Below are 1,153,433 nucleotides of genomic sequence, written 5' to 3' on the forward strand. Positions count from 1 at the left end.
ATCATATCCTTAAACCTAGTTTACAGGCGCGCTTTCTGAAAGACTTCTAGTGTAATGAAACTTATTTCCCCACTGCTGGGTAGTCCATCAGAGTAAGTAAATGTTATTAAGAAATGATGCAGACAGAAGGGAGTTTTCAGGGAATACTGTTAAATCTTCAATTTCCATACCATAGATCAGAACAAGATCTAAGATATGATTAAAGTGGTGGGTGGACTCATTTACATTTGAGCAAAGCCAATTGAGTCTAATAATAGATTAAAATGCAGTGTTGAGGCTGTCATTCTCAGCATCTGTGTGGATGTTAATTATAGTCCGGAAAATACGGTACTTAAAAGGATAACCAAAAGGGTGGAAAGAAAGAAAGCATGAAAAAGCCAAAAAAAGGATGGAAAGAAAGAAAGAAAGGAAGAAATTGGTCTAGACACTAGCAGTCAGCAAATATGAAAGACATCAGAGGGCTGTTCCTCTGTGATTCCATCCACTAAGACAGAAATGTATAACATACAGCTCCATGAACATAACTGTGTTTTTTTCAATGTGTCACTTCATAAAGTATTTGATCCAGTGTTGATTTTGCAAGTTTTCCCATCTACAAAAAATGTTGAGGTCTGTAATTTTTATCGTAGGTACACTTCAACTGTGAGAGACAGAATCTAAAAAAAAACAACATTATTGCATGAAAAATTATTTTCTCACCTACCCAACAACAAGAATTCTCACAGACCTGTAAGTTTTTCTTTAAGATGTCCTCCTATTCTGCACCCTTTACCTGTATTAATTACACCTGTTTGAACTCATTAAATGTATAAAAGACACCTGTCTACACACTCAATTACATTCCAACCTATCCACCATGTGCCCAGACAAAGAGCTGTTGGACATAAGGAAAAAATTGTAGACCTGCACAAGGCTGGGATGGACCTACAGAACAAACAGGCCAACCTCCTGGTGAGGAAGACACTGTTGGAGTAATTAATTAGAAATCAAAGAAACGCAAGATGACTGTCAGTCCTTTCTCAGTCTGGGTTCCATGCAAGATCTCACCTTGTGGGGTAGAATGTGGTCTGAAAGGCCCAGCAACTACACGGGAGGATTGTGATCAATGAGCTGAAGAGAGCTGGGACCACAGTCCACAAAGATTACACTAGTAACACACGATGCCGTCATGGTAAAACCCCCTGCAGGGCAGCAAGGTCCCCTGCTCAACAGCCAGCATCATTTCAGGCCCGTTTGAAGTTCACCAGGTGATCATCTGGATGATCCAGAGGAGGCAGGGAGAAGGTCATGTGGTCAGGATGATCAAAATAGAGCTTTTGGTCAACTCCACTCGCCGTGTTTGGAGGATGAGAACAACCCCAAGAACACGGTCTCAACTGTGAAGCATGGGGGTGGAACATCATTTTGGTGGGTGCTTTTCTGCAAAGGGGACAGGACGACTGGCACCGTAGTGAAGGGAGGATGGATGGGGTCATGTAGAGTGAGATCTTGGCAAACACCTCCTTCCCTCGGTAAGAGCATTGAAGATGGGTCGTGGCTGGGTGTTCCAGCATGACATGACCCCAAACACACAGCCAGGGCAACTAAGGAGGGGCTCCGTAAGAAGCATTTCAGGTCCTTGAGTGGCCTGGCCAGTTGTCCAGACCTGAACCCAATAGAAATCTTTGGAGGGGAGCTGAAACTCTAAACCTGAAAGATCTAGAGAAGATCTGTATGGAGGAGTGGACCAAAATCCCTGCTGCATTGTGCAAACTTGGTCAAGAACTACAGGAAATGTCTAACCTCTCTAATTGTAAACAAATGTTTCTGTACAAATATTAAGGTCTGTTTTTCTATTGGTATCAAATACTTATTTCATGCAATAAAATGCAAATTAATTATTTAAAACTCACACAATGTGATTTTTTGTTTTTAGATTCTGTCTCTCACAGTTGAAGTGCATAGAAATTACAGACCTCTTCATTCTTTGTCGGTGGGAAAAAGTGCAAAATTGACAGTGGATCAAATACTATGTCTCACTGTACAGTGGGGTAAAAAAAGTATTTAGTCATCCCTGATTGTGCAAGTTCTCTTTCTTAGAAACCGATGAGAGGTCTTATTTCATCATAAGTACACTTCAATATGAGAGACCAAAATGAGGAAAAAAATCCAAACACTGCCTATAAGTCTTCACCAGGTTTGCACACACTGTAGCTGGTAATTTGGCCCATTCCTCCATGCAGTCTCCTCTAGAGCAGTGATGTTTTGGGCTGTGCTGGGCAACACGAACTTTCAACTCCCTCAACAAATTTTCTATGGGGTTGAGGTCTGGAGACTGGCTTGGCCACTCCAGGACCTTGAAATGCTTTTTAACCGAGCCACTCCTTCGTTGCCCGAGCTGTGTGTTTGGGGATCATTGTCATGCTGGAAGACCCAGCCACGTTGCATCTAATGCTCTCACTGATGGAAGGAGGTTTTGGCTTAAAATCTCACGATACATGGCCACGTTCATTCTACCCTTAACATGGATCAGTCGTCCTGTTCCCTTTGCAGAAAAACAGCCCCAAAGCATGATGTTTCCACCCCCATGCTTCACAGTAGATATGGTGTTCTTGGGATGCAACTCAGCATTCTTCTTCTTCCAAACATGACGGGTTGAGTTTTTACCAAAAAGTTCTATTTTGGTTTCATCTGACCACATGATATTCTCCCAATCCTCTTCTGGATCATCCATATGCTCTCTGGCAAACATCAGACGGGTCTGGACACATACTGGCTTAAGCAGGGGGACACACCTGGTACTGCAGGATTTGAGTCCCTCTGTGCGTAGTGTTTAGCCTTTGTTACTTTGGTCACAGCTCTCTGCAGGTCATTCATCAGGTCCCTCCATGTAGTTCTGGGATTTTTGTTCACCGTTCTCATGATCATTTTGACCCCACGAGATGACATCTTGCGTGGAGCCCCAGATAGAGGGAGATTATCAATGGTCTTGTATGTCTTCTATTTTCCTACAATTGCTCCTACAGTTGATTTATTCACACCAACCTGCTTGACTATTGTAGATTCACTCTTCCCAGCCTGGTGCACATCTACAATTTTCTTCCTGGTGTCCCTCGACAGCTCTTTGGTCTTGGCCATGGTTGAGTTTGGAGTCTGACTGTTTGAGGTTGTTGACAGGTGTCTTTTATATAGATAATGAGTTCCAACAGGTGCCATTAATACAGGTAACAGGTGGAGGACAGAGGAGCTTCTCAAAGACGTTGTTACAGGTCTGTGAGAGCCAGAAATCTTGCTTGTTTGTGGGTGACCAAATACTTATTTTCCACCATAATTTACAAATAAATTCTTTAAAAATCCTACAATGTGATTTCCTGGATTTTTTTTCTCATTTTGTCTCTCATAATTGAAGTGTACCTATGATGAAAATTACAGACCTCTCTCATCTTTCTAAGTCAGAGAACTTGCACAATCAGGGGCTGACTAAATACTTTTTTTCCCCACTGTATATGACTTCTGTGTAACTTCATTATGAAGCCATTCATACCTATCACAAACATACATGTAGACATGGTGGAGACGGCTTCCTGAAGTTCACACAGAGCATCAACATGGGGAAGAAAGGAGGCTTAAGTGACTTTGAACATGACATGGTTGTTGTGTGTGTATGTACATACATACACACATATGTGTGTGCAAGCGCAGACTGAATTTGAAAAACATATTTGCTATCACTCAAAATACACCAAGATGTGATGATTAAAATGAAATGAATTTCAGTGAGTCTGTCAACGGATTCAAATCATTTTTTACCACATGTGGGACACAAAGCAGCTACTGGGTTTAAGGAAGTCACATTTATGGTATTATTCTGTCACCTTGTGGCCACATCGCAGTAGTGCTTCCAGGAGCCTAAAGTCAATTGGCTGAAGTGAGAATTATCATTATTATGCTGTTTAATGTGTAACTTAAAAACTTCTGTTTTTTGTGTGCTTTTTTCCTATTAAAGCTTAATATTGCTGTTTGAGCCTTTCGAATCAGCTCTGGACACCTCCCTCTAGTGGTGAACGTGCAACACTGCATAATCCAGGTTTTTGTTGGATTTAACAGTCACATTCTTGTTCCCGTTCAATGAAGATGAAAACATGAAACTAAGCCTGCGTGCAGAACAACATATACAAAAGATAAAACATAAACTAACTGAAGCCAGTTTGAGGGACCCTGTGCATCATTCTGCACGGGCACCTGGAGGAGGTGCATCAGGTTGTAATGTCATTGGGCGTGGCTCAACACTGATTGGTCAAACCCACGCTATTCTATTCTCATGCATTGACATTAAATGTTACATCATTTGATTTTTACTGTTCTGATATTATTCTCTCAGATTGTATTATCCAGCACACAAAGTCTGTTTTATGCATTAAACAGCATGTCATTTTTTTTTTTTTTTTTCTGAAATGCACACACAAAAAGCAGATGTCTTATTTTATTTTATTGAACACAAAGATTTCTGGCAGAATGTAAACAATGTTTTTTCCTCAGTATTTACAGCAGTGACACACACACACACTTCCAGCGTAACAGGTGAGACAACATCTGACCCTCAAAGGAAAAGGAAACGAAAATCCTCAAAATTCAGAACCAAGTGGCCAATTGAAAAGCTGAAAAGCTCTTTGTAAGTCTGGTGTTTCTGAGGTATTTGATTAACATGAAGTTTTAGGTGTTTTTTTTTTTTTTTTTTTTTGGTCTGTTCACCACATTTCTGTGCAATTTGGAATTTTTTTTAAAGGACACTTCATAGACATTTTTTATTTGAAGTGGAAAGAGGACATTTCGGAAGCAGACGACGTTACGTGAAGCCGCTGTTTTAAGTTACTGTATAACAAAACTGTAGCATATTCTTAATATTTTTGGATTACTTAAAAATCAGTGACACACTTAAAAATGGACACAATAACAAGTATTCTCTGTTTTTCTTCTAACATATTTCTGCTGCTTATCCGGGTCCATGTCGCGGTGGCAGCAGACCAAGGACATCTCTATCCTCAACCAAGTCCTGTGACTTTTCCCAGGGATCCAGAGGTGTTCCCAAGCCAGCTGGGAAATATAATCTTTCCAGCATGTCCTGATTTTTCTCAGGGCGTCCTCCCAGTTGGACGTGCCTGGAAGACCTCCCTAAGGAGATGACCAGGGGGCATCCCGACCAGATGCCCGAACCACCTCAGCTGTCTCCTTTCGAGGCAAAGAAGCAGCGGCTCTACTCAGAGTCCCTCCTGGATAGTTGAGCTTCTCACCCTGTGCAGGAGTGTAAACTCAGATACTCATTGGAGGAATCTCATTTCCGCTGCTTGTATCTGCATTCTTATCTTTCGGTCATTACACAAAGCTGAATGAATGCTGAACCAAAAAGCATTCTTTACCACGATGGTCCGATACAGCCTCCTTAAAACTTCAGACGCTGCCCCAATCCATCTCACTATCTCTTGCTCCAACTTACCCCTACTTGTGACCCCAAGACCCCAAGATACTTAACTCCTCCACGTGGGGCAGTAACTCTGCCTTGATCCAGAGGCAACTCAAACTCAAACTATTGGTGGTAAAAGCCGCTCCTTCAAATAGTTGCAAACGGACAGATGCTACTTGAGTCCTCCATCTTGTGAAGATTTTCTTCCTGTGTTGCAAATACCTTTAAAAAAGAACATAATAAAATAGAATATTGGTGGCTACATGACTTCTTGTGGCTACATGGGTTGAACAGTTTCAACTTCCAGTTGATGAGCTTGATTTTGTAATCCTGATTTCATGTCATCTATTACGACCCAACGCTCTGTCCATTTAAGGTTAAATCACCACCTGTTTGGAAATCCTTGCAGCAAGTTGAAGGTCCAAGTCTTTAGGGTCTTGGTGCCTTCTGACCAATGCCCTAAGGCAACGACTGGATGTCTTTAGCACTAGGTTTCTTCGGAGGATCCTTAGGTACAACTGGAATAACTTTGTATTAAACAAGCGATCACTTAACATCACTCTGGTTGTGTTACAGTGGACGCTATGCTGATGTGCACTGCATGTCTGTCAAGCGGTCATAGGGTGCTCTGTGAAGTGTTTTTACGTGGCGTGTGTGGTATCTGTGTGTTTTCTGGGCTTAGCGACTCCTGCAGAAATCAGGTACAGCTTCCTACTTCACAATGACCATTGCGATCATGGCGGTTTGTGAGGAGATACCAAGCAGATCTTATAAGGTCCTGGTGGCAGCTGAGTGCCTCTTTGGCATCATGTGGCATTCATCGCGACTTCATGACTGTACAAGGACCGCTGAACAGACCCCATCACAAAGGGGTTTTTCGGGAGACTCAGATGAGGAGTATCACTTTCAAAAAAATCCATGTTTTCAAAAATACCCGTGTATGTATGGACATAACCTCTGTGGCCTTCAAACTACTCACATGTAACGAGAAGAACAAAACCGTGAGTCCACCTGTAGTTTAATGATGATAACCACAAAATGAAGACTCAGAATACCCATGATCCTTCACTCCACATGGTTTTTTATTTCAACATATTAACTGTGGGCCATAATTTTGTTAACTGCAAAACCAAAACAAATGACAGCGTTTTTTTTGATTGGGACTTTTCTGAACATAACCTGTTATTTAAGGAGCTTTAGGTTTAGTTTGGGCGTACTGTGACAGACATGAATCCATCATCTTCAAAGGCATATTCCCAGATTCAAAAACGTGCCGACACCTAAGTGTCGGCACAAAAACGTAGGCTGTGACCTCCTCTCAGTGGAATTCAGAGCCGATTTGAATAAAACTTTGACTTCTGAAAAACTGACAGTCTGAAGCTACACCAGTGAGATGGTTTACAGATGGTTCATCACCACACAACACAGCTTACTAAAAGCAAATATTTTCAACAGATTTCAGCTGGTAATGGCCAAAATTATTACGACATTTAGCTTAAACCCACGGAGCACAGATAAATGTGTCAAAAAGCACATCCAGCGAATAGAAACATGGTTGGTCCTGCTTTTTTTTTTTTAAAAACATGAGAAACACCTTTTAAATGTGATCCGGTCCTGCAGCATCATAAAGTAGCCAGCACCCAGAGAGCACATACCTCCTGTGCACTTGGTGGCGACGTTTTTCAAAAGCTTTATCTACCTGAAAGTCTAATCTCAATCTAAACTCTACCTCACCAAATTTCACTGAAATCAGTTCATGTGTTTTTGAGATATAAACAAAGAGACAAACAAATGGGGCTGAAAACACAGTTGATGGTGTAGCAGGTTATTGTCATGAAGAGATTTCCTCTAAACGGGAGTCAGCTGAAACAATATTTGTTTGATGCCGTATGTGAAGGTGGAAAACTCTGGAGGTACACCTGGACCATGCTCAAATTCTGCTGCAGCGCACGACTTCCAGAAGAACGCAAAGCAGTTGCCCAGATACGGAAATACTGTCCAAAATTTCCACATTTTTTTCAATGCATTTAAAAAAAAAACAAACTCTAACCCTTATCATAATCCTAGTCATTTGGAAGGTTGCTAGGCACCAGAGACATCAGTTACATGCCTTGGTCCAAATGCAAAAGCCTGCAGCGCCCTTCCCCAAACTGGCCAATTTCAGGAGCACAAATTTTTCCGAGTTTGTCCACCTTTGCATACTGCACACAACAGTTTTTTGTTTGCATTATTGGAGTACTGACCCCAGGCAGTGTTTCAAAGTTGGACCTGGAAATGGCACAAATAGACTTTACTGTTGCCATTTTCATGCCCCCAAAACCCTGCTCTGCTTCCAGTGCACCATGTCTGGACTAGAACTACATAATGGGATAAGAACACCTACAGTACAAAGGGGCAAAATGACAGCAACACGTAAAGAAACACTTTTCAAAAACAGGCATGCTAATGTCCTACTCAGTGGCCTGGAAATACATAAAAAAGCTAAATAGGCAGCAACATTATTTAAACACAACAAAATATCAACAAAGTAATTAAGACCCATGATCCATTCCCACGATGCTGACCGTACTGCATTAAGAAGAGTAGTGATGTATGTGTGTGTACAGGATCAAGGCAGTATTCTGCGGAATAAAGCTAGAGTCCAAACGCGTTATCTACAGGAAAAGAGTGAAGTTGTGTTACACACTTAGCCGTGGACCAGGTCAGACGTGGGTCAAACTAACGGAGAAGAACTAAGGCATGTGTTTGACGGTTTTACATTTTCCTGGTCAGAAGACACTGAAGAAAAGGACTCACAAATCTTTTTAAGCTTTTCTGTTTCATGTTGCGGTTTGAGATGGGCGGTGGCTGTGATTGCTTTGAGGTTTCAGTGACTGTGACCCCTCCCCTTGCCGTCAGAACCCCAGCCGTCCTCTTCTTCTACTGGCTGAGGGGCTCACGCTTTACTTTCATTGCCGTTCACCTGCGGCGCTTCATTGGGCACCGTCTTCACCTCGGCCGTGGCGTTCTTCACCTCCGCCTCGCTTTTACAGTTACCATCCATCATCGTCTTCCCGCTACAGGGACAAACACCACGTGGAGAAAGAGAGAGAGAAGAAAAGACTGTGTTAAGATTCTCACAGCAAACTATCTGCTCTCAGCTGCCTTTTGTGTCATTTTTCAAAGAAAGCAGCAGAAGAAGCATGCAAGATGCTTTGAGGGAATTTGTTCTCCCTCCTGGAACTGACTGCATTTCACACATAATGGGATCAAGTTGACTATCCTAGACAGACATCAAATAGGAGTGCACGGATGTCACAGCTATTTTCATGGAACAATGAGTGCTGATGTGGAATGAGACAGAGTTGGTACAGTAGAGCACAAAGCACACAGGGAAGAAAGACTGAGGCCAAACACAAAGTACAGGAAACAAGAGGATTACACGCCGTCTGCACCGAGCAGGGACACGACACAGACACGCTACAGCCACACTGCACTTAAGTACAGCATGTCTCCTTATTCGGGTGCACACCCCTGGTGGAATTCATTCAAGTCACGTGATGCTCCGCTTTCCAACAAAATTTTACACAGACTCAAACCAGATAGAAACAGTTTTGATGTGCGTTTCTGCTGCAGAAAACAGACCAGGACAGGATGGGTACGTTTTGTGGGCGCAAGTCTGAAAGGGTGGAGCGAGCAGCGTTAGGTAAATAATAATGATTGGTTTGCTGCTACATAGAAGAAAACCAAACTGTCGTCTTCTCCATCTCCATTGTGAAGAAGTCTAACTTCTCCCTTCTAACTCTGTAGCCAGTCTCCCATTGCTGATATCTGACACCCTATTGTGGACACTTTTTGGAGAAAAAAGTCAAATAAAATCAGACACACAATTGGGATTTGAAAATGGGTGTAAGCTGTGGCAAACGTAGTGTTGTAGAACACTGTGGGTAATCAGGGAAATTAGTGATATTGGTAAACACTGTGAGCTGCAAAACGTGAATAACAAAATGCTATTCGTGTGTAATATTTAACAAACTCAGGGCACGTGAGCTGCTTAAATGCGATTTTGCTGCTGAGTTATTTTAATGCCAGGCTACAGTTTATGCTAAAACTAAAAATGCGTTAAAGACTGTTTTCTCTTTTGGAGCGAGCAGTGAGCAACTTCATTGAAGGGTGTAAACTGACTGGAATAATCTTTAGCATAGCGTTCTGCACTGGCTGTGCACGCGGGAGTAGGGAGAGCGTGCTCCTCCGTGAGTGAACAACATTATGATCTGCACTGCTTCACTCACTGCGCGAGTAAAAATGTAGATATCATCTATGTGTATGAGCTGTGCCATGAGCTACATGCACACAAGCACCCATGTCATTGGACTTTATTTCAGTGAAGCTGGCGGTAATAACAGGAAAACACAAAGTTTTGTGTGCTATTTTAATAAATTTCGCCTGATTTCCTGATTTTTGGAGTGGGGACGCAAATTGAAAGTGAAAGTGAGTAAAAATCTAAAGGAAGATAGTTCATTAAAATCAGCCAGTTAGATTATCATAAAAGCTCACTGGCCACAGTGAAGATGCTAGATAGGCCGTTTGAGCTATTTATATATTTATTTTTAAATCAACATTTTGCAAACCCATATTAGAAAAAGTGGGGACAGTGTGACAAATGGCAAAAACAAACAAAACCCTGCAGTGATCCTTACATTTAGTTTGCGTTCTATGTCACTGCAGACAGTATGAACACAAGCTACTTCATGTTTTTTTTATTTAATTTGTTGATATAAATCCAATTCTGCATATGAAGCATTTCAGTTGTTACTTCAAGACATATTTACAGGAAGAATGGTTATCCCATTCTTCCTGTAAATATGTCTTAAAGCGTGTGACAGGCTTGTCATTATCACATTTTTAGTTTCAAAATTCTCCATGTTCTTTATTGGGGATGGGTCAGGACTGCAGACACGCCTTGCCTTTGTAATGTGTGCAGAATGTTGTTTTGCATTGTCTTGCTGAAAGATTCATGGACATCCCTGGAAAATATGTTGTCTTGAAGGCAGCAAATGTTGCTCAAAAATCTTAGTGTATTTTTCTGCAAAAACGCTGCCATCACAGAAGTATAAATTACCTTTGCCAAGGGTACTGTCACAACCCCCTCACCATGACAGACCCGGTAGAGCTCATTACACTCTATAATAGAGTGTTTTTTACTTTATTTATAATGGGATCAAATGCTATTCCAACAGAGTAAATTTTACTCAGCAAAATTTATTGTGTGCAAAGGTCACTCTGGGCGTTGTACATGTGCAACACCCACTTGCCTCCGTAGCAGCATGGGATGGTTTAGCCACATTCCTGTATCCTGATTAGGGACTGGTGGGGTGTGTAGTAATATATGGTGTTGTGGGCTGTGACATAAATTAATTCACTGTCCTTAAGAACATGACTGAGGTTTCTACCCAGTTGGCATTCAAGAAGAGCTTGAAAAGAGAAAAACAGAAATTTGTGTTTGTAACATTTGTGTTTATTCCATTTTATTATTTTATATTTCATCCCATTCAATCTGTTTTATCTTAAGATTTTCTGTTTTCAATCTGTTGTTGATCCTTGGTTTTATTTTTTTCTGTAGCACTTTGAGACTTTTTATTAATGAAAGGTACATTAGAAATACAATTATTAGTATTATTATTATTACACATCATTTACACAATTTCTGAATTCATGGGCATGAGGTTCACTCTGTGTAAAGATCGTGCGTGAGAACCAGACAAGAACTGTCTAAAACTGTACAGGGTTAGCCTCAAGTGATGTGATGTTGGGTTTGTTGTCTGTGGAAAGTCTGTTTTCTATTGCAGAGTCAAAACTGGGTCCTGAGGAGCAGAGCACAGCTCAGAAATCCAATAACCCACCAGAAGCCTGACAGGATGCGTCAGTGTGTGGACACTGAAGAAGAATCACCACACAGATCAGTGGGAGAGCAACGCTTCAGTCCCATCAAAGACTTATGAAGGAAAATCTCTCCAATGACAAGTTTGGTTTTATCAAGGTGAGGCTGAGCTGACAGGAACCCTGCTTCCAGACCGCTCCCCACACTTCATCACTGACGTCTGCTGCCCATCCTACCCACTGAAGGACAAGATGGAGGAGGCAGAGACAGACTGTCAGGAAGCCTCAGTAATTAATTTACAGCTGTGATTTTCTCGTCATCTTCACACACTTTCAGAAGCTGCGACTAATGCTAAACACACAACTATAAACAATGAGCCTCAAGTCACCGCTGTGAGAAAGCTCCTCTGCCCACAGGAGACACAATGTGAGAGACGTCTAATCTTCAATATCAGTTATCTTTAGTAAACCAGTGAAAACCACTCCAATAAAAAAAAACCTTCACTCAGAGGTGTAGCTGTGCTGATATGCATATGCCCCTTTAAGAAAGTGGATTTACTGTATATTCACCTATAAACAATAATGTTCATCAGCATTACTTCCACAGTATGTGGCATTTACTGCCTCCTAAGCAAAAAAAATACAACCCAATGGTTGTGTCCCAATTCAGGGGCTGCACCCTTCTAAGGCTGCACCCGACAATGATCTGTCCTTCAGAGATAGGAGATGCCAGAATAAACCATTTTGAAAGGCCATAGTCTATTAGGCTCCATATATACTGTAAATGTATATATATATATATATACACTCAACAAAAATATAAATGCAACACTTTTGGGTTTGCTCCCATTTTGTAGGAGATGAACCCAAAGATCTAAAACTTTTTCCACATACACAATATCACCATTTCCCTCAAATATTGTTCACAAACCAGTCTAAATCTGTTATAGTGAGCACTTCTCTTTTGCTGAGATAATCCATCCCACCTCACAGGTGTGCCATATCAAGATGCTGATTAGACACCATGATTAGTGCACAGGTGTGCCTTAGACTGCCCACAATAAAAGGCCACTCTGAAAGGTGCAGTTTTATCACACAGCACAATGCCACAGATGTCGCAAGATTTGAGGGAGTGTGCAATTGGCATGCTGACAGCAGGAATGTCAACCAGAGCTGTTGCTCGTGTATTGAATGTTCATTTCTCTACCATAAGCTGTCTCCAAAGGCGTTTCAGAGAATTTGGCAGTACATCCAACCAGCCTCACAACCGCAGACCACGTGTAACCACACCAGCCCAGGACCTCCACATCCAGCATGTTCACCTCCAAGATCGTCTGAGACCAGCCACTCGGACAGCTGCTGAAACAATCGGTTTGCATAACCAAAGAATTTCTGCACAAACTGTCAGAAACCATCTCAGGGAAGCTCATCTGCATGCTCGTCGTCCTCATCGGGGTCTCGACCTGACTCCAGTTCGTCGTCGTAACCGACTTGAGTGGGCAAATGCTCACATTCGCTGGCGTTGGCATGTTGGAGAGGTGTTCTCTTCACGGATGAATCCCAGTTCACACTGTCCAGGGCAGATGGCAGACAGCGTGTGTGGCGTCGTGTGGGTGAGCGGTTTTCTGATGTCAATGTTGTGGATCGAGTGGCCCATGGTGGCGGTGGGGTTATGGTATGGGCAGGCGTCTGTTATGGACAAAGAACACAGGTGCATTTTATTGATGGCATTTTGAATGCACAGAGATACCGTGACGAGATCCTGAGGCCCATTGTTGTGCCATACATCCAAGAACATCACCTCATGTTGCAGCAGGATAATGCACGGCCCCATGTTGCAAGGATCTGTACACAATTCTTGGAAGCTGAAAATGTCCCAGTTCTTGCATGGCCGGCATACTCACCGGACATGTCACCCATTGAGCATGTTTGGGATGCTCTGGACCGGCGTATACGACAGCATGTACCAGTTCCTGCCAATATCCAGCAACTTCGCACAGCCATTAAAGAGGAGTGGACCAACATTCCACAGGCCACAATTGACAACCTGATCAACTCTATGTGAAGGAGATGTGTTGCACTGCATGAGGCAAATGGTGGTCACACCAGATACTGACTGGTATCCCCCCCCCAATAAAACAAACTGCACCTTTCAGAGTGGCCTTTATTGTGGGCAGTCTAAGGCACACCTGTGCACTAATCATGGTGTCTAATCAGCATCTTGATATGCACACCTGTGAGGTGGGATGGATTATCTCAGCAAAGGAGAAGTGCTCACTATCACAGATTTAGACTGGTTTGTGAACAATATTTGAGGGAAATGGTGATATTGTGTATGTGGAAAACGTTTTAGATCTTTGAGTTCATCACATACAAAATGGGAGCAAAACCAAAAGTGTTGCATTTATATTTTTGTTGAGTGTATATATATGTATTGTAAATAGAGTGCCTTGCAGAAGTATCCCCCTTGGGCTTTTATATATTTTAATTTATGCCATTTCAGACGCAAAAAGTAATTCAGGATTCTCTATATTAAAATGTCTAAAATTATCCTCCTTAAACCGAAACGGGATATAAATAAAATAAAAATATCAAAACCAAGATGATGGGTTGCATAAGTAATGGCAGCCTTTAGTATAACACATGTAAATCATCAGTTTTATTGCCAGTTTTCTTGAGACAGGTCAGAGAATGGATACATGAACATTCCGAAGTCACTGAATGTCTCATACTTCATTTACATCAATTATTAAAAAATACAAACCGTATAGTATTGTATGGTACAGTAGTGTTCAGAATAATAGTAGTGCTATGTGACTAGAAAGATTAATCCAGGTTTTGAGTATATACTTTGCGACCAGATCTTGTCCTCTGGTCTAATGCCTGCCGGCTCGCCTATATCATGGAACTTACGGTTCCATGGGAGGATGCTTTCGAAGAAGCGTACGAGCATAAGAAGCTGCGTTACTCCAGCTTAGCAGCTGAGGCAGAGGACAGAGGATGGAAAATAAGAGTGTGCCCGGTGGAGGTGGGCTGTAGAGGCTTCGTAGCCAGAACAACTGTAAAGCTCCTTAGGGAGCTTGGAATCAGGGGCCAGAAGTACAGACAAGCCATCAAGGAGTTGGCCAACATTGCAGAGAGAACGAGTCATTGGCTGTGGCTGAAAAGGAGTGACCTTACTTGGGCTGCTAGGGCAAACATGTAACAGTGGGACACACACCCAGGCTTGATCAACCTGTGGTGGGCCTGCCTAAGCAGAGGGTGTCTTGTGATAAATGGCCGAAACACCCTGTGACGCTTAGGCACACAACTGATGATGTGTCCCGCTGGGAAAGCCTGATGGCAGCCTTTCACTAAGAAGTCCTGAAGTAAAACCGGTGCAAATATCAGGGATTACAACATCTAGTCCTTATAACGAATCTTGAAGTCTGGAGAAATCCAGTGACTGCTGCGAAAGAGCAGCTGGCAATCAGGGAAAGACCAGATGACAGCTTGGATAGACTGCTGACAGGAGGGAATAGACCCCAAACGGGGCTAGTGTGGGTTAGCGACCCACACTAGCAGGATCCAGCGCTGGTTAGCGATCTTGGATCCACCCAGTGTTGCTACGAAAATGTCAAAGAAGAGAATACCCCCAGGGTCTGCGAGAGCGGGAGCGGAAGATGACCCACCCCGGACGGATAATTTGGTGACCGACCAAGGAATGGAACAGACAATGAATAGATCAATCAGCACCGCAACAGACGGACCATCAACGCTGGCAGGACAAAAACTGCAGAACTGCATCTGCGGCTGGTCAAAATTAACAACAGTAAGGGGCCTAAAAATCCATCAAGGCTTAAAGAAATGCCTCAGCAAGGGGTCTCGCATTGACCAATACTTCTTAAGAAGACGGCCAAATCAGTCGAGTGAAGCCTGGAGGCAGGAGAATCCCCACAGTCTTCAGGGTATCAGTACCTCAGCTGAAGCTCAGCACCGCATTGATCTTTTAGCAGTCTCCAGTTTGGAGCCTAGCCAGGAACAGCTAGCAGTAGTCTCCAGTTTAGAGTCCAGCCTGCTACAGTCAATATCAGTCCCCAACCTGGAGCTAGGCCCGCAATACCTAACAACAGTTTCCAGCCCAGAGCCCACACAGCCAACCTCAGCTTCGAGCTCAGTACCTAGCCATCTGCTGCCAGCAACAGAAAGGAAGATGGAAGGAAGGAAACCTCAGATTCTGTGGCCTAAATCCAGCCAGAAGAGAGAGTGGGAGACCATTGACTTGGACCTCACCCTCCTGTTAGAACAACAGAAGGGTACTGTCGAAAGAAAACTGGATAATATGGGATCTACCATATATGGCTATGGGGTTGAGAGGTTTGGGATAAAAGAGAAAATCCGAAGGCAGCAAAAGGGCCCTTTAAGTCAGCCAAAGTCCAGGAGGCAGCGGGAAATCGATAGGCTTGTGAAGGAAAGAAGGCAATTGAGAAAGCAGTGGAAGAGGGCTACTGAGAAGGAAAGAGTCGGATTAGATGATCTGCAGGCGGAAATAAAGCAGCGATTGATGAGGCTGCGAAGAGCAGAGCACCTCAGGCGACAACGTAAGTGGAAAGAACGGACAAGGACACGCTTTTACAGCAATCCCTATAGCTTTGTTAAAGGCCTTTTTGAACGAGAAAAGAGTGGGAGCCTTAAAGTGCCCATAAAAGACCTGGAAGAGCACTTGAAGAAGACCTACTCTGATGATCGGAGGCATGAGCCAGTTGCCATCCCGAATGACATGCCACCAATTCATGCTCCTGAGTATCAAATGGATGTAAGGCCTCCCACATGGAGTGAGGTGGAGAAGAAAGTGAAGCAGGCAAGATCAGCATCAGCACCGGGGCCCAATGGTGTTCCATATAGGTTTTATAAGAACACCTTGGGTGTGCTTAGATATCTCTGGAAACTGATGAAGGTGGTTTGGCAGAAGGGAGTGATACCAAAAGCATGGAGAAGATCAGGAGGGATATTAATCCCTAAAGAAAAAGAGTCGTCATCTATCAGCCAGTTTCGTCAGATCAGCCTGCTGAATGTAGAAGGAAAGCTCTTCTTCAGTGTCCTGGCCCAAAGGCTTTCGACTTTCTTGCAGAGAAACAACTTTGTCGATACATCAGTGCAGAAGGCCGGCATTCAGGGCTTCTCAGGATGCCTGGAGCATGCCAATATCATCTGGCACCAGATACAAACTGCAAAAAAGGAACGGAGAGATCTGCACGTGGTTTTTTTAGACCTAGCAAACGCCTTTGGGTCAGTCCCTCACAAGTTCTTGTGGACGGCCTTCAATTATTTTGGCGTACCAAATCAGATCACAGAGTTGGTCAAGAGCTACTTTCAGGATCTCCAGTTCTGTGTAACATCGGAGAATGGCACTAGTGCTTGGCAGAATCTGGAGATAGGTGTCATGGCAGGTTGTACAATTTCTCCTCTGCATTCGTCATGGCAATGGAGCTGATCATACGGGCATCTCGTTGGGTAGTGGGAGGAGAGAGGACCAACAATGGCCTGCGCCTTCCACCAATCAAAGCTTACATGGACGATATGACCATTATTACAACAACAAAACCTTGCACTAGGCGCCTGCTTCAGAAACTCCAAGAAAACATCCAGTGGGCAAGAATGGAGTTTAAGCCAAGCAAGTCATGCAGCATCTCCATTGTCAAAGGCCAATTGATGGGGGAGCGGTTCTATATCAGCGATGAGCTAATTCCAACAATCTTGGAAAAGCCCATCAAGAGCCTTGGACGATGGTACAATGCAGACCTTAAAGACACCTGGCAGCTTGAGCAATTGCAGCAGGATACAGTTAACGGCCTTGAGCAAATTAACAACACTGCACTACCCGGAAAACTGAAGCTCTGGTGTTATCAGTTTGGGCTCCTTCCAAGACTCTTGTGGCCATTGACCATGTACGAGGTTTCAGTTAGCCATGCCAGTCGACTGGAGAGACTGGTGAATTCTTATGTGAGAAAGTGGCTTGGGCTTCCCAAATGCCTCAGCAGTGTTGGTCTCTACAGCGACGGAGCTCTGTCATTGCCAATTTCTAGTCTGGCTGAAGAGTTCAAGTGTGCCAAGGTGAGGCTGAATATGTCCCTCACTGACTCCCGGGACCCGGTGGTGAGAGGTACCGCTCTCTCCCTAGCAACAGGGAGGAAGTGGACTCCAGCAACAGCAGTACTGCAGGCTAAATCTGCTCTTTTTCACCGTGATGTGGTGGGCTATGTCCAACAAGGCAGAGGAGGCTTTGGCCTTGGAACTGTAAGACGTCTCTGGCAAAAGGCCTCTGCAACGGAACGTCGATCCATGGTGATAGAGGAGGTGCGCCGACAGGAGGAAGCAGCCAGATGCTCCAAAGCCATAGCACAAGCTAAACAGGGTCGCTGGACGAGGTGGGAGGGTGCAGAGAAGAGGAAACTCACATGGAGCGACCTCTGGGGCATGGAAGCTAATAGGCTGAGCTTTATCATCCGAGCCACATATGATGTGCTGCCCTCTCCCACAAATTTGCAGCTATGGCTTGGAAAGGATCCATCTTGCCCACTGTGCACAACCCCTGCAACACTCAGGCACATTCTGGTCGGCTGTAGGACTAGCCTTACTCAGGGCAGATATATGTGGAGACACAATCAGGTCCTTAGATCTCTAGCCGAAAAAATTGAGTGCAAAAGGGTATCCATCAACGCCCAACCTGTAAACAACCAAGATGTGAGCCGACAACCTATGTTGTTTGTCCGGGAGGGGGACAAACCAAGAGTTGGCCTCTCAAACTCCGATCTGACCCCAATGAGTGCAGCCAGGGACTGGCAGATGCGAGTTGACCTAGATCACAAGCTCATTTTTCCCCCAGAGGTCGCAACAACTACTTTGCGACCAGATCTTGTCCTCTGGTCTAATGCCTGCCGGCTCGCCTATATCATGGAACTTACGGTTCCATGGGAGGATGCTTTCGAAGAAGCGTACAAGCGTAAGAAGCTGCGTTACTCCAGCTTAGCAGCTGAGGCAGAGGACAGAGGATGGAAAATAAGAGTGTGCTCGGTGGAGGTGGGCTGTAGAGGCTTCATAGCCAGAACAACTGTAAAGCTCCTTAGGGAGCTTGGAATCAGGGGCCAGAAGTACAGACAAGCCATCAAGGAGTTGGCCAACATTGCAGAGAGAACGAGTCATTGGCTGTGGCTGAAAAGGAGTGACCTTACTTGGGCTGCTAGGGCAAACATGTAACAGTGGGACACACAACCAGGCTTGATCAACCTGTGGTGGGCCTGCCTAAGCAGAGGGTGTCTTGTGATAAATGGCCGAAACACCCTGTGACGCTTAGGCACACAACTGATGATGTGTCCCGCTGGGAAAGCCTGATGGCAGCCTTTCACTAAGAAGTCCTGAAGTAAAAGCGGTGCAAATATCAGGGATTACAACATCTAGTCCTTATAACAAATCTTATTGTTACACGGGAAACAAGGTACCAGTAGATTCAGTAGATTCTCACAAATCCAACAAGATCAAGCATTCATGATATGCACACTCTTAAGGCTATGAAACTGGGCTATTAGTAAAAAAAAGTAGAAAAGGGGGTGTTTACAATAATAGTAGCATCTGCTGTTGACAAACTCAAAACTATTATGTTCAAACTGCTTTTTTAGCAATCCTGTGAATCACTAAACTAGTATTTAGTTGTATAACCACAGTTTTTCATGATTTCTTCACATCTGCGAGGCATTAATTTTGTTGGTTTGGAACCAAGATTTTGCTCATTTACTAGTGTGCTTGGGGTCATTGTCTTGTTGAAACACCCATTTCAAGGGCATGTTCTCTTCAGCATAAGGCAACATGACCTCTTCAAGTATTTGACATATCCAAACTGATCCATGATACCTGGGTATGCGATATATAGGCCCAACAGCATAGTAGGAGAAACATGCCCATATCATGATGCTTGCACCACCATGCTTCACTGTCTTCACTGTGAACTGTGGCTTGAATTCAGAGTTTGGGGGTTGTCTCACAAACTGTCTGCGGCCCTTAGACCCAAAAATAACAATTTTACTCTAATCATCCACAAAATATCCTCCATTTCTCTTTAGGGCCAGTTGTGTTCTTTGGCAAATTGTAACCTCTTCTGTCACTCTTTTTTTAACAGAGGGACTTTGCGGGGGATTCTTGCAAATAAAGTACTTCACACAGGCGTCTTCTAACTGTCACAACACTTACAGGTACTCCGACGGTCTTGATCATCCTGGAGCTGATCAATGGGTGAGCCTTTGCCATTCTGGTTATTCTTCTATCCATTTTGATGGTTGTTTTCCATTTTCTTCCACGCATCTCTGTTTTTTTGTCCATTTTAAAGCATTGGAGATCATTGTCGATGAACAGCCTATAATTTTTTGCACCTGCATATAAGTTCTCCCCTCTCTAGTCAACTTTTTATCAAACTATGCTGTTCTTCTGAACAATGTCTTGAACGTCCCATATTCCTCAGGCTTTCAAAGAGAAAAGCATGTTCAACAGGTGCTGGCTTCATCCTTAAATAGAGGACACCTGATTCACACCTGTTTGTTCCACAAAATTGACAAACTCACTGACTGAATGCCACACTGCTATTATTGTGAACACCCCCTTTTCTACTTTTTTTTTTTTTACTAATAGCCAAATTTCATAGCCTTAAGAGTGTGCATATCATGAATGCTTGGTCTTGTTGGATTTGTGAGAATCTACTGAATCTACTGGTACCTTGTTTCCCATGTAACAATAAGAAATATACTCAAAACCTGGATTAATCTTTTTAGTCACATAGCACTACTATTATTCTGAACACTACTGTAAATGTGTGTGGAGCAGGCAGTGTAAAAAGACCAATGGGATGAATACTTTTGCAAGGCATTGTAAGTAACGTTTATAAAGCCAAGCATAAATAAGTATTGGAAAATGATTATAGACTAGGAGTTACTCCCACTACGCTGGCTGTCGTGTGCTGCTGTAAATGTTGCCAGGCGCAGGGTATAAGGGGCAGGATGAGTGAATGAAGCAATATCAAAATGCTACGTGGACTAGACTGTCTAATTTCAGAACAGGTTGTTCTAGCCTCCGCTGTCTCTGAAAGCCTGAAAAGGTTTGCAGGACAAAGCCCTTATAGGTATGCAGACCCTGAATAGGGGAATTGCATGTGTCAGCACACAAGCCGAAAGTAGCACTCGCACAACGCAGTGGTGTCTATGGATGTAAGCAAAGAGGGATGGGTACTTTTAAGGGAATTCTGGGCTCAGAACTTGTACCCGGAGCTGTTATTAACTCACAATTTGAGGCAGCACAGTAGCGGAAATATAAGATGGTTGAAGTGCAGAACTGTAAGTTTAGAAACAAGAAAAAGGATCGGATAGAGAGGTAGTTCAGATTAGTTGCTTCTTGGAGTTACTACCTTCTGAGTGATGGTGGTAAATTGTACAGATATTCATAATGTGTGGATGTGTTTTTAACTCATTTTAACCGAATGAGCCGCGTTTTGTAAGTAAAAACAAGCGACGTTGCATTTTGAAAGAGTGTAAAAGTGTTTGGGAAACCTGTGTGCCCGAAATTGTCGAGTGACGCCTGTTACAGGCTGAAAGATAAGAAGATGCCACCAGCAGGTGATTCTAGGATTGTCAGACACGGTGTTGCGGAGCTGAAGATGCTGAACAATAAAATGGATGGGATGAAAGACATTTTTAGAAACAAACTCCAAGATGGACAGTCTGCGCAACTCGATGGAAAAGATGATTACAGAAAACAGAGATTGCTTGAAAGCTGAACTCGCTCTGAAAACCAGAGAAATTCAAAACAATTTGGACTTGGAGCTCGGCCACATAGTGGCAAGAATTGAACAGCTGGAAGTTAAAGTTGATGGGGCGAAGAACAATCGAATACTCGCTTTGATCCTGATGTTTTGGTGATCATCTCTGGTGTAGAGTTTGTGGAAGGGGAAAACGTTATGGCTGTTGTGGAGGAGCTGCTCACCCAGGGGCTGAAGTGGGAGAGCCCCCGTGGTGTGGTGGCAGCTGAAAGGCTGAATGAAAGAGGAGGACGGCCCGGAGTGATAAAGGTTGAATTCGGCTCCGTGCAAGATAAAGTGGACGTACTGCGTAAGAAACAGAGGCTGAAAAGTGATGATAGATTCAGGGGAGTCTTCATTCGTTCAGCCAAGGCTCACTCCGAAAGACTGGTGGAACTGAATTTCAGAACATTACTGGATGAAATACCCACCAGTCGGCAGTTTTACATCACTGGGAACGGGAGAGTGAGGAGACACCCGGTAGCCCCAGGTGCAGTTGATAACCGACGAGAGGAGGAGAGACGGAGGGTCGACAACTGAGGATCCCCCGCTCAGCCCGTAAGTTATGATCAATTCGTCCTTGTACACTGGAACATAAATGGCTGGACGGATATGAACTATGAACTCAGACTCTTGATGCTATTGAACTTTAAGCTGGACTTTATCTCTCTTAACGAAATGCATCTTACGGGATCAAATGTGATTAATGTAGATGGGTATACTTGGTTTGGTTATAACAGGAAAACTCACATTAAAGCCCCTAAAGGGTCGGGGAGTGTGGGTATTTGGTGAAAAATGATGTCTTCTGTTCTTATAATGTAAGTGTATGGATAAATCATTAGATGGTATTATCGGCCTACAGGTCAAACACTTGGTTTCGGAGTACTTCTTTATAATTTTTCCTGTTATTTTCCTCCGGCAGGTTCCGTATGGGCCGACGCACATGGACTGTATAATCACTTGTTGGTCCAGATGTATATTCTGGTGGACATTGATGCTGTTTATGTCTGTGGAGATTTAAATAGCCGAATAGGGCATTTGGAAAACTTTATTGGTGAGACAGATATGTATGTTCCACCCAGAGTCAGTCTGGATAATACTGTAAATAAACAGGGTGAAATGCTGATAGAATTTTTAAAGGACTCTAAATGCTGTGTCTTGAATGGGCGATGCCTGGAAAAGATAACTTTACCTCAATTTCTGTAAAGGGAGGCTGTTGTTGATTACATTATTACTTCTCATGATGCTTAAGCAGCTGTACTGAGTTCAACATTACAGTCCTCATGAGCTAATTGAGAATGGGAGTGTCCTGCTGTTTCAACTGCTTGGGACAGGTTTAAAGTACCGGATCACTCATTGTTGGTCCTGAGTTTTCAAGCAGGAGGGGGCTTTGCTGCTGATTATTTGGGTCATATAACGTACTACCAAGTTATTTCCCGCAGAAAAATGTTAGAACAGTCTCTCCTCATGCCCTTTCCACTAATGTGTGTCAAAGCATGTTTGTTGAATTCCTAGATAGGCTCACTCTAGTACAATGTCCAAAAGATATTGATAAATGGTATAGCGATTTTTGTGAATACATCTGCAATGTCAATAATGGTCGAAGAATGTTTGCACCAAGTCAGGTGATTTATTAGAAAACATAAACCTTATTGGAACGAACAGTTGAAAGAAATGTGGAAGGAAATGAGAAGGGCTGAGAAAATATTCTTAAAGTGTGGACAGTAATGACATGAGGAAACAACATTAAGGAATGAATTTAAGGTTAACACACAGAGCTTTGATAAGAAATTGAGAGCCTGTAAAAGAAAAACATGAGAGGGGGGCAGGCATTAAAAAGAGAGCATTTGCAATCAAATAATCTTCAGTTGTTTTGGAACTTGATAAATAAGTTGGGCCCGAAAAGGGTTAAACCTATCCTGATGGAAGTGGTGTTGGACTGTGGACTGTGTTTTGAAAAAATGGGCAAAAGATTTTTGTTCTTTATTTGCTCGAAGTAACTGCCTTCCAGAGTGGGATAATTATTTTCTTGCAAAGAGAGTTGAAGAAAAAAATGTTATGGAAATTAATACGCAGCAAGCATCTTATTTCCCCAACCCGTACTTAAATGCTAGCATCTCTCAGGAGGAGGTTAAAAGGGCGATTGATACACTTAAACTAAGAAAAGCTACAGGTATTGATATTTATCTAATGACTTACTTAAAGTGCCCTGTCTATTCCCAATTTTGTGTAAATTTTTTCCATCTGTTTTGAGTACAGCTTAGTTCCTTCTGAATGGTATAAATCCATTATTAAAACCAATTCCAAAGTCCCCATATAATGATCCTAGAGTTCTTTGAACTATAGAGGGATAAGTCTTTTAAGTTGTGTTTACAAGCTCTACTCCAGTATTCTTAATAGACGATTAATATAGTTACCTGGAGACATTTGATTTGTTGGTTGATGAGCAGAATGGTTTTTCGAAAGAATAGAGCCTGTATTGACCACATATTCTCTCTGTCCCACTCTAGTTCAAGTGAGAATACAAGAGAGTAAACCAACTTTCTCATGTTTATAGACTTTCAGAAAGCATTTGATTGCATTAATCATGATCTTCTTAGTTTCAAACTTTTAAATACTGGTAAAGATGGCAAATTTTATAACGCCTTGAAAGTAATTTACCAAACACCAGTTGCATGTGTGCAGATCAATGACTATAGAAACGGCTGGTTTCAACTCAGTCAGGTGTTAAGCAGGGGGACGTGCTGTCACCAATGCTGTTTGCAATTTATATTAATGATTTGATATGGAAATTAAGCAAGCAGATCTTTGTGTCAGACTGGGTGATCTTACAGTTGGCACTCTTGTTTTATGCAAGATGACCTAGTCCTCCTGGCAGAGACTGTAGACGATCTTCAAAAACAGTTGGATATAGTTCATGATTGGTGCAACAGATGGAGATAAAGATAAATGAAGACAAAATGCAGATTATGCATTTTAGGAAGAAGGGTGAACTTCAGTCTGATTTTAAGTTTTGTTTTGGTTCAATACCCTTGTCATATACTGAGCATTAATAAATATCTAGGACTTACCTTGATGCCCATCTTACCTTTGAAAAAGGAATAAAAACTCTATCAGACTCTGCAGGCAGAGCTCTGGAGCCGTTCTTAACAAGGTCAAGCTGTGTAGGGATCTTGGGTACAATGCGTATACACAGTTGTATAATTCTGTGTTTGTCCAATTTTAGACTACTGTGCAGGGGTTTGGGGGTACTGTAATCTAAGAAAATGTATTACACTTCAAAACAGGGCTATGTGCTGCTTTCTTGTATACAACAAAATGGCCCCTAAGCTCGCTGTATGTGGTGATATGGGATGGGAACCTTGTGAAGTGCGGATTAAGGGTGACATGGTGCGACTTTGGAATAGGTTTATTAATATGTCCGACAGCAGACTTGTCAGCAGACTTATTAAAATCTTTGATGAAGTAGGTCTTCAATATATTTATAGAAATAAGTTGTCCTGTAATGTTAAACAGATTAAGAAAATGTTGTCTGAAAATTATAAACAGCAGTGGGCAGAAGAAATTCTACACAAACCCAAATTAAGAGTGTACAGTTTGATAAAGTCAGCCTACCAACCAGAGTCATATGTCACCTTTAACCTAACTAAAGCACAGAGATCTGTTTGTGCCCAGTTGAGATGTGGTATTCTGCCTCTGGCGGTTGAAAGGGACGTTTCCATTCGATCCCTGAAGAGAACAGGAGTGTCACCTCTGTGACCTGGGAGAGGTGGAAAATTAAATGCATTTTTTGTTCTACTGTCCTTTCTACCATAATTTGAGGCATAAGTTTTTTCTTAGAATGACCACTGAATGTTCTGATTTATTTTATATGACAGATGAATGTAGACTATTATCTATTTAACAAAAAGGTTTTCCATATGGCTCAATTATGTTGGATGCCTATCTGCTCCGCAGGGGCACACTTTATGTTGATTATGAAGCTATGACTGTACACTGAAACTGATTGATATGAAGAATGTTTTGAGTATTGGTAAACTGTAAATGTCAGTTCTAGATTGGTGGATATGTTGTGGCATCCCTCTGTTTATTGTTCTTTATTTGTCTTATAAGCCCAAGTGGGGCTGGGCACCTCTTTGGTGTATGACACCTTGAAAATAAAAATATCATATCATATCATCATAAAATGCTTAATATTTGGCCTTTTTCCATGGGGGGGGGGGGGGGGGGGGGGGGGGGGACTGTTGTAATGGAGACAATCTTGGCTACAGATCTTTGAGATCATTCAGAGCGGTAAGTGTGCGCTGCATCATCTCTTTGCTGATACAAGCACACCCATTTCTCCATGGATGGGACATTGAACCTCCGGGGAAAGAAAGACAGAGATAAAGAAAGAAAGAAAGAGAGAGAGATGTTTCTGTATTAAAACATGGCAGGAGAAAGCTGTTCTGGGCAAAGGGTGGAGGGAATTTCGGGAAGGATTTACTAAGTTATGTGTCATATGGTACCTGTGACTGTGCTGCAAGATGTGGACAAAACTACTATACTGGTGGTTTGCATGGACTGGGTTTGAAAGGAAAAACCATTGGTGTGTCTACCATATATATTTCTGGCTGATGTAGACTCAGTGGGTTGATGTTGGCTTTAATTTACTAACCCTTCACTTACTGCCAGTTCTTCCAATACGGTGGAATTCACTTGTTTTCTCAGCATTGCATTCTTAGGAAAAACATGCCACTTGTTGACTGTTTATCCCTGAGATGGTTACTGAAGCATCCGGGTCCAACAAGTGATCCCTGGCATTCTGAGCCTTTTATTTACTTTCGGATGGTGTCCTGTGCATTCATCCTCTGTGCAACCAAAATCCAATATGGCGGTATGCAATCCCCTTATTGGGACACAGCCTAAACAACCTGGAGACTCTACCTCATGCAACAGAAATCCATCATATCTGTGATTTAAGTGTGGCTCCCATTGCCATTTTGATGTCTGCATTCCAAAACAAGGTAATCAGGTCTGACTTTTGTATCACACAGTTATCACCAGATCACTGCTTGATTCACAAGCAGCACGGAATGCATCACCATGTGCTCACTTTTGCATATGTGGTCATGTCTGGGGGTTATAACAACATCCTTAACAAAGGAAAAAGTCATCTGTTAACATCTGAAAAATGTGTTCTTCTTAGGAGCAGAATATCTTTCATGGGATTACAGGATGCATATCAGAATTATAATATGTCAGCAAACAGAGACTTTGAACTGCAGACACACTGACCGCTACCACTGACTTTCACAAATAACACAATCTGCATTGTATTTTAATTTTAGTTTACACTGCAGCCCAGCATCATTAAACAACTAAGTTACCCAAACCACAAATCCTGGATGAAATGTCTTATCGAAGGACACGACAGACAGACTGAAGAACATACCTGGACTGAAGCCAGTCTTATACTGGTAGTCCAAGCTCCCTACAGACACACCTGTCCTGCCTTCAGTATTTAGACAGTGACACAAATTTCTAAATTCTCCTCTGTACACCCCAAAACAACGGACGTTGAAACAACACAAGACAGGAGTGTAGTGCAGCTTTTATCTTAAATTCAAAGGGTTCATCTGTATGCTGTGGTATTAGGGATACCTGATGGACCTGTCTTGGAAATTTATTTCCTCATTGTTATGTGCAATGATAATCAAAGTGTTTTTTTTAAATTATTATTATTTTTTGTAGCATGCACATGAGAACAGGTCAGTAGTATGTTGTTCATTCGGCTGCTCCCAGTTTTGTTCGGGGTCGCCACAGCGGATACAGCCAGATCCGCATTGGCAATTGGCACAAGTTTTACGCGGGATGCCCTTCCTGACGCAACTCCAGTTTTACCTGGAGAAACACACACAGCCGCTGGTGTTCCAAAGAGGTCTCCCATCCAAGTACTAACCAGATCCTGCTCTGCTTAGCTTCTGAGATCTGATGGGATCAGGCTGACACAGAGCAGACCGGCTGCTGAGAACAGGTCGGCAGTATGTACAGTAATATTTCTTGCACTACTACTACACCCTGAATTAGGTGTAAAAGCACAATTTAGTAAATTTTAAAGTTCACTGTTTGTGTAATATGTCACTTGCTTTCAAAATACAGTAAAGTTGCTATTCTTATTCTTATTATTGTTATAAATAGTATATAATTAGAACATTTTTATAGATTAGAATTATTCCTGTCAGAATTGCTTGTACTAATATCAGTGCTTGAGGTTGTACTCTTTTTCCAGTATTTCAAAGCACTTTAAGGTGTGCAGGATGTGTTCAAGCCAAAATCCATCATCCAGCTTTATTGTCTGATTAATGAAAGATAAGACACATGCAGTGGGACAAAGGATGACTCCATCTAGTGAGAACACAAACAGGTGGAGGATGTAGGTGGTGTGTTCATGAAAACCATGCCTGGTGGCCTCCCAATGCCTCATATTTGTGTTTACTTCCTGAATGTCACATTCAGAAAATTTCACGCTTTAATATTCCTGCCAGTGAGTTTGAGACATCTGTGTCCAGTATATGAAAGAACTGTTACTTCACCAGCCATGTCCGCTTGTCCTCAAGTTTGTATTTTCAGTTCATGGCCGTGCTGCTTTTCAGCTCCACTGTGTGCATGGAACATACATTCAACAAACGGACCAACAAATGTGCGCTACTGTTTGAGGGTGGATTTTTCCTTTAATTTTTCCTTTTGGATAATGGGAGGCCACCAGAAGACATCAGACAAGATGAGCAATGTAGCGATGAAGGTGTTCATACTCGTTTTGGGCTGCTGTGGTTGAGCCTGTGGGCGGGACATTGGGAGGATCCTTGGTCAGTCCGTCTACTTGCAGGTCCTTATCGCTGATCATGCCAGGGCCTGTGACTGGGCCATAGGGGCTCTGTGGTCCCTCTGCTTTTGCAAAGGGTGGACTAACTGGCTGGGAGATGGGGGGCACTGTACTGAAAGAGGTGGGGGCTATAGGGGTGTCACTCAGATCAACCAGGGGTCCAACATCAGGTTGGGGAGCAGATGGAGGGGAAGCACTGGACTGGGCAGCTAAGCTTTTTTTGGGAGGCGACCTAGAGGAGGATGGTTTTGTTGGGCTTGAGGTGCAAGTGTCATGAGCAGCGTTGCTCTGCACTGACCTCAGAGGACCAGTGGAGGGGGGCATGATCATCACTGTGGGGGCGCTGTCTGCAGCAGCAGGCCTGTTTTAGTGGAAGGAGAAGAGAGGCAAGGAAAGGGAAAGGACACGGGAGAGGAAGCCAAAGTGCAACAAGCAAAATGAAGGAAAGACAGAAATAAAGAGGTCAGAGAGTCAGTCAGGGAACAAACGAGGTGAGAGCGAGATAAAAAAAAGTCTACACAATCAAAATGTTAGCAACAAAAACTTTGTGTAAGGTCTAAAAAAAGATACAATGACAAACAAAATACAGGGAGCGTAGCATTAAAACAGCCAGAATCATTTCCAGAAGCAAGTAAATACCTGAAAAATAAGTATTTAGTATATGCTCTTTTGGCAGGGGGGGTTGATGTTCTACCTTCATTAATTATCAAAATTTATAGGCCTTGGGCCGGATCACTGAAAGTGGGAGTGTCACTACCATCTCTAATCTGAGTTAATATTAATGTGTGATAGCCACCCCAGGGTGGAAGCTGTAGCCAGGCAGGGGGTCAATGAAGGATTACACAAGGGTCAACATTTAAAAGTTTGGACACACTTGAAAGTGTGTCCAACATTATTTGTCTGACCATAAAGATTGCTAAAAGGTTTAGTTTGGACTATCTATGACTGGATGTTATGATGTTATGAGTGTAAAACAGTAAAGATTTCAGTGTATACAAAAGTCAAAACTTAAAGTTGCTTCAATATTGTTAAAAAAGTGATACACATTATTGGTTGGCCTAATGTGGTTTTAAAAATTAATAGTTTGCAATGTATGAGGAGTGACTGAGAAGTTTTGAGCCTGACACAGAAGAAAGTAGGGCGTGGTTCTCTATCTTTTGCGTTCTGAAAAAACAAAATTTCTTGAGAATGTGTGAAATTTTGACTCACTGGTTGCAATGCTGAAAAATGATGGTTTCTCAACACTGCAAAAGAAGGAGCACTATGCCCTACTTTTTCTGGTCAGGCTCAAAACTTCTCAATAGCCCCTCGTATATCAAATGTTATGGCGTTGTGTTGTATGGAATGTTCCATGCCGCCTGTCCTCATACCACTTAATGTTACAGACTGGATTTGACCTGGTGGCTTGCATATGGGGAAAAGTCGGGAAAGCAGGCTGACTGGGTGACTGTGAGGAGGAAGCGTAGCCCTAAACAGAAGCCCCGTGTACACCGTCAACCCGTTCACATCTCTAACCGTTTTTCCCCACTCGACGATACATTCACCGAGGATCAAACTCTGGTTATTGGCGACTCTGTTTTGAGAAATGTGAAGTTAGTGACACCAGCAACCATTGTCAATTGTCTTCCGGGGGCCAGAGCAGGCGACATCGAAGGACATTTGAAATTGCTGGCTAAGGCTAAGCGTAAATTTGGTAAGATTGTAATTCACGTCGGCAGTAAGTGACACTCGGTTACGCCAATCGGAGGGTCACTAAAATTAACATTAAATCGGTGTGTAACTTTGCAAAAACAATGTCGGACTCTGTTGTTTTCTCTGGGCCCCTCCCCAATCAGACCGGGGAGTGACATGTTTAGCCGCATGTTCTCCTTGAATTGCTGGCTGTCTGAGTGGTGTCCAAAAATGAGGTGGGCTTCATTGATAATTGGCAAAGCTTCTGGGGAAAACCTGGTCTTGTTAGGAGAGACGGCATCCATCCCACTTAAGAGGGAGCAGCTCTCATTTCTAGAAATCTGGCCAATTTTTTTGGATCCTCCAAACCGTGACTATCCAGGGTTGGGACCAGGAGGCAGAGCTGTGGTCTTATACACCTCTCTGCAGCTTCTCTCCCCCTGCCATCCCCTCATTACCCCATTCCCCGTAGAGACGGTGCCTGCTCCCAGACCACCAATAACCAGCAAAAATCTATTTAAGCATAAAAATTCAAAAAGGAAAAAATAATATAGCACCTTCAATTGCACCACAGACTAAAACAGTTAAATGTGGTCTATTAAACATTAGGGTCTCTCTCTTCTAAGTCCCTGTTGTAAATGATATATAATTGATCAACGTATTGATTTATTCTGCCTAACAGAAACCTGGTTACAGCAGGATGAATATTTAGTTTAAAATGAGTCAACACCCCCGAGTCACACTAACTGTCAGAATGCTCGTAGTACGGGCCGGGGCGGAGGATTAGCAGCAATCTTCCATTCCAGCTTATTAATTAATCAAAAACCTAGACAGAGCTTTAATTCATTTGAAAGCTTGTCTCTTAGTCTTGTCCATCCAAATTGGAAGTCCCAAAACCAGTTTTATTTGTTATTATCTATCGTCCACCTGGTCGTTACTGTGAGTTTCTCTGTGAATTTTCAGACCTTTGTCTGACTTAGTGCTTAGCTCAGATAAGATAATTATAGTGGGCGATTTTAAACATCCACACAGATGCTGAGAATGACAGCCTCAACACTTGCATTTATCTATTATTAGACTCTATCGGCTTTGCTCAAAAAGTAATGAGTCCACCCACCACTTTAATCATATTTTAGATCTTGTTCTGACTTATGGTATGGAAATAGAAGACTTAACAGTATTCCCTGAAAACTCCCTTCTGTCTGATCATTTTTTAATAACATTTACATTTACCCTGATGGACTACCCAGCAGTGGGGAATAAGTTTCATTACACTAGAAGTCTTTCAGAAAGCGCTGTAACTAGGTTTAAGGATATGATTCCTTCTTTATGTTCTCTAATGTCATATACCAACACAGAGCAGAGTAGCTACCTAAACTCTGTAAGGGAGTTAGAGTATCAATCAATCAATCAATCAACTTTTTTCTTATATAGCGCCAAATCACAACAAACAGTTGCCCCAAGGCGCTCCATAGTGTAAGGCAAGGCCATACAATAATTATAAAAAACCCAACGGTCAAAACGACCCCCTATGAGCAAGCACTTGGCAACAGTGGGAAGGAAAAACTCCCTTTTAACAGGAAGAAACCTCCAGCAGAACCAGGCTCAGGGAGGGGCAGTCTTCTGCTGAGACTGGTTGGGGCTGAGGGAAAAAAACAGGAAAAAGACATGCCGTGAAGGGGGGCAGAGATCAATCACTAATGATTAAATGCAGAGTGATGCATACGGAGCAAAAAAGAGAAAGAAACAGTGCATCATGGGAACCCCCCCCCCCCCACAATCTACGTCTAAAGCAGCATAACCAGGGATGGTCCAGGGTCACCCGATCCAGCCCTAACTATAAGCCTTAGCGAAAAGGAAAGTTTTAAGCCTAATCTTAAAAGTAGAGAGGGTATCTGTCTCCCTGATCTGAATTGGGAGCTGGTTCCACAGGAGAGGAGCCTGAAAGCTGAAGGCTCTGCCTCCCATTCTACTCTTACAAACCCTAGGAACTACAAGTAAGCCCGCAGTCTGAGAGCGAAGCGCTCTAATGGGGTAATATGGTACTATGAGGTCCCTAAGAATAAGATGGGACCTGATTATTCAAAACCTTATAGTAAGAAGAAGAATTTAAATTCTATTCTAGAATTAACAGGAAGCCAATGAAGAGAGGCCAACACGGGTGAGATATGCTCTCTCCTGCTAGTCCCCGTCAGTACTCTAGCTGCAGCATTCTGACCACTGAAGGCTTATTAGGGACTTTAGGACAACCTGATAATAATGAATTACAATAGTCCAGCCTAGAGGAAATAAATGCATGAATTAGTTTTTCAGCATCACTCTGAGACAGACCTTTCTGATTTTAGAGATATTGCGTAAATGCAAAAAGGCAGTCCTACATATTTGTTTAATATGCGCTTTAATGACATATCCTGATCAAAAATGACTCCAAGATTCTCACAGTATTACTAGAGATCAGGGAAATGCCATCCAGAGTACGATCTGGTTAGACACCATGCTTCTAAGATTTGTGGGGCCAAGTACAATAACTTCAGTTTTATCTGAGTTTAAAAGCAGGAAATTAGAGGTCATCCATGTCTTATGTCTGTAAGACAATCCTGCAGTTTAGCTAATTGGTGTGTATCCTCTGGCTTCATGGATAGATAAAGCTGGGTATCATCTGCGTAACAAGTGAAAATTTAAGCAATACCGTCTAATAATACTGCCTAAGGGAAGCATGTATAAAGTGAATAACATTGGTCCTAGCACAGAACTTGTGGAACTCCATAATTAACTTTAGTCCGTGAAGAAGATTCCCCATTTACATGAACAAACTGTAATCTATTAGACAAATATGATTCAAACCACCGCAGCGCAGTGCCTTTAATACCTCGTCAATACGAGTATCTCGTCAATAGTTTTACATCCTCATTGAAGACAACTTTGGATGCTGTAGCTCCTCTGAAAAAGAGAGCTTTAAATCAGAAGTGTCTGACTCCGTGGTATAACTCACAAACTCGTAGCTTAAAGCAGATAACCCGTAAGTTGGAGAGGAAATGGCGTCTCACTAATTTAGAAGATCTTCACTTAGCCTGGAAAAAGAGTTTGTTGCTCTATAAAAAAGCCCTCCGTAAAGCTAGGACATCTTTCTACTCATCACTAATTGAAGAAAATAAGAACAACCCCAGGTTTCTTTTCAGCACTGTAGCCAGGCTGACAAGAGTCAGAGCTCTATTGACTGAGTATTCCATTAACTTTAACTAGTAATGACTTCATGACTTTCTTTGCTAACAAAATTTTGACTATTAGAGAAAAAATTACTCATAACCATCCCAAAGATGTATCGTTATCTTTGGCTGCTTTCAGTCATGCCGGTATTTGGTTAGACTCTTTCTCTCCGATTGTTCTGAGTTATTTTCATTAGTTACTTCATCCAAACCATCAACATGTTTATTAGACCCCATTCCTGCTAGGCTGCTCAAGGAAGTCCTACCATTATTTAATGCTTCAATCTTAAATATGATCAATCTATCTTTGTTAGTTGGTTATGTACCACAGGCCTTTAAAGTGGCAGTAATTAAACTATTACTTAAAAAGCCATCACTTGACCCAGCTATCTTAGCTAATTATAGGCCAATCTCCAACCTTCCTTTCTCTCAAAGATTCTTGAGAGGGTAGTTGTAAAACAGCTAACTGATCACCTGCAGAGGAATGGTCTATTTGAAGAGTTTCAGTCAGGTTTAGAATTCATCATAGTACAGAAACAGCATTAGTGAAGGTTACAAATGACTTCTTATGGCTTCGGACAGTGGACTTATCTCTGTGCTTGTTCTGTTGGACCTCAGTGCTGCTTTTGATACTGTTGACCATAAAATTTTATTACAGAGATTAGAGCATGTCATAGGTATTAAAGGCACTGCGCTGCGGTGGTTTGAATCATATTTGTCTAATAGATTACAGTTTGTTCATGTAAATGGGGAATCTTCTTCACAGACTAAAGTTAATTATGGAGTTCTACAAGGTTCTGTGCTAGGACCAATTTTATTCACTTATACATGCTTCCCTTAGGCAGTATTATTAGACGGTAATTGCTTAAATTTCATTGTTACGCAGATGATACCCAGCTTTATCTATCCATGAAGCCAGAGGATACACACCAATTAGCTAAACTGCAGGATTGTCTTACAGACATAAAGACATGGATGACCTCTAATTTCCTGCTTTAAACTCAGATAAAACTGAAGTTATTGTACTTGGCCCCACAAATCTTAGAAGCATGGTGTCTAACCAGATCGTTACTCTGGATGGCATTTCCCTGATCTCTAGTATACTGTGAGAAATCTTGGAGTCATTTTGATCAGGATATGTCATTCAAAGCACATATTAAACAATATGTAGGACTGCCTTTTTGCATTTACGCAATATCTCTAAAATCAGAAAGGTCTTGTCTCAGAGTGATGCTGAAAAACTAATTCATGCATTTATTTCCTCTAGGCTGGACTATTGTAATTCATTATTATCAGGTTGTCCTAAAAGTTCCCTAAAAAGCCTTCAGTTGGTTCAGAATGCTGCAGCTAGAGTACTGACGGGGACTAGCAGGAGAGAGCATATCTCACCCGTGTTGGCCTCTCTTCATTGGCTTCCTGTTAATTCTAGAATAGAATTTAAAATTCTTCTTCTTACTTATAAGGTTTTGAATAATCAGGTCCCATCTTATCTAGGGACCTCGTAGTACCATATTACCCCATTAGAGCGCTTCGCTCTCAGACTGCGGGCTCACTTGTAGTTTCCTAGGGTTTGTAAGAGTAGAATGGGAGGCAGAGCCTTCAGCTTTCAGGCTCCTCTCCTGTGGAACCAGCTCCCATTCAGATCAGGGAGACAGATACCCTCTCTACTTTTAAGATTAGGCTTAAAACTTTCCTTTTCGCTAAGGCTTATAGTTAGGCTGGATCAGGTGACCCTGGACCATCCCTTGGTTATGTTGCTTTAGACGTAGACTGTGGGGGGGTTCCCATGATGCACTGTTTCTTTCTCTTTTTGCTCCGTATGCATCACTCTGCATTTAATCATTAGTGATTGATCTCTGCCCCCCTTCTCGGCATGTCTTTTTCCTGGTTCTTTCCCTCAGCCCCAACCAGTCTCAGCAGAAGACTGCCCCTCCCTGAGCCTGGTTCTGCTGGAGGTTTCTTCCTGTTAAAAGGGAGTTTTTCCTTCCCACTGTGGCCAAGTGCTTGCTCATAGGGGGTCGTTTTGACCGTTGGGGTTTTTCATAATTATTGTATGGCCTTGCCTTACAATATGGAGCGCCTTGGGGCAACTGTTTGTTGTGATTTGGCGCTATATAAGAAAAAAGTTGATTGATTGATTGATATGGCCCTGACGCATGCCCAAAAACGTCATCATTTGCATACAGTCTAAACTGATAAAACCAAGGTGTTCATATCTGTCTTGGACAAACCTCGGCACCCTGAAATGTTCTGTTCTTTGCTTCTTTTATCGTTTATCGTTGTCCCCATTTTTGCTATGTTTACCCCCATAACTCCCCAACGTTCAGTCATAGATAGTCTAAACTATACCTTTATAAAATCATTATAATCAGACAAATAATTTGGTATATACTTTTGAAAATGACTGGAGCATTTTTAAATGTTGACCCTTCTGTAGTCCTTGATTGATGCCTACCTGGCTACAGCTACCACCCTGGAAAGATCACCATAGCATGGTGATCTTTCAAACCCCTATACATAGGTGACATAAATGCCATATTAAAGGTTTTGCCACCCTGGGTGGTAGTGACCAGTGTCACAGGACACTGCCATGACCTCCAACGAGACCTGACAAAACATTAGCAAGACTCACCATAAACTGTCACATCAATGATGACATATACAGTACATTTTGATGCCAGTACGCCCTGACGTTTAAAGAAGTTAACAAGTTATGATCATGATGATTGCCACGGATTGCTCATCATGGCGAAAAGTGTGACAAAATTTCTTTTAAATATTAGGCTTGCTGTGTATTTTCACCATTATGAAATAGTGATAATGATCTTGAATGATGCTGCTGTAGGCTGCAGCTGAAGAAGAATAACGTCTGCTGTCATGTGGGCTCAATGGTGTCCTGACAGTTTCTGGACAGTGTGTCATGGGTTTTATGCTGTGTCTGTGACAGCACCTTGCTGGTTCATGGTCATCCATTTTGCTTGCATATCTCTGTGGCTAAGTTTTTAACCTTTGAAGAAAATGGGTCAGAAAGGCCAATGAATACACATCACGGCATCCCGCAAATGTGGCGTGTGTCCTCAGCAAGACATCAATAGCTCACCACGTTCCAGAGTTTGCCATCCATCACGTTAAACACTGAGAAGGTGGAAGCCCCCTTTTAGTGTAAATGTCACAGTGTGTCACAAAGATTTAATCAAAGCCATGTGGCATCACGTCGTGCATACAGAAGGACCATTCTACACAGTGATGGACACAGAAGTCAACTTTCAATTTTATTGGAAAATTTTTGTTGTTTGTAAAACTTTTGTGAACATTGTGAAATGCATTAAACCTTTAACCATAACACACCGTTTACATCTTACACATGGTAAGAGGTGGGTGATGCACTGCAATGTGCTATGCAATTATGCACATGTGCATATTAATGCACTTTAATAACACAATGTGCATTATTCTCTTCCAGATGATTACACCTGATCAAAGGACACTGCTAAGTTTTTTTTTTTTTTACACTGTTCTTAAAGTTTAGCCTCAATGAAATTTGACCAAATGGCAGCTGACCTTTCACACAGGGAAACAACACATGAAGCAATGTAGTGGACTGCAGCCTGTGTGGAGCATCTGGGACTAAAGAATGATCCATGCAAGAAAGTGGCTGCCTGACAGCCAGCTGTAATTTCAGGTTCATGAACTGTTGGACACGTCTTGATGGCTGCTGCAGCCACACTCCCACACAATGTGCCCAGAGTCAGGTTCACAGATGAGATGGTATAGGCTGCACTTCGTGTAAGTCCTGAGAGTCATTGGTGCAGGGGTTTATATCCAGATTCTGCAGCATGAAGCTGATTACTGTCCACAACTCCTTTCGGAGGGGAAAGCAGTGCAGCACAGGTTACTTCCTCAAGCAAGACTCATACCCGTTTATGACTGGTTGGACTGGGACAGTGCAGATTAAGTGTCTTGTTCAAGGACACAGTGTGATGGGGAATCAAATCCAGGTTCACATACTGGTAGCCCAAATTCTTACATACTGACCTTTCTGCTCTGTTGTTATTATATTATTGGAGAAAATATAAAAGATGTAATGCAAATAGTAGAAAGTAGTAATTTCAGAAAACTATGAAATGGTTTAATGCTAATAGACACCTTTAAATATTAGTAAAACTAAGTTTAGGATTTTTTTTGTAATAAAAAGAAAGAAATCGCTTCATCATTATTGGTTCAAGGATCAGAGATTGAAAGAGTACATGAGATAAAGTTTTTAGGTGTTATGATCGATGAACACTTGTCATGGAAATTCCACATTGATGATGTCAGAGTAAAGGTATCCCAAATTATAGCTGTGTTACATAAAGTTAAAGATTCTCTAAATAAAAGTGCACTGTTTCTATTGTATAACTCATTGATTGTTCCATATCTGACCTATTGTATTGAAGTGTGGGGAAGTACATGTAAAACCTACATTAATCCACTTTTCCTTTTACAGAAAAGAGCCATTCGAGTCATCAGTGGAAGTGGACATAGAGACCCAACAAATTCATTATTTAAAGAATTAAAGACTTTGAAATTTAATGAATTGGTTGAATACAACGTTTTAAAAGTTATGTATAAAGCTCATAAAGAAAAAATACCAAACAATTTGCAAAATAAATCTGCTAAAAGAGAAAGTAAATATCAACTAAAAGGAACTGAGGTTTTTACCAAACCCAGATTTAGAACAACTTTAAAGGAACTATTTATTTCAATCAAAGGTGTCAGTTTATGGAACAGTCTTGATTGTAAAATTAAAACTTCCAAGTCCATTTATGTATTTAAAAAAAATTGAAGTCTTCTTTGTTGCAAAAATATAACTCTGTAGAGTAGTATTGTTGTTTATTAGTATGTATTGTTTTGTTATTGTTAGTATTGTTATGATTACTTGTCATTTTATTTGTTATGTTGTAATATTCTGAAACTGATCAGATGTCTGTGTGAACAGCTCTGAATTGGTGCTGTTGATTTTGTGTCTTAAAGGGGGCAGATATGATAACCTGTTGCTTCTTTCTTCTCCTTTTCATTCATGATGAATGCTGATGTTGCAATGTCTTTTAAATGAAATAAATAAATAAATAAATGAAATTTAAAAAAAGAAATTACATTGGTTACCCATGATAAACAGTAAAAATATACACTCCCAAAAGAATAAATGGTTACTTTAGAGATTTTCACAGGATGGTCACATAATGGAGACATCAAAAAACCTCATTCTTTTCCTGTCACACATGTATAAGGATGCTGCTGGGGTGTTTCTTGTTTTCATGAAATCATCATAAATCTTAATGTTTATATTTGGAATATTCTCAGTTAGCAAGCTAGTGTCGAACATAAAGTAGAATGAAGTATTTCTATCAGCCATTCTGTCTTTATCTCTGGAGCTTCTGAATGAGCGGCCGGTGCATGTACTTAAAATGGTCAGCTGTAATATTGGAATAAATAGTTCTATGGGTGACAGACTAATGAGATAACCGGCTAACTCTTATTGACAGCATGTTTCAGGTGTTGTAGCTTGTTCAGGAGCTGAGCTGCACCAAGTGAGTTCATGTTGCTGATAAGAGCGAGTATCATCACAAAATGTGCAGAATGACATTATTTCGTTTGAGTGACCGATTAGGTATGCACTTCACGTGGGGTGTCAAAATCCAACCCCTCATCCGCATTGTGAGATCTGGGTAACAGATCAAGTTGGGGATTGCCTATTGTGGTGAAATATGATGGGGACCTTGTGTGCCCCATGGCCACTAAGGTGACCATGAAGGCCGAACAAGAACCCTGAAAATGAGACAGCTAATGGTGCTCTGGTGAAACAAGATGTCCCCAATGGTGGGTCAGGCGGAGAAAGTGACAGGTTGTAACCCAACGGCTGTGAAGACGGATGAAGGCTGTAGTAGGTCGTCAGACCCCAATCATCTGGGATTTCCCAGCCATCAGACCAGGATAAGGATCTGTCAAGGACTGTGTGTCTGTCGACGTGCAATAAAATTCCCACATTAAACAAAACCATGCACAGGTGTCTCTAGATGGACTCTGGATGTAGATACACCATCCAGAAATTGCGCAAGAAACAATCTTCCTCACCACCACGGGACTGCCACAATGGACGATGCACTTCATATCCACACATCACTGTCATGATGTTTGATGTGCATGTAAACTGGATGTTGTGCACATCTGTAAGACAGACTGTGATCCTGACACCAACATCCAGTGTGTTCGTGTATCTTGTGTCATGCACAGAAGTGTGTATGTGTACAACAGAAGAATCAAAGCTTAAACCTGGTTGACTGAGTCTGAGAGTACCTTGGAGTCATACACATGGAGATATGTTTGATCCACTCTCCACTCTGATTCATACTCACTCAGGTTCTGTCAGCGGGGTGGTCTCATTGGGTTCAGGAGGACTACCTCCTTCTTGGGTCGGGGTGTGTTCTTCCTCTGTTCTCACCTCGACAATGGGCTCCTTAGATTCATCTTTCCTGTTGTCAGAGGGAAACAAACAGTTTGCAGGAGTCTGACCAAACTGTTCCCGTAGTTTCATTAAGGTACTGACCATCACCTTGTTTTCTGTTGAAAAATTAATTTGTCACTTAAGGAGACAAACAGGTGGTGCTGTGCAGTGAGTAAAACCTCAGTGCCTGGTGGTTAGATTTTCTTTTGGCAGCAGGAACTGCTATTATACTCACTGCACAACACCACCTACTGACCACTCTTGACATACATAAGAGGATATGACATATTGTCTTGTAAAGTGAAATATCACAACAAATGTCTCACTGATTATATTCATCAACTCCATAAGTGGTGGAGTTCTGACAATAAATCGCATGAAGAACAAGCAGATTATGTCACAGCTCATACATCAGCTTTCAGTGCTGTATGTGCAGTGGTGGGGCGGGAGATATAGCAGACAAAGAGACAACTAAAACTGTCCAACCTCAGACAAACATATGTCGACCGGCTGGACACGACTCCCTATGCAAATGGGAACTACAAAAGTGAGCATCTGAAAGCCAAGCTGGAGAAAAACATGGCAACAATCTGTCCTTCTGTGATGCCAATGTACAAGTCTCACACTGTCTACAAGTTGATGTACAAATAGCTGTGCAAGAGTTGTTCCACTTGGGTTCAATGGTCTGCATCTTGCTGTGAGAAACTGTCAAGATGCATGCCCAGAATTGAAACTGCCTCCTCAACCTGCAGATCTAGACGGTTTCATCAGTTTGGTTCCTAATGAAGTTGTTGCCATTTATAATATCAGGAAAATCATTACTTCCAACAGCACATGTGGAACGACTTGTGATGTCAATCTCACAGGACATATCTCACACTGCAACCAATGGCTCTTGGAAACTTCCAAAAGAAATACTCATGAGTGTATCCCTTTGTCATCTCTTCAGAAACAAGAACCTACTCACATTGCTCTGTAAACATGGACACTGTGAGAGCGCTGTTACTAAGCTTGCCATGACGGCCCACCGCTGGCAGGGCTGCCAAAAATGGGAGAATAAGGAGAAGGATTCTAGGGGCCCATGATTGACAAGGACCCAGAAAGGCCCCTAATATGAGTATAATACTGACAAAATAATATGGGGGGTGGCCCAGTAAGGTTTCTTTTCATGGGGCCCAAAATCCCTGGCAGCGCCCCGACCACGGGTCCAATGACACGTTAGCCTATTGACTTGTGACAAGGAGGGTTTTACTGTGATGTTTTAAGCTTACACTGTATGCTTAGATTTTGAACCTGTTGAGGCCATGATGCTGTTAACCATCACCACTATGACTCAGTGGTCAGTGATCTTGCCTCACAGCAAGAAGGTCTAGGATGCAAATCCATCCACACCTAATTCCTTTATGTGTTGAGTTTCCATGTTGACCCCGTGTCTGTGTGGGTTTGCTCTGGGCACTCCAGTTTCTTCCCACCATCAAAAGTGTGCATGTTAAGGGCTCCCCTTGACCAAGGCAGCAACTCTACATCTGGAACTGATCCCTGGGTACATAAATGTGACTGCCCACTGCTCCTAGTACGTAGCTGGATTGTATCTATCTGTAATTTGGATGGGATAAATGCAGAAGACAAATTTTCCTGTATGTACAGTAACAATAAACAATCTTTTTCTAAAGCTAAATGCTGGATGGAATAAAATCATGTTCGTCCTAAATGAAAAGCTGAAGCAAAAAGCATCTAAAAATAGACCCCAGGTTGAAAAACCTCAGAGGTCCCCTTTAACCCTCTGGGGTCCAAGGGCATTTTCTTGATTTTACCATATCTTCAGTAATTTCTCTTTTAATGTACTTGTGTTGCAGGTGGAACTGTGGGGTGTCGCTGTTTCCCCATGGACTCATATAAGAAGTGGAAGTGGGGTGGCAAGTGTCAGTTTCCGTGGGAGGTCGGGGCATTACATGGGTCCATGCTTTGTGTTGATGCAACAAATTGTTTGGTGAGTTTTTATTGTTTTATGGTTTAAATTATTAACACAGAAGTAAATCTTTTTATTGTTTTATGGCAGGGTTGCATTTAACTGGACGCTTCATGTTGGCTGAACAACACATGCAGTTAGAAGTGAGACGTATGTATGTGCGTGTGTGTGGGAATTCGACGCACAGGTACATCTGTTTTACTACATAAGAGTTTTATTAAAGTTGTTGGGACTTAAATATTGATTTGCCTTGTTTTTTCTCTTACAGTGATACACTGTTTTCTGCTGTCCTTGTAGTTGTGTTCTGTTTTTTCCCTAGTTAGTCCATCTACATTTTAGTCTGTTGATGTCAGAATTAGTGTTTGTAAGCAAGGGCGCAATTTAGAACTAGAAACTGGGGGGGCAAAGTGCGAGGCCCGCAGGGCCGAAGCCCATAGGCCGGGGATCTGGGGGCCGCCATAGGCCCCCAGAAGCCAATGGTTTCTAGATAAGCTCAGATGCATTCTGAACATCCAGAACAGTAATTTTAATGTTTTTAAAAGACCATAAAGTGGACACCATTTGACTTATGCAATTTGAAACTGTGGATATAAGTACTTTATTCTGAGAATAGCCAGCACTGATTTTATTAACATCCTGTAAATAAGGTATCACCACATGTGTAGAACTCAAAAAGAATGATAGGTTGAGTTTTCATTAAAAAAAACAACTGCAATGTGGTAAAATGTATTCATAAATATGAAAGAACAGGCTCTTAATAATTATTAACTATCGCATACTGTATTTTTTTTCTCAAGATTTGTTTTTGCATAAGTTTGAAAAAACAACACATCATAAGTTTAAGATAAATTACTTATCATGAATTTAAATTTTGAAGTGCCACTAATGACAACACTCATACTGAACATAATTTCGCTTGCATAGACTGATTTTGGAGATCAAGCAATAATTGCAGATGGGCTTTCTGAGGTCCCAGATAGCTTTTCTGATTTCCTTTTCTAACTTTCAGAATTTAGTAAATTAGCATATGGTCCATTGATACTTATGTGTAGACACTAGTCCCTAGAGGCAACTATTTTTGGTTTCATATCTGGGCAAATGCAGCCCCAGAAAATTATGAATGTGACAAACAAGAAACAGGTGTTGTAAACAAGTCAATGCTGCTAAAAATTCAAACTTGCAGAAACAAAGATACTATTCTGACATGGTTTTGCACATAAGACTGGCATAGCATGTTTCAAGTACACACATATACGTCAGAAGGTGGGGGGGGGGACATACCATATTCTGTGCCCCGTGGTTGAAAAGATGGGGGGGACATGTCCCCCCTATCCCCCACCAAATTGCGCCCATGTTTGTAAGGACGGACAAACTAGTTTATTTTTGTTTGTTTTTTTATGTTTTTATTGTTTTGGTCACTTCCCTAAACCTGAAATGCCGAGGTGAACTTTTGTCACCCAATCCTCTGAAGTGCTGTGATGTAATGCTGTGCACTGGTTTGTTTGTGGTTTTGCCGTGGTTGACACTGGTGTTTGTAATTGGGTTGTTCACAAAGTGTCCTCAGGGTGGCGCAGTTGACGCAGGAATGTGATGTATTTATTTTGAGTGCAAATAAATAATATAAACTATATTGCTGACTGTCTGCATATCTACAAGCTGGTAACATTTGGCATCACAAACAGGATTTTGTAGGAAGTGACCATTTAATTTTTTGGGGGGTTGTTTTATTTGGGTTTGTATTAAGTTCAAGTGCAGGGGCAGTGGGAGAGGTTATGCGCCAGTGACTGTTGTGACTGTGGTTTGGCATTGGCTTGAGCTGTGCAGCCATGGCTCATGAGGCGGAGAAGCGGGTCATGTCACAGTGCATCAAAGAACTGGAAAATCAGCTTTTAGTATTGACAGCTACTAACATGGACTCAGAAATCCCATCCACCTCGTCAGGAGCTACAGGTAGGGGATCTGCTCGACAGACACATGCCTCTGTCATATATGTGCAGCAGGATAGAAAGCTGCCATTGTTCTCAGGCAAGGTGGATAATACCGACTCTTGGACTCTGGATGAATGGATTGAGTAGATCAGGCAGTTTGCACAAATACGAGATACAACAGAAAAAGAACGAGATCAAATTGTTTATGATCATTTGGAGGGTGCTGCACGCACAGAGACAAAATTCTTGCCAATGCCACAAAGAGAATGTATGGACTCTATCTTTAAGGTTCTGAAAGAGGTCTATGAATATATGCATTGACACATAGTGCTACAGTGCCAGCTTTATTACCATAAACAACTGGAGGGTGAGACCTTGATTGATTTTTCACATTCCCTGATGGATTTGATGGACAGGATTACTAAAAGTGATGCTCAGGCTCCGTCAGCAGCTGCCTCAAAAGATTTGCGTGACCAATTTTGTGATGGTGTTCGAGATCAAGCTTTAAAAATAAGATTGAGAGACTTGGTTAATGCAAAACCCCAGCTGGACTACATCAATCAATCAGTCAATCAATTTTTTTATATAGCGCCAAATCACAACAAACAGTTGCCCCAAGGCGCTTTATATTGTAAGGCAAGGCCATACAATAATTATGTAAAACCCCAACGGTCAAAACGACCCCCTGTGAGCAAGCACTTGGCTACAGTGGGAAGGAAAAACTCCCTTTTAACAGGAAGAAACCTCCAGCAGAACCAGGCTCAGGGAGGGGCAGTCTTCTGCTGGGACTGGTTGGGGCTGAGGGAGAGAACCAGGAAAAAGACATGCTGTGGAGGGGAGCAGAGATCGATCACTAATGATTAAATGCAGAGTGGTGCATACAGAGCAAAAAGAGAAAGAAACAGTGCATCATGGGAACCCCCCAGCAGTCTACATCTATAGCAACATAACTAAGGGATGGTTCAGGGTCACCTGATCCAGCCCTAACTATAAGCTTTAGCAAAAAGGAAAGTTTTAAGCCTAATCTTAAAAGTAGAGAGGGTGTCTGTCTCCCTGATCTGAATTGGGAGCTGGTTCCACAGGAGAGGAGCCTGAAAGCTGAAGGCTCTGCCTCCCATTCTACTCTTACAAACCCTAGGAACTACAAGTAAGCCTGCAGTCTGAGAGCGAAGCGCTCTATTGGGGTGATATGGTACTACGAGGTCCCTAAGATAAGATGGGACCTGATTATTCAAAACCTTATAAGTAAGAAGAAGAATTTTAAATTCTATTCTAGAATTAACAGGAAGCCAATGAAGAGAGGCCAATATGGGTGAGATATGCTCTCTCCTTCTAGTCCCCGTCAGTACTCTAGCTGCAGCATTTTGAATTAACTGAAGGCTTTTTAGGGAACTTTTAGGACAACCTGATAATAATGAATTACAATAGTCCAGCCTAGAGGAAATAAATGCATGAATTAGTTTTTCAGCATCACTCTGAGACAAGACCTTTCTGATTTTAGAGATATTGCGTAAATGCAAAAAAGCAGTCCTACATATTTGTTTAATATGCGCTTTGAATGATATATCCTGATCAAAAATGACTCCAAGATTTCTCACAGTATTACTAGAGGTCAGGGTAATGCCATCCAGAGTAAGGATCTGGTTAGACACCATGTTTCTAAGATTTGTGGGGCCAAGTACAATAACTTCAGTTTTATCTGAGTTTAAAAGCAGGAAATTAGAGGTCATCCATGTCTTTATGTCTGTAAGACAATCCTGCAGTTTAGCTAATTGGTGTGTGTCCTCTGGCTTCATGGATAGATAAAGCTGGGTATCATCTGCGTAACAATGAAAATTTAAGCAATACCGTCTAATAATACTGCCTAAGGGAAGCATGTATAAAGTGAATAAAATTGGTCCTAGCACAGAACCTTGTAGAACTCCATAATTAACTTTAGTCTGTGAAGAAGATTCCCCATTTACATGAACAAATTGTAATCTATTAGACAAATATGATTCAAACCACCGCAGCGCAGTGCCTTTAATACCTATGGCATGCTCTAATCTCTGTAATAAAATTTTATGGTCAACAGTATCAAAAGCAGCACTGAGGTCTAACAGAACAAGCACAGAGATGAGTCCACTGTCCGAGGCCATAAGAAGATCATTTGTAACCTTCACTAATGCTGTTTCTGTACTATGATGAATTCTAAAACCTGACTGAAACTCTTCAAATAGACCATTCCTCTGCAGATGATCAGTTAGCTGTTTTACAACTACCCTTTCAAGACTTTTTGAGAGAAAAGGAAGGTTGGAGATTGGCCTATAATTAGCTAAGATAGCTGGGTCAAGTGATGGCTTTTTGAGTAATGGTTTAATTACTGCCACCTTAAAAGCCTGTGGTACATAGCCAACTAACAAAGATAGATTGATCATATTTAAGATCGAAGCATTAAATAATGGTAGGGCTTCCTTGAGCAGCCTGGTAGGAATGGGGTCTAATAAACATGTTGATGGTTTGGATGAAGTAACTAATGAAAATAACTCAGAACAATCGGAGAGAAAGAGTCTAACCAAATACCGGCATCACTGAAAGCAGCCAAAGATAACGATACGTCTTTGGGATGGTTATGAGTAATTTTTTCTCTAATAGTTAAAATTTTGTTAGCAAAGAAAGTCATGAAGTCATTACTAGTTAAAGTTAATGGAATACTCAGCTCAATAGAGCTCTGACTCTTTGTCAGCCTGGCTACAGTGCTGAAAAGAAACCTGGGGTTGTTCTTATTTTCTTCAATTAGTGACGAGTAGAAAGATGTCCTAGCTTTACGGAGGGCTTTTTTATAGAGCAACAGACTCTTTTTCCAGGCTAAGTGAAGATCTTCTAAATTAGTGAGACGCCATTTCCTCTCCAACTTACGGGTTATCTGCTTTAAGCTACGAGTTTGTGAGTTATACCACGGAGTCAGGCACTTCTGATTTAAAGCTCTCTTTTTTAGAGGAGCTACAGCATCCAAATTTGTCTTCAATGAGGATGTAAAACTATTGACGAGATACTCTATCTCACTTACAGAGTTTAGGTAGCTACTCTGCACTGTGTTGGTATATGGCATTAGAGAACATAAAGAAGGAATCATATCCTTAAACCTAGTTACAGCGCTTTCTGAAAGACTTCTAGTGTAATGAAACTTATTCCCCACTGCTGGGTAGTCCATCAGAGTAAATGTAAATGTTATTAAGAAATGATCAGACAGAAGGGAGTTTTCAGGGAATACTGTTAAGTCTTCTATTTCCATACCATAAGTCAGAACAAGATCTAAGATATGATTAAAGTGGTGGGTGGACTCATTTACGTTTTGAGCAAAGCCAATAGAGTCTAATAATAGATTAAATGCAGTGTTGAGGCTGTCATTCTCAGCATCTGTGTGGATGTTAAAATCGCCCACTATAATTATCTTATCTGAGCTAAGCACTAAGTCAGACAAAAGGTCTGAAAATTCACAGAGGAACTCACAGTAACGACCAGGTGGACGATAGATAATAACAAATAAAACTGGTTTTTGGGACTTCCAATTTGGATGGACAAGACTAAGAGTCAAGCTTTCAAATGAATTAAAGCTCTGTCTGGGTTTTTGATTAATTAATAAGCTGGAATGGAAGATTGCTGCTAATCCTCCGCCCCGTGCTACGAGCATTCTGACAGTTAGTGTGACTCGGGGGTGTTGACTCAGTTAAACTAACATATTCATCCTGCTGTAACCAGGTTTCTGTAAGGCAGAATAAATCAATATGTTGATCAATTATTATATCATTTACCAACAGGGACTTAGAAGAGAGAGACCTAATGTTTAATAGACCACATTTAACTGTTTTAGTCTGTGGTGCAGTTGAAGGTGCTTTATTATTTTTTCTTTTTGAATTTTTATGCTTAAATAGATTTTTGCTGGTTATTGGTAGTCTGGGAGCAGGCACCGTCTCTACGGGGATGGGGTAATGAGGGGATGGCAGGGGGAGAGAAGCTGCAGAGAGGTGTGTAAGACTACAACTCTGCTTCCTGGTCCCAACCCTGGATAGTCACGGTTTGGAGGATTTAAGAAAATTGGCCAGATTTCTAGAAATGAGAGCTGCTCCATCCAAAGTGGGATGGATGCCGTCTCTCCTAACAAGACCAGAAGCTTTGCCAATTATCTATGAAGCCCACCTCATTTTTTGGACACCACTCAGACAGACAGCAATTCAAGGAGAACATGCGGCTAAACATGTCACTCCCAGTCTGACTGGGGAGGGGCCCAGAGAAAACTACAGAGTCCGACATTATTTTTGCAAAGTTACACACCGATTTAATGTTAATTTTAGTGACCTCCGATTGGCGTAACCGGGTGTCATTACTGCCGACATGAATTACAATCTTACCAAATTTACGCTTAGCCTTAGCCAGCAGTTTCAAATTTCCTTCAATGTCGCCTGCTCTGGCCCCCGGAAGACAATTGACTATGGTTGCTGGTGTCGCTAACTTCACATTTCGCAAAACAGAGTCGCCAATAACCAGAGTTTGATCCTCGGCGGGTGTGTCGTCGAGTGGGGAAAAACGGTTAGAGATGTGAACGGGTTGGCGGTGTACACGGGGCTTCTGTTTAGGGCTACGCTTCCTCCTCACAGTCACCCAGTCAGCCTGCTTTCCCGGCTGCTCTGGATCTGCCAGGGGGTAACTAACGGCGGCTAAGCTACCTTGGTCCGCACCGACTACAGGGGCCTGGCTAGCTGTAGAATTTTCCACGGTGCGGAGCCGAGTCTTCAATTCGCCCAGCCTGGCCTCCAAAGCTACGAATAAGCTACACTTATTACAAGTACCGTTACTGCTAAAGGAGGCCGAGGAATAACTAAACATTTCACACCCAGAGCAGAAAAGTGCGGGAGAGACAGGAGAAGCCGCCATGCTAAATCGGCTAAGAGCTAGTAGCTACGCTAAGCTAGCGGATTCCTAAAAACACGCAAAGTGAATAATGTGTAAATAATTTAGAGGTGATTCAGCAGAAGGAGTGCTTTAGTTAAGGCACGTAAAGATTACACTGGGAAACAAATCGTAATCTAGATAACTAGATCAATCTAACTGCGCAGATTAAACAGCTAACAGATACAGAAAAACACCGCTGTGCTCCGGAACAGGAAGTGATACAATACCGCAGTGAGAGCCAACCACCAGTAGAGGCAAGCAAGAGCACAATGGGAAGTTGTATTGACAAGTTCACATTGTGCTCTCATCCATTAGGTGGATGGCTCAGTGTGGGGGCCAGCATAAACTGAAAAGTAATCGATGTGATTCAATTTTAAATGAAACTGTTGCTTCTTGTGAAAGTGTTTTAGGCTCTTCCCAACACAGTGAACTAATGTCCCTTTTGAAAGCACAGCAGTCTCAAATGGATTTGGTTATTAATGCAACGGCCCCCCCAAATTTCCCTCCATCCAGAACTCATTACACCAGACCCCGGCGAACAACTGATGGGCGGCCTATTTGTTTTAGGTGTAGTCAGGCTGGTCATATAGCACAAAACTGTCCAACTAATGCTAAAAACGAACCCGGGGGCATTCAAAGCCAGCCTAGGCCACCTCATTGGTGACTGCTTTGAGGCAGAGGTAAATTTTGCTGGCGTAAAGTGTTCCTTGTTTGTTAGACAGTGGTTCAATGGTTACTACTGTGACAGAAAGTTACTTTAAGGATAATTTTTCTCATCTTTCTGACGAAGGATTGAGGGATTGTGGGTGGTTGGGCCTGTAAGCAGCCAATGGCTTAAATAGAACATATTTGGGCTATATAGAATTAGATGTACAGATCCTGGGTGTGTCTCTTCCCCGGTGGTGTTTGTTAATTGTGAAAGATCCCTCTGACAGCCGTATGAGAAAAAAAAAATCTGTTCTTGGAGTATTGGGTATGAATGTGCTTAACCCTCTCTATTGCGAACTGATGAAACAACATGGCCCCGACCTCTGAAAGGTGCCTGTGATTCAGTCTGCTTCACCTGGCCTGAGAAGAGTCCTGAGGTACTGCCAAGTGATGGAGGCTATGGCCAGCTCTCCAGACCCTCATCTGGTGAGAGTACAGGGTAAGACACCCCTTTGCGTTCCTGCAGGTAGTGTTAAATATGTCCCTGTTACTTGCCCACGTGTGCCGTTAAACCATTGTATAGATCTAATGGTTGAACCCTTTGGGCCTGAACACAGTGGCACGCCTGAAGGATTGTTGGTGTCACCTTCCCTAGTAAGGGCAGAGAATGGCAGAACATTTTTACCAGTAACTAATGTGGGCACATCTGATGTTTGGTTGACTCCACGTCGGGTAATTGTGACAGTGCAAACAACTGATGTTGTAGGAGATCATTCACCAATTCAAGTGTCTGTAAATTCACACACTTGTGCTATTTTTACTATGAATCAGGAGGCAACCTCCATGGTAAATAAGTTGACTCTTCCAGAATTTGAAAATCTTGAGGAGGGAGAGAAATGACAAGCATTGGCTCTGTTAATGAAGTACAGTGGTGTTTTTGCAAAAAGTGGCTTTGATGTGGGTTGTACCAAATTGATAACTCACAAGATCCCACTCATAAATGAACCTCCCGTACGTCAGCCCTATAGACAGATTCCTCCCTCTCAGTATGAATTGGCTCGTAATCACATAAAGTATTTGTTATAAAGTAAAATAATTAGAGAAAGCTGTAGTCAATACTCCTCGCCCATAGTTTTTGTGGTTAAAAAAAGGATGGTACATTGCGCATGTGTGTAGACTATCGGCTATTAAATGCAAAACCAAGAAAAGATGCATTTCCTCTTCCACGAATAGAGGAGTCCTTGGATGCTTTGGGTGGAGCAAGGTGGTTTTCCACATTAGATTTGGCCAGTGGCTATAACCAAGCAGAATGTCAGAAAAGGATAAGCCAAAAACAGCTTTTTGTAAACCGTTTGGTTTATTTGAGTTTAATCACATGCCGTTTGATTTATGTAATGCAGCAGGAGCTTTTCAGAGACTCATGGAGCGCTTTTTTGGGGACTGTCGCTACCAATCAGTACTTCTGTATTTGGATGATGTCATAATTTTTTTCCAACTCTGTCCAACAACATCTTGAACGTTTGGAGCAGGTATTCTCCCGGTTGGGGGGGGGGGGATTGAAGGTTAAACTCTCTAAGTGTAATTTTTTTCAGAAACGAGTGAAGTACTTGGGCCATATCGTGTCTGCTGAGGGGGTGTCCACAGATCCTGATAAAGTGGTTGTTGTGCAGGACTGTAAGCAGCCTAGTAATTTTGAGTTGAGGTCATTTTTGGGTTTTGCTTCATATTACAGGCAGTTTATTGCAGGGTTCTCAAAAATGGCTGGTCCTTTAAATCGGCTGGTGGAAAAGCTTCTTCCCCCAGGGAAAAAAGGTAAAATGCCAAAGAAGCCTTTAGCTGAATTTTGGGACTCTGAGTGTGAACAACGTTTTCTCAAGCTCAAAACTGCTCTAATGACAACTCCTGTTCTGGCTTATGCAGATTTTCAGTAGCCCTTTGTGTTGGCGACGGATGCCAGCCATGAGGGGTCTAGGGGCTGTATTATTGCAAGAGAATGGGGGCAAGTTGAGACACATTGCTTTTGCAAGCCGTAGTTTAAAACCTACCGAATGAAACATTAGTAACAATAGCTCTGTGAAGCTTGAGTTGATAGCTCTTAAATGGGCAGTTACTGAGAAATTTAGAGAGTATTTGCTTGATAATAAGTGCATAGTGTTCACAGATAACAACCCTTTGAGTCATTTGGCAACAGCAAAACTTGGTGCTACAGAGCAGCGGTGGGCCTCAGAGTTGGCGTCATTTGATTTGAGCATTAAGTATCGCCCGGGTTCCCAGAATATAAATGCAGATGCTCTTTCAGATGCTTCATTTAACAACTACAGAGTCTTGGGAGGAAGAGGTCTCTGTGGTACAGGCAGAAATAGGTGTGCTACCTGGCTTTGCTCCTTCTGACTTCCACATTTTACAGTCTCAGGATCCAATCATTGGATGTTTTCAAAAATATTGGGAGGAGGGTAGGATGCCTAACGCTAAGGAGAGACAGGAACTCTGTAAGGGTTCAAGGGAGCTGGTGTGACAATGGGGCTGTCTCAGAAAGAGGGAGTCAGTGCTTTATCTATGTTTTCAACGTCCTGATGGGGAGGCGGAGTTTCAGCAGCTGGTGCTGCCTCAATGTTTACAGGAGTGTCCTTCGTTCTCTCCATGATGAACATGGACATCGGCGGGCAGAACTGTACAGTTAGTTCACTCCAGGTGTTACTGGCCAAATATGTAGTGCTGTTGAGAAGTGGTGTGAGAACAGTGAAAGATGTGTGTTGGCTCAAGCTCTACAACTGAAGGTTAAGACCTACACGGGCTCACTAAAGCATCCAGGCCTCATGAAATTTTGGCTATAGATTTCACAGTATTGGAGCCTTCTACAGATGGGAAAGAAAATGTTCTTGTTATGACAGATGTTTTTTCCAAGTATACTCAAGCAGTTGCTACTAAAGATCAACGGGCAAGCACGGTGGCGGAAGTTATTGGAAAGCATTGGTTTCAATAATTCGGCCAAGTCATATCCATTCAGACCAAGGTTGTAATTTTGAAAGTGGTTTGGGTCAACAACTCTGTAAAATCTACAACATCAATAAAAGCCGCACTACTCCTTATCATCCTGAGGGGTAAATGTGAAAGATTTTATCACACTTTGCATGACCTGTTTGCAGGCTCTCCCGTCAGAACAAAAGCGTAGTTGGCCCAGGCATCTATCACAGGTGACTTATGCTTTTAACACCACTGTCCATCAGTCAACAGGTAGGACCCCTTACTTTTTAATGTTCGGGCGGGAGCCAAGGTTACCTGTACATATTTTAATGGGAGTGGAAGAGATGGAGCCGGACATGACTGTGGGCGAGTGGGTTGAGGAACATCAGAAGTCTCTAAATGTGGCATATGAAACTGTACAAAAGACATTGGAGAGTAAAAGAGCACAGAGGGAGTAGAGGGAACAGGACAGTCTATGGCTGCAGATTTTGAGGAAGGAGATTTAGTTTACACAAGAAACCATTCAGTCAGGGGAAGAAATAAAATTCAGGATTTTTGGGACCCTACACTTTATCGGGTAGTATGCCCACACCTTCAAGAGGTGTTGTTTACTCTGTAGCTCCATTAGGTCAGGCCTTCATGGATGACCTGACAGTGACCACCAAGTCAGTGCCTGGAGGCAAATGGATCTTGATGGGGCTGGAGAGGCTAATGGGATGGGCCAGGATGTCATTCAAGCCAGCAAAATCAAGATCCTTGGTCTTGAAAAAGGGAAGCGTGGCAAATAAGTTCCGCTTCTCTACTGCAGGAACACTGATCCCTACTATCTCTGAGAAGCTGATAAAGAGCTTGGGAAAGTTCTTTGATAGCAGCCTTGAGGATACAGCCTCCATCAAGAACACCTGCGAGGAGCTAGATGGATGGCTGAAGGGTGTGGACAAGACTGGCCTACCAGGAAAATTCAAGGCGTGGATTTATCAGCATGGGATTCTGTCAAGAATACTGTGGCCTCTGCTCCTCTACGAGTTCCTGTTAACTACCATCTCAGATCTGGAAAGGAGACTCAGTCGCTACTTGAGAAGATGGTTAGGGCTGCCGAGGAGCTTGAGCAATGCCCTCTATGGAAGCACCTACAAACTGACCCTACCCTTGAAATCCATAGAGGAGGAGTTCAAGGTCTTGCGTGTAAGGGAGATGCTGCAATTCGCGAGTCAATGGACCCAAAAGTATCCAGGGCAGGAGTACCAGTCAAGACTGGCAGGAAATGGAGAGCGGAAGGGGCAGTGGAGCAGGCAGAGTCTCGACTATGGCACAGAGTTGTAGTGGGAACAGTAGCCAGAGGCAGGGCCGGATAAGGAACCATCGCACCCCCCCGGTTTGACAAGGCTCGGGGACAGGAGTGGAGGCAACTGGTCCAGAATGAGGTGAGAGCAGTGGTGGAGGAGGAGAGATCCAGCAGAGCAGTGGGAATGAGACAGCAAGCCGCCTGGATGAGATGGGAGCAAGTTGCAGAGGAAGATCATTGCCAGAGAAAGGGGACCCTCGAGCACATACTGAGTTGCTGCTCAAAAGCTCTGGGGGGAGGCAGATACCAACGGCGTCACGATCAGGTGGTCAAGACCATTGTAAAGAGCATCTGTAGTGGCATCGCCAGCTGTTGGAGGTCAAAACTCACAAAGAAAGCCATCAACTTCATCAGAGCTGGGGAGAAGCCAAGAACAACATCGAGAGCAACATCAGGGCTTCTCAACACTCCATAGGACTGGCAGCTGTCAGTGGACCTGGGCAGCCACCTCAAGTTGCCCCGGCATGTTGCTAAGACCACCCTCAGACCTGACATCGTTCTGGTGTCAGAGGTAACAAAGAATGTTGCCATGCTGGAGCTCACTGTGCTGTGGGAAGAACAAATGGAGGAGGCAGAAGTATGACAGCCTCATCAGCGACTGCCACAGACAAGGCTGGAAGGCTAGGTGCTTGCCTGTGAAGGTAGGGTGCAGAGGCTTTGCCGGACAGTCTCTGTGCAGGGCCTACACGGCACTTGGCATCACAGGAGAGAGAAGAAGGAGGGCCATCCATAACAACACAGAAGCAGCAGAGAAAGCCTCAAGGTGGCTCTGGATACAGAGGGCAGATCCGTGGTCGAGTGCTGCTAGGGCACAAGTTGAGGCCTGATCAACCGAAACACTCAATGACCTCAGGTACATCACTGATGATGTGCCCTAGCTACACATCAGAAGATGCTTCATTACAAGAGCATATAGTATAAACCGCATAAGTTGCATTTCAAAATGTTCAGTTTTTTTCCAATTTGAGACATGTATTTGTCTAATTTTTAAAACACATATATGAAAATTTTTCAAATCTTGAGTGAATATACATTTTTATTCATGTGGATCAATTGTTTTGGTGTTAGGAATAGGTTTACCATAGCATTTAGGTCAGAAAAATATGAAAATGTTTTTTAAACAATGTATAATAAAAAATAAATGAAATGTGTTGCACAGTACAATCGTGCCACCCATTGGGAACTACATGGTAAAGATCTGGAATGTTCTGAAACAGCATACGAGGTCTGTTAGAAAAGTATCCGACCTTTTTATTTTTTTTCAAAAACCTGATGGATTTGAATCACGTGTGCTTGCATGAGCCAACCTTGAACCTTCGTGTGCATGCGTGAGTTTTTTCATGCCTGTCGATTGCGTCATTTGCTTGTAAGCAGCCTTTGTGTGAGGATGGGTGTAGTCTCTCGTCGTTTTTTCTTTGCAAGGAAATGGTGGAACAACTGGAGCAGCAGGACTGCATCAAATTTTGCCAGAAACTGGGCGACAGCCAGGTAGAAACCATTCGGATTATTCAGACAGCTTTCGGTGACGATCCTATGGGCATCACACAGATTAGGGAGCGGTAAAACCAGTTTAAAGACGGCCGCACAACGGTGGAGCGCAAGCCACGCTCCGGTTGGCCATCAACATGTTGAAATGACCAGATCATTTCCAAAGTGAACTCTGTGGTGATGCGGGACCGTCGTGTGACTATCCGAGAAATTGTGGAAGAGGTGGACATCAGCACTTTTTGGCACATTCCACTGTGACAGAAGATTTGGCCATGAAAAGAGTTGCAGCGAAATTCATGCCGATGGCTTCGACACGAAGCTGATGGCGCAGCAAAAGCGCCACCGTGTTGAAGTCTCACAGGACATGCTGTAACATGCCCAGCTCTTCCACAATTTCTCGGATAGTCACACGATTGAAAAGCTACCGAAAGCCGTCTGAATATTCCGAATGGTGGATGGCCATTCAGCATGTTCATGGCCGCCCGGAGCGTGCCTCGCTCTCCACCGTTGTGCGGCCGTTTTTAAACCGGTTGTACCGCTCCTTAATCTGTGTGATGCCCATAGGATCATCACTGAAAGCCATCTGAATAATCCGAATGGTTTCCACCTGGCTGTCGCCCAGTTTCTGGCAAAATTTGATGCAGTCGCACTCCTCCAGTCGTTCCGCCATTTCCTTGCAAAGAAAAAAATGACGAGAGACTCCACCCGTCCTCACACAAAGGCTGCTTACAAGCAAATGATGCAATCGACAGGTGTGAAAAACTCACGCATGCGCACGAAGATTCAAGGTTGGCTCATGCAAGCACACGTGATTCAAATCCATCAGGTTTTTGAAAAAATAAAAAGGTCGGATACTTTTCTAACAGACCTCGTATTTTATAAAATAATATCACAAAACTGTCTGCTGGTTGTCTTTTCTTTATGATTAATTCCTTTTTGGATGAATAAAATCCATTAGTGATGAAAACTGATGACATAAAATGTCCATTACTGCCTTGAAAAAATAAAATGTTGCACTGATCCTCCACACGTTTTTAGCCTAATTAAAGAAAAAGCATTTCAGGTCGACATTTTTATGAGCAACTCGTAGGGTGCGAGAGGAGACATACCATGTGACCTACTCCAGCATCTAGAATTGGCTGTCAGTCAAATTGCCTTGAGAAGAGATGGAAATTACAGCTGAGAATTTCTGAGAATTAATATTTCTATTAATAAAAACATGACAAAAAGTACACTTGGTTAAGCCAGTGCATCCATGGACCTAGGATGGTTAAGGGCAGATGAACACAAGACCACTGGGACTTTGCTCTCTAGTTCTGAATCTTCTTAAAAACAACAATCTGTCTATAAATGTCATGCCACTTCTTCAAGCAGCAGGATAAATCCCGTCCACTTACGTGAAAGCAGCCTTGCCCTCCTCCATATCTTTGCTCTTCGCGCCTGAGCTGGCCTTCCCACACAAGTTGACAGCAATGCACATGAGGAGTCCACACTTGTTAAGGAAGTAGCAGGCAACGTCCACACCAACCAGCAGAAGGAAAAATACGACAATCAGAATTCCTACGATGGCACCAGTGCTCAGACCTGAGATTCCCTCTGTGGCGCCTGAGGGACAAGGACAGGGAGAAGGCAACAGCAGGATGGAGGAAAGGAGTCAACACAGAGGAGGAAGATGGGAACAAGAGAAGGAGAGATTAATTTAAAAACATTTCTTAAGGATTAAACAGTTAAATCCTTGTTTGTGGATAGTTCCAGGTACATTGTACCAGTACCACCAGAAAAACAAACAAAAAAACAAACAAACAAAAAACAAAACAAGCAAACAGGGTGCTCTGGGATTTTACAACATAATAAATACCAACACACAGGAGCCATCAAAATCAGTCAGTGAGGCCCAACACAATCATACAACTGCCAGGTTATAGCAATCACTTCCCGGCTTCATCGTTGAAATCAAGAAATTGACGATCTGGCAGGTAACATTTAAGGCAGGATCATCTAAAAATTGATAGCTCCCAATATCTATTATTTCTATTTGCACAGGCAAACCAAACACTATCACAATATCATGATGGTTCTGTCACACTGAAGGGTGTGGACTTTCCACTGGTCTTATTCAACATGGTGCTCGTAAGTTAGCACTAGCGTTAACACCACCAACGTTGTCAAACACACACAAGTACCTGACAGACTGGATTACTGTGGGCAAAAAAAAAAGATTACATCTTAATCCACTATCTGGGTTTTATCTGTTCACGTACCTACCTGACCATGACCAGCTGGGCCAATCACAACACAACCTAAATTAGAACAGGCCAATCACGGCTGTGATGAGAAGGGCACCGGCTCATGTAATTTTCAATCAGTGATGCAGATGCTGTGCATTTGGTACATTTTAACAATTTGATAAATAATTTTTTGAAAAACTACATAAATCAAGAATATTAGCAGAAAACTGGCTTCATACATACGCCTTAAAAGTGTTCTCTTAGCTGCTCTTTAGCACTGCAAAATGTGAACACACATTTGCATTTGTACTTTGAGGGAAAAGAGAAAATACAGATTTACTCCCACAGATTCCTCTCAAACAAATAAGCATGCACCACACGGCAACAGCAAGGAATAAACAAGATTTGGGGCACAAAGGAGCTGACGCTTTGAGGATTTGCATTTCAAACATGGCTTGTATTTATTTATTTAGCTCATATTCATTTTGGAATTTGATTACATTTTCATAAATCCACTCACTAATAGTCCCAGTTTCCATCCTTGTGCCAATGTTGTGAGAAACAAAAACACCTGAAAACAGAATTCACTGTTCAGGTCATTTTTAACTGCTGCGTGTCAGTGTCTTTAGGACGATGCAAAGAAAATAATTACGGGTCAATAAAGGGCACAGAGGCATTTCAACCCTATCGACTCTAAAGATGACTTAGTCTGTGCTGTGGTCAACTGCAACAAAATAAAGAGAATGCAGGAGCTCTATGTTTACGCCACATATGACAAAATACAGATTTATTATCAGTACATGGAGACCCAGGGACACAGGTAAATATTATGTCATCTCCCTGCAAGAGATCTGTGCTTTTCTTTTGTCTGTGACTTTTTTTTGTTTGTTTGTTTTGCTCAGCATCACCACAGTGGTTCCTGTATAGAGCTATAAGTTCTACACCGGGTGTCCATCCTGAGGATCCAGACATATATGTAGTGCTTTGAATGAGGGCCATTGTTGCTGGGAGACCAGAGCCGCACTGTGCCCCGATAATAAGAATTTACACTGCAGGCGACAGGGATCTGGGGAGGCGGGCAGACACACAAAAACCTGCACGTCAGTCAAGATGATGTTGACATGCAGCCATGAAAATCAGCCTTTCATTTATGCTCAGTAAAGGTTTTTGAATGCACAAACATCTCTTACTACTGTATTGATTAAAAAAATCCATTTGTGCTGAATTGAAGTAAAAAAAGAATCAATTTCCACCTTGAAAAGCAATTACTGTATTGTTTCTGACGAAAAAAAAAAAAAATCCGTCCACGTATTTCTCCATGATTTTCTTTGTCTGCAAAACAAAGTAAAAATCCAAAAGTGTTTTCAGGTCAACAGTTTATGAGCCTTTACTTGTGCTTTTGACTGTGGATGTGCCACTAATAGTAAAAGTGTAGGCTCTTACAACAGACAGAGAGTAGACACATCATGAGATAGTCTCCAGCTTTTAAGGTTAGACGTGAGGCAAAGATTGACTGGAGGAGAGATCCATTTTACAGTTCAGGATTTTTAGGTACAGGAGGTGCTCGAAATAAGTCTCTGTGACATTCCATCATTGATCTACTATTAATAGAATCATGATGAAAAATACATGCTCATGGTCCCCAGGGGGTTAAATAACCAAAGTACCATCGAGCTGCCACAGGTCAACGGTTACTTTGGAGATAGATAACCAAAGTGTTGAACTTAAGAATTATTAGCATCCTTGTCAGTATCGACCAATCACCTGATTTTCCAGGTAATTTTTCAGGGTCTTTTTGAACTATCAAAAGTTGTTACATAGAAAATATAGTAAGTACACAGATACCAGCCATGCAGTCAGGATGTTTAATGTGTTGTCGCAATATGACACACTGAGTAAACTGATTAGTAATGATTGAAATAATCTGTCTGGTGGCATACTATGTCATTCTGATGGGTGGATGACATCATATTTTCACTCATAACACAAAGAGCCGCATTCAGTAGAATGAGTTTTCCCGGTTTCAAGCTATATATGCACTCTGGGTGGAACCGGATTTCAATGGGATTTGCTGAAATCGGAACATAATGTTATATTTCCTGCCAACATTCAGCACAGCTGCAACAGCAAGGAAAGCAAACAACCTCCCTTCTCTGCGACGCCTTGTCACCGGGAAAATCCACTGGGTGTGCTCTGACATTTAGATAAAAAAGCACACAGTTAAGTCTGACCTTGGCTAAATGTACAGCCACGTTGCATATTGCTGCATCAGAAACTGTCCTCTCTCCCTGCATGCTGAATTCACATCCCACACTGGAACTTTGAACAATCAGAGGCCCAGTCTGAACCACAGAATATGAACATATAAGTATTGTAGAAATAACTAACAAATAGAGGACAAAATGGTAAAATGTAAAAAAATGTGTAGCCACTGGGGAAACTATGACATCAGCTCAAAGTTTTGAGCATGCACAAAACTTCAGAAAAGACTCGCTGTACATTAGCTGAGAAGGAACACATTTAACAAATGAGAAAAGGAGTTGCACAGAACAGAAACGGACACAAACACGTATCAAAACTTCATATACGTTACTCATTTGTTTCCTCAAGCTGTCAAAGTGTGACTGACACTTTACACTGAAGCATGAGGAGAAATCAGAAGAGAACCGTTGGATGTTATATGTAGCAAAATTTGCCCTCCAGTTTCAAAAGCATCCAAATTTCAGTTGGATCAGTCTAATGACTTGGAATAGCAGCAGTAACAACACATTAACAAAAGACCAACTCCAGGTCTACAGACCTTAATTTATTTTCATTTACATAGCACCAAATCATAACAAAGTTGCCTCAAGGTACTTCACATAAGTAAAGTCTAACCTTACCAACCCCTAGAGCAAGCACACAGGTAACAGTGGTAAGGAAAAACTCCCTCTGATGATTTGAGGAAGAAACCTCATGCAGACCAGACTCAAAGGGGTGACCCTCTGCTTGGGACATGCTACAAACTCAATTGACAAAACAAATATACAGGAAATTTTTCGTGTCCATGCAGGACGGGAGGCTTGCAGAAGAAGACACTGCCCCCATCTCTCATCTCTTACCCTCATCAGGTGGAGCCCCACCTCAAACGGAAATAAAAAAACAAAATCAGGCATCAGAAAAACAACAAAGAGTATAATTTGTCAGCATTAAGCAACAAGAAAAACAGAAGAAATACTAAGGTGATCGCTGGCCACTAGCCTTAAGCTTTACAAAAAGACACAGATTTTAGATAAAGTTGAGGCCGTGGCCCGCTCTGTTTACTAATAAATTAATTTACAAGGGTAAAAAAACCATAGTAACATACTATGCCAATATGCTAGCCATATGAAAGGGAAAATAAGTGTGTCTTAAGTCTGGAATTGAAAGTCTCTACAGAATCTGACTGTTTTATTGATGCAGGGAGGTCATTCCACAGAACAGGGGCACGATAAGAGAAAGCTCTGTGACCCACAGACTTTTTATTCACCCTAGGGGCACAAAGTAGTCCTGCACCCTGAGAACGTAGAGCCCGGGCCGCTAAGTAGGGTTTAATTAAGTCAGTTAAGTAGGGAGGTGCCAGTCCATGAACAATTTTACAGGTTAGTGGCAGAACCTTAAAATCTGATCTCACAGGGATGGGAAGCCAGTGAAGAGATGCCAAAATGGGTGTAATGTGGTTAAAAATTCTACTTCCTGTAAAGAGTCTGGCAGTAGCATTTTGAACCAATTAGAGAGCCCTAACGCTAGACTGCGGTAAACCAGAAAATAGAACATTGCAGCAATCTAATCTAGAAGAGACAAACGCATGAATCAGGGTCTCAGCATCAGCCATAGACAGGATGGGACGAATCTTCGCTATATTTTGCAGGTGGAAGAAAGCAGTCCTCATAAGATCTCTAATGTGGAGGACAAAGGACAATGTAGGAACAAAAGTTACCCCAAGGTTCCTCACTTTGTCAGTGTGATGTAGTGTATGACACATGAGCTTAGGTTAAGCATTAACTGGTCAAATTGATGCCGATGTCTCACTGGACCAAAAAGGAAATGGTTGAGGAAAGAACAAGAACCAAAACTGCATGTTTTTTTTGTTTTTTTTTACAGACAGGACATACAAACTCCACACCGGATTGAATCCACCATGTTTTTGCTGTAAGATAAATGTGCCAACCACTGTGCCATCCTCACACACACTCACACTCATCTTCAACCGCTTAGTCCAATCAAGGCTTGCGGGGGGCTGGAGCCTATCCCAGCAGTCATAGAGCGCGAGGCGGGGTACACCCAGGACAGGACACCAGTCTGTCACAGGGCCACAAACAGACAAACAAACGCATTCACACCCATTCGCATACTTACGGACAACTTAAAGATTCCAATCCACCTAACCCGCATGTCTTTGGATGTGGGAGGAAACCGGAGCACCCGGAGGAAACCCACACAAACACAGGGAGAACATGCAAACTCCACACAGAAAGGCCACCGGCGGGAATTGAACCCATGGCCTTCTCGTTGTGAGGCAACAGTGCTAACCACTAAGCCACCGTGCTGCCCGCTGTTCCATCCTGCACAACGTAAAAACATTTGCATCTAAATTGGCTTCTATTATTTATCATCATCACTGGTGATGCTTATGTGATGTATTTAACATCCTCTTTTTTTTTTAATTTAACATTTTGATGCTTTGACAATCAATCTCTGCTTCAATGCATCATACTGTACAGGTGTGACCTGCTGTGGTGAACAAAGGTTAAATGTGACCAACACAAATGAGGGCAAAGGAAGGTCAGCTTCAGAAGGCCTCTGGAAAGGGACATCCTGGGAAAGGGACAGCCTTGGAAATGCATGGCCTTAGAAAAAGACAAACCTGGTAAAAACCTTAGAAGGAGACAAACTTGGAAAGGCACAGACTTAGAAAAGAAGAGTCACAGTAAGCCATAGCCTCTGGAAAGGGACAGCATTAGAAAACCACAGCTTGTGGAAAGGGACAGCACTGGTGAAGGACAACCTCTAGAAAACAGCCTCAGAAATAGACAGCACTGCTGTTGTGTGGGCCGCCAGAAGAGGAGGTACTGCTGGCCCACCACCAGAGGGTGCCCTGCCTGAAGTGCGGGCTTCAGGCACGAGAGGGCGCTGCCGCCACGGACACAGCCGGGAGTGACAGCTGTCACTCATTAATTCCTGACAGCTGTCACTCATTCTTCATCATCTCACTCCATAAAACCCAGACGTCATCTCCACCTCATCGCCGAGATATCGTACTTCTATGAAGGTAACTTTCTCTGCCTATATTGATTGATTGTGTTGCAGCTGTCTTACCAGAGGACCGGCGTGGGTCACGACTGTTTCGTCCCTCGTCTCGTCAGATAAGTGGTTAAACAGACGCTGCACGAGTGTGTGTTAGAGGTGGAGGTGGCATTCCCACCGTTGTTGTTACGGGGTGTACACACACCCACACTTGACTGTCTTTGTTCTTTGCCAGCAGTACCAGATCCGACAGTCGGGGACGGTGATCACCTGGGAATTCGGGACTTGGCGGCTCCAGTATTCACCAGGTTCTGTGGCGGCGGAAATCGTGTGGTTCCGGCTCTTCTCAGGACAGACGTCTTCTATCCTCGAGCCTGCCCACACGTCACCTTTGTGAATTGACTGTTATCAGATTCTGAGACTTTCTGTGTATTCGTTGTGCACCTTCACAACATTAAATTGTTACTTTTTGGCTCATCTATTGACCGTTCATTTGCGCCCCCTGTTGTGGGTCCGTGTCACTACACTTTCACAACAACTGCAAAGGGACAGCCTCCAGAAAAGGACAGTTCCTACAAATGGACAGCCTAGGCAATATTCAGGCCTGAACTCAAAAGAGTGCTTCCAAAAACAAACAAGCTTTAGTCATTTGCAGATTTGTGACCTTCTGTGATGAACTGTTTGTCCTCCAGTTAGAACAATAGGAAGCTGCACTGCCTCTTAATGCTGCATGTACATGACATATAGGTACATTTTCAAATGACAGCACAGCCTATGGCCAAATAATCTCATTATTTCCCAGAATTCCATGGCTGCACTCTAACATGTAACCCTTCATTTTCTCTGATCAAACTTGTGGGGCCGTGTCACAGCTCTGTATAGTCAGAGGTGAAATCAGCCCTGCAGTCTGCGCTTGTTTCCCTCATTTGCATTTTAACAGGCACAATAAATCACACAGCATGCGTTCGGTGATGAGGAGAGTTTCTCACCGAGTGTTCTCGCTGAGGCACACAACACAAATCTCTGTGTCACTGTGGCCTGCACACAGATTCCTCTTTCCAGGCTTATCGGGTACAGTACACTGCAGTTCACCAAAAGCCTGCCGATAACACACAGCGTGTGATAAGTCTCACTTAAACTTTAAACATCATCTTGTGAAATCTGGAGCTGGTCACAGTCCAGGTCCGGCACACACACGAAACCTGTGTGCTGCCAGTTCATTTACATAACATGACAGCACTGCAAGTGACAATAAAGCTGTGCCAACTGAACACACAGCCTGAGGCTCCAAATCAACCCAGTGCTGTTTGGTCGAATTAGATCCTGGTGGCTTCCCTCGCTTGTCTCCTTCCTGCACACTCAGTATTTCAGAACTGCCTACTCCAGACAAATTTTCCATTCAGTATCATACAATTTGTATTTCTTAATGACAGATTTAATGAAGACCAAGATATCTCCTGTGCCTTGGAAATGTTCTGACTGATTTATACACAAATAATGAATGTTTATGAGTGCAATGGTCAGAATATTTGCATGAGACCACTGTACTCAAAAACATTCATTTGTATAATATGACAACTAAACTGATCCAGCGTTACTCTTTGAATGGAGCGAAACATGCGGAACCTACATTAACAGTAAATGGAACAAAACAGAACAAAAACTACATATACAGTAAATCACACAGCGGACTATTTTTTCTGTACAATGGGGCAAATAATCAATGCCATGTCACACACAATTCAATAATTAAATGGCAAAGATCTATTTAAGTGTTATACAGTGGTCTCTTGCTATAATGCAGTTCACCTTTCGCGGCCTCGCAGTTTCGCGGCCTCGCAGTTTCGCAGATTTTTGTTAGTGCAATTTTGCATGCTTTTTTTTTTTTTTTAAACAGCGCATTGTATTCTGCAGCAGGCCACTCACACCGCCCTCCTGTCTGCTGTGCGGAGCTGCGCCAAATCTGGCAACAAGTCCAGAGACTACGCTCGCTGTTTTGATGACCGCAGCCCCAGAGCACCGTGGCCACCGACAGAGGACTTGGATTCTTTGCGGGTCCCGCATCCATACCTCCGGAGGCAGTGAGCGAAGGGAGAGTTCTGCGTGTGTCTGTTTATAATCTTCTCACCCAGAAGAAAAAACAGTGTTTACACAGGAGAGAAAAGTGAGAAAATGTTAATGCCTGTTTGAGAAAAGTGTATAAAGTGTGTAGTGAGGGGTTTTACAGCCTTAAAACATGTATAATAATTGCAAAAATCGCACTGACTACTTTGCGGGTTTCGCTTATCTCTGGTTATTTTTAGAACATAACTCCCGCGATAAACGAGGGACCACTGTATGAAGAAAACTGGCTGTAAAATTGAGAGTTTGCTTGAAAAATATTCATTATGTTGAATTTGTCCAATTACCTATGGACTCCAGCTTCTATCCGCCTCGGGACTTTTTGGGACATGCAGTGCCCATCTGCTGCTGTTTTCAGTTTCAAATAAATGCTTTTATGCCTTGGAGACTAAGTTTAATCTGGAAATCATGAAGCATGACATCACAAAGTACAATTTTATATTAACTTTGCATTTTGTCCTACTGTCAAGTGTCATTCCTGATTTCTCTGAGATATTAATATGTTTTGATGTTGATTATCATTTTCATTTTTTACACTGTGATTCTATTTTTCAATTATCCCACTTTTTCCCCATAATCTGGTTAATTTTTTCCACAATTTCCAAGTGTGCATGGCATTGCTGCTTTTAGCCACAGTGTGGTGCTGCACCACCACTGCCGCTGAATTTCACATCATGTTTTCTTTGTGCGGACGAGGAAGCACACAGATGCTGACAGCTGATTCTGTCTCTAACAGATTAAGATATTTGGATTCTCTGTGCAGCAGGAATGTGTGAGTCTGCTTCACATCCACAGCATTTAAATGAGGCTCTGCAGACTAGCACGTGCACAGACTTCAGAAACACAGTTACTGCATCCACTTCATGTGGTACACAGCAGAACCTATCAGACACATCAACACTGAAGCTGCACACCTGGTTTTTCATGCATTCATGTCAGTGAACATCCTGCAACAGACTGATGGTAAAACCACAGTGACGCCCTGGAAAGGCTTCTTGGAGCATCAGATCTCATCACGAGGCAGAAAAGGCTGCTTTTTGTTTGTTTGTTTGTTTTTGGATGCTGCTGCACACGGCTGACAGCTGTTTTTGGGGGCCGACTGATAAGGAACAATTTCTGAAATGTCTCTGGCTGCCACAGGGCCATAAACGTGTGGAAAACTCTGACTGGAGGAGGACAAAGTGTATGTGAAGAGTTTATCGTGGGCAATAAATAAATAAATGTCCCGTACATGTTCTTGTTGTGGGTTTGAGAGTAAATGTGTCTGAACAAGGAACAGAAAAAAACAAACAAGTGATGGCTTTAACAAAAATAAGAGGCAATTCTTTTTCTGCACTGCAGTTCCACTGACAGGTGCTTTGTTGAAGTGAAATCTTCCTGTGCATTTTTCACAATGATCTCCACGTAAAATGTTTCATTGACGATACTGCTGCATATGGTCAAGTGCAGCCATCTATCTACTCCATTCACACAGTGATGGAGGCAACATATAGAAAGACAAGTGCACATATAATTTGTGCTCAAATAACTGTGAGGGCACTCGTTTGTCTGCTCGACCACGCCTGTGCTTCAAGGATGTCTGCAAGAAGGACATGAAAATGTGTAGCATCAATGTGAACACGTGGGAGCAGTGTGCAGAGGACTGTGTAGCCCGGCGCCTTACTGTCAGAACAGGTGCACAGAGGACTGAGCAGGAGAGGAACCAAGGCCTTGCTGAGCAGCAAGGTTGGAGGAAGGAGCGCCAGCGGCAGCCTCAGCAGGCATCACAGTGCACGTGCAACAAATGCAGCAGAGATTATCACTCACGCATTGGACTGATAAGTCATTTGCGCGGGTGCAGATAGAAACAAAACACAAAAATTTCCTGAATATTTGTCTTGTCAACTAAGACAGCAAACTTGTCATCAGCAAACTTGACCAAAACAACCTGGTCGTCAAGTTTGCTGATGACACCAATGTGGTCGGACTCATCTCTAAGGGTGATGAGGCAGCTTATAGAGAGGAGGTCCTGAAGCTGGCAGCCTGGTGTTCAGAGAATAACCTCTCACTGAACACCAAGAAAACCAAGGAAATCATCACTGACTAGAGGAAGCACAGCATCGACCCAGCCCCCCTTTTCATCAATGGCGAGTGTGTGGAGAGGGTTCACACCTTCAAGTTTCTCCGTGTCCTCATCTCCGATGATATCTCTTGGTCTGTGAACATCACAGTAGTCACCAAGAAGGCTCAGCAGCAGCTACACTTCCTGAGAGTCCTCAGGAAGCAGAAGTTAGACTCCAACCTGCTGCTGACCTTCTATCGAGCAACCATTCAGAGCCTGCTGACATACTGCATCACAGTATGGTACGGCAGCTGTACTGCTGCAGACAGGGAGAGGCTCCAGAGAGCCATAAAGACAGCCCTAAAGATCATTGGCTGCCCTCTCCCCTCCCTGATGGACATTTACAGCTCCCGCTGCCTTAGCAGAGCCCTAAACATCACTAAAGACAGCTCCCACCCTGGCTTTCAACTGTTTGACCTGATGCCCTCAGGGAGGCGCTACAGGTGTATTAAGACCAGAACAAACAGACTCAAAAACAGTTTCTTTCCCAAAGCGGTAACCATCCTGAATTCCCGCATATACCGACGATAATATGCAACATTCCATCCCATCCATCCATCCATCCATCCATCCATTTTCTTCCACTTTATCTGGAGTCGGGTCGCGGGGGCAGCAGCTCAAGCAAAGCCGCCCAGACCTCCCGATCCACACACACCTCCCTCAGCTCCTCCGGGGGAACCCCAAGGCGTTCCCAAGCCAGCCGAGAGATGTAGTCCCTCCAGCGTGTCCTGGGTCTTCCCCGGGGCCTCCTCCCAATGGGACGTGCCCAGAACACCTCTCCAGCGAGGCGTCCAAGGGGCATCCAGAAAAGATGCCTGAGCACTTGGTACTTGAACTCCTTCACTTGGGGCAAGACCTCATCTGAATATATAACTTCAAACTCTTTAAAAAAGAGGGAGAGAGAGAGAGAGGGAGAGGGACAGGGAGGGGGAGAGAGAGACAGAGAGAGAGAGGGAGAGAGAGAGAGAGAGAGAGAGAGAGAGAGAGAGAGAGAGAGAGAGAGAGAGAGAGAGAGAGAGAGGATGAGGATGGCCACATGGTCGGGTGAGAAGGTGGCAAGAATAATTTAAAACCCATTTTTGGATAAATGCATTCATCCTCACTGATCAGAGTTCATTCAGGTCCAAATCACAGACTGTATCAGTACACACTCAAAGCTTTTTTTTAAGTCTTTGAGTGGAGCATTTCTTCTGAACATGCCATGATTTTTTGAACAGAATGTGTTCAGTGTGCGTGCACAGCCGGTCCACACAGAAAACTTAGATCCATTGGATGGAGCTGCTCCTATGTAGCCAAACAAGACATGGCCAGCGTGCGTGCACAGCTGAGCCAAGCAGAACATCCTGAATGAGTAAACAAAATCATGTTCACCACTCACATTTCATGTGGTCGTCTGTCGTATTTCTGACTGTCACTCATCAGTAGATCAAAAACATTGCACTCTGTCTTGTCAGATTTCTCCTTTTCTCTGAGAAAGCACAAACAGGTACTTCAACCTGAATTCTGCCAACTCCGACATGGTCATTTATTCATGCCATGCCAGGGTGATTGTTGTGCTCCCTCACGATGACTTGCTGATATGGAACATACTATGTTGCCTCCATCTCCACATGTTCGGTTGACAATGTCACCAACATTTTCTTGGGTCCTGGATGGCAACCACCAAAGCAGACAACCGGTCTATTCCCACATCTCTAAAATAACCATCTATCTGTTGCAGACAGGTGAAATGAGGATGTCCCCTTGGCCTTCTCCAACTACTGGGGTCCTCAACACTCACGAACGTTGTGCTGATCATGTACAAAAAAATATTTCTCTTCTTTCATCACCAAGCTGCAATAAATGTATATCTCATATAACACTGTAATTTCCTCCAATTTAAAGGTTCTTGAATATATGGATGCTTATTTTTGGTGTTGATGCTGCATGTCAAGTTAATCATAAACACAGTCAGTCCTTTTTATTCTGTAAATGGAGAAAAATGACATTTAAAATTGTAATTTAAAGCAAAAAGCATAAGAAAATGAACAGATGACTATCAATAAAATGAAAATGATGTGTCCAAATTCTTTAATATTTTGCACACTGATGGGTAATTAAGCTGTCAAGTGCACGTTGACCTCAAATCGAAATCTGTGCTTTTGGACTCACTGGGTTTTGCATCAGATCCCGTCATATTGTTTTTTTTTCTTTGCTGGATGGTGTTCCTAACAGCTCCAACTGTACATGAAGAAACATGCTCACAGCTCCTGGTGTTAACAAATGTCCTCCCAGCAAAAACAGCATTCAGGACCTCCTCTGCTTCACCTCTGAGAGGTGGCGGAATCAGGTGTGCCGTGTGTGGCAGCAACATCACCTTCCAATTTGAAAAAAGCAGCATGCAGTCTTTGGGAGGAAGATGCTGTGCTTTGTTTTGGCTTCTCCTGTTGTGCTGAGGAGTCACCACAGCAGATTCAGTGTTCCACCAGATGTCCTTCTTGACTGACACAACTCCAGATGCATATGCGGAGAACCAGGAGCCCCCTGCTTTCAAAGTAAGGCCACAGGCCACCATGTTAAATAATAAAAGGCTGAGTCAGAGCAAAACAAATTAAGATGTCCAAAGGTTTAAAGGAGTTACTTCATTCCCAAAACAACTGTGCTCATCTGATTTTATCTTTCATTCAGAGATTTTGTTCATCATGAAACAAACCATCTGGGGGAAAAATAGGCTTTTACACTGAATGGTGTGTGTGTGTGTGTGTGTGTGTCTGTGTGTGTATTTGCTTGCATCTGTGTCCATAGGTGTCTATTTGTGAGTGCTTGTGTGTGTACATGTGTGCATATGTGTGGGTGCATTTGTGCATGTGTTTGCGTGTGCATGAATGCCTGAGTGTGTGTGCACGTGTATCCCCTGCAGTCGAAGCAGTCGTGGGGGGTGCAGACTTTGTATTCAGGGTGAGCAGAGCTGATACACCAAGATGAAGATCCTGATTATCAAAAATGAAAATCACTCACCACTGATCAGTGGCATCATTACTCAGCGGGCTGTGATAAACAACAAGAACAGCCGACAAGTTACAAAGAACACTTCATGGGTGTCATAAGCTGCTATTATCTCAAAGACACAATGTAGTTAAGATTAAACAGTAGCCTCAGTGATGAAACGGTGAAGAGCATGAACCTTAATTTGAGTCTAAACCGTGGAAGAAGGAAAGAGCTACAGTCCGTGTTTCAGTTTTCTCTCTCTTCTTATTCCCAGTCTACCTTCAGTCATGTATGGGTGAAGCAAATGCATTTTAAGGGTACACGTGTCACACTGGTCACCAGTTCCAAAGTGACCGACATCATTTAAAACACCAAATATCTCTCACAGTTTCTCTGCCAAGGTGGTTAAGATTGAAGAGACCATGATGGAAGCATTTATAATTATTATTGTTTGATTTGTTTTCTGACTGCCTGTTTACTACATTTATATACAGTAGTGTTCAGAATAATAGTAGTGCTATGTGACTAAAAAGATTAATCCAGGTTTTGAGTATATTTCTTATTGTTACATGGGAAACAAGGTGCCAGTAGATTCAGTAGATTCTCACAAATCCAACAAGACCAAGCATTCATGATATGCACACTCTTAAGGCTATGAAATTGGGCTATTAGTAAAAAACAAAAAGTAGAAAAGGGGGTGTTCACAATAATAGTAGCATCTGCTGTTGATGCTACAAACTCAAAACTATTATGTTCAAACTGCTTTTTTAGCATTCCTGTGAATCACGAAACTAGTATTTAGTTGTATAACCACAGTTTTTCATGATTTGTTCACATCTGCGAGGCATTAATTTTGTTGGTTTGGAACCAAGATTTTGCTCGTTTACTAGTGTGCTTGGGGTCATTGTCTTGTTGAAACACCCATTTCAAGGGCATGTCCTCTTCAGCATAAGGCAACATGACCTCTTCAAGTATTTTGACATATCCAAACTGATCCATGATACCTGGTATGCGATATATAGGCCCAACACCAGAGTAGGAGAAACATGCCCATATCATGATGCTTGCACCACCATGCTTCACTGTCTTCACTGTGAACTGTGGCTTGAATTCAGAGTTTGGGGGTCGTCTCACAAACTGTCTGCGGCCCTTGGACCCAAAAAGAACAGTTTTACTCTCATCAGTCCACAAAATATTCCTCCATTTCTCTTTAGGCCAGTTGATGTGTTCTTTGGCAAACTGTAACCTCTTCTGCACATCTTTTATTTAACAGAGGGACTTTGCGGGGGATTCTTGCAAATAAATTAGCTTCACACAGGCATCTTCTAACTGTCACAGCACTTACAGGTAACTCCAGACTGTCTTTGATCATCCTGGAGCTGTTTTCCCCTCTCCAATCAACTTTTAAATCAAACTACGCTGTTCTTCTGAACAATGTCTTGAATGTCCCATTTTCCTCAGGCTTTCAAAGAGAAAAGCATGTTCAACAGGTGCTGGCTTCATCCTTAAACAGGGGACACCTGATTCACACCTGTTTGTTCCACAAAATTGACGAAGTCACTGACTGAATGCCACACTATTATTATTGTGAACACCACCTTTTCTACTTTTTTTACTAATAGCCCAATTTCATAGCCTTAAGAGTGTGCATATCATGAATGATTGATCTTGTTGGATTTGTGAGAATCTACTGAATCTACTGGTACCTTGTTTCCCATGTAACAATAAGAAATATACTCAAAACCTGGATTAATCTTTTTAGTCACATAGCACTACTATTATTCTAAACACTACTGTATATATAACAGCTGAGTGGATCCTTGTCATTTGATTGGTGCTTTGTATGTCACATGATATGGATTATTCCTCCCATTTGTGTTGCATTGCATTTAGAGTGCAATTTGGTTCCATTTAGAGTGCAAATTACGTTTGGTACCATTGCAGTCTGCGCGCGCACACATGCACATGCGTGTGTGCATATACACATGCACACAATGTGCATGCACACACACACACACGAAACAAATCCACTGCGCTGTAAGCCGTCTGATGTGATTTTTTTTCGCTGCACTGAGGAAATACAGTCTTCACACAAGCCGGACGGCGCTTAGCTTTAAAAACAAACATGGCGGAGTTTGTTTTGCTGACGGACGACAATGTGATGCACGGCATGGCGGACTTTATTGTCAGAATTATTGTTGGATTCCTATTTAAAGTTTGTGTTGTATTGTTGATGTCAAAGCAGCAGTGATGCACCAAAGTTATTTTTAGGGATGCACTGATACTACCTTTTCCCAGACTGAGTACGAGTACACACATTTGCGTACTCTTTGATACCAAGGACCGATACAAATACTTAATGATACCATTACAGTTTTATGATAACTTTGAAAATGTTTTATTCATCAGTTGTTCCTTACTTTTTGACTGTAACTGCTACCAATGTCATTAACTTTGTTTTTATTTACAAAATTTCACTTAAATCATGTGACATGACTATTGGCGACAACAAATTGTCCTTTAACATTAAGTGTGTGTTTCTTAACAAACATGGCACTGCCAGGCATCTCACTGAAATGTAACGTGGACTTGAGCACTACAAAATTTACAACACCAATAACTGAACTGAAACTGTCCATCACTAACTTTTCTTATGTCTATGAGCACCAGTGTTGCCACAGTTACTTTGAAAAAGCCATCCAATTACTGTTACTCCTTGAAAAAGTAACTTAGTTACTTTACTGAATACTCAGTTTTAAAAGTTAGATTACTAGTTACTTTATTAGTTACTTTCATCAGCTGCTGACAACACCCCGCCACCACTTCACTTTATAGTCGCCCTTTCTTGACTTTAATGAACATAAATACTTGACCTCATATTTAATGTTGACAGCATTGTAACAGTAAAACTTACAATTTATAACCTACATTGTTTATAAATGTAACTATTAAATTTGTTCAAACATTTTCTAACATCTAAATTCTTTCTCAACATTTTAATTGTTAAAATTATTTTTATTATAGTTTAGTAGTATGAAAAATTGTCTTCAAAAGTGGACCTTTAATCTAAGGTTGTGGAGGGGAAGCTGGAACATACCATTCAACTTGGCTTCGCCTCGTTGAATGGTATGTTCCAGCTTTCACCTCATAAAATATTTGTACCATTGAACTCCAACATTCATTCTTTGTATAATCTCTCTCTCTCTCTCTCTCTCTCTCTCTCTCTCTCTCTCTATATATATATATATATATAGAATAGTAAAAAGTAGGGTTGGGTCAACTAATTAAAATCATTAGTCGACTAGTCGGGTACCATTAGTCATTGACTAGTCTGTGGCTAAATTTGACATTGAATGAATTAAGCCAATTTAAAATCTTCATGGTGAAACTCAAATGTGACATTTATTTTAACAAATATAAGCACAAAATCACAAATACAAAAAACAGCATTACCATGAAGACAATACCTGCATTCATTGACTATGCATAGACTACCTGTTTGAGCTGACTAATTCACCTGCCAAGGTTCACACACTTTCTTCACTGAGTGAAGGGGAGTGCTGGCATTTTAAGGGTTAAATGAACTTATTAAATGGATTTTGACTATTCAAGTAAACGGCAACTAGTCAATAACACATCTGGAGTGATTTACAAGACATTTCACAAATCAAATCAAATCAATTTTATTTATATAGCGCCAAATCACAACAAACAGTTGCCCCAAGGCGCTTTATATTGTAAGGCAAAGCCATACAATAATTACGGAAACACAGACACACATGCGTCAGCATGCACGCTAACTCCCGCTAACTCAAAACTCAATACGGCTGAGGGTATTTTAGCATTGCGTTATATTTTTTAATTTATTATTATTTCTTTGAAGACTTCTACCTACACCTACAGAAAATTACATAATGTGTGGATTGTAACTTACAAATTTTAACTTGATTTGAATCACCTTTTTGTCTACCTTTTATATTGAAAGTGATACCAAATACATGAAAACACACTTTGTAGTGCAGCGAGTAATGCTCAGTGGGTTCATGAAGTGCCATTTTGCAACATTTTACACAATTTATTTATTAAAATATTTCTGTAATTGTTTTTCAATGACAGTGTTTTTTTCCCTCAGTTTTAGCCTTCCTGAGCATGTCACACCGAATCCCACGTCACTAAAATTTGAATTGCCCGACAGTGCTAAATATTATATTTACATCACTGAGGTGTGTGTGTGTGTGGGGGGGGCAACTGTACATTGATGTTTTGACTTTCAGCCCTTAACTCACACTAAAACAGTAATATAGGAAGTAAACATTTATTTAAGAATAAGCAGTAGGTTTTGTAGGGACACAGTCGAACACCTTCTCCAGATCCACAAAACACATGTGGACTGGTTGGGCGAACTCCCATGAACCTTCAAGCACCCGATGGAGCGGGGGTGGCACCAGGGTGTCCTGGTGCCACGTGCACTTATGGACACCCTTGTGCTCGAACATGGTGTTCGTGATGGACAAACTGTGACTAGCACAGAGGTCCAACAACTGAACACCACTTTGGTTCAGATCGGGGAGGCCGTACTTCCCGATCACCCCCCTCCAGGTCTCACTGTCTCCGCCCACGTGGGTGTTGAAATCCCACAGGAGAACAACGGAGTCCCCAGTCGGAGCGCTATCTAGTTCCCCTCCCAGGGACTCCAAGAAGGTTGGGTACTCTGCACTGCCGCTCGGCCCGTAGGCCGAGACAACTGTGAGAGACCTGTCCCCGACCCGAAGGAGTAGGGACGCCACCCTCTCGTTCACTGGAGTGATCTCCAGCACATGGCGACTGAGCTGGAGAGCAATAAGCAATTCGACCCCAGCTCTCCGCCTCTCCCCGTGGGCAACGCCAGAAAAATGAAGCGTCCAGCCCCTCTCCAGGAGTTGGGTACCAAAGCCCAAGCTGTGCGTGGAGGTGAGCCCGACTATCTCTAGTCGGTATCTCTCAACCTCCCGCACAAGCTCAGGCTCCTTCCCCCCCAGCGAGGTGACATTTCACGTCCCAACAGCCAGGGGCTATGAGCATGGACCGGGCCGCCGGGCCACCCGCCCTCGAACGCCACCCAATCCGCTCTGCACCCGACCCCATGGCCCCCTCTGCAGGTGGTGAACCCACAGGAGGGCGGGCCCACGTCGCTCTTTTGGGCTGAGCCCGGCCGGGCCCCATGGGCTAAGGCCTGACCACCAGGCGCTCGCGCGTGAGCCCCAACCCAAGGCCTGGCTCCAGGGTGGGGCCCCGGCTCCTCCGGGTCCATGATTTTTTACTGGTCATGGAGGTTCTGAACTGCCCTTAGCCACCGACAACATAGCTCCTAGGATCATCTGGGTACGCAAACTCCCCCACCACGATAAGGTGGCAGCTAGAGGGGAAGGGAAAAGGAACATTGTTAATGTTAAACAAATCACCACAAAGAAGGCAAGGATTTCATATTTTACCTGATAAATTAAGTGAAAGCAGAGTTATGATGCATGTACATCCTGCACCGGCAATGGCTCCTGAGATAGATGATGTCATCAGACATCCTCCAGTGTTCATGTATAAAAATTTTGATTTTGAGAGTTTTACGGTTCTTGAGTTTTAGGATGTGGAAAATTTTGCCACATGGATGGAACAAGATAGGATGGACAGCAATTTCTCTTGTCCAGCACAACTTAAAGTTGTGAATATTTCTTTCTTTGTGCAGTGCTTTCTAACATGTACAAAGTTCTTCCTAAAGTAGAATACAATAAAAAAGTTGAAACAATGAAACATCTAGTTTCTTCAGGTTTCAGTCATTCTCAGGATACTCAAATGGGCATTATTAAATGATATTCCTTATAAATATTGCTGAAAAGCCCCCCCCCACAAAAAGTTTTTTTTTTTCCCTTATCGCCCAGTCCAACTTCAATGTGAAATTAACACATCAAACAGTGAGCTGTGCAGCTGCACACACAAGAGTAGGCTGTCAGATTATGCAATTGCATGACACAAGTGAGTTTTTATTATTTGCAAAGAAAAACTTCTTTGTGCTTCAACTATGTGCATCTAACAGACTTTTCCTTCCTTCCAACACACAGCAAATCCTTTTGAAACATTTTTTGTTTATTTATTTTTGTTTAATAAAGTCAGAGTCGCTCCTCTGTCACAGCAGCACACGTGTATTTATTCATTTAAATGCTGTTTCTGTGCTGTAGTTAGCACATAGTATTTCAGCCTGTTATCATTAATGTTGACATGAGGAATGCGGTCTCACATTCCATGGTCATTAGACTAATCACTACACTTTATAACTTCCAATGGTGATATTATTTATTCATATTATGTTTTACTCTCATAGTTCTTTCTCTGTCAAAAATCTGATTTATTGTACAAGAGGATCTGTTACACTCTGTGTTAAATACACAGATGCAGGCAGAGGAAGGCGTTTACGGAGTAATTGATTTTACACTGCATTATCTTTTTACAGTCCAATATTCTAAAGATTTCAATGAAATTCCTCAAACTCTGCAAGAGAAAATGCTTGTAGATTACAAATACAGCATCAGTTTTTTGGTCAAGACTTTTGTGAAACGATCCTCAGGTTCATAGGATTTTCAAAAACGTGAATCCAGATTCATGGCAAGAGAGTGGGGACCATGGTGACATTACAGCAAAACAGTTTTACTACAATCTAAAACGGAATGTATGTGACTTTGAAATAGAGCTCGACCGATGTATCAGTTGGCCGATAATATCGGCTGATATGGGCCTTTCATTTTTGCTAGGATGAAAACTTTTAACCATATCAAGAATGTCAAAAAACATTTGGGTGTTGGAAATAGTTTAATTACATATTTTCATTGTTTACAGTGCCGTCAAGCATGACTGGGACCCAATCACCCTTTGGTCAGATTAGCTAAAAGAGACAGGAAAAGCAACCAGCTGCCATTCATTTTAAATTACTGAGTGTTTTCATTCGGAGGACTCAGTTTTTCGCTGTTTCATCATTTTTTTCTCCGTCACATTCGTCTCTATGGAGCTCCCCATGCAGCTCATGGAGTACATATGTCGCAAAACTGTTGTAAAAACTCATTGCTGGCTTTCCCCCTCCCCTCTTACCCCGCTGTCCATGTGCATTTGTTTTCAACGGAGCCTGTGAGTGCAACCCCATAGCGACAATACCAGTGGTGGGCACATTTCCGCTAATTGCTAATTATCAAAGATAATGTTTTCATTATCAGATTAGCTTTTCAGATAACTTTGAAAGCAATCATTGGACCAAATATCTTCCAGTAAGTTTTGGTCAGATAATTTTTAGACCCCTAACATTTTTGCAGACATAGCTTTTTATAGTAGATGCGCAGTTCTATCCTCTGCAAACAGAGAAGAGCTGGTTCCAGAATAAACTGCTCTATCCTCTGCAGGCAAAGGAGAACTGGTCATAGAAAAGAAAAAACATTCCTTTTGACCCCATACTAATACATTGGCAATAGCACCCGAGTCGTCCAGAGGCATAGACCATATAACTTATGGTTAGAATTTTAACCAAACTAATTTTAGACAAGTTATTTAAATTAACTTCACGTCTGAAGTTTTATAAAATATCAGATATATGTTTTAGTTTTAAGGTCCTGCACTAATTTTGAAGGTTTTAGTATGGACATGGTGTGTGCGCAGTGCAATATGGGTAAAAGTTCACGACAGGAGAAATGCATTTGAGACGCTCTTATCAGGCTCCACACGGATTTGTATATTTGTATATTGTGCCTAAAACTCTCGTGAATATATTCTCTGGGTTTATAGACGTTATTGTGTTTGTTCTTTGTTATTGTATTTGTTATTGAAAGAAGCCTTGTCTCCCTAACCAGATAGAGTTGAGATGTCATCACGCGTGCGCTTAGGATTTCTTTCTTTTTTTTATACTAATGAAAAAAATGACATATTTTACAAAAGCACATTTATTTGTAAACACCAACACATTACACTGATTCACCTGTGTTGGTTTTTACATAGAATGAATGAATCAACCAATCAGTATGAGCGGAGGCTTAGTTACCCACAATCCCCTTTGGGGATCTGTGTGTTAATGTTCAAATCTTCAGAATTAGTGCATTATTTTAAAATTAACAGATATGTGTTATATATCACGTTGTACATTTTAAGAGTTTACATTAATGTAGTTATTCTGTCTGGAATAATTTTATTTTTAAAGCAAAACCATAATTCAAACCTGCTTTCCATTTAAAGACCTCTGCCTCATCGCAGGACCACTGGATCCTGTCAGGGTAAATGATGCTTTCCTACAGCAGGGGGCAGAGTGCACAAAGACAAGCGCTGGCTCATTGGTTGTTTGGGTTTGTGATCGCCATTGGTTCTATCAGAAGCTTTGGTGGTGTTCAAAATCAGCTTCTTAGTAGCTGAGAGGGTATGGGAGGCAAATTTGAAAGTTATTGATTATCTGTAGTTTCCGATAAGTTTTTAGGCAGTTTATTGTTAAAAAAGATAACTTTTCAGTTAGTTGATTACCAGTTATTGAAGCTTACTTTTTGGTTAGCTGTGCCCACCACTGGACAATACACAGAAATACATCGAAAACAAAGAATTTATCTCAATATACTCAAAAGAGCAGCAAGAAGAATACCAGGTCTTAAATTGGTTTTGCATGCCTCTTTATCTTTCAGCTCTCACTATTCTAAGGAAGCCTGATCGAGGCTGACCCCTGTGTGTGTGTGTTTTTTTTTTTCTGCCAACTCTGCCATGACAAAGAACGTGAGAAATAAAACGTTTGTCAGCTTGTCCTTATACACTCAACAAAAATATACTTTTGACAAGACAAACTGCACCTTTCAGAGTGGCCTTTTATTGTGGGCAGTCTAAGGCACACCTGTGCACTAATCATGGTGTCTAATCAGCATCTTGATATGGCACACCTGTGAGGTGGGATGGATTATCTCAGCAAAGGAGAAGTGCTCACTATCACAGATTTAGACTGGTTTGTGAACAATATTTGAGGGAAATGGTGATATTGTGTATGTGGAAAAAGTTTTAGATCTTTGAGTTCATCTCATACAAAATGGGAGCAAAACCAAAAGTGTTGCATTTATATTTTTGTTGAGTGTAGCTGCTTGTTCGCCAGTGCCTCAAAAGGGGGGGCATGGATGTTTCGTAGTAGTGCCTTAAAGGAGTTCATGGTTCTCGCAAGACCCGAGACTCTAGTTCAAAGCTGCAAATGTGGCTTTCCTCTACAATATGTGCCCCCATTCCCCCCAAAACAAGTCATTTACCAATTACAATTTTTTCTGAAACTATAAAAGGAAAGTAAAAATGTTGCATAGTTCATCTTTAAAGGAACAACAGACAAATGGTTGCGATGCCACCTTCTTGGTAGGCCCAAAACAGATAAGAAGTCTTGTTTTGCAACTGCTAATCTGAGGGAAGGCAGTGTTGGTTGGTTGTTGTTTTATCAATAGTTACATATAATACAGTTCTCATTTAAACTGTAAAACATTAAGACTGTTACATTTCTTTGTCATACAGGTTTGATAATAAAATGTTAGGAATTAGCAGACATGTTGGCATTGCAATTTTTTTTACAAATGAATATCTTCCAAAAATCCAAATCAGTTGGGTTAAGTCCACCAAATGCTCTTCATTTATACACTTAAAGCTGCTGATGAGCAATAAAAAAGTTCCTTACTTTTTTCAAAGTTATAGTTTTGCATTTAGAGTTTTTCAACACACTGTTGATGAACAAGAAAATGGCAGATGAGAGAAAATAACATCTCAACATTTCAAACATCCCCAACATCATGTCTTTAAATACACATGAATCTAAAGCCATCAGAAACAAAGAAAAGAGAAGGTTCTTTGCATGAGCACAATAAGCATGACAACATTTTCATTCAACATACAGCCATTCCATTTTGGGGCTGTTGACGGGCAAAATTCTGTGAATAATAAATGATCAAAGAAAAGTAAATACCAGGCTGCGACATGAACAACCATCTCTTTACACAAACTCAAAGAATGCTTTATTAATTCTCTCGCATTGAACTGTCAATCATGGATGAACATGACTGCAGAGTCTTCATTGAACCCCCACTTGAATTTGACAGACTGTATTTTAGAGTGTTTTCAACAAATTAAAACTGTAAAGAATAATTGGATGGCCATAATCCAGTACTCAGTTTTTGGACAAAAATGCTCAAGAAAAAGCTTCATTTAACTACGTTAGAATCACATCAATACATCTGTGCCCCGTTTCTCAAAACAATAATGTTTACGATCGTATTAGCTTACAGACTAAAGCTGGTCATACACTCCATCAGGGGTCACCAACGCTGCTTCTGGAGACAACCCTCCCTGCATGTTTCCATGTATACCTGCTGCAACCACAGCTGACTGAGGCTATTCCACCTGTTTCTTCCCGTTTAATCCTGAATAGCAAATCGAGGCATGTTTTGAAGCATCACAGTAACTTCTTAATCTATCTTTTGTCAATCTTGATAAACTTTGTGTACACAGTAGTTACAGCTGTCATCTGCACCAGACTTGCAATCAGGATCCAATTTTTGAAGTGTTCAAAAATTTCATCCAGGTTCTCGAAATCGCTGATAACGCGTGGTAACCTCGGGTATTCATAGTCTTAAAGACTTCAGTCAAGTTTGAACTTCTTTTGTAGGGACTATGGCTTCAAACGTGTTTGATCATGCTCCAATGCGGTAAAAAATTTGACGCCAAACGCACCGTTTGTTGTAGATTTGTTCACAGTTGAATAGCTCGCTCAGGTCGCAGCTCCTTTCTTTTGTTTTTAGGCAGGTTGCCAGGTTTGCAATTTATAAACCAGCCAGTTGCCAAGTCTGCACTTTATAAGCCAGCCTGTTAGGAGCCAAGCCAAATCTTGTTGCACTTTTTTGGATCGTGGGTGATCATAGTAAGTCAAGTAAGGTTCTCTGTCAGTCAAGTCTGGTGTTTTCTTGCTCTTGACTGACTGAGCAAATTACTCAGTTAATTAGCAGTGAGTAGGTTAGGGAGGGTTGGAAAACTTGGAGGGCATGTAATCTGCAGGACTAGCGTTGGTGTCACCTGTGCTACATGATGACACAATATTACTCCATCATAAACTTATCCATGTGCTGCAGAAGAATAACCACAGAGTAACAGCGTACATGGTAGAGCATGCGCCCATACAGTAGTCTGCTCTGTGCAGTGACAGAGGAGGGCGGGAGCTGCAGTTCTCCCATCTGTGGTCTATGCAGTGTGAAAAAATTACATAAACAGGATACAGCACCATTCGTTTCCCCAATTTGAACAATTAGTTGCAACATTTGATTAATTTGTTCTCATATGCATGCCCATTGTGCGCTGAGCAAAGATAAATCAGTACATCATGCAACAAGCTGAAAGAACAAATACAGTAACACACTGACAGATGTTATGCACTGCCAAAATTATTTATTTACCACATGTGTACAATTAAATCAAACTGTGAGAGCTAATTATGCTTATGTTGTGTGCTTATGTTTTTTTTTTTTTTTGGCTTTCAGGGGCTCCTGTCCAGGGTTCCAACAACAGAAACACCCATCTCCACCTCTCATAAATGTTTTATGGAGATCCGAAGGACTTCGTCATTGGATGTATGTGTTATTGCATCTGTGCACTGTGTGTTTGTGTTTGCATGCCCATGCCTCGCTGCCTGTAATAACATGTATGTAACAACACCATGCAATTGATGTCATGATGCAATATGGAAAATACAGCAACAGTTGCACTGATTCTTTTATGAAGATGTTCTAAGTGTTAAAATGTGGTTTCATCTCATGAACATGCACACACATGTAGTTACTCCACCCACGGTGGATTATGGCGTGCATTCCTCTGCAGTCTAGCCGAAATGCAGATTGGAATAACATTAGCGTGTGGTGTAAGGCCGGCCTTACAGTCATCAGATATTCTTAAAACACAGTGGGCCTCAAAATGACCAGTGCAAACAGCACCAAAGACAAGTTGATTTTTTTTTTCTGGCTATGAAATGCACTTTGGACATCTGTTTGTGATCTTTACACCAGCCAAGGCAAGAAGCGTAAAGATAGGAGGAGAGGCTGAAAGGAGAAGGAGAATTTCATTCAACGAGGCAGCACAACACTTTTCGAGATGTCGGTGTGAAGTAGGTCTCGATGTAAAGAACTGAATCTGACAACAACATCCGCTCCTCAAATTGTGGATTCTATCAACAAGATGAAAATTAAACCTAATACTTGACACTAAAATCGAGATATTTCCACCAAATATTAAACATGTTAAGAAACATCCATCCATTTTCTTCCGCTTTATCCGGAGTCGGGTCGTGGGGGCACCAGCTCAAGCAAAGCCGCCCAGACCTCCGATCCAACACACCTCCCCCAGCTCCTCCGGGGAACCCCAAGGCGTTCCAAGCTAGCCGAGAGATGTAGTCCCTCCAGCGTGTCCTGGGTCTTCCCCGGGGCCTCCTCCCAATGGGACGTGCCCGGAACACCTCTCCAGCGAAGCGTCCAGGGGGCATCCGGAAAAGATGCCCGAGTCACCTCAACTGACTGCAGTGGCTCGACTCCGAGCCCCTCCCGAGTGACCGAGCTCCTCACCCTATCTCTAAGGGAGGCCCAGCCACCCTGTGGAGGAAACTCATCTTGGCCGCTTGTACTCGCGATCTCGTGCACGCTCAAGGTCCTGATTTGACCAAGCCAACAGAACCACATCGTCCGCAAACAGCAGAGACGAGATTCTGTGGTTCCCAAACCAGACTCCCTCTACACCCTGGCTGTGCCTAGAAATTCTGTCCATAAAAATAATGAACAGAACCGGTGACAAAGTGCAGCCCTGGCGGAGGCCAATGTGCACTGGAAACAGGTTTGACTTACTACCGGCAATACGAACCAAGCTCCTGCTACGGTCGTACAGGGACTGGATAGCCCTTAGCAAAGGACCCCGGACCCCGTACTCCCGGAGCACCCCCCACAGGGTGCCCCGAGGGTCACGGTCAAACTCCTTCTCCAGATCCACAAAACACATGTGGACTGGTTTTAGAATTCATCATAGTACAGAAACAGCATTAGTGAAGGTTACAAATGATCTTCTTATGGCCTCGGACAGTGGACTCACCTCTGTGCTTGTTCTGTTAGACCTCAGTGCTGCTTTTGATACTGTTGACCATAAAATTTATTACAGAGATTAGAGCATGCCATAGGTATTAAAGGCACTGCGCTGCGGTGGTTTGAATCATATTTGTCTAATAGATTACAATTTGTTCATGTAAATGGGGAATCTTCTTCACAGACTAAAGTTAATTATGGAGTTCCACAAGGTTCTGTGCTAGGACCAATTTTATTCACTTTATACATGCTTCCCTTAGGTAGTATTATTAGACGGTATTGCTTAAATTTTCATTGTTATGCAGATGATACCCAGCTTTATCTATCCATGAAGCCAGAGGACACACACCAATTAGCTAAACTGCAGGATTGTCTTACAGACATAAAGACATGGATGACCTCTAATTTCCTGCTTTTAAACTCAGATAAAACTGAAGTTATTGTACTTGGCCCCACAAATCTTAGAAACATGGTGTCTAACCAGATCCTTACTCTGGATGGCATTACCCTGACCTCTAGTAATACTGTGAGAAATCTTGGAGTCATTTTTGATCAGGATATGTCATTCAAAGCGCATATTAAACAAATATGTAGGACTGCTTTTTTGCATTTATGTAATATCTCTAAAATCAGAAAGGTCTTGTCTCAGAGTGATGCTGAAAAACTAATTCATGCATTTATTTCCTCTAGGCTGGACTATTGTAATTCATTATTATCAGGTTGTCCTAAAAGTTCCCTAAAAAGCCTTCAGTTAATTCAAAATGCTGCAGCTAGAGTACTGACGGGGACTAGAAGGAGAGAGCATATCTCACCCATATTGGCCTCTCTTCATTGGCTTCCTGTTAATTCTAGAATAGAATTTAAAATTCTTCTTCTTACTTATAAGGTTTTGAATAATCAGGTCCCATTTTATCTTAGGGACCTCATAGTACCATATCACCCCAACAGAGCGCTTCGCTCTCAGACTGCAGGCTTACTTGTAGTTCCTAGGGTTTGTAAGAGTAGAATGGGAGGCAGAGCCTTCAGCTTTCAGGCTCCTCTCCTGGTGGAACCAGCTCCCAATTCAGATCAGGGAGACAGACACCCTCTCTACTTTTAAGATTAGGCTTAAAACTTTCCTTTTTGCTAAAGCTTATAGTTAGGGCTGGATCAGGTGACCCTGAACCATCCCTTAGTTATGCTGCTATAGACGTAGACTGCTGGAGGGTTCCCATGATGCACTGTTTCTTTCTCTTTTTGCTCTGTATGCACCACTCTGCATTTAATCATTAGTGATCGATCTCTGCTCCCCTCCACAGCATGTCTTTTTCCTGGTTCTCTCCCTCAGCCCCAACCAGTCCCAGCAGAAGACTGCCCCTCCCTGAGCCTGGTTCTGCTGGAGGTTTCTTCCTGTTAAAAGGGAGTTTTTCCTTCCCACTGTAGCCAAGTGCTTGCTCACAGGGGGTCGTTTTGACCGTTGGGGTTTTACATAATTATTGTATGGCCTTGCCTTACAATATAAAGCGCCTTGGGGCAACTGTTTGTTGTGATTTGGCGCTATATAAAAAAATTGATTGATTGATTAATTGACTGGTTGGGCGAACTCCCATGAACCCTCGAGCACCCGATGGAGCGTGTAGAGCTGGTCCAGTGTGCTGCGAACAGGACAAAAACCACACTGCTCCTCCTGAATCCGAGGTTCGACCATCGGTCGAATTCTCCTCTCCGGTACTCTGGAATAGACTTTACCGGGGAGGCTGAAGAGTGTGATCCCCCTATAGTTGGAACACATCCTCCGGTCCCCCTTCTTAAACAGAGGGACCACCACCTCAGTCTGCCAATCAGGAGGCACTGTCCCCGATCGCCACACGATGTTGCAGAGGCGTGTCAGCCAAGACAGTCCCACAACATCCAGAGATTTAAGGTACTCAGGACGGATTTCATCCACCCCAGGAGCCTTGCCACCGAGGAGCTTTCTAACCACCTCGGTGACTTCAACCTGAGCAATGGATGAGTCCGCCTCCTAGTCCCCAGTCTCTGCTTCCTCTTCAGAAGACGTGACGATGGGATTGAGGAGATCCTCGAAGTATTCCTTCCACTGCCCGACAACATCCCCAGTCAGGGTCAACAGCTCCCCACCCGCACCGTAAACAGTGCTGGTGGAGAGCTGCTTCCGCCCCCTGAGGCGCTGGACGGTTTGCCAGAATCTCTTCGAGGCCTACCGATAGTCCTCCTCCATGGCCTCCCCGAACTCCTCCCAGACCTGAGTTTTTGCCTCTGCAACCGCATGGGCCGCGGCATGCTTGGCCTGCCGGTACATGTCAGCTGCCTCCGGGTTCCCACCTACCAACAAAGATAAATAGGACTCCTTCTTCAGCTTGACAGCATCCCTTACTTCCGGCATCCACCACCGGCTTTGGGGATTGCCGCCGCAACAGGCACCAGAGACCTTGTGACCACAGCTATGAGCGGCCGCATCAACAATGGAGGTGGAGAACATGGTCCACTCGGACTCCATGTCTCCAACCACCCCCGGGATCTGGGAGAAGCTCTCCCAGAGGTGGGAGTTGAAGACCTCGCTGACAGAGGGTTCCACCAGTCGTTCCCAGCAGACCCTCACGATACGTTTGGGCCTGCCAGGTCTGACCAGCTTCCTCCCCTCCCAGCGGATTCAACTCACCACCGGGTGGTGATCGGTCGACAGCTCTGCCCCTCTCTTCACTCGAGTGTCCGAGACACGTGGCCGAAGGTCAGATGATATGACTACAAAGTCGATCATCGACCTCCGGCTCAGGGTGTCCTGGTGCCACGTGCACTTATGGACACCCTTGTGCTCGAACATGGTGTTCGTGATGGACAAACTGTGACTAGCACAGAAGTCCAACAACTGAACACCACTTGGGTTCAGATCGGGGAGGCCGTGCTTCCCGATCACCCCCCTCCAGGTCTCACTGTCGCCGCCCACGTGGGCATTGAAATCCCCCAGGAGAACAATGGAGTCCCCAGTCGGAGTGCTATCTAGTACCCCTCCCAGGGACTCCAAGAAGGTTGGGTACTCTGCACTGCCGCTCGGCCTGTAGGCCGAGACAACGGTGAGAGACCTGTCCCTGACCAGAAGGCGTAGGGATGTGACCATCTCGTTCACTGGAGTGAACTCCAACACATGGCGACTGAGCTGGGGAGCAATAAGCAATGCGACCCCAGCTCTCCGCCTCTCCCCATGGGCAACGCCAGAAAAATGAAGCGTCCAGCCCCTCTCCAGGAGTTGGGTACCAGAGCCCAAGCTGTGAGTGGAGGTGAGCCCGACTACCTCTAGTCGGTATCTCTCAACCTCCCGCACAAGCTCAGGCTCCTTTCCCCCCAGCGAGGTGACATTCCACGTCCCAACAGCAAGGGGCTGTGAGCATAGACTGGGCTGCCAGGCCACCCGCCCTCGACCGCCACCCAATCCTCTCTGCACCCGACCCCCATGGCCCCCTCTGAAGGTGGTGAACCCACAGGAGGGACGTTTAAAATATGTTTAATGTAATTATTGCCATTCAGTGAAGGAGACGGTTCCATTACATACAACTAATCCTTGACTGTGACATGTGTCTGTAGTTACTTTGTGGGAGTAAATGAGATATGGATGTCCTGATCTGATCAGGTCCAATCAGTATCAGCCTGATCGAGGCATTTTTTTTTATAATCTGCATACATATTGCCCTGCATGCAGATTATTGGTTTTATCTTTTGTATGCTGTATATATTTATTTATTTATCTTGCACATTTTAGTTATTTTTATTGTTAATTTTCTTATTTTTAATTTATTTCTTGACTATTGGGGTTTTATCTATCGTGATTCTACTGTATGTGCAGCACTTTGGAACGTTTTTGTTGTTAAATGTGCTATATAAATAAAGTGGATTGGATTGCTGTGAGGCAACAGAGCTAACCACTAATCCACCCTGCCGCCCCCACAGTGAGAGTTCCAAAAACATATTTCACATGGCTTCAAGTAGGCACCAACTCTGTTACGTGGAAACACAATTTCCACGTAAAATAAATGAATGTTTCCTCGTCATTGTCATTTGTGTTCCTCCTGTTTACAGACTCAACCAGGCGCATAGCCAGAGAGGAGAGTCGAAAGAACCCTCCTGACTTTAACATGATATTTTTTACATACAGCAACAATAATATAATTATAACAACAATAACAATAATGAAGGTGATGAATGCATTTTTAACAACTAAAACATCATTCAGTCACTATTATTCTGAGTGTGTGGAATTGATGAACCATATGCAATAAATCTGTTAATTTAAAAATAAATAAATAAATGAAGACAAATGTTAAGAAGCAGGTTGGATGTAAGGTGTTTTTTTCCTTTAATGCACTGCAGAGCTGCTAAAGTGACAAGCATGCACAATGAAGGAACTGTAATGTGCTTGTATTCTGCTCTGTACAAGTGTAATATGAAAGAAAACACAAGTATTGGATCAGGACATGTAATATTAAATTAATCAGACTAGTACTGGGGCAGAAGAACTGATTGGTACATCGCTAGGAAGAGATGTTTGTCATTATTATTAAAAATAATGACTAAAATGACACTAACACCATCAGACAGCATAGTTTGACCAGTTTAATCATGTGTTACACAGCCTTCTTTCCAAAATGTTAATTTTTGGTTTTCCTGAAATCATCTGTTGTTTTATTTCCATTTACAAAGTAACACTTCAGTGCAAATGAGGTTTCATGATCCACACAACAAACCCACAGTCAGTCTTCAGCTGCAGATTACTGTGGGTTCACATTTGCCACTTTGCACCGTCTGAACAACAATATTATTTCCTGCAAAAGCATCTCTCTTTTGGGTGGAATATCATATACAGTAGTGCTCAGAATAATAGTAGTGCTATGTGACTAAAAGATTAATCCAGGTTTTGAGTATATTTCTTATTGTTACATGGGAAACAAGGTACCAGTAGATTCAGTAGATTCCCACAAATCCAACAAGACCAAGCATTCATGATATGCACACTCTTAAGGCTATGAAATTGGGCTATTGGTTAAAAAAAAGTAGAAAAGGGGGTGTTCACAATAATAGTAGCATCTGCTGTTGATGCTACAAACACAAAAATATTATGTTCAAACTGCTTTTTTAGCAATCCTGTGAATCACTAAACTAGTATTTAGTTGTATAACCACAGTTTTTCATGATTTCTTCACATCTGCGAGGCATTAATTTTGTTGGTTTGGAACCAAGATTTTGCTAATTTACTAGTTTCCTTGGGGTCCCTGTCTTGTTGAAACACCCATTTCAAGGGCATGTCCTCTTCAGCATAAGGCAACATGACATATCCAAACTGATCCATGATACCTGGTATGCGATATATAGGCCCAACACCATAGTAGGAGAAACATGCCCATATCATGATGCTTGCACCACCATGCTTCACTGTCTTCACTGTGAACTGTGGCTTGAATTCAGAGTTTGGGGGTCGTCTCACAAACTGTCTGCGGCCCTTGGACCCAAAAAGAACAATTTTACTCTCATCAGTCCACAAAATATTCCTTCATTTCTCTTTAGGCCAGTTGATGTGTTCTTTGGCAAATTGTAACCTCTTCTGCACGTCTTTTATTTAACAGAGGGACTTTGTGGGGGATTCTTGCAAATAAATTAGCCTCACACAGGCATCTTCTATCTGTCACAGCACTTACAGGTAACTCCAGAATGTCTTTGATCATCCTGGAGCTGATCAATGGGTGAGCCTTTGCCATTCTGGTTATTCTTCTATCCATTTTGATGGTTGTTTTCTGTTTTCTTCCACGCGTCTCTGTTTTTTGTCCATTTTAAAGCATTGGAGATCATTGTAGATGAACAGCCTATACTTTTTTGCACCTGCATATACGTTTTCCCATCCCAATCAACTTTTTAATCAAACTAGGCTGTTCTTCTGAACAATGTCTTGAACGTCCAATTTTCCTCAGGCTTTCAAAGAGAAAAGCATGTTCAACAGGTGCTGGCTTTATCCTTAAATAGGGGACACCTGATTCACACCTGTTTGTTCCATAAAATTGACAAACTCACTGACTGAATGCCACACTACTATTATTGTGAACACCCCCTTTTCTACTTTTTTTTTTACTAATAGCCCAATTTCATAGCCTTAAGAGTGTGCATATCATGAATGCTTGGTCTTGTTGGATTTGTGAGAATCTACTGAATCTACTGGTACCTTGTTTCCCATGTAACAATAAGAAATATACTCAAAACCTGGATTAATCTTTTTAGTCACATAGCACTACTATTATTCTGAACACTACTGTAAGCTGTGAGATAATGAGTTCAGATGATCCATGTGCTTAGTGTTTTGCATTGGTCAAAGTGTTTGTGGTTTGTTCTGAGCTTGGTCATTTATGGATTGGTGCACATTTAAGATGCATTTGGGAAACACAGGCCCGTCTGCTGTTTGTACATTACGATTACACTGCTGCACCAATGTATCATGCATTTGGAGACAAATTAGATTCAGAACCACAGCTTCTCTTCCAATAACCTTTAGTTCACAATGTATTTTTGCATAGTGTTTGTTGCAAAGACACTTAGTCATCATAGCAGGGTTTCTGTTCAAATAGATTTTTAATGTCACAACATTAAAAAAAAGTTTTTAATTCAGTGTGAAACACCAGTTAGTGCATGTCTACATTCTGTGATGTGACACAATTAAGAGCTAGATTGTATATTTTCATGCTATATAGTGTTTGGAGTGTTTTAAAATCTGAATGTAGGCGTGGCCATGGAGTCCCTGAAGAACTACAGTGATTCAAATTTGGGTATCCCATGTTTTCAATTTGTGAGCACTCCTTTGGCGTCAATGCCAAGATTAGACTGTACCCAAAGTAGTGATGGCTAAGTGAGGCCACATGAAGTATTTGGTGTTTTTCCTCAGACCACTTGATGGCAGTCCTTTTTTCACTTCAGTCTCAGTTTGACCCTTTTTTTTTTGCAGAGCCTGCCATCTAGTGTACTGAGAAAAAAAACACCAAATGCTTCACATTACTACTCCAAAGATGCTCCAGTGGTTGACGGCAAATAATTAGAAAAAGAATCACTGTTCTATGTTCGAGTATCATGTAAGAAGATAATGAAGATGAGAAACCCACTATATGGTGTGAAGGCATTCAGAAAGTGCAATGAAACTGCAATGAACTGCAATGGAACTGAAGAGGGAATTTGTCTCTTTTCGCAAAAATTAGTCTGGATGGGTGAAATGCTCTATGTTTCTGGACAGTGTGCAGTATTATTGTTGGTTTATTCATCACAGGTCATCAACTAGGCCAGTGTAACCAAGATTAACTTCCATTTTCTGGGTTTAACAGTCATGTTTGGGGTGAGACACCACCCAATGAATACAGAGACATTCTTAAAGCTCCACAGGAAAATAAAAATAAGGCTATGAGCAGTCAGAAGCCAGCAGTCTGACACATCATACAGAGTCACATAAGCTTCAGAAAGCCATTATTTTCATGATTTAATAAAAGAAAACATTTTATTTCAACCCTACATGATTACATGGAAACACATTGATATGAACTGACAAAACTGTCCCAAAGAATAGAGTAATTTCACTGCTGAAAATTACATATTTAGTATTTAACAGCATCTGATATTACATATGTTATTTTTATATCATATTTCTGTCTTCAGGTAAAAAAAAAAAAAAAAAAAAAAAAAAAAGACCATTCAATATAACAGCAGATTTCTTATATTTCCCGAAGATCACTTTGAAAACAGTATGTACACTTTGTCACAAAACATCATCAGTTTTTATAAACAACCTTTTGTCCACGCCTGACAAGGTGGTTACATAACAACCCACGGTGAAAATGATCAGATTCAATCTGGAGAAAACAGGAAGAGTCTTGCAAAATGACCTTAAGCGATAATGAGTTCCTTTACAAATGAACCGTTGTTGATGACGGACAGTGGAACATTTTAAGTTCGTCTAAAATAAGAAGCATAAATTAGGCACAGCTTTTCTGCACACACTGTCACCTGATTAACACATTCATAATGCTGGACGAGGGAGCTTCAAAGCAGCATTCACACAATCGGCAAAAGTACATCGTGCCTTGTGTTAGCGATCGTGTGATCGTCATGCTCACATGTCATCTGTGACACAGTGAAGGCATGAAGGGTCACCTCAGACGGTAAAACAACAACTACGTGCTATAAAGTTGAATTTTGTGTAACAGGGAATATTTCCATACACCAACTCTCTGAAGATCACATTAAGGCATTATGAATGTGTTACTGATGACATCGAAACCAAGGGGCAACACTTTATCTGCATTTTCTACCCAATGGGACACCTGAGCCACCCCCCCCCCCCCCCCCCAAAAAAAAAATGTGGCTGATTTCAATGAGGGGTGGATCCAGCTTCAGGTGAGGGGTGTGGGGAGGGTATGACGTGGTTAGTGTGCCGTAGGTACATCCCTACTGGGTGGAAAATTTAAATTAAAAAAATAATCTTTAGCCTTTTATCCTGTATTCTCAGGCAGCTTGGGACGCTAAATACTGACTCTCTCATCATCAATTTTTTTTACAGCCCAGTCACGCTTTTTTTCATAATACCATCACGAAATGCATCACATTTTCACAATGATCTCAAGTTTCAGGCACTATTTTTTAACCCTAATCCTAATCCTAACCTTAACCATAATGCCACCCCCCCTGCCCCCGTGTCACCTCAAATTTCATGATACATCACAAAATCATTTCATGATATCATCACAAAATGTGTTACATTTTCATGACGGTATCACAAACTAATAGACTGAATGAGTTTTTCGTGATGCCATTATGAATTTGACATGAGATCTGGTAGCTTTTTTAAAACAATTTTTTTTTATTTTAAACTCTGGGAACCACCCCGCCCCCTCTCTGCAACTGTTAATGCACTCATATATGAAAACAGATGAAAACAAAATGCTAACACACAATTAAAATCCCCCCAAAAAGTGAGAACGATGCAGTTACAGAGCACCCTGTGTTAACGTCATGAAACTGATGTGTCGACTCTTCATCTTATTTTTATCTTGCGTGTGGCTGCACAAGGGTCAAAAGGCATAGAAAGCAAAGGAGTCCTTGCCCGAGATTTTAAAGGCTCAGACTATCCTCCTTTCTCCTTGAAGCAAAATCAGTTTATGAGAGCCAGAGCACAGTCAGTACGGACAGCAGGAGAGCTGCCACGCTGTATGCCACACATCGGCAACCCAGGGTGGCGGGCACTACGGACGCACCGCAAACACCATGCCATTGTGTCAGCCATTACCACAGCAGAATAAGGAAAAGTATACGGCAACGTCCAAAGGTGTCCAGGAAGATCACACACAGGAAAGGGAAGAGGGGGGAAAAAGAGGGAAAGAGAGAGAAATAGGTCAGAAACACAGAAACACAAATCTGAAAGCTTGTAAGAGACTGGCTGCAGGAATAAAGGAAAGAAGTGGAAGTTAAAGGATCAATGTGAGAACAAGTCAAGGCACGTTAGCGGCACAGCCAGTCACACGTGGTCGGCGGCAGGCATGAAAAAAACATCACACAGATGAAGACAAACAACCACAAGCAAGACGTTCGAGCACAGACTCTCCAGACACAGGCAGAGTATAATTAAGAGCTTTACAATTAGTTTGTTAGTTAGTGAAGCTGAGATTTGGTGAGAAACTGAGGTGCAAACACGAGAATGTGCTCCAAAGTCTTTTTCTGGACACACAGGCTCAATGAAAGAGACATACAAGCATCAAAACTGGCACATATATCCAACAGGGGGTGCTTATTAATAAAAGAATGACAGCCAAGCACAAACCCAAGATGGCTGCAATTTCCAAAGATGGCCACCAATTCTGGTATGAACTTCCATGACACATAACATGGAACAAATTCTATGGTGTTGACATTACTTGGTATCTTTGGGATCCCTATAAACACCTTTGCAGCATAATTTACAGATATTATTAAAAATATAGGTAAGTAAGTAAATAAATTTAAAAAGTGGAGTTAACTAACAAATGTCCCAGCGTATAAGCCACATTTTATTGTGTATATATTTTATTTTAATTCGTTTGTGAGGCCCTGCAACTCTTGTGTGACTTATACCCTGGAAAAAAAAATCACACATTTGATATTAATGATGACAATTATAATGACGAATTATAAAGGACTTTCCCAGGACTCAAAACAGTAAACAAAATCAACTGCAATAACAAAATAATAAATGCGAATATTAAAAAAGTACACTATAACAATGCACAACATCCCAATTTAAAGAGCTAATAATACAAAAAAAGGTGTATCTCTGGAAAATGCAGAAATATGCATTGAATGCTGGAGTTTAGTAGCACATGGAGTACTTTTGTCTCGCAATCAGTCACATTGTCTGGATGGAGTACTAGCACTAGGCCTCACTACTACATACCCAACTCTCACCTATGAGTGTATACATATATATATATATATATATATATATATATATATATATATATATATATATATATATATATATATCGTTGAGTGTGTCTCTGCCTCCTTTGGTTTGAGTAATAGGTTACGCCAGGGGCTACTTTCACCTGCTCTCTTTAATCATGAATAAATTATCCAAATGATTAAGTGGTTGTCAACCTGGTTGCATAATTGGTAACATCTTGGTAAATCATTTCTTGTATGATGATGACCGAGCCATTCTTTCAGCAAGCAGTGGTGGCTTTAAACAGTTGTCTTGATATGAAGAGCAAAAGGGGACAAAGATCTGTGGTTCCCAAATTTTTATCTGCCAAGGCAGATGTTGAATGCTTTAAAATATTTGTGATATCACATCACTGATAACATGTACGATGAGGATGATATCACAGTGCAGAGTATATCCACAAGCAAACATGTTGATCAGGAGAAGGGCCTCAGTCAGGGAGGTGACCAAGAACCCGATGGTCACTCTGTCAGAGCTCCAGCATTCCTCTGTGGAGAGAGGAGAACCTTCCAGAAGGACAACCATCCTTGCAGCAATCCACCAATCAGGTCTGTATGGTAGAGTGACCAGATGGAAGCCACTCTTTAGTAAAAGGCACATGGCAGCCCGCCTGGAGTTTGCCAAAAGGCTCTTGAAGGACTCTCAGACCATGAGAAACAAAATTCTCTGGTCTGATGAGACAAAGATTGAGCTCTTTGGCATGAATGCAAGGAGTCATGTTTGGAGGAAACCAGGCACCATCCCTACAGTGAAGCATGGTGGTGGCAGCATCATGCTGTGGGGGTGTTTTTCAACGGCAGAAACAGGCAGCCTAGTCAGGATTGAGGGAAAGATGAATGCAGCGATGTACAGAGACACCCTGGATGAAAACCTGCTCCAGAGTGCTCTGGATCTCAGACTGGGGCAATGGTTCATCTTTCAGCAGGACAATGACCCGAAACACACATTCAAGATATCAAAGGAGTGGCTTCAGGACAACTCTATGAATGTCCTTCAGTGGCCCAGCAAGAGCCCAGACCTGAATCAGATCGAACATCTCTAAAGAGATCTGAAATATGCTGTGCCCCAACGCTCCCCATCCAATCTGATGGAGCTTGAAAGGTGCTGCAAAGAGGAATGGACCAACTGCTCAAAGATAGGTGCACCAAGCTTGTGGCAGCATATTCAAGAAGACTTAAGACTTCAATTGCTACAAAGGGGGTACAAAGTATTGAGCAAAGGGTGTGAATACATATGTACAAGGCAGAGGTGATTGCTCTAAGACTGCAAGGGAAGCTCAGCTTCCTCTAAAATGTCAAAAAATAAGTGATCAAATATATACTGTTGTGTGTACGTCACTGACTAAATATGCACTACAACGTGCTCAACTTTTGTTCAGAATCAGCTTCTTATCACTGGTAATGACGCGGCTTTCCTCTCACTCATTCCCACAGCTTCATAGTGCTTTAAACAGTGTGGACGTTGAGCGTCCACAGAGTTCAATAGCGAAGCAAAGAGTGCAGCGAAACGAGACGAGTCATTGGATAAATGCTGGGCTTTGTCCCGCCCATCGGACGCTCAGTGTCTTTGGGGGTCTGTGGGGCAGTGGGCTGGCCTCGGCTGGCCCAGACGCTCAGCTTCTGCATGATGATTGGATGATCTGTATGAGGCTGAATCCCTTTTTGATTGACAGCGAAATGAGCGAATCAGCGATCTTTTGGTGTAAACATCCGTGGGAGCATTTTTTAATTTTTATTCTGTTCTGAGTTGAACCGGAGACTTTCCTAATCCTCTTAGCGGCATTTTCTTTGTTAAAAATGACTAGCGACAAATCGAGCTTCTATTTCTGGTGGGTTTTTTGTAGCTGCTTGTGCTTGGAGACTGACTTCTATCACTCTGACTTCTATTTCAGTTTCTGTCCCTACCGAGCAGCGGGTGCTGCTGAGCTCCTCCACCGTCACAAAGCACTCACAGGCGGACAAACTTCACACTAGCCTCACGCCAGTCTCAGCTAGCGAGCTAGCTAGGTAGCAAGCTGCACATAATGGCAGACAATTTGAATGTTGTGGATCGGATTTTGGCGAAGCCATTTGATAGTCTTCCATACGAAGAAAAACTTAGAGTTAAACAGCAGGGCAGATCAACTCCTCAGATTAATTTGGTGCAAAAGGTGGGGAAAAGTAACAGGTCTTTTCAGTTGTCCAGGTATGACAAAGTGAGCTGGCTGACTGGAAGTGCTGTAACAAATAAAATGTACTGTTGGCCATGCCTCTTGATGAAACCATCTCAGGGATGTGTTGTATGGTCAAAAGTAGGTTTTGGGGATCTGTCCAACTTTGACAGGGCATACAAAAAGCATGAAAAAAAGCAATGAACATGTGAGTGCATGTGCAAGGTTAAGTTGCCTGGGCAGAGTCAGGGTTGAGCATGTAATCAATGAAGGCACTCGCATTCAAGTGGCAAAACATAATGAAGCAGTTAAACAAAACAGAGCTTTCCTAAACCGCCTTATTGATGTGACTTCCTTGCTTGGCCGTCAGGAGCTGTCATTTAGGGGGCATGATGAGAGTGCTGAATCATCCGACAAGGGGAATTACAGGGAGTTTAATGAACCATTAGCTAAATATGACTCTGTCCTGGCCACACAATTCCAGTCATCAGCTGTGTTTTCTGGTATGTCCCAGCCAATCCAAAATGACTTGATCTCTGCTCTTTCAGCCACTGTTTCTGATGAGATCAAGGATGAAATCCAGGCTGCTCCCTTTTTGCATGGCAGGTGGATGAAACAACTGATATAGCTTGCCATGCTTAACTCTCTGTCATTGCTCGCTATGTGGATAGAGCAGGTAAAATTCAGGAGCGCTTTATTGGATTTTTTGATGTTTCTGGGGGAAGAGATGCTCAGTCTGTTTTTCAAGTCTTGAATGAGAACATGCAGGGCTACAATTTCAAGGAGAAACTTGTGGCGCAAACCTATGATGGGGCTGCTGTCATGGCTTCAGCTCTCAATGGTTTGCAGGCCAAAGCTAAAGCAATAGCCCCCAGTACAATGTTTGTGCATTGCTATCAATCAATCAATCAATCAACTTTTTTTTATATAGCGCCAGATCACAACAGACAGTTGCCCCAAGGCGCTCTATATTGTAAGGCAAGGCCATACAATAATTATGAAAAACCCCAACGGTCAAAATGACCCCCTGTGAGCAAGCACTTGGCTACAGTGGGAAGGAAAAACTCCCCTTTAACAGGAAGAAACCTCCAGCAGAACCAGGCTCAGGGAGGGGCAGTCTTCTGCTGAGACTGGTTGGGGCTGAGGGAGAGAACCAGGAAAAAGACATGCTGTGGAGGGGGGCAGAGATCGATCACTAATGATTAAATGCAGAGTGATGCATACAAAGCAAAAAGAGAAAGAAACAGTGCATCATGGGAACCCCCCCACAGTCTACGTCTAAAGCAGCATAACCAAGGGATGGTCCAGGGTCACCTGATCCAGCCCTAACTATAAGCCTTAGCAAAAAGGAAAGTTTTAAGCCTAATCTTAAAAGTAGAGAGGGTATCTGTCTCCCTGATCTGAATTGGGAGCTGGTTCCACAGGAGAGGAGCCTGAAAGCTGAAGGCTCTGCCTCCCATTCTACTCTTGCAAACCCTAGGAACTACGAGTAAGCCTGCAGTCTGAGAGCGAAGCGTTCTAATGGGGTAATATGGTACTACGAGGTCCCTAAGATAAGATGGGACCTGATTATTCAAAACCTTATAAGTAAGAAGAAGAATTTTAAATTCTATTCTAGAATTAACAGGAAGCCAATGAAGAGAGGCCAACACGGGTGAGATATGCTCTCTCCTGCTAGTCCCCGTCAGTACTCTAGCTGCAGCATTTTGAATTAACTGAAGGCTTTTTAGGGAACTTTTAGGACAACCTGATAATAATGAATTACAATAGTCCAGCCTAGAGGAAACAAATGCATGAATTAGTTTTTCAGCATCACTCTGAGACAAGACCTTTCTGATTTTAGAGATATTGCGTAAATGCAAAAAGGCAGTCCTACATATTTGTTTAATATGCGCTTTGAATGACATATCCTGATCAAAAATGACTCCAAGATTTCTCACAGTATTACTAGAGGTCAGGGTAATGCCATCCAGAGTAAGGATCTGGTTAGACACCATGTTTCTAAGATTTGTGGGGCCAAGTACAATAACTTCAGTTTTATCTTAGTTTAAAAGCAGGAAATTAGAGGTCATCCATGTCTTTATGTCTGTAAGACAATCCTGCAGTTTAGCTAATTGGTGTGTGTCCTCTGGCTTCATGGATAGATAAAGCTGGGTATCATCTGCGTAACAATGAAAACTTAAGCAATACCATCTAATAATACTGCCTAAGGGAAGCATGTATAAAGTGAATAAAATTGGTCCTAGCACAGAACCTTGTGGAACTCCATAATTAACTTTAGTCTGTGAAGAAGATTCCCCATTTACATGAACAAACTGTAATCTATTAGACAAATATGATTCAAACCACCGCAGCGCAGTGCCTTTAATACCTATGACATGCTCTAATCTCTGTAATAAAATTTTATGGTCAACAGTATCAAAAGCAGCACTGAGGTCCAACAGAACAAGCACAGAGATGAGTCCACTGTCCGAAGCCATAAGAAGATCATTTGTAACCTTCACTAATGCTGTTTCTGTACTATGATGAATTCTAAAACCTGACTGAAACTCTTCAAATAGACCATTCCTCTGCAGATGATCAGTTAGCTGTTTTACAACTACCCTCTCAAGAATCTTTGAGAGAAACGGAAGGTTGGAGATTGGCCTATAATTAGCTAAGATAGCTGGGTCAAGTGATGGCTTTTTAAGTAATGGTTTAATTACTGCCACCTTAAAAGCCTGTGGTACATAGCCAACTAACAAAGATAGATTGATCATATTTAAGATTGAAGCATTAAATAATGGTAGGGCTTCCTTGAGCAGCCTGGCAGGAATGGGGTCTAATAAACATGTTGATGGTTTGGATGAAGTAACTAATGAAAATAACTCAGACAGAACAATCGGAGAGAAAGAGTCTAACCAAATACCGGCATCACTGAGAGCAGCCAAAGATAACGATACATCTTTGGGATGGTTATGAGTAATTTTTTCTCTAATAGTCAAAATTTTGTTAGCAAAGAAAGTCATGAAGTCATTACTAGTTAAAGATAATGGAATACTCAGCTCAATAGAGCTCTGACTCTTTGTCAGCCTGGCTACAGTGCTGAAAAGAAACCTGGGGTTGTTCTTATTTTCTTCAATTAGTGATGAGTAAAAAGATGTCCTAGCTTTACGGAGGGCTTTTTTATAGAGCAACAGACTCTTTTTCCAGGCTAAGTGAAGATCTTCTAAATTAGTGAGACGCCATTTCCTCTCCAACTTATGGGTTATCTGCTTTAAGCTACGAGTTTGTGAGTTATACCACGGAGTCAGACACTTCTGATTTAAAGCTCTCTTTTTCAGAGGAGCTACAGCATCCAAAGTTGTCTTCAATGAGGATGTAAAACTATTGACGAGATACTCTAACTCCCTTACAGAGTTTAGGTAGCTACCCTGCTCTGTGTTGGTATATGACATTAGAGAACATAAAGAAGGAATCATATCCTTAAACCTAGTTACAGCGCTTTCTGAAAGACATCTAGTGTAATGAAACTTATTCCCCACTTCAGGGTAGTCCATCAGGGTAAATGTAAATGTTATTAAGAAGTGATCAGACAGAAGGGAGTTTTCAGGGAATACTGTTAAGTCTTCTATTTCCATACCATAAGTCAGAACAAGATCTAAGATATGATTAAAGTGGTGGGTGGACTCATTTACTTTTTGAGCAAAGCCAATAGAGTCTAATAATAGATTAAATGCAGTGTTGAGGCTGTCATTCTCAGCATCTGTGTGGATGTTAAAATCGCCCACTATAATTATCTTATCTGAGCTAAGCACTAAGTCAGACAAAAGGTCTGAAAATTCACAGAGAAACTCACAGTAACGACCAGGTGGACGATAGATAATAATAAATAAAACTGTTTTTTGGGACTTCCAATTTGGATGGACAAGACTAAGAGACAAGCCTTCAAATGAATTAAAGCTCTGTCTAGGTTTTTGATTAATTAATAAGCTGGAATGGAAGATTGCTGCTAATCCTCCGCCCCGGCCCGTGCTACGAGCATTCTGACAGTTAGTGTGACTCGGGGGTGTTGACTCATTTAAACTAACATATTCATCCTGCTGTAACCAGGTTTCTGTTAGGCAGAATAAATCAATACGTTGATCAATTATTATATCATTTACCAACAGGGACTTAGAAGAGAGATACCTAATGTTTAATAGACCACATTTAACTGTTTTAGTCTGTGGTACAGTTGAAGGTGCTATATTATTTTTTCTTTTTGAATTTTTATGCTTAAATAGATTTTTGCTGGTTATTGGTGGTCTGGGAGCAGGCACCGTCCCTACAGGGATGGGGTAATGAGGGGATGGCAGGGGGAAAGAAGCTGCAGAGAGGTGTATAAGACCACAGCTCTGCCTCCTGGTCCCAACCCTGGACAGTCACAGTTTGGAGGATCCAAGAAAATTGGCCAGATTTCTAGAAATGAGAGCTGCTCCATCCAAAGTGGGATGGATGCCGTCTCTCCTAACAAGACCAGGTTTTCCCCAGAAGCTTTGCCAATTATCTATGAAGCCCACCTCATTTTTTGGACACCACTCAGACAGCCAGCAATTCAGGGAGAACATGCGGCTAAACATGTCACTCCCAGTCCGATTGGGGAGGGGCCCAGAGAAAACAACAGAGTCCGACATTGTTTTTGCAAAGTTACACACCGATTTAATGTTAATTTTAGTGACCTCCGATTGGCGCAACCGAGTGTCATTACTGCCGACGTGAATTACAATCTTACCAAATTTACGCTTAGCCTTAGCCAGCAATTTCAAATTTCCTTCAATGTCGCCTGCTCTGGCCCCGGAAGACAATTGACTATGGTTGCTGGTGTCGCTAACTTCACATTTCTCAAAACAGAGTCGCCAATAACCAGAGTTTGATCCTCGGCGAGTGTATCGTCGAGTGGGGAAAAACGGTTAGAGATGTGAACGGGTTGACGGTGTACACGGGGCTTCTGTTTAGGGCTACGCTTCCTCCTCACAGTCACCCAGTCAGCCTGCTTTCCCAACTGCTCGGGATCTGCCAGGGGGGAACTAACGGCGGCTAAGCAACCGTGGTCCGCACCGACTACAGGGGCCTGGCTAATTGTAGAATTTTCCACGGTGCGGAGCCGAGTCTCCAATTCACCCAGCCTGGCCTCCAAAGCTACGAATAAGCTACACTTATTACAAGTACCGTTACTACTAAAGGAGGCCGAGGAATAACTAAACATTTCACACCCAGAGCAGAAAAGTACGGGAGAGACAGGAGAAGCCGCCATGCTAAATCGGCTAAGAGCTAGTAGCTACGCTAACCTAGCGGATTCCTAAAAACACGCAAAGTGAATAATGTGTAAATAATTTAGAGGTGATTCAGCAGAAGGAGTGCTTTAGTTAAGGCACCAGACAGACCATAAAGCAGCACAGGTAACGCACGGCAACAGCGCCAAAAAACAAAATAAAATAAAAATCCACCAGACAGGCCATGGAGCAGCACAGGCAACGCACGGCAGCAGTGCTAGAAAAAAAACAAAAACAAAAATGCACACAGACTGAATCTGGTTCTGTCTCAGGGGGGTAAATGCTTATCTGAGTGCAGAATATTTTTTGCATCACTCTCTGGGTTTGCCACATTTTTCTCAAAATCCACAGAGGATGTCTTTTCTTGAGTCTGCAGGCTGCTCAAGGTTGCCCAGAAATGCTCCTACTTGATGGAATTTCACATCACGGATAGTGAGCACTGTGGCAAACAATTATGATGCCCTCCTGCAAACCTTTGAGATGATTATTGCAGATAAGTCCATGGATGATGACACATTAGACTGTGCCAAAGGCCTTCTGATGAAACTGGAGGATTTTGAGTTTGTGTTCATGTTGTACACATATGAACAAATCTTCTCTGAGACTGATGTGGTGTTTGACATTGACCAGCAGAGAGCTATGGATGTTCTGTACTGCAAGAAAAGAATTGAGTCTCTTCTTGCTTTTCTCAAAGAGAAGAGGTCAGAGGGGGCTTTCCAAGCTGTTTATGCCAAAGCAGCAGATCTCACATCAGACCCACAAACTGAGCCCATGAGAAAACGCTGTCTGTCACAACTACAGGATCCAAAGGAGCGCTACAGAAATCTGTACATGGCCATCCTAGACAATCTCACAGAGCAGCTACCTCGGCGTTTTGCAAATTTGGAAACTCTGCACTTCTTGGAATTGGTCAATCCAGGGAAATTTGATGAGATGAGACAAGTGTTTCCAGAGGAGGCATTTCAGAGTGTCCTGAAAAGTTTTGGCCAGTTCTTTGATTCAGGGAGACTAAGGTCTGACCTTCAAGTCCTATATTCAAACCAGGACTTGCAGGGCAACAGGGGAAAGCTATGTGATTTCTTGCTGTTTCTGAAAGACATGGAGTTGGACAGTGCAATGCCTCAGGTGTACAAACTATTGTCATTAGTGGCAAAGATTGGAGCTACATCTGCAGGTGTAGAGAGGAGCTTCTCCTGTTTAAAGCGGCTCAAGCCTTACACCCGCAACACCATGGGCCAAGGCCATTTAAGCAGCCTAGCTCTGCTGGCCATTGAGAGGACACTAGTCAAGTCCCTGGAAAAGACGCCTTGTTGGTACGACAGGGTCAAAGATCATTTTCTTGAAAAGGAACGGAGGGTAGAATTTACATATAAATAAACCAACACATTTTATGATGTAGGCCGAAATTGAGCTTCCCCTCCTTGAAAGACCAGCATCTGTCACTGGTACAAGGGATTTCTTAGTTTTTTATTTCAAATTTTATTTAAAAAAAAAACTTTTCATATTATCATTATGGGATGTTGTGAGTAGAAATTTCAAAGTAAAAAAAAATTAATTTACTCCATTTTGAATAAGGCTGTGACATAAAATGTGGAAAAAGTGAATAAGATCAACTTTATTTATCCCAAAGGAAATTATTTCTGAATTATCAGTGAAGCACCGTGAATACCTTTCAGATGCACTATGCAGCTCCTTTACAGAAAATCTATAAAAAGGCTTGTATGCAGAAGCTACAGGTTGTGTACAATGACTGTTTTGGAATTCTGCTCAAGAGACCCAGGTGCACCAGCGCAAGTGACCTGTTTTGTAACGCAAGGGTCAGCACCCTTAAGCTGCTGCTGAGGTTTTGAATGTTTATCTGTCCTTTGGATGAGTCCCAGAATACTATTGTTAGGCTGCTGGTGAATCCCAGCTGTAGTGATGTAAGGTATCTGTTGTGTGGGCCGCCAGAAGAGGAGGTACTGCTGGCCCACCACCAGAGGGTGCCCTGTCTGGAGTGCGGGCTCCAGGCACCAGAGGGCGCAGCCGCCTCACAGGAGCAGCCAGGGTGACAGTTGTCACACATCGCCGGCAACAGCTGTTACCAATCACCTGATCGGCAGGGGTATATCAGCAGGACGACGTCTCCACCTCTTTGCCGAGATATCGTTCTACCTGGAAGGTAATAATCTCAGCTGACTGCTTGACAGTAACTTTTGTGATTTTTGTGAGTGATTGCAGACTTTTTCTCCAACGAGAGGTGGAGGTAGCTTCCCTGCCGTGCAGGTTGCTGGGTGCAGACGCGCCCACGTTTAATTGTGATCTTGTTCCTCGCCAGCAGTACCAGGTCCGACACGCGGAGGCAGTGGCCACCTGGGAGTTCGCAACTTGGCGGCTCCAGTATTCCCGGGGTCCTGTGGCGGAGGAAACCGTATGGTTCCGGTTCTACTTTGGAGAGGCGTCTCCTATCTTCGAGCCTGCCCACACGACACCATTGTGAATTGGATTTTGTCCATTGTTGTAATTTGTTGTATTTGTTGTGCACGTTCGCAACAGTAAAGTGTTGTTATTTGACCTATTCCATTGTCCGTTCATTTGCGCCCCCTGTTGTGGGTCCGTGTACTTACACTTTCCCAACAGTATCAGTCACTTCTGTGGAAGAACTGGTATAAGTGTCTCTGAGTGTCTTGTTTACTTTTCACTATTTATTTGAATATTATTTTTAGGTGTTGCTATGACTTTTATGTGTGTTTTATGTACAATCTGTGTTTATTATGATTTGGACCCAGTGGCTGGAAAATAAAGTGATGTTTTTATATATATATATATATATATATATATATATATATATATATATATATATATATACATATATATATATATATACACATATATATATATATATATATATATATATATATATATATATATACAGCAAGAAAGTCATGGGATCAATTCCCACCTGTGACCTTTCTGTGTGGATTTTGCATGTTCTCTGTTTACATGGTTGCGTGGGTTCTCTCCGGGTGCTCCTGCTTCCTCCCACATCCAAAGACATGCAGGTCAGGTGAATTGGAAAGTTTAAATTGTCTGTAGGTGTGTGTGCAGGTGTAAATGTGTTTGTATATGTATATGTGGCCCTGCGACAGACTGGCGACCTGTCCAGGTTGAACCCCGCCTCACGCCCTATGACTGTTGAGATATGCTACAGCTCCCTGTGACCCTTAATTGGAGTAAGCAGTTCAAGATGAGTGAGTGAGTGTGATATATATATATATATATATATATATATATATATACACAAACTCCTGCTCCAAGCAAGCCCCACCCCATGCAAACTCCCGCATGCAAGAACCCCACCTGTCCTATGCTCCTTCACACAGGCCACCCCCAACACCCACCTTACCCCTCAGCACACCACCCTTCCACATGTCCCCACAACTCCCTTCCACATACACAACCCCTCCACTGCACACAGAACCTGAGTACAATGAAGTATGCACACACACGATTTTTGCTCTCCAAACAAACTGCCAATGTCATAAATTTTGGCCTATTCAATCAACATAAAGCAAAAAGTTGATATATATATATATATATATATATATATATATATATATATATATATATATATATATATATATATATATATATATATATACTGTGTCCACTGTGTCCTTGGGCAAGACACTGTGTATGAATGAGGTGGTGGTTGGAAGGGCCTTAGGTGCCGAATGGCAGCCACGTTTCTGTCAGTTTGCACCAGGGTAGCTGTAGTTACACCAGTAGCTTACCACCACCAATGAGTGTGAATGTGCGAGTAAATGAATAATGCAACTTGTGAAGCACTTTGGGTGTCTTGAAAAGCACTCTATAAATCCAGCCATATATATATATATATATATATATATATATATATATATATATATATATATATATACACACATACAAGGTTGGGTAGGATTACTTTCAAATGCAATCCAAAAGTAATCAGATTACAAGTAATCCAAATGTATGTACATAGATACATGTAATCCACATGTATTCTGTCAAAGTAATCCTACCCAATCTTGTATATATAAAATGGCACAAATTACAGTCATCTAGAAAACAGCAGCCATACTGAATTTTCACTTGGCAAACATTCTTTTATGAATTAGTGGCCTATCAGGTAAAAACATGCAAAATTTGATTCTCGTCTGACAATTTCTTCTATTTTTGTGTTTTTCCGCCCTACTAACAGCTCAGATTGTGAAGAGCAAAAAGGTTCATGCTGTGACGCAAAACAAAGAAATGAAAGAAAAAGCCCAGCTTTTTTTATTGATTGGTTGAGTGTGCAGTCCACAGTATTCCTCCAACAAATGTACATGACACAAAAGAAATAGACCAGAACCAGAAAACTACAGAACGTGTCCATCAGCCACTTCAATAAATATTTAAGCAACCAGCAACCATTCAAACCACAATTTTCTCACCTGGTTGGATCGTATTTGTACAATCTTTCTTCGATAAAGTATGTTTTTAATGACGCCATTCATTTGAAGTTATTAAAGTGCCCGTCTCTTTTGTCTATTTTATTTATTTATTTGTCTTATTTGTGTCATTGAAATGATTACAGGATCTGCTTGCACTGGGAAAATTGGGGTGGGGGACAAAAAAGTGGATTAGATCAAAAATTCACCTGGTAGATTTTTTGAGATGAGTGAAGTTTTTACAAAAAGCTGGTTTTATTTTCAAACAGGTCCAACATTTGGCAGATTGCTCCACAGCTGTGCTGTTGTCTCTCTCGCTCAATTGTCCCTCTGCTTTTATCAATGGCACTACTGACTGCGGACACCTGTGTCGCTGCTACACCTGCACCTCATCAACCACTCATCTTAAACCCAGGATTTCCTCTCCAGCTTTGCCAGATTATTCTGTCTTCCATGTGGTGCATGTTGACCTCTGTGCTAAGTCTTATGTCTGACCATAGTAAGTTGTGTATATTTTAATATATCTTTCAGGGCTGACACTTGCCCTCAAAATGTGGTTTACCATAAACGCATCATAAACCAGATTGTGGTTGAAAATTTTTCTGAACAGTTCCAATCTGGTTTTCTTGGGGCCTGTAATGATGCAGAAACCTATATAAATTCCTTCAATGACCATTGTGAGTCTGTGTTGAACATGGTGGCACCTGTAAAGCCTAAAATTGTTTCTTTAAAAATTCCCAGTGTGGCTAAATGAGGAAATTGCTTCTTTCAAGAGAGTCTGTCGTAAGGTAGAACGCTTATAGAAATCCACAAAATTGGAGGTGCACAGGTTACATTTAAAAGGTTACATTTCATCCCTCAATGATATGATTAAACATGCTAGATCTACCTACTTTGCTAAATTTGTGAATACAAACAAGAGAAATCCCAAGGTTGTTTTTGACACAATTCTATATAATTCTATTCTATATAATAATGAAATGCTTGACAAATTTCAATCTGGCTTTCGTGAGATGCATTCTAATGCTAAAAGTGTCTAATGACATCCGAATGGCTGCTGACCGTGGTCAGCATTCAATTTTAATTCTACTGCATTTGTCTGCAGCTTTTGACACCGTAGACCATAAACTGTTGCAACAGAGAATGCATTGTGACTTTGGCATTTCTGGGGCAGTCCGGAAGTGGTTTTCCTCTTATTTGATAAATAGAACTTTTTGTGTGTGTGTACATAATATTAGGTCTGAAGCTTCTCCTTTGCTACATGGAGTTCCTCAGGGATCTCTTTTAGGACCAATCCTGTTTTTGTTGTACATCAATCCTCTTGGTAAAATCATTAGCAATTTTATGAATGTGTCTTATCACTTTTATGCTGATGATATTCAGTTGTACTTTTCCTTTAAGGAGTCACAGTTACATAAACTGTCTGAGCTAATGGATTGTCTTGCAAGTGTAAAGTCCTGGCTCACTTAAAAACTGTCTTCAGTTGAATTGTAAAAAGACTGAGATTCTGATTATTGCTCCAGAGCAAAAAATCCCATTGATTGATGAGCATCAGAAATCTTGGTGTTTGGTTTGATCAGTCATTGTCTCTTGATAGCTATTCTAGACTCTTGGTCAAAAACTGTTTTTACCACTTGAGAAATATTGCCAAGTTGAGACCAATTCTGTCTAACTCTGATCTGGAAGTTGTGATTCATGCTTTTATTTATTCTCGTTTAGATTACTGCAACTCGCTTTTTACTTGTTTTAACAAATCTGCCTTGAATTGTCTTCAAATGGTCCAAAATGCTGCAGCAAGACTAATAACAAGATCTAGCAGATGGACTCACATTAACCCCATTCTATCCTCCTTGCACTGGCTTCCTATCAAATTTCGTATCGATTTTAAAAATTTGGTTTTGACTTTTAGAGCCTTGCACGGTCAGGCCCCCAAATATATGTTGAGCCCCTACATCTCTGGTCGCTCCCTTCGGTCCTCAGAGCAGATCCTCCTCACGGGTCTGAGAACCCGCTTTAAAACCAGAGGAGACTTATCCCTACAAGTTGTGGCTCCTAAACTTTGGAATAATCTCCCTCTGTCCCTTCGTGCGACTGTCTCTGTGGATTCTTTTAAAAGGCAGCTAAAGACATTTTTGTTTAGTCAAGCTTTTAGTTGATTGTTCTCTTAATCACTGTTTTTTTTAACATGGTTGCATATTTTGTTTACCTTTTGTGAAGCACTTTGTGATTTTTATCTGTGAAAGGTGCTATATAAATAAAGTTTCTTCTTCTTCTTCTAAGTAGTTTCTCTGTTATTTCATTCCTATGATTATGTTTTCCACATTTTAAAACCTTTTTGTTTTGTCTCCAGTACTACCCTGCTGCCACAGCTACTCCCTGACATTTACTTGACCTTGGCAGTCCTCCACAATTCATCAGCAGAATCCAGTGCCTTCCCTTTCTCCTGTGCCTCCACCATCAGTTCCAGTGGATGTTTTTTTTAGCATGAGACCTCTTTCACTGCTGCTTTTTTGCATTTACTGAACTGGCTGCCTTGTGTGTATCAGAACTGATCCTAACAGCAGCAAGTCAACCTGGCCCAGAGAAGCTTTTTGCTGTGTTTGGCACTTGAGTGAGGAGGGCGCAGGATACAAAGGTGTGATGAAAATCGCAGGCATTTCAAAGACATTTTGTTATTGTGGTGGAAATTGCATAAGCAGTGAGAACGTTTGGTGTTGGCACCAGTAATGTCTCTCCCAATAAAGAAATGCTTCTACACACCAACTGAAAGCTAAATGCTTGTTGTAAACACACAGCAGATAGAAAACACTGCTGAAAAGTCAAAATAAATCAGCTCATGCATTTAAAGAGAGATGGGAAAAGTGTCTGTTTTGATTATATTAAGGTGTGAATGGATGATTCTTGCTTGTATTGTTACTATTCTTGTGCATTATTGGGAATGAAAGTAAATAAAAAGATCCACATGTAAAGGAACTGCACCATACTATGTGGCAGTTTGGTTTGTGTTTGTATCTTTTTTGTATTAATATCCAAAAATAAATAACATAATACAGAAAAAATGGCTTTTTACTGTGCTTATGTCTTTATTTGTGGAACTAAAGCACAATATAGGTCTAGATAGAGAGGAAAAAAAGATCAGTAGCATTTTTGTTTTGAGGATTTGTGATACATAAAGATGAAGTCTAATAAAAATAAAGAAAAAACTGCATTTATTGGCTACGTTTGGGATAAATAGTGTAGCTGTGCCACTCTGTGTGCACTTAATCCTGCCAGATCTCCAAAGTTAAGCAGAGTAGGTCCTGACTAGTACTAGGCTGGAAAACCACTCAGAAACACCAGCAGCTGTGCACATTTCTGCATTCACAAGGAAGATGTCTGCTAGATTCACTGTGGCAATCCTGAGCAACTGGGGGCAGCAGAGAACAACAGACAGTTTGGGCTCCACAGTAACTAGCACGTAACACCACACTTATTATTTGCATGCATGTCATCTTATTCCAAAAGTCTGTCTGTAAATTATACAGATGTTTCCCCATTCAAATTGTTTAAATAAAATCTGTACATAATTTTTATATAATTCATATGATTGTAACAAAAAACTCAAAGTTTATCGTGAGCCTTTCGTTTTGGAATTGTATACATGAAATACCTTGATTATGAACACAGTGATCAGGAAGGGAAAATAAGCCAATGAGGTGTTGTCCCATTTTGTGGAAATTTAACAGGAAAATTGCCAAATATCTTGACAACAAATTTACAACACTAATGTTAACACAAAACGTTTTTAAGCCTTCTTTTATATATATTCATTTATGAATATGTCAGGCATTGTTGCCTCAGTGGCCAAGCTTGCAGCCTTGTTGAGTGCATTTAATTATTCTTGGTTTGTTGAAAAATAACTCTGGTTTGGTTAGGGCTGGGAAACATGGTAAAAAAAAAAACATTATAATAATTTTTTCTTATTGATCAAGTTCAATATTGTCATGAATATATCATTTGATAATGCATTCAATTTGAAGAGTATCTTTAGTGAAGCCTGAAGAAACCATGTCAGACTGAAATAATTTGTCATGTTGTAGCAAATACACGCTCAAACCATTTTGTATTGTATTGTATTACATATCATTTTAACACTGTGTTACCAATGTCAGAGATGAGGAAAACACGGAAGCCATGCTAATGTCCCAAAATATTAGGGGGGGGACTCCAACTGATATATACAGTGGCTTGCTAAAGTATTCAGCCCCTTGATATTTCACGCATTTTAATTTGTTTATGGCATTTCAAATACAAAAAGTAAATCAGGCTTCTCAATGTAAACATTTCTAAAATCGTCTTCCTTAGACTCAAACTGAAAGTAAATCTCTACAACTTGATATAAATTAATTAAAAATATAAAAGCCAAGATGATGGGTTGCATAAGTAATGGGCCCCTTTTGGTGGAATACCTGTAAATAATCAGTTTTACTGACAGTTTTCTTCAGACGAGTCAGTGGATGGATACATGAACATTTCCAAGTCACTGAATATGTCTTCAACTTTATTTACACCAGTTATAAAAAAAAAAAATACAAACAGTATGGCACTCTATGGTAAATCTGTGTGGAGCAGATGGTTCTCAAAAACTGAGTAACTGTGGAAGAAGGAGAAGAGTGAGGAAAGCCACCAAGACACCCAGACAACCCAGAAGAAGTTACAGGCTTCTGTGGCTGTGACTGGAGAAATTGTGCACAGTGCATGTTTTGCATTTTGTATCCCCAGTTATACAGCTTCATGATGATGTTGTACAGAAGAGGATTTTATTAAAAAGAAGACTTAAAAGTTCAGCTACAATTAGCCAGAAGGTACATCTGAGGTGCAAGACAAGAATGAATGTTTTGGTGAAAGAAAATCCTCCTATATACCATGTATGATGCTATAATGCAGAGGAAGCCTTTTCTGTGTACACGCCACAAACAGAGTCGCTTGAGGTATGCTAAAGCACATTTGGACAAGCCAGCTTCATTTTGGAATAAGGTGCTGTGGACTGATGGAAATAAAATTCAGTTATTTAGACATAACAAGGGCAGTATGCATGAAAAAGAACACAGCAGTCCAAGAGTGTAAAGTATTCCAGTAAAATTTGGAGGTAGTTCCATCATGCTGTGGGGCTGTGTGGTCAGTGCAGGTACTGGGAATCTTGTTAAAGTTAAGGGTCACATGGATTCCAGTCAATATCAGCAGATTCTTGAGAACAATGTTCATGGATCATGTGACAAAGTTGAAGTTGCACTGGGGCTGGATTTTTCACCAAGACAACGACCCTAACCAAAGACGAAAGGTCCAAAATATCCTTCAACCAGAATCCAGACTCTCACTGGAAGCTATAGGAAGCGTTTAGAGGCTGTTATTTCTGTAAAAGGAGGATCTACTAAATATTGATGTATTTTTTTCTGTTGGGGTGTCCAAATTTATGCACCTGCCTTATTTTGTTTAAAGAATTATTGCACACTTCCTGTAAATCCTATAAACTTCATTTCACTTCTCAAATGGGCGATTCTATGGTAACGGAATTACAATCACAGCACGTTTTTAATGGGGAGCTAAAATATAGCCAGATTGTAGTGGAAAATAAGTATTTGGTCTCCCACAAACAAGCAAGATTTCTGGCTCTCACAGACCTGTAACTACTTCTTTAAGAAGCTCTTCTGTCCTCCACCTGTTACCTGTATTAATAGCATCTGTTGCAACTCGTTATCTGTATAAGACACCTATCCACAGCCTCAAACAGTCAGACTCCAAATTAAACCATAGTCAAGACCAAAGAGCTGTTGAAGAACACCAGGAAGAACATTGTAGACCTGCACCAGGCTGGGAAGAGTGAATATACAATGGTCAAGCAGGTTGGTGTGAAGAAATCAACTGTGGGAGCAATTGTAAGAAAATGGAAGACATACAAGACCATTGATAATCACCCTCGATCTGGGGCTCCACACAAGATGTCATCCCGTGGGGTCAAAATTATCATGAGAACAGTGAGCAAAAATCCCAGAACTACACAGAGGGACCTGATGAATGACCTACAGAGAGCTGGGACCAAAGTAACAAAGGCTACACACTACGCAGAGAGGGAATCAAATCCTGCAGTGCCAGAGAGAGCATATGGATGATCCAGAAGAGGACTGGGAGAATATCATGTGGTCAGATGAAACCAAAATATAAGTTTTTAGTAAAAACTGGAAGCATCATGCTTTGGGGATGTTTTTCTGCCAAGGGGACAGGACGACTGATCTGTGTTAAGGGAAGAATGAATGTGGCGATGTATCATGAGATTTTAAGCCAAAACCTCCTTCCATCAGTGAGAGCATTGTAGATGCAATGTGGCTGGGTCTTCCAACATGACAATGATCCCAAACAGACCGCTCAGGCAACGAAGGAGTGGCTCTGTAAAAAGGTCCTGAGACCTCAACCCCACAGAAAATTTGTGGAGAGAGTTGGAAGTCCATGTTGCCCAGCGACAGTCCCAAAACATCACTGCTCTAGAGGAGATCTGCATGGAGGAATGGGTCAAAATACCAGCTACAGTGTGTGCAAACCTGCTGAAGACTTACAGGAAGCATTTGACCTCTGTCATTACCAACAAAGATTATGTTACAAAGTACTGAGCTAAACTTTTGTTATTGACCAGATACTTATTTTCCACCACAATTTACAAATAAATACTTTAAAAATCCTACAATGTCTCTCACAGTTGAAGTGTACCTATGATGAAAATTACAGACCTCTCTCATCTTTCTCAGTAGGAGAACTTGCACAATCAGGTACAGACTAAATACTTTTTTACCCCACTGTATTTAACTGAAATTGATGATCCAAACAATCAATGATTTATAATAGAAAATCATGAAAAGTATCAGGGGTGCCCAAACTTTTGCATACAACTGTAATTAATTCATATCAAGTTGTAGAGATTTACTTTCAGTTTGAGTCTAAGGAAGATAATTTTAGAAAGTTTTATATTGAGAAGCCTGATTTACTTTTTGTATGTGAAATGCCATAAACAAATTAAAATGTGTGAAATGCCAAGGGGCTGAACACTTTTGCAAGCCAATGTACACATCTGGCAGATAATTATATAAACAGTTCAGCAACAAAATGCAGCAGCCAGTCATATCCACTAATCACAATGAGCTACTCCAAAGCCATTTGATGTTGTCATGGAGCACGAGAAAACTCAACCCGCTGGGGAACTCATTTAGGGTTACGTTTAGCCCCAGGTCCAGTTCACAACTGGGGCCGAGTTTGCATCAGGCCACCGCACACACTGTGTTGCCAAATATTTCACTGGTAACTCACTGTCATTATTCTCAGTGTAGAATGTGGATAAAGAGCTGGCCTACCAATATGTTAACCTGGGTTTCAATCCCGCTCACACTACCTGTCTGTGTCCTTGGAAAAGACACTGAACCAAAACCGTCTCAGTCCACCCAGCTGCAAATGGGTACTGGCTGGGGAAATAACCTGCGTCCCCTCCACGGGGAGTCGTAGGCTCTCATCTGCTTGACGCTACAGATTCTGGAGATAAGCACCTGCACCATTGTGCCTTTGGGCCTACATAGGTCTTACTTCTTGTGTGAAGTTAGTCCAAGTCAGACTGACATTTGCAATGATTATGTTCTTGATTCTTTTCTTCTCTCTTTTGGAGACACATCTGCCATTTGTTCTGTGCTTTCAGAGTATTCTGGTATATAAAATTACACATGCTACAAAGGAGCAAGGCACTACTTATGAGATCATGCATGACTCAGCTGCACAGTGTTGAGAGCCTTTAAAAGAAAAGAAAAAAAAAAGACAGGTGACCGCCCGCAAGATATTTACAACCAAATGATTGGATATTTGTCCATATATTTATATATATGAGTCATATATTTGAGTCACAGTCAGTCAGAGCTGCGTGTCGTCAGAGTGAGCTGCAAAAAGTTTGTACCTGAGTTTTCAGAGGTGGTGTTTGTAGTTGCCATCTGCCACGCCGGTGTTTGCCAACCCGGACAGTGGGAATACCACCTCAACCGGCAACTTAGCCCCGCGACTGGACAGCAACAACGTTCGAGGCCCGCCCAACGTGGTGAATTCACTGAGGCCGCGCGCTGCGTCATTAGAGCGGCCACCGCGGATCCATCAGCGCGGAAACACCGAGGCCGCGCGGCACCAGCGCAGTGCAGATCCATCCCGGTGACAAACAACGCAGGCTGTTAACATCGGCGATCGACAAGCTTGCTCATAAGCCAACCATGGGGCCTAAGAAGGTTCTGACAGCGGAGGAAGGTGACGATATTAAAAAATCTCTGGACTTTCTATCAGAGGAGATTTCTGTTGTGAAGCAGCAACAGAAATCAATCATGGATCTGGTGGAGGAGGTGAAGGCATTACGGCTCCAGAATGCCGAGAAAGACCGGCGTCTGGTGCAGCTGGAAAATAGAGTGGCTGAATTGGAGCAGTACACCAGAATTAACGACGTCATCATCACAGGTCTTCATATCAAACCACGGTCCTACGCACGGGCGGTAACAGATGAGAGCGGAGGGGAGCCCAGTGAACAGGAGGTCAGCTCTGTGGAAAAACAGGTTGCTGATTTCCTCCTATCTAAAGGTATAGAAATGGATTTAAATAACATTGAAGCGTGCCACCCTCTGCCCCGGAGAAATGACGGTGATAAACGAACCGTCATCATGAGATTCATCAACAGAAAACACAAAACAGCACTGTTAAAACAAGGAAGAAAACTGAAAGGGACAAACGTATTCATCAATGAACATCTCACCAAACGGAATGCCGACATTGCCAGGAAAGCACGCTTCTTAAAGAAACAGGGAAAAATCCAGCACACATGGACTTCAAACTGTAAAATATTCATCAAACTGAACGGATCACCAGAACAAGCAAAAGTCATGGCAATAAGGAACATCGAGGAGCTGGACAAATATGAACAATAGTGTTTCTTAAAGCGAGGATCTGGACAAATATGACCAATAAGGTATGAGGACACAAACACATCACAACACCATGACACAGACCAGAGGAACCTATTCATCTACTACCTATTCATCTACATCTGGAGACAAGAAGGATATAACTCAAAGGATTGCTGATCATGGAAAAGTAGAACTGAGAACATTTAAATACACAGACCACAATGTACTGGACTTGGAGCACGATATAGACCCGGACAATAATTTCTTCTCAAATATCAATGACAGTTGTTGCTATTATACAGATGAACAGTTTAATCGGATCATTAAAACGGATAACAAATTATCAATAATCCATTTCAACAGCAGAAGTCTATATGCAAACTTTAACAACATTAAAGAATATTTAAGTCAGTTTAAAAAAATATTTAACATAATTGCTATATCAGAAACATGGATCAATGAAGATAAAGGAATGGATTTTGAACTGGATGGATATGAATTTAATTGTGTAAACAGAAAAAATAAGAGTGGAGGAGGAGTGGCTGTGTATGTGGATAAGAACATGGATTATAAAATAGTAGACAATATGACAACTGTGATTGATAACTTATTAGAATGTATAACTATTGAAATATGTGAAGAAAAAAGCAAAAATGTATTAGTCAGCTGTATATATAGAGCACCAGGATCTAGTATTGAAACATTCACTGACTGTATGGGAAAAATGTTCTCAAAAACGAATCAAAAAACTGTGTTCATTTGTGGTGACTTAAATATTGATCTGCTCAATCCAAATAAGCATAAAATAACAGATGAATTTATCAGTATAATGTACAGTATGAGTTTATATCCAAAAATCACCAGGCCAAGCAGAATTACATCCCATAGTGCTACCTTAATTGATAATATATTCAGCAATGATATTGAGAATAACACTGTGAGTGGATTATTAATCAATGACATTAGTGATCATCTACCAGTTTTCATCGTTTATAATAGAAACCATCGGCGGAATCAGCCAGAGGAGAAAATAAAATACAGGCGAGTGCGGACAGAGGAAAACATGAACACACTAAAGAAGGATTTACAGGAGCAAAACTGGGAAAAGGTATACAATGAAAGTGATGTTGATAGTGCATATGAAACTTTTTTACAAATATTTACATCATTATATGATAAAAATTGTCCAATTAAACAAGACTACAGAAAACAAAAAATCCAAGCTCGACCATGGATGACGAAAGGGTTACGAAATGCATGTAATAAGAAAAATACACTGTATAGAGAATTCATAAAACTAAAGACTAAAGAGGCAGAAAATAGATATAAGAAATACAAAAATAGATTAACTAATATTATACGGGTATGTAGGAAGGAATATTATAGTAACATATTATATAATAACAAAAACAATATTAAAGGAATATGGGATATATTAAATAGCATTATCAAAAATGGTAATAAAAAACAGAGTTACCCTCAGTATTTCATTGATAATAATGTCAAGAAGGAAAATAAGGATGAGGTAGTCAACGGTTTTAATAATTTTTTTGTAAATATTGGACCAAGCTTGGCAGAAAAAATTCCCGATTCCCAATCTGAGGATTGGGATAATAATCTTATAGAAATAAATCCCTGTTCAATGTTCCTCACAGCAGTGGATGGAAATGAAATTATAGACATTGTGAATAATTGTAAATATAAAACATCTACCGATTTAAATGAAATTGATATGGTGGTGGTAAAACAGGTCATTGAATGGATTGTAGAACCATTAACATACATCTGTAACTTATCATTTCAAACCGGTAAATTTCCCAATCAAATGAAAATAGCTAAGGTTGTGCCCCTGTATAAGACTGGGGATAGACACCACTTCACAAATTATAGACCTGTTTCTTTGCTTCCACAATTTTCCAAATTATTAGAAAAGTTATTCAATAATAGATTAGACAAATTCATAAATAAACATAAATTACTTACTGATAGTCAATATGGATTCAGAGCACATAGTTCAACATCACTTGCATTAATAGAATCAGTTGAGGAGATTACAAACGCCATAGACCACAAATTACATTCAGTTGGAATATTTATAGACCTTAAAAAGGCTTTTGATACAATTAATCATGACATATTAATCAATAAACTTGAACAGTATGGGATTAGGGGGTTGGTGTTGCACTGGGTGAGAAGCTACTTAAGTAACAGAAAACAGTTTGTGAAGTTGGGGGAATATACATCATCATGCTTGGACAATGCTTGTGGCGTCCCACAGGGGTCAGTATTGGGTCCAAAACTGTTTCTAATTTATATAAATGATATTGTCAATGTTTCCAAAATATTAAAATTAGTATTATTTGCAGATGACACAAGCATTTTTTGTTCAGGGGGGGATTTGCAGGAGTTACTGAGGAGGATCAGTATAGAAATGGGAAAATTGAAAATATGGTTTGACAGAAATAAATTATCATTAAACTTAAGTAAAACAAAATACATGTTATTTGGCTATTGTAATACAGACATACAGGTTCAGTTACAAGTCGAGGGGGTAGATATTGAAAGGGTACATGAAAATAAGTTTCTGGGGGTGATAATAGATGATAAGATAAACTGGAAGACTCATATAAAACATATACAAAGTAAACTGTCAAGAAGCATTTCAGTTCTAAACAAAGCGAAACATATTCTGGACCACAACTCACTCCGCATTCTTTACTGCTCACTGGTTTTACCATATTTACAGTACTGTGCAGAGGTATGGGGTAATACTTATAAAGGTACAACACAATCACTATCAGTAATGCAGAAAAGAGCTATAAGAATTATTCATAATACTGGCTATAGAGATCATACAAATCCACTATTTTTACAATCCAAATTCTTAAAATTCACAGACTTGGTTCATTTTCAAACAGTACAAATTGTGTATAAAGCAATAAACAATTTACTTCCAGCAAATATTAAAAATATGTTTTTAACAGATCAGGGGATTACAGTCTGAGGGGGAAATTTAATTTAAAGCATCAGTGGGCATGAACAACATTAAAAGGTTTCTGTATTTCTGTCTGTGGGGTGAGGATGTGGAACAGATTGGGAGTGGGGCTCAAGCAATGTCCAAGCATGAACCAGTTCAAACAGCGGTACAAAAATATGTTTTTTTCTGGGTATAGGGAGGAGGAAGGGTAATGAGGGTTAGGGTGTTTTTGTTTTTTGCTTCGGCTTGTAAATATATAGTATTTTGTATGTAAGTAGGTATGTGTAGGTGTATATTTATGTTTGTGTATATATATGTGTATATATGTACATGTGTATATATGTGTATGTATATGTGTATGTATGTTGATGTGTGTATGTATATATATATATGTGTATGTGTATGTATATGTATATATATATATATTGATATCGGTTTAGGTGTGTAGGAATCTATGTGTATATGTGGCAAAGGGTATTACTGGTTGTGGGGAAGAAGGGGTAGGGATAAATAAGCTGATGCTTCACCCTACCCCTTTTCGGACATGTTGGGTACACAGTAGGAACTTTTTTGTTGTTGTCTTTACTGATCTATCTTGTAATTGTTGTTGTATCAAATGTTCGAAATAAACAGTTTTCATTCATTCATTCATTCATTCATTCATTCATTCATTCATTCATTCATATTCCTGGTCAGCATTATTAACAAAATATTTCTGGCTTTGCAGGGTTTTTCTCAGTATTATAGAGCCAGAGGGCAGCTATAATATGTTCCTAACCTACTGACTCAGCGGCGGCAATAATTCTGCAGCTTATGCAGAGTAAACACTGGAGAGATAGGTAAGATGTGAAACTAGGGTTGCCAACTCTCTGAAAAATAAATAAGGGACACCTCACTGGCAGGGCTGACCGGCCCATGGAAATATAGACTGGAATGGACATGCGCGCCTCTATCTATTAGTGTCACTCAGGACAGGAAGGCGCCATTACTAAGGGTGGAAATGTGCAGCTCATCAATAATAAACTGACTGCTTTTTTTGCACTAGCGTCACTATTTCTTAATGGATTTTAATAAATGTAGGCTTGTTTCAAAGCCCTTTGAAAGCTCTTTCCAATGCACCTATGCATGTGTGGGTTAAAAAACAAACAAACTTTTATGTAAAATGCAGAAATTTGGAGAAATTACGACAAACTGTGCTGCTTTTCTCGCTCTATTGTCGCTATTTGTTAACAGATTTTAATAAAAGTAGGCTTGTTTTAAAGCCCTTTCATTGCTCTTTCTAATGAACCCATACATGTCTAGGTAGAAAAAAATGTTTTATGTAAAGTGTGGAAATTTGTGGAAAATATTGCATTCTGTTCATTTACTGTGATGTTTTTTTCCCTGTCATCATAATTCTCAATGGATTTTTATAAATGAAGCCATGCAAGTTGTATTCAAGCTGATTAAAAGCTCGAATGAACCCATACATGTCTGGATAAAAAAATCCTTATGTATTAAAATATAAATCTGAAGTATGCCTTGCCATTGTGGTCATTTACCTTTCTGCTTTTTCCACTGTAATATTACTGCTAGTCTTTTAATGACAACAACATATATAAGATTTTTACTAACATTTTATTCCAAGTAGATATAAAGCCATTCAGAATTGATGACTTTTGACCCTCAGTCAGGGTAAAAAGTACCTCCTCCATCCCCTCCAACCACACTGTTCAAATTTAAATGCCTCCTGTGACCACCATGTACATATCATATTAAACAACAGCTGCAAGTATATGTATAGACATAAATATATTTAAACATTTTTGTTTCCGCATGTGAACGCAGCTTAATGAAAAGAACTTATGGCGTTGAGTTATAGTCTCAGTATATTGACATTAAATTGCGGCATAACATCTTTAAAATAGACATTTGTTTTACATAATTACATTAAGGCTCTTGTACAGTTCATTTTAGTATTGGAGAATTTGTTGTTTTGTTGTTCGTGCAGTTGATGGTGAAGCACTGGCTGCCTTTTTCTCCTCATATCGCTTCTGTTTAACAGGATCAAAGTCTCTCTCCACCCTCAGTAACGGCCGCCGTGCAGCACGCCGCTAGTCACGCCGCTAGTCACGTGACGTCCATTCCAGTCTCTGTTTCCATGGACCGGCCAACTGACCATTGCCTTCACTCTTCCCAGCGTGTGTGTGAAACGATTTTTAACCATTTGACTATTGACTTGATCCTGAATTTAAGTAGATGCACACATGCATTTGTTATGATATGAACATGCGGAAAACAAATTATTATTTTGCAATTTATTTTTAGTGCAAAATAAATTTTCACTTACAATTTCAATATGAGCATCCTGTCCTGCTTCAAAATATAAAAAAAAATGTCTTTAAAAATAAATCGTTCTCTGTCGTGTTATTGTTATAAAAGTGTATAAATTAACAAAAAATATATATAATCCAAAACAATGTAACAGTGAAAGTCTGAAAAAGTAAACAATACTTACAATACTTATAGCTGTTGTCGCGCACCTTTTCCCATTTGCCCATGTATTTTTGCTTTCTTTTTTGTTTTGTTTTTTTCGAGGAGGAGTAACGACGTTACAGACATTGCTGTTCGTAGGCGTATCTGCAATGCCAGTGTCGGTGTCTGTGTCGGTATCAGCCATGCTGCTATGGTCGTCCGACGACCATCGTCGGCTCATGATTCTCGTCCGGGATCTTCTTGCGAGCAGATGTCCCTCGACCAATGAGATAAGAGTGATTCTGTATCGTCAACTCGTGTCTGTCAGCTCACTGGTGAAAAGCAGGAGAGAGGCTGGGATCAAATTTACCGTAAGTTTCCATATAAAGCGCCAGTCAATTCCATTGACATTTTACAGACTTTTTGATTCTCACAGAAATACGGGACAAACTGCGTCCCGTTTCAGGTCAATACGGAACGCACACTTTTATTTCCAAATAAGGGACAATTCCATTTTTCAAGGGACGGTTGGCAACCCTATGTGACACTGATGGAACATTTTTCAATTTAATGGAACACTGGTGCAAGGCGCATGCCCTTCCTGATCTATGTGCATGTCCATTACTTCAAGCATTTGCCACCAGGGAACATTTCAAGGTTATATAGTATGTGTAAAAGATTATGTATGTGCACTACCAGTCAAAAGTTTAAATTGAATAGAAAAATGGTACTGTATATATATATATATATATATATATATATATACGAGGTCTGTTAGAAAAGTTTTTACCTTACCTTTTTATTTTTTTCAAAAACTATATGGACTTGATTCATATGTTTTTACGTCAGCCAAGCTTGAACCTTCGTGCGCATGCGTGAGTTTTTCCACGCCTGTCGGTTGCGTCATTCGCCTTTGGGCAGGCTTTGAGTGAGCCCAGCTCTCCACAATTTTTCTTATAATCACTCGACTGGTAAGCACTGAAAGCTGAGATAGGCATGTCCCAAATTGTCCTCTAACACTCCGAAATGGAGGTGTTCCTTTGTCTCGCTTCATCAGCAAATCGGTCGTGATGCGCGAAGCCTCCGCGGAGCTTTCCATGACAAAATCTCTTGTTAAAAGTGAAATCTGCCGGAAAATGGCTGATGTCCAGCTCTTGTGATAACCAGAGAAATTGCACACGACGGTCCCGGCTCCACACAGCAATCCGTTTAGAAATGATGTGGTGGTTTCTGCCTCTCGATGGCGGCTCGGAGCGCGGCGTGCCGTGCACCATTGTGGGCCATCCTTAAAGCTGTAGTAACACTCCTTATTCTCTGTGAAGCCCGTAAAATTTTCACCGAAAGCCAGATACATTTTTTGAATGGTTTCCAGCTGCCTGTCTCTAACAGTTTCTGAAAAAATTCTGATGGAAAAAAAGCCCAAATCATTCCGCCATTTCCTCGCAATGAAACAACGACGAGAGGGGTGGAGCAGTGCTCACTCAAAGCCTGCCCACAGGCGAATGATGCAACCGACAGGCGTGGAAAAACTCACGCATGCGCACGAAGGTTCAAGCTTGGCTGACGTAAAAACATATGAATCAAATCCATATAGTTTTTGAAAAAAATAAAAGGGACGATACTTTTCTAACAGACCTTGTGTATATATATATATATATATATATATATATATATATATATATATATATATATATATATATATATATATATATATATACGAGGTCTGTGAGAAAAGTAACGGACCTTATTATTTTTTTCAAAAACTATATGGATTTGAATCACGTGTGATTACATCAGACATGCTTGAACCCTCATGGGCATGCGAGAGTTTTTTCACGCCTGTCGGTTACGTCATTCGCCTGTGGGCAGTCTTTGAGTGGGGAGTCGCCCACCCTCTCGTCGTTTTTTCATTGTTTAGGAATGGCTCAGAGACTGCTGCTTTGTTTGATAAAAATGTTTTCAAAACCTGTAAGGCACAACTGAGTGGACACCATTCGATAAATTTAGCTGGTTTTCGGTGAAAATTTTAACGGCTGATGAGAGATTTTGGAGTTTTACTGTCGCCGTAAGGACGGCCCACGGCGCCTGACGGTGATCTGTGCTCCGAGGCGGCGTCGTCTCGCTATTTCAAGCTGAAAACTTCCTAATTTCAGGCTCTGTGGACCCAAGACGTCGTGAGATAACAGAGAACTTTCAGAAGAATTCGGGATCAGGAGTTTATCCTGACATTCCACTGTTAAAGGAGATTTTGTAATGAAAGAACGTGCGGGCAGATTCGCATGTCGGGCCGGACCCGACGGCGGGGGGTCGCCACAGGAAAAACACCTCCATTGGAAACCTTAATGGACAAGTTGGAACATGCCCAGCTGTTAAACAATTTCTCAGATACTCACTTGTTGAAAGCCATCAAAAGCTGCCTGAATTTTACAAATAGTTTTCAACACGGAGGTGTTTTTCATGTCGCGGCGCACACAGATTTGCCACGTCGTCACGGAAACGACTCAGCAAATTCGTCCGCACGTTCTTTCATTACAAAATCTCCTTTAACAGTGGAATGTCTGCATAAACTCCTGATGCCGACTTCTTCTGAAACTTCTCTGTTCTCTGACGACGTCCTGGGTGAACAGAGCTTTAAATTAGGATGTTTTCAGCTCGAAACAGCCAGACGGACGCCACCTCCAACCGTGCCGCGCCGATCCGCTTTGTGGGCTGTCCTTAAAGCGAAAGAAACTCCACAATCTCTCATCAGCCGTTAAACTTTACACCGAAAACCAGCTGAATTTCTCGAATAGTGTCCACACAGATATCCCTTACAGGTCCTGAAAAAATTTTATAAAGCAACGCGCGCCGTCTCCCTGCAGCATCTCAGACAAAGAGATTCCGATGGGAGGGGGAGTCCACACCTCACTCAAAGCCTGCCCACAGGCGAATGACGTCACTGACAGGCATGACAAAACTCAAAATAAAAAGGACCGCTTTTTATATCACAGACCTTGAATATATATATATATATAGCATGGTCAGTGAGAATTCCATGTCTAACTGGCGTGCATTATTTTCGTGTATACGCACACGTAGTTCGGTGAGTTAAATCACTGTTATAATCACTCCGCTCTGGTCATCACCATAGCAACGCCCAAATCAGTTGGCGCAGATCAGCTGTGTTTTGACAAGTGAATGACAGAAATGCGATAAAACATGGATTTCCAAGTGAATTTTATTATTTTGGGCCAAAATAAAACATTTGAGGAATGGAAAGAGGAGGAGAGCAAACGAGAAGAACAGCAAAAGCAACTGCATAAAGATTTAACATCGGACAAACTGGACCAGATTGAAGACAGGAAATAAGAAGAGAACGGTTCTATCCTTGCGGGCTCCAAATCAAAACAGCAAGCGTAGTTTCTGGACTTGTTACCAGAGTTGGCCGCAGCTCGACACAGCAGAGAGTGGGGCGGTGTGAGTGGCCCACTGTGGCACGAACCCGCAGACTCGGTAAGCGCAGCGGAGACAAAATATCTTGAGACTAGTATAAAATAGTCCCAAATACTCATACATTTTTATCAAGTTCTGTTTACTTAAATAAATATTTGTGTGTTAGCTCACTGTGTGGGACCATGGTATAAGCGGATTAAACAACTCGAAGCTGTGCATTATACGGTCTGAATGCACTTTGCGGAGTAACACCACTCCGCTTCGCGTTGTGGTGTTTTAGACTCCGCGAAGTGCATTCAAACTGTATAATGCACAGCTTCTTGTTGTGTAATCCTTACACACACACACATATATGTGTATATATATATATATATATATATATATATATATATATATATATATATATATATATATATATATATATATATATATATACACAAACCAAAAACAATTTATCATCTGGAAGACATGGGATTATATACATTAATTCACAAAATTGCCATTATGAGGTATTCATGTCATGCAAAAGTGCAGACCACCATTTACATAAGTACATGAACTCAGTGTTTTTATTAAATTATTCTCAAACCTTTACACTGTCTAATCCATCTATTATCTAGAACTGGACTGTCAGAGGTGAAATTTATCAACTTTACTGTCAGAAATGTAACAGTGCATACAAAGAAAAATCTGCATTTTAGCAGTGCACAACCACAAGGGGGCTCCTGAAACCTGTTGTGCAGTTTAAAAAAAATGCTTCTGTGGGATAACTGACAGATGAACAGTCGGTGATTGGTAACATGAGAAATGGACTGCATTACTGTACCACTAATTCATCTGATGGAGATCCAAAGTCAGGGCACTGCCATGTAACACCCCATTTCCACCAAGTCCACGATCAATGTGCGACTGAAAAATGCATCTGCTCGCTGCCACTCTCACTGGCTCTCACTGGGGTTGCAGGCTGGTCACAGTGGGGTCTCCAAAGATCCCTCCTGCTTGCCATCACTCTCCATTGGTCTCCAACAGATGCGTAAGTGTATTGAACTGTTTAAAACACTAACAGCAGTTGTTTGACCAGTTAAAAGATGAACGGGTCTCATAATCGGTCTTGTTAACTCTGACAGGACTCAACCCACTCCCAACCTATTATTATGGGTCGTATCCTATGGGTTGACTCTCATTTGACTTTGTATGGGGTTGCATCACTGATCACGGATATTAACATTTCACTTGCACAATTCAGTCGCAATGCACGCTTGGAGTGAATGCAAATAACAGATCAAACTGGAGACCAGCCAAGACCTATGTGAGTTGACAACATAGCATGGGCTTGTAGGTCTTATATGGGTCTCAGTCCGGTGGAAACGGGGCATAAGGGGCTCAGCTGCACATTGTCAGCAATTTGGGGATTAAGGACTTTGCTCAAAGACTTGAGTGAGTTTCCTGTTGAACAGGGAATTTAATCATAGATCATCTGATCACAAATCCATAAGACAAAAAAGTAGATACTCATTTTATTCATATGACAGTATGCAGAGAACCCGAAGCATCCCAACAAAATAGGCCATCAAAGGTTTGAGCTTTTCAGGGTGTCACAATGACAAACCAACAATGGTGAAACACAGACTGTGAGATCCTCATGACTTCAAGTCAATGATTTTCACATGTCGATGGTTGACTGTCATCCAGATACGAGGCACAGGTGTTTGTTGATACTGATAACTCTGCCGGAGAATGATGGTCCAAATATTTAGGGTCCTGGCACTTCTTGTCTTACTGTACGGTTGAGACTTCAGCGCTACGCAGTAGCTGAAAGCGGAAACTGGATGTTGCTTGGTACTAGCTCTCTTTGAAGGATCCTGGGGTACAGCTGGAATGACTCTGTGTGAAAAGACTGGTTACATTATAAGGGATGCTGTGACATTTTGATCATGTGGTGCTTTTCTCTGTGTGTTGAGTGTGACATTCAAACAGCAATGTGCCAGGTTCCAGTGCACATAACCTTTCCATGGAATGGCAGATGAAGTTCTGATTGGGTTAACTCATATTACAGTCAAAACACACCTATGATGACTAACGAGACTACTAAATACAATCCCTAGGCACTGTGTACCTTAATTTACTCTCAGATTACACTCTGTTTGAACAGAAAAGTGGAGTTTGACAAACCAAAAATGCACTTGTGTGTTATGTGTTTCTGTTCTGTGTGTTTTAGAAAATGTGCTATATGAGCTGCATTGAAAAAGTATCCAACCTTTGGCCACAAATATACAATTACTCACCTGGGTGTCTGAAATTCTAATTGCCTTTGATGTAGTCTCTTTGGGACTGCACACACTTCTCCCAGCGGTTCTGTCATTGTTGGAAGTATGTCTGGAAGCTCTCATTTGGAACTTTGCCCAGCTGAGCCATCTTGTTTTCCACATGATGTCTTCCCGCGACTGAAATTGAGTCCTTTTTAGTGTTATTTTGATCTTGGGGAACAGCCAAAAAGTGATGAATCACAGGAGTGTTGCATTTGGCCAGGAAAGCCTGAATCAGCTGAGGACCTCCCAAAAATAACCTATATATATATATATATAAAAAACATGACTGACGCTGCTGCACAACTGCTGTGCTCTTTGTTTGGCCTCGGTGATGATGGATGTTTCTTTTGCGATGACTGAGATTTGGTTTCTGGGTTGTACTCTGTAAACCCATGTTTTATTACCAGTGATGACAGTGTTTAGGAAGTCTGGGTCACTGTTTGAGCATTCCAGCATGTCCCGCAAAACTTCCAGACACAGTTGCTTCGGCTCCACCATTAGCAGCTTCAGCATGAATTTTGCTGACACGCTCCACATGCTTAAATCCTCTGTCAAAATGGAATGTACCGAAGCTGTGCTTATCCCCACCTCGCCTGCAAGTTCTTGGATGCTGACACGATGGTCATCCATGACCACAGTCCATATTCTGTCAATCACTTGGTCATTCTGGCTTATGGACAGCCAACAGGAATGTGCTTCGCTCTTCACTTCCCTACACCTTCTCACCAAACAATAACTTGCATACTTCTTTTGTTTCTGTGGGATAAAAAAGGTTGGATGCTTTCTGAATGCGCCTCGTAGACAGTTAAAATTGGGCCCTCTGTCTCTCAGTTTCTTGTCAGACCAGGGGTTCTCAATCCGGTCCTCAAGGACTCCTGAACCTGCACATTTTCCATCTCTCCCTGCTCTGCCGCAAGTTGTTGTTAGGATTTCCCCACCCCGGACCTGTGAAATGACTTTTGTTCTCCACTAGATGACGCTCTCTGTTTTGTTCTGGTAGTATATTCTGTTTGCCACTAGATGGTGCCCTTAAGTTGTACTTCACACCAGGTTCAGATTATGACTGATTATTGAGTGACTATTTAAACCCACACTTTATGTTCATGAATTGCCAGATACTACTGTAGACGTGCACGTCTGTTGTTTGTTGCCTTGCTTAACGGTTTGTCTCACCAGCCGCCAAGCCTCGTCCACGCACCAGACGGAGATCAGAGGTTTTTTACCTGACTGCTACACTGTGACCTAGAACGTGTCTTCCAGCTATGCACTCAGACACCGAAGCACCCTGCAGCTTAAGCTGAGGTAATGCTGGTCTCTACTTCTAATTCCCACATTAGAGCAAAATGTCTTTTCCTACATTTCCAGACGATCCCAGTATGGCTTCCAAGCGGATCCGGACCCTGGTACTAATACCTGCACCACAACGTCACTTTAGGAACTCCTCAGCTCCTAGCGTGGAGCGCTCGTTGACTAAACGTTAGTTAAGTTCCTCTCGTCTCTGTGAGATCCCATTCTCACTAAGTTCCTGTTGTGACTGTACTATGATAAAGAACTATTTCAAGAACTCTGTCTAAAAACTGCACAAACTCTGATATCAAACAATTGAGAACTCTGCCCAGCTCTGTCAAGTCCTGCTTAATTGGAACTGTGCTTCAATATGCAGTATTTGACCTCTGACCTCTCGATACAACTTATGAACAATGAACAATTGCAGAACAGTGAAGAAACATCTTATGAACTCTGAGACATCCTGTGGTATTCCCTTTTATGAACAGTGACTGTTTGTGGTTCAGCATTACGAGTGCATTCCACTCACCATTGTTCCTGGTTACTGACTCCTTTGTGCCTTTATTCCTTCAAGCCTGGCTCGGGAAACTGCAGCTCCCTAATTTCACCACAAGGAGGCGGGGCACTCTCCATACTGCAGAAACCCCAGTGCAGCATTCCATGGTTATTATTAATAAATATTATTTTCCTTTTGAACTCTTCTCCATGTCCAGCTCCCTGCGTGTGGGCCCATAGCCTGAAACAGTTCCACCCGAACCCCTAACCATAACAGTTGATTTTCTTATTCAGGTGTCTGTTAGGAGTTGATTGGCTGTGCACCTGAATTAACAAATCAGCTTGTGGCAGAGCAGGGAGAGATGGAAAATGTGTAGGTTCAGGGGTCCTCGCGGACCGGATTGAGAACCCCTGTCTTGTCAGACTGTGATAACGTTTTATTTTTACAGCTACAGCAGAAAAATACAAATATATATAATGGCTTTTGTCCTTTGTCGAGCTATAGTGCTGCTGAAATACAGTACACAGTCTCAGTTTGAATGTATTACACTGGCCTTGGGTCCTCTCAGCAGAGCTCCGTTATTATTCATCTTGTGATCCTGAGCTCAGGTGCTATCTGCAGCCCGACATCCACTTAACACTTGAGGAGACAAATACGTCCACATTCCACATGCAGGTGCTGTCGTGTCTTTAACTGCCCTCTGATGCTTGGCTTTCAGTCAGACCTACATGCTCACCTCATTGATAAGTGTGACACAAATGTTTTGTTGTAGTCTCGCTCAGAGATGCAGATCCTCTGTGTTGTAAATCCCACAGAAAGACAGATGCTTTTACGATAATCTTTAATGATACACATGTCCACCCCAGCAGGGTCACAAGTTTTCATTTCCAATTTATCTCAGTCAGTATTTGCCTTCTGTGTGCACTTTCACTGAATTGTAATGTTCTGACTGTGTTTTAATGTTTTCTTCAGCCAACACTTTTTCAATCCTTGAACTTTAATTAATCTCTTCTATTAGCTCTAAATGACCAATCAGAGAATCTCTGGACACTTCCAAGTGACACCAAAAGAGCCTGTGTTTAGGCCACGCCCACTAAATTTGGCACATAACTTCCAGTTTGGGGTGGTGGAGGGGAACAAATGCTTACTATATATTTTTTGAAAGCTATGTACTTCTAGACTCTAGAAGTACATAGCTTTCAAAAAAATATATATGAAATAAACTCTAGAATCTAGAGTTTATTTCATAATGGCAGCAATCAATATCGTGTAGTTCTTGATGTCTTTGAAACTATCAACCAGAATTTTATGTTTCGGAAACAATATTTTTGTCTTTAAACACAGAAATGCCAAACAGAGATACAAAACATCATTGTAATCACATACTAAATGGCATATTTGATGTTCAATTTTACACAGACATTTAGCCACCAACATCTAATCTGGTGGCTACAAATAAACCAAACACATCCTTCTAATGTTTTCCAAAGAAGGCGCCTTGTTCACTCTTAAACACTGCATATGTAAAGTGCTTGGAATTTTTGTTTCAGCAAAATGCTAATCAGACAATTAAGGTGATGACAGAAACATTTATTTTGTTCTTTTCAACATTTGATGAAAAAACGATGTCTACTCTGAAAATTGAAAATATGACACAGTGCTAAAATACTCTCAGCCATAATTTATAATTTATAATTTGCGTCTGTTTAATTGGTATCCCAGTGCAAAGAATATACACAAACACACACACACACACACACACACGTGGATCAAAGACTGGTGGTTGTGTTTTAGTTGTAAAAAATTTATTCATCCTCATTATTTATTCATTTTCTATATCTGCTTACTACCACTAAGGGTCATGGAGGTACACACTGTCAGTCACTGATAAGTTCATCACAAGGCCAACACATATCGACAGACAAACACATTCATACTCTCACTCATGCCCACGATCAATTTAGAGTCACCAGTTCACCTATCCTGTATGTCTTTGGAAGTGTGAAGAAGCCAGAGCACCCAGAGGGAATTCATGCAAACACGGGAAGAAAATGGGAACTCCACACTGAAAGGACCAGGTGGGAAGCTAAATCTCTTTTTTATTACTGTTATTATATTTCACAAATGTCTGAAAAATATGTCTTCAAAAGTGGACTTTCATCCAAGAATGGAGCGCGCTTTCATCCCCCAGGATGAAAACAGTATGATGAAATAGGGCATGACAAAGTCTTGTATTCATTTAGAAAGCATTGCCTGACTGGCTGGTCAGAAGCGTACTAGATGTGGTATATGTCAGAAACACACTTGGTGCATATTTGAAGCGAAGCAGAGCATAGATATGCTTTTCAAAATGTGTGCTACCAGGTTGCTGCTGCTGAGCAAACACTGTACAGTGCAATGGCTACAGTTTATGAAACAGACCGAAGACAGAATGCAGACTGAGCTTTGTAAGGCTCACATTTCATAAATCTCAAATGTTTGACCAAAAATGGTCTTGATTGACCCTGATACTGATCTTTGCAATTCACTGGGACATCCCTGATCTCAACATTTACATAAAACATGAAAATGATTGGTTTTCAAATGCAAAGTGTCCCTCTGATTAGCAGGGCACACAAATTATAATGACCAGTCAGTCAGTCAGTCAGTCAGTAGGCCCACAAAATGTCTGCAAGTAAAAACAACCAGATATTCAGCTGTGAAATTGTGGGTTACCATGAACGCCACCATTTCTTTTTGTAAGTTTGGGGGTATGATTAGCATTACAAGCAGTGGCACAAACTAAAAATGTCACAAATGTCTACGTTTCATTTCACTGTGACTTTAGCAAAGCTGCTCTTTTGTGTTTTATGGAAAACAAATTGCTTGACTTCACCAGACAAATGAATTGTGTGATCACATCGAAACATCTTCAGCCATCCCCTTGAGTTATGGTAGGAAGTATCACCCATGCAAAACACAAGCTGGCTACGAAGGTCAAGTCCGTGACATGGATAGGCAGTCTGGTCTCATTCTCACAGCATCAAAACTTTAATGCTTTGTCAGAGGCTTTGACATTGCTATGGCAACAGAGAAGGTATCCTTCCATGACTACATATCACAGAGGAGGAAACGGGTTTTGCAGATCAGCAGACATCACTGCCTTACTATAATTAAGGTGACAGCTGTTATTATTGTTTAATTCAAATCATCACTTTAACAGTTTTCTTTAGACAAGTCAGGGGAGGGATACCTGAAGATTTCCAAGTCTGAATATGTCTTGAACTTCATTTACCTCAATTATTAAAAAATACATTCAGCATGGTGTATTGTGGTAAATGTTCCTGGAGTAGGCACATCTCAAAAAATGAGCGACTGTGCAAGAAGGAGACCTGTGAGGGAAGCCTCCAAAGCAGCCAGTCAATCAATCAATCAATTTTTTTTTTATATAGCGCCAAATCACAACAAACAGTTGCCCCAAGGCGCTTTATATTGTAAGGCAAGGCCATACAATAATGATGTAAAACCCCAACGGTCAAAACGACCCCCTGTGAGCAAGCACTTGGCTACAGTGGGAAGGAAAAACTCCCTTTTAACAGGAAGAAACCTCCAGCAGAACCAGGCTCAGGGAGGGGCAGTCTTCTGCTGGGACTGGTTGGGGCTGAGGGAGAGAACCAGGAAAAGACATGCTGTGGAGGGGAGCAGAGATCGATCACTAATGATTAAATGCAGAGTGGTGCATACAGAGCAAAAAGAGAAAGAAACAGTGCATCATGGGAACCCCCCAGCAGTCTACGTCTATAGCAGCATAACTAAGGGATGGTTCAGGGTCACCTGATCCAGCCCTAACTATAAGCTTTAGCAAAAAGGAAAGTTTTAAGCCTAATCTTAAAAGTAGAGAGGGTGTCTGTCTCCCTGATCTGAATTGGGAGCTGGTTCCACAGGAGAGGAGCCTGAAAGCTGAAGGCTCTGCCTCCCATTCTACTCTTACAAACCCTAGGAACTACAAGTAAGCCTGCAGTCTGAGAGCGAAGCGCTCTATTGGGGTGATATGGTACTACGAGGTCCCTAAGATAAGATGGGACCTGATTATTCAAAACCTTATAAGTAAGAAGAAGAATTTTAAATTCTATTCTAGAATTAACAGGAAGCCAATGAAGAGAGGCCAATATGGGTGAGATATGCTCTCTCCTTCTAGTCCCCGTCAGCACTCTAGCTGCAGCATTTTGAATTAACTGAAGGCTTTTTAGGGAACTTTTAGGACAACCTGATAATAATGAATTACAATAGTCCAGCCTAGAGGAAATAAATGCATGAATTAGTTTTTCAGCATCACTCTGAGACAAGACCTTTCTGATTTTAGAGATATTGCGTAAATGCAAAAAAGCAGTCCTACATATTTGTTTAATATGCGCTTTGAATGACATATCCTGATTCAAAATGACTCCAAGATTCTCACAGTATTACTAGAGGTCAGGGTAATGCCATCCAGAGTAAGGATCTGGTTAGACACCATGTTTCTAAGATTTGTGGGGCCAAGTACAATAACTTCAGTTTTATCTGAGTTAAAAGCAGGAAATTAGAGGTCATCCATGTCTTTATGTCTGTAAGACAATCCTGCAGTTTAGCTAATTGGTGTGTGTCGTCTGGCTTCATGGATAGATAAAGCTGGGTATCATCTGCGTAACAATGAAAATTTAAGCAATACCGTCTAATAATACTGCCTAAGGGAAGCATATATAAGTGAATAAAATTGGTCCTAGCACAGAACCTTGTGGAACTCCATAATTAACTTTAGTCTGTGAAGAAGATTCCCCATTTACATGAACAATTGTAATCTATTAGACAATATGATTCAAACCACCGCAGCGCAGTGCCTTTAATACCTATGGCATGCTCTAATCTCTGTAATAAAATTTTATGGTCAACAGTATCAAAAGCAGCACTGAGGTCTAACAGAACAAGCACAGAGATGAGTCCACTGTCCGAGGCCATAAGAAGATCATTTGTAACCTTCACTAATGCTGTTTCTGTACTATGATGAATTCTAAAACCTGACTGAAACTCTTCAAATAGACCATTCCTCTGCAGATGATCAGTTAGCTGTTTTACAACTACCCTTTCAAGAATTTGAATTTCAAAAGCCAGTGCAACTCTGAGGGTGTTCCAGGTTTCTATGTGGGTGTGTGATTGATAAAACTGCACAGCATTCAATGTTTGTCTTTCACACCACCAGCCACACACTATAAATGCTAACATACAAATGAATGAAGTATGATAAGTGAACCAAACTCAGTTTTCATCAACCTGTTATGAACACTCATTTTAAATAAGTAAGTAATACTTTGAGACTGGAAGACCTGCTTTACTTGATGTTTCCCATTTAAGACAAATTAGAAAAACTAATTTTTCATATCCAGTGTCCTTTGGGGCATTCTTTCAGACATGTGCAGATCTGCCTCACTTACTTTACACATTCCCGCCGACACACGTCCATGGTGAGCCCGTGTTTGGACCACCAGTGCTCTCTCCAATGCTCACTCATTGATGATAAACTGTCTGGAATTAGTTTGGTTTATAAATCAAAACCATAAGTCAAAACTGCTTTGCTTTTAATGTCCTATGTGACATGTCAGTACTGTTCCATGTTGAAAGTAAAGGACTTGTCCTTACAGCAGTGGGCAGAGCGCTCAAAGACAGAAGCTCTGACTCGTTGTTTGTGTTGGATTTGTGATCGCCTTTGTTTTTCCTCAGAAGTGTCAGCGGTGCTTAAATGCAAAAATGGCATGTGTAGCTGACAGTGTACCAGAGTCAATACTAAAAGTTAGTGGTTAGCTGTAGCTTCAAGAAAATTAAATTGACCTGAATATGAAGGATGAACAAAACTAAAGAGAATTACGCTGTCATTTGTGTACTGGATGCTCACAGTAAATAAGTTACTGTAATCTAATTTATTTGACTACTGTAAACTCAAAATAAACAAGTTACTATGATCTAGGTTTTTAAGTTTATTTGAGTACTGCAAACTCAAAATGAATGTTACTATAATTTATTTAAGTTCATTTGAGTACAGAGAACTAACAAAAAATGAGTTAATCAAATCTAATGTATCTAAGTTAACATAAATTACTTTTTTTAAGGCAACGACTTTGCATATTTTTTTTAAGTAAAGTCAACTTATTATATTTTACAGTGCAGCTTCGTGGTGGAGTGGAACAGTGAAGGACTTCCATTCAAGAAAACTGATCAAATCTAGGTTCAATCTACCATGTGCTTTCTGGGAAACTGTACCTGAAATTTTCATCCTTTTAAAATATATTTTTTGTTCTACTCCACCATGAAGCTGTGTAGCTGGTGATGCAACAGACAAAAGTTGCACTTTGTGAGGTTTCACAGTTTCAACCATTACAGTCACAAAAACATAAGGGCCCTGTCCCACTGTGCGTTTAGGGGGATTTGCATATGGATTGCGCACAAAATTGGCCCATATTCACCAAACATCCGCAATATCCGTGTAACATGCCTGTATGAGTCGGCCGTCATCCAAACACGCCCGTGATTATCCACAGAGGCTCGCATGTCTAGAGCCAGGATTTTTTTGTAGCTCAAAAATCTGGATGTGGATGACATCCGCCTTACATACTCAATACATCCTCAATTCATATATAATATATACTCACTCTGTGCGCTGTATATCTGCCGTTAACCGCTGATATCCGCAACTGACGGGGATTTGCAGCTTGACAGCGGACTGGGGCAGTGTGTAAAACAGATACATACGAGGTCTGTTAGAAAAGTATCAGACCTTTTTATTTTTTGCAAAAACCTGATGGATTTGAATCACGTGTGCTTGCATGAGCCAATCTTGATCCTTCGTGCGCATGCGCAAACTTTTCACGCCTGTCGATTGCGTCATTTCCTGGTAAGCAGCCTTTGTGTGGGACGTGTGCAGTGCGCTCGGCGGATTTTCATTTCAAGGAAAAAGATGAAACGACTGGAGCAGCGCCGCATCAAATTTTGCCAGAAACTGGGCGACAGCCAGGTGAAAACCATTCGGATGATTCAGACGGCTTTCGGTGACTGTGACTATCCGAGAAATTGTGGAAAAGGTGGGCATGTCCCAGCATGTCCTGTGAGACTTCAACACGAAGGCGCTTTTGCTCCGCCGTCAGAAATCAGCATGAATTTCACAGCCACTCTTTTCATGGTGAAATCTTCTGTCTTCTACAGTGGAAATCTTCTACAGTGGAATGTACCGAAAAATGATGATGTCCACCTCTTCCGCAATTTCTCGGACAGTCACATCACGGTCCCGCATCACCACAGCGTTCACTTTGAAATGATCTGGTCATTTCAGCATGTTGATGGCCGCCCAGAGCGTGGCTCGCTCTCCACTGTTGTGCAGACATCTTTAAACCGGTTGTACCGCTCCTTAATTTGTGTGATGCCCACAGGATCACCACCGAAAGCTGTCTGAATCTTCTGAATGGTTTCCACCTGGCTGTCGCCCAGTGTCTGGCAAAATTTGATGCGGCGCTGCTCCAGTCATTCCGTCTTTTTCCTTGAAATGAAAATCCACCGAGCGCACAGCACACGTCCCACACAAAGGCTGCTTACCAGGAAATTTCTAACAGACCTCGTATCATGCCCATCATGTCCACATCATAAACTAAAATATGTTGTAGAGACTGCATACAGATTGGCCACAAATAAAGAGTTTTTATTACATCTGCTTTGCAACTGATTTGCGAACAATCTGTGAATAAACACGTCACGTAAACCCAAAGTACTATATGTGGCAGAAAGCGACATACCTGCCAGTCAGTGCCAGTCCAGCTGTGTAGATCCACAAAGATGTAGCTGCTGCAATCGGGTCTCCTCCAGGACTTTTATTTAACACCAACAAAAGGAAGAGTTGCTGTTTAGCCACAACTCATGCTGAAGTCTGTTTTCTGTGACACCCCCCCCCCCCCCCCCCCAAAAAAACACCGTCTCACACCCCAAGCGGCTTCCCCCCCACCCCCCAAACTCATGAACAGTTAACCCTCGCATGACAACATGAACAATAACTCGTTGATCAACTTGTCCAAGTCCAGCACTTGCTCCAGAGGCTGTATTATTGGTGTGAATAGTGATGCTGAAAGGAGCGAGTGAGCTTATTTTATGACTGTGCATGCGCAACACGTGCGCGATGCATTCATAATACACCCGTAATACTGCCATGAGAATCTCAATGTGTCGGATCAGTTTCCTCACTACATGCGTTATATAACCATGATTGTTCATCATATATTCGCTATATATTATTAATATATCCGTAATTCATACTGGGACATTTGTCATTTTTGGCCATTTTTGTTGCAGACGAAACGAAACGCCCGCAATTTTGTATACTCAATCATGCGCAATTAATTCTCTCCCCAGTGGGACAGGGCCCTAACATAGGTGTTGTTCTATTTCATTGGCTGAATTATTTATGTGCTCTGAAAATGGAAGGACTGCGTATAGAAAAGTTTGTAAAATGGTTAATGTGATATTTTTGTTCAACTCCTTGAATTATAGCTACAACATAACATTATGACATCTTAACTATTCCATTTCAACAAAACTGTGATGTACAGATGCAACATACTGTAATTAGGTCCTGACCTGCAGACCTGGGTTTCAAAAGTGGACAATGTCTTAAACGTAACACACAAAAACAGATCACAACAATTTAATATGTGTTCTGAAGTCAAGATCAGAAATGTGGAGGCAAAGAAAGCTAAAATGTCTCAAAAGAAACAACTGCAAAGAACAAATGGGAATCAAAGTGAGGTTGGAGTGCACATCATATTGGTAGTATTACAAGTGATCCAAACCTCCCACTGTTTTATGGCTGTTACCCAGCAAGCGGCTTAAAAAGAAAATAATTGGTTTCTTTGTGTGCCATGCACAGCCAGCAGCTGCCTTTTAGTAGCTCAGTAAAGTACAGACAAAATGAATCCAGCTGAAATTGGCACCATGCAGAGACTCTAAAAGCTGCGTCGCCACTGAAGTATGCCACCAACTAGGTAGTGAAACCAGCTACGCTAGCCTGGGTCCCTGAACTGTAAGGCCTGGAAATAGAAGAAAGAGTTTGAGGTTGAAAGGCTGAAGGAAAATGAGACAGAATGTGGGAAAAAGATGAGAGGAGGGCAAATATCACAGAAAGGCATTGTAACATGAATAAAGGGAAAGCAGAAGTAAAAGGAAACGGAGATCCTCAGACTCTATTTACTTTCAGTCATAAGGTGTTTAGATTTTTATGGTTATATATGAAGTTAATTTCATTTTTGCAAAATTATGTGATTGAGTATTATAATATGAACTTGTGTGAAACAAGAAGGCACACACAGTCGGCAACACAATTGTACTATGACCTTAAACTAGCTTCATGTTGGTTTGATTATAATAGCAGATAAAGAAGAATTAATACTCAGTGAAGTGGGTGGTCTTTAGAGGACCATCTGAACTTAGCCGAGACATTAATTTGGGACATCCAGTTCAAAGTTGGTGAAAAACTGATAAATTTTGTTTAATGCTGCGTTTACCCATAACGACAAGTCACAAATGCCACGAAGTATACATTCTTGGCCGCTGATCACGAATGTAATAATTTAAGGCAGAGATGTCAGGTGTCCTCAGGAACTACTGGAACCTGTTACCACACGTTACGATTAATGGCACGTGTTGCTGGCGAATTATCAGGAACCATTATGCACGGTCAAGAATAACTATTGCTATTGCGCGTAACAGTGCATCGTTACGTTCGTCACGTTCTGAATGAGGCAAATTGTCTCCACACACACACAGCCACACCCATATTCATCCATCAGTTGCTGAACTGTTCAGATCACTCCAGTTTGCTCCTCAAAATCCACAGCAGAAGAACTTTGCATGCGTAGTTGGGCTCTGTGCCATGGAGTGGCGCAGAGAGGAGGAGGAGACAGAGAGCCAGATGTGTGGCTCCATGTGGCTCTCATCTCGCGCGTTTTCAAACATCATCAGGCACAGCATCAGCAGGTGCAACACCTGCAGGAGCGCGCTGATGAGCATTGGAACAAAACTTTTGGCCGTCACTGTCTTTCTTCAGCATAATGCAACAATGAAACTGAATGTGGTGTAGCAGGGTTTAATTGTTTAGTTGTCACGCTCTATTAAGGATCACCACTAATCAAGATGGATCAACATGCTTAATTGTGACCTCCACGACATGAGGCAAAATAAGGGTGGTGCGTGACATTTGTGGAAGATTTTTTGACAGCCAAAAATATGCTACATGAAAATCACAAATATCACGCACCAACACGCACTGTAAAGAAACCTATTCAGATGCATTAAGTCATGTTAAGAATGTCAGGAATGTGCCAGGGATGACACAAATATGACATCTGTAAAGCATTCTGCCTATGTGTAAACACAGCATAAGCTGTCATTAGTATCAGAATCAATAATTTTGTTCAGCAAAGTGGGTGGTCCTTCGAGGGACTTGGTAAGACCCGATCACGCTCAAATTCAAACTAGTCCGAGATACCAACAGACTTTAGGATGTCCAGCTCAAAGATCATTTTTGTTATCTTCTGACCTGAGGGTTGCCAGGGAAAACACAGTATCTTTTTTGATATTAATCTGAACATCTATTACTAAAGATGACACAGCGAGTATATAAATACAATTCTGACACAGGCGCAGGATTGTTTTCTTTATTCTTTGCGTGTAACTCAGTTTATGTCAGTCACTGATAAGTAGACAAGCGTTGTTAGAAATACTTGGTTATGTGTTAGACGAGCAGCAAAAGACGACGTTTTCTGATACTCAGCAGGAGTTTTAAGACATTTACGTATGTGTAGATATATGGACTAAAGCATGAAGAGAAAATGTTGCAATTTTATTTTCCTGATTATACTGCAGTAACCAAATGAAACATGAAATATGACTTCAACTTGAGGTGTTTCAGTGTGGAGTTTGCATAGTCTGATTGTGTCTATATGGGTTCTCTCTGGGAGTGACTGACAGATGTCAATGGCCGTCTGAAGTGTAGTGGCATTGTGGTGGACTGCAAACTAGTCCAGGATGTAACTTTCACATATTTTACATTTCATAATGGCACATGTACTAATATGAAGCCTATTTGTGGATGGGCTCGTTAACATGATATCAGCGGCATGGTCATCTTGCCTGAATGTGTGTATCTCTTTATTTCTACTAATGGGTGTCTGTGGCAGAGGTAATGGTTTGTTTGTATATAAGATACCTGAAATCTAATGGACTCAAGAAAATGCGTAAGGAGATAGACCTGAGGTTAACAAAGAACTGATTAAACTCTGATGTTGATCTACATGATGGAGATCTGCCTGCAATATTTTAAAATTTAATCCGATAACATTTCTGTAACAGAAGATAAAAACCACCAACCACTCCAATTAAACTGATGAGGCAGACGGAGATCAGTAGATACAGTAACAAAAGAGAGAAAGCAGCTTATGTTCCTGCATGATGAAGAAGGAACATAATACCACGGTAGGCAGATGTCCTGACCACAGTTGACAGAACTTGTCAGTTGATAGTAACAAACTTCATGAAGGTCCCTTCAAGGTTCGATTCATGAAGGAAGTTTCATGAAATGGAAATTCATGAAATGGAAGTCTCTTGGTGTCAAAAGCTGACACCAAAAACAGCTGGAAAAGTCCTGTACAGTCACCTAACATGAATTAGGCTTGATTCAATGGAGTAAATTCAGAAATCTGTGCAGAAGGCATTGTTGCATCACTTCCAAACCAGACTATGAAATGTTGAGAGCTATATCTTTTTTAGTTTGACAGGTCACAGACTTTTGCAATACCTGGAAAAAATCCAACTGATTAAGACATCAATCAAGAAACAATGGATTCCAAGCTTTCCTGGGTATCTGGAGCATGGACAGTGCATCCGGAAAGTATTCACAGTGCTGCACTTTATCTACAATTTTATGTCACAGCTGTATTCCAAAATGGATGAAATTCATTATTTTCCTCAGAATTCTACACATAATACCCCATAATGACAATGTCAAAAAGTTTTTTTGAGACTGTTACTTTATTAAAAAAAAAAGAAATCACATGCACAAAATGTTGTATCCACAATCCAGTATTCACAGTCTTTGCCGTGAAGCTCAAAATTGACATCAGGTGCATCCTGTTTCCACTGATCATCCTTGAGATGTTTCTACAGCTAAAATATTTTCCACCTGGGGTAAATTCAGTTGACTGGACATGATTTGGAAAGGCACACACCTGTCTACATATAAGGTCCCACAGTTGACAGTCAGAGCACAAACCAAGCATGAAGTCAAAGGAATTGTCTGTAAATCTCTGAGAGAGAATTGTCTCGAGGCACCAGTCTGGGTAAGGGCACAGAAAGGTTTCTGCTGCTTTAAGATCCAAAAAGTGTTGTGTGGGCTGCCAGAAGAGGAGGTACTGCTGGCCCACCACCAGAAGGCGCCCTGCCTGAAGTGCGGGCTTCAGGCACGAGAGGGCGCTGCCGCCTCAGGAACAAGCCGTGGTGACAGCTGTCACCCATCATCCGTGACAGCTGTCACTAATCAACACATCTGGTATAAAAGCAGGAAGACACCTCCACCAAACTGCCGAGATATCATCTTCATCTGGAGGTAATACTCTCAGCCCCTTTTGTGAGATCGATAAATCTATTATTGTGAGTGTTTGCAGGAGAACCGGTCGTTTTTGAGGAGGCTGGGCAAGACGGCACTCCTTTTCAGCTGAGACCGCTGCAACGCGCTGAGTGAGAGGTGGAGGTGGCATTCCCACCATTGTTACTGGGTGTTCACACACCCACCCTTTGACTGTCTTTTGCTTTCTGCCAGCAGTACCAGATCCGACACGCCGGGAAGGTGGCCACCTGGGGACTCCGGGACTTGGCGGCTCCAGTATTCCTCGGGTTCAGGTGGCGGTGGAAATCGTGTGGTTCCGGTTCGTTTCCAGACGGGCGTCTCCTATCGTCGAGCCTGCCCACACGACACCTTTTATTAATTGACTGTTGCACATTCTGATTCTGCTGTGTTTGGTTGTGACATTCACACCAGTAAAGTGTTATAATTTGACTCCTTCCATTGTCCGTTCATTTACGCCCCCTGTTGTGGGTCCGTGTCACTACACTTTCCCAACAAAAAGTTTGGATCCACGAGGACTCTTCCTAGAGCTGGCAGCCCCTCTCCAGCATTCATCTGTGGAGAGAGGATAACCTTTCAAAAGGGCAACCATCTCTGCAGCAAACCATCAATCATGCCTGTATGGTAGAGTGGCCAGATGGAAGCCACGCCTTCATAAATGGCACATGGCAGGCCACCTGGAGTTTCCCAAAAGGCACCTGAAGAACTCTCAAGACCATGAGAAACAAAATTCTCTGGTCTGATGAGACAAAGACTGAACTCTGGCATGAATGCCAGGTGTCATGTTTGGAGGAAACCAGGCACCATCCCTACAGTGAAGCATGGTGGTGGCAGCATCATGCTGTAGAGATGTTTTTCAGTGGCAGGAACTGGGAGACTAGTCAGGATTGAGGGAAAGATAAATGTAGCAATGTATAGAGACATCCTGGATGAAAACCTGCTCCAGAGTGCTCTTGACCTCAGACCGGGGCTATGGTTCATCTTTCAGCAGGACAATGACCCCTAAGCACACAGCTTCACAGTTGCTTCAGAGAAGCTTCACAGATTCGGCTTTCAAAAAAAAAACTTTAAAAAAAAAAAAAAAGAAGAAGGAAGAAACATCAGAGTGGTGTTTCCGGACCTTGGCAAAGAATTTGACTCCATTCTTCACAATGTCATTTGGACTGCATTCCACGTCTTCAAGATCCCAGATTTGTCAAGTCTACTTCCATGACACACTACTGCACAAGTTGTTTGATACCATCTGGAGGTGGGTGTCATAATCTGTTGTACCATCTGCCCATTATGTTTGACCATGGCTACTGCACAAGTTGTTTGATACCATCTGGAGGTGGGTGTCATAATCTGTTGTACCATCTGCCCATTATGTTTGACCATGGCTACTGCACAAGTTGTTTTATACCATCTGGAGGTGGGTGTCCTAATCTGTTGTACCATCTGCCTATTATGTTTGACCATGGCAATGGAGGTGGTCATCAGGATGGCTGGAGGACAGCAGATTAAATGTGGTCTCAGACTGCATACTATACATGGATGGCAAAACAAATCTAACAGAGGGCCCACTGAGCAAGCTTCTGAAGAACATCAACTGGGCTTAGATCAAGATGAAGCCAAGCAAAACTAAACATTTTTCCATTTTCAAGGGCAGTCTATAAGACTCATGCTCCCATACTGGTACAAGGAAGTTCAACATACTTTGGCAATAACAGGCAACAAGATGTGTAACAGCTGACAGTTAGGTAAAACAAGGCCAATGGATGAGTTCGGAAGGAAAACAAGAGATGCCTTAATATCTCCTAAAAGTCTCAGCTCGAGGTACAGAGAGGAACCCACCATTCTTGTTCTGCTCTACCTCAGTAAGACTTCTGATCTTGCTACAGATGAGATGAGAAGAGATATACTTTATTGATCTCACAGTGGAGAAATTATGTTTACATTCCAGTTACCTCAGACAGCAATTAGTCCACAATTATTACTTGTTTACCGTAATAATGGCACACATCAGAATTAAAGACAGCACATACACATTTGACATTGTTTATGTGCACTAAATTTGAAGAAGTCTGTTATCCGAATTGAGGCAAGTGGGTGAAGGTCGCGCAGCAACCCTGAGTTGTGCCACCGTCAGCTTGGGGAGAAGGGGGGAGCAGGGACCAGCAGCAGCTAAAACCGTGCCGCCCTCGCAGAAGGGAAGGGGTGTGACGTGAGCAGAAGCCGGAGTGGGGGGTGTGTGATGGGGTAGGAGGGGGTGGGGAGAGGGAGTGGAGCATGCTTCAGTCCTATGAAAAACAGTTTATTGTCTTTGTGGGTTGAGATTGTTTTCTGGAGGAAAACAGTCGGGCAATTAGTCCTTCAGGCTTGATAAGCCTGACGTGTTGTGGTTTGAGCTGTGAAAAACACTTTTTACAGTTCCACTTGAACAACCAAATCCCAATTATGAATTAAGAATATTCCCCAGCCTCCAAAATCTTCAACTTCACCTGCAAGGCACGCATCTGCTCCAAGATGTCATCCAACCTACGTCTGAGTTCAAGAGTCATGGCAGTCTGAGAATGCAATGCCTTGCCCACCTCGTTAATCATGACAGACAAGCGAGGGCCGTGGTTCTTGATGCTGCCGTTTTGCCAATTTTCCGATAGATTAGGGCAGCACATAAGCCAGAGAGTACCAGCCATGCTACCATAAGACGAAATATGAATAAATCCTTGATGTCCTCAATGGAGAAAGGCACCAAGCATGCAATACGCCAAGACCCCAGGAGTTAAGAACATAGCCCGCAGGATGCGTTTTATGTGGGCAGGTAGGATCCCCGGTCCTGACCTTCTTGTAGAAAAGATGGTGTCAATAGCATTCAGAGACCAGCTAATCAATTCCATGGTTAATCCAATAGTAGTCCAATAGAACCAGTATCCAATATAATTTGAGGAATTCACAGACTGGTGAAGTAGGGACTTGAAGGTTAAAGCGGACAGCCGAGATAAGCTTGGTACTCCGACGATGGCGGTTGCATCTCCTCCACTCTCCCTTATCTCTCTGCCTCTGCCTTTAACCTTCAAGTCCCTACTCACCACATGGTGAATTCCTCAAAATTATATTGGATTCTGGATCTATTGGACTACTATTGGATTAACCATGGAATTGATCAACTGGTCTCTGAACGCTATTGACACCATTTTTTCTCCAAGAAGGTCAGGACCAGGGGATCCTACATGTCCAGATAGAACGTATCCTGCGGGCTTTGTTCTCGACTCCTGGGGGTCTTGGCGTGTTGCATGCTTGGTGCCTTTCTTCGTGGAGGACGTCGAGGATTTATTCATCGTTGGTCTCATGGTAGTGGGGCTGGCACTTTTTGGCTTATGTGCTGCCCTGATCTACGGGAAAATTGGCAAGATGGCAGCATCCAGAAACACGGGCCCCTCGCTTGGCCGTCATGATTAACGAGGTTGGCAAGGCAGTGCATTCTCAGACTGCGATGACTACTGAACTCAGACGCAAAGTGGATGACACCCTGGAGCTGATGCGTGCCTTGCAGTTGAAGCTGAAGGTTTCGGAGGCTGGCGAATATTCTTAATTCATAATTGGGAATATTCCTAATTCACAATTGGTTTTGGTTTCGAGTGAAGCTTCGAAAAGTGTTTTTCACTGCTGTAAGCCATAATCAAGGTCAAATTGCCCACTGTTTTTTCTCCTGAGGAATGTGGCCTTGGTGAGATATTCGGCTCTTCATATCTCAACCCACATAGACAATATCCATGGTAACGGACAGACTACTGAAGCATGGTTCCACTCCCTTCCCCCTACCCCCTCCATTCCCTGATCAACACCTCCCCTCTCCGGCGCCGTCAATGTCACTTTCCCAAGCTGGCTGACTGGCGGCGCGAGTCAAGGTTGCAGCGGCTGTAACACACCACATCGCCTCAATTGGAAAATAGACTGTTCAAGTTTTAGTGCACATAACGTCATAATGTCAAATGTATGAGGGCTGTCCGTAAAGTATAGGTCCTTTTTATTTTTTTCAAAAACTATATGGATTTCATTCATATGTTTTTACGTCAGACATGCTTGAACCCTCGTGCGCATGCGTGAGTTTTTTCCACGCCTGTCGGTGACGTCATTCGCCTGTGAGCACTCCTTGTGGGAGGAGTCGTCCAGTCCCTCGTCGGAATTCCTTTGTCTGAGAAGTTGCTGAGAGACTGGCGCTTTGTTTGATCAAAATTTTTTCTAAACCTGTGAGACACATCGAAGTGGACATGGTTCGAAAAATTAAGCTGGTCTTCAGTGAAAATTTTAACAGCTGATGAGAGATTTTGAGGTGATTCTGTCACTTTAAGGACTTTTCACGGTGCGAGACGTCGCGCTGCGCTCTCAGGCGGCGTCATCAGCCTGTTTCAAGCTTAAAACCTCCACATTTCAGGCTTTATTGATCCAGGACGTCGTGAGAGAACAGAGAAGTTTCAGAAGAAGTCGGTTTCAGCATTTTATCCGGATATTCCACTGTTAAAGGAGATTTTTTTAATGAAAGACGTGCGGGCGGATTGCAGCGTCGGCTCGCAGCCGCCGCGACGCTCCGCCACAGGAAAAACACCTCTGTTGGAAGCCTTGAGGACAAGTTGGAACATCTCCAGCTGATAAACAATTTCTCATATACTCACTCCACTGAAAGCCATCAAAAGCCGCCTGGATTTTACAAATGGTCATCACATGGAGGTGTTTTTCCTGTGCCGCCGCGCCGCGTCGGCTGCGTCCCGACGCGCGGACCCGTCCGCACGTCTTTCATTAAAAAAATCTCCTTTAACAGTGGAATATCCGGATAAAATGCTGAAACCGACTTCTTCTGAAACTTCTCTGTTCTCTCACGACGTCCTGGATCAATAGAGCCTGAAATGTGGAGGTTTTAAGCTTGAAACAGGCTGATGACGCTGCCTGAGAGCGCTGAGCGACGTCTCGCACCGTGGGAAGTCCTTAAAGCGACAGAATCACCTCAAAATCTCTCATCAGCTGTTAAAATTTTCACTGAAAACCAGCTTAATTTTTCGAACCGTGTCCACTTCGATGTGTCTCACAGGTTTAGAAAAAATTTTGATCAAACAAAGCGCCAGTCTCTCAGCAACTTCTCAGACAAAGGAATTCCGACGAGGGGCTGGACGACTCCTCCCACAAGGAGTGCTCACAGGCGAATGACGTCACTGACAGGCGTGGAAAAACTCACGCATGCGCACGAGGGTGCAAGCATGTCTGACGTAAAAACATATGAATGAAATCCATATAGTTTTTGAAAAAAATAAAAAGGACCTATACTTTACGGACAGCCCTCGTATATGTGTTGTCTTAATTTCTGATGTGTGCCATTATTACAGTGAACAAGTAATAATTGTGGATTAATTGCGGTTTGTCTGTGGTATGTGAGTGTGCAAATCTCGTTGTTGTCATGACAATGATAAATAAAGCTATCTATCTATCTATCTATCTATAAGTGAGTGTGGAGGAGATGTGACAGCTCTCATCGGAGTCCCAAGCTGAAGACTCCGACGAGGGCGGTCACAGACACAGAGACTTCTTATTCGCAATAAGATGAAGAAATCATGGAGAAACCATAATTCACTGGGACAGGTTGATCACAGCAGGGACAAGTTACACTCAAAACTGATGCATCTGGTAACAACCAAGTGTTCATGTGTCTTCTAGCACTGCTAGAAAGTTGGCAGATGTCTGAACAGCCTCCCTCTCTCTGCCATTATTCTAACACCCAGAAATAGTAGTCATCTGGTCAAGCAATGGTCTTCATATGAATATAAGAGACTCGGTAGCTAGGAAGAGTACAAAACTGGAAAATGTTGGCAGATCTGGACTAGAGACTACCTTGTATCGACAACCACCACCCTACCTTGTATCGACAATTCAGGCTGTTGGTTATTGGTGGTATATTAATGTGTCAAATGTTTAATGCTCTAATGCCAATATGGATCTGTCTATTTCTGTGCCATGAAAAATTAAGGTAGTTCAGTCAGAAAATTTACTGCATCATCAAAACATACTTGGAGATTGATGTCTAGGCTCCAACCTCATCACTCCTCACAGATAATTACATGTGATATTGGGGAGCAATGAGTAGATATGCACACTCCCCCTCATTGGAGCCTCCTGGTGGATGATCTGGTGGAGTTGAGGCCAAACAGCAGCAACAAGGATGCAGTAGTGGCAGCGTTTGATCAGCAGAGAGGAACTGGAAAATTTGCATCTTAAATTGCCTGCCCAATTTGGAGGTAGTATTTGGTAGGTCATGTGTAGAGTGGGTTTTGGTAGGGAATGTGGTTGGTCAGTTAGGTGGAGTGAGGTCTAATTGGCCTAATTTCCTACTTGCCTACTTGATTGCCTACTCGCAGGCTCGTTCCTTTTGAGGCTGTTCTGTACAAAAGTTGTACAAAAGGATGTACAACTCAGTACTAGCAAGGTGTACTGAATGAAGTATTTGGAAACTGTAGTTTACTGTGTGCCTTCACCCACACCTCTTTGCTGGGGGTGTGTTTGTTGGATTTTGACACTGAAAATTTTTTAGCAAAAGTCATGAGTTCTGCTATGAAATGAATTGACTAAAATTGTGACCTAAACAACTGGTCAAGCTAGGAATAATAAAAAAAGAACAAAAAAAAAGAAGAGGAGCAGAGAAGGTAGATCAGTGGGATATGACTTTGGCTACATATATAGATTTGGGTTCGATTCTTAGTCAAATCAATTTATTTGTGGCCTTCATCTGCATTGTTTCAGTCTACCCAGCTGCAAACAGGTACTGTCCATAGCTAAGGAACTAAATAACCTACAATCAACTGGTGTCCCATTGGGGGTGAAGTCATAAATTGGTATCAGGGATAAGCAGCAGCACCAATGATCCTCAGGCCTCGCTCTCACTCCCTCTGATGCGCTTACCGAGTCTGCAGGCTCGGTAAGCGCTGCAGCGGGCCACTCATACCGCCCCCCGTCTGCTGTGCGGAGCTGCAACCAACTCCGGCACCGCCCCCCTGTCTGCTGTGCGGAGCTGCAACCAACTCCGGCACCGCCCCCCTGTCTGCTGTGTGGAGCTGCGGCCAACTCCGGCACCACCCCCCTGTCTGCTGTGTGGAGCTGCGGCCAACTCCGGCACCACCCCCCTGTCTGCTGTGTGGAGCTGCGGCCAACTCCGGCAACAGGTCCAGAGACTACACTCGCTGTTTTGATGCAAAGCGCTCCTGCAGCCCGCAAGGATAGACTTCTTGTGGAAAAATCCGCAGCGGCGCAGGGTTTCAGTAACTGCAGCTGCAGAGCTCCGTGGCCACTGAGAGAGGTTTGTATCTTTTTAATGACTTGGATTCTCTGCGGGTCCCGCATCCATACCCCGCAACGGTAACACCGGAGGCAGTGTGAGCGAGGGGTCAGTCTCCGTAATGGATCTCACGATGTGATCATACGTTGTTTTGATGTATGCAGTTTTTAGCATACTGACAAACTCTCGTGAGACGACCGTGTCTTTTAAGTTTGGAACGTAGTACAGTAATGTTCTGATATGCTGCAACAGAAAGACCTGAAAAAACTAAGTTTGGCTTTACATGTTAATCAAATGATCTTCGAGTGAAAGGAAGAAAGGGCCGAAGTAATAAGGAAGCTGAAGGTGAACAGATGAAGAAAAAGATTGCAGGGTTTCCAGAGGAGAAAAGAAGCTGGTGACAGCGGTTCTTTTTCTGATAAAGGACAAAATCAGCAGTTGGTTTATACACTGTTTCATTTCCCAGTGACAAGTGCAGTGGGTAGGCAGCCATGTGCAGCAGGTGCAACACACACGGAACACAGCAGCCAGAGCAAAAGGCTGACACTGACCACGTGAGGGAGACAGAGCGACTATATATGAAATGCACCCAAACGCTCATGGGTCTGGATACCTGCTCGCATAGTTGCAGCTCACAGAGCCACAGCTGAAATACTGGTTTTGTATGAAATACTGCAAATTGTGAATTTTAAACGTGCAGCAACGGCAGCAGCAGCGCACTACTTTAGTGAGGATTAGAAAATGTTCTATCCACTCTGAGCTTTAACGATACCCTGAAGCCCACAGTATGTTCTGATTGATTACTTGAATGAAAATATGTCAAAGACACTTCACAGTGCTTCCTCCGTTGGTTCTGATCCTTCCCCACATAACAGTGCCTCACTCTGGGGAAAGATCCGTTCTGATCACGTACACTTTGAAGCTGGGCGTATGAAAGGTAAGTTGGAATACAAAAATTGTGTCATTGTAAAAGTGTCAGTACACTTCAAAAGAAGTCGATCTTTCAGGCTGAAAACGCATCTTCACAGCAACAGATTTGTGTTTTTGAAAATGCTTTTTCTTCAGGTCTCCCAAATACAATTTAGTCGTCTGTGTTTGTACTTTTGATCTGTGTACCAGCTGTGAATACTTACAATATCACTCAAAGTACTTAGAGTATACTATCTCCAGGAAGAACGGGGCTAACACGACAGCAGGAACATTTGCAAATGATGATCCTCTTCACAAGCAAAGTTGTCAAAGGGCGGTAATATTTTAACTTTTATCATGTAGTTTCAGACTCTGCTGCTACATCTGCTGCATTTGATGACCTTTTTATTAAACATGAGTCATTAATATCCTGACACATACTCTTATATGGGGCTTTCAATAGCTACCGTCAACCATGCTCACCACCAAGCCACTTTACAAAATGTGACAGAACTTTTTTCGGTCAAACTTAGCAAAGGTTAGTTACCGAAACTTGGTTCTAATTTGCTACCGTTTCCTCTCCTATTGATATATGTACTGAGCTGAATCACAGAGCAGATTTCAGTGACTCATTTCATTGCCAAGTTAATTCCTTGAGTGCAACACAAGCTTTGAGAATGCTAACCGAACCAACAGATTAAATAATCAGACCAAATAACGGCCGTCGCACAAGTGTTTCTCCTAAACTGGGCAACACCAGTGGTGGGCGCAGCCACCCAAAAAGTTAGCTTTGATAACCATGATCAGATACTGAAAAAGTTATCTTTTATAATGATAAGCCGATAAACTATCTTTATTACAGATAACTGATAACCAATAACTATTAGTATTGATTTGGACGCAGCTTACATCAGATTACACTGTTGGCTTCTGATAAACCAGTTTCACTTTAAGTGCCGCAGGGGCTGCTGGGTAAATTCACGGATCACAAACATAAAGAACGCACAAAAAATGAATAAATAAAAAAATAAAACCACAAACACTGTCATCATCTTTCAAAAGCAGTAAAACAGTATAAGTCACAGTTTATCTCTGTATTAGATACACCGTCATTTACAAGTTAAAAGCTGGCTGCTTTTTTCGCATGCTTTGAAACCTGCAGCTTAAACACGCCAAAATACATCTATTAATGCATTGATTGCAGAGTAAAAGACACGTAGTAAATATAAATTCTTACCTGTTAGTTTCATGGGATTCATCTGAATAAATAAACCACATAAAGCGTCCTTTTTAAATCCAAGAAAGTGTCTAAACGTGAAGAAAAGTCCCTCCCTCTTTACACACAGCTGCGCCATGAGAGTCCTCTCCCCCACCGAGTCTTGGCGATTAAATTACAGCCACAAGGAAATAAATAAAATAATGTTAAAATTAGTCTGTTTGTTTTTGTGTTGAAAGGACAAGTCACTGTAACGTCCAAAGTGACCTGAACTACACTACCCACAATGCTCCCTGTGTCGACTGGCCAATCACATTTTGCGCTTAATGATGACATCATCAGCGACAGGCAGCAAGTCTGCTCAGTGGCTGCAAACACAAAACAAACGGACGAAAATGTTTGATTTTAGGGTTTACAAACATTTCTGACCGTTAAACTTTACCTGCAAAGAAAATGTTATCGGACTGAAAGTTATTGGAAATAAATTTATCGGAAGATAATTGGTCCGATGATGGTTTAAAACTTATCTGAAAAGGTAATCCAATAGCAAAAACATTAGCTTCGGTAATTATCTGCTATCAGATTAATTGAACTGTGCCCCCCACTGGGTAACACCACACCGATGCCTTCTTTACCAAAATCCAATTCAATGATGATGAAAGTTGAAACTGCTGTGAACAGTCTGTGTGTTGCTACTGACTACTACATGAAGCAAAGTTAAAGAAGTACCTCAGATAACTTGTGTTGCTAAATGATGCTTCAGCGTAAAGCTCATATCGCACGGATTGGCGAATGTTTAGTTTACCCTTTATTTAACCAGGCTAGTCCCATTGAGATCAACATACTTGGAATAAGTATGTGCTACTTTACAAGGGTCTCCCTTGTCCGTCTTTACAAGGGAGACTGGACAATTTTTAAAGTTCCAATTCCCCTAACCTTTTTTGAATGCTGACAAACATTCCGATGTTTTGGATTCACCAAATTTTTGGGAAAAAATCAGGGTTGACGACAATTACCACCATGAGTGCAATATTTGGCAAAATAGTTTGCATAATCGTTGCAAACCACTGTCACTAAGATAGAGTGTGCTACTAGTTGCTCATGTTTGCCCATTGTTACGGGCACTCTTTTGGCCACTGTTTGAGAACCTTTGGCATCTTGTGCCAATACCAAAGCAAAGTCAGGTGAATCAACCCTCCCAGCATTCAGATATCTTCTGAGCACTGTGGAAGACAGAGCTCAGAAACCTACCTCTGGAAGCTATATAAAAGCTACAGAAGAGGACTTCCAGAATATGGAAAGGAATTTATGTCAGGAAGAAATCATAATGTGCTGCTGCCATTGAGGAAAATTGCTTTGTCTGGCTGCTGCTACAGCTATCCTGCAGCAGAAAGAGAAGGAAAAAAGAGGAAGGTAAAACAAGAAAGGAAGGAAGAAAGAAGGTACACTGTTGGGTCAGAGTGGTTGTGAACCAAAACAGCTAACGACACAAGTTACAACCATTTGTCAATGCATCCAACATGTTTTATAAACATTTGCAACTGTTTGCAGAACAACAAATTTGTTCAGAAGTTTTGAACATGTTCAAAATTTATTTGCGACAAGAAATACTGTTTACGACCCTAAAAAACCACCTTTACAAACCCTGAATAAAAGCCAAATTTGGTACATTCATTAGCATTTGCCGCTCCGTAAGATACCGGTTTATTATGTGACATCAGTTTGAGATGACTTCAAAGACTATTACTGTGAAAATTACAGAGCCATGTATTGTGTGGGTTTGTCTATTTTGGAGTGCATTTAATCAACGTGAGGTAAAATCCGCTGTTTGAAGGTGGAATTAAATGCTGAGATGAATGTTTCAATTAATCAGTAAAACGGAATAAATTTCATCCTTTCTATAACTGATTTTTTTTTTTTTTTGGGGGGGGGTCCAAATGTAAGACCTCCGGGGACACATCGCTGGGGGGGGTGTCCGGTAATATACACGGCATACTTTCAGAGCACCTTGCTTTGGTTAAACTTTAGAGGTTGTACTGTCTGTCGATAAGGTAATGTGTGGGACAGTGTTACTTTGTGTATACATATACAGCACGCTGTATTATGTCTCGCCCTCTGCCTACACCTCAGTCAGTTAAATCAGCCAATCAAGACTCTGATTTGTTTTTGTTCAGCCAGTCAGCTTTGTGCAGCATAAGAAGCAAGACAATCGCAAGAGCCACAACCACTGCTTATAGAGAACAGTATAAGGTATAACGTTTTCAAAATCCAACAAACTGTAGACTACCTCACTAGGATTTAGAAATTCTTTCATGAGTGCATCGCGCAAGGTGAGTGTATGTAACAAAACTTCCCCTCATCTTGATGGAGTATTGTGATTCCTGTCAGATGTTGTATCTGCCAGGCTTTTTGAAGGATCCCCTCACAGAGCCTTTTGTGGTCACGGTGGGAGCCTTTAGTTCTGTGGCTGCTGTGTGTGCATGCAGAGGGCGGGATGGTGAGATGGTACCTGGGATAGTCGTGGGCTCTGTAGTTGTTCTGGCGGCGATGATGCCAGGCTTGGAACTTGCCCTGCTGATTCTCTGCCACCACTTGAACCTCGTCTCTGTATTCCAGTCCAGACCACTAAGCACCACATAATTGCTGTCGTTGGAAGGCGAGAGCTCTGGTTTCCAGTCAGGTAATGCTTCTGTAATTAAAAATTAGAGGGAACAAACTTCAAAACTAGACATTTATCAGTGTGACTGTGGTCTTTCTATAAAGGCAGTATCAGATGGGTGACTTAAAATAATTGGAGAATGGATCCATTTTCCAACTGCCTGTTCTCCAGCAGATAAGAGAGGATTATTCCTTAATGAAAGTACAAGCTGGATGAGAAGACTTATTAACCTAAGCTTATTTTCTTCCCCACTTGAGCCATCAGAAATAATCGCACCCGGTGTCAACAAAAGTACAGCACTTTTTCAGTCAAACACAAAAGGAATAAGGTAAACATTGACGTAACCTGTATATCTACACCTGTGCATCCTACTTGAGGGACACAGGAGACAAGAGTACAGCTACGTATATCCCAAAACAAATTGGAGTACACCCGGAATAGGTCTTCAGTACACAAACACACACATACATGTAGCCCATCCTTGATGCTTCCATCTATGCAAACTGGAGTAAAATTTAAAGCTGCAAGATTTCAAATATGTGGTGAACTAGTGAAGTTTAACATCATCAACCACTGTGGAGATTTGGTTTCCATCCTTGTCTATTGAGTTGCTAGTGATGTGTCCAATTAATCTGTCTCATTTCTGTCACAGTTCACGGACTACGGGTGATTTGGTTCCACATGGCACTCCTGCACTTCATCTATATTCAGTTTCCCCCTCAGTGCATGGAACAATGTAGAGGTCTTTCTTCAGTCTATTTTCAGTTTGAGGCGTTTACTTCAAAAATTTCGAAAATGAAAGTTAAACAGTCTTTCACTGGAGTCTGCGTTTTAACAAAGAAGACATTATCTTGCATACTGAGTCTGTTTTAAAGTAAGCTGGAAAGTTGGATGATATTTGAGTAATAGTGTTTCTAAATCAAAAAAATGTATTCACAGCAGTGGTGGTCATTCTGGAAGCATTGCTCAAATTATATATTTTCTTCATGAAAATATGAGTGGACAAACAACATGGTTTTGGAAAAAAAACAGAAACGTCTTGCGATGCCTCCGTTTTTAGGAAAAGTATTCTCAATGAATCCTAATGACCAGATATCACCTGTAATCATCTCTTGGAGAAGAAAAGAAACAGCAAAATGATACCAAAGTTAACGCTGTGCCCAGTAATACTCACAGCCTTGTACTCTGACCAGGTAATGCTTAATGGGAGAACCACCATCATCCTGCTTGATCCAGTTGACCTTTAGGGTAATTGCCCTTGTGGATCCTGACTTCTATTTTGGGAGCACTGGGTTTCTCCTACACAGGTAAAATCATGGAATTAAAGGTTAGTTTGGCAGTTTGTTGCATTGACACCCCAAACAACCAAAACAAGCAAACAAACAGCTGTACTGTTTTAACCTTGCATCCATGGGTAGGATTAGACAAGATAAAATCAGGCTGGTTTTAAACAAACAAATTCATACCGCATAGATTAAGCATGTATGAACTCTTCTATCCTTTGCCGTTTTTAAATAATTTGTATAATTTTTTTGTCGTATCAATGACAAAATACTAAAATACTAGAGATGACTGGAATGCAGTCTACTCTATGATGATATTAATGATGAGATCAATGACAGCATAGACTAATAATGTGTTTCATGAGTGGAAGCTCTTAAAAAACACAAAAATACTTTTTAAATATAAGATTAGATAAAACCTATATACTTAACATGAGGCCCTTAGACCTGGCACCAAGCACCATACAGTATAGTGCAAGTGACTTTGATAGTTTGCATCCAACATAGCACGTGTTTTCATATCCAGTGCATTTGTACGATCAGTCTACCTGTGCTCATCTGGGTGCCAATGTGGTGTTGATCTTTAAAGGATGTGCAGTCAAGTGCAGTACTGGTCCATTGCAATCCCAAAACAACAGAAAGTGATCGCATAACTGACCTTCAAAATCCCAGTTGAAAGCCAACAACAAGGTTTCTCTGCTATTTATACCACTCAGTATTCAGATACACCTTACATACAAGGGTTCACAATGAATGGCCACTGTGCTTCTATGTCCAGGACATAGATGTGCATTAGCACTCAACCTCATTAGTTAGATATGGATAGATAGATTTCAAAATATGTATGCAAATGGTGCTGTTAATCAGATGTAGATTTCAGCTGAAGCATCCACCACTCTAATGTATCCTTCACAGCAAACCACCCAGGCAGACAATGGTCCATCTCAGCCTGTCAAAAGTAGTAATTTACAGGATCTGCCACAGCTCGATGAAAGATGGGCACCCCACTGGCGTTTTCCAATTTCTGGGGTCTACCTATTCCAAAAGGAGTAGTTTGGGCATCTGTCATGACCTTGTATGAGCTTACTTTGGAAACCAAGCATTCAGCACAGTCATGTCTATTTAATTTATTAATCCTATCAGCTCAAAAAATAATTTGTATCATGTTTTACAAAATGGGAGCAACTTTAACTTGTCAACGCTTTACAAACTGAAACTGACCTTTGTCACTACCTTTGCTGTTTTTAATCCCATAACTCTACAGCATACAGTCATAGATAGCCCAACCTATACTTTTTTGGAATCCCTATGATCAGATAAATAATGGGGTATAGCTTCTAATGTGATTGGAGCTTTCTTAAATGTTGATCCCTGTGTAATCCTTAGGGTGGAGCTTAAAATTAACATTTTTTTTAAATTTAGATTTTCAAAGGTCTCACCCCTCAAAAAGTTTCTTTATTAGTTAAAAATATATATAGATAAAATTTGAGAGTCCTATGATAATATTTAGAGGTAGCTCAAAGAACTCAAAGTTTGATCATAACAATTATATTGAACTGAATGCGAAATATTAAACCCTGTTGTAGAAATAAGTGAAACTTTTGAAAAATTACCAAAGCATAACACATAGTTTAATACAAGCTTTAATAATATAAACATTAAACAACAGTAAGTACTGCAATGAAATTGCAATCAAATTTATGGATTTATATATACTATAAACTGCACAGTCTGTAACTGAGGAAGTAGTGGCTGTTGCAGTTAATGTCTTCTTGAGGCAGTCTGGGTAATCTTTGCTGTGTTTTTCAATAATTTTTAGCAGGTACTGCAGCTGAGATTCATCCTTTGTAATAAGACCACAGTATTCTTGAACAAGGGCTACACCTCGCTCTGCATGATCATTCACAACTTTGATGGCCATCACAGTTTTGCGAGCCAGCTGGTAGTCTTCCCTTCATCCCATTCTGCTGGGTCTACTTTCTGAAATGTTTCTGGCAATTTCAGCATGTTAAAGATAACCTTGGATTCTGGAGAAACAACATCTTCTACGATGAAACTGCCAACTTTTGGAAAGTCAATGAAAACATCAGACAATTTAATTCATTATTAAACTAGTTTGTCATTGGCTAAGTTATTAAGAATCAACAAATAGTGTCCAAAAAGTCATAATTACCATGTCTGAGATTGGAATATGTTACTGGAAGAGAGACAGGAGGTTTCCAACTTTCAGTTATACCATGCCATTTGATGTAGAATTTAACTAAAACTATGAAACTTTAGTCCAATTGAGCTACCAGTAAATATTAACCAAAACCCCTAATATTTTCAGAATATGGTTTTATGTAATAGAGGAATAATTTAAGAGAGTGAGACTAATTTTCTTAACAAGTTAAAAAATAAGCTCCACCCTAGTAATCCTACATTGATCCCTAAATGAATATAGCTTCCACCCTGGGATAGATACCATACATTTTCATGTAGTGCTGAGGTTGGATTGTAAATGTTGTTTTGTCAGCTTAAGTGGTCCCAGGTAGGACACAATTGGCTTCTGGCTTATGGACTAGCATAGAGAGTGGAAACTGTGAATTACAACAAATGGCACAGCCAGCAATTTAAAATTTATAAATAAATACATGAATAAATTAGTGCATCTCCTGTACCAACACTGTTAACAATTTTTTTCATTTAACATACATATGGTTGTTTTGATTTTTCTTTTTAATGGAAATACTTCTGTGTTCTGCTAAGAATGAAGCAGCTATTATTTTATAAACTCAACACGTATATGAAAGTGTAAAAGATGCTTGGTACTAAAAGGTCATTATTTTATCTCACATTATTGTGTTGTCAGTGATGGAATGGTTCCACACTTGAGTCTGTTTGGATGACTGAGTTTTTAATCAATAGAGTCTGTTTTAGATTGGCTCCAATTATCTTTAGGGATCTTCATTACCATCACCAAAGTGGTTCTCTGTTCATCCATGTTTGTTAGTTAGTTGTTTTAACAGGACGTGGTGAAAGGCGTGATTGTAGGTGGAATAGAAACTATTCATTTTGGAGAAGACCCAGGTCCAGGACCAGAGCCAGTGACTACTCCAGAACTTATTCTAACATTGTGAGATAGAGTTTCAGGTCCAAGAAGAGGTCTACAACTGCAGCATCCTTCCAGTCCTGTAAAATATAATTTATTTATGGACGCAGGTTTCAAGCAGGTCTCCAGAAAGATTTGCTTTGGAATCAGTTGGAACCAAAAGGAATTTGAGCTGGCCACAGGTCTTTGAAAGACATAATCAGAAAGCTTTCACAGGCGCTTTTGGAGTCTGCAGGGCGTGAGTGTTTGACCTCAAAGATAGATTTTGTTGAGTGTACAGCACTAAAGGCATGTTGCCGGGACACGGGGCAGCGTGGCTCCTCATTATCGACTCTGCCCTCCAGAGTAATGAATCCTGCCTCGCTGGATAATGAGCCTGCCTGTCCTGACAGATCGTGTGATTCTCTTATTTTTTAATGATATTAACATAGTCTTGTGGGACTGAAGGTCGAGGTGTGTAGTGTGTGCAGTGATGCCAAAGGGCTGTTGGGAGAGGACACTAACAAGCAAAACTCATTCATTAAGTACATATTTGTTGTGCACAGTTAGACCCGTTATTATCTTCTTAAAGTGACAAACTGAAAATGGTACCAGCTTCCTCGCTGAATTAACTCTTAATACTTAAAGGTGGCAGATAAAATGACTTGCCATCTTATTATTCCATCTTTAAAGGGATACTCCTTGAGAACAACTCATAGCTTTGTGCCCTTTGGCAATATGTAAACTTAAATACAATTAAATGAGACATGCATAAAATAGGAACTGGTACATGCACAAAAGTGCGCAGACCTACAAAAACAACAGTAACAGCAAAGTGCTGCAAATGACATAAAGTAGCATTAAAAGCACTGGGATTCTATTGAAAGTGGAGAAGAATAATGAGTGGCTTCTGTTCCTCTTAGTAAGTCCCTTCGCCACAGCACATCCAAGGTAGATCTGCATGCTGATTTGGCACAGGTTTTATGCAAGATGCCCTTCCAGATGCAACTCCACAATACACGGAGAAATATACCAGGGGTGGGGGTTTGAACCAGGAACCTTTCGCAATAAAACCAAGTGCATGAACCACTTGGCCACAAAATAATGAGTGGCTGCTGTTCCTCCTACAAAGTAAAAACACTTTTCTCCAGAGCTACAGCTGAATAGCAGTTACAAGTACAAATGATGTTTTATTTTGCTTCATGTGACTGCAGCTGAGAAGCAACGGAACACAGAGTTCCAAGTGCTAACTTCAATGAATGGTTCTCAGTAGTTCTGAGTATACATGAGCCCCGTTTCCACCGAGCAGTCCGGGTCAGTATGGCACCGTACAGAATGCTATTTTGTGCTTTTCATAACTACATAACTCTCTCAAATATGAAAGAAATTCAACCTTTTTTGACAATTATGAATTTTTGAAAATTCGTTCAATGTTTTAAAAATAGGGATTTTTCCAATTTTTCAAGATTTTTCCTGACTTTGACCTATGACCTTGAAAATTTTATCAGTTTGTGCTTATCAGGATATGAGTCCTCTGAAAAATTTAATAAGGATATTTGAAAAACTGTGGGTTCCAGGCTGTTCACAAACAAACAAACAAAAAGGGGTGAAAACATAACCTCCACCCAACTTTGTTGGCAGAGGTAATAACTTGATATTTTAAAACAGTTTTAGAAGGTCAAGGTGCTCAAGTAACTAATGGTATCTAAAAAGCAAACAAACAAACAAACAACAAAAAAACAACAACAACAACCAAAAAAACAGTCTATGCTCCGGGATGCTCTATAAACTCGGAGACCTGGTAATATGTGATTATAACAAGCCAGATATGTGCAAAATATCACATTATTTGTGTTTCCATATGGCTACCTTGCTGATATTCGAACAGATACTTATAGGGATTACTAAACTTGTGAAGTTGATACAAAAAAACAGATACACAGCTAAAAATCTATTTTTAGATTGTTTTCAATAAGTAATTCAACAATTAATGTGGAATACACATTACTTTTGAATGACTGCCAAATCATTATGCATATTTAGAAGGAAAAACATCAGAAATCATAAATGTTATAAACAACACAACAAAAAATTTACCCATTTTAAAAGTTTGACCATTCTGCATCACCACTCATGCCTTCATAGTGGAGTGAAGCAGAGAAGAATTTTCTTTCAACAAAACAGATCAAATCTATGCTTGAATCTCCGATGTGCCATTTGGCAAATTGTAGCTGTACTTTCAAGTGTTTTTTTTTATTTTTATAAAATTCTTCTCTATACCACTTCATGAAGCTGTATAACTGGTGTTGCAAAACTCAAAATATGCACTGTCCACAATTTCTTCAATCACAGCCACAGAAGTCTATAACTTCTTCAGGGTTGTCTGGGTGCCTTGGTGGCTTTCCTCTCGAATCTCCGTCTTATACAGACAATCAGTTTTTGAGAATTGCCACCTCCACACAGATTTACCATAGAGTACCATACTATTTGTAAAGTCCAAGACATAATCAATGTCTTGGGAATGTTGACGTATCCATCCCATGACTTGTCTGAAGAAAACTGGAGGTAAAAGTGCTGGTTTACATGTGCTATACTGAAGGGGGTACTTACATATTGACACCATCATTTTGGCTTTTAGATTTTTATTTCTTTTAATTCATGATGTAGAGATTACTTTTCACTGTGAGTTTAAAGGGCATCATTTTAGAAATTTTAACATACAAAGCCTAAATTTTTTGTATTGTTTTTAATGTCCTAAAAATTTCTAACATGTAAAAAGCTCAAGGGGGCAAACATTTTTTCACCCCACTGTATGCTGACCATGCCAGGGTGGCAGCTGCAGCCAGGCATTGGTCAATGATGAATTATAAAGGGGTGAATATTTAAAAATGACCCAATTACACTGAAATATATATCACATTTGTCTGATCATAAAGACTCTAAAACTGTATAGTTTGGATTGTCTATGACTGAATGTTATAGAGATATAGGATTTTTAAAAAAATGGTAACAAAGGTCAATTTCAGTTTGCAGAGGGGTCAAAGGTTAAAGTTGCTCCAATCTGCTAATATGTGATACAAATTGTTGGTTGAGCTAACAGGTTTTAAAAAGGAAAAGTTTGCACCATCTGTTATGTAAGGATTAAAAAATGAGAAGCCGTGGATTATACGGTTTGAATGCACGACGTGGAGTCTAAAACACCACGACGTGAAGCGGAGTTGCATTCAAACCGTATAATGCACAGCTTCTCATTGTTTAATCCGCTTATACCATGGTCCCACACAGTGAACTAACACACAAATATTTATTTAAGTTAACAGAACTTGATAAAAATGCGTAAGTATTTGGGACTATTTATGCCAGTCTCGAGACATTTTGCTTCCGATGTGCTCGCGCCGCAGCAGGCCACTCACATCGCCCCCCTCTCTGCTGTATGGAGCTGTGGCCAACAGGTCCAGAAACTACGCTCGCTGTTTTGATGCGGAGTGCTCCGGCAGCCCGCAAGGATAGAACCATTCTCTTCTTCTTTCCCATCTTCAATCTTGTCCAGTTTGTCCGATGTTAAATCTTTATGCTGTTGCTTTTGTTGTTCTTCTTGTTTGCTCTCCTCCTCATTCCCTTCCTCAAACGTTGTATTTTGGTGAAAAAATAGTAAAATTCACTTGGAAATCCATGTTTTATCGCGTTTCTGTCATTCAGCTGTCAAAACACAGCTGATCTGCGCCAACTGATTTGCATGTTGCTATGGTGACAACCAGAGCGGAATCATTTTAACAGTGACTTAACTCGCCGAACTACGTGTGCGTATACACGAAAATAATGCACGCCAGTTAGACATGGAATTCTCACTGACCATGGTATAAATGTAGTTATCACATTACTTGGTAACATATGTCATAGAATCATGGGTGCAGATAAGAAAATCTTTTTTCAGTGAACATTTTTTCAGGAAATATATCTTTAACAGCTGCGGCCAACAGGTCCAGAAACTAGGCTCGCTGTTTTGATGTGGAGCCCGCAAGGATAGAACCGTTCTCTTCTTCTTTCCCGTCTTCAATCTTGTCCAGTTCATTCAATGTTAAATCTTTACGCCGTTGCTTTTGCTGTTCTTCTCGTTTGCTCTCCTCCTCTTTCCATTCCTCAAATGTTTTATTTTGGGCAAAAATATTAAAATTCACTTGGAAATCCATGTTTTATCGCGTTTCTGTCATTCACTTGTCAAAACACAGCTGATCTGTGCCAACTGATTTGCGCGCTGCTATGGTGACGACCAGAGCGGAGTGATTATAACAGTGACTTAACTTGGCGAACTACGTGTGTGTATACATGAAAATAATGTATATGTGTGTGTCAACTAACAATCAATCAATAAAAAAAACAAGGTTTTCATTTGTGACAGCTTCTAATGCTGATCTCACATATATGACAACTGTTTCCATGAAATACACACGACTGTAATGTTACTGCAAAACCACTGCAGGTCGTAATCTCTGAAGGGGGAGAAACAGTTTGAGAGTATTTATGATTACAAAAATAAAAATGCTGTTCACCTTTTCTTTTAGTCACTGACAGATGCCAACAGTCACTCACAGGCGCCAATAGTCACTGACAGCCACTGACAGGAGCCGACAGCCACAGACAGGAGCCGACAGCCACTGACAGGAGCCGACAGCCACTGACAGATGCTGACAGTCACAGACAGATGCCAAAAGCCACTGGCAGACGCCGACAGCCACTGACAGGCATCGACAGCCACTGACAGACGCCAACAGCCACTGACAGATGCCAACAGTCACTCACAGGCGCCAATAGTCACTGACAGCCACTGACAGCCACTGACAGCCACTGACAGGCATCGACAGCCACTGACAGATGCTGACAGTCACTGACAGATGCCAACAGTCACTCACAGGCGCCAATAGTCACTGACAGCCACTGACAGCCACTGACAGGCATCGACAGCCACTGACAGATGCTGACAGTCACAGACAGATGCCAAAAGCCTCTGGCAGATGCCGACAGCCACTGACAGGCATCGACAGCCACTGACAGACGCCAACAGCCACTGACAGATGCCAACAGTCACTCACAGGCGCCAATAGTCACTGACAGCCACTGACAGGAGCCGACAGCCACTGACAGATGCTGACAGTCACAGACAGATGCCAAAAGCCACTGGCAGACGCCGACAGCCACTGACAGGCATCGACAGCCACTGACAGACGCCAACAGCCACTGACAGATGCCAACAGTCACTCACAGGCGCCAATAGTCACTGACAGCCACTGACAGCCACTGACCGCCACTGACAGGCATCGACAGCCACTGACAGATGCTGACAGTCACAGACAGATGCCAAAAGCCTCTGGCAGATGCCGACAGCCACTGACAGGCATCGACAGCCACTGACAGACGCCAACAGCCACTGACAGATGCCAACAGTCACTCACAGGCGCCAATAGTCACTGACAGCCACTGACAGGAGCCGACAGCCACTGACAGATGCTGACAGTCACAGACAGATGCCAAAAGCCACTGGCAGATGCCGACAGCCACTGACAGGCATCGACAGCCACTGACAGACACCAACAGCCACTGACAGATGCCAACAGTCACTCACAGGCGCCAATAGTCACTGACAGCCACTGACAGCCACTGACAGGCATCGACAGCCACTGACAGATGCTGACAGTCACAGACAGATGCCAAAAGCCTCTGGCAGATGCCGACAGCCACTGACAGGCATCGACAGCCACTGACAGACGCCAACAGCCACTGACAGATGCCAACAGTCACTCACAGGCGCCAATAGTCACTGACAGCCACTGACAGGAGCCGACAGCCACTGACAGATGCTGACAGTCACAGACAGATGCCAAAAGCCACTGGCAGACGCCGACAGCCACTGACAGGCATCGACAGCCACGGACAGACGCCAACAGCCACTGACAGATGCCAACAGTCACTCACAGGCGCCAATAGTCACTGACAGCCACTGACAGGCATCGACAGCCACTGACAGATGCTGACAGTCACAGACAGATGCCAAAAGCCACTGGCAGACACCGACAGCCACTGACAGACGCCAACAGCCACTGACAGACGCTAACAGCCACTGATAGGCATCGGCAGCCATTGACAGACGCCGACAGCCACTGACAGACAGCAACAGCCACTGACAGATGCCGACAGCCACTGACAGACACCGACAGCCACTGACAGACGCCGACAGCCACTGACAGACAGCAACAGCCACTGACAGATGCCAACCATCACTCACAGGCGCCAATAGTCACTGACAGCCACTGACAGGAGCAGACAGCCACTGACAGGCATCGACAGCCACTGACAGATGCTGACAGCCACTGACAGATGCTGACAGTCACAGACAGATGCCAAAAGCCACTGGCAGGCATCGACAGCCACTGACAGGCATCGACAGCCACTGACAGACGCCGACAGCCACTGACAGATGCCAACAGCCACTGACAGACAGCAACAGCCACTGACAGATGCCGACAGCCACTGACAGACACCGACAGCCACTGACAGACAGCAACAGCCACTGACAGATGCCAACAGTCACTCACAGGCGCCAGTAGTCACTGACAGCCACTGACAGCCACTGACAGGAGCCGACAGCCACTGACAGGCATCGACAGCCACTGACAGATGCTGACAGTCACAGACAGATGCCAAAAGCCAGTGGCAGACGCCGACAGCCACTGACAGACGCCAACAGCCACTGATAGGCATCGACAGCCACTGACAGACGCCGACAGCCACTGACAGACGCCAACAGCCACTGATAGGGGCGCCAATAGTCACTGACAGCCACTGACAGGAGCAAACAGCCACTGACAGGCATCGACAGCCACTGACAGATGCTGACAGTCACAGACAGATGCCAAAAGCCACTGGCAGACGCCGACAGCCACTGACAGACGCCAACAGCCACTGACAGGCATCGACAGCCACTGACAGGCATCGACGGCCACTGACAGGCGCTGACAGCCACTGACAGACACTAACAGCCACTGATAGGCATCGACAGCCATTGACAGACGGTGACAGCCACTGACAGATGCCAACAGCCACTGACAGACAGCAACAGCCACTGACAGATGCCGACAGCCACTGACAGACACCGACAGCCACTGACAGACGCCGACAGCCACTGACAGATGCTGACAGTCACAGACAGATGCCAAAAGCCACTGGCAGGCATCGACAGCCACTGACAGGCATCGACAGCCACTGACAGACGCCGACAGCCACTGACAGATGCCAACAGCCACTGACAGACAGCAACAGCCACTGACAGATGCCGACAGCCACTGACAGACACCGACAGCCACTGACAGACAGCAACAGCCACTGACAGATGCCAACAGTCACTCACAGGCGCCAGTAGTCACTGACAGCCACTGACAGCCACTGATAGGAGCCGACAGCCACTGACAGGCATCGACAGCCACTGACAGATGCTGACAGTCACAGACAGATGCCAAAAGCCAGTGGCAGACGCCGACAGCCACTGACAGACGCCAACAGCCACTGATAGGCATCGACAGCCACTGACAGACGCCGACAGCCACTGACAGACGCCAACAGCCACTGATAGGCATCGACAGCCACTGACAGACGCCGACAGCCACTGACAGATGCCAACAGTCACTCACAGGCGCCAATAGTCACTGACAGCCACTGACAGGAGCCAACAGCCACTGACAGGCATCGACAGCCACTGACAGATGCTGACAGTCACAGACAGATGCCAAAAGCCACTGGCAGACGCCGACAGCCACTGACAGACGCCAACAGCCACTGACAGGCATCGACAGCCACTGACAGGCATCGACGGCCACTGACAGGCGCTGACAGCCACTGACAGACACTAACAGCCACTGATAGGCATCGACAGCCATTGACAGACGGTGACAGCCACTGACAGATGCCAACAGCCACTGACAGACAGCAACAGCCACTGACAGATGCCGACAGCCACTGACAGACACCGACAGCCACTGACAGACGCCGACAGCCACTGATAGACAGCAACAGCCACTGACAGATGCCAACAGTCACTCACAGGTGCCAATAGTCACTGACAGCCACTGACAGGAGCAGACAGCCACTGACAGGCATCGACAGCCACTGACAGATGCTGACAGTCACTGACAGACGCCGACAGCCACTGACAGATGCCAACAGTCACTCACAGGCGCCAATAGTCACTGACAGCCACAGACAGGAGCCGACAGCCACTGACAGGCATCGACAGCCACTGACAGATGCTGACAGTCAGACAGATGCCAAAAGCCACTGGCAGACGCCGACAGCCACTGACAGACGCCAACAGTCACTGACAGGCGGCACAGCCACTGACAGGAGCCAACAGCCACTGACAGGTGCCGACAGCCACCGACAGGCGCCGACAGCCACTGACAGGCACCGACAGCCACTGACAGGCGTCAACAACCACTGACAAATGCCAACAGTCACTGACAGGCACTGACAGCCACTGACAGGAGCCAACAGCCACTGACAGACGCCAACAGCCACTGACAGGCATCGACAGCCACTGACAGGCATCGACAGCCACTGACAGACGCCAACAGCCACTGACAGACACCAAAAGACACCGACAGCCACTGACAGACACCAAAAGACACCGACAGCCACTGACAGACACTGACAGCCACTGACACCCACTGACAGACACCGACAGCCACTGACAGACGCCAACAGCCACTGACAAACGGCAACAACCACTGACAGGCGCCGACAGCCACTGACAGACGCCGACAGCCACTGACAGACGCTGACAGCCACTGACATACGCCAACAGCCACTGACATACGCCGACAGCCACTGACAGATGCCAACAGCCACTGACAGGCACCGACAGCCACTGACAGACACTGACAGCCACTGACAGATGCCAACAGCCACTGACAGATCCCAATAGCCACTGACAGGCACTGACAGCCACTGACAGTTGCCATCAGAAAGCAACAGGTACGAAAAGTCACTAGCTAGCAGACACGAACGGCCCCCACCAGACACAGACAGTCACCAACAGGCAAAAACAGTTAGCAAGGGGCACAGACAGTCACCGACAAGCAAGAACAGTCACTGACAGGGAACAACAGTTAGCAAGGGGCACAGACAGTCACCGACAGGGAACAACAGTCACCACAGGGAACAACTGTTACTGTCAGGAAACAACAGTCATCAACATGCAACAACTGTCACCAAAAGTCACCAGCTGGCAGACACAGATGGCCCCTGTCAGACAGGCAATCACCAACAGGCAAAAATAGTCACCGACAGGCAACAACAGTCAGCAAAGGGTACAGACAGTTACTGACAGGCAAAACAGTCACTGACAGGCAACAACAGTCAGCAAGGGGCGTGGACAGTCACCGGCAGTCAGCAAAAGTCACTCGCTGGCAGAGACAACCAGCCACCATCAGGCAACAATAACTTACAGGCACAAACTGTCACTGACAGCCAGTCAGTCACAGACGGTGAGTGTCAGTTTGTGACACAATTGCAGTTAATGTGCAAATACTTGAAAAAATGTAATTTTCCAAAATTCTGAAATAGCTCTGCAACTGAAACCTATAACACAAATTGTCATTATTTATAGTCTGTTTAGCCCAAATTAACAGAGACTGTTTGTCACGCGTCAGAGAACCATAAAAATCGGAGCTATGTGAAACAAGTAAATGAAGACGTCGTCTTTGGGTCTGGGAAGTTTTACAACCATATTTAACGACATTCTGCCATTTTTATGAAATTAGTAGCAAATTGAACGTGTTGCTCATTGAACTGATTGTGCTCTTTCTATACATGCAAACAGTGCAAAGACACACTCAGAATAATGGCAAAAGACAGATACATGCAGGCGGGACCAGCATTTCTACGGAGAGCAGATGACGAGGAAATAGAAAACAATAATTTAACATTAATTGCATTCAGAAAATAAGAGAGTAGGATTCTGTTAGTTGGTTCAATGAAACACTGAGTTGGTGTCAACAATGTGAAAAAATGAAAAAAATTAGTCCAGCTGTCACTCAGTGGCTATTACAACCATTTGATTCAAAATTAAACACAAAGGGCAACAATGACTTCATTAAACATGTTTCCTGCAACCTAATTAGTCATTTTTAAAATGTTTGGACCAATTTATTTCCTCAAGAACAATTATATGCTCTGAAAAGGCATTTCTACTGAATGTTGTATAGAAATGACCAGAACAAGAAAAAGTCCACCAGGAAACAAAAAATGAAACGAAGTGTTTGAAGTCAGAAGAATGAGCTACAAACTAAAGTCACTCATTCTAATTCATTCACTGTCTTTGATATTGTTGTTGTGCTTGGAAACACATGCAAATGAAATGCTAATTGTGGTGATTGATTCTACTAACATTCTAACAAGCTGTTAATCCCCATCCACTAAACCCAGACTCTTCTCATCTTCAAACTAATCTGGATAACTGAGATGCAACATGAGTGAATGTTGAAACCAATCATGTGATCAACACTCATTTTTATTGGTTTACAGTACGACTGTCATCAATGTCGTCACTCACAAACGCTTTCCACTATGATATCGAGAGAAGCATTGATACATTTACACAGCAAACTGTTGATGCACACGGCAGTGAGCCTTGTCTTTCATCCTGTCAAAGATGTCAAACACAGAACATTTGAGTGGGAAAGTGCGTCCAAACCTTTGACTTGTGCTGTACACTCACTGGCCACTTTATTAGGTACTCCTGTTCAATTGCTTTTTACAGGAAAAGCTAAAGTCAGTACGTTTAGGCATCTAGAAGTGGTGAAGATGACTTGCTGAAGTTCAAACCAAGCATCAGAATGAAGAAGAAAAGGGATTTAAATGACTTTGACCGTGGCATGGTTGTTGGTGTCAGACAGTCCGGTCTGAGTATTTCACAAACTGATGATCTACTGGAATTTTCACACACAACCAGCTCTGGAGTTTACAGAGAATGGCCCCCAAAAAGAAAAGATATCCAGTGAGCAGCAGTTGTGTGGATGAAACTGCCTTGTTGATGTCAGAGGTCAGAGGAGAATGGGCAGACTGGTTGAATGGGCGACTGCATGATGCCATCATGTCAATATGGACCAACAGCTCTGAGGAACGTTTCCAACACCCTGTTGAATCTATGCCACAAACAATTTAGGAAATTCTGAAGGCAAAAGGGGGTCCAATTGGTACTTGTACCAAGGGGTATACCTAATAAAGTGGCCGGTAAGTGTATTTCGAACCAGTATATTGTGTGAAAAACACATGACCAAAGCTTTTGATTCTGAGAAAATAAATCTTTGGGTTAAAAACTTAAAAAATTACAAATTAGAGTTTGCCAGTGTTATTGTGTGACTATAATGGAATGTGAGCTAAAAGGATAACAGAAGTCCAGAAAGCATTATGACGAATGCACATGATGAATTAAAGTTGGCGGACGCTTGACTAAATTTATGGAGAGTGTTTCATGAATCAACTGTGATCTTATGATTTTGAACTTAAAAAAAAAATTACCTTCTGTTCAGCAGTGAAGACGACATCATCAGCACCATGCAAGAGCCACATGACAGTCACATGATGCGCACGCACATGATTGATTGAAAGGAAAATGTAGAAGAGTGGAGGGAAGGAGGGAGGGGGGCCAGAGGAGCACATGGAAAACATACAAAACATTTTGAAATGATGTCAACATAACATAATCAACAAAACATACAATAAAAACAACAGCGGCAAACAGCAAAAAGCAAACACATCAGTCACTGAATACACATCAACATCGCGTGTGAATTCATGAAGCATTTTCTTTCAGTTTTGCTTGACGATATTAAAAATATTAAATTTCAAAATAAAATACAAGCAAAACTGTGCACTGAGAACTGCCTCATGCATCCAGACACTCAGCAGCAGCAGCAGCCTGTCCTCTGACCGTTGTGTTTTAACACTCCTACACAACAACCACAGCTCAGTTAGGTTCAGAGGAAAGTCTGCAACATTGGCAATGCTAACATGCTAAATAAAAAAAACACAACAATGAAAATGAACAGTGTGCGCTGTGACACTGTTTGTTGTCTCGCTGTGATACAGGTGGACAAAACACAGTGACGACTGCAAATGGAACAATGTGACCATTCTTAGAAACACGTTTTCAAAAGGAGATATTTAGTTATGAACATACCCGGGATGCCACAGAGCACGTGTTTGAGACATTTTCAGATGACTACACTGACACAATACAATAAACACATCACAGTGTTCAGTAAGAACTCACCTTCAAATTGTGCAAATGGGACCACTTACACATGATTCACCAATTGTGCACAAATGTTAAGATGTAACTTTTACTGATAAATATGGTACATGTTAAATGTTAAACATTGTTAGTCATGCAACTGTACAGACAGTGTGCAGTCATGTGACTTTCAGCGGTGACACCACCATGTTGGTAGGTGCTGGTTCGCCTCTCTTGGTGTGGAAATACCAACCAGGTATCAGTATGCAAAATACAAGGACAAAGCTGCCCCTCTCAAAGACCCAGTTGGCAATCTGGCTTAAGGTGAATCCAATCCAGATTGCTTTCTAGTCAGATAGTGTTAAGACTAGTGCACACACATAATGAGGACGTTTGACGCCAATATGGACCAACATCTCTGAGGAATATAATAATAATGGAAACCCAACACCTTGCTGAATCTATGCTCCAAAGAATTAAGGCAGTTCCGAAGACAAAATATGGTCCAACCTGGTACTAGCAAGTTGTACCTAATAAAGTAGCCAGTGAGTGCATAACAACTAAGCTAGTCATGTGACCTGCTCAGATGACATGTCAGCTTAGCCAGCTACATAAATGAAGGCTTTTATTTTGAAAAGTGCATACAGTACTATTTACTCGGCTATTAAGACAGAATGGATTCACATGCATCTATAAGTTCTGAGATTTCAATTTCTCATCCAAACATCCTTCAGCCTCCCACTCTTCTATAAAACCCAAGTAAGTCGAAGTTAAACTGTCACGCAGGTCCAACATACATTTTTGGTTTGTACAAACCTTTCCACAAGTTACTATTGAACAGGAACGAGGCACGTAACACATTTTTGTCTTTAGATGCAAAAAGCCTAGACTCTCTCGACACTGACTGGGAACCCAAGTTAATAACATTGATTCAAATATCTCTGACTTGGTGTTTTTGTCATGTTTTCCTTTCTTCCCTGTCAAATCAATTTTAATGCAGAAATAACATGACTAGTACTCCTGCTTACATCAGACTGGTCTTTATTCTTCCCTTGTAAATACAATAGCTCAATATACAAGGTCTATTAGAAAAGTATCCTACCTTTTTATTTTTTAACAAAAACTATATGGATTTGAATGACGTGCGATTACACCAATCATGCTTGAACCCTCGTGCGCATGCGTGAGTTTTTTCACGCGTCGGTGACATCATTTCCCTGTGGGCAGGCCTTGAGTGAGATGTGGTCCTGCCCTCTCGGCTGAATTCCTTTGTTTCACATGCTGCTCGAGACGGCACGCGTTGCTTTATCAAAATTTTTTCTGGACCTGTGAGGAATATCCGAGTGGACACTATTTGAGAAATTAAGCTGGTTTTCGGTGAAAAGTTTAACAGCTGATGAGAGATTATGGGGTGTTTCTGTCAGTGTAAGGACTTCCCATGGAGCGGGACGTCGCGCAGCGCTTCCAGGTGCCGTCGTCGGCCTGTTTCGACCTGAAAACATCCTAATTTAAGGCTTAATTCACCCAGGACATTGTGAGAGAACAGAGAAGATTCAGAAGAGGCCGGCATGAGGACTTTATGCGGACATTCCACTGTTTAAGGACATTTTGTAATGAAAGATGTGCGCGCAAATTCGCCGAGTCGTTTCCATGACGACTCAGCGAATCTGTGTGCGCCGCGACAGGAAAAACACCTCCGTGTTGAAAACCATTTGTAAAATTCAGGCGGCTTTTGATGGCTTTCAACAAGTGAGTAACTGAGAAATTGTTTAACAGCTAGGGCATGTTCCAACTTGCCTGTTAAGGTTTCCAACGGAGGTGTTTTTCCTGTCGCGACCCCCCGCGGTCGGGTCCGGCCCGACATGCGACTCTGCCCGCACGTTCTTTCATTACAAAATGTCCGTTAACAATGGAATGTCCAAATAAACTCCTCATGCCGACTTCTTCTGAAAGTTCTCTGTTCTCTGACGACTTCCTGGGTCAACAGAGCCTGAAATGTGGAAGTTTTCAACTTGAAACGGCGAGACGCTGCCGCCTCGAAGCGCAGATCGCCGTCAGGCGCCGTGGGCCGTCCTTACGGCGACACTACCAGACCAAAATCTCTCATCAGCCGTTAAAATTTTTTACCAAAAACCAGCTGAATTTATCGAATGGTGTCCACTCAGTTGTGCCTTACAGTTTTGAAAAAATTTTGATCAAACAAAGCAGCAGTCTCTGAGCCATTCCTAAACAATGAAAAAATCGACGAGAGGGTGGGCGACTCCTCACTCAAAGACTGCCCACAGGCGAATGACGTAACCGACAGGCGTGAAAAAACTCTTGCATGCCCACGAGGGTTCAAGCATGTCTGATGTAATCACACGTGATTCAAATCCATATGGTTTTTGAAAAAAATAATAAGGTCAGATACTTTTCTAATAGACCTCGTATGTTGTAATTTTCCCCTCAGGACCTTGAGCGTGAGATCCACAGACAGACTGGGGCGGTGTCTGATGTTTTACATCTGTTGTACCAGGCATTCGTGGTGAAGAAAAGCTGAGCCAGAAGGTAAGACTCTCAATTTACGATCTTATCCTCAGTCATGGTCCTGAACTTTGGGTAATAACTGAAAAATAAGGATGTGGATACAAGCAGCAGAAATGAGATTCCTCCACTGGGTATCTGGGCTTACACTCTGGGACAGGGTGAGAAGCTCGACTATCTGGGAGGAACTCTGAGTGGAGCTGCTACTTCTTCGCATCAAAAGGAGCCAGCTGAGATGATTTGGGCATCTGGTCAGGATGCCCTCTGGTCGTTTCTATAGGGAGGTCCTCCAGGCATGTCCAATTTCCCAGCTGGCTAGGGAACACCTCTGGATCCCTAGGAAATGTTACAGGCCTTGGCCGAGGATAGGAAAGTCCTTGGTTTGCTGCCACTGCAACCCAGACCCGGATAAGTGGCAGAAAATGAATGAATGAATGAACGTCCCAAATAAATAATAGCTTCACGCAGAATGTCTTCACTTTTGGCACATCACACCACAACAGACATGATGGATGTGACTGTCATTTGTACGTCACCTGATCCATGCAGCTTCATTTACACGTGGAACTGATTACATTTACACATCCAACTGGCAGGGGCATGGATTTGACATTTCCACCTTTTTCCTCATCCTGCTCCTTATCATCATTAGCATGATGTCAGAGCAGTCGATTTGACAATGTACTTTTTCTCTTTTATTCATTTTTCAGTTTGTGTTGACAGAGAACTTAATGATTATAAAGTAATTATTTTATTGTAAAATGGTGCTATTTAACCAGTGAAGCAAAAGCCCCATCGCTCCACTCAATCACTCAATGCACTGATTCTACGATCGTGACTTTGCCTGACAGGTTAATGACAAGAGCAGAACTGCAGGATGGGTTGTATTAACATTTAAATTAGTGACATTCAAGAGAATTAGAAGAGACCAAAGTATTTTCTGCCTCTTAGTCTCTCACTGTGTCTCACCCACTGAAAACTTAGTTATTTTGTAATGAGAAAGGGAAATCTTCAACAGCAAAGGCAGTGTTGAGCTTCACTGAGTTTTGTCCACTTTGGTTTAAATGTGGTTTTACTCCCTTATATGAAGGACACATCTGTGACTTGTTCATGAAAAAATAATTTTGGTACTGCATTAAGTAAAACAGTATCCAAAAGAAAATCAGAGCTGTAAAATCCACCTTGTAGCCCCTGGTCCACTAGCTCAGGGGCTACAATGGATAAATGACTTGGGTTATTTCAGGAAGGGCATCTAGCATGAAATTCATTTATTCATTTTCTATAACCGCTTAATCCAATCAAGGGTCATAGGGGTTCTGGAGCCAATCTCAACAGTCATAGGGTATTAGGCAAGGTACACCCTTGACAGGATGCCAGTCTACCACAGGGCCACAAAACAGATAAGAACATTCACACCTATGGTCAACTTAAAGCTCCCATTCACCTAATGTGCTTGTCTTTGAAAGAAGCAGGAAGCCGTAGCACCCAGATGGAACCTACACAAACACGGGGAGAACATGCCAACTCTACACAGAACGGACCAGGTGGTAAGCGATCCCATGACATTCTTGCTGTGAAGCAACAGTACTCACCACTAAGTCACTACCAAACAATAAAACTTGCAATTTCTAACCTACATTGTTTAGTTGTTGACGCGTCGCGGAGGATCAGCTGTTTTTAGCAGCAGATACGGAGCGGCTCGGAGAAAAAAAAGCATAAAAATGTCTTTGTAAAGCTCAGTGCAGGTGTGCTGTTGTCACTGTGCTTAAGAGGTGAGGACGAGTCGTAGCTGTTGCAGAAAAACGCGAATGAAAAGCTCACAGCTCGCTTAAAGTGTGTAGTTCAGTCGAACCCCGACCCCCTGCCCACGGACCAATTTTAATGCTGGTATCGACCCACAATGCAAAAATAATAGTGACGCACAGTGACTTGGAGAAGTAACTTTAATCTGATTACTGATTTGGAAAGATTAATGCGTTAGATTACTCGTTACTAAAAAAAGTGGTCAGATTAGAGTAACGCGTTACCGGCATCACTGCTACCAAACCACTGTGAAATTTGTCAAACCAAACATGCAGACCACAAACAAAACTTCTACACGGTATCGGCTCATGCCAGGGTTAACAATGATGCCATTGGAACTGCTGTCCAGCATGGTGCTAGGGGAAGCTGTTCTACTGTTTGTGAAGAAGAACAAAATTAAGAAAGCAGTGATGAATGTCATTAGCACATATGTCCCACAAATGGGTTGTAAGATGGAGGAGAAACACAACTTCTGCATGGAGTAAAAGAGGTAGTAGAGAGTGTACCAAAGGAAGACAGTGTGGCGATTGAAGTGGACTTCAATGGGCATGTTAGTGAAGGAAAACAGAAATGATGAGAAGGTGATAGGTAGATATGGTATCAAGCAGAGGAATGTGGAAAGGCAAATGGTGGTGGATTTTTCAAAAAGAATGGAGATTGTTGCAGGCAATGCTTATTTTAACAAGAAGGATGAGCACAGGGTGACATAAAAGAATGGACAAAGGTGCACACGTGGACAATATGCACCTTCACCTCTATGTGCAACCTCAAAGAAATTCTAGACTGTAAGGTAGTAGCAGAGAAGGCCACAGTTAGATAGCATTGGATGGTGGTTTTGAGGATAACTGTGGAAGTGAAGAAGAGGAAGACAGTGAGGGCTCAACCATGGACCAGTTGGTGGAAGCTGGAGGAGGAAGACTGTCTTGTAAAATTCAGGAAGGAGTTGAGAGAGCACTAGATGGAGGTGAAGTGATGCTGGAAGACTGCACAACTACTTAAAAAGTGGTGAGAAGGCAGCTAGGAAGGTACTGGGTATGACATATGGAAACAAGAAGGAAAACAAAGATGACTGACAGTGAAATGAGGAAGTACAGGAAAATATAAGTAGAAAGAGGTTGGCAAAAAAAGACCTGAGACAGTCAGAGAAATGAAGAAAAAGACTGCAGTCCAAGAAGATGTGGCACAAGGTGAAAAAAAAACAATGTGGAAAAGGCTAAAGAAAGAGCATAGAGCAGAGTGTAAATCAAGTTGAACACTAATGAAGAAGAAGAAAAGGACCGACTGGCCGGACAGAGAGGCTGAGATGGTTAGGGTGACAATGTGCTGACACGAGAGTGTGTTGAGAAGGTGGAGTGAGTATTCTAAGGAGCTGATGAATGAAGAAAAGGAAAGAGATTAAAGGCTGGATGATATGGAGAGAGTGAATCCAGAAGTGCAATGGATGGATAAGGATGATGTCAGCACAGCTATGACAAGGATGAAGAATGGAGAAGTGTACTGGCAGCAGTCTTTTAAGAATAAGGCGAAGTGCAAAGCTGCAATAACTACAGAGACATTCATAAGCCACTGCATGATCTTATGGCCATTTAATTCTCTTTTTACAATCAACAATTATTTATTTTATGGCCCATATTGACTTATTCTATTTACTAGCACTTATCATTCATATGTTGCGCTAAACATTTTTTTCTTCATGGGGTAAGTGAAATGTTATTTCCTTTTTATGCTCCACATAAAAATAACAAAGGCAATCTGAATGTGAGCTCATTTAAGACAAACATGACCAGGGGTGCAGAGATGAATAGAATGCAAGTATGGTACTGAAAGAAAATGGACACTGTGTATGAAATTGACAACTGCATCAAGTGAAAAGTGTGCCGTGCACTGACTTGTGCATGATAGAAGATAGGGGCCTTTGTGTACAAAGAGTCTGGACTTTCTTCATATATATCGGAGAACATAGCAACTCTTTACCAGCAGCGGAGCAGATAAAATCTATTTTACAGCAAAATCAAAAAGCACCAAATTTGGCATGGTGATACCCAAGATCAACTGGCCACTTGAAATCCACCAAAATGCCCTACAGAAATTGTCCAATCACAATGGCTCTGTTTTACAGCATCAGTTAAATCCAAGATGGTGCCAAATTTAATGATGGCCACCAAATTGACCCCAAAATCATTTTTTCCTCACAGAAATGTCGTTACTTATTTGATTTGCGTGATCTTGCTGTCAAATTTTAGGTTTTCAGGCATGCCAGATTAAATTTTTTTTATGTTTCAACAACAATATGACACTTAGTGGCATAAATTGCCATTTGTCCATGTTGCCTGCAGATATTAAAAATTACAACAAAATATATTCAACATTTAACACCTTTTAATAGGCCTGCATACAGTAGTTTTAAGAGATGAACACTTTCCAAACATGTGCTGAGTGGAACCCATTAATACTAAATGTAATAAACCTCACTCTAATTTGGCACATGAGCAAAACAAAACATAATAAATACCATAAATAGCAAATAAAATATAACTAAATGGAATTTGACATAAATATCATTTTAATTGATCCAATAGGAGCATTTCTATGCAAAAATAGATTTTCCATCTGACATTTTAGCCATCTTGGAAAATGGCTACCATGTTGAATTGAAAGTGGCCAATCAACCAGACATGCTGAGCAATACCATGAGAATCACCATACCAAATGTGATGCTTGTTCCACCAAACGCACAATTTTTCCATTATCTGCTCCACTACAGGGACTGATTTTAGATGGAATCATTCTAAAGAACACCAAAACATGAGGCTTAAAGAAACTGCTGCAGTGTTAAGGATGGATCTGCAGACTGTCAGGGCTACATCAGTGTGGTCAACAAACCCAAATCCACATCAGAGGAATGGAATTAGTTAAATGACAGGAAGACTACAGATAGTGACATAAGAACAAACAACTACTTTACTGTTAGTGTAACTTCAGTTGCTCAAAGACTGGTTTGGAATAAGTGACAGCACAGAATTCCACCATTAAATCATGTGTTGGTTCAGGTGATGGAAATAGGAACAGAACAAAACAAAGCAGGTAAGAAAGAAACTTACTTGTGAAAGTATAACCTGTGAAGTCCAGTAGAAAACAAAATGAATGGAAAACCATCATGAAATGAAAAAACAAAGGAGAGGAAACAAAGCCAATGAGATGAGAAATAAGAACAATTAAAAAGTAAACAATGCTGTCTTCCTGCATCATTAACCGCTGTCACAGTGTGATTGTGTCTCATTACATTGTGTGAGTACAGGAAATCTGTCTGCCTCTGGAAGAGGTTAACTCCCTCACATATTTATCGTTTGATGTGAGATGTAGTAGCTGAAGGATTCCTGCTCCTGTCATGTCAGAGTAACATGGAGAGACTCAACTTTCAACGAACACTTGATTTAAAAACTACAACAAAATGAATACAGCTTGAGATGTAGAAAATAATGAAAGTTCAAAAGTTTAGATTTGCTTCAGGAAAAGTGGATGCTAAGGAAGGTTTGCAACAGAAGCAGTGGGTGAGGAAGCACAGATAATGGAAGCGTCAAACAAAACAACATTCAAGACCCTGATATCAAACAACAAGATATCTTGCAGACTGACTGTGGAGTGAATCTGACAGTGTGAGTAATGTCACTCTTCAGACAGTGGATTATAGCCAGCAGCATTCCATCACTTCCATTTTGTCAGTCATTGTATGGCTCCAGTAGCTCATTTCTCACTGGTTATTGGCTTATTAATCTTGGTGATGTCCAAGGCAAGTATGGGTTTATTTACATGTCTCTTGCTCATATTCTAACAGGGCTATTCCACAGGATACCGTTTTACTATGATCACCCACGATCCAAAAAATGGCAAAAAACGGGATGAAACTGCTTAATCCTGGTTTGCCTCCTAACAGGCTGTCTTATAAAGTGCAGACTTGGCAACCTGCCCAAAAAAAGAAAGAAAGGAGCTGTGCCCTTGGCCAGACATTTTCAAGCTGTTTGGCCAGAACCGCAATAAACACTGCTCCAGCTTCAAATTCTTACCCTGATGGAGTACGATCAAACAAGTTTCAAGCCGTATAGTCATGAAATGACATGAATGAGCAGTGCGCTCTCATTTTGTCTTATTAGGCTCAGCCGCACATATAAATAATTAATACAATCACTGGACACTGACAGATGAGATATTGGTGTATAATTAGTGAAAATCACTGGGTTGAAATAAAAAATAAATAAAAGGGGACCCAATACAGAATCCTGCAGTTAAATAACCCTGATTAAAAAAAAAAATGAAATGCCACTCGCAGGATTCAAACCTCCAATTTACAAAAGGTGTGATTAACAGATGGAAATGTTACCACTGCACTACAATCGCTGTCTTATAATGGAAGCATGAAATGCTTAAAATAAAAAATGAGATAAAGGCATATTTTCAAAAAAGAGAAATTAGATGATGTATGGACACGTGTGCTGGGCCGACCCGCAGCCTGTCGAGGTGCGCTGTGTGCGGCCGCTGCAGCCCGGTACAAAGGCGAAAGATGTTTTATGTATTTCCACGTGAGGACACCAGGCAGAGACATGTGCCTCACAAAGAAAAGTTGTAAGTTCATGTCCTTCAAAACACAGTACGTGTTCCCCAGCTGGGACAGCAGCTGCTGTTGGCAGACACGCCCCCTGTCCGTTATTTGTTATGTAATTGTATATGTAAGTATTGTAATTATTTATATGCCTGTCCTGCCGGTGGGCTCTCTGTTTTTAATGTGACACATCGTGTGCACTGACCCGTCATTTCCAGCTGTCAGTGTGCTGCGATCAGTTGACAGGCGCCTCCCCGTGCTGTGTGCGCTCAGACGTGGCTGTCTGGCCTCCATGTGATCATGTCTGTACATACATATAAGCATTTTATGCAAGTGTGCGTAAAAAACCACACACATACGACACACGCGCACATGTGCAATACACATGCACGCCACGCGCGTTGCTTTTGGCGACACCACACTTGTGGGGGCACTGAGATAAATTTCACATCCAGCTCAAAAGTGATCATCTGCTCACTATTTTCGTGCTAACAGTGCGAATGGCCACACAAATGTCAAGCGAGCTGTGTTGGATGTTCGTGTGTGTGTCACATGGAATTTGGACGACACCCTGCCATGAGAGGGATCGAATGGGCTCTCACAGGGCACAATCTGTCTTTCAGCCACTGGTGTGCGTGAATAATTGTAGTGACAGGTGTACGAGGATTTTTCACGAACGGCATGCAATTCCTCCTTCGTACGCTGGTCGGCTTCAATCGTGTTATGTGTGAAGGGGCCCTAATGATTAGAAGTCCCAAAGTCCTGATAGGACACACTGCCAAAGATGGTTGAGAAGGACAAGGCTAAGGTCCTGTGGAACTTCAAATTCTAGACAGACAAATATCTGCTGGCCAACCAAGCAGACATAGTGGTGGCTGACAAATGGAAGAAAATCACAGTTTCATGGTATCACAATATCATTAAAAAAAAGAAAAAAACTCTTCCATAATCCTATCACGGAGTCTGTATCAGACCCCGTGATAGGATTATCAGAGGCAACACATCTTTAAGACAAACAGGACGCTGAGCAGGTGTGCAGTGAATCTTCACTCTGCACTGACATACACACAGAGTATATAGAACTTTTAGAACTGAAGAGCCCAGCTTGCTGAGTGACAAATAGTCTTGAAGATAAACTGGACTTCTGGCAGGCTTTGAGGAATCTCCTATGTCACGTGATCTGCGCTTTATTTACCCTTTCTATCAACAATATTGTTTTAACTATGGTTACACCTTGAGGCATTACAGTATGTACAAATATAGCAGAGTATTTCAGGATACTCTGACACAGGGCTCATTAGCACCTCTGTCATCCAGTCTCCACCACTTTATTTTGATTGGTCACTGAGGGCCCAAAGTAGCATAAGCAGTTTTGGGGCATGTTGGCATTGAGAGGGAGTACAAACTGAGCAGAAAATCAACTAATTAATCATGGATGTGTGGTGAGCTTGACATAAAATCAATCAGTGTCACCTGCTCCTCCCTTTATGGTGAAGTTCACCAGGTGCACCACATGGTGGCATTGTGGTGGTAAGTGTGAAGACTGTTCACTGAGCAGCGTGTATTAACGGAGCGAATGAAAGGATTCGGAAGCACAAGTCCACGTCAAGACTGTTAACAGACAGGTAAAAGCTGTTTCGAGTGCCAGTGTGTGTGTGAGTGGGTCCTAAGATGACTGAGGATGGTGCACGACCCCCCGTTGATGTGGGCTCCTGCCTGCACTGTGAGACAAACCCACAGTGACTGTGGGCGGAAGATGTTCTTGCTGCCTTCTGAGCTGCTCCTCTTCATTTAAAGCAATCGGATCCAAATGGTTGATTTACAAGCCTGACAGTCTTCTTCCTTTTGGAGGTGATGAAGCCGAGCCACAGTCAAAAAGTCTATGAATCCAATTTGCACAAATGTGAAAAAAACAAACAAAACAATAGATAGATATCAAAGCCATTTGTACAGCTCCTTTATTTATAGTACTGTGGGCAAAAAGTCATCTGGCACATCATGGTACATTAAAATACACTGTATCCAGGCGTCAGAACCACAGACTGTACATATACTGGACAAAGCCTGTGGGATGTCACCCATAGATTTTGTATAGAGACCCGGAACAGCCGAAATGAACCCCATATTTGGGCGTCACAATGTTGGCCGCTGTAGCAGCAGTGGCACTAATTATTGCTACGTCACGACAAACCCATGAATGGATAAAGGGGTGGAACGTGGGTGACTCAGTTGTGTGAAGCTACCAGGCTAACCTCAGATCAGGGGCCTGTACTACAAAGCGGGAATACTGGCTTATCAGGATAACTTCGGAAGTAAGCTGATGACATGTGGAGTAACTTCCCGGTTAACCCGTACTACGAAAGGTGGATAGGTTCTGATCGAGGTATGCTGCCATGGCAATTTATGCTGTGTGCCAAACCTGCTCCGAGCAGGTTATGTTCTCGGTTAGCTTGAGATTTTCGCTTAACCACTCCCTTTATAAGTACCGTCCATCCACCTTCAATCACTCTGAAGACAATGCCGGCCTACCTGGATGATCCGTTTGATATTGGGGCACAAATTGTGAGGGGCTGCCTTCGCAGGGTGAGAGTTTTTAAAGACCGCCAGAATCCGCTGACATACCCGGACGATATTCTCTATGAAAGATATAGATTCTCAGCCAAGGGAATTCGTTATCTTTGTCAGCTGATCGGGCCAGAAGTCTGTAACATTACCCGTCGTACACTGTAAAAAAAAGACTGTTGTTTTTACAGGAAAACACTGGCAGCTGTGGTTACCAGGGAATTCCTCTAAAAAATACAGCAGTTAAATGTGCCAAAAAGAGAGCTCTTGTTGTAGATTTAACAGTTCTTTTAATGTGAGTCAGCCGTGGTTCATTCACTGTAAATCCATATACATATTATGTCTGTAATGTTATCTACTGTGCTGCTGTATGTTTTACAGGAATTCCCTGGTAACCACAGCTGCCAGCGTTTTCCTGTAAAAACAAGTCATTTTTTACAGTGTAGCAGTGCCCCGACGATCGAGCAGATAATGTGCCTTGTGCCTATTTTGCCAGTGGACAATTTATGTATTCCATCGGTGATGCTGAACATCTGAGCAAGAATACTGTATGTCGTATGATTCGGAAAGGTAGTACTTGCTCTATGTAAACTGTTGGATGCATTTGTCCTTTTCCCTGGCCATTTATCTGCAATGCAAATCAACGAAGGGTTTAATGCAATCACGGGTAATTACTAATATCAAAATAGGTCTAATGCATGTCCATTAATTAGGCGAAGTGGGGCTTATCAAGCTATGAATATAAACCTACCGTTCTGAAGGATGTTTTTATATTTCATCTTCACCTGCTGCCAGGTGCATTTGTCACTGCTATTGCATCTGAAATATTGACAGGATTAGGAATAGCAATCATACAGTCAAGGTAGCCTATTTAGGAAACATTAAATTAACCTAACATCTATTAGTAGGCCTATGCCCACTTCTGAATCGTGTTGCATCTGGGCGTAATTAATGAAAGAAGGTCATTTTTTTTACACATATTAGACATTCCACAGGTTAATCATCTGTAACAGATTTGGGGAACAGTTGAATTGTACGTACGCATTTACCCGATCAGCAATACGTTGCCAACAAGCCTGTCTTGCTTTATTGGCAGACAATGTGTTTGATTTCCCCCTTAACATTAATTTAAATTCCTTGTAGCTCCGCATAATAATTGTGCATTCTTCTTCGGTAAAGTAAGGTGACCGTGCCATCATTGAAAAATGGTGACGTGTGCTGCAACCTGCCCCTTTTATGCGAATGCGCACAAACTCCAATTAGGTTAACACAGGTTCAACAAATCAACATCTTAATCAGCGTCGTAGTGCCGATTAACACCACTTGAGGAAACCAGATTTTGTCAACCCCGGTTTAAGAGGTTGACCCTGGGTTACATCTAAGTAAGTTAACCCCGCTTCGTAGTACAGGCCCCAGATGTTTGTTAAATTATATTGATGGGGACTATGCGGTGGTTCTTATAACGATTTGCTTTGCTGTGGCCATTAATAGTTATGAGCCAGATGAAGCTAAAGACAGCTGCTAAAAGTGCTAATGCAGTTGGCATATAAGAGGAGAATTTCCCTCAGCGTGAATACTGCAGCAGGGATGTTTTAGTTGATCCCTTAGGACATTTCACTGCACAACAAGCAATGTTCTAAGTGAGACACAGTCCTCCACAACAGCCAGCGGCCACAGTGAGCGGACTCTGGGTTACGGACATTGTGAGAGGTGAAGAGGCTGGGCTTTGTTGCTGTTACTCAAAGTGACCACGCCCCTAATTATGCATAATTTTATGGCTCAGGTGAACCATCCAATCTTACCGCTTGGACAAAACACTCCCCCTCGAGTATCAGCCCACCTACCTTTTCTAATAAAAGTTGGTTAAACACCCACTCTAAACTAAATTAATGTTAAAAAAAAAAAAGTTTTTCTCATCACATTTGCGCCTTACCGGTGATGACATCATCAGCGTAGGCTGGTCTTTCTCTGTCTTTCCCCAGTTCTGTAAATGTACAGGGTGACCCACAATAACTTCTGTTTTGCATTGGGGAGTTTTTTTTTATTATAATTCATTAATTATTTTTATACATTTTTTTTTGTTTGTTTAATCAGTAGTAGTTGCATGACAATAATATTAATTTGATGCACCAACAGCAGTACCAGAGTTTTGCATAAAGTGGAACAGATCTGGTACCGTCTGGCACTAAACGGGAGTTATCTGTGATGAAATCAGACATTTTATTGAAATATATGGAGGGCTGCACGCTTGTTTCCAGCACACTCGTGCATCGTCCCACCCCATTTTCAGGCACTTTCATGAGGACTGCCCTGGGTATTCTGACACCTGGATATGGCATCATCTCGCATGCTGTGGGACATTAAAAAAAAGTAAAGATTGACAGACATGTTGCCTTTTGATGAGAGATTGGCTGCATTTATTTTTTTATTAATTAAAAGGCTGCAGATGCTGATGTTTGTCTCCAACAGCTGTGCACGTTTACAAAAACAGTCCCTGTAGAATGGATTAACAACACAGACAAACAGTGTCTCCTGAGGATCCGTTAGACAGGTGTGAGTGGTGACCGATCCACAGACGAGCAGAACTCATCAAATAACTAAAGCACTGAGCGCACACGCCAAGATAAATGTGTTAACCATTTATCTTGGCGACACCCACCGACAACAACTTTTTCCAACACTTCATCACACCTTCATATCTATCACAACATGACAGCAATGCACCCGTGGCCCTGACCTCTGGTTGCCATAGTAACAGGGTGTGCTGTTAATGAACTTTAAATAACAGCTGATGCTTTATTGCTGAGGAAGAAATCAGCCTAAAGGATGTGCAGGGACTCAAACAAAAAGCTCCCAGGAAATCCTGTTTGCCTTAAACGCCGCCAACATTGCCAACATCCACAAGGAAGCGTGTACGTGTGCACGTGGAGCTCTCTGCTGGTGCATGTGAGACAGTCCGCATAGGCTACTCTCATAGAGTATCAACCCAGCTGGAAGCTGGATTAGGAACAGACCAGGCCTGGAAAGGACTGCACTGGGGCTTGGCGTGACAACAGAGGACTGTGGGGGTGAAAGCATCAGGACGGGTGAGACAGCGGTGCTGTGGGGTTTGTTTCAAAGCATCAGGGTCAGAAAAACACTTACTGGCAGCGGAGAATTGGAGGAGTACTTACGGACTGGCTCGGTCTTGAAGATAGTGGGCAGGCTGCTCTCACCCTCACCTTTGCCATTGATGGCAGACATTTTGATCTCATAGGCAGTTTCAGGTTTGAGCCCAGCAACGGTGATACTGGTCATACCTGTTGGAGAAAATGTGGAGCTATATAAGAAGGCGGACAGCAACTGGGAAATGGTGAACGGCAACAAAAAGAATCATTCCCACACAGTTCCCACCTACTGTTTACAGCAGAATGCCTATTACCCTTTGAGAAGGCTAGATATTCACAACATCCCTTGATCACGTTAGGGAAGCCCCCATGTGATCTGTAATATCGCTAACACAGACTGTATGGGTCACTACCATAAGTACTTCAAGGGCTGTTCTTAAATGTTCCCTTTTCGCGGAATTCTGTTTTTTTAAAGACATTAATTTGGTCATAGTGGCAATGTCATATTATGAATCCCCTATTTAAAGGCAAATAAATAAAACTATAGTGGTGCCAAAGAAAATTATTTTTATGACTTACATCTTAAAAATTTGAAAGGCTGTACAGCTTTAAAATAAAAAAAAATTGTATTAAAGATGATGACTCGAGAGTTAGTATTTAGTTTCTCAGATTGTCTCAGAATACTAAAGACTTTTAAATTTTCCATGCAGACCCTCAACTCCCATTGTAAGGGTGTGCAATCAGCACCCCCAGTCAAGTCCCCAACCCCTTCCCCACCCCATCAGAAGCTAGATCCGCTTATGTTGACACTGCCCCCCCCCCCCCCCCAAAAAAAACCCAACAACCAATAAAACAAAGCATAGAACCACAATGAAATAGCATGTATGGGTTATGTTTTTAAGCTTATCTTAATTAAGTAGTTATCAGAATATCAGCCTTTTTTGGTCAGAAGAGTGGCTTGGCAACCTTATCTCAAGGCCTTTCATGATGGCATCTTGAGAAGGACGGTTCATCATCACCAAAAGTGCCACATTTCTGTGACAGGATCACAAAATGTGGGGTGATGCGGGGCTGGGGGAGTTATGGTTAAGGGAAGGAGTAGTGTTAGAAATAGTAAACGAAAAACAAACAAAAAAAAAACAACACGTCACAAAATATGACTCATTTCATAACATGAGCAAGAAAAAAAAGCATGAGACATGTGAGAAGTGAGCTTGATAGAAATGATAGAAGTGATAGAAAGAATGTGAGAAATGTGTGGGAAAAGTCTGTTCCATCCCCAACACCCCCCACAGAACAGGAGGTTTGACAAGCTGAAGTGTGTGAGTTTGACTGCAATCGCAAACAAAATTACTGTAGTACACGGTATCATATGGTACCACACACCCCTGTATACTTCTGGCATTCCCTTTTAAAAAAACTGTTTCAAATCAATCTGAAGTGTGCTATGCTTTGAACTTTTTTTAAGGACCTGCCATCTAGTGGACCAAGAAAAAATACCAAATACTTCATGAGGCCCCACTCAGCCATCACGACTGCATACAGCAGGGATCACAAAGCCTGCTCCTGGAGAGGACCTGCCCAGTATGTTTTCCTCCTGTCCCTGCTCCACCCACTGCTAGGTCATGTGTGCTCAACCAACCAAGAGCCATTAAATACCTGACTTAACTAATAAGGTGTAGTTGCAGCAGGTACATACAGGACAGGAGAGCTCCAGGAACAGAGCTATGACCCTTGTCTACTCCTTATTTCAGTGCCTTCCGACACACACACTGAGTTACTGTCATCAAACTCTTATGAAAACCAACACTCTTTTTTCATTTTTGCTCCATTGACAACATCACAGACATACGTATGGAGCTCAGCTCTGAAGTGTAAACAAAGTGTCTCGGAGCAGCACATCATTTAATTGTGTTGTGTTTTTTACCCTGTTACTTGCTGCACGTTGTGCAGAATTACATTTTCCACCGACAGGTGAGAGTTTTTTATGATTGCATTTTGTTAAACAGCTTGTCATTTTTGTGGCATTTTGTTTTGAGTTCTGACCACAGAGAGTGAAGGATGAAAAAAAGAAAAAACCCTCACTGATGTTAGCCGGCTAATTCGTCATATTATCTGCCTCATTAGAAAGGCTACTGTGTTCATTTAATGAATAAAGTAGCTCCCTACCTTGATCTTAACTTTCCAATATCGCGTTGAATTCAGTCTCGCACATTAGTTGACTTTTCTCCTGTGTTGTGATTGTATTTTTATTTTACTTTAGTTTTACAACAAAATTATTTTCACATGATGGATTTCATAAAGTAGCAAGATAACTATTATCAACCAACTCAAGACACCGACACTATGAGGAAAAAGGTGGACATAATATGGCATCGCATGCAAATGCTTGAGAATCACAGCAAAAGGAATAACGTAAGGGTGGTAGGATTGGCAGAGAAATATGGGACTAATGGCACCTTGGAGGAATGAGTCAGAAAAGTTCTGAGCGAGGGGCTGGGGATAAACCCTGAGGCAGAGTTTGAAAATGAACAAACGCACTGAATGCCAGCCCTGATGCTGAAGGAGGACCAGTCACCCAGACCCATATTGATCCACTTCCTGAGGCAGTCCACCCGCGAGAAGGTGTTGAGAGCGGCAGCAGACAAGCGAGGAGTGAAATGGGATGGACAAAGGCTGTGTGACCAAGCAACTAACGGAGAAGAGGAAGGAGGTCCTGACTGTGAAGAAGGTACTACGGTAACGCAGTGTGAGATACACACTGGTCTTTCCTGCTACACTGACCTTTATGTGGAAGGGCAGGAGCCAACACTTTACAAGTGTGGAGGAGGCTGAATGCTTTATTAAGCAGAACTGCAGCAACACTTGAAATAACACTGACAAAGTGAGGAACCTTGGGGTAATTTTTGATCCTATGTTGTCCTTTGACCTTCACATTAGAGATATTATGAGGACTGCTTTCTTCCACCTGCGAAATATAGCGAAGATTCGTCCCATCCTGACTGATGCTGAGACCTTGATTCATGCATTTGTCTCTTCTAGATTGGACTACTGCAATGTTCTATTTTCTGGTTTACTCAGTCCAGCATTAGGGCTCTCCAATTGGTTCAAAATGCTGCTGCCAGACTTTTAACACAAAGCAGAAATTTTGATCACATTACACCCATTTTGACATCTCTTCACTGGCTTCCTGTCCCAGTGAGATCAGATTTTAAAGTTCTGCTACAAGCCTATAATATTGTGCACGGACTGGCACCTCCCTACCTATCTGACCTTAAACCCTACGTACCGGCCCGGGCTCTGCATTCTCAGGGTGCAAGACTACTTTGTGTCCCTAGGGTGAATAAAAAGTCTGAGGGTCACAGAGCTTTCTCTTATTGTGCCCCTGTTCTGTGAAATGATCTCCCTGCATCAATAAAACTGTCAGATTCTGTAGAGACTTTCAAATCCAGACTTAAGACGCACTTATTTTCCCTTTCATAGGCTAGCATCCTGGCATAGTGTGTTACTATGCTTTTTAATCTTTTAATTTATTTTATTAGAAAATAGAGCAGGCTGTGGCCTCAACTTTATTTAGATTCTTGGTCCTTTGGTGAGGCTTGGGGCTGGTGGCCGGCAATCACCTTGGCATTTCTTTTGTTTTGCTTGTTGCTTAATGCTGACAAATTGTAATGTATTTGTTGTGTTTCTGATGCCTGATTCTTTTTTCTGATGCCTGATTTTTTATTTGTGTGAAGCACCTTGATGCAACTTTGTTGTGATTTGGTGCTATATAAATAAATGAAAATGAAATGAAATGAAATTTTTCTAAACGTTTTCACTCAAAAAAACTTGGGCATGATGAAAACATATGCAACAAAGAATGATTATAGCGCATCAGATGCAACACTGAATATTGTTCTATTGAAGAGGGCTGAAATATGGGTTGTTTTCCATTGCACTGTTTTGCATTATTTTCTCTCTTTCCCATAAAACTTTAAATGGCTACAAATTATTTTAGAGTTATCAGCTGGAATGTAAAAGGTTGTGGAAGTCCTCCAAAAAGAGGGAAAGTAATGACTTATCTCAAACACAATAAGGCTGATATTGTGTTCATCCAAAAGTCACATTTTAAGTCTGAGGAGGCTATGAAACTAAAATTTGGATGGGTAGGACATGTTTTTCATAGTTCATTATGTAGTAAATGCAATGGGGTGGTTATACTTGTACATAAAAATATGGCTTTTAATTTGGTTAAACAGGTAAAGGATAATGAGGGCAGAATGATCTGTTTACAGGCTAATATACATGGCAAAAATATTATCTTGTGCAGTATTTATGCACCAATGATAGTGGATCCAACTTCTTTCATGATTGAATAAAACCTTGGGAGAAATGGAGGGTGATATAATTCTGGCAGAAGATTTTAACCAAGTCTGGGATGCATTTATCATAGATCGAAGTACTCTCACAGTCCCATTGTCGATACCCGAAGATAGAGCTGCTATACACACCTTAAGTCAAGATAATAGTCTGATGGACATTTGGCGGCTGCCAAACCCATGTGAAAGAGGATATACTTTTTTCTCTCAATGTCACAGATCATACTGGAGAATTGATATGTTTTTAATATCAAATAATATAACCAAGCAAATTGCATATTGTAAAATTAATGCAATGGCCCTATCTGATCATGCAGCTGTAGAGCTGGGAATCAATATACATAATGACCCGCAGAGACGAGGTAGATGGAGATTGAATGCATCACTATTATCTAATGAGGCTTTTAACTTACTATTAAAAGAAGAATTGCAGTCATTTTTTGATTTAAATACAGGAAGCACAGACAGGAAATCAACAGAATGGGAAGCATCTAAAGCTTATATTTGAGGGAAAATAATAGCATATGCATCTAAAAAGAAAAGAGAGGATATGAGCACGATAAAGGAATTATAAACTAAAATTAGGTCACATGAAAGGGATTTGGCAGACAATTTCTCAAACCAGCTATATCAAAACATTTGCAAACTTAAATTTCAACTTCTGGAAATATATAATAAAAAAGTAGAATACAGTTTTATGTAAAAGTTTGCGCACTCCTGATGATTTCCATGATTTTCCTTTATAAATCATTGGATGTTTGGATCAGCAATTTAACTTAAATATGTCATATAGCAGAGAAACACAGTGATATCTGAGAAGTGAAATGATGTTCATATGATTTACAGGAAGTGTGCAATAATTCTTTAAATAAAATTAGGCAGGTGCATAAATTTGAAGAACAGAACAGAAGCCTCTTAATGCTTCCTATAGCTTCCAATGAGAGTCTGGATTCTGGTTGAAGGTATTTTGGACCATTCTTCACAAAACATCTCAGGTTTGTTAGTTTCCAAGCATGAACAGCCCACTTTTAATCACACCACAGATTTTCAATAATATTCAGGTCTGGGGACTGACATGGCCATTCCAGAACGTTGTACTTGTTCCTCTGCATGAATGCCTTAGTTGATTTTGAGCAGCATTTAAGGTCCTTGTCTTATTGAAAGATCCAGCCCCAGTGCAACTTCAACTTTGTCACTGATTCATGAACATTGTGCTCAAGAATCTGCTGATATTGACTGGAATCCATGTGACCCTCACCTTTAACAAGATTCCCAGTACCTGCACTGGCCACACAGCCACACAGCATGATGGAACCACCTCCAAATTTTACTGTTGGTAGCAAGTGTTTTTCTTGGAATGCTGTATTCTTTTTCAGCTATGCATACCGCCCCTTGTTATGTTCAAATAACTCAATTTTAGTTTCATCAGTCCATAGCACCTTATTCCAAAATGAAGCTGGCTTGACCAAATGTGCTTCAGCATACCTTAAACAACTCTGTTTGTGACATGTATGCAGAAAAGGCTTCCTCTGCATTACAGTATCATACAACATCTATTTGTGCAAAGTGTACTGTATAGTTGAACGATACACAGAGACACTATCTACAGCAAGATCATGTTGTAGGTCTTTGTAGCAGGTCTGTGGGTTGACTATGACTGTTCTCACCATCCTTCACTTCAGCTTATCTGACATTTTTCTTGGCCTGCTACTTAAGTGGCCTTAACTAGTACTGTGCCTGTGGTCTTCCATTTCCTAACTATGTTCCTCACAGTGGAAACTGACAGCTGAAATCTCTGAGATAGCTTTTTGTATCCTTCCCGTAAACCATGATGTTGAACAATCTTTGTTTTCAGGTCATTTGGGAGTTGTTTAGAGGGTCCCATGTTGCCACTCATTAGAAGAGATGCAAAGAGGGGAAACATTTGAAAATGTCCACCTTAAATACCCTTTCTCATGATTGGATTCACCTGTGTAAGGAAGTCAAGGGTCAATTAGCTTACCAAACCAATTTTGTGTTCCAATAATTAGTGCTAAATGTATACAAATCAATAAAATGACAAGGGTGCCCAAATGTATGCACCTGCCTAAATTTGTTTAAATAATTATTGCACACATTCTGTAAATACGAGAAACTTAATTACACTTCTCAAATATCAGTGTGTTCGTCTGCTATATGATATAATTAACCGAAATTTCTGATCCAGATAACCAATGATTTATAAAGGAAACTCATGAAAATTATCAGGGGTGCCCAAACTTTTGCATACAACTGTATGCTCTGTTCAGGTTGGGGACATCCTTTTATGAGGAAGGGGAAAAAACAAGCATGTTGCTGGCCAAACAGTTAAAGCAGCGTAACAACTGTCATTTAATATCAGCAATTCAAATGGGAACACAACAGTAACTGACACTAAACAAATTAATGAGGTGTTACAAAAATATTATGAGGCACTTGATATACTTGATGTATACACCGATCCTAAAGCATTGAGTGATTTCTTTACTAATATTAATCTGCCTAAGCTATCTCTTGATCAGGTAAAGTTATTAGATGGCCCTGTGACAGAAACAGAATACATAAATCTGTATTAGGCATGAAGAACGTGGAAATCTCCTGAGTTAGATGGCTTCCCTGTAGAATATTATAAACAGTTCATATATATCTTAGCTCCAATCCTACAAGAAGTATACAATGAAGCATTTATTTTACAATCTCTTCCACCGACCTTTGATGAGGCTTTAATAACAGTCATTCCAAAAAACAACAGGGACGCATTACAACCCTCTAATTATCTGCCTATATGTTTACTTAATGTAGACTGTAAAATTCTAACCAAAATTCTAGCAACTCCTTTAGAGAATGTTTTGCCAGGTATTATTCATACAGATCAGGTAAGCTTTATGAAGAATAGATCATCAATGGATAATAAGAGAAGACTACTGCACCTAATAAGTCTGAACAGAGAGAACAAATAGTTCTATTGTTGCCCTCTCATTCGATGCGGAGAAGGCTTTTGACCATGCGCAGTAGGACTTTTTATTTGCAGCTTTATCACATTTCGGGTTTTTGTATTAATTTATTACATGGGTAAAAATGTTGTATAATAGTCCCAAGGCATCAGTGATAACAAATGTTTTGTCACCCTTCTTTAGCCTTAAAAGAGCCATGAGACAGGGGTGTCCTCTCTCACCCTTGTTGTTCAATATTTCATGGACACAATACAACTTTATTCTAATGTATCAGGATATAAAATTAATTGGACAAAGTCTGAAGCAATACCAATATCTGGGATTAGTAGTGGAGATATAATGACAAAATTTGGCTTTAAGTGGATAACAAAAGGAATGAAATATTTAGGAATTAAAATATGCAGGGAGGTGGAAGAAATGTCACATTTAAACTTTGATCTAATTTTACCAAAGATAAAAATTAATTTGGACAAGTGGAATAAAATAAGGATGACATTGTGGGGAAGAGTGAATGAAATTAAAATGGTGGTTTCACCACAGTTCAACTATCCTCTTATGACGCTGTCAGTTACAGTGCCCCCATCTATTTTTAATAAATACAGTATGACACACTGGTTAAGGAGTTGCTCTGGGATGGGAAAAGGCCCAGGATCAAGTTAAATAAGCTATGTTTACCCAGGGAAAAAGGAGGGTTGGGTCCAAGATTGTACTATATCTCCTTTGAGATGGCGAAACTTGCCATACATTGGACTGGGCAACACAATTTATACTGGGCTGTTATAGAAAAATCTTTATCCTTCCTTTTTACACCCATACAGAGCTCTTCTCTCAAAAATCAGGTAGAATCTCAACCCTATTATGCTGCATTCTAAGGAAGTTTGGATGAAGATACACAAAATGCTTAAATTGTCTCATTGTAAACAGTCATATTCGTCCTTGTGGCACAATCCTACAATTTGTGTTGGTAAAACACCAGTCTACTGGAAGAGTTGGCACAACCATTGAATACGGACACTGGATAATTTGTATAATGGTCAAGTGTTTATGTCCTACAATTATGTATTGAGTTAATATAACCTAAAGGAAAAGAACCATTTTTGGAAATATCTTTGGATAAGGAACTGTGTTATGTCACTAGATCGACAAATGGAAGACAACTATATTTGTATTTGGTTTTACCACCTCACACCCTAACCGTAACCCTCACAGAGCCTCGATATTACAGGAGAATGAATTCTGCACTCAGCACTGATCTAAAAAGTTTGAAGGTTTTATGGGAAAAAGACTTTGGTGACATTTTCGGGAATGAGGAATGGATGAAAATAATTTCGCAATGTGGAAAATTTTTAAGGGAATGTAAAGGGAAATTTACACAATATAAGCTTGTACAAAGATATTATTGGACTCCTGTGAGACTGAATAGATTAGGCCTTATGAATAACTCACTGTGTTGGAAATGTCAAAATGATAACGGTAGCCTGATACACTGTCTGTGGGACTGTCCAATTATCAAAAAGTTCTGGGTGGTTGTTGTACATATTCTGAGTGATTGGTTAGAAAGAACTGTGCCACTCTGTCCAAGACTGTATTTACTGGGTGATAAAGGATAGATAGCTATCATATCAAAGAGAAAATTCTCTGTTGTCATGGATGGGGTTTCAGTGGCAGCTAGGATTATTGTTAAACATTGGAAAACCCCCAAAGCCCAACAATTTAAAGAATGGGTAAATATGATTATAAAGACTGCTTCATATGAATGCATGCTTTATAAGTTAAATAACAGGGATGGTACCACAGCACCAGATTGGGAGTCATTCTGGTCTTGCATTGGTGGTGCTGCCTGTCAGCAGGATGATGGCTGATTTTCTTCCTTGTGGTATTTCATTTTGTTGTACTTATTGTGTTTAATTCTTTATTTTTTCTTTCTGAGAGCTTCCAAGTCTTGTAGTGCTATGGATATTTTCCTTTGCATATGGGAGTCCTGTTTGTTGATGCTGGAAAGTACTGTGTGATTGTCATGCACCAAGTGAAAACTCTAATAAAAAGTTGAATTTAACAAAAACAAGACATGAGTTCAGCTGCAGTGTGCCAGAAGTCAAATGGGAAACTCAAGCCCAGATTTGAGTTTTCTTGTTTGAATCTCTCTTTTGAATTAAAGCTAAAATGATGCGCTACAAGCACATCTCTGTGGTTTCATTTTGACTACATCGTGGTTTTGTACAGAGATAAAATGACAGAGACTGTGTCACTGTGTCCAATTATTAATGGTAAATGGTAAATGGACTGCATTTATATGCTTTTCCATTTGCATCAGACGCTCAAAGCGCTTTACAATTATGCCTCACATTCACCCCGATGTCAGGGTGCTGCCATACAAGGCGCTCACTACACACCGGGAGCAATAGGGGATTAAAGGCCTTGCCCAAGGGCCCTTAGTGATTTTCCAGTCAGGCGGGGATTTGAACCCATGATCTTCTGGACTCAAGCCCAACACCTTAACCACTAGACCATCACCTCTCCCAATTAATAATGGATCTGACTGGCACACGCTTGCATGTTGTCTGCTGGATTGACTTTAATCCACTGATAAATCCTTCAGTCACTGAAGACTGAAGGACTGACTGAAGATAATGCAATGTTGAAAGATTAAAGATATTTCGTCTCGTCTGACAAAATTAACAGTACTGTTACGTAGCTTGTTTGGTGGAGCCAGCTGCTGCTGATTCTTAAGTACTGTTTGACATCTGAGTTTTGCTTAACATCTACAGATATGGACTTGATATTTCTGGATTGCCTCTTTATTACTGACCTTCTGTTAAGAACTCTGATAACCCATTTGCTTTGCCCTTGAAAAGACTGTTGCTGGAATCTATTTGCTGTGTAACAACCCTCTGCTGTGAACACTGTTAATCCCTCCACTGTGACTTTTGAAAGACTGCTGCCAGATGTCCGCCTGGCCGTGAACCGAACTGCTGTCTGGACAACGTTCTGAGTGATGCCTGCTGGACCTGAGTTTGTTTATTTTATTTTTTTTAGACCTGTTATCCAGTGCTTAGAGCCAGTGATCTTGAGTTCTATTTAAATGCCTATAGCATTACTTATCATTGCCATTCACAGTGAGGGGGTCTTTAGTCTGGTCTGTGACCAAATGCAACCTAAGCAGATGAATCTCATTTCAAAGACATTATTTTGTTTCAGTACAAAGACATTATTTGCATATTACAGAAATCCTAATGAGATTTAAATCTTGACACACATAGTATAAAAAAAACCTTCAACTAACTCGTATCTCTCTTTGTAATACAGAGAATTGTAATTACATGGTTGAGAGAAACATTAGTGTTCCAGTGCAAAGCTGAAAAAAAAAAACTGGATTACTGTGACTCTGAACAGAGTCTAAATATGTTTCACAGTAGTTTCTCTTTGAGAGAGAGACATTCAGAATTAACCGTGCATAAGTGACTGCTTGGAGAAACTGTATGAATACAGATGAAAGCATTAGCTGAATTCAGAATTAGGCCCTGAACACTGCTTGCATCAGTAAAACTAATATTATTTCTGAAGCAGTCATGGCCTGCTGACATTCAGCAGGCATGCTGTCATTTTTCAGCTTCTGCACAAGATTGTTTTCCAAAAAATCAGTGATTGCTACAACTTCAATGTGTCAGACATCATGCATTCTCAGCAAAGCTTCATTCAGAAAATCATCTTTGAAATATTATAAATCAACGAAAGGGCTGTCATCGTATCTGAGCTGTCATCGTATCTGACGTTCTCATCAATAAAATCAAACTAAAGCCATACGCTAAGTGTTTTTGGAGAAACTTGTGCATTGTTTTTAGTGTGACGTAACAAACTGAATGTAATTTGTTGGTATGAGAAAATGTTAAGGCTTGAAGGTGTTCTATAAATAAAACTGCATCTATATGAATATTGCATTGCATTTAATGGACTACATGCCAACAACAAAACTAATGGATTATAATTTTAAACAGTCACAAAGGTAAAGCTACAATATCCATATCTGAAAATGTAACAGTAACAGTTTTCCTAATATGCCTCATCTTTAAAAAGCAATACATCAAAACCAATAAATTCTAGCACCACTGTATGTCATCAAATTAAAAGATGAAGGATTTTCTTAAAAAGAGAACATTACATTTGAGCCACAATTTGCAAGGAGACACATGGGATGCCCAAGCCCAGATATGATCAGTGTTCTTGCATGAAAATCCTTTTCTGTTCCACTCCACCATGAAGCTGTGTCACTAGTGACGAAACACGCAAATGTGCACTGTGCAATTTGTACTATGCGTTTTCTTCTTGCACACACACTTTGTTTTTTTTTTTAGAAATGACGACGATGTAAATGAAGCCCAAGACATACATTATTCCATGACTTTGAAATGATCATGCATCCATCCCAATGTGTGTCAAGAAAACTGGCTGCAAAAGTGATGATTTGCATGAAAATCAAAAAACAAAACAAAAACAATCACCGTCCAAAAAAAAAAATCGGCTGTGTCGCCTATACCAGGACCATTTTGAAATCTTGTCACTGTCCAACTATTTATGTAGCTGATTACACAGTAAGAATTCCTGAAAATGGAAACTTCACTTTAAGAGCATCTAAACCCCCGGTCACAACCCACCGTGCGTTTTTTTTTCGCCGTACGTTTTCTGCGGATGCCACGGCCACTACGTTTTTGTGAAAACGTACGGAGGCAGTAGCAAGAGGAGGGAGGGAGTACGTTCAACGCACGTCTCTAGGAGTGTAACGATAAAGAGAGATGACAATAATGCAGTGTGTGTGTGTGTGTGTGTGTGTGTGTGTGTTGGGGGGGGGGTGTTGCTTTTCTATTTTTATGAGCGGTACCGGAGCGGCAGGTGTTTTTCGGCGTCGGTGATGCATGAGCATGTCCAGCCTGCAGCGGTCAGTTGTATGAGTGTTTACTTGCCTCGAAAAGTTACAGCTAGTTACTGAAGCTGTGGAGTGTGTGTTGCTGACGTTTGGAAATAAAGTCCAAGTTCAAGTGAGAAGCTGCGTTGTGTATGCAAGTCTGTCGGCCTCCAAATCCGTACTGCCTACGTACGGATTTGGTTAATTCAATAGTAAGTGAATGAAAATGTGCCGCTTTGAATCCGTACTGGGGCAGTACTCACAACGTGCGTCATCTGTACTGCTGGTGAATCCGCAGCCTGACTGCAGCGAAAGTTCTGTATGCACTAAAACCTCTACGGCGTGTCTGCATGTGTCTGCGTGCTCCTAAATTCGTACTGAGGCAGTATTTACGAAGTACGGATCTCCAAATTTAGCCCACGTTTTTGCAAGTAGACTGCACGCATGTGCAAGTACGGCGGGTTGTGACCACGGCTTAACTCTGGATCAGTGTTTCCAAGCATTCCGACTTTGCCATTGCTGCGAAAAATGTGGTGTCCCCAGACATGTTCTATCCATTCCTTTACCCATTTTCCTGATTAATATTTCTTTGCTCACATAGTGGGCATCATGCTTCTCTCCTTAAGTTGTCATCTGAAGCTAAGATTAAGGTTGACACTGGTGAGTGTGGAGCACTGACAGGCACAAAACATGCACAGCAGCTGGCACCCAAACTTCATCTAAAGTGAACTGTTGCTGTTCCTAATTTTATTCCAGGTGAAGCTCACACCCACATCCTCAGCATCACTTTGCTGATTACTGTCATATAAATTCCACCACCATGATCCAGCCAGCATCCACCAACCATCCAGCAGGTGGCAGCCATGTTCACGGGGTTTTATAGTATATGCAAAACACAGATATAATTGGTGCAGTGCATCAAATTTAGCCACTGTAATAACTCCATCCTCATTATGTGTTCTTACAAGATGAAAGCATTCATTACCTTTGAATTATTGTCTAAACCATCTGGCTGTGATGGACTTACTCACTCATCGACAGTCTGGTTGCCCAAGGCGTACGCCGTTACCTACACAGGGAACATGGACCCCCAGTGTTTGAGGTGGTGTCCTCTTTTTTTTCTCATGGTAGCATTTGTTGTCTGCTTTGTGGGAAATCCTAGTTCTGGGAAAGTTGCTGGACATTATAGTCATCAGCCTAAGTGTTATGCAGAGTCTTTGACCTCTTCATAGTGAATTCTGGTGATGGTCAGGGATATGTTCTCAATACTGCTGTATTTCTCACTCATACTCTATTTTTTCAGGTACAAAGGTTTGAATCTTTTCAGAGGTAATGTCAGCTGCAACATTTTGGCTACGTGGAAAGTTTTTCTGGCATGCAGGTGTCTCAGTGCTGAAGACCTCAGCAACCAGAAAAGACCAAAGAAATGCTCATCCATCACCTTGATGCCACTGATAAATTGCTACTTTCAGGTGGCGGAGATGGACTCATCTGAAATGAGCATGCAGCTCAACCCTGGTGCATACATAGTCGCAGTTGCCATTTAAGGTTTCAATATATTTACAATTTTGCACCAAAAAAAAGGTGCAGTTAATGTGTCCATGGTGCATAAGGACAGTAGTTGTGGTCCTTTTTTGTAAAGTGGCTTGGCATGACATGACACTGACACTGGCAGTAAATAAATTTTCTTTTAAGTCTGTACTTTCCAAATTGCCTTGACATGGTTATGACTATCATGTATAGTGCAACGGACATGTTCATTCAGAGCTTTTTGTCTGAGAAAAGTAATTTAACGTCTGATTGACTTTTTGGCTGCAGCGTGTGTTTTGTCTGGGCACTGGAGCATGTGTTTTCTTTGTGTAAATGTGGGATAACAAGCAGCTCATGGGCTTCGAGCTGACAGCACTGACTGTCACCCAGTGACTGATACGTCCCACGTGACAGACAGAAGGACAACCATCCAGATATGCAACAGCAGATAACCCTCAGTGGGACCGAATGTTCACTGGATGCCTGTCAGTGTCTGAGCAGACTGTCAGTGAGATGACGCTCTCTGTCACATCGCCTCTTGATATGTTTGGATCAATGGATACTTTATAGCTGCAATGCTCTGGGCAGTTATACACTTATTTTCCCTTAAGATATAACTATAACTGAAATACAGCGTGCTTATTATTTCATTGAAATAGTTTTTTTCATGATTTTTTTTGTTGATGTCTTCTTGGAAAAACAAACCTATTAACAGGAGATGAACCTTTTTTTTTTTTTTGCATTTTTAGTTCCAGTAGGGGGTCACACTAGCATGTTAACATTATCAACAGCTTGCACTCTTTTGCACAGTCCATTCATTAAGACTGAATAAGTGTATTCAGTCAGGGTAGAACAAATGATTATCTTTAAAGACACACATCTCTAAAGTATAAATTGTAATCCTTGATGTTATCTGTTTCCAATTTGTATATTTTAAAAATCACTTATGATTCTTCTCCAAGAGGTCATTAAAAAAAAGACTTAACTTCCATTCTTTGCAGGCCATCATACAAAATGGTTAAAACACTGTGAGAATGCTTTAGATTAAGGAAAAACATAAAGTTTGCTTCAAAGGTTGTTACAAAGCTGTCTGAGAGACATTTTCCCCACCAAATCACAAATGATAAATAAAATCCCTTCCTGCAACGGAACCTATGTTTAATGATTTAAATTGGATATTTCTGATAAAGACATGTATTTATAAAGTGTTTTTTTTTTTTACCATCCAACTGCATTTCAGGAGAGTTTACTTACCATCCTCAGCATCAAACTCTCTTCCAGTCCAGCGCTGGTCCAGCAAACGCCATTCCACTCTGTACTTAATAATGGGAACGCCACCAATAGAGTCTGGCTTCTTAAACTCCACCACCGCCGTGCTGGAGAAGGGCTCCACTCGGATCATTTCAGGTGACGATGGCACCTCTGCAAAACAGACATTACAATAATACAAATGGTAAAAAAAATACCATTAAGCATCCAACGGACTCCTTTATGATGTAACAAAACACATGATCATCACATCACGTACACCTACACTGATAGGCAGAAAATATGCTGTGCATTTCCATCTAGTGTGTGTAAATAAAACCTGGCAGTCAAAACAAGCAATTTATGCAATTCTGTTTGATCGCTTTAATCAAAATAAGCACTTCAGCCATGCAAACAGGATTATTATAGAATCATATTAGCAGTGTAAAACTGCCACCATAATTTCATTTATTTTATTTATTAAATAAAACTGTATTTAATTTTGTGATGCATCTTATTTCACATGTTGTCTCTTCTTTCCCACTTTTTGATTAAAATCATAAATGCATGTCTGATCCAGATCTGGATGATACTGATCCACAGTGAGTCCCTAAACAAAGAAATGCAAAAAATGTTCAAATCAATTCCAGTCAGTCGTCACACAAAGAGGCAAAAATGCTGGCATTACTCACAATAAAGTGCCAAACTGATGATGTCACAGCCCCCTGTGACCCACTTGGTTGGGGCCAAATTAAAAATTTGCTCGGGTTAAAATGAATGCATTCATAAGACTGTAATGAGTGTCCTACTTTTTTATTGATCCGAAACCACAATCAAGGGGGAAACTCGCCTCAAATCTGATGATGTGGAAAGCCATAATTATTTTCCAGGTACCTGTGAGGAATACTGTGAGATATAATCAAAGACAGAAGTCACAACATTGTGGTAAGTGTCGCTGTTGGTTCTGCTGCCATGCATGCCGAATCCTGTTTCATGCTAAACGTGACATGCACGACAAGAAATCCGTGAATGCTGCAGGCTTGCTTGTGGTTGCAGTACACCATGTCAGTTTTCACAATGTAATTGTTATAGTCGACGGTCAGGCTGTAAAAGTGGCCACTCTCCAATTAAACAGGAGAAAAATGCAGCCATCAGTTTTTGCTGTCACCAAACTGGTGATTTATAAAGTAAAAATGTATAAATAACTGACCTTATTTGTTTAATCGATCACCAGTGCACACTGAACTCCAAAACACAAATTGGCGATTCTGAAAAGTTAACTGATCATCTGCAGAGGAAAGGTCTATTTGAAGAGTTGCAGTCAGGTTTTAGAATTCATCATAGTACAGAAACAGCATTAGTGAAGGTTACAAATGATCTTCTTATGGCCTCGGACAGTGGACTCATCTCTGTGCTTGCTCTGTTAGACCTCAGTGCTGCTTTTGATACTGTTGACCATAAAATTTTATTACAGAGATTAGAGCATGCCATAGGTATTAAAGGCACTGCGCTGCGGTGGTTTGAATCATATTTGTCTAATAGATTACAATTTGTTCATGTAAATGGGGAATCTTCTTCACAGACTAAGGTTAATTATGGAGTTCCACAAGGTTCTGTGCTAGGACCAATTTTATTCACTTTATACATGCTTCCCTTAGGCAGTATTATTAGATGGTATTGCTTAAATTTTCATTGTTACGCAGATGATACCCAGCTTTATCTATCCATGAAGCCAGAGGACACACACCAATTAGCTAAACTGCAGGATTGTCTTACAGACATAAAGACATGGATGACCTCTAATTTCCTGCTTTTAAACTCAGATAAAACTGAAGTTATTGTACTTGGCCCCACAAATCTTAGAAACATGGTGTCTAACCAGATCCTTACTCTGGATGGCATTACCCTGACCTCTAGTAATACTGTGAGAAATCTTGGAGTCATTTTTGATCAGGATATGTCATTCAAAGCGCATATTAAACAAATATGTAGGACTGCTTTTTTGCATTTACGCAATATCTCTAAAATCAGAAAGGTCTTGTCTCAGAGTGATGCTGAAAAACTAATTCATGCATTTATTTCCTCTAGGCTGGACTATTGTAATTCATTATTATCAGGTTGTCCTAAAAGTTCCCTAAAAAGCCTTCAGTTAATTCAAAATGCTGCAGCTAGAGTACTGACGGGGACTAGAAGGAGAGAGCATATCTCACCCATATTGGCCTCTCTTCATTGGCTTCCTGTTAATTCTAGAATAGAATTTAAAATTCTTCTTCTTACTTATAAGGTTTTGAATAATCAGGTCCCATCTTATCTTAGGGACCTCGTAGTACCATATCACCCCAATAGAGCGCTTCGCTCTCAGACTGCAGGCTTACTTGTAGTTCCTAGGGTTTGTAAGAGTAGAATGGGAGGCAGAGCCTTCAGCTTTCAGGCTCCTCTCCTGTGGAACCAGCTCCCAATTCAGATCAGGGAGACAGACACCCTCTCTACTTTTAAGATTAGGCTTAAAACTTTCCTTTTTGCTAAAGCTTATAGTTAGGGCTGGATCAGGTGACCCTAAACCATCCCTTAGTTATGCTGCTATAGACGTAGACTGCTGGGGGGTTCCCATGATGCACTGTTTCTTTCTCCTTTTGCTCTGTATGCACCACTCTGCATTTAATCATTAGTGATCGATCTCTGCTCCCCTCCACAGCATGTCTTTTTCCTGGTTCTCTCCCTCAGCCCCAACCAGTCCCAGCAGAAGACTGCCCCTCCCTGAGCCTGGTTCTGCTGGAGGTTTCTTCCTGTTAAAAGGGAGTTTTTCCTTCCCACTGTAGCCAAGTGCTTGCTCACAGGGGGTCGTTTTGACCGTTGGGGTTTTACATAATTATTGTATGGCCTTGCCTTACAATATAAAGCGCCTTGGGGCAACTGTTTGTTGTGATTTGGCGCTATATAAAAAAATTGATTGATTGATTGATTGATTGAAAAGTGAGAATAGAGCCACTCTTTTGGATATGTGATGTCAGATTTTTGTACGCTATCCAGCCAGCATACACCATGGCCTACACAAAATGTATGGTGGCCATCCCAAGGTGGCACCTCAGCCCAGTCTCACTTTTGTTTCATGATACTGTCTTGAAATGCTTCACATTTTCATGATGCGGTCAAATTTCAGTTGCTATTTTCAACCCTAACACCAACGCCCCCACCGGGCATCACTCTAAATTTCGTGAAAGGATCACAAAATAATTTTATGATACCGTCATGGAAATGGTCATCACAAACTTGCCGTGAGATTGGGCTGGACAGCAGCAGCTAGTTAGATAGTTAACATTTACAAATACTCCAATTATATTGACAAGCACATCCCATGAACTGTCTGATGATAGAGATTCCAAAAAAGTATAGTTTGGACTATCTATGACAGAATGGGGTAAAAACACCAAAATTGATAATAAAGGTCAATTTCAGGGGTAAAAAGTTGCCAAATTCTGGTAAAATGTGATGCAAATTATTGGTTGAGCAAATAGTATTCATAAATGGAATAGTTTTGACTAGGGTTGGGAACCAGTTCTTTTCAAGAATCATTAAGAAATGATTCGATCCACCGACATCAACAGCCTTTTTGCTTAACAATTCGCTTATCGTTACTTCAGAGTGGCCGTTGTTTTTGAGGGTGTTTATCGGGAAAATGATCATTTCCCTGCGTTGACTACAGACCCATCAGCGGGTCTGCAATCAACCGCTTCTGCAGCGGCTCTGCTTTGAAGCTTGAAGCAATGAAGCAATGCTCCGACCCGCTGCTTTGTTGGTTCTTTGCTTCGCTGCTTTTCAGAAGTGGCAAATCTGCTTGTTAACCCCTCTCAAAGCCATTAAAATATGTCAATCATGAGTCACTTTTGTGCAGCTTAAAATCACTAACTGGGACTTCTGTGTTGTTGCGAGAAAGAAACGAGAATCGTCCTTCATTCTGTTCGCTTCGCTCCAAATGCTGCGCAGCTCTCTGCCAAGTTAGGGGTCAAAATACATTTTTTTAACCTAGTTGCACTGGTGCTAGTAACAAAAAAATTACTTGCACCAAAAAAAAGTTACTTGCACAACCAAAAGTCAGTCTAATATCAACCTTAAAACTCATCCTCTTTTGTGTCAGACTCTTCCACTCTGGGGAGAGTTTGAGGGGAGTGCAGCAGCAGTGGCAGACAGTTTTTTTCACGTGCGCGTGAACAAATTGTCCGTGAAGATTATTTTATTTATTAACTACACAGATGTATAATAAAACAAATGGTGACTGGTTTATAACACAATTATGACAGAGTTTGAGGGGAGAGAGAGCGAGGAACTGCAGTGGTAGCCAGTTCTTTTTCTTTTCTTTGTTTACATGTGCGCACATGAACGGGAGGTCCTCAAACTGGAGCTCCTGCAGCTCCAGTTATTTGCTGCAGCTCCTGCAGTGAATCGATAAGAAATCGGATTGATAAGCAGAATCGATAATGGCACTGATATCCATGAAATCTTATCAATACCCATCCCTAGTTTTGATTGTGTTGAATGGGTCTTTAAAGTAATGGTCAAACAAGGTTGACACTATTGGATTCTATGACATATGATAGAATAGAGCCTTTATTGTCATTGTCCATATACATACAATGACATTTGTCCTCTGCATTTAACCCGTCCTAATTACAGTTAGACACAATCTAACCACTACGAGCAGTGGGCAGCCACAGTCTAGCACCTAGGGACCCTGTTATATGTTACCCTGTAACATATAACTAAGCATAACAGTTGGTGCAAACTATTCCTTTTTAACACTCTATTAACTCATGCATTACTTTTTTCCATAAGTTATACAAAATGAAATGGTCTTTTGACAACATTTATACTGTTTTTTTTTTTACCCCAAACCTCATAACATTTAATCATAGTTGAAATTATACATTTTTGAATCCTTGCAATCTGACAAATAACGTGGCATACTTTCATTATGACTGAGCATTCTGTCAATGTAAAGCTTCATTGACCCCTACCTGGCAGTAGCTGCTGCCCAAGAACTAACTTGGAATTAACTAGGACAGAAAAAATTAACAAGAATTAACTTGGACAGAAAACCTGCTTGGTCCGCTGACTATCAACCACATTTCACCATCCTGTCAGGAGATTGAATTTGAACTTCATATAACGGTCAAACATCTCTTCTGTCATGAAGAACCATTTAAATATTTCAGAGTCTGGGTGCAGAGCAGGATGTGACTGACCCGGCCACACTGACAAGCAACATCCCACACTGTGGAAAACGTCAAAGCCAACTGGGGCATTTCTATTTTATTTTTTTAATAATACAACTGAACACACACAAGCACTGTCAATGCCTTCTTCCAATTCCATTTGAAATTTGACAGACCTTGTGAAAGCTCATGCTGCATGCTGTTCCACTGACAGACATACACCTGAATGGTCCTTTCTGAACATGCTGTTGGTTTGTGCAACTGTGTGAGCAGGCAAAGAAATCACTTGCAGCATACTGATAACAATGCAGCAGCAAGCAGAGCAAAGAGAAAAGCCCTCAAAGGCTCTTTAAAACTCAGAGCACACCCGGGGTTGTTATCAAATCAATTTGACAACACTATATTTAGACAAGGCCCCAAGTGGCTTTCCTCTAATAGATATAAAACCATTTGCATACCAAATGATGGTAATACAATACCTGTTTGACCTCCGCACAGTTACACAATAAGAAATACAACTGTGCAAAGAAAGAAACAGCCAGTACTTTTATTTCCTTCGCTGTGTCTGGTCAGCATGTGGTATGAGGTGAAGTCACTCTGTACACATCTCCTGTGCATCACATGACCAACATTCAGATGAGAAGCCAGAGTACCCAGAGAGAACCCACGCCAACATGGTGAGAACCAAATGGACCCTTCTGGACATTTCTTTGTGGAGTGTTCAAAAAGTGCTATCCTCAGGCCCACTGTCACCATCAGTGAATATTCAGCCAGCAATGTCATTGTAGAAGAACATCTTACCATTTCAAAGTGTCTGATGTCTATTCATGTGACACCAGCTGGTTTCAAACTCCTTCACAATAGTTTCATATGTGAGTTGCTGTTGTCAGCTCTGTAACCGTTGCATTATTTATGACCTACGTCACCGTGGCTGGAGAAGGCTTAGGGGATGTCGACGCTTCACCTGGCTGCAACAGATACATGGTTGTTTTAGAGATATGGGGATGTCTGGGTGGTTGCCATGAAGGTCCCAAGGTGGTTCCGTGGTGTTGTGGATGCAGTGAAGCACAGCACCAACGCACGCTCCCAGACTTGACGTGACTACATCGTCAGGCCTTATCAGCTCATGTTGCTGTTGTCATGAGGCGATTGTTGTGTTGGCAACTTCAGTTGTTAATTTGTCATCTATCTGAAACCACTGATCTTTTTTTTGATCTGTCTCTTAAAGTATTGTTTCTAATGCCAAACAAACCTCACTCAGTTATTCTTGTGTGTATTTAATGTATTGCTGTACATTCCACAGGTCAGAGTACATATACAGTCAGAACTTGAAGCAGACCAGAGGAGAGTAAAAACCTCCAAAACCTACAAACAATTAATGCACAGAAGGAAATAATTCATAGTAACTGTAATTAAATTTTGTGGTTGTTACAATCAACATGTCAATCACCTGTAAAAACAGACAAGCTGCATATATCTGCTGCTATTTGCTGTCAGATTCAAGAGCTGACTTTCATACAAAATACTTTACAAGATCACAGCTGACTGACAGCTCTGGGATAGAGCCATAATGTTTTAAACTTAATGGTGCATTTACACATAACGACGACACATCACGAATGCCAGGAAGTACACATACTTGGCCGCTGATCACGAATGTGATGATTCGGGGCAGAGGCATCAGGTGTCCTCAGGAACTGCTGCAACCTGTTACCACGCGTTACAATTAATGGCACATGTTGCTGGAGGATTATCAGGAACCATTACGCACAGTCAAGAATAATGTTGGAGATGCCCAGCTGCAGCGTCCTCTGTGATTCAGGAGGTGATTAGAGCCGTTTTCAACAGCCAATTTGCAGAATAAAATGATTAATCCGCCACAAAATAATTATTTTATATACGCAGCATCCAGCGCAGAGCGCGTGGCAGCCGGTAGAACAAAGAACAGTGTCCAGCTGTGAACACAAAGCAGACGTAATAAAAACGCTTTATTCGTGGCCAATCTGTATGCAGTCGCTACAACTTATTTTAGTTCGTGATCTGGACATGATGGGCACGCAAAATATCCGTTTTACACATTGTCCCAGTCCGCTGCCAAGCCGCAAATCCCTGTCAGTTGCGGATATCAGCAGATGACGGCAAATATACAGCACATAGATGGAGTATGTAAGGCGGATGTCATCCGCAGCCAAAATTTTGTGCAGCTCAAAAATCCTGGAAACGGAAAAACGTGCCTCTGCACATAATTGCGGATATGTGCGGGTGTCGGTCAACTCATACAAGCATGTTTCACGCATATTGCAGATGTTAAGCGAATATGAGCCAATTTTGTGCGAAATCCATACGCAAATCCTCCTAAACACCAGTGGGACAGGGCCCTTACAGTTTATATTTCTTCCTGTGCCGTGCTGCAGGTGTGCGCTCTGATTTCTCTTCTAGTTTAGATTTGTTCTTATGCAGTGCTGCAGGTGTGCGCTCTGATTTCTCATCTAGTTTAGATTTGTTTTTGTGCAGCGCTGCAAGTGTACACTCTGATTTCTCGTCTAGTTTAGATTTGCTCTTGTGCAGCACTGCAGGTGTGCATTCTGATTTCTGTTATAGTTTAACATTCTTCTTCTGACTGCGGAGCTGCAGCCGGCGTTCGCACGCACACGCACGCAAACTGTCCGTGAGTGGACGTGGAGGTGTCCTCCGTGAGGAGTATACTGGATGTGGACATGTCCTGTCTCTGGCAATCAGTCTGTGAGCAAGACTTAATGTATTTAAATTAACAGAATTATGAGAGAACTTGAGGAGGTGAGTGCAAGTTGCTGTCGCCACGTTGCAATGAGCATTTTTTTCTTTTAATTGTTCACATGTGCCCTTAGAGCGATATAGTTTTATTGCACTGTGTACACGGTATAAAAAGTTCAACAACAATCTGCTGTGATTTATAGGTCAGCAACAATGGAGCACAGCAGAAATGATAAATTGGCGTCAGGTAGCGTTATATTATGTGGGTGTGGCATCCAGTCAAGTTAAGTACCGTTAAGTTGCCTCAACTTGTGAGAAAACTACTTCCTTTCTGCATCCTGTGCTTGACGCAGAAAAAATGAAACGTTTAATTTTTGCAGTCCGTTTCGCGTGGCCCTTTGCGTCCCTCACGGTACTGCGGCATTAGGCTGCATCAACTCGGCGCTAGATTGCATCAACTTGGCATCGTCATGACGCCAAGTTGATGCAACTCGAAGCAGGTCCAGTGTGAAAGGAGCTTACAGGTGTTATGAATTACTGCCGTCTACTAGATGTTGCAGCTGCACCACACTTCAGGATGTAAACAAAGCTTCCCTCCTCGGCCACTCTTCCTCCGTGAATGTCAACAGAACAGAAAAAGCTGAAAAGATGTTGCTTCGTACTCTGCACAGGATGCCATGAAGACACTACAGTATGACAACAGTTGCAGGCTACCTGTGATGCGTTACTTAGTAACGCGTTACTCTAATCTAACCACTTTTTTTAGTAACGAGTAATCTAACACGTTAATCTTTCCAAATCAGTAGTCAGATTAAAGTTACTCCCCTAAGTCACTGTGCGTTACTATTATTTTTGCATTGTGGGTTGACAGCAGCATTAAACTTGGTCCATGGGCAGGAGGTCGGGGTTCGACTGCACTGCCCACTGTAAGTGAGCTGTGAGCTTTTCATCCGCGGTTTTTTGCAGCAGCTACGACTCGTCCTCACCTCTTAAAGCACGGTGACAACAGCACACCTGCACTGAGCTTTACAAAGACATTTTTATGCTTTGTTTTCTCCAAGCCGCTCCGTATCTGCTGCTAAAAACAGCTGATCCTCCGCGACGCGTCAACAACTAATACTATTTTCCACTCAAATGCACCTAAACTCACTTTCTGAGGACCACATGATGTGAAAACGCAATAAAACTTTCTTACCTGTAAATCTGGTCATGTTTTCTGCATAAATAAATGTTATCCATTCTTTGTGCTCAAACGCAAAGCGGGGCAAATCCAGATGGAATGGGGGCGTGGGGTAGGGATGTGCCCCCCCACAACACCCCTAGATTAAAGGTCCGGTTTTGAAGCCCTTTTTTTTTTACTACAATTATTAATACTACTTAAAATAATAATAATTTCGACAAGGAAAATGTTTAGAGAGAATTTAAATGTTAGAAAAATGTTAGAAATAATTTAATAGTTACATTTATAAACAATGTAGGTTAGAAATTGCAAGTTTTACTGTTACAGTGCTGTCAACAGTTAAATATGAGGTCAAGAAAGATGTCTTTATTTTACTTGTTATAAAACAAGCATTTTTATTGAAGTCAAGAAAGGGTGACTATAAAGTGAGTTTTGGCAAAACAGGTATCATTGACATGTTGAGGTGGTAGTGGGTTGTTGTCGGCAGCTGGGGAAAGTAACTAAAAAGTAACTAGTAATCTAACTTAGTTACTTTTACAATTGAGTAATCAGTAAAGTAACTAAGTTACTTTTTCAAGAAGTAATCAGTAATCAGTAATTGGATTACTTTTTCAAAGTAACTGTGACAACACTGCTGGCTACTATATAAAAGATTAAAATGCATTTAAATGATGTCCTGTTAACTAAACTTGAGATAAGCTCCTGTATAACATCAGCATGATTAAGAGCTTCTTAATGAGTTGCAGATCAGACGAACGTGCTGTTTGACAAAGATATCCAAGTAAAGGTGCCCTGACACTTGCACGACTTTGATCGGCGCACTTGCACGCACACACGCACATCGTCATCATGACAATCCCACCCGCAGTGTTCCCAGCTGGGCGCAGCGCTTTGTTCCACTGGCTGCCACACACTCTATGCTGGACGCTGTGTATATAAAATAATTATTCTGTAGTGGATGAATCATTTTCTCTGCAAACTGGCTGCTGAAAACAGCTCTAATTGCTTTCTGAATCACAGAGGACCGCTCCAGCCAGAGCCATTCGTGCGTGCATGCTGAATGAGCTGGAGAAAGCCTTCGGAGCCGTCTAAAAGGTAATTATTTGTCATGTTTACATTGTCATGGCTTGGTAAAACAGTTGCATGCTCATTCCTTCTTATGAGCAGCTGTAAAAGTATGTTTGTGATAGATTTAACACCTCGTTATAATTGATCAGATGAGCTGCGCTCTGATGCGGTGTGCTGACACAATCACTCGCTCTGTTCACTTCTTCTTTACTTGACGAGCTGCACGTAGTGTTGGCGAGCAGATCGCGCCATGTTGCATGACATTTATGCGTGAAAGATGTTTTTGAACATTTCAAAATTCTCTTTGCGCAATAGCACGTGCCAGCGCCCCTCTCACGTTCAGTCTACACCCGTTAAAGATGAGTTTACTCTCCTGCACGACAGAGTGTGTGCAAGTGCATGCATGAAAGTCGTGCAAGTGTCAGGGCACCGCAGCTGCTCCCTTGTTTTCACTCGAGGTTGATGTGAATCTGCATGTTGATTTGGCACGTTTTACACCGGATACCCTTTCTATCGCAACTCCACATGGAGAATGGGCAGAGGTGGGTTTTAAACCGGGAACCTTCTGCACTGAAAACAAGCACAGTTAACCGGTCATCCACCACCCCTGCTCAAACACTATTGAGTGATTCCCAATAAATAATGTATGTACTTGCTATGAATTTATAAATAAAAATAAATGATGAAATGTGGGGTAACACCAGAACCAAAGTAATAAAAAAGACTTAAAGGTGACAAAACAAAACAGCCACGAATGGAGTGCATCATGTTCTCACAACACGCTGCACTTCCAGTCACTGACTTGCAACTACACCGTCATTGGTGTTGGGCAGTTGTACAATTCCACTATTAATCATTAATGACTGTCCCACATCCCGATGTGGAGCCACCATCATGATGCCATGCCCCCCACCCTGCCACATGCCCACACTAATTCCATTACCCCAGCTGTAATGTAAATATGTATGTAATTGTTGGTTGGGTTTGTGTATTTTCTGGAGAGTTCGCCACAGAGTGCATGAATGAAGGATGGCCATGAGTCTTTATTTCTACATGAAACAGCTGTGATGTGCTGTTACTACACCAGACAGTCGGTGAGCCATGCACATACTGAAATGCGCACGAATGTCCTGTGGGGAGATACTGTGCTGTTTGGCACAGAACTCAGGGTTTAAAGCCACATACAGAAAAAAACAAGAGTGCTATGAGAACACAATACACCCTGCTGCCAAATGCTGCTTTGGAACAAGTGCTTGCTACATTCTGATATCATTTTAAGAAATTGGACCAAGTTTCCAAAAATTTATTCTAAAAATGTGAGAGGAGTTGATTTCAGAAAGCTTATACCCTTTTTGGGACGGGTGGACGGAAAGACAAACAGCTAAACTGCTATTTCTTCCTGCGCCGTGCTGCAGAAACTGTTACGACATAATCCCCCTTCGAGCTTTTGGCCAGCGGCGGATAAAAACATTCTGAGCTTTCAAGAAGAGTTTTGTCATCATGTTCAGAGTTAAAGTTTGAGTACTTTGAGGTAAAATATCAGAGTTCATTCAGCAACAACTTATGCTGGTCATACAGTGTTGAACATTCATCACTCACCCCTATTTAAGATTTTAAAAAATGTAACTTTTTGATTGTTTTTCGTTACTAGGCGACTTTGAGCAATTGTATCAGGCTGATCCTGAGATGATCCACATCTTCAGTGTCAGGTTTGTTGTGGCTGTTTCTCAAACAAACCAACAAAAGTTGATGAAATTGCAAAGGCTGTGAAACAGCTGAGGACATGGAAAACTCCAGTAATGTGTCGAATTAGAGCTGAGCTCCTCCAGATGCTGTTCTCCTTGTGTTACAAGGTATCATCCCTGTGGACTATAAGAAAGGACTTGTGCCATTCTGGAAAGAAAAGGGTGATCACATGGATTGCAACAACTACACTGCTGTCTGTGCCGGGGAAGATGCGTACAAGGATTATTGTTAATAGCATTCAGTTCCACTTCATTTGCCATTCAGCTGCCTATGTTGATTTTAAGAAAACATCTGATTCAGTTCATTGGACTGCTCTCTGTGATATTCTGAGAATGTGCAGGAATGTTGGGGAAAGTGTAGTGACACGGACCCACAACAGGGGGCGCAAATGAACGAACAATGAAAGAGTCAAATATGAACACTTTACTGTTGTGAATGAGCACAACACAGAGGAATGTGAAATTTAACAGACAGTCAATCACAAGGGTGACGTGTGGGCAGGCTCGAGGATAGAAGACGTCTGTCCTGAGATGAACCGGAACCACACGATTTCCTCCGCCACCGAACCCGGAGAATACTGGAGTCGCCAAGTCCCGAGTCCCCAGGTGGCCACCGTCTTGGAAGGTCGGATCTGGTACTGCTGGCAGGGAGCAGAGACAATAAGATATGGGTGTGTGCACACCCAGTAGCAACAACGGTGGGAATGCCACCTCCACCTCTAAACACACACTCGTGCAGCTCCTGTCTACCCACTTATCTGGTAGAGGTGTGCAGCGGAGCCGTTGCTGGACACACCGAACGCCGGTCACACAGACACGGAACACCACAGGAAAGCAGCTGCAAAAAAGAGTTCAGACTGATACACAGTTCCCTTTCAAGGCTGAGAATACTACCTGAACGGTTTGACGATATCTCAGCGATGAGGTGGAGATGACGTCCGGGTTTTATGGAGTGAGATGATGAAGCATGAATGAGTGACAGCTGTCTGGAGATAATGAGTGACAGCTGTCACCCCCGGCTGTGTCCGTGGCGGCAGCGCCCTCTCGTGCCTGAAGCCCGTACTTCAGGCAGGGTGCCCTCTGGTGGTGGGCCAGCAGTACCTCCTCTTCTGGCGGCCCACACAACACAGGAATGTCCAATACCTTTCTGGACATCAAAGCCAGTCTATACACAGGTACTACGCGCTGTGGCTTATGTGTCTCTACTGGTGAGGAAAGGTGGATTGATCTTGCCTTCATGGATGATGGTGTGATTTTTGTGGAATCAATGGATACCCCGTTTGCAGGACGTAAGAGAAATCTGAATATCTGGGTTTGTTTGTGAAGGTCCCAAAAGTGAACATGATTGTGATTATTCTGATTGTGAGACTTGGACACTAACCAGTGATGACAAGATGTCTTTGGTACTTGTTCTCTTTGGCAAATCCTTGGGAACCACTTGAATGACTAACAGTTACTTATGGAGACAACGATGAGGAGTATCACCTCTTATTGTTGTGGCTGGCGTGCCTGGCTGGCTTTTGTTTGTCTTCTGTTTCTGTCTTTTGGTTTTCCTTCCAGGTGGTGCGCATTTGGGACTGAGTGGCTGTGTGGCTGAGTTACCAGGACCTCACCCTGATCACCTGAGGCTGATCAAGTGCAGCTCGTTCAGGACTCACAGCTGTGGTGCATCTACACGGATTGGAACATGGTGGCATTTAAGTCTGGAGTACACAGTGTGTATTTGCCACAGACTCGACCTTGTGACCAGACGGGTGAGATCGTCGTCTCGAGAGCCATCTCATCATCAGTGGATGCAGAGAACGTCCAGGTTTGATGCATGGTCTGTGAAAGAGGAGGGGGTGAGGTCTCACGCTCGTCAGCACACTTCCTGAGGTACGTTAGGTTTTGTGACTAACATTTATACAGTCAGTAAATGTGGTGTCCCTCACACCTTATTGTATTGAGCTGTTATGTTAGTCGTTTAATCAGCTTCCACTGCAGTTGAGTAGGTGAACAGGGTGTTCCATGCCTGCAGGGTGGGAAGCTGATTAGTAATTAAGCCAGGAAGTGTTTGCTGTTTGTGTACACCTTTGAGCGGTCTCTCTGTGTGTGGAGTGTGGACTCACATGATGATTTCTTCTTTCACAGACTCGGTTTGTCGCGGCCACCTGCTGGGGGGTGTCGGCGGGGTCCTTGGGTCCGAACAGTTTCTGGCTCCGGACCGTTTGTGCTGCTAGGAACGCACCGTAATCCACCACTCCAGACCGCGCACTCTTTTGTTGTATTTTCCACTTCACTGTTATGTCATTAAATTTAGTTATCCTTTGTACCGTGCTCTGCTTATTTCATACTGGGTCCTTCAAACGCTGGTCGGTTCTCCGGGCTGCGTCCGACACATAACACTTATGAGGGAATGTCATCACATTTTGGTCATGGGGCATATTTCTCTGAATATAATCTTGGAGTTGCCTGAGTAGTTTCTGCCCCAGTGGCAGGAGAAAACCAAGGTGGTGCCCACATTTCACCACACTGTGGCATGCTATGTACAACAGATGGTTAGTTTTTAAAGGTAGGGATGGACCAGTTGTCTGGTGTGGTAGTTGCCATTTACATCCCAAGGCGGTTCTGCAGTGCGGTGGATGCGGTGTTGTGCAGACCTGACCTGACAACATTCTAACAAATACCAACAATGGTGAAAAAGAAGTGGACAAACCTGCTTGGATGAGGATGAACTCTTTGAATTCTGAGCCAATCACATTGGTTGCAGTGCAGTTGTAGCTGCCAAAGTCATTCTCAGAGTCTGGGGTAACCTGGAACACAGAAACACAACACTGACGAACAAAAACAAAAAAGACTGAGTTTATTCAGAAAAAAAAAAAAATGAACCAAATGCCTGGAAGGATTTTTTCATACGTATATTTTTCTACTCCTGAGTTTATAACTCAGTTTTAAAATTAACAAAATCATGTGATATCAGAGAATGCCTATTTAAAGTCTCACTCACAACCATAGGATCTACTGCGGGCAGTCTATGGGGAAAAATATGACAAAACACTGCTTAAGACGTGTGCACTACTTGTGCCATAGAGGATCGCAGAGTGCCCGAGGACACTTTTGTCCTGCAGATGCAAATTTGGCAGGTCTTGCAAAAAATCAAGAGCGCATATAGTAAATACGGGACCCGCACTCCTCTTGTACACCTAAACCAAGTCAGGAGCATAGCTGGTAGGGGCTTTGCGATAGCAGTAAGTCACTGTACGGGTGACAGTCTTCAGAAGTGCTACACAAGTACTCCACACTTACTATTTGTATGGCCTGCAAGACAAAAGTACATCTCACTTTCTACCACTATGCAGGGCATGCAACACCAGTGGCAAGACCCCAGGTATATATATTGGGGAGATCTTGTAGCATTAGGAAAGAAAACGGCTGTCGCCCTACTGCTGCAACATCTGACGGTCATGGACAGACCCAGGCAGGCGATAGAAGCTGAGGAGAGGCACAAAGTGGATATTGGCTGCGCTAATACAGGAACACCAACATTGGAACATGAGACAGCAGCGGAGGTGGTGGTGGATCTCCTTTAATGCGCACTCCTGGCTTGCCTCAGGCACCACGGTGGCCATACACCTAGCTTATGGAAGTGGTAATTGCAAGTCACATGCACGCCTCATACACTGATCACATGTGTCAGACAAGCTTTGCACAGACTGACAGCACAATATTTCCCATGCCTCCTGCAAGTCAGGCAGCCTGTACTTGACAAGTACTATTCCTGTACTCTTTCTCCTGGATTCCAACTGATTGACATTTTGGGCAAGACTGACTAAGATCCCATCAAACAAGCAGCACATTGCTAGGCTTTCCAAACTTTTGAGTGTTAGGGTCGGTGAACGTTTTACGGGTGATTTACTGGGGCTCATAATGAACAACAACAATCTGCTACTTCAGACATTTAATTATTGTTCCATCGACAGTATTTCAGCACACTGGTGAATAATTATGCTACGTTCTACAGACAACTGTTTGCAGAGAGGACTGTTCTTTGTGCACTTCATGCACACAAAATGGATCACATCAGCCATGATCATCTCAATGTTTGTGTGTGTTTCCATGTGTGTGTGTCTGTGTTGTGCCCAAATGACTTGGAGTGGTACAAAATGAATTAATTGGAATTTAACTGCAAGTTTCTTATTGTTCCATGCACAGCGAAACTATATTGTGGTTCACATAAAGGAAACCTGTTTTTGTATCAGTTGTCATGAACTGCAGCATTCACATTTGAGTCATTTTAAAGTTCGTCTATGAGCATAATGATCTGGAGTTGCACTAAAACTTACTTTGAACTCAGCGCAGAATAGAACGTCTTCATGAAACAAGCACAAGGTAAACCATTAGCTCTTTAAATACAGTAGTGTTCAGAATAATAGTAGTGCTATGTGACTAAAAAGATTAATCCAGGTTTTGAGTACATTTCTTATTGTTACATGGGAAACAAGGTACCAGTAGATTCAGTAGATTCTCACAAATCCAAAAAGACCAAACATTCATGATATGCACACTCTTAATGCTATGAAACTGGGCTATTAGTAAAAAAAAGTAGAAAAGGGGTGTTCACAATAATAGTAGCATCTGCTATTGATGCTACAAACTCAAAACTATTATATTCAAACTGCTTTTGTAGCAATCCTGTGAATCACTAAACTAGTATTTAGTTGTATAACCACAGTTTTTCATGATTTCTTCACATCTGCGAGGCATTAATTTTGTTGGTTTGGAACCAACATTTTGCTTGTTTACTAGTGTGCTTGGGGTCATTGTCTTGTTGAAACACCCATTTCAAGGGCATGTCCTCTTCAGCATAAGGCAACATGACCTCTTCAAGTATTCTGACATATCCAAACTGATCAGTGATACCTGGTATGCGATATATAGGCCCAACACCATAGTAGGAGAAACATGCCCATATCATGATGCTTGCACCACCATGCTTCACTGTCTTCCCTGTGAACTGTGGCTTGAATTCAGAGTTTGGGGGTTGTCTCACAAACTGTCTGCGGCCCTTGGACCCAAAAAGAACAATTTTACTCTCATCAGTCCACAAAATATTCCTCCATTTCTATTTAGGCCAGCTGATGTGTTCTTTGGCAAATTGTAACCTCTTCTGCACGTCTTTTATTTAACAGAGGGACTTTGCGGGGGATTCTTGCCAATAAATTAGCTTCACACAGGTGTCTTCTAACTGTCACAGCACTTACAGGTAACTCCAGACTGTCTATGATCATCCTGGAGCTGATCAATGGGTGGGCCTTTGCCATTCTGGTTATTCTTCTATCCATTTTGATGGTTGTTTTCCATTTTCTTCCACGCGTCTCTGTTTTTTTTTTTTGTCCATTGTAAAGCACTGGAGATCATTGTAGATGAACAGCCTATCATTTTTTGCACCTGTGTATAGGTTTTCCCCTCTCCAATCAACTTTTTAATTAAACTACGCTGTTCTTCTGAACAATGTCTTGACCGTCCCATTTTCCTCAGGCTTTCAAAGAGAAAAGCATGTTTAACAGGTGCTGGCTTCATCCTTAAATAGGGGACACCTGATTCACACCTGTTTGTTCCACAAAATTGACGAACTCATCCCCTTTTCTACTTTTTGTACTAATAGCCCAATTTCATAGCCTTAAGAGTGGGCATATCATGAATGCTTGGTCTTGTTGGATTTGTGAGAATCTACTGAATCTACTGGTACCTTGTTTCCCATGTAACAATAAGAAATACACTCAAAACCTGGATTAATCTTTTTAGTCACATAACACTACTATTATTCTGAACACTACTGTATGCCTGATGTTTACAAGGTCTGTCAATAAAGTAACGGCCCTTTTTATTTTTTCAAAAACTACATGGATTTCATTCATATGGTTTCACGTCAGACATGCTTGAACCCTCGTGTGCATGCGTGAGTTTTTCCATGCCTGTCGGTTACGTCATTCGCCTGTGAGCACGCCTTGGGAAGGAGTGGTCCCGCCCCCTCGTCGGATTTTCATTGTCTGGAAATGGCGGAATGAAAAGGACTTTTTTTCCATCAGAATTTTTTCAGAAGCTGTTAGAGACTGGCACCTGGAAACCAGGTTCGCGCGTCAGGACCGATTCTATGTGGAAGCGAGACAACACCTCCGTTTCGGCGTGTCAGAGGACAAGTTTGGACAAGCCTATCTCGGCTTTCAGTGCTTACCAGTCCAGTAAGTATCAGAGAAATTGTGGAGAGCTGGGCATGTCCAAACTTGTCCTCTGACACGCCGAAAGGGAGGTGTTCCTTTGTCTCGCTTCCACAGCGAATCGGTCCTGACGCACGAAGCCTCCGCGCGGCTTTCCATGACAAAATCTCTTGTTAAAAGTGAAATCTGCCGGAAAATGGCTGATGTCCAGCTCTTGTGATAACCAGAGAAAGAGCACACAACAGTCTCGTATCCACAGAGCCATCCGTTTAGAAATGATCCGGTGGTTTGTGCCTCGTCGTCGCAGCTCCGAGTGCGGTGCGCCGACCGTCCTTAAAGCAGTCCTTAAAGCTGTAGTAACAGTCCTTATTCTCTGTGAAGCCCGTAAAATTTTCACCAAAAGCCAGATAAATTTTTCGAATGGTTTCCAGGTGCCAGTCTCTAACAGCTTCTGAAAAAATTCTGATGGAAAAAAAGTCCTTTTCATTACGCCATTTCCAGACAATGAAATTCCGACGAGGGGGCGGGACCACTCCTTCCCAATGCGTGGCAAATGACGTAACCGACAGGCATGGAAAAACTCACGCATGTGCACAAGGGTTCAAGCATGTCTGACGTAAAAACATATGAATGAAATCCATACAGTTTTTGAAAAAAATAAAAAGGATCGTTACTTTATTGACAGACCTCGTACAACAAATGATTTTTTTATTGTGTTTATGAAGAGGCCACAGCGTCTCGGCTGCAGAAACAGTTTGTCAAGTGCAATAAGTTATCACCCAGGTTTTAAATGCACAATATACAAATGCAATGAGAACCAGCTAAATTTCCATTTGAACTTGATAAAAAAGTGCAAAGATCACCTATGTATGTATGTATGTATGTTCACATCTCACTATATAAGAATAAATTTGAGCTAAACTTACCAAAAAAAATCTTTGATGTTTTGCATCACAAAGTACTAGGTTGAATGAAATAATATTTGTCAACAGCATGTGTGCACACATTTGTGTATGTATCTACACTCAATATACTGTGCACTGGGTCGTGTTAAAACATGCTGGATCGAGGGGTCGCTGGAAACAAAATGAGGTTTAAATCTTCAGTTGTCATTGCTCTCTCATGGTGAACTCAGACTGACATCTGTAAAAATCAGGATTTTGAAGCATTTCACTTTACTTTAGTAGAATTTGCTGTGAATTAAAAAGGCAGTCAAGACTGTTACTCTATTAAAACAAGTTTGGCCATCAACATGTCCTTTAGATTCAGTCATCTCAATGCTGCTGATCTTTGAGGCAATATCGCACATCGGAATGTTGATTTCAATAAAATGTTCAATTTCATCACAAATAAAAAAAATACAGCAAAAATATATCACCTGATTGTGTCCATTTTTGTCCTTTTGCTCATTTATTAAATGTGTTGCTTGTAATTTAACTTAATTTCAGGACAGCATTTAACAAAATTTCTTGCCCGCTTTTGCCTTCCGCTGTTGTGGATCTCTCTGTTGGGTTCCTTTGTCTAAGCCATTACGTGCTGCTGTTGCTATCAATATTCTCAAAAGTGAGTTGCCTGACTCCACAGTAAATGTTTTTTCAGCAACTCATCATTCAGTAATTATTCTCACTGGAAGGTTGTTGCTTATTGTTTACTAAATTATTGTTATGACTAAACAAATCAAATGTAAAAACATCTTTATGGTATTTTCAAATGACCATTTCAAATCAAATACACGTCAGTTAAAAATTAGATAAAACATGAAAATTAATATTAGCAATAGATGTGACACAAACTCTAAGAAGAAGAAAAAAAAAACCCAGTCATATTCAGTGTGTTACTAGAGACACCATTATAAAACAGTGTGAACATGACGTGTGCAGCAGACCTCCAGGTAGCTGAATGCCAGCAAGTTGTAGATCCTGATGTTGGACGCATTGGCAGTGGGCAGCTGCAGACCATCTCTGAACCAAACCACCGAGGCTCTGGGGTGGGCCAGAACCTCACAGGTGATGTTGGCCGGGTTTCCCTCCCACGTGAACACCGACACAGTACCTCCGAGCTTTGGAGCAACTGCAGCAAAACATGAAAGCATGAAGACTACTAGCATCACATCATTATGTTTGAAACAGTTCACTGATCATCTGGAGAATTTGCATTTGTTACAGCAGATCCAGAAGAGTCTATGTGGCTTCACTCACTTTACATCTGAAAATGACTTATTCAACTGAACTCTGACACTAACACTTTAAACAAATGCATCTGCTGAGGTTTCAGTGCAGTGATGGAGAAGGTAGACAGCACTCAGTTTGTATGTCTGTTTTCTGTCTTTAACCCAGACGGAGTGCAGGTCAGTTTTTGCCAAATTACAAACAACATGGAAATCAATGAGAGGAAATCAGACTCAGAGGTTACCACTTCCCCACCGTGAGTCACATCTGCCTCCAAATCTAATCAACTCTCCACTAATCCAAGGTTTGTCTCTCCACCACATTTCTTTGAAATCTGTTCATCTCTGTGAGATCTCTTGCTCAAAAACACATAAACACATGTAATCACATAATCTCCTCTGCAGAGGGAAAAAAAAACACACACCTGGACATGAAACTGCTCTGCAGCCAATTACTTTTATTCCCTTGGCACTGAGGGCAACCACAAAAACATGGTGCACACATTCCTACAATATTCACCTGATTGTAATGTGATTACCTTCTATTCAAAGCCATCTGCACCACGAGTTCACACTCATCATTTCTCTTCAAGTGAAATACTCTGTGATGACAGATGCAAAAAATGGACAAATATATACAGATGTACCTTTCTGCAGACTGCATACATTTCTGATATTGTGGTATATATATATCACAATTATAGAGCTGCTGTCTTGGACTTTTATGGTTGTTTTTTTCCTGACCCAGGATCCTATGGATCCTGGATATCTGCACAACGTGCTGCTGCTCAGGATGATGGATGATCCTGAGTCAATACACGCTCCCTTTCCTGCATTCCTGATGAGACTCTCACTCGTGCCCTCAGTTTTACGTTTGGGCTTCATAGAATCGATCGTCACTGGAACCTGTATTTTTGACTTCTGCAGTCCTCCAGCCCACAGTCTGTGGTTTGAAAATACCAAACACAGTGCTGGTACCATATGAAAAAACAATTATAAAAAAATAAACATTTACAATGTTCATTCAGCGCCATTAAATATGTGCAAAAGTAATGGAAATGGCAGTACAGTTGGTATAACTAGTGACCACAAATGGTAGTCTGAAAATAAGCTAATCTAAATATAAACAGCTTAGAAGACCTGTGAATATACGTACAAAGCTACCTCGTAGATATTCGACTTCTCCATTACCAAACCAAAAACTGTTCCTGGAGGATTCGCTATTGCTGCCTGGAGGGACAGGTCAAAAAGAGGCGGTGGCCTGATCTGTTATATCAAGCAGTATATACAGACCAAGGCAAGGTTGCTGAATGTAGCCCAACAACAGTTGGCTCCATCTGTAGACCCCCAAGTTCTTCGAGTCCTAATTTCCTGGAGAACCTTGATGATGAGCGTCAGTCTTTCTCAACAAGTGGTACAGAGGTGATCCTTGCAGGAGACCTCAATGTTGATGTTGGCTCACCAATAGGTGCTCTGCTACTACAGGTGACATAGCACCAGGAACTGTGACAATTCACTGACCAGCCAATTACTGCTATCACTGGTATGATTATTAGCCTTTTGTTTGTTTTTGACATTGACAAAATAGTGAATTCTAGGTGTGAGCACATCAGCATCTCTGACCATGATTTGATTTTCTGTACTCATAGACTGAGACCACCCAAGCCATCAGCAAAATATGTTCAACCAAGAAACTGGAAAAACTTCAATGGTGAACATTTTGTAAAACACTGTATTGTGTTTTCTTTGATGGCCTTTTTGCTGCCTCTCCTGTAGACAAAGCCTGGGAAGTGCTGAAAAGTTTTGATTTAAAAGTTAAAAGTTCACAAAATCTGCTCTGTGAGACAAGACTTAAATGTCAAGACATTCCCTGCCTAACCCCAGAGCTTAGATATTCAACTTCCAAAAGAGACTGACTGAGAAGAATTGCTTGTTGACTCAAATCTAGAGAAGTTTTAAATAGGTATATAAACTAGCATATGGTTGCTCGCAAAAGACTACATAAAGCAAAAAAGTCATACTTTGATAAAATACTTGATGAAAATGGTAACAACTCAAAATCACGATGGTCAAATTTGAAAACAACACTGCTAAGTTCTCACCTCTGACAAACGTTGATCTGGTGGAGGGAGAAAAAATACATGATTCACTTGGCAGAGCAAACACATTCAACACTTTATCAGTGTTGGCCAGAATTTAGCAAAGACATTCCAGAATCAAACTTTGACCCCACCCACCAACCCACACAGGCTGTCACAGTTTTAAATTTAGTTTGCAACTAAGTTTGCAAACTGCGCCAAGGCCTAAAACCCTCAAAGGCACACATGGTAGATGGTATAGTAGCACAATCACTGAAGGTAGCAGCCAGAGAGCAGTCCTTTGGTGGGGAGGCGATGGTCTAGTGGTTAAGCGTTGGGCTTGAGACCTCGGTTCAAATCCTTGGGATGCACATTAGGAGGAGTGTGCATCCCAAGGATTTGAACCGAGGTCTCAAGCCTAAGCCCAATGCTTAAGACTTCAGTTTAAACCCCTGGGATTTGATCTGAGGATCCTCTGGTCTCAAGCCCAATGCTTAACCACTAGACCATCACCTCCCCCAAAGTAGTCCTGCACCCTGAGAACACAGAGCCCGGGCAGGTACGTAGGGTTTAATTAGAACTCAGAACTCAGAAGACGTTTATTGCCATTGCCAATAAACAGGATTCACAGACTAGGAATCTGCTTTGGTATAATGGTGCAACATTAAACAGAGAGCAATATAAAATGCTAAGATAAAATATGTGCTAAAATAAGATAAAATATAAGATAAATATGAAATAGAAATATGAAATATGAAAGGCTATGTGCAATGACACAAACAGAACAACAGTGCAGTGGGAGGAGTGCAATTAAAAACCAAAGTATATTTGTTTAAAGTGACCGGTGATAAAATGATGAAGTGACAGAGTTAAGGTTAAGGTGACTGAGTTATGAGGTGTTCATGAGTCTAACGGCAAAGGGGAAGAAACTGTTCTTATGGCGGGAGGTTCTGGTCCGGATGGACCATAGCCTCCTGCCCGAGGGGAGTGGTTCGAATAAACCGTGTGCAGGGTGAGAAGGGTCAGCTGTGATCCGACCTGCTCGGCCGAGAGTCCTGGAGACGTGCAGGTCGTGGAGAGATGGAAGGCTACAGCCGATCACCTTCTCAGCAGAGGCCACAATGCGCTGCAGTCTGTGTTTGTCCCTGGCTGTGGCCCCGGCGTACCACACCGTGATGGAGGAGCAAAGGATGGACTCGATGATGGCCGTGTAGAACTGCACCATCAGCTGGGCAGGCAGCTTGGCCTTCTTCAGCTGCCGCAGGAAGTACATCCTCTGCTGGGCCTTCTTGATGAGGGAGCTGATGGTTGACTCCCACTTGAGGTCCTGGGTGATGGTGGTGCCGAGGAAGCGGTGACAGTCCACAGTGGTGATGGGGCTGTTGGTGAGGGCGAGGGAGGGCGGGGGGGGCTGTGGCTTTCCTGAAGTCCACGATCATCTCCACTGTTTTCTGGGCATTGAGCTCGAAGTTGTTGCTGCTGCACCAGGTCACCAGCCGGTCCACCTCCCTCCTGTAGGCAAACTCATCCCCATCCGAAATGAGTCAGATGAGGGTGGTGTCGTCCGCAAACTTGATGAGCTTTACGGAGTCGTGGCTGGAGGTGCAGCAGTTAGTGTACAGGGAGAAGAGCAGAGGGGAAAGGACACAGCCCTGTGGAGATCCTGTGCTGAGAGCCCAAGTGTTTGAGACATTCTTTCCCAGCCTCACACGCTGACTCCAGTCCGTCAGGAAGTCTGTGATCCACCTGCAGGTGGAGTCGGGCACGTGGAGCAGAGAAAGCTTGTCCTGGAGCAAAGCCGGAAGGATGGTGTTGAATGCAGAGCTGAAGTCCACAAACAGGATCCTAGCGGAGGTTCCTGGGGGTCCAGGTGCTGCAGGATGGAGGTGAGCTAAGTAGGGAGGTGCCAGTGTTTTGAATACGGTTCCAGGCCAAAAGCCATGAATCTGCAAAGTACTTCTTGAGTGTTCATGTTAAATACTCAACCAACAAATGGACACAGTTAAACACATAACCTCAGTGGGAATAAAAAATAAATAATAATAAAGCCAAACACTTTAAGGCATCTAAAATGCAGAGCTAGGACAAGATAAATGTTTGGCTATTTTCCAAAATGGGCTCAAAGAGAAGTGATATGAACGCTTCACTATCGGTCTTTTGGCAGTAAACTCAGGCACACTAGCCCCAGCTAATGGGATCAGGCTGTGCACAAGATAGGAAATTTTCCAGCTTAGATAAAGTCTATATTGTGTGAGTGGGTGAGTGGTGATGGAAAGCTCAGAGCCAGAGAGCTGTGCTCCACACAAAGCAACCTTTACTTATCGATAATTGCACAGCAACAGTGAATCAGCTACCTGATTACTCGCTGATTACGCCGGCTAAATGCAAAAGCCTAAAACAACTCCATCAAGGCTGATTATATCTCCAAGCAAATTGCTGGCATATTCAGAGCACGCCATATTAATCCAATTAAGCCTTCACTGGTTTTATTTTCCTCTTCTGTTTACAGGGTACTATTTGACAGATTTCAAAATAAGATCAAATATGATTTGGCTTTCATTATGCATTCCCAGCACTTGGGTAAGTACAGGTGCCGAATCAGGTTAATGGAGCACTTCATGAAGGCACCACCACATGGCCACCAAATGTATTTCTGTCTGCACATAATTGCTTCAGTTTCTGACAACTTAATATTATTTAGAGATGTATGTTGACTTCATAATGAGACAGAATTTTAAATTTATAGTAGACTTTTAGTGTTAAATTGAGGGTGTTGACGTCAAAGGAACCACTTGTAGACCACATGCCTTTGCAAAATATTGATTACTTTCTTGACCTATGGTCATGACTGGCCATGATTTTTATCTTTAAACTCAGGTAGAGAAGAATACAGGAAACATTCACTTTTCATACACAAGACTTTGACATTTTGATTGCGAATTTTGATTTTAATTAACTGTTTACATGAACAGAATATGTGCTGCCTTGAACTCCCAATCAGGAGATACATTCATCTTCAATTAGCCAGTGACAATCGCTGACAAGAACAGAGTGGTTCCATAACCACAGTTACATTAAGGAAAACTAATTTGCTTTGATTGTCAATAAAAGTGCAATGTTCTACAATTTTCATAAAAGATATTGCCATTTTTTGAGAATGAGTGACAATATGGAAAAATGAAAACAAGAAATGATGTTGTCCAAAAGACGTCAGAGCACAGCCGGATGAGATACGCAGCTTTTAATTATTCACAACAAACTGAAAGCCGATGCAGTAGCTTTTATGGTTAACCTTAAAAATGTCTAGAGTTAAATAAGGAATAATACATGTGAAAGCATTGGTAGCCACATAAAAGTTCAACAATATAAGTTTGCATACATATTTTTTTTGACATTTTAAATATCAAAATGAATAAATATTGTTGCAAGTACTCTTCTCAACCCAATTTGCAGATTTTCTCTTTTTTTTCATTCGAAATGCATTTTTTATAGGAATGAATACCTGATGTATAATGTAATCTTAACAGTTCTTGCTAATATCAAACATTTATGCTTGTGTAAAAAGTATGTTGTTTGTGGTGGTGCTGCCCCCTTCCAAGAGGTTCATGGAATAAAAAAAGAAGATCTAAACAAATATTCTGGCCTACGACAGAAAGTTACACATCCTTCTGTACTCTGTCGCTCCTCATGGCAAACGCCACAGTCAAAGGTAAAAATTACAAAGCACAGGAAAAATTGAGATTGTGACAAATGAGCCCAGCTGCTATGACAAAAAGTTGCTCATTAGACACAACGTGTCAGTTGTCATTGAAATTCCTGTTCAGAATGTTTCTTTGAAATGAAATAAACAAAAGAAACAAGAATGGAATGAGTTGCAACAGGGGTTCTGTTAGTTTTCTTTGAAACATAATGAGGTTACATGAGGCACTGCTGAAGAGGATGATGTAAAATTTACCAGGTTTCTGAATTTTGTATAAGTCTCTCACGTGGGCTTTGTGCACACATTTTTTTTAGAGAATTATGGCAGTTGATAAAGTCCATTCATTGTTCCTGCAGACAGCAGCAACAGAACAAGCAGAACAACACAAATGACTCAATGAAATTTAATTAAATGTTGCATCACTAATAGCTGCAAAACTTCTCTTTTAATGATTCCCAAATAATAAGACAGAAATCTGGAGGTTCCAAAGTCTACCTTTTTTGGTTTTGGTACAACAATGATGCTGCTGATATTTATTTGGGTTTGATTTGGGTCCAGTAAATTTGATGCAAATAGAGTTTGTATTACTTGCAGTGTACGCTGGAAGCAATTTTTTTTTCGTAAATTTTGGTTACTAAAATTTATAAGCAAGAAAATCTTTGTAAGCTTTTGTTCACAAAAGTTTTGTTTCCCAGTATGTTAAGCAGGAGCACTGGCTGTGTTTTGACCTTCTACTTGTGCTTGTGTTTTCAGTAAACCTCTGTACTTTTCCCCTCATGGACACTGTCACTTCGTGGACTGGCTTTACCCAACTACCTGTATGTCTCTCTGCTCACGAGTCCACAGCCATGCTACATCCATTATAGTGCAGAGTTTCAGGTTTAAATCAATGGGCTTAATAAAAAAAAAAAAAAAATCATATTAAAGAAAATTCAGAGGTTTTTTTAAATTGGGGCATAATTTTAGATTATATAATTCACTGATCTTGTATTTAATTTGATAATTAAACCATTAAACATCTATACATAGAGAGTCTATGTGGGAAAAACAGAAACCACTGCAGTAAAATGATAAGGTCACCACGGAATACGCTGAAATATCATTCAAAATATTTACTTCATGGAAAGTAAAGAAAACTCAGAGCTTGTTTGTAGTAATGCTGCTGCAGCAGTTCAACAAAGTCCATAAAAGTCATTAAGTAAAAAAAAGGCTGGTTCTCCATGAACCATTTAGGAATTACAGACATTTTTATACAAAATCCTACTGTCAGAGGCCATAAGTAAGTGAACAAACCGAACATGAGAATGAATGTTAACTTTTACAGCCAGTACATGTATTGACAACTACTGAGTTGTGAATAGTTGAGCCTAGAAATGATGTGGTTTTTTCAAATACTTTTTGAAAGCATAATTTCACAAAATTGGTTAACTTACACTTATGTGTTAATGTATGTTAAAATCTTTTCCTAAAAATATAAGATTATGGTACTGCTGTTGTGTGGGCCGCTGAAGAGGAGGTACTGCTGGCCCACCACCAGAGGGCGCCCTGCCTGAAGTGCGGGCTTCGGGCATGAGAGGGCGCCGGAGGGACCCGGCTCTTCTCTGGACGGACGTCTTCTATCCTCGAGCCTGCCCACACGTTACTTTTCGTATGATTGACTATCATTCTCAAACTGCATTTGTCTGTATTCCGTTGTGCACAATTCTTAACATTAAATTGTTATATTTTGGCTTATCCATTGTCCGTTCATTTACGCCCCTTGTTGTGGGTCCGTGTCACTACACTTTCCCAACAGGATATCTCGGCCAACGTCATGGATCCCGAGGGGCGTCAACCATCGGATGAACCACCAATGGAAACGCTAGGTGCACAGGCGCCAGCAGGAGGTGTGTTAGGTGAGCTGCAGCAAATCTTAACCGCCTTCACTGCTCGGTTGGACTTGGTAACCGAGCAGAACGATATACTCTGATGGAGGCTCTTACTGCTCAGGTGGAAGCGCACGCACAGGGTGCTGCTGCAGCACCTCCTCCTGCTGACCGAGTGCCAAATACAGACATTCCAGTGGTCGTTCAATGAACCCCCCCCCCGTCCCCTGAAGCATACATAAGCCCTCTGGAGCCGTACAGAGGTTGTGTCGAGACGTGCGCAGACTTCTAAATGCAGTGTTCGCTCGTCTTTTCACAGCGTCCCATCATGTACGCGTCAGATGCTAGCTGGGTGGCTTATGTTATAAATCTGCTTCGAGGAGAGGCACGCGCCTGGGCTACGGCGCTATGGGAGCAGAATTCACGGCTCTTAACAACATATGCTGGGTTTGTGCGGGAGTTCAAGCAAGTGATTGATCACCCCAATAGAGGAGAGACTGCTTCGAACGTGCTGCTGTCAATGAGACAGGGGCGTCGGAGTGCAGCCGAGTATGCAGTCGACTTTTGCATCGCGGCAGCGAGGTCCAGCTGGAATACTGTTGCACTCCACGCCGCCTTCGTAAACGGACTGTCTCCGGTCCTGAAGGAGCATCTGCTGGCTAAGGATGAACCGCGGGATTTTGACGGGCTTATCGACCTGGTTATACGGTTAGACAACTGACTAGAAGAACATCGTCGGGAGCGGGGCGAAGGGCGTGGCCGGGAATGAGCCGTCCCTCTTCCTTCCGGGTCCGAAAGGGTGCCGCCATCCCCACGCTCCACAGCCAGAGAGCTCCGTGTGGCAACAGCTCCCCCTGCTGACGAAGCTATGGACACGAGCAGGGCCAAAGTCAAATCAGATAACAGACAACAGAGGCTCGCCCACGGCGAGTGTTTTTTCTGTGGCTCGAGTGAGCACATACAGAAGAATTGCCCCAAGCAGTTAAACTACAACGCCCGCCCTTAGAGACTGGGCGAAGGGTGGGCCATAACACTCACATGGGGAAACCCCATAAATCCACACGCATCCCAGTCATGATCCTGAGTGGGGATCTAACCCTTCACGCCCCAGCACTGGTGGACACGGGGTTGGAAGGGAATCTGCTGGATAGCAGATGGGCAAAGGAAGTTGGGCTCCCTCTAGTGGCCCTACCTTCACCATTGAAGGTAGGGGCACTAGATGGCACCCTTCTCCCATTAATCACACACCAGACACAGCCTGTAACATTGGTTGTGTCTGGGAATCACAGGGAGGAGATTGTGTTTTATGTAACACCTTCTACCTCCCAAGTGATTTTGGGATTTCCATGGATGGTAAAGCACAATCCCCAGATAGATTGGCCATCTGGGGGTGTGACGCAGTGGAGCGAAACCTGCCACCGGGAATGTTTAGGATCCTCGGTTCCACCCGGTGTGACAGCTAATGAGGAGGTCAAAGTTCCCCCCAATCTGACGGCGGTGCCTGAGGAGTACCACGATCTTGCTGAGTCTTCAGCAAAGATCTGGCACTCACTCTCCCCCCGCACCGGCCATACGATTGCGCCATTGATTTGATCCCGGGCGTTGAGTACCCGTCCAGCAGGCTGTACAACCTCTCACGTCCAGAGTGTGAATCAATGGAGACCTACATCCGGGGCTCTTTAGCTGCCGGGTTGATCCGGAACTCCACCTCCCCGATGGGCGCAGGTTTCTTTTTTGTGGGCAAGAAAGATGGCGGACTCCGTCCATGCATCGATTACAGAGGGCTAAACGAAATTACGGTTCGCAACCGATACCCGTTACCTCTGTTGGATTCGGTGTTCACGCCCCCGCATGGAGCCCAAATATTCACTAAATTGGATCTTAGGAATGCGTACCACCTGGTTCGGATCCGGAAGGGAGACAAGTGGAAGACGGCATTTAACACCCCCTTAGGTCACTTTGAGTACCTGGTCATGCCGTTCGGCCTCACCAATGCGCCCGCGACATTCCAAGCCTTGGTTAATGACGTCTTGACTTCCTGCATCGATTCGTCTTCGTATATCTGGACGATATACTCATCTTTTCCCCGGATCCTGAGACCCATGTCCAGCATGTACGTCAGGTCCTGCAGCGGTTGTTGGAGAACCGGCTGTTTGTAAAGGGCGAGAAGTGCGGGTTCCACCGCACTTCTTTGTCCTTCCTGGGGTTCATAATCTCCTCCAACTCCGTCGCCCCTGATCCGGCCAAGGTTGCGGCGGTGAGAGACTGGCCCCAACCAACACAGAACCCGGACCCGGGAACTGGCCGAAAGGACAAGTTATACGTCCCACCCGAAGCCAGAGCTGCCATCTGACGTTGTCACCGACCGTGGTCCCCATTTCTCCTCACAAGTCTGGAGGAGTTTCTGTAGGGAACTGGGGGCCACCGTAAGCCTCTCGTCTGGGTACCATCCCCAGACGAACGGACAGGCAGAGCGGACCAACCAGGATTTGGAGCAGGCCCTCCGCTGCGTGACCTCCGCGCACCTGACGGCCTGGAGCAACCATCTGGCCTGGATCGAGTTTGCTCACAATAGCCAAATTTCATCTGCCACCGGCCTCTCCCCATTTGAGGTACATTTGGGGTACCAGCCCCCATTGTTTCCGCTCATGGAGGGAGAGGTCGGGGTGCCCTCGGTCCAGGCCCACCTCAGGAGGTGCCGTCGGGTGTGGCGTACTGCCCGCTCTGCCCTGCTGAAACCCGGATGAGGGCCAAGGCCCATGCAGACCGCCGGCGTTCCCCGGCCCCTGTATACCAGCCCGGGCAGGAGGTTTGGCTATCCACCAAAGACATCCCACTGCAAGTGGAATCCCAAAAACTTAAGGACAAATTTATTGGACCATTCCCCATCCTCAAAGTCGTCAGTCCGGATCCATCCTGTCTTTCATGTGTCACGGATTAAGCCCTACCACACTTCACCGCTCTGCACCCCCGGACCAGCGCCGCCTCCTGCCCGGATCATCGACGGAGAGCCGGCATGGACAGTACGCCAGCTCCTGGACATCCATCGGAAGGGCCAGGGGTTCCAGTACTTGGTGGACTGGGAGGGGTATGGACCTGAGGAACGCTCCTGGGTGAAGAGGAGCTACATCCTGGACCCGGCCCTCCTGGCTGACTTCTACACCCGACACCCCAACAAGCCTGGTCGGGCGCCAGGAGGCGCCCGTTTGGGGGGGGGGGGGGTCCTGTTGTGTGGGTCGCTGAAGAGGAGGTACTGCTGGCCCACCACCAGAGGGCACCCTGCCTGAAGTGCAGGCTTCAGGCACGAGAGGGCGCCGGAGCAACCGGGAGTGACAGCTGTCACTCATCATCACCACATCACCATAAAAGCCGGGCAGCAACTCCACCTCGCTGCCGAGATATCATCTACCGCTTAGGTAATATTCTGTGCAGTATTTGAAGTGTGACTTACGTCTGATCTGTTTGCAGCCGTTGTCCTGTGGTGCACTTTCAGCTGGGTTGGCGGTCAGTGAGAGAACCGACGTCCTTGCCTCTCACTCCAACCAGATAAGTGGTTTAACAGGAGCTGCTACTGTGTTTCCTACTTCGGAGGTGAAGGTGCTCCCTCACGGAGGAACTGTATCTGTGTGTGAGGATTTACTGGGCGTGTATCCACACACCCACCATTAACTGTCTCTGCTTCCTGCCAGCAGTACCAGGTCTGACAGCTGGAGACGGTGGCCACCTGGAGACTCAGGACTTGGCGGCTCTGGTGTTCTTCAGATCCGTTGCCGGTGGAAGCCGTGTGGGACCCGGCTCTTCTCTGGACAGACGTCTTCTATCCTCGAGCCTGCCCACACGTCACTTTTCATATAATTGACTATCATTCTCAAACTGCATTTGTCTGTATTCGTTGTGCACAATTCGCAACATTAAATTGTTATATTTTGGCTTATCCATTGTCCGTTCATTTACGCCCCCTGTTGTGGGTCCGTGTCACTACACTTTCCCAACAACTGCCTTGAATAGGCAGTTCTCAAAAACAGTGACTGTGCAAGAAGATGAGTGAGGGAAGCCACTAAAACACCTACACAGCTGTGAAGGAGTTCAAGGCTTGTGTAGCTGTGCAGAGAACAATGTCTGTCTTGTATATTCTGTTCTAAAGAAAACATAAAGATAAAAACAAGGCTTTTTGACTCTTATGTGCCTTCTGGCAAATTGCAGGTGAAGTTTTATGTTTTCTTTTTAAGAAAATGCTCCTCATTTCCACATCACAGTGAAATTGTGTAACTGGCAATGCAACTGGCAAAAGTTACATTATGCACAATTTTTCCAGTCACTGCCACAGAGTTCTTCAGAGTTGTCCAGGTGCCTTGTGGCTTCCCTCACCAGTCTCATTCTTGCACAGTTGTTGAGAACAGCCCACTACAGGCAGATATTCAAAACAGTACCACTGCTATGAGCTCAGGTTTTTGTTGTTCTTCCTGCAGACTCTAACCTGTATTCAGGCCTTGGCAGCAGACCTCTTTGTCAGGAGGCTTGTGACTGATTGTTTGGTGCCATAATCACAAAGCCTTCCAGCGTATTCTGTACATGTTCTGAGGATTTGTTCCTGCATCCTGCCTGCACCTGATTATCTCTTGTCTAGCTCCTGCTCTGGTCTGTTGCTGTGCACCCTGACCTTGAGTTCTGCCGGTTCTCGCCTGCGCCTTCTTTCTCATCAGAGGACTTTTCACTTCCGCTCAGATTCAGGCCTGAGCTCCTAGTTTGTGCATTAAGTCTGGTATCACTAAAAAGTAGCATGTCTATCTCGGCTTTCAGTGCTTACCAGTCGAGTGAGTATAAGAGAAATTGTGGAGAGCTGGACATGTCCCAACTTGTCCTCTAACACTCAGAAATGGAGGTTTTCCTTTGTCTCGCTTCATCAGCAAATTGGTCGTGACGTGCAAAGCCTCCGCGCGGCTTTCCATGACAAAATCTCTTGTTAAAAGTGAAATCTGCCGGAAAATGGCTGATGTCCAGCTCTTGTGATAACCAGAGAAAAAGCACACGACAGTCTCGTATCCACAGAGCCATCCGTTTAGAAATGATCCAGTGGTTTGTTCCTCGTCGTCGTAGCTCAGAGCGCGGCGCACCGACCATCCTTAAAGCAGTCCTGAAAGCTGTAGCAAAAGTCCTTATTCTCTGTGAAGCCTGTAAAATTTTCACCGAAAGCCAGATAAATTTTTCGGATGGTTTCCAGGTGCCAGTCTCTAGCAGCTTCTGAAAAAATTCTGATGGAAAAAAAGTCCTTTTCATTCCGCCAATTCCAGACAATGAAAATCCGACGTCCCTGCTTATTTCAGCAAGACAATGCCAAGCCACATTCTGCATGTGTTACAACAGCGTGGCTTCATAGTAACAGAGTGTAGGTACCAGACTGGCTTGCCTGCAGTCCAGACCTGTCGGCCATTAAAAATGTGTGGTGCATTATGAAGTGCAAAATACGACAACAGAGACCCCAGACTGTTGAACAACTGAAGCCATACATCAAGCAAGAATGGGAAAGAATTCCTCCTTAGTGTCCTCAGTTCCCAAACACTTTGCTATATTGAGTGTTGCTAGAAGGAAAGGTGATGTAACACAGTGGTAACCATACCCCTGTCCCAGCTTTTTTAAAACGTGTTGCAGGCATCCATTTCAAAATGAGCAAATATTTGTACAAAAACAATAACGTTTATCAGTTTGAACATTAAATATCTTGTCTTTGTGGCGTATTCAACTGAATATAGGTCAAAGAGGATTTGCAAATCATTGTATTCTGTTTTTATTTACATTTTTCAGAATGTAAGGCACCTTCGTTTGAAGGAAAAATAAGTAAATAAGTAAAAGAACAGATCCATAGGATACCACATGACAGAAGCTGTTGTCCTGAAAGAATCAAGGTGTTGATGATGCATTTGGGTGATGAGAGAAGATAAGACTGTTCAAACAGAGTGTGAAGACTTACAGCGGACCTCCAGGTACACATGCTGGCTGTCCTGACCGATGGAGTTGCGTGCTGTGCACAGATACTCGCCAGCTTGTGTGATCTGGACGTGTTTTAAGGTGAGTGAGGACACCCGTGCATGGCTGCGTACCACAATATTTTTGTCAAGGCTCTGTGAAGAAAAGTAAAGAAATTATTCTCAGTCATAATCTGACATATTTGTACAACAAATACATATGTGGCCAATAATGCAATTTTAATATGTATGGCCCTTTAAAAAAATCACAAAGGTTTTAACAGCATCCATAAAAGTAGCAATAGAATAAAAAAACAAAAACAGTTTGAAGACACCATCATAAAAAAAAATCACAATCCCTATGATGGCAGAACTCACTGTAAATACAGCTACGGAGACATCAAATAAATATTTCTACATTTAAAAATGTATTGTTCAATCGAATGTGACTGTAATTTCTATAAGCAGACTATTCCACAAAGTTTATGCTCAATACACAAACCTCAAAAACCTGCCGACTTCTTCTTAACCCAAGGAACACAGAGTAGATGTCAGCACATAAGGCTCAAGCAGCTACATGAGGTAAGGGGCTGCACAACCTTTCTGCATTTTACATGTTAGTAGTAAAACCTTGAAATCTGCCCTCCTGTGAACAGGTAGCCAGTGAACAGCTAACCTGCATTAATAAGAGGAACATGATCAAATTTCTGATATCTAGTCAAAACTCCAGCAGCTATATTCTGAAGATTTTGAAGACTTCTGTGTAGTAAGCCATGAAATAAAACACTGCATTAATTTATTGTGGAAGACACAAATCAGCCTCTGCATCAGCCATGGACAGGACAGGTCTCATCATTGCAATGTTAGATGGGGGGATTGCAGCCTCTATAATATGGAAGTCAAAAAATCAAGACTGATGAAAAATCACTTCAACAATTTGGACTGCATTGAGTCACACAATCACCCAAAGATAATGTTAAATGATCATAAGCAGTGGTTCTCAAAGTGGTCCAACATTTTCCAGCTCTCCCCGCTGAGAGCTGATGAGCTCATTCAGGTTTCTGTCAGTACTTTTATTGGTTGCACACCTGAATGATGTGATCCACTTGTGGCAAAGCAGGGAGATGGAAACTGTGTAAGATGGGTGATCCCTGAGAACTGGCTTGAGAACAACTGTAAGGTATCTTTATGGGATTCAATTTAGGGCTCTGAATTTGTTCATATGAATGAATGAATAAACATATAAACAAACTGAAAGTCCATGTTTTGATTTTTCATTTTTAAAAATACCACAATGCATTAAATACCTAAAAAAAGTGCTTTAATTTTTTTCAGTTTGAATATGACTTTGACCTGCAACCTGATCCCAGATGAGCGGTTGAAGATGTGTGTATGTGTAACTTTGACTCACTCCTTGAAAAAAAATGATTTTTGGTTTGTTTCTCCATGCAACCCTGTTATTTTCAGATTCAGATCTTTTTTTCTAATATCAGATGATATACATATATTCATTTTCAGACATCCTAATGTTTTCATACTCTGACGTATGGAATTATGTGACGGGTACAATTTAACACTCATAGTCTTCTTTGGAATTTTCAACACACTAGTCAGTGAAAAGCCAGAGCAGTCGTTCAGCCCTTCTTAAATCCAAATCAGTCCCTTTACATGAGCACGAGCAGTCGCTCTGTGGGAGATGGAGAAAGCAGAAGGGAGAGCACAGGGGAGAGCTGCAATGAAATAACGTTTGTGGTAATGTGTAGACACAAGAGGTTCTGCACATGAGTGGAGTCTGGTGCAGAGGCCTGCATTCTCTCTGTGCTGGAGGGCTTCAGAAGCCAATCATAGTCCAGGCTGACCAGTTTTAATCCATGGTGAACCCTCCACAAACCCACAAACAGGCTCTAATCTGTGTGCGTGAATTTATGGTCAGGTCCGCCCTCAGTCAAACAGAAAAACACAGAATCACAAGCTGTTTGAGAGGAGGAGGAAAACAAACAATGAAATGTTCTCGTTGGCTGGAACGCCAAGATCCAGGTCTTTAAAAGGACACTCCTGTGAGCATCCCACAGGCAATGCCATGCTCTTATGCCTTAATCCATGCCCCTCTGATGTAGTACCACACCCCTTCCTTCAAGTACAAAGTGGACTGTAGCCAAAAAAAGATATGAATAAAAAACAAATCAGAAAATATTCCAAAAAAATCCAGGCCTGAGTGAAAGTTACATTCAAACAATCATCTTCATCTTCTTTGAGTTCAAAAGTAAAAGAGTTAGATGACGTTCAGCTTTTCACTGCAGTCATTCAGGCCTTCAGTTTTGCAGTGAGACACATTACATGCAACAACAGTCACATACGCCTGTGTATCATCAGTATAACAGCAAAAATCACAAAGATGTGCTCCACAGAGAGACAATAGCAATGGACCCAGAGCCAACCCCTGTGGAATCCCATAGCTCACTGGTGAAAATTATGAATGATTGTTGTGGTCAATTTGTCAAGGGACAAATAGCTGAGCTGGTCAGTGATTTTAAATCTTGGTACATGCATCAACAGCAGTCTGACCTTCAAAGTAAATTCCAACCACATTTTGAAGAGCAGGTAGATGAGTGGATACGGAGATGACCTGCCATTATGTAGACCTGGGTCTGAATCAAGCTCATGCTGCCTGCCAGTGTCCTTGGACAAGACACTTAATCTGCATTGTCCCAGTCCACCTAACTGTAAATGGATACTGGCCTCAACTGGCGAAATAACCTGTGTCGGACTGGGGTCCCGTCCATGGGGAGACGCAAACTCTCATCTGCTTGATGCTATGGAATCCGAAGATAAGCATGGGTACCAACGGGCCTCAGTGCCTATATAGGACATTTTCAAGAAATGTTGACATCTACACTTGCTCTATAATTTGAACATCTTTGGAGTGAGCCAAAATATTCAGGAAGTTGTTAAAAAAAAAAACTTACTGAAACTTTTATATGATCATGTACAGTAATTTAAACTTGGAGAGGAGGAACAAGCTTTGGAAAACAGAGAATATGCTTTCAAAAACTCAGGTAAGCCACAAAAGCAGCTCAGTAAAATATATGATGAATGCTTGATGCCGTGTTCACACTGGGCGCGACCAGACGCCACAAACTCGCTTCGGTCGTGTGGCGATGTACACGCCACCATCGCCCAGTGTGTCGCTCTGCTTTTGCTGCGAAAATTCACCCCAGTGCATCATTAAATAGGAGGAGCTTCCATTCCGCTTGGTGGCTCCGGTTGTCAGTCAAGTTAACATGATGGACCTTGATCACATGGAGCAAGTTGTTGTGGAAAGCTCCCAATTCGGGGAATATCATCATTTGCTGCAGGAGCTGCATCTGGATGACGGCCGCCTTCAGTGGTCCTTCCGCCTCTGCAGGACCCAGTTTGAGGACCTCCTGTCCCATTCATGCACGCACATGTAAACAATAAAAAAAAACAAAAAAACTCCGCTGCTTGCTGTGGGGCTGCTCCTCACTCTCCCCCAAAAAACTCTGTCATAATTGTGTTTAGAAACCAGTCACCATTTGTTTTATTATACATCTGTGTAGTTAATAAGTAAAATAATCTTCATGGACGATTCGTTCACGAGTGCACATTAAAAAGAAAATAAAGAAACTCCGAACCCCCTCCTGCGGGGCTGCTGCTCGCTCTTCCCCCAAAAACTCTGCCATAATTATGATTAGAAACCAGTCACAATTTGTTTTATTATACATCTGTGTAGTTAATAAGTAAAATAATCTTCATGGACGATTCGTTCACGAGCGCACATTAAAAAGAAAATAAAGAAACTCCGAACCCCCTCCTGTGGGGCTGCTGCTCGCTCTTCCCCCAAAAACTCTGTCATAATTATGATTAGAAACCAGTCACCATTTGTTTTATTATACATCTGTGTAGTTAATAAGTAAAATAATCTTCATGGACGATTAGCTCGCGCGTGCACGTAAAGAAAAAAAAAAAGAAAGAAATTCCGCTACCCCTCCTGCAGGGCTGCTGCTCGCTCCAAAAACTCTGTCACAATTGTGAAATAAAGGGCAAAAGAGACATAAGTCCTGCTCACAGGCTGGCTAACAGAGACAGGACATGTTTACATCTTTAGTCAAACTCCAGACATCTCCACATCACTACATATTCAGTCCCAGATTGGTCATCGCGGTGCGACAAGACGAAAAAGTTCAGATTTTTCAACTTCGGGAGGAGGGCAACGTGATGTGACGCAACATATATAGGGATTACATAGCAACCTGTCACTGCTGTCACTCACGTCATGCCAGGTGTGAACGCGGCATTAGAGGTAAAGCTGACAGAATTATGAATAGCCCATTGTATCCATTGTAAGGAGAACTCTGACTTTTACCTTAAGGGAGGTGTTATAGTGTAAAAAAGGCAAACAGAAATATCTACAAGGATGCCTTTATACCAAATGCTGTTAAAAATGAAGTCAGGATAGTTTCCGGATCCAGGAATGTTCTCGTGGGTTTGCAGTGGGCCAGTGTGATCTGTGACAGGGCTTTGGTGTAGGTTTGCACACAAAAAGTTTTAGTTGCATTTGTAGGTTTGCACAGAGGATTTATGAGCTTTTCTTGAGATATATTTTTATTGTTGGTTTGCTGTGATGATGCTGTGCCCTCTGAATTTCAACCTTATTTATAGGTATGTACAGAAAATGCATGAACTTTTCTTTAGATCTGTTTTTATGGTTATTAGTTTGTTATGGTGATGTTATGCACTGTGGATTTAAGGAAGCACTGTTAACTCACAGCAAGAAGGTTGTGTGATCACTTCCTGCCCGGGCCTTTCTGTGTGGAGCTTGCATGTTCTCCCCCCATTTGCGTGGGTTGCCTCTGGGTTCTCCGGCTTCCTCCCACTTCCAAAGACATCATCCAGGTTTGGTGAATTGGAAACTTTAAATTGTAGGTGTGGGTGAGGGTGTGGCTGTGCTTGTTTGTCTATGTGTGGCCCTGTGATAGACTGGTATCCTGCCCAGGGTGTCCCCCATCTTTCACCCTATGACTGCTGTGATAGGCTCCAGCCTATCTGTGGCCCTTAACTGGTGAAAGCAGGAATAGAAAATTAATGAATAAATATATATTCAATCCTATATAAGCTCTGAGGCCCGTCAGTCCCTGTGCTTACCCCCTTGATTCGGTAGTGTGAAGCAGATGAAAGGTTACTTCCCAGGCTGGGTGGACTTGGACAAAGGCAGGTAGCATGACTGGGAATAGATCCCTCATCTACATATTGGTAGCTTAACTCCTGGGCCTAGTTTCGTAAAGCAGTCTAATCTTGTGTAGTGGACTAAACTCAGTCGACCCATTTTTTGACTTTAGTCATTGCACAAAGTGCTTAGTGGGCTAAAGGTTTGCGTTACCCGACTAAAGATTTAGTCTGCTACAGAGGAGGCTAATCGTATTTTAGCTGACAAAACTTCAGTGTCTTACATCAAAAATGGCGGCTATCATGTACCACCACTTGATGGAAGAGCAAGGAAGGTGGGAGCAGGTGTTCCGGGACCAGAATAATCCATTGGATATTTTTAAGGTGTGCCGCTATCACGAGAACATCGTTGACTAACCTAAAACGGCTAATCTACAAGTTTAGCCGTTGATGTTAAACGGAGATTAGACAGATAATGTTTGGTGACTAACCTTAGTCGATGAAGTAAGATTAGTAAACTACAAGACTCGACTGCTTCATGAAACCGGGCCCAGATCGCTGACTTAAGTGTAATTTTAAGTGCGGAGAGGCTGCCGTTTGTTTAAAAAAAATAGCACGAAGTGGATCATCATGGTAGCACAAAGCTGCTTACTACAGACAAAATATTTATGGCTAATCCTTTACCCTGTGTGTCAGTAAAGTGGTGACAGCCAGGTATTGTTTTTACTGGCATGTGTCTATGAACAAGATAACTCAAAAAGTACTGGATGAATTTCCTTCAAACCTGCCGGGAATATTACTTGGATAGATATCTAGAAGGGTCTTTACATTTTGGAGTGGTTTGATTAAATGTCAAAGAAAACATGGTCCAAAAAACATCCTCTTTTCTGTATCTCAACAACCAAGATGCTTTGATGGGTAATTTGAAGCACATATTGATCAGCAAAATATTTGGGATTGATTGGTATGACTGCCTTCATAATGAAGTAACTTTATTGTTTATTTCACCACAGGGGAGGTGGGGGTCTAGTGGTTAAGGTGGTTAGGGTCTTCTGGGCTTGAGACCAGAAGATCCTCGGTTCAAATCCCAGCCTGACTGGAAAATCACTAAGGGCCCTTGGGCAAGGTCTTTAATCCCCTAGTTGTAGTGAGCACCTTGTATGGCAGCACCCTAACATCGGGGTAAATGTGAGGCATTATTGTAAAGCGCTGTGAGCGTCTGATGCGGATGAAAAGCGCTACATAAATGCAGTCCATTTACCATTCATTTATTACTGTAATTTCCGGATTTAAACAATGATGGACGGATATGGATTCTTCAAAGGCGAATTTACCTCGAGTGACTTTGAGCGTGACAACGAAAGAGAGACTGAAGAAGTGTGTGTGACAAAGTAATTCTGAGGCTGTTCAATTCCAACACTGAAGATGACAACTTTATTGGTTTTAGTGTGCAGAATGGAGATGAAGATAGTGATCAATGACTTTTTTTATATTTTTTTTAATCAGGTGTGTTACAGGCACTGCTTGGAAAAAAGCATAGACAAGTATGGCCTATATATGTACACATTTTTTTTCTTTTGAAAGTTAGTAGGTGTGGCTTATAGTCCGGAAATTACGGTATATACATGTACATTTATATCACAGTGCATTAAGCACACAGGAAATACACTAGCCCTCTGATGCCTTTCATTGACTTTGTAAACTTTATATGTTGCAACCACCGAGACAAACAGTATGCAATTTATTCAACAAGTAAACACAACACCGTACTCGTAGATCACACCTACATCTTTTTCCATCTAGTTTTAATGTCGTGCTTGTGTAGCATACAAAGAATTCTTGTTTCATATGATCATGTTGTTTCGCTGCTGATGCATTTAGAACAGGCAGAATGACACTTTAGTACTAACAAATAATAAAGACCCTACTGTTTTTGGTATTTTTGAAACCACAAATTATGTGCAGTCGTTAAATAAAAGCTTAAAAACCCGAAGCGTCCGTTCTTTACGATGCTGCCCGAATAAAGCGAGTGTTGAGTTTTGTGCTTTCCATAAATCATTTGATATGTTGCTGGAAGCAGATTGAAATGATGCTGCAGAAGGCGGGAAGTGAAACAAAGACAACAAAAATGGAAGAGCAATGTCAGCAGCGGTAAACACAAACGCTGATAAAAATACTGTAAGAGCTTTTCTTCTCCGCAGGCGACACCGTTCACACCAGCAGGAACATATATCTTCCTTCTGGCTGCTACCGTTTCCTATTAATATTTCAGGCAGTCTAGGTGCCTCAGCGTTTATGCGTTATAAATAATTTGTTGTATTAGGACTATGAATGAGTTGTTGTTACGTGTATAGCAGGGGAAGCAGTCGTGGCGGCGAGCTTTCTGCTGTTTGCTGAAGATCTGAGGGAGCGTCCTGGAACATTTGGAAAGGTCGACATTAATCTTCTTGCAGTGACACAACAAGGATATGTGCTGGTCTCACTGAGGCTAATGGAGAATAATGCTTTCAGGATATCACACAGTCAGCAAGCAGACCTTTGAAAACAATTCATTCATTAATCAAATGAATCATTTCAATTACAAAACTCTAATGTGGAAAGCACAAAATGATTTTTCACACTGCTCTTTTTCTGCCTACGTGGTCTCTGACATTCTGTTACACAACATGTCAATATTCTATACAAGTGCTGTTATACGACAGCCAGAATCCATTGCTGAAAGCTTCTATTTTCTCTAATTTAAATTAAAGCTGACACCAGACCAGCTTTTCTCAAACACTTTCTTCAGCGCACGGAGGATTTTGTGTCAGCAGTGTGTTTCAGAGCGTCTTCACCACCTACAGCCACACCAATGCTATCAACTGACATAATACAGCATTAATGTCGTATTATCAACCCCAAATTCAAAATACTGAATTGGACCAGCTCTTCGACTTAATATCCCAGCAGTAATTAGGTATGGCAGATTCATCCAGCTCCCTGTTGGTGAGCAGATGATTAAACCTGAGACTGTTTCAATGAAGTCGCACTTCATCGAACCACAAGGGACACTGACCAAAAGTAACTGACATGCCTCACTGGACTGACAGCAACATGCAAGAACTTTTGTTTTGGGAACTGTTGCCATTTATTTAATGATAATTATACAATAGTGGCACGGTGGCTTAGTGGCTAGCACCTTCACAGCAAGAAGGTCAAGGGATCGTTTCTCACCTGGGCTTTTCTGTGTGGAGTTGCATGTTGTTCTCGTGTTTGCGGGGGTTCCCTTCAGGTGCTCTGGCTTCCTCCCATGTCCAAACACATGCCGGTTAGGTGAACTGGAAACTCTAAATTGACTGTGAATGAGTCGGTCTGTTTGTTTGTCTATATGTGGCCCAGCAATAGACTTATACTTCTGTATGAAATTCACAAACAGAAAAAAAAAGCCTGAAGCCAGTGTGACCGTTCAGCAGTGTTAAGCTTTCACTGGACACACACTGGGATGATGCTCATGAGCTGTGATAATACCGTTTTAACTTCAGAAAACGATGGTGGTCGTAAATTAGTGCAATGACAGATTACTACATCAGGTGGTGAGTTCACATCCCGTCATAAGAAACCTGGAACTTCTGAGATCAAGTTAACAGAATGATCTTGTGTCTTATTAAAGCCCCTTTCACACCGGGGGTGCTCCCGGTTACTCCCAGTTGCGCCGTGCGTCATTATGATGATACCGCGTGGAAGCAACTCAGTGCCGAGATGATGCAGCTCGGCGCCACAACAGCGCAAGGGGCGCAAAGGAGGAAGCAAGTCGGGCGCCGAAAAATTAAACCTGTTTAATTTTTTCGGCGTCCTGTGCTCGACGCAGAAAGAAGTGGTTCCAGCGCAAGTCAGGGCAAAGAAGCGTATTTTTGGGGCAAAGAGGTGTTACCCGGCGTGACTCAAAGCCAATTTATGATTACTGCTGTGTTCCATTCTTCCCGCAGTATAAATCAGGCAGGATTGTTTTTATACTGTGTACTTAATGCAGTAAAAACTACACGCTGAAAAAAAAAAGACCACAGAAAAAAAATGCAGACTGAATGCCAGAAATATCCAGTAAAAAGTTCAGACATCTCTAGTCCACTCATGGACGTTCGTTCATGCGTGCACATGTGAACAATTAAAAGAAAAAAAAAGTCTGGCTGCAGGCATTAGTTCCTTGTTCTCTGCTGAAACTCTCACATCACAGTTTAAAAAAAGGACAAAAAAGGACAAAAGTCCTGAGACTGGACATGTCAACATCAAGTAGAACTCCAGACATCTCCACATTTGCTTGACGGTTCGGTTGCGCATGTGCGTGCATCTCACGGTCAAACGAGGAAAGAAAAGAAAAAATTGTCTGCAGGCAGTTAGTTCCTTTCTCTGCTCAGACTCTCTCATCACAGTTAAGAAAGGACATAAGTCCAGAACATGTCAACATCAAGTAGAACTCCAGACATCTCCACATTTGCTCAAGGACGCACATCTCGCGGTCAAGGGAGGAAAGATAAACTATAACAGAACTCAGAGCGCAGCCCTGCAGCTCATCACAACAACAAGTAGAAGAGAAGTCAGAGTGCACAGTCTGGCTGCAGCCAATCTGTGCACTCTGACTTCTCTGTGCAGAGAACCTGCAGGCTGCATTCTCACCTCCTCTCTGCCCCCTGTGTGCGCACCTGATGCAGAAATTCCTGTGTCGTCATGACCCCACAGGAAGCAACTGGGAGCAGCCCCGGTGTGAAATGGGCTTAAGACCCTCGTCACACATAGCAAAAATGAGCAGCAATCAAGCAGAATCAGCTGGAATGGGAAAAAAACCCAAACCTTGAGGCACAGTCAGGAGGGACAGACAGTTGGACAGCTGTGTACAACTTCTGGATGACCATGTAGAATGTGGGCGAACCCAGATCGTGTACACCCGCAGGACCGCAGCCCAAATGTCAGACAACACAGACTGCTGTCAGACTGCACCTGAATCATAAACAAAGCGCTCAGACTGCCGGACGGATGCTCTTGATTGCTGTCACTCACTCACCCATTCACTAACTGATTCGCTCATCCACTCGCTTCCTCGCACTGAACTCTGAGCAGGACATTGTGCCGGCATGATGGACATGCGTGTCCCACACATGAGGGACGGTGAGCACTGTGCTCATGGACACAGCACGGCAACAGTGATGTGATGAGCACAAGGAGTACATGGTGAGGCTGTGCGCCATACTGTCATTGCCGCACCACAAGACGGCACCTGACATGAGATATGTTTATGCCGTGGTGGACGAGGCATTTGTGAGTCGATGTTGTCAGCACACAGCACAGACGGGGAGAAAGGGACTTCACCACAGGCTGCCTGCAGCCCCTGGCCAGCGTCTGCCCTGTGCTGTGACATGCACCTGGGGCTGTATAACATGTTTATTTATGGTGTCATGGGCTGGCGAAACAGTTCCACCGTCATTCCTCCGACAGAGTTAGATGGTAAACAAGTCATAATCTGTGTATTACTGGAGTGACATCCCATTCAGCTGCATTGCAGGTACCGTGGTGAGCCTCTGATGCGCACATTGACGCATTGACCTGCAGTGACAGACTGTGCTTTCAATTTGATTGCACAATGTTCACGTCCAATTCACATGATGGATGTGTTCCACATACATGTTGCATATCGACATTTCCTTTGTGCTCCTTGAATGGGATCCAGTGGAGGTGCACGTACCTGTCCACGGTGAACCCCCACCTTATGCCCTTTGACTGCTGGGATAGGATCCAGCTCCCCTTTGACCCTTAACTGGCGTAAGCAGGTATAGCAAATGGATGGATGGATAGTGTCCTGAGGTGCATCAGCTCATGCAATGGGGCAGTGTTCTGCTCACAAATCTCAGTGTGACAGTACTTACTATTTTACATGATACTGTGTTTTATGTTTATACTATTATGTGTGTCCTCCAAAGGTAAGGGTGCTTCATTCACAGCTGTGATGTAGCTTTTCTCTCAATATTTAAATGAACTCAATGAGCTCTCATTAAAAATATGTTTTATTTATACAGTTTCACATGCTGCACAGTAGCAGTGATAATGAGAAGCAGAGAGATTTGTTATTTGTCTTTCTGGTTGCCACAATCACTCAATGCAGACTGCACCATACTTGGTTCTGAATGCCTCATCTAAAGTTGAATGCATCATCATAAGTTGAAGCGTTGGCGCACTACAGAGGTGTAATTCACTTTGGACCCCAAAAAACCATGGAGATCTTCATTTGGGACTCCAGCATGGACAGTCGCATTCCTCCCCTCTCCTCTACTCCTTTCTGCTCTCTATCTCTGCTCCGACTTTCAAAGTCCCAGTTTCACCAGATTGTGAATTCTTCAAATTAAGATTTGGATTAACCATGGAACTGATCAGATGGTCTCTCAACGCTATTGACACCATTTTTTTTTGACAAGGAATCAGGGTTGGGGGACCCTGCATGCCCTGATGGAATCTCCCCAGCGGGCTTTGCTCTCGACGCCTGAGAGAGACGGGGTATGACATGCTTGGCTCCATTTACTGCGGAAGACGTTGAGGATTCATTCCTATTCACTTTCCTATTCACGCAAGTCGGCTGCTTCTAGAATTTCGTCCCCTCATCAGTCCATCATGATGAGTTGGGCAATGCTGTGTAATCTCAGACTGCATGAACTCTTGAACTCAAATGCAAAATGGATACAATCTCGGAGCAAATCGCTGCATTGCAAAGGAATGTAGTGCTGAGGACTGGAGAATATTCTTCATAAATTTGGACTCCAGACGGTCAGAAGTGCAGTAAATGGAATTCTGTATCTCTCTGCCTAACATCAACATGACAGCCTTATCAGCTCTTGAAGGCCAAATTCCCTGCTCTTCCCCCAGAAGGATCTACAGCCTTGGTGAAGGAATTCGGCTCCCCATTTTCATCTATCCCCTCCTCCAGCCTGCTGTTGCCTAGCAACATCAGACTTTACACACACATGACAAACTGTCAGACATTTAACTCATCTGCACACGACGCATGTCTCCCTCCCTCCATTCCTATTACCCCCCATGTCTCTTCACTCCCCTCACCCTGGCTTCCTCCCTGCCACCTTGAAGGCAGGGAGGAAATCTTTATTTTTAGAATTTAACAGTCCTTGTTACACACCACAAGCTGAGGGCTTCCTGCATAAATCCACTGTTCCTTGTTGCTGTAGGCCAGCAATCTGTGCCCATCTCATGATTTGTTTTGTTCAAACTGCATCAAATGTCATCCAATATTTTGCCCAACATGCACGTATTTGTTCATCTTGCACATGCACATGAATATGAACATTCCCAAGTCACTGAATGTGTATTTGACTTCAAGACATACAAACAGTATGGTACTCAATGTTAAATCTGTGTGCAGTAGACAGTTCTCAAAAACTAAGTGACTGTGCAAGAAGGAGAAGACTGAGGAAAGCCATCAAGACACCCAGACAACCCAGAAGACGTTATAGGCTTCTGTGTCTGTGACTGGAGAAATTGTGCACAGTGCATGTTGCATTTTGTATCCCCAGTTATACAGATTCATTTTGAAGTGGTAGAGAGGAGGGTTTTCTTTCACCAAAACATTACATCTAGACTAACAACTCAGATGTACCATTTCACGTCTTCTTTTTAAGAAAATCCTCCTCTAAATCTTGGCTTTTATATTTTTAATTAATTTATCTCAAGTTGTAGAGATTTGCTTCCAGTTTGAGTTGAAGGAAGACAATTTTAGAATTTTTGATTTTTTTTTTTTGTATTGTTTTGTATTTAGAAATGGCATAAATAAATTGAAATGTGTGAAGTACCTAGTTGTACAATACTTTTGGCGGGCACTGTACTACCAAAGAAATCCAATAAGCAGACCCACACTGTGACGTTTAGGAAGGAAATGGACAGACATTTATTATACACTGATCCACAATTTACACATTTCATATTTTGAGTTTTAGAGTCAAGTTATTTTTCTATATAGTGTTCTGGAGATATTTTCTGAATGCTGATATAGTTCTGAACAATTAAACAACTAAAGGAAAGTACCTCTAAAGGGAAGTTACAGAAACTACCGCAAAATTGTGAAAATACCCTCAGACCCCAGTCGGTTAATAAAGTGAGTGGTACAATTAAAACAGGCACTATGTTAAGGTTTAGTCTTGTGAGTTAGTGCAGTGCCTGTTGCCTTCAGCAGAGCAAACAGCTTTGTCTGTGTGCATTTTACAGCTGTTTTTCAAACGACACCAACAACACACTAATCACTTTCCTACACAAATTCCCTTCTGAGTCAGGAGCCAGACAAAACCTGTGACTCCAGAGAAAGTGAAAGCTGTAAACCTACGTGCACACTGGCCGCTGAGGTGACATGAACCAGATTTTGTTTGTTGCCAGATCCAATTGTTTTTTTGTGTTGTGTGGTATGTGACCTATGTGTGTCGTGGCTGTTGTCAGGGCAGTCATATCAACAGAGATCACATACAAATCCAATCCATATCATGGCTAAGACCACGTGTTTAAGTAACTATAGAAATAAATCAGATTCAAGTCACCTTGGTCAGTAATGTGAACGCAGTCTACGTCAGTCATTTCAGATGAAATTCATCTACAATATTAAAAAGAAGTTAACACCATATGTGGAGTGCTCATGTGTAAAACCCTGCAAGTCTTTCTTTAAACTGAGAAAAATGTAGTTTAAAAAATGGGAAATTAAAGAAAAACACATCAGAAAATGCATAGATTTCCATCAACAAAATGAAAATGGCATCTTCAAAGTCTTCTGCACACTGATAGTTGCCTCAGTAGCCATGTGCATGTTGACCTCACTGGAAAAATTTGTGGTTTTGGATTTACTGGGTTTTGCATCTGAAGTCTTCATGTGTACTACACAACAAAGTGGATTATGAGTACTATACTGCAGTATCACTACTGTTTGATGCTCTTTTTGCACACAGGTGAATCTGTCTGCTCTGCAGTACAACAGCACTGTTATGTCAACAAAGTCGGGCTACAGAATTTAATAAGGATACCTCATATGTGTCTGGCCGCGTCCAAGAAGCCTACAGAGGACAGACAAGCACAAAGCAAAGACAAACAGCACAATGGGACAAAGTTTTAAAGCATCTTCTTTCTTGAGCACCAACAGGACATTTTCACTGATCAGTTTGCATTCTTGAGTTTTTGTAATTTGACTTACACAGATATTTATAAACAATATACATGTTTAAATTAGAAGGTTGAAAAGATAACTGTCATCTTTGATTGTTCAGGAAAAGCTGTTGTGCATGAGACTACTCATAACCAGGTACAAAGTCTGATACACTTTTCCAAACCGTGTATTCCATCCTCACCAGCAACCTGAAACAGTCAATTATTATGACGACACACTATGGCTACTGTTGGAAAAAGGGGAGTGGGAGAGGGTATGACAAATACATTTTTCACCACACCATGCTTAATATGCAGCCATATTTAAAATATTGCATCTCACTTATGCGCACATTTGACACTGTGATGTGAACTTGCCAAATGAAGTGATTGTGTTTCATGATTTCACCCAAACGCTTCACCTCAGGGAGCTTTGGTGACTTTTTTCTGCCCAGTAAAGGGATTAGCACTGCCACTAATTTCATTCATTACAGAAATGACATTCATCCATTCAGGTAGCTGATGCATTTATCCAAAGCAACGTCCAAGTGAGGAGTCACAATCAAGCTACAATTCGAAAGGGTACTTCAGTGTAAAAGTATCTTTAAAGTTGAGACCAGCGTAATGATGAAAACCATCTTCATATACACAAACAAATCACTGACCGAAAGTGATAAAACACAACAAATGCACACTGATACAACAGTGAAATTTAAGAAAGCAAATGAAAGGTAGAGAGAGAAAAGAAGTGCATGGTAAATTTGAGTTTGGCATGTTGGGGTTGTTAGAGATACTAGGACAGAAGGCACTCTCAGAAGAGCTGGATTTTCAAGAGCTTCTTGAAAGTAGAGAGAATAGTCTAGATTGCCCTGTGTGTAGGGATGTTGTTGTCAGATGTTGCTACGTGTAAGAGTGCAGTGGCCAAGGGGGTAGTACAGGCCTTTATGAGAGCATTTAAGAAGCTGAATGCAGACACAATCTGTAGGTAGCCATTGGTGAATTGAATATGATATGATTTGGGCTGCAATTCGTAGCCAGTGGACCTTGGTAAGGATTGCAGTAACATACATGAGGCCTTTTCAGTTAACTGATACCAGACACACGTTCTGGATCATCTGTAATAGCTTCACTGTGCAAATCCGTAGGCCTGTTAGAGAGGTGCTACAGAAGTCGAGCCAAGAGATAACTGGCCTGACATATCTAATCAGGTATGACCTGATTTTCCGTATGTTAAACAACACGGCTGTGAGAAAGTCAAGTCTGGGAGCAGGTGATGCTTGTGCGCTTCGTCGCATCCACAATACCACAGAACCACTGTGGGTCCTGGAGAGAAACCACACAGGGAGACAACAGGTCCATCCCCACACCTCTAAAATACCCATCTGTCTGCAGCAGTCAGTTGAAGTGTGGGCATCCCCTTGGCCTTCTCCAGCCACGGGGGTTCTCAGCATTTGGGCACCTGCACCCTGCATCACACACAGAGAAACAGGACACATGGCCAGAATGTCAAAGCTGACACTCCTTCACAATGCAACTGATACTCCTCATCTTAGTCTAACTAACTGCTCATTTGACCCACAGTCATTGCAGTGGTACCCAAATATTTAAAGACATTCAGACATTCACTCCTGCAAAAATACCCACCAATCTCCCATCTGCGGCCTCGACTTCTATACACATCATTACATCTCTCTTAATTCACCTCCTGGACCCAACATAGTCTTGTGGGTTCAGGAGCAAACAAAAACTGTGGACCGCAGTCGAGCCAAATAATTAGCCATCCTCATGTAACCTATAAAGGAGCTGCTCCGTGTCAATCCCGCGGTTGGCTGCTGGTTCATGTGACATACAAATCTGCCCCTCTCCAGCTCATCATGAAAGGTAGCCAACATGAACACATTCAGCATCGTCTTTTATTGATTCACCTCAAAACTCTCTAGTTCTGGGTTACCCTTAGTTAAAGATACACAATCTTCACACAGAATGGCCATCAGGAAGATTACTAATTGGTCAACCCAATGTAATTCAATGTGTCAAACCTCATCTAATATGAATTCCAGAAGCCATACAAAATCACAGAGTTTTATACATTTTTTTTAATGTTGGTTTTATCAGCAGTGATTCTTTTGTGAAAGGAGTTACTGAGGAGTTTTTAACAGTACAAACACTGAGACAGTGTTTAAAGTGCAGCACACACGTGGAGGTGAAGTCCACTATTGTCTGACATTCTACAGAAAACTCTGACTGCACCCATGAGGACTGCTGCAGAAGCTTTCAATGTTGTGCTGCTGTCAGGTGATAGCTGGTAAGAAAAATAATACAACCCCAATTCCAATGAAGTTGGGACCAAATATTTGGGAGCAAATATTAAAAAAAAAACAAAAAAGATTATCTGTTTGAACATTTAATATCTTGTCTTTTTGGTGTATTCAATTGAATATAGGTTGAAGAGGATTTGCAAATCATTGTATTCTGTTTTTATTTACATTTCACACAACGTCCAAACTTCATTGGAATTGGGGTTGTAATTAGACAATTAACACACTGTCAAATCACTTTACAAGTAATATTCACTCCCCAGAAAATTGTTTGAGTGAGAGAATACCAGCGTCAAAAGGCTCTGGATACTTTGAAATTAATGGTTATTTTGCTGTATTTTACCTTGGCATTAATAACAAAAGACTGCATTCAGTGGAGGGCAACTTCAATGCCGGGAATTCTGAACTGCTGACCGCTAAGTTAGCCCTCAAGGAAAGGGGACATTGTCTTGAGGGGGCTAGGCAACACCTACTGCAGACAGGCCACAAAAACCTTGAGTATCTTGAGTTCAGTATGCACATTGCTTTAATCTCCACAAGATTCAGTTTTGCTCCTCCTCCTCTCCTATCATCCTGATGCCTTGTCATGCTGGTTCCAATCTCAACATTTCCACTATTTTGCTCCCCCAATCTGTGTTTTCGGGTCTGAGTTTTGGGAAATGGAGCAGCTTGTGAGACAGTCACTGGACAGAATTCAGATTCCAGATGGATGTCCTCCTTGTAGGTTGCTCATTCTTTAAACACACTGACTTCAGGTCCTCCTCAAAATTGGTTTGTCACTCGTGATAATACTCATATGCCACATGTGTTAATCCAACTATAACTTCCCGTGTGATGTCTCTTTTTGCCAGCTGACTGCACATGTGCAGATCCATTTAAAGTGCGTTATCACTTGGAAATAAAATGTCTAATGAGCTGTCTGTTCTAAATAAATAAAGATTTATGAAAATATTGATGTATTTTGTTTTATTTTTGGTGCCATTTGGCCTAAGAAATGAAGTCATAAACATGAGGGAATCAGCATGATTTCACCTGCTGCTGATAAATGCTGAGAAACCTCAAGCTGTGATTAATATGAATTTTGGTGACATGAATGGGGACAAAACAAAATTTTTTACAGTATGAAATTAGTGGATTTTATTTGTGGACTTGTGACCGTGAATACATCAAAATGGTTAAAATGTGTATTTTGCAAGGATGTAGTCAGATGACTAGTGTTGCTTGTCTTTGGAGGACAAGACGCAGATTTTGTAGTGCATCTTGTACAGACAGCACAAGTGAAGCCAACCACTTGTAACCATAACCTAATCTTACTCCTTCCCCCCACCCTAACCATAACCCCCCCGACCCCCGCTTCACTTTAATTTCGTGCAGCCATCACGGAATGAATGAGAATGAATTCATGCTGCCGTGACGAAAATGAGACGCTTCTCCTCTCAATATCATGAACCAACAGATTAATGTATATTTCGTGCTGCTGAAGCATGACTTGCCATGAGACCAGGTTGTCAAAACATGGATCCAACCATGGATTTTATCCTTTGCTTTTGTGTGGCCAGGAGGAAATTCTTAAAATGTGTTTCTGCTCCAGAAAGCTTGGAACGGGCCTTGATTCTGGTTTGCGTTCCAGCGTCATATCATGCAAAGCTAATGCTACATGCAGGACACCTGCCAGTCTAGCTGAGGAAGCCACTTCTGTGATCACGGAGTCGGGACAGAAAGGCGAAGATGAGTGGCCATTTTTAACAGGACCGTGATGTGAACCAGCTCCCAGCCCTGTGAGCTAATGGCTAAGCTGAGCTAAAGCGATGGCTAGGCTAAGCAAAGCACCACCGGGACCCCCTGGTGACACCAGATCCACCGTCTGGAGGAGGCTGCTGACGAAGGGACGTTTGTTCTTCTGTATGGCGCCACACAGTGGAACAATTTCTACATGGTTCTGTGTGTGAACCAGTGGTGGGCACAGTTCTGCTAATCCGCTAACTGCTAATTATCGAAGCTAATGTTTCCATTATCAAATTAGCTTTTCAGATAACTTTGAAAACCATCAGCGGACTAATTATTTCCGATAAATTTTGGGCCGATAAATTTTAGACCGCTAACATATTTTTGCAGGCGTGGTGAACAAAGCTTAACAGTTACAAACACTTATGAAGTCTGAAATCAAAGATTTGAGTACCTACCTGTTAAATGTTTTGTAGTAGATGTACAGTTCTATCCTCTGCAAGCAAAGGAGAACTGGTCACAAAAGAAAAAAAAGAAAAGAAAAGAGATAATTTCTTTTGACCCCATACTATCACCCAAGTCATCCAGAAGCATACAGTTTTAACTTATGGTTAAATTCTTAACCAAACTAATTTTGGACAAGTTATTTAAATGAACGTCACGTCTGATGTTTTATTTTTTATTTATTTATTTATTTCCCCCCCTGTCTGCATATATAGTAATGGTAAGTGCCACATTGACAGAACCATTTCTGAACATTAATACGCATATATACAATTTATTCTTGCAAGACAGAAGGTATGTAGTGCATGAGTGAATGTGGTGTGTGTGTGACCCCCATCCGCCCTTCCTGATCAGCCCATCCTACTCAAAGCCAACCGACAGCTTCTATCAGGAAGGGCCGAGCACCAAAACAACACAAAGACAGACAAGAATGAGAGACAAGTGGTGAAGACAATAACTGTGACATGAGACACATAGGAGACGGGGCCCCAACCATACGACATACCATGACAAACAACCACACATGAACAAACAGTGACAGCAACAGTCTTATGTCTAATTAGTGAGCATACATTAAAGGGGAGGTGATGGTCTAGTGGTTAAGGTGTTGGGCATGAGTCCATAAGATCATGGGTTCAAATCCCCACCTGACTGGAAAATCACTAAGGGCCCTTGGGCAAGGCTTTTAATCTCCTATTGCTCCCGGTGTGTAGGGAGCGCCTTGTATGGCAGCACCCTGACATCGGGGTGAATGTGAGGCATAATTGTAAAGCGCTTTGAGCGTCTGATTCAGATGGAAAAGCGCTATATAAATGCAGTCCATTTAATCCAGAACACCGTAGTGTTAATCCTCTTAAGAGCACCCAAAAACTGAATTGTGGCGACGGCCACAAACATGCGACCATCCACACACAGAGACCCAGATCACAGCTAAATATCCGATCACTACTGTGGCTGGTGTGTTGGGCAAAGACAAGAGTACAGAACCTTACCATATGACATGGACCACACCGGCATGTCAGAAGCCACGCGGGCAGTGATGACGGAAGTGGGTCCAGGACGCAGGGCCCCGGGGGAGCCAGGAGAAAAGGGGCAGCGGAAGGGCACGGGGTCCAGGAATGCAGCCCCCGTAGCCACCGGGCAGCACAGCAAACCAACAGGGGAGCGGCTCCACGGCGCCGGAACGTACCCCCAACAACACACCCCCCCCACAGGGTCACAGGGAGCCACCCCAAACCCAAAAGAAGCACACAGGGCACTGGCATGGGCCCACCACCAGGGGGAGCCCAGAAACCACACCACCCGGGCCAAAGATTTGAGTACCTACCTGTTAAATGTTTTGTAGTAGATGTACAGTTTTATTCTCTGCAAGCAAAGGAGAACTGGTCACAAAAAAAAAAAAAAAAAAAAAAAAAAAAAACCAAAAGAAAAGAGATCATTTCTTTTGACCCCATACTGATGTGCTAGCAATATCACCCAAGTCATCCAGAAGCATACAGTTTTAACTTATGGTTAAAATTTTAACCAAACTAATTTCGGACAAGTTATTTAAATGAACGTCACGTCTGAAGTTTTATAAAGTGAAAATATCACATATATGTTTTAGTTTTAAAGTAATGCACTAATTTTGAAGGTTTTAGTGTGGACATGGTGTGTCCAGGTGCATTATGGGTAATCTCAGTACATTCACGACAGAAGAAATGCATTTGCGATGCTCTGATCAGGCTCCACATGGACAACAGCATGAAACTCTTTGCATATTGTGCCTAAAACGCTCATGAATATATTCTCTGGGTTTATTCAAAGAATTCAAAGGATTCAAGGATTCAAAGGAATTTTATTGTCATATGCACAGAAGAACATGTTCCCTGCACAAGGAAATATGTCTACTGCATTTAACCCATCCTAACTGCCAGTAGGAGCAGAAGTCGCCATTAGGGGCCCGGGGACCAGCTCCAGATGTACATCCCTGCCTTGGTCAACAGCAGGGCTGCGCAAACCAACACCGACCCATAACAGACAACACACACACAACACACAACACATAGGCCGGCCCGGTACATAAACATATATATGAAAAGCAAAACACGAGGGAAAAGGAGAAAAAAAACCCCTCATAGCCGCTGCATTACAGAGCAGCAATGAGGAAAAAAATCCCCATCAGCACAGAAAAACAATAATCACACAGACAAAAACAAGGACACAGGACGACAACCGAGATCTGAAAAGGTCCAGTTTATCAGAACACTCCGGAAGGCAGCCTGTTTGGCACCGTCAACGGCCTTGTCCGACAATCCTGGAGGGGGGAGGGGCAGCCCTAACAGTCCTGAGCAGTCCACACAGTCAACGTCAGAGCTGGAGAAGCTGAGGGGAGGGGGGAAGACCAGGGAGCGAGGCTTAAGTGTTGATCTTCTGAGGAGGTTTTATCACAGCGACCTTGAAGTGCAGCTGTATTTGGGGAAGCCAAATGAATAGCCAGATTAGCAGACGCCTGAAAGATTCCACAGTTCTGAGAACAGAGTGGTTCTCAATGCATCTGAATGTAGAATGTGGTCTTCACAGACGGTCAGAGCGGGTTTCCAGGGCTGCAATCCTATTCAAGATATTTTCCAACGTGCGGTTAACACCCGCCGACTGCGCAGCCACTGCCTTCCTAATCGAATCAATCATGTAGGGCAGCCTGGAAGGACCAATCAAAGCTGCTTCCGCTTTCTTGATTTTCCGGTAAACCAGCATAGTGCCCGCTCCACACATCAGAAAGCCGGTCACCACCAAGCCGAATATGTACACATCTTCGACGTCCTCCACAGAAAGCATGTAAAGGCACATGACCTGCCATCTCCTCCATGAGTCCATCACGTAACCCATCACATGCGTCCCGGCAGGACAGGTCAGGTCCTCCGCCCCCGAATGTCTTGTAGAAAAATTAGTGTCAATTGCGTTCAGAGACCACTTTAACAGATCCATTTTTGTCGTTCCAGAAGAGCAAAGCTGCAGCCTCACAGACAACACGCCACAGAAGCAGGAAAGATAAGGAGGGAGGGAGAAGAGAAAAGTGCGTCCGTCTCGGCCGAGTGCAAGCTGGCAAAAAAAAAATATATATATATAGACGTTATTGTGTTTTATGTAAAAATGCCATAAGAAGCCCAGGTTGCTTCTCCATTATTTTCAATTGGAATCACTGCAATCACTTCCTGTTTGCTATTTAGAGTCCTGCTTATGTCAAACACTGTCTTTCATCTTTGTTCCAGAGTAATATATATGAAATGTCTGAAATTCAGTTTGCATTTATTAAATTCCATGCAGCTTAAACGTAGCACACACAAATTATCTGGAAATTTGTTTTGGCAAATTTTCACGGTCTCTACTGCCATCTACTGGCCAGTAGTGTTCATGGCAGTATGAGCATCTGGACGCCAGTAGATGGCAGTGTTCTATTTATTTTGACCCCAGTTATATCAGACGGTTGTCTGTCACAACTTGACTTTTTGGCTTTTGCAAATGGCTTTTTTTTTTTTTACAAATAAAAAAAAGCATATTTTACAAAAGCACATTTATGTGTAAACACCAACACACACACCTCACATTAACGTGTTGGTTTTTACATAGAATGAATGAGTCAACCAATCAGTGTTAGCGGAGGCTCATTTACCCATAATCCCTTTGGCATCTGTCTGTGTTTGTTACAAAACTTTAGAATTAGTGCATTATTTAAAATGAAAAGATATGTGTTATATTTTAACTTTGTACAAATGACAGAATTTACATTAATGGAGTTATTCTATCCGGGTTAATTTGATGATTTTAAATCAAAACCATAAGTCAAAACTGCTTTATTTTCCAAGACTTCTGCATCACTGTGGCACTGCTGTATTCTGTTAAGGAATAATGGCTTGTTTTGTGTGTGTAGCGTTGAGCTTAGCTTCTCTCAACTGTTTTACTGCTGCAAGATATGTAATAAATACAAGCTTCCAGCAGTGGGCAGGGTGCTCAAAGACAGAAGTGCTAACTCATTGTTTGGGTCTGTGGTCGCCTTTGACACTACCAGAGACGATCGTGGTGTTAAAACTCAAAATCATCTTGTTCATACCAGAAGCAATACTGAAAGTTATCAGTTAGCTGTAGCTTCCGATAAATTTTTGGGTGGTTTATTGGTTTAGCTTTATAAAAGATAACATTTCAGTTAGCTGATTAGCTGTTATCAAAGCTAACTTTTTGGTTAGGTGTGCCCACCACTGGTGTTAACACAGCAGGAGTGAAATCAGACACACCACTTTCACAGATGTCATCATTAATTATTCAGTCATAGTGAGACATATGCGATGATGATGTTTATTTACTACACCGCAGGTTTACAAAGACAGGGAGGCATACTTATTTTGATCATAGAATACACAAATTTCATTTGAAAGCCAAATTAAAGCCATATTAAAACCATATTACATTTGGAGACAAAAAACAGCCAAGATTGATTGTGTGTGCTGGAATAAGTCATGAAGTGGACACAGGTGGACTGACCTGCACAGAGCTAATAGACAGCACCAGAGGTTATATCACTTTCATGACTAAAAATAGCTCTAAATCTGTGCATTTTTCAGATGCTGTATGACTAATTTTATTTTTATCAGCTACATCAGGACTTGCAAAAGTTAAAGAATTGTAAGTAATGATTTATAATCTGGTATGTATTTAAAAGATAGTGTTGATTGGAGTGCGGTATACCCTTTAAAGGGAACTAGCATATTTCCCGTGGGGATCCACAGGCTCTGGATTGACCCAAATCCATACGCATACCAAACGACAAATGTCAGCTCTCCCCAGTTTCTCCGTGATTGAAGTTGCACACACGTACACAGGTGCCACTTGGCTTTTAACGTATAGATGATTTAACGCCCCCTGCTGGAAAGGCGTGAGTCCCAAATTTAATTATCAACATCTATTCTTCACTGTTGTTACCTAATACCCCTAATTTCTCCAACAATTTTAGTCTTATCAACTTTCCTTTTTCGCATCATCTTTGGTCCACAACACATGACTAATGAACAGAAATAATACAGCCAGTCTGTGCCCACCTTTGACCTCAGATGATGTGAGTCATATAAAACACTAAGAACTTAAACACAATCTATTCTAAATCGACCTGTGCCAAGTGTTATAAGCAATATAACTCAAAAAGCGCTACACACATTACAATTAACATTTGCGGACAGATTGTCCTTGTGTGAAACGAGGATTTTGGCAATCTTTGGTAAGATTCGTTAACATTACACATTCTTTTCTTTTTCTGTAGTATTTATTGATGTGACAAAAATGTGACAAAGAATAAAAACAGAATTCTAACCGCTGTCCTCCGTTGGCTAGAGAAAGTCATAATGAGTCACCATTACTGTACCGGCTCTCGGAGGGCCAGAGGAGTTCTTTTTCTAGACCACACTGAACTGTACTAGTTATCAACCAATAATGACAAGAGGAATGAGATCAGTGAAATAGCAAGTTGTAAAAAAGCCCACGTTATCAATGTTTCATCAGTGCAGGAGCTGTCTGGAGAGATGAGGCTTCCATTTCCATCTTTATAAAACACGGACACTGTGAAGTCTCAGCCAGCGGAATGACAGCTCAGGCTTGACACATCATTTTGAGTATGTCTGTGCTGCTGTCTGGCTCATGTGATGTAAAACTAAAGCACAACTGTGAGACACAGTGTGGTGAACTTTAAACACACACCAGTGATGAACAACGAGCCAATCCATATAAGTGAGAGCTTCAACAAATAATTTGATGTGACAATGACATATATGAGATAGCGAGAGAGAGAGAGAGAAAGAGAGAAACAAACAAACTGAGAATGGAAGAAGATATATGGTGACACGGGAACTTCCCACCAGTGATAGTATTAAAAAGATCATGTTGAAGTTGTTTTTACATTTATAGTAGGCTGTATGTTGCACTAAAGTAGGTTAAGCATTGTTACAAAAGTGTGACAATTAAAAAAAAACATTCAGTTATGGTGAATTACTATTATCTGTTGATTTTCAATTCAGCAAATTTACAGACAACAGTACAATTAAAGGCGATTAACAGTGTATGTCAACAAAATCATGTTTTATTTTTGTAAACTGAACAAAACTGGATCTGGTTTGTTACAAGTATTAATTTTTTTGTAAACTTTAAAATCAGTTTGGGGTTGTAATATACACCATCAAATAATATAAAGAGGTTAGGACGAGTGGACCCTAGGGCCAGTGGATCCTAGGACCAGTGGACCCAAGGACCAGTGGACCCTCCCCTGGTGACACATGGTAGTCATGGTTGATGTTTCTCAGGGTTGCCAACTTTGGGACTTTGGCTGGAGTGAGACCGAAGATTTTTCAGAATCCTAACCCTAATAAAAACATTCTTGTTTACTAATTAAAAATTATAAGGGAATAAGGGAAGGGAAACTCTGCTTGATTCTTTGCTCCATCTTTCTTCCCTTTTCTGAAATTCTCAGCAAGGTCATCTACAGGCATGTGAGTAGCAAATAAAGAAAAGTGCTAAAATTGGCACGGGGGTCAAGAAGGCCTTGGTTGAGCAGGTTTGAAGGGTTTTTAGCAATGCTAATGCTTCCCAGAACCATTTTCTGCAGTGAATTTGCAAAGAGAGATAGGGAGGCACAAGACAGCTGTTGATCTGACTGTTTACAAGCTGGACAAAATCTTTCTTCATATGCCAGCAACTCCCGTGCAGTGCGAGTCTTCTCCAAAATTGGAGAGGAGGAACAGACTCAAGTTGCTGAAATGAGATCTTATTTTGAAGCCTTTTGAAGGCCCCAAAATCTCTATAACATACAGTATTTTATGACACAATCAAATTTTAACACAATTATATTGCTAATGTCTTTAAACGGAAATATAGTCAAAAATCTCAAGATGCACATAGAACCTTTATTATTTAACATACATAACAGTGCCCTGTTTAACTGTTCCATGGAAGTGCTATGTTAAAGATTGGCCAGCAGATGTTCCCATACTTAATTGTATCAAATGCTTTTAAACACTGAACCATTTCAACACAATTGCATCATATTGGTTCAGTGGCTCAAAACGCTTTGGTTTCTCCATCAGTAATAATTAAGCTATAAAATACATCAATGAGCATGTTTTTTTATCTCATGTATACCGATAGATATAAAATCATGAATACTTAATAACTGGGACATGAAAGTATGACATGTCCTTTAAATTACCGAGTTTGCAACTCGTTTATGTCTGTAGTCAAAAAGTGACCGACTCAGAAACAAGCTTCAAAGATATGTTCTAATTCTCTCTGAACGCTTCATGCACAGCTGACGTATCCGCTGCAAGATTTTCAGCGAATCACAGAAAAATGCAGTCAGAACGTTGTCAGCAGATGTTTCAAGTGTGCGCCTTAAACTTCTCTGCAGAAACAATGCACTGTCATCTGCTCTAGTCTAATCTAGTCATCAACAGAAAATTAATGGGAGAAATGTTTTATTTTGGCGTGACATTCCTTGCATGTGCGTGAGAGTGTGAGATTGATGCTGAAAGTGTGAGTGTCATGCCCGATGCATGAGAGTTGGCAGTTGACAGTTGGCAACCCTGTGTCAGATGAGGATCTGACACTGCAGCCAAAAACACCCAGAACATGTTTAATGACTGACAAAGATGACCATAGTATAACAAAACACCAATAACTGAGGAGCAAAACACACACATATCGGTAGGGATGGGTATCGAGAACCGGTTCCTTTCGGGTATCGTTAAGAAATGGTTCAATCCACCGACATCAATAACCTTTTTACTTAACGATTCCCTTATCGGTCCTTCAGAGTGGCCATTGTTTTTGGAGGTGTTTGTCAGGAAAATTATAATTTCTCTACATTGATTACAGACCCTGGTCTGTAATCAACTTTTTTGCAGTGCGGCTTTGCTTTGAACCTTGTTTTGAAGCAGTGCTTCGATCATTGCTTCGGTGATTAATTTTTTCTTTCGCTTTCCCTCGCTAAAACCCTAAAAAGCATATGGTTGTGTGCAATATTTACCTTTTTATGTTAAACCGACCTGTTATGGTCTTCTGAAACAGTTGATAGATGTATTTTATAACTTAAAAATAAGATGATGCTAACATGTTAGCATGTCTATGGCTTTTTCAATGTTAAAGTTAGCATTAAGCAGTTGCAGCTTTCAAGCGCTTGTTGTTGTAAAAGAGTCAAATGTATTACAAATTGTAATATTTTTTAAATTTATTTTTGTTTATATATTAATAATAATAGCAAGCACAACAATAATAGTAATAATAACTAATCTAATGATTATATACAGTTTTAGAGAAAAAGACAAAAAGAACCTGAATAAAAACACAACAGAAAATATTAAACCAACTAACAATGAACATACATAAATAAATAAATAAATACCTACATACATACAGAAATAAATGTTTCCTGTGAACACCTAGTGACTCTTACACCTCCATTTCATCCCTGTTTTATTTAAGTTTAATAACAGTTTGTTTCGGTCAAATTTTCAATGTGTTAATTTCTTCAGTGATTTCCTCCAGAACTATCTGCCAAACTAGAAAACTGCTGCATCCTAGTAAGAGCAGAATACTACTGGAATGAATTTGAATAAGGAAAGTTGTTGGGTTTTTTTTCTCACCTAAACGGATGCTGCACTCACTGCAGTTTATTGTCTGGAATAGTCCCAGACTGCATTTCAGAGCTTCTAGAATTCAAACATTTTCGTGCACGTGGTGTTGGGGGTAATTTTGGGTTTCAGCTTTTTTTGTTTTTCACCACTTTCATCCCTGAATATGTGAATCACTTTTGTGTGGATTAAAGTCACTAACTGGGACTCCTGTCTTGTTGCGAGAAAGAAACGAGAATCATCCTCCGTTCTGTTCACACAGCTCCAAACGTTGCGCGGCTCTCTGCCGAGTCAAGTTAGAACGATAGAATTCAGTCTGAATTAATAACTTCAAAGCGAAACACAGTTTTGTTTATTTTTATTTATGTCCAGAGATCAAGGATACAGTGACTAATTTCATATTTATTTACTTTAAGACTCAATGAAATACATAGAAAACCTGTAAAGCCTACTTTTAGTACAAAATTCACAAGAGGTATCGATAAGGGAATCGATAAGGAATCGGATCGATAAGCAGAATCAATAATGGCATCGATATCAATAAAATCTTATCAATACCCATCCCTACATATCGGAGAACTCCAGTAAACTATTTTGCCCCTGATCAAGCTTTTAGTGCGACTGTACCGCAACAATCTTCAAAGGTGTCTTTTTTTAAATCCTTTTTTGATTAATCCGACATCTCTAACATCATCTGCCACCCACAGCCATTTGAAGCACGGCCGTCCCGTAGACCTTTTCCAGCTGCTGGGGTCCACAACAGTCAGGCACCTGAGCATCACCTGTGCATGCACAGACAAACACAGCACATGGCCAACATGCGAGTGATACTCCTCAACTCAAAGTATCTCTAAGAAACCACTCGTGTGATACAAAAGTCATTCCTCCCTCTCTCTCCGAAGAGCGCTAAGACAGTTGTTGCCTTAGGTCACCAGTTAGTATCCAAGTCTCACAACCATACAGCAGGAAATGACACACCAGGACACCAAAGACCTGACCTTCCTTCTCCTACAAAGACATCAGCATCACCAAACGTCTTCAGAAGGTCTTCCCACACACCTCTCACTCTCATGAATGTCTACAAGTTCAAGTGTAAGTTACATACAATACTTTAATTCCCATAATTCTATGTCCATAATGTACCCTGGTGGAAACATGAAAATGTCGGCTTTAAAAAGTTTTGTCTTTATACCTGCTAGTCTGGATACAGATCCATTGTGTACTATATTCATTCATTTTCTGCTGCTTATCCGGGTCCGGGTCATTTTGGCAGCAGACCAAGCAGCTTATCCCATACTTCCTTATCCTCAGCCAAGTCCTGTAACATTTCCCAGGTGATCCTGAAGTGTTCCCAGGCCAGCTGGGCAATATAATCCATCCAGCATATCCTGGGTCTTCCCCAGGGCCTGGAAGACCTCCCTAGCGAGATACCCAGGGGGCATCCTCACCAGCTGCTGGAACCATCTCAGCTGACTCTGTTTGATCCGAAGATGTAGCGGCTGTTCTCAAAGTCCCTCCCAGATAGTTGAGCTTCTCACCCTGTCCATGAGTGTAAGCCCAGATACCCAACAGAGTCATGTCATTTCTGCTGCTTGTATCGCCTACCTTATTCTTTCAGTCTTTACACAAAGTTCATGATTACTACTATACTGTACTATACTACCACTATACTAAACTGTATCTGGCCACCATCATGTGACACAGAGATGCCAACCTTCAAACTGTTAATTAGTAATGGTGTAATTTCCAAATAGTCATGCCAATGTCATTCAACAAAAAAGACTACATTAACATAATGCTAAAAAAAAACATCTCTTAAAATTTTACATTAAAGAACTAGCCAATATAGTAATGATTATTATGAAATAGTAATAGATAGCATCTCTTTCTGACGATATGCAACCGTCACTTCATATTACGCTTGCTTCTATGCCACCTCATAAAACCAATATGATGGCTATTTTATATATATATATATATATATATATATATATATATATATATATATATATATATATATATATATATATTGTATGATTAAATAATTAACCCAGCAAATGGATCACACATCACACAATATCCAGTGGGGTTGCTTTTGTTCGCACAGCTATGAGTGAATCAGTTTGCTGTGCAGCTATAAAGTAGAAGTTTCTCAGGAGTTTATGCCAGATTATGGTTTGTGCTTTAAACTGTTGCATTGATTTTATATTTAGCTTGTCCTGGCTCCACACAGAGTAAATTGTGTTTCACAAAGTTGTAGAAATTGTTAGAATGTTGTGTAACAGAAAGATGTAGAAGTCTGTAGAATTAACTGTAACATTGTGGAATATTAGTGTAGGTTGTAGAGTTTCCTGTCACTAGAAGGTTCTAGTACAAGACCGTTGCCTGTTAGTATTCTGAAGGTTTTTCTTGGCAAGTGCTGTTAGGTTCAAGACATACAAGGAAACTTCAGTAAATTGTTATTACCGACATTATTACTTTACTAATACAGCATCACTGACGGAAGCTGGTATCATCAGTGATCTCTAAACAAGCTCCAAGGTAAAGAAATTCCACTGCATGAGGAGCAGTGGTGGGTACACATAACCAAAAAGTTAGCTTTGATAACCGCTAATCAGCTAACTGAAAAGTTATCATTTATAATGCTAAACCCACAAACCACCAAAAAATGTATTGGAAGCTACAGCTAACCGCTAACTTTCAGTATTGTTTCTGGCACACTCTCAGTTACTGATAAGCTGATTTTGAGTTTAAACACCGCCAACGCTTCTGATAGAATCAAAGGTAATCACAAACCCAAACACAGCCAGAACTTCTGTCTTTGTGCACCCTGCCCACTGCTGTAGGGAAGTGTCATTTACCTTGACAGGAGACAGTGGTAAAGCCGTGAGGCAGGTGTCTTGAAAAGGAAAGCAGGGTTGACTTATGGTTTTGATTTATAAACCAAATCAATCTGTATAGTTTAACTACATTAATGTCAAAATTAATGTTAATTTTAAAATAATGCACTAATTCTGAAGTTTTGAACATATTAACACATACAGATGCCAAACTGTATTATGGGTAAACTGAGCCTCAATTTCAATTTATTCACTATATATAGCACCAAATCACAACAGAGTCACCTCAAGGCGTTTCACACAAAACAAATCAGAAAACAAAATAAAATTAATTAAAAGATTCCAAAGCATAGTAAAAGAGTAAAAAAGTAAAAAGCATAGTAACATAGAGTCAACAAAAATATAAACGCAACACTTTTGGTTTTGCTCCCATTTTGTATGAGATGAACTCAAAGATCTAAAACTTTTTCCACATTCACAATATCACCATTTCCCTCAAATATTGTTCACAAACCAGTCTAAATCTATGATAGTGAGCACTTTTCCTTTGCTGAGATAATCCATCCCACCTCACAGGTGTGCCATACTAAGATGCTGATTAGACACCATGATTAGTGCACAGGTGTGCCTTAGACTGTCCACAATAAAAGGCCACTCTGAAAGGTGCAGTTTTGTTTTATTGGGGGGGGGGTACCAGTCAGTATCTGGTGTGACCAACATTTGCCTCATGCAGTGCAACACATCTCCTTCGCATAGAGTTGATCAGGTTGTCAATTGTGGCCTGTGGAATGTTGGTCCACTCCTCTTCAATGGCTGTGCGAAGTTGCTGGATATTGGCAGGAACTGGTACACGCTGTCGTATGTCGTCCAGAGCATCCCAAACATGCTCAATGGGTGACATGTCCAGTGAGTATGCCGGCCATGCAAGAACTGGGACATTTTCAGCTTCCAAGAATTGTGTACAGATCCTTGCAACATGGGGCCGTGCATTATCCTGCTGCAACATGAGGTGATGTTCTTGGATGTCACAACAATAGGCCTCAGGATCTCGTCACGGTATCTCTGTGCATTCAAAATGCCATCAATAAAATGCACCTGTGTTCTTCGTCCATAACAGACGCCTGCCCATACCATAACCCCACCGCCACCATGGGCCACTCGATTCACAACACTGACATCAGAAAACCGCTCACCCACACGACGCCACACATGCTGTCTGCCATCTGCCCTGGACAGTGTGAACCGGGATTCATCCGTGAAGAGAACACCTCTCCAACGTGCCAAACGCCAGCGAATGTGAGCATTTGCCCACTCAAGTCGGTTACAACGACGAACTGGAGTCAGGTCGAGACCCCGATGAGGATGACGAGCATGCAGATGAGCTTCCCTGAGACGGTTTCTGACAGTTTGTGCAGAAATTCTTTGGTTATGCAAACCGATTGTTTCAGCAGCTGTCCGAGTGGCTGGTCTCAGACGATCTTGGAGGTGAACATGCTGGATGTGGAGGTCCTGGGCTGGTGTGGTTACACGTGGTCTGCGGTTGTGAGGCTGGTTGGATGTACTGCCAAATTCTCTGAAACGCCTTTGGAGACAGCTTATGGTAGAGAAATGAACATTCAATACACGAGCAACAGCTCTGGTTGACATTCCTCCTGTCAGCATGCCAATTGCACGCTCCCTCAAATCTTGCGACATCTGTGGCATTGTGCTGTGTGATAAAACTGCACCTTTCAGAGTGGCCTTTTATTGTGGGCAGTCTAAGGCACACCTGTGCACTAATCATGGTGTCTAATCAGCATGTTGATATGGCACACCTGTGAGGTGGGATGGATTATCTCAGCAAAGGAGAAGTGCTCACTATCACAGATTTAGACTGGTTTGTGAACAACATTTGAGGGAAATGGTGATATTGTGTATGAGGAAAAAGTTTTAGATCTTTGAGTTCATCTCATACAAAATGGGAGCAAAACCAAAAGTGTTGCGTTTATATTTTTGTTGAGTGTAATATGCTGGTATGTAATATGCCATCCAGTAGATGGGACAAAATTCATAGAACACGGCCATCTACTGGATGGCAGTGTGAATGACACCTGGTTATCACATGGTTGTTGCTGACTGGCTGAATCACAACTTATGCCTTTTTTCCACAAATGAAAAAAAATGACATATTTTACAAATACACATTTATTTGTAAAAACCAACACACACATTAAGTTTTGTGTTAGTTAAATGGATCAACCAATCAGTGATCGCAGGCTCTGTTTACCCATAATGCAGTTTGGTATCTGTGTGTTAATATGGTCAAAACTTCAGAATTAGTACATTATTTTAAAATTAAAAGATATGTGTTATATTTTCACTTTGTAGAAATGTCATTAAACTATCCGGATTAATTTGGTTTATAAATCAAAACCACACGTCAAACCTGCTTTCCTTTTAAGGACTTCGGCCTCACAGCTGAACCGCTGCATGCTGTAAAGGGTAAAGACTTTTTTTTTTGTGGTAGCCTGGCAGCCAGGCCCCTTCTGCTGGGGTAGAGTTGAGCTCAGCTCCTCTTAGCTGCCTCACTGGTGCAAAATACATAGCAGACAGAAGCCAACAGGGTTTTTAAATGTTTTTCACCATTACTAACTGGGTAAAAAAATGCATTAGCGGTCTAAAGGTTATTGGAACTAAATTTATCAGAAGCTAATTGGTCCACTGATGGTTTCTGAAGTTAGTTGAAAAGCTAATCCTCTAACAAAAAAGTTAGCTTCGATAATTAGCAGATTAGCGGAAATGTGCCCACCACTGGTGAGCAGGCAGGAATTTGAAGCCAGACATCTGTGTTGTAAGTATCCTGTAAGTGTCATATTCACACCTGTGTGATGGTAAATTATTGATCTTGGAATACAGAGACTAATAATCTCCTCATACTGGTTGGATCAAGCAAACAGCACATCATCATCTCTCAAAGCAGTTAGCTCTGCCTTCTCAGTTAGCTGTTTTTTTTTTTTTTTTCAATCTATTCCAAGACACTGACAGTGATGGTGGAGCTTCCATGACAAATTCACTTTTAAACCGGCGTAAATGCTTTTGGCACTGACTGCAATTTTTTACAAAATGACACAGTAATTATTATTCAGCTCTTTAATGTGACAATGTAAGTGGACAGATGCAAGTGAGTGCATATTGTCAAAATGTTTGTGCTTTCACTTTAATGCAAATAATTTAGTGCAAAAACATTTTAGTTTGAGGGCCTGTTACGGTATGATTGCACTAAATTTAGATTCAGTGGCTCAGGCAGGGCTTTACAGGCCAAAAATGTGAAAATGCACCCTTGAGATGAAAGCAGCCTCGAAAATGGGAAATGACGCCTTTTCATGAGACAATTCTGGCTTGAATTCATGACGTCTCATTAGAGCCTTTGATCAAACAGCCATCACAGCTCTCAACTTCCAGACGATTTGTGGAATCTGATGCATTGGTAGCACTGTTCCTCCAAAAATGGAGTCGAAAATGTGCTCAGCATTTTTAGCTTCATTCTAACAGCAGATGCAAAGATTTTAGAGGGAAAAAGCCAATAATGGAAAAACTTGAACCTCTTTAACACATGAACTCTAACGAGTGACTGTTCCTGCTCTCTGTATGCTTCCAGTAGCTTTGGGGAGGTGATGGTCCAGTGGATAATATGGTGGGCTTGATCTTAATAATGAGAAAAACATTGATGATATGAATGATGTGGTAAATGAATTCAATAAGTATTTTGTAAATGTTGGTGCAATGCTGGCAGAAAAAAAAAAAAAAATCCCTGATCCTGGAACAGCTGATGAGTGGAGTGAGACTTTAATAAATAGAAATCCAAAGTCATTGTTCCTCACAGCAGTGGAGGAGAGAGAAATTATAGAGATTGTAAATACATGTAAAAACAAGGTGTCAACTGACTGTGATGACATCGATATGATGACAGTTAAAAAGGTTATTGAAGTAATTATTCAACCACTGACATACATCTGTAACTTGTCAATACAGACAGGTAAATTTCCAAATAAAATGAAAACTGCAAAAGTCAACCCATTATATAAAACTGGAAACAGACACCATTTCACAAATGACAGGCCTGCTTCTTTACTTTCACAATTTTCTAAAATATTAGAAAAACTGTTTATTAGGAGATTGGATACATTTATTAATGAACACAAATTGCTCTGTGAAAGCCAATATGGGTTTAGATCACCAAGATCTACATCATTGGCAGTCCTTGAATTAATAGAAGGAATCACCAGTTCCATAGATAAAAAGAAATATGGAGGAGGGGTGTTCATCGATTTAAAAAAGGCATTTGATACAATAAGTTAAGATATATTAATCAAGAAGTTGGAACGTCATGGTATTGGGGGGTGGTTCTACAATGGATGAGAAGCTATTTAAGCAACAGGCAACAATTTGTGAAGATGGGTGACTTTCAGTCATCATGCTTGGACATTGTTTGTGGTGTCCCCCAGGGGTCAGTGTTGGGACCTAAACTTTTTATTCTTTACATAAATGATGTGTAATCTTTCAAAATTACTGCAAGTTGTTTTGTCTGCTGATGATACAAACGTTTTCTGTACGGGTGAGAATTTACAGCAGCTCATGGAGGATATCAACTCGGAATTGACAAAATTAAAAAAGTGGTTTGATACAAATAAACTATCATTAAATTTAGATAAAACAAAGTTTATACTGTTTGGAAATCATAAGGGGAATGGTGATTTAGGAATCAGGATAGATGGTGCCAATGTGGAGAGAGTTACAGAAATAAAGTTTCTGGGTGTGATGATCGAACATAAGATCTGCTGGAAACCTCACATAAAGCATGTTCAAGCTAAAATATCGAGAAGTATTTCAGTCCTCAACAAAGCAAAATATTTCTTGAAGTACAAAGCTCTACATATTTTATATTGTTCACTTGTTTTGCCATATTTGAATGACTGCATGGAAGTTTTGGGCAACACTTACAAATCCTCACTTCGACCGTTATGCATGCTCCAGAAAAGAGCCATCGCAATGGTTCATAAGGCAGGTTTCTATGACCATACTAATGCTTTATTCATAAACTCCTGCCGCCTAAAACTTCCAGATGTGGTAGAATTGCAGACAGCTCTGTTAATGTATAAAGCTAGACACAAACAACTACCAGATAATTTACAGAAACATTTTACTGATGGGGGGGGGGGGGGGGGGGGGGGGGGGTTATAATTACAAGGGCAGCCTTAACTTCGAAAACTGTTTGAACCACTATGAAGAGAATGTGTATTTCAGCTAGTGGTGTGAAGGTTTGGAATTAAATTAGTGATGAGCTGAAACAGTCTCCAAGCATGAGTCTGTTCAAGAAAAACCTCAGACTGATTATTTTCAACAAGTATAGGGATGTACATACGAGGTGAACACTAACAATGTATTTAGCACTATAAATATAATGGTACACAAATAAAATTGGATGAATAGTTTAAACCATCTTAAAAAACAAACAAACAAACAAAAACAAAACAAAACAAAACTGCTGTCTGTAACAAACCCTTGCATGACTTATAGGTAATTATCGAAGGTAATGAACACTGGAGAAGGGGTAGGATTAAATAAGTTATACTTCTTCCTACCCCTTTTCAGACATGTTGATATGGGTGTACTTGGATTCATATGCGTGTGTAGGTATACTATATGTGCAGAGTATTACATTAGGAAAATGTGTATTTACTTTAGTATTGATTAACTTCATTTATTTTATTTGTAAATATTCACAAAAAAGGAAACATGAAAACAGAAATGGAAAAAATTGAGAATGTATATATGTAAATATGAGGTATGTACTGTATGTATGTGTATATGTATGGATATATTTAAATCTCTTTGGTGTTAAAGATATGTAGATATGGGTGCATTTATATTGTTTTGTTCATATGGTTTCTGACATGTCTGGAATAAATTAACCTGAATCCTGAATCTTAGAACATCTTCTGTTCAAATCCCTGTCCAACCAGAAAATCATTAAGGCCCTTTTGCAAGGTCTTTAATCCCGAAGTTGCCCCTGGTGTGCAGTTGAGCACCTTGCATGGTAGCACCAGTGCTTATGCTTAATTTGTAAAGTGGAAGGTCCCGGAGTGCAGAGGATGGGTGGCTCCGGTGCAGAAAAAAAAGAAGGGCGGGGGGGGGGCTTGCGAACAACGCTGCGCCACACCGAAAATAAACTGGGCATGTATTGTAGGCCTAACACTAGTCACACCAAATCCGGATAGAGTACAAATTCCTCAGTGGTCCCTCATTTGTCGCGGGAGTTACGTTCTCCGCGTTCACACCGGGCGTGACACGAGCGACTGCAGCCACAGGTTGCCATGTAATCCCTATGTAAGGACACGTTTTGGTGCCAAACCGCGCAGCGCGATGCAAGTGAAGCGATTTTGAGCATTTTGCGCATTTGTGGCACGATATTGCGTCGCGTCACGTCGTGTTGCCCTCCTCCCCAAGTTGAAAAATCTGAACTTTTTCGTCTCGTCGCGCCGCGATGACCAATCAGGGACTGAATATGTAGTGACGTGGAGATGTCTGGAGTTTGACAGAGGATGTGAACATGTCCTGTCTCTGGTAGCAGCCTGTGAGCAGGACTTATGTCTCTTTTGTCCTTTATTTCACAATCATGACAGAGTTTTTGGAGGGAGCAGCAGCCCCACAGCAGCGCGAGCGGAGTTTCTTTTTCTTTTTTTTTTACGTGTACGCGCGAGGGAATCATCCATGGAGATTATTTTACTTATTAACTAAACAGATGTATAATAAAGCAAATGGTGACTGGTTTCTAAAGACAATTATGACAGAGTTTTTTGGAAAAGAGCGAGGAGCAGCCCCACAGCAAGCAGCGGAGTTTCGTTCTTTCTTTTTGTTTTTTGTTCTTTTACGCGCGCGCACAAGCGAATCTTCTGTGTGGAGAATATTTTATTGATTACAGATGTATACTAAAACAAATGGTGACTGGTTTCTAAACACAATTATGACAGAGTTTTTTGGGGGAGGAGCGAGCTGCAGCAAGCAGCGGAGTTTCTTTTTTTTTTATTGTTTACATGTGCGCGCGTGAACGGGACAGTTGGTCCTCAAACTGGTTCCCGCAGAGGCGGAAGGACCGCTGAAAGCGGCCGTCATCCAGACACAGCTCCTGCAGCAAATAATAATACTCTCTGTATTGGGAGCTTTTCACAACAACTCGCTCCGTGTGATCAAGGTCCGTCATGATGACTTGACGCCGAGCGGAATGGAAGCTCCTCCTATTTGATGACGCACCGGGGCGAATTTTCACAGCGAAAGTCCACCCAAGTAGAGCGACACACTGGGCGAAGGAGGCGCGTCCATTGCTACGCGACCCCCGCGAATTTGTAGCATATGATCGCGCCCGGTGTGAACGCAGCATAACCCACGATAAACAAAATCCGCAAAGTAGCGCTATTTTTTACACTTATTATAGATATCTGTAAAACCCCTCACTACACACTTTTCTCAAACAGGCATTAACATTTTCTCACTTTTCTCTCTTGTGTAAACACTCTCTTTTTTCTTCTGTGAGAGAAGATTATAAACAGACACACGCAGAACACAATGCGCGGCTCTCCCTTCACTCACTGCCTCCGGGGGTATGGATGCGGGACCCGCAAAGAATCCAAGTCCTCTCTCGGTGGCCACGGAGCTCTGTGGCTACGGTCAACATCCGGATCAAAACAACGAGCATAGCCTCTGGACCTGTTGCCAGATTTTGTGCAATTCCGCACAGCAGACAGGAGGGCGGCGGTGTGATTGGCAGTGAGAGCAATCGCGGTGATTTTTTAAAAATAATTTGTTAATCAAGAGAGGTGGCGGATCAAGTATCCAGTACAAATAGCTGGCGGAGCCAACGTCAGAGGTTCCGGAGTGCGCGTCCGAGGTTCCGGACCGCATTCCGGCTTGCTCACCCTCAAATTAAGCCCTGGGTAGCACGCTGTCACCACTGTATGTAAGAATGTCATTAATGTAAAGTGTGTTGAGCTTCTGATTCAGGTGGAAAAACTCTACATGAATGCAGTGCATTTACTATACTTGTGGTTTCCTTGTTATCTGTTTCAAACGCTGTTGAACCGTCATTTTTCCTTCACTCCAGTGGCAGATTGTTAGTGCTCCTATCCCTGTTGTCTTGCATCCGTTTCTTGTGTCTGATTCACTGTTACTGACTCATGCTATTATCCTGCCTTCCTCGAGGTTAGTGTACCAATTTCTAGATTTATTGCATGCTTCCTGTGTCTACAGTGGTGTCCAAACTACAACCCCTGGCAATAATTATGGAATCACCGGCCTCGGAGGATGTTCACTCTGCTGTTTAATTTTGTAGAAAAAAAGCAGATCACAGACATGGCACAAAACTAAAGTCATTTCAAATGGCAACTTTCTGGCTTTAAGAAACAGTATAAGAAATCAAGAAAAAAATTGTGGCAGTCAGTAACGGTTAGTTTTTTAGACCAAGCAGAGGGAAAAAAAATATGGACTCATGCAATTCTGAGGAATAAAATATGGAATCAAATCAGATCTGCTCGTTAGTCTGCATCTAAAAAGGAGTGATCACACATTGAAGAGCTGTTGCACCAAGTGGACTGACATGAATCATGGCTCCAACATGAGAGATGTCAATTGAAACAAAGGAGAGGATTATCAATTTCTTAAAAGAGGGTAAATCATCACGCAATGTTGCAAAAGATGTTGGTTGTTCACAGTCAGCTGTGTCTAAACTCTGGACCAAATACAAACAACATGGGAAGGTTGTTAAAGGCAAACATGCTGGTAGACCAAGGAAGACATCAAAGCATCAAGACAGAAAACTTAAAGCAGTATGTCTCAAAAATCGAAAATGCACAACAAAACAAATGAGGAACAAATGGGAGGAAACTGGAGTCAACGTCTGTGACCGAACTGTAAGAAACCACCTAAAGGAAATGGGATTTACATACAGAAAAGCTAAACAAAAGCCATCATTAACACCTAAACAGACAAAAACAAGGTTACAATGGACTAAGGAAAAGCAATCGTGGACTGTGGATGACTGGATGAAAGTCATATTCAGTGATGAATCTCAAATCTGCATTGGGCAAGGTGATAATTGCTGGAACTTTTGTTTGGTGCCGTTCCAATGAGATTTATAAAGATGACTGCCTGAAGAGAACATGTACATTTCCACAGTCATTGATGATATGGGGCTGCATGTACGTTGATATTTTGGACACTTTTCTTATCCCATCAATTGAAAGGATGTTTGGGGATGATGAAATCATTTTTCAAGATAATAATGCATCATGCCATAGAGCAAAAACTGTGAAAACATTCCTTGCAAAAAGACACATAGGGTCAATGTCGTAGCCTGCAAATAGTCCGGATCTTAATCCAACTGAAAATATTTGGTGGAAGTTGAAGAAAATGGTCCATGACAAGGCTCCAACCTGCAAAACTGATCTCGCAACAGCAATCAGAGAAAGTTGGAGCCAGATTGATGAAGAGTATTGTTGTTTCTGTGTTAAAGGTGGAGGTGTTGTTCCCACCTGGAAAGATGAACTTGCTGACTGTTTACTGGGTGTGTTGTCACACACTCATTACATCTGTTCTTCTGCTTCCTGCCAGCAGTACCAGATCCGACAGTCGGTGGCAGTGGAAATCGTATGGGATCCGTTTCTACTCGGGACGGACGTCTCCTATCCTCGAGCCTACCCACACATCACCTTGTATATTTTGATTGTGATCCAAATTCTACGTTTGTCTGTATTCTCGTTGTGCACATTTCACAACAGTAAAGTGTTGTATTTTTGGCTCATCTATTGTCCGCTCATTTACGCCCCCTGTTGTGGGTCCGTGTCACTACACTTTCCCAACAAATTTTTTCCTCAGAATTGAGTGAGTCCATATTTTTTTTCCTCTGCTTGGTCTAAAAAAGTAACCGTTACTGACTGCCACAATTTTTTTTCCTGATTTCTTATAGTGTTTCTTAAAGCCAGAAAGTTGCCATTTGAAATGACTTTAGTTTTGTGTCATGTCTGTGATCTGCTTTTTTCTACAAAATTAAACAACTGAATGAACATCTTCCGAGGCCGGTGATTCCATAATTATTGCCAGGGGTTGTATTCCAGAAAGGGCACCCTGCAGGTTTACTTTGCAGTGACAGACTCTAGCAGGTGATTTCACTGATGATCTCATCCCACCTGTTCAAAGGGATATTAATCAGTGAAATCACCTGCTGGAGTCAGTGGCTGCAAAGAAAACCTGCACCCTCTTGGCCCTTTCTGGAATAATTTGGACACCACTGGGTTGACCTGTCTGGTTATTCCCTCATGGATATTCCATTACCATGGACTGATCTTATGGTGTTTTCTGACCCATTGCCTGGTTCAACGTCCTACCCATTTGCGTGTTTCTGCCTGGATGAATTTTCTGTACAGATTGATCTTCTGCACACCCATTTTTACATCATTGATTCTCCCCTCAACCCTCCAGTCCATAGTTCTCAAAGTGTAGTATGTGTACCACCGGTGGTACACAGGTTCTCTCTGGTGGTACACGGAGTCAACCAAACAAAGTCACTTATTGTGGCACAATTAAATCAGCTGCTTTGTTAAATTTCCAAGATAAGGATTTAAATCTTCCAAAACAAAGGTGTCTTAAATGGACACATTCGTCAGGATGTGATGATGAATCCATCTGAAATGATGCAACAGGTCAGAATAAGACTTTTTATTTACTCTGTGTGCTGCTTCACAATGACGCAAACATAACGGCAACTGCCACACGTCAGCATTCTGCTCATGACAAACATAAATCGTATAAATAATCCGGATCAGGAATTCACATTCTAATTTGCAAGGACATGCAGTCATATTGACAACTTCTCTGTCCTCCTCCTCTGTGCAGATTCTGGACAGATGCTGTGCATATGACAGAAATCAGTTCTTCTTTACTAGCAGACACAGTCCTGGGGGTCCACGACGAATGTAAAAAAAAATGCTTTAAGGTGCAAATTCAGTTAAAATTGATCTAAATCATTATAATCCATATGCTTTCTGCTATTTTGAACTGTTGTGTTGTGACCAAGATCCCACAAAGCAGCGAGAGAGTCAATATGTGCAAATCACTCTGTGGTAGTCTAGTGTCTTCGTACACTTTAATTCTTCCAGGGAGTTTTTCCCTCAACACTGTTGTCCGTGTGCTTGCTCAGGGGGTGAGTAAGGTTAGACCTGAGCTTTGTGAAGTGCAAACTTTAATTAAGAAATGCTTATCACCTAGTCAGAATAAGAAAAGAATATGATGACAGGAAGAGTGCTTCCAACACAGCCAGAGGATATTATGAGCACCCGGTTATGTGCTCTGGCCTCACAAATGCACCAGATGTCGTCCAGGTCCACCTACAGCCTTCTGTCCAGCTTTTCTGTCTAGTGTTAAAGATTTTCATGAGCCCATTCCTGTGACAGCACAAACAGCAGTGATATGAAGAGTCAAACAGCCTGCCTGACTCAGATTTTCACAGTGATGTGTGAATGTGGCTGTTGCAGCTACTGTCTTACATCTGAGTGCACATTTGAATGGGGAATTCGTAGCACACTGTCACAAAATGTGTCACGAAGAGGGAAAAAAAAAAGTTGCATCGCCCTATGAGTTTCATTTATTTATTTTTTCTTAATACGGTGCTATTGCTTCATGCAACAATAAGCAAATTTAACTGGCACATTACTTATTCATAACATGAACACTGTGCTAACAAGCACAAGCTAACAAGCTAATTATTGTTGCTGTATGAGACACAAAAACCAGAGGAAACTGCTTTTTCACCACTGAACAGATGACCACAAGTAAGGTAAACATGCAATGTAATTAAACGTTTAAAAACCTGTCGCGCTATTTATTTTCAATACAAACATTGCGTTAGCAAGCACAAGGTAATGAGCTAATTAATGTTATTATCGGGGGGGGGGGGGGGGGGGGCAAGTAACCTGCTTGTTTTGGCCACTGAAAAAATGATTATATATGAGGTCAACACATTCTCACTCACAAATTTTCAAATTTCTTAAATTTACTCATTCTCTAAGACACAGAATGTCTGTCTCATTCAGATCTTCTTCTTGTTTTACAGTAGATCTCATTCAGCTTCTGCTAAGGACTGTGAATCACAGTATCTCATTCAGTATACGAGAACAGCTTGTCATGCGGGTAGAAGCTGCCATCTTGTGGCCACAGATCTTCTTTGTCTTTCGGCTGTTCCTGTTAGGGGTCGCCACAGCATATTGATCGTTTCCATCTCACCCTGTCCTCTGTATCTGCCTCTGTCACACCAACCACCTGTCCTCCCTCAGCACATCCATAAACCTCCTCTTTAGCCTCTCTCTCTCTTCTTTCCTCCCTAGTGGCTCCATCCTCAGCATCCCTCTCCTTATATAACCTGGGTCCCTTCTCTGCACATGTCCAAAACCAGCTCAATCTCACCTCTCTGACTTTGTCTCCAAACTATCCCACCTGAGCTGTCCCTCTGATATGTTCATTCCTAATCCTGTCCATTCTTGTCACTCCCAAAGGGAATCACAACATCTTCAGCGCCACCTCCAGCTGTGCCTCCTGACTTTTTGTTAGTGCCACCATCTCTAAACCGTACAACATAACTGGTCTCACTACTGTCTTGTAGACTTTACTCAGTGGTAGGCACAGTTAACCAAAACGTCAGTTTCGATAACCGCTAATCAGCTAATTGAAAAGTCAGCTTTTACAATGATAAACCAATAAACTGTAAAAAAAAATAAAAAAATAGCGGCAGCCACAGCTAACTGATAACCGCTAACTTTCTATATTGACTCCGGTACACTGTCAGCTACTGACAAGCCAGTTTGAGTTTAAGCACTGCCAATGCTTTTGAGTAGAATCAAAGGCGATCAGAAACCCAACACAAACAATGAGTCAGCATTCCTGTCTTTGTGCGCCCTGCCCACTACTGTAAGGAAGAGACATTTGCATTGACAGCATACAGAGCCCCTGATGTGTGGCAGAAGTCATGAAAAGCAAAGCAAGTTTGACTTATGGTTTGATTTAAAAACCAAACTAATTCCGGATGGTTTATTTATATTAATGTTAACTGCCATTTTTTATTCATTCATTCATCTTCTACGGCTTAGTCCAAGTAAGGGTTGCAGGGGGCTGGAGCCTATCCCAGCAGGCATAGGGTGCGAGGCGGGGTACACCCAAGACAGCACGCCAGTCTGTCGCAGGGCCACAAACAGACAAACAAACACAGACACACCCACACACACACCAAAGGACAATTTTAAAGATTCCAATCCACCTAACCCACATGTCTTTGGATGTGGGAGGAAACCGGAGCACCCTGAGGAAACCCATGCAAACACGGGGAGAAACTGTCATTTTTACAAAGTGAAAATATCACAAATACCTTTTAGTTTTGTCTGAGCATTAAAACTCACAGATGCCCAGACGCATTATGGGAAATTGAGCCTCCTAATCAATGGCTGGTTGTAAAAAGAAAAAAAAAAATCACACTAGTTAACGTGTGTTGTTTTTTTTTTTTTTACAAATAAATCTGTATTTGTAAATATGTAACTTTTTCCTTTGTAAAAAAAGGCAGCTGCAAAACTAAAAATTCTGTTTAAGTCGGACTGATACAGCGCACCAAATGGTGACCGTATGACATTTTGACCCAAAATGCATAGAACACTGCCATCTACTGGATGGCAGTGTAATTGTAAATAACATCCAACTGTCAATCCAATAACAAAAAAATTAGCTTCGATCATTAGCAGTTAGGAGATTAGCGGAACCGTGCCCACCACCGGTTTTACTCCTACTGACTTCATTCCCCTGCTCTCCAGAGCAAATTTCCACCTCTCCAGGCGAGACTCAACTTGCTCTCTTCTCTCACTACATATCACAATGTCATCTGCATCTGGTGACTCCTGTCTGATCTCATCAGTCAACCTGTCCATCACCATTGCAAACAAGAAAGGACTAAGAGCTGATCCTTGGTGTAATCCCACCCCCACCTTGAATGAGTCTGTCATTCCTACTGCGCATCGCACCGTGGTCACACTATTCTTGTACATGCCCTGCACTACCTTAACATACTTCTCTGCCACTCCAGACATCCTCATACAATACCACAACTCTTCTTGTGGCACCCTGTCATAAGCTTTTCCTAAGTCCACAAACACACAATGTAACTATTTCTGGCCTTCTTTATACTTCTCCCATAATATTCTCAGAGCAAACATTGCACCTGTAGTGCTCTTTCTCAGCATGATACCATACTGCTGTTCACAGATCTTCCCCTGTTTTTAAGCCTAGCTTCTATTACTCGTTCCCATAACTTCATGCTGTGGCTGATCAACTTTATGCCTCTGTAGTTACTGATGTAGATGATAATACCGTATTTTTTCATATATAAGTAACATTGGAATGTAAATCATAGCACCCCCTAAACTGCTGAAAAACATGTGAATTATAGTCCAGTAAATAAAGTGTACTGAATTACAAAGAAAAAAGATGCAACCTGCTTCAAGACATATTCTGTAAAACGTATAACTGATTTAAAACAGCCCTCTCAACACTTGGCTATTGTGCAACTCAGAGTTAAAGTTACTGCTGTCAGAGACAGACTGCCCACAGGGTGCAGCGTCATTCCTCCGCAAGGACTCGAACCTTCACGAGACCTTGTGTGTCAAGAAGAAAAAGAACAATGGCAGTAACTTATCCGTCCATCTGTTATCTCTGCTATCCTTTCTGTTCAGTTTCTTCTTTTCACTTTTACTAAATGTGCTGCTTGTTGTTGTCTTCTCCTGCCTGAGTTCGACCAATCAGTCGCGAACTTTACTCAACGGTTTTTCAGTGCTTCTAAGAAGTACTTTCTCTGGAGTAAAGACTTATTTAGCCCAAGAAAATCTTGGGCTAAATATCTGCAGTGGAGACATATGTAAATGTGTCAGACCCCTAAAGTGAGTGTGTTCCTGCTCCAGAAATGGGGCAAAAAGACATCAAGGCTGCTGGTTTCCATAACCCTACCCAACACCCAGTCCCTGCCAGTACTGAAGAGAGGAGGAACCAGAACACATCCCTGACAAACACCAGAATTCACAGGGAAGAAGTCTGAGATTCGGCCACAGTGTCGCACAGCGCTCGGTACCGGTGTACAGGTTGACTATGATGTCAGCAACTTATTGGGAATCTTGCAAATTTTCAGGATGTCTGAGGGAGCAGTTGAGTCAACATACCAAAAACTTCAAAACACAAAATACTTTGTTGTTTTGCCCTGTATTTGTTTCCCTCATGGCCATCACATTGTTGGACACTTCATGACATGCAACACATTAACCGTGTGGACACTCACCTCTTGCATTAACTGAATTTTTATGATCCAGCATTTGAAAATCATTACTGCAATTCCAACAGTAGGTGAGAAGGCTGTCAAGTTTTGAGTGATGGCACAATGCAAACTTCAGGCTGCAGCACAAGACTGGTGAAGAGTGCATAAAGCAGAGCAAGCAGTTTGAGCTGCTTGGGTAGTGATGACTGAAGTGGCAGGAAATGAAGTCAATCCAACATTGACCAGTCCAGAAATAAACACATGAGCTCTTTTTATAAGTGAGTTTAAACGGGACATAAATTTTATACATCAATATTTAGTTAGAGTCCTGTTGATTCATTATGATTTGCCGAATTTGTGGACTCTGAAGGAAAGGTGGGATGAAGCTACTGCAGCTCATCACAGTTGTAGTCGTCGTAGTATTTTTGGTGTGATAGAATGTTCCCAAAATCTTCTCATGGTGCAATGCAAAATATAAACTGGAACTGCATGTGCCCATCACCAGACTGTGGCCGGTCACTTATACCCAGTAACAAAAACTAGAATGCCCTTACCATTACCACGATGATGAGATGGGAAGATGTTTTGAAGATGTAGGGTTTTTTAAAATTCAGTTATTGGGTTACTGGTGTCAAATGTCTCCACTTGCAGAAGGTGTCAAAGGGACTTATCATACACCCAGTGCAAAGCCCAGCACACTTGTCATTGCTTGTTTCCAGTTGTCATTTTTATGCTTAGCATATGCATCCTCTAACTATCCCTTGCACTTGTGACTGTGCTGGTCTAACAATGATGTGCGCTCACACTGATATCGAAAGCAACTGCACCTTAAACCACCAAAATCCAGATCTAAAGTCCATCAATATCTTTCTGCAAAGAGTGCAGCGGTCAGGAGTGCCTTACATAAGCGGCTTCACAACACGTGCACTCCCTGCCTTTCTGCATACACTGAGCATACATACATGCATTATCTGAACTGATCATTATCTGATTTCTGGACTTACCAGGATTATTTGTATTAATACAAATGACATAATGCAATCTGTTTTGTTATTGTTCTTTTACATCTGTGCATATGTAAAAATGTCTTTTTGTTTGGCAGAATCATCTTGTCCAGTCATAAAGGCCACTAGTAGAAATGTGACGATCAGCTCTGAGAATCATTCAAACTCACTACTAAAAATAAATCATCCACCCACCACCAACCTACACCAAAGATTTTCAAAACTTCCTCTGATTGAGATATCCGCACCTGACCATTACCCGATTATCAATTAATCTAGTTCTTGATGGGTTACTGAAGCCCTCGTCACACAGAGATAAGACTGCGCTAAAATGGTAAATGGACTGCATTTATATAGTGCTTTTCCATCTGCAACAGACAGTCAAAGCGCTTTACAATAATGCCTCACATTCACCCCGATGTGAGGGTGCTGCCATACAACATACTCACTACACACCGGGTGCAACTAGGGGATTAAGGGCCTTGCCCATGGGGCCTTAGTGATTTTCCAGTCAGGCTGGGATTTGAAGGCACCTCTGGTCTCAAGCCCAACACTTAACCACAAGAGCTGATGAGAAACCTCTCGCAGCGGGTATGTCATTGCCAGGATTTGGGAACTGGGCATGTAAATGACAGCTGGATCAGGACAAATTAGCGACACCTTCGCCGGGCTTTGTGGTGGTTGTACGATAGGGTCCTGAGGTTCTCTTTTTGAGCCATTTGTTACAATGATGAAACGTGATGAAAACAATAAAAGGTTTCCTTCCCATCCCTTTGTACCTGTTCTCCTTCTGTGAACACCCTGTGTCCAAAGCTCCAGGAGATGGTCGGCGTTGGGTCACCAGAGGCCTCACACATCAAGGTGACTTGTTCGTCAAGCTCTGAGGCACTTTTGTTAGTCAGGAAGGTAATTGTGGGCTGAACTAGAATCAAGACAAAAAAAGTTTATTGTTAAAACAGGTGCTTTTAGTTTTGTCTCTGAACCTACGTTGCAGCCACAGGTGTTCCTGTGCCAACTAAATCTAAAGCTGGCACACCTAATATGAACATAAAATTTGAATCAATTAAAAGTGTCGTGTACAGCTCTTAAATCAATGATTTTCAATGGCTAGCCCCGCGCAGAAGCCGGCATTATGCTGATTTCTGTCTGCCTGCCAAAAACTGCAACTCAAGGAAATGCACAGAGCTGAAGAAGAAACAAACAGGTGGATATCAAGGAGTTTTCAGGCCAAAGTGCTGCTTGAAACCAATGTAAGCAAAACAAAAAATTTTGTAAAATATCTGAGGTCAGTAGTTTATGAGAAGTACTGCTGTTGCATGTTGTTTCTGAAGGCACAGTTGCACAGTTCAGATTAAGTCAAAGTTGATGAAATTAAGTGTGCTGGCATCAGATTTTGTTATTAATAATATTATTATATTTATGTCCATTGCTTTCTGAGTTGATTAAAGCTGAAAATGAATTAGTTTAGCTTGTTATTAAATAGTTCACATTCAAACTGTCCAAAGTGGCCAAAATATGTTTTAAACCATTTGATGTGTGTACCTCCACAAATAAAGTCAGAATGTGAATGCAGGTTTCATTACAGCATTCCTTCCAGGGGAAGCACTAGAACATTTTTGACTGGGCGCATTTAAATAATGTAAAAACTAAATTATAATGTTGATAACTCCATTTGATCCTAAAGCGCATGCATTTTTTTGGCAACTGCTTTCTGCAGCTTGCCAAGAACTGTTTATCTATCGATGCAATAAACCGATGAACACTGTTTTGTAGGAGACCTTAAGTTAAGAATAAAAACCTTGTGATTTTTTTTTCTCATAATTTTTTTAGTTTTGCTGAAGGCCACCAAAAATCCCACAGGCACACCTTGATTATTATTCCTGGCCACGCCCCTGCCGTGGACACTGAGACATAGTCACACTGCAGGTGTTTGCACCAGCCTGCAGTTAGTATGTTTACGAAATCCTGACAATTTAAAGAGCTGTAACCTGTTCTTGTCACTGCACGTTAAAGTTTGCAGACTTCACTGCTGGTGGTGTCATACCTCACTGCAACCTAATAATTACACCAGGCAGGTGCAAATTTCTCACAAGTAGACACTCTCATCTGATAACTTGGAATATCCTTAATTAGTTTTCACTGGGACACCCTTTTGTTCAGTGGTGCGCTGCAGAAGCAGGCACAGCAAACACCAACAAGAGCAGAGAAGGAAAGAGACAGAAAGAGTGGAATGGAGTGATTCTCTTACCGAACACGTTCAGGCTGACTTCCTCTTTCTTCTCTCCTGCCTTATTCTTGGCGATGCACGTGTAATCTCCTTCATCCACCTTCTTGACATCTTTTATTACCAATTCAGAACCATCCTCGTTCAGGTTGTACTTATCATCCATTTCAAGGACAACATTGTTACTGGAGGGGGGAAAAAAGAAGAAAGACGCAGGGTTCACGTCGCCAGCATTTGCTTGCAAACAAATTCCCTCATTTGCCAACAACAAACTATGTTCTTTTCTTTCAAAAAATCCTCAAACACAGAGCAGTGGAGAACAGAATAGTTGTTGTGTGTTTAATGTTCCTGTACACCCTTAGCAGCAGCTTCTCTCAGCCCTGACTGCGTCTTTTTCCTCAGGTCCTTCACTGATTTCACATTGAGGATTTTATTTACTTATTTATTTATTCATTTTCAGAAAGCGCTTCTGAGCTGAGAACCATGTCTGAGGGTAATTATTTGTATGCTTGGTGCAGCAGCCGTGCTGCAGCGTCTGCAGGCAGATGGTGAATGGGTGGATGACAACTTTGTCAACAGCCACAAGGAGCAAGAAGAAATGCAGCTTTAGCCTTCTGTCACCCATCTGTCCTCCTAACAACCTCCCTGTCTGCCTCAACGCCCTGCCAGGGGTCCACTGCATCAAACAACACCTGAAGGTGGGCATAATGAAGAACTTTGTGTTCCTCACTTGTATCAGTTTTTATATTTGGGAGGTACACTGCATTCGGAAAGTATTCACAAAGCTTCACTTTTACACATTTTGTTATGTTGCCATCTTCCAATGGCAAGATGGCAACATGAGCAGGGTGTTGTGTGGGCCGCTGAAGAGGAGGTACTGCTGGCCCACCACCACCAGAGGGCGCCCTGCCTGGAGTGCGGGCTCCAGGCACCAGAGGGCGCTGCCGCCTCACAGGAGCAGCCAGGACGACAGCTGTCATCCATCACGGGAGACAGCTGATCCCAATCAAGACGGAGGTATATCAGCAGGACGGCATCTCCACCTCATTTGCCGAGATATCGCCATACCAAAGAGGTAACGTACTCAGCCACTTGTGTTGTCTTTTTGAACATAATACGTTGTTGCTTTTGCGCAGATAGTGAGTGGAACAGCAGGAGACCGTATTGGACCTTTTGATAAGTACACATATTCCTGCACTTCAGTGTTGCTTTGTTGACGAGAGGTGGAGGTGGACTCTCCACCCTCCGTGTTGCTGGGTGCAGCCGCACCCACACCTGACTGTTTCTGTTTCCTGCCAGCAGTACCGGATCCGGCGAGCGGAGGCAGTGGCCACCTGGGAATTCGGGACTTGGCGGCTCCAGTATCCCCGGGGTCCGGTGGTGGAGGAGATCGGGTTGGTTCCGGTTCGACTTGGACGGACGTCTCCTATCGTCGAGCCTGCCCACACGACACCTTTGAATCAGACTTAATCTTTCTATTGTTATCAGTTGTATTTGTTGTGCCTTTTTCACAACAGTAAAGACAGTGTTATTTGATTCCTCCATTGTCCGTTCATTCTCGCCCCCTGTTGTGGGTCCGTGTTCCTACACTTTCCCAACACAGGGGTGGTGGCCAAGTGGTTAATGCGCTTGGTTTCAGTTCAGAAGGTTCCGGGTTCAAGTCCCACCCCTGTCACATTTCTCCATGTAATGTGGAGTTGCGTCAGGAAGTGCATCCGGCGTAAAACTTGTGCCAATTCAACATGCAGATCCACCTTGGATTTGCTGTGGCGACCCCAAGTGCAAAACAAGGGAGCAGCCGAAGGGACTTACTGTTATGTTGCCATCTTCCAATATTGAATGAAATTTATTTTTCTTCAAAATTGCACACAATAACCCATAATGACAACCTAAAAAAATGTTTTGATTTATTTTTTTAGGTTTCTGCAAATTTGATAAAAATAATAAAACTAAGGAGGCATAAGTATACAACTGTTGTTTACTACAGAGAGCACTAGGAAACAGGATGCAACTGTTGCTATATTACAACTTGGGCTTTTACTGCTATGGACAAGACTTACACCTGGATAGATGGTGCAGTACATGTTGAAATTTCACGTTTTTTTGTTAACAGCAATTAAATATTATACTGCAAACAATTGTTTGGCTGCATGCTAACAGGAGCTACCAGGCTACAGGCTGGTAACAATCAAAGCCTTATAGACAATCTCCATGCTATAGGCTAAGGTGAGTCTCCATGATGAGGCTGTGCAATCACTAACACTGAAGTTTCATTGATATGACAGAGACATGTTCAAGTGCACTGTTTATTTTCTCATTAGTGAGTGTTGTGTGTCCAGACCTTTTTAATGTGATTCCAAGTTCAGCTCACGCATGTGAATATTTTATTCAGGTGAATGATTCAACATAAGAATGAGTGTAGAAGCTCTTGCATTTCGAAGATATTTTCCTCATAAAAATGTTCATCTTTTGATCACACACCACTTTGTTTGTTGACTCACCTCTTCCACATTTTGATAAAGTAAGTCCCTTTGGCTGCTCCTTTGTTTTCACTCAGGATCGCCTGAGTGAAAACAAGTCTTATGCCGGATGACCTTCCTGACACAACTCCGCATTACATGGAGAAATGCGGCAGGGGTGGGGTTTGAACCGAGACCTTCCGCACTGACACTAAGCTCACTAACCACTTGGCCACCACCCCTTCATAATGACTCGCTTTTGATAATGGTGACAAAATACAATACTAGCCCATCCCACAATTCATTTCTGTCAACTGAGTTTCTTCCAACTGGGCGCCCTGCAAGTGTCATCACAGTACATGATATTGGGACCCTGCAGATTAAAGAATTGTTGCAGATGTTTTTGCCATTTCTGTTGGTGCACACAGCTAAAGGACTGAATTCCTGCCATCTGTGAAGAATTATTATAGATTCCTGGAATAGAAGGAAAACCAAACATCTGTGTTTTCACAGCAGAAATGTTGAGCTGAAATGTAACATGGAAATGAAATGTTTGCTGATTTTGTTCATGCATAACCTCTGGTTCAACTTTTCTCCACTTCATTTTCAGCTTGCATTTAATTTAATATTTGTTCAGCAGACAGTCTGTTGGACTGATTAAACAATATATTTCTGCCTTGATGCTTCTCTGTCAGTGTTTCTCTCCCAGTTAAAACAAAAATGAGATGTGTCTATGGAGCTCCACTGTTTTCAACTGGAATGTTCCAAAAATGGACAGCACAGAACATGATGTAGTGTCCTGATGTGAGCAGAGGATGTCATACTGAATCCAGGTGACGCTGGGTTCAGGGAAGCCGTCTGCATCACAGGCCAACAAAGCAGAACCGCCGATATCGGCCGTGGCATTAACCTCGGCTTGTCTGGCTCGGATGGTGGGAAGCACTGAAACACAGAAGAAGAAACACAGGTGATTTCTATTTTAAAAGCAGAACTCAAGAACACCTGCTATAAGTCCACAATTAGTCAAATTACTTATGCAATGATTCCAGCCCAGTCTCAGGTTTTGAGTTTTTTTTTCATGATACTGTCACAAAATGTATTACATTTTTTTTGTGACGCAGTTCACCTTCAATCAGTAATTTTATCCCTAACCCCAACCCTAAACGTAACATGACCCCAATGCCCCCCCCCCCCCCCCGTGTCACCCCTAATTTCGTGATACTATCATGAAATATCATTGAGACACCATCACAAACATGTACTCATTTCTGTGATGGTATCACAAACTAATAGATTAAATAATTTTTCGTGATGCCTTCACAAACTTGGCATGAGTTCGAGTTGTAGGTTTGATAAAGTTTTTTTTTGAGATTTCTTAAACTAAACTATTTCATAAAGCTTATGAAATGAGAAATCAAAAAAAATAAAATAAATAATGTTTCCATTTTGTCAAAAGTTGACAAAATGGTGGCCTTCTTGGATTTCTAAAAATGGAAACCTTTGAAAACAAACTTTTCAGTTTCTGAGCTTCTGGTTAACATAGGATTATGACTAAAGTGATTAACTAAGAAACTTGGGAGGCAAGGATCCAGAGATACCAATTACAAATTACTGGAGCTGATGAATAGGACATAGAACCTGAACCACATTGGTGTCTTTTCCGTGCTAATCAGATACAGACATTTGTAACTGTCTATTATTTCAAATAAAAAACAAAAAACATGTATTCAATTCTTCTTGAAATTTGTAATAAAGGTTATGAACCCTTAAATAAACCAAGAATGGTGCAGCTATTTGTTAACTAAATAACACAAAGTTGACCCACAAATAACCAAAAATCAAGACAGTGATGAGTTAGTTTCCAAAGGTTGCCAGTAGTTAGTTGACCAAATCTCCAAAAACGTAAAGATCCTTATGGTGCTTTCTGTCCATCTGTTAAAATAAATATAACCCAATCTGATGTTATTCATCCAAGAAAGCCAGTGATTATATTAGTAGCATTCAAAAAGTTATTCAACATTCATAAAGCAATCTGCATTTCCTCCCCCCATTTTAATCTGAGAAGGTTTTGAACAGCCACCATTAGTGCAAAAGCAGTTGTTCATTTGTAGTGTAGACAGACAGGAAAACCTCCTAGAGAGAAAATCGACTGAGTGACAGGAAAAGGCACTGATTAACAAAAGGCACAGAAATTCAGCAATTCCATAAAAACACCATGCAGAGCACTTAATGGGCCAAAGCTGCAGCAAAGCAGCCTCAACAGACATTTTTAAATAAAAACGTATATGAAACCTACTGATTGTGGACATAATCACTGGCTCACCAGCACTGTAACAAAATGCTACAGTAAAAAGATAAAGTGAAAGCAATTCTACTTTTAAAGTTTTATTGTGGTTAGTATTTTTTAAACTAATATGTACTATTGGTCCCCAATGTTTTTTATAGTTCCAAAAAACAAAAAACAAAAACAAAACAAAACAAACAACAACAAACAAACATGGAATGTACTGATTCTGGGGATAATCACTGGTTCAATAACATAAACAAATATTTCAGTAACAAGATAAAGTAAAAATGCACATATTTTGAATGTTTTTATGCTAGCTTTCTGACCCAGAGAAAAAAAAGTTTAATCATATTGCCTCGATTTTGGCCTCCCTCCACCAGCTTCCTGTCCCAGCTAGGTCAGATTTTAAGGTTTTGTTATTAACTTCCAAAATCCACCATGGACTAACGCCTCCCTAGCTGGCTGATCGAATTAAAGCGTATGTACTGGCCCATGCTCTGTCTTCTCAGGATGCATGATTGTTGTGTTCCAAAGGTTAAAAAGAAGTCATCAAGTCACAGAGTGTTTTCTTATCATGCACCTGTTCTGTGCTGAGATCAAACAGTATGTGAAATTATTCAAATTTGCGCTAAAGACCCATCTGTTCTCCATTTTGTAGACTAATATATTTGTGGTGTACTGAACTATTTTCCCCCTCCATCTTAAATTTTGTTTCTAATATTAGTAACTAACTATCATCATATCTACATTATGGGACTGTCAATGAAGCAAAGGACTATCTGTTGGCAACTACATTAGTATTGTGTCTGTCACTCTGTTACTATCTGCAGAGAAGTAGTGTTTGTGAGATAGTTGTTACAGCTGATTGCTCTTGCTTCTCTTTTTCAAGGTGTTGCTGATCTTCAGTGATGGCTATTTGAGCTGGAAATCCCTGATCACGTGGAGTTTGGACCAAAGTCACTGGATGCTATATTTTATTTATTTATTTATTTATGTTTAATGACCTGAGGGACACACTGCCAGCTGGACTCCTTCGGGTGAGTTCAAATGCGGATATTCATTTTTTGTTTGCATATTTGACAATTCTTGTTGTATTTTGTTCATCTGATTCTTGTTATTAATACAAAGGCCTAAGGCGCCAGTGGTGTCCAAAGTATTCCAGAAAGGGCCAAAGAAAGAAAACCTGCATCCTTTCTGCAATAGCCTATCTTGGCTTTCAGTGGCTTACCAGTCGAGTGAGTATAAGAGAAATTGTGGAGAGCTGGGCATGTCCCAACTTGTCCTCTGACACTCCAAAACAGAGGTGTTCTTTGTCTCACTCCATCAGCGAATCCGTTGTGACGCTCGAAGCCTCCGCGCGGCTTTCCATGACAAAATCTCTTGTTAAAAGTGAAATCTGCCGGAAAATGGTTGATGTCCTGCTCTTGTGATAACCAGAGAAATTGCACACGATGGTCCCGGAGCCATACAGCCATCCGTTTAGAAATGAAACGGTCCTTTCTGCCTGTCGATCGCAGCTCAGTGCGCGGCGCGCCGTGCGCAATTGTGGGCCGTCCTTAAAGCGGTAGTAACACTCCTTAATCTCTGTGAAGCCCAAAAAATTTTCACCGAAAGCCAAATGAATTTTCCGAATGGTTTCCAGCTGCCTGTCTCTAACAGTTTCTGAAAAAATTCTGATGGATCAAAGCCCAAATCTTTCCGCCATTTCCCTGACAATAAAAATCCGACGAGGGGGGTGGACCAGTGCTCACTCAAAGCCTGCCCACAGGCGAATGACGCAACCGACAGGTGTGAAAAAACTCACGCATGCAAACGAAGGTTCAAGCTTGGCTGACGTAAAAACATATGAATCAAATCCATATATTTTTTGCATAAAATAAAAAGGTCCGTTACTTTTCTAACAGACCTCGTATAAAGCAGATATTCACAGTAACCGGACAAAAAAAGTCCCAAAGTTTTTGTATTATTTTCCATGTAATAAACACTGTATATAATGGATTTTGTACAACGGATTTTTCCCTCACATCGGTTAAAATGTCCCGTCTGATCACAATGTATTTCCATTAAAAACCCCAAGCAGTCTGAACGTGCACAGTAACACAGGTACAAATTCAAGTTCAGTGCTGAGACTCGCCGATTTGAGGAAAGTGGGACCAGAGTCATTATCCGTGATTAAAAGCTCGACCATTTATTTTTTTCACACTGTGCTCAGACTCGGACCTGTGTGACTCGGACCTGTGATTTGACACTTTTCTGCTTTCACTCCTTCATCTGCCATCATATTCTAATAGTTTCTGCAGTGCGCATGCTGATTACATTTCAGGATCACATACATTTGGCAGAGAAGTTCGCAAATTTACAACACAAAGTCACAAAAGATGAAATTGTTCACCTTACCTTTGAATTGGAGGTGATGACTGTAGAAAGAAACGCTTGTTGAGGGTCAAATTAGTCCAGAATAAAGCATAATCCAGCGACGGAGAACTTTAAAACTGTCACGCACGTCATTGTATGACACAGAGTTACAGAGCTGCAGAAGCATAAATCAGGCTGTAAGTTAATTAAATAAATTGTAAATGTATGTAAATTTGATAGCGTAAATATTTTTATATTTATTTTGATAACACCTGTACCTGGATGTGTTGCTGTATCTGGTTAAATGATTAAAAAATGTTGATAACATTAAAAGGTTCATTCAGTAGTTCAGCACAGTTGGAACCAAAATGATGCCATGTTCTGAGTTGACGCCACTATCTCTATTAAGGGATTTTAAACCTTTTTCATTAAACATTTTTGACTTGGACTGCATATCTTGTTATTTGCATTGGATGGAGTTACTGTGTCTATGATTCGTTTATTTATTTCTAATTTTTGTGTGACAGACATAATCCCAGGTTGATTTCAACATTTTTGTTGTGTGTTGGGGGGTGTGGCTGGACATGTTAGTGTTTTCTTTTCTTTGCTCTCCAGGTGGTATGCAAACTGGGTTTTTTCTGTGGAGAAGGTGCTGGCGGAAGAGTCCTTCACCCTCATTAGAACTATTGGCTGCACCTGCGGAGGATGTTCACGTGCAGGCCTAACGGCTTGCAGCACCTGTGGATGATGCTCACGTGCAAACTTAAAGACTTTCAGCTGAAGCAGATAATGAGATGGCGTTCTGCATTTAAGCCATGAGTGATTCGAGCAGAATTGCCGGGAACTCGACCTTGTGATGTTCGTTTGTGAGACGCTGAGGACCGCGCCAGGGTTTGACACATCGTGCCTGTGAAGGAGGACGGGTGAGGGACACATGCTGTCAGCACGCATCAGAGGTGATGATTGTCTGAATAAGTGTTAACAGTAATTTGGTATTTTGTTACGCAGTATATTTGAACATTGATGAGAATTGTGCAGTTTGCTCCTCACTGTCGTGGCGTACGGATTGATGATCCTCCAACTGTTGTGAGAAGCTGCTCATTTATAGACAGTTTAAATTCAGACCTGAATGTGTTGCTGATAGTGTGTGCCTTTGAAGGATATGTATTGTAGCTCTGTTGATTTACCTCACCTTTTCCGTCCTTCACAGAGTCAGTTTGTCGTATCCACCTGGGGGGTGTTCGGCGGTGAATATGAGTCCAGAAAGCGCCGGGTTCGATCCATTTGGGTGCTGGAGAGCGCGCCGTCCTTCACCTCGCCAGACAACTGAATATTTATGTTGTACACCAATTATTGCACAGGAGGGAAATAAATTGGTTTTGTTTTTGGAACCGTTTTCTGGTTATTTAGCGCTGGGTTCAGTCAGACGCTGGTCCGCTCCTCAATCCACGGCAGCACATAACAGTAGTTCCCGGCCATTCCAAAATGGACCCAGCGGCAGAAGCTGTTCCATTTGCGGAAAGAGTCCAAGAACACTTGGAGAAGATATGGGAGCAATTACAGCATCTCGCAAACCAAATTAAACAAACAGATGCCAGCGTTACGGAGCTTGCAGCGCAAGCTGTTCCGCTTCCTGTTGCTCCAGCTGCGGCACCATCGATACCGGTGCAGATAACTCCGTCACCCAGAGATTTGGCTTCCGAACCGATTTTTTGTCATCCGGAACCTTATGCGGGAAACGTTGAAGCCTGTGCTCCGTTTTTGATGCAATGTTCTCTGGTTTTTGCTCAGCGACCAGCTTCCTTCTCTTCTGATGGTAGCTGTGTCTCATATGTGACAAATCTGCTCCGAGGTGACGCCTTAGCTTGGGTCACTGCGTTGTGGTGTAATAACTCTCCATTGTTGGGATCCTTTAAGGATTTCTCCCGGGAGTTCCGCTTGGTTTTTGACCATCCGGTGAAAACAAATACCGTTGCCCAACGGTTGCTGAATCTCAGGCAGGGGAGGCGGAGTGCGACGGATTATTCCGTGGATTTCCGAATTTTTTCCGCTCAGTCCGGTTGGAATGCCGCAGCTTTGAGAGGAGTGTTTGTGGATGGTTTGAACGATTCATTAAAAGACGAGCTAGCAGTCTGTGACGAACCAAAAGACTTAGACAAGCTAATATCTTTGGCTATTCGTCTAGATGACCGGATAAAGGAGCGTGGACGCGAGAGAGGGCGGACATCAGAGCGGGTCTTTTTGTCTTGGGGTTTTCCCCGACACAGATCAGGGCTGTCTCTTCTTCGCCCCACTGAGACTCCTCCGACGGGACCACTGGCTCCTCTTGCAGAAGAGTCCATGCAGCTCGGACGAGCTGAAGCCGCCATATTGCCCTGGTCACATAAGCGTCAAGAAAAACAATGATGACGTATCTCCAGGTGTTTTTGGACAGGCATGCTAATGTATATAAAGAAAAAAAAAATAAGGGGGACAGACCTTTGACTATTTAGTTGTTTGGTCTGTTTTTGTTCTTATTTAGGGGTTATAAATTATGTAAGGTTTTAGAGGCGGTTCTGGTGGAGTGAACGACTGGTAGGTCGGGGCTCGGCTGGACTCGGGTAAGTATGTTTTCATTGTTTGGAGTTAGGTCATTTTTGTTCGAGGATTGGTTCGTTTTGTTGTTTTTATTTCCCTGTTCCCCTAGCCCCAACCTCACATGCTCTAGGACCGTTTGTCTTTTGGGTTATGGGGTGGTGCAGGTTGGTTACGCTGAGCGTTTCTCAGGAAACCTCTGCACCTGGGGGGGGGGGGGGTTGTCAGGGGCATTTTTTTGGGTTTGGTTGATGCCCGGTTCCACTCCAGCCCCGGTGGGCCTTTGGCCGTTCGTCATTGGTGTTACCGGGGTGTGGTGCAGCGGGGACATACCTCAGTCAGAGTGGTGGGCCGATCTGTGCCGTTCGCCATTTCGGTAGTACAACCCCTCTAGATGGGCTGGTGGTATGGTCGGGTTGGGGCACCGGACGCGTTTCCGGTTTTCCGCTGCGCTTAGGGGATGGGACTGGGTTAGTTTTTCCTGTTTCCTCCCCCAACTTGGTAGTTTTGTGCCGTTCGCCAAAATTGAGCTGATGATAGGCTCTGGGAGCATTCTGGGGTCTTTCGGGGTGCTGGGGGGGGGGGTAACAGAGTTTGCCGGTTGTTTAATTTGCCCCCGGGGTAGTTTACTGACGTCCTCCGGGGGTTGGCTTTTTGTGTTGTTTATGTTTCCTTCCAGGTTCCACCTCCAAGGTTGATGGGACAGTCCTCTGGGGGGGGGGGGGGGAATTGATTATGGAGCCGACTAGCCAAGTGTGGCCGGGTCTGGGGTTCCTGGGTTGTGGGGAGGTTGCCTCCTGGGGTTGATGGTACGGTCCTCTGGGGGCGCTGTTGCTCCATATATACCTGGGGACCTCTGTGGGATTCCGGTTTTGGTTGTTACTCCTGGAACTGGCAGTGAAAGTCTTCTGGGGGGGTGTTGGGCTGTGCACGTCATTCTGGGGGGGTTGTTTGTTATTTTTCTTTGTGAATTTATGTTTTTATTGTGTTGTTGGGGCTATGTTGGGTGATAGGATTTGGGAGTTTTTCTTTTCTTCCCGCGGTTGGATGGGACGGTCCCCTGGGGAGGGTTTGGGTGGGTTTTGTGTTTTTTTTTTTTTTTTGTATGTGGGATTGTATATGGGACTCTTTTGGGGTTTTGTTGATGCCAGCCGGTCTTTCAGCCACGGTGCCCTGTCCTGCTGTCTGCTGTAAACTTCGGGAGCGATACGTCGTCTGCTTCCTGTCGTGGACCCCGGAGGGTGATGCTGTTCTCGGACCTGGTCTGTTCGGTCGCCGGGAGGCTTCCCGTTGATGGGGGGGTACTGTTGTGTGTTGGGGGCTGTGGCTGGACATGTTGGTGTTTTCTTTTCTTTGCTCTCCAGGTGGTATGCAAACTGGGTTTTTTTCTGTGGAGAAGGTGCTGGCAGAAGAGTCCTTCACCCTCATTAGAACTATTGGCTGCACCTGCAGAGGATGTTCACGTGCAGGCCTAACGGATTGCAGCACCTGTGGATGATGCTCACGTGCAAACTTAAAGACTTTTAGCTGAAGCAGATAATGAGATGGCGTTCTGCATTTAAGCCATGAGTGATTCGAGCAGAATTGCCGGAAACTCGACCTTGTGATGTTCATTTGTGAGACGCTGAGGACCTCGCCAGACAACTGAATATTTATGTTGTACACCAATTATTGCACAGGAGGGAAATAAATTGGTTTTGTTTTTGGAACCGCTTTCTGGTTATTTAGGGCTGGGTTCAGTCAGACGCTGGTCCACTCCTCAATCCGCGGCAGCACATAACAATTTTGTCAACATGTAGTTTGTTTGATCTTGTGCAAATGGGGGCATCTCATGAAACTTCACTCTGAAAAGATTTAAAATTATTGTAGGGGCAGTGTCACTATTTAGCAAAGCCCACATATGTGAAATCTTGCACTCATTCATATAAAATATAAACTTTTGTAGTTAGTTGGTCATGGTGTCTGCCAAAACTCAGGGAAATATGAATCACTGCTAAATAAATAGAACATAAATAAAGAAATGAGACTCTCAGTCTCCCTTAAATGCAGTTTGGAAGATGTTGGGTTTACTTTTCTGGCCAGTCGTACTACCTGTCAAATGTGTGCAGCATTTTTGAAATACCAGTGTTTTAGCTGGTGTGCTGAATGGCAACATCAGTTTGGTTCTAAAGCAGGGAACACTGTTTGTGTATGAGCATCATTTTACACTGACACGTCTGCGTTTGCATTGTTGGCCAAACTGTCAAGTGGGGAGGGGGCTCTCCATGGCCATCTGCTGTTTTCCCAGTCGGGAAAACTTGCTGGATAGGATGGTTATATTTTCAGGTTTGTTGTATTGCCAGTTTCCATTGCCAGTTTTGAAACAAAGTCAACATACCGGCTTGTTTGTGTTTCTGGGTTCAACTCGCTTTTTAAATAAGTCCACAATGTTCCCAAACTGGAACTGTGGAATTCAGCTTTGGAACTAATTCCATTTACTTTTCCAAACTTTCTGGATGGAATAGTACAGGTAGGTGAGTCGCTATCACAACGTATCCCACAGAGAGCAGGCTGACCCCGCCTCCTGGAGAGAGCAGGAGGCGGGGTCAGCCTGACCGAAGCAGCATGACTCGCTGAAATGATGGTGACTTGTGCAAACAAACACGCTTGTAAAGGGCGGTGTATCGAAGCCAGCAAAAATGATCTTGTTCATTTTTGTATCTCCAATGATAAGCCAATATATTAATTATCGCAACAAGCCTAGGAGTAATGTTGTGTGAAAGTCGACGAGCGGGTACAATATGCAGTAGTCAGGACCTCCCATTCTCTTCTGGTCCCCCTCTGCCATATGAAACCCATGAAAAGCATGTCACACAAGTTTGAGATTTTTAAAAGAGACATTTTAGGTTTTTGGAAAAGTGTGGGAAAATGTTGGCAAGACAAAGTAGAGCTGCCACAAATGCAAGAAAATCATAAAATGGAAATTGTATGGAATCAAACATAACAAGCAAACAAAGAAACATAAAAAACAGACTGATTTTGAAATTGGGACTGAAACTGGTGCAAAAAGAAAAAAAAAAATTGGTAATGGAAGATGACAAATTCAATACCAATGCTGACAGTGTGCATCTGAAAAGTGTAAGTAAGTAAGTAAGCTTTATTTATAAAGCGCCTTTCACAGACCAGGGTCACAAAGCGCTGCACATGGCATACAAAAATAATCAAAAAATAACATACGAAAACAATAAAATACAATATTAGGCTAAAAAGCTAACTTAAAGAAATGCGTCTTTAGTTGCCTTCTAAAAGTATCTATACAATCCAGAGAACGAAGGGCACAGGGAAGCTCATTCCAGAGGCTAGGCGCCACCACTTTAAAAGATCTGTCCCCGCAAGTTTTAAAACGGGTCTGAGGAACCATCAACAGGTTCTGATTGGACGACCTGAGGCTCCTGGAGGAAGCATAAGGCTGGATCAGGTCCCTGATGTACTCCGGTGCCTGTCCGTGCAGAGCTCTAAAAGTCAATACCAGGATTTTGTAATGAATCCTGTAGGAGACAGGCAGCCAATGCAAAGTAGTAATATGGTCCCTCCTGCGGGTGCGGGTAAGCAGGCGCGCAGCAGAATTTTGCACAACCTGCAGGCGGGCCAACTCCTTCTTATTCAGACAGGTGAAGAGACTGTTACAATAATCCAAACACGATGAGACGAACACATGAACAATCATCTCAAGCTCTTTTAAAGTCACCATCTTACGGAGCTTAGAGATGTTCCGAATTTGGAAAAAACAGTTCTTAACCAGGTAATTTGTGTGGTGCTCCAAAGACATCCCTCCATCCAAAATGACACCCAGGTTACGCAGGCTGCTTTTGACCGTGCAGCTTAGGCTACCGAGATGCTGCTTAATTCCAGGTACAGCACTATCTGGTACTACAATCAGAGTCTCAGTCTTATTGGAATTTAACTGCAGACTGTTTTCAGTGAGCCATTCCTTAATTTTGGCCAAACAATTTGTCAGAGAGCAGAGTTTCTGTGGCTCAGTTGTCTTAAAAGAGCAGTACAGCTGCAGATCATCGGCATACAAATGATAGGACACATCACTGAACTGCTGGATCAGCTTGCTGAGAGGAAGGAGATACAACGAGAACAAAACAGGTCCCAAGACCGATCCCTGTGGCACACCCCACAGAAGATCTGCAGATTCCGACACTGCATTGCCCACCGTCACACTAAAAGTTCTACCAGTCAGGTAAGAGGTAAACCACTCTAAAACACAACCTGACATTCCAACCAAATCCCGCAATCTGTTTATCAGAATGCCATGGTCATCATGGTATCAAACGCCGAAGACAGATCAAACAGAATCAGCACAGAACATTTGCCAGTGTCAGCTGCCATCATCATGTCACTAGACACCTTCAACAGGGCTGTTTCAGTAGAATGAAACTCACGGTACCCAGATTGAAAAGTGTCATGGATGTTGTTAGCCTGCAAAAACGATCTCAATTGAGCACAGACTACCTTTTCCAAGACTTTGGCCAAGAAAGAGGTTTTAGATATTGGCCTAAAGTTCTTGAGCTCTGTAGAATCCAATCCAGCTTTCTTTAACTGTGGTTCCACAATGGCATGTTTAAAATAACAGGGAAACACACCACTTGACAAAGATATATTAAACATTTTAGCAATGTAGGGCCCGATGGAGTCAGATACATTCACAAACAGTTTAAACGGAAGAACATCCAAAATACCAGAGGATGGCTTCACTTTATTCATGATGGTTGAGATGTCCTCTACAGTAACAGGCTCAAATGAGGCCCAGCACTGAGTGGGAGGTTCCCAGTGCTGGGGACCATGGCATGGAGGCAGGTTGTCCTTTATAACTCTAACCTTATCAATAAAGAAATCCAGGAACTCCTCACAACTAGTTTTAGAGATAACAGGAGTGACGGCAGCAGGTGACACAAGAGAGCTGATTGTGTCAAAAAGCACTTTAGGATTTCTTTTATTGGAGGCAATCAGGCGATTAAAATAACTCGTCCTGGCCTCCTCTATCATCTTATTTAAGGAAGATATTAAGTCTCTTAAATGTAGCCTGTGAACCTCCAGTTTTGTTGACTTCCATAGGCATTCAATCTGGCGACATGTTCTCCTTAGAGTCATAATCCCATCATTTATCCAAGGGCAGAAACTTTCACGAGGAGCTTTATCAGCCTTGAGTGGTGCCACTTGATCCAAGATAGTGGCACAGTGGCTATTAAAGCTATTCATAAAACAATCAGTTTCAGTGAGATTATTAAAAAGTAAAGGGTTGAATTTATCACAGAAAAGCGTAGCTGTTATCTCTGTGATAATTCTCCTTTCTGCCTTAGTAGAAACAGGTCCAGGCTCAGATGGCACCATCAAATCAAAGAAAACACAACAATGATCACTCAGAAGAACATCCTCCACACATACATTGATAATTTCCAGGCCCAGTGCAAAAACCAGATCCAACGTGTGACCCTTGTTGTGAGTGGGACCTGACACATACTGTTTAAAATTAAAAGCCTCTGTCATAGTTATAAGCTCTCTTGCTGAAGTAGAAGAATCAACATCAATCTGGAAATTAAAATCACCCACCCAAGTGCACCCGCTGAATTTGTTTATAAAAAAACAAAGCTCTGGACAAACACATAACCTCAAAGTCAGAGTTTAGCATCACAAGACAACCACAATATTTACTTTTACTTCCATTTCTTCATGTCACAGTCTTAATTTGAATGTGTTTCTAATATACCGTGAATCCAGAAAGTATTCAAAGTGCTTCACTTTTTTTCACATTTTATGTTACAGCCTTATTCGAAAATGGAGTAAATTCATTTTTCCCTAAAAATTCTACTCACAACACCCCATAATTACATCATGAAAAACGTTTTTGGAATTTTTGAAAATTTATTAAAAATAAAAAAAAAAAACTAAGAAATTGTATGTACATAAGTATTCACACCCTTTGCTCAATACTTTGTTGATGCACCAATTACAGCCTCAAATCTTCTTGAATATGATGCCACAAGCTTGGTGCACCTATCTTTGGTCAGTTTTGCCCATTCCTCTTTGCAGCACCTCTCAAGCTCAAACAGGTTCGATGGGGAGTGTCAGTACACAGCCATTTTCAGATCTCTTCAGAGATTTTCAATGGAATTCAGGTCTGGGCTCTGGCTGGGCCACTCAAGGACATTCACAGAGTTGTCCAGGATGTCTCTGTACATTGCTGTATTAATCATTCCCTCAATCCTGACTAGTCTCCCAGTTCCTGCTGCTGAAAAACATCCCCACAGCATGATGCTGCCACCACCATGCTTTACTGTAGGGATGGTGTCTGGTTTCCTCCAAACATATCACCTGGCATTCACACCAAAGAGTTCAATCTTTCTCATCAGACCATAAAGTTTTTTTTAAATAAATCTGCAAAAAACAAACAAACAAACAAACAAACCCAAACATTTTTCACATTGTCATTATGGGGTATTGTGTAAAGAATATTGACGAACAAAAATGAATTTCATCCTTTTTGGAATGAGGCTGCAACACAAAAAAAATGTGGAAAAAAGTGCAGCACTGTGAATACTTTCTGGATGCACCGTAATTTATATTTGCATCCTACGTCACTTGTAAAGAACAAACCTGTTTGTTACTGATTCAGTGCTCACCGTTTACAATGACCTTGATCACTTTAAAGTCAATTTCTCCTCTGGCCATGACACGAGCCTCACAGGTGTACGACCCCTCATCTGTCTTTTTGATGCCGCGGATTTGCAGGTGGCCGTTCGTTAGAATCTTGAATCGTACTGAAACAAAGCAAGTAAACAGCAACATGTTATATACAGCATTCAAGATCATAAAGAAAAACTATAAAACATGCAAAAAACACATTTTAATTACCCAGGTGGCTCAAAATGTTTTAATAGTATTGTGTCCATGTAAAATGTTTTTGTCATGTTTTGCAGCTTTTATTTAAACAAAACTTGTATATTGTTAAAGGTGAGTCCCAGAGTTTCAGGGATGTGCTAATTTGAGGTGTGAGGTCACAACATGATGAGACACGGTGGCCAGTTCCATTCCTCACTGCCTTATACCCTTAACAACTGTTAGCCAGGTACCATTTTCACTGCTGGGTGGGCAGCAGGTGGGCATCTGATGCCAGCTTGAGCAAGCAAGGTGATCTTCTACACAGAAGGCCATGAAGAACATGAAAGTGACAAATCATACAGTCCCTTGACAGCCACTTGAGGATGGCTCCAAAAGTGAGTCACTCTCATTGTTTTCTCATGGGTTAAGAAGACTAATTTTGGAAGCAAAAAATGGTGGAACTGATATAATGCTACTGTGAGAGCAGAGCCAATCAGAGAGGACACATGCAACACATGTGGGAACTATAAATGAGCAGAGGAACAGCATCCACATTGACCAAGAAGCACCTGGTAGCTGAGAGCTCTAACATCAGTCGAAGGACGCTACTATCAAAACTGGAGACCCAGGGGTTGCAGCACAATGCTGAGGAGTTGCAGTATGGACATCAGGAGTAGTGTGAAGGAAATGGATGATACCCAAACACCTGCTATGACAGATCCAGGAGAAAGTATTTCCTTACCACTGTCATTTATGTGCTTGCTCGGGTGGGTAGTGAGGTTAGAACTTACCTATGTGAAATCCCAAAAATACATTCATACATACAGTTGATCACACATTGCTATTACAAAGACTTCTCAGAGTTGGACTTTCTCCACAATCTGTCAACTGGTTTGCTAACTATCTTTCACATAGGTCTCAGTGTGTACAATCAAATGGGCTCACTTCCAGTTGGCTAGAAATTACTAAGGCTGTTCCGCAGGGGTCGGTCCTCGGACCACTCCTCTTTATTTTATATATAAACAATGTTACAGACAATGTTTCTGGTGCTAAATTTCATTTTTACGCAGATGATACTGTCTAATACCCGTCCACGTCCACATTAGAAATGGCCCTATCCCAGCTGCAGACTGCTTTTAATATTGTCCAGTCCAATTTTAATGACTTAAAACTTGTTTTAAATGCAGCAAAAACCAAATGCATGTTGTTTTCAAACTCCAAATCTAAATCACAGAATCTGCCAGTAATCACCTCTTCTCACATTGAACAATTGTCTCAGTACAGATATCTTGGGATTTTAGTTGATGACAGTCTCTCTTTTACACCTCACATCCAGCAGCTGGCAAAGAGACTGAAATTGAAATTAGGTTTTTACTTTAGAATCAAGTCTTGTCTGTTGTTTGAGGCCAAAAAGAGATTGGTTGCATCTCCTTTGATGTCTGTGTTGGATTACGGTGACGTAATCTACATGAATGCTTCTGTTCAAAGCCTGCGTGTTTTAGATTCCGTTTATCATGGTGCCTTAAGGTTTGTCACCAACTTAAAATCTGTTACTCATCATTGTTTGTTGTATTCTTGTGTTGGTTGGTCAGATCTGTCTTCTCGAAGAAAAAGCCACTGGCATCTTTTAATTTACAAATGTATTTTAGGCTTGCTTCCCTCGTATCTCCAGGTTTTTATCAGCACAAAAGCCGCAGGTAGTTATAGTCTGCGCTCCCAGGATCTGCTGTTGCTGTCTATTCTGAAGGTCAGAACAGAACGGTGAAAGAAGGCTTTTTAATTCGCCGCGCCCTTCACCTGGAACAATTTATAAAATGACCTGAAACTTCAGGAGCTGGTCTCTTTAAATACTTTTAAAGCACTACTACATGACTTGGAGGCCGAAACATCAGTCTGTAGATGCTTGGATAGATGATCACATGATGCTTATTTTTAACATGTTTCATGAGTATCAATGTTTGTTTTAGCCTGTTTGTCTCTTTTGCTGCCTGTCTTGGCCAGGACTCTCTTGGAAAAGAGATTTTTAATCTCAGTGAGCTTTTCCTGGTTAAATAAAGGTTTTAATGAACTTATGTGCTTGCTCAGGTGGGTAGTGAGGTTAGAACTTACCCATGTGAAGGAAACTAAGGAAAGCCCAAAAATACATTCAACGACTAACAGTGGTATGGAAGGCCATCATGACAGGTCTGGGAAGTATAAGAGGATGTCCATAATGGAGGCCCCAGAAACTAAAATGAATGGTGCGCAGTTCTGGCTACTAGGCTGAAGAGATACACCACAAAAGCCGAGGCCAAGAGAATAAATGGCCTGTTTTCAATGACTCACCCTGGGTGCACTCCCAGCTAAAAGAGGAAAACAGTATAAGAACAGACCTGCCAAGAGCTGAAACTGAGCAATACCGGAAGAATATTTGGAAGAAGGAAGAATATTTGGAAGAAAGAGGCATCACACAACAATGCCATGGCTGAGGGACCTAAGAGCACACCACAACAATCTCCCTTAACAAGAACCAGTCAAAATCACAGTCAAAATCAAATCACAGTCAAAAGAACCAGTCAAAATCACAAAGACAACAACGTGTCTCAGGAATAAAGAGCCAGACAGCGCCAGGACCAGATACAAACTGCTAGCAACACTCCATGTGTGCATGGCATCACAAATAGATGGGCTACCAACATCAGGTGCTCACCTAGACTGGCTAACACAGAGCACAACAATCCTGATCATGAAAGATCCCCACAAGGATGCAATATACCTGCGTCTTCACAACATGCGAGCTCCTCTCGGGTATCATAGCAACTAACTTGAGTAGTTGAGTCAACACATGCGCAGCTCAGAAAGGCAATGGAAGCAATACCAGAGGGTCAAAGCACCAGCTACTGGTTGACCGAGCAGTACACCAGGACTTGAAAACCAGGCAGACCAACCTGAGCACAGCCTGGATCAACTACAGGAAGACCTAAGAGTCAATGCCCCACACATGGATACTGGAGGGCTTGGCACTATTCAAGGCTAAAAGTGCTCCGATAAACTTCCCCAATGGGAAACTCAATGGGAATATGGATGATATCACTGGAGGCCATCTCCAAGGCAATCACACAAGTCACCATCGAGTTCAGAATATACCAAGTTGAGGCACTGCAGTTGTTCTGTATAGGCCTCAAACCCCTAGACCAACTCATCACAAAGAGTGGTGGATGCAGATATCAATTCAGGAGTAACCATAAGCCACCTCCTGTGCATATGACATCCATCCATCCATCCATCCATCCATCCATCCATCCATCCATCCATCCATCCATCCATCCATCCATCCATCCATCCATCCATCCATCCATCCATCCATCCATCCATCCATCCATCCATCCATCCATCCATCCATCCATCCATCCATCCATCCATCCATCCATCCATCTATCTATCTATCTATCTATCTATCTATCTATCTATCTATCTATCTATCTATCTATCTATCTATCTATCTATCTATCTATCTATCTATCTATCTATCTATCTATCTGTGTGTGTATAAAATGTATCAAGTAAACATGGATAATTTGTGTGTTATTAGAGACTTTAAGCAGCAGCATCATGAAAACGTTGAGCTTCCAGCAAACATCACATCCAGACATTCCTATTTTCATATTATAACACTGTGCAAAAATGCTATAACTCTGTAGTGTCTTTCAATTAAGCAATTAGTGCCTCTAACACAAAAATAAGTGCGTCGCCCTTCATCATCTACAGTCTGCCATTTGTAAAAGAACACTGGAAACTAATTAGCTGATATTCAACAAGTTTTTTTCTTTTTCTCATTTTTTAAACTGCACAGTGGAGATCTATGAGTCAAACTGGTAGGCTGAAATTATTTTAATGAAGTAAATAGCCAATTTACTCATATGAGTTGAGTAAATTATTCAAATGCTGTGAATACACAGGATAAGGTGTGTCGGTTGACATACGTTAATCAAAAGTGCAAACAGTAAACACAAAGCCCATTTCCATCTCAATTTATTGCAAAGCTGTTGTTATTTCTCTGAGTTGCCACAGCAGATCCAGTACACATCTGCAGAGGGATTTGGCAGATGTTTTACACCGGATGCTCCTCCTGACATGTCACGTACAGGCAGAAACACACACACAGCACCTGATCTCCTGAAGTGGTCTGCCAGGCAAGTACTAATGAGGGCCAGCTCTGCTTCAGGTTTTGAGATCTGATTTGATCAGGTGCACACAGAGCAGCACGGCAGCATCAGCTGTATGTAGTATGAGTATCTGATTAAAATATGTTGAAGCATCAGAAGGTCTCTGAGATTAAATAATTTTTTTGCATGAATTACATTTAACTAATATAAAGTGAAACCAGTACATTCATTTTGGGGAAGATGTAGTATTTTGACTTTTTCGAATACAAATGGAGATGATTTCCTGACAATGCAGCACGATGTTTGTAAAATCACAAACTAAAGAGACATGGGAACATTTTAAACCCAAGTTCCTCTTTTCCATACAGCGATGCCTGTATGGAAAAGGCACTGCAGAGGATCTGATATGGATTCTGTTCACATTTTACACCAGATACACTTTGACACAGTTGTAGATGTACATGCAGACTGGAGTACAGATGGGCTTTGAGCTGAGCACCTTCTTCCTGTGAGGCAATACCCGTGTCACTGCACCACCTTATCAAAGTAATCTGTCTGATGACATTATTACATGTACAATTCATGCAATATACACATTTATTTTTGACATGTGGTCCTCCATCCACATTAAGTCACAGCCCTTCAGAGGACAGAATTTGGGCACATCTGATAACATTTTCTGTTTCTTTATCATTGAGAAATGTCTTTATATGTGCTGCCACCTTATGTTTATTGGAACAGCTACTGTACCATGCAGCATAAACATTTTTAGAAATTATTGCTGCTTTGCTTTTTAATTGATGGAATTAACTCTGATTTTTACTTTCGATATTTAAGTCCATTTAACACCAAAAATGATGACAATTAAATGCAGTTAACATCAGACACTGTACTTTTACTAATATAGTCAGTTTATTTATTTGGCACCATGGGTAAACATACTTTGTTTTTGTCTTTAATGTTAATTTCTTTTTTATTTCATGTCTCTTTTCTGGGTGGATTAACACGTTGGTGAATCTCCTAGGTTTTGGCCATAATTCAATGTTTCACATTCAAACTGTCTAGAAATACGTTTAAAACAATTTTATTTACACACCTCCAGAAATAAAGTCACAACATGACAGATTGCTGGGGCCAGGACCAGAAACGAATAAGTCAAACAAGAAAAATTGCAGCCTAAGATTCTTGTGAAAAATAACAATCAATATTGTTGTAATTTATAAGTAAATGTCTTATTTTGGCCAAAGCTGTGCCCCACCACAGTCTCCCCTGTGAACGCAGAAAAAGAGTGAAGCTGTTAGGTTTTTTTTCAACTTCTGTTTTCTTCCTTAATGAAACCACTGATCTCTCAGAACAGTTGACAGGTATCAGGGGAACTGCAGGCACAGCAGTTCCTTGAAACCAGCTTTTATTTTGAGTTGGGATGACGCATATTACAATTAAACAGCACCAATGTGATATTTCAGGTCATTTTTAATGCTGATTACAATTACTGTTTCTCCAAAAAAATAAAAATAAAATGAAGACATTCCTGGGACAGAGTCCAAGAAACAAGGTGACCTCAGCATAACAGTGTGGTGACTCCAGTGGTCACCAAGGGATGGTATTTTAAGGTTAAATTAAGTTCAGTCCACGGGTAAAAACCAAAGCCAGTGTGTTGCCTCATCCTCACACAGCAGGGGATTAACCCATAAAACATTCCTGAGGTAGACTCCTGTGTCAAACAACCTAATGCTGACTGCTCGATCTGACTCTTCAAATCACTCAATGGTTTTTCTATAAATATATTTAGGGAAGTATTTTTTTATGTGTACTCTGCATCATAGTAAAAAACAAAACAAAACAGTAAAATAAAAAAACATCTCCTGAAATGTTTCATCTGACTGGGACTCAGTCACCAATAGGGTTGGGTATCGAGAACCGGTTCTTTTCGAGTTTCGTTAAGAAATTATTAGATCCACTGATATCAATAGCCTTTTTGTTTAACGATTCCCAAAGGTTCCTCAGAGCGGCCATTGTTTTTTAGGTGTTTGTCGAGAAAATGATCATTCCTCTACATTGTTTTCAGACCCTGCAGCGGCTCTGTAATCAACCGTTTCTGCAGCGTGACACCACTTTGAAGCGTGAACCAATGAAGTAATGCTTCGATCCACTAGCTCGTTGGTTCTTTGATTCACTGCTCTTCAGAAATGGCATGCCCTATTCTTAACCCCTCTCAAAGCCATTAAAATATCTTGAGTCAGTTTTGTGTGGATTAAAGTCACTAACTGGGACTCATGTCTTATTGCAGTCAAGAAACGATTCTCGTTTCTTGACTGCTTTTGTAAAATATTCCATTTTTTATTTATAAAAACAGGCATTTTTACAAAGCCCTGGAAGTGTCATCGCAAAATGTTTTGCATGTGGAGAGAATGTGCGCTAATTTTATTAGTGCCGTGCACACGTTTTATGATGTGCGCACGTTTTATGATGTTGTAAAACGTGCACTCAATATTGTCTTGACCAGTGTTGCCACAGTTACTTTGAAAAAGTAATCCAATTACTGATTACTGATTACTCCTTGAAAGAGTAACTTAGTTACTTTACTGATTACTCAATTGTAAAAGTAACTAAGTTAGATTACTAGTTACTTTTTTAGTTACTTTCCCCAGCTGCAGACAACAAAACACGTCAACATGACAATGATACCTGTTTTGCCAAAACTCACTTTATAGTCACCCTTTCTTGACTTCAATGAAAATAAATACTTGTTTTATAAAAAGTAAAATAAAGACCTCTTTCTTGACCTCATATTTAACTGTTGACAGCACTGTAACAGTAAAACTTGCAATTTCAAACCTACATTGTTTATAAATGTAACTATTAAATTCTAACATTTTTCTAACATTTAAATGATCTCTAAACATTTTACTTGTCGAAATTATTATTATTTTAAGCAATATTAGTAGTTGTAGTAAAACAGCTTCAAAACTGGACCTTGGGGGGGGGGCACATCCTTGCCCCATGCCCCAATTCCATCTGGATTCACCCCTGCTTTGGCGTTTGAGCACAAAGAATGGATAACATTTATTTATGCAGAAAACAGGACCAGATTTACAGGTAAGAAAGTTTTATTGCGTTTTCACATTATGTGGTCCTTAGAAAGAGTTTAGGTGCATTTGAGTGGAAAATAGTGTTAGTTGTTGACGCGTCGCGGAGGATCAGCTGTTTTTAACGAGACGATACGGAGCGGCTCAGCTCAGAATTCTAAATAAAGGAGGGAAAAAAGTATAAAAATGTCTTTGTAAAGCTCAGTGCAGGTGTGCTGATCACCGCGCTTTAAGAGGTGAGGACGAGTCGAGCAGCTGCAAAAAACCGTGGACGAAAAGCTCACAGCTCGCTTAAAGTGGGCAGTTCAGTCGAACCCCGACCCCCTGCCCACGGACCAAGTTTAATGCTGCTATCGACCCACAGTGAAAAATAATAGTAACGCACAGTGACATGGAGAAGTAACTTTAATCTGATTACTGATTTGGAAAGATTAACGCGTTAGATTACTCGTTACTAAAAAAAGTGGTCAGATTAGAGTAACGCGTTACTGGCATCACTGGTCTTGACACATAAATGCTGGTTTAACTGTGCGAGTTTTGGCCCTTTTTCAGATGATTTTTCATTCGTGTGAGAATTTTTTGGACCAAGTTTCAGGTTAATCGCGCGTCCTGCATCGTGTAGTGTACATGGAGTAACAAGCTGCGTTTAACATCTCCTGACCACCTCCTGATCGCCAATCATATGGTCAGATGAAAATCAAACCTGTTTGATATTATTCTGGTCAGCCGTCATGAGGGTATCCTGCTGCTGAAGAGCAACAAGCATCCAACCACTCACACTGTGCATGTGCAAACACCACAGAGCTGTCTTGTAATGTTTTTTTGTTGTTTTGTTTTGTTTTTAAACTTTGATGTCTCCCATCGAGAGGTTTTGTAAATTAAGTTTTTAAAAAAAAGCGTTTTGCTTCTGGATACACAAGTTCGACGTGTGGTTTTTGAACATACAATGTGTGTGAGAACATAAATCAGGTGCTCTGAACGTTTACACCGTGTGGTTCTGTTGTACAGTTTGAACTGAAACCGAGTACAGTGATTAAAAATATCATACAGCGTCTGCTCAGCTTCAGGACGAATACTGCCATGAACTGCCATGAACACTACTGGACAGTAGATGGCAGTAGAGGCCTTGAAAAGGTGCCAAAACAAAATTGCAGATAATCCGTGTCTGCTACATTTAAGATGCGTGGAATTTAACAAACGCAAACACAATAACAATGTCTATAAACCCAGAGAATATATTCACGAGAGTTTTAGGCCCTAGAGTTTAATGCTATTGTCCATAGAGCCTGAACAGAGTGTCTGAAATGCATTTGTCCTGTCGTGAATGTACTGAGATTACCCTATCCTACCCATAATGCACTGCTGGGCACAGCATGTGCTCACTAAAACCTTAAAAATTTGCATATTACTTTAAAACTAAAAAATATATCTGATATTTTCACTTTATAAAACTTCAGACAGTAATTTGAAATAACTTGTCAAAAATTAGTTTGATTAAAATTTGAACAATAAGTTAAAAATGTATGCCTCTGGATGACTTGAGTGATACTGCCAGCGTATCAATATGGTGTTAAAGGAAATTATTTTTTTTTTTTGTGACCAGTTCTCCTTTGCCTGCAGAGGATAGAGTGGTTTCTCCTGGAAGCAGCTCTCTTCTGTTTGCAGAGGATGGAACTATACATCTGTTAGGAAACTTTTAACAGGTAGGTGCTCAACTGATTTTAAATGTTAAAAATGTTTGCTGCTGTTCAGCTTTGTTTACTACGTTATCGGTCTAAAAGTTATCAGACAAAAATTTATAGGAAAATAATTAGTCAAATAATGGTTTTTAAAGTTATTTATAAAGATAATCCGATAATGAAAACATTATCTTCGATAATTATCTGTTATCGGATTATCGGAACTGTGCCCACCACTGTATATATACAGTGAGGAAAATAAGTATTTGAACACCCTGCGGTTTTGCAAGTTCTCCCACTTAGAAATCATGGAGGGGCCTGAAATTTTCATCTTAGGTGCATGTCCACTGTGAGAGACATAATCTTAAAAAAAAAAAAAATATCCGGAAATCACAATGTATGATTTTTTTAATAATTTATTTGTACGTTACTGCTGCAAAAAAGTATTTGAACACCTGTGAAAACCAATCTTAATATTTGATACAGTAGCCTTTGTTTGCAATTACAGAGGTCAAACGTTTCCTGTAGTTTTTCACCAGGTTTGCACACATTGCAACAGAGATTTTGATCCACTCCTCAATACAGATCTTCTCTAGATCTTTCAGGTTTGGAGTTTCAGGTCCCTCCAAAGATTTTCTATTGAGTTCAGGTCTGGGGACTGGCCAGGTCACTCCAGGACCTTGAAATGCTTCTTCTTCTGGAAGACCCAGCCATGACCCATCTTCAATGCTCATACTGAGGGAAGGAGGTTGTTTGCCAAAATCTCGCAATACATGACCCCATCCATCCTCCCTTCAATACGGTGCAGTCGTCCTGTCCCCTTTGCTGAAGAGCACCCACAGAGTATGATGTTTCCACCCCCATGCTTCACGGTTGGGATGGTTTTCTTGGGGTTGTTCTCATCCTCTAAACATGGTAAGTGGAGTTGATTCCAAAAAGCTCTATTCTGGTCTCATCTGACCACATGACCTTCTCCCATGCCTCCTCTGGATCATCCAGATGGTCACTGGTGAACTTCAAATGGGCCTGGACATGTGCTGGCTTGAGCAGGGGGACCTTGCTGCCCTGCAGGATTTTAAACCATGACAGCATCATGTGTTACTAATGTAATCTTTGTGACTGTGGTCCCAGCTCTCTTCAGGTCATTGACCAGGTCCTCCTGTGTAGTTCTGAGCTTTCTCAGAATCATCCTTACCCCACAAAGTGAGATCTTGCATGGAATCCCAGACCGAGGGAGATTGACAGTCATCTTGTGTTTGTTCCACTTTCTAATAAATAATCATAACAGTTGTTGTCTTCTACCAAGCTGCTTGCCTGTTGTCCTGTAGTCCATCCCAGCCTTGTGTAGGTCTACAGTTTTATCCCTGGTGTCCTTAGACAGCTCTTTGGTCTTGGCTATGGTGGACAGGTTGGAGTGTGATTATTGAGTGTGTGAACAGGTGTCTTTTATACAGGTAACAAGTTCAAACAGGTGCAAATAATACAGGTAAAGAGTGCAGAATAACAAGGCTTCTTGTAGAAAAATTAACAGGTCTGTGTGAGCCAGAATTCTTGCTGGTTGGTAGGTGTTCAAATACTTATTTGCAGCAGTAACACACAAACATATTATTAAAAAAATCATACATTGTGATTTCTGGATTTTTTTTTTTTTTTTTTTTTTTTTTTTATTATGTCTCTCACAGTGGACATGCACCTAAGATGAAAATTTCAGACCCCTCCATGATTTCTAAGTGGGAGAACTTGCAAAACCACAGGGTGTTCAAATACTTATTTTCCTCACTGTATACACACACACACACACACACACACACACACACACACACACACACACACACACACACACACACACACACACACATATATGTCCAATAAAGGGCATATATATATATATATATATATATATATATATATATATATATATATATATATATATATATATATGTATATATGTATGTATATATATATAGTAGTGTTCAGAATAATAGTAGTGCTATGTGACTAAAAAATTAATCCAGGTTTTGAGTATATTTCTTATTGTTACATGGGAAACAAGGTACCAGTAGATTCAGTACATCCCATTTTCCTCAGGCTTTCAAAAAGAAAAGCATGTTCAACAGGTGCTGACTTCATCCTTAAATAGGGGACACCTGATTCACACCTGTTTGTTCCACAAAATTGACGAACTCACTGACTGAATGCCACACTACTATTATTGTGAACACCCCCTTTTCTACTTTTTTTTTTACTAATAGACAATTTCATAGACTTAAGAGTGTGCATATCATGAATGCTTGGTCTTGTTGGATTTGTGAGAATCTACTGGTACCTTGTTTCCCATGTAACAATAAGAAATATACTCAAAACCTGGATTAATCTTTTTAGTCACATAGCACTACTATTATTCTGAACACTACTGTATATATATATATATATATATATATATGCATGCATGACTAACTACCTGAAAAACAAATTTATTTTTATGTACAATCTCTCAGCTGAATTTAGTAGCCAGTCCGCTCTGTGTATGCCTGATCCCGTTGGACCTCACAAGCGAAGCAGAGTGGGTCCTGGCTTGTACTTGGATGGGACACTTCTTAGGAAGACCAGGGGCTGTGTCTGTTTCTCCAGGTAAAACTGGAGTTGTCAGGATGGGCATTTTGTTTAAAATTGTAGGTTCTGTGTTGGATACACTGTGGCAACCCTGAGCAAATGGGGGCATCTGAAAGACAGATCTCAGCTGAATTTGATTATTACACTGAATTTCACATTTTATTCTTGAAAACAAGGCACTTGGGGTTTTTTTCTAGCAGGCATTTATACCTTCAGAATAACTTTCCCTCTATTTGTACAAACAAAATTCCAATGTATCCTCAACCATTATTTTCTACAGCCAATACTCAGTTCACACTTGGCTAAGAAAAAATAAGTAAATTCCATGTTCATGTGTTCTTTTATGATGGAAAAATCTCATGCACACCTGAAAATGCATGGTATTATAGATGGAGTGCATGACAAACAGTGTAGCAAATGGATTGAAAAGCAAAACTTGAGAGACTGCCGGCAGAAATAAGGTGAATGTGCAGAGACAGGATAGAGGCGAAAATGGTCATTGTGTATCTGGATGGACTCACCATCTTTGGCAGCTTGGATCTTGGAGCCCTTGTGCCTCCAGATGATGGTGGGGGGTGGTGAACTCACCACATTACAGACGATGTCAACATCATCGCCCTCATTGAATTCTTGTGTGGTGGGTGCATTCTCAAACGTGATCTTTTCTGAAGAGAGATGTGATGAAATTAGTCACAGTAGATGTCATATAGATCCCCAGAGCAGGAGTATTCTCTAAAAAGTCTGCAATCATAGAGTGAAGCACTGTGGAGCTTTTTAATGATATAATATATTAGTTGGTCATTCTTAACAGTAATGATTGCTGCTGCTTGTCCTTGTGTCACTGTCTGTGGTAACCATGAATGGAATACATCAAGGGCAAATGCTAACATCCAGTGCCGAAAAATGACCTCAGCACCTTCATGTTGGACTATGCTGAGAGAAACACACCACATCACTAAAATGTCACAACTGATGTTCAATCAGAATGAAGTGATACTCCTTCTCTTATTCGCCCTCAGTAAACACTCAAATGACCCCAAAATCACTCTAGTGGTTCCCAGTGTTCTTCCAAAGAGACCTAATACCAAAGACAAAAAAAAGTGCCAAAATGAGGTAGCACTTACGGAAGATCTTCACTTGGACTGTTGCTTGGGCCTCCTTGTCACCGCTCTTGGCCACGCACTTGTAGATGCCGGCACTGTCCACATTTGCGTGGTAGATGGTGAGAGACAGTGTGGCTTCATCGTTGCGACTCACAAATATATCTTGTCTGTTGGGGAGGATCTTCTCACCACTGGGGGCATACCAATCTATGTCTTTGGCATCTCCTGTCACTGAAAAATACAAGACAAAGAATGAAGAGAACTCAAAAGGGATGCCCACATTAGCACTGTAATATAGAAATGCACGTATGGTGTACTTGAAGATTATATTTCATAATGATCATTCCAGGTGCTTGTCACATTTTTGTTTTATCTGGTTGGGAACATTTTTAAACTTCTGTTATACATGTTAAATTATATTTTAATTGTTATTGCACTTTTTCTTTCTGTTTAGCATTTTGGTTGTTTATGGGCTAATAACCAACATTTTATTAATGTTTGTTGTTGTGGTACTCAGAGTGGCTGGCCACCCGATTGAGCTGGGTCCTCTAGTGTTGGAACCTGAACTTGTGACGCATCGGAGGGCAACTGTCATGATTTGTTGCAACATAAATATAATGAAATTTAATTGAAATAGAATTATATACTGAAGATTGAACTGACTGATGAGTATTATGTATAGAAATATTACAAAAGGGTTTTACTGTCATAGCTGAAAGGAGAACAGCAGGTAAGACAGAATTCCACTTATCAGGATATATAGTGCATCCAGAAAGTATTCATAGTACTGTACTTTTTCCACATTTTATGTTACTGCCTTATTCCAAAATGGAGTCAGTTCATTTTTCCCCTCAAAATTCTACTAACAACACCCCATAATGACAACATGAAAAAAGTTTTAGTTTTTTTTTCAAATTTAGTAAAAAAACAAACAAACAAACAACAACAACAAAAAAAAAAAACTAAGAAATCACCTCAGTACTTTGTTGATGCACCTTTGGCAGCAATTACAGCCTCAAGTCTTCTTGAATATGATGCCACAAGCTTGGTGCACCTATCTTTGGGCAGTTTGGCCCATTTCTCTTTGTAGCACCTCTCAGGCTCCATCGGGCTGATGGGGAGTGACGGTGCACAGCCATTTTCAGATCTCTCCAGAGATGTTCAATCTGATTCAGGTCTGGGCTCTGGCTGGACCACTCAAGGACATTCACAGAGTTGTTCTGAAGAAATTCCTTTGATATCTTGGCTGTGTGCATTGTCCTACTGAAAGATGAACTGTAGCCCCAGTCTGAAATCAAGAGCACTCTGGAGCAGGTTTTCATCCAGGATGTCTCTGTACAATGCTGCATTAATCTTTCCATCAATCCTGACTACAACCCCTGGCAAAAATTATGGAATCACCGGCATCGGAGGATGTTCATTCAGTTGTTTAATTTTGTAGAAAAAAAGCAGATCACAGACATGACACAAAACTAAAGTCATTTCAAATGGCAACTTTCTGGCTTTAAGAAACACTATAAGAAATCAGGAAAAAAAATTGTGGCAGTCAGTAATGGTTACTTTTTTAGACCAAGCAGAGGGAAAATATGGAATCACTCAATTCTGAGGAAAAAATTATGGAATCATGAAAAACAAAAGAACGCTCCAACACATCACTAGTATTTTGTTGCACCACCTCTGGCTTTTATAACAGCTTGCAGTCTCTGAGGCATGGACTTAATGAGTGACAAACAGTACTCTTCATCAATCTGGCTCCAACTTTGTCTGATTGCTGTTGCCAGATCAGCTTTGCAGGTTGGAGCCTTGTCATGGACCATTTTCTTCAACTTCCACCAAAGATTTTCAATTGGAGTAAGATCCGGACTATTTGCAGGCCATGACATTGACCCTATGTGTCTTTTTGCAAGGGTTTCACAGTTTTTGCTCTATGGCAAGATGCATTATCATCTTGAAAAATGATTTCATCATCCCCAAACATCCTTTCAATTGATGGGATAAGAAAAGTGTCCAAAATATCAACATAAACTTGTGCATTTATTGATGATGTAATGACAGCCATCTCCCCAGTGCCTTTACCTGACATGCAGCAGTCATCTTTATAAATCTCATTGGAACGGCACCAAACAAAAGTTCCAGCATCATCACCTTGCCCAATTCATCACAAGACTCATCACTGAATATGACTTTCTTCCAGTCATCCACAGTCCACGATTGCTTTTCCTTAACCCATTGTAACCTTGTTTTTTTCTGTTTAAGTGTTAATGATGGCTTTCGTTTAGCTTTTGTGTATGAAAATCCCATTTCCTTTAGGTGGATTCTTACAGTTTGGTCACAGACGGTGACTCCAGTTTCCTCCCATTCGTTCCTCATTTGTTTTGTTGTGCATTTTCGATTTTTGAGACATATTGCTTTAAGTTTTCTGTCTTGACGCTTTGATGTCTTTCTTGGTCTACCAGTATGTTTGCCTTTAACAACCTTCCCATGTTGTTTGTATTTGGTCGAGAGTTTAGACACAGCTGACTGTGAACAACCAACATATTTTGCAACATTGCGTGATGATTTACCCTCTTTTAAGAGTTTGATAATCCTCTCCTTTGTTTCAATTGACATCTCTCGTGTTGGAGCCATGATTCATGTCAGTCCACTTGGTGCAACAGCTCTCCAAGGTGTGACCACTCCTTTTTAGATGCAGACTAACGAGCAGATCTGATCTGATGCAGGTGTTAGTTTTGGGGATGAAAATTTACAGGGTGATTCTGCTTGGTCTAAAAAAGTAACCGTTACTGACTGCCACAATTTTTTTTTCTTGATTTCTTATAGTGTTTCTTAAAGCCAGAAAGTTGCCATTTGAAATGACTTTAGTTTTGTGTCATGTCTGTGATCTGCTTTTTTCTACAAAATTAAACAACTGAATGAACATCCTCCGAGGCCGGTGATTCCATAATTATTGCCAGGGGTTGTAGTCTTCCAGTTCCTGCCGCTGAAAAATATCCCCACAGCATGATGCTGCCACCACCATGCTTCACTGTAGGGATGGTGCCTGGTTTTCTCCAAACATGATGCCTGGCATTCATGCAGAGAGTTCAATCTTTGTCTCATCAGACCAGATAATTTTGTTTCTCATTGTCTCAGAGGCCATCAGGTGCCTTTTGCCAAACTCAAGGCAGGCTGCCATGTGCCTTTTACTAAGGAGTGGTTTCCATCCGGCCAATCTGCCACACAGGCCTGACTGGTGGATTGCTGTAGAGATGGTTATCCTTCTTGAAGGTTCTCCTCTCTCCACAAAGGATTGCTGGAGCTCTGACAGAGTGACCATCGGGTTCTTGTTCACGTCCTTGATTAAGGCCCTTCTCCCCCGATCCATCAGTTTAGACGGGCGGCCAGATCCAGGAAGAGGTCTGGTTGAGCTGAACCTGTTCCATTTACAGATGATGGAGGGCACTGTGATCATTGGGACCTTCAAATCAGCAGAACTATCTTTGTACCCTTCCCCAGATTTGTGCCTAGATCCAATCCTGTGTCAGAGGTCTACAGACAATTCCTTTGATTTCATGCTTGTTTTGTGCTCTGACATGCACTGTCAACTGCGGGACCTTATATGTAGACAGGTGTGTGTCTTTCCAAATTATGTCCAATCAATTGAATTTACTCCAGGTGTACTCATCTCAAGAATGATCAGTGGAAACAGGAGGCACCTCAACTCAATTCTGAGCTTCATGGCAAAGGCTGTGAATACTTACGTACGTGTGATTTCTTAGTTTTTCATTTTAAAAAATCAAAAAACAAAATCAAAACAAAAAAACAAAAAATAACCTTTTTTTTCACATTGTGGGGTATTGTGTGTTGAATTCTGAGGAAAAAAATTAATTTCATCCATTTTGGAAAAAGGCTCTAACATAATAAAATGTGGAAAAAAGTGAAGCGCTGTGAATACTTTCCAGATGCACGGTATGATGTGACTGTTTAAATATTAAAAAGCATGGAAGATATTCAAAAATGTGCAAAATAAAGCACAGAGACACTTAATATTCCAAATTACAGAATATGTATGGAATATTTAACTCAGCCACATGGGGTGTGCAGCCAATCCATTCTGAGTGCCAGTCCCAAGCCCAGACAAATGAGAAGGGTAGAAGAAGGCAGGGCATTCACCATAAATTTTGGAAAATCTCACCCACATGGGGTGTGCAGCCACTACATTCTGAGTGCCAGACCCAAGCCCAGATAAATGAGTAGGATTAAAAAATGTCACAGAAAAAAGCAGGTCAGAAATCGAATTTCCACAGTGGATCAGTCGGGGCCCAGGTTAACAATGACTGCCACCTGTGTCATTGCCCAACAGGGAGGCAGTGGAAATTGGGCTACTGCTGCGTGAAGAAGAAACGTGTCCAGGCACAGATGGAAAGGAGGAAAACAAGAAGGGTGGAATTGAGTTTCGGGGCTTTAAATGTTGCAAGTATGATTGGTGAAGGAAGACAGCTGGCTGAGATGATGGAGAGAAGAAAGATAAACATATTCTGTGTACAAGAAATCAAGTGGAAAGGAAGTAAGACTAGGAACATCAGAGGTGGTTTCAAGTTGCTGTATCATGGTGTGGATGGGAGGAGAAATGGTGTTGGGGTCATTTTAAAGGAGATGAAGAAAGTAAACAAGCATATAAAGAGATGCAGCATAAGATGAAAAGAGAAGTGGGAAAAACTAAGGAGAAGGCATATCGTGAGCTCCACAAGAAGTTAAACATTAAGGCCTGGTTCACACGGCAGGATAAATAGGCTGATGTCGGACCCGATCTTCCCCTTCCGACAATCTTAAGGATGCCCCGACAATCGTGATGACACTAAAGATAATCTTATCAGATATTCCTGCCGTGTGTGGTGTGTTAAGAGCACTCTGATCTGCTCGGAAGGACGTCAGGGGCACTCTGATCATAAATTGGAGATGTTCAACATGTTGGATTGTCTTGGCCCGATATCCCAGCGTGTCTTGTGTCCTCTGACCACAAACGAGCACACAGCCTGCTGAATATGACGTGCAGCCAATCAGAAAGCGATGTGACGGATGTACAGAGTGGAAAATAAAATCAAAACAGCTGTTCTGACTTATTAGAAAGTCCGGTGGTCGCACTGTCTCCACTCCTTTTAAATGAACGCCTTTATTTTTTATTTTTATATTGTTTGTTTCCTCTGTTGTAAATAGTCCACAACGTATCTCCGTTTGTTTACTCTGAAGTCAAGTTTAATCTCAAGATTTTGCGAGATTTCCTGTCTGAGCTGGGAATGGTCGTGTGTGAAATCTGTTCATGTGTGGTGTTGTTGTCCTTACCACGTGGCTGAACACCACACCCTGTATGACCAAAACTGTTAGATCTTTTTTGTTTTATCTCCACGTGTGTGGTCTCTCAGCTTTTGCAAACCCAAAGATAATTTTAAAATCCTGTCGTGTGAACCAGGCTTAAGGAAAGAGACAAGGACTTGTACCAATTGGCCCGACAAAGGGAACAAGCTGGAAAGAACCTGCAGCAGGTTAGGATGATAAAGGATGCAGATGGTAATGTGCTAACAACCAAGGATCATATATTGAAGAGGTGGAGGGAATATTTTGAGGAGCTGACAAATGAAGAAATGATGAGTCATTCATTTCTATTATTTCTAATTTATATGATAAACATTGCCCTTTGGTATCAAATGTTGAAAATAAGCATAATGTTGACAAACCGTGGATTACTAAGGGACTGCAAAATGCATGTAAAAAGAAAAAAATTCTGTACAAGCAATTCTTAAAACTAAGAACATTTGATGCTGAGAAAAGATATAAGACATATAAAAATAAGCTAACTAATATTATGCGATCTTGCAAAAAGGCAGTATTATAGTGATTTATTGGAAAAAATAAAACAACCATTAAGGGTACTTGGAATATTTTAAATGAAGTCATAAATAAAAGAAAAGGTGTTAAAGAATATCCTGCCCTTTCTTACACAAGTACTGGTACAGTTGTTAAGGAAAATAAAGCTATAGCAGATAATTTTAATTACTTTGTAAATGTGGGTAAAAATTTAGCTGATTCGATTGTGTCTTCTGGACTGCGTTCTTTCGATTACTGTAAAACAATTAATAAAATTCAGGATTCAATGTTCATTAAAGAAACTGATGAATATGAAATAACTGATATTGTTCGTAACTTCAAGGGGAAAAGATCAATTGATAGTGATAGTTCTGATATGTCTTTGATTAAAAATATTATTGACATCTGGAACAACTGTCACGACAACTATGATGTTTGCAGATGACATTGTGATCTGTAGTGAGAGTAGAGAGCAGGTTGAAATTACCCTACAGATGTGGAGACATGCTCTGGAGTTTAGAGGAATGAAAATCAATTAGTGCAAGACTGAGTGCATGTGTGTGAATGATATGGAGCCTGGTGGAATAGTGCTGTTACAAGGAGTAGAGGTGGGTAAGGTAGATGAGTTAAAATACTTGGGGTCAACTATCCAAAGTAATGGAGTGTGTGGTAGAGGTGAAGAAGAGAGTGCAGACAGGTTGGAACGGGTGGATTTAAGATGCCGTTGGAAAAAAAAAATTACACTGCATTTAAAAGCTCAAGTACAGACAAGAACTGCAAATAAGCAAGTGTTATAACCGCTGTAAAACAGATCGTTTAATTCTTTGTCATGGAATTATGTATTATTTTTAACTAATTTGAGAGGTCTTGCGGCTTATGCTCTGGTACAATTTACATACAGAAAAATCAAGTGTTGGTAATTAATAATTATATATTTTTATATATTATTTTGGGCTTTCCCTGGAAAAAAAGCACTAAACAAAAAGAAAGAATAAATGAATAAAACTGACATTTAAAGAATAAATGTGACTTATACTCTGAATAATATAGATATTTTTAAATTGCATGGTCCCTATTAAAATATTTGACATAAATGAATTAAATAAACAAACCTGAAAAATCAAATGAAGAAATAAAAACTTTTGTATTATAATTTCTATTTATCTCGTAAGACTTTTGTCTATAGAAACATTTTCACAAAATAAAAAAAATAAAAAAATGAAGCAATTTTCCAGATCATTCTAATAAAGAGGAAAGCAATTAGCTGAAACATACTGTATTATTGTCTCTTAATGAAGACAAAGGGACCCTAATTGCACCAGGGCAGATTTTCTTTTCATCTTTTCAAAGAGAAAAATGTTTCAACAGAACCTACATTATTTTACAAGAAGAAAAAAAGAAGAAGCCCAAATTACTCAGAATAAGAAGGAAATGAGAAAAGTCCAGGGTCGATATTTCACATGCAGACAAATAACAGACTTCATTTTCTGAGTATTTTCTCACAGCTGGTCTCCTGCTGTCAGAGATGATTGGGCACCATTTGGCCAGTTGTATAGCATCTGATTTCATTCATCTACAGCTGTCAGACGCAGCAACCTAACAAACACACCGTGTACAGCTGTTAGCTCGCCAAAACAATCCACCAGCTTCCTGATGACTGGAGCTCAGTCCAGACAAATGACATATCATCTTTACTTATTTGTCATTTGTGCATGTGTGTGCATGTGTATGAGATGTAAGGACAAGAACATTTTGCATGATTATGTCAGTGTGTGTGAGAGTCAATGAGGACGGATCCCCAGTGGAGCCACAGTGACTCTGTGCTGAATAGCTCAGAGGTTGATCTCCTTTCAGGTGAGGTGGGGAAGGTGACTTGGTTGAGGTCCAGAGGCACACACACACATATACACACACACATATATGTATATATATATATATATATATATATATATATGGAGAGAGAGAGAGAGAGAGAGAAAACTTTTTTCCTGCATTCTAAGGCAATCTGGGAAGTTCCATAACTGACTGTCATCATCATTTTCCTATTAAAAATCGTTTATTTTAAACACTGGAAATCTTCTAATTCATCAAACAATAGCATTCATCAATCAGCCTTGACTTATAATTTCCAAATTTTATAACATCCTTGGTCAGCAGCTTGGGAAAAGGAGGTGGGTAACCCCCACGACTCCCCCTCTAGAGTCGCCACTGCAAGCAGATTTTTGTGCTCCACCCCCTCGCCCTTCGCCCCGTTTATGTTTTATCTTTCAATCAGAATCACTCGATTTGTTACATTATGGATTGTCATGTGACTGTTGAACCAACATGATATATGGTGCTGAGCTCTGACTTACCTTCACAAAGGAAGAATTTGGACTCTCCCACACTGATCTCGCCTTGTGTCGGGGTGATCTGCACCTGGATGGCAGCTGGGTGCAGAAGGAGAGAAAGAACAAAATATGCATTAGTCTCTGGCTGTACTGAGGCATGTGACAGTGCTGCACAAAGGCCTCTAAATCAAATTGCTTTGCCTGCTCCAAAGAACTGACATTTTTCGGATATACCCTCCATGAATTAAATTCAGAGATGATATTTTGTAGCTCGCTGGGCTACAACATCTCCATGAGCAGATGTGTAAGACGTGTGTAGTATTTCCTTTCAGAGCCTGGTGAACTGTCAGGTTTTGTTTGTTTTTTTTCTCCCTGAGCAGTGCCACTGATAATTATGTAAGTTTGACTCTTCCCTTCTTCCCCTCCTATTTTTAGGAGTTGCAAATATACCACTGTTGTGTACACTGCATATTTCAGGTTTTGACGAATATATCATGATGGCTGGCGGTTAGTAGTGCTGCATCACCGTGAGAAGACTGTGGGATCGCTTCCCATCTGGTGCTTTCTGTGTGGAGTTTGCATATTCTCCCTGTGTTTGCATGGTCTGCCTCTGGGTTCTTTGGCATCTTCCCATTTCCAAAAAGCCAGGAGGAAAGTAATATCACCAGAAACAGACTTGTTGCGTGTTTGAAGCAATGTGTGTTTCGAAACTCATCCCGTATTTCCTTCATTAAAAGCCTGGGCATTTATTTTTTCCAAACCATGCACAGACTGGGAGCCTAAACAAGGCAGGCTTTTATTTAAGGCTGGTGATCATTCACATAATGCTGCTTGTTGCCTGCACTGTCATATGGTGTTGCACACATTTCACACGTCCCTGGGTGTGACAACCAAAGACAACTGCTTCAGATCTGTCATGTAGCATCTATGCAGACATTCTCAATGGTAAGAAAGCAACGTGGTGCTCAATCAAAACCCTGCCAGTGCCCCCACCTGCTGTCATTCCTCTGCAGTTGACACCCTGGCATGCCATTTCATGTTAGGATTTTAAGGTACCACTCCACAGCGAACTTGGAAAAATTGAATTGTAAACGGCACCTACCTTGCTGTTTTGGATTTTTTTTTTTTTTTCGGCAAATGCAATAGCTTGCAGATTTGTCTCAATGGGGTACGAACTGTACTTCCTTTTCCTAACATCACTAGGACACAGAGTCACTTCCTCGGCAGTCAAATAATCTGTATATTGTGTGTCAGCACATATGCTGGAGCAGGAGGCCGCCATTTGAACACTTGTCAAGTACCCACATATTGACCTCTGACTGCGTACCCAGGCAATCAGCCAGGGAGAACAAGACCAACGCTTATTTAAGGCAGGTGTGTAATCAAGGAAATATGGTGTGTGTGTGTGTGTGTGTGTATGTAAGATGTATTGTGACACCCTAATACACACACACACACACACACACACATATATATATATATATATATATATATATATATATGTGTGTGTGTGTGTGTGTGTGTGTGTGTGTGTGTGTGTGTGTGTGTGTGTGTATTAGGGTGTCACAATACATCTTTTTGAACCGTACAGTACACACACAACACAGTATGATCATACACATGTGCGTATTTGTTTCCAAATGTCACTGATGGGTTTTTTTGATACCGTCATAACCTAACTGAGACATATATTCACATCATTTAGGAGAGGATAACGCAACTGTTCTAGACTAATATGACCCCAATGAACAACTTGGGATATATGCCAAAAATCTCTCTCCGGGTCGAACAGCCTGAAATTGACCAAGGTACTCAGTATGTTCAAAATGACCAGTACATGTTTATAAGAGTGTAAAATGTCTAATTTTGATATTCTGAGATAAAACCGTGAGAAAACATGAGGTCAAACGACCAACATGTAGTCCAGAATTGCCACAGTAACATCAACTTTCTGGGCTATTGGCTGTTGGGAAATTTCACTGATAATCTTTAAATCATTTAAGATCTCTAGCTACTGCTGTCTGCTAAAGAAACAAGTTTTGTTTTGTATTTTTCATTTTAAATCAGTATTCCATTGATAAAAGTATGACTGAAAACAAAATTTCATTATATTTGGCAAATGTTCGTTTTCTTTCGATGTAGTTGATCCACTTATTTTAGCCATTTTGTCTTTAAAACATCAAAATAACACTTTTACTCTTTTCTATGACCTAAACATGTGCTGGTCATTCTGAACATATTGAGTACCTTGGAAAATCTGTAGCTGCTGCAGTTTAGAAAATACAGGGAGTCCTGTGACAACGTGATCTGGACAGAAGACCAGATCCTGGACTAAGACAATGGGTCAGTCTGGAGTAGCATAAAATTTCACTACACATACAGGTATTTAAATATTGAAGACAGTAAGATGGGCCATTTTATTCATGAAGTGAGCTCACAAAATGTGGTGAAAAAGTTTGAGCTAAGCCTGGAAAAGGATCCGTTAAATTTGAAGGCAGGTCGTGAGTCATTATTTCATAATGATATTCAGAAAATGGGAACGCGTGTCAGCTTTTCACATTCACATTATTCATATATTTGATACTGGAAGGTGCAATGCAAACAGCACCTGCACCAAACCATTTTGTATCTCCCAGCGCCTCATTATCCTATAGCTTTTTTTTATGTTAGTGTGGTTATCTGGGAATGTGGAAAACGTTAATGCCAGTAGAACTGAGTGGAACAGCTGCCTCTGCAGAGTCCATGAAAACCTGAGATGGCAGCACTGCAGCGGGTTTTGCATTCCATATGTAAGAAGCTGGTGTAATCTGTCGATAATGAGCCTGTGGTCCAGTCGAACGCTGTCTCATGTCAAATCCTGCGTGCAGCTGTTAGCTCAGGACAGCGCCAACTGCTCACAGAGAAGTTATTGGTGGATTATAAAAGTATGAATAAAAATCAACACATGAGGCTAAAAACAGAGCAAGATATTGAAAATAAAAATCTCCCACTGGGCCAGTAGCCCAAGCAGGGGACCTTCCAACTGTTAACATGTGTCTGGAGCTGGAACCCAACAAGTACTCAGTGGGTTTCATGGATTTTTGGGATATTCAGACCAATTCGTGCTGTGTTATGTTCTGTGCATCTAGCATGGCTTTTATGTCAGTAATCTGAGTGAGTGTGTCAGTGAGTGTATCCACAATATTTTCAGATACAACAACTCAGAAACTAAGAATGCCAGCATCTTGGATATTTACTGGGTCACATGTTGATATGTAAAAGATGATGTAATTACCTTTTGATCAATATAGGTATTGGGTAACCTGTTCAAATATTGACTGACTGATTTCAAGAGCATCTATCACTAATCAAATCAGATCAGCTGCCAACGACACAATGTCCATCTTACTTAATCATACTCAATTAGAAAGGCGAAAGGGTGCCAAAATCCATTCTCCCATCCATGTCGTGCCACATGGGCAAAGGATCAAGTAGAGGATTTGGGGTGAAATATGGTAGGGACCTGGTGTGGCCGCTACAGTAACAATGAAGGCCCAACAGGAGCCCTGAATACAAGATGGCTAATGAAGCTGACAAGAACTCCTCAATGGTGGCTTGGGCGGAGAAGGTGATGACTTATAACACAATGGCTGTGAAAGCAGATGAAGGCTGCAACAGGTTCTCAGACCCTAATCGTCTAGGATTTCCCAGCCATCGGACCAGGCTATGGATCTGTCAAGGACCAGGGCCTGGTTTCATTAAGCAGTCTAATCTTGTTTAGTTGAATAAACTCATTTTGTTGAGAAATTTTTTGATGTTAGTCATTGAACAAAGCGCTTAGTTGGCTAAAGTTTCCCATTACCCGGCTAAAGTTTTTTAGCCTGGTACAGAGGAGGCTAATTTTCTTTTAGTCAACAAAACGTCAGTGTCTTACCTCCAAAATAGCAACTATAACGTTAGTTAGTTAGTTTATTAAGATCCCCATTAGCCACTGAAAATCAGTAGCTATTCTTCCTGGGGTCCTTTAAAATTCACTACATTCATTTTTCAATACATACACATACACACACGCACACACACACACACTCCTTAATTATGAAAGTCCATTGTTAACTCTAAACTCATGAATTTCCACTTCTATTAAAATCAAATCTAAATAACGTAACATACAAGAAAAAGTACAGCTCATTTGAAAAATGTATATGTAAATATAAATAAATAAATAAATATATATATATATATATATATATATATATATATATATATATATATATATATATATATATATATATATATATATACATACATACACATAAACATTATAATCATAATTAGAAGTTCATAATAAAACATATATATACATTAGATCATTGTGTGAATAGGAAAAGTTTTAACTTCTTCTGAAACAACTTTTTGTTTGTTTCTGACACCAAAAAAGTAGGCAGTGCATTCCAGGCGACCATGGCACGATAAACAACAGTGCACTGCATTTGACCCGTTCTACACACAGGGAGCCTCTTATGTTGCTGCTTTGATGAGTTACATAATTATGAACATCAGAGAAAAATAACAATTTACTAAAAATAATTTCTGGACTTTTGGTTATAATAACATTTCTAATAAATGTTAACAAAAAATATTTCAGTCTGCATTTTACCATTAGCCAGGCCAGTTCACTGTGCATTGATGTAACACTGGTTCTATATGGACAACTCAACACAATTCGTGCAGCTTTGTTCTGGGCAACCTGTAACCTGTGCAAATTATTTTCAGTTGTATTTGACCAAACCACAGAAGCATAATCCATCTGGGAGAGCACTAATGATTGAACTAACTGGTTAAATGCTGTGGAATACATTTTCTGCAGTGTTTGATCATACCCATACTGCGACCCATTTTCTGCAACATATAATTTATGTGACTGGTCCATGATAATTTAAAGTCTACTATTACACCTAATAATTTTGTTTCTTCTATCTGTTCCACTTTAGTTTCCTTTAACTTTAAATGTAATTTTTGTTTATTTATTTTTAACATATATTGTGATCCAAGTAACATACATTTAGTTTTCTCTGCATTAATTACTAGCTTATTATTTTGAATCCACTGTGCCACTACTGCCAACTCGTCATTTGAGATGTTACTGAGTTGTTCTACAGTTGGTGCAGATGCATACAATGTTGTGTCATCTGCATATATCGCCATAGTTGCATGTTTTAGTACAAATGAAAAATCATTGGTGAATATAGAAAATAACAGGGGTCCCAGACAACTGCCCTGGGGCACTCCACAGCTCATTACCTCAATCTCAGAATAGCTACCATTGAAAAAAACTTTATAGTCTCGATTACTTAAATAACTTTTAGTCCATTTTAAAGCCGATGACTCAAATCCATTGCAGCACAATTTATTCAATAAAATATTGTGATCCAACACATCAAAAGCTGCACCTAAATCTAAAAATACAGTGCTAATGAGATTTTTATTATCAATTTCATATAGCCAATAATCTGTTATTTGAGTGAGTGCAGTTGAAGTGGAATAACCTTTTTTATATGCACGCTGATAAATAGTATTTAGCCCATTAACTGAAAAATATAATTGGATTTGGTCATATGCCACCTTTTCCATAATTTTACTTAACATAGGTAATAAACTTATTGGTCTACTATTTTTACCTGATAACGGTTCCTTGTAGTTTTTAATAAGAGGAATTATTTTTGCAGTTTTCCACTGTGTGGGAAAAAATACCTTTAGTTAAACTGAAATTTATTATGTGAGAAACTGGTAAGTCAATTATATGAGCCACCATTTTTATTAATTTAGTTTCAAGGTTATCAATACCAGCTGGTTTATCCTTACTTTTTAGGAGCAATTCTTTAATTTGATTTTGTGTGACTTTATTAAACTTAAATTTGCTTTCTTTCTCCCTCATAATATACTTCCTTATTAGTTTATAAGAAATATTTTCGTCGTGTACTGGTCCCATGTCATTTCTTAATTTCTCAATTTTATCTTTAAAAAACTGACTCAAATAATTTGCAATATCTTTTGGCGTAGTTAAATAAACACCATTTGATTCTAAATATGTAGCTGTTATTTTTTTCCTCCCTAATGTCTCATTTAATATTCCCCACACTTTTGCAGGATCACATTTTGCGTCTACAATCTTACTCTGGTAATATAAATGTTTTTTTTCCTTTTATTCAATTTAGTCACATAATTTCTTAGTTTACAATATTTATTCCACTGTACTAGATTATTACTTTCCAGTCCTTCCTTTTTGGTTTTATCTCTTTCGGCCATACCACTCGAGAACACCCCTATGTCACTCATATCCTTCCAAAAGGAGAGCTTCCTCCACTTTTGGCCATGGGTACAGCAGACGACTGTCATGGTGTGTTTGTGACAGTTCTCACATTAGCCACCGGGTGACGCTGAGCAGCATTGTGTGCACAAAAAGGCTTGATGGAAGTGTAGAAGAAGAACTGCTAGGCTAAGAGCTAAGCATGTCGTTCTGCAGTTGTATGTGTATGTGTCCATAAATGTTAATGAAGCCAGTTAATGAAACAAAGGCTGGATATTTCATGACAATGACCAACTCATTGGAGGCGTTTCTTGGCAACGGTGGTTACGAGGCCATTATGCCTTTGAAATAATCTCTTAACATAACATGGCCAATCTACAAGTTTAGCCATCAATGTGAAATGGAGATTAGACAGATAATGTTGGGCGACTAACCATAGTTGACTAAGTTTAATAGACTGAAAGATTAGACTGCTTTATGAAAACCTGACCCATGTGTTTTTCTGCATGCAACAACATTCTCACGATAAATAAACCCATGCACAGGGGTCTCTAGATCGACTCTGGATGTATCATCGAAGAATCAAACAAGAAAGGATCTTTCTCTCCAATGAGGGATTTCCACAACAAAGAAGAAAATAAGACGCATGGTTATCTGATAGGTCCGTACGTAACTTGTATCACAATGAATCTTGTTTGCCAAATTTTGTTTGTCCCAGATTTTGTCTCGATAATTAACCCTGATCATATTCAGTGACAGGATGTGGAGTTGTATTTTTTGAGTGTTTTTAAAAAGTCAAAATGACTGACCACTTCCACTATGTTCAAACACCTGTGGAAGCCAATGTATATAAATATTTTACATATTCTTGTTTCTTGAAAAGTGATATATCACATGCAAGTGTCTTGGAACATGTTTTAAGGCAGGAGAAGCTCTATGCCGTCATCACCTAGAGGTTTCAACTTTTATCATGAAGTTTGGGGTAAAAAACAACAACAACAACAACAACAGCAAAAACATGAGACTGGGCTAGATATTCGTGGACTGATTCTACACATTTTTTTTTGGACCAAACCTGAAAATTTCAATTATGTGACCTAAATGTTCTTGGACTAATGTCTGCATTAAAGCAAAGAATGTTCTTTTTCTATCGCCTCTCAGCACCAGCTGGAGGCAGCAGCATAGGTTTAAGTTAAAATCCTGTTTGTTCCTTCTTCAATGCATTTTTATATCACACTGTGAAGGACATAAACTGAAAAATTCTACTTCAACTGCAATGAAAAGTATAATGGAAAAAGTGTCATTATCACAGGCAAAGGGAGCAAATGGTGATGGGCACACTGTAAGGACAGAGGATGTGAATCTGTAGGTGGCAGGTTCAAATATACACCTGGTATCTTCAGAGAGAAACATGGCTGAATGGTGATGTAGACCTTGACAGAGAAATCCTGCTGAGCCTACAGTGTGTCGCCACTTCATACAAATGAGTGAGTCAAGATCGGGCCACATACCCGGGTTCACAAGAATGGGCTAAAAAGAGCACGGCTGTCAGACACAGCAAGCTAACCATCAGAGGTGCTTCGTAACACCGTGTAATGACACATTCACGAAGACTGGGGATTTAAAGTTGAACATGAGAAGACAAAAAAGTTTGAGAGGGTGGGTGAAGTTGTTCCAGTCAAATCTGGCATTTGCAAAATTGATTATAATCAGAAATGAAGAATCAAACCAAACATACAATTCCAGCATCATTACTTCTCCACACCACACACACACACCAACACTTGGTCGCATCAACATTTCTCATATACTTGATAAAAGAAGAGTTTAGATTTAAAACTGGTAAACAGTATTTGCAGATGTTTTTTTATTTTTTAGGTAAAGCTTCAGTAAGACAGGTCCACATAGTGGAGCAGGTAACATCAACTTTACAACAAAATTGTGCAAATGTTGGTACAAGCACCAAATTTGGCATGATGATTTGGCAGTGCAGTCTCGTTTGAGGGTAAAATATGATGCAGATGATGTAATTTCTCTACTTCCAGGGACAGAAACACTGTATGTTCTCTGAGTTTTTGGGCAATGAAAATTGAAAATGCAAGATGGCAGCCATTTTCCAAGATGGTCACCAAAATGACCTACTGAAATATCACTTTTTGAATTGAAATGCTCTAATCACAATGGATCTGTTTTACAACATCACTGAAATCCAAGATGATGCCTAATTTCACGATGACTGCTAAATTGACCCTAAAATCATTTTTCCTCACAAAAATACAGTTACGTATTGGATTTGTTGATCTTGATGTCAAATTGTAGGTTTTCAGGTATGCCATATTTAATGCTTTATGTTCCAACATCAATATGACACTCTTAGTGCCATAAATTCCCATGTAGCCATGTGCCATGTTTGTCCATGTGGACTGCAGATAGAAAAAATTACAACACAATATATTCAATACTTAACATGATTTCCAAAAACAATTTCAAATGTGGACTCATCAGACCATAGCACACTTTTCCACTTTGTGTCTGTCCATTTCACATGAGCTCGGGGACAGAGAAGGCGCCTGCGTTTCTGGATGTTGTTGATGTATGACTTTCGCTTTGCATGGTGGAGTTTTAATTTGCACTTGTAGATGTAGTGACAAACTGTGTTAACTGACAATGGTCTTCTGAAGTGTTCCTGAGCCTACGCGATAATATCCTTTACACAATGATGTCGGTTTTTAATGCAGTGCCGCCTGAGGGATCGAAGGTCACGGGCGTTCAATGTTGGTTTTCGGCCCTGCTGCTTACGTGTAGAAAGTTCTCCAGATTCTCTGAATCTTCTGATTATATTATGGACTGTAGATGACAGAATCCCTAAGTTCCTTGCAATTGAAGGTTGAGAAACATTGTTCTTAAACTGTTGGACTATTTTTTTCACGCAGTTGTCCATAAAGTGGTGAACCTCACCCCATCTTTGCTTGTGAACGGCTGAGCCTTTTGGGGATGCTCCTTTTATACCCAATCATGACACTCAAATGTTTCCAATTAATTGTTCTTTGAGCATTCATCAACTTTTCCAGTCTTTTGTTGCCCCGTCCCAACTTTTTTGAAATGTGTTGCAGGCATTTATTTCAAAATGAGCAAATATTTGCACAAAAACAATGAAGTTTATCAGTTTGAACATTAAATATCTGAAATGAAATGGAATTATTATTTAAATCAATTAAATAATTATTAAATAATTATGCAAAAATTGATTTGTGATAAGCAGTGTTACCACAGTTAGTTTGACAAGTTACTTCATTAGTAGTTACTTTATACAGTTACTTCATTAGCAGCTGTGGACAACTTGCCAGCAACTACTGAATAAAACTAATAAAGCAACTAGTAACTAGTAACTTCGTTGCTTTTAAGATTGAGTACTCAGAAAAGTAGCCATTAGTTTGCTGATTAGTTACTTTACTGATTAACCAATCTTAAGGCCCTGTCACACCTTAACAATTTAGCCAGCATATGCCGACTGTATTAATAAACGCTGGCATACGTCTAATATGCTATGGTTAAGATATGTGCAAGTTAAGAGTGTGCTGAAGCACAACTGTTGGCACACATTTCTTGTAATTTATTCATGCTGTTCATTGACTGGCTGAAAGCTGTAGTCCTCATGTGAAAAGACTGTTTCAAATATTAAACCATCTCACATGGAGTAAATGTAAAGTCTTAATCTTACCTGTTTGCTTCAGTGGGATTCATCATCACAGTCTGACGAAAACATATCCACATAAAGCCTCCTGCTTTTCAAAAACAACATCTGAAAATTTTCAATTCAATTTATTTCATTTATATGTAAATTACCCCAAGGTTCCTCGCTTTGTCAGTGTGATGTATGACACATGAGCTTAGGCTAAGCTTTAGCTGGTGAAATTGGTGCCAACGTCTCACTGGACCAAGAACCATCATTTCAGTTTTATCAGAGTTTAAAAGTAGGAAGATGCTAGACATCCACCTTCACACTGATGCAAACTTCTAAGGATTTCTAAGTAGTTATCAGCATGTGTAACTGAGTATCATCAGCATAGCAGTGAAAGGTAATCTCAAAACACTTTAATTCCTTGTCATGGCTGAATAAACAAGTCCCTCAGCACTTTGCGTCACAGTTGCTCTGTCAGATGATGGTTTATGTGCTGGACATCATCCATCAGGTTGTTGAGTTGCAGGGCCTTGTCTGGCTGGGCCGATCCGGGGCCAGCACAGTCTCCTACAGCTGTAATCTGTTGGTTGGGTGTCTGTGGGCGCTGGCTCAAGTCTCGGCTGTCAGCGGAGTAGGGCTGCAGCTATCAATTATTTTTGTAATCGAGTATTCTATCGATTATTATGGCGATTAATCGAGTAATTGGATAAAAAGTACTTTTGCTTTTTAAAACATTAACAGTCCAGGGCTCTCCCTAAGTAATGGCACAATGTCACTGCGTCATCACGGAGATTGTCAAATTTAGTGTATCCCTTTCTGTTTTCCTGGGGTGTCGGGAGCTCAGCCAAAGTCAGGCCAAAGTCTTGACATTTTGCTCAAATGGTGATGGCTTGTGGCTTTCTGTTTTTTGTTTTCCCAACTTGTAAAATGCAAGCATTTTTATTTATTGATTGATTGATTTATTAAGGTGGTGGACTGGGTCCCTGCATGAATTTCTTTTTAACACTGCGATTCAGCCAATGCTTTTCATTTTCAGCTGGAGGTTGAACATGCAGCCTCGGAGTCACTGTTTTTTATTATAATTTATTTTATTTGAGTTCCCGTTTTTGTGAAGCGTTGTGTGTTGCCCAAAAAAGCGAAAATTAAAAGCGAAACACTTATTGCGAATCTAAGCAAAACACAGAAGAAAGCGTGGACTTCTTCCAGAGACTCTGTGGCCGGGACGGAGCTGGGTGAGGGCAGTGCTGAGCCGCTCACACCGGGTAGAGAGAGGCAGCAGCCAGCCGCCACATGTAGAGTGGCCAGCGGACGAAACTGTGTTGTTTTAAAAACACACTGCTTTGCTTTAAATGCACAGTAAACTATTTCAGATGATCAGCGTGGACCGTCTTTTTCATAAAAGGCTTTATTTCATTCTGTTTGTCGCGTTGGAAAGCTGTAGCTATTGTGCTAATTTGATTAGCGCTTGCTCTAGTCTTCTTCTGTTTGTTTTTCTGGGGACGTTACAGTGCCACACACAGGCCTGGCATATGTACTACAATGCTAAACAAAGCTTCGAGGCACAGACTCACAGCGCCTCATTCATTAATGTCTCATTTACCACAGGGGTCAGTCAATTCTCTCTGGATGCTTTGAAATTATCCCATGGTCCACAAAAAAAGTTAAAATTACTCAGTTTTGTGTGCTCATCGATATTTAAGTGCTCTACCTGCCAATCAAAAGGGATCTGTCTGCGGTGGAAATGCAAACCATGCCAGACTTATGCGTTCTGACACGTATAATACTGTGCAGCATTGATCCGAACCACTCTGTGGAAACAGGGCTGTCAGTTTACGCTGGTTAAATCGTCAAGGTGTGACAATGGCATTAATTTATTAGACATACACCCACGTATACCAGTGTTTTTAATACCGTCAGCATACACAGGCTAAATCGTCAAGGTGTAACAGGGCTTTTAAGAGTAACCAAGTTAGGTTACTAGTTACCTTATTAGTTACATTCAGAAGCTGCGGTGTTGGCATGTGCTACCAAAGTAACTGTATAAAGCAGCTCATGAATTAACTGTATAAAGTAACAAAAAAGTAACTAATAAAGTAACTTTTCAAAGTAACTATGGCAACACTGGTGATAGGTCACTTCGGTGGCTGTCTTGGAAAATGGCAGCCATCTTGAATTTTCATTTGGCAAATTGATCAGATATGCTGAGTAATATCATGAGAATCACCATGTCAAATTTGATGCAAGTACCCCAAAATGCATGATTTTTCCATTATCTGCCCCACTAACAGTGATGAAATGTACTTTTACCTGCTGCTGATTTTACTCAGAGAACAACCAGGAAACCACAATCTGAAGAACTAGGAGGTCTGGTGGGACTGTAGCCAGTGAGCAGGTCAGAAACATACCACGAATGAACCATGTAGTGATTTAAAAGTATTTTAAAACAAATTCTTTGTAGGCAAGGAAGCCAGTGAAGTGATTTGTTTGTGATGATATTTTCTTCTCCCTGTGAGTACTGTGGCGCCTGAATTCTAAATGAGTTGAAGTCTTTATTATGTGTTTTTATAATCCTGTGAAAAGAACACTGCAGGAATCAAATTGCTTGAAAATGAATGCATGAACCAGTTTCTCAGAGTCTGCCAGTGATATAAAACTTTTTACCCTTGATATATTTTGAAGATGACAGAATGGCGAGTTTGTAATTGTGGGTGGATGATTTTTTTTATACTTGAGGTCCATGTCCATAATAACACCCAGGTTTCTGACCTGCTCACTGACACTATTGGTATCCAGTTTTCTTTGTCGACTCAGCATTTTATGAGATTATCAACTGGACTGAGATCATTGTAGAATTGAGTGTTGTCAGCATATGAATGATAATATTTATTATATTATAATATCATGTTTCCAAGTGGTATCATATACAGGATTTAGAGGAGTGGACCTAAAATTAAACCTTGTGTGACACCATAGATGATTTGGGAATTAAGTGATTTGAAGTTTCGAATGATCACAAATACATTTCTGTGCTTGGGAGAGGATGAGAACCAATGTAAGACACTGTCAGAGTCCACTGTTGTTGTGGAGTCTATCGATCAATATTTCATGATCTGTGGTATTAAAGGCAGCTGTGACAACTGTGCTCTCGTACAATGTGAATGGAATGTTGTTGTACTGTTGTTTGTGCTCAGCTTTAGTCAAAGTAATTCATGATATCAGACTGTTTCAGTGCTGTGATTGAGTCTGAAGTCTGATTGATATTTGTAGAATATACTGTATTATTATATGACTGCGACGCTATGTGCGCTCTGATTGGCCGAATACCGGTTGAATATTTTCCCACATCGGACTGATTTCCATGACAATCAGTCCAAAATGCGTATTTTCTTGACAAAAAGAAGCTAAAAATGCGATTACAAAAAGCAAGTCGGACATGAACGTAATTCATAAATATGAAAACGGCATCTGAAAAAACACACAGGTTGAAAGCTTACCAGCTAAAGACTGGACCATCTGTTAGCAAGTTCTTTGTGGAGGTGAAGCGAACAACTCGGACTACGAGCCATCAGCAGCTTTCATATTCGGGCAATACTGTAAATTTGCGTGTTTATATATACAGTAAGGAAAATAAGTATTTGAACACCCTGTGATTTTGCAAGTTCTCCCACTTAGAAATCATGGAGAGGTCTGAAATTTTCATCTTAGGCGCTTGTCCACTGTGAGAGACATAATCTAAAAAAAAAAAAAAAGAAATCCAGACATCACAATGTATGATTTTTTTACTAATTTATTTGTATGTTACTGCTGCAAATAAGTATTTGAACACCTGTGAAAATCAATGTTAATATTTTGTACAGTAGCCTTTGTTTGCAATTACAGAGGTCAAACGTTTCCTGTAGTTTTTCACCAGGTTTGCACACGCTGCAACAGGGACTTTGGTCCATTCCTCCACACCGATCTTCTCTAGATCAGCCAGGTTACTGGGCTGTCACTGAGAAATACGAGTTTGAGCTCCCTCCAAAGATTTTCTATTGGGTTTAAGTCTGAAGACTGGCCAGGCCACTCCAGAACCTTGATATGCTTCTTACGGAGCCACTCCTTGGTTATCCTGGCTGTATGCTTCGGGTCATTGTCATGTTGGAAGACCCATCCATGACCCATCTTCAATGCTCTAACTGAGGGAAGGAGGTTGTTCCCAAAATGTCGCAATACATGGCCCCGGTCATCCTCTCCTTAATATAGTGCGGTCGTCCTGTCCCATGTACAGAATAACACCCCCAAAGCATGATGCTTCCACCCCCATGCTTCACAGTAGGGACGGTGTTTTTGGGATGGTACTCAGCATTCTCCTTCCTCCAAACACGGGGAGTGGAATTAAGACCAAAAAGTTCTATTTTGGTCTCATCTGACCACATAACCTTCTCCCATGACTCCTCTGGATCATCCAAATGGTCATGGTCAAACTTAGGATGAGCCAGGACGTGTGCTGATTTGAGCAAGGGAACCTTCCGTGCCATGCATGATTTTAACCCATGATGTCTTAATGTATTACCCAAAGTAACCTTGGAAACAGTGGTGCCAGCTCTCTTCAGGTCATGCCATGCAGTTCTGGGCTGATTCTTCACCTTTCTTAGGATCATTGATATGCCACGAGGTGGGATCTTGCATGGAGCCCCAGTCCGAGGGAGATTGACAGTCATGTTTAGCTTCTTAGCTTTCTTCCATTTTCAAATAATTGCTGCAACAGTTGATCTTTTTTCATCATGCTGCAGGGATATCAGAGTAACATGTCAACACGTCAGTCTGATATTTCCCCGTACAGATCTCAGTCGGTTAATAATCCTTTATTATTACTTAGGAATTTGAATGATTGTGTGTACACCTGTTTTTGTGGATTTTGATTATGGAAGGGAGATGGGATCCTAACCTCCAGTTATTCATTTTGGATGCTTCCAGGTTATTGTTCTTGGGGGGGGGGGGGGGGGGGGGGGGAGTCTCTGCACACTTGAGGGAAGCTGGAAAAATACTGGATTGCAAGGATGAGTTTGATGTTGACCAGGTTATCGACCAACAAATAAAAAACGGACTTAGAGTTTAGTGGTGGATATAGTCAAGAGAACAGGAGGAACAGTTCTTACATTATTTCACAGATATCACAGGAATTATCAATTTAAAGTTATTCATTTTCTGCAATGTGTTTAATGAGAAGTGTACATAATGTTGTTAAAACATTTTAAGATGATGTGGTATTGTTTCTGAGCAGAGATATTTTGTCCTGAAATTAGGCTACAAACTCATTACATTAGTTTGATGAGGCAAAATCAAGTCAGAGTCATTTAGTGGGATTAATACGTTTGTCACTGGTACAAAATAATGTGAAAGATCTATTTTGATTCGTAGCAATAAACTGTGTGAAATGTACAGCAAGACTGTCTGGAAGGCTTTACCTCATCACTATAGGAGCATGTTGTTTTTTTCTTTTTTGCAGATTTCAAAATCAACCTGGAGATTAGTTTTCCTCAGCTTCTGTTCAACTGTGTGACAGATTCCTTTATGGGTTTTGACACTCTGAGATCCTCTGAGGTGATTTGTGAGACGTACACATCCATTTTGTTTTGACTGTTGCAACATGATCTTGGGTTTGGGAATGTCTATCTCTTAAAATATTTAACATGTCTGCACAAGTAGATGAGGTGGATGATGTAAACTGGAAGAAATGCTGGATGCACTGGTTTGTGGTATTATCATTTGTAGAAGGCCTTTTAACTCGGTTGTGATTTTGGGTGTTGACACTTACACTGCAGCATGGAAAAAATATGATGATTGGAAATTGCAACATCAAAGACACTGGTGACATTTGAACCTTTCGGGAGTACTAAATCAAGTAACATGACCATAGCACATTTCCTGGACGCATCTGTGTGTGGTGGCTCAAGCGGCTCTCGTAGCCTCAGTCTACTCATTGTGAAGCTCCCACAAGTCCTTGAATCAACTTTGTTTGACACATCTTCCCAAGGCTGTGGTCATCCCTGTTGCTTGAGCAGCTTTTCCTACCACAGTGTTCCCTTCCAGTCAACTTTCCATGACTGTTTTGATACCAGCAATTCAGTGAACAGGTAGGCCTTTCAGCAATGACCTTCTGTGACCCTCGTCTCTGACCATCCTAATGGAGAGGGTGTCAATGAGTGTGATCTGGATAACTGTCAAGTCAGCAGTCTTCCCCATGACTGTGGTGTGTGTGTACTGAACCAGACTGAGAGATGCATCATATTAACACTACAAAATAGTGAGTTACTCAATTTGAAATCAAATGTTGTAATTTTTTTTATATATTTTTAGCATGTAGGGTGTAATTATCAAATGAAAAAAGCTTGAAACTTACAATATATAAACCTTTCACCTTTGAATAAATACTGAAACTCACAATAATATTGTCTCATAACTACTCTCCTGCAGTGTATAAAAAAAAATCAGGTTTTTGCCTTTTTTAATGGGTGATCATTGACAAGCATTGTAATATTGTCATACCACACAGTATAGCCACAAAGAAAGCTTTGTTTTTCTTTTAATTTCCAAAAAATAACTGCACGACAGCTGATTCTTTTCTTTCACAATGTCGATAAATTCTAGTTTATGCAATGCCACAGAGTCACACCAAAGCTACAAACACTGACCCTTATGTCAGGGACCTGGTGCTGTTATTCATTTGCGTAGTTGGCAGAAATGGTCTCTTCCACTTAGTGAAACAGGAAATCGTCATTTTTGTGCATCAAGTGTTTATGAGAGACTCAGCAAATAAGCAATTTTGTGAGGGACTTTGTACTTTTCATCCACTGATGGATATTTATGTGCCCTAACATCGGTGTGCGTGTATGTGTGAGTGGGTGAAAGCGTGGGCATCATTGTAAAGTGCTTTGAGCTTCTGATATAGATGGAAAAAGCGACATATAAATTCAGTCCATTTACCATTTAGTGTTACATTTCTGCAGAGTGAATACAGAAAACATCAACCTGGAAATGGTGAGTGATTTTATTTTACATTTATTTTACACTGATATACAATTTTTTTTTCATATCGTACACGACCTTTGTGTAATAACTATACTAACAACACTATTTTTGTGAGATAACCTTCGGACCAAATTCTCCAAAATCTCATCACCTCCAGATATCTATTCAAGTAATATTCCCACCACATTTGATCCATTTAGGCTTCTTGGTTTTGAGATTTACAAAAAGGTACTCCAAACACCTCCAGATTAAAGTAAGTCCCTTCAGATGGTCCTTGTTTGCATTCAGTGTCGCCACAGCAGATCCAAGGTGGATCTGCTTGTTGAGCTGGCACGTTTTAGATAAGATAAGACTTTATTGATCTCACAGTGGAGAATTCACATGTTACGTCAGCTCTTAAAAAACACACTAGATGGGTGCGCAGTAGAGGAAAATGTGGATCAAACAGCGTGTGCAAGGATAAGCAATAATAATACTTGTAACAATACAATAAAATAAGAAAATGAGGTAGAAATACTATATATATCATATATATATATATACTATCTATATATATATATGTATAGTAATTGAAAAAATAGGAGCATCTTATTTACAATATGTGACCGGATGCCCTTCCTGACGGAACTCCACATTACATGGAAAATGTGGCAGGGGTGTGATTTGAACCGGGAACCTCAAAACAAGGTACCTTTTAAACAAGGTACAAGACTGGCTAATGATAAACTGCCTGATGCTTAACACAACTAAAACAGTTTGTATGACATTTTCAAAAAGACCAGCAGAGAACAGTGTCGAAGTGTCGATAGGTGGAGAGGTACTTGAAACGGTTATCCCATTTCAAGTACCTTGGAATCATCTTGGACTCTAATCTTTCCTTCAAAAAACATGTAAAAAAGTTGTTAACACTGTAAAATTAACCTTCAAAACTTTAAACAAATCAGGCTTTGTATTTTGACTGATGCTGCTAGATCGTACCTTCATTGTATGATCCTGCCTCATATTGAATATTGCTGCACAACATGGTCATTTGCTGGTATGACAGCATTAAAACCTTTAGAGCAACTTTATAAAAAGCCATCAAAGTGTTTGCATAAAAGCCATATTCGACTTATTACTGTGATATTCTGCAGAATGCCATATTTAAGTTTTAACAACTTTATAATGTTTAAGCGTGCTTGTCTCATCTATAAAACTCTCCATGGCCTAGCCCCCCTCCTGTGGAGGAATTTATTAGACATAGAGGTCCTAACCTTAGGACTCGTGTCTGCTTCAAGAGGGGACTGTGAGGTGCCCTCAGACGCACTGCCACAGGACAAAACACCATCTCTGTGCAGCGCTGTACAAACTGGAACAGCCTTCCAACAAGGATACAGTCCACCCTGAGTGCTTTTAAAAATGAGCTTAAAGAATATGGCTCAAAAACAAAACTGTCAACACAGGTGAGATGTATTGTACATAATCTCATGTTTTGTTTTAATTTATATTGTAATTGTTGTGTCTGAGGACTACAGATGGAAAGTAGCTTTTAGCTAAATCTGGCATTTACACTAAGGCATGAAAATGTACAAAGTGTTCATTAATGCGCATTGTCCTCATCAAAAACAATAAATAAATAATAAAAACCAAGTGCACAAACCACTTGCCACCACCCCTACTTCTAATCACCTCCAGATATCTCATTAATATTCCCAATAAGTTTGAAAGAAGTCCATCCAGCCATTTTTAAGTTACCTTGACCACACACAACGCACACACTGCCAGTGACAGTAAACCTGCGGTAGTTACCCTGCGGACAGAGTTTCAGTGTACACCTGAGAAGTGGATGACAGGAAAAATACCTTTAGTTAAACTTAAATTTATTATGTGAGAAACTGGTAAGTCAATTATATGAGCCACCATTTTTATTAATTTAGTTTCAAGGTTATCAATACCAGCTGGTTTATCCTTACTTTTTAGGAGCAATTCTTTAATTTGATTTTGTGTGACTTTATTAAACTTAAATTTGCTTTCTTTCTCCCTCATAATATACTTCCTTATTAGTTTATAAGAAATATTTTCGTCGTGTACTGGTCCCATGTCATTTCTTAATTTCTCAATTTTATCTTTAAAAAACTGACTCAAATAATTTGCAATATCTTTTGGCGTAGTTAAATAAACACCATTTGATTCTAAATATGTAGCTGTTATTTTTTTCCTCCCTATCTCATTTAATATTCCCCACACTTTTGCAGGATCACATTTTGCGTCTACAATCTTACTCTGGTAATATAAAGTTTTTTCCTTTTATTCAATTTAGTCACATAATTTCTTAGTTTACATATTTATTCCACTGTACTAGATTATTACTTTCCAGTCCTTCCTTTTTGGTTTTATCTCTTTCGGCCATACCACTCGAGAACACCCCTATGTCACTCATATCCTTCCAAAAGGAGAGCTTCCTCCACTTTTGGCCATGGGTACAGCAGACGACTGTCATGGTGTGTTTGTGACAGTTCTCACATTAGCCACCGGGTGACGCTGAGCAGCATTGTGTGCACAAAAAGGCTTGATGGAAGTGTAGAAGAAGAACTGCTAGGCTAAGAGCTAAGCATGTCGTTCTGCAGTTGTATGTGTATGTGTCCATAAATGTTAATGAAGCCAGTTAATGAAACAAAGGCTGGATATTTCATGACAATGACCAACTCATTGGAGGCGTTTCTTTGGCAACGGTGGTTACGAGCCATTATGCCTTTGAAATAATCTCTTAACATAACATGGCCAATCTACAAGTTTAGCCATCAATGTGAAATGGAGATTAGACAGATAATGTGGGCGACTAACCATAGTGACTAAGTTAATAGACTGAAAGATTAGACTGCTTTATGAAAACCTGACCCATGTGTTTTTCTGCATGCAACAACATTCTCACGGATAAATAAACCCATGCACAGGGGTCTCTAGATCGACTCTGGAGTATCATCGAAGAATCAAACAAGAAATGATCTTCTCTCCAATGAGGGATTTCCACAACAAAGAAGAAAATAAGACGCAATGGTTATCTGATAGGTCCGTACGTAACTTGTATCACAATGAATCTTGTTTGCCAAATTTGTTTGTCCCAGATTTTGTCTCGATAATTAACCCTGATCATATTCAGTGACAGGATGTGGAGTTGTATTTTTGAGTGTTTTAAAAAGTCAAAATGACTGACCACTTCCACTATGTTTCAAACACCTGTGGAAGCCAATGTATATAAATATTTTACATATTCTTGTTTCTTGAAAAGTGATATATCACATGCAAGTGTCTTGGAACATGTTTTAAGGCAGGAGAAGCTCTATGCCGTCATCACCTAGAGGTTTCAACTTTTATCATGAAGTTTGGGGTAAAAAACAACAACAACAACAACAACAGCAAAAACATGAGACTGGGCTAGATATTCGTGGACTGAGTCTACACATTTTTTTTTGGACCAAACCTGAAAATTTCAATTATGTGACCTAAATGTCTTGGACTAATGTCTGCATTAAAGCAAAGAATGTTCTTTTCTATCGCTCTCAGCACCAGCTTGGAGGCAGCAGCATAGGTTTAAGTTAAAATCCTGTTTGTTCCTTCTTCAATGCATTTTTATATCACACTGTGAAGGACATAAACTGAAAAATTCTACTTCAACTGCAATGAAAAGTATAATGGAAAAAGTGTCATTATCAAGGCAAAGGGAGCAAATGGTGATGGGCACACTGTAAGGACAGAGGATGTGAATCTGTAGGTGGCAGGTTCAAATATACACCTGGTATCTTCAGAGAGAAACATGGCTGAATGGTGATGTAGACCTTGACAGAGAAATCCTGCTGAGCCTACAGTGTGTCGCCACTTCATACAAATGAGTGAGTCAAGATCGGGCCACATACCCGGTTCACAAGAATGGGCTAAAAAGAGCACGGCTGTCAGACACAGCAAGCTAACCATCAGAGGTGCTTCGTAACACCGTGTAATGACACATTCACGAAGACTGGGGATTTAAGTTGAACATGAGAAGACAAAAAAGTTTGAGAGGGTGGGTGAAGTTGTTCCAGTCAAATCGGCATTTGCAAAATTGATTATAATCAGAAATGAAGAATCAAACCAAACATACAATTCCAGCATCATTACTTCTCCACACCACACACACACCAACACTTGGTCGCATCAACATTTCTCATATACTTGATAAAAGAAGAGTTTAGATTAAAACTGGTAAACAGTATTTGCAGATGTTTTTTATTTTTTAGGTAAGCTTCAGTAAGACAGGTCCACATAGTGGAGCAGGTAACATCAACTTTACAACAAAATTGTGCAAATGTTGGTACAAGCACCAAATTTGGCATGATGATTTGGCAGTGCAGTCTCGTTGAGGGTAAAATATGATGCAGATGATGTAATTCTCTACTTCCAGGGACAGAAACACTGTATGTTCTCTGAGTTTTTGGGCAATGAAATTGAAAATGCAAGATGGCAGCCATTTTCCAAGATGGTCACCAAAATGACCTACTGAAATATCACTTTTTGAATTGAAATGCTCTAATCACAATGGATCTGTTTTACAACATCACTGAAATCCAAGATGATGCCTAATTTCACGATGACTGCTAAATTGACCCTAAAATCATTTTTCCTCACAAAAATACAGTTACGTATTGGATTTGTTGATCTTGATGTCAAATTGTAGGTTTTCAGGTATGCCATATTTAATGCTTTATGTTCCAACATCAATATGACACTCTTAGTGCCATAAATTCCCATGTAGCCATGTGCCATGTTTGTCCATGTGGACTGCAGATAGAAAAAATTACAACACAATATATTCAATACTTAACATGATTTCCAAAAACAATTTCAAATGTGGACTCATCAGACCATAGCACACTTTTCCACTTTGTGTCTGTCCATTTCACATGAGCTCGGGGACAGAGAAGGCGCCTGCGTTTCTGGATGTTGTTGATGTATGACTTTCGCTTTGCATGGTGGAGTTTAATTTGCACTTGTAGATGTAGTGAAAACTGTGTTAACTGACAATGGTCTTCTGAAGTGTTCCTGAGCCTACGCGATAATATCCTTTACACAATGATGTCGGTTTTTAATGCAGTGCCGCCTGAGGGATCGAAGGTCACGGGCGTTCAATGTTGGTTTCGGCCCTGCTGCTTACGTGTAGAAAGTTCTCCAGATTCTCTGAATCTTCTGATTATATTATGGACTGTAGATGACAGAATCCCTAAGTTCCTTGCAATTGAAGGTTGAGAAACATTGTTCTTAAACTGTTGGACTATTTTTTTCACGCAGTTGTCCATAAAGTGGTGAACCTCACCCCATCTTTGCTTGTGAACGGCTGAGCCTTTTGGGGATGCTCCTTTTATACCCAATCATGACACTCAAATGTTTCCAATTAATTGTTCTTTGAGCATTCATCAACTTTTCCAGTCTTTTGTTGCCCCGTCCCAACTTTTTTGAAATGTGTTGCAGGCATTTATTTCAAAATGAGCAAATATTTGCACAAAAACAATGAAGTTTATCAGTTTGAACATTAAATATCTGAAATGAAATGGAATTATTATTTAAATCAATTAAATAATTATTAAATAATTATGCAAAAATTGATTTGTGATAAGCAGTGTTACCACAGTTAGTTTGACAAGTTACTTCATTAGTAGTTACTTTATACAGTTACTTCATTAGCAGCTGTGGACAACTTGCCAGCAACTACTGAATAAAACTAATAAAGCAACTAGTAACTAGTAACTTCGTTGCTTTTAAGATTGAGTACTCAGAAAAGTAGCCATTAGTTTGCTGATTAGTTACTTTACTGATTAACCAATCTTAAGGCCCTGTCACACCTTAACAATTTAGCCAGCATATGCCGACTGTATTAATAAACGCTGGCATACGTCTATATGCTATGGTTAAGATATGTGCAAGTTAAGAGTGTGCTGAAGCACAACTGTTGGCACACATTTCTTGTAATTTATTCATGCTGTTCATTGACTGGCTGAAAGCTGTAGTCCTCATGTGAAAAGACTGTTTCCAATATTAAACCATCTCACATGGAGTAAATGTAAAGTCTTAATCTTACCTGTTTGCTTCAGTGGGATTCATCATCACAGTCTGACGAAAACATATCCACATAAAGCCTCCTGCTTTTCAAAAACAACATCTGAAATTTTCAATTCAATTTATTTCATTTATATGTAAATTACCCCAAGGTTCCTCGCTTTGTCAGTGTGATGTATGACACATGAGCTTAGGCTAAGCTTTAGCTGGTGAAATTGGTGCCAACGTCTCACTGGACCAAGAACCATCATTTCAGTTTTATCAGAGTTTAAAAGTAGGAAGATGCTAGACATCCACCTTCACACTGATGCAAACTTCTAAGGATTTCTAAGTAGTTATCAGCATGTGTAACTGAGTATCATCAGCATAGCAGTGAAAGGTAATCTCAAAACACTTTAATTCCTTGTCATGGCTGAATAAACAAGTCCCTCAGCACTTTGCGTCACAGTTGCTCTGTCAGATGATGGTTTATGTGCTGGACATCATCCATCAGGTTGTTGAGTTGCAGGGCCTTGTCTGGCTGGGCCGATCCGGGGCCAGCACAGTCTCCTACAGCTGTAATCTGTTGGTTGGGTGTCTGTGGGTGCTGGCTCAAGTCTCGGCTGTCAGCGGAGTAGGGCTGCAGCTATCAATTATTTTTGTAATCGAGTATTCTATCGATTATTATGGCGATTAATCGAGTAATTGGATAAAAAGTACTTTTGCTTTTTAAAACATTAACAGTCCAGGGCTCTCCCTAAGTAATGGCACAATGTCACTGCGTCATCACGGAGATTGTCAATTTAGTGTATCCCTTTCTGTTTTCCTGGGGTGTCGGGAGCTCAGCCAAAGTCAGGCCAAAGTCTTGACATTTTGCTCAAATGGTGATGGCTTGTGGCTTTCTGTTTTTTGTTTTCCCAACTTGTAAAATGCAAGCATTTTTATTTATTGATTGATTGATTTATTAAGGTGGTGGACTGGGTCCCTGCATGAATTTCTTTTTAACACTGCGATTCAGCCAATGCTTTTCATTTTCAGCTGGAGGTTGAACATGCAGCCTCGGAGTCACTGTTTTTTATTATAATTTATTTTATTTGAGTTCCCGTTTTTGTGAAGCGTTGTGTGTTGCCCAAAAAAGCGAAAATTAAAAAGCGAAACACTTATTGCGAATCTAAGCAAAACACAGAAGAAAGCGTGGACTTCTTCCAGAGACTCTGTGGCCGGGACGGAGCTGGGTGAGGGCAGTGCTGAGCCGCTCACACCGGGTAGAGAGAGGCAGCAGCCAGCCGCCACATGTAGAGTGGCCAGCGGACGAAACTGTGTTGTTTTAAAAACACACTGCTTTGCTTTAAATGCACAGTAAACTATTTCAGATGATCAGCGTGGACCGTCTTTTTCATAAAGGCTTTATTTCATTCTGTTTGTCGCGTTGGAAAGCTGTAGCTATTGTGCTAATTTGATTAGCGCTTGCTCTAGTCTTCTTCTGTTTGTTTTTCTGGGGACGTTACAGTGCCACACACAGGCCTGGCATATGTACTACAATGCTAAACAAAGCTTCGAGGCACAGACTCACAGCGCCTCATTCATTAATGTCTCATTTACCACAGGGGTCAGTCAATTCTCTCTGGATGCTTTGAAATTATCCCATGGTCCACAAAAAAAGTTAAAATTACTCAGTTTTGTGTGCTCATCGATATTTAAGTGCTCTACCTGCCAATCAAAAGGGATCTGTCTGCGGTGGAAATGCAAACCATGCCAGACTTATGCGTTCTGACACGTATAATACTGTGCAGCATTGATCCGAACCACTCTGTGGAAACAGGGCTGTCAGTTTACGCTGGTTAAATCGTCAAGGTGTGACAATGGCATTAATTTATTAGACATACACCCACGTATACCAGTGTTTTTAATACCGTCAGCATACACAGGCTAAATCGTCAAGGTGTAACAGGGCTTTTAAGAGTAACCAAGTTAGGTTACTAGTTACCTTATTAGTTACATTCAGAAGCTGCGGTGTTGGCATGTGCTACCAAAGTAACTGTATAAAGCAGCTCATGAATTAACTGTATAAAGTAACAAAAAAGTAACTAATAAAGTAACTTTTCAAAGTAACTATGGCAACACTGGTGATAGGTCACTTCGGTGGCTGTCTTGGAAAATGGCAGCCATCTTGAATTTTCATTTGGCAAATTGATCAGATATGCTGAGTAATATCATGAGAATCACCATGTCAAATTTGATGCAAGTACCCCAAATGCATGATTTTTCCATTATCTGCCCCACTAACAGTGATGAAATGTACTTTTACCTGCTGCTGATTTTACTCAGAGAACAACCAGGAAACCACAATCTGAAGAACTAGGAGGTCTGGTGGGACTGTAGCCAGTGAGCAGGTCAGAAACATACCACGAATGAACCATGTAGTGATTTAAAAAGTATTTTAAAACAAATTCTTTGTAGGCAAGGAAGCCAGTGAAGTGATTTGTTTGTGATGATATTTTCTTCTCCCTGTGAGTACTGTGGCGCCTGAATTCTAAATGAGTTGAAGTCTTTATTATGTGTTTTTATAATCCTGTGAAAAGAACACTGCAGGAATCAAATTGCTTGAAAATGAATGCATGAACCAGTTTCTCAGAGTCTGCCAGTGATATAAAACTTTTTACCCTTGATATATTTTGAAGATGACAGAATGGCGAGTTTGTAATTGTGGGTGGATGATTTTTTTTATACTTGAGGTCCATGTCCATAATAACACCCAGGTTTCTGACCTGCTCACTGACACTATTGGTATCCAGTTTTCTTTGTCGACTCAGCATTTTATGAGATTATCAACTGGACTGAGATCATTGTAGAATTGAGTGTTGTCAGCATATGAATGATAATATTTATTATATTATAATATCATGTTTCCAAGTGGTATCATATACAGGATTTAGAGGAGTGGACCTAAAATTAAACCTTGTGTGACACCATAGATGATTTGGGAATTAAGTGATTTGAAGTTTCGAATGATCACAAATACATTTCTGTGCTTGGGAGAGGATGAGAACCAATGTAAGACACTGTCAGAGTCCACTGTTGTTGTGGAGTCTATCGATCAATATTTCATGATCTGTGGTATTAAAGGCAGCTGTGACAACTGTGCTCTCGTACAATGTGAATGGAATGTTGTTGTACTGTTGTTTGTGCTCAGCTTTAGTCAAAGTAATTCATGATATCAGACTGTTTCAGTGCTGTGATTGAGTCTGAAGTCTGATTGATATTTGTAGAATATACTGTATTATTATATGACTGCGACGCTATGTGCGCTCTGATTGGCCGAATACCGGTTGAATATTTTCCCACATCGGACTGATTTCCATGACAATCAGTCCAAAATGCGTATTTTCTTGACAAAAAAGAAGCTAAAAATGCGATTACAAAAAGCAAGTCGGACATGAACGTAATTCATAAATATGAAAACGGCATCTGAAAAAACACACAGGTTGAAAGCTTACCAGCTAAAGACTGGACCATCTGTTAGCAAGTTCTTTGTGGAGGTGAAGCGAACAACTCGGACTACGAGCCATCAGCAGCTTTCATATTCGGGCAATACTGTAAATTTGCGTGTTTATATATACAGTAAGGAAAATAAGTATTTGAACACCCTGTGATTTTGCAAGTTCTCCCACTTAGAAATCATGGAGAGGTCTGAAATTTTCATCTTAGGCGCTTGTCCACTGTGAGAGACATAATCTAAAAAAAAAAAAAAGAAATCCAGACATCACAATGTATGATTTTTTTACTAATTTATTTGTATGTTACTGCTGCAAATAAGTATTTGAACACCTGTGAAAATCAATGTTAATATTTTGTACAGTAGCCTTTGTTTGCAATTACAGAGGTCAAACGTTTCCTGTAGTTTTTCACCAGGTTTGCACACGCTGCAACAGGGACTTTGGTCCATTCCTCCACACCGATCTTCTCTAGATCAGCCAGGTTACTGGGCTGTCACTGAGAAATACGAGTTTGAGCTCCCTCCAAAGATTTTCTATTGGGTTTAAGTCTGAAGACTGGCCAGGCCACTCCAGAACCTTGATATGCTTCTTACGGAGCCACTCCTTGGTTATCCTGGCTGTATGCTTCGGGTCATTGTCATGTTGGAAGACCCATCCATGACCCATCTTCAATGCTCTAACTGAGGGAAGGAGGTTGTTCCCAAAATGTCGCAATACATGGCCCCGGTCATCCTCTCCTTAATATAGTGCGGTCGTCCTGTCCCATGTACAGAATAACACCCCCAAAGCATGATGCTTCCACCCCCATGCTTCACAGTAGGGACGGTGTTTTTGGGATGGTACTCAGCATTCTCCTTCCTCCAAACACGGGGAGTGGAATTAAGACCAAAAAGTTCTATTTTGGTCTCATCTGACCACATAACCTTCTCCCATGACTCCTCTGGATCATCCAAATGGTCATGGTCAAACTTAGGATGAGCCAGGACGTGTGCTGATTTGAGCAAGGGAACCTTCCGTGCCATGCATGATTTTAACCCATGATGTCTTAATGTATTACCCAAAGTAACCTTGGAAACAGTGGTGCCAGCTCTCTTCAGGTCATGCCATGCAGTTCTGGGCTGATTCTTCACCTTTCTTAGGATCATTGATATGCCACGAGGTGGGATCTTGCATGGAGCCCCAGTCCGAGGGAGATTGACAGTCATGTTTAGCTTCTTAGCTTTCTTCCATTTTCAAATAATTGCTGCAACAGTTGATCTTTTTTCATCATGCTGCAGGGATATCAGAGTAACATGTCAACACGTCAGTCTGATATTTCCCCGTACAGATCTCAGTCGGTTAATAATCCTTTATTATTACTTAGGAATTTGAATGATTGTGTGTACACCTGTTTTTGTGGATTTTGATTATGGAAGGGAGATGGGATCCTAACCTCCAGTTATTCATTTTGGATGCTTCCAGGTTATTGTTCTTGGGGGGGGGGGGGGGGGGGGGGGGAGTCTCTGCACACTTGAGGGAAGCTGGAAAAATACTGGATTGCAAGGATGAGTTTGATGTTGACCAGGTTATCGACCAACAAATAAAAAACGGACTTAGAGTTTAGTGGTGGATATAGTCAAGAGAACAGGAGGAACAGTTCTTACATTATTTCACAGATATCACAGGAATTTATCAATTTAAAGTTATTCATTTTCTGCAATGTGTTTAATGAGAAGTGTACATAATGTTGTTAAAACATTTTAAGATGATGTGGTATTGTTTCTGAGCAGAGATATTTTGTCCTGAAATTAGGCTACAAACTCATTACATTAGTTTGATGAGGCAAAATCAAGTCAGAGTCATTTAGTGGGATTAATACGTTTGTCACTGGTACAAAATAATGTGAAAGATCTATTTTGATTCGTAGCAATAAACTGTGTGAAATGTACAGCAAGACTGTCTGGAAGGCTTTACCTCATCACTATAGGAGCATGTTGTTTTTTTCTTTTTTGCAGATTTCAAAATCAACCTGGAGATTAGTTTTCCTCAGCTTCTGTTCAACTGTGTGACAGATTCCTTTATGGGTTTTGACACTCTGAGATCCTCTGAGGTGATTTGTGAGACGTACACATCCATTTTGTTTTGACTGTTGCAACATGATCTTGGGTTTGGGAATGTCTATCTCTTAAAATATTTAACATGTCTGCACAAGTAGATGAGGTGGATGATGTAAACTGGAGAAATGCTGGATGCACTGGTTTGTGGTATTATCATTTGTAGAAGGCCTTTTAACTCGGTTGTTGATTTTGGGTTGTTGACAATTACACTGCAGCATGGAAAAAATATGATGATTGGAAATTGCAACATCAAAGACACTGGTGACATTTGAACCTTTCGGGAGTACTAAATCAAGTACATGACCATAGCACATTTCCTGGACGCATCTGTGTGTGGTGGCTCAAGCGGCTCTCGTAGCCTCAGTCTACTCATTGTGAAGCTCCCACAAGTCCTTGAATCAACTTTGTTTGACAATCTTCCCAAGGCTGTGGTCATCCCTGTTGCTTGAGCAGCTTTTCCTACCACAGTGTTCCCTTCCAGTCAACTTTCCATGAATGTTTTGATCCAGCAATCAGTGAACAGGTAGGCCTTTCAGCAATGACCTTCTGTGACCCTCGTCTCTGACCATCCTAATGGAGAGGGTGTCAATGAGTGTGATCTGGATAACTGTCAAGTCAGCAGTCTTCCCCATGACTGTGGTTGTGTGTACTGAACCAGACTGAGAGATGCATCATATTAACACTACAAAATAGTGAGTTACTCAAATTTGAAATCAAATGTTGTAATTTTTTTTATATATTTTTAGCATGTAGGGTGTAATTATCAAAATGAAAAAGCTTGAAACTTACAATATATAAACCTTTCACCTTTTGAATAAATACTGAACTCACAATAATATTGTCTCATAACTACTCTCCTGCAGTGTATAAAAAAAATCAGGTTTTTGCCTTTTTTAATGGGTGATCATTGACAAGCATTGTAATATTGTCATACCACACAGTATAGCCACAAAGAAAGCTTTGTTTTTCTTTTAATTTCCAAAAAAAACTGCACGACAGCTGATTCTTTTCTTTCACAATGTCGATAAATTCTAGTTTATGCAATGCCACAGAGTCACACCAAAAGCTACAAACACTGACCCTTATGTCAGGGACCTGGTGCTGTTATTCATTTGCGTAGTTGGCAGAAATTGGTCTCTTCCACTTAGTGAAACAGGAAATCGTCATTTTTGTGCATCAAGTGTTTATGAGAGACTCAGCAAATAAGCAGTTTTGTGAGGGACTTTGTACTTTTCATCCACTGATGGATATTTATGTGCCCTAACATCGGTGTGCGTGTATGTGTGAGTGGGTGAAAGCGTGGCATCATTGTAAAGTGCTTTGAGCTTCTGATATAGATGGAAAAGCGACATATAAATTCAGTCCATTTACCATTTAGTGTTACATTTCTGCAGAGTGAATACAGAAAACATCAACCTGGAAATGGTGAGTGATTTTATTTTACATTTATTTTACACTGATATACAATTTTTTTTTCATATCGTACACGACCTTTGTGTAATAACTATACTAACAACACTATTTTTGTGAGATAACCTTGGACCAAAATTCTCCAAAATCTCATCACCTCCAGATATCTATTCAAGTAATATTCCCACCACATTTGATCCATTTAGGCTTCTTGGTTTTTGAGATTTACAAAAAAGGTACTCCAAACACCTCCAGATTAAAGTAAGTCCCTTCAGATGGTCCCTTGTTTGCATTCAGTGTCGCCACAGCAGATCCAAGGTGGATCTGCTTGTTGAGCTGGCACGTTTTAGATAAGATAAGACTTTATTGATCTCACAGTGGAGAAATTCACATGTTACGTCAGCTCTTAAAAAACACACTAGATGGGTGCGAGTAGAGGAAAATGTGGATCAAACAGCGTGTGCAAGGATAAGCAATAATAATACTTGTAACAATACAATAAAATAAGAAAATGAGGTAGAAATACTATATATATATATATATATATATATATATATATATATATATATGTATAGTAATTGAAAAAAATAGGAGCATCTTATTTACAATATGTGACCGGATGCCCTTCCTGACGGAACTCCACATTACATGGAAAAATGTGGCAGGGGTGTGATTTGAACCGGGAACCTCAAAACAAGGTACCTTTTAAACAAGGTACAAGACTGGCTTAATGATAACTGCCTGATGCTTAACACAACTAAAACAGTTTGTATGACATTTTCAAAAAGACCAGCAGAGAACAGTGTCGAAGTGTCGATAGGTGGAGAGGTACTTGAAACGGTATCCCATTTCAAGTACCTTGGAATCATCTTGGACTCTAATCTTTCCTTCAAAAAACATGTAAAAAAAGTTGTTAACACTGTAAAATTTAACCTTCAAAACTTTAAACAAATCAGGCTTTGTATTTTGACTGATGCTGCTAGATCGTACCTTCATTGTATGATCCTGCCTCATATTGAATATTGCTGCACAACATGGTCATTTGCTGGTATGACAGCATTAAAACCTTTAGAGCAACTTTATAAAAAAGCCATCAAAGTGTTTGCATAAAAGCCATATTCGACTTATTACTGTGATATTCTGCAGAAATGCCATATTTTAAGTTTTAACAACTTTATAATGTTTAAGCGTGCTTGTCTCATCTATAAAACTCTCCATGGCCTAGCCCCCCCTCCTGTGGAGGAATTTATTAGACATAGAGGTCCTAACCTTAGGACTCGGTCTGCTTCAAGAGGGGACTGTGAGGTGCCCCTCAGACGAACTGCCACAGGACAAAACACCATCTCTGTGAAGCGCTGTACAAACTGGAACAGCCTTCCAACAAGGATACAGTCCCACCCTGAGTGCTTTTAAAAATGAGCTTAAAGAATATGGCTCAAAAACAATAAAACCTGTCAACACAGGTGAGATGTATTGTACATAATCTCATGTTTTGTTTTAATTTATTTATTGTAATTGTTGTGTCTGAGGACTACAGATGGAAAGTAGCTTTTAGCTAAATCTGGCATATTTACACTAAGGCATGAAAATGTACAAAGTGTTCATTAATGCGCATTGTCCTCATCAAATAAACAATAAATAAATAAATAAATAAAAACCAAGTGCACAAACCACTTGCCCACCACCCCTACTTCTAATCACCTCCAGATATCTCATTAATATTCCCAATAAGTTTGAAAGAAGTCCATCCAGCCATTTTTAAGTTACCTTGACCACACACAAACGCACACACATGCCAGTGACAGTAATACCCTGCGGTAGTTACCCTGCGGACAGATTTTTCAGTGTACACCTTGAGAAGTGGATGACAAAAGAAGGAGCTCCAAGAGCTTCAACAGCACTGTGCGACATCTCATTCTATGAAGCAGCTTTTCTCAGTCCAATGAACCTTGCTAGACCTAAGGAAAAGGTTCTTTTGATAAATGCTGAATTTGAAAAGGTGCTAATCCACAGGCGCACCAACGAATGAACAGATTATTGCGTTACATAACAATACAATATTTATTGTATTGTTATGTAACGCATATATACATAACGTATATATATATATATATATATATATATATATATATATATATATAAGTAAAAGAAAAAAGTTTTATTAAGTGTTCTTACCTTAGAAACAGACGAATGCGGTTAATGGAGGTGGAGGCAGAGAAGGGAGGGACAGAGGTTTGCGCACCGTGTAAACACAAAACTAAATTTAAACTGTAGATCCTTAAAGTAATTAATTAATTGTAAACTTGCAGGTCTTTGGACCCGGAAACAGATTTATCACGTGATGCGTTACGTCAGAGCTTAACAATCGTATTGATACTTGAGAAATTATTATATAAATACATGGAGTAGTTTTCACTGTGTTGAATGCTTGTTTCCAAAGTAAAGGTCAAAGAAGGTCAACATCCAATGGATTCTGTGGCATGTGACATATGTTACCCCGCAATGTGACAACTAAGTGCAGCAGGATATTGCAATCTATTCATTTTCAAAATCCTGTTAAATCAGCCAAACATTTGCATCAACTCTTACCAGAAAAGGGCAGCGCAGTCTCGTTTGAACCCTGCGTGATATCACGGGATTTGACGACTTAAGGGGACAGCCGCTCCCGTTGCGCAATATATACATAGCATAACGTCACACGGGAAAATGGTGGCTGGTTTTGTTTTCGGCTGCAATCACCGAAGCAGTCGCAAAAAGTGCAATGTTTTTCAGTTCCCAGTAGAGAAGGGAAGACGAGACAAATGTGAGAGGTTATGCCGGTAAGTATTAGTCTACACAGCTAACCAGAGTAGCTGCGTTCTCTCGCCTGAAAAACCGCCTCGACATGTTTGTGCTCTGGGTCATAAACAAACTGCAGCACGTCCATATTCCACCATGTTGTTACTTTTTCTTTATATTTTCACTTTGTTTGTGTGTAATTTGCCCAAAATCTCAGAGAGAGTGCCGTGTTTCTGTCCCTGGAAGTAGAGAAATCACATCATTTGCGTCATATTTTACCCTTTTAGTGCCCGCCCTCAAACTAGACAGCGGTGCCCAATTGGAGCAACTTTAAATTCTGACCCCTCTACAAACTGAAATTGACATGTTTTACAATTTTTGCTATTTTTGTCCCATTACTCCTTATCATTCAGTCATTAGGTGACACAAAGTCCACCCTTTTGGAATCCCTTTGATCAGACAAATAATACAGTGTCCTACTTAAGGTGACTGGAGCATTTTTAAATGTTAACACTGGTGTAATCCTTGATTAGCCCCTTACCTGGCTATAGTTTCCACCCTGGGATGGCTATCTTACATAAATATTAACTAGGGATATATATTCCAAGTTAATTAATGGTGTGGCAGCACGGTGGCTTAGCGGTTAGCACTGTTGCCTCACATTGCTTCCTTTCTGTGTGGAGTTTCCATGTTCTCCCCTTGCTGGCATGGGTTCCCTCTGGGTGCTCTGGCTTCCTCTTCCTTCCAAAGACATGCAGGTTCGGTGAATTGGAAACTTGGCCCTGTGATGGATTGGTGGCTTGTCCAGGGTGTACCCCTTCTCCCACCCTATGGCCACTGGGATAGGCTCTATCTGCCCTGCAACTTTTAATTGAAATAAGCGGGTTTAGAAAACATATGAATGAAAAATTATGAGTGGTACGTTTTGCCACCCTATGTGGTGGTGACACGGTGGTGACATGCCCGCATTCAGGAGTCTGGCCCCAAGGCCAATTATGAGACATTCTGTAATAAAGAAAAACAAAGATTCCTTTGAGGTTGTATTGTGTAGTACATGCCAATATTGCAGTGCCTGCAACTGTTACATGCAGTCAATCTCTGCAAGAAAATTCTTTATATTCAGGTTGACTTATTGTAGTTTGTGCTCCATTTGGTGCTGGATTTATGAGCGAAAGACAAAGCAAAGGTTCCATAAACTAACCAATCAGTTCCTCAGAATTTTCCCATTGGTTGCATTACCTTCTCCAGAGTCAGCAAACACAAGAAAAACCTCATCCTGGCGACTCACTCTGGAATAGCCATGCTTCCCACACCAGCTGAACTCTGTTTAGTTGTCTTTAGAGTTGCAGATATGATCTGCTGATTCCTAGCCAGTATTCTTTGTTTTAGGAGGCAGAGCTCTGCGTTTGCTGTGTGGTATCTGTGATACATCGGCATGGGTGAAGGAAATGGATATGTTGTTTGCTTTGTATCTCTGGTCCATAAAAGCAAACTTACTGGGGGATGTGGTTTTCCTGTCGGGCCTGTTGGCGTGTGACTGAGGTCGTTCATGTGGCAGAGGTTCTTATCCTGCAAATCGAACCTTTTAGAATTCATCACACAAAGAACTAAAGCTAACACAGCAATGTCTTTTGTTGTAGAGATTTAAAGTCACGTTTACAGCTTTTGTTGATTTCTAAGGCCATGACTGGTTATTAAAGTACCAGTCATTAAAGTATATACATACACACACACACACACACACATATATATATATATATATATATAGTTGCCAAAACCCAGAGCGCTTTATCGTCACAGCAGTTTAAACAGTTCTTGACTCTTCACTGTTAGCTCTTTTCTACACAATCAGAGGCGATTTGAGGGGACGGTGTGTAGAGTTTGGATAAAGGGATGAAGCTATCTGTGCCCAAACATTCACTCATCACACATATCTCTCCTGTCAGCCTGTCCTCACTGTCAGCCCTCTCTTATAGTCCGTCTTTACTCCTCATGGTTTCCCCGCTCTGGCATCCTGGTACTCCTCCCACAGGCACAGTATGCTGTGCTATCACAAACAGCAGCTCCACCACCCTTCACATCAGCTTACTCCGCTTTACATTCTTGTTTTTTTGGGGGGTTTTTTTACGCCCAACTGTGTGGAAGAAGAAACCAGCACTGGCTGTAAATCTGAACTTTGGACAAGACGCCTCTCTACTGAGCAACAGCGGTGGAGGCAGATGGAGATCTTTCTGCTGCATTCACATCATATTTGGGAACCACAATAACTTATGCAAAACACAATACCCTCAGAATCCTGGGGTAGTCATGGTTTGTGGCTGAATATTTGTGTTTATCAAGCCCAGGGTGACCGGAATGAGAGTGTGCTAATGTCTTCCAAAATCACAAAGTCCTTCTGGGAGGAAGTGTTTGTGAATCTGGACCAGCAAGGACAAACGCCAAACCTCAACGATTATATCTCCACCAGTGTGGAACGACTTCCAACTCAATGTCAAACAATTCATTCAGAACCTGACCCCCCCCCCCAAAATGTGTGCCAGAAAACAGCAGCTCCTGAAGTGGGAGCTATGATGACATCATCAATGGCTTAAAATAGGTGGACGAACCAAACCAGTAAACAACTCCAGTAATTTCAAGATGTGACAGGAACATTGTGAGGAGAAATTGTGGGAAAAAAAGAATAAAGTAAAATTAGATCCAAAATGACACTGTTTGTTATGTTCTGAGAGGACAATATAGTCTTTCCATTACAAATGTGTACAAATGTTAAGTGATAACTCAGCCACATGGGGTGTGCAGCCAGTACATTCTGAGTGCCGGTCCCAAGCCCGGATAAATGAGGAGGGTTGCGTCAGGAAGGGCATCCGGCGTAAAACAAGTCAACCCAACTATGCAGACTCAGAATCGAATTCCCATACCGGATCGGTCGCGGCCCGGGTTAATCACGTCCGCCACAGGTGCTATTGCCCAACAGGGTGCCGGTGGAAATTGGGCTACTGCTGGGCGAAGACGACGAAGAAGAGGAGGAAAACCTTGCCATGAACAGCGGGAGAAGAAGAAAACTAGAAGGGTGGAAATGAGAGTGGGGACTTTGAATGTTGGTAGTATGACTGGTAAAGGGAGAAAGCTGGCTGATATGATGGAGAGGAGAAAAGTAGACATATTGTGTGTGCAAGAGACCAAGTGGAAGGGAAGTAAGAGCAGGAGCATTGGCGGTGGGTACAAGTTGTTGTACCATGGTGAGGACAGGAAGAGAAATGGTGTTGGGGTCATTTTAAAGGAAGAGTATGTTAAAAGTGTGTTGGAGGTTAAGCGAGTGTCTGACAGGGTGATGAGTGTGAAGTTGGAAATTGAAGGGGTGATGATGAATATCATCAGTACATATGGCCCACAGGTAGGTTGTGAGATGAAGGAGAAAGAAGATTTCTGGAGTGTATTAGATGAGGTGGTGGAGAGTGTGCCCAAGCATGAAAGAGTGGTGATAGGAGCAGACTTCAATGGGCATGTTGGTGAAGGGAACAGAGGTGATGAGGAAGTAATGGGTAGATATGGTATCAAGGATAGGAATGGGGAAGGACAGATGGTAGTTGATTTTGCAAAAAGGATGGAAATGGCTGTGGTGAATACCTACTTTAAGAAAAGGGAGGAGCACAGGGTAACATATAAGAGTGGAGGAAGGTGCACACAGGTGGACTACATTCTTTATAGGAGATGCAAGCTAAAATAAATCACAGACTGTAAGGTGGTAGCAGGAGAGAGTGTCACTAGACAGCATAGGATGGTTGTTTGTAGGATGACTTTAGAGGTAAAGCAGAAGAAGAGAGTGAGAGCTCAACAAAGGATCAGATGGTGGAAGCTGAAGGAGGAAGACTGTTGTGTGAAATTTAGCGAGCAGGTGAGAGAAGCACTAGTTGGAGGGGAAGCAATTTTGGACAACTGGAAAAGTACTGCAGATGTGGTGAGGGAGACAGCTAGGGCAGTACTGGGTATGACATCTGGACAGTGGAAGGAAGACAAGGAGACTTGGTGGTGGAATGAAGAGGTCCAAGAAAGCATAAGGAGAAAGAGGTTGGCGAAAACATTTTGGGATAGTCGGCGAGATGAAGAAAGTAGACAGGAGTACAAGGAGATGCGGCGTAAGGCGAGAAGAGAAATGGCAAAAGCAAAGGAAAAGGCATATTGCGAGCTGTACAAGAAGTTGAATAGTAAGGAAGGAGAAAAGGACTTGTACCGATTGGCCAGACAAAGGGACAGAGCTGGAAAGGATGTGCAGCAGGTTAGGGTGGTAAAAGATGCACATGGTAATGTGCTGACAAGTGAGGAGTGTGTGCTGAGAAGGTGGAGGGAATATTTTGAAGAGTTGATGAATAAAGAAAATGAGCGAGAGAAAAGGCTGGATGATGTGGCGAGAGTAAATCAGGAAGTAAAAGAGATTAGCAAGGAAGAAGTGAGGGCTGCTATGAAGAGGATGAAGAGTGGAAAGGCAGTTGGTCCAGATGACATTCCAATGGAGGCATGGAAATGTCTAGGAGAGATGGCAGTAGAGTTTCTAACCAGATTGTTTAATAAAATCTTGGAAAGTGAGAGGATGCCCGAGGAGTGGAGACGAAGTGTGCTGGTTCCTATTTTCAAGAACAAGGGTGATGTGCAGAGCTGCAGTAACTACAGAGGCATAAAGCTGATCAGCCACAGCATGAAGTTATGGGAAAGAGTAGTAGAAGCTAGGCTTAGAAAACAGGTGAAGATCTGTGAGCAGCAATATGGTTTCATGCCAAGAAAGAGCACTACAGATGCAATGTTTGCTCTGAGAATACTGTTAGAAAAGTACAGAGAAGGACAGAAAGAGTTACATTGTGTGTTTGTGGACTTTAGATATTTAGACTTTGGATATTTATAAATATCTTAGAAAATAAGATATTTATAAGACATTTCAAGATATTTCATATATTGAGTATTTACATTTTTAAATCTGTTTCTTGAACAGTATGTGGCTCATGTAAATTTAAATTTATTCAGTCAGTTTTGGTTTACTGATTTCATTCAAAGTTACTGTCGTCTGTTCACAGCACTGACATGGCTTTTTAGTAAATATCTGAAGAAACTAAGTGACAGCTTTAGCATGTGGGCCTCTATCAGACTTATGTCCACATGTAAAAATAAAATGTTTTTTAATAAGCCGGTGTGAAAGTGGACCAGTTCACGAGATAGCACCTTGGTTTCACAGATATAAAACAAAACTATTTTTCAGAACTAAAACTTTTTGGTTGAGAAACACAAACGTAGGCCCGTCTTAATGTTTGACATACTTACTAAGAGTCTCTCTGGGGTTTCTTTCATGAGTATCTCTAAAAATATAAATGAACCAATGTGTATATATTTCAAAATAAATTGATACTGACACGTCGTCATGTCCATCAACAAAGTAATTAGTAACAACAGTAATTAGTGTGTGTAATAATGCATGAAATAAATAAAACCCCAAGCAAACTTTGACAGCATGCCAGTGGCTAAGACTCATGGGAAATGCTGCTGAATGCCAGAAACAAACAAAACCATATGGCACTCACAGAAATTCAGAACATGTTCATTACAGTAAAAGCTCCACAGGAGACACAAACGTTTTTATTTCGTGTTTGCATCCGTGTTGTGTTCATTCATCTGCTGTGACTTCTGCTCATTCAGTAGAATGGAAATATTTTACAATCAAATAAAACTCACATGTTTTGTTAGCTTGTCTGTTGATGCAGTTCATATTAAGGATTAAAAACTAACATCCTGAGTCTACGGACGGCACAATACCATCTCCCTGTCTTAAAACAACTAATCTGTTAATAAGCACAATTACCTGTATAAACGTTGCTAATTTAGCAATCTAACAAAGCATCTACTCAAACTGTGGAACAAATATTCCCCTAAAGTAAAATACTACTCACCTAAAGTAAAATAAAGTAAAATCTGAAATACAAAAATCTGTTCGGATCCATTTGAATTATTTTTATTTCTTATTTTCAATCCAGTAATTTTCATTAATATTGGGCTGATACCAACCAAAAATAATGGACTGCCACACCCGTACCAGAGACCTGTCACAACTGCGGCTTGATTTACATTAACATGGTATGTTATCGTCATGACATTCCCTTGGTGGTGAGGAAGATCATCTCTTGATCGATTCCCGGATGGGATGTTGGACATGAAGATGAGTACATCTATGTCCAGGGTCAATCTAGAGACGCCTGTGTGTGTGGGTTTGTTTAATGTGGGAATGTCCCTGCATGCTGACAAACATACAGTCCTTGAAAGACAGTCCTTAGCCTGGGCCAATGGTTGGGAAATCCCAGACGGTCAGGGTCCGAGGACAAGCAATTGGGTTACAAGCCATCACTCCTCCGCTTGATGCACCATTGAGGACTTCTTGTTTCAGCAGAGCCTGTTCAGGGTTCCTGATGGGCCTTCATGGTTGCCGCAGCGACCAGGAGGCACACGTGGTCGCCACCATAATTCACCCCAATGGGCATTCTCCTACTTGGTCCATGAATCAGGTGTCAAGATGATACCATGTTCAAATATACTTCCAAATATTCCTTGTGTAGGAAGTAAATAAACATTTGCAGCGCATTGTGTTTTGAACAATTTTTTAAACAGGCCGCCATCTAGTGAGCTGACAAAAAACAACAACAATAAAAACAAATGGTTCAAGAGGCTTCACTTAAGCATTGTTGTTTCGTCATGCATTTTTTTGTTATTGTTGATTTGTGTGCTGAATAAATTAATTCATTCATCAAGATGGTGGCGTCATATCAATACTTAGTCTATTTTACCTGGACTCTAATCTGCACATCTTGGTTGTATTTTCAACTATCCCATCACTGTGAACACTGGACTATATATAGTTTCTTAGTCACACCATTTCTGTCAGTGCATGTTCTGACAATCTTGTGTTGTGCTTTTGTCTTGTCAGAATGTCCAAAGCAGATGGTTCCCCACTAATGCTCATCTGCTTGAGGTGTCGTCCTATTAGTGCTTGCTCGGGGAGTGAGTAATGCCCAGTCCTTGCTCGTGCATAATGCTTTGAGATGACCTCTGATTTGGTGATGTATAGGGAAGGGTATCGATAAGATTTTGTCGATTGTGATTCCTTATCGATTCCCTTATCGATACCTCTTGTGAATTTTTTGCGTACTAAAAGTAGGCTTTACAGGTTTTCTATGTCAAAGGGTCAAAGAGCTTTTTCTTATCATGCACCCGCTCTGTGGAACGGTCTTCCTGTGACCATGAGGCAGTCAGAGTCCGTGGACATTTTTAAGTCAAGACTTAAAGCTTATTTTTATTCTCTTTCTTGTGAATACTTTTTATTTTTTATCTGTTTTATTCTTTTACTTCTGTTTTTAATTATGTATTTGATTCTTTTAAATTTTATTTATTTAAATTTTTTTATGTTGAACTGTTCTATGTGAGGCACCTTGAGATGGCTTTTGTTGTGATTTGGCGCTTTATAAGCTGAATAATTTGAAATTGAATTGAAATTGAACAACATTTTATTGAGTCAAAGTAAATAAGTATGAAATTGGTTACTGCATCCTTAAGTTTTGGACATAATAAACTTTACATGGTGGATCCTTGATCTCTGGACATAAATAGAAATGAACAAAATCTGTAGTTATTGTCAAAAGCATTTCCTTTCAGACATTAATGGCATGAATGTATTTCCATACCTCTGAGCTGAGCTTTTGCAGCACGTCAGGAAGCAATTCCTAAAGAATGCAGCACGTTTCATTTTGGGAGGGAAAAAAAACGTTTTAGTCGATCGTAGTTTCTTGTCTGTATTACAACGTTTGTAAGCGGTGTCATTTTATTCAAAGCGGCAATTCGTTTTGAAGTTATTAATTCCGTCCGGACTCTGTCTCAGCAATGAGCCGCGCAGCATTTGGAGCTGTGCCAACAGAACAGAGGACGTTTCTTGTTTCTTGACTGCAACAAGACAAGAGTCCCAGTTAGTGACTTTAATCCACACAAAAGTGACTCATGATATTTTAATGGCTTTGAGAGGGGCTAAGAAGCGGACTTGCTGTTTCTGAAGAGCAATGAATCAAAGAACGATGAGCCAGTGGATGGAAGCATTGTTTTATTGGTTCACGCTTCAAAGTGGTGTCAGGCTGCAGAAACGGTTAAAAACAGAGCCGCTGCAGGGTCTGTAATCAATGTAGAGGAATGATCATTTTCCCGACAAACACCCTCAAAAACAACAGCTGTTCTGAAGGACCGATAAGGGAATCGTTAAGCAAAAAGGCTATTGATATCAGTGAATCTAATCATTTCTTAACAATAGTTGAAAAGAACCGGTTCTCGATACCCATCCCTAGTGATGTATGAAGAAAAAATAAATGAAAATTGAATTGAAAATCTGAAAGCTGTTTAAATGAAAATTTGGGAGACTGTGTAACACATAACTGTTCAGCACAAAATTCTATCATAAATATCCAGCAGGGTGGTAGACTTATTCTGAATCTATTGATGACTAAATGAGGCTACATGAAGCATTTTGTGTTTTTTTTTTTTTGTTTGTTTATTTTTCATGAGTCCACTCAACCTCTTTAAAAAAATACTTCTTGAGGACTTACTTTGGTGACACCTTTCTCTGCATTTTTCTGTGGAAAATGGAAAAATGAATGGAAAGGGTGAAGTGATAAGGCGACGGAAGGGTACAGAGATTGGGCCTTTGGTTGACAGTAAGTCCCTTCGGTTTCTCCCTTGATTTCTCTCAGAGCTGCCACAGGAGATCCAAGGTGGGTCTGCATGTTGATTTAGCATTTGGTCTTTGGTTAACAGTAGATACCAGTATCTATCTTGTTCTTTTTTAGCAGCTCACAGAAGCTCCACTCGATTATTATCATTGCAGAGCCACAGAGTAACATTATGGAAAAGAGAAGTCCCACAACTTTCATCACATTTACTCTGCATCTTTATAGAGCCCCTGCATTTCAGACATACAGTATATTAGATTTCAAGTGGTGTCCTTGCATATTTTAAACCATTTTTTTAACAAATAATTTGTTAAGATGACAGAGGATGTCAAAACTCATTAGCTTTGCTATCACGTCTGCCAAGGGACAAATTACAGAACTGCAAAAACAATTATTACCATTAAAGAGATTAGACATGCAGCAAACATCAGCGGCTGTGTTAGCTGTGAGGCTGATGGAGCTACAGTTACATGAGATTTTTTTTGTGAATGACAACATTCTAATTACTGAATCTGAATGAACACAAGAGCACAAAGTGAAGTTTTGTATGTTTACATGTCCCACTCAACAGATTTTAAGACGTGGGCAGACTCGCAGATGATTACAAGTTGTGTTCCTTATAAATTAAACCCTCTGGGGTCTGAGGGCATTTTTTGGACAGTTCACTTGCCTGGCATAAATGTTTTATTATTGCTGTTAACAGCTCTCCCTGCATCCTACAATAAAGTTTTATGTCTCTTTTTTCAGGACAACCTGTGCTTTCATAATATATATGCTTTTGTTGTGTTTTATAAGTGTAATAAAGGTTTACAATCAGAAATAAGAAAGGAAAAAGTAAAGCCGAAACCATTTTCCACGCACATTTATTCAACACACACAGCAAACTATAATAAACAACTGTTTTGACACTTTATAAAGGTAAGTTGAGGTCTTGTGTGAAAGACTGTACAACAAAAAGGTTCAAACAATAAACAAAAATGCACATTTTGAACAATATATGCAAAATGGTCTATGCACTTTGTCTCATCTCAAAGCAATTTCTGTCTGCTATTACACAAAGGGTACATCACAAACTTCTACTTCTACTGTGTTTTGGAGTGCTCTGTGCTGCTCCTAAAGCAGCTTTCATTCACACTTTGGCCCACTTTGGCTCAATACAGTCTGAGGAACAGCCCTCCCCCTCGCTCCATTGATATGGTAAACAGAAAGCAAGAGAGTTATCCAGTAACATTCACATGCAAACTAGTGGAGCAATCCTGATAGTTACACACTCTTTGTTTGAGCACGTGAGATTGTCATCAGAGGCTCTCCGTCTGCTCCGTCTGCTTCACTGATTGCCATGTGTAATGGCGCAGGGCGCATCTGCAGCCCAATAGTATATACTCACTGGAGCACCCAAGGGGCTATTCAAACAGGCCAAGTAGTATATATCACTCCTGAAAACAATCTTTGGCTTTTCACGTGAGGTGAATCTGCCCTACGATTGGATTTTGGAAAACCATGTGACAGTGAACCAATTCCGATTGGACACTCAAACTGCGCACGTCATCACACAGCTTCTATGAGGAGTACAAAGATGGCTGATGGCTGGTTCAAAAGTCCGCGGAGTTAACCTTTCAGCGAAAAAAAAAAGTAAGTTTCTATCTCATATCATTAAAAAGTTAATTACAATTTAGTAAAGCTTGGTCTTAGCCGTCGTATATGACGGCATCGGCCCCAGAAAGTTAAACCGATCTTCCACAAGTTTGAAGCTGCCAGAGCACATTTGAGAGTAAATAACTAAACCTTCATCCTTGGGTCGATCAGAACCAACTTCTATGGACCCACAAACCCATCGTTTGTTCCAACTGGCAAATTGAGATAGATCTGCAGCCTGTAGTCACCAGGGAAACCAGTGGTTAACCCCAATGCAGGTGAAAGAAGGCCAACAAGGAAATTGGAGCCGACCGCTCACTCCACCAATCCAACAGACCCAATAAGTGAAGCAGCCAACTGTTCTGTCGTTCTTTGTTGTCAGTTATGCAAAGTGGCTATTTGTGTTATGTGTCGGACGCAGCTCGGAGAACCGACCAGCGTTTGAAAGACCCAGTATGAAATAAGCAGAGCACGGTACAAAGGCTAACTGAATTTAATACATAACAGTGATACATAAAAAACAAAGTGCGGTTTGGCGTGGTGCGCTCCCAGCAGCGCTAACGGTCCGGAGCCAGAAGCTGTTCAGACTCTGGGACCCCGCCGACACCCCCCAGGTGGCCGCAACAAACCGAGTCTGTGAAAGAAGGAACCATTATGTGAGTCCACACTCTACACACAGAGAGAACACTTAAAGGTGTACAAACAGCAAACACTTCCTGGCTTGATTACTAATCAACTTCCCAACCTGCAGGCATGGAACATCCAGTTCACAAAACTCCACTGCAGTGGAAGTCGATACATGACTAACATACAGCTCAATATAATAAAGGTGTGAGGGACACCACATTTACTGACTGTATAAATGTTAGTCACAAAATCTAACGTACCTCAGGAAGTGTGCTGACGAGCGTGAGACCTCACCCCCTCCTCTTTCACAGACCGTGCATCAAACCTGGACGTTCTCTGCATCCATTGATGATGAGATGGCTCCCGAGACGACGATCTCACCCGTCTGGTCACAAGGTCGAGTCTCTGGCAAATACACACTGTGCACTCCAGTCTTAAATGCCACCATGTTCCAATCCATGGAGATGCACCACAGCTGTGAGTCCTGATGAGCCGCAGGTGATCAGCCTCAGGTGATCAGGGTGAGGTCCTGATAAACTCAGCAACACAGCCACTCAGTTCCAAATGCAAACCACCTGGAAGGAGAAGCAAAGGACAGAAACAAAATGGCAGCCAGGCCCCCCCAGCCATATAACAATTTGTTTGTTAATTATCTTAAATTTTTATAATAGCAATGATAAGCATTTGTGAACCCAAAATTCACCGCTAAATTCCAACCAGATTTATTCTTATTCAATGTCTATACTTCATTCTTTCATGTCTCTTTCTTTTCACGTCTCAGCAATAGAACTATGAATATTGTCAAAACTTCAGTCCCATTTGTTTGTGCCTGTACATGTGTAAATAAATCTGTAAATATTACGGCAGTGGTTTCTCTTGTGTCCAGTTGAAGACAGATGTTTGATCAATGGAATCCAGAACTTATGACTTGCAGATCAAAGACTGATTAATATTGATTAACGTTACATTCCTGCGAGTTGAAGCAGGTGTTGCCACTTGTGAGGCATTTAATTAAATATTGTTTTCACTCATATTTTGTCTGCATTCAATATTGATTAGATTTCAATACACTACCTATTGTATGGTGCTGTGTGTGGTACGATTTCAATACGTTACATATTTTATGGTGCGCCCGTGTGTGGCAACATCAATTCATTACATATTTTATGGTGCTACTATGTGAGGCCATTCAATAGTGATTATATTAATTATTCATTACTCTTTGGTACTTTGTGGTTCTGAGACTTGGATGATAACCAGTAGCCTAAGGCAATGACTGAATGACGTAGGTACCAGCTCTCTCCAGAGGATACTTGGGTGCCCCAGATTGACTTTGTGTCAAATGAGCAGTTAGTTAGGGAGACTCGAATGAGTTGTACTTCTTGCATTGTGAGGGGACATCACCTTTGATAGTCTGACCATGTAGCACATTTCTCTGGGCATGACCCAGTGCAGGTGTCTCAGTAATGAGGACTCCAACAACTGCAGAAGGCCAAAGGGATGCCCAAACCCAGATTTATTCAATTAGAAGTCAACAGGAAATGTGGGCTGGAGTGGGCCAGAAGGCACATGGGAGTATTGAGGTTAGATTTCATCTGTGTTTTTTTTAAAGGCCATCTTTGTGTGACTGGGGTGAAACAGCAGCAGAACACTGGCCAATAACCAATTACTCCAATCCCATCCAAAGACATTTAAGTCCTTCAGAGTTGTCACTGGTTTCTTGATGACTTTCATCATTTGCTTTGTTTACATTAACTCTGTTTTAAAGAAAACTGGCATACAGTACACTCTGTATGTACTTATTACTGATTGATTTAAATGAACTCCAAGATGTGCTTTGATGTCTATCTTAACTTAAAAAATGTAAGACTGTTGAAATTATGATGTAGAAGCACTGAATACAAGAATGTGTGCACTAGGTGGAGACTTTTGTTAGATTGAATTTGTACTTTGGGTTATGTATTTTCAATATTATCTTTCTTAAATATTTGTTTTTGAATGCACACAAGAAGAAGTAGTACTACCATACTATTTCCCTATTTGTTAACTTGGATACAATGCAATTCCTAAGAGGTAAAATGAATGTCAAGGTAACACCTGCCATCTGCAACGTGACTGTGGCAGTTAGAGGGTTATTTTAGAGATTTGTTGATGTCATCCAGGATGCACAGGCTGCCTTTCGTTGAATACTGCACATCTACGGGCGAAGGAGAATCAGTTGGTTGAATGAATAAAGTTTATGGAACTTCTCAACACCCCCGAGCCCCTCACCCAGACCTGACACACAAGCACACCTTTGAAATGATTATTATTTGTAGAGAAAAATAAACCAGTTCCTGTTACTAGTACCCAGACAAGAAAAATGACCAAAATACAGACTGACTGTCTGGATTTTGAACAAAAAAGTAACATAAAGAAGCAATTCTAGATTCTAGGAAACAGTGTTGACCTGTTGACCTCTAAATAACTGTTCTTATCTATGACTCTTCATAGATGAAACAATTATCAGGGACTGAAAGTAACCAGGTGACAAACACTATTTGTGTGGTGAAGTGCTTGTATTGTAGTTCAGCCAGTGAGGCTGTTTTTGCCTGTGCAGCAGCTGCAAGTTTGTTTCAATAAAACAATGTTCTTCCTGCTGACTTTTCAGTGCCATGTTTCTGCTATTTCCAGCTTTTGAGGACAGCACCACATATGCAACCAGATATGCCAGTTACCACCACAAAACCACAGCACTTTTCCTCACACAGAGAAAATACACATGACCTCCCAGAAACATCCACTGAGCCATTTAGAGGCCACATCAACTCCACATGCTGAATGTTACTTCAGTGCCTCCTACAAAATGGTGTCCCACAGAAGTTCACCAGAGTTCTCCTTTTAGGCACTGTTCTTTTCTTTGTTTGTTTATTTGTTTTTTTTGTTTTTTTGTACATGCTTCCTTTTCAGGAGCACAATCAGAATGATGGAGCCTCACTGTAACTACACTGCAACAAAGGTCAACACAAAGGTTTGAAAATACGGAGCAACGTAAACAGAAACAACAGCAACTTGTGATGCCTAATGTTTTGCAGATGTTAAGAGTAGCTGAAAAACTGGCTGAACCTTATCGTTGCATTAATTAATGTGCATATTATATTAGATTCTGCGTTTTCCAAAGACAATTCCTCTATTTGAAAACAAATGGGACGCACTGCACCTGGAAAGTATTCACAGCACTTCACTTTTTCTACCTTTTGTTATGTTACAGCCTTATTCATTTTTCCCTCCAAATTCTACAACACCCCATAATAACAACAAGAATAATGTTTTTTCAAATGTTGTGCAATTTATTAAAAATAAAAACTAAGAACTCTCACGTACGTAAGTATTTACAGCCTTTGCTCAATACTTTGTTGATGCACCTTTGGCAGCAATTACAGCCTCAAGTCTTCTTGAATATGATGCCACAAGCTTGGTGCACCTACCTGTGGGCATGGTTGTCCATTCTTCTTTGCAGCACCCCTGAAACTCCATCAGGTTGGATGGGAAGCGTCGGTGCACAGCCATTTTCAGATCTCTCCAGAGATGTTCAATCAGATTCAGGTCTGGGTTCTGGTTGGGCCACTCAAGGACATTCACAGAGTTGTCCTGAAGCCACTCCTTTGATATCTTGGCTGTGTGCTTAGGGTCATTGTCCTGCTGAAAGTCTGAGGTCAAGAGCACTCTGGAACAGGTTTTGATCCATGATGTCTCTGTACATTCCAACCTTCATCTTTCCCTCAATCCTGACTAGTCTCCCAGTTCCTGCACTGAAAAACATCCCCACAACATGATGCTGCCACCACCATGCTTCACTGTAGGGTAGGTGCCTGATTTACTCTAAACATGACACCTGGTATTCACACCAATGAGTTCAATTTTTGTCTCATCAGACCAGAGAATTTTGTTTCTCATGGTCTGAGAGTCCTTCAGCTGGCTTTTGGCAAGCTGCAGGCAGGCTGCCATGTGTCTTTTACTAAGGAGTGACTTCAGTCTGGCCACTCTACCATACAGGCCTGCCTTGGTGGGTTGCTACAGAGATGGTTGTTTTTCTGGAAGGTTCTCCTCTCTCCACAGAGGAATGCTGGAGCTCTGACAGAGTGACCATCGGGTACTTGGTTACCACCCAGACTTGGGCCCTTCTCCCCGATCCATCAGTTTCAACAGGCAGCCAGCTCTGGAAGAGTCTTTATGGAGCTGATCTTTTTCCACTGTGAGTCCACTGTGCTCACTGGGACCTTCAGAGCAGCAGAAATGTTTCTGTACCCTTCCCCAGATTTGTACCTGGAGACAATCCTGTCTCAGAGGTCTACAGACAATTCCTTTGACTTCATGCTTGGTTTGTGCTCTGACTGTCAACTGTGGGACCTTATATGTAGACAGGTGTGTGTCTTTCCAAATCATGTCCAATCAACTGAATCATCTGTTTCCACTGATCATCTCAAGGATGATCAGTGGAAACAGGATGCACCTGAGCTCAATTTTGAGCTTCATGGCAAAGGCTGTGTATACTTGTCTACATGTGATTTATTAGTTGTTTTTTTTAACTTAATAACTTTGTAAAAATAAAAAAAAAGTTGACATTGTCATTATGGGATATTATGAGTCAAAGTTTGAGGGAAAAGTGATTTTCACCCATTTTGGAATAAGGCTGTAACATAACAACAAAAGCTGTGCAAAAAGTGAAACACTGTCAATACTTTCCAGATGCACGGTATTGTTATGTTGAATGTTGCCAACACATGCAAGACAAAGATTCAACCACAGTTTCAAATGTAGCTCACATTAATATCAGCATGTTAAAAGAAATAAGAAAAATCAAGTATCAAGTTAAATTTTCCCATCAAGCAATCATATATTGTAAACCAACCCCCCCCCCCCCCCCCCCCAAAAAAAAAATGTCACCCATGACTTTTTTTCCTCGTAAATCAACAGGTCAGCTACACAAAACAAAACAAAAACACCCTCCACATACACATAAATTCACACATCACCAAGCTAATATTAATGACTGATGTATTATTTTCCACATCGGTTCTTCAAATTGTCGTGTTTTAGGAAGTGACCAAAATTAAACTCTGACCACGACTGTCGTTGGAGGATAACAGTCTTTTTAGCTCCTCATTATGGAACAGTAGTGACACAGTCAGCAGGTCGCACGGCCTCCATCACTTCATATGGGATGTGTGAGCTTCTGAAGAACAGCTATGAAATCTGTGGCAACGCCGCACAGAAGCTGAAGTTTGAGGCCGCTTCACTGCCATCTTGGATCAGGGAGGCTGCGCGCCTAATTGGAGCCTGTCAGCTGCCTCTAACTGGCTTCATTACAACGGTGCTACAACCATCAGCTGTTGCTGCTTAACATGCGAGTCATGTCAGAGCAGGCGCACACGCCATGCAGAGCACCTGGCGCTGTGCGGTGTCCCGCTGACAGGAAAACACAATCAGCTGTGTGAAAATACACCACGCACCTGCAGACTGTCCGACCCTGTGACTGCTTCGCTGCGGTATCTACAAACGGAACACACGACAACCACTGAAGGAAGAGCCACCTCATTAATTCCTCCATGCTGTTCCACAGGAAACGTGCTCTGTGCGCAGGCCTTTTACGCGTTTGTCCGTTAACAAATGTGAGTTCACATGTTTTTTTTTTGTAAACTCCTGAGGAATGTAATGTAATATGGCACGTTATCCAGCGTTAACTGTGGAGTCAGCTGTGAAAAACCTTCACCTCAAAAGAGAGCGACGTGACCTGATCTCAGCATTGCGGTTATATATAAACCCAGACGTGTCTCCGATGATGCAAACAAACTCTGAACAGTGCGGTATATATGGCAGGCTGCAATGCACTTGAGTTGATATATGAGGTGCTGAAGAGCGGCTGCAACTGCACATATGCAGTCATACATTAAAGCTGACAGTGTGACGCACAGAGGAGAGTACGGCAGAGATGAATGACATGACTGAACGGCTTCTGTTCCCATCAAAGAGATTAATGTAAGCCGCGGCTGCATTACAGCAACAACATGTTGATTCAACTCTGACGTAACACCGGCATGTTTCACAGTGCAGCAGATAAGCGTAAGAATCATTCAACAAATTAGGCATGAATACTTCTGAGAAAGTCCTTTTATTCAAAAAGCTGTAAGCCACATGAAATTTTAAAACAGCCAATTTGTGCCAACAAAACAGACAAGTATAAAATCATTAACTGTGAAGCAGATAAACACAAATGTAACACTTTAAGATATGATCTGAGTCATCTGCGCTCTTAAAGGTTTTTTAATGTGGTGAACCTATTTTATGCTGTTGTATATTGACAAAAACTCATAAATTTACACAAAACATGCTTACATTGGAGACAGGTATAAGTCAGTGCATGTGATGTTATTTTCTTGACACTACATGACATTAAATGAGGCCTACAGAATTGCAGATGATCACAAATTCAATTACCTTATGTCTAATGTAAGCACTATTTACATTATATAATGGTACATAAAGTCTATATTTCACATTTGCAGCTACAGCTCAAAGTTGCAGCACTTGCCTTTTCCTCTGCAAAGTGTCTCACATCCATATTTGGTAAACTGTTGGCAGTGAGGACTAGTGTCCATACAAAGGACATGGCAGGATTTAAAAGCAAAAATACGACCGTTACCACTGAACCGCTACACCCCACACACATTCTGCAGCATGTACGTTCACTGATTAAAAACATGTACAATCCATCAACAATGCATGACAATACTGCCTGAAGTTAATGTCGCATCCCCAATCCACATTTAATAGGTAGGGGAAACCGGGGCACAGTGAATCAGTAGCTATATCTGCAAAAATACAAATATATTTGCAGCAGTTATGCCATATTTTTATGCATTAAGACACATGCCTTATAAATTTGTGTTTTATTTTTGGATACATTAAGGGCAAAACTAAGTGACAAGTGAAGTCACTTTTTTTTCCTATCAAAAGTACATTTTGTGGATGTCAGTGTCTTTGTATTTATTTCTCACAACAGAGGAAAGGTGGCCCGAAAAAATTATTAGTTACAAGACTACACCGTCCAATTGATGAGTATGTGTTATGTCTTCTCCAGACTATCAGCTATTTGATAACATGACTCATGAAAGTCACATGCACCCGGGGCACAGTGAATTGGAGCACAATGAATTAGTCTAGAAAGTGATTTACTAAGCCCCAGTATCAAATGGATGCCAAATATTACTTGTTGAAGCTTATACATTTATTTTTCTATGAATTATTTCTATAGTTTTTGTATATAAACAAGTGGTTTCACATTTGAACAGAAATTATGACAGTTGTATTTGAAGAGTTCAGATGCAAAACCCAGTATCTCCAAAACCATAAATTTTTAGTTGACGCCAACATGGACTTGACTGTCAAGGGGACCATCAGTGTACAAAATATGAAAGAATTTAAACAAACAATTTTCATGTTATTGATGAAGGTCTGTGTATTTCCATATAGGGTTTCCTTTAAATCTTCATTTTCAACTGCATTGTTTTCCATTTGAAAAAAAAGGGACTTACTGGGTTTTGAATCTGAACTCTTCAATTTTATAATAGTCTCTAAATGACTTATATCACTATATAAGACACTCACACATTACATAGCTGGTTTGCTGAATTATAGTTTGTATGTGCATCAGGATATATTTAATAATTTTGAATAAATCTTTACAATCATGTGTTTTTTCATTACATTCTAAGTTGATTCACTGTGCCCCAGACACTGATTCACTGTGCCCTATGAATTAGTGTCCGGGGCACAGTGAATCAAAAATTTTAAAACTGATTTTAAAAACCTGTAAATTACACTTGGGGAGAAATAAATAACACAGCCTTATAAACAATAACTTGCTGTATTTAATCCACAATAGAATGACCTAAACCTATGCATAAAGTGTTTATGCTGCCACAAAACAGCATTTCTGATCCACTGTGCCCCCGCTTCCCCTACAGCATTGAAATAAACCACAATTGCGTAAATATATGATGAAAATACATATTTCTGGGTGCGATCATAAAAAAAAAAAAAAAAAGGCCACCATCTCGAAAACTGAAGTGGCTGTTGGCTTTTTTGCAAGAACTACACCAAGAACTACAACTGTGCCAAATTTAGTGCTTGTATGACAAAGTCAGCGCATTGTAAAATCCGATCTTGGATCCATCAGCCACCCCCATGAAAATATTCACCTCACACATCCCACAGAGACAGCAGTCCACGCACAAACCACGGACACCTGCCGAAGACAGAAAAGAACTAAATCTAAAATAAACTCCAGAACTCTTTTCATCTTATGCCAATATTTTGTGAAGGATCATGTGAGCACAGGAGTGAAACCATAACCACAGGCACACTGTAATAACAGGGATTATTTGCCTTGCAAAATGGCAGCTCCAAACGTGGCACATTTAAGGGTAAAATTCTGCAAATGACTTCCAAACATCCCCAGGTTGTTTATGCAGACTTCAAATGGAAGATGGTCTCTCAAACCACACATTTTACAATCACTGGTGCTGACCTTCCCCGAGGCGGGTGTGTGTGTGTGTGTGTAGGGGGGGAGCACTTTGTTAATTTGAATAAATGTGCCATGATGTAAATAAAACATTCTGGACATAAGTAACTCTCAGCCTTTTTGCACATATGTTTTGCCGGTCAGTATTTCTTCTTCCAGTTCTGTGAATTTGATCCAACAGTTGTCAAAAGATGAAACAATGTGAAAATTTCATATCACTATGATAGAGACCTAAATGACCTCCGTTATCAGTATTATTGCGATATTATTGGAATGTGGTGAGCTGTGATTTTTTTATTGATGTTCTTCACACAGAATGAAAATCTTTGACCAACTTTCTATCAGTATTCTCGTAAAAGCAACAACAACAACAACAACAACAAAAAATCGGCAAACATCAGACTCTTCAAAGGCTGGAATATTACACGTGGCGAGGGAGCATTTTTATGCTAAAAATGTGTGCAGTGCAAAATACAACCCCTGGCATAAATTATGGAATCACCCTGTAAATTTTCATCCCCCAAATTAACACCTGCATCAAATCAGATCTGCTCATTGACATTGACCCTATGCCATGACACTGACCCTATGTGTCTTTTTGCAAGGAATGTTTTTGCAGTTTTTGCTCTATGGCAAGATGCATTATCATCTTGAAAAATGATTTCATCATCCCCAAACATCCTTTCAATTGTCCAAAATATCAACATAAACTTGTGCATTTAATGATGATGTAATGACAGCCATCTCCCTAGTGCCTTTACCTGACATGCAGCCCCATATCATCAATGACTGTGGAAATTTACATGTTCTCTTCGGGCAGTCATCTTTATAAATCTCATTGGAAAGGCACCAAACAAAAGTTCCAGCATCATCACCTTGCCCAATGCAGATTCGAGATTCATCACTGAATATGACTTTCATCCAGTCATCCACAGTCCACGATTGCTTTTCCTTAGCCCATTGTAACCTTGTTTTTTTCTGTTTAGGTGTTAATGATGCCTTTCGTTTACCTTTTCTGTATGTAAATCCCATTTCCTTTAGGCGGTTTCTTACAGTTTGGTCACAGACGTTGACTCCAGTTTCCTCCCATTCGTTCCTCATTTGTTTTGTTGTACATTTTTTGATTTTTGAGACATATTGCTTTAAGTTTTCTGTCTTGACGCTTTGATTATCTTCCTTGGTCTACCAGTATGTTTGCCTTTAACAACCTTCCCATGTTGTTTGTATTTGGTCCAGAGTTTAGACACAGCTGACTGTGAACAACCAACATCTTTTGCAACATTGCATGATGATTTACTCTCTTAAGAGTTTGATAATCCTCTCCTTTGTTTCAATTGACATCTCTCATGTTGGAGCCATGATTCATGTCAGTCCACTTGGTGCAACAGCTCTCCAAGGTGTGTTCACTCCTTTTTAGATGCAGACTAACGAGCAGATCTGATATGATGCAGGTGTTAGTTTTGGGGATTAAAATTTACAGGGTGATTCCATAATTTTTTCCTCAGAATTGAGTGATTCCATATTTTTTTCCTCTGCTTGGTCTAAAAAAGTAACCGTTACTGACTGCCACAATCTTTTTTTCTTGATTTCTTATAGTGTTTCTTAAAGCCAGAAAGTTGCCATTTGAAATGACTTTAGTTTTGTGTCATGTCTGTGATCTGCTTTTTTTCTACAAAATTAAACAACTGAATGAACATCCTCCGAGGCCGGTGATTCCATAATTTTTGCCAGGGGTTGTATAAAATATGTTTGGAGCCTATCCCTGCGGGGTACCCACTGGACAGGTCACCAGTCTATTGCAGGGCTACATGTAGACACATTCACATTCGCACCTACAGTCAATTTAAAGTTTTCTATTCACCTAACCTGCATTTCTTTGGAAGTGGGAGGATGCTGGAGCACCTAGAGGGAAGTCATGAGAACACGTGGAGAACATGCAAAGTCCACAGAGAAAAGCCCTGGTGGGAAGTGATCCCATGACCTTCTTGCTGTGAGGCAACAGTGATAACAACGAATCCACCATGCTGCCCAAAATGGTGTGATGTTTTTTTTTTTCATATATACAGTACCAGTAAAACATTTGGACACACTTTCCCATGCTAGAGTGAATAGATTTTTGAGTAGTATCGTCAAAGGTCTGGAAAAAACATGGCCTGAAATAAATAAATAAAAAACAAAACATTTCAATCTGTCAACAACCAAGAAGCCTACATGGTTCAAACTGAGTAGGAGTTTTACTTGGATAGATACCTAGAGGTGAATCAACTTTTTAAGAAGTTTGGTCAAAGGTCAACAGTCAACTTAACAGATTCTGAAAAAGACCTTTTTTGTATGTCTCAACAACCATTAAGCCTTGGTGGTTGATCTGAAGCATATACTGTTTAGCAAAATATTTGATTGTTTTGTATGAATGCCTTCATCCATAGTCAAAAACACCATTAAACGCATAGGACATTTGATTTATATTGTGCTGTGTAGAGCACATAGGATAGACATCATACGGTAGACATCATGCAACCCTCTGATGGCTTTCAGTGATACTGGATTAGCTTGAAAATGGTTTCATTACTGACTGGTTTAAATTCAAACAAATGTTATACCAGATATTCAATTGCATTCTGAGAATGATCCACTTTAAAAGAACTGAGATGGGGGATGAGTAACATCTGAGAGTTCATGACACCTCAGGTTCTGGACAAACGTTGACGCTGACAGACCTGAAATGGACAGCAGACATGCCATCAGCCAGTGTCTGTGTGTGTGTGTTCAAAAGAAATGGACTTTCAGGCAAAAAATGAACACAGAAAACATCTGTTATATTCAACAAACTCAGAGTTCTGCTGGCGAGTGAGACAAATTAGCCTCACAGAAGCGCACTGCAAAGTGTCTCCAGAACTTATCATTAACCTGCTGCACTTTGCACACTGCAAGCAGCTGTTTTCCTCTTTTCAAAGTGACAACAACAACTCTTCCCGTCTTTCAGCTGGGTCAGGATTCCCGGTAGTGCCGTCGCTCCCCGCCCAGCAGCACTTCAGCTGTCCTCCAAACACATTATACCAGAACCCAGCGACTGTGAAGGACACACACCTGCTTCAAAACTACACTCAACAAAAATATAAACGCAACACTTTTGGTTTTGCTCCCATTTTGTATGAGATGAACTCAAAGACCTAAAACGTTTTCCACATACACAATATCACCATTTCCCTCAAATATTGTTCACAGACCAGTCTAAATCTGTGATAGTGAGCACTTCTCCTTTGCTGAGATAATCCATCCCACCTCACAGGTGTGCCATATCAAGATGCTGATTAGACACCATGATTAGTGCACAGGTGTGCCTTAGACTGTCCACAATAAAAGGCCACTCTGAAAGGAGCAGTTTTATCACACAGCACAAAAGGAGCAGTTTTATCACACAGCACAATGCCACAGATGTCGCAAGATTTGAGGGAGAGTGCAATTGGCATGCTGACAGCAGGAATGTCAACCAGAGCTGTTGCTCGTGTATTGAATGTTCATTTCTCTATCATAAGCCGTCTCCAAAGACATTTCAGAGAATTTGGCAGTACATCCAACCAGCCTCACAACCGCAGACCACGTGTAACCACACCAGCCCAGGACCTCCACATCCAGCATGTTCACCTCCAAGATCGTCTGAGACCAGCCACTCGGACAGCTGCTGAACAATCGGTTTGCATACCCAAAGAATTTCTGCACAAACTGTCAGAAACCGTCTCAGAGAAGCTCATCTGCATGCTCGTCGTCCTCATCGGAGTCTCGACCTGACTCCAGTTTGTCGTCGTAACGGACTTGAGTGGGCAAATGCTCACATTCACTGGCGTTTGGCACGTTGGAGAGGTGTTCTCTTCACGGATGAATCCCGGTTCACACTGTCCAGGGCAGATGGCAGACAGTGTGTGTGGTGTCGTGTGGGTGAGCGGTTTTCTGATGTCAATGTTGTGGATCGAGTGGCCCATGGTGGTGGTGGGGTTATGGTATGGGCAGGCGTCTGTTATGGACGAAGAACACGGGTGCATTTTATTGATGGCATTTTGAATACACAGAGATACCGTGATGAGATCCTGAGGCCCACTGTTGTGCCAACATCCAAGAACATCACCTCATGTTGCAGCAGGATGATGCACGGCCCCATGTTGCAAGGATCTGTACACAATTCTTGGAAGCTGAAAATGTCCCAGTTCTTGCATGGCCGGCATACTCACCGGACATGTCACCCATTGAGCATGTTTGGGATGCTCTGGACCGGCGTATACGACAGCGTGTACCAGTTCCTGCCAATATCCATCAACTTCGCACAGCCATTGAAGAGGAGTGGACCAACATTCCACAGGCCACAATTGACAACCTGATCAACTCTATGTGAAGGAGATGTGTTGCACTGCATGAGGCAAATGGTGGTCACACCAGATACTGACTGGTATCCCCCCCCAGTAAAACAAAACTGCACCTTTCAGAGTGGCCTTTTATTGTGGGCAGTCTGAGGCACACCTGTGCACTAATCATGGTGTCTAATCAGCATCTTGATATGGCACACCTGTGAAGTGGGATGGATTATCTCAGCAAAGGAGAAGTGCTCACTATCACAGATTTAGACTGGTTTGTGAACAATATTTGAGGGAAATGGTGATATTGTGTATGTGGAAAAAGTTTTAGATCTTTGAGTTCATCTCATACAAAATGGGAGCAAAACCAAAAGTGTTGCGTTTATATTTTTGTTGAGTGTATTTACATTTTTAAGCTGGCAAATGTCTGTGGACATAGAAACTAAAAACAAAAAACCATCAATTTGGGTCAATTTATTGTAGGCTCATAATATCCTCTGTCACGACTAATGCTTGGTTCTCAAACCAAGCCTTCTCCTGAGTCTGACGTCTAATACAGTAACTGCACTTGATAAAGACTGGAATGCTTGAGACAAGGAGACAAAAGGCTGACACTGAGGACAATGTATCTTGGCATACATGATGCGTAAAACATTTATTTTTGATTTTAAAAATTGGTGAAAAAAACAAACAAACAAAACGCACACACACAACACACAAAGAATGGTCTGCTCACTGGCACAGGACATGCTTCAGGCATGAAAGAATCAACAGAGAAGCTTTTAGATCACATCCTCAAATAGCCACACACGGAGTGATGCAGCTGACAATGTGCCTCTACAATCCCAAATAAGAAAAAGATGGTGCATTATGGGAAAATACAGGGAGGGAAACAGTGATCACATTGAAATGAACAGTGAAACAAATGAAAACAGTGATCCCTGCATTTACTTTGACTTCTCTTTCATTGCTGACAGTATGAAGACATATTTCATGTTTTGTTTGGAAAATGTCAATTCATTTGTTAATATACATGCATGCCTGCACTGAAGGCCTGTAACACATTCCACAAAAATTGGGACAGGGGGACAATAGGAAAGCGTAGTCTCATTTGAACCCTCCATGATATTGCGGGATTTGACCACTTACGGGGACCTCCATTTAATATATACACAACATAACATCACACGGATAAATACAGTTTTGTTTTCGGCTGCAAATACCGAAGCAGTCGCGAAAAGTATTTTCCTTTTGGTTCCCGGTGGAGAAGAAAAGGCGAGGAGGTGGAAGATGTGTCGGTAAGTGTTAGCCTACACGGCTAACCAGAGTAGCTCCGTTCTCTCACCTGCAAAACCACACGTTTGTGCTCCGGATCATAAACAAACCACTTTCCCACCACTTTATCACTTTTTCTTTGCATTTTCACTTTGTTTGCGTATAATTTGCCCCAAACCCCATTCAAGATGCTGTGGTTTGTACCCCGGAAGTAGAGAAATTACGTCACATGCGTCATATTTTATCCCTTTAGCGCCTGCCCTCAAACAAGACTGCACTGCTCTATATAGGGCTAGAAATGAGGTAGTAAATAAATATTACTGTTATTTCAATGTGGTGTCGACAGGTGACTAATCATTATTTGGTGCAAAAGCTGCATCCATGGAGTCTTTGAGGAGCAAACGTGGGCAAAGGATCTTCAGTATGTCAACAAATGGATGAACAAAATATTGAAATGTCTGAAAACAATGTTCCTCACCGAAAGATGGGAAGGGAGTTACATGTTTCTCCTTCTACACTGCATCATATTAAACAATTCAAATAATTTGCAGGAATTTCAGTGCATGTAGGGTAAGCGTACAAGTCTACACTGAAGACCACTGATCTACTATCCCTTGGATGACGATGGAACTGTCATTCATCAACAACAGATATAGCCACAGGGGTAAGAGACTGCTTTGGGGAACCTTTGACAAGCACTTTAATACAGAGTTACATCCACTTAAACCCTTACTGTGCAAAAACTAACAAAAAAAAGCTTCATGTTAGCTTTATTGAGAAATGCCGTTGATGTCTCTGGGCTTGGAGACATCTAGGGTCGAAATCATACGGTGTAAACTTGTACTGTCGTCAGTCAAATCAGTATTCCAGATCTCTTTTCAGAAGAAATGGACATACTGTTGCACACCAAAAGATGCTTCTTGCAGGAAAAATGTAATCAATAACACAAGAAATGTTTCATCGCTTGGTATCCTAAATGCATCTTAGGTGTTGTGAGAAGCAATGGGAACACTACAAAGGCAAGAATGCAGGCCTGAAATGCAAGAATGGTTGTATATTAACAAATTAAATTAAGTCGCCTGCATTCAGGCTCTGTGCACTGAAATAGAAGTCAAAATAAATGTGTGATTTAGAGTTGTAATTACTGTTGTTGATGACTATCTCAAATATTAAGTTTTGATAGTGGATGTGCTTACTTTTCTGTTAATCATATCTTTGTGATGATGCTACAGAAAAAGCTAATTAAAAGTCTTCTGGTGGGAACTGTGAGCTAAATTACCATCTGCCTAGTACACTGCTGGTGAAACTATGTGAATATTAACCATCATCTGGGCTCTAGGTGGAGCAATGTTGCTCACTGGACCAATAAACATCTGGATGAGCACTGCACTGCTTGTGCAGGAATCAGTGCAAATAAATAAATAAAAATAAATGTCACTGAAGTGATCTGAACCTGCACATGGAGTGGCACACACAGACTCTCCTGAGACACTGCAAACACTGTGCTTACTACAAACTCACATAGATCCGTAAAACATCACGAAACAAACCTCCAAGTGATTGAAGCAGGTCTGATCTGAATATGGTTCATCTCTGACCTACTGGGTTCCTGCAAGGTCTCAGTGTCAATGGGTCAAACCCCCGGCGACAACTCAGGTTAAGTTGTCATTTCAAAAATCATAATGTCCCATGAACATTATAAATGTCCTGAGGTTATTGTATGCATCCTTTAGGGCCCCTTCACACATAGTGTGAATTTGGTCGATTTGCGCATAAAGTGCGCATGAAGCAGGAAGCGCATGCAATACGTGTAGAATCGCAGTTGCTTCCAACGCCTCGTACACCTCTTGCTACAACTATTTGCGTACACCAGCAGCTGAAAGACAGAGTGTGCGCTGTGCAAGCCCATCGAACCATCTCGGAGCAGGTGACGGTCAAAGTCCAGGTGACACACACGAACATCTAACACCGCTCGCATGGCACTTAGAAAATGTGTGGCCATTCGCACTATTAACACAACAACAGTCAGCAGACAATCACTGTTGTGCTGGCAGTGAAATTTGTCTAAGTGCCACATGGATGTGGCTTTGGTGTGTGTGCTGAACTGACAGGAGGTGTGGCCGCCAACAGAAGTGGCTGTGGAGAAATGTCGTTCTGGACGTCCCAGCTGGACAACACGTACTGTGTTTGGATGGACATGACCGAGCAACTGCCTACTGTGATGCGCATGTCTACTTGTTGTCATTATGTGTACATAAATAAAAACATATATTGCTGTGGTGACAGGCTGCATTGAGCGCGCACCCGCTACAGCCCATTGACAGGCTGCCCCCAGGTTGAAACAGATCGTCAGATCATAACACGCAGTGGGCGATATGACTGTCATGTCACCCACGTGATCTCTGTTCCACATGACATGGTGTCAGTCCTGCAGTGCGCTGTCCACAAGACACGCACATCGGGCAAGATGTGTGCGGGCTGGCTGGACATGTGCCAGCAGATGTGGACATGATGAGACGAGCGAAGCGCTTCTCATTCATGTCATTTCAGGACTGTACGTCTGTGACCATGGGTAATCTACAGAGGAACAGACGGATCATATTTGTATTGTCCGCTTGATAAGAGGGATTCAATATAATGTGGTGTTTTTATATGGTGTGTGTGTGTTTTTTTTTTTAATATGTCCATGTCCTTCCTGATACCAGGCGGTTTCCTGCACCTTTCATAGGCCTGCGATGGTAGCTCAATGGTAAAGTTTCTGACTGGCAATCAGAGCTTTTGGAAAGTGCGGGTTAGAATCCCGCTGGTGACATGTATTTTTTATTTTTTTTATTTTCACAGCAGCTGCACGATGTGGCTACAGTTCACACTGCTGCTCCCGTGTGCACAAACTGTCGCACCAGCACTGTGCATGTCTGCCTATCAGTGCAATGTTTTGTGGTGCGCTCATGCTAGCTGTTCTGACAGGAGTTACCCTGAGTTGTACATATTCGCACTATGTGTGAAGGGGCCCATAGCATTCATGAGAATGCAAACAGATGCCGTTTACATCAACATTTAAAGACTCACCTTAAACATGTTGTGAAACCAGTAGACACAACCAGAACCAGTGAAAAAACATCCTACAGACAATTATACTACTGCGCATAGTAGTACACTTTTAGTGATTTTGTGCCCGGTTTTAAAGGGCTATACTGCAGATTCCTTGCTGAAAAGTCCAGGAAGACATGAAGAGACTTTTTCCCAGGAACATTTACCCTGAGACAGCAGCTCTTACTGCAATAAAACAATTCAAACTGTGCCAAAAAATGAACAGAGTAGAGCCTCAGACAAACAACACGCTGTGTACACGGGGGTCACTGCTGTTAATGTAATAAGCACTTAGGCTCAATTTACAAAATATACATATTATCCCCAACCATAAATCCTGTGCAGAACAAAATTATGAACTCATATATTTTGATACACTTGAAAGAAAATGTTTATGAGCTACAGTCTTCATATTTCTTTCTTCCTACTCTTTGTAAATTTTCTGTTTTTGTCCATTTTTTACATATTTACATCTAATTGAATTTAACAGGTTTTTCTGGTCACTGTGCTGTATTTCATTAACTTCACCACAAAGCAGAAAGAGGTTATACTGTAGTAATTGCTGTGTATGTCTGTCTCTGTCTACAGCAATATCTTCAAAATCCAAAGAACAATTCAAATTTAATTTGGTGGATAAACTCGCATGAGTCATGCCAAGGTCATAGTTCAAGGTCAAATCAAATGTCATGATTTAAAATACATTTATGACCTTATCTTGGGAAATAGACGATATTCTGAAAAGTAGCTTCCTGCATATATTTCTGCTCTTGTGGGATGAACATATCTGATGCCACCAATGAGGCCACATGATGACGTCAGGTGATGCTGAAAAAGTAGCTGGTGGCAGCGTTTGACCTTTATTTGCTACCGGCCTTAGTATTTGTGTGTTGTCTGTGAAGGTTACTCTGATGCAGCCAGTAGACCTTACTTTGTTCAATTTCTATTTTAGGACAACCTACCTAATGCTTGTCCAAGGTGAAATGAAGTGCACATCTGATATGGCTGTTCTGTTCTTTGCACTGAGTTCTGATGGAGTGGACAGTGCCATTCATTTGTACAGGGGTCAGATGTTAACATTGCTCTAAATATTGTAAAATGTGATGCAAATTACTGGCTGAGGTAGTTTGCACTATGTGGCATGCTTAGTTATCATGTTACAGGGTAACATATGTCACATGTCATAGAATCCAATGGATGTCGACATTGCTCTACCTTTACCTTGCAGACCAAGCATTCAACACAGTCAAAACTATTTCATTTATTAATCCTATTAGTTCAACCAATAATTTGCACCATGTTTTACCAAAATTGGAGCAACTTTAACTGCTAACACCTGTACAAACTGAAATTGACCTTTGTCACCATTCTTATTGTTTTTACCCCATAACTCCATAACTGGTTATACTGGTCAGAGGAGATATCCGAGTCTGTACGGTGGGGCTGCAGGAAGCAGATTGGTTTTTCAGGGTTTACTTGCTGCAGTTTGAGACACAGGCCGTGCCTGTATGTGTGGATGTGTGCATTTTCTTTGGGTAGATTCAGGCATTGCAGTGTTGTTGCCACAGTTTGTCTGAACCACTTTGATGCTTGGAGATGCAACATTGGAGATGCAATTCATTTAAAAAGGTATTTGCCCAACATTAAAATAGCACTGAAGGTTTTCTGGCTGGAAATAATTGTATTTGACATTCAGGAAACAGATCAGTCCATTTCTGGTCAGAAACCTCACATTTAACTTTAATCCTGAACAGCAGTTCATCTTTGTACCTAAATTTCTCTTGACATTTAGATGGAAACACTCTTTAGAATGAGTTAGTCTCCACTCCATTTTCTCTGATTTATTTTTGTTCTGCTTTAAATTCTCTTTCATTCCTGTATTCGGTGTGCCTGCTTGCTTAAAGGCCAGTCTAAGTGAGTTTTCTCTCTGCACACTCATTAACTAATGAGAGCAAAACTGCAAAACTGTTTTTTTTTTTTTTTTGTCTTTTGACCCTGAGGCGGCCCTGCATCTCACCGACCTCCTAATCACTGCACAGACGCACAACATCCACGGGCATGCTAATGGAAGCATGCTGAAAAACTGCACACAGCAGGAGCTGGCTCAGAACATGTTTAGCTCCGGTTCCAAGAAAAACAGCTCAGATCCACGCAGTTCAAAGAAAACACATTCAGTGTGTGTAACTCAGGTTTTATCCTGTCTGATCTCATACATTTAAGCTTTTGTTTGTCTGGACCAAATGGGCTTTTTTTCCCTCTCTCTCTCGCTCTCTCTCTCTCTCTCTCAACTAGGACCTCATAATCCTGCAGTACCTGACACAAGAACATTATTAAGACATAGTCTGTGGGCTGTGTGTCTGGGCCTGTGAACCACTTTGGGCTCCAGACATGTGCTGTAATGTAACAGCTCATGCTTTGCTCTAATGGAGCACTGTAATAAATAATACACAGGCTCACACTGACAATTCTCAGGATCTTTAACTGAGCATTGTATATTCCACGACAACCACAGAGTCCTCTCAACACTCTGGATGCCTAAACAGAAATCCATAGCATGTTTTTTTTTTTTTCTGCCACAGACCAACATACTCCAAAAGTTATCCATCTTAAAGAATGTTTTCTTTAAAAAAATCCTAGATATTACATTTTTTCTTGATTTCTGAATTTGTCGACATTGCCCAAGCACACCACTTCTGAAAATGTTGATGCGCAATAAGATGAATTTTAGATTCAGTATGTTGTTCAAGGACACTTCGCTGCACTCAGCCTTGGCTTTATGGCACGTTAAGGGTCTTTTTTGTCCAAGCCTTTACCTTGGATGCTTTGCACTTGAGTGCCTTGCCCTTGGATATTTTGGTATTGGAATATTTGGAAACCTTGTCCTTGGGTGGCTTGATCTGGGATGCCTCATTCCTGGCTGGCTTCACTTTCAAGTTTTGGAATTAGATGGGCTGGTGTTGAATGTCTTGTTGGTGGATGGTTTGATCTTGAATGTCTCTGCCTTGGAAGCCATGTCCTTGGCTGGCTTGTATTTGGATGCACTGAACATAAATGCCTCGGGATTGGATGGCTTGGTCTTGGGTAACTTGCCCTTAGGTGTCTTGGCCTTGGAAGCCTTGTCCTTGGAAGCTTTGTCCTTTAATGTCTTGGCCTTGGACGCTTTGGTGTTCAAAGTCTTGGTCATCTCAATAAAAGTCAAGGCATATAGAACTTTTTTAACACTTTAAAATAGTTTATAGGTGTGAGAGTTTCTGTTACATTAGAAAATTAATGCAAGTTGTGAGCAAACATGCAATCAGGTGCATAAATAGTTGGACAATTAAGGGTTTTTTTTGTGGCAGATAACGGCACTAAAAAATACATCATCATCATGAAGACGTTAGACCACAAAGTAATTTAATGCAATTAAATGTGCAGCACTAATATAAGAAGAAGCCTCACACATTTTTCCACAAAACAAAATCACTGTCATGAAGAAAGAACACAAAGTGATGAGAATAAAATGGTTAAACCATGATCTAATTCCTGATGGTTCATGTTAGTTTTTCCATTATAAGTTGTCATAACAATGAAGATTGCTAAGGTTGATTTACAGTAGTATTCAGAATAATAGTAGTGCTATGCGACTAAAAAGATTAATCCAGGTTTTGAGGATATTTCTTATTGTTACATGGGAAACAAGGTACCAGTAGATTCAGTAGATTCTCACAAATCCAACAAGACCAAGCATTCATGATATGCACACTCTTAAGGCTATGAAATTGGGCTATTAGTAAAAAAAAAAGTAGAAAAGTGGGTGTTCACAATAATAGTAGTGTGGCATTCAGTCAGTGAGTTCGTCAATTTTGTGGAACAAACAGGTGTGAATCAGGTGTCCCCTATTTAAGGATGAAGCAGCATGACTGGCAGCATGTGGTTTTCTAAGTCCATTTCTTGTCAATATTTGAGTGTTAAGTTTTCTCCCTACATAAAATTACCATGGTGGGGATCTCAGGCAGAAAACCCCCAACACTGAGGATCCTCTCGTCTGAAGTCTAACGCTTAACCACTAGACCATCACTTCCACTGAACATAGAGTTAGGGTTAGCCTACCTGGGTGACAGGTTGTCTCAACTATTCCTCAACCATTGTTGAGGATCAGTGAGGAACACTGGGGAACATTGTTTCTCAACCATTGTTTGAGGAACCAATTTAAATTAATCAACCAGGTTCCAATAACTGTCCAGTTTATAAATGGTAAATGGACTGCATTTATATCACACTTTTCCATGTGCATCAGACGCTCAAAGTGCTTTACAATAATGCCTCACATTCACCCCAATGTCAGGGTGCTGCCATACAAGGCGCCAACTACACACCGGGAACAACTGGGGGATTAAGGACCTTGCCCAAGGGCCCTTAGTGATTTTCTGGTCTGGCTGGGGTTTGAACTGAGGATCCTCTGGTCTCAAGCCCAGTGCTTAACCACTAGACCATCTCCTCCTCCTATATATACATTGTCTTTTTTATTTGACTGTTTGAAGGCATTTTTTGATGTTCAATAATTATGCTCAACATCATGACATCATTTGCATTCAATGTCATGCAATCAAAATTCAGAATGTGAAAAACTGAAACAAACCATATGGATTCACACATAATATCTAAAAAAAATTTTTGGATGTATGTAGAAGAAGACAAAGAAAAAGGTGGGGGGCGGGGGAGAAGATGAAGAAATAGAAGAGTAACCACCACCTATAAACCTATTGATAACATTGCTCATCTCTGTTTTCCATAGAGCGAAGTTGATGAGAGGCTACAACTCTCCTTGGAGAAGACACCAGTCAATCACAGGTTACCGAGGCTGGTACCCATTCATGGTTGGGTTTTGTCCAAGAACACAGACTGGCAGTGTGACTGGGAGTCAAACTCAGGTCTATATGCTGGTAATGCCACTCCAAACCCAGAGGCACCTGGTCTGCTTGGTCATGCTGGTCTGAGCTATTTCAAAGCAGACATACAAATCTTTTTCCTCACACCACGAAAGGCTAAAATGCTAAAGTAGATACTTGACAGTGTCACTTATCCAAACTGTCTGATTGTTAACTTCAGTATATGTACATGATGTGTTACAGTCTGCGCACCTACTTACTGCTGCCAAGGTCAGATTAAATGCATGTTCTTCTTCCACATTTCACTCTGTGTCTTTTGTTGTGGTGCATACTGCAAGATTTCACATGAATACTTCATGTTTTTGAAGTTTTTGGGTAATGGAATTACAACAGCAGTCCAGGTGATTTTTTTTGATGAAGTACTGATTTAATGACATGATTTTGATCTGATGCTGTTGGCACACAGATGGTAGTTGATGCTTAACTCTGCAGTGATCAGTAATACGATTAGGGACTTATAAAAAAAGCTGTAGCCTCATCAGTGAGGTTCCATATCAAAGATAAGTGACTGATACCCAACATCTGTGTTGTCACGGTTGGATGAAGTCACATGATTCAGTGACACTGTGCTTCTCTACGACCATTCGTGGTTAACAGTGCGTGCGTGGATGTCAAAGATGGTTATATACAAAACAAACTGTATGTATTCATGGCTCGATAAATATGGAAAAAAAACAAAAAACAAAAAAAAACAAAGCTGTTTATACTTCAGTTTTTTTTGTTGTTTTTTTGATTGCACAGATGTTTATCCTAGAGGTTTTATGCATCTGGTCCAGAGTGACTTTATCAACATTTAAGATAACATCCATGTCCTTCACAGAACAAACATGTGAGATAAATGATCAGCCAAAGTGGGAATTTGTTTAAAATTCACACTGGAACATTCCCAGCTCTCTAAATGTCTGAGGAGTTGCCATGGAGTTATCCTTCATGGGTCAGCAGCCTCGTCTGAATTGTTGACGGTGGCTAAATGACCCGAGAAGCATTTATTTTCTGGCAGTGAGACTAGATAAACTTTCTGAAATAGATTCAGTCAGACTTTCCCCCTGCAGGCACCTCAGCAAGTCCCTGTCTCCAGGATCGAATGGTTACCACCACTGACACTTCAAAAACACCTCTGTAGATACATGTCAGAATACAACGTTCATACAAGAAGAGACCAGATCATGCAGTAGGAGAGAGAGTGAGACACCACAGACTCCAATCTTCTAAGGACCAATCCAAAAGCAGTGTTCCATAAAAGTTCACCCAGGAAAAGCAACTGTCCAAAGCTGATGCCTCCTACATGTGCTGGCCAAGAAAACATGAAGCCTGTGACCTTCTGTGCAAAACAATGAGAAAAATGAGGAGAGCAAAATGGCACAGATGAAAGCAGGATGAATGAGAACAAATGAAGGTGATCAGATGACGATATGTTTTCTGAGAAGAGCCGCTGACCTCCAGAAGAGCTTTTACCTTTATCGGTCTAACATTTATAATGTGGATGGCCTTCTGTTATGAGGGGCTGCCCTTTACAGATGATTATTTCCTTTTTAATTTTGTATCCTGGATGGCCGGTAATGGCCTTTCCTGTATGACACGGCTGATGACAGATCATCATTAAAGGTAGTGTGTGCTGCAACGCGGACTCTCAGGAAAACACAGTCCGAGTCCCAGAGAACCAAGAGGCACATGAAGTGCTTAATGTTCCACCAACACTTTAGAGGCTGAAATTACTGTAGCCCTGTATGTCAATATGCCTGAGTGGCTAACATATACAGTACTATGTAAAAAGAGAAGTATGTCCTTTGAAAATACTACTTGTCTGCCATTGATTCTTCAATAAGATATTGTGCTTACATGAGAAAGAACTTCATCAACATTAATACAGACATTTAATGAGAAACCTCCCATAAAATCTACTCAGCTCATCCACTGTCCAGGACGTTTGTGCGTGATAAATATAAAGAGTCTCATCCTTATTATTACTCTATGGTCGGATTAGATACAAATGAGGGTGACAAGAAGTTGCCATTTGTCACTGGATGGGCGTCCCTGGGTGGCCATAGCTTGTGGTTACTTGGTTTACAGATTATAAACGAGGGGGAACCGTAACGCTGAGCTTTGCTTCCATACTTGACTGCTTAATGGAACAAAATGTCTAATTGATTAGTTTAAGTAAAATGTGTGTTATGGTAATGTTCCTGCCCCAATAGTTAGCTATTGGTTTAACTAACCATCTGGGATCACGAGTATTTTCTAGATTTTACCTACTTTCAGAAATTCCCATTTTAAGACATTTTTTTCAGTATAATGTCCACATGTTGCCTATCAAAATGTTCATCATAACCTCATCTTTCAGAAAATGTGTTATATATTTTTTCTCAAATATTGCATGTAGAAATATTTTGGCACTAAATGTGAAAAAAAGAAATGCATCTGTAGACATTTCTTCAAATTGTGACTGAAAATACACTTTTATTCATGTGGATGAATTGTTTTGGTGCTAAAAATGGGTAAATCAAAGTATTTGGCTCACAGAAGTAATGTAATATATGACAAAAAAGGATGCTTTGTAGGACTAAAGACACCGTTTTTTTAAGGTTTAGTGGCAGTGTGTATCAAAGTGACAAACAGGATGGTGTGTTTTGAATGAGCATGTTGAAGTGGTAGGGGAAGAGAGATGGAGAGAGAGCGACAGAGAGAAAGAGAGGAAGAGAGAGAGAAACAGAGAGAGAGAGAGAGATAAAGAGAGAAACAGTGCAAGAGACACAAGCCCACGTGACTTCCTCTAGGCTCTAGAACTGGTTGTGAAGCAAGGATACTCTATAACAGGGGTGGAAACAAGAGGTGACAGTCTATAGTTTCTATTATAGTCTATAGTCTCTGTGACATCCCACTGCTGACCTATTAATACAAAATATGATGAAAAACTGAGTTGGACGTACCCACAGGTCTATCGACCTTAGAGGGTTAAACCTGATTAAACCAGAGTCATCAAATAACTGAGTGCATTCCCTCAGCTTCACTTTATGCTCACAGTGTCAGACCCCTGCCTGTTGCTTCACCACAGATCCATGGTGCATGTTTTAAAACCAATTTAATACTCTCCAAACATGCAATAAGCCTATTTCATTCACAGAGATCATCAACTGTGCACATCAGGCTCCCTATGTTTGATAAGCATGTAGCAATAACAGGCAGTGCTCAGAGTCTCCAAAACATATTTTAAATAGCTTCAAATAAACACCAACTCTGTTTCTGATGGACAGAGAGTGTGATATGACCTTCCTCCTGAGCAATCAAGCAGTGACATCCAAAAATAATAAACAAGGTGCTTTTTGTTTAATGCATGGCAGAGCTGTTAAAGTGACAATGGATTTACTTTAATGTGCTTGCAGTCAGCTCTGTGCACATGTATTAATTCTACTCTGTGCATGAGTAATATAGAGGAAAACAAAAGTATTTTATTGGGACAATATTAAATTACTCGGATCGGGGTAACAAAAACCTGATTGGGACATCCCTGAAATATGGACAATGAATATAAAATACAGATGTTGTTGCAGGCTGAATAGGAAGAATGTCTGGTGTCATGTGATCTTGACCACAGTGTGGCAGTTCCTTTGCAGCGTGTGGTGGGCTTCATGTTGTACACATGTTAAAATCCTCATGGATTATGAACATTCATTTTCCTCATGCATCATCAAGAATATTCATGACAGCAAGATGCTTTTACAAGGCTGCTAGGACTTTGACAAGATGCACCAATACATAGTCAGAACATGATGGGTCATTTTTGAATCTTTCCAAAAATGTCACAGCTTGCTGTGGACCCTCCAAGCCCATGACAATGCAGCCTTACAGGTGTAAAATGCTCATAGCAACGTGACTGCAGAGGTGCTTGTAGCACGCTCACACACTCATATTTATGTCTGGCTGCACCACCTACGTAGTTAGTTTTGGCAGTGTTTATGGATATCACTGGAAGCACATCCAGCACAGCAGCAAAACACTGTGTTTATCATATCAAAAAGATAAATTACCCATTCCTATCTCAACAACAAATACTTACCAAACCAGAAGAACTCTGATTACAGTTTTTGCCTGTGCCAAAGCCCAAAGCACACATTTAATGCATAAACGTATCAGCTGCATCATTCACGTGGAGTTTAGTTAATTACTTTTTCAGTAATGCTACTAAACAGGTCACATCTGGGATTGGGCAACGATGCTGAGCATCACCACATCCAACGCACCATGGAGGTGCCTGACGTCCTGGATAGCAACCACTCAGGTGGACACCAATCCTTCCCCACTTCTCCAAAGTAACCATCTATTTGCAGAAGCCAGGTGAAACGTTGGTGTCCCCCTGGCCTTCTCCAGATGCTGGGTGCTCAACACTAATGCACCATTGTGCTGCATCATGCGCAGAGAAACGCAGCATATTGCCAAAATGTCATCGCTGATGTTCCCTCACTACACAAGTGATAATCATCTGAGTGTCCCTAAAGCCAGCCAAACATGACACGATGACGCAATACAGATGCATGTTATGGCAGCATCACATAGAAATGAATGTTGAATTAAAATATCTGCAAAGCAACTGTGCATGGAAAAGGCAAAACGTGGAAAAGGCATGTTGTTAACTCAAATGCATCTTTCTCTGAGCAAGGAACTTCTATGATGTCCTTATTAAATGTATTTCCAGGTTTCTTATTATCCAGATAAACAAGGTGCTATTTTCTTTGTGCGCTTGGCTCCTTGACATAGCACAGATGCTGATTTGCAATGGCTAATTAAACATGGGAAATAATAAGATCTCTTGTGCACACAGTAGCATTTTTGAGCACTGAATAAAATGCGACATCATTACAACAGATGGGACAAACTGCACTGCACCAGTTCCTGGTTCTCCTTCGCTGCATGGATGGTGGTGCACACCGTGCTGTGTATGCTGTGTTCTGTGGTTATGTTACATTGTAGTTGCTGTTGCATCACATGGTGTGGGAACGGCTTTTGCTATTCAATCATTCATCTGAAATAAATTCATTTCAACAGTTCCCAAGCGTTCTCCAAAGACACAGTCATCACCTTTGGTCACCTTTGTTGAGTGTGCAAGTCTCACAATACGCATTAAGGCAGGAAGCAACAGGACCCTGGAGACTTGGACCTCCACTCTCCTACGTAGATGTCGGCATCATTAAACATTTGTTTCCAGTGATCACATGACTCCATAATCTCTTGTGTCACTTGATCTCAAAGGCTACTGATTCAGACATGAACGTCACCACCGAGACAAGCAAGTCTCTTAACACTTTCAAGACGCACAGATATACTAGTGACTACTGAGTCCAGGAAGACACTGAAACTCTGGTTCTTCATCTCAATGCAGGACAAGCACAAACATAAAGATGACGATTTATTACAAACTTCTCAAGGGCTGCAATCATGCCATCCATTGATTTCACAAAGATCACAGTATTGTCCACAAAGTCAAGGTTCATCAGTAATCCCTTCCTGACTGACAACAGCACCTAAGCTGCTGTTATCCAGAACTCCACCCAAACACCTACTCTGTGCAAGCACTGAAAAGATGAGGAGCCAAAACACATCCCTGGTGTCCAGCACCAGTTTTCACAGGAATCAAAGGCTGTAAAGTACTCGCTCCTGTTCAAAGAGTACTTATACAGAGAGGACGCGGTCACATGTGAAAGCCAAACTGTTCGGGTCATGGAGCAGCAAGTATGATAATAATAATTTCTACTTTAACATCATTGTTGAGACATTAGACATAGTGTTAAAAAGGTGCGATACTTTCCCCTTTACAACTCTTGATTTCTCTGCTGCACAAATACAGAGAAAAGCGCTCTTGTTCCACTAAATCCAGTTTCACTTCCTCTCGCCTAATTAGAATGGAAATGAGCTATTTCGGACTTTTAGCTGACTTGATCCTAAACACAAACATTCTCATAGCAGAGGCACACAGTATGGCGAGGGGGGGGCTTTTAATAGCTTCTCTGCGACACAAAGCAATGAAGTTCCAAAGATGTGATCTTAATTTGGAGAAACAGTAGCTGCTGGGACAAGTACTTTCTTCAGTGGTCTCATTTGTTACACATAATTACTCAGAGGACCTGCAATTAATTTGACAGTGATATATGACTGTTTAAATATACTAAGCGCAGCAGATTTAAAGCTTAAACTATGGTATTTGGTGGAAGAGGGAAGGGAAACGTGTGGCACCTCATCCCTGCTCCACGTTCTCGCCCTGAGCCTGAACTCACCATTGGATACGGCAGGTTGCACCAACACGAGCTACCTTTAAATCCAATTGAATCGTTTGCGATTGCATTGCAGCCTGGGGCTGATTGTGTGCTTCTTGCTCACACTGTCCCTCAGAGGACCACTGAGTCTGGTTTGTCTTGGTAAGCACAGTCGGTATCATCCCCACACAGGCACAAACACGTCCCAAAGAAAGTCTCACTCACACACCACAGGGTGATCTAATACAGAGCCAGGATAGATATTACTGACACAAACACAAGCCACAGCCGCCAGGATGTACTTCTGCATTTATAATTGATGGGGATTCCACACTGGCTGCTTGAGATAGCAGCAAACTACTTTACATAATTCATAGTGGGTTGTTAATTAATTTCTCTTGAGCTTTTCCATTTGTCCGTGCAGAGATTAAGCCGGCGCCGTCGTCTCCTGTGCTTCCACAAAGAACAGGACATACACATCTTTGGAATACATTGCAAACGCTGCTTGAGGAACCTCTGCTGAACCTTGTGTGAACCCATTCTGCCTATCAGCCAGAGGAGTGAAGCTACAATCCCATCACAGACGTGTTGTTCCTGCCACTAAGACACTGTCTATCACTCACACAGCTGCAACTTGGATATCCTCCAGCTGCCGCCGAGAGGCCATAATCCATCTATCAAATTTGGGCTGAGCTCCCACAGCGCATGTGTAATCTCAGTCAAAGACAAGAGCAAACATCAAACGGGCCACAACCAGAGACACGCCGGAGCGTCTCCTGCATGCACACTTACCAACAAGTCCGTGACATTCAGTGGAGAAATGCAAACCGGCTAATCAGTGCATCTGGATTCACTTTACACTGTGCTGCTCTGTAATTAAGAAAAGGTTTGTAAAGCACGACTGTATGCTCGAGGGGTGGAATGATTCCATCCAGCAGCAGTTTGGATCAGTGCACAGTCTTTCAGCCGCCTGTCGCTGTCAAAAACTCACATCCACATGTGGTGCCCAAGCTTTTGTTCCTTTTTGTTCATTTTTCAGATTAATCAATCAATTATTTTATGCATAGTCAATTAATCTCAGTTAATTTACCAATAAATAACCAACTCCTGCCAAAAAACTCAACTTTACATCCAACTTCATCATATAACTTCTTAATTTTGAATTCATTCATACCAATCAATTACAAATATTTTGCTGATCAATATAGATCATCGATGTAGGTTTCTTGGTTGTTGAGATATACAATAAAGGTGTTTTTTGGAGCAAGTTTATCTTGACCTTTGACCAAACTACTCCAAAATCTAATCACCTCTACATATCTATCCATGTAATGTTCCCATCAAGTTTAAAGGAACTCTGTCCAGCCATTTTTGATTTATCATGTCCACAGGCACACAGACACACGCCAGTGAAAACAACACCCTGCTCGTTGCTTCGTCCAGAGTGCACACAGCTATGTCTTCCACCAGTGCACACAGATAGATATCTGTGCATGCAAGACAGCTGTGCTTTGATTGTCCCTCACAGACAGGTGTGCAGGCACACAGACAACTGAGCGTTATACCACTGTGCACAGCTGTCTGTGTGCCAGCAGAATACTCAGTAGTCTGCTTAAACACTGAACTGAAGAGAAAATGCTTGAAATGTATCTTCATTCTTTGTTTTTTTTTTTTTTTTTGAACTGTCAGCATCTGAACACACTCATGTTATGTGGCAGAGTTCCTGCATAAAGAAGCATGAGGCACATACCTGCAAGTGGCTCATTTAATTATAGACTTTAACACGCACAAAATCCTCATTTACATACTGTTGTCTACGTCAACTTACTACTCACTATCAATTATGCAGTTAGTCATAGAAAATCATCCAGCAAAGTGGAAAACTGCCCAAACAATCAAGCACTTGTTATCTGGGATATTAGTAAATCTGGTCTTTATTCTGCACTGTCTCAGTCCACACAGCTGTAAATGGGTACCAGCCTTGGCAGGAGAAGTAATGTGCAATGGAATGGAGTCCCGCCCAGGAGGAGTCACAGACTCTCTTCCATTTCACGTTGTGGAATCCGGAGATAAACACCACCACCACCAACGGGCCTCACTTTACTTACTAGTACTGGGTTGGACCCCATTTTGCCTTTAGGACTGCATTAATTCTTTGTGGCATAGATTCAACAAGGTGCTGGAAACATTCCTCAGAGATGTTGGTCCATATTGACATGATGGCATCACGCAGTCACCCATTCATTCCGATGCTCGGTTTGAACTTCAGCAAGTCGTCTTCACCATGTTTAGATGCCTAAATGCATTGAGTTGCTGCAGTGAGTGTACATTGGTTTAAATATTTATTAAACATTTTTAAAGTGTATTTCTCCATTGAAATACAGTAGAAAATGAAAATCACCTGTGCTTCAGCTAGATGGATAAAACAGGATATTCTTCACATGTCATAAAACACTTTCTGCACAGTTAAAATACTTTCCTGCAAACGATAACAACGTGTTAAGTCTGATTCCTACAAATGTACTGTCACTGTACTTTCAATGAATAGGACAACGACACTGCACAGAGCACTTTTCATCTGGTAACAAAGACAGGCTGAGCAAATTTTAAACCACAAAGAGCTCCACACGCTTCCCACACACAGATTATACAAAACACTGAAGTAGACTAAACATGCCAGCAAGCCACTAAAGAAAGATGGGATGCTGCTGGATTGTCATGGTTATTCACACACAGAAATCATCTTGAAAATTCCAAATCACTGCATAACAAAGCAGAGAGACATTGACTATGTTTACATGCTGTTAATATTCGGGTTAAGGTCAATACTCCTGTTTCTGAATCATTACGAATAACCCTTTTACATGCTTAAGCAGACAGAGTTACTCCTGCATACATGGTCATTGGTATCATTTGGAATATCCCCATCTAAACAGCGACGCACGCCTTCCACCGGTGCTTGATTTGGTCTGGCGTTCATGCAAATGCTGCTTCGTGTAAAAACCCTCACTACACACTTTTCTCAAACAGGCATTAACATTTTCTCATTTTTCTCTCCTGCAGGCTGCCTCCGCATCAAAACAGCGAGCGTAGTCTCTGGACCTGTTGCCACATTTGGCGCAGCTCCGCACAACAGAGAGGGGGGCGGTGTGAGTGGCCCACTGCGTCGTTTACCGAGCCCGCAGACTCAGTAAGCGCATTGGAGGCAGAGCAATTGCGGTGATGCCGGTGCCGTGACCGGCCCGCCTGATAAGGACGCAGAACACAATGCGCTGTTTAACTCTGCTTGTGGTGTCCGGTGGGTTGCGCACGCCGCATACAAGTACTTGGCGTACTCAAAAGATCAAGATTCCTTGAGGATAGGACATGCGCAGAACACAAAATAATGTTCCTTTCTATGGGGATATCCCGATGCGCATTTATATGACCTGATATTCGGGTTAGAAAAGGAGTAACCCAGGGGTCTTATTCGGGTTTTTAAAAACCGGAATATGCGGGTGTATACATGGCCGTGCGCAACCGGGTTATTGCTAATATTCCAGTAATGAAAGGGTTATAAAAGGGTTATTGGCTGCATGAAAATGTAGTCATTGTCTTCAGCAATCAAACCGTAAAACATTAAAGAAAACACTGGGTCTCCTGCTTATTCTGCTGTATGTTCATGTGTGTGTGTGTGTGTGCGTTTGTGTGTGTTTGTGGGGATAATCACCTACATGCTATTCATGAAAAAAAAAAAATCAAGATTTGAGTAACACTTTTAAGCAACAGTGAAAAAACTACAAAACAGTTCATAATAATAAGTTAATAAAATATTGATAGTGTTATAGTATTATTATTGTTATAGTATTATTATTATTATCATTATTATTATAAGGCTTTCCCAGGAAACAACATCATTAACTGCTGGAATAAAATAATAAACACCAACAATAAAACTACACTACGACTATGCACAGAAATCCCAAATGCAAGAGCTGATTAAAAAAAAAAAAAAAATCAAATGGACTCATGCTTATTCTGTGGTGTTTCCAATACTTTGTGCTAGCAATCTTGTTGTGTGGGCCGCTGAAGAGGAGGTGCTGCTGGCCCACCACCACCAGATGGCGCCCTGCTTGAAGTGCGGGCTTCAAGCACGAGAGGGCGTCATAGCAACCGGGAGTGACAGCTGTTACTCGTCATCAGCATCAGCTGTCACTCATCCACATCATCACCACCACCTTAAAGGCCGGACTGCAACTCCACCTCCCCGCCGAGAAATCAACTACCAATCAGGTAATTTTCTCTGCTGAACAAAAACCTTGTGTAATAGTCTGAACTTCTTTTGCAGCCGTTTCTCTGTGGTGATTCCCTTATCTGTGGGATTGGCGCTTGGTGTGATCAGCGACGGCTTCGCTTCACACTCCAACCAGATAAGTGGTTAGACAGGAGCTGCATGAGTGTGTGATTGGAGGTGGAGGTGCTCCCTCCTTACTGAATACAGACTGTGGGATTACTGAGTGTGCGACCTCACACTCATCAGGACTGTCTCTGTTCTCTGCCAGCAGTACCGGGTCTGACTGCTGAAGACAGCGGCCACCTGGGGCGCAGGGCTTGGCGGCTCCGGTGTTCTTCAGCTCCGTTGGCAGTGGAAGCTGTGTGGATCCGGCTCTTCTCTCGCCAGGCGTCTTCTATCGTCGAGCCTGCCCACACGTCACCTGGTGTATGATTGACAGTCACTATATTGTTATTGTCTGTACGTCGTTGTGTGATTCACAACGTTAAATTGTTACTTTTGGCTTATCCATTGTCCGTTCATTTACGCCCCCTGTTGTGGGTCCGTGTCACGACATTTTCACAACAGGATTTCTCGGCCAGTGTCATGGATCCTGAGGGGCGTCAACCATTGCTTGAACAGCCAATGGAAGAGCGAGGTGCACAGGCGCCAGCAGGAGGCGTGTTGGGTGAGCTGCAGCACATCTTAACCGCCTTTACCGCTCGGTTGGACTTAGTTACCGAGCAGAGCAGTGTTCTCAATCGTAGGATGGAGGCTCTCACCGCCCAGGTGGAAGCGTGTGCTCAGGGCGCTGCTGCAGCACCTCCTCCTGCTGACCGTGTGCCAGAAACAGACATTCCGCTGGTCGTTCAACGAACCCCCCCACCTTCCCCTGAAGCATACATAAGCCCTCCGGAGCCGTACGGAGGCTGTGTGGAGACGTGCGCGGACTTCTTGATGCAGTGCTCGCTCGTCTTTTCACAGCGTCCCGTCATGTACGCAGCAGACGCCAGCCGGGTGGCTTATGTGATCAATTTGCTTCAAGGAGAGGCACGCGCCTGGGCTACGGCGCTTTGGGAGCAGAATTCACGGCTCCTAACAGTTTATACTGAGTTTGTGAGGGAGTTCCGACAGGTGTTCGACCACCCTCATAGAGGCGAGACCGCTTCAAGTGTGCTGCTGTCGATACGGCAGGGGCGTCGGAGCGCAGCGAAGTATGCAGTCGACTTCCGCATCGCGGCAGCGCGAGCCGGCTGGAGGAATGCTGTTGCGCTCCGCGCCGCCTTTGTAAACGGACTGTCTCTGGTCCTTAAGGAGCACCTGGTGGCGAAGGACGAGCCGCGGGATTTAGATGGGCTTATCGACCTGGTTATACGGTTAGACAACCGATTAACGGAACACCGACGGGAGCGAGACGAAGGGCGTGGTCAGGCACAAGCCGTCCCTCTTCCTCCCGGGTCCGAAAGGAAGCCGACTTCCCCACGCTCCACTGCCAGGGCTCTCCACGTGACAACAGCTCCCCCTGCTGACGTTGCTATGGAAACGAGCAGGGCCAAAAAACGATCAGATCAGAGACAAAGGAGGCTGATCTGTGGAGAGTGTTTTCTCTGCAGCTCTACTGAGCACACACAGAGAGAATGCCCCAAACGGTCAAAACAGCAGCACTCGTCCTTAGAGACTGGGCTAAGGGTGGGTCACAACACCCACGTGGGGAAACCCCGACGATCTGCACGAATCCCAGTCACGATCCTGAGTGGGGATCTAACCCTTCACGCCCCAGCACTGGTGGACATGGGGTCGGAGGGGAATCTGCTGGATAGCAGATGGGCAAAGGAGGTTGGGCTCCCTCTAGTGGCTTTACCATCACCATTGTCGGTGCGGGCGCTAGATGGCACCCTTCTTCCACTAATCACACACCAGACACAGCCAGTGACATTGGTGGTGTCTGGGAATCACAGGGAGGAGATTGTGTTTTATGTAACACCTTCTACCTCCCGAGTAATTTTGGGTTTTCCATGGGTGTTAAAACACAATCCCCGGATTGATTGGCCGTCTGGGGTTGTGGTTCAGTCGAGCGAAACCTGCCACCGGGAGTGTTTAGGATCCTCGGTTCCACCCGGTGTGACAGCTAAGGAGGAGGTTTTAGTCCCCCCCAATCTGGCGGCGGTGCCAGCCGAGTACCACGACCTTGCTGACGTCTTCAGCAAGGATCTGGCACTCACGCTGCCCCCACACCATCCGTACGATTGTGCCATTGATTTGATACCGGGCGCTGAATACCCGTCCAGCAGGCTGTACAACCTCTCACGTCCGGAACGCGAATCAATGGAGACCTACATCCGGGACTCGTTAGCTGCCGGGTTGATCCGAAACTCCACCTCCCCGATGGGTGCTGGTTTCTTTTTTGTGGGCAAGAAGGACGGCGGACTCCGTCCATGCATTGATTACAGAGGGCGGAACGAGATCACGGTTCGCAACCGATACCCGTTACCTCTGTTGGATTCAGTGTTCACGCCCCTGCATGGAGTCCAAATTTTCACGAAATTGGATCTTAGGAATGCTTATCATCTGGTTCGGATCCGGGAGGGAGACGAGTGGAAGACGGCATTTAACACCCCGTTAGGTCACTTTGAGTACCTGGTCATGCCGTTCGGCCTCACAAATGCACCCGCGACGTTCCAAGCATTGGTTAATGACATCTTGCGGGACTTCCTGCATCGGTTTGTCTTCGTATATCTAGACGATACACTCATCTTTTCTCCGGATCCTGAGACCCATGTCAAGCATGTACGTCAGGTCCTACAGCGGTTGTTGGAGAACCGGCTGTTTGTGAAGGGTGAGAAGTGTGAGTTCCACCGCACTTCTTTGTCTTTCCTGGGGTTCATAATCTCCTCCAACTCCGTCGCCCCTGATCCGGCCAAGGTTGCGGCGGTGAGAGATTGGCCCCAACCAACGAACCGTAGGAAACTACAACAGTTCCTCGGTTTTGCACATTTCTACCGGAGGTTCATCAAGGGCTACAGTAAGGTAGTTAGCCCCCTGACAGCCCTGACCTCCACAAAAGTCCCCTTCACCTGGTCGGATCGGTGCGAAGCCGCGTTTAGGGAGTTGAAACGCCGGTTCTCGACTGCACCGGTTCTGGTGCAGCCCGATCCGAAGCGCCAGTTTGTTGTTGAAATGGATGCCTCTGACTCAGGGATAGGAGCCGTGCTGTCCCAGAGCGGGGAGTCCGACAAGGTTCTCCATCCATGTGCCTACTTTTCCCGCAGGTTGACCCCAGCTGAACGGAACTATGACGTCGGCAATCTGGACTTCTTGCGGTGAAGGAGGCTCTTGAGGAGTGGAGACACCTGTTCGAGGGAGCATCGGTACCATTTACGGTTTTCACGGACCATCGGAACCTGGAGTACATCCGGACCGCGAAGCGTCTGAACCCCAGGCAAGCCCGCTGGTCACTGTTCTTCGGGCGTTTTGACTTCCGGATCACCTACCCCCCCGGGACAAAGAACCAATGATCTGACGCCCTGTCCCGGGTGCATGAAGAGGAGGTCAAGACCGAGCTGTCAGACCCCCCTGAAACCATCATCCCCGAGTCCACTGTCGTGGCCACCCTTACCTGGGACGTGGAGAAGACCGTCCGGGAGGCCCTGACACGGAGCCCAGACCCGGGGACAGGTCCGAAGGACAAACTGTACATCCCACCAGAGGCCAGGGCTGCGGTCCTTGACTTCTGTCACGGTTCCAAGCTCTCCTGTCACCCAGGGGTGCGAAGGACCGTGGCAGTGGTCCGGCAGCGCTTCTGGTGGGCGTCTATGGAAGCCGACGTCCGGGAGTATGTCCAGGCCTGCACCACCTGTGCCAGGGGCAAAGCCGACCATCACAAGGCCCAAGGCCTCCTCCAGCCTCTGCCTGTGCCTCGTCGCCCCTGGTCTCATATCGGCCTGGACTTTGTCACGGGCCTCCCGCCGTCCCAGGGCAACACCACCATCTTAACGATAGTGGACCGGTTCTCCAAGGCGGCCCAGTTCGTGGCCCTCCCGAAGCTCCCGACGGCCCAGGAGACTGCAGACCTCCTGGTCCACCACATCGTGCGTCTGCATGGGATTCCAGCAGACATTGTCTCAGATCGTGGTCCTCAGTTCTCCTCCCAGGTCTGGAGGAGTTATTTTGTCCAAACTGCATCCAATATGTTGTCCATCATACATTTACATGTATGTCCATGTTGCTTATTCATGAAATTTAACACGACTTATGTCACACATCACAAACAGAGGGGTTCCTGCATAAACTGCATGTTACCATGGCCTGGCGCATTCATCTGACAATTTATTTTGTACAAACTGTTATGGATTTATTATGTCCAAGACATCTTGCTTTAACCCCTTAACACCTGAATTTATATAGCTGTATATAAAAAAATGTTTTGTGTGTTTTTGCCTTTAACTAGATGGTAAATAATGTTGAGATTATTAATTTCACTTATGCACAAAAAATAAATAGTAATTTTGGTATTTTGGTAATAATTTATGTTATAATGTTATAATAATAATAATAATGGTATGTTGCAAATTTGCGACAACAGGCATACTGGTCAATTTGGTATGTTGCATATTTGAGTCAAATATTGTAGCATATATGCGACAATAGGCGTTAAGGTGTTAAAAGTCTTTATGTTAAGAAACAGCACAGCCTGTGCTGTGCACATGTGCAGCAGTGAGTTTTAATTGTTGTTAAACTCACCCTGGGGGAAACGGTGTGTTACAAAGCGAGTTCCACAAACAGAAAAAAGGTGCAACTTATACTCTGGTGTGGTGTGCCTTATACTCCAGTGACAGATGTGTCATACTCTGGAACAATTTATACAATTATAAAATACAGTAATTCATGCTGAAGGGTTCATCTTGATCATCATCAAGCTACTGAGATGTTCCAAACACGATGGGGGGGTTAATATCTCAGAAGAAAATGGGGCAAGAACAGATCTTGTGCACATAATTGTAAAATCAATTATTCCCACACCACGCCGAGGTGACATAACCACTTATCAATGCTGATTTCTTGCCACACAAATGTTTGGGATCACCGCTTTGAAGAGAAGCACTTCAGAGGTTTGGAATCAGCGTGCTGAATATATTAAGATGATGAATTTAAGCTTGTTACACCACTGACAACCGAGCTGAATGCAAGTGCAACAAATACATTAGCACCATGTCAACTTCATTAGCCGTGCAGCTGTACTTAACTTTTGTATAATCACTGTGGCCACAGCGGCTTATTCCATCTTTATTATTCAAAATGATTCTCCCAGAATGCCCTGCTTTTAAATAAAATGCTCACTCCAATGACAGAGGAGCAGAAGTAGGATATGTGTTCTCCATGAAATATATGCCAACTAATTTATGACAGTGCTTCAAGTACATCAGGTCCATATTTCCAGGTTCTCAGCCCCTCCTAGCTGTCACCCTTTTAAACATGAGTGCTGCAGGCAAAGCTCCTCGGCTGTTTGAACTTCAGCGGATGGCTGCCGGCACCACGCTTGACCTATTAACAGGACAGACAGAACAGATGGTCCGCCCAGTTGTCTGGCCAGGAAAACATGTGATCTGCAAGTCATCTGTTCTGATAGAGATAAGAAGCCATAGTGTGCCCGCCTCAACGCCAACGTTCATTCTACAGAAACTGTGCCCCCAACAAATCCTACTTTAATTGGATTTTCCTGCCTAATTCGTTATGAAAAAATCTTCCTGAAAAGCACACCTGATGTGACAGCTGTCATCACCATCAAAAAAAAGCTTCAGGTGAAGGCGGGTCGTTGTGACATGGTTGGGTTGTGGCAAGCCTGCTAGAAAATTTAAAATAATCTGTAGCCTTGTTTTCTTGTATTCTCTTGCAATCTTCATTCATTTTCTATACCCGCTTAGTCCAATTAAGGGTCACGGGTGGGCTGGAGCCTGTTCCAGCAGTCATAGGATGAGGGGCGTGGTACACCCTGGACAGGACGCCAGTCTGTCGCAGGGCCACATAAAGACAGGCAAACACATTCACACCTGCACACACACACTTAGAGCCAATTGAAAGTTTCCAGTTTACTGCATGTTGTTGGAAGTGGGATGAAGCTGGAGCACCTGCCGAGAACACACGCAAACATGAGGATAAGACTGCAAACTCCACACAGAAAGGCCCAGGTGGGAAGCGATGTCATGACCTTCTTGCTGTGAGGCACCAGTGCTAACCACAAAGCCACCATGCCGCCCTCTCTTGCAATCCGTGACGCTAAATATTGACTCTCTAGACACCATTTTTAATACACAATTTTTATTTTAAATACTGGAAATCTAATCCTGCTTGACTGATGGCTGCAGGCCACCAGTCAGCCTTTTGTTTATCCTTTTCGCATATTTTATCACACACTTGGTCAGCAGCTGGGTGTGTGTGTGAGGGTGTGTGTGTGTGCTGAGGTTGATATTGTGGTGGAAAACAGCTGAGATAATTACCACTCTACTTCTTAAAATCGATACTGCTGTCACCAAATAAACTCGGGTCTACATAACTGTTTGTGTGTACATTTTTATTCCAGGATTTTTTTTTTTCTGTAAAATGAAAGAACAGCACTTCCTGCCCACGTGTTTCAAGTTCCCCAGCCATGTAAGTGAGCTTGAGCCCAAGAGGCCTCAGTCCTGCTCAAAGATGTGAACTGAGTTTTGGATCATTGTCACACCAGGAGCCAGAGTTCAGGCCTGTAATCATTTACTTATAGATATCAATCAAATCACCTCCTAATACAAACTCCACAAACCGTGTGTGTTCCTCAATCTGCATAACTGTAAAACAAAGGCAGAGCACTTTGCTTAAAAGTGATTTAAGGTGATGACGAGATGTCTTTGGTACTAGGCCTCTTCAGACGAACCCAGTGAACCACTGCAATGACTTTGCATCAAAAGAGCAATACCTTATGGAGAGTAATATGCAGAGTATTACTTGCTATTTCGACCAAAACATCAGCCATAACATTTTGGCCTTGTGGTATGTTTCTCTGGGCGCAATCCAGCACATAGGTGCCTCAGTGTGGAGGACCCAGTGGCTGAAGAAAGCCAAAAAACATGCCCACATTTCATCTGGCTGCTTTACATAGATGACTATTTTTGAGAGTCTGGGATGGACTTTTTCTTTGCCTAGGTGGTTGCCAAGTAGGACCCAAGACAGTTCTGTAATGTGAAGGTTAATATCGGTGCTCTGTGAACTTATATGGTAGGGTTGTGAGATGAACTGATACAGTCAATATCTTGATTCCACAACAAGCTGGTGCTTTTAATTGCATGCTGAAAGGCACAAATTCATGGACAGTGCACACAGGCATACACGGGGAGCCCACCAACCTATAAAGTCCACACAAAGACACTGGATAAGAAGTTCTGATGGTAGACTACAAGCACTTTTCTGATCCACTGAGAAAGAATAATTTATTCTGAATTTGATTTCAGTATGAAGTTTGAATTAACATTTGGGTTCAATTTCCATCAAATTAACGTGTTAAGAGGAATGGACACTTTCCTGTGAATAATCTTTTATCGCATTACTTTTCTAAAACCAGTGATCATTTTCTTGTTTGTCAAATTCTTTTTCTATTGAGCCTCTGATTTGAGAATAAAGTATTTTCTTTGGAGCTTCTGCAGCACTTGAGACTCCGCCACATTTTTCACTGTGTTAATTTAATTTTCAATGGTTTTTATATTGGAAAAAAAGATATGCTTTTGTCATCTTAAAGTGCTGTAGTCTTTACTGTTTTTTTTTTATCACAGTTCCACATGCACCATCTTTTTTAACATTCTCTCTGCTCCATCCCGTTAGTTTTCACAAACATCTAATGGCCTCATACAGGTTCCCAAAAGAACAGAGAGAGGGTGCAGGCTAATCAGTGAAATCAGCTTGTGGTTGGAGTACACTCACGACCCTCTGCAAAACGAGTTTGACACCATCCAATTAAACAGAATACAGCCTTGTTTAATTATATTTGCAGGATCTGTTCCCACCGTGCTGAGAGAGATAATAATATTTATCTATATCAATCTATCTATTACAAGACCAACACTCCCATGAATGCATATGTAAGCATATGTGCCCTTACTATTTAACCCTCTGGGGTCTGAGGGCATTTTTTGGACAGTTCACTTGCCTGGCATAAATGTTTTATTATTGCTGTTAACAGCTCTCTCTGCGTCCCACAATAAAGTTTTATGTCTTTTTTCAGGACAACATGTGCTTTCATAATATACATGTTTTTGTTGTGTTTTATAAGTGTAATAAAGGTTTATAATCAAAAATAAGGAAGGAAAAAGTAAAGCGGAAAATAATTTTCCACACACATTCATTCAAAACACACAGCAAACTATAATAAGCAACTGTTTTGACACTTTATAAAGGTAATTTGAGGCCTTGTGTGAAAGACTGTACAACAAAAAGGTTCAAACAATAAACACAAATGCACATTTTGAAAAATATATACAAAATGGTGTATGCGTTTTTTTGTCTTCATGGTAAAACCAACAGAGTTATCCAGTAACATTCATATGCAAACTAATGGAGCAATCCTGATAGTTACACACTCTTTGTTTGATCACGTGAGATTGTCATCAGAGGCTCTCCGACTGCTCCATCTGCTTTCAGTGATTGCTGTGCGTAATGGCGCAGGGCGCATTTGGAGCCCAACAGTGTGTACTCATTGGAGCACTGAGGGGGCTATTCAAACGGGCCAACTAGTAACATATCACTCCAGAAAACGATCTTTGGCTTTTCACGTGAGGTGAATCTGCCCTACGATTGGATTCTGGAAAACCATGTGACGGTGAACCAATTCTGACTGGACACTCACATTGTGCACGTCATCACACAGCTTCTATGAGGAGTACAAAGATGGCCGATGGCTGGCTCGAAAGTCAGCAGAGTTAACTTTTCAGCAAAAAAAGCAAGTTTCTATCTTATATCATTAAAACATTATTTATAATTTAGTAAAGCTTGGTCTTAGTCATCGTATATGATGGCGTCGGCCCCAGAGGTTAAAGAACAAATGCATCAGGTGGGCATTAGCAGTAATGCCGTGCCTCATTTTATGCCAAGTGGAAACTAGGGGCCATGATGTGTTTGTATAAGCACAAGTGTATTCAATGAACATTTAAATATATATTTCCAAATGTGCAGTGGCATGCGAATACAGCTGCTTTGTTGCAGGAGATCAAGGGTGACTTTTGCTAATTTGTTGAAAAGGGCAGAGATAAAAGAGTGGGTGGTGATCAGAGATTACTGTGTAAAATGAGGTAAATCAGACACCCATGACATCTCTCTAGATTGGTGTAGAAGAACAAATGTAAAAAAAAAAAACCTGCTTTTGCACAGTGAGGAGTAATGACTGAACTCTCATTTGAGAGCTTCATTAAATGCAAAGGTACGGAGAAACACAAGCTCAACATTATGCATTTGAGATAAAACATTCCAAAGGGGTTTGCAGACAGCAAAGGAAATCAAATTCATAGCATCCCCTCTTTATCCCGCTGTATCTCATTTTCACTGCAAGTACCCCCGTGGTGAAATCCATCCAAAATCCGCAATCCGTCAGGGGATGGTGTCATCCTGGTGACACACTTGGCATACTGATGACTCCCATCTGCATTCTCCTGCACCCGACATCGAGCCGCTAACACATGTATTATTTAACAATCTGAATGGTGTAAAAAGAAAAAGGAAAAAAAAAAAGCAGGTCTCTGTGGTTCAGCAGGATGCCGAAACACTATTATAGCATTTTCACTCCTTGAATTGTTAAATAATGTATGTACATAAGGCTGCATGGATGTAAGACAGCCAGCGCCAAGAAAGAAAAGAGTGCAAACACAAGAATGGAATTAGAAAGAAAACCTGGTGACTGCAGTCCACTGCCACTGCTGTGCAAAAAGAATGTGTACCCTTGAAAAATGAGGACAAGCAGCTGAGGAAGTAGGCTGACTCAAATTCCCGAGTGACAACACATATATGGTGCTTCTCACTAATATACAAGGATGACTGGTCGTGTGAATTTATGCTTTTTTTTATGTTTTTGTTGCGGTGTGTGTTTAGAATCTGTGTTTCTCAAATAGAAATGTGAATGCCATGTAATGGCAATGGAGTCATTACTGCAATTTGTTTTCAGGCATCCTTTCAAATTAATGGTAATCAATTAATCATTTTACTCAGATACCAGCAGATGTGGATTCATGCACATGTACCCTGAATGAAGCAGACCAAAGAGGAAATTTACAGCAAAGTGTCTGATCAACAAGAACTCATCTATATTGAAAAGCATACAATCAGCAGCAGAAGATCCTGCTGCTTATGTGGGTTATGTGTTATCACTAATATGGCGAAAATACAAGTTGAGACCAAAAGCATGGACTGCAAAGGCTGAAGGGAAATGTTAACTATAATGCAATGTTAAATTATCCTCAGCCTCATGAGCACTGTGTTCTTTATAATTTACAGTTGTTTAATTAATTATTAACATTGCATTGTCTATGTATAATTTGTACATGTTAAATAAAGCTCCTCTATCAATCAAACACAACATTTACATTTTAAGAGTGGAAGTTGTGCAAATCAAGGAATATTTGTAAATCACCCTTTGTGCGTTTGCAGATATTAATGAGACAAATTTAACTCCATAGGAAGTTAGCTTTAAGTTTGCGGAAGTTAGCAAGCATGCATCAGTTTTAGAAGTGTTTATTTCTTGCTAGCTTTTACATAATATATGACAAAGAGGATATATTTACACACAAATGAAATGGTGTTTTGCAGCTAGCTACCAGCCTGTGATGTCACCATGGTAATGTCCGCGAAATGTCTTGTAAATAAGTTCAGGGGTGTTATTAGGTTCCAAAAACAGTGTTTTCTATTTTAGAAGTGTTTATTTCTCACTAGCTTTTACGTAATATATGACAAAGAGGATATTTTTACACACAAACAAAATGGAGTTTTGCAGCTAGCCACCAGCCTATGATGTCACCATGCTAATGTCCACAAAATGTCTTGCAAATAAGTTCAGGGGTGTTATTAGGTTCCAAAAACAGCGTTTTCTATTTTAGAAGTGTTTATTTCTCACTAGCTTTTACATAATATATGACAAAGAGGATATTTTTACACACAAACAAAATGGAGTTTTGCAGCTAGCCACCAGCCTATGATGTCACCATGCTAATGTCTGTGAAATGTCTTGCAAATAAGTTCAGGGGTGTTATTAGATTCCAAAAACAGATTTAGAAGTGCTTATTTCTCACCAGATGTTACATAATATATGAGAAACGTATCTAAACACAAAACGAAGCAGTTTTCTCATGGTGATGTCACGGTTCAGCTCTACTCTGATTGGCTGTCACGCCCACCACTCAAAAACAAAACTGAACAGATTGAAACAGAATATGACATTTTAACCTCTTAAAATACTTCTTAAAATAGGTTAAGGTTAGCCATCTTTGAACTTGTCCAAGGTCTGTGTCCCAATACTGTTCCATGAAAATATGAAGACTCTGGCAGTAATAGGACTGGACTTATGCTGAGCACAGACAGACAGACAGACAGACAGACAGAGAGATGGCCTGATGGCCATATTTGATAGCCTCAGGAAAAAACTATACAAACCAGCTCTAGACAGCAACTCCAAGTTTTATGACAGCATGCAGTGTTACCTTTAAATGCCATACATATTCAAGCACACCACAGGTAGGCCAGGCAAAATGAAATGAGTGATTTTTGGAACATATCCTCTATCTGCTGAGCAGTAAAGACAAAGTTAAGGACACTGCTGCATTTCCCGAGTTGGCCCAAACTTCAATCTCTTTTCCCCTAATGTGCATGTTGTTTTAATGAGGGATATCTGATTCTTACAAACTCAAATGGTGATGTAGTCTTTTCCCAGCTTGCTCTGCTGACAAACACACTGAGATCCATGACTACAAATGAGGTTCCACACCCCTCATTAAAGATTTTGCTGCTAAAAAGGCAAATGACAGCACTTCTACAAAGAAACTGCAACACTTTTGTCATTTTCATTCAAGATGAAGCATTACACAAAGAAAGAAGTTTGATAATTAAAAAAAAATACTAAAATTTTAAAACAACAAAAATGGGTTGAAGAAACAGGAATTTTAAAAAAGAATAGGGGTAACATACACTGTGTGCCACAGAATCCAAAGAATGTAGACCTTATTGACCATTACTTTAGAGACCAAGTATTCAATACAATTCCCTTTATTAATCCTATTTGGTTTAGTAATCTTATTTGCAACACTTTTTCCATAATGGGAGCGACTTTAACTTTTGCCTCTTGTACAACTTAAAATTGACCTTTGTCTCCATGTTGCTGTGTTTATCCCATAACTCCATAACATTCCGTCATAGATCATTTAAACTACACCTATAGGAATCTTTATGATCAGACAAATAATGTGGTATATTTATCAATATGATTGGAGGATTTTTAAAGAATGACCCCTGTGTAATCCTTCATTAACCCCTACCTGCCGAAAGCTGCAACCATGGGATGCCACCGCACATTTTGTCTAGGCCATGGTATAATGAGCCTGGTGTTGTTTAGTCCCCTGAAGTGGAACTGAAAACCTGCTTGGCCCATGGATTAATTAATGTAAATACCATGGATGCAAATGCCGAAACGCTGAACTGTCTTCACAGTCATCTTCTCAAATGTTTTTGGTTTCTAATAAAAAATAAACTGTACGTGCAGTAGCTTTCTAAGGCTGCTGATCCTCAGGCAAACAGAGGTCTGAGCTTTTGTACAAACACGTCCAACATCATCAGTGAAAGTCAATAGCTCTGACATATAGTTAGATGAAAAATAGCTTTTATGTCGTTGGCTTATCTTCTGATGTGAAATCATTTGACAGGAAAGTACTTTCAGGCTCATGCACAACCAAACACAAATCAAGCTAACAGGTGACACTTGGATTTTCAAGCTGATCAAAGAGAAATTACATAGTAACTACAGGAGAAACGATCAAATCATCTCAAGGTCATACAGGTCAAAGTCAAGTCAGACTAAATAGTGGAGCAGTTAACTGTAACAATTGTTCATTTCTGGAAAGAAGCACCAAAGTTGGCACAAATACTCCTTACACATTACTCTTTTGAAAAAACTGAGTAGCCATTTGAATTTTCAGTAGGCGGCCAGGTAGGGGTCAATTGAAGAATTACACAGGGGTCAAAATTTAAACATGCTCCAATCATATTGAAAGCTATACCACATTATTTGTCTGATCACAACGATGCCAAAAAGGTATAGTTTGGCCTATCTGTGACTGAATGTTATGGAGTTATGGGGTAAAAACAACAAGAATGGTGACTAAGGTCAATTTCAGTTTGTACAGGGGTTAGAAGTTAAAATTGCTCCAATTTTGGTAAAACATGGTGCAAATTATTGGTTGAACTAATAGGATTAATAAATGAAATAGTTTTGACTCTGTTGAATGCTTGGTCTGCAAGGTAAAGGTAGAGCAATGTCGACGTCCACTGGATTCTATGACGTGACATACGTGGGCTGTCAATAAAGTAACGGTCCTTTTTATTTTTTTCAAAAACTATATGGATTTCATTCATATGTTTTTACGTCAGACATGCTTGAACCCTCGTGCACATGCGTGAGTTTTTCCACGCCTGTCGGTGACGTCATTCGCCTGTGAGCACGCCTTGTGGGAAGTCGTCCAGCCCCTCGTCGGAATTCCTTTGTCTGAGAAGTTGCTGAGAGACTGGCGCTTTGTTTGATCAAAATGTTTTCTAAACCTGTGAGACACATCGAAGTGGACACGGTTCGAAAAATTAAGCTGGTTTTCAGTGAAAATTTTAACGGCTGATGAGAGATTTTGAGGTGATTCTGTCGCTTTAAGGACTTCCCACGGTGCGAGACGTCGTGCAGCGCTCTCAGCCGCCGTCGTCAGCCTGTTCAAGCTGAAAACCTCCACATTTCAGGCTCTGTTGATCCAGGACGTCGTGAGAGAACAGAGAAGTTTCAGAAGAAGTCAGTTTCAGCATTTTATCCGGATATTCCGCTGTTAAAGGAGATTTTTTTTAATGAAAGACGTGCGGACGGGTCCGCGCGTCGGGACGCAGCCGCCGCGACGCTCCGCCACAGGAAAAACACCTCTGTTGAAAGCCTTAAGGACAAGTTGGAACATGTCCTGCCTGTTAAACAATTTCTCATATACTCACTCCACTGAAAGCCATCAAAAGCCGCCTGGATTTTACAAATGGTTATCAACACGGAGGTGTTTTTCCTGTGCCGCCGCACCGCGTCGGCTGCGTCCCGACGCGCGGACCCGTCCGCACGTCTTTCATTAAAAAAATCTCCTTTAACAGTGGAATATCCGGATAAAATGCTGAAACCGACTTCTTCTGAAACTTCTCTGTTCTCTCACGACGTCCTGGATCAATAGAGCCTGAAATGTGGAGGTTTTCAGCTTGAACAGGCTGACGACGGCGGCTGAGAGCGCTGAGCGACGTCTCGCACCGTGGGAAGTCCTTAAAGCGACAGTATCACCTCAAAATCTCTCATCAGCCTTTAAAATTTTCACTGAAAACCAGCTTAATTTTTCGAACCGTGTCCACTTCGATGTGTCTCACAGGTTTAGAAAAAATTTTGATCAAACAACGCGCCAGTCTCTCAGCAACTTCTCAGACAAAGGAATTCCGACGAGGGGCTGGACGACTCCTCCCACAAGGAGTGCTCACAGGCGAATGACGTCACCGACAGGCGTGGAAAAACTCACGCATGCGCACGAGGGTTCAAGCATGTCTGACGTAAAAACATATGAATGAAATCCATATAGTTTTTGAAAAAAATAAAAAGGACCATTACTTTATTGACAGCCCTCGTATGTTACCCTGTAACATGATAACTAAGCATGCCACATAGTGCAAACTACCTCAACCAATAATTTGCATCAGATTTTACAATATTTAGAGCAATGTTAACATCTGACCCCTGTACAAACTAATGCTGACCTTTGTCACCATTCTTGTTGTTTTTACCCCATAACTCCATAACTTTTAGTCATAGATAGTCCAAATTATACCTTTTTGGTATCGTTGTGATCAGACAAATAATGTGGTATAGCTTTCAATATGATTGAAACATTTTAAAAGTTTGACCCCTGTGTAATTCTTCAATTGACCCCTACCTGGCCGCCTACTGAAAATTCAAGTGGCTACTCACTTTTTTCAAAAGAGTAATGTCTAAGGAGTATTTGTGCCAACTTTGGTGCTTCTTTCCATATTTGAAGGATTCCTCTGTAAATATTCTATTATCAGCATGCACTCAGACAGGCTGTTTTTGGCTAAAAGGAGAATCTGCTGTAAGTTTTCATAGTTCAAACAATATTACTACATGTCATCCATTGAAATTACATCATGAACATCTAAAAATTATAAGTTGGGTCTCAGTATTCTCGTAATTTACACCAAAGTTTCTGTAAAATACTGGATATGTTGGATGTAATATTTCCTGAAACAACCCAACTTATACCCCTAAGAACTAAATACACACCAAATATGATTTCATTTTTATGGTTCATATTTGTTCAGTACTTATGTGATCTTGCAGGGGTATGGTCAGGCTGAAATAGAACAGACATCTAGATATTATAGACAACAAAATTTGCTTTTTCCTGGTGAAGTAATTCTATATTCTTTCATGCCATCTTACTAAGGAAAACATGGCTAATGAAACAGATACACAATGGCAGAATAACCTGCAGGTGCCAATAGAGGACATGCATCATGCCTGGTCTCATCAGCCTGGTCTTATCAGGGTAGCCAAACCAACCCGCTTTGGGCCCAGCCAGGTCATCAGTAAGTGCAGTCTGTTGGTCCAGGCAGTGTCCTCCAGCATGTGACAACCTGGTAGCTGGATGTACCCTCTGAGGTACCCACTCACCACTGCTCTGCGTGTTCTACCAGCAACAGAGACTCAGGATCAACTAGCAGTCACCAGTCGCTGAACAGATGGGTGACTGGGCTCAAGAACCTGCCAGGGCTGATGACATCGTACCCTAGGGAGCGCAGATCAAAATACAGTGGGCTCCATGCTTGTGGACCAGTTTAAGGTCGAAGGCTGAATGTATTGCAACACCCAGCAACACCGGATGGTTACTGACCCACTTCAACTTACTTTGATCTAGAACCAATAAACCCATGATCTCCCACATGCCCACAGCCAGTCACAGCACTTTGCCCCTTGCCTTGTGCCTTTTGTTACATGCCCTATGCTACGAACTGCGACTTTCCACAAACTGCCCCTGTTGCAAACTGGACTGTTACTTGCCTCAGGCTGCACTGTGTCAAGTATGGCCATCTAAGAAGAAGTAATCTGAGTCACTGAAAAGTAGTATGAACTACTGTAAAAGAAAAAAGGTCTGAGTCACTGACCATACATGCATTTTCATTACCATTTGGTTTTCTGTATTTTAGTTTGTTTTTTGAAGCGTCCTGCCCCTCTCCAGGAGTTGGGTATGCCTTCTCCAGATCCACATGTGTTTTGTGGATCTGGAGAAGGCGTTCGACCGTGTCCCTCGGGGCACCCTGTGGGGGGTGCTCCGGGAGTACAGGGTCTGGGGTCCTTTGCTAAGGGCTATCCGGTCCCTGTACGACCGCAGCAGGAGCTTGGTTCGCATTGCCAGTAGTAAGTCAAACCTGTTTCCAGTGCACGTTGGCCTCCACCAGGGCTGCCCTTTGTCACCGGTTCTGTTCGTTATTTTTATGGACAGAATTTCTAGGCGCAGCCAGGGTGTAGAGGGGGTCTGGTTTGGGAACCACAGAATCTCGTCTCTGCTGTTTGCAGACGATGTGCTTCTGTTGGCTTCGTCAAATCAGGACCTTCAGTGTGCACTGAGGTGGTTCGCAGCCGAGTGTTAAGCGTCCAGGATGAAAAACAGCACCTCCAAATCCGAGGCCATGGTTCTCGACCGGAAAAAAGTGCTTTGCCCTCTTCAGGTCGGTGGAGTGTCCTTGCCTCAAGTGGAGGAGTTTAAGTATCTCGGGGTCTTGTTCACGAGTGAGGGACAGATGGAGCGTGAGATCGATAGACGGATCGGTGCAGCATCTGCAGGGATGCGGTCGCTGTATCGGACCATCGTGGTGAAGAGAGAGCTGAGTAGGGAGGCAAAGCTCTCGATTTACTGATCAATCTACGTTCCGATCCTCACCTATGGTCATGAGATTTGGCTCATGACCGAAAGAACGAGATCGCAAGTACAAGCGGCCGAGATGAGTTTCCTCTGCAGGGTGGCTGGGCGCTCTCTGAGAGATAGGGTGAGGAGCTCGGTCACTCGGGAGGAGCTCGGAGTCGGGCCGCTGCTCCTCCACATCGAAAGGAGTCAGTTGAGGTGGCTCGGGCATCTTTTCCGGATGCCCCATGGACGCCTCGCTGGAGAGGTGTTCCGGGCACGTCCCATTGGGAGGAGGCCCCGGGGAAGACCCAGGACACGCTGGAGGGACTACATCTCTCGGCTAGCTTGGGAACGCCTTGGGGTTCCCCCGGAGGAGCTGGGGGAGGTGTGTGTGGATTGGGAGGTCTGGGCGGCTTTGCTTGAGCTGCTGCCCTCACAACCCGACTCCTGATAAAGCGGAAGAAAATGGATGGATGGATGGATAGTTTTTTTTTTTTTCAAAAATATTTTCTGTTTGGTATGATGGTTCGCAAGATATTCCTTTGGGCTCATTATGTATGTTTTCTCATCCTATATTATTTTCTTTTGTACTTTTTTGTCTTCCAGGCTGGTCAGGCTGAGATAGAACAGACGTCTTTGGATTTTTAAGTTTTGTCTTCCAGTATTATCAAAGTGTTATGTAAGAAGGGATGTTATTTATGTGGTCACCTTGCCTGTTTTCTTTTCAAGCACAAACTGCTACGAAATTAAAATTTGCATTATTGCCATCTATAGGGTACTGTAACAACATACTTTGATTTGTTGGAGTATGGATCCCTGTCAGTGCTGATATGGGTCAATGCTCCTCATACCTTTACCCTTATGAATGATGGGATGCTGCAACACTGGTACATGAATAAGTGTGACTGTTAGTCACAAAGGGGGGAACGTAATGTAATATTTAGTGAAAGAAAGGTGTGCTAATGAAGAACTTATTTCTGATGACATTGAACAGATGTTTAACAGAAAATATGTTGTGTGCAAATTGTAAGTTTTCTTTCAAAGGAAACTATAAGACCAGAATTTGGAGTTAAAGGTATAATGTGAGTGAAACAATTTGTGAAGAAACTGAGTATTGGATTAAAAAAGTGGACATTTCCAGAGGCGTACATTTCATGGTTCAGGGCCTGTTGACCCAGAGATGAACCGACTGGCCTGGTAATTTTCAATGATTAAGGGTTTTTAACACCCCACCCTGACCAAGAGTGAACCCACAAGGTGGCGAATTTCCAGGAATTGAACTAACTTGCATTTGTAGAATGATGTCATTTCATTGGTGTAAAAAAGTGATGTTTAGAAAGGCCAACTCATTTTGGGTGGAGTCACTGACCCCTGAAGTGTATAAAATGCACTGTCCAGTGTAAATTTTTCGAAAAGGGCTTGGTGATTTTTGTAACGTGATCTCTGTGTGCTGCTTCCTTTTGCTGGCAAAATAAAAATTCTTGCTTTGAGACTTTGGTTCTCTCTGATTTTTGTGGACACCTTTAAGGAAATGATTTCATGATTGAGCAACGGAAAAAACTTAGACTAGGGACTTTGCTCTAAATTCTCCATGACACCAGCTATTCATCTCATATTCCTGTTTTGATACATTTTGGATACAAAATATCACATGCTCTCTGTAAAGGTTTACGGCTAACCAAAATGATGGAGGAAATGTAGCTTTTATCCAGATTCACCTCAGCAATAAGAGCTGTCATCTCGTACAGGAAGCAGTTGGCCCCTCTTTCAGTCATCAACTCATGACCAATACGAAAAGTGCACGTTATAAAAAAAACAAATCAGTTCTAATGCACCACTTTGCTGCTTGCAGTCACTAACCTCAGCTTGACCTCCTCCACCCCAACCCCACCAGTCTGTCTCTGTCCGATGCACAGAGGTAGACTCTGCATTTTTCTGACCGCAGGATCCACGCTCTACATACCCCTAAACTCTGCCCTGACGAAGGCCTTCACCATCCTGTACAATAACACTGCAGATTAAAATGTTGTTTTTTTCATGGCTCCTGAATCTTCATGGTAGAACTTTGCTGTAATGCTTGAAAGTCCCAACAGAGCCTTTGTTAATTAACATGATGCTGCAATGTTGCATCTCCAAGCATCAAAGTGGTTCAGACAAACTGTGGCAACAACACTGCAATGCCTGAATCTACCCAAAGAAAATGCACACATCCACACATACAGGCACGGCCTGTCTCAAACTGCAGCAAGTAAACCCTGAAAAACCATTTTAAATATGAGCGAAGAAACCTGTTTTCCTGCAGCCCATCTCATCTTCTCAATCTGCTTCCTACAGCCCCACCGTACAGACTTGGATATCTCCTGTGACCACCGTTATCAACAAAGCAGCAAAAACACACTATCTGTACTCATCCTTGTGGGGAAATGAGAAGAACTGTAACAGTAAAAGTGCACCAAACCATGAAGGAAGGACTCAATGAAATGGCTCTACACATGCTACTCGTAAAAATAAAATTCAGATACCACCGTTCTCTAAAGTGACCCGACTGCACAAAATGTAGTTCATCAAATGCAAACTTTTCCACCTTACCCATGCTTTCACTGCAATTGTGAAATGACATTCTTGTGTAACTTATTTTATTTACGAGGTCTGTCCGTAAAGTATCGTACCTTTTTATTTTTTTCAAAAACTATATGGATTTCATTCATATGTTTTTACGTCAGACATGCTTGAACCCTCGTGCGCATGCGTGAGTTTTTCCACGCCTGTCGGTGACATCATTCGCCTGTGAGCGCGCCTTGTGGAAGGAGTGGTCCCGCCCCCTCGTCGGATTTTCATTGCCTGGAAATGGCGGAATGAAAAGGACTTTTTTTCCATCAGAATTTTTTCAGAAGCTGTTAGAGACTGGCACCTGGAAACCATTCGAAAAATTTATCTGGCTTTCAGTGAAAATTTTACGGGCTTCACAGAGAATAAGGACTTTAACTACAGGTTTAAGGACCCCTTTAAAGGACGGTCGGTGCGCCGCGCTGCGAGCTGCGACGATGCGGCACAAACCACTGGATCATTTCTAAGCTGATGGCTCTGTGGATACGAGACCATCGTGTGCTCTTTCTCTGGTTATCACAAGACCTGGACATCAGCCATTTTCCGGCAGATTTCACTTTTAACAAGAGATTTTGTCATGGAAAGCCGCGCGGAGGCTTCGCGCGTCACGACCGATTCGCTGATGAAGCGAGACAAAGGAACACCTCCGTTTCGGAGTGTTAGAGGACAAGTTGGGACATGTCCAGCTCTCCACAAGTTCTTTTATACTCACTCGACTGGTAAGCACTGAAAGCCGAGATGTCCAGCTCTCCACAAGTTCTTTTATACTCACTCGACTGGTAAGCACTGAAAGCCGAGATAGACATGTCCCAACTTGTCCTCTAACACGCCGAAACGGAGGTGTTCCTTTGTCTCGCTTCATCAGCGAATCGGTCGTGACGCGCGAAGCCTCCGCGCGGCTTTCCATGACAAAATCTCTTGTTAAAAGTGAAATCTGCCGGAAAATGGCTGATGTCCAGGTCTTGTGATAACCAGAGAAAGAGCACACGATGGTCTCGTATCCACAGAGCCATCAGCTTAGAAATGATCCAGTGGTTTGTGCCGCATCGTCGCAGCTCGCAGCGCGGCGCACCGACCGTCCTTTAAAGGGGTCCTTAAACCTGTAGTTAAAGTCCTTATTCTCTGTGAAGCCCGTAAAATTTTCACTGAAAGCCAGATAAATTTTTCGAATGGTTTCCAGGTGCCAGTCTCTAACAGCTTCTGAAAAAATTCTGATGGAAAAAAAGTCCTTTTCATTCCGCCATTTCCAGGCAATGAAAATCCGACGAGGGGGCGGGACCACTCCTTCCACAAGGCGCGCTCACAGGCGAATGATGTCACCGACAGGCGTGGAAAAACTCACGCATGCGCACGAGGGTTCAAGCATGTCTGACGTAAAAACATATGAATGAAATCCATATAGTTTTTGAAAAAAATAAAAAGGTACGATACTTTACGGACAGACCTCGTATTTATTTATTTATTTGCATATATTCTGTGCATATGTCCAATATATTCAAGGCAAAGATGACTAACAATAACAAAACTGAAAATCTAAGTTTAATATTGTAAAAGCAGTTATAGAAAGGAAAAGGAAGAAGGAACAAACAGAAATATAATTTTTAATATGCATGTGAGGAACATTCCATTTGTAATATGCTAATAAGAAGAACATCTATTCTCCATCTGTGTATATGTGGAAGTTAGATATCAGTGCAGGAATATAAAATGACTTTTTAATAGCTTTCATCAGGAAACCTGAGCGTTTCCATGGCCTAAAACTATTCCATCATCCTGAGTTGCTAATGTTGTTTTTCAGCTCAGATCATTTCTAAAGGGGTAAACAGTCTGGCTTTCACTCCAGCACCCCAAACCATCAGCTCCTGCACAGACTGCATGAAACTCAATTCCTGCAACTTGTCAAAAAAAAAAAAAAAAAAAGGCTCACAGGTTGTTGAAGAGAAAGAAATACACATCTCATCTAAGTGTAGCGCAGCATATAAATAAAGTAAACGTATTGATTACATTGTGTTAGTCTATAACTCCACTTCATCTGAAGGAAATCTGGATCAGGCTGGATGCCAATAGCTCACTAATACTGATACTACTATGGTTCCTACTCCTTCTCCTACTACGACTACTGCTAAACAGTAATGGCAATGAATGTATTTGAAATAACTTAAATGTCATTCAATTTTAGTATTACTAAATTGTAGTTTTATTGCTGCAGTGCTGTACTAAATGTAATTGATGTGCTATTAAACAAATCTTTTTTTTAAATAAATAAATAAGGAGCAGGTTGGCCTGAAGGTGGTTTTGGTCAAGCTTATTCACTAGATTGAGTTAATATCTGGGAAAATCCAAATGCGGACTCAGTATCGCAGATACTCAATATTACCCTCTGGGGTCCGAGGGCATTTTTTGGACAGTTCACTTGCCTGGAATAAATGTTTTATTATTGCTATTAACAGCTCTCCCTGCATACCACAATCAAGTTTTATCTCTTTTATTTCAGGACAACCTGTGCTTTCAGAATATATATGTTTTTTGTTGTGTTTTATAAGTGTAATAAAGGTTTACAATCAAAAATAAGGAAGGAAAAAGTAAAGTGGAAAATAATTTTCCACACACATTTATTCAAAACATACAGCAAACTATAATAAACAACTGTTTTGACACTTTAAAAAGGTAATTTGAGGTCTTGTGTGAAAGACTGTACAACAAAAAGGTTCAAACAATAAACACAAATGCACATTTTGAGCAATATATACAAAATGGTCTGTGCGTTTTGTTGTCCACTGATATGGTAAACAGTGCTTTACACAGAGAAAGCAACAGAGTTATACAGTAACATTCATATGCAAACTAGTGGAGCAATCCTGATAGTTACACACTCTTTGTTTGAGCACGTGAGAGGCTCTCTGTGTTCTCCTGCTTTCACTGATCGCTGTGTGTAATGGCGCAGGGCACAATGAATATGTACTAATAGTATGTACTCTTTGGAGCACCAGGGGAGCTATTCAAATGGGCCAACTAGTAACTCATCATTTCTGAAAACGATCTCTGGATTTTCACGTGAGGTAACTCTACCCTATGATTTGATTTTGGAAAACCATGTGACGGTGAACCAATTCCAATTGGACACTCACATTGCGCATGTCATCACACAGCTTCTAAGAGGATTACAAAGATGGCCGATGGCTGGCTCGAAAGTCCACGGAGTTAACTTTTCAGCAAAAAAAGTATGTTTCTATCTCATATCATTAAAAAGTTATTTATAATTTAGTAAAGCTTGGTCTTAGCTGTCGTATACGACGGCATCGGCCCCAGAGCGTTAAATGATCAGGATCAGGAGGGGAAAAACTCTTTAGGACATCTCTATGTACAACTGTTTGATGTTGTGAGTCACTGTCCGTCGACGTCTCACATGTTTGACCAAATTGTAGAGAAAGGCGAAGGTCCGGAAAAGGGGGAGGAGCCAAGATGTTTCGCTGCACACAAGAGCAAAATCGAACAGCATTATCAGTGGGTGTAGAATTACGTATTGCATTGCTGATTCTGTTGGTCACTTCGCTGGACAGGAACTTTCACTGTAGCCACAGCTGAGAAAGTAGCCGCTATGACAAGCATTATGTTTGTTAGTTTGTGATTTTTCAGGTTTCGACTGGTTCTTCAGAATGTGACTCTGTGGTGGGACTGCTTCCAGCTGAAGGTGAAGCTGCCCAGGTGAGGGGTCTGTGACCACGGAACTGGATCGTTCCTTCACACGTTCCTTCTCAAGAAGACAGGAAACAATAATAATAACCATAGCAATGTTAATATTAATAATAAATAAGTACAATATCAAATAATAGATGGAAAAAATGCTGTGTGCAGAAAAACAAATGTTGGCTTCTGTACGGCACGTCAGTTCCAGTCTTTTCTAATAAAATGCTACGTTACATAAAAGTAGGCTTCAATTTTCACACCTGCCCACATATGAGCACTGACTGCAAGTTTGCCTTGATTGTAAGTCTTCACCTGTTGAAGCAATTCTTGATCATTCCTCTCCATCAGTTTATTAAAATGTGTCCTTGAGGGGAGAATGAAACCTGGATTGGACTTGTTAATAATTGCTTTAAATCCATCATCTCTCGCACTGAGAGCCGTCTCATGTCAGTTACCAGCATAATTAGGACAGAGTCAGTCAGGGCAGCTGTGATCTTCCTTAGCATGCACTCAGACAGGCTGTTTTTGGCTAAAAGGAGAATCTGCTGTAAGTTTTCATAGTTCAAACAATACTACTACATGTCATCCATTGAAATTACATCATGAACATCTAAAAATTATAAGTTGGGTCTCAGTATTCTCGTAATTTACACCAAAGTTTCTGTACAATACTGGATATGTTGGATGTAATATTCCCTGAAACAACCCAACGTATACCCCTAAGAACTAAATACACACCAAATATGATTTCATTTTTATGGTTCATATTTGTTCAGTACTTATGTGATCTTGCAGGGGTATGGTCAGGCTGAGATAGAACAGACGTCTAGATATTATAGACAACAAAATTTGCTTTTTCCTGGTGAAGTATTTCTATATCCTTTCATGTCATCTTACTAAGGAAAACATGGCTAATGAAACAGATACACAACCTGACACATGACAACCTGGTAGCTGGATGTACCCTCTGAGGTACCCATTCACCACTGCTCTGCGTGTTTTACCAGCAACAACCGAGACTTAGGATCAACTAGCAGTCACCAATCGCTGAACAGATGGGTGACTGGACTCAACAGGGCTGACATCTTACCCTAGGGAGTGTTGGTTGAGGATATTGTGCCCAGAGCAGCATCGGCTGTGGACATTGTGTCCAGACACCTCCAGATCAAAATACAGTGGGCTCCATGCTTGTGGAGCATGGAGACAAGTGGTTTTTTCACTTCAGTATAATATAAATCAATATTCCATTGATAACAGTATGACTGAAAATAAAATTTCATAATACAGTATGACAGTTATCACATTTCCATCTTGCACAACTGCCAACTCAACAGCAGTCATAAAGCTGTCTTTAAGAAGAGAACTGTTCTGTCTCCTTGGCTAGCGCACGCTGAATTGGTCCAGTAGACGAGAACAACAGGTTTTCAGGTGCCCGCTGACATTTCCATCCTCACATATTCAACCTAGAAGAAGTGGGAAAAAAGTCGGCAAAGTCAGTGCCCGCTATGATACTCCAAATATCCTGGGTCTGCATGATGTTGTGTGGAGTAAGGATACAGATCTGTGCACGTGCACACACACACACACACAGAGCCCATGAGCGCCTACAGGTTACGGCTTGACCAGCTAGTAGAGGACCTAGCTGAGACATGTATGCACATTATTTAGTAGAGGATAACTTAACTGTTCAAGACTAATAAGACCTCAATGAATAACTTGGGATATGTGCCAAAATCTATCTGGGACAAACAGTCTGAAAATGACCACACCCTTTTTCAGAATCAGAGTCAGGTTCACCTTTATTGTCATTGCACAGTAAACCAGCATAACAAAATTTGCTTGTGTATCCTCAAAAACAATGCCCACCCTCACACACAACTTCTTCATACACATACTTCAATAAATATTAAGAACATCAGGAGACTGGGGGGAGGTCAGAAACCTCTAAATTACACCATTACAGTCAGACATTGCTCCATATTGCACATGTACCTCTGAAATGTCAGTTGACATTTAACATACATACATTAATGAAACCTTTAAACAACTAATAATCAATCCAACGTTTAATAAATATACGTAAAAAGTTAAAATAGTTAAAATCAGATATCGCACATGTCCCCCCATTGTTCTAATTAGAGCGATGCAGTTGTTCTGCCTGGAGCTTGGGCATGTCTCCGGTTCTGTAACGGCTCTAGGAAAGAAGCTGTTTGTGGTGTGGGCTTTGAAGGCCCGATAACGCCTGCCCGATGGAAGCAAAGAGAAAAGGTGGTGTGAGGGGTGTGTTCCATCCTGCACAATAATGCTTGCCCCGCGAAGGCAGCGAGTCCTAAAAATATCATCCAATGAGGGAAGTGGGAGACCAATGATCTTTTTGATGGATTTCTTATTGTTTTCAGAGAAGTTAGCAAACCATGCTGTAATGCTATAGGTTAAAACACTCTCAATGGAGCAGTGATAAAAGGCCTTGAGCAGCTTAGCAGACAGGTTGTTCTTCTTAAGTGTTTGTAAAAAAATAAAGCCTCTGGTGCGTATTTTTGACCACAGCAGATGTGTTTACTTCCCATTTAAGATCCTCAGTGATCCAGGGGCCCAGAAATTTAAAACAAGAGACCCTCTCTACTACCTCACCTTTAATGGTTAAGGGGAGGGGTCATCCTTGAAGTCAGCTATGATCTCTTTAGTTTTCTTGACATTCAGGGTCAGATTATTTCCTGTGCACCATTCAACCAGACTTTCAACTTCATCTCTATAGACTGTCTATAGACTGTTTGCTATTGAAGATCTGTCCCACCACAGTGGTGTCATCAGCAAAATGTATGATTGTATTTGGGAGATGGGTGGGGATGCAGTCATATGTATGGTGAGAATAAACAACAGACTTAGCAAGCAGCCTTGTGGTGCACCGGTGCTGAGAGACAGACCGAAGGACAGATATGGGCCCAGTCTGACTGCTTGTAGGTGGTCAGACAAGAAGTCCTTAATCCATGCGCATAAAGTATTGCTGAGACCCAGGTTGAGGAGCTTTGTGACCAACTTACTGGATACAATAGTGAATGCAGTGCTGTAATCTATATTTGTATCTGTATGTATCTGGAACTGTATCTATGTTTTCGTCCAGAGTGTTACTTCAAATACAGCTGTATTTTCTAAACTGCAGCAGCTTTAGATTTTCCAAGGTATTCAAAATGTTCACAATAAGCAATACATGTTTGGGAGGATCATAGAAAAGTGTAAATTTCAGTTGTTATATTTTAGGAGAAAATGGGTAAAATAAGTGGGTCAACTTATTCCCGTACATCAAAGGAAATGCACATTTGCCAAATATAATGAAATTTTATTTTCAGTCATACTTGTTATCAATGGAATATTGATTTAAAGTGAAAAAACAAAACAAAACAAAAAACACTTGTTTCCTTGGCAGACAGCAGCAGCGAGAGATCTTAAATGCTTTAAAGATTATCTGGGAAATTTGCCAACAGCCAATAGCCCAGAAAGTTTAAGTTACTAAACATGTGGTGATTCTGGACTATATGTAGGTTGTTTGACCTAATGTTTTCTAGCGGTTTTATCTTAAAATATTTAAATCAGAAATTTTACACTCTTCTGTGACCCTTCTAAACATGTATTGGTCATTCTGAACATATTGAGTACCCTGGAAAATCTGTAGCTGCTGCAGTTTAGAAAATACAGCTGTATCTGATGTAACACTTGGGACAAAAAAGGGCGTGGTCATTTTTGGGCTGTTCGTCTCAGATAGAGATTTTGGCACTATCGGGCTGGATGGTCAAGAATTGCATGACACAAATGCACGGCTCATACAAATAGCTCTGGTTTTTAAAAGGCTTTACGAAGTTAGATAGCGGAGGTCAGTACATGAGTAAGCAGTCCAGAAAAAAGCAGCAGTACAAAAAACATCAGGTAAATGGCATGGTCGAGGCAACAGGCTGGTCAGGTACGCACAATGAGGTAGGCAGAAATACGAATGCAGAAACAGAGCTGGAATGAAGGCAAAAAGCACAACAAACTGGCGAGGGACAAACACACCCAGTGAGCTTAAATAACCCCAGGTGGTAATCAGCAAATCAGAAACAGGTGTGCATGGAAAGCACCAGAACCACGGTCTGGCCAGAGAGAGACACCCATCACCAAGAACCACGAGAGACAAGAGAGACAGAGGCAGACAGACCCAAGCAGAAAAACCGAGCAAGAGAATAAACAAACCAAAACCAATGAAATGCAAAAATAACTAACAGAAGAAAAGAACAAAATAAAACAGAGAACCAAACCAAAACTCAAGCCCTGACAGGCATATATCCCAAGTTGTTCATTGGGGTCATCTTAGTCTGGAACAGCCGCCTGGATTTTACGAATGGTTATCAACACGGAGGTGTTTTTCCTGTGCCGCCGCACCGCGCCGGTCTTTCATTAAAAAAATCTCCTTTAACAGTGGAATATCCGGATAAAATGCTGAAACCGACTGCTTCTGAAACTTCTCTGTTCTCTCACGATGTCCTGGATCAATAGAGCCTGAAATGTGGAGGTTTTCAGCTTGAAACAGGCTGACGACGGCGCCTGAGAGCGCTGCACGACGTCTTGCTCTGTGGGAAGTCCTTAAAGCGACAGTATCACCTCAAAATCTCTCATCAGCCGTTAAAATTTTCACCGAAAACCAGCTTAATTTTTCGAACCGTGTCCACTTCGATGTGTCTCACAGGTTTAGAAAAAATTTTGATCAAACAAAGCGGCAGTCTCTCAGCAACTTCTCAGACAAAGGAATTCCGATGAGAGACTGGACAACTCCTCCCACAAGGAGTGCTCACAGGCGAATGACGTCACCGACAGGCGTGGAAAAACTCACGCATGCGCACAAGGGTTCAAGCATGTCTGACATAAAAACAAATGAATGAAATCCATATAGTTTTTGAAAAAAATAAAAAGGACCTATACATTATTGACAGCCCTCGTATGTTAATTTTATAGCGCCAAATCACAACAAAGTTGCCTCAAGGTGCTTCACACAAGAAAGGTCTAACCTTACTAACCCCCAGAGCAAGCACACAGGCAATAATGGTAAGGAAACTCTCCCTCTGAGGAAGAAACCTCAAGCAGTCAGACTCAAAGGGGTGACCCTCTGCTTGGGTCATGCTACTGACACAATTTACAAAACATATATAAAGGAAATTTTGCCGGTGCACAATACTAAGGTGATCATCAGCCACTAGCCCTAAGCTTCACTAGAAGACCAAGAATTTAGATAAAGTTCAGGCTGCGCCACGCTCCGTTTCCCAATAAAATGAATTTAAAAGAGTAAAAAGCATAGAACTATACTATGCGAGAATGCTAGCCATGCGAAAGGGAAAATAAGTGCATCTTAAGTCTGAACATGAAAGTCTCTACAGAATCTGACTGTTTTATTGATGCAGGGAGATCATTCCACAGAACAGGTGAACAATCAGAGAAAACTCTGTGACCCGCAGACTTTTTATTCACCCTAGGGACACAAAGTAGTCCCATGAAAGGCATGCTACACCATTCAACAGAAGACGGTTTCCAGATGTTAACAGTCACTTTATAGTTTTGTAGTAACAGCGTGTTATAAACACAGACATTAGCACGCAGACTGCACACAGTACCGCTGTGAGCATGACCAGAAGCTCCAATGTCATTCAGTGTTATGTGTAATCAGCACTGACCTCATTTATAGACTACGACACATCTTTAGACTGCTGCTGTCGACAACTGGGCCCAATTTCCTCATTTTTTGAATCTGGATATCAATCCAGGTCAGAAATCACTCACTCATCTTCAACCGTTTATCCGGGACAGGGTCGCGGGGGCAACAGCTCTAGCAGGGGACCCCAGACTTCCCTATCCCAGGCCACATTAACCACCTCTGACTGGGGGATCTCGAGGCGTTCCCAGGCCAGTGTGGAGATATAATCTTTCAACCTAGTCTTGGGTCTTCAGCAGGGTCTCCTCCCAGATGAACGTGCCTAAAACACCTCCCTAGGGAGGCGCCCAGGAGGCATCCTTACCAGATGCCTGAACCACCTCAGACGGCTCCTTTCAACGTGAAAGAGCAGCGGCTCTACTCCGAGCTCCCCACGGATGGCTGAGCTTCTCACCCTATCTCTAAGGGAGACACCAGCCACCCTCCTGAGGAAGCCCATTTCAGCTGCTTGTACCCGTGATCTAGTGCTTTCGGTCATGACCTAACCCTCATGACCATAGGTGAGAGTAGGAACAAAGATTGACCAGTAGATCGAGAGTTTCACCTTTTGGCTCAGCTCCCTTTTTGTCACAACAGTATGGTAGAATGAATGCAACACCGCCCCTGCTGTGCCGATTCTCCAGCCAATCTCACACTCCACTGTCCCCTCACTCATGAACAGGACCCTGAGATACTTGAACTCCTTCACTTGCAGCAAGACCACATTCCCTACCCAGAGTAGGTCAGAAACCATCTTAACATAAATCATCACAATCACAAGTGTCATTGTTGAAGAGTGTGTTGTGTCTGTTATTGGGTTCCTGGTTAGTTTGTCATCAGGATTACTCAAAACTCACCTAACCGATTTACATTTACATGAGTTACATGGTATACAGTGAAAAGGTTGGGCATGACCATGAACTGAACCCATGATATTCACTCAAATCATCAACCACAGGGTGATGGGCAAGAAAACATCAGCAAAACAATGAACCCTAAACATGTTGAGCATGGAACACATCATCCCCATGCAAGGGTGTGTTTAAGAGGAAAGGAGACTCCAACTAAATATTCAGGTGGATACGTTTTGGGCCTCATAAAAAGAAAATGCAGAGGAAATATTTGGTGACTTTAGTACTGCATTGCTTTGCAAAAATTGTGATGAAAAATAGAGAGAAACAAAGGAAGCAGTGTTTGGAACTCCCCAAACACTTCCAGCCCCCCCAGTGAGCAGCATATCTGCGGTCAGTGGTGTGTGTGTGTGTAGAGTTTAGGTTGGCATACTGGTTTGGCTGTGGCAGTGGTGACCAGTGCTTGGTCCTCAGCTTTGTTATGTAAATACAGACCCTTGGTGGTGCACTTCACCCTGAGAGTATGTTGTCCTTCACCAGCCACACAAACAAAGGGCGGCTCTCTTGGTGCCAGATGTGCACAGTAAAAACAGCAGCTATGTGCGTAAGCAGAACCTGGAACTCAATTTAGTCAGTCAACGTTTCAAGTATGTCTTGTTTCCATCTGGTCAGTCCTCAAAGAAAACCACACTCTAGAGCCAATCTGGAGGCGTTTTACCCAGAATACACACAGCTCCCGCCCCAGGTTACACACTCAGTAAACATGAAAAATGTCTGAAAGCTCTGCTTACTGTTACAGTCAGGTCTGTAAGTATTTGGGCTTCTGTATACGAGGTCTGTGAGAAAAGTATCTGACCTTTTTACATGCCCAGCTCTCCACAATTTCTCTTATACTCACTCGAATGGTAAGCCACTGAAAGCTGAGATAGGCATGTCCCAAATGTCCTCTGACACTCCAAAACGGAGGTGTTCCTTTGTCTCGCTCCATCAGCGAATCCGTCTTGACGCGCGAAGCCTCCGCGCGGCTTTCCATGACAAAATCTCTTGTTAAAAGTGAAATCTGCTGGAAAATGGCTGATCTCTAGCTCTTGTGATAACCAGAGAAATTGCACACGATGGTCCCGGATCCATACAGCCATCCGTTTAGAAATGAAATGGTCGTTTCTGCCTTTCGATCGCGGCTCGGAGTGCGGCGCACCGTGCGCCATTGTGGGCCATCCTTAAAGCGGTAGTAACACTCCTCAATCTCTGTGACGCCCATAAAATTTTCACCGAAAGCAATGTGAATTTTCCGAATGGTTTCCAGCTGCCTGTCTCTAACAGTTTATGAAAAAATTCTGATGGAACAAAGCCCAAATCATTCCGCCATTTCCTCGCAATAAAAAAACGACGAGAGGGGTGGACCAGTGCTCACTCAAAGCCTGCCCACAGGCGAATGACGCAACCGACAGGCGTGAAAAAACTCACGCATGCGCACGAAGGTTCAAGCTTGGCTGACGTAAAAACATATGAATCAAATCCATATATTTTTTGCATAAAATAAAAAGGCCGTTTTCTCACAGACCTCGTATAAGTCACACCCTTTTTCTGTATTATCAGCTCTTTCATTTAGGATTTTGTTGATTGTTGTTGTGTAAGTTTTTTTTACTGGCATTTGTTCTATCATTACAGTGAATTTTTTTTGGTGCTTTGATTCCTGGGAAAATCCTGTATAATACAACCCTTGGCAAAAATTATGGAATCACCGGCCTCAAAGGATGTTCATTCAGTTGTTTAATTTTGTAGAAAAAAAGCAGATCACAGTCATTTCAAATGGCAACTTTCTGGCTTTAAGAAACACTATAAGAAATCAAGAAAAAAAGATTGTGGCAGTCAGTAACGGTTACTTTTTTAGACCAAGCAGAGGAAAAAAATATGGAATCCCTCAATTCTGAGGAAACAATTATGGAATCACCTTGTAAATTTTCATCCCCCAAATTAACACCTGCATCAAATCAGATCTGCTCATTGACATTGACCCTATGCCATGACATTGACCCTATGTGTCTTTTTGCAAGGAATGTTTTTTGCAGTTTTTGCTCTATGGCAAGATGCATTATCATCTTGAAAAATGATTTCATCATCCCCAATCATCCTTTCAGTTGTCCAAAATATCAACATAAACTTTATTGATGATGTAATGACATCTCCCCAGTGCCTTTACCTGACATGCAGCCCCATATCATCAATGACTGTGGAAATTTACATGTTCTCTTCAGGGAGTCATCTTTATAAATCTCATTGGAAAGGCACCAAACAAAAGTTCCAGCATCATCACCTTGCAGATTCGAGATTCATCACTGAATATGACTTTCATCCAGTCATCCACAGTCCACAATTGCTTTTCCTTAGCCCATTGTAACCTTGTTTTTTTCTGTTTAGGTGTTAATGATGCCTTTCGTTTAGCTTTTCTGTATGTAAATCCCATTTCCTTTAGGCGGTTTCTTACAGTTCGGTCACAGACGTTGACTCCAGTTTCCTCCCATTTGTTCCTCATTTGTTTTGTTGTACATTTTTCGATTTTTGAGACATATTGCTTTAAGTTTGCTGTCTTGACGCTTTGATGTCTTCCTTGGTCTACCAGTATGTTTGCCTTTAACAACCTTCCCATGTCGTTTGTATTTGGTCCAGAGTTTAGACATAGCTGACTGTGAACAACCAACATCTTTTGCAACATTGCGTGATGATTTACTCTCTTTTAAGAGTTTGATAATCCTCTCCTTTGTTTCAATTGACATCTCTCGTGTTGGAGCCATGATTCATGTCAGTCCACTTGGTGCAACAGCTCTCCAAGGTGTGTTCACTCCTTTTTAGATGCAGACTAACAAAAAGATCTGATATGATGCAGGTGTTAGTTTTGGGGATGAAAATTTACAGGGTGATTCCATAATTTTTTCCTCAGAATTGAGTGATTCCATATTTTTTTCCTCTGCTTGGTCTAAAAAAGTAACCGTTACTGACTGCCACAATCTTTTTTTCTTGATTTCTTATAGTGTTTCTTAAAGCCAGAAAGTTGCCATTTGAAATGACTTTAGTTTTGTGTCATGTCTGTGATCTGCTTTTTTTTCTACAAAATTAAACAACTGAATGAACATCCTCCGAGGCCGGTGATTCCATAATTTTTGCCAGGGGTTGTACTATCATTATTATTATAATGAGTGTGCAATTTTTCAGTATATAGTCGCACTGAAGCATAAGTTGCAGGACCTTCCAAACTAGTAAAACAAACCCCCAGAATCTATGATACATAACTTGCAACACCGCTGCATCCCGCAGATTTTACTTCTTCTCATGCAACACAAAGCAGTCACGGAAAATATAGTCCTATTGTCCGACGCAGTTTCTTGCTTCACAGGGCTTCATATACTTCGATATTTCAAAGTTCCACAAGATGGCCATTGTCACCTTTGTGTTTGTTGACTCTATTTATCCAGCCACAATCAACAGAGTCTTGCAGGGCCCCATCATCTCCTCTACACTTGGTTCCAATATAGACATATAAAATTTAAATCCCAAGACGAATCACATCCAGGGTTACGTGAAAATTCAGTAAGGTATATCTTATATTCCAATTCTATGGTGGAACTATACCAGTATACAAAGGTATATCTAAATATCTAAAAAGGAAGAGTAAAATAGAAGCGTAGAAAAGAGTAGAGTGTTGCCACTTAGGTGCCTGGTCTTGAGAACCAGGGATGGTAGGTTAAAAAGCTTTTATATCCCATGGGAACTCTCCCTACCCACCCAAGCAGCTCAAGAAAAAAGTATATATAATAACGTCATTGATATTCCTGTTCCATATTGTCCTTAATTTTCCGATAACTGCAAGAAAACAATGAATCTCTGTGCAGTGCCATGTTAGCATGAGACTGGAACCACTCCACACATGCAAAGGACCATGGGACCCTGAAGCATATAACCTGCTAAGTGTAAACATTGCTAACAGCTAGCAATGCTATCTGCTTCATCATAGTCCTGTGTCTATACCACAGCTGTCCCATTGAGGCCGCAAACCTGACATTACTACCTTTCTAATTCTTCATGGTCTCAATTCTGCAAAATCAGATAAACTTGTGCGGTTTTCTCATAGACACATGGGAAAATAAAATCAAACATGCAAAAAATGGGGCCAGAAATTTGGCTAAATAAAAAAATTAGAAGAAGAAGAAGAAAAGAAACAAATGTTGACGAAGCAATGCATTCTGAGTCAATTTTTTTCATATATGTGGTAGAGAGAATTGTGAAAATAATCGATTCAGCATTGATGAAAATAATCAGTAGTTGCAGCCCAAACTGAAATGAAACAAGATGTGCTTGTCGTGTTAACAATTAGCTTTAACTCGGAGGGCTCAACAAAAATACCAAATTAAACATTTACAAAACCAAATCAGAAAACGCTGAGATATGGAAAATGAAAAAGAAAAATCTTCATATTTACTTTAACTTCTATTTGATTGCAGGCAGTATGAACCCAATATATTTCCTATTTTATGTGTGCAACTCCATTTAATTTGTTAAAACACATTCATTCCTGCATTAAGGACTGCAACACAATCCAGAGAAAGTTGAGACAGAGACAATTTTTTCTAAATATAAGGATTAAACCATCACTGCTGCAGCCAGTTTTCTTGAGACAAGTCGTGGGATGAACACATGAACATTTTCAAATCACTGAATATGAAAAAATACAAACACTATGGTACTGAACAGTAAACCTGTGTAATGTTGTGATCAGGACAGGGTCATTTCGAAAATATGAATCTGACTAGTGATTGTGAATGTTTTAAAATTGTGCACAATAGGGACAGGGCGTCTACCTGTGCAAATGTCTTTTGTCTCTCCCTGCATCCCACAATCAAGTTTTATGTCTCTTTTTTTTCAGGACAACCTGTGCTTTCAGAATATAGATGTTTCTGTTGTGTTTTATAAGTGTAATAAAGGTTTACAATCAAAAAAAGGCAAGGAAAAAATAAAGCGAAAAATAATTTTCCACACACATTTATTCAAAACACAAAGCAAACTATAATAAACAACTGTTTTGACACTTTATAAAGGTAATTTGAGGTCTTGTGTGAAAGACTGAACAACAAAAAGGTTCAAACAATAAACAGAAATGCACATTTTGAGCAATATATACAAAATGGTCTATGTGTTTTGTTGTCCATTGATATGGTAAACAGTGCTTTACGCAGAGAAAGCAACAGAGTTATCCAGTAACATTCACATGCAAACTAGTGGGGCAATCCTGATAGTTAGACACTCTTTGTCTGAGCACAAGAGATTGTCATCAGAGACCCTCCGTCTGCCCCCTCTACTTTCACTGATCGCTGTGCGTAATGGCGCAGGGCGCACTGAGTATGTACTAATAGTATGTACTCATTGGAGCATCCAGGGGGCTATTCAAACGGGCCAACTAGTAACATATCACTCCTGAAAACAATCTTTGGCTAAGGTAGGGTAAATCTGCCCTACGATTGGATTTTGGAAAACCATGTGACGGTGAACCAATTCCGATTGGACACTCACATTGCGCACGTCATCACACAGCTTCTATGAGGAGTACAAAGATGGCCGATGGCTGGCTCGAACGTCCGTGGAGTTAACTTTTCAGCAAAAAAAGTAAGTTTCTATCTCAAATCATTAACTCATTGAGTGCCAGCCATTTTCAAAGTTCAGAACATCCCAGTGCCAGGATTTCTTCAGCATTTGAGTGTTTTTTCAAGACCCATAGAAAATTGAGTTCTATGTCCATGTCAACAACAAACATACCACAAAAAAAGAAAAGAGATGAAAAGAAATTGGCTCGATGACACGTCTTTGGCGCGGGGCGTTACTATCGGAAAAGATGTGTTTTAGAGTCAATGGCATCGAGTGAGTTAAAAAGTTATTTATAATTTAGCAAAGCTTGGTCTTAGCTGTCGTATACGACGGCATCGCCCCCAGAGGGTTAAAGAGCCTTTTATTTAGAATCTTAGAAGCAGGTGTTGGTTTACTGGATTCTCGGGACATTTAACCAAATGAAGGTCATTTCTGTAGTTTGACCACTGGTGGAGTTGTTGAAGACACTTTTGAAGTCCCATTTTGAAGAGCCGAGATGTTTTCTTCGGACTGGATCATCACTGGAAGCTTTTGAAGTGCGTCTGAATTTAGGATGCCCGCACAGCAAATGGTCCTGATTGAGACAAATGAATAAAATAAATGTAAAGAAACACTAAACAGTTAAAAAAAGAAGAAAAAACATGGAATAAACACTTGAAAAAATCTAAATTAAAGTTGCGCTTTTTGTGGTCTCAGCAGTAACAAAATAAAATAAAATAAAACAAAAAAGTCTGAAAAATAGCTGAAAAAACCTTCTCCCAGCAGGGTGATGGGAGAATCGCTCTTCTGCTGTTTCTTTAAAAGCTTTTTTGTGGTTCTACAGACGCAAATCCAAGATGGCGATCACTCAGCTTTTTTTGAGTTGTGGAACCAGCCAGAGTGTGACGTAGCAACCCCCCCCCCGCTTGCAACTTCTGACGTGACTGATGTCACTGCCGCGTCTGCCGCCTGCAATCTGAAAGGCGATTTATAGGCTTCTGTGTTGATGGTTGTAACTTTGATTGTGCAACTTCTGTCTGTTGCGTCAGCTGTTATCCAGCTTCATGTTGAAGTGGTTTCGAGGAAATCCTTATAAACGTGAAATTTCAGTTGCTGTTTGACAGAAGCCATATGGGAAACCTGAGCTTGGATTTGATCTGTTTTCCCAGCTGTGAATGAGGGACGCAACAGACAAATGTTGCACCATTCACAGTTTTCAGGCTGTCTTAAGGCGTACAAAGTGACAATCAGTGTGGTTCCCACGACTGTTAAAAGCTGGGTTCAGTGCAGCCCCAGAAATAGACCGTGTTTGTGACCCCGGTGCTTTCAGCAGTCTGAGCAGTGTGGTTAGCAAACCAATTCACAAGTTCCCAGAGAGATTTAATGCAGAGACAGAAAAAGAAAAAGCTCTCTCTCTCTCCCTATGTTGCTCTTTTATAGCATGAGTATCGAGCAGCTCCCTCCTTTCTGAGGGTGGCTAAATTTACACCAGTCCTCTGCCTAAGTGGGGCACACCCCAATTCCCAAAACCATTTATTCCGAGTTCGACCACTGTCAAGAACTAATCTGAGTTACAGTAGTTTGTATGGCAACCACTTCACCAATTAGACAAATGCATATGAAACAACAGGAAAATGAATTCCTGTGCTACCGAAACAGTTATTCCCATCAGATGGGGAAATAATATTCTACGTATAATTCAAAGAGACAGGATGTGAGGGAACGCAAAATCCACCAAAACACATTATCATCAACTTGAGCAGTTTTTGTTCTCAATTATGAAAGTTTTATGTGTCACTGTATTTTCTTTGATGTTACCCCATTTAAAATATGTCACACCCAGGCAAAGTTTCTCCGTTGGATTTCAGCTGGAACAGCTGGAGGAGTAACATTAGCGGGATGGATGTGTGACACATTCATGCTCTTTCTGACTTGTGCCTATTCAAATCCTGCAATAAAAATCCATTTAAAAGGCTCATAAAACTTTAGCAGCTTATAATGAAGAGCTACTTCTCCAAACAGCCACGTCACAAAATACTGCAAAGCTGCAGACTGGATGGATGGATGGATGGATGGATGGATGGATGGATGGATGGATGGATGGATGGATGGATGGATGGATGGATGGATGGACAGAGAAAAAGAAACATTCCAAACAGTAACACAACACTTCGGCTGGTGGTTGCCAGCTGCTCTCAAGAGCAGGAAATTAGTAGAAAGCAGGTAATTTTTTTTTTTTTGGGGGGGGGGGGGGGGGGGGGGGGGCACTGGTTTTGGGAAGTAGAGCTTAAAAGTTAGTTATCACCAGCTGCAGATGGAAATATTTATCCAATAAAGTCATATTCAGTGTGCAACATGTGTGCATGTTCGTTTAAGAGAAGGGGCCGACACCAGCGAATTGTAATCATTTTCAAAGACACATCAATGAAAAAGTACATTATGATTTGGTGGACAGACAGAAATGTATCATGGCAGAGGTTTCAAAATGGTTCCAGAAAGGGCCAAGAGGGTGCAGGTTTTCTTTTCAACCACCCACTGCACCAGGTGATTTCACTGATGAACATCACTTTGAACAAATGGTATCAGTTAATGATGACTACCATTGTGACGGAACATCAGGTATGATATTTTGACCATGTGATGCATTTCTTTGGGCATGATCTAGCATCCAGTTACTTCAGTGTTGTGAGCATCAGTATTTGGAAAAAAGTTAAGGACAAACCACCATTTCGCCTGACTGCAGGAGACAGATGTTCTATGATTGTAATGGTAAGAATACTGTCATGAAAACTTTTACTGAATGACAGTATTCTGTCCATTGCACAAATAAATGAAATGGACTGCATTTATATAGCGCTTTTCCATCAGCATCAGATCCTCAAAGCGCTTTACAATAATGCCTCACTTTCACCCTGATGTCAGGGTGCTGCCATACAAGGCGCACACTACACACCAGGAGCAACAGGGGATTAAAGACCTTGCCCAAGGGCCCTCAGTGATTTTCCAGTCAGGCGGGGATATGAACCGATGATCTTCTGGTCTCAAGCCCAACACCTTAACCGCTAGACCATCACCTCCCCTAAATATAAAATAAAATAAATATAACACAATGCTAAAATACCCTCGGCCGTATGAGCATAACAACAGGAAACAGAATGTGACCTTTTGACCTCTTCAAATAGGTCAAGGTTAGCCATCTTTCAAATTGTCCAAGGTCTGTGTCCTAAAATGTTCCCTGTGAATTTGAAGATCATGGCTGTAATAGAATTGGACTTATGCTGAGCACAGAGACAGACAGAGAGATGGATGGACAGATGCAAAGCCGTCGCAATACCCAATGACCATATTTTGGCCTTGGGTAAAATCTATCCATTATTTGTTTTATATGACACCTAAATAGATCTGTCAATTGATATTTTAAAAATTAGGTCTTTTTTTTAAGTAGGAAATGGAGGACAGTGGGACCAAGCATTTCAATTCACCCTGCAGCCGACTCCACTGACCCACCGCTGATGTGAGCGAGAGCCACTGAGGACTACAGCAATGTGTGGATCACATCGTTGCTTTCTTAAATCCAGCAAATAAATTTGCCCACTTCTTCATCTGACAGCACTTCATCTGACAGTCGCTGTCAGTCATTGCATTTATTTTATTGATATTTTACAGGTCTTTCTTCATTGTGTAGGCAATAGAGGGTAGTGGGACCAAGCAGTTCAGTCCACCTTGCAGTCTGCAGCCGACTCCACTGAACCATCACTAATGTCAGCGAGAGCCGTTGAGGACTGAAGCATTGTTTGTGGAAACGCATGTCTAAATTCTGAAATCTAATGAAGAGTCACAATAAGAACTTTATCAGTTCTTGACCTGACAACGCTTCATCAGCTGCTAAGTATGCCCGCATGAACAATGTGGCTGCTGGATTTAAGCTCCTCTAATCAGGAAGCATTTTTTATAAGAAACTAACAGAGCTGTGCAACAGTGCAAAACAAATGCATGCTGGTGACGTCACCAAAGCAATAGAATAAATAATGAATGTCTCATGACATGTAGGCCACCAATCGACAAGGGTCTATTTAGGTGTAATATAATATCAGATATTTGTTACATATTACATGTTTAAGACAACAGCAGCTCGCAAACCTGACGGCAATGACGTTTATTTCTGCTGTAAATTTGCATTTTGTCGAGTTTAACTTCAGAGGTAGCCTCATGTGGCCATTTCAGGATTTGCAGGATTTGGATCTTCTTTACCACTTTATTTGGTAACACCAGAGGTTGCTACTTGTTGACACTAACATTTTATCCAGTTCACACGCCCACACACCACACCACGCTGAGAAGTAAGAGATAACACCCACCAAGGTGTCCCATTATACAGAATTAATGGATAAAGACCAACTACCAGCTAATCACAAAATAGCTATGGCTGCCAAAATAAGGTGTTAATTTAGATCAATTAATAATCTCAATGACCTCAACTGATCCGGTCATTATTCTGCTCGTGGCAGTTTCATAATGTCAGCACCAGGCCATAAATCTAAATAAATGAATGAAAACAAATTTAAAATGACCCCCCCCCCCCCCCCACACACACACACACACACACACTCACTCAATGGTGGAGGATTACAACTATATTTCAAAATAATAGGGGAAAAAAGCCCATATGCAAACTGAAAATTTGTACAACACCCACATAATGGAAGTGATAAAAATACATTAAAACAGTGTAGTGCAGCAATGAGTCATGCTCTATGTGTGCAGAAAGTGGCATTTTTACAAAGTTCATAGATTACACCTTTTATTTTAAGCAATATAATATTTCTCCAATTCCTTTTAATGTGTGAAGTATTTTGCTCAGTGGCTTTGCGTTTGAGCGTCTTCCATTTTTCCCCTCTGTGCCTCACAATATGAATTTTTTTTCCACCCAAAAATATCATCTATGGGATTAATTACATTAATTAATCAGAAAAAGAGAGCACCTGCATACTCAAATCTGTGCAAAAATCTAATTTATTAGCGCAAGCTTTCAGGCATAAACTGGTAAAAAGTGAACACAGTAAAACAAAGACCTGGGAGAAGATCACTTGATTTGACTCAATGCAGAACACCTGTGTCTATCTGGGGTTAAAGCGGTGGGACTGTGACCAGAGGATCCTCAGTTCAAATCCGCACCAGACTGGAAAGTCACTCAAAGCTCTTGGCTAAGGTCCTTAATCCCCAAATTTCGCCCGGTGTGTAGTGAGCGCCTTGCATGGCGACACCCCTACACTGAAGTGCAGGAATGTGAGGCATCACTGTAAAGCGCTTTGACTACAAAAGTGTTATATAAGACTGTATGTTCATCCACAGAACCTGTACAACCAGACATCAAAGAAAAAGTAGTGCTATATGTAGTGTACTACAAATTAAATATATGATGTGCATGGAGACAGTCACACGTAATATACAATGCTTACAGCAAAATAAAAAAATATATATAATACAACATGTCAAATATATTACAGCAAAACATTAATGGATCTTTTAAAAGTTATGTTTGTGTTGGTCAATTATGAACAACGGGTGAAACTGAACTGGTTTTCAGTGGCAAGAATAAATGGGAGAATTGGGAGGGGCCGAGGAGCAGCTGCTGCAAAATTTTTAGTGGCTCCGCCCCTAACAGATGTAATACAGTTTATGTAACTGTCACAGTACAATATTCAGACAGTAAAGTACCGTCAGATATAAGCCTCATAGTGTGAGCAGGCTGGAAAACAAAGGCTCCTGGTTCCTGATCCTTTGCATCGCTGGGATGGGATCACAAAGCCTCTCCTCATCTTCAGGCAAGGTAAACATGTTTATTTCAGAGACAGCCAAACTCCTCTGAGACCACTTGAATGCACAACAGAGTCAAAGGCTTTTTTACCCATCATCTCCAACTATTTCAAGATGCAGCTATCTTTGCTTTAACTCATCTTTACAGAAACGGTTTCTTAGCAACAAAACTCATTTTTTTACTGACAAGTACTTTCAATTGCAGAAAACAATCTACAGCAGAAATCTGAACTCTCCAAACGAGGTTTCTTACGTAAATCTGTACTCATCTGGCCCACATGTCTGGAACAGATAGTCAGATGAAGATGTCAGAAAGACAGGATGCTTGTGTTATGTGTCTCATTTTTTAATCAATAAACACACTAATAATAAAGATTAATAGTTTTCACCTGCCCAAGTGGACTTTGTAACTTAACCCAGAGATGAGAGCTGGTTGTTTTAACACAGGAACAAATGAGAGGAGTGTGTACGCACAGTTGCAAATGATCATTCAATATTGTAATGACTATAAAGCACACTTACTCATACTTTAAGTCACGCTATCCTCAAATAGTTTTTAGGTGCTGCGATGTATACTCTGGTGTGACATATAATGAAAAAAATCACACGTAAAAAACCCCCAGTTGTTATATTGATTGTCATCAAACTTGAAATTCACAACACATTTCATTTATTTGTGAATATTTATCATGATTTCATACTTTTTAATGGTTTTATGATGCATTCAATGTGTCTAAAACTTTTGCACACATTACTATACGAGGTCTATTAGAAAAGTATCCGACCTTATTATTTTTTTCAAAAACCATATGAATTTGAATAACGTGTGATTGCGTCAGCCAAGCTTGAACCTTCATGCGCATGCGTGAGTTTTTTCACGCCTGTCGGTTGTGTCATTCGCCTGTGAGCAGGCTTTGAGTGAGGAGTGGTCCACCCCTCTCGTCATTTTTTTCATTGTTTAGGAATGGCTCAGACTGCCGCTTTGCTTGATCAAATTTTTTTCAGAAACTGTGAGGGACATCAAAGTGGACACCAATCAAGAAATTCAGATGGTTTTTGGTGAAAATTTTATGGGCTTCAAAGAGATTAGGGAGTGTTACTGTCGCTTTAAGGACGGCTCAGAGCGACTGGTGGTGTGCTGCGCTCCGAAGCCGCCATCGACAGGCTGAGCGACTATTTAATTTCTAAACGGATGGCTGTATGGATCTGTGACCATCGTGTGCAATTTCTCTGGTTATCACAAGAGCTGGACATCAACCATTTTCCAGCAGATTTCACTTTTAACAAGAGATTTTGTCATGGAAAGCAGAGCGGAGGCTTCGCGCGTCACGATGGATTCGCTACTGGAGCGAGACAAAACCACCTCTGTTTTGGTCTCACAGGACGGCTTTGAGATGGCGTTCAGACAGCTGTCGGTGGTTTTTCCATCGAGTGATTATCCGAGAAATTGTGGATGTGCCTGGACATGCCAGAACATGTCCTGTGAGGCTTCATCACGGCGTTGCTTTGCGCCATGCGGCACCGCCGCGACACGCGGAATTCCTTCACACGTCTGTCTCAATGTGCCGAAAAAGTGCTGATGTCCACGTCTTTTCACAATTCCTGTGCTAGTCAGATAACATCCCGGATAAAACACAGCGCCTAGTTTGAAAATGAACAGCACATTCCACTGTTACAGGAGTTTTTGTCATGGAAAGAGGAGCGGAGGCTTCGCGCGTTGCTGCGGTGCCGCATGGCGCAAAGCAACGCCGTGATGAAGCCTCACAGGACATGATATTTTGGTTGTGTGCTTAGTCATTGTCCGGCTGAGTCTGAGGTCAAGAGCGCTCTGGAGCAGGTTTTCATCCAGGATGTCTCAGTACATTGCTGCATTCATCTTTCACTCAATTCTGACTAGTCTCCCAGTTCCTGCCGCTGAAAAACATCTCCACAGCATGGTGCTGCCACCACCATGCTTCAGTGTAGGGATAGTGCCTGGTTTCCTCCAAACATGACCAGAGAGACCAGATAATTTTGTTTCTCATGGTCTGAGAGTCCTTCAGGTGGGTATAAGTACATAGGGGTATAAGTACATGTTTTAAGAAATGAGAAGCTATGCAGTCATTAATTAGAGGTTTCACCTTTTGGAAATATTAGATCCTAAATAAATGATATCCTTATCTGAATCCATATGGCCACAAATTTATCTTATTTTTTATTAACTTGCCAATTGATATGTCACTGACATGATGCTATGCTATTATATTTTATAGACTAATTATCGTTTTTGTTTATCGTGTTAGCTTGCTGGGTATGGTTGGCTTATTAATGGCTAATTTAGCTCTTCTACTATAACTAGGTTATTTTCGCTATTTACAGTTTTATTTTACATGCTGTAGATTTTTAATGATTCATCAGTTTATGTGTGGTAGGGAGAGTTCCCATGCGATAAAAAAGCTTTTTAACCTACCATCCCTGGTTCTCAAGACCAGGCACCTTAGTGGCTCTACTCTACTCTCTTCTACTCTCCTATTTTACTCTTCCTTTTTAGATATACCTTTATATACTAGCATAGTTCCACCTTAGAATTGGAATATAATATATAAGCTATACCTTACTGAATTTTCATGATTTCTGTGATACACTTCACATACTGTTTACCTCACTCTTCACCTTGACTTTCATAACCTAAAACATACATTTAAACACTCAAACCAGGTTCATAACCTTCCTAGAAGTAAAAAACCTGAAACAGTGAACTTTTGGAACACCATCTTGGATTTAAAAGCCACAAGGGGGATTGTCAGGAACATTTAATATGTGATTCTACACATCTTTCTGGACCTATCCTGAAAATTTCAGTATGTTTAAGTTCTTTTCGCATCTACAAATGACTGAAGAAGATCCAACCATCAAGGGACTAATCACCACCACAGCACACTCCAGTGAACAAAATAATTCAATCTCCTCTGAAGATGTGCTCCCATTATAACAGATGCTGAGATCACATTTTCACAAACAGGAATCCTTTTTTACCCAATGTGGAAAATCTATTGGCCCAATTATCCTTATCATGCTGATGACTATTAGCACTAATTATTAAACTATTAGTATGATGTAAAAAGAGAAGTGTTGCCTGCAGATGATCAGGAAACCTGAAGAAAGCACCTGCAGCATGACACCAATGAACATCGTGCGGACAGATATCTAATGGCAGGGGGAGGCAAATGTACACCCACTCAAAACACTAAAAAGCTGCTCAGTGGATTCTGATAAATAGATGCCAAATGGCTCCCTGTGCTAAGCAGCTCTGGCTTTCGCCCTCTGCCTTTTATGTAGCGATCCAGCCAGTTAACCCTGATGCCTCTGCTCAGCCGCCTCTTCACTCATTTACTGTTCTGTCCCCCTGAGAATTTCAAAAAGAAAACAAAAACAAACTTCCTTTGCTATTTCATTTGAATGCTGCCAAGGCCGGTACCCATTTACAGATGGGGGCGTGGACGTGAAATGACATATGACTTGATGGAACACCACCAATTACACTTGCATTATGTTGTGCCAAGTGGAAGACGATGCCCAACATTTTATTTGGATTCCCCCAAAGTCCAAGTCAACCACTCCAAAAAGCAGAATGAGGGTTATGTCAGCACATATCTTACTAACTGCCACAGAATTATTTCCCTTTACTCACCATACATTTTTCCTTGTTTGTATCTAACAGACTCCACTATATGGAACATCATCTTTTAACTGACTTTATATTCATGTCTCTGCTCTTTCACTGTTGCTATTAAAGTCATCATTTTCTTTCTGAAATGGGTTTTGCTGCCTGCAGTTGTGACTGATATTCAGCCCTAATTATAATGAAAATGTAGATTAAATGCAAAAAAAAAAAAAAAAAAAAAAAAGTCATTCTCCAGCCTAAATATGCTGTTAAAATAGTATTTAAATAACACAAGCATAACGTACACCTACAGTGCATCCGGAAAGCATGGCTTCCGTCTGGTCAATCTACCATACAGGTGGATTGATTGGTGGATTGCTGCAGAGATGGTTGTCCTTCTGGAAGGTTCTCTTCTCACCACAGAGGAATGCTGGAACTCTGACAGAGTGACCATCAGGTTCTTGGTCACCTCCCTGACTAAGGTCCTTCTCCCCAGATCACTCAGTTTAGATGGGTGGCCAACTCTAGGAAGAGTCCTGGTGGATCTGAACTACTTCTATTTACAAATGATGGAGGCCACTGTGCTCATTGGGACCTTCAAAGCAGCAGAAATGTTTCTGTGCCCTTCTCCACATTTGTGCCTCAAGACAATCCTGTCTCTGAGGTCTACAGACAATTCCTTTGACTTCATGCTTGATTTGTGCTCAGACATGCACTGTCAACTGTGGGACCTTATATGTAGACAGGTGTGTGTCTTTCCAAATCATGCCCAATCAACTGAATTTACCCCAGGTGGACTCCAGTTAAGCTCTAGAAACAACTCAAGGATGATCAGTGGAAACAGGATGCACCTGACTTCAATTTTCGATCTTCATAGCAAAGGCTGTGAATATTTACATACAGTGGCTTGCAAAAGTATTCAGCCCCTTGGTATTTCTGACATTTTAATTTGTTTAATGCATTTCAAATACAAAAAGTAAATCAGGCTTCTCTATATAAAAATTTTCTAAAATTATCTTCCTTAGACTCAAACTGAAAGTACAACTCTACAACTTCATATAAATTAATTAAAAATATAAAAGCCAAGATGATGGGTTGCATAAGTAATCAGTCCCTTTGGTATAATATCTGTAAATAATCAGTTTAATTGCCAGTTTTCTTCAGACAAGTCAGGGGATGGATACATGAACATTTCCAAGTCACTGAATATGTCTTGACCTTTATTTACATCGGTTATGAAGAAATACAAACAGCATGACACTCTATGGTAAATCTGTGTGGAGTTACAGTTCACAAAAACTGAGTGACTGTGGAGGAAGGAGATGAGTGAGGAAAGCCACCAAGACACTCAAATAACCCAGAAGAGGTTACAGGCTTCTGTGGCTGTGATTGGACAGGACTTTATTAAAAAGAAGATTGGAGAGGGTTTTATTAAAAAGAAGACCTGAAAGTTCATCCACAATTTGCCAGAAGGTACATCTGAAATGCAGGCTGAAATTTAATGTTTTGGTGAAAGAAAACCCTCCTCTGTACCACTTCATCATGTAGTGTCGCCGATGCTGAAAATATGAGGACTGTGAAATATATAAAAACATATTGTTTTGGACTGCACAGGGACATGTCATAACAGTTGGTACATTTGGGTGAAAAAGCTTTGATCATTTCTGTCAGCTGTGTCTATTCTGGGAGTCGATATAAGTTATTTTGAACAGATGGTTCACAGGTTGATTTAAGCCAGCTGGAAACATTTTACCATAAGATGACAAGAAAAAGAAAAGCAAGATGCAAACATTGTACCTGCAAGCAACAACACAGATAAGTGGCTTCAGTTAGAGACACAGTATAAATAGAAAAGAATTTCCACACATTCTTTACCCCCACAGTGAATTATTCACACATACAGTTATGTGTGGACACTGAGGTTGAGGGTTTGATTACCTGTCCGTCAAAGCAGGTTATACATGAAACCAAATGAGTCTGAGCTCACAGTGCAGACTGAACAGTAGCTGAGTTGTTTCATGACTAATTGGATTTTATTTCTTCCTCATTTAACTGACAAGTCAGCAGAAGAAAAGTCCAGAGGTCATTTTTAGTGTTATGCATCTCTTGGACTTAAAGCGATCACCAATTACGTGTAGACTTCATATAATATTAAACTGTATCAAGGACTGGAGATGGTCCTCCAGCCTGATAAAAAGTCCTCAAACCACTATTAAATGCCTCACAAAATTCAACATCAGAAATTTATTCAGATTCAATTTCAATTCGAGCTCCTGGCTCGAAGGTGCTAAACAAGAACAACATCAAACTTGTCTCATCCATCAAGCAACTAGATCGTCAACAGTGGTAAGGAAAAACTGTAAAGTGGGTTTATTATTATTATTATTATTATTATTATTATTACTGATATGTATATGCTGCATTCATGAACGAGTGAACCTCTTCAGCACCTCATTTAGGTCTTCAGACTTTTTTTTTGAGTAAATGCTTCAGGGGAGCATTAGCATGGCTAAAACCTTAAAAAAAAAAAACAGTCATTTTAAGTGTTGGGCATATTTAAGAAGTTTAACAGTTTATTTTGTGTTTCTTTCACAAATGTTTATTTTGTGTTTCTTTCACAATAAATGTCTCCATGCATAGCAGGTGGACCAAAGTACATTATGGTGCAACCCGTGATAATTACAGTGACTGACATGTCACGCTGTGTCACACAAATAAACACACGTGTGTCTTGAGTAGGGATGGTTATTGAGAACCGCTTCTTTTTGGGTATCATTAAGAAATGATTAGATTCACTGACATCAGTAGCCTTTTTACTTATCAGTCCTTCAGAGTGGCCGTTGTTTTTTGGGGTGTTTCTTGGGAAATAGTCATCTCTCTACATTGATTACAGACCCGCTGCTTCATTTGTTCTTTATTTCGCTGCTTCATTGGTTCTTTATTTCACTTTATCTTAATTTTCCCCACTAAAACCCCAAAGAACACATGTCTGTGAGAAATATTTACCTTTTTTATGTTTAACCGACATGGTCTTCTGAAACAGTTGATGTATTTTATAACTTAAAAACTTAAAAACGGGACCGATGCTAACACATTAGCATGTCTATGGTGTTTTCAATGTTAAAGTTAGCATTAAACTGTTCGCATTTCAGCACATTTGTGTGCATTTGTTTTCTGTATAATAATTAATGGCTCAGTGTTGGCTGTCGTAAAAGAGTCAAATGTATAACAAATTGTAATATTTTTTATTTATTTATTTATATTTATATATTAATAATAACAACAATAGTAATAATAACTAATAATGCTACAATACAATTTTAGAGAAAGAGACAAAAACAACCTCATAAAACAAAACACAACAGAAAAGATAAAATCAACTAACAATGAACATAAATAAATAAATATAGAAATAAATAAGTGTTTCCTGTGAACACCGAGTGACTTACACCTCCACTTCATCCCTGTTTTATTTAAGTTTAATGACAGTTTGTTTCGGTCAAACCATATTTTCAATTTGTTAATTTCTTCAGTGATTTCCTCCAGAACTATCTGCCAAGCCAGAAAACTGCTGCATCCTAGTAAGAGCAGAATACTACTGGAATGAATTTGAATAAGGAAAGTTGTTTTTTTTTTCTCACCAAACTGGATGCTGCACTCACTGTAGTTTATTGTCTGGAATAGTCCTAGATTGCATTTCAGAACTTCTAGAAATCCAAAATTTCCATGCAGGTGGTGTTGGGGGGTAATTTTGGGTTACAGCTTTTTTTTTCCCAGCACTTTCATCCCTTAATATGTCAATTGTGAGTCACTTTTGTGTGGATTAAAGTCACTAACTGGGACTCCTGTCTTGTTGCGAGGAAGAAACGAGAATCATCATCTGTTGTGTTCACACAGCACCAAACGCTGTACGGCTCTCTGCGAAGTCAAGTTAGAACAATAGAGTCCAGTCGGAATTAATAAATTCAAAGCAAAATGCCGTTTAAATCTCTTTCCAAATGTTGGAATACAAACAAACTGCAATCGATTAAAACATTTTTTTTTTTTCTCCCAAAATGAGACGTCCTGTGCTGACGTGCAGAAGCAGGCAGAGCTCAGCTCAGAGGTACGGAGAGGCATTCATGCCAAAATGTCTGAAAGGAAATACTTTTGACAAAAACTACAGATTTTGTTTATTTTTATTTATGTCCAGAGATAAAGGATCCAGTGACCAATTTAAAATGTTGTTGACATAGAAAACCTATAGAGCCTACTTTTAGTACACAGAAAATTCACAAGAGGTATCGATAAGGGAATCGATAAGGAATCAGATCAATAAGCAGAATCGATAATGGCATCAATATAGATAAAATCTTATCAATACCCATCCATAGTCTTGAGGTCTGCCTAGGATGATGCACGCTGTGTACACTATTCTGCCAGTCTAATACACACAAACAACTGTGTGCACAGGGCTGTACGTTATGTTGGCCCACAGCTGTGAGTGCATACCATCGCTACACACAGCTTCATGCCTGCAAAACAGCAGTACCTCGTCCCTCACAGACTCAGAGCGGTGCGCTATCTGTGTGGGATGATGCATTCACATCTGTTTGTGCTGCATGTGCACTGTACTGTGTACATTACTGTGCACACTGAGACAGCTGCTTGTTGTGCCGTAAGAAAGCAGAAAAATTATTCACAAGTTTGCTTTAATACGATGAATGGAAAAATAAGTAAACCTCTGAAACAGGAGACCAGCGCATGAACGCACGTATGCAGCAGAGCTCATGTGTAACGAAGCATGAGGAGCATACATGCACATCAATGTATTCCTGGTCTACCATTATCAGAAAACAACAGGAGGGGTTCTAACCATGATTTCAGGGAGTGACTTGATGTCACTGCTACTCCAGAAGGTGTCTTCATGGAATCTATGGCTACTGCTGAAATGATTCTGGAGACTCAAATGACCTATGCAACATTTTACCAAAATGGGAGCAACAACACCATGTGGTGCACTTTGCTGTGTATAATTCAGCATAAAGGTGCATCAGCACTGAGGAACCCAACTGAGAAGGGTTTTGTATGCGGGAGCTGGCAGAATGAAGTCCAATCCATCTCCAACTGATGTGGACATTCATTCTCTCCCATGCATTGCCTCTGCTTAATGTTGAGACATGTTCAGGGCTGCGGTGCATCTGTCAAAGAGTTCAGATGGGGGAAAAAAAAAAAAAATAGGTTCATGCCACTTCAGCTGGTAATGTGAACACATCACCCATGACAGACAGTGAAGCTGGTGGTTTTGGGGTCCTGGGATCACTCCTAACGCACTTCGTAATCCGTCGTTGTGGGCGAGTTGTAATGAGCGCTAATTAACATACAACAGCTGCACGTGGTGCCATGAGACGGGATGAACCACAGAAATCAAAAAAGAAAAAAAGGTCTGAAGAATAATGGCTCCTGCTCAGTTCAGATGGAGGTGCTTAAGAACCGTTAAAGCATAAAGCTGCTGTCCGTAATGACGATGTCACCCTCTGCTAATTCCCTGCATGCTATGGCAGCGTTTCCAGGATTGTCTCAGCGAGAGCACCTGGTAGCAGAAACACTGCCGGTTGCTAAGGTGATTAATGCCACATATTCTTCTGGCTAATCCAGGCAAGTAGTATGTCATCACTGGGCACATGGCAGAGACAAATAAGAGGTCGTGGCGGCACAACAATGCTGCACGAACAAAGTCAGCAAGCTTCTGCAATAAGCACATCCAAAGCCTCCAATTCACAACACATGCAGATTTAAACTTACTGCTGCTCAACATGACAAAAAAAAAAAAAAGTTAATGGATTAGTTCATGTCGCACAAAACTAATCCTAAAGTCACTAATGAGGGGAAAACATCAATCATTACCTCATTATAGTTTGTTACACGTAAGGCTGGGCTCCTGGTTTGTGTCACAGAAAGCTTTTGTGCGAGTTTATAGTTCTTGCACAAAGAAAGAAATTATAGGAGATTATTACAGGGGAAAAAAAGTATTTTACGATATTTACTACACTAAACAACTGTTTAATTCCAAATTCCTGAAGTGATAATAATAACTTTTTTCAGCTGTGTTTACCAGTATGCTGATACAATCAGCCAATATTAGCTACTTGGTATCAGTGTTTATAAAGGCCGATTAATGGCAAAAAGGAACAGAGAGACAGAAGATCAACGGTGGTATTTGTTGTTGTTGTTTTCGTTGTTGTTGCACAGCATGCCCACCAGAGGGCAATCTGTAGCTCCCTTTTTCTCAACACATTTACGTTGTAGAACAATTTGAAATTATCTGTATTCATGGTCATTTGCTGGTCGTCATGTGAAACACACACCTTAAAAAAGTAAAGTTACTACTAAGACAGAAAAATTGAATAAATATACTGACATTAATGAGTGGATAAGCTATAAGTTACTCCGTTGTGGTGGGTGTGTTAACCCACATGATTTGATTGTTCAAATTCTGTTCATGTCAGTAAAATAAGTTTGATTTTAAACCACGTCATGATGCAGTTTGTGAGGACTTAAATCATCAAATATCAAAAACGGTATCAGTCTTAAATATCCTGTAGTTGTCACAGGCTGGTGTTTACACCACTTACAAGAGGACAGATTTACTGTGTGATGTCTCTTAGAGTTGCTGGCAACTGTCAATCATTTAGATCAATGATTAATGTGCACTTGTTGATATCTAGAAACTGTTGGCCTACTTTCATCATCACTTCAGTCCTGTCTCCTCCTCTATCTATACATCTCTCACACACGCACGCTCCGCAACCACCGGGTCCAAACCGTCCTAACCACGATTACCCAGAGCCTGCTTTGCAGTTGCTATAGTAACGCCAGCATCTCTGGTAATCCTGTGAATAGGATGTGAAGGTGGTGGCTTCAGGGCAATAGCTGCTTAAAACAGTGGCAGGTGGAGACTGAAAACTGAAGCACGTCGCTTAAAATGACTCCTGATTCTGCTCATGTTTTCAGAGCAGATGGCTCAAAGACGTATGATGTCACTCTTTAACATAACAAAAACGCTCCTGATTGCTGCAGTAAACTGTGATGAGGCTGATTTACACCAGCTGATAGTTTCAGGTGATTGTTTTAGTCTCCAGGTGTCAGACTGTAAAATCTGTTAATTGAGCATACGCATGTTCTCCCCCCTCCACAGTCTGGTAAATTCTCCTCCTGTCAGCAAATTTAGGAAGATCTTTTAGACTTCAGGAACTGAAGTTGATGTCTTCACTCCTAATGATTCTGTGGGAAACAATGTCTTGTTACAGCAAGAACTGTGATATATGCACGTGTATTTTCAGCACAAATCTCAACTGGCCTCAGTAGCTGCTAACACACACACTGCACACAGTCCCAGTGTTATTTATTTTTATTGTTTTTTATTATTATTATTTAAGGCCTATTTGTGGCAAGAAGCAAATTATTTTAATGTGTGCCAATGATTGTTGATTTGTGCATAAACTGCGCATGAAGCAGGAATCGTATGCAAAACATGTAGAATCGTAGCTACTTCTAACATCTTGTACACCTGTTGCTACAACAATTTGTGCACACCAGCGGCTGAAAGACAGAGTGTGTGCTGTGTGAACCCATCGAACCCTCTCACCGCAGGTGTTGGCCAAATTCCAGGTGACGCACACAAACATCTAACACCGCTCGCATGGCACTTAGAAAATGTGTGGCCATTTACACTATTAGCACGAAAACAGTCAGCAGACGATCACTGCTGAGGTGGTCGTAAAATTTGTCTAAGTGCCCCACGACTGTGAAGTTGCCGAGTGCACATGTGGCATGCCAGAGTGTCGGCTCCCACCCCCAACACATGTGCGTGTGTTGCGTGCGCTCCCCCCGCCCCCCCAACACATCTGTGCGTGTGGTTCTCGCCCTCCATCACAGCTGCAGTACACATCCTGTGTTATGACGGACACCTGCGTGTGTGTGCTTATGTGGAAATACATAAAAACATATCGCTTTTGCGATGGGAGGAGGAACGGACCGACAGTCCGTTTGGACACGCAGCAGGCAATCTGAATGTCAGGGACACGCATGTCGGGCTGTGAGCGGCGCACCGCAGCAAGAGGACAACCCAACAGTATGACAAATGTGCCACTTTCAGTCATGTATCAGCAGAAATATGCCGTACTAAAAGTCATTTGGTCAGTTATCACAGCACTTTTTTTCTTTTTTTTTTTTGAAAATGTGTTTATCTGTTTGTTGATTTTAGCCATTTCACACTCCTGTTACAAGATAGCGATTGTAGTGCAGTGGCAAAGTTTCCTTCTGGTAATTAGAGTGTGCAGGTTTGAATCCCGTGGCATTTTTTTCTTTTTATTGAACCAGGGTAATTTAACCATGGGGTTCTGTATTGCATCTCATTTTATATATTATTTATATCAACCCAGTGATATTCACTAATTATACAGCTGGTTTTTATTTTATTTTCCTCAACATCACCGGCGCGATGTGGTGCACCTCATCCCATGGAACACAGTGTGACCAGCTACTGTGTTTCTGCTCAAAAGAATCATAGCAACGGCATCGTGCACACCTGCCCGTCGGTGCAATGTTTTGTGGTGAGCTCATACAAGCTCTACTGCCATGAGTCACCCTGAGTTGTACATATTCGCACTGTGTGTGAAGGGGCCCTAAGGAATCACCTTGTTTAATCTATGCACCGAACTCTCAAACTCCCAGGCCTCTGGTGGAACACCCGAGCTTGAGGAACACGCATACCACCCTCCCTGGTTATACAGCTAGATACCGGTTATACAGCTTCATGATCAAGTGGTACAGAGAAGGATTTTAATTAAAAAAAAAAGACGACTTGAAAATTCAGCTACAATTTGTCAGACGGTACATCAGAGATGTAAGCCTAGATTTGATCTGTTGTGTTGGAAGAAAACTCTTCTCTGCTCTACTATGAAGCTATGAGGAGAGATGCAAAATTGAAAAAATGGACTCAGCGTAATTTCTCCAGTTGCAGCCACAGAAGCCTATAACTTGCTCAGGGTTGTCTGGGTGTGACGGTGACTTTCCTCACTTCCCTCATTCATCTCCTTCTTGCACAGTTCCTTAGTTTTTGAGAACTGTCTGATCCACACAGATTTACCATGGAGAGCCACACTGTTTGTATCTCTCCATAACTGAAGTAAATAAAGACCAAGACATATTCACTGTCTTGGAAGTGTTGATGTATCCATCCCCTGGGGTAAAAAAGTATTTAGTCAGCCCCTGATTGTGCAAGTTCTCCTACTTAGAAAGATGAGAGAGGTCTGTAATTTTCAACATAGGTACACTTCAACTATCTGCCCAGTGACAGCCCCAAAACATCACTGCTCCAGAGAAGATCTGCATGGAGGAATGGGCCAAAATACCAGCTACAGTGTGTGCAAACCTGGTGAAAGTATTGAGTTAAACTTTTGTTATTGACCAAATACTTATTTTCCACCATAATTTACAAATAAATTCTTTAAAAATCCTACAATGTGATTTCCCGTGATTTTCCTGTGATTCTCCTATGATTTTCCTGTGATTTTCTCTTATACTTGAAGTGTACCTATGATGAAAATTACAGACCTCTGTCATCTTTCTAAGTAGGGGAACTTGCACAATCAGGGACTGACTAAATACTTTTTTACCACACTGTATGTGTTACACTAAAGGGTGCACTTTCTTATCCACACCATCATGTTGGCTTTTAGATTTTTATTTCTTTTAATTCATGATGTAGAGATTACTTTTCACTGTGAGTTTAAAGGGCATCATTTTAGCAATTTATTATAAAAACCCTGATTTTTTTTTTTTTTTTTTTGATGCCCTAAAAATGTTCAAACATGTAAAAGCTCAAGGGAGCAATAACCTGTTTAGTTATTGTAATGAAACTGACTACAGGAATAGAACTACAAAAACAATAATACTAACACTGTTAAAGTAACATGAACCACAATAACAACACTAAAAACCCAAAACCCCGAATTCCCATGGTGCAATGCAGCAAAATGTGCATTGTTCACTGTAGTTAGCTAATATCCCTAATTTCTCCAAAAATATTGGTCCGATCAACTTTCCGTTTCTGCAGTGTTCATCCTTGACCAAACATACACAACGACCAATTTCAGCTCTCCCCAGTTTCTCCATGATCAAGCCATGCACATGCACGCACGCATACACAGATGCCATTTGGCTATTATAATATACAGTAGATACACACACTCTTTCTCTCTGACTGGCCAATTCATTAGGTACACCTTGCTAGCACCGGGTTGGACCCCCTTCCTCAGAGATGTTCATGCATACTGAGATAATGGCATCATGCAGTGATTCATTCAACCAGTCTGTCCATTCTCCTCTGACCTCTGACATCATCAAGGCATTTTCATCCACACAACTGCCACTCACTGGATGTCCTCTCTTTTTTGGACCATTCTCTGTAAATCCTTGTGATGGTTGTGCGTGAAAATTCCAATAGATGAGCAGTTTCTGAAATACTCAGACCAGCCAGTTTAGCACCAATAACCACTCCACATTCATAGCCACTTAAATCCCCTTTCTTTCCCCTTTCTGTTGTTCGGTTTGAACTTCAGCAAGTTGTCTTCACCATGTCCAGATGCCTAAATGCATTGAACTGCTGCCATGTGATTGGCTGATTAGATATTTGTGTTAAAAAGCAATTGAACAGATGTACGTAGCTAATAAAGTGGGCACTGAGTGTACATAGTGCACTGTCCACTAGTAGTAGAAAGAACGACCAGTAGATATTATTTCTTCAGCTTAGAACTCTTTAGGCCCTAATATGTTGTTTCTTTGACCTCTAAAATGTTAAAAATGCAGAGTGAATCTTTGACAGAGTCGCAGCAGAGGACATTTAATAACCACCTTAAAGAAGCAGAGCTGTTTTCCAGAGTGGCAAATTAAACCGTCACTCCATCATTTACTTCTGTCACACTTTGTTTGGAACAGGTCAGTGGGTTTGTCATCGAGACTAAAGAACCTGCAGCTGTGCCCGACAGCTTTGTGTCGGTGTTCTGCTCGACTACTCCAGCTGCTGCTCCTAAACCTTCCCTCTCTGTCCTTCAGGCTTCCTTCTCTCATTTTCCACCATGATTTCTAACTCAGTCTACAGAGGAACCTCAGCGGTTGGTGAGGGAAGAGGGGGAATGTAAGATGATGGAGGAGAAAGCAGTGAGAGGCTGACAAAAAACGGGGAAAAAACTCAAAATGATTGACAAGGAGAATCATTCAGGTGAAGGAGAGTGAAGATGTGATGTAGGTGAAGAAGAGGGAGGATCCTTGAGAAGAAAAGATGAAGAGAGAGAGAACGTGACTTTACAGCTGAAAATTATTTGATCTTTTCATGAGAGAAATGGTCAGTGTCGGCCACTGATGACACCCACGTACCTCGTTAGAGGACAGGCTCCCATCATGCTCTGTGATGGTTCTTTGCCCACATGAGTCATCCTGCTGAGCCTCTGCTGCTGTATGTGGTCTTAAAATGAGGTGTGGTCAGATAGAGTGCTGGTCCCCTTCAATCAGGAGGGAGCAGAAAGCAAACGTGCTATAGAGAAGCAGAGATCTCCTGTAACATTCAGAGATCTTCACACAGGATACACACAGGGAACCTTGACTGGTGCTTATCTTGTTGATAATAATTATAAAATTAAATTAACATAAAACTAATGAAAACAGAAACACCTTAATAGCTGTGACCTTTTGATCTCTGAACTTGATTTATTGGGGAGAGAGATTTCTGGAAAGTCGCTACTGTCCATGTTGAATGCACAGTGCTGTGTGGCCTGTCCTTGTCCTTCTTGACGTTTGTAGGAGAACTTTGGTCGACCACAAGCATGACTCGACTCCACCACTTGTACTTCTCATTGGTTTCAAAGATGGGATAAAGTTTATTCCTTCCATAAAAATTCAGTAAAGTATATCTTCTATAATATATTCCAGTTCTAAGGTAGAACTATACTAGTGTATACTAAGGTATATCTAAATATCTAAAAAAGGAAGAGTAGAATAGAAGAGTAGAAAAGAGTAGAGTACAGCCACTTAGGTGCCTGGTCTTGAGAACCAGGGATGGTAGATTGAAAAGCTTTTTTATCCCATGGGAACTCTCCCTACCCACCCAAGCAGCTCAAGAAAATGGACATATCATAATAATATATCATAAGACATATAATAAGAAAATAGACATCATGCATATAATTGATATTTAAATAATAAGGGTAATAAACAATATATACAAGAAATATGGTGTATTTATATATATATATAATAGGAGTTGGCTTCTAAAACCTAAATATTAATATAGGAGAAGAGTGTAGTATGTATATACTTAGTTTGTAGACTAGTAGTAAAATTTTATTAATAGCTATCTTATGGTTATTATATTATAAACATGTAATTCTTGGTGGGTATCTCAAATTGCTCCGAGTCCGACACAGGCCATAGCTGTGGTGCTTTGTTGCCACCATTTTAGGTTTGAAGGGCTATTCCGCGGAAAAAAAAAATGAACAAGCCGGTAACTTTTTCTATTAAATCAGTAGCCAAAGTAATCCCATACAGCTGACTTGGTCCTTTTACACGGAGGGAGAAGTTCAGTGCAGGCTTCACCTCCTTCAGCCATGATGCAGAGCTAGCTAACGTTAGCTGCCTGTTTCTAAACAGAGACAGAGATGTGCGCCAGGGAGAAGGGCGGTAGCGGCCGCCTCCGCTCTGCCTATCCAGAATTCTCATAACCCGCTCATACCATAGGGATGAAAAATTTTAGTGGTTTTGATACCGTGGCTTTTTCATACCGCAGTATACCGTGAAACCGGTTATCGGCCCATGTCTATTCTGCATATTGTTTTGTGTTCAATCAGCTTAGACACTGCGCCCAAGTAAAATAACGGCAGTGAAAATCCTGCTGTTTATTCATGTAGCTAAACTGCTGGTAATTATTGGTGCTCCAGTATTTCATTCTAGTGAAATTTTTGTGTCATTTAATTTTTGATGGTAATGGTGTTAGCACTTTTGCAGTTGTCAATATTTTTTATGACATTAGGTCTATTTAATCCACGATTATTGAGGAAATAAGCGGGCCATGATTTTTATGCCCACACAAAAGCAAACCATTATGAGAACCACCACTTTGTCCTAAAAAAAATATGATTTACTAAACACCCAAACCAAGGTTACTCTGTTAGGTTAAGTTGTTTGGTAACTCTAAGATGGGGGTGTGTTCAGCTTCATTTTGTTCAGATCCACCTCTCTACCTATCGACGGGTTTGTCAAGACTTAATCAAAGTAAACAGTTTTAGAGCTTCAAATCCAGGGCTGACATCATGCAGGGTTTGTCCAGACTATGTCAAAATCACACCTAAATACCATACCAAAATTTGATGGGGGGGTTTGTGAATGAAAAATAAGTATCAGAACACTTAGCATCAGCTCAGCATATAGCAAAACTTTGTTTGAAAGTGAGAACAGGAATTCGTAATATTTTACAAGTTAAAACAAAAGATGCATTAATTGGCAGCATTTTAGTCACAGTTTATGAGCTGCAAATTGTAAAGCAAGAAACTATGTCTGCATTTCCTCCACTGATCATCTTCCTGCTGATAAACCTATTCGTCTTCATTTAGTGAACTAAGAATGACAAGGTTTTCCCATTTTTCACAGGTTTGTATTAAAACCGGAAGCTCTGGCACTTACTGATGCCTTTTAATGTTACAACTTAATTTCTCTCTGAAATGTCACAGATTATCTGCAAAAAAAAAAAAAAAGCCTGTAGTCATGAGGTGAATGAGGTTGAGGGCAAAATCAGCAAGGGAAAATCACATACATTGCATCCGGAAAGTATTCACAATGCTTCACCTTTTCCACATTTTGTTATGTTACAGCCTTATTAAAAAAAATGATGAAATTATTTTTTTTCCTCGAAATTCGACACACAATACCCCATAATGACAATGTGAAACAGGTGGGGTTTTTTTTTTTAGATTTTTGTAAATTTATTAATAATAATAATAAAAACATAACTAAGAAATTGGATGTACATAAGTATTCACAGCCTTTACCATGAAAGCTCAAACTTTAGCTCAGGTGCATCCTGTATGCTGGCTTTTGAACTTTGCGCTGGTAACAATCTGGATGGTCTGTTTCCTCTTTTGTCTGGAGGACACACTGTCCATGACTTCCAAAAACAATTTGAAATGTGGACTCATCAGACCACGGAACACTTTTCCACTTTCATCTGTCCATTTCAAATTAGCTCAGGCCCAGAGAAGGCGGCGGTGTTTCTGGATGTTGTTGATGTATGTCTTTCACTTTCCATGGTGGAGTTTTAGATTCAAAGATTCAGATTCAAACATTTATTGTCATTGCCACAAAGAACAATGAAATTACGTCTGGAGCATCCACATGCATAGTTAAAAAGAGCAACCAGTGCAATAAATAACCCCTAAATACCCCATGTAAACATTTATAACATCTGCACAGTGACATGTGACTGCAATATAAAAACAAGATATTGATAAAATGCGTTAAAGAATAAGAACAGACCAAATAAATAAATAAATATAACAACGGTGACACTGTGCAGCAATGCAGAAACGAGTTCAATACTATTAATTGGTGGCTATAATCCACGGAAGGAGGGACATAGGGGGAAGAGGGCAATTTCCAAATAAATAAATAATAATAACAATGTGCAACAATGCAAAACCAGTTCAGTGCTACTACAATTGATTATGAACTCAATGCAATTGATATAGTTATAGACTGTGGGAGGGAGGCGGGGGGGGGGGGGCAGTGTTCAATAATCTGACAGCTTGAGGATACAGGCTATTGGCCAGTCTAGATGTTGTGGCCTTTACGGCCCTATACCTTCTCCCTGAAGGCAACAGATGGAAAAAGTGATAAGCACTCCTTTACACATTGATGTCAGTTTTTAATGCAGTGCCGCCTGAGGGATCGAAGGTCATGGGCATTCAATGTTGGTTTTTGGCCTTGCTGCTTATGTGTAGAAAGTTCTCCAGATTCTCTGAATCTTCTGATTATATTATGGACTGTAGACAATGGTATCCCTAAATTCCTTGCAAATGAACGTTGAGAAACATTGTTCTTAAAATGTTGGACTATTCTTTCATGCAGTTGTTCACAAAGTGGTGATCCTCGGCCCATCTTTGCTTGTGAACAGCTGAGACTTTTGGGGATGCTCCTTTTATACCCAATCATGGCACTCAAAATTAGTACCCTCAGTTCCCAAATGCTTATTGAGTGTTGTTCAAAGGAAAGGTGATGTAACACAGTGGTAAACATACCACTGTCCCAGCTTTTTTGAAACGTGTTGCAGGCATCCATTTCAAAATGAGCAAATATTTTCACAAAAACAATAAAGTTTATCAGTTTGAACATTACATATCTTGTCTTTGTGGTGTATTCAATTGAATATAGGTTGAAGAGGATATACAAATCATTGTATTCTGTTTTTATTTACATTTTACACAATGTCCCAATTGAATTGGAATTGGGGGTTAAACCTATAATATAGGGTATTATAGGTATAATATAATAGGTGTATATATAAGGGTTATAATATCTAGTTTCAGTGTATGTAATGCAATGCCTGCTGACAAAAGTCTTGATGTGGCCACCTTGAGGACTCATTTCAAGTCTTGCAGACTGCCATCTGCTCAGTGTCCAAGATTAAATCTGGTCAGGACTTTCATGCATGGTCACAAGTTGTGATCTGAATGGAATTTTGGATACTTTTTCCGTGACCAGACCCTGAAACTTGATGGGGGATTTACTATCAGTGTTCATGGAAGCAGGTGTTTCGTATCTGAGAGAATTCTGAAAATCATCCAGAGGAGCCCTCATGCATGATTTGGTGGAAATTCTTGACTGCATAGGGAGTTCAAAAAGCGGGTAATGATGACAGTTGACAAGGAGGTGTTTGTTCAAGGAATTGATTCCTCTGCTGAATTGTCACATTGAGCCAGCTACTTTGTGCAGTTGTGTAAGGCTGATTGTCGTGTTTGGACGTTTACCCTCTACAATATCAGGATTCTTCTGGCTAATTCTCCAGTCAACTGCACACTGCAAAATGTTAGTGAAATTGTAAAGTCAGTGATACAGTTGAAGGTGGGGAAAGCTCCAGGGATCAGTGGTATTGGAACCTATACTCCTCCAAGATGCCGTTGTCCTGGCATTGCAAACAATATTTTTTTCAATCTGAGAAACAGGTATCATTCCTATGGACTGGAATTGTGGACTTATTGGCCCGTTGTGGAATGGAAAGTATAATTACCTGGAATGTAACAACTACAAGAGAATTATACTACTCTTTGTGCCAGGAAAAGTGTCTGAAAGGATCATTTTGAACAGGATTCAGTTGTACTTACTTGTCGCTCAATGAAGGTAACAGAAGCGGTCTGTGCAAGGTCTCAGTCAACACACATGCATGAATATCAGCAGCACTTCTCTGCCACCTGTGTTGATACTGATAAAGCGTTTGATTCAGCTGACCGGACTGCTCAAAGCCATCCTGGAAATGTGCAGCATCTCAGAAAAAGTGGCTGGAGATCATCATAGGTGCACACAGGTACTGTGAATGCTGTGTGTAATCTCTGTTCATCAGGGACCTGTCCCCCCAAAAATACACTCTAATTACTGCCTTGCTGCACTGAATCAGACTGACTACAGCAGAACGCTTCCACTTCACTGTCTGCAAGGCAGTTCTTCGATGTTTTCCATATATCTGACGGTGGCGGTGCAGCTTGAAGGTGAGGGGGATTAATGTCCCACAATTCATTTCTGGAAGTTTTTTTTTCTTTCCCCCTGAATAAGTGTGTGTACAACTGGCCTTCCCTGGGGTGTGTCTGGGGTTGGTGTTTAATTTATTGTCCAATACTGATGGGAACAAAACACCCTCTGACTGCAGGCTGCTGGCTTTAGATACCACGCCGGCATTAACCTGAAAACTGACATACGAGGTCTGTCAATAAAGTAACGGACCATTGGCTGGGAAAAAAAAACTGGCTTACCTGGAGGGTTGGAAACCTAATCACCCTCGAAGTACTCTCCTTGGGACTCCACACACTTCTCCCAGCGGTGTCGCCACTGTTGGAAGCATTCCAAAAACGCCTGTTTCGGGATGGCGCGCAGCTCCGCCGTCGTCGCAGCCATGATGTCCTCTCTTGTCTCAAATCGGGTTCCTTTTAATGGTATTTTAAGTTTTGGGAAGAGCCAGAAGTCGCAAGGGGCCATGTCAGGTGAGTAAGGTGCCTGTTGAACCACCGGAGTCTGGTTTTTGGTCAAATAAGTCTGAATTACATGAGAGGAATGAGCTGGCGCGTTGTCGTGGTGGAGGCGCCAATTTCCAAAGGGCCAAAACTCCGTTCTCTTGCGCCGCACACCATCACGTAGACGACGGAGGACATCCCTATAATACTCTTTTGTTATTGTTTGACCCTGTGGAGCGTACTCGTGGTGTACCACACCACGGGAGTAAAAAAAGTCAGCATTACCTTTGTCTTGCTGCGCACTTGGCACGCCTTCTTCGGTCTTGGCGACGTGGAATGCTTCCACTGTGACGACTGGAATTTCGTTTCCGGACCGTACCCATACACCCAGGACTCATCTCCGGTGATTATAGTGTCCATAAAGCTGGGATCAGTGTGAATGGAGTCCAGCATGTCCTGTGAGACTTCAACACGATGTTGCTTTTGCTCCGCCGTCAGCAACTTTGGCACGAACTTCGCCGCCACTCGTTTCATGACCAGATCTTCCGTCACGATGGAATGTGCCGAAGTCCTGTTAATGTCCACTTCCTGTGCAATTTCTCGGACGGTCACACGACGATCCCGCATAACCACAGCGTGCACTTTAGAAACAATCTCGTCATTTCGGCCCGTTGATGGCCGACCGGAGCACGGCTCGTCCTCCACCGTTACGCGCCCATCTTTAAACCGGTTGTACCACTCCTTAATCCGTGTGATGCTCATGGCTTCATCTCCAAAAGCCGTGTGGATTTTCCGAATAGTTTCTGCCTGGCTGTCGCCAAGTTTCTGGCAGAACTTAATGCAGTAGCGCTGCTCAAAGCGTTCGGCCATTTTCTCTCAGGAAAAAATCCGACGAGGGGGGTGGAGCGCTCCTCCCACAAGCCGTGCTCACAGGCGAATGACGTCACCGACAGGCATGGAAAAACTCACGCATGCGCACGAGGGTTCAACCTTGTGTGATGCAATCGCACGTGATTCAAATCCATATAATTTTTTTAAAAAATAAAATGGACCGTTACTTTATTGACAGACCTCGTAAGTGACATTTTTTGTGACTGTGCAAAAGAAGAATGCTGCATTTTGTGGCAGAGTTGTAATAGATAACCACACTACTGGTCCTTCAAGAGGGCATTTCTCTCAGGCTTTTGTTCTCCCCTTAAACAGCCAAAAGGATGTTTGTGTGTAAGTATCCCTCAGGTTGAGATCAACAATTGGAGCAGATGAGAGTGATGGACACAAGGGAAAACAATGCCCGCCAAGCAAAGAAGAGATTAGAAGCAGGATTTCTGTCACAGACTCATGGGAATTTAGGCACAAAGGCACAAAGGAAGGCTATATTCGATTTTGTTTCATTGGTCTTTTGGTTTCATTTTCACACTCTTCCTTCTGTCTAAATAAAACTGCATTGTGTCATAACATCAGCTGATTAAATTGGAGCCTAACTGTCTCAGGAAGGAACCCTATGAGCTCCGGATGTGCTGTTTCCACACGCTTGTAACCACTAAAAGACTTTCTTACTGCTTCCTGTCTTTCCTGTCAAATTGTGAAAATGGCAATGACATTTTTGAATAAATGTCAGTTTCAGTATAATTTGCCATGATCTGAGGAAATTTACATTGCTCTTCCCAAAGATATTAATTCCTCATGAATATTAAGCATCAAACTGAACACTGATGAACTCTGATAAATGAAGTCACACTGATGCCCAGTCACATGCCATCTTCACAGCACCAAGCTTTCAGGCCACCTTGGCAGCACTCACAATAATATTACGAACAGGCATGGCCCAGAGTGAGAGTGAAGCATTTACTTTGCTTGTTATTTGCAAATGGTTATTCCTTCCAGTTCCTGCTTACAGTTGCCCAGTGTAAGTTGCATTTTAAGAGTGGCTACAAATTTGCTTGTATTTGCTAGCCATGCCACATAACATACGAGGTCTGTCAATAAAGCAACGGTCCTTTTTATTTTTTCAAAAACTATATGGATTTCATTCATATGTTTTTACGTCAGACATGCTTGAACCCTCGTGCGCATGCGTGAGTTTTTCCATGCCTGTCGGTGACGTCATTCGCCTGTGAGCACTCCTTGTGGGAGGAGTTGTCCAGCCCCTCGTCGGAATTCCTTTGTCTGAGAAGTTGCTGAGAGACTGGTGCGTTGTTTGATCAAAATTTTTTCTAAACCTGTGAGACACATCGAAGTGGACACGGTTCGAAAAATTAAACTGGTTTTCAGTGAAAATTTTAACAGCTGATGAGAGATTTTGAGGTGATTCTGTCGCTTTAAGGACTTCCCACGGTGCGAGACGTCGCTCAGCGCTCTCAGCCACCGTCGTCAGCCTGTTTCAAGCTGAAAACCTCCACATTTCAGGCTCTATTGATCCAGGACGTCGTGAGAGAACAGAGAAGTTTCAGAAGAAGTCGGTTTCAGCATTTTATCCGGATATTCCACTGTTAAAGGAGATTTTTTTAATGAAAGACGTGCGGACGGGTCCGCGCGTCGGGACGCAGCCGATGCGGTGCGGCGGCACAGGAAAAACACCTCCGTGTTGATAACCATTTGTAAAATCCAGGCGGCTTTTGATGGCTTTCAGTGGAGTGAGTATATGAGAAATTGTTTAACAGCAGGACATGTTCCAACTTGTCCTTAAGGCTTTCAACAGAGGTGTTTTTCCTGTGGCGGAGCGTCGCGTCGGCTCGGACCCGTCCGCACGTCTTTCATTAAAAAAATCTCCTTTAACAGTGGAATATCCGGATAAAATGCTGAAACCGACTTCTTCTGAAACTTCTCTGTTCTCTCACGACGTCCTGGATCAATAGAGCCTGAAATGTGGAGGTTTTCAGCTTGAACAGGCTGACGACGGCTGCTGAGAGCGCTGAGCGACGTCTCGCACCGTGGGAAGTCCTTAAAGCGACAGAATCACCTCAAAATTTCTCATCAGCCGTTAAAATTTTCACTGAAAACCAGCTTAATTTTTCGAACCGTGTCCACTTCGATGTGTGTCACAGGTTTAGAAAAAATTTTGATCAAACAACGCGCCAGTCTCTCAGCAACTTCTCAGACAAAGGAATTCCGACGAGGGGCTGGACGACTCCTCCCACAAGGAGTGCTCACAGGCGAATGACGTCACCGACAGGCGTGGAAAAACTCACGCATGCGCACGAGGGTTCAAGCATGTCTGACGTAAAAACATATGAATGAAATCCATATAGTTTTTGAAAAAAATAAAAAGGACCGTTACTTTATTGACAGCCCTCGTACATAGACAAAAATGAACTGGCCTCAAGGGCCACCAAAGCCCTACATTTGATGGCTCAAATGTTAAACAAAGCTGAACAGCACATGTTCATGATCATGGTAGCTAGTTTAGCTCAGTGAATACACTACTGTACCAAACCAGCTAGCAATGATAACTCGCATGTAGGTGGCTGGAAAATAAATTTATTGACCTGAATTACTTGTATGTGCAAATAAGGTATCCTGATCATGTGTGTTCTTCAGGTAACATGTTACTCAAAATCTATCACAATATAGCCAACAAAGTTATCTGTGATAGCAGATTGGACAGATGCTTGGTTCATGCTGAAGGTGAGTACTTTTTAATCACTGCACATTGCTAGCTATTTATTGTTGTTATATAAACAAATCCCACATGCAGTCATTTTAGGCTGTTACTCAGGTAGGGCACTGTTATTTTAAAATAATGTAATATTGGAACTGTGTTGTGAGCTATTTGTGTGATGAAAGGCCAGGCTGAAAGTTCTGATGTTATGTATCGCCCAGACTGAACCACTGCACAAAGCAGTACAAATAGAATTCACATAGTAAATCCTTTTCAGGGCTGTCATCATACTGGACAACTAGTAGCACAGATCAAGCACACTAAACAGATTTTCTTGCAGCAGATATGATGACAAAATGGTTCTTAGGAACAAAATGTCTGATTCTACTGCAGCAACCTGTAGGAAATTCTCAGTAATGCAATTCTAAAGACCTTTCTGGGCCTTTACAATGGTCTCAGTTGGCCCTAAGAAAAACATACCAATCCATAAACTGGGCCTAGTTGTGAGGGGATCTGCAGTCTATCCCACTTTACACTTTACAGGTAGCCAGTCCATCGTAGGCCTAATGCCTACAAACTCTAATCTGTACATTTCTGCCCTTTGGAAAAGATGTAGTAATCTGAGAGAACATGTGCACGAGATGACATCATTCAAACGCCACAAAGAAAACCCTGAGGTCGGACACAAACCCAAACCATCTAAACCACTGCACCAATGGCACACATACAAACACAGTGCTGTCAATCCTAAATCGCAAGCCACAAAGTTGTTCTACTGCACAATGTTATTAATTAAAGCTAAGATGTGACATATGGACATTGGAGTGACTTGTTTTTATCCAGTTGCAGCTCACATCTGAGCACCACGATGTTAATATGAAATGCAGATTAACAATTACACCAAAAATATAGCTAATCGAGAGAAGAGGCAGCTCCAGACAGGGGTTTACAGAAAACCCACTCACACTGACCAATATCTGCTCTTTGGCTCAAAACACCACCTTGAACACAAGCTCGGGGTGACCAGGACTCTTCAACACAGAGCCCTACAGGTGCCCACAAATACAGAGGGAAGGGCTAAAGAACAACAACATGTCCGGAAAGCCCTCACAGTATGTGGTTACCCACGATGGTCCCTGGATAAAGTGCAAAAGGCTCAAAGAACAAAGAGACATGACAGACAAGAGACAGAGCCAAGAAGAAGAGGAGTGTCTCTCCCTTATTTAGCAGGAGTAGAGGAAAAACTACAGAGGATCTTCAGACAGTACAAAATCCCAGTTTACTTTAAACCTGTTAACACCTTGAGACAGAAATTAGCTCACCCTAAGGACAGGATCCCTAGTTACAAACAGAGCAATGTAGTGTATTCCATCAGATGTCAGGAAAACTGTAACGATCACTACATAGGCGAGACTAAGCAGCCGTTACACAAAAGGCTATACCAGCACTGCAGACAGGGCACCGGTGGGCCTCAGTCTGCAGTTTATCTCCACCTTAAAGACACTAACCACATGTTTGAGGACAAGGAAGTTAAAATTTTAGCCAGAAAAAGGAAATGGTTTGAGAGAGGAGTGAAGGAGGCATTTTATGTGAAACAGTTGAAACCCAGCCTTAACTGGGGAGGGGGTCTGAGACACACTTTGTCCACTGTTTACAATGTGGTACTCAGGTCAAAGCAGTTTCAGTCTTTTGTTCATGGTAATGAGTCATTTACGTCATCAGGAGAGTCGTCAGGGGAGCCGTCAGGAGAGGCGTCCATCCCATCATTAGGAGAGACAGCTGCCCTGTCATTAGGAGGGTGCTAACTAGAGCACAATAGGTGCTAATTAGAGCTATTGTTTAGTCACTAGCCAATAGTAGTCTGCCTCTGGGTAGGAGGGGTATGGTTAGGTTTAAAACTCCAGCTTTTGTGGCTTCTGTTTATTCTTCTCTACAAGAGTCAAGACAGAAGTCAGACTACCAGAGCAAGAATTTTAGCTGAGGAAGCTTCTGCGATTTGAAGCGAAAGGTCCTCGCATCAAGCAACCCAGTCCAGTCGAAGATTCAAGCTTCTCTAACATAGAACAAGTGCAAAATTGTGTGGGCATCTCAAATTTTTGCAGATTGGGCTGGTCAAATTTGTGTAGGCATTTTACAAAATAATAATTGTGCACATGGCAGCATGTGGTAATGTGACAGACAACAGCATGAAAATGAGGATTTTGCACGTTAATGAATATAAGAACATTAAATTCAATCAGCCACTTGCAGCTATGGACAACATAAGACAATAACACATTTTAACTGAAAACATCACCGAACAAACATTTGCCGAATAAAAAAATAAATGTATCTTGAAAATGGATTGTCACGGGAGATGTGCAGTGTTTGGCACAAGTCCAAATTCAGCACCACTCACCAAAAACTAAAGTTCATAATTACATTCCCACGGCAGGTGCATTTCCCTCCAGCATTTATATATTGCTCAAAATAATTAGTAGGCTGGGTAGGTAGGTAGATATCCTGAACAAAATAGTTACAGTGTGTTCCTCTAATTATTTTGAGCTATGTATTTTCTCTTCACTTCCACATAACTGTTGAGGACATTATATACAATGAGAATCACTTGTGTATGTTTTAAATGTAGTAGGCTGTCCACTGAGCTGTTCATGGTCCTGAGCATCACCTGAGGCACTGACTGCAGTCAGCTCCCATGCACGGTTATGCACAGAGGCTGGGCTGGACAGATGTCGACAGACTTTGTACTTATATTTCTATTACACAAAAAGACATAGTATTATCTGTGTTAAAAAAGATTATTGAGTGAAAATAAAGAAATGCCTAGCCAAACAGCACACACGGTGGGTTAGTGGTTAGCATGGTTGCCTCACAGCAAGAAGGTCATGGGATCACTTCCCATCTGTGGCTTTTCTGTGTAGAGTTTGCATGTTCTCCCTGTGTTTGTGTGGGTTCCCTCCAGGTGCTCAGGCTTCCTCCCACATCCAAAGACATGTAGATTCAGTGAACTGGAGACTTTAAATTGTCTGTAGGTGTGCGTGTGGGTGTGAATATGTTTGTCTATCAATTTGTGGCCCTGCGATAGACTGGAGTCCTGTCCATGGTGCACCCAACATCACGCCCTAGGACTCCTGGGATAGGATCCAGCCTCCCCGTGACCCTTAAGTAGGTAAAGATAATGGATGATGAGCCAAACAGCCCATGGGAATCTCATCCCCTGAAATTGCCTTTAGCCTTAATAATTCATGTTGCGTGGACAAACCTCACAGATTTCCAATGATCAACACCAATAACTTTGCACACTTGGGTGGACATATTCATGAAATCAAATGTGTTAAAAGGACAATACGTGCTGTTTCAAGCATTTGAAAGATGCAATCCTCAGATTTTTTTGCAAGCGTTAGGCAGTTTGTGCACATTTTGCACACAGAAACCTTTATTTAATCAGGCCCAGTGTGTTGTAACATGGTGTTTTTTTGTTGAGTTGGTACACCTTATATTATGGAAGTTATCTTTAAAACAAAGGCCACTGCTATCTACAGCCTAGAGGAGAATCACCATTCAGCATTTAATTTCACTAAAACATGAGCATCACAGGGATAATCATTTCTCATTAATTAATCGCCAAGCTTTTTTTATCTTAACCACATGAATGCAGGAGAGTAGCCTTGATTGTTTTGGAAAGAAGCAAAGCTGAAGGCTGATCTAGTGCCTCCTCAGGGGTGGTGCTGGTTGGGGGGGGTTTGGCTGGAACACACCTGGGCTATCATATAGTCTACGCCTGCTACTCCAACGTCTTTAATCTTGTTTTCGCACATGTGATGTTACTACACTTTAACAAAGCTTCGTGGATTTAGAAAATACAAAATAACGTTGAAGTGAGCAATTATTTTCAACATGAACCAAATCCAAGGCTTTATTTCTCACACATCTGTGATTTGCTGAGCAGCACCATGAACACTTCTAAAAATCTAAAAGTCTTACCTTTAAGCGGACAGGAAGTGATGAGGCCACACGGGAGAGTTTACACGTCAAAAGACAGCAGCGCCAGCAAAGTGGAGACATAGAGAGGAAAGAGAGGAAAACCATTAATGCTGCATGCACGCTCACCTGTTTCCTCCACCTCTTTCCACTCTGCAAACACACATCCACATAACTGTTTGGTGTGTCAGCAATGAGGCAGATTCATTACAAAGAAATGCACCAAGTTATCAAACCCACAGCATCAGTGTGGCACACGATGCAGAAAAGGTCCGGATTTAAAGCAGCAATCACAACTCAGTTTCACACTCCTAAAACAAAGAGACACTTTCCACAGTGCAGCTAAAAATACAGATGGGAAATGAGAATCTGAACCCTCACAGTCACAGATTAAAACCACAACAGCTCAGGTCCACTGTGAAGCAGTGACTGACACAGCAACTGATGCAGCAGCAACTCACATATCACTGACTGATGCAGCAGGGACTGACAGAGCAACTCACACATCACTGACTGATGCAGCAGGGACTGACAGAGCAACTCACATCACTGACTGATGCAGCAGGGACTGACACAGCAGCTGATACCGCAGCAACCCACATCACTGACTGATGCAGCAGGGACTGACACAGCAACTCACACATCACTGACAGATACAACAGGGACTTATGCAGCAGGGACTGACACAGCAGCTGATACTGCAGCAACTCACGCATCACTGACTGATGCAGAAGGGACTGAGATAGCAACTCATACATCACTGACATCAGTCAGTGTTGTTGCTATCTCAGTCCCTGCTGCATCACTGCAACTCATACATCACTGACTGATGTCAGTGAAGTATGAGTTGCTATGTCAGTCCCTGCTGCATCAGTCAGTGATGTATGAGTTGCAGTGATGCAGCAGGGACTGAGATAGCAACACACACATCACTGACTGATGCAGCAAGGACTGACACAGCAACTCACACATCACTGACTGATGCAGCAGGGACTGACACAGCAACACACACTGATGCAGCAGGGAGTGATGCAGCAGCTGATACAGCAGCAACCCACATCACTGACTGATGCAGCAGGGACTGACACAGCAACTCACACATCACTGACTGGTGCAGCAGGGACTGACACAGCGACTCACACATCACTGATGCAGCAGGGACTGACACAGCAACTCACACATCACTGACTGATGCAGCAAGGACTGACACAGCAACTCACACATCACTGACTGATGCAGCAGGAACTGACACAGCAACACACACATCACTGACTGATGCAGCAGGGAGGGATGCAGCAGCTGATACAGCAGCAACCCACATCACTGACTGATGCAGCAGGGACTGACACAGCAACTCACACATCACTGACTGATGCAGCAGGTACTGACACAGCGACTCACACATCACTGATGCAGCAGGGACTGATGCAGCAGCTGATACAGCAGCAACCCACATCACTGACTGATGCAGCAGGGACTGACACAGCGACTCACACATCACTGACTGATGCAGCAAGGACTGACACAGCAACTCACACATCACTGACTGATGCAGCAGGGACTGACACAGCAACTCACACATCACTGACTGATGCAGCAGGGACTGACACAGCGACTCACACATCACTGATGCAGCAGGGACTGACACAGCAACTCACACATCACTGACTGATGCAGCAAGGACTGACACAGCAACACACACATCACTGACTGATGCAGCAGGGACTGACACAGCGACTCACACATCACTGACTGATGCAGCAGGGACTGACACAGCGACTCACACATCACTGACTGATGCAGCAGGGACTGACTCAGCAGCTGATACCGCAGCAACCCACATCACTGACTGATGCAGCAGCGACTGACAGAGCAACTCACACATCACTGACTGATGCAGCAGGGACTAACACAGCAGCTGATACTGCAGCAACTCACACATCACTGACTGATGCAGCAGGGACTGACACAGCATTTCACACATCACTGATTGATGCAGCAGGGACTGACATAGCAACACACACATCACTGACTGATGCAGCAGGGACTGACACAGCAACTCACACATCACTGACTGATGCAGCAGGGACTGACACAGCAACTCACACATCACTGACTGATGCAGCAGGGACTGACACAGCAACTCACACATCACTGACTGATGCAGCAGGGACTGACACAGCAATTCACACATCACTGACTGATGCAGCAGGGGCTGACACAGCAACTCATACTTCACTGACATCAGTCAGTGATGTATGAGTTGCAGTGATGCAGCAGGGACTAAGATAGCAACTCACCCATCATTGACTGAAGCAGCAGGGATCGACACAGCAGCTGATACTGCAGCAACTCACACATCACTGACTGATGCAGAAGGGACTGAGATAGCAACTCATACATCACTGACATCAGTCAGTGTTGTTGCTATCTCAGTCCCTGCTGCATCACTGCAACTCACATACATATATACTGTACATACATACATACATACATACATACATATATATATACATACATACATACATACATATATATATATATATATATATATATAGATATATATATATATATATATATATATTTGCACCAACCTGATTTTACATCCCAAAGGAGTCAAACACCAGGAATGGAAAAAAAATAAATAAATAAATCAAGGTGGTTTGGTTCCATATGTTTGTGTTCTTTTGGCTACTTTAGTTGAAGTCACACAAACATCAGCACAGTTGTGACCTTAGAGAATGTGTTTCAAATCAAACTGTCACAATGAATCTGTCAACTGTGACCCACACAGCAAGAAAATGGAAGAAGAGAAGCTGTGCAGAAGACGGCGGTCAGTTAGTAACTAAGGCAGAGGAAGCATCACTATGGCAGAAAATCACATGTCCACATGAAAAAAAACGGGAAAAAAACAATGGAAAAAAAAATCAAGACCACAGACAGCGTTAAATAGTAGCACTATGAAAATGACCAACACAGAAACCAAATTCCTAAAATATTTGAAGACATGTTTGTGTTTGAAAAAGTCTTGCAGAAAAAACACCTTGTTTTATGGACTTTTTGGACTGATAAACATGATGTTTCTTGTTTTGTGTTTGATACTGTTAAAACATGTATTTTCCTCTTTCATTGATTGGCACACATACAGACACACACATACACACACACACTCTTCTCCATACTTCATTCACAGGAGCAAAGTGTGCAACCACAACTCCCACACATGTACTGGTGTTTGCACACTCACACATAGTGGCAGATGGCGGTGTCGTGACCTTGGAAACGCACAGCTGATCCATTTGGAAAAAGTGCTTTATCACTGGCTGGGCTCTGGACGTGACAAACTCGCTGTCTGCAAGCGCACGGCAGGAGGAGGGCAATCGATTTTTCAAGGAAGCAAACAAAATGTGACAACTGAATTTGTCTACACAAACCTGAAACTAAACTTTTAATGTGTAATCTTTGAGATTATTCAAATTCATAGTGAACGTATCGGCACACCCCACTGCTTAAAGACCTTCTTTGATTTTCACAAACTCAGTATCTGAGTTGGCACATGAGCTCAAAGTGTCCACGTGCTTTGAAGCACTGCAGAAATGTGCACCAACACCACATCATCTGCACCGGCAACACGAAGCAGGTCGGCACAATGCTACAAACTACAGCTGACTCACAGGAGGCTGGACGCAGTCATGTGACATGGAATGTTATGTTCAAAATTCTGCGCAAAGCATCTGTAGTTCAAGACAATCAAGGAGCTGATCAGAAAATGGAAATAGTCCTGATCAAATAAATTAATTATTCATGGGGTCAAAACCAGTTTTTATTCTACCGTTTACATTTCCATATGTTTAATGTTAAATGTCTCCAAAGTCCCACAATTCTGTGAGTGTCTGTTGGTATAAACTGTTGGTATAAACACCATTATTTAAGTCTGATACAGCCTGTTTGAGATCTCTGTGACATATGTAGCAGATGGGCTCAAAAATGGTTAATTTTTTTAAGTTGCAAAATTCACAGATTACAATATTTATTTCACAAAACAAATATATCTGGAATTGTTTTCAATGAGAGTGAAATGTTTGGCTTCTTGCTTTTGTGCTTCTGAACACTTTACCTTTTCCATTTGATAGCACCTCACAATTTGAGGGGGTTTTATTTTGTTTTGTTTCGTTTTTTTGGTGAGTACGACAGGTCTGAAAATAACTGTACGGGAAACACTGTAGAGGTTCTAACACTTTCTAAGCTCATATCAGCATTCGTCAGAGATGTGTTCTCGCTCCTACAAGACTTTATTTACTGAGCTGTACTTTGCAGATGGTGCTGTGATCTTTGCAGTACCATTGGATGTAGTGCCACCAGTACAAGAGAAGCTGAATGAGGAGTTAGAGTGTCTGACCAAGTCAGATAGGAAGCACTAACCACTGACCTAAGGTGATGACTGTATGGCTTTCACACTTGGTCTCTTTGGAGGATCCTTGGGTACTGTTACAATAACGTTGTGCCTAACAAATGGTAAGTTCGGGAGACTCTGGGCATGGTCCAAGATGCACTTTCCTCAGTGTTGAGGGATCCTGTGGCTCAACACGGCCCAAGGAGGCATCTACGTTTCACATTTGGTTGTGGTGAATCAATGTCTCACAAATTTTCTTTCCAGAGTCTTTGAAATCTTTTGCTTCCTATGTCTATCAGGCTTGTTTTGTGCTGTGTGACTCTCTTTGAATTTGTTGACGAGACTTCGTACTCCACTTATTGGCACTTGGAAATGCTGCAATAACTTTTTGTGTACTTCTGCTTTGTGAGCATCAAGAATTCTTTTTCATAAGTTTAAACTGATTTCTTCTGATGTCTTCTCAAGTGCACAGCTCAAACCTTTACTGAGGTTTTATACTGTGTGTACATTGGAAGATAGCCCTCAGTTTGAACTGGATTTTACAAGTTCTGACCACGACAACGTTACAGCCCATCACTGCTCAACAGTAGCTTGTGCTATGGGTCAACAAAAAGCACACCAGAGTATGTGTTACACTGTTTTACTCTGTATTAACACAGTGTTTCCCTGGGGCGAGTTTAATGATGGACAGGAAGTCAGTACATGTGCACATGGTGTGTGTTGTGAATTAACAAAAGGACTTCCAAAAATAAGCAAGACTTACAAATAAACATGTATTGGACAACATGCTGGTTGATAATTGATGTATTTTGGATAAAAATAATTGAACACAAATGATGTAAACAGTGGATTTTTGTTGGAAGCCCTCAGCCTGTGGTGTGTACCTTAAGGACTTACCAAAGGCAAGACTTTTAAATTCCAAAAATAAGCAATATGGACAAATAAATGTAGGTTGGACAACATACTGGATGGTATTTGATGCAGATGACATGGATCATTGGCCCACAGTGTTGGGGACACTACAAAAAGAAAGAAAGAAAGAAAAAAAATGTGTACATTTGATGTTTTTTAATTAGCTCATTAATTTGAGATTTCAGTCCATTTTTGCAGTGCACTTTTATTATTGCCCTTTACTCTTTCCTGACATACATGATATGATGATACATTTTTATGTGATAATTCCTGGGAAAACCCTATAATAATAAAAGTAATAATAATAATAAGGGGGCCAGAGCAGGCGACATTGAAGGAAATTTGAAACTGCTGGCTAAGGCTAAGCGTAAATTTGGTAAGATTGTAATTCACGTCGGCAGTAATGACACCCGGTTACGCCAATCAGAGGTCATTAAAATTAACATTGAATCGGTGTGTAACTTTGCAAAAACAATGTCGGACTCTGTAGTTTTCTCTGGGCCCCTCCCCAATCGGACCGGGAGTGACATACGAGGGCTGTCAATAAAGTATAGGTCCTTTTTATTTTTTTCAAAATTATATGGATTTCATTCATATGTTTTTACGTCAGACATGCTTGAACCCTCGTGCGCATGCGTGAGTTTTTCTACGCCTGTCGGTGACGTCATTTGCCTGTGAGCACTCCTTGTGGGAGGAGTCGTCCAGCCCCTCGTCGGAATTCCTTTGTCTGAGAAGTTACTGAGAGACTGGCGCGTTGTTTGATCAAAATTTTCTAAACCGTGAGACACATCGAAGTGGACACGGTTCGAAAAATTAAGCTGGTTTTCAGTGAAAATTTTAATGGCTGATGAGAGATTTTGAGGTGATTCTGTCGCTTTAAGGACTTCCCACGATGCGAGACGTTGCTCAGCGCTCTCAGCCGGCGTCGTCAGCCTGTTCAAGCTGAAAACCTCCACATTTCAGGCTCTATTGATCCAGGACGTCGTGAGAGAACAGAGAAGTTTCAGAAGAAGTCGGTTTCAGCATTTTATCCGGATATTCCACTGTTAAAGGAGATTTTTTTAATGAAAGACGTGCGGACGGGTCCGCGCGTCGGGACGCAGCCGATGCGGTGCGGCGGCACAGGAAAAACACCTCCGTGTTGATAACCATTTGTAAAATCCAGGCGGCTTTTGATGGCTTTCAGTGGAGTGAGTATATGAGAAATTGTTTAACAGGCAGGACATGTTCCAACATGTCCTTAAGGCTTCCAACAGAGGTGTTTTTCCTGTGGCGGAGCGTCGCGGCTGCTGCGTCCCGACGCCTAGGACCCTCCGCACGCTTTCATTAAAAAAATCTCCTTTAACAGTGGAATATCCGGATAAATGCTGAAACCGACTTCTTCTAAAACTTCTCTGTTCTCTCACGACGTCCTGGATCAATAGAACCTGAAATGTGGAGGTTTTCAGCTTGAAACAGGCTGACGACGGCGGCTGAGAGTGCTGAGCGACGTCTTGCACCGTGGGAAGTCCTTAAAGCGACAGAATCACCTCAAAATCTCTCATCAGCCGTTAAAATTTTCACTGAAACCAGCTTAATTTTCGAACCGTGTCCACTTCGATGTGTCTCACAGGTTTAGAAAAAATTTTGATCAAACAAAGCGCCAGTCTCTCAGCACTTCTCAGACAAAGGAATTCCGACGAGGGGCTGGACGACTCCTCCCACAAGGAGTGCTCACAGGCGAATGACGTCACCGACAGGCGTGGAACAAACTCACGCATGCGCACGAGGGTTCAAGCATGTCTGACGTAAAAACATATGAATGAAATCCATATAGTTTTTGAAAAAAATAAAAAGGACCGTTACTTTATTGACAGCCCTCGTATTTAGCCGCATGTTCTCCTTGAATTGCTGGCTGTCTGAGTGGTGTCCAAAAAATGAGGTGGGCTTCATAGATAATTGGCAAAGCTTCTGGGGAAAACCTGGTCTTGTTAGGAGAGACGGCATCCATCCCACTTTGGATGGAGCAGCTCTCATTTCTAGAAATCTGGCCAATTTTCTTAAATCCTCCAAACCGTGACTATCCAGGGTTGGGACCAGGAAGCAGAGTTGTAGTCTTACACACCTCTCTGCAGCTTCTCTCCCCCTGCCATCCCCTCATTACCCCATCCCCGTAGAGACGGTGCCTGCTCCCAGACCACCAATAACCAGCAAAAATCTATTTAAGCATAAAAATAAAAAAATAAAAAATAATATAGCACCTTCAACTGCACCACAGACTAAAACAGTTAAATGTGGTCTATTAAACATTAGGTCTCTCTCTTCTAAGTCCCTGTTAGTAAATGATATAATAATTGATCAACATATTGATTTATCCTGCCTTACAGAAACCTGGTTACAGCAGGATGAATATGTTAGTTTAAATGAGTCAACACCCCCAAGTCACACTAACTGCCAGAACGCTCGTAGCACGGGCCGAGGCGGAGGATTAGCAGCAATCTTCCATTCAAGCTTATTAATTAATCAAAAACCCAGACAGAGCTTTAATTCATTTGAAAGCTTGACTCTTAGTCTTGTCCATCCAAATTGGAAGTCCCAAAAAACAGTTTTATTTGTTGTTATCTATCGTCCACCTGGTTGTTACTGTGAGTTTCTCTGTGAATTTTCAGAACTTTTGTCTGACTTAGTGCTTAGCTCAGATAAGATAATTATAGTGGGCGATTTTAACATCCACACAGATGCTGAGAATGACAGCCTCAACACTGCATTTAATCTATTATTAGACTCAACTGGCTTTGCTCAAAATGTAAATGAGTCCACCCACCACTTTAATCATATCTTAGATCTTGTTCTGACTTATGGTATGGAAATTGAAGACTTAACAGTATTCCCTGAAAGCTCCCTTCTGTCTGATCATTTCTTAATAACATTTACATTTACTCTGATGGACTACCCAGCAGTGGGGAATAAGTTTCATTACACTACAAGTCTTTCAGAAAGCGCTGTAACTAGGTTTAAGGATATGTTTCCTTCTTTATGTTCCCTAATGCCATATACCAACACAGTGCAGAGTAGCTACCTAAACTCTGTAAGTGAGATAGAGTATCTCGTCAATAGTTTTACATCCTCATTGAAGACAACTTTGGATGCTGTAGCTCCTCTGAAAAAGAGAGCTTTAAATCAGAAGTGCCTGACTCTGTGGTATAACTCACAAACTCGCAGCTTAAAGCAGATAACCCGTAAGTTGGAGAGGAAATGGCGTCTCACTAATTTAGAAGTCTTCACTTAGCCTGGAAAAAGAGTCTGTTGCTCTATAAAAAAAAGAGCCTCCGTAAAGCTAGGACATCTTACTCATCACTAATTGAAGAAATAGAACAACCCCAGGTTTCTTTCAGCACTAGTAGCCAGGCTGACAAAGCGTCAGAGCTCTATTGAGCCGAGTATTCCTTTAACTTTAACTAGTAATGACTTCATTACTTTCTATTACAGAAAAATTACTCATACCATCCCAAAGACGTATCGTTATCTTTGGCTGCTTTCAGTGATGCCGGTATTTTGGTTAGACCTCTTTCTCTCAGATTGTTCTGTCTGAGTTATTTTTATTAGTTACTTCATCCAAACCATCAACATGTCCTATTGGACCCCATTCCTACCAGGCTGCTCAAGGAAGCCCTACCATTATTTAATGCTTCGATCTTAAATATGATCAATCTATCTTTATTAGTTGCTATGTACCCAGGCTTTTAAGGTGGCAGTAATTAAACCATTACTTAAAAAGCCATCACTTGACCCAGCTACTTAGCTAATTATAGGCCAATCTCCAACCTTCCTTTCTCTCTCAAAAATTCTTGAAAGGGTAGTTGTAAAACAGCTTAACTGATCATCTGCAGAGGATGGTTTATTTGAAGAGTTTCAGTCAGGTTTTAGAATTCATCATAGTACAGAAACAGCATTAGTGAAGGTTACAATGATCTTCTTATGGGCCTCAGACAGTGACTCATCTCTGTGCTTGTTCTGTTAGACCTCAGTGCTGCTTTTGATACTGCTGACCATAAAATTTTATTACAGAGATTAGAGCATGCCATAGGTATTAAAGGCACTGTGCTGCGGTGGTTTGAATCATATTTATCTAATAGATTACAATTTGTTCATGTAAATGGGGAATCTTCTTCACAGACTAAGGTTAATTATGGAGTTCCACAAGGTTCTGTGCTAGGACCAATTTTATTCACTTTATACATGCTTCCCTTAGGCAGTATTATTAGACGGCATTGCTTAAATTTTCATTGTTCCACAGATGATACCCAGCTTTATCTATCCATGAAGCCAGAGGACACACACCAATTAGCTAAACTGCAGGACTGTCTTACAGACATAAGGACATGGATCACCTCTAATTTCCTGCTTTAAACTCAGATAAAACTGAAGTTATTGTACTTGGCCCAACAAATCTTAGAAACATGGTGTCTAACCAGATCCTTACTCTGGATGGCATTACCCTGACCTCTAGTAATACTGTGAGAAATCTTGGAGTCATTTTTGATCAGGATATGTCATTCAAAGCGCATATTAAACAAATATGTAAGACTGCTTTTTTGCATTTACGCAATATCTCTAAAATTAGAAAGGTCTTGTCTCAGAGTGATGCTGAAAAACTAATTCATGCATTTATTTCCTCTAGTTGGACTATTGTAATTCATTATTATCAGTTGTCCTAAAAGTTCCCTGACAAGCCTTCAGTTAATTCAAAATGCTGCAGCTAGAGTACTGACGGGGACTAGAACGAGAGAGCATATCTCACCCATATTGGCCTCCTTTATATGGCTTCCTGTTAAGTCTAGAATAGAATTTAAAATTCTTCTTCTTACTTATAAGGTTTTGACTATCAGGTCCCTTCTTATCTTAGGGACCTCATAGTACCATATCACCCAATAGAGCGCTTCGCTCGCAGACTGCAGGCTTACTTGTAGTTCCTAGGGTTTGTAAGAGTAGAATGGGAGGCAGAGCCTTCAGCGTTCAGGCTCCTCTCCTGTGGAACCAGCTCCCAATTCGGATCAGGGAGACAGACACCCTCTCTACTTTTAAGATTAAGGCTTAAAACTTTCCTTTTTGCTAAAGCTTATAGTTAGGGCTGGATCAGGTGACCCTGAACCATCCCTTAGTTATGCGCTGGGGGGGTTCCCATAATGCACTGAGTGTTTCTTTCCTCTTTTTGCTCTGTATGCACCACTCTGCATTTAATCATTAGTGATTGATCTCTGCTCCCCTCCACAGCATGTCCTTTTTCCTTGTTCTCTCCCTCAGCCCCAACCAGTCCCAGCAGAAGACTGCCCCTCCCTGAGCCTGGTTCTGCTGGAGGTTTCTTCCTGTTAAAAGGGAGTTTTTCCTTCCCACTGTCGCCAAGTGCTTGCTCACAGGGGGTCGTTTTGACCTTTGGGGTTTTTACGTAATTATTGTATGGCCTTGCCTTACAATATAAAGCGCCTTGGGGCAACTGTTTGTTGTGATTTGGCGCTATATAAATAAAATTGAATTGAATTGAATATTTTCAAACACCTCTGTCTAGTGACCTCGTGACTCGATCTTCCCAGGTGCCTCTGAATCTCAAAGGCCAAGGACCCAGAGATGTGTATGTCACTGCTAAGATAAATGAATGTCTCTGCAAGTTCAACTCTTTTACCACATACAGACAGATGCGCGTCTGATGGCTGAGTCCAGAAAGTGGTTAAAGCCTGAATCTTAGTCTTCATTCAGGATAATCTCAAACCCAAGACACTCTGATTCCTCACTCAGCTTCTCAAGAACTGCAATTACAGTATCAATTGATTCCGCAAAGATCACAGCATCAGCTATGAAGTCCAGGTCAGTAAACGTTTCCTTGCCAACAAAAGCACCTAAGTCACTGGTTTCCACAACCCTACCCGGCACCCAGTCCACTCCATGCAACCAATGAACAGTGTAGGAGCCAAACATACAAGTACTCGTGAAGAATGACATTTTCACTGGGAAAACTCTCCACTGCACCACACATAACTGCCCTTGAAAGAAAAACAGCAACCATCAACATTACTTTACACATATGTTGTAAAACAATTTATTTATATTTGAAAATGAAATGTGATCTCTCTTTCCCTATATATATATATATATATATATATATATATATATATATATACAAGGTCTATTAGATAATAAACCGACCCTTTTATTTTTTTTTTAACTATATGGATTTGAATGACGTGCAATTACACCAATCATGCTTGAACCCTCGTGCGCATGTGTGAGTTTTTTCACGCGTGTCGGTGACGTCATTTCCTTGTGGGCAGGCCTTGAGTGAGATGTGGTCCCGCCCTCTTGGCTGAATTCCTTTGTTTCACACACTGCTCGAGACGGCGCGCGTTGCTTTATCAAAATTTTTTCTGGACCTGTGAGGAATATCCGAGTGGACACTATTCGAGAAATTAAGCTGGTTTTCGGTGAAAAGTTTAACGGCTGATGAGAGATTATGGGGTGTTTCTGTCGGTGTAAGGACTTCCCATGCAGCGGGACATCGTGCAGCGCTTCCAGGCGCCGTCGTCGGCCTGTTTCGACCTGAAAACATCCTAATTTAAGGCTTAATTCACCCAGGATGTCATGAGAGAACAGAGAAGATTCAGAAGAGGCCGGCATGAGGACTTTATGCGGACATTCCACTGTTTAAGGACATTTTGTAATGAAAGACGTGCGCGCAAATTCGCCGAGTCGTTTCCGTGACAACTCGGCGAATCTGTGTGCGCCACGACAGGTAAAACACCTCCGTGTTGAAAACCATTTGTAAAATTCAGGCGGCTTTTGATGGCTTTCAACAAGTGAGTAACTGAGAAATTGTTTAACAGCTTGGGCATGTTCCAACTTGTCCGTTAAGGTTTCCAATGGAGGTGTTTTTCCTGTCGCGACCCCCCGCGGTCAGGTCCGGCCCGACATGCGACTCTGCCCGCAAGTTCTTTCATTACAAAATGTCCGTTAACAATGGAATGTCCGAATAAACTCCTCATGCCGACTTCTTCTGAAAGTTCTCTGTTGTCTGACAACTTACTGGGTCAACAGAGCCTGAAATGTGAAAGTTTTCAACTTGAAACGGCGAGACGCTGCTGCCTCGAAGCGCAGATCGCCTTCAGGCACCGTGGGCTGTCCTTACGGCGACACTACCAGACCAAAATCTCTCATCAGCCGTTAAAATTTTAACGAAAACCAGCTGAATTTATCGAATGGTGTCCACTCAGTTGTGCCTTACAGTTTTGAAAAAATTCTGATCAAACAAAGCAGCAGTCTCTGAGCCATTCGTAAACAATGAAAAAATCGACGAGAGGGTGGGCGACTCCTCACTCAAAGACTGCCCACAGGCTAATGACGTAACCGACAGGCGTGAAAAAACTCTTGCATGCCCACGAGGGTTCAAGCATGTCTGATGTAATCACACGTGATTCAATCCATATGGGTTTTTGAAAAAAAGGTCGGATACTTTTCTAATAGACCTCGTATATATATGTGTGTATATATGCGCACACACACACACACACACACACACACACACACACACACACACACACACATATGGCGGACGGGAGCAACAAGGATCAAACACCTCTCAAAGTCATCAATACTTCCCACAAACTCTTTCACTGCCGAGCAGATTCTGGAGGCAAAAAAGAAGCTCTGGAATAATGAGGTTGGTTCTAAGCTCAGTAAATATGTTAACAGGAAGAGCACATCCCAGAGAAGTGATGCAGCTCCTAACGTGAGTGACATTGTTAAGGCACTACGTGACATTGATAGAAGGAAGCTGCCACTGACATGCGTCGCTGTTGATGCTCATTGTATTCCAAGGCATAGACCTGAAGATGTTAAGGAGAAATCTATGCTTGATAGAATACTTGACCTGCAGAAGAAATACAGTGACCTCACAAAGACGTATGATTAGCACTCTATTGCAGCTTCACAGACTGAGGAGAAAATCAAGAGGCTACAGCAAGACTTGGCAACACGTGACGGGCACAAAATGACAATACACAACAAACTTCAGCAGAAGGTATTGCTTTGCAAGAGGAGGAGGTCAGTGTCCATGATGAGATTCATGCTGATGTTGAACTGTCATTCTCACAGGAGATCCCCAGTCCCAGCGAGGTTACTGAGGGCAACAGTGATGCTAGTGCTGAGCGTGGTGACACTGTAATCCTCAGTGACAGGTCTGGTGACCTGCAGACCTGGCAATGGTAGACGGCCTGCAGGTGGCCAGCGTGGAGTTGGCCAGCATGGAACCAGACTCCGTGGTCCCAGTGCCCATGGCCCATATGCTGGTGGACAGCAGCGTGGGTTCTACCAGCGCTCCATGTCATATGCTGGCTTGTCTGCTGCAGTGAAAGGACCTAGGAGAGGTGGACAGTGGAATCAGCAGAAGGATGAGGGCTTCTCCACCCTTCATTATCTGCGGCGTAAGCAGCAGAAAGAAGAGAGAAGTACCTCAGTTGACGCATTCATCACCAAGGTCGACTGACACGTCAACTGTGATGCCATGTTCAAGCACATCCAGAGCTGCGGGGTGTTGGTCATGGGTCTCTACCAGAGATCTCATCCGGACTCATCCCACAAGTCATTTGTTGTGTGTTCCAGGCAGTGACTTTAGCAAGTTAGCTCGCAATGAACTGTCGGATGATGGCATCAAAAGTCTGCTGTTACAAGCATCATGGTGGTCAACAAGGCGAAGTGAGTTAATTATAATTGTAATTGTAAATATTTTGATCTCGGAATGCAAAAAAATGTCCTATGTAGAAGAACTATTTAATTTATGTGAATTTTTGTGTGTACAAGACCACTAGCTATACGAATCATAGTTTCACTGATTTCATAGGACTGCTTCATGTACTATTGACTTTGCTGCCAGTAGTGCTATGGATCCCAGTGTACTGAGAAGTGGTCGTCTGCATGGTGGTACCGCCATCATCTGGAGGAGCAATATCCGCCACAAGCTTACAAGCGTGGAGACCACCTCATCAAGACTATCAGCTGCCAAGGTAAAACTTGATGGTGATGTGACATTTATGCTGTGAGCAGTTTACATGCCCAGTGACGTTTCTGTGTAGGCTCTCAGTTGTCCAGGTGGTTTCCATAGTAGAGAAGCTTGAATCTTCGACTGGACTGGGTTGCTTGACGCGAGGACGTTTCGCTTCAAATCGCGGAAGCTTCCTCAGCTAAAATTCTTGCTCTGGTGGTCTGACTTCTGTCTTGACTCTTGTAGAGTTTCTTCTCTACAAGAGTCAAGACAGAACACTCTTGTAGAGTTTCTTCTCTACAAGAGTCAAGACAGAAGTCAGACCACCAGAGCAAGAATTTTAGCTGAGGAAGCTTCCGTGATTTGAAGCGAAACGTCCTCGCGTCAAGCAACCCAGTCCAGTCGAAGACTCAAGCTTCTCTACTATGCCCAGTGACTTGAGAACTGATGGTGCTAACTTGAGTATTATGCAGGATGTTTTAGATGAGGTCAAACTTTGCTTCATGAACATAATTCACATTATTTAGCCATTGTCAGGGATTTTAATCATTCTAGTCCTCATACAAGTGAACTTATCAATTTTTTGTGATTTTTGTGATTCTGAAGTGCTTGTTCCTTGTATCAAGAGTCCCTGTTCAACTGTTTGGTATACTTTTGAAAATAGTACTGGAGCTAGATCACTTATTGATAATTCTATTGTCGGTAATAACTTGCTTGAGTGTCTTACAAAATATTATACATGTGAGTCTGTTAATAATTAATCTGATCACTTAGCCATTGTTTCCCAATTTGATATCAGGTGTGAGTACATAAGCTCACATAGCAAAGGTAAAATGTTCAAGTGTTTCTTTGTACAAAGCAAAACTTTGTGATATTGAGCAGTACAAGGCAGCATTAGATTAACTACTTGATAGTGTTGTTGTACCTGAGGAGGAACTTCAATGTAGAGATGTTATCTGTAAGCAGCATACCACTGAGTTAGAAAACTTTTACAATGATATTATCGATCACCATTGTATTGAAGCTGTTAAGAGAGCTTTACCTGTTTGTAAAGGGTGGTGGACAGGGTAACAATGATGTTGTACCTGGTTGGAGTGAATATGTGGCTCATAAAAAGGAGCTAGCAATATTTCATCACTGTTAATGGAAAAGTACAGGTAATGTGCTAATTCTGGCACACTCTTTGAGGCTAGAAAACTGTCTAGAAAGGAGAATCATCTTGCTGTTAAAAGAGTTAAGGATAAAGAAGATGTTATTAGATCGGAGAGAATGGCCCAGGCCATTGAGAAAAGTCAACATCAGTATCTGTGTAATGAAGTTAGAAAATTCAAAGGCAAAAATAAAGCTTTGCTTTTGTCAGTCGATGGTGTCAAAGGTGGAAAGGATATTGCAAACCTCTTTGCTAACAAATATGACCAGCTGTATAACAGTGTATTATTTGATAAAGTGAGAATGAGTAGCATTAACAGATTAATGTTAAGGTACAGAGTTTGCCCAAGGAAAATACTATGCTGAGTTTGTTTAGTCAAGATGAGATTCTTCAAGCTATCAATGACTTAGAAAAATATAAATCTGATGGTAAAATTGTATTATTTTCTGATCATATTATAAATGGTACCACCAAACTGTATAGTTTACTTTTACGCTTATTTAACCCGTTTTGCCCCACTGGCAACAACTGTTGCCGAAGTGTATCACTGTTATTTTCTACTCACAATAAAAAAATCTCAAAGGTATAAACGCCCATGTAATAAGTTATCAGCTAATTTTTGTGCTATATGTCTTTCAAAGTACATTATGTAAGGTATTTGATGTACTGGTGCTTAGAAGAGAACAACAGAAGCTCTGAACAAGTAATCTTCAGCTTGGTTTCAAATGTAAACACTCTACAGCACTTGCAGCCTCTGTTATGTTAGAGACTATAGATTATTACATCAATAATGGTGGCATAGTTTACAGATTGTCACTTGATGCCACTAAGGCGTTTGATAGAACTGAATATGCTAGGCTTTTCCAACTTCTGTTACATAGAAATGTAAACCCACTTTACAGGTATGGTAATGTTTTCTCTGAGGGGTTTTCAGCCAGTAATGTGTGAAGCTGGTGGGTCTGGCTGCTACGTAGGCAGTACATTCTGTGGAGCAGTATACGCTATATACATTTTACTGTCACTTAGTCGGGCTGCAATGTGTCACATGTTATCAATTTGTGAACAATATGCTGATAATTTTGTATAAAATTCAATGGTACCAAGAGTAGGAGTATCACTTTTCATAATATTTCTTCTAATTTAGCTTCTGATCCTGGGTTTCTGGTTAATGGTGAGATGGTCAGCCATGTACAAATGTTACATTATTTAGGGTACAAAACTGATGCCAACAGGAGTAATCCAATGGTGCAGAATATTGTCAGTGATTTCAGATGTAAATTTAATGCATTTATTGTTGATTTAGATACAGTCAGCTCTGATGTTAAGGGTAAACTGTTCAGTACATACTGTACAAGTTTATATGGCAGTATATTTTGTAACTTAACTGATAATAGTCTTGATAAGTTTGGTACTGCATGGAGATAGGCACAGAGACATCTTTTAAAATTACCATACCCTACTCAAAATAAGTTACTACCCCATATTTGTGATATTCTTCCACATGATATTTTGATACATACAAAGTTTATTAATAATGTTATTGCAGGATTTACACATGATAATCCTGTTGTACACCATTTCTTTCAATTGTGTCTAGGGACTCAGTTGTCAAGAACTGGTTATAATTTGCCTATACTTATGTCATTTGACTGATTTCATATGCAAAATACGAGTAAGAGTCATGTCAAAGCTTTAATACACAGGACTTTTTTAAGTAAACAAATGAAGTTGATGTTCAACAATGTGTGCAAATCAGAGAGCTTGTACAAATTAGGGACTCTGATTTTAATAAAGAATTTTTACTGTCAAAGGATGAAACATGTGAGACAATGCACCTATGTACTAAATAAGTTGTTACGTTTTTGTTATTAAGTTTTTAATTTGATTTTACCTCGTTTACTTTTAATTGTACAGGTCTATTTTTGGATGAATAAAATGATAGATAGATAGATAGATAGATAGATAGATAGATAGATAGATAGATAGATAGATAGATAGATAGATAGATAGATAGATAGATAGATAGATAGATAGATAGATAGATAGATAGATAGATAGATAGATAGATAGATAGATAGATACCAAGTTAATTGGTAATTACCAAGTAGGGATGGATATTGATAAGGTTTTATCGATATCAATGCCATTATCGACTCTGCTTATCGATACCTCTTGTGAATTTTCTGTGTACTAAAAGTAGGCTTTACAGGTTTTCTATGTCAACAACATTTTACTGAGTCTTAAACTAAATAAATATAAAATTGGTCACTGAATCCTTGATCTCTGGACATAAATAGAAATAAACAAAATCTGTAGTTTTTGTCAAAAGCATTTCCTTTCAGACATTAATGACATAAATGTCTCTCCATACTTCTGAGCTGAGCTGCACTACACCTCAACTTCAATGTAATTCATAAAAAATGCAGGATGTCTCATTTTGGGAGGAAAAAAAACATTTTGGTCAATTCTAGTTTATTGTTTGTATTACAGCGTTTGGAAAGAGGTGTCATTTCATTTAAAACAGAGATTCAGTTTGAAGTTATTAATTCCAACCAGACTCTAACGTGACTCGACAGAGTGGCGCAGCGTTTGGAGCTGTGCGAACGGAACAGAGGATGATTCACGTTTCTTTCCTGCTGCAAGATGAGAGACCCAGTTAGTGACTTTAATCCGCACAAAAGTGACTCATGATTGACATCTAATGGCTTTGAGAGGGGTTAAGAAGTGGACTTGCCGCTTCTAAAAAGTACTGAATCAGAGAACCAACAAAGCAGTAGATCGGAGCACTGCTTCATTGGTACAAGCTTCAAAGTGGAGCCGCGCTGCAGAAGTGCTTTGCAGACCCACTGCAGGGTCTGCAATCAACATAAAGAAATGATCATTTTCCTGACAAACACCACCAAAAACAACGGCTGCTCTGAAGGACCGATAAGGGAATCGTTAAGCAAAAAGGCTATTGATGTCGGTGGATCAAATCATTTCTTAACGATTCTTGAAAAGAACCAGTTCTCTATACCCAAACCTATCCCCAAGAAGAGTTTGTTTGTTTTTTTTCCTTTTAACATAAAATCCTGTTTTATTAACACATGAAAAGATCCATGTAATAAATATCAACAGCAGTTCATAGACAGCATCCCCCTCCCCGTACAGTTTTGCTACTTTTGTGACGTAAACAACAAGTACATCAATTTGTTTACATTGAGTCATGTCAGTCAATATCTGGCTCAAAATGACAGCTCAACCTACTCGTTATGAGCTTCTTTAGAGATGTTATTTCTTTAAAATCTTGGTGGTTGCTCCAGTAGCACACTTCCATCAAGCATTCTTCACTGTCTCCATCACAGATGTCATTTAGGAAGTTAAAAAGAAGCTCCAGATTGTAGCTCACAGGGACCCGCACAGCAGTCTGGACCACAGCTTTCTGAGATATTTAAACTGTGTTCAGATTTTTAAATGGGTTTGAACAGAAGTAGAGGGCTGCTCTCCATCTGCACTGAGGATGACAGAACGAGGAGGCTGACTGGAAGCGCAAGATGTCTCCTACTTTGCATTCATAGTTTTGCTTAGACAGGTATCACCTACAAGGTGACAAACTGCTGCCGTCGTTTATTTTCCTTCTGTAAAGCTGATGACATCTTTCAACAGAGCTGTGAAGAATGTCAGGGCGTTATTTCTTGCCAGAATAATGGAATAAGAACCTTTCTGCATGCATCAAGTACGTAGTAACACCAGGAGACAACAGAGTCCACAAGTATTTTTGACCCCAGGCATTTGTAGCGTCCATTCAGTCACAATGTCAAGTTGTTTCTTAATTCAGACATCACATGCAGTCACATGCAACGAGATAACACTGAAACAACAGGTTGTTTCAAAGAAGGGTTTCTAACCAGAGGACAAAACATGTCCCCTTGGGTTTGCCAGTCCAAGAGTGGAATGATAATTAATGTTCATGCTTCCAAAGGCACCACACAGTGCCACTTGCTCTTCCTCCCTCCCCTTCATGCATGTCCACAGGATGCGACACGTGCGTAACATCGTCACTGTGGTGTTTTCAAGATCATTCTTTGTATCTGTCATGATCTGGAGGTCTTTGGTATCCACATGGGGCAGCATTATTGCGAGTGTGCTGCATTAAGGAGGGAAAAAACAAAGTGGACGCTCTTCATCAGGTCAAAGGTCTGCGGATAAATTAACATCTTCTTAGTATTTCCAAAAGTGTATGAGTTCATTAAAGGTCAGAATCAATATACTGTCAGTCAGTCTATTGGTAGTCTTTTAACAACCGGTAAAAGTGTGTGTGTGTGTGTGTGTGTGTGTGTGTGTGTGTGTGTGTGTGTGTGTGTGTGTGTGTGTGTGTGTGTGTGTGTTTGTCACGTTCTTCAGGTTGTGTGTGCAGCAATTTAAACTGCCATACTAGGTTTGTATTATATGTCAGTGGTAATAAATCTTTTGTGATTAAACATCTGAATGAACAAAGGAGTAAAAATCTTGCATGATTAAAACAATTATCTTGAATATGTCCACCAATATGACCCTTGAATATGTCAGACTGGGATTGTTTTCCCTCATGCACATCTTAGAAGAAGAGCCTTTATTGTCATTGTACATATACACATACATAAAATGAGATTTGTCCTGTGCTTTTAACCCATCCCAATTAAGCCCCCGTCACACATAGCAAGAATGTGCAGGAACCAGCATGACACGGCAGATATTTCTAGAATCGGACCCAGGTGGGAGGGAAAGAGGCATGATCAGCAGTGTCAGAATGCATCCAGACTACCTCGTCCACACCTGCACGATGGCATCCAAAGCATATGTAGACAACAGGTAGATGACACAGACTGCCATAAATGGCACTGAAGACTGATGTTCAAACATCTGGATGGCAAACACGGGGCCAGAGTGGGGGGCAGCGCTGTGTTCCTCCCTTTGCACAGTCCCTGTCGGTAGTGAACATCGGAGTACAACCAACGTATGGACCGAACTCACACCATATGTGTCAAAGCCAGTATGGTGTGATCACTCACTCAGTCATGCAATCACATCTGCGGTTGTCCTCCACTTCCCAGTGCTACTGACCTCATGTGCATGTGCATGTGTGCGTAGAATTGGTGCTAGACTGATGACATGATCGCTGGGTGTATGTGTGTTCATAATGGCTGAATGAGCAGTTATGCCGTTGCCAGCTACTGGACACTGCTGACAGTGGGCCATGCTGTCCCATGCGTCAGACGCAGCCTTTCCAGGGAACTTTAATTTTTTTGTGTGTTTTTGGCTCACCTCAGCAGTACAACACAACTCTGTGCACCGCAAAGGGTGGGTTATCACATAGGATTTATTTTTGCGTGGTTGTGGGTGACAGGATTTTAACCACAGGCTGAGGTGTCAGCTCCTCGTCCATCCTGCGCTGTGAAACACTCCTGGGCCGTTGTTGGAGGTGAGATTCATGTTTATTAATGTTGTCACGGGCTGACACAACAGTTCCACGTCATATCTCCTACAGAGTTAGAAGGTGATCAAGTAATAATATGTATTTTACAGCGGTGAGATCCGTTCAGCTCTGACCCTGAAATGTTCAATGACACGTTACTGGGCATGTGATCACTGATAGGTGCAGTTGCCTGTGGTTTATACAGATATGATGGAGACATTATTTCACATTATTTGCATCGCCCATGCGAAAGAACGGACAAATATCTGTACTGTAAGGTCTATTGTGGATATAACAGCCTGTTCAGATTTGTGGCAGCACGCTTGCAGTAGTGTATGATGCTTTCGGTTTGATAGCACTGTTCACATTCACTGTACATGAAGAATGCTTACCACATACATATCAACAGTTTGTTTGCATTCCTTTGGTGGTTTGGGTGACATTGGAGGTGGACATTATTAAACGTGGCCATGCAGGTCATACCAACAGGCTTTGATGTGCCAGATCCATCTCGAGGTTCCCCTTTACGGGCTCCAATCATTTTGTATCCTGTTTTGCCATCAGAATATATAAATTGTGGTCAGATGGTGCTCAGACTGCACATGGGCCACCGTCAGATAGGTGTCCCATCTCGACAGCGGCCAGAGGGTTTTGAACATGTGTAACAGACTCGGGGCCACCGGCCGATGAGGACCAACTGTGTGGACTCTCGCAGATCGCTGTCAGAACATTTTCCAACTCCAACTCAACACTTTTCAGATGTGGGTTGGAACGTCTTTCTGCCGCCATTTGGCCTCATTCTGGCTATGTGTGACAGGGGTATTACAGTTACACACAATCCAACCACTAGGAGCAATGGCCAGCCACAGTCTGGTGCCCAGGGACCAACTCCAAATGTAGAGATGCTGCCTTGGTCAAGGACAGAGAATAAATAAGCACATTTTGATTGTGGGAGGAAACTGGCGTTCCCGCTGGAAACTCACGCAGACATGGAGAACATTCGAATTCCACACAGAAAGGGTGGGAAGCAATCCCATGACCTTCTTGATGTGAGGCACCTGTGCTAACTACTAAGCTACATAGTGTGCTGCCACTGTGAAATGTGTGATGAAAATCCACTAATCAGGTTAGGAAAAGGTGAACTGACAAGACAGGGTGATTTCTTTTCAAATGACTCCACAAATATTTGTTTGAGGGGATATATAATAACCTCAGGTTACTTTTGAAACAGATCTCTAATTTCAAAAATTAATTAATGCATTTCCAGGTATGCACAGGAGTTCCTAGCTTGTTTTCAAAATTCTGGACATGGAAGACCTCAGTTTTGAATTTGTACTTGAATTTGTACTGCAAGAACAGGATGCTTGAAATTTGCAGCTGAAAAAGCCATATATTCTTGACCTCAATGAGAAAATCCTCATATGTGCACAAGTACTAGCACACTGTATCTCTGCAACCACGAGTAATGCCTATTTGTACTGTTTAAGCCATGGATTCAAATTTAAGGTTACATTTATGGTAACATTTTAATCCAGCCCAAACTCACCACCAAGTTATGACATTTTGCATTGTAAGATTTGTCAGTGATGTGTTCTGGCTCCTACACTGATCAATACTTGCATGTATTGGGTTTTGGGTCAAGTTGAGGAATCCAGCATCTTGAGTGGCTTTATGGTGTCAATGGATGCCCTGACGACAGCAAATGAAAAGTCTGTCCCAGTTCAAGACTAAGATCTATGCTCTCTATGACTTCCAGAACTAACTAGAATTAAACAGCAATTGAACAGTGTGTGCTTCAACACGTGTTACGTCCGCTGTGTCATGACTGTCCACTGTCAGCTGAGTGTCCACTGTCAGCCTTGCCTGTGTCATGAGTGTCCACTGTCACATACAAATTGAACGGCCGTACTGAGACCCACCACCTGCAGTACATTATCTGGTAAGCTAAGACCTGTTTCTTAGTCTTAAACTTTCATGTGTGCTTTCATGCACACCATGTGTGCAGCTGGAGTGAACTTTTTTGGTCTGTTATAAGGTTGGAGTGTGTAATCAGTGTTTGTAATGTCGTCATGTATCAAAGCACAGGTTGTTAAGCAAATTAGTAATGCATTATCAGCACATACAAACTGGCTTCAATGTTTAAAAACCTGACAGTTGTATCATGTGATTTGTACCCACACTGCCCCAAAGAGTAAGAAAAGTGTTGTGTATATGTGTGGTTAACCCACTTATGTAAGGTGCCTCAGTGCTGTGTATGTTGGGGGGAGGTGATGGTCTAGTGGTTTAAGTGTTGGGCATGAGACCAGAGGATCCTCAGTTCAAACCCTAGCCTGACCGGAAAATCAACAAGGGCCCCTGGGCAAGGTCCTTAAACCCCTAGTTGCTCTGGTGTGTAATGCGTACCTTGTATGGCAGCACCCTCACATCAGGGTGAATGTGAGGCATTATTTGTGAAGCACATTGAGGGTCTGATGCAGATAGAAATAACCCTAATCCTTCATAAATGCAGTCCATTTTATTTAAAATATCACAAAGTTCATTCAACTTCAGGCCTGCTTTCTTTTGATGGATGACAGGAACAGATCAGCTTTATGATTCATCTTCATCTTTATACTTCATATACTTATACTTCATCTTTAGACAAACACACCCCTGGGTGCACAGATGACTGCAAATATATTTGGAAAATGTGTCCTGGACACAAAAATGATAACTACATTTGGTGGAAACTAGCAAAGACAGTTGTGCTGTGTGTTGTGCTGCTTGCACAGGATAGACAATAGGACCCTTGGGATCCAAGCAGTGACCTAATGCCGTGGCTAGATGTCTTTGGTACTTGTTTATTGACAACAATGGCTGGAATGACTGTATCATATGAATGCATACACTTCAGGAGACACAGATAGGTGCACTACTTGCATTGTGAGGAATCCTCAGCAATGACATCATGGTCATGTGACATGATCCAGCAAGCAATGCCTCAGCAAGCAGCTCAGCACCTGGAAAAGACTAAGGGGACATTCACATTTCCAAACCTGACTTGATATCTAGACATGTCAACACACATTATGTTAATGACATTTCTATTATTTTCTTTATTTTTTGAAACATTAAGTTAAATTAACCTGCTTTATTCAGTCATGAAGTTTTCAGAGATGGGTGTTTCCTGTATCTGGTGAGGAGTTAACATTATTAATCACTAAGTGATTGAAAGTTCATCGTCACAGCCTTGAACTTTCAGTCACAGGACTTACAACACCACAACCAAACAGAGGCGCAGTCAGTTCTCTGTTGGTGATTTCTGCTCTGCCAGCCACTGTCCTCGAGGCTGCTGATGTCTGTCAGCCAATAATCTGGGTCAAAAGAACAATACCATGTCGACACGGTGTTAAGTGGTTAGTAGTCTTCATCCTTTATCTGTAACTTCTAACTCTAATCAAGAGTCACGGGGGCTGGAGCCCATCCCAGCAGAAGCACTCAGTGGGAACCCCACATGAACACGGACATGCAAACGCCACAGAGAAAGGACCAGGCAGAGCTCAATCGCACAACATTCTTGTTGTGAGGCAGCAGTGCTAACCACTAATCCACTGTGCCATCCAGGGTATTGATTGATTTTAATTTGCAAAGACACACATAAAGATGAAAAGAAACTAAAATACCACATGATAAAACAGATCTTAACACTGGAAAGTGACAAAATTGTGACTTATTTCCATCAGGGACCCACATGTTTAGGCAGCAAAAAGAAAAAAATAAAAGCAAAAAGAAACATCATATAAAATAAAAACAGCACTGTTAGAGATATTAATTCAATAAAATATGAAACAATGTAATTGTTTTTAACAACAGTATATACAAATATTATCATCAATGATCAAATTATAAAAAATGTAACTGAATTTAAATATTTAGGGCTTACATTAGATTCAACTCTCAGCTTTAAGAAGCATATAAAAAATATCTCAAACACTTTGAAATTTAATTTAGCTACTTTTAAAAGCATCAGAAATACATTAACAACAGAGGCTGCAAAATGCTTTCTAAATGCAATGATAACACCTCATTTCACTTACTGTATAACAAGTTGGGCCCAAGCAAATCCAACAACGTTAAGACCCTTGGAGTCCCTGTACAAAAGGGCTCTTAAAATCCTTGATCAAAAAAGCATTCAATATCATCATTGTCATATACTGAGCAAATACGCCTTACTCAGCTTTGAAAATTTTATCTTTCTCCATGAGGTTCAAATGGTATACAAAATAGTCCATAATCAAGCTCCACCACCTCTCAAGAACTTCATTCACCTGTCCTCTGATACAACAACAAGGGTAACAAGAGCAACCACTCGGAGGCAGTGTACCATTCCCAAATGTAAGACTGCATTTGCACAATCAGCGTTTTCTTACAGAGCCACAAAGAAGTGGAACATATTACCAGAAGAAATAGAAACACAACCAGACTTTAAGACATTTTCTGTAAAGGTAAAATCATGGCTCCTTCAAAACCAAAGATGCAGGCACTAAATATATAGCACTGCTAAAGGTAACATTGAACATGTGTAATAAGTGTTCTGATTTTACATAGGATTTGAGAGATGAACTGCATGAATGGTGAATATCTTTTACAAGTGTTTTGATATTGTACAGTAATTGAGAGGTTTAGATGAATTTATAAATGTCTTGATAATTTTGATGTTTTGATTCTGCATGATATGAGTGACAGGGATGAATTATGAATGATTGTTTTAAACGTTTTGATATGGCACAGTATTTTAGAGATGAATGACATAAGAATGAATTTAATATATATTTTATGAATTTAGTATTACATATTTTGTAGGTGTTTTTTGTGATGTATTTAATAGCCCTATGTGTATCCCCCTGACCCTCAAGGACTACAGATGGAAATTAGCTGTTGCAGCTATAATCTGGTACAAACATCTCTGCTCAGTGAGCATAATGTAATTGTATGCTGTCCTTGCACAAATAAATGAAATGAAATAATACCAACTTCAATTATTTAAAAATGAGAAGTAAACGCTACAGAGTCCTTTCAGCCTCTCAATTCTTTCACTCTGGAGATCCCTGGCAGATCAGAGATGAAGATTTGGCACACGTTTTACACTGGATGCCCTTCCTGACTGACATCTACATTACATGAAAAATGGGTAGAAGTGGCCTTGAAACAGGAAACGTTTGCTTTGGAAACACACCCTATCTGCTTGGCCACCAACACAGAGAGGTAAATGCTATAATATACAGCTAAACCTCACACTACTTAAAAAAGACAGTATCCAAAAACTTTAAAATGATGTTCTTTCAGTACATAAGTGATCCACATAATTAACATCAATAGTTTTTTCAGTGACTGGATGGCTGGGTGCACGAAGTGCCTTTTCCAACTATACAGACTGCGAGAGTGACCAAGAATCAAACCCAGGTCTACATGAAGGCTAAAATAATCCATCCATGTTACAGAATGTTGTGCATGAGGAAAACATTTACTACTGCTTACATAATTTGTGAGAACATTTTAAAAATGTGGTGGCATATCGTCTGGGTGGCACTGCAGGAAATCTTCACGCACTGGAGGATTCAAGAGGAAATCAGTTGCATAATGAAAGAAACAGGAACACCAAAGTGAAAAGAGCACCTCAGAGAGTATTATGTGTTGAGAAAAGCATCAGCTGATGATTGACTGACAGGTGGTCTTTGGGAGGCTCCGTGCAGAAACAGCACAACAACGTGCAATCAGCTGCAAAATGAGGACATGAGACGAGAAGAAAAACTGATGAACATCTGCACTGTAAAACAAAAGCTGAGACTCTGGGGTACTGATGTGGTCTTTGTCAGTGCAGCTGTTGGTTTTTTGTGTGTGTTTCAGGATGCTGCAGCGTGTGTGTGTACGTGTGTGCATGAGCTGGATGTATATCAGCAAGGAAAACAGACATGACATTCTGTCAGGGATGTTGAGCAGCAATTGACCGGGGCTAAAAAATCCTCGCCGCTGCTTCAGCTCCCAGCAGTTTTCCAACAGAGTACTCATGAATATGAATGACGCTTAACCCCTGGGAGGAACCCTGTCATGTCAGAAACTACTGCAGCATTGGCAAATTTCTGCAGACAGATCCCTGAGCCAGTCTGGACAACAGACCATCCTGCAGAGGTGAGCCGCACTGTCTGCACTTCAAAACACACGTGCTTTTGTCCCCAGCCAGTGGCATGGCTGTTTTTCCACCTAACTGAAAGACTGATGAACACACACATACACACGCCACACCTGTGAACCCAGGATGCAAACAAAATGTAGATGCAGCGGCGAGTCAACAGCATGTTTGCTACAATATCTACAAGACCCTTGGACCCGCCAAAACTAACCTAACATTATTCATTAGGTCAAGGGGTCAGTGAAATAGTTTAACTCACAGAGACTAATTACAGCCTACAACTGACTCCAAGGCACCAGCTAGTTACAAAATGACCTTATAGGTCATCCAGTGCAGACTTTTACCGGCAGCTGGGTGGAGGATTCACGGCATCTTGTGCATGCAGTGCGTTGCGGCGGTCTTGACTGCGGTACAGTGTGCTCCATGGAGGCCTCCCATACTCTAAAGGTTAAAACTGTTGAATTTTGACAGTGCTGACCTTGTTAGTACACTGCCAACAGCTGCCAGAGTGTGACTGACAGAAATGTGGCGCCTTGGAAAATCACACAGCGATTGACTTGAATTGACAAGTGCAACACTCCAAGTGCAAAACCACCATCAACAACAAAGGAATAATTACACATTCAATCCGTTTCTATACCCGTTTACTCCAATGAAGGGACTCAGGGGTGGCACCCATTCCAGCAGCCATAGGGCAGGGGGCAGAGAACACCCTGGACAGCACGCCAGTCTACTGTAGGGCCACATACAGACAGAAAAAAAAACATTCACTGCACACCTACAGTCAATTTAGAGTCACCAAATCACCGAACCTGCATGTCCTTGGAAGTGGGAGAAAACCCAAAGGGAGTAAACCCGTGCAAACTCCACACACAAAGTACCAGGTGAGAAGTGATCTCACACCCTTCCTCACATGGGTTTCCTCTTCTGATTTATTTAAGCCATTGGAGGAATTTATTCTTTGATTTTACCTTCATGTTTCTTACACATTCTGGAGCTGTTTGTTCCCAAACTGAAGTCATATGATGCTGACAAATATTCAAATAAATACTGCAATAAACTAGACAGCTGCAGCAAAACTGCCACAAAATGGTCAGTTTAGTTTTAGACAATGGAGAAAAAAAAGTTAACAGTCTTCACACTCACAGCCCCATCCAGCCATCCACACATCTATCTGTTTTTCCATCCATCCCATCTTTCTGTCCTTCTATCAATCTCTCTGTCCATCATCCCAACATCTCTTCTCTGATAAACCAATGTCATTTTTAATCAAATTAATAAGGCATACTTCATGTGCACAAACACTAGGCATGGCCCTCTCGTGAGTATGAAGTCTACTGCTGTACAATGGAATATTTTGAAAATTCACATTTGCCTTCCTAGTCATGTTCAGTTCTAACCATGACCCTATCCAGCACATTTGAGCATAATAAGCAATCAAAGCTTTGTGGACCTTTACTGCAACTTTCAAGGATACTCAGGTTCAAATACCATGCTATACTCTATTATAAAAGCCCAGATGACGAACACTGTTCTACCGTTTTCTTCACACAAGCTTCAACACTTATTACGATTCTATTTAGCAACATTCAAGGTGAAGTACCTGTCAATTTTTAACAAACTAAAAAACTGTGATGAAGTCTACTATACTTATTACAAAGTACATTTATTGTGTAGTGTAATGAACTGTGTTCCATTTACCTTTATTGCTGATAAAGTGTTTATCCATAGAAAATAGTGACTTTTGGCAAACCAAGTAAAAACCTTGCAGCTGTACCAAACATCAATACTGACAATTGACACAGACGACCTGTGTGATGGTTGTTTTATCTGTCTAGCAGCTACCCAGTAAAACCTTCAGTTTGAAATGTGTCCAGATTTTACCTGGGGTTCTTTTAACATGTTTTCAGGTGGCTTGTGATTATTAGATTCTTAGCTGAGTCTAAGATCGTCTTTCTGCTTTCATTTTCCATTTTTATTTTATTTATTTATTTATTTGTTTATTTTTTTGGCACTTTTTGCCACAATTGAAGCATATGCAGCATAACACTAGCCTTCTAACTATCAGATGGCATTGGTGGAAAATCGAGTTTCCTAGGGTGTCGTGTCTCGTAACTGCATTTCAAGCTATGTAGGTGAAAATACTAATCTGTTTCCTGTCAAGGGGAACTGTGAACATATTGCGATGTAAGATTGTGAATCTTTTATTTGAATACTAAGGGAAAAAAAAAAATATCATGTTCCCAAAGAAAATCCAACGGGACTACAACTTCAAGGAAAGATAAGTGATTAAAGTTTGAGTGAACTTATATATTGTATGACTTCCTATTCATGTCTGATAGTAACAATGGGCCTATGATCTCTTCTTCAGGGGTTACAAGCCTTTGAAAATTTATCCCATCAATTTGCAAAGGGCCAAAATTTTAACCATGCACTGCAACATTTACCTTTGAGCCCTAAACTTTAAAAGTTCATGAGGTCAATGTTGGGTGGAAGGCATTGCTTGTGCAAAATGTGGTTAAAACATATGCTTTGATTCTTGAGATATTTTGTTAAAAGCCTGACCGACAGCCCAAAACAATAAAACCGTCAACTTCTATTAGCAAGTTTAAGCATTCAGGACACTGCAAATCACATATGAAATATGCAATATAGTTTTTTTTTCTGTTTTGACAAATGATTTCAATCATTTTTCCTTTATTATCTGTCAAACATTTGTTGTTATTGTAGACTGTCTGAATAATACAGCTAACCAGCCATCTTTAAGAACAGCACGGTTTTTCCAAGAGCATCACTATGCTTGGTAACACTTGGTCAAAAAAAATTTCAATGACATGTATTGCGACTGTCACTACAGCAGGCATTTCCAGCTATTAAATTCAATTTAGTTTATGTCATTTATATAGCGCAAAATCACAACAAAGCTGCCTCAGGGAGCTTCCCATGAGTAAGGTCTAACCTTACCAACTCCTAGAGCAAGCACACAGGTGAAAGTGGTTATACCCCTGTCACACAAGAGCACAAACTGCATGAATGGAGTACAAACTGACATTCGAACAACACTCGTGCAATTTGTGCTGCATTCAAACTGCACTTGAACAGCATTCCTAGAACAGTTGGCACATTTGTGTGTCGCTCCTGTTGGAAAACAGCTGAACAGCGGTGGAGTCAGTCCTACTGCATTCGTACTGCCATCGGAATGGACATTCAAACGTCAATCCTGCTATTTAAACTGCAGTCAATCTGCATTCGACCTGCAGGATGAATTGCACAAATGCTGTACGAATTGGGATTCAAATGACATTTGTGCAAGTCATGCTGCAGTCAAGCTGCATTCACAGCATTACGGGATTGCCTTTCATTGTTATGCTGATGATACGCAATTGTACATGCCAGTAAATGCTGGTAATCTTGCCCATATAAAAGCCTTGGAAGATTGCCTTATATCTGTGAGAAGTTGGTTGTCTAGTAATTTCCTACTCTTGAATTCTGATAAGACTGAAATGATGGTTCTTGGTCCAGCCAGACATCGGCATCATTTTGACCAGCTGGCGCTTAATTTTGGTTTGTGCGTTGTGCATCATACGGACAAAGTGAGGAATCTTGGAGTACTTTTCGATCCTACATTGTCTTTTGGCCCCCACATTAGAGACATTATGAGGACTGCCTTCTTTCATCTGCGAAATGTGGCGAGGATTCATCCCATCCTGTCTATGGCTGATGCATTCGAACTGGGGAATATTCGTACAGCAGTCCTACTGCTGTGTGACTGCTAGCTCGAATGGCATACGAACTGGTATACGAAATGGCATCCCATTTGTTGGATACACAGAGGAAATATTGTAATGTGTATCATCTTGTACACTAGACGTGAACACTGTGCAATCACACCGAATACACCGCGTCACGACGGCGAATCAGCACATCTTTGTGACACGCTGATGTGCTCTACAGCCATCTGGACAGGGTCTAACAGCCATGATAACATGATAATACAGATGAATCCTCTGACACATGAGATGGACTGTCAACCCTCCTGCAGGTCACTGACCCAGCAATGCTGTCACCTTCCCCCTCATTTGGTGAATACTCACTTTGACCAACATCTTCTATGAAACACCTTTTTAAAAAACCCCAAACAACTACCAAGCAAAATCATTTAATTATGATACTGTTTGCATGTTGAGTTTGATGGATCTAACAATCTACTAACCTATAAAATTTGTTAGAATTCTTTTTTCCCCCACTTTACTATGCCGACATTTCGTGATGTGCAAAGGTGTCACACCAAATTGTTAATATTTATTCTTCATCCACTGTGCAACCTGTAAAAAGTATACACAAGTCAAGGAAACAAGATGTTCCTGAGGTAGCTCTTTGCCTGTCAGCTGTTATCAGCTCAGCAAAGTCATCAAACACTCGTGACATGCTGAATGCAAAAAAAAAAAAAAAAAAAAAAAAAATGTTCGTACATCTGGAAATTAGATTATTTTTCTCCGTAGAAGCCCTGACACAAATAAGCCTTTAGCACAGTGTGGAGGACATGCAGCAAGAAATGATGTTAGTCAGCGTGCTCAGTCCCCAAAGCTCAGGAAAGCCTGTGAAAAGCAGGACAAAGGTGCAGCCTGTGCAGTGCTGCTGCCAGAGGCCTCACAACCAGTGTGCTGTGACAAGAGTAAAGGAGCAGGTACTACAGCAGAGGCTGACCTCAAGTGGAGCTGCTTGATACACACACGCACAGGAAACACAAGAGGGAGACGACTGTTGTGTTGACCCACAGTGTGTCTCATGTCACAACGGGTGCAAACATATTTTTCTCAATAGGAGATCAATGTCAGGACATTTGCATATTCAGAAATCACTGGGGCCAAAAATGAGCTGAACAGTGTGAATCCATTTGAGATTTAAAACCCCAGTCACACAAGAGTAAAAACAGGACGCAACCTCTTGGCGACCCATTAAAAAATGGTGGTCGCCTGGTGATTGCAGTGACCAGCTGGTTGTGGGGAGGTTGAGCGTGCAGCAGACTAAACGTCTATGCAACCACGTTGGACCGCAACACAACTGCACCAGCCACCTACAAAGTGGTGCCCTGTCCCCAAAAAAACCATAGTCTGACAGAGAACTGAGCAACTAAATGTCCAACTAAATGATTATGATCTCATTTAATGGCTGCAAAATTGGTCATCATCTTTAACATGCCAATTTCAAAAATTCATGGTTGTGCTGTGATAAGGTGACTGAACACAGTCAGGCTCTGTGGTTTCCAACCACTGTTTATCCCAGTGTGACTGAGGCCTCTGCAACAGAAAATACCAGCGAAAGAGGCTGTTTTAATGCTTCACATTATGCCTACGTTTCAACGGCATACTATGAAATCAACCAATCAGATCATCATCTGCCTTCCCCTTTAACGGCTGAGATACACTGGACACTGGTGGACCAAGAGCTGCATACCCAGCTGGAACAAAACTCTAAATCCATCCAACAACAGCACCAACAACAACACTGGCCAATTAGCAACTCCACCTTTCTCATTAGCACAGCACGTCTGCAGCAGCTCGCTGTGTGTACGGTGTCGGCTACAATAATTACCAGGGTCAACGGACTGCTGCTGCTGCTTCTTATGGAACTTTTTTCCACACCACCCTATTTTTAGTCATGATATTTACTGGGAGAGAATAAAGAAGGGCTGTAACTAACAGCTGCTTTCATGATAAATTAGTCAATGATTTTTGTAATTAACCGTTTATCTGATTCACAAGATTTTCATTCTTTTCAGCACAAATAAATAACAACTGTCATTCTTGGTATAAAAAAATAAAGAAAAGAAAAAAACAACATACAGTCACACGTGTCTATGAAAATGAGAAAACTGAAGATACGCTGACACAAAGATTTTTTTAATGTCCTTGTTAATGAGGCAGTTTTTGCAGAAAAGAGGATTTACAGCATATGTTCTATAACTTAAAGGTGATGGAAGGAGTAAACACATCAAATATAGAAATATTAAGTCCAATAACTTGAAAGACGCTTTAATCAGCTGTCAATCTATCTGTCTAATCTGTCAAGATGGGATCAGACTTCTTATTTATCTCCTGTATGGCAGGAAGGTGTGTGTGTGTGTGTGTGTGTGTGTGTGTGTGTGTGTGTGTGTGTGTGTGTGTGTGTGTGTGTGTGTGTGTGTGTGTGTGTGTGTGTCTTGAGCACATATTTTGATTTTACTGATTATTTGCTGCAAAGCTGAAAATTTTATTTGTGGCCATGATAGATGACACATGATGATGTTCATGCTGCTTCTGGCACAAAGAAATCCAAAAATAACACTGACGCGTTTCTCACAATACTCGCACCGTGTGTGTGTGTGACTGAAATGCTGCTGAACACAGAGAAGGTTGGTGTCAGAGTCAGCTCACTTCAACGGTTGCAACAACCATCAACATTTTGTATAAAATTCACTTTAGTTAAAAAATGCAATAAAAGCGACTGCTCTATAGGAAGCTTTTAGTAAATGTGTTAAAACCTGTCTGTAAATAAAGTTGTGACTCATCTGTATCGTTATATTGACATTATGTAAATTAATAAATGGCCGGAAAATCACTAAGAGCCCTTGGACAAGGTCCTTAATCCCCAAATTGCTCCCAGCGTGTAGTCAGCACCTTGCATGGCAGCACCCTGGCATCTGTGTGTGTATGGGTGAATGTGAGGCATCAGTGTAAAGCCCTTTGAGCTTCTGATTTAGCTAGATGGAAAAGCACTGTATAAATGCAGTCCATTTACATTTCCCTTAATGCTTCCAGAAAGAAAATGCTTTAATTTTTAATCAGATGCCTCTGTGATTTAGCTTGCAAGCGGTTCTCCATGTTTTGAGTCACTTTTTCATCTTTGGCAAACATGACAGAATCCACAAACAGGTTTTTTTTCTCCCCTTCAAGGTAACTAACAGCAGGTGGCAGACACATTATACATAGTCTGGCGAGGATGGTTTGACTCACTAACTCACCCACTCGCTCATCTGCATTTTTGCTGGATTAACCCTGCGTTGTTGATAGTACAAAGAAACACTGTGCACACAAGAATAAATGACAAAGCTGTCCACAGCAGCGTCCAGATTAATCAGGTTATTTTTCAACTTGCACAGAGGATTTTCAAAAATTTTCAGCCCTGTCACGAAACCTTTCACCTGGCAAAACGTCAAACTTGTACAGTGCTCAGGGAGACCCCTGAAAACCCCTCGTAAATGTTAATATCTGCTGCACAAAAGTGTGCTGCGTCACAAAAAAGAACTAAAGATTTTTAAATATGAATGTTAAAAAAATACTTTGAAAATATCTATCGGATTACAAGATTCAAACGTTTCTTTTTTGTCACTATAAAATAGAAGACAATGACATTTAGAAAGAAGGTCACTCGACAGTCTGATGTCAGCGTGTCTCAGCCTGTCCTGCCTGCACCTTGGAGAGGATTCAGCACAATCCACACACAACCATGAAAAAAGATGTGGAATAAAATGTTCTCATTAACATTTGTGCAGGTTGGACTGACACCAGTGGATGGCAGGAAATCAATAGCGACCCACACGTCACCGCATGCTTTGAGGAATCAAACAGCACAATCATAAATACATATATTCTGTAAAACCTGAATAGTTCTTCTGAATTTGATCACCTCAGACTGTTAAAATTGAAAACACATTGTTAATTTGTGTGAAATCAAGGCCAATGATCATGAGATTTTGATCCAGAGACCTACATGTTGTGAAAAACCTGCTGACACTCAGGTAGTTCAGGACTACACTCGAGAACTTGGACTAGAGAACTGACCTGTACTGTCTCAGTCCACGCCGTTGTAAACGGGCACCAGCTTTAGTTGGGAAGTAACTTATGTTGGACTGCTAACCGTGCTGAGGGAGTCGTAGACTAGGAATGGGATCTGATGAGATTTTATCAATATCTGTCTGATTCCCTACTTGATATCTCATCAGTCTCCTGTGTAGAAAAATGAAAATCGATGCAGCTTTTTCCTTGTATGCAGAGATTTGAGACACGTCACCTCTGTTGATTCTGAAACACCGAACTGTCAGAAAAATATGGCGACATTGATAAAAGGAACTGATATCTCATGAGGGTTATGATGCTGATCAAGTCAAGACAAATCTGGGAGAATGAGCTGGTGCTGCATGCACGATGCCACTGAACCAGCCTGGGTCCTGGATGGCAGCCACCCAGGCAGACAACTCCAAAATATATCTAAAATAACCATCTATCGGGTGCAGCCAGGTGAAGCGTGGGAGTCACCTTGGCCTTCTCCAGTCACTGGGATCCTCAACTCTCAGGCACCTGCAGTTGGGATTATGCACAGAAAAACATGCTGCATGGCCAAAACATTTTTACTTATGATTCTGACAGACTGAAAATAATTGGAACCACCTCTCAAATGGAACTGGTTCTTAATTCCCATCCCTATCATAAGCTCTTATCCCCTGTGGCATCCAAAAATAAGCTCCAGCACCAATGGGCCTTTAAGGCTGTATTAGACTTAGTAATCTTGTTTTGCTTTTCTGTCAAATACTCTAGGAGGCCAGCAAACGGTACCGTCTCTCATGATTTACTGAAGCTGAGACGCAAATTTACACTGGATATAAAGAACAACAAAACAAGCAAAAGAAAGAAATAGTGCAGACTTTGAAACATGTTCTGAAACCAAAAGCTGAGCAATACTAATTTACCCATTTTATTTGACTTCACCCAGTAATAGATGCTTGAATTTTACAAGTGAACATCACTGATATGGGGTACTGAGTCATCTCAAAATATACGAGTTGGACTAACTAATCAGGTTTTACAGTACAGGGTTAACTACAAAGCCTTGCAACATGCAACCACCAGCATGAGCTCACTCCAAAGAAATCCCATGCAACCATCCTGGTGCTCACTTCAAGTGCCAGGATATGGAACATACCACTTTGCTGATTTACTCCAATTTGCAGGCTGCTAAGCCCACGGCATGTTGTGGCTCATTTTGTGTCTGCCTCACCCCTCTAATCTGGCGAATAGAGCTTAGGATGACTTGTGTCTTGATAGGCAGGAGGCAGGTAGAATTTGCTGAGGGATGGAGAAAAGAAAGGATATGAAGTGTAGAGGGGTATGTGTTAGTGAGGGATAAGCAAACCTGGATCCGTGACAAGAAATGGGATCAATGGGAAGAAAGAAAGAGAAGGGGGAGAGGAAGAAAATCCCAAACCTAAGAAGAGACAGCTATTTCAGAGCCAGCAGTGCTCCGCCTCGACACCAATGTACATGAGGGATGATTGCAGAGAGAAAGCCCAGTGCCAGAGCTGCTGTGACGGAACCATTGTCCATTATCTATTTTACTTGTTCCCCGTTCGCTCCAAACCCCCCACTGGTCTCTCGGACCGTCACTGGCATATGCAAAAATAGCACCAATTACCCATGCAAAAGACAAACTATTTTAGATGTGGTCTGGCGGGGCAGTGGGCAGTGAAACACAGATCACAGTCTGGTCTTATTAAAGCTTGGAGTCACAGCGCTTTAATGACCAGAGTAAGTTTTCCGCTGTGTTTGTGGTCACTGAAGGCTCGTTAACATCCATGTTTTGTTACTCTAACAGTGACAATCTCATGCATTGGATTGCATTTGCTCCTTTTCTGCCAACACTTTAGTTGTCAACACAATCCAGCAACTTGCCTTTTCAAAGATTTATACATTCCATTTTGTTGCCGATGGTTCATTACTGAGTGAATGCTCAAAGAAAAGGTAGGCGACAGAGCAGGTGACTCGCACTGCAGTCCGACTGAAGCCGCACATGAACAGTGTTTGTTTGTTTTTCTGAAAATACATTTTTTCCAGCACTTAGCTGAACAGAAAATATTCAGCAAGAATCTAAATATATATCCTCAAAAAGCACGGGAAATTCTGTGCGGGGCACCCGAGCAAATTATGTCAAACCAGAAGTTGGAACCAAAGTTGGTTTAACAATAACAGGAAATTTTAATATAGTAACCATCATTTTTGGCTAAACAACACTTCTGTTAGTTTTGTTTTTAGCCTAGGGCCAGTTCATGCTATCAAACCATATTTCACTTGCCCAGTAGGCCAAGCAGAGAATGAGAGTGTTTAAGTATAGTCTGCAGTGGTACAAAATACATCTGTTCAGGACTCAAAGTTTCCACTGGCAAAATTCCTGGAGCAACACATTCTCATTCCCAAGTCATCACATTTTGACAAAAAACCGACAGGTAGAGGGTCAATGACAGTTTACAGCCTTAACAGTGGTGAAACCCAAACATTAAAGATAGCTAAATGTTCTCTGATGATTCTGAAGCCAAGCAGATAGTTCTATCTGTTATCAGAGAGAAGAGACGCTACTGTATCTTAATATATTTCTCCACGCCTCATGTAATTGACATGAAGGAGCCACCTTGTCAAAGTGACACAAAGTGGCACCGACCAAGGGCGTTGGGCATGAGTTTCTAGTAGGACTGGGTATCGTCTAGGACAAGCCGATTTGATACGATTCTCGATACATAGCTCACGATTTGATATGATTCTCGATATAGTGCAGCTCGATTCGATTCGATATCAATATTTAAACTTTAAAATTTATGCTCAAAGCCATTCAATCAACAAAACCAACCAAATATATTTATGTTGAATTTATTAACAGATAAAAAAAATAAAGTGCATCTATAATGCTTTTAACCAAACATATTGAAAACCATGAGTGCTGTCCACTCAGCTTATTAAAACTCCTGGCTGAAACATCAGTATTTTTAACATAGATAAAAAAAATAAATAAAGTGCATCTATAATGCTTTTAACCAAACATATTGAAAACCATGAGTGGTGTCCACTCAGCTTATTAAAACTCCTGGCTGAAACATCAGTATTTTTAACATAGATAAAAAATAAATAAATAAAGTGCATCTATAATGCTTTTAACCAAACATATTGAAAACCATGAGTGGTGTCCACTCAGCTTATTAAAACTCCTGGCTGAAACATCAGTATTTTTAACATAGATAAAAAATAAATAAATAAATAAAGTGCATCTATAATGCTTTTAACCAAACATATTGAAAACCATGAGTGGTGTCCACTCAGCTTATTAAAACTCCTGGCTGAAACATCAGTATTTTTAACATAGATAAAAAAATAAATAAATAAAGTGCATCTATAATGCTTTTAACCAAACATATTGAAAACCATGAGTGGTGTCCACTCAGCTTATTAAAACTCCTGGCTGAAACATCAGTATTTTTAACATAGATAAAAAATAAATAAATAAATAAAGTGCATCTATAATGCTTTTAACCAAACATATTGAAAACCATGAGTGGTGTCCACTCAGCTTATTAAAACTCCTGGCTGAAACATCAGTATTTTTAACATAGATAAAAAAATAAATAAAAAAATAAAGTGCATCTATAATGCTTTTAACCAAACATATTGAAAACCATGAGTGGTGTCCACTCAGCTTATTAAAACTCCTGGCTGAAACATCAGTATTGAATATAAATAGAACACAATATTAAAGAACTCCTCTCAGTAATGTGCACTTCACAAATGCCACTCTACTCCATCATATTTTTGTGTAGAAACAGTAGCTGGTCAACATGCTCTGGGTTAAGTGCACTTCTCTGTGCAGTGACTATATCTCCTGCAGTGGAAAATACTCGCTCTGAAGAGACACTAGTCCCTGGAATACACAGGTAGGTTTTTGCAAGACGTGACAAAAGTGGATACTCGGTCTGGTGGTCTTTCCACCAGCTGAGTGGATTGCCACCTACAAGGGACATGGGAGCAGTTTCTTTGTATCGAGTCATTTCCTCCTCAGTGCAATCCTGTGCGGTTCTATGTCTTGCTGCAGTACCTGTACTGTATGTTTGACCAAGAAGATCAGCATGATGACCTTGCTCTCTTGGTGGGTGGACCAGTAGAGATGTCCTGCTTGTTGTCATCCTGCACTAGCACCTCATCGGGGTCTGCTGTCTCCGTTTCAGCCTGTTCCTATAGAACAGGGGTGGCCAAGTTCGGTCCTTGAGAGCCACTCTCCTGACACTCTTAGTTGTCTCCCTGCTCCAACACACCTGAATCCAAGTAAAGGCTCATTAAAAGTCTGCTAATGAGTCTTTCATTGGATTCAGATGTGTTGGAGCAGGGAGACAACTAAGAGTGTCAGGAAGGTGGCTCTCGAGGACTGAACTTGGCCACCCCTGCTATAGAAGTAAATCAGAAAGAGAAAAAGCAGGTTTAATATAACTTGTGTTTTGCCATTATTAAATTCACCATTCTAATTTAACATAATATGCCAAATGTGTATTTTCCCCAACTTTAACATTATAAAAGTATCCATTATAAGCATTTTCTTTTAAACCTTAACATATGACGTATGTGACATACACAAAAAATATTTTTTATAAGTCAGTAACTTAGTGATAATTTAAACAAAGATATTACCTGAAATGGTTGCTGGATCCTTCCTGCCTCTGCAATGACCCTCATGTAGATGTCCTGGCGTTCATCATCGGAGAGGAAGGGAAGTGCCTTGAATCTTGGATCCATAGCTGCACACACATATAAAGTCTCTTTCTGCTCGTCCTTGTATCTCTTGCTCAGGTCCTCACAAATGGCTGATTTTATTTCTTTCACTAATGCAGAATCAGATGGGTTTTCTTGAAGATCATGGAGGAGCTGAGCATGAAGTGGTGCCACAACTGATAAGGTTGGGATGTTTTCCTGAGACATCACAAGTGTAGCTACCTTCATGGGCTTCATGGCATCCACAATCTCCTCAGCAGATGTTATGTCTGACTCACTGAGGGTGCAGACTTCTTTTTCTGTCTTCCTTATTTCACCAGACAGTAGAGCGGCAGATATAGCGGGTTGCTGCTCAAGAAAACGTTGGAGCATATCATGAGCGCTATTCCACTTAGTTATGACATCAGTTAGCAGTTTATGTTCAGGCAACTGCAGTAGCTTTTGTTTTTGTCGCAGTACATGGCTCACTGTAGCGCTGCGCCTGAAGAAGCTGGTTATGCGCCTCACTCGACCCAACAAATGGGCAACATTAGGGAGCTTCAGTGCGCGTTGTGATGCCAAGTTGAGAGTATGGGCAAAACACTTGAAATGCAACATACCGGTTAGCTCAGCTGCGACGCTCATGTTAGCGGTGTTGTCTGTGACAATAGCCGGGTTTTTGGATGCTATGCCCCACTCATCCAGTGCCGTTTTCAGTAACTCCGCTATGTTGGTCCCCGTATGGCTCTCATGCATGGCTCGTGTTTGTAAAACGAACGCCATTAGCTCCCAGTCATCGGTAATGAAATGAGAGGTGATCGTTACATATGACTGTGTGGCTCGAGATGTCCACCCGTCGCACGTAAGGGCAACTCTTGCAGCTGAAGTTAGTGAAGTTTTGACACGTTCTTTGACCTCTTCGCACTTCCTGGGCACAGATATTTCAGTTATATAGCGACGGGCTGGGATAACGTAACGTGGCTCCAGCGTATTTACCATGTAGCGAAAGCCTCTGTTTTCAACCACGCAGTAGGGACGCAAATCCAGGCAGATGAAATGCACCACCGAGTCAGTAATCTTGATTGCACGCGGTGAGGTAGATGGAAACTTATACGTGGTGTTGTCCAGAGTCATTTGCTTCGGGTCCACAGGTTGGTGCTGCTGCTAGCTTGTCAGCATGGTGCCTATGTAGGTGAGCCTGCAAGTTGGTAGTGTTTCCAGAATAGCGTACTGTACCATTACAGTACCTGCATATTGCATTTGTTTTGTCCAGTCCCTGGCCTTTTTCACTGGCTTTAAAACAAAAATGTGCCCAAACATCTGCTTTTAGGGACAGCGGCGCTTCTAGAATCCTCTCGGCCATTTTGCTTATTCATGTCACTTGCACTTCCTCGCTGTGAACAGGAATGGCGCGCTGTTATACCGCCCCCTAGGGGTTGGGGGTGTATTGATACTGAATGTCAGAATATCAATATCAAATCGTTTAAAAAAAAAATCGATATATATCGTTGTATCGATTTTTATGCACAGCCCTAGTTTCTAGATTAAATTTAGTTCTCTCAGAAACTGTCCAGTGTGGAAGCTCAGTTGTGACAAAAACAGCAAGTCCAAAGTTACAAACATCACGTTTTGAAGCTGTTTTCTTTGTTTGCATGCATATGACATGCATGGGATACAGCAGGAAGACACACACATTTTTTCACCTCAACTTTAAAGGGTAATTATGTCAATCAGGACAGGCTTTAGCCTATTCTTTGCTTTTACATGGCCGCCCCCTTGACCTATTCCATTAGCTAGGATCCTCTACACCAAGGCACCAACACGCTTGATCATGCACAGAGAAACATGCAACAACGCCATAATGCCACAGATGATGTTGATCTGCTATACACATAGCACACCTTATCTTAATCTGTGGTAGTAGGTATTACTTTTACACAGTCAGTCCAGGGTCCCAAGGACCCCAAACGATCCTCCGGCGAGCCATAGTACCAAAGACATCCTAATCACTGCTTAGCATCCAAGTCAACCTGACATACAAGAAGACCCGATTTATCAAAACACTCATTTAGCTTCTTAGGAGCAATATTCAGGGCATGCATTGATTCCACAAAGATCGCACAATTGTCTGCCAATTCAAGGTAAGTACATTTTTTCTGGACTCAGAACACATTCCTGATGAAAACATCCTATTGGGAGGAAGTCAAATATTCTACACTTGTTGAACAATGTGGTTGCTGCAGAGAAATATTTTGGGGTGTCCCAGAAACAGTCATCCCAAAACTGGCAGAGAAACGCAGACACCATTATTCCAGAGGGCCCCTATTTTTGTATTTCATTCTTGCAGCTGCCAAAGCTCAGGGTCAATAACACATCACCCTTCTACACCTCATCAAAAGAGGAATCTGGCTTTACGATCTGCTTGTTGTAGAGGGTGAGTGTCAAAATCCAACCCCTTGTCCACATCTTGACGCTTGGGTAAAAGATCAAGTAGAGGATTGCCTTTTTCGGGTGAAATATGGCGGGGACCTTGTGTGTCCCGTGGTTGCTACGGTAACCATGAAGTCCCAGCAGGAACCCTGAACACGGGACAGCTGACGGAGCTCTGGTGAAACAATAAGGCCTCATCAGTGGATCAGACAGAGCAGGTTGATGGCTTGCAACCCAACGACAATGAAGGCAAATGAAGACTGCAACAAGTTCTCAGACTCGGATTGTCTAGGATTTCCCACCCAACTAAGGATCTGTCAAGGACTGAGTGTTTCTTGGCATGCACCAACATGCATAGAGGTCTCTAGATGGACTCAATAAAGCAGGGCTAAGAATGTGGAAAAAAGACTCCCATATGGGGAAAACTTTGAATTTTTCACACTTTAAAGGAGCTATTCTGGTGAATTCTAACAGATGAAAAGAAGATTGTATGTGGATAAAAAATGCTCTCATTTATAACTTTAATTGTTTAAAATCTTGGCTATGAATGACAATTCATAATAAACTGTATAAAAAATTATTGTGACAAGACATTCCAAATGAATAATTATCAATAATGAAACCAAATAGCCAGGAGTCAGTCCAATGTACATGTAAATCCTGGTAAAATCCATTCAAGACCACACTACAAATGATGCTTTTTCAATTAGAAAACCAGGTATGTTGGTTTTCATTCAGTCCAATGTAAAATCCAAGTTGACACTATCTACTACTAAATGGACTAAACTAAAGGAAACAACAACAAAATAATGTACAGACAGTTCTAGCTAGTTTGGGTGGTATTTTACACTTATTCAGTAATTCGTGTCAAATTCTGGTGAAATATGGCCCCACCCATGTCCCTTATTGATGTGTTCAGCCCTTTTTTCCTCTATTGTCTTAGTGCATTTGTATTTTTTTCTTTTACCCCCTTAGTTATTTTTTTTAAGTACAACCTTACCTCAGCAGTAGGTTTTCAGTCGGATATCAAAGCAGACAGTCGCAAGGCTGCAGTTTGTCAGCGGTATTACTTTGTCCAGACACATCCATGCAAACTTTTCTTTGCAATCTTTATGAAGCTCTCAAATACACTTGCTATCTTCGTCTTTTATCCTCTCCAGCATACGCATTTTCTTCACCAAAAACTTTCCAAACTTTCAAACTTATTTTTCACTCCCACGAGTGATGTTTTTCAGGAAAAGGAAACATTTTTACCTTGTCATAAACTACCCAGACTTTGTTTCGTTAACTAGCTTTATTAACATTCATGGGCAAAAATGAACTGCAGAACGACATGCCTCGCTCTCAGCCTAGCCGTTCTTCTTCTACCGACTTTCAACAAGCCTCTTGTGCACACCACGCTGCTCAGGGAAAGAGTGACGCCTGGTGGCTAATGTAAGAACTTTCACAAACAATCAAATCACACCTCAATTTTTTCTCACCAGATTTGAAATTATATCGACAGGTGCCAAAATGAATCCCAAAAGTCAGGAAACCACCAATCGACGGGCGATTCTCATCCCTGACAAAGAGACCATCTGCCTTGCGACTGAGGGTCTGCTCCCATGACAATTACAGAGGGTGCATATAAGTGGTGATATTCTGCAACTGGTGAGTGTGTCGTGTGTGCAAGTCTGTGTCAAAAGTGCAAGTGTGTAGTGTTTGCATGTATGCCTGACTTTGTGTGCGTGTGTATGTTAAACATGACTCACTTAAGCGCACGTCTATTTGCTTCATCTGCGGAGATGAAGAACAGCCAGTGGACTAAACCGTGTGTGTGTTTTTTTTTAAATACAAACACACTACTTCACTTTAAATGTGCATTTTATAAGTTTCAGACGATCAGCGCGGACCCTTTCTCTTAAAAGGCTTTATTCTACTTATTGCTTGCTTTATTCTTTATTCTACTCAGCGTGCTGCTTTGCAAACTTGTAGCGTTGCCTGCTGCATTTATTAGCTCTTACATTAGTTATGCACATGCTCTATGGTCTTCTCTGTTTTTCGTGGGAACGTTACAACGCCACATACAGGCCTGGCATATGTACTACAGCGTTAAACAAAGCCTTGAGGCAAATTCTTTGCCTGAAACATTTTTTTTTGTAATCGACTTATTGACAAAGGTCAATTTCAGTCTATACAGGGATCACAAGTTAAAGTTGCTCCAATTTTATGTAATTTTACAGAATCCAAGAATTATTATTTGAACATTATTTTGAACAACCATTACGGTGCACCTTCACTAACCCCTACCTGGCTGTAGCTACCACTCTGGGATGGCTGTCATACATTTTTTTGTGATAGGCCATGGCATACTCAGTGTATTGTAAGAGTTGTTTTGCCATCTTAGGCAGTAGCGATTGGGTCAAATTTGGCTGTGCGACCATGGACCATTAACACACAGCACTGTTCTGAAATGTCAGTGTTGCAATTTGCAAAGCTACTACCTGAGGTAGTGTGACAAGCTGTTGTCGGTTCAGACAAGCAGTGCTGTTGGTGTACTCGTCACAGATGATAAGTTATTGATAAAGTCATTATGTAGCATTGCAGTCGTCAGACTACATATGGCCTGTCCTGATAAATGACATGGTGCCAGATTGGTACGGGCTGTCGTTTGCTGAATGATGAATAGCAGCAGGCATCTCCAGCACAATGTGTCTGAATACCAGACCAATCCATCCCCTCACACTATCAGCAAAAAATGCCAGGTGGCTCACATTTACTTTGAGCTCAGAATGTTAAAGAGAGACACTGGTCGAGCCCATTTACCAGAGTATAATATACAGGAAGTGCACACGCTGATGTTGATAAGAAGCATTACTTTCGCTCTCACTCACATGTGACGTTGAACTTTTACTTCAGACAAAAATGGTCCTGCATGCGAGCGAGAAGACGGCTGCTCGAGTGCGACAAATATTTTTGGCTTTTAACATCTGAGGGGTGTCACCTACAAGCAATGAGGTTAATTAGAAGTTGAAACAAAAGGTGTGAAGTATTAATATTTGAGATACTGATGGAGGTTTAGTTGAATAAAGAGAGCAGGGGTGAAACAAAAACAGCCAATGTTTTCCCAGTTTCATATAGATTCTGTGGGTAGGAGATGTTAAGATGATACTGTCAGGGTGGGTCCTGGCTCGGGACGATGTTATGGGTTTGTACCCTATTGTTGTCTGCCTCCCCTGATTTGATCCTTTTGGTTGCCCTTTTGATCATTCTGTATTATGTTTTCTCTGGTTGTGTTTATTATTATGTATCTTTGCCATTTCATTATCTTGCTGTATTCTTTTTGTTTTTGGTGTTGTTTCTTGTGATCATTTGTTCAAGTCATTAAATTGTTTTGCTGTAGGTTCTGGTTTTGTTTCTGTTCTTTCTTTATTTTCTGTGATGGTTATTAGTTACACTTCAGCCAAGTTCTGTTCTACTTTGGGTTATAATCGGTTCTTATTTCCTGTGTTTGTGATGTCATATTCAGATTTGGTTCAAGTTGTGTTTCTAGTCTTATTATTCTTGTGCTATTTTTAGGTCTGTCACTCTGTTTCCTAGTTTGCCCTTTATTTGGGACACGTTTCCTTTTGTTGGTCTGTGGGCACGTTATACTTTCACCATTGGTTTTCATTCACTGACTCCTTTTGCTTTTGATCTGCTTCATTTTCACTCACACTCTCTCTCTCTTGCGTCTCATCCCATCTCTTTATTTCACCAGACCACACCTCCTTCCAGAACCCTCGATTACATGTGCACCTTGTTACATCACCTGTTATTTAAGCTCTCACTTCCCTCACTGCGGTGCCAGCTCGTTGATCTTTGTGTCTTCATTCCAGCCCTGACCTTGCCTCCTTTGCCTCAGTGTTTTTTGACCTTGTTCTGTTCATCTGGATTTTGCCTTCTGCCTTTGCCTCCGATATTGTGTCTCTCTGTGCCTTTGACCTCAGCCTGTTCCTGACCACGTATTTTTGCCTTGCCCTCATCTGTACCTTTGCTATGCTGCCTGCCTTTCTGTGTACCAGACCCTGGACTGTTTGTGAGATAAAGCTTATTATTACATCTTACGTATCGTCTGAGAGTTTGCATTTGTGTCCACCCACCTTCTGTGCCATGTGACCATGTATCTTGACAGATACCAGGGTATTTAGACTAATTTACTTTCACTGAGCAAATATGTGCTCATTGTAATTCTCTGATCATGTTTCCTACCTATGATGCCATTTGTTCACTAATGTTTTTATTATTTAATGTTATATAAAATACAAGAGAATAAAAGTGCAAATCTTTTCATAATCCATATCATTCTCAAGGCTAAAACTGGTCTCACTGATTCAATGGTGGGGAAAAATGTCCAGAATGACAGTTTTCAGCAAAAGAAAGAAGGTGTCAATCCAGGAAGCGAGGTATCAGTCAAGGCTGACAATAAAGCAGTCCAAGTGGACCTCCAGCTGTTGTTTCATAGACGCCGCAATTAATGGTTCCCAAGAAAGCACAGATTATTTATTACATACATATAAACACAAGTTTCAGTCTATTGGGGTAAATGGCTCCAGAAGACTGGAAAATATTATTTAGCTTGTGACACTGGGCATTAATTTGCATAGCTGATGTTACAGAATAGGAGAGGGTCATAGTACTTTGACTACAACAGCCAAAATTAGATCACTGAGGTTATATTATATGCATATGTTTGCAATTCTTAGCAGATAAATAGTGTTTTTTATTGCAGATAAGTTCTAGGATATCTGTTTTAAAAGGGCAGCAACTAATTTGCATTATTATGCAAATTATATCCATCATTTTCGGCTCTATGACAGCCACATTTTTACAGCAGTGTTCCAATATTTTTTCAAGCTAGGATATGATTATAATTAGTCACTTGGCTCTTATACTTTATCTCAGAACAAAATGCCTGAAGAAAAATATAAATCTGTTTGTCCATTATGGCTTCCAATTAACATATTTCCAACCATGCATTTCATTTGTAGCATAATAATTATGATCTAAATATGTTTACGACCTTCATGTATCACACAGATACAGATTTAATAAGTCTGAAGCAGTTTTGGATATTAGATTTGTCTGCTACTTGACTGCAGTCAGATTTTCCAAGCACACAGTCAATTACCATAATTTATGTGCATTAATAGGCACTATTTGCACCCAGATGATGCTAGATTTTCAGTATGCTACTGTGGGAACCATCCTAAACAACGTGCAAACAAAAATTCTGTTGCAGTTTTCCTGGGTTGTAGACTGACTGGACAAGTACTTTGAAATGATGACTGGTTCAGTTTTCTTGTGACGGCATTCTTTTTATTAAGTCAAAGAAACAATACAGGAATGAGTAGAAATACTCACTGCATGCCACTATCTACATTTTACAAAGTGAAACAAACCTTCAAAAAACTTATTATACTTGTGGTGATAAAAGCACTCACTCTCAGCAGCATCAGTTGACAGATGAGGGTTTTTTGTGTCTGAACTGTGATTTTGTGTGATATATTTGGCGAGTATTGACAGAGATGTACAAAAATCAACCTTCTATCTCCATGTGATTTACTGTTCAGTTGACAGGTTCTGCTCCACTTTATTGCTTGCCTGGAAAGGCACTGCCATGATGACACTACCGCCTTTCCTAAAAGCTCAGAGATTCTCAACTTACAGCATTCAGAGCAGCTGCGGAAAAAAACACGGAGCACTCTGAAAAAAAGATGCTGGGTACGGAGCTTTTCCTCTCACCATCCACATACATGTCATTCTCATTTAGAGCACTTGAAAAAGACGCTGGTTTCCAGCAGGGAGGGAAGATGCTGTGTGGACACAGAGCCTAACTGCGCTGGAAATCCTTTGAGTCTTGTTAAAGTGAGATGTATCGGCACTGTAATAAAGGCAAGATATCAGTTGATGTGAAGGATGATGTGGGGTCTGTGCTCAAAAGCACTTTACATCCACTAAAGGTGTTCAGGGACCAGAGGACTGATCGGCTCCGATGTTCCTCCTCGGAAAGCAAAATCAGTCAGTTTAGTGTTTATTTTAAAGGGAAGAATAGAAACAATGTTGGATAGATGAACAGATAGGCACTTGACTACGGGGGGGGGGGGGGGATTTACGGATGCTTTCAAATTCAATAACAGTCAAAAGTGCAAGTATAAGAATAAAAACATTAACAAAATGAGGAAGAAAGAAATATGGTGAACAAGGTTCAAAAGCTGATTTCTTTTTTCTTCTCTGCACTTCAAACAACCAAAAATTTGAATTCTTCCATCATTCAGGAGACCTGCGTCAGTGCCAACACATCCACGCCAAGTGCACAATCCTGAAAGATCAGCTCGTGTGGGCATGTCAGTCAAAAAGTGTGATGTGGTCAGGCACAGAGGTCAGGGTTCATATAGTCAGTCCATCCTTACCAGATGGCCAGACCAGAATAAAAATAAAGAGCAGGAGAATGTAGGAAAATGTCATACAGAGACATCTATTCAGGGGAGGATGGAGAAAGTGATAATCCATTAAGAACTGTCACCCAGACATAATTTATTTATATTGTATTTTATTGGATTTATGACTTGAATGCCAAATAAAATCAAATTAAACCAATTAAATCAAATCAAAATGAATTCAAGAAAGTGGCTACATACACTTGCTTGTGTAATTAAACAGGTCTAATTCAATCAGAACATAAATTTGTTAAATGAAAATACCATTGCTGCTTGCAAAAGCAAATTAATTAGGCTAAACAACATGTATATTACATGTTGTTGTTGTAATATTACATATTACTACTGATGCCCATTTAATGGCTTAATTAGAAATTGTTGTGAGTGACTGATCAATTATAGGCAAATAAACAACTTTACGAAAGCCCAAACTGCAACCCTGCCATATGAACATTCTGATATTCTGCTAAGTAAACTCACTCAACTGGTCAAATTAAATATTTTAATGATGATAACAAATGATGAGGATGAAAAAGCATCAAGTTCATGTTTATTTTCTACAGTTAGTCCATGCATTAGTGAATAATTTTCCTTTAATTGTATTGAATTTTCCAATTAAATTATAAACAAATAAATGATTTAAAAAAAAATTAACAAAGTGTTATACTGTGCATTTAGTTAGAAGCAGGGTTCTAGCTAGGACATTTCAGTGCCAGGTAATTTACTCTCTCCCCCTCCCCTTCGCTCTCACCGAGAAAACGGAGCGTTTTGGAAACACAAAGCCTTTAAACTGCAAAATAAACCATACATTTCTGAATGTATCAGCATCTACAGGACACAAATGTAACTGTATTATTTAATGAAAGATTTTGATGGGGTTTTTTTTCAGCTCTGAGTGGAGAACGACGCTTCAGCGCTGTGGTTTTCACAGAATGCTGAAGTCACTCACTGGTGGTGAACTCTGCTGTATATGGTGGTGAACTCTGCAAATATAAATTTTCGAAGACAAACAAGCCTTCATCAAATTTGGTTGCAGAGTATGAATATATCGATGAATCCTAGATCTGCGTGTGAAATGTGCATGCGCATACATACCAATGCTATGGTAGCAACAGCGCAAGATGGAACACAATAAAAGGTTATATGGAAACACATTACAAAAAAAATATGACAAGTGACAGAGAAACACCAATGACTCTACGTCCTCAATGGCATGAACAGGAAATCTGATCAAAAAACTTCGTCACACAGCAGACTGCTTCATGAATCGAAGCTTCATTGAATATCTCATGAGAGATGACTGACATCGACTGCTCAAATAGTATAAACGTGGGCTGTCAATAAAGTATAGGTCCTTTTTATTTTTTTCAAAAACTATATGGATTCATTCATATGTTTTTACGTCAGACATGCTTGAACCCTCGTGCGCATGCGTGAGTTTTTCCATGCCTGTCGGTGACGTCATTCAACTGTGAGCACTCCTTGTGGGAGGAGTCATCCAGCCCCTCGTTGGAATTCCTTTGTCTGAGAAGTTGCTGAGAGACTGGCGCTTTGTTTGATCAAATTTTTTTCTAAACCTGTGAAGCACATCGAAGTGGACATGGTTCGAAAAATTAAGCTGGTTTTCGGTGAAAATTTTAACGGCTGATGAGAGATTTTGAGGTGATACTGTCACTTTAAGGACTTCCCACAAAGCGGGACGTCGCGCAGCGGTCCCAGGCGCCGTCGTCAGCCTGTTTCAAGCTGAAAACCTCCACATTTCAGGCTCTATTGATCCAGGACGTCGTGAGAGAACAGAGAAGTTTCAGAAGAAGTCGGTTTCAGCATTTTATCCGGATATTCCAATGTTAAAGGAGATTTTTTTAATGAAAGACGTGCGGACGGATTGCAGCGTTGGCTCGCAGCCGCCGCGACGCTCCGCCACAGGAAAAACACCTCTGTTGGAAGCCTTAAGGACAAGTTGGAACATGTCCTGCTGTTAAACAATTTCTCATATACTCACTCCACTGAAAGCCATCAAAAGCCGCCTGGATTTTACAAATGGTTATCAACACAGAGGTGTTTTTCCTGTGCCGCCGCACCGCGCCTTCTGCGTCCCGATGCGCGGACCCGTCCGCACGTCTTTCATTAAAAAAAATCTCCTTTAACAGTGGAATATCTGGATAAAATGCTGAAACCGACTTCTGAAACTTCTCTGTTCTCTCACAACGTCCTGGATCAATAGAGCCTGAAATGTGGAGGTTTTCAGCTTGAAACAGGCTGATGACGCCGCCTGGGACCGCTGCGCGACGTCCCGCTCTGTGGGAAGTCCTTAAAGCGACAGTATCACCTCAAAATCTCTCATCAGCCGTTAAAATTTTCACCGAAAACCAACTTAATTTTTCAAACCGTGTCCACTTCGATGTGCCTCACAGGTTTAGAAAAAATTTTGATCAAACAAAGCGCCAGTCTCTCAGCAACTTCTCAAACAACGGAATTCCGACGAGGGGCTGAACGACTCCTCCCACAAGGAGTGCTCACAGGCGAATGACGTCACCGACAGGCGTGGAAAAACTCACGCATGCGCACGAGGGTTCAAGCATGAATGAAATCCATATAGTTTTTGAAAAAAATAAAAATGACCTATACTTTATTGACAGACCTCGTAGAAGACTCTCATTTTACAAGCTAGACACAGAAAGCATCAATTAGTCATGTCTGTCTTCACAGGACAGAGAGATAAGAGACAGATGATGATGAGGAAGAACTCCAAAACACATCACAACTATTGTAATTAACCGCTGCTGTGTTCATGCATTTTAAACTGTTTGAAATGAAAAGAGACTCTGGTAATACATCATTAATATGCACAAACACTTGATTTGACACAGAAACACATTAAAACACTAATCACACATAATATATGATGCTGGACACGCCCCAGAAGCATGTGCTTCATGCGTTATGCCACGGCCGTGGAGACAGGGTCTTTAATGTCTGAAAGAAGATTCTACAGCTGAGCTGGATATTAAAAATTCCGATCTGAACAAAGCAACAAATAGTTTGGCACCAGAAATACTGACAGCTGACAAACCATTTGCCAGATAAACAACAACACCTCTGCCTTCACCATCCACCTAGGACTGCCTTCACTGCCCACCTAGGAATCCCTTCACCAGCCACCTCGGACTGGATTCACCACCATCCTAGGACTGCCTTCACTGCTCACCTAGGACTCCCTTCACTATCCACCTAGGACTGGTTTCACTGCCCACCTAGGACTCCCTTCACCATCCACCTAGGACTGGTTCACCATCATCCTAGGACTGCCTTCACTGCCCACCTAGGACATCCTTCAGCATCCACCTAGGGCTGCCTTCACTGCCCACCTAGGATGGCCTTCACTGCCCACGTAGGACTGCCTTCACTGCCCACCTAGGACTGCCTTCACCACCCATCTGCGACTGCTTTCACTGACATCCTAGGACTGCCTTCACTGCTCACACAGAACTGCCTTCATCACCCACCTACGATATTTGACAAAGATTCTGTTTTTTTAATGAGTTAAATCTTTTTAAAAAATCTGAAGACTGTATTCATTTAAACATAATGCACAAGGACATTTGAGAGCCTTGATGAGCTGAATGAACCTCAGTCATGGTACTGCTGAAGAGTGGGCAGAATTTCTCGGTGGTCTGATCCACTCATTCCCGGGACTACACAATATCTTGTGTTTAAACTACAAAAAGAATAAATAAATTAATAAAAGCAATTACAATAGTGTTCAGAGTCTTTGTCATCGAGACCCATAGACTGTGGGAGTGAAAGAACAACCAGATGTAGAGAAGAATGGAAGATATGGACCAAGAATAGGCAAATAAAATAAAAACTTCATCTTGTAACAGTTACAGATTTAAAAAATATAAAATCATGACTACTGTCACACTGACTTAATTTATGTAGATGTGATAGCGAACTGTGGTGGAATGAAACATAGTGAATCTGCGGCCGGAGACTGGCACCCTGCAGGTGAACTGTCCTGGAAAAGGCAAATATAATGTCTTCTCTTCTATGATGTCATCCTTCTGCTACTTCATCACTGGATGAGTCATTTTGTCTTTAATTACTGCAGCTTGCGTCATTAGGGATGTGGTCTGACTCCATGGGCTTGCATGGAGTGGGTGCTGGATGAGGTCCTGGAGTCCAATGACTTTGGTGAGGAAAAGTTCAGTGACGTCGACTTTGTAATCTGTCCAAGAAATTCTTTGGTACTACTGGAATGACTTGGTGTCAAAGGAGCAGCCATTTATGGAGACAAGATCAGCCCAGTGTCATGTATTTACAGTCACAAAATGTGTCATATTTTTGTGACGCAGTCAAGTTTTAGTCACTATCATTAACCTTAACCATAACCCTAACCCCAACACCGGGGGGGGGGGGGACTTTTTTTGGAGGGGGGGGTTCCCAAAAAATGTCACCCCAAATATTTCATAATACTGTCACAAAATGTCTTACATTTCGTGAGACGGTCAAGTTTCAGTCACAATTTTTAACCCTAAGGGCCCCTTCACACATCGTATGAATAAATACAAATCAGGGCGAATCATGGTGGAACAGCTCATATGAGTGACCCATGAAAACGTCGAGCCGACAGGCAGGCATGAACGAACCCGCTGCGATGGTGTCATGTACACAACAGTGTCATGCGAGCAGGAACACAGTGCGAACAGCTGGGATATGGTGCAACACATCGCACCGCTGATGTGGAGAACAATAAAATAAAAACCAGCTGTATAATTAGTGAATACCACTGGGTTGATATAATTAATATATAAAAGGGGACGCTATATAGAATCCCGTGGTTAAATGACCCTGGTTAAATAAAAAAATATATGCCACTCACGGGATTCAAACCTGCAATTTACAAAAGCTCTGATTACCATACTGGAACTTTACCACTGTGCTACAATCACTGTCTTATAACAGGAGTGTGAAATGGCTAAAATCACCAAGCAGATAAATATATTTTTTTAAAGAAGAGAAAAAAGCGACGTGATAACTGACCAAACGGCATTTGTTACAGCGTATTTCTGCTGATATGTGACTGAAAGTGGTGTATTTGTTGCACTGTTGTTTTGCCATATAGTCTTGCTCCGCTCATGCATGTCCTGTCACACAGACGTGGCATTCAGATTGCTTGCTGGGTGTCCACATGAACTGACTCCGTTACTCCAGCCCATCAAAAAAGCGATACATGTTTTTATGTATTTCAATGTGAGGACAGCAAGCACACACATACGTGTGTCCATCAGAACATGGTATGTGTTCTACAGCTGTGACATCCAGGACCAGAGATGTCTCAACAACTGTTGACAGCCAGCCATGCCCCCATCAGTTCAGCGCACAGACCAACCTGTCACTCTGTGATCAGATGAGAGGAGCCTCGCTTGCGGAGGGGGGGCACGCACGCAAACCACACGCATGCACGTGTTGGAGGGGGGAGTGCGCAAAACACATGCACACATGTTGTGGGGGGAGCCGACACAATTTGATTGTCTGCTGACTATTTTTGTGCGGACAGCGCAACATTTTCTAAATAGTTCACCTTTATTATCTATTATTCCACACACTTATGTGTGTTGTATCCTCTTGTTTACACAATACACATTTAATTGTGCATTAGGGCTGCAGCTATCGATTATTTTAATCATTGAGTATTGCTCTGTGGGTCACAGAACTTTCTCTTATCGTGCCCCTGTTCTGTGGAATGATCTCCCTGCGTCAATAAAACAGTCAGATTCTGTGGAGACTTTCAAGTCCAGACTTAAGACACACTTATTTTCCCTTTCATATGGCTAGCATACTGGTACAATTTTGTTTTACGCTTTTTACTCTTTTAATTCATTTTATTAGTAATTGGAGCGGGCCGCGGCCTCAACTTCACCTAAATTCTGGGTCTTTTAGTGAAGTTTAGGGCTTGTGGCCGGCGATCACCTTAGTATTTCTCTGTTTTTCTTGCTGTTTAATGCTGACAAATTACACAGTATTTCTTGTCCTTCTGATGCCTGATTCTGTTTTTTCTCTCTGTTTAAGGTGCAGCTCCATCCAGAGATAGGAGTTGTGTTCGTGTTGGCGATCCTCCTGTCCTGTGCGCCAATAGCATTTCTTGTATATTCGTCCGTGAATTGTTCTGTGAATTGTTGTGTAATTTATGTTTTGTAGCATGGCCCAAGCAGAGGGTCACCCCTTTGAGTCTGGTCTGCTTGAGGTTTCTTCCTCAGAGGGAATTTTTCCTTACCACTGTTGCTCTGGGGGTTGGTAAGGTTAGACCTTACCTGTGTGAAGCGCTTTGAGGCAACTCTGTTGTGATTTGGTGCTATATAAATGAAAATAAATTGAAACTGAAATTGAAACTGAAACTGAGTATTCTATCGATTATTTTGGCGATTAAGTGAGTAATTGGGAAAAAAAAAATACTTTTGCATTTTAAACATCAATAGTCCAGGGCTCTCCCTAAGCAATGGCACAACGTCGCTGTGCCACCACGCAGATTGACAAATTTAGTGTATCCCTTTCTGTTTTCCTGGGTAATTATTCAGCACTCCCCTGACACCGGATTGTAAGCGCAGGCGGTCGGTGTAATCCTCAATCAGTCAGGCTGCACCTGAACGTGAGCACAGCGGTGTGATGATTTATCCAAATTGACCCAGAGGACTCCAACAATTTACTAAAACTGACGCCAAATAAGACTAAATGAAGTACTTTTATTTATTTTCGGAAATGTGCTCCGTTCTCAAAACAGTATATGAAGCATATGAAGTGTTGCGTTTATATTTTTGTTGAGTATACATGGCTTATGCGCATGCTCTAGTCTTCTTCTGTGTTTTTTTCTGGGGAAGTTACAGCGCCACACACAGGCCTGGCATATGCATTACAACGTTAAACGGAGCTTCGAGGCACAGAATTTGCACATTTTTTATCCGAGTTACATGACTAATCGTTTCAGCCCTATTGTGTATTGTGCTGTCTGTCAATAAGTCTGTCAAAGTCTGTTAATGTGTGTGATCTGAATTTATTTATCCAGCACCACAAAGTCATAACACATGGACTCAAAGTGTCTCACAACCTGCCTGCTGTCTTACGTTGAGCAAATATTGTGTATTTTTTCATGCACTGCTTAAGAACAGCTGGAGCATCCTCGTGTGTCAAAATTTTTTTTGCCAAAAACCTCACAATTCTGCCTCTTGTTGTGTTGTTTGTATTTTGGTTTGGACCATGTTTCTGTATTTTATATTGTAATACATGAATCATATTGTCACCTGCTGAGGGACTAAAATCAGCCATTCTGCTAACTGTGACATATTTACACAGATATTTTAATAATAATAAGCTTAATTCAAACAAAGAATAATTCATTCAAGCAAAGTGGCATTCACTTTTTATATTCAACACTGTGTGTGCGTGTGTGTGTGTGAGCGTGTCTGTGTTTTGCACATAACCAGAACATAATATGTCTTATTAGTAACCACGGTGACAGCCGTTTCCTTGCAGCTTTTATTTGTGCCCAGGCTGTAGATGTAAAGAGAAGCAGTTGAGTAAATTCTTTTAAAAGTGTTGACACATTCCCTTTTAAATGTGACTGGTTGAGCTGGCCGAAGCAGCAGGTATCCCATCATGCAGGACTGTATTGTATATCATTCTGAAACGTGGGGATTTGCATGTGCCGAGAGAGGAGGAAATTGAATTTGAGGAGCGGAGGATCTGTGACGAAGCTGTAAACACTGACTGAGGAAAGGGTTGTGTCTTTAAATAGCCTGGCGGATAATTAGAGGCTGATTTATGAGCTGCTGAAGGTGTAATATATACAACCGCACTGTAAACTACGTTGGTATCCTCACCGCCAAAAATTCATGATGTGCATGGCTGCACTGCGCCACGGTGACGACATCAACGTATGTTCCTGAGGAACAGCTTGGCGGTGTAGGAGAGGACTCGGGTGTTTTGGTGTTTTGAAGATTCCTGTCACCTCGTGCCATTTAAGCTCTAAGGAAGGAAGAGTGCTTTAGCCAGACATCGTCTCTGTGTCCCAAAAGCAGCGGCAGGCGTCCAGTCAGAGCCGTGCACTAATGAAGACGGTGATAAGAGTCTTTCACCACGTCTCTACTCTGCTCCCTGTTACTTGCAAGAGACACCGGAGTTTAAGTAATGGGTCAGAAAATATCAAGGGACCTTAAAGCTCTCCAGCAGGTGCTCTAATTTAGCCGACAGCAACCAGGAGCCATTTAACCGAACAAAGTGTGCGGAGGATTTAAAAAGTGGGAAAAATACCTCCTGCTCAGTTCACCATTCATATGTCATCATCCTGTTCCGGAGCACAGCGGTGTTTTGCTGTATCTGTTAGCTGTTTAATCTGCGCAGTTAGATTGATCTAGTTATCTAGATTACGATTTGTTTCCCAGTGTAATCTTTACGTGCCTTAACTAAAGCACTCCTTCTGCTGAATCACCTCTAAATTATTTACACATTATTCACTTTGTGTGTTTTTAGGAATCCGCTAGCTTAGCGTAGCTACTAGCTCTTACCTTCTCCTGTCTCTCCCGCACTTTTCTGCTCTGGGTGTGAAATGTTTAGTTATTCATCGGCCTCCTTTAGCAGTAACGGTACTTGTAATAAGTGTAGCTTATTCGTAGCTTTGGAGGCCAGGCTGGGCGAATTGGAGACTCGGCTCCGCACCGTGGAAAATTCTACAGCTAGCCAGGCCCCTGTAGTCGGTGCGGACCAAGGTAGCTTAGCCGCCGTTAGTTCCCCCCTGGCAGATCCCGAGCAGCCGGGAAAGCAGGCCGACTGGGTGAATGTGAGGAGGAAGCGTAGTCCTAAACAGAAGCCCTGTGTACACCGCCAACCCGTTCACATCTCTAACCGTTTTTCCCCACTCGACGACACACCCGCCGAGGATCAAACTCTGGTTATTGGCGACTCTGTTTTGAGAAATGTGAAGTTAGCGACACCAGCAACCATAGTCAATTGTCTTCCGGGGGCCAGAGCAGGCGACATTGAAGGAAATTTGAAACTGCTGGCTAAGGCTAAGCGTAAATTTGGTAAGATTGTAATTCACGTCGGCAGTAATGACACCTGGTTACGCCAATTGGAGGTCACTAAAATTAACATTAAATCGGTGTGTAACTTTGCAAAAACAATGTCGGACTCTGTAGTTTTCTCTGGGCCCCTCCCCAATCAGACCGGGAGTGACATATTTAGCCGCATGTTCTCCTTGAATTGCTGGCTATCTGAGTGGTGTCCAAAAAATGAGGTGGGCTTCATAGATAATTGGCAAAGCTTCTGGGGAAAACCTGGTCTTGTTAGGAGAGACGGCATCCATCCCACTTTGGATGGAGCAGCTCTCATTTCTAGAAATCTGGCCAATTTTCTTAAATCCTCCAAACCGTGACTATCCAGGGTTGGGACCAGGAAGCAGAGTTGTAGTCTTACACACCTCTCTGCAGCTTCTCTCCCCCTGCCATCCCCTCATTACCCCATCCCCGTAGAGACGGTGCCTGCTCCCAGACTACCAATAACCAGCAAAAATCTATTTAAGCATAAAAATTCAAAAAGAAAAAATAATATAGCACCTTCAACTACAACACAGACTAAAACAGTTAAATGTGGTCTATTAAACATTAGGTCTCTCTCTTCTAAGTCCCTGTTGGTAAATGATATAATAATTGATCAACATATTGATTTATTCTGCTTTACAGAAACCTGGTTACAGCAGGATGAATATGTTAGTTTAAATGAGTCAACACCCCCGAGTCACACTAACTGTCAGAATGCTCGTAGCACGGGCCGGGGCGGAGGATTAGCAGCAATCTTCCATTCCAGCTTATTAATTAATCAAAACCCAGACAGAGCTTTAATTCATTTGAAAGCTTGACTCTTAGTCTTGTCCATCCAAATTGGAAGTCCCAAAAACCAGTTTTATTTGTTATTATCTATCGTCCACCTGGTCGTTACTGTGAGTTTCTCTGTGAATTTTCAGACCTTTTGTCTGACTTAGTGCTTAGCTCAGATAAGATAATTATAGTGGGCGATTTTAACATCCACACAGATGCTGAGAATGACAGCCTCAACACTGCATTTAATCTATTATTAGACTCTATTGGCTTTGCTCAAAAAGTAAATGAGTCCACCCACCACTTTAATCATATCTTAGATCTTGTTCTGACTTATGGTATGGAAATAGAAGACTTAACAGTATTCCCTGAAAACTCCCTTCTGTCTGATCATTTCTTAATAACATTTACATTTACTCTGATGGACTACCCAGCAGTGGGGAATAAGTTTCATTACACTAGAAGTCTTTCAGAAAGCACTGTAACTAGGTTTAAGGATATGATTCCTTCTTTATGTTCTCTAATGCCATATACCAACACAGTGCAGAGTAGCTACCTAAACTCTGTAAGTGAGATAGAGTATCTCGTCAATAGTTTTACATCCTCATTGAAGACAACTTTGGATGCTGTAGCTCCTCTGAAAAGAGAGCTTTAAATCAGAAGTGCCTGACTCCGTGGTATAACTCACAAACTCGTAGCTTAAAGCAGATAACCCGTAAGTTGGAGAGGAAATGGCGTCTCACTAATTTAGAAGATCTTCACTTAGCCTGGAAAAAGAGTCTGTTGCTCTATAAAAAAAGCCCTCCGTAAAGCTAGGACATCTTTCTACTCATCACTAATTGAAGAAAATAAGAACAATCCCAGGTTTCTTTTCAGCACTGTAGCCAGGCTGACAAAGAGTCAGAGCTCTATTGAGCTGAGTATTCCATTAACTTTAACTAGTAATGACTTCATGACTTTCTTTGCTAACAAAATTTTAACTATTAGAGAAAAAATTACTCATAACCATCCCAAAGACGTATCGTTATCTTTGGCTGCTTTCAGTGATGCCGGTATTTGGTTAGACTCTTTCTCTCCGATTGTTCTGTCTGAGTTATTTTCATTAGTTACTTCATCCAAACCATCAACATGTTTATTAGACCCCATTCCTACCAGGCTGCTCAAGAAAGCCCTACCATTATTTAATGCTTCGATCTTAAATATGATCAATCTATCTTTGTTAGTTGGCTATGTACCACAGGCTTTTAAGGTGGCAGTAATTAAACCATTACTTAAAAAGCCATCACTTGACCCAGCTATCTTAGCTAATTATAGGCCAATCTCCAACCTTCCTTTTCTCTCAAAAATTCTTGAAAGGGTAGTTGTAAAACAGCTAACTGATCATCTGCAGAGGAATGGTCTATTTGAAGAGTTTCAGTCAGGTTTTAGAATTCATCATAGTACAGAAACAGCATTAGTGAAGGTTACAAATGATCTTCTTATGGCCTCGGACAGTGGACTCATCTCTGTGCTTGTTCTGTTAGACCTCAGTGCTGCTTTTGATACTGTTGACCATAAAATTTTATTACAGAGATTAGAGCATGCCATAGGTATTAAAGGCACTGCGCTGCGGTGGTTTGAATCATATTTGTCTAATAGATTACAATTTGTTCATGTAAATGGGGAATCTTCTTCACAGACTAAAGTTAATTATGGAGTTCCACAAGGTTCTGTGCTAGGACCAATTTTATTCACTTTATACATGTTTCCCTTAGGCAGTATTATTAGACGGTATTGCTTAAATTTTCATTGTTACGCAGATGATACCCAGCTTTATCTATCCATGAAGCCAGAGGACACACACCATTAGCTAAACTGCAGGATTGTCTTACAGACATAAAGACATGGATGACCTCTAATTCCTGCTTTTAAACTCAGATAAAACTGAAGTTATTGTACTTGGCCCCACAAATCTTAGAAACATGGTGTCTAACCAGATCCTTACTCTGGATGGCATTACCCTGAGCTCTAGTAATACTGTGAGAAATCTTGGAGTCATTTTTGATCAGGATATGTCATTCAAAGCGCATATTAAACAAATATGTAGGACTGCTTTTTTGCATTTACGCAATATCTCTAAAATCAGAATGGTCTTGTCTCAGAGTGATGCTGAAAAACTAATTCATGCATTTATTTCCTCTAGGTTGGACTATTGTAATTCATTATTATCAGGTTGTCCTAAAAGTTCCCTAAAAAGCCTTCAGTTAATTCAAAATGCTGCAGCTAGAGTACTGACGGGGACTAGGAGGAGAGAGCATATCTCACCCATATTGGCCTCTCTTCATTGGCTTCCTGTTAATTCTAGAATAGAATTTAAAATTCTTCTTCTTACTTATAAGGTTTTGAATAATCAGGTCCCATCTTATCTTAGGGACCTCGTAGTACCATATCACCCCAATAGAGCACTTCGCTCTCAGACTGCAGGCTTACTTGTAGTTCCTAGGGTTTGTAAGAGTAGAATGGGAGGCAGAGCCTTCAGCTTTCAGGCTCCTCTCCTGTGGAACCAGCTCCCAATTCAGATCAGAGAGACAGACACCCTCTCTACTTTTAAGATTAGGCTTAAAACTTTCCTTTTTGGTAAAGCTTATAGTTAGGGCTGGATCAGGTGACCCTGAACCATCCCTTAGTTATGCTGCTATAGACGTAGACTGCTGGGGAGTTCCCATGATGCATTGTTTCTTTCTCTTTTTGCTCTGTATGCACCACTCTGCATTTAATCATTAGTGATCGATCTCTGCTCCCCTCCACAGCATGTCTTTTTCCTGGTTCTCTCCCTCAGCCCCAACCAGTCCCAGCAGAAGACTGCCCCTCCCTGAGCCTGGTTCTGCTGGAGGTTTCTTCCTGTTAAAAGGGAGTTTTTCCTTCCCACTGTAGCCAAGTGCTTGCTCACAGGGGGTCGTTTTGACCGTTGGGGTTTTACATAATTATTGTATGGCCTTGCCTTACAATATAAAGCGCCTTGGGGCAACTGTTTGTTGTGATTTGGCGCTATATAAAAAAAATTGATTGATTGATTGATTCATTTATTCATTCATTTCTTTGCTAACAGGACTGCCGGCAGGCCAGGCCAGTACCCACACCCTCTTCTTCTGCAGCGCATGTGCATGAGGTTATGGAAATGTCAAGATTTTGACTGATTTGATCAAGGTCACAAAGGCCAGAGAGCTCATCAGCAAACCCGACCAAGATTTTTATCAGTGTGACTCACACAATCATAATTTTTTTTGTTTTTAACCCATGCATGCAATGTTTTTTTCTTTCCTTCAATAAGTAGTAATCACATGACAATGACGTCAATTTGAGAGAGTTCACAGTATGAGAGTTGCGCACAAGGTGCAATGGATCTGACACCACCTGACCCTAAACGGCTGAGTTATTTGTGATGAAATCAGACACTGTATTGAAATATATGGTGGGGGATATTTTGACAAACTTAATATTGACCATGCTGTTGTGTATCTGCCCACCCCCTCTTCAGGCAGGTGGAAATGTTAATGAGGTAACACTGTGACAAGGTGTGTGAAAGATGCATGTAAGCCATTTAAATGTCCCCTTAAAAGATCAATAAAGTCTTATCTTATCTTTTCCTTGTGTCTGTTTGTGTGGTCTACATGGTGTAAACTGCATGATTAAATTAGACCATGTAACGCACACTCAACTGAATTACTGCTGTTCATCATTAGACATTTGTAATCACATACAATTATGATTAACGCCAATAATTTTACAGGTGACTACAATCAGTAATTCCTCTCAATCGATCTGTTGCCTGAAAGTGCCCACTGAGCACTGTGGCAGGAATAAAAATAAAATAAAATAAAATAAAAATCAATACATTCAGACATAATTCCAAGACATACACACTGCAGCCAGGCCTGTTAATCTAATGTCTGATCAATGCTGACGTGATCGACAACTATGATTTAACTGCAGGCAACTTGCAGCAGTGTCACAATTCCATCCTGCAGGAGGCGCTCTTTATAAACAATCTAATGATGGTGCATTAAAGATACCTATTTTATTCAGACAAAATTCACAGCAGTATTTCCTCGAGGATTTTTATTATCAGCTAGGGCAGGCCACTGCCAATACACGTTGTTATTATTATTGTTATTATTGGGGGCGGGGTGGCCCTTTCAGCCATTTGTCTCTCTGGCTATGCACCGAGCCCCAGTTTCTGCCCATCAAAGATTCGGCCCACCTGGAAAAACAAATAGTTGTAGTTCCTTGCTTGGGACTCTGACAAGGGCAGTCACATCTCCTCCACTCTCCCTTATCTCTGTTCTGTGCATTTAACCTTCAAGTCCCTACTTCACCAGACTATGAATTCCTCAAATTATATTTGATTCTGGATCTATTGGACTACTATTGGATTAACCATGTAATTGATCAGCTGGTCTCTGAACACTATTGACACCATTTTTCTATAAGAAGGTCAGGACCGGGGGATCCTACCTGCCCAGATGGAACGTATCCTGCAGCATGCTTGGCGCCTTTCTCCGTTGACAACGTCGAGGATTTATTCATTTTTGGTCTCATGGTAGCAGGGCTGGTACTTTTTGGCTTATGTGCTGCCCTGATCTACCGGAAAATTGGCAAGATGGCAGCATCAAGAACCACGGCCCCTCGCTTGTCCATCATGATTAAGGAGGTTGGCAAGGCAGTGCATTCTCAGACTGCGATGACGCTTGAACTCAGACGCAAATTGGATGACATCTTGGAGCAGATGCGTGCCTTGCAGTTGAAGCTGAAGATTTCAGAGGCCGGTGAATATTCTTAATTCATAATTGGGAATATTAATTCATAATTGGGATTTGGTTGTGCAAGTTTAACTGTTAAAAGTGTTTTTCACTGCTCAAACCACAACATTACAGGCTTATCAAGCCTGAAGGTCAAATTGCCCAACTGTTTTTACTCCAGAGGGATTTGTTTCGGCCTGGGGAACATTGGCTGTTTCTTGTCTCATCTCACAAAGACAATAAACTGCTTTTCACAGGACTAAAGCATGCTCCATTCCCTCCCCCCTACCCCCTCCTCCCCCCATCAACACCACCCCTTTTCCAGTGCCTGCTAAACATCACTCCTTCCCCCTTCGGTGGAGCGGTCCAGTTTTAGCTGCAGCCCCCGTCACTCACCCCCAAAGCTGACGACGGCGCATCTCAGGGTTGCTGCGTGGCCTTCACCCACTTGCCTCAATTCGGATAACGGACTTCTTCAAACTTAGTGCACATAAACAATGTCAAATGTGTATGTGTTGCCTTTAATTCTGATGTGTGCCATTATTACGGTAAACAAGTAATAGTTGTGGACTAATTGCTGTCTGAGGTAACTGGAGTGTAAACATAATTTCTCCACTGTGAGATCAATAAAGTATATCTAATCCTTGAATGTCCTCCAATGGGATGTGGGCAGAATAAGTACCAGCAACATGGCAATGCCCAGACAAGAAATTTTTTTTAAATATTATTGTGATTATTATTTTACTTCAAAATGGATCTTCCAGGTCTCTTCCATAAATCTACAGGTGGCATCATGTGCGTAGTTACACTCTATGCTATCCAGTTGTTAAGCTCTGATGTAACGCATCACGTGATCAATCTGTTTCCGGGTCCAAAGACCTGCAAGTTCACAATTAAAGTTATGTCTGTAAGATCCTTTTAAGGATCTACAGTTTAAGTTTAGTGTATGTTTACAGTGTGCGCAAACCTCCGTCCCTCCCTCCTCCGCCTCCACCTCCGTTAACCCCGTTCGTCTGTTTCTAAGGTAAGAACACTTAATAAAACTTTTTTTTTTCCTTTTACATATTTTATTATGGACGGGCAAAATATGCATGTCTGTTTGTTAATAAAAGTATATATATAATTTAGAGTGAGTTGGGGATGTTTTACAAAACTGGAATGGATTAAAATTATTTTAGCTATTTTCAATGGGGGAAATTCGACTGAAATATGAGCAGATTGGCTAACGAGATTAGTCATGGAACAAATTAAACTCATAAATCAAGGTTACACTGTACTACTAAAATGTAATTTTTTATGCTTTTCATCACATTAATAAGAGACTGCATCCATGAGACCCTGAAAACTTGCTAAAACAAATATTACCAATGATCCGTATTTGCTACGTTTAACCTGCGTGGAATTTAATAAATGCAAACCGAATTTCAGACATCTTATATATATATTTCTCTGGAACAAAGAGGACAAACAGTGTTGTAATGGACAATAAACCGGATGTTAAAGTGCAAACTTCACTTTTTCCCCGAACAACATGAACAGGAAACGATCGCAGCTCACTGAAAATAACGGAGAAACGACCTGAGCTTCTGCCATTTTTACATAAAACAAACGCAAAAAAAAACCCAGTTAATATATCCAGGAGAGCTGTGGGCACAATATACAAAGAGTTTTATGTTGCGATGTTAATGATGTTGTCCGTGTGCATCGGTTATCGATATATCACTTCCACCATCTGTCAGAAACAGACGCCATGTGTCTTTTAAGCAAAGTTGAGTGAAATGTTTTTAAAATGTACTCATTTATATATCACCAAATCACAACATAAGTCATCCCAAGGGGCTTCACAAGGGTAACCTCTCACCTTCGTAACCCCAACCCAACCCAAGATGTATGATTTCCTGGTTTTGTTTTGATGTCAATGTGCTGAACAAATGAATGTGCTGCCACAAAATAAATACAGAGGCACCGCTGTACTGCAGCGCTGCCAACCATCCCACATTGGGTGGGACAGTCCCGGTATTTACCCCTATGTCCTGCGTCCTGCAAGGGTGTGTGTGGGACGCCTATTAGTCCCACATTTGTGTGGCTGCAGGTATGCCCCTGGACCCTCCCCCTAGTTACGCTTCGCACCCTTGGCACTAGTGGCCACGCGTGGGTGTCCCACATTGGTAAATTTAAATGTTGGCAGGTTACACTGCCAGTATTATGGGAAGCTTGTATTAGCCACCAAGGCTAAGTGCTGGAGGGGACACTGGCAGAAATATTCATCAAAGCTCTGTTGAGGTCTTCAGTAACCTTCAACAGTCACATGATGCAAATGAGGAGTTTCTGTCCAGGTGTTCATCATCAATGTACCTTCACCTAACAGCTGTGAGGAAAGGGCATCTCATTTCTCTTCATGACTTTTTGTCTTACCATTTCTCTGCATGCTTGTCTCGTGTTTTTAGTGGGACAAACTCAGACACAAGGCAGTGATTCAACTGTGAGACACAGTGATGCAAATAAGACAAAAGAACTGGACTGAATTAGTGTCATCACAGCGTACGGTGTACCTGTTTATTTACAATGTCAGATATTCTGCAGCGTGTTTTACTGTTGCTGTCTGCAGTAACCATAAACAGACTATGTCAAATGCTATAACCCTAAAAAAACAACAAAAAAAGTGCTTGCAAACCTTTCTTCATAATTATACTAGAATAGAAGAGACTAGAATAGTGTTGATTTCTGTAAAAGCAGTATAAAAATGATTATTATTACTATTATTCTCTTGAAGAGAAAGAAATGTACGAGTTACACAGAAGTAAAAGTAGCACTATTTATTTATTTTAATTTTTGTCACCCATTTGATTGTCTGTTTGTGAACACTCTACAGCTTGCAAATCTAATTTGATTTTTAGCAAACTTTACATACATAAACTATACTAATACCTTCTTATTCCGCTTTCTGTACTTTCTGGTAAGTAGCATTTGACTATACAGGAGAAAACAGAACAAAACTTGTAGTTGCCTGGAGCAATCAGTGTAGATCAACCTACAAAGATGTTGAGTACCTTGCTAGTGACCAAGAAGAAGCAGACACAAAGTTGTTCTTACATGCTACTGATGCTAGTGTCTTGTGGTGCCTCAACTATTGATATCCATTCTCTAGATACTGATGTATTGGTTCTTGCTGTCCGGAGATATCCACAGTTGTGTCAGAACACCTTTTTTGTAGCATGTGTTCGACAAAAACAAAGACGTGTCACTGTTGAAACCATATATAATGCGCTAGGATGTAGCAAAGCTGCTCCATTACCTGGCTTGCAAGCATTAACTGGAGCTGATGTAACTGGAAGTTTTGCCGGGAAAGGCAAACTAACATGCTGGAAGGCATTAGAAGTTGCAAGTCAGGATGTCTTTGTTGCTTTAACCAACCTTGGCACTACCGAAATACCAACTGACGAAAGAGTTTTGGCCCTAGAGAAGTACGTATGCCAGCTGTACCTTCCAAACACAGCACTGACAGAGGCAAAGGATGGCAGATGGTGGCTGTTTAGAATAAAGCAGGCCCAGGCAGAAAAGTCTACCATCAATAAAGGATTCTTTATACCAAAGTGTCCTTAGGGCACACTATCAGTGTATGATCTGGAACAATGATGTGGTTGCAAACCCCAACCTTCCATCCCCAGAACATTATGGCCAAACCTTGGAAAATGGTATCTGGAAAGAAGTCATGATAACCAGCCACCTGCACCAGATGCCATGATTCATCTGATAAAGTGTGCCTGTATCAAGACAAAATGTTCAACAAACAGGTGTAAATGCAAACAGGCGGGTTTAAACTGCATAGATCTACGCAGTTGTTAGATGAGGAGGATCTATTCATCGATGCTTAACAGTTTGATCCTGTAGTTCCTATCTGAGTATGGAACTGCTACACATCTCTCTTACATAAGACAGATGTTTGCATTTCTGTCAGTGGAATTATACATTAAAGTAATCCAACTCTTTCCAAGATTAAACCTTATTTTACTCAAGTTGAGTTGATTTTGAAAGAGCTATCCGTGCATTCATAACATCACGTCTGGATTATTGTAATGCTCTCTACGTTGGGCTGGACCAGCGCTCCCTACAGCACCTGCAGAGCGTACAGAATGCTGCAACCTGCCTTTTGACTAAAACAAAGAAGCATGAGCACATCACCCCTGTGCTCTGCACCTTACACTGGCTCCCTGTTGGCTTTCGTGTTAAATATAAAGTTTTGCTGATTGTTTTTAAGTGTCTGCACTGTATAGGCCCGATGTATCTGAGTGAGCTCTTGCAGCCGTACACTCCACGTAGGGCTCTGAGGTCAGCTGACCAGCTTCTCCTGGCTGTTCCTAAAGCCAGGCTTAAATCCAGAGGTGACAGAACCTTTTCTGTGGCAGCACCACAACTCTGGAACACTCTTCCTCTGTCCGTCAGGTCCTCAGACTCTGTGGGACAGTTTAAGTCCAGACTGAAAACCCATCTCTTCTCCCTGGCTTTCAACACTGGCTAAGTGGTGTATGCTTTGCTCTGTGATTTTGCTCTGTATTTTTAGATTTTTTTTTTTATTATTATTCTTTTCCTTTGTTAATACACTCAACAAAAATATAAACGCAACACTTTTGGTTTTGCTCCCATTTTGTATGAGATGAACTCAAAGATCTAAAACTTTTTCCACATACACAATATCACCATTTCCCTCAAATATTGTTCACAAACCAGTCTAAATCTGTGATAGTGAGCACTTCTCCTTTGCTGAGATAATCCATCCCACCTCACAGGTGTGCCATATCAAGATGCTGATTAGACACCATGATTAGTGCACAGGTGTGCCTTAGACTGCCCACAATAAAAGGCCACTCTGAAAGGTGCAGTTTTATCACACAGCACAATGCCACAGATGTCGCAAGATTTGAGGGAGCGTGCAATTGGCATGCTGACAGCAGGAATGTCAACCAGAGCTGTTGCTCGTGTATTGAATGTTCATTTTTCTACCATAAGCCGTCTCCAAAGGCGTTTCAGAGAATTTGGCAGTACATCCAACCAGCCTCACAACCGCAGACCACGTGTAACCACACCAGCCCAGGACCTCCACATCCAGCATGTTCACCTCCAAGATCGTCTGAGACAAGCCACTCGGACAGCTGCTGACACATTTGGTTTGCATAACCAAAGAATTTCTGCACAAACTGTCAGAAACCATCTCAGGGAAGCTCATCTGCATGCTCATCGTCCTCATCGGGGTCTCGACCTGACTCCAGTTCGTCGTCGTAACCGACTCGAGTGGGCAAATGCTCACATTTGCTGGTGTTTGGCACGTTCGAGAGGTGTTCTCTTCGCGGATGAATCCCGGTTCACACTGTTCAGGGCAGATGGCAGACAGCGTGTGTGGCGTTGTGTGGGTGAGCGGTTTTCTGATGTCAATGTTGTGGATCGAGTGGCCCATGGTGGCGGTGGGGTTATGGTATGGGCAGGCGTCTGTTATGGACAAAGAACACAGGTGCATTTTATTGATGGCATTTTGAATGCACAGAGATACCGTGACGAGATCCTGAGGCCCATTGTTGTGCCATACATCCAAGAACATCACCTCATGTTGCAGCCGGATAATGCACGGCCCCATGTTGCAAGGATATGTACACAATTCTTGGAAGCTGAAAATGTCCCAGTTCTTGCATGGCCGGCATACTCACCGGACATGTCACCCATTGAGCATGTTTGGGATGCTCTGGACCGGCGTATACAACAGCATGTACCAGTTCCTGCCAATATCCAGCAACTTCGCACAGCCATTGAAGAGGAGTGGACCAACATTCCACAGGCCACAATTGACAACCTGATCAACTCTATGCGAAGGAGATGTGTTGCACTGCATGAGGCAAATGGTGGTCACACCAGATACTGACTGATATCCCCCCCCCAATAAAACAAAACTGCACCTTTCAGAGTGGCCTTTTATTGTGGACAGTCTAAGGCACACCTGTGCACTAATCATGGTGTCTAATCAGCATCTTGGTATGGCACACCTGTGAGGTAGGATGGATTATCTCAGCAAACAATATTTGAGGGAAATGGTGATATTGTGTATGTGGAAAAAGTTTTAGATCTTTGAGTTCATCTCATACAAAATGGGAGCAAAACCAAAAGTGTTGCGTTTATATTTTTGTTGAGTGTATTTTACACTTTTGTATTGCTATTATTGTGAAGCACTTTGGTCAGCTGCAGCTGTGTTTTAAATGTGCTATATAAATACATTTGAATTGAATTGAATATTCCAGATTATGATAATGTATCCATAAATCAAAATAAAATTTTACTTAAGTTGAATACATGTTATTTTGAATTTCAGAAAGTATTTTGTCCTTATCTTTCTTTTTTCATGCATTCTTATCCAGCTAGAGGAAAGCATATTGGTACTTTTAGCTATGTCCCATTTTCAAAGGTGGCCACCATTAGACTACTCAAAAATGACACTTCCAGTGTGATTCAAGATTGCCAACAAGTTTTTTCATGTTTCTTAAAGACCCCTTGAAACATCTAAACAAGTGGTTTGCTTTCACCACAAAATTCCCATGGAACCTTTATTGCTACATAAGCTCCCTGACTAATTTCACTGAATCCCTTTTATCAAGTATGATCCATCTGTTCCTCTGTAGATGATCTGGATTCAAAGGATTCAAGGATTTTATTTTATTGTCATATGCACATAGGAACATGTTCCTTGCACAATGAAATGTGTCTACTGCATTGAACCCATCCTAATTGCCAGTTAGGAGCAGAAGTCGCCTTTAGGTGCCCGGGGACCAGCTCCAGATGTACTTCCCTGCCTAGATCAACAGCAGGGCTGAGCAAACCATGACCGGCTCTTTACAGACAACACAAACAACACACATGAGCCGGCCCGGTACATGAACACATATAAAAGCACACACAAGGTAAAAACGTGGGATAGAAAAACCCTTCATAGCTGATGCATTACACAGCAGCAATGCAGGGGAAAAAAAACCCATCAGCACAAAAAACGATCACACACACAGACAGGAGACAAAAGACGACAACCGAGATTTGAAAGTCCAGTTTATCAGAACACCCGGAGGCAGCCTTTAGGTGCCGTCATGGCCTTGTTCATCCATCTGGAAGGAGGAGGGGCTCAGCCCTGAACAGTTCACTGTCCACAGTCAACGTCAGAGCTGGAGAAGCTGAGGGAGGGAGAGACTGGGGAGCAAGGCTTAAGTGTTGTCCTTCCTTCAGGAGGTTTTTATCGCAGTGGCCTTGAAGTGCAGCTGTGTTTTTGGGAAGCCAAATAAATATCCAGATTAGCAGACGCCTGAAAGATTCCACAGTCTGAGAACAGAGTGGCTCTCAATACACCTGAATGTCTTACTGACGGTCAAAGTGGTTTTCCAGCGCCGCTATCTTACCGGAGATGGTATCCAACGCGTGGTTAACACCCGCAGACTGAGCAGACACTGCCCTTCCAATCGAATCAATCATGTGGGGCAGCCTGGATGGGCCAATTATAGCTGCTTCAACCTTCTTGAGTTTCCAGTAAACCAGCGTTATGCCCGCTCCACACAGCAGAAAGCCGGTCACCACTGAGCCAAATATATACACATCTTCGACGTCCTCCACAAACAGCGTGTAAAGGCACATGACCTGCCATCTCCTCCACGAGTCCATCACGTAACCCATCACATGCGTGCCGGCAGGACAGGTCGGGTCCTCCGCCCCCAAATGTCTTGTAGAAAAAATAGTGTCAATTGCGTTCAGAGACCACTTTAACAGATCCATTTTTGTCGTTTTCCAGAAGAGCAAAGCTGCAGCCTCACAGACAACACGCCACAGAAGCAGGAAAGATAAGGAGGGAGGGAGAAGAGAAAAATGCGTCCGTCTCGGCCGAGTGCAAGCTGGCAAAAAAAAAAAAAAAAAAAAAATCTGACGCCCCATTTCAACCTGGGGGCAGCTTGCCAATGTGCATGCCGTGCCAAGCTTGCTCACTGCAGCCCATGTTTTTATTTATGTCCATTGAAAGGAGAGCAAGCAAGGTACATGCGCGTCACAATGGGCAGTTGTTAGTTCATGTCCGTCCAAACACAATACGTGTTCCCCAGGTGTGATGTCCAGATTCACAGGTCTCAACAGCTGCTTCTGTCGGCAGACACACCTCCCGTCAGTTTAGCGCACACACCAACTCAGTGTGTCTGTTTGCAAACCACACTCACGGAGCACTTAAACATCCAGCCCAACAGTGACTGTCTGCAGACTGTTGTCATGTTAATAGTGCAACTGACCACACATTTTCTAAGTGCCATGCAAGCGGTGTTAGATGTATGTGCGTTTCACCTGGAATTTGGCCGATACCTGCCGCAAGAGGGTTCAATGGGTTTACACAGTGCACACTTTGTCTTTCAGCCGCTGGTGTGCACAAATAGTTGTAGCAACAGGTGTATGAGGTGTTGGATGCAGCTACGATTTTACATTTTTTTGCATACGATTCCTATTTAATGCGCACTTAACGCGCAATCTGACCAAATTTGCACTATGTGTGATGGGGCCCTTCACACAAGTCTTTTGAAAATAATCAAATTTCTTTCAAATTTGATAGAGGTATAGGATGACAGTCTGTAGGAACTGACAATGTTTGAATTCAATATTGAAATTCCCATTTGATGTATATTTTGCATTATGTCTCAACAAAGAATGGCCCTGTCATTCAGATATTCATATTTTACCTAAAGGAAAGCCACACCAAATATGACATTAACTTTTAAAGGACAAATGTCAAGGTCACGGTCAAACAAAAGGTCAAATTCACTTAACCGAATAACTTTGGATCTAATTGTCACTTGGGACTTGATTCATGTTTTAGCTTGGAAACAATGCACCAAATATGACCTTGATGTTTGACCAAGAAAAGTTCACCTAAGTTTTCAAAATAAATTAATTTAAGAAAATTTGCAAATATATTCTTGCACATGATGCACATGGTTATACACTAAACCACTGCTATAATAACGAATCAATTACGAAGGGTCAAAGGTCAAACAAAAGGGCAAATACACTTAACTGGCTATGATTTCAAATCTAATTGTCCCAGAGAACTGTGATGTGATGACATGATTATACAACAAAATATTAAACATTATGATATCAGCATCTAAAAGTACTGCTAACTCATCGAGCTGACACCAACATACAATAAAAAAATTGCTGATAACAGCTTTTAAGAAGAAGGGAATAAAAAGGACTCTGACCTTGAATTTTTTTTTCCCAAGGTAAAAAGTTGTGGAATTGGGAATTAGTGTTGGCGGAGATTTGCCCTCTACGAGCGCTGTGTTCTAGTCTACTGTATGGAAAGAGACTTAAGCCTGGTTCACACGACAGGATTTTAAAATTATCTTTAGGTTTCAAAAACCTGAGAGATTACACATGTGAAGATAAAAAAAATCATAGCTCTAACAGGTTTGGTCGTACAGTGTGTGGTGTTCAGCCACACGGTAAAGACAACAACACCACACACCAACAGATTTCACACACGAACATTCCCAGCTCAGACAGGAAATCTCGTAAAATCTCTCGAGATTAAATGTGACTTCAGAGTAAACAAACAGGTACTTTGTGGACTGTTTAAAACAGAGGGAAAAAAAATACAAAAAGAAAAAGAAAAGGTGTTCTTAAAGGAGTGGAGACAGCGTGAACACTGGACTTTGGTAAATCAGAACAGCTGTTTTGATTTTATTTTCTGCTTCGTACATCCGTTACCTCGCTTTCTGATCGGCTGCACATCACATTCAGCAGGCCGCATGCTCGTTTTGGTCGGAGGACACAACACACACTGCGATGTTGAATATCCCCGATTTGTGATCGGCGCGCCCATGACGTCCTTCAGAACAGATCAGAGCGCTCTTAACACACCACACATGGCAGGAATATCTAATAAGATTATCTTTAATGTCTTCATGATTGCCGGGGCGTCCTTAAGATTGTCGGAAGGAGAAGATCTGGTCCGATATCGGCCTAATTATCCTGCTGTGTGAACAAGGCCTTAGTAACACACGAAATTCTGTGTTCCATTTTTACAATGGAAAGAAATGTGAACACCACAGCCTGTGCTATTACTTAAAATAAACACTTTTCAATTCCAAAAAGAAGCAAGAAGGACAGAAAAATGTGCAATGAGCAACATACTGGAAGTTAACTGATGCAGGCTGGACAACAGAAGCAATCAAATGGGTGTGGACGCAGAAGTGAACAGTGGATTTTTTCAGCTCATGGTGTGTGCCATAAGGACTTTCAAATTACAAAAATAAGCAAGGCAGATATAACATATAGATGTTACAACATACTGGATGTTATCTGATGTAGATGAACACAAAGTGATGACACTAAATACACAGACATATATATATATATATATATATATATATATATATATGTATGCAGGTGACAGGTACCGGCAGGCCAAGAGTGCCACAGCCTGTGCAGTCACAGAGGCAAAAACTCGGGTCTGGGAGGAGTTCGGGGAGGCCATGGAGGAGGACTATTGGTCGGCCTCGAAGAAATTCTGGCAAACCGTCCGACACCTCAGGAGGCAGAAGCAGCTCTCCACCAGCACTGTCTACGGTGTGGGTGGGGAGCTGTTGACCCTGACTGGGGATGTTGTCGGGCGCTGGAAGGAATGCTTCGAGGATCTCCTCAATCCCATCGTCACGTTTTCCAAAGAGGAGGCAGAGACTGGGGACTCAGAGGCAGACTCATCAATTACCCAGGCCGAAGTCACCGAGGTGGTTAGAAAGCTCCTCAGTGGCAAGGCTCCTGGGGTGGATGAAATCCGTCCTGAGTACCTTAAGTCTCTGGATATTGTGGGACTGTCTTGGCTGACATGCCTCTGCAACATCGCATGGCGGTCGAGGACAGTGCCTCTGGATTGGCAGACCGGGGTGGTGGTCCCTTTGTTTAAGAAGGGGGACCGGAGGGTGTCTTCCAACTACAGGGGGATCACACTCCTCAGCCTCCCCAGTAAGGTCTATTCCAGAGTACTGGAATTCGACTGACAGTCGAACCTCGGATTCAGGAGGAGCAGCGTGGGTTTCGTCCTGATCGCGGCACACTGGACCAGCTCTACCCGCTCCATCGAGTGCTCGAGGGTTCATGGGAGTTCGCCCAACCAGTCCACATATGCTTTGTGGATCTGGAGAAGGCGTTCGACCGTGTCCCTCGGGGCACCCTGTGGGGGGTTCTCCAGGAGTACGGGGTCCGGGGTCCTTTGTTAAGGGCTATCCGGTCCCTGTATGACAGCAGCAGGAGCATGGTTCGCATTGCCGGTAGTAAGTCAAACCTGTTTCCAGTGCACATTGGCCTCCGCCAGGCCTGCCCTTTGTCACCGGTTCTGTTCATTATCTTTATGGACAGAATGTCTAGGCGCAGCCAGGGTGTAGAGGGGGTCTGGTTTGGGAACCACAGAATCTCGTCTCTGCTGTTTGCGGACGATGTGGTTCTGTTGGCTTGGTCAAATCAGGACCTTCAGCGTGCACTGGGGCGGTTTGCAGCTGAGTGTGAAGCGTCTGGGATGAAAATCAGCACCTCCAAATCCGAGGCCATGGATCTCGACCGAAAAAAGGTGGTTTTCCCTCTTCAGGTCAGTGGAGTGTCCTTGCCTCAAGTGGAGGGGTTTAAGTATCTCGGGTCTTGTTCACGAGTGAGGGACGGATGGAGCGTGAGAGATGGGTCGGTGCAGCATCTGTTTCGATCCTCACCTATGGTCATGAGATTTGGCTCATGTATATGTATATGTAAATATACATATACACACACACACACACACATATATACATATATATATATATATATATATATATATATATATATATATATATATATATACGAGGGCTGTCAATAAAGTAAGGGTCCTTTTTATTTTTTTCAAAAACTATATGGATTTCATTCATGTTTTTACGTCAGACATGCTTGAACCCACGTGCGCATGCGTGAGTTTTTCCACGCCTGTCGGTGACGTCATTCGCCTGTGAGCACTCCTTGTGGGAGGAGTCGTCCAGCCCCTCGTCGGAATTCCTTTGTCTGAGAAGTTGCTGAGAGACTGGCGCGTTGTGTGATCAAAATTTTTTCTAAACCTGTGGGACACATCGAAGTGGACACGGTTCGAAAAATTAAGCTGGTTTTCAGTCAAAATTTTAACGGCTGATGAGAGATTTTGAGGTGATTCTGTCGCTTTAAGGACTTCCCACGGTGCGAGACGTCGCTCAGCGCTCTCAGCCGCCGTCGTCAGCCAGTTCAAGCTGAAAACCTCCACATTTCAGGCTCTACTGATCCAGGACGTCGTGAGAGAACAGAGAAGTTTCAGAAGAAGTCGGTTTCAGCATTTTATCCGGATATTCCACTGTTAAAGGAGATTTTTTTAATGAAAGATGTGCGGATGGGTCCGTGCGGACGGGTCCGCGCGTCGGGACGCAGCCGACGCGGTGCGGCGGCACAGGAAAAAACACCTCCGTGTTGATAACCATTTGTAAAATCCAGGCGGCTTTTGATGGCTTTCAGTGGAGTGAGTATATGAGAAATTGTTTAACAGGCAGGACATGTTCCAACTTGTCCTTAAGGCTTTCAACAGAGGTGTTTTTCCTGCGGCGGAGCGTCGCGGCGGCTGCGTCCCGACGCGCGGACCCGTCCGCACGTCTTTCATTAAAAAAATCTCCTTTAACAGTGGAATATCCGGATAAAATGCTGAAACCGACTTCTTCTGAAACTTCTCTGTTCTCTCACGATGTCCTGGATCAATAGAACCTGAAATGTGGAGGTTTTCAGCTTGAACAGGCTGACGACAGCGGCTGAGAGCACTGAGCGACGTCTCGCACTGTGGGAAGTCCTTAAAGCGACAGAATCACCTCAAAATCTCTCATCAGCCGTTAAAAGTTTCACTGAAAACCAGCTTAATTTTTCGAACCGTGTCCACTTCGATGTGTCTCACAGGTTTAGAAAAAATTTTGATCAAACAACGCGCCAGTCTCTCAGCAACTTCTCAGACAAAGGAATTCCGACGAGGAGCTGGACGACTCCTCCCACAAGGAGTGCTCACAGGCGAATGACGTCACCGACAGGCGTGGAAAAACTCACGCATGCGCACGAGGGTTCAAGCATGTCTGACATAAAAACATATGGATGAAATCCATATAGCTTTTGAAAAAAATAAAAAGGACCGTTACTTTATTGACAGCCCTCGTATATATAGTGAGGGATGGCTGGAGCGTGAGATTGACAGACGGATCGGTGCAGCATCTGCAGTGATGCGGTATAGGACCGTCATGGTGAAGAGAGAGCTGAGTAGGGGGGCAAAGCTCTCGATTTACCGATCGATCTACGTTTCGATCCTCACCTATGGTCATGAGATTTGGCTCATGTGTATATATATATATATATATATATATATATATATATATATATATATATATATATATATATATACACATTGTGATTTCCGGAATTTTTTTTTAGATTATGTCTCTCACAGTGGACATGCACCCAAGATGAAAATTTCAGACCCCTCCATGATTTCTAACTGGGAGAACTTGCAAAATCGCAGGGTGTTCAAATACTTATTTTCCTCACTCTCTATCTATCTATCTATCTATCTATCTATCTATCTATCTATCTATCTATCTATCTATCTATCTATCTATCTATCTATCTATCTATCTATCTATCTATCTATCTATCTATCTATCTCTCTCTCTCTCTCTCTCTCTCTCTCTCTCTCTCTCTCTCTCTCTCTCTCTCTCTCTCTCTCTATATATATATATATGTGTGTGTGTGTGTGTAGTGAAATTTTATTGTTGGAGTTTCTTCTGTTTCGAGCGTTAATTTCTGTGAAAGCCCTAAATGCATGGTGTTTGTTATTTTTTTAAATGTAATAATAATAATAACAAATGTGTGATGTTTTTATAGTATATCATTCACTACGGAGTATACATCACATGAGCTCCCAAACTAAAATCTGTGACTTAAGCCTGGTTCACATGACAGGAATTTAAAATTATCTTTTGGTTTCCAAAACCTGAGAGACCACACACATGAAGATAGAAAATCGTGGATCTAACAGGTTTGGTGGTACAGTGTGTGGTGTACCACAACAACACCACACACAAACAGATTTCACACACAAACATTTACAGTTCAGACAGGAAATCTCGCAAAATCTCTCGAGATTAAACATGACTTCAGAGTAAACAAACGGAGGTACTTTGTGGACTGTTTAAAACAGAGGGAAAAAACGATACAAAAAGAAAAAGAAAAGGTGTTCTTAAAGGAGTGGAGATAACGCGACCACCGGACTTTCCGGTAAGTCAGAACAGCTGTTATGATTTTATTTTCCACTCCGTGCATCTGTCACCTCGCTTTCTGATTGGCTGCACATCACATTCAGCAGGCTGTGTGCTCGTTTGTGGTCAGAGGACACCACAGATGCTGCGATATCGGGCCAAAATAATCCAACATGTTGAATATCCTCGATTTGCGATCGGAGCGCTCCTGACGTCCTTCCGAGCAGATCAGAGCGCTCTTAACACACCACACACGGGAGGAATATCTGATAAGATCATCTTTAGCGACATCACGATTGTCGGGCATCCTTAAGATTGTCGGAAGGGGAAGATTGGGTCCGATATCGGCCAAATTATCCTGCCATGTGAACCCGGCCTTAGAAGGCAGAACAGACAGTAATACTGGAAGTTAGAGTGATAGTGCTAGGAAGTGAATGAGCTGCGGCCAACACATAAGTAATTCTTCAGGAAAAGTAGTCAGTTGATGTCTGTTGTCATTTCACTGGAGGTTTCAGTGGAGTCTGCGTTCTCCTGTAATTAGCAGAGTTGAGGCAGAAACACTAGAATTGGTGCACGTGGAAAACGGCTGCTGGTTTTGACCAATAGCACAGTATTCTGCAGCAGATCAGCAGTTTCACATGATGCATTTTCCAAATTTCCACTGGACCATGTGTCTCAGGTTTATTTCCATTCCATGTGCATATTTTTCTTTCCTCACTGCTCATTTCCTAGATGAATCAGTGAGAAACTCGAAGTGGGGATGATGAAGACAGAGACTCTGATTTCTAAGCTCTCTCATCGTGTGCAGAGCCATGAAACCAATGAAGCAGAACTCACAGTAAACCACTATAAATTATACATTTAATGCCGCTGAGAGTTTATTAATTAGAATATCATGAAAAAAGTTCAAAATTTATTTCTAGGTCTTTTTCTCCTTCTCATTTTGTTCAGACTGGCAGTAACAATCTGATTCATGTGCACATCTGATCTGAATCAGATTCCACATTGCACATATGTGAATAGTCACATGAAATTTCTTTGTTTCCAAGCTTCATTATTAGGTTGCTTGAAATGCAATTCAAATTGGATTTTTCCAAATCCATTTTGGTCTGAACACTCTGATCAGATTCTTGGTGTTTTGTTACATCTGTGACCTCTCACGTTAAGTAACGCTCACAGTGGGAGCTTTAGTTGGCAAAGGTGAGAGCTGTGGTGACTTTGGTCCCACTACTCGCAGCCAGGAGACAGAAAACAAAAGACACACACATACACACGGGAAAGCTTTTTTTTTTCTTTCTTTTTAATATTTATTTCATTCATTTAAAAGAAAAACAGAAAAGCAAAAAACAAAAGCACCACAATACCAGAATGAAAAGGAGCAGAAAGAAGAACAAGTCTTATGATTTCTGCCCCTTTTAACAATACAATCTTTCAATATACAGCATCATAGTCAACATTATTTAACAGATTGCATTTCTTTAACTTGTCACATACCACTGACCCATTTCATAATTATGACCATTAATTAATAGATTACATCACTGACAGGTTACATTTAAACTTAAGACACTCCAAACATTATTAACAGTTTACTTTTTTTTTTTTTTTTTTACTTTCTTGCAGCCCACTGACTTACTTCATAGTTTCATACTTACTTAATACATCTAATTTAATATGTTTTTTAAATAATTTAAGCGACCTTAATTCTTTAATTTCTTTATTAAGATTGTTCCATAATTTGACACCATTTACTGCAATACTCCTTTCCTTTACTTTGGTTCTAAATCTTGGTTTTTTAAAGACTTCTATTCCTTTCAATTTATAACTACTTACTCTTTTTTCAAACATATTTTGAATGTTTGTTGGTAAAGTATTTTTATTAACTTGGTACATCGTTTGTAATATTTTCAAATCAACTAAATCATGAAATTTAAGTACCCTATACTTAATAAACAATGGATTAGATGGATCTCTAAAACCACTGTTACTAATCACTTTTAAAGCTCTTTTCTGCAAAATAAATAAAGGTTGTATATAGGTTGTATATGTTGATCCCCAGATTTCTACACAGTAAGTTAAATATGGGACAATCAATGAATTGTACAATGTTAATAAACCATAACTATTTAATGAATATTTTACTTTATGCAAAACAGCAATGGCTTTCGCTATTTTTCCTTTTATGTAATTTGTGTGACTTCCATGTAAGATCTTCATCAATCATGACTCCTAAAAATTTCATTTCTTTTACCCTTTGTATATCCATTCCATCTATTTGTAATGACACATTATTTTCTTTCGCTCTATCATTAAACAATATGAAATTTGTCTTATTAATATTAGTGACAATCTGTTTATATCAAACCAATGTTTAACTTTTTCCAACTCTGTATTTATCACTTGTGCTACTTCCTGTATATCTGATCCAGAGTAAAACAGCGTTGTATCATCAGCAAATAAAATGCTGCCAAGCACATTGGATACATTCACAAAATCATTGATATACAAAATAAACAGTTTGGGTCCAAGTACCGATCCTTGTGGTACTCCATAAATAATGTTACACAATTCTGATTTGGTATTATTTATCTGAACAAATTGTTTTCTATTTTCTAAGTAGCTTTTTACCCACTGATGTGCAACACCTCTTATTCCATATTGTTGTAACTTGTGGAGCAATCTTGAGTGGTCTATAACATCAAAAGCCTTTTTCAGGTCAATAAAAATACTTACAAAATAATCCTTATTATCTATTGTTGTTGATATTTTCTCTATTAGTTCCATAATTGCCATAGCTGTCGAATGTTTTGTTCTGAATCCATACTGAGCATTATTTAAAATATGATGTTTCTCAATAAATTTATCCAATCTTGTTACAAAAACTTTTTCCATAATTTTAGAAAACTGTGGAAGCAATGATACTGGCCTGTAATTAGAAAAATTATGTTTGTCTCCATTTTTATATAATGGGACTACCTTAGCAATTTTCATTTCATCTGGAAAAACCCCAGTTGACAGAGACAGATTACAAATATAAGTAAATGGTTCAATAACAATTTCTATTATACTTTTTACAGTCATCATGTCTAAATCTTCATGGTCAGTTGATCTTTTGCTTACACAGTTTTTTACAATATTTCTTATTTCATCTTTTTCCACATTGTCCAGGAAAATACTATTGACCGTATTTACCAATGTACATAATTTATCTTCTATTATTGGTTTATTTCCCACCAGACTTGACCCTACATTTGAAAAATATTCATTAAACCCATTTGCAACTTCTTTTATATCATATATCTCTTTATTTTCCTTAACAAAGTAATTTGGAATAGTTTCTTTCGTTCCATCACTATCAATCACACTTTTTATAATTCCCCATGTTACCCTCATATTATCTTTACTCTTATTTAGTTTTTCACTGTAATAATCTTTTTTTTGTTTCCTAATTATTGTTAATAGTTTATTTTATATTTTTTGTATTTATGTTCTGATTCCTTTGTTTGCAATTTTAAAAAGCACCTGTATAAATAGTTTTTCTTTGCACAAGCATTTTTTATTCCCTTTGTCAGCCATGGTTTATTTACTCTTTTCTTACTAATTTCAATTAATTTACAATTTTTATTGTATGATTTCATCAATATTTTCATAAATGAGTTATATGCTACATTAACATCACTGACATAAACTTCTTCCCAGTTTTGATTTTTAAGGTCATATTTTAATGCCTCTAAGGCTTTTACTGACTTATCTCTTTTAAAGTTTATATCAGTTTTTTTGTTGTACCTATTTTTATATTTAAATATTGAAAAAATTGGTAAATGGTCGCTAATATCTGTCATGAAGATCCCATTCTTGATAATTTCATCTGTTCTGTTTGTAAATATATTATCAATTACCGTTGCACTTTGCGATGTAATTCTGGTTGGTTTTGTTATCAAGGGGAATAACCCCAAACTATACATTGTATTCACAAAATCACTTAATCTTTGGCAGCTGGAGCTTTCTATGTTAATATTAAAGTCCCCACACATAAAAAGCATTTTGTTTTTAATTTGATGGAACAATTCAATTATTTTATCTGTAAATTTCACAACACAAGAATCTGGTGCTCTGTATACACAACTAATTAAAATATTCTTAGATGTTTCATGTACAAGTTCCACTGTTACAATTTCTATGACATCATTCATAATTGTCATTTCTTCAACAATTGTACACATCAGATCTGTTTTTGTATACAGAGCAATACCACCGCCTTTTTTATATCTTCTGTTTACAAAATACAGCTCATATCCCTCCATTTGAACTTCATCCATGAGATCATCTTTAAGCCAAGATTCAGTGATTGCAACAATACTAAATCTATTTTTAAACTGATTTAAATAATCTTTTATTTGTGACATTTTACAATACAAGCTTCGACTGTTTATATGTATGAGTGACAGGGTATCTTCTGCAATTTTTTCACTATTCAGCTGTTCTACTGTATAATACTCACAACCAATCGTTTTTAAGTCAAATATACTTTCATCAATATTAGTGTCTATGTCATATATTTTATCCTCTGTTTCCATGTTTGATCTGATTTTTTGTTGGTCCAATTACCAACAGATGTTATATTTGATTGTCTATTCAGGTCTGTATTTCGTAAGGTCCTCCATGTTTTTGATTTGTATACCGTTTGTTCCTTCTTTCACTCTAATCCACACCCTACAAAGCTCAAACTAACTAAAAAAACAAACTCTCAGATGGCATTCTGGGCATGTTTGCACTGTCTGTAAAGCCTCATTCCTGAAACATACTGTAAGTCACATCAGACACATGTCACTCACGCAGAAGTCTTGCACATTTGTGTATTTACCCCAGTCTATAAGGGGTTATATATCGATATGGATTACATGACAGATGAGGACTGCAATACGGACACAAAGATCAGATCTGGTGTCTTGCTATATATAATGTTCATAGTCAGTAATTGAAATCAGATACAATCCAAAATCCATTTGAATTTGTAGTCTGAATAAAGTCTAAGACATTTTTGACATTGTCTCTGGTTCAGGAAGAGACTGACACTGAGAATGAGACACTTGTTGCCAGTATCAATGAGCTGTCAAGTCAGCAGTCCTCCCCATGATTAGGTTTGCAAGTAATGCACCAGACTAACTGAATTTAATTTAACCAGGTTAGTCCCATTGAAATCAATATCTCTTTTGCAAAGGACACCAGGGCAATTCTAAAGTTTCCAATTAACCTAACCTGCAGGTGTTTAAATGAGGGAAGAAGTAGGATTAGTAATAGTAAGATAAAAAATAAAGTCACGGAAATTTGAGTCAAATTTTCGTGACGGGAGCACAAAAAAAATTGTGACACTGTCTTGGAAATACAACCTAAGAATTTTTCAATTTTAGAGAGATTTAAGGTAATATGAAAATTATAAGAAGCTCCCTCTAGCAATTTAAAATGATATTTATCATCGACTTAAAGGCATGCTTAACTAATTAGGAATTTTTTTTAGGGAATGTTATTTATCTCAATAGCCTTTGACATGCAAAAATGATTATCAAATGTGTGTGTGTGTGTTGGGGGGGGGGGGTGCTACAGGTCTGACATACATATGTAAACCTTTTTTAAAACTAGTTTACAATGAAACAGAAGAGGTGCAAATGGTCACATTTCACACAGTGGAATATAAGAATAAAAGATGAACTGATTGTCAGAAACATGTTATGTGTCGACGCGGGTTGAGGAGCGGACCTGCGTCAGACAGAACCCAGCGCTAAAAATAACCAGAAAGCGGTTCCAACAACAGAAACAATTTATTTTTCACCTGTGCATAATAATGTGTACAAAACTGAAACAATGTCCTTCTGGTGGAGTGACTGTTGGCACGCTCTTAAGCGCCCAAAAGGATCAAAGCCCGGCGCTCCTGGACCCACTACCACCAGACAAACACCCCCCAGGTGGACACGACAAACTGACTCTCTGTGAAGCAAAGAAGAGGTGAGGTAAGTCAGCAGTTACAACAATATCTTTCAAAAGACACACGCTATCAGCAACACATTCAGGTCTGTATCTTTTTTAACTTTATGCAAATGAGCAGCTTCTCACAACAGGTGGAGGATCACTTATCCGCGCACCACAGCAGTGAGAAGCAAACTGCACAATTCTCATCACAATTCAAGTATACTGTGTAACAAAACACCAAGTTACTATCAACAATTAATCAAACACTTAATTACCTTTAACGTGTGCTGACAGCATGTGTCCTCACCCTTCCTTGCTTCACGGGCTCAATGTGTCAAACCCAGGCGCGGTCCTCAGCGTCTCACAAACGAACATCACAAGGTCGAGTTCCCGGCAGTTCTGCTTGAATCACACATGACTTAAATGCAGAACGCCATCCAATTATCTGCTTCAGCTGAAAGTCTTTAAGGTTGCATGTGAGCACCAGTCACAGGTGCTACACATGATGTTGATGAGGGTGAGGACTCTTCAGCCAGCACCTTCTCCACAGACAAATCAGTTTCCATGCCACCTGAAGAGCAAAGAAAAGAAAAGAACACCAAAATATCCAGCCACACCCCCAAACACACAACAAAACACTTGCCAATTATTGATCTGTGGGATTAATCAGTTGTGGGCAGGTTTTGAGGGTTGGGCTCGATGAGTCCCTCAAATATCCCTTCCTAAACTAAAGACAAGCATCACACTGGACAGTCTACAGAATGCACGACACCCTGCTGGGCCCTTCAAGAAGAAAAAAAGACAACTGTCTTTGTGACATGCTGGGAAAGAAGAGACGTGTTTTCCTGGTGTGATGACGGCCCGTTATTCACTCTCAGACACTGCAAGTTTATTGCTTCATACTATGAGAATTAATGGATTCACCAGTACTGAAACCATGAGGCCCACTGATTAAATAATAATTCCAAGTCAAATGGATGTGTTCACCTTTGATGAAATAAATTTCTTTCTAACTACAACCTGTTAAATTAAACCTGCTGTGTTTCTTTTTTTTATTTCAAGCTTAGTTACAAGAACATTCTTAAAAATCCTACAAAAAGAAAATCCCAGTAGAATAAAATGTGAACAAAAGATAACGGGACGGTGAGGAAAGCAGGGGCACAAACAAACTCATTAGCACACAGTAATAATCTGTGACCAGGTGCTGCTGGCTGGGCCTGAAGCATGACTATTAAGTAGTTATCAGTGGCTGGAGGCCTAAGCCCAGGGGACAGCGGTTAATATATGTGATGTTTAAGAAATCCATTCAATATAATTCCTCATTCATAAAGAGCCACCAGATGGTCAGGAGCTGTTTTGTAATAGCAAGCGGGAAGATTCAACGGATGAGGCCCACCCAGAAGAAGAAAATTTTCAGTTCCTTGAGTGGCCACTTGAGGCTTGCTCCAAAACAGAGCATATTCCCATAGGAGTCCATGTTAAAATATCCAACCTGAGAGCAGAAAAGCCTAAGTAATGGCAACAGATCGGTAAGTCCAGCTAAAAATTACTATTTTAGTTTTGCTGTTTTGTTTGTAATCAAATATTGCAATAATGTCATCTCTTCTAATATTTCACAAGGTCTCCACCTCTTATTTCATCAACACATATGGTGTCATGCATTTTAGAATGTCTTGTGATCCTTTATGTACGCCAAGTGACCTCATTTCCACTTCCAAGGCTTTTTCTAATTGCCAGAAAAAACACTCATGCAAGGATGAAAATAGTTTTTCGTGTACGACAATTCCAAACTTAAGAATGTCAGCATCTTGTTATATACTGTCATATGTTGCATGTAACACATGATATGATACTTGGTTGATAAATATAGGTATTGGGTAACATTCTGCTGCTGGTTATGGGAGTACAAGCCCGGCTTGACCAAGATTTTGAAACACTGGCGAGTGAACATTGAAACCTGGTTATGACAAATGGTAAATGGACTGCATTTACATGCATCAGACACTCAAAGTGCTTTACAATAATGCCTCACATTCACCCCAATGTGAGGGTGCTGCCATACTAGGCGTTCACTACACACCAGGAGCAACTAGGGGATTCAAGACCCAAGTGATCTTAGTGATTTTCCGGTCAGGCTCGGATTTGAACTGAGGATCCTCTGGTCTCAAGCCCAACGCTTTAACCACTAGACCATCACCTCCCCTCAAGTGCCTTGACAACAAGTGCAACAGATCAATATACCAGTGCAAAACGACACATGATACCTAGTTATGACAGGTGCAACAGATCAATATATCAGTACAAAACAACACCCAATACCCAAACCCGGTCAATAATGAGACTGATCAATACCAATCCAAAAAAGATCAGCTGCCAACTGCATATGTCTATGTGACTAACTACCCTGAATTACAAAGAGAAAAAAGGCACATGGTCTGTAGAGTCGAGCTGGTTTGTATGTTACTTGTATAAAGCTCACTTCCTCCGTAACAACACAAACCAAAGCATGCCATTTTTGGATGCTGTCATCCTGATATAATTCCAACAACAGCAAAAGGGAGCCTCCAGCCTAAAACAGAGCCTCCTCACGTCCCGATCACACCACATCGGGAAGGATTTTAAAATTTAAAGTCCCTCACTGTAATTTGACAATAGACTAGCAGAGGCTTTTGATTTGTGTACCTGTTGCTACAGGCACACTTTCCTGTGTGTAAAATATACATGACACATTCCTCTGTGGGACTAAAACTGTGTGGATGATAAAGACGGAGAAGCTGGCTGGTTGTGTTCTTGAAATATTTATGATCTGAATTAAAATCCTGTGTTTGCCTCGCTTCTAGTGTTTCTAATCATCATTTTTGAACTTGTCTACGGTGGACACCAACTCCTTTGTGTGAAATCTTTAAGGATTCTCAGTCAGTTGGTCCAAAGTACTAATTTGAGTACTAAGCCTACGCTGTTTAGGCAGAATCAGCTTCGGGTATAAGTGATTCTGTAGAACACAAGCGCTGGTTCAAATCATCAAACATAGTGGTTACACTGTTGATATTAGAGCTGCTACGATTTGTCAACTAGTCATGATTACGGCGACTATCAATATCATTGGTGACTAATTTAATAATCAACATCATCATTTAATTTTTTAAGCTTTGGTTTTTTTCCTCTAAAAGCTGCCACTGTACCTTCCGCTGCCTTTCTGCAAAGCTCAAAAGTTTGGGAACATTTTAACCAAATAAAAAAAAAAAAGTGCAATGCAAAATCTGAAAGGCAGAACTTGCCTTCCGCGGCAGCACAACAGCGATGCAGGAGCATCTGAGAAGGAAACGTGGCAATTTTAGATGAAGAAGGACAGTCGTTTCGGTAAGCTAAGTGACAAGTTACCATTAACGTCTATAGTGAGCTACTTATTTATATTGATAGCTGTATAAGTTAACATTAACGATGACGATTTCATTAGCCTTAGCACACATATGATATGTGTTTGCTGTAATAATGTTGTAATAGCAATGTCATGTTTGAACAGGAAATGTGATAATGCTAATGTTTTATAACACTATGTTACAGTGCTAAAAACTATGTTCCTCTTCAATGGATGACTTTGTTACCATACCGACAACATGCACACCTCAGCAAGCAAGTATCCTGACTGAAGCAATCTTCAACATGTTGGTGACTGACATGAGACCAATCTCACTTTACCACAATGATGGAAAAGAAATATGATACAACCTTTGAACTTGAGAGAGAAAGAAAGAGAGAGAGAGAGAGAGAGACTGACCGTGTCAATTTGCTGTATTGCATGAATGTATTAAAATAATATTACCATCAATAACACATAATAAAGCAAATAATGAATTAAATGATATAATAAACAATAGAAACATTCAAAGACAAATAATAATAACAGCTGTATGCTTGTGCGAAAAGCCACAATTTATGTATGATCCGATTAGTCGACTAATCGCAAAATAATTGGTGACGAGTCGATTATCAAAATAATCTTTTGTGCCCAAATTGATATGAGCCAGCAACACCAAATGAAGAAGATTCCACCAACGTCAATAAAGCCCCATGGGAGGCTCAGGTCCCACAGTGGACTGGAGCTCCATAATGCACCTCAGCACTGCTGACAGTCAAACTAGCGTGTCAATGTTCTCACCACAAATGTACAGAAAAGTGTCTTACAAGTTGACAAATTTTACAATTTCAATTCAATTTATTTTCATTTATATAGCGCCAAATCACAACAGAGTTGCCTCAAAGCACTTCACACAGGTAAGGTCTAACCTTACCAACCCCAGAGCAACAGTGGTAAGGAAAAACTCCCTCTGAGGAAGAAACCTCAAGCAGACCAGACTCAAAGGGGTGACCCTCTGCTTGGGCCATGCTACAAACATAAATTACAGAAACAATTCACAGAACAAATCACGGACAAATATACAAGAAATGCTATTGGTGCACAGGACAGGAGGATCGCCAACACGAATACAACTCCTATCTCTGGATGGAGCTGCACCTTAAACAGAGAGAAAAAACAGAATCAGGCATCAGAAAGACAAAAAATACTGTATAATTTGCCAGCATTAAACAACAAGAAAAACAGAGAAATACTAAGGTGATCACCAGCCACTAGCCCTAAACTTCACTAGAAGACCCAGAATTTAGGTAAAGTTGAGGCCGCAGCCCGCTCCAATTACTAATAAATGAATTAAAAGAGTAAAAAGTGTAAAACAAAATTGTACCAGTATGCTAGCTGTATGAAAGGGAAAATAAGTGCGTCTTAATTCTGGACTTGAAAATCTCCACAGAATCTGACTGTTTTATTGACGCAGGGAGATCATTCCACAGAACAGGGGCATGATAAGAGAAAGCTCTGTGACCCGCAGACTTCTTATTCACCTTAGGGATACAAAGTAGTCCTGCACCCTGAGAACGTAAAGCCCTGGCCGGTACGTAAGGTTTAATTAGGTCAGCTAGGTAGGGAGGTGCCAGTCGATGAATAATTTTATAGGTTAGTAGCAGAACCTTAAAATTTGATCTCACTGGGACAGGAAGCCAGTAAAGGGATGCCAAAATGGGTGTAAGGTGGTTGTACTTTCTGCTTCGTGTCAAAAGTCTGCCTGCAGCATTTTGAACCAATTGGAGACCCCTAATGCTAGACTGCGGTAAACCAGAAAATAGAACATTGCAGTAGTCCAATCTAGAAGAGATAAATGCACGGATCAGGGTCTCAGCATCAGCCATAGACAGGATGGGATGAATCTTCGCTATATTTCGCAGGTGGAAGAAAGCAGCCCTAGTAAAATTTCTAATGTGGAGGCCAAAGGACAATGAAGGATCAAAAATTACCCCAAGGTTCCTCACTTTGTCAGTGTGATGTATGACACACGAGCCAAGGCTGAGCGTTAACTGGTCAAATTGATGCCGATGTCTCACTGGACCAAGAACCATCATTTCAGTCTTATCAGAGTTTAAAAGTAGGAAGTTTCTAGACATCCAACTTCTCACTGCTGCAAGGCAATCTTCTAAGGATTTTATGTGAACGAGATTACCAGCAGTTATCGGCATGTATAACTGAGTATCATCTTCATAGCAGTGAAAGGTAATCCCAAAACGCCGCAATATGTGCTCAAGAGGTGCTATATAAAGGGAGAAAAGCAGGGGGCCTAAGACAGACCCCTGAGGAACCCCAAATTTCATGTTACTAAGGTTAGAGGTAGTGTTACTGTACAAAACACAGTGAGAACGACTGGTCAAGTATGACGTCAGCCATGCAAGGGCACTCCCAGTAATCCCAAAATGATTTTCCAGCCTATCAAGTAGAATATGATGATCCACTGTATCAAATGCAGCATTGAGATCTAACAGCAACAGAACCGTAGTGGTGCCTGAATCCATTGTAAGCAGAAGATCATTCACCACTTTAGTGAGAGGTGCCTCTGTGGAATAATATTTTCTAAAAGCAGGCTGCAGTGGCTCAAAGAGATTATTCTCAGTAAGATAGTCTACCAGCTGCCGTGACACCACTTTTTCCAGACTTTTAGAGAAAAATTATAGATTTGATATCGGCCGATAGTTTTTCAATACACTAGGGCAGGGGTGGCCAAGTTCGGTCCTCGAGAGCCACATTCCTGACACTCTTAGTTGTCTCCCTGCTCCAACACACCTGAATCCAATGAAAGACTCATTATGAGAGTGTCAGGAATGTGGCTCTCGAGGACCGAACTTGGCCACCCCTGCACTAGGGTCAAGATTAGGTTTCTTAAGTAATGGTTTAATCACTGCAGATTTGAAACATTTAGGAACAGATCCAGAAGTTAAAGAACGATTAACAATTTCCAGCACAGTCGGCCAAAGAGTGGGCCACAGGTCCTTAAACAGTTTTAATGGTACAGGATCATTGACATTATGAGTTTTGTCAGCATTCCTAGTGAGATACTATCAAATTCTTTAAATCTAGGTAATACCTCAGTAGTGGCGCCCACCTCAATAGCAGGGTGCAGTGGCTGGATTAAGGCATGCTGGGATATGTTTAACCTAATGTGTTCTATTTTCTTCCCAAATTAATCCACGAAATACTCATACGTTTGGCCTTAAACGTTGATAAACCTCCTCATTGAACATAATCTGGGTTTCACAGAAACAATCAATACCTGACAGACAATATGGGTGTCTCCCCACAGAATGATCCCTCATGATTCTGCTGACCTCCTGACCTTCTACAGTCCTTTGAAGTTCACATTACCCTGCTTTGGACCATAAGAGAGAATATCAAGTTCCTAATGTGTTGTACATTAAGTGCTAGTGCAGTGACAGATAACAATATTCTTAATGATATATTCTTAATGCATTATTATTATTATTTGCAGTAACAGTGACAACAAGTAGAACATCCACGCTTTTTGGAATGTTGGAACTTTGTTCCATCCCCTCCATCACAGCACACTAACTGTGCAAATGACTCTTTATGAATGCGCTGGTGTTTATTTCTGTATGGCAGCTGAAACAATATATAATTGTTGTTGCTATAGATGTTCAATTTCTCAGGTTCCAAAACATACAGTGCAGTGAAATTAGAATGTTGGCACCAAATAGATACCGCTATTGTCTCGTTTGTTTGATTGCATGTTTCGAGGTGAGGTGGACATTTTGCGACATCAAACCAAATCTGTCAAATAGGCCAAACCCCCCCCCACCCACCCACCCACCCACACACACACACACACACACACACACACACACACACACACACACACACACACAAAAAAAAATCCAAATGGTATGGCGAACTAAACAATTACTGAAAGGCTGAAAATGTGGCGCTGCAGTTAAATGATCTCTGAGTTGAATCTGCTTGTTGTCATTTGTTTGTGTCTGTTTTCTGTATTTTCAGGTCATTTGCAAAACCGTTACCCGTAACTGTGTGTGTGCACTCTTCTTCTGCTGAGAGCAGAGTTTAATCTCCTCTATATCATCCATATTTATAAGCAAAATAGTCGTTATTTTAAAAAAATCACTTTGTTCGGGATTATCCTCGCAGGCCAACATCTCTCTTACTTAAGCAGCGTTAAACAGATGAGCTGTAGCTGGAGGAAAAATGCATGGTTGATGACGAACACAAGTGACAAGAGAACAACAAATAAATTAAATTTTAAGGAAGGTGGCTGCCATCAAGGACAAAGTGAGGCCGGCGGTAACACGTTCTGTCAATGACTGTATAATATATCTGTGCTACAATGTTGTCAAGGCAATAAATTGGGATTTAAGCAGTAATATCATCCAGAACGCCGACACCAGAGGGATGATGTACAACACAGATAGCAGAGCGACTGTAAATGGATGCAGCATAGTTTGTTTTTTGAACCGCGGAAAAGTAGTTCGACTAAAGATCGCAGGAAGGCTGACGGTGATGCTTCCCAACCTTTGTGAAATGTTGCTTCCAGTCTCTTTTCAGTGTGCAGAGTAAAAACACTCTGGGAACCTTGAACTGAAGAACGCTGTCGCTGCCTTTTATCAGTCTGTCAGAGAGCTTCCAACCTGCACCTTAACATAAAGGAAAAATAATAAAAGAACGGGCTGGTGTTCACACTTTCCCCAAAAGTGACCTTATCTTTTTTTTTCTCGATTATGAGGAACTGAGGTCCAGGTGAGCAATATTGAGTCTAGCAGGGAAATTAAAATGTGTGAGTACTTTAAGAGTTTAAAAAATACATAATATGAACATCCTGGGAAACCAAATTTTCTACCTTTTTAACATTTGTGGCCCGATTTCACCCGTGTGAAGTGCTTCTTGAGGCAGCACTGTTGTGATTTGGCATAACATTGGAACAGCTGTGATTTGGAGTTGCCAGCAGCATTTCTCATGTCAATTGAAAAGTCTGAAAAATACAAATATAAAACTAGTATGAAAAAATATCCCTGAAATTTGAGTCTTAATTAAGAGACTCAATTGAGTAGTAATTTGTCAAGGTTCAAGGTTCCTTTATTGTCCTTTACATGTTTCAGATGAAAATGAAATTATCTGTTATCTGTCTCAGACTGTTATTGTCTTTGTCTGTATTGCAGGCCGCCTCCCCTGGTGTTCTATAATTCTCATACACTGCACTTTGGGACCTTTTTAGCCCATCCATTTGTGATGAGAGTTTAGAGAAAGAGTGAAACAGAGAGAGTGTTAAAAGTGGGCTGCAGGCTGACATATGTTTAACGCACAATTATACTTAATTTATTACAGCAAATAAGCTGTGAAATGCCTTTTGGTAAGTTTCAATTATTTAAATGTTATTTATGAAGAAAATGTGAAAGTAGGGAACTCATTCATATTCAGGGTATTTTATTAGTCATGATTACTAAGCTCAATCTTTCATTACAAACATTCCTCTCCACTTTATTTGTATCTTGCTGCTGAGTGTATCAGTTTTAAGGCAAGTTTCTATCTTTTTCTAAGCAAATTTGGCTTTTGAAATCACTTGGGTTTTCCCAGTGAGAATTCTGAGTCAAGTTGCATTCTTAATTCTAAAAATAATGAAATCGAGCACGACTGTCCACAACAGCAGAGTAAAGTTGTTTGTCATACCACAGTATACATTAGGTTAGGGATGATTACAAACAACAATATACGCAGACCCATGTCACGGGAGCGACTACACATGCTCAAAAAGGTACTGTGCGCAGTCTTGATACTAATGTCAGTGCCTTTAACAAAATGTTATGACAAACCTACAATGAATCTGTTAGCATATGAAAACTGTCTTCTGCTGAAGAGTCCGGTATGTCTTTCATGGGATTATGAAATAAATAATGCAATCTGCATTGTGTTTTAATGTTTGTCTTTAATTATAATCTGGCATCAAACTGAATATGAAGGCAAATACACATTAATGCAGAAACAATGTATTTCAAGATGCACTTAGGAAAACCCATAAAACCCATGTGTCTACCAGGTAAGTTTTCTGGCTGCTGCAGACTCGGTGGGTTGATGTCAGCTTTAACTTACTAAACTTTGTCACATTTCCAGTCCTTCCAATATTGTGCATCCACTTTTTTCTAAGCATTGCATTCTTACCAAAAAAACAAAAAACAACAAAAAAAAAAACATAGAAGATCACATGTTTATCCCAGAGATGGTTATTGAAACATCCAGGGACACAAGTATTCTCGGTATTCTGAGCCTTTTGTTTACTTTCTGAGCTTGTCTCTGTGTCCGCAATGTCCGACCAAAATTCAATATGGCAGGTATGCAATCCCGCTATTGATCACTACATTTTAAAAGTCTATGATCAGCACATATTTGTCAGAGTTTGAGTTTTGTTAGTTTTGTATTATCTGGGTTTTGGTTTGTTTATTCTCTTGTTGGGATTTTTCTGCTGGGTCTGTCTGTCTCTGTTTCTCTTGTCTCTCTCTTGGTGATTGGTGTTTCTCTCTCTCTCTGGCCACACCCTGCTTCTGGTGCTTTCCATGTGCACTTGTTCCTGATTGACTGATTACCACCTGGGGTTTTATAAGCTCACTGGGTGGTTTTGTTCCTCGCCAGTTTGTCGTGCCTTGTGCCTTCATTCCAGCTCTGTACCTGTGTTCTTGTTCCTGCCTGCCTCATAGTGTGTACCTGACCTCCAGCCTGTTGCCTTGACCACGCCATTTTGCCTGATGATTTCTGTACTGCTGCTTTTGTTGGACTGCCTACTTGTGTACCGACCACTGCTATCCACTTCAGTAAAGTTTACTAAAAATAAGAGCTGTCTGCTGGATCCGTGCATTTATGTCCTACCATTCCTGAGCATCCCACCTGTCAATATTAGACCCATTTTCAAGACAAAAACACACATCTGAATGTCTGGAACAAGGTACAAACCCTGGTTTCTGTTTGTATACATTTGGTCCTGTTAGTTTGGTTTCACGCTAAACACCTTTCTGTGACATACTCACATCCTAACGGCATCATCTATGTAGATGGTCCCCAAATATTTGACATTGATTGGTTTGTGGACATGAATGTGTTGGGCTGTTTTTATTTTTGGAAGATAATGAAAAAGTTCCAGTTGAAAAAAAAAAGAAGTTCTGTTTTAACAGGAAAAAAAAAAACAAATCAATAAAGAGATTCTTTTCGTTGTCACTTCACTGTTTTTGTTTTGGTATTTTTACCAGCAGCATATGACGTACTGACCATCAAAAGTTAAAAAATTAAAACTTTTACTGCCTGCCGCAGTGACCAGGATGTTGTTCATTTCATCAATGAGGAGAAATGATGAAGAGCAGTGCAGATTCATTAATCAGGTAAATGAATGACATTAACATCCGTTTCTTTTCTTCTTTGACTGTTTAATGGGTGATGACAACCAGCCTCAGCTTCCTATGACTGGTGCAAGAGTCCAAGCTACGCAAAGTATGTTTTTTCATACTGTAAACAGACCATTGTTGAGTTATCTCTGAGCCAAGAGCCCTGCTTTGGTCAGAACTGGGACTGACCTGTGGTGCCGTCAGCTTTCACATCTGCTATTTTGGTTTGGGCAAAAATGTATTCATGCCAAAGTCGCAAGAATGCTGAATACGGTATTGACCAATTGGTCAGACTCAGAGGAGGCTGATACTGCAGGATTTGAGAATACACTTACACGCACAGATTTCTTAAAGCATCACATGTCCATTAAATGTAGTTTAGTTTTATTTAGCTGTGGCTTCCATGTGTGCCTGTTTCCTTATTGCATTTAGTATTCAGCTTAACCAACTGAGCTGGCCAGAACTCTTTGTATTTGGCCAGTTTAAGAACTGTGTCAAAATACAGCATGGGAGGTAATAGCTTGTGTTTTTAATGAAAAGATTAAGGTTTTTCTCTCAAAAAGAAAAACATGGGGTTGACTAAAAATCTGAAGTTGCCATGATGAAGCTAAATTTGTCACTACAACCCCTGGTCTCCCCTGCCTGGGCTCTTAAAAAAATAAAATGATCTCATTAAAAAGTAACTTTCAATAAAGTCTCTGGCAGATGTGAAGTCATGTCACAGTCAAGTAAATAAATCTGAATAAGGAGCTGAATTAAGAAGGTAGCAAAAGATTTAGCAGCTATTTCTGTGCTGGCATTCCTCCAACCTCTCCCCTCATTTCGAAAGCATTAGACTACTACATATTCATTACGTTCAAGTGAGGGCACATACATCAGATTATGATGCTGTTCTAGGAAATACTCTCCCAAGGCTCTGGGGTGTCACAAACAGGTGATGACGAAAAAAAACAAAATCCTTCAGTCAGATGAGGGACAAGGACTGCCGCAGCTGAACAGTGAGAGGAAAGACAAAGTTTGCAAAATTACAAAAATCCTGTAATGGAAAGGGATGAATTGCAGCTACATTTACATATTCTCCTGCTCAGGATTTTCTTCACCTCAGTGATTATTTAATAGATGGAAGAGCTTCTAAGTAGCATTACAAAAGACTAGAGTCTGACCTTTTTTTTTGGTGGTGGTGGTGGTGGGGGGGGGGGGGGGGGGGGTTACCAATACTGATGTAGACATAAACAACAGCAATGATTCCTGACATTTCATTGTCAACCCTTATGATGTACCAGCATTAATGCTAAGTGTCCACCAGGTGGATATAATGCTCCATTTCAAGAACCTTGAGTACAGGCTTCTGTGGGACACGATGACCAAACTGTTGCTCATATTAGTAGATAACTACGAACAACAACTAACCAAGGTACATCACGTTGCCTTCACTCCGATTGGCAATCTCCATATCGCATCACTCAGCATTTGCATAAAATAGACTTTTTTGTCTATTCTGGACCCTTGTAACTGGTGGTAAAATGACCATTTGTTGCTGTAAACCAGCAACCCTGATTGAAACTGAATGGCAGCTGGTCGCTTTGCCTCATAACTTTGCCTTGTAGCTAATAAAACCAATGCAGTCACAGTGAACTCTGCTGGACATACTACATATGGACACCATTTCCAACAGCCACAGTGTTTTTAAAAAAATTTTTAATGCAGTAAAATAAAACTTTTCATACTGGCAAAAATAGCCCCAGCAGTGATATATTCCTGAAAAACAGCTCATATCACCCGAAATATATATTGGTTGGGTCCACAACAAACGTGTTCAAATTCTGCAGGTCAGAGAGCAGCATGAAGTGGACTACAAGTGAAGATTTAATAAGTAATAATAAAGGTTTGGCAAACGCTTTAATGAAAAATGTGTGGGTGATTTTCTGGTTGGAGATTTTTGGGCACTGTGTCACTTTCACTGAACATTTTTAGGTTTTGTAAAATCAAAAGTTTTTGTTGTGAGGTCATTTCCATTCCTATTCACGTTCCTCATGGTGAGCAGGCTGCAGTCCATCAGCAGCGAACACTGACTCAGACGCTTCCTCATGCTTTACTTCATGCTAATCCACATTGCAAATTGGTGAGAGCACTGCAACTGGCACTTGCGGTAACACGTGGCAGCCTCAGATTTCCAAAGTGCACTCATTTTCCCTGTGTGACTGGAAAAGTCAACACAGCATGTCGGAGGAAATTTTAAGTCAGGATGAAGTATTTCCAGATGAAGGTTTTCCTCCATTTCTTCTGCGGCCTCACGGATATATGCAACCTCCTGGGTCGTCTTTGTTTCGGAGGCTGCAGAGTAGCTTTAGAACCATGCTTGTGGAAAAACTTTAAAAATTCAATATCTGTGCAAGGCACATCTGAATAAGCTGTTCGGCATCACAGTCCCCTGCACTTCAAAGCCCTCATTCTCAAAATGCCTTTGGGTCACAGCAAAAGGACAAAACAATACAGCAGCGGTCAGAAGTAATTTCCTAAATTCGGTCTGACAGTATTATGACTGAACCTGAAACAAAAAAACAATGTGGGTTTATTTGCCTTTGTGGCAGAAAAGTCAAAAACACAAAATCAGTGACAACCAGCTCAAGTGAGCTTTTTTTGAAAATGTTGTGATGATAGGGAAAACAAAAACAAAAAACAACAAACAAACATATTTCTGATTCTTAGATTTACTTTGATGACTATTTCATTGCAGATGTAGATATTTCATGGTTTGTTTGGTCAACCTCAATACATTTGTTACTTTTTGAAGTCTTGGCATTGAGGATAAAGAGCAATGAAACATTTCAGGTGTTATTTTGTCCCATTCTTCTCGCAAACATATTTTAAAGCGTGCAAGAGTACAGAGTCGATGACGCTTCTTTTTTTATCTTTCAAAATTCTCCACACATTCTCCATTGGGGACAGAACTGAAAGCAGGCCAGTCCAGTAACCACACCTTCCTCTTCTGCAGTCATGACTTTGTAATGTATGCAGAATGTGGTTTTGCACATTGTGTTGTTGAAAAATACATGGACATCCCTGGGAAAGATCTCATCTAGAACACATGTTGCTCTAAAATCTCACTGTATTTATCTGCATGAAGGCCGTGTGTCATCTGAGTGATTGGAGGTGTTTGCTTGTTCAGTTCAGACTTGTGCTCTTATCCTATAAACCATTGAAATTCCTCGATTCCTTCAATCATACATGAACATACCTTATAGGCAACATGATGCACAGACGGACGGAGCCCTAACCATCAGGCCCCCATGCCCCCTCTTTGCTCTATAAAGCTCAACAAAATGAAAAATGCACCTGTTTCATCATCCTGTATCCCAAAGAGAGTCTCCCTCAGAAAAAAAAAAAGACAGATATTAGAGTCAGCAGGGTGATGCAATGCCAAGGTCTTTGTGGAGAAATACAAAGTGTGAGCTAATCAGCAGCGAATAAGCAATCAATTGAGTTGACAGTCACAGAGGACTTCTGCCTTTGGCATTCTGCAGCACTTCCATCACTAATTTTAAGAAAGATGAGGGCATTATGTTTGTGATGTAAGACCACAGGATTCCTGCTGGTTGAAGTCAAAATTCTTCAGTCAAAGTATGACCATGTCCAGTTTGGATAAGTATGTGCCCGCAGGAGCAGTTCTAGCCTGGCCATACTCATTACCACAATTTAACACAGAGGAAGTTTTTTCATTGTTACTTGAGCAAGTGTTTTCACTGTTTGTTCCAAGACTCCGGCTATGAGACAAGTACAAAGACATGTGGCTATTGAAAGAGGCTAACATCAACAACAATTCAGATGAGGTAGTGGAGATTGTGCCCGAGCATGAAAGAGTGGTGATAGCTGCGGACTTTAATAAGCATGACGGTAACAGAGGTGATGATGAAGTAATAGGTAGATATGGTATCAAGGACAGGAATGTGGAAGGGCAGATGGTAGTTGATTTTGCAAAAAAGGATGGGAATGGCTGTAGTGAATACCTACTTTAAGAAGAGGGAGGGGCACAGGGTCACAGATAAGCTTGAAGAAGGTGCACACAGGTGGACTACATTCTGTGCAGGAGATGCAAACTAAAAGAAATTGGAGACTGTCAGGAGAGAATGTAGCTAGACAGCACAGAATGATGGTTTGTAGGATGACTAGAGGTGAAGAAGAAGAGAGTGAGAGCTCAACAAAGGATCAGATGGTGGAAGCTGAAGAAGGAAGACTGCTGTGTTAAATTCAGTGAGCAGGTAAGAGAGGCACTGGATCTCGGGGAAGCAATTTTGAACAACTGGACATCTGGACAGTGGAAAGTAGACTAGGAGACATAGTGGTGGAATGAAGATGTCCAGGAAAGCATAAGGACAAAGAGGTTGGTGAAAAACAATTGGGATAATGGAAGAGATGAAGAAAGTAGACAGGAGTACAAGGAGATGCAGCATAAGGTGAAAAAAGAAGTGAAAAAAGCTCAGGAAAAGCCATATAGCGAGCTGCACAAGGAGTTAAGTAATAAAGGAAGGATAAAAGGACCTGTACGGATTAGCCACATAAAGGAACAGAGCTTGAAAGGGTGTGCGCCAGGTTAGGAAGGTAAAAGACGCAGATGGTAATGTGCTGACAAGCGAGGAGAGTGTGTTGAGAAGATGGAAGTAATATTTTGAGGAGCTGATGAATGTTGAAAATGAGAGAGAAAAGGCTGGATGACGTGGAGAGAGTAAATCAGGAAGTGGAAGAGATTACTTAGGATGAAGTGAGGGCAGCTATGAAGAGGATGATGAGTGGAAATGCAGTTGGTCCAGATGAGATTCCGGTGGAGGCATTGACATGTCTAGGAGAGATGGCAGTGGAGTTTAATAGTGGAGGTATGAGGTGATGCCTGAGGAGTGGAGACGAAGTGTGCGGCTTCCTATTTTCAAGAACAAGGGTGATGTGCAGAGCTGCAGTAACTACAGAGGCATAAAGTTGATCAGCCACAGCATGAAGTTATGGGAAAGAGTAGTAGAAGCTAGGCTTAGAAAACAGGTGAGGATCTGTGTGCAGCAATATGGTTTCATGAAGAGAAAGAGCACTACAGATGCAATGCTTGCTCTGAGGATACATTGTGTGTTTATGGTTGAGAAAGCACTTCAAAGCCAACATATATCCCTAAAGAGAGGAGGTGGAAGGTAATATCAGATGTCTGTTGTGTCATTAGGAGTCAAAATGTCTGATGTCATTTATTAAAAAGCTCTGATTGGTGATTTTAATTGATAATGGAGAGCTATTTAACAGGAGTTTTAACATTGTGCAGCGGTCAGCTGACTGCTGTTTAGTTAAAATAATATTGTTAACCTCATTAGCGCCCCGTCAAATTACTTCCAAGAAGCAGTTACTCCAGAGAAGATCGTGTGTGTGGGTGAAAGCCATAGTCAAAGTGCTACAGATGTGCTAAAATGGTTAATGAATAGATATTTGTTATTTTGCTGGTGTTATTAAAAAAACCTTTCTGGCAATTTCTGTAGGGGAAACATTACTGACTTAATAGGAAAAGAATGAGTCATTAGCCATGAAAATTCAGTAAGGTATATTTATATATTGTATTCTAATTCTAACGTGGAACTATGCTAGTATACTAAGGTATAGCTAAATATCTAAAAAGGAAGAGTAAAATAGAAGAGTAGAAAAGAGTACAGTAGAGCCACGTAGGTGCCTGGTCTTGAGAACCAGGGATGGTTGAGAACCATGTCAGTCATGTTACACATTCAGCATTCACTGTCCACAGCAAAGCATGAAGCTAAATCTTCACCCATAAAAAAATGTAAAAAACTGAGGGTTTTTCTTTTTTGTTTTTGTTTTTTTTTAAAAAGGCAGATCTGAAGGCGACTTTATTACCCACCTATACTTTGTGAAATCCTTGACATCGAGACTGAAAGGGAAGAAAAAAGGCTTAAATGCCAGAATACAGAGGACAATTGTCCGTTTTCTCACTGCGTGCCTCAAATGTGGTGTGGGAACAAACAAGTGCCCATTTTTGGTCATTTAAGTGACAGATCTTAATTGAGACCTGGAGGGAAAGGGGAAGATAATCACATGGTGTTCTCTGGGTAATGAACACAGTGTGTGTGCTTTTTGCAGTTTAAACTGCTGAATCCAGTCTGCCAGCTAGGCTTTTTTCCTCCCGATGTCTCATCAAGCAAACATTACAGGCAATCCCCCCTCCCCTCCCACCCACATTGTCAGCAAATGCCAGCATGAATCTGGATGGTGACAGCCAGACTTCTTCACTGGCATCATCTTCCAGCACTGAGGGACGAGGAGAGGAAGTGTTGCCCCTAAAAGTGAATTCTCAGCCATCATATGCTGAAACGCTAATTAAACAGTGCTTTGAAAATATCATTATCACTGTGTAAAAACCTGCACTACCAACTGTATTTCCCTTACCAAAAAATAGTACTTATAAGTATATAAAAAGTAAACTAGAAGTATACTTGAAACATACTTGCATATACTACTTTTTGGTAAGGGTTGTAAGTCAGGATTCTGCTGTGTGTTAGCACAAAATGAACAACACATATCTAGGAGGGCACTGATCAATACCAATCACATTCCAGTGAGACTTTCTGTCTTGTAAACTGTCTTGGGACAAAGCGTCCTGTCTTCTGGAGTTTAGACACAGAATCAGTCATCAACAGACCTTTGTACAAGGAATGTCATCATGTTTGATTAAAACAGGTAAATATATCTGGACACAACTGCACTTTTTTAAAATGAATTAGATTTCATATTTCACACTTAGACTTTCTTTTTAGTTGCTGTATAACAGAATAAAACAGTTTTCCACCAGCAGGTTATGAGTCGCTGATGAATACAAAGTGTAATTCATGCATTTTGTTAAACGATTTGTAGGTTCTGTAACATTCTGCTTCCTATGCTGAATAAAATGCAACAGAGGAATAAACTGGCTATTGTTCATGTGCCTATTCCACAGAGCACTGTTCCTTCCTGTTTAATCCCGAATAGCAAATCAGGGCACGTTTTGAAGCATCATCGTGACTTCTTGATCCACCTACGTCAATCTTGCACAAACTTGTGTACATAGTAGTCACAGCCATCATCCACACCAGTTTTGAAATCAGGGTCAAATTTTGGAACTGTTCAAAAATTCCATTCCGATTAGCAAAATCATCGCAAAATCGACTCCAATGTGATTATAAAATAATTCTTGATTAATCTATTTTTCCTGCATTTTTTTTTTGCACTGTGTGAGAAGTAGAAACTTTTAAAACAAAGCACATGGCAGCAATGTGAATTACATACCAGACATACAATTGCATGACTATTAAATGTAAATTTTACAGAAAATTAACATTATAAGTGTTAATTCTAATCTGTATTAAAAGGGTAAATTTCACACAGTACAAAGGTATTTTCAAAATGTATTGTGCAAAACTGTAACATCCAATATAATGCTGCATTTGCACATAATGATGACAAGTCGCGACTGCCACGAAGTATACATTCTTGGCCGCTAATCATGAATGTGATGATTTGAGGCAGAGGCGTTAGATGTCCTCAGGAACTGCTGCAACCTGTTACCATGCATTATGATTAATGGAATGTGTTGCTGGGGAATTATCAGGAACCATTACGCACGGTCAAGAATAATGTTCCGAGCTGTTTCGCGTTACAGCACATCGTTACGTTCTGTCACATTGTGAATGAGGTGAATTGTCTCCACACACACACACACACACACACACACACACACACACACACACACACACACACACACACACACACACACACACACACACACACACACACATTCATCCATCAGCTGCTGAACAATTCAGATCCCTGCAGTTTGCTCCTCAAAATCCACAGCAGAAGAACTGTGTTACTGCATGCTTAGTTGGGCTCTGTGCCATGGAGTGGTGCAGAGAGGAGGAGGAGACAGAAAGAGCCAGATGTGTGGCACCACGCGGCTCTCGTCTTGTGCGTTCTCCCAAACATCAGGCACAGCGGCTGCAGCAGCAGGTGGAACACCTGCAGCAGCGTGCTGATGAGCACTGGAACTAGACTTTTAGCCGACTTGTCGTCACTGTCCTTCTTCAGCATACTGCAGCAATGAAACTGAATGTGGTGCAGCAGGGTTTAAATTGTGCACACGTCAGAGAAGGACGCTGTCACCCTCTATTAAGGATCACCACTAATCAAGACGGATCAACACGCTCAGTTGCAACCTCTACAACATGAGGCGAAATGAGTGTGGTGCGTGATATTCGTGGAAGATTTTTTGACAGCCAAAAATCACGAATATCACGCACGCACTATTAAGAAACCTATTCAGATGCATTAAGTCTCATTAAGAATGTCAGGAATGTGCCAAGAATGAGGCAAATATGACATTTGTAATGCATCCTGCCTGTGTGTAAACACAACATAAACCTTTTCAATTCAGTTTTTTTTTTTTTTTTTTTTTTGTATAGCACAAAATCACAACACAGGACATCTCAAGGTGCTTCACAAGAGCAGGTTCGAAAAGAGCAGAACATCAACAAAAAGCAATGTAACTACAAATGTGAAATACAAATGTGATCAAACAAACGGGTAAAAGTGTAACTCACAACCATTAAGTCAGTGTCAATTACAAGAAACAGAAAACAGCAAATGCAAATAAATACATCTGGCAGTAAATCTGCCAAATATGAGGATGCTATTACGTGAAGAATTATAGAATTATATGTTAACAAAACCTTTTAAAGTCAGAGCTCACGTGAACAGGAAGCCAGTGAAGACAAACCAGAAATGGCGTAATGTGATCAAACTTTCTTCTCCTATTTAAGACCCTTACAGCAACATTCTGAACCAGCTGGAAACGATGCTCGAATGAAGCCAGCCAGAAAATAGAACATTGCAATAGTTAATTCTAAATTAAACAAAGGCATAAATTAGTGTATCTGCTTCCTCCACTGACAGCATAGGTCAAATCCTTGCAATATTGCACAGATGAAGGGAGCAATGTTAGTAATCTTGCTAATGTGCAGGTCAAAGGACACGATAGGATCAAAAATCACCCACTAAAATGTTTTATCTTATTACCCTGTTTAATGACACATGTATCCAGACATAAAGACAAATGGTCAAAGTGACCTTTGGGACAAATGACCATTAATTTAGTCTTGGCTGAGTTCAAGAACATAAGGTTACTAGGCATCAAACTTCTCACTGATGATAGACAATCATCCAAGGCCCTAACTTGAGAAGGACTATCAGCATTAATCAGCATATAAAGTTGGGTGTCATCGGCATAACAATGAAAAGTAATTCCATGGCTACGAACAATTTGTCCAAGAGGTGCAATGTAGAGAGAAAACAACAAAGGACCCAACACAGAACCCTGCAGGTATTTCACTGGAACAAGGATAGGTATGAGGTCAGCTAAGCAAGAACCATAAATGCCAAAGTAATTTTCAAGCCTATCCAGCAATACAAAGTGATGCTATATAAACGCCGAACTCTGGACAGGTGCTACCCTATGCCCTGTACAGGGGTTTCTTTTGAAGCCTGTGACAAACTGTCACATTTTAAAATGTTTTTGGAACTGATCAGTCTTGGGTGATAAATCTTTGGAATATAAAAATGGCTGTTTCTATTTTGTTTTTTGCTTCTTTTTTTTCAGTGTATTGTTTGACTTAGAACTCACAAAATATCTTCCTGAAAAATCCATCTGGTTGACACCCTGAATGCCTGAAACCATGAACAATACTCTGAATCCCTGCTGTCTTAATGGCTGCTCTTCTACCAGCAGAGACATGGAAAGAACAAAACCCCAAGTGACAAAAAAAGAACTATGTGTTGTCTCGCTGCTTAAACGGTGTGCCCTCCTTTCTAACAAAGATCTGAAGAGATATGTTCAGAGCTCTCTATCCTCAAAAGGCACCACTGCTTCCTCCCTCCCTCCCCCCCTCCAGTGGTGTGTAATATTACTAATCAGATTATCTTCTCTCTTCAGGAAACTCTACCATAACCCTCACTACCCCCCCAGAAGCTCCTCTTTCACACATGGATTACACACGTTTGCATTCTCATCCTTTGTCCAGTGACAAATGGGTCTTGCTTTGTGTGAAGAAGATGACAGGCAGTGAATGCAGAGTGGGCTGTAAACCGTCTTATCAGCACTGTGCCGCTGTTTATTTCAAGTACAGGTCTCTCATTAAGACTCCAGTTTGCATCACAACAGTTACATTTTAGCCTCCTCTTCATTTTAAATTCAGGTCCCTCATTAGGACTTGAACTTGCTTTTGACTCATCAACTTGATGCAGCAAAAGAAAGATAAAAGAGATTTGTGTAAGGCCTTTGGCATGTATGTTGACATGACTTTGAACTGTAACGGTGTTTCAAAAAATTTAAAAAGGCATTTTCAACACAGTCTGTGAGACATAAAAAGCCTCAAACAAAAGTATAAACAAGAGCGTCCACAGATCAGCTTCAACATGGTGCTCGCTGACAGGTGAGGTGAAGAACACTATAATTATCTCGTTACTATAGCTGGGTTTTCATTACCCTCCAAACTGTACAACTTGAAGCTGTAAATTGAGAATGCATTTAATGGAAACATATCCATCCATCCATTTTCTATACCCACTTATTCCAGTTAAGGGACATGGCGGTGCTGGAGCCTATTCTAGCAGTCATAGGGCGTGAAGCAGCGTACACCCTGGACGGGAACACATGTATTAAAAAAAAAATAAAAATAAAAACTCAAACATAGCAAAAACGTTTTTTTTGCTCATGTGGTGTTTTTTTCAGGCCATTAAAAATCAACATTTTTTTTTTTGCAAAACTACAATGGAAACATTTTTTCTGCTGTTAAAGACCACATGAAGTACAGAAAGACTCACATGACCTTCTAAACTACATATTGTGGCTTGTGTGGATGGAGGAAGAGACTGAGAGCTTCTGAAACTTATGAGAGATGACGTTATGGCGAAATTGAACCTACACAGTATTAGGCAGGTGGCCACAATGTTATTGCCGATCAGTGTCAACATATAAAACGTTTTGGGTATCATCTTCGGAAAATCAGAAGCTGTTATCCGTGAGCTGAGTGGAAGATTGTTGGTGGGCAAACACAAGACAACCAATTACAACATACACAGGCAACGCCGGTCTATTAGTTATGATAAAATGGCATCCAACATTATTCTTTCACACTTGTCAAGTCTGGAATTCCGCGCTGGTGCTGTGGCTCGCTGCACCCATCACACCACAGTCCTGGTTGACCAACCAGTCAACCACTCCATCCCCACCTCTCCGGTGTGACCACTGATCTGCCACAGCCAGATGACATGTGGTCGTACCCTTGACCTTTTCCCTCCGCTAGCTTCCTCAACACTCATTTCCAAAATGTAGCTGACATACCCTGACAGCGATACTCTTCTATTTTAGATTCAACAAAGGCTGCAAAGAAGCACTGCTGATATTCTTAAAGCTGATAAAAAAAAAAAATCAGTCCATGAATTGGTGCTTTGGAAGTAAGTAAGTAGATTGGTACAAGTTTTACACTGAATGCCCTTCCTGAGGCAACTCCACATTACATGGAGAAATGTGACAGGGGTGGGATTTGAACTGGGAACCTTCCGCACTGAAAGCAAGTGCACTAACCACTTGGCCACCACCCCGGCTATGAATTGGTGCTTTGTGCTTTAAGAAAATATCTCTTTCCAGCAGCAGTACATTAATTAAATTTATTTTTAGCCAGTGAAAGTACAATGAAACACACTACAATGAAAATTATGATGCTGCACTAGATTTTCACAATGAGCTGCTGATTAGAAAGTGAAGAGAGAGAGAGAGGGAGAGAATGCTGTAGACCCTGTGACTCAAAATGACAATTATGGTTTTGTATTTGAAATAAAATGCCACCCACTTCTCTAACTAAAGTAAGTCCCTTCGGCTGCTCCCTTGTTTGCACTTGGGGTCGCCACAGCAAATCCAAGGAGGATCTGCATGTTGAACTGGCACATGTTTTACGCCGGATGCCCTTCCTGATGCAACTCCCCATTATATGGAGAAATGTAGCAGGAGTGGGGTTTGAACCGGGAACCTTCTGCAGTGAAACCAAGTGCACTTGTCTAACCATGATAGACTTTTTTTTTTTCGTATGATCAAAAACAGTCTTTGATTCAAAACTGTTTCAGAAATTGTTGAAGATTATGATGGGCACTCCATGTGTAGAGAATGAATGAAGTCTGACTGGGAAAGAAGTAATATGGTCAAATTTCGAAAACTTCCAAGACTAGAGTAAGGCAGATGGGAAAACATAAACTGTAGAGTGAATCTTTGCAATATTACACAAGTCAAATATTATGTAACTCAAAGGGCCAGGTGGGGTCAAAGATGACAGCAAGCTTTTTAGCATATTTACCATGCTGAATTATACAAGCATCCATCTATAATGTGAATTAATCAAGTTGATGACTGTATCAAGTACGGCCGATGACAATATCCCTATTATGAGGAGGTAATGAAGTGAAAATGCAGTATAGTTACAGTCCTGGTTAGAATTTTAAAGTGGCACAGTGGCCATACTTTTACTGCAGCTGTCAAAGAGACCCCCCCCCCCCCCCCATCCTTCAGTGTTTTGGTCCCGAGGGGGGGATTAAGCCAAATATCTTGTCATTAACTAAGTGGATGTAGCCAGTGCCCATTGTTTTTCTGCTCACCCATCTGTGACCAAGCAAGCCATCCAATCACCATGCTGTTGCTAATGGAAAAATATTGATTTTGTTTGTTCCATATTCAGAGGGAGAAACAGAGTCAATACTGCAGTCCTGCCTTCACTGGCCCTGACAGATGGAGGTATTGATGCCATGTACAATATAGCTCTATAACAGGGGAACTAGATGAGAATTCAAAGCCAAGTATAGAGATGAACTTGGCATTAACACTTTGCCGCTAGAAGTAGGAAATTAAAGTACGTTACTTTCTCGGGTGTCAAAATTCTTAAGTAATTGCTCTTTACATTCACATTTTTTGACACATATTTCACCAACACTTAGTTTCAATTCTAAATTCTCTCGATTTATTATCACATCATACGATCAACAGTATATAATGGAAGTGAGTTATTTGCCCATGTGAAAAACAAAACGTACCACCTCTTCGTAATTGTTATGTCTAAGATGAGAAGTAGAGTCTTTACTCTTACGGGCATTTGAGGACAAATAAAGCAGAAAGAAAATATTGAAAATACAGGCACCAAAGTACCAACTCAATGCAATAATACTTAGTATGAGTATGCATAGACTTTAACAAAATACATCTAAATCATCACTTTTTGTCTTCTTTTGACAAGTCATGGGATGGAGACATTGAACATTTCCAAGACCATGAATACATCTTGGACTAGACGTTAGATAGAAACATTCTGGTGCTGGAGCACACTGACTTAAAAAAAAAAAAAAAAACACACAGAAGACAACTCTGACATACTATGTCAGAGTTGTCTTCTGTGTGTGTTCAGCTGCTGTGGATGTGACTGGAGAAACTGGGCAAGAGACAACTTTTGTCTGGTGTTTCACCAGTTACAGCTTCATGATGGAGGCACAGAGGAGGACTTAAGGTGTGAAATCTCAGCTATGGTTTGCCAGCAGACACAGGGGAGACTCCAACCGAAATTCTCTGAGCAGAATGGCATAACGTGGTAAAAAAGAGGGTCTGAATGCGCTCCTTCAGGGGCCCTTCATAGTAGGAATGTGGCTGAACTGCGCACAAAGCAGGAATCGTATGCAATGCGTGTAAAATCAGAGCTGCCTCCAACGCCTCGTACACCTCGTACACATTCGATCCATCTCACGGCAGGTGTCGGCCAAATTCCAGGTGACACACACACGAACTTCCAAGACGGCTCACTTGACACTTACAAAATGTGTTGCCATTGACGTTGTTAGTACAAAAACAGTGAACAGATGATCACTGTCAAGCTGGCTGTGAAATCTGTCCAAGTGCCCCCATGAGTGTGGGGTTGCAAAACAGCAACACACGTGGCATGCCAGAGTCTTGGCTCCCCCAACACCATGCGCCATGTGTGTGAATCGCACATGTGTTGCCCCCCATCCCTTAACATGTGGCATGCCGGGGGGGGCACACTTGCATGAACTGCTGATATAACATAGAAACAGACTGACAGAGTGAAACAGAGTTGGTGTGCACGCTGAACTGACAGGAGGTGTGGCCGCCGACAGCAGCAGCTGTTGAGATCTCTGGTTCTGGACATCCCATTGGGAAACACAAACATGTTTTGAAGGACATCACCTAACAACTGTCCACTGTGACACACAAGTGTCTGCTTGCTGTCCTCACGTGGACATACATAAAAACATATATCGCTGTTGTGACGGGCTGCAGTGAGCAAGTGCGCAGTGTGCACATTGACAGGCTGACCCAGATGAAACGGACCGTCAGATCATAACACTCAGTGCGAGATCTGAATGTCATGTCACCCCGTGAGCTCTGTTACACATGATGCAGTGTCTGTCCTGTGGCGCGCCATCCACAAGACACGTGTCAGGCCGGACATGCGCGTGGGGCCAGCTTGACACACCAGGCCAGTAGATGTGGACATGATAAGAGCGCACTGCTCCATTCATGTCATTTCATGACTGTACGTCTGTGGTCATGGCTCATCTACAGAGGAACAGATGGTTCATACTTGTATTGTCCGCTCAATAAGAGGGATTCAATAAAATGTGGCGTTTTTTAAAGGTGTGTGGTTTTATTTAATTTTTTTTTCCAGATACGTTTATCTCCTTGTTGATTTCAGGCACCTCTGATTTCACTCACCTTTTATAGGACAGCAATGGTAGCACAGTGGTAAAGTTTCTGACTGGCAATCAGAGCTTTTGTAAATTGCAGGTTTGAATCCCGGGGGTGGCATGCATTTATTTGTTTATTTTTTCCACAGAAACTGTGCAATGTGGTTACACATGCTCCAGCTGCTCACACTGTGTGCCTGCTGTGATGTTTTGTGCATGCGCGCGAGCTTGTCCTTCCCGACGTCGGCTCGATGTTTTCGTAGTTTGCTCATACGAGCTGTTTCGCCGTGATTCACTGTGATTCGCACTATGTGTGAAGGGCCCTCATAATTACCTCTGCCAGTTGTTGTTGGCCATTATTACCCACTAGCTGGAGCAATAGTACCATTCATTATTTTAGTAATGTATCATAATACTGCTGCAGCCATTCCAAATTAAGTATCTCCATCTGTCCGCCCTGGTCTCCCGGTCTTCAACCTTTATTATGGTTAGATCGAGTTCATTTGCTGAACCATATTTTTTATTTAACTGGTGCATGAGTTCTCTTCCCCCAGTCTGTCTAAGATTTTCTGCAGCAATAAAGTGCATAAAGCAGCAATTTTCGATTCTCACGCTGTCAATAAATGCAAAGGCTAAAAGAAGTCACACTGGTCAATATTTTCTACACATGTGAGACCGATCACTTGTTTAATTGCCTGCCACAATAAATACAACACATGATTCCTGCATTCTTATCACATTTGAAAAATTGCAATGAGGCAGGGGCGGTTCTAGTTTGAGGTGAAGAGAGAGTTGTGACATGTTTGGGTGTGAAACACAAGGTCTGTCTGAATGGGAACCATTGGTGTGCCATAATCACCACTTACACACCAGCACTCGCCACCAATACCAGCGTCTGAATGCATGAGGCGTTCAATTTCTCTGCTCAAAGCCTCACGGTAACTTTGACTGTTGAAAGCTAATGCTATCATGTGGGTGTCACAGGACAGGTGTACACAAAACAAAGAAACAGAGTTCACATTTGTCTGTGATGGACTGAAGATATTCAAAAAGGTATACTGCAAAGAAAAATCTATTCAAAGAGAGTTTAGGTTCCAGCCTATTACAGACCACGTAGAAATCTCTTGAACCATCAACGTAAGATGGACCATTGTATGTTTTCCTGCATGTTCCTGCATTTGTTGTTTGAGTTTGTGATAAGAGAGTAACCTTTTCAAAGGGCAGGAGAGGCAGAGTAGAGAGGGAGTGCTGATCAATGCGGCAGTTCAACCTTCACAAAAGAGGTTATTCACCACACATATGTGTGAACTCAACTGTCATTAAAGGAGCTGTACTCACGTTTTAATACCAAAAAAATATTACATCGTTTTAAGAAAATCCTTTCTAAGAATCCAATAGATTCTGATAGATTATGATTAGATTTGTTGTTTATATTATCTATTTGTACTGTTGTGTATTTAAAATTGTTGTGTACTACTGTGCATTTAATTTTTTTTTCTATTCTATTTTCTTTCTTCTTCTACTTGCTATTTTGCACACAGGACATGGAACAAACAATTGATTCTGTTAAATACAATGTTTGGGCGAGGGATGGGTATCAGGAACCCGTTCCTTTCAGGTATCGTTAAGAAATGATTCGATCCACTGACATCAATAACCTTTCCAATCCAATCCAATCCACTTTATTTATATAGCACATTTAAACAACAGAACAGTTTCCAAAGTGCTGCACATAAAAATAATTATACAAACTATACAAAACAATAAACCAACTCAGATACTAATAAATAAACATAAAAACAATAAATAAATAAAACACTGGACCAAAGACAACAGAGGACCATACAACTCATGCAGAGCTAAAAGCCAGAGAATAAAAATGGGTCGTCAGATGAGACTTAAAACACTCCACTGTGGGGGCTGTTCGAATGTGGAGAGGCAGAGCGTTCCAGAGTCTGGGCCCAGCCACAGAGAAGGCCCTGTTCCCCCTGGTCTTAAGTCTCGTCCTAGGCACCACAAGCTGGAGCTGGCCCTCAGACCTCAGAGCGCGTGCTGGGGAGTAAATTTGGAGGAGGTCTACAATATATTGTGGGGCCAGTCCGTTTAAGGCTTTAAAAACAAATAATAAAATTTTAAAATCAATTCTAAAATTAACAGGGAGCCAGTGCAAAGACGCGAGAATGGGTGTAATATGTTCATGTTTTTTGCTCCCAGTTAAGAGGCATGCAGCAGCGTTCTGGACTAACTGCAACCTAACCTTTTTGCTTAACGATTCCCTTATCGGTTCTTCAGAGTGGCCATTGTTTTTGGAGGTGTTTGTCAGGAAAATGATCATTTCTCTACATCGATTACAGACCCTGCAGCAAGTCTGTAATCAACTTTTCTGCAGTGCAGCTTTGCTTTGAACCTTGAACCAATTGTTCATTGTTTTATTTCGTTCATTGTTTTATTTCTCTTTATCTTATTTTTTTCCCTGCTAAAACCCTAAAGAACATATGTCTGTGAGTACCTTTACCTTTTTTATGTTAAACCGACTTGTTATGGTCTTCTGAAACAGTTGATAAATGTATTTTATAACTTAAAAATGGGACCGATGCCAATGCGTTAGCATGTCTATGGCGTTTTCAATGTTTAAGTTAGCATGAAGCTGTTCGCATCTCAGCTTGTTTGTGTGCATTTGTTTTCTGTATAATAATTAATAGCTTAGTGTTTGTTGTCGTTAAAGAGTCAAATTGTATTTTTTTATTTATTTATATTCATATATTAATAACAGCAACAACAGCAACAATAATAGTAATAATATCTCATAATAACTAATAATTCTATAATATAATTTTAGAGAAAGAGACAAAAAGAACCTGGTAAAACAAAACACAACAGAAAACCAACTAACAATGAAAATAAATAAATGCATATAGAAATAAATAACTGTTTCCTGTGAAAACCTAGTGACTCTTACACCTGCACTTCATCCCTGTTTTATTTAACCCCTTAACGCCCATCGTTGCATATATGCTACAATCTCTGACTCAAATATGCAACTTACCAAATTGACCTGTATGCCTGTTGTCGCAAATTTGCAACATACCATCATTATTATTATAACATTATAACATAAAGTCATTACCAGAATACCCAATATTACTATCTAGTTTTTGTGCAAAAGTGAAATTAATGATCTCAACATTATTTACCATCTACTTAAAGGCAAAAACACACACAAAACATTTTTTATATACAGCTATATAAATTCGGGCATTAAGGGGTTAAGTTAAATAACAATTTGTTTCGGTCAAACCATATTTTCAATTTGTTAATTTCTTCAGTGAATTCCTCCTGAAATATCTGCCAAGTGAGAAAACTGCTGCATCCTAGTAAGAGCAGAACACTACTGGAATGAATTTGAATAAGGATAGTTTTTTTTTCCTCACTAAACTGGATGCTGCACTCACTACAGTTTATTGTCTGGAATAGTCCCAGACTGCATTTTAGAGCTTCTAGAATTCAAACATTTTCGTGCAGGTGGTGTTGGGGGGTAATCTTGGGTTTCAGCTTTTTTTTTTCTGTTTTTCACCACTTTCATCCCTGAATATGTCAATCATGAGTCGCTTTTGTGCGGATTAATGTCACTAACTGGGACTCCTGTCTTGTTGCGAGAAAGAAACGAGAATCGTCCTCCGTTCTGTTTACACAGCTCCAAACACTGCGCGGCTCTGTGCCGAGTCAAGTTAGAACAATAGAGTCCAGTCAGAATTAATAAATTCAAAGCAAAATTAAATGACACCTCTTTCCAAACGTTGTAATACAACCAAACTGCAATTGATCAAAATGTTTTTTCCTCCCTGACGTGCAGCAGCCGGCTGAGCTCAGCTCAAAGGTATGGAGAGACATTCATGCCAAAATGTCTGAAAGGGAATTCTTTTGACAAAAAGTACACATTTTATTTATTTATTTTTTATGTCCAGAGATCAAGGATCCAGTGACCAATTTAAAATGTTGACATAGAAAACCTGTAAAGCCTACTTTTAGTACACATAAAATTCGCAAGAGGTAGCGATAAGGGAATCGATAAGGAATCGGATCAATAAGCGAATCGATAATTGCATCAATATCGATAAAATCTTATCAATACCCATCCCTAGTTTAGACATAAGCTTAATTATGTTATGTTGCCCATTGTTTTGACAGTACATGGATGCTTGTTTGCATAAAGAATGCCACCCACATTTTTTCCTACATGATGCCAGAATAACCCTCAGGGGTTTCACTACCATTGCTGAGACCTGGACACATTGCCAATGCCAAAAGTAATGGCAGTTGGGGTGAAGGCGGCGTGTTTGTCATGACTGGTGACGCCGTTGCCGTGTCAGTGTTGGAGTTTCACCATGGGCACAGCTCAGTGGTTCCAACACGGAGGTGCTTTTTGTTCTGCGCCATTACGCGGCTCCGTCCTGACGCGCGAATTCCGCCGCACGTCTTTCATTACAAAATCTCCTGTAACAGTGTAATGTGCCGAAAAAGTGCTATGTCCATCTCTCTTGCCATTTCTCTGGTAGTCAGATGACGTCCCGGATCAACACAGCCTTCACTTTGGAAATGATCTGGTCGTTTCAACCTGTCGATGGCTGCTCGAAGTGCGGCGTGCCCTCAGCCGTTGTGGGCCGTCTTTAATCCGGTTGTAATGCTCCTTAATCTGTGTGATGCCCATAAGATCTTCACCGAAAGCCATCTGAATTTTCCGAATGGTTTCCACCTGGCTGTCTCTCACAGTTTCTGAAAAAATTTTGATGCAGTAAAGCGGCAGTCGCTCAGCCATTTTCCTGACAATAAAAATCCGCCGAGGGGGCTGGACCACTCCTCCCACAAAGCGTGCTCACAGGCGAATGACGCAACCGACAGGCGTGAAAAAACTCACGCATGCGCACGAAGGTTCAAGCTTGGCTGATGCAATCACACGTGATTCAAATCCATATGGTTATTGCAAAAAATAAAAAAGGTCGGATACTTTTCTAACAGACCTCGTAAAATTGAATAGAGAGGTGAGCCAACTAACATGAAGGAGATGATATGTTTCAGGCCCCGTTGTTTATTTAATAGTAAATTTTAACATACTCTCATATTTCACTTTACTTACTGTTTGAGTTGCATGATTTTATTTGGTTGTTTTTTTTTTTATATTCAAAAAACAAAACAAAACAAAATTGAACAATGAAATTCCAGTTTCTGAATAGAATGTTGCTCACTGAAGGGGTGGACTTGCATTAGCTGTACAATAAAGTAGTGTAAAAATGATGATGATAGTTTAATGCAATTATTTCTGAGACAATATATCATCACATGCTGCTGAGAGGCAGCATGGTAGATTAGTGGTTAGCACTGTTGCCTCACAGCAAGAAGGTCATGGGATCAAATCCCATCTGTGGCCTTTCTGTGTGGAGTTTGCATGTTTTCCCCGTGTTTGCATGGGTTCCCCTCCGGGTGCTCTGGCTTCCTCAAACATCCCAAGACATGCAGGTCAGGTGGATTGGAAACTTTAGAATTGTCCAGGTCTCCCTTGTAAAAGAGATCTCAATGGGACTAACCTGGTTAAACTTAAGTGGGCCAACAAGTATAGTTATCATGACAAGCCAATAAGTATGCTTTCTGTTTAACCTGCAGTTCATTGACTGGTTTTTAACAGGATTGAGATTTTGCCATGTAAAATAAAGTGATTTTGATGAAATATCAGAACTTAGGATAACATTTAGTTATTTTGTCTGGTGGAACCATTTGCTGAATATGATGCGGTCAAGGACCACTGGAAATTTGAAAACCTGATGCCAGTTTATTTGATGATAATTAATTAAATTTAAATCCATTTTTACAGTTACTAGCTATATCAAACAGTGTGATGCTGGTGATTATTTTTTAAATGAACAAAACAAGCCTTTCAACCTACCAGTCGGTTGAAGGGTTTAAAAGCTTAAATGCAGATAATTAAATGAATTACTGAATGAGAGTTTCCAGGGATCCATCATTTTATCAACCATATTTTGTCTGACCTCCTGTATTTGTGTGTCAGTGTTTACTTCCGTACTCCAGTACTTCAAAACACAAAAACTGCATTTTCTGATTTGCTTCCTCAAAAATTCTGCCCAATTTAAATTTAAACTTAAGTGTTTTGTTCCACTAAGGAAAGAAGATCAGATGTTCAAACCTTGAGTGACAACACCTCTACACATATTCAACAGAACTATTCCAAACAATAAAGGAAATTGTGAAGGAATAATATATGGTGAAAACAATAATAAAAGACTCTGGGAAGGATCAGTTGGCAAGAAACAAAATGTTAATCTCTTTTCCAGTGCATCATACACCAGGACATGTCTGATTCCTTTACAGTTCTCTCCAAGTTTTTTTTTTTTTTTGCTGCAGTATGGATGTTAATAGCCAATGCTAGCTGCAATAAAATTGATTTGCTGTCGACATGAGGATGAAAACAGCACTTACTAACAGCCTATATGAGACACACCTTCACAAAGAATATCTGATACATGTGCAGAAAAGTCTGCATCCTGCTTTGGCTTTGGAGCTGAGAGTGTGGAGAAGAGGTGACATCAGGAGGAAGAAGAGATTCACACATTTGAGGAGTGCTACATGAAAGGCATGTGAAAACTGACAGTAATCCAGCAAAAATCTTCAGGTGAAAGTGCACAGCTTTGTTGTGAAAGTGTTGGAACACGGACCCACAACAGGGGGCGCAATGAACGGACAATGGAGAAAGTAAATAACAAGATTTACTACTGAACAAGCAAGAGTAATACAACAAACACAATTTAGGGTCGAATCCGCTGGTGTCGTGTGGGCAGGCTCGAAGGTAGGAGACGTCCGTCTCAGTCGAACCGGAACCACCCAGATCTCCTCTGCCACCGAACCCTGGAAATACTGGAACCGCCAAGTCCCGACTTCCCAGGTGGCCACTGCCTCCGCTCGTCGGATCCGGTACTGCTGGCAGGAGAGAGCAACAACACACAGGAGTGGATGAACGCACCCAGTTACAGAGAGGGGAGAAGCCGCCTCCACCTCTTGACAAAGTTCAGCAGGAAGGTGAGTACTTATCCAAGGAATAAGGTTCTTAGTAGTCACCAGTCCTGAAAAACGGTTTTGACAGTCTTAGTTAATAATGCAAAGTATACCTGCAGAGAATACTACCTTGGTCTTAGGTGGTATCTCGGCACTGAGGTGGAGACGCCGTCCTCCTGATATACCTCGGTGCTGAGTGGAAACAGCTGTGTTTGGTGATGGGTGACAGCTGTCACCCAGATTACTCCCATGATGCGGCAGCGCCCTCTGGTGCCTGGAGCCCGCACTCCAGGCAGGGCGCCCTCTGGTGGTGGTGGGCCAGCAGTACCTCCTCTTCAGCGGCCCACACAACAAGCTTCCCCACAATCACACACCTTTTCTGGAACTGTGACCTGACCCATTACGTAGTTATCGATAGAACTCGACTAGAATGATGACCCTTCCAGCAGTGAAAGGCAAGCCACTCACCCAGTGGACCAACTGGGTAAGAATCCAAGTGAGCTGCAGCAGTGTAGGAGACGCACTTGCTCGAACATGTTTGACAAATGCACCAATCAAGTGGCAAATCCACCACCCAGCTCTGGCCAGATGGTAGCTAGTGGTAGCCTTGGAGTCAATAGGTTTACCAAATATATATATATATATTAAAAAAAAAAAAAAAAAAAACATTTCAAAGTCAAGGTCCTGTTAGAAGAGGTTTTTAACAAGCTAAATTTGATATAATCAAATATCAGGAGTATGTAACTAGTTCATGCACTTACAGTAGTGTTAAGAATAATAGTAGTGCTATGTGAATAAAAGGATTAATGCAGGTTTTGAGTATATTTCTTATTGTTACATGGGAAACAAGGTACCAGTAGATTCAGTACATTCTCACAAATCCAACAAGGCCAAGCATTCATGATATGCACACTCTTAAGGCTATGAAATTGGACTATTAGTAAAAAAAATATGTTCACAATAATACGAGGTCTGTTAGAAAAGTATTGGACCTTTTTATTTTTTTCAAAAACTATATGGATTTGAATCATGTGCGATTACATCAGACAAGCTTGAACCCTCGTGGGCATGCAAGAGTTTTTTCACGCCTGTCGGTTACGTCATTTGCCTGCGGGCTGGCTTTGAGTGAGGAGTGGTCCACCCCTCCCATCAGAATCTCTTTGTCTGAGAACCTCCTGAGAGACTGACGCTTTGCTTGATCAAAATTTTTTCAAAGACTGTGAGGCACATCGAAGTGGACACCATTCGAGAAATTCAGCTGGTTTTCTGTGAAAATTTTAACGGCTGATGAGAGATTATGGACTGTTGCTGTTGCTTTAAGGACTGCCCACAGAGCGGGACGTCGCGACGCGCCCTGAGCCGCCGCTGTCTGCCTGTTTCGAGCTGAAAGCTTCCAAATTTAAGCCTCTGTTGACCCAGGACGTCGTGACAGAACAGAGAACTTTCAGAAGAGGTCGGGATCAGCAGTTTATCCAGACATTACACTGTTAAAGGAGATTTTGTAATGAAAGAAAGTGAGGACGGGTCCACGCGTCAGGACGCAGCCGGCGCCATGCACAGAAAACCAGCTGAATTTCTCGAATGATGTCCACTTCGATGTGCCTCACAGTCTTTGAAAAAATTTTGATCAAGCAAAGCGCCAGTCTCTCAGGAAGTTCTCAGACAAAGAGATTCCGACGGGAGGCGTGGACCACTCCTCACTCAAAGCCAGTCCACAGGCGAATGACGTAACCGACAGGCGTGAAAAAACTCATGCATGCGCATGAGGGTTCAAGGTTGTCTGATGTAATTGCACGTGATTCAAATCTATATAGTTTTTGAAAAAAATAAAAAGGTACGTTAGTTTTATCACAGACCTCGTAGTAGTGTGGCATTCAGTCAGTGAGCTCATGAATTTTGTGGAACAAACAGGTGTGAAACAGGTGTCCCCTATTTAAGGATGAAGCCAGCACCTGTTGAACATGCTTTTCTCTTTGAAAGCCTGAGGAAAATGGGACGTTCAAGACATTGTTCAGAAGATTAAAGAGTAAAAGATTAAAGTTGATTGGAGAGGGGAAAACTTATACGCAGGTGCAAAAGATTACAGGCTGTTCATTTACCATGATCTCCAAAGCTTTAAAATGGACAAAAAAAAACAGAGACGCATGGAAGAAAACAGAAAACAACCATCAAAATGGACAGAAGAATATTCAGAATTTGAAAGGCTCACCCATTGATCAGCTCCAGGATGATCAAAGACAGTCTGGAGTTACCTGTAAGTACTGTGACAGTTAGAAGACGCCTGTGTGAAGCTAATTTATTTGCAATAATCCCCCGCAAAGTCCCTCTGTTAAATAAAAGACATGTGCAGAAGAAGTTACAATTTGCCAAAGAACACATCAACTGGCCTAAAGAGAAATGGAGAAATATTTTGTGGACTGATGAGAGTAAAATTGTTCTTTTTGGGTCCAAGGGCCGCAGACAGTTTGTGAAAACGACCCCCAAACTCTGAATTCAAGCCACAGTTCACAGTGAAGACAGTGAAGCATGGTGGTGCAAGCATCATGATATGGGCATGTTTCTCCTACTATGGTGTTGGGTTTATATATCGCATACCAGGTATCATGGATCAGTTTGGATATGTCAAAATACTTGAAGAGGTCATGTTGCCTTATGCTGAAGAGGACATGCCCTTGAAATGGGTGTTTCAACAAGACAATGACCCCATGCACACTAGTAAACGAGCAAAATCTTGGTTCCAAACCAACAAAATTAATGCCTCACAGATGTGAAGAAATCATGAAAAACTGTGGTTATACAATTAAATACTAGTTTAGTAATTCACAGGATTGCTAAAAAAGCAGTTTGAACATAATAGTTTTGAGTTTGAAGCGTCAACAGCAGACACTACTATTATTGTGAACACCCCCCTTTTCTACTTTTTTTTACTAATAGCCCAATTTCATAGCTTTAAGAGTGTGCATATTATGAATGCTTGGTCTTGTTGGATTTGTGAGAATCTACTGAATCTACTGGTACCTAGTTTCCCATGTAACAATAACAAATATACTCAAAACCTGGATTAATCTTTTTAGTCACATAGCACTACTATTATTCTAAACACTACTGTAAATCAAAGGTTTTTTGTGGTGTTGTCAGGTTTGGGTTTTTTCAACTTTTTCAGTTTCTTAATTCTTTTTCAGATAATTTTCACAGAACATGTTCTGTAATTTATGTCTGTAGCATGGCCCAAGCAGAGGGTCTGCAGAGTCTGGTCTGCTTGAGGTTTCTTCCTCAGATGGAGTTCTTCCTTACCACTGTTACTCTGGGGGTTGGTAAGGTTAGACCTTACTTGTGTGAAGCGCCTTGAGGCAACTCTGTTGTGATTTGGCGCTATATAAATTAAATTAAATTGAAAATTGAACATTGGTTATTTCTGCTATGCGCAATTTGTCATTGCTTTTTGACACTTGGTTTCCGACGCTGGGAAGATAGACAAGCAGGCATCAAACTGGAACCTCCATCCAATTTTGGTGGTGTAAGTAAATCCATAACAGAAAAATTTGAGTGATTGAGGTACTTTTTATTGAGATATGGTGATGGTCTAGTAGTTAAGCATTGAGCTTGACACCAGAGGATCCTCTACTCAAATCTCAGCCTGACCGGAAAATCACTGAGGGCCCTTGGGCAGGGTCCTTAATCCCCTAGATGCTCCCGGTGTGTAGTGGGCACCTTGCATGGCAGCAGCCTGACATCGGGGTGAATGTGAGGCATTGATGTGTAAAGCGCTTTGAGCATCTGATGCAGATGGAAAAAAGCACTTTATAAATGCAGTCCATTTACCATTTATATATATAATGCAAACTCTACGCCAAATGGGCTTTTCAATATTAAATTCAAATGTCCACAAAATCTACAATTGGAATTAGATCCAGATCAAACTTTGTCAGGTGATAGTGAGTGCCAGTGTGCACCTCACTTTCAAATATGAGAGTGATTGGGCATGTTTGGTTAAGGTATATTGTACATTGTTTTCAATATTAAATTTAAAAGGCCACAAAATCTTTAATCTGGATCAGATCGGGATCAAACTTTGTCAATAAAGGATACCATCCTACATAAGGCTCTCAAATATGAAAGACATCTGATCTTTTTTGAAAGAGTTATGAATTTCTGAAAATTCACTCAACACTGAAGATAGGGATTTTTCAAATTTCCAAGATTTTTCGGACTCTGGCTTTGACCTATGACCTTGAAATTTAAATCAATTATTGCTGATCAGGATATGAATCTTCAGTAAAAATTTCATAAGGATTTATGAAAGGCTGTTCACAAACAGACAAACAAACAGGGAAAACATGACCTCTGCCCAACTCTGTTGGAGGAGGAAATTAAAAAAAACTAACAGAAAGCTATGCATAAGTCAAGTACTATAGTCCCTATGACTCAAAATGTGATTTTGCACTCACTGACAGGTCAGCTGTAGGAGCATGTCCTGGTGCACACACAGGGCTGTCAAATGAAAATTGTGAAATATGAGGAAAATTTGCAGGGAGTCTAGGGGGCACAGCCCCCCTGGAGCCACGGGGCCCAGAAACCAAATTCATTTTGTATTTAATGATACATTTCAGCATCACCTGGAAGAAAAAAATCTCAAAAGAAGCCCATATTTAAATGATCCAAGATTCAACCTTTCATTTGAACTATCCATGATAATGTTGAAACAACAGAATGTGACATGGAAGTAGGACCTGGAATGATTTTCCTTTTAATTGTAAACCAAATCATGCATTAACTCAGAACAATTAAACTACATGAAATTCATGAAGACTGAAAAGACTGTTAAAACATTTCAAAAACCACAGCTAAAGCTTGTAGAATATTTTGAAAATCATGGTAAAATGTCAAATAACATACCTTATAGTAAAAAGTCACTTACATTCTTGTGTAAATTCATGTAAATCCATTCAAAGTCAGAGTGTCTTTTTTTCAAATGAAAGTCTACATTAATAAAAAAGTCACTTATATTCCTGTGTAAGTAAGTCAGCAAGTCCCTTCGGCTGCTCCCTTGTGTGCACTCGGGGTCGCCACAGCAAATCCAAGGTGGATCTGCATGTTGAATTGGCACAAGTTTTACGCCGGCTGCCCTTCCTGACGCAACTCCATATTACATGGAAAATGTGGCAGGGGTGGGATCTGAACCTGGAACCTTCTGAACTGAAATCAAGTGCATTAACCACTTGGCCACCACCGCTGCTACTTATATTCTTGTGTAAATTCCTGTAAATCCATTCAAAGCCACAGTGTCTTTTTTTAAAATGAAAGTCTCCATTAATAAAAAGTCACATTCTTGTGTAAATTTCTATAAATCCATTCAAAGTCACAGTGTCTTTTTTCCCAATGAAAGAAATGTCTCCATTAAAAAAGTCGCTTACGTTCTTGTGTAAATTCCTGTAAATCAATTCAGTGTCAGCGTCTTTTTTCCAATGAAAGAAATGTCTGCATTAAAAAAGTCACTTACAATCTTGTGTAAATTCCTGTAAATCCATTCAAAGCCACAGTGTCTTTTTTCAAATGAAAGTCTCCATTAATAAAAAAAGTCACTTATATCATTATGTAAATTCCTGTAAATCAGTTCAAAGCCACATCTTTTTTCAAATGAAAGAATGTCTACATTCATAAAAAGTCACTTATATTCTTGTGTAAATTCCTGTAAATCCATTCAAAGCAACAGTGTCTTTTTTTTTCAAATGAAAGAAAGTCTACATTAATAAGAAAAAAGTCACATAATCTTGTCTGAAATGCTGTTTGAACAGCACAATGTTTATTTTCCAGGAAGAGAAAAATTCTTACCGTGTTTCCTGACAGCAAAAGATGTAGTTCATCCATCCATCCATCCATCCATTTTCTTCCGCTTTATCCGGAGTCAGGTCGCGGGGGCAGCAGCTCAAGCAAAGCCACCCAGACCTCCCGATCCACACACACCTCCCCCAGCTCCTCCGGGGGAACCCTAAGGCGTTCCCAAGCCAGCCGAGAGATGTAATCCTTCCAGCGTGTCCTGGGTCTTCCCCGGGGCCTCCTCCCAATGGGACGTGCCCGGAACACCTCTCCAGCGAGGTATCCAGGGAGCATCCGGAAAAGATGCCCGAGCCACCTCAACTGACTCCTTTCAACCTGGAGGAGCAGCGGCTCAACTCCGAGCTCCTCCCGAGTGACCGAGCTCCTCACCCTATCTCTAAGGGAGCGCCCAGCCACCCTGCGGAGGAAACTCATCTCGGCCGCTTGTACCCGCAATCTCGTTCTTTCGGTCATGAGCCAAATCTCATGACCATAGATGAGGATCGGAAAGTAGATCGATCGGTAAATCAAGAGCTTTGCCCCCATACTCAGCTCTCTCTTCACCACGACGGTCCGATACAGCGACCGCATCACTGCAGACGCTGCACCGATCCGTCTATCGATCTCACGCTCCATCCGTCCCTCACTCGTGAACAAGACCCCGAGATACTTAAACTCCTCCACTTCAGGCAAAGAACACTCCACTGACCTGAAGAGGGCAAAGCACCTTTTTCCGGTCGAGAACCATGGCCTCGGATTTGGAGGTGCTGATTTTCATCCCGGAGGCCTCACACTCGGCTGCAAACCGCCCCAGTGCACGCTGAAGGTCCTGATTTGACAAGCCAACAGAACCACATCGTCCGCAAACAGCAGAGACGAGATTCTGTGGTTCCCAAACCAGTCTCCTTCTACACCCTGGCTGCGCCTAGAAATTCTGTCCATAAAAATAATGAACAGAACCGGTGACAAAGGGCAGCCCTGGCGGAGGCCAACGTGCACTGGAAACAGGTTTGATTTACTACCAGCAATGCAAACCAAGCTCCTGCTGCGGTCGTACAGGGACCGGATAGCCCTTAGGAAAGGACCCCAGACCCTGTACTCCCGGAGCACTCCCCACAGGGTACCCCGGTCAAACGCCTTCTCCAGATCCACAAAACACATGTGGACTGGTTGGGCGAACTCCCATGAACCCTCGAGCACCCGATGGAGCGTGTAGAGCTGGTCCAGTGTGCTGCGACCAGGACGAAAACCACACTGCTCCTCCTGAATCCGAGGTTCGACCATCGGTCGAATTCTCCTCTCCAGTACTCTGGAATAGACCGTACCGGGGAGGCTGAGGAGTGTGATGCCCCTATAGTTGGAACACACCCTCCGGTCCCCCTTCTTAAACAGAGGGACCACCACTCCGGTCTGCCAATCCAGAGGCACTGTCCCCGATCGCCACGCGATGTTGCAGAGGCGTGTCAGTCAAGACAGTCCCACAACATCCAGAGACTTAAGGTACTCAGGACGGATTTCATCCACCCCAGGAGCCTTGCCACCGAGGAGCTTTGTAACCACCTCGGTGACTTCTGCCTGGGTAATGGATGAGTCCGCCTCTGGGTCCCCCGTCTCTCTGCTTCCTCTTCGGAAGACGTGATGATGGGATTGAGGAGATCCTCGAAGTACTCCTTCCACCGCCCAACAACATCCCCAGTCAGGGTCAGATGTAGTTCATGTTTCCTGTTTCTTTTATCTTTCAGATGTGTTAATTCAAGCCAGCACCATTCCATGGATTCTTGCTGCAAAATTCTTCTTTTAAAAAGTTGATAGCTGTCAAAGCATCCAATGTCAACGTGCTACATTTGGCAGCAGGCACACAGCATCGCCGTAGCAAGCAACCAGGCCCGCTTGACAATTACCATAACAGCCATGCTTTGAGTGAGGCATTTTTCTCCGCGGCGTTCTGATCTGTATCTGTTATACAGATCAGTGTCTGCAGATTTATAAAACTTGCACGTTATCATAAAAAAACAACAACAACAGGTCCACCCCCATCTCACGGAAGTAATCATCTATCTGCTACAGCCAGGTGAAACGTGAGTATCCAATGGAGTTTTACATGGTACCGGGGTCCTCAAGACTGTGGCATTTTGATCCTGCCCAGAGACATGCACTTCATGGCCAAAATGTCACAGCTGAAATTTCCTCCTCTAAGGCTCTGTTTCGTAACTCTTGAACTGACAGAAAGTCAATATGTTTGGTTGCAAATATTTCATATATCCCTGACTCAACTGTGTTTGTGACCCAAGGACAGCCTGATGTGACAACATAACGAAGGATGACTGTTAGTGATATTCAGGAACGCTTCCTTGAGTTTTGTGTCGACATATGTTTCGAATCATGTAGAAGCAAGGTCACAGTTTCCTATAAAAATACAAAAAAAAAAAAAAAACAGGGTGTGTTGTCGATCTGTATCCTCCCTTTCTTCCACCAGGGTACTCACAACTCTTGGTTGAATAAACTGAGGGACTCGTCTGACCGCTCATTCTTGTTGTTTAACCACAGCAATTACAGGTTAATGAGAGTCACAACCATACAATAAGACAGGGGGCACCTGGATCATGAAGACATGGACCTCTGTTCTCCTGCAATGCTATCGGCATTGCAAGACACCTGTGTCCACCACCCTTACAAGTCCATAAACTCTTCTTATTGAATCTGTGTATAAGATTGACATTTTCACCACATACAGCTGTGCTAAAAAGTTTACATACCCTGGCAGAATTTTTGATTTTTTTGGCCATTTTTCAGAGAATATGGATGATAACTTTTTTCCCCCCGACTCATGGTTCATGGTTGTGTGAAGCCATTTATTGTCAAACAATTGTTTACTCTTTTTAAATCATAATGACAACAGAAACTAACCAAATGACCATGTTCAAAAGTTTACACACCCTGGTGTTTTCAACCGTAACAGGATAGGCAAACAGCGCAGAGCACAAAGTAATTTGGAGTGATGACACCAAAATGTTACTTTTTGGCCACAACCATGAATGTTACATTTTGAGAGGATTCACCAAGGCCTATGATGAAAGGTACACCCTTCCTACTGTGAAGAACAGAGGTGAATCACTGATGTTTTATGGATGTGTGAGCTATAAAGGCACAGGAAACTTGCTCAAAATTGATGGCAGGATAAATGCAGCATGTTATCAGAAAATATGAGAGGAACATTTGCACTCATCAGCTCAGAAGTTGTGCATGGGACATACTTGGACATGTCAGCATGACAACAATCCAAAACAAAAGGCCACGTGAACCTGTCATTGGCTACAGCAGAATAAAGTGAAGGTTCTGGAGTGACGATCTCCGTTTCCTGACCTCAGTATCATTGAGCCACTGTGGGGAGATCTCAAGCGTGCAGGTCATGCAAGAGAGCCCAGGAATTTACTGAAACTGGAGGCTTTTTGCCAAGAAGAATGGGCAGCTTGACCATCAGAGAAAATAAAGAGCCTCATCCACAACTACCAAAAAAGACTCCAAGCTGTCATTGATGTTACAGGGGCAATACAGTCCATTAAACCCGTTTACAGTAAATCACAAAATAACACCATAAGGGAACAACTCAATTATTAGATCATCAAGACACTAGTTCGGCTTTTATGTTGTTTGCTTTTTAAACATTCAGCACTGTAATGGCCCAAATCTCATGTAACGACACAAACAACATTAGCCAGGGTGTTGTTCTTCTTCTTTGGGTGTGGAGGCAGTATTTATCACTAACCTAACTACAGCAGATGTTCTTCAGAGTACTATATTACATTAAGTCCTTCTTGTCATCCACAAACCCATGAACAATGAACGGCCAAGGCAGAACAGATCAGAATTTATTTTTTAGGTGACTGAACAGACAGAATGTTTGAACACACAGGTTGTAATGATGTTGTAATTGTGTTTACAGCATGATAGAATGACTAACTGGTCAACCTTTAAAAATCTTGTACAGCTGTCACACATTTTCATGTTGCAAATTGCAGGATTTTGGAGGCAGATATTTCTCTGAGCGGAGGTGAACACGGCTGCAAGCAACTGAAAATTTGAACTAAACATTTTCTGTGAGTGGATGTTGCCGCACAGCACGAGCGCCGCAGGCGCAGTGTCCCCTAGAGGGGTCCGGGGGCATGCCTCCTTGTGAAATTTTGAAAAAATGGTGCAGTTTGGTGCATTCTGAGAGCACTTTGGTCAGTTTTTCTTGGTTTATTCTAAGTGTGTCTTGCAAAAGGAATAATTGCAACCTTTCTGCTTTAGGTAAATAATACACTTAAAGACATGATAACTTTTGCCAATGAAAAGTCTTATGCCACTTGTCAGTCATTAAAAACTGATGCAATATTTAAATCATATACCTTGCAAAAGAACAACAATGTAACTTCAAAATAATAATGATAAAATAATCATTTTAATGTTAAGTCCATGGTTTTTTCACCAAGCAAAAGTCTATTTTATTGGCAGCTGAGCATGAAACAGGCAATTTATCTGTTATCGGTTATCTGTAACTAACGATACATTTTTGGGTGGTTTATTGTTTTATCTTTATCTCAGATAACTTTTCAGTTATCTGATTATCTGTTATCGAAGTTAATTTTTTAATGAATTCTGCTCATATGCATCCATCAAGCAAAATCTGATGGAAGTGAGATTTTAATAAAGATTTTAAACTTACATACATATTTAAATTATGTAAATGTAATGATAAACCCAAATCATGATTTGATTCAGTTCAAGATTCTGAGTTTACGATAGAATTTTCTCATTATTTTTGGGAAATAGTGTCAAACATTCACACTTCAAGCCATACAAATTTACGAGGCAATAGCCTAATCTTCTCCTGTAAGCGTTTATGTTGGTGTTCCTGTTAAATAACTACATACATATACTTTTATCAGCAATATGCAGCAGAAAACAAAAACATGAGCCTCCCATGGAGCATCACACTTCTTGCAGTCCTCATGTGGTTCCTGTGAAGCTGCTGCAGCCCCACAATGTGGTTCCGTTTAAAAAAAAAACCCTGTTGCTGATGCAGAACCACAAATTACATTTGGTTCAACTTTTGGATCACTACTCCTAAATGCTTTTTCTGGCCGAGTTCAACAGAACCCAATCATATTATTTTAATGTACTTCTTGATGGGAATAACAGCAGTAATGCAGAGTTTAATTGTCATCACTTCACTTTTTTCAATTCTGGCTGTATTGCCACTTCAACAGCGAAATTGGTCTCATATTACATTTTGGTATTAAAAAGATCTATTAAAGTGTGAGTATAATCTATGTCTTGCTCATGTTAGCCTCATTTGCAAAACCATGCAGTTGTGCCAAGTAGACATCAATTATCATGTATTAAACTCACACATTCTCAGCATTATTTTATATATTTATTTTGCAGCTTGACAATTGTTATTTAACCATGCACATTTTTTCCTGTCTGCACTATCTTCACAACAGACATCCAACACATTCATTTTAAACCCCATAATAATAGATGGAAACTGCTGCATATTCTTGCATCAACACATGAAGTATTCTGAGTTTGATTTCTTATTTAGATACTGTATGAAGACAAATAAAGCTGATCCTTACAGGTTCCCATAGAAATATCTGGATCAAAGATGTGTACTGACATCTTTAATTCTGTTCACGTTCCAAAAAGCTGTTTCATCCCTAAATTGCTCGTTTTTTATAATAATAATGTGCTTTAACGTGGCAGCACAGTGGCTTAGTGGTTAGCGCTGTTGCCTCACAGCGAGAAGGTCATGGGTTCAGTTCCCGTGGCCTTTCTGTGTGGAGTTTGCATGTTCTCCCCGTGTTTGCGTGGGTTTCCTCCGGGTGCTCCGGTTTCCTCCCACATCCAAAGACATGCGGGTTAGGTGGATTGGACTCTTTAAAATTGTCCGTAGGTGTGTGTGTGGGTGTGTCTGTGTTTGTTTGTCTATTTGTGGCCCTGCGACAGACTGGAGTCCTGTCCTGGGTGTACCCCGCCTCACGCTCTATGACTGCTGGGATAGGCTCCAGCCCCCCGCGACCCTTAATTGGACTAAGCGGTAGAAGATGAATGAATGAATGAATGTGCTTTAACGTATGAAATTGGACATACCAGAACTTTATGCAGCTTGTGTTTCACTGAAGAAGTATGAAGAGGTGATGTGGTTTTGCACTCTTGGTGCTTTTCTAGTTCCTCATTAATTCAAATGCATCCTGTAGACACTATAGTTCTAAATCCGATCAAGAGAAAGTCTGCTGAGCTGTCTTTTCACGGCTCACACACCTCCTTGTTCCAAGATGATTTCAAGGCTGAGGGAGCAGTAAATGTAAACTGCTTTTGCTATTACACTTTCAGAAAACAATCTGGGAGAAGTCGGCCGTGTCACATTCATCAGTCTCCAAAGCCACATGGTGCCATGAGGGAACCCAGGTGAAGAAATCTACTTTGAGTTCTGCAGAACTTCACACCTGCCATATGTCCTGCGGAAGTTGCACAGCACTCACAAATCACCTCAGTACTCGCAGGTGAATTATATTTTCTCCTTCATTACCATTTGCTGTCAACGGGGCATCATGCTGGACCAGCAGTAACAGCATTTGCATGTCAGGACAAAGGTCAGATGTTCAAAACCCGTCATGCCCATTCTCCATGTACATCTGGCATTACCCCGGACCCGGCACCACAAGGGGGCGTTTGGGGGCGACGCCCCCTCACGTCATCAACCTCGCCCCCTCGGATATGAGAGTTATCAAAAATAAAAATTAAAAAGAAAGAAAAAGAAATACTGGAAAATATAGCGCCTCGCAGTTTCGTGGATTTTTTTAGTCCAATTTTGCATGCTTTTTTTTTTTTTTTTTTTACGCCGCATTGTGCTCTGCATCCTCATCAAGCAGGCTGGTGTTCTGTCGAGATGACGGGACACCTGTTACGGCACCGCGAAGGGAGAGTACGCGCAATGGGCCTCATGTACCAACGTTGCATACACCGATATTTGAGCGTATATGGGGTGTACGCCAAAACGGCTGCGCTACTTGGCATTTATCAATGTGGTCGTTGGCGTACGCTGCACTGAAAATATACACCAGGTCGAGAGGTGGCGTAAATTATACACCAAAATGAACCAGTGCTGGAATCCACATAAAAATGAAGATGATCAACATGATAAACAGTGCCATTATACAAATCAATGCATATGTTACATAAATAACACTTTCCTGATTATACTACATAATAATCAATACAAATCCCGCTGTTGCGGGATTGTTATGGAGCACGATCCGTGGCGCTGACAGGAAGGAAAGCGCTGCTCACCTTTTTCTCCAGACGTCGAGCCTGGAGCCAGAGCAGCGCTGAGCTTAACTTCATGTGGTGTGATCGTTTTAGACAATGAAATTGATAATAACAACTGTAGTTTCGTCATTCCCTTAATTCGCCGGTGCTGCAACCAGGTTTTGTCGTCTCCATTCGGTTGTCACAATAAAATAAATACAGAAATACATTTAAAAAATAAAGAAATCTGACAGATTAGGCGTGTCTTATTAATTGAGCGAGCAAATATCCACATGTCAAGAATTATTGACATGTGAAAAGAGAATACAGTGGTCCCTCGCTATAACGCCGTTCACCTGTCGTGGCCTCGGAGTCTCGCGGAGTATTTAGTCCAATTTTGCATGCCTTTTTTTTTTTTACAGTGTTCTGTGTTCTGCGTATCTGTTTATAAGAATCTTGTTGCCCAGAAGAGAAAAGAGCGCCAACAACTACTCATAACAGTGTTTGTCACACGGAAACAAACACCTGCTGCAGCGAGATGTGAGTGGAAAAAGGTGCAGCGCCAGGACGCAGAGGCCCGATCTGTGAAATACTGGTGAGTCACTATTAATAATTTCTTATGTGTCCGACCTCGTTTGTTGATCGTTAAAATTAATTTGTTAGTTCTAAATGCCATCATAATTATTTATAGGAAAACGTTCTATTTTTATTTCTCAAACAAATGTTTGGGCCTGAAAACAGTTTGGTCTTATTTTCCTACTAAGGTTTGAACTTTGAGAGTGTTTACACATGAGAGAAAAGTGAGAAAATGTTCATGCCTGATTGAGAAAGTGTATAAACTGTGTAGTGAGGGGTTTTACAGCTTTGAAACGTCTATAATAATTGTAAAAAATAACGCTGACTACGTCGCGGTTTCGCGTATTACGGGCTATTTTTTAGAACGTAACTCCAGCGATTAATGAGGGACCACTGTAACACTTTATTGATTATATACTACAAAACAATTGATACGACAGCCGCTTTTGACACTCTATTGGCACGCGTCGTGATTGGTGGAGTTCTTTTTCATTGCCGTCTTCCCGGCTTCCATGTCGTAAAATGAGGGTGTGTCTGAAGCAGAGTCTGAATATTTATTGGCATGTTTATTATAATTACGATCGTTTCCACCCGCCGCATTTATCAAGATCACGTAAGGCGTACGCCAGAAATGGGCAGGTGCGCACTGCTTGATACATGTCACGGCGACTTTGGTGTATTTCAAGTTTACACCGTAAATTTACACCACAAGTGCGCAACATTGATACATGAGGCCCATTGTGTTCTGCGTGTCTGTTTATAAGAATCTTCTAGCCCAGAAGAAAAAAGAGCGCCAACAACTACTCATAACTGTGTTCTTCATTTGGAAAAAGACACCTGCAGCGAGGTGTGAGTGGAAAAAGGTGCGACAGTGGCGCGGCGCCAGGACGAAGAGGCGTGATCAGAGGAACTGTGAAATACTGGTCAGTCACTATTAATAATTTCTCATGTGTCCAACCTCGTAGGTTAATTGTTAAAATTAAATTTGTTAGTTCTAAAAGCCATCATAATTATTTATAGGAAAACGTTCTATTTTTATTTCTCAAACAAATGTTTGGGCCTGAAAACAGGTTGGTCTTATTTTCTACTAAGGTTTGAACTTTGAGAGTGTTTACACACGAGAGAAAAGTGAGAAAATGTTAATGCCTGTTTGAGAAAAGTGTATAAAGTGTGTAGTGAGGGGTTTTACAGCCTTAAAACATCTATAATAATTGTAAAAAATAATGCTGTCTACTTCGCGGATTTCACCTATTGTAGGCTATTTTTAGAACGTAACTCCTGCGATAAACGAGGGACCACTGTATATCTACATGAAAGGTTTATCTTTGACCCGTTGTGTGACTGTCATGCCCAATGGCACTGTGTTTGCACTTGTGATGGAGGGCTGTATGTGGGGTTAATCTACTGTCTCGTGTCGTTTCTCAGATCAGTTGTTGGTTTGGTTTTGTGGTATGCAGGAGATCACTTGACCGAGGGTCTATACATTCAAATAATAATTAAAAAATACTGTCATCACTCTTTACTCTTACTCAGTCAGTCTCTTACAACGGTGTAGCCTAAATACACAAGCTTTCTAGGAGTGCACCCAATTCATTACGCACGCTCAGAGGCAGATACCCTCCGGTGCACACTTTTTCTTTGGGGGGGGGGGACCCCGCCCCCTGTGATAAACTCAATGCCCCCTTAATATTTTTTTTCTGGCCCCGGGCCTGCGTTACCCCATTAAGGACTTCCAGTATCAAACCAAATCAACATGTGGATCTGTACTGATCTGTTGTGGAGACCACAAGTAAAGTTGGACAAGTCAAAAGAACAATCTTTTTGCAATCAAGAACCACTATGATTGACCGACTGAAGAACACTGATGATGTCAGAGATGACCTACACAATGTCTCTCATTTGCGGTTTGAATGCTAACTGCTGCATACACAACAAATAAAATATGTCTTCAAGAGGACATTATATATATATATATATATATATATATATATATATATATATATATATATATATATATATATATATATGGACGGACACAGACAGACAGACAGACAGACTGAATGGAGTTTCCAGGGAGGGTGACTTTAGCAATGAACATCAACGTACCATATGTGCACACCACAGGCTGTGCTTTTACTTAACATAACAGCTTTGAGCTGCTGGCTGATGTGTTCACCGCACATCGGACATTTTAAAGCAACATGGAATTTCGCCACGTTTCTGCTTAAAACTGACTTTAGAATGATTTAAGAGATTTTACTTTTATCATCTAATGGTTAATACTCCCATTAATCCATTTGATTGCTGCTGTGGTCTGAAATGACGCATGCACAGATGCAAAAGGCGGACCGATTTTTAGGGGTGGACCGTTCAGTCAGGCTCACAGTGCTGGAAACACTGCAATTAAGATGCGAGTCCATTTGTTTTTGTTTTCTTTTTAATAAGCACATGGGATTTTTGTGCACTGTTGCTGTGTACTTTTATTATTGCCATTCATTATTTTGTTACGAGAGTTTATTTTATTGTTATTTCATGTATTGACTTGTGGAAAAGCCCTAATGCACATAAACAGATTGTTGTTACTACTATTATTATTATTATTTTATCCATTTTCTATACAAGGCTTACTCCAATTAAGGGTCATGGGGGGGAGCTGTAGCCTATCCCAGCAGTTATTATTATTATTATTATTATTATTATTACTACTACAATAACAAAATGTGACTTTTCAAAGTATAGGATGCAGGACCTCACAAAACAGCTTCACCTCTGGAAAATACTCTGGGAAATACTGTATTTTTTAGCAATTCACTTTTAGATTTTCAGATGGGAGAGAAAAGACTTTCATTGGTCATCTGTAACACTTCCTGAAAATTCATTCATACATTTTCTAAACCTTCTTCCTCCAATCAAAAGTCACGGGGGTGTTGTAGCGTATCCCAGCAGTCACAGGGTGAGAGGCGAGAGAGGTACAGCCTGGACAGTCTATAGTGGAGCTTTCTGAAAAGTAATTATGCAAAATCTATTCTGTCTTTGTCACGTTACCACGGACAAAACAAGAGGTGTTGTGTTTGCTTTGCTTCAGGCTATTGTCACAGTCTGGACACGAAAGCTGAAGGTCAGTCGCTCCAATGAGACATCAGCATCACCTCACACACACACACACACACACACACACACACACACACACACACACACACACACACACACACACACACACACACACACACACACACACACACACATCTCTCTCAATAAACGTCAGTAACAACAGATCTGTAAGTTGCTATGGCGACAGCTTCAGCAGCTGAACACTATGTGAATAACAATTTGTCCCGGAGGTGCTGATGACTGACCAATGGCAGCAGGCGTTTCCTCTCAGTTAATTATTGCATATAACGATTCTGACAAGGTGTTCCCAGTCTGTCAGTTACCGTCTGTCTGACCATCGCTCTGAATTGTTACTGGTGAACCGCTGCTCTCTGCTTTATTCCATCTTATCGAATATCAAAACGATCAATTCTGGTGATACAGGTCTGAGTTATAGTTGGAAAGGTTAAGAGGATTAAACCTGTGGGTTTTTTTTCCTTCAAGCTAAAAAAGCACCCTCAATAGATTTCAAGCTGCTCCATGAATATAAATTATTGTGTGCACACAAACATGGCAGTGTTCCATAAATAACTAACACAAAATCAGCATAATTTTAAAATCTGAGTCTGGGAGGGAAAACTTCAATGTGATGTTCATGAACTGTCAGCATCACAAGCTAATCCACCCCAAAACATACTGCTGTTTCTGCTTTTCTTGCAAGAATAATTTAAGATATCAAGCATAAAATGAAAATTAAAAAATAAAATTACATCTCATGCAGTGGTCTTCCCAAACGGGGTCCTTGGGAATCAGTTCCATCTTTTGATTTTCATTTCTGACTTTATGTGATGCTGTTGACGTGGGCTGTATATTATTTCTGAAAACACGAAACGACAGGATATCAATACATTTATGTGCTTAATACTGCTTATATAAATTTGATTTAAATGCATTCATGAATTATAGTGTATGGTGTTAGAGTGTATCCCAGTTTTTTAATACTTTAGTTACACTGTTTAATGTGTGTTGTATTAGCATTATCTTTTGCATATTTTCACTTTTTTTCCCTTTAGTCAACCCCAAATTGACATCACAACCTACATGTTTGATTGATAAGATGACTTACCCCAAGAGTCTCAAGCATTTTCATATTTATGCCTTCTCTAACACTAACTGACCTGGGGCCTGTACTACGAAGCAGGGTTACTGGCTTATCAGGGTAACTTCGGGAGTAAGCTGATGACGTGTGGAGTAACTTCCCGGTTAACCCGTACTACGAAAGGTGGATAGGTTTACATCGAGGTATGCTGCCATGGCAATTTACGCTGCCAAACCTGCTCCGAGCAGGTGATGTTCTAGGTTAGCTTGAGGTTTTCGCTTAACCACTCCCTTTATATGTACCACCCATCCACCTTCAATCACTCCGAAGACAATGCCGGCCTACCTGGATGATCCATTTGATATTGGGGCACAAATTGTGAGGGGCTCTCTTCACAGGGCGAGGGTTTTTAAAGACCGCCAGAATCCGCTGACATACCCGGACGATATTCTCCATGAAAGATATAGATTCTCAGCAGAGGGAATTCGTTATCTTTGGCAGCTGATCGGGCCAGAAGTCTGTAACATCACCCATTGTAGCAATGCCCTGACGATCGAGCAGATAATGTGCCTTGCGCTTAGATATTTTGCCAGTGGACAATTTATGTATTCCATCAGTGATGCTGAACATCTGCGCAAGAATACTGTATGTCATATGATTCACAAGGTAGTACTTGCTCTATCTAAACTGCTGGATGCATTTGTCGTTTTTCCTGGCCATTTGTCAGCAATGCAAATCAAAGAAGGGTTTTATGCAATTGCGGGTAATTACTAATATCAAAATAGGTCTAATGCATGTCTATTAATTAGGCAAACTGGGGCTTATCAATAACAATTTCTCCTAGGATTCCCAAGAGTAATAGCAGCCATTGATTGCATGCAAATCCCAATCAGTGCACCCCTGGGAGAGCACGAGGGTGATTATGTCAATCGCAAATCTTTTCACAGTATCAATGTGCAGGTAGGTATAGCTGTTCTATTCAGCCTATTTCATATACCCATTATCGTGTAGTCCACTCTAAGCTCACCTTCTTTTCACTTATTTCAGCCACATAAGGGTTGCTTTGGTTTGGGTGATTTTTCTAAATATTCTAATATACAATTACTATCATTACATGTTTCACATTCTTTTTCTCCCCACATGGGGCTGTCCTGTTGGATAACCTTCATGCCAAAGTGATATATGTGTAACTATGTTAACAGAATGACCATTAATGGCTTTAAATCCTTAGATAGGTAGCCTATTTAGGAAACATTAAATTAACCTAACATCTATTAGTAGGCCTATGCCCACTTCTGAATTGTGTTGCATCTGGGCGTAATTAATGAAAGAAGGTCATTATTTTACACATATCAGACATTCCACAGGTTAATCATCTGTAACACATTTGGAGAACAATTGAATTGTACTTACGCATTTACCTGATCAGCAATACGTTGCCAACAAGCCTGTCTTGCTTTACTGGCAGACGATGTGTTCGAATTCCCCCTTAACGTTAAATTCCTCGTAGCTCCGCATAATAATCGTGCATTGTTCTTCGGTAAAGTACGGTGACCGCGCCATCATTGAAAATTGGTGACGTGCGCTGCAACCTGCCCCTTTTATGTGAATGTGCACTCCAATTAGGTTAACACAGGTTCAACAAATCAACATCTTAATCAGCGTCGTAGTACCAATTAACACCACTTGAGAACAACAGGTTTTGTCAACCCCGGTTTAAGAAGTTAACCCTTGGTTACATCTGAGTAAGTTAACCCTGCTTTGTAGTACAGGCCCCTGATGTTAAAGCTCAAACCCCAATTATTATTATTATTATTACAACCCCTGGCAAAAATTATGGAATCACCGGCCTCGGAGGATGTTCATTCAGTTGTTTAATTTTGTAGAAAAAAAGCAGATCACAGACATGACACAAAACTAAAGTCATTTCAAATGGCAACTTTCTGGCTTTAAGAAACACTATAAGAAATCAAGAAAAAAAGATTGTGGCAGTCAGTAACGGTTACTTTTTTAGACCAAGCAGAGGAAAAAAATATGGAATCACTCAATTCTGAGGAATAAATTATGGAATCACCCTGTAAATTTTCATCCCCAAATCTAACACCTGCATCATATCAGATCTGCTCATTAATCTGCATCTAAAAAGGAGTGAACACACCTTGGAGAGCTGTTGCACCAAGTGGACTGACATGAATCATGGCTCCAACACGAGAGATGTCAATTGAAACAAAGGAGAGGATTATCAAACTCTTAAAAGAGAGTAAATCATCACGCAATGTTGCAAAAGATGTTGGTTGTTCACAGTCAGCTGTGTTTAAACTCTGGACCAAATACAAACAACATGGGAAGGTTGTTAAAGACAAACATACTGGTAGACCAAGGAAGACAAAGTGTCAAGACAGAAAACTTAAAGCAATATGTCTCAAAAATTGAAAAATGTACAACAAAACAAATGAGGAACGAATGGGAGGAAACTGGAGTCAACGTCTGTGACTGAACTGTAAGAAACCGCCTAAAGGAAATGGGATCTACATACAGAAAAGCTAAACGAAAGGCATCATTAACACCTAAACAGAAAAAAACAAGGTTACAATGGGCTAAGGAAAAGCAATTGTGGACTGTGGATGACTGGATGAAAGTCATATTCAGTGATGAATCTCGAATCTGCATTGGGCAAGGTGATGATGCTGGAACTTTTGTTTGGTGCCTTTCCAATGAGATTTATAAAGATGACTGCCTGAAGAGAACATGAAAATTTCCAAAGTCATTGATGATATGGGGCTGCATGTCAGGTAAAGGCACTGGGGAGATGGCTGTCATTACATCATCAATAAATGCACAAGTTTATGTTGATATTTTGGACAATTGAAAGGATGTTTGGGGATGATGAAATCATTTTTCAAGATGATAATGCATCTTGCCATAGAGCAAAAACTGCAAAAACATTCCTTGCAAAAAGACACATAGGGTCAATGCCATGGCATAGGGTCAATATCAACGAGCAGATGTGATTTGATGCAGGTGTTAATTTGGGGGATGAAAATTTACAGGGTGATTCCATAATTTTTTCCTCAGAATTGAGTGATTCCATATTTTTTTCCTCTGCTTGGTCTAAAAAAGTAACTGTTACTGACTGCCTAAATCTTTTTTTCTTGATTTCTTATAGTGTTTCTTAAAGCCAGAAAGTTGCCATTTGAAATTACTTTAGTTTTGTGTCATGTCTGTGATCTGCTTTTTTTCTACAAAATTAAACAACTGAATGAACATCCTCTGAGGCCGGTGATTCCATAATTTTTGCCAGGAATTGTAGTAGTAGTAATAGTAGTAGTAGTCAGAGGTGGGACGAAGTCACTGTTAAGTCATTCTTGTCATGCTGTCTTGGTCTGCTCTCTAACCCCTCCCCTCCTGTGTCTTCCAAGCACCACGTCACGGCGCTGATTGGTCTCACCTGTTTTTTCCACTCATCAGACCCCAGAAACTCTGTTTCCCTGCAGGGTACCTGGCCTTCACTCGGAGCCCTCTGTTCCTTCAACTCCAAGCCTAGACATCATTTTACTGTCTTTTCTCAGATCACCTGCTGACTATCAGCTCTGTCGTGGCCGCCTGGTCGTCTTCTAATATTCATGGTTCCGTGCCACACACTCTCTGGCCCTGTCTACGTCCTCGACTGCAATCCTGCTCTGAGCTTCAGCCGTGCCTCTGTTCTCCAGTGCCTGCTTCAGCGATTACCCCCATTGCACTATTCATTATTTACAATAAACTGTCATTCCTTTTAGTCTGTTCTTTGCCATTTGGCTCCTAATTCTCACGCTCTGGGTTTTCAGCCATAACAATTCTCAAGTCATCAATCTGCAAGTCTCAAGTCAGCCTGCAAACAATTGGTGGTCATTATGACTTGAAACGTGACTTGGGACTTGCTGATTCATAACTTGAGAGTGACTTGATGGTGACTTTGTCCCACCTCTGGTACTAGCAGCAGTAGTATGGAAAAATGCCTTCAAAAGTGGACTTTCATAAAAGGGCGTAATGACATGAGTCAAAACATTCATTATTTGTTTTATATGACACTTAAATAGATCATAGTCAAGCTTGCATGCTATAGATAGCATCCTCTGATGAAAGATGTAGTTTATGGAAAGATAGTGGTTTCAATAGAATAAAATATTTGAACTCAAAATGAATGATTAATAGAAGCAAACTGCACGAAAAATTGCGAAAAATCAGACAGTGAACTATTTTTTCTATACAATACAACAGGACAAATAGGGAACATAAAATCAACCAACCAAATAAAAAGGGTCTATTTATAGGAGGTCATGTCTACAGTGCAGAACCACAACTGGTGTTTTGGTTTTAAACAAAGGACTTTACCTCAATTTTCTTTGATGTTAAAAGTGCAGTGACTAAATTTTTGGATCCAGTATTTAGTGGGGGTTTGAGAAAATGTAGATTAAAGTATTTAAAAATGGACTTAATCACCTCATTATGCAATAAATAGACTTAATTTATCTATGAATGGCTTGTTGGTGGGTTTCTTCAGTCTTCTGAAACATGATTTACTCTGATGGACAGAAAGAGAACAATGTAAAAACCTGTGTGAGTAAATGCAGTCAAAGGTTACAAATGCAGGTCCGATTAGTTACTGCAGTGTGTGACTGGCACGTGTGGACGCAGCGGCGATGAACGCTGACGATCTGCAGCACGGCGACTGTCTTGCTGCATGTTCTCACATCAAGTCAATAAATAAAAGGGAAAATCTTGCACCTGTCTGCAGAGGGGAGACTTCAAAAAAGATAAACAAGAAGATCTAATTTCAACAGCATCACTGCAATGACTGGTTCATAACTACACAGAAATACACTGCACACTTAAAATATCAGCAGGTGCACAAAGGAGACTTCCTGCAGCTGATGGTGATGGAACACTGCTGTTAAATTTACGGAGTCTTCCCTGCTGCTTCCAAGCATTCTTTCTATTAATGTGAAGCATTTTTGCAGCCTGTTACCAAAACGGCCCACCATCCAAAACTCCCAGAGAGAAAGGAAGGAAGGGGGAGAGGAAAAAGCAGCAGGAGAAAGAACAGTACAAAGCAGAAGTTAAAACGCAGAGAAAAGAAGCAGAACAAAGAAGGTGCAAGAGAAGGATGGAAAGAATCCAAGACGAGGTGACACACTGGTTGAGAAAACGGATGATAAAAGAGAAAGCATGCTGAGACTCTCAGATGTCACTTCCCTCCAAAGAAAACGGATTTCAGAGGAGCCAAATTGGCGTTTGTTTTTTGCTTCCCCCATCTGCGTGCTTGTTAGAGTTAGCGAGCAGGGTGTGCTGCCGAGGCTTTCTGCATGTGCATTTACGCACATCACTCACAAAGAATCCCAGCAGAAGAAAACACTGCAAATGACAAATCAGAAAGACGAGCGTGAAAACAAAATTACAATCAGCATTTTTCAGATTGTGCAGCCACCGAACAAAAGTGGACAGTTTTCAAAGATGCACAAACATGCGCACACACACACACACACACACACACACACACACACACACACACACACACACACACCTTATTGTTTTTAACAAAAAATGCGCACAAACACATGTTGCCACTTTTTGATTGTACACAAGTTTTTGAAATGAGAACGTATTCGAAAATTTTATTTACAGACTTGTAACAGAAGCATCAAATTAACTTGATATCAAAGGTTTCCCACTTTGTATCTTGTTTTCCTCACAGTTCTATAATTGATGGCATGTTCAATCCACGCTCCTCTTCTTTGGATTACAGCTGCAACATGCACATTAAAGTTTGTGATGACATTGTCACACACCTCAAGAGGGATTCTCCGAATTTATATATAGCACCAAGTACCGCAGCAATTTCCTGATGTTGTGAATTTGTTCACTCATATGGCAATAAAACTTTTCTGATTCTGGAAATAAAACTTTTCTCATTCTGATATATATATATATATATATATATATATAGATAGATAGATTTCAAATCAGGATGAAAACTGGGGCCAATAATTAGCAAAGGGAGACCGGCCTAAAATGTTGGTTGTGTCATGACTTGCCGCTGCTCAGTCCTCGACAGTTATGTTTGTTTTTTTTTTGTCTTTATTCAGTTCTTTTGTCTGCTTTTTTGATCATCTGTTTATTTTGCTTTTGTCACAGCTGCTTGCTTCACACTTCAGCCACATCTTGAGTTCCATTGTGGTTTAGTCTAGCCTTTGATCCACTGTCTTTCATTTTTGTTCATCATTACTTTTGTCATAGTTAGTTTTTTTGTTCATCACACTTCAGTCACATGTTGAATTCCATTCTTGTTTAGGTTAATATTTGAACCATGGTCTTTGATTTTTGACACATTATTCATTGCAGCTGTTAGTTATATTTTGTTTTACACTCTCATCAAATACCAGTTCCATTCTATAGTAGTTTCAGCTTTTGATCTTGTTTTGTCTTTTTGTCTTTTGTCTTTTATAGTTACTGTCAAGTATTATTCTGTTCTTGTGGACATTCCATGCAGACTTTGGTTCAAGTTGTTTTCTCTGTTAGTTTAGTATTGTTAGATTATGGTTTCTAGTCATGTCCATGCTGTCACTGCACTCCCCTGCCTGTCTCTTCTATTCTTGGTTCTCATGTGTTCACGCCCAGTCTTATTTGTTTCATAGTCTTACCCTTTGATCCGTGCACTCTCTTGCCTTTCACCAGTAAATCCTCATCTCTGTTGGCCACACCCTATTTTGATTGTCATCTCCTCATCCACCTGTCACAGCACTCTCTTGCCTCACATAGTTGCCTCTCCTCTTTGTTAGTCCACGCCCTCCTCTTGCCTGCTCACCACGCCTGCTTCAAATCACTTCCTAATTAAACCACTGTGCATTTAAGCCCTGCTCCTTTTCATGTCTCCTGCTTGTTCATTGATGTTACTTTCTCCATTCCAGCTCATGTAGTATAGTTCTTTGTTCCTAGCCATAGTTCCTTGTTGCCGACCATGCCTGTTTTGCAACCTCGCTTTTGTCTTGCCCTTGTAACTTTGACTGCCATGCTCTGACCTCAGCCTGTATTTTTGACTACGCCTTTGTATTACCTTGTACCTTCGCCTCGGCGACTGCCTTTTTGTGTACCAGACCATCCGCCAGTATTTTCAATAAAGCCTTCAACATCCAACCACCTGTCTGTGAGTTTGCATTGGGCCTTCTACTTCCTGCTGTGCCCTGCACTCCTGAGAACCATGACAGTTTTGATGTTTGATTGTGGTCCATTGGCAATTTGCTCAGATGATATTTTAATGTGAAGGTAAAGTATTTTAATATTTCATTTAATGCAATTTATTCAGCATTACTGATGCAGGGACAGACCACGAGCAGAGCCAAGAAAAGTTACTGACTCCCTCTTGAAAGGCAGGTGGAAAATCTGCCTAACTTCTTTTTGAACGCCATGAAGAGAGCAGATGGGCTTTCACGTGGACAGTAACTGTACCGTACCATTTCAAAATTAAAAACACCATATTTAACTTGGGAAATGGTCGGCTCCTCTGCTGCTGTTGTCACGATGGGTATTCCAGAACGGCACAGTGATTGGATTTGAAACGATGGCAGCTTCCACCAGGACCAGGCATTTTCTGAAAATGACTGACTTCCAACAGGAAGCAAATGAAGAGTGTGGATGGAGAGTTGCTGCTCAGGGTTAGGCCATGGCAACATAATTTTAAGAACTCAATTTCTCTGGTGGCTCACCAGGCCAAAATATGTTAATGTTTGATTATCCACACTCTCCCATACTTGAAAAATGTAGTGTTTTTTCTTCATATCGAACTGCATTGAGACGGTCTGATAACGCTGCAATTTAACCGCTGCTCACGGATAATAGCATTAACATTGCAAGGTAAAACTCTTTGTATATTATGCCTAAAACTCTCATGAATATATTACCTAGGTTTTTAGATGTTGTTATTGAGTTTGTTTTATGTAAACACGTGAGAATGTCAAGTGATTTCTCCATTATTTACACTGGGAATTTGCTGTGAGCTGTCATCGCTTCCTGTTCATGTCATTCCGGTGGAAAGTAAAGTTTGCTCTTTAACACGCTGCTTATTGTCCTTTACAACACTGTTTGTGCTGTTTATTCCAGAGTAATATATATACAAGGTCTGTTAGAAAAGTATCCGACCTTTTTATTTTTTTTCAAAAACTATATGGATTTGAATCACATGTGATTGCATCAGCCAAGCTTGAACCTTCGTGCGCATGCGTGAGGTTTTTCACGCCTGTCGGTTGCGTCATTCACCTGTGAGCAGGCTTTGAGTGAGGTGTGGTCCACCCCTCTCGTCTATTTTTTATTGCGAATAAATGTCTGAATGATTTGGAGCTTTGCTGCATCAATTTTTTCCAGAAACTGTGAGAGACCTCCAGGTGGACACCGTTCGGAAAATTAATATGGCTTTCAGGGACGATTTTATGGGGATTACACAGATTAAGGAGTGATCCAGACGGTTTAAAGACCGCCCACAGCTGCTGAGAGCGCAGCGCGCTCCCAGCGCCCATCGACAAGCTGTCTCCCCGCTGGAACAACCAGATCATTTCCAACGTGAAGGCTTTGTTGATCTGGGACCTCATCTGACTTTCACAAAAAGGCTGAAGATGTGGACATCAGCACTTTTTCGGTACATTCCACCATTACAGTGGTCTCACAGGACAGCTTAAAGGTGGATTTCAGATGGATTCCGGTTGCTTTTCAGTCGTGTGATTACCCGATTATGATTATGCATGAGCTGGACCTGCTCCAACATGTCCTGGAAGGCTTCATCACGGCGTTGCTTTGTGCCATGCAGCTCCACTGTGACTCGCGGAATTCCTCCGCACGTCTCTCAGTGTGCCGAAAAAATGCTGATGTCCACTCTTTTCACAATTCCTGTGCTAGTCAGACGACATACCGGATCAAGACAGCGTCCAGTTTAGAAATGAACGGCACATTCCACTGTTACAGGAGTTTTTGACATGGAAAGAGGAGCGGCTCCACCGGCTCCACAGTGGAGCTGCATGGCGCAAAGCAACGCCGTGATGAAGCCTTCCAGGACATGTTGGAGCAGGTCCAGCTCATGCACAATCATAATCGGGTAATCACACGACTGAAAAGCAACCGACATCCGTCTGAAATCCACCTTTAAGCCGTCCTGTGAGACCAACACAGAGGTGGTTTTGTCCCGCGTAATAAACGGTTCCGTGGCGCGTCCCTCCGCTCCTCTTTCCATGACAAAAACTCCTGTAACAGTGGAATGTGCCGTTCATTTCTAAACTGGACGCTGTCTTGATCCGGTATGTCGTCTGACTAGCACAGGAATTGTGAAAAGAGTGGACATCAGCATTTTTTTGGCACATTGAGACAGACGTGCGAAGGAATTCCACCCGTCGCGGTGGAGCTGCATGGCGCAAAGCAACGCCGTGATAAAGCCTTCCAGGACATGTTGGGGCAGGTCCAGCTCATGCACAATCACAATCGGAAAATCACACGACTGAAAAGCAACCGGAATCCATCTGAAATTCACCTTTAAGCCGTCCTGTGAGACCAACACCGAGGTGGTTTTGTCCCGCGTAATGAACAGCTCCGTGGCGCGTCCCTCCACTTTTCTTTCCATGAAAAAAACTCCTTTAACGGTGGAATGTACCGAAAAAGTGCTGATGTCCACATCTTCAGCCTTTTTGTGAAAGTCAGACGAGGTCCCGGATCAACAAAGCCTTCACGTTGGAAATGATCTGGTTGTTCCAGCAGGGTGTCAGCCTGTCGATGGGCGCTGGGAGCGCGCCGCACTCTCAGCCATTGTGGGCGGTCTTTAAACCGTCTGGATCACTCCTTAATCTGTGTAATCCCCATAAAATCGTCCCTGAAAGCCATATTAATTTTCCGAACGGTGTCCACCTGGAGGTCTCTCACAGTTTCTGGAAAAAAATTGATGCAGCAAAGCTCCAAATCGTTCAGACATTTATTCGCAATAAAAAATAGACGAGAGGGGTGGACCACACCTCACTCAAAGCCTGCTCACAGGCGAATGACGCAACCGACAGGCGTGAAAAACTCACGAATGTGCACGAAGGTTCAAGATTGGCTGATGCAATCACACGTGATTCAAATCCATATGGTTTTTTGAAAAAAATAAAAAGGTCGGATACTTTTCTAACAGAACTCGTATATGTGTGGAATTTGGTTTGCGTTCATGAAGTTCCATGTAGGCTGAAGGTAGCACACACGGAATATTTGTTTTACAAATACTGAAACATACAAAATATCTTTAAACCAAAGACGTCTAGACTACATAAGTGTCAACTGTGTCAATTTTCCCCTCATGTCAAGTGTGACACATCAATCTTGATGCTCTCCTTCTAAATAGAGTCTCTGACTGCCCAAAATTCAATTGATGCATATGTGATGCAACTCCTATTTTGGGACCCAAATCTAATTTCAGGCCTGTACAATGATTGGCTAACAGACTCTGAAATTCTGCTGTAGACAGTATGTTCTTGTTTTTCTACTCTTCTCCCTATTCCCAAATATCTGCACCACAAATCATCAGTCAGTCAAGCTCATGAAGTTTGCAGATGGCATCATCGTCACTGGGCTCATATCTGGAGGAGATAAATCTGTGTAGAGAGTGGAAATTGACCGTCTGGTGTCCTGGTGCACATAAAATAACTTTGAGCTGAATACTCTAAAGATAATGAAGGCAACTGTGGATCCAAGAAAACAATCCAGCCCCACCTACCACATCAACCCATGAATGTCCTCAGTTGCCACCTTTGATTATAACTGCCTACTTGGCACCATCACCACCCAAAATATCAAATGTGAGCTGAGCATCTGCTCCCCCATCCATCAAGAAGGCACAGAGGATATTCTTCCTGTGGCAGCAGAAGATATTCAACCTGCCAAACAGTCAACATGTTTACATGACCATAATAATCAGATAACTGATCTGATGCATTTAGATGCACTTGAGCAATCTGATAATTGGAATAACCCAGTTTATGTGGTTTCAGTTCATCAGCTGGATTTCTTTGGAAGCGGAGAAAGGGTAGCTCCTGAATTCCAATGAAGTTGGGACATTGTGTAAATTGTAAATAAAAACAGAATACGATTTGTAAATCCTCTTCAACCTATATTCAATTGAATACACCACAAAGACAAGATATTTAATGTTCAAACTGATAAACTTTATAGTGTTTGTGCAAATATTTGCTCATTTTGAAATGGAAGCCTGCAACGCATTTCAAAAAAGTTGGGACGGAGCAACAAAAGACTGGAAATGTTGATGAATGCTCAAAGAACACCTAACTGGAACCTGTGAGTGTCATGATTGGGTATAAAAGGAGCATCCCCAAAAGGCTCAGCCATTCACAAGCAAAGACGGGGCAAGGATCACCACTTTGTGAACAACTGCATGAAAAAAATAGTCCAACAGTTTAAGAACAATGTTTCTCAATATTCAATTGCAAGGAATTTAGGAATTCCATCATCTACAGTCCATAATATAATCAGAAGATTCAGAGAATCTGGAGAACTTTCTACATGTAAGCGGCAAGGCTGAAAACCAACATTGAATGCCCATGTCAATCGATCCCTCAGGTGGCACTGCATTAAAAACTGACATTGTGTAAAAGGATCTTACTGCATGGGCTCAGGAACACTTCAGAAAACGACTGTCAGTTAACACAGTTTGTAGCTACATCTACAAGTGCAAGTTAAAACTCTACCATGCAAAGTGAAAGCCATACATCAACAACATTCAGAAACACCGCCGCCGCCTTCTCTGGGCCTTAGCTCATTTGAAGTGGACAGACGCAAAGCGGAAAAGTGTGCTGTGGTCTGATGAGTCCACATTTCAGATTGTTTTTGGAAATCATGGACGTCGTGTCCTCCGGACAAAGGGGGATAAAGTCCATCCACATTGCTCCCAGCGCAAAGTTCAAAAGCCAGCATCTTTGATGGTATGGGAGTGTGTTAGTGACCAAGGCATGGGCAACAACTTACACATCTGTGATGGCACCAACAATTCTGAAAGGTACATCCAGGTTTGGAGCAACACATGCTGCCATCCAAGCAATGTCTTTTTCAGAGACGTCCCTGCTTATTTCAGCAAGACAATGCCAAGCCACATTCTGCACATGTTACAACATCGTGGCTTTGTAGTAAGAGAGTGCAGGTACTAGACTGGCCTGCCTGCAGTCCAGACTTGTCGCCCACTGAAAATGTGTGGCGCATTATGAAGCGCAAAATATGACAACAGGGACCCCGGACTGTTGAACAACTGAAGTCATACATCAAGCAAGAATGGGAAAGAATTCCACCTACAAAGCTTAAAAAATGAGTGTCCTCAGTTCCCAAATGCTTACTGAGTGTTGTTAGAAGGAAAGGTGATGTAACACAGTGGTAAACATACCACTGCCCCAGCTTTTTGAAACATGTTGCAGGCATCCATTTCAAAATGAGCAAATATTTGCACAAAAACAATAAAGTTTATCAGTGTGAACATTAAATATCTTGTCTTTGTGGTGTATTCAATTGAATATACAGTGAGGAAAATAAGTATTTTAATACCCTGCGATTTTGCAAGTTCTCCCACTTAGAAATCATGGAGGGGTCAGACATTTTCGTCTTCGGTGCACGTCCACTGTGAGAGACATAATCTAAAATAAATAAATAAAAAAATAAAAAAATCCGGAAATCACAATGTATGATTTTTTAATAATTTATCTGTATGTTACTGCTGCAAATAAGTATTTGAACACCTGTGAAAATTAGTGTTAATATTTGGTACAGTAGCCTTTGTTTGCAATTACAGAGGTCAAATGTTTCCTGTAGTTTTTCACCAGGTTTGCACACACTGCAGCAGGGATTTTGGTCCACTCCTTTCAGGTTTGGAGTTTCAGCTCCCTCCAAAGATTTTCTATTGAGTTCAGGTCTGGAGACTGGCCAGGCCACTCCAGGACCTTGAAATGCTTCTTACGGAGCCCCTCCTTAGTTGCCTTGGCTGTGTGTTTGGAAGACCCAGCCATGACCCATGTTCAATGCTCTTACTGAAGGAAGGAGGTTGTAGGCCAAAATCTCGCAATACATGACCCCATCCATCCTCCCTTCAGTACGGTGCAGTAGTCCTGTCCCCTTTGCCGAAGAGCACCCCCAGAGTATGATTTCCACCCCCATGCTTTACGGTTGGGATGGTTTTCTTGGGGTTGTCCTCATCCTCTAAACATGGAAAGTGGAGTTGATTCCAAAAAGCTCTATTCTGGTCTCATCTGACCACATGACCTTCTCCCATGCCTCCTCTGGATCATCCAGATGGTCACTGGTGAACTTCAAATGGGCCTAGACATGTGCTGGCTTGAGCAGGGGGACCTTGCTGCTCTGCAGGATTTTAAACCATGACAGCATCATGTGTTACTAATGTAATATTTGTGACTGTGGTCCCAGCTCTCTTCAGGTCATTGACCAGGTCCTCCTGTGTAGTTCTGAGCTTTCTCAGAATCATCCTTACCCCACAAAGTGAGATCTTGCATGAAATCCCAGACCGAGGGAGATTGACAGTCATCTCGTGTTTCTTCTACTTTCTAATAAATAATCATAACAGTTGTTGTCTTCTACCAAGCTGCTTGCCTGTTGTCCTGTAGTCCATCCCAGCCTTGTGCAGGTCTGCAGTTTTGTCCCTGGTGTCCTTAGACAGCTCTTTGGTCTTGGCTATGATAGACAGGTTGAAGTGTGATTGATTGAGTGTGCGAACAGGTGTCTTTTATACAGGTAACAAGTTCAAACAGGTGCAGTTAATACAGGTAAAGAGTGCAGAATAAGAGGGCTTCTTAAAGAAAAATTAACAGGTCTGTGTGAGCCAGAATTCTTGCTGGTTGGAAGGTGTTCAAATACTTATTTGCAGCAGTAACATACAAATAAATTATTTAAAAAATCATACATTGTGATTTCCAGATTTTTTTTTTATTAGATTATGTCTCTCACAGTGGACATGCACCTAAGATGAAAATTTCAGACCCCTCCATGATTTCTAAGTGGGAGAACTTGCAAAATCGCAGGGTGTTCAAATACTTATTTTCCTCACTGTAAGTTGAAGAGGATTTGCAAATCATTGTATTCTATTTTTATTTGTATTTTACACAATGTCCCAACTTCATTGGAATTGGGGTTGTACCAAAACTGAGGAAATATGACAACATTCTGTGAGTAAATGAGTAGTGGCCAAGTGGTTAATATGCTTTGTTTTAGTGCAGACGTTCCCTGGTTCAAACCCCACCCCTGCCACATTGCTCCATGTAATGTGCAGTTGCGTAATCTGGTGTAAAACTTGTGCCAAATCAACATGCAGGTGAACCTTGGATCTGCTGTGGTGACCTCGATTGAAAACAAGGGAGCACCCGGAGGGAATTACTTCTTTTGAGTAAACTCCATTCAGTTTCAATGCATGTGTCTAGAAACCAACACAGATTGCTGAGAAATTTGCTCTTTACAAGACACAGGGCAATTGAAGCACACATTTTTGGACACACAGCAAACTGTCTAAACTTTGTGATCCGATGAAGGATGTTACATCAAAAACCTCTCATTTTTAGTTGAGGCCAGCATGCACTTCATTGTGTAAATATCTATCATTGTGCAAAATATTAAAGAATTCAAACATATTTTCATTTTACTGCCTGAAGATATATGCATTTTTTAAGCTTTTTCCTTCAAATTCTGTATTTTTGTCCATTAAAAAATAGAGCCTACATGATTTTGCATAGGAAATCCAGGGGTGGATCTTGGTTCAGGTGAAGGGCGAGGTGCTCGGGGGAGTGTGTGACCATGCTGGGTGTGTGGGGTCCAGAGGCATAACCTCCTGGAAAATTTTAGTAATTTCTAGCCTTTTTTCTTGCATTATAAAACAATCTGGGAAGCTCAATGGTGACTCGATAGTCGTGTTGTTGTTGATGATATGCACAGTTTTTGTTTTAATCCCTGGAAATCTTTTAATCCTTCATGTAGCAGCATTCATCAATCAGCCTTCGTTTATGCTTCCAGTACTTCACCACACCTCTGGGTCAGCGGCCACCAGATCCACCCCTGACCTCTTCATTTGTTTATTTATGTCACTGATGTGACTGTATTCTGTACTCAGTGTTGCACAATGTTTCAACTGCACTTACAGTTTGTTGTTCTAATTTCTTTTAAATTACAAATTATTACTCAAATGACCAAATGGCCGTATACAGTGTTTTCGCCTATTGTTATGCACCAGTACACTAAAGTCGATTCTGTGTTAGGTGAATTTAAACTGAAGGCATGCTGACCCCACACAATGTTTACTTTTGTACTTTGGTACATTCACTTACTATCTAATTACCATGAAGAGGAACATTTTTAATTAAAGATTAAGTGAAATGTGCCTTACACATAATTGACAAATGAAATTATATATGATAATTATGATGAACCACTGTGACGGAGCTAAATTATCCATAATTGTGTCGTTCTTTGTAACATTTCATTTGTTGTTTCTCGTTGTGTGGCGTGGTACATCAACTCGCTGTGGCCTCGGATATGCACCTGGGAATGATGCTCCTGTTGACTGCTCTCTCAGACAATCCATCACTGAGGTTTGAAGGAAACAGACAGGTAGGAGGTATTTGTGCTCACTGCTGTCAAACATCTTCAGCACTCGCTGACCTTTGCAGAGGCAACAGTGAGATTTATCTGCATGTAAAATCCAACTTTGAAAGATGAAATCTCACAAAGTGCTGCGTCTGCTCACCACTGGGGACAGCACCTAAGGATGTCTGATGTTTCCATGTTGCGTTTATGAGATGTATATTCATGACTGATGATGCTTCACATAAGAAGCCAAGATAACATTCTGCAGAGGTACAAACTGTAAATCTCATACCATGTTCTGTTGCCTGCAGAGCTAAATCTATTCACTTCAGTCAAAAACTTCTTTAACCACAGATGCAATAAATGTCTTTATATAGGTCCAGTCTGTCAGCTTGCAATAGTTCTCAGAGTCACCGCATCCACAACACTAAGGGACCTCCTTGATTCCAGGATGGCAACGACGGAGGCAGAATCCCAGTCCAACTTCACCTGTCACATGGATCCATGTTTTTGCTGTCACCAAGTACAACAAGAGTATCTTCTAGGACTTTAACAACTGAGGTCCTCAACACTGAGGCACCTACATGCTGAATTATACCCAGAGAAACACCCGAAATGACCAGAATGTCATATCTGACATTCTATCATAATGTTACTGATAGTCTTTGCCTAAGACCTACAAAGATCCCCCGATGACACCAAGTAACAAAGACATCTATACATTGCCTTTGGTCATTGGTTAGTGTGCAAGACTCACAACCACACAATAAGACAGGAAGCATCAGCATCATAAAGACTTAGATCTTCTTTCTCCTGTCATTTCAAGGCACCTCTGTCCACAGACCTCATGACTCTTCACAATTTTGATCTCAAAGGCTGAGGGCCCAGACATGAATATTGCTGCTGAGATAAGTGAATGTCTCAACACTTTCATCCCATCCAGATACACATCTGTTCAGGATGTCACTGAAATGCTGGATCTTAGTCTTGGTCCGTGACAATTACAAACCCAGACATTCCAATTCCTCACTCAGCTTCTCAAGTGTTGCAATCGAGGTATCCATTGATACTGCAAAGATCATAGCATCATTGGAGAAGCCAAAGTCAGCAAACCTTTCCTCACCTACACAAGCACATACTGTACAGTTAGTCACTGGTTTCCACAACCCAACCCAAACACCCAGTCCATACAAGCAGGGAACAGTGTAAGAGCCAGAACACAACCATGACAGCCATGAGGAACGCCAGATTTCACTGGAAAAATTAGAGATTCTTCTCCTGCTCAGTACAGCATTCACAGTACCTGTGGATCTTGCTTGCTGTGTTATCCAGCAACTTCTTCCTCTCATGAATTCTCTCAGGATGTCCGAGAGAACAGCACAAATCAAATGCTTTTTGAAAATCAACACAATCTGCAAAGACGGGCTACCAATGTCAAGTCACTTAGCGCACAAATAACTGGAACTGAAACATGTTCAGAATCAAATGTGCAAATACCTTTCCCTTCACAAAGCGTAGTGCCGTGCCCCTGTAATTAATGCAATTGCCCTTTCCTTTCCAGATTAGAGCAAGTCTTTTCTTTCAGTCACTGTGAATAATGAGCATTTCCAGATCAAAACAAAAACTGTTTCATGTGCTGGGAGAGCAGCATCTCCAAAATGTCCAAAGAAAGAGAGTGTGCCTGGGATTATCAGCACAAAAAAAAATGCTGTATATTCATGTTTGTCAGCCTGCAGTGTGTTGTGCCCCAGCTATTTTTTTTCTGTGATTTTTTTTAAAACATCTACGTACAATGGGTAAGTGTGCTGTGCTGTTAATATTCCTGACAGCAGGGCATGACAATCTGACTAGCCATTCTGATGCATTTCAGCTGTGATATCTGTCAAAAATAGACCTGTTGACTATTTGCCACACAGCATGATGTAGTGCTGCAACTGAAATGTATCGCTGCGGTGAAGTCTATCAGCTCTGTACATGTATTCCAGATGCAACTGACCACGGATGGAACACAAACATAGTATGTGGAAATCCAGCCTTTTGCATGCAATGTACACACACTCATCTCGGTACACTGCTCAAACTATTGAATTGTGGTTTCTTCAAATATATATAATTCTTTCTGTCACTCTGGACTTCAGTCTGGATCAAAGTGCTTTACTGTGCATGTTGCCCCGTCATCCTTCCCCATGCCACAGAGCTTGTACGGGCACACGCCAATTCAGACTGTGCTGTAGTTGTGCAACATGTGGATGTGTTTGTAATATGGCACTGACACTGTATTTGTATTATTATTTAGTTTATGGCTGGATTAATTTTCATCCTTGCCCACTTTGAACTCTGCCTTCCACCATCACTCTGGATGAGCTCATATGAAAACACATCATCTATATCATTTACATTGCGGTGTGGCCCACCCCTAGAATTCTGTGACCCTGTCAAACTTCATCTGAAGTGAAAATAAGTGATGGAGAAACAGCACAGCAAGTTTTGGTCTGCTGGGTTTTCGCTGGGTTAGAAAAACAGATCAGCAGCAACTGTCGGCAAACACATGCAGCAATCATCTGATAACCCACAAAACTTGATTGCTCAATTTCCCTTTGCAGCATGCGGGTAAAGACTGGGGAAGCACACAATCACACACAGACACATACAGCTGAGCAGATTCCAATCAATGAACGGTGATTTAGCTCTGTGCACATGCATCCTGTTTACATGAAGATCATCCGTGATACAATGAGTCGCATGGTTCCCCTCTGCTGTGCAACAAGGAGAGGCCGCCTGATAACTCTATCCAGCTGAACACCAGCCATGCCCTGCAGCTGCACCACTGAAATGAAGCACACAATCCTTTGAGAAACAAAGACCAAGTCAAACAGGCTGCTGCCCCTTTCAACAGCGGGGGTGAAAATCTACAAAAAGATGCTTCTGCTGTTGCTACAGAAGTGCTCTGGGGCTCACGGTGCGTCAAAGGAAGGAATTCTCCTGACTCCTGTGGAAGTGTGTTGTATTTACCGGCTGCTTAAGCCACATACTTGACCATTATTAAAGTACTCGCCTTAAGTTCTACTGGATCTCAAAACACAACATCCAGCTGCAGCTTTGTGCATTATGATGCCACGATACAATAAATGTGTACTTAATGTCATACCCCAATATTTACGGATGGGTAGTGTTCAACAATATTACAACACTGCAATCTGCTACTATAACAGCAATGCTTATCAGTTGTTTTTGTTATTTTTTGAAGAAACACAAAAAAGGAAACAAATTAAGGAAAAGGGGGAAAATTAAAATAATTACATGCATAGTGCAAAATAAAGTACATGCAAGTGACACACATTTCCACAGAAAAGTTAAGATTCTAAATGTACATATATGTAAGCGCCGATGGACGCTTTCTGAGACGCAAACAGTGAAGCCGTGAATTAAAACCAGGCTTGGATTAGCTCCACGTCACACTATTTGACAATGGATGTGGAAAATTCAAATGTTAAACTATAGGCCAATGTCTTAACAGTCTGCAGTTTATGGCTGTGTGTTTAGACAGAACGTCATTAACTAACACCACAAAATTATTGTCAGGGTGTCAAACCTACTATATATATATATATATATATATATATATATATATATATATATATATATATATTTGTGGCAGGTATAAATGGTTTTTCTTGTGTGTCCTACTTCAAAATGGGAATAATATGTAGGTGTATGTGAAACTCTTTTTGTTGAGTTTTTACCGTAGCCTTGAAGGCTGCGCGCATTGTTCTGCAAACACCAGGTGAAACAGTCACATTACAAAAAGCAGTCACAGACATCGCTATGATGGATTACCTCTCTAAAGACACTTTCAAGCATCAGCAGGTTGGTTTTAATGTCACCCCAGAGTGTTTGGAAATGAACAGCACCGAAAAAAGTCAGGAGAAGAGGGTTTAACTTTTTTTTTCAGCTTTGGAAATTATTACCAGAAACCTAGTGTAGAATACTTCTATATTTGGGCCTCCAACATCAAAATGACACATGTGGCCCTTTAAACCATTTTAATTTCCATATTTTTGGGAGTATAAGTCATACCTGCTAAAAAAATGTCTATTCAAAGTGTGTGTGTGTGGGGGGCATACACAAGTTGCACTGGAGGAAAGTCAGACTTTTTCTGTACGTGCAACTCACATTTTAACCCTCTGGGGTCTGAGGCATTTTTTGGACAGTTCATTCGCCTGTCATAAATGTTTTATTATTGCTGTTGACAGCTCTCCCTGCATCCCACAATCAAGTTTTATGTCTCTTTTTTAATCAGGACAACCTGTGCTTTCAGAATATATATGTTTTTGTTGTGTTTTATAATTGTAATAAAGGTTTACAATCAAAAATAGACAAGGCAGAAATAAAGTGAAAAACAATTTTCCACACACATTTATTCAAAGCACACAGCAAACTATAATAAACTGTTTTGACACTTTCTAAAGGTAATTTGAGGTCTTGTGTGAAAGACTGTACAACAAAAAGGTTCAAACAATAAACACAAATGCACATTTTGAACAATATATACAAAATGGTCTATGTATTTTGTTATTTTGATAGTGCTTTACACAGAGAAAGCAACAGAGTTATCCAGTAACATTCACATGCAAACAAGTGGAGCAATCCTGATAGTTACACACTCTTTGTTTGAGCATGTGAGATTGTCATCAGAGGCTCTCTGTCTGCTCCTCTGCTTTCACTTTTGCTGTGCATAATGGCACAGGGCACACTGAGTATGTACTAATAGTATGTACTCATTGGAGCACCCAGGGGGCTATTCAAATGGGCCAACTAGTAACATATCACTCCTGAAAACAATCTCTGGCTTTTCACGTGAGGTAAATCTGCCCTTTGACTGGACTTTGGAAAACCATGTGACGGTGAACCAATTCGAATTGGACACTCACGTTGCACACATCATCACACAGCTTCTATGAGGAGTACAAAGATGGCCAATGGCTGACTCGAAAGTCTGCAGAGTTAACTTTTCAGCAAAAAAAAAGTAGGTTTCTATCTCATATCATTTAAAAGTTATTTATAATTTAGTAAAGCTTGGTCTTAGCCCTCGTATATGATTGCGTTGGCCCCAGAGGGTTAGCAAAATTTCTCTGGTGGCACGTTTAACAATAAAGAGGAACTCAGTCGTACATGTGCATACCACAGTGTGTGCTGTTACTTAAATCTGTGTTGTACAATATATTGGATGTTGTTTGCACAGACAAACATGAATTGCTGACCCACAGCCTTGGAAACACAACAATATAAAAGTGAGGATTTTTTTTAATGTGCCATTTAATTTAACTTTGGTACTATTGTAGTTTATTTTTCTTATTGGCATTTATTCTTTTACTGTTGGGGTTTATTTAGATTAGTGCTTTGATTTATGGGAAAGCCTTATATAAGTAGTTGTTATTATTATTATTATTATTATTAATAATAATGACCAATGCATGATTTTTCAGTATTGACATGCATCGTAGTGTAAGCCAAAGGACTGCCTAAGATAGTAAAAAAACAAAAAATACAAAACAAAACCGGGACTTATACACTGGAAAATACGGAAGTAAGTAGAAACAAAGATATGAGACATGGCGCACTCGACAGACACTGTTTTTTTATCATCTTTACAAACGATTTAACGAAATACAAACGAAAGTTCCATGTGCCGATGATGTGCACGCTCACTGTGGAGGTCTCCACGCTGCTGTAAAAAGCATTGATGATGACACCCAGACGGGTCCTATGCAGCATATCGTGACGAAGAAACATACAGTACGTCGTGAGCATAATGAGGGTGGAGCATTAGGATAGTCATACCTGCACACACTTTTATGTGATTCCTAAAGGAGAACTGTTGGTGTGCACGTGCATGCCTCAGCTTCTCTTGTGCACAGGTAAGCTTTTTCATTGCTGCGTTGTATATGAGGCTGCTGACCTTGTGTGTTTTATGAGAGATTGTAATATTTGTAACTTGTGAATATAACTGAGCCTGTTCTCGTTACGGGAACAGAACTGTCACACACTGGTCATTAGTGGTGTTTGGTCTGCGTGGCTTCAGGCTGTGAAGTGAAATGCCCTACTGATATTTTTGTGAATATTATAGGGGACATGCTCAGTTCAAGCCAAAAATGGAAGCCACCAGATGTCCGCAAAACAGATCAATGCTAAGAAGTGAAACACAAATATTTTGAAGTGAAAGCCATGAAACGCCCAGTTTCACTTGAAATACAGCGTTAATTCTCCTCCCATTACCAAATCTCGTCAATAGTCTTCACACTGCAGTTCTGTGCATCCCTGTAAACGTGTCACTTTCTTTCTTTCTTTTTTTTTTTCAAATAAAGGACACAGTCACAGACTGCTAACATTTGCAGTCGGGTCCCTTCAGGCCTCTTGGACAGCTGTGGAATGTATTCAGACGGAGAAAAGACAGCGACAGAGATGGTGTGAGGAAGAGAACTAGGATGTCAAACACAATCCTGCTTCACAAGAGACCAAAAAGAGGGAAATCTGCATTTAACATGTCCTCCATCCACCTCTCTGTCCTCACACCACCGCCTTATACAAAGATATATGTTACTAACGTGTTGCCCGCGGGCTTCCACGGGCTCTAGATTGGGTAGTGTTTACACAATAGATAGGTGACATTTTTCAAGGGTGATAATACATTATGCAAAATTTCTAAAATGAGTTGGAATAGCATGTGATTCCAGAATGTTTTAGAACCTGAGACCTAAATAGTTTTTTGAAGAAGACCTCGACCCTTCATTTCCTGTTAATTTACTGTCTTAATGTATTTACAAATTGTTTAGGTTCTTGTTATCATATACACACTATCATCATCATCCGTATCATTATTATTTTTATTTTTACTTCTATTTTGTCATTTGATTTTTAAGTGAACTACAACAGAAATGAGTGTTTTCTGTTGTGAAAGTGTAGGTACACGGACCCACAACAGGGGGCGCAATGAACGGACAATGGAGAAAGGTGAATAACAAGTTTTACTGTTGTGAAATTAGCACAACTGATACAATAATTCACAATTTGGAGGTGTAAGCCGAAATCTGCTGGTGTCCTGTGGGCAGGCCCGAAGGTAGGAGACGTCCGTCCTAGTCGAACCGGAACCACCCAGATTTCCTCTGCCACCGAAACCCAGAAGTACTGGAACCGCCAAGTCCCGAATTCCCAGGTGGCCACTGCCTTCGCTCGTCGGATCCGGTACTGCTGGCGGGAAAGAACACAAACACACAGGTTGGGATGCGACCGCACCCAGTAGATGAGAGGGGCAAGCCGCCTCCACCTCTTGTCACAATAAGCAGGAAGGTGAGTACTTATCCGATCACTCGGCTTTCGGTAGTCAGCTGTCCTGAAAGGTTTAACAAGTATTATAGTATTTTACTTAAATAAGCTGCAGAGAAGATTACCTTAGGCTCAAGGCGATATCTCGGCACTGAGGTGGAGACGCTGTCCTGCTGATATACTCCGTCCTGAGTGCAGTCAGCTGTGTCCAGTAATGGGTGACAGCTGTCATCCTGACAGCCTTCGTCGGCGGCAGCGCCCTCTGGTGCCTGGAGCCCGCACTCCAGGCAGGGCGCCCTCTGGTGGTGGTGGGCCAGCAGTACCTCCTCTTCAGCGGCCCACACAACAGTTTTCATTTTCTTGTGTCATTTTTAACGTATTTACAATTATATTATGTACTTACATGGAACTTAATAAATAAAATCACACACACACGCACGCACACACGCTTTTAATATATAGATGATTTGCCGCCCCCTGCTGAAATGGCATGTGAGTCCACAATGTAATTGTCACATTGTTCAGTGTTGTTAGCTAATATCGGTAGTTGCTCCAAAAATATTAGTCCTATCAACGTTCCATTTTGGTGATGTTCATCCTTGACCCAAAATATAAAAGTACACCAAACAGCAAATGTCAGCTGTCCCCAGTTTGTCCGTGATCAGAGTTATACACACACATGAAGGCACGCACGCACAGCTTTTTGCCTTTTCTGCATTCTGCCACAAGCAGATGCTTCTATTTTTACACACCCACAACAAGGGACATGGCGGAAAGCATCAAAACGCACAACGCTTCTCACTTATGGTAACGGCAGCTTGACACTTAACTAAACTGACAAAACCAAATGAATAACAAAAATACAATAAATCAATAACACTAACAACACTGATAAACTAACATGAACAACAAAAACAAAATTTAAAACGCCAAAAACCCCAACTCCTATGGTGCATTGCAGCACAACGTCCATTGTTCACTGTTGTTAGTTAATATCGCTAATTTCTCTAAAAATATTAGTCCTATCAACTTTCGGTTTTTGCAGCATTCATCATTGACCCAAAATACATAAAGCATACTGAATGGCAAATGTCACCTCTCCCCAGTTTCACCATGATCGAAGCCATGCACATGCACGCACGCAAGCATGGATGCACACAGAGGCCACTTGGTTATTATAATATAGATGTGTGTTACGTTATGGTTATAAAACGAATGAAACCTGAAGCAGCACAAAACAATGGCTTTTTGTTTGTGTTGTAGAAACCTTGGATGGAAGCTTGAAGATGTGAAAACATGGAGCTCAGCTGTCCAGTCTGCACTGCACCAAAATGAAAGCAATAGTGGCCTTGTCCTCCACAAACATGTATTTGTTCTGTTGCAGACAATAAATCCTCACTCTTCTTCTGACAGACCCAGATCTAACCTGAATATCAACGGATCCTGTGGAGAATTGGAAAAGAGGACAAACAACTAGGCCATGGAAGGCCAGTGTGCACACAGCCTCTGTTACCCAGCAGAATTCTGAGTTAAAAGAAAGTGACAATTTTTAATGAGTCCCACAAACACTCAAACTTTCATCTAAAAATAAGAGCAAAACTCATTCTAGCTCCTAGGATCACTTTAAGTAACAAGAGGGAAACTGGAATGTTTGTATTCTTTTGCATTACTTCTGGTCATGCTGCTTCATTCACCATCAGAGTGGTGATCTGGAACAGTGTGAACACAGAAACCCATCTCCTGGACATCTCTGCAGCTTTTAGCAGCCATGTGCATGCTTTAAGATCAAATGCAGTGTTGGATGAGGTGCATGACATAACTGAATACAAAACACAGCTTCTGCTGAGCTCAGTGTATTTTTTGGGCTGTAACTCGCATATTTTTCTTCTAGTTTTTGAGGTCCTGTGACCCATATTTCAAAGTGACTTATTCATGAAAATTACTGCATTATAATCTATGGCACAAAATGGCACTATTTATGCACCTAACAAGCTGTTCCTTGAGCAGAAGAAGAAGCTGAAAATAACGAAGAAGCAGCAACTCTGAATAATAGTGGAGCAGATAACTGTAGCAATCATCATCCATTCCTGGAAACAAGCACCAAAATTGGCACACATACTCCTTGGACATTACTCTTTTGATAAAACCAATTGGCCATTTGAATTTTCAATAGGCCGCCAGGTAGGAGGTCAACTAAAGAATTACACGGGGTCAAAATTTAAAGATACTCCAGTCATATTGAAACCTATACCATATTATTTTTCTGACTGCAAAGATTCCAAAAAGGTATAGTTTGGACTATCTGTGACTGAATATTATGGAGTTATGGGGTAAAAATTGTAAGAATGTTGACAAAGGTCAATTTCAGTTTGTACAGGGGTCAAAAGTTATAGTTGTTCTAATTTTGGTAAAAAGTGATGCAAATTACTGGCTGAGTTAATAGGGTTTTAAAAAGGAATAGTTTGCACCATGTTTCATGCTTAGTTATCATGTTACAGGGTAACATACTGTATGTCACATGCCATAGAATCCAACGGATGTCGACATTGTTTGACCTTAACTTTGCAGACCAAAAAAGTAATTCTGAGGTGTATTTGTGCTGAATTTTGTGCCCATTTCACCATTTGAAAGATCCCTCTGTAATTATTTGCTGCAGTATATCAAAAAAGCTCTGCCTTAGAAAACAAGTAAACTTCAGAAATCATGCTCTCAAACTGAAAGACTACACTCTGCAATAAAACAGGGAGCATAACATTTATATTACTTAGCATGCCAGTTCTTTGGACTGTGTGAGACAGCAAGACCAGCAGCAGTAGGTCAGCTCAGTCTATTAACTTAAAAAAAAAATAATTTCTGTGATGTAAAAACAATGTGCCAGATTTGAATTATACTGCATGCTTACCTTAGCTTTGATCATTTGTTCTGTAATCACAAGGCATTTACACGTCTTTTGTACAATAACATTAATAAGCTTGTTTTCTTCTGATCGCTAATGCAGTGCTTGCATTATAAATACAGTAAATAATGCTTTGAGTTTTCAAACATTTAATTACATTCTTATTCTAATTTACCTCAGCTATGATCATCTGTTTAGTAGCCAGTTTACTCCCTCGTTAGCTTCTTCTCACTAATGCCATGTTTATGTTATAAATAAATGACATGGTGATTATATTTATTGAGCTCCTTGTTGCATGAAGTGATAGCATCGCATTTCAAAAGTAAATGTAATTTATTGACGGATGCAACTTATTTTTTATCAGGGTTCTCGCCAGAAATTTTTAGTACAGCGGTGCTGTTGGTAATTATCAGCCAATTATCCCCTGCCACCAGGGGAGTCGGTCCCCCAGAGAAGGAAGCTCTAGCATGTTGACTGTTTCGAGTACAAATGGAGGCCATTTCCTGCAACTTGAGCCTTCAGTGTTCTGTAAATATACAACTTAAAGGCCCTGTCACACCTTGACAATTTAGCCTGCATATGTCAGTTGTATTAAAAATGCTGGTATCTAAAAAATTAATGCAGCTATCATACCTTGACAATTAGCCAGTGTATGTCGACAGCCACATTTTCACCCAGTGGTTTGGGTCTGTACTGCGTGGTTGGTGCAGGTCAGAAACAGAGTAATTTAACATTATTTTATTTTTTTTTTATTTTCATATTTTATCTTGGTGGACCATTTTCATTGTGTACAGAATGCTGATGGGCACTTTAAAGAATTACAGCACATTAATCAGGTGTGATCACCCTGATCGAATGATCAGGTCGTCTGATGATCACACCACAGTGACACTGCTTTAAAAGTTTAAATCACCACAGAGCTTCTGTGTGATCAAAATGCAACACTGGTTGAGAGCTTTATGTGGATTCATGTCCGTCTGTGATGGTGAATTGGACTGAAATGAACAGGTCAGATTTACTCCATGTGTGAAACAGATTTGATGAAAATGGTAACACATTTTAAGCAATTGGAGCTTATTGTCTTCATGAAAATAAAGAAAGACAATCAGACTCAGCACCTTGTCACTGTGAGACAGACATGCTCACCGACCCCCTCACTGGTTTCATTTCTGCTCGCACCGCCTCAGTCTAGCGTGCATTCTGCAACACTCTCTTCCACTGGCAGGATAGGGTATAAAGTCACGACATCATTTCTCAGTGGAAAAAAAAGATCATTATTTCTCCAATCTCCATCTAAAAACAGACAGTGCACTGCTATAAAATAACTCTCCAAAATTTCAATTAAAAACCTGTCTGCCAGTGATTCTGCCCACAGACAGACAAGGAAAACAAGGCCATGTCAAGCGATCGACACCCCGACTTCAGTTCGGGAGGGACGTTCAAGGCTTAAAAACACAGCAGCCAATGCTGCACATACACAGTACTCAACAATTGCAGCTTCTCAACCTTCACTTTAAAATGCAATCAGAAAAGATGGAAAAACATAACTGCTACATTCCACATTCAAATAGAGCAATTCCCAGAAAATGAGATGAGGTGCTTAAGTATAATGATGCAGGAAAAGCTAATCGTACAAATCCCACAGAGTCATCTGGATACTGAAAGTCCAGCATGCCTGTGATCATGTAGGAGCTATGAATCCCACAATCCACTGGTCTTTCCTGTCCTCAGTCAGTATTTACTGCAGTCTCCATGATGCAGTTTGTGCATCAGGACACCCCGGAGCCCTGAATGCTCAGTTTCAAGCATGTGGTTTATGAAGCAGTCTGGGATTTTTCTTGTACTATGAGTAGCACTTCAACAGTTGTGTTCTGAGGAACGCTCCAGGCAATTACTTATAGATCTTTTATAACAGGAATCTACAGTAACAGCCAGACAAACGCTCTTACCTTGTTTTGACAGATGCAAAGGGCCATTCCAGCATCACCACATGGAAGAAGAGGAAAAAAGAAAAGCCCATTAGTGAAATTACTATCTCTTCATACCCAAAAATGATACAAAGAGAGCTGCAGGCACTGTGACAGCCAGACAGGTTTCTGTGTCAAATTGAAGATGATGGTCTTGAACAGGTCAGCTTCAAATGACAGGGCACGTTCAACGAGGAAATCAGATGCATGTGAGTGATTCAACCTGACACACACCTCTGCAAAGAAACAAATGGCTTCACAGCTCATCGATGAACAGAAATACTGAAACATTTACAAGAATCTGCTGAGCCGATCATGCAAAGACAAATTCAATATTTTCTCTTCAGCCCAAGTCCAACTGTATTCCAGCCTCTTCGACGAGTGTATGTAAGGACTGAAATGTAACACATGATGACCTGGGTTTCATTAAGCCACAAATCTGTGCTGAAAGTCAAGATAATACAGAGACGCACCAGGTGTGAGACAACAGCTAAAGGCAGATGAAGAGTGCTGTTTAGCCACAACTCACGTCTGTTTTCTGTGACACTCTCAAAAAAAAAAAAAAAAAAACACTGTTTCACACCCCGAACGACTTCCCCCTCCCGCTCCCCAAACTCATGAACAGTTAACCCTCACATGACAACACTCTGTGATGAACTTGTCCAAGTCCAGCAAATGCTCCAGAGCCTGTATTGTTGGTGTGAATAGTGAGGCCGAAAGGAGCGAGTGCGCTTATTTTATGACCGCAATGCAGATGCCATGCATGCGCAACACGTGCAAGATGCATTCATAATACACCCACAATACTGCCATAATAATCTCAATGTGTCAGATCAGTTTCCTCACTACATGCGTTATATAACCGTGATTGTTTATCATATATTTGCTATATATTATTAATATATCCGTAATTCATACTGGGAAATTTGTTATTTTTGGCCATTTTTGTTGCGGACGACAACGAACGCCCGTAATTTGTATACTCAATTCATGCGCAATTAATCCTCTCCCCAGTGGGACAGGGCCCTTAAAGTGGTTCCATTCAGTATATATATGAAGCCAAAATTCTACAATATGCTCAGAACTGCAACCTACCCGAGAGGTGTCAAACTGATTCCGGAAAGGGCCAAGAGGCTGCAGGTTTTCTTTGCCACCACCCACTCCACCAGGTGATTTCATCACTTTCAGCAGATGGTATCAGTTAATCAGTGAAATCACCTAGTGAAGTGGGTGGTGGAAAAGAAACCCCTCTTTGTCAAGATTCATGGCGAGGAACAAACAGAATGCAGACTCACAGAAACTGGATGTGGGGTAATAAAAGGCTTTATCTGGAAAAACTGGCAAAGATTCAGTACACGGGTAATCAGTCAAGGTGGCAAAGGTAATAGGTAGTCATAAGGCTGAGGCGTGATCAAAGCAAGCTGGGTTCAGTGGCACAGAGTAGCAATGTTGTCAGGACTGGGGCAGAATCAGAGTCTAAAAAACAAGCACAGTTCAAAAAAGCACAGTGAGTCCAAGTACAAGGGCTGAGGCAAAAAACAGGGTCTAACACAAAGCAAAGTTGTACACAGTTGAGCAAAAGGTCAGGAGCAAAACAAAGCTGGAACGCAGACTCGGTCAAAAGAACTGGCAACAAACAGAGAAACATGCCAGGCTTAAATACCAGGGTGTGATTAAGGAAAGTGAAAACAGGTGTGTGAGAAAGTTCAGGAAGGAGACAAAGCTGAGGGAAGCAGGAGCAAGAGAGTGCAGTAATACAAACACTAAGCAGCATGGAAGAAAGAGACAAAGATGAAGCGAACAGTTGCAGGAGAGTGCATTAATGTAAACACTAAGGAGACAGAAATAAAGTGGAAGGTGAGTCCCAAACATAATGCAAAAAAATCTACACAGGGAAGAAGCAAAGAAACAAAACCAGGAAAACAAAGGTAGGAATTTAATAGTGATCAACAAGAGAATTAAAGGCTGTGGCTGAAACTAGAACACAACTAAGATGTGGAAAACAGAAATTACAAGCAGTGACTACAGTGGTAGAAATGCAAAATGAAACCAGTTACTAAAGTAATCCTAAGATGAAATCAAAGACACGGGCTCGAGACTTGGGACATGGACACAGACAAAACCAAGATGAAAACCCAGACATGGGGCAGATCATGACACTCATGGCCCTTTCTGTACACAGTTTGAGAGAAAACAGTCTGTTGAGTCAGTTTTTATTTTCTGGTACTTACAGCCACATGACTTACACTTTTTGGAACTTGGGGCTAACACGTTTCTTGTGATCTTCATGAGTCCTGTCAGATTGATTCTTTAATCATTCAGGACGTTACATTATGAGCAAACACGAGCTGTGTACTGGGTCAAATCCATTCTGGGCATGTCTGAGCATTAATTGGTATATAAGTGGTGAGAAAAAACGGGCAAATCTGCTGGAGACAAAAGAGTTGGATTGGCAGTGGTCATTATGGGGTACCGCAAGATTGTGGACGACCCACTGCTATTTTCTCACTACTTACAGTTGCTCTGCTTAGACAGACATTGCGATACAATGGAATTACTTTTCACTGCTATGCTGATGACACTCTGCTCTACTGAGTCTGGTCTGCTTGAGGTTTCTTCAAAAAGCAAGCAGTCAAAAAGCACCTGACCACCTAACCACTGTTGCTAATGTGATTGCTCAGGGTTGCCCTGAACCTACAAACTGTTACAGACCCTCGCACAATATGATGAGCCTCACAACCAGTCCTAGACATTGGAAAAATAAATACACATGGTTCTCTCTCTCCTTTCAGCAGAGGTAAGCTAGTATCTCACTGGGCTGTGACTGCCTGTGAATAGCATCCACAAGGAAATTTGCATAGTCTGGCATGAGGTTCGCAGCCATTCGCCGTCCCCTCGTCTCAGTTGCGGGGCAGCACCCATGCATTGCTCGATTTTAGAGAAAACCCCCCCCCCAAAAAAATATCACCAGGATGAACTCCGTACCCCTCACCATGTCGTCTCTGCAACTCAGAATGTGTGCAACATGTGAGACAACTTGTGTGGGGTTGACACACACTTTCAGTTTTCTATGATCGGAGAGAAACAGCGCTTATGGAAGTGACTGAACTCTCCAGCAGCCTCCAGCCACCCCGATCTGCAGCTGAGCAGCACCTACCCAAGGTGCACGTGCAGTGGACCGGATGCATGAGCAGTATGAACAGATTCATTGTGGTTATTTATTTAATTCTATATTTATTTTTGGTGTACAAGTGCCATGCACGCATGGGCTGGAAATGCTGTCTGGACAGGGGATGACCTGCACAAACCGGATTTATTATTTATTTATTATTCCAAAGACAAAAGTGAATTCAAGTTTAATGTTCCTGGTCGGCCTGCACGCATGCTCGCTGTGCTGGACAGATGATGTCAGCACTCTGGCTTCATTCTTTTATTATATTTTTATAAGAGCACTTCCAGAGGATCACAATGCCCGTGCATCCGTCCTGTCACAGCAGAGCCGTGCCATCTAACAGAACTCAGTTTGATGTGTGGTCCAGCTGTACAGGCACACTTTATGGATCAAGCCCAACAACAGACCAGATTTTCTCTTTTTATTTATTTATTTTTGCTGAGGATTCAGTCTGATGCTGCCGGCCGGGGCAAAGACAGTGGACTTCACCTGTGTGAGGAACATGGATGAGGTGATCTAGATTTATTGTTTTATTTTCATTGTCTGTTAGGACATCAATGGAACTGGAGAGACGCTGCTTAGTGGACATCAATCTGTAAGTCCGTGAGTGGTTGTTCACGCTTTTCTTCTGTTTTGTTTGTTTTATTTATTTATTATGTACAGTGCTTTTTCTGCCTAAAGTCAGTGGAATTTTCACAGCCTCCTTCACATAACTAGGTAATAGTCCACATCCATCCTGAGCATTGTGTTTGCAAACATGTGGTCATCTCAGCTGTGGCAAGGGCGCTGAACATTCGTGAGAGTTCCATGCAGCATTTGGTCAGAAATTCTTGTGCCTCTAAAAGACACGTTAGTGCTGCTGGACTTTCACGTGTGTACTGTGTGCATGCGGAAAGCTCCAGAATTGTGGCCGTAATTTTTTCCCGCCAGTCCAGTTGGAATTCAGAGAACAGTCAGCCACTATGTGTGCACGTGTCAGGAGGATGAATTCAGTGAGATTCCACAATGAGGAAATCATCAAATTATGGAGCGATGTTGCATCTTCACCAGTTATGCGTCAGTGAGATACTAGCCATACTCAGTCTGTCTGAGACTTTGCTGCCCATTTTTATATTTACAGAACACTGGAAGAAAAGCTTGCAATGTCAACAAAATCTTTTTTCATCTCCATTTTTCATCTAATTTAAGTCTCAAAAAATAGGAGCAAGAGACTTTTCAATACTGGAAGATGCTAATTTTCCTTTAGTCTTTCACAAAAGGAATTAGACATGTAAAAACACACAGCGGAATACAGAATTAGAGCAAAATTATTTCTCCACACAGTGTTCTAGACAATTATGTAACACATATTCTGAAAGCTGAGATAGTTCTAAACATTTTGATATGCAACGCATAGCAATTATACTAAAGAAAAAAAGCTCATTGAGTCAGTTCTTGTCTTAAAAGAAGAATGGTGAAAGTCTCAAAAAATTGAGAATCTATTTAATTTATATGTTGTTATTAAGTGTTGCCCACTGTGTATTTTATGCAGGGAAGTAGGGCTCAAACTTTCCAACCTCACATCACAGACATTGATGAAAAATATACACGTCAGTGAGGTGCAACAGTTTTGAAAATGCATGACTGCATATTGAAATTACTGTATTATTTATAATGTTTCCTGAACATGTATACTTGTGTGTGTACATACCAGAGACACAGAAATACAAAGCAACAGAGAAAGAGTTCCCCTGTAAAATAAGAAGTATTTTGCCTCCCAACATCCTAAAAACAACCATACACACCACTAGCATGCATGATGCTGTCTGACCCATTGACAGGTAATTGACAGGTCTGATGGAATCAGAAGGCTGGACCTAAATACAGGATTCGGGATTCAGCTTAACAGAGTTTAATGCAGGCGTGGGTCAGTACACAAAAAGGCAGTCCAAAATTAGCAACAGTAGCCGAAGCATGAGGCAGAGACACAATCCAAAAAAAGGCAGACAGGTCGAAACACGGTTAAGCCAAAAACAGGACTAGGAAAGTGGCACAAGGCTCAACAATCTTGCAAGTGAGAGAGGGAGGTGTGACTAATAAAGGGGACATGATCAAGAGGAAATGCACTGCATGTGTGTGAGGAAAGATCCACAACAACAACACACACACATAAATAAACCTCCCTCCATGCATTGCAAGGTTTTCATGTCTTGACATCAGTGGCATCTATCTCCTCCTGTGGCCAACTTATTATCTCAGCTGGGTATCTGATGACTGGTAGGGTGTTGGGATTGATGGCTTGGATTTTATTCCTACCACTGAGTTGGCTTCTCAGCACCTGTTGTTACCTTCTGGAGGTATTTGGCTGTGGCTGACCTTCTTGCATCTTCATGCTTCCAACTGGCTTGTGAGATTCCCAGGTACTTGTAGCTGTCCTGTGTGTCTGCTATCCTGACTTCTGGCAACTCCACCCCCTCAGTCCGTGTTTATATATATATATATATATATATACTATTTAATTACAGAAATTTAATGAGTGATTTGGAGAAACATGACACAGAGTAGTGACCCTGAACAAATGGGAGCACCTGAAAGTAATAAATAAATAAAAATGCTCCACATGGGTGGCAATAAAATATTGTGGTGGTAGATAAATCCTGAAAGAAATTTGCATGTGTCAAGACCCCTTCAGTCTGTGGCAGTGGTGTTTTTACAGGGTCATCATAAATCAGGGAGATGTATCGTTACTGAAAAGGAGCAGTGTAACATGTAAATGTGTCCATTTGGCCCTTAATAGTGCAGAAATAATGCAGCCTACAGAAAGATGCAGACGCATTTGTGGCATCTGACGAAGACCAAACAGGACAGGGGGTGGAGCATTAAGTTGAATATTAATGACATGCAGGTCACACTTCTACACCACCTAATTTACTAATGTGTTTTAAGTGTTGAACTGGTGCTTTGTGAAGGCTTTAAATGGAAAGAGTACACAACATGTGCACAGATGCAGAGGATAATGTCTGTGACATCAAATTAAGTAGAAATACATTACCAGTGTGTGCCAAAATCTTCAAAACATGTCTGGCATGAAGAATCAAAAGCCAAACAGCATTTTGGACTCAATAAGAAACAGTGTAAATATAAATATTGGCATGAAAACCACACTTACACAATCAAAGACAGAAAAAACAGTGACCCACCGAATCAACAAAGGAACATCACATTCACCCGGAATACAACATCCCTTCAAACAGTAAATAAAGGAGCAAATCCACAACATGCACAATATGGCTGAGTGTTCTGCGCTGGCTATGCTAAAGCAGCTCAGCATAAAAAAAAACACACACAATTCCCAAGATTTAATGGGATTATCTTTATAACAATGACAGACAAGAACTGACTCAATGAGCTTTAAAGTCTTTCCAATAATTCCATCAATCCATCTATCAGATTTGCTGTAAGCGACACCACAGATTGTACAGAAAATCCAAAATGAAATCGCTTCATTGTCTGGCATGTCATGACATTCAAGCATCTTTAGAGTGTTTTTTCCTTGTTAGTGTGTCGGCACAGATGTTGGCCTAATGGTGGCTTAGCAGAAAGGACAGGGACTTCTGGAACCTTCAGTAAATATTCCTGCTCCTGGGCCACAAGAAAAATACAAACATTTAAGTCCAACCAGATGTTTTGATGATAGAGTGGCTTGTAAAATTACCCTGCCCATTGGGCTGTTACATATTTTAATTTCTTTAGGCCATTTCAGACACAAAAGTACAAAAACTTCGAAAAATAATCTCCTTAAACTCAAACTGAAAGAAAAATCTCTACAATGTGATATGATATAAATGAAATAAAAATATCAAAACCAAGATGATGGATTGCATAAGTAATGTTATCCTTTGGTATAATGCATGTAAATCATCAGTTTTATTGCCAGTTTTCCAAGGAAAGGATACATGAAGATTTCGAAGCCACTGAATATGTCTTAGACTTTATTTACATCAATTATGAAGAAATAAAGAGTTTAGAGTAAAGCCAACAAGACACCCAGAAAACTATAAAATGTTATTAATGTGATGCCCAGCCCCGGCTTAGGGGTTAGGTCTTCGTTCATTGCCTTACTTCCTATTTGATTTTCTGGTTTTACCTTTCATTAGTTTATACTTTATCATGTTAGTAGTCTCAGTTTGGTTCTGTTTATTGCTTTGTTTACTATTTAGTCACTGGTTTCATTCTTTGCCTTATTATTTTGTTTGCAGTCATTCAGTTATTCATTGCTTTTCTTTATGTTACACTTTCGTCACAGATTCTTTCTTTGATTATCTTTTATTCTGTAGCTGGTTCTTGTTTTTTCACTCCTGGGGCCTGTACTACGAAGCGGGGTTACTGGCTTATCAGGGTAACTTCGGGAGTAAGTTGATGACGTGTGGAATAACTTCCCGGTTAACCCGTACTACGAAAGGTGGATAGGTTTAGATCGAGGTATGCTGCCATGGCAATTTATGCTGTGTGCCAAACCTGCTATGAGCAGGTTATGTTCTCAGTTAGCTTGAGGTTTTCGCTTAACCACTCCCTTTATAAGTACCGCCCATCCACCTTCAATCACTCCGAAGACAATGCCGGCCTACCTGGATGATCCGTTTGATATTGGAGCACAAATTGTAAGGGGCTCTCTTCGCAGGGCGAGGGTTTTTAAAGACCGCCAGAATCCGCTGACATACCCGGACGATATTCTCTATGAAAGATATAGAGTCTCAGACAAGGGAATTCGTTATCTTTGTCAGCTGATCGGGCCAGAAGTCTGTAACATTACCCATCGTACACTGTAAAAAAAGACTGTTGTTTTTACAGGAAAACACTGGCAGCTGTGGTTACCAGGGAATTCCTGTAAAAAATACTGCAGTTAAATGTACAAAAAAAAAGAGCTCTTGTTTGTAGATTTAACAGTTCTTTTAATGTGAGTCATTCACTGTAAATCCATATACATATTATGTCTGTAATGTTATCTACTGTGCTGCTGTATGTTTTACAGGAATTCCCTGGTAACCACAGCTGCCAGCGTTTTCCTGTAAAAACAAGTCATTTTTTACAGTGTAGCAGTGCCCCGACGATCAAGCAGATAATGTGCCTTGTGCCTATTTTGCCAGTGGACAATTTATGTATTCCATCGGTGATGCTGAACATCTGAGCAAGAATACTGTATGTCGTATGATTCACAAGGTAGTACTTGCTCTATGTAAACTGTTGGATGCATTTGTCGTTTTCCCTGGCCATTTATCTGCAATGCAAATCAAAGAAGGGTTTTATGGAATCGCGGGTAATTACTAATATCAAAATAGGTCTAATGCATGTCCATTAATTAGGCGAAGTGGGGCTTATCAAGCTATGAATATAAACCTACCGTTCTGAAGGATGCTTTTATATTTCATCTTCACCTGCTGCCAGGTGCATTTGTCACTGCTATTGCATCTGAAATATTGACAGGATTAGGAATAGCAATCATACAGTCAAGGTAGCCTATTTAGGAAGCATTAAATTAACCTAACATCTATTAGTAGGCCTATGCCCACTTCTGAATCGTGTTGCATCTGGGCATAATTAATGAAAGAAGGTCATTTTTTTTACACATATTAGACATTCCACAGGTTAATCATCTGTAACAGATTTGGGGAACAACTGAATTGTACGTACGCATTTACCCGATCAGCAATACGTTGCCAACAAGCCTGTCTTGCTTTACTGGCAGACGATGTGTTTGATTTCCCCCTTTAATTTAAATTCCTTGTAGCTCCGCATAATAATCGTGCATTCTTCTTCGGTAAAGTAAGGTGACCGCGCCATCATTGAAAAATGGTGACGTGTGCTGCAACCTGCTCCTTTTATGTGAACGTGCACAAACTCCAATTAGGTTAACACAGGTTCAACAAATCAACATCTTATTCAGCGCCGTAGTGCCGATTAACACCACTTGAGGAAACCAGATTTTGTCAACCCCGGTTTAAGAGGTTGACTCTGGGTTACATCTGAGTAAGTTAACCCTGCTTCGTAGTACAGGCCCCTGGTCCTTTAAGTTTAGTTCCGTTTACCACCTTTCTTGTATTATGCTTTAGTCACAGGTTTTGGTTATTATTCACCTTCAGTGTTTCTTTTCATATCATGTTCCATTTGTTATTTATTGCATTTTCTGTTCATCGTTTATCTTCTATTATTTCTTGCATTATTCTGTAGTCACTGGGTTTGTTTATTATCTGTTTATCATCTATTTTGTGTTGTATTCTGTGGTTACTGGTTTTCTTTTATGCCAGTTATTTTCTGCTCAGGTTGTAATCTGATTTGTCATGTCTTTATTGGTTATTGCATTTTATTTTTATACTGTATCAGTCCCTATTCTATTATGTTTCCCTCTATTTCCTAGTTTTGTTTTCCCCTTTGTTTTGCTCATGCATTATTGCTCACCTGGAACACGTCACATTTTTCTGTCACTTACTTTAACTTGCTTTGCACCTCTTTGTTCTGCCCTCCCGCACACTCTTGCCTTTCTTCCCTCTTTTTTGTTTCGCTAAACCACACCTCATTCCAGAACCTTCCACACACCTGCCTCACGTCACCTTGATTAGTCTCCTCCCTATTTAAACCCTCACAGTCTCACTACTCACTGCCAGATTGTTGATTTCATGTCACTCTTCAGCCTTAGTTCCAAGATCACCTTTGCCCTGTTTTTGCCTGCCGGATTTTTGACCTTGCTTTGTCCTTGACCTTGAGTTTGTCTTTGTCTCTGATTGCCTCCTCGCTGTGTATTTTGACCTTTGCCTGTCTGTTGAACCACGCCTATCGCTTGTCTGTTACCGTTGACTCACTGCTGGATCACCTGTGTACCGACTCCCTGTTTGCTTTGATGATTAAACCTTTTACTTACTCCATCCCTGGTGAGAACTCGCATTTGTGTCCACCTGTTATGAGCCACGCTGAAACCATGCCTGACAATAAGCTTTTGTGGCTGTGATTGAAGAAATTGTGCACAGTGCAAGTTTAGCATTTTGCATCACCACTCATAGCTTCATGGTGAAGTGGAGCAGAGAAAAAATTTCTTTCAACAAAACAAATCAAATCTACGTTTGCATCTCCAATGTGCCTTCAGGTAAACTGTAGCTGAACTTTCAAGTCTTGCTTTTAAGAAAATCCTCCTTTCTACCATTTCATCATGATGCTGTATAGCTGGTGATGTAAAATACAAAACTTTGAAATAAAAACACAAAGCTTGCACTATGCACTATTCTCCAATCAGATATCAGCCACCATCAGCTCCACTGGCACCCCAGCTAGTTCTACGACTACCTCTGGTTTCTTCACAGACATCCAGCCTGTCTCCCTGTGTGCCTCACATCAACATCCTTCACCATTCCAGTCCACACCCTGATAAAGAAACTGCTTTCCAATTTTGCATCACTGCCTTTTGCAACTGAGGTAGGTGCTACAAAGGGAAATGGTAATAAAGTAAACCTTTTACTTTCTTAGTACTGTAATGATCATAGTTCTAATGTTCACGTTGTCACGCAAGGGTTAACTGTTCACGAGTTGGGAGGGGGAGTGAGAGAGTGGGGAAAAAAGGAAGGGGAGTGAGAGGAAGCAGCTCCTTTTTTGAGAGAGGAGGTGTCGTCAGCGTGAGTTGTGGCTGCAACAGCAACTCTATTCTCTTTTGTGTGTTAAATAAAAGTTCTGGAAGAGAACCACGGTCTTTGGCTGACCTCCCTGCAGCTAGGGGTATTACGCTGGTGTCAGAAGCTCAGAATTTGCCCACTGCATGAGCCGCTGCTTTAAGCGGGGGGAGAAGATGTCCTCCAGCTCGAGTGCCCGGCTGCAAGTAAAGAAGGAGGCCGATGAGTGCGCAATTGACATTCCAGAAAACACCATGATTGCCTCGGAGTGCTGGAATTCACAGCGGCTGGACAGCACTGTTACCCGCCGTCGGGACGCCATGCAGCCCACTCTTGAATGCAGCGCGGGCTCAGAGACTAACAAAGATGGTGGCGCCCAGCAGCTCTTTGTCACCCGCTCCACGACACCGCTGTTCTCCGGCATAGGGAGCTGGGAAGCTTACCGGGCACAGTTCGATCTGTTAGCAGCCACTGCAGGCTGGTCTGAGAAGATTAAAGCTGTGCAGCTGGCACTTTCATTGACAGAGGAAGCTGCAGACTGCCTCCTGCTCCTGAGCCCAGAGGAGAGAGGGGACTACTCTATGTTGGTTGGAGCTCTGCAGAGACGCTTTGAACTGGCCCTAGAGAGGGAGATCGCCACCTGTGCCATAAAGCCGTCAACACCTACACCAGTGATGGCTACCACTGTGAAAGAGCTGCCAGAACAGAGACCGGTGTGGGCAGAGGAGCTGGTACGTGCTGTGAAAAATCTGTCAGTGAGAGCTAGTGTGAGCGGAGTGCAACACAACCTGCCTGCTGTCTGCTGGGGGTGTGGCCAGCCAGGACACATGCTCCGTGGCTGTCCAGAAGCTAAAGGTAAGCAGGGAAACGGGAAAGGGTCCATGTAGCCCGGATGACACGGACCCCGTCAACCATTCACCGGGATCCACATGCTGATGCGGTAGAGACTGTGGGCTGGACAGAGGTGGGTGACCGCTGCCATGTTCCTGTGCTGGTTGGAAATGTTTCCTGCCCAGCCCTCATGGATATGGGATCTACTGCCACATTGATGAGACCTGATGTCGTTCCAGAAGGGACCGTTCTAGAGCCGACGTCAGTGAGACTGCGGACAGTGACTGGTCAGACAGCTGAAATGAAGGGCAGAGAAACTTTTGTTTTCACAGTAGGGAGTTTGACAGTGACTTTTCAGGCATGAGTGGCTGAGGTGAAAGACCCATGTGTCTTGGGCCTGGACATTCTCAGAAGCACAGGGTGTGTAGTGGACCTCGGGGCAGGTGTGCTCATCTTGCCGGGAGGGCAGACTATCCAACTGATCCCGCAATGCAATCAGGTTCTCCCGGTGGCGCCCATCTCATTCACTGCTGCACATTCAGAGCTAGCCAGTCCTCATCTGGATGAGATCCAGCCCAGCCCGCTCACGCCACTCACCCCAGCTGTGCTGTCTGCAGATGTTTTAGCCCCACTGGATGCCCCAGTAGATCGGATGTAGGGTATCCAGGGTATCTGGCAAGGAAGCTGCGTTGGTCTGGATGAACGGCAGCAAGTGGAACTGTGGCAGGTTCTGTGGGAATTTTTGCACTCAGTGAAAATGAAATGGGCCTCACGCACCTGGCGGAGCACTACATTGACACTGGGGATGCACGGCCCATCAAAGTGCGACCCCATCGCTTGCCTATGATTCGACAGGAGGATGCTGATCGTGAAGTTCAAGCCATGCTGGAGGCGGGCATAATTGAGCCCTCAGACAGCCCATGGTCTTCGGCTGTGGTCATGGTCCCTAAAAAGAATAGCTCAAGGTGGAGGTTTTGCGTGGATTATAGGCCCCTAAACAAGGTGACAAAAAAAGACTGTTATCCCCTTCCCCGAGTCGATGAGACCCTGGATTTGGTGTCCGGCTCCTCATGGTTCTCATCACTGGACCTGCACAGCGGGTATTGGCAGGTGCCCATCACTCAGGAATCCAGGCCAAAGATAGCATTCAGCACCACCAGGGGACATTGGCAGTTCAAGGTTCTCAGCTTTGGACTGTGTAATGCGCCTGGGACCTTCGAGAGGCTTATGGACAATGTTCTGGCCAAGGTTCCTCGACAGGATTGCTTGGTGTACTTGGACGATGTCCTCGTCCATGGGAGGTCCTTCAGGGCTGCGCTGGACTCCCTGAGGCTGGTGCTGGGAAGGATTGTTGCTGCCGGATTGAAGTTGCACCCGGAGAAGTGTCACTTTATGCAGCGGGAGCTGGAGTTCCTTGGCCACAAAGTGAGCAGCGAAGGCATCAGCACGCTCCAGGTGAAAATTCAGGCTATCAGGGACTGGCCAGTCCCAGATAACCAGAAGCAGCTCAGGAGTTTTCTTGGACTGGCCTCTTACTATCGGAGGTTCGTGAAGGGTTTTTCCTGCATTGGAGCCCCTCTTTTCCGTCTCCTCCAGAACAACCTGCCTTTCATGTGGACACCAAACTGCCAAGAGGCATTTTCTACCCTTAAGCAGGCTCTCACAAATGCCCCTGTTCTCACCACACCGGACCCCACTTTGCCATTCTTGCTGGATACGGATGCCAGTGATGTGGGAATGGGAGCAGTGTTGGCGCAGGTGGGTCCTGAAGGGGAGCGGGTGGTGGCATATTTCAGCTATGTTTTCAATAAGAGTGAGAGACGCTACTGTGTGACCAGACGTGAGCTTCTGGCTGTTGTTTTGGCTGCCCGGCACTTCACGTATTATTTATGTGGCGTGCCCTTCACAATCAGGACTGATCATGCAGCCCTTCAGTGGCTGGTATCTTTCAGGGAGCCGGAAGGCCAGGTTGCAAGATGGCTGGAGGAGCTGCAGTCTTTTCACTTCAGTGTCGTGCATCGACCAGGGGCCCAGCACGCCAATGCTGATGCCCTGTCCCGGGGTCCATGTGCAGTAGACGGCTGTCGCTACTGTGACCGCAGGGATGCCAGGGAAATGGAACTCAGGGGGGAGGGGTCGACTGCTGAACAAACATGCTGCTCTCTAGAGGTTGTTGGGGCTGCAGACTGGGCCTCTCAGCAGGAAGACGATAAAGAGTTGAAATCTGTGCGGCAGTGGGTCCAAAGCGGGGTCAGACCGTCCTGGGAGGGGGTGATGGGCCTGTCAGGGACTGTTAAGGGCCTGTGGAGTAAGTTTAGCATGTTACGCATGTTAGATGGGGTGCTCCAGCGGGCATGGAAGGAGCCTGCCACCGGGGAAGAGAGATGGCAGGTAGTGGTCCCCAAAACCCTTAGACAGACAGTGCTGAAGGCGTGCCATGGGGGTACAGGCTCAGGACACTTTCGGGAGTACTAAGACCCTTCATCGGCTGCACCAGGGGTTCTACTGCGGTCAGCATTGCCGTGATGTCGAGGATTTCTGTTGGCGCTGTGATGATTGTGCAGCCTATAAAGGACCCCTTGATCAGTCCCGGGCCCCTCTATAGCAGCAAGCAGTTGGGGAGCCCATGAAGAGGGTAGCGGTGGACATCATGGGCCCCTTTCCAGTGTCTGACCGAGGAAATAAGTATGTGCTCTGTGCGATGGACTACTTTACAAAATGGCCAGAAGCTTATGCTCTGCCAGATCAAGAAGCAGAAACAGTGGCAGACGCCCTGTTGGAGGGCATGTTCAGCCGGTTTGGAACACCTGACATAATCCACAGTGACCAGGGCTGGAACTTCGAGTCCAAGGTTTTCACAGCTCTGTGTGACTGGTTGAATGTGCAGAAAACACGCACCACACCATTACATCCACAGAATGACGGGTTAGTGGAGCGTTTTAACCGCACAATGCAGCAGCAGCTAGCAATCCTTACTGCCACCCACCAGCGCGATTGGGACAGACACATTCCCCTGGTCTTGATGACCTACCGCTCTGCTGTCCAGAGCTGTACAAACTGCACCCCAGCCATGCTGATGCTGGCTAGGGAAATCTGGACCCCAGCTGAGCTGGTTTTTGGGCGGCCACCAGACACAACACGGGACCCACCAGGACCGGAGTATGCAAGGAAGCTGCAGGATCATCTCGAGATAGCCCACACATTTGCCAGAGACCAGCTGGAGAAGGGTGGCATGAGACAAAAGAGGAACTACGATTTGAGGAACAAGGGCAGAAGCTTCACGGCCGGTGAACTGGTTTGGGTCTATACGCCCAAACGTAAGAAGGGGCGTTGTCCAAAACTGGACAGTCACTGGGATGGCCTATGCAGGGTGCTAGAGCGTGTCGGGGAGGTGGTTTATAGGGTCCAAGTGCCCCCAAAGGGCAGGAAAGTAGCCCTCCACCAGGATAGATTGGCACCCTATAGGGGAGGGGCTCTCCCTTCATTTGAACAAAGTTCTACCCCACTCCGTAGCCTAGAACGCTCAGCAGGACCAGATTCCCCAGTCTCATTTCCAGTGACATCCACTATGCGTCTGCTGCCATTTGGGAATGAGCGTGGGCCAGCCCCATGCAGGCCACAGAGACAGAGACAGAGACCTCCATGGTTTGGGGATTATTTGTTGACCTGTCGAGGGCGAGGGGCTTCATAAAGGGGGGCAGTGTAATGATCATAGTTCTAATGTTCACGTTGTCACGCAAGGGTTAACTGTTCACGAGTTGGGAGGGGGAGTGAGAGAGTGGGGGAAAAGGAAGGGGAGTGAGAGGAAGCAGCTCCTTTTTTGAGAGAGGAGGTGTCGTCAGCGTGAGTTGTGGCTGCAACAGCAACTCTATTCTCTTTTGTGTGTTAAATAAAAGTTCTGGAAGAGAACCACGGTCTTTGGCTGACCTCCCTGCAGCTAGGGGTATTACAGTACGAATGGAGTTACCACTCTTACACAGCAATTCTTCTTTAATAAAAATTTTAAAATGAAATATACGAGGTCTGTCAATAAAGCAACGGTCCTTTTTATTTTTTTCAAAAACTATATGGATTTCATTCATATGTTTTTACGTCAGACATGCTTGAACCCTCGTGCGCATGCGTGAGTTTTTCCACGCCTGTCGGTGACGTCATTCGCCTGTGAGCACTCCTTGTGGGAATTCCTTTGTCTGAGAAGTTGCTGAGAGACTGGCGCGTTGTTTGATCAAAATTTTTTCTAAACCTGTGAGACACATCGAAGTGGACACGGTTCGAAAAATTAAGCTGGTTTTCAGTGAAAATTTTAACGGCTGATGAGAGATTTTGAGGTGATTCTGTCGCTTTAAGGACTTCCCACGGTGCGAGACGTCGCTCAGCGCTCTCAGCCGCCGTCGTCAGCCTGTTCAAGCTGAAAACCTCCACATTTCAGGCTCTATTGATCCAGGATGTCGTGAGAGAACAGAGAAGTTTCAGAAGAAGTCGGTTTCAGCATTTTATCCGGATATTCCACTGTTAAAGGAGATTTTTTTAATGAAAGACGTGCGGACGGGTCCGCGCGTCGGGACGCAGCCGGCGCGGTGCGGTGGCACAGGAAAAACACCTCCGTGTTGATAACCATTTGTAAAATCCAGGCGGCTTTTGATGGCTTTCAGTGGAGTGAGTATATGAGAAATTGTTTAACAGCAGGACATGTTCCAACTTGTCCTTAAGGCTTTCAACAGAGGTGTTTTTCCTGTGGCGGAGCGTCGCAGCGGCTGCGAGCCGACGCGCGGACCCGTCCGCACGTCTTTCATTAAAAAAATCTCCTTTAACAGTGGATTATCCGGATAAAATGCTGAAACCGACTTCTTCTGAAACTTCTCTGTTCTCTCACGACGTCCTGGATCAATAGAGCCTGAAATGTGGAGGTTTTTAGCTTGAACAGGCTGACGACGGCGGCTGAGAGCGCTGCACGACGTCTCGCACCGTGGGAAGTCCTTAAAGCGACAGAATCACCTCAAAATCTCTCATCAGCTGTTAAAATTTTCACTGAAAACCAGCTTAATTTTTCGAACCGTGTCCACTTCGATGTGTCTCACAGGTTTAGAAAAAATTTTGATCAAACAAAGCGCCAGTCTCTCAGCAACTTCTCAGACAAAGGAATTCCGACGAGGGGCTGGACGACTCCTCCCACAAGGAGTGCTCACAGGCGAATGACGCCACCGACAGGCGTGGAAAAACTCACGCATGCGCAAGAGGGTTCTAGCATGTCTGACGTAAAAACATATGAATGAAATCCATATAGTTTTTGAAAAAAATAAAAAGGACCGTTACTTTATTGACAGCCCTCGTATTTGACACATTTACCTCTTCAAACACTTGTGATTTTGTCCACATCACTTAGTTGGCTGTTACTGTTGTTGGGTTGGAAAACTGCTTCCAAATTTATGTTTCATTCAAAAATTACAAATACCTTTATGCCAGGACACTGCAGAAAGTAACAACCAATCAAACCACCAGTGTGCTTCAACATGATACATTTCTATGTGGACCAAAACTCTGTGATTGAGGAAACAGCACATCTCGGAGCTGGCTAAACTGGGCCACTTGTATCAGAGGCACCATTATTTGTTAGGTCTGCAAGTCATTCCCTGAACACTGTACACATCACTCTTTGGGATTTCCCCATTGTACAAGCTTGTGGTCATCTTAAAAAAAAATCACTGAGAAACATTTATTTCGGTTTGCCAACAAGCAGCACCAAATGGTAAATGGACTGTATTTATATAGTGCTTTTCCATCTGCATCAGACGCTCAAAGCGCTTCACAAATAATGCCTCACATTCACCCCAATGTGAGGCTGCTGCCATATAAGGTACTCACTACACACTAGGAGCAATAGGGGATTAAGGACCTTGCCAAGGGTCCTCAGTGATTTTCCGGTCAGGCTGGAATTTGAACCGAGGATCCTCTGGTCTCAAGCCCAACGCTTAACCACTAGACCATCACCTCCCCTAAAACAACAAGCACCCTACATAAAGAGTGCAAACCATATTTAGTTAAGTTATTTGGTTAGTTGGGTGAGGTTGCATTGTCACTGCAACCAAACTGTACCATGGAGAATTCATGAGGACTATGGTGAAGTCTGAATGATTTTGATGACATACAAAAACAGATATTTGAAATGTACCTTGACATGAATTTTTGGCCATACCACTGACAACTTGCATCATTTGTCAAAGCTCATGTATCTTCATGAAGCCTCTCACACTGATCTCAGGTGTTATGGATACATAAAAAAAAATATTTGTTACAGACGAAACAAGAACAAAAGTGCACTGGTTGCACAATATCCCCTGCTGGCAAATGCTGCTTTGGTACAGGTTGTGATAACATTTCAAGGTATGTGATAGTTGAATTCAGAATGCAGACACCAACTCATGAAACTGACAAATTAATTAATCAAGGGCCATCACTCTGGTAAAATGGGCCCAAGTTGAACGATATGTTAAGATGCGTATTACCAACCTGTAACAAGGACATGTACCATGTTCCACCAAATTCTTCCTAAAACTGTGAGAGGACTTTTTTCAGGATGCCAACACGTTTTTTGGGGACAGACGGAGAGACGCACAGTCGGACAGAATTCGCCATGTCATAATTCCCCTTCGGGCCTTTGGCCAGTGGGGGATAGAAAGTATAAACTTGTTGTGAGATGTGACATTTCAAGTTCTGTCACTAGGCTGATGCTGGTGAATTTATTCTGTGCAAAAGCCTCCCATCCTACAAAAAACCGTATTCAAGCTGAATCTGAGGTAATCTGCCTTATCTGTTGTTTTTGTTCTGTGGAATGCACGGACAGACACCATTTGATATCCCGTGAATGCTTTGACTGTTGTGAGCACTGTGGTAAATGGTAGGTACTTTGAAGTCAGTTGTGGATTTTGCCTGCATCTGTGCTGAACGGAGGGTTTGCAGGATTGTGGTGAAGTGTTCTGTGAGAGCTGAAAGGCACACGTGGATTGTTTAGCACAAACGTAGGAGTTGGGAGCGCAGATGGCATCACTTAAGGCTCGAGATAGCTTATTGTGAATGGCATGATTGCTTGGGTGATTATAAACATGCCTTGTCAGCTGGAAAGGCAGCCTATTACTCACATTTAATTAATACGTAGTAATAAGCATAATCCTAAATCTTTATTCATATACTGCGGCAAAACGTACTCAGGGCCACCACTATTAAAGCTGTTCACATTTTTATGGCTGGTGAACTGTTGGATTTCTTTAATAGGATAGAGGATATTACTGAAAAAAAAAAAAACAACTTCATTAGCAATGGCTGGAAATAAACGTTTGCATTTAGACCGTGGGTGCAGGCAGTACAATCTGAGTTCCAGTCCCAAGCCTGGCTAAATGAGGAGGGTTGCATCAGGAAGATGCAGAGTACAGGATTACTCAAAAAATGCTCAATGGATTTCAATGAAATTTTTACCAGGGGTGTATCTTGGCCCAACTTAGAAGTTGTTAAATTTTGGTAATGATTCAGAACACGATCCGGATCCAGTAATTTTTTTTAAGGATTCTTAATCATTGCAGGATAGGGCCAATTTCAACATTTTTGCATCTAACTTCATGAAGACGGGTTACAAAGGCTGAACAAAAATTAAGTTACGACACAACAATAATTTAGCATTTGTTTCTCCTCACTGAATAAACTTGTTAATAGAAAATAAAAAAAAACTTGTGTAGTTCATGCAGTTTCTCTTTATAAATACATTTGCTGAAGATGGCCAACCCGGACAGTGGGAATACCACCTCAACCGGCAACTTAGCCCCGCGACTGGACAGCAACAACGTCCGAGGCCCGCTCAACGTGGTGAATTCACTGAGGCCGCGCGCTGCGTCATTAGAGCCGCGCGTCACGAGTGCCGCTTCCCCGAGGCCTCGTGCAGCCACCGCGGATCCATCAGCGCGGAAACACCGAGGCCGCGCGGCACCAGCGCAGTGCAGATCCATCCCGGTGACAAACAACGCAGGCTGTTAACATCGGCGATCGACAAGCTGCTCATAAGCCGACCATGGGGCCTAAGAAGGTTCTGACAGCGGAGGAAGGTGACGATATTAAAAATCTCTGGACTTTTTATCAGAGGAGATTTCTGTTGTGAAGCAGCAACAGAAATCAATCATGGATCTGGTGGAGGAGGTGAAGGCATTACGGCTCCAGAATGCCGAGAAAGACCGGCATCTGGTGCAGCTGGAAAATAGAGTGGCTGAATTGGAGCAGTACACCAGAATTAACGACGTCATCATCACAGGTCTTCATATCAAACCACGGTCCTACGCACGGGCGGTAACAGATGAGAGCGGAGGGGAGCCCAGTGAACAGGAGGTCAGCTCTGTGGAAAAACAGGTTGCTGATTTCCTCCTATCTAAAGGTATAGAAATGGATTTAAATAACATTGAAGCGTGCCACCCTCTGCCCCGGAGAAATGACGGTGATAAACGAACCGTCATCATGAGATTCATCAACAGAAAACACAAAACAGCACTGTTAAAACAAGGAAGAAAACTGAAAGGGACAAACGTATCAATGAACATCTCACCAAACGGAATGCCGACATTGCCAGGAAAGCACGCTTCTTGAAGAAACAGGGAAAAATCCAGCACACATGGACTTCAAACTGTAAAATATTCATCAAACTGAACGGATCACCAGAACAAGCAAAAGTCATGGCAATAAGGAACATCGAGGAGCTGGACAAATATGAACAATAGTGTTTCTTAAAGCGAGGATCTGGACAGATATGACCAATAAGGTATGAGGACACAAACACATCACAACACCATGACACAGACCAGAGGAACCTATTCATCTACTACCTATTCATCTACATCTGGAGACAAGAAGGATATAACTCAAAGGATTGCTGATCATGGAAAAGTAGAACTGAGAACATTTAAATACACAGACCACAATGTACTGGACTTGGAGCACGATATAGACCCGGACAATAATTTCTTCTCAAATATCAATGACAGTTGTTGCTATTATACAGATGAACAGTTTAATCGGATCATTAAAACGGATAACAAATTATCAATAATCCATTTCAACAGCAGAAGTCTATATGCAAACTTTAACAACATTAAAGAATATTTAAGTCAGTTTAAAAAAATATTTAACATAATTGCTATATCAGAAACATGGATCAATGAAGATAAAGGAATGGATTTTGAACTGGATGGATATGAATTTAATTGTGTAAACAGAAAAAATAAGAGTGGAGGAGGAGTGGCTGTGTATGTGGATAAGAACATGGATTATAAAATAGTAGACAATATGACAACTGTGATTGATAACTTATTAGAATGTATAACTATTGAAATATGTGAAGAAAAAAGCAAAAATGTATTAGTCAGCTGTATATATAGAGCACCAGGATCTAGTATTGAAACATTCACTGACTGTATGGGAAAAATGTTCTCAAAAACTAATCAAAAAACTGTGTTCATTTGTGGTGACTTAAATATTGATCTGCTCAATCCAAATAAGCATAAAATAACAGATGAATTTATCAGTATAATGTACAGTATGAGTTTATATCCAAAAATCACCAGGCCAAGCAGAATTACATCCCATAGTGCTACCTTAATTGATAATATATTCAGCAATGATATTGAGAATAACACTGTGAGTGGATTATTAATCAATGACATTAGTGATCATCTACCAGTTTTCATCGTTTATAACAGAAACCATCGGCGGAATCAGCCAGAGGAGAAAATAAAATACAGGCGAGTGCGGACAGAGGAAAACATGAACACACTAAAGAAGGATTTACAGGAGCAAAACTGGGAAAAGGTATACAGTGAAAGTGATGTTGATAGTGCATATGAAACTTTTTTACAAATATTTACATCATTATATGATAAAAATTGTCCAATTAAACAAGACTACAGAAACAAAAAATCCAAGCTCGACCATGGATGACGAAAGGGTTACGAAATGCATGTAATAAGAAAAATACACTGTATAGAGAATTCATAAAACTAAAGACTAACGAGGCAGAAAATAGATATAAGAAATACAAAAATAGATTAACTAATATTATACGGGTATGTAGGAAGGAATATTATAGTAACATATTATATAATAACAAAAACAATATTAAAGGAATATGGGATATATTAAATAGCATTATCAAAAATGGTAATAAAAAACAGAGTTACCCTCAGTATTTCATTGATAATAATGTCAAGAAGGAAAATAAGGATGAGGTAGTCAACGGTTTTAATAATTTTTTTGTAAATATTGGACCAAGCTTGGCAGAAAAAATTCCCGATTCCCAACCTGAGGATTGGGATAATAATCTCATAGAAAGAAATCCCTGTTCAATGTTCCTCACAGCAGTGGATGGAAATGAAATTATAGACATTGTGAATAATTGTAAATATAAAACATCTACCGATTTAAATGAAATTGATATGGTGGTGGTAAAACAGGTCATTGAATGGATTGTAGAACCATTAACATACATCTGTAACTTATCATTTCAAACCGGTAAATTTCCCAATCAAAAGACTGGGGATAGACACCACTTCACAAATTATAGACCTGTTTCTTTGCTTCCACAATTTTCCAAATTATTAGAAAAGTTATTCAATAATAGATTAGACAAATTCATAAATAAACATAAATTACTTACTGATAGTCAATATGGATTCAGAGCACATAGTTCAACATCACTTGCATTAATAGAATCAGTTGAGGAGATTACAAACGCCATAGACCACAAATTACATTCAGTTGGAATATTTATAGACCTTAAAAAGGCTTTTGATACAATTAATCATGCCATATTAATCAATAAACTTGAACAGTATGGGATTAGGGGGTTGGTGTTGCACTGGGTGAGAAGCTACTTAAGTAACAGAAAACAGTTTGTGAAGTTGGGGGAATATACATCATCATGCTTGGACAATGCTTGTGGCGTCCCACAGGGGTCAGTATTGGGTCCAAAACTGTTTCTAATTTATATAAATGATATTGTCAATGTTTCCAAAATATTAAAATTAGTATTATTTGCAGATGACACAAGCATTTTTTGTTCAGGGGGGGATTTGCAGGAGTTACTGAGGAGGATCAGTATAGAAATGGGAAAATTGAAAATATGGTTTGACAGAAATAAATTATCATTAAACTTAAGTAAAACAAAATACATGTTATTTGGCTATTGTAATACAGACATACAGGTTCAGTTACAAGTCGAGGGGGTAGATATTGAAAGGGTACATGAAAATAAGTTTCTGGGGGTGATAATAGATGATAAGATAAACTGGAAGACTCATATAAAACATATACAAAGTAAACTGTCAAGAAGCATTTCAGTTCTAAACAAAGCGAAACATATTCTGGACCACAACTCACTCCGCATTCTTTACTGCTCACTGGTTTTACCATATTTACAGTACTGTGCAGAGGTATGGGGTAATACTTATAAAGGTACAACACAATCACTATCAGTAATGCAGAAAAGAGCTATAAGAATTATTCATAATACTGGCTATAGAGATCATACAAATCCACTATTTTTACAATCCAAATTCTTAAAATTCACAGACTTGGTTCATTTTCAAACAGTACAAATTGTGTATAAAGCAATAAACAATTTACTTCCAGCAAATATTAAAAATATGTTTTTTAACAGATCAGGGGATTACAGTCTGAGGGGGAAATTTAATTAAAGCATCAGTGGGCACGAACAACATTAAAAGGTTTCTGTATTTCTGTCTGTGGGGTGAGGATGTGGAACAGATTGGGAGTGGGGCTCAAGCAATGTCCAAGCATGAACCAGTTCAAACAGCGGTACAAAAATATGGTTTTTTCTGGGTATAGGGAGGAGGAAGGGTAATGAGGGTTAGGGTGTTTTGTTGTTTGCTTCGGCTTGTAAATATATAGTATTTTGTATGTAAGTAGGTATGTGTAGGTGTATATTTATGTTTGTGTATATATATGTGTATATATGTATATGTGTATATATGTGTATGTTGATGTGTATATGTATGTGTGTGTATATATATGTATATATATATATATTGATATCGGTTTAGGTGTGTAGGATTTATGTGTATATGTGGCAAAGGGTATTACTGGTTGTGGGGAAGAAGGGGTAGGGATAAATAAGCTGATGCTTCACCCTACCCCTTTTCGGACATGTTGGGTACACAGTAGGAACTTTTTTGTTGTTGTCTTTACTGATCTATCTTGTAATTGTTGTTGTATCAAATGTTCGAAATAAACAGTTTTCATTCATTCATTCATTCATTCATTCATTCATTTTTCATTCATTCATTCATCTAAGGGTTTAACCCTCTGGGGCCAATACCGTCGTATACGACAGCTGAGACCAAGCTTTACTAAGTTCTAAATAAGTTTTTAATCATATGAGATAGAAACTTACTTTTTTTTGCTGAAAAGTTAACTCTATTGCTCGACTACCTGTCCTGTGAATGTTATTGGATAAGCCTGTGGCAAGCTCTCTCGCTCCGGCGTAAAGCTGTTGTGTGGGCCGCTGAAGAGGAAGTACTGCTGGCCCACCACCACCAGATGGCGCCCTGCTTGGAGTGCGGGCTTCAAGCACGAGAGGGCGCCAGAGCCACTGGGAGTGACAGCTGTCACTCATCCTCAGGACCAGCTGTCACTCATTCATCATCATCACCATCACCATAAAGGCCGGACTGCAACTCCACCTCCGCGCCGAGAAATCAGCTACCATTCAGGTACTTTTCTCTGCTGACTCAAAACGTTGAGTAATAATCTGAACTTCTTTTGCAGCCGTTATCCTGTGGTGTTTGCCTTATCTGTGGAATTGGCGTTTGGTGTGATCAGCGATGGCTTCGCTTCACACTCCAATCAGATAAGTGGTTAGACAGGAGCTGCACGAGTGTGTGATTGGAGGTGGAGGTTCTCCCTCCTTTACTGAACACTGACTGTGGGATTACTGAGTGTGCGAACTCACACTCATCAGGACTGTCTCTGTTTTCTGCCAGCAGTACCTGGTCTGACTGCTGAAGACAGCGGCCACCTGGGGCGCAGGGCTTGACGGCTCCGGTGTTCTTCAGCTCCGTTGGTGGTGGAAGCTGTGTGGGGATCCAGCTCTTCTCTCGCCAGGCGTCTTCTATCGTCGAGCCTGCCCACACGTCACCTGGTGTATGATTGACAGTCCACCATATTGTTATTGTCTGTATGTCGTTGTGTGATTCACAACATTAAATTGTTACTTTTGGCTTATCCGTTGTCCGTTCATTACCGCCCCCTGTTGTGGGTCCGTGTCACGACACTTTCACAACAGGATTTCTCGGCCAGCGTCATGGATCCCGAGGGGCGTCAACCATCGCTTGAACAGCCAATGGAAGAGCGAGGTGCACAGGCGCCAGCAGGAGGCGTGTTGGGTGAGCTGCAGCACATCTTAGCCGCCTTTACCGCTCGGTTGGACTTAGTTACCGAGCAGAGCAGTGTTCTCAATCGTAGGATGGAGGCTCTCACCACCCAGGTGGAAGCGCGTGCTCAGGGTGCTGCTGCAGCACCTCCTCCTGCTGACCGTGTGCCAGAAACAGACATTCCGCTGGTCGTTCAACGAACCCCCCCCACCATCCCCTGAAGCATACATAAGCCCTCCGGAGCCGTACGGAGACTGTGTGGAGACGTGCGCGGACTTCTTGATGCAGTGCTCGCTCGTCTTTTCACAGCGTCCCGTCATGTACGCGTCAGACGCTAGCCGGGTGGCTTACGTTATAAATTTGCTTCGAGGAGAGGCACGCGCCTGGGCTACGGCGCTTTGGGAGCAGAATTCACGGCTCCTAACGGTTTATACTCAGTTTGTGAGGGAGTTCCGAAAGGTGTTCGACCACCCTCATAGAGGCGAGACCGCTTCAAGTGTGCTGCTGTTGATACGGCAGGGGCGTCGGAGCGCAGCGAAGTATGCAGTTGACTTCCGCATCGCGGCAGCGCGAGCCGGCTGGAATGCTGTTGAGCTCCGCGTCGCCTTTGTAAACGGACTGTCTCTGGTCCTTAAGGAGCACCTGGTGGCGAAGGACGAGCCGCGGGATTTAGATGGGCTTATCGACCTGGTTATACGGTTAGACAACCGATTAACGGAACACCGACGGCAGCGAGACGAGGGGCGTGGTCAGGCTCTTCCTCCCGGGTCTGAAAGGAAGCCGACTTCCCCACGCTCCACTGCCAAGGCTCTCCACGTGACAACAGCTCCCCCTGCTGACGTTGCTATGGAAACGAGCAGGGCCAAAAAACGATCAGATCAGAGACAAAGGAGGCTGATCTGTGGAGAGTGTTTTCTCTGCAGCTCTACCGAGCACACACAGAGAGAATGCCCCAAACGGTCAAAACAGCAGCACTCGTCCTTAGAGACTGGGCTAAGGGTGGGTCACAACACCCACGTGGGGAAACCCCGACGATCTGCACGAATCCCAGTCACGATCCTGAGTGGGGATCTAACCCTTCACGCCCCAGCACTGGTGGACACGGGGTCGGAAGGGAATCTGCTGGATAGCAGATGGGCAAAGGAGGTTGGGCTCCCTCTAGTGGCCTTACCATCACCATTGTCGGTGCGGGCACTAGATAGCACCCTTCTTCCACTAATCACACACCAGACACAGCCAGTGACATTGGTGGTGTCTGGGAATCACAGGGAGGAGATTGTGTTTTATGTAACACCTTCTACCTCCCGAGTGATTTTGGGTTTTCCATGGGTGTTAAATCACAATCCCCGGATTGATTGGCCGTCTGGGGTTGTGGTTCAGTGGAGCGAAACCTGCCACCGGGAGTGTTTAGGATCCTCGGTTCCACCCGGTGTGACAGTTAAGGAGGAGGTTTTAGTCCCCCCCAATCTGGCGGCGGTGCCGGCTGAGTACCACGACCTTGCTGACGTCTTCAGCAAGGATCTGGCACTCACGCTGCCCCCGCACCGTCCGTACGATTGTGCCATTGATTTGATACCGGGCGCTGAGTACCCGTCCAGCAGGCTGTACAACCTCTCACGTCCGGAACGCGAATCAATGGAGACCTACATCCGGGACTCGTTAGCTGCCGGGTTGATCCGGAACTCCACCTCCCCGATGGGTGCTGGTTTCTTTTTTGTGGGCAAGAAGGACGATGGACTCCGTCCATGTATTGATTACAGAGGGCTGAACGAGATCACGGTTCGCAACCGATACCCGTTACCTCTGTTGGATTCAGTGTTCACGCCCCTGCATGGAGCCCAAATTTTCATGAAATTGGATCTTAGGAATGCTTATCACCTGGTTCGGATCCGGGAGGGAGATGAGTGGAAGACAGCATTTAACACCCCGTTAGGTCACTTTGAGTACCTGGTCATGCCGTTCGGCCTCACCAATGCGCCCGCGACGTTCCAAGCATTGGTTAATGACATCTTGCGGGACTTCCTGCATCGGTTTGTCTTCGTATATCTAGACGATATACTCATCTTTTCTCCGGATCCTGAGACCCATGTCAAGCATGTACGTCAGGTCCTACAGCGGTTGTTGGAGAACCGGCTGTTTGTGAAGGGCGAGAAGTGTGAGTTCCACCGCACTTCTTTGTCCTTCTTGGGGTTCATAATCTCCTCCAACTCCATCGCCCCTGATCCGGCCAAGGTTGCGGCGGTGAGAGATTGGCCCCAACCAACGAACCGTAGGAAACTACAACAGTTCCTCGGTTTTGCAAATTTCTACCGGAGGTTCAGCAAGGGCTACAGTCAGGTAGTTAGCCCCCTGACAGCCCTGACCTCCACAAAAGTCCCCTTCACCTGGTCGGATCGGTGCGAAGCCGCGTTTAGGGAGTTGAAACGCCGGTTCTCGACTGCACCGGTTCTGGTGCAGCCCGATCCCAAGTGCCAGTTTGTTGTTGAAGTGGATGCCTCTGACTCAGGGATAGGAGCCGTGCTATCCTAGAGCGGGGAGTCCGATAAGGTTCTCCATCCATGTGCCTACTTTTTCCGCAGGTTGACCCCAGCTGAACGGAACTATGACGTCGGCAATCGGGAACTTCTTGTGGTGAAGGAGGCTCTTGAGGAGTGGAGACATCTGTTGGAGGGAGCATCGGCACCATTTACGGTTTTCATGGACCATCGGAACCTGGAGTACATCCGGACCGCAAAGCGTCTGAACCCCAGGCAAGCCCGCTGGTCACTGTTCTTCGGGCGTTTTGACTTCCGGATCACCTACCGCCCCGGGACTAAGAACCAACGATCTGACGCCCTGTCCCGGGTGCAGGAAGAGGAGGTCAAGACCGAGCTGTCAGACCCCCCTGAAACCATCATCCCTGAGTCCACTGTCGTGGCCACCCTTACCTGGGACGTGGAGAAGACTGTCCGGGAGGCCCTGACACGGAGCCCGGACCCGGGGACAGGTCCGATGGACAGACTGTACATCCCACCAGAGGCCAGGGCTGCGGTCCTTGACTTCTGTCACGGTTCCAAGCTCTCCTGTCACCCAGGGGTGCGAAGGACCATGGCAGTGGTCCAGCAGCGCTTCTGGTGGGCGTCTATGGAAGCCGACGTCCGGGAGTATGTCCAGGCCTGCACCACCTGTGCCAGGGACAAAGCCGACCATCACAAGGCCCAAGGCCTCCTCCAGCCTCTGCCTGTGCCTCGTCGCCCCTGGTCTCATATCGGCCTGGACTTTGTCACGGGCCTCCCGCCGTCCCAGGGCAACACCACCATCTTAACGATAGTGGACCGGTTCTCCAAGGCGGCCCACTTCGTGGCCCTCCCGAAGCTCCCGACAGCCCAGGAGACTGCAGACCTCCTGGTCCACCACGTCGTGCGTCTGCATGGGATTCCAGCAGACATTGTCTCAGATCGTGGTCCTCAGTTCTCCTCCCAGGTCTGGAGGAGTTTCTGCAGGGAACTGGGGGCCACCGTCAGTCTCTCGTCTGGGTACCACCCCCAGACGAACGGGCAGGCAGAGCGGACGAACCAGGAACTGGAACAGGCCCTCCGCTGCGTGACCTCCGCGCACCCGACGGCCTGGAGTAACCATCTGGCCTGGATCGAGTACGCTCATAATAGCCAAGTTTCATCTGCCACCGGCCTCTCCCCATTTGAGGTGTGTTTGGGGTACCAGCCCCCATTGTTTCCGCTAGTGGACGGAGAGGTCGGGGTGCCCTCGGTCCATCTGAGGAAGTGCCGTCGGGTGTGGCGTACCGCCCGCTCTGCCCTGCTCAGAGCCCGGACGAGGGCTAAGGCCCATGCAGACCGCCGGCGTTCCCCGGCCCCTGCATACCAGCCCGGGCAGGCAGTTTGGTTATCCACAAAGGACATACCTCTGCAAACGGAATCCCAAAAGCTGAAGGACAGATTTATAGGACCCTTCACCATTGTGAAGGTCCTCAGTCCAGCCGCAGTGAAGCTGAAGCTGCCAATACATCCGGTATTCCATGTCCATCATCGACGGGGAGCCGGCTTGGACTGTGCGCCGACTCCTGGACGTTCGTCGAAAGGGCCGGGGGTTCCAGTATTTGGTGGACTGGGAAGGATATGGACCCGAAGAACACTCCTGGGTGAAGAGGAGCTTCATCCTGGACCCGGCCCTCCTGGCCGAATTCTACGCCCAGCACCCGGACAAGCCTGGTCGGGCGCCAGGAGGCGCCCGTTGAGGGGGGGGTCCTGTTGTGTGGGCCGCTGAAGAGGAGGTACTGCTGGCCCACCACCACCAGATGGTGCCCTGCTTGGAGTGTGGGCTTCAAGCACGAGAGGGCGCCAGAGCCACTGGGAGTGACAGCTGTCACTCATCCTCAGGACCAGCTGTCACTCATTCATCATCATCACCATCACCATAAAGGCCGGACTGCAACTCCACCTCCTCGCCGAGAAATCAGCTAGCATTCAGGTACTTTTCTCTGCTGACTCAAAACGTTGAGTAATAATCTGAACTTCTTTTGCAGCCGTTATCCTGTAGTGTTTGCCTTATCTGTGGAATTGGCGTTTGGTGTGATCAGCGACGGCTTCGCTTCACACTCCAATCAGATAAGTGGTTAGACAGGAGCTGCACGAGTGTGTGATTGGAGGTGGAGGTTCTCCCTCCTTTACTGAACACTGACTGTGGGATTACTGAGTGTGCGAACTCACACTCATCAGGACTGTCTCTGTTTTCTGCCAGCAGTACCGGGTCTGACTGCTGAAGACAGCGGCCACCTGGGGCGCAGGGCTTGGCGGCTCCGGTGTTCTTCAGCTCCGTTGGTGGGGGAAGCTGTGTTGGGATCCAGCTCTTCTCTCGCAAGGCGTCTTCTATCGTCGAGCCTGCCCACACGTCACCTGGTGTATGATTGACAGTCTACCATATTGTTATTGTCTGTACGTCGTTGTGCGATTCACAACATTAAATTGTTACTTTTGGCTTATCCGTTGTCCGTTCATTACCGCCCCCTGTTGTGGGTCCGTGTCACGACACTTTCACAACAAAAGCACTGTTAACCATATTAATGGAGCGAGGGGGGAGGGGCCGCTCCTCAAACTGAATGAGCCTCTAAGTGTGAATGTTGCTTTCAGAGCAGGAGAGAACAAACACACAGTCAACTTGATAGTAGAAATTTATGATGTGACCTTTGTGTAATAGCAGACAGAAACTGCTTTGAGATGAAGACAAACACACCGCATAGACCATTTTGTATATATTGTTCAAAATGTGCATTTGTGTTTATTGTTTTAACCTTTTTGTTGTACAGTCTTTCACACAAGAGCCCAAATTACCTTTAGAAAGTGTCAAAACTGTTGCTTATTATAGTTTGCTGTGTGTTTTGAATAAATGTGTGTGGAAAATGATTTTCCACTTTACTTTTTCCTTTCTTATTTCTGATTGTAAACCTGTATTACACTTATAAACCACAATTATAGCATATATATTTTGAAAGTACAGGTTGTCCTGAAAGAAAAGAGGCATAAAACTTGATTGTGGGATGCAGGGAGAGCTGTTAACAGCAATAATAAAATATTTATGCCAGGCGAGTGAACTGTCCAAAAAATGCCCTCAGACCCCAGAGGGTTAACCACTGAATCTGAAACATGACGTAGATGCGTGAAATGACATGGAATAAGTCTCTTTGCCAAAGGGTATTCCATGTGACGTCAGTGACCCTATGGCCTTGGTGGAGGTTTACGCTCTCTGAGTGCTTCTACTTTACTCATTGTACAAGTTGAAAAATACCACTATTCTAAATCACAGCTAAAAATGGTCTAAACCCAATCACTGATTAAACATCTACAAACAGATGTTGAAAAAAACGTTCACTTTTGAACATCTTTTCCACAGTGGGTGTAGACATTTTTAAATGTGTTTTCAATGTAAAAACGCTCACTGGGAATGTGGACACTTCTGAAGAACACTGAAGAATACCAAATGACAAAAAAGCCCAGGTCCTGATGGAGTCCTTCCGAAAGTCCTTGTATATGGTGGAAATCACCTGACAGACTTTCTACTGGGATTCTTCAACATCATCTGGACCACCAGGATTGCATTCACCAGGATCTGATTAACTCAAACATTACCGTACTGTTCAAGAAGGGTGACCGTAATGAATATGGGAATTACAGGGCATTTCTCTGTTGAGTGTGATTAGGAAAGTGTTTGCGGACATTATCCTGCAAAGGCTGCATGTGCTGGCAGAATCTATATATCCCCAGTCACAAACTGGCTACCGAAATGACAAAAGCATGATTGATGGTATCTTTACACTTTGACAGCTCATGGAAAAAAAAAAGAGAGCAACCTACAAATACGTACATTGCTTTCGTGGACTTCATTAATCCTTTTGACCTTGTCGTGAACTGCTTTTTTATCATTCTAAGCAAAGTTGTCTGCCCACCAAAGAATCATCACAATGTTGTACTCAGATTCGGCCTACATGCCAGACTCATTGTTGAGGGAGAGTTTACTCATAGTCCATGGGTCTGGGTAGGCTCACTTGCAACCCCCCCCCCCCCCAAAAGTGATGAAAGTTGATGTAGGTTGTAGTATTAGATCTATATTTTCATATTTTCCATGTTGCCACCAAAAATATAGGGACTCAATGGCACTCCTGGGGTATTATTTGTGGGCGTGGCTCCAAATTTTCCTTCGGTCGGTTTTGGGGTAGGGGAAATCTAAATTGACATAACTTTCGAATGGGTTGTCACAGGAAAGTGTGTGATCCATTAAAATGTTTGTCTTGGGCCACTCTAATGTTTGAAATCATCAATATGCAAATTATGCCCATACATAGGTCAACAGAGGTAAAAAGGTCAGAAATTTAGGGAAATGCCTAATAATATCTGGAAGTTGGGCCTGTAAATGTTCCCTGAAGTTCCCAAATAGGAAAACATTCACCTAGTACCCCATAAAACCTCTTTCTAACATCCCTTTACATGTTTTAACCCACCAATGTTTAATTATTTTCTAAAATAATGACTCAGTGTTTTACACAAAAGGGGCAAATTTTAGAAAACTCAAAATTATCAGAGATTTCAACACAGTAAAGGTCTCACTGCTTATGAACAAAGTATGCCACAAGAAATATCTCTCAGCATGAGATAGGCTATAAACAAAAATACGGTATACAGATGCAGGCAAGGTGTATGTAAAGGAGTACACACATGGGTTTGTATGAGCTCACCTTAATACCTGCAGATCTTTGTATTTACAATGTAGGCTATTGGGTTGTGTTGTTTTATGAATATTAGAGTTAAACAATATCAGCGTAGAACTTAAATAGTGTAGAAAAAACAGGTCAATTCTCCAAGTGTATAATGAGTACATCCTTAGATGACCAAGTTTCACCAATTATTGGTGCCATTCTTGCTTATTTCAAGTAGCCTGACATCAGCAGAATGCCGAAGAGAAAGGCCAGCACTGAAAGACCAGCACCCAGCAGCAATGACATCTGCATCATTCATAACAGTAAGGCAAACACAACTGACTTTGTACGCTTCTCAAATCTACCAAATGCCCAGGAATGATTTGAAAAAATACTCAAAGTCAGGGATAAGAGCAAGCTCAGCCGCCTGGGTCGGTACATCAGCGTGATGCCATTTGTGCCCAAATGCCCGAGCAGCCTGGGGAAAATCACGGTTGCCATCGTGAATGCCACTCGTGTTTCACCAATCATCTTAGCTGCCTGAAGCCGACTAATGCTACTGGTGAAGAACGGCCAACAAGACACAGTCGTCGCAGTTCAACTGAAAAGTTCATATTTGAGCAGAACTGCATCTTCTGTAAAAGCTATGAGCGAAAGAAAGTCCTCGTCAATGGGTCTTGGACCACGGAAGGTTTGTCCCACTTTGCCCATGGTGGTGGGGACTCAATACTCCTCTGGTAAAGCGAAGAGGTGATGAAGAACTCGCCATCCGTATTTGAGGTTATGATCTTTTTGCTGCAGAGGCAAGCTATCATAACCATTGTCGCAAGAAATACTTTGATAGATCCACATGGCAGAGCACTGATGAAGGCGCCAAGCAGGAAGTCAAAGACCGTGAAAGGATTCATGAACTTTGTTTCTTGAAAATATGTGAAGTGATTGATCAGAGAATAATCATTGGCCACGAAGTAATGAAAATGACTGATCTTAGAGACCTACAACTTTCATCACTTTTAGGGGGGGGTGCAAGGTGAGCCCACCCAGCCCATGGACTATCAGTCTTTTCAGTACAATAGCGGAATTAAACAAGGTTGTAAACTAGCACCAACACTGTTTGGCATCTACAGATTTACTTTGGCTTGCTTTTAAATATTCAAATCACACATGCAGCATACAGATATGGTTACGTAATGATGGGGATTTATTTGATCTACATGGACTCAAAGCAAGAACCAGAGTTCTTAGAGAATTCATCAGGGAAGCTCAGTACGCTGATGACATGGCAATCTTCAGTGATACATCAGTTGGCTTACAGTTATTATTAAATGCATATAAATGTCTTGCAAAGAGAATGGGCCTGTATATCAACACAACAAAAATAGAAACTATGTGCACTGGCACTCCAGAAGAGTTCTTCATTGATAACACAAATTAGCAAATGTCACTCGTTTCAAGTACCAAGGTAGCTTTGTGACCAGTGACTGTTCAATGAAAGCAGAACTTGCTTCTCAAATTCACGCAACATTGTGTGCTTTTGGAAAATTATGTAAAGGAGTCTTTGACTCACACGACCTCATCATATCCACCAAGGTCAACATTTACAACCAGCGCTTGATGTCTTTGTTACTGTATGGAAGTGAACCTGGACGATTATACCAGCATGACGTCAGACAACTATGTAGCATCCAGAGGTGTCACCTTCGCCTGATAATGAATATTAAATGGGACCATTTTGAAAGCAAGGCGGAAGTCTTAGAACATCCAGGTGTTGAAGAGTCGACTGCGCTGGTTCAGCTGTGTTTGCAGATTAAATGAAGACATACTTGTGAAAGCACTTCTGTATGGCAAACTAGCCCAGGGAACTCAACCTGTTGGCCGCCCAAAACTGAGGTTCAAAGACACGTGTAAAAATGTCTTAAAGAGCGCTCACGTGCTAAATCAAAGGGACAGTGTTGTGAGTGATAGACTAGGATGTAGAGAGCTTATACATAATGTGTAACAGTCACAATGCCAAAAGGATGCAACATTATGAGGAAAGGAGAAAGAAAAGAAAAAAGGAAACACACTATCACAACTGTTTACAGTGTCATAAGGTGCATATATAATATATACAGGAAAAAATAAATGGAATTATCAAAAACGAGTTTGTCTGCCTGGAGAAAAATGCAGCTTGTGTGTTGGTGGAGATACTCAAGGGGCACCAACTCAAGAAAAACAAGACATTCCTATACTTGACGAATGGTGAGGAAGACTCAATCGTTCAACGGGACGCAGGCAACAACTGCTTGGAAAATAATACAAGGTGCGCTGTTACTCGTTACTATAAATGAGAATATTAGTGATAGTAAATTAGCAAATAAAAAGTAATTAAGTCATGATTTATATGGAGAGTAGATGTTTTAAAGAGAGTAAAGTAGCATGCTCCTTTACTGTAGACATTGTAATTTTCCAGTTGACATCATCCAGCCATAAACAATATGGAATGATCCTGAGTCCTTCCTGGGATCCACACAGGTAGATAACTGGTCCACCCTCACCTCTTGAAAGGAACATCTGTCTGCTGCAGCCACTCTGAATGTCACACTTATGTCTGAAAATGACTAACTATTATGAAAGGTGGTGATATTCTATCACTTATGACATAAGCTGCTGAATTTCTTTGAAAAAAATGAAATAAAAGACCTGGGCAACCTGCAAAGCCATAAAAACTGTAATTTAATTCCAAGAGAACAATCATAGTTTAGTTCAATTTAAAGGGCAATATCACACTCCAATCACCACTATCTTTTAAAAATTATCTAAAATTTGACATTTTATTTACTGGTGATATACACTTTAAAAGTTGTAGTCCTCTCAGCTGTATATGTACGATAGCAAATTAAAACGATCTGTCATCAATTGTTGGACAGTTTCTGAACTAATGACTTTGCGCTCATTCAACTTTCGTAAATTATTTAGAAAATATTCATTTCCAATGTTAAATTGTGGACAGGTGAGTGCGTTTTGTTGGGAAGGGAGCATAGAATTTTGATGCTATCTGCCTGCAGACAGGTGCTCCCAAATGTTGATGTTGAGGCCTATGTGCAGTAGGCAGTTCAGTCATGCAGGCTAATCAGTCATACGTGCAGTCTTCTGTGCCAACTTAATCACCCATTAACCAGAGAGAAGTGAAGTGTGAACAAACAGCTTCACTTTAGTGAGCACGAGACTGTTGCATGTGATACTGAAATATTGCAGTACTGCACAGCATATGGATTCTTCTCTGCCTGGTGTCCATCTCCCTAAATATTTGTAATCCCCTGGGAATGAAAGCTAATCCTCCTCAGCAGATGCTGCTTAGTCTTCCCAGTTAAAATGATTCTCGTGTTCGGCCACCTGTAGGTTTTGTAATAGACACAGCTACACCCGAACTTATCGCAGAGTGCTGCACAACTACTGATTGTAATGGTTTAACAGCTGGTCTGGTAAGTAGTACCTGACTGTACTCCTAGACTGGACCCTCCAGCAGGAAGTGAGTGGATCAAATGACTGACAGCTGCTCTGAAGGCTCCAATAATCCACTGATTTAAATTCAAAAACTCAATCTGAAGGAAAGCAATTTGCAAATCATAAGAGCCCTAATCAAATAATTAAAGCTGGCGCTGCAGCTGTCTAAACGACAAAATGAAACAATGTCATCTGTGAGTCTCCCTGTTGATGTCTGAGACTCCATCAAAGGCGGGAAGCGGCGAAGATGTATCACTCTGGGTTTTCTTATTTTTATTCTTCAGTGTTTTTAAGAGAGAGCAAAAAAAAAAAAGGAACATGGAAAGATATGACATTATCTTTGGTACTTCAAAATACTACCAGAGTGATGCCTCTTTCTCCCATAGACGATCACTGTCCCTGGCTTCAGCTGAGACACAGAGCTCCCAGCTCCCTCCCATTTCTGAGGTGTAAATTATTTTATTGTATCAGCAGTGGTCTGACTCTTTCAGTTAAATGTTTCTCTCTGTTTGAAGGTCAGAGTCCCAAAACCCCATCGAGTCCATAGAGTCCAGGGAGGGACAGACCCTCACCGGCACCACACTCTGGAACCTGGGAATAAGCACCAGCACCACTGCTTATCATCGAAGTGGATGAGGGTTGATGACTGCCCCTGGACAAGGACGCCAGCAACACGTCAAGTAAAAAACCAGCCTCAGCAGCTGCACCAAAGAGTGATCAGGCGTTACAACTCCAACTCCACTGTCACTCCTGACTTCTCTGATTTAGAGATCTATGTAGCAGCTTTGAAAAAAGGTGTCACTTCTGATCGCACTGAAAATACGATAAAATGCCACATTTGAGAATGAAAAGTAAGGGGTACCCAAAGTGACTATTTTTTCAGATGGGAGTGGCATTTTGGTGACATCATGATGACATCACGTTGCCACATGACAAATAGTTAGCTGATCAAGATAAAGTTTGGGGTGCTTCTCTAGCTTGACTGGTTTTGAAGGCATCCTCGAGAATGCGTTGTATGAACTATTTTGACATTTCATGAGGTCTCCACTCTCTCTACATCCATTTTCTAAACCTGCTTATTCCAATTAAGGGTCATGGGGGACTGGAGCCTATTCCAGCAGTCACTGGATTGTGATGGTGGGTGGGTGGGAAGGGGGGAGCATACACTCTGGACAGAGATGAAGTGAAGGACTAACACAAATAGACAGACCAATACATTCTCACACTCACTTACACCTATTGTCAGTTTAGATTCACCAGTTCACCAAACCTGCATGTCTTTGGATGTGGGAGGAAGCCGGAGCATCCGGAGAAAACCCACGCAAACATGGGGAGAAGATGGAAACTCCAGACAGAGAGGATCATGTCGGAAGTGAACCCAGGACCTTCTCAGCAACCACTAAGCCACATTGTAGCCACTGTATATAAACGCATTTGACAATATGACATATTAATAATAAAGTCCAATTATCTCCCCTTGAAGATGACAAATAGGAAATATTTTTCCATCTTGCACATCTTCATTTGGTGCGATACCACTGCATGAGGTTTTACTGAAATCCACAAAGTGGTTGTGGAGGAGTTGTGCACTTATAGAAACAACGGCCAGATGGACAGGTTGATTTCTATATACCACCCCACCCCCACCCCCCCACCCCCCCCCCCACACACACACACATTTTTATTAGCAGTTGGCTCATCCTGAGGCACCTCCGCACAATAACTGAATCATCACTGGACCCCCTGCAGATCACATACCAGTCCAACAGGGGGGTGGAGGATGCCATCATCTTCATGCTGCTTACACAGAGCTTACTCTCACCCGGAGGAGACATGCAGCACTGTGAGAGTCATGTTCTTCGACTTCTCCAGTGCTTTCAACACCATCCGGCCTGGCTTGCTCAGTGATAAGCTACGTGACATGAAGGTGGAGACTCCACTGGTGGCCTGGATTACCAACTACCTCATGGGCAGCTCACAGTATGTGACGTTAAGTGACATTACATTCGACACCTTCAGAAGCAGCAAGGGGGCACCACAGGGGATGGGCCTGTCTCCCTTTCTGTTCACACTCTACACCACAGACTTTAGGTTCTATTCACAGTCCTGCCACCTGCAGATGTTTTCGGATGACTCTGCGATTGTGGGCTGCATCGGCGGTGACCAGGAGGCTGAGTAGAGAAGTGTGGTGGACACGTTTGTAGAGTGGTGTGGACTCAACCTCCTGCAGCGCAATGTATCTAAGACGAAGGAGTTGGTGGTGGACTTCAGAAGATAAAAGATCCATCCGAACCCAGTTACCATTAATGGGACTGAGGTGGACATTGTGGACTACTACAAGTACCTGGGTGTCCAAATAGATAACAAACTGGACTGTAAACAGATGCTGTGTATCAGAAAGGTCAGAGCCGACTGTACTTCCTCAGGAGGTTCAGATCTTTCAATGTCTGCAGAAATACGTTGCAGATGTTTTATCACTCAGTGGTCTCCAGCGTCATCTTCTATGCTGTAGCGTGCGGGGGCAGCAGGCTGAAGGCAGCTGACATGAACAAACTCAACAAGCTCATTAGGAGAGCTGGCTCTGTCCTGGGGTTGGAACTGGAGTCTGTGATGGAGGTGTCGAGAAAACTGCTCACTATCCGGTACAATACCTCCCACCCCATGCATGTCATACTGATGTCCTGTCAGAGTACCTTCATCCAAAGACTGAGGCCACTGAGGTGCATCACAGAATGTCACAGGAGGTCTTTCTTACCTGTGGCAATTAGACTGTATAACTCCTTCCCCTTCTGCAGAATGAATACCAACCCAGTCTCACAGAAAATCATGATTCAGCAGCACGAAATATACATTCATCTATTGGTTTGTGATATTGTGATGAAAAGTGCCACATTTTCATCACGGGAGCACAAATTCATTCTAATACATTCCGTGATGGCTGCACAAAATTAAAAGTAAAGCGGGGGGTCGGGGTGGTTATGGTTAGGGGTAGGAGTAGGGTTAGTAATAGTGAATTAAAAAAAAAAGTCATGAAAATTTGACTCATTCATTATGGGAGGATGAAAAAAAGAGCGTGAGACTGGGCTGTGAATACATGACGATCAGAATTTTCAGTTATTCGGAGCTACATGCGATACCGTCAAACATCTTGTGCAAGTGTCTTTCAGTCATTTTGCATAAATAAGTTCTTTCTTATTATTCTTATTCTTACAAACAAATCAAAGCACTTTTACATTACAACTCTATTCTACTCTGGATATATTTGTGTTATGAAATAACTGAATATAACAGAATAATGCAAAAGGTCCGGTGCCCAACATAGTGGAGCTTTTTGCCCCCCCCCCGCCAAATGCACCACTTTTCTTGTGTTATTTTCACTGCAACATCTTTTTGGGTAAATGAGAGGAGAGGATTATTTTTTCCTGATTTGTCACTCAAAATCTATTAAAACAGAAACAAAACAAAACACTCATCTGTGACAACAGATTGGACAGATGCTTTATTACAAGCTAGTTGTTAGCTGTTTTTTTATAATCCTAGAAACAAACCCAATGCACATGCCCCCACCCTACCCAGGGGAACCACTGGCATGAAGCACTATGGGTGCTCTCAGCAATTTTCTGACAGAAAAAAAAAAAACAATAACAACAACAAAAAATGTGATATGGACAGAAGATCTCATGCTGAAAATATTCAACAGGATCTGGACAAAACCTGAAAAATATACCTTTGAATTCCAGTGGTGGAAGGGGTATTTTGGGGCGGCTGGAGTGTGAAGTTGGGCGAAGTCCAGTTCTACCAAAACATAACAGGGGGCCCTTTTTGACAGAAATGTATTTATGGATTACAGAGTGATGTGTTGTTTGGCCTTCAGGCCAAGCATGTGTTTGGAAGTGTCTCCAGCTGTTGCTCCATTGTGTTTGTGGCAGCAGAGTCTCAATGCTTCAACACAGAACCTTGATGGAAAGGTCACTGTCTGTCCAATTTTCAGTGACATTTACAATTATAACTCCTGATGGCAGGTAACAAGAGTTCCACTGTGCCAGGGGATCACTTCATCCAGACTTTGGCAAGGGCACCGTGGAGTAGGTCATCCATCAGTGGAATAAAACCATCCAGTAGCAGGGGATGAGTCAGAAATACACTCAGCATGTATGACAAATTCACAGCAGACATGACATATGTGCAAACAACAGAAACAGGCAGCAACCTGCCAGAAGGCTTTCTTCACCTCTCGAGGAAAACACAAGAGGAACAGCAACTGCCACATTGACATGTGGCTGTGCACTCTTTAGTCACTACAGTTCACCTACAATATGCAAAAACACTTCAGAGGAGACATTTCTCACCCAGTTAACAGAGACGTAGGGTTTCTTCTATATGCACTACTATATGCATCAACACAGAACACTGATCTTTAGAAATCACATCGAAGGAATTAGGGTTGAACAATTCTGTCATTGTGTAAAATCAAAGTTACAGTTTTAAATACTGCAATCTTCATGTCAAAGGTGATATGATTTACTTTGGCTGTAGCGTGTGGTAAGTATTTCAATGGAGCTGTAAGAGAGAACACAGCAGGCTCACTGAGAGTCAAGAACGTTTCAGAGAGGTGAAGAGCTCAAGCCCATGCGTCCAAGTGCACTTTACAACCAGTGCAGCTGAGAATACCTGCTCAAAGCTGAGCGCTGTGTGCAGAAGGGTTAGCTGTACCATGCCCATTATTCCTGGCCATTTTGAAATCCCAAAATGAGATCAACCAATCAGAGTGGCATCTGTCCTAATTATACTGCAGTGCACCTGACACATAGCACTGTGGTATCGAGAAAACAGACCAAAAGGATCGAGAAAACAGACCTCTCCCTCCCAACTCTTCTGTACTTTGCTGCACGGTGAAACTGTCAGATAAGACTGATGATTAAGTTGTGCACATATCATTCATCACAGAACCTACTGTGGACAAACTGTATCTGCATGAATTACGGACCAATTCCCATTTAAGTCAAAATGGGAGCCTTGCTACTGTCAAGACTTGAAGTTTGTAAAATGTGTAAAAAAAGATTATAATTTTGCCTGGGCTGAAGAGGATTAATACTCTGAGGTCCAAGTGTCATGATTCAGCCCATTCTGGGCTCTTGTTGTGAGCTGGACTTATGTTTGTATTGAATCCTCTGTCTTTAATTTTCTGTTTGATATATTGAGGTCACTGGTTTTGTTGTGTGTTTATCATGTATTTTCTGTTGATCAATCTTTAGTCACGAGCCAAGTTCCGTTCTAGTTTGTGTCCAGCTTTTGTGTTTCCCATTGTGTATTCATTAGTGGAATCACCTGTTTGTTTTGTTTTTAATCATATGTTGAATTATCAGTTTATTTTACTGTTGCCTCTTTTGAGATCCATTCTACTTTAATCTGAGCCTTTATTTCTGTTGTTGATTTCTTTTCAGTACTTACATTTGTTTTCTGGATAATTATTTGTTTTTTCATGTTAGGTCTTCTTTATTTTATTTCATATTTATTTGAAATTGGGTTTTGTTCATTAGCGGTTTGAACATTTTGTATAGATCACAGTGGTTTTAGGTTCACCTTTGAGTTGGGCCCTGTTCACTTTGCTTTTATCTTACTGCACTCTCTCGTCTGGTATTCAGGGTTTGGTGTGGGTGTGTCCTGTCCCTTCTGTTTGCCACACCCCCCTCCAGATTGTTCTCCCACACCTGTGTCTTGTTCCCTAATAACCACTGCTTCTATTTAAGTCATTTGTGTTTGTCCCCTCACTGCCAGTTTGTTAAATTTCCTCGCTCACCTACCAGCCTTCCACAGTCTTGTTCTTTTGTCTGTCCATGTATCGACCTTGCCTTGTTTTTGACCTCGCATTAGTCTCAGCCTCTGTATCCTGCCCTGCAGTGTTTGACAAATCTGCTTGTTTTTTGGACCACGTTCCTGCCTACTCTTCATTTGTGTCCAATCCTGTTTGTGTCCCGCCTCAGTCCCTGTCTGACACCAAGGGCATTTTCTCAATTTTACCAAAATTTGAATGACTCCCCCTTTAAGGTATTTTCTGTTAGTATAATGCCCATGTGGCAGCACGGTGGATTAGTGGTTAGCAATGTTGCCTCACAGCAAGAAGGTCATGTGATCACTTCCCACCTGGGGCTTTTTGTGTGGAGTTTGATGTTGTCACTGTGTTTGCATGGGTTCCCTGCGGGTGCTCTGGCTTCCTCCCACATCCAAAACATGCAGGATTCGGTGACGGTGCCTCTAAATTGACTGTAGGTGTGCCTGTATGTGTGAATATGTTTGTTCTTTTTTCTTTCACCAAATTAAATCTCAGATGTACCTTCTGGCAAATTGTAGCTGAAATTTCAGGTCTTCGTTTTAATATAACCCTCCTCTGTACCACTTCATCATGAAGCTGTATAACTGGGGATACAAAATGCAAAACATGCACTATGCACAATTTCTCCAGTCACAGCCACAGAAGCCTGTAACTTCTTCTGGGTCGTCTGGGTGTCTTGGTGGCTTTCCTCACTCTTCTCCTTCTTCCACAGTCAGTTTTTGAGAACTGTAACTCCACACTGATTTACCATAGAGTGCCATACTGTTTGTATTTCTTGTAAATAAAGGTCAAGACATATTGAGGGACTTGGAAATGTTCATGTATCCATCCCCTGACTTGTCTGAAGAAAACTGGCAATTAAATGGATTATTTACAGGTATTATACCAAAGGGACTGATTACTTATGCAACCCATCATCTTGGCTTTTATATTTTAAATTAATTTATTTGAAGTTGTAGAGATTTACTTTCAGTTTGAGTCTACAGAAGATCATTTAGAATTTTTTTTTTATGTTGAGAAGCCTGATTTACTTTTCTATTTGAAATGCCATAAACAAATTACAATGTGTGACATACCAAGGGGTTGAATACTTTTGTAAGCCACTGTATTCACAGCCTTTGCCATGAAGCTCAAAATTGAGCTCAGATACATCATGTTTCCATGGATCATTTTTGAGTTGTTTCTACAGCTTAATTGGATTACACCTGGGGTAAATTCCGGTGATTGGACATGATCTGTTAAGGCACACACCTGTCTACATAACATGTCCCACAGTTGACACAGTGCATGTCAGAGCACAAACCAAGCATGAAGTCAAAGGAACTGTCTGCAGACCTCTGATACAGAAACATTTCTGCTGCTTTGAAGGTCCCAATGAGCACTGTGGCCTCCATCATTCGTAAATGAAAGAAGTTCAGAATCACCAGGACTCTTCTGACAGCTGGCCACCCATCTAAACTGGGTGATCTTAGGTGCATGTCCACTGTGAGAGACATAATCTAAAAAAAAAAAAAAAAAAAAAATCCGGAAATCACAATGTATGATTTTTTAATAATTTATTTGTATGTTACTGCTGCAAATAAGTATTTGAACACCTACCAACCAGTAACAATTCTGGCTCTCACAGACCTGTTCATTTTTATTTAAGAAGCCCTCTTGTTCTGCACTCTTTACCTCTTTAACAGGCAAGCAGCTTGGTAGAAGACAACAACTGTTATGATTATTTATTAGAAAGTGGAACAAACACAAAATGACTGTCAATCTCCCTTGGTCTGGGATTCCATGCAAGATCTCACTTTGTGGGGTAAAGATGATTCTGAGAAAGCTCAGAACTACACAGGAGGACCTGGTCAATGACCAGAAGAGAGCTGGGACCACAGTCACAAAGAATACATTAGTAACACATGATGCTGTCATGGTTTAAAATCCTGCAGGGCAGCAAGGTCCCCCTGCTCACACCAGCACATGTCCAGGCCCGTTTGAAGTTCACCAGTGACCATCTGGATGATACAGAGGAGGCATGGGAGAAGGTCATGTGGTCAGATGAGACCAGAATAGAGCTTTTTGGAATCAACTCCACTTGCCATGTTTAGAGGATGAGAACAACCCCAAGAAAACCATCCCAACCATGAAGCATGGGGGTGGAAACATCATACTCTGGGGAGCTCTTCTGCAAAGGGGACAGGACGACTGCATCGTATTGAAGGGAGGATGGATGGGGTCATGTATTGCAGGATTTTGGCAAACAACCTCCTTCCCTCAGTAAGAGCATTGAAGATGGGTCATGGCTGGGTCTTCCAGCATGACAATGACCCCAAACACACAGCCAGGGCAACTAAGGCGGGGCTCCATAAGAAGCATTTCAAGGTCTTAGAGTGGCCTGGCCAGTCTCCAGACCTGAACTCAATAGAAAATCTTTGGAGGGAGCTGAAACTACAAACCTGAAAGATCTAGAGAAGATTTGTATGGAGGAGTGGACCAAAATCCCTGCTGCAGTGTGTGCAAACCTGGTGAAAAACTACAGGAAACATTTGACCTCTGTAACTGCAAACAAAGGCGACTGTACCAAATATTAACATTGATTTTCACAGGTGTTCAAATACTTATTTACAGCAGTAACATACAAATAAATTATTAAAAATCATACATTGTGATTTCCGCATTTTTTTTTTTTTTTTAGATTATGTCTCTCACAGTGGACATGCACCTAAGATGAAAATTTCAGACCCCTCCATGATTTCTAAGTGGGAGAACTTGCAAAACTGCAGGGTGTTCAAATACTTATTTTCCTCACTGTAGGTGCGCCAAGAAGACTTGAGACTGCAATTTCTTCCAAAGGTGCATCAAGAAAGTATTGAGCAAAGGGTGTGAATACTTATGTAAATGTGATTTCTTAGTTTTCTTTTTTGAATCAATTTTCAAAAATTAAAAAAAAGTCATGTTGTCATCATGGGGTGTTGTGAGTACAATTTTAAGTGAAAAAAACAATTTACTCCTTTTTGGAATAAGGCTGTCTCCTAAAATGTGGAAAAAGTGAAGCACTGTGAATACTTTCTGGATGCACCATATGATGAAGTCATACATCGCCAAAAACACCATAGTATGTTTACCTAAATGTTGATATTGGGGTCTGTTGAGCATGCAGGGTGTATATTCGCAATCTGATACTGCAGACTGCTCAGGAGCTTCCGCACATCCTGTACAGTTTAGCTACAAACTGCATGTGGCTCCAAAGTCATTGTACTGCAACAGCAAGAGAACACCACAAAAACATCTTCACCACACAAGCCAGCAGATGAGCTGCTGTGATAGGACAGGATTTGTGTGATTAAGGCTGCTGAGTGACACTCTGTGGTGAGAAAAGCCCACACTTGTGCTGACATCCAAACTTAATGAAGCACTGGAAGGAGCCTCAATCTTATGCATAATGTTAAATTACACAACTGACCTCTTTTGACACTTTTTGGTATCATGTTATCAGGACAGAATGCATAAGACAAGCAACAGACATGCATTTTCAATACGCACTTACTCCATCAAGGGTCACAGGGGGAGCTGGAGCATATCCCAGCAGTCACAGGGAGAGGGGGGTACACCCTGGACAGGACGCCAGTCTATCACATGACCACATACAGAGAGACAAACACATTCATGCACAGCTATGTTCAATTTAAAGTTCCCAATTCATCTAACCTGCATGTGTTTGGAGGTGGGAGGAAACCAAATGTGCAGAGAACATACAGGCTCCACAAGAAAGGGAGGGTCAGGTGGGAAGCAATCCCACAACCTTCTTCTTGCTGTGGGGCAACATTGCTAACCACTAATCCACCATGCCTCCCAGCAAAATACATAACTAATTAAAAAATAAAAACAAAATCAAAGGTGAGTGCTGCGTTTCCATAGGAGGGAGTTTAAACTTGCATCTATAGATGGTTTGGGGACAAATGTACAGATGTTTTGAAAACTCATTTAGCTGGTTCATGAAACAGCAAAGGGATAAAAGGAAAACAAATGGTTCCACCTGGGGAACCACTCATGGGGATCATGGGAATGTGATGGATCTTTGGTTCAATTCTCCATCACACAGGAAGATTACTGAGATGCCCTTGAGTTTATCTGCAATTGGATCTTGGTGTGTACTGGGAGTGTCACGCAGTGAGTGTGTGCCTGAGGATGGGTGTGCTGTGGTTTGCTCCCTGTCTGTGCACCTTGGAGGGTGATTATGTTCTGTATGCATTCATTTGTCAGTTGTTTTCTGTAAGTATTTTTACTTTCTGTATATATGTTCCTTTGTTGGTGTGCTGGTTTTCCGGTTAAGCCCCTGTGTTCCACTGCTGCATCCTCACCTGTCTGTCTTGTTGTGTCTTCCTGTTGCACTCGATCACATGTTTGAGTTCCACATTGCTTTTCTGCTTTAGTTCTGGATTTTGGTTTTGGTCATTATTAGTTCTTATAGTCTTTGTGTTTTGATCACCTTCTTTCATCATTTTGTTCGTTTTTTCACTCTTGCACTTTATTAACTCCTGAGTTATCTTGGTTTGGGGTTTTATGATTTCTCTTCTTCAGTTAGTATGTTTGGTTATTGTTTTATTTTGTGCACTCACCTTTTAGATGTCTGTTGTGTTGTTTTTGCAATGTTTGTATTCTATATTGTAACAGCCAGGTGGCCTGTGCGTGCATGCATGTGTGCACATGTACGTGCATGCATGTGGCTTCAATCACGCAAAAACCTGGGAGAGCTGACATTTGCCATTTGGTATGCTTATGTATTTTGGGTCTAGGGCTGGGTACCAAATTTTGGTTCTTTTGTGGCACCATTTGAAATGCTTTGGTAGTACAGAGTATCGAAACATGCCTCGTCTTTTGGTACCCAACTTAATATGTGCATCATTTTGAAGACTGATGTAATGAAGCACTGTTCCTTTCCGCTGCTTCGGTTCTTTGCTTCGCTGCCTTGCAGAAGCGGCAAGTCTGTTTCTTTACCCCTCTCAGAGCCAATAAAATATGTCAATCGTGAGTCACTTTTGTGCTGATTAAACTCACTAACTGGGACTCCTGCCTTGTCATGAGAACGAAACGTTCCGTTCAAACAGCTCCACACGCTGCGCAGCTCTCTGCTGAGCGAGTCACGTTACAAAGATAGAGTCCGGTCGGAATTAATATCTTCAAAGTGAATCACTGTTTAAATCAAATGACACCTCTTTCCAAATAATGTAAAACAAACCATAACCTGGAATAAATCAAAAGTTTTTTTCCTCCCAAAATGAGACGTCCTGCTCTGACATGCAGCAGCCAGCTGAGCTCAGCTCAGATTCTATGGAGAGACTTTCATGCCAAACTGTCTGAAAGGAAATGCTTTTGACAAAAACTACATTTTTTTTCAAGTGTTCTTTTTCACTGGAAATTATGTGTTGCTTATTTTTTCATCCTCGACACCCTATTTGGGTCAAGGATGAACGGCGCCAAAACGGAACGCTGATAGGACAAATATTTTTGGAGAAGCTACGGATATGAGCTAACGTTGCTAATTACACATTTGGACTCACACTCACACATGAAGGCAAAATTGGTGAATTGCTGGTCGCCACACTGAGCGCTGTTTAATTACTGCCTCTGTGCACCACTACAAGGGAGTTCAAATAAAGTAATCAAAATGTGTTTGGAGTGTAGAGTGATTGCATTCATTCAGAGGATTTAACAAAAACACTGCATTTACCATTTAGGAATACAGCCATTTTTATACACAGCGCCACCATTTCAGAGGCCACAATTACTTGGACAAACTAAATATGAGAATCATTTTTAAAACAAATGTGAAGTATGCAAACCGAGTTCAGCCAGTCATGGGTCACAAGATGGAACTAGTTACCAATGGCGCCCCCCAGTGATGGGAAGTCAAAAAAATCTGGAACAACAAGTGTTGCGTTTTCCTCACTGCATTATTAATCAAGAGTGAATGCTTAAAAACGTTTGCCATCAGTCATGGCAAAATACAGTAATGATGTCAGCTGGACACGCTTACACTGACCTCCAGTTTTATGCTTTGCTTGAGAAAATTCTGACATAAACTGCTGATCATTTTACTGCATCATAACATTCCAGAATACCACCGTGTGCCGTTGAACAGCTGAATCATTTTTGAGACGGAAATGCTTTCATGTTACATCAAAAGTATTAGCTTAATTCCAAAACAATCCGTATCTGTCATCCCACATGTACAAAATGAATGCATGTGATGATGCACATCAGTTGTCAATGATCCTGATACTCTCTGAACCATTTATCATTGGCCAACACATCATTTGTAACCACTCAGCCATCAACTGGGTTTCTGTCCGAATATTATTTCACTGAGCCCTCAAAGAATTCCACCATTAATCAAACTAAGGCCCTGATGAGAAAAATCTGGAGATTTTCATAAAGGCAGAGCTGTGTGTTGGCCTCATATTCACACTGTAAATATAAATGTTCTTTCCAAGTTTCATGTGTGTATCATCATTTGAACAACTCTCCTCAAAATCAGCAGTTAGCTGCTCTACTAGAAGACATGCCGGTGTAGATGCATGTCATTGTCAGACGCATTAATGTGAAAGTGGCCTAAGCTTGAATTTTACAAGCCCAAGAATTTGCCGCTCCTCCCGCGGGCAGAATTAGCAACATGATTAATTTGTGGGCATTTGTGGTTGCTACTAAATGTTCCGTAGGTCAAAGGTGAGACGACAACTGGCTCCATTGTCTGCTTCTGAACTGACCAACAGTTCCATTATTGCACTTTCCCAGAGATTTTTGGCACTTTTCAGCTCTCCAGATTTCCACCCTGACCTCCAAATAACCTTCCATCCTGCGGGCTCATAGGGGGCTTTTACATGCCTGCCTCTTAATTCTATGCCAACGAGACAAAAGAGAATGTGAAGCTTGTGGCGCATGGGAAGCTTTCACATGCTGTTTGACAATGCTTTGTCAGAAAAGTTTGTCACGACTTGGAGTTTAAGTGGCACGAGTGCGACTGGCCCTGGGAACGTCTTTGCTTCTCAAGAGTCTTGACTTCTTATTTATTGTTTTGTAATGCCTTCAAGATGAATTTGAACTCATGCCTCAGAGAGTCTTATCTAAGTGGATACAGGCTGCTCAGAAGGAAGTGTGGAGATTTGGGCAACATCGCTGTGACTTGGTCTTAAAAATCTATTTCTTAGCTAAACAGTGTCGTATAGCACAGCATTGATTTTCAATCTCAAAAATGCAAAACACAGACTGCTCTGTGAAAGCAGTCAAAATATACCACTTTTCCTCAAAGAACCACCATGGAAAATACTGATCCAGCCCATTGGAAATGAGGTATAACCCGCCTGACCAAGTCAAATGGAACACTCTTTAAAGATCAAACCAATATGAGTCCAGTTAGATCCTGAGGGTCACATACTGCATATTCCAGATGCCACTGAATGACTGTTAATTCTGTCTAGACGGAGGTTGGTCAGTCATCCATAAGCCCAAAGTGTTTCAAACGGAGACAGGACGACAGACTTCATATGACTTTTCCATCCATTACTTATCCTATGCCTTGATTTTACAAACTCAGTCTGCACTTGAGATCATCTACTGAACGTCGACGATGATAAATGGACAACTCAGGTAAAAGGTTCGTTTTGACCAAACGTCTGTATGTGACAAGTTTGTTAGCCCCTTTGCATGAGAAAACCTGAACCCTAATATGACCATAACCCAAAAGATACATAGGTGAACGTTCCCTGATGATGTAGAAGTGAAGCAGGTAGTTAAGCTATTTGAGAGAAATGACGCTGCTATGACGGAATGCATTTCTGCACTCGGGAGCTACTGAACCTATCACACAGTGGTGCACTGACCAAATGTTAAAATGTGACAAGCTGGGGGGGGGGGTTCAGATTGTGTTGAAAAGGAGGCTCTGACCAAGTCGATGTCTTACAAATATTTAAGAGCCTTCACTAACATAAGAAAAATTGGTTGAATTTCTGTTAAATAAAAAGTAAAGAAGAAGAAAAATGGTGGTTCATTTGATGTGGTCAACTGAGCCTCAGACACAGGAATAAATGTCTGGGTTTCACTAAATCACTTTCAGCTACAGCACTGAAAGAAAAACACACTAATGCTGTATAAAGTCACCTCCATTCCCTAGACATACCCAAACCCCCAACTCCCCACCACCTCTGCGGGTCCAGGGCACCAGACCTGTATTTCATTTCTATAGTGTGTCATCTGTTAAACTCTTCACACTGCGAACATTCTCAGCTGATTTACCACCAGGACACTGCAATGCACAATATAAAACCCACGACTGCAGGCGTCTGTTGGATCCTCTGGACTGTACACAGCTGCAGATGGCAAGGAAAATACAAAATAGTTTAGCAAACAGTACCCTATAGCTGGAATTCAAATGGGAGTTTGGAGTATTTTATGTGTACCGTGAAGACAGAACAGTGGTGGGTTTAGTGCGAGCAGACGGTAACTTCAGCATGGAAGCATTACATCAAAGCCAGAGGCACATCGTCTTTTCATCAAGGCGAGCTAGTACCCAGAGCGGTCACAGCTGGTTTCTATATGAGAACCGTCCAGGCCACAACACAGAAGCACAGCAGATGCATTTCTTTTCAGCACCAACACTGTGCATCTCAATGGGTTCTACATTTACTGCCGCTGCTGCTACTCTTTCAATATCCAAGGAAATCATTACTGCATGCACTGATGTGCAAAAATACTCCTTCCAAAGCAATTCATAAACATCAAGCACACATCAATAAGTGCACGTCTGTCTGCTCATATACGATTGGGAGATAAGCACACGACTGTTATGTTCGTTTCTACGTAATTGGCACAGTTTTTAATTACATAGAACAGAAGATGACTGTTCAACTGTCCAACTGTTCAATGGCAGTCCTTCATGCATTCAATACAGATGTTCATAATAATGGATGTTAAACAAATACAACATACACATGCATATGTAAATTCAAGTATTTATAAAGACTCTTAAATGAATTGATGTAAAAACAAAGACACAATAAATGAAATGCTGAATTGATTCACACATTGAACTGCATGTGCATTAAATAGTAAATGGACTGTATTTACATAGTACTTTTTCCATCTGCATCAGAAGCCCAAAGCACTTGACAATGATGCCTCGCATCCACCCATTCATACAGACACATTCTTACACCGGGTCCTGCCATGCAAGGGGCTCACTACACACTGGGAGCAACTAGGGGATTAAGGACCTTGCCCAAGGGCCCAAAGTAATTTTCCGGTCAGGTTGGGTTTTGAACTGAGGATCCTCTGGTCTGAAGCCCAACGCTTAACCACCAGACCATCACCAACCCAAACAATTGCATTAACACACAAATAACAGTACTGCAATAGATTTTGAAAATGAAAAGATTCAGCATTAAGTTTCTCTTCTAAAGCCTAAATTTACATTGAACATCTCGAGCAAATCATTCATCCCAGCGCCCTTGAGCCAACTGCATTTGACTTTGTACTTTAAGGCCAAGGTCACGCATGAAAATAATAGGAAACTATTCTTTCCTGTATTATTTGGCCCTTTTCTACTCATTTTTCACTGTCCCTTGCCATGAAACAGCAGGTGATCTCAACCGAGTACTGGCTTGGTTGGTCTGTCTGTTATGCAGCCCTGCCACTGAACTGTAAATAAATCTTTTTACCTGAAAACAAAATCCATGTGTGCTGGATTCAAATGTCTGCTGAACCTGACACCTCAGAAATAGGCTTTTAGATGGTAAGCAGGAAAACATTGTGAAAAATAGGCTTCTGGTGTAAGCAAACAATGGCTCATTTGAGAACTTGGAATGAATATAATTACGAGGTATTATTAAAGACTGTTATTGGCTTTGTTTTTGCAAAAAAAAAAGATCATACCATGAGCCAACATTAGTCAGTGCATGACATCATCACCCCAACATGGGCTGTCGGCTACTGTCTGCGGTTGATGGACAATAAAAAATGACCTGATAGTGGCTCATTTGCAACAAATCTAGATAGAATTATGTCTCACCCGAAGAACATATAAAGCATTATGAAGCAGCACTGTCATTTCAAGGATGAGTTGTTTCTAAACCTCTAAGAGTACACAGTTCTGGCCAACTGGTGATTTATGTACAACGTTTAAGTACACAGCATCTTTATATTTGCTGGTACTCTGTGCTTAAACATAAGACTAATACAGTTTTCAAACAGTATGAATATCAAAATTGTACCATCCTCCTGTATTATTTTTGTGCTGAATACTCATATACTGCATTTTGGTTTCTGAAAGATTAAATTTTTGCATTGGTTTGGTTATGACTGGTTTCAAATAAAAATGTTATACATGTCATACATTTAACCCTATGGCACCAGAAAACACACAGTTTATCATCATATTACGTCATCTGTCATTGATACTAAATTTGGCTCCACACGTGATTTTCCACTAGTTCCCGTGATCATTAGTGTATACAGTTGGATATTTGGAATCAAATGGATCTATGTGAAAGCACTTTTATTAAAAAAAAAAAAAAAAAAAAACTGCAGTCAAGGTTCTGTACTTTACAGTCTGTTATTTGGTATTTCAGGAGCAAATCCACCCCATTTCTTTGCCAACAACACAAAATACCAAGAAAAAACAAAATCAATTATGCTAACAGGCACCAACTGTGTCATCAATGTCAGCCTACGCAGTGTGATAATAAAAACAAATGCAGTGGCATTTTAGTTTCCTCCTTGCCTGGAGAAACGAGCATGTCATAGATTGGCTACTGTCAAATATAACTGGCTTTCTTTTATCAATGTAAATGCATGAGGCAGCATCAGGAGAAAGCCCATGGACTTGATATGATCAGGAAAAAGATTTCATTTCTCAAGTTTTTGTTACCACTGCCAAGAAGGTAGTCATTTTTGTCATTGCCTCAGAAACTAAAGCACATATCTTGATAAAAAAAAAAGGCCATGACAAGTGTGTCAAAAAAGCAATTTGACTTTGTTCTAGATAAGATTTGTTGGTGTATTTGGCAGACAAATCTCAGCACTTCTCTCATTTTATTTTATATCCAGTGTTTTCATGTGTGGCACATTACAAACAATTAAATCCTGGTATATTTAACTGGAGTCACACATATTATGTAATTGTACAAAATTTAACAATGACAGGAAGATGTTGTAGTGTGTTTGTTTTTATGTGAAAGGGGGAGAAAAAAAATACCCAAACGTCCTCAGTTGATTTGAGTGGTTGGATTGCCTGACTGTTGGCAAGAACACTGTAATGTATGTTGCTCAGGTTTTGCATCTTGCTAAATGTCAAACTATCCCTATCCCAGGGGTTCAATCCCACCCATCTTCCATTCTGCATGTGCATGTGAAGTTGGGTTGGGAAGGTCATCTAGCATAAGAAATCCATACTGGATCTGTTCTGGGACCCTTGGCAAAATAGGACAAGCCAAAACAAGGCTTTACACTTAAAATATGTGTAATAATTCAATTCAATTCAATTCAATTTTATTTATATAGCGCCAAATCACAACAAACAGTTGCCCCAAGGCACTTTATATTGTAAGGCAAGGCCATACAATAATTACGTAAAAACCCCAAAGGTCAAAATGACCCCCTGTGAGCAAGCACTTGGCGACAGTGGGAAGGAAAAACTCCCTTTTAACAGGAAGAAACCTCCAGCAGAACCAGGCTCAGGGAGGGGCAGTCTTCTGCTCGGACTGGTTGGGGCTGAGGGAGAGAACCAGGAAAAAGACATGCTGTGGAGGGGGGCAGAGATCAATCACTAATGATTAAATGCATAGTGGTGCATACAGAGCAAAAAGAGAAAGAAACAGTGCATTATGGGAACCCCCCAGCAGTCTAAGTCTATAGCAGCATAACTAAGGGATGGTTCAGGGTCACCTGATCCAGCCCTAACTATAAGCTTTAGCAAAAAGGAAAGTTTTAAGCCTAATCTTAAAAGTAGAGAGGGTGTCTGTCCCCCTGATCCGAATTGGGAGCTGGTTCCACAGGAGAGGAGCCTGAAAGCTGAAGGCTCTGCCTCCCATTCTACTCTTACAAACCCTAGGAACTACAAGTAAGCCTGCAGTCTGAGAGCGAAGCACTCTATTGGGGTGATATGGTACTATGAGGTCCCTAAGATAAGAAAGGACCTGATTATTCAAAACCTTATAAGTAAGAAGAAGAATTTTAAATTCTATTCTAGAATTAACAGGAAGCCAATGAAGAGAGGCCAATATGGGTGAGATATGCTCTCTCCTTCTAGTCCCCGTCAGTACTCTAGCTGCAGCATTTTGAATTAACTGAAGGCTTTTCAGGGAACTTTTAGGACAACCTGATAATAATGAATTACAATAGTCCAGCCTAGAGGAAATAAATGCATGAATTAGTTTTTCAGCATCACTCTGAGACAAGACCTTTCTAATTTTAGAGATATTGCGTAAATGCAAAAAAGCAGTCTTACATATTTGTTTAATATGCGCTTTGAATGACATATCCTGATCAAAAATGACTCCAAGATTTCTCACAGTATTACTAGAGGTCAGGGTAATGCCATCCAGAGTAAGGATCTGGTTAGACACCATGTTTCTAAGATTTGTGGGGCCAAGTACAATAACTTCAGTTTTATCTGAGTTTAAAAGCAGGAAATTAGAGGTCATCCATGTCCTTATGTCTGTAAGACAATCCTGCAGTTTAGCTAATTGGTGTGTGTCCTCTGGCTTCATGGATAGATAAAGCTGGGTATCATCTGCATAACAATGAAAATTTAAGCAATGCCGTATAATAATACTGCCTAAGGGAAGCATGTATAAAGTGAATAAAATTGGTCCTAGCACAGAACCTTGTGGAACTCCATAATTAACCTTAGTCTGTGAAGAAGATTCCCCATTTACATGAACAAATTGTAATCTATTAGATAAATATGATTCAAACCACCACAGTGCAGTGCCTTTAATACCTACGGCATGCTCTAATCTCTGTAATAAAATTTTATGGTCAACAGTATCAAAAGCAGCACTGAGGTCTAACAGAACAAGCACAGAGATGAGTCCACTGTCTGAGGCCATAAGAAGATCATTTGTAACCTTCACTAATGCTGTTTCTGTACTATGATGAATTCTAAAACCTGACTGAAACTCTTCAAATAGACCATTCCTCTGCAGATGATCAGTTAGCTGTTTTACAACTACCCTTTCAAGAATTTTTGAGAGAAAATCTGAGCACCACAGGTGTAACCTTAGCTTTTTCTCAATACTGATGATCTAAATAGAGCTGGTGACACAAAGGCCCCATAGGCAGGAGAAAAACGGAGAAAATACAATAAGAAAAGGTGATACAAGTACTATATCGGCAGCCTTTTGGTGAAAGCAATGTGTATGACTGGAGATGAATCAATACAAAAACAATTTTACAGTAATTTAACCCTCTTTATTGAGTGTGTTGTTTACACCTCCAAACAGCAGGACAGCCTTCAGAAAGCTGTGTCACCTATAGTGTGGTGTTCCTTTAGCACAGTTACAACAGAAACTCAGGTTTTCTCTCCATCTTACTAGCAGCCGCAGCAGAAAACCGGTGTAGTAGGTGGTAGTGTTTGGGGGTCGCACCCCTTCCCACCCTGTGTGGGATAAGAACATGACACTGGTAGCTTTTGTCCAGACAAAAGCAGCCCAGACTTGGAGGCAAAAATGCAACAAAGTCAACAAGGTTATTCTGGAGACAAGTTCACATGTAGAATTCCACATGACAAATTCACGTGGCCTCAATCGAGACTTCACTGTGCAGGCTGCAGTCGTGATGTCCTAAATCAAAGTCCAGCATGCAAAGAGGACAGTTCTGTGGGCCTGTGCAGATGTGTGAGGCTTAAAAAAGAAACTTGAATCTCCAGCATGTCCCCAGGGTTCCTTCTGTAAGGGGCGGGAGTGTTAGATAAGGATGGACTGGTGAAGCTACACCATCACACATGAAAGAGAATAGCAAAACACTGCACCAGCTACCAAGCACGGAGCCCAAAAACAAAAACCAACGAGTTGCAAAGGTGTAACTTCTGACAGCACACATCGATGCCACACTTTTCAGTAAGACAAATACCAAAATTCCTCACACGGTACTCGTTCTTCAGGAATATTGTATTTGTTGGACAAGATGCATAATGTTTGGATGTATGCTAGATATTTTAAGAGCAGTTTTCTGGAGATGCAACCAAAAATGAGTTCATGTTGTCTCATGGGTGCAGTGTCAAAATCTGGCATAACAGGCCTATTCCACAGGGCACCATTCTACTACGATCGCCCACGATCCAAAACAATGCAAAAATGGGATGAAATGGCTGATTTATAAAGTGCAGAGTATATTCATTTTGTGAATTGTTTTGTAATTTGTGTCTGTATCATGGCCCAAGCAGAGGGTCACCCCTTTGAGTCTGGTCTGCTTGAGGTTTCTTCCTTAGAGGGAGTTTTTCCTTACCAGTGCTGCTCTGGGGGTTGGTAAGGTTAGACCTTACTTGTGTGAGGCGACCTTGTTGTGAAATAAACTGAAACTGAAATTGAAAATGCAGACCGGTCTTCAAATTTTTACCCCACTGGAGTACGATCAAAACCCTGTTTAAATATGTTCAAAGATGACTGAAGCCGTTAAGACTACGAATACCCAGAAGTAACCATGTGCAAACAAACATCTGGAGAATCGTGATTAAATTTTTAAACAGTTCAAAAACTGGATACCAATTTCAAATCTGGTGTATCAAGTTTATTCAAGACTGACAAAGACGGATCAAGAAGTTACTACAAAATGCTCCCCGATTTGCTATTCAGGATTCCAGGGTAAGGAATGGCCCTCTGTAGAATAACCATGTGAATTGTCAACAGAAATGTGCGTGTCTTGACGGCAATACGTGCAGTCAGACTCATCATATATTGTCACTGGCAACAACATATGCAGGTTGATAATAGCAACCATCACGGTGCACATTTAAAAAAAAACAGAAAAAAAACAACTTTTTTAAAACAACCATTTCTTTGGTTAATGTATTTTTTTTTATTTTTTTATGGGGGCATCTCTGCTCTGATTTAGTATTCAAACTCTTATCTCCAGCACATGTAGTCTGCGCTGCCTATTTAATCCTGTTATTTATGGACTCCTTCCTTCACTAACACTCACACTAAGCAGGAGCACACACACTAGAAGGAGCACACGCACTAGAAGGAGCACACACACTAGAAGGAGCACACGCACTAGAAGGAGCACACACACTAGAAGGAGCACACACACTAAGCAGGAGCACACACACTAGAAGGAGCACACGCACTAGAAGGAGCACACGCACTAGAAGGAGCACACACACTAGAAGGAGCACACGCACTAGAAGGAGCACACGCACTAGAAGGAGCACACACACTAAGCAGGAGCACACACACTAGAAGCAGCACACACACTAAGCAGGAACACACACACTAGAAGGAGCACACACACTAAGCAGGAACACACACACTAGAAGGAGCACACACACTAAGCAGGAGCAAAGATTGCACAAACAATGAACTGCAACAGAGATAACAACAATCAGGAAATAAAAAAAATAGGATTTAGTGTATTTAATAACTGCACAAATGTGAAAGAGCTGAGTTGGCCTGCTCACTCAGTCCACTGTTTGCACAAGCAAACAGTTTATCTCATTAACTCTCAAATGTTTCTGACAACAATATAGTCTCATCTGCATTTAAAAACAACGTATTTAAAATCCTGCAGAAGTGGGCTTATTTTGAGTTGTTACCATCTCTCTCATTAGGTTTAATTATTTGCTTTCCCAGCGCTGAGGAACATCATTACTGAAATCATAACAGTTGAAACGTGGCTCTGTGAAAATGAGAATTGTCAGCTCATTTTGTTTTAGCTCTCCTCTGGGCACTAAAGTCATTTTTGCTGTTTATCACATGCCCTATCAGCATCCATGCTGGGAGCCGGCTAAGGTTCCGGTGCTTTGTTCTCCGAGCCAAGTGGCACAAAGTGAAGCCTTAAAGCGTCTGCTTGCCTTCCGTGGAGTGTACGTGGAGGGATCTTATTCCCCTTTCAAGTGTGATAGCATTAATGGGATCTCACTGACATGTTCTGTGGATGACCACTGAACAGAAACCACTGGAAGTTCAAAAGGAGCTGGAGTGTATTTGGAGAAGCGAGTGGGTTCAAACAAGCCAGTTAAATGAATGCAGTTTGTTTAAGCAGGATGAGATTCTGTGTTCCACGGTGATGGATGGATGGTATTATTTTTGGCACGGTGATGAGCTCAACTTGTTGATTTATGAAACAATCCTTCACACTATAGTCTGAGAGAATAGTAAAATCCCTCACGTTAAACCGCAGGCGACTACTAAAACGCTCTCAGCCTGTTACCGTGTAGACGGTCCAGTGACTGTGCGGAAACTCGGCCAAATAAATCGAAAAGCACAACTGTCAGCGCAGGGAGCCGCCGTGATTACCAATCAGGAGCTGAGTGACTTTCTTGACCCAGTGGCTGACTTGTTATTTTCTTGCTCTGTAGAAGATCAACATGAAGTTTGCAATTGTGCAGCTCTGATTTTGGGAAACACATTGACTGATCAGTCACCTGGAAGAGTGTTTACAATTCTTCAACTTAACCACTCTGGACTGAAGAAAGGCTTCAACTGCTTTATAATCCCCACAGCTGGCGGCACGCAGACACACACACACACACGCACGCACGCACGCACACACACTCTCTTTCACTCTCTGCTGTTTGGAAACTAATCCATGGAGGTAACAAAAAGATTAGAAAAACCCTTGCTGCTTGGAGTATAAAGACGTAATTTGTGCAACATGACAACGAAGTTGCTGTTCGTGTTTATGATAAAACAGTTGTTAAGCTGCTCTCCTGCAGGCTTTACTTGCTCAGTGAGCCAGCACGGGATGAACCGCAGCATGAACTTTCTGCCTCTTGGTTGCACCACAGAGGTCAAAATCATCACACTGTTTGCCAGTTTCAGAGTGGCTTTGTTTTTTGTGTTTTTTTTTTTTTTTTACTCACCAAACCTGACCTGAAGAAATGCCACTTTGAAAGTGACAAATTCATATACAAGGATAAACAAGGACAGACACCAAACCCCAAAAACTAATTTGTTACTAAGGATGATAGAAGTCCTTTAATTTTGTGGGCTCAGGACTCAGGCAAGTGATGCAAGCTGTGAAAACATTGTGGTTTTTTGTTCCCCAACTGTGTATGTTTTGGGCAGGAAACAAAAAAAAAAAAAATCAGGAGATCAGGTGAAATGTGTGGTAATAGTTGCACTTTAGAATGTTGTGATCAAAATGGAAAGCTTAAAACATGTTAAAAAATGTGAATTTAGATTCACAAAGCTTGAATAATCAGAAGTAATCTGTGCAGATGGGGTAACATGCATCTGTTAACCCTCTGGAGTCCAACGGCATTTTTTGGACAGTTCACTCGCCTGGCATAAATGTTTTATTATTGCTGTTAACAGCTCTCCCTACATCCCACAATCATGTTTTACGTCTCTTTTTTTCAGGACAACCTGTGCTTTCATAATATATAAATATATATTATATATAGAAAGCCTGCACAACAAAAAGGTTCAAACAATAAACACAAATGCACATTTTGAACAATATATACAAAATGGTCTATGCGTTTTTTTGTCTTCACAGTAAAAGCAATAGAGTTATCCAGTAACATTCACATGCAAACTAGTGGAGCAATCCTGATAGTTACACACTCTTTGCTTGAGCATGTGAGACTGTCATCAGAGGCTCTCCGTCTGCTTTTACTGATCGCTGTGCGTAATGGCACAGGGCGCATTTGGAGCCCAACAGTATGTACTCATTGGAGCACCCAGGGGGCTATTCAAACGGGCCAACTAGTAACATATCACTCCTGAAAACGATCTTTGGCTTTTCACGTGAGATGAATCTGCCCTACGATTGGATTTTGGAAAACCATGTGACGGTGAACCAATTCCAATTGGACACTCACATTGCGCACATCATCACACAGCTTCTATGAGGACTACAAAGATGGCCGATGGTGGATCAAAAGTCCGCAGAGTTAACTTTTTCAGCAAAAAAAAAAAAAAGTAGGTTTCTATCGCATATCATTAAAAAGTTATTTATAATTTAGTAAAGCTTGGTCTTAGCCGTGGTATATGACGGCGTCGGCCCCAGAGGGTTAAATCTGTATCTCACAGAGCGTCGAATGCTGATGAAAGTAGTCAATTTCGGGTTTCATCAGGGTTTGTAAAAGACTGCAGTTCTTGTTGCGAATAAACTGTGAACATGTTCAAAATTACTTAGATTTTTTTTCCTCCGGCAAACATTTGCAAAATGGATTTAAGCACTTGAAGACAGTTTTTACGTGTCACTAAAGTTCTTTTTGATTCGGTTGTGACCCAGTATACCTTTTCTTCTTCCTTTCTTTTTTTGTTTCCTTTTTTCCTTTTCTTCCGCAGCAGGATCGCTGTAGCAGTAGATAGACAAAGCAAGTTTTCCGTAAAGGCAGAAGAAATTTGTTCATCAGCATTTGCCAGTCCGTGAGATACAGCATGGACTTTCACCAACTTTGTTGGCGAATCCAAAAATTGCAACATTCATCAGCATTCACTGATCCCTGAGGTACTAGCCTTACTGTAACTTTACAGATAGTTTGGTTTTATCTTTCTTAGTGCATCTTGAAGTAAAACATGTTTGCTTGGATGTGGGTTTGACTATGCAGTTATTTTGACGCCAGGTTATAATTAAAGGCTGAAATCAAAACACAGTGGAGATTGTTTTGGAGCAGAGCAATTTTATTGACTGAATTGCAGCTATCAGTGTGTTTGCAGCGCAGTGTGTTCAAAAATGCACTGTATGCTGACCTCTTTAAATCGACTCTGGAAATATAATATATATCCATTGCCTGCTGCACACTTCAGGAGAAGACAGTTTTCAGATGTTAACAGTTACATTTTATTTTTGTGGAAAAGTATTGACCACAGGCGTTCATTCACAGACAGCACCGTTGTGAGCATACCCAGAAGCTCATCATGGAATATAGTAATATGACACACAGCTTTAGACTGAAAGACTATACTGAAAGATTCTCAAAAAAACTGGTTTAGGGATGTTACTTCACATAAATGGCATGACGGCCACGTTACTTTGTCCCAATGTGGTGATAAAATGAAGGAAAACTGCATAAAAATGCAAAAAAAAAAAAAAAAAAAGCAACAACTTTGGTCATCAGAAATCAATGTGTTAAATCATCTGAAGCACCACACTGGAATGTTTTCTCGTCAACTGCAGAAAATAGTGCAGAAGAGTTAACCGACCCAGTGTGCTGTCAAATAAACATGTCAAATTGTCTGTACAGTAATGTAACGTATAGTCTCAGAGGGGTGGGGGTGGGGGGGTGCTGGTTGTGTGAGACAGTGTCAGTGAGTGTCACAGGCCCTCCCACTGAGGCTGAATGCAGATGGGGAAAAAGCTCTTCTTAGGTTTTAGATCATGACTAAACTATGGACTATGAGTCTCTCCCACCAGAGTGGGAGAGTCTCATAAAGATAGTATCTAGGGTGGGAGGGGTCAGCCACAACTTTTTTGGCTGGCCTAAGGGCCGGGGGGTGGGGGGTGGAAGACTGCACCCATTGCCTTCTCAGCAGAGTGGATGATACGCTGCAGTCTGTCCTTGTCCTTGATGGTGGCAGCAGCGTATCAGAAGTTGATGGATGAGGTGAGAATGGACTCAATGATCACTGTGTAGAAATGCACCATCACTGTCTTTAGCAGGCTGAACTTTTTCAGCTATTGCAGGAAGTGCATCCTCTACTGGGCTTTCTTGAAGAGGGAGCAGATGTTCAGCTCTCATTTGAGGTCCCGTATGATAATGGGGCCGAGGATGTGGAGGTACGCCACAGTTTCAACTGGGGATTCACACAGGGTGAACGTCTGAAGTGCAGCTGGACCTTTCTTGAAATCCATAATCATCTCCGCGGTCTTTTGAGCAGTGAGCTCAGAGTTATTCTATCCCCACCAACTGAGCAATCTCCCTCCTGCAGGTAGACTCAACTCTATCAGAGATAAGTCCAATGAGAGTGGTATCATCCGCAAATATGAGATATGAACTGACATAATATGACAGTTCGGAATAAAGATGTTTTGTAATAGGTAGACGAGCATTATAGGAGTGCCGAGTTACTATTTGGTCAAGAAATGTGACCTATGACAGTTTGTGAGTTGAGTAGAACATGTGTTCCATTCAACTCATCAAGTTAATTTAAACTGGTTGGTTTCCTGCCATGGACCTGGCTTTTAAGTGTAGTCCATATATTTTCAATGGGGTTGCGGTTGGGGCTTTAGGAAGGCCATTCAAGAAGCATAATGTTAGCCTGCTTTATCCAAACCACAACCAGTTTTTGTATGTTTGGGACCATTGTCTTGTTGGAACACCCAATTGTGGCCAGGTTTCCACCATCTAGCTGTTGAATTGAAGCAATGCTGAAGTATATGGAGGTAGTCTTCCTCCATTATTCCATCTACTTTGTGCAGTAAAACAGTACCACAGGCAGCAAGACGGCCCCAGATTATGATGCTACCACCACCATGCTTTATAGTAGATACAGTGTTCCTAGGTCTAAAAGCCTTGCATGTGGCTAAATTAGTTTGTTTTTTTGTTTTTTTGTCTCGTCTGACCATGAAACATTTCTTCAGAAGACATTTGGATTGACCAATGGGGCAGCTTCAAATTTCAGTCTAGCTTAAAGGTGTCAATTTTGGAGCAGGGGCACCCTCTCAGTCCATTGGGATGTCAAAGTCAGGCCAAAGTCATTGGATGAGAGGCAGGGTACACGCTGAGCACGTTGGGCCACATATAGACAAGCACACCGTCACACTCTCACACACACCTACATTCAGTTGAGAGTGACACATACAAAATGTATTAAAATCAAAGATTAGCAGACAAAGAAGCAGCTTTAATTATGTGCACTGCCATCTGGCCAAGTGTGTCATAACCATTTGATGGATTCCCTCTCAATGATAAGTGTCTGAATTTGCAATAGACTGACATCTTGTCCAAGGTGCACACTGTTTCTCACCCTGTGACTGCTGGGTTAGCCTCTAGCCCTAATGTGAACCTTGACTGGAGATAGCGGGTATAGAAAATGAATGAAGACTTGATTCACTAAAGAGTACAAATGATCAAAAGTAAGATACCTTTCAGACACTATAACCGAGGACAACTTTAAAATTAAGTTAATGCTGTGGAAAAACCTTATGTGCATATATGTCATGCAACTCCTATTTTGGTATCATAAGTGAATTTCAGCTGATGTATGTTGTGGCGAACAGCGCAATGGTTCCCTGTCTAATCTGAAATTAGACTAAATATGCAAAGTAGATGCACTTATCTTGAAGGGGAAAGCTATAAATTCTCAAGTACCCTGGCAGCAGTGAACTGTCAGGGGAAACTCTGTCTTCAACCTGGTTTATAGGCTTTCTGTAAAATGTACTTACAGCTTTGTGAAAGAATGGTTGTCATCTGTCGATGCAACAGAACAAAGTGGAACCCCAAAGCAGTGAATGACAGACATTTCAGAAATGACACTGGTTTATTATTTACAGACAATCTCAGGACACTGGCTGCTAAGGTACAAAGTGATTTCACAAAACAATTCTCAGAAGGCAGACTCACTGTCAATATCACAGGCATGAGTCAGTATGGAGATGGACAGTCCTCAGCACAACAGTCTTTCAAAGGAAACAACAAATTTTAATTCAAAAACAGACAATGGTCATTAACAAAAGCAGTCCAACCATGCAAGCACTTCCAAAAGTCAGACAGGCTAAACCTAGTGGTCAAAAACAGCAGTGAGGTCATACACAAAAGCAGATACACAAGGAAAACTTAATGCAAGAGTCTGGATGAAAACTACGGCAATCTGGCGAAGAATGCATGGCAGAGAGCGTGTTCTAAAGATTTTAATCAATACCCAGCAGAAATGCCAAGACATGATACCCCTGAGGCTAACCAGGAAGAAGTGCTATAACCCGACATTGCGGAGAAAACAACTAAGGGAAGAAGAAAAGGAGATGCAGAGGAAGCATAAACAAACATAGGGAGTGCGCAAAACCAAAACTAAAAACTAACAGAAGAAGCTGTCATTGTTCTCTGTGAGAAGAAAATCACTCAGAGAAACCATCACATTGTTAAGTGGAAAAGACAACATGCCAGGAAAACAATAACCATATAAACCTCAGGAGAAAAATAAAAAGGCAGAAGAGGATGTAGAGGCAGAAGCTCAAGTGTTAGTGTTTAGGGGAGGTGATGATCTGAGGGGAGGTGATGGTTTAGGGGAGTTGATGGTCTGAGAGGAGGTGATGTTTGAGGGGAGGTGATGGTTTAGGGGAGTTGATGGTCTGACGGGAGGTGATGTTTGAGGCAAGGTGATGGTTTAGGGGAGTTGATGGTCTGAGGGAAGGTGATGGTCTGAGGGGAGGTGATGGTCTGAGTGGAGGTGATGGTCTACTGGTTAAAGCGTTGGGCTTGAGACCAGATGATCCTCGGTTCAAATCCCAGCTGAACCGGAAAATCACTAAGGGCCCTTGGGCAAAGTCTTTAATCCCCTAGTTACTCCCAGTGTGTAGTGAGCACCTTGTATGGCAGCACCGTGACATTGGGGTGAATGTGAGGCATTAGCTGTAAAGCGGTTGGAGCATCTGATGCAGATGGAAAAGCACTCTATAAATGCAGTCCATTTTACCATAAGTGTCTCTCTTTTTGTAAGTTTGATGCTCTTGCCACCACCCCCGCCCCAACTTGCAAGTAACCATGAATATTAAAGTGTTATGGTTAAGGATTGGCCAGGAGATTATTGTGAAGTGGTTAGTGTTCAGGATAGGCTAGGTTCTTTTGGTTCAGGCAAGATGTAAGGGTAGAATAATAGCTGGTGTATGGTAGAAGCCTGTACTTGAATCCCTGTGCAGAAATAACAGCAGTCTGTAAGGTATGCTAGTGGTTAGAAAGCCTGCTTCCTATGAAAGTCACTGCGAGTTCAAGACCAGCAAGGGACACAACGGATGTTACAATTGTTGCAACACTAGTGGGCACGGTTGAAGGAATCACAAATAATGAATGCAGAAACCTATGGCTTTTGTGGGAGAGTAAAGCTTTATTGACCATGACTTCATGGACGATACTGTGATCATTGTGCAATCAATGAATACCCTTAGTGCTGGACTTGAAAAGCTAAGTGAGTTTCTGGGTTTGCGTTTGCCAAGGAACAAGACAAAGATACAAGGTTCTGACAGTAATTTACACATTCTATGAACTACTCCCATGTTATTCCAACACATTTCCAAAAAGTGATAATGCTCACATGCTTTTCACAGGATTCCTGTTGCAGATGAGAAGGAGGCTTTGTCTTAGAGAAGAGTAGGTTCAGATTACTGCATATTGCACTTGAGTGCCCTAGCATCCCCTGCTTTAGCAAAATATTAATCCCGCTCTGCACAAGTTACAACCTACTATTCACTGTTTTTCATAAAATATCCCGATGTCACAAATATTTTTAACATGATCAAAAATGTCCTGATTGCTCCATATGTTCTACAATGCTACTTATACCACCACTGACACTCAATGTCAAGCAGGATTGGGTATCCGATTGTGTTTTTGTGCCAAAACATTGTCAGTTGGCTATCATGAATTGGCAATGGGAGATTGGTTTAAGTTTTTGTCAAGTCTGTCTTCTGTAAATCAGAAAGCACTGCTTCTGTGCAAATTTCAGCATTTAACAGAGCAGCTATGTGTCCTATTTTTGTGATGTGCTTTTCGCAGGCATGAGTAGGAAATAGTCTGCCATAGAGCAAAGAGACAGCAAGTCTCCCAGCTCGATTTGAAGAGATTCATCATTTGTGGCCTTCAAAAGCACTTGCAGGGTATAGCGGGTGTTATTCAGTGGCAGACAAATTAAATTCAGGCAGGGCAACTGGAACTTTTTTCCTCGCTCTATTTAACAACACTGTTTGAGGCACTGATTACCTGCCATCTGTTCTTATAGTGGCACCAACTTAGAATGAACATTAGCTTGATAATTATTTTTAACTGAATCCATGGCATTATCTTTAATAAGATGAAATGTCTTGTCATTGGCCTTCTCTTGACAGCTAATTAAAAGGCCTACATATACTCCTTTGGAATTCAACTGAGCGCTTCACACTCTGGAGAACTCATGCTGAACCGCCCAAAGCCAGTGGAGTCAGTCACAAAATGGGACTAAAAATGTGCAAAAGGGATGGCAAAGCTGGCTTGCTTAAATTCACAAAAAGACCCAGAGCAGAGTTTATAGACTTTCACAGAATATAGTCATTAAGGGGCCATTATTAAGAAACTTCCATCTCGGGAGAGAATCTGAAAAGGCCAGTATCTGACAGTGCAAAGGTGCTAATGTTGCTTTCTTGTACAAGTCACCACTGGCATTCAACTTGATATTTACAGCAGTCCGACACTATTTATTCAAGTGACTCTCTGTAAATTCATGCTCAAATTGAAAAGAATCTTAATTTGGCTTGTGAATAAGATTCAGTTTGTTCAGCTAGTTTTCACCTGTCAACCCAAAACTGCTGCCGGAGTGATGCAGTTGCATTCACCATCCGTATGGTTGTCAGGGTGCCCGGCCCCCAAAGTCCACACATTTGCCAGAAAAAGCTGCCCAATTACCTTAAAATTATCCAGATATGTTACAATAGGTTATTTTTCAAACTTGTGGAGCGCTTTTTTCTGAAATATGTGTTATTCAGCCAACATTCATAGATTCGTCTTTTAAAATGATGGGCATTAGCTTAACGCCTGATTTTGCCAAAATATGTGATGTGTGCAACGCGGCTAGACCACTGAACTGCTGCAGCCGATGTTCATGTATGCACTTACATTGGGGAAAGTTTCAGCTGAGTTTCACTGCATTGCTGCTCAATCATTCCACATTGTTTTTGTTTAAGAATAACTTTCATCCACACTGTAATTTTCAAAGAGTAACTTTTGCTATGTTTTTTGTTTTTGTTTTTGTCAGCATCATGTAGCCAAAGTGACCGGCACTCAGCTGACAGCACATCTCTGAATGCAAATGTGTTGTTCAACATGTTGTAAGATTGAAATCTAAATATATAAACACAAATATGTTCCCCATCTGGACCAACAGCTTTTCCTTTTAGTTTATTTTTGATATCCAGATCCTATGGGTCATAGAACCTTTTGTCTTTAGTTGAGAAATGTTCAGAGCAGTAAAGAACCAAACAGCAAAGAACCAATCATGTGACTATTTTAATTGTTAGTTAATTTCAAAAATTGTACTCATATTTCTGTATGTGACCTCTTTCCCAGACTTGCAAACTCCAATAAAAAGGTTAATTATGGGATTTTGCTCTTAGGATGTTAAAATCAGGGTTTATAAATCATTTTGCTACATTCTCTAGAAGGATGCAGAGGCTGAGATGCAAGGTGTAATCTGTTAAACAGCGGCTAAAATAAAAGTCAACACACAACTGAGCAGCCACCACTCACACACAACAAATCTGGGGTGTTCCAAGCTTGGTGGACATGAAACCAAGCTGTATAGTACGCACAAAACCCTTAGAGGCATGCACACTGCTTTTTAAACAGTGGGGAATACTGGTGTGAAGCCAGGTGCAAGGAGATTGGGTTTACTATATTTATTATACATGGGCGTGTTGGAGTCCAAATGTATTATCAACCATTCAGAGTGGCATCTTTCTGTCCCCTTAAACCAGAGTGCACACAGCACTGTTGTCTGAAGAAAATGGACGTGAAAATAAATAAATAAATAAATAACAGATTAGCATCAACTTGTCAGCATGCGCCAAAGCTGCCTGAAGTGAAACAGCAAGTTGAGGTTTTGTACTTCAGTTTCATTTCACTGCTTTCAAAACATTTTCTGTGTGTTCTATGGCGAGGAATGTCTTTCTTTCATCATGAACATTATTGTTTGACATTGCAGCCTCTTATCGCATGTGCGCGTGCGTGTGTGTGTGTGTGTGTGTGAAAGAGAGTGAGAAATAGATAGAGCTCTTACAAAATAGGGAATTTTTTTTCTCCCTTTCCCTTATAGTAGATACATTATGCTAACACATCTTTGCAGGTGATTGCAGATCATGTGTGTATGCAAAGTTTAAACACCACTAAAGAGTGCTGGAAGTCCAGATATGGTTTATGGAGGTCCAATGCATAAACGTTTTCTGGTCACAGACGATATCGATGCGACCATCCCCTCTTTTTTAAACCAACTTTTTAAACCACAAGTTGTATTGTGATGTCCATGATACAGGTACTGACAATAAAATGACAACTGCATCAGCAGAGAGATGGTGCTGCTGATACTGAATGCTGTCATGGATGCAACATGCATCATTTTATATATTCCATATAGCCTTATTAAACTTTTCTACCCTGTATGTGGCAGCACAGTGGCTTAGTGGTTAGCACTGTTGCCTCACAGCAAGTTGTTGCAGGATCGCTTCCCACCTGCTGCCATTCTGCATGGAGTTTGCATGTTTTCTCCTTGTTTGTGTGGGTTCCATCCACTTCCACAGACATGTGGGTTTGGTCAATTCGAAACTTTAAACTGGCAATAGGTGTGCATGTAGGTGTGAATGGACTTTAAGTAATCTCAGATTATAAAGACAGAACACACATAAAATGGAAAAATGAATGCAATAATGTACAGAGACATCCTGGATGAAAACCTGCTCCAGAGCACATCTGACCTCAGTCTGGGGTGACGGTCCACCTGTCAGCAGGACAATGACCCTAAGCACACAGCCAAGATATCAAAGGAGTCGCTTCAGGTCAACTCTGTGAATGTGCTTGAGTGGCCCACTCAGAGCCCAGACCTGAATTTGATTAAACATCTCTGGAGAGATCTAAAAATGGCTGTACGCCAATGCTCCCCATCCAACCTCAGTGGCGGTCCTAGAGTGATTTACTCCCCGGGTGAAACCCCCTGCGTGCCCCCCCCCCCTTTGCACACTAATGTGGCCACCACCTCCGCCCCACCACCCATGAAAACACTAACTTCATCCAGAACACCCACAATCCCACAAATTAACTCACAACAGCTATTTTCAAGAAAAAATTTCCGGTTTTAATGACTACTGCAATAACAAACACAAAGATAAACAATAATTACGTCAATAAAGTTTTTGAACATTAAAAAAACAAAAGACTATGTACAATACGGGTATTTAAGAAAGAACAACTGCACTACAGCACCACCCGATGGTCAAAATATTGCACATCATTCAGTTTTACCAACAGAGTGCACTTTGCATTATCATAGAGTACCATTCACCATAATGAACAAGACTTAAACCTCCATTAAAGTCGCACCATATAAATAAGTGCTCACTAGAAAGGAACATTTCTGGGCAACCTTGAGCAGCCTGCAGACTCAAGAAAAGACATCCTCTTTGTGGATTTTGAGAAAAATGTGGCAAACCCAGAGAGTGATGCAAAAAATATTCTGCACTCAGATAAGCATTTAGCCCCCTGAGACAGAACCAGATTCAGTCTGTGTGCATAGCAATGCACAAACATTGCACTGGGGGCTATTTAACTTTGGCCTGCAAACCATCGAGAGCTGAAGCCATGACAGCAGCCATGGCTTCTTCGTAAGGAAGACTATCAAATGGCTTCGCCAAAATCCGGTCCACAACATTCAAATTGTCTGCCATTATGTGCAGCTTGCTACCTAGCTAGCTCGCTAGCTGGGACTGGCGCGAGGCTAGTGTGAAGTTTGTCCACCTGTGAGTGCTTTGTGACGGTGAAGGAGCTCAGCAGCACCCGCTGCTCGGTAGGGACAGAAACTGTGATAGAAGTCAGAAAGAGTGATAGAAGTCAGTCTCCAAACACAAGCAGCTACAAAAAAAACAAAAAAAACACCAGAAATAGAAGCTCAATTTGTCGCTAGTCGTTTTTAACAAAGAAAATGCCGTTAAGAGGATTAGGAAAGTCTCCGGTTCAACTCAGAACAGAATGAAAATTAAAAAATGCTCCCACAGATGTTTACACCAAAAGATCGCTGATTCGCTCATTTCGCTGTCAATCAAAAAGGGATTCAGCCTCAGACAGATCATCCAATCATCATGCAGAAGCTGAGCGTCCGGGCCAGCTGAGGCCAGCCCACTGCCCCATAGACCCCCAGAGACACTGAGCATCCGATGGGCGGGACAAAGCTCAGCATTTATCCAATGACTCGTCTCGTTTCGCTGTACTCTTTGCTTCGCTATTGAACTCTGTGGACGCTGAGCGTCCACACTGTTTAAAGCACTGTGAAGCTGCGGGAATGAGTGAGAGGAAAGTGATCAGTGATAAGAAGCTGATTCTGAACAAAAGTTGAGCGCGTTGTAGCGCATATTTAGTCAGTGACATGTACACACAACAGTATATATTTGATCACTTATTTTTTGACATTTTAGGGGAAGCTGAGCTTCCCTTGCAGTATGCTGAAATTAATTTCGGCTAGGCCATCCGATTTAGCAAACATCATCAGGTTAGTTAGGCCACTAATTCATCATGTCACTCACTGAAATCAACACATAAATCAATACATACCTTTTTCCTTTGCTCGTTTCTCCTCTTCTTTCTTTTTCTTTCAAAATTGGGCACCTGATGGCTTTGATCGTTTCCTATCCATGATTATGTCTTACTCCGTTTCGACCACCTCCTCGTCCAAACATTGAATGATTCCCGCCTCCCCCTGCACAAACTCTGCACAGTGCAGCGTTGTTCACCAAACGCGAGAGGTGAGACTGTCGCTGAACCATTTCAACTTGACCAATTGACCACCACGACCACCATAATCTTGGGAATTCCTTCGGTTCATCATACACAACACAGAATTAAACCTAATGGGAATGTAGAGAATTTCGAAACCTTTATTTGAAATATTATACAATGACAGAGCAATGACAACCCCCCCCGGGTTTGTCTTTTTTTTTTGGACAGGTTTTTTTTTTTCCCCGCGGTCGTGCAGACCACCCCCCCGCGATGCTGCCCGGAGGCTGCCCGGTCGGCCCGCCTCCAGGACCGCCCCTGTCCAACCTGATGGAGCTTGAGAGGTGCTGTAAAGAGGAATGGACAAAACTGTCAAAAGATAGATGCACCAAGCATGTGGCATCATATTCAAGAAGAACTGACTGAGCTAATCTACTGCAATTACTTCAGAGACAAATGGAAAATATGTACAGTACACTGTTTCCCCAAGGACCAGGGCTGGGAAACAATGGTCGATAAAGGAATATCGACTAGTGATATGACGCAGTCCAGTCTGCTTCTTATCAATTGTGGCATGTGGTAAAGGAAGCTAAAATATAGTTCAAGGAAATATGAAAAGCGATCTTAATAATTATGACCCAAGATGTCTGTGGTATGGACTTCAAGTAATCTCTCATTATAAAGACAGAACACTCACCACATGTAATGGACTCATCTTTGGTAAAAACCATAGCTAGTGATGACTGCTTATTCACAGCATCTGTTCATGAGGGGTGCTTTGAAACAGGTCAATAGTAGGAAGGCAGCAGGTCCAAACAGAATTCCATTCGGGTCCTAAAGTCCTGCTTCACATGCTTCAACAGATCCATCAAAACAACTACAGTCCTGTAAACTCTCAAATCCCTGGTGATGAAATGCTTAGAGAAAATAATAAAGGATTTCATCTCCTTTTTCACAAGACCCCATTCAGTTTGCTTACAGGTCAAATAGAAGTCCAGACAATGCAGGTTCTCACGTACTGCATTCGACTCTCTCTCATATTGACACTGGTACAGGGAACTATATGCTGGGCTTTTATTCACTGCTTACAGTTCTACCCTTAACAGTACTGGATCTCATATACCAGACACCAGAGGTGGGACGAAGTCACCAAGTCATGAATCAGTAAGTCCCAAGTCAACTCTCAAGTCAGCTTGCAAACAACTGGTGGTCATTATGACTTGAGACTTGACTTGGGACGTGCTGATTCATGACTTGATGGTGACTTTGTTGCACCTCTGCCAGACACTACGCTCAGGACTCTGGGCTTCAGCCTCTAGTTCTATGACTGAGACCTGGACTTTCTAACCAACAGACCACACGTGCTGAGAGTGGGCAGCAGTTTCTGCAACACTCGCACCCTTTGCATCAGCGGTCCACAAGGTTGTGTCCTGCGTCCACTGCCTTATTTTCTCTCTATCCATATGATATGACAGCTTGTGAGTGAGATAACCACTGCATGTGTGAGTATGTCTGATAGACTAACACCAACAAATCTACTGATTTTAGGGCTAGGGGGCCAAAGTTCAAGATCACTGGAAGCTTTTAATGTAAACCTAAAATTTCATTTGTAAGTTAGCAAAATTGAACATATGGTGAGGGGTAATGATTCAAACAGTGATGCCTGGTTTCAGGGTTGAGAAAGGCACTGAGCATTTCAATGGGGCAAAGCTTTGATTAAGACAGCATTCAGACAGTATACCAGATCGTGGCTGCACATCAGAAACAAATTTCACAGCCACAGGAATTTAAAAAACCTCAGGCTAAGCATAAATATGTGTTATGAATATGGGGAATAGGGCAAGAGGAGTATGACCACTGTAACTGCTCATCATTCACCCGCTTGGATTGTCATCATTTTAGAAATCATTGTGATGTGTACAATGATTTCCGGGATGCGTCCGGGATGAAAATCAGCACCTCCAAATCTGAGGCCATGGTTCTCGACCAGAAAAAGGTGCCTTGCCCTCTTCAGGTTGGTGGAGTGTCCTTGCCTCAAGTAGAGGAGTTTAAGTATCTTGGGGTCTTGTTCATGAGTGAGGGACGGATGGAGCGTGAGATCGACAGAAGGGTCGGTGCAGCATCTGCAGTGATGCAGTCGCTGTATCGGACCATCGTGGTGAAGAGAAAGCTGAGCAGGGGGGCAAAGCTCTCGATTTACCGATCGATCTCATTCCGACCCTCACCTATGGTCATGAGATTTGGCTCATGACCAAAAGTACGAGATCGTGAGTACAAGCGGCCAAGATGAGTTTCCTCCGCAGTGTGGCTGGACGCTCCCTTAGAGATAGGGTGAGGAGCTCAGTCACTTGGGAGGAGCTCAGAGTCGAGCCGCTGCTCCTCCACGTTGAAAGGAGCCAGCTGAGGTGGCTTGGGCATTTTTTCCGGATACCCCCTGGATGCCTCGCTGGAGAGGTGTTCCGGGCATGTCCCATTGGGAGGAGGCCCCAGGGAAGACCCAGGACACACTGGAGGGACTACGTCTCTCGGCTGGCTTGGGAACTCCTCGGGGTTCCCCTGGAGCAGCTGGGGGAGGTGTGTGTGGATCGGGAGGTCTGGGCAGCTTTGCTTGAGCTGCTGCCCCCGCGACCCAACTCCGGATAAAGCGTAAGAAAATGAATGGATGGATGGATTGTGATGTGTAAAAAAGTAACTACATGGCAGCAAACACACAAAAATAGATGGCTGTTAGCTACTCAATGCAAGATACAATTGTACAAGTAGAGTGGTTGTGTTTGTATGGAGTGTTTCTTAATGAAACACAGTTGGTTCAACAAAAAATGTTCTGGTGGCAGAACAAGACTCAGGGCATCGAGAGGAGGCGGGCAGGTGACAGGTGAACTCTGCAGTGCAAAAAAAAAAAAAGAAACCCCCAACAATGTAATTTAACAGCACATCATCAAGACACACTGTCGAGAGAAACATCTTCATCACTACAATGTTTGAAGGACCTCCATGAAGCGCTGGGAAATCCTTCTGAAATAATGGCAACGTGGTGTTTGCTTTTGTTTAACCAACAAGGAAAACTGCAACAAAATTGCAATGTGCAATGTAACTGCGATTAAATTAACAAAATTCCTCTCAAAGAGACAACAGCGTGTGATTCTTGGCCCTCACCTTTCCTTACCCCTCACACTCAGCACAGGCTCACCACAGGGCTGTGTGTTGAGTCCACTCTTGTACACGCTGTACGAGGTCTGTTAGAAAAGTATCCGACCTTTTTATTTTTTTTCAAAAACCTGATGGATTTGAATCACGTGTGCTTGCATGAGCCAACCTTGAACCTTCATGCGCATGCGTGATTTTTTTCACGCCTGTCGGTTGCATCATTTGCTTGTAAGCAGCCTTTGTGTGAGGATGGGTTTCTTTGCAAGGAAATGGCGGAACGACTGGAGGAGCGCGACTGCATCACACTTTGCCAGAAATTGGGCGACAGCCAGGTGGAAACCATTTGGATTATCGGCTTTCGGTGACGATCCTCTGGGCATCACACAGATTAAGGAGCAGTACAACCGGTTTAAAGACGGCCGCACAATGGTGGAGAGAGCGCCGCTCTCTGGGCGGCCATCAACATGCTGAAATGACAAGATCATTTCCAAAGTGAACGCTGTGATGATGTGGGACCGGCGTGTGACTATCTTAGAAATTGCGGCACTTTTTCAGTACATTCCACTGAGACAGAAGATTTTGCCATGAAAAGAGTGGCGGCGAAATTCATCGGCACGAAGCTGATGGTGCTGCAAAAGTGCCTTCGTGTTGAAGCCTCACAGGACATGTTGTGACATGCCCAGCTCTTCCACCATTCGGAAGATTCAGACGGCTTTCGGTGGCTTTTCAGTTGTATGACTATCTGAGAAATTGTGGACAAGGTGAGGTCCCACAGTTGACAGTCAGAGCACAAACCAAGCATGAAGTCTAAGGAATTGTCTGTAGACGTACAAGACAGGATTGTTTCGATGCACAAATCTCATTCTTAATCTCAGTTTATTTATGAAGTGCTTTAAAATCAATGAAAATGACCAAAGTGCTGTACACAAATAAGAACAAGCAAGGTAAAATACAGACAAATAAATAAACCACAGTTAAAACAATACGAGGTCTGTTAGAAAAGTATCCAACCTTTTTATTTTTTGGCAAAAACCTGATGGATTTGAATCACGTGTGCTTGCATGAGCCAACCTTGAACCTTCATGCGCATGCGTGAATTTTTCACGCATGTCGATTGCGTCATTTGCTGGCAAGCAGCCTTTGTGTGAGGACGTGTGTTGTGCTCTCGTCAGATTTTCTTTGCAAGGAAAATGGCGGAACTGGAGCAGCGCTACTGCATCAAATTTTGCCAGTACAACCGGTACAACGGGTTTAACAACGTCCGCACAACGGTGGAGAGCGAGCCACGTTCTGGTTGGCCAACAACATGCTGAAATGACCAGATCATTTCCAAAGTGACCACTGTGGTGATGCGGGACCGTCGTGTGACTGTCCGAGAAATTGCGGAAGAGGTGGACATCAGCACTTTTTCGGCACATTTCACTGTGACAGAAGATTTGGACATGAAAAGCGTGGCGGTGAAATTCGTGCTGAAGCTGCTGATGGTGGAGCAAAAGCACCTCCTTGTTGAAGTCTCACAGGAAATGCTGGACTCCGAAAAATGATGCCCACCTCTTCCACCATTCGGAAGATTCAGACAGCTTTCGGTGGCTTTTCAGTCGTGTGACTATCCAAGAAATTGTGACACGCGATTCAAATCCATCAGGTCTTTGCAAAGAATAAAAAGGTCGGATACTTTTCTAACAGACCTCGTAAATAATAAAAACCAACATCTCAAGCTGAGTTAAAAGCCAAAGAGAAGAAATGTGTTTTAAGAGAGGATTTAAAAGCAGAGAGAGAATCAGCCTCCCTGATGTGCAAAGGAAGAACATTCTACAGTTTTAGGGCAGCATCTGAAAAAGCGCGGTCACCTCTTCACTTCCTCTTTTACTATGGGATAACTCACAGTGACAGATCAGCTGACCGGAGTGAGCGGAGCAGGTAAATGGAGCAGGTCAGACAGATATGGTGGGGCAAAGCCACGAAGACATTTAAAGACAAATAGAAGAATTTTAAAATTAATTCCAAAACGAACTGGAAGCCAATGAAGTGAGGCCAAAATCAATGTAATGTGTTCGCATTTTTTAACACCGGCTAAAAGTCGAACAGCAGCATTTTGCACCATCTGTAGTTGGGTAAAGCAGTGTCTGATTCAGCCCAACATAAAGTGCATTGCAGTAGTTTATGTGATTAGTGATAAAGCATGGATTAAAATCTGAAAATTATGTCGTGAAAGAAATCGCTTCACCTTGGCCAGTTGTCTAAGTTGATTAAAGCTGGACTTGACTAGTGACCTAATCTGAGCATCAAATTTAAGATCACTGTCCAGTTTTACTTCCAGGTTTGTTGCTGTCTGTGTCAGATGCTGACTCATACGACCCAGAGCAACATTAATTTTGCAGGTGTCACTCAGTTCAAACAACAAAACCTCAGTCTTTTTATCATTGAGGTGTAGAAAATTTATGGCTAGCCATGCTTTAATGTCACCAATGGACTCTAATGCCGCGTTCACACCGGGTGCGACCAGACGCCACAAATTTGCGGTCGTGTGGCGACGGACGCACTACCATCTCCCGGTGTGTCGCTCTGCTTTCGCTGCAAAAATTCACCCCAATGCATCATCAAATAGGAGGAGCTTCCATTCCGCTTGCCGGCTCTGGTTGTCAGTCAAGTTAACATGATGAACCTTGATCACACGGAGCGAGTTGTTGTGGAAAGCTGACAAACGTCATGAGACATTCCCAATTCGGGGAGTATCATTATTTGCTGCAGGAGCTGCGTTCGGATGACGGCCGCTTTCAGCGGTCCTTCTGCCTCTGCAGGACCCAGTTTGAGGACCTCCTGTCCCGTTCACACGTGTACATGTAAACAATAAAAAAAAAAAACTCTGCTGCCCCTGCTGTGGGGCTGCTCCTCGCTCTTCCCCCAAAAAGTTGTGTTTAGAAACCAGTCACCATTTGCTTTATTCTACATCTGTGGAGTTAATAAATAAAATAATCTTCACGCATGATTCACTCGCGCGCGCATTTGAAAAAAAAAACTCCGCTCCCCCTGCTGTGGGGCTGTTCCTCACTCTTCCCCCAAACTCTGTCATAATTGTGAAATAAAGGACAAAAGGGACATAAGTCCTGCTCACAGGCTGGCTACCAGAGACAGGACATGTTCACATCCAACTCAGTCACACTCCAGACATCTCCACGTCACTACATATCCAGTTCCTGATTGGTCGTTCCGGCGCGACAAGATGAAAAAGTTCAGATTTTTCAACTTGGGGAGGAGGGCAACGTGACGTGAAGTGACACAATATCGCGCCACAAACGCGCCAATCACTCAAAATCACTTCACTCACGTCGCTTCATTCGCGTCGCGTTGCGTGGTTGGCGCAACAACACCTCCTTCCATAGGGATTACATGGCAACCTGTCGCTGCTGTCGCTCGCGTCGTACCCTGTGTGAACGCGGCTTAAGAGATGGTTTGTAGAGTATGCACTTTGCTACTTCAGTGGCACATAAATTTGACAGTCATCAGCAGAAAAGACAAATGAGATATCATGTCTCTTAAAAATTGATCCCATTGGGAGTAGATAGAGAGAAAAAAGAAGACAACCAAGTATGGAGCCTTGAGGCATCCCACATGTAAGGGGCGCTGGACAAAATTCAACAGCTCCAATGCAGACACAGAAACTTCTCTCTGATAGGAAGGATCTAAACCAATCTAAAACACCCTTAATCCCCACCCAGTTTTCCAGGCAAGACAAGAGGATCTGATGGTCGACTGTATCGAAGGCTGCCGTTGGGGCCAACAGGATCAAAACAACACAATGACCACAATCAGTAGCTAAAAAAATATTGACCTCCAGGGTGTCATTATTATTTAAAAAAGAACTCAACTGGCAGTAAACAATTTTCTCCAAAATTTTAGAGAGAAAAGGAAGTTTGGAAATTGGCCTAAAATTGGAAAGTTCAGAAGAATCTAAGCCAGGTTTTTTAATAAGTAGGGTCACCACTGCATTCTTGAAAATGGCAGGCAAAGTACCATTAGCCAAACTCCAATTAATAATATTCAGTAAATATGGTGTCAACGTGGAAAAGGCCTCTTTAAGAAGACAAGGTGGAATGGGGTCATTTGGAGAACTAGCAGGCTTCATATGACCAATAATATCTCTCGACGACGGCAAACTGACAGACTCAAACTGATCAAAAACAGCTGAGCAAGTAAGAGATAGAAAGGTCATAAGTGGGAGAACTAATGAGGGCCCTGATACTAGCAACCTTTTAAAGAAAAAAGCTCAAGAATTTCTCACACAATTCAGTGGAGCTTGCTAGACAATCCAATAGTGGTGCACTTAAAACAGAATATACAATCTTAAAAACAACACGAGGATTGTGACAGTTGAAATAATAACATCAGAAAAGTACTTAAATTTAGCAGCCTTCACAGTTTTCTGATAAAAATACCACCTGTCACATAATAACTGAGAGGACAACTGAGACCTGTCCTTCACTTTCGCTCAGTTCTCCTACACTCGCGCCTGGCAGTGCGCGTAACATCATTCATCCAATGCTCAGATCCAGGTTTGGAACATCTGATTTTCAACAGAGCCACGGTATGTAAGACAGTCTGACAGGTCAAACTGAATCGAGAGGTGAAAGTGTAGACGTCTAAATTAAAGCTGAGACACTCAGAAGGGCTGATCACAGCGTTAAAGGCTGTGGAGAATTGAGCAACAGTGGAAGAATTAAAAACAGGATAGCGCTGAGTTGGAGCACAAGATTTCACCATATGACAAAAGAGAGGCATGTCAAAAACATATGGTCATCTGGGGAAGGGTACAGACACATTTCTGCTGCTTTGAAGGTCCCAATGAGCACAGTGACCTTCATAATCCGTAAAGTTCAGATCACCAGGAGTCATTCTAGAGTTGGCCACCCGTCTAAACTGAGCGACCGGGGGAGAAGGGCCTTAAGGGCCTTTCACACTGAACACTTCAGCGCGACACTTTAATGCTTCCCAACACGTCGTAACGCCAGGCTGATGCATTTCCAACGCGACGTGACATCAGACGCGTCACTTCGGAAATAGCAAAGGGGACGGAGATTGCGGCTACGTCACACTCTGGCTTTTCCACAACCTGAAAAAAATTCAGCGATCGCCATCTTTAATTTGCGTCACCTGAACCACAAAAAAAAGCTTTAAAAAACAGCAGTAGAATGATTCTCCCATCACCCTGCTGGGAGAAGCTTTTTTTTCAGCTACTTTTCGAAGTGACGCCGACCGAGGGAGGACTGACGACTTGGTGGGATATCGATCGAACCGCGACAGCGGGCCGACCCGCACGGAGAAGCCGGCCTTCAGGCATCATTCCTGGGCAGACCGAGGCAGGCAGCCGGGGGGGATGGAGCAGACCCACTCAGTCCGAAATCTCCCACTTTTTGGATATATGCGAAGTCCCAGTTTGCCCAACGGAGTTTAGTTCTGCAGCTTTTTAGAGGTGAGAATAATATTAAAATAAAACGTGACTTCACTGCTGTGAAGGTTTAATGATCGGCTAACATTAGCATAGCCTTTTAGAACAGTTGATCTGAGTGAACGCTTTAATTTGTAAATGGTTCAGTCTTCTTTATTTTTACCAAATAAAGCTACAGCTTTTTTTCAGACACCACAAAAGCTCAATTTTATATAACGTTATTTTTGCCTTTTTTTTTTTTTTTTACTTTTTTATATATAAACTGTTTAGTGTTTCTTTATATTTAAAGAAATATTTTTATTTGTCCCAATCAGGAACATTTGCTGTGCAAACAACCAAACTTCCATTGATGAGCTGAACACCATGAAGTCCAGTCAAAAGAAAACATCTCTGCTCTTCAAAATAGGACAAAAGTGTCTTCAGCAACACCACCAGAGTTCAAAGCTGCAGAAGAGACCTTCATCTGGTCCCGATAATCCAGCAGAACATCACCTGCTTCTAAATAAAAGGCTCTTTGAACAGCAACTATTTTATTATTTTTTAAAAAACTGTTTCATTTTATATTTTTACAAATAAATGAACGGCTCATTAAAAATGTCCACAAATCAAAGTCAAAAGACATTTGCACAAGTAGAAGCTCTCCATTTATTGTGCTCAAATTCATATTTTAGAAATGACTCTGTCCTGATAACAACATTAAAGGCAATTACATATTTTGACGAAATTACAAGTTGAAATGACTATATAAAAAATAAAAAAAAAATCAGCATGAGGTTTATGTCACAGAAATCCTACTTTACAATCACACTACAGTCATTGTTAAATTATTTCCTATTGCATTTATAGTAAACATTTGTATTTATTTACGGTGTCTGTTTTTCTGGTTGAAATGAGATATAAATAATCTACCAGACTTAAAAGTTTCCATGTTATTTTATTTGTCTAAAACTAAATGTCCAAGGTTCCTTATGTTAAACAAGAAATTATCTAATATGAAATAACAGGTGGTTTTAATTACAAATGAAAGGTTTCTAAAGAACCATTTATTGATTTATTTAGCTATTTGAATTACAAGTGTTCTAAACTTTTTTTAACAGTGATCAGAAGTTTTGTATAGATCAGTGGTTTCTGCCACTAGTCTTCCGTGTTTTGGCCCGATGCATCGTTCCTATTGGAGAACGCAAAGGTACGTCACAGCTCAGAGTGTCGAAAGTTGGATTGGATTCAACTTTGACCGCGTCAGACTGCCGACAAGCGGCAATGCACGCTCCCGTCAGAAGCGTCGTTTTAGCTCGGCTTTTGACGCGACGCTTCTGACACATCTAAAACACAACACGTCTCATTGAAAATAATGCTTTTTAGACCGATTTTTGACGCTTCTGACACATCTAAAAAGCAACACGTCTCATTGAAAATAATGCTTTTTAGACCGATTTTTGACGCTTCTGACGCGTTCAGTGTGAAAGGCCCTTTAGTCAGGGAGGTGATCAAGAACCCATGATCATTCAATCAATCAATCACTGTTTATTTATAGAGCCCTTGGCGGTGGCGATAATTTGTCCATGACACTCATGTTTCAACTCAAGTAACTGGTGAAATGCATTAAAATTTTGGATTCAATTCTCTGAGTTAAAGTCTAATAGAGGTCCATCAGTGGTGGTGCTTATACCCAGATTCTGGAGCGTGAAGTGGATGGTAGTCTGCCCCTCGCCGTGTATGGGACAGCAATCTGATGTGGTTACTTACAATGCCAAGGCACAGCTCTGTTCTTGTCCAAGCACACAGACAGGTATCATGACCGTGAATCAAACCAGGTCTGCATATTAGCACTCCAAATGCCCTTCACACTGAGCTACCTGCTCTACACAATCTTCATCACTCTTTTTGAAATTTCTTATGCAATAAAAAAAAGCCATGCAGCAGAGTCCCAGCAGTCTCAAATCATGCCAACACGGCACATGTTGGCATCCATTGTTTCCTCACATAATTAACTGTTTACAGAGTGACTAAAAACAATATAAATGAACAAAAAGGAGTGACAATAGTTCTTCATATACACTGACACTCTCTTTATTCAGCAATACAGTGGGTGAACTCTTCCTTTCAGTCTGAACACGGGAGATTAAATTGAAAACTAAGTTCTTTCTTTCATGCAATTGAAAGAAAATCAAATTTGATTTTTAAATGGAAAAGGTTTGCACATTTCCAATAAGATTTTTGTTGATCCAATGATGAACACAAAAACATGAGAAATACTAAATTGTCAGATTCTAGGGTGTTGAAAACTTTCTGAACATAAAAAGAAATCCTACTCATTAATCTGAAAATATAGGCACTAAACAGACCTTTACTCGAATGATGTCATCTGCTCCTCAGGGGGTACATGTGTCAGAAACATGAAGAGTTGCTGGTGTGCTGTGGTGTTTAAAAGAAACCTTCTCCAAACCGAGACTGACTGTACGACTTCAAAAATGGGAAGGAAACAGAAGCTGGATACATAAAAAGAGAAAATTACAAGCTTGTGTGGAAATAAGAACTGTGCCCATAAAAAGAAATAAGGAGCAGCTCGACCCAGTTTCTGCAAGACAGCAGCTCCGTCTCTGTCCACAGGCCATGCCCGTTTATGGGAGAGAAATTTCTGGATTGTCCAGATGCAGAGAGATGATCTTCATGGCTCAGAGCCAATAAACACATAAATAAACATTACAGCCGTGGATACATTTACAGGGGCAGGTGCTGAAAGGCTAGTTAAGTGGCAGAGAAAGCTAGTAAAAAGCCAAGAGTCAAGACTTTAATCTGGTTTTGGTGGGGCTCTCAGCAGAGATCTGATTAGATGCAGACAGCAGTCGGGCTGTGATGAATGTGGGTGGGACTGGGTGCTCCAATCTCCACCCCAGTTGTCCCCCACCCTGCCTCCCGCAAACTGCCTCTCCTGAAGTCCAGGTGGAAGATGGCAGCTGAACAGTTTCCTAAACGCACTGATTTCCAACCATTTGCCTGGACCATATGGTGCAGACGACCTGTTCCTGCCAGCAGAAGACATAACTTTAAGAGCAAGCAAAGAAAACTAATTTGGCTCTTTTCTGGTTGTGGAAACTCCGTGACTGCATAGTTAAGAAGGAGGTGAAAAGAGCAGACAGTCCAAAAACATACAGCTTTGAGAGTGTTAAAACGTGCGCACATGCCATTGCACTTGCAAAAAAATGCGTAGGATTATGTTTTTCCAAATGCTCAAAATAGAGCATATTGTCAATTTAGCATGTTTGCCTTCAAGAAAAAGCAGTTTGGGGTTTGTCCACCCAAGTGTGCAAAATTCTGAGAGGGAACATGCAAACAGGTGAGGTTGACACATACAGCATGATCTACAAGGTCGAAAGGACAATTCGCGGGTGCTGAGCGAGTCTGTATTGTTTGAATTTATTTAATGAATTTAAACTTATTGCACTTGACACAATGCTTTTCCAGCACAGTCTACACAGAATAATAATGTTGTTGTTGTCCATTCGGCTGCCCCCGTTTTTGTTCAGGGTTGCCACAGCGGATACAGCCAGGTCTGCACTGGTATTTGGCACAAGTTTTATGCCGGATGCCCTTCCTGACACAACTCCAGTGTTACCTGGAGAAACACACACAGCGGCCGGTGTTCCAAAGAGGTCTCCCATCCAAGTATTAACCAGATCCTGCACTGCTTAGCTTCTGAGATCTACCGGGATCCGGCTGACACAGAGCAGACCAGCTGCATCTGCACAGAATAATAATAATAACAACAACAAAAAAATCAGTCGTTGCAAATGTTGGGCATATTTAAACTGAGTTTGTGCTCATTTCTTAAAGAATAAATGTCTCTATGCACTAACAGGTGGACAACACACAGATGCTCATTTGTTGGCTATGATTTCAAACAAACAATGACCTCTTATTTCAGGCATTTCATTTGTTCCCTCCATGGTAATTAAGCAAACTAGGGAATAATTATGATGTGTTCTGCCAGTGGAACACACAGAGAACAGTTCTGTGTGCACAGTTGTCTGCATGCATTTCATTTGGCAATCCAAAGTTTGAATTGCCCATGCAATTTAGCACTCGTTATCTGGGAACTCAGACTATGCTTTTTATTTTTTAAATTTCAAAGAAAAAAACGTAAAAAGCTGAAAATTGATTGATGTAATCCTTTAACCCTCCTCAACAAAATCCATGCAATGCTGTTTTCGCTATATGTGAAATAGGAATTCATCAAAATACGAAATGTCATGATGGCGTCATTTTACATTTGTAGGGTTCATGTAGAGAACCTTTTCAAGAGAAAAGGTTTCAGAGACATCACAATCTCATTCTCTTCAATGCATTTACAGTGTTTTTCACCACTGTAAACAACAAATATATGTTCACTAAAACATCTCAGAAGAGGCCATTTCCCAACACTGGTGCGGTAATGTGACACATCATTGTAAAGACCTTTGAGCATTTGCAGCTGACGGAAAAGCACCACAGAAATGCACTCACTGTTTTACCATTTTCACATAAATAGAAGCCTTGATGATTTCATAACAGTGAAAGCTCAAGTCATTATTAATATGCTATCAAGGCTACTGAGCAGTGAATGCACTCATTTTCAGCTTTTTCCAATTTTTCCTGAACTTTTGCCCAATTTCAAAGGACTAAGAGATCCACTCACAATGTGACAAACTAAGACCACTGCACAAGAAAGAAAAAAATGTAGATAACGTTCAGTTACAGGTGTGGGTGTGTCCATGTGTGCATACATGAATGGATTCACATATTCCAACAATAGGGGGATTGCATATATTTCAACAATAGGGGGATTGCATACCTGTCATATTGGATTTTGGTCACACAGGCGATTATGGGAAATATGTGCCTGCTGCAGAAGCACAGACACGCTCAGAAAGTCTGGATTTTAATGGAAGTTCTTTGAGTGGAAAAACAGCTGGTGTGTCTAGCATGTAAGTTTTCTGGCTGCTGCCCTCGGTGGTTTGTCATCTTGAACCAAAAACCTCCAATATAAGAATTTATGTCCACAACTTGCGGGAAAAATGCGGTTGCTATTTGACACGTAACTTAGTAAATCCATCCCAAAAACCACCCCCGCCCCTCGCCCAGAGCAGCTTTCTCCCTCTGTATTTTAATTAAGAAACTCTCTTTCTTTCTCTCTCTCTCTTTCTTTCTTCCCCCGAGGTTCAGAGTCCTATCCACCGAGAAATACATGTGCTTGGCTCAGCACAGAGATGATGCAGCGCACACTTACCGATCTGTGACACCTCAAAGATGTGAAGCCAAGATGATCTCCATTACAACAGTCCCTCCCCCATGGAAAAAGGCCAAATATTAACCATTTTTTGAACATTTGATATAAAACCTCTAAATATGCGCAATTTACCCTCATCACTCACAAGGTATTAACTAGTAGAAGCAAGTTAGTCATTACTTACCTCTATATCAGATCCTTTTTCTTGTCTTTTAAACTTGCAATTCTCTCCTTTCACCATCTTTTTAGTTCTGCTACTGTTGCTGCCTCGAATGGTGCGTTAATAACAGCTCCATGTTCTGAGTCTAAAATTGACATAAAAGTATCGCATCCCTCTTTGTTGACATTCATAGACGCTGGCTGTAGGCATACAGACTATCCCATAATGCACTGCATTAGGGCTACTTCTGGGCATGCACACTGACACATGCAATCCCTCTATCGAAGCTCTAAATCTTATTTAATATTTCATGTTGATGGAGCATCGATCTGAGTCATATAACACTGAGCGTGTGCAGCTATGGAGCCAAGATCAGACACTTGTATTTTTCTCAATATTATTTTTGCTGTCATATATTAAAAAAAACCCTCACCTTCAATCCAAGCTGCTTTTTAATGTTAGTATTCATTTATTCTTTTAATTAAGTAAACATTTAATTAAGTAAACATATTTTTAAATGTCTCATCAATTCCACTTGGTGAGATTTTTAGTCTACTTGGTATAATGGTGACTGAATGACATTACAATTGTTAAAAATACATCTGTTATCATTATTATTATTGTTGTTGTTGTTGCAAAAGATGTCTTATCCTTTGCTTTCATGGGAGGGGGGCTTTGACCCTTTGCTCCTCTGGCTATGCACCTGTACTGTCTCTGTAAACAGAAGGAAAACATACATGACAAGTCATAGTCATCTGTTTTATTTATTTATTTATTTATTTATTCTTTTTATTAGTTGTGACCTGATTGGCAGGTGAGGAGGTCATATCACACATGCCATCCATCAGAAATAGACTTGGTGTGTAGTTGTAGCGATGTGAAATATGTTTTTGGAACTCTCCCCGTGGCAGCACAATGAGAAAAAAGCACGGAAAAAAAAAAAAAACCCTTGGATTAAGGCGCATCAAGAATTGTTTTATAATCACATTGAAGCCCTCTGACTCTTCATCAGTTCAGGAGATTTCCACCTCCGTTGAGTAAACAGTTCCCACCATCCAAACTGAGCCTCCACAGTAACTGTTTTCTGGCAGTAAAAGACACTTAAAAAAGGCAACAGATCAGCAAAAAACAGTTTCACTCAGAAACTATGAAAACTATGCAGAGTGCAGCATGCACAGCAGGAAGGTATCAGCTGCTGTGACAGAACTCAAGGATGGTCTCATAAATGTTTGTCATTAGGTATAACGGCCAAGAAAGACAAGATGGAATCAACGGCCTAAAACAGAAAATCCCATAATTCCCCATGGAAATACACAGTGCTGTGTATTAGAGTCATGGTAGGTGTGTGTACTATTCTGAAAACATTGAGAACAGAACAAATTCACACTTTCACCTGTGCACTGTTACTGAATGCATAGGTTATCAGAAGGTGATCAATATTGCTCTGTTAAATTTGATTTCACTGCAGCACATCTTTAAAGTTTTGCAAAATAATTACAAAGTGGAAACTGTGTGGTAATTTTGTGCAAACAGAGTGCAGGTGAATTTTTCTTGGAAGACTTTTGGAAAATTTCAAGTGACTTTGCGTTAAAAAACATGACAAAAACATCATGACAAAAGGTGCTGCAAAAAAAGCAAAAATATCAAATAGTTTATAATAATGAATGATCAGAATTAAGACTAAACAAATCTCTCGGCTCACTACACTTCAGTTACTTTGGATGAGCTGGTCCACGGTTTTCCAAGCCTATTAAGTTCATTAAATCATTAAGATCCCATTTGTTGTCTTTGTAGAAACACCCAGTGAAGGGTTGTTACTTTCAATAAAACTCAAATTTCTCTGCAACTGTTGCTGAATTTTTGTTTTGTTTTGAAAAAATGTCCTTTGGATGCCAAGCAGCAATGGCTAAGGCCCTGTTTACACACATGGAGTGACCACTGAGAGATCAGAAACTGGCCTGCTCTGTCAATGATCTCCTAAAGCCTTAAAAAAGCTGTTTCTATGTAAATGTTTGGGCAATCCTAGTGCAAAGAGAGATCACTGACAGATCTATGATCACTGAGAGATCTAATGCCACCAAGAGAGATCACTGGGAGATCGATTAGATTGTTGAGGATTCACTGGGTGATTTTTGAGAGATTGTTGAGAGATTGTTTCAGACTGAAGCAAAACTTTGAGAAGAACAAGGCAATGATGCAGATCACTGGAAGATCACTGTGTGATCACTGAGAAATCTTGGTGATCGCTGGGTGCTAACTGAACAATTGTCAAGAGATCTGTCCATTTTCATCTCTTGATCTCTCAACGATCCCCACCCTGTGTCAAGGGAGTTTAAGTGTTATGTAAGGGCATGGTAAGTCATTTCAACACTGAAGCTCAAAAAAATGCAAAAAGGTATAGAAAAGATGGGCAGAACATATGGGCATTCAACGGATTATTACTATTATTATCATTATTATTGTGACATGATTGAGGGCTCATTCACAACAGCAACGTGATGCAAAAGGTTTGTGTGTTTGCCTCCCAAATAGAAGGTTCTTGGTTCTTCCTACACTCTAAAACATTGCAGATGCTATTAGTTATGTCCACTTGCTACCTCTCTTTACAACCCCAATTACAATGAAGTTGGGAGGTTGTGTAAAATGTAAATAAAAACAGAATACAATGATTTGCAAATCCTCTTCAACCTATATTCAATTGAATACACCACAAAGACAAGATATTTAATGTTCAAACTGATAAACTTTATTGTTTTTGTGCAAATATTTGCTCATTTTGAAATGGATGGCTGCAACACGTTTCAAAAAAGCTGGGACAGTGGTATGTTTACCACTGTGTTACATCACCTTTCCTTCTAACAACACTCAATAAGTGTTTGGGAACTGAGGACACTAATTGTTGAAGGTCTGTAGGTGGAATTCATTCCCATTCTTGCATGATGTACGACTTCAGGTGTTCAATAGTTCGGGGTCTCTGTTGTCGTATTTTGCGCTTCATAATGCGCAACACATTTTCAATGGGCAACAAGTCTGGACTGCAGGCAGGCAAGTCTAGTACCCGCACTCTTTTATGATGAAGCCATGCTGTTGTAACATGTGCAGGATGTGGCTTGGCATTGTCTTGCTGAAATAAGAAGGGACGTCCCTGAAAACGATGTTGCTTGGATGGCAGCATGTGTTGCTCCAAAACCTGGATGTACCTTTCAGCATTGATGGTGCCATCACAGATGTGAAAGTTGTCCATTCCATGGGCACTAACACACCCCCATACCATCACAGGTGCTGGCTTTTGAGCTTTGCACTGGTAACAATCTAGATGGTCTTTTCCCTCTTTTGTCCAGAGGACACGATGTCCATGATTTCCAAAAACAATTTGAAATGTGGACTCATCAGACCACAGCACACTTTTCCACTTTGCGTCTGTCCATTTCAAATGAGATCAGGCCCAGAGAAGGCGGCGGTGGTTCTGGATTTTGTTGATGTATGGCTTTTGCTTTGCATGGTAAAGTTTCAACTTGCACATGTAGATGTAGCGATGAACTGTGTTAACTGACAATGGTTTTCTGAAGTGTTCCTGAGCCCACACGGTAAGATCCTTTACACAATGATGTTGGTTTTTAATGCAGTGCCACCTGAGGAATTGAAGGTCATGGGCATTCAATGTTGGTTTTCGCTCTTGCCGCTTACGTGTAGAAAGGTCTCCAGATTCACGCAGTTGTTCAGAAAGTGGTGATCCTCGGCCCATCTTTGCTTGTGAATGGCTGAGCCTTTTGGGCATCCCCTTTTTATACCTAGTCATTTATACCTTTTATACCTAATCATGAACCTACCAAAACCTACCATCCCTGGTTCTCAAGACCAGGCACCTAAGTCGCTCTACTCTACTCTTTTCTACTCTCCTATTTCACTCTTCCTTTTTAAATATACCTTTGTATACTGGCATAGGCATAGGCAAGGTGATGTAACACAGTGGTAAACATACCACTGTCCCAGCTTTTTTGAAACGTGTTGCAGGCATCCATTTCAAAATGAGAAAATATTTGCACAAAAAACAAAAAAGTCTATCAGTTTGAACATTAAATATCTTGTCTTTGGGGTGTATTCAATTGAATATAGGTTGAAGAGGATTTGCAAATCATTGTATTCTGTGTTTATTTTCCTTTGCACACAACATCCCAACTTCATTGGAATTGGGGTTGTAACATAAAGAGCTCTTACAAGTTTTGGATGTTGAACTCAACTTTACAACTCAACTCATCTTGTAAAGTTGAGTTTAACATCCAAAACTTGTAAGAGCTCTTTATGTTAAAGAGAGGTAGCAAGTGGACATAACTAAACGCAGCTGCAATGTTTTAGAGTGCGTATATTTTATATATATATATATATATATATATATATATATATATATATATATATATATATATATATATATATATATATATGTACTGGACCCACTGTGGTGACAATGAGCCAAAATTAACACTTATTTTTGGATTGTGTTGAATTTGTGTTTGATCCTTCGCAGAATGTGGAAAAAATGATGCTCTGAAGATAAACACAAAGACAGATTTATAGGTTTATAATGAAATACAGGCAGAAGGGCTTTTTGCTTTTATTCTGCTTATAGAGCTGAGGATGACTGGGAGCTATAGCAAAACATTTGGTGTAGTTTTTACTGTACAGAGTGCACTGGCTTTATTTTATCGTGTATTTTCTTCAGTGTGCCCTAACTACTCAGCAGACGTGTTCATCTTAATAGTACCATTAACCCTGAAGCTGTCTGTTGCTCTGTTACATGCTAATGGTATTGTGCAGGAAACACTAAAAACTGTTATGGCTAGGCTTGAAGTGAAAAAGTATTTTAAAAGGTGACGCGGTAACATGGCTTATAAGATAGTTTGGAAGCAGATGGTGTTGGAATGTTTTCCTCTGCTACTGCTCGTACTTTTCTATCGCTACTTAATGCTTCATGTCATGTAAGACATGTTCCAAAAAGAGGTGACAAGGTCCCAAACTGCTCTTTAGCAGCTGCTTCTCACATTAATGTTCGGCCTTTCTCTTTGACTGAGGAGCTAATATGAACTAGCTTTCTGTTTGGAGGACCCCAGACAGCTGTTTTCCATTAGTCTGATATTAGCCTCCATGCAGTTTAATTCTACACCTACACGCAGAGGGAATAGCTGCTGCAATACATCTTGACAGCCGAGTGCCGTGTTCCGGTCAGTTCACTCATGAGTCAACACAGCTGGGGGCACATGTCTTCTTGTGCATGCTTTCTGAGGCGCTTCTACGTGCTGCAGTCACAGCGACTGCCCACTGCTACTCTTATACATCTGAAATGCATAATACTTGATACAATAATCATAAATCAGAGATTATATGTTGATGAGAAAAAAATGTCTCTTATTTCAGCTTGTAGGCCAGGGGTCTCACCTGCATTATAACAGCGTAATGGTCCGTTACGCTGTTATAATAAAAAATTACACTGCAGTTGGGCCGTTACGCTGTTTTTGAGGGTGTGTAACGAGAAAATAATCATTTCTCTATGTTGATTGTGGAGCCGCTGGTTCTGATATAGAAGCAGAGCATCCACAATTTATTCATCAACCTGTATCAAAGCCATCCCTGCCTTTTCTGCTGATTAAAGTCTCTAAACGGGACTCTTTTTCTACAAGAATCATGCACCGCTTCACACAGACAGGTTTTATTCGTTCGTCATTAATGTGCCTTTTTGTAGTACAGCCAGTGAGTAAAGTCAGTGTCCCTCATGAAAATAATAATAATAACAATAATAATAATATAATGACAATATCCTCCGCTCTGTGTGTGTTGCGAGATTTGCTGCAGCTCTCTGTTGAGGTGGAAAGACGTATCATTCTGCAATCAATAACTTCACAGGGAATCGGCGTTTTAAATCAAATGGCACCTCTTTCAAACGTTGTAAAACAGAGAAACTACAACCTCATCTGAAAAAAAGCTGTTTTTCCCCAAAATGAGACGTCCTCCATTCCGTCAGGGAGGACTTATACCAGTGAGTCTCAGCGCTCCAGTCTGAGCACAGCCGCGCAACAGCACTCCAGGCACAAGTATTATAGGAGAGGCCAGGACCAAAGTAATATTTTACATTTATATCCCTCTCAAACACCGTTGCCTGCATTTTGAGGGCCAAATTTTGTTAAGTAAAGCCATCATTTTTTATTTATTTTTTTTTGTTGTTGTTTGTTTAAATCTTTGTTACAGCCTTACTTTAAAGCCAAAGAGGCATCACACCAAAACATGGGAGAGTGCAGAAATATGTGTCACTGCACAGGAGCTAAGTTATACACAGCAGTTTACTACTGAAAATGCTTACAAATGTTTTTGTTTGTTTTCTTTTTTAACTTCAAGATTAATATCTGATTACTCTGCATTTTGAAGTTTAAAAACACCAATGAAGGCCCTTTATAAGCCCATGAAGCAAAAGCTTCAGTTGGATAGAAGCCTAAGCAGTCCCTGAACCCCCGGCTTCTTACCGTGATTTTTCCATTCCATTACACTGAGAAAAAAATTCTGCTGAGAACCCTGGTAGGCTGTTCCACAGAATGTGTGCATGACATGAGAAAGCCCTTTAACATGCTGATTTACCACCACTGGAAGACACAGTAATCCTGAATTATGAGAATGCAGAGCATGGGCTGGTACTGAAGATTGTACAAGCTCCACCAGGGAGAGGGGTGGTAGTCCATTTAACATGCAAGGTTGGGTAGGATTACTTTGAAAGAATACATGTGGATTACATGTATGTATGTACATACATTTGGATTACTTCCAATCTGATTACTTTTGGATTACATTTCAAAGTAATCCTACCCAACCTTGTTAACATGATACAAGTTAACAATAAGACTTAAAAATCTGACTGTCAGTGATACAGAAACTTAGATTGGGTTAATATGGTCAAATATTCTCTTTGTGGTCGGAACCCTCACAGCAGCATTTTGAATCAATGGAAGACTTCTGATAATGTAGTCTGGGGCAATCAAAAAAAACAAAAAAAAAAAAACCAATTCATGGCAATAATCCATTCTAGGGGAAACAACAGCATCTGCATCAGGAAAGCCAAATTTTCGATGTATTGTTTAAATGTGAAAAGGCGTCGATTAAAGAAAAGTGTGGATTTAAAGTCACTCTTGGATTTTTAACTTTATCAGTACAAAGAATGATGCATGTATCTAGTAACGATGCTACTTAACCAAACAGGAGCCTGTATCTCGTTGGACCAGTGCCACTCTCCAAGTCCATTCATTTTCTATACCCATGTATTACAGTTCAAGTGCATATCTTTGAAGTAACTTTGAAGTCAATTTAAAGTGTCCAGTGGGCCTGTGTGTGTGTGCACGTATGTGTGTGTGTGAGATTATTTATGTTTGATTGTTGGCATTTTTCCATATACACTGCCACTCAAATTTTGGGACCCACTTTCCCATTCAATTTAATTTAAAAGTGTGTCCAAACTTTTCACTGGTATTATATTTACCAAAGAATATTACCTCACCTTCCACATCATTTCCATGTGTTTGCTGGCATTTTCAACTGTTCTTACTGAAGCAGTCTTTCCTGTCAGTTCCACTATCCTACACTCTCAACGTCCCCAATTAGGATTTTTGTCCACATTCCACAAACCAGTCAACTGTTGTCGTCTGCTGTTTAAATATGCAGCCAACATTCTGTCTGTCAGACCAACTGCTGTGCAAGCCTCCAAAAGAATGACTAGCTGAAAAGAAAGACATGACATTTCAGGGACAGTTTGCCAAAAGGCGCATGAGAGACTCAAACCAAGATCCGATTATACAGTAGTGTTCAGAATAATAGTAGTGCTATGTGACTAAAAAGATTAATCCAGGTTTTGAGTATATTTCTTATTGTTACATGGGAAACAAGGTAGCAGTAGGTTCAGTAGATTCTCACAAATCCAACAAGACCAAGCATTCATGATATGCACACTCTTAAGGCTATGAAATTGGGCTATTAGTAAAAAAAAAAGTAGAAAAGGGGGTGTTCACAATAATAGTAGTGTGGCATTCAGTCAGTGAGTTCGTCAATTTTGTGGAACAAACAGGTGTGAATAAGGTGTCCCCTATTTAAGGATGAAGCCAGCACCTGTTGACCATGCTTTTCTCTTTGAAAGCCTGAGGAATATGGGACGTTCAACACATTCAGAAGAACAGGGTAGTTTGATTAAAAAGTTGATTGGAGAGGGGGAAGCTTATACGCAGGTGCAAAAGATTATAGGCTGTTCATCTACAATGATCTTCAATGCTTTAAAATGGACAAAAAAACCAGAGATGCATGGAAGAAAACAGAAAACAACCATCAATATGGATAGAAGAATAACCAGAATGGCAAAGGCTCACCAATTGATCAGCTCCAGGATGATCATAGACAGTCTGGAGTTAGCTGTAAGTGCTGTGACAGTTAGAAGACGCCTGTGTGAAGCTAATTTATTTGCAAGAATCCCCCGCAAAGTCCATGTATTAAATAAAAGACGTGCAGAAGAGGTTATAATTTGCCAAAGAACATATCAACTGACCTAAAGAGAAATGGAGGAATATTTTGTGGACTGATGAGAGTAAAACTGGTCTTTTTGGGTCCAAGGGCCATAGACAGTTTGTGAGACGACCCCCAAACTCTGAATTCAAGCCACAGTTAACAGTGAAGACAGTGAAGCATGGTGGCAAGCATCATGATATGGGCATGTTTCTCCTACTATGGTGTTGGGCCTATATATCGCATACCAGGTGTCATGGATCAGTTTGGATATGTCAAAATACTTGAAGAGGTCATGTTGCCTTATGTTGAAGAAGACGTGCCCTTGAAATGGGTGTTTCAACAAGACAATGACCCCAAGCACACTAGTAAACAAGCAAACTCTTGGTTCCAAACCAACAAAATTAAGTAATGAGATGTTTGTCTAAGTCCCACACGAGTGTGGCTTTGGTTTGTGCGCTGAGATGACAGGAGGTATGTCTTCCCACTGAAGCGGCTGTGGAAATCTGTGGATCTGGACAGTCCAGCTGAACATCACGTACTGTGTTTGGACAGACATGGACAAACAACTGCCCACTGAGATGCGCATGTGGCTGTTTGCTGTTATCAAGTTGACATAAATAAAACCACATATCACAGTGGTGATGTGCTGCAGCGAGCGCACGCGCGCACATGGACAGGTTGCTCCCAGGTTCAAACAGACAGTAAGATCAGAACACGCAGCAGACGATCTCACTGTCATGTCACCCACGTGAGCTCTGTTCCACATGACGTGGTGTCCTGCATCATGTCGTCTACAAGATGCGGCCGGTTGGAGATGTGCCAGCAGATGTGGACATGAATGAGACGAGTGAACTGCTTCTCATTCATGTCATTTCATGACTGTATGTCTGTAACCATAGGACATTTTCAGAGGAACAGACGGATCATATTTGCATTGCTCACTTGATAAATGCAATATTTTTATATGGTGTGTGATTTAAATTTTTTTGTAATACTTCCATTCCTTCCTGATATGAGGCAGATTCCCGCAGCTTTCAAAGAACAGCTCCATAGCTCAGTGGTAAAGTCAATGACTGGCAACCAGAGCTTTTGGACGATGCGGGTTCACGTCCAGTGGGTCTTATGACTTTTTTTTCCCCCACATAAGCAACACGATGTGGTCCCACAGGTACCGGCTGGTTTTTTAATACTCCCTCCACATAAGCGGCGCGATATACCGCAGCTGGCACTGTGTGTTCCTGTGCGATATGCCGCAGCTGGCACTGTGTGTTCCTGCCCGAAAGACCCCAGCTCATGCACAAACTCTCGCAATGGGTTCGTGCATGCCTGCCCATTGCCACGATGTTTCGTAGTGTGCTAATTTCGAACTGTTTCCCCGTTTTCATCCAAACGCTGTCCAAACTTCACACTATGTGTGAAGGGGCCATTAATGATATCCCTTCAAGTTGTCAAATTAACCTTCCAAATACCTGAAAACCTCAGAGCTTACAGGGAACCAGAAGAACTGCAGTGAAAACTAAACCATGCAAAGCTTTTGCATGCTCCTGAGCATGTGTGTGTGAGTTAAAAACCCAATACTTTTTTCAAGTCCTTTTGGTTTTCAATAAACTACTCCATTATCCAGCAGTATATGTCAAGAACTTCTTTTAAAATGTACCTTTTGTGTTTCAGTTTTCAGAAGTGATTGGAGAACAAAGACCATCTTTCAGCAAGGAAAGAAATGATTGAAAAACATAGTACTTTGAATTTTCTCAATATTATCCAGTAATTATCTGCCACACACACACACACACACACACACACACACACACACACACACACACACACACACACACACACACACACACACACACACACACACACACACACACACACACACACACACACACACACAGGTAGACACACAATGAGTGATACATTTCCTTTTCACAGTCCACGTAAGCGTATCCTACTCAGATTGTATGCTTCACCTCTAAATCATACATTCATCCTCCTTCTCAAAACACAAAAGCTGTTTTGATACAATAATGTGATTTTCATTTTTCTTTAGATGTGGCTCACTCTCTTCCTGAATGCTCTCTGCAATTATCTTGTGTGCCACTCAGCTGCTGTCGCCCAGGCGCATGCTGATGTGATGTGTCGGCGATACAGAACTGAAAGGAAGCAGTCAGTGCTGCTGCGCAACCACAGCGGTGATCAGTATTCAATTAGATGTGCATTTGTCAGCTCGCTCATGTGAATCCCTCATCAGAAAGGTTGCCGCGTCGTGATAAAGAATAAAGGTTTCAAGAAAAGTGTTTTGTTCTGACGAGAATCCACAGCAGTGAGCTGTTGGGTTTGACAAAGGCAGCAGATAGTCAAGCTTTTGGGTTTTAAAACATATTTAGTTTGTCACACACACACACATGCTTCATCTCCAAGTGAAGGAAATTTAAAGTAATTTCCACTTTATTTGAATGTGGCAGCGGGGGGGGGGTGCAACCCAAGTTGTCTCACATTTCTACACAGTTAATTTGCTGGCTGGCTGAAGTTAACCCTCTGGGGCCGACCAAGCTTTACTAAATTATAAATAACTTTTGAATGATATGGGATAGAAACTTACTTTTTTTGCTGAAAAGTTAACCGTGGACTTTCGAACCAGCCATCTGCCGTCTTTGTAATCCTCATAGAAGCTGTGTGATGATGTGCGCAATGTGAGTGACCAATCGGAATTGGTTCACCGTCACATGGTTTTCCAAAATCCAATCGTAGGGCAGATTTACCTCACGTGAAAAGCCAAAGATCGTTTTCAGAAGTGATATGTTACTAGTTGGCCTGTTTGAATAGCCCCCTGGGTGCTCCAATGACTACATACTATTAGTACATACCTAGTGTGCCCTGCGCCATTATGCACAGCGATCAGTGAAAGCAGGAGCACACGGAGAGCCTCTGATGACAATCTCACATGCTCAAACAAAGAGTGTGTAACTATCAGGATTGCTCCTCTAGTTTGCATGTGAATGTTACTGGATAACTCTGTTGCTTTCTCTGAGTAAAGCACTGTTTACCATATTGTTTATTGTTTGAACCTTTCTGTTGTACAGTCTTTCACACAAGACCTCAAACTACCTTCATAAAGTGTCAAAACAGTTGTTTATTATAGTTTGCTGTGTGTTTTGAATAAATGTGTGTGGAAAATTATTTTTTGCTTTATTTATTTTTGATTGTAAACCTTTATTTATTTTTGATTGTAAACCTTGATTACACTTATAAAACACAACAAAAACATATATATTCCGAAAGCACAGATTGTCCTAAAAAAAAAGAGACAGACATAAAACTTGATTGTGGGATGCAGGGAGAGCTGTTAACAGCAATAATAAAACATTTATGCTAGGCGAGTGAACTGTCCAAAAAATGCCCTCGGACCCCAGAGGGTTAAGCACAAATTGAGGGTTTTTACTCTTAAGTGTTGGTGTAACTACCAGCATCACCGGGCTGTCACGGACAGTCCAGTGTCTTTACACAATGTTGTTCAGCTACTTACCAGACCAGCCTTTTGGCAGTCTCACTTGAAGAGTCAAACCAAGCATTCATGGGGCTCTAAGCAGAATCTGGCTTGGGGCCCCTACAAACTCAACACAACCGAAACGATTCACAAGTAGAGCGCTTGGTGAAATTCTATTGTACCTACATTAACTCTATTGTTCCTGTGTTAATGGTAAATGTCCACCAGTTGGAGATATTGCTCCATTTCAAGAATGTCTGGACAGGACAGCAACCAAGCTGTTGCTTGCAGTAGCAGATGCTTGATTCTTTGACACACTGTAAATCATTTTCATTTTTTTTGTTGTAGCCATGCATCTGAACATACTATTTCAACAACTGAAATGTAGCAATTTAAATGTAAAGATGGATTCTGGAAAACAATGGCAATCCTGGACCACAGAGTTGCCGATTCATAGGGCCCTACCCAATTGCGGCCTATGGGTCTTTGTGTTGACCAATTAGGTAAAACATTAGGTAAAATGAAATTTTGTTTTTGTCATGGAACTCGGCTTGAAGAACAGACTGATTTGAACAGTTGAACTGCAAGAATATGTGTCTGGATATTAGAGTTCAACCAATATATTGATTTGCCCATAATATCGGTTGACATGAGCCTTTCATAAACATTTTGGAATCAGCATTGATATGAATATGAAAACACATTGGGCACTGTGACAGACTGGAATCCAAGGTGTAGCTGGCTTCACACCCTGTGACTGCTGGGATAGGCCACCCCCTCACTGTGACCCTTAATTAGCATAAGCGAGTATAGAAAATGGATGGATGGATGGATGGATTGATGGATGGATGACACACTGGCAGTTGGAAACGGTATTATTATGTACTTTGTCCAGCAGAGGGTGGACTGGTGGCATTGTTTACAATGCTGTCAAGCATGGCTGGGATCCCCATCACCCCTTGGCCACAACAGCTACAACAGACAGACGCAAAGTGATCAGCTGTCATTCATTTTCAGTCAATCAAGTGGCCATTTTACAGTGACAAGAAACACAAGTTCGCCATGTCGCCAACTTGGCAGGGCCAAAATAGATGAGGTTTATTTTATGCAAATGCTGAGCAATGTGACATAGCACCTACCAATCTGAATGAAGGCACATCAGTTGGCTGTTATTTATAAAGATTTCATGTTGTTATAGAGAGTAAACTTCAAACCTCAATTACAGTTCTTTATCATAGAAGGTTTGACATCAAAATATTAGGAATCAGTTTTATATATTTGTGTGTATATATATATATATATATATATATATATATACAATACACACACACACACACACACTGGCATATATGTATTGGCAGATATCAGATAAATGTATCCTCCCGAACACCGGTATTACTCACCCCCCCACCCCCCCCACCCCCAAAAAAAAAAAAAACATCAGTTAGGCTCTACTATCTAAATGAAACATGCCAGATATGATTGTGGGCAAATGGAAGACAACAACAACAACCAAAAAAACCCCACAAGAAACACTACATTCTGACGTGACACTACAAGGCCAAAATAATAACTTCTAAAAATGAGCTTGAATGCCATTGCAGAACTCCAAAATATTTTCCAAATATACTACAGCAGGAAATGAAATTTAAATTAACTGCACACGTTGCTGTGAGGCTTCATGAAACCCAAGCTGTGAGTGGTGTAAGTGGACGATGATAAATTCTCAGCAGAAACCATAGTGCTGCTTTCACAACTCCATCGTATGGAGTAGGAGGTCAACATCAGATACTCCCTCTGGAGGAGACCCTGGGTCTGGACTGATGGGACCTCATGCTTGAATGAATGCACAGCGGCGGCCAGTCAGCAGCAGATGGGAGAGTAAAGGGCGGAACCCGTGCAGTGAGGCCTGGAAGCTTTCCAGAGTCTTTCACCCAGAAGTTTTATCACAACCAGACTTGGAAATTTAAGAGGGGGGGGGGGGGGGGGTTGAAAGCTTGTAAAATCAATGAGGTCACTGCAGTGTGAGACTGTATCAGTGCAGATTCTTATAATCACACATCATTATCTGCAGGATTATCACTAGGAGGACTGAAAGTAACTAACTGAAGAAAATGCATGAAAATTAAAAAAAATAAATAAAATAAAAATGCAGTACTACTTCATCTGCCCCAATGCAAAATGACACATCACTGGATTTTTTTTTTCCAGGTAACATCTAAAATTACCTGTTTGCAACTTTGCTAAAATACAGAGAAAGTGGTGTAACACAATGACAACATTTTACCAATAATGACCTGCAACTGAATTAATATATATAGAAATCAGAAGGACCTTGGAATATCTCATCTTTCCAGCCCCCTGATCTTTTCATTTCTTGCGCCATTCTGTGATTTTGTGTCTTGCTGTTCTTTTAAATATCATTGTGTTTATGATCCATTTTACATTTTTAGCTGTTTTACTATTTTATCTCGTATTTGTACAGAACTTTGGTCAGTGGAAGATGTATTTAAATGTGCTTTATAAATTTTATTTTGTTCTTGGTGATTTACTTACTTCCCATATTTTCTCAATAATTGCTCTAAGGAAAGACTAAGGATTCAACAGATTATAGCCAAGTTTTATTTATGATGTCAAGTAAATATACAGTCTATGAGTAATATGGGAGTGAAGGTAGTAGCTGAACCATAGGGTAAAACCTGTCTTTACCAAAGCCAAAATACATATTGATCAGACCCAATACTGATCTCTGAGAAGAAATTAGGATGTCCCAAGTAAAAACTGATTCACAATGAACAACCAAACAGGTATGACAGTATGAGCAAATTGTAAGCCAAATGTAAATTAGAAATGGGTACATTTATCATTTATATGGCCAACCATGAGCGAAAGTGTCGATTTTTTTAAATCTCGCTAAGTTAAATGTTCCTGTGAACAGTCTCGTGAAAGCATCACATCGACCTTTGAATGTTTACAACATGTTTGAAAATGTGGAAGCAGCAACAATACAAGATTAATTTAACTGATCTATAAAGTTAACCATCTGTCAACTTGTGTCTCCGTGTATCGATGTAGTCGTACCTGTTAGCCTAAAAATCAATTTTTGAGTCAGAACGGCTAATTGTTACACTCCTACTGTCTGCCATTTAACAATAACAGCCAACTGACAACAATCATTTATGGCAGGGTTCATCAACCTGACTCCAGGAATTTACCTGCCCTGCATGTTTTTCCACCTGTTCCTGCTCCACCCACTCTTACTTGACCCAGTGAAGTGTTCTCAACCAATCAAGAGCCAGGAAACACCACAAATGACTAATCAGGTGCACATGGAAAACATGCAGAGCAGGTGACCTCCAGGAGCAGGATTGGTGATCGCTGGCTTCTCCAAGTCACTGTTGTCACTTTATCAAAAAAAACAAACCAAATCAAAGTTAATGTGCCCACTGTGTGGACACGTTAGCTTTGATTTGCTCAACTTCTGACTTTTTTGGTCGATAGTACATCATGACTTGGTAACCCAGGAAAAGAACTTCACCTGCAGTGCAGACATTTGCATTACAGGTGCAAACATCTGCCAATCACACAGGATATCACAGGAAAGCTGTCACACACCAAATCCTGCATCCACAAATCTATAACTGATGTGTTTACAACAGACAGAAATGCTGCACTTCAGATCGCCAACATTTACCAATGTGTCATCATGCAAACTGCTTTCCCACCATGCTTTGTTTAACCGGGTCGCGGGGCAACAGCTCCAGTAAGATGCCCCAAACTTGCCTTTCTTGGGCCACATTAACAACCTCTGACTGGGTGATACTGAAGCGTTCCCAGGCCAGTGTGCAAAAATAATCTCTCCAACTAGTCCTGGGTCTTCCCCTGGTTCTTCTCCCAGCTGGATGTTCCTGACACACCTCCCTATGGAGGCGCCCAGGGGACATCCTTGCCAGATGCCCAAATCACCTCGGATGGCTCCTTTCAATGCAAAAGAGCAGCGGCTCTACTCCAAGCTCCTCACCCTATCTCTAAGGGAGAAACCAGCCACTCTCAAGAGGAAACCCATTTTGCCTGCTGGTACCCGCATTCTGGTTCTTTCAGGCATAATCCAAACCTCATGACCATAGATGAGAGTAGGAATGAAGACTGACCAGTAGATTGAGAGCTTCGCCTTTTGGCTCAACTCCTTTTTCATCACAGGACGGTAGAGCAAATGCAACACCGCCTCTGCTGCACCAATTCTCAGGCCAATCTCATGCTCCATTGTCCATTCACTCGTGAACAAGACCCAGAAGTTTCATGCTGACAACCATGGCCTCAGATATAGAGGTGCTAATCCTCATCCCAGCTGCTCCACACTCGGCTGCAAACTGACACAGTGAGCACTGGAGGTCACAGGCCAATGAAGCCAACAGGACCACATCATCTGCAAAAAGCAGTGATGAGACCCTGAGCCCACCAAACTGAAGACCCATCTTCCCCCAACTACACCTCAATATCCTGTCCATGAATATCACAAACAGGAATGGTGACAAGGCACAGCCCTGACAGAGGCCAGCCTCCACCAGAAACTAATCTGACTTACTGCCGAGGACCCGAACACAACTCTCACATTGTGAGTACAGAGATTGGATGGCACTGCTTTATTTAATACTGACAAATTGCAGTTTTGTTTTCTGTACGGTATTATTTTTTTTTTTTGTAATGTTTCAACAAGGCAGAATTAGGAAATCCAGGGTGAGAGAAAAAGCCAGGCTTTAGTTCATTTTGGTTTATAATGCTTCACGTTGGTTAAGTCAGGCTGAGGAAGCGCGACAAGGTCAAGCCAGGTGCAGTAAATCTGGATCGGAGCACGTTCACGGTTTTCCTCAACAGACCACGAGGTCAGGGACAGATTTATGAACGGTGGAATGGACAACATGGGTGCAGTCTACTTTAACCCCAGTGAACAACAGCTGCTGCTGGACCCTCAGGAGGAAGCAAAGCACAAACGTAAAAACAAAAGATAAATTTAAACCCCACTAAAGTCAGCTGAAGTTTAATTAAGCATTAAATACTATTCTACAGTAAAGAAATGTGTAAACAGGAGATGTAGGATTGAAATAATAGTAAAAATTGTGTATTCTGTGTAAAAAATATACTATCATATAAAATGTGTTATACGTAGATAAAGTGACATAGCAGTTTAATTTCCTGTTTAAGGTTTATGGTGGTGTATGTCCTTCTTTTCGTGTCAGGAACCTTGCTGCTGTGTTTGCACTTTGTTGTACTTCACCTAACAGATGAAGTTTGTCTATGTTGGTCATGATCTCAGTCTTTTTGGGTGTTTGTAATCCGTCTCTCTGTCTGTGTCTCTGATGTCTTGGTACAGTGGGCAAGTAGTCTCCACCTCGTGTTGTGAGCAGTGGGTGCACAGTCTGTCTTCTCTGGGGACACAGGTCTGTCTGTGGTGGCCTTTCTCCACGGCGAGGCTGTGCTCACTGAGTCTGTACATGGTCAATGATTTCCTGAGGTTTCTGTTGGTCACAGTGCTCAAGTATTCTGCAATGAAGTACTGTCTGTTTAGGGCCAAATAGCATTCCAATTTACTCTGGTTGTTGGTAGATTTTTCCCAATGTTTATATTCCAATGTTTGTTCCAATAGTTTCCTTTTTGTTTTCTTATAATTTGGTTTAGTCTAATAGGATTTGTGTTTGGTGGCTCTGCTTGTGTTTGTGTAGAGACTCCCAGAACCAGCTGGCTGAGGGGGCATCTCTCTACAATTTCTCTGTGGACCACGGCTTTGTTATGGATCATACTAGGCCACTATTTTTAAGGCAGTCATTAAATTTAATTGCTCTCTTTTGAACTTTAATAATTTGTGGGTATCGTCCTAATTGTGCTCTGCATGCGCCGTTTAGTGTTTTCTGTTGGACGCAAAGGATTGATTTGCAGAATTCTGCATGCAGAGTCTCAATATGGTGTTTTCCCATTTTGCAAAATCTTGGTTGCGAGCAGACCCCAGATTTCGCAACCATTAACAGAAATGAGTTCTATGAAGGAGTCCAATATTTTGAGGCAGATTTGAATTGGGATGTCTACTTTGATGTTCTTTTTGATGGCATAAAAAGCCCTTCTTGTCTTGTCTCTCAGGTCATTTACAGCTTTGTTGAAATTGCCTGTGGTTCTGATGTTTCCTCTGATGTAGGTGTAGTTTTTTTTTTGTGTTCTGGGGCCATCTTATCCAGGAAGAAATTATATTTGTGTGACTGGAGGCTGGGTCCTTTTTGTAATATCAGAATTTTTGTCTTGGTTAGATTCACTGTCAAGGCCCAAGTTTGGGAGAAATTGTGTTGAAGGTCAAGCTGTTGTTGTTGTAGGCCTTCTTTGGTTGGAGACCCCAAAACCAGGTCATCTGCGAAAAACAGGCATTGGATTTCTGTGTCCACGAGAGTGATGACTGGTGCTGCACACTGTTCTAATGATCCAGTGTTCTCTCTCTCCCACTATATGATCACAGCACTTCATAGCAGACCCCAGCTCCATTGACTTACCACCACTATAGAATAAAATAAATAAACAGATACAGAGCCACAGGAGGGAGGTACGAGGTCTATTAGAAAAGTATCCGACCTTATTATTTTTTTCAAAAACCATATGGATTTGAATCACGTGTGATTACATCAGACATGCTTGAACCCTCGTGGGCATGCGAGAGTTTTTTCATGCTTGTCGGTTACGTCATTCGCCTGTGGGCAGTCTTTGAGTGAGGAGTCGCCCACCCTCTCGTCGGTTTTTTCATTGTTTAGGAATGGCTCAGAGACTGCTGCTTTGTTTGATCAAATTTTTTCAAAACTGTAAGGCACAATTGAGTGGACACCATTCGATAAATTCAGCTGGTTTTCGGTAAAAATTTTAACGGCTGATGAGAGATTTTGGTCTGGTAGTGTCGCCGTAAGGACGGCCCACGGCGCCTGACGGTGATCTGCGCTTCGAGGCGGCAGCGTCTCGCCGTTTCAAGTTGAAAACTTCCACATTTCAGGCTCTGTTGACCCAGGAAGTCGTCAGAGAACAGAGAATTTTCAGAAGAAGTCGGCATGAGGAGTTTATTCGGACATTCCATTGTTAACGGACATTTTGTAATGAAAGAACATGCGGGCAGAGTTGCATGTCGGGCTGGACCTGACCGCGGGGGGTCGCGACAGGAAAAACACCTCTGTTGGAAACCTTAACGGGCAAGTTGGAACATGCCCAAGCTGTTAAACAATTTCTCAGTTACTCACTTGTTGAAAGCCATCAAAAGCCACCTGAATTTTACAAATGGTTTTCAACATGGAGGTGTTTTTCCTGTCGCGGCGCACACAGATTTGCCGAGACGTAACGGAAACGACTCGGTGAATTTGCGCGTACGTCTTTCATTACAAAATGTCCTTAAACAGTGGAATGTCTGCATAAAGTCCTCATGCCGGCCTCTTCTGAATCTTCTCTGTTCTCTCACGACGTCCTGGGTGAATTAAGCCTTAAATTAGGATATTTTCAGGTCGAAACAGGCTGACGACGGCGCCCGGAAGCGCTGCACGACGTCCCGCTGCGTGGGAAGTCCTTACACCGACAGAAACACCCCATAATCTCTCATCAGCCGTTAAACTTTTCACCGAAAACCAGCTTAATTTCTCGAATAGTGTCCACTCGGATATTCCTCACAGGTCCAGAAAAAATTTTGATAAAGCAACGCGCGCCGTCTCGAGCAGCGTGTGAAACAAAGGAATTCAGCCGAGAGGGCGGGACCACATCTCACTCAAGGCCTGCCCACAGGGAAATGACGTCACCGACACGCGTGAAAAAACTCATGCATGCGCACGAGGGTTCAAGCATGATTGGTGTAATCGCACATCATTCAAATCCATATAGTTAAAAAAAAAATAAAAGGGTCGGTTTATTATCTAATAGACCTCGTATTATTCAGAGAGAAAAAAAAATTGAACAAAAAAAACCATACAGTTTGTGCTGCAAGGGAACCTCACCGCCGACACTGCAGTAACAGACGGTTCGTAAGGCTGAACACAACTGCATGTTAATATTATATTATAATCATATGAAGGGATCTAAGGGTGAAGGACCCACAGAATTGATGCTGGAGAGATGCACACACACACGTGCATGAAAAGAGTGAACCTATTTCCATATCTCCTGCTGTGTGGCAACAGGTGCTAATTATTATGAGTGTTGAAACCTGTGAAGTGATGAGTGTGATTCAGATTTGCAAAGTGAAGTGATGAGCTGAAAGTTTGTTTTCCTGCCCCACACACACACACACACACACACACACGAGCTAGAATCAGCAAGAATAACATTTGCTTCTCCAGTGTGTCTAGACCTGTTTATGAAACATCTAACATCATACATCAGAGCACCATAATGAAACGGTAACCATCACATAAACTTGTGGAAATCCAGTTTATTAAGGTTTGTGCATCATGTGGAATCTACAAGTTCTCTTCATACAAACTAAGTAGAAAATGTTTTGGCAAACTGATATATGAAATTATTCGTATCTGTTTAATTCATCAATGCTTGAAAAAAGGCCGTTGTATCTGGTTTCACGTGTAAATCAGGTGTAGGATGGATTGTGCATTAGTTTCACAGTGTAAATCAGGATGGATTGTGCACTGGTTTTATAGAGTAAACACAGTGTGAGAAGGTTTGTGCATAGCATGGACTGATACGTATATCCTCCCAAATTAAGACAGTCCAGGAAATTCATCAACAAAGACAAAAACAACCCCTTTATTTTATCAGATCTAAAGTAGGTTCTTTTTTTTTTGCTGACAGATGTTGGAAACACAACACAAAGGTTTTCAGTCATGTTTGAGAGCATCTGTGCTCCACACAGACCTACAGCTGTAGTCAGAGGTTTACATACCCTTATGGTGAGTATTAATGTCATGGTCATTTTGAACTTTTAATGATGTCTTTTAACAGTTCTTTAGCCAGGGTGGACTGATTGTACATCAAACCTCATTAATGACTAGGTGCATAAATTAGAATTTATTTTGGATCTTCTCTAATCCACAGGTTCAAAATTACACATACAGGGGAGGTGATGGTCTAGTGGTTAAGGCATTGGGCTTGAGACCAGAAGATCCTTGGCTCAAATCCCAGCATGACTGGAAAATCATTAAGGGCCCTTGGGCAAGGTCTTTAATCCCCTATTGCTCCTGGTGTGTAGAGAGCGCCTTGTATGGAAGCACGATTGTTTGAACTGATGATTTTTGAATCTGCAGTTTAGAATCCAAGAGGAGTTCCAAACTTATGTAAAGCTACAATTCTCATTCTTAGATCTTCACTGAGTTCCTTGGACTTTCTCAATGTACTGAGTATTGGTCAGTCATGATCACTAATGAAGAATTAACAGGCCTTGGCCTTGTCACATTAAAAGACACCGTAGAACCTTCAGCACCACTTATTCAAAGATTTAAGTGAATGTATGTGTATCTTTTGAGTCTGGACATATAATTTTGACCCAGTGTGGATTAGAGTAGATCCAAAATACATTCTTGTTTTTTGAAAACATTAATACTGTATGCTGTACAATCATTTCACCCTGGCAAAAGAACAGTTCAACGACATCATTAAAATCCCCAAATTACTATGACATTCATGCCCACGATGACTGTATGTAAACAACTGACCACAAATGTAGTGCATTTTCGACACTACAACTCAAAACATACAGAGGAGGACAAAGCCAACCCGACAACCACAAAGTTAAACCACATCAACACCACAGTGATAAATCTCTGAAACAGCTTGACAAATAGGAAATGTGCCACACGCAGTCTTTAAGTAGAGGAGAGATGTTTGAATAACAACTGCTCCCTGTCAACACACACACACACAGTTGGATCTGAGTGCAAATGTACTGGATTAGTAGGAGTAGTCACATGACTCACCTATTGATGTCAATAAGAGAAGACATCAGTCAATAATCCCATGGAGCGTTGGGGGGAGGGGGGAGAAACAGAAGCACGTTAGTTCCTTCACAAACAACCTTCAGTTCACAGAGTGCTAAAAACTGTCCATGTAAATGATAAACAACTCTGAAAGGAAATGCTGTTTTCAATGCATGTTTTCACATGACCTTCTGACAATGTCAAACTTTGGGAATGAACTGCAGCATCTCTTTTCGCAGCCCACCACGATGATCATGTTCTTATATTTTGGCATAGAAGTAGAGAGATGGAATACCAACTTCTGATGCCAACTTCCGTGCATGTGCAAGAGGAATTTGGCTTCTTCACTTACGGTCTTTTGCTCTGCAGCCAGCGCTTCGTTGGGAATAGACAACAATCCCAGATATCCTGAATATCTTGATGATGCAACAACTCTGACAGTTCTGAAACTACAAAACTTTTATGTCAATTTAAATCACAAAACGTTGCTGGTGATTTTTCCACAGTTTTGGCAGCTTGATAGAAACTGAAGGCAGGTGTCCTTCATGATGCCTCTCATATTTTCTTTGATTTGTGTGGAGTGAAATAAATGATGCATATTTCATCGTATTGACTGTGTGATGCCTCAGTGATATCGAAAAAATCTATGACTGAAAATAAAATCTGAATTGTTCTTAATGAGTTTTGTTGTTCAGCAAAAGAACATGGTTCTTCTGGAGCAATATCAGGAGTGTCATGATTGATGCCAGCCAATATTTCTTTGAAATCCTGGAGAAAAAAATAGAAATTGCTGCAGAGAGGCCAGCAACCTTCTGACATTGCACACATCTCTGCATGTTGCCGTTGACCTGCCTAAAATCCCCCCACCTATATTTTTATTTAATATATATTATATTATATTATTGTATATATTTTCTTCAGGCTGTATTTTTTCCCCACAATAGAGTTTATTTATGTTTGAGACGTCACGCTCACATTTTTTGAGGTGCAAATATGCAAATATGACTCAAGAAAATATTTTATATTTAGTTGTAACTTTGTGGAACAGCCTCCCTCATCATGTGGTAAATGTTCCTCATCATGTGGTAAATGTTCCAAATGTTATTACTTCAAAATAAACTTTATGTTTATTTTATAGTGTTTGATTTTTATTGATTGACGATTTTATTATGGTGTTTGATGACTTTTACTGTGCTATTTATTTTTATTAGAGTTTTATACTTATATTTATGAGTTTTACTATGATACATTTTTAAAATGACAAATGATGTGTGCTTTTACTGTATTTTATACACATTTTATGAATAATGAGAATGCTGTTGTGATTGAGTTTAGTGATTGAGCCCACTGACATTCAGACATAACCCCAGAATGCAGGCAGCCAAACAGCCAATCAGCACATACTTACAGCTAGGTGGAATGGGACAAGGCAGATGCCTGGACCCCAAGGACACAGACAGGCTGCCTGAAGCACACACCTGGAATCAAACCCTGGTCTATATTTTGATCGTCTAACTATAGCAGAAATGTCATAAGTATTGTTTTTAACTAAATCATAGTTTGTGCATTGTACCTAATTTCTCAACCAGCAAAACTTTTAATTTCTTCAGAGTTGTTGTCTGTGTCTCTTTTAAGCTTCCCTCACTAGCCTTTATCTTTGATGACTGTTTTTGAATTGATTGCACTAAACAAAACTTCCATCACACTGTTTCAATTCACTACAGACTGGTCCAGCTGAAGACATAATCAGTGACTTGGAAATGTTCTTGCGCCCAACGTCTGACTATGGAACCTGGCTATGAAAATGGTTATTTTGACATTTTTTAAAAGGACATACATAGTTGTGGTGATATATGCTGCGCTGAGTTTCCACTTCCGTTCCTGGATTTTCAATATTACCTCTTTAAAGTATCCAATTTTGATTGTTCATAAGAGGAAACAGTCTGCCTGTCAAATGTCAGCTCTTCAGAGGCATCAATACATCATTTGATATGTAAGTAATGCTGCACAGGAGTGTAATATCACTCCTGTTGTATACTGTAGGTACTTACAGTATAAAATGTCAACCTTAAAAAAGAAGGGCTGCATGAGTGTAAAGCGAAAAGGTTGTGAAGGATGAATTCCAAGGACAACTTAATCCACATGAAGAAAAGTGGCAGTGACCCAGTGAAAGAGGTCTAAAGCTGCAGGACAGCAAGCAAAAGCCTGCAAATGTTCAAAGAAAAATGTTTTAAACAGCTTTGAGTGTATGCTGGCACCATCCACACAGCACAATTTAGAGATAACAGCTATCAAGATTTAGATCTGAAGCACCTGTCAACTCTCAACACTGACTGGCCTGTAAAAGAAAGACAATATGTCACATTCTCACTTATGTGGCATCCAACAATGAGGCAAAAAAGTGTATAAATCAGGATTAAAGTATGATGATCTGATCCGACACATATATACTTCACAAAGATGCTCCATCAATTTCAATGACCATAACCATAATAATTGATTATTACACCGATATGACCAGTGGCAGCTGGTCCATAGGGGGCGCTCGGGCACCACCCTCCCAGATGTGGAGGGGAAAAATTATATATATATATATATATATATATATATATATATATATATATATATATATATATATATATATATATATATATATATATATTTTTTTTTTTTTTTTTTTTTTTTTTTAAGTATTAGCAATGTCAGTTTTACTTAATAATATGTGCCTACATGTAATCTGAATGATTTAAACAACATTTCCACCAACTGATTCTCATTCAACAGTGCATTTCCACCGACAGAAGCACAGAACATATCATTTCTGTTCTTGGGCGATCACTAAACAGCCCCTTGAGGTGCAGCGAAATGACCAATTGTGTATGGTTGTGAAGGAAAAATAATAAATATTTGGCCAATCAACATCGCCAAATTTAATGGCTTGGGTCGCCCCTGGATTTATCAAAGTGCTGCTGTTTTTGGTGGAAACAAAAACCCCACCTATGATTGGGTTACACACACACACACACACACACACACACACACACACACACACACACACACACACACACACACACACACACACACACACACATATATATATATATATATATATATATGAGGTCTGTCCATAAAGTATAGGTCCTTTTTATTTTTTTCAAAAACTATATGGATTTCATTCATATGTTTTTACATCAGACATGCTTGAACCCTTGTGCGCATGCGTGAGTTTTTCCACGCCTGTCGGTGACGTCATTCGCCTGTGAGCACTCCTTGTGGGAGGAGTCGTCCAGCCCCTCGCCGGAATTCCTTTGTCTGAGAAGTTGCTGAGAGACTGGCGCTTTGTTTGATCAAACTTTTTTCTAAACCTGTGAGACACATCGAAGTGGACATGGTTCGAAAAATTAAGCTGGTTTTCAGTGAAAATTTTAATGGCTGATGAGAGATTTTGAGGTGACACTGTCGCTTTAAGGACTTCCCACAGTGCGAGACGTCGCGCTGCGCTCTCAGGCGGCGTCATCAGCCTGTTTCAAGCTGAAAACCTCCTCATTTCAGGCTCTATTGATCCAGGACGTCCTGAGAGAACAGAGAAGTTTCAGAAGAAGTCGGTTTCAGCATTTTATCTGGATATTCCACTGTTAAAGGAGATTTTTTTAATGAAAGACGTGCGGACGGGTCCGCGCGTCAGGACGCAGCCGCCGCGATGCTCCGCCACAGGAAAAACACCTCTGCTGGAAGCCTTAAGGACAAGTTGGAACATGTCCAGCTGTTAAACAATTTCTCATATACTCACTCCACTGAAAGCCATCAAAACCCGCCTGGATTTTACAAATGGTTATCAACACGGAGGTGTTTTTCCTGTGCCGCCGCTCCGCGCCGGCTGCGTCTCGACGGGCAGACCCGTCCGCACATCTTTCATTAAAAAAATCTCCTTTAACAGTGGAATATCCGGATAAAATGCTGAAACCGACTGCTTCTGAAACTTCTCTGTTCTCTCACGACGTCCTGGATCAATAGAGCCTGAAATGTGGAGGTTTTAAGCTTGAAACAGGCTGATGACGCCGCCTGAGAGCGCTGAGCAACGTCTCGCACCGTGGGAAGCCCTTAAAGCGACAGTGTCACCTCAAAATCTCTCATCAGCTGTTAAAATTTTCACTGAAAACCAGCTTAATTTTTCGAACCATGTCCACTTCGATGTGTCTCACAGGTTTAGAAAAAATTTTGATCAAACAAAGCGCCAGTCTCTCAGCAACTTCTCAGACAAAGGAATTCCGACGAGGGGCTGGACGACTCCTCCTACAAGGAGTGCTCACAGGCGAATGACGTCACCGACAGGCGTGGAAAAACTCACGCATGCGCACGAGGGTTCATGCATTTCTGACGTAAAAACATATGAATGAAATCCATATAGTTTTTGAAAAAAATAAAAAGGACCTATACTTTATGGACAGCCCTCGTATATCGTCAGACGCTTATCGTCAGTCTAACTCAGGTTTAGCAAAGCATTTAATTATGTGGTTTGTATACTTAATTTGCTTTGTCCTATGCACTGTTCAGTAATTTTACCCAATTTAATTTAAAGGATTTGGTGTTATTAGTGCAAATTATTACCTCAATTTTGTGAAGTTTAAAATCATTTAACTTATTTCACCGAAGTCCGAATAAATTACACGTTGCAGTTCATGTTTTACAGTCACACTGTTTATTTTACAAACTATTGTCAACCTATGTCCAACTGTTTTGATTTTGCCACACACGCTCTCTCTCTCACACTCAAGAACTTGAGTGTTATATTGTATTTGATACTGTTCCTTTTGAAAGTATAAATGAGGCCTAATGTAGCTGTAAGTGGTTAACTTAAATGGTAAACTTTTTCTGTGAAACTGCTGATTTTGAGACAGACATTAAATGATTAATGTGGAATTATAGTAATTACTCCAGTAATTATTGGAGTCGGCGGGTAAATCTACTGGCACACCAGCCCCACCACGATTTTTGTTTTCACCAGCCACCACTGGATATGACATGCAAAAAATGTTTGGAAAGAAACCACGATGGTACAGCAGAGGCAGGTGAAAAAACAAACAAACAAAAGTTGACAAAACGATAAACTGTTTCAAGAATAATCTGGAAATTAGTGTCTGGATGATAAACCAAAAGAGAATATGGGTGGTCTCCCATTGCTAGATATGTGCGTATGACCTAAATATGGAGTTCGCTGCTGTGGACGTATCAGCTGTACCTGGCCTGAGAGACTGACCAGGCAGTAGTACTGCATTCGTGCTTTGTGGAATGCATTTATTTATTGGCAATTAGGAATCCCCAATTTGATGGCGTAGTTGAAAATAACCCCACCACCCCTCCCACAGCAACCTCGTTTTCGAACGGCATTTCTGTGATGAGCAGAAGTTTGAAAATTCAGTGATTGAAATTTTGTGTCAAAAACATTTTAGAAATTCACCCTGAAGATGTGTAACATCGGTTTACAAATCATATAGAACATCAAATTCATGTAATTATCGACCTTTCTGTGACGTTTGGTGGTGATTGAAGCCTTCGCATGCATATTTTTATGATCCTCCAAAACCAATGTAGACTGGGCACAACTGCAGACATGGCAAAATTGTCGTTATTTTTTTTTTTAGCTTGGAAACTACTGTCAGAAAACAGTGTTTAAACAGCGGATAGCTGCAAATCACACGTTTAAATGAGATAATAATTAGGTTTGACAGAGTAACATGATATTGAGATGTAAATTATACAAGACACCGGTCACAGCTTTCTGTTGTTTTTCCTTAAAGAACACAGACTTAAATGACTTCCAAACTTCAAATGCTGATAGCTTTCTTTATATTTGACATACAACAAATATTTAAACACTATTTTGAAGGTCTCTTAAACCCTCTGGGGCCCGAGGGCATTTTTTTGGACAGTTCACTCTTGTGGCATAAATGTTTTATTATTTCTGTTAACAGCTCTCCCTGCATCCCACAATCAAGTTTTATGTTTCTTTTTTTCAGGACAACCGGTGCTTTCAGAATATATATGTTTTTGTTGTGTTTTATAAATGTAATAAAGGTTTCCAATCAAAAATAGGCAAGGAAAAAATAAAGCAAAAAATAATTTTCCACACACATTTATTCAACACACACAGCTATAATAAACTATAATATAATATACTATAAACTACAGCTATAATAACTATAATAAACAACTGTTTTGACACTTTATAAAGGTAATTTGAGGTCTTGTGTGAAAGACTGTATAACAAAAAGGTTCAAACAATAAACACAAATGTACATTTTGAACAATATATAGAAAATGGTCTATGCATTTTTTTTTTTTTTTCGTCTTCATGGTAAAAGCAACAGAGTTATCCAGTAACATTCACATGCAAACTAGTGGAGCAATCCTGATAGTTACACACTCTTTGTTTGAGCATGTAAGATTGTCATCAGAGGCTCTCCGTCTGCTTTCAGTGATCGCTGTGCGTAATGGAGCAGAGCGCACTGAGTATGTACTAATAGTATGTACTCATTGGATAACACAGGGCCAACTAGTAACATATCACTCCTGAAAACAATCTTTGGCTTTTCACGTGAGGTGAATCTGCCCTACGATTGGATTTTGGAAAACCATGTGATGGTGAACCAATTCCGATTGGACACTCACATTGTGCATGTCATCACACAGTTTCTAGGAGGAGTACAAAGATGGCCGATGGCTGGCTCCAAAGTCCGCAGAGTTAACTTTTCAGCAAAAAAAAAAAAAAAGTAAGTTTCTATCTCATATCATTCAAAAGTTATTTATAAATTGGTAAAGCTTGGTCTTACGCCCAGAGGGTTAAGCAATTTCCAACCACATCATTTACAATTCCTGTTACAATTCCTTAGAGTTTAATTTTTGTTTGTCACGTACATACTATTGCTGGTTTTTGATACCCGACTGCGTACATTTATGGCACAAGAAAAAAAAGGATCCCAAATAATCTGGGATAATGGGATCCCAACATGCTTAAAATATTTGTGATGTTGGGACAAACTGATCCACATAACATGAATAAATGGATTTAACTGGTGCGGCATGGGGGTGATCTTATGTAAACGTAGGTGAAAGTGGACGGGCCTCCTTGTGATTCTCCTCCTCGACATGAAACCTACAAAAAGCATGTCAGGACTGTCAACAGAAGACAGTTTTGAGATGCTAACCGAGACATTTTAGCTTTTTAGAAATGTGTGGGGAACAATGCTGAAGCAGATTTTTGTATAGATGTCAGCACACACACAAAAACAATCATGTAAAGGGAGTCACACATACTCGGGTGTATTTGGCAATCACCAGTTACACTTCTATGTAAACAGATGTAAAATAGTAGGTACTGCATTTTCCAGAATACAAGTTATCTTTTTGCTAGTTGGGGGGGTTCATTGACTTCTACTTTGGTGCAACCTATACACTGAAAAATCAAACTTTTGTTATTAAAAATAATAATCAAGCGATTTATGTATGGATTTCCAAGGAATTAATCACTGAACAAAATAAACTCCAACAATAACAGAATAAATGGCAAAAATAAAAGTACAGTACAATGCTAAAAAAAGAAAGTAAATGACTTGTCAATGTAAATGACTTCAGCGCAATGACATTGCACTGAAGTTTGGGGCAACAATTACAAAACTACATTGCAACCATTATTCATTCTTCAAAAAAAAAAGCATTAAGGACAATTCATAATGTAGGTTATCGAGATCACACCAACCCACTGCTTATTAAATCTCAAATGTTAAAACTTAATGATATGATTTTGTTCAAGACTGTTCAATTAATGCACAAAGTGAAAAATAAAGAAGTGCCATTTAGAATTCAAGAATATTTTACTGAGAGAGAAGGAAAATATAATTTACGGGGCTTGTATCATTTTAAAATTGCTGGCGCTCGGACGACCAGGAAAGGTTTCTGTGTCTCCATGTGTGGCCCTAGATTATGGAATAACCTGACGGATGAACTCAAACGATGTCCAAATATCAATCAGTTTAAAAATCAATATAAAAAATGATGTTTTCAAGATATGTATCTAATGAAGTACAATGAGTTTTGTGTTGTCAGTTGTAATTGTGAACTTGTACAGTAACATTCATTTGTGTATGTGCATGTATGTATATGTATATCTATGTATATGTATATATATGTATGTATGTATGTGTGTATATATGTGTATATACGTGTGTGTTGAGCTGAGTAAGTAGAGTTATGTACTTTATTTCACTCTTAAAGTGACAGTAGTAGCTTCATAGTAGCTGAATTATTGTTAGCTGTATCACAGTAGCTGCATTATCATGTTAACTGTGTAATAGTAGCTGTATCAAAATCGTAAGTATGATTTTTTTCTACTTCTCTAACTCTCTCTTTGCATAGCTTTGCATGAATTTATGTGTTCAGTTAGCTGTTTTTCAGTTAGCTTTATATACATTTAACTGTTTTCATAGCGATAAATACAATTTTAGATTCAGATAGTGTTATTTTAAGTAAATTTTAGATTGATATCTTTATATTCACTTAGCTATTTGCATAGCTTTGCATGAATTTATATGTTCAGTTAGCTATTTTTCAGTTAGCTTTATATACATTTAACTGTTTTCATAGTGATAAATACATTTTTAGATTCATATAGTGTTATTTTAAGTAAATTTTAGATTGCTAGCTTTATATTAATTTAGCTAGTCACATAGCTTTGCATGAATTTATATTCAGTTAGCTGTTTTTCAGTTAGCTTTATATACACTTAACTGTTTTCATAGTAATAAATACATTTTTAGATTCAGATAGTGTTATTTTACGTCAATTTTACAATTTTACTTTGTTAGCTTTATATCCATTTAGCTATTGCTTTGCATGAAATTATGTTCATAGTTATAAATACATTTTTAGATTCAGACAGTGTAATTTTAAGTACATTTTAGATTGCTAGCTTTATATTCATTTAACAATTTGCATATCTTTGCATTAATTTATGTTCAGTTACCTGTTTTTCAGTTACTTTCAGATTCAGTTAGCTTTATACACACTTATCTGTTTTCATAGTGATAAAGGTTTCGACTGTGATTGTTTTAAATGCATTTAGATTTGGTTAGCTTTATATTCCCTCAGCCCCAACCAGTCCCAGCAGAAGACTGCCCCTCCCTGAGCCTGGTTCTGCTGGAGGTTTCTTCCTGTTAAAAGGGAGTTTTTCCTTCCCACTGTCGCCAAGTGCTTGCTCACAGGGGGGTCATTTTGACCGTTGGTGTTTTTCTGTAATTGTTGTATGGCTCTTGCCTTACAATATAAAGCGCCTTGGGGCGACTGTTTGTTGTGACTTGGCGCTATATAAATAAATAAATAAATTTGATTTGATATTCTGTTTGTTAGCTTACAAGCTATAGTTACGTTGCGCTAGATAAATTGTTTTCGGTTTAGATTGAGTCAGATTTATTTTCAGTCAGTTTTAGATTGCTTCAGGTAGGTTTTCCTGGAGCTGCACTCACTTTGGTTTTGATTAGGTTGGCTTTGTGTTTTTGTTGTTGTTGTTTTACAACACAGATATTGTTTATTCAAGTATGGCAGTGGTAGGTCCATGACCTATACGGGATCTAGGCGCTCTCGCCATCACGAGCCTCCCAGCTGACTGGGTTATAGCAGTGGGTAGATGGGACTCATTAGTCCTGTTAAGGCGGTCCACCTAGGGGAAGGAAAACCCTGATGTTAAACCCACAGCCTGGGTTACTGCCCCCGTGCCTCCGAGGAAGGTTCTTTAGCCAGAGGCTAGGAGAAGGTCACTCTGATGTAAAACCTACAGCCTGGTGGTCGCCACAGCCGTCTCAGCTTGTCTGTGCCACTGTGGAGTGCCACCTTGCCTAAAGAGTGGAATTGGTGTGTGCGAGCTGATCCCCACTTTAAGCAACGAGCGCAGGTGGGAAGGAAAGCCCTGCAGCGATGGGAAGAGGCGAAAACAGCAGGTGCATGATGGCACTGGGAGCTGCAGTCTTGATCCTGCATGCAGGTGGCTCAGGACCTATGGTCGTTTGATTGCTGACCTGAGACAACAGCATCATCCGGCAGGGCCCTGGGTGACCAAGCAGCCCTGTTTAGGGATAGCCCTGCTTGCTCCACATGGAGACAGACCTAGAAAAGGTGGTCTAAACATGGCTTGTCTCACTAGACCCGGTTGGCTCACCGCTGCCAACGGGCATCACTACACGCGGTGCGAAAAGAAAAACAAAGAACCTGAAAATTGCGTGCTGGAATGTACGCACAATGATGGACTCAGACAATAGCGATCGTCCTCGAAGATGCTCAGCCTTAGTCGCCAAAGAGCTAGCAAGGCTTGACAAAGACACTGCTGCACTCAGCGAGGTGCGCTTTGCAGACCAAGGGTCACTCACCGAGGAAGGCACAGGCTACACACTGTTCTGGTCAGGGAAGGCTAAAGAAGATTGTCGACTCTCAGGGGTCGGGTTCATGATTAAGAGCGCCATGGCACATAGGTTACACAGTTTGCCAGTTGGACATTCTGACCAACTCATGTCACTCCGGCTCCCCATCAACAACAAGGATTTTGCCACTATTGTTAGTGTGTATGCCCCAACCATGCAGGCCGACATCGGAGTTAAGGAGACTTTCTATAGTGATCTGCACAACCTTCTACAGCACGTCGACACCCAGGACAAGCTCCTCATTATGGGAGATTTCAACACTAGAGTGGGCCGCGACTCTGATGTATGGAAGGACGTGCTAGGGAAACATGGCATAGGCAACTGTAACGACAATGGCCGCCTGCTGCCGGAGTTCTGCTCTGCACATGACTTGTCGATCACCAACAGCCTGTTCCAACAGAAAGAGAGATTCAAAGCAACCTGGAGACACCCACGCTCCAAACACTGGCACCTTCTGGACCACGTTCTGACGCGACAGCATGATAGAAGAGACGTACTACATACCAGGGTGATGTCTAGCGCGGATTGCTATACGGATCATCGCTTGGTCCGTTCCAAGATTGCTTTCACTTTCAAGCCCCCTCCTAAGAAGAAAGGCCCACAGTTTAAGAAGCTACAAGTCCACAAGCTGCAAGACATAGACACAAAAATGGAGTTCCAGGCCAAACTAGAGGAGAGACTGGGTGGAGAAGAAGGCCTGCCTGATGACCCTGAACAACAGTGGATGAGATTAAAGACCATCTTTCAGGAGACGGCAGCAGAAGTAGTGGGCTTCTCAGCCAGGAAAAATAAAGACTGGTTTGATGAGTCTGATGCACAGATCCAGGAACTACTAGAAAAGAAACGTGCATGCCACAAGACTCTTTTAGCTAAACCTGATGACCACTCTGCCAAGACAGCTTACAGAAATGCCTGCTCCACACTGCAAAGCAAGCTCCGCATACTGCAGAACGACTGGTGGCTAGCTTTTGCGGAGAAGACACAACAACATGCCGATGCCGGAGACATGCGCTCCTTTTATGAAGCCCTTAAGACCATCCATAGGCCAGCACATCAAGTGCAAGCACCCCTGTGCTCCTCAGATGGCTCCACCCTTCTGATGGACAAGGAAACCATTATGCAGCATTGGTCAGAACACTTTGAAAACCTCTTCAGTGACAAGCGCACTGTGCAAGAGTCATCAATCGAGAAGATTCCCCAGGTGGAGGTGAAATGGGAACTTGATGACCCCCCAACACTTGAAGAGATCCAAAAGGCCACCACGCAGCTGAATCCAGGGAAGTCTCCTGGCATAGATGGCATCCCAGCAGAGGTATACCAAAATGGAGGTGAGGCAGTCCTTGACAAGCTTCAGATTCTCTTCTCCAGTTTCTGGGAAAAGGAAATGGTTTCATATGACCTTCAGGAAGCGGTCATTGTCTCCCTGTACATGAACAAGGGTGACAAGTCCGACTGTTCTAATTACCGGGGCATCACTCTCCTCTCAATAGCAGGTAAGATTTTGGCTTGAGTGCTGCTCAACAGGCTTACCCCTACCATAGCGCATGAAAATATTCGCGAGAGTCAGTGCGGATTCCGGGCCAACAGGGGAACCAGCAACATGATCTTCATCCTGAGACAGATCCAGGAGAAGTGCAGAGAACAGAACATGGCCCTTTATGCAGCCTTCATAGACCTAACCAAGGCTTTTGACATGGTCAGTCGTGAGGGTTTGTGGAAGATTCTTGCACGCCTTGGCTGCCCTCCAAAGCTCCTCACCATCATCCGCCAGCTGCATGAAGGCCAGATAGGACAAGTGAAGTACAACGGGACTCTGTCCGGCAGCTTCCCCATCTCAAATGGCGTCAAACAAGGTTGCATCCTCGCGCCCACTCTGTTCTCCATCTTCTTCAGCATGATGCTTCATGAGGCCAAAGAAGACTTGACAGACGGCATCTATATCCGCTTCAGAACTGACGGAGGTCTGTTTAACTTGCGGCGGCTTCTGTCCCACACTAAGATCAGAGAACAGCGAATCATGGAGCTGCTCTTCGCAGATGACTGCGCCCTCGTCGCCCATACGGAGCAAGCCTTGCAGCACATTGTCAACTGTTTTGCTGAAGCAGCAAGAGCCTTCAGCCTCACCATCAGCCTGAGAAAGACAGAAGTGCTATATCAACCGGTCCCCCATACAGCATATACCCCACCCCAAATCAACATCGAGGGTACCAGCCTGAATGCAGTAGAGCACTTCACGTATCTCGGTAGTGTTATCTCAAACGACGCATCTGTTGCCAAGGACCTAGACAGTCGCCTTGCCAAGGCCAGCAGTTCTTTTGGTCGACTCTCAAAGAAAGTCTGGCAGAATCATGCACTGCGCCTTTCCACAAAAGTGCAGGTCTACAGAGCCATTGTGGTCCCTACCCTCCTGTATGGAGCTGAAACCTGGGTTCTGTATCGCCAGCAGATCAGATTACTGGAACGCTTTCATCAGTGTTGTCTCCGAAACATCTTCGGGATCAAGTGGCAGGACTACGTCTCAAATGAGGACATCCTTACCAGAGCCAAATTGCCCAGCATGGAGTCTATTATACTCAAACAACAGCTTTGTTGGGCAGGTCACATAGCCAGGATGGATGATACACGCATGCCGAAATTAATTCTCTTTGGCGAGCTCAAGGAAGGGAGACGAAACCAAGGGGCCCCCAAAAAGCGCTATAACAACCAGCTGAAGAAACAGCTCTCCCTTGCAGGCATTCAGCATCAGTCATGGCAGCATCTAGCTACAGATAGACTCAGCTGGCATTCCAGCATCAAATCCGCAAGCCTGAAGTTTGAGGCAGAAAGAAGTGAGGCCTCACGCCAGAAGCGTCAAAGTCAGAAAGAGCGGGCAGCAGCACAAGCCCAGCCTACTCAAGTGTTCATTTGCCCCAAGTGTAACAGGTTTTGTGCATCCCGCATCAGACTTTTCAGCCACCAGAGGGCTTGTAGAAAATACACAAAAAAAAAAAAAAAAAAAGCTTTGTTGTCATTAAAAGGAACACGTACAGTTGTATTTGAGGGATTTTTGTTTGTTGTTTTTTGTTTATGTTTTTGCAGTACAGTCACTTGCCCATTTCCGGATCACTGCTGTAGTTTTTGCACCGCCGTTTCTTGTAATCAGCACGAATAAGCTAATACTTGGTACCAATGGAAAGATTGATGTTTTGTCTAGAAACGACCACAAGCTCGACCGGATCCAGCCGTCCTTGTGATCAGCAGAGGAATCAAAACATCCTGGTGTCTGGGGTTTGCGCGTTTTTCTGACTCACTCATTCCTGCAAGTTTTAAAGTAACGATCTCTAAAACATAGCAAAGGTGAGTTAGCCATTCGGTGTTTTTGGTTCTAGAGTGGGGAAATACTTACTTACTTGGGTAGAAAATGTCAGTGTGTTATGTCTTGCTGTTTAATTGCTGCGCGCATTTATCTCCGACGCGAAAATTTGCCGGTTGCGGATCACTGAAGCAGCAGCCTCGTGTCAGTAGTTGTGAGTCATGTGGACTTTGGGGGTCCTCTCAACATCACGAATGGACATGAATGTGGGGGCTTTTACTTTTTAATTCGGGAGAAATCTCACCTCCACACTTCATTTTTTGCTCGTAAAAACGTATAACGGCGCTTTTCGAAACAAAGTAAATTCTCATTTAATAAGTATTATTTCTATCATTTTGTGTTCAAAACACATTCTCGGGTACAGTGTGTATCATTCTGCATTAGAAGGGCTCCAGCCAGATGCCAGGAATGCCCCCAAAGTGACGCAGAGTGTCGTGATCCGGAACTGGCAAAAGTGATCCGTTTCTGGCAAATGTTTGCGCCACACATAATGTGGCTTCACACTTTAAGTAGAAGCGCTACTCCACCCAGACCTTTTCAGCTAAATAACATCCAAATACCCAATACAACAATACACAAAAAAGGACATTCAGATGCATTATGGCTCCATATAGCGGGACTTTAAAAAAGGTGATCCGGAACTGGGCAACCATCTGTACCTCAGACAGCATAACAATACAGTGCATCAAGGAAGTACTTACAGCACTTCAATTTTCCACATTTTATATAACAGCCTTCGCACAAAATGGATGAAAATAAATTTTTCCCTCAAAATTCTACTCACAACTCCCCACAATGACAACATAAAAAAGTTCATTTTCTATTTTGCTAATTTATTAAAAAATAAAAAAAACTAAGACATCACACATACGTAAGTATTCACACCCTTTGCTCAATAGTTTGTTGAAGCACCTTTGGCAGCAATTACAGCCTCAAGTCTTCTTGAATATGATTCCACAGGCTTGGTGCACCTATCTTTGGGCAGTTTTGTCCATTCCTCTTTGTAGCACCTCTCAAGTTCCATCAGGTTGGATGGGGAGCGTCAGTGCACAGCCATTTTCAGATCTCTCCAGAGATGTTCAATCAGATTCAGGTTTTTGCTCTCGTTAGGTCACTCAAGGACATTCACAGAGTTGTCCTGAAGCCACTCCTTTGATATCTTGGCTGTGTGTTTAGGGTCACTGTCCTGCTGAAAGATGAACCTTCACCCCAGGCTGAGGTCAAAAGTATTCTGTAGCAGGTTTTCATCCAGGATGTCTCTGTACATTGCTGCATTCATCTTTCCCTCAATCCTGACTAGTCTCCCAGTTCCTGCTGCTGAAAAACATCCCCAGAGCATGATGCTGCCACCACCATGCTTCACTGTAAGATGGTGGCTGGTTTCCTCCAAACATAACACCTGGCATTCACACCAAAGAGTTCAGTCTTTGTCTCATCACACCAGAGAATATGTTTCTCATGGTCTGAGAGTCACCCAGGTGCCTTTTGTCAAACTCCAGGCAGGCTGCCATGTGCCTTTTACTAAGGAGTAGCTTCCATCTGGCCACTCTACCACACAGGCCTGATTGGTGGATTGCTGCAGAGATGGTTGTACTTCTGGAAAGTTCTCCTCTCTCCACAGAGGAATGCTGGAGCTCTGACACAGTGACAATCAGGTTCTTGGTCACCTTCCTGACTAAGGCCTTTCTTCCCTGATCGCTCAGTTTAGGCGGTCAGCCAGCTCTAAGAAGAGTCCTGATGGATCTGAACGTCTTCCATTTTACAGATGATGGAGGCCACTGTGCCCATTGGGACCTTCCAAGCAGCATAAATGTTTCTGTATTCTTCCCCAGATTTGTGCCTCGAGACAATCCTTTCTCAGAGGTCTACAGACAATTCCTTTGACTTCATGCTTGGTTTGTGCTCTGACTGTCAACTGTGGGACCTTATATGCAGACAGGTGTGTGTCTTTCCAAATCATGTCCAATCAACTGAGTTTTCTCAAAGTCCAGAAACACATCAGACTCACTGAAGATGTTAAATTGAGTGCAGGTATTAGAGTGAACTGTTGTCTGCCTGTACATGTCAGCGGTGGTATAAACTGTCAAACTGTCCACGGGGTTCACATCCCCCGTCACCACCATCGAGATAAAGAAGAAGACGGGTGCTGAATATTAATATGAAGTCAGGGATGATGATGTTGGGATGGAGTTAGTGTTGGATTAACTGCTGATACAGTACATAATGTATTGTGCTGACACCATTGCCGGGTTTCTTAATGCTGTTCATTTTCCACCCACAGTTAATTAGTGCAGCCACGTGTGCTCAGACAAAGACCAGGGAGACACCAGAGTTAGACAGTCAGCTGTGGGCAGATCACATGGGAAACATAGCTGGAGGACCAGGGCTGGAAAAACACCATCTCACTGACTGACTCGCGTCTCCTGGAAGCTTCATACCAATTGTACAACCCTGGTTTCAAAAAATTCCAGTCATCCTGCATAAAATCAAAACAATGATAGATCTCCCATCATTCCCGAGACCATATTCCATAGGGGCGAGTTGTCAGCAGAGAATTTTCACAGGCAGAATTTTTAAAAAAGGGGATCTGTGGGAAGGTTTAACAAAGAGTTGTTAGATGTTGAAGAGAATCTGGTATGGTCTCTCATCTGTTTGAGGAAGTACCCCTCTGCGTCAGTGCTCATTTTCACTGCTGGCACAGTCACGTGCAGATCAAACAGAAACGTAAATTGTTCAGAGTCACCTTAATAGTTTGGGCATTGTGCCCAGATTTTTGCAACAGTAGAGTGTTAACAAGTAACCGCTCCAAGCTGCTCAGAAGGTGAATTTGTCACGTTGTGAATCATTGTGACATTTCACAAACGGATTCTTGCACTGTACGGAGGACTGGGTTCCTCTGAAATCCAAGTCTTCTTGTTTAATCGAGCTGTCAGGCGGAGTCTGACATCTGCTCCTTCACAATGATATGTTTTTTGACTGTACATCCTTAATTTGCACAATAGCAGAACAAAATAATTATTTCAAAAACTTAAGCAAGCTTTACTTTTTGCAAACGGGCAAAACCTCAAGTTATTCAAACTATAAGAGTTTAATTTAATTGGACCCTCCCTCCCAAAAACTGAAAGGCATCAGAGGATGATGCCTACCCATGTATATATAAATAATAGGTCATGAGACATAGAATGAGGCAGTCAAGTGGGCCCCAAAATGTATTCGACCAAGATTTAGGAACACCTTGGAATAACAAAGAGGAGACCCAGATTGACAGCATGGGCTGATTTTTAAACTTTGATACACAAAACTGCCGTTTGACATGATTTGCTGTTCTTTGGTGTCAGTAACTGGCATCATTCAGTCGGTTATGACATCAGGCTGTCCTGGGTCACAAACACACCGACAGCCTGCGCACTCTGTACATGACGACACAAATCAACAAGTACATATACAGAAGTAATGGTGTGTTTGACGACATCACATGATGTCTGTGTGACTTCATTCCAGTCAATCACAAATATTTTGCTGATCAATATATGCTGTAGATTATCTATCTTGTCTTCTTGGTTGTTGAGGTATATAAAAAAAGGGCTTTTCAGACCATATTTTTGCTTGAGCTTGACCTTTGACCAAACTACTCCAAAATGTAACCACCTCTACATATCTAAGTGACTACATTAACAGTTCCAGAGTCAGATCTTAACTGGAAATGAGTAAGAGAGGTCAACAGTTGAGGACCAGATTCCTCAGAAGATGCTGTGACTGCTGTACACAGTCCACAGACCCGACAGCCTCTCAGATGGGAGTCCAAACACAACGCACACACTTCAGCAGCAGCTGAAACGTATTACAACCACAAAGTTATTTCAGACACTTCCAATAAATGCACTGAGTACCGTGCAGTATTGATGTGATTTAATTCTTTTTCTGTTTACCCACTTTGTGTGTTGTTCACAAAACAAATAAAATTATTCATGGAATTACTTTTGAAAGCATCCTCCTTTTACAACCATTTTTCCCAATAAGTGCTACAAATCACTGCACAGAACTGTAGATCAGTCTGAACAGGTTTAAAAAACTATTTCTCAGGCTCTGGGATTCCAGGAAACCACAGTCAAAACCATTATCAGCAAATGCACAAAACCTGACACAGTGGAAAATTACTGCAGGAGTGGCTCACCTACTTAAAATTCCACCAAGATCACATGGATAAAAGTAAGTCCCTTCAGCTGCTCCCTTGTTTTCACTTAGGGTCACCACAGCAGATCCAACGCGGATCTGGATGTTGAATTGGCACAAATTTTCCCCTGGATGCCTTTCCTGACACAACTCCACATTACATGGATAAATATACAACTTTCCACATTGACAGCAAGTGTACTACCCACTTGGCCACCACCAAGATCCTTAAAAGGGGAATTATTAAAGGTATGGTAAAAAACAAGAAAATGTCCTTGGACCTCAAAAGGTTAAGGTCTTCAACCAGGTCTTGAACCACAATCATTTTAAGTTAAGCTTTTAAGAGCCATTCTGCAAAACCATCCAATGTTGCCAAATTATTGGACTTCTCAAAACCATATTGACCAAAATTCATTCATGACAATGAGTCTATGACCTGTCTTACGGTAAAATGATCATGTGGTGGCACCACGGTCAAATGAAGGTTGCGTACTGACTCGTTCCACTCAGACCTGGCGTCATACCTTTGTTATCAAGCTGGAGGCTGCCCTGGGATGCCAGTGGTTCTCCTAACACTCTGGAAATGAAAGATGTATCTTTTCCACCCACACTGCCACTTCCTGCCCCTAATCCCATTTGCTGCTGCAAACAACACCCTCTCTGATCACTGTCCCCCCACCTCCCTCTGTAAATAATGATCACTCCAATTCAGTTGCGCTGGCAGTGATTAATCAGAGATCACTATCCAATAAGATGTCTGGTCAGAACATTTTTTTCCCCATCTCACACTGATTGGATTTTCTTCAAGTGACTGAGTCCTTGTTGAATTCTGCTATGATTTTATCATCACAGCTACACTCTCCGGGTGAAACGGAGGCATAGCAGCTGTTAAAATATTTTAACTCCCATCATATACTTTCTCCAGCTTTGAATTGCAGTTAATGAAACTGTGCATGATAAACCCCTCACTGGTCAAACTTTCATAGCAACCACCTCAGATAAACAATTATAGCTCACAGTGTTTTCAGAATCTCTGTCTTTGTTCATGCCAAGATTAGAGACATAGTACCAACTTAGGAACGACGAGACACTCTGGTTTTAGATTTGTCAACACTAAGTTTACATTTGCTTGCATTTCTGATCATGGTTGCATTGTACTTGATCTCTCTCTCTCTGGCGAAACAGCGCAAAACACTTCGAATTTGCACACCACAAAACATCGCGCTGACAGGCAGGAGAGCACAACGCCGGCGTGATGTTTCGTGCATGCAACGGTGTCTGTCGAGCAGGGAACACAGTGTGGGCTGCTGCATCTGCGAATTGTGTTCCATGGGACGAGCTGCACCACATCGCGTGGATGATGTGGAGGAAAATGAACTAAAAACCAGCTGTATAATTAGTGAATATTGCTGGGTTGATATAAATAATACATAAAGGGGGACGCAATACAGAACCCCGCGGTTAAATAACCCTAGTTACAAAACAAAACCAAAAAAAAAAAACACCACTCACAGGATTTGAACCCATGCACCCAGATTACAAAACGGAACTCCACCACTGTGCCACAATCACTGTCTCAGAACACAAGCGTGAAATGGTTAAAAAAAAAAAAATCAACAAGCAGACAAAGGTATTTTGTAAAAAAAAAAAAAGAAGAAAAGCGCTGTGATAACTGACCAAACAGCGTTTGCTATGGTGTATTTCTGCTGATATGTGACTGAAAGTGGTGTACGAGGTCTGTGAGAAAAGTATCGGACCTTTTTATTTTTTTCAAAAACCATATGGATTTGAATCACGTGTGATTGCATCAGACAAGCTTGAACCTTCGTGCGCATGCGTGAGTTTTTTCACGCCTGTCGGTTGCGTCATTCGCTTGTGAGCAGGCTTTGTGTGAGCACTGGTCCACCCCTCTCATCCTTTTTTTATTGCGAATAAATGTCTGAACGATTTGGAGCTTAGCTACATCAAATTTTTTTCCAGAAACTGTGAGAGACCTCCAGGTGGACACCGTTCGGAAAATTAATATGGCTTTCAGGGACGATTTTATGGGATTATACAGATTAAGGAGTGTTACTGCCGCATTAAGGACGGCCCACAACTGCTGAGAGCGTGGCGCGCTCGCAGCGCCGATCGACATGCTCAAACAACCAGATCATTTCCAACGTGAAGGCTTTGTTGATCCGGGGCGTCGTCTGACTTTCACAAAAAGGCAGGAGATGTGGACATCAGCACTTTTTCGGCACATTCCACTGTTACAGGAGTTTTTTTCATGGAAAGAAAAGCAGAGGGACGCGCCACGGAGCCATTCATTACGCGGTCAAAACCACCTCCGTGTTGGTCTCACAGGATGGCTTTCAGGTGGATTTAAGATGGATTCCGGTTGCTTTTCAGTCGTGTGATTATCCGATTGTGATTGTGCATGTGCTGGACACGCCCGAACATGTCCTGGAAGGCTTCATCACGGTGTTGCTTTGCACCATGCGGCTCCACCGTGACGCACGGAACTCATCCACGTCTGTCTTAATGTGCTGATGTCCACGTCTTTTCACAATTCCTGTGCTAGTCAGACGACATACCGGATCAAGACAGCGTCAAGTTTAGAAATGAAAGGCACATTCCACTGTTACAGGAGTTTTTGTCATGGAAAGAAAAGCGGAGGGACGCGCCACGGAGCCGTTCATTACGCGGCACAAAACCACCTCCATGTTGGTCTCACAGGACGGCTTTCCGGTGGATTTCAGATGGATTCCGGTTGCTTTTCAGTCGTGTGATTATCCGATTGTGATTGTGCATGAGCTGGACATGCCCCAACATGTCCTGGAAGGCTTCATCACAGCGTTGCCTTGCGCCACGCGCGGTGAAGCCGCTCCTCTTTCCATTACAAAAACTCCTGTAACAGTGGAATGTGCCTTTCATTTCTAAACTGGACGCTGTCTTGATCCGGTATGTCGTCTGACTAGCACAGGAATTGTGAAAAGACGTGGACATCAGCACAATAAGACAGAGGTGCGGAGGAGTTCCGCGCGTCGCGGTGGAGCTGCATGGCGCAAAGCAACACCGTGATGAAGCCTTCCAGGACATGTTCGGGCATGTCCAGCTCATGCACAATCACAGTCGGATAATCACACGACTGAAAAGCAACCGGAATCCATCTGAAATCCACCTGAAAGCCGTTCTGTGAGACCAATACGGAGGTGGTTTTGTGCCGCGTAATGAACGGCTCCGTGGCGCATCCCTCTGCTTTTCTTTCCATGAAAAAAACTCCTGTAACAGTGGAATGTGCCGAAAAAGTGCTGATGTCCACGTCTCCTGCCTTTTTGTGAAAGTCAGACGAGGTCCCGGATCAACAAAGCCTTCACGTTGGAAATGATCTGGTTGTTTGAGCATGCTGATCAGCGCTGGGAGCGCGCCGCGCTCTCAGCAGTTGTGGGCCGTCCTTAATGCGGCAGTAACACTCCTTAATCTGTATAATCCCCATAAAATCATCCCTGAAAGCCATATTAATTTTCCAAACGGTGTCCATCTGGAGGTCTCTCACAGTTTCTGGAAAAAAATTGATGCAGCAAAGCTCCAAATCGTTCAGACATTTATTCACAATAAAAATCCGACGAGAGGGGTGGACCACTGCTCACACAAAGCCTGCTCACAGGCGAATGACGCAACCGACAGGCGTGAAAAAACTCACGCATGCGCACGAAGGTTCAAGCTTGTCTGATGCAATCACACGTGACTCAAATCCATATGGTTTTTGAAAAAAATAAAAAGGTCCGATACTTTTCTCACAGACCTCGTATTTGTCATACTGTTGGCCTGTCATATGGTCCTGTGACCCGCCGCTCACTGTCCTGTCAGACAGTCGTGATGTTCAGATCGCCTGCTGCATGTCCACATAAACTGAAAAGAATGTTTGAACCAACTTAAAAAAGTGTTACAATTTGTAAAAACCTGAATTAATTAAGTTGTTTGAACTTAAGTTTGAAAGTTAAATCAACTCTAACTTACAAAGTTAAGTTCAAAAAGGCACCTTAAGAATGGTGACAAAGGTCAATTTCAGTTTGTACAGGGGTTAAAAGTTAATGTTGCTCCAATTTTAGTACAAAATGGTGCAAACTGTTGATTGAGCTGCTGCCCCCCGCGACCCGACTCCGGATAAAGCAGAAGAAAATGGATGGATGGATGGATGATGAATGAATAGTTTTGACTGTTGAATGCTTGGTCTCTAAAATAAAGGTCAAATAATGTTGACGTCCACTGAATTCTATGACATGTGACATATGTTACCCCGTAACATGATAACTAAGCATGATACATGGTGCAAACTATTCCTTTTTGAAACCCTATTAACTCAACCAATAATTTGCATCACCTTTGAAAAAAATTGGAGCAACTCTAACTTTGACTCCTGTACAAACTGAAACTGAACTTTGTCACCATTCTTGCTGTTTTTACCCCATAACTCTATAGAATGCAGTCAAAGAATGTCCAAACTATATCTTTTTGGAATCTTTACAATCAGACAAATAATGTGGTATAATTTTCAATATGACTGGAGCATTTTCATATTTTGACCCCTATGTAATTCTTCAACTGACACCTACATGGCCGCCTATTGAAAATTCAAGTGGCCCATCGGTTTTTTCAAAAGAGTAATATCTAAGGTGTACTTTTGCTAAATGTGGTGCTTGTATCACCATTTGAAGGATTCCTCTGTAAATATTCTGTTATCTGCTGCACTATCAGCTGGAATTTGGCCGACACCTGCCGCGAGAGGATGCGATGGGTTCGCACAGTGCACACTCTGTCATTCAGCCGCTGGTGTGCGCAAATAGTTGTAGCAACAGGTGTATGAGGCGTTAAGAGGCAGGGACGACATTACACGGTTTGCACACGATTCTTGCGTCATGCGCACTAAGTGTGCACTTCATCCAAACTTTGCACTATGTGTGAAGGGGCCCTAAAGCTACTCACCAATCTCTCCACCTTGGCCTTTGACACCTACTGAGAGGTCGACTTCATTCATTTATTTTATTTTATTTTTATTGTATAGTTGTTATTTCTATTCATGTGTTATACCTTTTTAATTATTTTAGTTGTATACTGTTTGCAATTTTTTGTGAATTACATCGTTTATGATGATTTTTATTTTCGGTACAGCACTTTGATCCACTATGGTTGTTTTAAAGTGCTTAATAAATAAAGTAGGTTGGGTTGGTTGGTAAAAATTTACAGTAACCTTCTCGTCTCACATGCTCCAATTTTTACCCAAGGACGAAATATGGCCATCGGGTATTGTGAAGGCCTTACATCCATCTGTCGGTCTGTCTGTCTGTGCTCAGCATAAGTCCAGTCCTATAACTGCCAGGGTCATCAAATTCACAGGGAACATTCTTGGGACAAAGACCTTGGATAAGTTCAAAGATGGCTAACCTTGACCTATTTGAAGAGGTCAAAAAGCCACATTCTGTTTCCTATTTTTGTGCTCATACGGTCGAGGGTATTTTAGCATTGCTTTATTTTTTTATTGTAAGAGCATGTTTTTTGTTCTTGTTTTTTTGATTGGGGAAGAAACCTACTGTATGCAGACATGGAGAGAACACGCAAACCTCACACAGGAAGGCCCAGATGGGAAGATCTTCTTGCGGTGAGGCAACAGTGCTAACCACTAAACCACAGTGTCAACAAACATGCTCCAAGTTATGATGCTTTCAAGCAAACACAGCACAAACACAGTGTGTATGTGTGCATGTATATGTGTGCATGTGTGTGTGCGTGTGCATACAATACACTGTCTGAGCTGTGGTTCAATGCATGCACATAAATGTGTTCTGACAGCACAGAATGAAGTCACTGTCATTGATGAGAGAGGACAATTCACAAGACTGATCTGAAATGTCCGCATATCGTGCTAACTGCAGTCACGTGCACCATCATTCAACCCATAAGTAAAGTTTTATCTCAGCTGTGGCAGATACGTCAGGGTTAATGTCTCACAGCAGGTGGAACGTTGCTGCAGAACATTCTGACGCACTTCATATGGAGCATGGTGAGTAAAAATAACCTGGTACATCTTCTGCATGTGATTCACGAATACGTCTCTCAAAGGTTCCACACAGCAGGAACCCTTGAAGCGTAGGTTCTGGACCATCTTCTGCTTTTAAGCCTCTGTCAGGCACATCATCTGGACCCTGACAAACAGCACAGCTGCTGCACATGAAGCAAAGTTCCGTATCCATATCCACTGCTACACTGTGGACAAATTGCTAGATTTGTTCGCTATTATAAAAAAAATAATATAAGAAACTGTGTCAAATCCACTCAACTGCAGAAAAAAAAAACACCAGCACATGCACATGTGAGTCTCAAAATGCAAGAGGCTGGTGCTGCATATTAAGAGTTTACACCTGCGATGCAGCTGCTTGCAGTTGTGCAGATACAAGGCACATACAATGTATGACCGGCTGAATACTAAATGTATAATACATTTTTTTTTTACCTGTGACACTGATGTTTGATAAGATTTTTGTTCAACACATGATGTAAAACCTGCTTTTTGTGTTAACTGGGGTGATCTCTCATTGATATTACAATTTCTGAGTATGTTCAGTTTGACAAATATACAAAAATAGATTAAATTTTTCATCTTGCTCGGAGTTACATATGTTTTTGCATGTTTCATTTATCTGTACGCGCCACACAACAACAAAGAAAAGACATGACGTGAGACCAGAGGCTTGGAAATCAATAGGATATGAGTTAAACATCACTCTCCAGCCTAATGAGCGACCAGACTGCGGGCTCGAGGCGCATATGTAAGCAGCCACAGACGAGGTGGTTTGGAATCGGGAGGTGTCAGTCAGAAAGTAGTATGAAAAAAGAAGCTTGCTCAGTCAGAAATCTCATCCTGACATGATGGGAAGGTTTGCAGAAAGTTCTTCTGTGAGAAGTGCTAATCAGACGGCACATCGCTCATCATTAAATGTTAAGTGTCTCGGTGGAAAACTGAGACATTTTAAATGCAGGTTGTGAAGAACGTTACACAAACCCCCTGCTCCAGCCAATTACTTAGAGTTTCAGCATCTCATCTATACAAATTGACAAAAAACGTGAGTGTGTTAGCTGGGACAGCTTATACTTGCCTATGTCATTAATTCACACTCTGTTAAATCCAGTGATGGGTTTTTGCACAGCGAGGGCACAATTTTCTGTGTTGAATTTATGAAGTTGTAATTATAAAAATCAGCATTACATCCACAGCATAACTCAGGAGGGGAGAAATGAATCTGTCAAGCAACCCTGCTGTCTTTTGGCTTCTTTTTCAAACAATGAAGCACGTCATTTTTATCTGCAAAGATGTAAGTCACATCCACACTTCTTGTGTTTCACATGGGGCTCGGTGATCTGTGCTGGCACAGGCTGGATGCGGTGGTGCAAGACTAGCATGCCAGCTTACGTGAGATGGTGACAGGGATTCTCATCATCATCTAAATCTGTTATTTTCTTTTCTGCCTCCTTGTCTTGGGGTTGGATGAGCCTTTGTCACCAAGCCTCACCCCCACCAGATCTCCCCTTGATGTGCATGGTCTTGCATGTCCCACTATTTTAAGATATCCCACTTGCATAGTGTATTCAAACACATCATAGTATCAGGCTGGATAGTCAGGAATGGCAGGACACAAATGCACAGCTCAAGCAGACAGCTCTGGTTTTCAGAAGACTTTATGATTGTGGTTAGCAGAGGTCGGTACACGAGTAAGCAGTCCAGGAAAAACAACAGTACAAAAATCATCAGGCAACCAAGCGTGGTCAAAGCAACAGGCAGGAGGTCAGGTACACACAAGGAAGCAGGCAAGACTATGGAACACGGATACAGAGCTGGAATGAAGGCACAGGGCATGACAAACTGGCGAGAGACAAATAACCTCAGTGAGCTTATATCACCCCAGGTGGCAATCAGCAAATCAGAAACAGGTGTGCCAGGAAAGCACCAGAACCAGGATGTGGGCAGAGAGAGAGAAAGAGAAAAACAACCCCAGGCAGAAAAACCCAGCAAGAGAATAAACAAACCAGGCCCAATGAAATACACCAAATAAAATAAGTCCCTACGGCTGCTCCCTTGTTTGCACTCGGGGTCGCCACAGCAAATCCAAGGTGGATCTGCATGTTGAATTGGCACAGGTTTTACACCAAATAACAGAACAAAATAAAACAGACAACCAAAAACTCATCTCCTGACACATAGGAGAAGATTTGCGGGATGGGTGGTTTATATTACTGCAGTAACAGAATATAGCAGATGTCAGGTGAGACTGGGTTTAGGAAGCATGTTGGCAGCATGTTGAAGAGTAGCAGCAGATCAGTAAGTGTAGTGGCCAAAAAGTGATTTAAAAAGTGCCACCACACTATTAATGCCCTGGAGGATTCCAGAGAAAACACACAGAGTAGGTACACAACCATGAGGAACACCACCTGCAACTGTTGCCACTGTGAAGTATGCAGTGCTACATACTTTTCCAATTTAATTAATATGTAATAATGGATATATTGTAAGTCTGTCAATAAAGTATAGGTCCTTTTTATTTTTTTCAAAAACTATATAGATTTCATTCATATGTTTTTACGTCAGACATGCTTGAACCCTCGTGCGCATGCGTGAGTTTTTCCACGCCTGTCGGTGACGTCATTCGCCTGTGAGCACTCCTTGTGGGAGGAGTCGTCCAGCCCCTCATCGGAATTCCTTTGTCTGACAAGTTGCTGAGAGACTGGCGCTTTGTTTGATCAAAATTTTTTCTAAACCTGTGAGGCACATCGAAGTGGACACGGTTCGAAAAATTAATCTGGTTTTCGGAGAAAATTTTAACGGCTGATGAGAGATTTTGAGGTGATACTGTCGCTTTAAGGACTTCCCACGGTGCGAGACGTTGTGCAGCACTCTCAGGCGCCGTCGTCAGCCTGTTTCAAGCTGAAACCTCCACATTTCAGGCTCTATTGATCCAGGACATCGTGAGAGAACAGAGAAGTTTCAGAAGAAGTCGGTTTCAGCATTTTATCCGTATATTCCACTGTTAAAGGAGATTTTTTTAATGAAAGACTTGCGGATGGGTCCGCTCGTCGGGACGCAGCCAGCGCGGTGCGGCGGCACAGGAAAAACACCTCCGTATTGATAACCATTTGTAAAATCCAGGCGCCTTTTGATGGCTTTCAGTGGAGTTAGTATATGAGAAATTGTTTAACAGCTGGACATGTTCCAACTTGTCCTTAAGGCTTCCAACGGAGGTGTTTTTCCTGTGGCGGAGCTTCGCAGCGGCTGCGAGCCGACGCTGCAATCCGTCAGCACGTCTTTCTTGCACGTCTGTGATGAGCACAACAGAAGGAGCCTGGGACAGTTCCGTAACAATTTTTAACTTTTCCTGCTCATACAGACTTGGCACGATCTTTTCACTGAAGTGGGTGCGCGTGGGAATTTCATAACATGGCTCAAGCACATTAAGCAGATGTTTAAACCCCTTGTTTTGTGCACTGGAGTATGGCCTCACGTCTGCAGCTATAAATAAATACTCCGATAGTGTTTGTTATAGCTTTGGCCCTGTCAGATTCTGCTGCTAAAGGGTGTTTAAATGCCGATGTGATTAATGGTTGATGCGCAGCACTCGTCTTTGATCCTGACGCCGGAGCTAGGGTGCCAGGATGATGCCGCTTCAAATGCGCTGCCATGCTGGATGTATTTCCACTCTCATATGCCATATCGTGCCACAATGCCAACATACCGTAATTGTTTTACCCACCACCCTTCGTCCATCATCATGGTATGTGACAGGGAAGCCGAAATGCACCCATACATGCGATTTAAATGATGCAGGGGGGGTTTCAAGCTCCTCTCCTCCTCCGCTAGCCATGACTACCGCTGTGCTTTTCTCCTTTGGATTGAACAGGCACGCGGCCTCCACACGAACACGCCTCTTTAGTTATTTATTTATTTCATCAACCAATCCGTGGACCACGTACGTACGGAACAGCAGAGAGAAATCCTTTCGGATCACGGATCAATTATGATCCGTTGCACCACTAGAGCTAGCTAACGTTAGCTGCCTGTTTGTAAACAGAGACAGACAGCGAATGGGCGGCAGCGGCTGCCTCCGCTCTGCCTGTCAGGAATTCTCATAACTCACTCATACCGTAGGACGGTATAACGGAAAATTTTAGTGGTTTTGATACCGTGGCTTTTGCATACCTCGGGATACCATGAAACCAGTTATTGGCCCATGTCTAGTTGTAATTCTGTTTAAACCAGTTTAAATCCACCAAGCTGAAAAGCTTTTTCACCCTGTGGGGTCCAGGGGTATGTTCGTGATTCTTATCATACTTTCAGGAATTCCCATTTGAACTCTCTGAGGTCAGTGGACACACAGTGCATCCAACTCTGCTTTTTGTCACACGTCTATTAATACATCTGTTATGGAACATCACTAAAACTTCATCTGACCACTTCCTCAAACTACAGAGTGCCACCTCAAATTTCAATTCCTGTTCGAGACCATCTTTGCATCACAGGAAATCCTGGAGGCCAGACAAGGTTAGATGGGTCTGTCACATTCTCTATCTGCTCTTTGAACAAGCTCATTCAGAGTGCAGTGTCCATGTGTTCTGGAGTCAGACTCAGTCACACTTCCACTAAAGTAAAAGGAAATCCCTTCAGCTTCTCTCGTTTTCACCACAGCAGATCCGAGGTGGATCTGCATGCTGATTTGGCACACGTTTTACGCCAAGTGCCCTTCCTGAGGCAATATTACATGGCGAATGGGCAGGGGTGGAGTTTGAACAGAGAACTTTCCAAACTGGAAACAAGCGCACTAACCACTTGGCCACCACCCCTACCACTTATACTAAACCCATAAATGCTAAAAATGGTCCTGTCAGCCTAAAAACACTTTTGACTTTTCATTTAGTCTAACAGACAAAGCACACTGGCAAAGCAGTCCTGTGCACATTAGATACTGGCTAGGACAAAGATCCCAAGCACCAACACCGGACAGAGGCCAAACCCCACAGAGTGAGCAGCCCAGTGCCTCACTTTTACCATCAACCAGAGCAAAAGCCACCAACATTCCCAAGCCCAGCCCCCTGCCAACCCCTGGGTCAAGGTTCCTGCAACAGAATGGAGACCCACAGCTGCAGGCTTGCAGTGTCTCCAGGTGACCATACCTAGGCACAAATTCACATTTTTTCACTTCCGATCCAATCCTGATACCTGAATCTGGATATCTGCTGATACCGATGCTATGCTGTTTGCTTGAATATTAATATTATCATTATTGTTGATTTTAAACAGAAGACCTGAAAGTTCAGCTACAATTTACCAGAAGGTGCATCTAAGATGCAAGCCTAGATTTAATAAATGAATTTACTTTTATTTATTTTTGGTTCAGTGGCTCAAGTGTCATTTCTTGAACACCAGATGGCACACCTGCTCCAAATACAGTAGTGTTCAGAATAATAGTAGTGCTATGTGACTAAAAAGATTAATTCAGGTTTTGAGTATATTTCTTATTGTTACATGGAAACAAGGTACCAGTCAATTTTCAATTTCAATTTATTTTCATTTATATAGCGCCAAATCACAACAGAGTTGCCTCAAAGCGCTTCACACGGGTAAGGTCTAACCTTACCAACCCCCAGAGCTATAGTGGTAAGGACAAACTCACTCTGAGGAAGAAATCTGAAGCAGACCAGACTCAAAGGGGTGATGGCATGCTACAAACATAAATTACAGAACAATTCACAGAACAATTCTCGGATGAATATACAAGAAATGCTATTGGTGCACAGGACAGGAGGGCCAACACAAATACAACTCCAATCTCTGGATGGAGCTGCACCTTAAACAGAGAGAAAAAACAGAATCAGGCATCAGAAAGACATTAAATACTGTATAATTTGCCAGCATTAAACAACAAGAAAAACAGAAGAAATACTAAGGTGATCGCCGGCCACTAGCCCTAAACTTCACTAAAAGACCCAGAAATGATCCACTGTATCAAATTCAGCACCAGTAGATTCAGTAGATTCTCACAAATCCAACAAGACCAAGCATTCATGATATGCACACTCTTAAGGCTATGAAATTGGACTATTAGTAAAAAAAATAAAGTAGAAAAGGGGGTGTTCACAATAATAGTAGTGTGGCATTCAGTCAGTGAGTTCATCAATTTTGTGGAAAAAACAGGTGTGAATCAGGTGTCCCCTATGTAAGGATGAAGCCAGCACCTGTTGAACATGCTTTTCTCTTTGAAAGCCTGAGGAAAATGGGACGTTCAAGACATTGCTCAGAAGAACAGCGTAGTTTGATTAAAAAGTTGATTGGAGAGGGGAAAACGTATACGCAGGTGCAAAAAATTATACGCTGTTCATCTACAATGATCTCTAATGCTTTAAAATGGACAATGGACATGTGGAAGAAAACAGAAAACAACCATCAAAATGGATAGAAGAATAACCAGAATGGCAAAGGCTCATCCATTGATCAGCTCCAGGATGATCAAAGACAGTCTGGAGTTACCTGTAAGTGCTGTGACAGTTAGAAGACGCCTGTGTCAAGCTAATTTATTTGCAAGAATCCCCCGCAAAGTCCCTCTGTTAAATAAAAGACATGTGCAGAAGAGGTTACAATTTGCCAAAGAACACATCAACTGGCCTAAAGAGAAATGGAGGAATATTTTGTGGACTGAAAAAAATTGTTGTTTTTGGGTCCAAGGGCCGCAGACAGTTTGTGAGATGACCCCCAAACTCTGAATTTCCAGCCACTGTTCACAGTGAAGACAGTGAAGCATGGTGGTGCAAGCATCATGATTTGGGCATGTTTCTCCTACTATGGTGTTGGGCATATATATACTGCATACCAGGTATCATGGATCAGTTTGGATATGTCAAAATACTTGAAGAGGTCATGTTGCCTTATGCTGAAGAGGACATGCCCTTGAAATGGGTGTTTCAACAAGACAATGACCCCAAGCACAATAGTAAATGAGCAAAATCTTGATTCCAAACCAACAAAATTAATGCCGCGCAGATGTGAAGAAATCATGAAAAACTGTGGTTTTACAACTAAATACTAGTTTAGTGATTCTGCCCTACATGATTGATTCGATTGGGAAGGCAGTGGCTGCGCAGTCGGCGGGTGTTAACCGCACGCTGGAAAACATCTCAGGCAGGATTGCAGCTCTGGAAACCCGCTTTGACCGTCTGTAAAGACCACATTCTACATTCAGATGCATTCAGAGCCACTCTGTTCTCAGAACTGTGGAATCTTTCAGGCGTCTGCTAATCTGGATATTCATTTGGCCTCCCCAAAACACAGCTGCACTCCAAGGCTGCTATGATAAAAAACCTCGTCAAGAAGATCAACACTTAAGCCTCGCTCCCCTGGTCATCCCTCTCCCCTCAGCTTCTCCAGCTCTGACGTTGACTGTGGACAGTGGACTGCTCAGGGCTGAGCCCCTCCCCCTCCAGGATTGTCGAACAAGAACGTTGATGGCGTCAAATAGGCTGCCTCCGGAGTGTTCTAATAAACTGGACCTTCAAATCTCGGTTGTCGCCCTGCATGTTTGTTTGTCTGTGTGATTATTGTTTTTCTGTGCTGATGGGGTTTTTTTTCCTCATCGCTGCTATGTAAAGCAGCGGCTATGAGGGTTTTTTTTCTCCCTTTTCCCTCGTGTGTGCTTTTTTAATATGTGTTTATGTACCGGGCCGGCCTATGTGTGTTGTGTGTCGTTTGTTATGGGTCGGTCTTGGTTTGCTCAGCCCTGCTGTTGACCAAGGCAGGGATGTACATCTGGAGCTGGTCCCCAGGAGCTTAATGGCGACTTCTGCTCCTACTAGCAATTAGGATGGATTAAATGCAGTAGACACATTTCATTGTGCAGGGAACATGTTTCTTTGTGCATATGACAATAAAATTCTTTTGAATCCTTGAATCCTTTTAGTTAAAAGTCAAGGGGTTTCTGGAAGTATATCCCAGCAGTCACTATAGGTGAGAAGCAGGGCACTGCCTATTATGCTTGCCTATCACAGGGCCGAAACATATTCCAACTCTCACGCACACTTACAGTCAATTTAGAGTTACTAATTTACTTAACCTGTATGTCTCTGAAAGTGGGACAAAGCTGGATCACCCAGAGATAACCCACACAAATAAATAAAAGGAGAAAACTCCACAAAGATAGGGCCACGTCGGAAATTAAACTGGGGCCTTCTGGCTGTGAGGCATCAGTGCTAACCACTAAGACAACATGCTTTCCTCCTGACATCATAATTACAAATAAAATTGTTTTTTTTAAACATGCAACGATGAAAGTGCAACAGCCAGAACACAAAAAATATCACCAACCATGGACGTGAAAACAGGCAGACAAGGGAAACAAATGTTAAAAAAAAAAAAAAAAAAGGTACGATGACACAAGATTTACTTAAACCAGTAGAGTTCCAGAGAAAATGAAAGTTAAACATGACAACATGAAACAAGAAATGAGAGAACAATCCTGCAAACACTGTGTATAGGCACAGTGAGTAAAACTACACCAAGCTTAGTGTGGATGATTGTGCATGTTCAGTCGATCCAAATGCTTTCAGTTTGCTAAGTGCTACATATCTGGAGGAGATGATATTAATTTGTGCATTTGCTTGACTGCTGTCAAAGTCAAACCTACTGAGATATACCACGTTTTTTTTTTTTTTAAATGAGTTCATAATCAACTCATATGCAGACAATCTCATTATGCCCGGCTGCCTCATCAGAACTTGCATTATCTGGACCTCTGCTTTTTGTCCTGCCTGCACATGAATTCAATTATAAAATCAATGGTGGATTTTAGAGGGGCAAAGACCCATTTGTGTTCCAATAAGCAAGCTGAAGTTCCTGTGGGCAGCTCATCTCTTACATTAGGCCATTTGTCAGGAACAGATGGAGAATTGGATAGCATGTCTTTCAGAAATATCCTCATCCTTGGAGTGAGACTCTCTGAAGGTTAACATCAACTCTCAGACTCTACATGGCCTCTGCACTGCAATAAATGATGTGATCCATTTTTTTTTGCAGTGCTGGAGATACACTGTGCACAATTTTGCCAATTAACATGAGGCAGTCATTACTGTGCTCCAAAACGTCTTACCATCTGAAATGTAACAGCACATGCTTGTGATTTGACCCCATTTCAGCTGAAACCATGGATGACATGAAATTCTTTCTTGGATCTTCATCTGTTTCGTTTCCCCATTAGACTTTCACTGTGTATATGGGCAGCGTGTACTGTGTTCAAACAGCCCACATCCCTCTTGCAATTGTGCGTGGTGATGAGTGAGCATTGCCGCTGGGCCATCATTTCTGCAGGAAGCCTTCCAGTGCTGATATGAGTGCATCAGGGGAAAAATGCATGGTACTGGAAGCAATGAACATGAGGACTGCTCCCTGGTGCAGCACAGCAAACCAGGTGAATGAAAAGAAAGAGAATACAAAATTCAAACTGAAAAGGCTCCATGTGCCCAGCAATGAAAGATGACACATAAATTACTGAAATTATTACTGGAGCAGACCTCAAAATGGGTAACATGCATCACATGTCAACAGCTGCTGCCAAGAAGAGTCATTGAATACGATTCAAACAATGATATGAAATTGCCTGCCATTAATGGTACTTTCTCAGCCGTGATTGACTTTTTTTTGCAACTCTGCTTACCAATAAATGATGCTACCTTTAATTGCTGCCATTTGTCTTTTTGGCACAAGTTCCACTGTAAATGAAGAGTCTACCCTTGTTGCTTCACATTCATTTAAGTCTACGACTAACATAGATTAACAAACAATTCTGAAACTTTGTAAGGAGGTCTCCAAGTTTCCTCAGGAAGAACAATGTTCGTCGTCAGGTAAAGGCCATTAGACACCACACAGAGATCAATAATTGGATTCCATTCTTCAATTTGCAGTTTTCATTTGTGCTGAAATTGCTTCCATGCAGGAATGAAAACTACAAATTAACTGCAAATTCGGTGACCTTGGAGAGCGGGAATATCACTTTGGTAAACATATTAAATAATTCTCAAATTACAGCGTGGATATAACAACATTAAATAAATTTTTCTGATAGACCTCATAGGACACTGTACATCCAATAAGTATTAATAGCAATTTGATGATTTTATGAGAGACTTAGTGATTACATTTCACACAGAGACTCTAGAAGTAATTGTACGACTAGTAATTGTCCATTTAGCTAATGGTTATGCAAGTTAAATTAGGAGAAAATGGGATCTCCTCTCAGGATCTCGAAAATAATTTAAGGCACATTTACATTTGTGCTAAAAAAAAAAATGAACCACTCTTTCAGTAAATTTTAGATGAGGTAGAGTAACAGAACTCGAGAGCAGGGATATTGTGATACTGATACGGTGGAGAGTTTACTTCATGGAGACGTGATGGGAATATTGTGATGTTGTCACAGAACTAGGAAGAAATTATCCTACAAATGTTTCAGTTTGGTACATTTTACCGCTCTACCATGCAGAGCATCCTCAGATACTGCTTCTGTACGTGGTTTGACAGCTGCACAGGGCCAACAGGATAGAGTTCCAGAGGGTTACCAAAATGGCAGAGAAGATCACTGGGTGCCCTCTATCCACACTAAAGGACCTTCATGGCTGTTACTGTCTCAGGAGAGCCAACACCATCCTAAAGGACTCATCCCACCCCGGCCAATCTCTGAGCTACTGCCATCAGGCAGATGGTACAGGGCCACTAAAGCAGCTGCAAATAGATTGAAAAACAGTTTCTCCCCAACTGCTGTTAGAGCTATGAATGCCACTGGAACCAAATAGCTAGGTCACATGCCACACTTTAACCCTCTGGGGCCGATGCCGTCGTATACATCGGCTAAGACCCAGCTTTACTAAATTATAAATAACTTTTAATGATATGAGATAGAAACTTACTTTTTTGCTGAAAAGTTAAGTCCGCTGACTTTCGAGCCAGCCATCGGCCATCTTTGTACTCCTCACAGAAGCTGTGTGATGACATGCGCAATATGTGTCCAATTGGAATTGGTTCACCGTCACATGGTTTTCCAAAATCCAATCGTAGGGCAGATTCACCTCACGTGAAAAGCCAAAGATCATTTTCAGGAGTGATATGTTACTACTTGGCCGGTTTGAATAGCCCCCTGAGTGCTCCAATGAATACATACTATTGGGCTCCAAATGCGCTCTGCGCCATTACGCACAGCGATCACTGAAAGCAGATGGAGCAGATGGAGAGCCTCTGATGACAATCTTACATGCTCAAACAAAGAGTGTGTAACTATCAGGATTGCTCCACTAGTTTGCATGTGAATGTTACTGGATAACTCTGTTGCTTTTACCATGAAGACAAAAAAATGCATAGACCATTTTGTATATATTGTTCAAAATGTACATTTGTGTTTATTGTTTGAACCTTTTTGTTGTACAGTCTTTCACACAAGACCTCAAATTACCTTTATAAAGTGTCAAAACAGTTGTTTATTATAGTTTGCTGTGTTCTGAATAAATGTGTGTAGAAAATTATTTTCCACATTACTTTTCCTTCCTTATTTTTGATTGTAAACCTTTATTACACTTATAAAACACAACAAAAGCATATATATTATGAAAGCACAGGTTGTCCTGAAAAAAAGAGACATAAAACTTGATTGTGGGATGCAGGGAGAGCTGTTAACAGCAATAATAAAACATTTATGCCAGGCGAGTGAACTGTCCAAAAAATGCCGGACCCCAGAGGGTTAAATGAGTGCAGTATTGGTTTAAGTGAAATATCCACTGCCACTGAAATATCCACAGTTTTGTATATACTTTTCTCTTTTTTATATGCAATCTCTTTTTTGCTACTATGTTATTATATATTTTTTTTCTTTTTAATTTGGGCTCTGGACATATACCTCTTTCATTCAGTTAAATTTTATGTTTATTTTTCTTTTCTTCTCCAGACCTTTCAAGTCTGCGTATGGTTTACTTAGGTTTATATTTGCACTGAAAGGCTTGCCCCTTACCTTTCCCAGTACTGCTTACAATGACAATAAAGAACTCAAAGATACAAGGGTTTTTTGTTTGTTTGTTTGTTTTTAGTGATGAGCATGTGTGTTTCATACAGAATGATATATGAGGTCTATTAGAAAAGTATCCGACCTTATTATTTTTTTTCAAAAACCATATGGATTTGAATCACGTGTGATTACATCAGACATGCTTGAACCCTCGTGGGCATGCGAGAGTTTTTTCACGCCTGTCGGTTACGTCATTCGCCTGTGGGCAGTCTTTGAGTGAGGAGTGGCCCACCCTCTCGTCGATTTTTTCATTGTTTAGGAATGGCTCAGAGACTGCTGCTTTGTTTGATCAAAATTTTTTCAAAACTGTAAGGCACAACTGAGTGGACACCATTCGATAAATTCAGCTGGTTTTCGGTAAAAATTTTAACGGCTGATGAGAGATTTTGGTCCGGTAGTGTCGCCGTAAGGACGGCCCACGGCACCTGACGGCGATCTGCGCTTCGAGGCGGCAGCGTCTCGCCGTTTCAAGTTGAAAACTTCCACATTTCAGGCTCTGTTGACCCAGTAAGTCTTCAGAAAACAGAGAACTTTCAGAAGAAGTCGGCATGAGGAGTTTATTCGGACATTCCATTGTTAACGGACATTTTGTAATGAAAGAACATGCGGGCAGAGTCGCATGTCGGGCTGGACCCGACCGCGGGGGGTCGCGACAGGAAAAACACCTCCGTTGGAAACCTTAACGGGCAAGTTGGAACATGCCCAAGCTGTTAAACAATTTCTCAGTTACTCATTTGTTGAAAGCCATCAAAAGCCGCCTGAATTTTACAAATGGTTTTCAACACGGAGGTGTTTTTCATGTCGCGGCGCACACAGATTCACCGAGTCGTCACGGAAACGACTCGGCGAATTTGCGAGCACGTCTTTCATTAAAAAATGTCCTTAAACAGTGGAATGTCCACATAAAGTCCTCATGCCGGCCTCTTCTGAATCTTCTCTGTTCTCTCACGACTTCCTGGGTCAACAGAGCCTTAAATTAGGATGTTTTTAGGTCGAAACAGGCCGACGACAGCGCCTGGAAGCGCTGCATGACGTCCCGCTCCGTGGGAAGTCCTTACAGCGACAGAAACACCCCAGCTGAATTTCTCGAATAGTGTCCACTCGGATATTCCTCACAGGTCCAGAAAAAAGTTTGATAAAGCAACACGCGCCGTCTCGAGCAGCGTGTGAAACAAAGGAATTCAGCCGAGAGGGCGGGACCACATCTCACTCAAGGCCTGCCCACAGGGAAATGACGTCACCGACACGCGTGAAAAAACTCACGCATGCGCACGAGGGTTCAAGCATGATTGGTGTAATCGCATGTCATTCAAATCCATATAGTTTTTTTTTTTTTTTTTAATAAAATTGCCGGTCAGTTTTATAAGATACCTCGTATGACCATTTTGTGATTGGGTATAAAATCTGGCGACAGATACTCAAGGATTTATCCTCATATTCATGAAGAACTGAGACAGGAGATGCATTTTTAGTGTTGAAGTCCACAGTTAGTCTTAGTTATGTCAGATGTTCATTCTTGATTAAAATTTCTCAAATCTGGAATAAAGATCGACGCACCTGTCATAAAGCATTTTGCTGCATGATATATTGCCTAAGAAAAAATTATGAAAAATGATAATACAAAAGATATTGTCATTGGTGTAGTTTTAAGACCATTTTATGCCATTGATATAATATTGCATAAAACTACAAGTTCACAAGTGTGAGCAATTTTTATAACAAAAATTTTATTCATTTTCTATGCCGTCTTACTGCAGTTAAGGGTCACAGGGTGCTGGAGCCAATACCAGGAGTCAAAAGGCATGAGGTGCGGTACACCCTGGACAGGACACCAGTCTGTCACAGGGCCACATACAGACAGAGAAACTCATCCACACTCAGTCAATTTTGTGTAGAGTCACCAATTCACATACCCAGTATGTCCTCTGGAGGTGAACATGGGCATGCAAACACCACACACAAAGGACCAAGTGGGAAGCGATTCCATGACCTTCCTGCTATGAGGTAAGAGCACTAACCACTAAGCCATTGTTTTGTGTTGCATTTAATGCAAGTTGACGTTAAGTAATATTTAAAAGGTTGTAAATAATGTTTAAAAGGTTAAAAGCACATTAATATTGGATGGACAGAATTTGTTACTGTGTTCAAAACTTACAGACAACAGGTTTAATCAAGTGAGGCAGAGAGCTGAGCTCCATCAAGACCTGGAGCGCAAAATTTCTTTCTTCATCAAACATTGATGAACTGGATTACCTCTTCTCGTTCACACTGGATGAATTTACTGTGCAGTGCATAAACTGTTTTTTATGTTGTGCAACATTTCGAGCCAGACCGCCTTCAAATTTTTCTCAAGTTTGTTTGATTTTGTGCAAATGTTGGGATCTCCTAAAACCTCAATATGTCCAGATCTGAACCAACAGCAACCACCCCATCGACTGAATCTTCCACCAATCCACGTGAAACGTCACCCTTTTCAAATTAGTTGTTCACGTAAGCTGCCTAAATTGGCATGCAGCAGTCAGAACTCATAGAGGGACAGTGATTCAACACAAATGTGGACTGGTACGCTTTAGTTTTAGGTTCATATTCCAGAACAAAAACGCAAGTTAACCAATTTGATTTATTCTTCCAAAGTTTCAGGGTGCAATAATGACATTGCGTCACTTCAACTGGGTTGCATGCTGCTGCATGAGCGCCTCCCACACAGAGCCGGCTGACCCCACTTCCTGCTTAAAGCAAGACAGACAGAAGCAACGTCATTTGCTGAGATGTTGGTCACTTATGGAAACAAACATGTACTGGGCAATATATCAAAGCAAGCTAATTGATAGTGTTTATCTTTACATATACATACACACACACACACATATATATATATATATATATATATATATATATATATATATATATATATATATATATATATGAGGGCTGTCAATAAAGTATAGGTCCTTTTTATTTTTTTCAAAAACTATATGGATTTCATTCATATGTTTTTACGTCAGACATGCTTGAACCCTCGTGCGCATGCGTGAGTTTTTCCACGCCTGTCGGTGACGTCATTTGCCTGTGAGCACTCCTTGTGGGAGGAGTCGTCCAGCCCCTCGTCGGAATTCCTTTGTCTGAGAAGTTGCTGAGAGACTGGCGCTTTGTTTGATCAAAATTTTTTCTAAACCTGTGAGGCACATCGAAGTGGACACGGTTCGAAAAATTAAGCTGGTTTTTGGTGAAAATTTTAACAGCTGATGAGAGATTTTGAGGTGATACTGTCACTTTAAGGACTTCCCACGAAGCGAGACGTCGCGCAGCGGTCCCAGGCGCCGTCGTCAGCTCAAAAATTTCACCCCAATTTCAAAACTGGTGCAGATGCTGGCCGTAACTACTGCAGATACCAAGTTTGATCAAGACTGACAAAGACGGATCAAGGAGTTACTGTGACACTTCAAAACACGCCCTGATTTGCTGTTTGAAATGCAACGGGAAGGAAAGGCACTCTGTGGAATAGGGGTATTATAAGTTCCTAAACAATTAAGATTTGGCAAATGCTTGAAGATGTTCAGGATACTGTCTGTAGTAGCCATATTGGATCACAGACAAAGGCCATTTTTGAAAGGAACTTTCCTCTATCCTCCCAAAATTCACCATCAAGAAATGGTGTCAATTAGTTGAGGTGTTCTTTCTTCATGGTGTGGAAATGAAGCGTTTACAGCCCACATGGATGGACACTTGGTTGAGGTGAAAACATAGTGCCCCCCGAAGTTATTGAGAAGGGACAAAATAACTCCATTTAGTGAGGGCATAAAAAAGTAATTAATACGCATCATAATGGGTACAGAACAACCTTAAACATAAGTATGTTAGCCAATGAATTAGAAGTTGGCTGCTCGCTGTTTCCATGGTTGAACCAATTCTTCCACCCACAATGAAAACACTGGTGAACATCCAATCAATCAAAGAAGAACACTGAAAGCTTATGAAGAATAGTTGCAAGAGCAGGTACCAGTAACAATATGTTAACAATAATAACAACAGTAACAATAATGATCTGGCTCTACTGATCACATTGTAGCCGATATTGTCTTTGGTTGATAAACACGGGTGAGCATGTCTGAGAAACATGACATAGTGCCATGACTGAAGAAATGCAGAGGATCCATTACTTCAAAGTTCAGCACAGAACAAAATTCAATCCAGTTAGAACTGAAACATCACGTACAATAACTGTGACAGGCAAGTGTGTTCAATCAGTTTGTTCATCAGTTTTTAAGAGATCCTGCGAAAAAACAAAACGATTGCAGCAAAGGTCAGAGCAAAGAGGAGGCATTAAAGGAAACAAGGACACCTTATTTTCAAGAGTGGAAATGGATGCTCTTTGTCACTGCCACCTTCACAATAACTCCCCCAAAAGAAACATTTTCCCTGTGCAGGGAAGACAGGAAATAGTAGCAATTCTCATCAGTAACCTGTCAGGCGCCAGTGAGCGATGGCTCTGAAATCCACATTTAATATGATTTCCAATACACCTGTCGCGTTTAAAGGCATACGGCTCTAAAGCCGTTCGCTCAGTGGGACCAGTTCCAGCAAACAGCTCGCTGCCCTGCTGAAAATATAACAATAACAATCACTTCAACAGTGGAAAAAAACACAGTGAAAATGGGCACCTGTGGATTAAATCCCAGTTTAACACAGAATGGCAATCAGCTTCATAATGTTGTGGGCTGGGGTGTTTGGCTGGCTTGGTTTTTGTTTTCTGTTTCTCCCACCAGGTGGTATGCATTCAGGACTGAGTGGCTGAGCATTAGGACCTCACCCTGAACACCTGAGGCTTGTTTTCACGTGCAGGTCATCAGGACTCACAGCTGTGGTGTATTTTGTCTTGATCAGAGATTGCTGCATTTAAACCTTGAATGCACAGTGTGTGACTGCCAGAGACTCGACCTTGTGAGCAGACGTGTGAGATCGACGTCAGGAGAACAATCTCACCATCACGGACGCAGAGACCGCTCCAGGTTTGACGCCACAGTCTGTGAAGGAGGATTGGGTGAGGTCTCACGCTCTTCAGCACACTTCCTGAGGTAATTTGGTTATGGTGACTTTTATGAAGTAATGACAGTGGATTTGGTGTCCCTCACACCTTGTGTTAGTGAGCTGTCACGTTATGCTAATTGTCTAATCAGCTTCTGCTGCAGTGGAGATTTGAACTGAGTTGTTCCGTGCCTGCAGGGTGAGAAGCTGATGTATAGATTTAAGCCAGGAAGTGTTTGCTGATTGCGTGCACCTTTGAGTTGTGTCTCTCTGTGTGGAGTTGGACTCACCTCATGTTTTCTTTCTTCACAGACTTGGTTTGTCGCGGCCACCTGGGGGGTGTCGGCGGGGTCCCTGGGTCCGAGCTGCTGTGGCTCCGGACCGTTTGCGCTGTTGACAGCGCGCCGTGTTTCCACCTCACCAGACCGCGGACTTTTTAGTTGTTTAGCACTTCACCCACTGTTATGTTTATTAAATTCTGTTATCTTTTGAACCGTGCTCTGCTTATTTTATGCTGGGTCCTTTCAAACGCTGGGTCGGTGCTCCGACCGCGTCCGAAACATAACACATAATGCTTTGCCTTAGAATTCGACACAACTGCTGCACTCTCAGGAATATGCTCCTGCTCCAGCCAATTTGAATCTTTAAAAAACTTGATTATGTTTTTTGTTTTTTAACGACATGCATATAATAGCTTATTACAAAGTTTATTCTCTGATGAAAACAAATCTTTTGATTGGACGAGAAAATTGCACATGCAATTAGGAAATGTATACTTGGAAAAAGTAAGCAATGTATGTGAACACTTAAAAAAATGTGAAGCCACCTTCATTTTATCTTAATCACATATTTCAGTCTTAGCACATAAACAAATGAACAAGTGTGACAGTCACACCTAAGTCCACTGTGATGGTTCTTTGTCCTCTCTGTTGATCTGCATGTCTGCACCACATTTAGGGCTCCTTCACACATTGTGCGAATTTGGTCGATTTGCGCATAAAGTACACTTGAAGCAGGAATCGTATGCAAAATGGGTAAAATCGTAGCTGCTTCTAACGCCTTTGTACACCCGTTACTACAACTATTTGTGCACACCAGCAGCTGAAAGACAGAGTGTGCGCTGTGCAAGCCCATCGAACCCTCTCGCAGCAGGTGTCGGCCAAATTCCAGGTGACACGCACACACATCTAACACCGCTCGCTTGGCACTTAGAAAATGTGTGGCCATTAGCATTATTAACACGACAACAGTCAGCAGACAATCACTGTCGTGCTGACAGTGAAATCTGTCTAAGTGCCCCACGGGTGTGGCTTTGGTCTCTGCGCTGAACTGACAGGAGGTGTGTCCACTGACAGAAGCAGCTGTGGAGATCTGTCGTTCTAGACGTCCCAGCTAGACAACATGTACTGTGTTTGGATGGACATGGACTAACAACTGCCCAATGTGACACGTGTGTGTCTGCTTGCTGCTATCACGTGGACATAAATAAAAACATATATCCCTGTGGCGAAGGGCTGCAGTGAGCATGCACGCTGCAACCCCCAGGTTGAAACGGACTGTCAGATCATAACATGCAGCAGGTGATCAGAATGTCACGTCACCCACGTGAGCTCTTTTCCACATGACGCGGTGTCAGTCCTGTAGCAAGGATCATGGAGTATCACTGAAATTTTAAATGAGAATTACCTCCACACTGATGTGTTGTAATAAGAAGACACTAACACAATGGTAAATGTGGTTGCATCGGAACGTGCTGCACACTTCTGCGATCTTTGACACACCAATTAAATTATTAATATAACCAAACTTATGGAGGATCATTTAAGTGAGTACCGTGTTAATGTGGGTGAATATTTATTGACTTTAACTGTATCCCCTCAAGTCTGTTCTGATTACCATGAATATGCAATTAATGATTTTTGGATTTGATGGTTATTAAATGAATAATTCATCAAAGTGAAATTGTGCAGAATAGTATGTAATGGTCTTTGGATATTGTTATTCCATATATTGATAAATTGCTATGGAAATTGCATGTGCAGACACGATGCATGTGTGTGCATATATATATATATATATATATATATATATATATATATACACACACACTCAGTGTACACACAACTGTTTATAGCGCTCCTAGATTAAATATTAATATTTTTGTGGATACACTACTAGATTTGTGTGATACAATTAAACATAATGAGGTTTTCTTTGTTTGCAGAGATATTACGGATAAGGAATTCACAACTTCTGTGCGTTTGGTATGGGATCAAATCCAGTGTTTACATGCTTAACTGGGATGATTACAAATACTTCGACACTTGTAGATACAGTGCTAATTGATGTTATTGTTGGGTACCTTATTGGTGGATTATTTATTAGTGGTGTCAGTTATGTGCTGGTTTTTGCTGCTTTTAAATTGTTATTTGATACATACGATCATGATGAAACTACTTATTTCATAAGGATAATGATGTATGTAAGGTCCCCTTCACACACAGTACGAATGTGGCTGAATTGCACATGAAGCAGGAATCGTATGCGATAAATGGAAAATCATAGCAGCCTCCAACACCTCGTACACCTGTTGCTACAACTATTTGCACACACCACGGGGATGAAAGTGGTGAACACAAAAAATTAATTTTTTTATTATTATTATTATTTTATTTGAGTTAAAGTGTTTGTGAAGCGTTGTGTGTTGCCCAAAAAAGCAAAAATTAAAATGCGAAACACTCTGAGCAAAACACAGAAGGAAGAGTGAACTTCTTCCAGAGACTGTCAGTGTGGCCGGGGATGGAGCTGTGAGGGCAGTGCTGAGCTGCTCACACCGGGCAGAGAGAGACAGCCACCCACCGCCGAGCGAACAGCCACTCCCCACATAGAGCGGAGAGCAGGCAGCAAACAAAACGGTGTTTTTTAAGAAGAAAAACAGACAAACACACTGCTTTGCTTTAAATGCGCAGTAAGCTATTTCAAATGATCAGCGTGGACCGTTTTTCTCCTAAAAGGCTTTATTTCACTTTGTGTGTTGCATTGGAAAGCTGTAGCTATTGTGTTAATTTGATTAGCGCTTACACGGATTATGCATGTTCTAGTCTTCTTCTGTTTGTTTGTCTGGGGATGTTATAGCGCCACACACAAGCCTGGCATATGTACTACAATGTTAAACGAAGCTTTGAGGCACAGAATTTGCCTCAAACATTTTTTGTAATCAAATTATTCGAATTACTCGACGAATCGTTGGTCACCCTGGTCAGGTCAGTTTAACATAAAATTCTACGTATTACTCAGAGACATATGCTATTTATGGTTTAGTGGGGAAAAATAAAGAGAATTTGAAATAAAAACCAACAGCTTTGCTTCAAGGGTCCCTTGCTGCCCAACAAGATGCCTGATGGAAAAAAGCGAAATCCGGCCAAAAGCAGGCATTTTTCATTCCTGACGCCAGCGGTTGAAAGACATTGTGAGACCTGTGAGAGTCCATTCGATCCATCTCAGGGCAGGTGTCAGCCAAACATCCGACACGGCTTGCTTGGCACTTAGAAAATGTGTGGGTATTCACGCTATTAGCACGAAAACAGTCAGCAGACGATCACTTTCGAGCTGGCAGTGAAATATGTCTAATTGTCCCCACGACTGTGGAGTTGCTGAGTACACGTGGCGTGCCAGAGTGTCGGCTCCCCCCACAACATCTGTGAGTATGTTTTGGTCCCCCCCGACACGTGCATGCATGTGGTTCCCCCCAGAGAGGTCTGCAAAAATGGGATGTTGAACAAAGGGGTGTTTATTGATGCTGATGCCTTTGTAGGAGGATGGCAGTCCAAGTATTAAGGGTCCTGGGTGCTTCCTGTTATGTTATTGTGTGGTTGTAACACTTGGATGCAATCCAGTGACCCAAGGCAATGACCGGATGGGTTTCTTAACGGGTATCTTTGAAGGATCTTTGGGTACTGCTGGAATGACTTTGTATCAAAGGAACTGTTACTTCAGTGCCTCAAGATGATACTCAAGATTTCTAGAGTATAAGTCAAACCTCAGTGGTGAAGAGGAAAAAAACATACATAAGTTGTTCAGCATTTCTCTGGGGCCACGCTTAACAACACAAAAGAAGAACACTGGCACACCACTCCCTGTGCTGTGGTGTGCCAGTGTTTGGCATAACATAAGGACTTTTAACTTCTAAAAGTAACTTCTATAAGTAAGATGAACAAATAGGCATGTTTTGGACAACATATTGGATGTGATTTGATGCAGTTTAGATAAAAAAAAATCTTTAGATGGACACAGATTGCTGAAAAACAGCAACATGGAGTCAACAGTGGCTTTATGGAGGAAGTCCTCAGGTTGTGGCATGTACCATGAGGACTGTTATATTCCAAAACACAGCAAAGATTGTTGGCCCACAGCAACATGGAGAAGAGAACAGTGGATTTATGCAGCAAACCCTCAGCTTGGGGTGTGTAACATAAAGACAGTTAAATTCCACAGCACAGATTACTGGCCCATAGCCCTGGAAACCTTAAATAAAAACATGAGACCATTTGATTTTTACCCGAGGCCATCCAATACAACCATCGGGTATTGCAAAGACTTTGCGTCCATCCGTCCGTCTTGTCTGTGCTCAGCACATGTCCACTCCTCTTACTGCCAGAGTCTTCAAATTCACGGGGAACATTCTTGGGACACAGATCTTGGACAGGTTAACAGGTTAAAAAGTCATATTCTGTTTCATTTTGTTGTTTTTTTTTTTTTTTTTGAGGGGCGGGGGTCAAAGCCAATCAGAGTAGAGCGGCACTGTGATATCAGTGGTCTAGCTAGCTGTAAAATCTGTTTTGTTTGTGTGTAAATATAATCTCTTTGTCATATATTAGCTAGCGAGAAATAAACACTTCTAAAACTGAAAACACTGTTTTTGACCCTGATAACACCTGGAGTGATTTACAAGACATTTCATGGATGACAGCATGGTGATATCAGTGGTCTAGCTAGCTGTAAAATCTGTTTTGTTTGTGTGTAAATATAATCTCTTTGTCATATATTAGCTAGCGAGAAATAAACACTTCTAAAACTGAAAACACTGTTTTTGACCCTGATAACACCTGGAGTGATTTACAAGACATTTCATGGATGACAGCATGGTGATATCAGTGGTCTAGCTAGCTGCAAACTCTGTTTCATTTGTGTGTAAATATAACCTCTTTGTCATATATTAGCTAGCGAGAAATAAACACTTCTAAAACTGAAAACACTGTTTTTGGACACTGATAACACCTGGAGTGATTTACAAGACATTTCATGGACGACAGCATGGTGATAACCGAGGCTGTTCTCTCTAGCTGCAAACTCTGTTTCATTTGTGTGCAAATATAACTTCTTTGTCAGATATTATGTAAAAGCTAGAGAGAAATAAACTTCTAAAACTGAAAACGCCGTTTTTTGTAACCTGATAACACCTCTGGAGTGATTTACAAGCCATTCCAGAGGTCAGTGTGCATGCTAACGTCCGCTAACTCAAAACTAACTTCCGCTCTTGTCAAAAGCTCATATGTGCGCACATGCACACCCTCCTGCAGCTGCCGTTAAAACATAAATATTGTTTATGATTGACACACACACACACATATATATATATATATATATATATATATATATATATATATATATATATATATATATATATATATATATATATATATATATATATATATATATATATATATATATATATATATATATATATATATATATATATATATATATACATATATATATATATATATATATATATATATATATATATATATATATATCACAGGGATACCAATTAAAAACTGCAAATTATAAAGAAGACAATGGTCATATGGCTGAGGGTATTTTAGCCATTGTGTTAGGTTTTTTGAGGGGGAGAAGGGATGTTTGTGCATTGTTGTAGTGTACTTTTATTACTGACAGCTCTTCTTTTATTCTTGTAGTTTATTTTGTTTAGTGCTTTGATTCTTGGTAAATCCTGATATAGTTTTTTTTTCATAGAGTGGGTTTTTTTGTATTGTTTTGTTTTTTTAATATACAAGTCACACCACAGCATCAGTCACAGTACCTCCCAAACTTGTCTGCGACATACACTTTTGAAACTTGTACTTGCACTGGGAGCAAACACACACTGCGACATTTTTGCCATGTGGCATGTTTCTATGGGTATGATCCAGCACGTGTCTCAGTTCTGAATAACCACTGGCTGCAGACGGCAAGTCCAGGTTTCACTGAGGTTTGGCAAATAGTTGCTTTCAAGAGGTGGATGTCTGTCTGGGCAGTTTCTATCCAGACCCCAAGGAGGTTCCAGTGTGGAGTGATACATCAACAATTATATGTGAATGAATAAGTATATCCATTACACTGCACTCTGATTAAGGATGTGAAGATGTGTGACTGTGAATGACAGAAGATTCAGGACATTCAGAAAAATTCATGTCTAAATACTTGGAGACAGTTTGATGAAAACTGTAACAAGAACACATTTGACAGATCTGTTTGATCTGAAAGTTAAATTACTCCTGTATGCCTCAATGTCATGGAAGCTCTGGTGTAGGTAAATTTTCTTAGCCTGCAGACCACTTAATGACAGAAAGATTGGCTGCTTTAATCTCTTCATCTTTCCATCCTGCCGTAAGCATATCACAATATCTATCCATCTGGCACACAGCAGCGCTTAGGTCCCTTGGCTTATCACGTCGAAACTATCTCTTACCTTCTACCTCATAGGCAAACTTAATCACAACTCCGCTTTCTTATTTTCCAGCTGGCCAGTAAGCACATAGAGCTTCCTGGCAGTCTACAAAGCTTTGACAGCCAATAAAACCTCATAAAAATATTCCACAAGATGCACATTGGCCACGGCAGCAGTGGGACGCCAAATGACAAGCCTGCTTTTGACGGCGATATACAGCAGGATACTTGAACAATTATTTTCAATCTATAATCTTTGTTTCCCTGTAATTTCATAGGTGTACTGGGAGTGTAGACAGAAGCCTTTCCAATTATAGCACAGGCAAAAAAAGGACACAATCTTTTTTTTGGTCCCTTCTTGTCTAATGACGGACTCATATGACATTTGATTGGAAGTAGCTGTTGTTTGGGAAAGAACTGATTACATTTTGTGATATCACTTTTCCCTATTGTGATAGGGCACTTTTCATTAACTTTGGCAATAACTCAAACACTAATGCTGCATTTACACCTTGGCAGTCTTAAAAAAAAAAAATAATAATCCAATACGTATGGGCAGAATTACTGTCATCTGCAGCACCACACAGTTGATGATGGCTGCAGATGTGCCATTTGTACAGTGTTAATTATAGAGAAAATAACTCCATTTAATTGACCTGTGCAACATCAGTTGAATGTTTTGCACAAAAATATATTCAGACAAGAAGCGCTGGTGTGGATTACTGTTGAAGAATTGACTTTTTGTGAACAAACAGTTTAATTTCTCTCTGAAATGTCAGGATTCATTCGTTTATCTGGCACTGCATGAAAAGAAAAATATCTTGCTGTGTTTGTGACTGTGATTAAAAATCAACAAATTTGTCCTTGTAACTACAGCAAGTGACAAAAGTAAAACAATTTTGACTTTCAGCAGTCCATACTATCACAGTCTTCCTGTCTTTGAAGACGTCTGGTTTAAGGTGTGCTACAACCCCTGGCAATAATTATGGAATCACCGGCCTCGGAGGATGTTCATTCAGTTGTTTAATTTTGTAGAAATAAAAGCAGATCACAGACATGACACAAAACTAAAGTCATTTCAAATGGCAACTTTCTGGCTTTAAGAAACACTATAAGAAATCAGGAAAAATAATTGTGGCAGTCAGTAACAGTTACGTTTTTAGACCAAACAGAGGGAAAAAAATATGGACTCACTCAATTCTGAGGAATAAATTATGGAATCACCCTGTAAATTTTCATCGCAAAAACTAACACCTGCATCAAATCAGATCTGCTCGTTAGTCTGCATCTAAAAAGGAGTGATCACACCTTGGAGAGCTGTTGCACCAAGTGGACTGACATGAATCATGGCTCCAACACGAGACATGTCAATTGAAACAAAGGAGAGGATTACCAAACTCTTAAAAGAGGGTAAATCATCACGCAATGTTGCAAAAGATGTTGGTTGTTCACAGTCAGCTGTGTCTAAACTCTGGACCAAATACAAACAACATGGGAAGGTTGTTAAAGGCAAACATACTGGTAGACCAAGGAAGACATCAAAACGTCAATACAGAAAACTTAAAGCAATATGTCTCAAAAATCGAAAATGCACAACAAAACAAATGAGGAACGAATGGGAGGAAACTGGAGTCAACGTCTGTGACCGAACTGTAAGAAACCGCCTAAAGGAAATGGGATTTACATACAGAAAAGCTAAACGAAAGCCATCATTAACACCTAAACAGAAAAAAACAAGGTTACAATGGGCTAAGGAAAAGCAATCGTGGACTGTGGATGACTGGATGAAAGTCATATTCAGTGATGAATCTCGAATCTGCACTGGGCAAGGTGATGATGCTGGAACTTTTGTTTGGTGCCGTTCCAGTAAGAGAACATGTAAATTTCCACAGTCATTGATGATATGGGGCTGCATGTCAGGTAAAGGCACTGGGGAGACACTTTTCTTATCCCATCAATTGAAAGGATGTTTGGGGATAATGAAATCATTTTTCCAAGATGATAATGCATCTTGCCATAGAGCAAAAACTGTGAAAACATTCCTTGCAAAAAGACACATAGGGTCAATGTCATGGCCTGCAAATAGTCCGGATCTTAATTCAATTGAAAATCTTTGGTGGAAGTTGAAGAAAATGGTCCATGACAAGGCTCCAACCTGCAAAGCTGATCTGGCAACAGCAATCAGAGAAAGTTGGAGCCAGATTGATGAAGAGTACTGTTTGTCACTCATTAAGTCCATGCCTCAGAGACTGCAAGCTGTTATAAAAGCCAGAGGTGGTGCAACAAAATACTAGTGATGTGTTGGAGCGTTCTTTTGTTTTTCATGATTCCATAATTTTTTCCTCAGAATTGAGTGATTCCATATGTTTTTTCCCTCTCCTTGGTCTAAAAAAGTAACCGTTACTGACTGCTACAATTTTTTTTTCCTGATTTCTTATAGTGTTTCTTAAAGCCAGAAAGTTGCCTTTTGAAATGACTTTAGTTTTGTGTCATGTCTGTGATCTGCTTTTTTCTACAAAATTAAACAACTGAATGAACATCCTCCGAGGCCAGTGATTCCATAATTTTTGCCAGGGGTTGTATACACCACCAAGAAGTAGAGTTGTCAATGGTCAATGTTGTGATCTTTGCAGAATGTTTAGATTCCCTGATTGTAACACGAGGACCTTAGTGCGGAGTCAAGAGCGTGAGTTTGCAATTGTCCTGGATTAAGGCTCATGAGTTCCTGGACTCGGCTATCAGAAGTATAACTGTGTATCTCATTCAGGGTACATCAGCTATGATATACTAAAATACCCTCAGCCACATGAGGATAAAAATAGGAAACAGAATGTGACCTTTAGTCCTCTTAAAACAGGTCAAGGTTAGCCATCTTTGAACTTGTCCAAGGTGTGTGTCCAAAGAATGTTCCCTGTGAATTTGAAGACACTGGCAGTAATAAGACTGGACTTATGCTGAGCACAGATGGATGGATGGACACAAACCAAATGCTGCATTTACACATAGGCAGGTGTTAAGGATTTTATATATATATATATATATGTTATCACTGTTAAACATTTGTACCTTTTGTCTTCTTTCTGATGAGAACGGTGTTGTGCTGTTTGCACTTAACCCCGAGAATGTACGTGTTATTCAACCTTGTTTTAGCATGCTGGGGTCAATCTGAACTGGGAATGAGGAGCTGGATGTACTTATTATTATTATTATACAACTTGTTTTTGTAGCCGCTAACGACTGGGAGTAAAAGAACTGAAGGTTGAATTTTGACTGATTGTGATGTGATGCTTAGTGTTCCAGGCAGATGCAGAACAGCTGATAACTGCGAACGAGATGTGCTGACCTTCGACGATAAGAGTAAAAGAAAGAAACTGTTTTATGCTTACAGCTGTACTTATTGACGTGTGTGTTTATGTTACGGGAAGAAACTTGTCTTGCGTCATTCCCCCACCCTTAGGACAAGTTTTTGTTTATGTGATGAGGGATTCACTAATAAAAAGAGCGAAGCGCAGGCCAGACTTTAGTGTAGCCTTGGTGTACAGCCTGACTGCACTCCGCGCGTAAAATTTGACTTTCTGTCTCACTGGTGTTTCTTGACTCTGTTTGTCTTGTTAAAGGTTTTAAAAATGTTTGGAGGAGAAAATACCCAACATTGACTGGGGGCTACGTCCGGGATCTCAACAATACCGGAGGTGTCCAGCGGAGGTCGTCAAGTCCAGACGTAAATCCTTGGCCAAGGTCCGATCGATTGATCGTGTCTGCAATTGTCGACCACCGTTGGCATCGTCTGGTTGACGAGATTTTCCCGAAGAAGACAGACAGGAAGTCGAGTCAGTGAGTAGAATTTCTTTGTAAATAGTACTGAGTGAGTGGTGATCAGATCACATAAACAGTTAAATTCCGCAAGCGATGATACAGAATCGTCTGTTAATGCAAAGCAGTTAAACTCTGTAAGGAGGGTGCGGACTCCTCTGTTTATATACGCGTACCGGTAGGGGATAAAAGTGATCACATAAAACAGTTAAACTCCGTAAGCGATGATACAGAATCGTCTGTTAATGAAACACAGTTAAACTCTGTAAGGAGGGCGGACTCCTCTAAGGTTGCGAGGGACGCACGTAGTTAAATTCCGGAAGGAGGATACGGACTCCTCTGTTTTAATACGTAAAGGAAATCCTGGGTAGAAATACGTGCACTGTAAAAAAACAGTTAAATCTGGCAGGGACGGCGGAGTCCCCTAATGCAGGACATTAGTTAAATTTCACGGGAGGGCGAGCTCCCCTGGCATAAGAATACGCGTACGATTATTAAAAGTGTTTCTATGTGTAAATAGTGTTTTGTGTAAGTGTAAATAACTGTGTGAAAGTGTAATACTTTGGACAACGTTAGTGACAACCGTGCGTGTGGAAGCAGCAGGCAAGTGATTCCGCTTCCTACGGGGAGGTGAAAGGAATCAACCACACGACGGCAAATTAATTGTCACGTCCAAAGAAAGTGTGAAAACTTCAGATTTAGAACACCCTAGGTGTGCCCCCGTCTGAAGTCCAAATTATAACAAGGGATAATAAAAATGGGGGGTAAGACGTCTAAAAATAAGGAAAATTTATCAACTGACGACTGGAAATTTATGGAAGCAAAAAAATCCAAAAGCAACAAAGAAATTGGAGACCTGGATAAATAAACATGACTTTGACGGACGACTGAACCTGATCAGTATACAGAAGCTAAAGAAGGAGTTAGAACAGCAACATAAAGGTGATGAGAAAAAGATGCAGAAAGTAGGGGCAGATTTAGTGGCATTTTGGGAGGAGGAAGCAGAGAACAGACAGAAGGGAGCAGAGAAGCGACAATTAGAGAAAGCAAGGAAAAAGAAAGCTGTAGGTAAGGCAGAAGAAGATGTGATAATTCAGCACAGAGAACCAGAACAACCTCAGCAACCACCGCCGGCTGGATCGTCGGTGACAACAACACCTTTATCTCCTCTACCAGAGGATGACGATGTACCGCCACCACAGTATGATTTAGCAGCAAAACCTAAGGTAAAAAGTGAAAAACCAGAAAAACCAGAAAAACCAGAAAAACCAGAAAAACCACAAACACGCAGTCAAGCGAAAGTGCCCACAGCCCCTCCCATGGTGGAACACAGTGACCAGGGAGGTGCCTATCCTATGATAGAAGTACCAAATCCTCGTGCAGGAACAGCAGGACAGCGATCAACCATGCTCGTATATCGAACATGGAATGCTGATGATATCAAAGCAGCAGTCGACATGATACCATCGCCACATGTCGATATTGAGGGATTTATGCAGGATATAGAAAACATTAGAAATTCTTACCACCTTAGTGGACCTGAAGTCCAACAGGTGTGGATGAAAGCATGTGGCCCTAAATGGAGTCAGGTACGCGGAGACTGGAATCCTGCAGACCAACAAGGCGTACCACTGACACATGATGATCTAGTCTTAGAAACAAGAGTGGAAGCTATGATTACACGGGCAAAAGGTGTGTTAGGACCAAAGATAAATTATACTGAAATTACCAGGACAACACAGAAAGAAGGAGAACCATGGATAGAGTTTAGATGCAGATTTGAGAGTGTATTTAGAGTCCATAGTGGCATATTGCCAGGAACACCAGTGTATGAAAACAAATTGAAAAATATTTCACCTGTGAAGCTGACAATGACCGATTTGATTCATGATGGCAACTCAACAACTGTCATAACAGTAACAGGTGCCACTGAAGATGTTTTAAAATTGAGATTCACAGGTATGCCATTACATGTGTCACTTTGTAAACCATATTTGACAGAATGGCAAGAATTGGGACTGACAGTCATAACAGCTTTGTCAGCCACTGATTGGAGCAGAGTTGGACCAGGAACAGAGTTCAGTCCATCAACTAAATTGTATAAAGTGCCAGTTAATGTCTCATTGGTGCTGACAGCTGGAACACACATTGATGTGTCCACTTCACAATCCTGAGTGTTTCAGTTGAGTCCTGAAGAGGATGATCTCTCTCTTCTGTACCATCAGGATTGTGGACAACAGGTCCTTCAGACGTAGGACTGATAAAAAATACACAACCTGTAGTTATAAGACCAAAAACAGAATACAGACCATGTGTAAGACAGTATCCATTGAAACCTGATGCAATTGAAGGAATCAGGCCAGTAATAGAGGATTTATTAACAGCAGGAGTAATAGTGCCATGTCCAGATTCACCATGTAACACACCCATATTTCCTGTAAAAAAGGCTCCGCCCTCAGTGGGGTGGAGAATGATTCAAGATCTGCAGGCAGTAAATGCTGCTGTGATTAAAAGAGCACCATGTGTTCCAGATCCACACACCTTGTTAAATTCGCTGAGACCAAATTCTAATAGTTTCTCAGTAATTGACATAAGTAATGCATTTTTCTCTGTGCCAGTACACCCAGATAGTCAATTCTGGTTTGCTTTTACCTTTAAAGGACAACGATATACATTCACCAGATTACCGCAGGGTTACGCAGAGAGTCCAACTATTTATTCTCAAGTCATGTCAGCATGTTTAGCTAATTTCGTTCCACCGGCAGATAGCCAACTATTAGTGTATGTCGATGACATTTGATTGCCTCTGACACACGAGAAAACTGCATAACTGACACAGTAGCATTATTATGTTTCTTATTTGATAATGGCCACAAAGTGAGTAAAAACAAAGTTCAGTTGTGTAGGGATAAAGTAAAATATTTAGGACATGAATTATCAGCCACAGGGCGCACGATCCTGTCTGACAGGAAGGAAGCAATTTTGCACGCTCCAAAACCACAAACCAAAAAGCAGATGATGTCATTTTTTGGACTGACTAATTACTGCAGGGCATGGATTCCCTGCTATGCAGAATTGACTAGTCCACTTTCTGATTTGATGTACAAGGATGATATTTCAATGTCAACCGTGTTGGAATGGAACAAAGATGCTGAGGAAGCTTTTGTAAAAGTAAAACAAACATTAGTGTCATCCACAGTTTTGGCACTACCAGATTATAGTAAACCATTCATTCAAACAGCTGATTGTAAGAATAAGTTCATGACTAGTGTTTTGGTTCAAGTGTATGGCTCAAAATTGAGGCCAGTTGCCTACTACTCATCTAAATTGGATGCAGTAGCAAGTGCTTTACCACCATGCGTACAGGCTGTTGTTGCGGCCTCTATGGCTGTTCAAAGTAGCAGTAATGTTGTTCTATTCCATCAGTTGACACTGAAAGTTCCACATGCAGTCTCTGCACTTCTGTTGCAGACAAACATGAGCCTTTTGTCCCCAGCAAGACATCTTTCGTGTATGTCCTTGCTATTATCACAACCACATCTTACGGTAGAGCGCTGTACAACATTGAATCCATCCACATTGATACCCTTACCTGAGGATGGTGAGCCGCACAATTGTCTTGATGTAGCTACGGTCTGTACGAAAGCACGCCCAGACCTCTGGGACACACCCATCCCAAACAGTACAATTGTGTATGTGGATGGTTCTTCCACTAAAAACGCTTATGGACAAACACAATCTGGATATGCTGTTGTCACAAATTCAGAAGTATTGGATTCTGCTTCATTGCCATCCTCATTTTCAGCACAAGCAGCTGAATTAGTTGCTTTAACTGCAGCTTGCTATCTGTTTAAAGGTACGGCTGTAACAATTTATACAGACAGCCAGTACGCTTTTAGCACAGTGCATGTGTTTGCAAAACTGTGGGAAGAGCGTGGAATGGTGACATCATCTGGAAAGCCAGTGACTCATGCCACTCTCCTAACTGCATTACTGAAGGCTGTGAGATTGCCTAACCAAATTGCTATATGCAAATGTGCGGCTCACACCAAAGGCTCTGACAGTATTTCAAAAGGAAATGATTTTGCTGACAGAGCAGCAAAGCAGAGTAGTTTCCTTTTGTTGTACAGGAAACTACTCCAGATTTGCATTTAGGTCATACACTGCTTGCTGACATGCAACAGCAGGCAACTGACAGAGAAAAACAAATGTGGATAGCTAAAGGAGCTACGTATGCAAATGATTTGTATGTATGACCACAAAAGAAACCCATATTGCCAAAAAATATGTTTAAATGGGCAGCTATTATGAGCCATGGCGTGACGCATGTCTCATCAGGGGGTATGATATCGCAATTGCAATCTATTTTTTGTCTTTATGGGTTCGATGCATATGCAAAACAGCATTGTAGAGCATGCATGACATGTGCAAAACACAATTCACAAGGCAATTTGAGACCCCAAAGAGGCAAATTTCCAACACCACAATATCCCTTTCAAGTGATTCATATGGATTATATACAGCTGAGTAAACATGAAGGGAAGGAATTTTGTTTAGTCATAATTGATGCCTTCTCAAAATGGGTAGAATTGTTCCCTACAAAACATGCAGATGCACTTACAGTGGCTAAGGCATTGTGCAAAGACATCATTCCATGATTTGGAATACCAGAAACAGTCTATTCAGATAATGGAGCGCATTTTGTTAATACAATAGTGCAATACGTAGGAGAAGCGCTACAGGTCAATCTCAAAAATCATTGTGCTTATCATCCACACAGTGCCGGATTAGTGGAAAGGACAAAGGGCACAATAAAAATAAGATTAAGGAAATGTATAGAAGAGACAAAACGAACCTGGATTGAATGTTGGACCTAGTAAAATTGTATATGAGAATAACACCAACACCATCAGGGTTAACACCATTTGAGATACTTTATGGACGACCATATCGTCTACCAATTTTGACATGGATACTAAAACAGCAGATGAGGAACAAACATTAGCAAATTTTATGAAAAAGACATTAACACAGAAAGAGATAACTTAAACACATTTACTGCCGAATAATTTTGATCTTCCACAGGACGGCCTTCCAGTAGTCTAGCCAGGAGACTGGGTGTTCATCAGAGTGATTAAGAGGAAGAACTGGTCCAGTCCTCGTTGGGAAGGTCTATACCAAGTGCTGTTAACAACACCAACTGCAGTAAAGATAGCGGAGAGATCAACGTGGATACATCACTGTAAGATACAGCGTGTGTTGGCGGCCTCCACAGTGTAAGGGGAAGTCTGGCTACAAAGGGAGTCTATTTAATTAGCAATAGATTGTCTCAATGCCAGTGAAGCAGGGAGATCCTTGCACTATTAGGTGAGGTGGTTAACAACACTGTATCCTAGCAATCATGACTGAACTACAGCAGACCCCGGAGCGGCGTGCTCAGCGCCGCCGCTGCCGGACTGTTGGTAGGGCAGCCGGTTGCGTTGTGATCTTAGTGTGTTTCGTGCTCCTCGGATTCCTGGCCTGGTGGTTGACCCAAGAATTGCAGCTCACTGTGGACCAAGCCAGAGAACAACGCAAGCAACGTCAGAAGAGGTTTATTCATAATGTGAATGAGACAGATGGACACCCTCATATATACCATACTAATATGTGGTACAGATATGTTCATTTATTGGCTATGGAATTACGTTACTAATTGTTATGTTTGTTCGCAAATACCTATATCCTCAACACACCCAGCTCTGACGGCTAAACCGTACCCTGCTAGGGTGACAGAATGTCTTATCATACGGATGCATAATCAAACTGTATTTCGGGGGCAGCAGTTCTCAGCAAATCTGATAAGATGTAACACCACTTGCCTCAGTGCAACCACTTATATGATAGGGATTTCAACAGAGGACGTACAAGCGTGCCCAAGTGCTGCTCCATTGACTAGACTGAAGGGAAACGCAAAAATATCATCACGTTAAATTGTCATCACAACGGCCATTCCCAATTTGCTTTTACGGGACAGGGAATAAAAATGTAGGTAAAATTAAGAAACGTCTGTGTACCCAAACGTATGTTTTATCAAATAATTTAAGCCTAACCAAAACATAATATGTGGATGGTACTTATCTTCATCACATTGGACGGGGATGTAATTATACAGGCTCCTGTCCATGGGGAACGGATGAATCATGTGCTTATGTTAGTAAGTTTTGCTACCACCTGTAAATGGTACTCCGGTGTATGATGACATCTATTGGCTTTATGGTTCCAGACTGTACATGAGTCTCCCACCAAATTGGGGTGGTGTGTATGCACCTACCCAGGTGACTGACCATACATATGTGGTAGGACCTCCACAGAGAAGAATGGCAGCACCAGACGGAGGAGATTGATATACCCAGATGTGTTACCACATAATCACATGTGGGGCTCGGATGTACTAAAGGACCAAAAAATTGTGGTCTGTAGGAGATAAAATAGCACATTCATTGTTCCCCTGGATAGGAGTGGGAAAAAATTCATTAATGATTGAAACTCTGAATTATCGATTGGGTCTGTTCATGAATGTAACTAAAAAAATAGTAGCAGCTCAAAACACTGAAATAGATGCTTTACGTACCATGGTGATGCAAAATCGTATGGTTTTAGACTTGCTTACTGGTTCACAGGGAGGAGTTTGTGTTCTGCTGAACACAACATGCTGTACTTTCATCCTAGACTCCATTCATTCAGTGGATATGCAGGACGCATTGGAAGAGCTGAATAAACTTCGTGATGCAATGCATAAAGACACCCTAGCCGTGAACCGGTGGAATCCCTGGTCCTGGTTGACTTCAGGACCATGTTGGCAGTTACTATTGAAAATGGTGACACCAGTTATTATAGTCCTAATTCTGATTGGACTTTGCATGTGTTGTGTGATCCCTTATATCAAAACAATGGTTGGCAAAATGGTGTCAAATACATTTGTACAGTGTAATCTGGCCTTCCAACAAACTATTGCCAAAATATCAAGCATTGAAACAGTCAGACCTTAGTGGAGAAAACTGTAATGACTGTACTGAGAATTATGATGATATTGAAAAGCTCACAACTCCAGTTCAAGCTTGAACTGTTGACGTGATGAGTTAACACACTCTTAGCCTATGAAGCTTTAGCTGAAAAAGTAATAAGACAAGTGGTGTAGTCGAATAATACAGAAAAACGGTTCATTTATACCAGTCGGTAGGAGTGATGTATGGTGGTGGTGTGGTGATAACAGAATCTTTGACAGACTGCCACGAAATGTGTCAGGTTATTGTGCATTAATATCATTATTGTTACCCATGACCCCTGAAGACGTTACGACATATGCAGCCTCTCTTATTCCTGAGGATTGGCAGAAAGGCATAGCCAGACATAGAGTAAAAAGAGATTGGAAAGGAGTAGGAAATCCAACATATATTGACGCAATAGGAGTCCCCAGAGGAGTGCCTGACGAGTATAAACTGGTTGATCAAATAGCAGCTGGATTCAAATCTTCCATCTGTTGGTGGTGTTCAATTAATAAAAACGTGGACAGAATAAACTAAGTTAATAAACTAACTAAGCTGGGTGATGCCTACTGTATGTTTAACAGGTGATAAACAGGTGGGAAATGTTAAGGATTTTATATATATATATATATGTTATCACTGTTAAACATTTGTACCTTTTGTCTTCTTTCTGATGAGAACGGTGTTGTGCTGTTTGCACTTAACCCCGAGAATGTACGTGTTATTCAACCTTGTTTTAGCATGCTGGGGTCAATCTGAACTGGGAATGAGGAGCTGGATGTACTTATTATTATTATTATACAACTTGTTTTCGTAGCCGCTAACGACTGGGAGTAAAAGAACTGAAGGTTGAATTTTGACTGATTGTGATGTGATGCTTAGTGTTCCAGGCAGATGCAGAACAGCTGATAACTGCGAACGAGATGTGCTGACCTTCGACGATAAGAGTAAAAGAAAGAAACTGTTTTATGCTTACAGCTGTACTTATTGACGTGTGTGTTTATGTTACGGGAAGAAACTTGTCTTGCGTCATTCCCCCACCCTTAGGACAAGTTTTTGTTTATGTGATGAGGGATTCACTAATAAAAAGAGCGAAGCGCAGGCCAGACTTTAGTGTAGCCTTGGTGTACAGCCTGACTGCACTCCGCGCGTAAAATTTGACTTTCTGTCTCACTGGTGTTTCTTGACTCTGTTTGTCTTGTTAAAGGTTTTAAAAATGTTTGGAGGAGAAATACCCAACAGCAGGACACGTTACGAATGTCCTATTTGCATCATTCTTGGCACATTTCTGACATTCTTAACGTGACTTAACGCATCTGAATAGGTTTCTTAATAGTGCCAGTTGGTGCGTGATATTCGTGATTTTCATGGAGCATGTTTTTGGCTGTCAAAAAATCTTCCACCAGTGTTCCACCTGCTGCTGCGCCTGATGTTTGGGAAAATGAGCGAGATGAGAGCTGCGTGGAGCCACTCATCTGGCTCTCTGTCTCCTCCTCCTCTCTGTACCACTCAATGGCACAGAGCCCAACTAAGCATGCAGTCACAAAGTTCTTCTGCTGTGGATTTTGAGGAGCAAACTGGAGCAATCTGAATTGCTCAGCAGCTGATGGTTGGACGAATATGGGTGTGTGTGCATGTGTGGAGACAATTTGCCTCATTTATAACATGACATAACGTAATGTAACAGCGAGCAACAGCACAGAACATTATTTTTGACCATGCGTAATGGTTCCTGATAATTCGCCAGCAACACGTGCCATTAATAGTAACGAGTGGTAACAGGTTGCAGCAGTTCCAGATCACATTCGTAATCAGCGGCCAAGAATGTATACTTCTTGGCATTCGCGACGTGCCGTCGTTATGTGTAAACGCAGCATTATCCATAACCAACAGCCATATTGGCCTCGGGTAAAAAATAAGTGCGAGTTATCCTTTGGAAGATAGAGTAGTGTGACTCTGAACAGGGATGAACATTGATGGACTGTAATTTCATTCTGGGCAGAGACAATAATCATTACCCAACCAACTTACAAAAGTTGATTTGATCACTTCAGCTGAAAAAAGAAAAACCTTTAACTGCTTTTTATGAACCATGACTTTGCCTGCTGGACCCGAGCAGCTCATACTGTAACATTTGTACTTCTTTATTTTTGTTATTTATTTTTCAGACATGAGACTGAATCTAATGACCTATACTGTATACAAACATAAAAGTCTATACAAGCCTATACATAGTCTATACATACAGGAGCCTACGGCTGATAGATAACCTGACGTCTGTGCAGCACTTGACCCAGCAGCCTGTCCTCTTTTGCTTCACCTGTTCCCAAATGTCCCTCACCTCAGATCTCACTATTAAAGAAGCAACAAATAAACCATCTTACCAGACATGAACCAGTAAATGCTAACCGTACTGTACTCCTGACCTGTGAATACAACCTACAGCCCCGAGCCCGGGGTGCCAAAAAAAAACATGCACTATTTGATGGGATATTTGAAATGCATGGATGAAGGGCTGCTGAAAACTGCTTGCACCTCTATGAACAAGCCAACATTTTGCAGCACAAGTTAATGATGGATCAGCAGGGAATAAATTCACTTTCATTTCCCTCTAGTATCAGGATCATGGTGTTTCATTTCTTCCTGTTTTTAATGGTAATTATCTGAGCTACAACAGCTGGTAAAATGAGGCCTTGTGTCATTTCTCAAGTCCCCCGCCCCACACACACACACACACACACACACACTATATATTATTAACTGAGGCCATCAAATATGGCCATCGGGTATGGGAGCAAGATATAGAATCAGAACAGCTTTTATTTGTCGAGTATCCACAGAATACACGGAATCTGACTTCAGTTTGAGCTGCACTCTCTCTTGTATGGCATGCACAAATATACAATATAATATAAACATACATTAAACACTGAATAATTCACAGTAATAAAATGTGCAAATGAAATGTGCAAGTAAAATAAATTGTGTAATATGAGAAAAGAAAAAAGAAAAGAATGTGTGAAACAGACAGCAGACTGAAGTTAAGCTAAATGAATTAGTGAGTTTTTCTGGCAGGTTATGTTGTTCATCAGTGTGATTATTGTTGGGGTTAATAGGGTTCTAAAAAGGAATAGTTTGCACCATCTGTCATGCTTAGTTTTCATGTTACAGGGTAACATATGTCACATGTCATGTCAATTCAATGGATGTTGACCTTGTTTGACCTTTACTTTGGAGACAAAGCATTCAACACAGTCAAAACTATTCCATTTATTTATCCGTTTATTTCAACCAATAATTTGCATCATTTAGGCTGAAACTGGCGCAATTTTAACTTTTGATGCCGTACAAACTGAAATTGACCTTTGTCACCATTTTTGCTGTTTATACCCCATAACTCCAGAACATTCCATCATAGATAGTCCAAACTATACCTTTTTGGAATTATTATGATCAGACAAATAATGTGATATAGTTTTCAACATGATTGGAGCATTTTTAAAGTTTGACCTCTGTGTAATTTTTCATTGATTGGAGCATTTTTAAAGTTTGACCTCTGTGTAATTCTTCATTGACCCCTACATGGCTACAGCCACCATCCTGGTATGGTTATCATACATTTTTGTGTAGGCCATGATACACTGAGGCTGGATTCTAAGTGTCATTTTTTTTCTGCTTAAGTGGTACCGATTAGGTCAAAATTCATGACTGGCTCATGGACTATATAATATGCAAAAGCTAGCACAAAATAAATACTTCTAAAACTGAAAACGTTGTTTTTGTAAAGCAATGGTGTTCAAAGTATTCTGAGAAAGGGCCAAGAGGGCGCAGGTTTTCCTGACTCCAGCAGGTGATCAGTGAAATCACCTGCTGGAGTCAGTTCCTGCAAAGACAACGTGCACCCTCTTGGCCCTTTCTGGAATACTTTGAACACCATTGTTGTAAACTGATAAACATGTGGAGTGATTTACAAGACATTTCACGTATGTATGCATGCACGCTAACTTTTGCTCGTCAACAGCTCATGTATGCGCACACGCACGCCCTCCTGCAAACACCATTAAGACATAGCCTAAATATTGTTTATGACTGATTGATAGAGGAGCTTTATTGAACATGTACAAATTGTAGGTAAGACAGCAGGATCTTAGTAATTAATGTAAATAACAATAAATGTATAATTTATATATATATATATATATACACATACATACACTTTGCATTGATACCAATTAAACAACTGCAAATGATAGACAATGCTTATACGTTAGCATTGTGTTATATATTACATACATACATGCATACATACTGAATATTTAAAAAGGGTTTTAATATGAGTTTTCTGCAGTATTGATAAATTAGAACTAGCTGCTTTTTAGACGCTGCAGTGCACACACAGCCCCGCGTCCTTCTCACAAACACAGGCATAAATGCTCACTCATTAGTCATCCCACTTGAATGCAAATGCAACAAAAAAATTCTGCCATGTATTGTTATTATTATTGTTATTGTATTGTATTGTTATTATCATGGTGTTACCTCATTAAAGATGACAGGTGCAGAGTCCTCTTGAGCTATTCTGAGTGCTGTTTGGAAATAGGCCAAGGCTCTATACACAATGAATGTGGACACAATGAGATTCCAGACACGACAATTGTGTACTTATCATGCCATAAGGCTATATATACCCAATGCTTTACAGATTATTGTGGTGACATTTTAGACAGCTAGACTATTGTTCTACTTGCATTTGCTTACGGTTTTGTGACATTATACAGCAGACTGAATAACAAAAGTGGCCTGAACAACTACAGCACTGAATTTTATTCAACTTCAAATAATAATTATTGATTGATTTCCAAATCTAGCTGATATACCATATACTATGATTTCTATTTATGTAGATAAGTAGTTGGGTCTGTCTCCTCATACCCCTCCTTTCAGCAGACTGATTGTGCTCAGTCTGCCTGAGACTTTTACTGACAGAACATGGGAAGAAATGCTCGTAATCTGAACAAAAATCACAAGAAGAGCCTTTTTTCCAACTCTTTAATGCTGCCCCCTCCTAGTGTGCCTTGATAGAGAGAGTGGCGTCAACTCAGAACATGGCGCCATTTTGGTTCCAACTGCGCTGAACTACTGAATGAACCTTTAAAGTTTTCAACATTTTTTAAAATCATTTAACCACAAACAGCAACACATCCAGGTACAGGTGTTATCAAATTAAACAGAAAAATAGTTAAGCTATCAAATTTACAATTTTTGATGACTTATTTAATTAATTTAAAGCCTGATTTATGCAGCTGCTGCTCTGTAAATCTGTGTCATGCAATGACGTGCGTGACAGTTTTAAAGTTCTCCGTCTCTGGATTATGCTTTATTCTGGACTAATTTGACCCTCAACAAGCTTTTCTTTCTACAATCATCACCTCCAATTCAAAGGTAAGGTGAACATGTTCCTCTTTTGCTGACTTTGTGGTGTAAATGTGCAGACTTTTCTGATCCATTTGTAATCAGCATGCGTGCTTATATTAAAAGCAGAAAAGTGTCAAATCACAGCCTTTTGTGTCTGATTTAACAGGTGCACGTCAGGCTTCAGATCCCAGTCTGAACACGGTTTGAAAAAAATAAACAGTCGGACTTTTAATCACAGAAATGACTCCGTTTCCACTTTCCTCAAAAAGTGTCAGAGCTGAACTTTTATCTGATGTGAGCGATATGTATTTAATGGATTAGTTACAGTCAGGAGGCACCAAACATCTATGGGGAATCCTGAATTGGGACCTCTGCCTCATTTAATGACTGGGTCAAAATTTCCTCTGAATTTTTTTTTCTGCCAAATGTATTTGAGCCATTATCAAAATGTAAATGGGAAGCAGTGAAAGCAGCAAACTTTATATACGTGGCATTATACGTGGCATGTGCAGGTCATACCAGCAGGTATACTGTGCCAGACCCATCTTGAGGTTCCCTCATATGTGCTCAAATCGTTTTGGATCCCGTTTTGCCGCCATCAGAACATGTAAATTGCGGTCAGATGGTCCTCAGATTGCACATGGAGGTGTCCCATCTCGACACCACCCGGAGGTTATGAACATGTGCATCACACTCGGGGCCGCCGGCCAATTTTGACTAAATGTGTGGACTTCTGCAGGTGGCTGTCAGAATTTTTCGGAACTGAAATCCGCCACTTTTTGGATGTGCACCGATTCATAATTCTGACACCATTCTGCGTGATTCCAGCTATGTGTGACGGGGGTATGAAAGTTAGTCTTAAAGTCATGAATGGTAAAGTTAATTTTAGGGTAAGGTGTTTTTATTCTGTTTACTTTCGGAGTTTAATGTTTGTGTGATGTAGCTGATCAGACTGTGATATTTTTTTGTTTTTTGTAACTTTTTGTTGGGTGGTAACTGGGAAGGGGCTGTTGAGGCCTGTGGCCAGACCACAAACTGCAAATTGATAAGGGGCCGGCAAAGCCCTTGGTAGAGCCCAGCCCTGATTAATTAGAGCCATGGAAGATGGAACAAACCGAGGCTTAGTGCTCTGATAATCCCCCTCTGCAGGGACCAGGTGTCCAGAGACTGGCCAAGCTAAACACAGTGAAGATAACTTGGTAAGAAAGAAAGTGAGTTCTCTGTAGATTTAAGTTTTCTGATTGATCTTTACTTTTCCATCATCGCCAGAATTAACCGTAGGCAACCCAAGAGAGTTCAGACTGTAACATTTTATTCATGAAAGCACACTGAGCCATAAGGTACCACTGATATTCCTTGGGTAGACACAAAAAAGTATCTTTACTGTGGAGACATCAAATGGCATGAATTGAATTAATGCAGTGTTTTAGTGCAAACCCCGTGAGAGTCTGACTTTTTTTAAGTCATTCTTGTTCTTTGAAACAGCCTTTAATAAAATCATTCTGCACTGTGCTGTTCTTATCTCTTTCTTTGCCAGAATAAACAGCATATTATTAGAGCCTTCCTTTCTCACAATGATTGATGAAGTGTTTTCTGATTTTATAATCAATTGGCCAGGCCATACAAATAAATGAAAACCATTACAAAGAAGAAAACACAGTTTGTTTAAAAGAGACAAGAGTAGCTTTTAAAATTATGGAAATTTTGATATATTCCAGGCCAGTTGCAAACCTTAACTTTAAAATTTGATGTGATTATATCAATCTGTTATTTTATCCTGCTTAAAAAAAACAACTAAGCAACAGAGAGAAAACTCGACGAAACATTTTTTTCAACCGTTTTACTTTTCAGTGCTCGTTGGTTCTGTTAAATATTTAGGAAATATCTGAATGAGGGAAAAAAGACTGAGTGTTGTAAGCTTGATTACAAGCCAGATATTTCCTGTGATGATCCTGGTGGTTTGCGAGGACTTCACAGTGTGGACGTGCATCGCCATGGGTACTCTGTTTTGTCATTCACCTCTTTTCTGGTCTTCAGCAGTGAACTCTTCACTCAGAGGGCAATAACTTCAATCGACTTCTGTTTCTCTAAACTCGACAGGCTAAAATGACTCCTCAGATCCATAGGGAGCGCCACCCCGAAGTGCTTTCAATTACATGGTACTGGAGTCAACCTCTTGTGCTTATTAGTTTCGAGCAGCTCAAACTTTAAAGAAACCCAGAACGTTTCGCTGCTTGCTACTATCATCACGAAATTAGACTTTGTATAGTTCAAAGAGCACCCAATTTGTGGCCCAGGGGCTACATTTAGCCTATGTTCCCTTTGATTTGGGCCCATCACGTTGGCCAGCATGACTTTTACATTAACAGAGGTGTTTTCTTCCGCACAAGTGGCAGTCTTTTTAGGGTGGCTGCAGCTCCATATCGGAAACACAACTGTACATGTAGAAATTTGGTGGGTGGGCACTAAGGAGTTGCTGTGATGGCCAGCCCTTTTTGGAGTGAACACTGCCATCTAGTGGACTCAGAGAAGCAACGGTTTTTTTTTCATGAAGCCTGTTTTGCCATCACTATGTAATTGAAGAATGGCATACAAGGTTTGCCTGAGGGCAATTTGTGATGTGGAACTTAATATTGTCAACATTGTATCCAACACTGATTTGTTACTGCGTGTTGTCATTTTGAGTAATTTTTAGGTGAACTTTTCATTTTTCATTACAAAGGTGGATGAAGCAGCTGTTTTCAATGTAATTTACCTTCGCATGGAGATTCTCTCACAAATGGTGTCTTTTTAATGCAAAAAGAAACATGTTTAGTTATCTCTGCAGTCTTCAGATTAATAAAATATTGCAAGATTACAGAGTTTTATTTATTGGAATTTATTTTTCAATTTTAAATCTCAGTTTTGCATGAAATATAACAGAATGCATTTTAACATAACACTAAAAATCTTTTTGGCCCATGGCCCTCCACCCAATTAAATTTTGGACCTCTGGGATAAATGCTCCCAGTGCGAGATATGGCTAAATCTGATGAAAACAAATGATGTTTGTTGAGTAGACGTGGTATCAGCCAGAGCGCTTTGGGCACAGTGCAAAGCTCAAACATGGGTGTGAAAGAGCTGCTTTTGAGTTGTGTCTATATTTTGTGTTGTGCCCTTCAATAAGGAGTCAGGAGCTTGTTTTCACAGGAGGCATGTCATGGTTTGTAATCAGGGTTTACAGCTAAGTCAAGAATACACAGCACAATCCAACCTTGGTGAAGGTTTTAGTCGAGCACGGAGCATTTAGGTCACTGTGGCAACCTTCACAGTGTATCCTCTGGAGTGGATGCTATGTACACAAACTCTGCAAATCCCCTGGTTCAGCAGCCATTATGAAGCAGAGTGTCTCTAATTTTCAGCCAGTGTCAACATTCGCATCTGCTTAAAGCTGCCAAGCCTGAACAGTAGTTAAGAAATATATTGTCAAGATAAGTTTGGCTAGATTGTGCCTTTTTTTTGTTTGTTTTGTTTTTACAGGCTGACTATTAAGCCTAGGTCCCATTTTCCATATGCAACATCAGATTATGTACGTTTTTGGTGCCCCCAAAAAAAAAAAAAAAAAAAAAACAGCAAAAAAGAAAACAACTGAATACTCCTGCCTAAAACGGATGCAATCTGTTGTTAAAGCAGCACTGTGGAGCACTGTGAGCAATCAGGAAAGTCTTAAACATGTTTAAAAATGTGTGACATCGGTACATATGATCCACAAAATGCGAATAATCAGATGTCATTTGTGGCAGATAAGGGTAATATGTGTTTTAATTTTACAGATGGCTTTGTTTCTTTATTTTGTCGGTGTATCTTGAAATTAATTACTTTTACTTCAATGTGGATTTGGCTGCTTAAGCTTAATCAATTTAAGTTAAAATGCATTGCAGATAATCTTTCTGTTCTGGAGGGATTGTGAGCGATTTTGTGCATAGCACTCTGCAGTGGCTGTGCGCATGGAACATACAGCTCCATATGGAGCTCAGCATAGTAAGGCACGGCTCCGTGAGGCGCACGGCTCCGCTCATCGCTCTGCCAAAAGCATAGAGATCATACATGTATATGACAACTGTGCCGCTAAATTAAAGAGAGTGGACAAGTGGGTACAACATGTAGTCATAGGTGTAACCGGTTGTGACTGACTCTGTGTTGTGTTTGAAGAAGGAGAGTGTCAGACGTGGGTGTCTTTGGAGGTCGTCTCCTTTTAATTTCTGACAAACAGTGAAATAAAAAATTAAAATCCTCTGGTCAGTGGCTTCAACACGACATGCCCCTCTCCCTCAGACATCAGTAACAAAAGGGGAGAAACACAAATAATACATGAAATCATTTAACAGGATATAACATACCTGACAAACAGTGAAATAAAAAATAAAAATCCTCCGGTCAGTGGCTTCAACACGACATGCCCCTACACAAATTAAATGACACAGATATATGTTTCAGCATATCGTAGGTACTTTATAACAAACCTAAACTAGCCAATAAACCCCCAAAAAATGCAATTAACCAAGGCTAAAACAAATTCCCTCCCGGCTGCAAGACGACTTACTTATCCCTCGACATCAGTAACAAAAGGGGAGAGGAAAGGCGCGAAAACGCTACTTATAGAGGACTGCGTCACATTAAAATGTGAACGTAAGGGGACAGGTGCATACTAAAGTTCTGCATACTGACCTGGAGGCCCAATCTGTCAGGTATTAACTAAAATAAATGAATAAAAATAAAAATCAAGGTTACACAGATTTTGTGTAATTATACCAATAAACTAATGTACAACATATTTTTGCATACACACATTGTTGCTGTATAACTGACCCTGTTACATAGGACCTATCATTCTGTGACGAAAAGGCTCCTGATGCTCCACTGCAACATAAATGTATAATGTAATAGCTGAGTTTCTGTTTCAGATTAGGGCAGTGGCAAGATGGCCCCTGCTGTATCTGGCAGGCTGTCTGCTTTACTTTTTACTGGTTGTTTTAATGTGTTTTTGTTTGGTTGGCAATGTCTCTAATAATCATCTCTGAGATGAATTGCATAAAATCCTACTAAATATTTCCAAGCATTTTTTTTTCATACCAGTGTAACTTATGTGCATGCTCAGGGGGATTGATAAGGGTAGACCTTACCCTTGGGGTGACTTATGTTGTGATTTGTGGCTATATAAATAAAATGAATTGAATATGTTTGTTTTAGAAATGCATGTGTTTACATTCAGCCTATTTTCAATTTCTTCCAGCAAATTGTGCAATTTTGTACACTCAACAAAATATAAACGCAACACTTTTGTTTTTGCTCCCATTTGTATGAGATGAACTCAAAGATCTAAAACTTTTTTCCACATACACAATATCACCATTTCCCTCAAATATTGTTCACAAACCAGTCTAAAATCTGTGGATAGTGAGCACTTCTCCTTTGCTGAGATAATCCTCCCACCTCACAGGTGTGCCATACCAAGATGCTGATTAGACACCATGATTAGTGCACAGGTGTGCCTTAGACTGCCCACAATAAAAGGCCACTCTGAAAGGTGCAAGTTTTGTTTTATTTGGGGGGGGGGGGGGGGGGGGGATACCAGTCAGTATCTGTGTGACCACCATTTGCCTCATGTAGTGGCAACACATCTCCTTCGCATAGAGTTGATCAGGTTGTCAATTGTGGCCTGTGGAATGTTGGTCCACTCCTCTTCAATGGCTGTGCGAAGTTGCTGGATATTGGCAGGAACTGGTACACGCTGTCGTATACGCCGGTCCAGAGCATCCCAAACATGCTCAATTGGTGACATGTCCGGTGAGTATGCCGGCCATGCAAGAACTGGGACATTTTCAGCTTCCAACAATTGTGTACAGATCCTTGCAACATGGGGCCATGCATTATCCTGCTGCAACATGAGGTGATGTTCTTGGATGTTGGCACAACAATGGACCTCAGGATCTCGTCACGGTATCTCTGTGCATTCAAAATGCCATCAATAAAATGCACCTGTGTTCTTCATCCATAACAGATGCCTGCCCATACCATAACCCCACCGCCACTCGATCCACAACATTGACATCAGAAAACTGCTCACCCCACGACGCCACACACGCTGTCTGCCATCTGCCCTGAACAGTGTGAACTGGGATTCATCCGTGAAGAGAACACCTCTCCAACGTGCCAAACGCCAGCGAATGTGAGCATTTGCCCACTCAAGTCAGTTACGATGACGAACTGGAGTCAGGTCGAGACCCCGATGAGGACAACAAGCATGCAGATGAACTTCCCTGAGACGGTTTCTGACAGTTTGTGCAGAAATTCTTTGGTTATGCAAACCGATTGTTTCAGCAGCTGTCCGAGTGGCTGGTCTCAGACGATCTTGGAGATGAACATGCTGGATGTGGAGGTCCTGGGCTGGTGTGGTTACACGTGGTCTGCGGTAGTGAGGCTGGTTGGATGTACTGCCAAATTCTCTGAAATGCCTTTGGAGACGGCTTATGGTAGAGAAATGAACATTCAATACACGAGCAACAGCTCTGGTTGACATTCCTGCTGTCAGCATGCCAAATGCATGCTCCCTCAAATCTTGCGACATCTGTGGCATTGTGCTGTGTGATAAAACCGCACCTTTCAGAGTGGCCTTTTATTGTGGGCAGTCTAAGACACACCTGTGCACTAATCATGGTGTCTAATTAGCATCTTGGTATGGCACACCTGTGAGGTGGGATGGATTATCTCAGCATAGGAGAAGTGCTCACTATCACAGATTTAGACTGGTCTGTGAACAATATTTGAGGGAAATGGTGATATTGTGTATGAGGAAAAAGTTTTAGATCTTTGAGTTCATCTCATACAAAATGGGAGCAAAACCAAAAGTGTTGCGTTTATATTTTTGTTGAGTGTATTTACATTCCCTCGCACACACGACACAAGGCTAATTATGTCTCAAAGTGAGCGCAGGGTGTCAGCATCTGATAGTGGTTCAGTATTTTTTTATATACAGTGAGGAAAATAAGTATTTGAACACGCAGAGGTTTTGCAAGTTCTCCCACTTAGAAATCATGGAGGGGTCTGAAATTTCATCCAGGTGCATGTCCACTGTGAGAGACATAATCTAAAAAAAAAAACAAAACAACAAAAAAAAAATCCGGAAATCACAATGTATGATTTTTTTTAATAATTTATTTGTATGTTACTGCTGCAAATAAGTATTTGAACACCTACTAACCAGCAAGAATTCTGGGCTCACACAGACCTGTTAATTTTTTCTTTAAGAAGCCCTCTTATTCTGACACTCTTTACCTGTATTAATTGCACCTGTTTGAACTCGTTACCTGTATAAAAGACACCTGTTTCACACACTCAATCAATCACACTCCAACCTGTTCCACCATAGCCAAGACCAAAGAGCTGTCTAAGGGCCCTGTCCCACTGGCATTTAGGAGGATTTGCAGATGGAATGTGCACAAAAGTGGCCCACATCGGCCAAACAACCGCAATAACTGTGTAACATTCCTGTATGAGTCGGCCGCTATCCGAACACATCCGTGATCATCCGCAGAGGCACGCATGTCCACAGCCAGGATTTTTGAGCGGCTCAAAAATACTGCTGCGGATGAGATCCGCATCACTGCCTGAACACATACTGAAGACATACGCAGGACATACACAACCAACACGCCGCATATCCCCTGGCATCCGCTGATATCCGCAACCGACGGGTTGGCGCGGCTTGGCAGTGGACAGCGTGCAAAACAGGTATGACGCGTGCCCAGCACGGCCACATCACGGTCGCAAATGGTATGTCGCACATGCAGACAGAGTGGGAAAGGATGAAGCGAGTGCATCACGCCCGCTGTGCCCCTCATGGGGGCGCATCCGCGGTCGCCTTTGCTTCTGTTCCCTGTTATATCCGCTTTTCTTCCTCATGTATTCGCTGATCCACCCCGGGACATTTGTCATTTCCACCCACCTTTGTTTGCGGACGCTCAGCTTTTGTCTCCCCATTTCATGCACAAATCCTCCTAAACGCTAGTGGGACATGGCCCTAAGGACACCAGGGACAAAACTGTAGACCTGCACAAGGGTGGGATGGAGTACAGGATAACATGGAAGCAGCTTGGTAGAAGACAACAACTGTTATGATATTTCTTAGAAAGTGGAAGAAACACAAGATGACTGTCAATCTCCCTCGGTCTGGGATTCCATGCAAGATCTCACTTTGTGGGGTAAGGATGATTCTGAGAAAGCTCAGAACTACACAGAAGGACCTGGTCAATGACCTGAAGAGAGCAGCAAGGTCCCCCTGCTCAAGCCAGCACATGTCCAGGCCCGTTTGAAGTTCACCAGTGACCATCGGGATAATCCAGAGGAGACATGGGAGAAGGTCATGTAGTCAGATGAGACCAGAATAGAACATTTTGGAATCAACTCCACTTACCATGTTGAGAGGATGAGAACAACCCCAAGAAAACCATCCCAACCGTGAAGCATGGGGGTGGAAACATCATACTCTGGGGGTGCTCTTCTGCAAAGGGGACAGGACGACTGCACCATATTGAAGGGAAGATGGATGGGGTCATGTATTGCGAGATTTTAGCAAACAACCTCCTTCCCTCAGTAAGAGCATTGAAAATGGGTCATGGCTGGGTCTTCCAGCATGACAATGACCCCAAACACACAGTCAGGGCAACTAAGGAGGGGCTCCAAAGAAGTATTTCAAGATCCTGGAGTGGCCTGGCCAGTCTCCAGACCTGAACTCAACAGAAAATCTTTGGAGGGAGCTGAAACTCCAAACCTGAAAGATCTGGAGAAGATTTGTATAGAGGAGTGGACCAAAATCCCTACTGCAGTGTGTGCAAACCTGGTGGAAAAACCCCAGGAAACATTTGACCTCTGTAATTGCAAACAAAGCCTACTGTACCAAATACTAACATTGATTTTCACAGGTGTTCAAATACTTATTTGCAGCAGTAACACACAAATAAATTACTAAAAAAAATCATACATTGTGATTTCTGGATGTTTTTTTTTAGATTGTCTCTCACAGTGGACATGCACTTAAGATGAAAATTTCAGACCCCTCCATGATTTCTAAGTGGGAGAACTTGCAAAACTGCAGGGTGTTCAAATACTTATTTTCCTCACTGTATATATAACGGCTGAGTGGATCCTTGTCATTTGATTAGTGCTTTGTATGACACGTGACATGGATTATTCGTCCCATTTGTGTTGTGTTGCATTGCATTTAGAGTGGAAATTTGGTTCCATACGTTTGGTACCATTGCACTCTGCAGACACACACACACACACACACGAGCGTGCATGCATGCACACACACACACACACACACACAAAAGAAACTGCAAACATTTCACAGATATATTTCACATATACAGGAAACAAGTGTCCAATAGACTACAGACAGATATTAACAGAACTGAAGACAATGTATGTGCTTTAGCAGAAAATTTCTGTAGAGCTGCAACAGTCAAAGCACCTGTGTCTGCCCTTTAAAAGTGAACTTCACAAGATGAACAACATGTCACTTTAAAACCGCTGTTTACTTGATGAGGATGTGCTGTACACATCCCAGAGTCCCCAAGCTATTATGGTCTGGGCTGGCATGGTGTTGTGTTGTCAAGGGACACGACTTTACTCTTAGGTATGGTCTAAAGTAAAAACTGTTTGCAGTGAGGGTGATGAGGCTGGGATTCTCTAACCCTTCCTTCCCTGTCAGGGGACCTTGCTCACGGCTGTGACATGGACTGAGCTGGGTCAGACATTCTCATCGATCACACTGAGGCATGGATGAAGTTAGTCAGGCGGGAGTGGTCATGATAGTGGCCTTGAAATATCTGAGCCTGTCAGTCTTCACCAGCACAGCATGTTGGAGACGGAGCAGGCCAAATTCTCCAAAAAGAGGAGGATCCCTGCCCACCGAATTCTGAAAATAAGAGTCATGGAACAATCTGAAGAGATAAGCCCTAACATCAGCCCATTTCTTTTTCACCTCAACTAACCCACACACTTCAAACAAAGAGGAATGATTCAGTCAGGCCAAATACAGGTTTGATGAATCATGAGCTTGCAGTAAAGGATTTTTTTTTGTTTTGTTTTGTTTTTTGAACTGCTTACAACCTGTCACATGTATATTTCTTAACAGACAGGTTCAACACTACAGCTCCAACCTTCACCAAATGACTCCCTGTACTTGTAAAGGTTGGACACAGTAAAATTAAGCTGTCAGTGTAAAAATGTTGCTCTTGTACTGAGATGAGGGTGTCAAATAAAAAAGAAGAACCTGTCCACAGGAGACTATGCTTCACTGAATGCTTTGATAAGAATCAAAGTGACGTGACCGCCATGGTGATGTAAGAGCTGTGACAGCTTTTGGACCTACGTGTTAATACGCTTGGCACTACCACCACCACCATTAAAACACCTAATGAGGGGATGATCATTTGGAAGGATGGTGTTCATTTCTCCGGTGCAGTCGGACAGACTTCTGGAAGCTCTAAGAGATTTGCTTTGTGTCCTGACTTGACTGTGCACACCGCCTTATAAACTGATAGTGACACCTCAGTGACAGATATTATTGTTTACAATAATACTGCAAAAATATACTTACCGAGCACAGAATAGATTTTGTTTGCTCAGAGATCCACTTGAGGAGTTTAAGTATCTCGGGGTCTTGTTCACGAGAGAGGGACGGATGGAGTGTGAGATCGAAAGAAGGATCGGTGCAGCATCTGCAGTGATGCGGTCGCTGTATTGGACCGTCGTGGTGAAGAGCTGAGCAGGGGGACAAAGCTCTTGGTTTACCAATCGATCTACGTTCCGACCCTCACCTATGGTCATGAGATTTGGCTCATGGCCGAAAGAACAAGATCGCGAGTACAAGCAGCCGAGAAGAGTTTCCTCCACAGGGTGTCTGGGCGCTCCCTTAGAGACAGGGTGAGGAGCACTCAGGAGGAGCTCGGAGCCAAGCCGCTGCTCCTCCACATCGAAAGGAGCCAGCTGAGGTGGCTCCAGCATCTTTTTCGGCCACCTCACTGGAGAGGTGTTCCGAGCATGCCCCATCGGGAGGAGGTCCCGGGGAAGACCCAGGACACACTGGAGGGACAACGTCTCGCAGCTGGCTTGGGAACGCCTTGGGGTTCCCCCGAGAGATGGGAGAGGTCCTGGATTGGAGGTCTGGGTCAAGCCTGCTTTTGACGGCGATATACAGCAGGATACTTGAACAATTATTTCAATCTATAATCTTTGTTTCCCTGTAATTTCATAGGTGTACTGGGAGTGTAGACAGAAGCTTTCCAATTATAGCACAGGCAAAAAAGGACACAATCTTTTTTTTGGTCCCTTCTTGTCTAATGACGGACTCATATGACATTTGATTGGAAGTAGCTGTTGTTTGGGAAAGAACTGATTACATTTTGTGATATCACTTTTCCCTATTGTGATAGGGCACTTTTCATTAACTTTGGCAATAACTCAAACACTAATGCTGCATTTACACCTTGGCAGTCTTAAAAAAAAAAATAATAATCCAATACGTATGGGCAGAATTACTGTCATCTGCAGCACCACACAGTTGATGATGGCTGCAGATGTGCCATTTGTACAGTGTTAATTATAGAGAAAATAACTCCATTTAATTGACCTGTGCAACATCAGTTGAATGTTTTGCACAAAAATATATTCAGACAAGAAGCGCTGGTGTGGATTACTGTTGAAGAATTGACTTTTTGTGAACAAACAGTTTAATTTCTCTCTGAAATGTCAGGATTCATTCGTTTATCTGGCACTGCATGAAAAGAAAAATATCTTGCTGTGTTTGTGACTGTGATTAAAAATCAACAAATTTGTCCTTGTAACTACAGCAAGTGACAAAAGTAAAACAATTTTGACTTTCAGCAGTCCATACTATCACAGTCTTCCTGTCTTTGAAGACGTCTGGTTTAAGGTGTGCTACAACCCCTGGCAATAATTATGGAATCACCGGCCTCGGAGGATGTTCATTCAGTTGTTTAATTTTGTAGAAATAAAAGCAGATCACAGACATGACACAAAACTAAAGTCATTTCAAATGGCAACTTTCTGGCTTTAAGAAACACTATAAGAAATCAGGAAAAATAATTGTGGCAGTCAGTAACAGTTACGTTTTTAGACCAAACAGAGGGAAAAAAATATGGACTCACTCAATTCTGAGGAATAAATTATGGAATCACCCTGTAAATTTTCATCGCAAAAACTAACACCTGCATCAAATCAGATCTGCTCGTTAGTCTGCATCTAAAAAGGAGTGATCACACCTTGGAGAGCTGTTGCACCAAGTGGACTGACATGAATCATGGCTCCAACACGAGACATGTCAATTGAAACAAAGGAGAGGATTACCAAACTCTTAAAAGAGGGTAAATCATCACGCAATGTTGCAAAAGATGTTGGTTGTTCACAGTCAGCTGTGTCTAAACTCTGGACCAAATACAAACAACATGGGAAGGTTGTTAAAGGCAAACATACTGGTAGACCAAGGAAGACATCAAAACGTCAATACAGAAAACTTAAAGCAATATGTCTCAAAAATCGAAAATGCACAACAAAACAAATGAGGAACGAATGGGAGGAAACTGGAGTCAACGTCTGTGACCGAACTGTAAGAAACCGCCTAAAGGAAATGGGATTTACATACAGAAAAGCTAAACGAAAGCCATCATTAACACCTAAACAGAAAAAAACAAGGTTACAATGGGCTAAGGAAAAGCAATCGTGGACTGTGGATGACTGAAAGTCATATTCAGTGATGAATCTCGAATCTGCACTGGGCAAGGTGATGATGCTGGAACTTTTGTTTGGTGCCGTTCCAGTAAGAGAACATGTAAATTTCCACAGTCATTGATGATATGGGCTGCATGTCAGGTAAAGGCACTGGGGAGACACTTTTCTTATCCCATCAATTGAAAGGATGTTTGGGATAATGAAATCATTTTTCCAAGATGATAATGCATCTTGCCATAGAGCAAAAACTGTGAAAACATTCCTTGCAAAAAGACACATAGGGTCAATGTCATGGCCTGCAAATAGTCCGGATCTTAATTCAATTGAAAATCTTTGGTGGAAGTTGAAGAAAATGGTCCATGACAAGGCTCCAACCTGCAAAGCTGATCTGGCAACAGCAATCAGAGAAAGTTGGAGCCAGATTGATGAAGAGTACTGTTTGTCACTCATTAAGTCCATGCCTCAGAGACTGCAAGCTGTTATAAAAGCCAGAGGTGGTGCAACAAAATACTAGTGATGTGTTGGAGCGTTCTTTTGTTTTTCATGATTCCATAATTTTTTCCTCAGAATTGAGTGATTCCATATGTTTTTTCCCTCTCCTTGGTCTAAAAAAAAACCGTTACTGACTGCTACAATTTTTTTTCCTGATTTCTTATAGTGTTTCTTAAAGCCAGAAAGTTGCCTTTTGAAATGACTTTAGTTTTGTGTCATGTCTGTGATCTGCTTTTTTCTACAAAATTAAACAACTGAATGAACATCCTCCGAGGCCAGTGATTCCATAATTTTTGCCAGGGGTTGTATACACCACCAAGAAGTAGAGTTGTCAATGGTCAATGTTGTGATCTTTGCAGAATGTTTAGATTCCCTGATTGTAACACGAGGACCTTAGTGCGGAGTCAAGAGCGTGAGTTTGCAATTGTCCTGGATTAAGGCTCATGAGTTCCTGGACTCGGCTATCAGAAGTATAACTGTGTATCTCATTCAGGGTACATCAGCTATGATATACTAAAATACCCTCAGCCACATGAGGATAAAAATAGGAAACAGAATGTGACCTTTAGTCCTCTTAAAACAGGTCAAGGTTAGCCATCTTTGAACTTGTCCAAGGTGTGTGTCCAAAGAATGTTCCCTGTGAATTTGAAGACACTGGCAGTAATAAGACTGGACTTATGCTGAGCACAGATGGATGGATGGACACAAACCAAATGCTGCATTTACACATAGGCAGGTGTTAAGGATTTTATATATATATATATATGTTATCACTGTTAAACATTTGTACCTTTTGTCTTCTTTCTGATGAGAACGGTGTGTGCTGTTTGCACTTAACCCCGAGAATGTACGTGTTATTCAACCTTGTTTTAGCATGCTGGGGTCAATCTGAACTGGGAATGAGGAGCTGGATGTACTTATTATTATTATTATACAACTTGTTTTTGTAGCCGCTAACGACTGGGAGTAAAAGAACTGAAGGTTGAATTTTGACTGATTGTGATGTGATGCTTAGTGTTCCAGGCAGATGCAGAACAGCTGATAACTGCGAACGAGATGTGCTGACCTTCGACGATAAGAGTAAAAGAAAGAAACTGTTTTATGCTTACAGCTGTACTTATTGACGTGGTGTTTATGTTACGGGAAGAAACTTGTCTTGCGTCATTCCCCACCCTTAGGACAAGTTTTTGTTTATGTGATGAGGGATTCACTAATAAAAAGAGCGAAGCGCAGGCCAGACTTTAGTGTAGCCTTGGTGTACAGCCTGACTGCACTCCGCGCGTAAAATTTGACTTTCTGTCTCACTGGTGTTTCTTGACTCTGTTTGTCTTGTTAAAGGTTTTAAAAATGTTTGGAGGAGAAAATACCCAACATTGACTGGGGGCTACGTCCGGGATCTCAACAATACCGGAGGTGTCCAGCGGAGGTCGTCAAGTCCAGACGTAAATCCTTGGCCAAGGTCCGATCGATTGATCGTGTCTGCAATTGTCGACCACCGTTGGCATCGTCTGGTTGACGAGATTTTCCCGAAGAAGACAGACAGGAAGTCGAGTCAGTGAGTAGAATTTCTTTGTAAATAGTACTGAGTGAGTGGTGATCAGATCACATAAACAGTTAAATTCCGCAAGCGATGATACAGAATCGTCTGTTAATGCAAAGCAGTTAAACTCTGTAAGTAGGGTGCGGACTCCTCTGTTTATATACGCGTACCGGTAGGGGATAAAAGTGATCACATAAAACAGTTAAACTCCGTAAGCGATGATACAGAATCGTCTGTTAATGAAACACAGTTAAACTCTGTAAGGAGGGCGGACTCCTCTAAGGTTGCGAGGGACGCACGTAGTTAAATTCCGGAAGGAGGATACGGACTCCTCTGTTTTAATACGTAAAGGAAATCCTGGGTAGAAATACGTGCACTGTAAAAAAACAGTTAAATCTGGCAGGGACGGCGGAGTCCCCTAATGCAGGACATTAGTTAAATTTCACGGGAGGGCGAGCTCCCCTGGCATAAGAATACGCGTACGATTATTAAAAGTGTTTCTATGTGTAAATAGTGTTTTGTGTAAGTGTAAATAACTGTGTGAAAGTGTAATACTTTGGACAACGTTAGTGACAACCGTGCGTGTGGAAGCAGCAGGCAAGTGATTCCGCTTCCTACGGGGAGGTGAAAGGAATCAACCACACGACGGCAAATTAATTGTCACGTCCAAAGAAAGTGTGAAAACTTCAGATTTAGAACACCCTAGGTGTGCCCCCGTCTGAAGTCCAAATTATAACAAGGGATAATAAAAATGGGGGGTAAGACGTCTAAAAATAAGGAAAATTTATCAACTGACGACTGGAAATTTATGGAAGCAAAAAAATCCAAAAGCAACAAAGAAATTGGAGACCTGGATAAATAAACATGACTTTGACGGACGACTGAACCTGATCAGTATACAGAAGCTAAAGAAGGAGTTAGAACAGCAACATAAAGGTGATGAGAAAAAGATGCAGAAAGTAGGGGCAGATTTAGTGGCATTTTGGGAGGAGGAAGCAGAGAACAGACAGAAGGGAGCAGAGAAGCGACAATTAGAGAAAGCAAGGAAAAAGAAAGCTGTAGGTAAGGCAGAAGAAGATGTGATAATTCAGCACAGAGAACCAGAACAACCTCAGCAACCACCGCCGGCTGGATCGTCGGTGACAACAACACCTTTATCTCCTCTACCAGAGGATGACGATGTACCGCCACCACAGTATGATTTAGCAGCAAAACCTAAGGTAAAAAGTGAAAAACCAGAAAAACCAGAAAAACCAGAAAAACCAGAAAAACCACAAACACGCAGTCAAGCGAAAGTGCCCACAGCCCCTCCCATGGTGGAACACAGTGACCAGGGAGGTGCCTATCCTATGATAGAAGTACCAAATCCTCGTGCAGGAACAGCAGGACAGCGATCAACCATGCTCGTATATCGAACATGGAATGCTGATGATATCAAAGCAGCAGTCGACATGATACCATCGCCACATGTCGATATTGAGGGATTTATGCAGGATATAGAAAACATTAGAAATTCTTACCACCTTAGTGGACCTGAAGTCCAACAGGTGTGGATGAAAGCATGTGGCCCTAAATGGAGTCAGGTACGCGGAGACTGGAATCCTGCAGACCAACAAGGCGTACCACTGACACATGATGATCTAGTCTTAGAAACAAGAGTGGAAGCTATGATTACACGGGCAAAAGGTGTGTTAGGACCAAAGATAATTATACTGAAATTACCAGGACAACACAGAAAGAAGGAGAACCATGGATAGAGTTTAGATGCAGATTTGAGAGTGTATTTAGAGTCCATAGTGGCATATTGCCAGGAACACCAGTGTATGAAAACAAATTGAAAAATATTTCACCTGTGAAGCTGACAATGACCGATTTGATTCATGATGGCAACTCAACAACTGTCATAACAGTAACAGGTGCCACTGAAGATGTTTTAAAATTGAGATTCACAGGTATGCCATTACATGTGTCACTTTGTAAACCATATTTGACAGAATGGCAAGAATTGGGACTGACAGTCATAACAGCTTTGTCAGCCACTGATTGGAGCAGAGTTGGACCAGGAACAGAGTTCAGTCCATCAACTAAATTGTATAAAGTGCCAGTTAATGTCTCATTGGTGCTGACAGCTGGAACACACATTGATGTGTCCACTTCACAATCCTGAGTGTTTCAGTTGAGTCCTGAAGAGGATGATCTCTCTCTTCTGTACCATCAGGATTGTGGACAACAGGTCCTTCAGACGTAGGACTGATAAAAAATACACAACCAGTAGTTATAAGACCAAAAACAGAATACAGACCATGTGTAAGACAGTATCCATTGAAACCTGATGCAATTGAAGGAATCAGGCCAGTAATAGAGGATTTATTAACAGCAGGAGTAATAGTGCCATGTCCAGATTCACCATGTAACACACCCATATTTCCTGTAAAAAAGGCTCCGCCCTCAGTGGGGGTGGAGAATGATTCAAGATCTGCAGGCAGTAAATGCTGCTGTGATTAAAAGAGCACCATGTGTTCCAGATCCACACACCTTGTTAAATTCGCTGAGACCAAATTCTAATAGTTTCTCAGTAATTGACATAAGTAATGCATTTTTCTCTGTGCCAGTACACCCAGATAGTCAATTCTGGTTTGCTTTTACCTTTAAAGGACAACGATATACATTCACCAGATTACCGCAGGGTTACGCAGAGAGTCCAACTATTTATTCTCAGTCATGTCAGCATGTTTAGCTAATTTCGTTCCACCGGCAGATAGCCAACTATTAGTGTATGTCGATGACATTTGATTGCCTCTGACACACGAGAAAACTGCATAACTGACACAGTAGCATTATTATGTTTCTTATTTGATAATGGCCACAAAGTGAGTAAAAACAAGTTCAGTTGTGTAGGGATAAAGTAAAATATTTAGGACATGAATTATCAGCCACAGGGCGCACGATCCTGTCTGACAGGAAGGAAGCAATTTTGCACGCTCCAAAACCACAAACCAAAAAGCAGATGATGTCATTTTTTGGACTGACTAATTACTGCAGGGCATGGATTCCCTGCTATGCAGAATTGACTAGTCCACTTTCTGATTTGATGTACAAGGATGATATTTCAATGTCAACCGTGTTGGAATGGAACAAAGATGCTGAGGAAGCTTTTGTAAAAGTAAAACAAACATTAGTGTCATCCACAGTTTTGGCACTACCAGATTATAGTAAACCATTCATTCAAACAGCTGATTGTAAGAATAAGTTCATGACTAGTGTTTTGGTTCAAGTGTATGGCTCAAAATTGAGGCCAGTTGCCTACTCATCTAAATTGGATGCAGTAGCAAGTGCTTTACCACCATGCGTACAGGCTGTTGTTGCGGCCTCTATGGCTGTTCAAAGTAGCAGTAATGTTGTTCTATTCCATCAGTTGACACTGAAAGTTCCACATGCAGTCTCTGCACTTCTGTTGCAGACAAACATGAGCCTTTTGTCCCCAGCAAGACATCTTTCGTGTATGTCCTTGCTATTATCACAACCACATCTTACGGTAGAGCGCTGTACAACATTGAATCCATCCACATTGATACCCTTACCTGAGGATGGTGAGCCGCACAATTGTCTTGATGTAGCTACGGTCCTGTACGAAAGCACGCCCAGACCTCTGGGACACACCCATCCCAAACAGTACAATTGTGTATGTGGATGGTTCTTCCACTAAAAAACGCTTATGACAACACAATCTGGATATGCTGTTGTCACAAATCAGAAGTATTGGATTCTGCTTCATTGCCATCCTCATTTTCAGCACAAGCAGCTGAATTAGTTGCTTTAAACTGCCAGCTTGCTATCTGTTTAAAGGTACGGCTGTAACAATTTATACAGACAGCCAGTACGCTTTTAGCACAGTGCATGTGTTTGCAAAACTGTGGGAAGAGCGTGGAATGGTGACATCATCTGGAAAGCCAGTGACCTCATGCCACTCTCCTAACTGCATTACTGAGGCTGTGAGATTGCCTAACCAAATTGCTATATGCAAATGTGGCGGCTCACACCAAAGGCTCTGACAGTATTTCAAAAGGAAATGATTTTGCTGACAGAGCAGCAAAGCAGAGTAGTTTCCTTTTGTTGTACAGGAAACTACTCCAGATTTGCATTTAGGTCATACACTGCTTGCTGACATGCAACAGCAGGCAACTGACAGAGGAAAAACAATGTGGATAGCTAAATGGAGCTACGTATGCAAATGATTTGTATGTATGACCACAAAAGAAACCCATATTGCCAAAAAAATATGTTTAAATGGGGCAGCTATTATGAGCCATGGCGTGACGCATGTCTCATCAGGGGTATGATATCGCAATTGCAATCTATTTTTGTCTTTATGGGTTCGATGCATATGCAAAACAGCATTGTAGAGCATGCATGACATGTGCAAAACACAATTCACAAGGCATTTGAGACCCCAAAGAGGCAAATTTCCAACACCACAATATCCCTTTCAAGTGATTCATATGGATTATATACAGCTGAGTAAACATGAAGGGAAGGAATTTTGTTTAGTCATAATTGATGCCTTCTCAAAATGGGTAGAATTGTTCCCTACAAAACATGCAGATGCACTTACAGTGGCTAAGGCATTGTGCAAAGACATCATTCCATGATTTGGAATACCAGAAACAGTCTATTCAGATAATGGAGCGCATTTTGTTAATACAATAGTGCAATACGTAGGAGAAGCGCTACAGGTCAATCTCAAAATCATTGTGCTTATCATCCACACAGTGCCGGATTAGTGGAAAGGACAAAGGGCACAATAAAAATAAGATTAAGGAAATGTATAGAAGAGACAAAACGAACCTGGATTGAATGTTGGACCTAGTAAAATTGTATATGAGATAACACCAACACCATCAGGGTTAACACCATTTGAGATACTTTATGGACGACCATATCGTCTACCAATTTGACATGGATACTAAAACAGCAGATGAGGAACAAACATTAGCAAATTTTATGAAAAAAGACATTAACCACAGAAGAGATAACTTAAACACATTTACTGCCGAATAATTTTGATCTTCCACAGGACGGCCTTCCAGTAGTCTAGCCAGGAGACTGGGTGGTCATCAGAGTGATTAAGAGGAAGAACTGGTCCAGTCCTCGTTGGGAAGGGTCCTATACCAAGTGCTGTTAACAACACCAACTGCAGTAAAGATAGCGGAGAGATCAACGTGGGATACATCACTGTAAGATACAAGCGTGTGTATGGCGGGCCTCCACAGTGTAAGGGGAAGTCTGGCTACAAAGGGAGTCTATTTAATTAGCAATAGATTGTCTCAATGCCAGTGAAGCAGGGAGATCCTTGCACTATTAGGTGAGGTGGTTAACAACACTGTATCCTAGCAATCATGACTGAACTACAGCAGACCCCGGAGCGGCGTGCTCAGCGCCGCCGCTGCCGGACTGTTGGTAGGGCAGCCGGTTGCGTTGTGATCTTAGTGTGTTTCGTGCTCCTCGGATTCCTGGCCTGGTGGTTGACCCAAGAATTGCAGCTCACTGTGGACCAAGCCAGAGAACAACGCAAGCAACGTCAGAAGAGGTTTATTCATAATGTGAATGAGACAGATGGACACCCTCATATATACCATACTAATATGTGGTACAGATATGTTCATTTATTGGCTATGGAATTACGTTACTAATTGTTATGTTTGTTCGCAAATACCTATATCCTCAACACACCCAGCTCTGACGGCTAAACCGTACCCTGCTAGGGTGACAGAATGTCTTATCATACGGATGCATAATAAAACTGTATTTCGGGGGCAGCAGTTCTCAGCAAATCTGATAAGATGTAACACCACTTGCCTCAGTGCAACCACTTATATGATAGGGATTTCAACAGAGGACGTACAAGCGTGCCCAAGTGCTGCTCCATTGACTAGACTGAAGGGAAACGCAAAAATATCATCACGTTAAATTGTCATCACAACGGCCATTCCCAATTTGCTTTTACGGGACAGGGAATAAAAATGTAGGTAAAATTAAGAAACGTCTGTGTACCCAAACGTATGTTTTATCAAATAATTTAAGCCTAACCAAAACATAATATGTGGATGGTACTTATCTTCATCACATTGGACGGGGATGTAATTATACAGGCTCCTGTCCATGGGGAACGGATGAATCATGTGCTTATGTTAGTAAGTTTTTGCTACCACCTGTAAATGGTACTCCGGTGTATGATGACATCTATTGGCTTTATGGTTCCAGACTGTACATGAGTCTCCCACCAAATTGGGGTGGTGTGTATGCACCTACCCAGGTGACTGACCATACATATGTGGTAGGACCTCCACAGAGAAGAATGGCAGCACCAGACGGAGGAGATTGATATACCCAGATGTGTTACCACATAATCACATGTGGGGCTCGGATGTACTAAAGGACCAAAAAATTGTGGTCTGTAGGAGATAAAATAGCACATTCATTGTTCCCCTGGATAGGAGTGGGAAAAAAATTCATTAATGATTGAAACTCTGAATTATCGATTGGGTCTGTTCATGAATGTAACTAAAAAAATAGTAGCAGCTCAAAACACTGAAATAGATGCTTTACGTACCATGGTGATGCAAAATCGTATGGTTTTAGACTTGCTTACTGGTTCACAGGGAGGAGTTTGTGTTCTGCTGAACACAACATGCTGTTACTTTCATCCTAGACTCCATTCATTCAGTGGATATGCAGGACGCATTGGAAGAGCTGAATAAACTTCGTGATGCAATGCATAAGACACCCTAGCCGTGAACCGGTGGAATCCCTGGTCCTGGTTGACTTCAGGACCATGTTGGCAGTTACTATTGAAAATGGTGACACCAGTTATTATAGTCCTAATTCTGATTGGACTTTGCATGTGTTGTGTGATCCCTTATATCAAAACAATGGTTGGCAAATGGTGTCAAATACATTTGTACAGTGTAATCTGGCCTTCCAACAAACTATTGCCAAATATCAAGCATTGAAACAGTCAGGACCTTAGTGGAGAAAACTGTAATGACTGTACTGAGAATATGATGATATTGAAAAGCTCACAACTCCAGTTCAAGCTTGAACTGTTGACGTGATGAGTTAACACACTCTTAGCCTATGAAGCTTTAGCTGAAAAAGTAATAAGACAAGTGGTGTAGTCGAATAATACAGAAAAACGGTTCATTTATACCAGTCGGTAGGAGTGATGTATGGTGGTGGTGTGGGTGATAACAGAATCTTTGACAGACTGCCACGAAATGTGTCAGGTTATTGTGCATTAATATCATTATTGTTACCCATGACCCCTGAAGACGTTACGACATATGCAGCCTCTCTTATTCCTGAGGATTGGCAGAAAGGCATAGCCAGACATAGAGTAAAAAGAGATTGGAAAGGAGTAGGAAATCCAACATATATTGACGCAATAGGAGTCCCCAGAGGAGTGCCTGACGAGTATAAACTGGTTGATCAAATAGCAGCTGGATTCAAATCTTCCATCTGTTGGTGGTGTTCAATTAATAAAAACGTGGACAGAATAAACTAAGTTAATAAACTAACTAAGCTGGGTGATGCCTACTGTATGTTTAACAGGTGATAAACAGGTGGGAAATGTTAAGGATTTTATATATATATATATATGTTATCACTGTTAAACATTTGTACCTTTTGTCTTCTTTCTGATGAGAACGGTGTTGTGCTGTTTGCACTTAACCCCGAGAATGTACGTGTTATTCAACCTTGTTTTAGCATGCTGGGGTCAATCTGAACTGGGAATGAGGAGCTGGATGTACTTATTATTATTATTATACAACTTGTTTTCGTAGCCGCTAACGACTGGGAGTAAAAGAACTGAAGGTTGAATTTTGACTGATTGTGATGTGATGCTTAGTGTTCCAGGCAGATGCAGAACAGCTGATAACTGCGAACGAGATGTGCTGACCTTCGACGATAAGAGTAAAAGAAAGAAACTGTTTTATGCTTACAGCTGTACTTATTGACGTGTGTGTTTATGTTACGGGAAGAAACTTGTCTTGCGTCATTCCCCCACCCTTAGGACAAGTTTTTGTTTATGTGATGAGGGATTCACTAATAAAAAGAGCGAAGCGCAGGCCAGACTTTAGTGTAGCCTTGGTGTACAGCCTGACTGCACTCCGCGCGTAAAATTTGACTTTCTGTCTCACTGGTGTTTCTTGACTCTGTTTGTCTTGTTAAAGGTTTTAAAAATGTTTGGAGGAGAAAATACCCAACAGCAGGACACGTTACGAATGTCCTATTTGCATCATTCTTGGCACATTTCTGACATTCTTAACGTGACTTAACGCATCTGAATAGGTTTCTTAATAGTGCCAGTTGGTGCGTGATATTCGTGATTTTCATGGAGCATGTTTTTGGCTGTCAAAAAATCTTCCACCAGTGTTCCACCTGCTGCTGCGCCTGATGTTTGGGAAAATGAGCGAGATGAGAGCTGCGTGGAGCCACTCATCTGGCTCTCTGTCTCCTCCTCCTCTCTGTACCACTCAATGGCACAGAGCCCAACTAAGCATGCAGTCACAAAGTTCTTCTGCTGTGGATTTTGAGGAGCAAACTGGAGCAATCTGAATTGCTCAGCAGCTGATGGTTGGACGAATATGGGTGTGTGTGCATGTGTGGAGACAATTTGCCTCATTTATAACATGACATAACGTAATGTAACAGCGAGCAACAGCACAGAACATTATTTTTGACCATGCGTAATGGTTCCTGATAATTCGCCAGCAACACGTGCCATTAATAGTAACGAGTGGTAACAGGTTGCAGCAGTTCCAGATCACATTCGTAATCAGCGGCCAAGAATGTATACTTCTTGGCATTCGCGACGTGCCGTCGTTATGTGTAAACGCAGCATTATCCATAACCAACAGCCATATTGGCCTCGGGTAAAAAATAAGTGCGAGTTATCCTTTGGAAGATAGAGTAGTGTGACTCTGAACAGGGATGAACATTGATGGACTGTAATTTCATTCTGGGCAGAGACAATAATCATTACCCAACCAACTTACAAAAGTTGATTTGATCACTTCAGCTGAAAAAAGAAAAACCTTTAACTGCTTTTATGAACCATGACTTTGCCTGCTGGACCCGAGCAGCTCATACTGTAACATTTGTACTTCTTTATTTTTGTTATTTATTTTTCAGACATGAGACTGAATCTAATGACCTATACTGTATACAAACATAAAAGTCTATACAAGCCTATACATAGTCTATACATACAGGAGCCTACGGCTGATAGATAACCTGACGTCTGTGCAGCACTTGACCCAGCAGCCTGTCCTCTTTTGCTTCACCTGTTCCCAAATGTCCCTCACCTCAGATCTCACTATTAAAGAAGCAACAAATAAACCATCTTACCAGACATGAACCAGTAAATGCTAACCGTACTGTACTCCTGACCTGTGAATACAACCTACAGCCCCGAGCCCGGGGTGCCAAAAAAAAACATGCACTATTTGATGGGATATTTGAAATGCATGGATGAAGGGCTGCTGAAAACTGCTTGCACCTCTATGAACAAGCCAACATTTTGCAGCACAAGTTAATGATGGATCAGCAGGGAATAAATTCACTTTCATTTCCCTCTAGTATCAGGATCATGGTGTTTCATTTCTTCCTGTTTTTAATGGTAATTATCTGAGCTACAACAGCTGGTAAAATGAGGCCTTGTGTCATTTCTCAAGTCCCCCGCCCCACACACACACACACACACACACACACTATATATTATTAACTGAGGCCATCAAATATGGCCATCGGGTATGGGAGCAAGATATAGAATCAGAACAGCTTTTATTTGTCGAGTATCCACAGAATACACGGAATCTGACTTCAGTTTGAGCTGCACTCTCTCTTGTATGGCATGCACAAATATACAATATAATATAAACATACATTAAACACTGAATAATTCACAGTAATAAAATGTGGCAAATGAAATGTGCAAGTAAAATAAATTGTGTAATATGAGAAAAGAAAAAAGAAAAGAATGTGTGAAACAGACAGCAGACTGAAGTTAAGCTAAATGAATTAGTGAGTTTTTCTGGCAGGTTATGTTGTTCATCAGTGTGATTATTGTTTGGGGTTAATAGGGTTCTAAAAAGGAATAGTTTGCACCATCTGTCATGCTTAGTTTTCATGTTACAGGGTAACATATGTCACATGTCATGTCAATTCAATGGATGTTGACCTTGTTTGACCTTTACTTTGGAGACAAAGCATTCAACACAGTCAAAACTATTCCATTTATTTATCCGTTTATTTCAACCAATAATTTGCATCATTTAGGCTGAAACTGGCGCAATTTTAACTTTTGATGCCGTACAAACTGAAATTGACCTTTGTCACCATTTTTGCTGTTTATACCCCATAACTCCAGAACATTCCATCATAGATAGTCCAAACTATACCTTTTTGGAATTATTATGATCAGACAAATAATGTGATATAGTTTTCAACATGATTGGAGCATTTTTAAAGTTTGACCTCTGTGTAATTTTTCATTGATTGGAGCATTTTTAAAGTTTGACCTCTGTGTAATTCTTCATTGACCCCTACATGGCTACAGCCACCATCCTGGTATGGTTATCATACATTTTTGTGTAGGCCATGATACACTGAGGCTGGATTCTAAGTGTCATTTTTTTTCTGCTTAAGTGGTACCGATTAGGTCAAAATTCATGACTGGCTCATGGACTATATAATATGCAAAAGCTAGCACAAAATAAATACTTCTAAAACTGAAAACGTTGTTTTTGTAAAGCAATGGTGTTCAAAGTATTCTGAGAAAGGGCCAAGAGGGCGCAGGTTTTCCTGACTCCAGCAGGTGATCAGTGAAATCACCTGCTGGAGTCAGTTCCTGCAAAGACAACGTGCACCCTCTTGGCCCCTTTCTGGAATACTTTGAACACCATTGTTGTAAACTGATAAACATGTGGAGTGATTTACAAGACATTTCACGTATGTATGCATGCACGCTAACTTTTGCTCGTCAACAGCTCATGTATGCGCACACGCACGCCCTCCTGCAAACACCATTAAGACATAGCCTAAATATTGTTTATGACTGATTGATAGAGGAGCTTTATTGAACATGTACAAATTGTAGGTAAGACAGCAGGATCTTAGTAATTAATGTAAATAACAATAAATGTATAATTTATATATATATATATATATATACACATACATACACTTTGCATTGATACCAATTAAACAACTGCAAATGATAGACAATGCTTATACGTTAGCATTGTGTTATATATTACATACATACATGCATACATACTGAATATTTAAAAAGGGTTTTAATATGAGTTTTCTGCAGTATTGATAAATTAGAACTAGCTGCTTTTTAGACGCTGCAGTGCACACACAGCCCCGCGTCCTTCTCACAAACACAGGCATAAATGCTCACTCATTAGTCATCCCACTTGAATGCAAATGCAACAAAAAATTCTGCCATGTATTGTTATTATTATTGTTATTGTATTGTATTGTTATTATCATGGTGTTACCTCATTAAAGATGACAGGTGCAGAGTCCTCTTGAGCTATTCTGAGTGCTGTTTGGAAATAGGCCAAGGCTCTATACACAATGAATGTGGACACAATGAGATTCCAGACACGACAATTGTGTACTTATCATGCCATAAGGCTATATATACCCAATGCTTTACAGATTATTGTGGTGACATTTTAGACAGCTAGACTATTGTTCTACTTGCATTTGCTTACGGTTTTGTGACATTATACAGCAGACTGAATAACAAAAGTGGCCTGAACAACTACAGCACTGAATTTTATTCAACTTCAAATAATAATTATTGATTGATTTCCAAATCTAGCTGATATACCATATACTATGATTTCTATTTATGTAGATAAGTAGTTGGGTCTGTCTCCTCATACCCCTCCTTTCAGCAGACTGATTGTGCTCAGTCTGCCTGAGACTTTTACTGACAGAACATGGGAAGAAATGCTCGTAATCTGAACAAAAATCACAAGAAGAGCCTTTTTTCCAACTCTTTAATGCTGCCCCCTCCTAGTGTGCCTTGATAGAGAGAGTGGCGTCAACTCAGAACATGGCGCCATTTTGGTTCCAACTGCGCTGAACTACTGAATGAACCTTTAAAGTTTTCAACATTTTTTAAAATCATTTAACCACAAACAGCAACACATCCAGGTACAGGTGTTATCAAATTAAACAGAAAAATAGTTAAGCTATCAAATTTACAATTTTTGATGACTTATTTAATTAATTTAAAGCCTGATTTATGCAGCTGCTGCTCTGTAAATCTGTGTCATGCAATGACGTGCGTGACAGTTTTAAAGTTCTCCGTCTCTGGATTATGCTTTATTCTGGACTAATTTGACCCTCAACAAGCTTTTCTTTCTACAATCATCACCTCCAATTCAAAGGTAAGGTGAACATGTTCCTCTTTTGCTGACTTTGTGGTGTAAATGTGCAGACTTTTCTGATCCATTTGTAATCAGCATGCGTGCTTATATTAAAAGCAGAAAAGTGTCAAATCACAGCCTTTTGTGTCTGATTTAACAGGTGCACGTCAGGCTTCAGATCCCAGTCTGAACACGGTTTGAAAAAAATAAACAGTCGGACTTTTAATCACAGAAATGACTCCGTTTCCACTTTCCTCAAAAGTGTCAGAGCTGAACTTTTATCTGATGTGAGCGATATGTATTTAATGGATTAGTTACAGTCAGGAGGCACCAAACATCTATGGGGAATCCTGAATTGGGACCTCTGCCTCATTTAATGACTGGGTCAAAATTTCCTCTGAATTTTTTTTTCTGCCAAATGTATTTGAGCCATTATCAAAATGTAAATGGGAAGCAGTGAAAGCAGCAAACTTTATATACGTGGCATTATACGTGGCATGTGCAGGTCATACCAGCAGGTATACTGTGCCAGACCCATCTTGAGGTTCCCTCATATGTGCTCAAATCGTTTGGATCCCGTTTTGCCGCCATCAGAACATGTAAATTGCGGTCAGATGGTCCTCAGATTGCACATGGAGGTGTCCCATCTCGACACCACCCGGAGGTTATGAACATGTGCATCACACTCGGGGCCGCCGGCCAATTTTGACTAAATGTGTGGACTTCTGCAGGTGGCTGTCAGAATTTTCGGAACTGAAATCCGCCACTTTTTGGATGTGCACCGATTCATAATTCTGACACCATTCTGCGTGATTCCAGCTATGTGTGACGGGGGTATGAAAGTTAGTCTTAAAGTCATGAATGGTAAAGTTAATTTTAGGGTAAGGTGTTTTTATTCTGTTTACTTTCGGAGTTTAATGTTTGTGTGATGTAGCTGATCAGACTGTGATATTTTTTTGTTTTTTGTAACTTTTTGTTGGGTGGTAACTGGGAAGGGGCTGTTGAGGCCTGTGGCCAGACCACAAACTGCAAATTGATAAGGGGCCGGCAAAGCCCTTTGGTAGAGCCCAGCCCTGATTAATTAGAGCCATGGAAGATGGAACAAACCGAGGCTTAGTGCTCTGATAATCCCCCTCTGCAGGGACCAGGTGTCCAGAGACTGGCCAAGCTAAACACAGTGAAGATAACTTGGTAAGAAAGAAAGTGAGTTCTCTGTAGATTTAAGTTTTCTGATTGATCTTTACTTTTCCATCATCGCCAGAATTAACCGTAGGCAACCCAAGAGAGTTCAGACTGTAACATTTTATTCATGAAAGCACACTGAGCCATAAGGTACCACTGATATTCCTTGGGTAGACACAAAAAAGTATCTTTACTGTGGAGACATCAAATGGCATGAATTGAATTAATGCAGTGTTTTAGTGCAAACCCCGTGAGAGTCTGACTTTTTTTAAGTCATTCTTGTTCTTTGAAACAGCCTTTAATAAAATCATTCTGCACTGTGCTGTTCTTATCTCTTTCTTTGCCAGAATAAACAGCATATTATTAGAGCCTTCCTTTCTCACAATGATTGATGAAGTGTTTTCTGATTTTATAATCAATTGGCCAGGCCATACAAATAAATGAAAACCATTACAAAGAAGAAAACACAGTTTGTTTAAAAGAGACAAGAGTAGCTTTTAAAATTATGGAAATTTTGATATATTCCAGGCCAGTTGCAAACCTTAACTTTAAAATTTGATGTGATTATATCAATCTGTTATTTTATCCTGCTTAAAAAAAACAACTAAGCAACAGAGAGAAAACTCGACGAAACATTTTTTTCACCGTTTTACTTTTCAGTGCTCGTTGGTTCTGTTAAATATTTAGGAAATATCTGAATGAGGGAAAAAAGACTGAGTGTTGTAAGCTTGATTACAAGCCAGATATTTCCTGTGATGATCCTGGTGGTTTGCGAGGACTTCACAGTGTGGACGTGCATCGCCATGGGTACTCTGTTTTGTCATTCACCTCTTTTCTGGTCTTCAGCAGTGAACTCTTCACTCAGAGGGCAATAACTTCAATCGACTTCTGTTTCTCTAAACTCGACAGGCTAAAATGACTCCTCAGATCCATAGGGAGCGCCACCCCGAAGTGCTTTCAATTACATGGTACTGGAGTCAACCTCTTGTGCTTATTAGTTTCGAGCAGCTCAAACTTTAAAGAAACCCAGAACGTTTCGCTGCTTGCTACTATCATCACGAAATTAGACTTTGTATAGTTCAAAGAGCACCCAATTTGTGGCCCAGGGGCTACATTTAGCCTATGTTCCCTTTGATTTGGCCCATCACGTTGGCCAGCATGACTTTTACATTAACAGAGGTGTTTTTCTTTCCGCACAAGTGGCAGTCTTTTTAGGGTGGCTGCAGCTCCATATCGGAAACACAACTGTACATGTAGAAATTTGGTGGGTGGGCACTAAGGAGTTGCTGTGATGGCCAGCCCTTTTTGGAGTGAACACTGCCATCTAGTGGACTCAGAGAAGCAACGGTTTTTTTTTCATGAAGCCTGTTTTGCCATCACTATGTAATTGAAGAATGGCATACAAGGTTTGCCTGAGGGCAATTTGTGATGTGGAACTTAAATATTGTCAACATTGTATCCAACACTGATTTGTTACTGCGTGTTGTCATTTTGAGTAATTTTTAGGTGAACTTTTCATTTTTCATTACAAAGGTGGATGAAGCAGCTGTTTTCAATGTAATTTACCTTCGCATGGAGATTCTCTCACAAATGGTGTCTTTTTAATGCAAAAAGAAACATGTTTAGTTATCTCTGCAGTCTTCAGATTAATAAAATATTGCAAGATTACAGAGTTTTATTTATTGGAATTTATTTTTCAATTTTAAATCTCAGTTTTGCATGAAATATAACAGAATGCATTTTAACATAACACTAAAAATCTTTTTTGGCCCATGGCCCTCCACCCAATTAAATTTTTGGACCTCTGGGATAAATGCTCCCAGTGCGAGATATGGCTAAATCTGATGAAAACAAATGATGTTTGTTGAGTAGACGTGGTATCAGCCAGAGCGCTTTGGGCACAGTGCAAAGCTCAAACATGGGTGTGAAAGAGCTGCTTTTGAGTTGTGTCTATATTTTGTGTTGTGCCCTTCAATAAGGAGTCAGGAGCTTGTTTTCACAGGAGGCATGTCATGGTTTGTAATCAGGGTTTACAGCTAAGTCAAGAATACACAGCACAATCCAACCTTGGTGAAGGTTTTAGTCGAGCACGGAGCATTTAGGTCACTGTGGCAACCTTCACAGTGTATCCTCTGGAGTGGATGCTATGTACACAAACTCTGCAAATCCCCTGGTTCAGCAGCCATTATGAAGCAGAGTGTCTCTAATTTTCAGCCAGTGTCAACATTCGCATCTGCTTAAAGCTGCCAAGCCTGAACAGTAGTTAAGAAATATATTGTCAAGATAAGTTTGGCTAGATTGTGCCTTTTTTTGTTTGTTTTGTTTTTACAGGCTGACTATTAAGCCTAGGTCCCATTTTCCATATGCAACATCAGATTATGTACGTTTTTGGTGCCCCCACAAAAAAAAAAAAAAAAAACAGCAAAAAAGAAAACAACTGAATACTCCTGCCTAAAACGGATGCAATCTGTTGTTAAAGCAGCACTGTGGAGCACTGTGAGCAATCAGGAAAGTCTTAAACATGTTTAAAAATGTGTGACATCGGTACATATGATCCACAAAATGCGAATAATCAGATGTCATTTGTGCAGATAAGGGTAATATGTGTTTAATTTTACAGATGGCTTTGTTTCTTTATTTTGTCGGTGTATCTTGAAATTAATTACTTTTTACTTCAATGTGGATTTGGCTGCTTAAGCTTAATCAATTTAAGTTAAAATGCATTGCAGATAATCTTTCTGTTCTGGAGGGATTGTGAGCGATTTTGTGCATAGCACTCTGCAGTGGCTGTGCGCATGGAACATACAGCTCCATATGGAGCTCAGCATAGTAAGGCACGGCTCCGTGAGGCGCACGGCTCCGCTCATCGCTCTGCCAAAAGCATAGAGATCATACATGTATATGACAACTGTGCCGCTAAATTAAAGAGAGTGGACAAGTGGGTACAACATGTAGTCATAGGTGTAACCGGTTGTGACTGACTCTGTGTTGTGTTTGAAGAAGGAGAGTGTCAGACGTGGGTGTCTTTGGAGGTCGTCTCCTTTTAATTTCTGACAAACAGTGAAATAAAAAATTAAAATCCTCTGGTCAGTGGCTTCAACACGACATGCCCCTCTCCCTCAGACATCAGTAACAAAAGGGGAGAAACACAAATAATACATGAAATCATTTAACAGGATATAACATACCTGACAAACAGTGAAATAAAAAATAAAAATCCTCCGGTCAGTGGCTTCAACACGACATGCCCCTACACAAATTAAATGACACAGATATATGTTTCAGCATATCGTAGGTACTTTATAACAAACCTAAACTAGCCAATAAACCCCCAAAAAATGCAATTAACCAAGGCTAAAACAAATTCCCTCCCGGCTGCAAGACGACTTACTTATCCCTCGGACATCAGTAACAAAAGGGGAGAGGAAAGGCGCGAAAACGCTACTTATAGAGGACTGCGTCACATTAAAATGTGAACGTAAGGGGACAGGTGCATACTAAAGTTCTGCATACTGACCTGGAGGCCCAATCTGTCAGGTATTAACTAAAATAAATGAATAAAAATAAAAATCAAGGTTACACAGATTTTGTGTAATTATACCAATAACTAATGTACAACATATTTTTGCATACACACATTGTTGCTGTATAACTGACCCTGTTACATAGGGACCTATCATTCTGTGACGAAAAGGCTCCTGATGCTCCACTGCAACATAAATGTATAATGTAATAGCTGAGTTTCTGTTTCAGATTAGGGCAGTGGCAAGATGGCCCTGCTGTATCTGGCAGGCTGTCTGCTTTACTTTTTACTGGTTGTTTTAATGTGTTTTTGTTTGGTTGACAATGTCTCTAATAATCATCTCTGAGATGAATTGCATAAATCCTACTAAATATTTCCAAGCATTTTTTTTCATACCAGTGTAACTTATGTGCATGCTCAGGGGGATTGATAAGGTTAGACCTTACCCTTGGGGTGACTTATGTTGTGATTTGTGGCTATATAAATAAAATGAATTGAATATGTTTGTTTTAGAAATGCATGTGTTTACATTCAGCCTATTTTCAATTTCTTCCAGCAAATTGTGCAATTTTGTACACTCAACAAAAATATAAACGCAACACTTTTGTTTTTGCTCCCATTTTGTATGAGATGAACTCAAAGATCTAAAACTTTTTCCACATACACAATATCACCATTTCCCTCAAATATTGTTCACAAACCAGTCTAAATCTGTGATAGTGAGCACTTCTCCTTTGCTGAGATAATCCATCCCACCTCACAGGTGTGCCATACCAAGATGCTGATTAGACACCATGATTAGTGCACAGGTGTGCCTTAGACTGCCCACAATAAAAGGCCACTCTGAAAGGTGCAGTTTTGTTTTATTGGGGGGGGGGGGGGGGGATACCAGTCAGTATCTGGTGTGACCACCATTTGCCTCATGTAGTGCAACACATCTCCTTCGCATAGAGTTGATCAGGTTGTCAATTGTGGCCTGTGGAATGTTGGTCCACTCCTCTTCAATGGCTGTGCGAAGTTGCTGGATATTGGCAGGAACTGGTACACGCTGTCGTATACGCCGGTCCAGAGCATCCCAAACATGCTCAATTGGTGACATGTCCGGTGAGTATGCCGGCCATGCAAGAACTGGGACATTTTCAGCTTCCAACAATTGTGTACAGATCCTTGCAACATGGGGCCATGCATTATCCTGCTGCAACATGAGGTGATGTTCTTGGATGTTGGCACAACAATGGACCTCAGGATCTCGTCACGGTATCTCTGTGCATTCAAAATGCCATCAATAAAATGCACCTGTGTTCTTCATCCATAACAGATGCCTGCCCATACCATAACCCCACCGCCACTCGATCCACAACATTGACATCAGAAAACTGCTCACCCACACGACGCCACACACGCTGTCTGCCATCTGCCCTGAACAGTGTGAACTGGGATTCATCCGTGAAGAGAACACCTCTCCAACGTGCCAAACGCCAGCGAATGTGAGCATTTGCCCACTCAAGTCAGTTACGATGACGAACTGGAGTCAGGTCGAGACCCCGATGAGGACAACAAGCATGCAGATGAACTTCCCTGAGACGGTTTCTGACAGTTTGTGCAGAAATTCTTTGGTTATGCAAACCGATTGTTTCAGCAGCTGTCCGAGTGGCTGGTCTCAGACGATCTTGGAGATGAACATGCTGGATGTGGAGGTCCTGGGCTGGTGTGGTTACACGTGGTCTGCGGTAGTGAGGCTGGTTGGATGTACTGCCAAATTCTCTGAAATGCCTTTGGAGACGGCTTATGGTAGAGAAATGAACATTCAATACACGAGCAACAGCTCTGGTTGACATTCCTGCTGTCAGCATGCCAAATGCATGCTCCCTCAAATCTTGCGACATCTGTGGCATTGTGCTGTGTGATAAAACCGCACCTTTCAGAGTGGCCTTTTATTGTGGGCAGTCTAAGACACACCTGTGCACTAATCATGGTGTCTAATTAGCATCTTGGTATGGCACACCTGTGAGGTGGGATGGATTATCTCAGCATAGGAGAAGTGCTCACTATCACAGATTTAGACTGGTCTGTGAACAATATTTGAGGGAAATGGTGATATTGTGTATGAGGAAAAAGTTTTAGATCTTTGAGTTCATCTCATACAAAATGGGAGCAAAACCAAAAGTGTTGCGTTTATATTTTTGTTGAGTGTATTTACATTCCCTCGCACACACGACACAAGGCTAATTATGTCTCAAAGTGAGCGCAGGGTGTCAGCATCTGATAGTGGTTCAGTATTTTTTTTATATACAGTGAGGAAAATAAGTATTTGAACACGCAGAGGTTTTGCAAGTTCTCCCACTTAGAAATCATGGAGGGGTCTGAAATTTTCATCCTAGGTGCATGTCCACTGTGAGAGACATAATCTAAAAAAAAAAAACAAAACAACAAAAAAAAAATCCGGAAATCACAATGTATGATTTTTTTTAATAATTTATTTGTATGTTACTGCTGCAAATAAGTATTTGAACACCTACTAACCAGCAAGAATTCTGGCTCACACAGACCTGTTAATTTTTCTTTAAGAAGCCCTCTTATTCTGCACTCTTTACCTGTATTAATTGCACCTGTTTGAACTCGTTACCTGTATAAAAGACACCTGTTCACACACTCAATCAATCACACTCCAACCTGTCCACCATAGCCAAGACCAAAGAGCTGTCTAAGGGCCCTGTCCCACTGGCATTTAGGAGGATTTGCAGATGGAATGTGCACAAAAGTGGCCCACATCGGCCAAACAACCGCAATAACTGTGTAACATTCCTGTATGAGTCGGCCGCTATCCGAACACATCCGTGATCATCCGCAGAGGCACGCATGTCCACAGCCAGGATTTTTGAGCGGCTCAAAAATACTGCTGCGGATGAGATCCGCATCACTGCCTGAACACATACTGAAGACATACGCAGGACATACACAACCAACACGCCGCATATCCCCTGGCATCCGCTGATATCCGCAACCGACGGGTTGGCGCGGCTTGGCAGTGGACAGCGTGCAAAACAGGTATGACGCGTGCCCAGCACGGCCACATCACGGTCGCAAATGGTATGTCGCACATGCAGACAGAGTGGGAAAGGATGAAGCGAGTGCATCACGCCCGCTGTGCCCCTCATGGGGGCGCATCCGCGGTCGCCTTTGCTTCTGTTCCCTGTTATATCCGCTTTTCTTCCTCATGTATTCGCTGATCCACCCCGGGACATTTGTCATTTCCACCCACCTTTGTTTGCGGACGCTCAGCTTTTGTCTCCCCATTTCATGCACAAATCCTCCTAAACGCTAGTGGGACATGGCCCTAAGGACACCAGGGACAAAACTGTAGACCTGCACAAGGGTGGGATGGAGTACAGGATAACATGGAAGCAGCTTGGTAGAAGACAACAACTGTTATGATTATTTCTTAGAAAGTGGAAGAAACACAAGATGACTGTCAATCTCCCTCGGTCTGGGATTCCATGCAAGATCTCACTTTGTGGGGTAAGGATGATTCTGAGAAAGCTCAGAACTACACAGAAGGACCTGGTCAATGACCTGAAGAGAGCAGCAAGGTCCCCCTGCTCAAGCCAGCACATGTCCAGGCCCGTTTGAAGTTCACCAGTGACCATCGGGATAATCCAGAGGAGACATGGGAGAAGGTCATGTAGTCAGATGAGACCAGAATAGAACATTTTGGAATCAACTCCACTTACCATGTTGAGAGGATGAGAACAACCCCAAGAAAACCATCCCAACCGTGAAGCATGGGGGTGGAAACATCATACTCTGGGGGTGCTCTTCTGCAAAGGGGACAGGACGACTGCACCATATTGAAGGGAAGATGGATGGGGTCATGTATTGCGAGATTTTAGCAAACAACCTCCTTCCCTCAGTAAGAGCATTGAAAATGGGTCATGGCTGGGTCTTCCAGCATGACAATGACCCCAAACACACAGTCAGGGCAACTAAGGAGGGGCTCCAAAAGAAGTATTTCAAGATCCTGGAGTGGCCTGGCCAGTCTCCAGACCTGAACTCAACAGAAAATCTTTGGAGGGAGCTGAAACTCCAAACCTGAAAGATCTGGAGAAGATTTGTATAGAGGAGTGGACCAAAATCCCTACTGCAGTGTGTGCAAACCTGGTGGAAAAACCCCAGGAAACATTTGACCTCTGTAATTGCAAACAAAGCCTACTGTACCAAATACTAACATTGATTTTCACAGGTGTTCAAATACTTATTTGCAGCAGTAACACACAAATAAATTACTAAAAAAAATCATACATTGTGATTTCTGGATGTTTTTTTTTTAGATTGTCTCTCACAGTGGACATGCACTTAAGATGAAAATTTCAGACCCCTCCATGATTTCTAAGTGGGAGAACTTGCAAAACTGCAGGGTGTTCAAATACTTATTTTCCTCACTGTATATATAACGGCTGAGTGGATCCTTGTCATTTGATTAGTGCTTTGTATGACACGTGACATGGATTATTCGTCCCATTTGTGTTGTGTTGCATTGCATTTAGAGTGGAAATTTGGTTCCATACGTTTGGTACCATTGCACTCTGCAGACACACACACACACACACACGAGCGTGCATGCATGCACACACACACACACACACACACAAAAGAAACTGCAAACATTTCACAGATATATTTCACATATACAGGAAACAAGTGTCCAATAGACTACAGACAGATATTAACAGAACTGAAGACAATGTATGTGCTTTAGCAGAAAATTTCTGTAGAGCTGCAACAGTCAAAGCACCTGTGTCTGCCCTTTAAAAGTGAACTTCACAAGATGAACAACATGTCACTTTAAAACCGCTGTTTACTTGATGAGGATGTGCTGTACACATCCCAGAGTCCCCAAGCTATTATGGTCTGGGCTGGCATGGTGTTGTGTTGTCAAGGGACACGACTTTACTCTTAGGTATGGTCTAAAGTAAAAACTGTTTGCAGTGAGGGTGATGAGGCTGGGATTCTCTAACCCTTCCTTCCCTGTCAGGGGACCTTGCTCACGGCTGTGACATGGACTGAGCTGGGTCAGACATTCTCATCGATCACACTGAGGCATGGATGAAGTTAGTCAGGCGGGAGTGGTCATGATAGTGGCCTTGAAATATCTGAGCCTGTCAGTCTTCACCAGCACAGCATGTTGGAGACGGAGCAGGCCAAATTCTCCAAAAAGAGGAGGATCCCTGCCCACCGAATTCTGAAAATAAGAGTCATGGAACAATCTGAAGAGATAAGCCCTAACATCAGCCCATTTCTTTTTCACCTCAACTAACCCACACACTTCAAACAAAGAGGAATGATTCAGTCAGGCCAAATACAGGTTTGATGAATCATGAGCTTGCAGTAAAGGATTTTTTTTTGTTTTGTTTTGTTTTTTGAACTGCTTACAACCTGTCACATGTATATTTCTTAACAGACAGGTTCAACACTACAGCTCCAACCTTCACCAAATGACTCCCTGTACTTGTAAAGGTTGGACACAGTAAAATTAAGCTGTCAGTGTAAAAATGTTGCTCTTGTACTGAGATGAGGGTGTCAAATAAAAAAGAAGAACCTGTCCACAGGAGACTATGCTTCACTGAATGCTTTGATAAGAATCAAAGTGACGTGACCGCCATGGTGATGTAAGAGCTGTGACAGCTTTTGGACCTACGTGTTAATACGCTTGGCACTACCACCACCACCATTAAAACACCTAATGAGGGGATGATCATTTGGAAGGATGGTGTTCATTTCTCCGGTGCAGTCGGACAGACTTCTGGAAGCTCTAAGAGATTTGCTTTGTGTCCTGACTTGACTGTGCACACCGCCTTATAAACTGATAGTGACACCTCAGTGACAGATATTATTGTTTACAATAATACTGCAAAAATATACTTACCGAGCACAGAATAGATTTTGTTTGCTCAGAGATCCACTTGAGGAGTTTAAGTATCTCGGGGTCTTGTTCACGAGAGAGGGACGGATGGAGTGTGAGATCGAAAGAAGGATCGGTGCAGCATCTGCAGTGATGCGGTCGCTGTATTGGACCGTCGTGGTGAAGAGCTGAGCAGGGGGACAAAGCTCTTGGTTTACCAATCGATCTACGTTCCGACCCTCACCTATGGTCATGAGATTTGGCTCATGGCCGAAAGAACAAGATCGCGAGTACAAGCAGCCGAGAAGAGTTTCCTCCACAGGGTGTCTGGGCGCTCCCTTAGAGACAGGGTGAGGAGCACTCAGGAGGAGCTCGGAGCCAAGCCGCTGCTCCTCCACATCGAAAGGAGCCAGCTGAGGTGGCTCCAGCATCTTTTTCGGCCACCTCACTGGAGAGGTGTTCCGAGCATGCCCCATCGGGAGGAGGTCCCGGGGAAGACCCAGGACACACTGGAGGGACAACGTCTCGCAGCTGGCTTGGGAACGCCTTGGGGTTCCCCCGGAGGAGATGGGAGAGGTCCGTGGATTGGGAGGTCTGGGTGGCTTTGCTTGAGCTGCTGCCCCCGCGACCTGACCTCGGATGAAGCGGAAGAAAATGAATGGATGGATGGATGCTTAGAGATGTGTGCATGCATGCATGCAAAAAAGAATGTACTGGCTGTATGCACTGAAAAATGATTTAATTATTGCACTTTAACATAATTATTTAACTGTGCATTTGGGCGGGACGGTGGCTTCATGGTGCCTGGCTTCACTGGTGCCTCACAGCGCACCAGGCCAATATCAAAGACCCCCCTTTTTGGCTAAAGCCTTGGAAAATCTGCTGATCTTTTGTGGGGTGTCCCACAGGGCTCAGTCCTGGGTCCGATTTTGTTCCTGCTGTATATCCTTCCTCTTGGTAAGCTGATCCAGCAGTTCTGCGATGTGTCCTACCATTTGTATGCCGATGACTTGCAGCTGTACTGTTCTTTTAAGACAACTGAAGCACAGAAAAATTGTTCTCTCATTAGTTGTCTCACTAAAATTACAGAATGGCTTACTGAAAACAGCCTGCAGTTGAATTCTAATAAGACTGAGACATTGATTGTAGCTCCAGATAGTGCTATGTCTGTCATTAAGAATCACCTTGGTAATCTGAGCAGCTCTGTTAAAGGCAGCCTGCGTAACCTGGGTGTCATTTTGGATGGAGGGATGTCTTTGGAACATCACACCAGGCAGCTCGTTAAGAACTGTTTTTTCCAAATTCGAAACATTTCCAAATTACGCAAAATGGTGGCTTTTAATGAGCTAGAGATGATTGTGCATGCATTTGTTTCTTCACGACTTGATTATTGTAACAGTCTCTTTACATGCCTCAGTAAGAAAGAGCTGGCCCGCCTGCAGGTAGTGCAAAATTCTGCTGCACGACTTCTTACCCGCGCCCACAGGAGAATGCATATTACTCCTGTCCTCAAGTCTTTACATTGGCTCCCTGTTTTTTACAGGATAAATTACAAAATCCTCGTGCTGACCTTTAGAGCTCTACATGGGCAGGCACCGGAATACATTAAGGACCTGATCTAGCCTTATGTTTCCAGCAGGAGTTTGAGGTCTTCCAATCAGAACCTGCTGATGGTTCCCCGAACTTGTTTTAAAACTTGAGGGGACAGATCTTTTAAAGCTGTGGCACCTCGCCTCTGGAATGAGCTTCCCTGTTCTCTTCGCTCACCGGATTCTGTGGATGTTTTTAGACAACAACTAAAGACACATTTTTTTAAACAGGCATTTTAGTGTCACTTTATTTTATTGTTCTATATTTGTATGTGTTGTTTTTATTGTCTATTTATATCGTGTGAAGCACTTTGTGACCTTGGTCTGTGAAAAGTGCTATATAAATAAAGCTTACTTACTTACTTACTTACAGCAAGAAGGTCGTGGGATCGCTTCCTGCATTTGTGGAGTTTGCATGTTCTCCCCGTGTCTGCGTGGGTTTTCTCGGGCACTCTGGTTTCCTCCCACAGTCAAAAACATTATTTAGGGTTTCCTCCTTTCCCTGCCCTTGACCAAGGCTGCGTCTTTACAGCTGGAGTTGGTCCCCGGGCACCGGACTGTGGTGGCGCACTGCTCCTAGTGATTGGATTGTGTCTAGCTGTAATTAGGATGGTTAAATGCAGAGGACAAGTTTTGTTGTATGTATGTACACTGACAATAAAAAAGCTCTTCTTATCAAACCAACTTAAACTGTGGGAATGGATTACTGTATTTTTGTTTTTACCAAGTTTAGGAGGTCCTGTGACTTATACTCCAGTGCGACGTATATATCAAAAACATCTTTATTTCCTTAAATATTAATAAGCATGCAATTAGTAATTATGTCAAAGAAACAGACATGCAGCCCCTTTGGTGTCAAAACCTATAACAGACACTTGTGTGAAGTAAACAGCTGCTGATTTCCTTTTTGATTTCATTTTCATTGAAACGCAAACAAAAATAAAGAAATTTACATCAAAAAGTTGCCTGTTGCTACAAGGTGTCAATAAAATAGCATCCCTCCTCCAATTTTGTATTAAAAATGCACCCACATTACTTTTTCTTTTCAAATTGCATTAGGAAAGATTTTATCTTCAAGACAGCACTGTGACAACTTCACAGGAGTGCAAAAGATTCTGATGCAACTGTAAGGATAATCAATTGTCTACTTTTTTTGTTACCTGGAAAGATTTGTGCTGGTTTCTGTGGTGAACATGTTCAAGCTTCTTAAAATTTTGTCCATGTGATGTCAAAATTAGGAAACAACATGACACCATGAGTGAATGCTCATTACAAACGGTCAAGTTCAAAACTGCTGGTGGATGGTTGTTATCAATAGTGGCACATTTATTTATTTACTTTTTTATTTTTCTTCTCACTGCTGTGACCACTCACAAGCACCTTGATTTATGTTTTACAAAAGTTGATTTTCTTTACTCTTTTGTTCTGTTATTCGGGTGAGGAACAAGATCAAAAACCGGATGTTTGTTACCATATATGGTTAATTGAGGGTGTTGCAGGATGCAAATGGCAATGAACATGCATGAGCATGTGGTTTAGAACATGTTGAATTTATATATAACTGACATTTACTGTACTAAATTTTGTTTGTGTCACAACATTTGGAACCTTTTCTCCCCACAGATTGAGGGTCCAGGCCTTTTGTGTCTGATCACCACATTAGTGCAGCACTGTGGTGACGGTTGACGCTAAGTGCACACTGAAAAGTCTCGTGGGAAAGAAGCCTGAAAACAGGAGTACATGTGCTGACTGTGAAAGTGAAGTCCCTCTGTTATAAGCGACATATTCACACGTCCATCGATGCCACATTTTCTCCATTCCAGCATTTCCATGCCAGTACCTACCAATTGAAACTCATCTCCTCTTACATGTGGTGACACAAACATGTAAGTGATTTTTGTTTTTCTTCTCACCATCAGCGCTGTGTTATTATGAAGGTTTGGCAAACATAATGTCACACTTGTACCTGTCATGTAAAAAGGGCAATTTTGTCTTTTCTCACCTGTGTCCTAATGCCTGACTGAGTCCAGTGTCACAGAAAAATGTTGCGGCACTGGCTGGCACATTGCTTGAATTACAGATCAGACAGTGACACACGAGGGGACAAAGTTGCTCAGTTTAGCTGTGAGGAAAACACACTGACGTTTTAGAAAGCCTGGCAGAGACTCTGTTCTTTCCATGCATGCTTTGATAAAGTGGAGCCACATCTGCTTTTCAGCATCTTGTCTTGGAGAGTATTATCACACTCAGGTGGGTGGACCGTGTCACCAGCTCAGACTACAGTGTGATTTTACACAACAAACAGCATTAAGGAAACAAACCATTACTGCTGACCAGTGTGGAACAGTGTGTAGCCCCAAATACACGGCATCGCTCAGGCAGAGCCAAAACTGTTATTTGGGTGAAAACTGGAATTGCAGAGAGAGTACCGAATGTGAAGTTTCTTTTAGTCTGTGCATAATTAAACACACATAGGAGTACATCTGTCAGGCAAGTCCACAATCTCAGCAACGCTTCATCCATCTGGCCATAAAAAAGAAAAACAATGACAGAAAAAATCAGAAGCTGCTACGGGAGCGAAAGGGACCCGACTCCAGTGGAGCCAAAGACAAACTTTGATGGGGAGCAACATGGGGAAGCAAGTGAGAAGTGTTTATAATCAAGCGTTCACACTGTTCGTCAAGATAAAGGTGGAGAAACACTTTTTGGATCCCAAAATTCCTCCGGCAGCTCTCTCATCCACACAAACCACTGTTCCATTACTCTGTGTTGGAGCGTTTTGGGAAAGGTTTGCGAAAACGGCACCGAATACCCATCCAAGCACACTCCTCACCAGATGACAATAATGCACCGGTTCTCTGCCAAATGTTGTTAAACTGCAGAGGAAAGATGTGTTTAACATTTTTCCATTGTTTCATGATCTTCATGTGTTCAAAAAAGAAGCTGATGACTACAAAAGCTATTTTTCTGATTGAAAACATCACCACGTGGCAGTACGTGATGTTCTCTTTTTTGATCATTCCCCTATTGTCAAAGAAACCAGAAAATGTTGTTGGTCAGACACATGGTTTGAATGTCCTAGCCCCCGAAACCTTTATATGATGTTTGTAGTAAGCTTGTAAGTAGGTCTGTAGCAAGCACCCAGAATTTCGCTCAGCTAGGTGCAGCTCAGCTAAAAATCTGCCTCGCCTCAATAGGTCAAAGCAACAAGTAGCAAACAAGCTTTTAATGCAGACAGTAAGATAAGTACAGAGAACTACTGTTCAGAAAGGGCATGAATAGAAACATTTTTCACTTTAAAGGTGCAATTAATACAGGTAAAGAGTGCAGAATAAGAGGGCTTCTTAAAGAAAAATTAACAGGTCTGTGTGAGCCAGAATTCTTGCTGGTTGGTAGGTGTTCAAATACTTATTTGCAGCAGTAACATACAAATAAATTATTAAAAATTCATACATTCTGATTTCCGTTTTTTTTTGTTTTTTTTTTAGATTATGTCTCTCACAGTGGACATGCACCTAAGATGAAAATTTCAGACCCCTCCATGATTTCTAAGTGGGAGAACTTGCAAAACTGCAGGGTGTTCAAACACTTATTTTTCCTCACTGTATATATATATATATATATATATATATATATATATATATTCATATTGTAAATTATGTCAGTAGCATGGCCTAAACAGAGGGTCACCCCTTTGAATCTGGTCTGCTTAAGGTTTCTTCCTCAAATCATCAGAGGGAGTTTTTCCTTACCACTATCGCCTGTGTTCTTGCTCTAGGGGTTGGTAAGGTTAGAAGTTACTTGTGTGAAGCGCCTTGAGGCAACTTTGTTTTGATATGGCGCTATATAAATGAAATTAAATTAAATTACATATGGAAATCAATAACTGTCTAGTATTAACATGTAAATATACATGTGTGTGTAATGGTGTTTTCAATCATGTATAAATTCATAATATGACGTGTGTGACTTCATTATGAAGTCATACCAATCAATCACAAATATTTTGCTAATCAATATAGATATGCTTTAGACCATCCATCTCGTCTTATTTTGTTGAGCCTTACCTTTGTCAGATGATAAATCAACCAACATTAAATCTGAGTTTGTGAATGTAGCATTAGATGAATGCTACCATGAATATGAAGAAAGCATAAGTCACAAAAACAGTGCGGAGGATGAGTCTCATCTCTCAGCTCTGTTTTCAGATCTCTGAGGAGCTCTGTGAGCTGAGGGAATACGAGCCACTCCCAGCTTTACCCAGCTTATTTTCTGGATGACAGTTGTACGGCTGCTACAAGCATATCACACAGGAGAACAGTGATAACATCAACACAATAAATGCAAAACAAAGAAACGTGAAAATGCAAACAGGTGTTAAACATGTTAGATAACTACAGCTTCATTCTGTTGTAAACTCCACACTGCAATTTTTATTAACATCACAGCAGCACATACACACATGCTGAGCTATAGCATGATGTCATAACACTCCATGCACACCACCAATAGACAGTGACCATGATATGATTAGTGTTCTTCTACCGAATGTCCTCAACACTGAGGAGAAATGTGCCAAAGTGTTATGGCTGACATACCTTTACAATGCAAATGATGCTCATAATCTTAAGGCAATCTTATACCAATCGATCACAGATATTTGATATTTTTGACTTTCTAATGATGTTTTACTTAATTTATACGAAACATAGCAGCACAGTGGCTTTGTGGTTAGCACTGTTGCCTCATAGCAAGAATGGCGTGGGATTACTTCCCTTTTTCTCCCACTTTCAAAGACATGCATGGAAGGAGAACTGCATTGCACTGACTTGACCAGAAGTGTGAGTGAGAGTGGGAATGTGTTTGTATCTATATGTGGCTCTGTGATAGACTGGCGTCTTGTCCGGGGTGTATCCCGCCTCTCACCAATGGCAGTTGTGTCAGGCTCCAGGCCGCACCATGATCCTTGATTAGAGGAAGCATCTACAGAAAATAAATGAATGAATTATACTAAAAGATGGCAAACTATTTGCTGATCTCTCAGGCTAGGTTGGTTATGGCGATATCAAAAGTAAGGTGTTTTTACTGTATATAGCTTTATATTATGACTTCTTTGTGACTTCATTATGAAGTCACTTAAAGCAATTCATCACAAACATGCTTGCCAGATAAAAATATAAAACAATGCTTCACCTCAGGGAGTTTTGGGGGTCGCTGTCTGCTGGTTCACTCTGACAGGTCTTTTAACTCACCAGAAAACCTCTCACTTGAGCACAGTCTCACTTGAATCCACTCTCTCAGAGCGACGTGCACCTTAAGTCATGGCCAAAACATACTAACTGACTAGTGAAGAGGATAAACCTTACCCCTTTGCATCCAGGACCCATTTTTGTGCTCAGATTATGAACATGCTAAATAACACAATGAGTCGGTCACACCACAAACAGATCCATGCTATGCAGTTAAAAGAATGTAAATCTATGAACTGCATCACTAGGATCAAAGATAACTAACCCTACACTATGAACAACTGTGCTCACAATGTAGTGTCTTAATAATTGGTTTTAATGAAACCATCAGCACTGTGCTGCATTTCAGCTGCCAAATACACAGTAAAGGCTGCCCACTGCAATATAACTGACACATTGGCTCATCGCCTGTGGATAACAAAGAGAAGATGAGGTCAATGACACCAACAAGGACACAACATCTGTTCCCTCAAACCCTCGAAGGAACTTTACCTCTGTGCAGAACTATCTTGCAAAGCACTGCAGTGTGGAATGGGTTAGGTGGGTCATTTATACTGCATTTTTAAAGCATTTTACTTTGTTCTGCAAATATGACAAGAACACAAACTTTTCAAAGTTAACTTTCAGAAACTACGGATGTCATGATCATGTTTTTTGCAACCTGGAATCAATTAACAAATACAATGAAGCTGACCCCACAAAACAGGAAATGTAATTGTCTGCAATTAAATAAAAGTCAAAGCAAATGCTAGAATCACTGTGCTTTTGCTGTTCTTTTGTATATAATTTGCATTTTCCATCCTGACACAACCTTTTCAGATTTGGGATTGCAAATCCAAGTCACTAAGTAAGTGTGCATTTCCTCGCGCTTTGTTTCATGTGTGCGGTTCCAAAGGAGGGAGCAGCCAGTCAGCACTGCTGTTATACAACAGAGCTGCAGTGCTGGTTTTAAAGCAAAGGAAAGCGCTTTCCTTTGCTTTGAGTGCTCTCTCAATCTTACAGCCATGCAAGTTTGAAACACAGATTTCACTTTGCTGTGCTACAAATATACACAAAGTCTGTTTCTGATGGATTGTGCATGTGATGTAACCTTCTTGTCAGTGCACTTGCTCCAAAACAGAAGCATCTTGGTTCAAGACCACCTGTGCCAATTCTCCATGTAATGTGGAGTTGGTTCAGGAAGGACATCCTGTGCAAAACTTGTGCCAAATCAACATGCAGGTCCATTTTGGATCTGCTATGATTAATGTGATGCTGTGATAATACAAAGTGAAATAACTTATTTTAACCAGTCATTCACAGAGTTCTTTCCCCATAAATAATTGAATTTTCATCATCATGGTGTCTTTACCTGCTGCTCACACAGACTGTACAGGTGTGACATAAGAAGGGGACAGAAGGGTGCTAGACCCCTCCCACCACCACCACCACCAGCCAAGTAAAGGTCCACTTCTCAAGAACAGATAAGAAGAAGGGATGAATGTATTTTTTTAAACTAAAACATTATTGTCCTAGTTTTACTACAACAATCTTGCACAAAAACATGCCTGTTTAGGGTCTGCTCTTTTCTCTGCCCCTGACCAAGGCATCGTCTCTACATTTGGAGGTGGTCCCCAGGCACCAGACTGTGACTACAAAGTGCTCCAAGTGGTTGGATTATGTCTGTCTCTAATTAGGATGGGTTAAATGCAGAAGACAAGTTTAACTGCATGCATTTGTCTATGTACAGTACAATGGCAATCAAGGTCCTTCTTATTCTAAGTGGAATTGATAAGCTATCTAAAAACTGTTTGCTTTAATTTTAAAAAAATAGCTGTTAAACTGTCAAACATAGAGACTGCATTGACTTTAATATGTTTGCATTTTACTCTGTGCAACTGCTGTATCAAGGAACATGCAAGCATCAGATTGTGAAAAAAAAAAAAAAAGATTTTGGATGGCCCTACATATTTCTCACCAATACGAGGTCTGTCCAAAAGTAACGGACCTTTTTATTATTTTCAAAAACTATATGGATTTGAATCATGTGCACTTGCATCAGCCAAGCTTGAACCTTCGTGCGCATGCGTGAGTTTTTTCACACCTGTCGGTTGCGTCATTCGCCTGTGGGCAGGCTTTGAGTGTTGGAAACCATTCGGAAGATTCAGACGGCTTTTGGTGGCTTTTCAGTCCAGTGAGTATCCGAGAAATTGTGTAACAGGCTGGGCATGCCACAACATGTCCTGTGAGACTTCCAACATGGAGGTGTTTGTTGTGCGCGATGAGCGGCTCCGTCCCGACGCGCGAATTCCTCCGCACGTCTTTCATTACAAAATCTCCTGTAACAGTGGAATGTGCCGCAAAAGTGCTGATGTCCACATTTTCTGCGATTTCTCTGGTAGTCACACAACGTGCCGGATCAACACAGCCTTAACTTTGGAAATGATCTGGTAATTTCAGCCTGTCGATGGCCGCTCGGAGCGCGGTGCGCCCTCTGCCGGTGTGGGCCGTCTTTAATCCGGTTGTAATGGTCTTTAATCTGTGTGACGCCGATAGAATCTTCACCGAAAGCCATCTGAATTTTGCAAATGGTTTCCACCTGGCTGTCTCACACAGTTTCTGAAAAAATTTTCATGGAGCAAAGCAGCAGTCGCTCAGCCATTTCCCTGACAATGAAAATCCGACGACGGGGCTGGACCAGTGCTCACTCAAAGCTTGCCTACAGGCGAATGATGCAACCAACAGGCGTGAAAATACTCACACATGCGCACAAAGGTTCAAGCTTGGCTGATGCAAGCGCACATGATTCAAATCCATATAGTTTTTGAAAAAAATAAAAAGGTCTGTTACTTTTTGGACAGACCTCGCAGCTGTCGGTAAAGCTGTGGTCACAACCTGCCGTACTTGCACGTGCGTGCAGTCTAACGTATTTTCTGCACCATAAGGCGCACCGGATTATAAGGCGCACCCTCAATTGGCAGGTACTTAACCCTTACAAAAGGTGTACCGGATTATAAGGTGCGCCCTCAATTAGCGGGTACTTAACCCTGACAAAAGGCGCACGCTAAAACATATAGTCTACAAAAAAAAAAAAAAAAAAAGGTCACGGAAGCAAAACAGTGAGTTTATTTGAACTTTTTAACAACTATGAACTACCGGTATTCAACAATATGGTACTCACATTATTTTTTATTATGGTTCTGTCACAAATCCATCGAAGTCCTCATCTTCTGTGTCTGAATTGAACAGCTGGGCAATTTCGCCATCAAACACACCATGTTGCCGCTCATCTTCCCTCTCGTCATCGCTGTCATTTTTGCCTTCAGCCGAATGGTGACTGTAGAGACGCTTCTCCCGGCTGTTCTTTGTTCAATGACCCATTGCTCGAGTTGGTCTTCTAGCTGTGGCCACCTCGCTTTGTTTCCACGGAAACTCCATTTGGTCTTTTTAACTTAGCGCAGTTCATTTTCTTGTTTCCTCTCGCAGCTGCTCTATTCCCATGAACAACCGCGTAACTGATAGTCTGCAGTTTGAATTGTGCCTCATAAGCATGTCTCTTCGCTGGTGCCATTTTCGGGGGTCCTTACACAAGCAAATGTTGTTTTGGAGGATACCTGTAGTATACGGTAACTACTGGAGGAGTGGCGGAGGTAAGTGTACATACCACGGACTCACGGACTCTTCTCTGATTGGTTTATCGCTGGCAGCGTACGTACTCTACGCTACCAGCGTACGTACTTTATGTATTACGTAATGTTCTCCGATTGGTTTATCACTGCCAGGGTACGTACTCTACACTGCCAGCGTATGTACTTTACGTATTACGTCCCTGTGTCAGCAGGAAATGGTCCGATATTCCGGCGGTCAAAGACAACGTCGGTCGTTTTTACAGATTTTGGAATTGAGTGCGCACATAAGGCGCACCGGATTATAAGGCGCACGGCCGATTTTTGTGAAAATTTAAGGCCTTTAGGTGCACCTTATGGTGCGGAAAATACGGTACTTGCAAAAACGTGGGCTAAATTTGGAGATCCGTACGTAGTAAGTACTGCCTCAGTACGAATTTAGGAGCACGCAGATACACGCAGACACGCCGTAGAGGTTTTAGTGCATGCAGAACTTTCGCTGCGGTCAGGCTGCGGATTCACCAGCAGTACAGATGACGCACGTTGTGAGTACTGCCTCAGTACGGATTCAAAGCAGCACATTCTCATTCAGTTACTATTGAATTAACCAAATCCGTACACAGGCAGTATGGATTACGGCACTCACCACATACTATGGAGGCTGACAGACTTGCATGCACTACGCAGCTTCTCACTTGAACTTGGACTTTATTTCCAAACGTCAGCAACACACACTCCACAGCTTCAGTCTGTTAACTAGCTGTAACTTTTCGAGGCAAGTAAAAACACATACAACTGACCGCTGCAGGCTGGACATGCTCATGCATCGCCAACGCCGAAAAACACCTGCCGCTCTGGTCCCACTCATAAAAAAGAAAAGCGACCCCACACACATACACACTGCTTTATTGTCAATTCTCTTTATCGTTACACTCCTAGAGACGTGCGTTGAACGTACTCCCTCCCTCCACTTGCTACTGCATCCTCACGTTTTAACAAAAACGTAGTGGCCGTGGCATCCGCAGAGAACGTACGGCAAAAAAAAACGCACGGTGGGTTGTGACCGGGGCTAAATGTCTGTTAAATGTGTGATAAAACAGAAGAGAAGGTAACAGGACTCACTCCTGTCCAGTTAGTACAGTTTGCCAACCGCAAATAAACTACAGAAAAGATGGAGGAAGTAGAACACAGGACTGGAACAACAACAAAAATCTAAAGGAATGCTGAACTTTGAGATCAGATCGGTACATTCAATCATTCATTCATTGTCTGCCACTTATCCAGGTCCAAGTCACGATGTCAGAATCCAGGTCCAAGTCGCGATGTCACACACCCGGTGGTACATCCCTATCAAAAATGCATCATTCTAATTGGTTCACTTTGTTCTTCTATTAAAAGTTATTTTTTTAAACTGCGTCGAGCCATGCTGATGTAAAAATTATTAATTTGCCTAAAGGACCCACATAACACACCAGTTTTCCACTCTCGAAGTTACACAATGTTTTTCTTCTCACTGCAGCTTTCAGTGTGACAGTGACACAGCCGACTATTTCCAAACTGTCCAGCTCTTCCATCCTTCCAGACCAGCATGGGATCCCTGATAGTGAAATTCTATTCTGCAAACTACTCAGAAGCTGTAATGAAGAAACGAAGCATGGAGGAACCATGACGGACCATAGCTAGTGGGAACAGATGTAACCCATATGTTTAAGGGTGGAGAACTATCAAGGAAGAAAGAAGTTTTCTCCATTCAAACATTTTGACAGTGAATATGTTATACAAAAAGTCAATATTCAAAGGCAAATGCATAAGGAAAACTCTGTAGTTTCAGAATCTGACATTTTATTGTATCGTCTTGAGTGTTTTCCAGCAAGAGAGAACAATACAGTTGGTATTTAATGCGAGAATACACACACAGTGACTAAAGAGTATTTAAACCTGGATATGATGCCCGTGTATCACAGGGCCTTATATATTTATTAAAAAACATGCACACTAACACCTACAGTCAATTCATTCACCACTTTCTACTAAGCTGCGTGTCTTTGGAAGTGGGAGGAAGCTGGAGAACCCAGAAAACAATTACATGACCTTCTTGTTGTGAGGTAACAGTGTTAATGACTAAGAGACTGTGCCACCTTTCTGAATGACTATATGATGTAATTCAGGGTTAATTGTTGCTGTTTATTAATTTAGATTATTATGTTTTTCAGGGCCTACTTGTACAACCAGCCCCTTCTTCTATTTAAACCCAGGAAAAAAAATGTAAAGAATTAAACCATGGCTTTCTATAAGACAGGTTCCTTCTTAGAAGCCAATCTGAAAAAAGAATTATAACAGGGTCCTCGTAGGACTTTATCCTACTGGGCCACCAGGAACTGCCCAGTCAATTTTACAAAAATATGAGAAGCTTCTATCTACACAGACTTTATAAAATTGAGGATGGTGGCTGAAGAATTTATTCTTAAGGTACCCAAGAATCCACAAAAAAGGAATGACTTTGTGTCAAATGAACAGTTATGTAGGGAGACTCTGGAGTAGAGTAAGACTTGTACTATGTGGGAACATCAACTACAACATTTTGGCCACGTGGCACATTTTGCTGGTCACGGCAAAACACGCTGGTGCCTCAATGTAGAGGACCCCAGGAAGAGGAAAAGGCCAAGGGGACACTCACATTTCACCTGGCTGTGGCAGACAAATGGCTACTTTTCAGAAATGGGGATGGATTGGTTAACTTGTTGCTATCTGGGACCCAAGGTGGTTCTGTGGAGTGTTGGTTGCAGTGAGTAGCATCAGCACATGTTACCACACCTTACTAGTTCTGGAGGTTCAACAGAACCTCAGGATAACAACATATCTCTTTCTGCGATAACTCCAAAGTCATGGTCTAGATGACTTAGCTCAACTGTTCAGATTCTTTTTCGGGATAGGGATGGACATGCATCCATTTTCTAAAAGCTTCTGGATATGGAGTACATGTAGTAGTACCACATCATGGGGACAATGTAGCCTCAAGTTCCAGCATGACACGACCCAAGACCAATGGACATGATGAAGACAATTAACAATTGAAGGCTATAGTTGTGTCACAATACACAGGCCACATCCTTCAAAGGTTGTGTTCTGCAAAAACGAGTCTACATTCCAAAATGAGACAGACCTGATCCCAGTCCTAACCCTGGTCACCTCAGAGCCTTGGCAGCTGAAGGAGACAAGCAGGAGTTGTTGGTGTAACCCACAGTTTAGTAATCCTTTTTTAATACTTATGTATACTTTATTTAACTGTACATATGGTGTCTGAAATTGTCTTCTTTTAAAAATAAAGTAATAATGATTAGCAACCGTTTTGTCTTTGGGGAAACAAATTGCACAATGACACTTGGGACTGTTTGACCTGTGAAGGATACAAATATATACATCGTTTTCAGAGAGGAAAAAAAGACTGCATTCATCGGCCAGATCCTAAGCAGACTTCGAAATGAAGCAGCCTAGTCATGCCCCTATATTGTATGCAGACAACAAATGCAGACTATGAAGTATGTGTCTTTGACTTGAGCCACTGCCAATTTTGACTACTGTTTATGAACGTGTCACATAACTTGGACTACATACCAATATAAAGTAGAACAGCATGAAATATTTGATCAAACATTTATCTACAACCCTAAAGTTCAAATGGTATGATCTTAAAGTCATTGCTGATGTTCTAGATTTGTGCTCTATGTGTCAGGAGGCATGGAGGCACAGCTCAGAGAGTGGACTGACAACTGCAGACCCACAGATGTGTTGAATTAATCAAAAGGCTTTATCCAGTAAATGGGCAAAGGTTCAGTACACAGAAAAGCAGTCAGGGAGGCAGAAACAACAGGCAAGTGTTCGGCAGAGATGTGGTCAAAAAACAAGCACAGTTCAAAAACACAGTGGCAAAGTACGATGGGCTGAGGCAGAAGCGAAATCCAAAAAACAAAGTAAGGTCGAAACACGGCTTGGCAAACAGGACTATGACAAAAGGCTGGAATGAAGGCACTAGGAACAACGAACTGGCATTGTGAAACAAGACACACAAAGCTTAAATACACAGACTACGTTTACATGCAGCCAATAACCCTTTCATAACCCTTTCATAACCGGCAAAAACTCGAATATGCTCATATTCTGGTTTTTAAAAATCCGAATAAGACCCCTGGGTTACTCCTTTTCTAACCCGAATATCAGGTCATATAAACACGCATCGGGATATACCCATAGAAAGGAACATTATTTTGTGTCCTGCGCATGTCCTATCCGCAAGGAATCTTGGTCTTTTGAGTACATCAACTACTTGTATGCAGCGCGTGCAGCCCACCGGACACCACAGAAGCAGCTGTAAACAGCGCATTGTGTTCTGTGTCCTTATCAGGCAGGCCGGTCGCAGCACCGGTCGGCATATCACCGCGACTGCTCTGCCTCTGATGCGCTTACCGTCTGCGGCTCGGTAAATGCCGCAACGGACCACTCACACCGCCCCCCTCTCTTCTGTGCATAGCTGCGCCAAATCTGGCAACAGGTCCAGAGACGCTCGCTGTTTTGATGTGGAGGCAGCCCACAGGAGAGAAAAATGAGAAAATGTTAATGCCTGTTTGAGAAAAGTGTGTCGTGAGGGGTTTTACACGAAGCAGGACTACACGAAGCAGGATTTGCAGGAACGCCAGATCAAATCAAGCACTGGTGGATGATGTGCGTCGCTGTTTAGATGGGGATATTCCAAATGATACCAGTGATCATGTATACAGGAGTAACTCTGTCTGCTTAAGCATGTAAACGGGTTATTCCTAATGATTCAGAAAATGGAATATTGACCTTAACCTGAACGGCATGTAAACATAGTCACAGAGGGTAATCAGGGCGTGATTTGAGACAGATGCAGGGAACACTGAGGAAGAGGGCGTGGTTGGACAGAGAAATTAACAAAATAAATTAAATACCTAAAACAAAGACAAACAAAACCCAAAGACCAAATAACATCCCAACATGAAAATAAAGGATCGAATAAGGAAACAAATTAAAGAACTGAAAACCTGTCATGAGCCGGTCCTTTAGGGCAGCTAAGATGGCATGGGCATGTGAAACGGGCGTCATCGTGCATCAACTCTGTCATGGATATGGAGATTCCAGGTCACAGAGAGTGTGGCAGACCTCGGAAGATATGGGCCCCTCGGAAGACATGGGCCGATTGTGTGAGGACTGACATAAAAGACTGCAACCTGGCCAGTACTGACCCGCTGGAGAGAGATGCCTGGACACCCGCAGCAGATGACAAATAAAAATTGGATGTAGTAGTAGTAGTAGTAGTAGCAGTAGTAGTAGTTTTACTCTTGGTCACATATGTTGCTTTAGTCTTAGTTTAATTCTGTTTATCACATTAATTATATTATGCCTTGGTCACAGGTTTTGGTTATTATTTATCTTCAAGTGTTTCTACTGATTATCTGCGATTTGTCACTTATTGCTCATCAGTTAGTTCCTATTATTTATTTGCACTATTCTCTACTCACCGGTTTTGTTTATCTGCTGTTTAACGAATAGTTTGTTTTGCCACCTGGTTATCTTCCATTTCTTCCTTCAGCTGTAATTAGTTTCTATTCTCGTTTTGTTTTTATTTTGATCTTTCACTTTTCAGTTCATATGTTCATGCTTAGTTCATTCCTGGTCATAGTTGTATTGTATTCTGTCCATGGTTTCTGTTTTTGCCTTGTCCTCTTTGATTGCCCCTGCACCAGCACTTGTCTCTTCGTCTCTCACTATGAGTCTTTCTGCTCTGTGTTTTCATCCACTTCCACTCTTGCACCTGCTCACTTGTCTTTGTCTCTTTCATCACTCCACTCTGTGTTTCCCTGCCTTCACTATCTTGCACTGTGCACAATCTTTGTCTTCCCCGGTTACACCCCCTTCCAGAACTTTCACTGACACATGCATCTTGTTCCACTAATTACACCACCAGTTATTTCAGCCCTCAGTCTCACAGCTCACTGCCAGATTGTTGATTTTGTGTCAGTTAACAGCCGTGTGCTTAGTTTGGTCTTGTTTTGCTTGTATTTTGACTTTGCTTGTTTTTGACGTCGAGTTTGTCTTGCTTCTTAAAGCCCAAACACTGTGAATTTTGACCTGTGCCTGTTTTTTGACTACGCCTCAGCCTCTCGTCTGTCGGCTACCTCTGCCAGTCTGCTGGACCACACGTGTACTGACCTCCTGCCTGTTATACGCAGTCAACCTTTTTTGAATTCTATCAGTCGTGTGAGTTCGCAGTTGTTTCCATACCGTTTGTGTCATGCCTGATAAAATGATCAACAAGAAAATAAAAGGCAGAGACTAAACTAGAACAGAACTCAACACGTGATTACAGAATAATAAGCAGGAAATAAAAAAGAAAAACCGGGCAACACAGTAGATCAATGAGGAGGAAAGCGGGCACAGAGGGGACAAAACTATAACATAAGGCCAGACAGGGAGCAGACATGATACTATGTTAGCAATGAGGCTATGCTGCAAGAGAATAGAGTATGATGGTATGGACATATGCCTAGAATAAATGCACACTGTCTACCTAAACAGCTTCAGTCAATTATTGATCCAGGATCCAGAAGTGTTGGCACTCCAAAGAAGAGATTTAAGGATGTCCTAAAAAAGGACCTTCAAAGACTGTGATAGTTAAGTGGGCTACAGCCCCATCAGATAAATTGGTGTGGAGTAAAGCAGTCTGTAATGGTGTGAAGACCTTTGGACAGCAGAGGTGAAAGGCTGCTGAGGCATGAAAATTAGGACAGCCTCCTGGATAGATGTCCCACAAAAATCACATGGAGTGCAAAGCTCATGTTGAGCGGCAATGACAATTTATGCATAGGAAGTTGTCGTGAAGTATTTAATGGCCTCAAAGACTACCCCCCATTAATGCCAATGCCAAAACTTTGACCTCTTTTGCAGTAAATACATTGTTGCAACTTCTTTGACTGCCTCAATATTTGATGTTGTCAGAAACATCTGAACCTGAGCAGTGCCCTCCAATGGATGTTGTAGCACTTATGCTACAGAGTAATTTGAATTTGCTGGAATTTATATATTATGGGCTAGTAAATGTAATGCAGCAATGGGCAACTGAATCAGGAGATCTAGACTCGCTCAGAGAGGTTTTTAGACAGTATAATAAACACAGACAAACATTGATTTTAAATGCAGGTACCTTATTATTTGTTGTTAAATATGCAAGTGCAAGTATTTACAGTGCATTGGTCATGACCAGTGATAGACAATAGTTAAACAACTAAAAAAGAAGAAAAGTCCAAGTTCCCCTCCCCAGAGTTCAGAACCAAAGCTGCTCTGTTCCAGGGGAGTTGAGTTGAAGAGGAGTTGATATGGTAAAAAAAAAAGCTTATAAGTTCAGTTTCTTTCATCAGCCACAGTTTGTGATGTGGCAGCAGCAAAAAACCAGTGGGGGATTGGGCCAAACAGCTCCTACCGCACTGGTGGAGATGAAGAGAGATGATGATTCATGAGCAGGTGTATTCTTTATTTTCCTTGGCTCTGTTCATTCCTGGGCTTCAGCTCGCCATCAAGGTAACTTCTGTATAAGCTTTTCCAGCCAACAACAAAAAATCCGGCCAATTCGCGGTGATCTACATGCACATCCCTCGCGATGTAGACAGTGGGTTCAGCTCTATTATCTGTTGTAGCCCTTAGAGAAGTTTTCCCCCATGCCTGTCTGTATGAGTGCTGCGCCATGCTTAAAACTAGTTGGTCACATGATTCACATGCATCACGAGTTAACGCGAGACGGCGCCAAGTACCGCGAGAACTCTGAGAATATCAGAGGCAGCAGTTAAGATATTTTATTTATTATCAGTTTTAAACAGGGGTTACAATGTACTGATTAAGATCTCTGCCAACATAAAGAACGTATGGAAGGATGTGGGCAAGTGAGAGTTACATCATTTCAAACGCATGGGTAGATTTATTGTGTTTCTGTGTGTGGTACTGTTTGCGTGCTTTCAGCCTCATGGCTAAGTATCACTTTTAGCCCCTTTTGACACAAATGTGCTAGGCTGACATATTGTCTCAGGTGAAGCCAATCAGAAGACATTGTAGCCCCAACCTCTCCAAGCCTCGATTTTTAACGTAAGTACACAGACACACATACACAAACTCCTCCCACCTCACCACCAGTGCTGCTGCAGCCCCTCTCAAGAGATTCCTGTGTCTGTGGAGGGACTTGGGGATCACATCACAGAGGCATGGCACCTTGCTTCTTACCACCAGAAACCATTGGAGAGGGATGGCACTGTAGCCCAGTGGGACACAGCACAGTTCCCCTTTCAGCACAAATTCTTTTTTTTTGGAACATTTGGTCTATGATTGTGAATTTACTGGGATTACATTATATTCTGGACACGGTCCAGACGCTGTCGTATCTGTGGTGTCTCAAGAGTCCAATCCTGCAGGAGACATACCCACCCAATCCATCAACCCCTCTAACCCCCCTCCATTATGTTTTTCCACATCTCTAATTCAGTTTTGTGTATGGGTTGTGTGATTGCTGGTAACAAAATGATCTCTGCTGGTGTGTCGAAAGCCTGTTGGAGTTAAATGCTCAGTACTCACACTCATCTACTGTGTCAAAGAATTTATGTGAGCATCTATTAAGGCTTTCACATGAATCTTCATATGCCAGTGATTTACTTTCAAAGCCATTCCATTTCTTTCACTGTTTAAAACTTTAAATCCCAATAATATTATAACAGAATGTTTAGTCTGCCTGCTGATGCTGCCATGCCAGTTGCTCAATTTTAACCTTGTAACCACAGAAACTGTCGACTCAACGTTACACAATTTGACAGCAGTTCCCTTCTGCCCAAGCCCACTAGAACCTGCCCACAGTAGCCACAGTCTCCTGTTGACACTGCTTGTAATGGAGAAGAGAGGAAAAGAGCAGCACTGCAGCTTTGCCCACCCAGATTTTCTCAGCTAATCACCGGATTCAAAACACCCATTCAGAACGTACAAGAGCAGTTAAATGTTTGAGCACAACCACTCAAAGTATTTTTTATGGATAAAATATCAACTAAAGACCTGTGAGTAAAATGATACACTCCACATTGCTAGACCATTTCCTTACATATGTTATATACTTGCAGTTGTTGATGTTTTGTGAAGAAATACCAAAACTAACATACAGCTCAACTTCTGCATTAGAAGCCAAAAGGTCAACAGTTATGTGCCTCACAATTATCACCAGATCTCTGATAAGTGACACTGACTGCAGCAGTATGTGGCTGACAACACCACTGTGTGCATCTGCTGTAATGTCCATGGTTATAACACATTATGACGCTAAAATGTATCTGTTAGACGCACATAATATTTTGAACTGCACACACACTGACCGCTGTGTTCACTTTGCAAACAACACAATATAAATAATCTCTAAATAGCAGGCCAACACTGAAAGCCTGTCATGGAAGAGCTGAATAAACTTTGATGGTGCCGCAATTCTGCCTGAAGTTTTTTTTCATTTATTTTTGCGGCTCAATATTATGAGACAGGGCTTTTCAGGAGCTACCTTGGTATTCTTCTGATAAACAGAGTTCTGACGGCCTTCCTACATGGCTTGGCAGAGATAACGCTGGCCAGTGTTACTCCACTAGCTGAGATATTTGTTCTCTAAGTGCCCCCACTCAGCTGGCTAGGTGTCATTTTAGTGAGCACAAAACGGGCAACACATTGCTCAAAGGCGCACCTCCATAAATCCAGGCATTTTAGTCAGAACCATATGCCAACTACACCTCTTCTTGACCTGACTTATGTTCTCTGCAGATATGAAGACATGAGACCTGAGACAAAAGCGTTTAGCAGAATACAGTCCAGATTTTCACTGTGTTGTCTGTGTTTGCATAGAAAGTGGCTCTGTAGTGTAGTTTTTGGACAACCAATACATATACCACAGTTTGATTCCAGATGTGTAGTTCAGGCTACCTGTCCGTGTCCTTGAACAGGACATTTGATCTGCATTGTCACAGTCCACCCAGCTATAAATGGGTACTGAATATAGCCGGAGAAGAAACCTGCGACGGGCAGGTGTCCCATCCAAGAGGAGTCACAGACCCTCACACACAGATTACTCATAGAAGGACCACCTTTGGTCAGAACGTACTATCCATAAAAAGGTAGGCAAGCTGGGAACAACCTCCCAGTCACAATCAGGAATAGCACCACTTTCAGTACTTTCAAAGGACAACTGAAAACTTGGTTACTGGCAAATCAGACATGCAACAATCTGTAGCCTAAAAAACAATTCAGCTGTGGAGGCACTATTCGAGTTTCTTTTTCAGTTATATGTACACAATGCCCTTGTGTATTTTAATTTATTAAACAGTTTAGTAGTCTTTACACAATAAACTTGTGTAGGACACTGTGCAATATTTACACTTGTGCATGTGCAAATGAGTGTATTCGGCAACATGCAATATAATCTAGTACTGTAATGTGCAATTACAACCAGGCACTGAAGCACTGAAGCACGTTGCATGTAGCACTTGTGACTTTAATACAGTACGTTTGCACATCAACACCAAACATAAAAATCTTTTGTTTCCTCCACCTGTCGGATGCTTATTAACTATCAATTATTGCTACTTTGAATTGTAAATATTTGCATATATATTATGTTTTAATTGTTTTTCTGTCATAATTAATTTATTTTGGTATGTTGTGTGTTCTTGGTCTGTTTCTATGTTACTGGGACTATGGGTGGAAATTAGCATCCTGCTATAATCTGCTATAATCCGTTACATTTACATGTAACAATGTTCATTAATATGCATTGTCCCATTTCAAATAAACATATATACACACACACACACACACACACACACACACACACACACACACACACACACACACATATATATATATATATATATATATATATATATATATATATATATATATATATATATATATACACAAAGTGAGGAAAATAAGTATTTGAACACCATGCAGTTTTGCAAGTTCTCCCACTTAGAAATTATGGAGGGGTCTGAAATTTTCATCTTAGGTGCATGTCCACTGTGAGAGACATAATCTAAAAAAAAAAAAAAAAAAATACGGAAATCACAATGTATGATTTTTTAATAATTTATTTGTATGTTACTGCTGCAAATAAGTATTTGAACACCTGTGAAAATCAATGTTAATATTTGGTACAGTAGCCTTTGTTTGCAATTACAGAGGTCAAACATTTCCTGTAGTTTTTCACCAGGTTTGCACACACTGCAGCAGGGATTTTGGTCCACTCCTCCATACAGATCTTCTCCAAATCTTTCAGGTTTGGAGTTTCAGCTCCCTCCAAAGATTTTCTATTCAGTTAAGGTCTGGAGACTGGCCAGGCCACTCCAGAACCTTGAAATGCTTCTTACGGAGCCCCTCCTTAGTTGCCCTGGCTGTGTGTTTGGGGTCATTGTCATGCTGGAAGACCCAGCCATGACCCATCTTCAATGCTCTTACTGAGGGAAGGAGGTTGTTTGCCAAAATCCCACAATACATGACCCCATCCATCCTCCCTTCAATATGGTGCAGTCGTCCTGGCTCCTTTGCAGAAGAGCACCCCCAGAGTATGATGTTTCTACCCCCATGCTTCACGGTTGGGATGGTTTTCTTGGGGTTGTTCTCATCCTCTAAACATTGTAAGTGGAACTGATTCCAAAAAGCTCTGTTCTGGTCTCATCTGACCACATGACCTTCTCCCATGCCTCCTCTGGATCATCCAGATGGTCACTGGTGAACTTGAAACGGGCCTGGACATGTGCTGGCTTGAGCAGAGGGACCTTGCTGCCCTGCAGGATTTTAAACCATGACAGCATCATGTGTTACTAATGTAATCTTTGTGACTGTGGTCCCATTTCTCTTCAGGTCATTGACCAGGTCCTCTTGTGTACTTCTGAGCTTTCTCAGAATCATCCTTACCCCACAAAATGAGATCCTGCATGGAATCCCAGACCGAGGGAGATTGACAGTAATCTTGTGTTTCTTCCACTTTCTAACAAATAATCATAACAGTTGTTGCCTTCTACCAAGCTGCTTGCCTGTTGTCCTGTATTCCATCTCAGCCTTGTGCAGGTCTACAGTTTTGTCCCTGGTGTCCTTACACAGCTCTTTGGTCTTGGCTATGTTGGACAGGTTGGAGTGTGATTGATTGAGTGTGTGAACAGGCGTCTTTTATACAGGTAACAAGTTCAAACAGGTGTAATTAATACAGGTAAAGAGTGCAGAATAAGAGGGCTGCTTAAAGAAAAATTAACAGGTCTGTGTGAGCCAGAATTCTTGCTGATTGGCAGGTGTTCAAATACTTATTTGCAACAGTAACATACAAATAAATTATTTACAAAAAATCATACATTGCGATTTCTGGATTTTTTTTTTTTAGATTATGTCTCTCACAGTGGACATGCACCTAAGATGAAAATTTCAGACCCCTCCATGATTTCTAAGTGGGACAACTTGCAAAATCGCAGGGTGTTCAAATACTTATTTTCCTCACTCTACATATATATACGAGGTCTACTAGATAAGAAACCGACATTTTTTTTAACTATATGGATTTGAATGACGTGCGATTACACCAATCATGCTTGAACCCTCGTGCGCATGCGTGAGTTTTTTCACGCGTCGGTGACATCATTTCCCTGTGGGCAGGCCTTGAGTGAGATGTGGTTCAACCCTCTCGGCTGAATTCCTTTGTTTCACACGCTGCTCGAGACGGCGCGCGTTGCTTTATCAAACTTTTCTGGACCTGTGAGGAATATCCGAGTGGACACTATTCGAGAAATTTAGCTGGTTTTCGGTGAAAAGTTTAACAGCTGATGAGAGATTATGGGGTGTTTCTGTCGTTGTAAGGACTTCCCACGGAGCGGGACATCGCGCAGCGCTTCCAGGCGCCGTCATCGGCCTGTTTCGACCTGAAAACATCCTAATTTAAGGCTTAATTCACCCAGGAGGTCGTGAGAGAACAGAGAAGACATTCCACTGTTTAAGGACATTTTGTAATGAAAGACATGCGCGCAAATTCGCCAAGTCATTTCCGTGACGACTTGGCGAATCTGTGTGCTGCGACAGGAAAAACACCTCCGTGTTGAAAACCATTTGTAAAATTCAGGCGGCTTTTGATGGCTTTCAACAAGTGAGTAACTGAGAAATTGTTTAACAGCTTGGGCATGTTCCAACTTGCCCGTTAAGGTTTCCAACGGAGGTGTTTTTCCTGTCGCGACCCCCCGCGGTCGGGTCCGGCCCGACATGCGACTCTGCCCGCACGTTCTTTCATTACAAAATGTCCGTTAATAATGGAATGTCCGAATAAACTCCTCATGCCGACTTCTTCTGAAAGTTCTCTGTTCTCTGACGACTTATTGGGTCAACAGAGCCTGAAATGTGGAAGTTTTCAACTTGAAACGGCGACTGCCGCCTCGAAGTGCAGATCGCCGTCAGGCGCAGTGGGCCATCCTTAAAGCGACACTACCAGACCAAAATCTCTCATCAGCCGTTAAAATTTTTACAGAAAACCAGCTGAATTTATCGAATTGTGTTCACTCAGTTGTGCCTTACAGTTTTTGAAAAAATTTGTATCAAACAAAGCAGCAGTCTCTGAGCCATTCCTAAACAATGAAAAACGACGAGAGGGTGGGCGACTTCTCACTCAAAGACTGCCCACAGGCGAATGACGTAACCGACAGGCGTGAAAAAACTCTTGCATGCCCACGAGGGTTCAAGCATGTCTGATGTAATCACACGTGATTCAAATCCATATGGTTTTTGAAAAAATAATAAGGTCAGATACTTTTCTAACAGACCTTGTGTATATATATATATATATATATATATATATATATATATATATATATATATAATTCTTAATAATAAATTTCGTCATGTGCACCTGGAAAAGATGACCTAACAGAAAGACATACTGAAGGCTCATCCAAGCATGTAACACTGAGCATTTCATCAAATGACCCTTTAAATCAATCAATCAATCAATCAATCAATTTTTTTATATAGCGCCAAATCACAACAAACAGTTGCCCCAAGGCGCTTTATATTGTAAGGCAAGGCCATACAATAATTATGTAAAACCCCAACGGTCAAAACGACCCCCTGTGAGCAAGCACTAGGCCACAGTGGGAAGGAAAAACTCCCTTTTAACAGGAAGAAACCTCCAGCAGAACCAGGCTCAGGGAGGGGCAGTCTTCTGCTGGGACTGGTTGGGGCTGAGGGAGAGAACCAGGAAAAAGACATCAATCATCAAATCACACGTGATTCAAATCCATATGGTTTTTGAAAAAAATAAAAAGGTCAGATACTTTTCTCACAGACCTCGTATATTGGATCATGTTGAAACTGAGGATGGCCCAATGGTTTTTCCAGCAATATCAAAGATTTCATGTCTGCTACCTACAACGCGTGTGGAATGTCTCAAACCTAAACCTACTTCTAGGCATCTTATATATGCCACTCTGGAACCACCCCTAAACCCAAACTGCTCAACTGTCAACCCCACTGAGGTCCTTAGACTGGGTCTCATTAACATAAGATCACTGTCCTCAAAATCATTGTTGATTAATGATTTAATTATTGATCATCACTTAGATATGACTGGGTCATGTGAAACCTGGCTTAAACCTACAGCTGTCCTCCCCTTAAATGAGGTCTGACCACCAGCATATACATTTAGTCACGTCCCTCGTGATGCGAAGCAAGGTGGGGGTGTAGCTCTTATTTATAAATCTAGGTTTAGCTTATTAGCGGTTAGGGGTCACAAATATAACTCATCTGAGCATCTGATTCTCCGCTCCGCTCAGGATATTATGCATTGCCAAGGTCAGAAGAATAAAAATCAGCCGTATTACTTTGTCACTGTATATAGGCCTCCTGGCCCATATTCTGAATTCTTAGATTAATTTGGTGCATTCATTTCTAACTTGTCAACGAGAGCAGATAACATTCTAATCATTGGTGACTTTAACGTTCATATAAATAAGCCTTCTGATCCCTCTGCAAATCTTTATGGAAATTGTGGATGCATTAGGATTTCGGCAATGCATTCAGGATTCGACGCACATTAGTGGAAATACCCTGGATCTGGTTCTCACACGTGGTATTGCTGTCAGGAATATTGACATCATGCCTCTTACATCAGTGGTCTCTGATCACTCACTTATTAAATTTACAGTTTCACTGCCGTGTTTAGTGGAACAACAACCTTATTTATCATTACGGCGATGCATCAACTCAACTAAGACTGAACTAGAAGCTAGATTGCCTGATGTCTTAGCCTCACTTTTGACAAATACCCAGTCAGTAGACAGACTTGTGGATAGTTTAAACTCAGTGCTCAAAACGACACTCGACATGATTGCACCACCTGTGTTGAAACCGCGCTCCCCCAAATCACCTTGGTTCAATGATTACCTGCGTGACCTCAAGCATAAAGCAAGAGGTCAAGAACGGAAATGGCGTCGTTCAAAATTAGAAGTATTCCACCTTGCATTGCATGATGCTATCTTAGACTATAAGCATGCACTATTGGCTACAAAGCGGACCTATTACTCTGATTTGATCAACAAAAACAAGCATAACTCAAAGTTCTTGTTCAACACGGTGGCAACACTTATTCATGGACAACCACATGTAGTTCGCTCTCCTTTTACAAGATTTCCTGGATTACTTTGAGAAGAAAATAGATAACATTAGGTTGAACATATCCCAGCATGCCTTAACCCAGCCACTACACCCTCCTATTGAGGTGGGTGCCACTACTGAGGTATTACCTAGATTTACAGAATTTGATGGTATCTCTCTAGACATGCTGATGAAACTCGCAACGTCAACAAAAAGCACAACCTGTTTATTTGATCCTATACCTACAAAACTGTTTAAGGACATGTGGCCCACTCTTGGGCCGACTGTGCTGGAAATTATTAATCTTTCTTTAACTTCTGGATCTGTTCCTAAACATTTCAAATATGCAGTGATTAAACCATTACTTAAGAAACCTAATCTTGACCCTAGTGTATTGAAAAACTATCGGCCGATATCAAATCTATCATTTTGCTCTAAAATTCTGGAAAAAGTGGTGTCACGGCAGCTTGTAGACTATCTTACTGAGAATAATCTCTTTGAGCCGCTGCAGTCTGTTTTTAGAAAATATTATTCCACAGAAACGGCTCTCACTAAAGTGGTGAATGATCTTCTGCTTACAATGGATTCGGACACCACTACGGTTCTGTTGCTGTTAGATCTCAGTGCTGCATTTGATACAGTGGATCATCATATTCTACTTGATAGGCTGGAAAATCATTTTGGGATTACTGGGAGTGCCCTTGCATGGCTGACGTCATACTTGACCAGTCGTTCTCACTGTGTTTTGTACAGTAACACTACCTCTAACCTTAGTGACATGAAATTTGGGGTTCCTCAGGGGTCTGTCTTAGGCCCCCGGCTTTTCTCCATTTATATAGCACCCCTTGGGCACATATTGCGGCATTTTGGGATTACCTTTCACTGCTATGCAGATGATACTCAATTATATATGCCGATAACTGCTGGTAATCTCGTTCACATAAAATCCTTAGAAGATTGCCTTGCATCAGTGAGAAGTTGGATGTCTAGAAACTTCCTACGTTTAAACTCTGAAAAGACTGAAATTATGGTTCTTGGTCCAGTGAGACATCGGCATCAATTTGACCAGTTATACATCACACTGACAAAGTGAGGAACCTTGGGGTAATTTTTGATCCTTCGTTGTCCTTTGATCTCCATATTAGAAATATTACTAGGACTGTTTTCTTCCACCTGCGAAATATAGCGAAGATTCGTCCCATCCTGTCTATGGCTGATGCAGAGACCCTGATCCATGCGTTCATCTCTTCTAGATTTGACTACTGCAATGTTCTATTTTCTGGTTTACCACAGTCTAGCATTAGGGGTCTCCAATTGGTTCAGAATGCTGCAGCCAGACTTTTGACACGAAGCAGAAAGTTTGACCACATTACACCCATTTTGGCGTCTTTTCACTGGCTTCCTGTCCCAGTGAGATCAGATTTTAAGGTTCTGCTACTAACCTATAAAATTATTCATGGACTGGCACCTCCCTACCTAGCTGACCTAATTAAACCTTACGTACCGGCCAGGGCTTTACGTTCTCAGGGTGCAGGACTACTTTGTGTCCCTAAGGTGAATAAGAAGTCTGCGGGTCACAGAGCTTTCTCTTATCGTGCCCCTGTTCTGTGGAATGATCTCCCTGCGTCAATAAAACAATCAGATTCTGCGGAGACTTTCAAGTCCAGACTTAAGATGCACTTATTTTCCCTTTCATATGGTTAGAATACTGGTGCAGTTTTGTTTTACGCATTTTACTCTTTTAATTCATGTTATTAGTAATTGAAGTGGGCCACGGCCTCAACTTCACCTAAATTCTGGGTCTTTTAGTGAAGCTTAGGGCTAGCGGCCGGCGATCACCTTAGTATTTCTTCTGTTTTTCTTGTTGATTAATGCTGGCAAATTATACAGTATTTTTGTCTTTCTGATGCCTGATTCTGTTTTTTTCTCTGTTTAAGGTGCAGCTCCATCCAGAGATGGGAGTTGTGTTTGTGTTGGCGATCCTCCTGTCCTGTGCACCAACAGCAATTCTTGTATATTCGTCCGTGAATTGGTCTGTGAATTATTTCTGTAATTTATGTTTGTAGCATGGCCCAAGCAGAGGGTCACCCCTTTGAGTCTGGTCTGCTTGAGGTTTCTTCCTCAGAGGGAGTTTTTCCTTACCACTGTTGCTCTGGGGGTTGGTAAGGTTAGACCTTACCTGTGTGAAGCTCTTTGAGGCAACTCTGTTGTGATTTGGCGCTATATAACGGAAATAAATTGAATAAATTTAAATTGAAAAGAATAAATAAAAGCATAAATAATGCCATAGACCCCATTTACCCTGCCCCCCCCCCCCCCCCACTCCCACAAAGCACAGATTGATCATCCCTGCACTGAAAGGTACTGTGCATCTGTATACCTTTGCACAGCCCCATTCCACTATGTTATAATTTGACAGTGAACATAGTTTATTTTTCCTATTCTTTTTATTCTTGTTTATGCACCAATGACACCAGATCAAATTCCTTGCATGTGAAAACTTACTTGACAATAAATTTAATTCTGATTCTATCATTTGTATTTATTTTAGATGTTAGCCTAACCTCTTAAACCTGGAAATATCACATCTCATCAGAAAGCCTGTGTGACTTTTCCACAGCTCCGCTTTGTGTGTACACAGCTTTACGTGTCTCTGTCAGAAATTGAATATGCTCCATGTGACTGCCTACAGCCTTCCTGACCTTTTGGGGTGCAGATTATGGAAATCGATTTTTGTCAAGTAGAAATTTACACACATATTTCAACCACAAGAGGAACAGCCCATTTTAGGCAAACAGGCACACTGTATTGACAGCAAAAATTTGACAAAGGTTTCAACAAACTATTTTCAATAATACCATTTTTGTATTTATTTTTTTTTCCAATCAGAGAGCTGCACCAAACGGTGAAAAGAGGGTTTTCTGTTGGATTGTCTTCAGCCTAATGCAGAACCATTGGTCCCACTGTCCAGCTAACATTAGCCTCACTGTCGTAAGAACAGAATTTGATTGTTTTTTTAATAACTGTGTAGGTACAAGCGTTTTTGACATTAAAATGGAATGAACACCTGAGCTAGTTCTTACAGACAACTCCACCCACCTTTCTCTGCATTCATGTACCATGCCTCACTCTTCTCATAATCTATCCAAACACTTTGAGGACAGCAGATAACTGTAAGAATCATTCAAATCCAGTTACAAGCACCAAAATTTGACTGTGTATACCTTTTGGTACATATTTTAGAAAAATAATGTTAGCCATTTGAATTTTCACTAGGGGGCCAAGTAGGGGTTAATTGAAGAACTGCATAGGGGTTAAAAAATGTTCCAATCATACTGAAAGTGATACCACATTGTGTATCTGATGTCAATGATTCCAAAAAGGTATAGTTTGGACTATCTGTGACTGAATGTTCTGGAGTTATGGGGTAAAAACAGCAAGAATGTCAGTTTCAGTTTGTACAGGGGTCAAAACTTAAAGTTGCTCCAGTTTTGGTAAAACATGGTGCAAATTATTGGTTGAACTAATAGGATTAACAAATGGAATAGTTCTGACTGTGTTGAATGTTTGGTCTCCAAAGTAAAGGTCAAACAATGTTGACGTCCATTCTATGATTCTATGACATGTGACACGTTATCCCGTAACCTGATAACTAAGCATGACACATAGTGCAAACTATTCCTTTTTAAAGTTCTACTAACTCAAGCAATAATATGCATCATGTTTTACCATAATTGGAGCAACTTTAACTTTTGACCCCTGTACAAACTGAAAGTGACCTTTGTCGCCACGCATGCTGTTTTTACCCCATAACTCCAGAACATTCAGTCACAGATAGTCCAAACTATACATTTTTTGGAATCTTTGTGATCAGACACATAATGTGGTATAGATTTCAATATGATTGGAACATTTTTTTTAACCCCTGTGCAGTTCTTCAATTGACCCCTACTTGGCCCACTTTTGAAAATTCAAATGGCTAACGTTATTTTTCTAAAATATGTACCCAAAAGGTATACATAGTCAAACTTTGGTGCTTGTAACCGGATTTGAAGGATTCCTCTGCTGCACTATTCCTGCAAATTGGGAGAGCTACTGAAGACTCAATTTCCCAGCTCCCCCTTCTGCCTGTGAATGCCACCATGCTGCATTAACACCACTGCCTGCTCTCAGCCCCGCCTCCACCTGCAGGGAGCAATGAGGTCAGAGCCAAACTCTAACTACATGCTGCTGTCGCAATAAACATGATAAAACGTGAGCTGTCGGGCTGAAATACTTTTATTGTGAAGCACAATCCATAAAGTATGCTGTCAATTGCTGCTTTCTGCAAAGCATCTGCAGACTGTAAGCGAAATGTGTCAAGCTGCTGAGATCGCCACAACAGCCTTATTATTTACTCATTTGAAAGTGTGTTTTAAGGCAATTTAAAGGCCTGTGTCATCCAGCTTTGGCCCAACCTGTACAACGATACAATGAGAAGGCCTATATATGCCATCAATGTAGTGAAGACAAAGCAGTTATTGTTTAATTCAGTACCTCCACTATCAGTTGCGATTGTGTTTGCACTTTTTCTCATCTCAAGTGATTACACACTCTTTAAAAAAGTGTTTTTACACAAAACAAATACTGGCAGCTGTGTTTGCCACAATAACTCTAAAAAATACAACACAAATATGTAAATACCTTTACAGAAAATACTGTACATTTTACAGTATAAAACCATTTTAATTAAAAAAATAATAAAATGAGAACAGGTTAAAGGCAGCCATGAATTTGGGATATTCTGCTTGAGAAGCAAGCAAACTAATTGCTTGCACCACCATTCTGTCACATGGTGCTAATTAGTCTGAAAATATAATGAAGTGCATCATCCATTTCATCCTAATGAAAACAGACTTGATATTCTCAGAATACCTCATATTAAGAGACTCTGTATGAATACAGTACACATATGCTAATCTGGCAATGTAACTTACAATTCATTATATTTTTGTAGTCGTGCTTGGTTTGTGGCAGCACAGTGGCACAAGCAGCAAGAGTGCTTATTTTAACAAAATATCCCCCATTCTCCTTACACAGAGTTATGTTTGGAAAGACCTGGGGCCTCGATCATGTACAAAGGCTGCATACACACAAAAATGTGGCGTACTCTCATCTCCATGTTCAGATGTATCAAAAGTGAAATGACCGTGGAAATATGCAGTATGTCAAGCAAAAATCGTAGCTGCGGTACGCACGTTTCTGCAGCTGTTGTTCAACTTGCTGGGAAACTGTTAATAGTGTGAAAACAAGAAGTCATCTGAGTTTCAGAACAATTAACACACCCATGCATTTGCACTTATATGGGTGGATATAAAAGCATGCACAAAATGATGAGGAAAATGGCACTAACAGTGGTTATTGAGTTATTGATTGCACATACATTGCAATAAAGGTGCCATCACATGATTAATATGTTTTATGCCATGGTCAGTAAGAATTCCATGTCTAACTGGCGTGCGTTATTTTCGTGTATACAGACACGTAGTTCAGCGAGTTAAGTCACTGTTATAATCACTCCGCTCTGGTCGTCACCATAGCAACTCGCAAATCAGTTGGCGCAGATCAGCTGTGTTTTGACAGGTGAATGACAGAAACACGATAAAACATGGATTTCCAAGTGAATTTTAATATTTTTGGCCAAAATAAAATGTTTGAGGAATGGAAAGAGGAGGAGAGCAAACGAGAAGAACAGCAAAAGCAACGGCGTAAAGATTTAACATCGGACGAACTGGACAAGACTGAAGACGGGAAAGAAGAAGAGAACAAGAAAAAACTTAAATAAATATATCTGTGTTAGCTCACTGTGTGGGACCATGGTATAAGCAGATTAAACAACTCGAAGCCATGCATTATAGGGTTTGAATGCACACCTCCGCGTCATGCATTCAAACTGTATAATGCACGGCTTCTCGTTGTTTAATCCTTACTTTGTTAATTGGAAATATTTTCATTCCATCAATATTCAAATCATATGTGATACACAAATGCATTAGGTTGGGTTGGGAACAGGCTAGAAGCTGGCATGGTGCACGATGGATTGCTGCGTGGGTATATAGTTTATTCGTGTAGTTGTTTCAAACAAAAAACAGTGCGGGCACATTTTGGCATGGGTGCATTCAAAATATGTTTTTTGTTGTTATTATTATTGTCTTTTCTTTTTCATGATGGTGAAACTACAGCTGCTGCACTTCTTAACAGGACTCCGATTGTCTCCCTGTGTTCAGTATTTGTCAATAAATGCATAATGTTGTGAACATCACACACTGTCAGCCGCGAAGCACCTCAGTTTTTGTAACTTCAGTGTGTATGAGCTAGTCTGAGCTCACAGCGTTTATGGCCTAACACACACACACACACTCCCACAAAATCTTTTCCAGTTTCATGTTTATTCCATTTGACAGAGTTCCAAATAAACTATCCCTGCACATCTCCACAACATTTCCAGTCATCTGTAGCTCACACTCTTTATAATTTCTTTTTTGTGTTCATGTTGACTGATCTGATGCAGGGGGATTCCCAGCTCCCAGGGCATATCTACATGTGTTTGCATATTTAAATAGGGGCGTGGATCAAGAGGAGCTTGGTACATCTGCATGTGCACTCAATTCCACATTCAGTGGGATGTACAAACGGAACGTGCTTGGATCCATGTGTACGCACACTTTGATACATCTGGATATTTTTGTGCTTACGCCAGTTTCTGGATTTTAGTGTACGCCATGTTTCAGTAGGAAATCCATGCCAGTCTTTGTACATGAGGTCCTGGGTCAACATGTGGATCCCATGCCAAACCTCCTGTGGAGGCCCTGATGCAAAAGAGAAGCAGCAGAATAAAATTTCACTGAATGTGATTCAATGTTCAATAAGTAAGAACTGCAGAAATAGTTATTCATCTTAAAAAATGCTATTAAATTTACTGTTTTAAAATGTAATTTCGTTAATTACAACAGTTTTATTATGTAAAATTTACAGGTTGTTCTGTAAAGGTAGTGGAATATTTTACTATATCATTTAGAGAATTAATTCTGGCAATCACAACTGCCAGCTTTTTCTTTTTTCATAAAAAAATCCCCTCCCCGAACAAATGAAGTCCAATACAAGTCAATTTCAGATGATGTCGACGAGGCAATGCATTCCAAGTCGATTTTTCCTGTATGCGATAGGGAGAACTGAGTGTGCTCATGCAGGTTGTGAACAGGCCAGTTTGCTGATAAATACTATCAGCTTATCACTGTATACTTTAGTTCTTATATGAACCATCATAAAAACTGACCGAGCACAATGAGACGTGCAGCGGTCAAATTCTGGAGGCTGGTGTGGACATATAGTCAACAAAGCATCAGTCTGAAAAGCTGAGAACCAAGATCTGAGACAGCTGTGACATTATCTTCACACATCTTCTCTGAAGTGCAGAAAACAACATTCATTTGGCAATAAAAATGACTTGTCTCGTGTAGTTTTTTTCCATCTCATTACATGCACACCTCTCAGAAACAATTTTTTGCTTCATAAAATGAGCATCAAACTCCAGTGAAGGATTCATCTTTTTCTTTTCTTCCATTTTATGAAAACCCCAGCTTGAGAAATGAATGACGGAGAAAGTTGTCAGCAGTCTGGATGAAGACAGAATAGATAACAGATCTCTTCACTGCAAGTCGCAAAGCATTCTCAATCACACACGAGAGCGAAACACGGAGAGACAGCAGTGTGCAGTCTGCAGAAAAAAATAAAAAAATCTATTAGGAAAGATAAAAATGACTTCTCCAACCCCAACAGCTGAAGCCAGACAACGTCCATGTACGTTAATGAAGTCTTAATTTAGACGATGATGGGGAATTACTGTAAAGTGCCAAAATAAAGGGGTCACGTAGCTCAGGTGCGTCACTCTCTCAGGCATGTTTCCTGAAGCCTGAATGTGAAGCAGGCTTCAGAATGTGAGCATCAAGTGCAGAATATAAAACTGCAAGCAGAGACAAAGGAGCTCCTCCACCCATGGAGAGCCAGAGGACAGTGATTAATGAGGCCACGCCAGTGCAGAGTGGCTCCCTCAGACTGCACCTCTCTTGTCTCTGCTCCAGTACTAAGAATGTCAACAAGTAAGTAATGACTGCCACGACATCCTTTGTGATAGGTTTCCTGAACACATTACACTCCTTATCACCTCTACTGCCGCAGCCACGTTCTGTCCGTACATGGCTGGAGGCACCGAGGCCCGTTAATTATTTTTAATAGTAGATTAATGTCAAACGGCAGTGTTTTAAAGTGCCATTTGCAATCATGGCCTGGATTTCTCCATTTTGTACTTCTAATCACTAATCTGTTCATTTAAATAACAGTGTATCTTTATGACAATAGTAGGGTAAAGGCAAAGGAAGCCACTCCAGCAGGACAAACACTCACATCCATAAGAGGATGGACAGTGACACAATGTTTGGAAGTTGTGCATGTCTTGGGCTTTTATTGTGAAAGGTCAGAATGGGAGGTACGGCATTGAGTGAGTAGGGTGTGTGTCTGTGTCTTAGGTTAAAAAAAAATTTAAAGCATTTGATGTATTTTGATGTCAAAACAGTCTCAAACAAGCTGCTCCAGGCCTATATGATGTTTACACGGCCCATTCTCACATTTATTTATTTATTTTTGTGATACCATCATGAAATGCATCACATTTTCATGACAAGGCCAAGTTTCAGTCACTATTTCTAACACTAACCATAACCCCAACAACCCCCTCCACCCCACTTGTCACCTCAAATTTTGTGGTACCAAAACAAAATAATTTTGCGATAACATCACAAAATGTGTCTGTGAATGTCTATGAAAACACTCAAATCTGTTTAACATTAAACCCCAAGCAAGTAAAAATGTAAAATGCTGATAAAAACTGGTTTTGCACTATACAACACCTTTAGTAATTATCTTATCTGAGCTAAAGTTTAACCTGGACTATTTTTATTTTCAAATGTGCTCATTTACAGTTAAAATATGGATCAAATTTTAATTAATCAAACATTATTAGTTTTTACAGTATTTTTTTTTACAGTCAAGGACTTGTTAATCAAATCAACATGTGTAATTAACAAGTATTAAGGCTTAAGGGAGACTCTAGCACAAAAATGTGCTGCTTCACACTACAGAATCACAATTTTACAATACTTCCATGACTGCCCCAACATAGTTTCATGTGAAAATTACATTATAGACAGTCATATCTACAAAAAACCATTTAACAGGTGTTTTAACTCATTTGTGAACCTCAGCAGAACAGGAAAAGGACATATCTTATTATCAACACATTAATGCTGCTATGCTGATCTGAGCTCCAGATACACCAAAATAATTTGATTTCAAAATTAACCCTACGGGGTAAACGGATATTGTCTCAATTTCATCATACTTTCATTAATTTTCATCTTAAAGTACCTGCATATCATGCCCATGTGTTGCATATCAAAATGTTCAGAAGAATCGTAGCTTACTGAATCTGAGACATACATTTGTCAAGAATGCTCTAAAGATATAACTTGACTCAAATTTTGTAAATATGAAATGTGAATATACATTTTTATTTATGTGGACAACTAGTTTTGATGTTAAAAATGTGTTTACCAAAGTCTTTAAGTCAATATGTTGCAGAATATACAAAAAAATATTTTTAAAAAGTATAATCAATTTAAAAAATAAATAAACTATGCACCTGTGCAGTGCAGCATTTCCACCCACTGAGAACTACACAACAGAGACCTGGAACATTACCAAACATCATCACTTACTTGTCTGCTGGATGTCACACCTCTTTCTATTCATTCATTTTCAACACCCACTTACTCGGGTCATGGGGGCCTGGAGTCTATCCCAGCGGGCGTAGGGCATAAAGCAGGATACACCCTGAACAGACGCCAGTCCATGACAGGGTCACATACAGACAAACTCCACAGCATTAACCACTGCGCTGCCCTTCTCTTTTCAAATATGCCTTAAAAAAATAAATTAAAAAAAATTGCGGCACAGGATACTGAAAAAAAAAATCCTCCATGTGTTTCTACACAATGATTTTCTGTGTCTGTAAGACTAAAATATTTTCAGGTTGACAGGGCTGTTCTTATGAAGTTTATCAGTATTTACTGCTACATCTCAGTGATGATCTCCCAAAACAGACAGCCAGAGTTCAGCTTCTTGCAGGGAGAGACATACCCATGTGACATATTCTGGCCTGTAGGACTGGCTCTGAGTCAAAGATTGTCTAGGGAAGAGTTGGATATTACAGCTGAGAATTTATAGTTTCAGGAATTGGTCAAACAAAGTCTCTGTGATGTTCAGTCACTGATCTCTGAATAGAAATATGACTAAATATATACTCTGACACACCAGCGCATCAATGGACAACAGAGAGTTATTTCATCCATTTCATTTTTCATTGGTGTCATTAAAAATATATTTCTGGCCTGGAGGATTCTTGTTGGTCTGATTTTCCACAGTGTTGATGGTGTTGCTCAACCCACATCATGGTTCATATCATCACACCAGTGATGACACTGGTGTGCGTCCCACCTTTAGTTTGCATTAACTGAAAAACAATTCCTCACATGTGAACAGCTGGAAGCAGTAGACAGGATGTTTAAGAAAAAAAAAACATGTACAGCAAATCGATCAAACCTACTGATATTTCAAGTCACAGGATTAAGTTATGTTTGGTTTTTCCACTGAATTCTACAAAGACAATATGGGTGCAAAAATATAGCCAGCTCAGCAATATGACGGGATCAGAGCTCAGACAATTACTCTGACACAGTCCCAATAAAAATAAGCTACCGCCTTAAAGATCATATTTAGACCTGCTTGAGGATTGTGTGCTTCTGACTGGCCTCCAGGGCCAAAAAGTTTCTGCAAACTTTGGGGTTCACCCCAGAGGCACATTCAGCTGCTGTAAAAGAAAAACGCGCAGCTCAGCAACTTTTTAAGGAGCTGTGGCCTTTTGTTTTGTGAGAAAAACACACAGCACTGTCACACCACTTAATGCTCACATCAGCACACAGTGTCTTCTCTATTGTCTTCTACAAGTCAAAACTCAATTGTACATCATCCATTTTTCAGGCTCAAACTGCAGAACGTTACATTATGTTCCAAAATATTGTGTCAGGTTGCAGTGTTACAAACCTAATCAATGTCAAACATGCAGCTCCAATCTATATCAGTGCAAAATGCTAAATTTGAGCTCTTTTCAAACAACACGCTGTGAAGAAAATCGATTACCATCACTGCCAACTAGGGACGTGCCATATGCTTTCATTATTGATGTAACATTCGGAAAAAAATCTATGCAAAAATTATTTATATTCCTGGGATATTAACAATATATTTAATGATATTTACAAATGTGCTGTCCAAAAGAAAACAAGCATACAGAGTCCAAACGTCTGGCGAGGAAACAGAGTTCAGGTGGACATACATAATAAGAAGATAGGATGCAATACTACTATACGCATCAACGAGATACAGAAGTATAGTGCAGAACCACAGAATAATCGTAAGTACTGGAAGTAAACTTTATTTATATAGCACCTTTCAAGAACAAAATAAAGTGCTTTACAAACTAAAAATAGATTAATAAAGAAATTAAACCAGTACAAAAAGAAAACTAATGGTTAATTAGCAAGCAGGTACAGATGTGCTTGAGCTTCATTATAAAGTTTCAACAGTGTCCACAGGTACAATGGCAGTGCACTCCACAGTTTGACCAACAACCTGAAACGCACAGTCCAACATCATGAGACCTTGACTTAACTTTGTGGGCCATTTGTAAATGGTGCAGTGTAAATGCATGTTTTCACATGAGACATGGCAGTTCAGCAGCTCAGCTGCCACAGACACACAATACAATTGTTCTAGAATTGATGTTGGGGACACTCAGATGAGGAGCATCACTTGCATTATGAGGGAATGGCAGCTACAGTGGTGCCCAAAGGATATTTCAGCCCTTGAGCTGTTACATGACTTAATTTTGAAATTATATCAAATTTAAAGTAAAATAAAAAAAAAATCTTGCAATTACAAAAAAATTCAAAAATTGTGTCTTTTCAAATCACAGTGACAACATGACAGTACCACATGACATAAATAAAAACATAAAAGCAAAAATAATGGGATGCACAAGTAATGTGTAAAAAGTAAATTGCCAGTTCTACAGTCAGTTTAATTCTGGTAAGCCAGGGGATGGATACATGAACATTCCTCAAGGGTAAAAAGAGAACTAGCTCTAGACACCGAGATGTCCATTCAATCCTGAAGAATTCATGGACTTCAATGGCTGGGATTGAAGAAACTGTGCATCGCAGATGTTTTGTATTTTACTTCACTGTTCACAGTTTCATAGTGGAGCTGAGAAGGATTTTCATAGAACAAAACAGACCAAATCTCAGCTTGTATCTCCCATGTGCCTTCTGGCAAATTTGAGTTGAACTTTCAAGTCTTCTTTTGAAGAAAATTCTTCTCTGCTCCACTTCACCATGATGTTGTGCAACCACTGATGCAAAATCCAAACCTTGTTTCTTTGGCTTTGATCGAGCACACTGGAACCTCACTGTTGAAAGGGACACCCACATTTGACTTGGCTGTGGGAAACAGATAAGTACTTTCAAAAGGAGTAGGGACGGACCGGTTGTCTGCCTGGGTGGTTGCCATCCATCCATTATGAGATATGGTGGGTGTAGCAATGTATATTTCCAGTGCACTGCTCCCAGACCTGACCTGATCATCTGCAGCCACTAAACCCACCCCAAATCAGACATGTAAGACCTGGAAAAGTCTGAACAGTTAGCAGAGCCACTGCACTGAAATTTAAAAACATTTAAACATCATAAGCGTGAAGAATCTTGACCATCGCGACCCAAGCTGCATTTAAAAAACTATCGCTTCGTGTCTCTGCTGATTATATGTGGGTGGTTAGACAGACGCTGTGATGAACTCTGTGCCATTTGACGAGACGTTGCTCTTACAGTAACTTGCAGCTGTCTGAGTCCATCTTTAAAACAAAGGCACTAAAGAGAAAATAGCATCCAATCATCACATACCATTTCTCTGATGGCCCACTGGGCCAGCACTCAAATACGAGGTCTGTCCATAAAGTATAGGTCCTTTTTATTTTTTTCAAAAACTATATGGATTTCATTCATATGTTTTTACATCAGACATGCTTGAACCCTCGTGCGCATGCATGAGTTTTTCCACGCCTGTCGGTGACGTCATTCGCCTGTGAGTACTCCTTGTGGGAGGAGTCGTCCAGCCCCTCGTCGGAATTCCTTTGTCTGAGAAGTTGCTGAGAGACTTGTTTGATCAAAATTTTTTCTAAACCTGTGAGACACATCGAAGTGGACACGGTTTGAAAAATTAAGCTGGTTTTCGGTGAAAATTTTAACGGCTGATGAGAGATTTTGAGGTGATACTGTCGCTTTAAGGACTTCCCACAGAGCGAGACGTCGTGCAGCGCTCTCAGATGCCGTCGTCAGGCTGTTTCAAGCTGAAAACCTCCACATTTCAAGCTCTATTGATCCAGGACGTCGTGAGAGAACAGAGAAGTTTCAGAAGAAGTTGGTTTCAGCATTTTATCCGGATATTCCACTGTCTCTCAGCAACTTGTCAGACAAAGGAATTCCGACGAGGGGCTGGACGACTCCTCCCACAAGGAGTGCTCACAGGCGAATGACGTCACCGACAGGCGTGGAAAAACTCACGCATGCGCACGAGGGTTCAAGCATGTCTGACGTAAAAACATATGAATGAAATCCATATAGTTTTTGAAAAAAATAAAAAGGACCTATACTTTATGGACAGACCTCGTATTTAACTTAGTTTTCAGAATTGACCCTGTAATGCTAAGATGCTCAATGGACCAATGTGAATTCTCTTTTTTACTGTGATTTGTAACTTGATAATTGGCCTACTTTCTTTCATTTAATGGGTGGGGCTGGTGGTGGTGGGTAGGCAAAAAAAAATCTTTGATAAAACAACAAATTTTAGATGTTCAAAACACTTTCTTCTGACGAATGAAGAAAAATATCAAACACTAAATTCCTATCAGAATCGCACCTGCCTAAAACTTTTGCACAATAATACAACGTGAAAAAAACTATTTTCATATGTGTGTGTGTGTTTTGTCTGCTGAGAGAAGGCAGACAATGTGCAGCTGTGCCAGTCGCACACGAGCGGAGGGCACCGTGGCAGTTTTAGCCAAGACCTCGACCAGACGAAAGCCATTTGCTCGGAGATCTGAAGCAGCTGAGGAGAGGCCCAACGCGCCAGAGACAAAGAGCGAAAGCTCTGAAGTGACATTTTGATTTATTTAGATTATGTTAATAAACCCTGGCGTGTCTGTTGTCGTTTGTCCACGTCTGTCTGCACCCAAAGCTTGCACAGCATCATAATGACCGCCGTAACTGAAAGACAAACTTGCCAGAGCAGATATGTTTTGCTGTGTAAATGTATAAGCACTTTAATTGCTCAAAAGTACCATAATGGCATGTTTGGCCTTGCACTTAGCAGGCATCTTGTGATACCCTGACCAACATGGCAGTCTGTTTTAGTGCCATTGTTGAAGCCATATCAACCTGTCATCGATCATGAGTGCCTATATTTCAGCCGCCACCTCCTCCTTCACAGAAAACTCTGCAGGATTCTCATAAAGTTCCCTCCCTTCACTCTGCTGGTCAGCAACTCCCTCAAGCCACTGATGGAACTGCAATCTCACAATTCAAACACAGCGTCTTCAATGGGCTTTTATCACCCCACCACCACCACCACCACTGCAGTCCCACTAGATACAAAGACATCCACAGCTGCTGCTCTGTTGCCCAGAAACTGATTGTCATTTCAGGAATACCCCATTCCACAAGCAGGATAGAGTTACAGGAAGCAATGTAAACAGGCTGCACCTCCAAACCTGATTTTCCCCTTTTATTCCGAGCACTCCGTGCTGCTCCCATGCATCATTTCCTGGGGCCCTTCTGTCTAATAAGAGTTCAGATGTCATTCAATTGGGGAGATAGGAGGAAAAAAATAACATAATTGCACCGCTCCTAAAAGAAGACCTCAGTGTTATTGAGTTTAGGCTATCATTTTCCCATTACTTGAGACTGACCTAAACCTCTGTTAAATCAATGTATACCGAGCTATGAGCTGTGTAATTTAAAACCACATTATCTAATAGAGTTGATTCGGTTTGAAATGGCTGCTTTATTCTTTTAGGCCTTAAATCTAGTCAATATTAAATTAACCTGCAAATACATGCTGTTAAGATTTGGTTTTACACACTGTACATCAGGACAGGAATAAAAATCAACCTTTCATATGTCATAATGCAAGAAAAATATAGATTTAACAAACTACAAAAAGATTATTAGGTTTACAGTGCCATTTGCAAGCACGTAGTTCATGGGCAGATTTTTGATGCTATCATAAATCTGCCCATCAACTACGTGTTCATGTTCTGTAAGATTTAAATATATGAAATTGGTTATTCACACTTTTTTAAATATTTAAATGTCCATCTTTTTTCTGAAGATAAAAATCTGATTCTTATTTAAATCAGTCATTAAAAAATAGTGTTTCAATCACCATGAAGTCACCCACCGAAAGACCTAATGACCCTGTCAGTATGACGTCCTCAATTCAATTTCAATTTCAATTTATTTTCATTTATATAATGTCAAATCACAACAAAGTTGCCTCCAGGCACTTCACACAAGTAAGGTCTAATGTTACCAACCCCTAGAGCAAGCAGACCTTAGATAATGTTGAGGCCATGGCCCGCTCTCTTTACTAATTAATGAATTTAAAAGGGTAGAAAGCATAGTAACATACTATGTCAGTATGCTAGCCATACGAAAGGGAAAATAAGTGCGTCTTGAGTCTGGACATGAAAGTCTCTACAGAATTTGACTGTTTTATTGAAGCAGGGAGATCATTCCACAGAACAGGGGCACAATAAGAGAAAGCTCTGTGACTCACAGAATTTTTATTCACCCTAGGACCACAAAGTAGTCCTGCACCCTGAGATTGCAAAGCCCGGGCAGGTACATAGGGCTTAATAATTTTATAGGTTTGTAACAGAACCTTAAAATCTGATCTCATAGGGACAGGAAGCCAGTGAAGAGACACCAAAATGGGCGTAATGTCGTCAAACTTTCTGCTTCTTGTCAAAAGCCTGGCAGCAACATTTTGAACCAATTGGAGAGCCCTAATGCTGGACTGCAGTAAACTAGAAAATAGAATGCTGCAGTAGTACAATCTAGAAGCAACAAATGCATGAATCATGCCTTGTCCTCATGCCTTATTTGTGATTGGTGTGTCATAGGGCTCAATTGTAGGCCCATTTTTATTTTGTGTTTATATTAATTATCTTCCATCTGTTTATCCTGAAATGAATATATTCAGATGTTGTTGTGGTCTGTCCCCTGTCCTTGTCTATGACCTGTCTTGTAGATGTTGTGTTGTCCTGTATTTCACACTCTATCTTCGTGGTTTGATGTTTCTGTTTGTCTCTCCATCAGTCCCTGTATGTGTTTGTAGGCATGGCCCTATCACTTGGTGTTCCTTCACAGCTGTGCTACATCACAATCACTAAACCTGTCTCTCATCTTTTCGTTTCACGTCACTATTTAGTTTGTTACTGTTCTGCCTGCACCCTGCTGGTTTATTCTGGTTTGTTTTGGCTCTGTTGTTGGTAGTTAGTTCTGTGCACTTGGTTTCAGTGCAGAAGGTTCCGGGTTCAAATCCCACCCCTGCCACATTTCTCCATGTAATGTGGAGTTGCGTCAGGAAGGGCATCTGGCGTAAAACCTGTGCCAAATCAACATGCAGATCCACCTTGGATTTGCTGTGGCGACCCCAAGTGCAAACAAGGGAGCAGCCGAAGGGACTTACTGTTGGTAGTTAGTTCTGTTTGCGCATTTTTCCTTGTCCTGGTGTTGCTGTCAACTTGCCTAATTGATTCTTGATCATTTGGACTGTTCTTCAGTTTATCTATTTTGGCTTCGGTAAATAAACACTTTACCTTTTACTCCAGCTGGTCTCTATCTGCATTTTTGGGTTCAAACCTTCTGAAATTGTAACAGATGTGCACTAACACTAAATCACTAATTCCGATACTCCATGTACAACTTCAGTCTGTTTGTCTGTTTCTCCTTTGCAAACATATTTTTAATTGCACATTTCTTATTTTCACATTTTTTACTGTGAATTACTTAGTGTTGAGTGTTTATTTATACATGCCACTTGCCCATACAGACAGAGTGCAGCTCAAACCAGAGTCAAATTCCTTGTATTCTTTTAGATACTTGACAAAAAAAAGGCTATTGTCTTTCTGATTTTGAAAAAACTGGGTACACTGTCCTATTCAACTAAATGGGACAGCGCAGCCAAATTTTGACTGGTACTGTATGTCGATGATACAGTCAAGACACAAAAACAGCTTCTTTCCATCCGCAGCTAGACTTATGAATAATGCCAGAGAACCCCAATTTACCCTGCCTCTCCCCACTCCCACAAAGCAGTGATTGGTCATTCCTGCACTGAATGGTACTATACATCTGCACACCAATCACATGCTTTGGCACAGTCCCATTTCACTAAGTTATATTTATTTTACAGTGAACATAGTTTGCTTATTTGACTATTTGACTTGTTCTTACAGAAGTATTTTTTCCTTTTCCTTTATGCACCAACAACAACTGATCAAATTCCTTGTATGTAAGAACTTACTTGGCAATACATTCGATTCTGATTATTTTACATGTACTTCTATCTTGTCATTTGATTTTTAAATGGACTTCAATGGAAATAGTATTTTCAATTTTTTTGTGTCATCCATGTATTTTTAATGTATTTACAATTATGTACATACATTGAACTTACAAAGTAATATCCCACACTCATGCGTGTAATGCTGGATTGGTGTGGAGTCCAGAATGTAAATATCAGTGTCCATTGTTCAGTGTTGTTTGATAATATATGTAGCTTCTCTAAAAATATTAGTCCTGTCAACGTACGGTTTTGATGCCGTTCATCCTTCACCTAAACGGCAAATGTCACTTTGCCCCAGTTTGTGCGTGGTTAAAATTGCACGCAGGCATGCATGCACGCACGCATGCACAGCTGTTTGTCTTTTCTGAATTCTGCTGTATGCAGGTGTTTTTAATTTGACAAACAGAGACAGTGCAGCACATTGGGTTTGGTGAAGCACTCTAATTTATTTTTCACGTTTAAAGTTACATGAATGATCATTATTTTAAATTGATAAACTCACACTCTGAGAGGGCAATGAACAAAAGGAATTGAGTGTGTGGTATTTTCACAGTTTCATATTTGTTCTGACATTATTGCATGGTGAGACTGCACCACAGGGCACGTGTTATAAATAAATATTGACATATTGCAGCAAGGTTTCTGTTATTAACCTGACAGACATTTTAGATTCTGTACAGTTTAAGGCTTTCTGTAAGAGGGAGGCGGCATTTACGGCCCTCCAGAGGCACTGGAGCCATATGCCTGAATGAACTAATTAAGATCCTCAATGTTCTCAGCAAAATGGTGCCCAGAGATTGTTCTCCACAACAGCAGTAATGAGAAAGAGAGAGAGATGGGCTGAAATCATGGGAGGAGAATTGGGGTGGGGAGGGGGGAGCGGAAGAGCCTCATCCTCAAATGCATTTGCAGCCGTTAAGTGTTCAGAAAGGAAAGATTATTCAGGAGGTAGGTCCAAACAGAAGCTCATGCCGTTCAGGTTCTCGACTTGCAGGATTTGCAGGGTTCTCCCCAGAAATTTTTAGCATAGCGGTGCTGTTTGTAACTATCACCTGAAGTGGTGCTGAGTATGAGGGGGGAGGAAAGGTGAGGGCCAAGCATCACATGTTGTGGTCTGTTTGAAAGGAAGTCTTTAATCCAGGCACAGGTGGAAGGTGCAGGTCCAGTAGTTTAGTTATCAGAATATCTGGAGTGATTGTGTTGAATGCTGAGCTACAGTCTATGAGGAGCAATCTTACATTGTTGTCAGGATGCTCCAGGTGGCTCAGCATGCTATGTAAGGTGATGGCAATATCATCCTCAGTGGAGCAATTGCTCCTGTAGGAGAACTGGTGGGGATCAAATGCAACAGGGAGACAGGCCTTGATGTGCTGCAGGACCTGCCTCTCAAAGCATTTCATCACCACTGATGTTAGGGTGATGGGCCTGTAGTTGTTGAGGTCACCGTTGCCTGATGCCTTGGGCACAGGGATGATGGTGGCTGTTTTCAGGCAGGTTGGGACAGCAGCTTGAGTCAGGGAGATGTTGAAGATTGTAGTGAGGATCCCTGAGAGCTGACTGGCACACGCATCAAGTACCTTTCCAGTTACACCGTCCGGTCCGGTGGCTTTCCTGTGGTTTACCTGGCGTAGTATTCTCCTCACATCATTTTGGTGAAGAGTCAGTGAGATGCTGTTGTAGGCAGGTGGGGCAAAGAAGCCATTTAGGTCCTCTGCCAGTGAAGCAGCAGCACTGATGGTGGGGGTCTTGGTGCCCTTGTAGCTAGTGATGGTCTGGATTCCCCACCACACCTGCTGTGGGTTGTCGTCTCTCTATTATTCTGCTGTATGCATCCTTCGCAGCCCTGATGCCTCTCTTTAGAACTGCTCTGTAGATCTGAGTATAGCTCTTTGTCCCCTGATCTGAAAATGCTGTCACAGGCTCTGGTGAGGAGCCGCACGTCACTCATTATCCAGGGTTTCTGGTTTGCAAAACCTTCCTGACACAAGTCCATATTACATGGAGAAAGGTGGCAAGGGGTGGGGTTTGAACCGGGAACCTTCTGCACTAAAACCAAGTGCACTGAACACTTGGCTACCACCCCTGTAAAACAACAACAACAACAACAACAACAAAAATCCAAGAATAATATGCTATGCATGCCATGCAGGAAGGGCAAATGGGTTGTGTTCAACTGCACATCACATTTGAACATCAAAATTCACTGACTTAATATGGACTCCATCAAACAACAAGGGGACTGCAATTTTCTATTCTTTGAAATCCAAGAGACTCCAAATTTTCAAACCCTAAATTGAACCCTGGACTAGTGAACACATTACATTTGTGAAGCAGGGTGGCATATTTTACCCGCTTTGTTGTTCTGATCGTGTCCAGGCCCATTAAAGTCATAAACAATCTGAGATCTGCTCCATAATGAGCGAGTGTGTCTGTAAAAGGCCTCTGTCCTTGGGAAGCCACGTGAACATGCACCGTATCCAAACCCACACTCATGTATCTCAGGACTAACAACCTGGTCATTCTCAGCAGCAAGAGCTGGTTTGGAGCCCAGTGCTGTGCCAGCTCCTCCTTTTCATTGTCCCCTCATTCAGTGCACTCTATTTCCCAGGGAAACTGTCTGACACAGACAGAAGGTTCAGTTCATTTCAACTTTTACCGAGTGAGAATCGGACACAGTGATAAATGAAGATTTGACTTCCTTCTTTCCTCCTTTCATGTTGCATCCAAGAAAGTGAGAGTCAAAAAGTCCCAGAAGGTTTCTGAGGCAAAGGGAGAGTAAGTATGTGATCTGCTTGTCTGGCAAAAAGGCACTGAAGCAGAAAGAAGCAGCAGTCAACCAGCATGTTTTCCATGAGACAAAGTAGAATCCTTTCAGTGGGAAGAGGGGGCATGATGCTGCATTTGGAGATGACAGCAGGTCAGACAAGTGATGCACATGTGGCTCACTGATGCTGAGTAATGACAGCAACTACTCTGACATAAAGCTTCAACATGACCATAAGTGGTGGAAACACTGAGGTGAGTTTCAGAAACAACTGTACAAAAAAAAAGGACTTGGGTGAGATAATCTTTCTTCAAAAAAGAAGAACGTCAATAAAGTCTCTGGCTTTTCTTTACCTTGGGGTTTCCGAAATACCCACAACTGCACATATCAATATGCTCATTGGTTTTTCCACCAACTACTGTGAAAATACCTTCTACAATCTCGACCTGTGAGTGTAATAACCCTGTAAAATTCGATCTAGTGCGTATGCCGTTTGACTCGGTCATCAAGCCCCTTGCCTCTTGAGGTTACTCGTGATCACCTGACAGCAGCACAACATAAACTCTCCCGCTGCTGTCTGCATCAGTGCAGTCAGAGGTTTCAACAGAAGGTGAGAGCCATCAGAATCTGATATCAAGTCCAGAGAGGTGTCTAGAACTTTGAAGCCAAAAAGTGCACATGCACCCACAAATCTGTCCGTGATGACTGGAAGGGATTCTGACAATAAGTATGCACAACAAATTTTGCTTAAATTAGTCCAAATGTATTGTTTGCACCCATCGAGTTGGTTGTATGTTCAGTGAAGCTGCAAATAAGCGACCCTCGTTTTTGGGTATTCATGAGCACATCATAGGAAGTATAAAGTGTGAAGTATAAAGCATGTACAAAAATACAATAAAAGCACACATCATTAGTCATAAAAAGTAAAAGTCCCTTCAGCTACTCCCTTGTTTGCAGTCGGGGTCGCCACAGCAAATCCAAGGTGGATCTGCATGTTGAATTGGCACAGGTTTTACGCCGGATGCCCTTCCTGACGCAACTCCACATTAGATGGAGAAATGTGGCAGAGGTGGGATTTGAACCCGGAACCTTCTGAACTGAAACCAAGCGCATTAACCACTTGGCCACCACCCCCTATTAGTTATTTATGAATTTTACAATGATACTTTTTATTAGTCATAAAAAGTATCATTGTAAAATTCATAAATAACAGCGTAAAACTTGTAAATATCACAGTAAAAATCATCATCAAACACAGCTAAAGAAATTGTTAATCACAGTAAAAATCAAACACTGTAAAAATCATTACAGTATTTTTTAAAAGTCATGACACTTGGAGCATTTACCACATGATGAGGGAGGCTTTTCCACAAAGTTACATCATCAATTTTACTTAACTTTAGCTTTTGCATTTCCGAGAACCTCTTTTTTCTGCACAATTCACCTCTTTTTTTTTTTTTTGGTGGGTGGGGGGGTGAGTACCAGAAATTTAACTAATGTGACAGGAATGCAAGTAAAGATGATTATTCTGCTTACATTTCAAACTACATACAAATTAGCCATTCCCCTCTAAAACCCTGAAATGAGGTGAATACAATCTCTAAAACATGAAGAATATCAGACGGAGCACTGTTTGCCAACTCATGGATGCATATTGTCCAAGTGAGCAAGAATACTGTTGCATTTGTCTGGAGGCAGCATCTCTATCTTTTACATCCATCGAGCAAAACGAAGAGAGAATGGCTGCCATACTTCAGAAACAGTCAGACAGATTGATGTCCACCAGTCCAGCCATGCTACATATGGTCCAAACCTCATCAAAAGTCCAGCAGGACAACATCTGGCAAGACACATTCTGTATCAGGATGATAAAAACTTTTTCTTTTCCTTTGAAAGCAACTCCATGCTATCTGAATATTCTATCAGAAAAACAAGCCACCACATGCATTCCTGTTAGGCTACTTTTAAGACTGTGTTGGTAAAAGTATGGCTAAAATGTGGGTTACGGTTCTCAGTTAAACTTTTCTTAACCAACTGCAAGGTAGGTTGGGATGAGGCAATGTTTCAATAAACTCCAAATCAAATGGAAATCACCAGGAAAAAAAAAAAGCAAAAATATGAATCAAATCTATCCTGTGAAAGCATCTAACTCAAGCTCAATATGTAATCAAAAACTTTCCGTCATCCAAATCCTGCCTCTCCAAGTAAAATCTGTTATCACAGCTACGGAATTTGGCTGGGGAAGTAACCAGTGAAGATAGACTTAAAATTATATCACAATATTTCATGGTGTTTGTAGTGATACCAAAAAAATGATATGATAATAGTACCATTCATCACACTCACCTGTTCAAATGTTGTTTAAAGATTCAAGATTCAAAGCTTTTATTGTCATATGCACAGTAAAGAAACATGTTTCCTTGTGCAATGAAATTCTTACTTTGCTGCCCACAATGGATGCCCAAATATATATATATATATAAATAACTAAGTATAAAGTATCTAAATATAAGTGGGGGGAAAAATGAAATAACATAAAATAAGCATGCTGGTAAGAACAATAGAATATAACAAGCAATGTAATAAAAAATGTAATAATGAAATAAAAAGAAATATACACTGTAAGAAGGGAAATATAAAATATGCTTGTGTAATGGCCTACATTATATGTACATGATAGTGAATGTTGCACACTGATGCACTGTTTTGTGCACCATTCAGTGGTAAATGGTTTTGTACAATTAGTGCAATTGAGCCAATGGATTCAAGTTAACAAATCCTGAAACGGAGCAGCCTAAAGAAAGAAAAGTAGCTGCGCTTTTAAAGGACCTGATTTCTAAAGTGCGCATGAAATTGTCCACAGCACAGCCACAGAGTGCCAAAGAAGCCATTGGGAGGAAAACATAGGAAAAGAATGTTGGGTTGGACATGCTATGTGTGCACCCAACATTAATCCACCCCCACTGGTTTGATTAATTTATGCGCAGAACTTAATTAATTAACATACACACAGCATACAGCCCAGACATTAATTTCTCTGGAGGCACACATCTCTCTGAGCAAACAAAATTGATCCATTGCTCAATAAGTACATTTTAGTCTGTTATTACTCACATAAATGCACAACAATAATATATTGCACTCTGTGTCACAATGAATAGCCCCGAGTTAATCATATGTACAACCTAATTAATCATATTGTCCAAAACATTGTATCTTGTGCACACAAACTGAACTGTGGCATCTTCTGACCTCTACAGTTTTTTGGCTAAACAGTGAATTCCAAAGCAGCAGTGGCCGGCGCAGCTGCCATGTACCAAACAATGAGCCACTGTCCATAAATCCTAAAACCAAAACATTATTTTTTATCTTTTCACAAGCAAAAAGCTGGTTTATATACAATAATTAGTTTAGTATAATAATTGGCTTTTTATTATTATTATTTGTTAATTGCACTGGTGGTGATCTGACAGCAACATGGCTATATTAAAAACTCACACGGATATCTGCATCAGTTAATATTAGCAGTCGAACCTTTCAACAGAAGGCGTCAGACATCACCTGACACCTACTCCAGATTCTGACTCCTATTGATACAATAGAAATTGGGTATTACCCTGGAGATATCCATTATCATGAAACGCTCTCTCACCGTTCGCATAACATCGGCCCCATGAAAACACCTGTTTCACACCAGACATCTGTGCTGCTAAATGCAAAATGCCATTAAAACAATCTATAAAACTGGGATTGTTGATATGATCTGCGTGATGGGTTGTTGCAGCTTGTTGCATCAACTGCATTCCTGCACTCGAATCAGGGCAGGTAAATTTTGTGACCTGTGGGCGACATTCGGCCAGGCCTCCTTTTGTGTGGACAAGCATGGACTTAAACTTTGAAGAAAAAAGTGTGTGCACAAACACATACATCCTGATATCTGTCAGGGATGACTGTGGCAATTCTGACAAATATACACGTTTACATTTGATTATACTCAAATATATTGTTTGCCTGCATACAGTTGGTGGTAGGAAGGTTAATGAAGCTAAAACTGAATGATCTTCATCTCTGGGTTTTCTTTAAGAGAAATACTGTGAAAAGTAGTTTTTTGTTTTTGTTTTTTTTCCAGTGATTAACCCTCTGGAGTATAATTGACACGCCTCTGTGTCAAAAGTCACATGACCTAATTAAGCAGACTTAACACACAGTCCGCTGCACACTCGGTGTCTAAATGTGTGTTAAACGTGTGGAATTCAACCCGCATATCACTTTTTAAATTTTGTTAATAGGCCAAGGCCAAGTATAACTTGAATTATGATTAATAACTAACGCAAGTTTTTTTTTTTTCTGGACAATATACTCATATTTGCTGCACGTTTTATAGACACTTGCAGCAAAAACAACTCATTTCCTCAATCTGCTGCAAGAGAGAGGAGTATTCACCGTTGGTGGAAAATGCAGGCGATAACCCATCACAATCACCAACCCCACATGGGGTTTGATGCCAACCCACAGACGACACATGACTGTCCTGTGTGTGTGTGTGTGTGTGTGTGTGTGTGTGTGTGTGTGTGTGTGTGTGTGTGTGTGTGTGTGTGTGTGTGTGTGTGTGTGTGTGTGAACAGGACTTTTCTTCCATCTCTCTCTGTCTGCGACAGCAAATGAGTAAAGAAATACACATCTTTTTCTTTATCACTGTTGTAAAATATATTACCTAATAAACAATGATCCCCAATCCAATTTTTTTTGTTTTTTGTTTTGTTTTGCAGCGCGAAAAGCAATCAGTTTTGAAAGTTGTGTGTTATTTGCCGTGCTTGGAGTGTGTTTTAGTGTGTGTGGTGGAGTGTTTTAGGGTGTGTGGTGTAGTTATTTTATTTATTTAGTGCATCAAAATAATCAGACATATGGAACAGCGCGTCAAGTCTCTCTCTTTTATGTTGAACTGCATCAAGACGATCAAAGTGCGGAGTGCATCATCAGAGTCTAAACCACAGCCTGATCAGTCTGATGATGAAGTGGACTTTATTGTTCTGGTCTGGACGAACAACAGCAGGTGGATCCACCGACCTGTGGATCAGATCACAGTGGATCAGACCACGTGCTTCTTTTTCCATCTTCTCCAGGGCTCATGCGCTTCTGCTCCAGCGCCGAGTCCTGGAGAACAGCAGGGTGGACACACACACTGCTCCAGCAATCAGCAGGCTCAAGGGGCAGAAAACACAGGAGTCCAGGTCGAGACTCCCCCCCCCAATGTCCAAAACACCTTTTTCTATTGTTTTATGTTGTTGTTGTTGTTTTGCCACTAACAGTCAGGACAGTCTGTACCAACACCAATAAACAAGGAATTAGGGAAAAATACACATGATATTGAGGTGGAATATCTGTACAAATTTTTGGAGCTTCTGATTTGCATTGAACTGGAATTGTTTTTCTGAGTGGTACAAATATAATTTGTGTGGCATCTTATTGCATGTAAAAAGCCACAAAAAACACCTGAAGCATTTTGTTGTGTGGGCCGTCAGAAGAGGAGGTACTGCTGGCCCACCACCAGAGGGCGCCCTGCCTGAAGTGCGGGCTTCAGGCACGAGGGGGCGCTGCCGCCTTACAGGAACAGCCGAGGTGACAGCTGTCACTCATCAACTATGACAGCTGTCACCGATCATCTGCACTTCACCCCGGATAAAAGCAGGATGACACCTCCACCACGTCGCCGAGATATCGTACTTCTTTGGAGGTAACTTTCTCTGCCTGTGTATTGTAATAAGTGATTTCAAGAGTTACTTTGTTGCAGCTGTCTACCCAGAGGACCGGCGTGGGCCGCGACTGTTTCGTTCTACTTCCCACCAGATACGTGGTTACTCAGACGCTGCACGAGTGTGTGTTAGAGGTGGAGGTGGAATTCCCACCATTGTTGTTACGGGGTGTACACACACCCACACTTGACTGTCTTTGCTCTTTGCCAGCAGTACCAGATCTGACACGCTGAGACGGTGGCCACCTGGGGGACTCGAGGCCTGGCGGCTCCAGTATCCATCGGGTTTGGTGGCGGTGGAAATCGTGTGGTTCCAGTTCTTCTCCAGACGGACGTCTCCTATCGTCGAGCCTGCCCACACGACACCTTTATCCATTGACTTGTATTTATTCTATAATCTGCTGTGTGTGGTTGTGACATTCACAACAGTAAAGTGTTCAAATTTAACTCCCTCTATTGTCCGTTCATTTACGCCCCGTTGTGGGTCCGTGTCACTACACTTTCCCAACAGGATATCTCGGCCAGCGTCATGGACTCCGAGGGGCATCACCCAGCAATTGAACGACCAATGGGAGAGCAGGGTGCACAGGCGTCTGCAGGAGGCGTGATTGGTGAGCTGCAGCACATCCTCACCGCCTTTACGGCTCGGTTGGATCAGATGACTGAGCAAAACATCCTCCTGAACCGCAGGGTGGAGGCTCTCTCCACACAGGTGGCGGCGAGCGCTCAGGGCGCTGCTGCAGCTCCTCCTCCTGCCGACCCTGTGCAGGATATGAATGTTCCAGTGGTCGTTCAACAACCCCTCCCACCATCCCCTGAAGCATACATAAGCCCCCCAGAGCCGTACGGAGGTTGTGTGGAGACGTGCGCGGACTTTCTCATGCAGTGTTCGCTCGTCTTTGCACAACGTCCCGTCATGTACGCGTCTGATGCTAGTAAAGTAGCTTATGTAATTAATCTGCTTCGAGGAGAGGCACGCGCTTGGGTTACGGCGCTTTGGGAGCAAAATTCACGGGTCCTTCATACGTACACTGGGTTTGTGAGGGAGTTCAAAACCGTGTTTGATCACCCTAACAGGGGAGAGACCGCTTCAACTGTGCTGCTGTCAATGAGACAGGGACGCCGGAGCGCAGCCACTTATGCAGTCGACTTCCGCATTGCGGCTGCGAGGTCCGGCTGGAATAACGCTGCGCTCCGCGCCGCCTTCGTAAACGGACTGTCGTCTGTCCTGACGGAGCACCTGGTGGCCAAGGATGAACCGCGGGAATTAGATGGGCTTATCGACCTTGTTATATGGTTAGACAATCGGTTGGAGGAATGCCGTCGGGAACGAGACGAGGGGTGTGGCCGGGCACGCGCCGTCCCTCTTCCTTCCAGGTCCGAAAGTGGTCCGCCCTTCCCACGCTCCATGGCCTCTACGCCCCGTGTGGCTACAGCTTCCCCTGCTGACGAAGCTATGGACACGAGCAGGGCCACATTCAGACCCCCGACTAGACAGAGGAGGCTTCCCCGCGGGGCGTGTTTTGTTTGTGGCTCAATTGAGCACCAATTGAGAGACTGCCCCGAACGGTTATACACCAATGCCCGCCCCTAGAAACTGGGCTTAGGCTGGGCCAAGAAATTCACGTGGGACACACACATATTTCCACACGGCTCCCAGTTACAATCCTTAGCGGGGATTTAACCCTTCAGGCCCCAGCACTGGTAGACACAGGGTCAGAAGGGAATCTGCTAGACAGCAGATGGGCCAGGGAGGTAGGGCTCCATCTGGTGGCGCTTCCTTCGCCATTGCAGGTGCGAGCACTAGATGGCACCCTACTCCCTTTAATCACATACAGGACACTACCAGTAACTCTGGTGGTGTTAGGGAATCATCGGGAGGAGATAGAGTTTTTTGTGACCCCCTCTACCTCCCGTGTGATTCTGGGGTTCCCATGGATGCTAAAACACAATCCCTGGATTGATTGGCCGTCCGGGGTGGTGGTACAGTGGAGCGAGACCTGCCATCGGGTGTGTTTAGGATCCTCTGTCCCTCCCGGTTCCCAGGCTAAGGAGCAGGTCAAAGTCCCTCCCAATCTGTCGGCGGTGCCGGTTGAGTACCACGATCTTGCTGACGTTTTCAGCAAGGATCGGGCACTCACCCTTCCCCCGCACCGTCCGTACGATTGCGCCATCGATTTGATTCCAGGCGTGGAGTTCCCGTCCAGCAGGCTGTACAACCTCTCACGACCTGAGCGCGAATCGATGGAGACCTACATCTGGGACTCCTTAGCTGCCGGGCTGATCCGGAACTCCACCTCCCCAATGGGAGCAGGTTTCTTTTTTGTGGGCAAGAAAGATGGCGGTCTTTGTCCATGCATTGATTATCGGGGGCTGAACGAGATCACGGTTCGCAACCGATACCCGCTGCCTTTGTTGGATTCGGTGTTCACCCCCCTGCATGGAGCCAAAATATTCACAAAGCTGGATCTTAGGAACGCATATCACCTAGTTCGGGTCCGGAAGGGAGACGAGTGGAAGACGGCATTCAACACCCCGTTAGGTCATTTTGAGTACCTGGTCATGCCGTTCGGCCTCACTAACGCCCCCGCGACGTTCCAAGCTTTGGTAAATGACGTCTTGCGGGACTTCCTGCACCGATTCATCTTCGTGTATCTGGACGATATACTCATTTTTTCTCCGGACCCTGAGACTCATGTACGGCATGTACGTCAGGTCCTGCAGCGGTTGTTGGAGAACCGGCTGTTTGTGAAGGGCAAGAAGTGTGAGTTTCACCGCACCTCTTTGTCCTTCCTGGGGTTTATCATCTCCTCTAACTCCGTCGCCCCGGATCCGGCCAAGGTCGCGGCGGTGAGAGACTGGCCCCAACCTACGAGCCAGAGGAAGCTGCAACAGTTCCTCGGCTTCGCAAAATTTTACAGGAGGTTCATTAAGGGGTATAGTCAGGTAGTTAGCCCCCTGACAGCCCTGACCTCACCAAAAGTTCCCTTCACCTGGTCGGATCGGTGCGATGCCGCATTCAGGGAGTTGAAATAGCGCTTCTCGACTGCACCCATCTTGGTGCAGCCCGATCCCAGTCGCCAGTTTGTGGTTGAAGTGGACGCCTCTGACTCAGGGATAGGAGCCGTGCTATCCCAGAGCGGAGAGACCGATAAGGTTCTTCACCCGTGTGCCTATTTCTCCCGCAGGTTGACCCCAGCAGAGCGGAACTATGACGTGGGCAATCGAGAACTCCTAGCGGTGAAAGAGGCTCTTGAGGAGTGGAGACACCTGCTGGAGGGAGCGTCAGTGCCTTTCACAGTTTTTACTGACCACCGGAACCTGGAGTATATCAGGACGGCCAGGCGACTGAACCCCAGGCAAGCCCGCTGGTCACTGTTCTTCGGCCGTTTTGACTTCCGGATCACCTACCACCCCGGGACCAAAAAACCAGAGGTCGGATGCCTTGTCCCGGGTGCATGAACATGAAGTCAAGACCGAGCTGTCGGATCCACCGGAACCCATCGTACCGGAGTCCACTATCGTGGCCACCCTTACCTGGGACGTGGAGAAGACCGTCCGAGAGGCCCTGGCACGGAGCCCGGATCCTGGAACAGGGCCGAAGAATAGACTATACATCCCACCAGAAGCCAGGGCTGCCATCCTGGACTTCTGTCACGGGTCCAAGCTCTCCTGCCACCCAGGGGTGCGTAGGACCGTGGCAGTGGTCCGGCAGTGCTTCTGGTGGGCGTCCCTGGAGGCTGACGTCTGGGCTTACATCCAGGCCTGCACCACCTGCGCCAGGGGCAAGGCGGACCACCAAAAGGCACAGGGACTCCTTCAGCCGCTTCCTGTGCCTCATCGCCCCTGGTCCCACAGTGGTCTGGATTTCGTCACGGGCCTCCCGCCGTCCCGGGGGCACACCACCACCCTCACAATAGTGGACCGGTTCTCCAAGGCGGCCCACTTCGTGGCCCTCCCGAAGCTCCCGTCGGCCCAGGAGACAGCAGATCTCCTGGTCCACCATGTCGTACGTCTGCATGGGATACCAACAGACATCGTCTCAGATCGTGGTCCCCAGTTTTCCTCGCAGGTTTGGAGAAGTTTCTGCCGGGAGCTGGGGGCCACCGTGAGCCTCTCGTCTGGGTATCACCCTCAGACCAACGGACAGGCTGAACGGGCTAACCAAGAGCTGGAGTAGGCCCTGCGATGTACCACATCTGCACACCTGACGGCTTGGAGTGAACACCTGGCCTGGATCGAGTATGCGCATAACAGCCAAGTGTCCTCTGCCACCGGCCTCACCCCGTTCGAGGTGTGTCTGGGGTACCAGCCCCCTTTGTTTCCTGTGGTGGAGGGAGAGGTCGGTGTACCCTCGGTCCAGGCCCACCTGCGGAGATGCCGTCGGGTGTGGCGCACCGCCCGTTCGGCCTTGTTGAGGGCCCGGACGAGGGCAAAGTCCCATGCAGACCGTCGACAGTCCCCGGCTCCCGCATATCAGCCCGGGCAGGAGGTATGGTTATCCACACGGGACATACCCCTCCAGGTGGCTTCCCCCAAACTGAAGGACCGATACATAGGGCCCTTCAGGATCCTCAAGGTCCTCAGTCCCGCCGCAGTGAGGCTCCAACTCCCGGCCTCACTGCGGATCCATCCAGTCTTTCACGTGTCAAGGTTGAAACCACATCACACCTCACCCCTCTGTACACCCGGTCCGGCGCCGCCTCCTGCCCGTATCATCGACGGGGAGCCAGCTTGGACAGTACGCCGGCTCCTGGATGTCCGTCGAATGGGCCGGGGTTTCCAATATTTGGTGGACTGGGAGGGGTATGGACCCAAAGAACGCTCCTGGGTGAAGAGAGGCTTCATCCTGGACCCAGCCCTCCTGGCCGATTTTTACCGTCGCCACCAGGACAAGCCTGGTCGGGCGCCAGGAGGCGCCCGTTGAGGGGGGATCCTGTTGTGTGGGCCGCCAGAAGAGGAGGTACTGTTGGCCCACCACCAGAGGGCGCCCTGCCTGAAGTGCGGGCTTCAGGCACGAGGGGGCGCTGCCGCCTTACAGGAACAGCCGAGGTGACAGCTGTCACTCATCAACTATGACAGCTGTCACCGATCATCTGCACTTCACCCCGGATAAAAGCAGGATGACACCTCCACCACGTCGCCGAGATATCGTACTTCTTTGGAGGTAACTTTCTCTGCCTGCGTATTGTAATAAGTGATTTCAAGAGCTACTTTATTGCAGCTGTCTACCCAGAGGACCGGCGTGGGCCGCGACTGTTTCGTTCTACTTCCCACCAGATAAGTGGCTACTCAGACGCTGCACGAGTGTGTGTTAGAGGTAGAGGTGGAATTCCCACTGTTGTTGTTACGGGGTGTACACACACCCACACTTGACTGTCTTTGCTCTTCGCCAGCAGTACCAGATCCGACACGCTGAGACGGTGGCCACCTGGGGGACTCGAGACCTGGCGGCTCCAGTATCCTTCGGGTTCAGTGGCGGTGGAAATCGTGTGGTTCCAGTTCTTCTCCAGACGGACGTCTCCTATCGTCGAGCCTGCCCACACGACACCTTTATTCATTGACTTGTATTTATTCTATAATCTGCTGTGTGTGGTTGTGACATTCACAACAGTAAAGTGTTCAAATTTAACTCCCTCTATTGTCCGTTCATTTACGCCCCCTGTTGTGGGTCCGTGTCACTACACTTTCCCAACACATTTCCTGCATTTTAATGTGAAGTGTTGTTTAACTTTGTTTATGCTACATTTTACATTTATTTTTGAAATTTACAATTTATTTTTGCCTTCTAAGTTATAAAAATGGTTCATTGTTCATATTTCTGGTTTTCACAGTAAAAAAAATAATGTTTTCTGATTCAAATTTTAGGGTTTGGGTGATTTTAGGGTCACTGTTTTAATGCAGTAAGTCAGAATGAAAGAAAAACTGTAACGTCACACAGGTGAGGTTCTGCTGAAAAAAAAAATGACACCAAACAGGTAAATTTAATTTAAGGTAAATTATGAAGGTAAAACCAACAGTAGTCAAAAATGCCCAAAAATACCCAAGACTCCAGAGGGTTAGCTCAGCTTTGCAGCAATATTATAGGATTACATAAATAATGAGCACTTTGCATAATTTTAGGTTTTGCATTCTAAGCACCTCACATTATTCCAAGGCAACGTGCCTGGAAAAAAGAAAAAAAACTCTAAAGGAAAAATTAAAATTGTGTGATATCTTTTTTTTCTTAAAGTGCAAGTGTAAAAGGTAAACATTTCATAATTATTCCATAGTTTAAGTACTACACACCACAACCAATATCCAAAGCCACATAAACAAAAACTATGGTAATCATGCAACTATGTTCCTATCTGTGTATCGATTTGTCGACATGCTGAGGCTTTTCCACAGACTGGGAACAGTCCAGTATTTCTACACGTGTTATTTAAGGATATCATAAACATGTGAAACCATCTTTGTCAAAATAAGATGACACGAGTGAATTGGACACGACAGCAACAGTGTTATTACATTCATGGTCCTCTTAATGTGTCACATTGGTGTCACATCTACTGAGAGCATCAGTTGGCAACACATTATTAAAGCTGTCAGGGATGGAGGAGGATTGGTGTCCAGTGTTTCCACTACAACTGTCTTGTTGCTCCGCAAAGACCAAATACACCCTATATTGCCAGAGTGTTCGTCAAATTTTGGGGAAACAAAAAACATTAGAACATAATCGTCAGACCAAACGGGTATTTAGCAGTTTGTGCATCAAACACTCTTGCTTAAAACTCTTTGTTCGCTCTTTTCCTGCACACATTCAGTTCAGTGTCAATGAGGCAGAGTGCCCATGAGGCATGCCAAGCACATTAGAAGTCTCAGAAGGGGTGTGTGGAGAATAAAGGCCAAACCCTCTCAGCCTGTCTGGCTGCCTGAGCTGAGAGCCACTGTCAGTCATATGCAGTCTTCCTGCAATGTCAACAAACAGCGCCCGGAAAAACCATTCACCCCCTTTGCCAATATGTGACAACTGATTGTAGAAAGCACAACATCACAATATTAGAATTGACATTATTTTAACACCATTTTTGCCATTGATATAATGATAATACCATTGATATAATAATATAATGACAATTTATTGGCTTTCAAAGAGCAATAAATATTGGATAGAAAAGCATTTGCTCCTGTGTTCAAAGGTTACTACATCCAGTAGATTTAATCTGGTGAGGCACAGAGCTGAGTCAGGCCCTTTAGCACTGTGAGACAAAGTGTAAATGTATACTTTCTGGAAGCTTTTATGAACTGGATTACATCTCTTGTCATCTGCATTGGATTAATTTATTGTGCAGCATATTAAGTTGCACCAGACCTCCTTCAATATTTTGTCAATTTTAAGTTTGTTTAATTTTGTAACCGCCCCTTACGCTGCTGCCTGAAAAATTACATTATAATTGGGCTGTTTTGTTGTTTTCGAGGGAATATAACGCCAAAATAATAATTTCTCTACGTTGATTTGGACCCACTGCATCTGATTCATAAGGAGCAGGTCCACAATTTATTCATCAAACTCTGTCAAAGCCATGTAACGATGTCAATCATGACTCACCTTTCTGCTGATTAAAGTCGCTAACCGGGACTCTTTTCTATTGTTGCGGGCAAGATACAAGAATCATATGCCGTTTCACACAGGACAGTTTTAATTAGTTCCTCATGAATGTGCCTTTTTCATGGGACAGCACACAAACTTTCTCTGGCGTGTGGACTGGAACATTAATATCTCCTGCTTCGCCAGTTTGTACAGTGAAGTTGCAGTCCCTCATGTAAAGGAACCAATAATAATAATAATAATCATATCCTCCATGTGTTGTTGTGGGACTTCAATGATTAAACATTGCTCTGCCTAATGCTGCAGTTCTCTGCTGAGTAAAGTTGGAAAGATATTCAAAGATTACGGAATCAATAACTTCAAAGCAAATTGCCGTTTTACATCAAATGACACCTTCCAAACATTGTAATACAGGAAACAAACTACAACAACCCAAAACCATTTTTTTGCCCCAAAATGAGACATCCTCCATTCTTTGTGAATTACAATGATCTTGACATGCAGCTGGCTGCAAGACCGGAGCTTAAGGACCGTCAACAAATTACCACGGTGAAAAGAAATGCTTTGATAAACACTCAACAGCGTCACATTTATGGTTTGTAGTGCCACCAAACTCACATCACACATCAATGAACTCCCTCTGGTTGTACTACAGCACTGAGATTGTAAAAAGATGCTGTTATATAATTTCAGGGATTTTTTTATTGTTATAAATTTGAATAAAATCTCAAAAACATTTTATTAATATCATGTAGTGCCACCAAACTTACATGAGACATCAATGAACTCCCTCTGTTTGTACTTGGGGGAAAACAAAGGTTTTGGTCGGTTTTAGTTTGTTGTCTGTATAACAATGTGTTATGTTTCGGACGCGGTCGGAGTACCGACCCAGCGTTTGAAAGGAGCCAGCATAAAATAAGCAGAGCACGGTTCAAAAGATAACAGAATTTAATAAACATAACAGTGTAGTGCTAAACAACCAAAAATGTCCGCGGTCTGGTGAGGTGAAAACACGGCGCGCTCTCAACAGCGCAAACGGTCCGGAGCAACAGTAGTTCGGACCCAGGGACCCTGCCGACACCCCCCAGCTGGCCGTGACAAACCGAGTCTGTGAAGAAAGAAAACATGAGGTGAGTCCAACTCCACACAGAGAGACACAACTCAAAGGTGCACGCAATCAGCAAACACTTCCTGGCTTAAATCTATACATCAGCTTCTTACCCTGCAGGCACGGAACAATTCAGTTCAAATCTCCACTGCAGCAGAAGCTGATTAGACAATTAGCATAACGTGACAGCTCACTAACACAAGGTGTGAGGGACACCAAATCCACTGTCATTACTTCATAAAAGTCACCAAAACCAAATTACCTCAGGAAGTGTGCTGAAGAGCGTGAGACCTCACCCAATCCTCCTTCACAGACTGTGGCGTCAAACCTGGAGCGGTCTCTGCGTCCGTGATGGTGAGATTGTTCTCCTGACGTCGATCTCACACGTCTGTTCACAAGGTCGAGTCTCTGGCAATCACACACTGTGCATTCAAGGTTTAAATGCAGCAATCTCTGATTAAGACAAAATACACCACAGCTGTGAGTCCTGATGACCTGCACGTGATAACAAGCCTCAGGTGTTCAGGGTGAGGTCCTGATGCTCAGCCACTCAGTCCTGAATGCATACCACCTGGTGGGAGAAACAGAAAACAAAAATCAAACCAGCCAAACACCCCAGCCCACAACAACGTTTGGAAAGAGGTGTCATTTGATTTAAAATGGAGATTTGTTTTGAAGTTATTGATTCCGGAAGGTCAAATCTTTGAATATCTTTTCAACTTTACTTAACTAACAACAGTTTCACATATGATTTATTTTATTTACCCTGGTATTATATTATACTATACCTGGTGTTAATATACCACTGACTTGAAGAAAATGAGGTTGAGGACAACATGATTAGCATCTTGAAAAAAAAAACTTATTAAATGACTATCAGCCCAAGGTTGAGGTTTCAGCTTATATTTTCAGACTGTGAACCGGGCTTTTCCACTATGAAGAGCATCAAGACCCCCCTCCAAAACAGACTGAAAGAAGAAACCCTGGGTAACCTCTTTATGATTTCTATTGAAAGAGATGAGGCACAAACATTCAGCTTTAAGTCAGCTTGCAACAACTGGGCCAAGATGAATAAAAGAAGAATTGACATTCTTGCCTGATCATTCTTTCATCAAATCTATGATAGAAATGTACATGTAACTGTTTTAGTTTCAATAAATGTTGTGAGCTCATTATTTGGGTGTTACTGTGAGCTTAAGTACCTGATTGTCCAATATTTTGTAAACATGGTATGTCAAAAGGTAAAAATATTGTGGTCTACTTAACTTCATTCTAGAGCTATATGGTATAATAAGATGGACAAAGAAGGCCCTTTATAAGCCATAATGCATAAGCTTCAGGGGGGGGCTTTGCCCACCCAGGCTCCCCACCAGGGCACCACTGAAGCAGCCCTCAAACCCCCAGCTTTTTAAGATGATTTTTCCCATCCCATTAACTCTGCTAAAAGATCCTGGTGAGATCCCTATATATTTGAAACAATCATAAGCGGCGTGGTTATTCAGCGCACATCTCATTCACAGAATTTTCCACTAATTCATAAAAAATGCCAACTTTTGTAAAAGGCTGGTGGTGTTGTCTGCCTATACTTGCATGCAATGGCCTGATCTCATACAGGGACAGTGACACAACACAAATGTAGATCAGCATGCTTTAACTTTTCAGTTTATATTTCAGAAGAAAAAGGGAAATTAATTCAGTTTATTCTTCCAAACTATCTGGACTGAATAATGTTGTTGCTTTGCTTTAACTGGCTGGCTCGCTGTTACAATGCCTCCCACAAAGAGACCATGGCTGACGGGCCTCATCATGAGCCACAAAACATGAATAATTTCAATTTCAATTTTCAATTTATTTTCATTTATATAGCGCCAAATCACAACAGAGTTGCCTCAAAGCTTTCACACAGGTAAGGTCTAACCTTACCAACACCCAGAGCAATAGTGGTAAGGAAAATCTCCCTCTGAGGAAGAAATCTCAAGCAGACCACACAAATACAACTCCCATCTCTGGATGGAGCTGCACCTTAAACAGAGAGAAAAAACAGAATCAGGCATCAGAAAGACAAAAAATATTGTATAATTTGTATAATTTGCCAGCATTAAACAACAACAAAAACAGAGAAGTACTAAGGTGATCGCCGGCCACTAGCCCTAAACTTCACTAAAAGACGCAGAATTTAGGTGAAGTTGAGGCCGCAGCCCGCTCCAATTACTAATAAATGAATTAAAAGAGTAAAAACCGTAAAACAAAACTGTACCAGTATGCTAGCCATATGAAAGGGAAAATAAGTGCCTCTTAAGTCTGGACTTGAAAATCTCCACAGAATCTGACTGTTTTATTGACACAGGGAGATCATTCCACAGAACAGGGGCACGATAAGAGAAAGCTCTGTGACCCGCAGACTTCTTATTCACCTTAGGGACACAAAGTAGTCCTACACCCTGAGAACGTAAAGCCCGGGCCGGTATGTAAGGTTTAATTAGGTCAGCTAGGTAGGGAGGTGCCAGTCCATGAATAATTTTATAGGTTAGTAGCAGAACCTTAAAATCTGATCTCACCGGGACAGGAAGCCAGTGAAGAGATGGGTGTAATGTGGTCGAACTTTCTGCTTAGTGTCAAAAGTCTGGCTGCAGCATTTTGAACCATTTGGAGACCCCTAATTCTAGATCATTTGTGCAGTTAGGGGAGAAATATGCATATTGTATGTTAATTTTACAGATGCTTTGTTTTTTATTCCATGCAACTTGAAATAAATCAATTCTGCTTGAATGTGGATTTGGCTGCTCAGTTATTTTGATACTAGGCTACAGTTTAAGCTAAAAATTAAAATACAATGCAGGATGTTTTGGAGCAAATGCTGAGCAATTTAATTGGAGTGGGGTAAAAACTGACCAAAGTAGGCAGTACACATGTGAGCAGTCTGCAGTAGTGGTGTGCGGGGGGACGAGCACGGCTCCATGAGATGCAAGGCTGTATGAGGCACACAACTCCATGAGGTGTACAGCTCCGTGAGGTGTACACCTCCGTGAAGCATAATGCTCCGTGTGTGATGCACACCGCTCCCCTCATTGCTCTGGCAAAAGCATAGACATCATATGCATGCGTGATATAAATGGGGCAAAAGTAGATGACAGTGGACATGTGGTTACAACATGCAGTGATGGGGACCTACTGTTCTCTGAACAGAAGACTCCTGGTTCTCCTCTGCAACATAAAGCCATGCCATAAATGAATCCTAATGAAAAAAATCCTAATGAAAATCCTAATGAAATCTTCAGCAGAAGACAGTTTTGACATGTTATCTTCATGAGAATATGTTGTAATAACAGCTTTGGAAATGTATGGCAATAGAGTACAGACAGCATGGAGCTGAGTTGTAAGGTGGACGTGCACAAGCAGTCGTGTCATGGGACTTACCTATACTCAGGTGTAGTCGGTAATAACAGAAAACATAAGTTTGTAAAATATCTTTGTCTGGCAAAGTTTAGCTGTATTTCTTATGCCTTCATGCACCACTACGATCTTTGCACAAGAATTCCTACAGTTTTGGAACTCACGCCTCGATTTTGTGGCCATGTAGCCCCACCTACTTAAGGCTCTAACGTACTGACTAAAGCAAGTTTCAAGTGTAACATGACAACAGACTATGGATCAAACATCCCAGGTTAAATGCGTTGCCGTTTTTGTTCTTATGTCCTATACAGACCATGACAGGTCAAAAGCGCATGCTTTGTAAAAATCTTTTGAGTAAGGTAGCTTCTTTTGTAACTGCATGTGTCATCAAACCTGCTATGCGCGTTAGTTATACTGACCCCAAGAAGCCTCTTGACACCAAGGTCACTGGAGCATACTGTATACAAACTATTGTGAGTGCAATAGCATCTTTCCTAATTACCTGATTGTTACCAAACATGGTATGTGTGTCAAGCATGGTGACCCCAAGAAGGCTCTTGACTCTGAAGTCAAACGGTCACAAGTCAAGGTCTGTGGAGTCATTCATTCATTCATCTTCTACTGCTTAGTCCAATTAAGGGTCGCGGGGGGCTGGAGCCTATCCCAGCAGCCATAGAGCGCAAGGTGGGGTACACCCATGACAGGACGCCAGTCTGACAGACAAACAGACAAAGAAACACAGACATACCCACATACACACCTACGGACAATTTAAAGACTCCAATCCACCTAACCCGCATGCCTTTGGATGTGGGAGGAAACCAGAGCACCCGGAGGAAACCCACGCACACACGGGGAGAACATGCAAACTCCACACAGAAAGGCCACAGGAATTGAACCCACAACCTTCTCGCTGTGAGGCAACAGTGCTAACCACTAATCCACTGTGCTGCCTGGTCTGAGGAGTATACTTTGCAAAATTCTTGTGAGCGCAATTAACTTCATTTTTAATTGCATGACTGTCACCAAACACATCTTGAGAATATCGACCCCAATAAGTATGCTGATTTTGGTGCAAAAAGGTTAAAGGTCACTGGAGCATACTTTGTAAAAATGCTGTGAGTGTAATGATGATGTCTTTCTTATTTGCCTTACTGTCACCAAACTTGGTATGTGTGTTAGGCATAGTGACTCTGAGAAGACTTTGGGGTCATAATGTTAAAGGGGACAATCACTGCACTGTACTTTGTAGAAGGCTTCTGCAGAAAAGCATCATTTGCCAGTGGTAGGTTTATTAATGTTTGCACAGGGCACTGTGGCTCAGCGCAGCCTACCTGTTGCTTAGCTTTGGACTTCATCAAAAAGTGCTGAAGAAATTAAACCATTAATTTGGAACTTGCTCTTTCATCTTTTGCACTTCAACAGCAGAAAACTCCATGTATCAAACCTTTACTCATGTTAATTACAAAGGGAAACAGTAGCACTGACACTGTTGGCATTAAATTAAAAATGAGAAGAACTTACTCCAGATTACACAAATTGCTTGAAGCGTTCATTAAAACTCTCTTATTGACCACATGCAACGATGCCAGAAGGGAATCAGTGAAGGCTGTAGATTTGTAGCATTTATTTATTCAGTTTCATTTTATTCCATGTATTTATTTTTATGTTTTACAAGTTGAAGCAGCACAAACACTCCAAACTGTCAAACAGCACGTTGTAGGAACCACAAAGCAACAACAGTGTCCACAAAACAAGGAGCATTACACTTTCATCTAATTCTGTCCTGTAACCAGGACAAAAAGCCTCAGAGTTTCTGTTTCTATTTTTGTCAGCGCAGCAGAAAAATTATTTTGCACTAGCAGCGTGATATTAAAGCGGCACAGCAGTGCATTATGCAGACTAGCCTGCCAGATAAAGTCAGACAGCTGTCAGTCTGCACAGCCATTGCTATCCATTCCAAAGACATAATCAGGCTGTGCAAAAAGCATGTGCTGCTTTTCACCACCATCTCACATTCAGATATGGTGTGTCGAACAAGAAAAGACACATATCAGGCATCCTTTATATCATCATAGCCGAGGTTTCACTCCACGTTAATGTCAATGGTAAAAACAAGCTTTCTGAGAAATATATATAATTCATGTGCAGTGTGAGGACTCACTCCTACCATATCCATAAGTCATACAGAGCATCGTTCACAACTGCTACTGCTTTAATCCACAAATGGGCTCTGGCAGCAGAAAGACAAACAAAGAATGCAGAGGTTGAAGCGCCCTGCCGACCCAGCAGCTCCTCCGACACTCTGCATTGTGTGCCGCCTCCCTACCATCCTCCATCACTGCCGCCCTCCACCTTTGTCTGCCTCCCTGACTCCCAGAGATACTCCTGGGGCTTTTCTTCAGGAGTAGCTCTTTAACAATGCTGCTCGTGAAGGTATAATAAATTAGGGCTCTCGCCTGATCTCATGAAACACAGCCGCCTGGCCATAAGCATATAAAGGACTGCACCTCCCTGCGAGGGGACTGTGGCAGGTCAAATGCGGGAAATCACATTTGCCGTGGGATTTTACAGATGAAAGCAAAAAGAGACTTGCATTTGGTTTTGTGCACAGCTGTTCAACAACGTGTCTCCCCACAGAGAACATTTAGCGATGAATCAAGGAGGCGCCTACTGCCATCAAAATAAATCAAGTTAAAAATAGCAATATCAAAAGAAAAAACAATGTTCTCCCATGTTGTAATTATAAGAAGTACTGCCAAACATACTTTCATTCAGTCATTTGAGATTATGTCTGTGCCTGTTCCATTCTTCACATCTTCCTATCTGTAAAGACAATCTAAACCCCAGAACAGGACACGTCCAAGTCCTCGTCATCATAATGCAGCACATGTAAACTGAAAGTAGAAGTGGGCAGTGCGTGCAAAGGTTTATCCGCCTTTGCGTGTCCTGACATAAAATCGATCCGAGTGCACCAATCATCACCTCAAAGCCGGAGTGTGCACCACAAACAAACACACATACACACACATGCACCAGTACAAGACCAAAAAAGGTTTCTGCAAGCGAATATATTAGAGCAAACCTGTCAAAGCATACAGTGGAAAGTGGCCACCAAAGCTCCCTGAGGTGAAGCAGTGCAGTAGTTAGATGAAGCTTTGTATTTCTGATAAGTGTGAACTCATGTTTAGTTTACTGCTGCTGGTCAAGGTGTTGCAAGAGTTTGGTAAGATCCAAAACACTCGCCACTGAACCTCTATCTTTGCATGGTCTTCTCGCTAACATGCTACGCACATACCATGCACACACCTTCTGTATGAGAGGCTGGAAAGCACCAGGTTGCTCAAAAACTCTAAATGCATAATAAAAGGTGTGTGTGTGTGTGTGTGTGTGTGGGGGGGGGGGGGGGGGGGGTCAGAGAAAAAGTCGATAAAACACTGACCAGGAAGCCCAACACCTTAAATGACACCAAGTGCACACCAATGGTTGCCAGTAACACGTCTCACACACACACACACTTCTATGTGAGCTGAGTTGAATACACTGCTGCAGGTGACAGGTAATCAGGGTGTATGTGCACTGTGAACATGACAACATAACACCCAAGATAAAGAAACATAGTGCTTGACCTAAAGCCTCTGGGAACTTATCGTGATACCTCTAGCTGCTCTACCCACAACTGATTGGCTGATTCAGGTGTTTGTTAGTTCTTGATTGGTTGAGCAGAGCACACCTGAATCAGCTTGTGGTCGATTTGTGGAGAGACAGAAAATATGTCAGTCAGGTAGAACCTGCGACCAGGGATGAGAACCACTGATCTCAGGCACAAACATTTACTTTGGATGGATGATGTGGACATTCCAGCTCTACCACTAGACCCTTTTAGACCAACATGCCCATGCGTACAAAAATGACTGCAGGTAAATTGCAATTTTAGGAACACGCTGCTGAATTTTAGGAGTGGAAACTGGCAATGACACCTGTACAGCACTGTGGACCAACGCTGCGTCGGATGCAAGCCAGGGACCTAAACGTGCAGACAATACAAAATATCTCCTACCTGCCACATCTGTTTTGAGGCTTTTTTCTTTTCAATGCAAAATAATTTTCTTCAATTACTGCATATTGTCAGCTCAGGTTTCTGTCTGCGGGGGTAATTGTGAGAAGGCAATTTGTATAATTTGCTCTTTAAAGACAGATTGCAGAAAAGTGGATTTTGTTTGATTCCACTGTCAGCGAAACGGTTTGTCCTGTTGAATACGTGGGCGATGTTGTCTGACTGCCTACGACCACCTGCTACCACAAGAACAAAAACATCAGTTATTGACATCAGTGTGACCTGACCAACAATGTGATTTGCAGCAGCAGGACTCGTCTATATTCAGCTCCGTATTAGATTGTGGGCCGGCTGTTAGCAGTTAATTAGATGATATCTGACACCCCGATTTGATCAAAAGGTCCACAGAGTCTGTGTTGCATCCACTGTCAAATGAACAGTTCCTGTGTGTTTCATCTTCACTCCTGTTTCCATAGCACTGCCTGACAGCAGAGCGCAAAAAGGACAAACAAGCACACTGGCTTGTGGCTGAGACGGCACTTCACCAAGGCACACACAGACTAAGAGAAAACAAAGGATGCCAACTTCTGTTTCTCCTGATTTATCTCAATTTCCTTCCATGCAGAAACTGCATGCACAGGACTGCCACATTAAAATATAATAAATTCCAAATATGTGTTCTTCATTTTCTCCCGATTCCAGGTTACTAAGACTTATGTACAAACTGATAAGCTGGGATTTTATTTTGCTGAAGAATCACAAATGACTGTCATGATGTGAATGCAGAGAGCTGTAGTCATAAAAAAATAACAAGTCCACAGAATAATGTGGAAACAACGTCACACCTTCAGATCTCAGTTTTCCCTTCTTCTTCACACAAAGCGTGAAGCAGCTCTGCACCTGAGGAAGTAACCAATCACATGCAGCATCTGAGGGATGAGCTAATCATCACTGCTCGGCATTGCGTCATGGTGATGAGTCACACCCTGAGATCAGGACACAATAAAACACGTGCGCACACACACACACACGGTAGGGTGCACGTCCGTAACAACATCAATGACACGAACGTGAAGCCAGATCACAACGCAGGTCTCACACCGATTATCACCATGGCGTCAACAGGTAAAATGTTAGCATTACTGAGTCTGAATGTTTCCCACGTCATCACACTGGCAGAGACGATGGCAGAAAGGCCCAAATATGGTGAGCCAAATACTTCAAAATGGCCAGAGATATAATGCACCTTAGCTAATGCCTCTTAGTGGAGAAGATCGTAGAAAAATCATGCATTTGGTGGTAGAAGCAACAACATGGTGAGTCGCATGATATTACTCAGCATATTTGGCTGATTGGCCACTTGAAAGTTCAAGATTACAATAATTTTCCAAGATGGCCACCAAACAGCAAACACCTGTCAAACATCAATTTTTACATACAAATGCTCCAATTTGATTGATTAAAATGATATTGATGTCAAACTCCATTTAGTTACACTTTATTTGCTATTCATGGTATTTAATATATTTCATGTGCCAAATCAGAGTGAAGTTTTTTACATTTCGTATTAATGAGTTCCACCCAGCATGTGTTCATCTCTTGAAACTACTGCATGTAGCCCGATTAAAAAGGTGTTAAATGTCAAATATATTGTGTTGTATTTTTTGATATCTGCTGGCCACTAAGAGATGTTGTTGCTGGAACATGAAAAATTTAATCCAACATGCCAGAAAACCTACAATTTGACACCAAGTTCACACAAATCGAAGAAGTAACAACATTTTGTTAGGAAAAAAGATTTTGGGCTCAATTTGGCAGCCATTGTGAAATTAGGCACCATCTTGGATTTCCCTGATGCTGTAAAACAGATCCATTCTGTCAGGAGCATTTCTATGCAAAAAGTAATTTTTTGGTAGGTCAATTAGGTGGCCATCTTGGACTTTCAAGTGGCCAATCAGCCAGATTTGTTTAGTACTATCTTGGGAATCAACATCTCAGTTAGCACAGCCAGACTCAGCAATTGACTCCGGACAGCAAGCACCTCAGTTGACCCACAGTTGAGCCATGCAATAGTTCAAAACAGAGGGGAGAAAAATGCACGGTAAATAGTACCAATAATGCAACGCTGGTGAAGTCACCCATACAATGAGCCAAATCATGAATGCCATAGGATCCAAAAATGAAATGATGAGGATCTATTTATTTTGTGTCAAATTAAAGAACAATAATGTCTCTGAAAGAATCATTATTTGGATCGGCACAGAAAAAAAGTGACACAAATATGACTTCAATTTCCGTGGTGAAAAATAACTTAAAGCACAATGAAAACAAGGAACGTTTGGTTACGGTCCTAAAGGTATCCAATGTGTGAACAATATTTTAAAACAAAATAGAACTGACAAGCCGGGAGGGTGCCAGGCACCCAAAGAGGGTGAACCCTCTATGCAGACTCCCAGACCAGGCTTAGGTGTAACAGAAGTCGTCATCTTTAATTCAGGCTCATGTTTGGTACACAGGTTGTCAGGTCAGTGGAGCAAAGGTACAAACAGGGATAGGCAAATACGCAGTCATAATCAAGCAGAGGTTCATGGCATGAGCAAAGACAGTATTCAGGAATGAGGCAGAAGGTGTAGTCAAAAACAGAGCAGATTTTAAAAAACACGGCAAGATAAAACAGGACAGGAAACAAGAGCTAGGATGTGTAGAAATGACTACAAACTGGCAGGAAAGGTGGTGGCAGGGAGGTGGTTAAATAGGACAGGAGTTAACAAGGTGCAGTGAGGAACAATCTAGACAGGGGCATGGCTAGTGAACAAAGATTAAACACTGTGCAAGATGGGGAGGAAGAGAGTGTACAAAGTGAAGTGATGTAGGATACAGAGATGCATGAGCAGGTGCCAAGAGTGAGAGTGAAAAAAAAAAAACAGAGCGGACAGAATCAAAGTGTGAGACAAAGACAATAGCAGGTGCAGTGCTGTGGAGTGGGAACGTACTCGGAGGGGCGTGAGGGAAACAGACAATGATGAACAAAGGTAAAACAGAGACTGAGGACAGAATAACACAACCACGAACTGGGCAAGAACATGGGAAAATGGAGCATAAATACTAAAGCAAAACTAAACTGGTGACAATAGTAAAATAAACAAGGGAGAACCTAATGAAAACTACATGAGAAAACAGAGATAAATACTACAACTAAATTAAACAGAAACTGACTTAAGAAAACAAGGCAGTAAAAAAAAAAATAAGAAAAGCAGTGACTAAACAATAACAGAAAACAAATCCTGACATTACAGCACAACAAATATTACAAATGAGAGGAACTAGATAAACAAGTGATAAATTAATGGACAATAAATGAAAACACAACTGACTGAAGAAAGCTACAACAAAACAAAAGGCCAAAGTAAATAGTAAAGAAAACAAAGTGACAACGTAAAACATAACAGAGAATAAACCATGATGAAAATAAACAACTAATAAATCAAAGCTGGGGCAGAAAGAGAACAACAGAAAGGGGGGAAAATGGCCTCAACGCCCTGATCAGGCCAAAATAATGACAAGAACAACCTAGAACAATTGGTAGCATATTCACACTGTCTACTGTCATGACAGGCGCGTGCCAGCCACCCGAAGCAGCTGGACCCGCAATGCAGACTCCCAGATCAGGTTTCTGTGTAAAAGCAGTAGTCATCTTTATTTCAGGGTGAGATTCGGTACACTGGTGATCAATCAGCGGAGTGGAGGTACAACCCCTGGCAAAAATTATGGAATCACCGGCTTTGGAGGATGCTCATTCAGTTGTTTCATTTTGTAGAAAAAAAGCAGATCACAGACATGACACAAAACTAAAGTCATTTCAAATGGCAACTTTCTGACTTTAAGAAACACTATAAGAAATCAGGAAAAAAAATTGTGGCAGTCAGTAACGGTTACTTTTTTAGACCAAGCAGAGGGAAATCACTCAATTTTGAGGAAAAAATTATGGAATCATGAAAAACAAAAGAACGCTCCAACACATCACTAGTATTTTGTTGCACCACCTCTGGCTTTTATAACAGCTTGCAGTCTCTGAGGCATGGACTTAATGAGTGACAAACAGTACTCTTCATCAATCTGGCTCCAACTTTCTCTGATTGCTGTTGCCAGATCAGCTTTGCAGGTTGGAGCCTTGTCATGGACCATTTTCTTCAACTTCCACCAAAGATTTTCAATTGGATTGAGATCCGGACTATTTGCAGGCCATGACATTGACCTTATGTGTCTTTTTGCAAGGAATGTTTTCACAGTTTTTGCTCTATGGCAAGATGCATTATCATCTTGAAAAATGATTTCATCATCCCCAAACATCCTTTCAATCGATGGGATAAGAAAAGTGTCCAAAATATCAACGTAAACTTGTGCATTTATTGATGATGTAATGACAACAATCTCCCCAGTGCCTTTACCTGACATGCAGCCCCATATAATCAGTGACAGTGGAAATTTACATGTTCTCTTCAGGCAGTCATCTTTATAAATCTCATTGGAACGGCACCAAACAAAAGTTCCAGCATCATCACCTTGCCCAATGCAGATTCGAGATTCATCACTGAATATGACTTTCATCCACTCATCCACAGTCCACGATTGCTTTTCCTTAGCCCATTGTAACCTTGTTTTTTCTGTTTAGGTGTTAATGATGGCTTTCGTTTAGCTTTTCTGTATGTAAATTCCATTTCCTTTAGGCGGTTTCTTACAGTTCGGTCATAGACGTTGACTCCAGTTTCCTCCCATTCGTTCCTCATTTGTTTTGTTGTTCATTTTCGATTTTTGAGACATACTGCTTTAAGTTTTCTGTCTTGACGCTTTGACGTCTTCCTTGGTCTACCAGTATGTTTGCCTTTAACAACCTTCCCATGTTGTTTGTATTTGGTCCAGAGTTTAGACACAGCAGACTGTGAACAACCAACATCTTTTGCAACATTGCGTGATGATTTACCCTCTTTTACAAGTTTGATAATCCTCTCCTTTGTTTCAATTGACATCTCTCGTGTTGGAGCCATGATTCATGTCAGTCCACTTGGTGCAACAGCTCTCCAAGGTGTGATCACTCCTTTTTAGATGCAGACTAACGAGCAGATCTGATTTGATGCAGGTGTTAGTTTTGGGGATAAAAATTTACAGGGTGATTCCATAATTTATTCCTCAGAATTGAGTGAGTCCATATTTTTTTCCCTCTGCTTGGTCTAAAAAGTCACCGTTACTGACTGCCACAATTTTTTTTCCTGATTTCTTATAGTGTTTCTTAAAGCCAGAAAGTTGCCATTTGAAATGACTTTAGTTTTGTGTCATGTCTGCTTTTTTCTACAAAATTAAACAATTGAATGAACATCCTCCGAGGCCAGTGATTCCATAATTTTTGCCAGGGGTTGTACAAACAGGGTCAGTCAAAAATGCAGTCAGATTCAGGCAGGGTTCGGAGCACAAGCAAACACTGACTTCAGGGATGAGGCAAAAGGAGTAGTCAAAAACAGAGCAGAATTCAAAAAACACGGCAAGGCAAAACAGGACTGAAAACAAGCGCTAGGATGTGTACACACAATGACAAACTGGCAGGTAAGTGGTGGCTGGGAGGTGTTTAAATAAGGCAGGAGTTAACAAGGTGCATATGAGGAACAATCTAGAAGGGGGTGTGGCTTCTGGCTAAAGAGTAAGACAGGGGCAAAAGTGTGAGGAAGGGAGTGAAGGGAATTGGCGTGATGTAATAGACAAAGACACGGGAGCAGGTGCAAGAGCGTGAGTGAATGGAAACAAAACCGACTCAATCAAAGTGAGGGAAAAACATAAAGGCAGGGCATGAAGTGAACATAACTGACTGGGCGTGAGAGCGGACTAGGACAGGAGCACAAGTGAAGGATGTGGAGTGAAACAGAAATAAGTACAAAGCTACGACTGAATATAATATTACCGAACAGGAATCAAACATGAACATGAGAACTAAACTAAACATGAACTGGCAACACGGACTTGAACACGAGACATGGAGCAAAATACTAAAATGACATTAAACACAAACTGACTAAAGAAAACAAAGCAGTAAGACAAACCATAAGAAAAAGCAGTGAACAAACAATAACCAAAACAAATCCTGACATAATAGTACAACAAATATTATAACCAAGAGGAACAAGTGATAACTAAATAAACAATGACTGAAAACAACTAGAACAGAATGGAAGGCCAAAGTAAAAAGTAACAAAGAAAACAAAGTGACAAATCAAAACAGAAAATAACCATATGATGAAAATAAAATAACTAGTGAATCATAAGAACAAAGTGACAAGAAAAACATGACAGAATAAATCATGATGAAAATACTAATAAATCAAAGCCGAAGCAGACGGAAAACCACAAAAAGGGGAAAACAAGGGCAGAGGCTGTTTATTGAAACAGCTCTCTCTCCACTCACACCTGGATTTCACTGCAACTTTACAACAAGACCTATGCAGTTTATTATTGATAAAATTATGATCTGTGACCATGAATCTGCATTTCACACTATTTTATAAACAATTAACAATGAATCCATGCAGAACCATGGGAAAAGATCCATATCAGTCATGGATCAAGAATGGTCCATTACACCATTATTAGTTATTGATGTTTATATAATGGATGAGTGGATCCTTGTCATTTGATTGGTGCTTTGTATGTCACATGACATGGATTAATTCTTCCCATTTGTGTTGCACTGCATTTAGAGTGCAGCTTGGTTCCATTTGGAGTGCAAATTTGGTTCCATACGTTTGGTTCCATTGCACTATCACACACATGAACACGTGCGTGTGTACACGTACGTCCCCGTGCACGTGCGCACACGTGATCGCACAGGCACACGTGGGTACGCTCATGCGTGAGTACGTGCATGCTCGTATGCTTGTGCACGTACACGCGCACGCACACTCACACAAAACAAATCCACTGTGCTGCTCTCCAGTTTTGGAGAAGAACCTCTCACACAGCACAGAAGTTGCTGGCATATGAAGATAGATTTGGTCCAGCTTGTAAAGAGTTGGATAAACAGCAGTTTATCTTTCCTGATGGTCTATGTAACCTGTTCTAATACAGTTCTATTATAATTTATATATTGTGACGTACAGTGGGGTAAAAAGTATTTAGTCAGTCCCTGATTGTTCAAGTTCTCCTACCTAGAAAGATGAGAGAGGTCTGTAATTTTCAACATCGGTACACTTCAATTATGAGAGACAAAATGAGAAAAAAATCTAGGAAATCACATTGTAGGATTTTTAAAGAATTTATTTGTAAATTATGGTGAAAAATACCTGTAAGTATTTGGTCAATAACAAAAGTTCAACTCAATACTTTGTAACATATTCTTTGTTGGTAATGACAGAGGTCAAACGTTTCCTGTAAGTCTTCACCAGGTTTGCACACACTGTAGCTGGTATTTCGGCCCATTCCTCCACATGCAGATCACCTCTAGAGCAGTGATGTTTTGGGGCTGTTGCTGGGCAACATGGACTTTCAACTCCCTCAACAAATTTTCTATGGGGTTGAGGTCTGGAGACTGGCTTGGCCACTCCAGTACCTTGAAATGCTTTTTACGGAGCCACTTCTTTGTTGCCTGCGTGGTGTGTTTGGGATCATTGTCATGTTGGAAGACCCAGCCACATTGCATCTTCAATGATCTCACTGATGGAAGGAGACTTTAGCTTAAAATCTCACGATACATGGCCACGTTCATTCTTCCCTTAACACGGATCAGTCGTCCTGTCCCCTTTGCAGAAAAACAGCCCCAAAGCATGATGTTTCCACCCCCATGCTTCACAGTAGATATGGTGTTCTCGGAATGCAACCCAGCATTATTCTTCCTCCAAACACGACAAGTTGAGTTTTTACCAAAATGTTCTATTTTGGTTTCATCTGACCACATGATATTCTTCCAATCCTCTTCTGGATCATCCATATGCTCTCTGGCAAACTTCAGGTGGGCCTGGACATGTACTGGCTTAAGCAGGGGGACACACCTGGCACTGCAGGATTTGAGTCCCTCTCTGCGTAGTGTTTAGCCTTTGTTACTTTGGTCCCAGCTCTCTGTAGGTCATTCATCAGGTCCCAACATGTACTGTAGTTCTGGGATTTTTGTTCACCGTTCTCATGATTATTTTGACCCCACGGGGTGACATCTTGTGTGGAGCCCCAGATCGAGGGAGATTATCAGTGGTCTTGTATGTCTTCCATTTTCTTACAATTGCTCCCACAGTTGATTTATTCACACCAACCTGCTTGACTATTGTAGATTCACTCTTCCCAGCCTGGTGCACATCTACAATGTTCTTCCTGGTGTCCTTCAACAGCTCTTTGGTTTGGCCATGGTTGAGTTTGGAGTCTGACTGTTTGAGGCTGTGGATAGGTGTCTTTTATACAGATAACGAGTTCTAACAGATGCCATTAATACAGGTAACAGGTGGAGGACAGAAGAACTTCACATGTCTGTGAGAGCCAGAAACCTTGCTTGTTTGTGGGTGACCAAATACTTATTTTCCACCATAATTTACAAATAAATTCTTTAAAAATCCTACAATGTGATTTCCTGGATTTCTTTATTTTCTCATTTTGTCTCTCACAGTTGAAGTGTACCTATGTTGAAAATTACAGACCTCTCTCATCTTTCTAAGTAGGAGAACGTTCACAATCAGGAACTGACTAAATACTTTTTTACCCCACTGTATAACATTATTGCATGAGGCTGCAATATATAGTACAGTATGAATTTTAGGCCATATCGCCCATCCCTAACAGGAATACTACCTGTTCAATTCGTGTTAACTTTATGTGGAATTAACTTCAATGAGAATGAGGTGCAGAACTTCATTGCTGCACGAATTAATAAATACTGACTGGCTAACATGGTAAGTAACAGCGAATTACCATGTATTTTCTCCCATCACTCACTGGCATAGAATGTTTTTCAATCTTGGAAGACTCTTCTAAACTGCCAGTAGAAAATTAATTCTTTCAGATGTGCAGCACAGGATCCTGAAAATCGATGACTAGCAGCATGTTTTTCGAGCTTCCCGCATTGCCTTTGAGGTCATGGTGATGGAACCCTCTCTTAATGGTTGACAAGGTCACATTTCTTTCTCATGCCTCCAAATTCATCAATTCCGTAGCTATGCTCCCGAGGTTCTGTTGGATCTTTTGACCCCAGGTCTGCACAGTCCTGTCTTTTCTTTGTACACAGCAGATTGTAGAGTTGCCAGTGGTAACTGGAATGTTTTACAGATGTATCTGCAAAGTATATGCATGTTGAAATGTCAGGCTACAGATATAACTACTGTTTATGAAGCTGCAAAGACAGAACTGAGAGAAGCTAATGTAATCGAGATAATGGTACAGTATGTTTAACTTTGAAGCCCTGGAAACAAAGCAGGGTTTCTCCTAATTTTCATCAGCACAGCAGGCACTCGGTTTTGCACTGGCTTCCCACCAGGCTTAAAAATGTTTTGAAAAGTCACCTTAAATGACAAGAGACACGTGAGAGCTGCAGAACAGTTCTGTCAATCTCTGTTCATACACGTAGCAAAGCATCTCCAATAAGTCATCCTGCTAAATGCACTCAACAAAAGTATACTCAACAAAAATATAAATGCAACACTTTTGGTTTTGCTCCCATTTTGTATGAGATGAACTCAAAGATCTAAAATTTTTTCCGCATACACAATATCACCATTTCCCTCAAATATTGTTCACAAACCAGTCTAAATCAATCAATCAATCAATCAATTTTTTTATATAGCGCCAAATCACAACAAACAGTTGCCCCAAGGTGCTTTATATTGTAAGGCAAGGCCATACAATAATTATGTAAAACCCCAACGGTCAAAACGACCCCCTGTGAGCAAGCACTTGGCTACAGTGGGAAGGAAAAACTCCCTTTTAACAGGAAGAAACCTCCAGCAGAACCAGGCTCAGGGAGGGGCAGTCTTCTGCTGGGACTGGTTGGGGCTGAGGGAGAGAACCAGGAAAAAGACATGCTGTGGAGGGGAGCAGAGATCGATCACTAATGATTAAATGCAGAGTGGTGCATACAGAGCAAAAAGAGAAAGAAACAGTGCATCATGGGAACCCCCCAGCAGTCTACGTCTATAGCAGCATAACTAAGGGATGGTTCAGGGTCACCTGATCCAGCCCTAACTATAAGCTTTAGCAAAAAGGAAAGTTTTAAGCCTAATCTTAAAAGTAGAGAGGGTGTCTGTCTCCCTGATCTGAATTGGGAGCTGGTTCCACAGGAGAGGAGCCTGAAAGCTGAAGGCTCTGCCTCCCATTCTACTCTTACAAACCCTAGGAACTACAAGTAAGCCTGCAGTCTGAGAGCGAAGCGCTCTATTGGGGTGATATGGTACTACGAGGTCCCTAAGATAAGATGGGACCTGATTATTCAAAACCTTATAAGTAAGAAGAAGAATTTTAAATTCTATTCTAGAATTAACAGGAAGCCAATGAAGAGAGGCCAATATGGGTGAGATATGCTCTCTCCTTCTAGTCCCCGTCAGTACTCTAGCTGCAGCATTTTGAATTAACTGAAGGCTTTTTAGGGAACTTTTAGGACAACCTGATAATAATGAATTACAATAGTCCAGCCTAGAGGAAATAAATGCATGAATTAGTTTTTCAGCATCACTCTGAGACAAGACCTTTCTGATTTTAGAGATATTGCGTAAATGCAAAAAAGCAGTCCTACATATTTGTTTAATATGCGCTTTGAATGACATATCCTGATCAAAAATGACTCCATGATTTCTCTTAGTATTACTAGAGGTCAGGGTAATGCTATCCAGAGTAAGGATCTGGTTAGACACCATGTTTCTAAGATTTGTGGGGCCAAGTACAATAACTTCAGTTTTATCTGAGTTTAAAAGCAGGAAATTAGAGGTCATCCATGTCTTTATGTCTGTAAGACAATCCTGCAGTTTAGCTAATTGGTGTGTGTCCTCTGGCTTCATGGATAGATAAAGCTGGGTATCATCTGCGTAACAATGAAAATTTAAGCAATACCGTCTAATAATACTGCCTAAGGGAAGCATGTATAAAGTGAATAAAATTGGTCCTAGCACAGAACCTTGTGGAACTCCATAATTAACTTTAGTCTGTGAAGAAGATTCCCCATTTACATGAACAAATTGTAATCTATTAGACAAATATGATTCAAACCACCGCAGCGCAGTGCCTTTAATACCTATGGCATGCTCTAATCTCTGTAATAAAATTTTATGGTCAACAGTATCAAAAGCAGCACTGAGGTCTAACAGAACAAGCACAGAGATGAGTCCACTGTCCGAGGCCATAAGAAGATCATTTGTAACCTTCACTAATGCTGTTTCTGTACTATGATGAATTCTAAAACCTGACTGAAACTCTTCAAATAGACCATTCCTCTGCAGATGATCAGTTAGCTGTTTTACAACTACCCTTTCAAGAATTTTTGAGAGAAAAGGAAGGTTGGAGATTGGCCTATAATTAGCTAAGATAGCTGGGTCAAGTGATGGCTTTTTAAGTAATGGTTTAATTACTGCCACCTTAAAAGCCTGTGGTACATAGCCAACTAACAAAGATAGATTGATCATATTTAAGATCGAAGCATTAAATAATGGTAGGGCTTCCTTGAGCAGCCTGGTAGGAATGGGGTCTAATAAACATGTTGATGGTTTGGATGAAGTAACTAATGAAAATAACTCAGACAGAACAATCGGAGAGAAAGAGTCTAACCAAATACCGGCATCACTGAAAGCAGCCAAAGATAACGATACGTCTTTGGGATGGTTATGAGTAATTTTTTCTCTAATAGTTAAAATTTTGTTAGCAAAGAAAGTCATGAAGTCATTACTAGTTAAAGTTAATGGAATACTCAGCTCAATAGAGCTCTGACTCTTTGTCAGCCTGGCTACAGTGCTGAAAAGAAACCTGGGGTTGTTCTTATTTTCTTCAATTAGTGATGAGTAGAAAGATGTCCTAGCTTTACGGAGGGCTTTTTTATAGAGCAACAGACTCTTTTTCCAGGCTAAGTGAAGATCTTCTAAATTAGTGAGACGCCATTTCCTCTCCAACTTACGGGTTATCTGCTTTAAGCTACGAGTTTGTGAGTTATACCACGGAGTCAGACACTTCTGATTTAAAGCTCTCTTTTTCAGAGGAGCTACAGCATCCAAAGTTGTCTTCAATGAGGATGTAAAACTATTGACGAGATACTCTATCTCCCTTACAGAGTTTAGGTAGCTACTCTGCACTGTGTTGGTATATGGCATTAGAGAACATAAAGAAGGAATCATATCCTTAAACCTAGTTACAGCGCTTTCTGAAAGACTTCTAGTGTAATGAAACTTATTCCCCACTGCTGGGTAGTCCATCAGAGTAAATGTAAATGTTATTAAGAAATGATCAGACAGAAGGGAGTTTTCAGGGAATACTGTTAAGTCTTCTATTTCCATACCATAAGTCAGAACAAGATCTAAGATATGATTAAAGTGGTGGGTGGACTCATTTACTTTTTGAGCAAAGCCAATAGAGTCTAATAATAGATTAAATGCAGTGTTGAGGCTGTCATTCTCAGCATCTGTGTGGATGTTAAAATCGCCCATTATAATTATTTTATCTGAGCTAAGCACTAAGTCAGACAAAAGGTCTGAAAATTCACAGAGAAACTCACAGTAACGACCAGGTGGACGATAGATAATAACAAATAAAACTGGTTTTTGGGACTTCCAATTTGGATGGACAAGACTAAGAGACAAGCTTTCAAATGAATTAAAGCTCTGTCTGGGTTTTTGATTAATTAATAAGCTGGAATGGAAGATTGCTGCTAATCCTCCGCCCCGGCCCGTGCTACGAGCATTCTGACAGTTAGTGTGACTCGGGGGTGTTGACTCATTTAAACTAACATATTCATCCTGCTGTAACCAGGTTTCTGTTAGGCAGAATAAATCAATATGTTGATCAATTATTATATCATTTACCACATTTAACTGTTTTAGTCTGTGGTGCAGTTGAAGGTGCTATATTATTTTTTCTTTTTGAATTTTTATGCTTAAATAGATTTTTGCTGGTTATTGGTGGTCTGGGAGCAGGCACCGTCTCTACGGGGATGGGGTCATGAGGGGATGGCAGGGGGAGAGAAGCTGCAGAGAGGTGTGTAAGACTACAACTCTGCTTCCTGGTCCCAACCCTGGATAGTCACGGTTTGGAGGATTTAAGAAAATTGGCCAGATTTCTAGAAATGAGAGCTGCTCCATCCAAAGTGGGATGGATGCCGTCTCTCCTAACAAGACCAGGTTTTCCCCAGAAGCTTTGCCAATTATCTATGAAGCCCACCTCATTTTTTGGACACCACTCAGACAGCCAGCAATTCAAGGAGAACATGCAGCTAAACATGTCATTCCCGGTCTGATTGGGGAGGGGCCCAGAGAAAACTACAGAGTCCAACATTGTTTTTGCAAAGTTACACACCGATTTAATGTTAATTTTAGTGACCTCCGATTGGCGTAACCGGGTGTCATTACTGCCGACGTGAATTACAATCTTACCAAATTTACGCTTAGCCTTAGCCAGCAGTTTCAAATTTCCTTCAATGTCGCCTGCTCTGGCCCCCGGAAGACAATTGACTATGGTTGCTGGTGTCGCTAACTTCACATTTCTCAAAACAGAGTCGCCAATAACCAGAGTTTGATCCTCGGCGGGTGTGTCGTCGAGTGGGGAAAAACGGTTAGAGATGTGAACAGGTTGGCGGTGTACACGGGCTTCTGTTTAGGGCTACGGTTCCTCCTCACAGTCACCCAGTCAGCCTGCTTTCCCGGCTGCTCGGGATCTGCCAGTGGGGAACTAACGGCGGCTAAGCTACCTTGGTCCGCACCGACTACAGGGGCCTGGCTAGCTGTAAAATTTTCCACGGTGCGGAGCCGAGTCTCCAATTCGCCCAGCCTGGCCTCCAAAGCTACGAATAAGCTACACTTATTACAAGTACCGTTACTGCTAAAGGAGGCCGAGGAATAACTAAACATTTCACACCCAGAGCAGAAAAGTGCGGGAGAGACAGGAGAAGCCGCCATGCTAAATCGGCTAAGAGATAGTAGCTACGCTAAGCTAGCGGATTCCTAAAAACACGCAAAGTGAATAATGTGTAAATAATTTAGAGGTGATTCAGCAGAAGGAGTGCTTTAGTTAAGGCACGTAAAGATTACACTGGGAAACAAATCGTAATCTAGATAACTAGATCAATCTAACTGCGCAGATTAAACAGCTAACAGATACAGAAAAACACCGCTGTGCTCCAGAACAGGAAGTGATACAATACCGCAGTGAGAGCCAACCACCAGTAGTAAATCTGTGATAGTGAGCACTTCTCCTTTGCTGAGATAATCCATCCCACCCCACAGGTGTGCCATATCAAGATGCTGATTAGACACCATGATTAGTGCACAGGTGTGCCTTAGACTGCCCACAATAAAAGGCCACTCTGAAAGGTGCAGTTTTGTTTTATTCGGGGGGGATACCAGTCAGTATCTGATGTGACCACCATTTGCCTCATGCAGTGCAACACATCTCCTTCGCATAGAGTTGATCAGGTTGTCAATTGTGGCCTGTGGAATGTTGGTCCACTCCTCTTCAATGGCTGTGCGAAGTTGCTGGATATTGGCAGGAACTGGTACACACTGTCGTATACGCCGGTCCAGAGCATCCCAAACATGCTCAATGGGTGACATGTCCGGTGAGTATGCCGGCCATGCAAGAACTGGGACATTTTCAGCTTCCAAGAATTGTGTACAGATCTTTGCAACATGGGGCCGTGCATTATCCTGCTGCAACATGAGGTGATGTTCTTGGATGTATGGCACAACAATGGGCCTCACGATCTCGTCACGGTATCTCTGTGCATTCAAAATGCCATCAATAAAATGCACCTGTGTTCTTCGTCCAAAACAGATGCCTGCCCATATCATAACCCCACCGCCACCATGGGCCACTCGATCCACAACATTGACATCAGAAAACCGCTCACCCACACGACGCCACACACGCTGTCTGCCATCTGCCCTGGACAGTGTGAACCAGGATTCATCCGTGAAGAGAACACCTCTCCAACGTGCCAAACAGCAGCGAATGTGAGCATTTGCCCACTCAAGTCGGTTACGACGACGAACTGGACTCAGGTCGAGACCCCGATGAGGACGACGAGCATGCAGATGAGCTTCCCTGAGATGGTTTCTGACAGATTGTGCAGAAATTCTTTGGTTATGCAAACCGATTGTTTCAGCAGCTGTCCGAGTGGCTGGTCTCAGACGATCTTGGAGGTGAACATGCTGGATGTGGAGGTCCTGGGCTGGTGTGGTTACATGTGGTCTGCGGTTGTGAGGCTGGTTGGATGTACTGCCAAATTCCCTGAAACGCCTTTGGAGACGGCTTATGGTAGAGAAATGAACATTCAATACATGAGCAACAGCTCTGGTTGACATTCCTGCTGTCAGCATGCCAATTGCACGCTCCCTCAAATCTTGTGACATCTGTGGCATTGTGCTGTGTGATAAGACTGCACCTTTCAGAGTGGCCTTTTATTGTGGGCAGTCTAAGGCAAACCTGTGCACTAATCATGGTGTCTAATCAGCATCTTGATATGGCACACCTGTGAGGTGGGATGGATTATCTCAGCAAAGGAGAAGTGCTCACTATCACAGATTTAGACTGGTTTGTGAACAATATTTGAGGGAAATGGTGATATTGTGTATGTGGAAAAAGTTTTAGATCTTTGAGTTCATCTCATACAAAATGGGAGCAAAACCAAAAGTGTTGCGTTTATATTTTTGTTGAGTGTATTTACTGTGCCAGTGGCACAGCAATGACTTTTTCTGTAAAACTTATAGTGATGATGCTCTGCAAAACTCTTCGTAATTTAACAGCACTTAGTTGACGACAGCTAAAGTCCAACATTATCTAAAAACAGACTTCAACAAAGCAAAATATTTTTTTTTAATATGACAAAGTTTTATCATATCTGAGTTAATCTTTATCTTTATTTTCACTGGCTGCTTAATTTTGCCATTACTGATGTAACAGCCAACATAAAAGTACATTTCAGATAATAAATCAGTTGATGAAAATGAGGGGGTTTGGGGGAAAAAAACAAAAACAGCTTCAAGAGCAAGAACCCAACAGTCACAAAACTACTGCTAAATATGCACATTTGTGATTGATTATTCAGAATTGCTCAAAATGGGAAATTAATCTATTTGGACAGTGCTCCATTCTTGAACAATTAGGATGATTTTATAGGGGAATGGATCTGCACAGAAAAAAAAAAAAACTGAACAAGATAGATTCTGCAAGGAGCTCTCAATAGTGTCACTGTTTTTGGTCAACATCAGCCTTTCTGACAGCAAAGGTTACAGATGAGCTGGCGAGGAGAGCCATGCGCTCGCTGTTTGTTAGCTTTATTCTCGAGGGGAAAGGCCCAGTGAGGATTTCAGTTCTTGAGGAGGAATGAGAAAATCTACATGACATGTCAGCACACACCTCAGCATTAAGCACACCATGAAACAGTGGGGACAGAAATTAATAAAGCTGAAGGAAGCATCTCATGGACCACAAAAAAAAATAAACAACAACAACAAGCAGAATGTATAACTATTGAAATATGTGAAGAAAAAAGCAAAAATGTATTAGTCAGCTGTATATATAGAGCACCAGGATCTAGTATTGAAACATTCACTGACTGTATGGGAAAAATGTTCTCAAAAACTAATCAAAAAACTGTGTTCATTTGTGGTGACTTAAATATTGATCTGCTCAATCCAAATAAGCATAAAATAACATGAATTTATCAGTATAATGTACAGTATGAGTTTATATCCAAAAATCACCAGGCCAAGCAGAATTACATCCCATAGTGCTACCTTAATTGATAATATATTCAGCAATGATATTGAGAATAACACTGTGAGTGGATTATTAATCAATGACATTGGTGATCATCTACCAGTTTTCATCGTTTATAATAGAAACCATCGGCGGAATCAGCCAGAAGAGAAAATAAAATACAGGCGAGTGCGGACAGAGGAAAACATGAACACACTAAAGAAGGATTTACAGGAGCAAAACTGGGAAAAGGTATACAGTGAAAGTGATGTTGATAGTGCATATGAAACTTTTTTACAAATATTTACATCATTATATGATAAAAATTGTCCAATTAAACAAGACTACAGAAAACAAAAAATCCAAGATCGACCATGGATGACGAAAGGGTTACGAAATGCATGTAATAAGAAAAATACACTGTATAGAGAATTCATAAAACTAAAGACTAAAGAGGCAGAAAATAGATATAAGAAATACAAAAATAGATTAACTAATATTATATGGGTATGTAGGAAGGAATATTATAGTAACATATTATATAATAACAAAAACAATATTAAAGGAATATGGAATATATTAAATAGCATTATCAAAAATGGTAATAAAAAACAGAGTTACCCTCAGTATTTCATTGATAATAATGTCAAGAAGGAAAATAAGGATGAGGTAGTCAACGGTTTTAATAATTTTTTTGTAAATATTGGACCAAGCTTGGCAGAAAAAATTCCCAATTCCCAACCTGAGGATTGGCATAATAATCTCATAGAAAGAAATCCCTGTTCAATGTTCCTCACAGCAGTGGATGGAAAAGAAATGATAGACATTGTGAATAATTGTAAATATAAAACATCTACCGATTTAAATGAAATTGATATGGTGGTGGTAAAACAGGTCATTGAATGGATTGTAGAACCATTAACATACATCTGTAACTTATCATTTCAAACCGGTAAATTTCCCAATCAAATGAAAATAGCTAAGGTTGTGCAGCTGTATAAGACTGGGGATAGACACCACTTCACAAATTATAGACCTGTTTCTTTGCTTCCACAATTATTATTATTATTATTAGAAAAGTTATTCAATAATAGATTAGACAAATTCATAAATAAACATAAATTACTTACTGATAGTCAATATGGATTCAGAGCACATAGTTCAACATCACTTGCATTAATAGAATCAGTTAAGGAGATTACAAACGCCATAGACCACAAATTACATTCAGTTGGAATATTTATAGACCTTAAAAAGGCTTTTGATACAATCAATCATGACATATTAATCAGTAAACTTGAACAGTATGGGATTAGGGGGTTGGTGTTGCACTGGGTGAGAAGCTACTTAAGTAACAGAAAACAGTTTGTGAAGTTGGGGGAATATACATCATCATGCTTGGACAATGCTTGTGGCGTCCCACAGGGGTCAGTATTGGGTCCAAAACTGTTTCTAATTTATATAAATGATATTGTCAATGTTTCCAAAATATTAAAATTAGTATTATTTGCAGATGACACAAGCATTTTTTGTTCAGGGGGGGATTTGCAGGAGTTACTGAGGAGGATCAGTATAGAAATGGGAAAATTGAAAATATGGTTTGACAAAAACAAATTATCATTAAACTTAAGTAAAACAAAATACATGTTATTTGGCTATTGTAATACAGACATACAGGTTCAGTTACAAGTCGAGGGGGGTAGATATTGAAAGGGTACATGAAAATAAGTTTCTGGGGGTGATAATAGATGATAAGATAAACTGGAAGACTCATATAAAACATATACAAAGTAAACTGTCAAGAAGCATTTCAGTTCTAAACAAAGCGAAACATATTCTGGACCACAACTCACTCCGCATTCTTTACTGCTCACTGGTTTTACCATATTTACAGTACTGTGCAGAGGTATGGGGTAATACTTATAAAGGTACAACACAATCACTATCAGTAATGCAGAAAAGAGCTATAAGAATTATTCATAATACTGGCTATAGAGATCATACAAATCCACTATTTTTACAATCCAAATTCTTAAAATTTACAGACTTGGTTCATTTTCAAACAGTACAAATCGTGTATAAAGCAATAAACAATTTACTTCCAGCAAATATTAAAAATATGTTTTTTAACAAATCAGGGGATTGCAGTCTGAGGGAGAAATTTAATTTAAAGCATCAGTGGGCACGAACAACATTAAAAGGTTTCTGTATTTCTGTCTGTGGGGTGAGGATGTGGAACAGATTGGGAGTGGGGCTCAAGCAATGTCCAAGCATGAACCAGTTCAAACAGCGGTACAAAAATATGTTTTTTTCTAGGTATAGGGAGGAGGAAGGGTAATGAGGGTTAGGGTGTTTTTGTTTTTTGCTTCGGCTTGTAAATATATAGTATTTTGTATGTAAGTAGGTATGTGTAGGTGTATATTTATGTTTGTGTATATATATGTGTATATATGTATATGTGTATATATGTGTATGTATATGTGTATGTATGTTGATGTGTGTATGTATATATATATGTGTATGTGTATATATATGTATATATATATATATATTGATATCGGTTTAGGTGTGTAGGAATCTATGTGTATATGTGGCAAAGGGTATTACTGGTTGTGGGGAAGAAGGGGTAGGGATAAATAAGCTGATGCTTCACCCTACCCTTTTTCGGACATGTTGGGTACACAGTAGGAACTTTTTTGTTGTTGTCTTTACTGATCTATCTTGTAATTGTTGTATCAAATGTTTGAAATAAATAGTTTTCATTCATTCATTCATTCATTCATTCATTCATTCATTCATTCAAGCTCTACAACCAATAAGAACGACTCGCTGCTTGGTTTGATGGTGGATGTTGCAGTGAAGGACACTCTGTTGAGAAGTTCAGTCAGATAATCAATTAATGAAATACAGGTATTGTAAGAGTTTGGTATTCCGAGCACTATATCATCTTAGCAAGCTAGTGGGAAGCCAAAAAAATAAATAAATTAAAAAAAACACACACAAAATTACTCCTGCTTTTGCCTTCTGATCCGCATTGGATGCTAGCAAGTAAACCTTTATATGGCCTTGCACAAAACATTAACATTCATTTGTTAACCCTCTGGGATCCGAGGGCATTTTTGGACAGTTCACTCGCCTGGCATAAATGTTTTATTATTTCTGTTAACAGCTCTCCCTGCATCCCACAATCAAGTTTTATATCTCTTTTTTTCAGGACAACATGTGCTTTCATAATATACTGTATATGCTTTTGTTGTGTTTTATAAGTGTAATAAAGGTTTACAATCAAAAATAAAGGAAAAAGCAAAGCGAAAAATAATTTTCCACACACATTTATTCAAAACACACAGCAAACTATACTAAACAACTGTTTTGACACTTTATAAAGGTAATTTGAGGTCTTGTATGAAAGACTGTACAACAAAAAGGTTCAAACAATAAACACAAATGTACATTTTGAACAATATATACAAAATGGTCTGTGCATTTTGTTTGTCTTCATCTCAAAGCAATTTCTGTCTGCTATTGCACAAAGGTTACATCACAAACGTCTACTTCTACTGTGTTTTGGAGTGTTCTGTGCTACTCAAAGCAGCTTTCATTCACACTTTGGGCCACTTTGGATCCGTACAGTCTGAGGAGCGGCCCTCCCCTTCACTCCATTGATATGGTAAACAGTGCTTTATGCTGAGAAAGCAACAGAGTTATCCAATAACATCCACATGTAAACTTGTGAAGCAGTCCTGATAAGTTACACACTCTTTGTTTGAACATGTGAGATTGTCATCAGAGGCTCTCTGTCTGCTTTCACTGATCGCTGTGCATAATGGCGCAGGGCACACTGAGTATGTACTCATTGGAGCACCCAGGGAGCTATTCAAGTGGGCCAACTAGTAACATATCACTCCTGAAAACGATCTTTGGCTTTTCACGTGAGGTAAATCTGCCTTACGATTGGATTTTGGAAAACCATGTGACGGTGAACCAATTCCAATTGGACACTCACATTGCACACGTCATCACACAGCTTCTATGAGGAGTACAAAGATGGCCGATGGCTGGCTCAAAAGTCTGCAGAGTTAACTTTTCAGCAAAAAAAAAGTAAGTTTCTATCTCATATCATTAAAAAGTTATTTATAATTGAGTAAAGCTTGGTCTTAGGCGTCGTATATGACTGCGTCGGCCCCAGAGGTTTAACTATTGTGAGCATTAGATGTTTGTTGTCACTGCACAAGTAGCTGTGGCTGAATGATGACTGAAAGGGTCAATTACGGGGCTTGTTCCTGCAAATGTTTCCAACACTTGGGACTTAGATCGAGTTCCTGCGATGGAAAAAAGTGTGATTAAAAAGTTTTTTTTTCCATCGCTGTTCATTGCAAGGCAAATTCAAACCTGACGTTACAAGAAATAAAACACTTTTTCAAAGAAATTAAATAAATAAATAGAGTACATCTGCTGAAATAATGACACACAAAAGCCCATGGGAAAAAGTACAATCAAGCAGAAAAGAAAAAATAAATCCTGCAGAGACAATAAAAAGGAGACACATTATAAAAACTAAGACACAATCACGACTGTGGGGGGGGGGAAATAAATACAGCAATGTGTGCATCTTAAATGAGCAAAATTACCCAGAAGACACCAAGAAAATGAGCCGCCATTCCAGGCGGTTCAAAAAAAAAGACAGGATTTCTGCAGAGAAAACCTTCGGCCAGCAAATCTTGTTAGGAAGTGAAACTTTCTCTTCTGCGCGTGTTTAAGCTGCAGTGAAGCATCCAAAACAGTTTCATCTCACTAAAGCTCTGCTGATAAAGAGGCAAAGCCACAATGACAATTAACCCATGACATCTGCTTATTTCAATCAATCTGATAATTACCTCTGATAACGGATGGCTGAAGTGGAGTGAAATACAGACGGATTTTCCCTACACTGTTAACAGTGGAGGGCTTTCACAGAACTGGAACAGAAATCCAGAATAAAACAGTGGAGAGAACATGTGAATGAATGAGTGTGCCACCAAAAGCATCTGTAGCAAACTACAAAGTGTTACAAAGCCTTTAAAACACAGGTGTTTCAGAGACTGTTATGGAGTCTGCATGAAAAGGAACATGTCATGTGCTGTGCAGCCAGCTGCTGAGCACTGGCACCTGCTGGACAGCAGTGTTGCCACAGTTACTTTGAAAAAGTAATCCAATTACTGATTACTGATTACTCCCTGAAAAAGTAACTTAGTTACTTTACTGATTACTCAATTGTAAAAGTAACTAAGTTAGATTACTAGTTACTTTTTTAGTTACTTTCCCAGCTGTCGACAACAACCCTCTGCCACGTCAACATGACAATGATACCTGTTTTGCCAAAACTCACTTTATAGTCACCCTTTCTTGACTTCAATGAAAATAAATGTTTTATAAAAAGTAAAATAAAGACCTCTTTCTTGACCTCATATTTAACTGTTGACAGCACTGTAACAGTGAACCTTGCAATTTCAAACCTACATTGTTTATAAATGTAACTATTAAATTCTAACATTTTTCTAACATTTAAATTCTCTCTAAACATTTTACTTGTCGAAATTATTATTATTTTAAGCAATATTAGTAGTTGTAGTAAAAAACGGCTTCAAAACTGGACCTTTAATCTAGGGCTGTTGTGGGGGGGGGGCACATCCCTCCTCCACGCCCCCATCCCATCTGGATTCGCCCCTGCTTTGGCGTTTGAGCACAAAGAATGGATAACATTTATTTATGCAGAAAACAGGACCAGATTTACAGGTAAGAAAGTTTTATTGCGTTTTCACATCATGTGGTCCTCAGAAAGAGAGTTTAGGTGCATTTGAGTGGAAAATAGTGTTAGTTGTTGACGTGTCGCGGAGGATCAGCTGTTTTTAACGAGACGATACGGAGCAGCTCAGCTCAGAATTCTAAATAAAGGAGGAAAAAAGTATAAAAATGTCTTCGTAAAGCTCAGTGCAGGTGTGCTGATCGCCGCCCTTTAAGAGGTGAGGACGAGTCGAGCAGCTGCAAAAAACCGCGGATGAAAAGCTCACAGCTCGCTTAAAGTGGGACGTTCAGTCGAACCCCGACCCCCTGCCCACGGACCAAGTTTAATGCTGCTATGGACCCACAATGAAAAATAATAGTAACGCACAGTGACATGGAGAAGTAACGTTAATCTGATTACTGACTTGGAAAGATTAACACGTTAGATTACTCGTTACTAAAAGAAGTGGTCAGATTAGAGTAACGCGTTACTAAGTAACGCGTTACCGGCATCACTGCTGGACAGTTAAATCATGTATGGAACATTTCAAGGCTGTATAGTCTGCACAGGTTCTGTACAAGCACTAACACACGTGTTGCTTGTCTTAAAAGGAAGCTGCAAAATTTCTTCTGGAGTTTGTCAGAAAGCAAATTTGAGACTTCAGCCTGGATTTGATCTGGTTTCATGTCACAAAGTTCCTGAGACACCAGACTGAAAACCTTCAGAGAAATCTGACAGTTGTAAAACTGATGTCCTCAGCAATGTTCTGGATTCTGCAATTAAGTCATTGTCTACCAAACTGCCTGCACTAACTGTGCTGAACCGTAATTCCAATACTCATCATTGTAATAAATGGGTAAGTCCTGCTAAATATCCTCATTTTTGTGTTTTTAATTAGAAATACACATTTCCAAAAAGCATATTTTCAATTCACTAATTCAAATTGTGCAATTTTGCATTGACATTTCCGTGCACACACAAAGACACAAGCCAAATTATGTCTGAAAGTGAGAGCAGCGTGTTCAGTATTTTCTTTTTCTGTATTGTTATGAATATTGTTATTGCAAATTGCCTTGAAATAATAATAATAATAATGTCATTTTAAGGCTTTATTGCCCACCCCTTGTAGGTGACATGACCTAAAAATTAATATGACAGTACTTTTCACTTTTTGGAGAAGATATTAGATCATGGTTTATATGCGTGTATATATAATGAAATAGCCAAGTAGCATGTGTGCGTGCATGTGTATGGCTTCAATCACACAAAAACCAGGGAAAGCTAACATTTGTCGTTTGACATGCTTATGTATTTTGGGTCAAGGATGAACACTGCAAAAACAGAAAGTTGATAGGACAAATGTTTTTAGAGAAATCAGCTATTTTAGTTAACCAATAAACAACAGATGCTGTGCTGAAATGCACCATGGGAGTTCAGGGTTTTGAAGGTTTAAATGTTGTTAGTGTGGTTTATGTTAGTGTAACAGTGTTGTTAGTGTTATTGATTTATTGTGTTATTGTAGCTCAATTGGTTTAGTCAGTTTACATAAGTCTCATGTTGCTCTTACCATGAGTGACTTAAGTTTCATATTGGTACATGAGTGAAATGTTTAGTAGTTAATGTGTTCAGCCACTGTCTTTGTCAAATTAGAACGATGTGCTTACAGTAGCTGAGCGTGCATGCAAACTACTTTCTGTAGTCACACCACAGTAGGGGGTCATCTTTGTATTAAAAGCGTGAGTGTGGTGAGTGATTTTAAGTTCAATGAAAGTACATAATATAATTGTAAATATATTAAAAATACATGGATGACACAAGAAATGAAAACACTTATTTCCATTGTTGGTACCATGACTGAAATTTTTAGTGATTTTAATGTCTTTAGCCAATGTCTCTGTTTGTCAAAATAAAGTCACCTGCTTACAGCAGGTGCATGCGTGCATGCTGCTAGCTACTTTCTGGACACACGCCCTTCCAGCAGGGGGCGGTAAGTCATCTTTATATTAAAAGCATGAGTGTGGTGAGTAATTTTAAGTTCAATGTAGGTACATAACATAATTGTAAATACATTAAAAATACATGGATGACACAAGAAACTGAAAACGCTTATTTACATTGTGGTCCATTTAAAAATCTAATATCAAAATAGAAGTAGAAATTAAACAATAGTGGATATAACAAGAACCTAAACATAAATACATTAAGATGGTAAATTAACTTTACAAAATTACGTAATTAAAAGGAAATAAAAGAGTTGAGTTCTTCTTAGCACTGGTGCTTCATAGGAAGAAGGTTGTGGGGTCAATTCCTGGCCTTTTTGTGTGTAGTTTGCATGTTCTCCCCGTGTCTGCGTGGGTTTCCTCCAGGCACTCCGGTTTCCTCCCACAATGAAAAACATGCTTATTTAGGATCTGCTCCTTTCTCTGCCCCTGACCAAGGCAGCTTCTAAATCTGGAGTTGATCTCCGGGCGCTGGACTGTCACTGCCCACTGCTCCTAGTTGGGCATTGCTCCTAGTCCTGGTTGGATTGTGTTTAACTGTAATTAGGATGGTTAAATGCAGAGAACAAATTTTGCTGTATGTATAATCTGTATATATTTGCAATGACAACAAAGGCTCCATTCTATTCTAGTTTAAATCATGGCTGAGTGGATCCTTGTCATTTGACTGGTGTTTCGTATGTCACGTGACATGGATTATTGGTCCCATTTGTGTTGCTTTGCATTTAGCGTGCAAATATGGTTCCATTTACCATGCAAATTTGGTTCCATACGTATTGTACCATTGCACGCTGCGAACCCCACCCACACACACTAGCAGCATTTAGCTAAACATGTTTGTTTTGCTGACAGACGACGATTTGAATGAGCTAATTGATGGTGCTAATTCTTCTGATGCACACACAAAAAACATCCACTACACCATAAGCCGTCTCGCAACGAGACTGTAAACTTAATAAGTGAGTGATCTGAGACTACTGATGCAAGAGGAATGATGTCAATATCTGTCCACTAATATGTGTTGAATCGTGAATGCATTGCTGGAATCCTGATACATCTATAATGTCCACAAATGATTTGCAGAGGGGGTCAGAAGGCTTATTTATATGAATGTTGAAGCCACCAACAATCAGAATGTTATCTGCACAGGTTGCCAAGTTAGGGATACTCACAAATTCATCTAAGAAATCAGAATATGGGCCTGGGGGCCTATATATAGTAACAATATAACATGGCTGATTTTTATTTACTGATTTTTTTTACATCAGACAGTCAGATGTTCAAGGCAGTAAGCTAAACCCAAATTTATGAATTAGAGCAACACCCCGGCCTTGCTTCTTATCACAAGGGACATGACTAAGTGTGTACGCGAGTGGGCAGGCTTCATTTAAGGGGAGGACAGCAGTAGGTTTTAACCAAGTTTCACAAACCAGTCATATCTTGTTGGTGTTCCATAATTAGATAATTTATCAACAATGATTTTGAGGACAGTGCCGAATACGGAGCAAAAGAAAATAGAGAAGTAACAAGGGCTGAAGGTGCAACCAGAGCAGATGTGGAAGGTAAAGTCCAACGTGGACCCAGTAGTAATAGCAGCACTAGGCACTGTAACCCCCAATTGGAAGAGTGGCTCTAGCAGATTCCTGGGACAACATCAGAGGTCTCTGTCCAGAAGAATGCCGTGTTAGGAACAGCTAAGATACTGCACCAAACTCTCAAACCAGGCCCCTGGTCGAGGGCCCGAGCTTGAGGAACACACATACCCCCCTCCCTTGGGGGGGTGAGAGGGAGTTTTCAGAAAGTGCATGGAATGTGCCATCCTTGGTTGGGAAATATGGGATAGCATTAACCTTCAACAGGTTTGGGCTGCTGTTTGCCACACTGGGACAAAATTATTTACTTTGCTAAATGTGATCTCAGGGCATATTCACATCAAGCTCAGTTCATTTGAATCCATTAGAAGGTGTCAGCGTTTCCTCTACTGAGACAGCTCCGGTAAGTCCTCTTTAAAAAGAACTGCAGAGCACTTTATTACAGGTGGGAACCGGTTCAGTCTGCACATGCATTTGCCAGATGTTAGAACAAGAATGCAGTAGATTCTGTCACTTCATGCAACAATTAGACAATTAACTCTCAACAAATTAACCGACATTGTGTCTGATGAGGTGAAAAGATGAGGCAAGTAATGTATCTGCCAAACAATCTGCAACTACACTGATTGCGCACTTTGAGCCATTTACATTAAGTAGGTACGTAGCTCAGTGAGACAATCAGTAGACCTGGATTTGAGTCTCAGTCACGCATCCTGTCTGGGTCCGACTTCATCTGCATAAGCACCAAATATTATCACACTCATTTGTGCGTTCTAGGGTGTGTTGGTCTAAATAATAATAATGAGTGGTCAGACACAGTGCCCGTGCACTTATCATATGGTAGTATAGCATGATTATGCAATGCACAGCAAAAAACAGGTCTAAACTCCAGAGTAACTGTAGTCAAAAGTACCTAACACATGTGGGTTCAAGAGGCAATCAGCTTGTATAGCCAATGACAATAAATAGAAAACAACCATGATATAACTTAAAAGTGAAGATGAAAAATGCAAAACTGTGTTTCACTGCTTTACCTCAGGGAGCTTTGGTGGATCCTCTCTGTCTGTTCATTTTGAGGCTTTTGTTTCCAGATCAGCTCATATGGATGATGGCATCATTTTACCCAATCAGATTTCCCCTTGTTGTCTCCAGATGGAAAAATCTTTAGAATTTTTCAGATTATTGTGACTGGGGTGGTGTGAATGACATCTGCTCTGTCATGTTACAGGTAGCAGGTGCACAAATACATCCAGAAGCCTGGCTAGAATCTGTTTAACACTGACTATATTCTTTGTGTTTCTGGTATTTTTGCTTGATTAGTGATCATATGAGTAAATATGGCTGTTGTGAGTTTTTTCTTGTTTCTTTGCATTTGTCCACCCATTCCGCATATGCACACACACACACACACACACACACACACACACACACACACACACACACACACACACACACACACACTGCCCCAACTCTTAAATGAGTCATGCTGCTCTTATAATATTTTGTCATGACAGTGATTTGGGATGTATGCGATGTCTACTTATTTGTGATGCACATTGAAGTGATACTGTATTTCATTGCGAGAGGATAGCTCTGAAGGCCCAGGTGTAAAATGCACGGCCCACCACTAGTCTTGGACCACTGGGCGGTCCATTACGGACGGCTTCAACTCGGAATATGAGCTTCCTATTATCAGCTCAAATGAGGAGAGGTTGGGCATTGGTGAGAAGTAGTTACATAAGTTGCTGTCATCATATATAATGTGGAGAAACTCAAGTTGAAAATGTTTCATTTATGACTTTAATGCTCATTAAAATAACGTTGGTTGTCCAGTGCTATTGCTCAGTGTGTAGGGAAGCAAGTGTGCTAAGACTTCCAAAACAATATGCTTAAGAAAAAGTCATTCAGTGGCTGGGGTGGATAAGTCTACAGTGCCCCCCCCCCCTCCACCCCCCATTCAATTCTGTGTAGCCCGCCTCCAGAGCTCACACAATACAAATCACTCAAGCTCGCTATTCATGCAGTGATTAATATGCATAGACAGCCCATCGTCATCCAGCACTCAGCAGTCATTTTCAATTTATCTATTTGGAATCTTTATACAGTACATTCAGATAGAGGAAATACTGTGAGATGACATAATATGCCTATGACATTCACTGCACCATGTTGTCTTGATGTGTTGTTTGTTCCCTTCCAAATCCTTTCTGGCATATATGATGTTGAACACAGATCTGCAAACAAGAAACAAACAAGGTTATGGAGTCTATATTGACTGACTTTTTGTGCTCCTCTATATACGTTTATCTAATACTAATCATGTCCTCCAAGAAAATATGATTGTGAGACATTTTGAGCGACTAAACTGAACGTGTGAAAGTCTTTTGGGTGATTGGTGAAATTTTGAGGATGAAATTAGAAGTGCAGTTGTTTGTTTTTTTAAAGTACATTTTTAGTTCCATTTTGGTCAGTACACTTGGTACAAGACATCAGTAGTGGAAACTGGATTCTCGTAATACCTATCTGCAGTATGTCTCAGCAGAGCTGTCAGGCCAAAAGGACTGCAGCAGAATTGGAAAACCCTGGTTTCCTGCTCAGTGCCTGCTGTCAACATTGCTGTATGTTGTTAAACCTCCTTTACTGTGACAGCTTTGTAGGACTTGGGTCCAAGCTCCATTCTACCTCAGTGATCTGCACATGAGATGGAAGGTGTGTGCAAGCCCAGCTGTAGGTGCCACTAGCAAAACTTCCTGCACCACACACATTCAACTTGCTATTCTCTGTGGTTTTGCAAGCATGGTACACAGACTGTTTAACCCAGCTAGCAATCGTCGTAACTGTGCCAATTTACATGGCTGCAAGCAACTGAAAAATGTTTGATGGAACATTTTATGTGGGTGGACAAGATGTGCGTCTTTGCCATACAGCCCAAGCACCACAAGCACCAAGCCCTCTAGGTGGTGAAAAAAAATGCTGCAATTTGATGCTTTCTGACGGCACTTTGGTCAGTTTTTTCTTGGCTTTTTGAGTGTTTCTGACAGTGTTTACGTAGCTGTCCAGAGCATTCCAGCGTGCACGTGAATGGACTCTAGCTGCTAACATTAAGAACAGAGCCAGAGATTAATTGCAAAGTTTACATACAGTAATGTTCAGAATAATAGTAGTGCTATGTGACTAAAAAGATTAATCCAGGTTTGGAGTATATTTGTTATTGTTACATGGGAAAGAAGGTACCAGTAGATTCAGTAGATTCTCACAAATCCAACAAGACCAAGCATTCATGATAGGCACACTCTTAAGGCTATGAAATTGGGTTATTAGTAAAAAAAAAAAAAGTAGAAAAGGGGGAGTTCACAATAATAGTATTGTGGCATTCAGTCAGTGAGTTCATCAATTTTGTGGAAAAAACAGGTGTGAATCAGGTGTCCCCGATGTAAGGATGAAGCCAGCACCTGTTGAACATGCTTTTCTCTTTGAAAGCCTGAGGAAAATGGGACATTCAAGACATTGTTCAGAAGAACAGCATAGTTTGATTAAAAAGTTGATTGGAGAGGGGAAAACGTATACGCAGGTGCAAAAAATTATAGGCTGTTCATCTACAATGATCTCCAGTGTTTTAAAATAGACAAAAAACCAGACACTTGGAAGAAAACAGAAAACAACCATAAAAATGGATAGAAGAATAACCAGAATGGCAAGGCTCACCCACTGATCAGCTCCAGGATGATGAAAGACAGTCTGGAGTTACCTGTAAGTGCTGTGAGTTAGAAGACGCCTGTGTGAAGCTAATTTATTTGCAAGAATCCCCCGCAAAGTCCCTCTGTTAAATAAAAGACGTGCAGAAGAGGTTACAATTTGCCAAAGAACACATCATCTGGCCTAAAGAGAAATGGAGGAATATTTTGTGGACTGATGAGAGTAAAACTGGTCTTCTTGGGTCCAAGGGCCGCAGGTAGTTTAGGAGACAACCCCCAAACTCTGAATTCAAGCCACAGTTCACAGTGAAGACAGTGATGCATGGTGGTGCAAGCATCATGATATGGACATGTTTCTCCTACTATGGTGTTGGGCCAATATATCGCATACCAGGTATCATGGATCAGTTTGGATATGTCAAAATACTTGAAGAGGTCATGTTGCCTTATGCTGAAGAGGACATGTCCTTGAAATGGGTGTTTCAACAAGACAATGACCACAAGCACACTAGTAAACAAGTATAATCTTGGTTCCAAACCAAAATTAATTCCTCACAGATGTGAAGGAATCATGAAAATCTGTGGTTATACAACTAAATACTAGTTTAGTGATTCACAGGATTGCTAAAAAAGCAGTTTGAACATAATAGTTTTGAGTTTGCAGCATCAACAGCAGATGCTACTATTATTGTGAACACCCCCTTTTCTACTTTTTTTACTAATAGCCCAATTTCATAGCCTTAAGAGTGTGCATATCATGAATGCTTGGTCTTGTTGGATTTGTGAGAATCTACTGAATCTACTGGTACCTTGTTTCCCATGTAACAATAAAAAATATACTCAAAACCTGGATTAATCTTTTTAGTCACATAGCACTACTATTATTCTGAACACTACTGTAAGTGTGATGTTGTGTTATGATGATTCGTTTTTAACTGATAACTTAATTTGCAGTCACAGTGAAAGCAGCAGCCACTCTCCACTGTGAGAAGACTTAGTGTGCATGCACGTCCATCATGAATGTAGCCTGTTAAACACAATCTCTGCTGGAGGCTCAGCTTTGTGCACAATTATAAGTGTTGTCAAAGAGGTTGTCATGCACTGATCACGCGCAATCGCCAGCCGGAAAATAATGTCCAAGTCCGCTCCATAAAGCAGGTCATCCCGCACGGATGGCGTGTGATCACCAGCCAGATAACCATGTCCAGGTCCATGCCATCCTCCTAAAATGTACGTCACACTCAGAAATGGTGAGAAATGCCAAATAAGATGTTTTTCCGGAAATATACCTGTTCACTCTCCAAGCGAGAGGGATAATTAACAATAAAATACATCAGCAACCGCTAATTATTACTTCATGTGCACAGATAGACTTATATTCATGAATACTTTGATGTTGTGTTGCTAACTGAGGCATTAAATAACATGCGGCATGTCCTTTAAGTTAGCGGTTTTATATGACAGAATAAATGGAACATTGAAACAAATTTTGACGGAAATCCGTCCACAGATGGAGGTTTTGCAGCCATGGATTTAGTCTGATAACTGTTATTGTGTTTAGCCAACTTGCTTTGCCTAGCAGGGCTAGTAGAGTTAACAAGTGAGATTCATGCCCCAGCGCTTGTGGTTTCTTCATCCTGTGCGTAGTCTCACCTGCTTTGGAAATCAACACAATACACATGCACAGACTTCCTGTTGAGGGTGATGGAGTATTCAGCTGTGGCGACTGAGGCAAGACCTAAGGCCAAGTCCGGCATCTAAGAGCTGGAATGCAGAATGACACTCTTATGAAAGGAGCACAAGAATGCACAGCTTCACCTAGGTTATAAAGGATTACACTCTATCACATTTTTTGGTCTCTCTTGGTGACAGCATAGCGAGCCACTTAGGATAGTGTTTGAACAATCACTATCACTATCAAAATCAAAATCAATCAACATGGGGGAAAAAAACTGATCAAATGTACAGTATTTGTGTTCATTTAAGGATTGTTTTCTATGATCAGCAACCACCTGTAACAGGTATTACAGTTGGTCTTTGTCTTGTGTATGTTTGGCTTTGAAAGCTTGGTGAAGAGACACACATCTTTCTGCATAATATTTCACAACCTTGAGGTGAGCAGAATAAGTATGTGGGGAAAAAAAGCCATCATCAAGCCAAGTCTGTGGCTCCTCTTTCAACAATTCAATGTGAAGGTTCAAAATATCAGTATTTTTGTTTGAGATTGCTGTTGCCAGATAGTCCAGTGATGAATTTTCATCAAAATTCATGTTTTGGTCTTCCTCCTCCAACCGCACTGTCTTTAATGGCTTTCATCATGTTTTTCTAAATTTCATCAGGCACAGAAGAATCAAAAACAGCAGGTCACCAATTCCTGAAAGACACAACAAGTCATTTCTTCAGATTTACACAAAGAAGAATCACGCCAAACATTTGACAGTTGCAGGGAAGTTTGCTTCCAAGTATTTCTGTGCACTTTGCAATCATGCAGAAACTCTTTGTAGCTTTTGCCATTTGTGGAGCTGAAGAATAAAAGGCAAAAAATTAGGAATGTGAGTTATATGGTTTACAGCTCCTGCAGTCTGTTAGTCATTTTCAAGGAGCGATGCATTTCAGTTTAACTTTCTCGGAATTCTTTCAATTTTCCACAGGACTCTAATACCTTCATACTACTCAGAATTAAAACTCGTGCCCTGAAAAAACTTTGAATTAAGGGAAGGGCTGGTGTGGTAATATCGGTGAATGTGGAGAGCTTAAAGCTATACAGCCTTTCAAATTTCACTAAACTGACAACATTTAGTTTCTACTGAAATCCAAGCATTATAATGTCAATTTATTTTTGAAATATATTGCAAAATTACAGCTCACTTTAATGAAGTGAACATATTTACCCGGGGGAATTCCATAACAAATACTTCATAGCAGCGTTTTTACATTCAATGTTACATTGTTATTTTCCGCTTACTTTTACAACATATATGAGAAGCATATTAGACTGAAGCAGAAATAAGCTGTTTCAGAGTGTTTTCTGCTACGTTGGATTATTTTGTTCGAGCGAGCAGCCAGTGCCAGGTGACATCACCATGTCGCTCCACTCTGATTGACTTTTGCCGTGTGCTTTCCAGCATCTCTCATGTAAATCGAGGAAAGCCCCCACGTGCTCTATGATGTCGCAACCATAGACTGTGTGGGTCACTACCGTAAGAAGTTCAAGACCATCTCACTCATTCACTCATCTTCAACCTTTTATCTGGGACCAGGTCGCTGGGACAACAGCTCCAGCAGGGGATCCCAAACTTCCCTTTCCCGGGCCACATTAACCAACTCTAACTGGTGGATACCGAGGCATTCCCAGGATAGTGTGGAGATATAATCTCTCCACCAAGTCCTGGGTCTTCCCCAGGATCTCCTCCCAGCTAGACATGCCTGGAACACCTCCCTAGGGAGGTGAACAGGGGACATCCATACCAGATGTTCGAACCACCTCAGCTGGCTCCTTTCAACACGAAGGAGAAGTGGCAGCTCTACTCTGAGTTCATCACAGATGACTGAGCTTCTCACTTTATCTCTAAGGGAGACACCAGCCACCCTCCTGAAGAAAACCATTTCGGCCTCTTGTACCTGGGATCGAGTTGTTTTGGTCATGACCCAACCCTCATGGCCATAGGTGAGAGCAGGAAAGAAGACTGAACAGTAGATTGAGAGCTTCGCCTTTTGCTCAGCTCCCTTTTCATCACAACAGTATGGTAGAGCGAATGCAATACACTCCCTGCTGCCCCGATTCTTTGGCCAGTCTCACACTCCATTGTACCCTCACTAATGAACAAGAACCCGATGTACTTGAACTCCTTCACTTGGGGCAAGACCTCATCCCCCAGCCAGAGTAGACAATCCATCGGTTTCCTGGTGAGAACCATGGCCTTAGATTTAGAGGTAGTGATCCTCATCCCAGCCACTTCACATTCAGCTGCGAACGATCCAGTGAGTGCTGGAAGTCACAGGCCAACAAAGCCAACAGGACCACATCATCTGCAGAAAGCAGTAATGAGACCCTGAGCCCACCAAACTGACCATCAGAGGAAGATATTTATTGTCAAACAACTGTTTATTCTTTCTAAATCACAATGACAACAGAAACCACCCAAATTACCCTGATCAAAATTTTACATACCCTGGTAATTCTGGCCTGATAGCATGCACACAAGTTGACACAAACTGGTTTGAATGGCTACAAAAGGTAACCATCTTCACCTGTGATCTGTTTCCTTGTAATCAGTGTGTGTGTGTGTGTGTGTGTGTGTGTGTGTGTGTGTGTGTGTGTGTGTGTGTGTGTGTGTGTGTGTGTGTGTGTGTGTGTGTGTGTGTGTGTGTGTGTGTGTGTGTGTGTAAAAAGTCAGTGAGTTTCTGGGATCCTGACAAAACCTTGCATCTTTCATCTAGTTTTGCATTGACATTTCTGGTTTCTGAGTCATAGAGAAAGCAAAAAAAAAAAAAAAAACTGTCAAAGAACAAGTAATTAAACTGTATCAAGCAGGAAAGGAATATAAAAAGATATCCAAGAGACGGAGAATGCCAATCAGCAGTGTTCAAACTTTCGGTGAATGGCTTGTTCCAGCTTTCACCTCATGAAGTATTCGTACAACTGAACTCATAAACATTCATTATTTCTATACTACTGCACAGTGACTCCTGCTGTCCTCTGTCACATTCACTACCCCCTTGAATCTCACTCCCATCTGGGTCATGACACCAGTGTAGTGGCATGCTCTGTGTTGGGTTTCTATTGCTCCCCTCAGGATATGAAGTCATGATCTCCAGCAAGGGAGGCAGACTCTTTAGCCAGAAGGCTAAAACCCATGGCTCTGACCTGAGTGGCCAGAGTATCCTGTTGGATGTCAGGAGAGTGAAGCCCATTGACTACTACTGCACAGCGACTCCTGCTGGTCTCCATCACATATACACATACTCTCATCAAACTTTACATTGTTAAATATGTCTTTGCCATGTTCTTGTGGTGTGATGTCTTACTTGCTCTAGTGGTTACAATGCTCCCTCCATTTCTCGTGGTTGTTCGTTGTCCAGTTTTTTCTGGAGCCATAATCTTCCACCGAATGGACCCAAATACAGAAAATAATGAATGCAGAGTGCGCACACAAAGCTCCCTCCAAATCCATATCTTTCTGTCACATAAAGTAGGCTGAAGTCTCCTGTACAGGCCCCGAGGACCATCAGGCTGGTGCTTGCCCCTGTTTGTCCCCCAAAGATTGTCAAAAAAAATTAACAGATTTGCTTTGGCATGATATGATGTCATTGCCTTTTATGTTCATATCCCCATTGTTAAGACTGAGTATACTTTCACATACCTTTTTCTCTTATTCTGAGGAAGTTCTATGTGATACTTTAACAGTTTCTACAGTCCTCTTTTATGTGAAAATACTTTATAAACGTCATGCTTCACTGCTTCGACATAACTGACTAAAGGTATGATTATAACCGTTGTTGATATTATTACTCATTCATGAAACTATTCAACGCCGAGGCGGTAAATGCAGGGAAGATATTCACTGACACACAATGAGATGTCTTTTGCCAGTCATCTGATGAGGGACTCGAAAGATGAAGAGAAAACAAATCAAGGTATCTGAAAAATGTTTGAAACTTTGAAACAGAATAACCCCATGAACTGCTAATCATATTCAGCATAAATATGTCCTTTGTAGTGTGATGGATTTTGGGAGACGTGGATTATAAAATGTTTCTGTGAACATCTTAAGACCTCTCAGAGCTGCTTTGAAAAGAAGTGAACTTTCAGCTGACCTGATTTCAGGTTGACCACAGTTCCCTTTCACTCTCCACTGACAATATGCACAAGGAAAAACAAAAAAAAGATCTGAATTTTATGCTGTACATCTTCTTCAGTAACAAGAGTCTCATTCAGGGACCACTAAAAAAATAATAATAGGCTAATAATCAGAAGAGCCCCAGCCTGAATAAATACAAAAATATCTGACCAAGAAAAGCAATAATGATGTAATGGGCAATCGCATGTTGACGTGAATGTGAGCTGAATTTGAACATAAGCTGTGAAAATGTCACTCAAATCTCTACACTTTAAATGTAATGTGACATTTTCTTGAGTCTGCTTTTAAAGAGCCAGACTCCTAGGGAGGTTTTTCCCCCCCCCCCTTTCTTTCTTTTCAGAAAGCAGGCTAAAAATGCCTTATAATTTTCCCTTGTTTGGCTGCTTTTTCCAGTTCCCTTGTTCAAAAATAGCCTGTATTATTTTCATCGTGGCTTTGAACTCACCACAGCAGTTAAAAAGCCATATGTTAGCCATTTAGGACTTGTGTGTTTTTGCTCCCTCAAAATGAAAAGCTAAACTTTGTCCTCCTCCTTGTTCAGTTTAACTCCACATTTGAAGCCTGAAAACACTATCGTAGATCTCCTGGATTACTACCGTGTCTTCACGGTGTTTGCATGTGAAGCGTTCATCCCCGGGCCTGAAATGAAAAGCTGATGGATCTGGCTTGTGCTTGAACTCGGTGTCTTGAGCTTATAAAAGTGTGAGGTGGAATGGCAGGTGTGCAGTGGCAGCTGACAGCACAGGACATGAAAGAGAAAACGCCGTATCAACCTGTCAACGCCTACGTCTCTATTTTACTATCTCAGGCCAAACTTCAAATATCATCGGATAAAATATTCAAACATCAAATAAAACTTCTGTGCAAACCTTAAGCCTGTAACTTGACACCCCAGGAGCAATAAATGTGAGATGCTCTTATCTGGATTCGCTTAGAAGAGGTGCAGAATGGGCGCCTTCAGTCTTTCTGATTAACCCCGCACTCTTTCAGGCTGCAGACAGAAGGAACGTCACTGCAATCACACAATGTCAGAAGTGCTAAGATACACCACTCTCACTTCATCTGGCTGCATGCACAGAGTGCGTCCTTTCACACATATCATGGAAAGCCATAGCTCTCCATACATGTTTAATTATCGCTGAACTACAACAGCATGGGAATCGATGATTGTAATTAAATGGCTCAACCTTCACTGTGATACTGACATTACCGTTTAAATAAATGTCACATTTATCAAATGCTGTGATCATTTTCTACGAAAATAATCATCTACTGCAACAGTGCGGCGCTCACGCGTAGGCGTCTGCTCATCTCCCTTAAGGCTCTCTCGTGAGCTGCAGTGGGTTGTGGGTGTGTCTAAGCACTTGTTTTACGCTGGTAACATCCTCAGGCCTCCCAGGGGGGTTCAACAGTTACTATCGGCTGTTGCAATGGTCAGGCTACTTTCCAAAATGCAACGCCAACTTTTAAGTGGCGTCATGGCAACCCTATCTCACACAATCTTTGTGATGCCATCAGAAAAAAAATATTTAATCTATGAGTTCATGATACTGTCACAAAATGGATCATACTTCCATGATGGTATGACAAAATTTGGGTGACACAGGGGGCAATTGGGGTTATGGTTAGGGTTAGCATTAAAATTAGTGATCAAAAGATGTCTGTGTCAAGAAAATGTCAATAATCAATAGATCAAATCAATAAATCAATCAATAGAAGCTTTATTTTTCATTGTACACATACAGATTCTTTATTGTCATTGTAACTAGTACAGCGAAAGGTAAGGTGCAAGCCTTTCAGTGCAAATATAACCTGAGTAAACCACATGCAGACTTGAAATGTGTGGAAAAGGAAAACAAGGTGTTGTAGGATGGTGTTGGCTCTCCTGAGACAGTAAGAGCCATGAAGGTCCTCCAGTGTGGGTGGAGGGCACCCAGTAATCTTCTCTGCCATTTTGGTAACCCTCTGGAGCTCTTTCCTGTTTGTCCCTGTGCAGCTGGTAAACTATGTACAGAGGCAGTATGTGAGGATGGGCTCCATGGTGGAGTGGTAAAAAGACACGAGTAGTCTCTGGTTTATGTTATTTTTCCTGAGGATTCTTAGAAAGTGGAGCCTTTACTGTGCCTTCTTTACCCAGTGTGTGATGTTTCTGTCCCAGATCAGTTTCTCATCTATGTGGAGTCCCAGGAAACAGAAGTCCCTGACCCTTTCCACACAGGTCCCCTCAATGATAATGGGATGAATGTCTGTTTTGTTTCTCCTGAGGTCTATGATTAGCTCCTTGGTTTTGGAGGTGATTTTCTCTACACCACACCATCAACTGTTCCACCTCATCCCGTTAAGCGGACTCATCTTCTCCAGTGATACAGCCTACCGCTGTGGTGTCATCTGCATACTTAATGAAGGTGTTTAATGAGGTAGACCGAGGTTCAGCAGTTTCCTCACGAGGCCATGGGGGAGGATGGTTATTGAATGCTGAACTATAATCCATGAAGAGAAGACGGGCGTAGTTACCCTGTTGCTTTAAGTGGGTCTGCGTGGTGTGGAGGGCAGTGGTCAAGGCATCCTCTGGTTGTATGTATGAGTATAGCCCATAGGATTTCAGTTATTGCACATCTCATGTCAAGTTATTACACATGAGTGTTAAATGTTCTCACAGCCCAGGAAAAGAAACCATTTGTCATCGTGGAGGTTCAGGCTCTGATCAACCTGTATCTCCTGCCTGAGGGGAGCAGGCTGAACAGGTGATGTGCTGGGTGAGAGGGATCTGAGAGGATGGATCTGGATCGGATGAAACAGTGTGAGGTGACTATGTCCTCAACATGGGGCAGCCAATGATTTTTTTAGGTGATGCTTATCACTCGCTGCAGAGCCTTTCTGTCCACGGCTATACTTCCAGTGAACCACGCTGTGATGTTATAACACTTTTGATGGTGGCACTATAGAAGGCCACCACCAGCTTCTGCTCCAATCTGTTCTTCCTCAGGAACCTGAGGAAGTGCAGTCACTGCTGGGCCTTCTTTATAACATCCGTGGTGTTGGTGGACCAGGAGAACTCTTCTTGAATGTGGACTCCCAGAAGCCTAAAAGATGACACTCTCTCCACCGGAACTCCGTTGATGTTGAGAGGGGTATAATCCCCACAGTTTCTCCTGTAGTCTATGATGGCCTCCTTTGTCTTTGTGGTGTTCAGTTGCAGGTTGCTAGCCTGACACCACTCTGACAGGTGCTGGACCTTTCGTGACAGCATCACGAAAAAAATAGTGAGACTGGGCTGGTCATTGACCATAGTTGATCCATGATCTGTTCGGATTGCACCCACCCCACCACACACATGCGCACACACACACACACACACACACACTTCCACACGTATGAGCTGTGGATTAACTGCAAATCTTACATACTTGCCTGAAATACAGATTTGTTGTCATGTTTTTAAACTCCACCTGCTGCCCTCTGGCTGGAGGTACCTGCCAGAACCAGCAGAATGGCCAACAGCCTCTACCCCCAGGCCATCAGTCTCCTGAATGAACACTGTCCCCCTCTCCCTCGTCTATCTTCCAACACTCCACATCTGCCAGAACTGTGATCCTGACTTTGCACTGATGCAAAAACCCGCATCTGACTACCTCTTTGCTTTGTTACTGACAATATACCTCATTATATCCCTAATTATCCTTTTTCAACTACACCAACTCCCATAACTGTGATTTGAACTTTGCATTGATGCATCAAGCACGCTACCATAATAACTCTGCTACCAATAATGAAGCTTATTCATACTACCTATCTCTGCCTGTGATGTCATTGTGTTTACATCTCTTAAGTGCCTACTGCAGTGCATTATGTTTTACAACCTGAGCTCATTGCACATTATGAAATGCACTCGTGCCTATTCACTGATTCTTTGAGAAATGCTCTAAATGTTATTTCGTTGTACCAACAATGACAACAAATTAAATTATTATTAAATATGCAAATCTTAATGCAGAGTTACACTGACAGTAAAAACATTCTGAGCAGAAAAAAAGCTGATAAGTGTTCACAGGAACAGGGCAGATAGCCTCTCTGTTTCACTCAAGGCAGCCTATTCTGAGTATGGAAATACTCACTCAGAAATATCAGGAGAATGGAATGTGCATACTGATGCATTCAGATCAGTGTGTGTCTTCTTCATGCCATCTCATGCCAAGGGCAGGACCTGGAAGTCCCCTAAGTTCCAAAAACACCCCAGACTGTATCTGACTGAGCTGTAACCTATTCAAGTGAGTACTAATGTAGCCTGAATGTGGTTATAAATAAAGTTATTTCAGTCTTCCCACAAGATCTCTATGGGAACACACATAATGAGGAAAACTAGCAGCCATAAAACAATATACTCTAATTATCAGCTATAATAAATAGCCTTAACTCTGTTCTTCATGTTTCTTTAATAAAGTTTTGAAATGCAACCTACTAAATGGGTTTCAGATGCACTCAGTCAATATTGATGAAATGTGAAAAGTGTCATTATATTTGTGTTCTTTCTGGAGAGTAAAAACACATCAATGAATCTCATATGTGTTAGTTTAGGTTTCACATTCAAACGGTCTAAAAATATGTTTAAAACTATTTCCTTCATGCACAGCCACAAATAGTCATATTATGAATGTCGGTTTCCAGAGGCAAGACAAGACAATTTTCATTATCAACTATAATGATATTCATTCTTATTTTTGCCCTGAAAAAGGCACAAAAAAAAAAAAAAAACTAGCGACAGATACATAGAAATTCTAAATTTTCTTGAAAATCCCCTCCTGCAAACATCTTTGGCATTCACAGTCACCACAAGAAAAAACAAAGTTCAACCCCTTCTTGTTCAGTAAAAAATAATTACTGAGTAGGTGAATGAGCTGAAGAGCAGTTATTTATTTTGTGTCTGTATTATGAGCGCTGTGTTGTGTATACTGGTTGTGAAAAGTTTTAAAAAAAGAAATTGTGTTTTTCCTATTTATTATATTGGTACTTTTTTTCACTATTTATGACGATGTAAAATACCTCTACGAAATATGTCCTCATAATACAGTTAAGAGTATGGAAATAGCTGCCATGTATTTTGTTTAAAAGTAGCATATAGTGAAACGGTAAGAAACCTGTGTGACTCACATGGAAACAGCGTGCGTGCACACACACTCACTGTTCAAAGAATCTATGACATAAAATGACACAGTACTTGCAATCAAAGTCTGAAATCAAAGTTCTCAAAAACACAGAAATGAGGAAAATAATATTTTGTAGTCATCATTTAAACCTTTGGTAAGACATCTGGGAGAAACTGAATCACAGATGGCTATGGATCATTATTGATACAGCTAGATTCTAAATTGTTTTCCACAGAATGATATGCTCAAAGTGTGAAATCACTCATTCACTCAACTTCAACCACTTACTCCAGTTAAGGGTCGCAGGGGGCTGGAGCCTATCTCAGCAGTCATAGGGTGAGAGGACACCAGTCTGTCGCAGGGCCACATATAGACAAACAAACACACTCACGCTTACAGACAATTTAAAGTTTCCAGTCAACCCAATGCTGCATTTGCACATAATGACAACAAGTCGCGAATGCCACGAAGTTCTTGGCCGCTGATCACGAATGTAATGATTTGAAGCAGAGGCGTCAGGTGTCCTCAGGAACTGCTGCAACCTGCTACCACGCGTTACAATTAATGGCACGTGTTGCTGGAGAATTATCAGGAACCATTATGCATGGTCAAGAATAATGTTCCTCACTGTTACAACAGTGGAAACCTGTTGCTGTTGTAACAGCGCATCGTTAAGTTCTGTCACGTTGTGAATGAGGCAAATCCACACACACCCCATATTCATCCAACTGTGAGTTGCTGAACAATTCAGCAACTGACAATCAAGATGGATCAACACGCTCAGTTGCGACCTCCACATCATGAGGTGAAATGAGGGTGGTGTGGTGCGTGACATTCATGGAAGATTTTTTCACAGGCAAAAACATGCTCCACAAAAATCACGAATATTATGGACCAACATGAACTATTAAGAAACCTATTCAGATGCATTAAGTTGTGTCAAGAATGTCAGGAATGTGCTAAGAATGACGTAAATATGACATTCATAACATGTCTTGCCTAATGCCTATGTATAAACGCACCATAACGTCCAGGTCTTTAGATAGCTGGAGCACCCGGAGAGAACCCACGCAAACACAGGGAGAACAAGCAAACTCTCCATTATAATAGTGTTGCGTTTTGCGGTACCAAGACTCAAGCTTGGACCCCAAGATGCAGAACATCCAGGACACGGCGGTGAGGACAAAAATTAAGGTGTTTAATAATCCAATGTGACAGTGAATGGCTGAGCTGACAAGTCAAATCCCCATGACAATAAACTAAACAAACCACAACTGACTGGGTGAACAACAATGAGATAACAAAAAAACGACAAGCAAAAAAGCCACAGCGATGAATAACACTTACAACTCAGACTAACAGGTGAAGACAGACGGAACATGTAGCAGGAATAAGGGACTGAATATGGTATAATCGACCAGCAGTGACAAACAAAGCAGGAGTGGCTTAAAAACACAAATCTAAATGAGGCACAGGTGCAGACAAACAACAGAGCAGAAGTGGCCAGAACACATGAGGATGAAATAAACATGACATACTAAAACATCACTGCATGATAAATAATAAACTCACAGAGATCAAAAGAACTACCAATCATAAGATACAAAACAGTGAAGGGGTGACAAATTGTGGCACAGACCATGAATGACACAGAGACATGAAGGACCAGGAACCAAGGAGCAGACGAAACACAAAGGAGACTGACAGCATGGGACACACCTACATCCACACACACTGACACGAGTCCTACATGAGAAAAGACACAAACATGCAGGACACCAGACACACGATCACACATCCAAATGACAAACACAGCCCAGGGGTGACAGGTCCACATGCGCACACACCGGACTCAACCACAAAAATGGGGGAACACACAACCTACACACTCTCACACAGACCGAAGGGGGGAGTGTGTCCACACACCAGATGCAGAGCGCACACCCCCACAAACACTCACACAGGACATGGACACACATACATGCACAGGACCTAGGATACTTACACGCGCACCAGACACACCCCTATGCACTGGGAGCCCAATGGACAGAAGACAGACTCAGACGGGGGGAGCATGCCCACACACATCCCAAGCGCCAAGTGCGCTCCCCAACAGACACCTAAGACAGACCCGACAGGAGACAAAACTCGCATAAAAAGACACAAAGACGATACCAACCCAAACCTGATCCAAACCCAGCAAATAGAGTTTTATTAAAAAAAAAAAAACACACAGAAGTTTGTTTTGTTTGCTGTCATCAAAGGGCCCTAATTGAATAATATACTTTCAGTGAATATGAAAACTTTATTTCATAAAGTATTAAAGTTATAGCAAATGTCAAAGTTTTTTGTCAAAAATTAAGTTTTTACCCCAAAAATACATATGAGCAAAGGATAATAACAATGCATCATCTGGTAATCATGCAAACAAAAGATGCTGCCACATATGGAATCCCTATGTCCACACTTAGTAAAACTGTAGCGCCTGGAAAAACTTTGACACAGGGTCCACGCGCAAAACAATGATGACAACGATGACAACAGACAGATCATTCATTACATAGACTAACATTGCATTGCATGTGAGATCAAAAAAGAAATATTGTCTAGAAATAAATTAATGCTTCAAGATGCATTGAGAACTGTAATTGTATTGCAGCCCTCTGAATTATAATTAAATGGATTTGTGAGGTGCCTAGAGATTTCCACCCCTCAAAGACTGTAATAAATGAAAAACCAGAGGAGACCTTACAGAGAACTGATCGAGACTGGATACAGTCAGACAAAAATATGCCTTATATCTTTTTGACTTTGAATACAAATGCAATGTGGTAGTAACTTGTAACATTCCACATGACAGTTTTAACATTAATTTACATGGGCCAACAAATGAATACAAAATTGGCAGTTGAAGCCATGGCTTCTCATACTTGCCGTGTCTCGCATTCTAATGATGTCTGAACACTTAAAACTTGTTGCAATGACAATCAGATATCATACTTTTAGGAGGAAATACAAAAATACCCCTTATGTATACACAATAGGGAAACCTATTCTCTAACAGCAAAGGTGGCAGTCGGAGCCCGATTACTGACCCCTCCAAACGACTTCCCTTGTGAAGATGATTTTGACCGTGAAACAGAAAATTTGTTACTTACATTGTCTAAATTCAGCCAAAATACACTCACTGGCCACTTTATTATGTATGCTTCGCTAGTATTGGGTTGGACCCTATTTTGCCTTCAGAACCACCTTAACCCCTTAACGCCCGAATTTGTATAGCTGTATATAAAAAAATGTTTTGTGTGTGTTTTTGCCTTTAAGTAGATGGTAAATAATGTTGAGATTATTAATTTCACTTTTGCACAAAAACTAGATAGTAATATTGGGTATTCTGGTAATGACTTTATGTTATAATGTTATAATAATAATGATGGTATGTTGCAAATTTGTGACAATGGGCATACAGGTCAATTTGGTAAGTTTATAGTTTATATTTGAGTCAGAGATTGTAGCATATATGTGATGATGGGCGTTAAGAGGTTAATTCTTCATGACAAAGGTCCAACAAGGTGTTGGAAACATTCCTCAGAGATGTTGATCCATAGTGACATGACAGCATCATGCAGTCGCCCATTCAACCAGTCTACCCATTCTCCTCTGACATCAACAAAGCATTTTCGTCCATATAACTGCTGCTCACTGGGTGTCCCAGTAGAAATACAAGTAGATCAGCACTTTCTGAAAGACTCAGACCAGCCTGTCTGGCACAAACAACCATGCCACATTCAAAGTCCTTTAAATTCCCTTTCTTCCCCATTCTGATGCTCGGTTTGAACTTCAGCAAGTTGTCTTCACCACGTGTAGATGCCCAAATACATTGAGTTGCTGCCATGTGATTGGGTGATTAGCTATTTGTGTTAACAAGCAATTGAACAGGTGTACCTAATAAAGTGGCTGATGAGTGTTTAGCACAAATCTTTTTTTTTGGGGGGGGGGGGGGTTCCCCCAAATAACATATCTGTAATGTCTGAACAAAATCAGAGATGTTCAGTAAAGCACGTCCCAAATTCTGTCTGATTTGACACGGAATAACCCAAATGTTCTTGTAACCATCCACTGACTGGTTGTAAAACTGTTGTATTAAAAGGTATTCTGACTTTTGTTGCACTGAGTTTAATATCGGAGCCTTCTATTTTCTAGTCTTTCTAAATATTTTTGCTTGCTTGCATTTGATGGTTCATAAGTGTAATTCAGTTGATGAAGAACCCACTCAGCAGACTGACCTGCAGTCACCCTATTTAAGCAGGGAATTATACTGTAAAATAATTCACCAGGTCAGTTCAGTCCAGTAAACCTCCTCTTGGCTGACAGGCAGAGTGCTTACATAATTTTTTTGTTGTTTTCTTTGGCTGCAGCTACAGCCCTTGATGATTAAAATTCATTACTGCTTTCAAAGAGGTCCAGTGAGACAGACACCATCTACTGGTCAGTCTGCATATACACACAGGTCACCGTGACACCGTTTTGGTGGTTTTCATCTCTGGACATCCTAACTGATTTGAACTGAAATTCCCTTTGGGGTCCACATCAAAATCAAATCGGAATGCTGCGAAATTAACAACCAAATACATCTCAGCTGGCAAAAATCCAGCAAAGATAAGCATGTGTAGAAGAGAGGATCTCTGGCCACACAGTTGGGCTTGGCAGAGCCGTGAGGAGGAGTATCCAGGTGTTCTGCCAACTTTCAAGAGTACATTCAGATCTTGCTGACAAGAAGCAGTTTTTTAGAAAATGCTGGCCCTGGCAGAATTGGTCTGCTTTGAAGAAACAAGTGTTTCCAGCAATAATTTATTTACTCGTAATCTTTCAAATTTTGCAACAGTTACCTAACTATATGTGGGAAATGCTGAGGTTTTTTTTTAGAGATTTTCAGCATTTACGGTCAGGATTTAAATGTGAATTTCCTGTTTTACATTATTTTAGTCCAGTCCTACATGATTTTTACCATATTTTCTAATGAGGTTATCTCATCAACCACACTTATCACTGCCATCATAGAATATGGTACATTTTGAATGTGAATATGGGTGAGTGCCAGCAAAACTGCTTCAGATTCCAAGAAGTTAAAACCAGACACCAAGTGTCTGAAAGCCTTGCAGACAGAAGTGCTCCATAAACACCAAGATCCAACATCCCAAAGGAACTCCAGTCTCAGATCTCTACGTAATCACCTGTTTCTACTCAATGTGACCCTATACGAATCCAGGTGTCGTGACTGGAGCCAATGATGGTGATTTTTGAGGTATCTTTTTACACTACTCCCAATTCTTGGTTTGTCTGCATTAGTCAAACTGTACAGTTTTGCAGCTCACATTGTTATTTTTTTCTGCAATAATGCAATGCAATGCAAAGATTATGCAATGCAAAGATTAAATTTAAAAATAAATTTTGAAAAATTCTCTGAGTAACTGTTTCTGGTCAATATCATCCTTTCTGCACCCAAACTAATTCCATACAACTGATACTGATTTTATTGTTGCAACTATTTCTGTATTTTTTCCCCATTTTTGTTTAGTTTTAGCACAGATATAAACTAAGCCTTGCTGGATTACATCTTCTTTCACAGTCAACCACAACACAAAGGAAACATATGGTTCTTCCTTTCCAACATTTCAAAATAAAAGTGTTAACTATAAAGTCACATTTCCAGGAAAATCCTTCCCTACAATACTGACTGGCACAGACAAGAACCACAGCTTTGTGACAATTTATGGTTAACATAGAGCATCTGCACTCAGTCAGAATACCAGAAACAACAACAAACCTCCGTGAACACAAGAATCGTTAAATTAAAGCACAGCACGCTATCTTCAACCAACCTCTCCTGTAGATTAGTCATGGAAGATGAGAACTCTGAGTTTTATTTTTATATAAAAAAAAAAATCAAGCAAAAACAGTAGACCCTCGTCTATACGTCTGTTGTCCTGGGGCTAACGAATGTATCAGACCCTTGACATCAATGACGAGGGGTAGAACGATACATTAGCTCCACAATACAACTATTGTGATTTTTGATACCCATCACAAAACATTATTACATCATTAGTTTCTTCCACGCATTGCTTAAGTTTTCAAGGTATCAGAATATGATACAATTCAATACAATACAGGCACCACAATATGAGTATTACGATAGGCAATTTACAGTTCCATTCCTGTCAATGACGCCATGTGTGTTGTGTGGGCCGCCAGAAGAGGAGGTACTGCTGGCCCACCACCAGAGGGCGCCCTGCCTGAAGTGCGGGCTTCAGGCACGAGAGGGCACTGCCACCACGGACACAGCCGGGGGTGACAGCTGTCACTCATTATCTCTTGACAGCTGTCACCCATCCATGCTTCATCATCTCACTCCATAAAACCCGGACGTCATCTCCACCTCATTGCCGAGATATCGTCGAACCGTTCAGGTACTATTCTCAGCCTTAAAGTAAATTGTGTGTCAGTCTGAACTCTTTTTTGCAGCCGCTTACCTGTGGTGTTCCTTATCTGAGAGACCGGCGTTTGGTGTGAACAGCGACAGCTTCGCTTCACACCTCTACCAGATAAGTGGTAGAGAGGAGCTGCATGAGTGTGTGTTAGAGGTGGAATTCCCACCGTTGTTGTTACTGGGTGTGCACACACCCATATCTTATTGTCTCTGCTCCCTGCCAGCAGTACCAGATCCGACCTTCGAAGGCGGTGGCCACCTGGGGACTCGGGACTTGGCGACTCCAGTATTCTCCGGGTTCGGTGGCGGAGGAAATCGTGTGGTTCCGGTTCATCTCAGGACAGACGTCTTCTATCCTCGAGCCTGCCCACACGTCACCCTTGTGATTGTCTACAAAATTTAACATTCCTCTGTGTTGTGCTCATTCACAACAGTAAAGTGTTTATATTCGACTCTTTCATTGTCCGCTCATTTACGCCCCCTGTTGTGGGTCCGTGTCACTACACTTTCACAACAATGTGATGATGTTAACACTGTCAAAAAAAAATTAGCTGGCAGCCAACAAGGGACTGCAATTTTCAGGATGCTTTATTAAACAGGAGAATTAAATGTGAAAGATTAATTTAAACCATCTGTATCGTAAAGACCTGAGATCAGTTTGTGGGGCAAAGTATTGTGGTCAAGACATCCGTAGCTACCACATCTGTCCCTTTAAATGGAATGGAGCTGAAAACCTGGGAGTGCTTTCGTATCAAAGCATGGGCGTGACTGTGTGGGCGTGTCCCAAAATGTGTCAAACAAGCTGTTTTAAGTAGAGCCTGACCGATATGGATTTTTTTTGTTTGGGGGGGATACTGATACCAATACTAAGGAGTAGGGATGGGTATCGAGAACTGGTTCCTTTCGGGTATCGTTAAGAAATGATTCGATCCACCGACATCAATAAGCTTTGTGCATAACGATTCTGTTATCGGTCCTTCAGAGTGGCCTTTGTTTTGGCGGGTGTTTGTCAGGAAAATGATAATTTCTCTACACTGATTACAGACCCTGCAGCGGGTCCTTAATCAACTTTTCTGCAGCGCGGCTTTGCTTTGAACCTTGAACCAATCGAAGCGTGGTTCGCAGATTAAAGCAATGCTTCGATCGATTGCTTCGTTTATTTCTTTCTTTCGCTTAATTTTCCCCCGCTAAAACCCTAAAGAGCATACATCTGTGACTATTATTTACCTTTTCTATGTTAAACAGACCTGTTATGGTCTTCTGAAACAGTTGATAGATGTATTTTATAACTTAAAAACAGGAGCGATGCTAATGCGTTAGCATGTCTATGGCATTTTCAATGTTAAAAGTTAGCATTTAGCAATTGCAGCCGTCATCACATTCGGGTGCATTTGTTTTCAAATTGTAATATTCCTTAAATTTATTTTTGCTTATATATTAATAATCTAATGATTATTATATCCAATTTTAGAGAAAGAGACTAAAAGAACCTGAATAGAAACACAACAGAAAATATATAATAGCAACTAACATAAATAAATAAATACATACAGAAATAAATGTTTCCTGTGAACACCTAGTGACTCTCACACCTCCATTTCATCCCTGTCTTATTTAAGTTTAATGACAGTTTGTTTCAGTCAAACCATATTTTCAGTTTGTTAATTTCTTCAGTGATTTCCTCCAGAACTATCTGCCAAACTAGAAAACTGCTACATCCTAGTAAGAGCAGAATACTACTGGAATGAATTTGAATAAGGAAAGTTGTATTTTTTTTCTCACCTAAATGGATTCAGCACTCACTCCAGTTTATTGTCTGGAACAGTCCCAGACTGCATTTCAGAGCTTCTAGAATTCAAACATTTTCATGCAGGTGGTGTTGGGGGGTAATTTTGGGTTTCAGCTTTTTTTGTTTTTCACCACTTTCATCCCTGAATATGAGTTGTGATTCACTTTTGTGTGGATTAAAGTTACTAACTGGGACTCCTGTCTTGTTGCGAGAAAGAAACGAGAATCATCCTCCGTTCTGTTCACACAGCTCGAAACGTTGCGCGGCTCTCTGACAAGTCAAGATAGAACGATAGAATTCAGTCTGAATTAATAACTTCAAAGCGAAACACAGTTTTGTTTATTTTTATTTATGTCCAGAGATCAAGGATACAGTGACTAATTTCATATTTATTTACTATCCATAAAACCTTATCAACACCCATCCCTACTAAGGAGTAAAAAAATTCATACCGATGTATCTGGCAAAATATACAAAAAAATGCCAATGATTCCTAGCATTTCATTATCAATCGCTCATGAAAAAGAAATGTAATTGACTTGATGTTGTACAATTTAAATGCAAACTTCATGAAAAATAACTATAAATATAACTAGCAACCAACCAACATACATCACACTGTCTTTACTTGGATTGGCAGTCGCTGTGTCACACTGCTCATCATTTGGATAAGACAGACCTCATCTATTTTGGCCCCGACCAGTTGGCAGCATAGCAACGACTTGTCTCCTGTTGCTGTAAAATACCCACTCTGAATGAAAATGAATGGCAGCGGGTCGCTTTGTCTCTGTCTCTTGTAGCTAATGTGGCCAAGGGGTGATGGGGTGCTAGCCATGCTCGACAGCATTTGCAAACAATGCTGTCAGCGTGCCTTCTGTTGGACAAACTAGGTCATGACACCATCCCTAACTGACTGACAAAGTGTTTTCCTTTATTGTTTATTCTGTAAAGTTTTCTCGGCAAAAATAATGCAGATACCGATCTTTGCTAAAGTATCATCTGCTGATATTATCCATGTTGCTACAGTTTTGCCATACACAGACAACACACACAGAGCTGTTAGTGAAGTGTGAACTAAAAGTGGACCAAAAAATGCACACAACATGACATCTTGAATGCATAATGAGGACAGAATGGGGGGCTTGAGCTGATTTCCACAAAACTTGGTGGTGGCATTTGGTATTGTCCAGAATGCATCAAGACTTTTGGGTGTTGCAGATGCTGTTTTTTTTTTTCTGTACATGGCACAGTTACAGATGTGGCCACCACACAATTGAAGGAGGTACAAATAAAACAAAATGCTCAACATTTGAAGGAAGCTGCTTTCATTTTAATAACGTTCCCCTATTCAAGTTAGACAGAAGCTCAAAAATGATGCAGATGCTGTTTGCACGGATGGATGCGCAAATGTAAACACATACAGTGCGCCGGATTGCGCGCACAATCAGCAGAAAGGTGCGGAATTACACACAAGGTCAACACTATGGTGAAAAGTCCATAAATTGTTGTATGTCTCCGTGAGGAGCGCGGGGGGTTCTGACAGGAGCGCTGCAGCAGAAAGAGGGGCAGATGTTGGGGCTGGTGTGAGGGGGGCAATATATCACCATGGGAGCTGTGGATTGGACTCTATTGTATTTACTGAATGACTATTCACAAGACCTCAATGGATGTCGACTTCCCTCCAAATCAACCAGATTACAACGCACCATCAGCCTCCACCTGCGGGTCAACACCTGCGCCTAAACCATCCCAGCTGCGCCAAAAAAAAAAGTTGGAAAGTGCAAATGAAAAACAGACAGAACGACCACAGCACGAGAATCCAAACACTGACAACAATCCAGGTTTGGTCCTGATGGAATCCGCTGCGAGCTGAAACAAAAGCAGCGCAGTCGGTGCGTCACAGCCGCACTTTGCTGTGTTTTGTGTTGGGGAGGGAAAACTGCGCTTCTTAACTGCCTAAACACAACCTTTCTCAACCTGCTCCCACCTTCCACACATCCTCAACTCCGCGGCGGCATCAATTCAAGCGCAACATGTGGCGCAATGGCACGTGCGGAGCGCAGAAAAAACACAACAAAGATGCGCGTTGGCGCTGATGAGATGTCAAGTGTGACAGACTCAAAAAGAGGCGTTTTTTTTTTTTTTTCCTCGGAAGGAATGCATGCCAAAGTGCCACTTAAGCAGGAACTTGCTGAATGTTGACGATGGCTCGCGCGCAGCAGAGGATGCTGGTCGCGAGCGCGGCCCGCAGCATCCGTCAAGTGAATAAAATCTTGCTTCTTACCTGCACCGGCCACCAGCAAAAGTCCCCACGCCAGGATCCGTGCGTGTAGCATCGCGAAGAGTCCCTGATAGTGTCCGTGAAGAGTCTCTCAGTGAGCACAAAGTGACGTGAAAGGGTCTCAGCCAAAAAGTGGTCCCGGACGGAGTGCTGGTCCTTGTCGCAGCGCGCGCTGAGTGACAGCCGCAGCACGCACTCACACACATGCAGCCGGCACACACCCACACGGATTACTCCGCCCAGTAGGCTGGAACATAGAGTTACATATATATGAAGGCTGGAACACACACACGCGCCGCGGGGGCTCGTGCGCACTGGAGGCGGGCTGAATACGGGAACAAAGTAGTGCGCGGAGCAGCCAGTGTAGACAGCAGATGGCCGACTCTAATTCGGATTAGTGAGCAGCGCACTAACTGTCTGACTGCACAAGGGGTGCATAGTGATTTAATATTTTTATTATATTTAAAAAAATTATAAAACACCCCGACAGTCTGAGGCTTCTATATATTAAAGGTATCTTTCAAATTTCACAAAACTGACCAAATGTTGTTTCTACTGAAATCCAAGCATGATAATGTCGCTTTATTTTTTTTAAACATATTGCAAAAATGCAGCTATTTTTAATGAAGAGAACATACAGTTAATCTGGAAAGTATTGGTGCTTCACTTTTTCCATTTTTTCATGTTACAGCCTTATTCCAAAATGGGTGAAATTATTCTTTTTTTTTTCAAAATTCACCACACAATACCCCATAATGACAATGTAAAAAAGTTCTTTTTTAAGATTTTTCCAAATTTATTAAAAATAAAAAACAGCCTTATTCCAAAATGAATGAAATTCTTCTGTTTTTTTTTTTTTTCAAAATTCAACACACAATAGCCCATAATGACAATGTAAAAAAGAAGTTCTTTTTAAAAAGATTTTTCTAAATTTATTTAAAAAAAAACAGCCTTATTCCAAAATGGATGAAATTCTTCTTTTTTCTCAAAATTCAACACACAATACTCCATAATGACAATGTAAAAAAAAGAAGTTCTTTTTTTAAAGATTTTTCCAAATTTGTAAAAAAAAAAAAAAAAAAAAAAAAAAAAAAAAGAGCTCTTACAAGTTTTGGATGTTGAACTCAAGTTTACAACTCAACTTGTAAAGTTGAGTCCAACATCAAAAACTTGTAAGAGCTCTTTATGTTAAAGATAGGTAGCAAGGTGATATAACTAAACAAGGCTGCAATGTTTTAGAGTGTACAGTACACAGAATTGCAGGCAAACAAGCAGAGGTACAAACAGGCATGAGACTGAGGCAGAGTCAAAAACAGGCTGAGGTCAAACATGGCAATTCAGAGTACAGTAGGCTGAGACAGAGGCAGGATCCAGAAACAACAAAACTAGGTCAAGAAACGGCAAAGTAATCAGGGCAATAACAAAAGGCTGGAATGAGGCTTGCAAAAGACAACGAACTGGCACTGGAGTGAAGAAAGTGAAGGGCTTAAATAACTGACGGAGTAATCAGGGCATAAATGAGGAACAGGTGCAAGAAAGGTTCTGGGAGGAGGTGTGGTCAGGTGCATCAAAGAAGAGGGAAGAGAAGCAAAAGCATGAGAGAGTGGGAAAACAAAGCAGACCTAAATCCAGAGGAGTAAGTGACAGAAAAAAAATCGATAGTGAAAAATCTAACGTGCCCACAGACCAAAAAGGTGAACCAAACAAAATGGAAAATCAAGAAGTAAAGTGACAGACCTAAAAAGAGAACAAGAACCATAAAAGACAATAACCAAAACTAGAAAAGAACTGAACATGGTTGAAGTATAAAAGTTGCAGCAAACAATAATTGAATAGTAAATCAAACTAAAGGTTAAACAGAAAATAAAGGATGAACAGAAAACAAAACCAGAGACTGCAGAAAAAAATTAATGCAATAAATTACTAAACAAAAGATCGACCCTAACAGAGAACAAGACCACTAACAACAGGAACATAACCAGATAACCAGATAATAAAACACAAAAGATAAATAAGAAACAAAACTAGCGAATACAATAACACAAAGAAAAGAAATAAACAGAACCAAACTAAGACTTAAATGACAAAAGTATAATTGTATGAAAAATAAAACATTAGAATCATCAGAAAAAACCTGGATATGGACACGAGATAATAAACAGACATAAACCCAGAGCTGGGGCAGAACCTGACAGTCTGCAGATCTCCAAAGTAAGATTATTTGAAACACAAATCTGTGGAAGGATACAAAAACATTTCTGCTGCTTTGGAGGTCCCAATGAGCACAGTGGCCTCCATCATCTGTAAATGGAAGAATTTCAGATTCACCAGGACTCTTCCTAGAGCTGGCCACCCGTCCAAACTGAGCAATCTGGGGAGAAAGACCTTAGTCAGCTAGGTGACCAAGAACCCGATGGTCACTCTGTCAGAGCTCCAGCATTCCCCTGTGGAGGAGGAGGACCTTCCAGGAGGACAACCATCTCTGCAGCAATCCAACAATTAGGCCAGTATGGTAGAGAAATTAAATATTTTCATTTTGGACATTTATTTTCTCCTTCTTTTTCTTTCAGCTGCTCCCATTAGGGGGTGCCATATATATATATATATATATATATATATATATACACAAGGTCTGTCAATAAAGTAACAGTCCTTTTTATTTTTTTGAAAACTATATGGATTTCATTCATATGTTTTTACGTCAGACATGCTTGTCCAGCTCTCCACAATTTCACTGATACTTACTGGACTGGTAAGCATTGAAAGCCGAGATAGACATGTCCAAACTTGTCCTCTGACACGCCGAAACTGAGGTGTTCCTTTGTCTCGCTTCCAAAGCGAATCGATCTTTACGCGCGAAGCCTCCGCGTGGCTTTCCATGACAAAATCTCTTATTAAAAGTGAAATCTGCCGGAAAATGGCTGATGTCCAGCTCTTGTGATAACCAGAGAAAGAGCACACGACGGTCTCGTATCCACAGAGCCATCCATTTAGAAATGGTCTGGTGGCTTGTGCCGCATCGTCGCAGCTCGGAGCGCGACGCGCCAAGCGTCCTTAAAGTGGTCCTTAACGCTGTAGTAACAGACCTTATTCTCTGTGAAGCCCGTAAAATTTTCACCAAAAGCCAGGTAAATTTTTCGAATGGTTTCCCGGTGCCAGTCTCTAACAGCTTCTGAAAAATTCTGATGGAAAAAAAGTCCTTTTCATTCCGCCATTTCCAGACAATGAAAATCCGATGAGGGGGCGGGACCACTCCTTCCCAAGGTGTGCTCACAGGCGAATGACGTCACCGACAGGCGTGAGAAAACTCACGCATGCGCACGAGGGTTCAAGTATGTCTGACGTAAAAACATATGAATGAAATCCATATAGTTTTCTAAAAAAATAAAAAAGGACCGTTACTTTATTGACAGACCTCGTATATATGTGTATTATAATATATATATATATATATATATATATATATATATATATATATATAGTCAATTGTAGTTTCTTGTCTGTATTACAACATTTGTAAGAGGTGTCATTTTATTTAAGTGGTGATTCGTTTTGAAGTTATTAATTCCAACTGGAATCTGTCTCAGAGCGGCACAGCGTTTGGAGCTATGCCAACGGAACGGAGGACGATTCTTGTTTCTTGGCTGCAACAAGACAAGAGTCCCAGTTAGTGACTTTAATCCACACAAAAGTGACTCACGATATTTTAATGCTTTGAGAGGGGTAAAGAAGTGGACTTGCCATTTCTGAAGAGCAGCGAATCAAAAGAACCAATGAGCTAGGGATCAAAGCATTGCTTCAATGGTTCACGCTTCAAACTGGTGTCACTCTGCAGGAACAGTTGATTACAGAGCCGCTGCAGGGTCTGTAATCAATGTAGAGGAATGATCATTTTCCCGACAAACACCCTCAAAAATAATCACTGCTCTGCAGGACCAATAAGGGAATCGTTAAGCAAAAAGGCTATTGATATCTGTGAACTGAATCATTTCTTACCGATACTCGAAAAGAACAGGTTCTCAATACCCAACCCTATGCGTGACAGAGGCGGACCTTATTTCACAAAATCCTTCTCTTATTGGCCCCCCGTGGGCATTCAAGGGAGGTCCATCCTCCTGCCTCAGGCCCGCGCAATAATGGGAAACATATGATTTATAAATGTAACCTAACTCTCTTTATCCTAAGTGGTACAAACTGACTCCCCCTCGAACTGCCACCTTATCGTGGTGCGGGAGTTTGCGTTCCTGGATGATCCTAGGAGCTACGTTGTCGGGGGCTTTGTGCCCCTGTAGGGTGTCCCCATGGCAAACAGGTCCAAGGTGACGGGCCAGACTAAGGGCAGTTCAAAAGCTCCCATGACCGACACGAAATCAAGGACCGAGACGTCGCCCGGTATGGCGGAGCCGGGGCCCCACCTTGGAGCCAGGCCTGGGTTTGGGGTTTGCACGTGAACACCTGGTGGTCGGGCCTTAGCCCACGGGGCCCGGCTGGGCTCAGCCCAAAAAAGCGATGTGGGCCCGCCCTCCTGTGGGTTCACCACCTGTAGAGAGGACTGGGTGGCAGTCGAGGGCGGGTGGCCCGGCGGCCCGGTCTGCACTCACAGCCTCTGGCTGTTGGGATGTGGAATGTCACCTCGCTTGGGGGGGAAGGAGCCTGAGCTTGTGCAGGAGGTTGAGAGGTACTGACTAGAGATAGTCGGGCTCACCTCCATGCACAGCTTGGGCTCTGGTACCCAACTCCTGGAGAGGGGCTGGATGCTCCACTTTTCTGGCATTGCTCACAAGGAGAGGCGGCGAGCTGGGGTAGCATTGCTTATTGCTCCCCATCTCAGTCGCCATGTGTTGGAGTTCACCCCGGTGAATGAGAGGGTCGTGTCCCTAAGCCTTCAGGTTGGGGACAGGTCTCTCACTGTTGTCTTGGCCTATGGGCCAAGCAGCAGTGCAGAGTACCCAACCTTCTTGGAGTCTCTGGGAGGGGTACTAGATAGTGCTCCGACCGGGGACTCCATTGTTCTCCTGGGGGACTTCAATGCCCACGTGGGCAGTGACAGTGAGACCTGGAGGGGCGTGATTGGGAAGCACGGCCTCCCCGATCTGAACCAGAGTGGGGTTCAGTTGTTGTACTTCTGTGCTAGTCAGAGTTTGTCCACCATGAACACCATGTTTGAGCACAAGTGTGTCCATAAGTGCACGTGGCACCAGGACACCCTGAGCCAGAGGTCAATGATCGACTTTGTAGTCGTATCCTCTGTCCTTCGGCCTCATGTCTCGGACACTTGGGTAAAGAGAGGGGCTGAGCTGTCAACCGATCACCACCTGGTGGTGAGTTGGATCCGCTGGGAGGGGAGGAAGCCGGTCAGATCTGGCAGGCCCAAACGTATCGTGAGGGTCTGCTGGGAATGACTGGCGGAACCCTCTGTCAGTGAGGTCTTCAACTCCCACTTCCGGGAGAGCTTCTCCCAGATCCTGGGGGAGGTTGGAGACATGGAGTCCGAGTGGACCATGTTCTCCACCTCCATTGTCAAACCGTCCGACGCCTCAGGAGGCGGAAGCAGCTCTCCACCAACACTGTCTACGGTGTGGGTGGGGAGCTGTTGACCCTGACTGGGGATGTGGTTGGGTAGTGGAAGGAATACTTTGTGGATCTCCTCAATCCCATCGTCACGGAGGTGATGATGGGAGGCCTCTCTTCATTGGCTTCCTGTTAATTCTAGAATCAAATTTAAAATTCTTCTTCTTACTTATAAGGTTTTGAATAATCAGGTCCCATCTTATCTTAGGGACCTCGTAGTACCATATCACCCCAATAGAGCGCTTCGCTCTCAGACTGCAGGCTTACTTGTAGTTCCTAGGGTTTGTAAGAGTAGAATGGGAGGCAGAGCCTTCAGCTTTCAGGATCCCTCTCCTGTGGAACCAGCTCCCAATTCAGATCAGGGAGACAGACCCCCTCTCTACTTTTAAGATAGGCTTAAAACTTCCTTTTTGCTAAAGCTTATAGTTAGGGCTGGATCAGGTGACCCTGAACCATCCCTTAGTTATGCTGCTATAGACGTAGACTGCTGGGGGGTTCCCATGATGCACTGTTTCTTTCTCTTTTTGCACCACTCTGCATTTAATCATTAGTGATCGATCTCTGCTCCCCTCCACAGCATGTCTTTTTCCTGGTTCTCTCCCTCAGCCCCAACCAGTCCCAGCAGAAGACTGCCCCTCCCTGAGCCTGGTTCTGCTGGAGGTTTCTTCCTGTTAAAAGGGAGTTTTTCCTTCCCACTGTAGCCAAGTGCTTGCTCACAGGGGGTCGTTTTGACCGTTGGGGTTTTACATAATTATTGTATGGCCTTGCCTTACAATATAAAGTGCCTTGGGGCAACTGTTTGTTGTGATTTGGCGCTATATAAAAAAAATTGATTGATTGATTGATTGATTGATTGATGGTCTAGTGGTTAAGGTGTTGGGCTTGAGTCCAGAAGATCATGGGTTAAAATCCCCGCCTGACTGGAAAATCACTAAGGGCCCTTGGGCAAGGCCTTTTATTCCCCTATTGCTCCCGGTGTGTAGTGAGCACCTTGTATGGCAGCACCCTGACATCGGGGTGAATGTGAGGCATACTTTTTTTTGAGCGTCTGATGCAGATGGAAAAGCGCTATATAAATGCAGTCCATTTACGTCTTCCGCAGAGGAAGCAGAGACTGGGGACTCGGAGGTGGACTCGTCCATCACACAGGCAAGAGTCACCGAGGTGGTCAGAAAGCTCCTTGGTGGCAAGGCTGCTGGGGTGGACGTTATCCGTCCTGAGTACCTTAAGTCTCTGGATATTGTGGGACTGTCGTGGCAGTCGGGGACAGTACCCCTGGATTGGCAGACCGGGGTGGTGGTCCCTCTGTTTAAGAAGGGGGACTGGAGGGGTGTGTTCCAACTACAGGGGGATCACACTCCTCAGCCTCCACGGTAAGGTCTATCCAGGGTGCTGGAGACGGCAAATTCGACCAATAGTTGAACCTCAGATTCAGGAGAGCAGAGTGGTTTTTCATCCTGGTCGCGGCACACTGGACCAGCTCTACACCCCTCCATCGGGTGCTCGAGGGTTCATGGGAGTTCGCCCAACCAGTCCACAGGTGTTTTGTGGATCTGGAGAAGGCGTTTTAAACCCGTGTCCCTCGAGGGCCCCTCTGGGGGGGTGCTCCGGGAGTACGGGGTCCGTGGGTCCTTTGTTAAGGGCTATCCAGTCCCTGTACGACCACAGCAGGAGCTTGGTGCATTGCCAGTAGTAAGTCAACGTGTTTCCAGTACATGTTGCCTCCACCAGGGCTGACCTTGTCACCGGCTCTGTTCATTACCTTTATGGACAGAATTTCTAGGTGCAGCCAGAGTGTAGAGGGAGTCCGGTTTGGGAACCACAGAATCTCATCTCTGCTGTTTGCGGATGATGTGGTCCTGTTGGCTTCGTCAAACCAGGACCTTCAGCGTGCACTGGGGCGGTTTTGCAGCTGAGTGTGAAGCGTCCAGAATGAAGATCAGCACCTCCAAATCCGAAGGCCATGGTTCTCGACTGGAAAAAGGTGCCTTGCCCTCTTCAGGTCGGTCGGTGGGTGTGCTTGCCTCAGGTGGAGGAGTTTAAGTATCTCGGGGTCTTGTTCACGAGTGAGGGACGGATGGAGCGTGAGATTGATAGACGGATCGGTGCAGCGTCTGCAGTAATGCGGTCACTGTATCGGACAGTCATGGTGAAGAGAGAGCTGAGGCAGGGGGGCAAAGCTCTCGATTTACTGATCGTACTACGTTCCAACCCTCACCTATGTCATGAGATTTGGCTCATGACCAAAAAAAACAAGATCGTGAGTACAAGCGGCCTCTGCAGGGTGGCTGGGCACTTCCTTAGAGATAGAGTGAGGAGCTCTGTCACTTGGAAGGAGCTCGGAGTCGAGGCCGCTGCTCCTCCACGTCGAAAGGAGCCAGCTGATTGTAGCTCGGGCATCTTTTACTCCGGATGCCCCCTGGACGCCTCGCTGGAGAGGTGTTCCGGGCACGTCCCATTGGGAGGAGGCCCCGGGGAAGACCCAGGACACGCTGGAGGGACTACGTCTCACAGCCGGCTTGGGAACGCCTCTTGGTTCCCCCGGAGCTGGGGGAGGTGTGTGTGGATTGCAGTGGTGTCAAAAGTACACACATTTGTTACTTAAGTAGAAGTATAGATACTGCAGTTTAAAAACACTCTGGTAAAAGTTGAAGTATCAACTTGACCTCTTTACTCAAGTAAAAGTGAAAAAGTATGTGCTCCCAAAACCTACTTAAAGTATAAAAGTATAAAGTAACCTTTAAAAAAAAAAAAAAAAAAGGTAGATGCCACTATATGATTGAAAGCTTAATTAAAAACTGATTCGTTCTACATGTGGCCAAAGACCCAAAATCAAAAATTACCCCCCAACACCACCTGCACGAAAATGTTTCAATTCTAGAAGCTCTGAATGCATCTGGGACTATTCCAGACGATAAACTGCAGTGAGTGCAGCATCCATTTATGAGAAAAAAAAACAAAAAAAATACAACTTATTCAAATTCATTCCAGTAATATTCTGCTCTTACTAGGATGCAACAGTTTTCTATTTTGGCAGATAGTTCTGGAGGAAATCACTGAAGAAATTAACACATTGAAAATATGGTTTGACTGAAACAAACTGTCATTAAATAAGACAGGGATGAAGTGGAGGTGTAAAAGTCACTCGGTGTTCACAGGAAACTTATTTATGTATGTATTTATTTATTTATGTATGTTCATTGTTAGTTGCTTTTATATTTTCTGTTGTGTTTCTAAGGTTCTTTTTGCCTCTTTCTCTAAAATTGTATATAATAATCATTAGATTATTAATATATAAACAAAAATAAATTTAAGAAATATTACAATTTGAAAACAAATGCACCCGAACGTGATGACGGCTGCTTAATGCTAACTTTTAACATTGAAAATGCCATAGACATGCTAACGCGTTAGCGTCGCTCCCGTTTTTAAGTTATAAATACATCTATCAACTGTTTCAGAAGACCATAACAGGTCGGTTTAACATAGAAAAGGTAAATAATACTCACAGAAGTATGCTCTTTATGGTTTTAGCGGGGGAAAATTAAGCGAAAGAAAGAAAGAATTAGCGAAGCAATAGGTCGAAGCATTGCTTCAATCTGCGAACCACTGCTTCGATTGGTTCACGGTTCAAAGCAAAGCCGTGCTGCAGAAAAGTTGATTACAGGCGCACATGACGTGAAATATATATATAAACATTAAAGTGAAGCCAAGAGTAACGAGGCTGTTTGTTTTAAAAATGTAAGGAATAGAAAGTACAGATACTTGTGTGAAAATGTAATGAGTAGAAGTCAGAAGTAGGCAGAAAAATAAGGAGTAAAGTATAGATACCTAAAAAGTGTACTCAAGTACAGTAACGAAGTATTTGTACTTAGTTACTTGACACCTCTGGTGGATCGGGAGGTCTGGGCAGCTTTGCTTGAGCTGCTGCCCCCTCGACCCGACCTAGGATAAGTGGAAAAAATGGATGGATGGGTGGATGGTATAAACTGGTTAAATCCAGTTCTACATGCACATACCAAGAGAGAACAATAACTACCTTAATACCAAAACAAGTACAGAAAACAAATAAAGAAAACCATAATTGAACACAGAAATATATCTAACAATGTGACAGGTTAAAATTATTAAAATTATTATTAAAATACTAAAATACTTAAAAGTGTTCCATACACAGGTTAAAATATACAGGTTGAAAGGATTTACACAAGTTAAAATATACTGGTTAAAATGACTGACAGGGTTGATAGTACAGGAATTTATAGACAGTTAAAACTGAGAGTTAAAAATGTCATATTTCATAATTGTTATTTTTGTCATGATTGTTCCTTTAAAAACATTGTTAATACAGTACAAAAAGTATAAATACTATGTACGCTATTTATAGTTTAATAAGAGTTCAATGATTCACAGATCGATTGCTTTTGGCAGACGTGTTTTGGACCTGTGCAGAAAAGTTTTCATGTTCTGCAAAAAACATGGGATATAGCCAAAAAAGGGAGGCATCTATGTAATATTCAAAACACAGTTTGAAAGGAAGATGTTAAAGGGAAAAGCAGGAGGGAGGAGGTTCTCTAGTCTAGATTGAGACTAGGCCATACGTACTTGAGGGAAACATTGTTTTTGATGGGGAAAGACGAGCCAGATCTTTGTGATAAATGCAGTTACACAGAGTGTGCGGCATGTGTTAACTGAGTGTAAGAAATATGAGACACAGAGAAGGATATTGAAGGCTTAACTGCATGAACTGGAGATAGGATGGGATGTGCAGGGCATTCCAGGTAAAAGTGATAGTAAATGTTTAAGGGCACTGATGGGCTTTCTGAAGGGAATGGGGCTTTATAATATAGTGTAGGCATTGTGTTCATCTGGCTAGGTAGTTCCAACTTTGGTTCTCCTTTATTATTGCCATTATTATTTTTGTTTTATTATTATTATTTTGTATGCTCACTTAACACAAACCAGAATGTAACCTGAAGTGTCTATACATCCATTGACACACCCGGTACAGTAGGTGGCGGTATGGAACTTGTTGATGGTAAGTTGATGGTTGCCACCCGCCAATCAAAGGAGGGAAGAAGAAGAAGAAGTTTTCATGTTCTTTTGAGTAAAGCCAAATGGAGTAAAGACATTAGCTGCGTTCCCGCCCTTCATTTAACTCAAAAGTTACCATGTCCGTCTCCCAAACAACCGGAGCAGAGGGCGCAACATTTTGGAGGCACCACTGAGATATGTGCTCAGAGAAAAATCCACCAGCCGTAAGTGGAAGCTCGAGCTGAATATCCCCTCATCGAGCCTTAGCAACTAGCATCAGAGCGAGGTGGCACCACTGACACTCACCGTGACTCTCAACGCGTGCAGCAGGTCGTATCTCTAGTGCGCACAACCACCACTAGAGGGCACCATCGTACCACAGAGTTAAAGAGGAGCCCAGTTGAACTGTTTTATGGCCACTTCTCTGATGAAAATGGAATCAGAAGTGGAGAATGTGCAGTTACAAGTCAAAGGTGCTTTATATTAACTGAATGTTGAATAACTGCTAAGAATATGTGATGAACTACAAATACCTGGACTGAAAAAAGAGCAACTCGCAGACAAAACTCGAAGCCAGCTCATCGCACTTGTCATAACCCATTTTGAAAGAGTTGAATTAGCTGAGCGAGAAGACGACATGTCTCATTTGCTCAGTATTAAGGACTTGATTAAAAATGCAAAAATACCAGGGTTAGAGCCAGCAGGTGAAGATAAAGACAGAGGAGACCTGCAAAAAGAGGTATATGCACTGCGGTCTACTCTTCAAATAAAAGAAGATGCTATGCATCAGCTAATACAGTGGTGCGCAAACTGCGCTGTCTGGTGTTACGCGGGAAAATGTCATGATTTTCCACATTTTTTTCCACATTTTCACTTCAAAAAAAAAAAAATCGGAAAAATACAATGCATTATAAATACAACATTTCAAACGAAATGTGTAGCTTGAGATAATTAAAATTGTATTATAAAAAATATTTGTTGCAAACGTATTCTGCTTACGTAGGCACATACAGGCTGCACGGAATCATGGGATCACTCACTTCAAATTGTTGGTGCGAGCAGGAACAGAAACGTAAACGCGAAGGGTAAATAAATGTAATGTTCTAACGTTGAAATGAGTTTAAAAGCATGGCTAAGTGGAGAGTAAAACACAGAGAAAAGAAAAGTTGCAGATCAGGATGGAGAGGATATTGGTTTGAGCAATGTGGAAGCAGAACCGAGTAGCACTACTTCAAGTGCTAACGAAAGATGCAGCGCTGACCCTGAAATGCCCGCGGCTTCTTCGAACAGAAAGCGCCGCAAAGCTGCACGAAAATATGACCCAACATATCTTGAGCTCGGGTTCTTTTGGAGCGGGACTGAGGAAGAACCAAAGCCACAATGTGTTGTGTGTTCGGAAGTACTGTGCAACGACTCAATGAAACCAGCCAATCTCAAACGGCACCTACACACTAAACACCTGACTTTAAAAGACAAGCCGGTGGACTTTTTTTCGAAGAAAACGTGACAAGCTGAAGCAGTCAAAGTCCGCCATTCGTTCCTGTACTGCACCCTCAGCCGACACACAGGAGGCTTCCTACGAAGCTAGCCTGCTCGTAGCTAGGTCAGGTGAGCCACACACCATCTGCTCGAAGCTATGTCTACCGCTTGCTAAAAAAATAACACATCATGTGTGGGGAGAAGGCAGCAAAAAAAGTTGGACTTGGTGCCACATTGTCTGATTCAGTAAGGTAACAATTCAGGTAACAATAAATAACCACAATGAGGAATAAACATCTCTCCTGTGTTTTTAAAGCTAATTGAGATGGCATATATGACTATATTTTAAAATTGGTCATCATGGTGGTACTCAGACAGCTGAATTGTTTCTCAGGTGGTACGCAGTATTAAAAGTTTGAGAACCACTGAGCTAGCAGATAAGAAACTGAGCCAACAAAGCAGACCAGTACAGAAATGAGCTTCAGTGCCCCCAGATAACTCCATGTGACGCAAAGACTTTAAAATAGCAGGTCAAATAGGGGAGTCTGGACAGAAAGATAAGCTCACATTTTCAAGTTTGGCCAGGCAGATTGAAAATGGGCTCAGTAAAGGCTACAATGAAGATGAAATAATTGATGCAGTCTAGCCATCACACCATGTCTGCAGAAGCTAAGCGGTTACTTGGAAGGCAAAGGTGATCTTACACTCCCTGCCCTGTGGAGGATCCTAAGGTCTCACTACCAGGAGAAAGGATCCACTGAATTGTATAAGCAGCTCTCATCAGAGGTTCAGTAAGGAGACCCCACAAAGAGAGAGCTATGGACCTTCATCAAAAGATTCTCTTAGCGTCCCAAGAAGCTGAGTGGGGTCTAAAATATGATCACACCTTGGTTCAGAGTTTGTTCATGCACACAATTTTAACAGGATTGCAGAGTGACAATGTAAAGACTGACATGCACCCCTACCTTCTTCAGCCAACTACATTTGATGTGGTTTTGTTGGAGAAAGTGAATATAGCATGTGCAAATGAAAAGGAACGACAATACAAGAAGAAACACTTTGTTCCCCAACGAACGACCACTGTGAATTCTGTCCACCCGAGTGACACTCCAGTGCCCGCTGAGAAAAAGCATGTAAAAAACAAAGCACACCGCTGCCCCGCCTAAGCTGCTGATCAGGTCTGAGATGGTACTTCTAAAGGACCTGCGAGCTGAGGTGTCACAAATTAGGGAGACCATGCAAAAGTCTACAGCCATTGCATAGCCCACCAGCGGAGGACCTGAGGACCACTAGCCAGCGCTGTCCTTGACATCTCTCCCGCCATCCCAGCTGGACCCATCTGCTCAGCACTACTACCCTCAATGCTCCCGATCAGCTCTCCAGCCATATTATCCAGAGCTCAGTTCAGCACCAATGACAGGCACTGCCCAGTTCCAGCAGCGCTTCGCCTCTCAGTGGTATTACATGTCCCGCCCACAATCAAGGTGTTATGCTTGCATTCAGACATGTCAAGAGTTTTGTCACCACTGTTTCAGGTGTGGAAGCAGCGAGCATTTCAGAGCAGGCTATAAAGCACAGAGGCCAGTGAAACCAACTAGGGGTCACCCTATAAACTAGAAGGGGTCACTCCAGTGGGACATGGTGTGACCAGTGACACTGATAGGTCCCAGTGTTGTCATGGGTGTGCTATACAAAGTGAAAATCAGAGTTTAAAATGTTGTTCAGTGTGTAAGAGTCCCTTTTACTGCTCCAAAAAGTGCCAGGGGGAGCACTGGTCCATACACAAAACCAAATGTCAGCCCTGCACCTGTGGTAGTATTCATAAAGGGGGTAGGAAGTTCTTTGAAAAATCAATTAAAAAGAAACCACGTGGAAAAGACAAAATACCTTCTGTCAGGCAGTTAGTGGTGAGAAAGTCTCATTAGGTGCTTTTTAGCTAACAAAAAGGTTGAAGAACTTTGGGACTCTGGCTCACAGGTTTGTGCTATGGATGAGTCATGGAAAGACAACTTCCTGAGGTACCACTGAGAAATGTGAGTGAGCTTATCAATCCAAGTGAACCTCTCCTTCTTGAAGCAGCCAGTGGTGCAGACATGCCATATGTGGGGTGGGCTGAGATACCATTTAGACTTACAGCCAATGTCTCTGAGTTACTCATACCTGTTTTAGTGCTTAAAGATAGCCAGCAGCAGTGTCCAGTCATTGGGTTTAATGTCATCGAGCACTTGGTTTCAGAAAGTATGAAACATGGGACTAAGTCAGGGGAAAAAGAGGAACGCTTGAGAGCAGTTAAATTAACTTTTCCACATCTTAAGCAAAAGAAAGCCTCAACCTTTATAAAAGCTGTTAGTGTGGGACAAACACACGAGTACAATGTGAAAACAACAAATGAGAGAGTGACTGTGTCCAGCCGGAGTTCAATGTTTATTGAATGTGGGGTGCAGGCTAAGACTTTTAAAGAGGACACTACACTGATTTTTGAACCGTCTGAAAATCCACAGTGGCCAGATGGCTTAGAGTTTTGTGACACATTAGTTTCAGTGAAAGCAGGGTCTGTTCCAAAGATTACTGTTAGTGTACAAAACCCTACCAACCATTACATTTTACTACAAGGGAGAACCATTATTGGTACTGTGCGATCAGTGGGGTCTGTCTACCCCACCAACATCTTCAAGAAAGACCTCCCGTCTGCTGCTGTCAACAAGATCCACATCCAAGATGCCACAGGATGCACCCCCACCAGTGAGCAATGGGACCCTCCTGTTGACCTGTCTCATCTGGATGAAAACAAAATAAAGACTGTTCAACAGATGTTAAGAGAAGCATCATTTTCAAAAACAGAAGATGACATAGGATGAGTGGAGAATCTGCAAATGGACATTTTGTTAAAAGACAGTTTTGAAAACATATCTCTCTGTACCAAAGCCACTGTACAGGGAGATGAAGGACTACTTGCAGGACTTGATAGCGCAGGGATGGGTGGAAAAGTTTACTTCTTCATACTCATCTCCTGTTGATTGTGTAAGAAAAAAAGATGGTTCACTGCGCTTATGTATTGACTACAAAAAACTGAACTGCAAGACACACCCAGACTGACACCCCATACCACGGGTACAGGACGTGATGGACAGCTTGAGGGGGGGTGGGGGAGGGGACACCATCTTCTTGCTACTGAACCAGGGTAAGGCATACCACCATACCACCAGGGGTTTATGTCAAAAGAGAGCAGACATTTAACCGCCTTCGTGACCCCCTGGGGCCTTTACGAATGGATTAGGATTCCTTTCGGACTTATGAACGTGCAAGCTGCGTTCCAGCGATATATGGAGCAATGACTGAAAGGACTGAGAGATGAGATATGTATTCCTTATCTTAATGACATTCTTGTGTTCAGCAGGACTTTTGAGGACCACATTGAGGATGTTAGGAGAGTACTGCAACGCCTCAGAGACAATGGGATAAAACTCAAACCACAGAAATGTGACTTTTTCAAACCAAAAGTGAGATACCTTAGCAGAATTGTCTCTTCTGAGGGAAGCAAAATGATCCCACAGATACAGCAGCAGTGTGAGCCCTGAAAAACAAGTAGCCAGGTACTGTTGGTGAGCTCAGAGCAAGACTAGGACTGTTAAGCTACTATAGGCAATACATCAAGGATTTCTCTCGTATTGCTAGTCCCCTTTATGACTTGCTTAAAGCGCCTTTGAAAACAGAGATTCAGCAAAACACAAGAAGAAGGACAATGAGACAAAACAGCAATGTGCCCTCAAGTACTCCTATTCAGTGGAGTGATGTGCATCAGTCAGTCTTAGAGCAGTTGATAGACTGTTTAGTTCAGCCTCCTGTTCTTGGTTTTCCGGACTTTACACAGCCCTTCATCTTGCATACAGATGCCTCTAACCCTGGATTAGGAGCTGTATTGTATCAAAGACAAAATGGTAAACTCTGTGTAATAGCTTATGGCTCCAGAACTCTAATTGCAGCAGAGAAAAACTACAACTTACACTCAGCCAAGTTAGAATTTCTTGCTCTTAAATGGGCGATCACAGACAAGTTTCGTGATTACTTGTACAACCCCAATTCCAATGAAGCTGGGACTTTGTGTGAAATGTAAATAAAAATAGAATACAGTGATTTGCAAATCCTCTTCAACATGTATTCAATTGAATACAGCACAAAGACAAGATATTTAATGTTCAAACTGACAGACTATTGTTTTTGTGTAAATATTTGCTCATTTTGAAATGGATGCCTGCAACACATTTAAAAAAAGCTGGGACAGGGGCAATGAAAGACTGAGAAAGTTGATGAATGCTCAAAGAACACTTGTTTGGAACATTCCACAGGTGAACAGGTTAATTAGAAACAGGTGAGTGTCATGATTGGGTGTAAAAGTCCAGTCCAGAGCTGCGTCAGTCAGTCAGAGCTGCGTGTCGTCAGAGCGAGCTGCAAAAAGTTTGTACCTGAGTTTTCAGAGGTGGTGTTTGTAGTTGCCATCTGCCACGCCGGTGTTTGCCAACCCGGACAGTGGGAATACCACCTCAACCGGCAACTTAGCCCCGCGACTGGACAGCAACAACGTCCGAGGCCCGCCCAACGTGGTGAATTCACTGAGGCCGCGCGCTGCGTCATTAAAGCCGCGCGTCACGAGTGCCGCTTCCCCGAGGCCTCGTGCAGCCACCGCGGATCCATCAGCGCGGAAACACCGTGGCCGCGCGGCACCAGCGCAGTGCAGATCCATCCCGGTGACAAACAACGCAGGCTGTTAACATCGGCGATCGACAAGCTGCTCATAAGCCGACCATGGGGCCTAAGAAGGTTCTGACAGCGGAGGAAGGTGACGATATTAAAAAATCTCTGGACTTTCTATCAGAGGAGATTTCTGTTGTGAAGCAGCAACAGAAATCAATCATGGATCTGGTGGAGGAGGTGAAGGCATTACGGCTGCAGAACGCCGAGAAAGACCGGCGTCTGGTGCAGCTGGAAAATAGAGTGGCTGAATTGGAGCAGTACACCAGAATTAACGACATCATCATCACAGGTCTTCACATCAAACCACGGTCCTACACACGGGTGGTAACAGATGAGAGCGGAGGGGAGCCCAGTGAACAGGAGGTCAGCTCTGTGGAAAAACAGGTTGCTGATTTCCTCCTATCTAAAGGTATAGAAATGGATTTAAATAATATTGAAGCGTGCCACCCTCTGCCCCGGAGAAATGACGGTGATAAACGAACCGTCATCATGAGATTCATCAACAGAAAACACAAAACAGCACTGTTAAAACAAGGAAGAAAACTGAAAGGGACAAACGTATTCATCAGTGAACATCTCACCAAACGGAATGCCGACATCGCCAGGAAAGCACGCTTCTTAAAGAAACAGGGAAAAATCCAGCACACATGGACTTCAAACTGTAAAATATTCATCAAACTGAACGGATCACCAGAACAAGCAAAGGTTATGGCAATAAGGAACATCGAGGAGCTGGACAAATATGAACAATAGGTATGAGGACTCAAACACATCACAGCACCATGATGCGGACTGGAGCAACCCACTCATCCACATCATCTACACCCGGAGACAAGAGAGACATAATGACTAAGGATAATGATCCGTTTATTTCTGCCGAGGAGCTCTGTCTAGATACATTTAATTATAATAACTCTGCTAACCACCCCTTCGAATCTGAAAATGATCCTGATACCTTTTTCAGTGAGAATATTGTGAGACAGTGCAAATATTTTACAGAAGAACAATTCAAAAATTATAAAATCAATGATGAAAATTTTTCAATTATACATTTCAACAGCAGAAGTCTTTCTCGTAATCTGTCCACTATTAATGATTGTTTGAAAACATCCAAAAAACGTTTTTCAGTTATTGCAATTTCAGAAACATGGTTAAATGAGGATAATAAAGATCTGGTATATCTTGATGGTTATGAATTGTTCCTGGTTAATAGGCAGACGAGAAGGGGTGGAGGCGTTGCATTGTTTGTAAGGTCAGATTATAACTGTAAACTCATTAACAACATGTCATTTACAGTGGACAACATCATGGAATGTGTTACCATAGAAATTACATCTATAAACTCCAAAAACATAGTTGTTAGTTGCATTTACAGAGCTCCTGGGACAAATATTGACACCTTTGAAGACATTATCTTAGGAATGTACAACAAAATCAACAGAAATAAGCATTTATTTGTCTGGAGATTTCAATATAGATTTTTTAAACCCTCACAATCATCCACAAATTACCTCATTTATAAACACCTTGTACTGTTTAGGACTGTTTCCAACCATCATTTATCCTAGCAGAATAACTATGGATACAACAACTCTCATTGACAATATTTTAACTAATGTTATATCCGGTAATCTTAGTGGGGGACTACTGGTCAGTGATATCAGTGATCACTTGCCAGTTTTCTCAGTCTTTGCATTGGAGGGTTGTTGTAAGTATCAAAGCAATATCAAATTCATGAGTAGAAAAGTAACACCTGAAACAATTGATAATTTAAGGGAGGATTTATCAAGTCAGAATTGGTCAGATGTTTTTGTTGATGATGTTGACAGGTCATATGATGCTTTCATTTCCATTTTTTCCAGTTTGTATAATAAACACTGTCCATTTGTTGACAAAATATGTAGAAATCAATATAGCAACAAACCATGGATAACTAAGGGACTTCAGAGGGCATGTAAAAAGAAAAACGTACTATATAAACAGTTCATAAAACTACGAACTAAGGAAGCTGAAAGTAAGTATAAAACATATAAGAATAAGTTAATCAATATCATGAGACTCAGTAAAAAAACATATTATAATGAGTTACTTGTCAAAAATAGAAATAACATCAAAAACACATGGAACATATTAAATTAAATAGTAAAAAAGAATAGAGTAACTAGAGATTATCCTTCATTTTTTCAGAGTAACAACTACATCACGATTGATAACGACGAGTCTATTGCTGAACACTTTAATGAATACTTCGTTAATGTGGGTAAAAATCTTGCCAGTAAGATTGACTCATCAACTAATAACTTCTGGGTAAATAATTCAACGTTTAACAAATCTGTTTCAATGTTCATTGGTGGCACTCATGAAAGGGAAATACTTGATCTGGTTCATGGTTCAAAAAGTAAGAAATCGACTGATTTTAATAATTTGGATATGGCTTTATTAAAAAAAGTTATTGATTGTATAGTAAAACCGTTCAATTATATTTGCAATATGTCACTAAGTACTGGTAAATTTCCTTCTCAAATGAAAATAGCCAAAGTAATTCCTCTGTTTAAAACTGGTGACAAACACACATTTTCTAATTATAGACCTATATCACTCCTGCCACAATTTTCCAAAATTTTGGAAAAAATATTTGCTAAAAGATTAAATGATTATTTACTGAAGCATAACATCATTTGTGAAGAACAATATGGATTCAGAAGGTCTCGAACTACATCACATGCTTTGATGGACTTTGTGGAAAGTATAGCAACTGCAATTGATAATAAACAATACACAATAGGTGTTTTTTTTATTTATTTACAGAAAGCGTTTGACACAATTAACCATGGAATACTATTAAGTAAACTGCAGAAATATGGAATCAGAGGTCTGGCATATGAATGGATAGCTAGTTATTTACAAGGCAGATTTCAGTATGTTCAATTCAATAATACAAATTCTGAACTCAGGGATGTCACATGTGGGGTGCCGCAGGGCTCAGTGCTGGGTCCTTTGTTGTTTATAATCTATATAAATTATATAAGTTGGGTGTTGAGTTCACTGAGATGTGTCCTTTTTGCGGATGATACAACTGTGTTCTGTAGCGGTGAAAATCTTGAACACCTTCTGGACATAGTGGAGAAAGAACTGGAAAAATTTAAGGTTTGGTTTGACGCTAATAAGTTGTCACTCAACCTTGGGAAAACTAAATGTATTATATTTGGAAATAAACAGGCACCCAAATGTAAAAATCTAACTATAAACAATAAGGAAATTGAGTTAGTAACAGAGAATAAATTTTTAGGTGTTATAATTGATAATAAACTTAGCTGGAAACCACATATAAATTATGTGAAATCAAAATTGTCAAAAACTATAGCCATTTTGTATAAAGCCAAAGACCTACTGCCGCAAGAAGGGTTACTTACTTTATATCATTCTCTGATGGAACCATATATGACATATTGTGTTGAGTCATGGGGAAACACTTACAAATCAAATACCAATCCAATATTCCTTTTGCAAAAATGAGCCATACGAATCATCTGCAATAAACAATATCGTGAACCAACTCATTCTCTATTTGTGGCTTTAAATTTATTAAAATTCATTGATTTGGTCGATTACATTACAATTCAAACTTTATTTCGAGCGAAAAACCAAGCCTTACCTAGACATCAATCAATTTCAATCAATCAATTTTTTTTATATAGCGCCAAATCACAACAAACAGTTGCCCCAAGGCGCTTTATATTGTAAGGCAAGGCCATACAATAATTATGTAAAACCCCAACGGTCAAACGACCCCCTGTGAGCAAGCACTTGGCTACAGTGGGAAGGAAAAACTCCCTTTTAACAGGAAGAAACCTCCAGCAGAACCAGGCTCAGGGAGGGGCAGTCTTCTGCTGGGACTGGTTGGGGCTGAGGGAGAGAACCAGGAAAAAAGACATGCTGTGGAGGGGAGCAGAGATCGATCACTAATGATTAAATGCAGAGTGGTGCATACAGAGCAAAAAGAAAAAGAAACAGTGCATCATGGGAACCCCCCAGCAGTCTACGTCTATAGCAGCATAACTAAGGGATGGTTCAGGGTCACCTGATCCAGCCCTAACTATAAGCTTTAGCAAAAAGGAAAGTTTTAAGCCTAATCTTAAAAGTAGAGAGGGTGTCTGTCTCCCTGATCTGAATTGGGAGCTGGTTCCACAGGAGAGGAGCCTGAAAGCTGAAGGCTCTGCCTCCCATTCTACTCTTACAAACCCTAGGAACTACAAGTAAGCCTGCAGTCTGAGAGCGAAGCGCTCTATTGGGGTAATATGGTACTACGAGGTCCCTAAGATAAGATGGGACCTGATTATTCAAAACCTTATAAGTAAGAAGAAGAATTTTAAATTCTATTCTAGAATTAACAGGAAGCCAATGAAGAGAGGCCAATATGGGTGAGATATGCTCTCTCCTTCTAGTCCCCGTCAGTACTCTAGCTGCAGCATTTTGAATTAACTGAAGGCTTTTTAGGGAACTTTTAGGACAACCTGATAATAATGAATTACAATAGTCCAGCCTAGAGGAAATAAATGCATGAATTAGTTTTTCAGCATCACTCTGAGACAAGACCTTTCTGATTTTAGAGATATTGCGTAAATGCAAAAAAGCAGTCCTACATATTTGTTTAATATGCACTTTGAATGACATATCCTGATCAAAAATGACTCCAAGATTTCTCACAGTATTACTAGAGGTCAGGGTAATGCCATCCAGAGTAAGGATCTGGTTAGACACCATGTTTCTAAGATTTGTGGGGCCAAGTACAATAACTTCAGTTTTATCTGAGTTTAAAAGCAGGAAATTAGAGGTCATCCATGTCTTTATGTCTGTAAGACAATCCTGCAGTTTAGCTAATTGGTGTGTGTCCTCTGGCTTCATGGATAGATAAAGCTGGGTATCATCTGCGTAACAATGAAAATTTAAGCAATACCGTCTAATAATACTGCCTAAGGGAAGCATGTATAAAGTGAATAAAATTGGTCCTAGCACAGAACCTTGTGGAACTCCATAATTAACTTTAGTCTGTGAAGAAGATTCCCCATTTACATGAACAAATTGTAATCTATTAGACAAATATGATTCAAACCACCGCAGCGCAGTGCCTTTAATACCTATGGCATGCTCTAATCTCTGTAATAAAATTTTATGGTCAACAGTATCAAAAGCAGCACTGAGATCTAACAGAACAAGCACAGAGATGAGTCCACTGTCCGAGGCCATAAGAAGATCATTTGTAACCTTCACTAATGCTGTTTCTGTACTATGATGAATTCTAAAACCTGACTGAAACTCTTCAAATAGACCATTCCTCTGCAGATGATCAGTTAGCTGTTTTACAACTACCCTTTCAAGAATTTTTGAGAGAAAAGGAAGGTTGGAGATTGGCCTATAATTAGCTAAGATAGCTGGGTCAAGTGATGGCTTTTTAAGTAATGGTTTAATTACTGCCACCTTAAAAGCCTGTGGTACATAGCCAACTAACAAAGATAGATTGATCATATTTAAGATCGAAGCATTAAATAATGGTAGGGCTTCCTTGAGCAGCCTGGTAGGAATGGGGTCTAATAAACATGTTGATGGTTTGGATGAAGTAACTAATGAGAATAATGAGACATGTCCAGAGTCTGTTCCGATTGAGGGAATCCAGATATAGTTTAAGAGGTTGTGCAATTTTATGAAACCACCAGTAAGAACAAATGTAAAGGGTTTTGTGTGTCTGTGGTTGGGGTGAGGAAATGGAACAAATGTTCAACAGAGGTTAGAATGAGTAGTACCTTAGTGAGATTTAAGAAACTACTCAAAAAGAACATTATGTCTAAGTATCATAAAGAAGCAAATATAATTTGATTTATATGGAATGTTCAATTTATAAGTGGGACTTATTGTATATTTGAATGTGTGGGTATGTATATGCGTATGTAGATATATAGATATGGGTAGGTGTATATGTATATAAGTGACTGTGTATATGTATGTATATATTTATGTTTGTAAAGTATATACGTATGTATATAGGTATATATGGCACAGCCCAAGCAGAGGGTCACCCCCAAGAGCCTGGTCTGCTTGAGGTTTCTTCCTTATAGGGAGTTTTTCTCACCACAGTTGCCTAGTGCTTGCTCTGGGGGTTGGTAAGGTTAGTCTTTACTGGCGTAAAGTGCCTTGATTCGACTTTCTTATGATCTGGTACTATATAAATATAATTATAAGTGAATAGTATATTGATGTGTATGTCTGTGTGTCGACATGTAGTAGTGAATTTATATTTATGTAAATATGACTGATTAGAATTGTTGGACTTGTACTAGCAGGGGTGGGCGCTAATAAGCTTTGCTTCAGCCCACACCCTTTCGGACTCACTAGTTTTGTCTGTTTGTTTGTGGAATTGTTCATTTTTTTCTATTTGAATATTTTGTGTGCCGAATTAAAAAAACTTTGTCACTTTAAAAAAAAAAAAAAAAGGAGCATCCTCCAAAAGGCTCAGCCATTCACAAGCAAAGATGTGGCAAGGATCACCACTTTGTGAACAACTGCTTGGTCTGATGAGTCCATATTTCAAATTGTTTTTGGAAATCAAGGACATCGTGTCCTCCTGACAAAAGAGGAAAAAGACCATCCATATTGTTACCAGTGCTAAGTTCAAAAGCCAGCATCTGTGATGGTATGGGGGTGTGTTAGTGTTCATGGCATGGGAAACTTACACATCTGTGATGGCACCATCAGTGCTGAAAGGTACATCCAGGTTTTGGAGCAACACATGCTGCCATCCAAGCAATGTCTTTTTCAGGGACGTCCCTGCTTATTTCAGCATGACAATGCCAAGCCACATTCTGCACGTGTTACAACAGCATGGCTTCGTAGTAAAAGAGTGCGGGTACTAGACTGTTCAACAGTCCGGAGACCCTGGACTGTTGAACAACTGATGTCGTACATCAAGCAAGAATGGGAAAGAATTCCACCCACAAAGCTTCAACAGTTAGTGTCCTCAGTTCCCAAATGCTTATTGAGTGTTGTTAGAAGAAAAGGTGATGTAACACAGTGGTAACATACCAATGTCCCAGCATTTTTTAAACGTGTTGCACGCATCCATTTTAAAAGCAAATATTTGCACAAAAACAATAAAGTGTATCAGTTTGAAGATTAAATATCTTGTCTTTGTGGTGTATTCAGTTGATTATAGGTTGAAGATGATTAACATATCGTATTCTGTTTTTATTTACATTTTACACAACGTCCCAACTTCACTGGAATTGGGGTTGTACTATGCCCCATGTTTTACTGTTAAGCAACAACAATCCGCTTACATATGTTCTGCTGACAGCAAAGATTAATGCTACAGGGCGTAGATGGGTTGCAGAACCTGCTGATTTCCATTTTACTGTGAAGTATCACCCCCTGTAGAGAGAACATAGATGCAGACAGTCTGTCTAGGATGCCCTTAGACATGGAGACTTATAGGGAGGAATGCTCAAAAAGAAATGTCATATGATGAGGTGAGTGCAGCCACACAGGCAGTTGACCATCAGGATGAGTCTAATGCAATGTGGTTCATGGGTATTTCAGCCAAGTGTGCCACAGTGTTGGTGAGCGTGCCCATAGCTCCTCTTACTCTAGGGCAGATCAAACTAGACCAAGAGACTGATCCCATTATTGGACAGATGGCGCAATACAAACTGGCAGAGACAAAATCCTCAAGCTCAGAACTGAAACAGCTTTGTCCACAACATGTGTGTCTTTTTAGAGAATGGGACAAGTTACAGTTTAAAGAAAAAGGTGTTTTATACAGACAAATGACAAACAGAAAGCAATTGGTGCTACCTGAAAAGCACAGGCCGACAGTGTTGAAAGAACTGCACAAGGAAATGGGTCACCATGGTGTAGAAAGGACTACTCTGCTACGGGACCATTTTTACTGGCCCTTCATGCAAAAAGACATAGAGGACTATGTAATGAGAAAGTGTGCTTGCCTTGAAAACAAGAGACCAAGCCACAAGACTACAACTCTGCTCACAAACATAGTTACTACTCAGCCTTTTGAACTTGTCTCTGTTGACTTTTTGCACCTAGACAAATGTAAGGGTGGTTATGAGTACGTACTTGTTATTGTTGACCATTTCACATGTTTTACCCAGGCTTATGCCACCACAAACAAGTCTGGTAAAATAGCAGCAGACAAAATCTTTAATGACTATGCCTTAAAGCAGGGGTAGGCAACCTGTTCCAGAAAGAGCCATGAGGGTGCAGGTTTTCTTTGCAGCCACTGACTCCACCAGGTGATTTTACTGATTAATATCACTTTGAGCAGATGGAATCAGTTAATCAGTGAAATCACCTGGTGGAGTCAGTGGCTGCAAAGAAAACCTGCACCCTCATGGCTCTTTCTGGAACAGGTTGCCTACCCCTGCCTTAAAGTTTGGGTTCACCATGATCGAGATGGTGAATTTGAGAACTAGCTTTTTGCCAAACTGAAAGGGTACTGTGGTGTTGCAGGCTCAAGAACCAGCCCATATCACCCACAAGGAAATGGACAAGTTGAACGGTTTAACCGAACTTTGATCCAGATGTTGAAAGCACTTCCTGAGAAACAGAAGAGTAACTGGAAAGACTCACTAAACAAACAGATCTATGCCTAAGCAAGGACATTCCTGTTTATGAACTGAAACCTGAGAGTGGCAAGGGCAGATCCAGGACTTTACATCGTAACCTTCTACTGCCTTGTGATCATTTGCCCATGGAGACTTCTTTGCAGCCTTGGTCAAAGAAAAGGACCACTACGAGATCAGCTGAGACATCAGAGATCCAATCAGAAGAGGATGACGATGATGCGGATGAGTATTATCTCGTGACACGCCACCTGAGCACTCGCCCCAATTCACCACAGCTTGAGAGGACCACAGGCAGAGGTGTTAAATCTGGCTTCAGAAAGTAAAAACCCTCCCATGTGTTGCTTCAACCTGTGCACCTAAAACAGGTGATCTCAATAATTCGCTCATCCACCTGCCTGAAGAGCTGAACTAATTACAATCAGCTGGTTTATTGGGAAGATGGAACAAATATGTGGCTGGACTTTTACTTTCTGAAGCTGGATTTGACACCTCTGACCACAGGACCAGCCCATCTGGATAAGCAACCTGAAGAGCCACTAAAGAGACCCCGTCTGAAGCTGCAGAAGCTGACCAGCCACTGGAGGACGATATTGATGAAGTAGAGGACCATCCTGCAGAGGTGAGCCTTCCTTCACCTCATCCGCCTCCTTCTACCTACAGTGATCCTGATGAAATGAATCAGAGACCAAGACGTGAATCCAGGAAACCAAAAGTATTCAATTATGATACACTGGGTACACCAGCTTGTTATAATGTACAGACTTTCCCTTATTTTCCAGAACAGACCATGCCACGGGTACACAGTGCTCAACCTTACTATTTTCTGGAGTTTTATGGACAATGTTGACACATTGATTTTGTTATCTTAAGATGAGTAAATGAGTTTACATTGGACTCACACTAAAAGACTGAATTTGAAATATTTAATTAAAACCGTATTCACAGAGGCAAGAAAGGAAACATGGAGGAAGGATTGTCACTAACAAATATGGATTGTTTTTACAAGGGTATAAACATGAAAGATATGCATTTAAGGGTGAAAAGGACACTTGAAACTAATGAACTCCTACGCAAAAAGAATGTATGAAAAGAGTTCTAGTCTGTGAACCTTTCAAATGAGTTTGACTATGCACTTGAATTTTGCACTATGATGGTGGTATTTAGAGTGAGGAAAATAAGTATTTGAACACCCTGCGATTTTGCATGTTCTCCCACTTAGAAATCATGGAGGGGTCTGAATTTTCATCTTAGGTGCATGTCCACTGTGAGAGACATAATCTAAAAAATAAAAAAAAATCCGGAAATCACAATGTATGATTTTTTAAAATAATTTATTTGTAAGTTACTGCTGCAAATAAGTATTTGAACACCTGTGAAAATCAATGTTAATATTTGGTACAGTAGCCTTTGTTTGCAATTACAGAGGTCAAACATTTCCTTTAGTTTTTCACCAGGTTTACACACACTGCAGCAGGGATTTTGGTCCACTCCTCCATACAGATCTTCTCCAAATCTTTCAGGTTTGGAGTTTCAGCTCCCTCCAAAGATTTTCTATTGAGTTCAGGTCTGGAGACTGGCCAGGCCACTGCAGGACCTTGAAATGCTTCTTACGGAGCCCCTCCTTAGTTGCCTTGGCTGGGTGTTTGGGGTCATTGTCATGCTGGAAGACCCAGCGATGACCCATCTTCAGTGCTCTTACTGAGGGAAGGAGGTTGTTTGCCAAAATCTCGCAATACATGACCCCATCCATCCTCCCTTCAATACGGTGCAGTCGTCCTGTCCCCTTTGCTGAAGAGCGCCCCCAGTGTATGATATTTCCACCCCCATGCTTCACAGTTGGGATGGTTTTCTTGGGGTTGTTCTCATCCTCTAAACATGGTAAGTGGAGTTGATTCCAAAAAGCTCTATTCTGGTCTCATCTGACCACATGACCTTCTCCCATGCCTCCTCTGGACCATCCAGATGGTCACTGGTGAACTTCAAACGGGCCTGGACATGTGCTGGCTTGAGCAGGGGGACCTTGCTGCCCTGCAGGATTTTAAACCATGACAGCATCATGTGTTACTAATGTAATCTTTGTGACTGTGGTCCCATTTCTCTTCAGGTCATTGACCAGGTCCTCTTGTGTACTTCTGAGCTTTCTCAGAATCATCCTTACCCCACAAAATGAGATCTTGCATGGAATCCCAGACCGAGGGAGATTGACAGTCATCTTGTGTTTCTTCCACTTTCTAATAAATAATCATAACAGTTGTTGTCTTCTACCAAGCTGATTGCCTGTTGTCCTGTAGTCCATCCCAGCCTTGTGCAGGTCTACTGGTGTCCTCAGACAGCTCTTTGGTCTTGGCTTGGGTGGACAGGTTGGAGTGCAATTGATTGAGTGTGTGAACAGGTGTCTTTTATACAGGTAACAAGTTCAAACAGGTGCAATTAATACAGGTAAAGAGTGCAGAATAAAAGGGCTTCTTAAAGAAAAATTAACAGGTCTGTGTGAGGCAGAATTCTTGCTGGTTGTTAGGGGACCAAATACTTATTTGCAGCAGTAACATACATATAAATTATTAAAAAAAAAATCATACATTGTGATTTCCGAATTTGTTTTTAGATTATGTTTCTCACAGTGGAGATGCACCTAAGATGAAAATTTCAGACCCCTCCTTGATTTCTAAGTGGGAGAACTTGCAAAATCACAGGGTGTTCAAATACTTATTTTTCTCACTGTATCAGTGGTTCACCTGTTTAGGTCCTGATGTTGGGGACAACATCTATTTTGAGGGGGAGTATGTTGTTTTTTCTTCCCCCAGTTCTTTCTGTAATACTGCCCCTTACAAAGTACAAACTTGAACTATTCCACACTTTTAAATTTAATCAAAGTCACAGCTGGGCCCTGCAAGAACTTCTCTTACAGACAAGATATGCTCTTACAGAACCCAGAACAATGGATACAAGCAGTTTTCATACAGGATTATATATGCGTGACAGAGGCGGACCTTATTTCGCAAAATCCTTCTCTTATTGGCCCCCCATGGGCATTCAAGGGAGGTCTATCCCGCTGCCTCAGGCCCGGGCAGTAAGAGGAGACATATGATTTTTAAATGTAACCTAACTCTCTTTATCCTTAGTGGTACAAACTGGTTAAATCCAGTTCTGCATGCACATACCAAGAGAGAACAAAGGAAAATGAGAATAAGAATGAAACTAAAAGTATAACCCTAAATGAAATAACTACCTTAATACCAAAACAAGTACAGAACACAAATGAAGAAAACCATAATTGAACACAGAAATATATCTAACAACGTGACAGGTTAAAATGATTAAAAACAATTATTAAAACACTAAAATACTTAAAGTGTTCCATACACAGGTTAAAATATACAGGTTAAAAGGATTTACATGGGTTAAAATATACTGGTTAAAAGGATTGATAGCAGAATTCACTTACAGTTAAAAATGATTAAAAAGGTTGATAGTAGGAATTTATATACAGTTAAAACCGAGAGTTAAAAATGAGTCATATTTCATACGGTAATTGTTATTTTTGTCATGATTGTTCCTTTAAAAACTTTAATACAGTACAAAAAGTATAAAAACTATGTACACTATTTATAGTTTAATAAGAGTTCAATGATCGCGGATTGATTGCTTTTGACAGACCTGTTTTGCACCTGCGTAGAAAAGTTTTCCTGTTCTTTTGAGTAAAGCCAAACAAAGTAAAGACGTTGGCTGCATTCCTGCCCTTCATTTAACTCAAAAGTTACCACGTACCACTCCCAAACTACCGGAGCAGAAGGCGCAACATGCACATGATCAGTGTTAACATTCATTGAGGCAAGCTCTTTTTTTCAAATACGTACCTCATCAAACTCTTTGCAAAATGCATTATTATTATTATTTAATTAATTATTTTTCATTTTGACTTGTGTGTATTTTAGTGGGAAATGCTTTTGATTCATCACTGGTGGTGTATTCAGCTGTTGGAGATGTTTTGCATAGAATGGTCTGACTGACACTACAAACAAAACTTCAGGATCCTGGCTGTATTAGTGCACTGTTGTGCAAAGTAAAGGTTTTATTGAATGGTACAGACAGAGCTTTTCCTGATGGACACAGGACATGTCCCGACTTCTTCAGGGAACTGCTGAATCTCTCTTCGGGGTCTTGAGATGCACCTCCAGAAGGAAACATGTCACAGAGATATGAAAAGAAGTTTTTAATACATATGATGAAATTGTGTCCTAGTAGAACTGACCCAGTTGTGATATATCACCAGGAACTCAAAGGAACTGTGGAAGACATCAAGAGATGCCAATTTTGGCATGTTGGAAGGTGTTGCACTGTCCTAGATGCTGTTCTGGACAGGCCTCAACCCCCTCAGTCAACTCATTACAAAGAGCAGCTATGGTTATTGATTCAAACCATCAGCCACCTTATGTACATTGGTGGTACCAAGCTGTATGTCAAGAGTGAGCAAGACATTGACTCACTAATTCATTCATCGGAATCTACAGTGAGGGTAAAATTATGTCATTCAGATTGGATGGATAAGTGCGGTTGAATAGTGGCAAAGAGAGGGAAGGTGATACAGACTGAAGGGATGAAGTTGCCAGAAGGCAGGATAGCAGACATACAGGACAGCTACCCCACAACCCAATGGAAACCATGAAGAAGATTCAAGAATGTTAACCACAGCCAAATACCTCTAGAAATCAGTTTTTTAAAAAACCTTAATAAACACATTAGACAATTTATATGGAATGGGAAAATCCAAGAGTCTCAACCGAAAAACTTACATGGGATATAAACTGGGGGGTGGTTTAGACTTCCTAATCTTAAAAAGCACTACTTTGCTGGCCAAATGTGTCTTATCTCTTTCTTTTTGAAAAGAAAATGTTCCACCTTGGGTTTTAATTGGAATATATCCATTTCAAGAAAATGTCCCCGCAGACTTTGTGCACAAATGGACACTGCAACATTTGCAGGAAAACTGATAACTCTGTTCTTATACATATTATCAAAATTTGGCATGAGGTTTGCAAAAGTGTTGGACTAAAAGTTTTTTTTTCACCAAAAACACCTTTAAAAAAGAAGAAACTCATACCCATGTCACTGGATAATACGACTTTGGACCTGTGGCACCAGAAAGGGAGGACTGCTATGAGAACAGAACGTTGATGTCTTTTGAAGACCTGAGGAGGACGTATGATCTGCCCAGCAGAAACGTTTTTTGTTATTTACAGTTAAGATCCTTGCTTCGATCTGCTCTGGGATCCAAAATGTATCTACCTATGCTCAGTGATCTGTAGGGACTGCTTCATGAGGGAAACACACCTCGCCTTACTTCAAAAGTATATTCTCTCGATGGCCCATGCTCCAAAACCTGGATTACATAAATCAAGAGAGAGGTGGGAGTCGGAATTAGGTGTGACAATTAGTGCAGAATTATTGTCCGAATTATGTCAAAATAGTCAAACTGCCACTATTAACTCTAGATACAGACTGACCCATTATAATTTTCTACACCAAACTTAAAAAATTACACAAATATAAACCTGAGATATCCAGTCTGTGCTTTCAATGCGGTATAGAAGAAGGCTCATTCCTGCACTGCACATGGTAACGCCCCCCCCCACCCCCCCACAGGAAGTGGGGTGCGTTACGCCACCCACAACAGGAAGTGGGGGGTGTTAGGTCATGTGGGTTCATGTGGGTTACCCACATGACCTAACGCCCCCCCACTTCCTGTTGTGGTTTTATTTTCGCAGGTCATTTCCCTTATATATCCCTGCCCACTTTCACTTCCTCCTGCTTGACTGTGGCTCTCACGGCTTGGATGTGCTGCTGTGCTACGGAACCACGCTGCTCTCTGCTGTGGCTGGTGATGGCATTTTTGCCAAAAACTCTGACATTTCAGCAAAAACCCTGGAAACCATGCTATAGTCAGCCTTGCTATATAATCCACGGAACATTCTCCCGCTGATACACTGTCCACAACCTCCGGACACCCATCACCATACTGTTGAAAAACACCCTTACTTCCGGTCAGGTTTTTTCCTTCCTGGAATTCCTTCTTGCTCCACTGGATGGTGAGCCTCCCAATCACTGCCAACTGCAGTAGGAATATTCACTCTAATTTTTTCCCTGAACCAGGAACTGGATTTATGGACTGTGAAACTCCAGTGGGGAATATTTTGAACTGAACTGATATACAAAGACAAAACTTCTGAAAACCCAACTTTGAAAGTATTTAGGAAAAAATCTTGAATGAATTGTATTTTGTTTTGGCTCTAGGCCATTGTTCTGGTTTATTGATTATATCTTTTTATTTATAACAGGAAGTTATATATTATATTGTGTGTGTATTATACGACACCCATTGTTGTGGCTGGAGTGCCCTGGCGTGCCTGGCTGGCTTTTGTTTGTCTTCTGTTTTCTGTCTTCTGTTTTTCCTTCCAGGTGGCATGCGTTCAGGACTGAGTGGCTGTGTGGCTGAGTTATCAGGACCTCACCCTGATCACCTGAAGCTTGTCATGTGCAGCTCGTCCAGGACTCACAGCTGTGGTGCATCTTTATGGATTGGGGCATGGTTGCATTTAAGTCTGGAGTACACAGTGTGTATTTGCCAGAGACTCGACCTTGTGACCAGACGGGTGAGATCGTCGTCTAGAGAGCCATCTCATCATCATGGATGCAGAGACCGTACCAGGTTTGATGCCATGGTCTGTGAAAGAGGAGGGGGGTGAGGTCTCACGCTCGTCAGCACACTTCCTGAGGTACTTTAGGTTTTGTGACTAACATGAGTACAGTCAGTAAATGTGGTGTCCCTCACACCTTATTATATTGAGCTGTTATGTTAGTCGTTTAATCAGTTTCCACTGCAGTGGAGAATTGAACTGGGCGTTCCATGCCTGCAGGGTGGGAAGCTGATTGGTAATTAAGCCAGGAAGTGTTTGCTGTTTATGTACACCTTTGAGTGGCCTCTCTGTGTGTGGAGTGGTGGACTCACATGATGGTTTCTTCTTTCACAGACTCGGTTGGTCGCGGCCACCTGGGGGGTGTCGGCGGGGTCCTTGGGTCCGAACTGTTCTGGCTCCAGACGTTTGTGCTGCTGGGAGCGCACCGTATTCCACCTCGCCAGACCGCGCACTCATTTGTTATTATTCAGCACTCACTGTTATGTTATTAAATTCTGTTATCCTTTGTACCGTGCTCTGCTTATTTTATACTGGGTCCGTCAAACGCTGGTCGGTTCTCCGCCCGCGTCCGCACATAACACCCATATTTATTTACATATGTATGGTTATGAAATATATATATTATTCCCATACCTTATTATTTATACACATGTCAAGTGTCTCATTTTATCAAAACTCATAATAGACATCTTCTTAAAATCATCCCATGCTGTCTGACTTTTGTGCCCATCTTGGCTCCATGGCCGAACCTATGTCTGATAACTTTCATATTCTGACGCCAGTCGGTTACACGCTTGGCGTGGCATTACATCTGGTGAGGCCAGCCAGGAGCTATGTGTGTGTGTGAACAAAACTTATTGATAAAATTTTCCGAAGAAAAAAAATGTTTGTATTTATTTATTTATTTATTTATTTCTGTTTTTGTTTTGCTCCAAACCCGATGATGGCCAATTTCATTGTTGAATCCGGTATTAACATTTCAAATGCCATGTTAGTTACTGGGGTTACCGATACCGATGCAGATCTTGAATTCTGATGCCTTGCTTAGTTATGGTCCGTGAAATGTACATTGAGAGTTACTGATCCAACCAGTAGTTTCTTTAAACCTGATCGTTGAGTTCACAGACATTCCACACTTGATGCATTAAACCACTGTTGCCGTACAACTATCAATCGCAAACCTCACCCAACCATATTTTCCGTGTTACGCCACTTGCTTTGGAATATACAGCCACAGTGGAGAGCAGCAACCCTTTCCTTGAAACAGGACTACGTCAAAGAGCTCAAGCGCATGGTAAAAGGCACAGGTAAGCACTTTGAGGATGTTCTCAAGTCTGTTATGACCCAATTGGGACTCACCTGGATCCGAGTTGACTCACATATTAATAATAATGACAATGATGTCGACGACGATGATGGTGATGCTGATTGATGATGTTGAAGAAATTAAAGTGGAAGGAGATGTAGAGTTTGAAGACCCTGTTCGGCCCAGCCATACATTACAATCTCAAGCTTTTCCTCAACACCCCGCTAACCCACAAGGGCCACCATTGAGACAAAGCCATTCCCGCATGCCATCTCAAAGAGTATCGCTGTCTGGAAATTATCCTAACCCCCAGGAAGTACAATGAGTTGGAGTGGAGCATGTTTTCTGTACAGTGACATAACTACCTCATCCACCCTGCCTCTTCGGGTCCTTCTCAGGAAGAGTCCCAAACCCCGCAATGAGGTGGACTACGATTCATGGAAATCACCGATTGAATTGTTACTTGCTGACCCCAGCCTTTAAGCTCTTCATGTCACCCACAGCTTCATGGAGAATTTGCTGTCCCCAGCTGCCGATTTGATAAAAGAACTTGGGCCCAATACAGGGCCCACAGTCCTCCTCCAAGTATTGGATTGGCATTCGGACGATTCAGGATGGGGAGGAGCTTTTTGCTCAGTTTCTGAACACGCTCCAAAACCCTGGTGAACGACTGTCTATGTATCTGCAGATGTTGCAGCTAGCGATCAGCACCGTAGTCAGAAGAGGAGGTATCCCAGCTACCAACAAAAACAAGCATCTACTCAAACAGTTCTGCTGGATGCTGGGACACTTCAATCATTACACCAAGCTACAACTCGAACAGAAAAAAGACAATCCCTCACCATTTTCTGAACTCTTGTTACTGAGGACGGAAGAGGACCAACAAGTTGCCAATGAGTCACTAATGAAAAAACATCTCAGCTCATGAAAGCCCTAACCCTAACCCTAAGCCCTAAAGAAACAGATACAGCAGCTCCAACATCAAATGTTCACACTTCTGTCCAGAAAGACACCGCCGGAAAAAAACAAACCCCAGCAGTCTAGACTAACGTTTGGCAGTCACCCTAAGCCATCAACAAAGCCTAGACCCGGCTACTGTTTCAAATGTGGAGAAGATGGTCATCTCTCCTCCACTTGTTCCAATAAAGCAAACCCTTGACTTGTTGAACAGAAAAAGAAACAAATGCATAAGAGACAACAAGCCTGGGAAGAAGAAAATAGTTTAAACTAGACCCAGCTTCTGACACGGGACTTTCAGAAGCTGCTCCACCCCTCTGTCCCATCCCCACTCTGGCCAGCCTTCCAAGAGGACTCGTTGGCACAAGGAGCACAGGCAGAGTGAAAAATCAATGGTACCACCTTCAGCTGTCTCCTTGATAGTGTTCCCAAGTGACTAGAGTACCACACTCCTTCTACAACACTCACATGAGTGATCAAGAAATAAAATCCCTGGAAAGGTTGTTGGAGGTTGAAGGCGCAAACAGTGAAGCTGTGCCATATATTGGATACAATGAACTGGCCTTGACATTCCCATTTGACTTCCTTGGCGAAGAAATAACTGGACACTCTCGCCTTGGTAGTACCAGACCTAAAAAAAAAACTGAGCTCATTGTACTGATTGGCACCAATGCCTTGGACGTTACATACACCCAGCATCTCAATACTGATTCAGCTATGGCCTTGCCCTCTGCATATGGCTATAGAGCCATTATTAAAATCCTGCAGCAATGTCATGACCAGAGCACCAACGATCATGAAGCGCTTCTTACCCTGCACGGTGACCAGCCGCCATCTATCCTGCCCTGGCAAAAACTGTTTGTCCTGGAGGGTCTCTTTGCATCTCGATTCCTGCAAGATGAAAGGTCTGCCATCATTGAACACCCCTCTTCACTTGGACTCTGTGGCGGGTCTAATAGTGAAAAGCTGTCTCATAGATTTGCCGAAACACCAGCCCTTGTTTCACATAGTCCAGATATGTATTCTTCCAAATACAATAAAAAAACTGTATTCCCTCTTTTTATTCAAGTGTGGTCTTCCAGTTAAAAAAACAAAAAGTATATTTCTTAAGAACAAAGAACATTGTTTTTCTTCTGGTTCTTCTTTACACTGCTGCTTCTTCAGAAGAAGGTAGCCTCTGCTTGACACACCTCCGTTTTGTGACTGGACAAAAGACTGGATTTTATTTGCGTTTGTTGTTCCAGCATGGAGTCTGCTGTTTGGCAATATTACAGTGTCGTGCAGTTTTTGTGCTTAAATCAGGCGATTTAAGCACATTAACACAGTGCAGACTCTCATGTTTGAGAAAAGCTCAAAGTAGTGACACCATCATAATTACAGGAATGCTTTAAGTGTTACTCTGTTTTAAAAGCATGCTGAAAGTAACCGAGCCACGTTACAAAGTCCTCCCCCCACCCACCCCAATTGATTAAAACCAAAAAAGGCAGTTTGATGTTGTGTTTCTCGTTTCCACTGTCATGAAGATGTATGTCTTTTTCGATGGATAAGTTGCACACATTATAAGTTACAGGACCTTTCAAACAAATTTGTGGCCTTTCGGTTGGAAGACATGTTTTTCTGACCAGAGATACTTTAGTTGTATTCCCCAATCAGGCATGAAAATCACAAAGGTGTCCTTGAGCAAGGTCCTTAATCTCCAGCTTGCTGCAGTTGCAGCTGGGTGCTTTGCATGTCAGCACCCTAACATTTGTGTGTGTGTGTGTGTGTGTGTGTGTGTGTGTGTGTGTGTGTGTGTGTGTGTGTGTGTGTGTGTGTGTGTGTGTGTGTGTGTGTGTGTGTGTGTGTGTGTGTGTGTGTGTGTGTGTGAGATATTGTGTGTCTGCATTCAGTGGTAAAGCACTGTCAGTTATGGTACACTCTTTCCCTGTCTCTCAGTTCCCTGCCTCCATTGTTCCTGAATGTCTTCAGATGCACCCCTCCCATCTTCTCCTCCTTCTACTGTATTAGTGGTATTGTGTTGTTGGCCTTAACCAAACTGTTATCTGATTTATGAGCCACATATTTTATTTGGCGCAGGTTTGCATTAGTCTTCCAGTTCCTAACTGACAGAGCCAGCTGCTTTACATCAGGATGGAGGTATGGAAATCTGAATGGGAAAAAATGTTGGACATTTTTTAAGCAGAAGAAATAAGCGGCAAAGGTTAGTAATGTGTAAGAGGAAGAATGTTCAGGCCTTTATAGGCTCTGCATGCTCTGCCATTGTGAGGAGAAAGGACGAATGATACCTGCTGCCAGGGTCACATTGATGTAGTCCTCTTTTGCCTGCTCTCCATCATCAGTGACCTCTAGCTGGAAAAGAGCTGGCAACAGGTCATTTTTCAGACTCATGGTGCAACGAGGTGTCGAGAGTCTTGCTGAATGTCCTTACTTTAGATTGAGATATTCTGGAGAACTACAGAGGAATCTTTATTTAAAGGCAGTCCATGGCAAATGTGATGTAGTGAGCACAATGGTATGGACTTCAGAGGAACAGGAGTATGAGTGAGTAGGCCTCAGTCTGTATGGTTTGCATAGCAGCTGAGGAGGCTGAGTTCTAAAACTGAACTTCACAAATTTTCAGTTTTGATTTGAGGACATGATATTCTGGATAAATGAACATATCCAATGTTTACTGACAGCACTGAGGAAAATGTTGACTTTTCTAACATCAGACATTTTGTCCCAAGTTATCAAACGATAACTAAACAACACCTTGCCTGATGAAAACAAATTCTTGATAGCATACTGGGGGAGTTTCTGTGAAGGCTCTCAGTTGTCCAGGTGGTTTCCATAGTAGAGAAGCTTGAATCTTCGACTGGACTGGGTTGCTTGATGCGAGACGTTTTTGCTTCAAATCGCAGAAGCTTCCTCAGCTAAGATTCTTGCTCTGGTAGTCTGACTTCTGTCTGACCCTTGTAGAGAGAACAAACAGAAGCCACAAAAGCTGGAGGTTTTAAACCTAACAAGCGACCCCTCCTACCGAGAGGTGGACTGCTGTTGGCTAGTGACTAAACAATTGCTTTAATTAGAACCTATTGTGCTCTAGTTAGCACCCTCCTAATGACAGGTAGCTTGACCTCCTAACGATGGGACTGATGCCTCTCCTGATGATGTGAATGACTCATTACCATGAACAAAGACTGAAACATGCTTTGACCTGAGTACCCCATTGTAAACGGGGACCAAAGCGTGTCTCAGACCCCCTCCCCGGTTAAAGCTGGGTTTCAACTGTTTCACATAATGCCTCCTTCACCCCTCGCCTCAAACCATTTCTTCTCTCTGGCTTTAACTTCCTTGTCCTCAAATGTGTGGTTAGTGTCTTTAAGGTGGAAATGAACATACTGGGGAGGCTACAAGGAGTTATCCATTTGAAAATGGGGGTCAATACACACCTATTGATTGTCAAGAACCAATCTTTTGCACGTCAAGATCAATGTAATTCACAAACAATGGAGGATGTCTCATTTTAGTGAGGACACGCTGTGCCCTTCCTCGGAGATATTTCATTCATCCAGGAATCCTTAGGGGGGAAACCCACATTTTGTGTTGCCATCACAGTGCACCGTCTGCGATTACAAATAGGCTGATTTTCAATGATGACTTGGGAATTCTCACACTTGTCTTTAGTGAGAGATTGGAAGTATGCAAGCGCATCTGTACGGACACCTGATCTCATAATTATGAGATCAGATGCCACCTGATCTGTCATAAATTTTCAGTAGCATCGTTGTTACGACCTTTTTCCAAAATGAGGCTGTCGTACAACCAGAGGGGGTTCTTTGATGTGCGATGTGAGTTTGGTGGCACTACAAGCAATCCATAAAAAGCTATTGGGATTTGAAGGATAGCATCTAGCCCTCACAAACCCCTGCGCATTTACTATATTTGATATTATATAACGGCTGATTAGCACTGTTGCCTCACAGAGAGAAGGTCATGAGTTAAATTCCCAACTGTGGCCTGTCTGTGTGGAGTTTTGCATGTTCTCCCCGTGTTTGCCTGGGTTTCCTTCGGGTGCTCCGATTTCCTCCCATATCCAAAGACATGCAGGATCCTTAATTGTCTGTAGGGTGTGCGAGTGGGTTTGAATGTGTTTGTTTGTCTGTTTGTGGCCCTGTGACAGACTGGCATCCTGTCCAGGGTGTACCCCGCCTCACACTCTATGACTGCAGCCCCCCGCCACCCTTGATTGAACTAAGCGGTTGAAGATGAGTGCATGTGTAACGGCTGAGTGGATCCTTGTCATTTGATTGATGGCTTGTATGTCACGTGACATGGATCATTTGTACCATTTGCCGTTGTGTTTCATTTACCACGCAGTTTTGGTACTATATGAAATGTGCAACTGCACACCCTGACCACCGTGCATGCTCACACTACTAGGGGCAGCGCTTAGCTAAACATGGCAGAGTTTGTTTTGCTGGTGGACAATGATGTGAAGGAGCTAATTGATGGTGCTAATTCTTCAAACACACACTCATGACCAAAAGACACTACATCACAGGTACAAGCAGCCGAATGGGCTTCCTTAGGACAGTGGCTGGTGTCTCACTTAGAGACAGGGTGAGAAGTTCCTTCATCCATGGGGAGCTCGGAGTAGAGCCGCTGCTCCTTCGCAAGAAAGGAACCAGTTGAGGTGGCTCTGGCATTTGGTAATGATGCCTCCTGGGTGCCTCCCTAGGGAGGTGTTCCAGACAGGTCCATCTGGGAGGAGACCCCGGGGAAGACCCAGTACTAAGTGGAGAGATATATTTCCACACTGGTCTGGTAATTGCCTCAGGATCCCCCAGTCAGAGGTGGTCAATGTGGCACAGAAAAGGAAAAGTGTGGGGTCCCCTGCTAGAGCTGTTGCCTACGTGACCCGATCCGGAATAAGCAGTTGAACATGAGTGATGAGTGGAAAACAAGCACTGGAGCCTACCACTGCTTGGTTAGCTGACATGCTGGGGACCACAGACCCAAATTTAGCAAAGGTCTCTGGAAGAGGAACTTTGTGGAATATACATAAAATTAATTTAATGAAGCAAACATGATTTAGTAGAGAATCATGCAGCTTCCATCATTTAGAGGTTTGTTTTTGTTGATAAATGCATGCAGCATTTTAATAAATCACAGGCAGTTTACCTCCGATGGTTAGTATTATGGAAATCAGATATATGATGCTCCTTGTTGATTTCACTTATGGGTTTAAGGTTTCACTTAGTGCTCAAGCAGGATTTCAAGATGTATGAGACTAATCTTCTAATTCAACAGGGGATCTGTTTATCTGATGAAGTGTGTTTTCTGCAGACTTATATCAGCTTTAAAGCCAGGGCACATCAGGGGCCTCCTGAACAGCTCCGGCAGATTTATGTTACTTCTACAGCACATTGCTTCCAAGTCTACTGCATTGACTTTTTATTTAACACACATGAATCATTGATAATATTATCAATATTATAATAGCCAAGCGGCCTCTGTGTGTGCGTGTATGTGGAGTGTGAGTGTGTGTGTGTGTGTGTGGTGTGTGGTGGTGTGTGTGTGCGTTATGCCTTCAATCATGCAAAAAACTGTGGACAGCGACATTTGCTTTTTGGCATGCTTATGTATTTTGGTTTAAGGATAAACACTGCAAAAACGGAAAGTTGATAGGACAAATATATATATATATATATAATATATATATATATATATATCTATATATATTATATATATATATATGAAATACAACATTTATTAATTGTAAAACTACTTTGTGATTTACAAATTAGAGTGTCCAGTCTGCAATGTGTTTTACATTGGCAGAACTAAACGCCATTTACAGGATAAAGTCTCAGAGCATAAGTATGCCATAAGAACTAAAAATGACAATTATCCTATGGCTTGTCATTTTTTTTTTTTAATAAGCAGATTATTTATCAATGATATCAGTACACAGATAGTACACAGAGATATAAAACAGCAAAAACAGAGGAGTCAATGAACACATTCAAAGAGGAACTGTTCAGTCAGAAGTGAGACGCAATATTGGGGTAAACAATATGATAAGCCTATGAAATGTTCCTATACACTTAAATCATCCATGATAGACGGCTGTACAATAAAAAACACTAAGAAAGGTCAATAGTTAGATACACCATAGATCACAAAGGGATTGCCAAAGTGCCTGTAAAAACAAAAGAACACACTTTGCAGAGAATTATAAGTATAGAACTACAGAGGTATAAAATAAATATAAAACATAAGAATAGGTTAATTCATGAGGATAATAACCATATAACATAAAACAATACAGACATGATACACAAGGAGGTATATATACATATGCATACATACATACCCCCCCCCCCCACACGCACATAAATATATATATATATATATATATATACTATATATATATATATATATATATATATATATAATATGTACATGTATACATATACACATACATACATACATACCCACATGCACACACGTCTACAAAACACATCTGTGTATATTAATAGCAATAATCATAACATCCAATCATACCACAGCAACAACAACCAATGATTAAACAACCTTTCAAATAGTGTGACACTGATTATTGCGTTGTATCTGACCCATTCTTTTTTTTTTTCTTTTTTTTTTTGTCTGTGTATGGGTCTCATCTTGTATGGTGCATTAAAAACATTGTGGAATGTAGTGCATTAAAAACACACAGACATAAATGTAGGGTTAGAATGGACAGGATCCTTGAATGTGCAGTGTTTTATTTTTAATTATCTTTAATGTATATATAATATATAAATATATATATTAATTCAACCTGTCCTTGTGTTGTTGTCACTATTAGTATTTGCATGCAGCCGTTACTCATATAAGTAATCGTAAAATCTCTGTTGTGTGGGCCGCCCGAAGAGGAGGTACGGCTGGCCAACGCCAGAGGGCGCCCTGCCTGTAGTCAGGTTTCAGGCACCAGAGGGCGCAGTCACTACCAGGAGCCAGGACTGACAGCTGTACCGTGACAGAGGTCCGTGCATTTCAATTTCCCCAACAGGATATCTCGGCCCAACGTCATGGATCCCGAGGGGGTACACCCTACCCGTTGAAACAGTCAATGGCGACGCAAGGTGCCACAGGCTCTGCAGGAGGAATAATGGGTGAGTTGCAGCAATTTTTGGCCGCCTTCACTGCTCGGTTGGATTTGGTAACCGAGCAGAATGTACTACTCAAATCGTAGGATGGAGGCTCTCACCGCACAGGTGGAAGCGCGTGCGCCGCTCCTCTCCTCCTGCCGACCTGTTGCAGAACAGGGACCCTACAGTGGTCGTTCAACGGACCCCCCCCCCATCCCCTGAAGCATACATAAGTCCCCGGAGCCGTACGGAGGCTGTGTTGAGACGTGCGCGGGACCTTCTTAATGCAGTGCTCGCTCGTCTTCGCTCAGCGTCCAGTAATGTACGCGTCAGACTCCAGCAAGGTGGGTTATGTTGTCAATTTGCTTCAAGGTGAGACACGCGCCTGGGCTACGGCGCTTTGGGAGCAGAATTCGCGGCTCCTAACGACTTACCACTGGGTTCGTACGGGAATTCAGACAAGTGTTTGATCACCCTAATTGAGGCGAATCTGCTTCCACGCTGCTGCTGTCCATCGACAGGGGCGATGGAGCGCTGCAGAGTATGCAGTCAACTTCCGTGTCGCAGCCGCGAGGGGCCCGGCTGGAATACGGTAGCGCTCCGCGCCGCCTTCGTAAATGGACTGTCTTCGGTTCTGAAGGAGCACCTGGTGGGTAGAGATGAGCCGCGGGATTTAGACGGCTTATTGATTTAGTCATACGTTTAGACAACCGATTGGAAGAACGTCGACGGGAACGAGGACGAAGCACATGGCCGGGCACGCGCCGCCCCCTCTCCTTCCGGTCCGAAGCAGCCCCGCCTTCCCCACGCTCCAGAGCAGAGTGCTCTGTATGATGACAGCAATCCCTGCAAATGACGAAGCCATGGACACAAGCAGGGCCAAAATAAATTAGCAAAACAGACAGAGGAGGCTGGCCCGCGGAGAGTGCTTTTTCTGCGGCTCTGAGAGCATCTGCAGAAACAATGCACCCAAGCGGTTAAACACCAACGCTCGCCCTTAGAGATTGGGCTAAGGGTGGGCCATAACACACAACGGGGTCATGCATGAAAACTCGCACGATCCAGTTGTGATCCTGCTGGGGGATTTAACCCTTCAAGCCCAGCACTAATCGACACGGGGGTCAGAAGGGAATCTGCTAGATAGCAGATGGGCCTAAAGAAGTAGGGCTCCCTCTAGTGGCTCTTCCTTCACCAGTGAGGGTACAGGCACTAGATGGCACCCTTCTTCCATTAATCACACACCAGACACAGCCCTTAACACTGGTTGTGTCTGGGAATCACCGGGAGGAGATTGTGTTTTTTGTGACACCTTCTACCTCCAGAGTTATTTTGGGCTATCCATGGATTAGTAAGCACAATCCCGGATCGATTAGGCGTCTGGGGTTGTGGCTCAATGGAGCTAAAACCTGCCACCGGGAGTGTTTACGATCCTCGGTTCCACCCCGGTGTGACTGCTAAAGAGAGGTTCGAGTCCCCCCCAATCTCACGGCGGTGCCAGTTGAGTACCACGATCTTGCTGACGTTTTCAGCAAAGATCTGGCACTCACGCTTCCCCCGCATCGACCGTGCGATTGTGCCATTGATTTAATCCCGGGCGCTGAGTATCTGTCCAGTAACTGTACAACCTCTCACGCCCCGAGCGAGAATCGATGGAGACCTACATCCGGGACTCTTTAGCTGCCGGGTTGATCCGGAACTCGTCCTCCCCGTTAAGTGCTGGTTTCTTTTTTGTGGGCAAGAAGGACGGCGGACTCCGTCCATGCATTGATTTTAGAGGGCTGAACGAGATCACGGTTGGCACCCGATACCCGTTGCCCCTGTTGGATTCAGTGTTCACGCCCCTGCATGGAGCCAAAATATTCACTAAATTGGATCTTAGGAACGTGTATCACCTGGTTCGGATCTGGAAGGGAGACGAATGGAAGACGGCATTTAACACCCCGTTAGGTCACTTTGAGTACCTCGTCATGCCGTTCGGCCTCACTAACGCCCCCCTCGACGTTCCAAGCATTAGTAAATGACGTCTTGCGGGACTTCCTGCATCGGTTCGTCTTCGTAACTTAGACGATATCCTCATCTTCTCCCCGGATCCTGAGATCCATGTTAAGCATGTACATCAGGTCCTGCAGCGGTTGTTGGAGAACGGCTGTTGTGAAGGGCGAGAAGTGCGAGTTCCACCGTACTTCTTTGTCCTTCCTGGGGTTCATAATCTCCTCCAACTCTGTCGCCCCTGGTCCGGCCAAGGTAGCAGCGGTGAGAGATTGGCCCCAACTGGCAAGCCGTAGGAAGCTGTTCCTTGAAACAGTTCCTCGGCTTCGCTAATTTCTATCGGAGGTTTATCAAGGGCTATAGTCAGGTTGTTGGTCCCCTTACAGCCCTGACCTCCCCAAAAGTTCCCTTCACCTGGTCAGATCGTGTGAAGCCGCGTTTAGGGAGTTGAAACGCTGGTTCTCTACTGCGCCAGTTCTTGGTGCAGCCTGATCCTAGCCGCCAGTTTGTTGTGGAAGTAGATGCCTCTGACTCAGGGATAGGAGCCGTGCTGTCCCAGAGCGGGGGAGTCCGATAAGGTTCTCCACCCCTGTGCCTATTTCTCCCGCAGGTTGACCCCAGCAGAGCGGAATTATGACGTCGGCAATCAGGAGCTCCTGGCGGTGAAGGAGGCCCTGGAGGAGTATTGACACTTGTTGGAGGGAGCTTGTGGTTCCATTCACGGTTTTCACCGACCATCGGAACCTGGAGGTATATCCGGACCCACTAAGCGTCTGAACCCCAGGCAAGCCTGTTCGTCTCTTTTTTTTTGGCCGTTTTGACTTCAGGATCACCTATTCGCCCCGGGACTAGAACCAGCGGTCAGACGCACTGTCCCGGGTGCATGAAGAAGTAGTCAAAGCGGAGCTGTCGGATCCACCAGAAAACATCATCCCGGAGTCCACTATCGTCCACCACCACTGACGTGGGACATGGAGACATCGTCAGGGAGGCCCTGACACGTCACCGGACCCCGGCAGTGGACCACCTAACCGTTGTACGTCCCACCAGACGCTAGGACTGCAGTTTTGGACTTCTGTCACGGTTCTAAGCTCACCTGCCATCCGGGGGTGTGCGAAGGACCATGGCAGTCGTTCGGCAGTGGTTCCGGTGGGCGTCTTTGGAAGCCGACGTCCGGGAGTATGTCCGGGCCTGTACCAGCTGTGCCAGGGGCAAGGCAGTCCACCAACCGGAGAAGGGACTCCTCCAGCCGCTGCCAGTGCCTCATCGCCCCTGGTCCCACATCGGCCTGGACTTCGTCACGGGTCTCCCTGCGTCCCAGGGAATGACAACCATCCTGACGATAGTGGACCATTTCTCCAAGGCGGCCCACTTCGTGGCCCTCCCGAAGCTCCCGACGGCCCAGGAGACTGCAGACCTCCTGGTCCACCATGTCATACGTCTGCATGGTATCCCTGCGAACATCGTCTCGGATCGTGGTCCCCAGTTCTCCTCGCAAGTCTGGAGGAGTTTCTGTAGGGAACTGGGGGCCACCGTGAGCCTTTCGTCCGGGTACCACCCCCAGACCAACGGACAAGCAGAGCGGGCTAATCAAGAGCTAGAACAGGCCCTACGGTGTTTGACCTCTGCGCACCCAACGGCCTGGAGTCAACATCTGGCCTGGATCGAGTACGCTCATAACAGTCAGGTTTCGTCAGCAACCGGCCTCTCCCCATTTGAAGCATGTTTTGGGTACCAGCCCCCACTGTTTCCGGCTGTGGAGGGAGAGGTCGGGGTTCCCTCGGTCCAGGCCCACCTCAGGAGGTGCCATCGGGTGTGGCGTACAGCCCACTCTGCCCTGCTGAAAGCCCGGACGAGGGCAAAGAGCCATGCAGACCGCTGACGCGCCCCGGCCCCAGACTATCAGTCCGGGCAGGAGGTCTGGCTTTCAACCAACAACATTCCTCTCAACACAGAGTCACCAAACTCATGGACAGATACATCGACCCCTTCAAGATCACTAAAGTCATCAGACCCAGCCGCAGTGAAGCTGAAACTCCCAGCTTCACTGCGGATGCACCCCGTGTTTCATGTCGCAAATTGAAGCGTACCACACCTCGGACCTCTGCACCCCCGGACCGGCACCGCCTCCTGCCCGCATCATCGACGGGGAGCCTGCGTGGACAGTCCGCAGGCTCTTGGATGTTCGCCGGAGGGGTCGGGGGTCTCCAGTATCTGGTGGACTGGGAGGTTACGGACTGAGGAACGCTCCTGGTGTGAAACGGAGCTTCATCCTGGATCCGGCCCTCCTGGCCGAGTTCTACCGGCGGCACCCCGACAAGCCTGGTCAGGCGCCAGGAGGCCCCCGTTGGGGGGGGGGTCCTGTTGTGTTGGCCGCCCGAAGAGGATGGTACTGCCGCCGTGCCTGTAGTCGGGTTTCAGGCAACCAGAGGGCGCAGTCACTACCCAGGAGCCAGGACTGACAGCTGTCAGCAATCACCATCATCCCCACTATAAAAGCCTGGAGGAGGACACCACATCTCTGCCGAGATATCAGTTTACCACTCAGGTAATTCTCTCAGCTGTTTCTGTGCCGAACGCACATACCTTGTTTGTTCTGAACTTTTTGCAGGAGTACTTGGAACTCTACTTGCAGCTGGAGCTGGGTTTGTGGACGGTGGGGGAGTGACGATCTTCACTGCTCATTCCACTTACGATAAGTAGTAGTTCAGGCTCTGCCGTTAACTGGTTCCAGAGTTGGAGGTGGAGGTGTTCCCTCCAAGTGGATAAACATTGTGAGTTGCTGACTGCTTACTGGGTGTCCACACACCCACCATTAACCTGTTTTTTGTTCCTGCCAGCAGTACGGATCTGACAGCTGAAGCAGAGGCCACCTGGGGACTCGGGACTTGGCGGCTTCAGTCTACTGCAGGTCTTCGTTGGCGGCGGAACCTTGTGGGCCCCGGCTCTTCTCTGGATAGGCATCTCCTACCCTCGGGCCTGCCTACACGTCACCTGTTGTATTTTGTAATTGACTGTCTAAAAGCAGTATTCGACCTGTTGTGCACATTTGCCACAATAAATTGTATTTATTGGACTATCTATTAACCGTTCATTTGCGCCCCCTATTGTGGGTCCGTGCATTTCACTTTCCCCAACAATCTCATACATACATATACACATACACACACATATCATGTCATATATCATATGAAAACAATTATTATAATAATATCAATAATTATTATATTACCATCAATAATGAATACATAAATAGCCTATTTTTTCCCTTCCCCTCTCATTTCCTTCCCTTTCCCTTTCCTTTCTCCTTCTTCCTCCTTCCTTTTCTTTCTTCTTCCCTCCTCCCCGAAAGGAAACTAAAACAATACCAGGTCAGTTAATGTTGAGTGGGAGGGTTGGGATTCTGCTGAGTCATTGTAGGGAGGTGAAGAATATTGCATTGTGATGAAATCTGTGAGAAGATTTCTCCAATAATTGATGTTTATACGGTTTTGTGTTTTCCAGTTCATGAGGATAGTTTTCTTGGCGATGGTTAGAGCTATGAGAACCAGTTTGAAATCTATAGTTTTTTTGGTAATTACTGAAGTGTCCCCTAGCAAGCAGAGTGCGGGAGATAATGGGATGTGGCAGTCCAGCAAGGATGAAAGTGCCTGTGTAACCTGTTCCCAGAAGTGTCTGATGGGGGTGCAGTGCCATGTCGCATGAATGTATGTGTCTGTGCAGTTCTCTGTGCAGTGCATGCGAATTTCTGATGTGAGTCCCATTTTTGATAACCTTTCCCCGTGTAATGTGTTCTATGCAGTGTTTTGTATTGTATCAATTGTAAATTTGCATTATTAGTCATAAAATAAATATTTTTACAGATTTGATTCCAAAAGTTGGCATTGGAGAAATTGAGAAGTCATTTTCCCATTTTGATGTTGGCAGAGATATTTCTTGAAGAGGTTTTGAAATAATTTTGTATATTTTGGAGAGTAATTTTTTGGATGAAGATAGATTAATTAATTGTGATATTACAGGTGATAGTTGTAGAGTTGATGATCTGAAATGTATTTTTGTTTGTAGAATTGATTTTAATTGCAGGTATTTCAGGAACTGATTGCTCCCGATGCCAAACCTCTGGATCAGGAGTGGAAATTGTAAAAGTTCATTGGAATTGAAGATATGGTTAATGTGAGTGATACCCTTTTCAGCCCACGTGTTAAAGTTAAGTGATTTTTTATTATTTACAAAGTCCGGGTTATTCCACAGTGGAGTGAAGTTAGATGGGGCAAGAGTGGAGTTAGTGATTTGGTGGAATTTCCACCAGGCTGTCAGGGTGGAGGCTATTGTGACCCGCGTTGAAACATGTATGGTGTTTAATGGACTTTGTAATAAAGGAATGCCTGATATGTTTATGTCTTTGCACAGAGTTTGTTCCAAGTCTAGCCAGATGATATCAGATTGGGTAGGGTGTGTCCATTTATATATGTATTGTAGCTGGTTTGCCAGGGAGTATAATTGAAAGTTTGGTGCTTCTAGACCTCCTTGAAATTTATTTTTTTGCAGAGTAGTTAGTTTTATTCTTGGTGGTTTGTTTTTCAAATAGAAATGGGAAATGATTGAATCTAAGTTTTTGAACCAGGTGGGTTTGGGATGGATTGGAATCATTGAAAATAAATAGTTTAATTTAGGTAATATATTCATTTTTACGACTGCTATTCTGCCAATTATGGTAAGTGGTAAGTTATGCCAGCGGAGTAAGAGTGGATGCTGTGCTGCATTGCACCGTGGGAGTTCAGGGTTTTGAAGTTTTAAATGTTGTTATTGTGGTTTATATTAGTTAATAGTGTTATCAGTGTGAATGATTTATTGTGTTTTTGTACAACCCCAATTCCAATGAAGTTGAGATGTGTAAAATGTAAATAAAAACAGAATACAATGATTTGCAAATCCTCTTCAACATATATTCAATTGAACACACCACAAAGACAAGATATTTAATGTTCAAACTGATAAACTTTATTGTTTTTGTGCAAATATTTGCTCATTTTGAAATGGCTGCCTGCAACATGTTTCAAAAAAAGCTGGGACAGTGGTATGTTTACCACTGTGTTACATCACCTTTCCTTCTAACAACACTCAAAAAGTGTTTGGGAACTGAGGACACTAATTGTTGAAGCTTGTAGGTGGAATTTTTTTCCCATTCTTGCTTGATGTACGACTTCAGTTGTTCAACAGTCCAGGGTCTCCAGAGTTGTCATATTTGGCGCTTCATAATGCGCCACACATTTTCAATGGGCAACAGGTCTGGACTGCAGGCAGGCCAGTCTAGTACCTGCACTCTTTTACTACGAAGCCACGCTGTTGTAACACGTGCCGAATGTGGCTTGGCATTGTCTTGCTAAAATAAGCAGGGATGTCCCTGAAAAAGACGTTGCTTGGATGGCAGCATGTGTTGCTCCAAACCTGGATGTACCTTTCAGTATTGATGGTGCCATCACAGATGTGTAAGCTGCCCATGCCATGGGCACTAACACACCCTCATACCATCACAGATGCTGGCTTTTGAACTTTGTACTGGTAACAATCTGGATGTTCTTTTTCCTCTTTTGTCCGGAGGACACGACGTCCATGATTTCCAAAAACAATTTGAAATGTGGACTCATCAGACCACAGCACACTTTTCCACTTTGCATCTGTCCATTTCAAATGAGCTCTGGCCCAGAGAAGGCAGCGGTGTTTCTGGATGTTGTTGATGTGTGGCTTTCGCTTTGCATGGTAGAGTTTTAACTTGCACTTGTAGATGTAGTGACAAACTGTGTTAATTGACAATGGTTTTCTAAACTTTTCCGATAAGAATCTTTACTCAATGATGTCGGTTTTTAATGCAGTGCCTCCTGAGGGATCGAAGGTCACGAGCATCCAATGTTGGTTTTCGGCCTTGCTGCTTATGTGTAGAAAATTCCCCAGATTCTCTGACTCTTCTAATTATATTATGGACTGTATTTGATGGAATCCCTAAATTCCTTGCAATTGAACGTTGAGAAACATTGTTCTTAAACTGTTGGACTATTTTTTTCACGCAGTTGTTCACACAGTGGTGATCCTCGCCCCATCTTTGCTTGTGAACAGCTGAGCCTTTTGGGGATGATCCTTTTATATCCAATCATGACAGTCAGCAGTTTTCAATTAGGTGTTCTTTGAGTATTCAGCAACTTTCCCAGTCTTTTGTTGACCTGTCCCAGCTGTTTTGAAATGTGTTGCAGGCATCCATTTCAAAATGAGCAAATATTTGCACAAAACAACAAAGTCTATCAGTTTGAACATTAAACATTTTGTCTTTGTGGTGTATTGAATTGAATATAGGTTGAAGAGGATTTGCAAATCATTGTATTCTGTTTTTATTTACATTCTACACAATGTCCCAACTTCATTGGAACTGGGATTGTAGCTCAGTTTGTTTAGTTAGTTTAGATAAGTCTCATGTTGCTCTTACCGAGAGTGACTTAAGTTTCATATTGGTACCATGAGTGAATGCTTAGTGGTTTTAATGTCTTCAGCCACTGTCTTGGTTTGTCAAATTAAAAGCACCTCTGACACCAACTGTGCATGCTTGTGTGTATGCGTGCGTGTGTGCATGCATCAAATCAAATCAAATCAATTTATTTATATAGCGCCAAATCACAACAAACAGTTGCCCCAAGGCACTTATATTGTAAGGCAAGGCCATACAATAATTACGGAAAAACCCCAACGGTCAAAACGACCCCCTGTGAGCAAGCACTTGGCAACAGTGGGACGGAAAAACTCCCTTTTAACAGGAAGAAACCTCCAGCAGAACCAGGGTCAGGAAGGGGCAGTCTTTTGCTGGGACTGGTTGGGGCTGGAGGGAGCATGCATGCTGCTAACTACTTTGTGGACGCATGCCATTCCAGCAGGGGGCAGTAAGTCATCTTAAGTTCAATGTAAGTACATACACTCAACAAAAATATAAACGCAACACTTTTGGTTTTGCTCCCATTTTGTATGAGATGAACTCAATGATCTAAACTTTTTCCACATACACAATATCACCATTTCCCTCAAATACTGTTCACAAACCAGTCTAAATCTGTGATAGTGAGCACTTCTCCTTTGCTGAGATAATCCATCCCACCTCACAGGTGTACCATATCAAGATGCTGATTAGACACCATGATAGTGCACAGGTGTGCCTTAGACTGTCCACAATAAAAGGCCACTCTGAAAGGTGCAGTTTTGTTTTATTGGGGGGGATACCAGTCAGTATCTGGTGTGACCACCATTTGCCTCATGCAGTGCAACACATCTCCTTCGCATAGAGTTGATCAGGTTATCAATTGTGGCCTGTGGAATGTTGGTCCACTCCTCTTCAATGGCTGTGCGAAGTTGCTGGATATTGGCAGGAACTGGTACACGCTGTCGTATACGCCGGTCCAGAGCATCCCCAAACATGCTCAATGGGTGACATGTCCGGTGAGTATGCCGGCCATGCAAGAACTGGGACATTTTCAGCTTCCAAGAATTGTGTACAATCCCTTTGCAACATGGGGCCGTGCATTATCCTGCTGCAACATGAGGTGATGTTCTTGGATGGCACAATAATGGGCCTCAGGATATTGTCACGGTATCTCTGTGCATTCAAAATGCCATCAATAAAATGCACCTGTGTTCTTCGTCCATAACAGACGCCTGCCCATACCATAACCCCACTGCCACCATGGGCCACTCGATCCACAACAATGACATCAGAAACCGCTAACCCACACGACGCCACACATGCTGTCTGCCATCTGCCCTGGACAGTGTGAACCGGGATTCATCCGTGAAGAGAACACCTCTCCAACGTGCCAAATGCCAGCGAATGTGAGCATATGCCCACTCAAGTCGGTTAGGACGGTGAACTGGAGTCAGGTCGAGACCCCGATGAGGACGACGAGCATGCAGATGAGCTTCCCTGAGATGGTTTCTGACAGTTTGTGCAGAAATTCTTTGGTTATGCAAACCGATTGTTTCAGCAGCTGTCCGAGTGGCTGGTCTCAGACGATCTTAGAGGTGAACATGCTGGATGTGGAGGTCTGGGCTGGTGTGGTTACACGTGGTCTGCGGTTGTGAGGCTGGTTGGCTGTACTACCAAATTCTCTGAAACGCCTTTGGAGATGGCTTATGGTAGAGAAATGAACATTCAATACACAAGCAACAGCTCTGGTTCACATTCCTGCTGTCAGCATGCCAATTGCACGCTCCCTCAAATCTTGTGACATCTGTGGCATTGTGCTGTGTGATAAAACTGCACCTTTTCAGAGTGGCCTTTTATTGTGGCCAGTCTAAGGCACACCAGTGCACTAATCATAGTGTCTAATCAGCATCTTGATATGGCACACCTGTGAGGTGGGATGGATTATCTCAGCAAAGGAGAAGTGCTCACTATCACAGATTTAGACTGGTTTGTGAACAATATTTGAGGGAAATGGTGATATTGTGTATGTGGAAAAAGTTTTAGATCTTTGAGTTCATCTCATACAAATGGGAGCAAAACCAAAAGTGTTGCGTTTATATTTTTGTTGAGTGTAATATAATTGTAAATATGTGAAAAATACGTGGATGACACAAGAAAGTGAAAACACATTTCTGTTTGTGGTTTCATTTACAAATCAAATGACAAAATAGAAGTAGAAATAAAATAATAATAGTCTATATGATAACAAGAATCTTAACAATGTATAAATACATTAAGACAGTAAATTAGCATAAAAAATACAGAATTAACAGGAAATAAAAGGACTGAGTTCTTCTAAATATTGTTGAAGTCTAAGGTTCAAAAAACATTCTGGAATCACATGCCATTACAACTCATTATACAAGCTTAATTTATAACCACAAAAATGTCAGCTGCCTATTATATATATATATATATATACGAGGTCTGTTAGAAAAGTATCGGACCTTTTATTTTTTTCAAAAACCGGATAGATCTGAATCACGTGTGCTTGCATGAGCCAACCTTGAACCTTCGTGCGCATGCGTGATTTTTTTCACGCCTGTCGGTTGCGCCATTTGCTTGTAAGCAGCCTTTGTGTGAGAATGGGTGTAGTCTCAAGTTGTTTTTTCTTTGCAAGGAAATGGCGGAACGACTGGAGCAGCGCGACTGCATCAAATTTTGCCACAAACTGGGCAATAGCCAGGTGGAAACCATTCGGATTATTCAGATGGCTTTCGGTGAGGATCCTCTGGGCATCACACAGATTAAGGAGCGGTACAACTGGTTTAAAGACGGCCGCACAACGGTGGAGGGTGCACCACGCTCCGGTCAGCCATTAAGATGCTGAAATGACATGCCCAGCTCGTCAACCATTCGGAAGATTTAGACGGCTTTCGGTGGCTTTTCAGTCGTGTGACTATCCGAGAAATTGTGGACAAGCCGGACATGTCAGGGCATGTTACAACATGTCCTGTGAGACTTAATCACGGAGGCGCTGTTGCTGCGCCATCAGCTTCGTGCCGATGAATTTTGCTGCACCTCTTTTCATGGAAAAATCTTCATTCACAGTGAAATGTGCCGAAAAATTGCTGATGTCCACCTCTTCCACAATTTCTGGATGATCACACGACTGTCCCGCATCACCACAGCGTTCACTTTGGAAATGATCCGGTCATTTCAGCGTGTTAATGCGATCGGAGCGCGGTGCACCCTCCACCGTTGTGCGGACGTCTTCAAACAGGTTGTACCGCTCCTTAATCTGTGTGATGCCAGAGGATTGTCACCGAAAGCCATCTAAATAATCTGAATGGTTTTCCACCTGGCTGTCGCCCAGTTTGTGGCAAAATTTGATGCAGTCGCGCTGCTCCAGTCGTTCCGCCATTTCCTTGCAAAGAAAAAATGACGAGAGACTATATATATATATATAGCAATGGTAGTGTTGGAGGAGGGGTGGTTGGGTCGGAATTGGAGTGCCTACCATACCATAGACTGTATGCAACATACTGACAGTGGTGACATTCACTGTCCCAGGGTTTTCACTGACAAGTGCTTTATTCCATCTCAGAGTCATGACATTGATCACTTGTAAGGATGTATCTCACTAAGTTACGACCAACTGACTGGCAATCACAAGGGAGTTCATGAAATTTCACAGGGTTAGCAGTCTCCCCATGCAGGTTGCTGCGCTCATGTCACTGAATTTTGAACATGACGAAAAAAATTATAAAATAGAAAAACTAAAACTCCGTCTGTCATGTGAATGACAATTTACCTGGTGGAAGTGACATTAGCCTGCTGACCAGCTGAAAACAAAATTTACACCCTGCTGCGCACACTCAGACATGGCTGGCCAGTCCTCATGTGATCTTGTCTGTATGTAAAAATAAGTCCCTTCGGCTGCTCCCTTGTTTGGACTCGGGGTCGCCACAGCAAATCCAAGGTGGATCTGCATGTTGAATTGGCACAGGTTTTACGCCGAATGCCCTTCCTGACGCAACTCCACATTGCATGGAGAAATGTGGCAGGGGTGGGATTTGAACCCAGAGCCTTCTGAACTGAAACCAAGCGCATTAACCACTTGGCCACCACCCCTGCTATCTTGTCTGTATGTAAGTATCAGCATATTATGAGAACCCGCCAACCACATGTGCATTGCGTGGAGTGTGGAGAGCTGATGTTCATGGCACAATATGTGTTCTCCAGCTGTGAGTTGCGAGTACACAGTGGTCAGCTCTTCTTGCATGAACATAACAGCTGTCCGATGTACATTGCACTGGACAGCGATCGCACTCCGTCCACCTCAGCCGCACCTGACAATGTTGGATAATGGTATGGGGGGGTGGGAGATGACACACTCGCACGCCATTTGTGTTGCTAGGGAGAGCACACTGCACACTTGCATGCTATTTGTGTTGCGGGGGAGCACACTGACACGCAATTGTGTTGCTTGGTAACACACCTGCTCTTCTATTTTCATGCTGGCAGCTGTGAATGACCCTGCCTTTTCTAAGTGCCCCACGAGTGGTGTTGGATGTTCGTGGGTGGTACCTGGACTCTGGCCAATTCTGTCCGAGAGTGGGTCGAAAGGCCATTTGTCCGGCATTTGCTGACATTCAGCCACTGGTGTGAAGCCTGCCTCGATTGCACGATTTGGCCATGGTTTGACATGGGCCAATGATTTTGTACAGCTCCTCAGCCGCGGCTTGATATGTCCGACCTGCGTATGACATGCTGTGCAAATTTTGCAAGCACGGTCAGATGCCACTGTGACCTCATTTTGCCCACCATTCGACTGGATTTCTGGTGCGAGTGGCACACAAATGTAGTGTGCATGTGCTGTCCATGAATGGATGTGGTAACTGCTGTACGAGGTGTTCGATTGCGGCTCCAATTTTCCACAACTGCCATTCGAATCCTCCTTCGTGTGCCATTCTGCCTCACTGGTGTTAAGTGTGAAGGGGCCCTTACATAGTAAATTTTGCAGAGTAAAATTTACTCTGCTGGGATAACATGTGGTCCCAGTCCAAATACAGTTATATATATACTCTGTCACAGTGCTAAATCAACTCTATCACAGTGTAAAATCAACACTTATTGGAGTAGAAGCACTTGATTTGACAAGACAGTAGAGCTGATTTCACTCTATAATTGAATGTATTTTACTCTATTTCTAGTGGGACCAAATGTTATCCTGGCAGAGTAAATTTTACTCAGCAAAATGTATTGTGTAGGGGTGTGCATGTCAGGATGTCCTGTAAATCACTTCACAGGTGCTACCTGGTTTTCGATTTCAAAGTGTTTTTTTTTTTTGGTTGCTAACTTTTACAAAATACATGAGAAATGTTTAAGATTTATAAAGAAGTAAGTTGTTTCTGAGCGTTTTTCACCATCTTGGTTTATTTTGGTCAGATGAGCAGCCAGCTGACGTGCTCTCGTGTGTTTCCTGCATACACAAGTCAGGAGAAGCTCCCCACGTGCTCAGACATCGTTATCATAGACTGTAAGGGTCGCGACTACAAGTAGTTCAAGGTCGTCTGTTCTTTTCATTAATTTTTCCAGACAATGTGAATTTTGATCAAACTGGCAATGTCACATGATAAATCCCCTATTTAAAGGCTAATAAATGAAATTAGAGTGGTGCCAAAGAAAATTCTTTGTATAACTTAAATCTAAAAAAAACAAACAAACAAACAAACAAACAAAAAAAAAATCCAAAGACCTGTAATTTGTGTCAGTTGTACAGCCCACCTTTAACTTTTGGAGAGGATGTGATTCAGGGGCTGGAACCAGGATTTCTAATTCAAATATAAAAGTAATTTATCAATACTAATACGCTGAGGTAAATGAAATGTTCTATGTATATCTTAAACTTGCTGTTTGACTCTGTACAGTTTCACAAAAGTATATTTTGTGTAAAATACAGAAAAGAGTTCCAGCAAGCTTGTCTTACATGGTTATGCTCCTTCTACCACAGGTCATAATGATATGTATCTCCAGGTGAATAAAGTGATAAATACCTACTTTACAACTAAGATAAACTTTGTCCACAGTCATATTTGCTCATTTCAGTTGCAAGAGAATCAATCAAGTTGTCCATATGTAATTTTTAGTAAGTCTTCATATCACCAAATGTTCCTTTTGTGCTTAAAATGTTGTAATTACATTGTGTGGAAATCTGATATCCTCATTATGTTGACATAGTCTGTTCTGCACGTGGTCCTCAATCACTCCTTTATTGACGTTAGGTCATTTTGCTGAAGTTGCATGTTTTTGGATGGCAATAAACTTTCAGAAGCAAAGTGCGTTGGTGTCTGAGAAATGCAAAACAAATGTACATGTAAGAAACTGAAATAAAATAAAATAAGTAACAAAAGTAAAAAAAATAAAAAATACATGATGTGAAAGACTTTGTAAGCAAGGGCAAAACAAATTAACTTAGAAAATCCCAATTACGAAAGTCAAAGCAAATTCAGACATTGAGAAACAGTTCTACCAAGGGCAAAACAAATGAACATTTCAAAAACAAAATTATGAAAGTAAAAACAAATTTACAAGATGTGAAACACTTTTGCCAGCCTGGAAAACAAAGGTATTCTGACAGAAAGAACGTAATGACTCAAGTACAACCCAGGACCCCTTTGCAGGAAAAGACACATGTAAGTGATTACGGTTCTGCTACGAGCCTATAAAATTGTTCACGGACTGGCACCTCCCTACCTACCTGACCTAATTAAACCCTACATACCGGCCCGGGCTTTGCGTTCTCGGGGTGCAGGACTACTTTGTGACCCTAGGGTGAATAAAAAGTCTGCGGGTCACAAAGCTTTCTCTTATCGTGCCCCTGTTCTGTGGAATGATCTCCCTGCATTAATAAAACAGATTCTGTAGAGACTTTCAAGTCCAGACTTAAGATGCACTTATTTTCTCTTTCGTATGGCTAGCACACTGGCATAGTATAGTTCTGCGCTTTTTACTTTTTAAATTCATTTTATTAGGAAACAGAGTGGACCACGGCCTCAACTTTTTCTAAATTCTGGGTCTTTTAGTGGCCGGCTATCACCTTAGTAATTCTTTTCTTTTTCTTGCTACTTAATGCTGACAAATTATAGTGTATTTGTTGTTTTTCTGATGCCTTATTCTGTTTTCTCTCTCTCTCTGTTTACAGAGGTGTGGCTCCATCCAGAGATAGGTGTGGTGACTGCTTTGGAAACCCTCCTGTCCTGTGCACCGGCAACATTTCCTCTATATTGTCTTGTGAATTGTTTTGTAATTTATGTCTGTAGCTTGGCCAAGCAGAGGGTCACCCCTTTGAGTCTGGTCTGCTTTTGTTAAAAGTGGTGCAAATTATTGGTTGAGCTAATAGGATTAATAAATGGAATAGTTTTGAATGTGTTGAATGCTTGGTTTGCAAAGTACATGTCAGACAATGTCGATGTACATTGGATTCTATGGCATGTGACATATGTTACCCTGTAATGTGACAACTGAACATGACACATGGTGCAAACTATTCCTTTCTAAAACCCTATTAACTCAACCAATAATTTGCATCACATTTTGCAAAGATTGGAGCAAATTTAACTTTAACCCCTGTGCAAACTGAAATTTACCTTTGTCACCATTCTTGCTGTTTTTTTTTTTACCTCATAACTGTCTAACATTCAATCATAGATAATCCAAACTATATCTTTTGGAATATTTATGATCAGACAATAATGTGTTATACTTTTTCAATACAATTGGAGCATTTTTAAATTTTGACCCCTGTGTACTTATTTTGAGCCCTACCTGGTTGCCATATTGAATTTTCAAGTGGCCCGCACTTTTTTCTCAAACACTGATTTATGAAGAACATTCATGCCAAATCTGATGCTTGTATCACCAAGTGAACAATTCTGGCCCAAAATCAAACTTATCTGCTCAACTACACTGCCATGAACACCATCTACTGGTAACTGTGTGTTATACCAACCAGCCAACCACTGATGTCAGGAAACTAATGTACCACAATGCAATGTGGCATGTGTGTCTCAACACTGAAACTTTAAAAATAGTGCATTATTTAAAACTAAAACATATCACTGATATTTTCACTTTGTAAATGAAAGACGTGATGTTAATTTCAATAAGTTGTCCGCAATTAGTTTCTTTAACATTATAACCATAAGGCCAAAACTGTCTACCTGCACACGACTCCAGTGAAATGACTAGCACGCTTGTATAGAAGGAATCGTGATGACGTCACACGCCGGGTGGGGTCACATCGGTAGGCAGAAAACTCTTAATGCAGCTGCTGACTGTGTGCATCAGTGATCCATCACATGCTGACAGATCAGCGCCATGCATAAAAAAACACATCACATCCAGATAGATGACAATCCTTTTTGATAAATTTTCACTTTCCAAGCATTTCGTCTCAGGATCAGATGTGGTTTGGCTCAGAATTGCATCCAGTACAGGTGGAAGATGGATCACATGAGCTCACCCTGTGTTCTAACAGAAATTGACGGTTCCAACAAATCACATTAAAAACAAACCTCCCCTTCTGTATTTTTTTCCTTTGGTTTCTCTGTGCAGTTTCCACATTTAGGTGATAGGTTTTTGCTGAAGTTATTATGAGGGGTGCAAACTAACGATCTGATTTTTCGGTTCATTTTGAAATCAAACGCAGTTTAACAAGCGCAAGAGAGTGATTTTTGTGGACAAACGGATGAACACAAAGTGTAAAGTTGGACTCACCGGCATCAAAATGACTGTAAGTCGTGGAAGAAATAAAACCAGTGAGAAGAAACAGAGGAGACTGTCCAGGAACCCAGGGTTCGGTTCGAACCGCGCCTGGTGGCTTTCAGGTTGTTAAAATATATATATATATAATATATATATATACGAGGTCTGTGAGAAAACTATCCAACCTTTTTTATTTTTTTTCAAAACACTATATGGATTTGAATCATGTGCGCTTGCATCAGACAGGTTTGAACTTTCGTGCGCATGTGTGACTTTTTCATGCCTGTCGGTTGCGTCATTCGCCTGTTGGGCAGGCTTGAGTGAGCACTGGTCCACCCCTGTCTTCGGCTTTTTTATTGTCAGGGAAATGGCTGAGAGGCTGCTGCTTTGCTCCATGAATTTTTTTTCAGAAACTGTTAGAAGACAGCCAGTTGGAAACTATTCGAAAGATTCAGATGGATTTCGGTGAAGATTCTGAGATTCAAGAGGTGTTGTTTGTCCCGCGCCAAGAGCGGCTGCGAATCCGTCTGCACATCTTCATTACAAAATCTCCTTTAACAGTGGAATGTGCCGATAAAGTGCTGATCCCGACCTCTTCTGAAACTTCTCTGCTCGTCACACGATGTCCTGCATCAACAGAGCCTTAAATTTGGAAGTGATCTGCTTGTTTCAGCCTGTCGATGGCCGCTCGGGGCGCGGTGCGCCCTCTGCCGCCATGGGCCGTTTTTAATCCAGTTTTAATGGTTCTTAATCCGTGTGATACCGATAGAATCTTCACCGAAATCCATCTGAATCTTTCGAATGGTTTCCAACTGGCTGTCTCTAACAGTTTCTGAAAAAAATTTCATGGAGCAAAGCGGCAGCCTCTCAGCCATTTCACTAACAATAAAAATCCGACAAGGGGGGTGGACCAGTGCTCACTCAAAGCCTGCCCACAGACGAATGACGCAACCGACAGGCGTGAAAAAAGTCACGCATGCGCACAAAGGTTCAAGCCTGTCTGATGCAAGCGCACATGATTCAAATCCATATAGTTTTTGAAAAAATAAAAAGGTCGGATACTTTTCTCACAGACCTCGTATATGCTCTCACATTGTTATGGATGGGCTGATTTTGTGTTTGTGGATTTTTTTATTTTATTTTTTGGAAGTTGTGTGATCCACACATATGTATGTAACGTGCGGGTGTATATAATTAAAGCTGCCACCTCCTTGTGGTCAAAAAGAAACCTTTGGTTCATCATTTTTTTCTCCATCATTTTTTCAACCATGGACGCACACGCAGAACTGCATTTAATGACTCTGTCAATCAGTGGTCAACACAGGTGAACTGCAGCCTTATGCATGACGTGCACACCGGCTGGACTGTGCACGAGTGTGTTTTGTTGGACCTATAAAGTTCCTCAGCTTCAGAGCACGTCCTGCTGCTGCACTCAGCCCACACAGACGGAACCAGACAGCATAGATCGCAGACAGACATCAACGTCTGCATCAACAGCCTGATAACAGCGATCCCTCACGTGACCACTGATAATTGTACGCCTCCAAAAATGTAAAATCCTTCATGGTCGTCGTCTCCAAGATTTAATTTCTCACAATATCACTTTTGATCTTGGGGATCAAGAGATGACATGACTGAAGTCATCTTCCCGTGTGTTTTCTCATCGCATCTGCTCGGATGCTCTAGAGTTTTCTGCCTACCGTCTGTGTGTGCATGTGGGGAAAAGGCGGAAGTAAATAACAACAGCGATCCCTTCTATGGTATGAAAAGAAGTTATCTTTTTACTTTTTTCTGCCCTCCCTCTTCCTTTTTCTCAGGTCGTCAGCTGTCCTCTACCATTCTCTCTCTACCATTCATGGCTGTCTGCTACAAAACATGTAACAGACAGGCATTAAAATCTTTGATTTCAAACAAATGTTTGTAACTATAGCTTCATTCACTATGCCCGCAAAAATATATTAGCGGTCTAAAGGTTATTGGAACTAAATTTATCGGAAGCTAATTGGTCTGCTGATGGTTTTCAAACTTATCTGGAAAGCTAATCCGCTAATGAAAATGTTGCTTCAATAAGTAGCGGTTAGCGGAACTGTGCCCACCACTGTAGATGTGTTTTATAATCCTTGCAGTCACAATAATTGTAAAGGGATGCAAAATTGTCTTGAAACAATAATGTGAGTGTTTCTGTCCATTTGATTGTGTGTGTTTTTATTTCAGGTATGTGTTAAACAGCATGGTCTCCATATTGGATTTATCGTTAGTGTTTCTAGTGGCACTTCCTCTTTGAGCAGCTTCCTGCAAACAAACTCAGACAACAACCATGAGACTCTGTGAAATGTAAGTAACGCCAAACAAACACATTTACAACTACACTCGCACAGTATGACAGGCAGACTTGTTTGCCTTTATACAATGAAAGTGATCAGTTCATCACCAAATCACACTGGACTGGATTCGATAATGTTTTCACCTTGGGATCAGGTGTGACATCATGTTAATGAGACATTTTCAATCCAGATTCAACAAATTAACGAGTTATTCAGTGCATTCTAATAAACATTCATAAAAGTCAAATCGTGTTAAGAAGCGTAGATGTTATAATACTTTACCTGTCCGCGTAAAGGCAGTGCACATAATGCGATCTTCAGAGGTCTGAGAACTTATGTCACGTTTCCATCTGATGCAAATGCTTAACCCTCTGGGGTCCGAGGACATTTTTTGGGACAGTTCACTCACCTGGAATAAGTGTTTATTATTGCTGTTAACAGCTCTCCCTGTATCTGACAATCAAGTTTCATGTCTCTTTTGCTCAGGACAACCTGTACTTTCAAAATATATATGCTATAGTTGTGTTTTATAAGTGTAGTAAAGGTTTACAATCAGAAATAAGAAAGGAAAAAGTAAAGCAGAAAATAATTTTCCACACACATTTATTCAAAACACACAGCAAACTATAATAAACAACTGTTTTGACACTTTCTAAAGGTAATTTGAGCTCTTGTGTGAAAGACTGTACAACAAAAAGGTTCAAACAATAAACACAAATGCACATTTTGAACAATATATACAAATAGTCTATGCATTTTGTCTTCATCTCAAAGCAATTTCTGTCTGCTATTACACAAAGGTCACATCACAAACTTCTACTATGAAGTTGACTGTGTGCTTGTTCTTTCCTGCTCTGAAAGGAACATTCACATTTTGAGTCTCATTCAGTTTGAGGAGTGGCCCCTCCCCCTCGCTCCATTGATATGGTGGACAGTGTTTTACGCTGGAGTGACAGAGCTTGCCATAGGCTTATCCGGTAACATTCACAGGAAAACTAGTCGAGCAATCCTGATACTCACACACTGTTTGAGCATGTGAGATTGCATGAGAGGCTCTCTGTCTGCTCCCTTTCACTTTCGCTGTGCGTAATGGCGCAGGGCACATTGGAGCAGCCAGGGGGCTATTCAAATGGAACAACTAGTAACACATCACTCCTAAAAACAATCTTTAGTGTGTCAAGTGAGGTGACTCTGCCCTATGATTGGATTTTGGAAAACCATGTGACGGTGAACCAATTCTGATTGGACACTCGCATTGCTCACGTCATCACACAGCTTCTATGAGGAGTACAAAGATGGTGGATGGTGGCTCGAAAGTCCGCAGAGTTAACTTTTCAGCAAAAAAAAAAAAAAAGAAGTAATCTATCTCATATCCTTAAAAAGTTTAATTTAGTAAAGCTTGGTCTCAGCCGTCATATCCAAAGCATGTTACAGTGATGTGTCACATCAGTGTTGTACTCCTGCCACTAAACATCGAGCCTCACATTCCCAGTGTACGAGTCTAAGTCTAAATACAAGTACAAGTCATTAAAAAAGAGTTTGGGTCGAATCCAACGATAGGCACTGGTCTATTTACTGGTCAGCAATGAGACACCACAAGGAAACTGAACACAAGTAGCAAATGGCCTGACAGAAGAAAATAGACTGGACTGACATGTTGCTGCTGTGAGGTAAATGTGCACGGTGAGTGCAGTGTCATTAACAAAGCACTGTACCATAACCAGGTTATATGTTACTGTACACACATGATGAACTACAAAATATAGACAAAACTATTATATATATTCAGTGCTTAATTTGTAAAGTGGGAGGTCCCGGAGCGCAGAGGATGGGTGGCTCCGGTGCAGGAAAAAAAAAGAAGGGCGGGGGGCTTGCAAACACTTAAAATAAACTGCACACCCACACAAACACGCACACACACCTTCACAAATGACACTAACACCCTGCCTTTTCCTCAAAAATTACTACATTTATGTTTGCTGTCTGTCTCTGTACTTTTCTGCCACTTTTGCGCTCTTTTTCATACTTTTCCCTCGTTTCAAAAGTCACCGAACGCACTTTACCGTAATATATGCAACATATAGCATACTGTTGGAAAGCACGGGCTTCTTGGCTTGCTGTCAGTGTTGAAATTTTTCAGATTGAGGGCTTACATGAGAACTACGGTAATGAGAATCAGCGGCGCACTAGTGTGAAACTTCCGTGTTTTTCCTCTGCATTATGACATCACAGGCTATGTTTACCGTAATACACCGTAATATATCATGGAAGCCCTTGGTGTTAGCTTAATAATGCACTTTGAATCATTCGGATTGGACAAACTATGGCGGAGTTACGGTAAAAAAAATATGCATATGGAAAATATGGCGTGGGCGCCATCACTGTAGATAAAGGGATAAATAGCTGGTGGAGCCAACGTCATAGGTTCCGGAGCGCGCTCCGGCTTGCTCCCCCTCAAATAAGCCCTGTATATATTGAGTTCTATTATGAGCATGTTTATATCATCGTCTTTAATTTGACCTGTGCTGAACTGTTTGTGTCACACCAGGTTTTGTCCTCATCTTCAGTCAGGATGGAGGCCTTGGACCAGATCCCACTGCTACCCAACACCGTAATGAGGCTTAGTGGTGATAAAAGGTTGGAGCAGATTTTTAATGACTCACTCCCTAAATGATAATGATTTTTCTGCAGACTGTCATTAAATACTTCAGCAATGACTTTGACCACTGCCACCAGAGGGCGACTACAGAACATTCACAGAGGAGATAATGTTATTGCTGTTTGTCCAGATCTAAAGCTGGAATTTATGGAATTTCAGGTTAGACCAGGTCAGGTGTAGGAGCATGTGCCAGTAAATGGACTGCATTTATTCAGCACTTTCATAGTCAACGTGCTTTTCAGTGATGCCTCACATTCACACACACTGTAAAAATTGTGACCAATGGTTACTTTAAAAAAAAAAAAAATGTGGCAACAAAGTGACATATAATGTAAATGAATAGATTTTAAGTTCTACAATTTTTGTGTAAAATGTATTGAATACATTACCCAAACAAAAAAAAAATAGTACATTTTAATAAAAGCTGCCCTTCCTAACACAACTACACTTTACACGGAGAAATGTGGCAGGGGTGGGGTTTGAACCAGGACCCTTTGGCACTAAAACCAAGTGCACTAATCACTTAGCCATCAACCCTGATAACTGTTGCTAAAATAACTGTTTAATCACAAGTTGTAATTTATAATTTGGTCAAGATATTAGGCAAATTAGACACAGAAACATTGTGGCAACAAAGTGACATTCAGTATTGTTGAATAGTTTGAAGTCCTGTGAACAAATTAAAAGTTAATGTTAAGCAATTGTTTTACTTATAGATAGAAGGGGTGGTGGACAAGTGGTTACGGCACTTGGCTTCAGTACGAATGGTTCCTGGTTCAAACCCCACCACTGTTATGTTTCTCCATGTAAGTGGTGTTGCCTCAGGAATATTTTTGCTCAGATACTTAGTAAATATAAATCAGCTTTCCTTGTGAAATTGACTAGGATTTATGAAATATATATTTAGCAATATAACTCATCATTTTGCATGCTATTACTAAATCCAATACATTTCAACTGTTGATTTTATTAATATGTACTTAATTTTTTTGTTAAGTTTAGTTAATGTATTCAATACTTTTTAATCAAAATAGTAGAACTTAAAATCTAATCAGTTATATTGTCACTTCATTGCCACATTTAATTTTTTTTGAGTAACCATTGGTCAAATTTTTTACAGTGCATGCTGATGTCAGAGTGCTGCCATGCGAGGTGCTCACTACAGAGCAACCTGGGGATTAAGGACTTTACCCCAGGGCCCTGAGTGACTTTCCAGTCTAACGGGGAGTTGAACCTAGGAGCCTCTGGTCACAAACCCACCACATTAACCATACAACCATCACACTACACAACACAAAATCACCTTGTTCCTGGATGACCATCACTTTGTCAGGCAACCGTTCTGTCCCACTTCTTGAGAGTACCCATCTGTCTGATGCAGCCAGATGAAACCTGGGTGTCCAGTTGTCCTTCTGCACCCACTAGGGCTCTCAGTGCTGAGGGGTGTGTGTGTGTGTTCATTCCACAGCCCCTTAGCTTGTTTAACTGAAGTACAGTTGTCACCTGACAACATTTTCTGCCGACACCTCATTTTGTTTTTCTTTTTGAGTGAGCATTGAGACTTTTTATTGGAGAGTGATGGAAATTAACCAGTGCAGATACAGAGGAGTTAGTGGCTGTGAGGAGAGCACTGATACAAAAGACAGACCATTCAGACTGAGACACATCTGTCAAAATCCAACAGTAATCTGGACTGAAACCACCTGTGGACATGGCTTGAATCCGATCAAGAAAAATTTCATTTCATGCGCTTTTGCTGTTCATTCAGACTATTAAACATTCAATCTGGGTATAGTAAAAACTGCATTTGGGTTGAGCATGGCCCTTGAGACTATGTACAGTAGTGTTCAGAATAATAGTAGTGCTATGTGTGTTATGATTTGAAGCCAGGATCTGAACAAAGGCTGAGATTTCCCAAATGCAGAGCAGTCACGACAAAAGGTTGAATTTTTAAAGAATACCAGGTTTAATGCTGGACTGGTGACAAGATACAAAAACAGTTGAGGAGCAGGAACAACCAAAATACAAAATTCACCCACTCAGGTTGTGGGGAGATCCAGGGCGTGAGGAGACAAAGCAAAACTTAAGTTGACAATCTTCCAGGGAGTGCAAAAACAGAACTGAGTACTTACAAAAAGGGAGCAGTGAGAACACAGGACATCAGAAAAGGTAAGCAGTCACTTTAACAACAGAATGATAAGTAGCATGCTGCATGGACAAAGACGAAAAGCAGCACAGGAATCAGCTCCCACAGGAAAAACAGCTACAATGGACCAGCATGGGACATGAACACAGGTGAGGTTAAATACAGAGTCTGATGAGTGAATTAATTCCAGCTGGAAACTCAGAAGAAGTGTGAAGACTAATTTAAGACACTAGATGGCGGCAGAGAACAGAACATACATGACTGAAGAGTGCAAACATGAAGTGACCCAACATACTAATAAGCCTAATGACATAGAAAGGAACAATGACAAAACACACAGTGGAAAGACCAAGACACAAGCAACCACAGGAGTGTAGGACAAACTTGGTTGGAAAGAAAGATGAGAGAACAGACAAAACATAATGTAAACAAAGGGCGGGGTCTAACCAGACCGACAGCACTGCACGCTCAGTGAGAAGTACCCAGACACAGAGCGCGCACATGCACCAGGAACAACACAGAGGAAAGAGGGATAATATGCACACATACGCAGCAAGACAGAAGAGGGCCAGCATACATGTCAATGTGGACTAGGAGGGGGGGCGTGCCAGGACACATGCGCATATAGCTGAGCACACTAACCAGACGTGCACATACACCTACACACACACACACACCTGACTCCAACTCCTTCATCCAAATGACAAACCCACAGATTCACAAAGACAGAAATCATGGACAGAGCAAATACAACAGAAACTTGGACACTGACCATTCAGAAGACAGGACAGACAGACAAGGAAGAAGGACAAAATACAAGGCCTCAAAAACAACCTGAAGGGACCCTAACAGGACCCCCCCCCCAAGGGCTAGCCCCCGAGAGCCCAAAAACAACCAACCCCCCCCCCCCCCCCAAAAAAAAAACCAGACTACAAGGACAAGACCAGGGGACATGGAACAACCACGGGAAAAACCAAACACAGAGCCCAAAAACAACCCCACCCCCCAAAAAACCCATAAGGGCGGGAGGGCGGGCGGAGGACAGGAGGGACCACCCCCGAACCAGGGCGCACCCGACTGGAAACCTGAAAACGGGAACACATTAGGAAATAGAGAACCCAGAAACTGACCCCGAAGAAAGCGGGAGTCGACACTATGGGAGGAATGCCCCCAAACCAGGGGGCGCCAGCCTGGAGACCTGGAAACAGAAACATGTTAGAGACTACAGAGTCTATAACCCGACCACCATGGAAAGCGGGGGTCGGCGGTCGCAGAAAGTCCTTGTGAAAACAGGAAGGCTGACCTAAGTTCCCCGAACAGAAGGGAGGCAGGCTGGAGTTCAGAGGAGAGAAGATGGGCCGGTGGTCATTGAGAGGAGAGCCAGAAGGCCGGCTGATGCTCTGAGTTGAGTAGAAAGGCCTGGACTTTGGCCGGCAAGAGTCCGACAGTGTGAACGGAGACCGGCTTGTAGGCCGGCTAAAAGTCACGGTCGAGGTCGAAGATGACCCATGCAATCCTCCTGGATGCATGGTAGAGACTGACGACGAACCGTGCGATCCTCCTGGATGCTCGGTAGAGACTGACGATGAAGCGTGCGATCCTCCTGGATCCACGGTGAAGCCTGACGACGAAGCGTGCGATCCTCCTGGATCCACGGTGGAGACTGACGACAAACCGTGCGATCCTCCTGGATCCACGGTGGAGACTGACAACGAACCGTGCGATCCTCCTGGATCCACGGTGGAGACTGACAACGAACCGTGCGATCCTCCTGGATCCACGGTGGAGACTGACGACAAACCGTGTGATCCTCCTGGATCCACGGTAGGGACTGACATTGACTCAGGCGTGTGTCTACTTCTTTCTAATCTATTTAGAGGTAAAGTGCTTTCTGCAGGAGCACAAACACTCAGTTCATTCTTGACATCACCCTCGATCCCTAAACCAACACCAAAACCCAAACTTTCAGGATGGGGGGAAGGCTCCTCTCTGAGTCCTTTAGCAGATGACATACCTTCCCTTGATAAAGATGGGCAAAAGTTTGTTTGGGATAATGAGGTCATCAGAACTATGAATGCTTTGTTCATTATTGTCACCAGTATCCATGCACAGACCCTCACACGTCAAAACTGCACTGCTACAATCAAAAGTTAGAGGAGTCAAAATGGAATTTGACCGTTCCTCTCTGATCGAAAAGCTTAAGCGTGTGTCTAAGCTACATTGCTTCACTCTGGATTCTATGTGGATCGGAACACTTGAGTCTCCATCAGGGTGAGTAGCAACATGTGGACTACGAGAGGAACTAGGATCTGCAGCTCCTCGAAAAGCATCAGACATATTGGTGTGAGCCTGTTTGTCTAAGCAGGGATCTTGGTTGGTATTCTGCAAGGAACAAAGTTCAGAGAGAGCACCACTACTGTCCTCATTATTGTCACTAGTGCTAATTAGTTTACAATCACTCGCCTCACAGTCACTGCACTCCTGTTCTGAGGATACAACATCCGTTTGCCCCAAATGACCTTCTCTGACGTGAGGGCTTGTTGCTCTGGGGTGATGCAGATCACATGGGTGGAGCGATCATTCTTTGGCAAATTGTAACCTCTTCTGCACGTCTTTTATTTAACAGAGGGACTTTGCAGGGGATTCTTGCAAATAAATTAGCTTCACACAGGTGTCTTCTAACTGTCACAGCACTTACAGGTAACTCCAGACTGTCTTTGATCATCCTGGAGCTGATCAGTGGGTGAGCCTTGCCATTCTGGTTATTCTTCTATCCATTTTGATGGTTGTTTTCTGTTTCTTCCATGCGTCTCTGGTTTTTTTTTGTCCATTTTAAAGCATTGGAGATCATTGTAGATTGAAACAGCCCTATAATTTTTTGCACCTGCGTATAGTTTTCCCCTCTCCAATCAGCTTTTTAATCAAACTATGCTGTTCTTATGAACATTGTCTTGATCATCCCATTTTCCTCAGGCTTTCAAAGAGAAAAACATGTTCAACATGGCTCATCCTTACATAGGGGACACCTGCTTACCACCTGTTTGTTCCACAACAATGACGAACTCACTGACTCAGTGCCACATACCTATTATGTGAACACCCCCTTTTCTACTTTTTTTTACTAATAGCCCCAATTTCATAGCCCTTAAGAGTGTGCATATCATGAATGCTTGGTCTTGTGGATTTGTGAGACTATACTGAATCTACTGGTACCTTGTTTCCATGTAACAATAAGAAATATCCTCAAACCTGGATTAATCTTTTCGTCACATAGCACTACTATTATCTGAAACACTACTGTACCAAAGACATCCAGTCATCGCCAAGGGTCACTGGTTAAAATAAGGAGTGCATTAATATATTTGGCATCAATTACTCCACCTCACATTGAGGAAAATCAGTCTGGATCCAATGTTGATCAATCATTGTAAGATTTTCGAGCATGCATTGGCTATGTTTTAATTTAATTAGATGGCTGAAGCAGAACCGGCCTCATCGAATCAGAGCTAAGTTAATTTACTGCGTGCACTCTACCTGACTGTGTCCGACTGTGGAGGAAAATACAGTGAACACTGATATTTCACAGAGAAGGTCAAGAACAGAAGCCCTCCTGTCTGTCAGGCCAAAGTTAACTACTTACCAAAAACACTGTCCTGCAGGCCCGAAACAAAATAATCTAACCTTCTGTGTTCTGCTGCTTCAATCCTCCAGTCAAAGTAACATGAGGAGGAAAACTATAATGTCCCGCAGAGAGATTGACACAGGAAAGTGAAGAGCGGTGGCTTTTCTTGTAAATAAACCCAAACGCCCTTGTCAGCTTGAATCAGATCAGCACCTTGAGGAATTCCTCTCAATGTGTCTGCATCTTGGCGTGCTGCCGACATAGTGACAGAGGGCAAATCAGACCTGCCGCTCAGTCAAGCACTCTAAAAGAGGAGGAGGAGGAGGCAGAGGTTGTTTTGAAGTGTGGGTGGAGGGGACAGACGTGCACACTCGCACTCAGCCGGCTTGACAGCACTTTGACGAGATGCAGCTGCCGGGTGATACTGTCCCGCTGCTCCGGGAGAGTGCTGTGTGATGGTTGGACTCGTCTCAACTTTAAATATATCACTTCCTTACTGCTGTGATAACCCAGAGTGTCAGTGTACGTGAGGATAAGTAATCACCAGCGTTTGTCTGTCTGCTAGCAGGATCATTCGAAAGGCTTTCGGCAATGTGAAGCACTCAGCAGTTAAAAGGAGTAAGAACCCATCCCATTTTGGTGTTGGCCAGAATAAATAGGTCCGTTCCTGGTTAGATCTTTTACGTTCTCTTACATGGGGCCATTTTGATTGCTTTCGAGTTCACAAAAGGTTTAAATCAGATCACCACAACTATTAAATATGAAGGCCCAATGGTCCACCTGACACAAAGCACTGCAATGCAAGTGTCACTGGTAGAGTACCAGGTTGTTTTCACACCCAGCCTTCATGTCATATGGCCTAGTTCAAAAATAATGAAGCCAAAGTGTGACATAACCAACAAAATTTAAAAGTGGTCTTTTTTGTGAAATGTTATCATTTTAGGTATGGTTATATATATCAGAGTTTCAATATTTCTAATGGTCTCGGTTCAGTCATTGCTAGAAATTAATCAGTGTATATATACTATAATGTGCTAGAGCATAACGCTTGCGACAACAGTTGGAGGTATCTTCTTTAGTCTGCAGAAGCCTGAAACAAAGAAATTCTGCCCATTAGTTCCTGGTATTATTGAACAAGTAATATAATTATTCTATTGAAGCAGAGAAGGAGATATAGCTAAGGTTTTGACACAAATAAATCAAGGACTTATTCTCAGCGTTACGCTTGCAACAGTTTTACCTTGCTTTAGAAACATGATGTTTTTTTTTCTAGGAAATGAAATTTCTACCTTTACAAAAACGTATTACTGTGTGTTAGCATGAAGCACAAACAAACTGACAAAATACAAGGTTATTTCTTTAACATTCAGCTTTAAATGATAACACTATGTAACACAATTTTTGTTCCTGGCTTCTAAGTGTTATATTTTAACTGCTTATGTCTAAAGTCTATGGAAAAATGACTACATTCAGCACAAACTTTGATTTAATTTTTTTTAACGTTCTAGAAAGTTCTAAAAGTTTCTTGAAATTTCTAGATAATTCTGGAAACTTCTAGAAAATTCTGGACAGTTCTAGCAGTTAAAGAATATTCTAGAAGACTACTCAGTAGTAGTGAAGGCGAATCGAGAATATTCTTGAAAACAGACAAATTTCAAAATATCATTGTCCTGATCACAGAAGCAAAGTTTCTTTGGAATAACAGCTATTTTGTATTTATTTAAGGCATAACAGATTAGGAAAACACACTGTGTACCCAGGAACAAAACAAAAAATAAAAATTTGTTACATAGTGTAATGGTAAATATCAATGTCACAAAAAAATTGATGAAAAAAGTGCTATTTTTGGGGTAAATTTTGTGCATATCTCTGGAACCGTGCCAAATTTTACCATGAAATTTTCAGTACCTGTCAAAGAGACTATAGGCAACTCATAGATAAATCTGGATGGTGCTAAATAAAATAATGGCTTGTTCATGACAAATGCAATGCAAATCAGCAGTTAGGTTTCATTCTTTTTGAAGTAGGCCATATAAATGGGGTGACCACTGTGTTCCATTTCAGTCTGATAAGAAGGTGCGGCTAATGTGGCTATTCCACAGAGCACCGTTCCTTCCTGTTTAATCCCGAGTAACAAATTGGGGCACGTTTTGAAGCATGATAATATCTTGTTGACCCAGCTTTCTCAATCTTGAAGAAACTTGGCATACTTAGTAGTTCCGGCCATCATCTGCACCAGATTTGAAATCGGGATCCAGTTTTTTTTTTATTTCATCCTGATTCTCAAAATATTTGATAGTTTGTGGTATTTGTAGTCCTAACGGCTCCAGTCATGTTCAGACTTCTTAAAATGGTGTATTTGTGACTATGGCTTGAAACATGGTGGATCGTGTTCCAATGAGGTAAAAATTTGAAGCCGAAGCAACGTTTGGATTTTGTTCATGTTTGGCCGAAGGTGCAGCTCCTTTCTTTGGTTCTCAGGTGGATTGCCAGGTTTACACTTTAGAAGCCATCCTGTTAGGAGGCAAGCTGCATTTAGCTGTTTCATCCCATTTTTGCACTTTTTTGGATCATGGGTGATCGTAGTAGAACGGCACCCTGTGAAATTTTTTTTTCAGTAAGAAACTTCAGAGACATGTTTTGGGGTCCTCTGAGACCTTTATGTGAACTTGTTTAAAAGGAATATAATATGCAAGCATCTTCAATACCTGCTTACTCCAATCAAAGGTGTGGGCTGGAGCCTATCTCAGTAGTTATTGGGCGAGAGGCAGGGTACGTTCTGAACAGACCTAGGGTCCATCACAGGGCCACATATAGACAATGCAGTCAGATGCATTCACATGTCATTCACACTGATGGACAGTTTAAAGCCACCAATTTACCTAACCTGCATGTCTTTGGAAGTGGGAAGCCAGAGAACCCAGAGAGAACTCACCAGAACACTGGGAGAACATGTAGGGTTTAAAGTCAGATGTGGAAGGGGACTATGTCATTATTCTGTCATTTTTGAGTCCTTTACTAGCTTGCCAAGCACTGGAGTCTTGAATGCATGTGATGGTGCATTGTCCTGCATAAAAATCATGGCCTCCTCAGTTATGCAGGCTTTCCCTAGAACTCTTCTTGAATAAAGTATCTTCTAAAAACTGCCATTTGAGAGGTGATTTTAAGAAATGATAATGTTAGCCTAGGTCTACTGTGATCAGCTAAAGCCTGGTTCACACAGCAGGATTTTAAATTTATCTTTAGGTTTCCAAACCTGAGAGACCACACACATGAAGATAAAAATCATGGATCTAACAGGGTTGGTCGTACAGTGTGTGGTGTTCAGCCACACGGTAAAGACAACACCACACACAAAACAGACTTCACACACGGACATTTAAGTTCAGGACAGGAAATCTCGCAAAATCTCTCGAGATTAAACGTGACTTCAGAGTAAACAAACGGAGGTACTTTGTGGACTATTTAAAACAGAGGGAAAAAACGATACAAAAGAAAAAGTGTTCTTTAAAGGAGTGGAGACAGCACGACTACCGGACCTTTCTGGTAAGTCAGAATGGCTGTTTTAATTTTATTTTCCGCTCTGTATGTCGGTCACCTCACTTTCTGATTGGCTGCACGTCACATTCAGCAGGCTGCTCGTTTGTGATCGGAGGACACGACACGCTGCGATATCGGGCCACAAAAAATCCAACATGTTGAATATCCCCGATTTGCGATCGGAAGCGCTCCAGGCGGTCCTATCGAGCAGATCAGAGTGCTCTTGACACACCACACATGAAAGGAATATCTGGTAAGATTATCTTTAGCGTCATCACGATTGTCGGGCCATCCTTAAGATTGTAGGAAGGGGAAGATCAGGTTCATATCGGCCTAATTATCCTGCCGTGTGAACCAGGCCTAAGTTGATCCATGTTTGTCTCCGAGGCAATCTCTTGAAACACACTTTTTCCTGAAGTAGGAAAGAACTTGGGAAGCTTTTTGCTGATGTGTGGAGCCGGAATTGTAAGTAACGATATAAAAGGTGAATATATTACATATAGCAGTCATGTCTTGTTAAAACATTTATATGTGGAGCAGCTGCTCTGTGCTGTGATTTTCATTTCTCCCACTTACTCCTCCAAGGACACAAACTCACAAATCACCAGTATGGATGCAGACACTCTGACCAGTCGGCTGAAACCCGGGCCTCTGGCCTGAGTATCCTTGGATGTTTGGGGAGTGAAAGCCTTTTGACTACCACATGCAGTGTAACTTCTGTGGAGAGTTTAAAAAGACCTGCATTTTAATGGTTGGCAACATACACACACACACAGCACAGTGCTGAGTGATTGGCTGAGGTGACCAACGGGTGACCAGGATTTAGTGTAAGGTAGCCATGTTCACTCCTGGTCCCCCCTGCTCTGCGAGACCTCATGGTGTCATGTTGTTGTCTCAGGAGCCAGATGAGTTTGCCTCAATGCAAATGAGTGACCCAAGGAAGAGGTTAACATCTTATTTGCAGGTGTGCCGTACCTCGAGCAACACCCAGGTGAAGAATGGTCAGGGATCATCAACACAGGGCGTCCTTCACACCAGGATTAACAGTCAATGAAAACAGGGATCTCAGTCCTCAGGAGAAAAATGGACATTCCTTTCCAATCCTCAGTCCATTAAAAAACAATAAAATTAAATAAAGGATGAACATGTCTTAGTCCAATAACAAAAATAGTGAGCTGATCACAAAAAAAAAAAAAGAATCAGCTGAAGTGCAGCTCAGGTGATCCAGGAGGGATGTGTTTAATATCACTTCTTTATGGACACAAAAATGGATGGACTTTGATAATCTACTTTAGTTCAAGAGGCAAAAGCATCTGAGTGGGACAACACAAAAAGTTCAGCTAACTCTCAGTTCAAATAAAGTGGCCCATCTTCAAATTACTGAACAGCCCACAGCTGCTGAAAACTCCAAATCAAAAGTAAGCAGATGTCTCAAACTGCCTACTCACAAAGGCCATGGGCAGAGTAAAAAACAAACAAACAAACAAAAAAACAAAACAAAAACAGCAAGCATAGCAGGAAGAGTTTAGAGCAATCCAGGCTGCTAAGATATTCACCACAGTGCACATCACGCAGGAGCGCAATGTTTCTGCAAGGAACCACAATAAGCTGTAGCATATAAAGGCCAGGTGTCAATGACTGCAGGAATGACGAGACACAGGGTTGCTAGGAGACACAAATGACTTGGAAGACTGGGAAACTGTCGCAGGATCACAAAATGGCGTGGCAACAGATTTGGAGGGGGCAGGGAACAACCCAAGGGTGATTGCACGGCATCCAACACCACATGCATTTCTTAATTTACAATCACATTTGGACAAAACTTGAGAAACCTTTAACAAGCTCACCACGAGAACCAGCATAAAATTTGCCATTTGATGGAATCAGTGTGACTTATTGTTGAAGTTGTCCCAGAATCCTTGTGCTCCTGTGATGTCACCCCAGTACTGTGTCATGAAGATAAATTCTCCCCGAATGAAACCCAAGCACCTATAATAACATGGGTCCATTTTTAATATAAAATTGCAGGAGGGAAACAACTTTCTTTGTAACTTGTTATAACAGGTGGACATCAGCATGGTTGTTGATGGTCAAAAGCTGCTGTTTAGTTCACACAGGTATGTTTCATGGGTTTTGACACCAGTGAGGTAACATGTCTGATTCTAATTAGACATAAATATTAACTGTGTACTTATCAGTTTGAGGCAATAAAGAATGATGTGGATGAGGTTACTTTCTGATTCATGGTTCTGTTAAATAAGCATTTTACAAATTACAGCAATTAAAACAAAATGACATTGTTGACCTGGATTCAAACAAGGGGTGCTGTGACCACAACTTAGAGTACTCACAGTGATGTTGCCTTTTGAGAATGTTGTTAGAAAGTATCTTGACATTATTCATGTAATAAACACCGTATATAACGGATTTTGTATAACAGATTTTCGCTCATATCGGACAAAACATCATCGTATCGTAATGTATTCCATTAAAAAAACCCTCGCAAAAAATTGTACAGGGCAGCCTGGACATGCCCAGTAACAGTATAAAATGAAGTTCAGCACAGGCACTCACCAGTTCGAGGAAAGTGGGTATTGTATTTCCTTGATTAAAAGACCAGCTGTTTATATTTTTCAAACCATGCTCAGACAGGGAACCTATATGAGGCAGGCCATAATTCAAGGCCGGCAATTGTGAACAAAATGCTGCTTGTTGCCTGCACTGTAATATGGTGTTAAGTTTCACACATATCCGTGGGTGTGGTGAACCAAACAGCTTTAGATCAGAGCCCTCTGCGTCGTTGCAAATCTGTGCACCTGCTAAATCGGAGATGGCAATGGGCTGTGGTTTATCACTTTTACATTTTCACTCCTTCCTCTCCTGTCATATTATAAAAGTTTTTGCAGTGCACACGGCAATTACATTTCAATCAAGGATCAAATATGTTTGGCAGAAAAGTTTGCAAATTTGACCAACTTTACAACACAGAGTCGGAAAAAGACACTCAAATAACCCACAATTAATGGAGGGAAAATGTACACCTTACCATTGGTTTGGAGGTTGATTGCATGAAGAAGTGGAGCTCATTGAGGGACAGATTAATCCAGAAAAAGCCACTGTTGATGGAGCAAATTGCATTAAGATATGATGGAGAACTTTAAAGGCTAATAATGCGCACGTTGAATTCATTGCATGGCCACAAGCTACAGAAGCATAGGATTTTAAGGTATCACTCTGCAGCTGACTTAAAAAAAAATGCACAGTGTCCTGTGCTTATTTAAGGCAGGTGTTTATTTTCTTCAGGTGAGGTTTTGACCCGGTCATTAAAAGAGGCAGGTCCCGATTCAGGAGTCCCCATAGATTTTGACCGTTTTATACATATAACGGATTTCGATTATAACAGACAAATTTTGGTGATACATCTGAATCCATTATATAATTTGAAGCATTCTGTGTATGACTCTGTAGTGCCATACTGTCATCACTGTTCATATTGAGAGGAGCCTTGGGTCATGGCAGCCTTATATTTGCACACAGCCATTTGACAAAGGTGAGTTGGTGAAGTTAGGGTTGGTTCTGAGTGATAAGAAAGGTGACTTGAGCATTTAGTCTTTCTTACTCGTGGCTCTGTAACTTTAGCATTTTCTAATTTACAGCTTGTAAAATAAAATAAAGCTGTAACCCAGAATTGCATTAGAGTTGCTGTAAACAGAGTATGAACCACTATACCATCACAGCCAACACCCACTGTTGTTTTTTGAGATTGTCAAGAATTACCTCAAAATTGTCCCAAACACAAATGTAGTGATAAAGTAGACACCATCTACTTTCTGAAAATAACAGCAAAAGAGAAAATGAACTACCACCTGCTGGTGGCACAGAGTCATGCTAGTGCAGGCTTTTTGATTGCGATAAGGTAATATGTCTCAGTAATAAGGTACTGTACTATGCATAAACAAGGATGATAATCATCCAGTATATTTCTCAAATCCTTGATATTAAGTATCTAACTTCTTTTTAACTATCGGAACAATAAAATCTACTTCAACACATTGTGTGATTTTCATGTATTCATCAAATTAACATTTATTTCACTCGAAAATTGAAAGGGCTTGTGTTGCAGGGGTGAAAGTTGCTCTTCCGAGGAGTACCCCTGTGTATTGGCTGTAGGCCACTGTATATCTGTGTTGTGAAGGTGTCGTAGCACGGACCCACAACAGGGGGCGCAAATGAACGGACAATGAGTAAGCCAAAAGGTAACAATTTAATGTTGTGATATTACACAACGAAACGTGTCTTAATGTTCACAGTCAATAAACACCAGGTGACGTGTGGGCAGGCTCGAAGATAGAAGACGCCCGACGAGAGAGAAGCCGCGTCCCACACGGCTTCCACCACCAACGGCCTGAAGAACACCGGAGCCGCCAAGTCCCGAGTCCCCAGGTGGCCTCTGTCTTCGGCTGTCGACCCTGGTACTGCTGGCAGAAAACAGAAAGATGATGTGTGAGTGTGAGTCCGCACACTCAGTGATTAACAGTCCAGACACCGTTAGGAGGGAGCACCTCCACCTCCAACATCACACACACTCGTGCAGCTCCTGATCAACCACTTATCTGGGACGGGGTGCGAGGTGAAGCCGTCACTGTCACACCAAACGCCAATCCTCCAGACAAGGCAACACTTCAGGAAAACGGCTGCAATAGAAGTTCAGTTGGTTACACAATGTGTCAGTCAGCAGAGAAATTACCTTAGTACTGGTAGTCGATTTCTCGGCGGGGAGGTGGAGTTGCAGTCCGGCTTATATGGTGGTGTAGATGAGTGACAGCTGGAGTAATGGGTGACAGCTGTCACCTCCTCTGGGTCTGGCGCCCTCTTGTGCTTGGAGCCCGCACTCCAAGCAGGGCGCCCTCTGGTGGTGGTGGGCCAGCAGTACCTCCTCTTCAGCGGCCCACACAACAATCTGTTTCTGTCCTTGCTCCAGTTTGCTTGGTTTTTTTTTAAATAGTTCTCACTGTTATTGAGTGTGTTGTTTTTGCTGTTGTATGTTATCCTCTGTAAGGTTTCTGTGTAACTTTATATTTATCTCAAAAAGTGGAAAGTCCAAGATAACTGTTGGACGATGGAGCTCACCTCATCGGGACACCTGTTATACTACAAAAAGTCTGCTCATTTTGATTATCTTTTATTTATAAAATGTTTCTGTAGCAATAAACTGGTAAATAAGTAGAGAAAAAACTAAAAAAAGAAGACTAGAGACAGCATCCACAGTCTCAGTGCTCCCCCAGTCTGAGGTATCCCATTTACGAGAACACATCTGGCCAGTAGCTCCCCTTTCTCTTATCAACTGTTATCTGTTAAGCCAACCCAGTCTCACGAGTTTTTTCATGCTCCCGTCACAAAATGAGTCAGGTTTTCATGAAGGGGTTGTTGTTTTTTATCTTACTATTACTAACCCTCCCCTTCCCCCCAACCCTAATCCTAACCACAACCATACCCCCCCCCCTCAAATACCCTGCTTTTCATTTCATGCACCCGTCACAGAATGTATTAGAATAAATTTCTACTCCCGTAATGAAAATTTGGCACTTTTCATGACAGTATCACGAATCAGTAGATTAATTTATATTTCGTAATGCTGAATCACGACATGCTGTGAGATATGGTAGGTGAAGCATACTATTCAGGAGTTTTCACCTCATCAACCATAGAAAATAGTCACTGTATTTTTCATTGATTTCAATTTGTTTGGATTTGAAATTTAAGTGTATGAGTACATTATGTGTTTTGCCACTGGTATCTCAGGCAAGGGGAACGCTGAGACCATGACACCGGTGTGTTCCAGCTTACTTTCACCCCTGGTCCAGAACATTTAGACTTCATGATTCACGGTTCTGCTAAAAAAGCTTTTTTTTCAACTTACAACTGGTAAAGTAAAATAATACCTTGCTGTGACCAGGACTCAGACCTGGGTTGCTGCAACCACAACGCAAAGTACTAACCACTACATGATTTTCTCAGATTATTGTTAAGTACCTTATGATTGTCCCCAACAGCCCCCCCAACTCCCCAAAAAACCCCCACCAAAAATTAAATTGGGGCTTTCTTTTAATTACGCTATAGTGCTATACTGTTGTTACTATTTATTTCAAGAGTAGCTTTGACTCATGACAGGCCTGAAAATCCAGAAGGAACATTTGACAAGAGTGAATGGGTGAAGTAATGGTTGGTTTTGAGCGACAAGACAGGTTCCTTCAGCATTTAGATTTTATGATTCATGGCTGTGTTAGATGAGCATTTTCCACTTAATAGCTGGTAAAATAAAATGCTGGTACTGGTGCTTTTTGAGACTGTGGTTAAGGAGTACCTCAACCCCAACAGACACAAAGTGAAACAATGTACATAAACAGTAACTTGAGATGTTCTGTGAAATATATGTATGTGTGTATGTAATATTGCTACACCAATATTACTCTTTATTAGCCATTATTGACATTACTATTTATATCCTTGGGTCATGTCAAGCCTGAAAATTGTGTACGGCCATTTGACAAGGGTTAGTTGGTGATGTTTGGGTTTGTTCTGAGTGATAAGAATAATGACTTGTGCATTTAGACTTGATGATGTGTGACTCTTTTGAACTAGCATTTTCCAATTTTCACTTGGGGAAATAAAATATGAACTTTACTGTGACCAGGATTCCAACCTGGGTTGCTGTGACCACCACGCAGAGTACTAACCACCATATGAACACAGCCAGCACCCGCTGTTGTTTTTGGACATTGAGCTGAAAAAAATTTGTATTAGTATTTATTTCTAGAGGCACCTTGGGTCATGTCAGGCCTGAAAATTGCATTTGGCTATTTGACAAGGGTTAGTTGGTGCAGTTAGGGTTTATTCTGAGTGATAAGAATAATGACTTATGCATTTAGACTTGGTAATTCGTGACTCATTTGAATGAGCATTTTTCCATTCACTGGTAAAAAAAAATACAAACCTTGCTGTGACCAGGATTCAAACTTGGGTTGCTGCGACCACAACACAGAGTACCAGAACTTTGTGTTGTCTTTGGGCATTGTGTTGAAGATTTACCTTCATCTTGACCTCAACAAAAATGAAGTGATAAAAGTAATTTGAGATCTTTTGTGTATTACTCTTGAGTGCCATATGGGTATTATTACTTATTTCTAGAGGAGCCTTGGGTCATGTCACGACTAAAAATTGTGACAGGCCATTTGACAAAGATTAGGTGGTGAAGTTAGGGTTTGTTCTGAGTGATAAGAATGATGAATTACGTTTTAAGACCTGGTGATTTGTGACTTTGTTGAATGCGCATTTTACATTTAACAGCTTGTAAAAAATACAAACCTTGCAGTGACCAGGATATGAACCTGGGTTGCTGCAACCACAACAGAGAGTACTGACCACTGTACGATCACAGCCGGCACTTGCTGTTGTCCTTGGGCATTGTGTTGAAGAAAAACCTTGATCTTGACTCCAAAAAAAATGAACTATACAATGACAGCTACCACCTGCCTTTTGTTTGTTAGATTGTTTTTAAGAAGTACCTTGACATTGTCCCCAACACAAACATAGTGATAACATGGACCCCCCCCCCCCCCCCCCCAAAAAAAAAACACAAAATAGACTGGTGCATTCTGTGAGTTATGTTATAGTGCCATGCTGTTGTTACAATTTATTTTGAGAGTAGTCTTGACTCATGATAGGCCTGGAAACAGCAAAGAGCCATTTGAAAAGGGTAAGTTGATGATCTTATGTTTGGTTCTGACTAGCAAGACAGGTTTTGACAGCGTTTAGAGTTTATGATTCACGGCTGTGTTTGATGAGCATTTTCCACTTTACTGCTGATGTTGGCTTTTGAGATTGTCGTTAAGAAGTACCTCCATCACAACAAAAACAAAGGAAGAAAATGTACATAAAAAGTAGGCGTTCTGCGTAATAGTCTATATTGCCATTACTGATATCTACGCATATTATAATAGCCAAGTGGCCTCTTCATGTGCGTATGTATAGCTTTGAACATGCAGAAACTGGCGAGAGCTTACGTTTACCATTTGGTATGCTTATGTATTTTTGGTCACGGATGAACGGTGTGAAAACGGAAAGTTGATGGGACTAATATTTTTGGAGAAATTAGTAATTTTAGCGAACCACTAAACAATGGACATTGTGCTGCAATGCACCGTGGGAGTTTGGGGTTTTGGGGTTGTAAATATTGTTATAGTGGTTCATGTTAGTTTAACAGTGTCGTTAGTGTTACTGATTTATTGTGTTTTTAGTTCAGTTGGTTTAGTCAGTTTAGTTAAGTGTCATGATGCCTTTACCATGAGAGAGAAGTGTAGTGCGTTTAATGTCTTCTGCCACGTCTCTGCTTGTGGGTGTGTCAAAATATCAGTAACCCGACTAATGATGGTGATGGTCTAGTGGTTAAGGTGTTGGGCTTGAGTGCAGAAGATCATGGGTTCAAATCTCCGCCTGACTGGAAAGTCACTAAGGGCCCTTTGGCAAGGCCTTTAATCCCCAAGTTGCTCCCGGTGTGTAGTGAGTGCCTTGTATGGCAGCACCCTGACATCACGGTGAATGTGAGGCATAATTGTAAAGTGCTTTGAGCGTCTGATGCAGATGGAAAAGTGCTATATAAATGCAGTCCATTTACCATTTTACCATTTATGACCACATTCTGCACCCATCCAACCGCAAAAAAGCTGTTGGCATCCAAACCTTTATATGCTTCCAGGGCTTCTCCTGTGTAGTGTCATGGAGTGTTGAAAAATTTAGTTGAAAATGTCTGGATACCGCATGTCTGGCTGACATTCAAAATGGGTAAAACTGGTGAACGTCTCGAGGGAAATAGTGTAGGGATCCATGTTGATTCTCTGTATTTTCTCTAAATACCTCTTCTGATGTTCAGGATGAACCACTTTAGTGATATCAGACAAATTCGCTTGTTTATCCACCGTCGATCCAGCATCGGCCATGCTGTGGTGTACATGGAGCTTGTTGTTCATTATGGCTGCATACACAAACCCGCCTGTTGTGTGTGACGTCAGTGCACATTGTCTATATGTCATGAATCTATTTGCATATGATTAGCAATATTTTCTCGATGATGAAAAGTCTCGCTGGACATTCCAGCTGTGTGTGTTTGTTTATTTTCCTCCCATTTTGAATAGATAACTGTTGAACATAGCAACAAACAAACTGAAGCAGAATTAAGTTCAATTTGATTTCATTTCAATTTATTAACCTTAGAGTGCCAAATCACGACAGCGTTGTCTCAAGGCGCTTCACATAAAACAACTCAATAATAGAAACAAAAACAAATAAAAAAAAATCAAAGAAAATGATGAAAAGGTTAAAAACATGATAAAAAAAAGGTAAACAGGTAAAAAAAAAAAATAAAAGCATAGTAAAAAATATATATTAATCATATAAAATAGCAAATGTGCAGGGGTGGTGGCCAAGTGGTTAATGCACTTGGTTTCGGTGTGGAAGGTTCCCGGTTCAAATCCCACCTCTGCCACATTTCTCCACGTAATGTGAAGTTGCGTCAGGAAGGGCATCCGGTGTAAAACCTGTGCCAATTCAGCAAACAAATGCGTTTTCAGATGTGACTTAAAAATCTCCAGAGTCTGACTGCCTCACTAAAACAGGGAGATAATTCCACAGGACCAGGGCACGATAGGAAAAAGCTCTATGTCCCACAGACTTTTTATTCACCCTAGGGACACAGCACAATTCTGCGTCCTGTGAGCGCACAGCCTGGGCCGTTATGTAGGGCTTAAGTAGATCTGCCAAGTAGGGTGGTGCCAGTCTGTGAACAACTTTATAGGCCAGTAGCAGGACCTTAAAATCTGATCTCGCAGAAACAGACAGGCAGCTAGTGAAGAGACACCAAAATGGGAGTAATGTGGTCAAACCTTCTGCTTCATGTCTAGAGTCTGGCAGCAGCGTTTTGTAGCAAATGAAGACCCCTGATTCTGGACTACGGCAACCCAGAAAATAAAACATTGCAATAATCCAATATAGAGGAAACAAATGCATGTATCATGGTCTCAGCATCAGCCATAGACAGGATAGGACGGATCCTCACTATATATCACAGATGGAAGAAAGCAGTCCTTGTGATGTCTTTAATGTGGAGGTCAAAGGACAATGCATGATCTAAAATGACCCCAAGGTTCCTCACTTTGTCCGTATGATATATAACACACAAACCTAAAGTAAGCGCTATCTGGTCAAACTGATGCCGATGTCTCGTTGGACGAACCATCATTTCAGTCTTATCAGAGTTCAAAAGCAGGAAATGACGAGACATCCAGCTTCTCACTGATGCAGGGCAATCCCAACTGAGTATCATCAGCAATGCAAGGCAATGAAAGGCAATCCCAAAACACCACTATACACCCAAGGGGTGCTACATACAGGGAAAAAGCAGGGGGCCCAGAACAGATCCCTGTGGAACCACAAACTTCATATCACTAAGATTAGAAGTAGTGTTAGTGTACAAAAAACAATGAGAATGACTGGACAGGTATGACATCAACCATGCAAGGGCACTTCCAGTAATCCCAAAATAATTCTCTAGCCTTTCGAGTAAATATGATGATCCACAGTATCAAACGCAGCACTAAGATCCAACACCACCAAAATTGTGGGGGTGTCTGAGTCCATTGATCTCAAAAGATCATTCACTACTTTAGTGAGAGCTGTCTTTGTGGAGTGACACTTTCTAAAAGCAGACTGCAGTGGCCCGTCGCAGTGGGTTTTCCTCCGCACGTCTGTCTCAATGTGCCGAAAAAGTGCTGATGTCCACGTATTTTCACAATTCCTGTGCTAGCCAGATGACATCTCGGATAAAACACAGCGTCCAGTTTGGAAATGAACGGCACATTCCACTGTTACAGGAGTTTTTGTCATGGAAAGAGGAGCAGTGGCTTCGTGCGTTGCGGCGGTGCCGCATGGTGCAAAGCAACGCATGATGAAGTCTCACAGGACATGTTCTGGCATGTCCAGGCACATCCACAATTTCTCGGATAATCACTCGATGAAAAAACCACCGACAGCTGTCTGAACGCCATCTCAAAGCTGTCCTCTGAGACCAAAACGGAGGTGGTTTTGTCTCGTTCCAGTAGCGAATCCATCGTGACGCGCGAAGCCTCCGCTCGGCTTTCCATGACAAAATCTCTTGTTAAAAGTGAAATCTGCTGGAAAATGGTTGATGTCCAGCTCTTGTGATAATCAGAGAAATTGCACACGATGGTCACGGATCCATACAGTCATCCGTTTAGAAATGAAATGGTCGCTCAGCGTGTCGATGGCGGCTTCGGAGCGCGGCGCACCACCAGTCGCTCTGGGCCGTCCTTAAAGCGACAGTAACACTCCGTAATCTCTTTGAAGCCCATAAAATCTTCACCAAAAACCATCTGAATTTCTTGAATGGTGTCCAATTGGATGTGCCTCACAGTTTCTGAAAAAACTTTGATCAAGCAAAGCGGCAGTCTCTGAGCCATTCCTAAACAATGAAAAAAACGACGAGAGGAGTGGACCACTCCTCACTCAAAGCCTGCTCACAGGCGAATGACGCAACTGACAGGCGTGAAAAAACTCACGCATGCGCACGAAGGTTCAAGCTTGGCTGACGCAATCACACGTGATTCAAATCTATATGGTTTTTGAAAAAAATAATAAGGTCGGATACTTTTCTAATAGACCTTGTATATGGGTTTTTCCTCTGCAAGACATTTTAGATCAAATCTTTTCTTTTTTTAAACTGTATTTAATGCTTCAACATTTACATTTTCCCCATCACTAGTTTTTCCACTCCTTTTTCGCTTCTATTGCTGTGAGCTGTGTCTTATTTAAACAGTGGTTTCTGCATTTATAGATGTTTTTCTTCATTTTTTTTCAAAGTGTGTTGTTCTTGCACATCGAGCTTGTTCAGTTTGTTTTACCGCCAAGAGTGCTGGAGTGCAGTGGACACTGAATGTGAAAGTTAAAGTGTCACTCATTACACTGGTCAACACAATTTGTCTTGTATAGAGTTTTTTTCAAAGGATTTTGGGTAATTTGGGGGCACTGAATCTGAATCTGGTGTTAGCATTTTGGCAATCACATCACATTTTTGCGATATGAAAACATATTTGTAATATCAAGCACTGAAGCAAAGGCTGCAGTGTTGCACACCTCTCTGGTGCCATAAACGATAGTTCGGCTCTTATTCACATTTTGCAAACCTGGTTAAAAAACTATGCTTTTGAAACTTTTGTGCATGATTAGTGGCATCAAACTTGTGAGTGAATGAGCAATTTTTGTGTAATCCATCAATATGGAATATGCAGATTGTGCAAAACAAAACAAAAACGGGATGTGATAGAGGGAATTGAGCTCAGATTCTGATTCAGCACCCCAAAATGACCCTGTATGAGTTCTCAAATCTATGCAAGATGTATTTTTTTTATGACCAGTGTTATTCCACACCAATCTCAGTTCATACCATGCCCCTTCCTGCCAGTACAAATCATTTTGCAACATATTTAAAAGAGGAAGTGTTGCAGAAGTCAGATATACAGATTTGAAATCACAATCATTGGTTTGTTGTTGGGCTGGAATACTGACTCCAGCTAAAAATATGTACAAGTAAATCTTGGATTCCAGCCATTGAGTCCATTTTTTTTTTCTCTACGAGGTCCAACTCATAAATCTTATACTCCTTACTCCAATTAAGGGTCACTTAATGCCTAGAATGCCTTAATTGAGAGAATAGTGTCAACTCAGAACATGGTACCAACTTTGGGTCCAACTGCTCTGAACTATTGAATGAACCTTTTCTGTTTTCAACATTTTAAAAAATTATTTAACCACATGCAGGAACACATCCAGGTACAAGTACTATCAAAATAATATAAAATAGTTAAGCTATCACATTTACATCCATTTACAATTTATGATGATTTATTAATTATTTAAAGCCTGTTTTGTGCTTCTGCTGCTCTGTAACTCCATGTCATACAATGATGTGTGTGACAGTTTCCGTCTCTGGATTATGATTCGTTCTTGACTAATGTGACCCTCAACAAGGTTTTATTTCTACAATAATTACCTTCAATTCAAAGGTAAGCTGTACAATTCATCTTTTTCTGACTTAGTGTTCTAAATGTGCAGACTTTTCTGATCCATTTGTAATCAGTGTGCGCACTGCAGAAACTGTTATAATATGAAAGTGAAAACAGGAAATTGTCAAATCACAGCCTTTTGTGTCTGATTTAACAGCTACATTTCAGGCTGCAGGTCTGAGTCTCAGCACGGTGTGAAAAAATAAACAGTTGGACTTTTAATCACGGAAATGTCTCCGGTCCCACATGCTCTAGGTTTTTAATGGAAATACATTGTGATCGGACAGGACATTTTATCCGATGTGAGTGAAAAATCCAATGTACAAAATCAGTTATATATGGTGTTTATTACATGGAAAAGAATGCATAACTTTGGGACTTTTTTGTCCAGTGACTGTGAATATCTGGTTTATACCTCACAAAGCTTTGACGATGAAGTCGGCTTCCATCCTACATGGCTGACTTGATTTATCTGAATTTATTATCTGAAGGGAATCTGTACATCTTGAAGCCATTGCTGTGTCTATTTGTGCATCCAAATGCACAACAACCTGCATTTTCAGCGAATAAATAAATAATACAGCTGGATTTACATGCAGACACATTAACAGAAAACGCTATTTTAAACCCAAGATGGCACCATTAGTCCTGTGGAATGTTGGTCCACTCCTCTTCAATGGCTGTGCGAAGTTGCTGGATATTGGCAGGAACTGGTACACGCTGTCGTATACGCCGGTCCAGAGCATCCCAAACATGCTCAATGGGTGACATGTCCGGTGAGTATGCCGGCCATGCAAGAACTGGGACATTTTCAGCTTCCAAGAATTGTGTACAGATCCTTGCAACATGGGGCCGTGCATTATCCTGCTGCAACATGAGGTGATGTTCTTGGATGTTGGCACAACAATGGGCCTCAGGATCTCGTCACGGTATCTCTGTGCATTCAAAATGCCATCAATAAAATGCACCTGAGTTTCTTCGTCCATAACAGATGCCTGCCCCTACCATAACCCCACCGCCACCATGGGCCACTCGATCCACAACATTGACATCAGAAAACCGCTCACCCACACGACGCCACACACGCTGTCTGCCATCTGCCCTGGACAGTGTAAACCGGGATTCAGAAATTCTAGTATTGTCTGTGGTACACTTGCAACTACTAACAAGCTGATTTTGAGTTTTAACACCACGATCGCTTTTGGAAGCATCAAAAGCGACAACAGACCCAAACAATGAGTTAGCACTTCTGTCTTTGAGCGTCCTACCCCTGCTGGAAGCTCCAGTTTACTACATGGCTTCCAGCACAGAAGCAATTGAGAGAAGCCACAAAGCTCAACTCTCTACTCAATCACAACGCTGCCATCAGGCGGAGGTCTTGGAAAATAAAGCAGTGCTGAGTTATGGTTTGGTATATACAGGCTTGGGGAGTAACGGAATACATGTAACGGCGTTACGTAATTAGGATACAAAAAAAGGTAACTGTATTCCGCTACAGTTACAGAAAAAAAGACGTATTCAGATTACAGGTATATTTAGTGAAAATGGGGATTAGTTCACAGGATTACAATTTTAATGCATTTTATATCTGTATATAACATATATTTTTTTCTTTGAAACAAAAACGTCCCTTCATGGACAGCGACATGACGTCTCCTAACCGGACAAAATATTGATGAAGTACCCGGATGTTAAATGCATTTTCTATGGAGATCCGCGACTGAACACACTCAGAAAAATGCTCGCAAAGTATGTGTTAAAATGCCATTTTGACCTGGATATCGAGCTAGTAAAATTAAATTATGTCAGGAAAGTATTAAACTTACTCTGACACACACACATACCCAAATATTAGTGTTGAAAGTTACACGGATCTGCGCTGTTCAAGCTGCTGAGCTGAGGCGTCCTGCTGCAGCTGCTGTTCAACACAGCTCCTAAAACCATTACAGTACATTTATATACATATTATATTTTTACACAATTATCCTTTATTGACCGAGTTTCATTCATGAAGTCAGTGGTGTGGGTACACATCTCTATGTGTGGGTGTGACTGTGAGCGCCCAGAGCGTGGGTCATTATAATCTCATTATTTTAAAGTGCAATTGAAAAAAAAAATCCCAGTCTTGTCAAACAATTTTAATCACTAACTAGACATTGGTCTAGCAGTGGAAAATATCAACTAGACATAAGTGAAGAGTTAATGGTCCGTGTCATCTGGCGACACAGGAACGGCAGGAAACATACAGCTGTTTATCATCCAAATATCACAGACAAAGTGACAAGAATAACCAAAACCACTTACTTATGGAAGGAAATATTGTCTCCCTTGTTCCTCCGTTTGTGGTTTTGCCAACATGCGCAGCTTTCCGGCATATTCCACCTGTTTCTTGAACTTCTATGCTCGCAAATCACGAACTTGCCCAGAAGTAAAATGGCGACCACGCCTCCTTACTGACAGGATTTACTTAATGGTTTTCATTATGCTTTTGTTCTTATTTTGAAAGTTCAGTAAGTGGACTGATATGTTAAACATGGTGTGAATGCCATGTGAAAGACTAAAGTAAGATCATTTTATGTTTACTGAAAAAGTAGCAGAATTTTTTTTTGTTTTGTATATTGTTCTGCAAGCCACTTTTAATTACAAATTCATCCGCACACCACCTGAGTTTTCATTATCCTTCATTTGTTTGGCATTTTTTGTTGAAAATTTAGCAGGTGAACACTGTGTGTTTAAAACAATATTGTGGGTGCTCTTAATTCATAATATGAAGTAAAACAGAGCATGCCATGTAAAAGAAACAGTTTTACTTTTGCTTAATAAACTGTACTATGTGGTCAAGACTATTTATATTTAGTTTCTTTTGTCTGTATTAGCTTATTTGATATTGGAGTAATTCAGAAGTAATTGAAAGTAATCAAATTACATTACTTTAATATTATGGTACTTGGATTACGTTACTGACTACATTTTGCAACAGGTAACTAGTAACTGTATCGGAATACATTTTTAAAGTAACCCTTCCAACCCTGGGTATATAAATAAAATGAATACTGATAGAATAACTCCATTAATGTCAATTCTGCAATTTGTGCAAAGTTAAGATATAACATATATCTTTTAACGTTGAATAATGCACTAATTGTGAAGTTTTGTAACAAACACAGACAGATGGCATTCTGGGTAAAATGTGCACTAACACTGATTGGTTGATTCATTTTTTGTAAAATATGCCATTTTTTATTTGTAAAAAAAGGCATTTAAAAAAAAAAAAAAAAAGCCAAGTTGCAATTAGATAACCATCTGATTATAACCGGTGTCAAATAAATAGAACACTGCCATGATCTACTGGTGCCAGTGCGAGTTTTGGCCCTTTTTCAGCTGATTTTTCATTCGTGCGAGAATTTTTTGGATCGCACAGAATTTCAGTTTAATCGTGCGTCCTGCATCATTTTGTATACATGGAATAACGAGCTGTGTTTTAACATCTCACGACCACCTCCTGATCTGCGATCACATGGTTGCTTGCCTCTACTGGTGGTTGGCTCTCACTGCGGTATTGTATCACTTCCTGTTCCGGAGCACAGCGGTGTTTTTCTGTATCTGTTAGCTGTTAATCTGCGCAGTTAGATTGATCTAGTTATCTAGATTACGATTTGTTTCCCAGTGTAATCTTTACGTGCCTTAACTAAAGCACTCCTTCTGCTGAATCACCTCTAAATTATTTACACATTATTCACTTTGCGTGTTTTTAGGAATCCACTAGCTTAGCGTAGCTACTAGCTCTTAGCCGATTTAGCATGGCGGCTTCTCCTGTCTCTCCCGCACTTTTCTGCTCTGGGTGTGAAATGTTTAGTTATTCCTCGGCCTCCTTTAGCAGTAACGGTACTTGTAATAAGTGTAGCTTATTCGTAGCTTTGGAGGCCAGGCTGGGCGAATTGGAGACTCGGCTCTGCACCGTGGAAAATTCTACAGCTAGCCAGGCCCCTGTAGTCGGTGCGGACCAAGGTAGCTTAGCTGCCGTTAGTTACCCCCTGGCAGATCCCGAGCAGCCGGGAAAGCAGGCTGACTGGGTGACTGTGAGGAGGAAGCGTAGCCCTAAACAGAAGCCCCGTGTACACCGCCAACCCGTTCACATCGCTAACCGTTTTTCCCCACTCGAAGACACACCCGCCGAGGATCAAACTCTGGTTATTGGCGACTCTGTTTTGCGAAATGTGAAGTTAGCGACACCAGCAACCATAGTCAATTGTCTTCCGGGGGCCAGAGCAAGCGACATTGAAGGAAATTTGAAACTGCTGGCTAAGGCTAAGCGTAAATTTGGTAAGATTGTAATTCACGTCGGCAGTAATGACACCCGGTTACGCCAATCGGAGGTCACTAAAATTAACATTAAATCGGTGTGTAACTTTGCAAAAACAATGTCGGACTCTATAGTTTTCTCTGGGCCCCTCCCCAATCAGACCGGGAGTGACATGTTTAGCCGCATGTTCTCCTTGAATTGCTGGCTGTCTGAGTGGTGTCCACGGCATCCATCCCACTTTGGATGGAGCAGCTCTCATTTCTAGAAATCTGGCCAATTTTCTTAAATCCTCCAAACCGTGACTATCCAGGGTTGGGACCAGGAAGCAGAGTTGTAGTCTTACACACCTCTCTGCAGCTTCTCTCCCCCTGCCATCCCCTCATTACCCCATCCCCGTAGAGACGGTGCCTGCTCCCAGACTACCAGTAACCAGCAAAAATCTATTTAAGCATAAAAATTCAAAAAGAAAAAATAATATAGCACCTTCAACTGCACCACAGACTAAAACAGTTAAATGTGGTCTATTAAACATTAGGTCTCTCTCTTCTAAGTCCCTGTTGGTAAATGATATAATAATTTATCAACATATTGATTTATTCTGCCTTACAGAAACCTGGTTACAGCAGGATGAATATGTTAGTTTAAATGAGTCAACACCCCCGAGTCACACTAACTGTCAGAATGCTCGTAGCACGGGCCGGGGCGGAGGATTAGCAGCAATCTTCCATTCCAGCTTATTAATTAATCAAAAACCCAGACAGCGCTTTAATTCATTTGAAAGCTTGACTCTTAGTCTTGTCCATCCAAATTGGAAGTCCCAAAAAACAGTTTTATTTGTTATTATCTATCGTCCACCTGGTCATTACTGTGAGTTTCTCTGTGAATTTTCAGACCTTTTGTCTGACTTAGTGCTTAGCTCAGATAAGATAATTATAGTGGGCGATTTTAACATCCACACAGATGCGGAGAATGACAGCCTCAACACTGCATTTAATCTATTATTAGACTCTATTGGCTTTGCTCAAAAAGTAAATGAGTCCACCCACCACTTTAATCATATCTTAGATCTTGTTCTGACTTATGGTATGAAAATAGAAGACTTAACAGTATTCCCTGAAAACTCCCTTCTGTCTGATCATTTCTTAATAACATTTACATTTACTCTGATGGACTACCCAGCAGTGGGGAATAAGTTTCATTACACTAGAAGTCTTTCAGAAAGCGCTGTAACTAGGTTTAAGGATATGATTCCTTCTTTATGTTCTCTAATGCCATATACCAACACAGTGCAGAGTAGCTACCTAAACTCTGTAAGTGAGATAGAGTATCTCGTCAATAGTTTTACATCCTCATTGAAGACAACTTTGGATGCTGTAGCTCCTCTAAAAAAGAGAGCTTTAAATCAGAAGTGCCTGACTCCGTGGTATAACTCACAAACCCGTAGCTTAAAGCAGATAACCCGTAAGTTGGAGAGGAAATGGCATCTCACTAATTTAGAAGATCTTCACTTAGCCTGGAAAAAGAGTCTGTTGCTCTATAAAAAAGCCCTCCGTAAAGATAGGACATCTTTCTACTCATCACTAATTGAAGAAAATAAGAACAACCCCAGGTTTCTTTTCAGCACTGTAGCCAGGCTGACAAAGAGTCAGAGCTCTATTGAGCTGAGTATTCCATTAACTTTAACTAGTAATGACTTCATGACTTTCTTTGCTAACAAAATTTTAACTATTAGAGAAAAAAATTACTCATAACCATCCCAAAGACGTATCGTTATCTTTGGCTGCTTTCAGTGATGCCGGTATCTGGTTAGACTCTTTCTCTCCGATTGTTCTGTCTGAGTTATTTTCATTAGTTACTTCATCCAAACCATCAACATGTTTATTAGACCCCATTCCTACCAGGCTGCTCAAGGAAGCCCTACCATTATTTAATGCTTTGATCTTAAATATGATCAATCTATCTTTGTTAGTTGGCTATGTACCACAGGCTTTTAAGGTGGCAGTAATTAAACCATTACTTAAAAAGCCATCACTTGACCCAGTTATCTTAGCTAATTATAGGCCAATCTCCAACCTTCCTTTTCTCTCAAAAATTCTTGAAAGGGTAGTTGTAAAACAGCTAACTGATCATCTGCAGAGGAATGGTCTATTTGAAGAGTTTCAGTCAGGTTTTAGAATTCATCATAGTACAGAAACAGCATTAGTGAAGGTTACAAATGATCTTCTTATAGCCTCGGACAGTGGACTCATCTCTGTGCTTGTTCTGTTAGACCTCAGTGCTGCTTTTGATACTGTTGACCATAAAATTTTATTACAGAGATTAGGGCATGCCATAGGTATTAAAGGCACTGCGCTGCGGTGGTTTGAATCATATTTGTCTAATAGATTACAATTTGTTCATGTAAATGGGGAATCTTCTTCACAGACTAAAGTTAATTATGGAGTTCCACAAGGTTCTGTGCTAGGACCAATTTTATTCACTTTATACATGCTTCCCTTAGGCAGTATTATTAGACGGTATTGCTTAAATTTTCATTGTTATGCAGATGATACCCAGCTTTATCTATCCATGAAGCCAGAGGACACACACCAATTAGCTAAACTGCAGGATTGTCTTACAGACATAAAGACATGGATGACCTCTAATTTCCTGCTTTTAAACTCAGATAAAACTGAAGTTATTGTACTTGGCCCCACAAATCTTAGAAACATGGTGTCTAACCAGATCCTTACTCTGGATGGCATTACCCTGACCTCTAGTAATACTGTGAGAAATCTTGGAGTCATTTTTGATCAGGATATGTCATTCAAAGCGCATATTAAACAAATATGTAGGACTGCTTTTTTGCATTTACGCAATATCTCTAAAATCAGAAAGGTCTTGTCTCAGAGTGATGCTGAAAAACTAACTCATGCATTTATTTCCTCTAGGCTGGACTATTGTAATTCATTATTATCAGGTTGTCCTAAAAGTTCCCTAAAAAGCCTTCAGTTAATTCAAAATGCTGCAGCTAGAGTACTGACGGGGACTAGAAGGAGAGAGCATATCTCACCCATATTAGCCTCTCTTCATTGGCTTCCTGTTAATTCTAGAATAGAATTTAAAATTCTTCTTCTTACTTATAAGGTTTTGAATAATCAGGTCCCATCTTATCTTAGGGACCTCGTAGTACCATATCACCCCAATAGAGCGCTTCGCTCTCAGACTGCAGGCTTACTTGTAGTTCCTAGGGTTTGTAAGAGTAGAATGGGAGGCAGAGCCTTCAGCTTTCAGGCTCCTCTCCTGTGGAACCAGCTCCCAATTCAGATCAGGGAGACAGACACCCTCTCTACTTTTAAGATTAGGCTTAAAACTTTCCTTTTTGCTAAAGCTTATAGTTAGGGCTGGATCAGGTGACCCTGAACCATCCCTTAGTTATGCTGCTATAGACGTAGACTGCTGGGGGGTTCCCATGATGCACTGTTTCTTTCTCTTTTTGCTCTGTATGCACCACTCTGCATTTAATCATTAGTGATCGATCTCTGCTCCCCTCCACAGCATGTCTTTTTCCTGGTTCTCTCCCTCAGCCCCAACCAGTCCCAGCAGAAGACTGCCCCTCCCTGAGCCTGGTTCTGCTGGAGGTTTCTTCCTGTTAAAAGGGAGTTTTTCCTTCCCACTGTAGCCAAGTGCTTGCTCACAGGGGGTCGTTTTGACCGTTGGGGTTTTACATAATTATTGTATGGCCTTGCCTTACAATATAAAGCGCCTTGGGGCAACTGTTTGTTGTGATTTGGCGCTATATAAAAAAAAAATTGATTGATTGATTGATTGATGGTCAGATGAAAATCAAACCTGTTTGATATTCTGGTCGGCGGTCGTGAGGGTATCCCACTGCTGAAGCGCTACAAGCATCCAACCTCTCACACTGTGCTTGTGCAAACACCGCAGACCTGTCTTGTAATGTTTTTTTTTTGTTTGTTTTGTTTTTAAACTTTGTCTCCCATCAAGAGTTTTTGTAAATTAAGTTTGAAAAAAAAGCTTTTGTTTACGGTTTGCTTCTGGAAACACAAGTCTGACGTGTGATTTTTGAACGTACAATGGGCCTCATGTATCAACGTCATGCGCTTATGGCATAGATGTCCGGTGTAAATTTGAAGTACACCAAAGTTGCCATGACATGTATCAAGCAGTGCGTACCTGCCCATTTCCAGCGTACACCCGACATGACCTTGATAAATGCAGTGGGTGAAAACAATCATAATTATAATGAACACACCCATAAATATTCAGACTCCGCTTCAGACACACCCTCATTTCACGAAATGGAAGCCAGGAAGACGGCAAAGAAAAAGAAATTCACCGATCAGGAGATTGAAGTCATAACTACCGAAGTAGAAAAACATAAAACCATACTCTTTGGGAGTCTAAAGAGTGGGATAAAAGGAGGCCAAAAAACCAAAACCTGGCAAATAATAACCAGTCTTGTGAATCAGGTTGGACCCGTAGTCAGGACGCCTGCAGAGGTAGGTCAATTAATCAATTTATAAGCCTAAGGCTAAACGAGCATGATCCAACAATTAAAATGTGTCTAATCATTATTCAGGTAAAAAAGAAATGGTCAGACATGAAAATCCAAACAAAACGGATGCTCCAAAATTGAGCACCACTGAGGAGCGAGTGGCTGCGCTCATTGGCTCTGTGTGTGTGGAGGGGATATTAAAGGATGCAGAAGTGGACACTGCTGCATGCGAACATACAGATTCAGGTTAGTGTCTATTTATATCTTAAATAATCCAAAATACAAATGTTTTTGTTCATTTTATTAACCACAAAATAAATCATAAATACATTTTCACAGACAATCATGAGCAGCCATCTAATGTGCGACGATCTGGAGACCTGCACCGGGCAGCAGATCCAGAGCAGTCGGAGGCTGCACCCGTCCAGGCCTCAGGCCGCAGGCCTCTCCCCAGGCCCAGAGTTTTGACAGAGGAGGTCCTACAGCGACAAGATGCCATCATAAATCAATTAATACAAATAAACGCAAAACTCTCTGAAATAAACCGGACCCTCGTTAATATAAATGACAATTTGAAGAAATAAATGTGTTCATATACAACCCCTGGCAAAAATTATGGAATCACCGGCCTCAGAGGATGTTCATTCAGTTGTTTAATTTTGTAGAAAAAAAAAGCAGATCACAGACATGACACAAAACTAAAGTCATTTCAAATGGCAACTTTCTGGCTTTAAGAAACACTATAAGAAATCAGGAAAAAAATTGTGGCAGTCAGTAATGGTTACTTTTTTTAGACCAAGCAGAGGGAAAAAATATGGAATCACTCAATTCTGAGGAAAAAATTATGGAATCATGAAAAACAAAAGAACGCTCCAACACATCACTAGTATTTTGTTGCACCACATCTGGCTTTTATAACATCTTGCAGTCTCTGAGGCATGGACTTAATGAGTGACAAACAGTACTCTTCATCAATCTGGCTCCAACTTTCTCTGATTGCTGTTGCCAGATCAGCTTTGCAGGTTGGAGCCTTGTCATGGACCATTTTCTTCAACTTCCACCAAAGATTTTCAATTGGATTAAGATCCGGACTATTTGCAGGCCATGACATTGACCCTATGTGTCTTTTTGCAAGGAATGTTTTCACAATTTTTGCTCTATGGTAAGATGCATTATCATCTTGAAAAATGATTTCATCATTACCAAACATCCTTTCAATTGATGGGATAAGAAAAGTGTCCAAAATATCAACATAAACTTGTGCATTTATTGATGATGTAATGACAGCCATCTCCCCAGTGCCTTTACCTGACATGCAGCCCCATATCATCAATGACTGTGGAAATTTACATGTTCTCTTCAGGCAGTCATCTTTATAAATCTCATTGGAACGGCACCAAACAAAAGTTCCAGCATCATCACCTTGTCCAATGCAGATTCGAGATTCATCACTGAATATGACTTTCATCCAGTCATCCACAGTCCACGACTGCTTTTCCTTAGCCCATTGTAACCTTGTTTTTTTCTGTTTAGGTGTTAATGATGGCTTTCGTTTAGCTTTTCTGTATGTAAATCCCATTTCCTTTAGGCGGTTTCTTACAGTTCGGTCACAGACGTTGACTCTAGTTTCCTCCCATTCGTTCCTCATTTGTTTTGTTGTGCATTTTCGATTTTTGAGACATATTGCTTTAAGTTTTCTGTCTTGACGCTTTGATGTCTTCCTTGGTCTACCAGTATGTTTGCCTTTAACAACCTTCCCATGTTGTTTGTATTTGGTCCAGAGTTTAGACACAGCTGACTGTGAACAACCAACATCTTTTGCAACATTGCGTGATGATTTACCCTCTTTTAAGAGTTTGATAATCCTCTCCTTTGTTTCAGTTGACATCTCTCGTGTTGGAGCCATGATTCATGTCAGTCCACTTGGTGCAACAGCTCTCCAAGGTGTGATCACTCCTTTTTAGATGCAGACTAATGAGCAGATCTGATTTGATGCAGGTGTTAGTTTTGGGGATGAAAATTTACAGGGTGATTCCATAATTTTTTCCTCAGAATTGAGTGAGTCCATATTTTTTTCCCTCTGCTTGGTCTAAAAAAGTAACCATTACTGACTGCCACAATTTGTTTTCTTGATTTCTTATAGTGTTTCTTAAAGCCAGAAAGTTGCCATTTGAAATGACTTTAGTTTTGTGTCATGTCTGTGATCTGCTTTTTTTCTACAAAATTAAACAACTGAATGAACATCCTCCGAGGCCGGTGATTCCATAATTTTTGCCAGGGGTTGTATTGTCATCATTTACTTACTTTAGAAACAATGAATGAGCTGTTGCCTTAATTGAATGGCCCGAGCTGCAGGAGGAATTGGCCACAGATCCTGCTCGATGGGGTCATTGGGGATTCCTTCTCCATAAGGCACATGGAAGTCCAACGCAATATTGTGCAGCACCGAGCAGGCCAAAATTATAAGGCAGACCTTCTCTGGTTTGTACAGGAGTGTTCCTCCTGCATGCCCAAGACACATCCACCTGCCCTTCAGCAGGCCTGCACAGCACTCCACAACCACACGGGTCTTTGTGTGGGCCAGGTTAAAGCGCTGCTCCTGCGCTGTGAGTGGGTTGTGCAGTGGCGTAATAAGATTTACCATTAAAGGATAACCCTTATCATCTGGAATGAAAGAAAGCATTACTGAAAAGTGTTAGTCAGGCATAACAAATAGAATGCATGTCATCTATTTAGTTTACCCAGGAGAAAGCCGTGCACCATGCCATCCTGTAGTCTTCTTGCCACGCTGCTGTGTTGGAATATGAATGCATCATGGGTGCTCCCTGGCCACCACGCAACAACGTTCACAAGATGCATATGAGCATCACAGATGAGCTGCACATTGATTGAATGATAATTCTTTCTGTTAACATATGCATAATCATTAACCGAGGGTGGTTTCAGATGCACATGCGTGCAGTCAATTGCCCCATAACATTTGGAAACCCGGCAAGCTCATAGAAGTCCCTCTTAATCATTGCTTGTTCGGCATTGTTGTAAGGGAATCTTATGTGAAGTGGAGCGAGAGCCCGTATCCCTGACAACACATGAGGCAGGATGCGGCTCATGGTGGACTGCGTAATACCTGACCTGTGAGCTATTTCCCGCTGGAACGAGCCTGTTGCCAGGAAACCGAGAGTCGACAGGACTTGGAGCGACACAGGCATGGCACAGGTACGTCGAGTTTCCCATTTTAGACGGGGTTCTAATGCTGCGAATAAGTCCAAGAGGACCTGTCTGGGGAGGCGAAATGTACTCAGAAGCCAGTCATCAGACTCACTCAGGAGATCTGCCCTGTCGCGGAAGACTCTTTCCTTGCGTAGTGCAACATCCATGTCCTCTAACAACGCTAGGTCTGCCATTGTGCAACCCTGACCTACGACACACGACCGCCTTTTATGTGGGTCAGGCCAGTAATTCACCAATCACGACGCGTGCCAATAGAGCGTCAAAATCGGCCGTCGTATTAATTGTTTTGTAGTATAATCAAAAAAGTGTTATTTATGTAACATATGCATTGATTTGTATAATGGCACTGTTTATCATGTTGATCATTTTCATTTTTATGTGGATTTCAGTGCTGGGTCATTTTGGTGTATAATTTAAACCACCTCTCGACTTGGTGTATATTTTCAGTGCACCGTACGCCAACGACCATTGATAAATGCCAAGTAGCGCAACCATTTTGGCATACACCCCATATACGCTCAAATATCACCGTACACAACGTTAATACATGAGGCCCAATGTGTGTGAGAACATAAATCGTGCGCTCTGAACTTTTACACCGTGTGGTTCTGTGGTACAGTTTGAGCTGGAACCGAGTACAGTGATTGAAAATATCATAGTGTCTGCCCAGCTTCAGTTTGAATACTGACATGAACACTACTGGCCAGTAGATGGCAGTAGAGACCTTGAAAACTTGCCAAAACAAAATTCCAGATAATCTGTGTTGCTACTTGCTACATTTAAGATGCATGGAATTTAATAAACGCAAACACAATAACAACGTCTATAAACCCAGAGAATATGAGGGCTGTCAATAAAGTAACGGTCCTTTTTATTTTTTTCAAAAACTATATGGATTTCATTCATATGTTTTTACGTCAGACATGCGTGAGTTTTTCCACGCCTGTCGGTGACGTCATTCGCCTGTGAGCACTCCTTGTGGGAGGAGTCGTCCAGCCCCTCGTCGGAATTCCTTTGTCTGAGAAGTTGCTGAGAGACTGGCGCGTTGTTTGATCAAAATTTTTTCTAAACCTGTGAGACACATCGAAGTGGACACGGTTCGAAAAATTAAGCTGGTTTTCAGTGAAAATTTTAACGGCTGATGAGAGATTTTGAGGTGATTCTGTCGCTTTAAGGACTTCCCACGGTGCGAGACGTCGCTCAGCGCTCTCAGGCGCCGTCGTCAGCCTGTTCAAGCTGAAAACCTCCACATTTCAGGCTCTATTGATCCAGGACGTCGTGAGAGAACAGAGAAGTTTCAGAAGAAGTCGGTTTCAGCATTTTATCCGGATATTCCACTGTTAAAGGAGATTTTTTTAATGAAAGACGTGCGGACGGATCTGCGCATCGGGACGCAGCCGACACGGTGCGGCGGCACAGGAAAAACACCTCTGTGTTGATAACCATTTGTAAAATCCAGGCGGCTTTTGATGGCTTTCAGTGGAGTGAGTATATGAGAAATTGTTTAACAGGCAGGACATGTTCCAACTTGTCCTTAAGGCTTTCAACAGAGGTGTTTTTCCTGTGGCGGAGCGTCGCGGCGGCTGCGTCGCGGCGGCTGCGTCGCGGCGGCTGCGTCCCGACGCGCGGACCCGTCCGCACGTCTTTCATTAAAAAAATCTCCTTTAACAGTGGAATATCCGGATAAAATGCTGAAACCGACTTCTTCTGAAACTTCTCTGTTCTCTCACGACGTCCTGGATCAATAGAGCCTGAAATGTGGAGGTTTTCAGCTTGAACAGGCTGACGACGGCGGCTGAGAGCGCTGAGCGACGTCTCGCACCGTGGGAAGTCCTTAAAGCGACAGAATCACCTCAAAATCTCTCATCAGCCGTTAAAATTTTCACTGAAAACCAGCTTAATTTTTCGAACCGTGTCCACTTCGATGTGTCTCACAGATTTAGAAAAAATTTTGATCAAACAAAGCGCCAGTCTCTCAGCAACTTCTCAGACAAAGGAATTCCGACGAGGGGCTGGACGACTCCTCCCACAAGGAGTGCTCACAGGCGAATGACGTCACCGACAGGCGTGGAAAAACTCACGCATGCGCACGAGGGTTCAAGCATGTCTGACGTAAAAACATATGAATGAAATCCATATAGTTTTTGAAAAAAATAAAAAGGACCGTTACTTTATTGACAGCCCTTGTATATTCACGAGAGTTTTAGGCACTAGAGTTTAATGGTGTTGTCCGTGGAGCCTGATCGGAGTATCTGAAATGCATTTCTCCTGTCGTGAACATACTGAGATTACCCTATGACCCATAATGCACCTGGACACAGCATGTCCACACTAAAACCTTAAAAATTAGCGCATTACTTTAAAATTAAAACATATATCTGATATTTTCACTTTATAAACCTTCTGATGTGACGTTAATTTAAATAACTTCTCCGAAATAAGTTTGGTTAAAATTTGAACCATAAGTTAAAAATATATGCCTCTGGATGACTTGGGTGATATTGGCCGCGTATCAGTAATGGGTTAAAATAAATTAGTTTTTTCTTTTTTTTTTTGGTGACCAGTTCTCCTTTGCCTGCTGAGGAAAGAGCAGTTTCTTCTAGAAGCAGTTCTCCTCTGTTTGCAGAGGGTAGAACTACACATCATCTGTTCACCTTTGTTTACCACATTAACGGTCTAAAAATTATCGGACAAAACTTTATCTGAAGACAATTAGTCCGATAATGGTTTTCAAACTTATCTGAAAAGATAATCCCATAATGAAAACTTTATCTTCGATAATTATCGCTTATCGGAACTGTGCCCACCACTGCCCATGAGAACATGTTCGATCCAACCCAGTCTCACGGCAAGTCGTGATTCAGCAACACGAAATATCCTTTAATCTATTGGTTTGTGATATTGTGATGAAAAGTGCCTCATTTTTGTCACTGCAGCACAAATTCTTTCTAATTCATTTCGTGATGGCTGCATAAAATTGAAAGTGAAGCGGGGGAGGAATAGAATTAGGTTATGGTTAAGGTTAGGGTTGGGGGTTGGAGTAGGGTTCGTAATAATGAGTTAAAAAACCCCGTCATGAAAATTTGACTCATTTCGTCACGGGAGCATGAAAAAAACAAAAAACAAAACAAACGTGAGACTGGCTGTTCGATCACGAATATTAAATTACCCTGTTCAGCTGTGTGGCTCTGGATGTTCAAACCAGGATCCAGCAACTCCTCACCTCCAACTTTCTTCACAGTCCAGGAGTTCTGAGCCATTTTCACCACGGTTACCAGCTGCATGAAGGCCGAAGCGGTCCTTGTTGCCAGCACTGTGACCATTGACATCGACTTTGCATAATGTGCAGTTATATTTCATTATTTGAAAGCATTGCTGTTGTTGATTTTGTTCCATCACTTTTGACATTTTATTAAATATTTTGATGATACAGAATTGGCTCTGCATTTAAAATTTAGGGGTGCCAATACTTTTACCAGCTCTGCATACATTTATGTGATATATTGTCCTCATAAACGCAAAGCTGCATAGTTACTGCTGCAGCAGTCCTCTGTTTATTGATGTTACCCTCATGATGAAAAACCGAATATGATGACAATGAAATATGATGTGAGGGTCGAATTGGTCAATGAAATCTGAGTGCATGTTGTTGTTATGATTGCAGTGGTGGATGGAGAATGCAGGCTGAGAGACATGAATGCTGCATCTACCCATGTTCATGTTGAGAGTCTGCTCCCCCTTAACAGACAATAATCAATACATCTGGGACACGGGTCAATCCACCATCTTACAATAGTCTCCTTTACATGATGTACACTATTTAGCAGGTCAAAGGTCATTCACAATGAAGTATGTGGATTAGTTTGTGAAATGACCTGAATATGAATGATTCAGTTACAATGTGTTTGAGGTATAAAGTTCGTCATAACCACTTACAACGCTGCTGCAGAACAAATGACACTGAGACCACTATCTTCTGGTTCTGTTATCTAAAATGCATGATGTCAGTCCATTTGGGCTGGGGCTTTGGGAATATTGATATCTTGGAGGCATATATTTCTGAGAACAAGCCTGAGTGCTGGTTTGGTAATGGGCTTTAAAAAGAAACAGGTTTCACCATTTGTCATGCTTAGTTATCACATTACAGTTTTTACACCATAACACCAGAACATCCAGTCATAGTTAGACCAAACTATACCTTTTAGAATCATTCTGATAAGACAAATAATGTTGTATATTTTCCAACATGATTGGAGCATTTTAAAATTTTGACCTTCGTGTAACCCTTCATTGACCCCTACTTGGCTATAGCTACCACCCTGGGATGGCTATCATACATCTTAGGTAGGCCATGGTACACTGGTGCTGGATTGTAAGGTCATTTAGTCCCCTTAAGTGGTATCAATTAGGTCAAAATTGATGACTGCCTCATGGACTATATAGGAATATTGTGTCCTTTAACACCTGTTATTATGCTGTTTGAAGCGTCCACTCCCCACCGTGCATGAAGTGTGCAGGTGAGATACAGCTGTTCTGAACCAAATATGAGATGTATCTCTCAAATGCAAATGGACATTGTTTTTTGGTATCTCAGAGCTGTTCATCTATCATTAAATTCTGCACACTGTGATGCAGTTGGACTGATACTTCTTTGTCTGTTATAAGGTTGGAGTGTGTGATTAGTATGTGTAATGTGTTTCTGTGTCAAAGCAAGTGTTATTGTGCATCTTAATGGTGTAGTGTCAGTAGATACTTTTGTGTCATTCAATCTTTCATTTTCTCTCACTTATCTGGGTCAGCAAGTGGCAGCTGAGCAAGCAGCTCAACCCAGCCTGTGATGGTGGGGGGATCCTCCGGTTAAAACCTGTCTGTCAGACAATGCAGAAACCACACAGTAGGCAGAGGGCGCTTATTACCCCCCAAGTGGAGTAGCGCAGTATGCCCTGCTGCCGCGATTGCATTGGGGGGGCGCCGGTGGGGTTGCTCGCCCAGGGCGCCAAACAGGCTAGGACCGCTACTGCATTATGCACTATTGCTAATAGCCATGCGCAGTGTGTAAGTTTAATGAATCTGCTTATGTAAGGCACATCTCAGTGCTAACATTAGACTTTACACTTCTTTCAGGTGATGCTTTCTCCTGACAGATGACTGTAATGCAGCAGGTGGAGTGCTCATGGTTGCAGTTAGACTTCCGATTTCCTGTCTATCTTTCATTGACTGTTCAATAAAGACTGCCCCAATAAAGAATGCGACAAGAACTGATTAATAAAAATAAAATTAAGGCATTTGGCTGCTTTTGCATTTGACCACACTTTATTTTTTAGCAAACATTCTCATGGGCACATAGAAGACTGCAAACACATTTGGTCTTGAAGGAAAATGGGCACTGGATGTGATAATGACAAGTGCATCAGATAAATAGTCGTCACTGTGGTTGTATTGTGCAGGGCTGTGCACATGCTGGGAGATAGGGGCTTTTACATTTTAAAAGTTATCATGATTTTTCATTTGCTACCAATTCTTGGGATTCCTCCATTCTTATGCTTTTAGTGCTGCATTGGGAACAGCAGACTGCCGTGTCCTCATCTCCTGCTCGGATCATTGTGTTGTCTTTACGCGTACTACTCTGAAGTGGGTCAGCTCGAACTTGCTGACCTTGATGATTCTGTATCTTCCTCTGAGCTTCTCCCTGGTGAGATTCATCAGCTTTCTATTTTAGAGCTAATTCTATTTTCCTTTAAGGTCCATTTTTACAACATACATCTCGTTCCACTGAGATGACACAAATTTACCTGCCTTTGAAAGGGAAACATGCAAACTCTGTAAAACCATTGTTTGAATGACTCAAAGACATCCAAACTCAGACAGACGTCATTTTATGAAATGTTAAAAGTAAAATGTAATTCTTGGTAACAGGTCCTTGTGATGCACGACATATGGATTTCTGATTTCACGACTGGCTCCAGTGAAACCACACGTAATAACCACCTGAGTGTGATAATGGATTTTAAATTGGAGAACTAGATTTGAACCTGATGTGAAGCCTTTTCATTCTTTAATGATTTTGAAAGCATTAAACCTGGTTTTATCTCATCTTAGCTACACTGCTGCAGCTTGGATTTTTTTTAAAGGAAAACACAAGCAAGTGCAAGAATGCAATAAAGGTTTTTACCTTTGCTAGTAGTTATTCTAAACGGTTCCAGGCCCTTCAGCGTCATTATATTTGGACCCTCAGAGTCTCTGTGGTGCTCTCGCTGTGTCAGATTTACTACACATCAGTGGCTTCTTGTGCAGTTAATACTGCACCCAGACAGAGAAATGGTCCCATCCTGGAAGCCTTCAAGCCTGATAAAACATCTGCAAGGTCCATTCAGCCCCATTCGACTGTAAAACCCGTCATGTCGATATGGTCGTCTGACTCCCAGCTCCCAGTGGGACACACACAACTTCTGGTGGTCCAGTGGAATGCATAAATCACAAAGTTTTCAGGGAAGTTTGCCAGGAAATGAGGTGTTCTGGACTAACTTTGCATATTTGTTTACATTTCATTTGCTGACATCTGAAAATATCTGTTTCTTGGTCCTTTTGCATGATTATAAGTTGTTATAAAATGTGCAATGTAGTAGAGAAGCTTGAATCTTCGACTGGATTGGGTTGCTTGACAGGAGGACGTTTCACTTCAAATCGCAGAAGCTTCCTCAGCTAAAATTCTTGCTCTGGTAGTCTGGCTTCTGTAGAGAAGAATAAACAGAAGCCACAAAAGCTGGAGTTTTAAACCTAACCAGACCCCTCCTACTGAGAGGCAGACTGCTATAGGCTAGTGACTAAACAATAGCTCTAATTAGCACCTATTGTGCTCTAGTTAGCACCCTCCTAATGACAGGGCAGCTGTCCCTCCTAATGATGGGACGGACACCTCTCCTGATGACGTGAATGACTCATTACCATGAACAAAAGACTGAAACTGCTTTGACATGAGTACCCCATTGTAAACAGGGGACAAAGCGTATCTCAGACCCCCTCCCCGGTTAAGGCTGAGTGAAACAGTTAAAACCCAGCCTTAACCGGGGAGTTACACAGAGGTCTGGTTAGGTTTAAAACTCCAGCTTTTGTGGCTTCTGTTTATTTTTCTCTACAAGGGTCAAGACAGACGTCAGACTACCAGAGCAATAATTTTAGCTGAGGAAGCTTTTGCAATTTGAAGCGAAACGTCCTCGAGTCAAGCAACCCAGTCCAGTTGAAGATTCAAGCTTCTCTACTATGGAAACCACCTGGACAACTGAGAGCCTACACAGAAATGTGCACTGTGATTATCTTGACTTTAGAGACAAATTATGAGTCACCAGTGATATGCACTGATGGTCTAAGAGGTGGGGCCAACAACAAGTGGTTGTACAGGATGCAGACTATCACACAGTCACCCCCTCCCTTTCCATATAATAGTGGCACAGGGTCAAACATGTTTAATGACTGTAAGGAGGACATGGAACTCTGGGTGGTGATTGGCTGGTAGGTTCTATATCATCTTTATAGTGCAGCAGATAAGAGAATATTTAGAGGGGAATCCTGCAAATGGTGATCAAAGCATCAAATTTGGCAGAAATACTCCTCAGACAATCCTCTTTTGGAAAAGAAAAATGACTGGCCTCTTGAATTTTCAATCGGTGGTGAGGTAGGGGTCAATTGAAGAATTACACAGAGGTCAAAATTAAAAGATGCTCCAATCATATTGTAAAATATTCCACATTATTATCACTTTACTGGGGCATTGCTGGGCCGGTATTGTAGATTTACGTCGACATTATCTGGCTATACCCGCCCGCTGTGCGTAAACAAATGACGTCATAGCGTGCACAGCCCAAGAACTGTCCACAGAGGGGGGGGAAAACAAACTAAAAAGGCGACAAGCTTGTGTTGGTCCCAATATGGATATTCCGGGTGATTTTCTCATGGATAGTACGACAACAGCAGCCATGAGCAGCCAGCTTGATGAGGACGCACTGGCGAATTTGGAGAGCAGCGTGCGCCAGCCGACACGACAAAAGTTAAAGTAAGCCAACTTTTTATGTACGCGTTACATGTTGTGTATCTCAGTAAAAAGAGATAATGCAAATAACATGCTGTTGTCATGCGGTGTGCATTTTCAGAGGCCCGACATTCACGACCAGTCGCCCAAAATGATAGATATTCGCCCGAGTTATACGAGGGCAAATATCTGTCATTTTGGGCGACTGGTCATGAACGTTGGGCCTCTGAAAATGCATACCGCCCTCCAAAAGCATGTTATTGTATTATTATTTGCCTGATCATAAAGATTCCACAAAGGTATAGTTTGGACTATCTTTGACTGAATTCTATGGAGTTACGGGATAAAAACATTAAGAATGGTGACAAAGGTCAGTTTCTTTTTGTACAGGGGTCAAGAGTTAAAGTTGCTCCAATTCTGGTAAAAAGTGATGCAAATTACTAGTTGAGTTAACACAGTTTTAAAAAGGAATTAGTTTGGACCATGTATCATCCTTACTTATCACGTTACGGGGTAACATATGTCACGTCATAGAATCCAATAGACGTAGACCTTGTTTGACCTTTACTTTGGAGACCAAGCATTCAACACGATTCCATTTAGGACTGACGACTTGGTGGGATATCAATCGAACCACGACAGCGGGCCGACCCGCACGGAGAAGCCGGCCTTCAGGCATCATTCCTGGGCAGACCGAGGCTGGCAGCCGGGGGGATGGAGCAGACCCACTCAGTCCGAAATCTCCCACTTTTTGGATATATGCGAAGTCCCAGTTTGCCCAACTGAGTTTAGTTCTGCAGCTTTATCAATGTGACAATAAAATAAAAGTAAAACGTGATGTTTCTGCACTGCTGTGAAGGTTTACTTATCGGCTAACGTTAACTTAGCTTTTTAGCACAGTTGATCTGAGTGAACGCTTCAATTTGGAGATGGTTCAGTCTCTTATTTTTACTAAATAAAGGTACAGCTTTTTTCAGAGACCACAAATTTCAACTTTAAATAACTTTTTTTTTCGGGCATTTTTTCCCATCGTTTTTTTCCGGTTTTTTTTTTCTTCTTTTTTTTAGACATAAACTGTTTAGTGTTTCTTTATAGTTAAAGAAATATTTTTATTTGTCCCAATCAGGAACATTTGCTGTGCAGACAGCCAAACTTACATTGATGAGCTGAACACCACGAAGTCCAGTCTTCACCAACACCACCAGAGTTCAAAGCTGCAGAAGAGACCTTCATCTGGTCCCGAGAATTCAGCATAACATCACCCACTTCTAAATAAAAGACTCTTTCAACAGCAACTATATTATTATTTTTTAAAAAGCTGTTTCATTTTATATTTTAACAATAAATGAACGGATCATTAAAAATGTCCACGAATCAAAGTCAAAAGACATTTGTACAAGTAGAACCTCTCCACTTATTGAGCTCAATTTCATATTTTAGAAATGACTGTCCTGATAACAACATTAAAGGCAATTACATATTTTGGTGAAATTACAAGTTGAAATGACTATATATATAAAAATTCAACATGAGGTTTAATTCACAGAAATCCTACTTTACAGTCACACTGCAGTCATTGTTAAATTATTTCCTGTTGCATTTATAATAAACATTTGTATTTATTTAGTGTCTGTTTTTCTGGTTGAAATGAGATATAAATAATCTACCATACTTAAAAAAAATACACAAGTTTCCATGTTATTTTACTTATCTAAAACTAAATGTCCAAGGTTCCTTATGTTAAACAAGAAATGATCTAATCTGAAATAACAGGTGGTTTTAAATTTAGAGATGAAAGGTTTCTAAAGAACCATTTATTGATTTATTTAGCTATTTTAATTACAAGTGTTCTAAACTTTTTTTAACAGTAATCAGAAATTTTGAGGTAACAACAACAAAAAAATTTCCAATGGTTTTTCTTCAGAAAACTGCTCTATAAATGAGCAGTCCTGTCACACATTAGTGTTTTGTACAGATCAGTGGTTTCTGCACCAATCCGTTTTGTATAAATCAGTGGTTTCTGCACCAATCCATTTTGTATAGATCAGTGGTTTCTGCCACGTCTTCCGTGTTTTGGCCCGACGCGTCGTTCCTATTGGACAACGCGAAGGTACGTCACAGCTCAGAGTGTCGAAAGTTGGATTGGATTGAACTTTGACCGCGTCAGCCTGCCGACAAGCGGCAATGCGCGCTCCCGTCAGAAGCGTTGTTTTAGCTCTGCTTTTGATGTGTTCAGTGTGAAAGGCCCTTTAAACTAAATAGAAAGTAAATCTAACTCAAGTACCACAGCAACCGAAAATGACATAAATCCAGACAGACTACAGAACCAAATGTGTAAAACCAGAACTGATACAAGAAAGAAAGTCTTAGAAAATACTAATATAATAATAATAACAACATAATAATAACAGGAATAAACATACAGAAAATAATGTACAGAAAATTAACTAACAATGTTAAGCAGGAATTGTGTGCAAAACGTAAAATTGTAGCTGGTTATAACGCCTCGTACACCTGTTGTTACAACTATTTGCGCACACCAGTGCAAGACAAAGTGTGCGCTGTGCGAGCCCATTGAACCCTCTCATGGCAGGTGTCGGCCAAATTCCAGGTGACACACACGAACAACTAACACCCACCGCTCGCATGGCACTTTGTACTGTCATCATGAAAACAGTCAGCAGATATCCACTGTCGAGGTGGATGTGAAATTTGTCTAAGTGCCCCCATGAGTGTTGCAAACACACACACTGACATGTTTGTGTGTGCGCTGAACTGACAGGAGGTGTGGCCGCCGACAGAAGCAACTGTGGGGAGCTGTGGATCTGGACGTCCCAGCGAGATAACACATACTGACAACTGCCCACTGTGACACGCGTCTGCTTGCTGTCCTTTCGTGGACATGAATAAAAACATATCGCTGTGGCGATGGGCTGCAGAGAGCGAGCACGCGCATGTCGCAGGCACTGACAGGCTGCCCCTAAGTTGAAACGGACTGTCAGATCAGAACACGCAGCGGGCGATCTGACTGTTACACCACCCACATGAGCTCTGTTCCACATGATGCAGCGTCAGTCCTGCGGCACAGCATCCACAAGACATGCATGTCGGGCAGAACACGCGTGCTCTGCTGGCTGGACACACCGGACCAGTAGATGTGGACATGAAAAGAGCGAACTCCTTCATCATTCATGTCATTTCATGAAAGTATGTCTGTGACCATGGGTCATCTACAGAGGAACAGACGGATCATATTTGTATTGCCTGCTTGATAAAAGGGATTTAATATAATGCTATGTTTTTATATGGTGTGTGTGTTGTTTTTAAAAATACATCCATGTCCTTCCTGATATGAGGTTTTTTCCCGCATCTTTCACAGGACAGCAACTGCAGCTCAGTGGTAAAGTTTCTGATTGGCAATCAGAGCTTTTGGCACAGGTTCAATTCCCGTGGGTGGTATGTCATTGTTATTTTTTTTATAAAAGATGCTGTGTTCCTGTGTGCACAACACCTTCATATTTTTGCAGCTGGTGGTACTGCATGTGTTCCCGTGTGCACGAACCGTCACATTGGCATCGTGCACGCCTGCCTGTCAGCATGATGTTTCATGGTTCGCTCATATCAGCTGCTCCGACGGGTGTCGTCTTGAGTTGTACATATTCATACTATGTGTGAAGGGGCCCTAAGTGACTGTAGAGCAGGGGTGGGCAATTAATTTTTACAAGGGGCCACATAGGGAACCTGAATTATGTCAGAGTGCCACACCATCGATAACTCGGCTGTCTCCCATTACAGATTTTACAAAAAAATTACCTATTTAATAGCTTTTATAGGTAATTTTTATTATTGTAATAATATGTAAATATACCTAAATAAACCTCTCTAATGATTTGCAACACACAAGCTTGACATTTTTAATATATGTAATAATAATCACAGACCTCATGAGGGCTGGACAGAGACATGCAAAGGGCCGCAGTTTGCCCAGGTCTGCTGTAGAGTGAAGTAAAAATAAAACGGGATCGCAGGGTGACACCAAGTGATGACTCAGGGCAAGAACACCTGGAAGGGAAATGAAATGGCAAATGGGAGACAGAACTAAATGGAACGGTGAACACACAATAGTGGATAATCAAAGGCGGTGGTGTGCACAGTTCCGCTAATCCGCTAACTGCTAATTAGCAAACCTACCTTTTTGTTAGCAGATTAGCTTTTCAGCTAACTTTAAAAACCATCAGTGGACCAATTAGCTTGAGATAAATTTAGTTTCACTAACTTTTAGTCCGCTAACATTTTTTTGCTGGCACAGTAAGTAAAGCCGAACGGTCAAAAAAGTTTGTAAACCCTAAAATCAGACGTTAGTTCCCCTCTATTGTGTTTTGCTCAACCCCGTCTAAAGCAAGTCATGATTCAGCAGCATGAAATATACATTAATCTATTGGTTCATGATCTTGTGACAAAAAGTGCCTCATTGTCATCACGGCAACACAAATTTATTCTAATTCATTCCGCAATGGCTGCACAAAATTTAAAGTGAAGCGGGGGGGGGGGGGGGGGTGTTATGGTTTGGGGAAGGAGTCGGGTTAGGTTATGGTTAGGGGTTAGGAGTAGGGTTAGTTATAGTGAGTTAAAAAACCCGTCACAAAAATTTGACTCATTTCATGATGGGAGCATGAAAAAAACCGAGACTGGGCTGGTTTTGCAGCAGTCAGGCAGCTGTGAGGAGCTGAGCTCAACCCTACCTCAGTGGAAGGGATCTGACTACCTGGCTGCCGAGCGTGGGCCAAAGGCATAAACAGAAAAACAGGTGTGACTTATGGTTTGATTTAAAAAACCAAACTAATTCCCGATGGTTCATTGATAATAACTGTCTATTGATATTAACTGTCATTTTTACAAAGTGAAAATATCACAAATATCTTTTAGTTTTAAAGGAATGCAGTAATTGTGATTGTTTGAGCATTAAAGCTCACAGATGCCAAAAGGCATTATGGGAAATTGAGCCTCCTCATCACTGGTTGGTTTAAAAAAAAAACACACACACACAAGTTACTGTAACGTGTGTTGGCTTTTACAAATAAATCTGTATTTGAAAATATGTATCTTTTTCATTTGTACAAAAAAGGCAAAACTGAAAATTCTTTTTAAGTCTGCACCGAATGGCGACCGTATGACAGTTGGATGCTATTTACACTTACACTACCATCCAGTAAATGGCAGTGCTCTATGCATTTTGGGTAAAAAATGTCATACACTCACCATTCGGTGCGCTGTATCAGTCAGACTTAAACAGAATTCTCAGTTTTGCAGATGCCTTTTTTGGGGGGGTTGCGATCACCTTTGATTCTACTCAAAAGCATTGGCAGTACTTAAACTCAAAACTGGCTTGTCAGTTGCTGACAGTGTACTGGAGTCAATACTAAAAGTTAGCGGTTATCAGTTAGCTGTAGCTTCTGCTATGTTTTTTATCAGTTTATCGTTAAAAAAAGTTAACTTTTCAGTTAGCAGATATCTAACTTTTTGTTTAGCTGTACCCACCACCGATCAAAGGTGCAAGGGAGACAAATTGCAAAGCCCCAAAAACAACCATCAAAACCAACCACATGAAATCAGAATGACACAAATAAGAAGAATCAAGAAAGAAAAAATAACAGATGATCAAACCCACATACAATTAATACAAAAATAAAGACAACTCAAAAATTCAGCCAAACGGGCTGATGGGGCAGAACCACAACATATTCATCAGAAAATAGCACATAAATTGAGACAAAAACAACATGAATCAATCATTGCTGATGTGACAGTTATACATAAAAACAGAAATGCGGATATATGAAACTGATTAAGTCTCAGGAGTCCATGGGTATTTTCTAAATTTTACCATACTTTTAGCAATTCCCTTTTAAAGGTACATTCTTTTATGATAATGCTCATGTGTTGCATATCAAAATGTGGTAACACTTTACTTGAAAGTATTGTTATAATAGTGACATGACACTGTCATAACTGTTACATGACACAGTCATGAACGTGTCATAAACATTATGTCAATGTCATCTTCAGAGATGTCCATAAATGTCAGTCATTGGATGAAAAATTGAAGCCCCTCACATAAAAGGGAAAAAAAGCTTGTAGAGCCAGGAAAACAAAAATCCACTTTATTATTATTATTTTTGTTGTTAATGACAAAATGTGTTGTATGTAGGACTAAAAAAGTGAAAAGTCTCTTCAGGCTGACAGGAACTTTTTTTGTGTTTGGGTCCTCATCTTAGTGTTGTCTCATCTGTGTCCATGTCCTCAGTCTTTGATTCTCTATCTTTGATTTTCAGTTCATGATTACATTAGTCACTTGTTTTATTTTCTATTTTTACCACTGTAGTCATTGGTTGTATCTGTCTGTGGTACGTTTGCCTCATGTTAGTTTCTTTAATTCTCTTGTTGATCACTTTTCAGTTCTCACCTCTGTTTTCTTTCTTTCTTTTTTTGTGTGGATTTTTTGCATTATGTTTGGGATCACCTCCCAGTTTATTTCTGTCTGCTTAGTGTTTACGCCACTCTCTTGCACCTGCTTGCCTCATCTTTGTCTCTTTCTTACATGCCTCTATTTCTGTCTACTTAGTGTTTATTCTACTGCACTGTCTTGCACCTGCTCGTCTCATCGTTGTCTCTTTCTTCCACGCCTTTATTTCTGTCTACTTAGTGTTTATTCTACTGCACTCTTTTGCACCTGCTTGCCTCATCTTTGTGTCTTTCTTACATGCCTCTATTTCTGTCTACTTAGTGTTTATTCTGCTGCACTCTCTTACACCTGCTCGCCTCATCGTTGTCTCTTTCTTCCACGCCTTTATTTCTGTCTACTTAATGTTTATTCTACTGCACTCTCTTGCACCTGCTCGCCTCATCGTTGTCTCTTTCTTCCACGCCTTTATTTCTGTCTACTTAATGTTTATTCTACTGCACTCTCTTGCACCTGCTCGCTTCATCTTTGTCCCTTTCTTTCGCGCCCCTTCCTGAACTTTCTCACACACCTGTACTCACTTTCCTATAATATTAATATTTTTTCGACATAATGATGAAGTTTCATGACAATCCAATATTGAGAACGTGGTTTTTGACAAAGCGAAAATGACCGTGCGTAATTGATCGATAGGAAAAAATATACAGATTTTTTTGGACCAATCTTGGTGTTGATTTCTTTGTTTTTTCATGCTCTATCAATTGCACCTGTAAAAAGAACAATTTATGGACTTTCATATTTTTGTCTTGTCCCTACCAAAATCCCCTTGAGTTTCACGTATCTTATGAAAGTGATGCCATGCCAATGATGATAGGTTTTATATGCCAAAAAAACCATGAGGACGCCACTTCTGAGTCAGCTGTGACTGTGGGTCTTCATGTCAGGTTTAAAATAGATAAAGTGCTCCAGTGATTTACACATAGGAATCAAAACGAATACCCTCCTACTGCTCAAGATGCTGGTGTGATGTGCTCAGTAACAAACTTCCTGCATGTGGTTGATGTAACTGTTACAGAGGCGTGATTACATGTGTTGTTAAAGGTGCCATCAGCTGCTGAGGAACACAGGAGGATTTTCTAAAAATGCAAGTTGCAAAAGGCACGTGGTGTGTCCAGGCTCGATTTGATCTATTTTCTTTTACTGAAGTTCTTTCTGCTGCACTCCACATTCACGCTGCATAACTAGTGATACATCAAGTAACAGTTGCTCGATGCAGTTTCTCCAATCACAGAAGCTGATAACTCACTGTTTATATATATATATATGATTCCCTTGATTCAGTCAAGCCGTGATTTTGCATTGGCTGAGTTACATCAGTTAACATTGACCACATTTTTATTGACAAGCCCCTTTCCCTATTGGAGGTAATGCTGCCCGCGGCCTTGTAATTACTATGCTGTAAATTTTTATTATTATTATAATGAATGAGCAGTAAGTGGAGTTGCATGAGGAAGAGCGTTTGGTGTATCCATATATCAGATCAGATCTGCTGTGGCAGTCCAAAGTAAAGAAAGTGAGACACCAAAGGAATGTACGATATCTATGATGGAAAAGGTTTTGTTATATCAAAAAAACATGTGTAACTGTAAAGCCTTTTACTTTGCAAGTACGTTTTTATGTACTTTTTTAATTCAAGTACAAATCCGTTTCAGTCAAGGGTCAAGTACAAGTGTGTTATGATTAGCGGCTCTCAAGGAATGAGATAAACCCCAGAAATGCAGGTTAGCCAGACTTAAAGGTAAGTTCCAAAATATGCAGATGTTTAATGTGAACCAAAAATACGAGTACATGGGTGAATAACAAAGATACAATTACAAATCCAACAAAGGAAGTGGGGAAATATAAGTTCCAACAAAATACAAGTAATTAGTGTCCAAGAACAAAAAAACAATTTCAAACCCTAAGAAGGGAGTGGGGAACTAAGTACCAAAAACTCCAGGAAATAATGTCCAAGTGTAAAACCAAAATTAAGAGGCTAGTGCAGGATTAAGAACATAAATACACTTTCTAACCTTTCACAAGGGTTAGAAAACAATTAAGGTCATAGGTACAAAGTCCAACAAAATCAAAACTGAAATATTCACAACCGTGGCAAATGGTTCGGAAACACAACGAAGGAATAACCATACACAGAGCAATGAAAAAGCAAACAAAGGAGCTTTAAATAGCCAGCCAAGACTCGTGAGAGCAGGTGATACTGATTAAGAGATGATGACGTGTTAACCAAAAGAAACCGCTAGAAGGCAGCAAACCATAAACACAAAGGGAGCAGAAACTCCAGTGAGACCATGACAAAAAACCTGAGACTGAAATGCATAATAAAAAACAACCCACTTGAGATAAGTAGATACATCAACCATAAAATAACGTAACACAAAGACTTGACTAGTATCCACTATAAAATTAAAACAACCACAAAAGTATATACGTGAGTGATTCAAAGTCCCACGCCCACATTAACGCAAGACATGAATGAACCATGGAGACACAGAGGTGAAACATGGAAGGACAACAACAACCACAGACACAGTGTGGTTCATTTCACGTTTTTTTTTATTTTTTTATTTTTTTTTTTTTATTGAACAGTATATTTTTATTCTCACCACCAGAGGGCGGAAATGCACCCACAACATATATATGTCGCCCAGAACTTTTTTTGTGTTTGGGTCCTCATCTTAGTGTTGTCTCATCTGTGTCCATGTCCTCAGTCTTTGATTCTCTATCTTTGATTTTCAGTTCATGATTACATTAGTCACTTGTTTTATTTTCTATTTTTACCACTGTAGTCATTGGTTGTATCTGTCTGTGGTACTTTTGCTTCATATTAGTTTCTTTAATTCTCTTGTTGATCACTTTTCAGTTCTCACCTCTGTTTTCTTTCTTTCTTTTTTTGTGTGGATTTTTTGCATTATGTTTGGGATCACCTCCCAGTTTATTTCTGTCTGCTTAGTGTTTACGCCACTCTCTTGCACCTGCTTGCCTCATCTTTGTCTCTTTCTTACATGCCTCTATTTCTGTCTACTTAGTGTTTATTCTACTGCACTCTCTTGCACCTGCTCACCTCATCGTTGTCTGTTTCTTCCACGCCTTTATTTCTGTCTACTTAGTGTTTATTCTACTGCACTCTCTTGCACCTTCTCGCCTCATCTTTGTCTCTTTCTTCCACACCTTTATTTCTGTCTACTTAGTGTTTATTCTACTGCACTCTCTTGCACCTGCTCGCCTCATCTTTGTTTCTTTCTTCCACGCCACCTATTTCTGTCTACTTAGTGTTTATTCTACTGCACTCTTGCACCTGTTCGCTTCATCTTTGTCCCTTTCTTTCACGCCCCTTCCTGAACTTTCTCACACACCTGTACTCACTTTCCTTAATCACTACACCTTGTATTTAAGCCTCACCTGGTTCACGCCCTCTCCGCCAGTCCATGCCTTTGACCCCAGCTTGTTTTTGACCACGTCCACCTGCCGACGACCTTTGCCACACTGACTGATTACCTGTGTACCGTACCTGTGTTTTTCAAGATGAAGCCTTTTTTATTACTCCACCTCCCTGAGTCTGCATTTTGTGTCCAGTATTCTGTTCATTCCATGCCATGAAACCTGACACAGAGTCCCAAAATTAGGGACGAGACAATCTCCTGAACGAGGCCTACATGCACATTCCATCAATGCGTTTTTATCATTGTGCGCAGTGTGCGTAGGATTCCCCACAAAGATCGCTTTTTTCATTGTCTCGCTGGTGTATTTCCCAAGGAATTCCTTGTAATGACGTAGGCAGGAAGTTCCTCTTTGACCTCATTTTTGTCCTCTTCAGTTCTGCCATTTCTTTCATGTACTTCATTTGCGCTGAAAATTTTGCTCAACTTTACCAAGCGTAAAAACCACGATCGTCTTTACAGCACTCATTCAAAGATAAGTAGCCCTAAAATATAATATTTTGTCGACATAATGATGACGTTTCATGACAATCCAATACTGAGAATGTGGTTTTTGAAAAAGCGAAAATGATCGTTCATTTCACGTGTTTTTTGTTTTTTAATTGAACAGTATATTTTTATTCTCACCACCAGAGGGTGGGAATGCACCCACAACATGTATATGCATGTAAAATTATCATTACAACACTACCACTTAATTTTACCATGATATTGACATTTTTTTCAGCAACTGGTAATCATTTTTCTCATTTTGAAAACAAATGTTGTATAACTGTAACTTAAGACTTTTATGGACCACCTCTTTTGTTTTGAACACACACCAAATATCTGTAACGCGGTTATTAACCTGCCTCACAATGAATATTATTTTGACATGTTCAGCACATGTTCAGATTTTTTAAACTTCACATAGTCCAATCTCTTCTCTGAGAAACTCAAACTTCTGTTTAGTCAAGGGCTTGGTTAGGATATCGGCCAACATTTTGTCTGTTGAGCAATACCTCAGTTGGATTTGTCCATTTTGCACACATTCACGAATGTAATGGTAGCGAATCTCTATGTGCTTTGTTCTTGTGGGGTCAACTGGATTCTTTGCGACTGCAATTGCTCCTTGATTGTCCCCCATGATGATTGCTAGCTTCTTTTCCATTCCAAGTTCCATTAGCAGTCGTCTCAACCATGTTCCTTCCTGTGCGGCTTGGCTTAAAGCGACATACTCAGCCTCTGCAGTCGAAAGTGCAACTGTGGCTTGTTTCTTGCTCAGCCAACTTACCGCTCCTCCAGCATGAAGGAAGATGTTTCCAGTCGTGGAGCGTCGATCATCCTGATCACTTGCCCAATCAGCGTCCCTGTTTCGGACCACTGGTATTTGAGTCCTAGATTCAACGTGCCTTTATTTTCACATCTGTGAGATGTGCAGTGTTTGGGTTTGCGTTGAACTTTGAGACAACACTCACTGCTTGGGCTATGTCTGGTCGTGTGGCCATAGCAGCATACAACAAAATTCCAACTACTGACTGATAAGCACTCTGATCCACAGGCTTACTGACATCATCATTCTTTCTTAGCTTCACATTTGTGTCAGCTGGAGTTGCAACTGGATTGGCACTGTCCATTCCATACTTTTGTAGGATGTTCTCGATGTACTGTCTTTGGTGAAGTATAATCTGGTTCTTTGCTTTGTCTTGGACCACTGAGATGCCCAGGATGTAGGACAACTCACCCATGTCTTTCATTTTGTAGTGTTTCTTCAGTGTGTCCTTCAACTTGTTCATGCTCTCTGTTGACTCTGTAAGCAAAATCAAATCATCAACATACACAGCCAATATTTCCAACCTGATCTAACAAACGCACAATGGTCTGAACTAGTCTTTGTAAAACCAATGCTTTTCATGAACTCTGTAGACTGCTCTATGTAGACTTCCTCTTCCAAGTGTCCATTTTGGAATGCAGGTACAACATCCATTTGATGCACATTGAGATTATTCTGCACAGCAAATGACAACAGTGTGTGAATAGAGCTGAATCGTAGCCTTTCACAACAAGTCTGCACTTGTATCTTTCCACTCGACCATCGCTGTGATGCTTGAACACCCACTTTGATCTGATTGCTTTGCGATCCTTGGGTAATTCCACCAAGTCCCACGTGTCATTTTCCAGCAGTGACTCATATTCTAGATCCGCTGCTTCTTGCCATTCCTTTGCATTTGGACTCGACATTGCCTCTTTCAATGTGTTTGGCTCTGGATAATGCATAATGCTCAATTGTTACAATATCAGCAAACTCATCATATCCATATCTCTTTGGAGGTTTTCTGATCCTGTGACGTTCTGTTATTGGTTCATGTTCAGCAGTGTCCTCGTCTGTGTATCATCTGTGTTTAGAGTCACCTCATTCTCTGAACAGGAGTCCTTCTCACCCTGCTTCCATTCAAAGTCCTTCTCATTGAAAATGACGTCTCAGCGAATGAGTACTCTCCTCTTGTCTTCATCCCACAAACAATAACCTTTGGCATTAGTTGCATATCTCAGGACTGCTTTTTTATCCAGCTTTTTTCTCTCTGTATCTGGGACATGAGCATAAGCTACACAACCAAATACTCTCGTATGACTAATGTCTGGTCTTCTCCCATACCATCTTTGATAGGGCATCTCCTTTTTTCACACCGGAAGTTCTTTTTCTTCAGAAATAGCTTGTTAGCAACAGTGTCTCTTTCAAACTGTCGCTTTAATGTCTCCCATGCTTCTTTGGGGGTTTTACAGCTTGTTATCAAGTATAACTGGGGTGTACTCACGTTTAGCACCAACATTGAAAATGCCTTTTCTTTCTTTCTTTCAAACTCAGCTCGTGTGTTAGCATTATCATCTGCCGCTAACTGCTCCGTCTCTTGTACCATACCCCACAGTCCTTTGGCTTTCAGAAGATGCTCCAACTGAAATTTCCATGTCACCCGGTTGTCCGCTCAGCTTGTCAATAAACACTTTATCTTCCATTGTGAATCCCACAATGCTGTCTATGACCCACAGCGACCTGTGGGCCCATAACCTGTCATTTGTTTCACATGGGTTTTTTTTATTGAACAGTTTTTTATTCTCACTACCAAATGGCGGCAATGCACCCACAACATATACAGTGAGGAAAATAAGTATTTGAACACCCTGCAATTTTGCAAGTTCTCCCACTTACAAATCATGGAGGGGTCTGAAATTTTCATCTTAGGTGCATGTCCACTGTGAGAGACATAATCTAAAAAAAAAAAAAAAAAAATCCGGAAATAACAATGTATTTTTTTTTTTTAACAATTTATTTGTATGTTACTGCTGCAAATAAGTATTTGAACACCTGTGAAAATCAATGTTAATATTTAGTACAGTAGCCTTTGTTTGCAGTTACAGAGGTCAAACGTTTCCTGTAGTTTTTCACCAGGTTTTCACACACTGCAGCAGGGATTTTGGTCCACTCCTCCATACAGATCTTCATTAGATCTTTCAGGTTTGGGGTTTCAGCTCCCTCCAAAGATTTTCTATTGAGTTCAGGTCTGGAGACTGGCCAGGCCACTCCAGGACCTTGAAATGCTTCTTACGGAACCCCTCCTTAGTTGCCCTGGCTGTGTGTTTGGGGTCATTGTCATGCTGGAAGACCCAGCCATGACCCATCTTCAATGCTCTTACTGAGGGAAGGAGGTTGTTTGCCAAAATCTCGCAATACATGACCCCATCCATCCTCCCTTCAATACGGTGCAGTCGTCCTGTCCCCTTTGCAGAAGAGCACCCCCAGAGTATGATGTTTCCACCCCCATGCTTCACGGTTGGGATGGTTTTCTTGGGGTTGTTCTCATCCTCTAAACATGGTAAGTGGAGTTGATCCCAAAAAGCTCTATTCTGGTCTCATCTGACCACATGACCTTCTCCCATGCCTCCTCTGGATCATCCAGATGGTCACTGGTGAACTTCAAACGGGCCTGGACATGTGCTGGCTTGAGCAGGGGAACCTTGCTGCCCTGTAGGATTTTAAACCATGACAGCATCATGTGTTACTAATAGTAGAGAAGCTTGAATCTTCGACTGGACTGGGTTGCTTGACGCGAGGATGTTTAGCTTCAAATCGCAGAAGCTTCCTCAGCTAAAATTCTTGCTCTGGAAGTCTGACTTCTGTCTGACTCTTGTAGAGAAGAATAAAACAGAAGCCAACAAAAGCTGGAGTTTTAAACCTAACCAGACCCCTCCTACTGAGAGGCAGACTGCTATAGGCTAGTGACTAAACAATAGGTCTAATTAGCAACTATTGTGCTCTAGTTAGCACACATTAGGACAGCTGTCCCTCTAATGATGGGATGGATGCCTTTCTGATGGCTCCCTTGATGACGTGAATGACTCATTACCATGAACAAAAGACTGAAACTCCTTTGACCTGAGTACCCCATTGTAAACAGGGGATAAAGGAGGAGTAGGGAAAAAACTACAGAGGATCTTCAGACAGCAAAAAATCCCAGTTTACTTTAAACCGGTCTCACACAGGTCTGTGTGAGCCAGAATTCTTACTGGTTGGTAGGTGTTCAAATGCTTATTTGCAGCAGTAACATACAAATAAATTATTAAAAAAATCATACATTGTGATTTCCGGATTTTTTTTTTGTTTGTTTGTTTTTTAGATTATGTCTCTCACAGTGGACATGCACCTAAGATGAAAATTTCAGACCCCTCCATGATTTCTAAGTGGGAGAACTTGCAAAATCGCAGGGTGTTCAAATACTTATTTTCGTCACTGTATATGCATGTAAAATTATCATGACAACACACACAGGAATGAAATGATCCAGACACACAAAGATGACAGGAAGAGGCAAAAACGTATGCAAGAAGGGGAGACGATCGGTGCAAAAACACACGCGCACACACCCAACCTGCAGCCCTGTGACTAGTCCGACAACTGACCCGGCTGTGAATTGGGCCAAACACTGGCCTCCATTTTGGAGTGAGGATTTCCCACTCCTAAATGACCAATAGGAGAGCAGCGCTGGAATTCCCTCTCCTAAACGACCAATAGGAGAGCAGCGCTGGAATTCCCTCTCCTAAATGACCAATAGGAGAGCAGCGCTAACGGATGGGCTGACATCAGTGTCTCGGCTGCCAACCAATCACAGGCTAGGAGAGAGAGGCCAGTATCTGGCCCAATTCAGGGCCAGTTGTCGGGCTACCCCACTACTGACAGCCTGAGGGGGCGTGTCCACCAAAGAGTCAGAGCGCACAGGAGAACACACCCAGGAGACAGCGGGGGATCAGAGACACATGCACACTCACATGTACACACAAAGGAAATTCACAGGACTCAGAGGAAAGAAACTCCAAACTCATATAAAAACCCCACAAACTCATATAAAAACCCCATAAAGAGACAACATCCTAACAAAATGGGCACAAAGGTGTACACATCTAATGTAGTTATTCCCAATTCGTCGTCACGATAATCCATCAGTGGAGAATAAGATCACATCTCGATTGGTTCCCGAATGGGATGATGGAAAAGGAGATGACTGAACAGGCCCGGTCTTGACGCTTACTGTTTTTGACATATGCTGCATGTGATTGCTGCATGAAGCTTCTGCGTTCAGGATCTTTCTCTCTCTCTGTCTTTCCTATTTCCCCTCTTCTCCTCTGTGTTGTTCATCTGTATTTTTTGGAAGACTTCCACTCCCGTGTGGATCATTGTTCACCAGCTGGCCCGGTCTCTTGCTTGTTCTTCCCAGGAGCAGTTCTTGAGGTCATGCTACAGGAGGTCCTTGTAGCGTTTATTCTTCCCTCCTCTGGAATGTTTTCCTTCACTCAGCTGGGAACAAAAAGCTGCTTGGGAAGTCGGTTGATATCCATCCTAACGATGTGGCAATACACTCTATGCTCAGGAGCTTGGTTTCATCCAGGGCGCTGATGTTGGTACGGTAGTCTTCCCCCATATGTGGAGTATGCTCCTCAGGCAGGGTTGGTGGAATCGCTCAAGGGTCTTCAATTTGAGACGGTAGGCGGTTCAGGACTCAGATCTATGCAGCAGGATTGGTATGACAACAGTTTTGTAGGCAAGGATTTTCATCTCAACTCAACGGTCTCTCTTGTTGAAAACATGGGTGCAAAGCTGGCCAAAAGAAATTTCTGCACACTTGAATCAGTGTTGCGTCTCATCATTGATGTCAGCGATTGAAGTCACCTGGCTGCCTAGGTATGCTCCTAAATAGTATGCACTACTACTAATATCTTACTTTTTGAACAGTATTTACTTGCCTTGAGGTATTGCTTGTCACTTTACAAACAACTTTGTTCAAGTTAATTCAACATTTTAGAATTTACACTATAAATGGCATATTTTGCTTGATGTTTGTGGCCAGTAGATGGGACCAAAACTCCACAACAGCCATAGACGTGTTCATGTACTGACAGCTTAGAGGAAAAAATCAGTAATGTGTCATGGCCTTTTATTTTCAGTGTCATTTATAAGGTCTTTTTTTAAAATTTTGATATTAATCCAAATCATTTCATGTTCTGCTGGAAGAACCTAAATGACTTAATGTTATAATCCAGTGAAAACTTAACTATTTGAAAGTAAAACATGCAAATTGTCATTCCGACATAAACAATTACCTTAATGTGACTGTTGAACCCAATGCATGACAAAAAAGCTGATTATTAGAAGATAAGTGTCTACAAAATGACATACAAATAGGTAATTATGAAGCAAAAACTTCATAAATCTCCAAAACAGAAAAAGGTGGGGGAGAGCTCCATTTATTAAAATTAAATCTGAAAAATAATGATTTGTATATAAACGTTGACCTGTATGACACTGAGAACAATACAACAGCACATTCCTCATGAAGGTATTGCCTTTTTTGAAAACCTATTTTATTATTATAACACATTAAAAAAAAATAAGTTGGGACAGCAAAGCATTTGCCATTTTGTAATATTACCATTTCTTTTCACAACACTTACCAGATTTTTAGGGACAGAAGCCAAGTACTAAAATACTTCAGGTGCATTTTACACCAGTCTTCCTGTAAACAAGACTTTTATTTAAACAGAGCGAGGTCGGTCCAGTACCCGCACACTCTTCTACTGCAGCCATGCCTTCAAAATGGGTGCAGCATGGGCTTTTTTACAATGTCTTGCTGAAATATGTGTCATGGGTATGCCTGAAGAGGATTCTTGAAAGAAACACATGTTGCTCCAAAATTTCTATGTAATGTTGATCATTAAAGGTGCTGCAGCAATTGTTTAAGATGCCAATGGGAAGAGCACAGACACAATCCTACACTATACCCTGTTTTTGGATTTAACAACAGTCTGGATAGTCTTTTTCACTGTGACTATTTAATTTTAAAAAGGCCCTGAAATATTGGTTTATCTGACCACAGCACATGTTTCGACTGTGTGATAATCCACATCAGATGCTCTCTTGCTCAGATATGTCGACAGTACTTTGCGACACAGTTAACATAAGGCTTGCCTGTGGCACAATGAAATTTTCAGTGTCATTTCTGGATGTAACTCCACTTTGTAGTCCTAAACAAAGGATTCTTGAAGTAATCCTGTGCCTATGAGGTTATATCAGCTATACATGAATGACGGTTCTTGATGCAGTCTGACTGATTGCTTGTACTTTTACCAGGTTCCTCCACAGACTGAAATTCCTCTATATGATCAGGTGGAAGTCTCTATCTTTTTGTCTTTCTTTGAAGATGTTTTTTTTTTTATTTCAGTAATACTGTCATGTATTTGTTGACAAATCGCCAATCTTCAGTACATTTTAGCCCCAGAAGGGCTAGACCTTTTGTAGATCCAGCTTTTGTTCCAAAGCATGATTACAATCACTTCTTAAGATCATTATTTTTTCACCTTACTAATAGCCCAAGACTGTCTGATCACAACTTTTTTTTAATGTATTGCAGGTCTGAATGGTCAGAATGGATGCATGTTTACAAGTGTACTGAAGATGACAGGGAAAAAAAATTTGTGTTCTGTCTGCAATGAAATCATAATTAAAGTAAATTTAGATGTCCTGGTTTTATTTTTGTTTATTTTTTGTGTCTTTTCCATATGTCCATCTTTTTCTGATTTCTGGTTGTATTAAAAAAAAAAAAATCTTTTGATCATTGCAGCCTGCTTATACATGCTTATTCCATTTTTTGCTGTTGGCTGCTATTGCGCATGGTGTCCTCTAGGTGGTGGTGCAGGATAAGTAGTTCTGGCTTTGACCTCTGACGCCTCTGTGTGAGGAGTCTGGGCACAATTTTCAAGTTCTAAAATTTCCAAATTAAAAAATGTGTCTGCTTGATGATCAACATGCTGCAAACTGTCAGTATCTGCAACAGAAACAAGTGTTTTCAGTCAAGCTTCAAATGAACTGTTAGTAAACTGTGTAGATCAACAGAGTTCATGATATCAGATGCAGCAGAACATCTGCATGTACATTTACACATTACATTTCGTTTAACATGGCCCTCTGTTTCTCTCCAGCGACCAGCTCCTCATCTGAAGGTGAGTGTTCTATCTGTCCATCTTTCTGGACATGAGTATTGTCAGCACAGTTCCTGCTAAACTGCTCTGTGGATTTCAATAAAAGTTCACATGATGTTAGCGACTGTGAAGGCAGAGGAAGGCTGCAGCAGGTCCTCAGACCCTAATTGTCTGGGATTTCCCAACCATTGGACCAGGTTAAGGATCTGTCATGGACCTTGTGGTCATTGTCGTGCAACGACATTCTCACGTTAAACAAACCCATGCACACACAGGCCTCTCTAGATCGACCCTAGATGTAGATATCCTGTCTGGGAACCAATCAAGGGATGAGCTTCTTCGCCACAGAGGTATTGCCAAGACAGTTAATTCTGCTGACATGGAAAACCCACCAACATTTGGCATTGGTTACTGACATCAACAGTGATTTGACACCTCTGGGATGAGACCAGGATGATGCTGTTCCCTCAAAACCCAAAATGCAAAACAAGGATCCAAACCTGTCAGTCAGAAGAAGCATGCATGTATGCATCCAAATAAATAGGCCACATGTGAACAGGAGTGTGTTGCACATATCATAACACTCAGAAAGCCTTCTGATGAAGACAGTGTGCTGTCTGCAGAGAAAGTCAGCAGACAGCCAGGTTATTGTTACAACAGTGTTCAATGCAACTCGTAAATGCTCAAGCGCTTTACAAATAATGCCTCACATTCACCCCGAAGTCAGACTGCTGCCATGCAAGTTGCCCACTACACAATGGGAGCAACTAGGGCATTAAGGACCTTGCCCAAGGGCCCTTAGTGATTTTCCGGTCAGGCTGGGATTTGAACCGAGGATCCTCTGGTCTCAAGCCCAATGCTTAACCACTAGACCATCACCTCCCTTTGGAGAAAACTGTTGATTTTATTGTGGTTCCCTTGTTTGATGGAGCTGCAGCACTTCTATCTTAGAGCTTCCTAAAACACACAGTGAAGACTTCTGAAAGAAACAGAAATTTCATCCATATAAAGTGAATCTTCTAAAAGCCTGTAACAGAGTGGGTGGCACACTCCTGATCCAGAGGACTTAATTTTCCGCTTAATTATTTTTGCAGTAGAAAAATATTGCATCATTGGTTTCCTAAAATAATCACATAGCAGAACTGAAAATGTCTTCTTTTTTTTTTCTTTTTTTTTTACTTCTGAAGAATGTGAAGCAGAAGGATGTATTCATGGTGGTCTTTTTTTTATCTGGACACTGTTGTTACTACAAAGATTTCATTCCATGTATTCATCAATATTGGAAAAAAAACCCACAACACATTCAAGATACTCAACACGTATCTATGCTGTCTTAAAATGAGGGCTGATTATTGGAAGGGATTAAGTTTTGCCATCAAACTCTAAACTCTCAACAACCCTGAAGAGCAATACCCTCATAATACTCAAAATTTAAGATTCCTGCACTATGGCACATCCTCAGAATTCACAGGTTCTCCACTAAGTCGCAGTACTTTACAGCCAGACTATTCAAGGGTGTCATGGGTGCTATTTAGTCTGTGATTCCCCCCCCCCGCCAAAATGAATTCTGGGGTTTCTCTAAAATGTGCCAGACAACGTGCTTGCACAGGTCTTTTATTGCCAGCCACTAGCTTTGGTGATCTACATCCAAGAAGGCAACCATGTCCCGTTCTCTCAGCACTCACAAGCACTTATCATTTCTATACATATTTTCCAACTCCAGGTGATTTAAACCTTATTATGTTTAAGCATTTAAGCAAAATGGTTCAACCCCCACCTCGAAATATCAAACAAACAAACAAACAAAACAAGAGATTTACCAGACACTGAAAAGTCAAAAACTGTAAAATGCCTTTCAGGTAGATGCAACACTCTTGAAACAGCTGAGCTATTGAGGCGTGATCATCGAACAGTCAAACATTTTGTTGCAAATAGTCAACAAGGTCACAAGAAACATGTAGAGAAAAAAGATGTAAATAAACTGCCAAAGACTTGAAAGAATTAAACATGATGCTACCAGGAACCCATTATCCTCCAGTGCCACCATATTCCAGAACGCCAACCTACCTGGAGGGTCCAGAAGTACAAGGTGTTCAGTGCTCAGAGAGAGATGGTCAAGGTAAGAAAGGCTGAAACATGACCACCACTGACCAAGACTCACAAGTTGAAACATCAAGACTGAGTCAAGATATCTGAAGACAGGTTTGTCAAGGTTTTGTGGACAGATGGAACAGGCTGCGGCTGGATCACTGAGGGACGCACAGCACCACTTTAGTCAGACACCAGCAAAGTGGAGGAGACCTACTGCTATGGGCTGCTGTTATTAAGGATGAGCTATTTGGATCTTTTCATGTTGAAAATGTGCTTAACATCAACTTCCAAATATACCACCAGTTTTAAGAAGATACTTTGTTCAAGGAGTGGTACAGGAAAAGTCTGCATCATTCAAGAAGGCCGTGATTTTTAAGCAGCACAATGCTCCATTACATACATCAACGTTCTCCAGTGCTTGGCTTACTAGCCAGCGGAGACTTCAAAGATGACAGAATAATGACCTACCCCCCTTCCTCAACTGACTCAAACCCTATTGAGATGTTGTGGTCCTCCTTAAACATGAGATTTACAGCGAAGGAAAACAATATACCTCTTTGAACAACATCTGGGAGGCTGTGGTTGCTGCCACATGAAAAGTTGATCAACAGATCAAGGAAAACTGACAAAGTGGATTTTTCAAAAGAATGCATCAATACTGAGCAAAGGGGTCAACCACACAATTGTCCTCATGAAGACAAAATGTTGTGCCTTTTATTTGCTCAGAGTTGTTCTGCTAAGTTTGCTGGTAGTTTTATTCTCCTTGCTGGAGGTTTGGTAAATGGACTGCATTTATATAATGCTTTTCCATCTTCATCAGACACTCAAAGTGCTGTACAATGATGCCTCACATCCACCCATTCACACACTGATGTCAGGGTGCTGCTATGCAAGGTGCTCACTACACACCGGGAGGAACTTCTCCAAGGGGACTCAGTGATTTTACAGCCAGGATGGGATTTGAACCAAGGATCTTCTGGTCTCAAGCCCATCCTGGCTGGAATATCACTAACCCTAACCCTAACACCTAGATAGCTTACACTTGAATATAATGAGAACATAATTGGTTCCAGGAGAGAACTGTGAGGCACACCACACTACAGAATGGCAGAAGAGGACTTAAATGTAGCAGCATTGCTTGAAAAACTTCTGTCAGAGAGGCAGGATGAAAACTATCAGGGCTGATCTCGATATGTCCACCCATGTCTGATGTCTCTCAACCAATTTGTGCCAAAAGCTCCAGCAAAATCCAGTAACACAAGAAATGAATAGTCTCCTGTGACACTGCGCATTAAAATATAATTAAAGATTCTGTGACAAACCATTTCAGGGTAGTTCAGCCGTCAAAAACAAGACTGAAACTTATGTGTAACGAATTTAACAAAGGTGTCCTTGAGCTGTTTGGCCACTTTTTATCAAGTTTTGGATACAGCAGACGTCTGTTGCAGATTGGTATGTAATTCTTGGGGAGGGTTAAGATCAATATTTAACATTTCGGGTTGCTTTTTTTTTGTCTTGAAGAGCTGTTGATGATGGACAGTGCTCACTGCTAAATAAATTGAATTTAATTTTGAACATACAACCCCTGGCAAAAATTATGGAATCACCGGCCTCGGAGGATGTTCATTCAGTTGTTTAATTTTGTAGAAAAAAAGCAGATCACAGACATGACACAAAACTAAAGTCATTTCAAATGACAACTTTCTGGCTTTAAGAAACACTATAAGAAATCAAGAAAAAAAGATTGTGGCAGTCAGTAACGGTTACTTTTTTAGACCAAGCAGAGGAAAAAAATATGGAATCACTCAATTCTGAGGAAAAAATTATGGAATCACCCTGTAAATTTTCATCCCCCAAACTAACACCTGCATCAAATCAGATCTGCTCGTTGACATTGACCCTATGCCATGACATTGACCCTATGTGTCTTTTTACAAGGAATGTTTTCGCAGTTTTTGCTCTATGGCAAGATGCATTATCATCTTGAAACATCCCCAAACATCCTTTCAATTGTCCAAAATATCAATGTAAACTTGTGCATTTATTGATGATGCAATGACAGCCATCTCCCCAGTGCCTTTACCTTACATGCAGCCCCATATCATCAATGACTGTGGAAATTTACATGTTCTCTTCAGGCAGTCATCATTATAAATCTCATTGGAACGGCACCAAACAAAGGTTCCAGCATCATCACCTTGCCCAATGCAGATTCGAGATTCATCACTGAATATGACTTTCATCCAGTCATCCACAGTCCACGAATGCTTTTCCTTAGCCCATTGTAACCTTGTTTTTTTTCTGTTTAGGTGTCAATGATGGCTTTTGTTTAGCTTTTCTGTATGTAAATCCCATTTCCTTTAGGCGGTTTCTTACAGTTCGGTCACAGACGTTGACTCCAGTTTCCTCCCATTCGTTCCTCATTTGTTTTGTTGTGCATTTTTTGATTTTTGAGACATATTGTTTTAAGTTTTCTGTCTTGACGCTTTGATGTCTTCCTTGGTCTACCAGTATGTTTGCCTTTAACAACCTTCCCATGTTGTTTGCATTTGGTCCAGAGTTTAGACACAGCTGACTGTGAATAACCAACATCTTTTGCAACATTGCATGATGATTTACTCTCTTTTAAGAGTTTGATAATCCTCTCCTTTGTTTCAATTGACATCTCTCGTGTTGGAGCCATGACTCATGTCAGTCCACTAGGTGCAGCAGCTCTCCAAGGTGTGATCACTCCTTTTTAGATGCAGACTAATGAGTAGATCTGATAAGATACAGGTGTTAGTTTTGGGAATGAAAATTTACAGGGTGATTCCATAATTTTTTCCTCAGAATTGAGTGATTCCATATTTTTTTCCTCTGCTTGGTCTAAAAACGTAACCGTTACTGACTGCCACAATCTTTTTTCTTGATTTCTTATAGTGTTTCTTAAAGCCAGAAAGTTGCCATTTGAAATGACTTTAGTTTTGTGTCATGTCTGTGATCTGCTTTTTTTCTACAAAATTAAACAACTGAATGAACATCCTCTGAGGCCGGTGATTCCATAATTTTTGCCAGGGGTTGTAGAAGTGGGTACATGGTTAATTGACTAGAACAGGATTTCATCCTACCAACCAGATTGTGTTGTGTACCATCCCTGGTCCATGTGCTGTGTCACATTTGTGAAATGTTAAATTTTTCTTTGGGTATTGTGACCACTGTTCCTTTACTTTTTATATTCTTGAGCTCCACTTTAGTTTCTCACTACTGCTGCTTTGCTTTCATTCTTTAGCTGTTTTTCAGTTCTGCTTTAGTTTCTGTTTCACAGTTGTTATGGTAAGTACTTTTTCATGGTTGATGTTGGATTGTACACACTCTAGTAGTTTATGTTGACACTGTTACTCTCTCCTTGTGTATGTTTGTGGGCATGGCACGTCACCTGCTGTTACTCACAGCGGCATCACATCTTAATCACCACACCTGTAGCGAGTTGTCTTGTTATGCGCCAATATTTAAGTGTGTCACAGTTCTCCTTTCTTTGCTGGATTTTACCTCATCACAGTTTTTGTGTGTTTTTAATGTGACTTTTGTTGTGGTTCTGTACTTAAAAAAAAAAAATAAAATAAATGTGGGTGCTGTTGGTTTTTATGTTACATGAACGCAAGTCTAACATGCAGCTTCTATGATATAAAATCACGTTTTATGGGTGAACACATTCAAATAATGTAGATTTAACATAACATGCAAATCTTAAAAATTAACTTGCTCAGTGAACATAATAAAATTATGGAAAGTATTTGCACCCAAGTGAAGTGCGTTAACGTAGCCAGAAACAATTTTACTGAGTGACCTAAATGTAAGTTTGTTGGGTCAACATGATGAATTTGCGTCAGTGTTACTTAATTACCATGGGTCAGGCCAACTAGATTTGTAATAGTAAATGTAACAAAAAAAACAAAAAACAAAACAAAACAGTAAGTCCCTTTGGCTGCTCGCTTGTTCATGCTCGGAGTCACCACAGCAAATCCAAAGTGGATCTGCATAAATTGTGCTGATCCAACACAGCAAAGTTAAGTTGCCATGTAACTGTACTATTTTAAAAGTAGTTTTAGCTACTTACAGGGCAGGGATGGTGGACAATGCACTTGGTTTCAGTACGAAAGGTTACCGGTTCAAATCCCACCCCTGCTACATTTCCCCATGTGGACTTGTGTCAGGAAGAGCATCTGGTGTAAAACCTGTGCCAATTCAATATGCAGATCCACCTCAGATTTGCTGTGGTGACTCCAAGTGCAAAGGGAGAAGCTGAAGGGACTTACTTTTTTATTTTTGTTACATTTACTCTTACAAATCTAGTTGGCCTAAACCATGGTAACTGAGTAACAGTAACGCACATTCATCATGTTGACCCAACAAATTTACATTTATGTCTACATTTACCTTTTCAAATCTAGTTGGCATGAACCATGGTCATTAGGAAACAGTAACACAAATTCATCATGTTGACCCAAAAAATTTACAACTAGGTCACTGAGCAAAATTGTTTCTGGCGAGGTTAATGCATTTTACTTGGGTGGAAATAACATTATTTTATGTTCACTGAGCAAGTTATTTTTGAGTGTGCCCAGTGGCCAACGTGACTGTGGTTTTTGGGTTTGTCATATCTTTGGGTTTTCACTGTCTCATGGCTCTGTGATGTTTTTTGTTTAGTATGTATTCAGTTGTTGGTGCATTCTTTAAGTATTATTATTTTGTGTATGTGTTCATTTAATTTTATTTTCTGTATAGGTTCTGTGTCCTGGTGGGCTGGTCCCTCATGTTCCACCCCTGCACCCTCACCTGTCAGTAGTGTTGTCTTCCATTTGCACTCCTTCGCATGTTTGAGTTTTCACATTGATTTTCTGTGTTAGTCATTATTAGTCTTCATGTTCTTTTTGCTACCTTATCTTATTATTATTATGTTGTTCTTTCACTCTTGTTTGTCAGTCAGTGCTGGTTCATTGTGAATGTTTGCCTCTGTTTTGCTCCTCACTGTGGTTCCTGTTTAATTCCATCTGTTTTCCGTGTTTACCCTCGTCTTAGTTATTTTGTTATTCTGGCCATGGTTTAATTGTTTCACCTTGCAGCCTCTGTGGGCTTGTTTTTGCTTCAATGGGTTTGTGGGATTTTTGGGATTCTGCATATTTTGGAACTTTGGTTGATATCATCCCTCGTTGTCCACGTTGTCTGCATATGAGGTTTCAACTTGAACTCTGCTAACAAACCGTGACAGATTTGTTGTAATTTGATGCTATATAAATAAACTGAATACACACCGGCCACTTTATTAGGTACACCTTAGTACCTGGTTGGACCCCCTTTTGCCTTCAGAACTGCCTTAATTCTTTGTGGCATAGATTCAGCAAGATGTTGGAAACATTCCTCAGAGATGATATGCAGTCGACCATTCAGCCAGTCTGTCCATTCTCCTCTGACCTTTGACATCAAAAAGCCATTTCATCTGCACAGCTGCTGCTCACTGGATATCTTCTCTTTATCTGATCATTCTCGGTTAACTCTAGAGATGTTTGTGTGTGAAAATCCCAGTAGATCAGCAGTTTCTGAAATACTCAGGCCAGTCTGTCTGGCACCAACAACCACACCACATTCAAAGGCACTTACATCCCCTTTTCTTCTCCATTCTGATGCTCTGTTTGAACTTCAGCAAGTCATCTTCACCACATCCAGATGCTTCAATGCATTGAGTTGCTGCCATGTGATTGGCTGAAGTTACAGATAACCGCTAAATTCCAGTATTGTCTCTGGTACATTTGCAACTACTAATAAAGTGAATTTGAGTTTTAACACCACAATCGCTTCTAGTAGCTGCAAAAGTGACAACAGACCCAAACAATGAGCCCACACTTTTGTCTTTGAACATCTTGCCCCCTGCTGGAACCTCTTATTTACTACATGGCTTCCAGCACAGAAGCAATCTGAGAGCAGCCACAAAGCCAGCTCTCTACCCCATCACAACACTCCGGTCATGTGGAGGTCTTGGAAAATAAAGCAGTGCTGACTTATGGTTTTGATTTATAAATAACATTAATACCGATAGAATAACTCCATTAATGTCAATTCTGTCATTTGTACAAAGTTAAAATATAACATATCTTTTAATGTTGAATAATGCACTAATTCTGAGGTTTTGTAACAAACACAGACAGATCGCAAAGGATTCTGGGTAAAAGTGCCTCTGCTAAACACTGATTGGTTCAGTCATTCATTTTGTAAACCAACACGTTAATGTGACATGTCTGTGTCGTGTGTTGGTGTTTACAGATAAATGTGCTTTTGTAAAATATTCCATTTTTTATTTGTAAAAACAGGCATTTTTACGGAGCCCTGGAAGTGTCATCGCAAAATGTTTTGCATGTGGAGAGAATGTGCGCACGTTTTATTATATTGTAAAACGTGCACTCGATATTGTCTTGACACATAAATGTTGGCTTTACACTGTGCAAGTTTTGGCCCTTTTTCAGATGATTTTACATTCGTGCAAGAATTTTTTTGGGCCGAGTTTCAGGTTAATCGCATGTCCTGCATTGTGTAGTATACATAGAGTAACAAGCTGCATTTAACATCTCACGACCACCTCCTGATCGCCGATCGTATGGTCGAATGAAAATCAAATCTGTTTGATATTATTCTTGTTGGCCGTCGTGAGGGCATCCTGCTGCTGAACAGCTACAAGCATCCAACCACTCGCACTGTGCATGTGTAAACACCACAGAACTGTCTTGTTTTTTTTTTTAGTTTTGTTTTTAAACTTTGATGTCTCCCACCAAGAGTTTTTTTAAATTAAGTTTGAAAAAAAAGCTTACGTTTTGCTTCTGGAAACTCAAGTTTGACGTGTGGTTTTTGAACGTACAATGTGTGTGAAAACATAAATCGTGCGCTCTGAACCGTGCGGTTCTGTGGTACAGTTTGAACTGAAACCGAGTACAGTGATTAAAAATATCATACAGTGTATGCCCAGCTTCAGGACGAATACTGCCATGAACACTACTAGCCAGTAGATGAAAACTTGCCAAAACAAAATTCCAGATAATCCGTGTCTGCTACATTATTGATGCGTGGAATTTAACAAATGCAAATACAATAACAATGTCTACAAACCCAGAGAATATATCCGCGAGAGTTTTAGGCACTGTTGTAATGCTGTTGTCCGTGGAGCCTGAACAGAGTGTCTGAAATGCATTTGTCCTGTTGTGAACATACTGAGATTACCCTATCCTACTAATTGCACTGCTAGGCACAGCATGTGCTCACTAAAACCTTAAAAATTAGCACATTACTTTAAAACCAAAGTATATATCTGATATTTTCACTTTATAAAACTTCAGACATGACAGTAATTTTAAATAACTTGTCCCAAATTAGTTTGGTTAAAATTTGAACCATAAGTTAAAAATGTATGCCTCTGGATGACTTGGGTGATATTGCCAGTGTATCAGTATGGTGTTAAAGGAAATGATATTGTGTGTGTGTGTGTGTGTGTGTGTGTGTGTGTGTGTGTGTGTGTGTGTGTGTGTGTGTGTGTGTGTGTGTGTGTGTGTGTGAGAGAGAGAGAGAGAGACCAGTTCTCTTTTGCCTGCAGAGGATAGAGCAGTTTCTCCTGGAAGCAGCTCTCTTCTGTTTGCAGAGGGTAGAACTATCTATCAATCAATCAATCAAACTTTATTTATAGAGCACTTTTCATACAATTAAATGCAACAGAGTGCTTCAAAAAGTAAAAACAGTACCGTTGAACTATCGACCCACGTAAAAACATCAACCCACAAAAATCCACATCGTACACACCACCTGCTCACCACACACACATGCACATTAAAAGAAGAGAATAAAAGGCAATAACAATTTAAACAAGATAATAAAAATAAACATTAATTAAAAGCTAAACTAAAAAGATAAGTCTTGAGCCTATTTTTAAAACCTGAACATTCTCTGCAGCACGGAGCCCCTCCGGCAGACTATTCCAAAGATGAGGACGTAAAACTGAAAAGACGCCTCGCCATGAGTGTGTGTTCTAACTTTGGGAATGACTAACAGTCTGCTGCCAGAGGAGCGCAGACAGCGTGAGGGTTCATATGGTAAAAGCAATTCTGAAAGATAAGAAGGGCTGAGACCATTAAGACATTTAAAAACCATTAAAAGAACCTTTAAAATCAATCCTAAAAGACACGGGGAGCCAATGCAGCGATTTTAAAACTGGTGTACTTTGCTCCCGCTTTGTAGTCCTTGTCAGAACATGAGCTGCAGAATTTTGCAAGAGTTGGAGGCCAGATATATTCTTCTTAGGAAGACCAGAAAGCAGGGCATTACAATAGTCAATATGACTAGTGACAAAAGCATGCATCAGCGTCTCCGTGTTGGCTCGAGAGAGAATGGGGCGGACTCTGGCAATGTTCTTAAGATGGTAAAAACCCTATTTTAGTAATATGTTTAATGTGTGGAATAAAAGTCAGCTCAGAGTCTAAAATTACATGCAAGTTTCTCACTTGTGGAGATGAATTAAAAGAAACTGACTGAAGTTTCGGTAAGAGTTTCATTCTCAGGGCCTCAGGACCAATAACTAAAACTTTGGTTTTGTCCTGGTTGAGATGGAGAAAGTTTTCTGCCATCCAGGATTCGATAAGATACAGTTAAAAAGTGTGTCCACTGGCCTTGTGTCATCAGGAGACACAGAGACATACAGCTGTGTATCATCTGCATAGCTGTGAAAGCTAACTCCATGTCTCCTGATGACACCACCAAGCGGGAGCATATACAGGTTAAAAAGGACTGGTCCCAAAATCGAACCCTGGGGCACACCACATGTGACTTCATGAACATGAGAAGAGCAGGTATCGAGACTTACCATAAAAGTCCTGTCTGTAAGATACGAAGTAAACCATTTGTGCACAGTACCAGAGAGGCCAATGTTCTTCAAATGAGCTAAAAGGACAGTGTGGTCCACTGTATCAAAAGCTGCTCTCAGATCCAGTAGAACCAACACTCAACTTCTTAGAATCAAAATTTAATTTAAAATCATTTAATACCTTTAAAAGGGCTGTCTCAGTGCTGTGGTTCACCCTAAATCCTGACTGAAATTGCTCTAGGACATTGTGGGAATTAATAAAATCACTAAACTGAATAAAGACTAGTTTTTTCTAAAATTTTACTTAAAAATGGTAAATTGGACACTGGTCTAAAATTGTTAAAATCACTGGAGTTAAATCACTGGAGTCTAAATTGCTCTTCTTCAGCAGGGGCCTCACCACCGCCCCTTTAAATGCAGCAGGAAAGACCCCCATTTGAAGAGAGCAGTTCATGATGCTTAAGCTCATCTCTAAAAGGTCCATAAAATAATTTTAAAAACTTTGTCGGGATCGGATCTAAATCACATGTGGTGGGCTTCACTGAGGAGAAAACCTTATCAAGCGCCTCACCATCGACCAGGACAAAACTGTCCAGGCTTTCCTCAGGTGAAGGCAGACATTCAGATGCATTTAAAACCATATTACTCTGTGAGGACAAGATGTTACATCTGATAGTGTCCGCCTTCTTCCTGAAGTGGTCTGCAGACTTCTCACACATGGAGTCTGTGACATTAGAAAAGGACTTTTGTTTTTTCTCCATCTCCTTTCCGCCACCCTGCAGTTTCTCTTTAATTTTTTAACTAATCTGTTATGAAACTTTTAACAGGTAGGTGCTCAACTGATTTTAAATTTTAAAAATGTTTGCTGCTGTTCAGCTTTGTTTACTACGTTATTGATCTAAAAGTTATCAGACAAAATTTATTGGAAAATAATTAGTCCGATAAAGGTTTTTTAAAGTTATTTAAAAAGATAATCTGATAATAAAAACATTATCTTCGATAATTATCTGTTATTGGAATTGTGCCCACCATTGGGTGTACCTAATAAAGTGGATGGTGGGTGTATATAGCTGACGGAGTATGTTTTGGGATTGAGGAGAGAGCCAGACTCAGTCTGCTGATCACCTCACTCCCCCTGGACTCTAAAACCAGCAAAGAGATATGAACATTACTGCTGTGTTGACTAAACTTGGGATTTGAATGCCTGTTTTAGTGTTGCATCTGATCATATTTACCGCTGCCCCATCAAAGGTTTGCATTTTCTTAATGCTTTCTCTGATGTCTGGGATTCACAACATGGGAAAGACTGTAAATCTTTGTGTTACTCTTCTGTTTTATTTTAATTACCAGAGAAAACAAATACTTCCTACAATGGAGCTGAATCACACAGGTTGAACACTGGCACCCATGCAGACCCACCTTCAGCGGCTCCCGAGCTTCTCTCCCTGCAGGCTGCCAGACCTGATCAGAGGCTGAGATGCTCGGCTCCCACCCCACTCCCTCGAGGTTAATTACATTCACTTTACCAGCAGTTTCTCACTTATATCTGCCTGGAAAGCTCACAGATGACTACGTGCTCTGGCATGGCTGCTGTTATCGCTAACAACTAGCTCCTCCAAGCAGGCTGTGTTGTATCACAGCCATGCCAGGGACGGCTAATTAAAATGACTGACTGTGCACAGGCTGGATGTGAAGCATGTAGTGGTGCAGGCCGGAAACCAAGAGGATGTAACAGCGTTAAACTCTCGCTGACACTCTTCCCTGTTGTAGCTGTCATTCTTTTTGTATCATGTGTCTGTCTGGATTTGAAATTGTGCATTTGCTGACATCACTCAGTCCATCGAGAAGTCAGAAGATGGATTTTCGGTGTGTGTGTGTTTTTTTTTTTTTTTTTTCTTCTCTCTCACTCTTGGCAGAATTACGTCCTGATGACAGAAGCTGTGGTGATGCAAATATTGGTCCCAATTAATTATACAGTACATTTATATGACAAAATAAATTCCTTCAAGTTCACAAATTTGATGCCTCTGCAGTGATTTGCTGGGTTTTCAAAAGGAAAACCAAACCAGTCATGAAACGTGCTGAAAATAATGGGTCTTGTCTGCAAGTCGAGGACCAACACTGGTGCTGCTACTATACCTTGTGGAACTGTCCACTTTATGCCTGGTTCACACTGCAGGATTTTAAAATTATCTGTAGGTTTCCAAAACCTGAGAGACCACACGTGGAGATCAAAAAACATCGATCTGACAGTTTTGGTTGTACAGTGTGTATGTGTGTGGTGTGAAGCCAACGCACCACAAATGAACAGATTTCACACACAAACATTCCCAGGTAAAACAGGAAATCTCGCAAAATCTCTCGAGATTAAACATGACTTTAGAGTAACCAGACGGAGATAGTATGTGGGCTATTTTAAAACAGAGGGGGAAAAAAATGATAGAAAAAGAAAAGGCGTTCTTTAAAGGAATGGAGACAGCACGGCCACCAGACTTTCTGGTAAGTCAGAATAGCTGTTATGATTTTAGATTTTGCAGGAATATCTGATAAGATTATCTTTAGCGTCATCACGATTGTCGGGGCGCCCTTAAGCTTGTCAGAAGGGGAAGATTGGGTCCAAAATCGGCCTAATTATCTTGCCATGTGAAACAGGCTTTACTTGTACTGGGGTAGTCCTAAGGTGGAAAACAGAGTACAACACCAAATCAGAATAAGTTTTAAAAAAAACAGTGATTCTTTTATTCACTTTGTCTTCTAGTTCACTGCAGGAATTATGAACTCATGATATTTTATGATTTGTGTAGTTGGCTTCATTTAATTTGTTAATATACATCCATGCCTACAACACATTCCAAGAATAGTTTTAATACTAAAGCATTTTTTGCCATTCCTTTTCACAACATTTAAAAGACGTTTTCTCACTGAGGATCCCAAGCGATGAAACGTTTCAGGAGTTAATTTGTCCCATTCTTTCTGCAAACACATTTTAAAGGTGGGAAACACTATGGGGTTGTTGTTGTTGCATTTTTTTTCTTTTGCTTCAAAATTTTCCACACATTCTTTATTGGGGACATGTCTGGACTGCAGGCCAGTCCAGGATCCGTACTCTCTTCTTCCACAGCCATGTGTTTCTAATGTGTGCAGAATGTGGTTTTACATTGTCTTGTTGACTTCCCTGGAAAAGACGTCATCGTGAAGACAGCATATGTTTCACTAAAATCTCAATCCTTTTCTTGAACAGCCTTGTATGTGAACACACTGTAAGAGATACACACTATCATTAGTAACTCAAACATTATGTTTTTACCTTATCCCTTTCCCTTATTACATATTTTCCTTAATCTCTACTTTGAGTGCAAATTAACATATATATATATATATATATATATATATATATATATATATATATATATATATATATATATATATATATATATATATAAACCTTTTTAACATTGCCCATTTACCATGAATCTGTTCCTTGAAATAAAACATATTGCGATTGTCCATGTCCTTTCATTACAAAGCGAATCAACCATTAGCATACCCTTTACCAAAGTGCACTACTACCCTCTAGTGGGTGTTAGCTGGTAAATCATCACCCTGAGTAGCAAACTGCAAACCAGGACGTCGTGAGAGAACAGAGAAGTTTCAGAAGAAGTCGGTTTCAGCATTTTATCCGGATAAAGGAGATTTTTTTAATGAAAGACGTGCGGACGGATTGCAGTGTCGGCTCGCAGCTGCCGCGACGCTCCGCCACAGGAAAAACACCTCCGTTGGAAGCCTTAAGGACAAGTTGGAACATGTCCAGCTGTTAAACAATTTCTCATATACTCACTCCACTGAAAGCCATCAAAAGCCGCCTGGATTTTACAAATGGTTATCAACACGGAGGTATTTTTTCCTGTGCCGCCGCACCGCGCCGGCTGCGTCCCGACGAGCGGACCCGTCCGCACGTCTTTCATTAAAAAAATCTCCTTTAACAGTGGAATATCCGGATAAAATGCTGAAACCGACTTCTTCTGAAACGTCTCTGTTCTCTCACGACGTCCTGGATCAATAGAGCCTGAAATGTGGAGGTTTTCAGCTTGAAACAGGCTGACGACGGCACCTGAGAGCACTGCACAACGTCTCGCACCGTGGGACGTCCTTAAAGCGACAGTATCACCTCAAAATCTCTCATCAGGCGTTAAAATTTTCACAGAAAACCAGCTTAATTTTTCGAACCGTGTCCACTTCGATGTGTCTCACAGGTTTAGAAAAAATTTTGATCAAACAAAGCGCCAGACTCTCAGCAACTTCTCAGACAAAGGAATTCCGACGAGGGGCTGGACGACTCCTCCCACAAGGAGTGCTCACAGGCGAATGACGTCACCGACAGGCGTGGAAAAACTCACGCATGCGCATGAGGGTTCAAGCATGTCTGACGTAAAAACATATGAATGAAATCCATATAGTTTTTGAAAAAAATACAAAGGACCTATACTTTATTGACAGCCCTCATATATATATATATATATACACTCAACAAAAATATAAACGCAACACTTTTGGTTTTGCTCCCATTTTGTATGAGATGAACTCAAAGATCTAAAACTTTTTCCACATATACAATATTACCATTTCTCTCAAATATTGTTCACAAACCAGTCTGAATCTGTGATAGTGAGCACTTCTCCGTTGTTGAGATAATCCACCCCACCTCACAGGTGTGCCATATCAAGATGCTGATTAGACACCATGATTAGTGCACAGGTGTGCCTTAGACTGCCCACAATAAAAGGCCACTCTGAAAGGTGCAGTTTTATCACACAGCACAATGCCACAGATGTCGCAAGATTTGAGGGAGCGTGCAATTGGCATACTGACAGCAGGAATGTCAACCAGAACTGTTGCTCGTGTATTGAATGTTCATTTCTCTACCATAAGCCGAATTTGGCAGTACATCCAACCAGCCTCACAACCGCAGACCACGTGTAACCACACCAGCCCAGGACCTCCACATCCAGCATGTTCACCTCCAAGATCGTCTGAGACCAGCCACTCGGACAGCTGCTGAAACAATCGGTTTGCATAACCAAAGAATTTCTGCACAAACTGTCAGAAACCGTCTCAGGGAAGCTCATCTGCATGCTCGTCGTCCTCATCGGGGTCTCGACCTGACTCCAGTTCGTCGTCGTAACCGACTTGAGTGGGCAAATGCTCACATTCGCTGGCGTTTGGCACATTGGAGAGGTGTTCTCTTCATGGATGAATCCCGGTTCACACTGTTCGGGGCAGATGGCAGACAGCATGTGTGGCGTCGTGTGGGTGAGCGGTTTCTGATGTCAGTGTTGTGGATCGAGTGGCCCATGGTGGCGGTGGGGTTATGGTATGGGCAGGCGTCTGTTATGGATGAAGAACACAGGTGCATTTTATTGATGGCATTTTGAATACACAGAGATACCGTGACGAGATCCTGAGGCCCATTGTTGTGCCATACATCCAAGAACATCACCTCATGTTGCAGCAGGATAATGCACGGCCCCATGTTGCAAGGATCTGTACACAATTCTTGGAAGCTGAAAATGTCCCAGTTCTTGCATGGCCGGCATACTCACCGGACATGTCACCATTGAGCATGTTTGGGATGCTCTGGACCGGCGTATACGACAGCGTGTACCAGTTCCTGCCAATATCCAGCAACTTCACACAGCCACTGAAGAGGAGTGGACCAACATTCCACAGGCCACAATTGACAACCTGATCAACTCTATGCAAAGGAGATGTGTTGCACTGCATGAGGCAAATGGTGGTCACACCAGATACTGACTGGTATCCCCCTCCCCAATAAAACAAAACTGCACCTTTCAGAGTGGCCTTTTATTGTGGGCAGTCTAAGGCACACCTGTGCACTAATCATGGTGTCTAATCAGCATCTTGATATGGCACACCTGTGAGGTGGGATGGATTATCTCAGCAAAGGAGAAGTGCTCACTATCACAGATTTAGACTGGTTTGTGAACAATATTTGAGGGAAATGGTGATATTGTGTATGTGGAAAAAGTTTTAGATCTTTGAGTTCATTTCATACAAAATAGGAGCAAAACCAAAAGTGTTGCGTTTATATTTTTGTTGAGTGTAATTTGATTGCAAAACAAAGTCTGCATGAAGGACTTCAAATGTGTTTGTCTTTTAACCAAGTATTTCCACTTAGTTTGGGGAGTCCACCTCTTATAATTCTGCTGGACAAACTTTAGTCCATTAACTCTTATATTTATAAGACATCAGCATTACAAAAACAAATGTTGGCCAATTGTTTTGATTAAAATGATTGGCATTTGGCTTATGTCTAAAACAGGTTAACCCGAGCAGCGCCGGGTACCCCAGCTAGGATTTACATAACAGAACTCGATACTGACCTTGTTCCCTTATCAACCAGATGCTACAGTCCTGCTTGCAACTTAGAACTGCACCTTTTAAAATTGGCCTTTAACCGTGGGGCACACACTTTCCCTCAGTACCTCGGAGTTTGCGCTGCGGCATTGTTTTTTCAGTAGTTGCAACTGATTTATGACACCTTACCATTCAAAACCTTTCAAAATAAGAGAATTAGGCCTGTTAGTGCTGAAACAGAATAATAAAATGCTTGTGAACTAATTTGTGATGAGGAAAACTGAAGCAAGGGCATTTACACAATTTACCTTTGCTAACAGCACTGATGCAACTCCATACCATAACAGACACTAGCTTTTGGACTTCTTACTGATAACAGTCCAGATTTTACTTTTTGCCTTTGGTCTGGAACACACAGCATCCACTTCCTCCATATTGATCTGGATCCATTGATTACAACGCATGTTTCCACTGCCCAGAGAAGTAGATGCTGCTTCTGGACAAGGATAACATAAGGCTTCTTTTTAGCACAGTATAGTTTCCATACATGAATTCTATCGCTTAGCCTTGCTGAAAGAGACTTTCACCAGAGAGAATAAATCTAAAGGCCACTGTGAGCACCAGTAAGATATGAAGTGAAAGAGACTATTCTCAGTCCATAAGTATGAGAGATAATTTGATGTTTTCTGTGAACATGGTTGGAAGACTGAAAAATACCATGAAGGAGTTTATGGTGAAAGAACTTACAATACCAGCAGAAACATCAAAAAAGATACTTTTCACAATCTTCACTTTACCAGAGCCATAAAATTCACAGACTTGTCCACCATCACTGAACCAGTTATTTGCAACTTTTAGCAATCCATTCAGCAGGTGGCAGACACGTCTATACGATATGAAATTGCCATTATTCCTACAAAGCTGCTTTTTTTCATACATCTGGTGCATCAAAGTTAAGCACAAACTAATAATTTTTGTTCTCACTATTGCTCATCTATGCTTTGCTGTCCAATTAGGACAGGGGATTTAGGAAAATGTTTCAGTCTAGAATCTTGTCTGGTGCTTTTATTTTGATTTTCTATGAGCTTGTATGACTGGCAAATGTTACACTGGGTGTTTTGTTCTTTAGATGTAAGATTTCCTCTGATATCCACATACTGACATTTTGTTAAGAATTACATTTATGAGAAGAAAGACTTCAGAGGGCTGATGCATACCCTGCATGCTCTCCACACAATTTTCTAAAAGTTTAAATAAATACATGTCTAACTGTTTTTTTTTTAAACTATGTATAACTTCATTCAAGTCATTCCAACCAATTAATCACAAATATTTTGCTGACCAACATATACTCTAGATCATCCATATTGGCTTTGGTTGTTGAGGTGTGTGTGTGTGTGTGTGTGTGTGTATGTGTGTATATATATATATATATATGAAGAAAAGGGGAAAAAAGTGTTGGACCACATTTTCCCTTGATCGTGACCTGTGACCAGACTACTCCAAAATCTAAATCACCTCTACATATAGGTCCAAGTAATAGTCCCACCACATTTTGATCACCAGACTGTTCTCTGCAACAAGTCCAAAATGCAGGGTCTGTCAGGGTATGGGTTATGTCAGGGCATTTTTCTGGTAAGGTTTCAAAGACATGCTGGTTAGGTGACTTGGAAACTTTATAGATGTCCAGGTCTCCCTTGCAAAAGAGGTCTTGATCTCAGTGGGGCTAACCTGGTTAAATTAAATAAGAATAAAGTCTGAGTGGGTTACACGTTTTGTTTTTCCATTTAGTTTTTAACTTTTGTTTTGCTGCAAATTCTTGTGTTCAAACCAGTTTCATCGCTGTGTGATGCCCGAACGATGTGTCCTCTGATCAATCATTGTTTTTCGATTTGCATATTTGGAGGTCTTTAGGATATGAGCATTTTCTTTTGCATCTCATAAGATTTGATGACATCATACCTATTCATGTCACAACTGAAGGATGAGTTACACCCAAACACAGACATCAGAGAGGTATATGCAAAAACCGTTGTTATTGACTCACTCAGGAACACCTCAAAGGTCATAGCACAGGAGATCAAATGATCCTGACAGTGTTCGTGAGGGAGAGGACAGAAGAATTGTCAGTGAGGCAGAAAACAGTTCAAAATCACAAGAAGCAATCTACTGGCAAGTGTTCAAATACGACGAGCAAAATCAAAAACAGGGAAATAAGATTCCATAACAAGAAGTCAAACACAAAGAAACACTGGAATTACTGGTGAGAATAAGGCAACAAAACATGGCATTCAGGCTACGACTGAACAGAACACAGGGGTTTAAATAAACTGGGAGGTCCTCACAAACTGTAAACAGGTGAGGAAAATTATTAATGGGAAACAGCTGAGGAGAGACACAGGATTAAAGCTACAGAAACATAAAAGGACCGGGTGATCGAAAATAAAACAGGAAGTGCACAAGAAGGACAGAACAGTGACACCACAGTCATGAAAACCCACAGAGAACCAAAACGAGGAACAGTCTCAAGAGGGACACAGAGGACAAGGACAGACACAGACATAAACCATCATAGCTCTGGCTTCCTTCACTGGCTACCTGCACACATAAGATGTAGGAAACATAATGTGGTTAGTGAGATGAGTGATAACGTGCGTCATTAACCAGACTATGCTCTATAACAAAAAACAGGAATATACTATTCTTTAAGCAACTGTAATCTTAGGGCCCCTTCACACATAGTGCGAATTTGGTCGAATTGCGCATGAAGCAGGAATCGTATGCAAAACATGTGAAATCATAGCTGCTTCTAATGCCTCATACACCTGTTGCTACATCTGTTTGCACACACTAACAGCTGCAAGACAGTGTGCGCTGTGAGAGCCCATCGAACCCTCTCGTGGCAGGTCCTGGCCACATTCCAACTGACAGACACGAACATCTAACATCACTCGTTTCGCACTTAGAAAATATGTAGCCAGTCACACTTTCATCACGAAAACAGTCAGCAGACAATCATTGTCAAGCTGGATGTGAAATTTGTCTAAGTGCTCCATGACTGTGGAGTTGCAAAAAGCCACACACATGTGGTGCATGTGTCTTGCATGTGAGTGCGTGCACGCTTGCATAAAATGGTTATATGTATGTACAAATCTGATCACAGGGGCCAGACAGTGTGGTCTGATTGCACACAGCACGAGGAGATGCCTGTCAGCACTCTAACAGCTCAGTGCACACATTAAAAACACAGAAATAGGACAGTTATATAAATAATGACAACAATACCTACATACATAATTACATAACAAAAATGAATGACCACATAACACAGAGTGACATGTTGGTCTGGGTGCTGAATGGACAGGGGGCGTGTCTGCTCACAGCCGCTGCTGCAAAGATCGCTGGTCCTGGACGTTACAGCTGGAGGATACGTTCCATGTATGGAAGGACATGAACTTAGCACATTCTGCAGCGGCCACACACAGCGCACCTTGTCCATGTCTTTGTTGATTACAGGCATTTTTCCATACTGATTACAGGCCAGTGATAGTAGCGCAGTGGTAATGTTTCTGTCTGGTAATCAGAGCTTATGGGTTGGAATCCTGTGAGTGACTTTTTTTTTACCAGGGTTATTTAACCACGGGGTTCTGTATTGCATCCCTTTTTTCTGTATTATTTATAGCAACCCAGTGATATTCACTAATTATACAGCTGTTTTTTTATTTTATTGTTCTCCACAACAGCAGCGTGATGTGGTGCAGCTGCTCACACTGTGTTCTTGCTCGAAAGACACTGTTGCACCGGGATTGTGCACACCTGCCCATTGGCGAGATGTTTTCGTGGTTCACTCATACGAGTTGTTTCCCCATGAGTCACCCTGAGTTGTACTTATTCGTACTATGTTTGAAGGGGCCCTTAATATATAAAAATTCTGGTCAGATCCGACGGTTTAATTCTGATAGCCAAGTTTTACATGAGACAGTTCCATTCAGATTCTCCATCAATCTGATTATTCCTGAGTTATTAGGACATGTGAATTTAGGTATCCTTATCCACGGGGAAAAGCATACGCACAATAAGAACATTAAAAAAAAAAAGCAATAAGCCAGCACAAGCAGTACTGAAGTGCCCTACAAAATAAATTTTATGTCACACACAATGAATCATATATTATTCAAAAATCTAAATATTGGAAGCATATCACTGTTTCTTCTCTTCAGATGACAAAACAGTGCCTAAACAAACTTTTTTTTAACATTGAGAAATAAAATGTGCCATTTTTTAACATTATGTGTCAGTTTACCCAGAAAAAAAAAAAAGAAAATAAAACGTGAATCTCTGTAGTGAAGATTCAGCAGGGTGGAGTTTTGATGCATTGCTGAAAGTGTAGATAAAGATGTGCTGAGATGTCAAAGATGATTTTGTTGCATGTGGTGGAAGAGGGAACGATCAACCTTGGACAAAATATGTTTTCTCTGAGTCTACTTCTATCATTTGTATTTTTGGGAAACATGAAGGTTTGAGTGCCTTATTTTTGCCTTGTTTTAGTCAGGCCCATAAGTAATTGGACATCAACCCCCCCCCCCCCTTTTTTTTTACTTGCTTCTACACCACCACAGTGAAGTTAAAGTGAACAATCAGAATGCACTTAATAGCACAGAGTTTCAGCTGTGATAATAATTTAATTCAAGAGATTTAACAAAAGATTGCATTAACCATTTTGGAATTACAGTCATTTTTATACCAGCCACTGTCAGAGAACACATGAAATTGGACAAACTAACAACAAGGATTATTGTCAAAAAACAAACAAACAAACAAAAAATCCTGAGCATCAATCACTAAGGAATACAAACAGTATGGTACTGTGAGGTAAATCTGCAAGTACTGGAGTAGGTAGTGTTATAATTCATGCATGTTTGCTTGCACTCTCTCCCTCTAATCTGTTTTCCTCTTGGACATCAGTGCACCTCTTGAACCTTGCTTGTGTGTGGTCTAATCCTGTTTGTTCCACTTTCCAGATTCACTGCTGCCAGACACCCACCTGGACCTGATCTAACCACACCCTGGTGTGCTCCCCCCAGTGCTTGTACCTCCTTCCATGCTTAATCCTTGGTTACAATTTCCATATTCAAACAAACATAACTGCACTGTTGTACTTTTACAAATAATCTGTTTTATCACATTTGAGTCTGACTGTACCTGGTTTTCTTAAAAGGCAATTTGAAGGAGTTGTACACTTTTGTGGTTGTGATTGGAGAAACTGTGCGTAGTGAATGGTGTCTGGTGCACTGTGGTGCTTCAGGGTGGAGTGGAACAGAGAGACTTTGAAATAAGAAAACTGATCATATCCAGGCTTGAATCTCCCATGTGCCTTCTGGCAAGCTGTATTTGAAATGTGATTTTTTTTTTTTTTTTTTTTTATCTGGTGATGCAATAGACACAGTTTGGGCAATGCACAACTTCTCCAGTCACAGCCACAGAAACCTGTAACTCCATGATTTTTTCCCAGTGTCTTGGTGGATTCCCTCACTCGTCTTCACAAAAATATACATCAATTCAAAAGAATGAATCTCACTTTGATACAGAGGACCCTTTGATGCCAGGACCCATTTGTATGGATCTAGTCAAACATGACTCAAATCTGTTTGAAATGTCCCTGTTGGGCCAGCTCAGAGTGTCTGTGACCTCCATCATAGTGAACTTTGGAAGCAAAATGAGCTGGAAAAGTTTTCACTTTAACTTTTTTATTATTATTTGGCTTCTATTAAAAAGCTGGTAAAGTTCTTGTGTGGCAAGTCTGCATTTTCAGGTCACTGTGAAGGATTTCCATTTGTTTAAATGTCAGATGAGAACTTTCTTTGTCAAATTTTATCTTTTGAGTGTCCTTGTGTCTGTATGCTGGGGCACATACGGCTGCTCTGATTTATTACATGAAGCTGGGCCATATCATTCACTGCGTGTCATATGCACATCTGCTTACATTTATCATGTCAGTCTGCCATGTTTACAAATCTTGACTGAACTTTTTATGGTAAATAAAACAAAGCCAAAAGGATAAAGCAAGTCTTACACATATAATTCAGCTCAGTGCAAAAGATTCAAATTGTGTTTTTAAAGTTAAACAGAACCCTTTTCATTTATTTTATGTCTTAACAAAGAGTTGGTCTTTTTTTGACTGTTCCTGTTAAGGGGTCACCACAGGAGATCACGTCTCATCTTTTACTGTCTGCTGCATCTTTTGTCAAACCAGTCTCCAGCATGTCCTCTCTCTCTACATCCACAAACCTCTTCGGGTCAAAGTCTTCTGGTCAAAGTCTCCACCTGCTGCATCCTTCTTCATATATACCCTGGGTCTGTACTCCGCATGTGTCCAAACCATCTTAATCTCACCTTTCTGACTTTGTGTCCAAACCGTCCAACCTGCTTTGTTCCTCTATGTTCACACCTAATCCTGCTCATCCAAAATGACAGCAGTTGTTGCTGAAATCTTTGTTGGTCTGCTTGACCGTGATTTGGTTCCAACAGAATCCTTCATTTTCCACTTGTTAATTAGAATTTGAAGACTGCTGATTGGCATTCTCAGTCCCTTGGATATCTATCCCTTTCCTGTTTTATACAGTTCAATGACCTTTTCTTTGACAATTCTTTTGCTTTTCCTATGACTCAGAAACCAGAAACGTCAGTGCAATACTGGATGAAAGATGGAAGGGTCTGTCAGGAGCCCAGAAACTCACTGACCTTTTATACACACACACACACTTTACAAGAAAACAGATCACAGGTGAAGATGGTTACCTTTTGTAGCCATTCAAACCTGTTTGTGTCAACCTGTGTACATGTTATCAGGCCAAAATCACCAGGGTAGGTAAACTTTTGCGGAGGGTCGCTTCACACAATTCAGAGAACAAAATAAAATTAATTAAAAGATTTAAAAAAAAAGCACAGTAAAAGATTGGTTCAAAATGCTGCTGCCAGACTTTTGACACAAAGCAGAAAGTTCGACCACATTACACCCATTTTGGCATCCCTTCACTGGCTTCCTGTCCCAGTGAGATCAGATTTTAAGATTCTGCTACTAGTCTATAAAATTGTTAACAGACTGGCACCTCCCTACCTAGCTGACTTAATTAAACCTTATGTACCGGCCCGGGCTTTGCATTCTCAGGACTACTTTGTGTCCCTAGGGTGAAGAAGAAGTCTGCGGGTCACAGAGCTTTCTCTTATCATGCCCGTGTTTTGTGAAAGCTTAGGGCTAGTGGCCGGCGATCACTTTAGTATTTTCTGTTTTTCTTGTTGTTTAATGCTGACAAATTATACTGTATTTTTTTTTTTTTTGTCTTTCTGATGCTTGATTCTGTTTTTTCTTTTTTTTTCTCTCTCTGTTTAAGGTGCAGCTCCATCCAGAGATGGGTGTGGTATTTGTGCTGGAGACCCTCCTGTCCTGTGCACCAACAGCTTTTCCTGTATATTTGTTTTGTGAATTGTTCTGCAATTTATGTCTGTAGCATGGCCAAAGCAGAGGGTCCCCCCTTTGAGTCTGGTCTGCTTGAGGTTTCTTCCTCAGAGGGAGTTTTTCTTTACCACTGTTGCTCTGGGAGTTAGTAAGGTTAGACCTTACTTGTGTGAAGCAACTTGAGGCAACTCTGTTGTGATTTGGTGCTATATAAATGAAACTGAAGAAACTGAAAGAGTAAAGTAAAACCCCTTCAGTTTCCAGCTTCACACTCATCATCCTGTCAGATGCACGCGTCACTCCCAACACACTCTTAGTATTTGCTTCCTTCGTAATAATTTATGCACCAATTCACACAGTAACATAACAGTTTGAAAAACCATCCATGTGTTCATTTGTCCACACAATATGCCCACATTCCTCCTCTCCATCTGATCAGTTTGGTCATTCCCTTTACCAAGTCATTTTGCCAGTTCAAAGTTCCAGCTCTCATTTCCACATTACTGAATTTCTGGAAATAAGTTCAAGAGCTATCCCCAAGATTTATGGAAAGTGTGTGCGTTTTATTAGAATTTTCTGGAATCAAACTTGTTCATGCTTTTTGTCTGAACGAATGGAAAAAACAAAACAAAACAATAGAATGATTTTTATTTTGTTTTCAGTGTGGTGTCTTTTAGACTGACCAATTAATAAAATTATCTTGGGCATTAACCTTATGCTGGAAAATATTCCTATTCTTCATTCTATAAAAATAAGCAAACTAAAATCAAGTACACACGTTGAGGCTCGAAAACAAGATTGTTCAGCCTGTGAGCCATTGTAGACAGAGTGCTTTTCTATCTGACTAAAGACGACAATGCTCATTCTTCCACTCTGCCTTTTAAAATGGTAAGTAGACTTGTTTTATATTTGCCTTGTGTCTTTTCACGTGAGAATACGTACTCACCATCATTTTCAAATGCAGATCAGAAGAATCTGACATACTTACATTGTGCAAGTGCACACTGAGAACCTGCTATGGTTCTGTCTTGTGCACTTTCTTCAGCTTTTGTCTTGTGTGTGCCTGCCAAGCTGTTCCTTTTTACCCTTGTCACCCTCAGCTGTTTCTAATTCCTCCATAATTGGGTCTCGGTGTATATATTGACTCTCTCTTCTCTCTTTCTCTGCCAGATTGTCTTGAATTTTCATGTCAAGCTTTCCAGCATCCACTGTGCTCTCTCGCCCTTTCGTTGCCAACCTTTGCTGTCTGACCCTCACTCTGCCTCCCAGCCGGCTCCCTCGGACTCTGGTATTTGATATGATTGCCTTCTGTGTTTTGACCTCCTGCTTGTGTGTAACCCCTCACGGATTTTGCTACTTCATGGACTGATCTCTTTCTGCACCTTGACCCTTGCCTGGCTGTTGACTGCCATTAAAGAACATTTTATCCGCTCACCTGTGTTTCACTCGGTGAAGGGATTCCAGGTTGTGCTCTAGTCATTACAGAACCAGCCTATCAACGTGTAGCATGTCAAACATGCACATCGTGTATCTTTTTGTGACAATGAATTTGCTTCACACATTTTATTGCAGTTTCACAAACATCAGAACTCACTTTACACAGTTAAGTCTCAGTAGAATGTTGATTCGTGCACATACAGGACCTGAATATAAGATAAACATTTGAGCACAGGTGCATAGGTCATGTGGTGGTGCCAATCCTCTGAATGTCATAATCAAATTTCATGTCTTTAACTTTAAAGCAGAGCTGTGGAGGAAGGATAACTTACTGACTTACTTTTTCCTCTCCCATCATCAAATCCCACCTCTTACTTGTTCCGCCTCAATAATAAATCTTTATGACTTTTATCTGTAGCAGAGGGAGTGAGTTTGATACTTAATTCTCATGTCTGCTGCTACGTGCACTGGAACTGAGTAAGGCTACCTCTGAAAAGACATATTCCCACGGCTGTTCTGGGAGTGAAGGCAGCTGGAAAATACTCAGGTAAATATTCTCCTTGTTGTTCAGAGTTTCTTTGAGGTACGACTGCCTTCTTCTCTTAAATCCGATCTATGTTTAGAGTCGTATCACCAGCTCTGCCCTTAGATTTATTTTTAAACTGTTCCTTCTATTTTAGAAGCAGTGTCAATTATCACTGAAGCTCAAAGTTGTTTCACTTGAGCTTTCTGCCTGCAGATACTTTCACCCTCCAGACCTTGTTTGTCAGTGCTATTGTCTTTCTGCTCACTAACAAGAAGTGCACACCATCCAAGCTGTACTTTGCTCACTCCTTTTATATGCTGTATATATCTTCCAACTGACCTCCAGAATTAACGATGAATGCTGGGTGCTCAGATTCCCTGAAAAAGAATTTCCTTCAGAAACTGGTGTTATATTTTTTTTGTTGTTGTGCTGCACATTTTCTACCATTGCCACCAATAAACAAGGTCAAAGTCAAGTAGAAGAAGAACTGCAGCTTGCTATAGCTTTCTTTCAAGCTAATAGATGCTCAACATGCTTTACAGTGAGCATGTTACGATGCATTGATCTATAGCTGGAGACAGGACTACATCTGGATTATGGAGGGACAAGAGTGAGGCCTGGGACTGTTCAGATAGTCCCGAAGCCTGGAGCCATTTATTTGCTGGAAATGACTGGTTGTTTAATTGTTTTTTTTTTGAGGTCTTATGCTGGGACATTCAAAACTGAAATGATTAAAGATGAGCAGTGGTTGAGATTTTTAAGTAACCCCTTCTTTTCAAAATGACCTGTTGTCTGCCTGGATGGTTGCTCTAAAGGACCCAAGGTGGTTCCATGGTGTTGTGGATGCGGCAAAACACAGTATCAGCTGCCAGACATGACTTGACTTTCAAAATGTGAGTTATTGGCCTATTCTATACTAATGGGGGTCAAACACATTCAAATGCAAATATCTCTGGTTTAATCTAAGCCAAATGCAAACATCACTACTTAGCTGCAGGGTGACAAGCTTGACTATCTGGGATGGACTCGGAGTAGAGCTGCTGCTTCTTCACATCGAAAGAAACCAGTTGAGCTGGTTCAGGCACCTGGTGAGGATTCACTCTAGTCGTCTCCCTAGGGAGGTCTTCCTGGCATGTCCAAATGGGAGGATGCCCTGGGAAAGACCCAGGACACGCTGGAGGGATTATATTTCCGAGTTGGTTTAGGAAAAGCCTTGGGATCCCTTGGGAAGAGTTACAAGACTTGGGTGAGGATAGGGGCATGTGGGATGAGCTGCTTGTTTTACTGTCACCATGACCTGGACCCGGACGCAACATATTATGGAAGGGTTTGGGGTCATGGAGTGATCACACAGGGCCAAGTGAGTGTTGTTCAAAACAGAATGCAACACCATGAAATAAAGCATACAGCATAATATGAAATGCTACATTTTTTTTTCAGTTGACGTGACAGAAAACGAATCCAGAAAAGTCAGGATTTTTTTTCTTCACTACTTCTACAGCTTCATTTTGAAGTGGAATAGAGGAGAATTTCAGCTGCTGCTTCCCAGAAGACACAGGGAAAACCTGAGCCTCAATTTGATCAATTTTTGAAAACTATCCACTTGACAGATTTTTCATAAAACACCACAGTGTTTCTGTTTGTTAATGATTGATGTAAATGAGGTGGTACGGTGGCTTAGTGCTTAGCACTGAGCAGTGTTACGTCACAGCAAGAAGGTCCCAGGTTCAGCTCCCACCTGGTTCTTTTGCATGTTCAGTGAACTGATGACTTTAAATTCTATACACTGGGCCCGAAGTATAGGGAATCAAAAACAGCTGAAGGTGACTAAGATAATCAGGAGCAGCTACTTTTTCAACATGCTGTCTTGACTTCCCATGTGGAATAGCTGGAAAAACGGTCAAATGAAGCAGTTTGAATGGCTGAGTCATACTGGGCTGCTCGGACAGCACCCTCGAGACTTTAGCCAGAAATGTTCTTAAATTATGAGCACAGAAAGAGGACTGATGGGTGACATTCATCTCACCCCATCAGTGGGAGTTCTTCCCTTGCAGGAGCCAAGAGATTACATCATTCCTGACAAAGGATTCCTCATCCAAAATCTCTTTGGTGATATTTGAGCAACACTCATTCCTCCACGTTTTAAGCATTCAGTTCACTAAAGCAGAAAATGAGCAAACACAAGCCAGTGCCCAGCGCAGAATTACAGTGGAGGGAGCAATAACTAGAATGAAGTCCTTCCACATCTGGACTCCCCCTGTCACTCACACTAATAGGAAGTGTGACCAGAATAATGTAATGTAAATATGTAAATAGTGTAATGAACGTCCATACCGTTGTGTCTGTGTGTGCATAACTTCTACATATTATCCTGTTGTGTTCTTCAGTCTTGTTCCATGTTTTATGTAATTGCAATACAAGTTAAACTCTGTAAACTGTACACAGCAAAATCGCAAGTATTAACACTATGAAGTGTCTGTATGTGTCCATACCTTTCAGTGTTAAATTAACACTTTAAACAGTGTTAAAGAAAAAAAATTTCTGTATCGATAAAAGTCTCTTTGACAAACTGTTGATTATTTTTAAGTGGCTGTGAAACATTTTCACATCAAATTTGATAAAATAGAATTGTTTCTGACAGATAATATACCAAAAACAGGCATTCTTTATAACATAAATTATACAATACTACAAACATGCACGGATTATTTTATTATTTCTGCCAACAAATTTGGAGGAGGTTATGTTATGGCCCCTGTTTGATTGTTTGTGAACAGCCTGAAGACCACAATTTTTCATATGTTATGAGATTTTTACTGAAGATTCATATCCTGATAGGCAAGAACTGATTAAATTTTCAAGGTCATAAGTCAAAGTGCAATGTCAGGAAAAATCTTGAAATTTGGAAAAATACCAAACTTTAACATCGAAGGAATTTTCCAAAATTCACCACTGTCAAAAAAGTTTGGATATCTTTCATATTTGAAAGTGTTATGTAGGGTGGTATCCTTTATCGACAGACAAAGTTTGATCTGGATCTGATCCAGATTACAGATTTTGTGGCCATTTAAATTTAACACTAAAAATCCTTTCAACCCTCTGGGGTCCGAGGGCATTTTTTGGACAGTTCACTCGCCTGGCATAAATGTTTTATTATTGCTGTTAACAGTTCTCCCTGCATCCCACAATCAAGTTTTATGTCTTTTTTTCAGGACAACCTGTTCTTTCATAATATATTTTTCTTGTGTTTTATAAGTGTAATACGTTTTACAGTCAGAAATAAGAAAGGAAAAAAAATAAAGCAGAAATTAATTTTCCACACACAGCAAACTATAATAAACAACTGTTTTGACACTTTATAAAGGTAATTTGAGGTCTTGTGTGAAAGACTGGACAATAAAAAAGTTCAAACAATAAACACAAATGCACATTTTGAACAATATATACAAAATGGTCTATGCGTTTTGTTTGTCTTCAACTCAAAGCAATTTCTGTCTGCTATTACTCAAAGGTCACATCACAAATTTCTATTTCTACTGTATTTTGGAGTCTTCTGTCTGACTCTGCAAGCAGCTTTCATTTCACACTTTGGCTCCTTGCAGTCTGAGGAGCGGCCCCTCTCCCTCACCTCATCCATATGGTAAACAGTGCTTTACGCCAGAGGGAGAGAGCCACAGAGTTATCCAGTAACATTCAAATGCAAACTAGTGGAGCAATCCTGATAGTTACACACACTTTGTTTGAGCACATGAGACTGTCATGGGAGGCTCTCTGTCTGCTTTCACTTTCGCTGTGCGTAATGGCTCAGCGCATTGGAAAAGTTAGGGGGCTATTCAAACGGGCCAACTAGTAAGATATCACTCCTGAAAACGATCTTTGGTTTGTCACATGAGGAAAATCTGCCCTATGATTGGATTTTGGAAAAGCATGTGACAGTGAACCAATTCCGATTGGACAGTCAGATTCTGCACGTCATCACACAGCTTCTATGAGGAGTACAAAGATGGCCGACGGTGGATCGAAAGTCCACAGAGTTAACTTTTCAGCAAAAAAAAGTAAGTTTCTATCTCATATCATTAAAAAGTTATTTATAATTTAGTAAAGCTTGGTCCCAGCCGTAGTATACAACAGCGTCGGCTCCAGAGGGTTAATGTATATTTTACATTATATCTTAATCAAATGTGCCTCAATCACTCTTACATTTGAAAGTTAGGTGGAGACTAACACTCACTATCACCTGACAAAGTTAGATCCAGATCTGATCCTGATTGTGGATTTTGTAGACATTTGAATTTAATATTGAAAAGCCCATTTGGTGTACATTTTGCATTCTAATGCAGTTACAATTGTTCTGCAAATCTGATTGGTTAATCATGTGAGATTTCAGACCATAAAATCTTGAGTAGACGGTGGCAAAATATATGACCATTTCACATTTGATGTATTGCTCCACGTCCTGACCGCTTTGCTACACAGGTGTCAATAATGGCGCTGTCAGCTGAGAACAACAGAAATTGGTGACGACGATGCCAAAATGCATGGATTTAACTGGATTGATTGATGGATTTAACTCAATGGCGAAATCTGTGGGTCTGCTCACAGAATTTCCAGGTTGGCATTGCATTAGAATGGGAATAACCCTGTTTGTGTCTGATTTGCGGATTCATGCTGTATTACGGTCGCAAAAATCCACCTGTAAAACTCACTTTGTGACTGTAAAATCCAGCATAAATGTCCGCAAATCATCAGACACAACAGGTTACTTCCTAATTATATCTCAATCAAAACTGCCTCAACCACTCTCATTTTTCTGTTATAGATTTACTACACCACCAAAATTGGATGGAGGTTCCAATTTTAGATAAGATTAGATTAGATAGAATTTTACTAGTCCCTTGGGAAGACTCCCCCAGGGAAATTGAGGTTCCAACAGCATTGTATATCAGCACACAGGGTAAGAAACACACAGAACATCAAAAGTGAAAGTAAAAAAAAAAATTGCAAATATAAATACACAAATACAAGTACTATAAATACCAGACACACTGATTGATACTGGTTTACGGACTGCTACTGTTGTTCCTCTCCTGCCCGTCCTCTGTCTTCCTTTTACTCCGCCTCTTCCTGAGTGAGGAGTTGAACAGGCTGATGGCCTGAGGGACAAAGACGTTTTTCAGTCTGTTGGTCCTGCACTTGGGAAGGAGCCGTCTGTGACTGAAGAGACTCCACTAGTTACTGATGACGGTGTGCAGAGGGTGACTGGCATCGTCCATAATGTCCAGCGGTTTGTCCAGTGTTCTATGCCACCGTCACCAGAGAGTCCACCTCTGGTTATGCCTGTTTGTCTATCTTCCAATTATCAGTCAGAAACCAAATGCCAAAAAGCGATGACAAATTGTGCAGAGCAGAGATAACCAATGCTATCTGAAAATTATTTGAAAAAGAATTCAGAAACTGAAAAGTTGAAAAAAAAAAAAAAAAACCCTGACACCACAACAAAACCTTTGATTCAAGTGCATGAACTAAATACATACTCCTGACATTTGATCACATCTAATTTAGCTTATGAAAAGCCACATCTAACAGGACTTTGACCTTGAAAATGTTTTCCAAGATAAAAATTTGTAGAATTGTCAACTAGTGTTGGTGGAAGTTTGCACTCTTGAGTGTGGTGCTCTAGTTGTCATTCTATCCATGTCAAACATGAAAAAACAAACTGAAGTACTTAGGTCTTCACAATCGTGGTACTCAGAACAAATCAAATCAAATAAATAATGAACAAAATACAGACGTTAATAATATAGTACTAAAGCACTGGACTGATGATGAGATGCCATGCCTGGAGCTGATGCAGCAGACTTGAGTCTGCGTTTGGAATAACGTTTACCGCAATGACTGGCCCACTGACGGCATGATGGATGAATGCTGGCCCTGCGCTCCAGGGCCCTGCATGACCCCTCTGCCTGTGGTCTAAATGGTTGTGTGGTCATCTCAACAATTGCACCTTGTTTTTGATGTTACTTTGAGTTCCTGGTTTCTGTTTCATCTTTGTAAAATGTTGTAAAAACCTTGTAAATGTTAGAATGGCCAAAACAGTGGGTCACCCCCATGGAGCCTGGTCTGCTTGAGGTTTTTTCCTCAGTATCATCAGAGGGAGTTTTTCCTTACCACTGTCACCTGTGTGCTTGCTCTAGGGGTTGGTAAGGTTAGACCTTACTTGTGTGAAGTGCCTGGAGGCAGCTTTGTTGTGATTTGGTGCTGCATAAATTAAATAAATTGAAATGGAATTGAATTTAAAAACTGAATTTTTTCACATGAGCAAATTTATGCATTTTAAAGGTTAAACATGGTCACACACTTGGCATATATTTTAGAAAATGAAATAATACATAGCAGCTTTTCTTTTGTACAGTGGGGGAAATAAGTATTTGATCCACTATTAATTTAGCAAGAATGGAGAGGTTTGTATTTTTATCGTAGGTACACTTCAACTGTGAGAGTTTCTGTGAAGCTCTCAGTTGTCCAGGTGGTTTCCATAGTAGAGAAGCTTGAATCTTCGACTGGACTGGGTTGCTTGACGCGAGGACGTTTCGCTTCAAATTGCAGAAGCTTCCTCGGCTAAAATTCTTGCTCTGGTGGTCTGACTTCTGTCTGGACTCTTGTAGAGAAGAATAATCAAGAAGTCACAAAAGCTGGAGTTTTAAACCTAACCAGACCCCTCCTACCGAGCGGCAGACTGCTATAGGCTTATCCTTCAAACACAGCAAGTGAAGTTGATTCCAAAAAGCTCTGTTTTGGTCTCATTTGACCACATGACCTTCTCCCATACCTCCTCTGGATCATCCAGATTGTCACTGGTGAACTTCAAACAGGCCTGGACATGTGCTGGTGTGAGAAGGGGGACCTTGCTGCCCTGCAGGATTTTAAACCATGACAGCATCATGTGTTACTAATGTAATCTTTGTGACTGTGGTCCCAGCTCCCTTCAGGTCATTGACCAGGTCCTCCTGTGTAGTTCTGAGCTTTCTCAGAATCATCCTTACCCCATGAGGTGAGATCTTGCATGGAGCCCCAGACCGAGGACGATTGACAGTCATCTTGTGTTTTCTTCCATTTTCTAATTACACCAACAGTTGTTGTCTTCTCACCAAGCTGCTTGCCTGCTGTCCTGTAGTCCATCCCAGCCTTGTGCAGGTCTACAGTTTTGTCCCTGGTGTCCTTAGACAGCTCTTTGGTCTTGGCTATGGTGGACAGGTTGGAGTGTGATTGAGTGTGTGGACAGGTGTCTTTTATACAGGTAACAAGTTCAAACAGGTGCAATTAATACAGGTAAAGAGTGCAGAATAAGAGGGCTTAGATTCTGTCTTTCACAATTGAAGTGAACCTACGATAAAAAATTACAGACCTCTCCATTCTTTGTAGGTGGGAAAACCTGCAAAATTGACAGTGGATCAAGTACTTATTTTCCCCCACTTTATATTGTGGAGCCACATGTTTCTCTCATCAGTACAGCTTTCACAGACTTCAGCTTTGCCAGATTGGACCTTTTGATTGAGGTCAAGACTGGCTGAGTAAAATGGCATTGGGCATAGTTCCAGGGACTTTGTAACTGATACTGAAAAACATGAAACAAAGGCTTTTATTACACTATGTAACAAATTTTTATTTTTGTTTTGTTCCTGGGTACACTGTATGTTTTCCTAACCTGTTATGCCGTAAATAAATAGAAAATAGCTGTAAATACAACATGAATTTGCCAGAAGGTTGTACGAAATATCATTCTCAGAGTTTGTGGAAGACAAAATACTCTTTATTCACATAGGTGGGCCAGACTTTCCTGTTCAATGCCCTAAGGTAAGTTTGCAAGACAGCACAGTCTCATGGCCGTTTTTGTGAGGGTGTCACGATCTAATAATCTAATAATAGATTAGAACGCTTCAAAGTTGTCATGGGTGTCTTGATGGCTTTCTTGCACAGTCAGTCAGGTTTGGTGATATGCATACAGTGCCATACTGTTTGTAATTCTAAATGAATAAAAAAATGGGATGACTGAAGCATTGTTAAATGTTGGCCCATACCAGGGTATAGCTGCCACCCTCTGATGACCAACATACATTCTTCTATAGGCCATGGTATCCTGAGCCTGGATCGGAAGTGTTGTTTAGTCACCTGAAGTGGTACTAATTTTGTCAAAATTGGCATTGGCTCATGGGCATTTAACACTACAAAGACTCCATGGATTATGATCAAATTGATTATACATACACTCACCGGCTGTCATTAGGTACCCCTTCCAAGTACTGTGTTGGATTTTCTTTTGTCTTTAGAACTGCATTAATTCTTTGTGGCATAGATTCAACACGGTGCTGGAAACTGTCATCAGAAATATTGGCCCATATTGACATGATGGCATCATACAGTGTCCCATTCAACCCGTCTGCCCATTCTCCTCTGACTTGTGACATCAAGGAGGCAATTTTAACCACATAGCTGCCGCTGACTGGATTATCTTTTCTTTTTTGGGGCCATTCTCTTTAAATCCTAGAGATGGAGATCAGCAGTTCCTGAAATACTCAGACCAGCCCATCTGGCACCAACAACCACAGCACATTCAAAGTCACTTAAATTCCCTTTCTTCCCCATTCTGATGCTCGGTTTGAACTTCGGCAAGTCGTCTTCACCACGTCTAGATGTCTAAATGCACTGAATTGCTGCCATGTGATTAGCCGATTACCTACTTGTGTTAACCCTCTGGGGCCGACGCTGTTGTATACGACGGCTAAGACCAAGCTTTACTAAATTATAAATAACTTTTGAATAATATGAGATAGTAACTTAATTAATTTTTTTTTTTTTTTGCTGAAAAGTTAACTCCGCAGACTTTCAAGCCAGCCATCAGCCATCTTTGTACTCCTCATAGAAGCTGTGTGATGATGCACAATGTGAGTGTCCAATCTGAATTAGTTCACTGTCACATGGTTTTCCAAAATCCAATCATAGGGCAGATTTACCTCACGTGATACATGATATTTCATGATATTTCAATGGTATGATACATGAACCTAAGCTAAGTGCTAGCTGGTCAAATTATCTCAGAGACATCTGTGACTCAAGGGTAATTACTCAACATTGTAACAATATTCTGACTTACCTGGTTTTCCACAACTTGTCACTAATGGCCATTTTGAGAAATAAATCTATAGAGTATATCCAAAAATTCAAATAAGATTGTTTAATGTCAGTACACTGAGCCTACAGTGACGTGTGATTCAGGTTTTATGAATCCAGCTGGAAAATGGGAACGAAATACAGCAGAATTTCAGGGCGACTTTTGATGTACAGGTACAGACAGTGGATTGTTTGAGCTCAAACCACATGGATTTTTAACCCTCTGGGGCCGACACCAACGTATATGAAGGCTGGGACCAAGCTTTCCTAAATTATAACTAACTTTTTAATGACATGAGATAGAAACTTACTTACTTACTTTTTATGTTGAAAAGTTAACTCCGTGGACTTTTGATCCACCATCGGCCATCTTTGTACTCCTCATAGAAGCTGTGTGATGACGTGAGCAATGTGAGTGTCCAATCGGAATTGGTTCCCCATCACATGGTTTTCCAAAATCCAATCATAGGGCAGATTTACCTCACGTGAAAAGCCAATGATCATTTTCAGGAGTGATATGTTACTAGTTGGCCCATTTGAATAGCCCCCTGGGTGCTCCAATGAGTACATACTATTAGTACATACTCAGTGTGCCCTGTGCCATTACGCACAGCGATCAGTGAAAGGAGGAGCACATGGAGAGCCTCTGATTACAATCTCACATGCTCAAACAAAGAGTGTGTAACTATCAGGATTGCTCCACTAGTTTGCATGTGAATGTTACTGGATACCTCTGTTGCTTTCTCGGCGTAAAGCACTGTTTACCATATCAATGGACAACAAAACGCATAGACCATTTTGTATATATTGTTCAAAATGTGCATTTGTGTTTATTGTTTGAACCTTTTTGTTGTCCAGTCTTTCACACAAGACCTCAAATTACCTTTTATAAAGTGTCAAAACAGTTGTTTATTATAGTTTGTTGTGTGTTTTGAATAAATGTGTGTGGAAAATTTATTTTTCGCTTTATTTTTAACTTGCCTGTTTTTGACTGGAAACCTTTATTACACTTATAAAACATAACAAAAACATATATATTCTGAAAGCACAGGTTGTCCTGAAAAAAGAGATATAAAACTTGATTGTGGGATGCAGGTAGAGCTATTAACAGCAATAATAAAACATTTACACCAGTGAACTGTCCAAAAATGCCGTCAGACCCCTGAGGGTTAACAAGCAATTGAAAAGGTGTACCTAATAAAGTGGTCAGTCAGTATCAGACCTTGCACACGTTTGAGATTGGGCTTGGTGATGCAAAATCAGGCCATTATTGCTCTTGTTCAACTTTTGTCTGTCTCATGAAATGTCTTGTGGTTCACAAATTTGCCACATCGAATTGTATTTACCATTAACTAATCAATAAATTTGCCCATACATACCGAACAAAAATACACTCATTACTGTCCCTTGTGGCCTGGAAAACTTCAACTACAACAATGAATTATGCACCATTTTAAATTCTCTGCATGGTCTTTTGTGTGTGACAAAAGCTCTAACAATTCTTCTTTCCTTACCTGTTTATGCTTTCAAGATGATCAGTTTCATCCTCAGGGAATGTGCATGTTTTAGTGTTCAATGCTTGACAAAGGCCAGACCTTTTATGCTCTCCAACATATTGACTCTGAAGATGCAGTGAAGACTGTAGATGTAGTTCACGTAAGAGTATAATTCAATATAAACAATGCCAGCAAGGTCATCTTCAAGCTAAGTCTTATATGTCAGACATCAGACATGCTGTCATCACAAATGAATCCACAGCCAGTGAAGCCAGAATGAATAAATTGATGATTGTGAGACAAGTGCATGAGAATGAAAGTTACCAGCTGTCTGAGCATAATATGGGAGGTTCTTGCTTGAAGATACAAGTCAGATAATGAAGGAAACAACACTGTGGTGGGGTGAAAAGACTGCTGTACTTCAGAAGGAAGGCACCTCTATGGGATAATGAACTCCGGATGTGTAAGACTCTTTGAGTACACGTCATTTCTTGGACCTAGTCATGCTGAAAATCTTTAATCCCCTGCCACTGTATATTTGGTAGCTCACACATTCATATTTCTACTTGCTTTTTTGGAATACTTTAGAGCCTCAGTGAAGAGGGATGATAGAAACAGCTCGGACTAATCCCAATACCCAAGACAACAAAAATAATTAATTGTGCCTAATTTGCTGCTGTCTAAACAGAGATTGGATTTCGTTTAATGCTAAAGCAGGCCAGGCTAAGAAATAAACACATTCCTAATTTAAAGTGTTCCCCAAAGTATTTCTCGATTGTCTCTCCCCTTTGTGAGAAATACATGCAAATGACAGCATTTGAGTTTCATTCCCAGCACTGAGACGAAGTGGTGAACAATCCCCAAGACATTTTCAAGTCTTTAACGAACCTGTTTCCTTCTTTCTTCAAAGCCTGGCAGTGGAGTAAAAGTGTGCTCCGCTTCAACGATGAACTGGTTTAGAGTGCAGAGATGTTACAGTGACATGATCTGTGATGGGATATAACGTGGTCTGAGCTAGAAGATGACACGGGAGGATATTTTCACTCCTGTCCCATCCCACTCCCACAGAAAAAAAAATCTTGTCCCATCCCAATCCTGGGCCAGAGTTAAAAAAAAAAAAATCCTGTCCCATCCGTCTGGTCCAATTGTCCGTTCACCTCCATATTGAGTACAAGGTCCTCCTGCACACCCACCACTGTTTCTATGGTGATGCCCCAACCTACCTCACAGACCTGCTCACTCTACACACCTCGGGCAGAACCCGGTCAGGCCAACATCACCGTCTGCTCCTGACCAGGACACAGCTCAAGACCATGGGGGTCCAAGCCTCAAAGGCTTGCTCCACCATTGCTCCCCGTCTGTGGAACACTCTACCAGACCACCTCAGGGCCCTACAGATGGTCGATGCTTTTAAGAAAGCACTTCTGAAGAGGACCGAAACACAGCTCGAACAAAACAGTGGATCGGAGCATTGCTTCATTGGTTCAAAGTAGAGCCGCGCTGCAGAAACTGTTGATTACAGACCTGCTGCAGGGTCTGTAACGTAGTAAAATGATCATTTTCCCGACAAACACCCTCAAAAACAATGGCCGCTCTGAAGGACCGATAAGGGAATTGTTAATCAAAAAGCCTATTGATGTCAGTGAATTGAATCATTTCTTAACGATACCCGAAAAGAACCGATTCCCGATACCCAACCCTACTCCTGCTCCTGTACCACTCCCATTTTTTTTCTTTTTTAGTCTTTTAGGCAATACACTGCATTTAATTTGATCTTCTCCCCATTCTTTTTTAGATTACTTTGTGTTCTGCAGTTTTATTTCAAAAGATATAGCAATGGGAACAGTTAATTTATAGTGAGGCATTTATTGCATTAATGAAGAAAAAAAAAAAAAAACCTTTCACTAAAGGACACTAAACATAAATAATGCATGGCCTGTGGTCCCTAAAGTTTTTCTATGGAAAATACCTGAGGGATTCCTTCCACAGTCCTTCTGATGTCACTGGACTTGACACCCTCCATCTCCCTTGTGGCCCGGATCCATTTCACCAGGCGAGGGCGATGCACAGATGATGCGATTTCCACCATCATGCATCTTGTTTTAAAACATCTTGATGACAAGTCATCATATGCCCGATTACTTTTTATTGACTTCAGCTCCGCCTTTAATACGCTTCAGCCATACTTATTAATTCAGAAACTTAAAGCGTTGGATGTCAACCCGTCACTTATACGGTGGTTTCACTCTTTTTTGACAAACAGAACACAGCAGGTTAAGGTAAATTCTAGCCTGTCCCAAATCAAAGACATCAGTACTGGAGCACCACAGGGATGTGTGAGCTCACCTGTCCTTTTTACTTTATATACTAATGAGTGTATAAACTATCTTACATGCAACAGATGACTAATTCAGAATATTGAGAGATTAAGCAGTTTAAAAAGAGGAAAGAAGAGCTCGAGTGTTAGGAAATCTATAGATCATAGACTACTGTATGATATCAAGGTAAACATTTTTGTATTACCAAATACTGCAGTTTGACGTACTTGACGGAGGTCTTCCATGACTAGTTGTTATATTTTCTCATACTGTCCTTCAAAATGACGGGATGTGTTATCTCCATTTTTGGCTCCACTGTCGAGCAGCTCCTTTGCAACATTGATGATGCCTTTCCTTTCTACAGCAACAAAGGCTCTTAAATCTTGGCTGCACATCTGAGCAATTTTGTTGGTCAGACGAGACATGACACCCGATGGTGATTTGCGTTTGACTTTTGAAGAGATGTTTAGCTGACTCTTTCTGGAATTTGCCTTCCAAGTGTGCCTCTTGAGACCACTCATCCCTGACTCACTGGTGTACTTGACTATGACTAAACATGTTTTACAAACAGCATACAGCATGTTAACACGGTCACATTCAAGTCTCATGAAGGTCAATAATATTTGCGCCTTCCCTGCCAGTTCTGTGAGCTTAATAGATAAGTTGTTGTTACTTCTGATTTTGTGTTGAAAATCAGTTTTTACCACATTGGTTTCTCCGCTGGTGCTTGCTCCCTCCACTGCCGTTCTTCTTTGAATTCCGGAAGCACTGTTGGCTTCTGGGCTGTGTAGTTCTTTTGACTTGCATTACAGTATAGGTTTATTGAAAGAAAACTACAAAATGGTGGCACCTGTGCTATGTTCATACAGTGTCCCACTATGAAAAACAGGAGTAACGTGTGGTTAATCAACACAAAAGACGTTGTTTCCATAATTTAGGTTTGGCACAGACTGACAAATGCTCACTGCGCTGTCAAGGAGATGGAGATAATTACTTCCATATTATCCAGAATTGCACACTCATCAAAAAGGTTACAGACAGTCTCACCAACTTCAAGGGTTGCTCCATTCTACTGTCCCCAAAGCTCTGCTTATTAGCTGATACCCACTGTGGCCAGGTCAACTATCCCCATGCACTGGAAATCAAAGATCAGCATCAGCATTGGACACTGGAAGATTGTTCTTACTGACCACAAATCTAGAAAAAAAAACAACCTTTTCTTGCCAAGAAGAAACAAACCCAAGAACATTGGGAACTGTTACACAATCTTGGACCCGAGAAGTACTGTCTTGTGATTTTTGTATTCATTTCTGCTTTTTCCAAAAGAACGACTCACCGAGACAATTCAAAAAGCAAGACAGTTTATTTAAATCAGCATGCAAAAGTACTCAAACTCCAAAGTGACAGGATATAGGGATGGAATGACTAATGAGCTGGGTACCATTAGTTGTCAGATTAATAAGGTTAAATCTAAGCATTCATCCTTTCCATCATTGTTCTTCATTCTCCATATCATGGTCAGGATAGAGGTGGCAGCAGACCAAGCATCTCACCCACTACTTCCCATCGAAACTGAGAAACTTGAAATTGACTTTCTTTCTGAAACAAAACAATAAAACTTCAAATACAAAATGTGGCATGAACACATGAAATATTTGGAAACAATATTTGTGGTCTGAATAAGACATCATGCAAAATACAATATGTATTCATTATTACGTCCGCCAAGGACATAAAATCATTGGCGTTTATTTATTTGTCTGTCTGTTGGCAGGATTATGTTAAAACTACTGCACAAATTTTGATGAAATTGTCACCACAGATACAACCCCAATTCCAATGAAGTTGGGACGTTGTGTGAAATGAAAATAAAAACAAAATACAATGATTTGCAAATCCTCTTCAACCTATATTCAATTGAATACACCACAAAGACAAGATATTTTTGTTTTGTTTGTGTGCAAATATTTTCTCATTTTGAAATGGATGCCTGCAACACATTTCAAAAATGCTGGGACAGGGCAACAAAAGACTGGGAAAGTTGATGAATGCTTAAAGAACACCTGTTTGGAACATTCCACAGGTGAACATTCCACAGGTGAACAGATTAACTGGAAACAGGTGAGTGTCATGATTGGGTATAAAAGGAGCATCCCCAAAAGGCTCAGCTGTTCACAAGCAAAGATGGGGTGAGGATCACCACTTTGTGAACAACTGTGAATATTTCTCAATGTTCAACTGCAAGGAATTTAGGGATTCCATCATCTACAGGCCATAAAGATTCAGAGAATCTGGAGAACTTTCTACACGTAAGCGGCAAGGCCGAAAACCAACATTGAATGCCTGTGACCTTCGATCCCTCAGGCAGCACTGCATTAAATACCTACATCATTGTGTAAAGGATCAAACTGCATGGGCCCAGGAACACTTCAGAAAATTCCATTATCAGTTTACACAGTTCGTTGCTACATCTACAACTGCAAGTTAAAACTCTACCATGCAAGTCGAAAGCCATACATCAACAACATCCAGAAACGCTGCTGCCTTCTCTGGGTCCAAGCTCATTTGAAATGGACAGACGCAAAGTGGAAAAGTGTGCTGTGGTCTGAGTCCACATTTCAAATTGTTTTTTGAAATCATGGACGTCGTGTCCTCCAGACAAAAGAGGAAAAAGACCATCCAGACTGTTACCAGCGCAAAGTTCAAAAGCCAGCATCTGTGATGGTATGGGGTGTGTTAGTGCCCATGGCATGGGCAACTTACACATCTGTGATGGCACCATCAATGGTGAAAGGTACATCCAGGTTTTGGAGTAACACATGCTGCCATCCAAGCAACGTCTTTTTCAGGGACGTCCCTGCTTATTTTAGCAAGACAATGCCAAGCCACATTCTGCACATATTACAACAGCGTGGCTTCGTAGTCAAAGAGTGCGGGTACTAGACTGGCCTACCTGCAGTCCAGACCTGTCGCCCATTGAAAATGTGTGGCGCATTATGAAGCGCAAAATACAACAACAGAGACCCCGGACTGTTGAACAACTGAAGTCATACATCAAGCAAGAATGGGAAAGAATTCCACCTACAAAGCTTCAACAATTAGTGTCCTCAGTTCCCAAATGCTTATTGAGTGTTGTTAGTAGGAAAGGTGATGTAACACAGTGGTAAACATACCACTGTCCCAGCTTTTTGAAACGTGTTGCAGGCATCCATTTCAAAATGAGCAAATATTTGCACAAAAAAAATAAAGTTTATCAGTTTGAACATTAAATATCTTGTCTTTGTGGTGTATTCAATTGAATATAGGTTAAAGAGGATTTGCAAATCATGGTATTCTGTTTTTTACATTTTACATAACATCCCACCTTCTGGATGTGGATATTAGGCCATGGAAGACTCCATTAAATTTTGGAAGTGATCTGGATACAGATTCTGGATCAGGATTTCACTTTATATGAGCTTTTAAGAATTACATCAAAACTACTTCACGGATTCTCACCAGATTTTCACCACAGATAGAAATTAGGTCATGGAAGATTCCACTGAATTTTGGAGGTGATCCAGATGTATTCTGGATTAGCATTTCAATTTGTATGCTTCACTTTGTCATACTGTGAGGATAAGAGGAAGAGAAGTTCATCCACTGTATCACTGTATCTGAGTTTAGACATGCTCTGTCCCTGGCAACTCAAATCGTCTCTCTGATGAATCCGCTGTGGATGTTGCTATTATGTGGGGGCGCAAGTTAAAAGGGTGATCCAAGGCCCGACTGAACCCAGCCTAAAAATAACTAGAAGCAGTTCCAAAGAAACAAGTTTATTGATCACCCTGTCGTGCTGTACATAAACGTCAAAATAAAATACATCTGGTGGTGGCTAAACAGGCGGCGTGCTCTCTCTGCGCCTGGACTGACCGGAGCCTGAACGTTCAGGACTCAGGATCTCCACCGACACCCCCCCAGGTGGCCTTTCCCGGACTATACTCTGTAAGGAGGAAACAAAGGTGATATCCTTCAATATAAATATCAGAAAACTATTAGAGGCTTACTTATCAGCAACACGTTCAGTTTGATCTCAGCATTATTTAAAAGAACAGCTGCTCGCAGCCGGTGGAGGATTATCACTCCGCACGCCACCGCCGCGAGGAGCAAACAAGACACTGACTTTTAGTATTTAAATTTAGCTATGCACAATTGCCATATTATTTTCATAGATAAACATTCAATGAAAGTCACCTCTGACGTGTGCTGACAGCATTTGCCTCTCATCCTCGTCCTCCTTCACAGACGTACGGTCAGGCTCTGGAGCGACCCTCAGCGTCCCCAAACGGTCGACACAACGTTGTTTTGAGCTGTGAAAAGTTGAATTCTCCGGCAGCCAGCACTCATCACCGCTGGCTTAAATGCAGCTCCTCATTTCTCTATTGACACCAGCTGAAAGTCCTTACTCTGCACCTGAATGCCACAGGTGCAGCAGATTGTCCTGAGTAAGCGCTGCACGTGAATGCCACAGGTGCAGCAGATTGTCCTGAGTAAGCGCTGCACGTGAATGCCACAGGTGCAGCAAATCCTTGTATCAGAGGTGAGAGACTCTTCTGCAGCACAATTTACCCAGAGAACAGTCCCAAACCACCTGGAAAGGAAAACAAACACACAAACACCAACACAATATCCAACCCCGCCCCCCAACACACAACAGTTGCAGCAAAGCATTTGCTTTGCAAAGTGAGTAACATTTGGAAAACGTGAACTGTTTACCTAGACTGGAAGCCTGTCCAAAGTGTACTCTCTCTCTCTCCCACCGAATGACCACAAGACCACTAGGATAGGCACCCCTCCCCCATCGTGAATAAGAAGGTTTGGGAAATGAATGAATGAATGAATGAATGAACTGATTAGCTTCCCTGAGCCGGGCAGAAACATCTTGGCTCTTCTAGACATATTGTTGGGAAAGTGTAGGTACACGGACCCACAACAGGGGGCGCAAATGAACGGACAATGGAGGAAGTCAAATACAACACTTTACTGTTGTGAAAGGGCACAACAAACACAACAGATTACAATAATAGACAAAAGGTCAAATCACAACAGGTGTCGTGTGGGCAGGCTCGAAGATAGGAGACGTCTGTCCAAAGTAGAACCGGAACCACACGATTTCCTCCGCCACCAGACCCCGGGAATACTGGAGCCGCCAAGTCCCGAACTCCCAGGTGGCCACTGCCTCCGCGTGTCGGATCTGGTACTGCTGGCGAGGAACAAAAAAACAATTAAAGGTGGCCGCGTATGCACCCAGCAATTCACACGGCAGGAAAACCAACTCCACCTCTTGTTGGAAAAAGAGTCTGTTACACGATACACAAAAAGTCACAAAAGGTTGCTGTTGAATAAATCTCACAGCCAGCTGAGAATGTTACCTTCCTGGTAAAGCGATATCTCGGCCAAGAGGTGGAGATGATGTCTTGCTGATATACTGATGCTGATCAGATGAGTGGTGACAGCTGTCATAGGTGATGAGTGTCAGCTGTCACCCCGGCTACTCCTGTTAGGCGGCAGCGCCCTCTGGTGCCTGGAGCCCGCACTCCAGGCAGGGTGCCCTCTGGTGGTGGTGGGCCAGCAGTACCTCCTCTTCAGCGGCCCACACAACACATATAGTAGTATTGTATACTAGTCATAGTATTACTTCAGCCTGGATGTAATTGCCATCGTCATCATTATCTCATAATATTTCACAATACCTTCAGATTGCTCGAGGGACTCCATCTTCAGAAGATGTTCACATGGTGTTTTATCATTAACTTCTGCTTTGCTTCCCACTGTTGAAAAAGCACCACAGTCTGGAATTGTCATAAAAATGACACGAATAGTTGATAAGAAGAGATGGTGGACTAGTTGCAGTTGACGATTATGACAGGTAGTCCCAGTGCTCAATGAACAACCCAGATGTCTGATCCAACATCTACAGAGAGAATGCATCTCAAATAGCTATGAGTAAAAATTTAAACAAGTACAATAAAGAAGAGGTTATAATCGACTGCAACAGGCTGCATGCGCGGCGGTGCATCCACACTGAATTTAGAAGAGGGAAGAAAAGTGACAGTGGCAGTAATTAGGGGAGTTATTCATGCAAAGACAATTAAAGGTCCATGCACATGGTGTTAGAGTATAAAGGCAGCAGAAAGAGGGAGAAATGGATAAAGGTGTTCCAGGAGGGAGTTTTAACACCAAGATGCATGTGGATTATATTTTGGGTGTGGTGCAGTGTTCATCCAAATACCTCTGGAGTGCCTTCCACAAAACTTAAGAAAAACAACAACCATAGACCTTTTATTTTATTGTGTCTTTGTTTGTAAAGGCAAATAAGCCTGTTGGATTTGTGTGTTTAAGGTAAATTGGACTTTAACATACATTGTCATTCTCTGTTGTGTCCAACTGGTGGCAGTAATGTGACATTTCTCAGTCAGTGTGGAAACACGGTGGACTTGACTCCTGAGCTGCAGTTTGTTACAGTAAATATTAATAGCCAAAGCAATAAGTGACAGGGGCGTCTTATTTATACGAGCAGTGAATCACATGGCAGCTAAAGCGCATTTAATTAGCTGGATTAAAGGACACATATTGTGAAACTCAAACTGGGGATTTAAGTGGATTTGGGAAAACCTTGGCTTCTGTCTGAGCTCAGCTGTCATGATACTGAATTTGGCCCTCATATGTCTTCCTGAGACACTGACCTGTGCATATTGTCGCCGATTCTGATGCCCCTCTTGCTCAGCCTGCAGTAAGACGGGTACTTAGCTGGTGTTGGTTTGGCGGACAGTGAGGACAGGAGGTAGCCACGTGATCTCATGGTGCTATGGCAGAGGATGTGTTACTGTAAATATCACATCCCTGAAGCTCAGGAGTGAGTTTGTGATTTACCTGACTTCCTAAACTATTTCAAATCCTGCAATTCCCATGTCAAAAGCAGTAATAACAACGCAACATGTAAAGATGCGTGGGCAAACTTTGCTGATGTGGAGAAAGTTTCTTCAGTGTTAATTCATTTGGACCACATCATGTTGCCTGGGTGATGTGTACTTAATTGGCATAAGACAATATGTTCAGTTGTAACCAAATGACAAACAGTTAATGTGTAAATTATTCACAGTGCTTCATTTTTTACACATTTTTTTTTAATGTTACAGCCTTATTCCAAAATGGATGAAATACATTTCCCTCAAAATTCTACACACAACACCCCATAATGACAATGTGAAAAACTTTTTTTTTTTTTTTAGATTTTTGCAAATTCATTGAAAAACAAAACAAATCTAAGAAATCACATGTACTTAGGTATTCACAGCCTTTGGCATGAAGCCAGGGCCGGTGCTAGCCATTTGGGTGCCCTCAGCACAAATACTTTGTGGTGCTCCCCTTGCCCTCCCGAAATGAACAATAAATGATTCAGAATTTCAGTGCAGTTCTCTTTGTTTCCAAATTAATGTCTCAATATTAAATATTAAATTAATATTGAGTTATTAATTTAATAATAATTTATTAATATTTTGAAAACGGCTGCAAATAAATAATTTAGCATTAACAATGCCACCAAACATGACAAGAAATAGATACACAATTTTAAATCAATAAATACCACCACCATTATTTAAAAATGTAATTAATAACTATAGTCTGTAGTTAATTAATTAAACTCCTCTCAGAAAAAAAAATGTTGAACTTTTTTCATGTTTCAGCTTTTAACACAGGATTTCATGCTTTGGTCCCATTTAGATCATTGTCAATTCAATTCTCTTTGCATTTTTGGACCATTTCATGGACGAAACATCAAAAAGTCAATGTAAATGTTCACAAACATTTGACATTTTACACACTAAATGAATTCTGAAAAAAATCAGAGTAATAATGAAAAGAATCAGCAGTTGCAGCATTAAACGTGGTGTACACAACTAAAACATTTAATGGGTTCTAAATTCTGATTTTGAAATAAAATGTTCAATTACACGGCAGTTAAGGCTTATTTAACACCAGTGAGCATAAGTGGGAATTTAATCGCACATGGAATTTAAAGCATCAGGTGTTACAGAGCCCTGGCTATAAACAAAGGATCATTCACGTCTTTGTAGCCTAATTCCAGAAAACATGATTCCAAAATGATCCGGGTGAGGTCGCACTCGACACTATTAAAGTGATGCAGTGGCTTGAAGAAACATACCCTCTGGATGTGGAACATTCATATCTTACATGAAAAACAGCAGAAAAAAACTTGACTAATTTTCCAAGTCATTATACTTTTGCTCTCCTGAAATGTTAAAGATGAGAACAGCGTGGTTTTCTTCTTTAAAAAAACAAAACAAAAACTGGCAACATTCTGATGTGGCAACAATGATTCCGCTGCACAGTCTGGATCGTTGCCTGCATGATCAATCACTCCGTGTGCGCGGTTCTCCCAGGCTGGGAGAAGAGAGTGCGGTGCTTTCCTCTTGTCTGTAGCGCAGCGCTGAGACGCGCAGGCCGTGGCAGCCTTTGTTATTCGTCACTGGAAAACTGTCTGCCGTGACGCAGGCAGTGAGTGACATGCACTCAGAGGCTGCCCATGCCGCTTCCGGCCTGCGTGCCTTCTCCTCCAATTCCTTTTGCTTATACCTATTAACATGCTTTACACAAATTTTAGATATATTGTTACTAGTAACCTATTGAGATGATTTTTCACAAGCTTGGTTTTGTGGTGGCCCCAGGCAGCATGGTTCCCTACGTGCAGTGCGTAATTTGCTTGTGCGGATTGACGGCACTGCATGAAGCTCAAAATTGAGCGCAGGTGCATCCTGTTTCCACTGGTCATCCTTGAGATGTTTCTACAGCTTAATTGGAGTCCACCTGAGGTAAATTCCGTTGATAGGACATGATTTGGAAAGACAAGACACACACCTGTCTACATATAAGGTCCCACAGTTGACAGTGCATGTCAGAGCACAAACCAAGCATGAAGTCAAAGGAATTGTCTGTCGATCTCTGAACAGGATTGTCTTCAGGTACAATCTGGGGAAGAGCACAGAAACATTTCTGCTACTTTGAAGGTCCCAATGAGCAAAGTGGCCTCCAGAAGAAGTTCAGATCTACCAGGACTCTTCCTGGAGCTGGCCACCTGGCTCAATTGAGAGATCAGAGGAGAAGGACTTTGGTTAGAGAGGTGACAAGAACTTGATGGCCACTCTGTCAGAGCTCCAGCATTCCTCTGTGGAGAGAGAAGAACCTTCCAGAATGACAATCATCTCTGCAGGGAGGTGATGTTCTAGTGGTTAAGCATTGGGCTTGAGACCAGAGGATCCTCAATTCAAACCCCAGTGACTGGAAAATCACTAAGGGCCCTTGGGCAAGGTCCTTAATCCCCAAGTTGCTCCCGGTGTGCAGTGAGCACCTTGCATGGCAGCACCCTGACATCGGTGTGTGAGTGTGTTTGTGTGAATGGATGAATATGAGGCATAATTGCAAAGTGCTTTGAGTGTCTGATGCAGATGGAAAAGAGCTATATAAATGGAGTCTATTTACCATTTTTGCAGCAATCCACCAATCCACTAATCCACCAATCCACAGACAGAAGCCACTTCTTAGTCAAAGGCACATGACAGCCCATCTGCTGTTTGCCACAAGACACCTGAAGGACTCTCAGACCATGAGAAACAAATTCTCTGGTCTAATGAGACAAAGATTGTACTCTTTGGCGTGAATGCCAGGCGTCATGTTTAGAGGAAACCAGGCACCATCCCTACAGTGAAGCATGGTGGTGGCAGCATCATGCTGTGGAGATGTTTTTTAGCATGATGCTGCCATTTAAGGTGAACTATAAGCAGAGGAATACATGGGTCACAATCACCAGTGCCACACTACCAAACGAGTTAAGTGTTCTATGTTCACTTTGAGGTCCACAATACTGATCAACAAAGAAACACTGCAGTCATAGAGAGCACACTGGGAACACACTGGGATCACTGACCTGTTGGAACACCCAACTGTGGCCAAATTCCTCCTTTTTCAGTCTGACAACATCATATGTGTGTAAGACTCTGAGAGTGAACCCAAAAAAGGCAGCAAGCTCATACAACATCCCTGGGCGTGCGCTGAGAGTTTGCTCATCCGAGCACACTGAAGTGTTGGCAGACATCTACTCCAGTACATAGGCTCTCGTATGTACATGGGTACATACGTAGGCTCAAGCCTATGTACCCATCTGATTCAAGTCCACCACTATTGTGCCCCTCCCAAACAAAAACCCAGTGACCTGCTAAAATAACTATCAGCCTGTCACACGCCAAGCAATTGTGATGAAGTGTTTAGAAAGAGTAGTCATGACCCACATCAAGGACATCATCCCAGACACCATGGTCCCCCTACAGTTTGCGTACTGTCAAACTGGTTGACTGATGCTGCTGTCAGTATCGCTGTCCATAGAGTCCTCATGCACTTAGAGAGAGGGACACCGATGTTAGAATGCTATTCATTTGCTACAGCTCACCATTAACACTGTCATTCCAACACAAACTGTCTGAAAAGTTCTTCACCAATAGATTGGCTCTTCTCGTCTGTAATTGGGTGCTGGATTTCCTGACTGACAGACCCCAGTCAATCAGAGTTGAAAACTGAACATCCACCATAATAATAGCAAGCACAGGCACCACCCAAGGCTGTGTGCTAAGCCCCCTGCAATACACACTCTTCGCATATGACTGTGTATACACCAGTATCATTAAATTTACAGATGACACTGCAATTATCAGGATAAGCACTGGTGGAAACAAGACAGCATACAGAAGGGAGATGGCAGATCTGGTGGCCTGGTGCCAAGAAAATAACCTCACCTTAAATGCTGAAAAAACCAAGGAGCTGATCATCGATTCAACGACAAACGGAGAGACACATACACCACTACACATAGGTGGGATGGAGGTAGCGAGGGTGAAAACCTTCATATTCCTTAACACACTTAACACACACCAATTCATCAAGAAATCCCAATAGTGGCTGTACAGTTCTATTCAAGTTCATTTATTTATACAGCACTAAATCACAACAAAGCTGCCTCAAGGTGCTTTGCGCGAGTAAGGTCAAACCGTACTGAGCTGTACTTCCTAAGAAGTGTTAATAAATTACTTAGAAATACATATGTCATAATATTATTATTAATTTCAGACTCTCTACACCCATGTTAATACATTGTTCATTTCAGCTGGGGTTATGTGAGGTTAAGAGCGATGACGGCCACAACTTTGCACTGTGTAAATATGTTCTTAATATCTGCACAGTGAGTTTCTGTACTGTTGTTAGAATAATTTGTCTGCAGCAAAAGTACTGTATATCTTGTAAAAGCTGAGCATCTTGTTATCATGGCAGCGGTTCCACTAACACAAGGCCCTGCTTTTCATGTCTTTCAAGATTGACCTAGTTAGCCACATGGCCTAAACATAGCATGGCATATTTTGATCATGAAAGCACACGAGCGTCTTTATCAATGATGTCATTGAATGACTATAAAACCTTACTGTAAACTGTCTTTGGGGTGTCATTCCTGAACGAGCTCCTGCGTGACCTCGGGATGGTGAGAACACTAGATCTGGTATGCTTAACTTCACATGAAATGAAGAAAATGTTCCTTTTTGTAACAAAGTCTCGTTGATTCAAGACAGACCCAAAGAGCTCAGGGTCAACAGGAGGCTGAAGAAATTTGGCATGTCTTTTGACAGTCTTCAGCAACTTCTACTAAAGTGCAACAGACGTGTCCTTGCCCGTTCCATCACAGTGTGGTGTAGCCGCGGCACTGTTCAAGAAGAGGGGGCACTGTAAGGTGTGATAAAAACATCAAAAACGCATCTCAGGAGTGGGCTTCCCCTCACTCCAGGACATTTATCACACCAGGGTCATCAGCAGGGCACACAGCATCATAAGGAACAGCGCACACCCCCCCAACACAGTCTCTTCACACTCCTGCCATCAAGCAGATGATACAGAGGTGTGAACTCAAGAAAAAAAAGCTTCTTTCCACAAGCCATCAGGCTTCTGAATGCACACGGACTTTCCAACTAATTTAAATTGTTGAACACTGGTCCCAAAGAGTAATTACATAATCTTCTCAGGTGCATATGCACAATGACATGATGCACAACAGATACACAACCCTCATACAGGCCTACATACAGCTGTGGTCAGATGTTTACTTCCCCTCATCATGGACATGAATGCATGGTAATTCTGGGCTGTTAATCATGTCTTTAAACTGTTCTTTTTCCAGGGTGGAGGCATACATCATGAATGACTTTAAAAAACAAGAATTGGGGTGCACAAGTTCGAATTTATTTTGGATCTTCTCTAATCCACACAGGGTCAAAATTATGCATACGGGCTCTAATATATACATACATTCATTGACTTGTTTGGTATTTGGAAACAAATAAACAATAAACTGATAAAAATGTTATCCCAATTATCAATTTATTTTCATTTATATAGCGCCAAATCACAACAAAGTTGCCTCAAGGTGCATCACAGAAGTAAGGTCTAACTTTACGAACCCCTAGAGCAAGTACACAGACAACAGTGGTAAGGAAAAACTCCCTCTGATTTGAGGAAGAAACCTCAAGCAGACCAGGCTCAAAGGGGGTGACACTCTGCTTGGGCCATGCTACCGACACAATAGGCAATACAGGAAATTATCCAGGAAATTCGGGGAGATTTTTGGAGTCCATGTTGGTGCACAAGGCGGGAGGCCCGCAGAAGAAAACACCCACTCCCATCTCTGGATGGAGTCTCACTTTAACAGAGACAAAAAACAGAATCGGGCACCAGAAAGATAATAAATAAACTATACTTTATCAGCATTTAGCAACAAGAAAAACAGAAGAAATACTAAGGTGATCACCGGCCACTACCCTAACTTCACTAAAAGACCCAGACTTTAGATAGAAGTTGAGGCTGCCGGCCTCAACTTTACGAAAGGGAAAGGGAAAATAAAGTGCATCTTAAGTCTGGACTTGAAAGTCTCTACAGATCTGACTGTTTTATTGACACAGGGAGATCATTCCACAGAACAGGGGCACAATAAGAGAAGCTCTGTCACCTGCAGACTTTTTATTCACCCCAGGGACACAAAGTAGTCCTGCACCCTGAGAACACAGAGCCCGGGCTGGTATGTAGGGCTTAACTAGGTCAGCTAGGTAGGAAGGTGCCAGTCTGTGAACAATTTTATAGGCTTGTAACAGAACCTTAAAGTCTGATCTCACAGGGACAGGAAGCCAGTGAAGGGATGCCAAAATGGGTGTAATGTGGTTAAACCTTCTGCTTTGTGTCAAAAGTCTGGCTGCAGCAATTTGAACCAGTTGGAGAGCCCAAATGCTGGACTCCGGTAAACCTGAAAATAGAACATTGCAGTAGTCCAATCTAGAAGAATCAAAAGCATGAATCAGGTTGTCAGCATCAGCCATAGACAGGATGGGATGAATCTTCGCTATATTTCGTAGGTGGAAGAAAGCAGTCCTCGTAAGATCTCTAATGTGGAGGTCAAAGGACAATGTCTGATCAAAAATTAGCCAAAGGTTCCTCACTTTGTCAGTGTGATGGATGATACATGAACCTAAGCTAAGTGCTAGCTGGTCAAATTATCTCAGACATCTGTGACTCAAGGGTAATTACTCAACATTGTAACAACGTTCTGACTTACCTGGTTTTCCACAACTTGTCACTAATGGCCATTTTGAGAAATAAATCCATAGAGTATATCCAAAAATTCAAATAACAAGATTGTTTAATGTCAGTACACTGAGCCTACAGTGACCTGTGATTCAGGCTTTATGAATCCAGGTGGAAAATGGGAACGAAATACAGCAGAATTTCAGGGCGACTTTTGATGTACAGGTACAGACAGTGGATTGTTTGAGCTCAAACCACACGGATTTCTAACCCTCTGGGGCTGACGCCATCGTATATGACGGCTGGGACCAAGCTTTCCTAAATTATAAATAACTTTTTAATGACATGAGATAGAAACTTACTTACTTACTTACTTTTTATGCTGAAAAGTTAACTCCGTGGACTTTTGATCCACCGTTGGCCATCTTTGTACTCCTCATAGAAGCTGTGTGATGACGTGAGCAATGTGAGTGTCCAATCGGAATTGGTTCCCCGTCACATGGTTTTCCAAAATCCAATCATAGGGCAGATTTACCTCACGTGATAAACCAAAGATCCTTTTCAGGAGTGATATCTTACTAGTTGGCCCATTTGAATAGCCCCCTAACTCCTCCAATGCGCTCTGCGCCATTACGAACAGTAAAAGTGAAAGCAGACGGAGAGACTAGCATGACAATCTCACATGATCAAACAAAGAGTGTGTAACTATCAGGATTGCTCCACTAGTTTGCATTTGAATGTGACTGGCTTACTCTGTGGCTGTCTCCCTCTGGCGTAAAGCACTGTTTACCATATCAATGAGGTGAGGGAGAGGGGCCGCTCCTCAAACTGGAGCATAAATGCATAGAGCATTTAGAATATATTGTTCAAAATGTGCATGTGTGTTTGTTTGAACTTTTTTGTTGTACAGTCTTTCACACAATACCTCAAATTACCTTTATAAAGTGTCAGCTGTTTGTTATACTTTGCTGTGTGTTTTGAATAAATGTGTGTGGAAAATTATTTTTTGCTTTACATTTTACTTTATTTTTGATTGTAAACCTTTATTACACTTATAAAACACAACAAAAGCATATATATTATGAAAGAACAGGTTGTCCTGAAAAAAGAGACATAAAACTTGATTGTGGGATGCAGCTGTTAACAGCCATAATAAAACATTTATGCCAGGCGAGTGAACTGTCCAAAAAAATGCCCTCGGACCCCAGAGGGTTAATGTCTTCTCGCTCTTATTTTACACGAATGCAGATTTTGTGGGGAAACCTTACGTGAAAGAACTTGTCTGTACACAATAATCTTGCCAAACTGGACCCTACACATGTGTCCCAACTCAAAACTAATCCAAGCTGTGCTTGTGTTGTATGGTGTGCTTACTGGAGCATGAGGACAATCTGGCTGTGTTTGAATTGAAATTAAAATAAATTGAATTTTACCTCTACCAAGGAGGAATAATGGACAACATGATGGATTGTTGCTGGGTTTTCTGGCTTTAAACAGGTAACATGAATTTGTGTGATATTCCGGGAAGAATTTAATTTATAATCACACAAAAAGCTAACTTTTTAAGCTCACATCATCAACTTGCAGTCTGTTGCTGCAGTGACTTAAATTAAACTAGCGCATTGCCGTGGGGATCCATGGGCCCTAGATTGGGTAGTGTTTGTAAAATAGGTAGCTGACATTTTTCAAGGGTGGTAATAAATTATGCAAAGTGCCTATTTTGAATGACATGTGAGTCCAGAATGTAATTATCAATGTCCATTGTTCACTGTTGTTAGCTAATATCCGTAATTTCTCAACCATATTAGTCCTATCAATGATCCGTTTTGACAGTGTTCATCCTTGACCCAAAATACATAAGCATACTAAACGGCAATTGTCAGCTCTCCCCATTTGTCTGTGATAGAAGCCTTATGCATGCATGCATGCACGGATGCATACAGAGGCCACTTATCTTTTAATCTATAGATTCTGCTGTAATGATGTGATGGTTTTCCGATCAAATCAAATCAATTTTATTTATATAGCGCCAAATCACAACAAACATTTGCCCCAAGGCGCTTTATATTATAAGGCAAAGCCATACAATAATTACGGAAAAACCCAGCAGTCAAAATGACCCCCTGTGAGCAAGCACTTGGCGGACAGTGGGAAGGAAAAACTCCCTTTTAACAGGAAGAAACCTCCAGCAGAACCAGGCTCAGGGAGGGGCAGTCTTCTGCTGTGACTGGTTGGGGCTGAGGGAGAGAAGCAGGAAAAAGACATGCTGTGGAGGGGAGCAGAGATCAATTACTAATAATTAAATGCAGAGTGGTGCATACAGAGCAAAAAGAGAAAGAAACACTCAGTGCATCATGGGAACCCACAGCAGTCTAAGTCTGTAGCAGCATAACTAAGGGATGGTTCATGGTCACCTGATCCAGCCCTAACTATAAGCTTTAGCAAAAGGAAGTTTTAAGCCTAATCTTAAAGTAGAGAGGGTGTCTGTCTCCCTGATCCGAATTGGGAGCTGGTTCCACAGGAGAGGAGCCTGAAAGCTGAAGGCTCTGCCTCCCATTCTACTCTTACAAACCCTAGGAACTACAAGTAAGCCTGCAGTCTGAGAGCGAAGTGCTCTATTGGGGTGATATGGTACTATGAGGTCCCTAAGATAAGATGGGACCTGATTATTCAAAACCTTATAAGTAAGAAGAAAAATTTTAAATTCTATAATTAATTCTAGAAATTCTAGAATTAACAGGAAGCCAATGAAGAGAGGCCAATATGGGTGAGATATGCTCTCTCCTTCTAGTCCCTGTCAGTACTCTAGCTGCAGCATTTTGAATTAACTGAAGGCTTTTCAGGGAACTTTTAGGACAACCTGATAATAATGAATTACAATAGTCCAGCCTAGAGGAAATAAATGCATGAATTAGTTTTTCAGCATCACTCTGAGACAAGACCTTTCTAATTTTAGAGATATTGCGCAAATGCAAAAAAGCAGTCCTACATATTTGTTTAATATGCGCATTGAATGACATATCCTGATCAAAAATGACTCCAAGATTTGTCACAGTATTACTAGAGGTCAGGGTAATGCCATCCAGAGTAAGGATCTGGTTAGACACCATGTTTCTAAGATTTGTGGGGCCAAGTACAATAACTTCAGTTTTATCTGAGTTTAAAAGCAGGAAGTTAGAGGTCATCCATGTCTTTATGTCTGTAAAACAATCCTGCAGTTTAGCTAATTGGTGTGTGTCCTCTGGCTTCATGGATAGCTAAAGCTGGGTATCATCTGCATAACAATGAAAATTTAAGCAATGCTGTCTAATAATACTGCCTAAGGGAAGCATGTATAAAGGCCTATAATTAGCTAAGATAGCTGGGTCAAGTGATGGCTTTTTAAGTAATGGTTTAATTACTGCCACCTTAAAAGCCTGTGGTACATAGCCAACTAATAAAGATAGATTGATCATATTTAAGATCGAAGCATTAATAATGTAGGGCTTCCTTGAGCAGCCTGGTAGGAATGGGGTCTAATAGACATGTTGATGGTTTGGAGGAAGTAACTAATGAAAATAACTCAGACAGAACAATCGGAGAGAAAGTCTAACCAAATACCGGCATCACTGAAAGCAGCCAAAGAGAACGATATGTCTTTGGGATGGTTATGAGTATTTTTTTCTCTAATAGTTAAAATTTTATTAGCAAAGAAAGTCATGAAGTCATTACTAGTTAAAGTTAAAGGATACTCGGCTCAATAGAGCTCTGACTCTTTGTCAGCCTGGCTACAGTGCTGAAAAGAAACCTGGGGTTGTTCTTATTTTCTTCAATTAGTGATGAGTAGTAAGATGTCCTAGCTTTACGGAGGGCTTTTTTATAGAGCAACAGACTCTTTTTCCAGGCTAAGTGAAGATCTTCTAAATTAGTGAGACGCCATTTCCTCTCCAATTTACGGGTTATCTGCTTTAAGCTGCGAGTTGTGAGTTATACCACGGAGTCAGGCACTTCTGATTTAAGGCTCTCTTTTTCAGAGGAGCTACAGCATCCAAAGTTGTCCTCAATGAGGATGTAAACTGTTGACAAGATAATCTATCTCACTCACAGAGTTTAGGTAGCTACTCTGCACTGTGTTGGTATATGGCACTGGAGAACATGAAGAAGGAATCATATCCTTAAACCTAGTTACAGCGCTGTCTGAAAGACTTCTACTGTAAAGAAACTTATTCCCCACTGCTGGGTAGTCCATCAGAGTAAAGTAAATGTTATTAAGAATGATCAGACAGAAGGGGGTTTTCAGGGAATACTGTTAAGTCTTCAATTTCCATACCACAAGTCGAACAAGATCTAAGGTATGATTAAAGTGGTGGGTGGACTCATTTACATTTTGAGCAAAGCCAGTCGAGTCTAACAATAGATTAAATGCAGTGTTGAGACTGTCATTCTCAGCATCTGTGTGGATGTTATAATCGCCCACTATGATTATCTTATCTGCTAAGCACTAAGTCAGACAAAAGGTCCGAAAATTCACAGAGAACTCACAGTAATGACCAGGTGGACAATAGATAACAACAAATAAACTGGTTTTTGGGACTTCCAATTTGGATGGACAAGACTAAGAGTCAAGCTTTCAAATGAATTAAAGCTCTGTCTGGGTTTTTGATTAATTAATAAGCTGGAGTGGAAGATTGCTGCTAATCCTCCACCTCGGCCCGTGCTACGAGTGTTCTGGCAGTTAGTGTGACTCGGGGGTGTTGACTCATTTAAACTAACATATTCATCCTGCTGTAACCAGGTTTCTGTAAGGCAGAATAAATCAATACGAGGTCTATTAGAAAAGTATCCGACCTTATTATTTTTTTCAAAAACCATATGGATTTGATCACGTGTGATTACATCAGACATGCTTGAACCCTCGTGGGCATGCGAGAGTTTTTTCAACGCCTGTCGGTTACATCATTCGCCTGTGGGCAGTCTTTGAGTGAGGAGTCGTCCACCCGCTTGTCGATTTTTTTCATTGTTTAGGAATGGCTCAGAGACTGTTGCTTTGTTTGATAAAAATTTTTCAAAACTGTAAGGCACAACTGAGTGGACACCATTCAATAAATTCAGCTGGTTTTTGGTAAAAATTTTAACGGCTGATAGAGATTTTGGTCTGGTAGTGTCCTTTAAGGACGGTCCACGGCGCCTGACGGCGATCTGCGCTTCGAGGCGGCAGCGTCTCGCCGTTTCAAGTTGAAAACTTCCACATTTCAGGCTCTGTTGACGCAGTAAGTCGTCAGAGAACAGAGAACTTTCAGAAGAAGTCGGCATGAGGAGTTTATTCGGACATTCCATTGTTAACGGTCATTTTGTAATGAAAGAACGTGCGGGCAGAGTCGCATGTCGGGCTGGACTCGACCGCGGGGGTCGCGGCAGGAAAAACACCTCCGTTGGAAATCTTAACGGGCAAGTTGGAACATGCCCAAGCTGTTAAACAATTTCTCAGTTACTCACTTGTTGAAAGCCATTAAAAGCCGCCTGAATTCTCACAAATGGTTTTCAACACGGAGGGTTTTTCCTGTCGCGGTGCACACAGATTTGCCGAGTGTCACGGAAACGACTCGGCGAATTTGCGCGTACGTCTTTCATTAAAAAATGTCCTTAAACAGTGGAATGTCCGCATAAATTCCTCATGCCGGCCTCTTCTGAATCTTCTCTGTTCTCACCTCACGATGTCCTGGTGAATTAAGCCTTAAATTAGGATTTTAAGCTCGAAACGGCCGACGACAGCGCCTGGAAGCGCTGCAGGACGTCCCGCTCTGTGGGAGTCCTTACACCGACAGAAACACCCCATAATCTCTCAGTCTCATGGCCGTTTTTGTGAGGGTGTCACGATCTAATACTAATAATAGATTAGAACGCTTCAAAGTTGTCATGGGTGTCTTGATGGCTTTCTTGCACAGTCAGTCAGGTTTGGTGATATGCATACAGTGCCATACTGTTTGTAATTCTAAATGAATAAAAAAATGGGATGACTGAAGCATTGTTAAATGTTGGCCCATACCAGGGTATAGCTGCCACCCTCTGATGACCAACATACATTCTTCTATAGGCCATGGTATCCTGAGCCTGGATCGGAAGTGTTGTTTAGTCACCTGAAGTGGTACTAATTTTGTCAAAATTGGCATTGGCTCATGGGCATTTAACACTACAAAGACTCCATGGATTATGATCAAATTGATTATACATACACTCACCGGCTGTCATTAGGTACCCCTTCCAAGTACTGTGTTGGATTTTCTTTTGTCTTTAGAACTGCATTAATTCTTTGTGGCATAGATTCAACACGGTGCTGGAAACTGTCATCAGAAATATTGGCCCATATTGACATGATGGCATCATACAGTGTCCCATTCAACCCGTCTGCCCATTCTCCTCTGACTTGTGACATCAAGGAGGCAATTTTAACCACATAGCTGCCGCTGACTGGATTATCTTTTCTTTTTGGGGCCATTCTCTTTAAATCCTAGAGATGGAGATCAGCAGTTCCTGAAATACTCAGACCAGCCCATCTGGCACCAACAACCACAGCACATTCAAAGTCACTTAAATTCCCTTTCTTCCCCATTCTGATGCTCGGTTTGAACTTCGGCAAGTCGTCTTCACCACGTCTAGATGTCTAAATGCACTGAATTGCTGCCATGTGATTAGCCGATTACCTACTTGTGTTAACCCTCTGGGGCCGACGCTGTTGTATACGACGGCTAAGACCAAGCTTTACTAAATTATAAATAACTTTTGAATAATATGAGATAGTAACTTAATTAATTTTTTTTTTTTTTTGCTGAAAAGTTAACTCCGCAGACTTTCAAGCCAGCCATCAGCCATCTTTGTACTCCTCATAGAAGCTGTGTGATGATGCACAATGTGAGTGTCCAATCTGAATTAGTTCACTGTCACATGGTTTTCCAAAATCCAATCATAGGGCAGATTTACCTCACGTGATAATGATATTTCATGATATTTCAATGGTATGATACATGAACCTAAGCTAAGTGCTAGCTGGTCAAATTATCTCAGAGACATCTGTGACTCAAGGGTAATTACTCAACATTGTAACAATATTCTGACTTACCTGGTTTTCCACAACTTGTCACTAATGGCCATTTTGAGAAATCTATAGAGTATATCCAAAAATTCAAATAAGATTGTTTAATGTCAGTACACTGAGCCTACAGTGACGTGTGATTCAGGTTTATGAATCCAGCTGGAAAATGGGAACGAAATACAGCAGAATTTCAGGGCGACTTTTGATGTACAGGTACAGACAGTGGATTGTTTGAGCTCAAACCACATGGATTTTTAACCCTCTGGGGCCGACACCAACGTATATGAAGGCTGGGACCAAGCTTTCCTAAATTATAACTAACTTTTTAATGACATGAGATAGAAACTTACTTACTTACTTTTTATGTTGAAAAGTTAACTCCGTGGACTTTTGATCCACCATCGGCCATCTTTGTACTCCTCATAGAAGCTGTGTGATGACGTGAGCAATGTGAGTGTCCAATCGGAATTGGTTCCCCATCACATGGTTTTCCAAAATCCAATCATAGGGCAGATTTACCTCACGTGAAAAGCCAATGATCATTTTCAGGAGTGATATGTTACTAGTTGGCCCATTTGAATAGCCCCCTGGGTGCTCCAATGAGTACATACTATTAGTACATACTCAGTGTGCCCTGTGCCATTACGCACAGCGATCAGTGAAAGGAGGAGCACATGGAGAGCCTCTGATTACAATCTCACATGCTCAAACAAAGAGTGTGTAACTATCAGGATTGCTCCACTAGTTTGCATGTGAATGTTACTGGATACCTCTGTTGCTTTCTCGGCGTAAAGCACTGTTTACCATATCAATGGACAACAAAACGCATAGACCATTTTGTATATATTGTTCAAAATGTGCATTTGTGTTTATTGTTTGAACCTTTTTGTTGTCCAGTCTTTCACACAAGACCTCAAATTACCTTTTATAAAGTGTCAAAACAGTTGTTTATTATAGTTTGTTGTGTGTTTTGAATAAATGTGTGTGGAAAATTTATTTTTCGCTTTATTTTTAACTTGCCTGTTTTTGACTGGAAACCTTTATACACTTATAAAACATAACAAAAACATATAATTCTGAAAGCACAGGTTGTCCTGAAAAAAGAGATATAAAACTTGATTGTGGGATGCAGGTAGAGCTATTAACAGCAATAATAAAACATTTACACCAGTGAACTGTCCAAAAATGCCGTCAGACCCCTGAGGGTTAACAAGCAATTGAAAAGGTGTACCTAATAAAGTGGTCAGTCAGTATCAGACCTTGCACACGTTTGAGATTGGGCTTGGTGATGCAAAATCAGGCCATTATTGCTCTTGTTCAACTTTTGTCTGTCTCATGAAATGTCTTGTGGTTCACAAATTTGCCACATCGAATTGTATTTACCATTAACTAATCAATAAATTTGCCCATACATACCGAACAAAAATACACTCATTACTGTCCCTTGTGGCCTGGAAAACTTCAACTACAACAATGAATTATGCACCATTTTAAATTCTCTGCATGGTCTTTTGTGTGTGACAAAAGCTCTAACAATTCTTCTTTCCTTACCTGTTTATGCTTTCAAGATGATCAGTTTCATCCTCAGGGAATGTGCATGTTTTAGTGTTCAATGCTTGACAAAGGCCAGACCTTTATGCTCTCCAACATATTGACTCTGAAGATGCAGTGAAGACTGTAGATGTAGTCACGTAAGAGTATAATTCAATATAAACAATGCCAGCAAGGTCATCTTCAAGCTAAGTCTTATATGTCAGACATCAGACATGCTGTCATCACAAATGAATCCACAGCCAGTGAAGCCAGAATGAATAAATTGATGATTGTGAGACAAGTGCATGAGAATGAAAGTTACCAGCTGTCTGAGCATAATATGGGAGGTTCTTGCTTGAAGATACAAGTCAGATAATGAAGGAAACAACACTGTGGTGGGGTGAAAAGACTGCTGTACTTCAGAAGGAAGGCACCTCTATGGGATAATGAACTCCGGATGTGTAAGACTCTTTGAGTACACGTCATTTCTTGGACCTAGTCATGCTGAAAATCTTTAATCCCCTGCCACTGTATATTTGGTAGCTCACACATTCATATTTCTACTTGCTTTTTTGGAATACTTTAGAGCCTCAGTGAAGAGGGATGATAGAAACAGCTCGGACTAATCCCAATACCAAGACAACAAAAATAATTAATTGTGCCTAATTTGCTGCTGTCTAAACAGAGATTGGATTTCGTTTAATGCTAAAGCAGGCCAGGCTAAGAAATAAACACATTCCTAATTTAAAGTGTTCCCCAAAGTATTTCTCGATTGTCTCTCCCCTTTGTGAGAAATACATGCAAATGACAGCATTTGAGTTTCATTCCCAGCACTGAGACGAAGTGGTGAACAATCCCCAAGACATTTTCAAGTCTTTAACGAACCTGTTTCCTTCTTTCTTCAAAGCCTGGCAGTGGAGTAAAAGTGTGCTCCGCTTCAACGATGAACTGGTTTAGAGTGCAGAGATGTTACAGTGACTGATCTGTGATGGGATATAACGTGGTCTGAGCTAGAAGATGACACGGGAGGATATTTTCACTCCTGTCCCATCCCACTCCCACAGAAAAAAAAATCTTGTCCCATCCCAATCCTGGGCCAGAGTTAAAAAAAAAAAAATCCTGTCCCATCCGTCTGGTCCAATTGTCCGTTCACCTCCATATTGAGTACAAGGTCCTCCTGCACACCCACCACTGTTTCTATGGTGATGCCCCAACCTACCTCACAGACCTGCTCACTCTACACACCTCGGGCAGAACCCGGTCAGGCCAACATCACCGTCTGCTCCTGACCAGGACACAGCTCAAGACCATGGGGGTCCAAGCCTCAAAGGCTTGCTCCACCATTGCTCCCCATCTGTGGAACACTCTACCAGACCACCTCAGGGCCCTACAGATGGTCGATGCTTTTAAGAAAGCACTTCTGAAGAGGACCGAAACACAGCTCGAACAAAACAGTGGATCGGAGCATTGCTTCATTGGTTCAAAGTAGAGCCGCGCTGCAGAAACTGTTGATTACAGACCTGCTGCAGGGTCTGTAACGTAGTAAAATGATCATTTTCCCGACAAACACCCTCAAAAACAATGGCCGCTCTGAAGGACCGATAAGGGAATTGTTAATCAAAAAGCCTATTGATGTCAGTGAATTGAATCATTTCTTAACGATACCCGAAAAGAACCGATTCCCGATACCCAACCCTACTCCTGCTCCTGTACCACTCCCATTTTTTTTCTTTTTTAGTCTTTAGGCAATACACTGCATTTAATTTGATCTTCCTCCCCATTCTTTTTTAGATTACTTTGTGTTCTGCAGTTTTATTTCAAAAGATATAGCAATGGGAACAGTTAATTTATAGTGAGGCATTTATTGCATTAATGAAGAAAAAAAAAAAAAAACCTTTCACTAAAGGACACTAAACATAAATAATGCATGGCCTGTGGTCCCTAAAGTTTTTCTATGGAAAATACCTGAGGGATTCCTTCCACAGTCCTTCTGATGTCACTGGACTTGACACCCTCCATCTCCCTTGTGGCCCGGATCCATTTCACCAGGCGAGGGCGATGCACAGATGATGCGATTTCCACCATCATGCATCTTGTTTTAAAACATCTTGATGACAAGTCATCATATGCCCGATTACTTTTTATTGACTTCAGCTCCGCCTTTAATACGCTTCAGCCATACTTATTAATTCAGAAACTTAAAGCGTTGGATGTCAACCCGTCACTTATACGGTGGTTTCACTCTTTTTTGACAACAGAACACAGCAGGTTAAGGTAAATTCTAGCCTGTCCCAAATCAAAGACTCAAGTACTGGAGCACCACAGGGATGTGTGAGCTCACCTGTCCTTTTTACTTTATATACTAATGAGTGTATAAACTATCTTACATGCAACAGATGACTAATTCAGAATATTGAGAGATTAAGCAGTTTAAAAAGAGGAAAGAAGAGCTCGAGTGTTAGGAAATCTATAGATCATAGACTACTGTATGATATCAAGGTAAACATTTTTGTATTACCAAATACTGCAGTTTGACGTACTTGACGGAGGTCTTCCATGACTAGTTGTTATATTTTCTCATACTGTCCTTCAAAATGACGGGATGTGTATCTCCATTTTTGGCTCCACTGTCGAGCAGCTCCTTTGCAACATTGATGATGCCTTTCCTTTCTACAGCAACAAAGGCTCTTAAATCTTGGCTGCACATCTGAGCAATTTTGTTGGTCAGACGAGACATGACACCCGATGGTGATTTGCGTTTGACTTTTGAAGAGATGTTTAGCTGACTCTTTTCTGGAATTTGCCTTCCAAGTGTGCCTCTTGAGACCACTCATCCCTGACTCACTGGTGTACTTGACTATGACTAAACATGTTTTACAAACAGCATACAGCATGTTAACACGGTCACATTCAAGTCTCATGAAGGTCAATAATATTTGCGCCTTCCCTGCCAGTTCTGTGAGCTTAATAGATAAGTTGTTGTTACTTCTGATTTTGTGTTGAAAATCAGTTTTTACCACATTGGTTCTCTCCGCTGGTGCTTGCTCCCTCCACTGCCGTTCTTCTTTGAATTCCGGAAGCACTGTTGGCTTCTGGGCTGTGTAGTTCTTTTGACTTGCAGTACAGTATAGGTTTATTGAAAGAAAACTACAAATGGGTGGCACCTGTGCTATGTCATACAGTGTCCCCACTATGAAAACAAGGAGTAACGTGTGGTTAATCAACACAAAAGACGTTGTTTCCATAATTTAGGTTTGGCACAGACTGACAAATGCTCACTGCGCTGTCAAGGAGATGGAGATAATTACTTCCATATTATCCAGAATTGCACACTCATCAAAAAGGTTACAGACAGTCTCACCAACTTCAAGGGTTGCTCCATTCTACTGTCCCCAAAGCTCTGCTTATTAGCTGATACCCACTGTGGCCAGGTCAACTATCCCCATGCACTGGAAATCAAGATCAGCATCAGCATTGGACACTGGAAGATTGTTCTTACTGACCACAAATCTAGAAAAAAAACACCTTTTCTTGCCAAGAAGAAACAAACCCAAGAACATTGGGAACTGTTACAACAATCTTGGACCCGAGAAGTACTGTCTTGTGATTTTTGTATTCATTTCTGCTTTTTCCAAAAGAACGACTCACCGAGACAATTCAAAAAGCAAGACAGTTTATTTAAATCAGCATGCAAAAGTACTCAAACTCCAAAGTGACAGGATATAGGGATGGAATGACTAATGAGCTGGGTACCATTAGTTGTCAGATTAATAAGGTTAAATCTAAGCATTCATCCTTTCCATCATTGTTCTTCATTCTCCATATCATGGTCAGGATAGAGGTGGCAGCAGACCAAGCATCTCACCCACTACTTCCCATCGAAACTGAGAAACTTGAAATTGACTTTCTTTCTGAAACAAAACAATAAAACTTCAAATACAAAATGTGGCATGAACACATGAAATATTTGGAAACAATATTTGTGGTCTGAATAAGACATCATGCAAAATACAATATGTATTCATTATTACGTCCGCCAAGGACATAAAATCATTGGCGTTTATTTATTTGTCTGTCTGTTGGCAGGATTATGTTAAAACTACTGCACAAATTTTGATGAAATTGTCACCACAGATACAACCCCAATTCCAATGAAGTTGGGACGTTGTGTGAAATGAAAATAAAAACAAAATACAATGATTTGCAAATCCTCTTCAACCTATATTCAATTGAATACACCACAAAGACAAGATATTTTTGTTTTGTTTGTGTGCAAATATTTTCTCATTTTGAAATGGATGCCTGCAACACATTTCAAAAATGCTGGGACAGGGCAACAAAAGACTGGGAAAGTTGATGAATGCTTAAAGAACACCTGTTTGGAACATTCCACAGGTGAACATTCCACAGGTGAACAGATTAACTGGAAACAGGTGAGTGTCATGATTGGGTATAAAAGGAGCATCCCCAAAAGGCTCAGCTGTTCACAAGCAAAGATGGGGTGAGGATCACCACTTTGTGAACAACTGTGAATATTTCTCAATGTTCAACTGCAAGGAATTTAGGGATTCCATCATCTACAGGCCATAAAGATTCAGAGAATCTGGAGAACTTTCTACACGTAAGCGGCAAGGCCGAAAACCAACATTGAATGCCTGTGACCTTCGATCCCTCAGGCAGCACTGCATTAAATACCTACATCATTGTGTAAAGGATCAAACTGCATGGGCCCAGGAACACTTCAGAAAATTCCATTATCAGTTTACACAGTTCGTTGCTACATCTACAACTGCAAGTTAAAACTCTACCATGCAAGTCGAAAGCCATACATCAACAACATCCAGAAACGCTGCTGCCTTCTCTGGGTCCAAGCTCATTTGAAATGGACAGACGCAAAGTGGAAAAGTGTGCTGTGGTCTGAGTCCACATTTTCAAATTGTTTTTTGAAATCATGGACGTCGTGTCCTCCAGACAAAAGAGGAAAAAGACCATCCAGACTGTTACCAGCGCAAAGTTCAAAAGCCAGCATCTGTGATGGTATGGGGGTGTGTTAGTGCCCATGGCATGGGCAACTTACACATCTGTGATGGCACCATCAATGGTGAAAGGTACATCCAGGTTTTGGAGTAACACATGCTGCCATCCAAGCAACGTCTTTTTCAGGGACGTCCCTGCTTATTTTAGCAAGACAATGCCAAGCCACATTCTGCACATATTACAACAGCGTGGCTTCGTAGTCAAAGAGTGCGGGTACTAGACTGGCCTACCTGCAGTCCAGACCTGTCGCCCATTGAAAATGTGTGGCGCATTATGAAGCGCAAAATACAACAACAGAGACCCCGGACTGTTGAACAACTGAAGTCATACATCAAGCAAGAATGGGAAAGAATTCCACCTACAAAGCTTCAACAATTAGTGTCCTCAGTTCCCAAATGCTTATTGAGTGTTGTTAGTAGGAAAGGTGATGTAACACAGTGGTAACATACCACTGTCCCAGCTTTTTTGAAACGTGTTGCAGGCATCCATTTCAAAATGAGCAAATATTTGCACAAAAAAATAAGTTTATCAGTTTGAACATTAAATATCTTGTCTTTGTGGTGTATTCAATTGAATATGGTTAAAGAGGATTTGCAAATCATGGTATTTCTGTTTTTACATTTTACATAACATCCCACCTTCTGGATGTGGATATTAGGCCATGGAAGACTCCATTAAATTTGGAAGTGATCTGGATACAGATTCTGGATCAGGATTTCACTTTATATGAGCTTTTAAGAATTACATCAAAACTACTTCACGGATTCTCACCAGATTTTCACCACAGATAGAATTAGGTCATGGAAGATTCCACTGAATTTTGGAGGTGATCCAGATGTATTCTGGATTAGCATTTCAATTTGTATGCTTCACTTTGTCATACTGTGAGGATAAGAGGAAGAGAAGTTCATCCACTGTATCACTGTATCTGAGTTTAGACATGCTCTGTCCCTGGCAACTCAAATCGTCTCTCTGATGAATCCGCTGTGGATGTTGCTATTATGTGGGGGCGCAAGTTAAAAGGGTGATCCAAGGCCCGACTGAACCCAGCCTAAAAATAACTAGAGCAGTTCCAAAGAAACAAGTTATTGATCACCCTGTCGTGCTGTACATAAACGTCAAATAAAATACATCTGGTGGTGGCTAAACAGGCGGCGTGCTCTCTCTGCGCCTGGACTGACCGGAGCCTGAACGTTCAGGACTCAGGATCTCCACCGACACCCCCCCAGGTGGCCTTTCCCGGACTATACTCTGTAAGAGGAAACAAAGGTGATATCCTTCAATATAAATATCAGAAAAACTATTAGAGGCTTACTTATCAGCAACACGTTCAGTTTGATCTCAGCATTATTTAAAAGAACAGCTGCTCGCAGCCGGTGGAGGATTATCACTCCGCACGCCACCGCCGCGAGGAGCAAACAAGACACTGACTTTTAGTATTTAAATTTAGCTATGCACAATTGCCATATTATTTTCATAGATAAACATTCAATGAAAGTCACCTCTGACGTGTGCTGACAGCATTTGCCTCTCATCCTCGTCCTCCTTCACAGACGTACGGTCAGGCTCTGGAGCGACCCTCAGCGTCCCCAAACGGTCGACACAACGTTGTTTTGAGCTGTGAAAAGTTGAATTCTCCGGCAGCCAGCACTCATCACCGCTGGCTTAAATGCAGCTCCTCATTTCTCTATTGACACCAGCTGAAAGTCCTTACTCTGCACCTGAATGCCACAGGTGCAGCAGATTGTCCTGAGTAAGCGCTGCACGTGAATGCCACAGGTGCAGCAGATTGTCCTGAGTAAGCGCTGCACGTGAATGCCACAGGTGCAGCAAATCCTTGTATCAGAGGTGAGAGACTCTTCTGCAGCACAATTTACCCAGAGAACAGTCCCAAACCACCTGGAAAGGAAAACAAACACACAAACACCACCACAATATCCAACCCCGCCCCCCCAACCACACAACAGTTGCAGCAAAGCATTTGCTTTGCAAAGTGAGTAACATTTGGAAAACGTGAACTGTTTACCTAGACTGGAAGCCTGTCCAAAGTGTACTCTCTCTCCTCTCCCACCGAATGACCACAAGACCACTAGGATAGGCACCCCTCCCCCCATCGTGAATAAGAAGGTTTGGGAAATGAATGAATGAATGAATGAATGAACTGATTAGCTTCCCTGAGCCGGGCAGAAAACATCTTGGCTCTTCTAGACATATTGTTGGGAAAGTGTAGGTACACGGACCCACAACAGGGGGCGCAAATGAACGGACAATGGAGGAAGTCAAATACAACACTTTACTGTTGTGAAAGGGCACAACAAACACAACAGATTACAATAATAGACAAAAGGTCAAATCACAACAGGTGTCGTGTGGGCAGGCTCGAAGATAGGAGACGTCTGTCCAAAGTAGAACCGGAACCACACGATTCCTCCGCCACCAGACCCCGGGAATACTGGAGCCGCCAAGTCCCGAACTCCCAGGTGGCCACTGCCTCCGCGTGTCGGATCTGGTACTGCTGGCGAGGAACAAAAAAACAATTAAAGGTGGCCGCGTATGCACCCAGCAATTCACACGGCAGGAAAACCAACTCCACCTCTTGTTGGAAAAAGAGTCTGTTACACGATACACAAAAAGTCACAAAAGGTTGCTGTTGAATAAATCTCACAGCCAGCTGAGAATGTTACCTTCCTGGTAAAGCGATATCTCGGCCAAGAGGTGGAGATGATGTCTTGCTGATATACTGATGCTGATCAGATGAGTGGTGACAGCTGTCATAGGTGATGAGTGTCAGCTGTCACCCCGGCTACTCCTGTTAGGCGGCAGCGCCCTCTGGTGCCTGGAGCCCGCACTCCAGGCAGGGTGCCCTCTGGTGGTGGTGGGCCAGCAGTACCTCCTCTTCAGCGGCCCACACAACACATATAGTAGTATTGTATACTAGTCATAGTATTACTTCAGCCTGGATGTAATTGCCATCGTCATCATTATCTCATAATATTTCACAATACCTTCAGATTGCTCGAGGGACTCCATCTTCAGAAGATGTTCACATGGTGTTTTATCATTAACTTCTGCTTTGCTTCCCACTGTTGAAAAAGCACCACAGTCTGGAATTGTCATAAAAATGACACGAATAGTTGATAAGAAGAGATGGTGGACTAGTTGCAGTTGACGATTATGACAGGTAGTCCCAGTGCTCAATGAACAACCCAGATGTCTGATCCAACATCTACAGAGAGAATGCATCTCAAATAGCTATGAGTAAAAATTTAAACAAGTACAATAAAGAAGAGGTTATAATCGACTGCAACAGGCTGCATGCGCGGCGGTGCATCCACACTGAATTTAGAAGAGGGAAGAAAAGTGACAGTGGCAGTAATTAGGGGAGTTATTCATGCAAAGACAATTAAAGGTCCATGCACATGGTGTTAGAGTATAAAGGCAGCAGAAAGAGGGAGAAATGGATAAAGGTGTTCCAGGAGGGAGTTTTAACACCAAGATGCATGTGGATTATATTTTGGGTGTGGTGCAGTGTTCATCCAAATACCTCTGGAGTGCCTTCCACAAAACTTAAGAAAAACAACAACCATAGACCTTTTATTTTATTGTGTCTTTGTTTGTAAAGGCAAATAAGCCTGTTGGATTTGTGTGTTTAAGGTAAATTGGACTTTAACATACATTGTCATTCTCTGTTGTGTCCAACTGGTGGCAGTAATGTGACATTTCTCAGTCAGTGTGGAAACACGGTGGACTTGACTCCTGAGCTGCAGTTTGTTACAGTAAATATTAATAGCCAAAGCAATAAGTGACAGGGGCGTCTTATTTATACGAGCAGTGAATCACATGGCAGCTAAAGCGCATTTAATTAGCTGGATTAAAGGACACATATTGTGAAACTCAAACTGGGGATTTAAGTGGATTTGGGAAAACCTTGGCTTCTGTCTGAGCTCAGCTGTCATGATACTGAATTTGGCCCTCATATGTCTTCCTGAGACACTGACCTGTGCATATTGTCGCCGATTCTGATGCCCCTCTTGCTCAGCCTGCAGTAAGACGGGTACTTAGCTGGTGTTGGTTTGGCGGACAGTGAGGACAGGAGGTAGCCACGTGATCTCATGGTGCTATGGCAGAGGATGTGTTACTGTAAATATCACATCCCTGAAGCTCAGGAGTGAGTTTGTGATTTACCTGACTTCCTAAACTATTTCAAATCCTGCAATTCCCATGTCAAAAGCAGTAATAACAACGCAACATGTAAAGATGCGTGGGCAAACTTTGCTGATGTGGAGAAAGTTTCTTCAGTGTTAATTCATTTGGACCACATCATGTTGCCTGGGTGATGTGTACTTAATTGGCATAAGACAATATGTTCAGTTGTAACCAAATGACAAACAGTTAATGTGTAAATTATTCACAGTGCTTCATTTTTTACACATTTTTTTTTAATGTTACAGCCTTATTCCAAAATGGATGAAATACATTTCCCTCAAAATTCTACACACAACACCCCATAATGACAATGTGAAAAACTTTTTTTTTTTTTTTTAGATTTTTGCAAATTCATTGAAAAACAAAACAAATCTAAGAAATCACATGTACTTAGGTATTCACAGCCTTTGGCATGAAGCCAGGGCCGGTGCTAGCCATTTGGGTGCCCTCAGCACAAATACTTTGTGGTGCTCCCCTTGCCCTCCCGAAATGAACAATAAATGATTCAGAATTTTCAGTGCAGTTCTCTTTGTTTCCAAATTAATGTCTCAATATTAAATATTAAATTAATATTGAGTTATTAATTTAATAATAATTTATTAATATTTTGAAAACGGCTGCAAATAAATAATTTAGCATTAACAATGCCACCAAACATGACAAGAAATAGATACACAATTTTAAATCAATAAATACCACCACCATTATTTAAAAATGTAATTAATAACTATAGTCTGTAGTTAATTAATTAAACTCCTCTCAGAAAAAAAAATGTTGAACTTTTTTCATGTTTCAGCTTTTAACACAGGATTTCATGCTTTGGTCCCATTTAGATCATTGTCAATTCAATTCTCTTTGCATTTTTGGACCATTTCATGGACGAAACATCAAAAAGTCAATGTAAATGTTCACAAACATTTGACATTTTACACACTAAATGAATTCTGAAAAAAATCAGAGTAATAATGAAAAGAATCAGCAGTTGCAGCATTAAACGTGGTGTACACAACTAAAACATTTAATGGGTTCTAAATTCTGATTTTGAAATAAAATGTTCAATTACACGGCAGTTAAGGCTTATTTAACACCAGTGAGCATAAGTGGGAATTTAATCGCACATGGAATTTAAAGCATCAGGTGTTACAGAGCCCTGGCTATAAACAAAGGATCATTCACGTCTTTGTAGCCTAATTCCAGAAAACATGATTCCAAAATGATCCGGGTGAGGTCGCACTCGACACTATTAAAGTGATGCAGTGGCTTGAAGAAACATACCCTCTGGATGTGGAACATTCATATCTTACATGAAAAACAGCAGAAAAAAACTTGACTAATTTTCCAAGTCATTATACTTTTGCTCTCCTGAAATGTTAAAGATGAGAACAGCGTGGTTTTCTTCTTTAAAAAACAAAACAAAAACTGGCAACATTCTGATGTGGCAACAATGATTCCGCTGCACAGTCTGGATCGTTGCCTGCATGATCAATCACTCCGTGTGCGCGGTTCTCCCAGGCTGGGAGAAGAGAGTGCGGTGCTTTCCTCTTGTCTGTAGCGCAGCGCTGAGACGCGCAGGCCGTGGCAGCCTTTGTTATTCGTCACTGGAAAACTGTCTGCCGTGACGCAGGCAGTGAGTGACATGCACTCAGAGGCTGCCCATGCCGCTTCCGGCCTGCGTGCCTTCTCCTCCAATTCCTTTTGCTTATACCTATTAACATGCTTTACACAAATTTTAGATATATTGTTACTAGTAACCTATTGAGATGATTTTTCACAAGCTTGGTTTTTGTGGTGGCCCCAGGCAGCATGGTTCCCTACGTGCAGTGCGTAATTTGCTTGTGCGGATTGACGGCACTGCATGAAGCTCAAAATTGAGCGCAGGTGCATCCTGTTTCCACTGGTCATCCTTGAGATGTTTCTACAGCTTAATTGGAGTCCACCTGAGGTAAATTCCGTTGATAGGACATGATTTGGAAAGACAAGACACACACCTGTCTACATATAAGGTCCCACAGTTGACAGTGCATGTCAGAGCACAAACCAAGCATGAAGTCAAAGGAATTGTCTGTCGATCTCTGAACAGGATTGTCTTCAGGTACAATCTGGGGAAGAGCACAGAAACATTTCTGCTACTTTGAAGGTCCCAATGAGCAAAGTGGCCTCCAGAAGAAGTTCAGATCTACCAGGACTCTTCCTGGAGCTGGCCACCTGGCTCAATTGAGAGATCAGAGGAGAAGGACTTTGGTTAGAGAGGTGACAAGAACTTGATGGCCACTCTGTCAGAGCTCCAGCATTCCTCTGTGGAGAGAGAAGAACCTTCCAGAATGACAATCATCTCTGCAGGGAGGTGATGTTCTAGTGGTTAAGCATTGGGCTTGAGACCAGAGGATCCTCAATTCAAACCCCAGTGACTGGAAAATCACTAAGGGCCCTTGGGCAAGGTCCTTAATCCCCAAGTTGCTCCCGGTGTGCAGTGAGCACCTTGCATGGCAGCACCCTGACATCGGTGTGTGAGTGTGTTTGTGTGAATGGATGAATATGAGGCATAATTGCAAAGTGCTTTGAGTGTCTGATGCAGATGGAAAAGAGCTATATAAATGGAGTCTATTTACCATTTTTGCAGCAATCCACCAATCCACTAATCCACCAATCCACAGACAGAAGCCACTTCTTAGTCAAAGGCACATGACAGCCCATCTGCTGTTTGCCACAAGACACCTGAAGGACTCTCAGACCATGAGAAACAAAATTCTCTGGTCTAATGAGACAAAGATTGTACTCTTTGGCGTGAATGCCAGGCGTCATGTTTAGAGGAAACCAGGCACCATCCCTACAG

General features: G+C 41.6%; 1 protein-coding gene and 4 long non-coding RNA genes across 5 annotated transcripts; 3 read left to right on the forward strand and 2 right to left on the reverse strand.

The window, feature by feature from the left end:
* Window positions 1-7,013: 7,013 nt before the first annotated feature.
* ncam1a (neural cell adhesion molecule 1a) lies at window positions 7,014-954,840 on the reverse strand. Its single transcript, XM_034177824.1, is given in 23 exon segments — window positions 7,014-8,496; window positions 27,911-28,342; window positions 39,254-39,370; window positions 56,014-56,221; window positions 151,307-151,361; window positions 151,363-151,400; window positions 151,403-151,486; window positions 152,631-152,727; window positions 168,299-168,321; window positions 182,751-182,876; window positions 197,702-197,869; window positions 212,327-212,423; window positions 217,714-217,898; window positions 231,607-231,757; window positions 245,821-245,850; window positions 279,121-279,263; window positions 280,590-280,750; window positions 283,849-283,966; window positions 296,909-297,046; window positions 309,155-309,298; window positions 309,758-309,967; window positions 317,935-318,009; window positions 954,645-954,840. Coding segments are annotated over 23 exon segments (2,973 nt in total). The 5' UTR covers window positions 954,697-954,840; the 3' UTR covers window positions 7,014-8,375.
* Window positions 78,323-90,605, forward strand: LOC117516927. The gene is made up of 3 exons (XR_004562575.1): window positions 78,323-78,334; window positions 89,572-89,574; window positions 90,294-90,605. It is a non-coding gene; the product is annotated as an uncharacterized LOC117516927 (long non-coding RNA).
* On the reverse strand, window positions 341,101-353,214 carry LOC117516929. The gene is made up of 3 exons (XR_004562577.1): window positions 353,201-353,214; window positions 350,773-350,776; window positions 341,101-341,269 (listed from the first exon to the last, which is right to left on the reverse strand). It is a non-coding gene; the product is annotated as an uncharacterized LOC117516929 (long non-coding RNA).
* LOC117516930 lies at window positions 368,601-393,641 on the forward strand. Its single transcript, XR_004562578.1, has 3 exons — window positions 368,601-369,063; window positions 388,475-388,482; window positions 393,629-393,641. It is a non-coding gene; the product is annotated as an uncharacterized LOC117516930 (long non-coding RNA).
* LOC117516928 lies at window positions 922,893-937,991 on the forward strand. Its single transcript, XR_004562576.1, has 4 exons — window positions 922,893-922,903; window positions 928,059-928,063; window positions 934,525-934,612; window positions 937,981-937,991. It is a non-coding gene; the product is annotated as an uncharacterized LOC117516928 (long non-coding RNA).
* Window positions 954,841-1,153,433: the final 198,593 nt, after the last annotated feature.

This window comes from Thalassophryne amazonica, chromosome 9 (genome assembly GCF_902500255.1).
Source record: "Thalassophryne amazonica chromosome 9, fThaAma1.1, whole genome shotgun sequence".
Classification (NCBI taxonomy): Eukaryota; Metazoa; Chordata; class Actinopteri; order Batrachoidiformes; family Batrachoididae; genus Thalassophryne; species Thalassophryne amazonica.